General features: G+C 48.8%; 2 protein-coding genes, 1 long non-coding RNA gene and 2 pseudogenes across 11 annotated transcripts; 1 reads left to right on the top strand and 4 right to left on the bottom strand.

Moving 5' to 3' along the window:
* The first annotated feature begins 229,423 nt into the window (after window positions 1-229,423).
* Window positions 229,424-745,730, top strand: sox5 (SRY-box transcription factor 5). Of its 9 annotated transcripts, XM_072471809.1 has the most exons (17): window positions 229,424-229,473; window positions 233,166-233,325; window positions 275,211-275,285; window positions 381,867-382,098; window positions 398,954-399,164; window positions 478,416-478,502; window positions 483,950-484,122; window positions 504,875-504,943; window positions 561,515-561,644; window positions 587,258-587,337; window positions 622,232-622,378; window positions 632,706-632,886; window positions 644,168-644,340; window positions 723,864-723,978; window positions 727,007-727,180; window positions 738,876-739,092; window positions 743,047-745,730. In XM_072471809.1, the coding sequence occupies exons 2-17, from the start codon at window positions 233,288-233,290 to the stop codon at window positions 743,351-743,353; spliced, it is 2,409 nt and encodes an 802-aa protein (XP_072327910.1). In that variant the 5' UTR covers window positions 229,424-229,473; window positions 233,166-233,287; the 3' UTR covers window positions 743,354-745,730. The 9 variants fall into 9 exon arrangements, with proteins under 9 accessions (XP_072327910.1, XP_072327913.1, XP_072327916.1 ...); XM_072471812.1 differs by lacking the exon at window positions 275,211-275,285; XM_072471815.1 differs by lacking the exons at window positions 229,424-229,473; window positions 233,166-233,325 and adding an exon at window positions 233,360-233,817.
* On the bottom strand, window positions 295,618-295,971 carry LOC140387713 (large ribosomal subunit protein eL36-like; annotated as a pseudogene).
* On the bottom strand, window positions 332,367-369,116 carry LOC140388127 (uncharacterized). The gene is made up of 4 exons (XR_011934101.1): window positions 368,907-369,116; window positions 367,950-368,107; window positions 360,697-360,837; window positions 332,367-333,176 (listed from the first exon to the last, which is right to left on the bottom strand). It is a non-coding gene; the product is annotated as an uncharacterized lncRNA (long non-coding RNA).
* On the bottom strand, window positions 471,283-471,511 carry LOC140388702 (U2 spliceosomal RNA; annotated as a pseudogene).
* LOC140387773 (putative nuclease HARBI1) lies at window positions 562,442-568,472 on the bottom strand. Its single transcript, XM_072470908.1, is given in 3 exon segments — window positions 562,442-562,569; window positions 567,337-568,015; window positions 568,017-568,472. Coding segments are annotated over 3 exon segments (1,263 nt in total).
* Window positions 745,731-1,153,433: the final 407,703 nt, after the last annotated feature.

The following is a 1,153,433-nucleotide window of genomic DNA, read 5'->3' as shown; positions in this document are numbered from 1 at the left end:
ACTGGCATCGAGACCTGCGTCCTCCACGAGTACGCGACCAGCCGGTACACCCAAATCCAGGCGGCCGAAACGGCACGGCAGGGGTCCTACGAGGCGGAGCAGGTCCAGTCAATAGAGTTCCTCCCGGCCCGCGGCCCGGACGAGGGCGGCCATTTCACGCGCTTTCCGAGGCCTCCCGCGCTTGTACGCGCCAAAAGAGGGGACATTGACGCAGAGGGACGTGATGCGCAGGCGCGCCCTATGCAGGACCGCACCGTCATGCGCGGTGGCGCAATGAACGCCATGACGTGCGGCAACTGTGGCTCCGCCCACTTAAAACGGCAATGTCCGGCCAAAGCGCGACAATGCCTCCGCTGTGGCAGGATGGGCCACTACGCTGCCTGCTGTCGAGCAGCTCAACCTGCCAACTCTCCGCAATTCCGCCAGCCTCGCAGGGACGTGCGGGCTATTCAGCCCCCATACACTGAGTCATATCCTGACAACATGCAGACAGGTGATACCGAAGACAGGGAACCCTTCCGCATTGCGGTAATCCACAAGAACCGGATGTCCCCCTAGTCGGAACCACCAGCCGCTGCCAGTGCACAGCATTGATCCGGGCGATGAGTGGTGTGCCACCCTAACGGTCAACCGATCACAGATCACATTTCGCTTGGACACTGGTGCCTCCGCTAATCTCCTTACATGGTCAACCTTCCAGACTTTGAAGGTTAAACCACCGATTCTGCCATCCCACTGTCAGCTGGTTGACTACAATGGAAACGTCATCCCGGCCACGGGGTCCTGCCAGATCGAGGTTACACACAACTCACATAAAGCCACATTGTCTTTTGAAATAGTTGGATCCTCGAAGGACTCTCTGTTAGGCGCACAGGCGTGCAAGATCGTCCACCTCATTCAGCGGGCACACACTCTGTCTCCAGAAGGCACGTCCGACTTCCCGGATGCAGACTTTAGGGCGCAGCTCCACTCACTCCTCGCGCATAACCAGGAGGTTTTCGAGGGCATAGGCACACTGCCCTACACTTACAGAATATGGCTCAAACCGGACGCCACCCCGGTCATTCACGCACCTCGTAGAGTCCCAGCACCACTCCAGGACCACCTCAAGCAGCAGCTGCAGGACCTGTAGGACCAAGGAGTGCTTTCCCGGGTGACGGAGCCAACGCCATGGGTCAGCTCCTTGGTGTGCGTCAAGAAGCCCTCCGGCGAACTCCGGATCTGTATCGACCCAAAAGATTTGAATAATAACATTATGAGGGAACACTACCCCATACTCAAACGAGAAGAAATCACGAGCGAAATGGCTCGGGAAAAAATATTCACCAAGCTTGATGCCTCAAAGGGTTTTTGGCAGATTCAACTGGATCAGTCCAGCAGGAAGCTGTGCACTTTCAACACTCCCTTTGGCAGGTTCTGCTACAATAGGATGCCATTCGGCATCATCTCGGCCTCCGAGGTGTTCCATCGCATCATGGAACAGATGATGGAGGGCATCGAAGGGGTGCGCGTCTATGTAGACGATGTTATCATCTGGTCCACCACACCACAGGAACACATCAATCGTCTCCAGCGTGTCTTTGCACGGATACGAGATCAGGGCCTGTGCCTCAACCGAGCCAAGTGCTCTTTTGGCCAGACTGAGCTAAAGTTTTTTGGGGACCACATCTCCCGGTCAGGGGTGCGGCCGGATGCCGACAAAGTGGCAGCCATCTCAGCCATGCAGCAGCCGGCAGACTAGAAGGCAGTGCTGCGCTTTCTCGGGATGGTCAACTTCCTGGGGAAGTTTATTCCTAACCTTGTCTCGCACACGACGGCTCTTCGCCACCTGGTGAAAAAGACAACGGAATTCCAGTGGCTGCCCGCACACCAGAGTGAATGGGAGGAACTCGAGGGCAAGCTCACCACCGCCCCGGTACTGGCGTTTTTTGATACCACACGGGAAACGAAGATCTCAACTGACGCCAGCCAGTCCGGCTTTGGGGCGGTACTCCTGCAACGGGACGACACCGCATCATGGGCCCCGGTCGCCTATGCATCGCCGTGAGACTGCGGCTGACCCCCTTCTGCAGCGTGTAATGCGCCACATGACGGAAGGGTGGCTCAAGGGGCAGTGCCCACAATTTTACAATGTCCGGGACGACTTGGCGGTCATTGATGGTGTCCTCTTGAAGTTGGACCAGCTTGTGATCCCACACAGCATGCACCAGCTTGTCCTCGAACAGCTGCACGAAGGCCATCTCGGAGTTGAAAAGTGCAGGCGGAGGGCCCGAGAGGCTGTGTACTGGCCGGGCATCAGCGACGGCATCGCCAACATGGTGCTCAACTGCCCCACCTGCCAAAGGTTTCTGCCGGCGCAACCCCCTGAGACGCTTCAGCCCCATGAGTTGGTAACGTCCCCCTGGGCGAAGGTGGGTGTGGACCTCTTTCATGCGCTCGTCAGGGACTACATTATTCTGATTGACTACTTCTCAAGTTATCCGGAGGTCATACGCCTGCACAACATGACATCATCAGCTGTCATCCGGGCATGCAAAGAAATCTTTGGAATTCGCTCACCGTCATGTCTGACAACGGGCCTTGCTTTGCGAGTCAAGAATGGTCTTCCTTTGCCACATCATACAACTTCACACACGTGATGTCCAGTCCCTTGCATCCCCAGTTGAATGGCAAGGCGGAAAAGGGCATCCACATTGTGAAGCGGCTCCTCTGCAAGGCTGGTGATGCCGGATCTGACTTCTGTTTAGCCCTGCTGGCCTATCGTTCGGCCCCACTGTCCACGGGCCTCTCGCCAGCCCAGCTGTTGATGGGTCGCACCCTCAGGACCACTGTACCATCCATTCATGTTCCTGGACCCGACCATGCTCCAGTATTGCGAAGGATGCAACAACAGGGTGTTCAGCAGAAGGTGGCACATGGCGCTCGGGCAACTGATCTTCCTGCCCTGGCTCCTGGAGACAACGTCCACATACACCTACCGGAGGGTGGCTGGTCGGCAACCGCCGAGGTTCTCCGCCACGTGGCTCCCCGCTCGTTCCTGGTTCGCATGCCTGATGGCTCCATTCGCCGACGTAATCGGCGGGCCCTTCGTCTGGTTCCGCGCTCGCTACGAGATCATGCACCGGTGCCACGCCCTCCTGTTATCCCTGATGTCGACTTTGTTGAGCTTCCTGCCACTCTGCCTATTCCTCTCTCGCCCATGGCCAGGCCCATTCCTCAGCCGCTGGATCCTGACCCACCCTTGAGGCGGTCAACCCGAATTCGTCGCCCACCTGATAGACTTGACTTATGAGCCTGTTAGTACATTGAACTCACTGAATTGTTTTACAGTACTGTTTACGTGTTTCTTTCTTGTCGTTCCAGAAGTTCTCTCTCGTCGTTTGCAGATCGCATTTGTTTTGTTATTGGTACAACCTCGTTGCCCTGTTGCACCTGACACCTTCCTCTGTATATAGTTTAGCCTCATGTACATGTTGTAAATATTGCACACACATACACAGATGCACTCAGTACGCACTTCTATTTATTAGCATGTAGGCACATATCCTTGTGAAAAGGAGAGATGTCATGATATCCACATCAGCATATCATGGTGCAATCACACACACACAGGACAGGTAGTTGGACCAACCAACACACACACAACATCGCAGCCAATCACCAGTGAGAGCACACGCGCTATAAAACAGGGAACACCACAGTTCCCGCTCAGTCTACCAGGAGATAGCTCAGAGTACAGAGCTCACAGCGTGCCACTCAGACATAGACCATGTACTGAGTGCCTCACCAAGATAGTGATAAGGCTGGGTCCACAGGTTAGCTGGTGAAGCACGAACCTCAGCCAGCAGTTAGTAGTTGTTATTGTTTAAGACAATAAAACAGAGTTGTACCATCTCCAGCATGTTGGATCATTTGTGCATCGGAACACCCAATACGACATGCGTGAGATTGATGGCCTGGAACTGGTTACAATTCCACTTCCAACGAACACGCAATTAAAGGCCAGCATGAAACGCAATTGGACATGGGCTCAGCACTGCCTGCGGGGATGGGGGCGGGGGATTTGTCGGGGCCTGGACCCAATGGGGACACACTGGGGGCCCTAAATAGAACAGAGGCCTTCTCCCTGAAGGCTGACAGTAGTTGGTGAGGACCCTCAGGAAACTGTCCAGGAAAGAATCTAAAATCTGGCACCAGTTATGGCCTCTGCATCCATTGGGCGCACTGGGCATGAGGGCAATGCTGGTGGGCACTCTGCTCCCACTCCACAGGCAAGTAATAATAATTATTATAATAATCTTTATTGTCACAAGTTGGCATAGATTAACACTGTAATAAAGTTACTGTGAAAAGCCTCGAGTCGCCACATTCTGGCGCCTGTTCGGGTACACAGAGGGAGAATTCAGAATGTCCAAATTACCTAGCAGCACGTCTTTCAGGACTTGTGGGAGTAAACCGGAGCACCCGGAGGAAATCCACGCAGACACGCGGGGAGAACGTGCAGACTCCACATAGACAGTGACGCAAGCCGGGAATCGAGCCTGGGACCCTGAAGTTGTGAAGCAACAGTGCTACCCACTATGCTACTGTACCTGCGGAGGCAGTGAGTGCCAGGTGGAACATACTAATGTCACGGTTTGGCCAAAGGAGGCCACCGCATCAGAGAATAAAGGCCTTGTGAGAGGTGGTAGCCCAGGTCAGCGGGCATGATGTGTTGCGCTGTACATAGATTCAGGGCCGCAAAAGGTTTAACGATATTCTGCACTCGGCAAGGGTGAGTATTGAGTTGTCATGGTACAGAGCATCTCTTTACACTGTGTTGAAGGGTAGTGGTTTACAGTGGAGATCGGGGGCATAAGATATGTTTCCCTTTCACTGACAGGACTCAATAATGATAGCGGGAATCCTCTAACTGAACCCCTAGTTCCCTGAGACAGCATCAAGAAAGATGAGTGATTCCGTGCATCATCGCTCTGAAATGACCCAAGCCACAGGGAGTGTGTGCGAGGTGCTATCAGCCAGACAGGAGTCAGTCATTCTCATTGGGTGTGATTTATCAGCCGTGTCCCGCCAGAATAGGAACAGGACCGCGGCCAGTAGATCCCGGGAGAGGCCTCTTCTGGGATTCCCAATGGTCGTTCCGCCTCAAGAGATCTTGCGAGATGTCGTGATCGGGATCCTATCCAAAATGGGCGGGACCCAGACATGCAGAGGTTTTTAAAATATATATTTTTACTAACCTTTTTCAATTTATAAAATACAAAGTAACAACAAATAAATAAATTTACATACATCAACCATAAAAATAGAAACATAAAACAGCCCCCTACAAACCCATAGAGACATTGGTGGCCCACGGGAATGTCCGGGAAGATCCATCTCACAAAGTTGCGAACTTGGAGATATAATTTTTTTTTGTTTTTGTTTTTTTAAATTTAGAGTACCCAATTCATTTTTTCTAATCAAGGGGCAATTTAGCGTGTTCAATCCACCAACCTTGCACATCTTTAGGTTGTGGGGGCAAAACCCACGCACACATGGGGAGAATGTGCAAACTCCACACAGACAGTCACCCAGAGCCCGGGATCGAACCTGGGACCAACGGCGCCTTGAGACTGCAGTGCTACCACCGGCGCCACCGTGCGGCCCAACTTGGAGATATCTGAATGAATATGAACCTGAGAGCCCATACTTTTCCGTCAATTCTCTAGCCTGGTAAACCGCCTCTGCGGGAACAAATCGCCCTCTCTCTCCACCCCTTCACTTTCCACTCCACGAATGTGGCATCTAATCTCGTCGGCTCGAACAGGTGATGAGCACAGATGGGAGCCAGCTTCAACACTGACCCCAATTTAAAATGTTGACAAAACTGTCTCCATATCTTCAAAATGGAAACAACTACTGGATTTCATGAATACTTTGTCGGTGAGAACAGGAGCGAGATCATCACTAAGCCCGCAGGCCAGACCCTCTACATAACCTTGATTGATCTGCACCCATTTAGCTTCCGATCACTACACAAACCCAACTCCCACTCTGCATTAGCTGCCCAGTAATAAAATATCAGGTTCGGCAACCCCCCGACTGTCTATCCCTTTGAAGGACTGCCCTATGAATCCTCGAGGCCTTACCCGCCCATATAAAGGATAATATCAACTTCTCGACCCTCCCAAACAAAAGATTGAGGAAGGAAAACCCACAAACACTGGAAAAGAAACAAAATTTGTGGCAAAATGTTCATCTTGATCAACTGGACCCCGCCCGCCAAGGACAGGGGAAAGGTTCTCCCACCTTTGCAGGTCGGTCTCGACTCTACTCCAGGCTAGTATAATACAGTTTACAAAGTCGGGCCCAATCCCGAGCCACTCGGATCGGCAGATATCTAAAGCTGGAACCAGCCAAACAAATGGAAGCATCCCCAGGTTGGTACTGCTCCTCGGGGGGGGGGGGGGGGGTGGGGGGGGGGGGGGGGGGGGGGGGGGGGGGGGTGGGGGGGGGGGGGGGGGGGGGGGGGGGGGGGGGGGTGGGAGAGGGGGCGGGGGGGGCGTTCCCCGGAAAACACTCGCTCTTTTCCAGATTTAATATATATCCCGGGAAAAGAGCCAAAGCTTCTCAGTAGTTCCAGTATATCACCCATTGCGGGGGCCGAGTCCATCAAGTAAAGTAGAAGGTCATCAGCATACAGGGACACCCTATGCGACTCCGCTCCCCTAATTATCCCCTTTCACTTACTCCAACACCCTCAAAGCGATGCCAAAGGCTCTATCGCTAATTCAAACAAGAGGGGGGACATACTGCACCGCACCCTCGTTCCCCTACTTAACTGAAAGCACCCCGAGCTTGTGGTGTTGGTGCAAACACTAGTCGAGGGAGCTTTATACAGCAGGTGTACCCATGACACAAATTTGGGCCCCAAACCGGACCTTTCCAAAACTGTAAAAAGATACCCCCTTTCTACCCTACCGAATGCCTTTTTGGCGTCAATTAAGACGATTACCTCTGGATCGGGCCCATCAGACGGGGAATGAACCACATTTAGCAATCGCGCACATTGGACAACAATTGCCGGTCCTTCACAAATCCTGTCTGATCTTCCCCAATCACCGTAGGAAGACAGGGTTCCAAACTCAGTTCCAACACCTTTGGCAATATTTTGGCATCCACATTAAGTAATGAAACAGGATGGGACGACCCGCACTCCACACGGCACTTGTCCTTTTTCAATAGAAGGGAAATCGATACCTCGACCAACGCCACAGAAAGAAAGCCCCATGTTACAGAGCATTCAAACATCCCCACCAATAACGGAATTAACTGTCCAGCAAACCTCTTAGAAAACCCCCCGGGAACGCATCTCCAGCTCCTTACACTTTAAACTCCTTTACCTCAGGAAAAACGAAGCCCTCCAAAACTCCGACATATCTGACCTCACTTCTGGTGGTTCCGACCTACAGAGGTTCTTATAAAAAGTTTCAAACCTCCATTAACTTAGTCTGGAGCGGACACCAGCCTGCCACCCGAGTTTCTGACCTGGATAATCTCCCAAAAGGTCTCCTGCTGCCTCAACTGGTAAGCCAAGAGAGGACTGGCCTTCTCCGCATATTCATAAGTAACCCCCTCGAGCGCCGCAACTGGTGCACCGCCTTGTCCGTAGACAGCAGGTCAAACTGCATCGGCAGCTTTTTTCTGCTTGCCAGGAGTTCGGGGTTGGGTCATTCGAGAATCTGCGATCTACTTCCAAAATATCATCCAGCAAATTCTGGTGCTCCTTTCTAGCCTCCCTATCCATATATGCTTTGTGCGATATGATCTCCCCTCTAACCACCGCTTTCAAGGCCTCCCATAAAATGGAGGACGAGACCGACCCATTCCCATTAAACCCCACGTACTCATCCATAGCCTTTGATATCTGTCCACAGAACCCCATGTCCGTTAATAACCCCACATTGAGCCTCCATGCCGGGCGCTGCACATAACTACCTCTAATACAAAACCCACTAAATGTGGAGCATGGTCTGAGATGAATTTAGCAGAGTACTTTGCTTTCCTCGCCCCAGGAAGGAGAGACCTTCCCATCAGTAAATAGTCTATCCTTGAATATATTTTAAGTACTGGGGGAATAAATGAAAATTCCTTACCCCCAAGGTGCATAAACCATCACAGATCTGCCCCCCGTGTCTCCTCCATTAACGGCAACAATGCCTTTGCCACCCCAAAAGGGGCCAGCGACTTCGGCCTAAACTGGTCAAGTATTGGGTTTCAGACATAATTTAAATCTCCTCCCAGAATCAACTGATGCGTGCCCAAATCTGGTATTGCGGCCAACAATCTCCTCATAAATGTTACATTGTACCAATTTGGGGCATATAGGTTCACCAGCACCACTGACATGCCTTCCAGTGACCCAGTGACTATCACATACCTGCCTCCCTGATCTGCCACCACCATTCTTGCTAGAAAATGGACCCTCTTGTTAATTAAAATTACCACCCCCTGGGCCCTGCTGTCGAAGCCCAAGTGGAATACCTGCCTCACCTAGCCCTTTTGGAGCCTAGTCTGATCCCTCACCCGCAGATTCTGTAGTGGTATCATGGTTGTGTTGTAATTCACCGACTGACCACTAGGAGTCTCATTAGTATATAAGCGAATGTTAGAGTCAGGTGACCTCAGACAGACAGGAGAGCTGGAAGAGAGGTTGCTTGTGCATGATCATACTGTTATTCGTCTGTTGTTCTGTATATAGTTGACCCACAGTTAATGTTAATAATATCATTCATAGCTTTAGCTAAAAGTGTTCTTATAATATAAATCAGGCCATCCGACAAGAACAATACATGTTACCAGGGTTGGATCGTATTAAACACTGAAAAAAAAACTCACGGCCTGCCACAAAATCCACAGAGATTTGAAGATTTTGCAGATTCCCAGAAATTAAAAACCCCTGGTCACTGGCAGCCCTCTACCCCTACCCACTCCCCTCCACCAACTCAAAAACCTGCAAACAATACTCCCTCTCCGCCCCCAGCAAACAAACACACTAAGCACGTCGAAACCTGTCTAAACAGGTCCAACAGGCCACAGTCCCTCCCTCCACCTCACTCCCGTTCACTAGCTAAGACCGAACTGCTGGTGAAGTAGCCCTGCCAGGGCTCACACCTAAAGAACAAAGAAATTGGGCGGCACGGTAGCACAGTAGTTGACACAGTGGCTTCACATCACCAGGGACTCGGGTTCGATTCCCGGCTCGGGTCACTGTTTGTGTGGAGTCTGCACGTTCTCCCCGTGTCTGCGTGGGTTTCCTCCGGGTGTTCCGGTTTCCTTCCACAAGTCCTGAAAGTCGTGCTGTTAGGTAATTTGGACATTCTGAATTCTCCCTCAGTGTACCAGAACAGGCGTCGTCGGAATGTGGCAACTAAGGGATTTTCACAGTAAATTCATTGCATTGTTAATGTAAGCTTACTTTACTTGTGACACTCATAAAGATTATTATTACTATTAAAAAAGCTCCCCCGCCCACCCTGCTGCTGCAAAAAAAACGAACCCAAAGCCTTTCCAATTCTCAACATCCCACCATGGGCCACGTATTGTCTACATTGCTGCCTTAACCATTATCCCTGACTACTTTGCCCCCCCCCCCCCCATCCCTCCTAAAACAGCATATACAGCGGACACTCCCCATCCCCTCCAATACATAACAAGAAACCCCAATAACCAGAAATATATGCAGAATTCTGACACATCCCTAAGCAAACCCTTCCCATCCTTAAAGTCCCATTCAAACCCTTTCAATTAAGTCCAAGTCCTTGTTCCTTGACAAAAGGGTCCGCCTCCTCCGACGTATCGAAAATATGATCTTTTGAGTTGTACGTAACTCTCAACCTAGCCGGTTACACCACTCAGAAATGTACTCCACTCTTGCATAGTGCCGACTTTTCTCGATTAAAGGCCGCACGCCTCTTTGCTAGATCTGCCCCGCGTCCAGACAATTCCAGATGTTGCTTCCTTCCCACCTCATATCCCGGTCTTCTTTGGCCCTATGCTGGACCCGCTCCTTCTTCAGAAGCTATGAAAACGAACAATCACCGCCCGTGTTGGCTCATTCGCTCGAGGTCTTTGCTGGAGTGTTCGGTGGGATCTATCCAACTCAGGAGGGGCATATGTTCATCCCCCCACTAGCTTTGCAAACATCTGTGAGAAATACTCAGTTGGCCTTGGGCCCTCCACCCCCTCAGCAGCCCCACGATCCTGAGGTTCTGTCTCTTCGATCTGTTCTCCAGGTCCTCAGCCTTAACCTTTAGGCTCCTGTTTCTCTCCTCCACCACCAGCATCTCGGTTTCCAACAAGGCAATTTGGTCACTCTGCTGTGACAAGATCCCCTCCATAGCCTCTTGGGGCAGCATGGTAGCATTGTGGATAGCACAATTGCTTCACAGCTCCAGGGTCCCAGGTTCGATTCCGGCTTGGGTCACTGTCTGTACGGAGTCTGCACATCCTCCCCGTGTGTGCGTGGGCTTCCTCCGAGTGCTCCGGTTTCCTCCCACAGTCCATAGATGTGCAGGTTAGGTGGATTGGCCATGATAAATTGCCCTTAGTGTCCAAAATTGGCCTTAGTGTTGGGTGGGGTTACTGGGTTATGGAGATAGGGTGGAGGTGTTGACCTTGGGTAGGGTGCTCTTTCCATGAGCCAGTGGAGACTCAATGGGCCGAATGGCCTCCTTCTGCACTGTAAAATCTATGACACGATAGCCTTCAGCATATCTCCATGTTCTCTTACGAGGTCTTTCCCAACTTCTCCTTTATCGGGCAAAGTTCCTCCTCAATAGACATTTTGAGGTCCTCTGTTATGTCCCTTCCTTGCCTTTGAAAATGTTTCTCAAATTGCTTTCTGAATTTGTGTGCCATTACCCCACACAGTGTTTCCACTGTGTTAGGGGCGGCCACACCGTCTGAGGTCGACTCCGCAATCTTTCCTCCCAGTGAGCTTCGCACTCTCCCTGGCTCCGTCGAAGGACTACCACTTGTACCTTTCTTTCCAGCAGTCTTTTTTGTACTTTGCAGCATCCTTTCATCAACCCATGCTTTATACAATCAGATGGGTCGGGGTGGCCACCAAATACCCCCAGGCACTGCCCAAGGAAGACCAAAAAACAAGACCCTGGAAGGAGCTACCATTTGTGTGACCTTCTCTTCCATGCCGCCATCGGAAGCTGCCAGACTTGCAGAATTAAGTGAGCTTAAAAGCTCAGTTAATTCTGCCGATGTCAGATCTAACCGGCACCTGGAATCTACCGGCCTCACTGAAGAGACACCAACCGGGCTCCATTTAACACTGGCCCCCACAAAGATGGCCCAGATGCAACAACATTTGGGGGTGGCCTCCCAGATGACTGGAGGCCCCCGGGTGGTTGGCATTTGGGCTGCTTGGCACTCTGGCACTGCTGATAGCACCCAGTCACCTTGACACTGCCAGTTTGATACCCTGGCAGTGCCACCAAGGCACCGTCAATCCCACCCAGGTACCCATGGTGGCACTGCCAGGCTGATCGGGGCATTGCCAGGGAGCTGGGCTGGCAGTGCCAAAGTGCCCTGGTGGCATTTTGCCCACACCGGGGATCGTGCTGGGGGGTGTCCGTATGAGGTGGGGTGCGAGGGCTTGCGGACCCCTCAACAGGTTAGTTGAGGTGTTGGGCAGTCCGTGAGTCGCGTTGGGGGGGTCGAGAGATTGGGGCACCATTTAAAAATGAGCGGAGCTCCTCAGTGCAGGACATGTGATTGAGTGCATCTCGGCGCGGCATTCCCAGTCGAGGCCAGAAAGAAAAGATAGCGGGGTTGTTCCCAGTTACAAGTACCGAGAATAACCCCTCTAATTCCATCCAGACAGACTCTTTATTTTTGTTAGATCGCGACCAGTATCTCTGAGGAAAATCATAGCCCTTTCCTCACTGCGAGTGATCATCATCCTCCTGACCTGAATGGGTAGCTAGCATTCGGAGACTCCTGATCACCAACTCCTTGAGTTGTTAGCCATTGCGAGCCCCAAGGGCACATAGGAGTGACCATGTCCAGAAGGCGTACCCAAGTGTCCATAACCCTCCTGCTCATGCACATGAGACCACTGAAGGCACTCCCATTTGGACACTCCCATTTGGATGGTGAGGTGGGCTTGGAACGTGTGGGCAGGGTGGGGGGGGGGGGTGGAATCCAATGAGCCGTTAATGCAGGAGCTGGGAGCCCTGAGGAGAGGTGAATCCCTTGTCCCTTGTTCCTTGTTTCAGAGGCACTAGGCCTGTTAGTTCTCTCACTGAAAGCTGAGGCTCAGCTTTGGTTGTTGTGCCTTGGGGAGTTGATGGTGCAAAGGGTTATCTTCTGAGGGCCCATCAGTGTCACAAGCATAATTGGGCATAATTGGCTCCTTCCTCAATGCTAGGCTGTGCTAATAGTCACCCTGGTAATTCAAGTGGCAGCCATCAGGGAGCTCATTGACGTCATCCCTCCATAATACAAATCACTGGATAGGAAATCCTCAACTGTAGCCAGCGCCACCGTTCCCCCCCCCCCCCCCCCCCAACCCTCACCGGTGCCTCCCACCCCCTGTCTCCCCCCCACCAAAGAGGGGGCTCCACCAAGCTCTGACATGTGGGCACACACCCACCCCAGCTGGCCAAGCTACATGCCACAGAACAAGAATCTCCCAAACTCCCCCCGACCTCACAGAACACCCCCCCCCCCCCCCCCCGCCCCACCTCACAAGCCCCAGCAAATAGACTTACAGACCCACGAAGTCAATCACAGAACCCCACAGCTATCCACCTTTTGGTTACGTCGCTCACCAACGCCCCCCCCCCCCCCCCCCCCCCCCCCCGGCCAAGAGCGGTCTGGTGTCCTCTCTACCATTTCATAGAATTTACAGTGCAGAAGGTGGCCATTCGGCCCATCGAGTCTGCACCGGCTCTTGGAGAGAGCACCCTACCCAAGATCCACACCTCCCCGTAACCCAGTAAACACACCCAACACTAAGAGCAATTTTGGACACTAAGGGCAATTTAGAATGGCGAATCCACCTAACCTGCACTTCTTTGGACATCCATTGGACACTCTGTTGGATAGTGGTGACATTTATGCTCACCCCCAACCTCCCTCTTGAAATACATGGCACCAGGTTTCCTTTTTTCAAGAACAGCAATGATTCCCCCCGGCGTGACATCACGGTGGCTGGATGGGAAGATGCAACGAGGTGGGACGATGCATCGTGACACCTCTAAAGAAATGGCAATGCATTCAAATCAGGCTTGTGCACTTCGTGGACGGGAACCTGATTGTGTCATGGGAAGGAGGGCTGGAGAGATCACAAACGGAAATTGTGTCATTGAGAATCACGTTTTTGGCATCTCGCGAGATTTAACGGCCTTTACAGGAATTGCGGCTGTGGTCAGTGTCTGCCTCCATGTGGGCTGGTGGTCTGCAAGAGAGATGGTCTGCAACGCTGAAGTCTGTATGGCTCTTTTTAAAAAATCCATTTCATAGATCATAGAATTTACAGTGCCGAAGGAGGTCATTCGGCCCATCGAGTCTGCACCGGCCCATGGAAAAATCACCCTATCTAAGCCCATAACCCAACCCTATCCCTGTAACCCAGTAACCCCATCTAACCTTTTTGGACACTAAGGGCGATTTAGCATGGTCAATCCACCTAACCTGCACATCTTTGGACGGTGGGAGGAAACCGGAGCACCCGGAGGAAACCCACGCAGACACGGGGAGAACGTGCGGACTCCGCACAGACAGTGACCCAAGCCGGGAATCGAACCTGGGACCCTGGAGCTGTGAAGCTACTGTGCTAACCACTGTGCTACCGTGCCGCCCAAAGTTGAATTTGTTGGTACTTTAGAACTTACAGCAATTCTATATGCGGATCTTAATATAATTTATGAACTAGGAAAAATGTGTCAGCACCCGAATACACTGCGCACTTCCATAGTGACTATATCCTGAATATCCCATAGTGACTATATCCCCCTCCCGATCCTCAATTAAAAAGGAGACAGCAGTATAAAAGGAAGCTGCATCCATATCACTGGATTACACTGTCACACTAAGTCAAAATTAATCATGGCATCTCCGGGGACTAATGTTAAACACACTCACACTTCGGACTGGCACACTCAGAAGCTAACAGCTCATCTTAAGTGTTTTTGCCTCAGGTTTGCGAGCAACGAGAAATGAAAGAATGTAACATCTGATTAACCACGCCTGCCCACCAACCTCTCTGATTTGGATAGGGCCCCGAGTCAGCAACCCCCCCCCCCTCCACCCACCCAAAATGGTCTGAGCAGCCGGCACTATAAACCGCCATCGCCAGTGAAGGAAGATGATGTCGCCTGCAAAAATACTGACAAGCTGACACATGAGCTTAAAAGCTGACTGTCAACTGAGGCAGCTGATACTTGGCATGTGTGTGTCTTCGTAGAAAATAGTCGGCAATTTTGACATGTGCTGCAGCAGTGTAGTGAAAACAACTTCCTCTTCTGTATGTGCTGTGTCATAACACTCTAAATTGTCTTCAAGTCGTGGCAGATGTCTAATAGTTCCTGATCTCCCCGCCTGAGTTCAAAATCGAAGTCACCGGCAAACCGAGGAGGGCTTGAATTTGTGTAGCACCACTCATCGTGCTTCACAGCCAAGGAAATTGCTTTGCATTGCACGCACCCTTGTACTGTAAAGAGGGAAGCAGGGGCCGCTAGGTTTGTGCACAGCAAGATCCTGGAAAATAACAGTGCAATAAAGGACCAAACAATCTGTTTGACCGTGGGCCTGGTTGGGGGGAGAATAATTGTCAGTGGGGAGAGCAAACCGTTCTTCAAATTGTGGCATGGGATTTGTAACATCCGCCCTGAGGGGTTGCCGGAGACTCCGATTGGCATTGCATCGGAAGACAGCAACTCCAATTGTGCAGCACTCCCTCCAGTCGGGCACCGGAAGGTCAGCCTATAAATTGCCGTTTGGCTTTACCTTCTCGGGTCTCCTGAGCTTTTATACTTCCCAAGTGTTTAAGAATCTACCTTGTACACTAATACTTCCTGTGACAGACACCTTGTGTCCAGAATTTGATTCTGTCCGGACATTAGTGAGATCGGTGGCCGTCTTGCCCAGTTAACACCAGTGCCATTTTAACAAGGGCCTAATAAGAGATGTCCAAGGTATGCAGCTGATTCAGGCCCCTTTTAACGTGGAAATCAGATTCTGTTTTGTGTGTAAGAACCTCATTGGCCATTTTAGGTCAGAACTGGCTGGAGTCCACACTGTGTGACATTCAGCTGTAGGGATGGAAGAGAAAACGCCTTCCTAATGGTAAGTGCTGGAGAATTGTTCGTGGACCGAAGGAGCAGAAATGCAGCTTCAGCGTCCACAAATACAATCCAGGTGCCCACCCTGGGACGCACACCTTTTGTAGTGACTCATCACCCCCCCCCCACCCCCAGCCCCGCCATACAACTGACCTTGTTTTCAGCAGCTCCGGCTCAAGTGACTGCCTTCAATTGGATAGATGTGTTGGTAAGCCTGCTTTGTTCACTGCAGCTTGCCTGCCAATTTAAAAATAAGGTTCAGTGGAGCCCCATAATCACGGGATGGAAATTGTGGGGGTGGGGTGGGGTGGGAGTGGGCAGGAGATGGGTGGTCCATTTCACTATGGGAATGGACGATGTGCAAAAATCGAATGTGCACCCCAAGCATCACCCCCAACCCAACTGGCTTTGATTTGACACTGCTGAGTGGAAGGGGTCCATGTTCATGCTTACCTTTACAGTCAGTTCTTGACTTGAGGATGGTTTATAAAGGACAAGATCACACAGACACAAGCTTTTTGGTTCAACCACAAACATTTTATTAACAGAAAAAAACACTTTAAATTCCTAATACATGTACCCATCTGGGATGGCCACATCCAGTATACAAAATGGACACTCGCAGAGCCTAGAGGGAAATATGGACAATGCAAAGCAGGCACAGAGCCTGAATGTATATTTGGAAGGCAGTTTGCAGACGGAATTGAAACTCTGGGTCGATTTACATATTGATGGCCCATCTCCGGGTACAAAGGACTAATGCTCAGGTAGCCGATACTGTCTCAGACATTCCGGCGCCACTACCCCAACCAAAATACACAAACAAAGCAAGGCCAACGGCCCCCTACGACACGCCCAGCCATCAAGACACCTGCCCCTTTATTGGTTTAAATCGATGACAATGATCAAGAAGCTGCCCAATTAATTGGGACCAAGTTTAAGGCCCGCCTAAAAATGCGCAAAGCCCCTCCAAGTATAAGAAGGAACCCCCGCCAAAGGTTCAGTCTCTTGGATTTGGCTCTCAAGCGGAGAGACCCTTCCACCAGCATCACCAGAAGCAAGTAAGTTCAAGTTCAACGCTCACTACCAGACGGACGACCTTAGCTGTACTCCTGTGACCTCTTCGAACCCAGCAGCCTCAGATCCGAACAACGGCCATTGTTCCTCTGACCTAAGTGGGCACCCGAAGTTAAGTATACGTGTTAGCGATAGAGATAGTTTAGCCTGTAGTGTTATTGTGCATGAGTAAATCATACTGTGTGTAAATAAATACCATTGACTTTGAACTAACTAACTGGTGTATTGGCTCTTTGATCGGTATTCGGGTTGAACCTTGAGGCGGTATCGAGAGATACCTGGCGACTCTGAAAGCATACTCATACTTAGGATTAAGAAAGGCGACCTTATTAACTGCCATATTTATAGCAAGTAAACAGAGCAACATTACTGGCGACATCTGACGGGACTCGACCTAGAAGTGGCTTTGTCACTCCGAGATACCCCAAATTTGAATTAGAAATCCAGTTGGAAAAAGAAAAACCACAAGCGCAAGACCAATAATCATCAAACCTCCAAGATTCGGAAGTGTGTTATTTACATGCGTACTAACAAGGGATATAAGGTAAACTTGATAGATTTTGTTGCGTAAAACTGTCGGGAGTTTTGTAGACCGGAAAATAGCGTAAGCCGTACCCGTGTTTACATCACCACTTTATTTCCCCCGTTCCAGATTCAGTAGAAACCCAGAGATAACAGTAGAGATGGCAATGGAATGCCTTATGAACCCCCAGGAATTCAAGGTCGCAGCGACCAATAGAGCAGGTCAGTGTCCCATATGGGAAGAGGAAATTCGGAAATATCTAAACGGGAAAGGATGGCCCCTTTGGAGCAAATTTTGTGCAAACGACGAAACAGGTCCCGGAGGTATAGGACATACTTGGTGGGAGAACCTGACCGAGATTCATAAGAAAATCTTAGGGAAAGCTCGTAAGCCGAAAGCAATCGTGTCATTCTTGGCACAATTGCGAGGCACAGAGGAGGACGTGAAGACGCTACGCAGAGAGATTGAAGACAGAGAAAAGAATAGCGAGGGAGACGTTAGTGAGTACGAAAAAGTTGACAGGCAACTCAGAGAGCAGTTAGCGGCGAAGGACAAGGCTGATGTCAAATGGGCATACCAACTTGTCTCGCTCACCTAAGCAGCTTTCAGTCACAATATGATAAGGCCTACCAAGACACGCAACGCGCGGTGTTGGTACAAGAAGAGACAGAACACCAAGTCGAGCAATTAAAGAAACAATGTAACGATTTAAAAGCAGCCCTACGAGCACTCCACAGTTCCATGACGGAACAAAGGCAGAGTTCGGTAGACCACGCCAAATGCCGAAAAAAAATTGCAGACCTGCAATCCCTGCTTTCTGTACAAAGTGGATTCCAGAATACATTCGGACCCCAGTTAGATCAGGAAAATGGGCCCGATTGGCAGGAGTTAAATGAGACTGCCCATCGATATGTACATGGAACATGTACTCAGGACAAACCTCAGAATAGAAAAGCACCCCCACCCCCGACCGCACAGGCAGAGCACAACCCCATGAACCCTGTCACCACACAGCGCAGGGCCACAACAGACGGAGTCCCCGATTTTCTGTACACCACCCCATTAACTGTCACCCAATTAAGGGACGCGTGCGATAAGATAACACCGTTCCAACCCACATCGGACCCACACCATTATTTTGCAAGAGTCAAACAACAGGCGACCACGTACGGCCTGGATGAAAAAGAGCAAGTGAAGCTCACAGTTTTGAGCCTCGACCCCTCAGTCGTGGCAGCCCTTCCCGACCCACAAAATGTAGGAGGGGGCACCCTCCAAGAAATGCATGCAGCGATCCTAGATGCGATCGGCTACAATAAGGGAAGGCCTCAATAAATGTAGGCAGAAAAAGACCGAGCACCCAACAGCGTTTGCTGGACGTCTTTGGATTCATTTCACAGCAGTATTCGGAGAGTTAGCCCGCGCCCATTTGACTCCAGAAAATATGGCCAAATGTACTTGAATCCTAGTTTCTCATGCGACCGAAGCAGGACAGAGAGCTTGCGCCAATTATGACCCCTCAGACGAGACCCACAATGCAAAATGGGTACTAAAGAGATTATCCCGAGCTTGGGAACAGTCCCTTCAGGGAAAGTCACAATACGGAAAAGCAGATGAAGAGCAGGCAGATGCTAACATGCATCCAGTCAGGACACACCAAAACCCCGCATGGGTAAACAAGGGAAGAAACAGCCCACAGCGGCCTAAATCCCAAGAGTGCTACAATTGCGGACAGTTAGGACATTACGCCTGAGAGTGCAATGCACCCCCAGAAACAGCAGCAAAACCAGCAGGCGAATACCCTAAATAAGAATAGAGCCAAGCCAATTCAAAGTGTCAGCGCCCGTTCCGAGAACGCAGACATGAACGGCACCGACTGACGGTGTTCGGACTCCCCAACTTGGGTCTGCGACACCCTTTGGAACAAGTCCGGAAGGCCGGTAGTAGCAGGCACAGTCCGGGACACCCCGTAGAATTTCTTTGGGACAGAGGAGGGTCCCGCACCACGCTCAATTCCTCCACAATGTTCCAACGGGATACATGGCCCACCACAGACACCATTACCCTCAGCGGTTTCACAGGACACTTGCAGCAGGGACACATCACAGTGCCTGTAGCGATTCAGATAGGAAACATTAAAACTAAACACCCCGCAGTTCTCGTAGATCTACCCCAGACAGCCAAACACATTTTGGGGATAGAATTTATGAGCTCCCACAATCTTTTGTTCGACCCCGTAAATAAATGTGTGTGGAGAATGGCAAAGGCAACACGAGCCCCCGCCACGCTCACAGTTGGAGACCACGCACACAGGATTAGCACAGTAGGAGACTTCTGGTTCGATCCACGAGCCATTAGTCAGGAGACGTTTTGACGTTTTGCAGCGACACAAGGCTTCTTTTGCCCAGCATAAGCACGACTGCGGCAAGATAGCAGTTTTAGTCAACATTACAGGACCCGACCCCAAACCCCCAAAACAGTACGGTTTTCCCCAACAAGCAGAGGGAGAAATCGCAAAGATCATTCAGAGTTTGATTGACCAAGGCGTACTTCGTTCAGTAGCCTCAACAAACAATTTGGCCCGTCAGGAAACCCGATGGCTCATGGCGACTGACCATCAATTATAGGGAACTAAACAAAGTCACCCCATTAGCAGCCCCCACCGTAGCCATGAGTCCCGAGACAATGTTAAAACAGGGACTCCAGTCAAAAATAAATTCGGTTTTGGACATCAACAACAGCTTTTGGTCCATTCCATTGGATAAAGCATGCCAATATAAATTTGCTTCCACCTTCCAGGGACAGCAATACACGTGGACGTGCCTTCCACAAGGCTTCCACAACTCCCCCTCCATTTTCCACCGACAGCTGGCGAATGGATTAGCAAAGTTTTCCCGACCCGATTGCCTTGTCCAGTATGTAGACGACTTGCTTCTACAGATGGACACTAAGGGAGAGCACATTTCGCTTATCACCGAATTATTAGGACTCCTTCACGAAATTGGATGCAAGGTAAACCCCAAAAAGGCCCAGATTCTACAAGAAAAAGTAATTTATTTAGGCACAGTCATCACCCATGGCAAACGCGAGATCGAGCAGAAACGCATCAACACCATTGTCAAACTACCCTTGCCCCATAATGTCACAGCCCTCCGGTCATTTCTAGGACTGGTTGGCTACTGCAGGAATCACATAGATGGTTTTGCCACAAAGGCAGCCCCTCTTTCCGAACTCCTAAAAAAGCAAGCCCCATGGGAATGGCTTCCACAGCACACGGATGCCGTGGATGCATTAAAACGAGCCCTCAGCACCGCTCCCGCGTTACAGGTCCCAGACCCACTCTCCCCATACGCAATTGAGGTTGCAACCATCGACCGAACCCTTTCGGTCGTGCTCCTCCAAGAATGACATGATCGTTTAGGCCCCGCAGCATACGCCTCACGAGTTCTCGACCCAGTACAGCAAGGATTTTCTGCCTGCGAAAGGCACCTGCTCGCAGTTTTTTGGGCTGTTCAGTACTTTGCGTACATAACAGGACTCAACCCCGTAACCATTTTAACAGAGCACACCCCAACCCAACTTCTACTAGACGGTAGACTAAAGGACCGCACAGTCAGCCAAATTCGCGCTGCATGATGGACCCTACTCTTACAAGGACAGGACATTACGGTAAAAAGGACTAAAACACACACGTTCCTCGCAGATAATTTACAGTACGCAGGCACCCCACATGAGTGTGAGATCATCACCACCAGGCACAATACAGGACCCTTTGTACCCAAATCAGCTCCCCCGAAACCAGGTACTACACCCCAGAGACCCCAGCCCACAGACACAGACGCACCTCTTAAAATTTATGTGGATGGCTCCTCCACAGTTTTGAACGGTAAACGAATTACTGGTTGTGGCATTTATGTAGAGGACGCACAGGGACGCATGTTAGAGGAGATATCATTGAAATTGCCTGGAGATCTAGGTTCACAGGCAGAAGAATTAGCAGCAGTAGCAATATATTGTAGAGCACCCCGACTCGTTCCCGACCCCAGCCGACATATACTCCGACAGCCTATATGTGTGCAATATTATAACGGAATTCCTACCCCTGTTGGAATCTAGAGGTTATGTTTCCGCGGATGGAAAACCCCTACCCTCAGCCCCATTACTCCAGCATTTCTCAGGACAGCAAAAGACCGTAAATACGGTATCATTAAAGTTCGTAGCCACCATCGTTCTTCCCCCCCATGTAACATTAAGGCAGACACCCTAGCAAAGGCAGGTTCCAGACATGGTCACTTTTGGAATCCTCCCGAGAGTGTCCCAGTACACGCGGTCCAGGTCTCACAGACCAATATTCAAGATTTAGCTCAGGCTCAAAAGGAAGATGCACAGCTCAGGGAAGTTTTAAAAGGTAACTTCCCACCCCCCTACGATAAGTACAGAAACATTTTAACGACACATGACGGCATAATTTTAAAGGATGGTGTTTATGTGGTCCCCACCCAAGACAGGAACCATATTATTTGCCAATTCCATGACAACCATGGAACTTAAGCGATAGAAGCAACCCTTGCCCACCTCAGACCTCTCTGCTGGTGGCCCGATTTGAAATCCAATGTAACGTATTACATTGAAAATTGTTTAATCTGCGCCCAGAACAATCCAGACAGATATGCAAGGAAAGGTCAGCTCAGTCACACCCGCCCCGTTAATGGCCCCTAGACGAATTTGCAGATTGATTACATATTACTACCTCCCTGCAAAAATGGTTTTAAGTATGTGTTGGTAGTCATCGACACCTTCACGAAATGGGTGGAAGCTTTTCCACCTAGAACTAACACGGCAAAAACGACAGCCAAGATCCTAACGCAGCACATCTTTACAAGATGGGGCTTCCTCGCAGTATAGAGTCAGACCAAGGCTCACATTTCACAGGACGCATTATGAAAAATGTCCTCACAATTTTCGGCATCCAACAAAAATTTCACATTGCCTATCACCCCCGATCAAGCGGAATCGAAGAGAGAATGAATAGACACCTCAAGGCATCCGTCAGGAAAATGGTGCAACAGCACAATACCACATGGGACACAGTTCTCCCCTTTGCACTAATGTTCATAAGGAACACAGTATCCACTTCAACAGGATACACCCCCCACACCCTCATGACCGGACGACCCATGAAGGGGACAGAATACTTGTTAGGGCTTGATTTGGCCAGCCCCACAGTCACTGCCCTCACCCATGAGAAGGCAGTACAGCAGATTATCGATAATGTTAAAGCAGCCCAGCTCGCCGCAGCTGTTAGGCTTGGGACACGAAAGAAGCAAAGTAAAGTTTGTTTTGACAAAATGGTACACGCCACAGAATTTTCAGTCGGGCAGCAGGTCATGCTCTCCCTGTACAACCCCAGTTCATTCCTTTCCCCCAAATTCACAGGACCCTACTCCATTTCAGATAAAGTCAGCCCCTCCGTTTATAAGATCACTTATCCCAATGGCAAGTCAGGATGGTTTCACATAAACCAGCTTAAGGCTTATGGCACACAGAGCAACCACTCACACCACATCTCACTTGCAGCAGCAGACCAACAGGCCCCGCCCATGGACGACCTATTCCTACCCTCCCCCAACCAGCCCAGCCCATTCTCGGACACCACTTCCACTCCACCCCCAGAGGCACGACTCCGCCTCTCCCTTCATTCGACCGGCACCGACAGCACTGATACATTAGACCCCATGGACCTGCCACACAATTTCAATTCTGCACCAGGCCCCACTCCAGCGACTCTGAACAGGATTCCTTCGACCCCTTTGAGACCACGTCAAAGCCCCTGATCCGGACCCACCGCCCAACGACTATGGATTGCCCCCTACCACCTCCAACCTCGACACAAAACATTGGCACCATGACAATTCTTACAGACTCATCCGCAACGATGAGATGGACCCCACTTCGCCCCAAGCAGCTTTGGCACAACTACTCCAGTCACGTGTGTGGCAACCGGAAGAAGATGACTCAGAGTCTGACTCCCACCAGACGAGCCCCTTTGCGACTCTGTTCGCTATAGAGCAATGAGGTGTCCAGATGATGACAGAAAGGAACCGATGGAGATTTACGGTGTCCTTCTTTCTGATAGAGCCTCCCCAATTTTGTTATTTTAGTTTGTTAATTTTAAATGTTGAATGTTTGTTTGTGCACTTAAAGATTATTCATGGCTCCACGACAGATTTTGATGCAGTCACAACAACTCTTTTAAGTGGCAGTTAAAGGAACAAGTTTGTCGACAGACACCCATTCATAGCTAGTCTTCTGATTCAAAGGTAATCATAAGAGGCAGTATCCACAATGAACACAAAGTTCATTCCGTTCTTGTCCGGTCGCTCAGGCAGTGGAGTAACGGCACTGATCCCCGCCCTGCCCGAGGACCCCCATCTGGTCAGCTAATCTCGGGTAGTGCACCTACGGCACTGGTCACCATTCTACCTGGGGACTCCACCCATTCGCCCAGCCACGGCCCTTACGCATCCCATTCGGAACTTTTGGTTCGAAACTCTTTTACTGTTCTTTTAGTATGTGGTTTAAAGAATGTTCTTTGCCACAAGTTTTGTTTGTTTTCTGGTGACCCTTAGGCGCACTCCCATATGCTATTTACATCCTGAAACACTTGGATGGAACACCGTCCGAACACCGTCAATCGGAGAGATTGTCCGTCCACTCACTGCATCGCTCACACAGGCTGCGAGACTACTCGCGCTGTGACAGCATTTTCTTTTCGCATGTCTGGTCCCCAAAATTTTTGGTTTAAAAAATAAAATGAGGGAGTCACATATGGTGACAATTCTAATGGGCAATTGATAATAAAAGGCAGACAGATAGACATACAAGATCTTAAACAAGGTAATAACAGATATTATGCTTGTGTCCACAGGAAATCCAGAACAACAGAAGACAAAGGAAGACCAAGAAGGAAAAAGAGAACATGAAGACAGACAGCATGATCTACATTTGGATCTCCGTGGGATCACTACAGTTGCACGCGGATGCGACCCCCCTGACCCCTACCGCACAGGCCGTGAATGTTTCCCATCCCCGCCGTACACCACACCCAGAGACAGCCACTGACACACCAACCTGGTGTGACAACCTTATCAAACGGTATTCCCTGTCATACATCGTAGAAGCCCTGTTAGTCATAGCGATACTCTGTAGTGTCATCCAGACACTGAGACTTCGAAATGGTGAAGGAAAGCCTCCCGCACTCCGGTATATACCGACAGACCCCCTATTTTCGGACTTCAGCAAACCCCCCACTCCCTCTAAGTAAATAAAGTACTTTGACTAATTTTTTTGTTTGTTCTAATAAAGAAAGATATGAAATTCTGTACTTGACCGCCAAGGTACAGAGAAATGTAATGCTGCTATTATATAGTTTATACTGTTTGTAAATTCTTTTGATTGACTAAAGATAGTTTAGAGAAGAATAGTTAGAGGTTCCCGTGTTTTAAATGAAAAATAAATCTAATGCATGCCTGAATGTCATAGCGCCCCTTAGGATTTTATAATAATGTGATGTACATAAAGCAATTTAGGTAAAGATTCCAATCCATAGGACAGAGTAGGATAGAACCTGTTCTTGATTACGGGTGCTCGACTTAGGCAGAGAACAAAGAAGATTCAGTAATATGAGCCTTCACGCTTCGCGCTGGGATGGCCACTTCCAGTATGCAAAATGGACACTCGCAGAGCCTATAGGGAAATATGGACAATGCAAAGCAGGTACAAAGCCTGAATGTATATTTGGAAGGCAGTTCGCAGACGGAATCGAAACTCTGGGTCGATTTACATATTGATGGCCCATCTCCGGGAACAAAGGACTAACGCTCAGGTAGCCGATACTGTCTCAGACATTCCGGCGCCACTACCCCAACCAAAATACACAAACAAAGCAAGGCCAACGGCCACCTAGGACACGCCGAGCCATCAAGACACCTGCCCCTTTATTGGTTTAAATCGATGACAATGATCAAGAAGCTGCCCAATTAATTGGGACCAAGTTTAAGGCCCGCCTAAAAGTGCGCAAAGCCCCTCCAAGTATAAGAAGGAACCCCCGCCAAAGGTTCAGTCTCTTGGATTTGGCTCTCAAGCGGAGAGACCCTTCCACCAGCATCACCAGAAGCAAGTAAGTTCAAGGTCAACGCTCGCTACCGGACGGACGACCTTAGCTGTTCTCCTGTTACCTCTTCGAACCCAACAGCCTCAGATCCGAACAATGGCCATTGTTCCTCTGACCTAAGTGGGCACCCGAAGTTAGGTATACGTGTTAGCGATAGAGATAGTTTAACCTGAAGTGTTACTGTGCATGAGTAAATCATACTGTGTGTAAATAAATACCATTGACTTTGAACTAATTAACTGGTGTATTGGCTCTTTGATCGGTATTCGGTTAAAACCTTGAGGCGGTATCGAGAGATACCTGGCGACTCTGAAAGCATACTCATAATTAGGATTAAGAAAGGCGACCTTATTAACCGCCATATTTATAGCAAGTAAACAGAGCAACATACAAGAACTTTAAACTAGTACAATGACGCCACGCCGCACAACTCTAGAAACAAAGACTTATTAACAAGAAGCCTCCACGGAAAACCACAGGCAAAAAAAACCCCATGTTTCTGCCTAAACCTCAATTCAAATCCCCCTCAGGATTTAGTTGCTATCTTTAAACTTCAGCCTCAATATCCCTAGGGTCCGGCTGACACTCACAACTCCCCCCGGGTTGGTCCTCTTTCATGACTGAAATCCAAGACACCAGTGTCTTGTCCTTTTTATTACACAACTATCAAAGATATCAAAGCATGTTCTTGGAGATATCCTCTTTGGCTGGTCGGTGCTTAGCACCTTTTAATCTCTTTTAGCCTGGTTCTTCTTTGGTCCAGACACACCATTCATCACAATGTTGTTTCCAGTACTGAAACAATGGAGCCCAGGTTGATGTGTATGTGACAAAGTCCATTTCTCCTTCGCTGTTGTCGGTGTGTGTTTGTTTACTGGCTGTTGCCTGGGGCCATAGCGCTAATGGTCTCCCAATTTCTTCAATTTGATTGTCTGATGGCCACAGTTTTGTCTTTGAGATGGTAATGTCCCAGTGTCTTTGTTTCGGTCTCGATGTGCTTGGAAGATTAACCCCTTACAGTACAGTTGTCTGCAGAATCTATTTACATGAAGCTTTTGAGGTTTTATATTTCATAAACACCCAGTGGGAGAGATTCCGATCCTGCAGAGATTAGGGGTGCTAAACCATTCATGGATTCAAACACAAAGATGAAAATTTTAAATTTGAAACACTTAGGTCCGGGAGCCAATGTAAATCAGGAAGGGCAGAAGAGATAAACAAACAGAATTTCATAGATCATAGATCATAGAATTTACAGTGCAGAAGGAGGCCATTCGGCCCATCGAGTCTGCCTCGACTCTTGGAAAGAGCACCCTACCCAAGGTCAACACCTCCACCCTATCCCCATAACCCAGTAACCCCACCCAACACGAAGGGCAATTTTGGACACTAAGGGCAGCACAGTAGCATGGTGGTTAGCACAATTGCTTCACAGCTCCAAGCTCCCAGGTTCGATTCCGGCTTGGGTCACTGTCTGTGCGGAGTCTACACATCCTCCCCGTGTATGCATGGGTTTCCTCCGGGTGCTCCGGTTTCCTCCCACAGTCCAAAGATGTGCAGGTTAGGTGGATTGGCCATTCTAAATTGCCCTTAGTGTCCAAAATTGCCCTTAGTGTTGGGTGGGGTTACTGGGCTATGGGGATAGGGTCGAGGTGTGGATCTTGGGTGGGGTGCTCTTTCCAAGAGCCGGTGCAGACTCGATGGGCTGAATGGCCTCCTTCTGCACTGTAAATTCTATGAAATCTATGAAATCTAAGGGGAATTTATCATGGCCAATCCACCTAATTTGCTGTTGGATAGGATATGAGCAACAGTCTATTGAGGGTGGAAGTTGGGATGCGATAGCACAGGCAAGTTAAGAGAATGCAGTGATCAATTGTAACTAATGGAAGTAAAATACATCTGAACAAAAAGAATAGTAAGTTTTACAATGGATGATCAGATATGCATTGGGATCTTCAATGAAATGTGTAGCAATGTCCCAATATCAGGTGATGAAGTGGAGATGCCGGCGTTGGACTGGGGTGAGCACAGTAAGAAGTCTTACAACACCAGGTTAAAGTCCAACAGGTTTGTTTTGATGTCACTAGCTTTCGGAGTGCTGTTCCAACGCGCCACAGCAATAAACCGCACCGACCTCCTCAGAAGACAAACATGGGACACAACCGACAGAATACCCTTCGTCGTCCAGTACTTTCCCGGAGCGGAGAAACTGCGACATCTTCTTCACAGCCTTCAACACGTCATCGATGAAGGTGAACATCTTGCCAAGATCATCCCCACATCCCCACTACTTGCCTTCAAACAACCGCGCAACCTCAAACAAACCATTGTTTGCAGCAAACTACCCAACCTTCAGAACAGTGACCACGACACCACACAACCCTGCCATGGCAATCTCTGCAAGACATGCCAGATCATCGACATGGATACCACCATTACACGTGAGAACACCACCCACCAGGTACGCGGTACGTACTCTTGCGACTCGGCCAACGTTGTCTACCTCATACGCTGCAGGAAAGGATGTCCCGAAGCGTGGTACATTGGCGAGACCATGCAGACGCTGTGACAACGAATGAACGGACATCGCGTGACAATCACCAGGCAGGAATGTTCCATTCCAGTCGGGGAACACTTCAGCAGTCAAGGGCATTCAGCCTCTGATCTCCGGGTAAGCGTTCTCTAAGGTGGCCTTCAGGACGCGCGACAACGCAGAATCGCTGAGCAGAAACTTATAGCCAAGTTCCGCACACATGAGTGCGGCCTCAACCGGGACCTGGGATTCATGTCACATTACATTCATCCCCCACCATCTGGCCTGTGAAATCCTACCAACTGTCCTGTCTTGACACAATTCACACCTCTTTAACCTGGGGTTACCCCATCTCTGGATCTGTAAAGATTTAATCACTTGCTAATGCTCGCATTCCAAGCATTGTCTGGCATCTTTGAATCTGTCTATATATGTGTTTCTGGAACATACCTCTTCATTCACCTGAGGAAGGAGCAGCGCTCCAATATCAGGTGTCAGCTGTGGTTCAGTGATAGCACTTCTGTCTCTGAATTGGAGTGTTCTGGGTTGGAGAATCCACAAACTAGAACACAAGCTCCAGCCTGACACTCTGGTAAAGTACTGAGTGAGTGCTGCACTTTTGGAGGTACCACCATTGGGTGCTAATCTGAGGCCATGTCCAGTCTCTCAGCTGGATCAAAGGATCCCATGGTATAAACTCTAAAAAGAGCAGAAGGCAATAATTGACTCGCAACCAATATCGCTCAAACATGACCTGGCCATTATCATATTGCTCTTTGAGGCATCCTGCGCTATGCAAATTGGCTGCTGGGTTTTCAACATTACGACAGTGACTGTGCTTCAGATAATACCTCAATGGGTGGAAAGTGCTTTGGGATGTCCCGATGCCATGGAAGGTGCTATGACAATGCAAGTTCTTTCTTTCTGTAGCAGGGATACGCCCACAGCGGCAGACATATGAATTGTATTGCACTGAATGATACTAGCAAAAAAAACAAAAATTCAGCCATCAGAATTTAGATCTACATCCTGCTGATTAGCAGTAGGATGTTAGTGGGAGCACACTGATAATTGTTAAGGTAAAGTGACTTGACTTTTGAGAATCGGAGCCCAAATGACATATTGCATTTGCTAAATATTTGCTAGTACCTTGTATATTTTATGAGGATGGTGTAGGTCACTGGAGACTATCTCACCACTGTTCTTTCATAAGATATGAAGATCTTTCATAACCATTTCTCCATAAATGCAAGAATGCCTGGAGCACTGTCACAACTGTTCCATCTTTAGTCATTGCTCGAACTGTTCTAATGCGAGCAATCACTCTGAATGTGATACTTTTGTTTCTGCGTCCTCACCACTTTCCATCTGAGGAGACAAGCAGGCCACACACTCCCAAACCTCTTCTGATGGCTGCTCTTAGTACATGTGAAAGACTGGTGCAAATTTGCATTGGAACACAGGTGCAGAAATAGGCCATTTAGCCCCTCGAGCCTGTCCCACTGTTCAGTTCATGGCTGGTTTGTGCCTCAGCTCCACTTATCCACCTTTTATCCATGTCACGATTACACCCTTACCTAATCAAAATCTGCCAGCCCCTGCTTTGAGAGTTCCAGCTGAGCCCAGCATCCAAAACCATTCATAGAATCATAGAATTTACAGTGCAGAAGGAGGCCCTTCGGCCCATCGAGTCTCCACCGGCCCTTAGAAAGAGCACCCTACCTAAGCCCACACCTCCACCCTATCTTCATAACCCAGTAATCCCACCGAACCTTTTTGGACACTGAGGGCAATTTAGCATGGCCAATCCACTTAACCTGCACATCTTTGGACTGTGGGAGGAAACCGGAGCAGCCGGAGGAAATCCACGCAGACAGGGGGAGAGCGTGCAAACTCCACACAGACAGTGACCCTGATGCACGATCAATTGCACAGAGATGAGAGTTGAATACAACTGAGGCTTTATTACTCTAAGTTGTGTGGCCTCCTACAGCAGCTGGTGAAATGGCTGGGAGCACACATATTCATACTCCGCCGACTGGGCAGAGCCAGCAGGCAGGGACTATCCCCGTACGTGCAGTACAGGGTCTTGCCACATATCTTCTATTATATACAACAATGGTGGTTACCGCAGACCCAAGTCGGGAATCGAACCTGGGACCTTGGAACTTTGAAGCAACTGTGCTAACCACTGTGCTATCATGCCCCCCCTTCGGGCAAGAAATTTTCAGATCTTCACCATCTTTTGTTTGGGAAAGTGCTTCCTGATTTCATTCCTGACCAGCCTAACTCTAATTTTAAGATTATACCTTTGTCTCCCTTGCCCCCAAATCCCTTCCTCTCCAGTTCAGCATCAGAGGCGGTGGTTTCATAGCATGTACATTAAAGAATCCCTTTATCATTTTAAAACAATTCAATGTAGATAACTCATCAATCGTCGCAATGCAGAGTAGTACAAGACTAGTTTATGTAACATGTCCTCATGATTTAACCCCTTTAGCCCCCAGTTATTCTGGTGTTTCTGTGCTGCAACCCCTCTGAGCTCATTGTTTGAATCTGAATTTGATTTATTGTCACATGTACTGAGGTACAGTGAAAAGTATTTTCCTGCGTACAGTCCAGACAGATCGTTCCACACATGAAAAAACATAGGACGTACATAAATACACAATGTAAATACATAGGCACAGGCATCAGGTGAGCTTACGGAGTGTAATACTTGTGGTGTTGGGTGTTCTGACACACAGATGAGCCAACACGGTTGCATATGGTACAACGCTACTTTATTTAAACTTACTATTTACAGTTTGGTCTTTGCACTCTGCACGTGGGGGTTCCCTGCTTGTGATGTTTTAACAGCTCTTTCTTGTTCCCTTCTCCCCAGACCTACTGACCACCAGGTGTCGTGCTCGTGCTTTTTATGTGGTTGGTGTTCTTGTCTGTGATTGGTTGTGGTGTTGTGTACTCTGATTTGCCTGTTAGTGTGTCCATCATGATGTGTGTGTTTGAATATCATGACATCCCCCCTTTTTACAAAGATATGTGCCTACGTGGTAATAAATATGATCGTGTCGTGAGTGCATCTAAGAGTGTGTGTGTGTCGTGTGCAGCATGTGCATATGACGGAACTTTGTACATGGGGCGATGTCGGGTGCGTCACATGAACCAAGTTGTACCATAACATAACATAAATGCGAACGAGAGAAGAAGAAAAAAAACTTGAACAGTTGTCCAGTCAGACGACATCTGGAACGATAAACAACAACAGGTTATCATGTAAAATTGTGCAACTTGTTAAACATATGAACGGTATTATAAGTCCAGTCCGATGGGCTTGCGACGAGTTCGGGTTGACCGCCTTAAGGGTGGATCAAGAACCACCGGCTGCTGTGCAGGCATGGCCATGGGTGGCGATGGAAAGGGCGTGATGTGCGGCAGCTCCACAAAGTCATCCTCGGAAGCCTGTTGAGGATCTGGCGTGTGCGTGCTGTGTGGCTGTGAGCGTGGAAGTCGGCGAAGGGCGCGCCGATTGCGGCGACGCACAGAACCATCCGGCATGCGAACCAGGAACGAGCGGGGAGCCACTTGTCGGAGGACTTCGGCCGGTGCTGACCAGCCACCATACGGTTGATGGACGCGTACTTTGTCTCCGGAGGACAGGGGGGGCAGGTCCGTCGCTCGTGTGTCGTACCGACTTTTCTGGCGATCACGCTGCAGTTGCATGTTCCGAAGAACCGCCTCATGGTCTGTTGTTGGTGCCAGGATGGAAGGTACCGTCGTCCTGAGGGAGCGACCCATTAGTAGCTGCGCTGGCGAGAGACCCGTGGATAGCGGGGCCGATCGATAGGCCAGCAAGGCAAGGTTAAAGTCCGATCCAGCAGCAGCCGCCTTGCACAGGAGCCGCTTGGCGATGTGGACACCCTTTTCAGCCTTCCCGTTCGATTGTGGATGCAGAGGGCTGGATGTCACATGAGTGAAACCATATGCTGCGGCAAAGGACGACCATTCACGGCTGGCGAAACAAGGTCCATTGTCTGACATGACAGTCCTTGGAATGCCATAGCGAGCAAATGTTTCCTTGCAGGCCCCAATGACTGCGGACGACGTCAGATCATGGAGAGGCATGACTTCCGGGTAGTTTGAGAAGTAGTCTATAATAACAATGTAATCTCTGCCGAGCGCGTGAAATAGGTCAACACCCACCTTCGCCCAGGGGGACGTCACCATCTCGTGTGGTAGAAGTGTTTCCGGAGGTTGTGCCGGCTGAAACCTCTGACAGGTTGTGCAGTTGAGCACCATGTTGGCTATGTCTTCATTAATACCCGGCCAATATACCGCCTCCCGGGCCCTTCGTCTGCATTTTTCGACGCCCAAGTGGCCTTCGTGTAGTTGATGAAGAATCATCTGGCGCACGCTGTGCGGAATAACGATCCTGTGTGATTTCATAAGGACCCCGTCTATGTTGGTGAGATCATCTCGCACATTATAAAACTGGGGGCACTGCCCTTTTAGCCACCCTTCCGTCATGTGGCGCATCACTCGCTGCAGAAGGGGGTCAGTCGCCGTCTCTGCGCGTATGTGGGCCAGACTAGGATCATCCGCTGGCAGATTTGCTGCTGTCAGAGTTACGTGTGCCTCAATTTGACGCACGAACCCCTCCGCATCTGGTGGTGTGCTCACTGCTCGGGAAAGAGTGTCCGCCACGATGAGCTCCTTCCCCGGAGTGTAGATCAGTTCAAAATCGTACCTCCTGAGTTTAAGTAAGATGCGCTGGAGGCGAGGAGTCATGTCGTTCAGGTCTTTGTTAATGATGTTGACCAGGGGGCGGTGGTCAGTTTCGACCGTAAATCGTGGCAGGCCATACACATAGTTGTGGAACTTGTCCAGTCCAGTTAACAAGCCCAGGCATTCTTTTTCGATTTGCGCGTAGCGCTGTTCGGTAGGGGTCATGGCTCGTGAGGCATATGCAACCGGGGCCCATGACGACGTGCTGTCTTTTTGCAGGAGTACCGCTCCAATACCAGATTGGCTGGCGTCTGTTGAGATCTTTGTAGGGCGAGTCGTGTCAAAGAAGGCCAGCACTGGTGCCGTGACCAGTTTGTGCTTGAGCTCCTCCCATTCCCGCTGATGCGATTGGTGCCAGTTGAATTCTGTCGATTTTTTTACGAGATGGCGCATATTTGTTGTATGAGAAGCCAGGTTGGGAATGAACTTCCCAAGGAAGTTGACCATGCCCAGGAATCTTAAGACAGCCTTCTTGTCAGCCGGTCGTGGCATGGCTGTGATGGCGCTAACCTTGTCTGCATCGGGACGGACCCCTGACCTTGAGATGTGGTCCCCGAGGAATTTCAGCTCCGTCTGGCCGAAGGCACACTTCGCACGGTTGAGACGCAGGCCATTTTGTCGTATGCGGGTAAAGACACGTCGTAGACGATGCATGTGTTCCTGCGGAGTGGTGGACCAAATGATGATATCGTCCACATATACACGTACCCCTTCGATGCCTTCCATCATCTGCTCCATAATGCGGTGGAAAACTTCAGATGCCGAAATGATGCCGAATGGCATCCGGTTGTAGCAGAATCTGCCAAAAGGGGTGTTGAATGTGCATAGTCTTCGGCTGGCCGGGTCCAGTTGGATCTGCCAGAATCCTTTGGACGCATCCAATTTAGTGAATATTTTGGCTCGCGCCATCTCGCTGGTGAGGTCTTCTCGTTTCGGGATGGGATAGTGTTCCCGCATGATGTTGGTATTCAGATCTTTAGGATCTATACATATACGGAGCTCGCCAGAGGGCTTCTTTACACAGACCATGGAGCTGACCCATGGCGTGGGCTCCGTGACCCTGGATAGGACCCCTTGGTCCTGAAGAATCTGCAGTTGTGCCTTGAGGCGGTCTTTGAGTGGCGCAGGAACCCTGCGAGGTGCGTGAACGACAGGGATGGCGTCCGGTCTGAGTTGAATCTTGTACGTGTATGGCAATGTCCCCATGCCTTCAAAAACCTCCTGGTTGTGAGCAAGGAGGGAATGGAGATTTGCGTGGAACTCAGCATCCGGGAAGTCGGATATCTCATCTGGAGAGAGAGACATAATGCGCTGTACCAGGTGAAGGACCTTACACGCCTGTGCGCCCAGTAATGAGTCCTTTGATGAGCCGACAACTTCGAAGGGGAGTGTGGCCGTGTACATCTTGTGAGTCACCTGTAGCTGGCAAGATCCTATGGACGGGATGACGTTCCCGTTATAGTCAACCATCTTGAGCCGGGATGGCGTGATGGGTGGTTTGACCTTCATGGCCTGGACTGCAGAGTAAGCAATCAGGTTGGCGGATGCGCCGGTGTCCAGACGGAAGGCGACGCGCGATCGGTTGACCATCAGGGTGGCACACCACTCATCGGCTGGATTGATGGCATTGACCTTGTTGACATCAATGACGGAAACGCGGAAGGCATCCTGGTCATCTGCATCACTTAACTGGAAGTCTTGATGCGTGGGCTGGACGGTCCTGACTTGTCTGCGAGATTGTCGAGGATGCGCCGGATCCATGGGTTGAGCCGAACGACAGTGGGCTGCGTAGTGGCCCATCTTGCCACATCTGTGGCACTGTCGGTTTTGTGCAGGACATTGCCCTTTTAAATGTAGAGCTCCACAACGGCCGCACGTCATGACGTCACGGCGTTCGTTGCGCCACTGCGCATGCGCAGTGCGATCTTGCGGTGGGCGCGCCTGCGCAGTGCGTCCCTCGTTGTGGCCGTTATTTTTGGCGCGCACCTGCGCAGGAGACCGCGAAAAGCGCGGGAAGCGGCCGCTGTCGTCCGGGCCGTGGGTCGGGAAGTAACCGACGGCCTGGATGCGTTCGACGTCGTGGGCGGCCTGGCTTGCCGATTCGACGGCTGGGGACCCCCTCCGTGCCAACTCGGACGCCTGAAATCGGGCAAAACGGCAGGTAGCATTTTCGTGGAGGACACAGGCTTCCACAGCAGACGCTAAGGTGAGGCTTTTCATTTTAAGAAGCTGCTGGCGTAGGCCACTAGAGGCAACGCCAAAAACAATCTGGTCCCTGATCATGGACTCTGTGATGGTGCCGTAACCGCAGGACTGCGCTAGAATCCGGAGGTGCGTCAAAAAGGGTTGAAAAAGCTCCTCCTTACCTTGCAGGCGTTGCTGAAAGAGGTATCTTTCAAAACTTTCATTTACTTCAACTTGAAAGTGCTGGTCCAGTTTGAGGATGACCGTGTCATATTTGGCTTGGTTTTCGCCTTCTTCGAACACCAGTGAGTTGAAGACGTCGGTGGCGTGCGGACCTGCGTAGAAGAGGAGCATTGCAATCTTCGTGTCATCCGAGACATTCTGTTTTTCGGTGGCACGGATGTACAGGTCAAACCGCTGCCTGTAGAGCTTCCAATTGGTGCCTAGGTTCCCCGCGACTTGCATCGGCTGCGGTCCGTCGGTGTGGTCCATGTCCAGAATGGCAGGTTAGTAGGCAGGTATCGATCCACTCCTGTACCATGTGGTGTTGGGTGTTCTGACACACAGATGAGCCAACACGGTTGCATATGGTACAACGCTACTTTATTTAAACTTATTATTTACAGTTTGGTCTTTGCACTCTGCACGTGGGGGTTCCGTGCTTGTGATGTTTTAACAGCTCTTTCTTGTTCCCTTCTCCCCAGACCTACTGACCACCAGGTGTCGTGCTCGTGCTTTTTATGTGGTTGGTGTTCTTGTCTGTGATTGGTTGTGGTGTTGTGTACTCTGATTTGCCTGTTAGTGTGTCCATCATGATGTGTGTGTTTGAATATCATGACAATACTACTTAGTAGAGAAGATCAGTTCAGTCCATAAGAGGGTCATTCAGGAGTCTGGTAACAGCGGGGAAGATTATGCCGTGTACAACACTTGAGCTGGAGGATCTGACTAGATTTGTCTTTTGTGTTTTATTTTCCCTGGAATTCCATCGCAAGCACCAACCATGGCAAGAGTCAGCTGCCAAAGAATGGTACCTTCTGACTTTCAAGACTTTACATTAGGTGAAGCACTGTGTTGCTATGCTGAAGCAGTGAGAATTAGGTGATGTGCAATTTGTATATGCTTGTATAAACATGCCACATTGACCTTCAACTTCTGGTGTCACGGAGTGAGGCTTCAACTGTGAGTTGAGCCCACCACCGGGAGCTTAAACAATTGGGTTGGCAAGAGAAGGGGTTGACAGTGGGACGGGAGGGGGGTTGACGAGAGGGGGAGTTGGCAGTGAGTGGGAAGTGTATGCCTCTTGATCACATGTAACTGTGTAAAAAATTGCATCATGCAACTAAAGGCAAATTCATTTTCTGCACAATTGAAAAGTATGAGGATTCAGAAGGATAGTGGTTATATTCTGAACACCGGCTTGTGTTAATAATCCAGAGGATGTAAGTTCAAATCCCATCTGGTACTTCGAGAATTTGAATACAAATTAAAAATGTTAGTCTTAGTGAAAAGTTGACTATGAAGTTACTGGATTAAAATGAAAATTCCAACAGGTTCACTTATGTCCTTTAGGATAACTAATCTGTCATACTTACCTGGTCTGACCTACAAGTGATTCCAGTCCCGCACTGATTGACTCTTAACTGCCCCTCTGAAGTGGCCTAACAAGCCATTCAGTTGTTATGGATGGTCAATAAATGCTGTTTTTTTGCCAACACTGCCCAGAGCCTGAGAGTGTATTGAAGAACATAAGGATATGCAATGTGTGAAGTTGATGGAACTATGTAAATGGAAAGCTCATTCTGAACTGGCTCAGCTGTCAAAGGAGATAGAATCATAGAATCCCGACAATGCAGGGTGGCAGAGCGGTGCAGTGGTTAGCACTGCTGCCTCACGATGCCAAGGACCCGGGTTCGATCCCGGTCCCGGGTCACTGTCTGTGTGGAGTTTGCACATTCTCCCCGCGTCTGCGTGGATCCCACCCCCACAACACAAAAAGATGGGCAGGTAGATGGATTGGACACGCTAAATTGCCCCTTAATTGAAAAAATAATTGGGGTACTCTAAATTTAGAAAAAAAGAATCCCAACAATGCAGAAGGCCACCATTCGACCCATTGAGTCTGCAGCGACACTCTGAAAGAGCACCCTACCTAGGCCCACTCACCCGCAAACCCATCACCCCATCTAAACTTTGGACACTAAAGGACAATTTAGTGTGGCCAATCCACCTAATCTGCACATCTTTAGACTGTGGGAGGAAACTGGGGCACCCGGAAGAAACACACGCAGACATGGGGAGAACATGAAAACTCCACATAGACAGTCACCCAGGGCCGGAATCGACCTAGGTAACTGACGCTGTGAGGCAGCCGTGATTACCACTGTACCGCCCGAGATGTGTCAATGAGGATTCTCTAGGACATCTTCCCAGCTCAAAATGCCAACCTGATGCCAGGGATAGGAGACTACAGATGTGGGGACAGTATTGTAATACCTGGACTATTTCTATGGAACCAGAGAAGGTTAGGAAGAAGTTTAATTGAAGTGTCCTTTCAAACTTTGAAGTATTTTGAAAAGTTTGAGTAGCAAAGACTTCTTATTCTGTAATGAAAGCTGATTAATTTAAAATTGCTACTGAGAGTGAGGAGAGTGATTAGAAGGATTTTCTATGTGTAGAGGGTTGCCGGCCATTGAATACTTTGCTCAGGAATGTTTAAGGATGAGGTTGTAGCACCTTCCAACACATAAATATTTGTAGGAGAGCAAGATACGGAGATGCAAGGAGAGCGCGGGCTGTGAGTTTAACTTTGAATTGATCCACCCAAAATGTCAACATATATATGATGGACTTAACTGCTTTGTTGTGTGTTGAACATTATATGATTCAGACCCCTTTCTAAGTCATTTAGATTTCTGGCTAAACTACTGAGTTTGTTGAATCCAACTTTAAATTATAAAAACAAGAGGTGGTAACATTTGATTCAAACGGCTGGAAATCATGAATATTATTAGGTTCTTTTCTAATGAATTGCTTGGCGTTAAGAAGAAGTTACATTTATATAGCGCCTTTCATAACCGCAGGCCAATGAAGACGTTTTTGAAGTGGAGTCACTGTTGTGCCATTAAACATGCTGATGTTATCTGTGAGAGTATCCCAACTTGGAACCCTAGTTTGTGGGGGTGTATAATTTTGTATTGTTTTGGTGTGAGGAGACAAGTGAAACCCCAGTGAGAATAAACAGCCCAGTCGTCAGATAACAATTATTAAAGACTATTTATTAAAGTAAAGAAAAGACAAATACACACAAATAGAATATTCTATTTTCATGCAATTTAATTTGTCTGAATTACGAAACGCAGGCCGTTTATATAGAACGAACCCCTTGGTTCAAAGTATATCTACAATACCTGAACTCCTTAAGACTTCACTTCTAGGGCAGCACGGTGGCGCAGTGAGTAGCACTGTTGCCTCACGGCGCCGAGGTCCCAGGTTTGATCCCGGCTCTGGGTCACTGTCCGTGTGGAGTTTGCACATTCATAAGAACATAAGAACTAGGAGCAGGGGTAGGCCATCTGGCCCCTCGAGCCTGCTCCACCAGGCAATGAGATCATGGCTGATCTTTTGTGGACTCAGCTCCACTTTCCGGCCCGAACACCATAACCCTTAATCCCTTTATTCTTCAAAAAACTATCTATCTTTATCTTAAAAACATTTAATGAAGGAGCCTCTACTGCTTCACTGGGTAAGGAATTCCATAGATTCACAACCCTTTGGGTGAAGATGTTCCTCCTAAACTCAGTCCTAAATCTACTTCCCCTTATTTTGAGGCTATGCCCCCTAGTTCTGCTTTCACCCGCCAGTGGAAACAACCTGCCCGCATCTATCCTATCTATTCCCTTCATAATCTTATATGTTTCTATAAGATCCCCCCTCATCCTTCTAAATTCCAACGAGTACAGTCCCAGTCTAACATAGAACATAGAACATAGAACATTACAGCGCAATACAGGCCCTTCGGCCCTCGATGTTGCACAGACCTGTGAAACCACTCTAAAGCCCATCTACACTATTCCCTTATCGTCCATATGTCTATCCAATGACCATTTGAATGCCCTTAGTGTTGGCAAGTCCATTACTGTTGCAGGCAGGGCATTCCACGCCCTTACTACTCTCTGAGTAAAGAACCTATCTCTGACATCTGTCCTATATCTATCTCCCCTCAATTTAAAGATATGTCCCCTCGTGCTAAACATCACCATCCGAGGAAAAAGGCTCTCACTATCCACCCTATCCAATCCTCTGATCATCTTGTATGCGTCAATTAAGTCACCTCTCAACCTTCTTCTCTCTAACGAAAACAGCCTCAAGTACCTCAGCCTTTCCTCATAAGATCTTCCCTCCATACCAGGCAACATTCTGGTAAATCTCCTCTGCACCCTTTCCAATGCTTCCACATCCTTCCTATAATGCGGCGACCAGAATTGCACGCAATACTCCAAATGCGGCCGCACCAGAGTTTTGTACAGCTGCAACATGACCTCATGGCTCCGAAACTCAATCCCTCTACCAATAAAAGCTAACACACCGTACGACTTCTTAACAACCCTCTCAACCTGGGTGGCAACTTTCAGGGATCTATGTACATGGACACCGAGATCTCTCTGCTCATCCACACTGCCAAGAATCTTACCATTAGCCCAGTACTCAGTCTTCCTGTTATTCCTTCCAAAATGAATCACCTCACACTTTTCTGCATTAAACTACATTTGGCTCCTCTCAGCCCAGCGTGCAGCTTATCTATGTCCCTCTGTAACCTGTAACTTCCTTCCGCACTGTCCACAACTCCACCGACTTTAGTGTCATCTGCAAATTCACTCACCCATCCTTCTATGCTCTCCTGCAGGTCATTTATAAAAATGACAAACAGCAGTGGCCCCAAAACAGATCCTTGTGGTACGCCACTCGTAACTGGACTCCCGTCTGTACATTTCCCATCAACCACCACCCTTTGTCTTCTTCCAGCTAGCCAATTTCTGATCCAAACTGCTAAATCACCCTGAATCCCATGCCTCCGTCTTTTCTGCAGTAGCCTACCGTGGGGAACATTATCAAACGCTTTACTGAAATCCATATACACCACATCAACTGCTTTACCCTCATCCACCTGTTTGGTCACCTTCTCAAAGAACTCAATAAGGTTTGTGAGGCACGACCTACCCTTCACAAAACCGTGTTGACTATCTCTAATCAAATTATTCCTTTCCAGATGATTATACATCCCATCTCTTATAAACCTTTCCAAGATTTTGCCCACAACAGAAGTAAGGCTCACTGGTCTATTGTTACCGGGGTTGTCTCTACTGTCCTTGTCCCCAAGGGGACAACACTTGCTATCCTCCAGTCTTCTGGCACTATTCCTATATCTTCAGACTCCATGTACACGTTCCCACTACTGTCCATGACCGGCCCTAACTTCACCTTGGTCATTCTTTTATTCCTCACATAAGTGTATAAAGTGGAAAAAGCCTTGGGGTTTTCCTTGATCCTACTCGCCAAGGACTTCCTAAGCCCTTTCTTGAGCTCCTTCCTAGCTATCTTGTATCCCTCAAGTGCCCTAACTGAACCTTGTTTTCTCATCCTTACATAAGCCCCCTTCTTCCTCTTGACAAGACATTCAACCTCTATTGTAAACCATGGTTCCCTCAGTCGACCATTTCCTCCCTTCCTGACAGGGACAGACATATCAAGGATACGTAGTATTTGCTCCTTGAACAAGCTCCACATCTCAATTGTGCCTATCCCTGACAGTTCCTGTTTCCATCTTATGCTCCCCAATTCTTGCCTAATCGCATTGTAATTACCCTTCCCCCAGATATAAACCTTGCCCTGCCGTATGTTCCTATCCCTCTTCATTGCGATAGTGAAAGTCACCGAATTGTGGTCACTATCTCCAAAGTGCTCTCCCACAACCAAATCTAACACTTGTCCCGGTTCATTACCCAGTACCAAATCCAATGTGGCCCCGCCTCTTGTCGGTCTATCCACATATTGTGTGAGGAAACCCTCCTGCACACACTGGATAAAAACAGCCCTATCCAAACTATTCGAATTATAGTGGTTCCAACCAATATTTGGAAAGTTAAAGTCACCCATGACAACTACCCTATGACTACCGCACCTATCCAAAATCTGCATTGCAATCTTTTCCTCCACATCTCTGTTACTGTTTGGGGGCCTATAGCAAACTCCGAACAAAGTGACCGCTCCTTTCCTATTTCTAACTTCAGCCCACACTACCTCATAGAACATAGAACGATACAGCGCAGTACAGGCCCTTCGGCCCACGATGTTGCACTGAAACAAAAGCCATCTAACCTACACTATGCCATTATCATCCATATGCTTATCCAATAAACTTTTAAATGCCCTCAATGTTGGCGAGTTCACTACTGTTGTAGGTAGGGCATTCCACGGCCTCACCACTCTTTGCGTAAAGAACCTACCTCTGACCTCTGCCCTATATCTATTACCCCTCAGTTTAAAGCTATGTCCCCTCGTGCTAGCCATTTCCATCCGCGGGAGAAGGCTCTCACTGTCCACCCTATCTAACCCCCTGATCATTTTGCATGCCTTTATTAAGTCTCCTCTTAAGCTTCTTCTCTCCAACGAAAACAACCTCAAGTCCATCAGCCTTTCCTCATAAGATTTTCCCTCCATACCAGGCAACATCCTGGTAAATCTCCTCTGCACCTGCTCCAAAGCCTCCACGTCCTTCCTATAATGCGGTGACCAGAACTGTACGCAATACTCCAAATGCGGCCGTACCAGAGTTTTGTACAGCTGCAACATGACCTCCTGACTCTGGAACTCAATCCCTCTACCAATTAAGGCCAACACTCCATAGGCCTTCTTCACAACCCTATCAACCTGGGTGGCAACTTTCAGGGATCTATGTACATGGACACCTAGATCCCTCTGCTCATCCACACTTCCAAGAACTTTACCATTAGCCAAATATTCCGCATTCCTGTTATTCCTTCCAAAGTGAATCACCTCACACTTCTCTACATTAAACTCCATTTGCCACCTCTCAGCCCAGCTCTGCAGCTTATCTATGTCCCTCTGTAACCTGCTACATCCTTCCACACTGTCGACAACACCACCGACTTTAGTGTCGTCTGCAAATTTACTCACCCACCCTTATGCGCCTTCCTCTAGGTCATTGATAAAAATGACAAACAGCAACGGCCCCAGAACAGATCCTTGTGGTACGCCACTTGTAACTGAACTCCATTCTGAACATTTCCCATCAACCACCACCCTCTGTCTTCTTTCAGCTAGCCAATTTCTGATCCACATCTCTAAATCACCCTCAATCCCCAGCCTCCGTATTTTCTGCAATAGCCTACCGTGGGAGCCTTATCAAACGCTTTACTGAAGTCCATATACACCACATCAACTGCTCTACCCTCGTCTACCTGTTCAGTCACCTTCTCAAAGAACTCGATAAGGTTTGTGAGGCATGACCTATCCTTCACAAAGCCATGCTGACTATCCCTGATCATATTATTCCTATCTAGATGATTATAAATCTTGTCTCTTATAATCCCCTCCAAGACTTTACCCACTACAGACGTGAGGCTCACTGGTCTATAGTTGCCGGGGTTGTCTCTGCTCCCCTTTTTGAACAAAGGGACCACATTTGCTATCCTCCAGTCCTCTGGCACTATTCCTGTAGCCAATGATGACATAAAAATCAAAGCCAAAGGTCCAGCAATCTCTTCCCTGGCCTCCCAGAGAATCCTAGGATAAATCCCATCAGGCCCCGGGGCCTTATCTATTTTCACTCTGTCCAGAATTGCCAACACCTCTTCCCTACGTACCTCAATGCCATCTATTCTAATCGCCTGGGTCTCAGCATTCTCCTCCACAACATTATCTTTTTCCTGAGTGAATACTGACGAAAAATATTCATTTAGTATCTCGCCTATCTCTTCAGACTCCACACACAACTTCCCATCCCTGTCCTTGACTGGTCCTACTCTTACCCTAGTCATTCGCTTATTCCTGACATACCTATAGAAAGCTTTTGGGTTTTCCTTGATCCTACCTGCCAAATACTTCTCATGTCCCCTCCTTGCTCGTCTTAGCTCTCTCTTTAGATCCTTCCTCGCTACCTTGTAACTATCCATCGCCCCAACTGAAACTTCACACCTCATCTTCACATAGGCCTCCTTCTTCCTCTTAACAAGAGATTCCACTTCTTTGGTAAACCACAGTTCCCTCGCTCTACGCCTTCCTCCCTGCCTGACCGGTACGTACTTATCAAGAACACGCAGTAGCTGATCCTTGAACAAGCTCCACTTATCCAGTGTGCCCAACACTTGCAGCCTACCTCTCCAACCTATCCCCCCAAGTCACGTCGAATGGCATCATAATTGCCCTTCCCCCGGCTATAACTCTTGCCCTGCGGTGTATACTTATCCCTTTCCATCACTAACGTAAACGTCACCGAATTGTGGTCACTGTCCCCAAAGTGCTCTCCTACCTCCAAATCCAACACCTGGCCTGGTTCATTACCCAAAACCAAATCCAACATGGCCTCGCCTCTTGTTGGCCTGTCAACATATTGTGTCAGGAAACCCTCCTGCACACACTGTACAAAAAAACGACCCATCTAATGTACTCGAACTATATCTTTTCCAGTCAATATTTGGAAAGTTAAAGTCTCCCATAATAACTACCCTGTTACTTTCACTCTTATCCAGGATCATCCTCGCCATCCTTTCCTCTACATCCCTAGAACTATTTGGAGGCCTATAGAAAACTCCCAACAGGGTGACCTCTCCTTTCCTGTTTCTAACCTCAGCCCATACTACCTCGGAAGAAGAGTCCCCATCTAGCATCCTCTCCGCCACCGTAATACTGCTCTTGACTAGCAGCGCCACACCTCCCCCTCTTTTGCCTCCTTCTCTGAGCTTACTAAAACACCTAAACCCCGGAACCTGCAACATCCATTCCTGTTCCTGCTCTATCCATGTCTCCGAAATGGCCACAACATCGAAGTCCCAGGTACCAACCCATGCTGCCAGTTCCCCTACCTTATTTCGTATACTCCTGGCATTGAAGTAGACACACTTCAAACCACCTACCTGAACACTGGCCCCCTCCTGCGACGTCAAATCTGTGCTCCTGACCTCTATACTCTCATTCTCTCGTACCCTAAAACTACAATCCAGGTTCCCATGCCCCTGTTGCATTAGTTTAAACCCCCCCAAAGAGCACTAACAAATCTCCCCCCCCAGGATATTTGTGCCCCTCAGGTTCAGATGTAGACCATCCTGTGTGTAGATGTCCCACCTTCGCCAGAAAGAGCCCCAGTTATCCAGAAATCTGAATCCCTCCCGCCTGCACCATCCCTGTAGCCACGTGTTTAATTGCTCTCTCTCCTTATTCCTCATCTCGTTATCACGTGGCACGGGCAACAACCCAGAGATAACAGCTCTGTTTGTTCTAGTTCTGAGCTTCCATCCTAGCTCCCTGAAAGCCTGCCTGACATCCTTGTCCCCTTTCCTACCAATGTCGTTAGTGCACCTCAGTAGACAGATCCTCCTCAAACTGCCTTTCTCACAGCCATTATACTATCCTTGATTAACAATGCCACTCCTTCACCTCTTTTACCACCTTCCCTACTCTTACTGAAACATCTAAACCCCGGAACCTCCAACAACCATTCCTGCCCTGTTCTATCCATGTCTCCGTAATGGCCGCAACACCGTAGTGCCAGGTACCAATCAATGCTTCAAGCTCACCAACCTTATTCCTGAACCTCTCCTCGTAATCCAACCCCTTCAGCTCTGGGATTAACCTAGTGAATCTCCTCTGCACACCCTCCAGTGCCAGTACGTCCTTTCTCAAGTAAGGAGACCAAAACTGAACACAATACTCCAGGTGTGGCCTCACTAACACCTTATACAATTGCAGCAGAACCTCCCTAGTCTTAAACTCCATCCCTCTAGCAATGAAGGACAAAATTCCATTTGCCTTCTTAATCACCTGTTGCACCTGAAAACCAACTTTTTGCGACTCATGCACTAGCACACCCAGGTCTCTCTGCACAGCAGCATGTTTTAATATTTTATCGTTTAAATAATAATCCCTTTTGCTGTTATTCCTACCAAAATGGATAACCTCACATTTGTCAACATTGTATTCCATCTGCCAGACCCTAGCCCATTCACTTAGCCTATCCAAATCCCTCTGCAGACTTTCAGTATCCTCTGCACTTTTTGCTTTACCACTTATCTTAGTGTCGTCTGTAAACTTGGACACATTGCCCTTGGTCCCCAACTCCAAATCATCTATGTAAATTGTGAACAGTTGTGGGCCCAACACTGATCCCTGAGGGACACCACTAGCTACTGATTGCCAACCAGAGAAACACCCATTAATCCCCACTCTTTGCTTTCTATTAATTAACCAATCCTCTATCCATGCTACTACTTTCCCCTTAATGCCATGCATCTTTATCTTATGCAACAACCTTTTGTGTGGCACCTTGTCAAAGGCTTTCTCCCCATGTTTGCGTGGGTTTTGCCCCCACAACCCAAAGATGTGCAGGGTAAGTGGATTGGATCATGCTAAATTGCCCCTTAATTGAACAAAATTAATTGGGTGCTCTAAATTTTTATTTTAAAGACTTCACTTCTCAGTTTCCCAAACCATATCAAAATCAAATAATCATGGTTAGCACTGGGACTGTGGCGCTGAGGACCCAGGTTCAAATCCCAGCCCTGGGTAACTGTCCATGTGGTGTTTGCACATTCTCCCCGTGTCTGCATTTCGCACCCACAACCCAAAAGATGTGCAGGTTAGGCGGATTGGCCACACTAAATTGGCACTTAATTGGAAAAAAAAATAATTGGGTACTCTAAAAAAAAATGTTTTTTAATAAATAACCAGCTTATAGTTAACGAGAATGCAGGGATGATGCTCAAGTCTGGAAAATGTATTTTCCTGGCCCAGCGAAGATCTTTAAAACTGCTGTTACAAAGGTTTTCTGCACTGCCTTGGTTCTAAGACTTAGTGGCTTGTAAAACCTGATGTCTTGGCTGCTAGCTGAAAAACTGTGGCCTTCAGGCTTGGTGGCTGGAAACTGGCCTGTCTGCTTTCTGAGACTGTTAGATGGTAACTGCCTCCCTGACGTCTCAGGGTCTGTTCCACTTTGATTCTGCCTTCTGTGTATTCAGCTGTCTGCCCCTATCACTTCCTTGACTATACATTAACATAGGTATATCACAGGGCAGCACGGTGGCACAGTGGTAAGCATTGCTGCCTACGGAGCTGAGGACCCGGGTTTGAATCCCTGCCCTGGGTCACTGTCTGTGTGGAGTTTGCACATTCTCCCCGTGTCTGCGTGGGTTTCGCCCCACAACCCAAAAGATGTGCAGGATAGGTGGATTGGCCATGCTAAATTGCCCCTTAATTGGGAAAAAAAATAATTGGGTACTCAAAATTTAAAAAAAAACATATAGGTCTTCCCATTTGCCTCTAAGTAGTTTCTCCTCGTAAATAATTCAAACATGATTGTTTTCTAAACGGCCTTCCAATCCCATTATTAGGTTTGATGCATATCAATGGAGCCTTTTGATTACTCTCTACTACTGTCTCCAGGCAGATTTCTACCTGCTGCTGGACATCTCACATCCTATTATGTTTTGTTCATTTGGTATTCCTGCTGTTGCCAGGCAAATTCATGACACATCCCCCTTTTTTAAAAAAGAGATGTCATCATTTGAAAGTCATTTCATTTCCCAACCCTTGCCTTATCAGTTCTATCTTATTAAATATTACAAAATTCAAGAGCACGCATTAACAGAGAAGGCACCCCAGAAAATTTCCTGTTGTTCCCAAAAGTCTCTTTTATATTCGGGATAAAATGTCTGCAGTGATGTCTTTTCAGCCCCTCACTCCTCATCTTCAGTTAACTGGTGCAGAGGGGATGAGGGGGAAGGAGAACCTCCTCATAAGCCTGCTCCTGGGCCTGGCCATGTTGGTCATCAATGGGTCCAGGTAGTAGGAAATCAAGGGCTTTGTCCAGCATTCCCATGGAACCTCATGCCCATTGTAGAAACTTATGCCCCTCTACCAACCCCGATGGCCCACATCACGAAGGCCCTTTATAACACCGTGTCAACTTAGCCCCTAGCCCCATGTCAACTTATTCATGGGAGTTCATGCAAAGTACCTGCTTCAGATAGTAAGAGTCTATAGTTTTGATTGGTTGTTCCATGGGAGGAATCCCAAAGTATCTCTGTGCTGTGTGATAGTTCCTCCTGCCCTGGAAGGGACTGCAATTACTTCTATTATCTCCACTCACTTGAACGCTTTACATGCAGAGTAGGCCTGGGAGAACATTCACAGGGCTCTAGGGCATTGCGGAAGACCATCTAAGATAACATTTAATCCTGGGGTTTTCATTTATTAGAGGGTTATAAAATTTGGAAAATTCTAGATAAGGTGACAGGGTGTGATGGTAAGGCAGTGGTTTTTCGACATGGTAGTCAATCAAGTAAGATCCATTCACCTCAGTTAATTAGGATTAATTACCATCTTTCAGAATCTGAGCAATTAACAAAAAGCATTGAGATACCCAGTGTCCCATTTACTCAAGCATTTGACAGTTATGAGGAACAGAATACAGTAGACCAGAAGCCAGTTCAAAATAGGCAGAATAGGCAGCATGGTGGTGCAGTGGTTAGCACTACTGCCTCACGACACCAAGGTCCCAGGTTCGATCCTGACCCTGGGTCACTGTCCATGTGGAGTTTGCACATTCTCCCTGTGTTTGCATGGGTTTCGCCCCCACAACCCAAAGATGTGCAGGGTAGGTGGATTGGCCATGCTAAATTGCCCCATAATTGGAAAAAATTAATTGGGTACACTAAATTTAAAAAAAAAATAGGCAGAATGAAATTGATGCACAGGACAAGGCTATTGTATCCAAGTGGGTTCTCGGGTGATGTGCATACAGAAGGGTCCAGTGAGTGGAAGGATGAACCTGTTGTCGGGAGAGCAGGGAAAGCTACTCACAAATTCAGATATTGGTTAAATGTCCAAAATAATGGACAGGGGCTAAGATCTATGGACTGGAAAAACGGAGTGTCACAGTGGGAAGCAAGAAACCAATGAGTTCTCATAGTGGATCTCGGAGTAGCTCTTGCACCAGGAAACAATCATGCATCAGCAATGAAACCTATGATCGTGAGAGGGGGACACCCTGTAAGAGTGGCCCAAAAATACATAGAAGGGCAAGTGGAGGCTGTACCCTGAGTAGATTTTGCAATTGAACAAGGATTGCAGGACAATCTAGGAATGTTATGAGAAGTTGAAGCCCTTAAAAGCAGGCAGTTTTTGTGACCACCAACAAATTAGAAGTTAGATTAATAAGCGAGGCAAAACAAAGAGCTGGATCGTAGAAAGGAATTTGGTGCCTACAACAAAATGCCAGATAAGGGAACAACCAGTCTTAACACATAGATGGGTCTGTGTGGACAAATATCTCCAAAGAGTTCTAAGGCTCAGGGTTTCAAAGAGAGATTTGGAGATCAAGATGTTAAAGCGGACTCCCTCACAGCAGGAAAATAATCCTGAAAATTTTCTTAGCTCTGTTCACCACATACTTGTGGGAACTTAGATCGATCGATGTAAAAAACACATTTGGAGAGAACATTTTCAGACAGAAGTGTTTTAAAACCGGCTAAAGAACATTTAATCCCAAACAGGTGCGCATATGAGCTGATTGATGCATCAAAGCTACAGTAATTCTTGGTTAAGTCTGCCTTGCTCGGGCGGCTCTGTGGCGCAGTGGTTAGCACTGCTGCCTCATGGCCCTGAGGACCCGGGTCACTGTCCGTGCGGAGTTTGCACATTCTCCCCTTGTCTACGTGGGTCTCACCCCCCCAAACCCAAAGGTGCGCAGGGTATGTGGATTGGCCACGCTAAATTGCCCCTTAATTGGAATTTATGTTTTAAAGTCTTTCTTGCTGAAAGCAGATCCAGTAATCTTCCACTGGTATCAAAAAAAGGAAATTTTCAGGCAGTCTAATGATGCATCTCTATGATTTCCTATGGGGAGGTTTTGTGGAATTTAAGCAATTTCTTATAAATATGATTAAAGGGGAATTTAAATTTGGAAATTAGGCTTTCGGGGCCTGTAAATATTATAGGTTTAGACATTAAGCACAATAGGTTGAGAGTACCCGTGAATCAATAATCTAGAGAACGTTCCTTGATTCTCGATAAATCATACTAAGTTATCACAGCAAGAAGATTAGATGGATTGGCCAGGATTAATGCAGGGGGTTATGGGGTGTTGCACGGGAGTAGGCCTAGGTAGAGTGCTCTTTCGGGGGCTGGTGCCGACATGATGAGCTGAATGGTCTCCTTCTGCACTGTACGTAAGAAGATAAGAACTGAGAACTAGGAGCAGGAGTAGGCAATTAAGCCCCTCGAGCCCGCCCCACCATTCAATACCATCATGGCTGATCTCCTCTCAGACTCAACTCCATTTTTCTGCCCGTACTCCATAACCCTTCAACTCATTACTAATTAAAAATCTGTCTATCTCCTTCTTAAATTTGCTCAATCTCTGGGAATCCATTGCACTCTAGGGTAGTAAATTCCACAGATTCACAACCTTTTGAGAGAAGGGATGATATTGGTGCTATGGAGGACAAGGTTGAATCAATTTGGGTGGAAATCAGGAATAGTAAGGCGAAAAGGTCACTGATAGGAGTAGTCTATAGGCCACCAAATAGTAACATGGTAGGGCAGGCAATAAGCAAAGAAATAACGGATGCATGTAGAAATGGTACAGCGGTTATCATGGGAGATTTTAATCTGCATATCGATTGGTTTAACCAGGTTGGTAAAGGCAGCCTTGAGGAGGAGTTTATAGAATGTGCCCGGGATAATTTCCTGGAACAGTATGTAATGGAACCTACAAGGGAACAAGCGGTCCGAGATCTGGTCCTGTGTAATGAGGCAGGATTGATTAATGATCTCATAGTTCGGGATCCTCTTGGAAGGAGCGACCACAATATGGTGAAATTTAAAATACAGTTGGAGGATGACAAGGTAAAATCAAACACTCGTGTTTTGTGCTTAAACAAAGGCGATTACAATGGGATGAGAGAAGAACTAGCTAAGGTAGACTGGGAGCAAAGACTTCATGGTGAAGCAGTTGAGGAACAGTGGAGAACCTTCCGAGTGATCTTTCACAGTGTTCAGAAAAGGTTCACACCGACAAAAAAGAAAGACGATAGAAAGGGGAAAAATCGACCGTGGCTATCTAAGGAGGTGAGGGAGCGTATCAAATTGAAGGAAAAAACATACAAAGTGGCAAAAAAGTAGAGGACTGGGAAGTCTTTAGGGGACAACAGAAAGCTACTAAAAAAGCCATAAAGAAGAGTAAGGTAGACTATGAAAGTAAACTGGCTCAGAACATAAAAGCAGATAGTAAAAGCTTCTACAAGTATATAAGACAAAAAAGAGTGGCTAAGGTAAATATTGGTCCTTTGGAAGATGAGAAGGGAGATTTAATAATAGGAGACGGGGAAATGGCTGAGGAGCTGAACAGGTTTTTTGGGTCAGTCTTCACAGTGGAGGACACAAATAACATGCCAATGACTGATGGAAATAAAGATATGATAGGTGAGGACCTTGAGATGATTGTAATCACTAAGGAGGCAGTATTGGGCAAGCTAATGGGGCTAAAGGTAGACAAATCTCCTGGCCCTGATGGGATGCATCCCAGAGTGTTAAAAGAGATGGCTAGGGAAATTGAAAACGCACTAGCGATAATTTATCAAAATTCACTAGACTCTGGGGTGGTCCCAGAGGATTGGAAAGTAGCAAACGTGACATCACTGTTTAAAAAAGGAGGTCGGCAGAAAGCGGGTAATTATAGGCCGGTAAGCCTAACTTTGGTTGTAGGGAAAATGCTGGAATCTATCATTAAGGAGGAAATAGCGGGGCACCTGGAGGGAAATTGTCCCATTTGGCAGACGCAGCATGGGTTCACAAAGGGTAGGTCGTGTCTGACTAATTTGGTAGAATTTTTTGAGGACGTTACCAGTGCAGTAGATAACGGGGAGCCAATGGATGTGGTATATCTGGATTTCCAGAAAGCTTTTGACAAGGTGCCACACAAAAGGTTGCTGCATAAACTAAAGATGCATGGCATTGAGGGTAAAGTGGTAGCATGGGTAGAGGATTGGTTAACCAACAGAAAGCAGAGAGTGGGGATAAATGGGTGTCTCTCTGGTTGGCAACCTGTAACTAGTGGGGTCCCTCAAGGATCAGTGTTGGGCCCGCAGTTGTTCACAATTTACATAGACGATTTGGAGTTGGGGACCAAGTGCAATGTGTCAAAGTTTGCAGACGGCACTAAGATGAGTGGTAAAGCAAAAAGTGCAGAGGATACCGGAAGTCTGCAGAAGAATTTGGATAGGTTAGGTGAATGGGCTAGGGTCTGGCAGATGGAATTCAATGTTGCCAAGTGTGAGGCTATCCATTTTGGGAGGAATAACAGCAGAATGGATTATTATTTAAACGGTAAGATGTTAAAACATGCTGCTGTGCAGAGGGACCTGGGTGTGCTGCTGCACGAGTCGCAAAAAGTTGGTGTGCAGGTGCAACAGGTGATTAAGAAGGCTAATCGAGTTTTGTCTTTCATTGCTAGAGGGATGGAGTTCAAGACTAGGGAGGTTATGCTGCAATTGTATAGGGTGTTGGTGAGGCTGCATCTGGAGTATTGTGTTCAGTTTTGGTCTCCTTACCTGAGAAAGGACATATTGGCACTGGAGGGAGTGCAGAGGAGATTCACTAGGTTGATCCCAGAGTTGAGGGGATTAGATTATGACGAGAGGTTGAGTAGACTGGGACTGTACTCATTGGAGTTTAGAAGAATGCGGGGGGATCTTATTGAAACATATAAAATTGTGAAGGGAATAGATAGGATAGATGCGGGCAGGTTGTTTCCACTGGTCGGGGAAAGCAGAACTAGGGGCATAGCCTCAAAATAAGGGGAAGTAGATTTAGGACGGAGTGTAGGAGGAACTTCTTCACCCAAAGGGTTATGCATCTCTGGAATTCCTTGCCCAGTGAAGCAGTTGAGGCTCCTTCTTTAAACGTTTTTAAGAAAAAGATAGATACCTTTAAAAGAATAAAGGGATTCGGGGATATGGTGTACGGGCTGGAGAGTGGGGCTGAGTCCACAAAGATCAGCCATGATCTCATTAAATGGCGGAGTAGGCTCGAGGGGCCAGATGGCCTACTCCTGTTCCTAGTTCTTATGTAAGTAATTTCTCCTCATCTCCTTTTTAAATCTGCTAACCCTTATCCTAAAGCTATGACCTCTCATTCTAGATTTCCCCACAAGAGGAAGTATCCATTCTACATTTACTTTGTCAATACCTTTTTATCATCCTATATACCTCAATTAGATCTTCTCTCATTCTTCTAAACTCGAGAGATTGTAGGCCTACCTACACAATCTCTCTGCATAAGATTCTATGTAGGGATTCTATGGATTTTAAAAATTCAAAACATAGAAATAAGTACTTGTTTCCAATCTTGGGTAAAATGAAGGACATGAAGTTAGTCCATGTTAGTGATGCTTATCTGCCAATCTTCCAAATGGGTATTCATATGCAGCTGGCTTTATAATATTTTTGGTGGGTGAAAATGGAAAATGTTGACCCTTGGCTTGGGAAACAAAGAAATCGAAAAGGTGGTTAAGGGCAGCACGGTGGCACCGTGGACAGCAGACCAAGGCAGGCCAGCAGCACGGTTCAATTCCCGTACCAGCCTCTCCGAACAGGCACCGGAATGTGACGACTAGGGGCCTTTCACAGTAACTTCATTTGAAACCTACTTGTGACAATAAGCGATTTTCATTTTCATTTTCATTTCAGTGAGTAGCACTGCAGTCTCATGGCGCTGAGGTCCCAGGTTCGATCCCAGCTCTGGGTCACTGTGTGGAGTTTGCACATTCTCCCGTGTTTGCGTGGGTTTCGCCCCCGCAACCCAAAAAGATGTGCAGGGTAGGTGGATTGACCACACTAAATTGCCCCTTAATTGGAAAAATGAATTGGGTACTCTAAATTTATTTTAAAAAAGAAAAGGTGGTTAAAAGTACTTTAGCTGCAGATACACTGATGCTTGAAGAAGCAATAGATATGGGATTCTACTTATCAAATATTTAAGGGGAGATTATGTACAAAAATTTTTCCATTGAATGTTATGTAAATAATTGTTCCTGTGGGGTAATATGCATTCAGTAAAGTGTGGCTGACAAAAGGTTAAGGATTGACATTGCCCATGTAAAAGAGCAGGAAGGTCATGTGGTGCAGTGGGTAGTGCCCCTACCTCAGACTAGAAGCTTTGAGTTCAAGTCCCACACTGGAAGTTGATAGCCATGGAAAGTTTGTGCAAAATGCAGCCACACAGCTTTAATATCATCTTATAAGTCCTTCCAATATGCCTGATGGCACACGGTAAGAGAGGAAGAGTTTGCTGGTCAGCATACAGCAGAGGGGAATGGCAAACCACTTTGTCACGCATAATCATGGACCAATCCAACTGAAGTCCATGGTTGCCCATGCCCTCTTAGGGCAAGGTACCTAAGGAAGAGAAGTGTAAAAGAGATGCTAGAAAGAAAATAAATCTCCAAGATAACATTGGTTGATTCAAGTCATCAATTGTTGGGTTGCTATACAAAAATTAATGTTTGCACAAATAAAAAAGAGGTGGTGTGCCTTCACACCCAAATGGCAACGTTCTGTCTCCAGACCCTGCAGTGACACCTTTTTATCGAAGTCCCTCCCTGATGGTGTGCCCTGGCAACATAATTCTTCCACCATGTGTGTGACCTCAGTCATGATATACAAATTCTCATTATAGACTTGAGAGGTCTTAGAGTCTCTCTAAAGGAGCTGCCTGTCTTTTATCAGGCATGAGAAAAGTATGGAGCGTGATTGCCTTGTGGCTGTCGTCAGAGAGCCGCTAATCAGGAATCCACACCTCCATGAATATGGATTCATGTGGCTGGAGGAGTGGAGAACCTGGACTGCTTGGGTGACCAGAGTTGGGGACGTGTTCAATGACAGAGGGGTGGCTGGATGGTGCCATTTGAATTGATGCATTGTGCATCGATGGATGTCCAGCTCGTGGTCAACGCCATCCACAGCCTCAAACATGGCGCCCGGCCCTAAGAATACTCTTTGTCTCAAGGTGGCTCAAGCATGCAATGGACTCCCGTCCGAACGAGCCCCCGTTCAGATGGAATTTCACGTTGGCCCCAAGCCCTGAAACCTCTGCCTGGTGCCACAGCCACACTATTGGAGTTGGCTTACGGAAAACCTTTTTGTTTGGCTCAGAGTGGTTTCCAGTATGAGCTGCTACTGCACACCCTTCACTTCCTCACACTTGCCTACCGCTCAGGCACACCTGAGCATTCCGTCCTGCCATCTGACAGAACATCCCACTCTCCTGATCTTTGGCCACCTGCTGCAGAGGAGGGTATGCAGGGAGGAGGACCTCCTTGTAAGCTTGTTTCTGGGCCTGACCAAGCTGGCCATTAACAGGTCTGAGCAGCGAGCAGTTGGGATGGGTCATCTGGCCCGACAGTCTGCTCCTCTTCCGTGGCTATGTTTATGGTCGTATGTCCCTGGGAGGGAGCATGCTGTGTCCACCAGCATGCTTGAGGCCTTCCACAACCAGTGGGCACTGCGGGGACTGGGAGTGCTTCCTCAGCCCACAAAATTACATTTATTTTAATGTTGTTAAATTTCCTTTAAATCCTCATTATCCATTACCGTGTAACTTGTGACTGTCAGTTTGGTTAATTCAGTTCATTTGATTAATTGTTCTCAGTTCATAGGTACTGAAAAAGGAAGGAAGAGAGACTTCTGGGAAACTAAGTGTTTCTGAGGAGTGAGGCAGACTTTTGCAGTTTAAAAGAAAATAAATTTAGAGTACCCAATTCATTTTTTCCAATTAAGGTCAATTTAGCGTGGCCAATCCACCTACCCTGCACATTTTTGGGTTGTGGGGGCAAAACCCACGCAAACATGGGGAGAATGTGCAATCTCCACACGGACAGTGACCCAGTGCCGGGATCGAACCTGGGACCTCGGTGCCGTGAGGCAGGAGTGCTAACCACTGTGCCACCGCACTGCCCTATTTTTGCAATGTTGCGTTCTGTAAATAAATCTAATATTAAATAATAGATTGGTGTCTGGACCCCTGCTTCACAAGTCAGCGGAAAAAGCTAAAGTCAGCTTATGGGCACGTCTGGCTGGGTGTTTCTCAGCACCTACAATGCCGAGAATAACCCTCCTATTCAACAGCATTTTGCTGTTTCCTTTAGCCTGAGGGAGTTTCTCCCTGTCGAGGACACACTTAGGCAGCCATTTTGGAAGGCTGCCCCGATATCTCCACACCCCCTCCTTTTCGACTTCCCCCCTGATTTCAGCAACACCCTCCTTCATTCCCCCCAACCGTCTCGAGACCTTGGAACCCCCCTCATCCCCCCTCTAATGGGCAAGGCCGCCCCGGGCCCGACCCTCGGCAGTACTAGCCTGACACCCTGGAAGTGCCCCTGCACATGTTTGTGGAAATCAGTGCGAAACAGCGCCCTGTCGAAGTCTCGCAGGCACAACCGATGACTCCCGGGCGGCAGGTGAAAGTGATGTCTGGATAATTAAATGAGCCGAAATATGCAGATCTGGACCACACCCAGCAAGGGCAAGATCCAGATCATGCTAGGTGGAGTGAGTCAGGTGACTCGCGATCGGCCCAGTGCCCGGCGCTGAGCCCAATTTGTGGCTCTCGCATGATTCACCCATTGTACTCGAATCCGCACGGGGCGCAACGCAGTTGCTGATCGCTCCCATGGTTTCCGAATGAACTAAAACTGAGAACAGAAGAGGTGCCATAGAAATGCAAGTCCTTTCTTGCTCATAATCAGAACATGCGTACATCATTTATTTTATTAATTGCTTTCCCTGGCTCTGATCTGTATATACATTTGATACAAATAAAACTATTCATTTTCCTGCAAGCAATCAAAGCCATTGAAGAATAAAGGGATTAAGGGTTATGGTGTTCGGGCCGGAAAGTGGAGCTGAGTGCACAAAAGATCAGCCATGATCTCATTGAATGGTGGAGCAGGCATGAGGGGTCAGATGGCCTACTCCTGCTCCTAGTTCTTATGTAAAACCAAGTTTGGCTTTTAATAGAAGCAAGGGTAGAAAATGGTGGAATAATTGGAGTAAAGGAGATATAATTTAGTCCTCATTTCTGAGGAATACAGCATGTCCTTATTTTAACCTGCCATTCTTTTTTTTATAAACTTAGAGTATCCAATTCATTTTTTTCCAATTAAGGCGCAATTTAGTGTGGCCAATCCACCTACCCTGCACATCTTTGGGTTGTGGGGGTGAAACCCACGCAAAAACAGGGAGAATGTGCAAACTCCACATGGACAGTGACCCAGAGCCGGGATCGAACCTGGGATCTCGGTGCCGTGAGGCACCAATGCTAACCACTGCGCCACTGTGCTGCCATCTAACTTGCCATTCTAAAGATTTCTGTGTCCACATTTATATTGGAAACTGACGGGAGTGTGTAGTTGCAGAGTGACCAGTTTGGCTGGACAGTTTCGAACACAAGTGCGATCACCGGATTTTACAATGGAAAAATTTGACAAACGTGTTTGTGAATACGAGACTTGTAACATAGACGCGGCTTTCAGTGCTCTGCGAAGCGGCGACGCTGTTTAAATTGTGTGTACAATTTGCCCTCATTCCCCCTTGCTTACTGATTTATTTTTAACTTTTTGCATTAAAACGAAATTGCTCAGAAACCTGGAATCCAACACCAAACCTCATTAAATCAGCATCAAATGTAAATGTGTATGGCTGCCACTGTCTCCTACAGTTCGAAAGAGAGCCAAGTCTGCAAGATGGGAATGTTTCTGCGTTGCTGCTTACACACTGTAAGGCACTGTACTGACTTGGGCCAATGTGGCAATAGTTATAGCATGAAGCTAATCATTTTTAACACAAGGTATCACCTGGATAACTGCTATTAATTGTTTAGATCTGTTATTTTCCACACGAGTAATGAATATCTCATTTGTGGGTAGAGGAGGAAGGATTTAAGCATAACTGTTTAGACTTGGCATTTCTGAATATTTCTTGGTGTGCAGTGAACAAATAGCTCTTTATACTCAACTTTAGTATTACTTCTCTTTTTTTGGTGCTTTATACAGAAAGTAAGGTAGAGTTTAACTGCCGTCCACCTGGAAGAACTTCCTTAACATCGAGGTGATTGACTTGTGCATCTCATCCACCACCCTATGGACACCCAAGTACCTGCCTGAATCAAGTGGGTGTTATGAACATCAGGGTGCCCATAATGGATATAAGGCCTGAGAGGGTCATTGCTAACAAATGTTTATGTGATACTCAAGAGGAATTTTGTGAGGCTCCGAGCATGCCAGATTCAGCATCTCCTACCTATCAACTCTGCCAGGCCAGACCGGTTAGGGAGGAAGATGCTGCCAGGCCAGAGGAGCATGTATGTGGTGGTGCGGGCGAGAGTGACGAGGGAAAGAAAGTAACTGAGAGTGAGTGTGGGTGAGCGGGAGTGAGTGTGGGAGACAGGGAGTCAGTGGGTGGGAGAGAGAGAGTGAGTGAGTGTGGACGAGAAAGAGATAGGGGTGATTGATTGTGGGGGAGAAAGAAAAAGAAATGGAGTGTTGGAGAGGGAGAGTGAGTGAGTGCGGGAGAGAGAGGGTGAGACCGTGTGGGAGATGGAAAGAGAGAGAGAGAGAGATAGATTTAGTGAGTGAGTGTGGCAGTGTGGGTGTGTGAGCCTGGCTCTCTCGCAGCAGGAATCCCACTCACTCTCACCCCCACTCACCAACGCACAATAAACCCACTCACACAGTGGGTGAGGGTTTGTGAGGGAGCATCAAGAGGTTGGGAGTGAGCCAGCCAAGCAGATTCTGTCCCACTCACAGACAAAGTGATCTTTATTAATTACTCTTTCTTGACGATCAATTTTATTGCTTTGCTAGGGCGTCATGTGGCGCAGTGGATAGCACTGGGACTGCGGTGCTGAGGACCCGGGTTCGAATCCCGGCCCTGGGTCACTGTCCGTGTGGAGTTTGCACATTCTCCCCATTTCTGCATGGGTTTCACCGCCACAACCCAAAGATGTGCAGATTAGGTGGATTGGCCACGCTAAAATTGCCCCTTAATTGGAAAAAAAAATAATAATTGGGTACTCTAAATTTATTTTTAAATAGCTTTTCCATTGCTATATTTTTTTCTCAGAAAGTTGCTCCTTCTCTTCATACACCAACTTTATTTTGAAATTCATGTTTAATGTTGTGCCAAACCTTATCTTTCCAAAATTTGCTCATCGGGCCCTTGAGTGAGAAAGAAATGGGAATGCGGCTGCCCGAGTGGAGAGACTGGGCTATGGGGAAAAGGCAGGTGAATGGGACCAGATGTTCCTCAGATCTGGCATGACGAACCAAATGTCACCCTTCTGTACTGGAACCATTCTGTGATCATATGATTCTGTAGCAGTGTTAGTCATATTCATAAGTAGCCTGAGCATCTTGTGTTCAGGACTGTGCTTGTACTAATCAATATCTAACTATAAAATAGTATAATACAGGGCTGTATAATCATCAGCCACTTCTGATCTGAAACAAATATTTATATCTTTCCTATGGGCACCTTCAATCTTTTAAAAAACAGACTGAGATTTGGCAGCACGGTGGTGCAGTGGTTCGCAGTGCAGTCTCACGGCGCCAAGGTCCCAGATTCGATCTCGGCCCTGGGTCACTGTCCGTGTGGAGTTTGCACATTCTCCCCGTGTCTGCATGGGTCTCACCCCCACAACCCAAAAGATGTGCAGGGTAGGTGGATTGACCACACTAAGTGCCCCTTAATTGGGGAAAAAAAATAATTGGATACTCTAAAAATTAAAAAGAAGACAGACTCAATTAATAGGAGGAGGGATAGACCTCATACGAATCGTGGAGCCCTATTGGAAATCCAGAACAACAGTTATGATTGCACTTAATTAGGGTGACATGGTGGCGCCATGGTTAGCACTGCGGCCTTACGGCCCAGAGGACCTGGGTTCAATCCCGGTCCCGGGTCAGTGTCCGTGTGCAGTTTGCACATTCTCCCTGTGGCTGCAAGATGTACAGGATAGGTGGATTGCCCATGCTAAATTGCCCCTTAATAATTATAACCTTTAAGAATAATCTTTATTGTCACAAGTAGGCTTACATCAACACTGCAATGAAGTTACTGTGAAAAGCCCCAAGTCACCAGACTCCGGCACCTGTTCGGGTACAAAGAGGGAGAATTCAGAATGCCCAAATTACCTAACAGCACGTCTTTCAGGACTTGTGGGAGGAAACCGGAGCACCTGATGCAAACTCACGCAGATGTACAGACTCCGTGTGGTAGTATGTATTGGGGGTCATGTGGGACTGGAAGCCCTAAGGAAGCCGGGCTGACAGATCCCGGGTCCTGGTTGGCCGTTGACCTCTAGCTCCGCCCTGAAGGCGGAGTATAAGAAGCCGGAGTCCTCCCCCGCAGGCCAGTCTACTATTGAGCTGCGGGGGAACAGACACGCTTAATAAAGCCTCATCGACTTCACTCTATTCGTCTCACGGAGTCTTTGTGCGCTACAATTTATTAAGCGTGCCTAAAAAGGACTATGGAGCTCAGGATCATTCCGGAATGCCTGAGGATCAGCCCCCACGCAGTGAACGCGGCAGCAGCCTTCAAGCACTGGCAGACTTGTTTCGAGGCCTACCTCAGAACGGCCACCGGCCGGGTCACAGAAGACCAAAAACTACAGGTCCTGCACTCGAGGGTGAGCACGGAGATCTTCTCCCTCATCGAAGACTCAGAGGATTTCCAGACGGCGTTCGCAGCACTGAAAAGTCTCTATGTCCGCCCAGTTAACCAAATCTACGCTCGCTACCAGCTCGCGACGAGACGGCAAGGTCCCGGAGAATCGATGGACGAATTCTACGCCGCGCTGCTGATTTTGGGACGAGCCTGCAGCTGCCCTTTGGTGAACGCAAATGAACACATGGACATGTTAATGTGCGATGCTTTTGTGGCAGGTATGAATTCCTCCCAAATCCGCCAAAGACTTCTAGAAAGAGAGTCGCTAGGACTCTCAGAGGCCCGGGCCCTAGCAGCCTCCCTAGACGTGGCCGCGCGTAATACCCGCGCCTACGGCCCCAACCGCGCGGCAGCCCATTGGGCTCCGTACATGCCCGTCGTGACAAACCCACCCCCCCCCGGACACCCCACAGGCTTGCGCGGTCCAAACGCCGAGTCGCACCAGGGGCGCCCGCTGTTATTTCTGCGGCCAGGCGAAACACCCCCGGCAGCGCTGCCCGGCCCGCGCAGCTATCTGCAAGAGCTGCGGGAAAAGGGGCCATTACGCGGTTGTGTGCCGGTCCCGCGAGGTCGCCGCTGTCCCGGGAGAACAGGGAGCTCTGCAAGCCGTTTAACGCGCCCCAACCCCCCCAGCACGCCATGTACGACCCGCAGGCGCAGCCGCTCTGGGTCCCGACCACCGCGGGCCCGGGAGAACAGGGAGCCCTGCACGCCGCTTACGCTCCCCAACCCCCCTCCCCGTACCCCATGTATGACCCGCCGGCGCTACCGCTTTGGGTCCCGACCACCACTCTCCACGGAGAAGAGGGAGTTTCGCGCGTGCCTAACATCCCCCCTAACCCCCACCCCGCGCCCCACGTCTGACCCGCCGGCGCCACCAACTTGGGTCCCGACCACCGCTGTCCCCGGTGAGGGAGCTCCGCGCGGTCCTAGCGCTCCCAGCCCCCTCAGCGCCCCATGTGCGACCCGCAGACGCCGCCATTTTGGGTCCCGGCCACCATGAGGGGAGGAAGGGCGCCGCCATCTTGGACCGCCCCAGACCTGTACGACGCTTGGGGGCGGCCATTTTGTCCACCCCCGTCGCCATCTTGTGACCCACCAGCCACGTGCGATGTATGGGGGCGGCCATTTTGTCCATCCCCGACGCCATCTTGGACGGCAACAACGGACCCCACTCCACTACTACAACCACGTCTCGCTTCAATTACGCTCGATCAAGCTCGGCCCCGGACACTCCAGACGACGACGACAACGGTGCTAATAAACGGCCACGAGACGCCATGCCTAGTCGACTCCGGGAGCACGGAGAGCTTTATCCACCCCGACACGGTAAGACGCTGTTCCTTGACCACCTATCCCAGCACACAAAAGATTTCCCTAGCTGCAGGATCCCACTCCGTACAGATCCAAGGATTCTGCATAGTTACCCTAACGGTGCAGGGGAGGGAGTTCAAAAACTACAAACTAAACGTCCTTCCCCAACTCTGTGCCCCCACCTTGCTGGGATTAGATTTTCAATGCAATCTACAGAGCCTTACGTTCAAATTCGGCGGCCCAATACCCCCACTCACTATCTGCGGCCTCGCAACCCTCAAGGTGCAACCCCCGTCCTTGTTTGCGAACCTCACCCCGGATTGCAAACCCGTCGCCACTAGGAGCAGACGGTACAGCGCCCAGGACCGGACCTTCATTCGGTCCGAAGTCCAGCGGCTACTAAAGGAGGGCATAATCCAGGCCAGCAAGAGTCCCTGGAGAGCGCAGGTGGGAGTAGTGAAGACAGGGGAGAAACAAAGGATGGTCATAGACTATAGCCAGACCATCAACAGGTACACACAACTAGACGCGTACCCTCTCCCCCGCATATCCGACATGGTCAATCGGATTGCCCAATATAAAGTCTTCTCCACCGTGGACCTCAAGTCCGCCTACCATCAGCTCCCCATCTGCCCAAGTGACCGCAAGTACACAGCCTTCGAGGCAGACGGGCGATTATACCATTTCCTAAGGGTCCCTTTTGGCGTCACAAACGGGGTCTCGGTCTTCCAACGGGAGATGGACCGAATGGTTGATCAACATGGGTTGCGGGCCGCGTTCCCGTATCTCGACAATGTAACCATCTGCGGCCACGACCAGCAGGACCACGACGCCAACCTCCAAAAATTCCTCCAGACCAAAGCCTTGAACCTCACGTACAACGAGGACAAGTGCGTTTTTAGCACCAATCGGCTAGCCATTCTGGGCTACGTAGTGCGCAATGGGATAATAGGCCCCGACCCCGAACGTATGCGCGCCCTCATGGAATTTCCCCTCCCGCACTGCCCAAAAGCCCTGAAACGCTGCCTGGGGTTCTTTTCATACTACGCCCAGTGGGTCCTCCAGTACGCAGACAAGGCCCGCCCCCTAATACAGACCACGACCTTCCCTCTGTCGACAGAGGCTTGCCAGGCCTTCAGCCGTATCAAAGCGGATATCGCAAAGGCCACGATGCGCGCCATCGACGAGTCCCTCCCCTTCCAGGTCGAGAGCGACGCCTCCGACGTAGCTCTAGCGGCCACCCTTAACCAAGCGGGCAGACCCGTGGCCTTTTTCTCCCGGACCCTCCACGCCTCAGAAATCCGCCACTCCTCAGTGGAAAAGGAAGCCCAAGCCATAGTGGAAGCTGTGCGACATTGGAGGCATTACCTGGCCGGCAGGAGATTCACTCTCCTCACGGACCAACGGTCGGTAGCCTTCATGTTCGATAATGCACAGCGGGGCAAAATCAAAAACGACAAGATCTTAAGGTGGAGGATCGAGCTCTCCACCTTCAACTATGAGATTTTGTATCGTCCCGGAAAGCTGAACGAGCCGTCCGATGCCCTATCCCCCGGCACATGTGCCAACGCACAAATTAACCGCCTCCAAACCCTCCACGAGGACCTCTGCCACCCGGGGGTCACTCGGTTTTTCCATTTCATCAAGTCCCGCAATCTCCCATACTCTTTAGAGGAGGTCCGTACAGTCACAAGGGACTGCCACATCTGCGCGGAATGCAAACCGCATTTTTTCAGGCCGGATGGAGCGCACCTGATTAAGGCTTCCCGCCCCTTTGAACGCCTCAGTCTCGATTTCAAAGGGCCCCTCCCCTCCACCGACCGCAACGCATATTTTCTTAATGTGGTGGACGAATACTCCCGCTTCCCTTTTGCCATTCCCTGCTCTGACATGACCGCGGCCACAGTCATTAAAGCCCTGAACAGCATCTTCACACTGTTCGGTTACCCCGCATACGTCCACAGCGACAGGGGGTCCTCTTTCATGAGTGACGAGCTGCGCCAGTCCCTGCTCAGTAAGGGCATAGCCTCAAGCAGGACGACCAGCTACAACCCCCGGGGGAACGGGCAAGTAGAGAGGGAGAACGGCACGGTCTGGAAGGCCATCCTACTGGCCCTACGGTCCAGGGACCTCCCAGTTTCACGGTGGCAGGAGGTCCTCCCGGACGCTCTCCACTCCATCCGGTTGTTATTATGTACGAGCACTAATCAAACGCCTCATAAGCGTCTCCTTGTCTTCCCTAGGAGGTCCTCCTCTGGAACGTCGCTGCCGACCTGGCTGGCGGCCCCAGGACCCATCTTGCTCCGAAAGCATGTGCGGGCACATAAGGCGGACCCGTTGGTCGAAAGGGTTCGCCTCCTCCACGCGAACCCGCAGTATGCTTACGTGGAGTACCCCGACAGCCGACAGGACACGGTCTCCCTGCGGGATCTGGCGCCCGCCGGCAACACACACACACCCCCGACACCATTCACCCCCCCCCCCCCCTTCCTGCCACCGCCGCACCCCGCGACCACCCCCTTCCCAGGAGGATCGGTTCCCCTCCCCTCAGGCCCGACCAAGAATAAAGCCCAAGCTGAAACCGTAAGGCTCCCGGAGACGACAACACCGATACAAGCACCACCACCACCACCGGGACCGAGGCGATCGACACGTACGACCAGACCGCCCGACCGACTCGTGGCGTCGATCTAAATCAAAATATGGACTTTTCACAAGAACATTTTGCTTTTCTCCCTATACCCCCTGTAAATAGTTGAAACAGGACAAAATTGTACAATACTGTATTGCCATGTGAATGTTTTTTTTCCTCCCAGGACCTGCCCTGTAAACCCTTACCACCATACGAAGCATCACCCCGCCGGGTTCATTTTTGACAAGGGGTGAATGTGGTAGTATGTATTGGGGGTCATGTGGGACTGGAAGCCCTAATGTCATTGGCTGACAGATCCCGGGTCCTGGTTGGCCGTTGACCTCTAGCTCCGCCCTGAAGGCGGAGTATAAGAAGCCGGAGATTTTCCCCGCAGGCCAGTCTACTATTGAGCTGCGGGGGAACAGACACGCTTAATAAAGCCTCATCGACTTCACTCTATTCGTCTCATGGAGTCTTTGTGCGCTACACTCCGCACAGGCAGTGACCCAAGCCAGGAATCGAACCTGGGACCCTGGAGCTGTGAAGGAACAGTGCTACCCACTGTGCGACCGTGCTACCCATAAATTGAAAAAGAAGAAAAATTGGGTACTCTAAATTTATTTTTTTAAAATGATTGCCCTTGATTCAATCAGTACAAGTTGTCTTCACAGAATTACAAAAAATAATGGACATGTTATGCATCCCTGGTTCAGTGGATAATGTTGTTTAACATAATTTGTCTTTTAGACGAGATGTTAAATCACTTCCAGGTTCGCCTGTCTGAATTTTCCCATCCCACCCGCGATGATGCTCACTGCTGTAGGGGCTTGAGGATCCTGGCCTATATGTGAGGCTCTCCCAGCTTCTTGGCTAATATTTAACCATTGCCTTTCGGTGGTGTCCATGGTCTGATCGGTCACGCACAAGGTGGCTCCTCCTTGGAGGTGCTGGTTTTGGCCCTTTCTACCTGGTTAATGGTGACCTTTGTGGATAAAGTGTGAAGTGAGAGAAGTTTCTCCCCTCGGAGTGGAATGTCGGCGGGATATAAGACCCGGCAAAAGTCGGTGAGAGTTTTAGCTCTGGACTTGGAAGACACGTGTGGCGCAGCATCAGTGGAAAAAATGGCGGAGGGGGAAGGGTAGTCGTCGTCCGCTACACTGCCGTGGAGCAGTTGATAGAATTTACCAAGGAGGAGTTTTGGCAACAGCGAAAGGAGATGCAGGGGGACTGGTCCAATTTAATTGTGGAAGCAGTAGCCCTTCTTTGCAGTACTTTGAATCGGATGGAGAAGCACCTGGAGTCGCAAGGGGCAACGATCCAAGAGGTAGAAAGGGAGGTGTCGGGCTATAGTGACTGGATCATGTTGTTGGAGGAAGAGATGGCGATGCTGTGGGAGGCCTGTAAGGTGCTATGCCCAAAGGTGGACCAGGAGAATCATTCCAGGCAGCAGAATTTGCGAATCGTGGATCTGCCGGAGGGTGTGGAGGTGTGTGTGTGGGGGGGTTTGGATTCCCATCAGTTGTTATGGAGGGTGATTTTTATGGTGTGTTGGACCCAAGAGTGGCTAGGTCTAGCCCCAAGTCAATGATCAAGTCGGGATTTGCAAAACAGTTTAGGGTGTTTCTGGACCAGATGAGGGAGTGGATCCATGCAGGTGTAGCCATCCAGGAGAGAGGGAGTATTCCTTCATCTCACATATACATCGGGTATACTCCCGTGCTGATTTCTTTGTGGTGGGGAAGGGAGTGCTGTCGGGGGCTGTGGGGGAAGAATACGCAGGGATTGTAATTTTGGACCATGTGCCGCATTATGTGGACTTGAGGTTCGAAACGGGATGGGTACAAAGACCAGGGTGGAAGTTAGATTCAGCGCTCCTGGCAGATAACGAGTTCTGTGAAAAAGTGGCATTGGCGATAATGTGTTACTTGGAGCTTAATCAGAACAGGGAGGGTTCCGCATCCACGTTCTGGGAGGCATTGAAGGCGGTGGTTCGAGGGAGGTTATTTCTTATAAGGCCCATAGGGATAAAGTTGGGAGGGAGGAGAGGCAGAGGCTGGTGGAGGTTATTGTAGAGGTGGATCGGAGGTACTCGTGGGGCCCCGACTATGGAGCTGGTAGCGAAAAGGAAGAAGCTGCAGGAGCAGTTTAACCGATTTTCCATCGGGAAAGCGGTGGGTCAGCTTCGCCATTCAAGGAGGGTCCAGTATGAGTATGGGGAGAAGGTTAGTCAGCTGCTAGCCCACCAGCTGAGGTGGCAATCAGCTGTATGGGAAATTGTGCAATGAGGGTGACAGGGAGGGGATTGGGCCCGACGCCAGAAAAAAAATCAATGTGGCATTTGAGACCTTCTATCGGAGGCTGTATAGATCTGAGCCCCAAGGGGAGGAGGCGGATATGGGCATTTTTTGAATGTGTTGGTGTTTCCGGAGGTGGAGAATGGGAAGAGACAGGGATTGGAGGCGCCATTGGGGTTGCAGGACATAATGGAGTGTGTGGGATTGATGCAATCGGGAAAGGCACCGGGGCCAGATGGCATTCTGGGAGAATTTTATAAACAGTTTTAGGCAGAGTTGGTGACCCACCTCCTGGATATATATAATGAATCATTGGCGAGCGGATATCTGCTGGCCACATTTGCGCAACCGTTTTTCATGTTGGCTTTTGAGCCCTTGGTGATTGCGCTGCGGGCCACAATGCAGAAATGGATCCTGGCCAGTCTGGTTGAGGGGGTGTAGCGCACAATGACTTACACGAGACAAGAAGCGATGAAGTCTATCTAGGCTTTATTAAGCGAGACTTGTTCCCCAGCAGCTCAGTAACAGAATGAGGCTGCGGGGAGAACTCGAGCTCTTGTACTCCGCCTTCAGGGCGGAGCCAGAAGTCGGCAGATACAACCAGGACCCGGGACCTGTCAGCCAATAGCCTCTCGGCTTCACAGGTACCATATTACCCCTAATACATACCACCACAGGGGGTCTAAGGGGATTTGAAGAGGTGGTTTGTACCCTCCCTGCCGCTGTCTCTGAGAATTAACATTTTGCCGATGTTTTTGTTTATTTTCCAATCCCTTCTGATATTCCTTCCTAAGGCATTTTTCCAGAGGGTGGATAAAATAATTTTGGAATTTGTTTGGGCAGGCAAAATACCTAGGATTTGAAGGACCATTTTGTAGTGGGGGCAGCAGGGGGCTGATGCTCCCAAACTTGTTGTACTATTATTGGGTGGCAAATAAGGAGAAGGTGAGATGCTGGTGGGGAGACGGGGGGGTCAGAATGGGCGCAGGTGGAGCAGGCTTCATCTGTTAGGAACGGGCTTGAGGGCCCTGGTGATAATAATCTTCATAATATTCTTTATTGTCACAAGTAGGCTAACATCAACACTGCAATTAAGTTACTGTGAAAAGCCCCTTGGCCCCGCTCCCATTCTCTTCGGATAGGTACACTAGTAGTCCCATCGTTGTGTCATCTCTCGGAATTTGGAATCAGGTGAAGCAGCACTTTTAGGGGAGAAAAAGGGGGAAAATTGACTAACTGTTTGAATCGGGTTCACATTGGATTGCTGTATGTGTATGTCACTGATTGTGTTTGGAATAAAAACATTCTCCCCGTGTTTGTGTGGGTTTCGCCCCCAACCCAAAGATAGGGCAGCACGGTAGCATAGTGGTTAGCACAGTTGCTTCACAGCTCCAGGGTCCCAGGTTCGATTCCCGTCTGGGTCACTGACTGTGCGGAGTCTGCACGTTCTCCCCGTGTCTGCGTGGGTTTCCTCCGGGTGCTCCGGTTTCCTACCACAGTCCAAAGATATGCGGGTTAGGTGGATTGGTCATGCTAAATTGCCCCTTAGTGTCCAAAAAATGTTAATTCGGGTTACTGGGTTACGGGGATATGGTAGATACGTGGGCCTTAGTAGGGTGCCGGTGCAGACTCAATGGGCTGAATGGCCTCCTTCTGCACTGTAAACTCTATGATTCTATGTGCAGGGTAGGTGGATTGGCCATGCTAAATTGCCCCTTAATTGGAAAAATGAATTGGGTACCTAAATTCATTTTTAAAAAAGGAAAAAAAAGTGTTTGGAAGAAAATATATATTTTTAAAAAATATTTGTCCGTCAACCAACATATATAAATTTTTTTAAATTTAGAGTACTCAATTCATTTTTTCCAATTAATGGGCAATTTAGCGTGGCCAATCGACCTACCCTGCACAGCTTTGGGTTGTTGGGACGAAACCCATGCAAACACGGGGAGAATGTGCAAATTCCACACGGACAGTGACCCAGAGCCGGGATCGAACCTGGGACCTCGGCGCTGTGAGGCAGATGTGCTAACCACTGCGCCACCGTGCTGCCCTGTCAACCAACACATATGACATTTTCCGACCCTTTCCGCCAGATGGAATCTGCCAATCCCGCCGATGGTGGCCTCCACGCAACTCGTTCCCCAGTGGCAGAGGGACCATTGCATGCAGAATCCCATAGACATCAGCAGGACCGAAAGATGGGTGGCACGGTAGCATAGTGGTTAACACTGATGCTTCACAGCGTCAGGGACCCAGGTTCGATTCCTGGCTTGGTTCACTGTCTGTGCGGAGTCTTCACCTTCTCCCCGTGTCTGCGTGGGTTTCCTCCAGGTGCTCTGGTTTCCTCCCACAAATCCCGAAAGATGTGCTTGTTAGGTGAATTGGATATTCTGAATTCTCCCTTTGTGTACCCGAACAGGCGTCGGAGTGTGGCGACTGGGGTCTTTTCACAGTAACTTTATTGCATTGTTCATGTAAGCTGACTTGTGACACTAATAAAGATTATTATTATAAGATCTTGCCATTGGAAAATACTCCGTGGGGAAGGGGAGAAAATCCCACCCATGATCTGATTATTAATCTCAATACTGATTGTGAGAACTCGCAGAGGTTATCCCCTTTTTAAAAATATATATATATTTTATGGGATGTGGGCGTCACTGGCAACGTTGTGGGAGCGAAATCCACGCGAACACGGGAGAATGTGCAAATTCCACACGGACAGTGACCCAGAGCTGGAATCGAAGCTGGGACCTCGGCGCCGTGAGACAGCAGTGCTAACCCACTGCGCCACCGTGCTGCCATCTTAAGCCATTATTGCAACAGTGACCACATTTCATTGGCTGTGAGGTATTTTGTCCAGTAAAGTGCGATATGAATACAAGGGGCGGGGCTCTCCATTCCAGCTGTGTGTTTCTCGGCGGTGCACCATTCGTTGGCGCTGAGATTCTATCTCCCCGCTGCTTGTCAATAGGATTTCTCATTGAATCACCTCATGCTGCCAGAAAACCCATGGGCAGGGCTGCACTGCCAGTGGGAAAACAGAATACCAACGGCCAGACAATTTCAGCCCAGATCCTTCTTTCAAGCAAAACTAGTTCTCTTACTCTCTAGAATTCTAATCTTTTGAGTCCAATGAAAGCGTGCTCTCAGCACCAGTGAACATTTCTGTCTGTTTTTATTCCCATGTGACCTCGACACAGAGGATAGCCTAACTATGCAAACGCTGCCTAGCTCTTGAGGCATATATGAGTGTATGGTGCATATTGTTCATTGGGTGGGATAATAAACTGCATATTGTCTAAAGATTTCAGAGAAGCAACTTCAGTGGCCACCGAGCAGTATTTTATTTTCACCTTTCACCTAGTTGCTTTTTTAAGTTAAAAAACTTTGTATGAATGTGCTTTACATTTAAATGTTGGGACTTCAAAGCAAAAGTTGTTCAAAGCACTCTCTTTCAAAAAATCGTCAAGAAATCCTGAAATATTACATGGAACGTGACATTGTTGGATGTGTCCTTCTGGAATGCCACCCTCAATATTTCTTCATGGCCAGAGACACAGAGACTAACGGAACATCTTTTGGATCTGTAATACTTATAACATGAGTGAATTTGGCCCAGTTGAGTGAGATTGATACTTGGGGCTTAGCAATTGGCTTCAACGCCCTTGAATTGGTGAAGGATAAAGTTAGCCAGGGCCCCGAGTCCCGATTGCGATTCAGCGACCCTTACAATCAAGTGTGTGTGTGGGAAGGGCGGCACGTGGTCACAGTGGTTAGTACTGCTGCCTACGGCACTGAGGATCCGGGTTCGATCCTGGCCCTGGGTCACTGTCTGTGTGGGGTTTGCACATTCTCCCCGTGTGTGAGTAGGTTTCACCCCCACAACCCAAAGATGTGTAGGTTAGGTGGATTGGCCACGCTAAATTGCCCCTTAATTGGAAAAAAAAGAATTGGGTACTCTAAATTTATAAAACAAAAAATAAGTGCGTGCGGGCAGCTGTTTATTTTGTACTGCAAAGAGCTGGTCACCGTTAGTTGTTACGGAGAGGGTGGGGGTATGGGGGGTGTTGCTGGTTTTTATTTGTCTGGTTGTCTTGGAGGGGGGGAGAGTTTGTTGTTGCTCGTTATTGCTCTTGTTATGTATAAAATTGAAAAAGTTGAGTAAAAATACATTTTTAAACAAGTATGTGTGTGGGTGCTGTGGGTACAAATGAGCTAGACTATGATCCCTGCTGAATAGACACAGAGGTGAATGGCGGCAACTGCGAGACACTGTGATGCTGAACCACAGCATGAATCATTGGCAATGGGAGTGAAGAAGAAAAAGACTTGAGGGTGGGAGAGGGATGTCGTGGTGGCGGGAAGAGATGGGCAAACAGGTAATGGGTTGGTAGCCACAATGCAGCTTGTGAATGGTATAAATAGTGTGAAGCAGCAACAGAGGTTTAGTGCACAGTCTGTAGACTGTCCAAACTTAGTAAACGTCTCAATATCAATTTGAAGCCTCAAGTGGAAAGTTGTTATTTTTCTCCCTCTGCAGCATCATACCATGTTGTTTCAAGGACATGGCTCTGCTTTGTGCCTTGCCAGTTCAGAATGTGTATGTCTGGTAGCAGGTGGAAAAGCTAGCAGGCCGGGAAGCTGGTTTGTTGTCTTGTGTGGCTGTGTGAAGTTTGGTGTGGGAGCAGTGGTTGTCTGGTAGGAGTGAGCTGTAAGCTGAGGTGTAGTGCTGACACATTTGCCCTGTTCATGAAATGTAAGAGCTGATCACTCCAGTTCATGTTCAGTATCATCGCTTGCGCTGAGGGATGTTCTGAGATCCTGTTGTCCATATATTTTTAAAACACGCAACACTCTAATTCTAATCATGGCATGACATAAAGTAGAATGAAAAGAAAATAGAACTTAGATTTATATTGTGCCCTCCTTGACTGCAGGATATTTCAAAGTGTTTTACAGCCATTTGCAGTGATTTTTTAAAATAAATTTAAAGTACCCAATTAATTTTTTCCAATAAAGGGGCAATTTAGTGTGGGCAATCCACCTATCCTGCACATCTTTGGATTGTAGGGGCGAACTCTACGCAAACACGGGGAGAATGTGCAAACTCCATACAATGACCCAGGGCTGAGACCTCGGCGGCGTCAGGCAGCAGTGCTAACCACTGTGCCAATGTGCTCATTTGCAGTGATTCTGACGTGTGGTCACTGTTATAATGTAGGAAACACAGCAGCCAATTTGCACACAGCAAACACCCACAGACAGTAATTAAATAATTACCAGATACTCTGTTCTATTGATGTTGTTTGAAGGATAAATATTAGTCTGAATATTAGGGAGAACGTCCCTGTTGTTCTTTGAAAACAATTCCATGGGATCTTTTACATCACCCGCAAGGACAGATGGAGCATTGGTTCATATCTGATCTGAAAGAGAGTCCAGCACTCCCTCAGCAGCGTGCTGGAGTGTCAACAGAGATTAAGCGCTCAAATTTACACAGTGGGTCTTGTTACGGTCGGTTCCTGGGCAAGGAACCCAAATTTGTTACCCCGGATGAGATCACTCAAATTGTTAACCTCTGTCCCCTCTGTTGGAATTATCTCAGAATGGGCCCCCCAACTCCCGCGGGAGTTTTCGCACCATGTGGGGGCATTAGTGTTTATTTTCATGTGAGGTGTGGTGTCCGGGCTTGGGGTATCGTGTTGTATGGTTATGTTTGGGGCCAATGCGGTATGGGTTACAGGGGCCATTGACACGCGCAACTGTAGTGATCCAACGATGATCATAATGGAGGTCATCAGTTCTGTCTTTATCTTGTCTTTTGTTCCTTGTATCTTTGTATATTCCTGGGGGTGCAAGCATAATATTTGTTATTACCTTTGTTTAATATCTCATTGTCTGTCTGTTTCTCCTTAATATCAAGTTCCCGTTACAATTGTCACCATGTGTGACTCCCTCATTTTTTTTTAAACCAACCATTTTGGAGACAAGGCGTCCGAAATTAACATTCTGTTAAAGTGCAAGGAATTCTCGCAGCTTACGGTCGACGCGTTGAGTGGGAGGACAAGTTCTCCATCCAGCGTTGAGGTAGTTTTTGTAATAGCAGCAAGTTTTGTTTCAAGTAAGTGTGTTGAACATATAAATAGCAGTTGGGGTTAGCGACCGAAGGGTCGCCGGAAACCAAAGTTGCAGAGACTGTGGCAAAGAGCATTCATTAAATCACACGCAAAAAAGAACCGATCAAGGGAAACAAAGACCTGCCAGAGACAGTAAAGAGTTTTAAAAAACTTTTCCAAATCAGTGGTGGGAACATGGGGTGCATATGAGTTAAGTACAGGTTGTTGTAGTGTTAGGTATAATTTAAACTTGTAGTGTTTTTATGTTGCAAGAATGGGTGGAATCTCCGGTAGGGCGGTGATCAGTGCCGTTGCTCCACTACCCGAGCTTGGCTGACCGAATACATAGGGGGTCCTCAGGCAGGGCGGGGATTAGTGCCATTACTCCACTGCCTGGGTGACCTTACATGAGCGGAAAGGGATTGTAACATATGGATTCCGAGAATGTGCAGACTAGTAATCATGAAATCAAGACTGCATCAAGAAATTCAGTGGACAGTCAACATTAATTAAACACCCGAGACCGGAAGAATAAAGTGTATCAAGAAATTTGAGAAATCAAGGCGGGCAGGCTCCATCAGAAAATAGGACACCGTAAATCTCAATCTGTTCCTTTTTCTCATCATCTGGACACCTCAGGGTTCCATATCAAAAAGCATTGTAAAAGGGTTACCATAACGGGAATCAGACTCTGAGTCATCACCATCTTGTCAAACTCATGTCTGCCGTTTTTGTGCCATGGCAGTGTGGGCAGTCGTGGGATCTGAATCGTCGTCTGTATCAATCGACAAGAGTTATCACGGTACCAATGGGGAATTCTTTGCTGGCTGCAAAGGGCAAATTTTGATCGTCAGGCGGTGGCGGTGGCTCTGGTTGTGGCAATGAAAGGGGGTATGAGGGATCAAACATATCTTGGTCGGGGTTCCTGGGGCTGGAGCAACTGGGGCCTGGGCGGTTGTGCCATTGGTCGTTGATTTCAAGTAAGTCTGGAGCGCTGTTGCTAGCGTCCGAATCAAGTTTAAGGTGGAACATCATTCCTGGGGGCAGAGACAAGGTCGGGTCTGTGGACGTGCTGTCCTGGCTGGGAGAGGGTCGGGCTAGGTTGTCAGTGGGCGGGGCGTAATCGTCTGCTATTGCCAGGGAGACGTGCTGTGAGTGGCTGCACTGAGTTCCATAAACCTTAAGTTGGTTGATATGAAACCATCCTGACTTTCCATTAGGATACGTTATTTTATATACCGAGGGGCTTACTTTATCGGAAATTGAGTAAGGTCCTGAAAATTTAGGGGAGAGGAATGAACTGGGGTTATATAGGGAAACCATCACCTGCTGACCGACTGTATACTCTACTGGGTGTACTGTTTTATCAAAGCAGGCCTTACTCTGCTTTTTCCTCGTGCCTAGTCAGACAGCTGCAGCGAGTTGGGTTGCCTGAACATTTTCCATTACCTGTCGGACTGCTTTTTCGTGAGTGAGGGCGGTGATTGTGGGGCTGGCCAAATCAAGTCCTAATAAATATTCAGTTCCTTTCATGGGTCGGCCGGTCATAAGAGTGTGGAGGAGGTGAAACCTGTGGAACTTGATACCGTGTTCCTAATAAACGTAAGTGCAAATGGGAGAACTGTGTCCCATGTAGTGTTGTGCTGTTGCACCATTTTCCTGATAGTCGTTTTTAGGGTTCTGTTCATACGTTCCACAATGCCCCTGGATTGTGGGTGATAGGCAATATGGAATTTTTGTTTTATCCCAAAAGTTGTCAAAACATTCTGCAGCGCTCTTCCCGTAAAATGCGAACCTTGGTCCGATTCAATGCTGCGGGGAAGTCCCCAGCGTGTAAATATTTGCTGTGTTAAAATCTTGGCTGTTGTCTTAGCCGTGTTTTTTCTGGAGGGAAATGCTGCCACCCATTTTGTGAAGGTGTTGATCACTACCAACACATATTTAAAACAATTTCTGCAGGGGGGAGGGGTCCAATATAATCTAGCTGTAAATTCGTCCATTAACATGGCAGGTGTGTCTTAACTGACCTTACCTGGAGTATCTTTCTGGAATATTTTGAGCGCAAATTAAACAATTTTCAATATAATGTGTGACGTCTGCTTTTAAATCGGGCCACCAGCACAAAGGTCTTAAGTGGGCAATGGTGGTTTCTATCCCCTGATGTCCGTGTCCGTCATGAAATTGATAAATAATCTGGTTCCTGTCCTGGGTGGGGACCACATAAATTCCATTCTTTAATACAATTCCGTCCTGTGCCGTCAGTGTGTCCTTGAATTTGTTGTAGGGGCTGGGAAGTTACCATTTAAAATTTGCTGAAGAGTGTCGTCTGCCTTTTGGGCCTGTGCTATATCTTGGATATTCATCTGTGAGACCTGGACTGCGTGTACTGGGGCACTCTCGGGGGGTTGCCAACAGTGACCGTGTCGTAACCCTGCCTTTGCTAGGGCGTCTGCTTTTACGTTACCGGGTGGGGAGGAACGATGATGGCTTCTGACTTTTATTATGCCATATTTGTGGTCTTTAGCCGTTTCAAGAATGTACTTCAGTAATGGCGCTGAGGATAGGGGTTTACCGTCGGCAGATATGAATCCTCTAGATTCCCACAGGGGCAGGAATTCCGGCAAACTGTTACATACATATAAACTGTCCGAATATATATCTGCGGAGGTCGGGAAAGAATCTGGGTGCTGTACTATGTATGCAATGGCTGCTAACTCGGCTGCCTGCGACCCTAAATGTCCTGGTAATTTTAGCGATATCTCCTCTAATGCGCGTCACTGCGCGTCTTCCACATATATACCACATCCTGTAATACTTTTTCCATTATCAACGGTGGAGGAGCTATCTACATAAATTTTTAAAGATTTATCCGTGGGCTGGGTTCTCTGTGGTCTGGTACCTGCTTTTGTGCGTAGCGCATTAGGAATAAAGGGTCTTGTGTTGTGCCTGGCTGCGATGATTTCACACTCATGTAGGGTTCCTTCATACTGCAAATTATCTGCTAAAAATGTGTATGTCTTTGTCCTTTTTACTGTGATGTCCCTTCCTTGTAAGAGGAGGGTCCAGCGTGCTGCTCTAATCTGGCTAATTGAACCGTCCTTTAACCTACCATCTAACTAGTTGTGTTGGGGTGTGCTCGGTTAAAATTGTTACGGGGTTGAGGCCCGTGATGTATGCGAAGTACTGAACAGCCCACAAAGCTGCGAGCAAGTGCCTTTCGCAGGCTGAAAATCCTTGCTCCACTGGGTCCAAAACTCGTGAGGCAAAGGCTACGGGTCCTAAACGATCGTGCCTTTCTTGGAGTAGTGCAGCCGATAGGGTTCGGTCGGTGGTCGCTACTTCTATGGCGTATGGGGAGTATGGGTCTGGTACCTGCAAAGTGGGGGCTGTACCCAGGGCGCACTTTAATGCATCAATGGCATCCGTATGCTGTGGAAGCCATTCCCAAGGGGCATTCTTTTTTAGGAGCTCGGAAAGTGGGGCTGCCTTGGTGGCGAAACCATCTATATGGTTCCTACAGTAACCAACCAGTCCTAAAAATGATCGGCATGCAGTGACATTATGGGGCAAGGGCAATTTAACAATTGAATCAATCCGTTTTTGCTCTATCTCTCCTTTTCCGTGCGTGATGACTGTGCCTAAATAAAAGACCTTTTCTTTTAGGATTTGGGCCTTTTGTCGGGTTAACTTTACATCCAATTGAGTGTAGGAGACCTAATAGTTCGGAAAGAAGCGAAATGTGCTCTTCCTTGGTACCAGTTTGTAGGAGCAAGTCTTCCACATACTGAATGAGGCATTCGGGTCGTGAAAATTTGGATAATCCATTTGCCAATTGTCAGTGGAAAATGGAGGGGGAGTTGTGGAAATCTTGCGGAAGGCATGTCCACGTATATTGCCGTCCTTGGAACGTGAAGGCGAATTTGTATTGACAATTCTTATCTAATGGAATGGACCAGAAGCCATTGCTAATGTCCAGTACCGTAAAATACCTTGACTGTAGTCTCTGCTTTAGCATTGTCTCGGAATTTGAGGCAATGGTGGGGGCTGCTAATGGAGTTACTTTATTGAGTAAGTACCAAGGGCAATGTGTCCAGGTTTGCAGACGACACTAAGATGAGTGGTAAAGCAAAAAGTGCAGAGGATACTGGAAGTCTGCAGAGGGATTTGGATAGGCTAAGTTAATGGGCTAGGGTCTGGCAGATGGAATACAATGTTGACAAATGTGAGGTTATCCATTTTGGTAGGAATAACAGCAAAAGGGATTATTATTTAAATGATAAAATATTAAAACATGTTGCTGTGCAGAGAAACCTGGGTATGCTAGTGCATGAGTCGCAAAAAGTTGATTTACAGGTGCAACAGGTGATTAAGAAGGCAAATGGAATTTTGTCCTTCATTGCTAGAGGGATGGAGTTTAAGGCGAGGGAGGTTATGCTGCAATTGTATAAGGTGTTAGTGAGGCCACACCAGGAGTATTGTGTTCAGTTTTGGTCTCCTTACTTGAGAAAGTACGTACTGGCACTGGAGGGTGTGCAGAGGAGATTCACTAGGTTAATCCCAGAGCTGAAGGGGTTGGATGACGAGGAGAGGTTGAGTAGACTGGGACTGTACTCATTGGAATTTAGAAGGATGAGGGGGGATCTTATAGAAACATATAAGATTATGAAGGGAATAGATATGATAGATGCGGGCAGGTTGTTTCCACTGGCGGGTGAAAGCAGAACTAGGGGGCATAGCCTCAAAATAAGGGGAAGTAGATTTAGGACTGAGTTTAGGAGGAACTTCTTCACCCAAAGGGTTGTGAATCTATGGAATTCCTTGCCCAGTGAAGCAGTAGAGGCTCCTTCATTAAATGTTTTTAAGGTAAAGCTAGATAGTTTTTTGAAGAATAAATGGATTAAGGGTTATGGTGTTCGGGCCGGAAAGTGGAGCTGAGTCCACAAAAGATCAGCCATGATCTCATTGAATGGTGGAGCAGGCTCGAGGGGCCAGATGGCCTACTCCTGTTCCTAGTTCTTATGTTCTTATGTTCTTATGAGTTCTCTGTAATCGATGGTCAGTCTCCGTGAACCGTCTGGTTTCCTTACGGGCCAAATTGGAGCATTGTTTGTTGAGGCTACGGGCAGAATAACACCTTGGTCTAGCAAACTTTGAATTATTTTTGCAATTTCTCCCTCGGCTTGCTGTGGGAAGCTGTATTGTTTCTGGAGCTTGGGATCATGACCTGTAATGGCGACTGTTCCTGGAATTTTTCCACAATTGTGCTTGTGCTGGGCGAAGGATGCTTTGTGCTTTCTTAGGACCTCTCTAATCATCCTATCTGTACTAATGGCTTGCGGATCAAACCAATAGTTGCCTACTGAGCAGATTCTCTGTTCGTAGTCTCCTACTGTGAGCGTGGCGGGGCTGTCGCTGTTCTAGCCATTTTCCAAACACACTTATTCACGGGGTCAAAGGAAAGGTTGTGTGAACTCATTAAGTCGATCCCTAAAATGTGTTCTGCTGTTCGGGGCAAATCTACTAAAACAACGGGGTGCTTGGTATTAATGTTTCCGATTTGAATATCTACGGGGGCCGTAATATATCCCTGCTGGATATGTCCTATAAATCTGCTAAGAGTGATAGTGTCTGTAGTGGGCCATTTATCTCGCTGAAACATTGTGGAGGAGTTTAAAGTGGTGCGGGACCCTCCTGTGTTCCAAAGGAACTCTACGGGGAGTCCCCGGACTGTGCCTGTGACTACTGGTCTACCTGACTTGTCTCAGAGTGTGTCGCAGACCCAAGTTGGGGAGTCCGAACACTGTCAATCTGTGCTATTTATGGCAGAATTGTCTGGGCGGGCGCTAATAGTTGTAGGAGATTCAATGGTTAGGGGAATAGATAGGAGATTCTGTGGTCGCGAGCGAGACTCCCGGATGGTATGTTGCCTCCCGGGTGCCAGGGCCAGGGATGTCTCGGATCGTGTCTTCAGGATCCTTAAGGGGGAGGGGGAGCAGCCAGAAGTCGTGGTGCACATTGGTACCAACGACATAGGTAGGAAAAGGGGTGTGGAGGTAATAAACAAGTTTAGGGAGTTAGGCTGGAAGTTGAAAGCCAGGACAGACAGAGTTGTCATCTCTGGTTTGTTGCCGGTGCCACGTGATAGCGAGGCTAGGAATAGGGAGAGAGTGCAGTTGAACACGTGGCTGCAGGAATGGTGTAGGAGGGAGGGCTTCAGGTATTTGGATAATTGGAGCGCATTCTGGGGAAGGTGGGACCTGTACAAGCAGGACGGGTTGCATCTGAACCAGAGGGGCACCAATATCCTGGGAGGGAGGTTTGTTAGTACTCTTCGGGAGGGTTTAAACTAATTTGGAAGGGGAATGGGAACCGGATTTGTAGTCCAGCAACTAAGGTAGCCGATATTCAGGACGCCAAAGCATGTAATGAGGCAGTGGGGAAGGGAACACTGACAAAGGAGAGTATTTGCAGGTACGGAGATGGGTTGAAGTGTGTATACTTCAACGCAAGAAGCATCAGGAATAAGGTGGGTGAACTTAAGGCATGGATCGGTACTTGGGACTACGATGTGGTGGCCATCACGGAAACTTGGATAGAAGAGGGGCAGAAATGGTTGTTGGAGGTCCCTGGTTATAGATGTTTCAATAAGATTAGGGAGGGTGGTAAAAGAGGTGGGGGGGTGGCATTATTAATTAGAGATAGTATAACAGCTGCAGAAAGGCAGTTCGAGGAGTATCACCCTATTGAGGTAGTATGGGTTGAAGTCAGAAATAGGAAAGGAGCAGTCACCTTGTTAGGAGTTTTCTATAGGCCCCCCAATAGTAGCAGAGATGTGGAGGAACAGATTGGGAAACAGATTTTGGAAAGGTGCAGAAGTCATAGGGTAGTAGTCATGGGCGACTTTAACTTCCCAAATATTGAGTGGAAACTCTTTAGATCAAATAGTTTGGATGGGGTGGTGTTTGTGCAGTGTGTCCAGGAAGCTTTTCTAACACAGTATGTAGATTGTCCAACCAGAGGAGGGGCAATATTGGATTTAGTACTGGGTAATGAACCAGGGCAAGTGATAGATTTGTTAGTGGGGGAGCATTTTGGAGATAGTGACCACAATTCTGTGACTTTCACTTCAGCAATGGAGAGGGATAGGTACGTGCAACAGGGCAAGGTTTACAATTGGGGGAAGGGTAAATACGATGTTGTCAGACAAGAATTGAAGTGCATAAGTTGGGAACATAGGCTGGCAGGGAAGGACACAAGTGAAATGTGGAACTTGTTCAAGGAACAGGTGCTACGTGTCCTTGATATGTATGTCCCTGTCAGGCAGGGAAGAGATGGTCGAGTGAGGGAACCATGGTTGACAAGAGAGGTTGAATGTCTTGTTAAGAGGAAAAAGGTGACTTATGTAAGGCTGAGGAAACAAGGTTCAGACAGGGCATTGGAGGGATACAAGATAGCCAGGAGGGAACTGAAGAAAGGGATTAGGAGAGCTAAGAGAGGGCATGAACAATCTTTGGCGGGTAGGATCAAGGAAAACCCCAAGGCCTTTTACACATATGTGAGAAATATGAGAATGACTAGAGCGAGGGTAGGTCCGATCAAGGACAGTAGCGGGAGATTATGTATTGAGTCTGAAGAGATGGGAGAGGTCTTGAATGAGTACTTTTCTTCTGTATTTACAAATGAGAGGGGCGATATTGTTGGAGAGGACAGTGTGAAACAGATTGGTAAGCTCGAGGAAATACTTGTTAGGAAGGAAGATGTGTTGGGCATTTTGAAAAACTTGAGGATAGACAAGTCACCCGGGCCTGACGGGATATATCCAAGGATTCTATGGGAAGCAAGAGATGAAATTGCAGAGCCGTTGGCAATTATCTTTTCGTCCTCACTGTCAACAGGGGTGGTACCAGGGGATTGGAGAGTGGCGAATGTCGTGCCCCTGTTCAAAAAAGGAACTAGGGATAACCCTGGGAATTACAGGCCAGTTAGTCTTACTTCGGTGGTAGGCAAAGTAATGGAAAGGGTACTGAAGGATAGGATTTCTGAGCATCTGGAAAGACACTGCTTGATTAGGGATAGTCAGCACGGATTTGTGAGGGGTAGGTCTTGCCTTACAAATCTTATTGAATTCTTTGAGGAGGTGACCAAGCATGTGGATGAAGGTAAAGCAGTGGATGTAGTGTACATGGATTTTAGTAAGGCATTTGATAAAGTTCCCCATGGTAGGCTTCTGCACAAAGTAAGGAGGCATGGGATAGTGGGAAATTTGGCCAGTTGGATAACGAACTGGCTAACCGATAGAAGTCAGAGAGTGGTGGTGGATGGCAAATATTCAGCCTGGATCCCAGTTACCAGTGGTGTACCGCAGGGATCAGTTCTGGGTCCTCTGCTGTTTGTGATTTTCATTAATGACTTGGATGAGGGAGTTGAAGGGTGGATCAGTAAATTTGCAGACGATACAAAGATTGGTGGAGTTGTGGATAGTAAGGAGGGCTGTTGTCGGCTGCAAAGAGACATAGATAGGATGCAGAGCTGGGCTGAGAAGTGGCAGATGGAGTTTAACCCTGAAAAGTGTGAGGTTGTCCATTTTGGAAGGACAAATATGAATGCGGAATACAGGGTTAACGGTAGAGTTCTTGGCATTGTGGAGGAGCAGAGAGACCTTGGGGTCTATGTTCATACATCTTTGAAAGTTGCCACTCAAGTGGATAGAGCTGTGAAGAAGGCCTATGGTGTGCTCGCGTTCATTAACAGAGGGATTGAATTTAAGAGCCGTGAGGTGATGATGCAGCTGTACAAAACTTTGGTAAGGCCACATTTGGAGTACTGTGTACAGTTCTGGTCGCCTCAGTTTAGGAAGGATGTGGAAGCTCTGGAAAAGGTGCAAAGAAGATTTACCAGGATGTTGCCTGGAATGGAGAGTAGGTCTTACGAGGAAAGGTTGAGGGTGCTAGGCCTTTTCTCATTAGAGCGGAGAAGGATGAGGGGCGACTTGATAGAGGTTTATAAGATGATCAGGGGAATAGATAGAGTAGACAGTCAGAGACTTTTTCCCCAGGAGGAACACACCATTACAAGGGGACATAAATTTAAGGTGAAAGGTGGAAGATATAGGAGGGATATCAGAGGTAGGTTCTTTACCCAGAGAGTAGTGGGGGCATGGAATGCACTGCCTGTGGAAGTAGTTGAGTCGGAAACATTAGGGACCTTCAAGCAGCTGTTGGATAGGTATATGGATTACGGGAAAATGATATAGTGTAGATTTATTTGTTCTTAAGGGCAGCACGGTAGCATTGTGGATAGCACAATTGCTTCACAGATCCATGGTCCCAGGTTCGATTCCGGCTTGGGTCATTGTCTGTGCGGAGTCTGCACGTCCTCCCCGTGTCTGCGTGGGTTTCCTCCGGGTGCTCCGGTTTCCTCCCACAGTCCAAAGATGTGCGGGTTAGGTGAATTGGCCAATGATAAATTGCCCTTAATGTCCAAATTGCCCTTGGTGTTGGGTGGAGGTGTTGAGTTTGGGTAGGGTGCTCTTTCCAAGAGCTGGTGCGGACTCGAGGGGCCGAATGGCCTCCTTCTGCACTGTAAATTCAATGATAATCTATGATTAATCTAGGACAAAGGTTCGGCACAACATCGTGGGCCGAAGGGCCTGTTCTGTGCTGTATTTTCTATGTTCTATGTAATACTGTGTATAGGCCTTTCATTGTTCCTATGTGGGGGGTTCGCTTGCTGATTCCGTTGCTGGTTCGGGGGGGCATTGCATTCGCGGGCGTAATGTCCTTTTTGTCCACAATTATAGCATCCCTGTGGTCTGTGGTGCTGTCCGTCATGTCTACCTTCGTTTACCCATGCGGGGTCCTGATGTGTCCTTACTGGATTCATATTTGCTTCTGCCTTCTCCTGCTCTGCCTTTTTATGTAGGGATTGTTCCCAAGCTCTAGAAAGTCTCTTCAGAACCCACCCTGCGTTGTGTGTGGCATCTGAGGGGTCATAATTCACACAGGCTTTTTGACCTGCTTCTGTGACGTGGGAGACTAAAATACGGGTCCATTTGGTTGTGTTTTCGACATTTAAGTGTGCGCGGACTAAATCTCCAAATACCGCTTTGAAGTGTATCCAAAGGCGTCCAGCGTATGCAGTCGGATGCTCTCCCTTCTTTTGTCTGCAGCGATTTAGACCTTCTACGGGATCTCCTCTGTTATAACCAATTGCATCTAAAATAGCTGCCTTCATGTCCTGGAGGCTTCCTCCTCCTACATTCTGTTGATCGGGTAATGTGAACTAACGGATGTGTCAAGGCTCATCACTATAAGTTTCACTTCCTCCGGTTCGTCCAGACCGTACATAACTGTCTGTTGTCTTACTCGCTCAAAGAAATGGTGTGGGTCTGCTGTGGGTTGGAATGGTTCAATTTTGGCGCAGGCATCTCTCAATTGTGTGATGGATAATGGGGTGGTGTACACAAAATCGGGTTCGTCATCAATCAGTGACTTGCGCTGCGTGGTGACTGGATTCATGGGGTTGTGTGCTGTCGGTGCTGCGGGTGCTTTCCTTTTTGGGGCCTGGGGGGCTCTATTGCGATTTTCGGTGTCGTCTGCATACCTCCAGGCAGTTTCATTGAGTTCCTGCCAATCGGGGCCATCTTCCTGGTCTAAATGTGGTCCAAAGGTGTCTCTGAAACCATTTTGCACTGAGAGCAGTGACTGTAAATGTGAAATTTGATGCCTGCATTTGGCGTGGTCTACTGAACTCTACCTTTGTTCCGTTGTGGAACTGTGGAGTGCTCGTAAAGTGCCTTCAAGTCTGCGCATTGCTTCTTTAACTGTTCTACCTGTTGTTCCGTCTCTTCTCTTACCAAGACTGCACGTTGTGTATCTTGGTAGGCCTTATCATATTGTGTCTGAAAGCTGCTTAGGTGAACTAGACAAGATTGGTGTGCCCGTTTGACATCAGCCATCTCCTTGTCTTTTGCTGCTAGCTGCTCTCGGAGTTGCTCATTAACCTTTTCACACTTCCTAACGTCTCCCTCATTCTTCTCCTCTTTCTCTACAAGCTGTCTGCGGAGCGTCCTCACGACCTCCTCTGTGCCTCGCAATTGTGCCAGGCAATTGTAAGGAGCATCCAGGAGGGCTTCTTGAAACAATATGTAGACAGTCCAACTAGAGAAGGGGCGGTACTGGACCTGGTATTGAGGAATGAGCCCGGCCAGGTGGTAGAAGTTTCAGTAGAGGAGCATTTCGGGAACAGTGACCACAATTCAGTAAGTTTTAAAGTGCTGGTGGACAAGGATAAGAGTGGTCCTAGGGTGAATGTGCTAAATTGGGGGACGGCTAATTATAACAATATTAGGCGGGAACTGAAGAACCTAGATTGGGGGCGGATGTTTGAGGGCAAATCAACACCTGACATGTGGGAGGCTTTCAAGTGTCAGTTGAAAGGAATTCAGGACCGGCATGTTCCTGTGAGGAAGAAGGATAAATACGGCAATTTTCGGGAACATTGGATAACGAGAGATATTGTAGGCCTCATCAAAAAGAAAAAGGAGGCATTTGTTAGGGCTAAAAGGCTGGGAACAGACGAAGCCTGTGTGGAATATAAGGAAAGTAGGAAGGAACTTAAGCAAGGAGTCAGGAGGGCTAGAAGGGGTCACGAAAAGTCTTTGGCAAATAGGGTTAAGGAAAATCCCAAGGCTTTTTACACGTACATAAAAAGCAAGAGGGTAGCCAGGGAAAGGGTTGGCCCACTGAAGGATAGGCAAGGGAATCTATGTGTGGAGCCAGAGGAAATGGGCGAGGTACTAAATGAATACTTTGCATCAGTATTCACCAAAGAGAAGAAGTTGGTAGATGTTGAGTCTGGAGAAGGGTGTGTAGATAGCCTGGATCACATTGAGATCCAAAAAGACGAGGTGTTGGGTGTCTTACAAAATATTAAGGTAGATAAGTCCCCAGGGCCTGATGGGATCTACCCCAGAATACTGAAGGAGGCTGGAGAGGAAACTGCTGAGGCCTTGACAGAAATCTTTGGATCCTCACTGTCTTCAGGTGATGTCCCAGAGGACTGGAGAATAGCCAATGTTGTTCCTCTGTTTAAGAAGGGTAGCAAGGATAATCCAGGGAACTACAGGCCGGTGAGCCTTACTTCAGTGGTAGGGAAATTACTGGAGAGAATTCTTCGAGACAGGATCTACTCCCATTTGGAAGCAAATGGACGTATTAGTGAGAGGCAGCATGGTCTTGTGAAGGGGAGGTCGTGTCTCACTAACTTGATAGAGTTTTTCGAGGAGGTCACAAAGATGATTGATGCAGGTAGGGCAGTGGACGTTGTCTATATGGACTTCAGTAAGGCCATTGACAAGGTCCCTCATGGTAGACTAGTACAAAAGGTGAAGTCACACGGGATCAGGGGTGAGCTGGCAAGGTGGATACAGAACTGGCTAGGTCATAGAAGGCAGAGAGTAGCAATGGAAGGATGCTTTTCTAATTGGAGGGCTGTGACCAGTGGTGTTCCACAAGGATCAGTGCTGGGACCTTTGCTGTTTGTAGTATATATAAATGATTTGGAGGAAAATGTAACTGGTCTGATTAGTAAGTTTGCAGACGACACAAAGGTTGGTGGAATTGCGGATAGCGATGAGGACTGTCAGAGGATACAGCAGGATTTAGATTGTTTGGAGACTTGGGCGGAGAGATGGCAGATGGAGTTTAATCCAGACAAATGTGAGGTAATACATTTTGGAAGGTCTAATGCAGGTAGGGAATATACAGTGAATGGTAGAACCCTCAAGAGTATTGAAAGTCAGAGAGATCCAGGAGTACAGGTCCACAGGTCACTGAAAGGGGCAACACAGGTGGAGAAGGTAGTCAAGAAGGCATATGGCATGCTTGCCTTCATTGACTGGGGCATTGAGTATAAGAATTGGCAAGTCATGTCGCAGCTGTATGGAACCTTAGTTAGGCCACACTTGGAGTATAGTGTTCAATTCTGGTCGCCACACTACCTGAAGGATGTGGAGGCTTTAGAGAGGGTGCAGAAGAGATTTACCAGAATGTTGCCTGGTATGGAGGGCATTAGCTATGAGGAGCGGTTGAATAAACTCGGTTTGTTCTCACTGGAACGAAGGAGGTTGAGGGGCGACCTGATAGAGGTCTACAAAATTATGAGGGGCATAGACAGAGTGGATAGTCAGAGGCTTTTCCCCGGTGTAGAGGGGTCAATTACTAGGGGGCATAGGTTTAAGGTGAGAGGGGCAAGGTTTAGAGTAGATGTACGAGGCAAGTTTTTTACACAGAGGGTAGTGGGTGCCTGGAACTCGCTACCGGAGGAGGTAGTGGAAGCAGGGACGATAGTGACATTTAAGGGGCATCTTGACAAATACATGAATAGGATGGGAATAGAGGGATACGGAGCCAGGAAGTGTAGAAGATTGTAGTTTAGTCGGGCAACATGGTCGGCACGGGCTTGGAGGGCCGAAGGGCCTGTTCCTGTGCTGCACATTTCTTTGTTCTTTGTTCTTTGTTGACACGATTGCCATCGGCTTACTAACTTCTTCTTGTGTATCTCGGTTAGGTTGTCCCACCAAGTTTGTCCTATACTACCAGGACCTGACTCTTCATTCGAACAAAACTCAGACCAAAGGGGCCATCCTTTCCCCTTTAAGTATTTCCTTAGTTCCTCTTCCCATATGGGACACTGCTCTGCTCTACTGGTCGCTGCGACCTCGGGTTCCTGCGGGTTCATAAGACGTTCCATTGCCTTTGCTGTCATTTCTACTGGTATCTCTTTTCTGTATCCTAAATTTGGGACAGGAGGGAATAGGGTAGCGATGCAAACAGCGGGTATGGCCAAAGCTATTTTCCGGTTCACAAAACTCCCGATAGTTTTTACGCAACAAAATCTAACGAGTTTACCTTCTATCTCTGTTAGTACGCATGCAAATTATTACACACTTCCGAATCTTGGAGGTTTGATCAATACGGGTCTTACACTTGTGGTTTCTTTCACTTTTCTAATTGGGTCTCTAAGTCAACGTTTTGTGGGTTCTCTTGGAGTGACAAAATCACTTCTAGGTCGAGTCCCATCAGAGGTCGCCAATAATTGTTGCCAATTCGCACCAGAAATGCCAATAATATTGCCAATTAATAATGATGATATTGCTTTTCAGAGACTCCAGGTATCAAATGATACCACCACAAGATTCAACTGAATATTGATCAAAGACCCAACAACCAGTCAGTTAGTCCAAGTTCAATAATAGTTTATTTACACACAGGATTAACTCACACGTGCAACATAAAAACACTACGAGCTAAATTATACCTAACACTACAACAACCTGTACTTAACTTCAGGCATTGGGCTTTGGCAGAGGAACAAGGCCTTTGTTCGAATCTGGAGTGGCTGGGTCTGGAGAAGTAACTTCGGTTCTGCTGGGCTCATTCGTCTGGTAGTGATCGTTGATCTTGAACTTGCTTCTGGTCGTGGTGCTGTAGTTGGCTTCAGGTATAGGCCGGGCCGAAATGTGCCGGTGTGCCAGGGCCAAAAGAGATCGAACACATGGCAGTGTCTCTCTTTATCCTTTGGGGTTTCACGCTCTTGTGGCCGGTCCTTAGCTTTGGACCCAATAATTCGGCCGGCTTCGATCACTGCCTTTGCTTTGAGCCAATAAAGGGGCGGGGTGTGTCCTGAGCGGTCATTGACCTTGGCTGTTTGGGCTTCCTGGGTGAAGGGAGTGGTGCCAATGTTGCAGGAATTGTATCTGATACCAATCCTTTGTCCTGGGGAAATGGGCCATTAGAATGCAAATCGGCTAGGGGTTTCGATTCTGTCTGGTTCTCTGTTAGCAAATATACATTTAGGCTCTGAGTTTGCCTGAATCCTGTAGTGGCCATATTTCCCTTGTGTCTTTGCGAGTATCCATGTTTCCTTTGTAAGTGGCCATCCCAGGGGGCTACAGGGCACATCAAGATTAGTTTGAAAGAATCCCTTTACTTCCGGATGTCTTTTCCCATGTTTTAAAAGGAGCCAATTTAACCAGCTTTCTAGCAGTAAAGAAAGAGTGAGTTTATTAGTTACTGGAATATGAGAAAAAAAAAAACATAACATACGTACACGTTCAAAATGAGATGTGTGTCTAAAATAACATTTTTTTAAAAGTAGACCAACCAGTCTTTGATTTGTCCCAGAGAAATGTTGCGGCCTTTTGAGATTCAGATTCCTGTAGCGCTGGTTTCGGCAGTTGAATAATTGGATTTGAGATTCCAGGGACCTGAAAGTTTGATTCAGAGGAGGTGTCCCGGTTCCCTTTCAGCTGTGGCTTTGCTGCCTTGTCTTGTTTCCAGCAATCAGAGACAGAGGGAGACTTTTGTTTCACCTGCCAGAGCAAAGGAGATCCTGCACTCTTTCTTTGTTTCTGTGTCACACACTCCGACACACCACCCAGCACTAGTCCACCCGGACCAGGTTTGCAGCGAGCTTTTTATCCCAGGCTCCTGTGTATTCCTGGGAGAGAGGAACCCACAACAGGTCAGGGACATAACCTACAGGATGTGATTCCTGTTGAGCAGATAATCAGCTTCTATTATGTCTACTGGAGATTATAATCAGTTCCTCTATCGCTTTGTGTTTTAAATATGTCCCTATCTTGGCAAAAATGGGGTTTAGTATTATCCACACAGGGACCTCTCAGGCAGTGACTGAATTTATATTCTCAGAACTTACACCCTTGGCCAGCTAAGGCTTGTATGTCCATTTTAAAAAACACGCGTTTTATTTGCAAGTTTGATATGTCCAGACGTAATTTTTAAAAATAATAATCTTTATTAGTGTCACAAGTAGGCTTACATTAACACTGCAATGAAGCTACTGCAAAAATCCCCTAGTCGCCACACTCCGGCGCCTGTTCGGGTACAGAGGGAGAATTCAGAATGTCCAATTCACCTAATAAGCATGTCTTTTGGGATTTGTGAGGAAACGTTCTCCCCGTGTGTGTATGGGTTTCCTCCGGGTGCTCCGGTTTTCTCCCACAGTTCAGATGTGCAGGTTCGGTGAATTGGCTATGCTAAATTGCCCTTAGTGTCCAAAATTGCCCTTAGTGCTGGGGGGGTGGGGGGAAGGGAGGGGTGGTTATTAGGTTATGGGGATAGGGTAGGGGTGTGGGCTTGGGTAGGATGCTCTTTCCAAGAGCCGATGCAGACTCGATGGGCCGAATGGCCTCCTTCTGCACTGTAAATTCTATGAAATAATCCGGAGCACCCGCAGGAAACCCACAGACATGAGGGGAACGTGCAGACTCTACACAGATAGTGACCCAAGCTGGGAATCGTACCTGGAACCCTGGCCCTATGAAGCAACAGTGCTAACCTCTGTGCTACCGTGCCGCTAATTTGGGGTTTGGCTCCATCATCATGACTGCCACGAAAACCTGACCTTCCGACTCGGAGCTGAGAGTGCTCCCAATTTCCTGAAAAAGAGAGATCTGCTGGTTTTGCACTGTAGTGAGCCTCCTGAGTGGACTTTCCCTCTATGTATTCTTGCTCCAGTTAACCTCAATGGTGTTGGAATTCAACAGGTGAAGGCATGATCCACTGTTGTGTTATGCTGCTTTGTGTAGCATAAGCTGCTTCCTTGATGTATGCTTTGACAAAGGAAGCTCCAAACTATGAAATGAGTTTAACTTGTTTATTGAAATATTAACACAGTTCTTAAATGAGTTTGACTCTCTGCTAATTTAGCTGTAGTAACTCAGCCTATCTTTACCAGCCTGCTCTAAGCCACATGCTGGGTGTGATGCTGTTGATCAACCCTGATGTACTCTCTAGATGTCTGTCTGTGTAGACAGAGCATGTGTGCCCTGTCCTTTTATATGGTGGCATGAGAATGTCGCTTTAAGAAATGTTTGGCTGCTCATGTTACTGCAGTGATGTCAGAGTGTGGGTGGAGCTGAGCTCTCGTTCTGCTTTTTAGTTTCACTTTGAGAAAAGCTTGGGTGTGTCTGTCTTTTTGGTTTCGTTTTTCAGTGTGTGGCAGCTGAAGTCAGTCAAAGCAGTTGTACGGTTGATCTCTCTGCCATGAAGGACTATCTCTTAATCATTTGGTGAATTCAGAATTGTAAATGTTTTCAATATTGAATGTAAACCCTGATGTGCTTCTGGTTAAAGGTTGTTAAGTCTTCTGGGTGAAAAGGACAGCATACAGATTACTTAGTGTTGTATTCTTTGGGGGTTATCTTTGAATTACTGGTTGCTAAGATATTCACTGTTTGTTTTAAAAAGGTTAACTTGAGTTCATAGAATAAACATTGTTTTGCTTTAAAAAATACTTTTCGATTTCTGTTGTACCATACCTGTAGAGTGGGCCGTGTGCTCCCCATACCACAATCTAGTAAAAGTTGTGGGTCTGGTGAACTACATGATACACTTTGGGATTCTCTAAACCCAAACCCATAACAATGGGTTGTGTAATGCCCCCTTGTGGTAATGCCACCTCTGGGTGTCTTGACTGCTCATTGGTTGTGTCCTATTCTAAGTGTTCATTAGCTGCATGTTTGCATATCATGACATCTCCGGTGCTCCCTCTAGGTTTACTTAGTTGTAGTGTATTTACATTAACCCCTTGTGTATATACGGTGATGCATATCACCATATCCCCCCTTTTTTCGTGTTACATATTTTCTGTACTTTGTTAAAGAAAGTTGAACAAAACAGGTAGATAAGTGATGACATGTACAAGTTATGATGACATTGATGATTATACAATACCAAGTAATATTTATGAGTCCAAAATTTATGAATTGGTACGGTCGAGTGGCTTTCTTCTTTTGTTGATGAAGTGGCGATATTGATGTTGTCATTGCTTTGTGAACGCTGTCAGTGTTCCTGCGCTTGAGTAACCAAGAAGTCATCATGAGGTGTTCAAATGGTCAAATCACTTCGTTGTCTGATTTGGACTCTTTTGTTTTTCGATGCTTGTGGTAGCGATTCTGTATGTCATCTTTCCTGAAAGCAGGTTTGCTTGTTTGTAGTGGAGCAATCGTGAGGTTGTAAGATTCATTGTCATGCCATGGTATGTTTGTGCTCTTGCCAGTGTTTTGAGCTGTGCAGTTACATTGTCCTTCATTGTCCTCCAATCAGGTTGCTTTTGTTGTTTTTGTCGTTCTGGCTGTTGCTGTTGTTGCCTTTGTTTCGCTTCTTGTTGTTGTCTTTGTTGTTGTTTTTGTAAGTTTTGTTGTTGTGCTTGTTGCACTCAAAGAGCATTCCGAGTGGAGAATTCGAGTCCTTCACAAAGTTACTTATGTCAGTGTCCTTTGTGGCATTTGCTGTTGCATTGAGCGTTTCGTCTTTGATTCCTTGGTGCTTCCCGTCTGGAGTCCTGTCTGGTTCACCTGAATCATCTTTGGTTTCTTGATGCTCCTCTTTTGGAGTCATTTCAGGTTCACTTGAATCACCTTTGGTTTCTCGATGCTCGTCGTCTGGAGTCAAAATGTTCAAGATTTCATTTTCTTGTGGAGAGGCTCGAGTGGATGAGGTTTTAATTGATATGGTCTCACTTTGATTGTCGAGTGCCTCTGTACATATGAGCTGTAATCTGTCAGTCTCGCTGTGATGTTGCACACCTTGTATGGGAATTGTGATGCCTTTGTCACTTGTCTCACATACATTGGGTAGACATTCAGTGTCTTCTTGTTGGTTAATTAAGCTGGGTAGACTGTCAGAGTCTTCTTCTGGTGGCTCAAATAATCTGGGTAGACTGTCATAGTCTTTGTGTTGTTCACGTGAGCATGGTAGACTTGCATTGTCTGCTGCTGGTTGCTCAGATAAGGTTGATAGACCTTCATGGTCTTGTTCATGCATGGACTGCACTTTGGAGTCTTGCATTGCTTCCACTGTGGAGTCTGTCAACGAGCTCACTGTGGAGGCTTTTATCGCTCTCTCTGTGGAATCTGGCATCTTCCCTTGTGTGGAGTCGTGCAGTGGTCTCGCTGTGGAGTCGATCTGTGCGGTCTCAATGGAGTCGTGCAGTGGTCTCGCTGTGGAGTCTGTCATCGCTTTGTGTGTGGAGTCGGGAACTCCTTGTGGTGCGTGGACCACTTTTCGTGTGGAGTCGGAGACTCTTCGTGGTGCGTGGACTACTTTATGTGTGGCGTCGTCTTCTTCTTGGGTATTTGACCGTTTGCTGTCATCCAATATATCGACGATCTGCCATGGCATCATGGTATTGGATTCATCTACCATGAGGAGAGTCGTGATGAGCTTTTCAACCTTGGCGCTGATGCTTGTATGATCATCATATCCGAATAACTCAACCATGTCTGAGTAGTATTCGTCGATAAACCAATCATCTTCTTTTGTTTCGGAATTGGCATTGCGCCCTCTGTGTCCAAGGAAGAAATCATCGTCTGAGTAGTAGTCTTCAAGGACTAAATCATCTCTTTGGGCGGTGCAAACTGCTTGTATCAGGATTCTGCGGAGGTTATTTTCATCTACTGGTCGAAGTTCAGGCATTGTGCTGGCTTTCCAGGTGAAAGAATAGTGTTTGTGGCTTTAAAACTCTTCTTTTTAATTTTCGGACATTTCCCCGATAAGTGGGCGTGGTCCGGAGCCTCTGACGTCATGATGCTCGTGACATCATGCGTAGGACTTTTGCATGCGCAAAACACCGTTTTGCCGGTTCGCGTCTTCTTGGGAACTGCGCAGGTGCGGACTGGGCTGGCTGGATATGCGCAAGGTGGCTGTAAATCAAAATTACCATTTGCTTCTGTTGCAACCCTACCTCTGCCTCGTGGTGAGTATTGGTGCCAGTTTTACTGATTTCTTTTGTGTTTACCTCGCAGTAGCTTTCAAATTTGTCCAGGACTGTCTGGAATTGCGTTCTGTCCTGCCCGTTGGAGTATTTAAATGAGTTGAAGAGCTCTGTTGCATATTCACCCGCAATGGTGAATAGAAGAGCTATCTTCTCAGCATCGGCCACGTCATTTAGGTCGGATGCTTCCATGTAAAGCTGATATCTTTGTTTGAATGCACGCCAGTTGGCACTAAGATTGCCGTGGTAACTGAGTGGATTAGGAACCGGAATCTCGATCATCGTGCCTAGTTCGGTTGCTGGATTTCACGGATCTTGCTGAGTTGAACTAAATAGATGTAACAGGCACTCCTGGTATCATGTTATGTTATGCTGCTTCATATAGCATAAGCTGCATCCTTGATGTATGCTTTGACAAAGGAAGCTCCAAACTATGAAATGAGTTCAACTCGTTTATTGAAATATTAACACAGTTCTTAAATGAGTTCGACTCTCTGCTAATCTAGCTGTAGTAACTCAGTCTATCTTTACCAGCCTGCTCTAAGCCACGTGCTGGGTGTGATGCTGTTGATCAACCCTGATGTACTCTCTAGATGTCTGTTTGTGGAAAGAGACAGATCAGATGTGCTCTGTCCTTTTATATGGGTTGTGTATTGCCCCCTTGTGGTAATGCCACCTCTGGGTGTCTTGACTGCTTATTGGTTGTGTCCTATTCTAAGTGTTCATTAACTGCATGTTTGCATATCATGACATCTTCGGTGCTCCCTCTAGTGTTTACTTAGTTGTGGTGTATTTAGATTAACCCCTTGTGTATATACGGTGATGCATATCACCACAATCCACCAACCTGGAGTGAAATATACTGAAAAAAATGTTCCACATAGAACCATATAATTCCTACGGTGCAGAAGGAGGCGATTCGGCTCTGAAACAGTACCCTTCCTAGACCCACTCCCCTGCCTTAACCCTGTAACCCCATAAACCCACCTAACCTGCACATCTTTGGACTGTGGGAAGAAACTGGAGTACCCGGAGGAAACCCACGCAGACATGGGGAGAACGTGCAAACTCCACACGGACAGTCACCCAAGGCTGGAATTGAACCCAGGTCCTTGGCGCTGAGAGACAGCGGTGCTAACCACTGGGCCACCATGCCACCCCTGGTTCATGTGAGCATAAACTCCCTAAGTTTAAAGCACAGTGTGAAAGCTGTGAAAGCAGCACAGTTTGACCTGTCCTGGAAGAGAGATAGGCTTGGATGGAACAGTTTAACCATAGGTTACATACTTTAACCATCACCCTTTTCACAGAAGACTATTTTGCATGAAGTACATCTTGAAGACCTTAAAAAGAGCTATATTGATAGAAAAGTGACAATGATTTAGAATGGACTAGTGTTTGATGGCCAGCACAGACCTGATGGGCCGACCGGCCTCTTTCTGTGCTGCAAAACTCTATGAATCTATGGTTACCTCAAATGAACTTCATTGCCTTTAGCTTCATTCAAAGGTACCAATGTTTGTCCAAACTTTGAACAGTGTTGAGGTGATACAATTTCTTTTGAAACAGACTACCACAAGACCCTTATTGCAGCATAACTGATGGACTGGAGCTTCACGCATGGTCCCCTATTGATTTGAATGGTGATGGTGAAGTGTTTTTTGCAGAGATCAGAAGAATTTAAATAATTGGAACAGTTGCACTCTTCAATTATTGACTTTGTGTCTGACATCCATCTGATCTCCATGAAGTCTCGCTGGAGTCCAGCAGCCGCTTAAACACAGCAGATGTATTCAGTAATGCTGCCAAGTGGAAGTGATCTGTTTCATTTCAGCAACATGTCTATTGCATCATTAATAGCACCACCTTGATCTCGTCCTTTCATACACCACTCTAGTTCACAACCTCCCCACTCTGGCTCAGCTTGATTGACTATTTCCTTTCCATTAAGAAACCAATCTTCTCACTGCACAATCGAGGCTTGAAACTTCAGCACTTCTTTGCTGTAGGTGGGACTTTGCCAGACGCATTTCCAACATCAAAACAATACCAGTAACGTGAATTCAGATTTACAGCTTTTAGCACAGTAAACGGCTTAATGTGTTTCACAAGAGCATTGCCATTTTAAAATGGGGCAGTACAGTAGCACGATGGTTAGCACAGTTGCTTCACAGCTCCAGGGTCCCAAGTTCGATTCCCAGCTTGGATGACTGGCTGTGCGGAGTCTGCACGTTCTCCCTGTGCCTGCGTCGGCTTCCTCCGGGTGCTACGGTTTCCTCCCACAGTCCAGATGTGCAGGTCAGGTGGATTGTCTATGCTAAATTGCCTTTAATGTCAAAAAAAGGTTAGGTGGGGTTACAGGGGTAGGGTGGAGGTGTGGGGATCGGGTGGAAGTATGGGGATAGGGGGGAGGTGTGGGCTTAGCAAGGGTGCTCTTTCCAAGGGCTGGTGCAGTCTTGATGGGCCAAATGGTCTCCTTCTGCACTGCAAATTCTGTGAAAATGTGACACATGAGCCACACGAGGAGATATGAGCATGAAAGCAAAAATCTGCAGATGCTGGGAATGTGATGAAAGGTCACTGACCTCAAAAGTCAGGTGGAATATTCCGATCACACCAGATACAAGGCAGCATGACGGGCAGGGCTGGAAAATTCAGAGTGCGGTCCAAAGGTCAGTTTTCCCACTGGTGTTAATATAGTTTGCAGTTTTCCGCTCCCGAGTTTCATAGTGGGTTGAGCCAAGGCTACTCAGGCAAGACCAGCGGGAACGGAATTGGTGGGTGGAGGTGGTGATGTAAGGCACATGTTTGACCGGGAGAGAGGTGCTGAGACTAGACAGAGGCAAGGGAAGATGCTGAGACTAGACAGAGACACATGACTGGGGGAGGGGCCGGGGGGGGGGGGGGGAGGAAGAGAGGGCAGACGTTGGAGGCAGTACTGCGACAAGTTGTACCATATCGTCGAGGCCAGAAAATAAATGCAGTCCCGGGTCTGTGTGCACCATGCAACAAGGCTGTGCCAGGCACAGATGGTCTTAGCCCCAGTCCAGGGAGGGGAGTGCCTATCCCTCCCATGTGGGATGTGCACAGCATGGTGCGCAGAGCATGGTCAGCCCGTCAGACATCTTGGTCCTGGCGGTTGTGGCTTGGTATTGGATAGCAGTTGTCACAGACATTGGAGGCACCTGCAGCCTGTAAATGGGGAACTGGTAACTAGGAAGGGGCAGTTGATGGTCTCATGAGGATGATCTCAGTAGGTCTCTGTACATTGAGCCTCAAGCTGAGGAGGGGTGAACACGACATAGGACATGCACAGAAAATGGTTCAGGATGGGGGACAGGAATATCGACTGGAATGACGATGAGCTCCAGGGTTAAAGGACAAGGCTGGAGAGTGATTGGAAGGAGGGAAACCTGCACATGATGCTCCTACTGGACAATAGGAGAGACTTGGACGGAGATGGGGGTGGGTGAGGGTTGGAAGCTGGTCTGATCGTAGAACTGGAGCAGCATCATTTCAACAGCCAATGGAATAACGCAGTTGGAAAATAACCTTGGAATAAAATCACCAGGGGTGGGGCTCTGAGGGATTGTGTGAGGAGGTTGGTTACTGCGATTCTGGGCTGATTGAAGGGGCACCCGAGTAATTTCCCCTTCAGGACATGGAGAGCAAGGCTCAGCCGGGATGGGTTAGGAAAACTTAAATTCCAATTGAAGGATTTGGGCACCTTCACTCATTCCTGTGAGAATCCATTCGTGCTTAGGGACAAATTTAGATTGGATATAACAGGTTGTTTGTCCCTCTCATTGGAACATGAAAAGGTCACAAGAATCTTAATGTACGGGAACCAGGTCTACAGGATATAGGAACGTGGGAAAATAGGGATTAGGAGCAGAAGTGGGTAATTCAGCCCCTCGAAACTGCTCTGCCATTCAATCAGATCCTGGCTGATCTCTTCCTGGTCTCAAATTCACCTCCCCACCTGTTGTCCATATCCCTTTCATTTTATTCAATATGTTTCAAACAATCTTACACATTTCAGTTCAGATGTTCAGTCATTACATTAGTGCAAGGCTGGGCTCTAGTCTACTCCAAATGAGGCAGGGTGGATGAATTTTAGTCTACTCCCGCCATGCGATAAGACATGCTGCTCGTTTGTGTTTACACAATGAGGTGAAGCTGACGATCTGGCGCGGAAAACCACCACGCTAGCGGCAGGATCTGCGTCACTTTTCCCACCTGCCAACACACTAAGGGCGAGATTCAGTGGCCTCGTCGTGCCTGACATGGTGTTGGGACGAGGCCGTTAAATCTCGCGAGAGGCCTAGATCAAGATTCGCAATTCTTGAAACGCCTCGCGAGATTCAACAGAATCTCATGGCGGATCGTGACCTGGATCTCGCTTTTAAATATGCATTCGCCAGATTCAACTGGGGCCCGGGATCCACCGGCCTTGCCAGCTAGGCTTCAACCAGGCGCCATTTGGTACTATTTCACAAGTCGAGAACCAGTTGTGATGGCACCTCGAGGAGGGGGGGGTCTCAATGGGGAGTTGAAGCCCACAAGTGGTCAGGCATTGGACAGCATGGCACCCTGGCACCTTGGCCCTGCCAGCAGGGCACCAGAGTACCAGACTCGTGGTGCCAAGGTGCCCAGGTGTCAGGTTGCATGTGCCAAGGGTATGGCCGGGTGGGGACCTTGCCCATAAGAGGTGGGGTGAAGAGGTAAGTTGGGTGAAGTGGGAGGGTCCTGAGGCTGCGGTGAGGGCACTGGGGAGGGACCAAAAGATTAGGACTGCCTATAAAAATGGTGCCCCAATCCGCACATGGTGCTTAATGCAGGAAATGCTTTAAAGAGTGGCTTCGATGGTGAGTTCCCTACCGAGGCAAAAAAAGGCAAAGTGCCGGTGAACATAGAGGTCCTTCTCGGCGCTGCAGGCACTGAGAAACACCCCGCTAAACGTGTCGTTCAGCGGGCTTTAACTTGAGTCCGCTGAAACGCACCCTAAGTCTCCGGAGCGGAAAAGTCCGCCCATTAACTCTGTTTCTTGCTCCACAGGTACTGCCATAATTGCTGAGTACTTCCAGCATTTGCTGTTCACGAAGGAGATAGTTGGACAAATCCACTAAATCCGAGGCAAGGGGGTAAGTTTTATTGAGCATCTTAAAGGGGAGAGCTGAAGGAGTTTCGGGTGCAGAGTTCAGAGCTTATAGGCAGCTGAAAACATGGCCTCCAATGGAGCGATAGAAATTTGGGGATGCTCAGGAGTGCAGATTTAGCGGATTGTGGACATTTCAGAGTCTGGGTGGTGCTCGAGAGGTACTGTGCTATCGTGGCCCTCTTAGGGTGTTTCCCTGACAGGGTCATGTGACCCGCTGGTCCAATGGGGAGCAGAGTTGGAGACACACACGGACTTGCCTGGATTTGCTCAAGCAGTCTGTGGCGCCTGTGCTGCTAAGAATTTTTTCCCTTGCTGTATTGTTCACAGCATTGTAATAAACGTTTTGAATTCCCCAACTGGAGTTCGAGCCTTAATTCACTGCACGACAGTTACAGAAAAATGCATTTGAAAACAAGGAAGAGAATTTTAAAATCGAGGTATTAACTGACTTGGGCAAATGTAGGTCAGCAAGCACATGTGAGGGGTGAGTGAGACTCGGAATGGGATTTTCCAGTCCTGCCCCATTGGCTGATCCGTCAAAGTATCCGCCCCAGCCACTACAATTCCCGCAGTGGGCGGGGCAGGAAAATTTAGGCCTAGGTGAGAGTAACGGTACGGACAATAAAGTTTCAGATGTGCTCACGTTCACAGAGGGTGGAACATAGGAGGCCAGTCAGGACAGCCATAGTTGTGACTACACTTCAAATTTCTGGGAAATACATGGGGATGTCCTGAAGCTGCAAAAGGTTATATGTAAATGGAGGACTTTTCTTTCTGATACTTGACCAAACATTATGTCCTCCTCCACGTTTCAGGACAGAAGCCCCCATCTGGCAGAGACCTATCTCAAAGCCTATGTAGGGGAAATCACCAGCTAGTTTCAAATAATAAAAATGTTTGAACCCGAATCAAAGAAGTAACGTTGTTCCTCCTGACAGCAATGTCCCAGATGTTAGGAAAGAGTTCATGTTCCCTCGTACTTACGTTTAAATTGGGGTTTTAATTGTTTACTAGATTGCACTTATTATTTAATAGACTGCACCGATATATAAAGGGGATACAGGTGGCACCGTGGTGTGTTGAAGAAGTGATTACTGAACACAATAAACTTGGAGTGACAGCAATCAAGAATTGTCTCCTAGTTCTTATTATCGAGTTACCATCGAAGCTTGACACCAGACACCTGTGTTTATGTGAAGCCATGGGCATTATCTATGACCCTGGCTCACGTCTTTTATTGCTGGCCACAGCGCTGCCCAGGACTAATTCCTCAGTAAGTCTCCTGTGAAAACCTCATTGATTGTCAGTGACACGGAATCCCCTGAAAAAGATTTGCTCCCTCCAATGGATCGATAAAAATTGGGGATGCTCAAGAGGCCAGATTTAAAAACAGATTCAAAATTAAGTTTCCTGATCGATACCAGAATAAAGGTACCCATAAATTTGAAAAACGCAGAGCAGTTATTTTAAGCCATAATCTACTCCAGGTACAGGTCAGGCATTTAACTGCATTTCTTTTTCTATATAATCATTCTGAGGGTTCCTTTCTCTTGGTTTAGACATTGATGAATCCGAATGCACAGCGCAATTGTGAGTTAATGGAAAAACACAACACAATCCAAGCTTACATGCAACAATGGATAGAGTCTGTAATTCCACAATGTACCTGTACCTGTGCAGAACATGTACACTTCGACAAATGTTCCGTGTTCGGAAATGCTTATGTGCCTACACCAGCATCACTGCAAACATTTCATTCGCTTTATTCGGGAGATTCTCCTAGAGACCCTCAGCAGATTTCATTCAGGCATAGTTAGGACCGAGGAAGAAATAATGGCAGTATTGGATCTTAATCACATTTATGGTTTGTAAAATCTTAAAGAGTTAACAACATCAATTAGATATGCTGTGCACGTCTGTCTTATTATTGATCATTCCTTTTATAGTTAAAACTCCCTGTTTACCAAGGCAGTGGATAAGAGAGACTTCACGCTGATCTAAATCCAGCTGGTGGGTACCGTGCCAGAGCAATCCTGGGAGAACCAGCAGCACCTTGGCATTCCTCCATAACATGGAAGATCTAAGGAATTCAGAGCATGGTGTCTGCAAGAATTAACCTGCGTGCCATCACTGCTCAGGACTCTGTAATGGCCAGTCCAACCTGTGAATTGAAATGAAGAGACTCAAGAAGAACAAAGATTCAATAGTGGCAAAAATGACATTGAGATTGAGAATAAAGGCAGGGTAGATTTAGATTACATTTTTACACATTATGGTGTGGTTTGTGACTAAGGGCATTCACTCGGGAGGGACTACTATTTTTCCAATAATGGATGCACATAAAATGTGGTAGATGATCATCAGGTTTGTGCAGGTACTCATCAACTGTCCTTCAATTTGAGGATAATGTCGACTCCGGGTCTTAGGTTTCTGCCATGGGTGAATTAAATCTTGTACTGCAGATCTTTGGACACATGGGGCAGGACATCCTATGAGGAATATGGAGTTTGGGGATATGTTTCCTTTTCTTTCCTTCTCTATTTGCTCCTTCATTTAAGACAATGGATGGGATTTCCCAGCCATTCCCGCCAATGGGATCCTCTGGTCCCGCCAACGGTGATTCCTCCACCACGGGTTCCCCGGCGGTGGAGGTCCGAACAATGGGAAACCCCGTTGACAGCAGCGGGAGTGGAAGATCCCGCCGCCGGCCAACAGCGAGCTGCCTTGGCCGCAGAAAAAGACACCACGGTGGGGACGGAAAGTCCCGCCCATTGAGAGTGAAAGCGTGATGCAGCCTGATGGACAAGTTGTTGCCATTGCAAAACGATTAGAAACAAGTTCCTCTAGTCATGAAGGCCAATGCGGCCCTCCACTTAAAGCAGATCTTCAGAGCATCTTTCAAGCGTTTTCTTTATCCTTCTCTGGAACATTGGCCATTTGGGAGTTGAGAGGACGGTTTTCAGCCATCCAGACATAGTGCATCAAGGTTCATTTTGTAGGCGTTTCGCCTGAATGCTTATGGAGTTAGCTTCATCGATAGTACTTGATAAAGACTGACAAATCTCCACAGCCTGATAACATACATCACTGGGTGCTGAGGGGGACTTTGGAAAACAAAAAAGACAGACAGTAGAAGTAGAATTGATTTTGTCAAGGGGCGGCACCGTGGCGCAGTGGTTAGCACTGCTGCCTATGGCGCTGAGGACCCGGGTTCAATCCCAGCCCAGGGTCACTGTCTGTATGGAATTTGCACATTCTCCCGGTGTCTGCGCGGGATTCACCCCCACAACCCAAAGATGTGCAGGTTAGGTAGATTGGCCACACTAATTTGCCCCTTAATTGGGGGAAAAAACTTAATTGGGTACTCTAAATTTATTTTAGAAAAATAATTAATTTTGTCAGCTTTGTTCATGGGATAGTTGGTGCCCTTGATCGCAGTGAAGGTTTTTGTGGTAAGCAGGAAAGAATTTGTATTTACACAGCACTTTCTTTTATCCTTTTGAATGTGGCATCGTGAGAGATGTGCAATTCGGGTCGGGGTCATGATTCGGAACTCATCCAAGGCCCCACTTTGAAAATCTGGCCCGAGGTCAGCATTTAGAATGGGTTAGAGAGGTGATTAAAGGAAACGGAGTTAAAGTAAACAGAGCGAGAATACAAAATAGGACTAATGCTTGCGTGGAGGGTAAATGCCTGCATTGATTAGTCAGGCGAAACAGTCTGCTTTTATGTTGCAATCTGTATGTGATTTCTTACAGATCAATCCTAATTGCATAATTAGGGATTGAGGTCAGGAGTAAGTAAACGCATGGACTGTGGTAGGGTTTCAAAAGTCTGGGAATAGACATGAAATTAGCTAAAAGGTAAAGACAGTTTAAGAGATTAATGTCAAAATGGAGGATGCTGAGTGGAGTGTCTAGGGATTGGTGTTGGGATTGCTGCCGTTTCTAATTTACGTGAACAATTGAGATTCAGAAGTCTCCTGCAAACTGGTCAAGTTTGCATCTATGTCGGAACATGGGGACAGAAGAAATTGAGGATAATGTCGACTCCGGATTTGGGACTGCTCTTCTCTTCAATTAGATCATGACTGATCCATCGTAACGCCATTTACCTGCTTAAACTCCACTTCAGTAACATTTCTACCACAAATGTGCTGGACAATGTCCATCTTCAACGAGCGAGAATCTAACCATTTCCCCTTAATGTTCAATGGTATTACCATCATTGAATTCCCCACTGTCAACATCCCAAGACTTATCTGGGATCAAAAACTGAACTGGACCAGCCATTGAAATACTGTGACTTGGGCAGCACGGTGGTGCAGAGGGTTAGCCCTGCTGCCTCAAGGCACCGAGGTCCCAGGTTCAATCCCAGCTCTGGGTCACTGTCCGTGTGGAGTTTGCACATTCTCCCCGTGTTTGCGTGTGTTTCACCCCCACAACCCAAAGATGCGCAGGGTAGGTGGGTTGGGCACGCTAAATTGCCCCTTAATTGGAAAAAATGAATTGGGTACTCTAAATTATTATTTTTTTTAAATAAGTAACTCACCTCTTTTTTTCCCAATGTCTGTCCACTCACTTATGTCCACTACAATTCAGGAACGTGATTGAATACTCTCCAATTGCCTGGATGAGTGCATGTCTCCAGCAACACTCACGAAGCTCAACATCCTCTCGGACAAAGCAACCCGCTTAATTCCCCATCCCATCCATAACCTTAAACATTCACTCCCTCCACCACAGGCACACCATGGATGTACAGTATGCCTTCTAAAAGATGCACTGCGACAATTCAACATCGCTCTTCGACTGTACCTTCAGAACCTGCAACCTCACCACCTAGAAGAATAAAGGCAGCGGACACATGGGAACAGCACCACTTCTAAGTTCCTCCTCAAGCCACACACCATCCTGACTTGGAACTATATCACTGTTCCTTCACTGTTGCTGGGTCAAAATCCTGGAACTGCCACCCTAACAGCACAGTACTCATTAAAAAATTTTTTTTTTTTAATTTAGAGTACCCAATTCATTTTTTTCCAATTAAGGGGCAATTTAGCTTGGCCAATCCACCTACCCTGCACATCTTTGGGTTGTGGGGGCGAAACCCACGCAAACACGGGGAGAATGTGCAAACTCCACGCGAACAGTAACCAGAGCCGGGATTGATCCTGGGACCTCGGCGCCATGAGGCAGCATGCTAACCATTGTGCCACCGAGCTGCCCCGAGTACTTATACCACATCGACTGCAACGGCACAAGGAGGCAGCTCACCTCCACTTTCTCAAAGGAAGTTAGAGATGGCAACACGTGCAGGCCTAGCCAGTGATGCTCACAATCCATGAACGAATAAGTAAATCAGAAAATCCCAGATGCCCTAATCCACCAAAACACTTTTGATCTTAAGACATGAGATAGTGAAAGATACAGACTAAAGCCTGGGAATCACAAAACATGAAAATGGAGGAACGATTGCAACTAGGAAGAACATGGACAATACGAGTATTCTGTGAATGATGGTGAGGTAGCTAAAGAGTAACATAAATTGAAACATAAATTAAGCACTTCCTTGACTTTCCTGCCTTCCTTGCCTTTCCTGCTTTTCCAGCCTTTCCTTACCTATCCTGTCTTTCTGTGCCTTTCCTGCCTTCCTTGCCTTTCCTTCCTTCCTTGCCTTTCCTGCCTTTTCTTGTCTTTTCTGCCTTTACTTGCCTTTCCTGCTTTCTTGCCTTTCCAGCCTTTCCTGACTTCCTTGCTTTTCCTGCCTTTCATGCTTTTCCTGCCTTTCATGCTTTTCCTGCCTTTCCTGTCTTTCTTTGCCTTTCCTGCCTTTCTTACGTTTGCTGCTTTCTTGCCTTTCCTGCCTTCCTTGCCTTTCCTGCTGTTCCTGCTTTTCCAGCCTTTCCTTACCTTTCCTGCCTTTCCTGCCTTCCTTGCCTTTCCTGCCTTCCTTACATTTCCTGCCTTTCCTGCTTTTCCTGCCTTTTCTTGTCTATCCTGCCTTTTCTGCTTTCCTTGCCTTTCCTGCCTTTCGTGCCTTTCTTTCCTTTCCTGCCTTTCCTGCTTTCCTGCCTTCCTTGCCTTGCCTTCCCCTGAAGTGCCTTCCCTTCCCCTGATGTGCCTTCCTGGTGTACCTTACCTTGCCTGTTCTTATCCGCCTCCCTTCGCATCCTTTTGCCATTTCCACTGGCTTTCTGCCAGTGATCCGGGTGAAGACCATTTGACAGGACACCTGAGCCTGCCCCAGGTGTCATCTCTGGTGGTGTGGGCTGCACGTGACTTGTTCCCATATAAGGTAACAGCAGAAACTCTGGCCCAATCTGGGCTCCTGACAATTGACGTGTGCATATCAATACGGTGCGATGATCTCCTGATGGGTGGTTGACGGGCAGGTCCAGACATATTCTGGCAGTTTGTGTGTTGGTTGTGTGTTTGATTTTGGTCAACTCTGAATTCCAACAGCCTGCCTGAGGTTTGGCTGCAGTATGATTTTAAAATGCTCAATTCTTTAATTTGAAATGGTCAATTTTAATTGGGTCTAAAACCAGGCTTTGCTACCACTATGGAGAATCCTGCTGGCAGGGGCACGCCACACTGGAAAACAGGGCTGGTGGGACAGAGAATCCCGCCTACAAAGTTTCTTAACCTTAACTCACTAGTTCCCACTGAACAACACTGCAACAGCACATGCAGCTCAATGCCACTTTCACAGTCAAAGGCAATACTTGCATTTATGAAGCAAATTTCCATCTGGTAGGGACATTCGTTCTGAACCCTTTTCCAAAGCCAGCCTCGGTGGCACCTGATGTATTGGGTGTTCTGGATCGCATACAGGTCACCAACACTTGAAATAGTGCAACACTATTTTATTGAATCATTAACTGTTTAAACATACTCAGACTGTGGGTGAATACGATACTAGCTTTAACTAAAGACCTTTGCCTTTTCCTAACCAGTCGATGCACTCAGCACATGGTGAATGTCTGTGTTGCAGGCTGTGAGCTCTGTCCTCCTAGCTAGCTGCAACTCGAATGAACGGGAACTCTGATGCCCCCTGTATTTATAGTGCGTGTGCTCTCACTGGTGATTGGCTGCGGTGTTGTGTGTGTTGATTGGTCCCACTGTGTGTCCATCAGTGTGTGTCTGCACCATGATATACTGGTGTATATTATGACATGCCCCCTTTTATAAAAAACGTACCTGCGTGGCAATAAATAGTGTATGGTAAGAATGTCCCTGACTACGTGTGTGCGAAATATTTACAGGACTATGTACATGAAAACTAAGCTATTTACATGGGAAGGTGCCTGGTGCATAAAACAGTGTGTCACAAGAATAACGAGATGAACACTATATACAAACCACTTGAACGATTAAACGGAAGAACAGAACAAATCAGAAAGTCCATAAGTCCACAAAGTTCACAAATTAAGTCTCTGAGGTGGGCGACAAATTCTCGTTGACCACCTCAAGGGTGGGTCGGGGGCCGCCGGCTGAGGAGCGAGCTGGACTGCGTCAGAGTGAGGAGGATGCAGAGTGACCGGAATCTCTGCATAGTCCAGGTCAGGGTCAACAGGAGGGCGTGGCAATGGTGGAGGATCACGTAGCGAGCGCGGAATAAGACGAAGGGCAGGTCGATTGCGGCGCAGAATGGAGCCATCCGGTAGACGAACCAGGAATGAGCAGGGGGCCACCTGCCGAAGAATCACATCGGTTGCAGACCAGCCACCATCCGGAAGATGGATGCGGACGTTGTCATCTGGAGCCAGAGCAGGGAGATCAGCTGCACGGGAGTCATGAGCTGCCTTGTGCTGTGCACGAGACAGCTGCATTCGTTGAAGGACCGGAACGTGGTCGAGGTCTGGGTCATGAATGGACGGCACCGTTGTTCTCAGGGTGTGACCCATGAGCAGCTGGGCTGGCGACAGGCCAGTGAACAGTTGTCCCGAGCGATAGGCCAGCAAGGCGAGGTAGAAATCGGACCCAGCATCGGCAGCCTTGCAGAGGAGCCGTTTGAATATGTGGACGCCCTTCTCCGCTTTGCCGTTGGATTGGGGGTACAGGGGACTGGATGTCACATGCACAAAGCTGTACCTCCTGGCAAAGTTGGACCATTCCTGGCTTGCGAAGCAGGGGCCATTGTCCGACATCACAGTGAGCGAGATGCCGTGTCGAGCAAAGGTGTCCTTACAGGCACGGATGACTGCAGACGATGTGATGTCGTGCAAACGTACCACCTCCGGGTAGTTTGAAAAGTAGTCTACAATCAGGACATAGTCCCTGCCCAGCGCGTGGAACAGGTCGATGCCTACCTTAGTCCAAGGGGACGTGACAAACTCATGGGGTTGTAGGCTCTCACGTGGTTGGGCTGGATGGAAGCGCTGACAAGTGGGGCAGTTGAGCACTGTGTTGGCTATGTCGTCATTGATGCCGGGCCAGTACACTGCCTCTCGGGCCCGTCGGCAGCACTTTTCCACGCCAAGGTGGCCCTCGTGTAGCTGTTCCAAGACGAGCTGGCGCATGCTATGCGGGATGACAATGCGGTCCAGTTTCAGTAGAACACCATCTACTACCGCCAGATCATCTCTGACATTATAGAACTGCGGGCATTGGCCCTTGAGCCACCCGTCTGTTAGGTGGCGCATGATACATTGTAGCAAAGGGTCAGCCGCCTTCTCGCGGCAAATTTGGATGAGGCGTTCATCCGTGGCAGGTAGATTGGAGGCCACGAAGGCCACATGGGCGTCAACCTGGCAGACGAATCCCGCTGGGTTACTTGGAGTGTTGACAGCCCTGGAGAGAGCGTCGGCAATGATGAGGTCTTTGCCTGGGGTGTATACCAGCTGGAAGTCGTATCGCCGGAGCTTGAGAAGAATACGCTGGAGGCGAGGCGTCATGTCGTTCAAGTCTTTCTGTATTATATTGACCAGCGGTCTCGACGATGAATTGAGGAAGGCCGTACACATAATCGTGAAACTTGACGACACCGGTAAGAAGGCCCAGGCACTCCTTTTCTATCTGCGCGTAGCGCTGTTCCGTGGGGGTCATGGCGCGTGACACATATGCAACGGGAGCCCATGATGAGGCCACATCGCGTTGCAGGAGCACTGCCCCAATGCCGGATTGGCTGGCATCGGTCGAAATTTTGGTCTCTTTTGCTGGATCAAAGAAAGCTAAGACCGGGGCCGTGGTCAGTTTTGTTTTGAGTTCTCTCCATTCGTGCTCATGGGCAGGAAGCCATTGGAAGTCTGTCGTCTTCCTGACCAGGTTCCTGAGAGACGTGGCATGAGAGGCGAAGTTAGGGATGAACTTCCCTAAAAAGTTGACCATGCCCAGAAATCGGAGGAACGCCTTCTTGTCCTCTGGTGTTTTCATGGCTGTGATAGCAGCCACCTTGTCCGCATCCGGCCGCACACCCAACTGGGAGATGTGGTCCCCCAGGAACTTGAGTTCCGTTTGACCAAACGAGCATTTGGCTCTGTTGAGGAGTAGGCCCTGCTCACGTATGCGTTTGAACACGCGCTGGAGGCGACTGACATGCTCCTGCGGGGTGGTGGACCAAATGATTATGTCGTCGACATAGACGCGAACACCTTCAATGCCTTCCATCATTTGTTCCATGATCCTGTGGAACACTTCTGAAGCAGATATGAACCCAAACGGCATCCTGTTGTAACAATATTTGCCAAAGGGGGTGTTAAATGTACACAGTTTCCTGCTGGATTTGTCGAGCTGGATTTGCCAGAATCCTTTTGAGGCGTTGAGTTTGGTGAAGAGCTTGGCGCGAGCCATCTCGCATGTGATCTCTTCGCGCTTGGGAATTGGATAATGCTCCCTCATGATATTGCGATTTAGATCCTTGGGATCAATGCAAATTCTCAGCTCGCCGGAAGGCTTTTTTGCACACACCATGGAACTGACCCAGTCGGTTGGTTCCGTAACTCTGGAGATCACTCCTTGGTCTTGGAGGTCCTGCAGCTGCTGCTTGAGGTGGTCCTTAAGGGATGCTGGGACCCTGCGAGGTGCATGCACCACAGGCGTGGCGTTCTGTTTGAGTAGGATCTTGTAAGTATATGGGAGCGTGCCCATGCCTTCGAAGATGTCGCGGTGCTGGTCGATGACGGCGTCGAGTTGCGCCCTGAAGTCAGCGTCCTGGAAGGCAGACGTGTCATCAGGAGAGAGAGAGTGCACTCTCTGAACGAGGTTCAACAGCTTGCATGCCTGTGCGCCAAGCAGGGAGTCTTTCGAGGAGCCGACGATCTCAAAAGGAAGGATGGCTTTTCGTGAGCTGTGCGACACTTCAGGTTGCCACGAGCCGCTAGCAGGAATGACGTTGTCATTATAATCCAATAGCTGGCGGGCTGATGGAAGGATGGCTGGTTTGACACGAAGGCTTTGGAAGTCAGGCCACGCCATGAGATTGGCGGAGGCACCAGTGTCTAGGCGGAATCGTATCTGGGACCAGTTGACCGTCAGTGTGGCACACCACACATCGTCTGGATCGATGCTGTATACCAACAGCGGCTGGTGTCTTTGCTTCGGGGACAGCCTGTTTTTCGTTACGACACCGACTCGAAAAGGCGCCTTCGGGTACTCGCTGTGTGGAAGGTCCGCATCGGATTCGGTGACCGTGGGTTGAATTGCCCGAACATTCCTGCGAGGCTGGCTGAAGCGATATGAAGTGGCAGGCTGCTCGGCAGAAGGCAGCATAGTGGCCAAGTCTGCCACATCGTAGGCATTGCCGAGATTTTGCAGGGCATTGCCGCTTTAAATGGGCGGAGCCACAGTTGCTAGACGCCATGACATCAGCACATTCGCTGCGCCACCATGCATGCGCGGTGCGGTCGTGCGTGGTGCGCGCCTGCGCATTACGTTCCTCCACGTCGCCGTCACTTCGTTTGGTCCGCACAAGCGCGGGAGTCCGCGAAAAGCGCACGAAATAGCCGCCCTCATCCAGGCTGAGGCCCTGGAGGTGCTCAATCACTTGGACCCGTTCCGCCTCGTGGGGACCTTGCCACGCCGTTTCAGCCGCTTGTATATGGGAATACCGACTCGTGGCGTTTTCATGTAAGACACAGATCTCGATGGCGGTCGCTAGGGTGAGTTTCTTTACTTTGAGGAGCTGCTGACGTAGAGGGTCCAACTGAACACCAAAAGCGATCTGGTCGCGTATCATGGAGTCGGAGGTGGGCCCGTAGCTGCAAGGCTGCGGAAGGATGCGGAGGTGTGTGAGAAAGGATTGGAAAGGTTCATCCTTACCCTGCAAACGCTGCTGGAACACGTAGCGCTCAAAACTTTCATTCCCCTCTATGCTGCAGTGAGTGTCAAACCTGAGGAGGACCATCTAGAACTTCATTTTATCTTCATCATCTGCAAAGGTGAGAGAGTTGAAAATGTGGATGGCATGGTCCCCGGCCGTGGAGAGGAGAAGAGCAATCTTTCTGGTATCCGAGGCGCCCTCCCTGTCTGTGGCTTCGAGGAAGAGCTGGAAGCGCTGTTTGAAAATCTTCCAGTTGGCCCCGAGGTTGCCGGCGATGCGGAGCGGCGGCGGCAGGCTGATGCTGTCCATGTTGCAGGATGACGGAATGTAGATCACTTGCAGGTAGGTCTAAGAAGTGCTAATATCCCTCAACTCCTGGTATCATGATGTGTTGGGTGTTCTGGATCACATACAGGTCACCAACACTTGAAATAGTGCAACACTATTTTATTGAATCATTAACTGTTTAAACATCCTCAGACTGTGGGTGAATACGATACCAGCTTTAACTAAAGACCTTTGCCTTGTCCTAACCAGTCGATGCACTCAGCACATGGTGAATGAATGTGTTACAGGCTGTAAGCTCTGTCCTCCTAGCTAGCTGCAACTCGAATGAGCGGGAACTCTAATGCCCCCTGTCTTTATAGTGCGTGTGCTCTCACTAGTGATTGGCTGCGGTGTTGTGTGTGTTGATTGGTCCCACTGTGTGTCCATCAGTGTGTGTCTGCACCATGATATACTGGTGTATATTATGACAGCACCTTCCATGACCTCAATGGTTGCATTACCATGGCCTTCTCTTGTAACTATTCAAAACTGCATTTCTTCCCCTCTCTCTCTCTAAGCTCCGCCCGCCCCCTCAAACAAACGTTCTCCCCTGAGGTGGCCAGCCTTGGATCCTTGATCGTCATCTTGGCTGATTGCCCACTGCCATTCCTACAAAAGAGCAGAGCTAAGCCACTCATATGCAACCAACCTTCCTTTGATGGACAAATAGGTCATCAGACTCTGTGATGGGATAATGGCTGGTCAAACAAGGTTTCCCCGACTGACAATGGAACTTGAGTGAATAATCCTGGCTGAACCGGGGCATCCTGTTTATTTCCACTCACGAGGTTAAGTCTGAATGGGGCAAGGAAACTTAGGCTGTTGGTGTATGCCTCTGACTCTGCTGCTAGCAGACTTTTTAACCCCTAAATTGCTTTCTACATATTGGATCCCATTTATGGACCCAAGTCCCTAGTATCTTCCCGAGCCACCGGGTCAGCCAAGGACAAAGTATGCATCCCCTTTTTGGTAAGATCGAAAGTACTCTGCGCCACTACAGGAATGGTTGCTCCAGTATCCAGCTCCATTTGAAGCATATGACCAGTCACCTGTATGGGAACATGAATAGGGACCACAAGGGGCACAGCCGGAGAGTGCAGCTGCATCTCAGTCTCATTCTTGGCCTCTTCTGGGTCATCCAGATACAAGGTCCAGCCCCTGAGCTGACGCTGACCTCAAACAGGACGCCCTGCTGCCGGTAAGCACACTCAGACTGCCGGTCACATGTAGCACATGGGGCGGAATCATCTTCGGCCAATTTTGGGGACTGTGCACAGCTCGGCGGCCGGCTCCTCCTCGAAGCCAGAGTCGCTGTGATGTTCAGTTCGGGCCGCGGGGTACCATGTGAGGGGTAACGGCCCAAAACATTCACTTCCATCCTTTATATTTTTTGGACACCACGTTCCACACTTTCCTGGGATTGGATAGCTGCAGTGCCTTCTGAAATGTTAGGGAGACTTCACCCAGAAGCTTCTACTGAATTTCCATGTTATTAATACCACAGACCAAGCGATCGCGGAGCATATCGGACAAAGTAGTTCCATATTCAGAAAACTTGGCTATCTTTTGGAGCTGAGACATAAACTCTATGATGGACACCCCAGTGGACCTCTCTGCCGAATTAAACCGATACCGTTGCACGATTATCGATGGGTTTGGGTTAAAGTGCTGCGCCACGAGTATCATGAGCAGGTCGAATGTACATGTATCCGCCGTCGATGGGTACGTGATACTCTGGATCACCCCAAACCTATGCGGTCCACAGACTGTCAACAGTATGTCTGTCTGGCACTCATTCTCTGTGATATTGTTGGCCCGGAAGAAATAACGCATTCGTTCAGCATATTGGTTCCAGTCATCAATCAGCGTCTGCATCTACCGACCCAAACAAAGGCATGGCGAATCAAAGAAATCCAAATCTGGGTACAGAAAACCAGGGAGATGGAGCAGCTGAGTAGGTCGCAGCGTTGACAGCAAACCAGTTAAGTCCTCAGCAGCAGTTTAATAAGGACACAGGGTGTAAAAAGGAAACAAAATTTTTTCTACAAATATGTACACGTCCAAGTAGACCCCTACCGTGTTCCTGCTTGGTTGGTGCCTTACGGGCCGACCCTCTATGCACAGGCTAATTGGGCTAGCCCTCCCCGAGCAGGAGAGCTCGGACTCCGCAAGGAGCACAGGGTAGACAAGTATTCCCACCCTGTCGGTCCCATGCGGGATATTACAGTGAACGTGCATCATTACAAGTTAATTTGATGCTCAACATGTTGAACTAATGGGGCAGCACAGTGGCGCAGTGGTTAGCTCTGGTTAGTCCCGGGGTTGGATCCCAACCCCGGGTCACTGTCCATATGGAGTTTGCACATTCTCCCCATGTCTGCATGGATCTCAACGCCACAACCCAAAAAGATGTGCAGGGTAGGGGAATTGGCCATGCCAAACTGCCCCTTAATTGGAAAAAAGAATTGGGTATCTAAATTTATTTTTAAAAATATGCTGCACCAATGAAGAAAGAAAGTAGAATACTGAACTATGAAGGGACAAACTCTACCCATAAAGGGTGAAAGCAAAGTAAGACAGGGGCCTGAATTGTTTACCCGATGGGCACACAGAATCGACAGGCCTGGAAGCGGTTGCAAAATGTGCTTCCAGCTGCAATCGGCCCCCAAAAGTCAATTAATGGGCAGCTGTCATGAAAAGCACGCTGGGAAAGTCTCATCGCTGCCAGAAAGGGCGGGAAGAGGGTGGGCATGGTGAAAAGGGAGAGTGCGAGCTTGAGTTGATAATCTGTTCCCTCATGAGGACAGCTGATGCGGAGCTTGTGGTGTTGGGTGCTCTGAGGTACAGACGACCCAACACGGTTGCGATTGGTACAACGCAGTTTTATTCCAACTAGTTATTTACACATCTGACTTGGTACTCAGCACGTGGTGACCGTGTGAGTGTCTTGTTAATGAGGTCCTGGCCTTGTCCTGTCTCCAGATGGACTGACCAGGAGGTGTTGTGTTTCTTGTCTTATACTGTGTCTGCTCTTGTCTGTGATTGGCTGTCGTGTTATGTGTGCTAATTGGTCTGTTGGTCTGTCTATCATGATGTGTGTGTTGTGATGTGTGTTTGAATATCATGACATCCCCCTTTTTTACAAGATTATGTGCCTACATGGTTATAAATATAAATGTGTCCTGAGTGCATCTAAAGGTGTGTGTGCCTGATATTTACAGCATGTACATGTGGCGTAACTATATACAAGGGGCAATGTCAGGTGTGACATGCTAACGAGGTTGTACCATAACAAAAGAAGAAGAATGTTGAAATTTGGACCGATCAAACGAGGCCTGGAACGATAAAACAGTGACATGTTACAATACAGTAGTTGCTAAAATTTGACGTGTGAACAGGCTCATAAGTCCAGTCTAGTAGGTGGGTGACGAATTCGGGTTGACCGCCTCAAGGGTGGGTCGAGAACCACCGGCTGAGGTGCGAGTCTGGCCACGGGCGGCGACAGAAGGGGTATGGTATATGGCAGCTCCACGAAGTCGCTATCAGGAACCAGTGGAGGACACGGCGTCTGTGTATGGTTCCGTTGCGAGCGTGGAAGTAGGCGAAGGGCTCGGCGATTGCGCCTACGCACGGATCCATCCGGCATGCGTACCAGGAACGAGCGGGGAGCCACGCGTCGGAGACCTTCGGCAGGTGCTGACCAGCCACCGTCTGGTAGGTGAATGCGGACATTGTCTCCAGAGGCCAGGGAGGGAAGATCAGTTGCCCTTGTGTCGTACGATCTCTTCTGGCGATCGCGCTGCAGTTGCATCCTATGTAGTACCGGAGCATGGTCTATTGTTGGTGCCAGGATGGAAGGCACAGTGGTTCTGAGGGCGCGACCCATCAGCAGCTGTGCTGGCGAGAGACCCGTGGCTAGTGGGGCCGAGCAATAGGCCAGCAGGGCGAGGTAGAAGTCCGATCCGGCAGCAGCAGCCTTGCAGAGGAGCCGCTTGGCAATATGAATGCCCTTCTCCGCCTTTCCATTGGACTGGGGATGCAGAGGGCTGGACGTCACGTGTGTGAAGCCATACGAAGCAGCAAAGGACGACCATTCATGGCTGGCAAAACAGGGCCCATTGTCCGACATAACAGTCATCGGAATGCCGTGGCGAGCAAAGGTGTCTTTGCAGGCCCTGATGACAGCAGACGACGTCAGATCGTGCAGGCGTATGACTTCTGGGTAATTGGAGAAGTAGTCCATGATGATAGCATAGTCCACGCGCGTGAAATAGGTCAACACCCACCTTCGCCCAGGGGGACGTCACCAGCTCATGGGGCAGAAGCGTCTCAGGAGGTTGCGCCGGCTGAAACCTTTGGCAGGTGGGGCAGTTGATCACCATGTTGGCAATATCGTCACTGATGCCCGGCCAGTATACCGCCTCTCGGGCCCTCCGTCTGCACTTCTCGACCCCCAAGTGGCCTTCGTGTATTTGATCGAGAACCAGCTGGCGCATACTGTGCGGAATGACAATCCTGTCCAGCTTCAGAAGGATCCCATCAATGATGGCTAGGTCGTCTCGTACATTATAGAACTGCGGGCACTGCCCTTTGAGCCATCCTCCCATCATGTGGCGCATCACTCGCTGTAAAAGGGGGTCAGCCGCTGTCTCTCGGCGGATGCGGGCCAGACTGGAGTCGTCAGCCGGCAGATTTGCCGCTGTCAAGGCCACCTGTGCCTCGACCTGATATACGAACCCTTCCGCATCTGGCGGCGTGCTCACTGCTCTGGATAGGGCATCCGCCACGATGAGGTCCTTCCCTGGAGTGTAGACCAGTTGGAAGTCGTACCTCCTGAGTTTAAGTAGGATGCGCTGGAGGCGAGGGGTCATCTCGTTCAGGTCCTTGTTTATTATGCTGACCAGGGGGCGGTGGTCAGTTTCGACCGTGAACCGAGGAAGACCATAGACGTAATCGTGGAACTTGTCCAAACCAGTTAGCAAGCCCAGGCATTATTTTTCGATTTGCGCGTAGCGCTGCTCTGTGGGGGTCATGGCCCGCGATGCATAGGCAACCGGGGCCCATGACGACGTGTCATCCCTCTGCAGGAGCACTGCTCCAATGCCGGATTGGCTGGCATCAGTTGAGATTTTGGTGGGACGAGACGTGTCGAAGAACGCCAACACTGGTGCCGTGGTGAGTTTGCGTTTGAGCTCCTCCCATTCCAGCTGGTGTGTGTGTTGCCACTGGAACTCTGTAGATTTTTTGACGAGGTGGCGCAGAGTCGTCGTGTGGGAGGCAAGGTTGGGAATGAATTTCCCTAGGAAGTTGACCATTCCAAGGAAGCGTAGGACAGCCTTCTTGTCGGCCGGCTGCGGCATGGCTGTGATGGCGCTCACCTTGTCTGCATCCGGACGGACCCCTGACCGGGAGATATGGTCCCCCAGGAACTTCAATTCGGTCTGGCCAAAGGCGCACTTGGCTCGGTTGAGGCGCAGGCCGTTTTCCCGTATGCGGGCAAAAACGCGTTGGAGACGATGTATGTGCTCCTGCGGTGTGGTGGACCAGATGATGACATCGTCCACGTATATGCGCACCCCTTCGATGCCTTCCATCATCTGCTCCATGATTCTGTGGAAAACCTCGGCTGCCGAGATGATGCCAAATGGCATCTGGTTGTAGCAGAATCTGCCGAAAGGGGTGTTGAATGTACATAGCTTTCGGCTGGACGGGTCCAGTTGGATCTGCCAAAATCCTTTAGAAGCATCCAGTTTCGTGAATATCTTCGCTTGGGCCATTTCACTGGTGATCTCCTCCCGTTTGGGTATGGGATGATGTTCCCGCATAATGTTATTATTGAGGTCTTTGGGGTCTATACAGATGCGGAGCTCGCCAGAGGGCTTCTTGACACACACCATGGAGCTGACCCATGGCGTGGGCTCCATGACCCTGGATAGGACCCCTTGGTCCTAGAGATCCTGCAGCTGCTGCTTGAGGCGGTCTTTAAGTGGCGCAGGAACCCTGCGAGGTGCGTGAACGACCGGGATGGCGTCCAGTTTGAGGCGAATTCGGTAGGTGTATGGCAGTGTTCCCATGCCTTCGAATGCCTCCTGGTTATGGGCGAGGAGCGATTGGAGCTGTGCGTTGAACTCTGCATCCGCGAAGTCAGACGTGCCATCTGGAGAGAGAGAGAGAATTTGTTGCACAAGGTGGAGAGCCTTACATGCCTGTGCGCCCAGCAGGGAGTCCTTCGATGAGCCAACTATCTCGAACGAGAGTGTGGCCGTGTGTGTTTTGTGTGTCACCTGGAGCTGGCAGGATCCCATGGCCGGGATAACGTTCCCGTTGTAGTCGACCATCTTGCACCGGGATGGCTGGATTGGTGGTCTGACCTTCATGGCATAGAATGCTGACCATGCTATGAGGTTGGCGGAGGCGCCAGTGTCCAGGCGGAAAGTGATCGGCGATCGGTTGACCGTCAGGGTGGCACTCCATTCATCGGCCGGATTGATGCTGTTGACCCGGTTCACTTCAATGACCGCAACCCGGAAGGCGTCTTGGTCATCTGTGTCGTCGGTTTGGATGTCGTGATGTGGAGGCTGGATGGTCCGCACGTGTCTGCGAGGTTGTCGGAGATGTGGCAGATCCACAGGTTGAGCCGCTCGACAGTAGGCAGCGTAGTGGCCCATCTTGCCACAGCGTAGACATTGTCGGGTTTTTGCAGGACATTGCCCTTTTAAATGTGCAGCTCCACAGTTGCCGCACGTCATGACGTCATGGCGTTCGTTACGCCACTGCGCATGTGCAGTTCGGTCTTGTGTCGGGCGCGCCTGCGCAGCACGTCCCTCAGTGTTGCCGTAGGTTTTGGCGTGCACAAATGCGGGAGGCCTCAAAAAGCGCGCGAAACGGCCGCCCTCGTCCGGGCCGCGGGCCGGGAGAAACTCGATTGCCTGGATGCGTTTGGCCTCGTGGGCGGCCTGGCTTGCCGATTCGATCGCTTGGGACCCCCTCCGTGCCGATTCGGCCGCCTGAAATTGGGCATAGCGGCCGGTCGCATTTTCATGCAGGACACAGGCTTCAACTGCAGATGCTAAGGTCAGGCCTTTAATCTTTAGAAGCTGCTGGCGTAGGCCACTGGAGGCAACGCCAAAAACGATCTGGTCCCGGATCATGGACTCTGAGGTGGTGCCATAACCGCAGGACTGCGCGAGTATGCGGAGGTGCGTCAGGAAGGACTGAAAGAGCTCATCCTTACCTTGTAGGCGCTGCTGAAAGATATACCTCTCAAAGCTCTCAACATTGAAGTGCTGGTCGAGCTTGAGGAGGACCGTGTCATATTTAGATTTGTTCTCGCCTTCCGCGAACACCAAGGAGTTGTATACATTGATGGCGTGCTGACCTGCGGTAGTGAGGAGCATGGCAATCTTTGTTTCGTCCAAGGCGCCCTGTGTTTCGTTGGCTCGCATGAACAGTTTGAATCGCTGCTTGAAGAGCTTCCAATTGGTGCCCAGGTTCCCAGCGACTTGCAACGGCTGCGGTTTGTTGTGGGTGTCCATGGCTCAGGATGGCAGATTTGCCGGTAAGTATCGATTCACTCACTGGTACCATGTGGTGTTGGGTGCTCTGAGGTACAGACGACCCAACACGGTTGCGATTGGTACAACACAGTTTTATTCCAACTAGTTATTTACACATCTGACTTGGTACTCAGCACGTGGTGACCGTGTGAGTGTCTTGTTAATGAGGTCCTGGCCTTGTCCTGTCTCCAGATGGACTGACCAGGAGGTGTTGTGTTTCTTGTCTTATACTGTGTCTGCTCTTGTCTGTGATTGGCTGTCGTGTTATGTGTGCTAATTGGTCTGTTGGTCTGTCTATCATGATGTGTGTGTTGTGATGTGTGTTTGAATATCATGACAGAGCTGTCTCAGGGTGCTGCAGACTTGTAAAAAAATAAATTACAATGCAGAGACAGCAAAGAGTGTCAAGCACAAGCCACAGTCCCCAGACACCTTTTCAATTTTATTTCAGAGGGACATCTCACCCCGTCCTGGATCGAGGTTGTAGCCAAAAACATGCAGCACGGTAGCATTGTGGATAGCACAATTGCTTCACAGCTCCAGGGTCCCAGGTTCGATTCCGGATTGGGTCACTGTCTGTGCGGAGTCTGCACATCCTCCCCATGTGTGCGTGGGTTTCCTCCGGGTGCTCCGGTTTCCTCCCACAGTCCAAAGATGTGCAGGTTAGGTGGATTGGCCATGATAAATTGCCCTTAGTGTCCGAAATTGCCCTTAGTGTTGGGTGGGGGTTACTGGGTTATAGGGATAGGGTGGAGGTGTTGACCTTGGGTAGGGTGCTCTTTCCAAGAGCTGGTGCAGTCTCGATGGGCCGAATGGCCTCCTTCTGCACTGTAAATTCTATGTTAATGTAATAAAGACAGCCTGACCAATTGGCCCTCCAGCCAACTTAATGCGCTAACGTAACGGCTTGATTGTTGGCAGGCGCGCTTCTGGCACTCACACGTGCCCACCAACTGAAATATCGTGTGAGTGCGCAATGACGTCAGGATGTCTACTTGAGTTTATCTTGCACGATTTCACGTGCTTCAGGGTTGGGCGTGCAACTCCTGAGCAACATGAAATTCTTCTGTTTTTAAAAATTTAGAGTACCCAATTATTTTTTTTCCAATTAAGGGCAATTTAGCGTGGCCAATCCACCTAACCTGCACATCTTTGGGTTGTGGAGGTAAAACCCACTCAGACACGGTGAGAATGTGCAAACTCCACACGGACAGTGACCCAGGGCTGGGATTCGAACCCGGGTCCTCAGTGCCACAGTCCCAATGCTAACCACTGCACCACCGTGCTGCCTGCAACATGAAATTCTAACCTTTCAAACAACAGGCCATCCCTAAGCAGTTTACATTTAATTAAGTACTTTATAAATGTAGTCTCCATTGTAATGTAAGAATGTGGCAGCTAATTCGTGGACAGAACTGTGCTCAGCCAATTGACACATAGCAAGCTCCCACAAACAGAAATGTTGATAAAGATAAGATAATCTGGGGGTTCTTTGGATGTTGTTTGATGGAAGCATTTTGGCCACGACCCCAGGGACAACAATTCTGCTCTTCTGTGAAATGGAATCTTTGACACTCACCTAAGGGGATAGACTTGGCCCAGTTTATTGCCTCATCTGAAAGACAGCATCTGCAAAATGCTACCTATTTTTAGTACTGCACTGAAATGTTGCTGACGATCTTGGGGCACAGTGGTAGTGTCCTTACCTCTGGATCAGGAGCTCTGGGCTACAGTCCAATGCCAGGACTTGTGGACTATGGAAGGAGCCTTCATAATGTGGTACCGCGAGCTGATAATCAGCTCACGAACCCCTCCAGCCCTTCCCCAAAGGGAAATAAATGTGTGTGTGTGAAGATACACTCAAAAAAACTGGAGAGTCAGACTCAGTTTTGTAATCAAATCCTGGAGTGAGATTGAACCTACAATCTTCAGATTCAGAGGCAAGAGTGCTACCAACAGAGCTATGGTATATAGAATATACTTAAGTTTTGTTAGGGAGGTACGGTTACTAGAATCATTTAAGAAATTATTGGGTGACATAGTGGGAAGACTGGGTTGTTCTGTACTACCAAACCACTTTTTAAATAGTGTCATGAATTTGCTCAGCAACATCGGTAAAATGAAGTGAAAAAAACATGATAGTATGCGAGATGGCAAGCAACAAGTAGAAATCTGCCTAGAAACAGTAGTAGGCAGTATTCAAAAGGCCCTATTGATATACTTCCCTCCCAATAATGAGATTAGAAGGCCGTTTAGATAAGAGTCAGATGTAAGTAGCTTATGAGGAGAAACAGCTTATAGATGGGAAGGTCAATGAAGTATACATACATAATATATAGTCAAGGAAGTTGCTAGGGGCAGACAGCCAAATACACAGGAGGCATAATCAAAGAGGAAAAAAAATATAATTGCCGATCAGAAGCCAGGGAGGCAGTTAACAGTTAGCAGTCTCAGAAAGCAGACAGGCTAGTTTCCAGCAACCAAGCCTAGAAGTCAGTTAAATCTTAGAGCCAAGGCAGTGCAGAAAACCTTCATAATGGCAGTTTAAATATCTTTGCTGGACCAAGAAAAGATGTTTCCCAGATATTTAATCTCTTAATTGTGTGGTAACTACAGCTGGTTATTCAATTTGGATGCTGTTTAGGGAACAGGGGAAGTCTTCAGAGAGTTCAGGAATCGTAGATATAGTGTGTAACAAGGGGTACGTTCTATAGAAACTGTGTGTGTTTAATAATTCATACATCTTACATTGCGTGAGAGTAGAATCATTTGTTTTGTGTGTATTTGTCTTTTCTTTACTTTAATAGATAATCTTTAATAATTGTTACGTGACGACTGGGCTGTTTATTCTCACTGGGGTTTCACTTGCCTCCTCACACCAAGACAAAATAAAACTATACAACTCCACGAAAGGGTGCTCCAAGTTGAAATACCCTCGCAGACAACATCAAAAATGTGCTTCATGACAGAAAGGTGGGGCGCTTAAAAAGCTTAATTCCTTGGGTGTAGGTAATTTTGACTTTTGGACATAATGAGAGTAAGAAACAAGTGGAACCATGTAAGAATGTGTTATATTAAGTAAGAAGACTGCAGAAAATGCATCTTGATCTCGCTCGATCTTACCTGGACGTAGACTATGTAACTGTAGCAAGTTTGAAAAGTGTGCCTAAAATTAAATTTATGGAATTGGCAGATAAATTGGAAGTAGCCTCAAGTACAGGAGCTAAGAAGGCTGAAATAATTGAAAGTTGAGCAATACATTTAACTATACGAGAGGGTTTAGCCAGATCCAAACGTCGAGAAGTGAGTGTGGTGATATACATCACTGTAAGTACACAAAGGGTTAATGTACATACACTACACCTAGCTAGACACTAGAGGGAACACCAGAGACATGACATACAGACAGTCAATCAATAAGTCAGTAAGATAGGACATGACCAATGGGCAGTCACGATACACACAGAGGTGACACGATCACAGGAGGGCATTACACCAACCCATATAAAAGGACACATCACACATGCTCAGTCTCTTTCCAGTGGAGACTCTCAGTGAATACAGACACAGGTTTATTGAGCATCACACCCACCACGTGGATTGTAGCAGACTGGTTAGTCAGTCTGAGTAGCTATAGCAGGATTAACAGTAGCGTCAAATCCAAGTAGGAGAATTGTTAACAGTAATAAACGTGTTGAAACTATCTCCAAGTCTGAACCTTCCTTTGTCAGAAAGCACATCAAGGAAGCAGCTTATGCTATATCAAGAGCATAACTAAACATGGTTCCAGGAGTGAACTGTTAAATCCATATAGTTGCAACTCAGCAAACAGTGACTACCAGCAATAGCAGCCAGGCAAGATGATGTTCGAGATTCCGCTTCCACAGCACCTCAGGTACCAAGGCAACCTCAGTGAAAACTGGCATTGGTTCAGGCAGAGATTCGAGATCTACCTGGTAGCGTCCGACCCAGATGGCGTGGTAGATGCAGAGAAAATAAAGCTTCTATTTACCAACACGGGTCCAGAAGCAGCTGAAATCTTCCAGACCTTCAAATACTCAAATGGGCAAAACAAGAGCGATTTCCAGGCAGTCCTGGACAAATTCCAAGAATTCTGCGAGGTACATACAAGAAGAAAAGGTAAAAGAGGCGCCAAAACTCACCGCGAGGTAGGCTTGCAGCAACAAATGGCAGTTTTGAATTGCAGCCATCTTGGGAAAGGTGCTGCACATGCGCAGTTGTGCGAAGAGTGCACAGAACGGGAAGGTCCGTTTGCGCCTGCGCGAGGTGCTGCGCATACGCAATTGAGAACAAGGTCCCAAGTAAAGGAACAGCGATCTGCGCATGCGCATTCGCTTCCTACGCACTACGTCACACGCTTCATGACATCAGAAGCCCCGGGCCACGCCCACTTAAAGGGTAAATGTCCCAAAACACAAAAAAAAATTAAAGCCTCAAAACCAGATTCTTTCACCTGGAACAACAAACAGTACAATGTCTGAAATTCGACCAGTAGCTGAAAGTAACCTCCGCAGAACCCTGCAACAAGCAGTTAGCACCGCCCAAAGAGATGATACAGTCCTTGAAGACTATGACTCAGACCTTGAATACTTCTTTGGACATCGCGAGCCCAATGTCAGCTCCGACACAAAACATGATGATATGGTCTTGGAAGACAACGACTCAGACGAAGCTTTCACCTTGGGAGGCTATCCCAGTACCAAATCCGATCCGCAACTAGACGTGTTGTACATTGAAGACCCCGACGACGAGTTCTTCGGATTGGGGAATCTTCAGCCCAGCATATATGACAACCCGACTCGTGAGTGCAGGATTATGCTGCGGCCTGACACCAAGAGACAGAGAGCGGTACAATGCCCACAGAGAGCGGTCTTCTGCCACACAGGGCATGGTCCACGCACCGCAAAGGGTCCCCGACTCCACACATAGAGTGGTCTACGCACCACAAAGGGTCCCAGCCTCCACACAGAACGCGATGAAAGACTCCACAACGAGCTCATGGACAGACTCCATGATAGAAGCAACGCAAGACTCCACAGCGCAGTCCTTGCATGAACAAGAAGTGACTCGAGTGACACAAGCCTCCACAGAGAGCTCGTGGACAGACTCCACGATAGAAGCAACGCAAGACTCCAGAGTGCAGTCCTTGCATGAACAAGACCATGAAGGTCTAGCAACCTCCTCTGAGCAACCAGCAGCAGACAATGCAAGTCTGCCACGCTCAAGTGTACAGCAAGCAGACTATGACAGTCTACTACGCTCCAGTGAACAAGAAGACTCTGACAGTCTATCACGCTCAAGTGTACAGCAAGCAGACTATGACAGTCCACCCAGATTATTTGAGCCACCAGAAGAAGACTCTGACAGTCTACCCAGCTCAAGTGAACGACAAGAAGACACTGGGACTCTACCCACTGTGTGTGCGACAAGTGACGACGGCATCCCACTTCCCATACCAGATGTGCAACGAGACAGACCCCAGCTAGAATGTACAGAGGCATTCGACAATCACAGTGAGACTACTGGTGACTTCGGTGACACCACGTTACTTCAAACCTCTTTCGCTCGAGCCTCTCCACAAGCAAATGCATTCCTGAATGTTTTGACTCTGGACGTGGAGCATCAAGAAACCTCAGAAGATGCAAGTGAACCGGAAATGACTCCAGACGGGAAGCATCCACAAGCCAAAGCTGATTCAAGTAAGCCGGACATGACTCCAGACGGGGAGCGCCGCAAACTCAGTGACGGCACGCTCAAGAAAACAGCAGATGTCACAAAGCACGTTATCACGAGTAACTGTGTGAAGGACTCGTATGATGCTCAGAGTGTGGTCCTTGAGCGCAGCAAACTCGGCAACAAAACCAACCACAACAACAACATCAAAGACAATAGCAAGAAGCGTACCAAAGGCAACAATGTCGACAACAAGCACGACAAACACAACACCAATGGAACTACGACTGGTACGACATGGTACAACTCTGCAAATGAGGGCTACTGTTACTGCTCAGCTCAGTACAATGACATGCCATGGCAGGACGTTGCAAGTTACCAATTCACGTTTGCTGCACTACCAACAGGCAACCTGGCTTTCAGGACAGATGCCATCAAGAATTACCACCACAAGCATCGAAAGAAAAAAAAGAGTCCAAATCCGACAACAAAGTGATTTGATAACTTCTTGGTTCCTTCAGCACAGGGACACTGATGGTGTTTACAAAGCAATGCCACCATCAACATCACCAACTCACTAACCAAACAAGAAAGCCACTCAACCATAATAATTAATTAACTTTGCACTCATGCATATGATTTGGACTTATTGTTTAATGATCACTGTTATCATAACTTGTACAGAGTATCACTCATCTACCTAGATTGTTCAATTTTCTTTAATACTGTACAGAAAATATGTAACATGAAGAAAGGGGGGATGTGGTGATATACATCACTGTAAGTACACAAAGGGTTAATGTACATACACTACACCTAGCTAGACACTAGAGGGAACACCAGAGACATGACACACAGACAGTCAACCAATAGGTCAGTAAGATAGGACACGACCAATGGGCAGTCACGATACACACAGAGGTGACACTACCACAGGAGGGCATTACATCAACCCATATAAAAGGACACATCACACATGCTCAGTCTCTTTCCAGTGGAGACTCTCAGTGAGTACAGACACAGGGTTGATTGAGCATCACACCCACCACGTGGATTGTAGCAGACTGGTTAGTCAGTCTGAGTAGCTATAGCAGGATTAACAGTAGCGTCAAATCCAAGTAGGAGAATTGTTAACAGTAATAAACGTGTTGAAGCTATCTCCAAGTCTGAATCTTCCTTTGTCAGAGTGCACATCAAGGAAGCAGCTTATGCTACGTCAAGAGCATAACAAAACAATGAGGATTTTGAATTAGTGAAATTTCAATTACAATGAAATGTAAAAATTAAGGAGCTAGAGAGGCAGGGAAAAGAAAGTGAGAGAACGTTTCAATGGGAACAAGAAAGAGGGAGTTCAAAAGGGAAATGGTGAAAGCTGCAGGGGAGGAAAGAGAGAAAGAGAGAGAAAGAGAGAGAGAGGAGGAGAGAGAGAGAGAGAGAGAGACTTCCAACTTTGCAGACAGACAGACAGCAGCAACCGAAAGGTTAGAGCAGACGGCGAAACAGATGAGATGGCCACACGACATTTGGACTCTACTCTTGCAGGCTGACTCTACTCTTACAGGTAAACTTATAGGTAGGGCGAGTGAAGTCTATGCGTCCTTGTCAGAGGAAAGGTCTGACATGAGACTGTGATGAAAGCTAAATTGGGGGCACATGAGCTAATAGCGGAAGTGTACTGACAGAAATTTAGAGCTGTAAGAAAACAGGCTGAACAGACTTAACTTGAATTCAAAAGGGTTAAGCAAAGTCATTTTGATCGGTGGGTAAGGGCCTTTGAAAATAGGATAAACCTAGGAAGCCCTGAAAGAGATAATTCTGTTGGAGGAACGTAAAGATTTGTGGCGCCGAGGTCCTGGGTTCGATCCCGGCCCCGGGTCACTGGCCGTGGGAGTTTGCACATTCTCCCTGTGTCTGCATGGGTCTCACCCCCGCATTCCAGGGCTGTGCAGGGTGGATGGATTGGCCATGCTAAATTGCCCCTTAATTGAAAAAAAAAAATTGGGCACTGTAAATTTTTAAAAAGGGATTACATCTTATGAGATACAGGTACCAATCAATCCCTAATGTTATGGGATAGAGACATTTGTTGGCCAGAAGGGATTTTAAAGGAAAAAGTGTTCGTGAGCAGCATTCTCAGAGAAAGGAAGTACATTCCTTTATTGAAAATAAGCTTACACAGTAGCTTGAAGACAGGGGAAGCTGTGGTAGACATGATAGAAACCTTGCCCACTGCAAAGATCCAATTTATTCAAGGAAATGATCTTGCAGGATCCCAGATGGTAATTATGCCTACTGTAGTCAAACAGCCGATAGAGAATCTTACCACAGAGGAACTGCAAACAGACTCATTCTCCCACCGCCCCCCCCCCCCCCCACCGCATCTGCCCCCCCACCGCCCTCCCACCTGCCCCCTCCCCCCCACTACCCCCCTCCCCTCGCTCCCCCCCCCCACACCAGACTTTTATACCTGGAAAGAGAGTGCTCGTGTTGTTAACTGTGTCAGGCGTACCCCTTAAAGCTAGATTCAGTGGGCCATGTTACATTGAAAGGAAAGGGAGTGAGGAAAACTATCTGGTACACACTCCAGATAATCACAAGTCACAGTGTGTGTGAAATGAACATGTTAAAAAGGTCTTGGGTTAGAGGAAATGAGAACAAACAGGAGGTCTTGTTAGTAATGAAGCTGGGGGAAGACAAGAGGTCACATTCTAACAATGACTTCCCTGTAATTCATTTGTGCACTGAGGAAGTACTGAAACATTGAAACCAATGGTTAAGCCATCTCTCAGACAAGAGCAGGAGTGAACTGACAGAGTTACTGAAGTCCTATAAACGTATTGGCGGGAATAAACTAGTTAGAACAGAGTTAGCGATGCACGCTGTAGATGTGGGGGACAAAGTTAATATAGGTTAAGTTCAGCTAAGTTATAGTAGGTATAGAAGGAAATTGAGTATATGCTCAGGACAGACTTATTGAGTTTTGGTGATTGGAGCTCCTGTAACGTCATGGTGCCCGAGTGGATTGACCCCAGATATTGTGTGTGGACTACAGGCAGGGGAATGCCATAGCCCAGAGGGGCTGGTTTCATATTCCACGTTTGGAAAATGGCATCGGAAGCATTGGACGGTCGCAATTCATCACCAACATAAACTTGCGAAAGGGCAATGGGCAAGTACCTCTAACTGGGAGGGCACAGGAGATTCCCGCTTTGTGTGACATCCCCATGGACTTTATAAATCCAAAGTGAAAGCTTTGGGGATGAACAACACCCCTGCAACTGCGCAAAGGCTCACAAAATAGAGTGATTCAAGGATGGAGTCACTGTAGCATATACAATGATGACTTAATGGTGTTCAGCCAGAAGTGGCAAGCGCACCTCCACGTAAAGGAGCAGTTTGACTACTTAGACAAAGCCAATCTTGCGAGGAACGGAGCGAAAGGCGAATTTGTTCAGGTCCATGATTCCACATCTGGGACCCAGAGTGGGACATGGCCAAGTGGCACCACGAGATGCAAAACTACAGGCCAAGTAATGGAGACAGTCAAGATCAGAACATTTGGTGATTCCGATGGAGCTTTCTATTGCAGCCATGCAACTCAAAAATCTTTTCTGTGGCCGGGAGAGAAAACGTCATTGCAGAGTCCAAAAGAGACTTTTGGAAACAGTGGGAAATTTTCTGGGGTATCTTCTCTGATAATGCATTCTCTTGAATTTTGTAATATTTAGTAAGATGGTACTAATAAGAGAAGGGTTAAGAAATTAAATGTCTTTCAAATTAAGATATTTCAGTTTTAAAAAGAGGGGACGTGTCATGAATTTGCTTAGCAACAGCAGTAAAACTAAGTGAACAAAACATAATAGAATACGAGATGCCCAGCAGCAGGTAGAAATCTGTCTGGAGACAACAGTAGACAATATTCAAAATGCCCCATTAATATGCATTTCATACAATTTACAATGCAGAATGGCCCATTGAGTCTGCACCGGCCCTTGGCCCTTCTCTCCCAATAACCAGATTAGAATACCATTTAGATAACAATTAGGTGTGAATAGTTTATGAGGAAAAACAATTTATAAGTGATCTGAAAGACCAATGAGGTATTTACATATGTTAATGTATAGTCAAGGAAGTTGGAAGGAGCAGACAGCCGACTACAATTAAGGCATAATGAAAAAGGAACAAAGGTATATTTTCCCCAATGATCAGCGCGGTGACACAGTGATTAGCTCTGCTATCACACAGTGCCAGGGACCCGGGTTCGATTCCGCCCTTGGGTGACTGTCTGTGTGGAGTTTGTACGTTTTCCCCGTGTCTGTGTGGGTTTCTTCCGGGTGCACTGATTTCCTCCCACAGTCCAAAGATGTGCAGGTTATGAGGATTGGCCTTATTAAAATTGTCCCTCAGTGTCCAGTAAGTGGGGCTACTGCGATAGGTGGGGGAGTGGGCCTTGCTAGGATGCCCTTTCAGAGGTTTGGTGCTGACTCGATGGGGCGAATGGCCTCCTGCACTGTAGGAATTCTGCGATTATTGATCGGAAGCCAGGGAGGCAGTTAACATCTAGCAGTCTCCGAAGGCAGATAGGCCAGTTTCCAGCCACCAAGCCTGAAAGCTAGGTTTACAACTGGCAGCCAAGAAGCCAATTTAATAATTACTTATTGTCACAAGTAGGCTTCAATAAAGCCCCATTCCAGCGCCTGTTTGGGAGACTGGTATGGGAATTGAACCTGTGCTGTTGACTTGTTCTGTATTACAAGCCAGCTGTTTAACCCACTGTGCTAAACCAGCCCCTGGTTTATATATCAAACAAACGTCTAAGTCTTAGAGCGAAAGCATTGCAAAAATCCTTCACAACGACAGTTTAAATATCTTCGCTGGTCCAGGAAAAGATGTTTCACTGACTTTAGTATCATCCCTGTATTGTGGTAACTATAAGATGGTATTTAATTTGGCTGTTGTTTGGGGAAAGAGAAAAGCCTTATGGAGTTCAGGTATCTTAGATACGTTTTGGACAAAGGAGTATGTTCTATATAAACTGTGTGTATTTAATCATTCATACATCTTAATTGCATGAGTATAGAGTAGTCTGGTTTGTGTGCATTTGTCTTTACTTTACTTTAATAGTTGTTACATGACAACTGGGCTCTTTATCCTCACTGAGGTTTCACTTGCCCCATCACACCAAAACAGAACAAAACTATACACCCCCACAAACTGGTATTCCAAGTTGGGATACCCTCATAAATAACATCAGCGTGCTTCATGAAAATAAGAGTATCCAATCAGAATATCAGAACAGTGATCTGAATGACTTTAGCTTCAGTTAGCTATGAAAAAGGACAAGGAGCAAGTCACAGTGCAAATATTTAATTGGAGGTGGACCAATTTCAATGGAGTGAAAATGAATCTGGCCCGGGTAAATTGGAAACAAAGACTGGGGGGAAAGCTTTGAGAAATGATCATTTGGGACAAAATTAACAGTCACTTTGGACAAATGGAGACAAATTAAGGTGAGCCTGCATGGATTTGCCCTGGTTGCTGTGGCGGACATACACTTCTAAATGAGTGCGGATGGTGGAATCTGAAACAAAAACAGAAAATGCTGGACAATCTCAGCAGGTCCAACAGCATCTGTGGAGAGACAGGACAGAGCTAATGTTCCAAGTCTGGATGACTCTTTGTCAAAGTTAGAAAGAACTGGAAATAGGATGAGATTTACACTGTTGGGGGTGAGGGAGGGTGGGGTGGCTAGTTTTGGAGGGGTGTGGAATAGTGGGCTGGATACAGGGTCAGCGATAGGTAGAGATTGACAAAGGTGTCATGGACAAAAAGACAAAGGGAATGTAAATGGTGGGGATAATGACTAAGAAAATGTCTAAAAGACGTTTGATAAAGTGTCAGAAAATGTACTTGCCAACAAAGTTGAAGCCATTGGAAATAACAGGGACTGTGACAGCATGGATATGGAGTGAGTGAAGGGAAACAAAGAGTAGCAATGAACAGCCGTTTTTCGGACTGGATGAAGGTATGCAACAGCATTTCCCAATGATCCAAAATAAGGTGGTTGGTTATCTTGATGTATATCACTGACCGAGACTCGGGTGTCCAGCACATGCTTTCAGAATTTGCAGATGACACAAAACTCAGAGGTATTGTGAACTGAGAGGAGGACAGTGATAGAGGAATGGGGAAGTTACCTGGTATAGAAAATTTAATGCAGAGAGGTGTTAAGCGATATATTTAAGTGGGAAGAATGAGAAAAGGCAACATAACATAAAGATTATAATTCTAAAGGTGCTGGAGGAGCAGAGGGGCCTGTGGGTATGTGTGCATAAAGTATTGAAGGTGGCAGGACAAGTTAAGAAAGTGGTCAATAAGGCATCCGGAGAGGGTCTTGTGCTTTGTAAATAGAAGCATAGAGTACAAAAGCAAGGAAATTATGATAACTCTTCAGAAAACACTGGTCCAGCTTCAACTGGGGCATTGTGTCCAATTCTGGGCAACACACTGCAGGAAGAATATAAAGGCTTTAGAGAGGGTGCAGAAACGATTCACAAGAATTGTTCCAGGGAGGAGGAACTTAAATTACTTGAATAGATTGGCAAAACTGGGGCTGTTCTCCTTGGAGAAGAGAAGATTGAGTGGAGATTTGATGGAGGTATTAAAAAAAAATGGTGGAATTTTATGGTCCTGTCGTGGTGGGGGCGGGATCAGAGAATGCGGTGAGCCGTTCAAACGTCCATTGACTTCGTTGGGACCGGAAGATTCCGCCGGCTGGAAGGGTTGTAAGATTCCATCACATTGGTGGGGGTGGGGTGGGGTTTGTCTGGAAAAAGTACTTAGGGAGAAATGTTTCCTTTGGCAGAAGGGTTCAGAAACAGAGGACACCCATATAAAGTGAATGGCTGAGAAAAAAATGGCGACCTGAGGAAAAAGCTTTTTTACACGGCGGTGGTTAGGATCTGGAGTGCACTGCCTGAGAGTGTGGTGGAGGCAGCGTCAATCATGGTTTTCTAAAGGGAATCGGATCTGCAGAGGGAAATCTTTCAGGGATATTGGGAAAGGAAGGGGAATGGGACCACCTGCACTGCTCTTGGGGAGAGCAGATATTTTTACTTTTAAATGTATTTTATTACAGATATGTATCAAAATAGCTTACAACCCATAAACACCCCAGGAAACATACTTCCTAGCAATCAACTATACAGTCTGCACAGATTTTTTTCCCCTTTCTCACCAATCCTTGGGGAGAGCAGATATGGACACAATGAGCCAAATGGCATTTTTGGGTAATGCAACTATTCTATGAGTCATTGGGCTGGATTCTCCGCACCCCGACGCCGAAACCGCGGATGGCGCAGGGGGCGGGGGGCGAATCCATTTCCGCCCATGGAACCGGGACCAGCGGCGGTTCCCCGATTCTGCGAGCCCTGTAAATCTCGGAGAGTACGCCGCGCCGCCTAGCACCTACCTGGGGCCATTGCTGGAGTCCCGCTCCGCCATTCTCCACCCCTGACAGGCCAAAGACCCGACGGCGTGGATCTAACATGATCCAGCCGGTCGGGAAACCAGCATGGTGGCTGCGGACTCAGTCCGCGGCCGCCCTGGTCGGGGGTGGGCTGATCGGATGGCAGGGGGGGACTTAGACGCGGCCGGGAAATGTTTGGGCGGGCTGTCAGGGTCGGGCGCACGGCCGATCGGGGGGTTTATTTTCAGGGTCCAGCTCCGCGGTCCAAATCCGCCATGGAGCAACTCACGGCCGCTGGAGGCCACCGCCGTGCGCATGTGTGGGCAGCAACCCGGAAGTGCGGGTGACCGTATCTGCAGCAAAAGCTGCTAGATTTACGCTGGGTTCCTGCCAGTCCCCATGCAGGGCTAGAAATCTGTGGCCCTTTCATGCCAGTTTGCCTGGCCTGAAAGTCCACAGTTCTGACGCCGGCATGGGGACATAGTCCTAATAACAGAGAATCCAGGCCCATGAATCTATATCTGCACTGCTAATTCTGGCCACTTGAACATCTGCAATTTTCATCATTCCAGTGTTGGTGGCGTGCTTTTATCTATCAAGACCCTAATCTCTGGAATTGATTCCAGATACCTCTCCGCCTCTCTATCTCTCTTTTCCTCTTTAAGACACTCCTTAAAATCTACCTTTGACGGAGTCTTTTTAATATCTCCTTAAGTGGCACACGTTGTGCTTTCTTTGCTAACACTCCTGCATACTGCTTTGGGAGGAGACCTTGTGGCACAGTGGTAGCATCCCGACTGTTGGGCCAGAAACTCCAGGTTCGAGTCCATCGCCAGGACTGTTTGGCCCCCGAAGGAACTCTCATAACACGGTTCAGCAGACTGATAATCAGCTTAGAAATCCTTTCCCTCTCCTCTCCCACTCTTCTCCAAAGGGGAGGCGTGGGCGTAGTGGTTTGTCACTGGACTAGAGATCCCCAAGACCCTGGTTCGAATCCGTCCCCAGCAGTTGGTGGAATTAGAATTCAATAAAAATCTGGAATTAAAAGTCAAATGGTGATGACATGAAATGATTGTCGTAAAATCCCATCTGGTCCACTAATATCCATTTAGGAAGGAAATCTGCCGTCCTTACCAGGTCTGGCTGGCATGTGACTCCAGACCCGCAGAAATGTGGTTGGCTCTTGAATGCTCTATGAAATGGCCGCGCAAGTCACTCAGATCAGTTCAAGGGCAATTAGGGATGGGCAATAAATGCTGGCCCAGCCAGCAACTCCCACATCCCATGAATAAAAAAGAAATGTGTGGATATGAAGATATGCTGAAGAGAAAACTGCTTTGGGATTACATTACACATGCTATATGAATCCAAATCAGTGTTGTTGTTGTCACTTCAGAGCATTAAGAATTATGGAATAAAGATAACTAAAATGGATCAGCCGTGGTCTAGCTGAAAGAGGAACACGTCACCATGCTGTGTGTTCAAATCCCATCACGCCAAGCTGTGAAGCTGAATTCAATAAATCTGGTAATTGGTGGGTTGGCATCAATAAGAAATAAAAGGCTGTGGCAGTTCAGCATTGTTGGATGAGCAGAAATGTACTTCAATTAAATATGTGTAAGACTGAAGCCGTTTTCTTCAGGCTCACCACAAACTATGTTTCGTTGCCACTAAGTTAATCCCACTCCCTGGCAACTGATTGAGGCTGAACCAGACTCCGCAACCTACATGCCTTTTTTGACCCTGACATGGACTTTCAAACACGGATCCACACCATCACTAAGACCACCTATTTCCACCTCTGTGTAGTAGCCCCGTGTAGTTGCCCCTTCCTCAGATCAGCTGCTGCTATAACTTTCCGCCATGCCTTTGTGACCTCGAAACTGGGGGTTTCCAACGCATTCCTGGAAATTCTCCCTCATTCTATCCTCATCCAAACACCCAAAGTTCTGCAACCCACCCTCTACCCTGCACCATCAAATCCTGTTCATCCATCAATCCTGTGCATGCTGATTGACATTAACATGAAGAGTGCCCTGAATTTAAAATTGTCATCTTGTCTTTGTGGAACCCTCCGTGGCCTTGCCCCCTCCCTTCCTCTGCAATCTCCTCCAGCCCCGCAACCCTCACAGATATCTCTGCTCCACCAACTCTGGCCTCTTGCGCATCCCTTTTCACAGTAACTTCATTGAAGCCTACTTGTGACAATAAGTGATTATTATTATCCGTGACTTCAATTGTTTCACCATTTGAGGTCATATCTTTAGCTGTCAAGGTTCTGGAACACCCTCACTAAATCCCTTTGCCTTTAAGATACTCCTGAAAAATTTACTTTTTCCACTTATAATTTGGTTATCGGACCGAATATCTCCTTCGGCGGTTCACTGTTAAATGCTGTTTTATACGGACCCAGGCGGACAATACGTCATGGTCAGCGGTGTCCTGGAAGGGGCAACGGTGGTACTGGTAAATGTGTACGCTCCCAACTGGGACGACACAGAATTCATAAAGAAGACCAGAATTCATAAAGAAGACTGATTATGGGGGGGCAACTTTAACTGCGTGCAGGACCCACTGACCGACTGATCAAACCCCAGAGTAGGGGAAAAGACGGGCGTGGCTAGGGAACTATGGGCTTTTATGGAGCAGATGGGGACGGTGGACCCATGGAGGTTCCTGCACCCAGGAGAAAAGGAATTCTCATACTTTTCACAAGTGCACAAGGTTTACACCTGTATCAACTTTTTTGCAGTGGGGAAATCAGGGCTACTAGCGATCACGGAAACGGAAAACTCCGTGATCGTTATCTCCGACCATGCTCCACACTACATGGATGTGAGGTTGAAGACAGGCCGTGCCCAGCGTCCCACATGGAGGCTGGACATGGACCTCCTGGTTGACAAGGCCTTCTGCCAAAAAACATCGTGGGCCATAGGTGATTATGTTAATAACAACTAAAACGGGGAGGTCTCAAAGGGGCGAGCTACTACATCCCTACCCCATTTAACTCCCTTATTACATAGTACACAGATAAGTACACAGATAACTTATACAACTTTCAAAACATCAGCAATAATGAACAATTTTTAACATGGTTAATCAGAAACTCCATCTGTCGGGGACTTTCTCTTTCTTTGCGAGCGACATTGCTCAACTGGTTGAGGTTCCACTGTTGAGGTAGCTTTGGCTGGACAGGCGCCAGAGTGTGGTGAATAGGGGATTTTCACAGTAACTTCATTGTAGTGTCACTGTAAGCCTACTTGCGACACTGATAAAGATTATTATTATTAAGTGATATATGCGTTTCATCAAAAACCTGTCCTGCACTTTCACTTCATAAAACAGTGGCCCCGTTTTGGCCACCATGACTCCAGGGACCCAACTTGGTCCACTTCTAAAATCCTTTACAAAAACTGGATCGTCTATGTCAAATGCCCTTCAACATTTGCAAATCATGATTCCTTTTCTGACAACTTTGCCTTGTCTCCACCCACCCTGCAAAATGTGGAACTACTAGTCTCAACCTGGGTCGCAAGTGACGACCCATTAGCAGATCAGCTCGAGCTATGCCAGTAGTGGTATGCAGGGTGGTTCTGTAGGTTTTGTGAGGGCCACGAAGAATCCAGCATGAGTTTTAAGGATACAAAGTAATAACATTTATTTACAATAACATATATATATATATATATATATATATATATAACAGCGCAGCAACTTCCCTTGCTGCACACTCCTTCCTGCTGGTTCCTAAACTGGCCAGCTTTATTTATACTAGGAGTTTACTAATGGTTTCTCCGCCCCCCTCATTGGGGAAGCTCATACTCCCACAGGATTGTGGGATTGTCATTAGTCCCCAGCCAATGGTAAGTAGGCAGGTTATAACAGTAGGCTAACAGGAACCGTGCTGTCGTAGTTCCTAGTGGCACCAGCGTTGAATGGTGAACAGTGCATTCAGCAAACATGTGACGAGGGGTGATATTGTGCAGTCTGTATATTTTGTATTCTGTTAAACGTCATGAACTGCTGAATTCTGTACTTTTGAAAGCCGTTCCATTGTCCGAGACAAATACTTCTGGTACGTCGTGGTTGGCAAAATATTGGTGCAGTGTCTCAACCATGGCAGATGACTTAATTTCAAATACCTCCATCTATATTGAATGGGTGTCCACTAGTAAAAGGAACATAACGCCCATGAATGGTCTAACATAATCTACGTGAATCTTGGCCCATGGGCAACCCGGCCATTCTCTGGGGTGCAAGGGAGCTGTAGTTGGCAACTTCTGGTGTAACTGGCTTTGATCACATTGTTTCACAATCCTTTCGATATCTGCATTGATGCCAGGCCACCAAATGTAGCTTCTCGGCTGCATTTTCATCTAGGACACACCTGAATGGGCGCTTTGTAATTCTTCAAGCAGTGAAGCTCTTCTTGGTATGGGAACCAACACTCTCATTCTCCAAGGATGACATCATCCTCGGAACGAACTTATCTTTCCTGAGCTGATGAGGCTTAATTTCCTCCGAAGCTTTCTCATTCATCCATACAGTATCACGGGCGGCCACTCCATTGGCCAACGCCGGAATCGGGCAACGCGATTGGGCTGAGGTAGGTGGCGAATACACGGCAAATCGCAATTCTCCGTCGTTTCGACACCGGCGTCAATGTGTTCCAGAATGCACGGTATTCTCCGGGGCCTCTGCAATTTTCTGCCTCCGATGGGCCGAATTCCCGATGGCGAGGTTCACTTGTGCTTTTAAAAATCGTGAAACCGCTGATGAGGGAGAGAGAGGAGGTAGGACGCAGAGACAGAGAGGTGTGACTGTGGGCTGCCGGACCGGACACTGGCTGGGCTAGCTGTGGTGGAGGTGGGGGGGGGAGAGAGAATGTGACCCACCACAAGTCTGAGGCGGTGTGCAGGCATGGACCGCCATTAATATGGCTTGCAAGGAAGCCATCTTGTAGCGCACCCCACCAACCACCCACCTTGGCCTTGGTTCTGCAGAGTGACACCAGCCGTATGGGTGCCTCCACCACCCCACAGCCGCACCTCACTCTCATCCATAACCCCCACCACCCAACTGGCCGCCATCTGCCGGCGGGGCATCAGGTGCCCCACCCAAGGCAACACCCACTGTTGGGGGGGCGCCGGACCGGGGCCGCGGAGTGCACCCCTAGCAAGGACAGTGCCAGCCAACAATACCCTTGGCAGCCGGCCACCAACCGGTCCAGGGGTAAGGGGATGGGGGGGACACAAGGGGGCAGGGTCCACAGTGCCAGCTGGGGGCTCCATTTAGCCCATTGGACCTGGTTGGACATGGGAGTACGCACTATGTTAACATATCGGTCTTTCACCCCCTGCAGATAATGGATATTGAAGTTCAACCAGCAATGGTGGCCTTTATCCTAGTCTTCGCACCCCTGGGGGATGCCCTGCGACTGTATGAGTTGGCGTTGCTCGAGGAGGAGGAAGCTACAGCAGCAGAGGAACAGGAGGCAGCTGCTCAGGTTAGCGAGCCAGCTGCCCAATGGGTTGAGGAGCCAAGGAGGCACTACCGAAGGCTCACATGAACCAGCAGCGCCTGTCATTCGAGGATCTGCCGGACTGGGCATGCCGTCGAAGAGTCGTGTTGAGCAGGAGGACAGTACGATATATTTGCCAGATCATGGATCACCTGGAACTCTGGGGGTGTGGGGAAGGACGCCCGCACCCGGTGGCCATCAAAGTGACAGTCACCCTGAACCTTTATGCCACGGCTCCTTCCATGCGCTGAGTGGGGATCTGTCCGGTATCTCGCAGAGCTCCCTGGACAGGTGCATCCTCATCATCATGGAGGCCCTATATGCCCAGTCGGCACAGTACATCCATTTCAATGTGGACCGAGCCCATCAGGATGCCCGGGCAGCAGGGTTCGCTGCCATTGCCGACATGCCCCGGGTCCAGGGGGTGATCGGAATGCATATCACCCTCCGAGCACCTGCAGATGCCAGGCCTCTCTACAAAAACCAAAAGGGGTATCACTCGATGAATGTGCAGCTGATATGTGACCATGAGCTGGGCATCATACACATTTGTGCCCGATACCCGGCCTGTGTGCATGACTCCTTCATCCTGGCACCGTCAACGATTCCTGACATGTTCGAGACCCCCCCCCCCCCCCGGCTGGGGGTTTGGCTCCTGGGTGACAGGGGATATCCACTGCGATCGTGGCTGATGATGCCTAACCAGAGGCCACAGACCAATGCAGAGACCCGCTATGATGCCCATGCAGCAAGTAGGAGCATGATTGAGCGGTACTTTGGCATCCTGAAGCTGCGGTTCAGGTGCCTGGACTGCTCTGGAAGGGCCTTCCTGTAAGAAACTGAGAGGGTCACCCGCATCGTGGGGGCCTGCTGCATCCTCCACAACATCGCGCAGCGGAGGGACAACATGCTGATGGAGGAAGATGAAGGTCAGGCCTTCTCCGACGAGAATGGATGTGGGGGAGGGCGAGGGTGGGCAAGACATGGGGCCCAGGCAGGCAAAGGAGGCCGCACGATATGTGCACCAGAGCCACGGGACGCTCTGGTCACCTCCAAGTTCACCATCCAGGGGATTGCTGGCCAGGGGCATGGACTCCACATCCCACCTCCACACACTTCCCCATCCCCGGTCACCCTCCTGCCTGCAGTCCCCTCCGTGATACATACCTGCTGTACTATGGGGGGGGGGCTCTGGGTTGGCAGTAACACCAGGTCTGGTCCATGGGTTGGAGGATGATGACAACCCACTCTGCGATGAGGTCTGGTGCTCCTCATCATATGACAATATTTGATTCCTGCCCACGGTAGCAGTTTCCACTGTCCACCTAGGTGATCCCTGCATGCGAGCTGGCCATTCCATCACATGGTCCCATCGGGTCTATGGTGTGACGGTGGTGGGGACGCTGGGGAGGGGGGACGCTGGGGGTGGGGTGGGGGGGGGGGGGGGAATGCTGGGGGGGGGGACACTGGGGGCTGGGGGCCCAGGCCACCCACAACGTTCGCCCATTCCCTCCCCCACTCGCGCCCCCTCTCTGACCACCACAGACCAGCCCATCGCTCACACCTATCTGACAGAGCACCGAGGCAGGTTGTGTGAGGTGTGAGCAGGTGTGTAATGTGCACAAATATATACAGAAATGAGCCGAGTCCCGATAACTGAATTGTTCCCTGCACCCGTGCCAACTTAACTGGTGTCTAACTTTCTGGTCTTATGGGCCCTAACGCTACGTCGAGGTAAATCAGGAATGGAGATGGCCTGCTTTGATTCCCACCCTGTGACATGGATCCTTGTTGGCGGCCGACCTCTGTGGCACACCAGCCTGGATGGGCCTTGGTGCTGCTCAGGTGCCCCAGGTGGCGTGATGCCGCCCTGTCATGACTGCTGCCCACGTGATGCACCAGGGACAGGAGGGGGGAGTCTGAGATGGTGCGGGGTGTTCCGCACCTCCCCTGCAGGAGTCACCGGCATTGGTCACATCACCTCCTCCTCCCTTGGGGTGTCCGATCGCCCCGGGCTACTCCATGGGTCGGGGATGCCAGCAGAGCTATTTCCTGAGGCATCCCCGCCACCTGCCGCTGCCAGTCCTGGAGGCCCGCTATGGTCTTGACCAGGGTCTGCATGCTCATGGTCATGGAGCACAGGGAATGGACCATCGCCGTCTGGGACTGCACCACACCATGCTGCGACTGTGCCACCACCGTCTGGGTCTGTGTCACTTCAGCCATCTCCCTCTGGGACTGGGCCACCTCTCTCTGCGTCTGCGCCAGCACCTGGGAATGCCGCCGACTTTCTCACCCCACTGTGAAGCCCCGTTGCAATTTCCAGGTGGCTCTGGCACATGACCGCCTGTGATTCGTCAACCCTGTCCTGGGCCACAGCTGGCGTCTGCAATAAATGTCCCAGGCCTTGGACATGCTGATCCATTGCCAAAACCCTCGCTCCCCCCATGCCTCCACTGCAGATGCTAGCCATGCTGTGTTGGCCTGGGTGGCATGCATGGTCGGTATGCCTCTCATGCAGTCCCTGGCTCTGTGACTGCATTTCCATAATCGATGGTATGTCCGTTCCAGAATCCCAAAACCCGTCTGGACGGCAGCTAGTTCCTGGGATTGCACCATCTCTGACCGTCTGCCCCTTCAGGTGTTCCTCCCTCCACCTGATGTACCAGAGCATTTGTGTGGTGTACACCAGATAGTGTCCCAGGAGCCTCTTCACTAAAGTGCCCAACTGATGTGAGTGTCCCTGGAATGGTGGAGGGTGTTGGAGATAGCTGTGACGGGAAATCAGTGTCATCCTCCGACTCTGCTCCGGGGTGTCCTGGGTCTCGCGGGAAGGGCTACCATGCGTTCTGCTCTTCCCATCGCAGCTCGGCTCATAGGGGGGGCTGCGGCTCTGGCACTGGCTGGAAGCGGGGTGCATCAGATGTACCTGCCCCATCACCAACAGCTCCTGTATGACAAGGCGCATGATTGGACCGCGGGCCGGATTGGGGGGCTGGAGTGGGGGAGTGGGGCTAGTGGGGGTGTGTGGAGTGGTGGTGCGGGTGGGGATGAGTGTCAGTGTGAGAGCGGTGTGGTGAGGGTGGGGGTGAGGGTGGTGTTAGGGGGGTTGACTCATGTGTCATGGGGAACCGCAACACTGTGGGGTCTCAAGTCCTCGCCCATGGCTGACCTCCACCCCGACAACTTCCTTTTCTTCGGGCCTACTGACCACGTCTAGGGCCTTCTGCTCAGCCACGGTGCGGGGTCGCAGGTCCGGAGGTCCCCCTTCTGTCTTCACCCACTACCAGCGGTTGTAAACGGTCTTATCCTGCGGGGTGGAACAGAAAACAACAGTGTTAGACAGTCCAATGCATGTAGCCCAGGGTTATTGAGACCTGCTGGTCTCAGTGGCCAGGGCACCCAGCCAGGACGGCTAGTATGAGCGCTGGCATGCGGTGTAAGGTGGGAGTTCGGCCTCCCTCTGGCTGGGGAGAGGGTAGGGCTACGGCTGTGTGGGACGAGTGTTGGGGACAGGGATTGGTGCTAGCCCCTCAACAGTCGCTGAATTGGTCCAGGGGCGGCACGAGGTTTGAGGTCGAAAAAGTCCACAAATCCTGCCCCGGCATCAACACTTCGTCTGAGGAACGGAGAATCGAGTCGCATATGTTTAACCTTCGATAACTGTAGATTTCTATTATTCCAATACTTAATTTGCTGTGCTGTAGAAAGATTGAGGTCATTACAATCTATTGCTGTACTAGAGGGGGGTGACGTGCTTTCTGGTAACGGTGACATGCTTTCTGGTAAAGGAAGGCAACTTAAGGCGTCTGCATTGGCTCTGTGAGCCCCTGGTCAATGTTTGAAGATATATTTGTAGATCGATAAGAACAGCACCCAACTTTGTATCCTAGCAGAAGCAATTGGTGGAATCGCTTTGTCTTTCTTGAAGAGCCCTAAAAGTGGATTGTGGTCTGTGATGTTAGTGCAATGCCTCCCATATGTGTATTGATTAAACTTCTTGATGCCATAGACAAGAGCCAGGTCTTCTTTATCTGTTTGGGAGTATCCTCTTTCTACGTCTGTTTGGGATCTTGATATGTACCCAATGGGATTCTCAGATCTGTCCTCCAATGAATGGGAAAATGCAGCCCCTACCCTGTACGGTGATGCATCACACGTAAATACTACCTTCTTAGAGGAGTCGAAATGCACCAATATGCACGATGCATGAAGTGCCTGCTTAACTAGGTTAAATGCCTCTTCCTGTGGTGCTCCAACCCCATCTCTGGCGTTTCTTTTAACAGCACATGCAACGGTACTAGCAATGTCGACAGAATTGTGAGGAACCGCCCATAATAGTTGACCATCCCCAGCAAAGATCTGATTTCTGAGGTGTTCAAGGGGCCAGTGCCTTCTTAGTTGTCCGCATGCTGTCCTCCATGGAGTGTAACCCCTGAGCAGCCACCCGATAGCCAAGATAAACCACCTTATTTGCTTGGAAAATACACTTTTCTCTTTTCAAGCACACTCCCGCCTCCTGAAATCTCTTCAATACTTTGTCTAAATTGCCCAGATGTTCCGCTTCAGTGGATCCCGTTATCAAAACGTCGTCCAAATAAACGACAATCCTACAGCAAACTCTCTATAATTCCCTGAAAGATGGCGCAAGCCAATTGAACTCCAAATGTTATACGTGTATGTTGGCTCTTTAGGAGTACTTATGGTGACTCTTGATGTGTTGGTCCAGTTCTAACTGTTGGTAAACATGGCTCAAATCCAATTTGGTATATGTCAACTTGGCTTATAAATTCTCTGTTTGTAATCTTCACAAATGGCACTGCCCACTCTGCCAATTGTATGGGCCGAATGATGCCCAAGTCTTTCAGTGGTTTTAGTTCTGTCTTTACCTTCTCTACTAAAGCGTAGGGCACACACCTTGCTTTAAAAAATCTTGGGGTGGCTTCCAAATCTATGTGGGTTTTTTTGTTTGTAATCCTTAGACCTTTCCCAGTGGAACACATCTTGGTATTTTTTTTATGGCTTCATGCAGGCCCTCCTCTTCAATTAAAACATTTCCAGCCAGTTCAACTTGATCTCTTGGAGCCAGTCACGTCCCATTAAACTCAGTCCTTGGCTCAACACCGCTAACAATGGTAGCTATGCAGAATGCTGTCTATAACTCACTTAAGTCATATAGATATAGAATTTACAGTGCAGAAGGAGGCCATTCGGCCCATCGAGTCTGCACCGGCTCTTGGAAAGAGCACCCTACCCAAGCCCACACCTCCACCCTATCCCCATAACCCAGTAACCCACCCAACACTAAGGGCAATTTTGGACACTAAGGGCAATTTAGCATGGCCAATCCACCTAACCTGCACATCTTTGGACTGTGGGAGGAAACCGGAGCACCCGGAGGAAACTCACGCACACACGGGGAGAACATGCAGACTCCGCACAGACAGTGACCTAAGCCAGGAATCGAACCTGGGACCTTGGAGCTGTGAAGCAATTATGCTAACCACTATGCTACCGTGCTGCCCGCAGTCATGGTCACCCCTACTAGTTTTATGACCTCTCTGGTATATGTAGCCAGTTTAGCTGCAGTACCCTGCAACCCCAGGGGTTGAACCCCTTCATGGAAATATTGGTAGGTCTGTTTGTTCTTGACAGTAGCTGGTACACCAGTGTCTACTTCCATCTTCAGTAGCTGGCCATTCACTAGCAACACCATTGTGATTGGGGCTATCTTACTCGGTCTCACATTATTCAGTGATAAAATGTTCCATTCACCTGCTGGGCTATCCTCTATATTATGCATCGGGACTGGAGTATTTAACCTGCTTGTACTGGGAAGGCCCTGCTGGTTTTTATATTTGTGCCTCAAATGTCCTTTCCTTCCACACACAAAGAACTCTGCTTCTCTAAATCTACACATTTCTGAGGAGTTACTTTACCTGCATTGATAGTGCTCTATTATTCCGAGGCTGTTGTTTTAATTTTTTAGACTTTGTGGCTCTTTGTGCTTCTGCGTTATTCTCTCTACTTAAACCAGAGACTTTGCTCCTGATGTCACTGCTGCTCGCACCTTCCCGCCCTAAGTGGTGGACCGACCTCGTCGCTCTGTGCACTTTCCAGCTCCTGGGCGTCTTCTACGCGCTCTCTATCGCCGACACCATTTCCAGCACCTTTTTAAAAGTTAACTCCGATTCAGCGAACAATTTTCTCTGTAAACCTGCATGGTTTACACCACACATCAATGGGTCTCTTAACACGTCATTCGACACTGACCCAATATCGCAATGATCCACAATTTGTCCTAGCCTTGCTACAAACACTGCAATGGTCTCCCCTGGGATTCTCCCCGTATCTTTGTAATATTACTGAGGGCGAGCTCTTTGCCTTGAAAATGTCTTTGCCTTGGGAGTGTCCGTGGATGTTAATCTACAGATCAAGTAATGCATCTGGGTCCCACATGCAGTCAGCAATATAACTTTCTTCTTATCCTCCTCCTCTATTTCATTAGCACGGGAATAAAATGTGGCAAATGCTCCACATACTGTACCCAGTCTTCTGTAGCAGCGTCAAAAGCTTCTTATTTTCCGAAGAGAGGCTTGACTACTTTTTGCTCCTTTTGCAGGCTGGATTCAACTGGACTTTGCTCTGTAACTCTTGCAACCAAACTTGCCTTCAAAATTCTTTCTTCGCTACACTCTGAGTCACTGTTATTTTGCCTCGTCGCCAATGTAGCAAAGGCAGTAATTGGTGGCCACCAGTCAGCTAAAAAACAACGAAGGGTCTATTATAAAACAAACTATACACAGAGCACTATAAGCAATGTCTTCATTCTCAGCACTAGGATCGCAACTAACTGCAAAAGCCCATGCACTGCACCGAGATCCCCGTGCTTGTTCCCCATTGGCCGATTGGGTCACATGATGCTTCCGATGCCCCCCACCTTAAAGGGGCTAGCTACACATATCCCACCCAACGCGTAAAGCCCATTCTCAGTGGCCTAGCAAGTCATTTGGTTGGAAGGGACTGAATGGGTAACAAAGTGTTAACACTTCCATTAAAACAGAGGAGAGAGGAATTTGTTACTAGCATGTTATGTTTGTATGGTGCATCGCCAAGAGCAACGATCATGTACCTTCCATTTATAATAATAAACTAAAGCAATGGCCACTGAGGTCATGCATTGATAAAAGCAGCTACTAAATATGAAGCTCACCGATGGTTCTGTGGGTGTTATTCTGTTACTGTGGGTGACAATCCAATACTTAATGGTAATTGTCACCCACCTGATGTTAAGTACAACTCTAATTAAATGTCGCCCATTGAGTAAACCACCAATTAAATCAAATTATTAGCAGGCAGATCTCAAGGCACTTTTATATTATAGGAGCGCAGTCAATGGGAGACATGTGAGACTGTCTTTGCGGGCTGCATTCCTACTATATATGCCAGCATGCTTGGGCAATAGATGGCATCATAGGCCCACAGAGATTTGGCTCAACAAATGAGCTACAAAATTGAGGGAGTTGCTTCAAAACATAGGGGCTAGTTATCTCAGTTGCCTCAATGGCTAATGTGTGATTCAGAGTAACACCATAGAATTCTTACAGGATAGAAGGAGACCATTCAGCCCTTCAAGTCTGCACCGACCCTCTGAATGAGCACCCTATATAGACCCAAGCCCCCATATTAACATATCATGGTGCAATCACACACACACACTGATGGACAGGTAGATGGACCAACCAACACACACACACAACATCACAGCCAATCACCAGTGAGAGCACACGCACTAAAAAAACAGGGAACACCACAGATCCCGCTCATTCTAACAGGAGATAGCTCAGAGCACAGAGCTCACAGCGTGCCACTCAGACATACACCATGTGCTGAGTGCCTCTCTAAGATAGTGCTAGGGCTGGGTCCACAGGTTAGCTGGTGGAGTACGAACCACAGCCAGAAGTTAATAGTTATTATTGTACAGAATAATAAAACAGAGTCGTACCATCTACAACCATGTTGGTTCGTTTGTGTATCGGAACACCCAACACGACACCCACCCTATCCCCATAACCCCACCTAACCTGTTGGGCACTAAGGGCAATTCAGCATGGCCAATCCACCTAATCTTCACATCTTTGGACTGTGGGAGGAAACCGGAGCACCCGGAGGAAACCCACACACACACGGGGAGAACATGCAGACTCCCCACAGACAGTGACCCAAGGCTGGAATTGAACTTGGGTCCATGGTGCTGTGAGGCAGCAATGCTAAACACAGTGCCACTGTGCCGCCCAACTGCAGGTTTGATTTCCATTCTGGCTGAGGTTGTCTTGAGGCCTCCTCACCCTGTCCTTTAAGGCAATGGCAAACCATCACCAATAAAAACTGCCAAGAAAATAATCCAGGATGAAACATCAGCGGACAGTGAGCAAAGGATCGGCCTTCGGGCAGAGCACAGATGAATGAATGAGTCACTTCAAATGGTGTAACCACAAGGATCTGGTCCCCCAAGATCACAGCAGTGAATTAATTTGAAACATATGAGGCTGGCATGTAACCAGGGAACAAGCCCCTGAAATTTGGCTTCTGCTACTGTTCCTATGCCTTTGAATAGCTGCCCCACCCCAACCCCATCACTCAGATGTCTGGGTTGATCCAGAACTGAACTTCAAAAGCTACCCACTACTACAAAGGCCACTCATTCATACCCCTGCATTATTGCCTGACTCTCTGCTAGTGTAGCACTTATCCATGTTTTTGACACCTCTAAATGTCAGCCCTGGCTCAGTTAGGTGAAAGGCTGTGGGTTCAAGTCCCACTTCAGAACTTGAGCTCAAAAATCAAAGCAAAAATCAAATCAAAAATCAAATCAGTCATTCTGATTAACAAGTGGGTGGCGTTTGAAGTGGGAAGTATAGTGGCGGACTCGGAGGGCAGATTGTTATGGTGAACGGAAAGTTGGAGGGGATGCCGGTGGTGATCGTGAACATTTATGCACCGAACGGGGGCAACATAGAGTTCATGAGGCGGGTATTGGGGAAGATCCCTGATCTTCGCATCGGCTGATTATGTGGGGGGGGTGGAGTGGACTACAATACGGTTATAGATCCAAGGCTCGATTGGTCGAGTTCGAGGACAGGGAGGGTGTTGGGGGCTGCAAAGGAACTAAAGGGCTTAAGAGTATTCATTTTTTCCCATGTATACAAAGTGTACTCCCAAATTGACTTTTTTGTTATGGATAGGACGTTGCTGGCGGGGGTGGTGGACGTTGAGTACTCGGCGATAGTAGTGTTGGATAATGCCCCGCACTGGGTGGACTTACAGGTGAGTAAGCGGGGGGCAGCGCCCGCACTGGAGGTTAGATGTAGGGTTATTAGAGGAGGAGGAGGTATGTGTGCGGGTGAGGGAGGCCATTCGGAGGTATGTGGAGATTAACGATACGGGAGAGGTTTCAGCAGCTATGGTATGGGAGGCGTTGAAGACAGTGGTGAGAGGGGAGTTTATATCGATACGGGCACACAGGGAGAAGGTAGAGCGGTCGGAAATGGACAAGTTAGTGAGGGAGATTCTCCAGGTAGACAGGAGGTACTCAGAAGCCCCAGAGGCGGGGCTGTTGAAGGAGCGGCAGAAGCTGCAGGTGGAGTTTGGGTTGCTATCCACAGGGAAGGCGGTGTGGCGGTTGAGGATGGTGAGAGGGGCGGTGTATTAATATGGGGAGAAGGCTAGCAGGATGCCAGCACACCAGCTAAGGAAACGGGAGGCGCTGAGGGAGATTGGGAAAGTGAAGGACAGAGGGGGGAATATGATCTTGGACCCGGTGGGCGTGAACGGGGTGTTTAGGGGCTTTTACAGTAGGTTATATGAGTTGGAACCCCAGCTGTGGTGGAGGGGATGAGGCAGTTTTTGGAGGGATTGGAGTTTCCGAGGGTGGAAAAAGAGCTGGTGGAGGGACCAGGGGGCCCCAATTGGGCTGGTTGAAGTGGCGGAGAGGCTGGAGGCGATCCAGTCTGGCAAGGTCCCGGGGTCGGACGGGTATCCAGTGGAGTTCTAAAAAACGTTTTCAGGAGTGCTGGGGCCTCTGCTGGTAAGGGCGTTTTTATTGATAAATTTGGCGTACCCAATTATTTTTTCTCTAATTAAGAGGCAATTTAGCATGCCCAATCCACCTAACCTGCACATCTTTGGGTTGTGGGGGTGAACCCATGCAGACATGGGGAGAATGTGGAAACTCCACACGAACAGTGACCCAGGGCCGGGATTCGAACCCAGGTCCTCAGTGCCATAGTCCTAGTGATAACCACTGCGCCCCATGCCGCCTGCTGGTATGGGCATTGAATGAGGCTAGGGAGCAAGGGGTCCTCCCTCCGATGATGTCACAGGCCTCGATCTCTCTCATCCTGAAGCGGGATAAGGACCTGGAACAATGTGGGTCATACAGGCTAATCTCCCTTCTCAATGTAGATCCAAGCTGCTAGCCAAGATCTTGGCCTCGAGAATGGAGGATTGTGTGCCAGAAGTGTTCGTGGAGGACCAGACGGGGTTTGTGAAAGGAAGGCATTTAGTGGCGAACATTAGAAGGCTGCTAAATGTGATTATAATGTCCTCCGAGAGAAGGGAGGTGGGGATGGTGGTTGCCATGCATGCGGGAAAGGCCTTTGATCAGGTGGAGCGGAATATTTATGGGAGGTCCGGGGGCGGTTTGGGTTTGGGCAGGGTTTTGTGGACTGGGTCCGGTTGCTGTACCAGGCACCAGTGGCGAGTGTCCAGTTGAACTGAGTGAGCTCGGATTATTTTAGGCTGAACCAGGGGACGAGGCAGGGATGTCCACGCTACCCACTGTTGTTCGCCTTGGCTATAGAGCCACTGGCAATGGCGCTGAGAGCGTCAAGGGACTGGCAGGGGATAGTACGGGGGGGGGGGGGCGGTTGGGGGGGGAGCACAGGGTCTTGCTATACGCGGACAATCCACTTTTTGTATATTTCTGACCCGGTGGAGGGGGGATTGGAGAGGTTATGGGGATCCTAGGGGAATTCAGCCGGTTTTCGGGGTACAAATTGAATATGGGTAAAAGAGAGGTCTTTGCGATTCAGGAGAGGGGACAAGAGAGGAGATTGGGGGGGGTGCCGTTCAAGATGGTGGGAGGGAGCTTTCTGTATTTGGGCATTCAGGTGGCGTGGGAGTGGGAGCAGCTGCACACGCTGAATTTGGCTTGGTTGGTGGAGCAGAGAAGGAGGACTTTAGAAGGTGGGATATGCTCCCGTTGTCACTGGCGGGGATGGTAAAGATGACGGTTCCCCCGAGGTTTTTGTTTATATTTCAGTGCCTCCCAATTTTTAGCCCCAAGGCTTTCTCTAAGATGGTGATTGTGGTGATCTCTGGGTTTGTATGGGCGGGTAAGACCCCGCGAGTAAAGAAGGCGGTGCTGGAGCGGGATCGAGGGGATGGGGCTGGCCCTACCGAATTTCAGGAATTACTACTGGGCGGCGAATATAGCAATGGTTAGAAAGTGGGTTGTGGGGGAGGGGTCGGTATGGAGTGAGTGGAGGCAGCCTCACGTAGGGGCACAAGTTTAGGGGCACTGGTAACGGCACCTCTGCCGTTCTCGTCGGCTCAGTACTCCATAAGCCCGGTGGTAGTGGCGGCCTTGAGTGTGTGGAGACAGTGGCGGAAACACATGGGAGTGGAGGGGGCGTCGGTATATACACCTATTTGTGGTAACCACCAGTTTGCACCGGGGGTGCTGGATGGGGGGGTTTCAGAGGTGGCAGCGAGCTGGGATCGAGCAGTTTTTTATTGATGAGGGCTTTCCATGTTTGGAGGAATTGGAGGAGGAGTTTGAGCTGCCTGGTTCCGCTGCCTGCAGGCGAGGGACTTGGTGTGCAGGCAGGTTTCGACCTTTCTGCACCTGCCATCCCAGGGGATACAGGACAAGTTAGTGTCGAAAACAGGAGTGGGGAAGGGGAAGATTTCGGAAATTAATAAAGAGCTCATCTAATGGGAGGGGCCCTGACAGGGGAGGTGAAGCGAAACTCAAGAAGAAGAATTGGACAAGGAGTGAGAGGTGGGGTTGTGGGAGGGTGCCCTGAGTAGAGTGAACGTGTCCTCGTCGTGTGCCAGGCTTAGCCTGATACAATTCAAGATGGTCCACATGGCGCATATGACTGTGGCGCATATGAGCAGGTTCTTTGAAGGGTGGAGGACAGGTGATGGTGGTAAATCATGTCCACATGTTTTGGGCATGTTCGAAGCTTAGGGGATTTTGGCAAGGCTTCCCGATGCCATGTCAACGGTACTGAAGGCACGGGTGGTTCCGAGTCCAGAGGTGGTGATGTTTGGTGTGTCGGAAGACCCGTGAGTCCAAGGGGTGAGAGAGGCCGATGTGTTGGCCTTTGCCTCCCTGGTAGCCAGGAGATGGATCTTATTGGCGTGGAGTGACTCCGGACCCCCAGAATCGGGGGTATGGGTCAGTAACATAGCTGGGTTTCTCAGGCTTGAGAAGTTCAAGTTCGTGTACGTCCGGGATGGCAGGCGTTTATCGACTTCTTTGGGGAAAATTAAGCTGTCAGCAGAAAGGAGTGTGTGGGGGGAGCGGTAAAGGGAAAGGGGGAGGCATGGGGGGTTGGTTGAGGTGGGAAATAGTTCTTGGGAAAGGGGAACTGTGTATGTAAGCTATATTGGCTGAGTTTGGTTGTTGGTTGGGTGGGTGTTATTTGTTTTGATGTTTTTTTTTAACCTCTTGAAAATGATTAAAATTATATATGCCTTAATAAAATATATTTTTAAAAATCCAATCAGTCACCTTTAGGATGAGATTTATTTGTTGTTATTTAGTGTGTGTATCATCACAAAGCCAAGCAAGAGCCAAGTCAGTGTCTCAATGGAGTTCTTTAAGTCCACCTACAAATTTGGTCAGTGGACACTCCTCGAAAATGTGAGTCATTGATTGGACTGCACCACGGCAGCAGCCTGGATGGTCTTGAGGTTTTTGTTCTGCCACTCATCAGTACCTGGTCAACACCGGTGAAGCCAACGATCCTCAGAGCAAACTTAATTCAACAAGCCTCAAACTTGAAGCATTCCAGTATCACAGAATCACAAACCACCAGCAACATGAAATCCCGTGGGTCCAAAAACTTTGCATCCCGCAACTCAATGTTGAAGGACTATCTGAAGCCAAGACACACCTGGTCAGTGTGTTTCCCCAATAGCAACGTCTTCAACGTGATCTACATTCAAGAAACATATCACCCATCAGATGAAGCAGGAAAGTACAAGGTACAATGTTATATTGATACCTGTCTGCCCTTTCAAATGGACAAAAATGGCATTATTTCATAAAGAGCAGGGAAGTTCTCCTCAACATCCTGGGCATAGTATAGTATACTGGGCATATTATTAACAGTGGCATAGAGTACAAGAGCAAGGACTTATACAAGATAGTAGTTTGACCTCAGCTGGAGTACTGTGTACCCTTCTGGCCACCACACTAGAAGAAGGATGTGAGAGAGTGCAGAAGTGGTATACAAGAACGGTTCTGGTGTTGAGAAGCTTCAGTTATGAAGATAGATTGGAGATGTTGGGACTGTTCTCCTTGGGGAGAAGAAGGCTAAGAGGAGACTTGATTGATAAGTTCAAAATCATGAGAGGGCTGGACAGAGTAGATGGGGAGAACCGGTTCCTGCTCGTAAAAGGATCATGAATGAGAGGGAACAAATTTAAAGTGATTTTAAAAGAAGAAAGTGCAATGTGAGAAATAATCGTTTTCACCCAATGGGTATGGGTTCATATATTACCTTGGCAATGAAGAAGGCCTGGGTGTTGTGCTTGTCGGTGAGGAGTTACAGATCCTTAGCTTCCTCAGTCCACCATCGGTTCTTGATTTACCTAGTTTTTCTTTGTACCTCTGCCTTGGCTAATTGATGAGATCTCCTCTTTGCCTTGCTGGTTATTCCGCTCTTTCCAGGTTACCTCCATTCCATTGGAATGGATACTTTGGAGAAGATATTTTTGGAAGTTCACTCGCATGCTTGGCTCTTGAAGCCACTCAATGTTGACCTTTTTCTGTGTTGCCTCTTCATCTTCCGCTGCCTCGGGTGGAGTTTGATGGTTGTAGAGGAGCGAATGAGCCAGTAGTCTGTCCAATAGCAGTGATCATCGCTTTGGTGATGCATAATTTGGTCTCAGAATCGGACAATGATGAAGTCGATATGTGCCAGAGCTTTGATCGTGGATATCTCCGGGAAGTCTTGAACTTCTCCTTTTGGTGGAACAGTGTGTTAGCGATGATAAGCTGGTGTTCCACGCATTTGGTGGGCAAGAGAATCCCTTTGGAGTTGCAATTGCCAATTCCTTCCTTTCCAGAATTGGAAGTCCTTTCCAACACTGGCGTTGACATCCCAAGGAGGGTGATCTTATCTTCCTTAGGAATGTTGGAGAGTATGGTGTCCATGGTGGAGTAAAAGCCTTCTTTGGACTCATCATTTTTGGGTCATTGGCACTCACAACTGTTGCCTGCTGGTTCTTGGCAAGATGTAGACGATGGGCATGAAGCGCTCGTTGATGCCTATAGGGAACTCCGAAAGTCGGTTGACAAGTTTGTTCTTGATGGCCAATCCACTTCCATGTGCCCTGGGTTGATCCTTGGGTTTTCCTCTCCGGAATAAGGTGTAATTACCTCCATATTCCCTCAGCTGCCCGTCGCCTGCTCTTTGGGTCTCTTGCAGGGCATCAATGTTAATGCTGAAGTGCCTGAGTTCACGGGCAACACGGGTAGTTCTTCTTTCCAGTTGATTGTTTTGCTCATTATCCATGAGAGTTTGTACATTCCAGGTAAGGTGTTCATTGAATGAGAAGTTTGGTGAGGACAAAGAAAACCCAAACGTGGTTTTGGGAACGAGGGGCAAGGTTCAGTTGGAAATTGGAAGCAAAGTTGATGAAATCTTCAGTTTGGGGTAAGATCTGTCATCAGTGTAATGAGGGAGGAGACCTGAGTAGGATCAGAACAAAGAATGTTCCACATATCTCAGAAAATGGCAGGCATATCTAGGACCCATACAGGCTACCATAGCAACAGAAAGAGAATGGAGAGTAAGGAATAATTGTTGAATGTAAGAATAGGTTCAGTCAGGTGGAAGAGGATGATGGCGGGTGGGAACTCGTTGATCCTCCTCTGTTCAAAGAAGAAAGAAAGATATCCTGGTGGGAGATGGAAATGTAGAGATCAGGGGCGGGATTCTCCGACCCCCCGCCGGATAGGAGAATTGCCAGGGGTCGGCGTGAATCTTGCCCCCGCCGTCCTCCAAATTCTCCGGCCCCCAAAAAATTGGCCCGGCGTGAGTCGCGCCACCCGCCTCAGAGAATGGCGGGGTCCGGCGCGAATTAATGGGCCCCGGGGCTGCCCGAATTCTCCGGCCCACGATGGACCAAAGTCCCGCACGTCTTTTGCCAGTCCCGCCGGCGTAAATTGGAGTAGGTCCTTACCGGCAGGACCTGGCGGTGCAGGCGGCCTCCGGGGTTCTTGGGGGGGTGTGGGGGATCTGGCCCCGGGAGGTGCCCCCATGGTGGCCTGGCCCGTGATTGGGGCCCACCGATCCGCGGGCGGGTCTGTGCCATGGGGACACTCTTTTGTTCCGCACCGGCGGCTGTAGCAGTCCGCCATTGATGGTGCAGAAATGAAGCCCTCTACGCATGCGCGGGTATGACGCCAGCACACGCCTGCGCTCCCGTGCATGCGGCAACTCGCGCTGGCCGGCGGAGGCCCTTCGCCGCTGGTTGGCGTAGCGCCAAGCCCCTTTCCAGCCGGCCGGCGGGGCGCAAACCACTCCGGGGCAGGCCTAGCCCCTGAAGGTGCAGAGGATTCCGCACCTTTGGGCGGCCCGATGCCTGAGTGGTTCACGCCACTCCATCCCGCCGGAGTTGCCCACTCCGCCGATTCCCGCAGAATCCTGCCCCCGGCGTCCATGGACACTGAAAATTGTTGAAGTGGCTTCAAAAGGTCACGGGTGCAGATAATAAGGGACTGGACAAGGGGTGATCTCCCAAACTCTTGACCTACCACCACTTAGAAGGGCGAGGGTAGCAGACAAGTAGGAACACCATCAACCATGTTCCCCTCCAAATCACATACCATCCTGAGTTGGAAATATATCGCCATTCCTTCATTGCTGGTGGTTAAATGTCCTCGAACGAACACCCCATTACCTAACAGCACCATAGAAGTACTTACACCATGAGCGCAAGGTTGTGGGGGTGAGGGTGGAGCCGTGTCCGAGAGTGGCAGTCTTCCGGGTGTCGGACCAGCCAGAACTGCATATGGGGAAGAGGGCGGACGCCCTGGTTTTTTCTTCCTTAATCGCAAGCCGGAGTTGCCGATCAGCAGCACCACCCACAGCTACAGGCTGGCTGGCAGACCTGGCGGAAGAGACTAAATACACAAAGCGTGGGGCTATTCATCAGCCTGTTCCAAGACCTGTTCGAGGTCAATAGTAACTAGGAAGACATGGAGAGGGGAAGGGGGGGGAAGAGGGAGGGAGGAAAGAAAATGAGGACACGCACGATGGAAAGACACAGAGGGGGAAGGAGAGAGGTAGGAACCCATGAATCACAGAACAAAACATGGGGAAAAAAGGAGGGGGAGGGGCTACATTGGATTGGATTTTGTTTATTGTCACGTGTACCCAGGTACAGTGAAAAGTATTATTCTGCGAGCAGCTCAACAGATCATTAAGTACTTGAAAAGAAAAGGAAATAAAAGAAAATACAAAATAGGGCAACACAAGGTACACAATGTAACTACATAACACCGGCATCGGGTGAAGCATACAGTGGTGTAGTGTTAATGAGGTCAGTCAATAAGAGGGTCATTTCGGACTCTGGTAACAGCGGGAAGAAGCTGTTTTTGAGTCTTGTTCGTGCGTATTCTCAGACTTCTGTATCTCCTGCCCGATGGAAGAAGTTGGAAGAGTGTATTTATATTTATTTATAAAGACTGGGACTGTGCTCGTTGGAATTAAAAAGGATGCGGGGGGGGGGGGGGGGGGGGTGGGGGGGATCTTATAGAAACATACAAAATTACGAAGGGAATAGATAGATAGATGCAGGCAGGTAGTTTCCACTGGCAGATGAAAGCAGAACTAGGGGGCATAGCCTCACAATAAGGGGACATAGATTTAGGACTGAGTTTAGGAGGAACCTCTTCACCCAAAGGGTTGTGAATCTATGAATAATGAAGCAGTTGAGGCTCCTTCATTAAATGTTTTCAAGGCAAAGATAGATAGTTTTTTGAAGAATAAAGGGTTATGGTGTTTGGGCCGGAAAGTGGAGCTGAGTCAACAAAAGATCAGCCATGATCTCATTGAATGACCTACTACAGATGGCCTACTCATGCTCCTCGTTCTTATGTTCTTATACCCGTATTTCCGTACATATATATATATATATATATACTACATGTATTTACTTACATAGCATTTAATATATATATACACAAGGCAAACATTTGCCCATATAAATAAGATATGGGTGGGATTTTTCACTCCCACCGCAGCGTGTTGTAAAACGGCGGAGACAGCCTGCCATTGGCTGGCGGCGGAATATTCCAGTCCCATTGCTGTCAACGGGTTTTCCTGTTGTTTCCACCCTCCACCTCGGGGGATCTCGGAGGGGAGGGGACGGGAGGGGGGTGGGGGTGGGGGAGAGGGGGGTTGTCATCAGCAGGACTGGAAGATCCCACCCACAGAAACTGTCAGAAAATCCCACCCTACCTTCGAGTAAACGTTTTTGTTGTCGACAGAATGTTCATACATGAAGTTAAACTATTAAAGAATATGGTATAATTGGGACTCTCCCAGAAGGATATTGAATTGAAACCAGCTCCGTGAGGCAGCAGGGCTAATTGCTGTGCTACTGGTCCCCCTGGATTATCAAGAGTAGATGGGAATGGGAAATGTGAAACACAAAGTGATCAGCTGTTATAACATGCCTGCTTACCATTGGCTGGGGACTAATGACAATCCCACAATCCTGTGGGAGTATGAGCTTCCCCAATGAGGGGGGGCGGAGAAATCATTAGTATACTCCCTGTATAAATAAAGCTGGCCAGTTTGGAACCAGCAGGAAGGAGTGAGCAGCAAGCGAAGTTGCTGCTGTTGCTGTTGCTGTATATATATGTTATTGTAAATAAATGTTATATCTTTGTATCCTTAAAACTCATGCTGGATTCTTCGTGGCCCTCACAAAACTGGCGACGAGGGTTAAAGTGAGTAGTTGTCTACACTGCTGAAGCCACCTCCCTGGATTTTTGTTGGATATAGGTTGGAAGTTGTTTTCTATTACACCATACCTCTGTACGGACGTTTGGATGTTTTTGATGCTGCGCTGGAAAGCTGAAACCAGTATGCACAACGGATGCGTTACTATTTCCGGGCAAACAATATCACCGAAAACGAGCCATATTGCTCACCGCCTGTGGCCCGCATACGTTTGGGGTGATTAGGAGCCTTACGTACCCAGCTGCGCCGGATGCCAAAACGTATGATGAACTTGTGAATTTAGTGGGGCAACATTTTAACCCAACCCCGTCCCCGATAGTCGAATGTTACCGGTTTAATACCGCTGAGAGGACCCCAGGAGAATCCCTTGCCGACTTTCTATCCAGGCTACGCAGGATTGCGGAGTACTGTGACTATGGTGAGACCTTGTCAGAAATGTTACGCGACCGTTTGGTTTGCGATATTAACAATGCGGCCACCCAGAGAAAGTTGTTAGCTGAGCCAACATTGACTTTTCAACAGGCCATTCAAATAGTATTGTCCCGAGAGAGCGCAGAACTAGGAGTGCAGGAGCTACAGGGAATGGAGGTGCATGCCTTGGGGCGCAACCCCTTCTGTCGAAAACGTCCCCCCACACTCCTGCGGTACCTTGGGCGAGGCAACGTCTGGATCGACGCCAGTGGCCATCGGACATTCCTCCCTGAAGGGAGCCTTCTCCAGAACCAATGGATGAGGAGCCAAGTCCGTGTCAGATTTGTAGGCGCCGACCCCGTCGCGGACGCCGGTCCTGGGGGCGCGCCGCCGTTCCGACCGAAACTGGGACCAACCCAGGGGCCGTACCTTCCATGTGGATGAACCTGCGGCGACTACTCCTGAGGACGTGGAGACTGAGGATGACTGCCTGCAGCTGCATTGTGTGGCAGCTCCCCGTGTGGCCCCCATTAAGGTGACAGTACGGGTCAATGGTCACCCGCTTGAGCTGGAATTGGACACTGGCGCAGCGGTCTCCATGATCACCCAGAGGCCATTCGACCGCATCAAGCAGGGTGTACAGACCCTTACATTAACTGACACACAGACCAGGTTGGCCACCTACATGGGGGAACCATTGGACATTGCAGGAACTACGATGACCCCTGTTGTTTATGGACGCCAGGAGGCGCGTTTCCCACTTATCGTGGTGCGCGGCCATGGGCCTAGCCTGTTGGGTCGGGACTGGTTGCGACATTTGCGGTTGCAGTGGCAGCACATCCTCCAAACAGTTTCTGGAGGGTTGACTGAGGTGCTAAGACGATACCCAGTTGTATTCCAGCCTGGTTTGGGGGAGAAAAAAAGGGGCCGTAGCCCGTATCCAAGTCGAACCAGGAGCCACGCCGCGCTATTTCCGGGCGGGCCCAGTGCCTTACGCCTTGCTTGAGAAGGTAGAAGGGGAGCTCACTCGTTTGGAGACTTTGGGTATTATCAGGCCCGTCCGTTTCACTGACTGGGCAGTACCAATTGTACCTGTAATGAAGCCAAATGCCACAGTTCGCTTGTGCGGCAACTATAGACTTACAGTGAATACTGCTTCCCAGCTCAACCGATATCCAATGCCTCGCATAGAGGATCTCTACGCGAAGCTTGCAGGTGGACTCTCGTTCACAAAATTAGATATGAGTCACTCCTACCTACAGTTGGAGCTGGACCCTGCCTCCCGACCACATGTAACGATTAATATACACCCGGGGCCTGTATGAATATATGAGTTTGCCCTTTGGAGTATCCTCTGCCTGCGCTATTTTCCAACGCGTTATGGAGGGCATTTTGAGAGATATCCGCATGTCGCTGTCTACTTAGATGACGTTTTGATCACCGGGACGTCGGAGCAGGAACATTTGGAAAATCCGGAGGCTGTCCTTAGACGCTTTTCGGAGGCTGGAGTCCGTTTACGTCGCACAAAGTGTGTCTTTCAGGCGAAGGAAGTAGTCTACTTGGGTTATCGGGTAGACGGCGAAGGTTTGCACACCGTCGCAGAGAAGGTGCGCGCGATTCAACAGGCCCTGGCCCCGACTGACACTTTGCATCTTCGTTCTTTTCTCGGCCTCGTAAACTATTACGGGAAGTTCCTCCCCAATCTGGCAACTACATTGGCCCCGTTGCACCTTCTGCTAAAGAAAAATCACACCTGGGTTTGGGGTCAGCCGCAAGAAATCGCTTTCCGGCAGGTAAAACAACAATTGTCGTTGTCTGGGTTACTAACCCACTATGATCCTGGAAAGCTTTTGCTCGTCACATGTGATGCATCCCCGTATGGTATTGGGGCCGTCCTGTCCCACAAGATGGAAAACGGGTCCAAGCGGCCGATAGATTTTGCCTCCCGCACATTGACTGCAGCGGAAAAAAAGTACGCGCAGATCGAGAAGGAGGGCCTGGCAGTGGTCTTTGCGGTGAAACGTTTCCACCAGTATGTGTATGGCCGCCACTTCACTATCGTGACTGATCATAAGTCTCTGCTGGGACTTTTCAGAGAGGATAAGACAATACCGCCCATTGCTTCCGCACGGATCCAGCGCTGGGCTTTGTTGCTTGCTGCATACGCGTATTCTCTGGAGCACAAACCAGGAACGCAGATAGCGAATGCCGACGCACTGAGCCGATTGCCTTTATCGACCGGCCCCATGTTGACCCCCATGACTGGTGAGGTGGTTGCAACCCTAAATTTTCTGGACACCTTGCCTGTCACGGCATCACAGATCCGTGAGTGGACCCAGACGGAGCCAGTCCTGTCAAAGGTTCGGCACATAGTCCTGTATGGTGGACAGCATAGACAGCTCCCAGGCGAGTTGTGGACATTTTCCTCCAAGCTGTCAGAATTCAGCGTGGAAGACAGCATCCTCTTGTAGGGGACGCGTGTGATTGTCCCAGAAAAAGGACAGGAGCTGATACAAAGAGACTTGCACAATGGGCATCCAGGTGTGACCAAAATGAAAATGTTGGCCCGGAGTTATGCTTGATGGCCAGGCCTCGACACCGACATTGAGAAGGTGTCCCAAAACTGCTCCATTTGCCAGGAGCATCAGAAGCTTCCGCCTGCTGTGCCCCTACATCACTGTGAATGGCCAGGGCGGCCTTGGGCGCGCTTGCATGCGGATTTCGCAGGCCCTTTTCAAGGATCAATTTTCCTTCTATTAATCGACGCCCAGTCTAAATGGCTAGAGGCACATAAGATGCGAGGCACAACTTCCTGCACAACAATTGAGAAGATGCGTTTGTCTTTTAGTACGCATGGCCTCCCCGAGGTGCTGGTCACGGATAACGGCACTCCATTCACAAGTGAGGAGTTTGCGAGGTTCATGAAGATGAACGGCATTTGCCATATCCGCACTGCCCCTTACCACCCGGCTTCAAATGGGTTGGCGGAGCGCGCAGTGCAGACATTCAAACGAGGCCTAAAGAAGCAGTCTTCCGGGTCAATGGACACGAGACTGGCTCGCTTTTTGTTTTCGTATATGACTAACCCCCATGAGGTGACTGGGGTAGCTCCCGCAGAACTCCTCATGGGCCGGAGCATGGTTTTCCCGGACATTGGCACAAAAGTACGCCGCACACAAGAACGGCAGGGACATGGTTTTTCTCGGCATCGGTTGATTTGACAGTTTGACCCAGTGTTCGTTCGGAATTTTGCTGGTGGTGCCCAGTGGGTCCCTGGCGTAATCTTTCACCAAATGGGCCCTATATCTTACCAGGTGCAAGCCCAGGGTCGCCTCCAGCGCAAACATGTAGACCATGTTCGGTCCAGAAGACTATCCCCTCCAAAGATTCCCCGCCCCCGGAGCTCATTTCTACAGCCACAGAGACCAGACACAATGGAAAGTAGTCCTCACAATCTTCCTCTGGTGCCTCACTCGAAGTCTGCGCAGGTCGTTACAGAACCGTGTGGAGATAGAGACACCGAGATGACGGAGGCAGCAGACTCTGACTTCGAGATGGAGACACAGGATGCATCAGAGGGGGAATCCTCGGGCCCACGGGCCGTGGATGTACAACCGTTACTCCGTTCATCACGGAAGCGCCGGTCTCCGTCTCGTTACACGCCGCCCGATCCAGCGCCTCGGCAAAACGAGTCCGACGCCCTCCTTCGCCAGGGTCTTCGGTGGATTCCTTGGACTTTGGGGGAGGGATGTTATAACCTGCCTGCTTACCATTGGCTGGGGACTAATGACAATCCCACAATCCTGTGGGAGTATGAGCTTCCCCAATGAGGGGGCGGAGAAATCATTAGTAGACTCCCTGTATAAATAAAGCTGGCCAGTTTGGAACCAGCAGGAAGGAGTGAGCAGCAAGCGAAGTTGCTGCTGTTGCTGTTGCTGTATATATATGTTATTGTAAATAAATGTTATATCTTTGTATCCTTAAAACTCATGCTGGATTCTTCGTCGCCCTCACAAAATCAGCCATGATCCTATCTAATGGGCAGCATGCACGGGGGGGCGGGTGAATGGTCCTATTTCACAAGTTTGTATTTTTGAGCTCTGGATCAGTTTAACTGAAACACCACCAGTGTAGGAAGAGCCATGGAAAACCCTAGTAAAACCTACACTGGGAGAATACTTGTAGGGATTCACCTGCACCATCCACCCCCATGCCTAGCAAAGCCAACTTCAAATAACCTGTGGGGGCCCATCATCTAGGTTGATGCATGAAGTGTGGAAAGGTACATGAGCACTGTTAGTCCATTTGGAACTGTTGACGACTGCCAGAGAGAGAGGACAAGTGATCAGGCAGGGAAGACGAGGGAAATAGGATTCCATTGTGGGTTTCAGCTGAGGCTCATTGTCTCTTCCTGTATAATGCAAAAAACCTGGCATATTTAAATTACTTGGAATAGTAGTTTATTTAAAAAGAAAAAATCCAGGTGCATTATAAAAATGCACTTGATTTAAAGGAACACTAACATTACCATAATTTGACATTTCACATCAGACAACTTTTTGTCACAACTTATTTGGCACACAGCAAGGTGACTCTCAGCGCGCATATGTTAAGGAAGTGAGAGCTCACGGGATAAGAGAGTACACGAGTGCCAGAACAAGGCAAAAACTGAAAGCATTGGGTGGCGGAGGGTGTGCTGGCTGGATAGTGGTGGGGGGGGGGGGGGGGGGGCGGGGGTGCAGCGGGGAGAGCGCGTAGGGATTCATCCTGCATTGTGCAGAGAGCGGTGTATTTTTCTCGTTGAATATGAAAGGGCAATGACATCAAATAAAATCTGAATTCCGTACAGCAGCAAGAAAAATGAACAGTATACTTTGCAATTCTCACAGAAAAAACGTCACTGTGACATTTTGCTTTACACAACAAACGTTAAAAGTAAAAGTAGCCATTTACACCCTTGCTACATTACAATTTTTACATTGGTACCCAGTGAAATTTAGGTCTCTACTTGCATCTGTGACACAGAATGAAAGACTTGCATTTATTAGACGCCTCTCACAACCTCAGGACGGCCCAAAGTGCTTCACGGCTGTTGACGGTGCTGTTGAAGTGTTGGCACTGTTGCCGTACAGAAAAACGGGCAGCCACTGTGTGCACAGCAAGATCCCACAAGCAGCAATGTAACAACACCCAGATCATATGTTGGCCAAGGGGGAAATATTACAAGGGAATACTTCCCTGCTCGTCTTCAAATAGTACAACAGCTTAGTTCTTCCCAGCTGGATGGTCCATTGAAATGTTCTCTCTGAACGTTCCAATCCTCTCTTTTACCAGAATACCATGTCAAAGGTCCTCACCGTGCCCTGTTAGGTCAGACCCGACTTAATAATAATGGAGCAGAATTGTGTTAAAACGGAAAATCATAAGGCTTCCGTGACAGCGAATGAATTGTCCAGGTCCAATTGTTGCATAAGAACAGACAGCAGCAGTTAGTCAAGGGTTAAATAAGAAAAGGGCTTTGTGTTGGCCTGTCAGGTTTGTAGTGTGAGTTTGTGGTTGATTAATTGTTAAGAAGGAGTTTGTTGCCTTGAATCTAATTAACACCATTGTCCCTCTGACAGAAAGGATGTGTCTGCAACAGTGTGAAGCACTGTGTCACCAATGTTAAGGTTGTACAGTTATATTTTAAAGTACCTCCAAGAATTTGTATCATTGTACTTTAAGGGTATTCTATGACATTGCATTTTAATTCATCTTTTGTAATAACATGCTTTTGTTAACTATTATCTTGATAAGCACAATAGCTGGTCCCTTGTTGATCCATTTAAACTTGATTTGATGTCAGTGTGAATATGGAGTTTGAAGTGAAATAAATAATTGGAAGATTTTGACAGTTGATGAGAGAGAGACTGCTGGATATCAGAACAGGCTTGATGCCGAACACATGGAAGGTCGTGCTGGAGAATTGGTGGAGAGTTTTGCGGAATGAATTAACAGAAGATAATTACCCGCACGTTCTGCAGGAAAGAGGTTTTAAAAGAAGAGCAAAGTAACCCTAATGCGATATAAAAACAGAAAATGCTGGAAAACCCCAACAGGTGAGGCAGCAGCTGTGGAAGAAGAAAGAGAGTTAATCGGCTGCATTCTATGAGGGCAATGGAGATCCTTATGTTGGTACAGAAAGCAGGTTCCATAGGGTCTGTCCTCAACTTCCTGTTGGACCATCGGGGAAACATCCCAGCAGTGGGACTGCATCGGGGCCAATTCAATGCAGCTCCCCAGAATTTTACCGTTCCCCACAACCACACCCCCATTCGTCCTGTCTCCCCTTCCACTACCCAGCCCACTTCTTCGGAACCAGTAAAATGCAGACCTAGTCGTAGTTTCAGGTCAATAACCTTTCACCAGAACTGGCAAGTTAGAGATTTATAGCAAGCACAGAGACAGGGAAAGGGTCGAGTGGAGGAAAGTACAAAAAGGAAGGTGCATGGTGGGATGGGAGACAGGAGCGATGAAATGGAAATGGGGAAGGTGGTTCCAGACAAAAGGGAGCTGTGATGGGATGAGTAAAGATGTAGGGCTGAATTCTCCATTCAGGAGATTGTGATCTCCTGCCAGAGCTGGAGAGCCTCTGATTTGTGCCCGCAGTTAAGTGCTCTCACTTCCTCTTTTTCTCTGCGGAAAGCACTTAACTGCCTTTGATTTAGTTCAAGAGCTGTCAATCATAGCTAGATATATATAATCTTTATTGTCACAAGTAGGCTTACATTGACACTGCAATAAAGTTACTGTGAAAAGCCCCGAGTCACCTCATTCCGGTGCCTGTTCGGGTACACAGAGAGAGAATTCAGAATGTCCAAATTACCTAACAGCACGTCTTTCGGGACTTGTGGGAGGAAACCGGAGCACCCGGAGGAAACCCACACAGACACGGGGAGAGCGTGCAGACTCCACACAGACAGTGGCCCAAGCCGGGAATCAAACCTGGGATCCTGGCGCTGTGAAGCAACAGTGCTAACCACTGTGCTACTGTGCCGCGTTATAAACATTGCAGTGCATTTCACAGCAGGCTACTTGAAATCCACTCAAGCATGAAGGGAAATGAGTTTGAAAAATCCAGAAAGCTGAGTGTGTCCAAGCTGTCAATCAAATACTAGTAAAATCAATTTCATATTGATGTGAATGAAGGCCTTGCAGATTAAAGATCTGACGGGGTTTAAACCCAGCTGATATGGTTTTCCCTTTATAGGAATTTACAGGTGCTGCTATCCCTGCCTAAGTCAGAAGGTGTATTGCACAGGTGAGTTTTAAAGAACTGATTTTGATTCACTGCCTGGTCTGCTCTCTAGCTCTGGGTCTCTGTGATGGGGGGCTTCTGGTATGGATTTCTCTTTTGGGGGAGGGTTTCTGGTGTTGGTCTCTCTTAGAGGGGTTTCTGGTAGGGGTATATGTTATATGGTGGTTTCTGGTGGGGTTCTCTTTTCTGGGGGTCTCTTGTGGGGGTGGTGGTAGGGGATCTGGTGGGGGTGGACTGGGCAGGATTTGCATTATGTGGAGGAGAGGGGCCCTCCACTGGACCTTGGGGGGCAACTCCCTAAAGGACTAACCTCTTGGCCCACTGTAATGTCCACCCACGACGGCCATGCTGGGAAATACCTGCACCAATTCTCACCCACGTGAATCTCGGCCCAGAGGATCGGCGATTCACACTGGCTTGGAGAATCCAGTTCCCAGCTGATTAATAGGATGCAAATGGGTCAATTTGCTTGTACAGTTTACTGGGACTAGCTTAATGGTAAAAACTGGGTGGCATGGACTGGTTGGGTCGAAGGGCCTGTTTCCATGCTGTAAACTTCTATGATTCTATGAGTTCTTTGTAATACTCCCTAAATGCCTCATTTATCTTCTCTGGCTCCAATACCACCTCCCCCGTCCTGGCCGTACCCTCAAAAGTTCCTTGGATGCGGCCTGCTTCCGTAACTGATGCGCCAACATACGACTTGCCTTCTCTCCATACTCATACAGCATCCCCCTCACCCTCTGCAGCTGCCCCACCGCCATCCTGCTTGTCAACCTATCAAACTGTCCCTGCAGCTTCTTCCTTCTCGCCAGTCCATCCGCGGTGGATGACCTTGGATACTCCCAGTCCACCTCAACTATCTTGCCTAATAATTGTTCATACTCCCCTCTACTTTTCCTATCTTCATGCCCCTTGAATGAGATAATCCCACCCCCCCCCCACCCACCGAACCACCACCTTCAATGCCTCCCAGAATATGGCCGTCGACACATCCTCATTTTGTTTGAACCCCACTTTGTCTTTAATCACCGACCGCACCTTATTACAACACCCTTTGTCTGCTAGCAACCCCAAATCTAACCCCTTTGCTCCCGTCCCAATTTAAGCCGAACCTCCAGCCAGTGCGGCGCATGGTCTGAAATTACTATCTCTGCGTACTATACCCCACCAGCACCTCACGGCTCACCACAAAAAAGTCAATTCTGGAGTACACCTTATATACGTGAGAGAAGAAGTACCCCCTCCCCCCTGGGTTCTTAAAACAAAATGGTTCACCATGACCATCACTTCCATAAACCTTTCCAGCTCCTTAGCCGTCTGTAGCTTTCCCATTGACCTCAAATTGACCTATCCACCTTTGGCCCCGGCACATAGGTAAAGTCTCCTCCCGTAATCAACTGATCCGTGGCCAAGTCCGGAATCACTCCCAACAAACTCCTCACAAACTCCACATCATCCCAATTCGGTGCATGTACATTCACCACCGGCGTCCTTCCAACACCTCGCTCACCATCACATATCTCCCATCCGGGTCCCTCACTTCCTTCGCACTGACAAACCCTGGGCACGATCTTCCCAAAAGGGATCAAAGTCCCCTGGAAAGCGCGTTTAGCTGCGTGTTTCCCGGCACTCATAGTGTTGAGAAACACGTGGCTATTCATTACCCGTGTTGAATAAGTGGCCTGACCGGGGAATGCGTGGCCAAGGCCACACATAGTCCTGTTTTTACAACAGGGAGGCCCACAATTAAAATCCCTGACCTCCCCCCAAGCCCGAACGCAACATGAGAGGGTCGCCCGCCACCCCACCTCTGCCCTCCCAGCACCCACGGTGGGCAACCCCAGCCCAATCACACATGCACAAAAAATACCAGCTTGGCACCACCAACCTGGCACCATGGCAGTGCCCCTGCCAGCACCAATTTGGTACCCAGGTGGTACTGCCAGGGTGGCACTGCCAAGGTACCCAAGTGGCACCAGCAGTACCAGAGCACCACCTTGCATGCAGCTGGGGGCCTCCAATCCCCTTGGAGACTCCACGAGTGCCATTCCATCTGGTCCCCATTTGTTGGGACCAGTGCTAAACGGCAAAGGGATTGAATCCCAAAGCCTCAGGTACCTTGGAAATCTGCACATTAGAGCAAGGCTTACTGTCTCGCACTAATATGCAAATTTGCCAAAACGTGATCTATTCTCCTTGCACCGTCTCATGAGATTGCGTTGAATCTCATGAGGCATTGAGAGCCGGGTGAATCCTGGGAGCGGAGACTCCTGGATTTCACTGGCCACGTTGCGCCGCAGCGAGATACTTTTCCAGCGCAGCACGGCCGGAAGATCGCGCCCCCAGATATAGTTTTGAGGGTAGGTGTTATAAGGGACTTATTGGGGAGGGGGGGATATGGTAGCTTGTCCCCTTTAATGGGTGGGTTCCACAGACTACGTGACTGGCTTGAACCCCGGCCAATGGGGAGCTAGCACGGGCTCTGGGAGCGGGGCCCGGGCAGTGTGGACGGGGAGCCAAAGTGTAAAGATCTGTTGTATAGTGTTCTGTGCCTGTTACTTAACTGCCTTGGCCTTTCATCAATAAACCCCTTTGTTAATTACTGGAAGCCTCCAGTGTACATCTACAGCAAACACAGTATGTTTTGGAGTATTGTGAGTGTTTCCACTGCTTTCTTTGGAGGGTTCAGCATCTGGTCTAGAGCTTTCAGGACATTATTGTTCTCTGGCATCGGAGATGTGCATCCCTCTGACACCCTCCGTGCACGGGTCAGCCCCATTTATACCTCTGCAGATGGATACAGTCTACTCAGCAGGGGGTGCCTCCTCTCAGGAGGATAGGGGACAAAGAGAGGGAATGCCAGGTTGTCATTCGCATCACTTTAGAGCAGAGGCCCAGGCAGTGGGTGCTCAGGGCCAGCAGGGAGGGCAAGGAGGACGTCCTCGCTGAAGACACCACTACCTTGCTGTCAGGGTGTACAGGCAGCGATCCAACAACCTGGACATGTCAGAGGTCCAATGCCCACAGGAAGCTCCAGCTTTCAAGGGAAGCCATGACAAGCACCTGCCAGATGATTGGGCCTGAGATAACCTCCAATTGTGTGGGTGGATACTCAATGCCCATGACTCTCAATGTCACTATGGCACTAAACCTTTATACTTCCAGATTCCTCTAGCGTTTTGTGGGTGTTCTTTGCAGAGTCTCCCAGTCAGCCGCACACAGCTGTGTCAAGTTGGTGACTGACGCTCTGTTCAGGCGAGTGAGAAAATTCTTACGTTTCAGGATGGATCAAGTCAGCCAGGCTGAGTGGACCAGTGGCCTCACAGCAATTGCAGTGTTCTCCCGCATCCAGGGTGCCATTGATTGCACCCATGTGGCCATCAAGGTGCCAGCTGGGCACCTTTGACAACAGGGAGGAGTTTCACTCCATGAATGTCCAGATAGTCTGTGACCACAGGACCCAGATTCTATCGGTTTGTGTAAGGTACCCTGGCATCTCCCATGATGCTTACATACTGCACCACTCATAAGTGCCAAGGCTGTTCACGGCTCCAGCTCGCCTCAATTAATGGTTGCTTGGCGACAAGGGGGATCCCTTGAAAAGGTGGCTGATGACACCTTCTGAGGACCGAGGCAGAAGAGAGATACAATACACTGCCGTGTATCCACGAGGGCTGTGGTGGAGAGGGCAACAGACTTACTGAAGATGAGGTTCCAATGCCTGGACCAATCCGGGAATGCTGTGCAATATCTGCCAGAGAGAGTGTCACTCATTGCCATTGTCTGCTGTGCTCTGCATGATCTTGCTCTCTCTATTTATAGCCAAGTTCCGCACACATGAGTGCGGCCTCAACCTGGACCTGGGATTCATGTCACATTACATTCATCCCCCACCATCTGGCCTGGGCTTGCGAAATCCTACAACTGTCCTGGCTTGAGACAATTCACACCTCTTTAACCTGGGGTTACCCCTATCTCTGGATCTGTAAACACTTAATTAACTGCAAATGCTCGCATTCTAAACATTGTCTGGCATCTTTGAATTTGTCTATATATATGTTTCTGGAACATACCTCTTCATTCACCTGAGGAAGGAGCAGCGCTCCGAAAGCTAGTGTTTGAAACAAACCTTTAACCTGGTGTTGTAAGACTTCTTTCTCTATGGGGAGCCACTGGACTAGGAGGATGCTGAAGTAGGTGCACCTGCCTCAGGTGAGGACATCAAAATCAACTCGGATGCAGAGCCCGGGCAGGCAGGTGACGAGGGTGAAGAGGCAGAAATGAGGAACCTTTAGGGAGATAGGGACATCAGGTAGGCCTTGTTCAGCTAGGCTGGCATGCGCACCACCTCCATCCCAAACATCTCACACATGACCATGCCATGAACCCAAAGTGGCATCACTGTCTTAGTAATAAAATTTGATGCTCCTAACGTCTCTCACCAGACACTAATTAGGCTCAGAGCCAATGTCCATGATATGCAGCCCAGTGCGATGGAATCAATGACATTACAATGGTTCAGTGATTGGTGCATCATGAGGGATGAGATGCCCATAGATTCTTTTCAATTTTTGCCTGTCTCACTTCAGCCCACTGGGCTCTTACCTTCCTCAGAGACGTCAACATCTCTGTGACATGAGGACCTCCCTGCTCGCTCGTACTTGAGCTCCAGAGCTCCTACCTTATGGTTGGTGAGGATTTCCAGGTTAGCCACCCTGCCACCAGTGGCAGATATCTCAGTATTGTTATGGTTACGTATCCCCTGTAAGTGCAAAGCTCCATTGAGTACTCAACTCTCCACCCAGGCCTTCAGATCTTCTCTGCAGCTTTGAGATGCATGGGCAGAGGTGCATTCTGAGACTCCCTGAAACGTTAGAGTGGATGGACATCCTTCCTCCGTCTGCCACACTGGACAGTGCCCACTCAGAACGCACCCTCGCCAAGCGGACAAGATCATTGAACCTTTTCCGAAACTGGACTCACAAGCCCATTGACCTCAACAGCCACCTCTGCCCAGGCTTCCTTTGTGAGGCCTTCCATCCCTTGGCATGAGGATGTCCCTCCTGGAGACTGCTTCCACAAGGGGGCAGTGACCCTCATCTGGAAAATGGGGGCGGGGTGGGGGACGGCGGAGGCGGGGGGGGCTTGCTGACACCTGAACTTCCCTCCCGCCTCTGGTACCTCCCTGATTCTATAGCCACCATGATGCAGACCATACTTTGCCTCCTCTATTGTGTTCAGCAGTCGCTGACAGCCACCTTTAAACTTTGTGCTTGACCCCCATTGGATCTGATGCCCGCCACTCACCAACCACCCTCCACTCACCAACCCCCCCCCCCCCCCCCCCCTCCCCACCTCCCCCCCTCAGCCCAGAAATTATTATCTTTGAGATTCTGCTTCTTAATTGCCATCTAGCTTCTCACACTGACAATCCGGAACCTCCTTCCTTGTCCTGCCTATGTCATCGGTACCTACATGGATCATGATGGCTCCCTCTCCCATTGCAAGTTCCTCTACAGCCCTGAACAGATGTTCTGAACCTTGGCACCGGGCAGACAATACAGCCTTCTGCACTCTCGCTCTTTGCTCCAGGGAGCAGTGTCAATCCTCCTCACTATACTGCCCGCTACTGCCACTACATTCCTGTTTGCTTCCCCCCCCGGCTTCATGGCTTCCCATACCATGGTGCTATGGCCAGCCAGCTTATCCACCTTGCAGGACTCGCTTTCATCCACACAGTTTGTGAGCACCTCAAACCTATTTGACTATTGCTCGATCCATTTACCTGCCTCACTCGCGGTCACAATCTCCTGTCCCTCACAGCTGGCCATAACCACACATAACTATTCGAAGAGGCATGACTGCCTTCTGGAACTGTGGGCAGGTTTCTCTCAGCCTGGGGCCGGGCTGGAGAATCCCTGCGACCGGCGCGAATCGCGCCACGCCGCCTCGATGCCAGCACGCGATTCTCCGCAGGGCAAATCGGTGCCATTGGCGCCGGCGTGGTTGGCGTGCCGCCAGTCGGGGACTGCTCTACAGCCCCCCCCCGCCGATTCTTGGCCCGGGATGGGCCTCCAATGTGGCCTGGCACACGATCGGGACCCACCGATCGGCGGGCCGGCCTCTCTGGCTGGGGGCCAACATGGCGCCAGCCCCTGTAGCCCTGTGCCATGTTGCGTCGGGGCCGGCGCGATGAAGGGAGCCACTGCGCATGTGCGCATTGGCGCCGGTGCCAATGCGTATGCGCCGGACCCGGCGGCGCCCAGTTCATGCTGGGAGCAGCACTTGGAGCGGCGTGAACCACTCCAGTGCCGTGCTTGCCCCCTGTAGGGGCCAGAATTGCTGATCCTGAGGCCGTGTTGACGCCGTCGAGAAACGCGATGGCGTTTCCGACGGCGTCAACACTTAGCCTCAGGATCACAGAATCCTGCCCAAAGTGTCCAGGTAGTTCCCCCCCTCCTTTATATTTCACAGTATATGTAGTTCAGCTTCCTGATCAATAATCCTGACCCAGAATTCCCCTCGCTGCTCCAACTTTCTGCAGATTTGTTTGTCCTGGATCGCCTTGGCATCCAAAAACTCTCACATTCCACAGCTTCAACAAAACACCTGTCCTGCAGTTAACTTAATATAATCACTCATTTAATTAACTTAGAATAATTCCTAATCATGCCATCGCTCTCCCGCCCGTGCACTGATTTCCCACGTGAACCTAATTTGCTACTCACTTGGTCTCCATCTCACCCTGATGTGGTCGCCTGTCTCCTCACATGTCCCTTACTGATCGGACGGTTTGAAAAACCTGTCTCTTTTATAGACTCTCTGATGAGTCACCAGCTGATTTAGTCTCCTGCTACAGAAATTAATAGATTGAATGGTCAATCTGAAAAATTGCCATTATATGTGGCAAAAGGACATTTTCCTTACTTTTCAATGTGCATGAACTGATTGTTGTCTCTGGATCAAATCTCCCTGTTTGGGTGATGTGATTAACTGTGATTTATCAGAATTAACCGAGTCACTAGACAGGGAATGCACCCTCCTCACAATGATTAAGATGAGTGCCGGTCTCTGTCTCCACTGGGTGTCATATTTTAACTTCTGGCACTCTCTCCTTATTGTCCCAGTAAGATATTTTATGTATTTCCTTTTGCCCAAGCTGTTAACTGTGAACTTCTTAAATCATGTTATGTATCCTTGCCTCTGTTTGGTCTTTCCTATTTTAAAGTAAATTATTTTTTTAATCCTATTTGCCACCCACGGTTAATGCGTGTTCATACAAATAGTAATTTCTGCGCAATGGAACTTTCCCTCCATTACTTCTTACATGGGCAAATGTTTATTAACACAGATACAGCAATTTAATCAGGTGTAAAACAAGCCTCTGACTTGCCTGATTTGACTGTACACTCATCAGTGATCAAACAGGGTGTTGTGGATTAGCACCTTCAGAAACATGTCGGCTTGGGTCACTGTCTGTGCGGAGTCTGCACGTTCTCCCCATGTCTGCGTGGCTTTCCTTCGGGTGCTCCGGTTTCCTCGCACAAGTCCCAAAATGTAATTTTAATAATTTTTTATTGTCACAAATAGGTTTACATCAACACTGCAATGAAGTTACTGTAAAAAGCCCGGAGTCGCCGCATTCCGGCACCTGTTCAGTCACACTGAGGGAGAATTCAGAATGTCCAATTTACCTAACAGCACGACTTTTGGGACTTGTGGGAGGAAACCGGAGCACCCGGAGGAAACCCACACAGACAGGGGGAGAACATGCAGAGTCCGCACAGACAGTGACCTAAGCCGGGAATCGAACCTGGGACCCTGGCGCTATGAAGCTGTAATGCTAACCACTATGCTACCGTGCTTACCACATGCTTGTTAGGTGAATTGGACGTTCTGAAATCGCCCTCCATATACCCGAACAGGTGCCGGAATATGGCGACTAGGGGCTTTTCACAGTAACTTCATTGCAGTGTTAATGTAAGCCTATTTGTGACAATAAAGATTATTATTATGTGGTTGAATAAAATCAGACCAAATTGGAAAGCTGTGAATCAACTGGTCAATGGAAAGAACACATTACAGAAACTCTTAGAAAAGTACAAGAAGCTATTTGAAAACACTTTAAGGGAAATGATTTAGGTTGAGGTATGGCTTAAGATAAAATCCCTAAATTCTTAAAGGCAAGAACTGTGACATATTCTATAAAACCAAAATTTAAGTGGAACTTAACAAATTAATCAAAGATGGAGTGATCGACAATATGATAACAGTGTGATTGGGCAAACCCAATTGCTCCAGTTATCAAACCAGCTGGCTCATTAAGAAACTATGGCGATGAAATTGGTGTTATGTGCTGATCAGTACCCTTTACCATTAACAGAGGACCTATTGAGGGCAGCACGTCGCCCAGTGGTTTGCACTGCTGCATACGGCGCTGAGGACCCGGGTTCAAATTCCGGTTCTGGGGCACTATCCGTGTGGAGTTTCCACATTCTCCTCAGTCTGCTTGGGTCTCACCCCCACAACCCAAAGATGTGCAGGGTAGGTGGTTTGGCCATGCTAAATTGCCCCTTAATTGGAAAAAAAAATTATTGGGTACTCTAAATTTATTTTTAAAAAACAGAGGACCTATTTGCTAGATTGTGGGGTGGATAATAGTTCAGTAACATCACGACATCTTGGGCTAGTGCACGGTTAATTCCAGCCCCTACTTGACCCAGAGGTGCATCACAGGGGACATAAGATTTTATTTAACATACCCAAGCACAATAAACCATAGTCCCCAGGTTTGGAACTTTAACACAAATAACCTTTTATTATATAATAATATTATAATTAAACAGACAGAAAATGGGGCAGCACGGTAGTGCAGTGGTTAGCACTGATGTCTCACAGCGCCGAGGACCCAGGTTTGATCCCGGCCCCGGGTCACTGCCCATGTGGAATTTTCACATTCTCCCTGTGTTTGCATGGGTCTCAACCCCCACAATCCAAAAAAAGATGTGCAGGAAAGGTGGATTGGCCACGTTAAATTTCCCCTTAATTTGGGTACTTTAAATTTATTTTAAAAAACAGCACCCCCTCCTCCTTTCCCTTTTTGTCTGTATTACAATTCCAGGCCAGTTCCCAACAGTGGCTAGGATACTGGATAGAAACCCCAGTATTTTATTTTAATTTTGTAAAACTGCGAAGAAGGGATACCTTGAACCAGGAGTGATTACATGAAGAAATAGGGATATGATATATTAAAACAAACTTTAATACTAACACAGTATTAAAATATCTTTAATATCACACTGGAAAATGACTTACAATTACCTCTTAAACAATGCTACTCATGACAGTGAAAACAATACCCTTAGTTGTCATCTTTATTCTCAATGAAACAAGAAAAACAACATCTCAGCTCTCAATCCACTCTAAGAACCACTAGAACATCGGAATACCAACTGCACATAGATGTTCTTTGAGAAAGAAAGATCTTGTGTCAAATGACCTGAATCCTGTCAGAACCATGCAGAAACTCTGGCTGTATTTCTTCAGAAGGTGCTTCTCAGCAAGTTTCAGCTCCCCTTGTTCAGGCAAGTCTGCACTGCTTCAAAAGACTGTTAATCTTTTTGAACTGAAATGCGGTGAGAGCAAACTGCTTGACATCTATTCACAGTGTAATCTGAAACTCTAATAAACTGTTTTCTGCAAAATGCCTGATAATTTAGCTCCACCCAGTATTGACACTGTTTACTAAATTGAAATGTAATTAACTCCACAGGGAAACCCTTAATCCAAACAAATCTGCATTAGCCCAATCTTTTTACAATGCCTTAATTGCTCCTTTTGCTCTCAAAGCCTTTGTTGTCTTTCAAACTAGGATTCATTTAAAAACATGTCTGCAGCGGTCATACACACACTAACCCAGGCTTTAACCCTTACTGCACCAGATATCTATAATATAATATATCTGAAATTCCTACATTCATCACAGACTTCACGTCTCAGCACAATCCACAGCTCTCACCCACCCTCTCAACACATTCCACAGCTCACACTCACCCTCTCAATACAATCCACAGCTCACACTCACCCTCTCAACACAATCCACAGCTCACACTCACACTCTCAACACATTCCACAGCTCACACTCACCCTCTCATCACATTCCACAGCTCATACTCACCCTCTCATCACATTCCACAGCTCACACTCACCCTCTCATCACATTCCACAGCTCACACTCACCCTCTCATCACATTCCACAGCTCACGCTCACCCTCTCATCGCAATCCACAGCTCACACTCACCCTCTCATCACATTCCACAGCTCACACTCATCCTCTTATCACATTCCACAGCTCACACTCACCCTCCCCAGGGATGTGCAGGTTAGGTGGATTGGCCATGCTAGTTTGCCCCAGGAATGTGCAGGTTAGGTTGCAGAGAACGCGTTGCTTGGTCGGGGGATTGGGCCTGTGTAGGGTGCTCTTTCAGAGGATCAGTGCAGACTTGGTGAGCCAAATGGTCTCCATTTGCACTGTAGGGATTCTATTAAGTTCCTCGAGGAAGAGCAGCACGGTGGTGCAGCGGTTAGCACTGTTGCCTCACAACGCCAAGGTCCCAGGTTTTATCCCGGCCCTGGGTCACAGGCCATGTGGAGATGGCTCATTCTCCCCATGTTTGCGTGGGCTTCATCCCCACAACCCAAAGATGTACAGGGTAGATTGGCCACGCTAAATTTCCCCTTAATTGGAAAAAAATGAATTGGGTACTCTAAAAACAATTTTTTTTACATTTCTCAAGGCACTGCAGACAACTGGAGAGTGATTGGAGGAGTCCATCTTTACCATGAGTGCTGTGATGCCTCAGGCCTTCATGCTGATGTTTATATCCTTTTTCAAAATAAATTTAGAGTACCCAATTCATTTCTTTCAATTAAGGTGCAATTTAGTGTGGCCAATCCACCTACACAGCACATCATTTGGGTTGTGGGGTCGAAACAGGGGGAGAATGTGCAAACTCCACACGGACAGTGACCCAGAGCCGGGATCGAACCTGGGACCTCGGCGCCGTGAGGCAGCAGTGCTAACCACTGTGCCACCGTGCTGCCTGATCTTTATGTCCTTGAAAGAATGGTCACCTCCTTCAATGCTCAGCGCTGTACAATTATCGAAAGATCGTGGGCTAGATTCTCCGCAGCCAAAATCACGTTTGGCGCAAATGCAGAGAATCGACGTTTCCGACCGGATCATGACCCGCGCCGCACCGGTGATTCTCCGGGCCCCGGAGAATCGTTCGTCGGTGAATCACACTGCACGGCTGGTGGGCCATTGCCAGAGGCCCTCCCAGCAATACTCCGATCCCGATTCTAACCACGTATGGCCGGTCGAGACTATTGCGCGGCGGCAGTGGACTCAGTCCGCGGCTGCCCTGGTGGGGGTGGGGGTCCAGCACCGGGGGGGCCTTATGTGCGACCGGGGCAGCGATCGGGCCAGTCTGATGCAGCACCGCACGGCCGATCGGGGGGGCCTAGTTTGTTAGTGTTGGTCCGCGGTCCGAGTCTGCCATGGTGCTTAGTGCGGCTGCTGGAGGCCGCCGTGTGCATGTGTGGACTCGGTATCGGAAGTGCAGGGGCCTGTATGGGCAGCCAAAGCTGCGTGAAGGTCCCCAGATCCCTGCTAGCCCCCTGCAGGTAAGTGAATAGCTCTTTATTTTTTGCAGGAAACTGGGGAGTGAAACGCCATCGTTTTTACCCCGATGTGGGGACAGAGCCCTATTTTTGGAGAATCCAGCTACATAATTTTAAAATTTCTTACATAGATGTGGGTGTCGCTGACGAGGCCAGCATTTGTTGCCCATCCCTGATTGCCATTGAGCTGAGTGTCAGACTGGACTTCAGAGGACAGTTAAGAGTCAACCACATTGCTGTGAGTTGGCAGTCAGTCAGCACTTCAAAGAAGGCCAGCTGACATCACTGAAACAGATTAATTGGTCATCGTTACACTGTTTTCTATGGGATCTTGCTGTATGCAAATAGAATTCCTATAGTGCAGAAGGAGGCCAATTGGCCCATCGAAGATGCACCAACCCTCCAAAAGAGCACCGCACCGAGGCCCACTCCCCACTCTATTCCCATAACCCTGCGCATTGTTCATGGCCAATCCACCTAACTGGGCTGCTGCATTCCATTTTATTCATTAATGGGAATCACTCGCAAGACCAGTATTTATTGTCCATCGCTAATTGCCCTTAATGAGGTAGAGGCAAGTCACCTTATTGAACCGCTGCAGTCCATGTGGTGCAGGTACACATGAGGTTGGAAATTTCAGGGCAGCACGGTGGCACAGTGGTTAGCATTGCTGCCTACGGCGCTGAGGACCCCGGTTCAAATCCCGGCCCTGGGTCACTGTTCGTGTGAAGTTTGCACATTCTCCCCGTGTTTGCGTGGGTTTCGCCCCCACAACCCAAAGATGTGCAGGTTAGGTGGATTGGCCACGTGAAATTGCCCCTTAATTGGAAAAAATAATTGGGTATTCTAAAAATAAAAAAAAGTTGGAAATTTCATTGGGATGGCATTGTTTTCAAAATGCTCTGCTGCAATTTTGAGCGCCTTCAATTATAAGCTCACCTTTCCAAAGGAATTGATGCATCGTGTTGAAGTTACTCCCCTGGTCTGCAACCTCTCAATTTTCAAGTGGTTTCTGGAGAGCTTTGGGCCGGGATTCTCCGGCCCATGCTGGGTCGGAGAATCCCCGGAGGGGGCGCGAGAAACCCGCCACGCCGCCCTGACACCGGCTCGCCGATTCTCAGGTGCCCGTGGGATCGCTGCCGCGCCAGTCGGGGGCCGTTGAAAGCAGACCCCCCGGCGATTCGATGGGCCGGGTGGCTGCCGAGTTCAGTCGAGTCCCGCCGGCGTGGGTTATCAGGTCCCACACGACGGGACCTGGAAGGTGTGTCTGCGGGGGCCGTCCTGGAGGGGGCGGGGGGATCTGACCCTGGTGGGGGCCTCCATTGTGGCCTGGCCCGCGATTGGGGCCTACCGATCGGCGGGCGGGCTGGATTCCGTGGGGGCCTATGTTCTTCCATGCCGGGCTCCTGTAGGGGTCCGCCATATTGCCCGGCAGCCAGAGTGGAGACGGAAACCCACACACAGGCACGGAATCATGCCGGTCATGCCGCACATGCGCAAACTCGCTGGAGCTGCGGGGACCACTCTGGTGCCGACCTAGCCCCCTATGAAGGGGAGCATTCCTGATTATCGAGGACCATTGATGCCGGAGTGGTTGGCGCCGCTTTTCACGCTGGCATCAGAACTTGCCCGCAGGATTGGAGAATCCCAGCCTAGTCTTCTGCGTTTTAGTCGTCATTTTCAGTGACCGAACCTTACCCCACCAAGCATCCAGCGTACCCTCCCCACACCAACATTTCTCAGTTGAAGGTTGCTTTGGGAGCACATTGATTTCTTTTTTTCCGTTTTAAAAATTTTAGAGTACCCAATTCATTTTTTCCAATTAAGGGGCGATTTAGTGTAGCCAATCCACCTACCCTGCACATCTTTGGGTTGTGGTGGCGAAACCTACACAAACACGGGGAGAATGTGCAAACTCCACACGGACAGTGACCCAGAGCCGGGATCGAACCTGGGACCTCGGCGCCGTGAGGCAGCAGTGCTAACCACTGCACCACCGTGTTGCCCTCGCACGTTGATTTCTTTACAGCATCACTTGATTATACTCAATCAAGCTCCTGAGGCTTCTTGCTGCACTGCCCCCATTGTGCGATTCTGTAACCTTCACTCACACCGGAGCGGTATCTCACTCTACATCTGAAATTATACTTTTCAGCCTGCGTAAATCTTCCTTTGGATTTTTTTTTGAGTCTGCCAAAATGGGGCTCCCTGAGGAGAAAGGGTTTTCTGACAACGTTGATTCGCCAAGCAACTTTCTAAATAACAATTTCCCCTCAGAATCTGATTAAATGAAGGTAATAATGGCTGGAGCTTTACAATCCACAATATGAAAAAGATTGGGGGAGGGGTGGGGGTTCTGCTGATAGCTCACAGTAACATTGTTTGTTCTGTTTTCTGGAATTCTGAAGAACCACTTGACCTCAAGCTTAAAAAAGCTTATACACAGCCTTGAGGTCCAGTTCTTCTCTGTTTACTGTATCTATCAAGGATAGACATCTAAGCACTTGTACTTGTTCATGGTGGATGCATAATGATGGCATTACTGTCACTGAATCCCCCACTATCAACATCCTGGGGATCACTATTGTCCAGAAACTGAGGGAATAGCTATATAAATACTGTCGCTACAGGATCAGGTCAGAAGTTTTGAATTCTGCTGGAGTAATTCCGGTCCAAGATTTTTAAAATTTCATTTCTGGGATGTGGGCGTCGTTCATGAGGCCCAGCATTTATTACCCACCCCTAGTTGCCCTTCAGAAGGTGGTGGTGAGATGCCTTCCTGAACTGCTGCAATCTGTGTAGTGTAGGTACATCCACAGTGCTGTTAAAGAGGGAGCTCCAGGACTTTGACCCACCGTTTCAGGTCTACGATTTTTCATCAGAACTGAATAAAGTTAGGTTTTAAGGAAGTGATAGGTGGAGCGAGTGGGCATGGAACAACAGGGAAGGTCCGTAATAGGGTGGGGTCAAGAGAGATTAAAGGATTAAAGGTTTCATGGTATAAAAGCCTAAAGGAATGATATTGCGGAAAGAGAAGTAAAGAAACAAAAGATGTATCTGGATGAGGTGTAAATGGCCGTATAGCAGTCATCTGAACGTAAAGTAAATGAATTAAGAAATAAACGAGAAAAATTGAACCAGCAAAATAAAACCACACAGAACAGGATGGAGGTAGGGCAGCACGGTGGCGAAGGGGTGGCATGGTGGCACAGTGGTCAGCACTGCTGCCTCACAGCGCCAAGGACCCGGGTTCGATCCCGGCCCCAGGCACTGTCCATGTGGAATTTGCACATTCTCCCTGTGTCTGCGTGGGTTTCACTCCACAACCCAAAGATGTGCAGGGTAGGTGGATTGGCCCCTTAATTGGAAACATTTAAAACAAGAACAAAATGGGAGGCAAGGATTGTAATCTAACATTGTTCATTTCAATTTTAAGTCCAGAAGGCTGTCGACTGCTAAGCTAAAAGATGCGATGCTGTTCCTCGAGCTTGTGTTGATCTTCACTGGAACGCTGTCGCAGGCCAAGGACAGAATGGTCAGATTGGGAACAAGGTGGAGAATTGAAACGGCAAGAGACAGGATGTCCAGGGTCATTCTTGCAGACTGAGCAGAGGTGCTCCACAAAGTGGTGACCCAAAGTGTGTCCAGTCTTCCCAGTATAGGGGAAACCGGGTTGTGAGCAGCGAATACAAGACCCCAGATTGAACGAAGTGAACGTAAAACACTGCTTCACCTGAAAGGAGTGTTTGGGGCCTTGGGCGACCAGTCGAGAGGGGTGTAAAAGTGCAGGTGTTCTTTTCTTGCACTTGCATGGAAAGGTGTTTCTTGAATGAAAGGGGTGGATGTTGGGGTTGACTGAGGAGTGAACCAAGGTGTCGAGGAGGGGAACAGTCCCTTCAGAATTCCGAAAGGGGAGGGCAGGGGAAGATATCTTTGGCGGTGGCGTCACACTGGCGGTGGCGGAAATGTGGAAAATATTCTGTTAACTATGAAGGCTGGTGAGGTGGGAGGCAAGGGCAGGCTAAGGTGAAGTTATCAGTCCTCTGGGAGAGTGGAGAAGGGTGAGAACAAAAGTGCATGACGCAGTGGAGAGCCCTGTCAACCACTGTGGGGAAGGGATTCCTCAGCTGGGGAAAAAATACACGTCAGAAGTGCTGACACGGACGGTCTTATCATCCGAGCAGAAGCAATAAAGGTGGGGGGAATGGGAGAATGGAATCGGGCCTTTGTAGGAAGCGGGGAGTGATGAAGTATAGCTAAGTGTACATTAGCATGGGTTGCATGCACTCTGTGCGTAGTGTAATGGTGTGAAACACTGTGGAAAGACGACTGAATATGCTAAAGTTCGCGATTACACTGATAAATATGTGTTTTACTTTAAGAAATGTGTAGAGTATTTTAAAAGGAGCGTCGGAACTATGCCACTGACTGTGCCACCTGGTGCACTTGTCTGTTTCTATGGTGACATGTTGAAAAGAATCACAGCAAGGAAGATCATGACACCTGTAAAATTTCTGCCAAATTTTAATTTGATTACACTGGCGAATTTTGTATCGCGCGGATTAACGCTGACATTTTTGATTTCTAATGTATCTATTGCACCCCTTTGCCTGACAGGGCACCACCTTGGGAGGTAGTAGCCTGATCACCATGATATCTTAAGGTTTTGTTAAAAGGGCATACAACTTCACAAAATAAATCTGTGGCAAAATGCACCAGTTCTTGTCAAAATAAACATCTGAAGACCGCTGTGGCAAAATGGTATCCATGGAAACCCTCACTTTTTGAGAAGTGCACATTTTATGGGGTATATATTTAAAGTTTCAGCGTGACTGAGCAGCATCTAACGCTCCCCACATCAGCCCTTACCATTTACAAATAGCAACACAAATTCCAGTGAGCGATACAAGCTCTTGAGACGACTGGCGTGCTGCACTGGGACAGCAAGCAGCGATTTCCAACTTGATTTTTGACCTTTATCAACAGTTTACACCAGTGCACTTTAATTTCATTTTTAAAATCACTCTCTTCAGGCCTATATTTCTCAAAGCACTTGTCTCAATTTATTGGGATTTTTTTTGTTCCTTGGCATTGGATAGCACTTCATTTTTCCCGGAAGCTTAAGCATTCAACAGTCCAAAAATGTGAAGCTTAGGTGGATTGGCCATGCTAAATTTGCCCCTTAGTGCCCAAAGTGTTAGGTGGGGATCGGGTGGAAGCGTGGGCCTAGGTAGGCTGCTCTTTCAGAGGGTAGGTGCAAACTAGATGGGCTAAAGGGCCTCCTTCTGCACTGTAGGGATTCGCTGACTGTCTTCTAAATTGCATCACTGAGCAAGGCCATTCAGTCTATCGTGCCTGTACCAAGCTAGCCCACACCGCGAGGCTTCGAATTCTGTTGTTCTGCTTTTCCCTAATACACCGTCTCCTTTTGCAGACTCATTTTTATTTAATTCCTTCTTCAATGATTTGAGCTCTGTGTCTGGATAGCACGAAGAAGAGCAATCCAGCCTTGAAGGAACAACAACCTGCATTATTGTAGCACCTTTTCTGCAGCCGATTAACTTGTTTGGAAGCATAAAGAACACTTTTTCCTTCGCCATCAAGTCCTTGAATGGGACATTAGCCCTGAGCACTTGGCTCAGAGGCAGGAGCACTACCCACAAGACCTCCTGTTTGTTATTAAGTAAAACATGCCAAGCTGCTTCACAAGAGAGTTATCAGGTGAGTTTGACACTGAACCACAGGAAAAGTTATTAGATGAAGTGACCAAAATATTGATGACATATTTGTAGATTTTAAGGTGCACCTTACAGACAAAGTAGGATGGAGAGCGATCGAGAAGTTCAGAGAGGGCATAACTGGTTTTTGGGCCTCGGAAGTTGAAGACACAGCCGCCAGTGATGGGGTGAAGGAAATAGGGGATGCACAAGGGAACAGAACTGGAAAACAAGGGCAGCACAGTGGTGCAGTGGTTAGCACTGCTGCCTCACGGCGCCGAAGTCCCAGGTTCAATCCCGGCTCTGGGTCACTGTCCATGTGGACTTTGCACATTCTCCCTGTGTTTGCGTGGGTTTTGGCCCCGCAACCCAAAGATGTGCACGGTAGGTGGGTTGGCCACGCTAAATTGCCCCTTAACTGGAAAAAAAGAATTGGGTACTCTAAATGTATTTATTTTTCTGAAACGGACTGGAAAACACGGAGGACAGAATCTTAGGGATGTAGTTTCTGATGGAGGGTTGAGGCTGTTTCTAGGTTGGGTTTCCAGCCCTCCGAGTAGCGGGTCTTCTGGGTCAGTTTTTGGGGGGCCAGCCAATTGAGGGCACCTCCAGGATTTGTATCTGATTGAGTAAAGTAGGTAAGTTGAAGAGTTAGAAGCCCAAATTGAGTGCTGACTATTGAAACATACACTGCCAATGGTGTGCATTGTGCATAGCTAATTCACAGGCACAGACTGAGGAGGTGAACCCCAGGAAGGGAAGGGTAATCCCATGATTCATGGAAGTGGCACTGGATGTCATGGTGGAAGCTGCGAGGGCAGGGAGGCAGGTGCACTTACCAAAGGATGGTGTGATGGAAGTCAGCCTCATCAATCAGGCTTGGCTGAAGTTAAACAGTCCAAGTGTGTTGTGGAAGAATTTTATCCAGTGCAGCAAATACTTCAATGACCTCTTGAAGTCTAACAAGTTGGTTGCCATGCCACTTCCATCCGGTAACCATCACTCTCTCACCTCTGCATTCTTCTCCAGCACATCTATCGTTCGATGTGCTCTCTTTGCAGACACACATAAGGTGTCTTCCCAGCTCCACCTTAATGAACAGCAATGGTACTCACACACAACCTGCTGGCCTTACACTCCCCATCCCACAATAAACCCCCCTGAATTGTTATGTCTACATCCTGAGCAACAGACTGAACTAACAAGAGTAATGTTCTCATTCCAGGAGAAGAGAGCATGCAACTCACAAGAGAGGAGCAGAAACAAGGGTGAACATAGAACATAGAACATAGAACAATACAGCGCAGTACAGGCCCTTCGGCCCACGATGTTGCACCGAAACAAAAGCCATCTAACCTACACTATGCCATTATCATCCATATGTTTATCCAATAAACTTTTAAATGCCCTCAATGTTGGCGAGTTCACTACTGTAGCGGGTAGGGCATTCCACGGCCTCACTACTCTTTGAGTAAAGAACCTACCTCTGACCTCTGTCCTATATCTATTACCCCTCAGTTTAAAGTTATGTCCCCTCGTGCCAGCCATTTCCATCCGCGGGAGAAGGCTCTCACTGTCCACCCTATCCAACTCCCTGATCATTTTGTATGCCTCTATTGAGTCTCCTCTTAACCTTCTTCTCTCCAACGAAAACAACCTCAAGTCCATCAGCCTTTCCTCATAAGATTTTCCCTCCATACCAGGCAACATCCTGGTAAATCTCCTCTGCACCCGCTCCAAAGCCTCCACATCCTTCCTGTAATGCGGTGACCAGAACTGTACGCAATACTCCAAATGCAGCCGTACCAGAGTTCTGTACAGCTGCAACATGACCTCCCGACTCCGGAACTCAATCCCTCTACCAATAAAGGCCAACACTCCATAGGCCTTCTTCACAACCCTATCAACCTGGGTGGCAACTTTCAGGGATCTATGTACATGGACACCTAGATCCCTCTGCTCATCCACACTTTCAAGAACTTTACCATTAGCCAAATATTCCGCATTCCTGTTATTCCTTCCAAAGTGAATCACCTCACACTTCTCTACATTAAACTCCATTTGCCACCTCTCAGCCCAGCTCTGCAGCTTATCTATATCCCTCTGTAACCTGCTACATCCTTCCACACTATCGACAACACCACCGACTTTAGTATCGTCTGCAAATTTACTCACCCACCCTTCTGCGCCTTCCTCTAGGTCATTGATAAAAATGACAAACAGCAACGGCCCCAGAACAGATCCTTGTGGTACTCCACTTGTGACTGTACTCCATTCTGAACATTTCCCATCAACCACCACCCTCTGTCTTCTTTCAGCTAGCCAATTTCTGATCCACATCTCTAAATCACCCTCAATCCCCAGCCTCCGTATTTTCTGCAATAGCCTACCGTGGGGAACCTTATCAAACGCTTTGCTGAAATCCATATACACCACATCAACTGCTCTACCCTCATCTACCTGTTCAGTCACCTTCTCAAAGAACTCAATAAGGTTTGTGAGGCATGACCTACCCTTCACAAAGCCATGCTGACTATCCCTGATCATATTATTCCTATCTAGATGATTATAAATCTTGTCTCTTATAATCCCCTCCAAGACTTTACCCACTACAGACGTGAGGCTCACCGGTCTATAGTTGCCCGGGTTGTCTCTGCTCCCCTTTTTGAACAAAGGGACCACATTTGCTGTCCTCCAGTCCTCTGGCACTATTCCTGTAGCCAATGATGACATAAAAATCAAAGCCAAAGGTCCAGCAATCTCTTCCCTGGCCTCCCAGAGAATCCTAGGATAAATCCCATCAGGTCCCGGGGACTTATCTATTTTCAGCCTGTCCAGAATTGCCAACACCTCTTCCCTACGTACCTCAATGCCATCTATTCTATTAGCCTGGGGCTCAGCATTCTCCTCCACAACATTATCTTTTTCCTGAGTGAATACTGACGAAAAATATTCATTTAGTATCTCGCCTATCTCTTCAGACTCCACACACAATTTCCCATCCCTGTCCTTGACTGGTCCTACTCTTTCCCTAGTCATTCGCTTATTCCTGACATACCTATAGAAAGCTTTTGGGTTTTCCTTGATCCTTCCTGCCAAATACTTCTCATGTCCCCTCCTTGCTCGTCTTAGCTCTCTCTTTAGATCCTTCCTCGCTACCTTGTAACTCTCCATCGCCCCAACCAAAACTTCACACCTCATCTTCACATAGGCCTCCTTCTTCCTCTTAACAAGAGATTCCACTTCCTTGGTAAACCACGGTTCCCTCGCTCAACGCCTTCCTCTCTGCCTGACCGGTACATACTTATCAAGAACACGCAGTAGCTGATCCTTGAACAAGCCCCACTTGTCCAGTGTGCCCAACACTTGCAGCCTACTTCTCCACCTTATCCCCCCCAAGTCACGTCTAATGGCATCATAATTGCCCTTCCCCCAGCTATAACTCTTGCCCTGCGGTGTATACTTATCCCTTTCCATCATTAACGTAAACGTCACCGAATTGTGGTCACTGTCCCCAAAGTGCTCTCCTACCTCCAAATCCAACACCTGGCCTGGTTCATTGCCCAAAACCAAATCCAACGTGGCCTCGCCTCTTGTTGGCCTGTCAACATATTGTTTCAGGAAACCCTCCTGCACACACTGTACAAAAAACGACCCATCTATTGTACTCGAACTATATCTTTTCCAGTCAATATTTGGAAAGTTAAAGTCTCCCATAATAACTACCCTGTTACTTTCGCTCTTATCCAGAATCATCTTCGCCATCCTTTCCTCTACATCCCTAGAACTATTAGGAGGCCTATAAAAAACTCCCAACAGGGTGACCTCTCCTTTCCTGTTTCTAACTTCAGCCCATACTACCTCGGAAGAAGAGTCCCCATCTAGCATCCTCTCCGCCACCGTAATACTGCTCTTGACTAGCAGCGCCACACCTCCCCCTCTTTTGCCTCCTTCTCTGAGCTTACTAAAACACCTAAACCCCGGAACCTGCAACATCCATTCCTGTCCCTGCTCTATCCATGTCTCCGAAATGGCCACAACATCGAAGTCCCAGGTACCAACCCATGCTGCCAGTTCCCCTACCTTGTTTCGTATACTCCTGGCATTGAAGTAGACACACTTCAAACCACCTACCTGAATACTGGCCCCCTCCTGCGACGTTAAATCTGTGCTCCTGACCTCTCTACTCTCATTCTCCCTTACCCTAAAACTACAATCCAGGTTCCCATGCCCCTGCTGCATTAGTTTACACCCCCCCAAAGAGCACTAACAAATCTCCCCCCCAGGATATTTGTGCCCCTCAGGTTCAGATGTAGACCATCCTGTCTGTAGAGGTCCCACCTTCCCCAGAAAGAGCCCCAGTTATCCAGAAATCTGAATCCCTCCCGCCTGCACCATCCCTGTAGCCACGTGTTTAAATGCTCTCTCTCCCTATTCCTCATCTCACTATCACGTGGCATGGGCAACAACCCGGAGATAACAACTCTGTTTGTTCTAGTTCTGAGCTTCCATCCTAGCTCCCTGAAAGCCTGCCTGACATCCTTGTCCCCTTTCCTACCTATGTCGTTAGTGCCAATGTGGACCACGACTTGGGGCTGAAGTTGCAACCTTGGCCTTCCTGCCATCAATGAAGGAGAATGCCATGGAAATCAGTGGGTTGGCATCGGTGCCAGGCTGTCGGTGATTGAGAGATGGGGGTGCTGCAGTGACTGGATTGAAAGCAATACATTTTTTTAAAAAATATTTAGAGTACCCAATTCATTTTTTTCAATTAAGTGGCAATTTAGCGTGCCCAACCCACCTACCCTGCACATCTTCGGGTTGTGGGGGTGAAACCCACACAAGCACAGGGAGAATGTGCAAACTCCACACGGACAGTGATCCAGAGCCAGGATCGAACCTGGGACTTCGGCGCCTGAGGCATCAGGGCTAACCCACTGCGCCACCATGCTGCCCCCGAAAGCAATACATTTGATGACTGCAGTTGCTCCAACACGTAGAGACCAGCTCACCCAGATGTAAAATAGAATGATCAGTGAAATACTGGGTAATCAAGGATTTTACTGCGCAAGTACAGAGGAATAAGACTGTACAGCACCGTTGATTGCCTTTTACTTCCCACTGGGGCATTGTTGGATGCGCCGTGAGAGATAAAAATCCATAGAATGCAGAAGGAGGCCATTTGGCCCATCGTGCCTGCAGCGATCCTCCGAAAGAGCACCCTATCTGCGCACACACCCTTGCCCTATCCCCGTTGATGTGTTGGGTACTCTGCTACACAGACGAACCAACACGGTTGCGAATTGTACAACTCAGTTTTATTACTAACATATATTTACAGTGGTAAACTGATTACTGAGGTTCGATCATAACCCTAGAATCTGTGGACCTATTCCTAACACTATCTTGTAGTGGCATTCAGCACATGGTGGATGTCTGAGTGGCTTGCTGTGAGCTCTGTGCCCTGAGCTGTCTCCTGCTGGAATGCCCGGGAAGTGTTCCCTGTTTTGTAGTGTGTATGCTCTTGCCTGTGATTGGCTGTGGTGTTGTGTGTGTATTGATTGGTCCGTTGATCTGTCCATCAGTATGTATGTATGTTTGCACCATGATGTTTACCTGAATATCATGACATCCCCCCTTTTTACAAGAACATGTGCCTATGTGGTTATAAATAGAGATGTGTACTGAGTGCAGCTGGATGTGTGTGTATGCAATATCTACAGCATGTACATGGGGCTAAACTATATACAAGGGGCGATGTCAGGCGCGACATAGCAACCCGGTTGTACCATAAACAAAGGACGGGGAAATGTTGAACGACAAAACGAAACACTCTAATGACAAGGAAAAATAGAAACATATTAACACAGAGGTATTATGAGTTCAATATTCAAACAGGCTCATAAGTCCAGTCTAGTAGTTGGGCGACGAATTTGGGTTGACCGCCTCAAGGGTGGGTCAGGATCCACCGGCTGAGGAATGGACCTGGCCACGGGCGACGACGGAATGGGCATGGTGGCAGGAAGCTCCACAAAGTCGATATCAGGAACAACAGGAGGGCATGGTACCAGTGTATGTTCCCGTAGCGAGCGTGGAAATAGGCGAAGAGCCCGGCGATTGCGCCTGCAAATGGAGCCATCAGGCATGCGAACCAGGAACGAGCGGGGAGCCACGCGTCGGAGAACTTCGGCAGGTGCTGACCAGCCACCTTCTGGTAGGTGGATGCGGACGTCGTCTCCAGGCGCCAGGGCGGGAAGATCAGTTGCCCGTGTGTCATATGCCATCTTCTGGCGAACGCGCTGCTGTTGCACCCTGTGCAGTACCGGAGCATGGTTGGTTGTGGGTACCAGAATGGATGGCACAGTGGTCCTGAGGGCGCGACTCATCAACAGCTGGGCTGGTGAGAGGTCAGTGGCTAGTGGGGCCGAGCGATAGGCTAGCAGGGCTAGGCAGAAATCCGATCCGGCAGCAGTAACCTTGCAGAGGAGCCGCTTGATGATGTGAACGCCCTTCTCCGCCTTTCCATTGGACTGGGGATGCAGAGGGCTGGACGGCACGTGTGTTAAGCCATATGAAGCAGCAAAGGATGACCATTCATGGCTGGCAAAACAGGGCCCATTGTCCGACATGACAGTAAGCGGAATGCCATGGTGTCTGAGCGAAGGTGTCTTTGCAGGCCCTGATGACAGCGGACGATGTCAAATCGTGCAGGCGTACGACCTCTGGATAGTTTGAAAAGTAATCAATGACGATTACATAGTCCCTGCCAAGCGCGTGAAAAAGGTCCACACCCACCTTCGCCCAGGGGGACGTCACCAGCTCATGGGGCTGAAGCGTCTCAGGAGGTTGCGCCGGCTGAAACCTTTGGCAGGTGGGGCAGTTGAGCACCATGTTGGCAATGTCATCACTGATGCCCTGCCAGTATATAGCTTCTCGGGCCCTCCGCCTGCACTTCTCAACCCCGAGATGGCATTCGTGTAGTTGGTCGAGGACCAGCTTGTGCATGCCGTATGGAATCACAATCCGGCCCAGCTTTAGGAGGACAACATCAATGACGGCCAAGGCGTCTCGGACATTGTAGAACTGCGGGCACTGTCCTTTGAGCCACCCTTCCGTCATGTGGCGCATCACCCGTTGTAGAAGGGGGTCAGCCGCAGTCTCCCGGCGAATACGGGCCAGACTGGAGTTGTCAGCTGGCAGATTTGCCGATGTGAAGGCCACCTGCACTTCGACCTGACAGACGAACCCCTCCGAATCGGGCGGTGTGCTAACTGCTCTAGATAGGGCATCCGCAATGATAAGGTCCTTTCTCGGGGTGTAGACCAGTTGGAAGTCATACCTCCTGAGTTTGAGTAGGATGCGCTGGAGGCGAGGGGTCATCTCGTTCAGATCCTTATGTATGATGCTGACCAGGGGGCGATGGTCAGTCTCAACGGTAAACTGGGGGAGACCATACACGTAGTCATGGAACTTGTCTATTCCGGTTAGCAAACCCAGGCACTCCTTTTCGATCTGCGCGTAGAGCTGTTCTGTGGGGTCATGGCCCGCGAGGCATAGGCGACCAGGGCCCATGACGCAGTGTCATCCCGTTGCAGGAGTACCGCCCCAATGCCGGACTGGCTGGCATCAGTCGAAATTTTAGTGTCACGAGATGTGTCAAAAAACGCCAATACCGGTGCTGTGGTGAGCTTAATTTTGAGCTCCTCCCATTCCTTCTGGTGTGCGGGCAGCCACTGGAACTCCGTGGACATCTTGACTAGGTGGTGAAGAGCCGTCGTGTGGGAGGCAAGGTTGGGATGAACTTCCCCAGGAAGTTGACCATGCCTAGGAAGCGTAGCACTGCTTTCTTGTTTGCCGGCTGCGGCATGGCTGTAATGGCGCTCACCTTGTCTGCATCCGGACGGACCCCTGACCGGGATATGTGGTCCCCCAGAAACTTCAGCTCTGTTTGGCCGAAAGAACACTTGGCTCAGTTGAGACGCAGGCCGTTTTCCCGTATCCGCGCAAAGACGCGCTGGAGACGATTGATGTGGTCCTGTGGTGTGGTGGACCAGATGATGACGTTGTCCACGTAGACGCGCACCCCTTCGATGCCCTTCATCATCTGTTCCATGATCCTGTGAAAGCCCTCGGATGCCGCGATGATGCCAAATGGCATTATGTTATAGCAGAACCTGCCGAAAGGAGTGTTGAAGGTGCACAGCTTCCTGCTGGATTGGTCCAGTTGGATCTGCCAAAATTCCTTGGTCCTGGAGATCCTGCAGCTGCTGCTTGAGGCGGTCTTTGAGTGGCGCTGGGACCCTGCGAGGTGCATGAATGACCGGGGTGGCGTCCAGTTTGAGTCGTATTCTGTACGTATAGGGCAATGTGCCCATGCCCTCGAATGCCTCCTGGTTGTGGGCGAGGAGCGATTGAAGCTGTGCCCTAAATTCTGCATCCGGGAAGTCTGACGTGCCTCTGGAGACAGAGAGTGGACCCGCTGCACGAGGTGGAGAACCTTGCACGCCTGTGCACCTAGCATGGAGTCCTTTGATGATCCGACTATTTCGAATGAGAGTGTGGCCGTGTATGTGTTGTGTGTCACCCGGAGCTGGCAGGATCCCATAGCCGGGATAACGTTTCCATTGTAGTCGACCATCTTGCAACAGGATGGCCGAATTGGTGGTCTGACCTTCATGGCGTAGAAGGCTGACCATGCTATGAGGTTGGCGGAGGCGCCAGTGTCCAGACGAAATGTTATTGGTGATCGGTTGACCGTTAGGGTGGCACACCATTCATCACCCGGATTGACACTGTTCACTTGCAATGGCTGGTGGGTCCTGCCTGGAGACATCCGGTTCCTATCAATGACCGCAACACGGAAGGCGTCCCGGTCGTCTGTGTCACTGGTCTGGATATCGTCTGGGCACGACTCGTAGTAAGGAGGCTGAATGGTCCGCACGTCCCTGCGAGGTTGTCGGAATTGGGGAGCATTGGCAGGTTGAGCTGCTCGACAGCAGGCAGCGTAGTGGCCCATCTTGCCACAGCGGAGACATTGTCGGTTTTTTGCCGGACATTGCCGCTTTAAATGTGCGGCTCCGCAGTTGCCGCACGTCGTGACGTCATGGCGTTCGTTGCGCCACCACGCATGCGCAGTTCGGTCTTGCATCGAGCGCGCCTGCGCATCACGTCCCTCTGTGTCGATGTCTGTTTTGGCGCGCACAAACGCGGGAGGCCGCGGAAATTGTGGGTTTCCATCTTGATGCAATGATGGGCCGGTTAGGTGGATTGTCCATTATCAATGCACAGGGTTATGGCATAGGGTGGGAGTATGGGCGTAGGTAGAGGGCCGGTGCAGACTTGATGGACTGAATGGCCTCCTTCTGCACGGTAAGGATTCCATGGATTCTATGCCAGTTTAAACCTTCAATGAACTCCTGCTCTGCACTTGCCTTCTCTAACTTGCCAAGTTGCCGTGACGGTGTGTGACCCATGTACCATTGAGAAAGTACCACTGCACATGCAAATTGGCTGTTTATTGGCTTCTCAGGTGTCTGAATTTTACCCACCAGGGCTCATGACCTCTCTGGCAACTTGCTTTGGTTAAATCCAGGGAGGGTGAGGAGGATAGGTGTCAGATACTGCCTGCTCCCTAACCCTGCTTCCAATTGTTGGTAAAATTGCACCCAGATGTTTTGGAGGGTTACAGAACTGGAAGAGTTTACAAAGCTAGTCAGAGGTGAGGCCATGCAAAGTGGACTTCTATAAATTTAGATGCTGTTGGTCACGGAATTAATATAGGTCAGAGAGTATATTACAAATAGCATCACTGTTCACTCTGGCTCTGAATAAAGTGATTAAAATGAACACATGTTTTTATTCCTATTGTGTCAGGGTGGACAAGCTGTCAAGCCCAATTTTGTTTTGCGACAGTATTTTTTAACTTGCTTCTCATTTTCATTCTCATTTCATTGTTTCTGTTCAACCGTATTCCTCTTTCATCAGGCTGCATTGACAAAGAGATCCTGGTCTTCTTAACAGAAGAAGCTGCTCCATTCATTCACTCGATGAAATCCTTGAGTTGTGTCCAAGACCCAATCACCTTTTGCAGCTTCATCAATGGCCTGGAGATGTTTCCTGATGATTGCAATGTTCAGTTCCATTCACAGCTCCCTCAGATAAAGAAGCAGTCCATGTCCACATGAAGCAAGACCTGGACAGAATTCAGGCTTGGACTGACACGTGGTAAGTAACATTTGCATCACACAAGTGCCAGGCAATGACCATCTCCAACAAGAGAGAATCTAACCATCGCCTCTTGACATTCAATGGCATTACAATCGTTCAATGCCCCAACATCAACTTTCTGGGAGCTACCATTGACCAGAAAGTTAACTTCACTAGCCAAATAAATACTGTGACTGTAGATTAGGTCAGAAGCTGGACATTCTATAGAAAGCGACTTATTCCTATCTGAAAAAAGCTTTCAACAAGGCATAAGTGAGGAATGTGATGGAATACTCTCCACTTGCTTGGATGAGTGCAACACCAACACTTACAAAGCTCAACAGCATCGAGGACAAAGCAGCCCGCTTGATTAGCACCCCATCCACCACCTCAAACATTCACTCCCCCCACCACCGCTGCATCATGGCGGCAATATGTATTATCAGGACGATGTGATTCAGCAATTCTCCGGACGATGTGATTCAGCAATTCTCCAAGGATTCTTCATCCAAACCCTCTCCCACCTCGTAGAACAAGGGCAGCAGATGGGTGAGAACACCACCTCTTCCACGTTCTCCTCTAAAACAAACACCATCTTTTTAAAATATAAATTTAGAGTACTCAATTCATTTTTTCCAATTAAGGCGCAAATTAGCGTGGCCAATCCACCTACACTGCACATCTTTGGGTTGTGGGGGCGAAATCCACGCAACAAGGGGGGGAATGTGCAAGCTCCGCAATGACAGTGACCCAGGGCCAGGATCGAACCTGGGACCTCGGCGCCGTGAGGCAACAGTGCTAACCACTGCACCACTGTGCTGCCAAGACAAACCCCATCCTGACTTGGAAATAGGTTGCTGTTCCTTATCTTTGCTGTGTTAAATCTCTGGAACTCCCTTTCTAACAGCACTGTGGGTGTACCTACAGAGATTCAAGAAGGGGGCTCACCACCACCTTCTCAATGGCAATTACTGATGGGAAATAATGCTGGTCTAGCTATAAAACCTATAAAACAAGCAGAGGTGCCAAACCTCATTTTGCAGGCGTTTGTGTATCATTCATTACGCAGGAGCTCATTGTGAAGCCCACCTTTCACCCTTCCTTCATTGCACCTTCTCAACCCAGCTCTCCATGGAGAAGTTCAATCTTTCTCTTTGCATCATCAAATTGTTTCCTAATTGACAATGAACAAAATTTTCCTGTCTAAAGTGCCCTTACGAGTTGAAGTTCCTCTGTATGGTACTTTTAGTACACTTTTCATACATTGATGTCAACTGTCTCCCTGTTGGAGTTGCTGGTCCATTCAAATTAAATAGCCAACAGTTCTGTCATTTTGGCTCAGTTGTAAGTTCACACTTCTAACAGATCCTTGAGGATGGAAATTCCAAAATGTGCAGGTAATCTAGGCCAATTCTTGATCAGTACTGAGGGTGTATTGTATTTTTGGAGGTGACGTCTTTTAAATCAGAAGTTAGTCATATTCGACTCAAAACATCTGTCTCTCATTCACGGCAGGTTCTGCCAGACGCTGAATATTTCCAGCAATTTCTCTTTTTAATTCCAAACTTTGCTTGTTATTCGTTCATGGGATGTGGGTATCCCTGGCTCGACCTGTGTTTATTGCCCATCCCTCATGGCCCCTTGAGAAGTCAGTGGTGACTTGCCTTCATGAACCTCCATGATGTGTAGGTACACCCACAGTTCTGTCAGGGAGGGAGTTCCAGGATTTTGGCCCAGCGACAGTGAAGGGAATGTGATAGATTTCCAGGTCAGGATGGTGTGTGCTTCCTCAGGTTATCTTCAGTGATCATTACTCAAAGAGGAGCCAGGGGTTCTCCTTGAATCATCACCAACGTTCTTCCCATAATTAACATCAAGGCTTTATCAGGTTAGTCTTTAATTTTCTCTTTTTGGGACCTCATGCGCAAGCTATATCTTAGCAACAGTGATTATGCTTCTATAATAAGCCATTGTCTTGCCAACAGGATAATAAGCTTTATATATATATATATATATATTCTTTTTTTCTTAATTTTTGAAACATCATTTACAGGATGGGGGTGTCGCTGGCTAGGCCAGTATTCATTGCCCATCCCTAATTGCCCCCTGAGAAACTGGTGGTGAACTGCCTTCTTGAACTGTTAAGGAGGCAGTTCCTGGATTTTGAGAATTGAATGAGACCCTATTGATGCACGATCAATGACCACTAAAGCGAGGTTGTAGTCCAACTGAAGGCTTTAATAAGCTAGATGTTTCCCCCAGCAGCTCAGGTACAGAATGAAGGCTGCTGGGGTGGCACTGGTTCTTATACCCCGCCTAACAGGGCGGAACTATCATACATTCTAACCAATGGAAAGCAAACAGTTTCCACCAATGGGGCTTTAGCCTATCCGGTACCGTAATACCTATAATATCACATTCACCCCCTGTTAAAAAAGAGTCCGGCGGGGGTGGTGGCCTGAAACTATAAAACATGGCAGCGTGGTATAATTAGTTATGGAGGTACCGTAATACCTCCGTACAGTGTTTAGTAACTATTTACAATTCTGATAGCTATGTACATTTGATGGTTTATATTTACAATTTACAATTAAAATGAAGCAATCAGTCGATCGGGGGCCCTGGTCGTCCTCTGTGATCGTCGGAGCTTCGGTGGTGACTCCGGTGGAGGCTCGGGCGTCTGTGACTCCAGGATCTCCATGGCAGCTTCGGCACCCCTAGACGGCGCTGGTGGGGAAAACGGTTGACCTGGGAAGGGAGCGCCTGCGGGGGGCGTCAGTGGGTGGGGGGGCCTAGACGGGGCCGACGGAAGGACCGATCCTCCTGTAAGGTGCTGCGGTGGAGGGGAGGGTGGGACTGGTGGCTGGGATGTGCGTGGGGTTCCGGCGGGTGCCAGGTCCCGTAGGGAGACCGTACCTTGTCGGCCGTCGGGGTACGCCACATAGGCGTACTGGGGGTTAGCATGGAGTAGATGGACCTTCTCGACCAAGGGGTCCGACTTGTGTGCCCACACGTGTTTTCAGAGCAGGATGGGTCCGGGTGCTGCCAGCCAGGTCGGGAGCGAGGTCCCAGAGGAGGACTTCCTAGGGAAGACAAGGAGGCGTTCGTGAGGTGTCTGATTGGTGGTCGTACAAAGCAGTGACCGGATGGAGGGGAGGGCATCCGGGAGGACTTCTTGCCAGTGGGAGACTGGGAGGTTCCTGGACCGTAGGGCCAGTAGGATGGTCTTCCAGACCGTTCCGTTCTCCCTCTCTACCTGCCCGTTACTCCGGGGGTTGTAACTGGTCGTCCTGCTCGAGGCGATGCCCTTGCTGAGCAGGAATTGACGCAGTTCGTCGCTCATAAAGGAGGATCCCCTATCACTGTGCATATAAGCGGGGAACCTGAACAGTGCAAAGATGCTATGGAGGGCCTTGATGACGGTGGTTGCGGACATGTCGGGGCAGGGGATGGCGAATGGGAACCGGGAGTACTCGTCAATCACGTTCAGGACGTACGTGTCGGTGGAGGTGAGGGGGCCTTTGAAATCCATGCTGAGGTGTTCAAAGGGACGGGAAGCCTTTATCAGGTGCACTTTCTCTGGTCAGTAGAAGTGCGGTTTGCACTCCATGCAGATTTGGCAGTACCTGGTGGCTGTTCTGACCTCCTCGATGGAGTAGGGCAGGTTGCGGGTCTTGACAAAATGGAAAACGCGAGTGACCCCCAGGTGGCAGAGGTCCTCGTGGAGGGCTCGGAGGTGGTCCACTTGTGCGGTGGCACATGTGCCGCGGGACAGGGCATCAGGAGGCTTGTTTAGCTTCCGGGACGATACAAGGTCTCGTAGTTGTAGGTGGAGAGTTTGATCCTCCACCGCAAGATCTTGTCGTTTTTTTATCTTGCCCCGCTTTGCATTATCAAACATGAAAGCAACCGACCGTTGGTCCGTGAGGAGAGTGAATCTCCTGTTGGCCAGGTAATGCCTCCAATGTCGCACAGCTTCGACTATGGCCTGGGCCTCCTTTTCGACCGAGGAGTGGCGGATTTCGGAAGCATGGAGGGTACGAGAGAAGAAGGCCACGGGTCTGCCCGCTTGGTTGAGAATGGCCGCCAGAGCTACGTCGGACGCATCGCTCTCGACCTGGAAGGGGGGGGACTCGTCGATGGCGTGCATCGTGGCCTTTGCAATGTCTGCTTTGATGCGGCTGAAGGCCAGGCGAGCCTCTATCGACAGGGGAAAAGCTGTGGATTGGATCAGGGGATGGGCCTTGTCCGCATAGTTGGGGACCCACTGGGCGTAGTAGCTGAAAAACCCGAGGCAACGTTTCAGGGCCTTGGAGCAGTGAGGGAGGGGGAACTCCATAAGGGGGCGCATGCGCTCAGGTTCGGGGCCTATAACTCCATTTCGCACTACGTAGCCGAGGATGGCTAAGCGGTCCGTGCTAAACACGCATTTATCCTTGTTGTATGTAAGGTTAAGGATTTTAGCGGGCTGGAGAAATTTTCGGAGGTTGGTGTCGTGGGCCTGCTAGGCATGGCCGCAGATGGTGACATTACCGAGATATGGGAATGTTGCCCGTAAACCGTACCGGTCAACCATTCGGTCCATCTCGCGCTGGAAGACCGAGACCCCGTTGGTGACACCGAAGGGAACCCTTAAGAAGTGATAGAACCGCCCATCTGCCTCGAAGGCAGCGTATTTGCGGCCACTAGTACGGATGGGGAGCTGGTGGTAGGCGGACTTGAGATCCACCGTGGAGAAGACCTTATAATGCGCGATCCTGTTTACCAGGTCGGATATGCGGGGGGAGAGGGTACCCGTCCAGCTGCGTAAACCTGTTGATGGTCTGACTGTAGTCGATGACCATCCTATGCTTCTCCCCGGTCTTTACCACCACTACTTGAGCTCTCCAGGGGCTGTTACTGGCTTCAATGACCCCTTCCCTCAGTAGCCTTTGGACCTCTGACCTAATAAAGATCCGATCCTGGGCACTGTAGCGTCTGCTCCTGGTGGCGACGAGTTTGCAATCCGGGGTGAGGTTCGCAAACAAGGAAGGTGGGTCGACCTTAAGGGGGGGGTATAGGGCCGCCGAATTTGAAGGTCAGACTTTGAAGGTTACACTGGAAGTCTAAACCCAGGAGTGTAGCCGCACAGAGGTGGGGAAGGACGTAGAGACGGAAATTTTTGAACTCCCTTCCCTGGACTGTGAGGTTTGCTGCACAAAACCCCTTTATCTCCACTGAGTGTGAACCGGAAGCCAGAGAGATTTTTTGATTAATGGGTTGGATGAGGAGAGAACAGCGCCTTACCGTGTCAGGGTGTATGAAGCTCTCCGTGCTCCCAGAGTTGGTTAGGCAGGATGTCTCGTGCCCATTGATGAATACGGTCATCGTAGCAGTTGAGAGTGTTTGAGGCCGAGAATGATCCAGAGTCACCGAGTTGAGAGTTCTCTTCGGGCAGTGAGTGGTCAGCCGTGCTGGGGTCCTGGGGGCTCATCCAAGATGGCGGCTCCCATTGGTCGCACATGGCTGGGGGTGCACAAAATGGCGGCGCCCATCCCTCCAACGTGGCGTCCGCGGAACAAGATGGCGGCACCCGGTGTCCACACGTGGCCCTGGAATATGAAGATGCCGGCGACCGCTGGCCGCACGGGGCCCGTGGAGAAGTTTGTGGTTGCGGTCCGCATTCGCCGCAGGAGACCGGCAACCGCACGGGCCTGGCATACCCCCACGAAATGGCCCTTTTTGCCGCATCCCTTGCAGGTGGATGAGCGGGCCGGGCAGCGCTGGCGGGGGTGCTTGGCCTGCCCGCAAAAGTAGCAGCGGGGCCCCTCAGGGTTGCCAGGCCGCCTTGCAGTGGAGGCCTGTGGAGGAATGGGGGACATCTCGGGGTCGGCCGCGGAGGGGTTCCACGCTGCCCAGGGGGCTGCCGCGCGGTCCGGAACGTAAGCATGGGCGTTCCTGGAGGCCACGTCCAGGGAGCCTGCAAGGGCCCGTGCCTCCCTGAGACCCAGGGTGTCCTTTTCTAATAGATGCTGGCGGATTTGTGAAGATAGCATACCTGCCACGAAAGTGTCCCGGACTAAGAGTTCCGTGTGTTCGCTCGCCGAAACTTGCGAGCAGCTGCAGCTTCTTCCCAACACCAGGACTGCACGGTAGAATTCCTCCAGAGATTACCCAGGGGTTTGTCGCCTTGTTGCAAGCAGATGCCGGGCGTAGACCTGGTTTACCGGGCAAATATAGTGTCCTTTTAGCAGCTCAATTGCTGCATCGAAGTCTTCCGCTTCCTCGATGAGGGTGTAAATCTCCGGGCTCACCCTTGGGTGCAGGACATGCAGTTTCTGCTCTCCCGTGGGTGCGTTTTCGGCCATCCCAAGATACCCTTTAAAGCACGCCAGCCAGTGCTTAAAGATTGCCGCTGAGTTCGCCGCGAGGGGGCTAAGTTGCAGACACATCCGCTGGATTCGGAGCTCCATCCTTTCTTCTTAAAAAAACTAGCTTATTAAATTGATGCACGATCAATGACCACTAAAGCGAGGTTGTAGTCCAACTGAAGGCTTTAATAAGCTAGATGTTTCCCCCAGCAGCTCAGGTACAGAATGAATGCTACTGGGGCGGCACGGGTTCTTATACCCCACCTAACAGGGCGGAACTATCATACATTCTAACCAATAGAAAGCACACAGTTTCCACCAATGGTGCTTTAGCCTATCAGGTACCGTAATACCTATAATACCACACCTATTAACTGCTGAACCCCTAACCCTTTTCTGATTATGTTTGTGTGGAACAGGGGTGGCACGTGGCGCAGTGATTAGAAGCGGGACTGCGGCTCTGAGGACCCGGGTTTGAATCCCGGCCCTGGGTCACTGTCCGTGTGGAGTTTTCACATTCTCCCCAAGTCTGTATGGGTTTCACCCCCATAACCCAAAGTTGTGCAGGTTAAGTGGATTGGCCACGCTAAATTGCCGCTGAATTGGAAAAAAAGATAATTGGGTACTCTGAATTTATATTTTAAAACATTTTTGTGTGGAACAAACATAAAATAATCATTGTTTCTTGTAATTTATTTGTTTCCCTATTGCGTGTTGGTCTCATCAAATAGGGAGGGATAGTTTCCTTACGGTAGGCACTCAATTGTTCCTGCAAGGTGAACAATGTACAATGAACAATACAGGGTCCCAACAGTTTTCTGGTGAATGTTGCTTTTCAAGTTAAAGCAGCCGTTCAGAGCAAAGTTGTGATAATCGCTGTTTGGGAAGATAATAATCAGAGGACTAGTCTGTTGACCGTTGTAAGAACTGAATCATTCAGCAACCTCGATGTGCTGAATGATAACTCGGACATCGTCCTGATCCATAGAATCGCTACAGTGCAGAAGAAAGCCATTCGGCATTGAGTCTGCACTGACCTTCTGAAAAAGCACCTACCCAGGCCCTCGTCCCCCCCACCCCAATCCTTGTTAGCCCGTAACCGCACCTAACACACTGAGGAACGACTCAGCTTGGCCAATCCACCTAACCTGCAAAACATTTGGACTAGAACAGCCGGCGGAAACTGACACAGACACGGGGAGAAAGTGCAAACTCCACACAGACAGTCGTCACCCAAGACCAGAATCGAACCCACGTCCCTGCCGCTGTGAGGCAGCAGTGCTAATCACTGTGCCACCATGATGAAACAACCAGACACTGAAAATGTCTCTGATAACTGTCCGTGTGGAGTTTGCACATTCTCCCTATGTCTGCGTGGGTTTCGTCCCCAGAACCCAAAGATGTGCAGGGAAGGTGGATTGGCCTCGCTAAATTGCCCCTTAATTGGAGAAACTGAATTTGGTACTCTAAATTTATTTTAAAAAAGAAAATGTCTCTGACAATACAGGAGAACCTGGGTAACACCGATTACACTCTGGAGTACACTCTTTTTCATAGGCCATTACTGAAGAACATGCCATAGGGTGAGATGAAGTAAGGTGGGAGACAGCTGGTGTGGAGCCGAACCCAACATTGACCTGACATGTCAAATGGTCAGTTTCTGTGCTATAGATCCTGTGAATTCCAATGCACTTCCAAGTGGTACGATAAAAACCTTTACAAAATAAGACTAAAGAGTGTATTACAGGCAAACCTGCCCTTTAATTTCTGGGCCAGGCAGTCCACAGGTGGTGGATGACTGGAAGTGAAAAATCTGACGAAAGTAGAAGAAGCATTTGTCAAATTTCGAAGGACGGAGCAACTTAGGAACATTATTTTTAAAAATTTTATTCTCCTCCTTTTTCACATTTTCTCCCAAATTTACACCCAACAATAAACAATAATCAGTAATGAATGTAATGTCAATCCCCATATCAATAACAACGATCCCATCCTCCCACCAAACCCCCAAACATTAGCCCGCATGTTAACATAAACAAATGACAAAAAGGAATCAGGAATCACCCATAGTCACCATTAACACACACAGCCCCCCTCCCTCAACCCTCCCAGCCCCCAAACCCCCTAATGTTCGATGCGATCCAATTCTCGAAAGTGCATAATGAATAACGCCCATGAATTGTAGAACCCCTCCATCCTTCCCTTCAGTTCAAATTTGACATTTTCAAGCGTCAAGAATTCCAGCAGGTCCCCCAGCCACGCCAGGGCACAGGGTGGAGAGGTTAATCTCCACCCTAACAGGATCCGCCTTCGGGCGATCAACAAGGCGAAGGCGAAGGCAAGGCAAAACCTGCCTCTGCGCCCTTTTCCAACCCCGGCTAGTCCGACACCCCGAATATGGCCTCCCGAGGGCCCGGGTCCAGTCCAGTTGCACCACTTTAGAGATTACCCCCTTCCAGTAATCCTCCAGTTTTGGACAGGACCAAAACATATGAACGTGGTTTGCGGGACCCCCCCGCAACGTTCACACACATCTTCTACCCCCTCAAAGGGCCAGCTCATCCTCGCCCTTGTAAGGTGCGCTCTATAGACTACCTTCAGCAGTATCAGCCCCAACCTCGCACACGAGGTGGAGGCGTTCACCCTCCGGAGCACTTCACACAAGAACCCCTCCATACCCTCTCCCAACTCTTCCTCCCACTTTGCCTTGATCCCTTCTAGCGGTGCCTTCTCCTCCTCCAAAATAGCCCCTTAAACTGCCAATACTACCCCCTTCTCCAGGGTAAGAGTAGGGCCAGTCAAGGACAGTAGTGGGAAGTTGTGCGTGGAGTCCGAGGAGATAGGAGAGGTGCTAAATTAATATTTATCGTCGGTATTCACACAGGAAAAAGACAAAGTTGTTGAGCAGCATGCTGAGATACAGGTGACTAGACTAGAAGGGTTTGAGGTTCATAAGGAGGAGGTGTTAGCAATTCTGGAAAGTGTGAAAATAGATAAGTCCCCTGGGCCGGATGGGATTTATCCTAGGATTCTCTGGGGAGCTAGGGAGGAGATTGCAGAGCCTTTGGCTTTGATCTTTAAGTCATCTTTGTCTACAGGAATAGTGCCAGAAGACTGGAGGATAGCAAATGTTGTCCCCTTGTTCAAGAAGGGGAGTAGAGACAACCCCGGTAACAATAGACCAGTGAGCCTTACTTCTGTTGTGGGCAAAGTCTTGGAAAGATTTATAAGAGATAGGATGTATAATCATCTGGAAAGGAATAATTTGATTAGAGATAATCAACACGGTTTTGTGAAGGGTAGGTCGTGCCTCACAAGCCTTATTGAGTTATTTGAGAAGGTGACCAGGCAGGTGGATGAGGGTAAAGCAGTTGATGTGGTGTATATGGATTTCAGTAAAGCATTTGATAAGGTTCCCCACAGTAGGCTATTGCAGAAAATACAGAGGCATGGGATTCAGGGTGATTTAGCAGTTTGGATCAGAAATTGGCTAGCTGGAAGAAGACAAAGGGTGATGGTTGATGGGAAATGTTCAGCCTGGAGTCCAGTTACTAGTGGTGTACCACAAGGATCTGTTTTGGGGCCACTGCTGTTTGTCATTTTTATAAATGACCTGGAGGAGGGTGTAGAAGGATGGGTGAGTAAATTTGCAGATGACACTAAAGTCGGTGGAGTTGTGGACAGTGCGGAAGGATGTTACAAGTTACAGAGGGACATAGATAAGCTGCAGAGCTGGGCTGAGAGGTGGCAAATGGAGTTTAATGCAGAAAGGTGTGAGGTGATTCATTTTGGAAGGAATAACAGGAAGACAGAGTACTGGGCTAATGGTAAGATTCTTGGTAGTGTGGATGAGCAGAGAGATCTCGGTGTCCATGTACATAGATCCCTGAATGTTGCCACCCAGGTTGAGAGGGTTGTTAAGAAGGCGTACTGTGTGTTAGCTTTTATTGGTAGAGGGATTGAGTTTCGGAGCCATGAGGTCATGTTGCAGCTGTACAAAACTCTGGTGCGGCTGCATTTGGAGTATTGCGTGCAATTCTGGTCACCACATTATAGGAAGGATGTGGAAGCATTGGAAAGGGTGCAGAGGAGATTTACCAGAATGTTGCCTGGTATGGAGGGAAGATCTTATGAGGGAAGGCTGAGGGACTTGAGGCTGTTTTCATTAGAGAGAAGAAGGTTAAGAGGTGACTTAATTGAGGTATACAAGATGATCAGAGGATTAGATAGGGTGGACAGTGAGAGCCTTTTTCCTCGGATGGTGATGTCAAGCACGAGGGGACATAGCTTTAAATTGAGGGGAGATAGATATAGGACAGACGTCAGAGGTAGGATCTTTACTCAGAGAGTAGTACGGGTGTGGAATGCCCTGCCTGCAACAGTAGTGGCCTCGCCAACACTAAGGGCATTCAAATGGTCATTGGCTAGACATATGGACGATAAGGGAATAGTTTAGATGGGCTTTAGAGTGGTTTCACAGGTCGGCGCAACATCGAGGGCTGAAGGGCCTGTACTGCGCTGTAATGTTCTATGTCTCCAGTCCCCCTGTCTTCAGCACCTCCTCCAGCACTGTGGAAGCCGGCACTACTGGGAAGCTCTGTATCTCCTTTCTGGCAAAGTCTCGAATCTGCAAGCAACTTAGAAACATAATGCGATTGTTCTATAATGTTTTACAGGGTGCCTGCAATCCAAGAAAGCATCATTCTATCCTCCGACAGATAGTAATGCCCTTCGAGAGATGCCCATCAGCCATGTACTGGATAGGAAATTACATGAACAGGACTTGAAACTTAACCCAAACAATTTATCCTCAATATTATCCCTTTCCTCATTTATCTTGCTCCCGATGGTGGATTCAATTCCTCGCCGAAATTCTGCGTCATATAGAGTATGCCCGAATCCCCCACTGTTTCCGAACAATAATCTAAACATCCAGCCTTACAACAATGGTACTTGTGGCACTACGGGATTACACAGTGCACCACCACAGATACACACTCACAGAAAAATATTGCATGGAGAATTTAGACTTAACTGCACCGCAGAAAGTTTTTAAAAAAATAATATTTTATTAAGGTATTTGAAAATCCCCCCCCCCCCCACCGAATACTGCATCTGCTGACATTTTAATTTCCCCCGAGAAAGTTGACGAACGGCTGGCACGCCCGGGAGAACCCTAACATTGACCCTCTTCAGGCAAACTTTATTTTCTCAAGACTGAGAAACCCAGCCATGTCACTCACCCAGGTCTCGACACTCAGGGGCTTCGAGTCCCTCCACATTAATAAGATCTGTATCCGGGCTACCAGGGAGGCAAAGGCCAGCACGTCGGCCTCTTTCGCCCCCTGAACTCCCGGATCTTCCGACACTCCAAAGATCACTACCTTCCGACTCAGCACCACCTGTGTTTTTAGTATCATGGACATTGTCTTTGCAAAATCCTGCCAAAACCCTCTAAGCTTCGGGCATACCCAAAACATGTGGACATGATTTGCTGGGCTTCCCGCGCACCTCGCACGCCTATCTTCTACCCCGAAAAACTTGCTCATCCTAGCCACTGTCATGTGTGCCCGGTGGACTACTTTAAATTGTATCAGGCTAAGCCAGGCGCACGATGAGGAGGTATTAACCCTGCTTAGGGCAAACTCCCATAGACCCGCCTCTATCTCTCCTCCTAGCTTGTCCTCCCACTTGCCCTTAAGCTCCTCCACCGGAGTTTCCTCCGCCTCCAAAATCTCTTGCTAAATATCCGATGCCTTCCCCTCTCCCACCCAGGTACTGGAGACTACTCTATCCTGTATCCCCCCCGTGGCGGCAGCAGTGGAAAGGCCGGCACCTGTTTTCTCAGGAAGTCGCGCACCTGCAAATACCTAAAACTATTCCCTGCTGGCAATTTAAATTTATCCTCCAAAGCTTTCAAGCTGATAAAGCTCCCGTCTATAAATAGATCCCCCATCCTTCTAATTCCTGCCCTCTGCCAACTCCAGAATCCGCCATCTAGGCTACCTGGTACAAACCTGTGGTTGTTATAAATCGGGGTCCAAATCGATGCTCCCTCCACTCTCTTATATCTCCTTCACTACCCCAGATCCTCAGAGCCGCCACTACCACCGGACATGTGGCGTATCGGGCAGGCGAGGACGGCAGAGGTGCCGTTACCAATGCTCCCAGACTGGTATTTTTACATGACGCCGCCTCCATCCGCTCCCATGCCGACCCCTCCCCCACTACCCACTTCCTGATCATGGCTGTATTAGCCGCCCAGTAGTAATTGCAGAAGTTCAGCAGCGCCAACCCACCCTCCCCCCGACTGCGCTCCAGCAACACTTTCTTCACTCGCGGGGTTTTACTCGCCCACACAAAGCCCAAAATAATCTTATTCACCCACTTGAAAAAGGCCTTCGGGATGAAGATGCGGAGGCACTGAAAGACAAACAGAAATCTGGGGAGGACCGTTATTTTCACGGTCTGTACCCTCCCCGCCAGTAATAGTGGGAGCATGTCCCATCTCTTAAAGTCCCCTTCCATTTGTTCTACCAAATGGGATAGGTTTAACTTGTATAGTACCTCCCATTTCCGGGCCACCTGGATTCCCAGATATCGAAAGATCTTTCCTACCATTCTAAGCGGCAGCTCTCCCAGGCTCTTCTCCTGCCCTCTTGCCTGGATCGCAAACATCTCACTTTTCCCAATGTTCAATTTATACCCCGGAAAATTGCCAAATTCCCCCAAGATTCGCATTACTTCCCCCATCCCCTCCAACGGATCCAAAATGTACAAGAGCAGGTCATCTGCATAGAGCGAGACCCGGTGCTCCACCCACCCCCGAACCAGGCCTTTCCAGTCCTAGAGGCTCTTAACGCCATGGCCAATGGCTCTATGGCCAGAGCAAACAGTAACAGGGAGAGGGGGCACCCTCGCCTCGTCCCTCGGTGTAGTTCAAAATACCCCGACCTCAGCCGCTTCGTACGCACATTCGCTAATAGTGCCTGGTAGAGCAACCGCACCCAGTCAATAAAGTCCTCACCAAACCCAAACCTTCCCAGCACCTCCTACAGGTAATTCCACTCCACCCAATCAAAAGCCTTCTCCGCATCCATCGCTCCCACCACTTCCGCCTCCTCTCCTTCTGAGGGCATCATAATAACATTTAGAAGCCTTCGAACATTGGCCTTGAGTTGCCTGCCCTTAACAAATCCCGTCTGGTCTTCCTCTATCACCCCTGGGACACAGTCTCTATCCTTGTGGCCAGTATCTTAGCCAGCAGTTTGGCATCCACATTCAGTAGAGAAATCGGCCTGTATGACGCATTGTTCCGGATCCTTCTTCCGTTTCAAGATCAATGAAATCGAGGCCTGCGACATTGTTGGGGGGAGGACTCCCTTCTCTCTTGCTTCGTTAAATGTCCTCACCAGCAGTGGGCTCAATATCTCTGAAAACTTCTTATAGAATTCCACCGGGTAGCCATCAGGCCGCGGGGCCTTGCCCGACTGCATGCCCTCTAGCCCCTTGATTATTTCCTCAATCTCAAATGGGGCTCCCAGCCCCTCCACCAGGTCCTCCTCCACCCTCGGGAACCTCAACTGATCCAGAAATTGCCTCATCCCCTCCACCCCAGCCGGGGTTTCCGACTCATATAATTTACTATAAAAGTCCTTAAACACCTCGTTCACCCCCACTGGGTCCAGGACAGTATTACCGTCTCTACTCTTTACCTTACCTATCTCCCTAGCCGCCTCTCTTTTCCTGAGCTGGTGCGCCAACATTCTGCTTGCCTTTTCCCCGTACACATAGATCGCCCCCTTGCTTTCCTCAACTGTTCCACTGCTTGCCCTGTGGTCAACAGCCCAAACTCCAACTGTTACCTCCGCCGCTCCCTCAGTAGCCCTGCATCCGGGGCCTCCGAGTATCTCTTGTCCACCTGGAGTATCTCGTCCACTAATCTGTCCCTCTCAGCCCGTTCCATCTTTTTTCTGTGGGCCCGTATCGAAATTAATCCCCCTCTGACTACTGCCTTCAAATCTTCCCAGACCATCACTGCAGAGACCTCCCCCGTATCATTTGTTTCCAGGTAGTTCTGGAAGGACTTGATAACCTGCCCACAGACCGCCTCGTCCGCTAGCAACCCCACATCCAGTCTCCACAGCAGGCATTGCCCTCTCTCCACACTAACCCATAGATCCACCCAGTGCAGGGCATGATCCGACATTGCAATTGCCGAGTACTCAGTATCCACCACCTTCGGTATTAGCGGCCTGCTCAGAACAAAAAAGTCGATGCGAGAGTATACCTTGTGGACATGTGAAAAAAAGGAATACTCCTTCGTCCTCGGTCGTGCAAACCTCCATGGGTCTACTCCCCCCATCTGTTCCATAAAACCCTTCCAATCCTTTGCCGCAGCTGGCCTCCTCCCTGTCCTCGATTTTGACCGGTCCAATTCCGGATCAATGACTGTGTTGAAGTCCCCTCCCATAATCAGGTTATGTGACTCTAAGTCTGGGATCTTACCTAACACCCGGCTCATAAATTCCACGTTCCAAATTCGGAGCATATATGTTCACAAGTACCACTCGCACCCCCTCCAGCTTCCCACTCACCCCCCTTATGTACCTACCCCCCTTGTCTGACACGATTCTCCCTGCCTCGAATGCCACACGTTTGCTGATCAAGATCGCTACCCCCCTGGTCTTTGAGTCCAGTCCTGAGAGGAACACTTGGCTAACCCACCCCGTTCTCAGTCTCGCCTGGTCTGTAACCTTTAGGTGCGTCTCTCGTAGCATTGCCACATCCGCCTTCAGTTCCCTCGAATGCACAAACACGTGAGCCCTCTTGACCGGCCCATTGGGTCCTCTCACGTTCCATGTGATCAGCCTGGATGGGAGCAATCCAACCCCCCCCCCCTCACTGCCGACTAGCCATCACCCTTTTTAGACCAGCCTCGAGCTCACACCCTCCGCTTCCTCGAGTCCCCACTTGGGCTGTCACCGTTCCCGAACTCCCATTTGTCCCCCAGTAACAGTTCCTCCCCTATCAGCAAAGCAGCTCTCCCCCCCCTCCTCCCTCCCCCCCCCTCCCTCCCCCAGAAACAACACTAAAAACCCAATTCCCCAAGTCAAGCTCCAGCTTAACACCTGTCCACCCCCCACTGCGCTTCCGAGAGTCAGCTGACCCATGCTGACTCGATAGCTCCCACCCCTGGTACCAAGCAGTCTGTCTCCCTATTATACTCTCCTCTCTCCCCCACACATGAATAAACATTTTAAAAGCATCACATTCCCCAGTAAACAAACAACAGAAAGAAAAACAGTGAAGAAACAATCACTTTAGAAAAATAGTCACCCAAAAAACAGAACTAAACTCAAAGCCCATCCCCTCCTCTAACAAGGTCCCTGCAAGACAGATCAACCTTTAACCACCCACACAGCCCATTATTTCACATAGAGCTACTTAGGTTTTTACAGTCCAGCACCACAAATCGCTGCCACAGGCTTAAGTGTCTTTTAATTTGCCTCCAGCTTCATTTCTTTAATAAAGTTCCATACTTCGTCTGGCGTTTCAAAGTAGAAGTCCCGTTCCTCATGTGTGACCCACAGGCGGGCTGGGTACAGCATCACGAACTTCACCCGCTTCCTGAAGAGGGTCGTTTTTGTCCGATTGAACCCAGCTCGCCTCTTGGCCAAATCCACTCCCAAGTCCTGATAAATGCGCAACTCACAGTTCTCCACTTGCTGCTCCGTTCTTTCTTGGCCCACCGCAAAATGTGTTCCTTGTCCATGAAATGGTGAAAACGTACCACCATGGCCCTCGGCGGTTCGTTCGCTCTGGCCTTCCTCGCGAGGGCTCTGTGCGCTCTGTCCAATTCCAGGGGCCGAGGGAACGCCCCAGCCCCCATCAACTTCTCCAACATGTCTGTCACATAGGCCCTCGCATCCGATCCCTCACTGTCTTCAGGGAGGCCAACAATTCTGAGATTCTGCCTCCTGGACCTATTCTCCAGGTCCTCCAGCTTCTCCTGCATTCTTTTCTGGTGGTCGTTCATCATCCCCACCTTGCTTTCCAGCACGGTTATATATTCCTCGTGCTCGGACAACTTTTGTTCGACCTCCTGGATCGCTCACCCGTGGGTTTCCTGATTCTGAACCACCTGATCAATTGAAGCCTTAATCGGGTCCAGCGTGTCCTTCTATATCTTGGCGAAGCAATTCTCGAAAAACTTCACCAGCTGTTCTGTCGACTACTGTGCCGTCACCCCGCGGCCCTTGCCCTCCGCCATGCTGTCCCATGTTACCAGCTCTGCTTGCATCTCCCTTATAGGACTTTATCGTCTCACACGGCCACTTCTGGTCCAATTCTCCATACACCGGAGGGGGATTTCTCCTTACTGTCTCACTCTTCACTGCTTTATCCCATAAAATCTGAAAAAAAACGGGAGAAAAAGGTCCAAACGTCTGATACAGGCGGGAGCTATCAAATGTGCGACCTACCCCTCCATGGCCTCCATGGGAAGTCTGCACCGCAGAAAGTTGTTTGACTCTCTGAGGAGATGGTGGGAGCACACTTTGTGCACAAGGGTGGAGAAAATTTGAGCAAATTACTGTGGATGCTGGATTCTGAAACAAAAACAGCAAGTGCAGGAAAACCTCAACAGATCTGACAGCACTGTGGAGAATGAAGAGAGCTAACGTTTCCAAATCTGGATGACTCTTCGTCATTGATGAAGATGATGCAGGACTGCTTCTTAGAAATTGTCCTTTTCAGCTGTGACAAGAATAAGGATTGCTGAGATGAAAGCAAGAATTGTGCAGTCCGCATGAGGAAATGTGATGAAATAATTAGAAACTGGTGAATTCTCCGCCTCCCCAGTGCATGTTCTCATCCCCACCACTTTGGACATTGCCTAGAAGAAGGCAGTCCAGTACTCCACAAGTACTCCTCCCATTTCCTTCTTGTTGCGTCCAGTACGGTGTCGGCCCTTTCTACCAGTCGGTCGTACATGTCGCTGAAGTTTCCTCTCTCTAATATGCTTGCATCCAGTAACTCTTCCAGTAATGTCTGTCGTCGCGGTTGTGGGTAAGTTCTTGTCTCCTTGCGTAGGAAGTTTCTGAGCTGCAGGTACCTTAGCTCGTTCCCCCTGGTCAGCTGGAATTTCTCCGTCAGTTCGTCCAGTGTCGCAACCCTGCCGTCAGTGTAAAGGTCCTTGACTGTCAGTGTTAACTCGTCCTGTCTCCACCTTTGGAAGGTGGCGTCGGTCAGTGCTGGTGTGAACCTATGGTTGTTGCAGATGGGAACTCTGTCTGACATTTTGGTCAGGCCAAATTGCTGCCGTAGCTGGGTCCAGGACTGGAGGGTGGTGGAATTGTTAAATTAATCTCTTTGCTCGCCTGCACTATGTTACATATATTTCTTTTTCAAAAAATTTTTTTAGAGTATCCAATTCACATTTTCCAATTAAGAGGCAATTTAGTATGGCCAATCCACCTACCCTGCACATCTTTGGGTTGTGGGGGCGATACTCACGCAAAGACGGGGAGAATGTGCAAACTCGGCGCCGTGAGGCAGCAGTGCTAACCACTGCGCCACTGTGCTGCCCATGTTACATATATTTCTGTTTAGGGCAAGGTACTGATTTGACTCATGATAGAAATGGTTGTTGTGACTAAAAACGAAAGTAGGCTCAGCAATTTGCTGTAATGTACGAGCCTATATAATCCTTCCTATGGGTTCGTGGTTATTGTGATGGTTATTATGATATGTCGCCTGTTAACCAAAAGCTGTTTAATTAACACATTCCAGTGAGAACTGCCTCATCCCAATTAACCATCCCTATTTAGTGGAAATCACACTCGACTGTTCTGTTTGTGTACCTCTCTAACTCAGCTATCTGCCCAGTTTACTGGTTGTGACAAACTGAATCTCTGTTGGGTTAATATTTTTAACTTGTATTCTTTATTTTTAAAGATAGTGTGAAACAGGTATATGCCCCCCAATCACGCAGGGGACTTCGCAAGGTAAAAGGCACAAACCTAGAAGCCAAACCGGCTGGAAGAGGGGAGGCTTCATATGGTGTGAGTTATTATTGAAAACACAATAGGGAGTCTAAAGCTAATTGGGCTAATTAGTTCCAGATTTCACACTGCATGTGAAACATCATATACTATTGTCAAAGACTAACGATACAATTGATATTGATAAGAGAAATGCAGCCTTTTATTTCCAGATTCCTTCAGATGTTGTGGAATGTAATATTTGTTCTGACTTTATGCTAGCGGCGAATGTTCACTAGGCATCTAATTTACAGTTGCCAGGAAGGTTCTGTGGGTTAAGGTGGCAGTGTCAGAAGATATGCTCGGCCACTTGTGAAGCTGTGGCATGTTTCATGACGTATAAAATGAACATCTGCTGCCGGCGCGGTGGCGCAGTGGTTAGCATTGCTGCCTCACAGCGCCGAGGATCCGGGTTCGGTTCAAATGGTTCTCACTGTCCGTGTGGAGTTTTCACATTCTCCCTGTGTCTGTGTGGGTCTCTCCCCCACAACCCAAAGATGTGTAGGGTCGGTAAACTGGTCGCCTAAATTGCCCCTAATTAAGAAAGAAAAATTGGGTACTCTTAAGTTTTTAAAAAATGAACGTCAATGGGCGTATCTTGACTTTGAGTGATGAGGCAAAATGGGTGACTGTGGGCAAAGGCAATGGAGCTAACATTTGGGCAGATGTAAAATTGTCCATTGACTTGATAGAACGTGTTTAATATTATTGCACAAAATGAAGTTTTATCGTCAAAGTTTTACCAGAGAAAGTGAATGACATCTTTATTAGTTTATGAGTTAAGGAGAATAGTGCCTCACCATTTACATAGATAGCAGGAAACGGTACACTTCAGGTCATGAAAGAAACCAGGTGCACTTACAGTTGTGGTCAAATTGTGAAGAATGTAGGAAATTGTTATATAGATTGTATTATATTTATCTGTTGCAGTAATATTTTTTAAAATACTGATCAACTGCAAAAGATGCAATTAAGATGTTGTAAAAGTTAGAAAGTCATTTATTCCAACCATGTACCTGTTTATCAATATGGGGTTAATAATAATAATCTTTATTAGTGTCACAAGTAGGCTTACATTAACATTAACGTTACTGTGAAAATCTTGTTATTGTGAAAATGTTAATGGTATATTGTGTATGTTGGATGGTTCCCTGGGGAGTAGGTAATTTTAGAACTTGGGCTGGATTCTCCATAGCCCAACGCCGAAATTGTGTTCAGTGAATGGGCGGAGAATGGATTCCCACGCCGAAATCGGGGCCAGTGCCGGTTTGACGCCGGTCCACCATGCTCCACCCTCTCCAAACTGGCATCATTGTGACGTGCGCCGCACGCCATTTCAATGGCGTTGGCGCATCATTGGCCCGCCCACCCACGATGCTCTGCCCCGATGGGCTGAGTTCCTGACAGCACGGGTCACATGTGCTCCCAACCATGTGGGAACCTGGCCTGACGCCTGCGGACTGTGTCCAGTGCCGCCACACTCGCCCTTTTTCTGTGCCATTGACCAGGGGTCTTCAGCTAGGACTGGGAGGGCTGGTGGGGGGTGACCAGGTGGTGGGCAGTAGTGTCGCAGTTGACGGGTTGGGGTAGTGCACAGCATGCACCATGTGGTACGGCATGGCCGGCGCAGGTCTTCATCCATGCACATGAGCGGCCTGGGACCCAGCCATTCTCTGCCCATTTTTGGTGCGATCCGCGGGTGTTTCATGCAGCGCCGGTGCTAGCCCCTCACCGTTACTGGGATCGCTGAGGGGTTTGTGCCGATTTGCGGGTCATGAAACACCATGGGTCCCACCCCTGCGTCTGCATTTAGCCGCAGAAACGGGGAATTATGTTTAGACTTAGGTAAGCAGGTCGTGGGATCAGAGTGTGATAAAGATGATGTAATCAATAGGAGGAGCCAGGTCTGTAGCAAGCAGTTTTGGCTGCAGGACTGCTAGTCTGGCAATGACAGAGGATTTCCAGGTTGTGCCTGAAAGGGTCTCTCTCTCTTTTTCTTAAAGGAAAGGAGTGGTTTAACGCCCAAAACAGAGTCCCATTTGGGTGCATATAGCGGTGTTTCTCAGCGCCTGCAGCACCGGGAATAACCCCGCTAATAAACAGGGCTCTGGTGTTTTTGGCCTCAGCGAGGGATGCGCCGCTGAGGCTGCTTTTACCTCACTCCCTGTGCCGAGGAGTTCAGCTCGTCAGTGCAGGAAGAGATCAGGATGTCTTATTTTTTTGCCGCCCCAATCTCTTGAATCCCCTTGGACTCCTATCATGGCCTCTGGACCCCACACCCCCCAATGCCCCAACATATCTCTGAGGGGATCCAAAAGCCCCTCTCACCCCACCTCTTAAGGGAAGGGCACCCCGGGACCCGATCCCTGGCACGGGCAACCTAGCACCTGGGCACCTTGGCACTGCCAGCCCTGCACCCTGTCAGTGCCCCTGCCAGCCTGATCATGCCACCTGGGCACTCTAGCAGTGCCAGGGTGACACTGCAAGGGTGCCTGGGTGGCACTGACAGGGTGCCAGGCTGTCAGTGACAAGGTGGCAACAAGAGTCTCAGGGTACCACCCTGGCCAGAAGCCGAGCAGCAGGGGGCCACCGATGGTCTGAGAGACCCCCTCCCCCCCAGGTGCCATTACGCCTGGTACACGTCTGTGTGGACCAGTGATAAACGGTGCCATGGCGAGGTCACCCAGGCATAGGCGTTCGTTCCCGGGCAGAGAATCGGATGCTGGCATATTTAAATATGCCTAATGGCTCACTTAAATATGTTAATCTGGATCACACCCAGCGAGTGTGAGATCCAGATCATAACGTCCCACGAGATCTTGTTAGATCTCACAAGGCATTCTAAGTGTCGCAGACCTCGCGCAGGCCACTCACGAGATTTAGCAGCCTCATCACATCACCAAGTCGAATGCAACGAGGCCGCTCGATCGGGTCCAAAATCACTACACAATGGTACAGGAAGTATTTATAAGTGGCTTTTGATCTGTGATGGTCTTTGCTTAATTGGAAATGGATAAGGAATAAAGTTAGTAGTTAAAGTGTTTCCCTGTTTTTTTTAGAACTGTTTAACTGTTAATTGTAGGGTTATTTTTCTGTGATGTTCATGTGGTTAAGCTGCATTAATATAAAGTTTGTTTTGATATAAAAGATCCCTATTTGTCAGTGGAATCACTCCTGGGTGAAGTATCCTTTCCTCACAGTTTTAAAAATTGAAAATTGTCGGGGTCTTGACCGGTTTCCTAATATAAATTGGGGTCTCGTCCAGTACCCTACAAAACTGAACTGAACCTGAGAAAATATCTGGCAGAAAAGCCTAGAAGCATGACACTGGCACGTGAGTCAACCAAGATTGTGGCAAACAGCAAGGCTCGGAGGCATTCCAAAGTCTAACGGAGGTGGTTCTTGATAATGTGCGACTTTTCAACTTTCTCACTGCTGGTAGAACAGTCGTACCTCACTGCCGCTTTGCAAACATTACAGCAACCTTCTCGGTCGACCAACTCTCGATGAATTAGAAAATGGAGTTTTCCACTGAGGGAAAACAACTTCGACACCAGTCATAGAACATAGAACATAGAACGATACAGTGCAGTACAGGCCCTTCGGCCCTCGATGTTGCACCGAAACAAAAGCCATCTAACCTACACTATGCCATTATCATCCATATGCTTATCCAATAAACTTTTAAATGCCCTCAATGTTGGCGAGTTCACTACTGTTGCAGGTAGGGCATTCCACGGCCTCACCACTCTTTGCGTAAAGAACCTACCTCTGACCTCGGTCCTATATCTATTACCCCTCAGTTTAAAGCTATGTCCCCTTGTGCCAGCCATTTCCATCCGCGGGAAAAGGCTCTCACTGTCCACCCTATCTAACCCCCTGATCATTTTGTATGCCTCTATTAAGTCTCCTCTTAACCTTCTTCTCCCCAACGAAAACAACCTCAAGCCCAACAGCCTTTCCTCATAAGATTTTCCCTCCATACCAGGCAACATCCTGGTAAATCTCCTCTGCACCCGCTCCAAAGCCTCCACGTCCTTCGTATAATGCGGTGACCAGAACTATACGCAATACTCCAAATGCGGCCGTACCAGAGTTTTGTCCAGCTGCAACATGACCTCCTGACTCCGGAACTCAATCCCTCTACAAATAAAGGCCAATACTCCATAGGCCTTCTTCACAGCCCTATCAACCTGGGTGGCAACTTTCAGGGATCTATGTACATGGACACCTAGATCCCTCTGCTCATCCACACTTCCAAGAACTTTACCATTAGCCAAATATTCTGCATTCCTGTTATTCCTTCCAAAGTGAATCACCTCACACTTCTCTACATTAAACTTCATTTGCCACCTCTCAGCCCAGCTCTGCAGCTTATCTATGTCCCTCTGTAACCTGCTACATTCTTCCTCACTGTCAACAACACCACCGACTTTAGTGTTGTCTGCAAATTTACTCACCCACCCTTCTGCGCCAAACAGCAACGGCCCCAGAACAGATCCTTGTGGTACGCCACTTGTAACTGAACTCCATTCTGAACATTTCCCATCAACCACCACCCTCTGTCTTCTTTCAGCTAGCCAATTTCTGATCCACATCTCTAAATCACCCTCAATCCCCAGCCTCCGTATTTTCTGCAATATCCTACCGTGGGGAAACTTATCAAACGCTTTACTGAAATCCATATACACCACATCAACTGCTCTACCCTCGTCTACCTGTTCAGTCACCGTCTCGAAGAACTCGATAAGCATCCTACTTAACTGGGTGGATAGGATTTGTTCACCTTCCTAAACCATGGGATGATATATAGGAGTTAAGTAAGGAACCAGCAATGCCAAGCCACTGAGGTTAGAGGCTTTTTAAAGTGGCTATTTCTTTTTCCTTGACATGCAACTTGTCCTTAAATGATATAGGGGGCATTCAGATTTTCCCAAACTTCTTCTCTGCCCTTTCCCTCACCTAAAATGCTGATGGCTCCCACTGTAGGAAAAACATCAAGCTTAGTGTGCTGTAATTGGCTTGGTGAACACTTTAGCCTCTCAGCTCCTATTCTGAGCTGGCCTTATCAGAAACACGTGTTCGCTAAGCAGCACGGTGGCGCAGTGGGTTAGGACTGCGTCCTCACGGCACCAAGGTCACAGGTTCGATCCCGACTCTGGGTCACTGTCCATGTGGAGTTTGCACATTCTCCCCGTGTTTCAGTGGGTTTTGCCCCCACAACCCAAAAGATGTGCAGGCTACGTGGATTGGCCAAGCTACATTGCCCCTTAATTGGAAAAAAATGAATTGGGTACTCTAAACATATTTTTAAAAAAGAAACACGTGTTCATGATCCCGGCCCTGGGTCACTATCCGTGTGGAGTTTGCACATTCTCCCGGTGTTTGCGTGGGTTTCACCCCCACAATCCAAAGATGTGCAGGGTAGGCGGATTGGCCTCGCTAAATTACCCCTTCATTGGAAAAAAATGAATTGGGTACTCTAAAAAAAAATTTTTTAAAGAGCACATGTTCAAAACTTGCATTCTCCAATCCTCAATTAATACAATTCAGATGGAATCGGTTCCGAGTTTACTCTGATTTCAAATGAGAGCTGGAGAGTTCTCCCCAGTGTCCTGGGCAACATTTATTTCCGAAGTCACTAGTTGCTGGGCATTCCATAGTTGAATCACCTTTGTTTGTCAACTTTCTATTGTTGACCTAAAGTCCCTCTGAGTTAAAGATTAAGCCTCTAGGGCAGCACGGTGGTGCAATGGTTAGCATTGCTGCTTCACGGTGCCGAGGTCCCAGGTTCAAACCCAGCTCTGTCCGTGTGGAGTTTGCACATTCTCCCCATGTTGCATGGGTTTTGCCCACAACCCAAAGATGTGCAGGATAGTTGGACTGATGATGCTAAAATTGCCCCTTAATTGGAAAAAATTAATTGGGTATTCAAAATTTTTTTTTAAAGAAAAAGATTACCCATCTAAACATTGCTGCAAGCAAATAAGGCAGGGGGGATGATCGGAGCATTAAAAATAAATGGTTTCTTAAATATTGTTTTCAGTCATTAATTATAAAAATTTTGGAGATGAAAAGGAAAACTGTTTCAGCAACAGTAATGAATTATCCACCAGTTTCACGAATGAACTGAAGGCATTTCAGTTAGCTATGAAAAGGCAGTTCATCACAAGGGTGGATATGTTGTGCAATGACGGGGTCAAGGAGCTGGAAATGGGAGGTCATGTGATGAAACCTACAAGACGACGTCCAGCCAGAGACATCAACCCTCTACATACCCACCAACCTTGGACCCATTTTTAGGAGTGACACTTTACGTTCCTTTTAGCAAGTTAGGCAAATAACCGTGCGAGTCTTTCAGTTTACATCACGTTTATGAGATGGTGGGATTGGTCTGTTTTCCAACCGTAGCTTGTGTTTGCACAATACATGACCAGGCAGAGGTGCATCCAAAATGGACAAAAATGCACTCTTTCCATCTATTATTCCTGGAGCTTTGCCACCCAGCAGTTTGACATCACGATTTCTTCCCCATGCTGCAAGGGCATCATTTCCCATCCATAAAGTTCCATGAACCTGATTGAAAACTGATCAGCTGAATATTTATAGATATATTCTGTCATAACAAGGCTACGATTGGTGCGGAAAACAAATCCAATGCTTCCTTTGCATGTGTCCGCAGCTCATAAGCAAAGCAGCTCGATGTGAAACTGAGTTCTAGCTCGAAGACTTCATGGTGCTTTGAAGGCAGTAAGTTTACACGTGCTGCACTTAACCAGCTTTGTTTGCTAGTGAGGTTTATTACAGGTATATACTATTTGCAAATCTTAGTTTGTTTTGAAGCCTTCCATGTTGCAGTTTCAGAAGGGCGGTAGGGATTTACTGTGGCTACTTTTTACATTGGGTTGGCTGGTATGTTTCTGTGGGCCAGGGTTAGTTTCGCTGGGATTTGGGAGGGATGTGGCAGAAGCGCAATTGAACTGTATTGCTCAATGAACAGTTGGGAACCTTCAGCTGGAGAGACTGATGTTATGGTGATGGAGAAAGACACCTTGGAATTATATACAGAAATATTGAACTTTGAAAAAGACCTAATTTTACATTTATAAATGGATGTAGATCCCAAAGATAGCTAGGAATGGACAGCCCACCACTGACAGAAACTGCTGCAAAATGTTTCTCTAAGGAACAATGGATCCCCTTGTGATTACAGACAAGGTAATTCTAAAAGAATATAAAGGCTGATTACCATCTATGGTAAAGAGAAAGGAACATATTGCCTATCTCATCCAAAGATCCTGTGAATAACTGCCTAGACCGACTAGTGGACTCCAGTTCGAATACACAAAGATGGAGGTTAAAAGCTGGCTGGGAAAGCTGCCCAGTCTGTCTGTCAGTCTGCATGTGTTTTTGTGTGTGCACTGTGGGAAACAACAACTAGACGCTTGTCACACTGAAGGTAGAACAGAAATCGAGGCAAGGCCCCTGCAAAATAGCCCATCTTTTGCAGGAGCATCCAGAATTCTCTCTGACTGAGATAGTCAAGCAGCCAACAGTAAGATTGCAGCTGGAAGAAGATCTGAAATGTCTCCACCAAACCATCGAACACCTGAATTGAAGAATCAACTATTCACCAGCAGAAGTCAGTTCCTGGAATCAACCTGTATTGTCCACAATTCTCATTGTCTACTCCTCACAGCTCAAGGACTGTTCCGTATAACCTTTTTAAAAAAGATTTATTGACTATTTGACTCAATTCTTACTTTGAATCCATATGAATGCAGATGCCTCTGTTTTACCATTTCTCCTTACATTTTAGTAATTAATATGCTTACTCTATCTTAACTCAAGAACACCTGATTAATTTGGCTCCATTATAAACATAACTATTGGGTGTAGAAGAGGTTTCCAAGGGAAAGGAAACTTGTTAGATTAAACCTTGCTGCTGCCAGCAGAGGGTGGGTTAAATAAAGGCACGGAGCCGGTCACCCCTCCTCATCTTAAGTTGCAAGGAATTTGGGGATATTCTAGCCACACCGTGACAAATTGAAGAGTGTCACCTACACCATTTAGTGAACCCCACCTGCGGCTCATTCTAATGCTGGATAGATGCAATAACAATTGAGCCTGCCATTTGATCCTGTAGATTCAAAGACTTGTATTTATTTCACATCATTTATGGTCTCAAAACCTCCCAAATTAATAATTAATGAATTGAGCGGCACAGTAGCACAGTGGCTAACATTGTTGCTTCACAGCTCCAGGGTCCCAGGTTCGATTCCCGGCCTGGGTCACGGTCTGTGTGGAGTCTGCACGCTCTCCCTGTGTCTGCGTGGGTTTCCTCCGGGTGCTCTGGTTTCCTGCTAGTCCAAAGATGTGCAGGTTAGGTGGATTGGCCATGCTAAATTGCCCTTCGTGTCCAAAAGGTTAGGTAGGGTGCTCTTTTCAGGGGGCAGTGCAGGATCGATGGGCCAAATGGCCTCCTTCTGCATTGTAAATTCTATGATCTATGATCAAAGAACTTTGCAGTCAGTGGATTTATTTTAAAGTATTTTTGTTGGCATAATGTAGGAAACGCAGAAGCCAGCTTTCACACAATGAGCCCTCACAAACAGCAATGAGATAAGTGACTCAGTCATCTTTTATTTTATTAAGTTGGCAGTGGTGGGAGGCAATTATTTGGTGGGGTATAAGGAAAACAAACCCAGCTCCTCTTCAAAATAATATCATGTGTTTTCCCCCCCTCAATCAGAGCCTTAACGTTTTATCTGAAAGAGAGGCACAACTGGGAGTGCAGCAGTCCCTCAGTACTGCAGTCACTGGGTTGAGTACATACTTTCCGAATCAGGCATGTTTCTGTGTGGTTTGAAAGGGGTGAGTTAGGCTATGGGCAAAGAAGGGTGTTTGCGGGAGCTCAGTGGGCCCTGGGTTTGTGGCTGTTATTTTCTCTGGAATTAGCCACAGACAGTGCAGTGGGAAAGCAGAGCTAAACATTTGTGTCTCAGTCAACCCAGACTGTGTCATGGTGGCACAGTGGTTAGCACTGCTGCCTCCCAGCGCCAGGGACCCCGGTTCAATTCCAGCCTTGGGTGATTGTCTGTGTGGAGCTTGCATGTTCTCCCCGTGGCTGCATGGGTTTCCTCTGGGTGCTCCGGTTTCCTTCCATAGTGCAAAGATGTGCAGGTTAGGTGGATTGCCATGCCGAATTGCCCATCAGTGTCCAAAAGGTGAGGTGGTGCCACGGGGATAGGGCGGGGTGTGGGGCAATGTAGGGTGCTTTTTCGGAGGGTGGGTGCAGACTCAATGGGCCAAATGGCCTTCTTCTGGACTGTAGGGATTCTATGAGACTCACTTCCCTGGTCTTCACTGTATTTGAGACAAGCAGAACAAGTGCCATCGTAGCAGATTGGTATACAGAGTGGTCTTGGGAGCCACGAGACAAAATGATTGAGAAGTGTCAACCATAGCAAAGACTCAGGTTTCATTGGTGGATGCTGCTAATCTGTCGATCGTCAGTGTTTCACAGTGTAGCTCAGAGGTATATAGGGAAGGGTTATGAACATCCTGTGGCATCACATTGCCCTGATCTTCATTTGCGCCAGAGATGCAGTCACTAATTTATTTTCCAAGGGCCGATGTGTGTATAACTGGAGCACAGTGCATGTGGCACAGACCTTTGACAAAGAGTCAGCGAAACGTCAGCTCCCTTCTCTCTCCACAGGTGCTGTCAGGCCTGCTGAGATTCCCCAGCATTTACGGTTTTGGCTGTGGCACAGACCTTTTCCAGCAACTTTTTATTCTCCTCCTTTTTCACATTTTCTCCCAAATTTACACCCAACAATAAACAATAATCAGTAACGAATGTAATGTCAATCCCCATATCAATAGCAATGATCCCATCCTCCCACCAAACCCCAGACATTAGCCCGCATGTTAACATAAACAAATGACAAAAAGGAATCAGGAATCACCCATAGTCACCATCAACACATACAGTCCCCCTCCCCCCAACCCTCCCAGCCCCCATGTTCAATGTGGTCCAATTCTCAAAAGTGCATAATGAATAACGACCATGAATTGTAGAGCACCTCCATCCTTCCCCTCAGTTCAATTTTGACCTTTTCAAGCGTTAAGAATTCCAGCAGGTAAATAATCGCTGCTTTTACTTGGTCCCTGGGCCACGCGTTTTTACAGAGACTCCTTAACTTAAACTGTGCATGTTCCAGCCAAACACAACCCTACAGCAACTCCGTACCCCTGGCAAAGAGGATGCTCTTGTACCTTCGGTCGATTGAGGGAGGGATTTCTCGTGACTCATTGTGGTGGTATGTATTAGGGGTAATGTGGTACCTGTGAAGCTGAGAGGCTATTGGCTGTCAGGTCCCAGGTCCTGGTTGGATCTGCCGACTTCTGGCTCCACCCTGAAGGCGGAGTATAAGAGCTTGAGCTTCTCCCCGCAGCCTCATTCTGTTGCTGAGCTGCTGGGGACAAGTCTCGCTTAATAAAGCCTAGATAGACTTCATCGCTTCTCGTCTTGCGTAAGTCATTGTGCGCTACAATTTATTAAGCGAGCTTAAAAGACTATGGAGCTCCGGATCGCCCCGGAGTGCCTGCTGATCAGCCCCCATGCAGCGAACTCGGCGGCCGTATTCAAACACTGGCAAGCATGCTTTGAAGGCTAATTCCGAACGGCCCCCGGCCGGATCACGGAAGAGCAGAAAATGCAGGTCCTGCATTCGAGGGTAAGCCCGGAAATTTACTCACTAATAGAAGACGCAGAGGATTTCCCGACGGCGCTCGCATTGCTGAAGGGCATCTACGTTCGGCCCGTAAACCAGGTCTACCCGCGCCACCAACTCACGACGAGACGGCAAATTCCCGGAGAATCACTCGAGGAATTCTACGGCGCGCTGCTGATTTTGGGACGAGGCTGCAACTGCGCGCCGGTGAACGCGATCGAACACACGGACCTGCTAATTCGTGACGCATTCGTGGCAGGTATGAACTCTCCCCAAATTCGTCAAAGACTTTTAGAAAGAGAGTCGCTAGGACTCTCAGAGGCATGGGCCCTTGCGGCCTCCCTTGATGTGGCCTCCCAAAATGCCCGTGCCTACGGCCCCGACCGCGCGGCAGCCCCTTGGGCTCCGTGGACCCCCGTCGCGACCAACTCCCCGGCACCCCCCCCGCAAGCTTGCACGGTTAAAGCGCCAGACCATCCCGGGGGGGCCCGCTGCTATTTCTGCGGACAAGCGAAACACCCCCAGCAGCACTGCCGGCCCGCGCAGCTACTTGTAAAAGCTGCGGCAAAAAGGGCCATTACGCGGCAGTGTGCCGGTCCCGGGGGGTCACCGCAATCCCCGGAGAAGAACGAGGACAGCACATCCCAAACACCCCCCAACACTCCCAGCGCCCCATGTGCGACCCCCGGGCGCCGCCATTTTGAGTCCCGGGCACCATGAGGGGAGGATGGGCGCCGCCATCTTGTGACACCCCAGCCACATGCGATTCATGGGGGCGGCCATTTTGTCCACCCCCGACCACGTACGACCCATGGGGGCGGCCAATTTGTCCACCCCCGGCCGTGTGCGATTCATGGACGCCACCATCTTGGTTGACAACAAAGGACCCCAGCATCGACGGCTCCACGGGGTCCGAAGAAGACGCCGCGACACTACTACCACGACTGGCTTCGGTGACACTGGATCAATCGCGGCTCCGGACGCTCCAGACGACGACAACAACGGTGCTGGTCAACGGATACGAGACGCCATGCCTGATCGACTCCGGGAGCACTGAAAGTTTTATTCACCCAGACACGGTAAGACGTTGTTTTCTGACCATCCATCCAAGCACGCAAAAGATTTCCCTAGCTGCAGGATCCCACTCAGTGGAAATCAAAGGGTTCTGCATCGCAAACCTAATGGTGCAAGGGAGGGAGTTCAAGAACTACAGGCTCTACATCCTGCCCCAACTCTGCGCGCCCACATTACTGGGATTAGACTTCCAGTGTAACCTTCAGAGCCTGACATTCCAATTCGGCGGCCCAATGCCCCCACTCACTATCTGCGGCCTCACAACCCTCAAGGTTGAACCGCCGTCCTTGTTTGCAAACATCACCCCGGATTGCAAACCCGTCGCCACTAGGAGCAGACGGTACAGCGCCCAGGCCCGGACATTTATCCGGTCTGAAGTCCAGCGGTTGCTGAAGGAAGGCATAATCCAGGCCAGCAATAGTCCCTGGAGAGCCCAGGTGGTAGTCGGTGAGATCGGGGAGAAGCAAAGGATGGTCGTAGACTATAGTCAGACCATCAACAGGTACACGCAGCTAGATGCGTACCCTCTCCCCCACATATCCGACATGGTCAATCGGATTGCTCAGTATAAGGTCTTTTGCACCGTGGACCTCAAGTCCGCCGACCACCAGCTCCCCATCCGCCCAGGTGACCGCAAGTACACCGCCTTCGAGGCAGACGGGCGGCTATACCACTTCCTAAGGGTCCCATTTGGCGTCACGAACGGGGTCTCGGTCTTCCAGCGGGAGATGGACCGAATGGTTGACCAGCACGTGTTGCAGGCCACATTCCCGTACCTCGACAACGTAACCATCTGCGGCCACGATCAGCAGGACCACGACGCCTACCTCCAAAATTTCCTTCAGACCGCAAATGCCCTGAACCTCACATATAACGAGGAAAAATGCGTTTTTAGCACAGACCGTTTGGCCATCCTGGGATACGTAGTGCGCAATGGAGTAATAGGCCCCGACCCCGAACGCATGCGCCCCCTTATGGAATTTCCCCTCCCCCACTGCTCCAAAGCCCTGAAATGTTGCCTGGGCTTCTTTTCATATTACGCCCAGTGGGTCCCCCAGTACGCAGACAAGGCCCGCCCGCTAATACAGTCCACTACCTTCCCCCTGTCGACAGAGGCTCGCCAGGCCTTCAGCCGCATCAAAGCGGATATCGCAAAGGCCACGATGCGCGCCATCGACGAGTCCCTCCCCTTCCAGGTCGAGAGCGACGCATCCGATGTAGCTCTGGCGGCCACCCTTAACCAAGCGGGCAGACCCGTGGCCTTTTTCTCCCGGACCCTCCACGCCTCAGAAATCCGCCACTCCTCAGTGGAAAAGGAAGCCCAGGCCATAGTGGAAGCTGTGCGACATTGGAGGCATTACCTGGCCGGCATGAGATTCACTCTCCTCACCGACCAACGGTCGGTAGCCTTTATGTTCGATAATGCACAGCGGGGCAAAATTAAGAATGACAAGATCTTAAGGTGGAGGATCGAGCTCTCCACCTTTAACTATGAGATCTTGTATCGTCCCGGAAAGCTGAACGAGCCGTCCGATGCCCTGTCCCGCGGCACATGTGCCAACGCACAAATAGATCGCCTCCAAGCCCTCCACGAAGACCTCTGCCACCCGGGGGTTCCCGATTCTACCATTTTATAAAGTCCCACAACCTCCCCTACTCTGTGGAGGAGGTCCGTACAGTCACCAGGAACTGCCACATCTGCGCAGAGTGCAAACCGCACTTTTTCAGGCCGGTTGAGCGCACCTGCTCAAGGCTTCCCGCCCCTTTGAACGCCTCAGTTTGGATTTCAAAGGGCCCCGCCCCTCCACCGACCGCAACGCATACTTCCTGAACATGGTGGACAAGTACTCCCGTTTCCCCTTCGCCATCCCCTGCCCCGACATGACAGCGGCCACAGTCATTAAAGCCCTTGACACCATATTCACACTGTTCGGTTTCCCCGCGTATATCCATAGCGACAGGGGGTCCTCTTTCATGAGCGACGAGCTGCGCCAGTTCCTGCTCAGCAAGGGCATAGCCTCGAGCAGGACGGCCAGCTACAACCCCCGGGGGAACGGGCAAGTAGAGAGGGAGAACGGCACGGTCTGGAAGACCGTCCTACTAGCCCTACGGTCCAGGGATCTCCCAGTTTCCAGGTGACAGGAGGTCCTCCCGGACACTCTCCACTCCATCCGGTCGCTGCTGTGTACCACCACTAACCAAACGCCTCATGAGCGCCTCCTTGTCTTCCCCAGGAGGTCCTCCTCCGGAACGTCGCTGCCGACCTGGCTGGCGGCCCCAGGACCCATCTTGCTCCGGAAACATGTGCAGGCGCACAAATCGGACCCGTTGGTCGAGAGGGTCCACCTTCTCCACGCGAACCCGCAGTACGCCTATGTGGCGTACCCCGACGGCCGACAGGACACGGTCTCCCTGCGGGACCTGCCGCCCGCCGGCAACTCACACACACCCCCCGACACCGATCACCCCCTCCTTGCACCCCGCGACCGCCCCCTTCCCGGGGCGATCGGTCCTCCTCCCGTGCCTGCCCAGGAGTAAAACAGGAACAAACAGCGAAATGCACCTGGAGACGACAACGCCCGAGCAAGCACCTGCACCACCACCAGGGCTGAGGCGATCGATGAGGAAGACCAGACCGCCCGCTCGACTCGTGGAATCCGCGTGACACCAAGAAAAAACAAGAATGTTATTGTCACAAAAAAAAATGTTTTTGCCCGTATTGTAAATAGTTCTCACAAACTTGTACATAGCCCAGTGTAGGGCTAAAGTTGTATTAACACAGTCCGAAATTTGTTCCAGGGCCAGCCTTGTAAACCCCTACCACCATGCGAACCACCATCCCGCCGGGTTCCTTTTTAACAAGAGGTGAATGTGGTGGTATGTATTAGGGGTAATGTGGTACCTGTGAAGCCGAGAGGCTATTGGCTGACAGGTCCCGGGTCCTGGTTGGATCTGCTGACTTCTGGCTCCGCCCTGAAGGCGGAGTATAAGAGCTCGAGCTTCTCCCCGCAGCCTCATTTTGTTGCTGAGCTGCTGGGGACAAGTCTCGCTTAATAAAGCCTAGATAGACTTCATCGCTTCTCGTCGCGCGTAAGTCATTGTGCGCTACACTCATAAACCCCCTCACTCGTTCCAGAGACGGGAGAATGATCTCTCCACACACACACACACACAGATTCCTCCTCGGGACCATTGGACAGGGTTGTAGGGATCCTTTAAAGGGCTTCAAACTTTTTTTTGTGATAATGTTCTGGAGATGGTGGAAAAGTTCTGTTTCTAACTCCCCACTCTGAGGGAGAAAGGCAAAGGGGGGTGGGTGGAGAGGTTATTTCATTGTCATCAGCCACGTCCTCTCTTCAAATACACAGCCTTGCCGTTTGGCTGCTAACATCACTCAGGGAATGTCCTTGGAAAACAGCAATGTGCAAACAGCAGCCGCCTGTCTGCATTGAGGCACAATCAAAACCCTAGAAGTGCACACAGATAATGTGTACTGAAAGATTCAGAGGAATGGTTGAAACTGGAGCACCTATTGCGCCTGTAAGGGCAGTGTGGGTTCACTCATGCCCTGGTTGAGAACACAATAGCTTCTTGATCTGTTAAACTCGGACACGTCAAAGTTCTTCCCCAAAAGAAGGCTGGAGTTTCCCAGTGTGTTCGATGTATACACCAATGAAAAGGTTATTTGTTAAAGAGGGATTAGCAAAATTAAACTTTGGACAGAGAGTCTGGACGTGGGTCATGGGCTACGGGGGTTATGAGGAGGGCGCAATTAAAGTCATCTTATTGTTTGACTCAAACAGGATGCTCAGTTTGAGCGACACTTCCTTCATTGCGCTCTGTTTAACTAAACTCTACCCGTGACTCAAAACAAAGTCCGTCCTGCTCCAGGCAGAGTCCGCCTGTGTGTGTGTGTAACCATTCTCAGCGAATGTTAACTTTGAGAAAGAGAGACAAACTGGGGGCGATCGAAAGGTGGATGGAGGGGGTGAGGGAGAGAGAATCACAGAGACGCAAAGACAGACAGAGGGAGACGGAAAGAGAGGTCGAGGGAGACACAGAGAGGGCAAAACACAAAGCCACTCACAGAGATGGGGACCGAGAGGGAGATAGAGACCTATACAAAGTGAGGCAAAGAGACCGCGAGAAAAGGTCTCAGAGAGAGGTGGAGATAGAGACCTGTACAAAGAGAGGCAGATAGACCGTGAGAAAGTCTCAGAGAGGGAGAGGGATAGAGAGACCTGTAAATAGAGGCAGAGAGGCAGTGAGAAAGAGTCTCAGAGAGAGGTGGAGATGGAGACCTGTACATAGAGTCAGAGAGACTGTGAGAAAGAGTCTCAAAGAGAGAGGGGGGAGAAAGGTGTGGGGGGGGGCGGTGGGGGGCGGTGAGATAGAGACCTGTGTTACGATACGTTGGGCAAGTGTTTGGTCAATTCCAGCCCTGCCTGACCAGAGTCACAACACAAGTGAATCAACCAATAATTCTTTTGTAAAAAAATCGAAGTCTTTAGCTCTTGGCTGCCCGATAATTACAGTCACCAGGTTTGTAAATGTAAACACAATTACTGTTTATTTATATCAAGAGCTAGAATAAAATATGCAGCAAATACAACTGGTTAACTATTACTTAATTGCAAGGGTGGCACGGTGGCACAGTGGTTGGCACTGCTGCCTCACAGTGCTGAGGTCCCAGGTTCAATCATGGCCCCAAGTCACTGTCCATGTGGAGTTTGCACATTCTCCCTGTGTCTGCGTGGGTCTCACCCCCACAACACAAAAAGGTGTGCAGGGTAGGTGGATTGGCCACGCTAAATTGGAAAAAAAGAATTGGGTACTCTAAATTTCTTTTTAAAACTATTATCTAATTACTAATTCCCTATTTTAACATGCCCCCAAATCTTCTGCACATACACACAAGACAGACAAACATAGGGGGGAGGGGAGGGGTGAAAATCATAAGGAAAAGGGAAAAGGTCTTCGTTTCAGATGGTGGTTCTCAGCACTTTCCTCCTCTCCAAACTGTGCTTTCAGTCCGAGGTTTTACTGTAGATTCATTCAGGTCTCTGTAGTTTCAGAGCCTTTCTGGAGAGAACACAGAGAAGAGAAAGTAGATCCTTGTCTTTGTCTATAGCCTGTATGGTTTCCCTGTAGATTCATTGATTCTGGTTCCCTGCAGCTTCAGGAATACAGCACTCACAGCCTTTTTGGAGAGAGGGAGAGAAAGCAGGTCTTGTCTTTCTGTGTCTTAGACTCAACTGCTCCCTCAGATGTCTGAGAACCATCCCACTGCGATAGGATCCAAACACCACCTTTTACCGGGCAGAATACGGCCTTTTGGCCCATTCATTGGCTACCAGCCAATCAATCAAACTGCACAGTCCCACCCCATCTCTCTGGTGCTGAAAAGTCTGAGGTCTCCTGTTCATACTTACACCTCTACAAAGAGAGGCACGGAGGCATTGAGAAAGAATCTCAGGCGCAGAGAGAAAAGGAGATGGAGATCTGTACAAAGAGAGGTAGAGAAGCAGTGAGAAAGAGTCTTAGACAGGGAGAAAGAGAGGGGGCGAGATAGCGACCTGTACAAAGATAGTATTACGATCCCAGGCCAGACTCTAACAGTGGCTAGGATACTGGACCAAAACCCCAAACTTTAGTTTCGATTGTAAGACTGTGAGGAAAGAATACTTTGCTCCAGGAGTGATTGCACAAATAAAAATAGACTCTTGGTATTTTAAAAACAAAGCTTTATTATTAACACAGTATTAAACTCTTTAACATCAAACCTGAAAATAGCTTACAATTACCCTTTGAACAGTACTACTCAAAACAATCCATACAATATCCTTAATTACTATCTCTATTCCCAATTAAACAACAAGAAAGAAAGAAAAACTTACAGCTCTCAATCCAGTCTACATCCCAATGGCTCAGAGTAATATTTGCTTTTCAGAACAGATTTGGCTCCTGTTGGAGCCCCTGCAGGCTCTGGCTGGATGTCTTCAAAAAGCTGTTTCAACTGGTTTGTTTCAGCTTGTCCTCAGACAAATCTGCACTGCTTTAAATACTAGTTTTTTTTTAAACTTATGCAACTGTGAGAGCAAAAGACCTTTTTGTTTCAATTTAGAGTACCCAATTACTTTTTTCCAATCAAGGAGCAATTTAGTGTGGTCAATCCACCTATCCTGCACATCTTTGGGTTGTAGGGGTGAGACCCACGCAGACACGGGGGGGGGGGGGGGGGGGGAATGTGCAAACTCTACATGAACAGTGACCCAGGGCTGGGATCAAACCCGGCTCCTCTGCGCCGTGAGGTAGCAGTGTTAATCACTGCGCCACCGTGTCACCCAAGAGCAAAAGTCTTTAATTGTGGTCCAAATGGTAGTCAGATCAGAACTCAACTCAAAAGCTTTCTCAAAATGCCTGAACAACTTTGCTCCACCCAGCAATGATATCATCGCCCTAAGCCAAAAACAAATTAACTCCCCAGGCTGGAAACACATTAACTTTCCTGGGACATCACCAGTCAAACAACAATGCATTAGCTCAAACTTTGTATTCAGGTCAATTTCACCTCTGGCTCCTAAAGACTTTCTGCTCTTGCAAAACAAGATTATTTTAAAAACGTGACTACTGCAGTCAAACACACTCTAACCCAGGTTTTTAACCCTTAAACTGCCAAATGTTTATAATCCAATATATCTAAAATCCTACATTTGTCACGAGAGGCAGCGGGATAGTGAGAATGAATCTCAGACACACAGAGAGAGGGAGCGAGGGAGTGTGGAGACAGGGGGAAGATAAAGAGAAGGAGAATGAGACCTGTACAAAGAGAGGCAGAGAGACAGTGAAAGAATCTCAGACACAGAGAGAGCAAGAGGGAGAGAGATGTGAAAGCAGCTGTATTGATTTCGTTAAACAAACGGGAAGTCCAGGCAAGTGGAACGATACATATTTACACTGAAATGTGTAACAAAAACAATAGATTGATTGATTGATTTAGGGGACATGGCATAAAGATTCATAAGTAAAATTGGCTTAACTAGCATTCATACGTGCAACAGAAAGTATCAGACAGCTCGATTGGTCGATGCCACTATAAACTTGTATCCCTGAGTGTCGTCTCTCTCCCAGTGTCTGATTTAATTATAGGTCAGCAATGTACAGTGTCGAGTCTTTCGGAATATGAAAGTTTACCGGCAGTCAGCTGTTACCGGGGTTGTGGAACATTACTTCATTTGACGACTGAGGGTTTGAACCCAATGGCAGTGCTGATGCGCAAATGCCACAGCCCCTAGGGTTAGAGAGACATGGAGTTAGGATAGCTGGAGGGAAGGATCTGATGAGAGGAGGGAGCCGGGGGTGGGGAGCGGGGGTGTCCCCTGGGACTGTCTGTGGAAGGCCGGTTCTTGGAACTTGGCTGTGCCCTCTGTCCAGCCCACTGTTTCCATGTGACACAGACAGACAGACACAGAGCCACACAGACAGAAACAGTGACACACAGACAGACACAGGGACACACAGAAAGGAACAGTGACACACAGACAGACACAGGGACACACAGACAGAAACAGTGACACACAGACCGACACAGGGACACACAGACAGATACAGTGACACACAGACAGACACACAGGGACACACAGAAAGGAACAGTGACATACAGACTGACACAGGGAGACGCAGACAGACACAGGAACACACAGACAGACACAGCACCACACAGACAGACACAGGAACACACACACACAGACTCAGGGACATCCAGACAGTGACACACAGACAGACACAGAACGACACAGACAGAAAGAAACACAGTGACACACACACAGACCAAAGTAGACACAGTGACACACAGATACAGTGACAAGCAGATACAGGGACACACACACAGACTCAGTGACACACACTCAGACCGAAACAGACACAGTGACACACAGATACAGGGACAGTGAAGCAGTATCGATATACATTTAGGTAAACCGTCTGTCACAGACACAATAACACCTACATACAAACAGCCACACACACACACAGATATGTGATGGAAACACACGAACATGCAGTTTTTTAAAATATAAATTTAGAGTTCCTAATTCATTTTTTTCCAATTAAGGGGCAATTTAGCTTGGCCAATCCACCTACCCTGCTCATCTTTGGGTTGTGGGGGTGAAACCCACGCAAACACGGGGAGAATGTGCAAACTCCACACGGACAGTGACCCAGAGCCGGGATCGAACCTGGGACCTCGGCGCCGTGAGACTGCAGTGCTAATCACTGTGCCACCGCGCTGCCCGGAACAAGCAGAGTTAATTACACATGACCCACATCGACAGTAACACACAGACTTCATCACACACAGTGGTACAAAAGGATACACACACAGTAAAACACAGTGACATACATACAGTGACACATACAGTATTATACACACACATAGCGACACGGATATACATAGTGTCACAAACACATGCACACACAGTGACACACACAGTGACATAAACACACACAGTGACACTCAGTGACATACAGTGACACATGCACACAGTGACACTCAGTGACACACACAGACACACACAGTGACACACAGTGATATTCACACAGTGACACACACAGACACTCAATGATACAGTGACACACACACACAGTGACACTCAGCGACACACACACAATGGCATACATAGTGACACATACAAAATAACACACACATATAGTGACACAGATATACATACTGTCACAAACTCATGCACACACAGTGATACACAGGCACTCAATGATACAGTGACACACACACACAGAGTGACATACATACAGTGACACATACACAGTGACACACACATAGTGAGACAGATATACATACTGTCACAAACACATGCACACAAACAGTGACAGACACAGTGACACACACACACAGTGACACACAGACACGCAGTGACACACATACAGTGACATTCAATGACAGACACACAATGACACACAGTGACACACATACAGTGACACACATACACAGTGATACTCAGTGACACACACAGTGACAATCAGTGACACACACATGCAGTGATACACACACAGTGGCACATTGACACTCACGCACTGTGAGACACAGTGACACACACACAATGACACAGACACTAACAGTGGCTTGCACAGTGACAGATACAGTGACACACATAGTGACACAGTGACACACACACAGACATACACAATCACACACACGGTGGCACATGCACATGGTGAGATGAACACAGTGACAAACACACAGGGATACATAGTAATGCATAGAGTGACACACACAGTGATATATAGTGACACAACCAGTTCCATACACACAGTGGCATACATAGTGACACTCACAGCAACACAAAGTGACTTACATGCAGTGACACAAAATGACATACACACAGTGACACACAGTGACATACTGACACACAGTGACATACACACATTGACACACATTGACATACCCAGTGACACACACAGACAATGACACAGAGTGACACGCACATACAATGACACACACAGTGACACAACGTGACACACACAGACAGTGACTCACACATACTGACACAGATTGTGACACATGCACTTGCTAAGTGGCACACAGTGACTCACACAGTAACACATACACATAGAGTGGCACACACACCATGACACAAAGTCACACACACAGTGTCACACACAGTGACACTCGGTGACACACACACAGTACCACACTCAGAGTGACACACACACCATTATGCACAGTGACACACTATGACACATGCATACACTGATAGAAATGCAGTGACACACATGCAATGCCACATACACAGCAACACACTCCCATTGCCACAGACATACACAAACATAGTGACACACAGCAACACATACATAAATTGACAGTGACACAGACACACAGTGACACGCAATGACATGCACACAAACAGTGACGCACACAGTGGCAAACTGACACACACATGCAGTGACATACACACAATGACACACACAAACATTGACACACAAAGAGTGCCACACTCAGTGACATACTGGCATACACACAGTGACACCAGTGACACAATCACACACACACAATCACACATATGTGTCACACACAGTGACACACACAGTGACACACACACAGTGACACTCATAGTGACACACAGAGACATACACACAGTGACACACTGACACAGTGAAGCACAATGACATGCACACACAGTGACATACAGTGTGTAAGAATCTCGGGCAACCCCTGGTCCCCTTGAACTGCGAAACCGGACTTTAACCTCAGAAACTGTAAAATGGACATCTTTCTTGGCCAAATTTTTCCCAGCAAGCTTGGCTTGCAGGGCTGTCTGTGAGTGTAAAAGGAATGTTTGCAGCAACCCCCCCCTGGACTTACAACTCATCAGTAGACAGACAGCACTAATTGGATCAGCAAAGGACACAATGGAAATACTAATAGCCCTGAACCTCCCCCAGCCAAGAAACAATGTGTTGGTAAGAACTCCTTACATATGAGAATGACCTTGTCTTCATCGGAGCTGAAAAACCCATCAGCATAATCAGGTCATAATGGCAGCAATCTCGAGCGAATGGCAGACTTGAACATCCCATCTTCTTAACGAGGTGTGGAAGACTGTGATCTCCCAGGACAATGGAGCGGGCAGGAAGCAGTTTACCCTGGAGGGAAACTGCCCGGAGACTAGAGCTGGCTACCTGGACCTATCAGGAGAGGGGGCGGGACCTGCGGGAACTTTGAAATGCTAACTGACATGCTCACACAAAAGAAGCTGGACTGGAGCGAAAAAAACTTGGTTTTGGACTATAAAAAGGGTGGTCAAACGACCATTCGATCTCTTATGATCTTCTGCTCGTGCTGAACTCTCTGCTCCTACAACATCAGTCTTGGATTGTAAGTATCCCGCAGCAGCTTGCGAAGCTCCCGGGACTAGTATAGTGGTTGAGGCTTTGGGGAAAGGGGGTGCATGGTCCTATTTTGTCTTTTAAAAGATTGCTGAAATTGTGTATGTAAATTTTACGTTGTGCTGCGATAGTATTCCTTCCATAGTAATAGTCATTAAAGTATAAGATAATTGTGTGTTTTCTGTATTTGGTGGTGGTTGATCTTGGCAATTAATAAATATATGTGTTTGGATTTTGGAATTGGAGTCTGTCTCAATTCCTTCAATCCCTCACCAACGAGCTCTAGCCAAGTCACTCTATTAAAATACTCCTTACCATAAATCCGGTGTCGAGAACTGAGGGAAATCCCTGGGCGATTCGAACCCGCTCATTCAGGAAAGGCTGCCAGTTACAGGTGGGCAGAGGTTTTCCTTTCCTCTCTCTCTTGGGGGCGCTGCTCAGGTGAAGCAGGCGCAGGTGGTAGCGAATCCACCGGTGAGAGAGAGGATCACCCGGGCAGTGGTGGGGCTTGGACGATGGGGTGCCAAGCCTGGTAGAAGCCCAGGGGGGTGGAGGTAAAAGGGGATCCCGCTACAAGTGACATGCACACTGACACACAATGATACACACAGTGACACACAGTAACATACTGACAGTGGCACACGATGATGCACACACAGTGACACACAGTGACATACTGAGATACATAGTGAGTGATAGATAGGGATACATATACCTAGAGACAAACACACACAGTGACATGCACAGTGACACACACAAATTGATACACAGTACACAAAGCGATACACACACAGTGACACACACACAGTGATACACACAGTGATACACACTGACACACACAGTTTCACACACAGTGACACACAGAATGCAACACACAGCGACACATAGTGTCAGGCACACAGTGGCACACGCACTGTCACACAGAGTAACACACACAGTGACACACACACATTGAAACACACACTGTGACACACAGTGACATGCACTGACACACATAGTGACACATGCACAGTGACATGCACACAGTGACTCACGCACACACTGAAACACACACCATGACACAGCAATATGCACTGACACACATAGTGACACATACACAGTGACATGCACACAGTGACTCACACACACACTGTGACGCACAGCGACATGCACTAACACACATAGTGACACACACAGTGACATGCACACAGTGAAACACACACCGTGACACACAGCGACATGCACTGACTCACACACAGTGAAACACACACACCATGACACACAGTAACATGCACTGACACACAGTGACACACACACTCTGACACACTCACACAGGACACATACTGACACACATGGTGACTCACAGTGACACACACAGTGTCACATACACAGTGACCTGTACACACATTGACACACACATGCTGACGCACCCAGTGACACGCAGACACACTGACACACATAGTGACACACAGAGACATGCACTGACTCACACGCAGTGACATGCACACAGTCACTCACATACACAGTGACACACACACAGTGACACACAGTGATATCCACACACAATGACACACACACTTTCACACACAGTGACACACAGAATGCTACACATAGTGACAGACACACAGTGACACACATGGTGACACACACAATGGACACACACTGACACATTGACACATCCTGACACACACACTGACACACGCGCACCCTGACATACACAGTGACAAACACACAGTGACACACACACATTGACATACTCAGTGACACACACATGGTGACACATGCACACACAGTGATAAACACACACACACACTTATACACACTGGTAACGCACACAGTGACATCCACACTCAATGACACATACACAGGCATAGTGACATTGACATACACATACACACATGGTGACACACAGTGACACATGCACACTGACACACAATGACATACACACTGACACACACATGGTGACACACACAGTGACACATATTGACACACACTGTGAGACACACACAGTGACACACACATGTACATAGTGACACAGGGTGATACACACATACATAGTGCCACACAAACACACTGCCACATACAGTGACAAACAGACTTAAACACAGTGACACACAATGACACACACACACTGACACAGTGACACACACTGAAACACAGTTACACACAGTGACACGCACACATTGACAAATTCACTGACAGTGATGCACGGTTACACACAGTGGCATACACACTCAATGACACGCACAGTGAGAGTGGCACACACATGTGCTTAGTGACAGTGACACAGGGTGAAACACACATATATATAGTGACACACAAACACACTGCCACATAGTGACACTCAGTGACACACACACAGTGACACACATACTGTAACACAGTGACACACACAGTGACACACACACTGTGATACACACAGTGAGACACATACTCAATGACACATACAGTGACACAGAGTGACACACACATGCATATAGTGACACAGTGTCAGGGTGACACACACATACATATGTTGACACACAAACACATTGCCACACAGTGATGCAAAGTAACACACAGTGATGCACACATTAACCCACACACAGTGACATACAGTGTAGCACACACATTCATGGTGACACACACAGTGAGACACATACTCAGTGACACAGAGTGACAGAGACATGCACATAGTGACTCAGTGGCACAGGGTGACACACATATACAGAGTGACACACAAACACACTGCCACAACACTGACACACACAGTGACATGCACATACAGACACATACATACACAAAGTGACACACACACCGGAACTCACAGTGACACACGCAATGGCACACACACACTGACACACACAGTGACACGCACACACTGACACACACAGTGACATGCATACACTGACACATACAGTGACATGCATACACTGACACATACATACACACACTGACACACTAACACACAAAGTGACCACACACTGACATACACACTGACACACACAGTGACCACGCACATTGACACAAAACACTGACACACACAGTGACACATTGACAAACACTGGCACACAGTGACCTAGTGACACGCACATCGTGACACACACACTGACACATACATACACAGTGACCACACACACTGTCACACAAAAACTGACACACACAGTGACACATTGACACGCACTGACATACAGTGACACAGTGACACACACACACAGTGACAGATCCTGCTCTCCACCCTGAGCTGATCATTGATCTCCGGCTCCCGATGCTGCACGCTGGGAAATGTTTGAAACGCCTGCGGCATGGCCGCTGTCAATTGCTGGCTGGAGAATGACAGCCCTGTAGAGGAGGAATGGGGCGGGGGGGGAGAGATCAGAGAGTCCGGGAGGGGCTCCCACTGCTCTCCGGCTGGCACTGGCCCTCCTTTGCACCCTCCTTATCCCCCTGTCCAACCCAGAGCCCCCTGTTTCCTGGGAGTTGGAGAGAGACAGACAGACAGTGGTGGTGAATGGGTTGCACAGGGAGAGCCCAAGTGGTCTTTAAAGTGAGTGGGGAGGAGGGGGAGAGAGGGGGGGGGGGGGTGAGTGTGGGTGTGTGTGTGAGGGGTGGGGGTTGCTGTGGACTGTGAGGTCATCCAGGAGTGTACCAGGCCCCCTCTCTCTCACACACACACAGCTCATTGTCCTCGCCCTGTTGATACCTTTTGTTGTTCGTCTCCAGCCGCCTTTTGACCAGCCCGGGGATCTCACACCGCCTTTGACAGCAGCAGGCAGCACATCTCTCTCTCTCTCCCTCCCTCCCTCCCTCTATCTCCCTCTCTCTCCGTCTCTCACTCTGTGTGCATGCGCCACGTCGGAGACCAGAGCACCAACAGCACCAGGTACAGTCTCTCCAAACTGCATGTGACTTTTGTTTATCGTTTTCCTTGTTGTTTAAAAAAAACTGTGTGGTTTGCCCCCTCCCAAAATCTTGCCTTGTTTGCAGAGCAGACCCCCCCCCCCCCCCTCCTCTCCTTAATCCAATCACTGGGACACACACACACACAGAGTTCCTTTTGACAAGTATCTACTGTTAAACATGCATTTCAAGCTGCACTCTGCAGATTTCTCTCTCTCTCTCTGATTCATGTGCTTTGAGCTCCAGCTTTGAAATATTTTGCTGCTGTTGTTGCTGCTGCTGGACTTGGATCTACCCCCCCCCCCCCCCTCTCTCTCTCTCTCCCCTCCTGCCCTCTTTCCCTCTCCCTCCCTCTCCTGCCAGTGAGTGGGTTTCAGCTCGCCCGGTTCTCACTCACTCCCCGGCTCGAAAGAGGAACTAAATCGCCGCTTTTGCCGCCTGGTGTGTTTGCAGCCCCTCCGAGACGAGACCAAAGGTTAGAAGTGTGGGCTCTCATTGATTCCTTTTAAGAGTTAACACGTTGTGATTTATCTTCCTTTTTCCTTGTGGGATGGGATGGGGGGGTGGGGGGGGGGGGGAGATTTGTCACAATTCACGTGTGGATGTCTGTACTTTGCCATTATAATGAAATAGTTCATTGTGCGGATTTGATGGGGGCATTTTTAAAAAACATTTCATTTAAATTCTAGTCGTTGCTTGGACTCTTGATTTGTACAGGGGGGGTGGATGTGTGTGTTTAAATAGTTCTTTGGGGGGGGCCTTCACACTCACACACAACAAAAAACTATTTGCCTCATTCCTGCTTTTGCTGACACCTACAATGGGACAGCGCCGAGTGAATTCAGGGTTAACAATGGAGTTGCAATGAGCAGAAAGCAAGCGCAGAAATGAAGTATTGAAGAAAGGGAATTATCACATCGTGTTCAGGACGTAATGAAAGGTCAGCGTCTAGCTCCACACAAGAGCTATGCTGGAGCACTTATTTTATTTTAGTCCCGTTCTCCCCCCCCCCCCCCCCCCCACCACCACCACCACCACCACACACCTCTCTCTTTTCCAACTCTCAAGACTTTTAGCATTGTTTGTGAAGTCTCTCCCCCTTCTCCTCCCCACAACCTTCCTTTACTTTTCCCTGTCACCTCGAATTCCAGCTCCCCTTGTTCGGATTGACTTTCTACCTTCGGGGCTAGCAGCGAGAACAAAGGGTCGGTAAATGGGGAAGAGGGAGGTGGAGGGGGTGAGGAATAGAGAGGGTGACACCGCCCCCTTTCCACTTTTTGTAACACACACACAGGGCGGGTAAACAAAATTCCTGTCGTGTATCTACTTGGTTTTGTTTTGATAGGGGGGGAATCAAAGCACCGAGGAAGGGATTTTTTTCCTGAAGAAAAAGTGACTGGAGGGAGGGAAGTTCTCCTCCCCTCTCTGCTTTGTGTGAAACGTGGACTAAAACCCTTCAAAATACTTTGGGGGGGGGGGGGGGGATTTGCATTGAAGCAAGTTGTTAAAAGTAGCATTTGCTGCTATTCCCACCGACTCCTCGCCACTGCGAGCCTGGATGGTCTGTGCTGGTACCTTTGATCAGGAGAGAAAAGCATTTGAAGCTGGGATGGGAGTCCCCCCCCCCCCCCCCCCCCCCCATTCTGCCTCTGATTAAAAAGTTAACTGATCCGTGTATTTGCCCTGTCGTTTTAAGTCTCCGCGATCCCACCTTCCCGCAGCCTGCTAGGAGTGTTTGTGTTACTTCGTTTGGGACACTTCACACAGAGAATTAGTCCTCTGCCTGATAGGCATCTGTCTGATCTCCCTCTGCATGCTTTCACTTTTAAGATCTCGCCTTTATTATGTAAAAAAGGCAATTAGAGTTGTATCTGTTTGTTTAAAACAAAATGCCTCTTAATTAGCGTGATCAAAAAATACTCTCCCATGTAGACCTGGGCTGATTGCTTTGTGGGGACTTTACATGACACACATTGTAATTCGATGCCACTTCTGTTTGCAACCCGGCTCGCTCATTAGAGAAACAAACTGTGCCTTTTATTGCTAAAGTTTTCAGGATCAAGATCTCTCTCTGTCTTTCCTCCTTCCGTCCCCTGCAGCATTGCCAGAAGAAGAGGCTTCGTTGCCTTCTGAAGCTGTGCGGTGTGATTGTTGGCTCAGGATTAGCATTGCTGCCCTCTGTCCCGAAAGGTGAAGGGGGTGGGGTGGGGCGGTAGTGTTCGAGCCCAGCTCTGGGGCAACCACCCCTGCCCAGGGAGTCTGGAAGTGGGGCAAACATATTGGGATCGACTGGCACCCCTTGGATGGAGTGTCAGTGTCAGGGGGCAGTACTGGCATCTGTGGGAGATGTGTTGGGTTGAACCTCACTCTAGACAGCCCCTGGGGTCTCAGGAGGGTCATTTTAAATGCAGTGTTGATAGGAGGGGACATGAGTCATAGAGAGTTTTACTGCACAGAACGAGCCCCTTCGTCCCAGCGTGGCTGCATCGGCCATCAAGCACCCATTTATTCTAATCCCTTTTTCCAGCACTTGGCCCGTGGCCTTGTATACTATAGCGTTTCATAGATAGAACATACAGTGCAAAAGGAGGCAATTCGGCCCATTGAGTCTGCACCGACCCACGTAAGCCCTCACTTCTACCCTATCCCTGTAACCCAATAACCCCTCCTAACCTTTTTGGTCACTAAGGGCAATTTATCATGGCCAATCCACCTAACCTGCACGCCTTTGGACTGTGGGAGGAAACCGGAGCACCCGGAGGAAACCCACGCAGACACGGGGAGAACGTGCAGACTCTGCACAGACAGTGACCCAGCGGTTTCAAGTGCTCATCTAAATTCTTTTAAAATGTTGTGAGGTTTCCCGTCTCTCCCACCCTTTCAGGCAGTGAGTTCCAGATTCCAACCACTCTCCAGGTGAAAAAGTTTTTCCTCACATCTCCTCTAATCCCCTTTACCTTAAATCTCTGCCCCCTGTGTATTGACCCCTCCGCTCAGGGGGAAAGCTCCTTCCTGTCCACCCTATCTATTCCCCTCATAATTTTATACATGTGTCCAAATCCTAAATATTAGGTGGGAGCTCTTTAGCTTTGGTTGCAGCCTGCCTCAGGGATGGCACTGGGAAGACGAGAACAAACCTCGAGAAAGCCAACTCACCGACTGATCCCGCGGACCTGTTCTAGAGGGACATGAGCTGACAGTGTTAACTGGATCCACACAAAAGACAGGAGATGATCTCTCATCTCAAGTGCACTTTAATGATGCAGACAAAATCTGTGAGCAGAAATATATATGTAATATATATATATTATAAAAAAACAAGTTAACACATGGATCTTTCAGCAGAAACTGGTTTACAGATGGTCACTGACCTGCTGTGAAATTTCACCAGTGTCTGTTTCCACTTCAAATGGGCAACATTTTTGTAGTTTAGTTTTTGGAATTTATTTTATTTTCACAGTTTACACAATCGAAACTCAGTCCGACGCGGCAGTCAGACAATCTCTGCAAATGCTGGCCAGCTCCCACCCAGCCTGACAGATCGTTCTGGTGAGGCAAGTCCTCTGTTTGGGAGGAGTGTGAGACAGGAGGGATTTCTTAGTAATTGTTGACGGCCCTCCTCTGGCACTTGTTGGCATGAATTATGCTGGTGATAGGGAATCCCAAAGCACATTGGGGCGAATGAATTGCTTTTTAATGGTGATCCTAGCTGCCGTAATGTAGGGAATGTTTGAGCACAGTGTGTGTTAAGGCCCCACAAAAATGGCAATGTGATAAGGACCAGATCCCCTGTTTTAACCAGGTTGGTTGAAGGATAGATATTAGCCGGAACATCACTCCTGCTCTTCAAAATTGTGCCAAGGGGTCTTTTACCTCCACCTGAGAGGACAGATGGGGCCTCAGTGTAATGTCTCATCTGAAAGACGGCACCTGTGATAGAGAAGCACTGAAGTGTCAGCCGCAATAATGTGCTCAAATCTCTGGCGAGGGATTTGACAACACGGCCCTCTGACAGCACACGGGTTCACAGTCTCAGAATAAGGAATCAGCCATTTAGGACTGAGATGCGGAGGAACTCCTTCACTCAAAGTGTTGTGCACACAGACACCCATATATATCCCTCTGCTTCTGAACCCCTTTTTAGAATTGTACCTGCTAATTTATATTGTCTCTCCACATTCTTCCTATCAATATAAATCACTTCATCCTTCTCTGTATTAAATTTCATCTGCCACTTGTCTGCCCTTTCCATCAACCTCATCACGTCTTTTTGAACTTCTACACTATCCTACTCACAGTTCACAATGCTTCCAAGTTTCATGTCATCTTTTGAAATTATGCCCTGCACACCAGGGTCCAGATCATTAATATATATCAGGAAGGGCAAGGGTCCCAATCCCATCCCGTGAGGAACACCATTACAATCCTTCCTCCTGTCCGCAAAACATCCATTGACAGCTCTGTTTCCCGTCAATCAGCCAATTTCGTACCATGTTGCTCCTGTCTTTTTATTCCAAGAGCTACAACCTTGCTCCCTTTTAGAGGGCCATGCACACCAGGTCAACAGCATTACCTTCACCAACCTTCTGCGCTACCTCATCAAAAAATCTCCAGCAAGTTAGATAAACATGATTTTCCCCTCACAAATCCACATTGGCCTTCCTTAATTAGCCCACCTTTGTTCAAGTGACTATTCATTTTGTCCCAAATTATTGTTCCTAAAAGCTTCCTGTTCCCCAAGGTTAAACTGACTGACCTGTAGCTGGTTAGTGTGAGAAGGTGGTTAGCGTGAGAAGGTGGAGTTATGGTAGATGATTAGCAATGATATGTTGAATGGCTAAGCAGATGCAATGGGCTAAATGACCTTTTTGAGATCCTACTTCTGATGTTTTTATGTCATGACTTAGAGACTTAGAGATGAGAGTGTTGCCAATTGAGATGAGGTCGGCCATTTAATTTTCTTCTGCGCAACCCCCCCCCCCCCCCTCCCCCCCCCCTCCCCCTCCTGTGGAGGCATCAACCTGGTGGCCTGATCAAGAATAGGTCACACTAATCCCAGTTGTGACAGAGGACTTTGAACTGTAGTGGTCAGATCGGTCACTTTGACCTCAATGTGGCAGAGGAGCACTTCAGACTAAGTTATGCATTATTTGGACTGCCACTGAAGTGACCCTAAGACTCACCATGAATTTAATGGCTCCCAGATCCCAGAGCAGGGGATGTATTGTCAGGAAGAATGCTGCTGAGACATTCTGTTACATAGATGCTGTGAGATCATGAAGGAAATGAGTAAATTTAGTCACTTTGCAGCACTGAACTTGTGTAACGCTGCCAAAATAGACAGACTGTCAAAGCTTTTCATCTTGTACTTATCAGGACAGATTCACATGAAGATCAAATCTCAAAGGCAATTGTTGTCCCTTTGAGATTTGGCATCCTAGTGAAATGTAGCATGATTGACCTCGAGGGTGATCATGAAAGAAAGGTTTCCACTTCTGTAGCGCCTTTTGTGACTTCAGAATGTCTCAAAATGCCTTATAGCTAATGCAATCCTTTTTTGAAATATAATTAATGTTGTAATGCAGGAAATGTGACTGTCAATTTGTGTTGAACAAGCTCCCAGAAATAGTAATAAAAAAATGAGCATTTTTGAAAGGAAAGGGTTACGGAAGCAAGGACACAGAAATGGAGTTAAGATAGAGATCAATCTAATTGAATGGCAGACCAGGCTCAGGGGACTGAATGGCTTTCTCTTGTTTAAATGTTCCCACCATGCGTTTTAATAACATTGCTTGAGGGATAACGGTTTGGCAGGACACAGGGGAGAACCCTTTTTCGAGTAGTGTTGTGGAATCTTTAATGTCTAACTGAGAGGGCACGGTTGAGCGGTTGAGTTTAACGATTCATCCGAGAGGCAGCACCCGCGACAGTGCAGCATCCCTGCAGTAAAGTGTCACTGTCTCTGGAAAGGGACTTTGAACACACTACCATCCGAATAGTGCTGACATTTCAGGCCCAGTTGGCAGTCGTCAGAAATCCTTGATATAGAAAGTCAGTCTGCAGCGAGCTGAATATATTCTCTCATCTTTAACTAGATCTGATCCAATCTTGACATTGATCCAACCCCGATTCGACATCCCAAATGCTCCACCGTTTCAAAGTGACATTTAGCGCAGGGACCCAGGCGTGTTACTGTCTGCTCGGGATACCCGTGCTTTTATGGATGTCGTTTCATGATGCTGTCGTGGTAGAGTTAATGTTATTGGTTCCATCTTTATTAAATGCCCTTCTCCATAAAGTGTGAGAGGTACACTGAGTGGTGACTGTCAGTATCATTTCATTTCTGTTAACTAAGGGATTGCAGAGAATGCTTTCACTTTGAAATGCACAGCTGTGTACTGTCAGCTCCTTGAACTCCAGTGTGAAGATGGTCTGCTTATGCCGCTAATTCCAGTTCTTTTTCGGTGCCTCTATTCAAGAAAGTCACTTCGGTATTAGAGAAAACGGAGGAGGCCAGTCACGCAGTCCAGCCTGTTTCCCATTTAGTCAGATCATGACCGTCGTGTATTTCAACTCCTTTGTCTTAACCACCCTGAATGTAAGGAATGGTGGCACGGTAACCCAGCGGTCAGCACTGCTGCCTCACAGCGTCAGGGACCTGGGTTCAATTCCAGCCTTGGGTGACTGTGTGGAGTTTTCCCTTTCTCCCCGTGTCTGCATTGGTTTCCTCCGGGTGCTCCGGTTTCCTCCCACAGTCCAAAGGTGTGCAGGTTAGGTGGATTGGCCGTGATCAATTGCCCCTTAGTGTCCAAAGACGTGCAGGTTAGGTGGAGTTACAGGGTTAGGGCAGGGGACTGGGCCTAGAGCGGGTTGGTGCAGACTCGATGGGTCGAATGGCCTCCTTCTGCACTGTAGGAATTCTATGACTTCTTCAAAAATGATTCGAAGTCAAGGCTGGGATCAAGCCTCGAAATGTTAGCTCCATTCTCTCTCTCCACCGATGCTATAAACCTGCTGAAATTGTCCGGCAGTTTATGTTTTGTTTCAAATTCCAGCATCCTCAGTAATTTGCTTTTATATTATAAAGATGCATTTGGCTTGTACAGGCATATTGAAGCGGGAGGGGGCCAGTTGGTCCTTGGAGCCTGCTCCACTGTACTTATATAGAGTTACGTGATCAATATCGGCAGACAGACTGCAATACAGCAAATAGTGGGTAACCTGTGCGATTCCCGCCCCCCCACAATTGAGTCATGTAATGTCTGGATTTATCGAGCTTTCTTTCATAAGTCAGTTTTTAGAAACTTCGTTCAGCAGATGGTTCATGTTAGGAAACGATCGTTGCAAATTGAAAGGTGCAAAGACATTCTGTGCTCAAAGTTTGTTTGCATACCGTTTACCTTGCCGTGCTCTGCGCTGCTGGTATAAATTGACACAGGACCATTCCTCATACACAAGCGATTCACAGCTGTCTCAGTTTGCTTATCACTGAGGCCGCTTCTTAAGTGGCGGAGCTGCAGAAGCCTGAGCTCTGCTACACAGAGGAACGACAGATCGGAGGTTTCAGCATTCAATCAGGCAGATGACTAAGGCAACAACTTGCATTTATACAACACGGTTTAACGGGGGGGGGGGGGGGATGTCCCCTTGGAACTTGGTGCAACAAAAATTGACATTGGACCCAAAGAATGGCACATTAGGCAGGCTGGCTAACCCGTGGTCAAAGAGCTGGGCGCAGAGAAGGATCCTAGGGTTGGAGAGACACAGATTGAGGGAAGAACTTTGGAGTTTCACGCCATTTGAAGGCAGCTGTCTATGCTTGAGTCAATGGAGTGAGGTCTGATTAATCTTTTCACACTTTGCAAAGAATGAACAAACTTGCATTTATATAGCACCTTTCACAACGTTAGGACCGGGAGGTTCTGTAGCTAACAAAGTAATTTTGGGTAGTGCCTGAGAACACAGTCGACAATTGAGATACAGCAATCTCCCACAAAGGGTTAAATGATCCAATGAACTATTTTCCCGATGTTGATCCAGTGATAAATGTCAGATCAGACGCTGGGAGAGCTGACCTGGAGCTCTTCATCAAATGGACAGCCAGAGGATTTAAAAAAAATAAATTTAGAGTACCCAATTCATTTTTTCCAATTAAGGGGCAATTTAGCATGGCCAATTCACCTACCCTGCACATCTTTGGGTTGTGGAGGTGAAACCCACGCAAACACGGGGAGAATGTGCAAACTCCACACGGACAGTGACCCAGAGCCGGGATCGAACCTGGGACCTTGGCACCGTGCTGCCCGGCCATGGGATATTTTGAAGTTCATCTGAGAAGGAGGATGGGACATCTGGAAGATGACGCCTCCAGCAGCATAATGCTGTCTCAGCTTTTCCCCAAAATGCCATTCTAGGATAAATGTCGCCACAGTGACTCTCTCCCTGTTGAGAGAGAGCTGACTGGTGGTGATTTAACCTGAGGATCACCACACCTCAGGCAAGGGGCAAAGTTGAGGCAGGGCCTTTATGAACAACCTCAGCAAGTACGGGAATTGAATCCACGCTGTTGGCATCGCTCCACATCACAAACCAGCCATCCAGCCAACTGAGCTAACGTAGTTGGTCAGTGGAGTAGAGATTGACCTTTTCATTGGGAAGAAGACTTCCACCTCTAAGCCAAGACTCGGCAGGTTTGTTCCATTTAGAACAATACGCCACTGATGGGTAATTTCCAATTTGGAGCTTATAATATTCCAGTGTCAGTCTGACTCTGCTCCTCACAGTCTACTTCCCTTAATTCAAAATTACTTAACGTGAATTGTTTCTTAATTTGAACTGAAATCATACAAAAAAAAACACCTGCTGAGTTGTTTTATTAAAATTGGGTAATTTGAACCACTGGATAATTTGACTTCAAATTAACAGGAATAGATTGTACACAAATTACAGTTCTCTCCTGGTGGCATGGTAGTTTCGTACTTATGTTACAGGTTGCGTTTACCCTATGGCCTTGATCAATAATCTGGAGCCTGTCCATCAAAAATTCCACCATGGCACTTATGAGAATTTTAATTCAATTTAAAAAAAATCTGGTACAGTAAAAGTGTCCATGAAGGTGACAGAGTGGCACAGTGGTTAGCACTGCTGCTTCACCTGCGACAGGGACTCGGGTTCAATTCTGGCCTCGGGTGACTGTCTTTGTGGAGTTTGCACTATCTCCCCGTGTCTGCGTGGGCTTCCTCAGGGTGCTCCGGTTTCCTTTCACAGTCCACAGATGTGCAGGTAGGTGAATTGGCCATGATCAATTGCCCCTCAGTGGCCAAAAATGTGTCCGTTGTTGCGGGGATAGTTATCTCGGACCATGCACCCCACTGGCTGGATATTCGGTTCAGTACGGGACGGGAGCAGAGGCCGGGGTGAAGGTTTGACTCGGGGTTGTTGGCAGATGGAGGTTTTTGTGATAAGGTGCGGCTGGTGATTAGGGATTATGTAGCGTTCAATCATAAACCAGGGGCTGGTTTAGCACACTGGGCTAAATAGCTGGCTTTTAAAGCAGACCAAGGCAGGCCAGCAGCACGGTTCAATTCCCGTACCAGCCTCCCCGAACAGGCGCCGGAATGTGGCGACTAGGGGCTTTTCACAGTAACTTCATTTGAAGCCTACTTGTGACAATAAGCGATTTTCATTTCATTTCGTTTTCAGAATGGGGAGGTGTCGGCGGGCATTTCTAGGCAGTGGTCCGGGTAGAAATTATCTAATTTACGGGTCGTGCGAATAAGGAAAGGAGGGCGGAACATGACCATCTAGTGAGCGAGATAGTGGAGGTGGACAGGGAATATTCGAGGGTGCCCACCGTGGAGGGATTGGCAAGGAGGAAAAGGTTGCAGGGGCAATTTGACAGGCTGACAACGGGGTGGGCGGTAGGGCAACTGTGTAGGGTAAGAGGAGTGCAATACGAGTATGGGGAGAAGGCGAGCCGCATGCTGGCGCACTAGCTGCGGAGGCAGGTTACGTCCAGGGAAATATTGAACATCCAGACTGGGGCTGGGGATGTGGTGTCAAAGCCAGGGAAGATAAATGAGGCATTTAGGGAGTACTACCAGGGACTTTGTGAAGCAGACCCAGGAGGAGAGGAGGGGGACATGGGGTGGTTTCTGGACGAGCTGGTATTTCCTCAGGTGGAGGAAGCAAAGAGGAAGGCGTTGGAGGAGCCCCTGGGGCTGAGGGAGGTGCTGGATAGTGTCAGGGGTATGAAGTCGGGGAAGGCCCCTGGGCCGGATGGGTATACGGCAGAGTTTTATAAGGAATTTGCGGCGGACCTGGCACCACATCTGTTGGGGGGTTTTAATGAAGCACTGGAGAAGGGGGAGTTGCCGGAGACGATGATGCAGGCAGTAATCACACTAATCCCCCCAAAAGGGAAGGATCCGGTAGAATGTGGGTCGTATAGACCCATATCACTATTGAACACGGATGTGAAAGTATTGGCTAAGTTGTTGGCGGGGAGGATGGAGGATTGTGTCCCGGGGGTGGTTGCAGAAGATCAAACAGGCTTCAGGAAGGGCAGCCAGCTCGTGAGTAATATAAGATGGCTGTTGAATGTGGCGATGAATCCGTCGAGAGCTCTGGTACCGGAGGTGATGGTTTCCATGGACGCGGAGAAAGCACTTGATCGGGTGGAGTGGCGGCACTTGTTCGAAGTTTTGGGAAGGTTTGGGTTTGGGCTGAGATTTGTGGCATGGATGCGGATGCTGTATGTGGCGCCAAGAACGAGGGTGAGGACGAATGATATGAGCTCACGAAGCTTTGCCATACAGGGGTGCCTGCTGTTGCCGCTGCTGTTTGCGCTAGCCATAGAGCCATTGGCGATGGCTCTCAGGGTGGGCAGAGTGGCAGGGGATAATGAGGGGACAGAGGGAGCATCGGGTGTCTCTCTATGCCGATGACCTCTTGCTGTATGTTTCGGATCCGTTGGAGAGTATGGGAAGGATTATGGGCCTGTTGAGGAGGAGTGGAGGGTTCTCGGGATACAAGCTGAATGTAGGGAAAAGCAAGATACTCCCAGTGAATGAGCTGGCACAGCAGGCTAATTTAGGGGGGATGCCATTTACGGTAGCAAGGGATAGGTTTAGGTACTTGGGGATTCACGTAGCGAGGGAATGGACGGTGGTGAAAGTATTGGCTAAGTTGTTGGCGGGGAGGATGGAGGATTGTGTCCCGGGGGTGGTTGCAGAAGATCAAACAGGCTTCAGGAAGGGCAGCCAGCTCGTGAGTAATATAAGATGGCTGTTGAATGTTGAATGTGGCGATGAATCCGTTAAGTGGAACTTAACGAAGCTGGTGGTGTAGGCCAGGGAGGATCTTAAGAGGTGGGATACACTGCACTTAACATTGGCGGGGAGGGTCCAAGTGGTGAAAATGAATATTTTGCCGAGGTTCTTGTTTATCTTTCAGGCTCTCCCAATCTTTATACCAAAGGCCTTTTTTTGGAGAGTGGGCACAATCATCTCTGACTTTGTATGGGCGGGGAAGGTGCCGAGGGTGGGGAGGACCCTGCTACAGAGGCAGAGGCAGCAGGGGGGGTTGGCGTTGCTGAACTTGCTTCATTATTATTGGGCAGCGAATGTGGACAAGGTGCGGCGGTGGTGGGAAGGAGAAGGGGTAAAGTGGGTTAGGATGGAGGAGGAATCTTGTAAGAAGTCTAGTTTAAGCGCTATGGTGATGGCAGCATTGCCAATGGCTCCGAGTAGGTATTCATAGAATTCATAGAATTATAGAATTCATAGAATTTACAGTGCAGAAGGAGGCCATTCGGCCCATCGAGTCTGCACCGGCTCTTGGAAAGAGCACCCTACCCAAGGTCAACACCTCCACCCTATCCCCATAACCCAGTAACCCCACCCAACACTAAGGGCAATTTTGGACACTAAGGGCAATTTTGGACACTAAGGGCAATTTATCATGGCCAATCCACCTAACCTGCACATGTTTGGACTGTGGGAGGAAACCGGAGCACCCGGAGGAAACCCACGCACACACGGGGAGGATGTGCAGACTCCGCACAGACAGTGACCCAAGCCGGAATCGAACCTGGGACCCTGGAGCTGTGAAGCAATTGTGCTATTCACAATGCTACCATGCTGCCCCAGAGTATTCAGGGAGTCCAGTGGTGCAGTCCACGGTGAAGATATGGAATCAGCTGAGGTGGCATTTTAGGGTGGAAGGGATGTCGGTGCTAACACCGCTGTGTGAGAATCATGGGTTTACGCCGGGGGGGATGGATAGTGTATACAGGAGGTGGAGGGAAGTGGGGCTGGTCAAGGTGAGGGATTTGAATTTGGAGGAAGGGTTCGCCAGTCTGGAGGAGCTAAGAGAGAGGGTAGAGCTGCCGAGGGGTAGTGAGTTCAGGTATCTACAGGTTAGGGACTTTGCACGAAAGGTCTGGAACGGGTTTCCTAGATTGCCGGGATACACCCTACAGGAGCGACTGCTGCTTCTGGATGTGGATGGTGAGGGAAGAATTGGGGATATATACAAGTGGCTGGGGGAGCAGGGAGGCGAGCGGGTGGTGAAGATCAAGGAGAAATGGGAAGCGGAGTTGGGAATGGAGATCAATTGGGGAGTATGGAGTGAGGCACTGCGAAGGGTAAACGGGACCTCCTCTTGTGCAAGGATGAGCCTGATACAGTTTAAGGTGGTGCACAGGCTGCATATGACTCGAGCAAGAATGAGTGGGTTCTTTCAGGGGGTAGCAGATGAGTGTGAGAGGTGTGGGCGGGGGCCAACGAATCATGCGCACACGTTTTGGGGTTGTGAAAAATTGGGAAGATTCTGGACGGGAGTGTTCGCGGTCTTAGCCAGGATAGTGGAGGAGGGAATCGACCTGGACCCTTTGGTGGTGATATTTGGGGTTTCAGAGAAGCCGGAGCTCATGGAGAGGAGGAAGGCCGATGTCTTGGCCTTTGCCTCTCTGATTGCACGGCGACAAATTTTGCTGGAGTGGCGGTCGGCACTGCAAAAGGAGAAAAATCTGTACAAACTGTATAGTTGATTGTTGGGAAGAATGTTTCCCGGGGTGTTTATTTACTGTAACCTACTTTGATACAAGTTTGAATAAAATGCGTTTTTAAAAGAAAATGTGTCAGTTAAGTGGGGTTACAGGATTAGGGCAGGGGAGTGGGCCTAGGTAGGGTGTTCTTTCAGAGGGCTCATGCAGACTCAATGGGCCGAATGGCCTCCTTCTGAACTGTGGGAATTCTATGATTCTAAGGTGTCAGATTATTGTGAAAAAAACTAAGTTCTTCACGAATTTAGGGAAGGAAATCTGATACTCTTTTCAGGCCTGCCTATTTGCAATGCCAAACAAACAAATTAGGAGCAGGAGTAGGCCACTCGGCTCCTTGAGCCTGCTCCACCATTCAATAAGATCATGGCTGACCTGATTGTAACATGAACCCCACATTCCTGCCCACCCCTGATAACCTTTCATTCCCCTTGTTAATCAAGAATCTATCTGGCTCTGCCTTAAAAATATTCATAGATTCTGCATCGACAGCCTTTTGAGGAAGAGAGTTCCAGAGATTCACGATCCTCTGAGGGAAAACAATTCTCATCTCTGTCTTAAATGGGCAGCACAGTGGCGCAGTGAATAGCACTACTGCCTCACGGCGCCAAGGTCCCAGGTTCGATCCCGGCTCTGGGTCACTGTCCGTGTGCAGTTTGCACATTCTCCCTGTGTTTACGTGGGTTTCGCCCCCACAACCCAAAGGTGTGCAGGCTAGGTGGATTGGCCACGCTAAATTGCCCCTTAATTGGAAAAAATGAAATGGGGACGCTAAATTTAAAAAGAAAATCTGTCTTAAATGGGTGACCCCGTATTTTTAAACAGTGATTCCCTCATTCTAGATTCTAGAACCCACAGGTTTCCCGGCAGTGGGCAGTAGTCACAATGGGCAATCTTATTTGCCGGCAGCAGAAACGGAGATTCCCGTTGCTGCCGATGGCGTGCCACCCAGGACCATGCGGCTGGAGAGGTGAAAAATTCCACTCCATCCTCTCCACGCCCACACCAGCTGAATTAGCCCAGCAAGCCATTCAGGGCAGTAGGTCAGGAAACAGTAAATGCTGGTATTGCCAGTGATGCCAACTTCCTGAGAATTAATGGGGGGGGGAAAAGTGTTGGTGAAATGTTTACCATGTACATTCGAAGCATTTAGTTACTGAAGATCTCTGAGGCCACGTGACTGTCCAGCACTTTAACTCAGCAGCTTCCTTCTCTTCAGATTTACACTTGTTTCCATTTAATTTGATTTACTCCAAAATGCCAGTTAAATGCCATTGATTAAGCTTCATTGCTGCTGTCAGGGGTTGTAAAAAATGTTAAAGAGATGGACTGGTGGAGTGTTTAGCCTGTGAACCAACCCATGTGTCGTTTGAGAAATGGTGCGGTGCAGTCAGAAGGCTTTCAAATTAGAATTGTCAATGCTTAACAAAAATATGTTAAGTTACTTGCTTTGATCAAGTGAACAATAGCACCTCAGAGGTTCATCCACTATCCTGCCATTGGATGGCTTAATTGGAAAATAATTGAGTTCTGGATCTCCTGGCTGACAGACAAACTTTGGTCATAAAGAAGTAACTTTAAAAACAAGAGTTGATGAATTTTAGAGCACCGTTCAATTGGACTATGAGCCTGTAGATGAATAGGTAGGGAAGTTACAGAGCATTAGCGCTAACCTCACTTGTCTTCTTTTTATGCTTCTCGATTTTGACATTCATTAATGGTGTTGTTAGACATGTGCGGCCAGACTTGAACAATGCAAGGGTTTTGCACTTCTACAGCGCATTTTCAAGACTTCAGGATGTCCAAAGTATTCTGCAACCAATTAAGTATTATTTTGAAGTGTGGTCACTGTTGCAATCTAGGAAGCACAACAGCCACGTGGTAATGACCAGAGCATTGAATTTTCAGCGATGTTGCTTCAGACATAAATATTGGCCGGGGCTTAGCACTGCTGCCTCACGACGCTGAGGTCCCAGGTTCAATTCTGGGTCACTGTCCGTGTGGAGTTTGCACATTCTCCCCGTGTTTGCATGGATTTCTCCCCACAACCCAAAGATGTGCAGGCTAGCTGGATTGGCCACGCTAAATTGCCCCTTAATTAGAAAAAACTAATTGGGTACTCTAAATTTAAAAAAATATATATTGGTCAGGGCTTCGGGGCAATCTCCCCAGCGCTTCTTCGAAATAGTGCTGCGGAATTTCTTACGTCATCCCGAGGTCACAGATCAGGCCTTGGTTTAACATCCAGTGTGAAATACAGCGGGCGGGATTCTCCGCCACGCCGAGCCACATTTCTGCCCCCGACCGGCTGGCGGGGTTCTCCGTTACGCCAGCCGGTCAATGGGGTTTCCCATTGTGGGGCAGCCCCACCCCATCAGGAAACCCCTAGGCGCCTGCGTAACGGAGAATCACGCCGGCGGAGAATCCCGGCCCAGCATCTCCTGCAGGGCAGCAGTCACTCAATACACAACAAGGAGTGTTAACCTAGATTTTGTGCCCATGACTTTGTAGTGGGGTGTCTCTGTGTCTTGATAACAGGTTGCTTTGTGCTGCTTCCCACAAGACGGTACAGGGTGATAAGGGCCAGAATTCTCCAGCCATTGGGATTCCCTTTTCCCGCCGGTACCACCCCCCCCCGCTCACAGTTTTCCCGGCGGCGTGGAGTGGCTTCAATGGGAAATCTTGTTGACAAGCGGTGGAAAGAGAGAATCCTGCCGCCGGCGAACCTTGTGCCTCTGAGAAGCACGCGGCTGGGGGACTGGAGAATCCCGTGCAAGGTGTAAATAGTTTTGTTGTATTGAAACAGGGTGTTGAATGGGATGGAGAAGCAAGTCTGTGCACAGTTACATAGTCCACAATACCATATTTAAGGATCAAAAACCCTCCCTCGTTTCTCAGGGCTTGCATGGTCAGCCTTTGTAGGGTCATTTCTCTTTGTTTAAAATATTTGATTTGAAAGAGAGAAGAAACTAAATGCTGTCAGGTACTGTTGTTGTCAGTTCGCACAATGGTAAACAGAATCATAAAATCATAAAGCGCAGAAGATTGTTTGGTCTATTTTACCTGTAGCGGCTCGTAAAAATATCTATTCAATTAATTCACTCCCCTTTCCCCGTACCCCTGCAAATGTCTCCTTTACAAGTATGTCCCAATTCCCTTTTGAAAGTTGCCCTTACAGTGGAAGTAAGGGCTTCCACTGCCCTTACAGGCTCTGCCTTCCAGGTCACAACAACCCCCTGTGTGGAGACAAAAATCCTTAACTTCATTCTGGCTCTTAAGTTAATTCTCTAAAATGTTTCCCCTGGTTACTGATCCTCCTCCCATGGAAAGATTCTCCTGATGAACTCTTTCAAACTCCTCACAGTTTTGAATGTCTCGTTCAAATCTCCAATGAACCTTCATCGGCTCTAAGGAGGATAATCACAATTGCTCTGTTTTCTGAGAAGTGAGATAGGTTAATCTAGCAGCTCAAAACCGTCATCCGAGAGGCGTGTTGGGGTCATTAGCAGCAGAAACGAATACTCCCAGAATCTGCGACCACATGACCTGGCATATTCCTCACTCATTGATCACCAGGCTAACTGGCTTGGTCAATGAAGAACCATCGAATCATAGAATTCCACAGTACAGCAGGAGGCCATTCAGCCTATCCAGTCCGCACCGATTCTCTGAAAGAGCACCCTACCCAGGTCCACTCCCCTGCCTTATCCCCATTACCTCACCTAACCTTCACATCTTTGGGCACTGAGGGGCAATTTAGCATGGTCAATCCACCTAACCTGCACATCTTTGGACTGTGGGAGGAAACCGGAGTACCCGGAGGAAACCAAGGCGGACACAGGGAAAAAGTACAAACTCCACACAGTCACCCAAGGTTGGAATTGAACCTGGGTTCCTGGCATTGTGAGACAGCATCATTAACCACTGTGCCACTGTGCTAGAAGAACCCCGGGCTACAAAGGGTCTACCTGAAAATGAAATGCCATCTTGGTGAAGCTACAAGATCCTATTACCAACGCATCACACTCTGCCTCATCTTGTTGAGCACGGTTGTGGGCAATTAAGCAATAACAAGAGGAGGAGGCTTTATGGGCAACTGATCCTTAATGATGACAGAGCTCAGCGCGTGATTGCAAAAGGTAAGGCTGAAGAGTATGCAACCATCTTCAGCCAGAAGTGCCGAGTGGATGATCTATCTTGGCCTCGCCCTGAGATCCCCCAAAATCATAGGCGCCAGTCTCCTTTCAAATTGATTCACTCCACGTAACAGCAAAAAACAGTCATTGATTGCTCCATCAGCCAACTCTCAGTCATCAGAAAAATGTTGGAAGGAATCATCAGCAGTGGCATTTACCAATGACCTGCTCACCGACATTCAGTTTGTACTCCCCCAGGAATCCATGATTTCTTAAGCTGTCTCTCTCCACCTCAATGTGAAATGTGTTGCCTGCCTTGGTGAACCTCATCAGCCTCACATTCCAGCCCGATCACTTGTAAACTGGGCCCTCTTTTGAATCATTATTTGAGGAAAGTGGCCAAGTAGCGAATTCTTTGCTGAACTACTTTCTGACTTGTCCATCAATTAACATTAGTTCTAAAATGTATGCATCAGTAAATAATTTATGTCAGGCTGCAGTTTCATGTTTACATCAAACACTTTCCAAGTTGTAAATAACACAGAGTATTGGCTTTTAAGACCCTCTTTTATGTCTTATGGAATCAATATTGTCTGTTGCAGATGGCAGCCTGGCTGTGATAGATGAAGCGCTCAGTAGCCTCCAGTAACTACGTTGACTTTCATGATTCTTTGTTATTTGACACATTAATATTCTTCTTCAGAAGGATTTTACACGACCCACCATAATGCTGACGACAGACCAATTTCTACTTTGCTCATACATCCGATGTAGTGACACACTGCACAAAACAACTTGGCTGGTGAGATGCGAATTTTGCCCTGGAACAAACTGCCTGAAGATTCAATTATGCCGTTAACTTCCAAAAGGGATTGGATAAATACTTGGAAAGGGCAAATTTGCAAGGCTGCAGTGAAAGGGCGGGGGGGGGGGGGGGGAAGGAGGTGGTGTTGGACCAACTAGACTATGTAGGTATGAATGGCTGAATAGCCCTCTTCTGTGCTGTACAATTCTATGACTTTGTTCGTTAATGGTGAAAATGCAATAAATTAAGACTTAATTTCAGCTGAAATACGTTTGGGAAACAAGTCGTTATTTTGCAAAGAATATCTGGAAGACTTCAGAAAATCCTACTGTCTTAAACACTTCATTGAGTGAAAGCACCACATAAGCTTCAATGCACATATGATCTCCTTTTCTTATCAGCGGTCTAGTGAAGCAACATCTGTAACATAATTTATTACAGGCGAACACTGTTGCAGAGAGGATTTTATGAGGATTAATCCTGGTACATGTGCACATCATGCCACTGTTGAATAGATACGTGCTTATGCAATATGTGCTGTACATAGTGAGGACTGAATCATGTTAGTGCTATGAAGCATCAGGACTATACAGGAGGATGTTTGGAGGCAAAATATTTCATCAATTAAATCAAAGTGAATTTCAAAGTGAAGGGAGCAGAGGTTATATCCAGTTCCCGAGGCTCTAACCCAGTGATTCTTGATCTTTTTTGGTTGAAGAACTTCATTTCAACTGGATTTGAAACCATGGGCTGAATTTTGCACAGGGGCCAGAGGCCACCAACCCTCCGATGGGCCAATCTGACTTGGCCGAGCCTACCTGCACTAGGCCGATTCGCTCCGTCGGTCGTTGGGTCTTTAAATGGCTGGAGGGGGGAGAGCCGCCCCCATCAGAGAGGAATTTCCTTCTCCCCCCCCACCCCCACCACCGCCGCTGAGAGCTGCCAACCAATCAAATTTCAGCTAGCTCTCTTGTCCCAGCAACTCTGGTGTGAGATTGAGGGGGCTGGGGTCGATAGGGTGGGGACGGAGGGGAACCGCAGGAGGAAGGATATACTTTTAGGGAGTGGACCTGTGATTGGCATCTTCCACTGGAATCAGCAGTGGTGGGGGAGGAGGCCCTTGAGTGTCCACTAACTGACCACTTAAGGGCCTCAGTGGGCAAATGAGGGAGCAGGCCACCCGTGCCTCCTTGATGCGGGTAAAAACTATATGGGGGGGGAGGGCAGCACAATGGCGCAGTGGGTAGCTCTGCTGCCTCACGGCGCCGAGGTCCCAGGTTCGATCCCGGTCCTGGGTCACTGTCCGTATGGAGTTTGCACATTCGCCCCGTGTTTGTGTGGGTTTCGCCCCCTCAACCCAAAGATGTACAGTGTAGGTGGACTGGCCACGCTAAATTACCCTTTAATTGGAAAAACATAATTGGGTACTCTAAAAAAAATTTTAATTTATGGGAAGGCAGGCAAAGGGCACAGCACTGCTGCCATGGCACCAATTCAATGCCATCCTGTCTTTGGGGTAAGGGATGTTCAGACTCATTAATTCCCCACCTAAATTATAATACAATATAGCACTCACGATACCCTCTCTTTGAGTTTAAATTGTACTTCAATATGCTTAAAACTCCCTCCTCCTGAATGAGGCTGAACTTACTTGGCACCCATCACCAACCTTCTTACCTCGGGGTTTGCCCGTCAATTTTCCTGCTGCTCTTAATGTTCCTCCAGGCGGGTTTTCTTCGGAGGTTTGACAGCCAGCCCACTCTGCGCTGCACGTATGGCGGTCACCACACCATTTCCATGCCTCCACTTGCAGCAGGCTTGCCTCAGGCCGCTGCTCATTCGCACACTGCTCCATCGAATCCATTTGGAAAAGGGCCCTCAACCAGAAAGGGTTGAGAATCACTGGGCTCAGAGTCCGGAAACAGACTATAACCCCTCTCTGCTCCCTTCACTTTGAAAATCACCGCGATTTAATTGGTGAAATATTTTGCCTCCAAACATGCTTCAGGGTAGTCCTGTTACCTCGCAGCCCTAATGTGATCCAGCCCTCATGATGCACGTATGCATAAGCACTCGTCTGTTTAACAGCAGCATGGAGTGCACATGTCCCAAGATTAATCCTCATACTGTGGAGACCTGGACAATCTCTGCAGTGTCCGATTTAAGAAACATTGGTCTGACTCATGTGCACAGGCAGCTTGAACCAGAAGGCTCAAGATATGCCTTTAAGTTGGACCTTGCGCGTGAGTTGAATACTCCAGGGGTAGCTCAAACATTCCAAAAAGAGCAATTCAGAGCAGGCCTGCTTCACCGGCAGCAGGCCTCAGTTCAGTCTTCAGTAGTGGTAAGGACAGCAATGCGAGGTGGGGAAGAGAGGATGATTGTGGCTTGGCTGAGGCCTTTAATTTTGTTGTCTTGGCATGAGGAACATAGATGCTTGTCCTAACTCTACATTTAGCTGTAAAACAATTTTGGTTCATCTTATCACTGGCAGCTGTTTGTTAGGCTGATTCCAGATGTTCGACACAGAGAGAGCTCCTGAAACCCGGGGTGCTCATTAACTGATGCAAGAGGCCCAATGTGCGTGAGAGGCAACTATTAGGGACGTCTGAGAAACTGTCTGACTAAATATGAAGCCAGAGGTATTTCAGATATCCTTATGGCTCAGATTAATCCCTATTTTCTACTTCGAAAGCAGATCCAACCCCAAATAATTTCTACCCCCAAATCCTGAACATTTTTCATTCCCGGTTGGCTGCATGTCTTCTGCCCTCTGGAATATACCACTCTACACCTCTGACTCGGAGTGACAGACCCATCATTGCTGCGAGAGGGCTGTGCTCCTGCACCTCAAGTCGAATTGGATTTGTAATCCCTCCTCCTACCCACTAGAGAAAAGCTCTAACCCTTGCTCAGCACCTCCTGAGTTGTATTTATTTCATTTGAACACTTAGCTCGAGAATTACCTCTGCTTCAAGCCTATGTCCTATTGCCACAGTGTAGGATATCACAATTCTCAATTGCTACGTCTACATTATTTTGGGATCTATGTTGACTTAGAAATTTCCCATAAATTCTAGATTTATCTTTTATTCAAGCATCAATACATCACATTTCAAAGCACTCCTGTAGGATCTGCATTGTTGCAGGTTGATTCATTTGGTATAATTTTTATGATACTCTCCATATATCATTATGGTTCGCAGTATGTGATAAACACAAGCCCTCTATGGGGGTGGGGGGGCGGGTACTATCTTCCAGTTAATTAGGCTTGAAGGAACAAATCTGCTTCGACCACAGTACAAATGTGAGACGATGCTGGATCCCAGAACAGGAGAGCAGGAGAGAAGCCGTTTCCAATTGTGGGGAACCCAAAATTAAATAGAGGATTATAGAACCTCTCCACTGAAGAAGGAGGTCATTCGGCCCATTGAATCTGCACCAACCCTCTTCGGCCACATAACCTGCACAACCCTGGACACCAAGGGGCAATTTATCATGGCCAATCCACCTTACCTGCACATCTTTGGACTGTCACTAAAAATCCATTAAGAAACTCCAGAGAAACGTCTTTACTCTGAGACCAGTGAGAATGTAGAGTTTGCTTCAGGGGAAGCTATCTATGTACATGAGGGAGGAAGATATAGAAGGATCTGTTGATAGGGTGAGATAGTGCAGGGTGAGAGTTGGTCATGTGTATAATAAACACCAGCCCAGACGTGTTGGCCTGAATGGACATTTACCACGCTGTTAATTCTATGTAATTTTCGGGCAGCATGGTGATGCTGTGGTTAGCTTGGCTGCCTCAAGGTGCCGCGGTCCCAGGTTCGATTCCGGCTCTGGGTCACTGTCCGTGTGGAGTTTGCACACTCTCCCCATGTTTGCGTGGGTTTCACCCCCACAACCCAAAGATGTGCAAGGTAGGTGGATTAACCTCGATAAATTGCCCCTTAATTGGAAAGAATGAATTGGGTACTCTAAATTTATTTATTTTTTAAAACATTCTATGCAATTTTATGTAATTGAGTGATACCCGTCTATGAATGACATCTATCCATGATGCCCACATGATTGAAGGTCAGTTTGGTTAGTTGTTGATAGGTAATCGCTGTTAACTAATTACATACTGAATGTGGATCCCTGCAGGCTACAGTCATTCACAGATCTTGATTTCTGTTTTGATTGTAAGGAAAGCTTTGTGTGAGAGTAGTGAATGTGGGAGAATGCCATATAACATGATGTGCCTAGGGTGGCAGCGTACAGGTCTTCACTCCCATTCACCATGACTTTGTCAATGAGAGCACCATGGATAAGAGGCTAATTTCATCTATGCACAGGGAGAGAATATTGTGTTTGAAAGGAGTCCCACGTGATCTAATGGCTGCGCCACTCCTAACTTGGGGATGTGAGGCGGCCAGTAAATCTCATGAGAGGCCTTTTGTGAGATCTACCCGGCTCGTTAGTTCTCGCAAGATATAATGCAATCTCAAGAGGCGTCACAATCTGGATCCTGCCCACAATGGGTGGGTCCCAGATTGCATATTGAAATGAGTAGTTAGCCTCACTTGAATGTGTCTACACCGGATTTACCCAGCACCTGGGATCGAATCCCCTCATCTCGGAGACCCCGGATAGGCGCCGTTTAGTACTGGGTCTCCACAAACGTGGACCAGATGGAACTGCACTTGAAAGCGTCTCCCAGATGATCAGAGATCCCCAGATGGTCGGCCTCTGGGTCAGGGTGGTACACTGGCACTGCTGATGCCACATGGGCACCTTGGCATTGCCAGCCTGACACTCTGGCAGTGCCACCCAGATGCCACCCTGGCACTGCCAGGGTGCCACCTGGCTGACAGTGCCCAGGTGGCATCTTGCCCATGATGGGGATTGGGCCTGGGGCTGCCCTGCCCTAATGAGGTGGGATGAGGTGGACTTGAAGATCCTGTAATCGGTGCATTTGTGGGGTCTGAGATTGAGTGGGAGGTCGGAAAATGGGGTCCCGATCTCTTCCTGCACTGATGAGCTGAGCTGCTCAGTGCAGGAAATTAAGGTAAGTGCATCCTCGGTGGTGCCTTCCTCGCCGTGACCTGAAAAAAGAACAGAATCCTGTTTAATAGCGGGGTTGATCTCAGCGCTGCAAGTGCCGGGAAACACCTCGCTAAAGGCACTTGACATGTGACTCTGTTTTTTCTCCCATTAAACCGCACCCCTAGTGGTTGGCTGAAGACAATGATAGACAAAGCCTAGGGGAACACGTGGGCACAGGAAGAACTGAGTAGATGGAAAGAAAATAAAAACAATCAAAGGAAACACTCAAACGTACAAAAACAGAAGATCAGTTAGCCTCATCCAAATAGTTGTGATGCCTTGTGTATCACAATACAGATATTCCCAACTCACACAGAGCCACGTAATCTCCTGGGAGAGGTGAAAACCTAGACTAGCTTTGCAACAAATAGATTTCAATCAGCAGATGGGAGGATCTGATCAACTCTCACGCAGTTCTAACACTAGGGCGATTAAAATTAGTTTGTCTTTTGTGGTTCAAAATGAACCTGCTCAAGACAGCTGAATGCAATTCTGTTTAGCGTTCATTCACACAAGGAATGGTTGATTTAGATGTAGGGAGTAAAGCTGTGCCTCTGTGCTTCCTCCACATGTAAACTCCTGGACTTGCGATATAATTGCAGCTGAGCGTTTGAAAGGCATCGCCAGCAAGATAAATTCCTCAGAAGTTACGAACGTCTTCATGGGTTTATCTCCAATTTGTATGGAAGTCAGTTTGGAACAAATCACATCTTGTTTGAACAAAATATTAGGTGAATACGCCCTGTGCTGCACAGAATGTTACATTCTTCAACAAAGCTTTATTCACATGGAATATTAAGTTAACAGCTTCCGTGGTACATGTAGTTTCTGCTCAAGGTGAAATGGGAACCTTGGAGGACCCCTGGAGGGGATAGTTTGTCTTATGAGGAAAGGTTGGACAGGTTGGGCTTATTTCCACTGGAGTTTAGAAGAGTGAGGGGTAACTGGATCGATGTATACAAGATCCCGAACAATATTGGCAAGGTTGGCATGGAAAGGATGTTTCCTCTTGCGGGTGACTCCAGAGCTAGGGTGATGCTGGGATCTGAAACCCAGAAACAGAAAATGCTGGCCAATCTCAGCATTTCTGACAGCATCTGTGGAGACAGAATGGAGCTAGCGTTTCGAGTCTGGATCACAGATTGGTCAGAGCTACGGGGCACTGTTTTAAGATTAGGGGGTCCCCCTTATAGGACAGGGATGAGAAGAATTTTTTTCCCTCAGAGGTTTTTCTTTAATAAACTTAGAGCACCCAATTCTTTTTTTTCCAATTATGAGGGTAATTTAGTGTGGCCAATCCACCTACCTGCACATCTTTTTGGGTTGTATGGGTGAGACCTATGCAGACACAGGGAGAATGTGCAAACTCCACTTGGACAGTGTCCCGGGGGCAGGGATTGAACCCAGGTCCTCAGCACCATGAGGCAGCAGTGCTAACCACTACAGTACCTTGCTGCCCATTTCCCTCAGAGGGATAAGCAACTTTGGAACTCTCTGCTTCAGGAGACGGTGGAGCCCGAGGGTCACTGAATATATATTTTTTTAATTTAGCATACCCAATTCATTTTTCCAATTAAGGGGCAATTTAATGTGGCCAATCCACCTGTCCTGCACATCTTTTTTTAAAATTTAGATTACCCAATTATTTTTTCCAATTAAGGGGCAATTTAGCGTGGCCAATCCACCTACTCTGCACATTTTTGGGTTGTGGGGGCGAAACCCACGCAGACACGGGGAGAATGTGCAAACTCCACACAGACAGTGACCCAGAGCCAGGATCGAACCTGGGACCTCAGCGCCGTGAGGCAGCAGGGCTAACCCACTGTGCCACCGCGCTGCCCTGTCACTGAATATTTTGACTGCAGGAGTACATAGATTCATGTTGGTCAAGGGGATCAAGGGTTATCGAGAGGTAGTTGGGAATCTGGAAATTGAAACACAGGCAGATCAGCCATGATCTTATTGAATGGTGGAGCAGGCTCGAGGGGTTGAATATCCTCCTCTGCTCCTGTTATGTTCTTATGCCAGATGTACACTGATCGGCTACACTAAGAGGAACATTTTGGCTGTAAAGATCTTCTCTTCATATTGGGCCCTTTCTGATTCCGAAGCTCAGTCCTGTTATGCAGTTAACACAGGATGAATGTGGAGTTGGAATGACACCAGGTTTTGACTTGCCTGTAGGAATCTGTTGGCACTACAGTGAACGGTGTGTCATTCCTGAACTGCCACCCGTCTGGCACCTGTACAGCTGGATCTTTTGGTCTGAGGTGTGTAGTGTGGTAAGTAAGGAGGAAAGCCTTAGATTACAGGATGAAATAGGCCAGATGGGCAGAACAGTGGCAAATGGAATTTAACCCGGAAAAGTGTGAGATCATCAATTTTGGGGGGACTAACAAGACAAGGGAATAGGCAATGAACAGTAGGAAGCTAGGAAGTACAGAGGACCAGAGGAACCTTGGGATGCATGTCCGCAGGTCCCTGAAGACAGCAGGGCAGGTAGATAATGTGGTCCAGAAGGCATATGGGATACTTGTTTTATTACCTGCGGCACAGAAAAGAGGAGCAGCGAGGTTATGATGGAGCTGTATAAAACGTGTGTTAGGCCACAGCTAGAGGATTGCGTGCAGTTTTGGTCACCACACTATAGAAAGGAAGTGATTGCACTGGAGTGGGTGCAGAGGAGGTTTACCAGGATGTTACCTGGGCTGGAGTGTTTCAGCTATGAAGAGAGCTGGATAGGCTGGGGTTGTTTTACAATAATAATATTTTTTATTGTCACAAGTAGGCTTACATTAACACTGCAATGAAGTTACTGTGAAAATCCCCTAGTCGCCACATTCTGGCACCTGTTCGGGTACACAGAGGGAGAATTCAGAATGTCCAATTCACCTAACAGCACATCTTTCGGGACTTGTGGGAGGAAACCGAGCACCCGGAGGAAACCCACGCAGACACAGGGAGAACGTGCAGACTCTGCGCAGACAGTGACCCAAGCCGGGAATTGAACCTGGGACCCTTGTGCTGTGAAGTAACAGTGCTAACCACTGTGCTACCGTGCCGCCCACGGTTGTGTTGCTTCGAGCAGAGAAAGCTGAAGGGGCTACCTGATTTTTTATTTTTTTTAAATATGTTTTATTGAAATTTTTTTCCCAAACAGGGGGCTACCTGATTGACGTACAAAATTATGAGGGACTTAGATAGAGTAGATAGGAAGAAACTGTTCCCCTCAGTAGAGGGGTCAATAACCAGGGGGCATAGATTTATGATATGGGGCAGGAGATTTGAAGGTGATTTGAGGAAAAACATTTTCACCCAGAGGGTGTGGGGAATCCAGAACTCACTGCCTGAAAGGGTGGTAGAGGCCAGGACCCTCACAACATTTAAGAAGCATTTAAATACCATGGCATACAAGGCTATGGAGCAAGTACTGGCAAATGTGGTTAGAATAGATATGTGCTTGATGGCCAGCACACACACGATGGACTGAAGAGCCTCTTTCTGTGCTGTACGTCTCTATGACTCTGTGATTCCAAGTACTGCAAAACTCAGGCCTGCTCGCAGTGGTGCCTGGAATATGCTGTACTTGATTCACTCAGGAATGCCGGCTACAACAAGGTCAGAATTCCAGCCAACTGGGAGTGTCCAATTTAACTGGTTCCCCACCAACTACTTGCATTGCTGTAGTGCCTTTGGCATAATAAAATGTTCCATGGAGGATTATTAGAGGAAAATAAACACTCGGCCATTAAAGGAGACATTAGGACAGGCGACCCAACATTTGGTCAAAGGGATTTTTACTTAAAGGGGAAGCGAGCTGTGCAGAGGTCGGCAGGGTATATTCCAGAGCGAGCAGCTAGATGTCTGAAGCGCGAATGGTGGAGTTAAGGAAATTGGGGATGGACAAGAGGTTGGATTTGGAGGAGCACAGAGATCTCGGAGAATTGTAGGTCTGGTGTAGGTTTCAGAATTAAGGAAGGTGGGACCATGGAGGGATTTGAACAAACAGCATCTGAAGACATAGCCAGCTGCAGTGAAATAATAATTGCACTGCCTTTTAGAGTAATCCTTGAATCAGCCAAAGTCTCACCTTCCAAAGCAATGCACTTAAGTTAGTTCATGATATAGGCTGCCAAGGGTCGCATAGGTAATGATTCGAACACTCTAGACTGGCTTTAAGCCTGGCACCACCAGATCCTATTGTCCTGCCTGCCACACATTGCCCTCATTTTGTGTTTGACTCTGAGTCCTCATAAAGTGCTGGCATGCAGCATACCATCTTTCAGGGGAGACGTTAAATTAAAACCTCATCTAATCTTTCAGCTGGACTGAAAAGATTCTACGGCACTATGTTGAAGAAGGACAAAGGAATTTTCCCCTAGTGATTTGATATTAATCCAAACATCATCACAAAAAAACCCAGATTATCTGACCATTTATCACATTGGGGCTTGCTCTGCATAGATTAGCTGCTGCATTTCCAGAATTACACTTCAAAAAGTACTTAGTTGGCTGTGAAGTGCTTTGAAGACGTCCTGAAGATGACATACAAAGGCAGCTTCCATCCTTCATTTGCTACTGTGGGCTTACGTGCAATGTGCTGGTGGTGTGTTACAGGTCACTCAGGGACTCCTGGTTGCTGTGGCAGCATACTCTTTTACAACATGTTGTAGCCTGGAGCCAAATGATAGTGATGGTAGAGGCTTCAATTTCTCTCCATCACATGGCTGACCAGGAATCTCTCCCCCGCTTAGAGCCTGCAATTGGTGTGTTGGATAATGGATTTACAGGTTGATAATCAGGCTGTTTGGCCTCGTTATGAACGCACCTTCCTTGACCGTCAATTCCTGATAGGTGGGATCTGAACCCAGAGCCTCTGACTCAAAGGGAATATTGGTAAACTGGCAGAGACCTTGGCTTTCACTGGGAAAGAAAGCTGATCACTCAGCATACTTCACTCGTTGACACATGGACCAAACATCTGCCACAAGCCAGATTGGAACCATTGGAGCTGAACAGTTGGTAACCCAAAGCAGTAACCACTACTCCACCACTTAACTCCCGCCTCTGACTCAAAGGCCAAGACAATACCCATTGCACTACAAGATCCACCAATGCAAATTGCAGCAAGAAAAGAACATTGAATCACTAGCCCACCTGCTCTAATACAATATTCTGAGTTTAGATTAGATCGTTAGGCGTTAGCAAATCTGAATAGAATAGGAAATGGATTGTTAACTGGAACATGAATAAATTAGTTGAGTCATGGCCCATTATGAACACTTCCCTCCTTACCTGAAGCACTTTGAACAGAGTTAGTGAAAATTGAAAGTGTCCATGTATGGTGCACTTAATGTAAACGAGGTGACGTTTAGTAGAATATATGATGTTGACAGCACACATAATGGCTAATGTTTTGCATTGTTAATTGAAGTAGGTAATTGAGCTGGCAAATTAAATATTCATATAATTTAATTTAACCATTTGTTTGAGGCCATTAAAACTGTCATGTTTAACGATTTACTGGTGTTGATAAACTTACACTGCCGTTTTCTTTTCAATGAAACTGGGTCCGGCTTATAAATGTAACAAGCAGAAATTCTCCGCACTGCAGCCATGATGTGAGTGTTTGGTTTCATACCCACTGTCAGTTGTTAGTGACCATGGATACAGTTGTATCATTAGTCAAAAGAAATGGATGATGTAGAACACTGTAAGAACAACACAGCTGTTCTTTGTTTATGCTGAGAATACAATAACATGGCACAAAGTGTGCCTTGTTGTAGATGCCCTTACCTTTATTTCTGTCTTGATCCGCTAACTTGTGGATCGAAAAGTTTTTCAGACAGAAGGAAAGACAGACTTGTATTTATTTAGGGCCTTTCACAATTTCAGGATGTCTCAAAAATACTTCACAGCCGTTTATGTGTCTTCGCTCTGGTATTGTGGGAAACACAGCAGCCAATTTGCACACAGCAAGGTCCCACAGCCAGCGAGGAGATTAGAGGCTAGATAATCTTCTTGGTGATTTCGATCGAGGGATAAACATCATCCAGGACCCTGGGAAGAGCTCCCTGTTCTCTTTCAAAATTGTGCTGTGGTTTTTTTGCTTCCACCCGTGAGCAGATGGAGTTTCAGTTTAAGGCCTCATTCAAAAATGGAGAACAAACTATTGAGTAAAATTGAACATTTAAACCCCAGTCCTTTCTACACCTCCACACCTATGGGGTGATAACATGCAAGAACATTGAACATGCTTGTATGGAATGCCTTTGTCTGCTCCTTTAATCACATTTAAGCCTGTTCAAACAGCAGGCAGTAGAATTAAACACAGAGATATTCAGAATGTATATACAGATATTGTAGCACAGTGTCACTCGAACAGTTGTAATACACCAGTCTTTGAAAATCCTCCCACTGCAGTGTTTCATTACGTCAGATTTGTGGTCTGATTTTGAACCTGGCTTTGTTACCATCTGTCCAGTACGTATTTAATATACACTCAGAAGTCTCCAAACATTCAGCTTTAATTCACTTTTAAACAAAAACAGTTTTAAGAAAACATTGACGAGACACAGTTCATACTTGACAGGAAGTCAGAAGAAAACTTGTTATGAATCAATACCTGAGGGAGCTTGGTGGAGCACTGGATTAACACATTGTCCTTTCCTCTGGGACCTGGCTTTGCTTCCAGACCAGACTGACTCGATAATAGAGTCTTTGTTATTAAGGCTCCTAAGAGGGCAGTTTTAATCCAGTTCCCAGCAATGTACAACTCCCCATATTTCTGCACTTAAGCAGCAGTTAAGTTTAGATTAATTTGTGCTGGGGTGAATCCGGCATAGAACTAACAAACTGTAAGGCTTATGACTTAATGAATAGAACTGCATTAGCACACAGGGACCTGGAAGGGGACCTGGAAGTAACAGTTGACAGGCATTTAGGTAGCGCCTTTTTTGACTTCAGGATATCCCAAAGTGCTTTACAGTTAATTAAGTGGTTGTGAAGTGTAGCTACTGCTATAATGTACAAAACATGGCAATTTTACACACAGCAAGGCCTCTCACACACAGCAATGAGTTGAACAATCAAATAATCTGTTTTAGTGATATTGGTCTGGAGATTGAATTGACAAGAATGCAGGAGAGAACTCCCCTGCACCTCTACAACATATCGCGTGGGATCTTTTATATTCACCTGAGAGGGCAGGCAGTCTTGATTTTCACAATACATCTGAAAGATAGCTCTTCAAACTAGCCTCTAACATCAGTCGAGGCGAATCCACAACCTTCTGATTCAGAGGCAAGTCTGCTACGACTGAGCCACTGCTATCAAAGACTAGACTAAGAAGTGCAGTTTAGGTGGATTGGCTATGCTAAATGGTCCCCTTAGTGTCCAAAGATGCGTAAGTTAGGCGAGGTTGCGGGGAAAGGGCAGGGGAGTGGGCCTAGGTCAGGTGCTCTTTCAGACGGTCGGTGCAGAGTCGATGGGCCGAATGGCCTCCTTCTGCACTGTAGGCATTCTATGGAATGAGCGAGGTTTAATAGAATGCTGGGATTATTGCCAAAACTGTAGAATATGTCGCCCAAAGTTACACTTCGAAAACTGTTCCATTTTAGTCTCCATGCCATAAAACATATACATGCATTATAACACGCACAGATAAAAGAGCAACTTACAGATCCCAAGTACAAGAGGGGTGAGCTGTCAAGAACAATTGGAGAAGCTTCAGCTCTCCAACCACTATAACAGTTCTGCACCTTCAAGACAGAAAAATGAACCAAAGGGCTTCATGGTGGTGTGTCTAAAAAAAAGTCAAATAAAAGGAGAAATTAGAAGAGGTGATCAAAAACTTGGCTAAAAAGGTGAATTTTAATGAGGATCAAAAGATGAGAGACAAGAGTGGAAAGGTGAATGGGTTCGTGGGAAGGAACTGCAGAGCATGTTGGTGCATGACTGAAGGCAGGGCAACCAACGGTGGAGCGAAGGTGATAGAGAATAAAGGGAATTGAGAAATATATAAAATAATATTCACTATAGATAAAGCAAACCCAGACTTTGAATTCTCATGAGGCAGCAATAAATGACACAAATAGGACCTCAGGTTATATTATTAAATCAGTTGGGCTCAGAATCATGCTGAACTATCCAATGCTGTGGTTAGGTTGCACCGAGGAGCGTCACAGTGGCGCAGTGGTTAACACTGCTGCCTCACAGCGCTGAGGTCCCAGGTTCAATCCTGGCCCATGGTTACTGTCCATGTGGAGTTTGCACATTCTCCCCATGTCTGCGTGGGTCACACCCCCACAACCCAAAATGATGTGCAGGGTAGGTGGATTGACCACAAAAAATTGCCCCTTAATTGAAAAAAAAAAGAATTGGATATTCTTAATTTATTTTTTAAAAAGGTTGCACCGAGGATATTGTGTATAGTCCTGGCTGCTGTGACAAGGGCACCATCCAGGTCCAGAAGTCAAAGGCAAACCACTGCCATATCTTAGAGTCAGAAGACTGTGGGCTCAATTCCCATTCTGGAAGCTTGAGCAATGAATCAAGGCGAACACTACAATAAGGCAATGGTTCTCAAATCCCTTTGTCTGCAGATCACTTGAATGGGGGCAACAGACCCTGCAAATCACCTACCCCACCCATGTTCAATTGCCGTCATTAAAAAACTCAGCGGAATTACTGGGAACTTATGGAAGCTATAAAGATTTCATTCTTTTTTGCTACTACGTTTTAATAACTTTATGTGCATTACTTTTGTTATTAAATATCATAAGTAAATTATGAATTCATGCCAGAAACAAAAGTATAGATTTTCATATCATAAACATTAATACTAAAAGAGAACACATTTATTTGAAATATTCCCATCTGTGTCATAAAATCATCACAACCGTCTTCTTCTGAGAAACTAATACTTTTCTTACATCTATGTTAATCAAACAAAATCAGCAATGACATAAATCCTGCTTATAAAACTACATAGTTGTTGCTCCTGTTTATGACAGCTGTTGCCATGTGCATGGGAGAAGGTCTGGTTGTGTGATGCCACACGATTAGTCGTGATGAGGATTCTGGCCTGTGCTCTCGGATGGTGTTACCCATGGCATTGTGCATCAGTGACTTGCATGGACATGTACAGCAGATACCTCAAATCCCTGGAGTGATAGCACCAACCTCCCGCAAAATCCTGCAAATCCACTGGCAGGATAGGCGTACCAAAGTGAGCATTCCCTCCCAGGCCAATATCCCCAGTATTGAGGCACTGGTCATTCTCGACCAGCTGCGATAGGTGAGCCACATTCGGGCCACTCCCGAAACAAGTGCTCTACTCCGAGCTCCGCAATGGCAAGCGGTCACTAGGAGGACAGAGGAAACACTACAAGGACACTCTGAAAGCCTCCCTAAATAAATGTAACACCCCCATCCACACGTGGGAATCACTTGCCTTAGAACACACAAACTGGAGGAGTAGCATCCTCAAAGACTCCAGTCACTTCAAGCGTCGCAGGGTGGAGCACGCAGAGGCCAAGTGTAAACAGCGGAAAGAGAGCACAGAATCCATAGCATCCTAGCCACCCATCTCATCAAACACCACCTGCCAAACCTGGAGCAGAGTCTGCGAATCTAGGATTGGACTATTCAGCCACCGCAGAACCCATATTCCTGGAGCGGAAGCAAGTCATCCTCGACCCTGAAGGACTGCCCAAGAAAAGAGAAGAGTGGGGATGAGGATTCTGGCCTGTTCTCTTGGATGGCATTACCCGTGACATTGTGTATCAGTAACTTGCATTTTGGACCAGGCCAAGGACCACCCTCACGCAGGCTACCAGTGCACAGTGAAGCAGTGGTTAGCACTGCTGCCTCACAGCATCAGGGACCTGGGTTTGATTCTGGCCTTGGATCACTGTGTAGAGTTTGTATGTTCTCCCCGTGTCTGCGTGGGTTTCTGCTGGGTGCTTTGGTTTCCTCCCACAGTCCAAAGATGTTAGGTGGGGTTATAGGGTTCGGGGATAGGGCAGGGGAGTGGGCCTCCTTCAGAGGATTGGTGCAGACTTGATGTGCTTAATGGCCTCCTCCTACACTGTGTGGATTATATGGTCCATGAACTACCCTTTAATAACCATTGCTACACAGTGCTGTACATTCAACTGAATTCCTACCTTCCTTCTCAGGTGAATGCAAAAGATCCCACAGCAGTTTGAGGAAGAGCAAGGGAGTTATTCCTGTTGTCCTCACCAACATCACTTAGTTCATTGGTTGTAAAGCACTTAGGATTGTGGAATGCTCTGTGTAGATACAAGCTCTTTTTCTTTAAGAGTAAATTAAATTTGTGCTGTTGTAGGTTCTACCGGTATAATTGTGGACTTCAAATGCTTGGTGCTCTGTAGGGAACAGACCAGCTGTAATTACTGTGGTGTTGGGTCGACTGCTATATTGCACTTTTGGAGCATGCTGACAGGGATGTGAGCTCCAGTTAGTGCTTCAGTGAAGGATTCTGGTAGTGAAGTGCTCAGAGCCCAAGTACCATCAGACCAGCTGTTCAGTGTAGGCAAGGCATCTGTGAAATTGCCTGGGCTGACGGATCGAACAGCAACGTGAGGTAGCTGGGGGAAGACTGTGTTTGAGGTCTCCAGCACAGGCCCTTTGAGACTTGTGCTTTGCATTTCCCCAGTGGCAGGCCAGAATCCTGCCAAGTCAGGATGTTTACTGGGGACGAGTAAACAGGTCCTGCTAAATCCAAGCAAAAAACCAAACCATTAAATGTACAATTTCCTCCTGCAGTTCAAGGGTAACGTGAAAGCATGGCTCTGATCCAAGTTTCCATTTCTTCGTTGATAAACATTGTCCAGCTCCATCGACCTGACTGTGGATGCGAGGCTGGATTTAGGGAAATCCACTGCTCACACACATCGGGAATGATCTGGGTCCACTCGCAATAGCTGTTCAACAGGACGTGGGCGTCTTAACATAGAGGATGCACTTTATCTTGTACCCTGCTCCCAGCAACTGGTGAGGACTGAGCAAAGAGGATAGAGAGATGGACACAGCTAGGAAAAAGGGAAGGCAGAAGGGAAAAAGAAAGGGGAGGACATGGTGACAAGATTACGATGATTTAAGAAAGACAAACATCTGGATTTAAGAGAGTGACAGATCAGTAAAAGTGCAGGTCCCTGCTGTCCTTAATCTGCAGCAGTCACTTCACATACTAATCTCTCGGCCTTGATTACAGTATAATGTGAAGTTGCCTCTGTAAAATCAGCTCGACGCTGTCTCAGATAAATGGCAGCATATTAACTGTTTTTACACGCTGGACTAATTAGGAGCCTTTTTTTAAAAATTGTCTTGAACATCTCTGAATAAATTCATAATGAAGTCTCAGCAAATCATACTTTCAGGAGACTTGTCTACCCCAATTCGGGTGGTGACTTGCAAATGCAAGGCCATGCAATCAGTTCTTCCTGCGATGGACTAAAGCAGCAGAAGGGACCCGTCTTTAAGCGTAGTTGGCCGACTTGACTAAAAGTCTGCATTGTTAAAATGGGTTAAAATGAGAGCAGATGAGTTAGGGTGCTGCTGCTATTGAAACTGAAAGACAGTTACGACGTAGCACCGAAATGCTCTTAAAAAAAAGTGAAGATTGAATCAGTCAGTAATAATAGATATGAATGTCATTACAATGAATCATTTTGTTAGCGCAACACTGTTTTTGTTGCAACCGAAAATGCCTAAAAGCTTTCTTTCGCCGCGAGTGGGGGTGTGTGTGTGTGTGGGGGGGGGGGGGGGGTAGATATTCAGGATGAGTGGAGGGGAGGTTAGTGGGATGATGGGTGTGATGTGCTGTTAAAGGGAAGTTAAAATGATTGAGGCTATTTGAAGACATGAAGAGTTACATCCTCCTGTGGGCAGGGTATAATTTACAGAGCTGAAAGTGGGAGTGAAAAATCTCCTCAATATCTGTGTTTGGCAGCAGAGATGAATGCATACATCAGGAATCCGTGTTTACGTGTTTTATTCCCTTATTCTAGCCTGTCAAGCTGTCAAAAGTAGGCTAATGGCCGCCGAGACAGCGAAGCCTGAATGCAAGAATGGGAAGCCTGTGAAAAGGATTTTGAAGAGAGGGGTTGTTGTGGTGGCCACTTAATTTGAAAGCAACAGAAATTGCGCAGTTTATTAAATTAGATACATGCTGAAATGTGGGTCTGAACTTGGGAGACAGAGAGACAGTGACACGCACAAGCACGGTGTACTAACAGCACAAGGGATTGTTTAAACTGGCCAAACATACTGTGACCTGAGTGTTTCTTGTTTTTCTTTAAATGCTCTGAAAATATTTATAATTGATTCAGATTACGTGTTTACCTTTATTTTCCACCTTCTCCCCTTCAAACCAAAACAAAACCTTTTGCTTAAAATTTAACTCCCAAAATGACAACCTTTTAATCTGTTCGTTCAGCTCTCTGGGCCGCTGTGGTGGAGACACATTTTTAAAAAATGTAATTACTGACATGTAAATACAAGGCTGCACAAATGTGAAAGAAAATGCGATCACATGTCTTTCCTGTCAGGATCTGCTGTGCATTCTCGTTGTAGAACCTTGAGTTGAGTTACAGATGATGCACGACAGGGTGACAATGTGCATTGCGATCATCTAATTTGACCCAGGTAGATACCCCATTGATTTAATTTATGCTCCCACCCCTCCTGAAAACCCCCCTCAAAGTTATATATATATATTTATTTTTTAATCCCCGATAAGCAGGCGCCGTTGCTGGTAATGTGATGGTGCAGCTTCTCCTGAACTTGGGATTTTGACAAGGAGGAGGACTCTGAACTTTGCGAGGGCCACATGGCTTGAGGATAGATCCTTCTGATGCCTGCAACAGAAAAGGGTCAAAGTTGAACCAGTTGAACCTGCGATCCGCCTCGACTGTACTGGGATTCAGAAAACAATGGCAACGATTCGATTTACATCCCTGCTTCATTGAACCGCCCACTCTCAGACACCAGGAGAGGAAGCGCGGACTAGTAGTTCAACCACATGTGTGTGAATTAGGATGTGAAATTTTATCCTTTTTTTATTGTTATAAAAGAGACGAATTCAAAAGATGTTAACAGGTTTGTATCCCCCCACCCTATTAACAAACACTTTAATCCTTTTGGTTAAACCAAAAGGCAAGACACGGCTATCCTCGTGTCTGCAGGATATTATAAATCACTACTTTTAAACCCCATACCTCTAGACTTGGGGGGGGGGGGGGGGGGAGGGGGATCACTGCTCTAAGGTCTTCTCGTATCATTTTCCTTTGCTTGGCTGCTCCGAAACCTCGAATGGAACTTTTGTCTTACAGTACGTTTAAAGGCAGTGTGTAAACTCAAATTGTGTATACTTGTTTTTTTTTAAAGTATATTATATGCCGTGGATTCTGAATTCAAAAAGCCGGTGATTGGAGGGGAGATGAGGATTCATAGAACAGGCTGTTTGAAAGCAGAGAGGGCTGGATGGCCTTTAACGAATCGCCCACATCAATTGTTTTTTTTTTAAAGTGCCGGGAGGGGGGGGGGGGGGGGGGGGGGCATATGTGAAAAGTTTACCACATCCAAAAAACAAAAAGGCCTTGTTGCATATTTTATTTGATTCCATGTGCGGGTTCTGAAGGTGATCGATCAACAATGTGGATGCAAGTATTGAGAAGGGGCTGCTGACCTTGTACGGATGGCCATTGGCCTTGGACGCAGCAGCACTTTTGCGCGAACTATTCTGACTCGATGTTGACACAACCTGGGTAACCGTAACATCCCATCTGGCAGCGAGTTTTAGCACCAGCCTAGCTGATCAAGAGTACTTCAAACCTCAGAGGTGAAAAGGAATAAAGCCTTTCCAGTTCTCTCTCTCCCTCTCTCTCCTCCTCTCTGGAGCACAATCCATTTGCCAGCAGGTTTCTTTTAACGCACAATTTCTCGTGCATTTGCATCACCTATTGATAGCTGATCTTTAAACTGTTTTATTGTGCTCTTTGTTTCCTGCTCGACTGGAGACAAAGACGGACCTGTGCCTGCGATCGGTGGATTTGCATGCGGCCAGCATCACCCAAGGAGAATAATTGCTAATACATATTTATGGGGCACAAATTTGCCATTTGTTTATGCATAAAATTATCAGCACCACAGGCTGTATATCCAGAGAAAACGGTGACCTTTTTAGTTCAATAAACAGAAATAAGCCTTTAGTGCTCAGTGAACGGATTTCAGGGTGGTAGATTTTTTTTGCGCCAGATGATCCTGATAAAGCTCATAAAATTGGGGTAAGGTGGGAGATCTCTCTCGTCAGTGCTGATTTTTTTTTGTGTTGTTTGGCCTCAGCAGTATCTGGCGGGCTATTTTGGAGAGCGGGGGTGGGGTGGGGGGGGAACTCTCAAAACAATTGAGTGCACCGGGGCCATCCTGTCTAATTACTTCGAGATAGGGAAGCTAAAGAGGAATTAATGACAGTTGACAAGGGCAATTAATAATTAAAGCAGAGCTGGGAGTCAGTGCAATAAGCAGATGACAATGGCTGGGGTAACTGTACATGACAGCTTTCATCCGTTTCGATCCGAAGTGAGCTCTCTGGCACACAGGGCCACTCTGAGAGAGAGGGAGGGAAGAGAACAAAGCGCCTATAATCTGGTCACTCTGTGTAACCGTGGACATCCTGTAGCAGCAGCCCCCCCCCCCCCCCCCCCCCCCGCCCCCAGCCAGCCAGCCTTGTTTACCTCTCACAATCAGGTGTTGACAAGACTATTTAATATTCATGTTTCAGATTGGAGGAGGGGGAACTAAAAGTGAGAGGTTGCAGAGAGCTGAGGTGGTATTTCCATATCAAAGGCCAGATATATAATTATACTGCCCCAGGTTTGGTCTGCATGTTCAACATTTATATTTAAAAAAAACATCTTTCTTTCTGGGCGATGTTGAAAACATCCCTCCCTCCCCTCGTTTATAGAGAGTGGTCAGTTTTTGACTTGAACACAAAAGCTTTGTTTTGTTTTTATTTTCTCTCAAACAAAAGCAAACTACTGCGGGTGCTGGAAAACTGAAATAAAACAAAACAGAAAGTGGGGAAACTCAGCAGGTTCTGGCAGCATCTGTGGAGAGAGGAGCAGAGTTAATATTTCGAGTTCAATATTCTGCACTCTTTGGGGTTTTAAAAAATTTCATTTTGTTTTCTGACTTTGTCTTTTTTTTTAAGACTTAAATTCCAGGAGCTTGGAATAACAGCTGTACTGCTCCCTGCCCCGCATTGTGCAGCCAAAGATTGATTGGATCAGTTGAAATTATTTGCAAATGGACAACAATTTGAGTCACATTTATTTCGCAGAGGCGCTCGAGCTCTGCTGTACATTTCCACATAACATGAAGCTCCCAAAGCCGTGTAAACGAGTCCATCGTCCACGCTCAGCATCGCAAGTTGGTCGAAAAGGATTGTTTAAATCCCTGCTTCAAAAACATCTTTTGTGCATGTTCGGACGATTCTGCTCCAGATCTTTCAAAATGTAGTGGCGTCTACACACATTATGTGATGTGAGCAAGTCCCTGATCCCACAGCTCCGCTGTCCCTGAATTCAACTGAAAGGCTGTTGGGGGGTTGTCGTGATACAATGCAGTCCCCATCACTTCCAGAGAAATGGTGAGATTTGAGCTTTAAGCCCAACATTTTAGGCAATGTAAGAACTTTCAATTATTATCTCCCTTTAACCCCAAGAGCTATATCCAATTCGTTCTTGAAATTACACAACATTTTCACCTCAACTACTTTCTGTGGTAGCGAATGGCAGTAAGATTCACAGCACCAGGGGCCCAGGTTCGATTCCTGGCTTGGGTCACTGTCTGTGCGGAGTTTGCACGTTTTCCCCATGTCTGCGTGGGTTTCCTTCAGGCACTCGGGTTTCCTCACACAAGTCCCAAAAGGCGTGCTTGTTAGGTGATTTGGACATTCTGAATTCTCCCACAGTGTACCCGAACAGGTGCTGTAGTGTGGCGGCTAGGGGATTTTCACAGTAACTTCATTGCAGCGTTAATGTAAGCCTACTTGTGACACTAATAAAGATTAAAATAATTCCACAGATTCACCACTCTCTGGGAGAATTAATTTCACCTCACCTTACTCCTAAAAGGTTTACCCCTTATTCCGAAAACGGTAACCCCTAGTTCTGCCCCCCCCCCCCAATTGGGAACATTCTTTCTGAATCTACTCTGTCTAATCCTGTTAGAATTTTGTAAGTTTCTATGAGATCCCCTCGAACTCTTCTAAACTCCAATGAATATAATTCTTTTTTTCTTATAAATTTAGAGAGCCCAATTTTTTTTCCAATTAAGGGGCAATTTAGTGTGGCCAATCCACCTAGCCTTCCATGCCCGGTGGGCACCGCAGGGTTTGGGGTGCTTTACTGATCTCTTTAATTTCACTCTTATTTGATGTTTTCAAGTTTCCATTGATCTTTGTTATGTACAGGTAGTGCCTCTAACAGGAGCAGCCCGTTTCTGCTTTGTCCCTCAGTTTGTTTCCTTTCTTCTGTTTTGTTGGTGGACCTTTTCGATTGGCCAATTCACCTACCCTGCATATCTTTGGGTTGTAGGGGTGAAATCAATTGAATTCTTTTTGGTACCATTAAGTGGATTGCCCACATTAAATTGTCCCTTAATTGGAAAAAAATAATTGGATACTCTTAATTTATTTAAAAAAAGAATCCAATTGATGGCTAGAATTCCCAACCCTTATTGTTTGAGAGAAAGTTCCAGCTTTCCACTGTCATAGTGTGAAGAAATGCTTCCATTACTGAATGACCAGAGGGAGGGTTTCTCCCTCACCACCCTATGGAAGCTTTTTGATGCCTCAAACACCTCGATCAGACGACCCCTCAATCGTCTGTTGCTAAAGATTTATTCAGGTTCATGCAACTGTCCCCGAATGTGACCGCCTAAACCATAGGGTCCTTCTGGTGATTCAAAGGGGTGGTATAAGAGGGATGACTACATGTAAAAATACAACTTTTCGTGGCTGGGTCAATTGGAGGGGCACTAAAATTCCAGGACACCCAGTGTGATAGTCAGATACCAATGGACAGAGCTTGTTTACTCTTCTGACTTCAGCTAGGTGGTGTTGTGCCCTAATCAGTGACCTTTAAAAGGGACCATTAAGAGCCCACAAAGAATGAAGGGGACTTTCATTGAAACATATAAATTTCTAGCAGTGCTGGACAGATCGAATGCAGAGATGTTGTTTCCTCTGCCTGTGGAGGTCTAAAACTAAGGGTCACTGTCTCAGGATATGGGGTAGACTATTTAGGACTGAGATGAAGAGAAATCTCTTCATTCAGAAGATGGCGGACCTGTGGAATTATCCACCCCAAAAGGCCAAGTCACTGAATATATTCAAAAGGAAATAGATTCCCAGACTCTAAAGGCATCAAGAGGTAGAACAATATAGAGCATAGAACATACAGTGCAGAAGGAGGCCATTTGGCCCATCGAGTCTGCACCTAAACCCTCACTTCCACCCTAACCCCATAACCCAAAAACCCCTCCTCACCTCTATTGGTCACTAAGGGCAATTTATCATGGCCAATCCACCTAACCTGCACATCTTTGGACTGTGGGAGGATACCAGAGCACCTGGAGGAAACCCACACAGACACGGGGAGAACGTGCAGACTCCGCACAGACAGTGACCTAGCAGGGAATCGAACCTGGGACCCTGGCACTGTGAAGCCACAGTGCTAATCACTTGTGCTACCGTGCTGCCCCACAAGGTATGGGAAGAGTGCTGGAGTATGGCGCAGAGATAGAGCATCAGCCATGATGATATTAGTTAGCTTAGGGTGGCACAGTGGTGCAGTGGATAGCACTTGCTGCCTCAGGGCACTGAGGATTAGGGTTCAATCCCGGCCCCGTGTCACTGTCCGTGTGCAGTTTGCACATTCTTCCCGTGTCTGCGTGGGTCTCACACCCACAACCCAAAGATGTGCAGGGTAGGTGGATTGGCCACACTAAATTGCCCCTTAATTGGAAAAAAAGAAAAAAAATATTAATTAGCTCAATTGACCAGACAGCTGGTTCGTGATGCAGAGTGAAGACCCAGCATGGGTTTAATTCCTGAACCAGATGAGGTTATTCATGAAGGCCCCATCTTCTCAACTTTGCCTCTCACCTGTGCCCCTCAGGTTAAATCACCAGCAGACAGCTCTCCCCCTCAAAGTGAAAAGTGAGACAATGGCAACTTTCCTTTTATTGAATGGTGGAACAGACTCGAGGGGTCAAATTGCCTATTCCTCCTTCTATTTTCTATGTATCAGAAAGGTCCAAGACGTTTTCTGTTTTTTTTTTGTGGCCTCAGGTGAAGCAGGACCCTCTGCCTCCTCCCACAAATAAACTCAGGCGCACTCCACCACCCTTGAAGCCCCTCCCTCCACAAACCCAATCATACTTGTCCTGCCAGATGACTCAATGTGAGTGGAAGCCTATTTCCTCCCAATCCCCCATCCCCAACCGCAGGTTACCGGTGAACTGCAAAGTTTTTTTTGGCATCCAACATTTGGCAGCAGCGTTTACCTGGGACCTGAAGCTGAATCTGGCTACTCAGACCTCCGACCACCTTGTGGGGTTTTTGGTCCCCAAACTTCATACCTATTATGGGGGCAAATTCACGTCTTCCAGTGAGTGTCTAATTTGGACTAGTGCTTTTCATTCTATGGGACTCTAATTACAATGTCAATCATTCCATTTGACAGCGAGGCAAATGCTGCAATCGAACAATATGTGTCCATCATTCAGTTAACAAATAGGAGCAGAAGAATCGGCAGAAGGTAAAAAAAATTTAGTTAACCTTTTACAATCTTGGTAGTTACACAGCACGATAATTGGGTTGACTAATCATGGCAATCAATCTCTATCAATTAGCCAACAACAGACCCAAACACCCTTCCCCGCTCTGCTAGAGAGCCTTGCGAATCACATGCCCAAAGTCATCTGTTACTTCCAAGCAAGCTACACAGTAAAGCTCCCTCGCTAGGGTTCTAGACTTCTGCTATGCAATGGAGAGAGGGAGTGATTGACTTCAGATTAGTCTAAATGCCTCGCATTTTTGACAGGTTTATGATAAGAAAGTGGTCAGCGCATCCATTGGGCTGGTAATATTGGTGTATGGGAGCACACACAAATGTAAATCATGAGAGGCAACATTCATTCAGGATCAGAGGTGTAAAGGCAACTTTAAAGGGACATGTTTCAGTACGTTGTATTTACCCAGTATTCGGAGCACCAGAGAGTGGCATGATGGATGATCTCTGCTGATGAAATTCGTCTTCGTGGTGCTTCTACCAACATTAGGGCAAAGTGCAAAACAAGTGAAATACAAGGAATGGAATCTGCAGTAACCTTCCTAAAAATGCCAATAATGCCCTTAAACAGGTTTCAGAGTGGATTTGTTTTGGATAGAAATATATATTTCCAATCCTTGTCACCAGGGAGAAAAATTTAATGAGACGCTTAAATGTACAAAAGCTGAAAAATACTCACTCCTAACCTATTACATAGAAAAGGATGGGAACTTATCGATACCTGCTCAAAAATGTGGAAAATAACTTTTGTGTATACTGGTTTAAGGCAGTCTACTGCTGAATTGTTTAACTCGGCTAGCTATGAAAATAATCTGGAAGGCGGAAGGTACATTATCCATTGACCTAATCGTGGCACGTTAGATAATAAATTCCATCAGAGGTTGATCCAGCCATTTCCTGACTGAGTTGCAGTCACCATTATTTCCCACCTTTATTTATTTTTTAATTTAGAGAACCCAATTCAGTTTTTCCAATTAAGGGACAGTTTAGCATGGCCAGTCCCCCTAGCCTGCACATCTTTGGGTTGTGGGGGCGCACCCACGCAAACACGGGGAGAATGTGCAAACACCACACAGATAGCGACCCAGAGCCGGGATTGAACCTGTGACCTTGGTGCTGTGAGGCCGCAATGCTAACCACTGCACTGCCCTATTTTCCACCTGCAAGAGCGCGCTCGCCATTGAGTTGTTGGTTCGTGCCCAGCACCAAAGACCAAAGATGCTTCAGTACAGTATTGAAGGAGTGCTGTGCTGACACGGGTGCTATCTTTCAGATGAGATGTTAAATCGAGGCCTGTCTACCCTCAAGTGGACATAGAGCCATTGGCACTATTTTGAAGAAGAGCTGGAGAGTTCTCCGCAGTGTCCTGGCCAATATATAGCCCTGAATAGACACCTGGAAATAGACTATCTGGCCATTTATTTCACTGCTGTTTGTGGGAGCTTGCTGTGCATAGATTGACTGCCATATTTTCTGCATTATAACAGTGACCACACTTCAAAAGATGTGCAAAGCTCTTTAGGATGTTCTGAGATCATGAAAGGTACTGCGTGAATGCAAACGCTTTCATTTTTTTTACATATCAAAAGAATCGGAATCAGCTCTGGAGCAGTTTAGACTTTTCTGAAGGAAGGAAGGTAAATGTTGAAGACACTGGAACTGAGATTTTAATTCTCAGCGCGAGGCCCGGGAAATTTTAACTCCTGCTTGAGTCTTCCAGGGAGCAGCCAGTGGGAGTGGGAGGAATTCCGACAGCAGAGTGGCACCAGAGGGGAGCCGGTGGAGCAGCCATCGGCTACTCGGGTACGTGGTTAGGAATGGATCAGTAATATGCTGGATCAGGAACAGGGAGACTGGGGATGGTGGGAGGCCCAATGATTCCACGTGGCTCCTGGAGGCCCATTCTGCCTTACAAGGAAACTAATGAAAGTTAGACGTTACTTAAGTCTCTCTGCCTCCTCTGGCCCGGGATCTGTTATTCCGTCCAGTTAACGGTGGGATAATTGGTTAAATGCTGGCAGGGTCATAATTAGTTTGTATTACTCTGAATCTAATGTATTCATGAGATTGCTGCTTGCTTGCACCATAAAGATGCTGGCAGGGGCAGCACGGTGGCACAATGGTTAGCATTGCTGCCTCAAGGCGCTGAGGTCCCAGGTTCGATTCTGGGTCACTGTCCGTGTGCTGTTTGCACATTCTCCCCGTGTTTGCGTGAGTTTCGCCCCCACTACCCAAAAACAAAATGTGCAGGCTAGGTGGATTGTCCACACTAAATTGCCCATTAATTGGAAAAAATTAATTGGGTACTCTAAATTCATTTTAAAAAAAGATGCTGGCAGGTGGGAATGCATAAGAATGCGACAGTATTGACCTCTACTATTTAACCACCCCGAGTCACTCTTAAGAACATGTCAGTGGGCTTGCTAGACCACTTCGAAGGGCAGTTAAGAGTCAAAGCTCTTTAGGATGTTCTGAGATCATGGAAGGTGCTGCGTGAATGCAAACGCTTTCATTTTTTTTCCACATCAAAAGAATCGGAATCAGCTCTGGAGCTGTTTAGACTTTTCTGAAGGAGGGAAGGTAAATGTTGAAGACACTGGAACTGAGATTTTAATTCTCAGCTAGTTGGTCAGGACTATTTTAACCACCTGCCCACACTATTTCTGCCAGACAGGCAGTGTTCAAATCAGCTGTGAACTGTAATTTCATTACTGCCATTTTGGGGTTTTGGTTAGTTATTGAGTTGCTACCTTTTGTATTCGTATAGAGTCAGATGGACCTGCTGCTAGCGTCACAAAATCTCACTGCTTCTGGAGAGTAGCATTGCAATAATGTTATGACATCATGGGTGGCACGGTAGCACAGTGGTTAGCACGTTTGCTTCACAGCACCAGGGACCTGGGTTCGATTTCTGGCTTGGATCTATGCCTTTGCGGAGTCTGCACATTCTTTCCGTGTCTGTGTGGGTTTCCTCCGAGTGCTCCGGTTTCCTCCCACAAATCCCGAAAGACGTGCTGTTAGGTAATTTGGACATTCTGAATTCTCCCTCCATGTACCAGAACAGGCGCCGGAATGTGGCAACTAGGGGATTTTCACAGTAACTTCATTGCAGTGTTAATGTAAGCCTACTTGTGACACTAACAAAGATCATTATTATTAGCGATCCTGGACTAATAATCTGGGAGCTCAAACTCTATCGCGTGACTTGGATTCAGTTAAAACAATATCTGACAAAAAGCTGGTGTTAGGAAATGTGTCCCATTGGTGTCAGAAAACCCCAACTCGTTCACTCATGTCCTTCAGCGAAAGAAATCCTCCGTCCTCATCTGATCTGGCCTATATGTGACTCCAATTCTGTACCAACGTCGTTGACTCTTAACTGCCCTCCAAAGTGGCCTAGCACACCACTTAGTTGAAAGGAGGCTCCCCACCACCACCATCTCAAGAGCAACTGAAGGTGACCAATAACTGCTGGCCTTGCCAGCATATACCCATATCCTGAGAATGAATTAACTGATTGTTAAAATCACTAGCGGTGTGTGATCCAAATCCAGGAACTCTAGGCTTCATTTCATTGCTGTGTTTATCCATCATTCCTGCACAGTAAATAAAAGCTATGTGGAAAATACATGTGCCAAATGTTTTTCAAGGCAGCCACATCCTCCTGCGACCTGTTAAGATTAGATGAACAGAGTTGGGGGAAATTTCACGAGTTCCCTCAGCCAGGGCCCTGACTTGACCGGAGGGCAGTGCCTCTGATTCTTGATGCTGCCAATTTTCCAGTTAACTAATTGATTTTTGAAAAGTGATTCCTTCTTTGGTTGCGAATGTTGCTGGTAAGGTCAGCATTTAATGTCCATCACTAGTTGCCCCCGAGAAGGTGGTGCTGAGCCCTGTCCTTGCCCTGCAGATAAAGATGTGATTCAACTGAGTAAATTGCTCAGTTTTCAGGTTTCCTTCCTTTTTAAAGGGTGTGAATGAACCAGTTGGATTCATAATGCAGCAGCTTTGTGGTCATTTTTGCTGATACCAACGAAACTGGAGTTCAAATTCTCAAGCTGTTGATGGGATTTCAATTTCTGTTGTCTGGATTATTAGTCCAGTTACAAAACCACAACACGACTGAACCCAGGCATATTGTATATATTTAATAATGCACAAAAGTTGGAGAAATATTTGCTCTTATGTATGTGAGAAAGATAAAAGACAGAGGCGACCGTCCATGTATATTGGCATTTGAAAAAATAAATTTAGCATACCCAATTCATTTTTTCCAATTAAGGGCAATTTAGTGTGGCTAATCCATCTACCCTGCACATCTTTGGGTTGTGGGGGCAAAACCCACACAAACACGGGGAGAATGTGTAAACTCCACACAGACAGTGGCCCAGAGTCGGGATCGAACCAGGGACCCCAGTGCCGTGAAGCAGCAGGGCTAACCCACTGCGCCACCACGCTGCCCGTATATTGGCATATTTAAGAAATCCGTGTAATGCTCTCGATCGCTTATTTCAACTGTTGAGGGGAAGCAGACTGCATCCTACATCTGTACTGTTTTCTGACTGCTGTGAAGTTTTATTTCCTTAATTATTCTGATTATTCAATGTTGTGTTCTCTTCCTTGAGCTATAGAGTGCCATCTTTAAGGATTTGATCAGTCATTAATAAACAAGATGGACAGCATTAGCCAACAGCAGTTGTCCTGAAGCATGGACACTTTTATTTGTAAGAATCTGCATCTTTTATTCCTATCTTCCTGGGACACTCACACACACACCTGTGGTTGACTGAAGTGTGCCCTCACCCCACCCTTAACCTACCCCCATGAGGTCACAACCCCATCAAGGAGTCAAAGCCCCAGGGGATGAGGAATGCATTGTTACGAACACATTAAAAAAAAATTTAGAGTACCCAATTCATTTTTTCCAATTAAAGGGCAATTTAGTGTGGCCAATCCACCTAACCTGCATATCTTTGGGTTGTGAGGACGAAACCCACGCAAAACGGGGAGAATGTGCAAACTCCACACAGATAATGACCCAGAGCTGGGATTGAACCTGGGACCTCGGCGCCGCGAGGCAACAAGGCTAACCCACTCAGCCACCGTGCTGCCTTTGAACACACATAACTGATGGGCAGAAAGACCAGCTGGTACATGAAATCTGCCTCACGCTCATGGTGCCTGGAACATAATGTCCTTTCCAAACTACCCCTCCCATCCCATCCAACCCCAAAACAGCCATGTTATCTCATGAGAGAGGCCGATAAAAAAAACGAATACATATTGTTCCAAAATCATGCCAAGGGTAAAGCTCTTTGTGGGTTTTTTTGGAGTAAAAGCTCCAAATAACACAGAAGCTGAGGATCCATGGTTCAGTCCATAGCCTACAACCCAGGTGGCAGGGGTAATTCGAATGGCCATCAGTTTCTGGGTCTGTGTGTGTGAGAGGGAGCGAGAGAGAGTCTATCCAATGGCACAGAAAATATTCACCATTATCAATGAAGCAGAGTGCTTCAAATCCCAGTAGATTGTGCCCACTTTGGGTATACTCCAATTCACCCCCCCCCCCCCCTTACTTTCCATCCATTAAAGTGAATGAATGAAAAACTGCGGCACGTAACGTGAAAATAAAATCAACAAAGATTCCGAAGTGTGCTCCTCGCGTGCAAAGCTCAGTGCTGGCAGAGGGATGTTAAGGACAGAAACCTAACCTTAGTTTGCGTATGGAGGTCATTGAAACTGATTTACGGGGGCAGCACAGTGGCGTAGTGGTTAGCATTGCTGCCTCACGCGCTGAGGTCCCAGGTTCGATCCCGGCTCTGGGTCACTGTCCGTGTGGAGTTTGCACATTCTCCCCATGTTTGCATGGGTTTCGCCCCCACAACCCAAAGATGTGCAGGGTAAGTGGATTGGCTATGCTAAATTGCCCCTAAATTGGAAAAATAATGAATTGGATACTCTAAATTTATTTTTAAAAAGAAACTCATTTACAGTGTTCCACAGTTTCTGGCTGTGTGGGTTATTGTACTGGCCGAATAAATCCCGATACTTTGAGAATTTAGTACAGTTTTAAATCAGGATATTAAAAAGCTGGTGTCATTCAGGGCTATCAGGGAATGGACAATAGTTGTTGGCCTTGGCAGTAAAGCCAACATCCTGAGAATGACTTTGTAAGATTGTTCGTAAGATTGTAACTACTCACGGAAGACACGGACAACATGTAAATTGTGGGTAGGCCCAAGAAACACAATAAATGAAAGTGGGCTCAGAGAATATAGCCATCTGCCTACATTGGCACTGAAGCCAATCAATGCAATACAAATAGACAACCGGTTACTTCTGTGCTGTGGTATTTAAATTGGTATTTGTGTCTTAGCTTGCTAGCTCATTTCACGTATTTTTCACTTTCTGTTATTTATTGTCATGTTGGCGTATTTCTTTTTTTTCTGTTGCTTTATTACTATGGTTTTCCCATTATTTTCCATTTACACTGATGTGAATAATGAAACGCCAATAAAACATTTTTTTTAAAAGATTGTAAATACTCCAGATTTGTTGTGAAATAGTTATCGGACTAGAGTAATAATCCAGGGGTCAGGAGCTCAATCACACCAGGCCTAGTATCACAATGGAATTCAACAATAATTCAAGAGAAACAATGACAACATTTTTTTCAATAAACATTTTATGGAGGTATTTTTGGTATTGCAACAACAACAAAATAAACAATGTACATGAAACTATAAACACAGTGCAAAAGCCGTCTCCCATCCTTACAGGTCCCACCTTTATTAACACCCCACTCTAAGCTAAACTAAATCCCCCCCCCCCTTCTGCTGACGATTAATTTTCCGCGAAGAAGTCGATGAATGGTTGCCACCTCCGGGCGAACCCTAACCATGACCCTCTCAAGGCGAACTTGATTTTCTCCAAACAGAGAAAGTTCCCCATGTCCGATTGCCAGGTCTCCGACTTCAGGGGCTTTGAGTCCCTCCAAGCTAATAGTATCCGTCTCTGGGCTACAAGGGAAGCAAAGGCTAGAAAGTCTGACTCTTTCTCCTTCTGGATTCCCGGGTCTTCTGACACCCTGAAAATCGCCTCCTCTGGACTCAGTGCCACCCTTGTTTTTAACACCGCGGAATGACATCTGCAAACCCCTGCCAAAATCCCCGAAGCTTCGGACATGTCATGAACATGTGGACATGATTCGCTGGTCCTCCTGCACATTTTGCACATCTGTCTTCCACCCCAAAGAATTTGCTCATCCGGGCCACTGTCATGTGAGCCCGATGAACCACCTGGAATTGTATCAGGCTGAGCCTGGCACATGTTGCAGAAGCATTGACTCTACTCAACGCGTCTGCCCATAGACCATCCTCTACCTCTCCTCCCAGCTCCTCCTCCCACTTGCGCTTCAGCTCCTCGGTCTGCGTCTCCTCTGACCCCATAAGATCCTTGTAAATGTCAGAGACACTCCCTTCTCCTACCCACCCTCTGGAAACTACACTGTCCTGAATCCTCCTTCGCGGTAGGAGCGGGAAGGTTGCCACCTGTTTACTGTTATGGGCCAGGGTTTAGAGACACCCACAGTGTATCATGGAGTTCACCTGACCCACAACTTTTAATAGGTTGTGGTATGGGGAGCACACGGCCCACTCTACAGGTGTGGTACAGCAGAAACGGAAAAGTATTTTTTAAAGCAAAACAATGTTTATTCTATGAACTCAAGTTAACCTTTTTAAAACATACAGGGAACATCTTAGCAACCATTAATTCAAATACAACCCCCAAAGAATACAACACTAAGTAATCCTTTAAGCTTTCCTTTTAACATCCATACGACTTAAAACACCTTTTACCAGAAGCACATCAGGTTAAAGTCACTACTGTTGTTAGTTTTAAATCACCAGGATTGATTTACAGTCTTTAGATTACAGAGCGAGATTCATACACCTTCTGGCTGTGACTGCCACTATCCAGCTCTGAAAACGAAACTAAAACACACCCTGCAGCAAACAGCCTAAAACGAAAGTAAAAAAACTGACAGACAGCCCAGCTCCATCCACTCCCTGACATCACTGTGGTAGTAAACACCCATTTCTTAAAGGTACTCTCACTACAGATATTTATATACACACCCATTTCTAAACACCTATTTCTCAAAGGTACTCTCACATGACACCTCCCCCCAAGATAAAAAAATAAACCATCAACTTCAAGATGATTTCATTTTTCACCTTTTCACTATCCTTTAAGAAATGCACACAGTAAATATATTTTTTTGTTAAAAAAACACAACACACGCAAACACGTATAATAATATAGTCCATTTTTGTTCTTCTTCCTGCAACTGAAATTTGTCTTGATTGACAGTCTCATTGAGCAAGAAGGTCTCTGCATGATCCGTCCATTTCTCTACACTTCAGCATTTCTCTTTAAAGTCAGATACTTTAGTTCAATCTGATCACAGAGTCTCTTGCAATTCTCCAACACAGGAGCATTGGTTATCACAGCTTTCAGTTAGTCAAATGCCTGTTGAAAGTCCGCTGTCCATTGAAATGTTCGACGTTTCTTCAGCAAGTCTATGAGTGGAGCAATCACGCCACAAAACTTTTGCACAAATGTTCGATCAAATCCACTCATGCCAAGAAATCGCATTATTTCCCTTTGACTCGAAGGTATTGAAAACTGCTCAATAACTGTTGGTTTCACATCCCGTGTGACCATTCAACCCTGTCCGATTGTATGGCCAAGGAAAGTGACTTAGGCTTTTCCAAATTCACTTTTGGCTAGGTTTATCACCAAACCTGCCTCCTGAAGTCGATTGAATAACTCCATCAGATGTTTCAAATGTTCTGTCCATGTCTGGCTGAAAATTACCAGATTGTCAATGTATACCGCACAATTGGGCAATCCGGAAACAACTTTGATAGGTAATTGTTGAAATGTGGCTGGGGCGTTGTTCATGCCAAATGCCATAACTTTGATTTGGTATATACCATCTGGAATCACAAAAGCTGAAATCTCCTTCGCCCTTTCGGATAAAGGTACCTTTAAGTTAATCCAGTATGGAAATAAAAGCTGATTGTCCCATTTTCTCAATGCAATCCTCCAAACGTGGGATAGGATAAGAGTCCGTTCTTGTAACTGCATTAACCCTTTCTATACTCCACACACAACCGTTCGGTACCGTCTGGTTTTGGTACCATCACTATGGGTGAGCTCCATTGGCTGCAACCCACTTCAATTATGTCATTTTTAAGCATACTCTCAATCTCTTTGTTAACCTCTGCCAATTTTAAATGGTTAAGTCTGTATGGATGTTGTTTGATTGGAACAGCATTTCCCACATCTACATCATGTATAGCGATTTTAGTACTTCCCAATTTATCTCCACAAACTTGCCCATGTGATATCAATAACTCTTTCAGGTCAGTCTGTTTTTCCTCTGGAAGGTAACTCAACAATTCATCCCAATTTTTAAGAACATCCTCATTTTCCAATTTAATTTGAGGTCTGTCAAATTCACAGTCATCTGAATTTAGTTCGTCACTTTGAGTTAGAATCATTAAAACCTTCTCCTTTTTCTCTCCTTCCCTTTCATAATACCTTTTAAGCATATTCACATGACACACTCGGTGAGTCTTCCTTCTAGCTGGTGTTTTTACCACATAATTCACCTCACTTAATTTCTTTTCAATCTGATAAGGTCCACAAAACCTTGCTTTTAAAGGTTCCCCTACCACTGGTAACAACACTAAAACTTTATCTCCACTGGCAAAACTACAAACTTTGGATTTCTTGTCCGCGACTCATTTCATCACATTTTGTGCAAATTTTAAATGTTGTCTCGCCAATTCACCTGCTCTATTTAATCGTTCCATAAAATTTGACACGTAATCCAATAATGTAATTTCCGATTTCTCACTCACCAATTTTTCCTTAATCAATTTAAGTGGTCCTCTTACCTCATGACCAAAAATTAGTTCAAAAGGACTAAATTTGGTTGACTCATTAGGTGCATCCCTAATTGCAAACAGTACGAATGGAATTCCTTTATCCCAATCCTCTGGATAATCGTGACGATAAACCCTCAACATTGTCTTTAATGTCTGATACCACCTTTCTAATGCTCCCTGCGATTCTGGATGGTACGCAGTTGATTTAAATTGTTTTATTCCTAAGCTATCCATAATTTCTTTGAATAACCTTGAGGTAAAATTTGATCCTTGATCCGATTTTATTTCTGTGGGTAGTCCATATCTAGTAAAGAATTTAAGTAACTCCTCCACAATCTTTTTAGCTGTAATATTACATACTGGAATGGCCTCTGGAAACCTAGTAGACACATCTCTTATTGTCAAAAGATATTGATTCCCATTTTTCGTTTTAGGAAGCATTCCTGCGCAATCAATTAGGTCGCTTGTAAAAGGTTCCTCAAATGCTGGAATGGGTATTAAGGGCGCTGGTTTTATCACTGCTTGAAGTTCCCCTATCACTTGACATGTGTGACATGATTGACAAAATTTAACTGCATCTTTATGTAGTCCAGGCCAATAAAAATGTTTTTGTATTTTAGCTTGAGTTTTCCTTATTCCCAAATGACCTCCCACTGGTACCTCATGTGCAACTCGCAACACCTCCTTTCTATACCTTACTGGCAATACTGCTTGATGAACTTCTGCCCACTTTTCATCCGCCTGCATATGTAAAGGTCTCCATTTTCTCATCAAGACATCACTTTTACGGTAATAACACTCTGGTATGCATGCAGATTCCTCCTCCGTGTATGCTTTCTGATGCATCCATTTTATTTCTACATCTTTCTGTTGTAACTCCGCCAATTTACCTGAACTAAAAATATCCGCCTCATCCTCCACCTGTTCTTGTTCTTTATCAACCATCTGATCAAAAATCGTTTCTGATAATTGCACTTCACCTTTATCTTCAATCTTTGATTTATTCTCTTGGCTTATCCTCTGACTTTGCGACCTTGTTATTACACAATCTGGAAAAATTCCAGGATATTTGTCCTTCAACACTTCAGTTGTCTGATTTTCCACTGGCTTATCAACCACAGTAGGCATCACTCCCACCTGCGATTCAGCTGTATCATTACCCAAGATAAACTGTATTCCTGGACAAGATAGTTTCTCTATTACTCCTACTACCACTTCACCACTCTTCACTGGACTTACCAACCTTACCTTATATAATGGTTCACTACTCTCACCCTGAATTCCACATATTACCACCTTTTCTGGCAACATTCTTCCCAAACTACATAACTCCTCATCTCTTACCATTAACAATTGACTAGCTCCCGTATCTCTTAAAATTGTGACTTCTTTACCTGCTCCTCCTGATACACATGAGTAAATTTTACCCACACAAGTAAATTCTTTAAAACGATCTGGCACCTTCTTATCAATCACCTTTTGATCAGGCTGTACAATATTTTGCACCTCCTTTGCTTCACTTGGGCTTTCCTTTGCCACTTTAACAAACCCCACTGTCTTATCCTGTTTTACCACATCAGCCTTCCCAGTGCTTTTCTTCAACCACCAACACTGTGACTTTACATGGCCTAGTTTATTACAGTGAAAACATTTGAAACTTTTCATGTCTCTTCCACCCTCCTGGATTTCTTTTTTAATCTGAGGTACACTCTCCTTATTATCTCCCATCAGATCACCTTTACTTTTACCACTTGAGTATTTCTCATGTCCCCAGTTTCTATCCCACACAGGCTGAAACTGATGTCGGAAACCAAGCTTTGATTTATGAACTAATTCATAACCATCTGCCATTTCTGTTGCTAACCTCGCAGTTTTAACCCTCTGCTCTTCCACATGAGTTCTCACTACATCAGGAATTTAATTTTTAAACTCCTCCAAAAGCATAATTTCTCTGAGAGCTTCATACGTTTGGTCTATTTTCAAAGCCCTTATCCACCAATCAAAATTACTCTGTTTGAGACTTTCAAACTCCATGTATGTTTGACCAAATTCTTTCCTTAAATTTCTAAACCTTTGTAGGCTTCAGGCACTAGTTCGTATGCACCTAAGATGGATTTGTTCACCTCCTCATACGTCCCAGATACCTCCTCCGGTAGTGATGCAAACACTTCACTAGCCCTACCTACCAGCTTTGTTTGAATCAGTAATACCCACATGTCCTGTGGCCATTTCATTTGTTTAGCTACCTTCTCAAATGAAATGAAAAAGGCTTCCACCTCCTTCTCGTCAAACCTTGGCAATGCTTGGACATATTTAAATAGATCCCCACCAACCCTTCGACTATGACGCTCTTTCTCACTATCCTCATCACTATCCTCCAACTGTACGTTTTCCTTTACGTCTGCCAGTTTTAACTGACTGTTATGTGTCATAGCCATTTTCTGAAGTTCAAACTCTCTTTCTTTTTCCCTTTCTCCTCTATTTCTTTCCTTTTCCTCTCTATCTCTTTCTTTGTTTCTTTCTTCTCTCTCCTTTTCTTTTCCCCTGACCTGTATCTCCCTTTCTCCTTCTTTTTCTCTCATTGCATATTCAAGCTGCTTTAATTCTTTTTTATGTTCAAATTGCTTAATCTGCAACTGGATGTTTGCCATTTAAATTTTTTTTAAAAAATAAATAAATTTAGTGTACCCAATTCATTTTTTCCCCCAATTAAGGGGCAATTTAGTGTGGCCAATCCACCTAGCCTGCACATTTTTGTGTTGTGGGGGCGAAACCCACGCAAACATGGGGAGATTGTGCAAATCCCATACGGACAGTGACCCAGAGCCGGGATCGAACCTGGGACCTCGACGCCGTGAGGCTGCAAGGCTAACCCACTGCACCACCGTGCTGCCCATCTTTGCCGTTTCTAATGACTCAGACTGTATCTCAGGCAACTTAAAATGCTTAGCCACCACCAAAATTACCTCACCTTTCGCATTTTGTCAGGTAATGTTAACTGCAATGTTTTTGCCAAATCTAACAGCCTGCTTTTAGTCTATGTCCGTAAGGTACTGCGTGTGACCGTCTCCACCCCCTAAAACGTCAGAGCCTCTGAAAGAGCCATTGTCCACAACACACTCCCCACTTAAACTAAAATACCACACCTGAAAAACAACCTCAATCTGCTCACCCCTCACTGTCTTTAAGTTCACTAAGCCAATCCAATAGATAGACTTTTATCCCCCTCAAGCCCCCAATTTGTTATGGGCCAGGGTTTAGAGACCCCCAAAGTGTATCATGGAGTTCACCTGACCCACAACTTTTAATAGGTTGTGGTATGGGGAGCACACGGCCCACTCTACAGCTGTGGTACAGCAGAAATGGAAAAGTATTTTTTTAAAACAAAACAATGTTGATTCTATGAACTCAAGTTAACCTTTTTAAAACATATAGTGAACATCTTAGCAACCATTAATTCAAATACAACCCCCAAAGAATACAACACTAAGTAATCCTTTAAGCTTTCCTTTTAACATCCATACGACTTAAAACACCTTTTACCAGAAGCACATCAGGTTAAAGTTACTACTGTTATTAGTTTTAAATCACGAGGATCGATTTACAGTCTTTAGATTACAGAGAGAGATTCATACACCTTCTGGCTGTGACTGCAGCTACCCAGCTCTTAAAACGAAACTAAAACACACCCTGCAGCAAACAGCCTAAAACGAAAGTAAACAGCTGACAGACAGCCCAGCTCCACCCACTCTCTGACATCACTGCAGTAGTAAACACCCATTTCTTAAAGATTCTCTCACTACAGATATTTATATACACACCCATTTCTAAACACCCATTTCTTAAAGGTACTCTCACATGACATTACGTAGGAAGTCCCGCACCTGCAGGTACCTGAATTTGTTTCCCCTCGCCAACCCAAACATCTCCTCCAGCGCCCTCATACTCGGAAAGCTCCCCTCTATAAACATATCCCCCATCCTCTCAATCCCTGCTCTCCGCCATATCCGGAACCCCCCATCCATACTTCCCGGGGCAAACCGGTGATTATTGCAGATTGGGGACCAGACCGATGCTCCCTCTGCTCCCACATGTCTCCTCCATTGCCCCCAGGCTTTCAGGGCCACCACCACCACGGGGCTGGTGGAGTGCCATGCCAGCGGGAACGGCAGAGGCGCAGTTACCAACGCCCCCAGACTGGTGCCCTTGCATGAAGCCGCCTCCATATGCTCCCATGCCAATCCCTCCCACACCACCCACTTCCTGATCATGGCTATATTCGCCACCCAGTAATAGTTACTAAAATTTGACAGCACCAGCCCGCCCTCTCCCTGACTCCGTTCAAGCATTACCTTCCTTACACGCGGGGTCTTGTCTGCCCAAACAAAGCCAGTGATCACTTTGTTGACCCGTTTAAAAAAGGACCGTGGAATAAAGATGGGGAGACACTGAAATACAAACAAGAATCACGGTTGGACCTTCATCTTCACCGTCTGCACTCTCCCAGCCAGTGACACGGAAGTGAGTCCCATCTCCGAAAATCGTCCTTCATTTGGTCTACTAGTCGGGCCAGATTTAATTTATGCAGCCGGCCCCATTCCCGTGCCACTTGAATGCCTAGGTACCTAAAGCTTCCCACTACTAATCTAAATGGCAGCTCCCCCAATCGTCTCTCCTGTCCCCTCGCTTGGACCGCAAACATCTCACTTTTCCCCATATTTAGCTTATACCCCGAAAACCGGCCAAATTCCCCTAGAATCCTCATGATTTCTTCCATCCCCTCTATTGGGTCCGATACATACAGAAGCAGGTCATCCGCATAGAGCGGAACTCTGTGCACCAACCCCCCCCCCGGACAACAATGACTACTTTTGAGCTGTTGTAAAAACCCAACATGTTCACGACTGTCCTTCAGAGACTGCCACACTTACTTGATTTGGCTCACAGTCAATGTTATGGGACTGTCCTTTGTGCCCTCTGAAGTAAACCACCCAACTGCGCTTCAAAAGTACAACTGTCTTAGTGCAACCAAGGATAACCAAAAAACACAACCATTCACATTCTCAGAACAGGTATAAAATGAAGCAGTTGTCCTCCATAACTTACCAATTTTTTCTGTATACCTTTTCTGCTTTACAAAATATACTAATCTACACTGCAGTCCATTTACATTTGACATATAGATATATACATAAAATATATATTTCAATCATAGAATCCCTACAGTGCAGAAGGAGGCCATTCAGCCCAACAGGTCTGCACCACCTCTTGGAAAGAGCCCAACCTCCACCCTACCCTCATAACCCAGTAACCCCACCTAACCTTTTGGACACTAAGGGGCAAATAAGCATGGCTAATCCACCTAATCTGCACACCGTTGGACCATATCAATAAAATATTTCATCCTTATTTCTGACACAAACAATTTAAATGAGATTTCTCTTGGGTGTAAGCTTTGCACTTTTAGTGCCGATGATTCAAGGGGTGAAGGTGTCAATCGGAGGTAGCCTTCTCGCCCAGATATTACACAAATGACCACTCCAGCTCTGATAATCAAGAGTGGGTGGTGGATCAATGCACTATGTATTTTGGCCCTAAACTCAGTACAAAGTGAGCCCCTATCACATGTATCGTGTACAGCTTCACATGTGAACCTATTCTAATACATGATCCCTGGGGTAGTTCTTGAGAGTGTAAAAGGTAGGATAGCGAGTTGCCAACCAAATTTACATCCATATGACCGGCTTCAATGGAAACCAAAAGCGTGGAAGATGTAAAATGGGTTTCCCAAAGTCAAAATTACTCCCTCATGTCTGTCGGTATTCAGTAGGATACAAGTATTCCTATAAAGAGATTAAATATCACTTTGCTGCATATGCTGAACTTAATGGGCTTTGTCTGAACATGCATTTCATACTACCAACTAAATTTGGAGTTGGAATGCAGTTTCTGATGCCTTTGTATGTGACCTTTCTCCCATTTGTACAGCAGTTTCTGGGGGGGGGGCATTTTGTTTTGAAGGAAAGGGCACAGCACTTGGTTAAAATTATTCTATTTATTTCCATAATTGGACAAAATAAACCATGACAAACAAGTTTGTCAAAGGTCACTTGCATTGTTATGTCAAAAATGCAGCAGATCTGTCTATCTTTAGTCAGTTAAACAAGAATAGTACCTTGTAGAAGAGAACTAAATATTTATGCGGCATTAAAAAAAATCAGATAATGTTCAAATTAAGGAAGAATTTGGAGAGGCTGAGGAATTAGATTTGGTGGATGTTTTAACTGCATCTTGCTTGTTCTGTGAGCTCAGAGATCCCCGGCACGGATGATTCCTTGGTGTATAATACAAGGAGCGAGCAGAGTGAGATTTCCATTAGTCGCACCAACCCTTTACAGCAGGAGGGTGGTGAATAAAAGATTGCTTTTCAGGTAGTCACAGGTCAAGAAGCTGCATAAAGAGATGTTTTTACATTCTTATCAATCTGGAATATCAGGTTTCAGTTGTCGGTTCAATAAAGGATCAGCTTGCAACCCATAATAGATAATGTCCCACCTTTTTGTCAGACACATATGCAAATCCACTTTGATTTTATTTCTTTGAAATTGCTGATTTTAAACACGTGGCCTCAAGAACGGGTGATGTGTAAACAGGTTTAATGCATTCTGTGGCGCAGAAATCTGTACTGAAGTGACAGTAGAAAGCTTCAACCTGTTACTGGCGGTTTAAAACTTTCATTATAAATTTGTTCTTTAATATGCAACTGAATTCAAAGCTACATCAGGGTGCATGTCTGGCCATTCGAGTGCATGGCCAATTGACAGTTTGCTTTTTTTTTAAAAATAAAATTTTGCGTACCCAATTATTTTTTCCAATTAAGGGGCAATTTAGTGTGGCCATACCACCTACCCTGCACATCTTTGTGTTGTGGGGTGAGACCCATGCAGACACGGGGAGAATGTGCAAACTCACATGGACAGTTACCCGGGGCCGGAATCGAACCCGGGTCGTTGATGCCGTGAGGCAGCAGTGCTAACCACTGTGCCACTCTGCCACCCAGCTCAAGCCAGTTTATGCACTCATCTATGGCTTTCTACTTTAATTAGGCTTATCCATCCATTTCACCTCAAGATATATTGATTTGTAAACCATACCTATTTATGAGAGACATCCTTCAAATGTTTTGGGAAGCCGAGATCCAGTTGGCAGTAGTTTTTCTTACACTTACATTTTTCCTTGAAGTCGGGCTTGAGGCAGCCAACTTTGGCCACTTTCTCCCTGCCTTTAAGAACAAAGAACAAAGAACAAAGAAAAGTACAGCACAGGAACAGGCCCTTCGGCCCTCCAACCTCTGCCGACCATGCTGCCCGTCTAAACTAAAATCTTCTACACTTCCGGCGTCCGTATCCCTCCATTCCCATCCTATTCATGTATTTGTCAAAATGCCCCTTAAACGTCACTATCGACACTGCTTCCATCACCCCCTCCGGCAGCAAGTTCCAGGCATCCACTACCCTCTGTACTTGCCTCGTACATCTCCTCTAAACCTTGCCCCTTGCACCTTAAACCTATGCCTTCTAGTAATTGAGTCCTCTATAGTCTCTGACTATCCACCCTGTCTAATCCCTCATAAGTAAAAGTTCTGAGGTCATTGATGTCCCCCCAACTAAATTCCCCCTCACACCCCTGCTGAGATTAGCCAGCTCAGCACAGACGCTAAGAGGGAAATTTGCTGTCTCTCATAATAATTGTAAACGCTGAAGGAATATGAGCCCATTTTGAATTCCTGTAATATAAGGAATGCAAAGCAGAAGTCAGGAGTGTGATGGAATACGCTCCACTTGCCTGGATAAGTGCCGACCATCAACACTAAAGGAGCCCAACACCATCCCGGACAAAGCAGGCCACTTGATTGGGCCTTCACCCACCACCTCCAACATCCACTCCCTCCCCTACCGATGCGCTGTGGCAACAGTGTGTACCATCTCCAAGATGCACTGCAACAGCTCACCAAGGATCCTTCGACAGCCCGTTCAAAGCCCATGACTTCTGCCACTAGAAGGGCAAAGGTGGCAGGTGGCAGGGAAACCATCAATTGCATGTTCCCCTCCAAGTCACCCCACAACTGGACTTTGAACTATATCACCATTCCTTCACTGTCACTGGGTCAAAATCCTAGAACTCCAAACGTAACAGCACTATGAGTGAACCTACATCACATGTACTGTAGAGGTTCGATAAGGCAGCTCATCACCACCTTCCCAAGGGCAATTAGGGATAGGCAATAAATGTTGGATTAGCCAGCGACGCCCACATCCCTTTGAAACAATAAGTGAAAATAAATAGGAGCAGGAATTGGCCATATGGCTCTTCAAGTCTGCTCCTCCTTTCAATAAAAGTGTGGCTGAATTATTACACCAACTCCACTTTCCTGCACTATCCCGTATCCTTGAATTCACTTAGTGAACCCTAACATCTATTGATCTCAGTCTTGAATATACTGAACATCTGAGCATCAGCACCCCTCTGGGGCAGAGAATTCCAAAGACTCACAACACTCTCAGTGAAGAAATGTTTCCTCGTCTCAGTTCTAAATATCTAACCTCAAATCCTGATTTTTAAACTGCTTGTTTATAAAAGCGCCTCAACTTTCCAATCTTGCGTTAGTTTGGCTTATAATAAGAGAGCTGCTTTGAAAACAGAGTAAGATGCAAACAGGCCTTACGCGTCTAAAACTTGTGGGGGTGGTACTTATGTCTAATTTAAGTTGGTACACATCTAGTCTGTAACATTGGCGTCTAAGGCTCAACAATCATTTATCTTGCATTGCTGCCTACGGCACTGAGGACCCAGGTTCAAATCCTGGCCCTGGAGCACTGTCCGTGTGGAATTTGTACATTCTCCCCGTGTCTGTGATGGTTTTGCCCCCACAACCCAAATGATGTGCAGGATAGGTGGATTTGCCACGCTAAATTGCCCCTTAATTGGACAAAAAATAAATAAATAAAATAATTGAGTACTCTAGATTTATTTTAAAAAACAATCATTTATCTTCTTTTTGGATCTGGTCGAATAGGTAGAAGGCTTGACATTCATTCTCAATCATGTTTTCACATCAATGATTGGATTAACACAGGGTTCCTAAAATAAGCACAGCGTTCCTGCAGGTGTGGGACGAGGAGATCTGCTCCCACTCCAGGGATTTGAGCACAAAATCTGGGCTGAGCCTCCAATGTAGTTCTGAGGGGTGTTGCATTGTCAGAGGTACTGCCTTTCAGATGAGGTATTAAGCCGAGGCCCAGCCTGTTTCTTCAGGTGATATAAAAGACCCCGTGGGACCAATTTGAAGAAGACTGTGGGAGTTACCCAGTGCCTGGTTAATATTTTGCATTAACCGGTATTAATAAAACAGATCATCTAGTCATTATCAAATTGCTTTTTATGGGAGCTAGCTGTCTGCAAATTAACAGCCACGTTTCCTACATTACAACAGTAACTACACTTCAAAAAGACCTAATTGGCTGTAAGATGGTTTGGGACAATGTGAGGTCATACAAGGTGTTATATAAATGCATGTCTTTTTTATACAACAGGATTCTGACATTATGGGGGACTCAATTTGGGATGAGCATTTGTGTCAAGAAATGCAAAACTTCAGAACTGTAGCCTAGCCTCATTCCTCCTCCACAGAGTATTAGAGATTGCATCCTGTAGCCCCATGAGGAAACCGGAGCACCCGGAGGAAACCCATGAAGACACAGGGAGAAAGTGCAAACTCCACACAGGCAGTCACCCAAGGTCAGAATCGAATCCGGGTCCCTGGCGCTGTGAGGCAGCAGTGCTAAGCACTATGCCACCATGCTGCCCAATTGAGATCTCATGGTTAATTTTAATCCTGCAACCTAGCATAAGACTGACTGAATCAGCTTGCCCACCAGTTTTACTCCACAGCAATGGTCAGCTACAAAAATGGGCTGTCCCACCCATTTGCATTTGATTAAAAGCCAATTCTTGCTCACTGCTGAAGGAGGGAGGGTGAAGGCAGACTGGAGTTCTGCTGATATAGAGTAGGAATGTGCCTGACCTGTGGGCTTGTGGGAAGGGTGGAGTAAGGCCTCTGCTAATCCAGTGAGAAGGCAGGTTGGTCTCTGGTTGTCCAACTGGAATCAAGATGGACTTGATGCAGATAGTCGAGTGAGGGAAGGAAAGGTGATCACAGTTGTTGTCATGGGAGATGATGTCTTTGGTTTCTGATAGGCCAATGAGAAGGGCTAGTTTCTGTTGGTCCAGTGGGAGTCAATGGACGGCTGTCTATGTGGATTTTTAAAAAAAAACTTTGAAATAACTTTAATAGTAGCAACTTTGTACAGATTAATCTTTCTTCGCAGCTGCCTTTCTCATTGCTGCCAGCACATTGCCGAGTTCCTCCCTCTTCCTCTTTGCACGGATGTGAGTGCCAATTCGCTTTTTGATGAATTTGAGTGCACGCTTGTCTTTAGAGACCTTCAGCATTTCCATTGCATGCCTTTCATAGGGAGCAAAACCACAGACCCCAAGGAACAGATCTCTGCCTTGGGGCGGTCTCATTCTTGGTTACGGGGTGACCTTTGCGCAGGCCAACTGCCATCGGATACCTGATCGCCATTTCCACTTCTTTGCGCTGGCGCCAGGACCGGAAAGACCGAGGGTAAACGGAATCTGTCTATATGGAATTAGCACTTTATCCCGGTGTCCGCCTGGCTTTCCTCCGGGTGCTCCGGTTTCCCCTCACATTCCAAAGATGTGCAGATTGGGTGGGTTAGACTTGCTAAATTGTCCAGGGAGGGATGTACAGGTTAGGTTAAGGGGATAGGGTGGGGTGGATGAGGGAGTGGATGGTAGAGTGCTCATTCAGCTTTGTGCAGACTCAATGGGCCAAATGGCCTCTTTCTACACTGTAGGGATTCTATGCTTCTCATGAGCACATTTTTATTTGCAGTACTGAACAGCATTATCTTTATCACAAATGGTTCCATCGGCACTTAGTTTCAACCAACCAAAGTACATTTCAACCCCGCTCTATTTAGTCCTGTTGCAGCCAATCATTGCAAATCCAACAGGACAGGTTGTGCCAGTGGACTTTGAACTGTTCAGCACAGCACCATACGGCTCCTGTAAAGAAAAATTTGCATCTCTATAGCATCTTTCACAATTTCTAGATGTCCCAAAGTGCTTCACAGCCACTTTCGAAGTGTAATCGCTATTGTAACATAGGAAACCTGGCCAGCCAATTTGTGCCCGGTGAAGTTGCACCAACGGCATTGTGCTAATGACCAGATAATCTACTTTTGGTGCTGTTGGTGGAGAGGAAACCAGGCCAGCGGGGAGAACTCCCCTGCACTTTTTTGAAATAATGCCACGGGATCTTTTATGCCCACGAAAGGGGGCAGATGGGGCTTTGGATTGACATCTGAGGTGACAGACGGCGCCTCCGACAGTGCAGCAACCCCTCGGTATTGCACCGCAGGAAAGCTTTTTCTGTTAAAAAAAAAAACCCGTCGCTGCAGGTGGCTATTGTTGTGCTGCTGCAAATCAGCGCTGGAAGAGTATGACTTGGCGGTCACGTAGATCAGAATTTAAAAGTTCATTAGACAGTGTTAAAATCAGCTGCGCGCTGCTGAACAGAAAGCGCCGTTTTTGCACAAGGAACTGTACCAGTCTCCCCATTCGGACAACAAAACTCCTCGCCCTGTATATAAATTTGGCCTCATTAGCGAATAATCCAATGACAAAGGCTTCTTTGCTGAATAGGACCTCATCAGGTAGACCATAGATTTGCAACAATTACAGGAAGGAACAGCTGCCACACATTGTATTGTGACAGTCTGTGTTGCCATATGATACGGGAACAACAGGATTTATGGTGCAGATTGCCATTTGTCTGTATTTTTACTTTAATTTTGTACTATCAGCACAGAAACACGAGGGAAGAAATCCTTTTTTGACGCAACGGTGTGTGATATCATTGAGGTAAACTTTGGGGGCAGAAATCTCACCTCGCGTTTCGATTGATCAGATCCTTGTTTTTTTTTTACCTCACCTCACCATGATCATCAGGGTTGATACAGAAAGAATGAGTAAGGTTTCAGCTTTGCGCTCTCAATTGCTATTAAACATATGATTTATGATTTACATCAGCCACACAGTTGTTGTTTCCCCCATCCGGATAAAACAAAACTGCTCCACTTGTTAAAAATTCATTTTTGGGATGTGGGCATCGCTGGCTGGGCCAGCATTGATTGCCTAATTGTCCTTCAACTCAGGGCATTTAAGAGTCAACTAAACTGTTGTGGATTGGGGGGCTCACATGTAGGCCAGGCCAGGGTAAGGACTGCAGATTTCCTCCCCTAAAGGGACATCAGTGAACCAGATGGGGTTTTACGCAAAGCAATCATTTTAATTCAGGATATTTATTGAATTCAAGTTCCGCCATCTGCCATGGTGGGATTTGAACCCGATCATATATTATAGATCATAGATCATAGAATTTGCAGTGCAGAAGGTGGCCATTTGGCCCATCGAGTCTGCACCGGCCCTTATAAAGAGTACCCTACTTAAGCCCACACCTCCACCCTAACCTCGTAACCTAGTAACCACACCTAACCATTTTGGACACGAAGGGGCAATTTAGCATGCCCAATCCACCTAGCCTGCACATCGTTGGACTTGACGGAGGAAGCCGGAGCACCCAGAGGAAACCCACGCAGACATGGGGAGAATGTGCAAACTCCACACAGTCACCCAAAGCCGGGATTGAATCCGGGTCCCTGGCATTGTGAGGCCGCAATGCTAATCCTGTGCCACCATGCCACTCACTTGCTCATTCATTTCTTCTCCTGACTGAAATAATGCCAATCAGTGAATACAAATAAACAGGCACAGAAGGGGCAGTGCCATGGTTATGTTACTGCGCTGATAAACCCAATTAGAACATGCGTTCAAATTCACCATGACACCTTCACCAGTACAATACTGTGGGATTAAGAAGTTGTCATCAATAAAAGCGACCATGAAACTATTGGATTGTCATAAACTCCTTACCTTGCTTCACTAGTGCCCTTTAGGGACGGAAACCTGGCAGCGTAGCCCTGTCTCGTCTTTATGTGACTCCAGTTCCACAACGTGCGCTTAACTCTTAACAGCCTAGCAATCCACGCAGTTGTATTGTGACGAGAGATGGGTCATTAAAGGCCAGTCTTACTGCCAATTCACACACCTTCAGAAGAAATTAAATGAAAACGTTCATCGCCTGTTTAACGCACCTCAGTCCGTGACTTTAAGCTGACTTCAGTTTGTTTTTTTATGGTCTTAGATCTGGCTTCCTCTGGTGGTGCTGGCATGGCAGTTTTCTACAGCTTCCTCAGATATAATCACAGGGCCTTGGCTAGGACCCTGATTCGTAGGTTCTGATTCTTCCAAATTCATTGAAAGGAAAAGAGAGGGTCTCCGCTATTATTTGTGAGGGAACAATACTGCAAAGGATTATGAAATATTTAAAAACTGTAGAGAAACAAGATGAATGAATGAAATAGAGAGAATAGCTCTCAGTCCACAACTGCAGACAGCATCCTGTCTGGGTTCCAGGGACATTGGAACAGGAATTGACCATTTACCTCCTCAAGCACCTTCCTGCATTCAGTAGAATTGTGGCTCATATGTGACCAAATTGCAAATACCTGCCTTTGATCCATATTATTTAACAGCTAAAATCAGCCTCAGGTTTAAAATTAACAATTGAGCTAGCATCAACTGTCATTTGCAGAAGGGAGTTCTGAACTTCTATCACACATTGTGTGAACTAATGTTTCCAATTACATTCCTAGAAGGCCTGGCTCCAATATTTGGACTCTGTACCCTAATCTTTGACACCTCAACCAGCAGAAATGGTCTCTTTCTTTCTAACCAACCATAAGTTCCTCTTATGTCTTAAACTTTTGATGAAGGGCAGCACGGTGGCGTGGTGGGTTAGCACTGTGGCCTCACGGCGCTGAGGTCCCGGGTTCAATCCTGGCTCTGGGTCACTGCCCGTGTGGAGTTTGCACATTCTCCCCATGTTTGCCTGGGTTTTGCCCCCACAACCCAAAAATGTGCAAGCTAGGTGGGTTGGCCACGCTAAATTGCTCCTTAATTGGAAAAAATGAATTGGGTACTCTAAAATTAAAAAAAAACTTGATGATATAATCCCTTCATTTTCTAGATCCCAGGGAATACAACCTTGGTTTGTGTGATCTCTGCCATCATCATGTTTGCGCTTTGCTCAGACTGAGATATGGGTGCGAGAGGAGGGGGAAATTGGGATTAACGTGCGGATTCAGGTGACCGTGATCTGAATTTTATGTTACGGGCGTGCCCAAAGTGGATATGGGTGGGAGCGGATGTGAAACCCACTCCGGTGTGAGATCGCACTGTTCCTGCGATATTAGGCTAGCCTGCCAATTAATGGCCATCCTGCGTGAAAGACACTCAGGGAAAGGCTGAGCGCAGCCGACGAGGACGGGAAGAGGGCAGGTGCTGGCATGGTGGCACAGTGGTTAGCACTGCTGCCTCACAGCGCTAGGGACCCGGGTTCGATTCCGGCCTTTGGGTCACTGTCTGTGTGGAGTCTGCACGTTCTCCCAGTGTCTGCGTGGGTTTCCTCCGGGTGCTCCGGTTTCCTCCCACAGTCTGAAGTTGTGCAGGTTCGGTGGATTGGCCGTGCTAAAATTGCCTCTTTGGGCCCAAAAATGTGCAGGTTAGGTGGAATGAAGGTGATAGGATGGGGGAGTGGGCCTAGGTAGGGTACTCTTTCAGGCGGTTGGTGCAAGCTTGATAGGCTGAATGGCCTCCTTCTGCACTGTAGGGGTTCGATGATTCTAAAAGGCAGGGTGTGGGCTGGTGTTTCCTATGTGCTCCCTCAGGTGGACTGACACTGCGGAGCTGTCCAAGGGAGCTGCTGATCAGGGCAAAATAAATATCAGTGGCAAAGCTTAGTCATGAGTGTCCAAGCAACACAATCATGTGGCGATCGAGGTTCCCAGATACATTTATTAATTTTGTTTGAACCCTGACCTTTCATCCTGCCCTGGATGGAGATTGCAGCTAAAACATAGAGGCTTACTGGCCTATCAGCCCTCCCGCCAACAGTAAAGGCAGATGGGCAACGTAAAATCACAGTCAATTGGTGTTTAATTAATTTAAATTGGCGTCTTGATTGATGGCAGGCACGCTTTCGACTTGTGCGTGCACCCACTGAGCAAAATACTGTGCAAGGGCACAAAGACATCGGGATGCGCGCCCGCGTCGTGTTGAGCAATTTTACGCAGTTTCAAGTTGGGCACACGCCCGAACTTTATAGGTAATTGTGCCATTAGTCCATTGCAGATAATCAGGAGGTCATATTGTGTGATTGACATGATTGTGAGTGACAGCACTAGCTTTCTGTTTCTAAACACAGGAATCACCGCTCTTTGATACAAAACACCCAAAAAACTGGGGAGGGAAAGGAAGCCTGCTCAAAACACAGTTTGTGCTAAAAAAGCAGGCTTAATTGTAAATGTTAAATCTTAACTAGTTGATTGTGGGAGAAGCACTTGGGCGAAAGTCTTAACAACGGTGTCTTAGTGTCTGCTTATAATGCAAATACTGTTAGCATGACACATTCACTGTGACAACCATTGTCCCTTACATAACTTGTGGTGGACATAGTCCTTCAGTGCCAAGCAAGGAAAGTACCTCACACAGACAGCAATATTGCAGCTGATGGACAACATTTGCGAAGCAACTCTCTTGCAAGTTTTGTGCCCAATGACTTGAGCAAATAATCCGGGCTGACACGCCAGTGCAGAACTGAGGGAGTGTTGCACTGTCAGTGTCTTTTAGATAAGATGTTAAACCTAGGCCCTGGCTTCCCTCGCAGGTCGGCAGCATTCGGAAGAGCAAGGCGGTCCTCACTGCTACCCGACCAATATTTATCTCTCAACCAATTTTCTAAAAAAAAACGGACTATCTGATCATTATCTGATTGCTGTGGGATCTTACTGTGTGCAAACTGAACGCTGTGACTCCCTTCAGCGCAGCAGCAACAACTTATTTGGCTGTAAAATTATTTGTGATGTCTTGTGTTCATGAAAGGTGCTAAATAAATGCAACTTCTTTCTTCCTCGTTTTAAGTGTTATCTCCCACAATTAACCTTATCCATTCTAGGTTGAATATAAGTACGCAGATCGAGGTGCATCTCTGGTTAAGGAGGTTTTGATGGAGTACAACTGAATTTCTCTTGCACAGTTCTGGGTGAAAATGGATGAAGAAAACGAGCTGGTTTTAAGAGCGCTGTGAAAACTCACATATGGTATCTGTGAGTCCCTGTCAATCATAAATTAATTAAAAGTTGAAGTGATCGGGCAGCACGGTGGCACCGTGGGTTAGCACTGCGGCCTCACGGCGCCGAGGTCCCAGGTTCGATCCCGGCTCTGGGTCACTGCCCGTGTGGAGTTTGCACATTCTCCCCGTGTTTGCGTGGGTTTCGCCACCACAATCAAAAAATGTGCAAGCTAGGTGGATTGGCCACGCTAAATTGCTCCTTAATTGGAAAAAAATAATTGGGTACTCTAAATTTATTTTTAAAAAAGAAGAAAAAAAAAGTTGAAGTGATCCATAGTGAAAAGCAGATCATTTTACTGGTAAATAGCTCATTCCTTTGTGCCACTTAGCACAATTTCATTTCTGCCCACCATTGTTCTTCATTGTTCTGTTTATCAGAGGGGGTCTGGACAAGGAGCAGGCCAAGGTTTCAGCTAATGACAGGAAGTCTTTAAAGTTTGCCCTGCATTTCATCTTCTCAACGGGAGTTTCTGGACACATCTACTGTTTGATCCCCACAGTGAGATTATTGCTGTAGCTAATTAACAGATCCCCCATTTACTTGCACTCGTCTGAAAGTATAAAGGAGGCCTGAGGATAATGATTCAAGGCTACAAGGCTGACAAATGCTCCCAGGCAGAGAATAGGCTTTTCCAAATATTGTTGTTCATTTCCAGAACATAAGAGCAAGAGTCGAGCTTGTTTCACCATTTAATTTGATCATGGCCGATCTGTACCTTTGACTTCATTTAACCATCTTGGTTCCACATAAAGAAAGGACTTGCATTTATATAGCGCATTTCATGACCTTAAGACATTCCAAAGCTCCTTACAGTTCATGGAGTACTTTTTTGAAGTGTAGTCGCTACTGCAACAAAAGGAATGTAGCTGCCAATTTACGCACAGCACGATTCCACATGCAGCAATGCGATCATATGTTTTTTATTCAATGACATTGAGGGATAAATATTGGCCAGGACACCAGGGTGAACTCTCCACTCTCCTTCTCGTCTCGGAAACAGTGCCATAGAATCATAGAGATATACAGCACAGAAAAGGCCCTTCGGCCTATCGCGTCTGCGCCAGTCAAAAACAACTACCAATTATTCTAATCCCAATTTCCAGCACTTCGCCTATAGTCTTGTATGACGTGGTTTTGCAAATGCACTTCTAAATACTTCTTACATGTTATGAGATTCTCTGCCTCCACCACCCCTTCAGGCAGCGGGTTCCAGACTCCCACCACCCTCTGGGTGGAAAAGCTTTTCCTCACATCCCCTCGGAACCTCTTGCCATGGGAGCTTTACTGTGTACCTGAGAAGGTTGACTCGCAGTCCAACGTTCAACTTCTCATCCGAAAAACAGGTTTAGTTCTTACTGCCCAGGACTGGGGGTTGTTTGCTGCAAGTGTTAACATGCAGGCGGTTAGTATACGTCTTTTAAAAATTTGCATTTGGGTCTCATCCTCCTCTCCCTTCTCGGTGTGACGGTGATTTATTTGAAAAAATTTGAGTTAAACAATGATGTGAGGATGGCAATTATTCAAAGCAAGGAAACACCTCCTTAGGCCAGTCAAAATCAAGCCACATGTGCTGATGTTAGCGTCAATTAGATTTCCCTTCCGGAGTTATTGGCCCAAGGTCCAAACCACAGCACCATGGGCAAGGAGAGAAGATAGGCCCCAAATCCAACCCAGCCAGGCCGAACCCCATGCTGTTGGCACCAATCTGATCCGGCCCAGCCACCCAGCCGCCCCAAGGAGTCCCAGGTTAACTGTGATAGTACATACTTACCCAACATGTTGTAGCCCAGAGCTACAGATAGCGATGGGAAGGGCTCCAAATCACATGGTTGGCAGGAATCTTTGGCACTCATATCACCCACACATTTGTATATGTTGGAAGAATTTGTAGGTTGATACTCAAACCTGTTTGACCAACAAGTCTCGAACTCAAAGCTTCTGTCTCAGAGGCAGAGATGCCACCCCCTGCACCAAAATATATCCATGAGATATTCCACAAAAGGAAATTGCAAGCAAATCACTGACATTTGAGAATTACACCTGTGGTTTGAATGGGAGCATGGCTTAAAATCTGATTTGGTTGTTCCGCTCCTCTCCTGGCCGCCTGAGAAATAACGATACAATTTTGCAAGATTTCCAGCTTGAACATTGTTTTTTAATTTTCCAATTAAGGGGCAATTTTAGCGAGGCCAATCCACCTACCCTGCACATCTTTGGGTTGTAGGGGTGAGACCCAAGCAGACATAGGGAGAATGTGCAAACTCCACACTGACAGTGGCCCAGAGCAGGATTGAACCAGGGTCCTCAGTGCTGCAAGGCACCAGTGCTAGCCACCATGCCGTCCTCCCCCCCACTTGAAGATTTGATGTTCCCACACATCCCCAGTGAGATTATTTTGGTTTTTAAAAAAGTTTATTTTAATATTATTGTATTTTAACTTTCAATTTAGATTTTCCAAGCATTTCAAAGAAGAAGCATAGAATCCCTACAGTGCAGGAGGTCTTTAGGCCCATTGAGTCTGCACCATCAAAGCTTTTGACAAGGTGCCACACAAAAGGTTGCTGCATAAGATAAAGATGCATGGCATTAAGGGTAAAGTAGTAGCATGGATAGAGGATTGGTTAATTAATAGAAAGCAAAGAGTGGGGATTAATGGGTGTTTCTCTGGTTGGTAATCAGTAGCTAGTGGTGTCCCTCAGGGATCAGTGTTGGGCCCACAATTGTTCACAATTTACATAGATGATTTGGAGTTAGGGACCAAGTGCAATGTGTCCAAGTTTGCAGATGACACTAAGATGAGTGGTAAACCAAAAAGTGCAGAGGATACCGGAAGTCTGCAGAGGGATTTGGATAGGTTAAGTGAGTGGGCTAGGGTCTGGCAGATGGAATACAATGTTGACAAATGTGAGGTTATCCATTTTGGTAAGAATAACGGCAAAAGGGATTATTATTTAAATGATAAAATATTAAAACATGCTGCTGTGCAGAGAGACCTGCGTGTGCTAGTGCATGAGTCGCAAAAAGTTGGTTTACAGGTGCAACAGGTGATTAAGAAGGCAAATGGAGTTTTGTCCTTCATTGCTAAAGGGATGGAGTTTAAGACTAGGGAGGTTATGCTGCAATTGTATAAGATGTTAGTGAGGCCACACCTGGAGTATTGTGTTCAGTTTTGGTCTCCTTACTTGAGAAAGGACGTACTGGCGCTGGAGGGTGTGCAGAGGATATTCACTAGGTTAATCCCAGAGCTGAAGGGGTTGGATTACGAGGAGAGGTTGAGTAGACTGGGACTCGTTGAAATTTAGAAGGATGAGGGGGGATCTTATAGAAACATATATAATTATGAAGGGAATTCATAGGATAGATGTGGGCAGGTTGTTTCCACTGGTGGGTCAAAGCAGAACTAGGAGGCATAGCCTCAAAATAAGGGGAAGTAGATTTGGCACTGAGTTTAGGAGGAACTTCTTCACCCAAAGGGCTGTGAATCTATGGAATTCCTTGCCCAGTGAAGCAGTTGAGGCTCCTTCATTAAATGTTTTAAAGATAAAAATAGATAGTTTTTTGAAGAATAAAGGGATTAAGGGTCATGGTGTTCAGGCCGGAAAGGGGAGCTGAGTCCACAAAAGATCAGCCATGATCTCATTGAATGGCGGAGCAGGCTCGAGGGGCCATATGGCCTTCTCCTGATCCTGGTTCTTATGTTCTTAACTCCCGAAAGAGCACCCTAACCTAGGCCCACTGCCCCGCCCTATTATCCATAACCCCACCTAACCTTTGGACACGAAGAGGTAATTTAGCATGGCCAATCTACCTAACCTGCACATCTTTAGACTGTGAGAGGAAACCGGAGTAAACCCGTGCAAACAGCGGGGAGAAAGTGCAAACTCCACACAGTCAGTCACCCAAGGCCGGAATCAAACCCGGATCCCTAGCGCTGTGAGGCAGCAGTGCTCACCACTGTGCCACCATGGTCCAACATATTGCTGCAAACTCTTGCGTCATTCCCATGCCACTGGAGAATTACAGCAGAATATTTAGACCTTCAGCCCAAACCCAGCAACCAGGTTTGTTTCAATTCCCGCTGTTGAGGTGTTGCCTATCCTTTTAAAATTTCTGCATTTCACTCCCTGCTGACTTTAACCTCTTGATGTACGAAAGCAAAATACTGCAGATGGTGGAAATCTGAAATAAGAACAAAATTAGAAGCTGGAAATGCTGAGCAGGTCGGGCAGCAGCTGTGTAAAGAGAAACAGAGTTAACGTTTTCAGTCGGTGACCTTTCATCTGTACACTCTCTTCCCCTCCACATCTTCCTGTATCTTGATTTTAATGGATTGTTTAACCCTCCGTAGGCAGTATATCTCTCTCACTTTTTTGTTTCCACATGTGTCCCTTTCTTATGGGGAACCATCTTTTTTTTGCACACATCTCCAATACTCAGCGAGCACAAATCACCCACAATCTCCTTTGATTCTACTTTAAAACTGCTGAAATAAGAAAATATTGGGGAGTTGGTGGTGTGGTGGTAATGTCCCTGGTCTAGTAATCCAGAGCCCCAGGGCTAATGCTCTGGAGACACAGGCTCAAATCCCACCCCGCAACTGGTGGAATTTAAATTCAATTAATAAATCTGGAACATAAGGCTAGTTTCAGCAATGGTGACCATGTAAGGGTGGCACAGTGGTTAGCACCACTACCTCACAGGACATAGAACCCGGTTTGTTTCTGGCCTTGGGTGACTGTGTGGAGTTTGCATGTTCTCCCCGTGTCTGTGTGGGTTTCCTCCGGTTGCTCCGGTTTCCTCGCACAGGTAGGGTGCCATTATTGAGGGTTGATGGGCTGAATGGCCTCCTTCTGCACCATAGGGATTCTGTGGAAACCATCATCGATTGTCAAGAAGAAGGTCTGCCATGATCTCATCAATTGGCCTAACAGGCTCAAGGGGCTGAATGGTCTACTTCTGCTCCTATCATGCAGATGGCACAAGCACCCTCTTATAGGGTGTGAGCTACCCAGTTCAGGGGCAATGAGGGATGGGTGACAAATACTGACCCAGCCGGTGACACCCACATGCCATTGAAAGAATAGGGAAAAATCTAATCTGACGGAGCAATGCTCCCAGCACATTCAAGAAAGGCTTTAAAAGAAAACCGCGGCTGTTATTCACCCAGAAAAGCTTAGTGCATTCAAGTATAAATTAAATGCTCATTTTACACCTTGTATTTGACAACTGAACTGGCACTAGGCTGATCTCCATGTGAGTGCTCCAGATATAAACATCTACCCAATTGGGTAGATTAGTTGGGCTCTCGGCTACCAAGTGATCTGCTGTCACTGCACAAGGGCTTAGTGTGAAAATGGGGCAGCTTAACCCACCCTAACATGGGTGCTGGCATGGTGGCACACTGATTAGCACTGCTGCCTCAAAGCACCAGAGACACGGGTTCGATTCCGATCTCAGGTGACTGTCTGTGTGGAATTTGCATGTTCTCCCCTTGTCTACCTGGATTTCCTCCGGGTGGTCCGGTTTCCTCCCACAGTCCAAAGATGTGCAGGTTAGCTGGACTGGCCGTGCTAAATTGGCCCAAGGTGGAGTTACGGGGATAGTGTGGAGTTTGGGCCTAGGTGGGTGCTCTTTCAGAGGGTTGGTTCTTTGATTCTATCAACACCAACCAGCGTGTCATGATATCCACATTAACATATCATGGTGCAATCGCACACACACTGATGGACAGGTAGTTGGACCGACCAACACACACACAACATCGCAGCCAATCACCAGTGAGAGCACACGCACTATAAAACAGGGAACACCACAGTTCCTGCTCATTCTACCAGGAGATAGCTCAGAGCACAGAGCTCACAGCGTGCCACTCAGACATACACCATGTGCTGAGTGCCTCTCTAAGATAGTGCTAGGGCTGGGTCCACAGGTTAACTGGTGACGTACGAACCACAGCCAGAAGTTAATAGTTATTATTGTACAGAATAACAAAACAGAGTTGTACCATCCACAACCGTGTTGGTTCGTTTGTGTATCGGAACACCCAACACGACACAGCGTTTACCCCATTTGTTGATTTTTTTTCTCTCTCTCTGTTTCTGAAATGATTGCTGCTGGTTTCATTCCTTCCCTGAGCCAGGAATGCTATTAACTCCCAGGCAATATCGTCAGCACAGCTCTCTCTGCCAAAACGTCTCCACCCCGCAAGCACTCCCGGGCTGTGATGCACCTTCTCAGTCAACATGACTCGGGGTGGTCATGATCGTGCTGCTGCTGCTGGGATCTTACTGTTCATGAATTGGGTGCAGCAGGGACCACACATCAGAATGCGCCAATGGATGTTTATGAATTTGGAGGGTGGCACGGTGGCACAGTGGTTAGCACTGCTGCCTCACGCCGCTGAGGACCCGGGTTCGATCAAGCTCCCTGGGTCATTGTCCATGTGGAGTTTGCACATTCTCTCTGTGTTTGCGTGGGTCTCATCCCCACGACCCAAAGATGGGCAGGGTAGGTGGATTGGCCACGTTAAATTCCCCTTTAATTAAAAAAAAAGAATTTGGCACTTCAAATTTAAAAAGAGATTAGGAATTTGGGACCTTCGTAGGTGGTGATTCGCGCTATATAAATGCAGGTTTGTTCCGCCCCCCCCACCATCTCTCTTTTAATGGATGGCATTTATTAAGCAAATGAGCACACAGACACACACACTATACATAGCAGAAAATACCTGCGAGAGTTGCCTGTGTTACAGAAGGGGACAGTGAGCTGGCTGAGACCCAGGGCTGAGACACAGGGGTAAGGGCCAGGCCTTGGACCCAGGGATGAGACCCAGGTGTACGACCAAGGGCCATGACCCAGATCTGGGACCCGGGGTGGGACCCTGGACTGGGGCCCAGGGCTGAGACCCACAGGTGAGACTCAGGTCTGGGACCCAGGGCTAAGACACAGGGGTAAGGCCCAGGCCTTGGACCCAGGGATGAGACCCAGGTGTGCGACCAAGGGCCATGACCCAGGTCTGGGACCCGGGGTGGGACCCTGGACTGGGACCCAGGGCTGAGACCCAAGGTTGAGACGCAGATTTGGGACTAGGGTGGGACCCAGGTGTGAGACCCAGAGTTGAAACCTAGGTGTGAGACCCAGGACTGCAACCTAGGGGTGAGACCCAGGTCTGGAACCCAGGGCTGAGACCCAGGGCTGAGACCCAGGGCTGAGACCCAAGGGTGAGACCCAAAGCTGAGGCCCAGGGATGCGACCCAGGGCTAAGGCCCAGGGGTGAGACTCGGGTGAGACACAAGGCTGAGGCCCAGGTCTGAGACCCAGGGGTGGGACCAAGGGGTTGGACTCAGGGTGGCTGGCCTCATGCCTCGGTCAATCCAAGGAACTTGGTGTCGCCTTCAATTTCAATGGTTAAATGATTGAAAGCGAAGGACTTGCTTGTAAAGGAAACAGGACCCGATTTGTTCAGGGTCAGTGAACGTGGCTGAAACCATCTTGTTTGTAGATACCTCTTCAAGTGATTAGGCTGTCAGGTTTTTTTTCTCTCGCTGCTGTCAGGAGTTAGAGCTGAGGGGCCCGGGCAGTGTGGCAGGGGATATGGGGGAGGGAGGGAGGTCAGAGGAATTGTGTCCCAGTGAACTTTACACCCGGCTCTATCCCTACATGGCCTCTTGCTGTTCGTTTACCTTTATATTGATCAGGCAAACTTAAATGGATCACCCTGCAAATGTTAAAGGTTATATTGATTTTTCTTTTTTTTAAATAAAGCACAAAAAGAGCCACCAGGACCCAAGGTAGACAGCTAGTGTGTAGATCTATGATCGCAGGGAATCAAGTATAACTGAGATTGTACAGTAAGTAATTTAGTTTCATTTGGGGCACTAGACCAGTAACAAACACACATGAATTTGTTGTGGTTTCCATTAATTGAATTCTATGCAAAATGCAGTTTGTGTTCTAATGGCATCTGCAATCCTATATGTGAGTATCATTCTTTATATGTGTTTGTACATAGCATGGAAATTGTTTTGTGTCGAGTCTGGGGTTTATATTCAATCGAGGTTCTGGGGGGGGTGGGGAGGGGGTACCTGGGCTAATCAAGCGTTTAATAACATACATTTGTCCACATCTTGTAACTTGTACTCGCCCAGCTGACCAATCCAGCCCCCAGTAACTCTGAGCACAATCTGGCAGTCAAAAGCCATTGATGTTTTAAATTGCCGCATGGGACTGGGGATGCCCCATTTACCTGTCTGCGTCTAAAGGTGCCCCTTCCTCCCTCTCTGAACACACTGCTGCTGAACCCGATTTTACAACTCTGCGTAATGTATCAAAAAATGAACCAAACATCAGGGCCAGCGCAAAACTAATAATCATTCTGAGCTCAGTTTATAATCTCCCTAATGAACCATATGGAATCACAGCTGTACAGCAGCATGGCTTTATACCTAGAAGTGCGCACAAATTACTACACATCTTCCCCCCCTTTGGCAGGGGCTGCTGTTCCCAGTGACCAACCATATGTGCAAGAGAGGAGTCCAGAGATAGCTGGGCATTGGGGGCAGTGGCGACTAGGGTGGGGCAGGGAGGGGGTGGGAGGGATTAATTGGGCATCTCAGTCCACAATAAGGCATGGCTGTAACCCTTGTCAGTTTATTCATCATGGTAGCACAGGTCTGCAGAAGCTACAGGCTGCTCTGTCTCAGTGAGGGAGGGGACAAGCAATGGTGTGTCGCTCTGAAGGGCAGGAACATCAGGGGTAGGGTGGAAATGTGGGGTCCTTCCCCCATCCTTCAATTTACATGAATAACATAAACGGCTGAGTCAAATATCACCCATTCAGCCACTTGTTAAGAGTTGACAGCATTTCCTGTATTGCAACAGTGACTGAAAAGAGGGTGCCGGAGCAGAGTGGCAGGGGGTAAATGTACATAAACCATTGTTGATGGTGGGGCAGTTTGAGAAACTGTTTAATCAGGCATCAGGACTGGATCCAGAACTAATATATAAAAGGAAGGTGTGAACATTTACAAAACACTGGTTTGGCCCCAGCTGGAATATTGGCTGCAAAGCTCTTGAGGATATACTGAGATTGTGACAGGTGCTATAGAAAGGCAGTTTTTTTTATAGAAACTTGAAGCTGACAATGAAAGAAATGTTACTGAAGTGTAGTTAATCGGTGTCAATTGGGAGTTAGGTGTGAAAATTCACAATTATTTACCTTGAAATGAAGCATATAGAAGTAAAACTCACTAACGTAAGAGGTAAACAGAAAGCAGCAGCAAGTAGATAGGTGAAGCAGGACAGGATCACTGTGAAGCAGACCGGGAGGAGAGTGAAGCAGGTCAGGATCACTGTGAAGCAGACCGGGAGGAGAGTGAAGCAGGTCAGGATCACTGTCAAGAGACCGGGAGGAGAGTGAAGCAGGTCAGGATCACTGTGAAGCAGACCGGGAGGAGAGTGAAGCAGGTCAGGATCACTGTCAAGAGACCGGGAGGAGAGTGAAGCAGGTCAGGATCACTGTCAAGAGACCGGGAGGAGAGTGAAGCAGGTCAGGATCACTGTCAAGAGACCGGGAGGAGAGTGAAGCAGGTCAGGATCACTGTGAAGCAGACCGGGAGGAGAGTGAAGCAGGTCAGGATCACTGTGAAGAGACCAGGAGGAGAGTGAAGCAGGTCAGGATCACTGTGAAGCAGACCGGGAGGAGAGTGAAGCAGGTCACGTTCACTGTGAAGAGACCGGGAGGAGAGTGAAGCAGGTCAGGATCACTGTGAAGCGACCAGGAGGCGAATGAAGCAGGTCAGGATCACTGTGAAGAGACCGGGAGGAGTGTGAAGCAGGTCAGGATCATTGTGAAGAGACCGGGAGGAGAGTAAAACAGGTCAGGATCACTGTGAAGCAGACCGGGAGGAGAGTGAAGCAGGTCACGATCACTGTGAAGCAGACCGGGAGGAGAGTGAAGCAGGTCACGATCACTGTGAAGCAGACCGGGAGGAGAGTGAAGCAGGTCAGGATCACTGTGAAGCAGACCGGGAGGAGAGTGAAGCAGGTCACGATCACTGTGAAGCAGACCGGGAGGAGAGTGAAGCAGGTCAGGATCACTGTGAAGAGACCGGGAGGAGAGTGAAGCAGGTCAGGATCACTGTGAAGCAAACCGGGAGGAAAGTGAAGCAGGTCAGGATCACTGTGAAGCAGACCGGGAGGAGAGTGAAGCAGGTCACGATCACTGTGAAGCAGACCGGGAGGAGAGTGAAGCAGGTCAGGATCACTGTGAAGAGACCGTGGGGAGAGTGAAGCAGATCAGGATCACTGTGAAGAGACCGGGAGGACTGTGAAGCAGGTCACGATCCCTGTGAAGAGACCAGGAGGAGAGTGAAGGTCAGGATCACAGTGAATAGACCAGGAGGAGTGTGAAGCAGGTCAGGATCACTGTGAAGCAGACCGGGAGGAGAGTGAAGCAGGTCAGGATCACTGTGAAGCAGACCGGGAGGAGAGTGAAGCAGGTCAGGATCACTGTCAAGAGACCGGGAGGAGAGTGAAGCAGGTCAGGATCACTGTCAAGAGACCGGGAGGAGAGTGAAGCAGGTCAGGATCACTGTCAAGAGACCGGGAGGAGAGTGAAGCAGGTCAGGATCACTGTGAAGCAGACCGGGAGGAGAGTGAAGCAGGTCAGGATCACTGTGAAGAGACCAGGAGGAGAGTGAAGCAGGTCAGGATCACTGTGAAGCAGACCGGGACGAGAGTGAAGCAGGTCACGTTCACTGTGAAGAGACCGGGAGGAGAGTGAAGCAGGTCAAGATCACTGTGAAGCGACCAGGAGGCGAATGAAGCAGGTCAGGATCACTGTGAAGAGACCGGGAGGAGTGTGAAGCAGGTCAGGATCATTGTGAATAGACCGGGAGGAGAGTAAAACAGGTCAGGATCACTGTGAAGAGACCGGGAGGAGAGTAAAACAGGTCAGGATCACTGTGAAGCAGACCGGGAGGAGAGTGAAGCAGGTCACGATCACTGTGAAGCAGACCGGGAGGAGAGTGAAGCAGGTCACGATCACTGTGAAGCAGACCGGGAGGAGAGTGAAGCAGGTCAGGATCACTGTGAAGCAGACCGGGAGGAGAGTGAAGCAGGTCACGATCACTGTGAAGCAGACCGGGAGGAGAGTGAAGCAGGTCAGGATCACTGTGAAGAGACCGGGAGGAGAGTGAAGCAGGTCAGGATCACTGTGAAGCAAACCGGGAGGAGAGTGAAGCAGGTCAGGATCACTGTGAAGCAGACCGGGAGGAGAGTGAAGCAGGTCACGATCACTGTGAAGCAGACCGGGAGGAGAGTGAAGCAGGTCAGGATCACTGTGAAGAGACCGTGGGGAGAGTGAAGCAGATCAGGATCACTGTGAAGAGACCGGGAGGACTGTGAAGCAGGTCACGATCCCTGTGAAGAGACCAGGAGGAGAGTGATGGTCAGGATCACAGTGAATAGACCAGGAGGAGTGTGAAGCAGGTCAGGATCACTATGAAGAGACCGGGAGGACTGTGAAGCAGGTCGCGATCCCTGTGAAGAGACCAGGAGGAGAGTGAAGGTCAGGATCACTGTGAAGAGACCAGGAGGAGTGTGAAGCAGGTCAGGATCACTGTGAAGAGACCAGAAGGAGAGTGAAGCAGGTCAGCATCACTGTGAAGAGACCGGGAGGAGAGTGACGCAGGTCAGGATCACTGTGAAGCAGACCGGGAGGAGAGTGAAGCAGGTCAGGGTCACTGTGAAGCAGACCAGGAGGAGAGTGAAGGAGGTTAGGATCACTGTGAAGAGACTGGGTGGAGAGTCAAGCACGTCAGCATCACTGCGAAGCAGACTGGGAGTATGAAGAAGGTCAGCATCACTGTGAAGCAGACGGGGAAGAGAGTGAAGCAGGTCAGGATCACCGTGAAGAGACCGGGAGGAGTGTGATGCAGGTCAGGATCACTGTGAAGAGACCGGGAGGAGTGTGAAGAAGTTCAGGATCACAGTTAAGCAGACTGCGAGTGTGAAGCAGGTCAGGATCACTGTGAAGAGACCGGGAGGAGTGTGAAGCAGGTCAGGATCACTGTGAAGAGACCGGGAGGAGTGTGAAGCAGATCAGAATCACTGTGAAGAGACCGGGAGGAGAGTGAAGCAGGTCAGGATCGCTGTGAAGAGACTGGGAGGAGAATGAAGCAGATCAGGATCACTGTGAAGAGACTGGGAGGAGAGTGAAGCAGGTCAGCATAACTGTGAAGAGACCGGGGGGGGAGTGAAGCCAGTCAGCATCACTGTGAAGAGACCGGGTGGAGTGTGAAGCAGATCAGGATCACTGTGAAGAGACTGGGAGGAGAGTGAAGCAGGTCAGCATAACTGTGAAGAGACCGGGGGGGAGTGAAGCCAGTCAGCATCACTGTGAAGAGACCGGGAGCAGTGTAAAGCAGATCAGGATCACTGTGAAGCAGATCGGGAGTGTGAAGCAGGTCAGCATCACTGTGAAGAGACCGGGAGGTGCGTGAAGCAGATCAGGATCACTGTGAAGAGACCGGGAGTGTGAAGCAGATCAGGGTCACTGTGAAGAGACCGGGAGGAGTGTGAAGCAGGCCAGGATCACTGTGAAGAAACCGGGAGGAGAGTGAAGCAGGTCAGGATCACTGTGAAGAGACCGGGAGGAGTGTGAACCAGATCAGGATCGCTGTGAAGAGACCGGGAGCAGAATGAAGCAGATCAGGATCACTGCGAAGAGACGGGGAGGAGAATGAAGCAGGTCAGCATCACTGTGAAGAGACCGGGAGGAGAATGAAGCAGGTCAGGATCACTGTGAAGAGACCGGGTGGAGAGTGAAGCAGGTCAGCATCACTGTTAAGAGACCGGATGGAGTGTGAAGCAGGTCAGGATCACTGTGAAGCGACCGGAAGGAGTGTGAAGCAGGTCAGGATCACTGTGAAGAAACCGGGAGGAGAGTGAAGCAGGTCAGGATCACTGTGAAGAGACCGGGAGGAGTGTGAAGCAGATCAGGATCACTGTGAAGCAGACCGGGAGTGTGAAGCAGATCAGGATCACTGTGAAGAGACCGGGAGGAGAGTGAAGCAGGTCAGGATCACTGTGAAGCAAACCGGGAGGAGAGTGAAGCAGGTCAGGATCACTGTGAAGCAGACCGGGAGGAGAGTGAAGCAGGTCAGGATCACTGTGAAGCAGACCGGGAGGAGAGTGAAGCAGGTCAGGATCACTGTCAAGCAGACCGGGATGAGAGTGAAGCAGGTCAGGATCACTGTGAAGCAGACCGGGAGGAGAGTGAAGCAGGTCAGGATCACTGTCAAGCAGACCGGGAGGAGAGTGAAGCAGGTCAGGATCACTGTGAAGCGACCGGGAGGAGAGTGAAGCAGGTCAGGATCGCTGTGAAGAGACCGGGAGGAGAATGAAGCAAATCAGGATCACTGTGAAGGGACTGGGAGTGTGAAGCAGGTCAGGATCACTGTGAAGCAGACTGGGAGTGTGAAGCAGGTCAGGATCACTGTGAAGACACCGGGAGGAGAGTGAAGCAGGTCAGCATCACTGTGAAGAGACCGGGAGGGGAGTGAAGCCAGTCAGCATCACTGTGAAGAGACCGGGTGGAGTGGGAAGCAGGTCAGCATCACTGTGAAGACACCGGGAGGAGAGTGAAGCAGGTCAGGATCACTGTGAAAAGACCGGGAGAAGAGTGAAGTAGGTCAGCATCACTGTGAAGACACCGTGAGGGGAGTGAAGCAGATCAGGATCACTGTGAAGAGACCAGGAGGAGTGTGAAGCAGATCAGGATGACTGTGAATCGTCTGGGAGGAGAGTGAAGCAGGTCAGGATCACTGTGAAGCAGACCGGGAGTGTGAAGCAGGTCAGGATCACTGTGAATCGACCGGGAGGAGAGTGAAGCAGGTCAGGATCACTGTGAAGCAGACCGGGAGTGTGAAGCAGGTCAGGATCACTGTGAAGAGACCAGGAGGAGAGTGAAGCAGATCAGGATCACTGTGAAGAGACCAGGAGGAGTGTGAAGCAGATCAGGATCACTGTGAATCGTCTGGGAGGAGAGTGAAGCAGGTCAGGATCACTGTGAATCGACCGGGAGGAGAATGAAGCAGGTCAGGATCACTGTGAAGCAGACCGGGAGTGTGAAGCAGGTCACGATCACTGTGAATCGACCGGGAGGAGAGTGAAGCAGGTCAGGATCACTGTGAATCGACCGGGAGGAGAGTGAAGCAGGTCAGGATAACTGTGAAGCAGACCGGGAGTGTGAAGCAGGTCAGGATCACTGTGAAGAGACCGGGAGGAGAGTGAAGCAGATCAGGATCATTGTGAAGCAGACCGGGAGGAGAGTGAAGCAGGTCAGGATCACTGTGAAGAGACCGGGAGTGTGAAGCAGATCAGGATCACTGTGAAGAGACCGGGAGGAGAGTGAAGCAGATCAGGATCACTGTGAAGCGACCGGGAGGAGAGTGAAGCAGGTCACGATCACTGTGAAGAGACCGGGAGGAGAGTGAAGCAGATCAGGATCATTGTGAAGAGACTGGGAGGAGAATGAAGCAGATCAGGATCACTGTGAAGGGACTGGGAGGAGAGTGAAGCAGGTCAGGATCACTGTGAAGCAAACCGGGAGGAGAGTGAAGCAGGTCAGGATCACTGTGAAGCAGACCGGGAGGAGAGTGAAGCAGGTCAGGATCACTGTGAAGCAGACCGGGAGGAGAGTGAAGCAGGTCAGGATCACTGTCAAGCAGACCGGGATGAGAGTGAAGCAGGTCAGGATCACTGTGAAGCAGACCGGGAGGAGAGTGAAGCAGGTCAGGATCACTGTCAAGCAGACCGGGAGGAGAGTGAAGCAGGTCAGGATCACTGTGAAGCGACCGGGAGGAGAGTGAAGCAGGTCAGGATCACTGTGAAGAAACCGGGAGGAGAGTGAAGCAGGTCAGGATCACTGTGAAGAGACCGGGAGGAGTGTGAAGCAGATCAGGATCACTGTGAAGCAGACCGGGAGTGTGAAGCAGATCAGGATCACTGTGAAGAGACCGGGAGGAGAGTGAAGCAGGTCAGGATCACTGTGAAGCAAACCGGGAGGAGAGTGAAGCAGGTCAGGATCACTGTGAAGCAGACCGGGAGGAGAGTGAAGCAGGTCAGGATCACTGTGAAGCAGACCGGGAGGAGAGTGAAGCAGGTCAGGATCACTGTCAAGCAGACCGGGATGAGAGTGAAGCAGGTCAGGATCACTGTGAAGCAGACCGGGAGGAGAGTGAAGCAGGTCAGGATCACTGTCAAGCAGACCGGGAGGAGAGTGAAGCAGGTCAGGATCACTGTGAAGCGACCGGGAGGAGAGTGAAGCAGGTCAGGATCGCTGTGAAGAGACCGGGAGGAGAATGAAGCAAATCAGGATCACTGTGAAGGGACTGGGAGTGTGAAGCAGGTCAGGATCACTGTGAAGCAGACTGGGAGTGTGAAGCAGGTCAGGATCACTGTGAAGACACCGGGAGGAGAGTGAAGCAGGTCAGCATCACTGTGAAGAGACCGGGAGGGGAGTGAAGCCAGTCAGCATCACTGTGAAGAGACCGGGTGGAGTGGGAAGCAGGTCAGCATCACTGTGAAGACACCGGGAGGAGAGTGAAGCAGGTCAGGATCACTGTGAAAAGACCGGGAGAAGAGTGAAGTAGGTCAGCATCACTGTGAAGACACCGTGAGGGGAGTGAAGCAGATCAGGATCACTGTGAAGACACCGGGAGGAGAGTGAAGCAGGTCAGGATCACTGTGAAGAGACCAGGAGGAGTGTGAAGCAGATCAGGATCACTGTGAATCGTCTGGGAGGAGAGTGAAGCAGGTCAGGATCACTGTGAAGCAGACCGGGAGTGTGAAGCAGGTCAGGATCACTGTGAATCGACCGGGAGGAGAGTGAAGCAGGTCAGGATCACTGTGAAGCAGACCGGGAGTGTGAAGCAGGTCAGGATCACTTTGAAGAGACCAGGAGGAGAGTGAAGCAGATCAGGATCACTGTGAAGAGACCAGGAGGAGTGTGAAGCAGATCAGGATCACTGTGAATCGTCTGGGAGGAGAGTGAAGCAGGTCACGATCACTGTGAATCGACCGGGAGGAGAGTGAAGCAGGTCAGGATCACTGTGAATCGACCGGGAGGAGAATGAAGCAGGTCAGGATCACTGTGAAGCAGACCGGGAGTGTGAAGCAGGTCACGATCACTGTGAATCGACCGGGAGGAGAGTGAAGCAGGTCAGGATCACTGTGAATCGACCGGGAGGAGAGTGAAGCAGGTCAGGATAACTGTGAAGCAGACCGGGAGTGTGAAGCAGGTCAGGATCACTGTGAAGAGACCGGGAGGAGAGTGAAGCAGATCAGGATCATTGTGAAGCAGACCGGGAGGAGAGTGAAGCAGGTCAGGATCACTGTGAAGAGACCGGGAGTGTGAAGCAGATCAGGATCACTGTGAAGAGACCGGGAGGAGAGTGAAGCAGATCAGGATCACTGTGAAGCGACCGGGAGGAGAGTGAAGCAGGTCACGATCACTGTGAAGAGACCGGGAGGAGAGTGAAGCAGATCAGGATCATTGTGAAGAGACTGGGAGGAGAATGAAGCAGATCAGGATCACTGTGAAGGGACTGGGAGGAGAGTGAAGCAGATCAGCATCACTGTGATGTGACCGGGAGGAGAGCGAAGCAGGTCAGCATCACTGTGAACCGACCGGCAGGAGAGTGAAGGTCAGGATCACTGTGAAGAGACCGGGAGGAGAGTTAAGGTCAGGATCACTGTGAAGAGACCGGGAGAAGAGTGAAGTAGGTCAGGATCACTGTGAAGAGACCGGGAGTGTGAAGCAGTTCAGCATCACTGTGAAGAGACCGGGAGGAGTGAGAAGCAGATCAGCATCATTGTGAAGAGACCGGGAGTGTGCAGCAGGTCAGGATCACTGTGGAGAGACCGGGAGGAGTGTGAAGCAGGTCAACATCACTGTAAAGAGACCGGGAGGAGTGTGAAGCAGGTCAGGATCACTGTGGAGAGACCGAGATGAGTGTGAAGCAGGTCAGCATCACTGTTAAGAGACCGGGAGGAGTGTGTAGTAGGTCAGCATCACTGTGAAGAGACCGGGAGTGTGAAGCAGGTTAGGATCACAGTGAAGCAGACCGGAAGTGTGAAGCAGGTCAGGATCACTGCAAAGAGATCGGGCAGAGTGTGAAGCAGGTCAGGATCACAGTGAAGCAGACCGGAAGTGTGAAGCAGGTCAGGATCACTGCAAAGAGATCGGGCAGAGTGTGAAGCAGGTCGGGACCACTGAAGTGAGAGAGAACAAAATCAAACTGAGACATCATTGGAAAGTCGTGAGCTGGTGAATATTGTAGCTTTCTTTCTATTTCTCCAAAGTTAGGAGCTGGAAAATTAAAATGTGTAATTCTTTTGGATATAAAGATTAACATTTCAATTAACTTCCCTATATTTAAGTAACAAACAAAGAAGGAAGTGAGGAGCCGGTAAGTCTTTTTTAAAGTAGTCAATTTAATTATCTCACATACAGAGGAATGACAGGGCAGCTTTGACCCATGGAGTGCAAATCCTGATCCATGTGGGAACTCCAGGGTATTTCCTGGGTTCTGGATAATCATATGTGCAGGAAATGTCATCGACTGAAGCAGCTTGAGTTCTGGTTTTCGGAGCCTCCGCAGTAGCTGGCATCACTGCCATATAATAATAATCTTTTATTGTCACAAGTAGGCTTACATTAACACTGCAATGAAGTTACTGTGAAAAGCCCCTAGTTGCCACATTTCAGCGCCTGTTCGGCTAATGAGCCAGTACAGGAATCTGTGAGATTGTGAGCTTTGTGGGTAGCTTGTCTTTAGACGTGGCCACCCCACAGCTTAAGGGTGTGCATGGAGTGAGGGAATGGGTGACTGCCAGGCAACCAACAAGGACCAAACAGTTAATGCAGGCACCCTCCCAGTTCACTTCATTCTCCAACTCGTGTGTGGTTCCAAATATGGATGAAAGTGTGGTCCATTTGGGAGTGCAGCCAGATCCAAGTCCATGGCACCACAGCTGGCTCAGCTGTACAGGAAGGCGTGAAGTCCAACAGCCAGGAGAATGGACAGGCATCACTGCAGTCGCAGACATGAATCCAGGATGGCATGTTGCCTCCCTGGTGCTATGGTTAAGGATGTCACTCAATGGATTTGTTAAGGGAAATTTGTGTTTAACTAATTTGCTGGAGTCTTTTAATGAGGCAACAGAAAGGTTTGGTGAGGGTAATGTTGTTGATGTGGTGTACATGGACTTCCAAAAGGCATTTGGTAAAGTGCCGCACAACAGGCCCATTTGAAAAGTTGGAGCTCATGTGATAAAGGGGACAATAGCAACATGGATATAAAATTGATTGAGTGGCAGGAATCAAAGAGTCGAGGCGAACAATTGTTTTTCAGGTTGTAGGAAGGAGTGGAGCTTCTCAAGTGTTGGTGTTCGATCCCCTTCTTTTCCTGATTTACATTAATGACCTAGAAACTGGTATACTGGGTACCATTTCAATATTTGTGAAACGGCAGTTGGTGGACTAGGCAGACAAGTGGCAGATGAAATTTAATGCAGAAAAGTGTGCAATGATTCACTTTGATAGAAAGAATGTGGAGACAAGATTAAGTGAAGGGTATCATTTTAAAATAAAGGGGGTGTAGAGGCACCTGGGTGCATGTATGCATAGAGCAGTGATGATAGCAGGACATTTGAGAGCATGGTTAATAAACTATCTGGGTTAGCACCGCTGCCTCACAGTGCTGAGGAACCGGGTTCATTCCCGGTCCCAGGTCACTGTCTGTGTGGAGTTTGCACATTCTCCCTGGGTCTGCATGGGTCTCACCTTCACAACCCAAAGATGCACTGAGTAGGTGGATTGGCCACGCTAAATTGCCCCTTAATTGGAACAGAAATATGAATTGGGCACTTTAGATTTGTAAAATATAAAAATAAAGTATCTGGTATTTGGACTTTATCAATAGAGGCATAGAATACAAAAGCAACTTGAATAAAACACAGGTTAGCCTCAGCTGGAGTAGTGTGTCCGATTCTGGGCACTCCGCTTTAAGATGGATGCAAGAGCATTGGAGAGAGTTCCGAAAGGATTTATGTGAATCGTTCCGGGGTGAGGAACTTCAGTTATGTCGAAAGATTGGAGAGGTTGGGATTGTTCTCCTTGGAGAAGAAAGGCTAAGGGGAGATTTGACAGAGGTGTTCAAAATCATGAGGGGGCTGGGCAGAGTAGACCGGGGGAAAGTGTTCCCATTGGTGGAAGGATCGAGAGGGCGCAGATTTATTTTAGTTTAATTGGTAAAAGCAGTGAAGGAGATACAAGCAGGAACCTTTTCATGCAGTGAGTGGGTAGGACGTGGAATTCAGTGCCTGAGAGTCTGGAGGAGGCCAGCTCAATTGAGACTTTCAAATAGGAATTGGACCATTATCTGAAAAGGGGAATAAATATTGCAGAGCTTCAGGGAAAAGGCAGGCGGGTGGCAATAGGGGAACTGCTTCCTCAGAGGTCCAGCAGAGACATGAGGGACTAAATTATCTCCTTCTGTATTGGAACCACTCTACGATTCTAACTTTTTACCCTTTTTAGTTCAATGTGCAAAAAATGTCAATTTATTATGAATATTGCTATCCAGTCTAAATAATATACCCAGTCACTCACTGGGTATTGTGTTGAAATAATTTTGTATTGATGACGCTCGTGCTACTATTCTGAAATCCTTAGCCAGCCCATTAGCTTTTCTTTTAATGTCTATTTTTTGTGAATTGAATTTGACTCAGTGTTGCTTGGCCTAACCTTGTGGCATTGTCATTGAAGACATCCTTCTGACAGGTAATTAAACCCAAAGCGCCCCCTAGAATAGAGCAGCAGTGGGGTCCTTGCTCCCAGCTGAGGCTCCAACTTCCAATGAGTTTCTACCTCTTACATAGAATTAACACAGGATTTACAGCACAGAAACAGGCTGTATGGCCCAACCAGTCTATGCCATGGCTTATACTCTGGGCGAGCCCTCTTCCATCCCTTTTCATTAAACCCCATAAACATACTATTCCATTCCTTTCTCCTTCGTGTGGTTATCTAGTTTCCCCTTAAATGCACCTCTGCTCTTTGCTACAACTACTCGTGTGAGACAGCACATTTCCCTTTTTAAAAATAAATTTAGAGTACCCAATTCATTTCTTTTGGTTTTTTCCAATTAAGGGGCAATTTAGCGAGGCCAATCCACCTAGACTGCACATCATTTTGGGTTGTGGGGGCAAAACCCACGCAAACACGGGAAGAATGTGCAAACTCCACACAGACAGTGACCCAGAGCCGGGATCGAACCTGGGACCTCGGCACTGTGAGGCTGCAGTGTTAACCACTGCGCCACCGTGCTGCCCGCGAGACAGCACATTTCCATGAGACCATAATGCATAAGAGCAGAATTAGGCCATTCAGCCCATCGAGTCTGCTCTGCCATTCGACCATGGTTGATATGTTTCTCATCCCCATTCTGCTGCCTTCTCCCCATAACCCCTGATCCCCTTATTAATCAAGAAATCCCCTTATTAATCAAGAACACCAGATTTGTGCTTGAGGTGCTGTTAAGGCCAGCACAGTAGCACAGTGGTTAGCACTGTTGTTTCACAGCACCAAGGACCCAGGTTCGATTCCCGGCTGGGTCACTGGCTGTGCGGAGTCTGCACGTTCTCCCTGAGTCTGCATGGGTTTCCTCCGGGTCCTCCGCTTTCCTACCACAAGTCTTTAAGATGTGCTGTTAAGTGAATTGGACATTCTGAATTCTCCTTCTGTGTACCCGAACAGGTGCTGGAATGTGGCGATTAGAGGCTTTTCATAGTAACTTCATTGCAGTGTTAATGTAAGCCTACTTGTGACAATAAAGATTATTATTATTACCTACAGGGCTACAGACCATGAGCTGGAGGTTGAATTAGGCAGAATAGTTATTTCTTAGAACATAAGAACTAGGAGCTAGAGTTGGCAATTTAGCCTCTCGAGCCTGCTCCACCATTCAATCCAGTCATGGCAGATCTCATCATGTCCTCAACTCCACTATCCTGCCCGTTCTCCATAACCCTTCAACCCATTACTAATTAAAAATATGTCCATCTTCCAGTGCCTCCCGATCTTTATCCCACATACCTTCTTCAAAAGGACCGGCAAAATCGTCATGAGCTTTGTCTGGGTGGGAAAATCCCCACGGGTGAGGAAGGCGATGCTTGAAAGGAGCCGCAACGAGGGGGGACTGGCATTGCCGAGTCTGATCAACTACTACTGGGCGGCTAACATAGCCATGATAAGGAAGTGGATGGTGGGTATGGGGTCTATCTGGGAGCGGGTGGAGGCGGCTTTGTGCAGGGGCACCAGTTTGGCAGCCCTGGTCACGGCTCCCCTACCGCTTGCGCCGGCCAGGTACTCCACCAGCCCAGTAGTGGGGGCAGCCCTGCGGATTTGGGGCCAGTGGAGAAAGCATGGGTGGGTGCGTCGGTCTGGGCTCCAATTTGTGATAACCATCGATTCGCCCCCGGGAACATGGATGGAGGGTTTCGAACATGACGGTGGGTGGGCGATATGTTCCTGGAGGGGAACTTTGCGAGTTTGAGGGAGTTGGAGGAGAAAGCTGGGCTGGAAAGGGGAAATTACTTTAGGTACTTACAGGTGCGGGATTTTGTACGCAGACACGTCCCATCCTTCCCACGCCTCCCGCCAATAGGGATCCAAGACAGAATAGTCTCTAGAGGAGAAGGAGGAGAGGGTAGAGTCTCGGATATTTACAAAGTGCTCATGAAGGGGGAAGAGTCCCAGGCGGAGGAACTGAAACTCAAATGGGAGGAGGAGCTCGGCAGGGAGATGGAGGATGGGGTATCGGCGGAAGCCCTGAGTAGGGTAAACTCAACGCAACATGTGCCAGGCTCAGCATGATTCAGTTTAAGGTCGTTCACCGGGCCCACATGACGGTGGCTCGGATGAGCAAATTCTTTGGGGTAGAGGACAAGTGCGCTAGATGCGCGGGAAGACCAGTGAACCACATTCACATGTTTTGGGCATGTCCTAAGCTTAGGGGGTACTGGGAGGGATTTGCAGGGGTCATATCCCGGGTGCTGAAAACAAGGGTGGTGATGAGGCCAGAGGTGGCAATTTTCGGGGTATCGGAAGACCCGGGAGTCCAGGGGGAGAGAGAGGCAGATGTTCTGGCCTTTGCTTCCCTGATAGCCCGGTGGCGAATACTGCTGGCATGGAGGGACTCCAAACCAGTGTTGGTTTTTCGTTGATGTTTGCATATTTCTGTAATCTGTAACTGTTTACAATGCCAAAAAATACCTCAATAAAATTGTTTGTTAAAAAAATATATGTCTAACTCCTCCTTAAATTTGCTCATTTCCCAACATCTGGTTGAGAATTCCACAGATTCATCATCCTTTGGGAGAAGAAGTTTCTCCTCATCTCTGTTTTAAATTTGCTATTACTTAACCTGAGACTATGATCTCTTGTTCCAGAATGCACCACAAGAGGAAGCATCTGCTCCACATCTACTTTGTCAATACTTTTTATCATCATACATACCTCAATTAGTTCTCCTCTCATTCTTCTGAACTCTAGTGAGTATAGGTCTAAACTGCTCATTCTCTCTTCAACTGCTCATTCTCCCCTCATCTCTGGAATCAACTTAGTGAACCTCCTCTGAACTGCCTCCAATGCTACTACATCCCTCCTTAAATAAGGGGACCAAAACTGTACACAGTACTACAGGTACAGTCTCATCAATGCCTTCATATTTCACATTCTGTGTACTCTCTGGGTAAAGAAATATTTCCTGAACTCCCGACCGGACATATAGGTGAATACCTTCTATTTATCATCAGCTATTTCCATTTCTTCCACTAGCCGAAACATCTTCTCCATGTTTACCCAACCAAACTATTTCACAATCCCAACGATCTTGGATGGTAAGGTAGCATAATAGTTAGCACTGTTGCTTCACAGTGCCAGGGGCCCGGGTTCGATTCCAGGCTTGGGTCACTGTCTGTGTGGAGTCTGGACGTTCTCTCCGTCTCTGCGTGGGTTTCCTCCGGGTGCTCCGATTTCCTCCCACAGTCCAAAGATGTGCGGGTTAGGTCGATTGGTCACACTAAATTGCCCTTAGTGTCCAAAAGTTAGATTGGGTTGCGGGAATGGGGTGGAGGTGTGGGCTTAGGTGGGATGTTCTTTCGGGGGCCGGTGTAGACTCAATGGGCCGGGTAGCCTCCTTCTACACTGTAGATTCTGTGACTTCTAGGTCACCACCCCCACCGCCCCAGCCTTCCTTTTAACTGCAAAAAAGGACCTCAGCCTAGTTAATATTTCCTGATTGTCATCCCTTCTCAATCTGGCGTCACACCTTGTACAAATCACTGCTTCTTTAAGATGGGATCAATCTGAATGATCAATATTTTGTGCCTGACCTGAACTGAACCATTGCTACCATTAGCAGCTCCCCACTCTGCCACAGCCGTGGTCCCATGCCTACAATCCATGAGATTGAGATAAGGGTCATCCTTCCAAGTCCGTGTTGTGATAACCTGGTAGTTGGTTGAGGGGTGTGTGATGGTATGGCAGCTTCCTCAGCTTGTAAGAAAATGTGGTGGTGTGGAATGATTTATCCCCAGCAATTGTACTGTAATTATTCGTATCCTGAAATGTCCATAATTGTTCAATCTTTTTAATACTTTATAGTCTATTTTAATGATTATCCATCACTACATTATGAATGCCTTTTTGATTTTGCATCATCATCACAATTCGATACCTGCCATCATGATGATTTTTCCATAAACAAGTACTCAGCACCAATATGGGTTCACACCTAGACTGCATGAGTTTACACCATAAGGCATTTCACTCCTAATTAGTCTAGAATGGAATAGAACTGGCCTCATGAGACTGGATGCAAAGCAATCATCCCAGCGGCAGTCTAGAACCACAGGTTAAATGGGGCTTCAAACTTGCCCAAACTGCTCCAACTTACTGAGAACCATAGAATCAAAGCACCATTTAGCACCGAAGGAGGCCAGTCAGCCCCTCTGAAAGACCTATCCCCTTTTCCCAACCCCAATGAGCCTCCAGTGTCCCTCCAGTGTCCCTCCAACGCCCCCTCACCTAGCCTAACTTTTCAATAAACTTTCGAAATGTCCACCACCTTTTCGACAGTGCATTCGAGATCATAACAATTAGCCAACTTTAAAAAAACATCTTCTTAAATTTCATCTTTGTTTTCATTTTGCCGGACATTTGAAATCCCTGCCACTTCCGTGACGCTGAAAACAATCCGCCCCCGGCCCTTCACTGCTCCAAATGAAAGCCCCTCATAATTTTGGAACCTTCTACCGAACCTCCCCGAGAACCTTCTGGGCTCTAAGGAGAACAACCCCAGTTTGTCTAGCTCTCCACATAACTGCAATCCCTCTAGTCTGGCATCATTGCAGTGAATCTCCCCCTGTCTGTCAAGTCATTTTATCCCTGCCAGGTAAACTTTGCCGTGTGACAACTGTGTGCACATAACCACTGCTTAAATGTGACTTCCCCCGTGATTTAGACTGGTGACCTTAGACTGGTGATTTTTACCGGGCGATACTGTGATATATCATCACTGGGATTAATACAGGCCTATCTGAACAATATGCAAAATAGCATGATGAGCTACTTAGAGGGAGTAGGTTACTTTAAAAAAAAAGAAAACTACAGCGTTAGACCAGGAAATGGGGGATAACTTATTGTGCATTTTTTTTTGTGTGTGTGTGTATGTATCTCCTTGTTTCTGTTGTTAACTCGCTAGCACAGGAGAGACTGCCGCGGCGGCAACAAAGGTTGAAACGATAGCCCGCTGTTGCAATGAGCTGCACAATCCCACTGATAGTCTGGACATCTGGTGAGAACAGTCATTCCTCGTCAGGTTTCACTTCACGCTGCGTGTGAGGCAGGGAACACTTTATACACACGCGCGCGCTTTAACTCATTAAATACCTCAAGTATATTAGACACCCCATAATATATACAAGGCGTTAGCTCACTGATAAAACAACGATACCCAAGCAACATATATCCACAAGCCTCCTGGCAGCAGAAGTGGTCCGCTGTCGAGAAAGAAACGAATTAGGCATTCTTTGGAAACCCAATCATTTTTCATGAAGTGATTCCATTCTGACTGGGAATGGAATACAATTGGGGTGAGTTTTCCCAGCACCTCCCCCCCCCCCCCCCCAAGTGATCACAAATAAAGTAAGCCCCTTTCAAGGCAAATTTAAACAAAAAAATCTTGCCAACTTTTCTTGCTGAACTGCAAAGCGCCTTGGTTGCAATGAGATATTTGGCTGCTAAATAGTCCCATTTTCTCTTCCAGCACACAAGTTTCGATCATTGAGCCCCTCGTTTAACACAATAGGTCACCCGTTTGGGGAGAAACGTTCTCCGATTTGGTTCTCTCTTCAGGATTCGCATTGATCCCGCCGAAACAGCAAGTTGACTGAGAGACACGCTGGCCTAATCTTATTTAAAAAGCATTTCCCCTTCTCCCCCTGTTAACATTGTTGCTTTTTGCACAGACAGTAATGGGCTTCCCTTATGCCTGGGATTGTTATGATCATGTAAATTTATTGGTGCTTAGAAGAACGGAGCTATTAAAACATTACAACAGCCATTACAGCGTGTGTCTTGATGTCGTTCTCCTAACGAACATATGCTTCCAACTGAATGCCTAAACTCTTATTTATGGATTTAATTTAATGTGCGGAAAGAATTCAAAATTAAATTCTGTACTCGCCTCCGGAGAGTGTCAGTGTATAATAACATGGTAATTTTTACACATCTTTATGAGAAATGGGAAAATTAATTCTTTTTGACAAGTTGTAATTATTCGACTTGGAACATTTGCAGCTGAGCAGTTTGTGAGGCTGTTGTCTGGTGTTGGTTTCTGTGAAAGGGGTGGTGGTGGGGGGGATGGAGATGTTTGTGTATTGGAGGGTTTATAATATGTGACACATTCCCCACTGCAAATTAGCAGGGAGCATCTGAAAAAGGCTGCGAACTCCTGTCACGACAGAGAAAGTAATACTTTCACCTTATTTTTTTTTAGCCCCCCCCCCCCTTTAATTTGAGTTTTTTTAAAAACAATCAAATCGATTTTTTTAACAGAAGTCCTCTTTAAGGAGAGAAATAATGTTAGCTCTCCCCCCCCCCCCCCCCCCCCACCCACTGCAGGGTGATCCAGTCCATAGGTTTATTTGTAGCAGATTTGGAGGTCAGACGTAAACATTTTGTCTTATCTCATTCTGTTGTCCTCGGCCTTTGTTATATTGTTCCATGTTTTTTCCTGTGCTTTGATGTGCCGCACACCAGGTGCTCATGTTCTGAATTACACATGAAAGGGCCCGTGTTCCATGCTAATTAAACCAGCAAAACGCTGCCTTGTCTACTGTTTCTCATACCAACCCCACGACACTCTTTGGGTTCCGCGGACTGAAAAATCTAAACGAGATAAAAGTTTTAAAAACTGCATTGTAGAATAATGCATCATGCACTGCAACATGCCAGACTTGAGGGGTTACTTTTACCAAGTGCTGGGGATAGACTTCGATGGAAGGGGCTGGGTGCTAGATTTTCTATCTCAATGCATCCACACTTAATTGATCCCGCTTTTAACCCCCCCCCCCCCCCCCCAACTTTCCTCATCCAAGCTGGATACTCATCATTTTATTGTTATTTTTGTGGGGTGTCCTTCCTGTTTAATTAAAGCGGTTCACTCTAATAGGGAGACTTAGTGATCTGACAATCTCCATTCAATGTATTCTTGCACTGGGAGCTGGAATGGTCCCCCCCCTCCCTCCCACCCATTTCAGCGGGATAAAAGAATAGTTTGTCCTGTGCAAATACGGCGCACGTAAATCTGCTTTAAGTCTCCAGCTATTGTTCGGCAACCTCGAACATGAGGGAAAGAGAGAAAGAGACATTTGATAGAGTTGCGTGGGCAGTTTGAATGGGCAAGGATGTTGCCTATTGTCCCCTGTTGATCCCATTTTGGTACTGTATGGACCTTTCTAATAATACTGTCTGGGGTTGCAAGGAAACAACTTGAAAAACCTTTACGATTCATGTTAGATCCTTATGCGCACTGCAGGCATTTAGCTGGATTTCAATTATGTGTTCCCTTTCAATCAGAATGATGAGGTCACTTTTTTATTATTAATTCAAATCTTTTATGCAATGGTACATCATAACAATTTTCATTCATTCGGCACTTTTAATTAAAAAAAACTTCCCAAATGCTTCAGTGAGGCATGGGGGGAGGGGGCGGGGGGAGAGGGGTTTGTGTTATTGTGTTATTGAAATTATGAAGCCAAGGGCAGCACAATGGCGCAGTGGGTTAGCTCTGCTGCCAGGATCGAACCCGGGTCCTTAGCGCCGTGAGGCAGCAGTGCTGACCACTGCACCACCGAGCCGCCCTTTTTCTAGTTTACTGAGTGAGGGCCATGACGGTGGCACAGTGGGTAGCACTGCAGCCTCACGGTGCCGAGGTCCCAGGTTTGATCCCAGCTCTGGGTCACTGTCTGTGTGGAGTTTGCACATTCTCCCCGTGTTTGCGAGGGTTCGCCCCCACAACCCAAAGATGTGCAGGGTAGATGGATTGGCCACGCTAAATTACCCCTAAATTGGAAAAGTGAATTGGGTACTCTAAATTAAAAAAAAAAAAAAATTTTTAAATGTTACTGGACTAATAATCCAGAGGTTCTGTACCATTTAATTAAGCCTGTGTAAAATCTGAATTTTAACCAAAGTCAGTTTAGAAACAATTAAATCTGGAAATAAATAGCTGGTTTCAGTCGAAGCGACCATGAAAGCTGCAAAATTGTCATAAAAAGAACCCAACTGGTTCACTAATATCCTCAACTGAATGAAACCTGCTGTCTGCCCTACATCTGACTCCAATCCCACATTTAACTGCCCACTGAAGCCATTCAGATTCTCCACTATCTTCTCAGGGTACCCAGCGATGAGCAATAAATGAGGGCCTTGCCACAGACATCCACATCCCGGGACTGAATAAAAAAATTATTTTCCGCCTGGGTTGCCCGTCTCTAGGACAATCCTGGAGGAATGACAACTCTACCTCTGGCACCACTGCTGTGTAAGACTAAAGGGAGAAAATAAATAAGCTGGCAAGAAAGCTACTTGATAAGATCCGAATGGCTTCAATATCGACAAAAGTTTGTAATCTATCTTTCAGAACAGTTTCCACAATAAAACAACGGAAACTAGCAATATTCTGCCCTGTCTCAAATGTGGCCACACTGGATCTGAATGAGAATTTATATTCCAGATGTTTATGGATTGTGTGTTCTGTCATGATGAGATTACCCCTGGCACATTTGCAGGTTCGTCCATGAAAATAGAAATAAGATGAGGTAATTCCCCTGAAGTGTTAACCACGGTGAAAAGGCTCCTCTTCTGATTATTTAGTTTAACTCCATTGCACAACATTTCTCGGGTCATTTAACAGAGCCTGACCTTCATGAGCTTATCAAACTTTGTCAGCAGCCCAAACTGTAAAAGGAGTGGAAGCAAGTCAGGGGGATTCTATGTGGGTTATTCTATTCACAGAATGCTGCATGTGTACAGCTGCATGTCCAAGGAGTGGGAATGGATGCAGGATTGAATCCCACTTCCATTCAATTCCAAACTGGAGGACCTGATCCGAATTGAACATCGGAATGAAGAATGAGGGCTTTTCCACCAGGGAGAGGAAAAAGTGAAGGAAAGAAATAACTTGTTTATACATTGCCATCGCTTCTCAGCCTTTTGGCTAAGATCAGCGTGAGGTCAGGTGCAATGCCTGGATCTGGTCTGTCTCTCTTGTGGAGACCATGAATTGGATTCAATTTGAATTGGTTTTTGGAGCAGGCAAGGAGCTGGATTAGGGATTTGCCCCTGTCCACACTGAGCTCTGGCTTTGTAACTCTGATAAAGTAATTTTTAAAAAAGTTTATACATTGCCTTTTATGGTGCCCCAAAGTGTTTTAAAGCAAATGCAGTACAAGTATAGTTACTGTTGGGCAGCACGGAGGTGCAGTGGTTAGCATTGCTGCCTCACAGCGCCACAGTCCCAGGTTCGATCCCGGCTCTGGGTCACTGTCTGTGTGGAGTTTGCACATTCTCCCCATGTTTTTTTAAAAATATATTTTTATTCTCCTTTTTCACATTTTCTCCCGCATTTACACCCATCAACAATAAACAATAACCAGCAAGATATGTCAATCCCCATAATAACAACGATCCCATCCGCCCACCAACCCCCAAACATCAGCCCGCATGTTTACATAAACAAATGACAAAAAGGAATCAGGGCTTACCCATAGTCACCCTTAATCTACACAGCCCCCTTCCCCCCCCCCCCCCCCCAACTAATGTTCAATGTTATCCAGTTCTTGAAAGTGCATAATAAATAGTGCCCATGACTTGTAGAACCCCAGCGAGCTTCCCCTCAGTTCGAACTTAACCTTCTCAAGGGTCAAGTATTCCAACAGGTCCCCCTGCCACGCCAGGGCACTGGGTGGAGAGGCTGCTCTCCAGCCCAGCAGGATCCGTCTTCGGGCGATCAACGAGGCGAAGGCTATGATATCTGCATCCACTCCCGTTTCCAACCCTGGCTGGTCCGACACCCCGAATATGGCCTCCTGGGGACCCGGGTCCAGTTTCACACACACCACCTTGGAAATTACCCTAAACACCTCCTTCCAGTACTCCCCTAGCTTTGGACAGGACCAAAACATATGAACGTGATTCGCCCCCCCCCCTCCCCCCCCCGCAACGCTCACACACATCCTCTACTCCTTCAAAAAATCAGCTCATCCTCGCCCTCGTGAGGTGCGCTCTATATACCACCTTCAGCTGTATCAGCCCCAACCTCGTACATGAGGATGGGGCATTCACTCTCCAGAGCACCTCACACCAGACCCCCTCCTCTATAACCTCTCCCAGCTCTTCCTCCCACTTTGCTTTGATCCCTTCCAGTGGTGCCTTATCCTCTTCCAAAATAGCTCCGTACACTGCTGACACTGCCCCCTTCTCCAGTCCCCCTGTCGTCAGCACCTCCTCCAGCAATGTGGAGGCCGGTTCCTCTGGGATGCATTATACCTCCTTCCTGGCAAAATCCCGAACCTGCATGTACCTAAACACTTCTCCCTGCTCTAGCCCATACTTCGCTTCCAGCTCCCTCAATCCTGCAAACCGACCCCGAAGAAACAAATCTTTTAGCGTCTTAATCCCCTTCTCTTCCCATTTCCGAAAACCTCCATCCCACCTCCTTGGCTCAAATCTGTGGTTCCCCCGAATCGGCATTTCCCTTGACCCTAAACCCAACCCGAAGTGTTGGCGAAACTGCCTCCAGATTTTCAATGAAGCTATTATTACCGGACTCCCTGAATATTTCCCCGGAGCTATCGGGAGCAGCGCTGTTGCAAGTGCCTTCAGCCCCGACCCCCTGCACAAACTCTCCTCCATTCTGACCCACTGAGAATCAACCCCTCTGACCCAGCTCCGCACTTTCTCCACATTCGCTGCCCAGTAGTAGTCAAACAGGTTTGGGAGACCCAAACCCCCTGCCTGCCTTCCCCTCTGTAGCAGCACCTTTCTCACTCTGGCCACCTTCCCTCCCCATATGAATGAGGTAATCCTTCCCTCAATCTCCCTGAAAAAAGACTTTGGCAGGAAAATCGGCAGGCATTGAAAAATAAACAGGAATCGCGCAACACTTCATTTTAACCGCCTGTACCCGACCTGCCAGTGACAGAGGAAGGCCGTCCCACCTTGCCAGATTGTCTTTCACTCTCCCCACCAAACTAGTGATGTTGTACACATTCTCCCCATGTTTGCGTGGGTTTCGTCTCCACATCCCAAAGATGTGCAGGGTAGGTGGATTGGTCATGCTAAATTGCCCCTTAATTGGAAAAAATGAATTGGGTACTCTAAATCTATTTTTAAAAAGTATAGTTACTGTTGTATTAGAAGAAAAGTAACAACCATTCTGCTTATCAGAAGCTCCCACAATCAGCACAGCTTGTAACCTGTTCATTCGTGATATTATTTCAGGGATAGATGTTGACCAGAACACTAGCATAAACTCTCTGTTCTTCCCCAAAATAGCATCATGTAATCATTGTTCATCCACCTGAGAGGGAAGGATGGGGGCCTCAGTTTAATGGTTCATACACAAAATGACAATTTTTGGAGGTGAAGCACTGGAAAGATTTTTCTGCTCAAGACACTTGAATGAGGCTTGATCTCATAACTTTTTGCATGCAAATGCAAATGTGCCACTACTGTGACAAGGCTGACCGTTAAAGAGGAAGAGAGTTCAATCTGGGGGAACAACGCTGACTTCATCCTGACAAGCCATTTGCAGTCGGTAGCCCTCTGTGCCCTTCTCCACTTCAGACAAGCAAAGGATAGCCTATTGAAATGTAACACACATAAGTGAGCTTACCTGTACACTCCTGGGAAACAATTTTAGAGATAATTATTTATTTAATCATCAGAAAACAGATTTAAACTTCATAAAAATTCAATCATAGAATTCTCATCTCCTAATAATACTGTGGCTGTGATGAATGAATAAGGGGTTAAACCTTCCATGCCAGGATTTTAGATGTAAAGTATAGCCAATCGATGTATCGGACTTTCAGATGTAGAAAGGGAAAATAAACCAAAGTCTGGAATGTGAGTCGGTGGGCTTATTCACAGTGAACGAAAGGAAAATGTCTAGATTGACCAATTTTGTGCTGGAGAAATATGGTTGATGTTGGTTAGGCAGCCATTGGTGACACAATTCCTGCCATCTGTGAACCGCAACAACCTGCATTTGTATAGCGCAGTGATTGGCAACCTAGCCTAGTGAGTGGGCCACATGAGTGGCCCTCCTTGTTCTCAATGGGCCACAAGATTGAAATCAGGCTTGTTCACTAACCATGGTGCCATGGATATGATTAAATGCATTCAAGACATGCCAAATATTTCACAAAGAGTTATAGAAAATGCTTAATCATTCATGTATTTATAGAACTACCACCACCTTCAAATGGTAAAAACAAAATAAATATTTACACTTTGGACACAGTGGCACGGCTCTCACAGTCAGCGTTGTGAACAATCAGCACGCACCTCACTTCACTTGCTCTTGCTTTACACGCGAATCACTTCAGTCATACCGGGAGGAAAAAAACGATGCGGATGGAAATCAGTGGAAAGTGGCAACCCTTTGCGTGGGCAACGGTCAACAATCTGCCTCGTGGGCAGCACTCAGAACCCAGATGGGCTGTATGTGCCCCTGGGATGCAGGATGCCCACCACTCGTACAATGCCCTTTGCTTTGTAAACTCTCCAGCTACAGTATGGAGATCCCAAAAGGCTCCCGTTACTGACAAAATTGAAGACCAAAAAAGGAATGCAGAAGCAACAATGGAAATGATGGGATTAACTTTGTTTAAGCAGAATCACTTTGTACATATGTGACAATTCTTGATGTTCTGGTAGTGTGTTGAATATAATGCACGGACAGACATAAGTTACACTCTCCACTTCTTTCTTAAAGCAAAAGTTTGAACCCAAAGTACCCCCGACTGTTCACGGTTGAAGAGGGCATTTGGGGATATTCTCTGGATCGGTAAGGTTCTTAGTCACAGTGGGCACCAGATGGCATCTTAATGTGGCAGGGGAGCTATGGGAAGTAACATCACAGTGGTAGCCTGTAGTGAACGAGTTAATAAGCCACAAATGGCAGGTATTAAACCTTCAAATGATATTCAGACTGGTTTTAGAATTGTGTCTGGTTTGAAGACAAAGCACCAGATTTCCCCAGCTAGACCGGTGGGTGAAATTATATGCATGCTTTGTAGCGCAGTTTGCAGGATTTGTCTTGTGTAATTATAGCAGCAGGTGTTGGGGTTTAGATGCTGAAATCCACATTTAAAATACAGGCGAATGTTTTTCTGAATTTGACATTTTGTTTATGATGATTCTGTTTTTTGCTGTTCAAAGTGCAGGAATAAGATAACACTAAACACACTGTTCCCAAATGTACTGAAAGAACTGTACAAAGGAACAACCACATGTGACCATCGCTATCGGTCCAGATTGCAAGGGCTGCAGATCTGGTTATGCAGAGTCTGACACCGGTCCTGTCCAATTGATTTGTGGACACTAAATCTAGGTCTTGATTTAAGAATTCTGTCATTCCTGTGCTCAGCCCCTTGTATGGTCTTGCTTCAACTCTATTTCTGTAGTCTCCACCAGCCCTACAATCCTCCAATTCTGTTCTCTTGTGTATCTCATATCTTCATCACCCCACAATTGCTATGCCTTTGGTAGTCTAAGTCCTAATCACTGAAATTACCTTTCTTAAACTCTCTGCCACTACACCTCTCTCTCCTTTTGTTTTAAATTTAGAGTACTCAATTCATTTTTTCCAATTAAGGGGCAATTTAGCGTGGCCAATCCACCTAGCTTGCACATTTTTGGGTTGTGGGGGTGAAACCCACGCAAACACGGGGAGAAAGTGCAAACTCTACACGGACAGTGGCCCAGAGCCGGGATCGACCCTGGGACCTCGGTGCCGTGAGGCCGCAATGCTAACCCACTGCGCCACCATGCTGCCCTACCTCTCTCTCCTTTTAACAAACCTGTTTGATCGAGCTTTTGGTCACTTGACCTGCTTCTTTGACCTGCTGTCAATTTCCATCTGATTGCATTCCAGTGATATGTCTCAGGATTGTTACGAGGTTAAAGGTGCCATATAAATGCAATTTGTTGCCAGCATGTGATTTCATGCAATTATAGAATGGTTACAGCACAGAAGGAGGTTATTCGACCCATCATGTCCATGCTGGCTGTCTGCAAGAACAACTCACCTAGCCCCTGCTTCCTTGCCCTTTCCCCGTAACAATGCAAGGCATACCAGAACTTCAGGAGAGTCAGCAGGCAGAGATAAGTGTAGTGGCCATCACAAAGGAGGAGGTGCTGTGGAAACTGAAGGTGGATAAATCACCTGGACCGGATGGATTAACCTGAGGGTTCTGAAGGAGATGGCTGAGGAGATTGTGGGAGCATTAGTGGGGATCTTTCAGGAATCACGGGAGGTGGGCGGCATGGTAGCACAGTGGTTAGCACTGTTGCCTACAGCGCTGAGGACCCGGGTTCGAACCAGACCCTGGGTCATGTCTGTGTGGAGTTCGCACATTCTACCCGTGTCTGCGGGGATTTAACCCCCACAACCCAAAGATGTGCAGGTAGGTGGATTGGTCACACTAAATTAACCTTAATTGGAAAAAAAAAATAATTGGGTACTCTGAATTTGTAAATTTTTAAAAAAGGTATCACTGGAGGCACGGAGGGCCCCAGAGGGTTGGAAAATGGCTAATGTAACACCCCGGTTTAAGAAGGGAGTGAGACAGAAGACAGGAAATTATAGGCCAGTTAGTCTGACTTAGGTTGTTGGTAAGATTTTTGAATCAACTGTTAACAATGAGATTGCAGAGTATTTAGAAGTGAATTGTAATGGGCGGCGCAGTGGAGCAATGGGTGGCACTGCTGCCTCACGATGCCAAGGGCCCAGGATCGATCCCGGCCCCGGGCCACTGACTATATGGAGTTTGCATATTCTCCCCGTGTCTGCGTGGGTCTTACCCCCCAAAACCCAAAGATGTGCAGGGTAGATTGGTTTGCCAAGCTAAAGTCCCCCTTAATTTTAAAAAATATTAAAAAAGAAGGGCATGGTAAAATAGGAGTGAGTCACCATGGATCCGTCAAGGGGAGGCCATGCCTGACAAAATTGTTTAAATTATTTGAGGAGGTAATGAGGAAGTTAGACAAAGGAGAACCAGTGGACGTGATCTATTTGGATTTCCGGAAGGCCTTTGACAAGGTGCCATACAGGAGGCTGCTAAATATGATAAGAGCCCATGGTGTTAGGGGCAAGGTACTGGCACCGGGGGGGGGGGGGGGGGGGGGGGCATGTGACGCAGTGGTTAGCACTGGGACTACGGCGCTGAGGACCCGGGTTCGAATCCCGGCCCTGGGTCACTGTCCATGTGGAGTTCGCACATTCTCCCCGTGTCAGCGTGGGTTTCACCCCCACAACCCAAAGGCGTGCAGGATAGGTGGATTGGACACGCTAAATTACCCCTTAATTGGAAAAAAATAATTGGGTACTTAAAAATTTAATTTTTAATAAAAGGTACTGGCACGGATAAGGATTGGTTGACTGGCAGAAGGCAGAGAGTGGGGATAAAGGGGTCCTTTTCAGGATGGCAGCCAGTGGCTAGTGGTGTTCCGCCAGGGTCAGAGTTGGGACCACAACTATTCGCAATGTACATTAACGATCTGAAAGAAGGAACTGAAGGCACTTTTGATAAGTTTGCAGATGATACAAAGATATGCAGAGGGACAGGTGTATTGAGGAAGCAAGGGGGCTGCAGAATGACTAGGACAGGCTAGGAGAGTGGGCAAAGAAGTGGCAGATGGAATACAATGTGGAAAGTTTTGAGGTTATGCATTTGATTAGGGAGAATAGAGGCATAGACTATTTTCTAAATGGGGAAATGCTTCGGAAATCAGGAGTACAAAGGGACTTAGGAGTCCCAGTTCAGGATTTTCTTAATATTAACATGCAGGTTCAGTTGGCAGTTAGGAAGGCAAGTGCAAGGTTAGCATTCATGTTGAAAGGGCTAGAATACAAGAGCAGGCATGTACTGTTGAGGCTGTGTAAGGCTCTGGTCAGACCCCACTTGGAGTATTGTGAGCAGTTATGGGTCCCGTATCTAAGGAAGAATGTGCTGATCTTGGAGAGAGTCCAGAGGAGGTTCACAAGAATGATCCTCGGAATGAAGGGCTTGTCATATGAGGAGCAGTTAATAATTTTTTGAATAATCTTTATTGTCGCAAGAAGGCTTACATTGTAATGAAGTTACTCTGAAAAGCCCCTAGTCGCCATATTCCGGCGCCTGTTCGGGTACAAAGAGGGAGAATTCAGAATGTCCAAATTACCTAACAGCATGTCTTTTGGGACTAGTGGGAGGAAACTCCGGAGCACCCAGAGGAAACCCACGCAGACACGGGGAGAACGTGCAGACTCCGCACAGGCAGTGACCCAGCCGGAAATCGAACCTGGGGCCCTGGCGCTGTGAAGCCACAGTGCTAACCGCTGTGCTACCGTGCTGGCCGTACCTTCAGTTGAGAACCCTGTGTCTGTACTCGTTGGAGTTCAGAACAATGAGGGGGGGATCTAATTTAAATTGACAGAATACTGAGAGGCCTAGATAGAGTGGATGTGGAGGGGATGTTTAGACTTGTAGGAGAAACTAGAACCCAAGGGCACAGCCTCAGACTGAAGGGACAATCCTTTAAAACCGAGATGAGGAAGAATTTCTTCAACCAGAGGGTGGTGAATATGTGGAACTCTTTGCCGCAGAAGGCTGTGGAGGCCAAGTCACTGAGTATCTTTAAGACAGCGATAGATAGGTTCTTGTTTAATAAGGGAATCAGGGTTATGGGGAGAAGAAATGAAAAATGAAAATCGCTTATTGTCACAAGTAGGCTTCAATTGAAGTTACTGTGAAAAGCCCCTAGTCGCCACATTCCAGCACCTGTTCGGGGAGGCTGGTACAGGAATTGAACCGTGCTGCTGGCCTGCCTTGGTCTGCTTTAAAAACCAACGATTTAGCCCAGTGTGCTAAACCAGCCCCTGTGACAAGTGAATGGGGATGACAAATATATCAGCCATAATTGAATGGCGGAACAAACTTGATGGGCTGAATGGCCTAATTCTGCTCCTATATCGTATGGTCTTATGAATTGTACAATCTTTTTAAAAAATAAATTTAGAGTATCCAATTCATTTTTTTCCAATGAAGGGGCAATTTAGCGTGGCCAATCCACCTATCTTGCACATCTTTTGGATTATGGGGGCGAAACCCACGCGAACACGGGGAGAATGTGTAAACTCTACATGGACAGTGACCCAGAGCCGGGATCGAACCTGGGGCCTTGGCGCCGTGAGGCAACCATGTTAACCACTTGCGCCACTGTGCTGCCCGAGTTGTCCAATCTTTGGGCGGAATTCTCCGACACCCCGCCGGGTTGGAGAGTCGGCGTTGCGCCGCCCCGACGCTGGGGCGCAATTTTCCTCAGTACGGAGAATCGGCGCCATCGGCATGGCGCTGGTCGGAGTATGCGACAACTCTCCGGCTCAGGCCGGCGCGCCGATTCTCCGCCCGGATGGGCTGAGCGGCTGTCAACAAAAAGCCGAGTCACGCCAACTCCGTTCTCACATCCTCTGAGCCGGCAGGACCTCGGGGAGGGGCCTCCGTAGTGGCCTGGCCCCCCGGCCTCCTTTCCTCCGTGCCAGCTCCTATAGCCCTGCGCCATTTGGCATCGGGGCCAGCACGGGGAAAAAGGCAACTGCGCATGCGCTAGTTGGCGCCGGCCCAACTGCGCATGCACGGACCCCGCGGCGCCGGATTCAGGCCGGGATCGGCAGCTGGAGCGGCATAGGCCGCTCCAGCGCCATCCTAGCCCCCTGTGGGCTGCAGAATGGGGTCCCGGAACGGGCGCTGAGGCCGGAGTAAAACACTCCTGGTTTTACTCCAGCGTCGGCACTTAGCCGCCCATTGGGAGAATCCCGCCCTTTGTTTGTGAGATAAATACTGGCAAGAATAACTGTTTTGCTCTTCAAAATGGCGCCATGGGATCTTTAAGTCCACTTAATTTATTAGGTCATGGGCGGCAGGTGTTGATAGCAAGGCCAGCATTTATCACCCATCCCTAACTGCTCTTGAATTAAGTGGCTTGCTCGGCCATTTCAGAGGTGGTTTCTTAATGTAGTTCAGTCAACCACTTTGCTGTGGGTCGGGGTCATGTTTAGGCCAGACCAGGTAAGGCGGCAGAATTTATTCTCTCGAGGGCATTAGTGAACGTCTCAGGGAAGTTATGGTCTCCAGCTGAACATCACATCCAAAAGACATCAGCCGGGACTTTCCGTTCCTATTCTTCTCGGCTTGGTTTAGTGATGAGAGCACAAAATCTCACAGGTGGCCCTGTCGGCATGAATTCTCGTCACGATTGTCCCTGCCTTCCGCCAGTGATGCAAGGGGAATCCTGATGTTCAATGTCAGGAACCCCATTGTAATAAAATTGCATATCATTAGCCGGCCTCTAAGCCTGATGTCCCCCGTGCCCCCTCCCCCCACCCCATTAGATAATCCATTCACGTTGGCATGAGGGCACGCTGGTGTGAATTGCAACTGGTCGCTCATGGTATGCACCTGGCGGGCAGACCGACTAAAGGGGCTCAGCTGAGGGCATCGCTCAGGGGCAGAGGGCCATGCCTGGGCAGTGCCAGGGGTCACTGCCAGGGAACAGTGCCAGGGCGGTGTTGCAGATGAGGATTTGGAGTTTCGGGGGGGGGCGTTCCATTCTAATATTTGTGTAACGGGGCAGCTTTTAAAAATGGCGTTCTAGGGCGGCACAGTGGTCAGCACTGCTGCCTCATGCCACCGAGGACCCAGTCACAGTCCGTGTGGAGTTTGCACATTCTCCCTGTTTCTGAGTGTGTCTCATCCCCACAAGCCAAAGATATTCATGGTAGGTGGATTGGGCATGCTAAATTGCTCCTTAATTGGAAAATTTAGTAACTTAATTTGAAGCCTACTTGTGACAATAAGCGATTTTCATTTCATTTTCATTATTTTTATAAAATGGCTACCCAATCTTTACAAAACAAATTTGCTGGCAGGGTGGACTCAATCAGAGCTCAGCCACCAACATGACATCAGGGGACCTGCCCCTTCAAATTCATTTTAGCTGAGGCCTGAGCAATACGGTGGAGAAAGCCACCATTGGGGGTGAAGGCGTAAACGCCGCCTTTCCCGCCCACTGCCACACTCTGCAGAAGAAAGGGAAAATTCCGCCTATGGCCTTCAATAGCAAAGTACTCCCTCACAACTGCAATGGAGTGTCAACCTTATTTTGTGCTCAGGAGTGATACTTGAACTCAAGATATTAGAAACTCAAGCATGCGTGCTCTGGACTGAGCCACAACTAACAGATGGAGCAGGGAATGGGGCATTAATCTGGCAAGATATCCAGCATCATACTGGCCTCTGAATGGAATACTAGCTGCGGAAAAGAATTGCTGTTTGGGTCACGCTACCAATTGTGAAGTGCTTTGGGACATTGTCCTTTTCTTAAGCCTCTGTGTAATGCAAGTTGTTGTTAATAGGAGGTTCTTCTGAGATTCTGGTCTCTCACTCAACCGCCTGGGTGTCTGAATCCGGACCTCACCTGTTCTGATTATTTACCCTACTTTTCTTGCTAGAGGGCGAGAGAAAGTTGAACACGTGGGCTATTCCAGAGCGTGTGGCTTCAATGTCTTTAATTGCAGCTACAGCAGAAAATGCTGACTGCTCTCATACTCAGGCAGGTTGTGAAAAGAAAGCAATGAGGGAGAGGAGAAGCTTGAGAGTGAAAATTCAAGGGTTTCATGAATTCTTGTTGACTCTCTAATGGCATGTGAACACTCTTTTCCATTTTTAATAATTAAGTCCATTTTAATCCAGACCGCACCATGTTCAGCCAAGGGTGGCACTGGCACAGTGATGAGCACTGCTGCCTCACAGTGACAAGGACCCAGTTTCAGTTCTGGCCTTGGGCAACTGCCTGTGTGGAGTTTGCACATTTTCCCCGTGTCTGCATGGTCTTCCTCCGGGTGCTCCGGTTTCCTCCCACAGTCCAAAGATGTGCAGGTTAGGTGTATTTTAAAAAAATTTTTAGAGTACCCAATTAATTTTGTCCAACTAAGGGGCAATTTAGCAATCAACCTACCCTGCAGATCTTTGGGTTGTGGGGGCGAAACCCACGCAAACACGGGGAGAATGTGCAAACTCCACACGGCCAGTGACCCAGAGCCGGGATCGAACCTGGGACCTCGGCGCTGAGGCAGCCGTGCTTACCACTGTGCCACCGTGCTGCCCTCTGGTTAGGTTGATTGACCATGATCAGTGCACAAGGTAATGGGGATAGGGCGGGGGAGTGGACCGAGGTGGAATGATCCCTCAGAGTGTCAGTATAGACTCGGTGGGCTGAATGACCTCCTTCTGCACTGTAGGGATTCTTTGATTCCCGCTGTAATCGCACTGACCGCCATTTTAACTGCCCACTGCATTTATGTGGCTGAGCAGTCTGCTTGAAATCTGATTATGCTCTGCCCAAATCAGAGTCTAATTTGATCTCAAAACCACCCCAGAGCTTTGCATGTGTGGAGCTGCTTTGAAGTGCAGTGACTGTTGCAACATAGGACAGCTCTCCTGCTCCTAGCACTGTCCCATAAACAGCAGTGAGATAAAAGTATTTTAAAAAGTATTTTTATTCACATTTTTCAAATTTTATACTTAAACAATAAAACAAAAAACAACCCTTCCTCCACTATCCCCCCCTATCAAACAACTGACGGTTCCCAGCTCTTTAAAGTATAGAATAAACGTCTGCCATCTCCGGTAGAACTCTTCAATTTCCCCCGCCATGGTGTACTTAACTTTCTTGAGATATTAAAAATTCCATAGGATCCCCAGCGATACCGAGGCGCTGGGTGGAGAAGCTGACCTCCACCCCAGCAGCACCCGCCTTCGAACAATCAGCGCGGCAAAGGCCGGAACATCTGCTCCCACCCTAGTCTGCAGCTCCACCAGGTCCAACCCCCCAAATATGGCCCTCAGAGACAGGGGCCGGGATTCTCTCAGCCCTGGGCTGGGCCGGAGAATCCCCGCGACTGGCGCGAATCACGCCATGCCGCCCCGATGCCGGCACGCAATTCTCCGCAGGGCGGAGAATCGGCGCCATTGGCGTCGGCGTGGTTGGTGCGGCGCCAGTCGGGGGCCGCTCTACAGTCGTTCCTCCGATTCTCGGCCCGGGATGGGCCGAGTGGCCGTCGTAAAATCCCCGAGTCCCGCCGGCGCCGGCCACACCTGCTCTCAGCCGGCGGGACCGTGTCATTGAAGGGTTGGGGTGGCCAGTGGTGAGGAAGGGGGGGTCCGACCCCGGGGGGGCCTCCGATGTGGCCTGGCCCGCGATTGGGACCTACCGATCGTCGGGCTGGCCTCTCTGGCTGGGGGCCTTGTGTCTTCCGCGCCGGCCCCTGTAGTCATGCACCATGTTGCGTCGGGGCCGGCGCATTGAAGGAAGGCACTGCGCACGCGCGCGTTGGCGCCGGTGCCACTGCGCATGCGCGGATCCCGCAGTGCCGGGTTCACGCCGGGTTCAGCAGCTGGAGCAGCATGGTCCGCTAGAGTGCTGTGCTGGCTCCTTTTGCCGGCCAGAATTAGTCGTCGGGATGGCCCGTTCATGCCATCGTAAAACTCGACGCTGTTTACGACGGCATGGACACTTTGCCGCGGATTAGAGAATCCCGCCCGGGCTTCAGTTCAATTTGTGAATCGCCGACATGGTGCTGAAGAAGGAGACCCAGAACCCCACAAACTCAGAACCCCACGATCAGAACATGTGCACATGTTTAGCCAGGCCCCTCCCACAATGCTCACACTCATCCTCCACGCCCAAAAATAACCTGCTCATCCTGGATTTGGTCAAATGGGCCCTATACACTACCTTCAACTGTATCATAGGCAGCACGGTGGCGCAGTGGGTAGCACTGCTGCCTCACAGCGCCGAGGTCCCAGGTTCGATCCCGGCTCTGGGTCGCTCTCCATGTGGAGTTTGCACATTCTCCCCGTGTTTGCGTGAGTTTCGCCCCCACAACACAAAGATGTGCAGAGTAGGTGCACTGGCGACGCTAAATTCCCCCTTAATTGGAAAAAATGAATTGGGTGCACAATTTTTTTTTTTTTAAAAGCAGCGTCTTGCGTCACACCCTATCCTCCATCTCCACCCCCAACTCCTCTTCCCACTTATCCTTCACCCCTTCCACAGACACTGCCTGTTCCGCCATTATCCAGCCAATCCCTGTCATGTCTCCTTATCCATCCCTGTCAGTGACAAAACCCGTTCCAAAAGAGGAATGACCAGTTAATCTAAGTTTTGGTAAAATCCTTGTTCTCCTTGAATACTACATTGAGATTTTAAACAATCCACCTGAAACACAGAGCAGGTAGACAGGGTTTGATTTATGTTTTTACTGCCCCATCGCAGGGGAGCAAGACCGGAAAATGCGTTGAAAAGTCCTTTGACTTTGGCGAGACTGGAAAATCCACCAGTTGGAGGGGCTGTAAAGTCCCACTCGTAGTAGGTGCCTGGTGTTAACTGCTCTGGTGGCTTGTCCTGCATGCAACAGTTCTTAATGGAGTCTATAAACGAAGTTGAAATTTTAAATTTCTCATCCATGTGTTTCAAATCCCTTCATGGACACAATCCATCCTTTTGCAGTAAATTCTTCCAGTCTTACAATTCACCAAGAACACTGCGTTCCTCAATTCTGACCTCCTGTGCACCCTAATGTCCATCATCTGCCCACTGCCGGTCATCTGGGCCCTAAGCTGTAAATTTCCCTCGCTTTTAGCTGCCCTCTCCTTCATTAAGATTCTCCTTAAAACTTCAGTCACTTCTCCTAATGTCTCCTTATTTGGCTCGGTGTCGCTTTCAGCCTGACTATGCTCCTGTGAAGCTCTTTGGGATATTTTACAACAGTATACATTATATATTACATGAATGAAAAAAAAATGTTGGAGTTGGAAGACACTGTGCTTCAAATTTGATGTTTTGGCCAATTGGAGCTCACTCCCATGCTTCCTTTCCTCCAGAATTTTAAAAGTGGGCTGGGTTTAGTCTTCACAGCCGAGGACCCAGCAACCAGCCTAAAAGCAAGGCTGACCACTTTTCGGCAGTATGCGGGACACAGTGTCTCATCTTGTCAGAACAACCAGCTAATTGACTGTCCCTGGTAAGGGATTTCTTTGGAGGCAAGGATAGTGTAGCAACTGCATCCCAGCAAGGAGTCAGCACTGTCAAGAAAGGGACGAGGGAAGAGGAGAAGCCTTGGAGAAAAGAAAATTAAGAAAGAAAACCTTCTAACTCAACACTGTAACAGTAGCAGATAGAGGCGAGCCAGCTCTTGTGTTAGTTTGTCCACAATAATTATTATTTAAGTACATGTTCCAAGTAACAACGTTTTGGACGACTCAAACGGGAAGAGGAAAGGACTGGATGAAATTGCCAAAAAAGCCAAAACTTTTGAGGAAGCTTTTAAAGTTGGGAGAGACTCAGGCTTGTGTAAGGCGGCACGGTAGCACAGTGGTTAGCATTGTTGCTTCACAGCTCCAGGGTGCAATGTTTGATTCCCGGCTTGGATCACTGTCTGTGCGGAGTCTGCACGTTAGAACAAAGAAAAGTACAGCACAGGAACAGACCCTTTGGCCCTCCAAGCCTGTGCTGACCATGCTGCCCGTCTAAACTAAAATCTTCTACACTTCCTGGGTCCGTGTCCCTCTATTCCCATCCTATTCATGTATTTGTCAAGATGTCCCTTAAACGTCACTATCGTCCCTGCTTCCACCACCTCCTCCAGCAGCGAGTTCCAGGCACTCACTACCCTCTGTGAAAAAAACTTGCCTCGTACATCTCCTCTAAACCTTGTCCCTCGCTCCTTAAAGCTATGCCCCCTAGTAATTGACCCCTCTACCCTGGGGAAAAGCCTCTGACTATCCACTCTGACGATGCCCCTCATAATTTTGTAGACCTCTATCAGGTCGCCCCTCAACCTCCGTAGGTAGGGTGCTCTTTCCAAGGCTGGTGCAGACTTGATGAGGTGAATGGCCTCCTTCTGCACTGTAAATTCTATATTCCTATGATAAGACATGCAGAGTGAATTCCACCACACGGAGGCAAATTGGTTGAAGACTTTCATTGTTTTTTAAAAATAAATTTAGTGTACCCAATTCATTTTTTAATCCAATTAAGGGACAATTTAGTGTGTTCAATCCACCTAGCTTGCACATCCTTTTAAAAAATAAATTTAGAGTACCCAATTCATTTTTTCCAATTAAGGAGCAATTTAGCGTGGCCAATCCACCTAACCTGCACATCTTTGGGTTGTGGGGGTGAAACCCACGCAAACACGGGGAGAATGTGCAAACTCCACACGGACAGTGACCCAGAGCCGGGATCGAATCTGGGACCTCGGCGCCGTGAGGCAGCAGGTTTAACCCACTGCGCCACTGTGCTGCCCTAAGGCTTTCATTGTTGATCAGAGCACTGGTTGGATGGCGATTGGACCAGAGGTGTAAGGATAGTGGAGAGTGGGATGGGGGCAGGGGAGACACATACTGAGAGTCAATGTTGAAAAAGATTTCTTAAACAAAGAGGGGTAAGGTGTCACAGTCGTGTGCTGTAGGCTTGATGGACCAGCTGGTTTTTAGCTGTCCTTCAATTTAATTTGTTCACAAGACAACGGAGAGACTTGAAAATAAGGCCAAAGATTTTTAAACCAAGTTGCCAGAATCTGGAAATAAAATATCTTTCTGGAAGAAAGCTTTTGGTTTGTTGTGTAAAACCCACTGGTTCAATTGACATCCTCTAGGGAAGGAAACTTGCTGTCCTCATCTCATCTGGCCCACACAGTATGTGACTCCAATCCCACACCAATGTAGTTGACTCTTAACTGCCCTCTTCAATGACTTGGTGAGCCACTCAGTTGTATCAAACGGCGACATTGAATAAGGCAAGGCCATCAGCTTTTCAAGGGACTGACAATAAATGTTGGCCGTGCCAACAATACTTACATGCTGAGATTGGATTTTCAAGGGTCCCGTGTTACTATTTAAAGGGCAATGGAAGAGCAAATTAGCTATTTCTTTACAATGATGGCTACACTCAAAATAACTTATTTTGGCTATGAGGATGTGAAAGATGCTATATAAATGCCAGTTCTTCCTCAGTGCAATTCCGTCTCTTTAAGACCTCTGGAAATAGGGCTCTAGATGCATAGATGCCATGTACTGTGTATGCAGACCTTTTAGAGTGGCAGAAATACTCCTACCTATTTTTATAATGAAAAGGTTGGCAAGTGCGCATTTATGTTACAATGTGCTTGTTCAGAGCTGATTATTCTGTATGCAAATGGCCATTCTATGGCTCCCACTTAATCATTACAATGGTGTCAGGGATTACTTTACCTTTTTTTGAGAGGAGAAAATTGCAAGCACTTGGTTTGCAATGTAACAGATGTCACCCAGAAAGTTTCAATCAAGGTTAGGGGGACGGTTCAGGTGACAGAACTGTCAATCACATCTCTTTCTGTTCTGTTTCATTTTGACTGCTTTAACTCCAGACAGTCGAAAGGAGTAGATGCACTTATTTAAAAACAATAATTATTACAGATACTGATTAGAAATGAGTCAGTGATAAAAAAAAAACCTCAGTGTATTCTGAAGCATATCGTGGAGGAAACAATGCAGTCGCGAATGACAGGTCTGTCTGATAATTAGCACACGTATTTTTGTGGGGCTGTTCCCACGTTGACACTGTCTGTAAACACTAGAGGTGCTTTTTATAGAGGTGCCTGTGGGACATGAGAACCGCGAGTTGCTGAGGTATAGGCCTCACCCAACCAGCTTGAAACAGATAGAGCGGAAAGAAGGAGCTAACTTGTATGCATGCCCAAAATGCTTTGCAGTTAGTAAAATACCCTTGGAGCTCAGTAACTGTTTCAATGTAAGGAACCCAAAAGGCAATTTGCAAACAGCAATATCCCACAGACAACAATGAGATAAACAGCCAAAAATCTGTTGTGGTATTGTTCGTCAATGTTGGTTAAGAGATTAGTGTTGGTTAGGCCACCAGGGAAATCTCCTAGCTCTTCTTCATTTATTCCCAGCATCAATGAGGGCAGATAGGACAACAATTTCCCATCGTAAAGACAGCACCACTGACAATACAGCATTCCCTCAACATGCACTGAGATATCAGGTGATACTTTGTGTTCAGGTCTCTGGAATCGGAGGCAAACCCACAGGCATGTGATTCGCAGGAGAGGGTGGTGCAAACTGAGCCATGCGTCGTTCAGAATGCCCTGGTAAAAGCAGGCCTTTCTTTTAATGAGAGTCTGCAATTATAAGTAGAGTTAGTCGATGGCTGTGCAAGATCCACACTTCAAACACCAAGTTAAAAGCACCTCTTCCAGGGAGAAGCTATTAGATTTGTTAGGTTAGTAACTAAGGAGGGGGGGGGGAGGGATGGCACGGTGGTTAGCACTGTTGCTTCACAGCGCCGAGGACCCGGGTTCGATCCCAGCCCTGGGTCACTATCCATGCGGAATTTGCACATTCCCCCTGTGTCTGTGTGGGTCTCACCCTCACAACCCAAAGATGTGCAGGGTAGGTGGATTTGCCATGCTAAATTGCCCCTTAATTGGAAAAAACTGGTAGATGATAAAAGACCAAGGTGCATTTAGTTCACGTTCTAACACCCTGCTACTTGCATGATACGTTGAGAATGAAGTTGTTGACTAATCACAGCAACAATATCTACCAATTAATCTATAACTGACCCAGACATGAGATGATGAAAACCCCATTGGTGGAAATCATTGGAAGTCATAGATCCAAAGTCACCTGCTACACTTATCACATATCATATGTCAAATTACCCATATGTTCTATCGCAAAATGTTACTTTATCAAAGAAATCTATATTTCTTTTTATAAATTTAAAGTGCCCAATTCTTTTTTTTTCCAATTAAGGGGCAATTTAGCGTGGTCAATCCACCTACCTGTACATCTTTAGGTTGTGGGGATGAGACCCACATCAATATAAACTGTTCCCACCATCTCCGTATGAAACCTGTTCCATTGTTTGACCACTCACTCCTTGAAAATTGTTTCCGTAGGTTTGTTTGCATAGAATCATAGAATTTACAATGAAGAAGGAGGCCATTTGGCCCAGCGAGCCTGCACCACCCCTTGGACAGAGCATGAAGCCCAACCTCCACCCTTTCCCCTTAACCCCACTCAACCTTTTTGAACACTAAGGGCAATTTAGCATGGCCAATCCACCGAACCTGCACACCTTTTGAAGTTATGATGTTATGCCTACCATCACCCCACCCCTCCATCCCCTCAAGCACAGGCATTGGTTCTCCTGTTCATGCAATCATTTGTCCACAGAATCCCTACAGTGCAGGAGGAGGCCATTCGGCCCATCGAGTCTGCATAGCCCCCCCAACAGAGCACTCTACCTAGCTCCTCTCCCTCATCTAACCTGCACATCTTTTGGACACTAAGGGGCAATTTACCATGGCCAATCCATCTAACCTGCACATTGTGGGAGGAAGACGGAGTACCTGGAGGAAACCCACACAGACACAGGGAGAATGGGCAAACTCCACACGGTCAACCAAGGCCGGAATTGAACCCAGAACCCTGTTGCTGTGAAGCAGCAGTGCTAACTACTGTGCCACCGTGCTTCCTTTTTTCTAGTCTCTTTAGTATGTTAAAAGCTTTTTAAAAAAATTTAGAGTACCCAATTCATTTTTTTACAATTAATGGGCAATTTAGCGTGTCCAATCCACCTACCCTGCACATCTTTGTGTTGTGGGGGCGAAACCCACGCAAACACGGGGAGAATGTGCAAACTCCACATGGACAGTGACCCAGAGCCGGGATTGAACCTGGGACCTCGGCGCCGTGAGACAGCACGGCTAACCACTGCCCTAGTATGTTAAAAGCTGCTCGATCCATTGAGTAACATTCCTGCCTCCCTCGTGTGCCTGTGAGTTTAAGCTGCAAACAAAGACCCAACCCATTTAATATAGACCAAAAATCCCGTGCAAAACTGGAGGTGGTCCGATCCATCATGGAGATGAAATTTGAAACCAATGTCCTGCCTATTCAATCTAGTATGTTCAAATGAATGCCATGTCCTTGAAAGAGCAGAGTCTTCCCAATATTCTTGCGAAAATTGTCCTTTCAGCAAGTGACATTAGAAAATGCAGGGAATTACTGATCAGCCTTGCTTTAATTGAATGATGGGACAGGCTCAGTGGGCTAAATGACCTACTCCTGTTCCTGTATTCCGAAGGTTTTTCATCTCCTGACTGTGTGATATTGCTCCTTCAAACGGTGCCACGTTTTGCTTAACAGCGGACCAGCCAATTCAAAAGTAATTCATTGTTTGGAGAGCTTTGAGTTGTTTTGACATGATGAGGTACTGCATAAATGCAAATATTATTATTTTTATTTAAGAAAAGTCAGAAGATGGGAAAAGGCCATTTTGCATGTCAAAGCGTATTCCTCGAGCATCCCTACTGTTCCATCGAGCAAACAGCATCATTTTGAACATTACTAATGCTTTTGCTTCAACCACCCGCGTGGCAAATTTGCTCTAAACATTATATGTAATGGATGGAAATTACTCTGTTTTTTGTTGTACAAAAATGGGCTAAAATGGTTGGATGAAATTCCTGTGTTCGTTATTGTAAGAAGTTCATTATTAACCTGCTGACAGCAAGCGCCAGCAGACTATCCAACAATGAGGGACAGGGCAGCCAAGTATAATCTCTCCGTAGCCAACGTCTATTCATGCGTGATCGCAACATAGTGATATGAACAGATGAATTAAGAGCAGGTGTAAGCCGGGAGTTGGAGCCCTTCCCAATTTTCCCTACCCTAACCCTAGGTGTGGGGGGTGGGGGGGGGGGGGGGTTAGGCAACGAGGGGGCCGTGACTAATTGGGCCACAATGCTGCTTGTTCCCGTGAGACTGACTAACCGAACGTGCCTTTCTGGTGTTTGTGACTCGGATATGGTTCTTTTGCAAACTTAGTTCAGTTCGAGCGTGTTTGGATGAGATGGTTGTGAGTTCAATTCCCACATCGTGGACTGGAGTAACTAATCTTGGCTGACACTTCAGTACCTCAGTGCAGTACTTTAAAAAAAAATTTAGAGTACTCAATTCTTTTTTTTTCCACTTAAGGGGCAATTTTAGCGTGGCCAGTCCACCTAGTCTGCATATCTTTGGGTTGTGGGGGTGAGACCCACGCAGACACAGGGAGAATGTGCAAACTCCACACGGACAGTGACCCGGGGCCGGGATCGAACCTGGGTCCTCAGTGCTGTGAGGCAGCAGTGCTAACCACTGCGCCACCGTACTGCCCACCTCAAAGCAATACTGAGTGAGTGCTGTAGTAGTGCAATTACCATTTTTCAGATGAGACATTAGAACTGAGACTCCGTCCTCCCTCTCAGGTACTATTCAAAAGAAATGTTCCGGGGGGGAGGGTGAAAGATTTTGCTATCAACCAGCAACACTAAAAGTATTTCATCCATCATTTAACCCATTCATGACGGCACAGTGGCACAGTGGTTTGCACTGCTGCCTCACGGTGCCGGGGACCCGGGTTCGATCCTGGCCTTGGGTCACTGTCCATGTGGAGTTTGCACATTCTCCCCATGTTTGCATAGGTCTCACCCCCACAACCCAAAGTTGTGCAGGCTAGGTGGATTGGCCCTGCTAAATTGCCCCTTAATTTGGAAAAAATAAATAATTTGGTACTCTAAATTTATTTTAAAAATAATTCAACCCAATCCTGTTTGTGGGATCTTACTATATGCATTTCAACTATCGCATCTCCCTATGTTAAGACCGTAACCACACTTCAAAATTAACTATGAAGTGGCCTGTGGCTTTCCTGTGCAACACAAGTTCTTTCTTTTCTGGGAACCATCCTTTCTCTTTGATGCCCACAATGTTCCAATATGTACTGAGAGCTGGTGGGCATGTATTTATCACCACTAAACTTTCTCCATGCTTCCCAGATGTTGAAGGTGGCAAGTCACTTCCAGTTTCTATCTCCATTGGTTCAATTCTATTCAATGGGAAATGGAGGTTCCCTCAGGAGGGAACTAGAGAGCTCACCACAGGAAACTGTTGCTATAGATGGAAAATCAAAGACTTGGAGCCAATGTTCCCTCTAAGCTGGGTGGTCACCCACAGTGCATGGGACAAACAGGCCATGTATAGCAAAGGAATATTAGAGGCAACTTTGCTCAGCACTCACAAATTCCCACAGTGCTATCTTTGTCTGTGCCATCCACAGCTGATTTTCCATCCAATGTACAGTGCTGTATCAACAAGGGGATGAATGGTTATAGGCAGGAATGTGGGGTTGAAGTTACAGTCAGATCAGCCATGATCTTATTGAATGGCAGTGCAGGCAGGAGGGGTTGAGTGGCCTACTTCTGCTCCTAATGGGTGGCACGGTAGCACAGTGGGTAGCACTGTCGCTTCACAGCTCCAGGGTCCCAGGTTCGATTCCCGGCTTGGGTCACTGTATGTGTGGAGTCCCTATGTTCTCCCCGTTTCTGTGTGGGTTTCCTCCAGGTGCTCCAGTTTCCTCCCACAAGTCCAGAAAGATGTGCTTGTTAGGTGAATTGGATATTCTGAATTCTCCCTCTGTGTACCAGAATGTGGCGACGAAGGGCTTTTCACAGTAACTTCATTGGAGTGTTAATGTAAGCCTACTTGTGACAATGATTATTATTATTATTATTATTATTATTAATTCGTATGTGCGTCTGTTCATATCTTCATCCATGATTAACTTAATTTATCACGTATCGTCCCAGCTGCATAACTGACCTAATGTCTTCTGCATCAGCCTCTTTCCCCATTGCTCTCAATATTTTGTGGAGGATCATCAAATATGATAAGCTTGAATTTAGTTCTAACATTTATGCCATTATTGCTGATTAGACACAACAGGAAATGACTTGGAACTGCATCATCGGTCCTTTACTGTCGCTGCATCAGAATTCTGGAGCTATCTCCCTAACAGCACTGTGGGTGTACCTACACGACATGGACTGCAGCGGTTCAAGAAGACAGCTCACCACCACCTCCTCAAGGGCAATTAAGGATGGGCAACAAATGCTGGCCTAGCCAGCGGCGCCCACATCCCATTAATGAATTAAAAAACAAGACTCACATAAGTGTATATGTTCACATTGCCAAAGGCTAAATTTGGACAATGGGTGAGTTTGTACACGGTTCATTAAACACACTGGATCATGTGATGGTTTCTCTTCGATGGCTGAGATTCACAGAACTTTGCTGGGGAAGCATATCCAGAGATATGGAGAAAAGGTGGAAAAATGGGGCTGAGCTGTGATCGAATACTCCTGTTACTATGTTTGTTTAAACCTGTGGTCAACAATTACTCTCAGAAGAGATTGAGATACAGAATTCTTGGCTAATAAAACAATGTTGTAGATCATTGAATTTCTGTTAGTTGCATAAGCTGACAAAGTAGACTGACCCTCCCTGTTTTATACACATGACTTACTATATAAGGCTTTGGCAATAAGAACAAGGTACTCAGAAATCCTGCTTTGCGCTGGCAAGGTAAGGATGAAGATTTTTCCAATATCTACTGAAGGCAAGGTTGGATTGGCCCATAATGAACTGACCAAGAGGTACAGCTGCATGAAGAGTCTCAGAGCCATTGGAAAACTTTGGCAGGTCTAAAAATAATTTGCCATGAGTGGCAAAGGGGTCATTTATTATCTAAGGACTAAAGAACTCCAAATATGACGCATGTCTTTACAACCACAATAAGCAACAGTAGGACAAATATTCAGAGGTTTTATTCTCTCACATCAGAAGGGAAGAGGGGTTTGCAATTATTTAAAAAAAAAAATTTAGAGTACCAATTCTTTTTTTTCCAATTAATGAGGCAATTTAGCGTGGCCAATCCACCTAACCTGCACATCTTTGGATGTGGGGGTTAAACCCACGCTGACACGGGGAGGATGTGCAAACTCCACACAGACAGCAACCCGGGGCTGGGATCAAACCCAGGTCCTCAGCGCCATAGCCAACAGTGCTAACCACTGCGCCACCATGCCGCCCATGAGGGGTTTGCAATTAGAAGCTATTGAATAATCAAGGTATTTTAAGGACTGACATTATATAATCACAGATATAGGTTGAGAGGTGGTAGATTTAGAACTGAGATGAGGAGGAACTACTTCTCGCACAGAGTGGTGAATTTGTGGAACTCGCTGCCCCATAGTGCGATGGAGTCTGAATAATTAAATGGTTTACAGAAGGAGATAGATATATTTCTGATTTTAAAAACTGGTTAAAGGGATATGAGGATCAGGTAGGGAGCTGGATTTGAGACCAGGAAGAGATCAGCCATGATCTGATTGAATGGCGGAGCAGGCTCGAAGGGCTGAACTGTCTACTTCTGCTCCTAATTTCTATGTTCCTATTATCGGCCCAGATTTTGCAGTAAAAATAATGGAGAGGTAATCAGTATTCCTGGTATTAAGGAGCCAATTGGATGGAAGCGACTGACATCTACACATATGCAGTTAAAGCTTTGCTATGATGGTTTCTCACCAAGAGACTCAATGATCAAATGCATTAAAGGATACAAATTGGATACCCATTAAACATGCCAGCAAAGTTAACACTTGTCCATTCATGTGTAAGTGAGTTTTAACAGTGTGATTAACCTTAATTACTGCCAAGCAACCGCTCCAGCGCTGAAATTTTATTTGTAAAATTTATTTTTTAATTAAAAAAATTTTTTTTTTTAAGTGTACCCAATTCTGTTTTTCCAATTAAGGGGAAATTTAACGTGGCAAATTCACCTACCCCGCATATCTTTGGGTTGTGGGGGCGAAACCCACGCTAACATGGGGAGAATGTGCAAACTCCACACAGACAGTGACCCAGAGCCAGGATTGAACCTGGGACCTCGGCGCCATGAGGCAGCAATGCTAACTACTGTGCCACCGTGCTAAGAATGTGCAAACCCACTGCCCCACCATGCTGCCCATCAATTTAGCATAGTCTATCCACCTAACCTGAACATCTTTAGACTTTCGGAGGAAACCGTAGCACCCAGCGGCACCCCATGGAGACACAGGAAGAACGTGCAAACTCCACACACACGGTCACCCAAGATCGGAATCAAACCCGGGTCCCTGACACTGTGAGGCAGCAGCGCTAACCTCTGTGCCACCATGCCATTGCCTTGGAAAGGAGAGATTAGGTCTAGTGACTGATAAGTGGCTGAAAAGACAGACAGTTGTGTACAACTTTGGTGTATGTAAAACTGAAGTTGAGCATGAGTGCACTATGGCACCATCCCTTCGAATTAATAACATCAAACCCTAACAGGAGATTCCCAAGTTACCAGCAAGTTACACTACCTACTCCTGATGTATTTTTATTCATATCTGAACAAGGGATATTTCCTCACGGTTTCTGTGCTGACTCCCTCACCTTCACTGTCTCTGAACTCAAAATCTTGGAACCCCCCTCCCTAACAGCATTGTGGGTGCACCTACACCTCAGAGAATTCAGAAGTTCAAGAAGGCAGCTCACCACCACCTTCTCAAGGGCTACTAGGGATGGGCATCAATGTTGGCCTAGCCAGCAACGCCTCCATCCCGTAAATTAATTTTAAAAAATGCTGTGTGGTGTGCAGGATCCAATCACTGAAGAGCTGGCTCCTGTATATGAACCTAAGTGTGGAGATGCCGGCGTTTGACTGGGGTGAGCACAGTAAGAAGTCTTACAACACCAGGTTAATGTCCAACAGGTTTGTTTCGATGTCACTAGCTTTCGGAGCGCTGCTCCTTCCTCAGGTGAATGAAGAGGTATGCTCCAGAAACATATATATGGACAGATTCAAAGATGCCAGACAATGCTTGGAATGCGAGCATTAGCAGGTGATTAAATCTTTACAGATCCAGAGATGGGGTAACCCCAGGTTAAAGAGGTGTGAATTGTGTCAAGTCAGGACAGTTGGTAGGATTTCGCAGGCCAGATGGTGGGGGATGAATGTAATGCGACATGAATCCCAGGTCCCGGTTGAGGCCGCACTCATGTGTGTGGAACTTGGCTATATGCTTCTGCTCGGCGATTCTGCGTTGTTGCGTGACCTGAAGGCCGCCTTGGAGAACGCTTACCCGGAGATCAGAGGCTGAATGCCCTTGACTGCTGAAGTGTTCCCTGACTGGAAGGGAACATTCCTGCCTGGTGATTGTCGCGTGATGTCCGTTCATTCGTTGTCGCAGCATCTGCATGGTCTCGCCAATGTACCACGCTTCGGGACATCCTTTCCTGCAGCGTATGAGGTAGACAACGTTGGCCGAGTTGCACGAGTATGTACCGCGTACCTGGTGGGTGGTGTTCTCACGTGTAATGGTGGTATCCATGTCGATAATCTGGCACGTCTTGCAGAGATTGCCATGGCAGGGTTGCGTGGTGTCATGGTCACTGTTCTGAAGGCTGGGTAGTTTGCTGCAAACAATGGTTTGTTTGAGGTTGCGCGGTTGTTTGAAGGCAAGTAGTGGAGGTGTGGGGATGACCTTGGCAAGATGTTCATCTTCATCAATGACGTGTTGAAGGCTGTGAAGAGGATGTTGTAGTTTCTCCGCTCCGGGAAAGTACCGGACGACGAAAGGTATTCTGTAGGTTGTGTCCCATGTTTGTCTCCTGAGGAGGTCGGTGCGTTTTTTTGCTGTGGTGCGTTGGAACTGTCGATCGATGAGTCGAGCGCCATATCCCGTTCGTACGAGGGCATCTTTCAACGTCTGTAGATGTCTGTTACGCTCCTCCTCGTCTGAGCAGATCCTGTGTATACGGAGAGCTTGTCCATTGGGGATGGCTTCTTTAATGTGTTTAGGGTGGAAGCTGGAGAAGTGGAGCATCGTGAGGTTATCCGTGGGTTTGCGGTAAAGCGAAGTGCTGAGGTGACCGTCCTTGATGGAGACGAGTGTGTCCAAGAATGCAACTGATTTTGGAGAGTAGTCCATGGTGAGACTGATGGTTGGATGGAACTTATTGATGTCATCGTGTAGTCGTTTCAGTGATTCTTCGCCGTGGGTCCAAAGGAAAGAAATGTCATCGATGTATCTGGTGTATAACGTCAGTTGAAGGTCCTGTGCGGTGAGTAGGTCATGTTCAAACTTGTGCATGAAGATGTTGGCGTATTGGGGTGCGAATTTGGTACCCATGGCTGTTCCGTGCGTCTGGATGAAGAACTTGTTGTCGAAGTTGAAGACGTTGTGATCCAGAATGAAGCGGATGAGTTGAAGAATTGCATCTGGAGATTGGCAGTTGTCGGTGTTGAGTACTGAGGCTGTTGCAGCAATGTCGTCATCATGGGGGATGCTGGTATAGAGTGCTGAGACGTCCATTGTGACGAGGAATGTTCCTAGTTCAGCTGGTCCATGGGTGCTGAGTTTCTGTAGGAAGTCTGTCGTGTCGCGACAGAAGCTGGGCGTACCTTGTACGATGGGTTTCAAGATGCCCTCGATGTAGCTAGAGAGGTTCTCACACAGGGTCCCATTGCCTGAAACGATAGGACGGCCTGGTGTGTTGGCCTTCTGTATTTTCGGGAGGCAGTAGAGATCTCCAATGCGGGGAGTACGTGGGATGAGAGCACGTAGGGTGGTCTGAAGATCTGGATCCAAGGTCTTGATCAGTCTGTTAAGTTGGCGGATGTGTTCCTTGGTCGGATCTGCGGGTAACTGTCTGTAGTGTTCTTGGTTGTTCAGTTGTCGGTATACTTCTTTGCAGTAGTCCGTTCTGTTCAGTATGACAGTGGCCCCTCCTTTGTCTGCTGGTTTGATGACGATGCTGCGGTTGGTCTTGAGAGCGCGGATGGCATTGCGTTGTGCTTGGGTGACGTTCGGGGCTGTCTTGTGAATGCGACTGATGAATCTGGCATTGACGCGACTCCTGACGGCTTGAGCATACATGTCGAGTCTAGGGCAGCGGCCTTCCGGAGGGGTCCAATTCGACTCTTTCCTCTTCGGTTGCCGCAGCGCAGATCTCTTGGTCTGCTGTTCCGGTTCAATGATAGTTTGCTTGGGTTCGCTGTTGGCCTCTTGGGGTCTGTGGAAGAATTCCCGGAGCCTCATTCGCCTGATGAATTCCTCCGTGTCTGCCGCGAGACTGATGGGGTCCATTTTGGTGGTAGTGCAGAAATTGAGCCCTCTGCTGAGGACACCCCCACTACTTGCCTTCAAGCAACCGCGCAACCTCAAACAAACCATTGTTTGCAGCAAATTACCCAGCCTTCAGAACAGTGACCACGGCACCACACAACCCTGCCATGGCAATCTCTGCAAGACGTGCCAGATTATCGACATGGATACCACCATTACACGTGAGTACACCACCCACCAGGTACGCGGTACATACTCGTGCGACTCGGCCAACATTGTCTACCTCATACGCTGCAGGAAAGGATGTCCCGAAGCGTGGTACTTTGGCGAGACCATGCAGACGTTGCGACAACGAATGAACGGACATCGCGTGATAATCACCAGGCAGGAATGTTCCCTTCCAGTCGGGGAACACTTCAGCAGTCAAGGGCATTCAGCCTCTGATCTCCGGGTAAGCGTTCTCCAAGGTGGCCTTCAGGTCGCGCAACAACGCAGAATCGCCGAGCAGAAGCTTATAGCCAAGTTCCGCACACATGAGTGCGGCCTCAACCGGGACCTGGGATTCATGTCGCATTACATTCATCCCCCACCATCTGGCCTGCAAAATCCTACCAACTGTCCTGGCTTGACACAATTCACACCTCTTTAACCTGGGGGTTACCCCATCTCTGGATCTGTAAAGATTTAATCACCTGCTAATGCTCGCATTCCAAGCATTGTCGAGCATCTTTGAATCTGTCCATATATTTGTTTCTGGAGCATACCTCTTCATTCACCTGAGGAAGGAGCAGCGCTCCGAAAGCTAGTGACATCGAAACAAACCTGTTGGACTTTAACCTGGTGTTGTAAGACTTCTTACTATGAACCTAAGTGACAGAGATAGGTTACATGGCCTTTTCTCAGGCTACTGCCGCTTTCGTCTGTGCATGTTCAGATTATGCAATTTGCACTCACTGACGTTACTGCACTTTGCCAGCCTCTCATGTTGACGTGCAAATGCCAGGCTACAGAGCAGATATTTCTTCCTGCGGCACAGAGTTTAGTATTTTACCCTGATTTGTTGCACTGCATATTCGCCTTTTTAGCTGTCTCTGTTTCTTGACCTCTTTCATTTGTTCCAATGATCTGTTTGTGAGATTGATATCCTTTTATATTGCTTCCGTTTTGTTTACTGGCCCTCTTGTTCTTCCTCACTGGATCCTCTGTACCTCTTGACTGTAGCCCCACATGTGTCCTCCAGCCATTAGTCAGCTGTCCAACAGCTATTGATATTCTGCATGCTGTTGTTTGACATAAAACTTAATTGTAATTGTTAGAAATTAACTGAGTACTCTCCAGATCAATAGCAGCATTGTGCCTTGAGTCAGCTTTCATAAGGTAAGCTTTCAAGCAAATTGTTTACTTAAAGCATTTGAAACTAGTAACAGATGGAGTGCCAGACATAATGGACATCTTAGTAATAACTCCTTTCATGAGTGCCCAATTAAATGAAGGAAATAAAACTAAAATGAATGATTATATTTAAAATCACCGTACATGTGTAAACATAATGCATTGTACAGTATAGTTATACGTCAAGTTCATACCTTTGTTCTCATTGTGCAGTCGCTTTTTATTTGGGGATGGAGCTAGGGCCCCTTTTCCTGCCTCTACTTGAAGCCTCTACCCATGTTTGCAATTTGACCAAAACACACAGAATTAGCATAATCCAAGATTTATAGAATTGGCTAATTGAACAACAACAGCACAATGTAGTCACTGACACTTAAAGCTATTGCCATTTATAGATCACAATCGAACCTTCCTTGGACAGGTAAATCGGACACCACATGTAGTTTATGTAACCATTTGATAACAGCTAAAGAATTTGTCTTGTGTGATGACATTGATTAGGTCCTTTGGATGCCACAGGAATGTTTGTATGACAGGATTAGAAGGCGTTAGTTGACTGGGACAAAAGAACAACAGATTTGGTGTTTCAGCGTGTTTGTTTAGTGTTCCACTATATCCTATTTAAAGTCTTGTCTGGGCAGTCACTGCACTCTTTACTCTACTCGTACTGATGAATGCAAATATCGTTTGTCCTTTATGGATACATCACCATCACAACTTGTCTTGTCAGCACATAAATTTACAAAATCATACCGCAGTACATTTCATATCCAAAGTTTCCAGTCTCTGCAATCTCACTCTTTTCCTTAAAACAAATGTGGTCTGGAGTTAACGGGAACAAACTTTTCATTAAAGCCCACTCAAAATATTTCCAGCGGACTTGCTGTTTGGGTGATAGATTCTGCCTGTTTGACATGGTCTCTCCAAAGTCCCATTCACCCTGCAGTTGCAGATTCTGGGTTGTTCTGATTTGCCTGCTGTTGCAAGTTTAAAACTTAAAGTAGTGTAATTGTCCTAGCCGTGTCATACTTCTGCTGTTAAAAACATGCCCCGACTGGCACATGTTTAAAATTGGCACCAAACTGAGATTGTATCATATTTCCTAATCTCCCTCACCAGTCCTGAAGTCCTCTTGCTGTTTTCCATTTCAACCTATACATTTCAGCAAAATTACACATCGTTAGATGATTTAACTTACAAATAAATGTTACTGTCAATGTCATGTCTTCAGGATTGCATAATCCACCCTCTTTTTTGTTAATGTGCCCCTGAATATCTCAGTACAGTAGCTTGTGACCTCAAGTAAGTAAGTAATTAGCTGTAGTCCACTTGGGACCACAGGAATCTCTCTCCATGAGAGAGACAACTGGTTATATTTAGCCTGAAGCACGCTACTCCACAAGCATGGGCCAAGGCAAGGAGGCAGACCGCCATCAACCACTACAACCAATACAGGGAGTGAGCCCATGTTGTTGGTCTCATTCAGCTTCACGCTCGTGCCATCTAGCCAACTGAGCTAACCAAAGTCTAGTCAGCCACTAATAGCCTGATTCAAAATCCTTTTTCTTTTAGCTCTTTTGAATGAGCAGTGGACTGTAATCTGATGCCATCAGACGCATACCTTGATCGGGAGGGTGTGCCCCTCTGGGATAGACCGGCATGAGCTTGATGAGTCTGAACAAGATCAACCCGAGCTGGACCAGCCTGAGCTAGATCACTGCCCATTCAGTGGCGAGCATTCTGAATTTGTATCCAATCCAATCTAGAGTGCAAAAAAAAAGCAACAAAGAAAAGGAAGAATATAATTTTTTAACACCTTTCACAATTTTGGGCAGTCACAAAGCTCTTTACAGCTAATGGAGTACTTGTGAGGTGATGTTACCGTTGTAATGTAGGAAATACATCAAGCAAGTTGTGCATAGCAGGGCCCCACAGAGAGCAATACGATATATGAACAGATAATCTCTATCAATGGAATTGGTTGATGATGGCCTGCTCAAGGAGGAGAACTTGCTCTCCATTAAACCTTGGAGTCTTTTACAAGAACCGACATGGCCTCAGTTCAACATTTCAGTTGAAAAGCAGGACCTCGCTTATTACTCTGGTATCATCACATATTTTATGCTCACATCTCTAGGGGTGGGGGGGGGGGGGGCATGGAAGAGAGACTTGAAGTCACAAGTTTCTGATTCAGAGGAAAGAGAGTTACCACTGAACCATAGCACTACCTGCAGAATGGGGATGGATTGCCAAGCACAGTAGCATTCTTCAGCTCGATTGTAAAGCAATTTGCAATTCGAACTGTGGTCTGTGCCTCACTGCTCTCTCTGCGGATGAAAGTTAGCAGTTGCCATAAACCCATGAGGTGATGATTGGTGTGCCAAGTTGGTATAATTACTCTTAAGTGACTCTAGCTTCTTGTAAAGTGCAAGGCCCACACAATTGACTTTGTGAGGAAAGTCAGTCTTTTTGTAATTGATTTGAAATACTATTCATGCACTGCTTTTTAATTCAGACACATCCTAAATTACAAAGCAATTTGGGTTTGAATAGTCCATGGTTCCTTCAATGATTCTAAAGTCCTGAGGTTCAAATCCGTGTCATTCCTGGAAATGTGGTTGAAGGGGACAATGGATTGAGTGGCGGGTGATGAAACTTTATCACACATTCCTGGCTGTTTTTTCAGAGAGCACACTGCGCTCCTCCCGTTACGTCGCAATTGCAAAGTTAAGTGTAGATGTGTGTTTAATGTACAGCTGTTAAGTGGGAAATCATGACTGGCTTCCTCGAATATGTAAAACAAAATACAATTAATTTGCAACCGCGAGAAGCATGATTCTGCATCCTCCTCGAGTCAATTTAGACCACATCAACTTGAATTAACTTGACCTCTTTGGTTAGTTCGTAGCGCTATTATTCAGCCTGTAGTGACTTAATTTGATCATGCTTAACATTTGATGGTATCTCATAATACTTGGCGCAAATATACCAATCGGCCAACTGATAAGTATCTATTTAAGACTTACTTTACCTAATGCATGCAAACCAAACAAAATTCATCGGATGCCAATGCTACCAATTGTATTTACTTTTTTTGGGCGGGGAGGAGGGGACCAGTTATTGTCGTGCTAAATGTTTATAAACATGCTCGCTACCTCACTACTGCTGAATATTTTCTCCCATCTCTTTCAGTAGGGGCATTCTATTGCAGAAAGGCCCGCCCCCCAGCAACAAGTTCAAAAAATAAACATGTTGGTTGTGGGCGGGGGGGGGGGAGCTGCATTTTACGAACTGGTGGGAATTGTACCGCGAAATAAAAGGGAGTATTTGTTTTCGGAGGCTGCATGGGACAAGCCTGAACATCAGTCGGAAACCCAGTTCAGTCAGGAAACTCTTCATTAGCGCTTCCCACACGTGCTGTCCAGATGTGCCCAGAAAGGATGAATTGACTAGAGTGTAGGTAATAATCTGCCTTTGTTTGGCTGATATTGTTTTAAAAGATTGGCTGTGGGGCTGCCGATTTCGGAGGATGTCTGCACTCCCATCGCTGAACCTCCAGCTCCCATTAGCCCGCAATGATTTTCAAATCTTACTTTTCCTTTGCAGTTGCGTGGACGAAGATTTAAAAAAAAGAAATATATATTTATATATATATCAGCCCGGACCCATTAAACACAGGGAAGAAGATGGATAATGTTAATTAATCTACATTTTAAATAGTAATTATGTCATCCCCACGAGACCACGAAACAGATCAAATTAAAAATTAAAATGTGACTCAATCTTGAGCAATATGAAATTGTGATTCGCCACCTATTTGCCTGTTCTTTGCAGAACGTTTGAGGCAGTCAAGGGGTTAGCTGTGCCAGGGTGCAGGGGATGTGGGAGGTGGAGGGTGTGTGGGAGGGTGGGGGGAGGTGGAGGGGATGTGGGAGAGGGAAGGTGGGGGAGGGGGTGTGGAGGGTGGAGGGGTCGTGGAGGGAGGTGGGTGTGGGAGGGTGGAGGGAAGGTAGGAGGGTGGAGGGGTTGTGGAGGGTGAACATAGAACATTACAGCGCAGTACAGGCCCTTCGGCCCTCGATGTTGCGCCAACCTGTGAAACCACTCTAAAGCCCATCTACACTATTCCCTTAATAGAATGGATGTGGGAGGGTGGAGGGGGTGTGGGAGGGTGGAGGGGGTGTGGGAGTGTGGAGGGGTGGGGAAGGGTGGAGGGGTGTGGAAGGGTGGAGGGGTGTGGGAGGTGGGAGGGTGTGGGAGGTGGAGGGGTGGGAAGGGTGGAGGGGTGTGGGAGTGTGGAGGGGTGGGGAAGGGTGGAGGGGTGTGTGAGAATGGTGTGGGAGGGTGGAGGGGTGTGGGAGAGTGGTGTGGGAGGGTGGAGGGGTGTGGGAGGTGGAGGGGTGTGGGAGGTGAAGGGGTGGGGAAGGGTGGAGGTGTGGGGGAGGTGGAGGTGTGTTGCAGGCTGGAGGGGTGTGGGAGAAGGAGGGGTGTGGGAAGGGTGGAGGGGTGGGGAAGGTTGGAGGTGTGTTTGAGGGCGGAGGTGTGTTTGAGGGCAGAGGGGTGTGGGAGGGTGGAGGGGTGTGGGAGGTGGAGGGGTGTGGGAGGTGGAGGGGTATGGGAGGTGGAGGGGTGGGGAAGGGTGGAGGGGTGTGGGAGGGTGGAGGGGTATGGGAGGGTGGAGGGGTGGGGAAGGGCGGAGGTGTGTGGGAGGTGGAGGGGTGTGGGGGGTAGAGAGGTGGGGAAGGGTGGAGGGGTGTGGGAGGTGAGGGGTGTGGGAGGGTGGAGGGGTGTGGGAGGTGAGAGGTGTGGGAGGGTGGAGGGGTGTGGGAGGGTTGAGGGGTGTGGGAGGGTGGAGGGGTGTGGGAGGGTGAAGGGCTGTGGGAGGGGTGTGGGGGGGTAGAGAGGTGAGGGAGGGTGGAGGGGTGTGGGAGGTGAGGGGTGTGGGAGGGTGGAGGGGTGTGGGAGGGTGGAGGGTTGTGGGAGGGTGGAGGGGTGTGGGAGGGTGGAGGGGTATGGGAGGGTGGAGGGGTATGGGAGGGTGGAGGGGTGGGGAAGGGTGGAGGTGTGTGGGAGGTGGAGGTGTGTTGGAGGGTGGAGGGCTGTGGGAGGGTGGAGGGCTGTGGGAGGGTGGAGGGCTGTGGGAGGGTGGAGGGGTGTGGGAGGGTGGAGGGGTGTGGGAGGTGAGGGGTGTGGGAGGGTGGAGGGGTGTGGAAGGGTGGAGGGCTGTGGGAGGGTGGAGGGGTGTGGGAGGTGAGGGGTGTGGGAGGGGGGAGGGGTGTGGGAGGTGAGGGGTGTGGGAAGGTGGAGGGGTGTGGGAGGGTAGAGGGGTGTGGGAGGGTGGAGGGGTGTGGGAGGGTGGAGGGGTATGGGAGGTGGAGGGGTGTGGGAGGGTGCAGGGGTGTGGGAGGGTGGAGGGGTATGGGAGGTGGAGGTGTGTTGGAGGGTGGAGGGGCGTGGGAGGGTGGAGGGGTGTGGCAGGGTAGAGGGGTGTGGGAGGGTGGAGGGGTATGGGAGGTGGAGGGGTGTTGGAGGGGCATGGGAGGGTGGAAGGCTGTGGGAGGGTGGAGGGGTGTGGGAGGGTTGAGGCGTGTGGGAGGGTGGAGGGGTGTGGAAGGGTGGAGGGGTGTGGGAGGGTGGAGGGGTGTGGAAGGGTGGAGGGGTGTGGAAGGGTGGAGGGGTGTGGAAGGGTGGAGGGGTGTGGGAGGTGGAGGGGTGTGGGAGGGTGGAGGCGTGTGGGAGGGTGGAGGGGTGTGGGAGGGTGGAGGGGTGTGGAAGGGTGGAGGGGTGTGGAAGGGTGGAGGGTGTGGGAGGTGGAGGGGTGTGGGAGGGTGGAGGCGTGTGGGAGGGTGGAGGGGTGTGGGAGGGTGGAGGCGTGTGGGAGGGTGGAGGGGTGTGGAAGGGTGGAGGGGTGTGGGAGGTGGAGGGGTGTGGGAGGGTGGAGGCGTGTGGGAGGGTGGAGGGGTGTGGGAGGGTGGAGGGGTGTGGAAGGGTGGAGGGGTGTGGGAGGTGAGGGGTGTGGGAGGGTGTAGGGGTGTGGGAGGGTAGAGGGGTATGTGAGGGTGGAGGCGTGTGGGAGGGTGGAGGGTTGTGGGAGGGTGGAGGGGTGTGGGAGGGTGGAGGGGTGGGGAAGATTCGAGGGGTGTGCGAGGTGGAGTGGTATAGGAGATGGAGAGGTGGGGAAGGGTAGATAGGTGAGAAGGGTGGAGGGGTGTGGGTGGTGGAGGGGTGTGGGAGGGTGGAGGGGTGTGGGAGGTGGAGGGATGGGGAAGGGTAGATAGATGTAGATGGTGTGGGAGGGTGGAGGGGTGCGGGAGGGTGGAGGGGTGGAGGGGTATGGGAGATGGAGGGGTGGGGAACGGTAGATAGGTGAGAAAGGTGGAGGGGTGTGCGAGGTGGAGGGGTGTGGGAGGGTGGAGGGGTGTGGGAGCGTGGAGGGGTATGGGAGATGGAGGGGTGGGGAAGGGTAGATAGGTGAGAAAGGTGGAGGGGTGTGGGCTGGTGGAGGGGTGTGGGAGGGTGGAGGGGTGTGGGATGGCGGTGGGGTGTGGGAGGTGGAGGGATGGGGAAGGGTAGATAGATGGGGATGGTGTGGGAGGGTGGAGGGGTGTGGGAGATTGAGGGGTTGTGGGAGGAGTGTGGGGGGTAGAGAGGTGGGAAAAGGTGGAGGGGTGGGGAAGGATGGAGGGGTTGTGCGAGGTTGAAGGGGCGGGGAATGGTGGAGGGGTGTGGGAGGGTGGCGAAGGGTGTAGGGGCAGGGAAGGGTGAAGGGGTGTGCGAGGTGGAGGGGTGTGGAAGGGTGGAGCGTGTGTGGCAGGGTGGGTGTGGGATAATGGGGGAGGCTGTGTGTGGGAGGGGTGCTTTTAAGGAACTGGCAGTGGCCACATTGCATGCGAGCCTGGGACCACCAGCGTCCTGGGGTAAAAGCAGCAAATATAAGAAAAACTCAGCGGGTCAGGCAGCGTCTGTGGAGAGAGAAACAAGAGCTAACATTTTGAGTCCATGTGACTCTTCCTAATGTCCTGGGTTGCCGAGCCACTTGTAGTCGGAAGCTGTGGAATTCCCCAGTCAAATGTTGACAACACCGAGGGTGATGGATGTTTGCATCGACAAGTGCTTGTGCCATTTCCCAAAGCAAAAACTTTCCTTCTTGTCAAAGAGTTTTTACAGCACTGAAAGAGATCGTTCGGCCCATCCTGTCTGTGGCGGCGATCAAACACCTATCTATTGGAACCCCATGTTCCAGCACTTGGTCCTTGGCCTTGTATGCTGTGGCATTTCAAGTGTTCATCTGAATGCTCCTTAAATGTTGTGAGATTTTTCAACCCATCCCAGCACACCAATCCCCCCTGACAGTTTGAACTACGACCGAAAGGCTCTAAAACTATGCAAACATTTTTGGATAGAGAAATCATTTTCACATCATTATTTAAAAACATTTTTTTTGCTTGCAAATCTGCGGGGAATATCTACCATTATCCGTTAGTCATCTGCACTAATTAAGTTTCTACTTGAAGTAAGGTAGAATCTGTTAGAAATTAACACTGTGCAGTCTTCCAGGTTTGATCACCATGCTACAATGGGTAGCTTTCAAAACGTACATATGGTCCTCCTTTTGAGGAATTGATTAAGTGAGTCCGGATGAAATTCAAATCCTTTGATTTGACCTTTGCCTGGCCTGAGAGGTTGCAATTCACATAACAATTTCCCTTTGTTCTTTGTTACAGTTATTAATCCAACATGAGGCTCGAATTAATCAGGGTAATGCGCAGTTACATCTCTAATTCACAGCCCCACTGTTTGTGTCGTTTTTAATTAAAGCAGAATGATAGCATGCTGATGTTGGCCTCCTTTGCTCATCACAGAGGGAAAGGCTAAATGGGCAGGATGAGATTAGTCCAAGGTTCCACTTAATTGTTTCCCCCCCTCTCTCTCTCTCTCTTTTAAATAAAGGCTGTGAGTGAACATGTTAATTCTAGGCTGTGGCACAGCTTGATCAAGGACAGCAGTTCAGTTCCATTGCCTCTGATGGCTTTAGAGGTCAGTACATTTTGAGGCCTCTGTCATTTCTAAGAAAGTGGGGGGGGGGGGGGGGGATCGAGGAATCTTTCCTCCACAGCCTCCCCCTCCCCACACACACACCCCGCCACAAGCTCTTTTACCATCCCCAGTGGTGCTGTTTGATGTGATAAAAGAGAAAAGTGTTGTCTAACACTCGGAAGGCTGGTTAATTTGCGCTAACCAGGTGAAAACAAATGCGGTGCATCATATTTCATTAGCAATCCTGCTTAGCTTGGCCCTTAAGTATAAAGTGCTCCAAGCCCAATGGAAGCGGGGCGAATAGGCCCAAAACAATGCCATTGCCCACCTTCACTGGTATTGAGAATGACCTTTTTTTGGGGGGGGGCGGTAGGGGGGCTTGAACTGCTCCGTCAGGAGTGCAGGGTTCGGAGCTGATACATTTCTGACTACTCTGTACACCATAAGCAGAATGGAGATCATTATGTCCTCCTGTATTTGAGTCATTTTTATTTAAGATGTCAAACAATAGGCTGTTGATTGGAGGGACAGGAGCAGAACAATAAACTTCTGTGTCACATAATAGACCACCATTTGCAAGCTTCGCTTTAGAAGGGCCCTCTTTATTGTTTTTTTCGTACAAAAAAATGGATCTCAGGAGGAGGAATATTTTGCTGAGGTATGTCATTATTTTGCAAATTTCTATTATCTCATCATGTTGTCTTCATTGTAAATTGCAGCTAATTAGGAACCCAGTTAGAGCAAGGGCTTTGAGCCTCGCTTTTTTTTTGAAAGGAACACACAGATTACCACATTACAAGAGAGGAAGGAGTAGAAAAAGGAGATTAATCTGGTTACCTTGGCAACCCTCGCTTCCATCTGTGAAGAACAATACATTTTTGTTTCCTTGGTTCAGTTCAAATCTGTTTTGTTTGGGAAAAAAACGTGGCCTCTGTAACAATGCTGAATTCTGTCTGCCTGGCTTTACTGAGTGCAGTTTCTCTGCAAGTTAGGATCTGGAGGGAATAGAAAGATGAAAGGCAAGAGTTTGAGCGCTGTCAAAGGTCGTGACCTTGCTGCACAAAGCCACCAGTTTTACTCCCAAATCCCTTCTCCTGAAAAGCTCTTAATGAAATAATATACTATGGATTTGAACACCTTGTCGTCTTTATTATATAACAAGGACTCGACGTTTTGAATTAAGTCCCCCCCCCCCCCCCCCCTCCTCATTGTGCCTTCGTTCAGTCAGGCTGAGATCTTTACAGTGGGATTAGTTTTGAATCTGGTAAACTTTCACTTTTAAAGTAATATCCTACTTCATCCGGCGCGTGAATGTTTTCCTTTAAGACTCGACGAACCCACGGAGTTGAGATAAGCGGAGGGTTACCTGAAATGTGAACGTGGTTCAATTTCAGGGCAACAGCTGATTGTGCCACCGGTTCCCTCACAACCTGTCAGCCACCGGCTTGGAGCCCCACTGATGCCATCCTTTGACAGGCTGCCTAGGTGGCCTTAACCATTCCCTTGCTAGTTGCGCACCCACCTCCCGATGCATGGAGAGGCTTGGTCAATTTCAGCTCTGTGCGGTACAGAGATCCGGTTTTATAAGAAACTGGGATTCGCCTCGGACGCCGTGCACGCGCATTTTGTTGCCAAATGCAACGATTATTTTTTTGCTTGTTTCGTTCGCCATCCAAAAGAGTGCGACTTCGTTTGTTTGAATTTCTTTCAAAGCTCCACTCCGTCAGTCCCAAAGGCAAACGGCTCACGGGAACAGCTGCGTAAACTTTTGCTATTGTCTTCACTTCCTCCTACCTGCACCGGTCGGGGCGCACACCACCTCCTCCTCCGTTAGTATAGCGAGAAGCAGGCAGGACTTATCCTGGTCTGCCTAGTTCCTGTTCCTCCCGCGGTGGAATTTAAATACAATACATCAGAGTTGGCCATCCAAACGCAAAGGCAAACTGAGTTTCAGCCACAGTATTTTCTGTAAACAATAAGACACTAGTAGCTTCTTGTGTGTTAAATGTTTCAGTTTAACACTGTCGTCACTTTCATCGGTTCGATTGGGTGCAGATTAACCTTCTGTCCAGTAATACATTTGACCGGCACAAGGAGATAATGCAATTTGCTAATATTAATAATCTCTCAGTTCTGAAACAAACAGATTTGTTCCACGGGTGCACGGACAGATTTGATCGGGAGCAGTTTAAATAGTCCGTTTTTAAACTATTGTATATTTATTGGGTAGAAAGGTTAAATGCAAAAAAACTGGCTGGGGTGACATGTGTGTTTTCTTGTGTATGCATGTGCATGCGTGTGTCAGTGTGTGTTTGTGTGCATTTGAGTGCATGTTTGTGTATCCGCATGTGTATATGCGAACACGGGTGTGCATTTACTTTTTGGGGGGCATTTCAGTTTTCCCGGAATATGTTGTCGGTGGACAATGAACGCTTTTATCTCCACTGGCAGCAGTAACCGTAGCCCCACTGACCAAGAATACTCAAATGTCTGTCGAATCCCTTCCCCGTAATTGGAAAAGATTTCACTCATGCACTTTGTAATGGCTGGCTTGACTTCACGGAGCACAAACGAAAGGGAAAGGAATGTTTTGACTTTGACATAATAAATATTTTCCTGATAAACACGGAGGCAGCGGGTATACAAGTGATGACTGCTGCCGAGCAAGATGGAAACTGGAAGTCTTGTCTGGTTATTGCCACAAGTGAGCCGAGGCAATGGACTGCGGTGCTGGCCCTGTGCTCTCAAAGACCCTTAATGTTGCCCAGCTGCAAGGCAAAAAGTCTGGATTTTTAAAAAAATATATTTTTTAGCGTACTTCGTGCCAGCATGGACATGGGTTACAGAGACTATTGAAGCATTGTCTGCTCGACTTCCCAGAATAGCCCAGTTAATCATTTTGGCTTTAAAGGGAATTTCCTCATGGAATTCTCTCCAGAAAAAAAATCTAATCAACTGACCTGTAGAATCCAACAATAAAAGGGCCTTTTTATTTTGGGCGGGCTGTATACTGTAGCCTTTTGTGCAGGGTGAAGCTTCTCAGTAGGAGTGGATAGTTGGGTCTGTGTGTTGTGTGTGCGTGTTATGTGTACAGCCTTGTGTGCACTTCTAACCAGATGCTGGATTACATTGGCTAGTTTAGCCTCAGTGTGTATATCATCTGATGTCAGGTTCCATTACCTGATTACCTCAGTTCCCCAGTCAGATTGGATCTAGATAAGTCCTGATATTATGACTCCTCTTCGTTGAAAGTGGGATCTCTCTCTCTCTCTCTTTCTTGCTATTCTTTCACTAGTATAGTCCGCATGTTTAGGAGAGATTAAAGCGACTCAAGAAGGGAGGGGGGGGGGGGGTCCTCTTGTTTTCTCTCTCTCTCTTTCTCTCGTGCTGTTAACTGTTCAATTTGGCACGGGGACTCCTCACGTTTCCATGGAGGTCGGGTTTAAACTTGATCCTGATGACTTAAAAAATTGTTGCCAGTAAATTTGCACCCACTCTGCTGAATCTAGTCCTCCCGAGAAAAAAAATAACAAGAGAGAGCGATCGGGTGAGTGACATGTTGTTTACAGATTTCCTAGAAGGGGCCTCTGCTATATTTCATCTGTTAAAGTTGCCTTTTCTTCCCTTTAACAATGCCCGATTGTTTTTGCGGAGAATACAGGTTCCAAACGCAAGAGAATGCGGTGCTATATTTTTCCTGCCAAATTCCTATCTCTCTTGTCTTCTTTGCACAGCGCTGACAAAGGAGCCATAACTTAACATCAACTGTGAGCTTTTTTTTTGGGGGGTGCCACAAAGCTCCTCTGTTGCTTGGCAAATAAGCATTTTTGGACAATGAAGAAGCAGCCATCCAGCCAGCTAGTCAGTCACGGTGGCAGTGGCGAGCAAGGGAAGTGGCTCTCGATCGACCGGCAGTCTCATCAAATCTAGGGACTCGGAGCAGTTTAAAAAAAAGTCAGCAAGAGGGGTTCCTCTGTTCAGGCAGTTTGGCGACTCGTTCTCTCTCTCTCTCTCTCTGGTGTTTTTAGTTATTGTTTGCCTTTGCTTTTTTGTTTTCATTTGCCAACAGACATTTCAGGCACGTGATCAGCTGCACCAGCGGTATGCAAAAATTGCTAGATTTAGTTTGAAACAATTTGTTGGTGCTTGTTTTGACAGCAGCAAGTCCTGCTTCCAGTATGCTCAGTGGTCCTGAATTACCTCAGGAATTCAAAAGGTGAGTTAAACTCGGCAAGCGAAAGAACTTTTTCCCCCCCACAAGGGCTGGTTTGCACCCCCCCCCCCCCCCCCGCACCCACCCGGTTCCCTTTTAACTCTGGCTAACTTTCAGTGTTTTTAAAACGTTGTTGAAGGGAACCGGAGGGAGAGTGGGCGAAGTTAACGATAACCTTTTGTATATATGTCAACATTCTCATTGATTGCCTGAGACGAGTATTTGACGCGTGTTTCGTTTGTGTTTCATTTTTCCTTCAGCCAACAGTCCATAGAATGATGCAGCACAGGAGAAAAAAAGGGGAGAGGCCATTCGGCCAATCGGGCTTCTGCCAGCCCTTTTTGAGAGAGCTATCCAGTTTCGTCCCACCACCATGTGCCCCTACTCGTCCCCCAATAGCCCTTCATTTTCGGGGTTGCTCCTGTTGCTACTATATTACCTTCAGCTGCGAGTGCAGTGCCAGCCACGGGTGCTCCTTATAACGTTGCCCTACCGTACTCCCAACAGCTTCACTGTGGGGGGACGGGGCGACTTGGTGACCACACACACCCCCTGGCCCAAAGCAACAGGGCGAGATGGTCGGGGTGCGCGGTTGCCTTTTTTCTCGACCTCCTGTGGCGCGGTCACATGACGAGGCAATCTTGGGGCAACGTTGGCCACACCACATCTGAGAAATTAACATTGGTCAGAATGCCTCAAAGCTAGGAGTAAATTCTTCATCTTCCTATGTGTGTGTTCCCAATGCCTTATAGATAATTGATGGCAGTGTGACATTGAGGACTTTGTTCTTGTCCTCCTTGTGGACAGGAAGCTGTGCTGGCAACCTCAGCTGGGAGGCAGAGGCAACACAAAGCTTGCTTTGGTTTGTCTTGAGGAGAACAGGGCTGGACGGATGATGGGTTATATTATCATGAAGAGGGGTTTCTATTCTCTCTAGAGTCCGTTGTTTAACCTAATATAATTAAGCCCACATCTGTACCCCCCCCCCCCCTCCAAATTTGCTTATGGGCTCCTTTTTGCCAAAAGCAGGCTTTTCAGAAACTATCTGTTTCGTTTCATTTCAATTTGAACCGGGCGTCGAGAGCAACAGCGTTTAGAGAACTTTTCCATAGATCTGTGACAAACATTCCCCCCCCCCCAAAAAAAAAGGGTCCGTGTGCATGGTAACTTAGCACCTCGTTTTTCTTTCTCCTTTCTAACACTCTGATCTTTGTTTTCTGATCTTTATCAAGCGATTTCTAAATGTAATGCAAAAAAAGAGGGAGGTCGCACTTAATAGAGAAGTGCCGGGAGTTCTGATTAAAATCAGTGCTATTGGGTTTTTTAAGAGGAAAAAAAAAGATATTCTTGCCTTGAATGTGCACATTGTCCATTGGTCATTACCTAGAAATTGAGAATGCACAGAAGCAACAGTTTTCTTTACACCTACAAAGACCTCTCACATTTTTTTTATTGGCAGGGGCAGAAACAAAAGTTCCTATTATGTTTAAGTAAAATAAACAGAAATGTAATGGGCGATTGCATATCTCCATGTAGACTCGCCCCCACCCCCCTTAACTGAGTCATTGGCTATTGGCATGATCTCGGCGCGTTTGGAGAACAACAGTTTATTCAGCTGGACTCTTGCTGAATTTTAATACCTTAAAAGCATATATATAACACCCTAGGAAATGAGGCACAAGCAACTGGGTGTCAAAAATCACGGTCCACCTTTCATAGAACCAAAAGGGTGTTCCAAAAAAAAAGTCCCTATTTTCAAATGAAGCCAATTGAATGGGTTGTACTCGGATTGCTGTGTCAGGGGTATCAATGACGTGACAATTGCGAGAAGTAAGTGATTAGAAATAATTTAATATCATTCCAGTGCGTGTACCTCGAAGAAGGAGTTTCAGACCAAATATTTGCAAAAGCTCTGTGAAATTATTAAATCCAAGTAATTGACTGCTATTTAGCTCTTTGGGTATTGCGTGTCCTTTGGGATTTTAAACACGTGAATCGCTTTTTTATTTCATCCTCGAAGCAGTTCAGATATTATATGTAACGACCAGGCTTAATATCGCCGAGGAGATTGGAAATAAAGTTAAAAGTTTCAGCCAGGCATCTCTGCGTTCATCTTTTAAACTGGGCGCTCTACATTCTTGAAGCTCCGTCCAATACTGTCGAATGCAGTGTTCATGTGTGTGCATGTGTATGTCCATGCCTGTGTGTGCCTGTATCTGTGTGTGAATGTGAGTTCCTGTATTTCTGCCTCCCTGTCTGTGTGTGTGCATGTGTACGCCTGTGTGTGTGCCTGTATGTTTGTGTCTGTGTACTGTGTCTGTGCGTATGTGTGTGCATGTGTTTGTATGTGTGTGTCCATATGTATGTGTGTGTATCTGTCCATGTGCATGTCTGTGTGTGTCCATGTGTGTGTGTCTGTGCTGGTGTGTTTCTGTAGTGTACGTGTCTGTGTGTGTGTTCATGTGTGTACCTGTGTTGTGTGTGTGTCTGTGTGTATATGTGTGCATGTCTGTGTGTGTGCATGTCTGTGAGTGTCCATGTCTGTGTGTGTGTCTTGTGTGTGTGTCTGTGTGTGGCCGTGTGTCCGTGTCTGCGTGTGTCTGTGTGTGTGTGTGTGCTTGTGTGTGTCTTGTGTGTGTGTATGAATATTCTCTTTTTAAAAATCAATTTAGAGTACCCCATTAGTTTTTTCCAATTAAGGAGCAATTTAGTGTGGCCAATCCACCTACCCTGCACATCTTTGGGATGTGGGGGCGAAACCCACTCAAACACGGGGAGAAGGTGCAAACTCACATGGACAGTGACCCAGAGCCGGGGTAGGCAGTATGATAGCATAATGGTTAGCGCTATGGCTTCACAGCACCAGGATCCCAGGTTCGATTCCTGGCTTGGATCACTGTCCGTGCGGAGTCTGCACATTCTCCCTGTGTCTGCGTGGGTTTCCCCTGGGTGCACCAGTTCCTCCCACAAGTCCCGAAAGATGTGCTATTAGGTAATTTGGATATTCTGAATTCTCCCTCTGTGTATCCGAACAGGCACCAGAATGTGGCAACTAGGCACTTTTCACAGTAACTTCATTGCAGTGTAAGCCTATTTGTGACAATAAAGATTATGCTGAACCTGGGACCTTGGCACCGCGAGGCAGCAGCGCTAACCACTGCGCCACCGTGCTGCCCTTTGTATGAATATTCTCACTGTCTTCATAGTGGGTTAACCATTTTCATAAAAGTTTCAGTGAAGCCCAAACACAGAAACCCAATGGACAGCATGGACCCTGAAACAAATTGGGCAGCTGAGTGTTCTTTGGTGCACAGTACCGACAGCAGATCATGAGCAGAGTCTCAACTGAATTCCACAATTGGCCATACAAGATTGTGTAGGAATGGTATGGAGAGCAAGCAATGAAACTGTTGCACGGCAGACTGGATCTGTTTGCAAAGAGGAAAAAGAAAGGGGTGATAGGAAATGGTGAGGAGAGGCTGATGACCCAACTCTGTGTGAACATTTTCCATTTACTTTACTGCTAACCTGTGTACTAATCCCATTTGTGTATTACACAAGAGTCTTTCCAGATGAATAATGCTAACACACCAGACAGAGCTTCTATTCTGTCGCGAGGGCTAGAATACAATACCAAGAATGTATTTCTGAGGCTATAGAAGGCTTTGGTCGGACCCCATTTGGAGTATTTGGAGCAGCTTTGGGTCCCGTATCTAAGGAAGGATGTGTTGGCCATGGAAAGGGTCCAGAGGAGGTTCACAAGAATGATCCCTGGAATGAAGAGCTTGTCGTATGAGCAACGGTTGAGGACTCTGGGTCTCTACTCGTTGGAGTTCAGAAGGATATGGGGGGGTCATATTGAAACTTACAGGATACTGCGTGGCTTGGATAGAGTGGATGTGGAGAGGATGTTTCCACTTGTAGGAAAAACTAGAAGCAGAGAACACAATCTCAGACGAAAGGGACGATCCTTTAAAACAGAGATGAGGAGGAATTTCTTCAGCCAGAGGGTGGTGAATCTGTGGAACTCTTTGCTGCAGAAGGCAGTGGAGGCCAAATCAATGAGTGTCTTTAAGACAGAGATAGATAGGTTTTTGATTAATAAGGGGATCAGGGGTTATGGGAAGAAGGCAGGAGAATGGGGATGAGAAAAATATCAGCCATGATTGAATGGCGGAGCAGACTCGATGGGCCGAGTGGCCTAATTCTGCTTCTATGTCTTAAGGTCTCATGGACTTATTTTTTGCAAGTTTCAATCTTTGTGTTTTGCATTGTGCAAACTTCAATTTTGAAATAATTTTTTTTGCCATCATTATTCTCCAAACTGCTCTCCCTGATTGGGTGATTGACATAATCAAACCGAGGCACCAAACACCCTTTCTTTCTTGAGCCATCAGGATAGACACTTGAAGGGGCGGCATGGTGGCGCAGCGGTTAGCATTGCTGCCTCACAGCACCAATAGCCTAGATTTGATCCTGGCGCTGTCACTGTCCGCGTGGAGTTTGCCGTTTTCCCCATGTCAGTGTGGGTCTCACCCACACAACCCAAAGATGTGCAGGGTAGATGGATTGGGCATGCTAAATTGCCCCTTAATTGAAAATATTAAAAAAAAAGGAGAGACACTTGAATAATTGTGGAAGGGACTTGACATCTAATAGGTATTCCTTTTACCCCCACCCCTCACCTCTCCTTAAAGGGATAGTCTCAGAGTTTTCAGGCAAAGCTGGGTTTAAGAAAAAGCCTGTTCCTAAAACTCAGTTTCCAAATTCATGCTGTTTCATCAGTTTCAACAAGGTTTGCCCTTCCATTTTTCCAACTCTAACTTTCCACCCTTTCCTCCTCAGCTTCCTCAATTTCTTCCACCCTTCTTTCTCATCCTCTCCTTTTCTATCCTCTTATCCCTATTCTCCTTTCTATTTCCCCCATCCTTCTCTCTTCTTCTTTTGCATCCTCTCCCCTTCCTTTTCCTCCGCTTCATCTCCTTGCCTTCTCCCCTTCCTTTCCTTTCTCCTGCTCCTCCTCTTGATCTCCTTGCCTCTTCCAGAAGTGTTGACTCCCTTTGTTCCAGTAACATGGGCCATCGATGCCCATTGAGTACCTCGCACAAGTTGGCGTTATTCATGTGAACTCGGGCAGCATGGTGGCGCAGTGGGTTAACCCTGCAGCCTCACGGCGCCGAGGTCCCAGATTCGATCCTGGCTCTGGGTCACTGTCCGTGTGGAGTTTGCACATTCTCCCCGTGTTTGTGTGAGTTTTGCCCCCACAATCCAAAGATGTGCAGGGTAGGTGGATTGGCCAAGCTAAATTGCCCCTTAATTGGAAAAAATAAATTGGGTACACTAAATTTATTTTAAAATCAATAAATAAATTCATGTGAACTCCTTGATAGTGGGTGCCGCCGATCTATCTGGCTGGGGAGGGCATCATGGTTCCAATGTCCATCTCACCCAGTGTCCACACACATCCTGAATGGTGGAAAAGCTGGCTGATTTTACCCTAACAATGCCGGAGATGCTATTCCCGACTGAAACACTCCTACTGTTGGCACAGCTCAGAACAGATGGACTTTGCACAGACGTGCAATCTGCATAGTTCAGTGATGGAGACTTTACTTCAAAGCCACTGGAGGAGTCCAGCGGGGCTTTCTTAAAGAAACGTTTGCCAGTACTTAAGTGGAAGCTAGATAGGTACATGAGGGAAAAAGAAATAGAAGGGTATGCTGATAGGTGCTTGCGATGGGTTAGGGCGGGTGGATAACTTTAATTTTCTTTTTATAAATTTACAGTACCTAATTTTTTTTCCAATTAAGGAACAATTTAGCATGACCACCCCACCTAACCTGCACATCTTTGTGGTGTTGGGGTAAGACGCATGCAAATACGGGGAGAATGTGTAAACTCCACAAGGACAGTGACCCGGGGCTGGGATTGAACCCGGGTCCTCGGTGCCATGAGGCAGCAGTGCTAACCACTGTGCCACCCTGGGTGGGTGGATACTTATATGGAGCATAAATACTAGCACAGATCATTGGGCTGAATGGTATGTCTCTGTGCTGTAACATTCTATGCATAAACGTAATTGTACAATCCGTAAGCTGATTGGACACTTTTTATGAGCAGCTGAATTATAACCTTGGATGTTTACAGGACAGGAGACTACTCGGCCTATCATGTCCATGCCAGCTCTTCCAAGCTATCCAATGAATTTAATTCCCTCAGTCTTTCACCATTACCCTACAAAGTTCCCCATCTGAACGTTACCATTGAACCTGCTTTCGCCATGTACACCATGATGAATAACAACACACTGCATGAAACAAATTCTCCTTTTCTGCTCTCCCTTTCCTTGACCAATGATCTTCAAACTGTGCCCAGTGATCTATCTTCCTTCCTGCCTGTGGAAACATCTTCATTTTCCCTTAACAAAATTTCTCACCGTTTTGAACACCACTGTTAAATCCTCCTTGAACCTTCTCTGCTCGAAGGAGAACGGTCTTATCTTAGAGAGTCTCTCCACATTACTGAAGTGCCTTATCCGTACTATAATTCCGGTAAATTTCCTTTGCACCTCCCCAAGGCTCGGACATCCTTCTTAAAGTTCGGTGTCCAGAAGTGGACACAGTACTCCCATTGAGACCTAACTGTGATTTAGAAAGGTTTAGGATAACATTAGTATGGTACACCTCATATTTACAATCAGCACAGAAAACTGATACATTGTTATATGAGAGAATGAGGAAATTTGACAAAAGTCATTACTCAATGATAGGCAATGGGGATCGAATGACTGCAGTAACTGTCTGCAGTTACATCATAAACACATTCCTTTTGACCACGCTTTATCTGTCACTATTCAAGATGTACAAAGATCTTTCCCCTACCATGAGTGCACGCTCAGGGTAACATTTTTTAAATTTAAATTTAGAGCACCCAATTCCTTTTTTCCCAATTAAGGGGCAATTTAGCGTGGCCAATTCACCTACCCTGCACAGCTTTGGGTTCTGGGGGTGAGGCCCACGCAGACATGGGGAGAATGTGCAAACTCCACACGGACAGTGACCCGGGGCCGAGGTCAAATTCCCAGGGTAACATTGACAAATACCATCATCCTATTGCGCTTCATGGATTCCAGTGCTGAAATGAATGGAGACGGTCAGTTTGGCCACAGGACCAGTAAACATCACCGTCTGGATGTAGAGTTTGCATCCGTTTTAGATGCAGACAGCGTGTGGAACCATCATTACTATCAGCCCTAATTAAACAATAACTTGATTGAGTTATATTCCTGAGCAGGAATATCACAGCAGATCCCAATCTCAGTGGTCAGTCAGCATGTCATGCATAGCAGCATTTTTAATTCGGTGCTGGAATACTATTCCCCCCTACTGTTGGTCAGGCTTTGGTTCCAGTGAAATGTGCACTAATGCTAGTTTATACCCACAGGCATGAATGTCAATGCAGTTTTAGTTCTGTTAATATAGGCTACAGTATTACCACTTTAAAGGCACAAAATCCCTTTTGTTGATGCTCCTGGGCCAGACAGTTACACTGGACATTTTAGGGACAACTTTAACCCAATTCACCCAGTGGAATACTGACGCAATCAGATTGGGTGCCTTTGTTTACACCTTGTCTAATTTTACTCTCCATTGACTTCAAATGAAAGTAATATTGAGCAGGGTGTAAATCGTGTGCTGATTTAACAAGCTTCGTGTCAATACAAAGGATGTAGCTAACACTGGAGCAAAGTCAAACTGATCGAAATAAAGAAAGAAGTTCCTTTTTTTCAGTGTCTTTAATGACCTTAGGACACCTCAAAGCAAGGGTGGCACAGTGTTTAGCACTGCTGACTCATGGCACGGAGGACCTGGATTTGATCCCGGTCCCGGGGCATTGCCTACCTGGAGTTTTCACAGTCTCCCCATGTCTGTGTGGGTCTCCTCCGCAGAACCCAAAGATGTGCAGGGTAGGTGGATTGGCCACGCTAAATTGCCCCTTAATTGGAAAAAAAAAGAATTGGGTACTCTTAACTTTTTTTAAAAAAAGGACATTTCAAAGCATCTTCAATGCCAATGATGTACTTCTGACAGATAGTCACCATTGTACTGACAGAACCACATGACATACAGTGATCCCACAAGCTGGAATAATATTAATAACCTGATTTTTAAAAAAAACTTACAGTACCAAATTCAGGGAGAATGTGCAAAATCCACACGGATAGTGACCCAGGACAGGGATTGAACCTGGGACCTCAGCTCCATGAGGCAACAGTGCTAACCACTACACCACCGTGCTGCCCATATTAATAACCTGATAAGTTATTTTAATGGTGTTGACTGAGAGATACATGGTGACCCACACATCAGGGAGAGCACCCTGCTCTCATTCAAGAGTCCCACGTGGACAGATTAGCTTAACATACCACCTGAACAATTGTACCTCCAGCACACCTTAGGTACTGCAACAAACTATGAGCTGTGGGCATGTGCTCAAACCCAGGTGGAACTTGAACACGTGACCCTCTAACTCAAAGGCAGGAGCATGCGCAGTGAGCTGAGGCTGACACTTTGTCTTATCCCACTTTAGAATCAGGATGTCCTGGAATTATGCAAGGGACAAATAGAAATGCTTTCCTCGGTGGAAGGTACCCTGGGACGAGGAGGAGGAGAAATTATTCTGAGTTCCAACCCTTGATCTCCCGTCAACACTCCATGGCCTGAAGTTTTTTTAAATTAATTTACGGGATGTTGCCCTTCAGAAGGAGTCCCTGGGGTGTAGGTACACTCACAGTGCTGTTAGGGAGGGTGTGTCAAGAATTTGACCCAGCAACAGTGAAGGAACAGCGATATATATCCAAGACGCGGTGGTGAGTGACTTGAAGGGAAACTCCAGGTGCTGGGGTTCCCATGTATCTTTTAAAAAATAAATTTAGAGTACCCAATTCATTTTTTTTCCAATTAAGGGGCAATTTAGCATGGTCAATCCACCGACCCTGCACATCTTTGGGTTGTGGGGGTGAGACCCAAGCAGACACGGGGAGAATGTGCAAACTCCACGGGGAAAGTGACCCGGGGCCGGGATTGAACCCGGGTCCTCGGCGCCGTGAGGCAGCCGTTCTCACTGTGTCACCATGCCACCCTAGGGGTCCCAGGTATCTGCAGCTCTTGTCCTTCCAGATGGCAGTGGTCATGGGTTTGGAAGGTGTTGCCCAAGAAACCTTGGCGGGTTACTGCAGAGTGTCTTGTAGATGGTGCATATAGCTGCCACAAGTATAGTTGTGTGGAGGTCAGATGAAGTCAGGGTGATGGCACCATGGTTAAACAACACCCAGTATAATGTCTTATACATGTATAATGGTGGCTTGGATCAGGTAATGAATGTTGAATGGTATCAGTGGAAGCCTATCTTAGTAAAGGATTAGATGCTTCAAGAGAGGGAAGATAATTGACAGAGGATAAACAAAATAGCTGACAGTAGGGTAACAGTAACTGAGTTTTGGTCTTGACTGAATATGCCGTTTAAATATGCACCATTAGTCCTGCACCATTTTAAACAGCCACTGGTCTCAATCCTATATGTGTAGTGCAACAGTATCATTAAGTTTATGACTTTAACCTATTTGTCAGGGTGCAGTCATTAGTGGTTATGGTACTGGATGAATATTAGAGTGCATGAGTTCAAATCCCCCCCCCCCCCCCCCCCATAAGTTTGTAAATTTGAATTCAGTTAAAAATAAATAAATAAAATGTTGGTATCAGGCAAAAAAGTGACAATGGAGCTGTGGGATTGTCATTAATCTGATTCACCAGTGCCCATTAGGGAAGAGAACATGTTATCCTTACCCAGTCAGGAGGGCGGCACATTGGTGCAGTGGTTAGTACTGTTGCCTCATGGTGCCGAGGACCCAGGTTCGATCCCAGCCCCGAGTCACTATCATGTGGAGTTTGCACATTCTCCCCGTGTCTGCATGGCTCTCACCCCCACACCCCAAAGGCGTGCAGGGTAGGTGGATTGGCCACGCTAAATTGCCCCTTAATTGGAAAAAAATAATTGGGTACTTTAAATTTTAAAAAATCCTCACCCAGTCAGGCCTATACATGACTCCATCCCCACACCAACATGGGTCTTAAATGCCCACTGAAGTGGCCCGGTGAGCTATTCAATAGTGATTCAAGAAATTTCCCACGGCCACCTTCTCGGGAGTAACTAGAGGGTGAAGATAAATGACAACTTTGCCAGTGATGCCCACATTCTGAAAATGTATTGAATAAGAAACACTTTAATAAAGGGTAGAGTCACTGCATTTGAGCAACCATTAGTCTCACTGAACTTTGGAAGCACTCTTTTTTTCCACAGAAATTGTACATTTGATCTTCAATAGGTGACTCGTGTTTGAATGGATCAGTAAACCAAGGTCTCACTAGGCCACGTGATTTTATTTCATGGTATCTATGAATGGAACAAGCCATGTCACGTTGAATAGTACAACTGCCTTATGAGCATATTACTTTTCTTTTTTTTTTGTTGTGTTCCTGTAGGATGTCTTCCAAGAGACCGGCCTCTCCGTATGGTGAAACAGATGGAGAGGTAGCCATGGCGACAAACAGACAGAAAGTAGAAGAGGGAGAAAGTGACGGACACTCTGCTTTTCACCTGCCTCTTCCTCCAAGCTTTTCCAACAGCCTTCACACAGAAGAGCTACACACACCGTCCGCGTTGACCAGAGAGACTTTATCTTGTGAAAGTCCAACATCTCTGCAAGGCACAGTGGTATGTTGATCCTTTCTGTTCTGTACATGCAGCTTGTCAAGAAATGTCACCGTCGCTCGTCTTGATAAAGTTTACAGTGAAGGTCTACTGCAAGGATTTACAATTGCTATAACTTAAATATAAACAAACAAGTTTATCTTCTACGTGGGTCCCAGCCAGGCTGCCAGTGTGCCCCCAGCGGCAAGCATGCTGCCAGTTAAAGTGCATTTATCCCCAAACTTTGAATTATTTTTTACAACTAATAAACAAATGTTCAAAGGAAATCAAAAATATCACCCCTGTCTGTGTGGAGTTTGCACATTCTCCCGCTTTCAGTGTGGGTTTCACCCCCACAACCCAAAGATGCGCAGGTTAGGTGGATTGGCCATGTTAAACTGCCCCTTAATTGGAAAAAAAAAGTAATTGGGTACTCTAAATTTATATTAAAAAATGTCACCCCAATTTTTAATTACATTATGGTTTTTCTTCTGCATGCTCACAACAAGGTGAAGAAGTTTAATGTGTATTTTGAGGACAGTCCTGGAGAGTTTGCAACCCTAGGTCTTAAGTGATGATTAAAGCGGGACTTGGAGATCCCAGCCTCTGTTTTGATATTCAGTGTTCCTACCCCGCACTTCCCCCCCCTCCCATGACTCTCCCTTCCCCTACGCCCTCCTCCTCCAATGCTTAGGGGTAATTTCTCTGTCGAAAATAAATTTCTAGTCATGTTCACCTTGAGCAAAAAGCGACTGATGGAGAAATGTGTCTCTAGTCTGTTTAAATGCTGAATGTTATGTTGGACAATTATGGCTGAAGTTGCTTAAAATAATAATGAAACAGAGGCAGTCTATAATTGGCAAGGGTTAAAATGAAAGGAGCAACTCTTGAGTAAAAATAACTTTGTCGCTTGTGCCTGCTTCAGACATCAATGAACGATGGATGCAGACTTGAAAGAAAGAAGGCTTCAGAAAACAAGAGATGAGTTAAATATGATAAACGTCTAAGAGGAAGAGAGGCTAGCAATGCAAACAACATTACTTCTGTGTTCCAATTATAGAACACTTTAAATTAGAAAATATTCGCAATGAACTTCAATCCTATTGTTTCTTTTTAAATTTCTCACTTAATTTACATTTACCCAGCTAAAAGTGGAGAGCTAGATATTATTTTTCTGTTTTGCTGTCTTCATTGCCATGTAGAACCCGGGTTTAATACAGGATAGAGCACTCTCTATCCTCTTCCAGTCACGTGCTAGTGTCCACTGAAAAAGCTGCATTCCCCAGTGGCCACCCTCTCTGAGTTACCCCAGAAAACCTGTTGGTAATTTGCACTTCATTGTGATAACTTTTTTTCACCGGTGTTTGCCTCACGCTTAGTTGGAAAGAGAGTTCAGGTTTCTCAAGCATTTAAACATGGCTCAGTGGCACAATAGTCAGCACTGCTGCCTCGCAGCAACAGAGACCCAGGTTCGATTCTGGCCATGGGTGACTGTCTGTGTGGAGTTTGCACATTCTTCCCGTGTCTGCGTGGGTTTCTTCCGGGTGCTCTGGTTCCTCCCACAGTCCAAAGATGTGCAGGTTAGGTTGATTGGCCATGATCAATGCGTGGGATAGGGCGAGGGGTTGGGCCTAGGTAGAGTGCGCTTTCGGAGGATCGGTGGAGACTCAATGGGTCAAATGGCCTCCGTCTACATTGTAAGGATTCTGTGGAACCTCCAATATCTTTAGAGTTCGCCGAGGTAGCAGATTTTGATCTGCTCAGTCGGGACTTGAACCATACATGATACAGCTTGAAAAAGCAGCGTTAGACCACAGCATGTCCAGCTTGTCACATTTACAGGGGAAAAAGCATCTGGCAAGAAAAATGTTTGAACCCCTTGCTGAAGGCTTTAATGGAGAAAATGTTACTATTTTGATGCATCCATTATTATTTATTTAGCAAATGTAAATCCCCAAAGTCAAGTGATAGTCTCATCATTTGCTGAGTTGAAGGTAGTTAGTCCAATCATTTAGTCTGTGGAGGGGGCACTCCATGGCAATGTGCAGCATTGTTTGTGTCTCTCCACAAGTGCATCAGGGGTTTGTTCTAAGGCCCCAACAGTGTAAGTTGGCTGTACAGGGGTTTGTGGCCTGCCCTAAACCTGCTCAGCAAGGACCACTGTTGCTGTGGTGGTTCAAAGCCATTTGACACATCGGAAATTTGTTTGTGACTTCCTGTGTTCCCCATTCCTTGTTCCAGAGAATGTCTGCTTGGTAGATCTTGCTCAGGAAAGTTGTTCATATAGAATCCCTTCCGTGCAGAAGGAGGCCAGTCAGCCCATCGAGTCTGCATCGACCCTTCGAAAGAGCACTCTATGCATGTCCACTCACCGTCCACCCCGCCCTATCCCCGTAACCCCATAACCTAACCTGCATATCCCTGGACTCTTAAGGGGCAATTTATCATGGCCAATCCGCCTAACCCCCATGTCATTGGACTGTGAGAGGAAATCGGAGCATCCGGAGGAAACCCACGCAGACACGAGGAGAACGTACAAACTCCACACTCACAGTGATTGGAAATGAACCCGGGTCCCTGGCGCTGTGAGGCAGCAGTGCTAACCACTGTGCCACCATGCCGCACTAGGGGATACTGAGATGGAAGGTGGGTTGAATAGGTCACCATCATTATTTTTCTATTAAAGAGCATTGAATTCCCGAAATGCAGGCTGGAATATTGACTGTGAAATGGAATACAGGAACAGTAACTCATTCAGTTCAGTCATGGCTGAACTTAATCTTATCCAACGAAGAATCAGTTTGCTTTCCAGTTGGTGTGGAAGCTCGTGCACCATAAGGGTTGACTTGTTGAGCAACCAATGGTGGGAGTGCAGGAGTGGGGTAGGTGGAGCAGCGTTGTCAGAGGTGGAAGGTCAAATGGGGAAACCTCCTGAAGTGCATCTGACTAGAGTTGGCATACCCAGAAACTGTGAGTCTGAAGACCCAGACAAGCTTTGGGTCTGAGAAGAAGGGGTGGATCGGAGGGTAAGATAGTGGTACAAGGGGTGCCACGGTGGTGCAGTGGTTAGCACTGCTGCCTATGGTACTGAGGACCCGGGTTCGATCCCAGCTCCGGGTCACTGTCTGTGTGGAGTTTGCACATTCTCCCCGTGTCTGCGAGGGTCTCACCCCCACAACCCAAAGATGTGCAGGTTAAGTGGATTGGCCACGCTAAATTGCCCCTTAATTGGAAAAAAATAATTGGGTACTCTAAATTTATATTCAAAAAATTATAGTGGTATAAGATGCTTAAAAAAACATATGGAAGACCATGTGGAGCTCAGCACCAAGGGAAATCTCAGAATTAGCAAGTAGCTTTATCCTATTACAAATGCAAAATACTCTGGATGCTGAAAACGTGAAATAAAAAGAGACAATGTTGGAAATATTCAGCAGGCCAGGCAGCTCTTGTGGTGAGAAGCAAAAAAAAACACTTCAAACTGATGCATTTTCTTCAAACCTGACTTGACTTGCCAATTTAACATCACCTCTCCACCTTTCTCCAATCCTTTTTTTTTCATTAAAAAATTTTTTTTTTGGAGAGGGCAGCACGGTGGCGCAGTGGTTAGCATTGCTGCCTGACGGCGCCGAGGTCCCAGGTTTGATCCCGGCTCTGGGTCACTGTCTGTGTGGAGTTTGCACGTTCTCCCCGTGTCTGCGTGGGTTTCACCCCTACAACCCAAAGATGTGCATGATAGGTGGATTGGCCACGCTAAAGAATTGCCCCTTAATTGGAAAAAATAATTGGGTGCTCTAAATTTATTAAAAATAAATTTAGAGTACCCAATTCTTTTTTTTTCCAATTAAGGGGCAATTTAGCGTGGCCAATCCACCTACCCTGCATATCTTTGGGTTGTGGGGGTGAGACCCATGCAGACACGGGGAGAAGGTGGGGCTGGTTTAGCACACTGGGCTAAATCGCTGGCTTTTAAAGCAGACCAAGGCAGGCCAGCAGCACGGTTCTATTCCCGTACCAGCCTTCTTGAACAGGCGCCGGAATGTGGTGACTAGGGGCTTTTCACAGTAACTTCATTGAAGCCTACTTGTGGCAATAAGCGATTTTCATTTCATTTTCATTTCATGTGCAAACTCCACATGGACAGTGACCTGGGGCCAGGAGCCTCAGCACAGTGAGGCAGCAGTGCTAACCACTCCAATAAGTTTATAATTAAGAAGTGTTAAAAGAAAACATAAAGAAAAAACCCAAATCCATGTTTTTAATGTTTTTTCATTTCTGGAGTTGTTTGTGCCCTGAAGATTTATCTTCAATTCTTGGAGATCTCAGGGACATCCTGGAGGGAAGGCAACCCCAATTCTGGAAGATTAGCATTTCCACAGTTGAATCCAGCTCCCTATTGCTGGCAGCATTATGACTGTCCCAGTTTTTCATGGATCCCCGAGACTCCAAAAGCGGGGTGGGTGTAAGCGAGATGGATTTAGCACAATAAATGTCAGGAGCTGGATCACATATGCTGGAGTCCTTTACTCCAAATTAACAATACATCAATTTAAAGTGAGCTTGTAGGTTGGGGCAGTCGGTGGCATAGTGGCATTGTCACTGGATTAGTAATCCAGTAACCGATGGTAACGTTTTGGGCACCCGGTTTGAATCCCGCCACGGCAGATGGTGCAATTTGAAACCAATAAAAGTTTGGAATTAAAGGTTCAATGGTGACCACGAGAGGAGTGCCCTAAAAAATCCATCCCTCTGTGTTATTAATTTCCTTTCGGGAAGGAAATCTGCCGTCCTTACGTGGCCTGGTCTACTTGCGACTCCAGACCAACAGCATTGTGGGTGACTCTTAACTGCACTCCGAAATGGCCGAGCCCAATTTGGGATGGATGACAAATGCCGGCCTAGCCAGCGTTGCCCACACCCCGTAAATGAATTTAAAAATAAGTCGGTGTGTTACTTGTGACAACGTGAAATTCTCTTTTTTTAAAATAAATTTAGAGTATCCAATTCTTTTTTTCCAATTAAGGGGCAATTTAGCGTGGCCAATCCACCTACCCTGCACATCATTGGGTTGTGGGGGTGAGACGCACGCAGACACTGTGAGGACGTGGCACTGTGCCACCGTGCCACCCAGACAATGCAAAATTCCTGTTTGTTTATTAATTTCCCTTGTAGAGTCGGAATAGCCGCATCATCTTTTCTGGATGATCTTTGAACACTCACCAATCAGGCTGTGAACAAGCTTTCATTACTTGAGAAGTAAATCTCGGAACATAAAATGTGGCTTAATCATTCACTCTGGATGGAATGACGTCTACCCAGCAGCTTGTTTAATGTCAAGTTACAGAGATAAAAAAAACTGAGATAGAGGCAGGATCAGTGGATTATTTCAGATCTAAAACATCCTCTCTAAGGATTGTACTCATTCACATATGTAAGATATTAAGTTTGCATAGATTACCCTACGACCAAATCCATTCTGACTGGCAGAGACATTTAGAGGGATTTACATTAGAGAATTGAGAGAACTCGAGGGCTTTGTCGCAGCAATTGTATAAAGTGATATGTAGTGTAAATCTACTGGTGTGTCCCTAGATAGTGCAGAGGCTTACAGCCCCTCAGAGCACAGATTACTGTTTTATTTTGTCATACTGAATTAACGCTCTGGAACACCGTTAAACAGTGGAGACCTGTTCATCTTTGAGAATTGCAGCAGTGAGAAGATGATATAGCGATGGTGTTTAAATCCTTCCTTAACAGTGGGTTGTTTCTGAGTTCCATCGCAGCAGTATCCACAAGAAGAGGCGAGAGGAAACCATCGGCAGTGAGACTCTGACTTAATCGGCTTGATTGTAGGCATATTTACCAAACTAAGGGGTGATAATTTAAGAAAGTTATCAATATGTTCATTCGGAAGAAGTTACTTTCGGCTTAGAGACTGGTGGAAATGTCGAAGGCATTACCATTGAGGAGCAGTTGAGAAAAATAGCACATACGTTTAAGAGGAGGCTAGTTAAGTACATGAGGGAGAAAGGAATTTGAGATTATGCTAAAGGAGTTAGATGGAAAGGAGAGCGAGGAGTCTCACGGCAGCACAGTCCAGTTGGGGGAATAGTCTGTGTCTCTGCTGTACATTCTATATAATTTCATTCATTTGAAATGTAAAATTAAACATTCTATATCTATAATTGTGATACAAAATAAGTAAGTTCAGTGAGTACCCAGATATCCTATTCAATGCAAATACAAATGGTAAATTGGCTCATTGACCAAAGGGAATTATTTCGAGAGAGTGCCCATGTAAGCAAAGCGAGCACCTTCTGCATTAAGTTAAAAAGGTTCTAATTTGAAACCTTAAAAGTTTGTGCAGTTCGGGGAATTTGAAAGAAGATTTTTTTTGTTTTCAACAAACCTATTGTTGGCCCATTGTTCAACAGGAAAAGCCAAATCCATGTTTGATAACTGAATTCAAATTAGAACCAAGGAACCATAGAAAAGATACAGTGCAGAAAGGGGCCATTTGGCCCATTTTGTCCATGCTGACCTGAAGACACCCAGGTGCCCTTTCTAATCCCTTCTCCCTGCACACGGCCCATAGCCCTGCAGTTTACTGCACTTAAGGTGCAAATCCAGGTACTTAAGTTTAGGGTCTCTGCCTCTACCACCAACTTAGACAGTGAATTCCAGACACAACCACCATCTATGCAAAAATGTTTACCTTCATGTCCCCTCTAATCCTTCTGCCACTTAGGTTGAATCTGTGACCCCCCGTTTTTGAAGTCTCTGCCAAGGGAAACAGGTTGTTCCTGTCCATCTCTACCCCTCACAATTTGGTATACCCCAATCATGTTACCCCTCAGCCTTCTCTGTTCCAAAGAAAACAACCCTAGCCTCTCCAATCTCTCCTCATAGCTACAATTCTCCACGCCTGGCAACATTCTAATAAATCTTCTCTGCACTCTCTCCAGAGCAACTACGTCCTTCCTATAATGTGGTGACCAAAACTGTGCACAATTCTCCAGCTATGGCATCACTATTGTCTTATACAGTTTCATCATTACATCCCTATTCTACACCTCTGCCAATGAAGGAGAGCATTCCATATGCCTTCTTTACAACCATATCTACCTGCACTGCTACTTTTAGGGACCTGTGCACTTGCATGCCAAGATCTCTCATTTCATCTACCCCTCTCTGTATATTCCTGTGTATTGTGTATTCCCTTTTACTGTTTGACCACCCCAAATGCATAACCTCACACTTATCCGAGTTGAACTCCATCTGCCACTTTCCTGCCCACTCCACCGACCCATCTATATAATTTTGGAGCTCACAGCTATCCTCTGTACTATATACTACACGGCCAATTTTTGCATTGTATGCAAATTCCCAATCGTACCTCCCACTCTTCTCTTAAAGTGAAGTTTAGTTATGGAGTGCACTTGTTTGTTGAATCCTGCAAACTGTAAGGGCCACCTTATAACCAGTTCTTGTTGGCAGAGTCATTTTGAACCCTTTCCTTCCTTTATGAATTGGCCTCTAGATGGTCTCTTCATTTCAGTTATTTTCCCCACTTTATGATATTTCCACACATTTAGGGCTCGGGTTAGGGGCAGACGGGGCTGTTGTCCATGTTTGCATTTATATTCTAACTTTTTGCTGGCGTTTCTGTTGGAATGGGGTCTACCACTTCTATTTGGCTTTTCTCTATTTTTTTATGCCAATACCAGTTCATCTTTTCTGTCCTCAGCTGGGATTATGGTCATTGGATTGATCCTGATTCCCCTCAGGATATGGCTGTCTTATATTTGAATTGTTTGCATGGGGGATATGGGGGTTGGTGCAGTTCATTTTAGTGTTGGGAGTTGGTTTTGGCATTATCTTGAATGAGGGAAAATTTGCTTCAAAGTCAAGGTTTGGATTGCAATTCCAATTCTCTTCCCACACCTAGTGAAATGAAAATGAAATGAAATGAAATGATAGTGGCGCAGACGTTTGTCTATTTTCATAGCTAGTTATCCCTGGAGCATGTCACTATCTGTTGCCAGGGCCTTATAGCTTGAGGGGTGCCACTTCACATCAAGCGTGGCTGACCAGGAGCCTCCCCTGCTCTTACCACCACCCATTGACATGTTTGGAAAAATTCACAGATTGACACTCAACCGGTTTGATCAAAGAACAAAGAACAAAGAGAAGTACAGCACAGGAACAGGCCCTTCAAACCTCCAAGCCTGTGCCGACCATGTTGCCCGTCTAAACTAAAATCTTTTACACTTCCAGGGTCCATATCCCTCTATTCCCATCCTATTCATGTATTTGTCAAGATGCCCCTTAATTGTCACTATCGTCCCTGCTTCCTCCACCTTCTCCGTCAGCGAGTTCCAGGCACCCACTACCCTCTGTGTAAAAAACTTGCCTCGTACATCTCCTCTAAACCTTGCCCCTCGAACCTTAAACCTATGCCCCCTGGTATTTGACCCCTCTACCCTGGGAAAAAGTCTCTGACTAGCCACCGTGTCTATGCCCCTCATAATTTTGTAGACCTCTATCAGGTCGCCCCTCAACCTCCATCATTCCAGTGAGAACAAACTGAGTTTATTCAACCGCTCCTCATAGATAATGCCCTCCATACCAGGCAACATCCTGGTAAATCTCTTCTGCAGCCTCTCTAAAGCCTCCACATCCTTCTGGTAGTGTGGCGACCAGAATTGAACACTATACTCCAAGTGTGGCCTAACTAACGTTCTATACAGCTGCAACATGGCTTGCCAATTCTTATACTCAATGCGCCGGCCAATGTAGGCAAGCATGCCGTATGCCTTCTTGACTACCTTCTCCACCTGTGTTGCCCCTTTCAGTGACCTGTGGACCTGTACACCTAGATCTCTCTGACTGTCAATACTCTTTAGGGTTGCCTACGGCGCTGACGACCCGGGTTCGAATTCCGGCCTTGGGTTATTGTCCATGAGGAGTTTGCACATTCTCCCCGTGTCTGCGTGTGTTTCGCCCCCACAACCCAAAGATGTGCAGGGTAGGTGCATTGGCCACGTTAAATTGCCTCTTAATTGGAAAAAATAATTGGGTACTCTAAATTTAATTACAAAAAAAATATTCTTGAGGGTTCTACCATTCACTGTACATTCCCTACCTGTATTAGATATTCCAAAATGCATTACATCACATTTGTCCGAATTAAACTCCATCTGCCATCTCTCCGCCCAAGTCTCCAGACGATCTAAATCCTGCTGTATCCTCTGACAGTCCTCATCGCTATCTGCAATTCCACCAACCTTTGTGTCGTCCGCAAACTTACTAATCAGACCAATTACAATTTCCTCCGAATCATTTATATACAGCTCAAACAGCAAAGGTCCCAGCACTGATCCCTGCGGAACACCACTAGTCACAGCCCTCCAATCAGAAAAGCACCCTTCCATTGCTACTCTCTGCCTTCTATGACCTAGCCAGTTCTGTATCCATCTTGCCAGCTCACCTCTGATCCCGTGTGACTTCACCTTTTGTACCAGTCTGCCATGAGGGACCTTGTCAAAGGCCTTACTGAAGTCCATATGGGCAACATCCACTGCCCGACCTGCATCAATCATTTTTGTGACCTCCTCGAAAAACTCTTATCAAGTTAGTGAGACATGACCTCCCCTTCACAAAGCCATGCTGCCTCTCGCTAATACGTCCACTTGCTTCCAAATGGGAGTAGATCCTGTCACGAAGAATTCTCTCCAGTAATTTCCCTACCACTGACGTAAGGCTCACCAGCCTGTAGTTCCCTGGATTATCCTTGCCACCCTTCTTAAACAAAGGAACAACATTGGCTATTCTCCAGTCCTCCGGGATATCACCTGAAGATAGTAAAGATCCAAAGATTTTTGTCAAGGTTTCAGCAATTTCCTCTCTTGCCTCCTTCAGTATTCTGGGGTAGATCCCATCAGGCCCTGGGGACTTATCTACCTTAATATTTTTCAAGACGCCCAACACCTCGGGCGGAATTCTCTCCCCCCCCCCCCCAATGCCAGGTGGGAGAATCGCCCGGGCGCCGCGCGAGTCCCGCCACGCCGTCCCGACGCCCGCACGTGATTCCCCCCCCCCAAACCGGCGCGGCGCGAATCACGGCTGGCCGCTGGGAGAATCGCCGCTTGCCGTTGGTAATGGGCGAGCGGTGATTCTCCGGCTCAGATTGGCCGAGCGGCCTGCCCAACATGACAGGTTCCCACCGGCGCCATCCACACCTGGTCGCTGCCGGTGGGAAAAGCGCGGGAATGCTGGGGGGGGGGGCGGCCTGTGGGGGGGGGGGGGGGGGCGAGGGGGGTTCCTGCACTGGGGGGGGGGGGGGGCTCAAAAGGGGTCTGGCCCGTGATCGGTGCCCACCGATCGGCGGGCCAGCCTCTTTGAAGGAGGACCTCCTTTCCTCCGCTGCCCCGCAAGATCGATCCGCCATCTTCTTGCGGATCTCCACCCGCATGCGCGGGTTGGCGCCGGCCAATGCGCGGGTGACGTCATTTACGCGAGCCGTTTTTACGCGGCACCAAGGCCCGACGCGCGTGAATGACGCGGCGCCGCTCCTAGACCTCCCCCCGGGGGTGGGAGAATAGGGGGCTGGGAACGGCCTCCGACGCCGGAGTGAAACACTCCGGTTTTACTCCGGCGTCGGGACTTTGTCTCCCGATGGGAGAATTGCGCCCCTCGTCTTTTTGGATCTCAATGTGACCCAGGCTATCTACACACCCGAGCGTGTTATGAATGCAACTTCCTTGGCCATCAAGTCCTGGGTGGGATTCGAACTCGGAGCTTCTGGCTCAGAGGCAGGGATCCTGCCACTGCGCCACAAGACTCAGGGTTTGGGTAGTCAGTTTTAAAATTAGGCTTGTATTTGGGGTTTGTCAAAGGGTTAGGATGAGGAAGTCACCTCCATACGTAATGATATTAAACCTTCCCAGCTTTGACCTGTCACAAGGCAATTGGAAGGCAACTGCAATATTGAAAGAGAGATAAACAAACAAACAAGGCGCAGGAGTAAGCCATTCGGCCTCTCGAGACTGCACCGGCATTCAGTAAGATCAAGGCTGATCTAATCTCAAATCTGCATCCCACCTACCCCCGATAACCTATCACCCCCCCCCCCCCCCACCCCCCCCACCTTGCTCACCAAGAATCTGTCCACCTCTGCTTTAAAAATATTCAAAGATTCTGCTTCCGCAGTTTTTTCAGGAAGAGAGTGCCAAAGCCCCACGGCCCTCTGAGAGAAAGAAATTCACCTAATTTCCGTTTCAGATGGGCGACCCGTTATTTTTAACAGTGACCCCCAGTTATAGATTCTCCCGCAAGGGGAAACATCCTTTGTACATCCACGCTGTTGACGCACCTCAGGAGGTCAACTGGGGCTGGATTCCCCGGTCATCCAACCGTGTATTTCTTGGCGGCGCACCGTTTGCTAGTGGTGGAATTCTTTACTCCTGCCGCTTGTCAATGGGATTTCCCATTGAAGCCACCTCACGACCTTGGGGAACCTGCGGACGGGGGTGCACTGCAGATGGAACAGAGAATCCCAACGGCCGGGGAATTCCAGCCATGTCATTTTGGAGAGAGGGTTTTGATGCCAGCCTGTGTCTTGAGTTTTTGCTGGCAAAGCATAGGCAAGCATTGACTTATTCAGCTGCGCAACATCCCCTCCCCAATCTGAGACAGACGGCCAGATAGTCACCCTGCTTTAAGACTTGGCAAAAGAGGCACCTGCCTTGGATTTCTCCCCTTTTCCACCAGCCTGCACCCACCCCCGCCCACAATTCTTATTTGTTGCTATTCTGGCACAAGAAAGCCCAAAAATAGCACCCTTGCAACTTTTCTCAGCAGGATTTGCACTGAAAATGGGAGATGTGCTCGCTGTGAGATTTCTCTATTGAAGCACTTCTGGAAATTAGGCCCATCATTTTAACAATTTGACACTACTTACAGATCTTTTCTTCATTAATTAAATTAACGTTGAATGCCACCAGCTATATGAACAGCGGCCTCTTTCATCTTCATTATAACTACCTGCCTGAGCTTCTCGCTGTGTGCCGAGGAGTTTAGTCTGCCATTCAATTCAGTGCGATGAGCTCACGCTGAACATTGCAGACCAGTCTTGGGGGGGGGGGGGGGGGGGAGAGAGAAGAGGAGTGAGGTCGGGGGGAGGCAGGGCAGTCTTATAACCCCCTCACCTGCCCTCCTAAACAAGAACAAAACAAAGCACTCTGTGAGACTTAGAGGTCATTTGTTTCAAATGTGTAACAAGAGACATAAAAAATTCTCGTTGGATCTATACATATTCTCCCTTTCATACAAATGTAGCACAGGAGAAAGAAGCAACAATTTCCATTACATATTAAACTCATACATTAAACAAAAAAAGATAAAAGCAAATATATTCAGGGACGTCTGTTGCATTAGACTAGTTGCAGGAGGCTATTCAGGACAGAGTAAGTGGAAATTAATTGGAACGCAGAAGAAATAGAAACAGAATAGGAAATTTAGTATAATTATAAAGAAATGCAGACAAATAAGTTATTCTTGAAAGACCTGGGATAAGGCAATTCACATTTATAGCCATAATATGAAATTAGTAAAGGGCCTAATCCCCCTTTAGCCTCCAAGTCACTTTTTGGCACCTAATTACTAAATGGAACAGCTTTATTATGTAGGCTATTAAAAATAATGTGTTTTGATAGTTACGCTTTTTTTTCTTTGTGTTCCTGAGGATTTGCTAGGAATTGCCTTTTTTATTGGATAGGCTATAAAACATTAATGCTACGCAAATATTCCCTTTTATAATTTATAGCGGGCTTTAGGATTTGAACGATTTTTCACTTTAAAGGGACCGCACAGTTCCTTGTCTTTTGATGGAGCAGTGGTTGGATGCTGGAGTTTCGGATTGTCCACTCCCATCCCACCCCCCCAACCCAAAACCCCACCCCCTCAAGTCACCCAGGCTGGACAGGGCACTGGCAGTTTGTGAAGGGTTCAACCACCTTCTCCTTCTAAGAAATGCGACCCCAGCTTTCCTCACTGAAAATTGTGGTCATCTGACAATGTCACACAGGCACTCAGAACTGGACTTGCAGCTCAGCTACTGGCATGGGCAATTGGGCAGGGAATTCGAACCAAGCTGGCACAAGCCAGAAAGGTTCGCTGTAAGTTGTTGTTACCAGTCGCTGTAAGAAAAATAATGATTTGGATTGATATCGCACTTTTCATGACCAATAAAGCGCTTTATAGCCAGTATATTTTGAGGGTAGTCACTGTTGTAATGTAGGAAACTAATTTTCACTCAGCAAGATCCCACAAGCTGCAATGTGATAACGGTCAACGTTTTTGATATTTTGATTGATGGAAATAATAATAATCTTTATTATTGTCACAAGTAGGCTTACATTAACACTGTAATGAGGTTACTGTGAAAAGCCCCTAGTCACCATACTCCGGCACCTGTTCGGGTACACTGAGGGAGAGTTCAGAATGTCCAATTCACCTAACAAGCACATCTTTCGGGACTTGTGGGAGGACATCAGAGTACCCGGAGGAAACCCACACAGAACATGCAGACTCCGCACAGACAGTGACCCAAGCCGGAAATCGAACCCGGGTCCCTGGTGCTGTGAAGCAACAGTGCTAACCACTGTGCTACTCACCACGGGGTGACTTACAGCCAGATGGGGCTCGATTTAACATCTAACCCAAAGACAGCACCTCCGGAAGTGCAGTTCTCCCTCAGTACGGGACTGCAATGTCAGCCCTAATTTCTGTGCTCAAGTAGAACTCGAACTCAGAACCTTGTGATTTCGAGGCAAGAGTGCCAGGACTGAGGGCAGCACGGTGGCTCAGTGGTTAGCATTGCTGCCAACGGCGCTGAGGACCGGGTTCGAATCCCGACCCTGGGTCACTGTCCGTGTGGAGTTTGCACATTCTCCCCTTGTCTGCGTGGGTTTCACCCCCACAACCCAAAGATGTGTAAGTTAGGTGGATTGGCCACGCTAAATTGCCCCTTAATTGAGAAAAATAATTGCGTACTCTAAATTTATTTTTAAAATAAGAGTGCCAGGACTGAGGGCAGCACGGTAGCGCAGTGCTTAGCATTGCTGCCTCAAGGCACGAAGGTCCGAGGTTCGATCCCGGCTCTGAGTCACTGTCCGTGTGGAGTTTACACATTCTCCCCGTGCTTGCGTGGGTTTCGCCCCCACAACCCAAAGATGTGCAGGGTAGGTGGATTGGCCATGCTAAATTGGCCCTTAATTGGAAAAAATGAATCTAAATTTATAAAAAAGAAAGAGTGCCAAGACTGACACAGGAGGAAAATTGGGCGGGACTCTCCGTTAGCCGGCACCGAAATCGGGAAATGCGATTGGGCGGAGAATAGCTTCCAATGCCAAAATCACGGTAGGCGCCGATTTGATGCCAGATCACGATACTCCGTTACCTTGAAAACTATGTCAATGCGTTTCACTCCGCATGTACAGTAGACACCGTTTGCATATCATGAGCGGACTCAACCCGGTATTCTTCAGGGCCTCCGCGATTCTCCGTCTCCGAGGGGCCGAGTTCCCGTCGGTGTGGGACACATGTCCTCACAACTTTCGGGGACCTCATGTGGCGGCTGCAGACTATGTCCAGCATCGCCACAGTCGGTGGGGGAGTCATTCCACTGGCAGGGGGGCTTCGGCGGGGCTGCGGGGCTGGTTGGGGGTGGCCAGGGGGTGATGAGCCAGGTATGGGGGCAGTGTTTAGCAGGCCGAATCCGGGCGTGGCCGGCGCCATGCTGTACGACGCGGCTTCTGCAGGTCGCCACCGAGTGCCTGCACGGCCATGGTCCCAGCCATTCTGTGGCCGTATCCTCAGGTAAAGCCATGAGCCCCTCCCCACCCAGCGGAGGATCGGTGTGGGGGTGCCGGTGACTTTTTGGTTGTAAGACCAGACGGATCCTGCGGACATAGCCTCACAATCTGAGAATCCAGCCCTTAGTCTCAGAAACGGAGAATCCCGCCCATTAAGTTTCCAGTCTCTTTTTTTAAAAACCCTCAAGTGGAAAAAGGAAAAAAATATGCATCTCAACAAGGCCCTCAAGGCTCTTACCCGAGATCTCATACCAGACACATTTGATTCGACCTGACATATTTCTTCATTTCTGGTGGCATTTCTTTCACTGGAGGCTTGAATCTTCCTGACTCTGACACTAATTCCCTAATTTAAGCTGTTTGACTATGGAGTTGCTGAACTCTAAATCAGAGTTCATTCAGTCAGGTTACTAATTTAATGCCAATTAATGCAGAGTTAAGATACTTATGTACAATGGACTCATATCCAATTGGAACAAAAACTCCTCCTCCGATGTAGGGGGATGGAGACACCGGTCAGATTTACTCTAGGCTGGAAATGAGCCACGTCCTGTACCCCAAAGGTCAGATGACCAAGGTGCAACCCCATTGCCAGCCAACCATTTGGCAGGTTACAGACAATTGCATAGGACGTCCAGCACAGAAACAGAACATTCAGCCGAGTAGGTCTGCTCAGGTTTTTATTCTCCACCTAAACCTCCTCACATTCCTCTTTATCAAGCACTACCGTCATATTGTTCTCATCCTCTCTCCCTCACGTGCTCAACTAGCTTCCCCTCAATTATTCTCAATTACCTCCCAGCTAGGTGTTTCCCGATGGCGGGAGGCAGCGCGCCGTTTGCTGCGGGTGGGATTCTCTTCTCCCCCCGCTGTCAATGGGATTTCCCATTGAAGTCACCCCACTCCGCTAGGAGAGCCATGGGCGGGGTGAGTTGGGGGGGGGTGGTGATCGGTATCATTACATTTTGGGTGTCATGTTTGACCTGATTGTGCCAAGGAGCTGGCAAGAGTACCTCTGCTGAAAGAATACTTGACTGTAATATGTTTTCAATTGTCTTATAAAAATAACAGTACTTGGAGAGGACTGTTCCACCTGCACTATTCCTGTTTGTACATCAAGAGATATTTAAGTTGACACATGCAAGTGGGCGTATATTCCCCCTTTCAGTGCTGCAGTCCTTTTATTATTTTTATATTTATTTTTGAGATATGAGCATTTCTGCATGGCGAGCATTTATTGCCCATCTTTAGTTGCCCTTGAGAAGGTGTTAGGCAAGGAGTTCTAGGATTTTGGCCGGGCACTAATAAATGAACGGTAGTATGTATCCAAGTTGGGATGATACGTGACTTGGGGAACGTATGCACCAGCTCCCTTTGTCTTTCCAGGTGGTGCAGAGCATGATTTTCGGGGATAGCTACCAAAGATGCCTTGGTGACTTTCTGTAGTGAGTCTTGTAATGCAGACCCGGCGGGCCAAATGGCCTCTTTGTACACTGTAGGGATTCTATAGAAAGTACACACCACGGCCACACTGCATTAATGTTGGAGGCAATGGGATTTTATGCTAGTAACTGGGCTGTTGATCAAGTTAACTGCTTTGTCCTGCATGGTGTTGTGTTGGGCGTTGTTGGAACAGCACACATCCAGGACAGTGGAGAGTAAAAGATCTAGTTTGCCGTGATTTTAGTTTGATTCGCTGAAGAACTTGTATTTCTCTCAACATTGCTTGGTGGGTATTGATCAGCCCACAGAGTAATTTGACTTTTAATGGCAAAGAAGTGATAATGGCACGAGATTAGGTACGGATTAACAACAATTAACAAAGGAAGATTATTGATTAGAGTACCAGTGAAACTAACTCTGGCAATTCATCAAGCGTCCGGATCATGCTTCCCTATGATAATGCAAATGTTTCTGTTTTCTCCCCCCCCCCCCTCCCCTCCCCCCCTCCCCCCCTCCCCTCCCCCCTCCCCCCTCCCGCCCACGCCTGATATTTCAACTAGGATCATGACGGCAATAAAGCAGCCTCTCTGTTCTCTACACACAACTCATCTACCTCACCTCTGAAGACTGAAGAAGGGACTCGACAGAGCAGTGAGTCAGGGTCTGGCACAGCACTGGGCACCCCGGAGAGGCGCAAAGGCAGCCTGGCTGACGTTGTGGACACACTGAAACAGAAGAAAATGGAGGAGCTCATCAAGAGCGAACCTGAGGGTAAGCAAAAAGGGACTAAGTATATTGTTTCAAGGGGTGTTGTGGGGCAGCGGGGTGCTATTAGCTGCTTTTGGAAGGAGCCGGAACATAACAAGGGAATAAGCTTATTAGCTCGCGGCAGTGTACTGTTATTAGTTCATAAGGTATCAAGAGAAAGATCACATAGCATCTGCAAATGCAACAGCTAATCCTTGGTTTTGTCAAACAGTCTCTGAGAAGTGAACTTATTAACATGTGAGTCTCTAACAACTGGAATCAACTTTGTGAACTCTGATTTGCCTGTATTTGAAAACTGGCCAAACGAACTCCACAGAACTCAACCAAAAATTGAATTGAGTCAAGAGTACATGACGATACTTTGAAAGCAGACGTTGATGCATTGATTTGTGCAAAATGTACCTAATTCTTGATTCCTGAAGGTGACTTTCACAGGTTGAACGCCAATTTACAATGATTAAACTTGAAGCCTGTTGCAAAGGTTGGAGCAGTTGAAAGTTATCCGGTCTGACTTGGGCAGACTGGGTGAATGGATTAGCATATTTATTGCTCTGATTACGCAGATGGAAAGTGCGCAATGTGCGATAATTATTGTCACGAACAAGTTATTGAGCGAGTTAACCATGCCAGCTCCAACCTGTTTATTACTTTGGTAGCGAATTCAAATTAAACACCCAACCAGAAACTGGTGTTATCAGGTCAAAGCCCACTTGATCCAAGACAATGGAACCATAGAATGGTTATAGCACAGAAGGAGGCCATTCAGCCCTGTCTGTCTGTGCCGGTTGTCTAAGATCAGAAGTGGAGGGTAATATTGGGAGGGAGTACAACCCACATTTGACCTAATCCCATCAGTCTCCACTGGACAGTTTAGGCTATCTTCATACTCTTTGTTTTTCTATCCAATCTGTGCCGGTTCTTATGCTGGATGATTTTTCAGTTATTGCAAAATGAAGTCTGCGCTTTATTTTTTTAAAAGCCATCAAACAAATAATGGAGAACATGAGACCATTAAAGTTACTTAAAAACTGTTCTTTAACTTCCATTTTAAAGAACCAACAAGGGTTTTTTTTCCTTGAAATCAGCTCCATGAGAGCTTATCCCACTTGGGTGGTAATTCTTCCTGTGTGTCAGTGAAGCTTGGCACCATTTGACAGGGTCTCATCATTAGGGGAACCAAGGGTTATGGGGATAAGGCAGGAAAGTGGAGTTGAGGATTATATTGGATTAGTCATGATCTCATTGAATAGCAGAGCAGACTCGATGGGCCGAATGGCCTACTTCTGCTCCTACGTCTCATGGTCTTATGTTTGTATGCCACTTATCAAACCTGATCACCCAATGTCTGCAAATTCTTTTAGGGTCCCCAAGAATCTTAGAATGATAGCCATAACGAGGCCATTTTGACCATTGTGGCTGCGCCTGTGATAGCTTTGAGAGAGCTAGCTAAATCAGTCCCACTGTCCTGCCCCTAACCTATAACCCTGCAATTTCACCTTTAAGTTGCTTCCAGATTAAGGGTGGCACGGTGACACAGTGGTTAGCATTGCTACCTCACGGCGCCGAGGACCCGAGTTCGATCCCGGTCCCGGGTCACTGTCCATGTGGAGTTTGCACACTCTCCCCATGTCTGCTTGGGTCTTACCCCCACAACCCGAAGATGTGCAAGGTAGGTGGATTGGCCACGCTAAATTGCCCTTTAGTTGGAAATAAAAATGAATTGGGTACTTTAAATTTATTTTTTTAAAAAGTTTTGAAAGTTACCAACTGAATCTGCTTTCACCATTCTTCCAGATCACAACTCACTGTATAAAAAACAATGTTTCCACATGTTTAAATACATGAATAGGATGGGAACAGAGGGATATGAAGCCCGGAAGTGCAGAAGATTTTAGTTTAGACGGGCAGCATGGCCGCCGCAGGCTTGGAGGGCCGAATGGCCTGTTCCTGTGCTGTACTTTTCTTTGTTCTTTGTTCTTATGTTGCCTCTTGGGTTAAGGCTGTCTCATTTGATTATCGACTTTCCTGCTTTTGGAAATAGCTTCAACCTATTTGCAATTTCAAAACACCTCAGCATTTTTGAATGCCTTCTGTATATCCCCCCCTTCATCTTCTCTTCTCTAAGGTGAAAGGTTCTCTACATAACTGAAGTCCCTGGACTGATAGGGCAGAATTTTCCCCGTCCCGAGCCCAGGGATGCTGCGGTTTACTATAGTATCCGAATTGGAAACTCTGCAATGTCAAAATGTGGCCCTTCCAGGGAGGATGAAAGAATATCGAGAAACATTTTTTAGCACAAGAGCTATCCTACATTAAAGCAGCGATACATCATTGACCGTAAAGTGTTTTGAGAAAGTCCTGAGGTTGTGAAAGGCACGAAAGAAAAATGCAAGTTCTCTCTTTCTAATTCTAATATTAAGCTCTCATTGAGCTAATTTCAGTGAAGAAACCTTTGTCAGTTCTATAAAATGGAAGTTAAAGGGCGGCATGGTGGCGCAGTGGTCAGCACTGTTGCCTCACGGCGCTGAGGACCGGGGTTCAATCTGGACCCTGGGTCACTGTCCGTGTTAAGTTTGCAAATTCTCCCCATCTCTGCATGGGTCTCACCCCCACAACCCAAACATATGGAGGGTAGGTGGATTGGCCGCGCTAATTTGCCCCTTAATTGGAAAAAAGAATTGGGTACTCTAAACTTATTGAAACAAATTTTTTTAAAAGACCAGACCAAAGAAGGAAACATTCAGGCAAGTGACCAAAAAGCTTGGTTGAAGGAACAGGTTTTGAGGAATGTCTTAAAAGATGAGAGAGAGGTGGAGATCTTTAGTGGGGAAATTCCAGGTACTTAGAGCCTGTATAGGAGAAGGAGGCACAGCCACCAGTGGTGGGGGCAAAAATGAAAGAAGGACACACCAAGAGGCCAGAACTGGTGGAACATATAGTTGAAGAAGCATCGAGGACTGGAGAGAGCAAATTAAACAGAGCATCAGTGAACCTCGGTCTAAATACAGCACCTTGGAAAGACAGCACAGATCCATCCAGAATGTGTGAATGGGTTGTGTGGTGTTTTAAAAGAGCCTTAGTGTATGTAGTTTTTATTTCAGCAGCTTTGAGCTAGGCAGTTGGTCCTAATCTCACTAATGGGTTGAGCAGCTCTGTGGTAAAATTACCACCTCATAATACTGATAAAATCGCTCCTCAGCTCCATTGTATCGCATGTTTTCCAGGCCTTGTATTTTGCATATTTGTTACACATTCTGTTGTGTTATTACAGTGTTGGAGATTTTATTCTGCTCTTTTTTTTGTTTCTCTCTCACTCCTCAGTGAATTGATTGTTAAATGCCCTTCACAGTGTATTTGTGTTTTGTGCGAGTTTGCCACAAATGATTACACAAATAACTGTTAATGTTTTCAGCGTGTCACTCCACATTGAGAAGAACATGCAAACGCTGAATGATATTGCGTCTGTAGTGCGGGGCGAGCATGCTCTTGAGGCTGCATTAGTGAAGGCTGCAGTTATACATTAGAATAGATACAGAATCTGCACATTATCTTTGCTGTTAAATGTACAAACAAAAGGCAGCAAGCTTCTCAAGTGAGAGCGAGCAAAGCTTACATTGATGTATATAGCAGAAAATCCTTTATCCCCCCAGTCATTGTTCTTTTGTTTCTTCAAAGGCCATTAAATCGAATGGCAGGTTGTGATGAAAATTTAATTAAGGCATAGTTAAATCACACTGAAGTGGTACATCTTGGCTCTTTTCCTTCATTTGCTTTTCGGGAAGAATTAATAAGTTGAAAGCTAATGCATAGGCCCTAAGTCAAAGTGGCAAAGTAGGTGCCAAGCATCCATGGGTGCTGTGCATCCTGGTAGTTTGGGGAAGAGTAAGAGCGCTGAACTCATTTTTCCACTGGTTGGAGCTCATTTATCTCTTCATTCACCACCAAGCCTGTTCAATTATACACTGTCGGGCTGACAGAACTGACTAACTTAGGATCAAAAATGGATCCAATGGAGGGAATTATTCTTAATACTTTAAAAAATAATTTTAGAGTCCTCAATTATTTTTTTCCAATTCAGGGGCAATTTAGCATGGGCAAGCCACCTACCCTGCACATCTTTTTGGGTTGTGGGGGTGAGATCCACGCAGACACGGGGAGAATGTGCCAACTCCACATGGACAGTGACCCGGGGCTGGGATTGAACCCAGGTCCTCGGTGCCATGAGGCAGCAGTGCTAACCACTGCACCACCATGCTGCCCAAATTGTTCTTAATATTTAAGAGCACTCCCATTAATGCCAAAATACATTTTTAAAATCTCTTTTTAAAGATTACTACGGAAAGGAGAATGTTCTGTTGACAGAAAGCAGGACATCACTTAAAGCCCAGCAGATCTTAAAATAAAATCTCTCACCTAATAACTACAGGAAGTTGGGCGGCACGGGTGGCACAGTGGTTGCCTTACAGCGCCAGTGACCCGGGTTTGATTCTGACCTTGGGCGACTGTGTGGAGTTTGCATGTTGTCTGCATGGGTTTCCTCCGGGTGCTCTGGTTTCCTCCCACAGTTCAAAGATGTGCAGGTCAGATGGCTTGGCCATGCTAAATTGCTTCTTAGTGCCCAAAAGGTTAGGTGAGGTTACGGGCATAGGGTGAGGGGTGTGGGCCTTGGTAGGATGCTGTTTCAAAGGGTCAGTGCAGAGTAGATGGGCCGAATCGAACCTGGAACCTCGGTGCTGTGAGGCAGCAATGCTAACCACTGCGCCACCGTGCTGCCCATCATGGTGTTTAATTGAGCTATGAGTAATCTGATAGATTGGTTTGCAACTATTCTTTGAGCATTGATTGTACTTTATGTGTAAACATCTTGAGTTTAGAAGATCGAATGGTGATCCAATTGAGATGTTTCAAATTCTAGCAAGGAATTTAGTGGGGTAGATACAGATTAGCTCTCTTGTCTGTTGGTGGAAACCCGGACCAGAGAGCATAATCTTAAAATTGGAGCCAAGCTATTTGTGACTGAAATCAGGAAGATACCTTTTGCACAAAGGAAGTCTCATCTTCTCCCCAAAGGCTGTCCATGCTGGGACACAACTGGAGTTTACAAGACTGAGATCAATAAAATTTGGTTAGGTAAGTGCTGTAAGGGGCGGCATGTGGTGCAGTGGTTAGCACTGGGACTGCGGCGCAGAGGGCCCGGGTTCAAATCCCGGCACTGGGTCACTGTCCGTGTGGAGTTTACACATTCTCCCCATGTCAGTGTGGGTTTCACCCCCACAACCCAAAGATGAATAGATTAGGTGGATTGGCCATGCTAAATTGCTGCTTCATTGGAGAAAAAATAATGGGGTACTCTAAATGCATTTTAAAAAAAAGGTAAGTGCCATAAGGAACATGGATCATGATTTTCGGGATTGTTTCTGTGTTCCAAACTGGGAGGAAAACAGTCAGTCTTTGAGGATTTGATGGAGGCCTCACCTTAATTGGCATTGGAGACGGATCCTCTTTTCCGGTACGGGCAGCAGGCAGGCTCTTGATGCTGGAGGGTCAATCAGGTTGCTTCCTTTATGTGCAGTTAACCAGGCTCCGATTGAGTTTAATCAGCTACCCACATCGTGGAGAGCCAATGTGGACCTGAATCTGCCTGTGCAAAAATGGCCGCGCAGGGAAAGATGTCAGGAAACCTGCACACCAATGCCGGTATTTTAATGCCTCATCTGCCTCCATCCTTGCCCCCACTAGGTTCTGAAAATTCAGATGCATTGAAAGTACTGATGACAATAATCTAATCGAATGGTGACTCAGGCTTGAGGGGCTGAATGGCCTCCTTGTATTCTTTTGATTCTATCCTTCTCACCCGTTCCTTTTTAAGTTGTCAAAGCAAAGCATACAGGAGCATAGATATAGATAGCTCACTGGCTACTAGTACCTGAAGAATGAGTATCATCAGCAACATCCTTTACAAATTGTAAACTGTCCTAAAGTTTTCAACATTTTAATTGAATTAAGATGTGCAAAAAGACGGCAAAGAGAGGTATAAGTTGCGGAAGAAAACTGAAACACAAATTACACGAGACAGCTTATTTGACACTTAATTAAACTCAAGTGAATTTTTCTTTGCAACGGTTTTAATATTCATTTTGCAAAATTTGTAATAAGCAGACAACATGTGCTTTTTCATCTCATCAATGTGATTCCATGAAAGTACGAGCAATGGTCAAAACAACAATATATGGCCTGGATTTGGCACATCAAAACACTGAAGCCCTGGTTTGACACTAATGACTGACATTCAGCCAGAACATAGAAGCAGAGGCTGGTGGGGTTGATAACCTCTGATTCTGAATCGAGAACCTTTCAGATTACTGAATGCTGGTCCTGCAGCTTGAGTTGTCCATGAAATGAAATGCAGAAAATAAATCACTGGTCAAATAAAAATACAATACGTAAATGGTCCAAAAATGTTGGTTGCAGCTTTTCCTGAATCTTGCAGTCTGTGGCTATCTCAGTAAAACTCTAGAGTTGCTCAGTTAATGTTAGATGACGTTGCTCTGCACCCCTACACTATATTTCTGATTGCATATAACAACAGCAGCTCTATTTATCCTGCGCTTTTAATATTGCAAAACATCCCAGACAGGTGAAAGAGGTAGGTTTTAAGAAATATCTTAAAGGAAGAGAGTGTGGAGGACGGGGTTGGAGGGGGGGGGGGGGGGGGGGGGGGGGGGGGGGGCAAAAGATTTAGGCGAGGAATTGCGGATCTTAGATTTATTTGCAGTGGTGGGGTGATGAACATTAGTGAAACGCAAGAGGCCAGGATTAGAGGAACACCGAGATCATGAAGGGTTGATCTGATGCTTCAGTCCTTTATGTTTCCTGTTGCTTAAACAATGGGGGCCAGGTTCCTGCCCTTCCCACTGGTGGGATCTTCCTGTCCCACCGATGGCGACCCCCCCCCCCCCCCCCCCCCCCACTGCCTCCCACCACCGCCGTAGCGGGAACCCCAGCGGCAGGACAGGCAAGCCACGCAAAATGCCTTAGACATCAGCGGAAACCGGAAGGTCCTGCCGGTCGCCAATGAAAAGCCTCCTCAGCTGCGAGAAAACACCACCAGGGTGGGGTGTGTGGGGGGATGGGGCGGGGGGAAATACTGCCCAATATCTTATCTTTTTGTCTTCGTAACAGGACGAGGTGGATGAATCACTAAACCAGTACGATTCAAGTTAAAGTAGAATTGGAGTCAGCTGCACTCTTGGAAACATATAAAGCCTGTCTCACCTTTCACTCACCTCCAAAACCTACATTTCAAACCTCCATCGATTTGTTCAGAATAGAATGAAATTTGGGTTTGTCAGAATTGTTCGGCGACACCATCATACACCAGAACTCATCTCTCCCTCGTAGAGAATCTTGTTCATCATATCTCATCGTATACCAGAACTGATCTCTCCCTTGTAGAGAGTCTCATTCATAAATGACATTGTGGAATTTATCTTTTGATACCTTAAACCAGATTGTGCAGTTGGACAAAACAGAGCAATGTAGTTGAAGAATCACATTACTCTTGTCTTGTGTCTTGATGTAGGAGGAAACAGATTGTTAAATGAAACTGGAGGGAGTGTTACCGTTGCATTATTTACTCCTGTACCATTCAGCTAACTTTGTTGCTAATGTTCCTCATGCTTTTAGGGCTTCCGAGTGTGCTAATGCTTTAGCAGTATCATTGCTGCACAGGAGATTACAGAGGACACTGAATGATAGGCTTCACTCAGTCCAATTGCTTATAGGCCGCAAATTCTGGGGCTCCTGATCCTGATTTTGTGAGATGGCCACCTCGACTGTACTTCTGAGCAAAGGTCAAATTAACTGAATGTACAGGGCTTTATCAATGGTAACAGGTATTGGATGCTCAGTAATTTCATACATAAGAACCTTGTCATGACTGTGCATATTAAATTTAATCAACAAACCCACCCCTCCACCTCATATTATGGTTCCTCCATACTGTTGCGGAAGAGCTTTGCCTCGAGGATTCACTATAATTAAAGAGATCCTGGTTGGAGGGTGGTGGGGGGGAATAGGGGAGTTGTTCTAGTGTGTATTCATGTCTATTTTTAATAACAAGAACAAGCACAACAGACACGCTTTCGACTAGCATCTTTTTGGAGAGCTTACTCAAAGTCATCTTTACCACCTGAGGCCAGGGAACCAGAACCTCAAGATCTGCTGTTGTTGCTTCAAACTCTCTTTTATTAGTGTACTCTAGGGAGGGCTTATGAGTTTATTAAGGAGAGTGGGTCTGAAATGGTGATGGGTAGTGACTGGGCTCTCTCTTAGAGCTTTAATTAAGATGGCCAGTCGGATTTATCGATGAAGGCCTACTCAAGACTGAACGACTTACAGTATGAAAATGCATGAGGCACTGTATTCATGGATGGGCACAAGGTGGCAAAGGTAGCTTAAGGTAGCTTAAATTTTTCCTTTCATTCCCTATCATTATTCCTTTTTAGTTTGTCTGACAACAATAGAGTGGCTTTGGATCAGTGCAATGTACTGCACTTAAGAGGAACCTAATAAAGTGCAACTCTCCTCTTCATACTGGGCTCCATTCCTCAGTCTTTTCTGCAGAGCTGAATTCCTGTTCAGACCTATTCCTCTTAAAAAAAAACCCTTTTGTTCAATCTCAGTTAACTTTTATTCAGTAAGGGCACCTTGTCTCATATAACTTCCTTTCTTTTGTGGCTGAAGTGCATTTCTGCAGGTTTTCTTTCTAAATAGAAGATGGCTCAAGAACAATATAATTCTATATACAATATTAATAGTGAACAGGGAATTGTTGAGATGAACATGCTTCTATTGGAACGCTGCTTAACACTGATTGTGTTCATGAACAATGGAGTTGCAACTACACTGTGGAGTATTAATAACAAAAGGCTTCATGTACAAGTTCTCCTCTAGCTGTGTGTCAGCTTGACTCAGTTGGTAACACTCATTTTTTATTACTTTATCAGAGTTACAAAGCCAGAACTCAGAGTGTGGACAGGGGCAAATCCCTAATCCAGCTCCTTGCCTGCTCCAAAAACCAATGCAAATTGAAATTGAATCCAATTCATGGTCCCCACAAGAGAGACATACCAGATCCAGGCATTACACCTGACCTCACGCTCATCTTAGCCAAAAGCCCGAGAAGCGATAGTTGGTCACACTCTTAACTCTGCATTCTGAAGGTTGCTGTTTAAACCCCACTGCAGGATATGGACTAATAATCCAGGCTGCCACTTTGGTGCAGTACCGAGGCAGTACTACACTGTTGGAGATGCCCATTTTTCTAGGTCCTTTTTTGTCTGCTAAGGAAGGCATAGACAATCCCATGGTTTGATCAGGAGCACTGAGCCCTCCAGTGTCCTGACCAACATTCATCCCCTTCAAGCAGGCATCAGAAATAACAGATTGACTGTCATTTGTTCAAAACAACAGTAACTACACTTCAAAGGTAATTCCTTGGTTGCAGTGCCCTTTGCGATGTCCTGAAGATACATCTGCTATAAAAACGTTTGGACCATGGGAACAAGAATAGGTCTTTCAGCCCCTTGAGCCTGTGACACCATTCAGTTAAATCGTGGCTTATCTGTATCTTAACTTCATTCACCTACCTTGCTTTTGTACTCTAACATGGCAAAAATCTCAGTATTCAAATTTTCACTTGACGTCCGATCTCAACAGTTTTTTGAGGAAGTGATTTCCAGAGTTCCACTAAGGAGATTAAAATAGAAAGAAAGTAGTTTTTTTTCCATTTTACTGAAGGTGTGTATCTTTATTTTTCTCTTAATTCCCCCATTGTCTCTAAATTGGAAAACTGTTTGTTGAACCGGTTATTTGGAGCTACAAGGTTATGGGGATAGCGTGGGGTAGTAGGGCTGGGTGGGGTGCTCTTTCAGAGGGTGGGTGCAGACCTGATGGACCGAATGGCCTCCTTCTGCACTGTAGATATTCTAGGATTCCTTGATTTTATGAACATCCAGTGCCAGATGAACAGAATTGTGTTTGAATTCAATATTGGGAGGACCAAATTTATTGGATTTCCATGGAGTTGTAGAGACTCCACACACGTTTAATAATTTTTTCCCCCCATAAATTTAGAGTACCCAATTCATTTTTTCCAATTAAGGGGCAATTTAGTGTGGCCAATGCACCTACCCTGCACATCTTTGGGTTGTGTGGGTGAAACCCACGCAAACACGGGGAGAATGAGCAAACCCCACACGGACAGTGACCCAGAGCCGGGATCGAACCTTGGACCTCGGTGCCGTGAGGCTGCAGTGCTAACCACTGAGCCACCCTGCTGTACACACCTTTAATAATGGCGGCAGGACCTGGATTCAGAAGTCCCACTCTATTTACAACAAGTCCCATTTTCGCCGAAAGAAGGTGAGGTGTGGCTTACAAATGAGGGAAACCTGGGGCGAGATTCTCCGACCCCCCGCCGGGTCGGAGAATCGCCGGGGGCTGGCGTGAATCCCGCCCCCGCCGGTTGCCGAATTCTCCCGCACCGGATATTCGGCGGGGGCGGGAATCACGCCGCGCCGGTTGGCGCCCCCCCCGCGATTCTCCGGCCCGGATGGGCCGAAGTCCCGCTGCTAGAATGCCTGTCCCGCCGGCGTAGATTAAACCACCTACCTTACCGGCGGGACAAGGCGGCGCGGGCGGGCTCTGTGGTCCTGGGGGGGTGCGGGGCGATCTGGCCCCGGGGGGTGCCCCCACGGTGGTCTGGCCCGCGATCGGGGCTCACCGAACCGCGGGCGGGCCTGTGCTGTGGGGGCACTCTTTTCCTTCCGCCTTCGCCACGGTCTCCACCATGGCGGAGGCGGAAGAGACTCCCTCCACAGCGCATGCGCGGGGATGCCGTGAGCGGCTGCTAACGCTCCCGCGCATGCGCCGCCCGGAGATGTCAATTCCGCGCCAGCTGGCGGGGCACCAAAGGCCTTTTCCGCCAGCTGGCGGGGCGGAAATTAGTCCGGCGCGGGCCTAGCCCCTTAAGGTTGGGGCTCGGCCCCCCAAGATGCGGAGCATTCCGCACCTTTGGGGCGGCGCGATGCCCGACTGATTTGCGCCGTTTTGGGCGCCAGCCGGCGGACATCGTGCCGATACCGGACAATTTAGCCCCTGAACTCAGCAAGGCCATTTGAACTCAGTGCTGAGTTCAAACAGATCCCATTTTCACTGTAGCAAGGGCCTTAATCCACAATGTGGGTCATTTTGTGGAGGAGAAGCAAGTGCTCATGAAGGATGCATAGGATTTGTAGAGAAGTCAAGCTATCATGTTATTTAAATCCCCACCCTAAAAATATAAAAATCACTTTGCTTGTGCCAGTGAGAGTTGAAGAAACTTGTGAAGTTATTTAAAACCCCAGCTCTTTAATAATTTGGGTATGCAGCCTGCCTATGTCAATGAGTTGAAAAAGATCTGTTCTAGCAGATAGCTGTTTGTAGTCATTTGTTGCTTTTATATCATTATTAATGGTTGGCTGCTTTCGATAAACTACAAATATTCCAGTATAGTATTGTAAATTCACAGTTTTATTGACAGCTGAAAGAGGTTATTGAAGGATTAGCTGTCTTTGATGTGGTGCTATGAATACAAGTCTGTTTGTTTTGATGCAGGATTAAGTACTTGAGAGGCTTTGAGCTGTCATGAATGGGATTTTTTTAATATAGTGAAAGCTGTAATATATTTTTAGATCTTTATTTTATTTAATCTCAACTCTTGAATTGACACTGGGTGAGCTAGCATGGAGGTTGTAATGGTAAAGGGTGGTGAGTGGGAGGTATGGTTGGCCTGAATCAGAATTAAGGAAGCATAAAGGATATGAGGGACCATGGGGGATTTGGGGGGAATTTGCGTTGGTATGGTGGAGCTTGGGAGTTGAAGTGGGGGGGAGGGGGAGTGGGGTGGCTAAGTGGGTATAAGGGGTGAGGGCTGGAGGACCTAACATTTAACAAATGTTCCAGAGAACCTGGTGGGCCAGGCTTTTTTAATTTTTGGACTCTAAGGGGCAATTTAGTGAGGCCAATCCGCCTAACCTGCAGATCTTTGGATTGTGGGAGGAAACTGGGGCACCTGGAGGAACCCCACGCAGACATGGGGAGAATGTACAATCTCCACACAGACAGTTACTCAAGGCTGGAATTGAACCCAGGTCCTTGGTGCTGTGAGGCAGCAGTGCTAACCACCGTGTCGCCATGGCAGGCTTTTTAAACAACCCAATATCCTGCCTCGGCACTCGGCAGTCCCTAGCTTTTGGGGACGGTGGGCCCAACTCTATCCCGCACCCCACTCCCTGGAGTGAAAATCATACTGCCGGCTGCACTTTCCGGAGGAGGATGTGTCAAGCCCACAAATCTCCCAACTTAAACAACTGCTTTTGGAATGAGAATTTGGCCTGTTGTCTTCAGTCCCCACCTCAAATTCTGTTTCCCAGTCACTGAGTCCATCCCTCCCCTTGGCAACTGTCGGAGACAGAGCTGGGCTGTTTGCGATCTTGACCCTGAGCTGAGCTTCCAACTACACATCCATGTCGTCACTAAAACCATTTATTTCCATCTCTGCAACACTGCCCAACTCCACACCCGCCTTAGCTCACCTGCTGCAGAAACCCTCACCCATGCCTTTGTTACCTCGAGATTTGACTGTTGGAACATCCCACCCCGGCTATCCTACCACTGTAAACTGGTGGTCTCCCAGAAGCAATTTCTAACTCATATCAAGTTCTGTTCACCTATCACCCTTGTGCTTACTGACCTACGTTGACTCCCAGTGATGCGACGCCTAAAATTCTCTTTTCAAAATTTTCCACAACCTCACCCCTCTTTTCCCCTATCATCTCCACCAGTAGCAAATCCCTCTGAGATATCTGCCCCGCCCCCTCTGATTTTGGTCTCTTGAGCATTCTAGATTTGAATCCCTCCACCGTTGTTGGTTGTGCCTTCAGCTACCCAGTTCCTCAGTTTTGGAATATCCTGCCTCCACCTCTCACTCTCCATACCCCTCTCACCCTCCGTACCTCCCTCTATCCTCCATACCTCCCTCTACCCTCCGTACCCCTCTCTCATCCTCTTTAACCCCACCTCTTTAATAGCAATAATAATCTTTATTGTCACAAGTCGGCTTACATTAACACTGCAATGAAGTTACTGTGAAAAGCTCCTAGTCGTCACATTCCGGCACCTGTTCAGGTACACAGAGGGAGAATTCAGAATGTCCAAATTACCTCACAGCATGTCTTTCGGGACTTGTGGCCAACGTTTTCCCCAATATTTCCTTTTATGGCTTGGTGTCAATTTTTTAAAAAATATAACTCTCCTGTGAAAACCTTGGGACATTTTACTATGCTATAGGTGCTATGTAAATACAACATAGAACACAGAACATACAGAGCAGAAGGAGGCCATTCGGCCCATCGAGTCTGCACCGATTCAAGCCCTCACTTCCACCCTATCTCCTTAACCCAATAACCCCTCCTAACCTTTTTTGGTCACTCAGGGCAATTTAGCATGGCCAATCCACCTAACCTGCACGTCTTTGGATTGTGGGAGGAAACCAGAGTACCCGGAGGAAACCCACGCAGACATGGGAGAGAACGTGCAGACTCCGCACAGACAGTGAGCCAGCGTGGAATCGAACCTGGGACCCACAGCGCTATCCACTTGTACTACTGCGCTGCCCTAAACAGAAAATACACTTGATCTTAGCCAAAAGGCCGAGAAGCGAGGTACAAGATGCTTTTTGTCATTAATTATTCCAGCACTCAACAACACCGTTGAACCGGCTCAGTATCTACAGACATTTTAACCAGAGTAAACCGACATTAGATAGATTTTTGGATAACTTGTCGAAAGATTAGGTATTGGCCTAGCCAGCAAGAGGACGAGAACAATAAATTACCTCCACAGCAGGTAGCCAACTAACCCCATTGAATCCAGACCCGTAGAAAAGGCCACAGGCAGGGCAGCACGATGGTGCAGTGGTTAGCACTGCTGCCTCACTGTGTCGAGGTCCCAAGTTCGATCCCGGCTCTGGGTCATTGTCTGTGCGGAGTTTGCACATTCTCCCCGTGTTTGCGTGGGTTTTCAGCCCCACAACCCAAACGTGGGCAGGGGAGATGGATTGGCCACACTGAATTGCCCCTTAAGTGGAAAAAAATGAATTGGGTGCTCTAAATTTATAAAACAAAATAGAAAAGGCTTCATTGAATGAAGGCCCACATACGAAAGATTTGATAGTCATAGAATCAGGAAAGAGCCTTTGCTGCTACTGGCTAATTAATTGAACACAAGTTTCTTTTGCAGCCGTCTCTAGTTGCCTGTTTAAAAATCAAAAATTGAAATATATTTATAACAAAATGTTAGCTAAAACCAGAAAAGTGATACTGAGGCGTCATCGGGGAGTCATTCGGAATGTGAACACTCAATGGCGATAACAGCTCACAAAATGAGTGCTGAAAGTAATTGTTAACAAACAAAGAGAACACATCCAAGTGTAGAGCAGGCAATTGGCTATCTCAAATTCATTGCCAGTAAGACTTTATTTATCATATTTAAATCAACGCATTGGACTATGTATTTAAATCAATGTGCACAGGGTCCCACTTTAATTCATCTGAAACGCAGACAGGAGCAAAGGCACTCAAAGCAGACGCAATATTGTATTGCACATGTTTATATTTTACAGTGTCTTATCTGAGCTTATCCAACTGACCCCCTCCACAATGAATCACCCCATTGGCATAACACCCTTAGTCTAGTTGGTCTGGGGGAAAACAAGCTCACTTATATCGGGCAACCTGATTGGTATGCTGGATGCGGCTGGTTCAAGCTTGGAGCTTCTGAATACAAACCGGCTTCTGTAATTTATTTTCCTATACCTGATGCTCCAAGGATCAGGAGGTTTAGTGAATGGAGTTATTGATGGGTACAATGGTTGCTTGAGCTGCTCCAGGCCGCAATTTACTTCAAGTAGCATGGGGACTAAACACTAACATATGTAAGTCTGCCAATTAACAAAACACAAAAAGTTAGAGAAAAGTAGGTTGTGATTTTGTCGAATTTAAACCAGATTCTTTGCACCATAACATCTTTAGTTTCATTTTCTCCTCACACCCTCATTGGCCATGCTGCCGCCAATGCCATTCTGAGTGAAAGGCAACCCCTCCAACAGTGCAGCTCCCTTGGTCCAGCACAGAAGTGTCAACCATTGGAGTGGGGCATGAACCCACAACCTCCTCACCTCCAAGACGAGAGCACTACCCACAGGGCCACGGCTGACATTATCAGCCAGGGATGCTCCAAGGTCAATTCCCTAGACTGTGGCCTTGGCCAGAAAGAATGGGAGGACCACTACAGTTGGTGCTTGTCTTAAGGAGGAGGAAAACCTGCCAGGGTTCTCATCCCTCATCACTATCCAGTGACATCCCCATCATGCGTGTGTGTCCCCCCCCCCCCCCCCCCCCCGTCCCCCACTACCCCCACTTGTGGGACGTTCAGTGAGAAAAGATTCAGCCCCAGTACAGCTTACATTTTGTTTTGTCCTTGTTGGTATTTATTGTCTCCCCTATTCCTAAAGCTGTTGCCTCCTGGCCAGGGTCTGCCTCCTGGCCAGGTGTTCCCCTGCCTTGCTCGGGAGCCCATTATCTGTGTGCTAACAATGATGGAGCGTTTTGGCAATCATGATCATCTCCTACCTCACTGCCCACCCGAGCCTCGACTTGACCTCACTTCCCCATTCCAAAAGAATAGTTTTTGGGACAAATTATGCAGCCTCACCTCAGCATGAGACCTTGCTTTTAGAGGAAGAAGGAGTAGTTGGAAATAAATATCCAAACCTGAGGAAAAACATATATCCCTGAGTAAAGGAACTACTGAATTTAGAAACAATCCATAAAGCTTTTACATTTCTGATTTATCATAGAATCATAGAATTTACAATGCCATTCGGCCTATCGAGTCTGCATTGGCCCTTGGAAAGAGAACCCTCCTAAGCCCACACCTCCACCCTAACCCCGTAATCCAATAATCCCACCCAACCTTTTTGGACACCAAGGGCAATTTAGCATGGTCAATCCACCTAACCTGCGCAACTTTGGACTGTGGGAGGAAACTGGAGCACCCGGAGAAAACCCATGCAGACATGGGGAGAAAGTGCAAATTCCGCACAGACAGTGACCCAAGCAGGGAATCGACCCTGGGACCCTGGAGCTGTGAAGCAACTGTGCTCACCACTGTGCTACTGGCACAGCTGGTGTCAGCTAACATGGCAGAGGAAGGTGTTACAATTGGCTCTGTTTCCTTCAGTATGTGAAGGGGGAAGGTCCATCAATATTAATCATGGTGAGGGGCAGCACATTGGTGCAGTGGTTAGCACTGCTGTCTCACGGCACCGAGGACCCGGGTCCGATGCAAGCCCAGGACACTGTCTGTGTAGTGTTTGCACATTCTCTCCATGTCTGCATGGGTCTCATCCCTACAACCCAAAAAGATGTGCAGGGTAGGTCAATTGGCCACCCTAAATTGCCCTTTAAGTGGAAAAAAAAGAATTGGGTACTCTAAATTTATTTTAAAATGTATGAATCGCTGCTCAGCTATCCCATTCAGAAAGTACGCTAAGGACAGGACCAAGCAGCGAAACCTTCTGTAGTTCTGCAGGCGCGAATCCTGCCCCGCCGCTCCAACGCCGGCTGCCGTATTCTCCGGTGCCAGTGTTCGGGCGGGGACGGGGTTTACGCCGTACCGGTCGGGGACCGTTGGCAGCGGCCCCCCTGGCAATTCTCCGGGCCCCAATGGGCTGAGCAACTGTTGTTTCCTGGCCAGACCCGCCGGCATGAAATGGACATGGTCCATCACGGCGGGACCTGGCTTGGAGGACGGCTAGGTTTGTCCTCGGGGGGGGGGGGGGGGGCGAGGGAATCCGGCCGGGGGGGGGGGGGCCACGGTGGCCTGGCCTGTGATTGGGGCCCACCGATCTGCGGGCGGGCCTATGCCATGGGGCCACTCTTTCCTTCTGCACCGGCCTCTGTCGGGCTCCGCCATGGAAGGTGCAGAGACAAACCCCCCTGCACATGTGCGGAAACCACACCGGCGGTTTTGCGCATGCGCCAACTCGCGCCGGCCCTTCGCCGCTGGTTGGCGCAGCGCCAACCCCTCCGGCGCCGGCCTAGCCCCTGGAAGTGCGGAGGATTCTGCAACTTCCGGTCTGCCCGACGCCGGAGTGGTTCGCGCCGCTCTTGCCGCCGGCGTCGGGCCATCCGGCCAGTTGCGGGAGAATCCCGCCTGGGGAATTGTCTTTTTCTGAGGTAAAATATGGCTTTCGGATAATTATCTGAGAGCACTTCTGTGAAGCAGCATTCATCATGTTAAAGTTGTTGTTGCTGGATATCTAAAGGCCCAAATTCAAGTTGAATTCACACAAATTTTTCGTAAAATGAATATTTTATTGAGGTGTTTTTTGTTATTATAACAACACAATAAGCCGCAAAAACACACTTCACTCCCTACATATACCATCCCAGCCAACAAGATGGCACTGGTTGCGCTGGAGCGCGCCCACCCCGCTGATGGGTCGGCTGGGGCCAGAGGGCACCTAGGGGTGTGACCTGGGAGGGACACCCATATGACCTATGGCCCTAAGTTCACAGTGGGCAGTCAGCAGCATGCACAGCTGCATGTCTGCCTTGCAGCCTGCGGCAATGGTATTATGTGCTCGTCCATCCCAAAAACAACAGCCCACTCCCTGGCCAACCCCCGCTACCAGCCCCCGCCCTGGCGGAAGCTACCCGGCCAACGGCACAACTGTCAGCAAACTATGGTGATGTTGGACACTTTCTGTACCCAATCCCTCAGCAGCCACGGTGCCTGTTTCACGATTTTTAAAAGCACAAGTGAACCTCGCCGTTGGGAATTCGCCCCAGTGGAGACGGAGCATCGCGGAGGCCCCAGTGAATATTGGGTCAGGTCTACTAATGATATGCCGACGCATTTACTGTCCGTGTGGAGTGGAAAGCATTGACGCCGCTATCGAGACACCAGAGAATTGCGATTTGGCCTGAAACCCACGCCCGCCACAATTTTGGAGTCAAAATGATTCTTCGCCCAATCGCATTTCTCGATTCCGGCTTCGGCCGACGGAGAATCCCACCAGGGTATTACAGTGACACAAATACGGAGCTGCCAGAGGACTTGTAAAAAATGTTTTCACAATTTGCCCCCACCTCCCCGTTCATGAAAGCTCAACAGCAGGACGACAAACATCTCGCCTCATAGACTTGGAGAGACTAGCGAAGCTGGGATTGTTCTCCTCGGAGCAGGGAAGTTTAAAGGAGAGAATTAACGGAGGTGTTCCAAATTAAGAATAGTTTTGATTTGTGTAGATCGTGAGAAACTGGCAGGTGGATCAGTGACTAGAGGACACAGATTCACGGGGCTGGATTCTCCCAAAATGAAACTATGTCTCCACGCCGGTTTTACTCCCGAAATTCCTATTAAAAGGTTGGGCTAATTCAATGCCCTGCAGGGGGCTAGCAGGGACCTGGAGTAAATCTCGCAGTTTCAGCTGCAGATACGGGCCCCCGCACTTCCGGTTCAGAGTCCGCGCATGCGCACGACGGTGGCTGCGCCGAGATCCAGCGGCCGCACCGTGGCGGACTCAGACCTTGGAGCCACACCGAGAAATGAAACCCCCCCCCCCGATCGGCTGCGGGCCCGAGCAACTAATCCCGCATATCTAATCCCTGGCCACCTATAAGACCCCTCCTGGCCTCCAACCCCCCCCCCCGCCTCCAACCAGGGCGGCACCAGGTTAGTTCCACACCGTCGGGAACCCGACCAGTCGGGCGTGGAGGATTGGCGGGCGGGCCACCAGCAATGGGCCCCCGGCCGCGCGCTGTACCCCACGGTCACACCGATTTTCGGGGCCCGGAGAATCATCAGACCGGCGCTGGGCCCGATTACGGCATGAAAGTGGATTCTGCACGGGTCTGTGGAGAATCCAGCCTAAGATATTTGCAAAGGAACCAGATGGGCGAGGTGGTGAATGGAGAATTTGCTTTTACACAGGAAGTTGCTACGATCAAGAATGCCTTGCCAGAAAGGTTGGCGGGAACAGATTCAATGGGAAAATTCAAATGGGAGTTGGATGCATACATGAAAAGGAAACATTTCAAGGCACACACCCGCCCACCTCCACCCCCCCCCCCCCCCCCACTCCCACCCCCTCCCCCCCCCGCCCAGTAAGTAGCAGGAGAGTGAGACTATTTGGAAATTGCTCAAAGACCCAGCACATAAATGATGGGCTCAACAGTTGTCCGTGTGATTGTGGGATACTGTTGTTGTGTTATGTAATTTGGAATAACACAAGCTGCCAGTTGATGCAGTTTTGAGTAAAAGATGCTCCAGACTTTGAAGTGAGTTCAATGTGTTTTATTGAACTATTAGCACAGTTCTCAATGAGTTCGACTCTCTGCTAATCTAAATGTAGTAACTCAGTCTAACTGAACCAGCCTTGCTCTAAGCCACGTGCTGGGGTGTGATGCTGAGGAAATACCCTGTCTCACTCTGTAGATGTTGGTCTGTGGAAAGAGGTGGGGTGTGAGTGCCTCATCCCTTTTATAGTGAGATACCACCCCTGAGTATCCTGACTGCTCATTGGGCGTGTCCTATTCTATGTGTTCATTAGCTGCATGTTTGCATATCATGACATCTCCCTTTTTAAAAATGTTTTGTTGGTGTATGTGAATATATTTACATGTGAATGAGTTTGTCTAACGTGACTGACGGAGGACAACAGAACAGAGCAAACAAAGCAAATGTTCACAAGTCCAGTCCCGGAGGCTTTCGTCTGATTCTGGTCGACCGCCGGAGAGGTGGCGGAGGGGACGACGGCGCCTTGACAGGCGGGATGGAAGCCTGATTGGTGGCCTTGTGGTGCGAGGTATCAGGAGGTGGCAATTCAACATATGGAAATGGAGGAGAAAGTGGTTGCGGACAGGCAACTTTGCGCACTGCCCGTTGATTCCTTTGCACGATGGAGCCATCAGCCATACGTACAACATAAGAGCGGGGCGCGGCCTGTCGAACAACGACAGCCGGGGCCGACCACCCACCATCCGGTATCATGATCCTGACAGTGTCTGCCGGGGATAGCACGGCCAGATCGGTGGCATAGGCATCATAGCCCTGCTTTTGATGGTCTCTGAGCTGCTGCATCTGCTGCAGCACCGGGAGGTGATCAGGTTGGGCAGGTGTATGGCTGGAAGCATCGTCCGCAGGTCCCTGTTCATCAGGAGTTGAGCCGGCGACATGCCAGTGGACAATGGAGTTGCCCTGTACGCGAGCAGTGCAAAGTGTATGTCGGAAGCAGAGTCCGCGGCCTTGCAGATGAGCTGTTTCACAATGTGCACCCCTTTCTCGACTTTTCCATTGGACTGCGGATAGTGCGGACTGGAGGTGACATGCTGGAAATTGTATGACCTGGCAAACGCGGACCATTCTCGACTGCTAAAGCACGGGCCTTTGTCGCTCATGACGGTGATTGGGATGACATGCCTTGAGAACGTCTCCTTACAGGCTTTGATGATGGTCCGAGAGGTGATGTTCGGGAGCTTCAGCACCTCAGACTAATTCGAGAAATAGTCGATGATCAATACGTAGTCGCGACCATTCGCATGAAAGAGGTCGATGCCAACCTTGGACCACGGAGAGATCACTATGTCATGCTGTTGGAGCGTCTCCTTGCTCTGCGCTGGCTGGAACCGCTGACAGGTAGCACAGTTCAGGACCATGTTCGTGATGTCCTGGCTGATGCCGGGCCAGTAGACAGTTTGCAGGGCTCTGCGTCTGCACTTCTCGACGCCCAGGTGTCCCTCATGAATCTGGCGCAGCACCAAGCTCTGGAGACTGAGCGGAATGGCAATCCTGTCCAGCTTGAGGAGGATACCATCAATCACCGTCAGGTCGTCCTTAACATTGTAAAATTGAGGGCACTGCCCTTTCTGCCAGCCATTGGTGAGGTTGTGGATGACGCACTGCAAGAGAGGGTCTTTGGCTGTCTCGTCGCGGATGAGAATTACCTTCTCATCTGTCGCCGGGAGAGTGCTAACACACAGCTGCACCTGCGATTCGATGTGCTGGATGATCTCCAGCGGTTCACTGGGCGAGGTGACGGTGCGGGACAATGTATCAGCGATGATGAGCTCCTTGCTAGGTGTGTACACCGAGTTGAAGTCATACCTCCTAAGTTTAAGCAGGATTCTCTGCATCTGAGGCGTCATGTCGTTCAGGTCCTTGTGGATGATGTGGATCAGAGGCCTATGATCCATTTCGACAGTGAATGTCGGCAGGCTGTAGACATAATCATGAAATTTGAGCATGCCGGTTAGAAGACCCAAGCACTCCTTCTCAATCTGTTCATATCTGGTTTCAGTGGGCGTCATCGCCCTTTTAGGCTACTGGTGCCCAGGATGATGTGTAATTTCATTGAAGCAACACCGCACCGATGCCATCCTGACTCGCATCTGTGGATATCTTTGTCTCCTGGTCCGGGTCGAAGGATGCCAGGGCTGGTGCAGTGGTGAGCTTGGCTTTCAGCTCCACCCACTCTGTCTGGTGTGCCGCCTTCCACTCAAAGGCAGTTGACTTTTTCACCAGGCTGCGTAGGGCCGTGGTGTGTGTGGCCATGTTTGGAATGAACGTGCCCAGAAAATTGGCTATACCCAAGAAGCGCAGCATCGCCTTTTTGTCCTCAGGGACCTTCATTGTCTTGATGACCTTGATTTTGTCTGTGTCCAGGCGCACAATATGCTGTGAGATCTGGACGCCTAGGAACTTGGGCGTCGATGTGCCAAAACAACATTTGGACCTATTTAACTTTAGGCCGTTGGCATGTACACGGCGGAATACCTTCTAGAGACGGGACACACGTTCTTCAGGGGTCGTGGACCATATGATGATGTCGTCCACGTATACACAAACCTCTTCAATGCCTTCCATTATCTGCTCCATGATGAGATGGAATATCTCTGATGCCGAGATGATGCCAAATGGCATGCAATTGTAGCAGTATCTGCCAAAAGGTGTGTTGAAGGTCCAGAGCCTTCTGCTGGATTCTTCCAGCTGGATTTGCCAAAATCCCTGTGATGCATCCAATTTGTTGAAGAAGCGCGTGTGTGCCATCTCACTCGCGAGTTCCTCTCGCTTCGGGATGGGGTAGTGTTCCTGCATGATATTCTTATTGAGATCCTTGGGAACAATGCAGATACACAGGTCCCCCGAAGGCTTCTTTATGCACACCATCGAGCTGACCCAGTCAGTCGGTTCGGTGACCTTGGATATGATGCCTTTTTATTGAAGATCCTTGAGCTGTGCCTTCAGGCGCTCTCTCAGTGGAGCAGGGACACGTCGTGGTGCATGGACCATTGGCTTGGCATCAGGTCGTAGCAGAATCTTGTATCGATACGGCAGCGTGCCCATCCCGTTGAACACATCTGGATACTGGGCGAGGATGTCGTCGATGCCGGCCTGAAGATCCACATGGGAGGATGTCATGGTGTAAACACTTTGAATGAGGTTCAGCTGCTTGCAGGCGTGTGCACCTAGTAGGGATGCCCTGTCCGGCTTAACAATTTCAAAGCGTAACCATGCTTGTGTGTGTCGGTTGGATACGTGCAGATGGCAGGATCCCAGTGCCGTGATGGCATCCCCATTGTAATCCAGGAGCTTGCAGGCAGCTGGAAGGACCGTGGTGGGCTTCTTAATGCGTCTGAAGTCTGCCTGTGAATGGAGGTTGGCGGAGGCATCTGTGTCCAGCTTGAACTGGATGGGGCAGTGGTTGACCTTCATCACTGCTCGCCATTAGTCCTCGGAATCCACAGCTAGGATGGATTGGACTTGCGATGTGTCTGGTGTGGCATATTCACACTTTGTAATAATGCCCACACGGTAAGTGTTGTCCAGGCATTCATCATCTGGATCCGTTGCACTGCCGGTATCAAATCCTGTCGGCGTTGTTGCACACTCCGGATGCGCCGTCGTCAGAATTGGGAGCGCTGGCTCCTGACTGGTGGCGCAGATCTGCACAGGGCTGCATAGTGCCCTACCTTCCCGCAGTTTAAACAGCATCTGCCTCTTGCAGGGCAGTGTTTCTTTAAATGGGGGGTGCCACAATTCGAACACGTCATGACTTCGGCTTTGTGCGTCGTTGCACATGCGCAGTGCGGTTCTCAGACGTCTGCACCTGCGCAGTGTGGGTTTCGGCCGCTTCGTTATCCCGTTTGCATCGTGCATGCACCAGGCCCTGGGAAGAGCGCGCGAAATGGCCACTTTCGTCCATGTTGAGGCGCTGCATCCGGGAGATGGCCTGCACACTCGCCGCCTCGTGGGAGGCTAGTCTATCATTTCCTGCTGTTTTGTACTGGGAATAGCGATTTTTAGCGTGCTCATGCACTGTGCATGTTTCAATAGCGACTGGCAGGGTCATACGCTTGATCTTCAGTAGCTGCTCTCTCAGAGGATCAAAGCGAACTCCAAAAATGATTTGGTCTCTGATCATGGAGTCAGTGATATCATCGAAGTTGCAGGATTGCGCTAGCAGTCTAAGGTTAGTTAAGTATGAGGTGAAGGATTCGTCTTTTCCTTGCAATCACTGCTTGAATATGTCGCGCTCGAAGATTTCATTGGTGTCCACCTCACAGTGGCTGTCAAACTTGTCCAGGATGGTCTGAAACTTTGTCTTCTCCTGGTGTTCGGTGAAGTGAAAGGAGTTGAATATTTCCAAGGCGTGATCACCCGCTGTGGTGAGGAAAAGAGCTATCTTCCGTGCATCAGATGCACCATTGAGGTCTGATGTTTCGACGTAAAGCTGAAACATCTGCTTGTGGTAAACCACTGTTGCACCTATATTAGATGATGTATGGTAGGACCTGTACTACAGGTACGATGGTAGTCCCTGCCTGCTGGCTCCGCCCAGTAGGTGGAGTATAAATATGTGTGTCCTCCGTGCAGCAGCCATTTCGCCAGCTGCTGTGGGAGGCCACACATCTTAGAGCAATAAAGCCTCAATTGTATTCAACTCTCGTCTTTGTGCAATTGAACGTGCATCAATTTATTGCTCCAAGACTTTCAGAAGATGGACCTCCGTATCAAGCCGGATCGCTTGCAGCTGGATCCGCAATCAAGTGACGCCAAAAAGGACTTTCAGCACTGGTTTGCTTGTTTCGAGGCGTACATCAACTCGGTCCTCCCTAATCTCTGCGCTGCCCTACTACTCGGCCTGGACTCCAGTGTAACCTCCAGAGCCTAACACTGAAATTCGGCGGGCCCCTACCACCCCTTACTGTGTGCGGCCTCGCGACCCTAAAGGTCGATCCACCTTCCCTCTTCGCAAATCTAACCCCGGATTGCAAACCTGTCGCCACGAGGAGCAGACGGTACAGCACCCAGAACAGGACCTTCATCAGGTCCGAGGTCCAGCGGCTGCTTCGAGAAGGCATCATCGAGGCCAGCAACAGCCCCTGGAGAGCCCAAGTGGTAGTAGTTAAAACTGGGGAGAAACACAGAATGGTCGTGGACTACAGCCAGACTATCAACCGGTACACGCAGCTCGACGTGTACCCTCTCCCACGCATATCTGATTTGGTCAATCAGATTGCACAGTACCGGTCTTCTCAACGGTAGACCTCAAATCCGCCTACCACCAGCTCCCCATCTGTAAAGTGGACCGTCCATACACTGCCTTCGAGGCAGACAGTCGCCTCTATCACTTCCTTAGGGTTCCCTTCGGCGTCACCAACGGGGTCTCAGTCTTCCAAAGGGAGATGGACCGAATGGTCGACTGGTACTGTTTGCGGGCCACCTTTCCATACCTAGACAACATCACCATCTGCGGTCATGATCAGCAGGTGCACGATGCCAACCTTGCCAAATTTCACCACACCGCCACTCTCCTAAACCTCACCTACACAAGGAGAAGTGCGTGTTCAGCACAGACCGCTTAGCCATCCTTGGATATGTGGTCCAGAACGGAGTTCTGGGGCCCGATCCCGACCGCATGCGCCCCCTCATGGAGCTCCCCCTCCCCCACTGCCCCAAGGCCCTCAAACGCTGCCTGGGGTTCTTTTCATACTACGCCCAGTGGGTCCCAAACTATGCGGACAAGGCCCGCCCACTCATACAGTCCACCCATTTTCCCCTGATGGCCGAGGCTCAACAGACCTTCGCCCGTATCAGAGCCGATATCGCCAAGACTGGGATGCACGCAGTAGACAAAGACGCTGCCCTTTCAAGTGGAGAGCGACGCATCAGACGTCGCCCTAGCTGCCACCCTCAAGCAGGCAGGCAGACCCATGGCATTCTTTTCCCGCACCCTTCGTGCCTCAGAAACTCGGCACCCATCTGTCGAAAAAGAGGCCCAAGCCATCGTTGAAGCTGTGCGGCATTGGAGGCATTACCTGGCCGGCAGGAGATTCACTCTCCTCACTGACCAACGGTCGGTAGCCTTCATGTTCAATAACACACAGCGGGGCAAGATCAAGAATGATAAGATCTTGAAGTGGAGGATCGAGCTTCCACCTACAATTACGAGATCTTGTATTGCCCCGGCAAGCTCAACGAGCCCCCAGACACCCTATCCCGAGGTACATGTGCCAGCGCACAAGTAGACCGACTCCGGGCCCTGCACGACAGCCTTTGACACCCGGGAGTCACACGGTTGTACCATTTCATAAAGGCCCGCAACCTGCCCTACTCCGTCGAGGAAGTACGGACAATCACCAGGGACTGCCAGGTCTGTGCGGAGTGCAAGCCACACTTCTACCAGCCGGACCGCGCGCACCTGGTGAAGACCTCCCGCCCCTTTGACTGCCTCAGCGTGGATTCCAAAGGGCCCCTCCCCTCCACCGACGTAACGCGTATTTTCTCAGTGTGGTCGATGAGTACTACAGATTCCCTTTCGCCATCCCCCGCCCCGACATGATGTCTGCCACCGTCATCGAAGCCCTCAACACAATCTTCGCTCTGTTCAGTTTCCCCGCCTACATCCACAGTGACAGGGGATCCTCATTCATGAGTGATGAGCTATGTCAGTTCCTCCTCAGCAGGGGTATCGCCTCCAGCAGGACGACAAGCTTAACCCCCGGGGAAATGGACAGTTAGAGAGGGAGAACGGGACGGTATGTGGAGGGCTGTCCAACTGGCCCTACGGTCCAGGAACCTCCCGGCCTCCCGCTGGCATGAGGTCCTCCCTGATGCACTACACACCATTCGGTCACTACTGTGCACCACCACTAACAACACACCCCATGAACGTCTCTTTGCCTTCCCCAGGAAGTCCACATCTGGGGTGTCGCTCCCGACTTGGCTCGCAGCTCCAGGACCCGTCCTCCGTAGGCACGTCCGAATCCACAAGGTGGACCCGTTGGTGGAGAGGGTGCAGTTGCTCCATGCGAACCCCCAGTATGCCTACGTGGCGTACCCCGACGACTGCCAAGATACTGTCTTTCTCAGGGACCTGGCACCAGCAGGTTCCCCACACACACACCCCTGCGGCCCGGCGCCACCCTCCCCTCCCCCAGCGCTCCCAGCAGCAAACCCCCCAGGACCATCTGTCCTCCCCCTGCCCACGCCCGAGGATGAAGAGGATTTTGGCACGCTCCCGGAGTCACCGAAGACCAGCATCGGCATCGCCGCCACCACTGCGTCGCTCCCAGCAGCACATCAAGGCCCCGGACCGGTTTAATCTATAACTGGTCCACTGGACTTTAAAAGACATTTTTTTCCTCACAAAAATTGTGCATGGAAAATTCAGTTGTTGTATATAATTCTCCACCCCCCCCCCCCCCCCCCCCCCGCCGGACTCAATTTTAACAGGGAGTGAATGTGGTAAACCACTGTTGCACCTATATTAGGTGATGTATTGTAGGACCTGTACTACAGGTACGACGGTAGTCCCTGCCTGCTGGCTGTGCCCAGTAGGCGGAGTATAAATATGTGTGTCCTCCATGCAGCAGCCATTTCGCCAGCTGCTTTGGGAGGCCACACATCTTAGAGCAATAAAGCCTCAGTTGTATTCAACTCTCGTCTTTGTGCAATTGATCGTGCATCGCTGCTTGAATGTCCGCTAGTTGGCACTGAGATTGCCGGAGGTCCTGAGCTGGTGAGGAGCCTGAATCTTTTCCATTGTGCCGGTATACATTCGCTGGTCGTCACGGATCTTGCTGAGTTGAACTAACTAGATTGAACAGACTCCTGGTATCATGTTGTGTTATGCAATTTAAAGAACACCAGCTGCTACTTGATGCAGTTTTGAGTAAAAGATGCTCCAGACTTTGAAGTGAGTTCAATGTGTTTTATTGAACTATTAGCACAGTTCTCAATGAGTTCGACTCTCTGCTAATCTAAATGTATTAACTGAGTCTAAGTGAACCAGCCTTGCTCTAAGCCACATGCTGGGGTGTGATGCTGAGGATACACTCTGTCTCACTCTGTAGATCATCATAGATTATCGTAGAATTTACAGTGCAGAAGGAGGCCATTCAGCCCATCGAGTTTGCACCGGCTCTTGGAAAGAGCACCCTACCCAAGATCAACACCTCCACCCTATCCCCATAACCCAGTAACCCCACCCAACACTAAGGGCAAGATGTTGGTCTGTGGAAAGAGGCGGGGTGTGAGTGCCTCATCCCTTTTATAGTGAGATACCACCCCTGAGGGTCCTGACTGCTCATTGGTTGTGTCCTATTCTATGTGTTCATTAGCTGCATGTTTGCATATCGTGACAACTATTATGGAAAAGATAGGAGCGGAATTTTTACCCAATACGAAAGTTCGGAAAGTCTGCAGATAGAAACGTTCACCTTGGGAATTTTGCGATTTTATTAGCTTTGGAGGGGAGGGGGTGGGAAAATTGTCTGTGACATTCTTCCCCTATTAAGGTTCGATGAAATGTTTAGCCTCATGTTAATTTGCATGTCAGCTTAAAGCCCAACAGACTAATGCGGTGTCAATGTAAAATGCATCACACAGTGTAATTACTGACTGTTGCCGCAGTTGGAAATGGAAGGCAATTGAAGGCCCAGTTCCCCGTGAAATCTCTGCTTAGTTCTGGTCCTGTTAATAAGCCACATACCAAGGCTATTGATTTATTTAGGAAGCAAGCAGTACAGGTCGCTCGACTATTGTTTTTCAGATGCAGATTTTGTTTGTGCAGCGTATCCGTGACATTAAGGCAGCCGTGGGTTACATTGACTTTAGATGCCAATCATTACATCCTCACCCTCTTCCATCCATTTTGCTTGTAATCAATTTGGCTTTAATCTGCTTCAGCCTGACTGGTTTGATTGTTGAAGCAAATGTGGAGCATTGTTTATTTCAGTTTGAGCGAGGACGTAGCCTAATAATGGGGAAAAATTACTCAATTACTCACACTTTCCAGATGGAATACGATGGGGTTGCAGTTTACCTCGCCAATGATCTGCTGTACAACGACAAGCATTTCCTTACCATTCCAGCCTTTGTTTGAGACTCCACTGCTCCCATCCCCTGTTCTCTCTCAAGTTCCAACTTGTTTGGCACACCAGGGATTTATATCTCCCTTCAAATATTCATCCAATTCCCCTTTGAAAGTTACCATTGCATCTGTTTCCACCAGACTCAGGCATTGCCTTCCAGATCATATTAACCTGCTGACTAAAAAACATTTCTCCTCATCCCACTTCTAGCCCTTTTGCCAATTGTCTTCAATCTGCATTGTCTGGTTCTGCCAGTGGAAACAATTTCTCCTCCTTCACTCCAGGAAATCCCTTTAAAGAATTTGAACATCTCTATCAAATCTTCCCTATTCTCTGAGGACAACAATCCCAGCTTCTCGACATAACTGAAATAGTACATCTCTGGTACCATTACAGGAAATCTCCTCTGCACCCCTTGACACTCTTCCTAACGTGTGTGCCCAGGGGTTGGGGGGAAAGCATAGTTTTGTGTTTTACATTGTGGAGGGGGAGGAAGACTGGGGGTGCTTATGGGGGAGTGGGAGGGGGAGGGACAGTCTTATGTCAGGACTAATTGGGAAAAGAAATAAAGCTGTTTAAGCATTCTCTCGCACCATTACCAATCTAGAGGTTCGCAAAGGAATTCAAAGAAATGTTTAAAAAAAAATATATATAAACCCCTAAATTCTTTCTTTTGCAATTAAGGGGCAATTTAGCGTGGCCAATCCACCTCCCCTGCACACCTTTCCGTTGTGGGGGATGAGACTCACGCAGACACGGGGAGAATATGCAAACTCCACACGGAGAGTGACCCGGGGCTGGGATCGAATCCCGGACCTTGGCACCGTGAGGGTCCTCAGCGCTGTGAGGCAGCAGTGCTCACCACTGCATCACAGTTCTGCCTACACAGTGGATGCGTTTAAGCATCTGACGAATCTTCCACATTTCATGAACTTTCTGTTCACAATGCTTCTTGGCGGTCAGTGTAAACTATGCACAACTGTAGTTAGTGCGGAGATCTTGTGATGCAGAAGATAGTGTCCCTAACTCTGGGCCAGAATCTCTGAGTGCGATTATAATGGGGCCAAACAGGTTGATTATAGGCCTGTAAACATTCCCCATACTTCTGGTGTCAGGTAGTAAGAGTGGGAAAGTTTCCTGGTTAGCCAGACTGCACAAGGCAACAGCAAACCACTGCAGTACTTTGCCAAGCATAGTCATGGACCAATGCAATGGAAATCAGTGGTCGCCAACACCCTCTTAGGGTGGAAGCAGGGACGATAGTGACATTTAAGGGGCATCTTGACAAATACATGAATAGGATGAGAATAGAGGGATACGGACTCCGGAAGTGTAGAAGATTTTAGTTTAGACGGGCAGCATGGTCGGCGCAGACTTGGAGGGCTGAAGGGCCTGTTCCTGTGCTGTACGTTTCTTTGTTCTTTGTTCTTAAGGCTTGGTATCTGGAAGATGAGGTAGTTAGAGAAGCTTCTGCTATCTCAATGGATGGAATCTCTGTACAGGGAGTGAAAACCCAAACAGTGTTAAGTTAGCGCGACTAAATCAGAGAGACAGTCAGCTATCATCATTGAACCCGGTCTCCCTGGGGTTGAGTAAGGGGATTAAAAGGAAAATCAGCCAAGAGATTTCACAATCTGTTGACCCTAGTTTGAATTGTGCACAGGTATATTTGAGAGGCCAGGCCTTGTCCTGGCTGTAATTCCATCCTGGGTGATAGTCTGTAAATGCCAAGAGAGCGGGACAAGGGTGGATGGGGTGTTGAATTCATTCATTTCAATAGGTAGCGCAAGATATGCGGCAACAGCCTGGTCACCCATTTTGCATTACGACCAATTGTCTTTCCTGTCCGATTTACAGACCTTCGGGTGGAATGTAAAACAAGTGGCTGATTTGTTAGCATAAATTTTTTTAATATACATTTCGAGTACCCAATTCATTTTTTCCAATTAAGGGGCAATTGAGCGTGGCCAATCCACCTACACTGCACATCTTTGGGTTCACGGACAGTGACCCAGAGCTGGGATCGAATCTGGGACCTCGGCGCCATGAGGCAGCAGTGCTAACCACTGCACCATCATGCTACCCTGGTTAGCGTAAGTTTTACACCATTGGCTGAGACCAATTTTATGCTCTAGCTGTCAGGAGTCAAGTCATTCACTGTCTTCCCCATTGAACTGTACCAACAGGGGCAGCTCTCCATCAGAGAGTGACTGAGTAAATTGCACTTTGGTTCAAAGCATCTTTAACAAGAATCATGAAATGTCTAGTGTATAATTGTCACTTTTGATTTGGTAGTTAATACCTTCGACAAATAATGATCAAAATCGTATTTTTAAGGTTGAGAAAATAACCATTGAGCGTTGTCCCATGAACCGCACAATGTTACCACCAAACTCCGCACTCAGATGAACAGACCTCCAAAGTAATGAATGGTGAGACGGAGATGGGGAAGTGTCATAACCCTCATGGGACTTAAAATGTTGCAATAATTAAACTCTCTGTGAGCCTTGCTGAATATGAGCTCCCCTATTAAAGGGCATGGGGAACCCTAAACCATGTATAGCTAAAGTCTGTATAACGTCGGCCATAGAAGGGAGACCTGGCTGGGATCTTTCGTGCTGTGTAAATAATAGCTATTGTAATAATACCTTATTTCTTTCCACAACTCAGTGTAGACACCCTTCATGATCTACTAAACCGGCAACGAGCGTTCAACTGGTTTTTTCTCAATGCTGCTACTCTTGTCAGTTAAGCCACCTCACTAACCCTACTGGATACAGGTCCAACTCTTTTCATTTACCATGTTGCTTTTTGGAAGATTAGGGACGAGATTCTCCGACCCCCCGCCGGGTCGGAGAATGGCCGGGGGCTGACGTGAATCCCGCCCCCGCCGGTTGCCGATTTCTCCCGTACCGGATATTCGGCGGGGGCGGGAATCGCGCCATGCCGGTTGGCGGGCCCGCCCCCGCGATTCTCCGGCCCGGCTGGGCCGAAGTCCTGCTGCTAAAATGCCTGTCCCGCCGGCGTAGATTAAACCACCTACCTTACCAGCGGGACAAGGCGGTGCGGGCGGGCTCCGGGGTCCTGGGGGGGCGCGGGGCGATCTGGCCCCGGGGGTTGCCCCCACGGTGGCCTGGCCCGCGATCAGGGCCCACTGATCTGCGGGCGGGCCTGTGCCATGGGGGCACTCTTTCCCTTCCGCCTTCGCCACGGTCTCCACCATGGCGGAGGCGGAAGAGACTGCCTCCACTGCGCATGCGCGGGAATGCAGTCAGCGGCCGCTAACGCTTCCGGGAATGCGCCGCCCGGAGATGTCATTTCCGCGCCAGCTGGCGGGGCACCAAAGGCCTTTTCTGCCAGCTGGCGGGGCGGAAATTCGTCGGGCGCGGGCCTAGCCCCTTAAGGTTGGGGCTCGGACCCCCAAGATGCGGAGCATTCCGCACCTTTGGGGCGGCGCGATGCCCGACTGATTTGCACCGTTTTGGGCGCCAGTCGGCGGACATCGCGCCGATACCGGAGAATTTCACCACAGATGTGTTTGACACCTATGTAGAGGACTGGATTCAATAAGAGGCAAGAATGCGCTACTTTTTCGGTGCCAATAGTATCATGGAAAATGGTCGGCAGACAGTCATTTTGTTAACTATCTGTTAACAAGGGCACCACGATGGCCTCGTGGTTATCACAGCTGCCTCACGGCGCTGGGGTCCCAGATTCCATCCCGGCTCTGGGTCACTGTCCATGTGGAGTTTGCAAATTCTCCCCGTGTCTGCGTGGGTTTCACCCCCACAACCCAAAAAAATGTGCAGAGTAGGTGGATTGGCCACGCTAAATTGCCCCTTTAATTGGAAAAAATAATTGGGTAATCTAAATTAAAAAAAAAAAAACTATCTGTTAACAAAATATACCCACTGTGTGATACGGAGCCTCACCTAACCTGCGGCGTCTGACACTAATACCTTTGAGCAACTAGTAATGCAAGTGGGGCAACATGCTAACCCGACACCATCTGTAATTGTGCAGAGATATTGCTTTAATACAACGGAAAGGATCTTGGGTGAGTCCGTCACACTGTTTTTGTCAAGATTACAAAAGATGGCCGAATTCGAAGAACATGGCAGTAATGCTGCGGGATCGTTTGGTATGCGGCATCAATATGCAGCCACTCAAAACAAATTGTTGGTCGAACCGTCATTAAACCTGCAGCAAGCTGTGCAAATTTCCCTATCAAGTGGAAGCGCTGAGCGAGGGGTGCAGGAAATCCAGGGAATGGAAGTGAACGCCTTTAGGGCGCGCCCCCTCCCGTCGATCGACACCCCCCCCCCCCCCCCCGGTGATTTGTGGACAGCAGTCAGTGAACCTCCCGCAAATTATCGTCAAGGGGCATGGCCTTAGTTTGCTGGGCCGTAACTGGTTGAACCGCCTGCACCTTGATTGGAAACATATTTTCCAAATGGAATGAGGGCGCCTGAGCGAAGTACTGGAAAAATATCCTGAAGTCTTTCAGCCCGGATTGAGGAAGATTAAGGATGCTGAGGCCAAAACACATGTTGACGCAGCTGCGCAGCTGAGGTATTTCAGGGCCCGTCCAGTCTCTTATGCATTGCTGGCGATCAAACTCAGCCGGCTTGAAGAATTAGAGATCATTCGGTCCGTGCGCTTTGCAGACTGGGCAGCATCGGTGGTTCTGGTGTTGAAGCTGGGCAGGATGGTCCAGTTATGTGGGGATTGCAAACTGATGGTAAATACGCCTTTGTGTTTGGACCGCTACCCGATGCCCCGCGTTGAGGACCTTTATGCTGAATTAGCAGGTGGACTTTCATTTACTAAACTTGATATGAGGCATGCATGTTTGCAACTCGCATTGGACTCGGCGGAGGGCAGCACAATGGTGCAGTGGGTAGCACTGGGACTACGGCGCTGAGGACCCGGGTTCGAATCCGGCCCTGGGTCACCGTCCATGCTTGCATATTCTCCCTGTGTCTGCGTGGGTTTCACCCCGACAACCCGAAAGATGTGCAGGTTAGGTGGATTGGTCATGCCAAATTGCCCCTTAATTGGAAAAAAAAAATAATTGGGTACTTTAAATTTATAAAAAATTAAAAGAAAGAATTGGACTCGGCTTCCCATCGCTATGTCATGATCAACACACATCGCGTCTTTACGAGTACACCGCCGGTAATGGAGAACATCCTGCATTCGTGTATAGCCGAATATTTAGACAACGTGCTGGGGACAGGAGCAACCGAACAGAAACATCTGGACAACCTGGCGGAAGTTCTCCAGCATTTTGTGGAGGTTGGCGCCCGCCTGCAAAGGATCAAGTGTGTTTTTCACACTAAAGAAATGGTGTATTTGGACTATTGGGTTCACTGCGGGGTCTTACACCCGGTCACAGAGAATGTGCACGTCATTCAGCAGGCCCCTGCCCCTACGAGCTTTGATCATTTTTAGGATTAGTGAACTATTATGGCAAGTTCATCCCGAATCTGGCTCTCCCCGCATCTACTATGAGAAAGAGTAAGAGTGGATGTGGCGCAGGCCTCAGGAAACGGCTTTCAAACAGGTGAAGAAACAGCTTTCATCTTCCGGGTTATTGACTCACTATGATCCCGCCAAGCCTCTGAACATCACGTGCAACATGTCGCCGTATGGCATTGGGGCCGTTCTCTCTCACAGTATGGCAGATGGCAGGGAGCAGCCGATTGCTTTCGCCTCTCGGCCGTTGGCTGTGGCCGAACACAAAAATATGCGCAGATAGAGAAAGAGGGCCTGGCGGTGGTTTTCATAGTCAAGAAATTTCACCAATACGTGTATGGCCGGCATTTCACCCTCATCACCGACCACAAACCCATGGTTGGTTTATTCAAGGAGGACAGGGCCATCCGTCTATCTCTTCCGTAAGGATCCAGCAATGGGCCCTTTGATTGGCCACTTGCGAATACTCTTTCAAACATAAGCCGGGCACTCAAATTGCACGCGCTGATGCGTTGAGCCAGTTCCCTTGCCGACTAGCCCTCCATCTCGTCCCAGGGTGGATGAAATTGTCGCCACCCTAAACTTCATGGATTTGTTGATGGCCACTGCATCTAGGATCAGTGAGTGGGCCCAAACGGACTCCGTTCTTTCCCAAGGTTCGTCATCTCATGTTACATGGTGGACACCATCAACAGTTTCCAGGTGAATTATGGGCTTATTCACCCAAGGTGCCCGAATTTAGTGGAGGATGGTGTCCTACTTTGGAGTACAGGTGTTGTTGTCCTGGAAAAGGACCACAGTTTAATCCTGCAGGACCTCCACAACGGACACCCAGTGGTGTTGAAAATGAAAATGTTAGCACGCAGCTACGTCTGGTGGCTAGGCCTAGATGCTGACATTGAATGATTAGCCCAACAATGTTCCGTCTGTCAGAAGCACCAGAAACTCCTGCTGGCTGTGCCCCCTCCAACCTGGCCTGGGCGGCTGTGGGCGTGGTTGCATGCCGATTTTGCTGGGTCGTTTCAGGGGTTCGTCCTCCTAATTGATGCCTATTCGAAATGGCTGGAGGTCCACAAGATGGGGGTGACTACCTCCAGGGCTACGATCGAAAAGCTTCATTTGCCTTTTGTACCCATGGCATACCCGAGATGTTAGTCACGGACAACGGCACACCTTTTACAAGCGAAGAGTTCTCGGGGTTTCTGATGGCCAGCAGGGTAAAACCCATTCGGACTGCCCCGTACCACCTGGCTTTGAATAGGCTAGCGGAGAGGGCTGTGCAGACATTCAAACGTGGATTACGAAAAGTCTTTGAGGTCAATGGACACTAGGCTGGCCCGGTTCCTGTTTTGTTACAGGACCACCCCGCACGCCATGACTGGGTTGGCCCCGGCTGAGATGCTGATGGGACGGAGAATTCGGACCTACCTGAGCATGGTCTTCACTGACATAAAAGTGTGCCATAACCAAGAACTGCAAAGGCGTTCAAAGTCAACCGCACATGCTCTTCGTTAAGGGTGAAACAGTGTATGTCCGAATTTTTGCGGAGGGCGCCCAGCAGATCTCCGGGACCATAATCCGCCAGATCGGGCCGGCTTCCTACCAAATACTAGTCTAGGGCAGTGTTCTTCAAACTCGGGGGCGTGACCCGCGGGTGGGTCGCGGGCGGGTGTCGGGAGGGTCGCGGAGCCGTCCTTCACAGCATTCCTGATCGTGCAAATCCCCGCACAGCAGCCGGCTTTTAATAACGGCGGCTGCAGGCGCCCATATTTAAAAAATTCGGCTGCAGTGCATAGCACGATCATCGGCACGCATGCGCAAGACTTTGATCGGGCGCGCATCGCTGTGCGGCCGCTATTTTTTTAAACGGTTGCAGCTTTTTGTTTTACAAGTTCAGGGGTTATTTATTCATCTTATTCATTTATTTTATTCATTTAGTTTTTATTTTTTTCATTTATTTTATTCTTTTTATTTTTTTTTTACAAGTTCGGGGTGGGGGTTCATTTTATTCATTTATTTTATTCATTTTTAAAAAATTTTTACAAGTTCGGTGGGGTTTTATTTGATAACATTTTACAGGAAAAAATGCCGAACTTTGGACAGATGGAGACTCCATGCTTTCCGACACCGGAAGGCTTCACCTTCATCCAACAGGTTCCATTGGAGAAGTGTGTACGAGGGCCAAAGGGACCCAAACCATTTCCTCCATTTTTATCAGCAGCAAACAAGGTAAGAGAAAATGGTGGGTCGCTCAGGTCGGCCGGCGTGGGTCGCGAAGGTCGGCCGGCGTGGGTCGCGAAGGTTGGCCAGTTGGAAAAAATGGGTCCCCGGAAAAAAAGTTTGATGAACACTGGTCTAGGGTCTAGTAATGCGTAAGCACGTGGATCACATTAGATCCAGGTGACCAATTCTTTGTAAAATTCCTCTTTGAACGAAAAGATCTTGTCCAGCTGAACCTGTTGCTTGAGCGGGCCAGATCAGAACCCCAAAGAGGCAAGGTGCCGACATGAGATGAGGTGGCAATGATTAAACTCCCCGTGAGCCTTGCTGAATACCAGCTCCCCTGTTAAAGGGGGCGGGGAACCCTAAACCATGTATAGACAAACTTCGGTATAAAGTCGGCCAGTGTGGGTACCGACAGAAAGGAGAGACCCGGCTGGGATCTTTCTTGCCCTGTAAATAATACTTATTGCAATAAAACTTTATTTCTTTTTACAACTCAGTGTGGACTCCCTTCATGGTTTACGAAAGGAAGGTTGGCTGAATCACTTTGGTAGAGCTCACACTTGTACAGTGTAATGTGAATGACCTATGTGAGACCCAACTGTGTACTGAGGGCAGTCTGAGACGGACACATATTTTACAAGCTCTGAAATTGTGCTTATTCAGCTACAGTAGAGCTTCAATGGGCAGGATTTTCCGACTCTTCCCGTCGGGGGAACTTCTGGTCCTGCCAATGGCGATCACCCCCCACTGCAGGTTCCCCGGCGCAGGAGAGTGCGAACAATAGGAAATCCAGGGGAATAAAAAGTGTGTGCATGAAGATATGCTTAAAAACACACGTTTAAACCCATAACTTAGACATCGATATGGGCATGCATGTTCATAACAACCTCCTCCCCCCTACGCACAGAGATGTTTATACACAAAGACATTTAAACACAACATGCAACAGCTACATATCAAAACGACGAACATATACCTCTATAAGCACACATTTATACACAACCTATTCAACATACCACAGATGCACACACTCGCACAACATCAATCATACATTACATACAATAAAGGCACCACATACATGTGCACTTCTTTCCTACATGACCTTATGCTGTGAGCTATTTCAGAACGGGCATTAGCGTTACCCTATGATCAGCCAGCAATACAGAATGCAAATATGGAGCAGTGTAAGCAAATAATGCCAGTATCCTCATCCAAGATGGAAATGTCCCTGTCATATTTGAGCATTCCATCCTGTGGTTGTGCTGTGTATGTCAGTGGGATATTCCCCCAACCCCTACCGCCCACAACCCCCACCCCCCACCCACCCACTTGGCAGGACTCCTTGGAACCTGTTGAAAAAAACGCATTTGTTTGGGAGCCTGTCAAAGTGCTGCCGGAGGCAGTAAATTTTAACGTTGTAAGAATTTTGCAATGTGCTGTCGAATTTTCCACGTGTAAAAAAAAAAATTGAAATCCTTTATTGAGCAGGGTCGATCTGCCACAGCAAGTTGGAAGCTGGCTGAACCATGAATAAAAATATGTGTTTGTTTGACGGGAAGTTACGGAGTCGAGGTCCAGACAGAAGAGAGACTGGATTCATTAGACTTGGAGCAAAAGGACTTTGAAATTGGGGTTGGTCACACAACTACCGGAGGTTTATAACCTGCAGAAACTGAAACAATTGTCACTTCAACAATCCTGATGTGGAAACAGATGGTTTGTTGATCCAATGTTAGCGTGGGAGATTTCCACATGTGATTTTCACCATTTGGTAGTAATTAGTTTATTGAATAAATTAACATCAAGTAGAGTATACTTAAGGCATTATTTGTAATTATCTTCCCCAAGTCCCAAATACTTCTGAAGGAAAGAAAGAATCAGACAATCTTTTTGAAGAAACAAAAAAGCACATTTGATTTTTTTTTTTACCTTAAGCACTTAAAAATTGGCACGCACAGCAAAATAAGAAATGTACAAAAGACCAACTGTAGGAGTGAAAATGTAAGGGGTGGAATTTGCTGCAAGGGTAGCCTATCTTTCAAACATATTTTGTGTTGCTGTGCTGACACGCACTCGGGGTAAGGGAGATGACAGGAAAGACACGTTGCACCTCGTGCTTGTGTCCAGTTTAAGTAACCTTCGCCAAACAACTGCAAATGGTACAGATCTTCTGAAAACTGCTTTTGTTTTGTTACTTCTGCTGGTCAACTTTCTTTGTGACTGGCCCCCGCCCTATATCATGACTAACATTGCGTAAAGAGGAAAGTAATGGAATTGTTTGGAGGCCTTGAAAAGACTTGGTGATTGGATTATCAAAATACATCATACAAAAATCGCAGAATCTCTACAGTGCAGAAGAAGGCAATTCGGCCCATCGAGTCTGCACTGACCCTTGGAATGAACATCTTACCTAGGCACACTCCCCCCTCCCCCCCCCACCCTATCCCCGTAACCCCACCTAACGTTCTGGACACTAAGGGGCAATTGATCATGGCAATGGCCAATCTACCTAACCTGCGCATTTTTGGACTGTAGGAGGAAACTGGAGCACCCGGAGGGAACCCACGCGGACATGGGGAGAACGTGCAAACTTCACACAGTCACCCGAGGAATTGAACCCAGGTCCCTGGCACAGTGAGGCGGCAGTGCTAACCACCGTGCCATCCTGCAGCGTGTATATTAAAGTGGTGGAATAAGGGAGAAATCATTGATGGATTTAAAAAAAAAATTCGAGTACCCAATTCTCTTTTCCAAGTAAGGGCCAATTTAGCGTGGCCAATTCACCTATGCAGCACATCTTTGAGTTGTGGGGGTGAGTCCCACGCAGACGCGAGGAGAATGTGAAAACACTACGCAAACAGTGACCTGGGAACGGGATGAAACCTGGGTCCTCGGCGCCGTGAGGCAGCAGCGCTAGCCACTGAGCCACCGTGCCGCCCACTGATGGATTTTTTTCATTCTGATTGTTCTTAGTTGTCTAAATATAGATCAATAGACTGAAGGGATCAATGGACTGAAAAGGAGAAGGAAGACCGGCATTTATATAGTTACCTCCATGACCTTAGTATGTCCCTATACAACCAATGAAGTAGGAGACGTATTAGCCAATCTGAGAGGACAGAGAAGGCCTCACTTTAATACCTCATCCTAACAAATAGCACCACCAACAATGCAGTGCTCCCTCTGTGCTGCACTGAAGTGAGAGCCGAGATGATATGCTCAAGCCGCTGCAGTGAGACTTTGGCCCATGTTCTACTCAGAGTTATCACTGAGCTTCAGCTGCCACCTTTGGTTGGCACCCCCCCTCTTCTATCCCTACCCGACAGTGTGTACTTTAGCAGCCTCAAATCATCCGGATCCCGATCTAGCCATTTGTACAAGTAATAATCCTTTGGCAATCTAAGTAGGAAGGGAATATTATTCCCTCAATTTGTGAGTGCTGTGTCACTGACGCCAGGTAAAGGGGCACTTCATTGCAGACTTGAACCAATTGGGGGTGAGTAATACTTTACAATATGCGCGGAGGAAGGCTGTAGCATTGTAGTGGCATACTGCATTCGTGCATCATGCTTTCTAGCTCAAGACAGTCCCATATATAAGTGTTGAAAAAGGTTCAGTCAGTCTGGATGCCCCCAATGTTGTCCGTTACCAATGAATGATTTAAGCTACAAGAGCAGCAGCAGGTCCATTCACGAGAGATAGTCTGACTGTTTTTGGTCTGCATTCCCTATATGCCACATGCTCAATGGCAGGTAACCACTGAATCACGACATTACTCAAATGGGAGATTGCAGACCACGTGAGTGTTGGACTCCTCCATCCAACAGGGACAACCTTCCACTCATGTATAACAGGAGTCAAATCAGTACTCAGGCTACTTCTGCTACTGCATCAAATTCTCCTCAAACCAGGCTGGCTATCATCTCCACTGTTTCGCAAATCAGAAGGAACTCTTTCTACACCGTCTTGCACCACCTGGTTTCTCCTGAACCGCCAATATATTCAGTGCTCTGTGCTTTGCCCTACGATTCTCCTCCAGCATCAGTATCCAATACTTCCACTTGGTGAAAGTAAGCATGTTGATGGTAGGAGCTGAGATAATGATGGCTCCTTTGGTTCTGTTGATGAGAGACTGCCTTTTCCGTCACTATTTTAAGAGAGCAGATGGTGTGTTATGAGTAAGTCAGCACACTCACCCTAATGGGTGCCACACTGCCACTACGTGCTGTATCCTGCACTGTGTGCGGACACAGTCATGGAACATGCAGTGTGAATAGGATACCTGGAAAATATGCTACACACCATGCATTCTGTAGACTTCTGCAACCTCCAAAGACCTCACACCTTGCAAACTCTTCTGCCAGAAAAGCTCCTGATGACCTCCGCATGGGGTGTTCTCTGCTGTTGCGTTCAGCCTTCTGCTGCAGTTTGCGCCCTGTAGTTAAAAGCTAGTCATTTTCCTTTAAAAATAAGAGGCATGGTGATTTGGACAATATAAATTTATTGCTGCAGAATATTGTCAGCATCATAACATACCACAGTTCGAATATGTATTCACATTAATATTTCTCAGTGTGTGGTATTTAAGATGATTAAAGGATTTAGTCGGGTGGATAGGGAGAAATGATTTCCTCTGGTCGAGAACACGAGGGCATAATCTTAAAATTAGAGCTAGACTATTCAGGAGCTCTTCTTCACACCAAGCGAGGTGGAAATCTGGAACACACTCCCCAAAACGTTTGTGAATGTTCGAGATTTATTTCTTCCAAGGTTGTGATTGATGGACATTTGTTAGTTAAGAGTGCCAAGGGGTGGGGCAGCACGGTGGCGCAGTGGTTAGCATTGCTGCCTCACCGCGCCGAGGTCCCAGGTTCGATCCTGGCTCTGGGTCACTGACCGTGTGGAGTTTGCGCATTCTCCCACGTTTATGTGGCTTTCGCCCCCATAACCCAAAGATGATCAGGCAAGCTGAGAGCAGGGTGGAGGAGCCCTGACTTGTCCCCAAAGAAGAAAAGGGTCTTGAAGCAGAATCTACCCCCTTGCAACTGAGGCCTGTGTACCTATCCCGACGTTGCAGTCTTATTGCAGGACAAGCAAAATCTCCTTCGTCAGGACAGCACATTCTCTCTCTAGGAAGCAGTAACCACAACCAGCATGGAGGATGGACCAGACCCAGGAAGATGGAAAAGAATTCATGTTATGGCGGAGTCATGTTGGTCGGGGGAGTTCCTCACGCAACCAGAGTGTTGCGCTACCATTAGAAACTGAATCCCGTCCATAGACTCAAGCTCAGAACTTTAGGTTAGACTAAATTACTTCGTCTCGAGAGTGGCAATATGTTTGGAATTTACTCCTTTGGGAAACAGTAGAGGGGGCCAACGTGGATAAACCCGAGATGGGACTGGAAAGATATTAGGTAGAAAAAGTGATTGCGAGACATGAGAGATGGACATTGGGACTTGACAAATAGACCAAAGTGGCATCTTGCAGTCATGGTCAATCTTGCTAAATACAAATCACAGGCAGGAAAATATTGCCATTAAAATTGTTGTGCTTCGATAGGGTGGACATAGAGAACAAAACATAGGAGCCTTAAATGGAAGATTGCCACCAATAAAGCAAATGAGGAATTCAGCAGAAACAATTTTACTCCAGGAATAAATATGGAACTTGCTACCACAGGGAATAGATGAGACGAATAGCATTTAACGGACAGCTAGATAAGTACGTGAGGGAGAAAGGAATAGAAGCATGTGTGAATAGAGTGAAATGGCAGCTTGTGTGGAGTATAAACAACTGGAATAGAGACGTTTGTCTGAATAGCCGATTTATTGTGCTGTTCTGGCAGCTGTCCTTTACCCATGATGCCTGCAGGGTCATGATTACACACCCTCCAGCCTCCACCACTGCCACAATCACCCCACAGCCACATAATCTCCTGGGAGAGGCAAAGACGAATATGGAAAATTGTATCGAACGGACAAAAAGAAGTGAAAAATTTGGAAAATTTCTCTGCGATCCGCTTGGGCGATCAAAACGAATTCAGGCTAATGTGCCAGCTCTGCCTTCCACTCTTTTTAAAAATAAATTTAGAGTACCCAATTCATTTTTTCCAATTAAGGGGCAATTTAGCGTAGCCAATTCACCTACCCTGCACATCTTTTGGGTTGTGTGGGCGAAACCCACGCAAACACAGGGAGAATGTCTGCCTTCCACTCTTGAATGCCTGAGTCATATTTGGTAATGGGTATGCCAGGTTGTGCCTCGTTCTATGCAGTTGGCAACCTGCCATTACTTATACCCATTGGGTACCTCACCTTGGCTGCATGAGATGCATTGGGTCATCATGATTGCAGGTGTGTCACTGATAGAATTGTTTGTTACTGCTAAAAGAAAAGAACTCCAGAAATTATGCATTATAGAAATGTGCATTCCTATATTTTTTTTTTAGAAACTATTTTATTGAAGCATTTAAAATTTTCAGTTAAACACATTAACATTTTTTAAAACAGTCGCGTGGGCCGACACATGTGTATATATATAAAAACAAAAGAACCCTCCCCAAAAACACTGTCCCCCAACTGCCCGCGCCCTATTTCCTAGCTACCCGTATACTGAGTTCCCTGTCCTTACTTAACACTGCCATGCCTCCTATTTTCTTCCCCCCCCCCTTACTGCTGACGTTCAATTTTCTTTGAAGAAGTCGATGAACGGATGCCGTCTTTGGGCGAACACCTAGTTGATCCTCTCGAGGCGAACTTGATTTTTTTCCAGGCTGAGAAACCCTGCCATATCACTCACCCACACACCTGACTTCGGGGGCTCCGAGGCATTCCTACACTTCTGTTGACAGTGCAGGAATGAGCGGATGGAAACTGCTTCGTGCAGGGGCACTAGCTTCGCAGCCCTGGTCACGGCGCCTCTGCCGCTTCCGCCGGCACGGTACTCTACCAGCCCGATGGTGGTGGCGGCTCTTTGGATCTGGGGCCAGTGGAGGAGGCATGTAGGGGAGGTAAGAGCATCGGTGTGGACCCCAATCTGCGGCAACCACTGATTTGCCTCAGGGAACATGGACGGGGGGTATCGACTGTGAAGGAGGGCGGGGATTGTGAGGATGGGGGATCTGTTCCTGGACGGGAGCTTTCCGAGCATGACGTGCTGGAGGAGAAGTTTGGGCTGGCGAGAGGGAACAAATTTAGATACTTACAGGTGTGGGATTTTGTACGCAGACTGGTGCCGTCCTTCCCACATCTCCCGCCGAAGGGGAGGCAGGACAGGGTAGTTTCTAGGGGAGAGGTGGGAGAGGGTAGAGTCTCAGACGTCTACAAGGAACTAATTGGAGCTGAGGATACGCAGTCCGAGGACCTGAAGCTTAAGTGGGAAGAAGAGCTCGGGGGGGGGGGGGGGGAACATGGAGGACGGTATCTGGGCAGAAGCCCTGAGCAGAGTAAACATGACCGCAACATGTGCCAGGCTCAGCCTGATCCAGTTTAAGGTCGTGCACCGGGCCCACATGACGGTGGCCCGGATGAGCAAATTCTTCGGGCTGGAAGACAAGTGCGCTAGATGCGCCGGAGGGCCGGCTAACCATGTACACATGCTCTGGCCATGCCCTAAACTCAGGGGGTACTGGCAGAGATTCGCAGATGTCATGTCCCGGGTATTGAAAACTGGGGTGGTAATGAGCCCTGAGGTGGCAATCTTTGGGGTTTCGGAGGACCCGGGAGTCCAGGAAGAGAGAAAGGCCGACGTTCTGGCCTTTGCTTCCCTGGTAGCCCGGCGACGAATATTGCTAGCATGGAGGGACTCAAAGCCCCTGAGGGCTGAGGTATGGCTATCGGACATGGCGAGCTTTCTTGGCCTAGAGAAAGTCAAGTTCGCCTTCAGAGGTTTGCTATTAGGGTTCGCCCGAAGGTGGCAGCCATTTACTGACTTCTTCGCAGAGGAGTAAGCGTCAGCAGGGTGGGGGGGGGGGGCTAGGGTAGAGTAGAGTAGGGGGATATTGAGGCAGGTCCTTGCGTGAACAGAGGCGTGGTTTGCACTATGTTTAATTTGTGTCTTGACTTTTTTTTGTACTGTACAATGTCACTTTTTCTATATGCCTAAAATACCTCAATAAAATTGTTTGTTAAAAAAAAATAGTGCAGGAAGGGGCTGCACGGTGGCACAGTGGTTAGCACTGCTGCCTCACGGCGCCGAGTACCCGGGTTCGATACCAGCCCCGGGTCACTGTCCGTGTGGAGTTTACACATTCTTCCCGTGTTTGCGAGGGGCTCACCCCCACAACCCACAAGATGTACACGGTAAGTGAATTGGCCATGTTAAATTGCCCTTTAATTGGAAATAAAATAATTGGGTACTCTAAATTTATTAAAAACAAGAAGCGCCTTCTCGATACTATAGCATCTTACGGATCCTTGTTGCTCTGTTCCTTGCACATCCCCCAACAGTTTTGCCACTCCACGATTTGTGGCCGTGTCCTCAGCTGCCAAGGTTGAAAGTCCCTCCCTAAGCCCCCTGTGTCTTTCCACCTTGATCCATGTTCCACAACAGCTCTCTCTGTGGCCTGGTGTCATGTTTTGTTTGATTACAGTCCCGCGAAACACCTCAAATCAGTTTACAACGTCAAAGGTGATATGTGAATGGCATTCCTTGTTGCTGTTTTTCCGATGTGCAGGCTTAAGGTACTGAGATCTTGCCGCCTCCACCCCTTGCTTTGTAAACTCCTTTTTTATAAAGACTGTTGAAGTTGTTTGCTGAAATGTTGGTTGCATTCAGGTATTTTGATTTATTAGATGTGAGTCTTGGCAAGCTGACAAGAGGCAAAAAAAAATACAGAGAAATGTGCGCCGGTCTCCAAAATACAAAGAGAATGCATTATTCTGCCCAAGAGGATTGGGTGCATGTAGGATTCAAGTATCAGAGCTTTGAAATGTACTGATCTCTGTGCCGTGTTAGGTTTGAGCCAGGGACCTTTCCTTCATGAAAAAGAAAGTGACTTGTATGCGAGCCAGATGTTCAGAGAGAGAAGGTGACCAAGCCCCTAAAATGCAACATCTGTTACTGAAGGCACCAGGTCCTTGGACCCATGGGATTGTTTTTTGTTCAGTAATTCTGGCTCTGATATCACACAGTCTCCACATCACATACACAGACTCTACCTCGCTGGATGGCCCTCCAAGACTAAACAGGTGTTGCCTACTTTTGATTTCAGTGCCTTCCAATTAATCCTGTCAGTTCAGCTGTTAAAACAACTGTCATCTCCAGCTGTTTGTAATTTTCTACTGGATCCTGTACACGTTGCTGGGTTTTAAACATACTTTGTGTTCTGAAGTGACGAGCACAAGATTTTGTACTGCGGGATTTGAATGTTATTATGGCGAGCTGATTTCGTTTTCCCTTTATTTCTGTTCAATGAAAAACATACGGATGGAAATTGCTGCTTTGTGATCCAAAAGAACCATTTAACAGGCAGACCAGAGTGGTTAGAAGAACTCCACGTTAAATTGCTTAAATTCACATGTCATCATTCTTATTTCACCTTCTTCCGCCCTCTGTAAACTTGAACACATCCAGAACTCCGCTGCCTACACACACACACTGTCCCTTTTGCCCTTCTTAGACCACACTTGGAATATTGTGTCCAGTTCGGGTTGCCTCATTATAGGAAGGATGTGGATACTTTGGAGGGGTGCAGAGGAGATTTACCAGGATGCTGCCTGGACTGGAGGGCATGTCTTATGAAGAAAGGTAGAGGGAGCTCGGGCTTTTCTCACTGAAATGAAATGAAATGAAAATCGCTTATTGTCACAAGTAGGCTTCAAATGAAGTTACTGTGAAAAGCCCCTAGTCGCCACATTCCGGCGCCTGTTCGGGGAGGCAGGTACGGGAATCCTTTACACAGAGAGTGGTGGGTGCGTGGAATGCACTGCTAGCAGAGGTGGTGGAGTCATTAGGGATATTTAAGCGACTCTTAGACAGGCACATGGACAGCAGTAAATTGAAGGGGTGTAGGTTAGCTTGATCTTAGATTAGGATAAATGGTCGGCACAAAATCGTGGGTCGAAGGACCAGTACTGTACTGTTCTGTTTTATGTTCTGCTCGCTGACCCACATTGACTCCTTGTCACATTTAAAATCTTATTTTGTGTTCCAATCACGTCCATCCCCCCCAGGTCTCAGCTCAGGGATTCCTGGCCTAAACCTCTCCTGCTCTTTACCACTCTCTCCACCTTTAGGGTGATCCTTTAAACTTACCCCTTTCGCTAGGTTTTTGATCAAATCCCCATGCCTCTTTAAGCAGCTCAGTGTCGAATTTTAGATTATCATAGATTATCATAGAATTTACAGTGCAGAAGGAGGCCACTCGGCCCGTCGAGTCTGCACCGGCTCTTGGAAAGAGCACCCTACCCAAACTCAACACCTCCACCCTATCCCCATAACCCAGTAACCCCACCCAACACTAAGGGCAATTTTGAACACTAAGGGCAATTTATCATGGCCAATCCACCTAACCTGCACATCTTTGGGCTGTGGGAGGAAACCGGAGCACCCGGAAGAAACCCACGCACACACTGGGAGGATGTGCAGACTCCGCACAGACAGTGACCCAAGCCGGAATCGAACCTGTGACCCTGGAGCTGTGAAGCAATTGTGCTATCCACAATGCTACCGTGCTACCTTCAATCAGAGTTTTGTCTGATCCTGCCCCTGCAAAGCGCTTTGTGATGTTTCATTCTATCAAGAGGGCCAGATGGATGCAAGTTATCATTGTTGCAGTAAGATACACTGAAAGATCTCTTCATTCCTGAAAACAGACTTCATCTGTTGCAATCTCCCTTCCTGCCATCAGTCTGCTAAAAGCAATACAAGAGGATCAATTTAATCTGAATCTCTTTTATCATGCCCTCAATTGATATTTTAGTTTTAAAACATTTTCACACAATGTAGTTCCTTGATCAGCGCTCCTGAATAGTTCCTCTAGTTGTACAGATTAGAACCAGTTTGGTTTCTGACTCTATGAAAGTTCTTACACCATCACCATGATATGCGGAAAGACCCTCATCATCCACTGTTGACCATGAGCCAAGAGTATTTTATTTGATGATCTCTGAGCTGGCATGGTGCATGCCGTGTTCGATCGCTGCTTGCCACCTGTGCCAGCGATGTCAAATCAAGACTATGGGAGGCCGAATGGATTGTGGCGTAGCTCAAGCCTGCCTCTCCTCCCGCTGTGCCGAGGTGCAGTGCAACTGAAGAACATGGCACAGTCCAGTCCTCGGGTCTCGGGTCACCACCACCAGTTGTGCATAGTCTTGGAGATTTTACCACATGTCCTCCTGCCTCGAACATGTACCGTTCCCTGACACTCATGCCAAGGAACCCCCAGCCCCACCCCGGTGTGCTGCCTTCCAGTTAGAAAGGAACAGACTCTTTGGCAGCCAATTGGACTCATTTTAATTGTTAAGGACACAACCCTTCCTCCTCGTCATGAATATTTTTATAACTGACAAATTGCAGAAAGGAAAATTTCAATCTAATCCCCCCATTCTGATTTTTCTTTCCGGGTTGCTTGAGAATCTCCAATTCAGCCTGGAACTGCTGGACTCACTGTTGGCCCTTTGGACTTTTCCCACCATTGTCAGAGAACAACATTTAGATGACCTTTTGCCGGGCCTGACCATCTGGGGGAGGCTTACCTCCTTGGGCTTTGCTTACCTTAATGTTTCAGACCCTCTGCTCTGAGGATTAGAGGGGACAGGTATGGAGCCTTCAGGAACGTCTCAAAATTTATACACTTTCCTTGCACAAGGCCTAGTTTGAATTTCTGGGGAAACCTTGGCTATCAGAGGGCAGCAGACGAGACCCAGCATATTGGTCTTCATCCCCATTTTCTCTAACAATGGAGAACCTACAAATTAGGAGCAGGAGTAGGCCACCCGGCCCCTCGAACCTGCTACACCGTTCAATAAGATCATTGCTGAGAGGAAAGAGCCATAACCTATTAATTGTTGATCGACTAAAATGTGCTTTGATTTTGGCCCTTCAGTATTGGGTCTCAGTCATAAAACAAATACGTGCAGCATTTTACTTGTAAATAAAATCTGTACCTGGGGCATTTGGAGTGAAGTCCATCTCTCTGTGAGCTGGCTCAGCAGTTGAACACCAATGCAAGCCTCAAACAAAATATTGCCTTTTGTATCCTCAATAATCATAGTGCGACTGCGCTTGCATCTAGCCATCCATCATTTGTGCTGTACTGCACAATATGGGACCCGAGTCCAATTCTCGCCTTGGGTGACTGTGTGGAGTTTGTACGTTCTCCCGGTGTCTGCATGGGTTTCCTCTGGGTGTTCCGGTTTCCTCCCACAGTCCAAAGATGTGCAGGTTAGGTGGATTGGCCATGCTAAATTGCCCCTTAGTGTCTAAAGGTTAGGTGGGGTCGTTTACAGGGATAGGGGTGGGGGGATGGGGAAGAGAGTGGGCCTAAGGTGGGTGGCTCTTTCAGAGGCTCGGTGTAGACTCGATGGGTTGAATGGTCTCCTTCTGCACTGTAGGGTTTCTAGAATACTGGTCTGTGGCCGCTGCAGCAGATTAAAAATAGAATTTATCTTGGAGCAAAAATATATGGCTGGAAAATGGAAAACTATTGCAGGATTATAGGGTAAAAATGGGGTGAGTGGATGGAGCGGAGAACACATAAAGATCCAGTGAAGTGAATGGCCTCCTTCTGTGCTATGAGAATCTACGATTCAAAATCAGGAGCTATATTAAAATGAATAGCACCTATTTAAAGCAGTGTTTAAGAGCGCTGGTGGAACTGTCAGACAAGGCAGTTTGTTTTCTGACAGAAGTGAATTATGGCCCTAGCAAAGGTGGAGAAAGGGGTGCTTGTCTTTTTATTTAGGCCTGCGTTTCTTTCTTATATATATATATATATATATAATTATATATACTTTTACATATACATATACATATATATATATATATAATCTCGTGCTAGTTATTCAAGTTAGGTTTGTACATTCCTCTCCCCCACTTGGATTGCTACTGCCAAGTTCCTTGATGGGACACTAATAAAGATTAATTTGTATGTTCCTGCCCTGTGAGCACATGCATTGTAATTATACAACCTGTACTCGGAGGGTTAATAAAAGAAATATCAATTTAAGGAAGAATTTCATACCAGAAATTCTGTCAGCAAATTTGGAGCAATTAGAAAACAATAATTCTGTTTAGAAATATGAAAAAGTACAATCCCACCTCACCCCGTGACCCCGCTTCCTAAAGTTGTTTGTGAAACAATTATACTTTGACTGCGACTTGATTACAGTCTATGGACTGGAACCGGCCTAAGGGCCTCTTATTTCATGTGATCTCCGCATTAAACACACACATATCTCCTAATCAAGAGTGCTGTGTAGAACTTTATTATTCATGGGAAGGAAAACTTAATTGGGCTTGCAAGATTTAAGCTGGTGCAGCAAACTGTACAGATTTAATTTAAGGGTCGACCGTATAATTTATAAATGACAAAGAACAGTGTACCATATCATTAGTAACAAAGGATGTCACCTAGCTAAAACAGAAGAGAGAACTTGCAAACAGCCTCCCGCAAGACACAAACAGACACAAACAGTCGTCAGGTACAGGAATCCAGGTCAGGAGATTCAGTGGGGGCTAGCTAGCTTTGCAAAATGAAATTTGCATTCCAAATTTCGGCCAAAATTGTTCCTTTAAGAAAGTGCCGCGCGCATAAGGAAAGCTGTTGCTTCAGGTTTATCATGGCCCGACAGCATGCAAGCAGGGACGGTCTTCTTTAACCCTCTGAGTGCCCTCTGCAATCCTAAAAGTGGTTTGAGTATTACATATCTTGCAAGGTTTGCAAGACGGAGCGGAACAAATGTATCAAACTAGAAGTCAAAACTTAACAAAAACGGGGAAAGAATAATGCAGGGCAGGGGGAGGCCATTTGGCCCATCGTTGCTGTGGTAGCACCTGAAAAGCTACCCACTTCTTGTCCTTTGCTCTGAAAACATTTCCGACTCAAGTATTTATCCAATTCCCTTTTACATTTTACACTTCAAGTGTTAAATATGCATCCACAACCCTTTCAGACAACACAGTCAAGATCATAACAACACGTTGCCTAAAAATGAGTTTCTCCTGCTGTTTCTTTTGCCAATTATCTTAAATCTCAGTCCTCTGGTTACAGACCTTCATGCCAGTGGAAACAGTTTAGCCTTATTTGCTCTATCAAAGCCCCTTATCATTTTGAACACTTCGACTAAATCTCCTCTTGACCTTCTGTGCTCCAGGAGAACAATCCCAGCTTCTCTTGTCTCTCCACATAACTGAATCCCTGGACTCTGTCATCAAAATTCTTTTTATATTTAAAACATATTTGTGGAGAAATGCAACTGTATTTCTGATGTTAGAAAATAGATTTTTTTTAAATGAAACCCTTTTATTCTTTAGAATCATCAAAGCATCTTCTCCTCCTTATTTGAAACCCCCCACTGATGAAGTCACTCTTTTAGGGTGAGACTTTTTCTAATCCTCGGAGCTGGTTTTCTGAAGTGAATGACCATTTTGTGTCTCTGGCATATTTCCCAGAGGTCAGAATGTGTTAAAATAACTTCTGTTGACTAACTAATGGCAATGGGATTGCAGTAAAAGAACCCTTTCAGGCTTCCAATTCTGTTTGTTGATGTTCTCTCAAAGTTAACTTGTGTTCTCACTGACAAAGAACAATCTTCAGGAAATTGTACTCGATTAAACATGATCCTGTTACATATAAACATCAATAAGCTTTTATGAAACACACTCACTGTGCAAATGAAAGGTTAGGAAGAAGAGTAAATATTCCTTTAAATAGCAGTCATTTTGATCATGTTTTTTTTGGTGTGATTGTGTATGTGTATGTGTGCATGTATGTGTGAGAGTGCATGCATGTAGGTGTGTGTGTCTGTGTGGTACATGACTGTGTGTGAGCATGCGTGTTTCTGTGTGTCAGTGTGTGTGTGCCTGTGTGTGTAGGAGTGTGCATGCATGTATATGTATGAGTGTGCATGTGTGTGTATGCGTGAGTGTGCGTATGTGTGCATGCATGTGTGTATATGAGTGCGTATGAGTGTGAATGTGTGTATGAGTGCTTACATGTATGAGTGAACGTGCATGTGGGTATGAGTGCATGTGAGTGAGCATGTGTGTGAGTGCATGCATGTGTGTATGTGTGTCTGTGAGTGTACATGTGTGTCATACATGCTTGTATGAGTTTACGTGTGTGTGCGCGTCTGCAACCTATAGGACTTTCAAAGGAAGGTTTTGCAGTTTTTCATATACATGAAATCCAGCCTAAGTAAGTCAATTAAGAGCAGTACTACATCTTTAATTGTAGGAAATATAAACATGGGTAAACTGAAAATTAATCTGTCAACTAGTATTATTCGAGCCTACTTAAACTGCTGGTGTTCAATGCACTATCCATTCTGGTTGTAATTATAAAGTAACAGCAAATTGTGAGGTCTTTGGGCTGATCAGTTTGACATTTATATGTAGCTTAGACAGGCATGCTTCAGATACCAGTGCGTTGTCGATGATTTGCTAAGTGGGGATCAGTTGGATATTTATGCAGGAAGAAGAACAAAAAAAAAACAAAGATAAAAGTAACCTTAACCTTCCCCTACCTTGCTCGGAGGAGCCAATCAGAAACGGTGTTCGTTGGATGAGAAACAATTATGAGAAGGACAAACAAGAGAAACTGAGCCTCTGTCCATTAGTCACGAGAAAGATTAACCAGAGATCTGATTAGGTGCTCAAATTATGCCCGATTTTCAGAATGTTTCCACTGGCCAGTGTAAAGAAAGACTGGCATTTGTTAAAGTATCTTCACAGTCTCGAGACACCTTGAAGCACTTTATAGCCAATGGCTTATTTTTGAAGTGTAATTACTGGTGTTGCACAAACCAAGTTCCCACAAATAGCAGTCACCAGCTAATCTGTTTTTGGGGATACTGTTGAGAGATACATGTTGACCAGAGAACGTTTCGCCGCTCCTCTTCGTAATAAAGCCATGGCGTCTTTTACATTCACCTGGGAGAGGAGAGGAAGGCATCTTTTAACATTTCATCCAGAAGAGGACACCTCTGCCGATGATATTGTCCCCTCAGTACAGTATCAGGGCAAGATCAAATGCGTAAATCCCGGAATGAGGCTTGAACCAACAGCTCACTGACTAAAGGACAAGAGTGCTACTACTGAATGAAAATGACACATGAGAGTATAAATTTAAACACATCATCAAAAGCAACAAAAGAAGAAATTAGGATTTTAAAAATATAATGGGTTGCCAGAACATGAGATGTCCTTTGGGAAATAGTGTTGGGAGCAATATCCATAATAACTTCAAAATATTTTCTGAGATCTTTTTCAACTTCCATGGTGTCTTTCACAGTATAGGGTGTTTGCATGTCTGGGGCTGGATTCACATCCCGACTACGAAATCGTGTCCGGTGCAGGGGCAGAGAATCCATTTCCGTGCACGGAATCGGGACCGGCGCCGGTTCCCCGATTTTCCGGGCCCCGAAAAGCAGCGTACTCGGAGATATCACCTACTGAGGCAATTGCTAGAGGCCTGCCCCTCCTATTCTCTGCCCCCGACCGGCCGATGTCCCGACGGCGTGGATCTAATGTGGCCGCCATGGTCGAGCGCGGGCCGATTGGAGGCCAGGGGAGGCCTCATATGGCAACGGTCAATTTTTGGGCAGGCGGTCAGGATCTTCCGTCGATCAGTGGCACTATTTAGGAGATCCAGCTCCGAGGTCTGAGTCCGCCATGGAGCACGGCGCGGCCACTGGAGGCCGCCACCGTGCGCATGCGCGGCCTCTGACCTGGAAATGCGGGGACCTGTATCTGCAGCTAAAGCTGCGAGCTTCCCGATGGGTCCCTGCTAGCCCCCTGCAGGGCTATGAATATGGGGCCTTTCACACCAGTTTTTTGCCGTGAAAGGCCACAGTTTTTACGATGGCGTGGGGACATAGTCCCAAATACAGAGTAGCCAGCCCTGGATCTCCACTTTGGAGCTCTGATCTATAGAATCAGCGTGGGTGCAATTTATGCTGATTTACTGTGGATCTCCGGAGAAGACGAAGATTACCAACAGGAAAGAGAGCATCAAGAACAGCAGGAAAACCCGCAGCAGGAACAGAGATGCTGCTCCACAGGAGAGAGAGAGGGTCGAGCAGAGCGATGCAGCTCATAGGAGGCCATGCTCTGAATGCACTGTGTACAGACAGAATCAGCTGCATGGCCTGCACGGGAACTGTCGGGTGCGCCACATGGAGGAAACAATGGAGAGCGCACTTTATCGGTGCCTGTCAAAGTCACCACCATCCGGGCGGCACAGTGGTGCAGTGATTAGCACTGCTGCCTCGTGGTGCCAAGTACCCGGGTTTGATCCCGACCCTGGGTCACTGTCCGTGTGGAGTTTGCACATTCTCCCTGTGTCTGTGTGGGTCTCACCCCCACAACTCAAAGGTGTGCAGGGTAAGTGGATTCGCCACGCTAAATTTGCCCCTTAATTGGAAACAATGGCCGGGATTCTCCCCTACCCGGCGGGGCGAGGGAATCTGGCGTAATGGAGTGTCGGGAACCACTCCGGCGTCACGCCGCCCCAAAGGTGCGGAATTCTCTGCATATTTAGGGGCCAAGCCCTTACCTTGAGGTGCTAGGCCCGCGCCGGAGTGATTTCCACCCCGCCGGCTGGCAGGAAAGGCCTTTGCCGCAACGCCAGCCGTCGCCGAAAGGACTTCGCCGGGCGACGCATGCACGGGAGTGTCAGCGGCCGCTCACGGCATCCCCGCGCATGCGCAGTGGAGGGGGTCTCTTCCACCTCCGCCATAGTGAAGACCATGGCGAAGGCGGAAGAAAAAGAGTGCCCCCATGGCACAGGCCCGCCCGCGGATCGGTGGGCACCGATCGTGGGCCAGGCCACCGTGGGGGCACCCCCCGGGGCCAGATCGCCCCGCGCCTCCCCCCCAGGACCCCGGAGCCCGCCTGCGCCGTCTGCTCCCGCCGGTAAGGTTCAATCCACGCCGGCTGGCGAGGGTTGACAGCGGCGGGATTTTGGCCCATTGCGGGCCGGAGAATCGCCGGGGGGAGCCTGCCGACCGGCGCGGCGTGATTCCCGCCCCCGCCAATTCTCTGGTAGCGGAGAATTCGGGACACGGCGGGGGCGAGATTCACGCCAGCTAACGGCGATTCTCCGACCCGGCGGGGGGGTCGGAGAATCGCGTCCAATGTTTTTAAAACAATTTTTTAAAAAGCCACCACCATCCTTCACGAGCACGCTCTCCAGGAGTCATACCCAGGATCTCCCAGTCGACTACACACCAACATCTCTGACAGGTGACTGATGGTTTGTTTTCCAGAGCCAGAAATAATGTCAGCTGTGTCACTGACAATGACACTGCTGCAGGGTGTCACTGACTGCACACATCTGGCAATTAGGACACCCTCAGATCACCCAGGAGTGTTCATCTGTCTCAAGGTCTTTCACTCCATCAATGTGCAGCTGGTGTGCAACCAATGAAAGATCTTTCTGTAGATGTGTGACATGCTGCTTTCGCTCTGTGTCAGTCCACCCTCACAGATCTCTTTGCACTTTGAATTACACGTTCCTGCTGACTGCTTGGAGACAAAGGGCACCTGTTAAAACATGACTGATGACACCCGTGAGGAACCCAACCAATAAGGCCCAGAGCTGATACAATGAAAGCCATATGCCAACCAGATGAGTCACTGAGGAATTTTCAGCAATGCTGAAGATGAGCTTCAGGTGCCTGCACAGATCTGGAGATGTTCGCCAATGGATACCAGCCCAGGGTATTCAGAATGGTCCTGGTGCACCATATGCCCACCATTGCACAACTGCAAAGGGTTTGGACTTGCAGCAAGAGCGAAGTGCAGACCAAAGAATCATGTCAGACAATTCTGTGGGGGAAGGGGGCATGATGCAGTGGTGCACATTATTGCCAAGGATGTCCTGATTATTGTGCAGTTCACTTAGTGGTTCTCTGCCTCCCCCCCCCCCCCCCCGAGTTTTGTGTACCCCTGGCAAGACGTGAAAGACACGTGTGAGTGACCCAGGGAGAGGCATGATATCGCATAAGGATGAGGCTATCAGTGGTGGATGGGCAACTGGGGGTGAGAGGAAATGCCTCTGCAGAGAAGGATAAGTATACCTGCAAAGCAATTTTGTGGGTATGGTAGCGTCATGATTATGTTGCTGGATAGTAATCCAGAGGCCTGGACTAATAATCTGCAGATGTTGGTTTATATCTCACTATGGCAGCTGGGGAATTTAACTTCAGTTAATTAAATAAGTCTGGAATAAGAAGATAGCGCAAGTAATGATGACCATGAAACTACTGGATTGTTCAAAAACTGGTTTGCTAAAGCCTTTCAGCGACATATCATTCTTCCTGGTCCTGAAACCCACTGGCTGCCCTCTTAACTGCCCTCTAAAACTTTCTGGCAAGCCACCCAATTGTCTGAGAACTGGTTTGAAAATCGAAAATCCACTTGGACTGCGGTGGTTCAAGATGGCGGCTCATCATCACCTTCTGGAGGATAATTATTGGTGGGCAATAAATGCTGGATTTACATAGAAACACACATAAAAAATAGAAGCAGGAGGAGGCCATTTGGCCCTTGGCGCCTGCTCCATCATTCATTGTGATCATGGTTGATCATCAGGTTCAATACCCTGATCCCTTGATCCCTTTAACCCCAAGAGCTATATCTAATTCCTTCTAGAAATTACACAACGTTTTGGCCTCAACTGCTTTTTGTGGTAGCGAAGTCCGCAAATTCACCACTCTCAGTGTGAAAAAATGTCTCCTCTCCTCAGTCCTAAAAGGTTTACCCCTTATCCTCAAGCTATGACCCCTAATTCTGGGCTCCCCCACCATCGGGAACATTTGGGGTTGTTCTTTCTGACCACTTTGCCAATGGTCCCCGCATTCCCTTGAATTATTTTTTTACAAGTTGTGCCAGGAATGATATGCTGGAGTCAGCTTGATAAGGTAGACTGAGGGGATGGACATGATGCGCTCCTCAGGATGTAGCTGTGTGTATCCCTGTACTTCCCTCCCCTGCCCTGCGTAGGTCATGAAACCATTTTGGCATTGAATCCATGAGCATGGCCTCATGGGCAAGCTCCAGCTTGCTTTCACTGGCCAGGCTTTGTCTTGCTGTCTGCGGGGAATGGTATCTTCCTCCTGAAGGTGAGGGGCAGACAGAATTTGACAGCAGTCAGCCCACCAATATAACCCCGAGCAGTGCTATTTCCTAGGAATTGGGATTTCCCCAAACAAATGTTGATACAACTACAACTCAAAAATGAGGGGCTGGATTCTCCGATACTGGGGCTATGTCCTCACGCCGGCATGGGAACGGTGGCGTTTTATGCCTGGAAAACTGGCGCAAAACGGCCGCCGATTCCCTGTTTTGCTGGGGGCTAGCATGCCGGCAGCGAAGAGCACCCGGTTCTAGCTGCCGATGCGCCCCGGAGAATTGCCGGGTCCGTGGCCACGCATGCGCACGGTGACAGCCTGCAGCGGCCGCGCCGTGCTTCACGGCGGTACATCGCTCGCGGACCCGGCCCGCGAAATAGTTCCCCCTTCGGCCGGCTCCTGCACCCCGGACCCCCTCCCTCCCCCCACCGGCAGCGTCGCCAGCCCCGAGTAATGTCTCTCCCTGCCCGCGGATCGGCCCTCCCCCAACTGAGTCTGCAGCCGCCTCGCTGCGTTCGTGACGGGCGAGACTATGAGAGACCCACACCATTGGGAACTCGGCCAGTTGTGGGCGGAGCATCGTGGCGGTGGGGTATCTCAGGCAATTGCCTGAGGCCGTCGATACATGGCGCGGAATACTCTCTGAGTATGCCGCTTTGTAGTGGGCGGAGCATCACGAGAACGGTGCTGCCCCCGATTTTGTCGTAAACTTGGGTTCTCTGACCAGTCGCCGAATGCGATTTTGGCGTCGCCGACTGGAGAATCCAGCCCATGATTCTTTTGAACAACTGCCCCTCTACTGGTGCCTTACCCAAGCGACTATTCGGGATGTGTGAGGCTCGACATGCTGTCGACACTGACAAAACTATTCAGCTGGGTTGGCATCATGTGGAGCCTAATCTTCCTCCCGAGGATGTGAGACCATGAAGGCTGAACTCAACGCCAATCACCCCAGTTCCACACAACTATGACTAGTCTAAAAGAATGCTGAAATTAAATTTAATGCAGGATCTTAACTAATTTAAAGGATTGGTTAAGTGTCATTGGATGCAGGAATAGTTCAAATAGGGGACTTAACCCAGCTGCAGATTAGCCTTTTATCTTCTGCAACCCGAGGTTTCTGACACAGGCTGATGAGCCAGTCTACTTTCTCGGTCAAGGATCTCATGTTAACCCAACCCAAATCTGGGTGGTCCCAAAAGCCGCTCCTGGTGGCCTCGAGTTCTCAAGTAAAATCCTTGAGGAAGAGTTTTAAAAAAATAATTTTAGAGAACCCAATTCTTTATTTTCAATTCAAGGGGCAATTTAGCGTGGCCAATCCACCTACTCTGCACATCTTTGGGTTGTGGGGATGAGGCCTTCGCAGACACAGGGAGAATGTGCAAACTCCACATGGACAGTGACCCAGGACCGGGATCGAGCTCGGGTCCTCGGTGCCCTGAAGCAGCAGTGCTAACCACTCCGCAACCATGCCGCCCTCCTTGAGGAAGAGTTCAGAGGCCCTGTACATTAGTGGTAGCAACCCTGCCTTTGAGACAGCAGATTATAAGTCACACTGAAGAGATAGGAGCACAGATTCTTGGTTGAGGCTTTGCTATTGGTGCTGTTTAATTTGGCAGTGGACATTTAACCAGGGCCTCTTCTACATGTTCATAAGAAATTAGGAGCAGAGGTAGGCCATTAGGCCCTTCGAGCCTGCTGCACCATTTAATACAAGGTGGATGTTGCACGACACTATCAAACAAGAGCAGGGGAATTATCCTGCTGTCAATACCTAATACTTAATTCCCCCAACCAACATCACTAAAACAGATTAAATGGTCATTCATCATGAAATCATAGAATTAAAGAATGATACAGCAGTGAAGGAGACCATTCGCCTTATCACGCCTATACTGGCTCTTTGAAAGAACAATCCATTTGATTGCTTTCCTCATATTATTGAATGAACTAACCAACACTCGTCAGGCAATACATTCCAAATCAGAACAGCTTGTTGTGTAAAGGAAATTCTCCTCATCCTGTCTGCTTTTTTTCGGCCAATTATCTCATTACTCTTTGTGTGCAAATTAGCTGCAGTGTTTGTCTACATTGCAACAGTGATTAAATCTTCATAAAGTACTTCACTGGGCTGTCTTGAGGATGTTACAGGAGGGAGGGGAGGGGGCTATTGTCTTAGCTTTAGCTCAATGGTAGTAGCACACTTGCATCAGAGTCAGACGTTTGTGGATTCGGGCCCCATTCTCAGACTTTGAGGATAAAATCTGCTGTCTGAGGTGGCATTTAGAATCATAGAATCCCTACAGTGCAGAAGGAGGCCCTTTGACCCATCCAGTCTGCACCAACCCTCTGAAAGAGCATCCTACCTAGGCCCGCTCCCCCACCCTATCCCCGTAACCCAGTCACCTCACCTAACCTTTTGGATACCAAGGGGCAATTTAGCATGGCCAATCCACCTAACCTGCACATCTTTGGACTGTGGGAGGAAACCAGAGAACCCGGAGGAAACCCACGCTGACACGGGGAGAATGCGCAAACTCCAGACGGACAGTCACCCCAGGCCGGAATTGAACCCAGGTCCCAGGCAATGTGAGGCAGCACTGCTAACCACTGTGCCACCATGTCGCCCCTTATTTAGCAGGAGGCATTGCCAGCTCTCCCAGGTGGGTGTGAAAAATCCCATGGCCCTACTTTTAAGAAGATTAAAGGAGCTTTCGGCAAAATACTACAGTTACTGGAAATCTGAAATCAAACTAAAAAATGCTGAACTGTTCAGCAGATCTGTGAAGGGAGAAACAGAGTTAACCTTCCAGGTCAATGACGGTTCCCTCCACAGATACTGCCTGACCTGCTGTGCATTTCCAGCATTTAAAAAAAAAATTGTTTCATATTTCCACCACATCCTGGCCAACTATTATTCCTCAACCAAAATCTTTAAGACAAATGATCTGGTCATCATCACAGTGATGTTTATCGTATCTTGCGATGCAAATTGTCTGCTGTGCTTGCTACTGTACTTCACTGGCCGTAAAGCCTTTGAGCTACCCTGAGGTGTGAAGGTTACTATACAAATGCATGTCTTGTTTTCATTGCAGTTTGTATGTGAGCTGTTTCTTTCTGTGAAGATAATTCTAAAAATTTATGAATTCCAATGAGAGTGTTAGAGGGACAGGGCCTATTAATTACACCAGTTTAATTCATTATTATGGAAGAGGTCTTGTGGCGCAGTGGGGAGCGTCCCTGAGTCTGAGCCAGACACTCTGGGTTTGAGTCTCACCCAGGACTTGATGGTCAAGAAAGTTGCATTCATAACACGGCCAAACACTGCACTGTACTGGAGATTCTATGATTCTATGAAACAGATTGAGAGTCAACCTGCAAATTCCATCCAAGACGCCAATGGCTGACGGGAAGAGTGGAAGAGACTCCTGGTCACCCACACTTGATGTTGAGTGATGCCCCCTCAATCTATAAGCCCCTGGTGACAGACTAGCGACCTGTTCCAGAAATTACTAGCTATGGAAACAGAAGAATGTCTGCCTTAGTGCACCCGTTAGGTGCAGGAAGGGAATTGGGAATTTCATTATTACTAATGGATTGCTTCTCTCTGGTCGTCACAGCAGTATCGTTGTAAATGTATAAGACCAACAGGTATAACTACAACCATTGTTATATAATTCACTCCTACTTATTCCTATTTAATCGTGCTCATTTGTGTAATTATATGCGTTTCCTAATATAGTCTAATCCATTGAAGTATACACCTGTTAGGGAGAGTTTATTTCTAAAGCCAATATTGTCTCCATTTATTTTCATGAAAATCACATTGATAATTTTCTGTTATGTGTACGGTTTTTGCAATCCCGCGCCCATAAGCTCCATTGTAAATGGTGATCTGTTAATTATCCATCTATTTACAGTTGAGCATGTGTAAGCTGCAATGTGCTGTTGCAAATGTAAAACAGCATTTTTCCCAACCATTCTGTCTGATAAACTACAGAGATCTTTTATGTGGAATCACCCAAAGTCTAACCTGGTAAGTTTATAAAATTGCGGGCTACCAGTTAATCATTTAGCACTCTTTGCTATGCAGTAAGTTGTTATCTGGAATGAGCTACCTGAATTGGTGGTGGAAGCTGATTCAATATTAACGATCGTAAGGGAATTGGATATATATATGAACAGGAAGCTATCAGGACAGAGCAGAGGTTTAAAACTAATTGGTAACTCTTTCAAATTGCTGGCACGAGTGCAATGGGCCAAATGGCCTCCTTCTGTGCTGTAAGATTTTATGATTCATTCAAATAACTATAGCCAAGTAAACTGAAGAAAGGTGAAGCCTAAAGAACATGACTCCACATGCTGTGTGTGAGTTTTTGTGTTGTTTGATGGCAGATTGTTGACTGTTTTATACAGAAAATGAAAAGGATGTTACTCTGGTTGCTCACACTTTGCCTTCTGCTACTCTATCATCTTGAAAAACAAACTTCCAATGCTTCTCTTCTGAAGAAAAAAGAAAAAAAATAGAACTCACATTTACAGAGCGCCTTTTACAATCACAGGACGTCCCAACGGCACCATACAGCTAAGTGCAGTCACTGGTGTAATGGAAGCAGCCAATTTATGCACAGTAAGCTCCCCAAAACAGCAGGAAGATAATAAACAGATGATCTGCTTTTAGCGATGTTGATTCTGGGATAAATATTGGCCAGGGTGCCATGAAGTCCACTTCTTTGAAATAGTGCTGCGGATTATTTTCACATCGACCTCAGAGGGCAGACTGACCCTCAATTTAATGTCTCATCTGGAAGGCAGTACCTCCAAAAGAGCAATACGCTCTCAGCACTGTACTGGAGCATTGGCCTGGATTATGTACTCAGACCTCTCTTGGGCAGACTTGTTACTGAGGTTTAGTTCTGGTAACAGCTCTCAACTTAGTGACCAATGTCTTAGGGAGCCACTTTTGATGGGCATCAATCCATCACGAGAGACAGCATAGCCGAGTTGGATCTATTCATCACTCGGATCGCACATTTCCCTGACATCCCTTAACTGGTCCTGGAATCCTAATGGAAAATGGCTGCGCTTTGAAGGAAAGGGGAGGGGTGGTGGCATGGTGGTTAGCACTGCTGCCTCACAACGTCAGGGACCCCAGGTTCGACTCCGACCTCGGGTGACTGTGTGCAGTTTGCACATTCTTCCTGCATCAGCGTGGGTCTCCTCCGGGTACTCCGGATACCTCCCACAGTCCAAAGACTAGATGGATTGGCTATGCTAAATTACTGCTAGGTAGGGTCATGTGGATAGGGTGGTGGATTGCGCCTATGTAGGGTGCTCTTTCAGAGAGTCAGTGCAGACACGATGCTCCAAATGGCCCCCTTCTGCACTGTAGTGCTTCGATTCAACGATAATTCATGCATGTACGTTTCGAAAGATTCATATGGCGAACAACTGTTCCTCTTCCCCAGATGAGTGAGATATATTTAAGGTTCACCTCTAATCCATTTTTTTTGTGTGTTTATATAGAAATAAAATTATATCTTTTTTCCTTCAGGAATACCTTGTTCTGGAATCGTCACTTCTGTAAAGAGAAAAAATATTTTATTGTGCCCTCTGGGCATCTCAAACATTTCACAACCAATGGATTACTTTTGAAGTGCAATTGTGGGTATGAATGCAAACACCGTAGCCAATTGGTGCACAACATTTTACCCACAAATGTTAAATGAGATGAAGGAGAATGATGGACCAGAACATCTCGATGGGACCTTGCAACTTTTTAATTTTTATACACATTTAAAGGGCCCAATTCATTTTTTTCTAGTTAAGGGGCAATTTAGTGTGACCAATCCACCTACCCTGCACATCTTTGGGTTATGGGGGTGAGACCCACACAGACACGGGAAGAATGTGCAACCTACACACAGACAGTGACCCAGGATCAGGATTGAACCCGAGTCCTCGCTGTGAGGCAGCAGTGCTAACCACTGCAGCACCGTGCCGCCTCTGCCTTGGGTTCTTTTTAAGCCACCCTAATAGACAGGGCCTCATCCAAAATGTAGCACCTTTGGAAACATATAACGCTCCTTACTATGTCAGCCTAGATTATATGTGTAAACCCTGAAATGGGGCTACAACCCACAATACTCACGATTTGTGGAGTCGAACATACCTACTAGCTGAGCCAAGTTGACACTTGCAATACTGAGTGCAGTCATGGAGTGAAAAAGACTGTTATTAAAGGAGCGCCTGTATGCAAAAGGTGAAAATTTTCACTCCTAAGTGTTATATCGGATGACTTAAAATAGCATTTACTCGTAACTGTTTAAATTTGAGCCCCCACAAGTTCTCTGTGAATATTAAGTGCCCTTCCCCAAACAAGCTATTCAACCCCAAGCTCTTCTGCAAGCCCACCCTTCTCGTCATTCCACGTTGATCTGCTGGGATCAGCAGTACTGTATTATTACAGGGATTAGTATGCAAGATGCTTTTAGTGTCGCTGCAGAGAGTTAGAGATGTTAGAGATGGTAGAGATTGGAGATAACAGTTAATCCTATGAGGTAACACAAAGGCTGACAATGAGCCTTTAATGGTTGTTTAGATTAAAAACCCCTGTCTTACTGATGTTGGCCATTCATGTTGCGGAGGGGTGAGTGACAGTTACTGCCAGGGTTTAGATTCTCGCATGCAGTACATGACAGCTGGGGGCATGGATCCAGTATAATTGTAGCAGTTAGATGACAGCAAGACCAGTAACGGGTATTAAATTGCTCTACTGAGTTGCTCCCTGGCATTAAATTGAATTACCTGCAAAGACTGAAGGTAGAGGAGGGGGCGGGGGCAGTGAGGGCAGCTATCACACTTTGCACTGCAAGTGCTCAATTGCTCCAAATAAAACTGGGGACAACACTTCAAAAAGTACTTCATTGGCTGTAAAGCAGTTTGGGATGTCCTGAAGTCATGAAAGGTGCCATATAAATGCACATTTAATTGTTTTCTTTTCCGTACAGTGCAACCTCCCCAGGTGTCAGAGTCTGGACACGGCTAGCTACAATGGCTGCCCTGTCTGCCTTTCTATTAACAAGTGAAATAGGTCGCTATTTAATAACAAATGAATTGGCGCTTATTTTGTTCCTGCCAGTTCATAAAGTTTGGGATTAAATGCAGTGGAATGGAAGCAGTAGCCAGACAGTTCTTTTCCACTCAAAAGCAATCTTTTTTTCACTTCCAGGCGCTCCCAGCTCCATCGCTAATTACAGATTGCAAACATCAAAGCCCAACAGTGCCGCAGTGTGTGTCTGTGTCGGGGTGGGGGGGGTTCTGTTCTGAAGTCAAATGTGCCACAAATGAGCTGCACAAAACATTGGCTGCGGAAGCTAGTTAACAAGGCAACAGGTTTTTATTTGGTTGTTGCGAAGACCCAACAAAACTCCACTGGAAAAGTATACATTTCAGTAAAAGCAGCGAGCACCGTCGACATTTGGAAGGACTTACCCCGAGGTGTGCCCAGGAATCTTTCTTCAAAAATTCATTATTTAAAAAAAATGTAAAGTTGGCCACCCCCTGCAGTTCATGAGAAGGGTGGGCGAATGTGCACCATCCCCCTCTCCCCCCGCTGTTGAAATGGAAGAGGATGCTCCATTGTTTTTGGCGCCTTTGTACAGTGTCAACCAGATTGTGGGAGAGACCTGTGCAACACAACTGAAGCCATGGCTGCTGCCTTCCCGACTCTCTCCATCCTTTAAAAACTTCCTTCAAAAAAACTCGTGATAAAGTTTTTGCTCGTTTGTCTTAACGTCTCCTGACGTGACTCTGTCGAATTCTGTTGGGCAACTCTTTGTAAAGCACCTATGCCCTAATTTGGTGCTTCTGTGCCCTAATTTGGACAAGTGCAATTTGTTGAGGTGAAAAATCTGATGACATTTTTATGAAGAAGAGGAGTGTTTTCCCATTGCCCCAACCGCTACTTACCTCAGCCATCATCATTCAAACGGGTGAGCCTGGTTAAAATCGGATTTTGTTAGTACTGAACTGGACCAGGTCGTCTCCCTATCGTTCAGATGAACCCATGTCCAGGTTGGGGGTAGGGAGAGGGGGAGCTACTGAATAAGAAATGCTGGGGGAAATCCTGTTCCTAAATCAAGAGGTGCTGAGGTGAAATAGAGCAATGGAGTCCTCCTGTACATCAACCTGGTCATTTATTCATCGCTGTTTTGGGATCTTCCTGGGCACCAATTGGCTTCCGTGTCTCCTGCATTACACTTCATAAAATATGTCATTGAGTGTGAAGTGCTTTCGGACATCCAGAGAGGTGAAATGCACTGTTATTTAGTTCTCTCCCCTTTTTGCACTGCATTACTTTAATTCCACGAACGCCTCACCCCCCCCCCCCTCCCCCTCTCACCCCCATGAGCTCTCACTGCTTATCACCTGGTTTCACATTTTATTTTAATCCACAGCCAGTGAATCTTTTTAGTTTGTTTAAAATTCCAATTAAGGGGTAATGTAGCGTGGCCAATCCACCCGCCCTGCACATCTTTGGGTTGTGGGGGTGAGAACCATGCAGACACAGGGAGAATGTGACACAGCCAGTTAATGTTAACACATTGAACTGATAGTGTCATAAATCTTGACTGCTCATATTGTCACATCTCCTCCAAGAGAGTATTGAGAACATTCTGGTTGTAAGCAGGTCAACTTCCTTAAGTCTACAAGCTTATTAGAAGTTTCAGGAATTCTGGAAGAATGAGGAGAGGCGATTCCTCAACCGGCTTGTGCTGTTTGATCCAAGGGTCGGAATTTACTGTGCTTTTGTTGTTGTTTTTGTTGCAACATAGTGAGTATTTTCCTGAAAGCCAAGATGTGGAAAACCTCACACATGCACTGTCACCACCAGTCTCTTCATGTGCTTCTTCAGGACCTTCCCCTGCAGGGAGAGAAAAGGAAACTGTATCTGTGAGGGGCAAAGGCTCGAACAAAGAGCCCTTGTGTAGTCATGATGACTTCACCAGAGTGACTAAAATAAAGAAGTCAGTGGTCTCCATTTTAACTTTCTAACTGATGCCAGACTTCTGTCGGTACCTGAGGCTAATTGAGATTTTAACGCACCGTTTAGAAATAATAACAAAGCAATTTTCAACTTATTTTTATACTAATGCTATATACCAAGGCACTGGAAGGGAGTAAAGGGCTTTGGAGACAATTAAACATAAAGGTAAACATTAAACAATCGAGTTAAGTACCAGAATTACATCAACAAACTGTTATTTGAAATTAAAAGTAAAGATTTGTACTGACATAAGAAATACGCCCGAAGAAAGCTGAACATTTCAAAATGATAATTAAAAGTATTTATTGTTTTATTTTAAGTTTGCTACCACCTGGTCTTGATATTTTTAACCAATCAAAACGCTGGCCTCCGAGTCAAGTAACACTGAAAGCTGTCCTTAAATGCAGTTTAAATTTTCATGGTGTGCTCAGGGAATTTATATTTTCTGACAGCGATACGTTTAACAAAGATTTCAACGAGCGTAATAGAGATCTGAAATATTTGTCAGTCTATTCTAGCTACACAGTCGTCCACTGTTGGCCAGGGTGTCGCTGCCCTCAACAATCTATCTTCTTGGACTACCCGATTCAGAAGCCGCTTTGTTTTGGCAGCAGGGATAGTGCTATAAGGATGTCAAATAATCACACATAGAACTAAACCTGAGGCATGCCATTTTAAGTACCATATGCCGATCTTTTTTTTGCCAACTTTGGTTTAATTAGTGCTGTGGTGTAAATCTCAAAGTACAATAACAGTGTCTGGCTCTACAATAGGAGAAAAGTCAATGAAAAACTGCTGTCAGTCTTGGCTCAGTGGTAGCAGTCTCATTGGTGAGTCAGGTCATGGGTTCAAGCCTCACTCCAGAGATAGGGGCACATCACATATTCTAGGCTGGCACCTCAGTATTGAGAGAGTGCTATCTTTTGCCTGAGCCATCAAGCCAAGGGCTGCAAAAGATCCCACGATGTTACTTAAAGAAGAGGAGTGAAGTTCTGTTGATGTCCTGGCCAATATTTACCCCTCAATGCAGGTCACCAAAAAAGCCCTGTTTTTTAAATCTCTGTTGTTTCTTGGAGCTTGCTGTGAGCAAATTGACAGCTATGATTTGTTACATTGCTGCAGCAGCTACATTTCAAAGCATGGGTCAACCATCGTTTAATTGAATGGTGGAACAGACAGAAGAGATTGAATGGTTTGTCTTATTGTTCCTATCTTCTAATAAATTTCCTTTCTGGATACTCATATAGTTCCTTTCCATGGTAGCCATCCAACCTGGGCTAATGAAATTCTTGTAACCCAACACAAGGGCCTGTTACATTGGGTCTTTTGGGGATTTGTGCTTTTTGCAAGCCAGTTCCTAGTCTGCATCCAGCTCAATGTATTCTTAATGGATAGGCGGCAGACTTGTTAAACTGGGTCCCATGGAAACATAAATTGTTGGGTGCTTATACCAAATACCAAACTACCAAAATTCAAGTGGAAAGATCAATATGAAAGCTGCTGAAAATGACCAAATTTACTGAACTGCAGGTGCTGAGACTTTGGGTTATATTTATTTTCTTATTTACGGAAGGGTGGCTTGTGGCAAAAGGGGAAGTAGGTGTGGTCTGATTGTAAGAGATAAAAGACATATCATGAAACAATGCGTTAGTTTATTTTGTTGTAGCAAACATGACTTTGTCCTTTACTTCTCCTCATTTCAGTTGAAAAGAATATTCGAAACTGGAGCACCCAGTTTAACCAATGGGGTTGCCACTATTCTCCGACGTTTTAGAGAGTCCCCCGTGAGGTTTGCGTTTCTTCTTCTTCCCACTAGATGAACAAATTTTTCAAAACTTTGCCCTTCCATTTGCACTCAGGCCCTATTCGTAGACTGAAAGATATAAAGCTCGGGTCATAATGTCCAAGATTTGCAGGAGTTGCTAGATGTTAAAAAATGTTCAAGGTCCCTATTGTTCATGTTCTAACATCCTGGTAGTCACATGATACAACGATAATTAAGTTGTAGACTAATCATAGCAATCAATTTCTATTAATTGGTCTACAACAGTTGCAAACATGAGGGGCGCGATTCTCCGCGACTAAGTCCCCACGCCGTTGTGAACGCCGTCGAGGCGCGAAATGTCCCCAATCTCGACCAATTCCGGGACCGAAAATGGGCTAGGATCGGGGCCGCGAGAAACTCGGGGGGGCGTGTCGCTAAAGCAGTGTCGTCAGCGTGCGCCGGGCATTGGCGCCGCATAAAAGCGCACCCCGTCATCCGTCGCCTAACTGGCATTACCCGCGCATGCGTGGTTGCCGTCCTCCCCGAGGCCGCCCTGCAAGAAGATGTTGGATGGATCTTGCGGGGCGGCGGAGTAAAGGAGGTCCTCCTTCAGAGAGGCCCACCCGCCGATCGGTGGGCATCGATCGCGGGCCAGACCCCTTTTGAGTGCAACCCCGGTGAAAGAACCCCCCTCGCCCTCCCACAGGCCGCCTCCCCCAGCGTTCCCACGCTGTTTCCGCCGGCAGCGACCAGGTGTGGATGGCGCCGGTGGGAAGCCGTCTCTTTGGGCAGGCCGCTCCGGGCCGGAGAATAGCGGGTGTAGCGGAGAATTGCCATTTTGGGTGTCCCGGGCGATTCTCCGGCCTGCGCCGCGCAGAACTCGACGGGGCCGTTCCCGCCGCTTGGGTGCATCGCGGGAGGGCGTTGGACCGGCGTTGCGGGAAAAATGGCGCGCCAGGCGATTCTCCAAACCGGTGCGAGAGCGGGGAATCGCGCCCGAGGTGAGGAAAACCCAAGTGGTGCAGAGGTTTAGGAACTGTAGGATCCAAAGTCACCTGTTCCTCCCATGCATGTTACACTGACTACCTGTTACATCTCAAATTATACAAATACTCAACCCAAAATCTCAAAGGGGCGGCACAGTGAGACAGTGGTTAGCACTGCTGCCTCACAGTGCAAGGGTCCCGGGTTCGATTCCGACCTCAGTTGACTGTCTTTGTGGAGTTTGCACATTCTCCCTGTGTCTCCGGGTCCTCCAGTTTCCTCCCACATTCCAAAGATGTACATTGCCCCTTAGTGTCCACAAGTTAAGTTAGTTGGGGTTACAGGGTTACAGGGATTGAATGGGGATTCAGAGGGATGGTACAAACTCGCTGGGCCGAATGGCTTCCTTCTGCACTGTAGGGATTTTCTGAATTTATCTATGAATTCTATGTTACTTTTTGAAAGCAATCTATCTGATTTATATTTGAATTAATTATTTCTAACTTCTTCAGTCATCTCACAAGGGACCTTGTTCCATCAATTGATCACTCGCTCAGTGAAATATTGTTTTGACAGATTAGTTTTAAATTTAACCCTCATCAGGCTCAGGTTGCCATTTCTGTTTTGGTGTATTCCTCGAGGTTTCATCACCTAATCTCCCACCACAAACCATTCCACACCTCCACTCACACCATTTGTCCATTGTCCGACCAGGCTTACAACAGTTATGTGACTTAAAGAATAAAAGGGTGCACATATGCACATGTAGACATACAGAAAGTAATTTCCATATACATCCAGCCATGGCTACTCAAAGATTTTAGTGATAACTTAGAATTTATTTTTAAATTTAGATAACCCAGTCCTTTTTTTTCCAATTAAGGGGAAATTTAGCGTGGTCAATTCACCTACCCTGCACATCTTTTCGGTTGTGGGGGTGAGACCCACGCAAACACCTGGAGATGTGCAAACTCCACACGGACAGTGATCCAGGGCCGGGTTCGAACCCGGGTCCTCAGCACTGTGAGGCAGCAGTGCTAACCACTGCGTCACTGTGCAGCCCTGAAATAACATAGAATTTGTTCACCAATGAGGCAATGGTGATGAGAACAGAGACTTTCAAATCTCCAGGCCCAAAATGGATTCAAACAGGACAGACCAATGATTAAGAAAATAAATGGCAATGGAATGGAATCACCTTGGCTTTGTAGAAGACATCAACTGCTCAAGTGCCACATAGAGTCCCGTGAACATGTTGGGTACCTCCTTGGGTTGGCATAGTAGCATAGTGGTTAGCACTGTTGCTTCACAGTGCCAGGGACCCGGATGTTGATTCCCAGCTTGGGTCACTGTCTGTGCAGAGTCTGCACGTTCTCCCCGCGTCTGCATGGACTTCCTCTGTGTGCTCCGGTTTCCACCCACAAGTCCTGAAAGACATGCTAGTTAGGTGAATTGGACATTCTGAATTCTCCCTCAGTGTACCCGAACTGGGCAGTAATGTAGTGACTAGGGGATTTTCACAGTAACTTCATCGCAGTGTTAATGTAAGTCTACTCGTGACACTAATAAAGATTATTATTATTACTGCAGATGCACCACATGTAGATCAGCTATAGCGTCACTGCCAATGGGTATACATTGCCTGAAAATGCGCCATATTCAAAATAATATGTCAATGATCTTCCTGTTGGCATCTGTGAGTTCTTCCAGCTGTGACCACATCTGCAGCCTCCATTCCCCTTTCTCCACTATTGGTAACCATGCCATCATTGGTAGTCAGGTCATCAGCTCCCTAGGCTCTAGATTCTGGGATTCCTTCCCCAAACAGCTCCACCTCTCCTCCCTCCCTCCTTCAAGAAGGTAGATCAAGCCTCCTTCAGTGACCATGCTTTTGGTCACCTGTCCAAATGATTGGCTCAGTGTCAATTGTTTTCTGATTACCTTCCTGTGAAGTGCTTTGTTCTGCTACACTAAAGAGCATTAGAAAACTGGGTTATTTATCCAGCAGAGGCATGTGCAACAGTCTCAAACACTGGCTTGTGTTCTGCAGATGGACTCCGCTTTATTGCGAGTGGAAGAGGAAAATAAAACCTGCAGATTAGCAGACAAACTCAAGACAGCCTTGTTTAATTGAATTGATGTGAAGAGGCCTTCAAAATATCCTTTTAATTAAATAAAAACTTGTTTAGAGCAGAAATCCCTCAAAGCTGCTAGCGTTGTGGCAATCATTGCCGGTTAGGGTCAGACACCATGTCTGATGTGGTATTGAACCCAGTGGGTTTTGACACTAACCCTGTGACCTGAGGGAAAGAAGGATCATGGTCGGGGAGTCAGGATGTCTTACTGAGGTAGAATCCTGGACATAAGGCAGGAATAACTCACTCCCCTTGATCTCATTCTGTTATTTTATTTGCACATGTTCAAATTTCTTAAAGGGAAATAAATTCTCAGTATTAGACTGTTCTGTTGATACACACAGGGCTTACTTTGTGAATACTGATTAAATGAATCTGCAATTTTCTGTCAAAATTCCTTGACAAAAGCAACAGGAAAAGAGAAACACATAATCACCAGCAATATAAAGCCAATTTAAAACAGTATGATACATAAGGCAGCTAGCTACACAAGTACAATTGTCTTTGCTGCCTTTTTTGGCTTTTAATAGAAGTGATATTTTCCTCACTGTGCAGTTGGACAGATGCTTTCTCAATAGAACGCTTGAGCTTGAATATTACTTCGGGAGAGGTGTGTGCCCTTTAAGTCACCTGATGTACTTAACAGTCACAGAAGCAAACGTCTCCTGGGATTCCAATATTTTCCCTGTTTCTAATTCGCCACGTCTCCACTTGTTCCAGTTGTTGCATTGTATTTGAAATTCTGCCCTCTGCAAGTTTCCTTTGGGCTTTCGCGACCTTTTTACAGTGCCCATTATCGCACTGCTGTTTATTTTGTGCTCTCATCTCCCGTTCTGGCCTCTTATGCAATCACCTACCTGTTAGTCACCTCGGCCTTTGGAATTTCCTTGCTCAATCCTTTCACCTCTCCGTTTCTCTAATTCAGTCTCTTCAGCATCCTCCTCAAAACCTACCTCTCTAGGACGGCACAGTGATTAGCACTGCTGCCTCACGGCGCCAAGGACCCAGGTTCGATCCCGGCCCCGGGTCACTGTCCGTGTGGAGCTTGCCCATTCTCCCCGTGTCTGCGTGGGTCTCATCCTCACAATATAAAGACGTGCAGGGTAGGTGGATTGGTTATGCTAAATTGCCCCTTAATTGGAAAAAAAAACTCTCTGAATCCCCCGTTTTGTCTCCTTCTTTGACTTAGTGTATGACTGATGTGCATTTTTCTATTTTTCAAAACAATTTAGAGTACTCAATTCATTTTTTCCAATTAAGGGGCAATTTAGCATGGCCAATCCACCTACCCTGCACATCTTTGGGTTGTGGGGGAGAAACCAACGCAAACACGGGGAGAATGTGCAAACTCCACAGGACAGCGACCCAGAGCTGGGATCGAACCTGGGACTTCAACACCATGAGGCAGCAGTGTGCATTTTTCTATTTTAACAATATAAAAGTATCCCATAAACTCTCTTGGTTTTGTGGTGCAGTGGGTAGCACCCCAACCTCTGATCCAGAAGCTCAGGGTCCAAGTCCCACTCCAGGACTTGATGGCCAAGAAATATGCATTCATAATACAGCCAAACAGGTTGATGATCAATCTGCAACATTCTTCCATCACACACCAGTGGCAGGCTGTAAGAGTGGGGAGATTTTTTAAAAAGTGTATTCCTTTCTCAACGTTATGAAACCAATATGCAGAGCGGACAGGACAAGCCCTTAATCCATCTCCTTGCTGGCTCCAAAAAACAATTAAAATTCAAATTGAATCCAATTCATGGTCTCGACAGGAGAGAAACACTAGATTCAAGCTGACAAGAATAGGAATTACACCTGACCTCAGGCGTGATCCGCCGCTTGATCTTAGCCAAAAGGCCGAGAAGCGATTCCTGGTCAGTCATGTGATGGGAGGAACATTGGAGCTTCTACCATTACTACCCAGAGCGCAACATGTATGTAAGAGTGTGCGTTGCCGCAGCAACCCAAGTGAATTGTGACACCACTACCATACAGACTAAAGTTGGATGCATGAACTCATTCCCGTACCAGCCTCCCCGAACAGGCGCCGGAATGTGGCGACTAGGGGCTTTTCACAGTAACTTCATTTGAAGCCTACTTGTGACAATAAGCGATTTTCATTTTCATGAGTAGGTGTTTGTAATAAGTTCACAGAGGCAGGCGGTTAGCACTGCTGCCTTACGGCGCCGAGGTCCCAGGTTCGATCCCGGCTCTGCGTCACTGTCCGTGTGGAGTTTGCACATTCTCCCCGTGTCTGCTTGGGTTTCACCCCCACAACCCAAAAGATGTGCAGGTTAGGTGGATTGGCCACACACTAAATTGCCCCTTAATTGGAAAAAAAAATTGGGTATTCTAAATTTTTAAAAAAAGTTCACGGAGGCAGAAGTCCCTTCACCAGAATTCCTTTTATTTACAAAACCAACAGCCGAACAACCAGGTGCATTAACTTGCTGTTTACACTGGGAGTGCAGAGGATCTGACACTCCCTGTTATTTACAGAGAAAGAGGTTCCCTGATTTGGCCACTAATCAGGGAACTCATATTCTAATTGGCTAATCTCAAAGACCTGGCCTAAATCACCCACAGTGTTCCTCCTGACTATTGTTATAACAGTTATGGTTGCTGGTAAATTTGTTTGGTTTAATTTGCATTTCAATCTTTATCTCGAGTGCTTGGGCCAAAAACACTGCTGCCACTGGTGATGGTAGGAGTGGCAGAGATTCTACTGAGCAACTGAGGGGACTCTGGATTTCACAACTATCTCTAAAAAAGGTGCAGTGTATGCTATCCTCTACTTTTCCAGCAAAGGATCAATACAGGCTCAACAAGGTCATAATGTGGGCAGTAAACATTGCACCTGGGGGAAGATCTGGGATTGCCTTCTGCAATATTCTGTATACTTTGCTCTGCCAGCTTTTGCTCAGCCGGTAGCACCCTTGCCTCACAGGGACATGGGCACGAAATCTAGCTGGACACTGTAGTGCAGTACAGTCTATCTTCCAGATGAGACATTAAACCGAGGCCCCATCTCTCCACTCAGGTGGCAATCCCGTGGCAATCTGTGAAAGACAAGCTGCTAAGCTCCGCTACTGTCCTGGAGAACCATTCTCACCTTGTGTGTGCGAGAGCTTGCTGTGTGCATTGGCTGCATCATTTCCCACATCACAATAGTGACTTACACTTCAGAAGGTATTTGATTGGTCGTAAGGTCCTTTTGGATGTCTTGATATCCCAGCACACGAAGGGCACAATGTAAATTCAAGTTTTTTCTTTTTGTCATATTGCCATTGACATTGAAGTGGAAAGCTGAAACAATCTGTAAGCCTTGTGTTTCATTAATGAGGCCTTATAATATTCAACAACTTAATGCAGATAAGAGCAAAATGATGCACTTTGGAAGGAACAACATGGGGAGGCAACATAGTTTGAATGGTACTATTTTGATGGGATGCAAGAGCAAAGGAATCTGGGGTTCCTACTCTCAAATCTTTGACAGGTCGCAGGACAAATTAACAAGGTGAGTGAAAGAGTAATATTTGTTATTTCTCTCCCCACACCTAGTGGTGTACAAGGCAGATTTTCATCTGTTCCAATAATGAGTTTATTTCCTGCAACAGGTCGCTAGTCTGCCGTCAGAGGCTTACAGCGACACTCTGCATCAAGCATAGCTGACCAGGAGTCTACCGCATGCCATTGGTGTATAGGAGGATTTTGAAGGTTGAAGCACTCAACCTTCTCAGCCTTATTATGAATGTATCTTCCTTGGCCATCAAGTCCTGGGGTGAGAGTTGAACCAACAGCTTCGGGCTCAGAGGCAGGGATGCTACCCAATGCGCCACAAGAGAATATATGACATTCATGTGTTTATGAACAGAGGGGCATTAAATATAAAAACTAGAAAGACATACCAAACTTCTACAAACCGCTGGTTAGGCCTCAGCAACAGTATTGTTTCAATTCTGGACACCACACTTCAGCAAGAAGGCCAAGGTGTCAGAATGGGTCCAGATGAGATTCACCAGGATGATTCGTGGGTTGATACACTTAAGTTATGTGGAGAAACTGGATTGTTCTCCTTCGAGCAGAGAAAGGGAAGGGGAGGATGAATAGAGATATTAGTGATGATAAGGGCATCGCTAGAATAAGTAGCTTTTTCCCCTGGGCCAGCAACCACAGTCCAGAGATTTAAATAATTGGCAAAAGAGCGGGAGGAGAGCCGAGGAAAAATATCTCCACATATGGGTTGTTACGAGCTGGAGTTATCAAAAGGTAATCATAATGTTCAAATTATAGAATCCCTACAGTGCAGAAGGAGGCCATTTGGCCCATCAAGCCAGTACCAACACTCTGAAAGACCACCCTACCAAGCCCACCCCCACACCCAATCCACGTAACCTGCACATCTTTGGACTGTGGGAGAAAACCAGAGGAAACCGGAGAAAGTGCAAACTCCACACAGACAGTGACCCAAGATCGGAATTGTACCCAACTCCCTGATGCTGTGAGGCAGCAGTGCTAACTACTGTGTCACTGTGCTGGATGGGTTCTCGGAGACAAGTCATTTGCAGAGTTATGCAGAGAAAGCTGCGGAGACTAAATTGGACAACTGTATCATAAGACCCCCCCCCCCCCTCAACTCTGCTGTATGATTCTAAGTTGTTTGGTGATGATGTCCATTGCAGTGGAATACTGGCACATGTTGAAAGAGTCCCACCTCAGGCAAAGCAGTTGTATTTGCCACGATGGGCTATGATCTGTGAAGTTTGCGATCTGCAACTGGCAGTTAAGGCTTTGAGAATTGTTCTAAGTGAAAAAACTTTCCTTCAGCCTTGCAGGAGCATGTGTGAGGGCAGCACATTGGCAATTATCAATGTTTCTTTTTGTTGACAAGTGACATTTGTTAAGCTCCCAAGTTTTAAAAAAAGATATAAAACGTTGATTGTCACTAATAAGTGGTTGGAGCACTATTTTTGCAATAATGCAAATCATCCAAGAATGACCGCTGATGGAAAAGAACAGGAATTAGAGCTAGTGATGTATTTCCCTCAGTTAACACAGGTTACAGTTTAAACTAACAAGGGAATGGACAGGAAATATAATATTGAATTAATGTGGTCTTAAATGGACCCAAGACTAAACCTCACTGTTACTTAAACCCATTCAACAAAAATAAGTGATTGTATTATTTTGCTGAGAGATATTCAACGTATATTATATTGTAAAATGTAAATTAAGCGTGATGGGATATGACACCATGTCTGGAAGAGGATGAAACGTTTTGGGAATACAGTACTATTATTACAATTTGCGAAACCTTGGATAAACTCAGTCAGTGGTTGTATAATTGGTTATTCAATCCTGAGCCCTGTTCACAGCTCAAGCCAGGAAGAGTGAGTTGAGTTTGCCAAGTGGAGTGAATGTAGCGACTGTGCTCAGTGGAGAGAGAGAAAAAACCTTTCAAAACTGGAGCCTGCCTTTTTCCTGTAGGTTCCCTTTCACCATGTCTGAGACTGGCTGTGTGACAGTAGCCCTTTTGTTACAAAGGGGGCTGACTTTGTCCTGATCTGTAGAAATGCCTACCACCAATTCCACAAATATGAGATAATAGTGTGGCGAGGGGTGAGGGGGAGGGGGGAGGGGGGTGGTGGGGGGGGGAGGGGGGAGGGGGGGGGGGTTTGGGGGGGGAGCAAGGAGGTCCAAGCCACTGCTTTTTAAACATTTTGATTGGGTCAGGAAAGCAGTCAGGTGAAGATGAAGAAGTGAAGGAAAACAACCTCAACCCTGGATTACGGAAAATGCTTAAATCCGTATGTGTGTTTTAAATGGAGCTTTGGATCTTGTTCACCTTTATGTGCTACCTACCATTTAGCTCCAGCTGAAATTAACCCCAGATAGATCTTTTTTTTTAAAAAACATTCATTCGTTCCCTCAAGGGTGGCATGGCAGCACAGTGGTAAGCACTGTTGCTTCACAGCACCAGGCTCCCAGGATCGATTTCCGGCTTGGGACACTGTCTGTGCAGAGTCTGTATGTTCTCCCTGCGTCTGTGTGGGTTTCCTCTGGGTGCTCCGGCTTCCTCCCACAAGTCCCGAAAGACGCGCTGTTAGGTGAATTGGACAGTCTGAATTCTCCTTCCGTGCACCCGAACAGGCGCCGGAGTGTGGCGACGCGGGGATTTTCACAGTAAGTTCATTGCAGTGTTAATATAAGCTTACTTGTGACAATAATAAAGATTTTAATTTAAAAACCTCCTAGGAACACTTTAAATTTCTGCCTATGTGTGATGCTTACCCTTGTGATACCAATCAAAACTATGTGGCCAAGGACTGGCCTGGTTGACTTTTTTTTAAATGACATAACTGTTCCTTTTATCAATCTTGCTTTGATTGTATAAAAATTGACCTTCCAAGTAATAAAGTTTTTGAAGTGTGCTTTAATTATTGTGTGAAGTGTTTTTTGTAGCATTGACCAGAATGCAGGACTATATTTACTGACTTTTAGAAATCATAGAATCCCTACAGTGCAGAAGGAGGCCATTTGGACCATTGAGTCAGCACCGCCCTTGCTCCGATCGAGCACCCTACCTAGGTTTGGTCCCCGGCCTCTATCCCCATAACCCCGCCTAACCTTTTTGGGAAATATTAGCATGGCCAATCCACCTAACCTACACATCTTTGGACTGTGGGAGGAAACCGGAGCACCCGGGGGAAACCCACGCAGACATGGGGAGAAAATGCAGACTCCACACAGTCACCCGACTGTAGGAAACCCGGAGTAACCCATACAGTCCCGGGGAGAAAGTGCAAAGACCAGAATTGAACCTGGGTCCCTGTGAGGCAGCAGTGCTAACCACTGTGCCATTGTGCTGCTCACAATTTGCGGATGCATCTTTAAACTTCCTGATGTATCTAAGATGAAGCTGCAGTTGCTTGTTTTTTTTTTTTGGGGGGGGGGGGTTGGTGGGGTGGGTTGGGGAGAGTCCTCGTGTATAAATTATGGGCTTGTATTGCAATTCAATTTTCTGACTTGTTGGGATCACAGTTCTTCGGTGACCAGGGAGCAGCTCAAGTTTAATTCATCCTTTTCTATTTAAGTCAAGGACTGGTGCTGTCAGAAAAAAGAGGATTTCGGAAGTGCTTTCCTGAGCAAGCTGGGGGGAGAACACCTTTGCTCTTCCTCCTCTCATAGGAACATAGGAATTAGAAACAGAAGTAGGCAATTTAGCCCTTTGAGCCTGCTCTGTAATTTAATCAGATCATGGCTGATCTCTTCCTGGTCTCAAATCCACCTCGCTACCTGTTCCTCATATCCCTTTAACCCTTAAAAAAAATTATCTGTGTCCTTCTTGAAACCATTTAATGACTCTGATTCCACCGCACTATGGGGCAGCGGGTTCCACAAATTCTCCACCCTCTGCGAGAAGTAGTTCCTCCTCATCTCAGTTCTCAATCTACTGCCTCTCAATCTATATCCGTGACCTCTCATTCTAGATTGCCCCACAAGGGGGAACATTTGGTCTACATTTACTTTATCGATCCCATTTAGTTTACTTTTTCAATCCCTCTCCGCCTTAAAACGCGTTCATGAGAGCAAAAAAAAGACCGGAAAACACCCCACTAATGTCGAACATTGGGGAGCTAGAATCTGTCAAATGGGGAGAGCTGCACTCAAGACTTGTATTCAAACGTTAAAATGCCCTAGCTGTCACTGGGGACAATGTAACATGTTAATAAATAAAAGCAATTCCTATTGCTATGCACACACTGAGTGATCTGAGGAGAAATGCATTGCCGAGCCATTTGTTGTTTCATTTCAATGTCAGAACATCGTCTTTAAAAGCCTGGCCCATTGTTCGATGCCCAATAGCACCTGTTGAGATGATAGCAGGGTGGACACAGGGCAGCTGTTAAAGAGCACTCGTGGCTGCTTCAACAATATCTGGCCGAGTACAGCTGCACCAGCGGTCCCAGGAAATGGCAGGAGGCTTCACTTTCCCTCGAGTTCGAATCTCCTATAAGACCCTGCCTTGGTGTTGCCGCCTAGGGCAGAAACCATTTAAGGATTTAACTTTTTTTTTGCGGGGGGGGGGGATGCATGCAATGAGAAAGTTGCTCTCAGAGAATCAAGCAGTTAAGCTCTATCAGTAGCAGCCCCGGCAATTGGCAAGTGTTAAACCCTCTGCTGACAAGCAGTGAAACAGATCTACTCTGTAACTGACATGTGAGGAACTTTGCTTTGTGTTACCTAGATTTCTCGACTGTTTTTGTTCTGTTGATCAGATTGTTTTTGATTTTTTTTTCAAAAAATGACTTGTGATCTCACTGGACTTGTCCCTGCGTGTAAACACACTCCCGTCGCCCTTTAACTGTTTGATCCACGGCAATAAAACTGAATAGCTTTGCTTCTTATCTGCCTCGGGGGCCCTTTGTGTTACATCCTTGTTTAATTGTCCTGAGCGCGCCCTGAAATGTGTTGAAATGTTGTGGTGTATGTTTTTGTTCTCTCTCTCTCGCTGGCTAAGTGTAACCCCAGTAGTCAAATAATTGTGTCATGTACTTTCCTACTTGACAACAATCACTTTCCTTTGCGGTAGGATAAATAATTGAGCCGACCAAAAAAAGGCGATTACATCCATTCTTATCTGCGTGACTACTAAACACACGGCCAAAGTAGCGAGAACGGGAAGAGATGCATATATTGTGCTGGCAGATTAATCGTTTCTAAGTTTTCTCTCTTTTTTTGTGTTGATTTTGCGTTGTGTGCCTTTGCTCAGAAACTCCCAGCATCGAGAAACTTCTATCAAAAGACTGGAAGGACAAGCTCCTAGCCATGGGTCCGGGGAATGTCGGAGAGATTAAAGGTTGGGTACATTTTGTATTAATCGAATTGTAGCACTTGCATGCTCCCCTGCGTTGGCGTAAATGCTTCTGGGGAACGATTTGCTTGTGTTGTGTTTTAAAGAAGAAAAAAAATAACCACTTGTCAGGGTGCACGCAGTCTGCTGGGAAAAAATATCTTTTAATAGCAAGATATTTCTGTCAAGCTTCCTAATCCGTACCTTCTATTTTACACACGATGCAAGGGCTGTGTCATGTCCTTTTGTGGGGAAGTTTTTGGTCCTTGTACCGCAGTTTTGATGACAAGTTAGTTTTTTTTATAGAGTCTGAGACCTGATCTCTGGCAGTCATCAGTCATTGAGCTCCAGTAAGTGGCAATTCCAGTAATGGCCTCTAAAAGAAGAGGCACAGTTACTGTTTATAAATATGTTCAATAATGTACAGTTTCCAGATTGCGTCTCCCTGTTTGTTCTGTCCTCGACAACCATCTCAGTTGCGCGAAAAAGCAACGGGTGCTCCAGTCTAGACCAAACAGCTCCTTTAAATATAACCTGCACTTCCAATTAAAGCTACAACGCCCATTGATTACCCCCCTCTCCGCAGCTCAGTGCTCGAGACCGTTTTCAATATCTAATAATAACTCTACTTTGATTTCACATGTGAGCCTTGCGCACACAGAGCTGTTATCTGAAGTACGTGAGCTGTCAAGAGCCTAAATCACATCCTCCATGCATCCCTGCTAAACGCGGGGCAGCTGCATATTAAAGAGAGCTCCTCGGATGTTCCTTCCCCTCCAAGCTCAGCCGGGAAACTTTGTTTTTGTGGTTGTGAGTGCTCTGGGTTCAGCTCGTTCGAGAACCTGTGCGCAAGAGCAAGAAATAAATCCCTTTGCATCTTCACTAACGTCCTGCTGGAGATCATTCACTTGTCCCTGCTGATCTGGGCGGGGCTGCAAACACTTTGCGTGGAGGCCAAACTTCCATGTGCATTAGCAAAAAAGGCAGACAATGGGCATTTCTGCCAGCCTGCTTGGAGCTGCCGTGAAAGGAGGTCTTCTTTTCTGCTCTGACATTTCAACAGAAAGTCTTTTATGTATTTTTTTTCCGAGCAGTCCCGCTTCAAGCACATTTAAACAAATATATATATATATAAAGAGGGCTCCACAGCGGGCTGTTAAAACAGCCACCGATTTATTTCCACTGCAGACTGCCGTGACAGTTACAATTATTGTCTATTGTTGAGGAAGTTACCCTCCAGGGGCAAATGATTCTCGCTCGCACCTTCTTGTGAGGTCAGCCTTGCTTTGTGGCTAAGAATGCAGCACCAAGTGCCACAGCCCGGGGGGGGGGGGGGGGGGGGGGAAATGAGCAGGGATGGTTTGATATGCTGCTGCACGTTAAGCAGGAACGCACAAGAATGTAAACTAAATGTAAAGCCATCACAAAAGGCTATTGTCAGGAATTTCTGGCTTTGCAATACGCACCTTTTTAAAAAAAAAAAAAAATGTTTGTGCCAACAGGCCCCAAACTGGGGTTTTGATTTTACTGTAGAAACATCGATATTCATACATATAATTTACAGTGCAGAAGGAGGCCACCCATTTATTTATAAACAAATTACTTCCCCCAGGATAATTTCACAACTGGACTTTGCCTTGCCAAATGTTGCCAGGTTATTGGACTGTGGCATGCATCACGACTAGATCTTCTCCTAACCAGGCATCAGCAGGGATCAGTTTGCTGAGGGCGGCCGTGCCTGATTTCTGGCCGCTCTCATCTAGTCCACTGTTCTTGCAACCTTGGCTGGGATCAATCACCTTATTAAATCATAGAATTTACAGTGCAGATGGAGACCATTCGGCCCACCGAGTCTGCACCGGCCCCTGGAAAGAGCACCTCCACCCTATCCCTGTAACTCAGTAACCCCACCTTACCTTTTTGGACACTTAAGGGCAATTTAGCATGGCCAATCCACCTAACCTGCACATCTTTGGGAGGAAACCGGAGCATCCGGAGGAAACCCACGCACACAGGGGGAGAACATGCAGACTCCGCACAGACAGTGACCCAAGCTGGAAATCGACCCTGGAGCTGTGAAGCAACTGTGCTAACCACTGTACTACCGTGTTGCCCTATTTGGGATCTTGCTAATCTTGAAGACTCCGCTGTTCAGTGAATAAATGCACCTTGTTTTTTTTTTGCGGAATCCTTTTTAAATGAATGCAAAACATTGAAAAATCCTACCTTTAGAGAGCACTGATTTTTTCCAAACCTTTCTCCCTTTAAAATGAGGCTCTTCCTTCATCGTCCCTACTTTAAGATATCTCCTGTTCTGGCCTCTTGAGCATCCTTTCATTTTAATTGATCCACCATTGTTGATCATGTCTTGCCTCTGGAATATGCTCCCTAAGCCGCTGCCTCTCTCCCCCTCTCTTTCCCTTCAAGACGATTTGACTAAGAATATAAAATAAAGGGGCACCCATTTCAAACCGAGATGAGGAGAATTAATTTCTCTCGGAGGGTAATGAGCCTTTGGAATTCTCTTCCTCCAAAAGGCAGAGTCCTTGCAACATTAAAATTTTTAAAAAATAAATAAAATTAGAATAGCCAATCAATTTTTTCCAATTAAAGGGCAATTTAGTGTGGCCAATCCACCTAGCCTGCACATCTTTGGGATGTGGGGGTGAAACCCATGCAAACACGGGGAGAATGTGCAAACTCCACACGGACAGTAACCCAGAGCCGGGATCGAACCCGGGACCTCGGCGCCGTGAGGCAACAGGGCTAACCCACTGCGCCACCGCGCTGCCTGTCCTTGCCCATTTTTAACGCAGAGGTAGATAAGATTCTTGATTAACAAGGGGGTGAAAATTTGTCAGGGGCAGGCGGCAGGTTCGAAGTGCCGAGTGGCATCCTCCAAGATCATATGTTTGTACAATCACCTGTCTTGAAGTGTTCTCTTTGGTTTGTTAAGTTTTGTTTTCTCTAAATTACCCTCTGTGAAGTGCTCAGTGGTTCACTCCATCAAAAGTATTATGTCAAAATGCAAATTCCTTTCTTAAAACTATAGTATTATTGACAGAGCACAATGAACTCTTGGCTTCAGTGTTTGGGGCCCTGCTGATTAGGCAGGGATGTCTTCTTTAGGGGTCTGCCTTGGTTTAGTGGTGACCCCCTAGACTCTGTATAGGTTGTCTGTGGAGTGAAGCCCCACGCCAGAGATTTGGCACAGTGGAGCTTCCATGCAGAAAGTGCTGTCAAAACTAGCAGGTCTGGCAGTATATGTGGAGAGATAAAGAGTTAACATTTCAAGTCCAATCTGACTCTTTTTATGAACCGGGCCTGGAATGTTTTACATCAGGCCTGGAGCATCCATAGTGTTTTGGTGCTTTACTGTTACATTGCTGGAAATGCTGTTTTCAAAAAATGTTGTTGTGCTGTCTGCCTTTTCTGATTCATCTAAAATATCTCTTTGCACTGCTCAAAAAAGAGCAGGGGAGAACCTCATGGCCCAGCCATCATTTATCCCCCCAAACAACAACTAAACCAGACTTGGGGCTTGGGGGGGGGGGGGGGGGGGGGGTGATGAACGTCCATATAGATTCCTCCTGTCGTAACTTTGAAAGAAAGAACAGATAAAGCCACAATATCCAGATAATCATGTTTCTCACTGGTGCTGGCGGTGGTGTAGTGGTTAGCACTGTTGACTACGGAGCTGAGTACCTGGGTTTGACTCCGGCCCTGGGTCACTGTCCGTATGAAGTTTGCACATTCTCCCCATGTTTGCGTGGGTTTCTCCCCCACAACCGAAGATGTGCAGGGTAGGTGGATTGGCAACGCTAAATTGCCCCGTGATTGGAGAAAAAATAATCGGGTACTCTAAATCTTTAAAAAAAATGTTTCGCACTGGTGTTTGTGGGATCGTTCTATGCATATGTTGACCACCCTGCTTCCTGTATTACAACAGTGACAGCACTTTAAAAGTACCCCTTTGGCTGAAGTGCTTAGCAACGTCCTGGGCATGTGGAGGTTACGATATAAAAGCAAGACCTCGCTCTCCAACATGTGATGCACTTTCTGATTTGCGTGTTCAAACATCAGCACTAAAATATGGCCTGGCTTGTCAATCAGAAACTCGAAAACTCGTTATGACAGTGTCCCCTTTAAGCTGATCATAATTAAATAGAGAGCTAAACAACTACATGTGCTCCAGTAGTGATGCGGGATAATAATATGACTAGAGGTGATTGGTGTCGCTTGGGCTGAATGTAAAATGAAATTTCTCATGATGTTTTAATTATTCTCCATTAACCTTTTGAGTACTGCAAGCTTATTTGGATTTCAGCGTGTGCATTTCCCTTGCGCAACGCAAATTCAAAAATAGCTTACTGTGACTTCCCAGTGCAGAATGCTAATTAGTACCATTACCAAAGTGTGCAGGTTATGGAACACGTTAATTCTGAATGTGTTGGAATAAGGAAGAAAATTGCAAGTGCTGAAAGGATTCAGACAGAAGGCTTTGCATTCAAAGTAATATTCCTCAAACAGGCCTGCGTGCAGGGAGGTGCGGCATTTTCTCGAGCATCCGCTGGTTTAAAAACAACTGGGGCGGCACAGTGGTCAGCACTGCTGCTTCACGGCACAGAGGACCCAGATTCAATCCTGGTCCCGGGTTACTGTCCATGTGGAGTTTGCACATTCTTCCCATGTCTGCGTGGGTCTCACCACCACAAACTATGGGGCTGGTTTAGCACCGTGGGCTAAATAGCTGGCTTGTAAGGCCGAACAATGCCAGCAGCGCAGGTTCAATTCCGGCCACCCTGAACAGACGCCGGAATGTGGCGATTAGGGGCTTTTCACAGTAACTTCATTGAAACCTACTTGTGACAAAAATTGATTATTATATTATTATAAACCCATAGATATGCAGGGTAAGTGGATTGGCCACACTAAATTGCCCTTTAATTGGAAAATAAAATTGGATACTCTGACAAAAGCTTGACAAGAAATGCACAAAGTGCATTAAATTTGCTATGGCAAAGTCCCTTCGCACCCAGTCATGTCAACCAAAGGAACAATGAAGTGAGATAGATCTTTAGCAATTCTAGTGTTGAATGGTCTTAGGAGTGTTGAGATGAATGGTTAATGCCATTCAAGGATGTTGTGGAGATATGTGGTCATAGGCATTATCACGAATGGTCTAGTCATATCTGCTTCCTTTGATTCTTAAATGCCCTCTAAAATGGCCACTCCGTTCAAGGGCAATTAGGGGTGGGCAATAAATGCTGGACCAGCCACTGATGCCCATATCCCATGAACTAATTTTTAAAAATCATGCTTTTTTTTAACCCTGCTGGCTTTTCTTCCACTATCCCCCCCCCCCCCCCCCCCCCACACACACACACACACACTTCAACAATCAAGAGGAATTAAAACTTTTTTTCTCTCTCTCCTCGTGCCATGGATTGCAGGGACACCAGAGAGTCTAGCGGAGAAGGAACGGCAGCTCATGGCGATGATTAATCAGTTGACGAGCTTGCGTGAGCAGTTGCTGGCGGCCCACGATGAACAGAAAAAGCTAGCGGCCTCGCAGATTGAGAAGCAGCGGCAGCAAATGGAGCTAGCCAAGCAGCAGCAGGAACAAGTGAGTCCAGCTCAAATGGAGCATTCCAGTTTACGGGGTGTCAGGCACAGTTCAGCAGCATTTTGCTGCTAGAGCTGCTGAATTAAGAGGCTATAATTCAGAACTTCATGAAAAACCCTTGGTTTTTACAGGGGGATGCTTGGTGCCTCTTACTCTAAAATTATGTGGGCATCAGTTGACTTTTGCACCATGACCTATAACCCTGGTGACATATTCTTAATAGTCTGGATCTTTATGGCTGAAACAATATAATAAAAGATTGCCTTGGGAGTTGTTTAAGGTAAGTACACTTAAGCCATGCTGTGACCTGTGTATCAAATTCTATGTGTAAATCACTACCCATCTATCAGGGCTGCGGAAAATTATATAATAGTGCAGAACATTGTCCCTGTACTGATCTTTGAAAGAGCTGTCCAAGACATTCCATTCTTGACCCAAGTCCTACAAACTTTTCCTTTTCAATCATATATCCAACTCCCTGTTTGAAAGTTACTATTGAAACTGATCCCACTGCCGTTTCAGGCATAATAACTCACTATGTAATTTAAAACAAATTCTCCTCTTCTGTTTCCACCAATTGTCTTAAATCCCTGTCCCCTCTTTACTGGTCCTCCCACCAGCAAAAATGGTCTCTCTTCATTTTACCCGAGGGATTTTCTTATGAGGAGAGGTTGAGTAGGTTGGGCCTATACTCATTGGAGATTAGAAGAATGAGAGGTGACCTTATTGAGCCATAACTATTCTCAGGGGGATTGACAGGGTAGATGCTGAGAGGTTCCTTTTCCTTGTGGGAGAGTCTATGTTTTTTTTCTTTTTTTCATAAATTTAGAGTACCCAATTCATTTTTTCCAATTAAGGAGCAATTTAGCGTGGCCAATCCACCTAGCCTGCACATCTTTGGGTTGTGGGGGCGAAACCCATGCAAACACGGGGAGAATGTGCAAACTCCACATGGACAGTGACCCAGAGCCGGGATCGAACCTGGGACCTCGGCGCTGTGAGGCTGCAGAGCTAACCCACTGCACCACCGTGCTGCCCGGGAGAGTCTATGTTAGGTGGGGCCCTTCGAGCCTGCTCCGCCATTCAATGAGATCATGGCTGATCTTTTGTTGACTCAGTTCCACTTTCCGGCCAAACACCATAACCCTTTATTCCTTTATTCTTCAAAAAACTATCTATCTTTATCTTGAAAACATTTAATGAGGGAGCCTCACCTGCTTCACTGGGCAGGGAATTCCATAGATTCACAACCCTTTGGGTGAAGAAGTTCCTCCTAAATTCAGTCCTAAATCTACTTCCCCTTATTTTGAGGCTATGCCCCCTAGTCCTGCTTTCACCCGCCACTGGAAACAACTTCCCTGCATCTATCCCATCTATTCCCTTCATAATTTTATATGTTTCTATAAGATCTCCCCCATCCATCTAAATTCCAATGAGTGCAGCCCCAGTCTACTCAACCTCTCCTCATAATCCAAACCCCTCAACTCTGGGATTAACAAGTGAAACTCCTCTGTACAATGTCCCAGCGCCAGTACGTCTTTTCTCCGGTAAGGAGCCCAAAACTGAACACACTACTCCAGGTGTGGCCTCACTAACACTTTATACAGCTGCAGCATAACCTCCCTAGTCTTAAACTCTATCCCTCTAGCAATGAAGGACAACACTCCATTTGCCTTCTTAATCACCTGTAAACCATCTTTGTGCGACTCATGCACTAACACACCCAGGTCTCTCTGCACAGCAGCATGTTTTAATATTTTATCATTTAAATAATAATCCCTTTTGCTGTTATTCCTACCAAAATGGATAACCTCACATTTGTCAACATTGTATTCCATCTGCCAGACCCTAGCCCATTCACTTAACCTATCCAAATCCCCCTGCAGACTTCCGGTATCCTCATCCTCTCAAAAAATTCCACTAAATTAGTTAGGCACGACCTGCCCTTTATGAACCCATGCTGCGTCTGTCCAATGGGACAATTTCCATCCAGATGCCTCGCTATTACTTCCTCAATGATAGTTTCCAGCATATTCCCTACTACTGAAGTTCAGCTAACTGGCCTATAATTACCCGCTTTCTGCCTACTTCCTTTTTTAAACAGTGGTGTCACGTTTGCTAATTTTCAATCCGCCGGGGCCACCCCAGAGTCCAATGAATTTTGGTAAATTATCACGAGTGCATTTGCAATTTCCCTAGCCATCTCTTTTAGCACTCTGGGATGCATTCCATCAGGGCCAGGAGACTTGTCTACCTTTAGCCCCATTAGTATGCCCATCACTACCTCCTTCGTGATAACAATCGTCTCAAGGCCCTCACCTGTCATAGCCTCATTTCCATCAGTCACTGGCATGTTATTTGTGTCTTCCACTGTGAAGACCGACCCAAAACACCTGTTCAGTTCCTCAACCATTTCCTCATCTCCCATTATTAAATCTCCCTTCTCATCCTCTGAAGGACCAATATTTACCTTAGCCACTCTTTTTTGTTTTATACATTTGTCGAAGCTTTTACTATCTGTTTTCAGATTCTGAGCAAGTTTACTCTCATAATCTATCTTACTCTTTATAGCATTTTTAGTAGCTTTCTGTTGCCTCCTAAACATTTCCCAATCCTCTAGTCTCACACTAATCTTTACCACATTGCATGCTTTTTCCTTCAATTTGATACTCTCCCTTATTTCCTTAGATATCCACGGTCGATTTTTCCTCTTTCTACCTCCCTTCCTTTTTGTTGGTATAAAGTTTTGCTGAGCACTGTGAAAAATCGCTTGGAAGGTTCTCCACTGTTCCTCAACTATTTCACCATAAAGGCTTTGCTCCTAGTCTACCTTAACCAGCTCTTCTCTAATCCCATTGTAATTTCCTTTGTTTAAGCACAAAACACTAGTGTTTGATTTTATCTTCTCGCCCTCCATCTGTATTTTAAATTCCACCATATTGTGATCGCTCATTCCGAGAGGATCCCTAACTATGAGATCATGAATCAATCCTGTCTCATTACACAGGACCATATGTAGGATCGATTGTTCCCTCGTAGGTTCCATTACATATTGTTCTAGGAAACAACGCAGACACATTCTATAAACTCCTCCGCTGCCTTGACCGACCTGGTTAAACCAATCGACATGTAGATTGAAATCCCCCATGATAACTGCTGTCCCATTTCTATATGCATCAGTTATTTCTTTGTTTATTGCCTGTCTCACTGTAACGTTACAATTTGATGGCCTATAGACGACTCCTTTAAGTGACCTTTTCGCCTTACTATTCCTGATTTCCACCCAAATGGATTCAAACTTATCCTCCATAGCACCGATGTCATCTCTCACTACTGCCCGGATGTCATCCTTAAATAACAGAGCTACACCACCTCCCTTACCATCCACTCTGTCCTTCCGAATAGTTTGATGCCCTTGGATATTTAACTCCCAGTTGTGACCATCCTTTAACTATGTTTCAGTAATGACCACTGTCGTGTTGGGTGTTCCGATATACAAACAAACCAATATGGTTGTAGATGGTACAACTCTGTTTTATTATTCTGTACAATAACAACTGTTAACTTCTGGCTGTGGTTCGTACTTCACCAGTTAACCTGTGGACCCAGCCCTAGCACTAACTTAGAGAGGCACTCAACACATGATGTATGTCTGAGTGGCACGCTGTGAGCTCTGTGCTCTGGGCTATCTCCTGGTGGTCTGAGCGGGAACTGTGGTGTTCCCTGTTTTATAGTGCGTGTGCTCTCACTGGTGATTGGCTGTGATGTTGCTTGGTCCATCTACCTGCCATCAGTGTGTGTGTGTGTGTGTGTGTGTGTGTGTGTGTGTGTGTGTGATTGCACCATGATATGTTAATATGGATATCATGACAACCACTAAATCATAGTCATTCAATCTGATTTGCACCATCAACACGTTTACCTTATTCCGAATACTATGAGCATTCAGGTAAAGTACCCTTATGGTGGCTTTTAAATCTCTGTTTTGAATCTTAGCACCTCTATCAGTAACCTCTCCTAAGTTATTTTTCCTCTTAACTTTTCTCCTAATTTTCTTTATCGTTGAACCCATGACTTCATGTAATGACCTGCTGCTACGCTTTCCATTTATATTTTTACTTCCCGTTTTATTCCTTTTAGTATTACTGGGCCTATTCACTGAGCTCTCCTCAGTCACTGTACCCTGTACTGTGGCACTTTTTGATTTGTGACTATGGCTTCTCTGCCTTACACTTTTCCCCCTTACTGCCTTTTGTTTCTGTCCCCATTTTACTTCCCTCTGACTTCCTGCATCGGTTTCCATCCCCTGCCACATTAGTTTAAACCCTCCCCAACAGCATTAGCAAACACCAGGACATTGGTTCCAGTCCTGCCCAGGTGCAGACCTCCAGTTTGTATTGGTCCCACCTCCCCCAGAACCGGTTCCAATGCCCCAGTAATTTGAATCCCTCCCTCTTGTACCATCTCTCAAGCCACACATTCATCCTATCTATCCTGACAGTCCTACTCTGACTACCTCGTGGCACTGGTAGCAATCCTGAGATTACTACCTTTTTGAGGACCGATTTTTTAGTTTAACTCCTAACTCCCTGAATTCAGCTTGTAGGATCTCATCCCAGTTTTTACCTGTATCGTTGGTGCCTTTATGCACCACGACAGCTGGCTGTTCACCCCACCCCCAGAATGTCCTGCAGCCGCTCCGAGACATCCTTGCACCAGGGAGGCAACATACCATCCTGGAGTCTCGATTGCGTCCGCAGAACCTCCTGTCTATTTCCCTTACGATTGAGTCCCCTATCACTATAGCCCTGCCATTCTTCATCCTGCCCTCCTGCGTAGCAGAGCCAGCCACGGTGCCATGAACCTGGCTGCTGCTGGGTTCCCTTGGTGAGTCATCTCCCTCAACAGTATCCAAAGCGGTATATCTGTTTTGCAGGGAGATGACCGCAGGGGACACCTGCACTGCGTTCCTACTCTTGCTCTGTCTTTTGGTCACCCATTTTCTACCTCCCTCAGTAATTTTCACCTGCGGTGTAGCCAACTCAGCGAACGTGCTAGCCACGATGTCCTCAGCATCGCGAATGCTCCAACGTGAGTCCACCCGCAGCTCCAGAGCCGTCATGCGATCTAACACGAGCTGCAGCTGGACGCACTTGAAGAAGTCAGAGACACCGGAAGGGTCCCTGAACTCCCACATCGCACACGCGGAGCGTGGCACGGGTCTGAGTTCTCTTAACCCTTAAATTAACTTGAATGTTATTGTTATTATTTTTAAAAACTTGTTTTTATATCTCTCATTATACCAATTTGGTTTCTAAACTTTAATTTCTAAACTTTAAATTCTTACCTTCACGTATCACTTACCTTCACTTTCACCACGGATGACAAGGTAGGTTTTTATATTACCTACCTTCCCATGATGCTCCCTGGTTTTCTCCCTGCTTAACAAAATGTAGCTGATATACTGCCCTGTGAACCGGTCGCTAGGCTCCGCCCTCCAGACAATGCTTCCGCGATTCCCGGCTGCTTCTGGGGTTCCCGTAAAGGCAAGTTCTTTTGCGCTCTTTCACTGTGCCCCCGCTGCTCTCTTCACGCTTTTTCATTGTGCACACGCTGCTCTCTTCGCGCTCTTTCACTGTGCCCCCGCTGCTCTCTTCGCACTCTTTCACTGTGCCCCCGCCGCTCTCTTCGCACTCTTTCCTGCTCTCTTCTCGCTTTTTCACTGTGCCCCCGCCGCTCTCTTTGCGCTCTTTCACTGTGCTCCCGCCCCTCTCCTCGCGCCCATTCACTGTTCCCCCGCCGCTCTCCTCGCGCTCTTTCACTGTGCCCAAGCCGATTTACTCGCGTTCTTTCACTGTGCCCCGTCGCTCTCCTCGCGCTCTTTTATCCTGTGCCCCCGCCGCTCTCTTCATGCTCTTTCACTGTGCCCCCGCCGCTCTCCTCGCGCTCTTTCACTGTGCCCCCACCACTCTCCTCGCGCTCTTTCACTGTGCCCCGCCGCTCTCCTCGCGCTCTTTCACTGTGCCCCGCCACTCTCCTTGCGCTCTTTCAATGTGCCCCCACCGCTCTCCTTGCGCTCTTTCACTGTGCCCCCGCCGCTCTCTTCGTGCTCTTTCACTGTGCCCCCGCCTCTCTCTTCGTGCTCTTTTATCCTGTGTCCCCACCGCTCTCCTTGCGCTCTTTCACTGTGCACCGCTGCTCTCCTTGCGCTCTTTTATCCTGTGCCCCCCCCACTCCCCTCGCACTCTTTCACTGTGCCCCCGCCGCTCCCCTCGCGCTCTTTCACTGTGCCCCCGCCGCTCCCCTCACGCTCTTTCACTGTGCCCCCGCCGCTCCCCTCGTGCTCTTTCACTGTGCCCCCGCCGCTCCCCTCGTGCTCTATCACTGTGTCCCCGCCGCTCTCCTCGCGCTCTTTCACTGTGCCCCCGCCGCCCTCCTCGCGCTCTTTCACTGTGCCCCCGCCGCTCTCCTCGTGCTCTTTTATCCTGTGCCCCCGCTGATCTCCTCACGCTCTTTCACTGTGCCCCCGCTGCTCTCTTCGCGCTCTTTTATCCTGTCCACCACCGCTCTCTTTGCGCTCTTTCACTGTGCTCCCGCCCCTCTCCTCGCGCCCTTTCACTGTGCCCCCGCCGCTCCCCTCGCGCTCTTTCACTGTGCCCCCGCCGCTCCCCTCGCGCTCTTTCACTGTGCCCCCGCCGCTCCCCTCGCGCTCTTTTATCCTGTGCCCCCGCCGCTCTCTTCATGCTCTTTCACTGTGCCCCCGCCGCTCTCCTCGCGCTCTTTCACTGTGCCCCCACCACTATCCTTGCGCGCTTTCACTGTGCCCCCGCCACTCTCCTCGCGCTCTTTCACTGTGCCCCCGCCGCTCTCCTCGCGCTCTTTCACTGTGCCCCCGCCGCTCTCCTCGCGCTCTTTCACTGTGCCCCCGCCGCTCTCCTCGCGTTCTTTCACTGTGCCCCCGCCGCTCTCCTTGCGCTCTTTCACTGTGCCCCTGCCGCTCTCCTTGCGCTCTTTCACTGTGCCCCCGCCGCTCTCTTCGTGCTCTTTCACTGTGCCCCCGCCTCTCTCTTCGTGCTCTTTTATCCTGTGTCCCCACCACTCTCCTCGCGCTCTTTCACTGTGCACCGCCGCTCCCCTTGCGCTCTTTTATCCTGTGCCTCGCCGCTCTTCTCACGCTCTTTTATCCTGTGCTCCCACCGCTCCCCTCGCACTCTTTCACTGTGCCCCCGCCGCTCCCCTCGCGCTCTTTCACTGTGCCCCTGCCGCTCCCCTCGCGCTCTTTCACTGTGCCCCCGCCGCTCCCCTCGTGCTCTTTCACTGTGCCCCCGCCGCTCCCCTCGCGCTCTATCACTGTGTCACCGCCGCTCTCCTCGCGCTCTTTCACTGTGCCCCCGCCGCTCCCCTCGCGCTCTTTCACTGTGCCCCCGCCGCTCCCCTCGCGCTCTTTCACTGTGCCCCCGCCGCTCCCCTCGTGCTCTTTCACTGTGCCCCCGCCGCTCCCCTCGTGCTCTATCACTGTGTCCCCGCCGCTCTCCTCACGCTCTTTCACTGTGCCCCTGCCGCCCTCCTCGTGCTCTTTTATCCTGTGCCCCCGCCGATCTCCTCACGCTCTTTCACTGTGCCCCCGCTGCTCTCTTCGCGCTCTTTTATCCTGTCCACCACCGCTCTCTTTGCGCTCTTTCACTGTGCTCCCGCCCCTCTCCTCGCGCCCTTTCACTGTGCCCCCGCCGCTCCCCTCGCGCTCTTTCACTGTGCCCCCGCCGCTCCCCTCGCGCTCTTTTATCCTGTGCCCCCGCCGCTCTCTTCATGCTCTTTCACTGTGCCCCCGCCGCTCTCCTCGCGCTCTTTCACTGTGCCCCCACCACTATCCTTGCGCGCTTTCACTGTGCCCCCGCCACTCTCCTCGCGCTCTTTCACTGTGCCCCCGCCGCTCTCCTCGCGCTCTTTCACTGTGCCCCCGCCGCTCTCCTCGCGCTCTTTCACTGTGCCCCCGCCACTCTCCTTGCGCTCTTTCACTGTGCCCCTGCCGCTCTCCTTGCGCTCTTTCACTGTGCCCCCGCCGCTCTCTTCGTGCTCTTTCACTGTGCCCCCGCCTCTCTCTTCGTGCTCTTTTATCCTGTGTCCCCACCACTCTCCTCGCGCTCTTTCACTGTGCACCGCCGCTCCCCTTGCGCTCTTTTATCCTGTGCCTCGCCGCTCTTCTCACGCTCTTTTATCCTGTGCCCCCACCGCTCCCCTCGCACTCTTTCACTGTGCCCCCGCCGCTCCCCTCGCGCTCTTTCACTGTGCCCCCGCCGCTCCCCTCGCGCTCTTTCACTGTGCCCCCGCCGCTCCCCTCGTGCTCTTTCACTGTGTCCCCGCCGCTCTCCTCGCGCTCTTTCACTGTGCCCCCGCCGCCCTCCTCGCGCTCTTTCACTGTGCCCCCGCCGCTCTCCTCGTGCTCTTTTATCCTGTGCCCCCGCCGATCTCCTCACGCTCTTTCACTGTGCCCCCGCTGCTCTCTTCGCGCTCTTTTATCCTGTCCACCACCGCTCTCCTTGCGCTCTTTCACTGTGCTCCCACCCCTCTCCTCGCGCCCTTTCACTGTGCTCCCGCCGCTCCCCTCGCGCTCTTTCACTGTGCCCCCGCCGCTCCCCTCGCGCTCTTTCACTGTGCCCCCGCCGCTCCCCTCGCGCTCTTTTATCCTGTGCCCCCGCCGCTCTCTTCATGCTCTTTCACTGTGCCCCCGCCGCTCTCCTCGCGCTCTTTCACTGTGCCCCCACCACTATCCTTGCGCGCTTTCACTGTGCCCCCGCCACTCTCCTCGCGCTCTTTTATCCTGTGTCCCCACCACTCTCCTCGCGCTCTTTCACTGTGCACCGCCGCTCCCCTTGCGCTCTTTTATCCTGTGCCTCGCCGCTCTTCTCATGCTCTTTTATCCTGTGACCCCACCGCTCCCCTCGCACTCTTTCACTGTGCCCCCGCCGCTCCCCTCGCGCTCTTTCACTGTGCCCCCGCCGCTCCCCTCGCGCTCTTTCACTGTGCCCCCGCCGCTCCCCTCGTGCTCTTTCACTGTGCCCCCGCCGCCCTCCTCGCGCTCTTTCACTGTTCCCCGCCGCTCTCCTCGTGCTCTTTTATCCTGTGCCCCCGCCGATCTCCTCACGCTCTTTCACTGTGCCCCCGCTGCTCTCTTCGCGCTCTTTTATCCTGTCCACCACCGCTCTCTTTGCGCTCTTTCACTGTGCTCCCGCCCCTCTCCTCGCGCCCTTTCACTGTGCTCCCGCCGCTCCCCTCGCGCTCTTTCACTGTGCCCCCGCCGCTCCCCTCGCGCTCTTTCACTGTGCCCCCGCCGCTCCCCTCGCGCTCTTTTATCCTGTGCCCCCGCCGCTCTCTTCATGCTCTTTCACTGTGCCCCCGCCGCTCTCCTCGCGCTCTTTCACTGTGCCCCCACCACTATCCTTGCACGCTTTCACTGTGCCCCCGCCACTCTCCTCGCGCTCTTTCACTGTGCCCCCGCCGCTCTCCTCGCGCTCTTTCACTGTGCCCCCGCCGCTCTCCTCGCGCTCTTTCACTGTGCCCCCGCCGCTCTCCTTGCGCTCTTTCACTGTGCCCCTGCCGCTCTCCTTGCGCTCTTTCACTGTGCCCCCGCCGCTCTCTTCGTGCTCTTTCACTGTGCCCCCGCCTCTCTCTTCGTGCTCTTTTATCCTGTGTCCCCACCACTCTCCTCGCGCTCTTTCACTGTGCACCGCCGCTCCCCTTGCGCTCTTTTATCCTGTGCCTCGCCGCTCTTCTCACGCTCTTTTATCCTGTGCCCCCACCGCTCCCCTCGCACTCTTTCACTGTGCCCCCGCCGCTCCCCTCGCGCTCTTTCACTGTGCCCCCGCCGCTCCCCTCGCGCTCTTTCACTGTGCCCCCGCCGCTCCCCTCGTGCTCTTTCACTGTGCCCCCGCCGCTCCCCTCGCGCTCTATCACTGTGTCACCGCCGCTCTCCTCGCGCTCTTTCACTGTGCCCCCGCCGCTCCCCTCGCGCTCTTTCACTGTGCCCCCGCCGCTCCCCTCGCGCTCTTTCACTGTGCCCCCGCCGCTCCCCTCGTGCTCTTTCACTGTGCCCCCGCCGCTCCCCTCGTGCTCTATCACTGTGTCCCCGCCGCTCTCCTCGCGCTCTTTCACTGTGCCCCCGCCGCCCTCCTCGCGCTCTTTCACTGTGCCCCCGCCGCTCTCCTCGTGCTCTTTTATCCTGTGCCCCCGCCGATCTCCTCACGCTCTTTCACTGTGCCCCCGCTGCTCTCTTCGCGCTCTTTTATCCTGTCCACCACCGCTCTCTTTGCGCTCTTTCACTGTGCTCCCGCCCCTCTCCTCGCGCCCTTTCACTGTGCCCCCGCCGCTCCCCTCGCGCTCTTTCACTGTGCCCCCGCCGCTCCCCTCGCGCTCTTTCACTGTGCCCCCGCCGCTCCCCTCGCGCTCTTTTATCCTGTGCCCCCGCCGCTCTCTTCATGCTCTTTCACTGTGCCCCCGCCGCTCTACTCGCGCTCTTTCACTGTGCCCCCACCACTATCCTTGCGCGCTTTCACTGTGCCCCCGCCACTCTCCTCGCGCTCTTTCACTGTGCCCCCGCCGCTCTCCTCGCGCTCTTTCACTGTGCCCCCGCCGCTCTCCTCGCGCTCTTTCACTGTGCCCCCGCCACTCTCCTTGCGCTCTTTCACTGTGCCCCTGCCGCTCTCCTTGCGCTCTTTCACTGTGCCCCCGCCGCTCTCTTCGTGCTCTTTCACTGTGCCCCCGCCTCTCTCTTCGTGCTCTTTTATCCTGTGTCCCCACCACTCTCCTCGCGCTCTTTCACTGTGCACCGCCGCTCCCCTTGCGCTCTTTTATCCTGTGCCTCGCCGCTCTTCTCACGCTCTTTTATCCTGTGCCCCCACCGCTCCCCTCGCACTCTTTCACTGTGCCCCCGCCGCTCCCCTCGCGCTCTTTCACTGTGCCCCCGCCGCTCCCCTCGCGCTCTTTCACTGTGCCCCCGCCGCTCCCCTCGCGCTCTTTCACTGTGCCCCCGCCGCTCCCCTCGTGCTCTTTCACTGTGCCCCCGCCGCTCCCCTCGCGCTCTATCACTGTGTCACCGCCGCTCTCCTCGCGCTCTTTCACTGTGCCCCCGCCGCTCCCCTCGCGCTCTTTCACTGTGCCCCCGCCACTCCCCTCGCGCTCTTTCACTGTGCCCCCGCCGCCCTCCTCGCTCTTTTATCCTGTGCCCCCGCCGATCTCCTCACGCTCTTTCATTGTGCCCCCACAGCTCTCTTCGCGCTCTTTCACTGTGCCCCTGCCGCTCCCCTCGCGCTCTTTCACTGTGCCCCCGCCGCTCCCCTCGCGCTCTTTCACTGTGCCCCCGCCGCTCCCCTCGTGCCCTTTCACTGTGCCCCCGCCGCTCCCCTCGCGCTCTATCACTGTGTCACCGCCGCTCCCCTCGCGCTCTTTCACTGTGCCCCCGCCGCTCCCCTCGCGCTCTTTCACTGTGCCCCCGCCGCTCCCCTCGCGCTCTTTCACTGTGCCCCCGCCGCTCCCCTCGCTCTCTATCACTGTGTCCCCGCCGCTCTCCTCGCGCTCTTTCACTGTGCCCCCGCCGCCATCCTAGTGCTCTTTTATCCTGTGCCCCCGCCGATCTCCTCACGCTCTTTCATTGTGCCCCCACAGCTCTCTTCGCGCTCTTTCACTGTGCCCCTGCCGCTCTCCTCACGCTCTTTCTCGCGCTCTTTCAGCTCTATCACGGGGATCGGGTGGAGGTGGGGCTTAAGTAGCGTGCTCTTTCCAAGGGCCGGTGCAGACTCGATGAGCCGAATGGCCTCCTTCTGCACTAGAGATTCTATGATTCTAGGACTAGAGGGTATAATCTCGAGTAAGGAGTCACCCATTTTAAGTCGGAGATGAGGAGGAATTTCTTCTCGCAGAGAGTCGTGAACCTGTAGAATTCTTTACTGCAGAGAGCTGTAGAGGCTGAGTCGTGAAGTATGTTCAAGGCTGTGATAGACAGATTTTTACTCAGGAAGAGAATCAAGGGTTATTGGGGACAAGGTGGGAATGTGGATTTGACGATTCTATCAGATCAACTATGATCTCAATGAATGCTGGAGAAGACCCGATGGGCTGAATGGCCTACTTCTGCTCCTATGTCTTATTGTCTATTCAATTTCTCCATAAGCTTCTCTACTTTCAGGGTGAGCAACCCCATCTTATCTGGGGCGTCATTCTCCGACCCCCCGCCGGGTCGGAGAATGGCCGTTGGCCGCCGTGAATCCCGCCCCCGGCCCCGCCGAAGTCTCCGCTCCCGGAGATTGGGCGGGGGCGGGAATCGGGCCGCGCCGGTTGGCGGGACCCCCCGCTGGATTCTCCGGCCCGGATGGGCCGAAGTCGCGCCCAGAAATTGCCTGTCCCGCCGGCGTAAATCAAACCTGGTATTTACCGGCGGGACCAGGCAGCGTGGGCGGGCTCCGGGATCCTGGGGGGGGGCGCGGGGCGATCTGACCCCGGGGGGTGCCCCCACGGTGGCCTGGCCCACGATCGGGGCCCACCGATCCGCGGGCGGGCCTGTGCCGTGGGGGCACTCTTTCCCTTCCGCCTCCGCTACGGCCTCCACCATGGCGGAGGCGGAAGAGACTCTCCCCACTGCGCATGCGCGGGAAACTGACAGCGGCTGCTGACGCTCCCGCGCATGCGCCGGGAAACTGTCAGCGGCCGCTGACGCTCCCGCGCATGCGCCGCATTTCCGCGCCAGCTGGCGGGGAAACAAACGCCATTTCCGCCAGCTGGCGGGGCGGAAATCCCTCCAGCGTCAGCCTCGCCCCTCAATGTTGGGGCTAGGGCGCCAAAGGTGCGGAGCATTCCGCACCTTTGGGCCGGCGCGATGCCCGTCTGATTGGCGCCGTGTTTGGTGCCAGTCGGCGGACATCGCGCCGTTGGGGGAGAATTTTGCCCCTGGTCTCTCTCCATATAACGGAGGCCTCTCATCCGCTTTTCCACCTTCGCTCAAATTTTCCCTTCCTGCTGTACTCTCTTTATCCCTCTTCTCCTGGCTGTGTGCTGAGGAAGCTTTTCACAGGTAGAGGGAATTAATCTGGGAATCTGTTCAGTGGTTACCAGATTTTCTCTCACAGACCTCCATAAAGGATCATTGGATAGTGAGTAGCAGTCCTCGCCTACCTTTCCCTTTCTAGCCTGGAAGCCAATTGTAATTCTCCCATCTGTCTGTTTGAGGTAGGTTAGCTCAGGACAGATTTGGGGATTGTTCCTGGCTTGATCTCACAACATATAAATTAGTACCAGTGAAGAATCCGATTCAGCTTCTGGAAATTCCTACTTCTGCAGTTTGCAAAACAATTCTCCAATTTCTTGTCTCAAGGAAATTGATCTTCTGTTAGTCATGTGATCAGATTTACCATTGATCAGAAACTCAACTGGACCAGTCATATAAATACTGTGGCGACAAGAGCAGGTCAGAGGCATGGAAGCCTGCAGTGAGTAACTCCCGTCCTGACTCCCCAAATCCTGTCCACCACCTACAAGGCACAGGTCAGGAGTACTCTCCACTTGCCTGGAAGAATGCAGCTCCAACAACACTGAGGAAACTCAACACTATCCAGGACAAAGCAGCCCACTTGATTGGCACCCCTTCCACAAGCATTCACTCCATCCACCACCGACGCACAGTAGCAGCCGTGTGTACCATCTACAAGATGCACTGTAGGAGCTCACCAAGGCTCCTTATGCACAACCTGGAATTTCCCCTTCAAGTCACTCACCATCCTGACGTGGAACTATATCGCCATTCCGCCACTGTTCTTTGAACTCCCTCCCTAACAGCACTGTGGGTGTACCTACACCACATGGACTGCAGCAGTTGAAGAAGACAGATCACCACCACCTTCTCGAGGGAAATTAGGGATGGGCAATGAATGCTGGACTAGCCAGTGATACTTGCATCTCTTGAATGAATTAAAAAAGAGAAATTTAGTAACCTGACTGATGTGTGCCATTTGCTAGAACGCTGACTGTTCAGGAATGTGAAGCAAAGCTCTTTTTCTGAGCCAATACAATAACCTGTACAGATACAGAGTGACATCAAGTGGTAAATGACAATGAGCAAGTCGGAGGTCACTGCTCAGTATTAACATTGCAGGTTAAATGGACGCAGAGAAGGCATTTGATAGGGTGGAGTGGGAGTATTTATGGGAAGTGTTAAGGAGGTTTGGGTTTGGGAACGGGTTTATTAGCTGGGTTAGACTTCTTTATGGGGCTCCAACGGCAAGCGTAGTTACAGGTCGACATAGATCGGAGTATTTCCGACTATATAGGGGAACAAGACAGGGATACGCGCTGTCTCCATTGTTGTTCGCGTTGGCAATTGAACCTCTGGCCATGGCGTTGAGAGACTCCAGGAAATGGAGAGGGGTGATAAGAGGGGGTGAAAAACACTGAGTCTCGTTATACGCGGATGACCTATTGTTATACGTGTCGGACCCAGCGGGGGGATGATAGAGGTTATGCGAATTTTGAGGGGGTTCGGGGATTTCTCGGGGTATAGGCTAAACATGGGGAAGAGTGAATTATTTGTGATACATCCAGGGGACCAGAGTAGAGAGATAGAAGGCTTGCCTCTAAGGAAAGTGGAAAGAAACTTCCGATACCTGGGGATTCAGATCACTAGGAGCACAGACTTAATCTGACACGGTTGGTAGAACAAATGGAGGAGGACTTCAAGAGGTGGGACATGCAGCCTCTCTCGCTGGCGGGCAGGGTGCAAGCAATCAAGATGATGGTCCTCCCGAGGTTCTTATTTGTATTTCAATGTCTCCCTATACTAATCACCAAGACCTTTTTTAATAAAATAGACAGGAGCATCACGAGCTTCGTGTGGGCAGGGAAAGTTCCGAGAGTAAGGAGGGGGTTCCTTCAGCGTAGTAGGGACAGAGGAGGATTGGCACTACCGAACTTGGGCGATTACTATTGGGCCGCCAATGTGGCAATGATACGTAAATGGATGATGGAGGGTGAGGGAGCGGCGTGGAAAAGACTGGAGAGAAAGTCCTGTAAAGGGACGAGTTTAGAGGCGCTGGTGACGGCGCCGCTACCGATCTCACCTAAAAGCTTTACCACGAACCCGGTGGTGGCGGCAACATTGAATATCTGGGGACAGTGGAGGCGACAGAGAGGAGTGCGGGGAGCCCTGGTGGGATCCCCAATCAGGAACAACCATAGGTTCGCCCCAGGAAGAATGGGTGGAGGATTTCAGAGCTGGTACCAGTTGGGAATTAGGAGGGTGGGAGATTTATTTATAGATGGGACTTTTGCGAGCTTGGGAGCATTGGAGGAAAAGTATAAGTTGCCCCAGGGAAATTTCTTGAGATATATGCAGGTGAGGGCGTTTACTAGACAACAGGTGAGGGAATTTCCATTGCTCCCGACACAGGGGATACAGGACAGGGTGCTTTCAGGGGTGTGGGTCAGAGAGGGCAAGGTGTCAGAGATTTACCGAGCGATGAGGGAAGAGGGGGAGGAGTCGGTGGGCGAACTAAAAGGAAAGTGGGAAGAAGAACTAGGGGAGGAGATAGAGGAGGGTATGTGGGCTGATGCCCTAAGCAGGGTAAATTCCTCTTCCTCATGCCTGATTCAATTTAAGGTGCTACATAGAGCACACATAACGGGAGCAAGATTGAGCAGGTTCTTTGGAGTGGAGGACAAATGTGGGAGGTGTGGCGGGAGCCCGGCAAACCACGCACATATGTTTTGGGCGTGACCGGCACTGGAAGGGTATTGGAAGGGAGTGACGGGAGTGATTTCGCGGGTGGTGAAGGCCCGGGTCAAACCAGGCTGGGGGTTAGCTCTATTTGGAGTTGCGGAAGAGCCGGGAGTGCAGGAGGCGAAAGAGGCCGACGTTGTGGCCTTTGCGTCCCTAGTAGCCTGGCGCAGGATCCTACTCATGTGGAAAGAGGCGAAACCCTCCGGACTGGAGGCCTGGGTAAATTATATGGCGGGGTTCATTAAACTGGAGCAGATAAAGTTTGCCCTGAGAGGATCGGCTCAAGGGTTCACCAAGCGGTGGCAGCCATTTCTCGACTACCTAGGGGAACGTTAGAGGGAAGACACATGACCAGCAGCAGCAACCCAGGGGGAAGGGGGGGGGGGGAGGGGGGGAGGGGGGGGGGGGGTTTAGTTTAGTTTAGGTCAAAGATAAAAGGGTTTTGTTACTTGTGTATTGTTAAAAATTTCTGTATTGTTATTGTTGCGTTTGCTTTGTAAGAGGGGAAAAATTGTTGTTTGGGAAAAAAATTTCAATAAAACATTTTTTAAAAAAACATTGCAGGTTAAAAAAAAGTCAAACAGGGCAGCACGGTGGCGCAGTGGGTTAGCCCTGTAGACTCACGGCGCTGAGGTCCCAGGTTCGATCCCGGCTCTGGGTCACTGTCTGTGTGGAGTTTGCACATTCTCCCCGTGTTTGCGTGGGTTTTGCCCCCACAACCCAAAGATGTGCAGGCTAGGTGGATTGGCCACGCTAATTGCACCTTAATTGGAAAAAAAATGAATTGGATACACTAAATTTATTTTTTAAAAGTCAAACACCTCGCAGCCTGCAGACTAATCCAGACACTTGCTCTCTTTGGAGCGATTCATTCTGATGTAATGTACATTCAGGTAGTTTTTGACTCAGTTTTATGCTGAAAGTCTCGACTGTGAGCCCAATGTGACTCAAAGCAAAGTGATGAAGACTGTCCAGAGCTGGTTGCCGCATACTGCTTTCTTCTTTTTTTTAATCCTTGGATATACCTGGGCACTCTTTAAAGCTACCGTTCATGAATTTAAAGCTACCGTTCATGAATTTAAAGTTTTAGACAACGTGATGCACCCAGCCACACTGTCTAAACTTTGAAGACATAAGAGTTCTGACTATAAGACATGAAGAACTTTCGGGACAAAAGAAATCCAGAGTTCCTGACCAGTAGTGTTGCTTGGGACTAACTTGAAAATGCAAAGGTGGCTTCCCATCCTTCGCAATCTGTAAACCTCATCTAAAATTGCTACCTGACTCTGCAGAAAGGCCAACACCGCTGTAATTCATGTCCTCAGTCACCTACATTGAGTCCATTATTATAACCTTCTCATCCTTGCGTTTAAATCGCTCCTCACTTCTCCCTGTCTCTGTCACCTCAACCCGGTGAGAATATTGGGATTCAACCAACTCTGGCCTCTTGACCATCTCCCACCTCCCCATCATTGATGGCATTGTTATCTAGCTTCTAAGATCTTGAAATTCATCGGCATCATTTCGGCTTCTTGTCATTCTTTAAAGACTCTCCTTAAAATCGCCTCTGTGACCCAGAAGCTGACCACCCCTACAAATATCTCCTCGCCTGGGCCAGTGGCCATTTTTGGCGGATTATGCCATGGTGAAGCACTTTGGAATTCAAGTGGGATGAAAATGAGCATCTCGTTTCTTTTTTCTCTTGGCTGGTGCCGACACGATGGGCTCAATGGCCTCTTTCTGCACCGTAACCATTCTATGGTTCCATGGCCTGGAATGTTGTCCTACATTAAACCCAGTTGTTATGTTAAAAGCTGCATTACGTTCACTTCCCATTGGTTTGTACTTTTAAGTGCTTTATCCTAAATGCCGTGGGATATTTAACATGCACCTAAAAGGGCTGGCAGGATCTCTGTTCAATATCCCATCCGAAAGACCGTGCGTCCGCCAGTGTAGATCTCCCTCAGTACTGCACTGGAGAGTGAACCAGGAGTCTGAGTTCAAGTGTCTGGAGTGAGACTTGAACCCAAACCTTCTGACTAAGGCTTTTATTTAAAAAAAACTTTCATATTTGCATATGTAGGATGGACAGGCAATACGAGATAGGAAACTAGATTTTTATTATTAGGTCAAAGACTTTTATCATGCAAATTGAGACAATAGAGTTCTCGCAAACATTATAAACTGCACTTGCCTCAATTCTGAAAAAAGATAAACAATTCCTCTTTAAAATGATGAAATACACAGCAGGTAATTTGTTTAAAATGGTCAAAGTCCAAAGTGTGAGTAGTCTATTGTTTCAATTTGCATGATTAAGTCTTTGACCTAATAATAAAAACCTCAGTTTCCTATCGCATATCTCCTGTGCATTGTGGATTTGCAAATGTCAAAGGTTTGTTATTAATGAGAGGTGAGCAGACTTCACGTTTTACGAGTTGGCTCATTTGCCTGTTTTAATTTTAATTGTACTGTAATTAAAAGCCAGCCTTACCTTGAAACAATCTGTTGCGATCTGCAACAAAGCAAAAATTCGCAATGAATGTAGCAACTGTTCCTGGTAAACAATCAAATCACTTCATTTAATTAGTATTGTGTCACTTCACTGTGTATCCTTTGATCAGGTTGGCAGCTTTTGTTTTTGATGAACTAGCAATCAACTTCTGAATTGCAATCTGTCAGCAAGTCGAGATTGTGCACTGTGACTTGTCTTCCAATACAGAATGTGATGCTTTTGTTTGTCTTATTAAGTTGCATTTCCGGTTGAATTTGTTATATGTTGCCTTTAAACATCCCTCCCTGGCCACATACGCCTAAACAAATCCATTTGCCTTAGATGTTCAATAAGAGAGAATTCAATGGAGAGTTTTGAAAAGTGATCTTTGCAGGCTTGTCAAAACAGGCCCAAAGCCCCTCGTTCTTCTGAGTCGGCAGGTCGTGGATTCAAATCTCACTGCAGAGGCTTGAGCGCACAATCCAGGTTGGCACTCCAGTGTAACATTTTGAGGGAGTGCCACATTCAGGGACAAGACACTAAACTTGAGTCTGCCCTCTCGGATGGGCACTGTTTTGAAGGAAAGTGGGAGAGTTCTCCCCAGTGTCATAGAATTATAGAATCCCTACAGTGCAGAAGGAGGCCAATCGGCCCATTGAGTCTGCACTGCCCCTCCGAAAGTGCACCCTACCTAGTCCCACTCCCTTGCAACCTAACCCCTCATCTTTGGCCTGTGGGAGCAAACCGGGGCACCCGGAGGAAACCCACACAGACACTGGGCGAACGTACAAACTCCACACAATCACCCAAGGACGGAGTCGAACCCGGATCCTTGGTGCTGTGAGGCAGCAGTGCTAACGACTGTGCCACCGTGTTGCCTCCAACCTGGAAAATATTTCTTGCTGACTATCTGTTCACACTCGCATTGCAGTTTGGGGGAATGTGCCATGTGCATATTAGCTGCCACCTACCCTCCATCACTTTGAAAGTACTGCATTAGCTTTGAAGTACTGTGGGTCCTCCTGAGATAGTGAAAGGTGCTATATAAATGCAAGCTCTTACTGTTGTTTCCCTAAATCCTCACCAGTGTCTCATGTTGGAATGTGGATGTCCGGTGGAGGCCTTCCCCCAACATGGTCGAAAAGCTCCCCTGACCTTGTCTTATTTAGACAGGCAGGTGGGAAGAATCCCTACAGTGCAGAAGGAGGCCATTGGGCCTCCAGGTGTGAGACGGCAGAGTTCAATTCATGGATGTGTTCTCTCCATTCGCACAATCCATTACAAACAGATGGAGACTGTGAGACCCCCCTCCGCTTAGCCAGGAGAATCTGATTTCCCATTCGACCCCTTTAACATGCAGAAAGCAGTTGAGGGCATTGAATCAGGAAGTGGAAAATCCCGGTCAGTGTGTACCATGACGAATTATGGAAACCTTTGGAAATATATTGTAGATGCAGGGAACCTAGAATAGCGCAGAACAGTCGGAGACCACTTGACCCATCGAGTCTGAGCTGTCTCTTTGAAAGAACAATAAAATTAAATTAAAATGCTGGAAAATAATCGGGTCAGATCTGTGGGGAGAGGAAGATAGTTTAATGTACTAGATTTTTCCTGAGGGACTAGGTGGTGAGAGGCCTGGTAACATGGTGGCGGGAAGCAATGGGAGGGGAATCATTGTGCTCCCGTCACCACGGGATATTACCAGCAGCGGGAATGTCAGTGTCTTGGCCGTCCACCAGTCAGTTAATTGACCCTGTTAAGTGCCCAGCGAAGGATCACTTTCCCACCCCCGCCAGTATTTTATCAGGGCTGGGAGGTACCATGACAGCATGGCAAGAACCACAATAAACCCTGGCAGCATCCCAGCATCAATGGTCACCACCCTGCGGCTACAGCCCTCCCGATCAGCGAGCCAGCTTGCCCCAGCACAGTTAATAAAAGAAAAACTTGCCTTGTTTCCAAAGGTGCCTCAGCATGGCGGTTCCCTCTTTCCCCCTTCCTGCAACCTCAGTCGTGGCTGCCATCTATGGGTGGTGATGCTGCTGCCCATCCGATGGGGCTGGCAGCCCAGATGGCAGGGTGCCATCCTCGATTGTGCCGAGCTGGGATCTCTTTATTGGGTGCTGCCAGTAAAATGCTGCCCAGTGTCTAGCCGCCCAAGTCCACCCCTGCAGGGTTGGGCAACCTCAGCACCCCCTCAGCAAGAAACATCAGTCCACTATTTCAGGCCGGCGACCCTCAGAACTGGAAAATGTTAAACAAATAGCTTTTCATCAATTGGTTGGGGGAGGGGGTGGGGGGAGAGGGGGGAAGAAGAGACAGGGTTCGGGTGAAGAAACAGATAGGGTGGATGGCAGGAATGAATGACAAGGGATGGTGGCAGATGACAAAAGAGGGGCGATAATTGTAACAAATGTCAAAATAAGATTGAAATATTGTGAAATAATGATGGAGTGACTTTAAATTGATACCAAAGAAATCTAATTCCTTGCCCTTTCTTACAGATTGCAAGGCAACAGCAGCAGCTACTACAACAACAGCACAAGATTAACCTCCTTCAGCAACAAATCCAGGTCAGAGTTCAACCTCTTTGGGTGATATTGTTATTGATGTTTTATCTCGTGTCAGAGCTGGAGAGGGAGGATTCCTGAAGGATGATCGCTGTAGAGAGGTTGGAAGTGGTGTGAAGAGGGGAGAGATTGATGCAAACACTCCCAGCAAATTTGACAGGAAGCCAGAACATCTTTTGTATGCTCAGGACATGCAAAAACCTGCTGTTTTGCATTCGCTCTCAATACAGGCAGAGCAGCCAGCCAACTCACCAGGGATTCATGCTTTGAAAATGGGCTCGGACCTTTGAATCTCTCAGTCAGGTTGTCCTTGCAGGTTCCTATCATCTGCTCCACATCCACTATAGCAGTGTCCACTCAGACTCGCAAGGTTGCGCTTTCTTCTATCTTCCCCACCCCCCAATGTTGGGTGATCCCCTGAATCACTGACTGCTTCAAATTTTAGCTGTGAATCTAGACAATGAGTGCTGATGGATGGGATATATTTTTAATATAAATTTAGTGTACCCAATTCATGTTTTCCAATTAAGGGGCAATTTAGCATGGCCAATCCACCTACCCTGCACATCTTTGGGTTGTGGGGGCAAAACCCATACAAACACGGGGAGAATGTGCAAACTCCACACGGACAGTGACCCAGAGCCGGGATCGAACCTGGGACCTTGGTGCCGTGAGACAGCGCCCCAGAGCCGGGATCGAACCTGGGACCTCAGTGCCGTGAGACAGCAGTGCTAACCACTGCGCCACCATGCTGCCCCCTGGATGGGATATTTGACCATAGGATCATGTGCTATCAAATCCATTCCTTTTAAAAAAAATTTAAAATAAATTTAGAGTACTAAATTAATTTTCTTCCAATTAAGGGGCAATTTAGCATGGCCGATCCACCTACCCTGCACATCTTTGGGTTGTGGGGACGAAACCCACGAAACACGGAGAGAATTTGCAAACTCCACACAGACAGTGACCCAGAGCCGAGATTGAGTCTGGGACCTCGGCAGCATGAATCAGCAGTGCTAACCACTGTGCCACCATGCTGCTCCTGTCAAATCCATTCCTATTCTCACCCTACCCCCAGCTAGGGGCAATTCTACTGCCTCAGTGCTCCAACCTCCAGCAATCGATAAAGTCTGCACTGCCTAGATAATCAAACCCTGGATCCAGTCGTGTTCCACAGAGACAAGCTCACTTCACCAACTTAGCTGTGGGAACATTCTTCCTCCATTTACAATCGATGGATACCAGTGCCAGCCTTTTTGTTCTTTTCTCTCATCCTTCAAGGCGAAGATGACCACTCGGAGTGTTTGCTAGGGTTCCGGTGGGCAGGTGACTGCTAAGGTCGATCTGCACCAGAAGGTTCCACTGCAGAAGGTACAGATGATTGATTTTTGGATGAACCTCCTGATTTGTCATTGTTTTTGAAGGACTGACGAGCTTCTCCCAGGTCTTGAAGTAAATATCAAAACTCCTAAGTGAAGCCTTCAGAGTGTCCTTGTAGCGCTTCCTTTAGCCAGCATGAGAGTACACCCCGGACTCCAGCTCTCCAGAGAAGATTCGCTTCAGTAAGCGAATGTCAAGCATTCTGGTCACATGACAAGCTCAACTCTGTCATGATAGATGGGCAGCACGGTGGCGCAGTGGTTAGCACTGGGACTACGGCGCTGAGGACCTGGGTTTGAATCCTGGCCCTGGGTCACTGTCCGTGTGGAGTTTGCACATTTTCCCCGTGCCTGCGTTGGTTTCACCCCCACAACCCAAAGATGTGCTGGTTAGATGGATTAGCCAAGCTAAATTGCCCCTTAATTGGAAAAAAATAATTGGGTACTCTAAATTTATTTTTAAAAACTCTGTCGTGACGGTTTCAATATGGTGTGGAAGCTTGGGTGCCAGATTGAAAGATTCTACAATGCTCTGAAGTCTTGTCTACGGGCCCTATTGGTTCAACACCAACCCTCTATGCCAACAGTTCAGCATGCTCACAGAAAAAGCCGAAATTCTAAAAAAGACAGCCAGAGCATTTTAACCAGCTCCTCAATCGGCCTTCATTCATCAATGAAGAACCAGTCAAATGGCTACCCCAGGTTGCCATCAACTGTTCCCCTGATGGCTTTTCCACACTGTTTAGAAACACTAAGAATACTCGGGGCGGGATTCTCCGGCCCCCCTGCCGGGTCGGAGAATCGCCGGGGGGTGACGTGACTCTAGCCCCGCCGTTCTGATGCCAGCTGCCGAATTGTCGGGCGCCGGTTTTCAGGCGGGGGCGGGGATCACGCCGTGCTGGTCTGGCAGCAGCCCCCCCCTGGCAGTTCTCCGGGCGAGCAGCATCACATGGTCCATCACGGCGGGACCTGGCTTGTCGGCCGTCTAGCGGGGTCCTCGGGGGGGAGGGGGGGATCCTGGCCCGCAATCGGGGCCCACCGATCTGCGGGCGGGCCTGTGCCGTGGGGGCACTCTTTCCCTCCACGCTGGCCTCTGTAAGGCTCCGCCATGACCGGCGCGGAGAAGAAACCCCCTGCACATGCGCAGGAAACACGCTAGTTCACACAGTTCTGTGCAGGCGCCAGAACACGCTGGCGGTTCTGTGCATGCGCCAACTCATGCCGGCCCAAGGTGACCCTTCGGTGCCGGTTGGCGCAGCGCCAATCTCTCCGGTGCCGGCCTAGCCCCCGGAGGTGCGGAGGATTCCGCAATTTACGGGCGGCTCGACGCCGGAGTGGTTCGTGCTGCTCTTGGTGCCGGCGTCGGGCCATCGCGCCAAGTGCGGGAGAATCCCACCCTCAAAACTCTTATCTAGTGGCAGAACTCCAGAAGCTGATCCTATTCTACAAGGTTGGAGGTCAAAAGGTTCACTGAACTCTTTCCGTCCACGTGGAACCAAGGAACCATCCTGCAAGAACACCAGATTCCTCCATTTTGCACCTATACTTTAAAAAAAATAAATGTTTTTATTGTTTTTTTTGTTACACATAGCACAATATAAATACACACAAAAAGATAAGACTTTTGCAAGGTGGAGGGGCCTGGGTGGTGCCCTTAATGTTATTTACATTCCGGTTGTTTTTTGTTATTTACATGAGTTTAGATCGTTTCTTCTTTTCGCTTTCTTTCACCCTTGCTGCGTTTGTTGTGGTCCTCGTGTGGTTCCCCTCTCTTTTCTCCCTCCTGGTCTGTCCCCCCCGTCCCCCGTTCCCCCCCCCCCCCCATTTCCCGGCTCTCCCACCAGGTTCGGTTTCGTTTTGTTTGTTTCCCTGGGCCCTCCCCCTCTTTCCTTTTGTGTCTTGGCTACTTTCTCTTCATCCCTGGCTACCTAGATGCTGGCCACAAACAGGTCCTGGAACAGCCGGGTGAATGGCTCCCATGGTTTGTGGATGCCATCTTCCGACCCATGGATGGCAAATTTGATTTTCTCCATTGGGAGAAATTCCGATAGCTTTCGGTGGTGCTGCTGACTGCTAGCTGAGCTGGATCCTCCGGCGGGTGTTCCGGGAGGAAAAGGCAAGGGTGTCGGCCATCCTCCCCATGAAGAGATCTGGCTGATCTAATACCCTGAAGACCCCCACTTTCGGGCGTGGCTCCACCCTATTCCCCACCATTTTGGACATTGCCTCGAAGAAGGCTGTCCAATACCCGGCAAGACCAAAACATGTGGGCTTGGTTGGCCGGGCCTTCTTGGCACCGTTCACATCTGTCCTCCACCCCCAGGAAGAACCTGCTCATTCGGGTTCTGGTCAAGTGGGCTCTATGTACCACTTTTAATTGAGTTAGGTTGAGCCTTGCGCATGTGGAGGTGAAGTTGACCCTTTGCAGTGCGTCGCTCCAGAGTTCCCACCCTATTTCGACCCCAAGTCCTCCTCTCACTTCTTCCTTGTTCCGTCCAATTTGGCGTTGGCCCTCTATCAGTCATCCGTACATGTCACTACAGTTCCCTCTGTCTAACATATCTGCAATCAGTAATAATAATCATCGCTTATTGTCACAAGTAGGCTTCAAATGAAGTTACTGTGAAAAGCCCCTAGTCGCCACATTCGGCATCTCTTCAGGAAGGCTGGTACGGGAGTAGTTCCTCTAGTAGTGACTGTCACGGCGGTTATGGGCATGTCCTTGTTTCCTTCCATAGGAAGTTTTTAAGCTGCAGGTACCTGTATTCGTTGCCCCCTCCTAGATGAAATATTTCCGTTGGTTCGTCCAGTGTTGTGACCCTACCGCCGGTGTACAGGCCTCTAAATGTCCACCCATCCCGTCTCCACCTTTTAAAGGAGGCGTCTGGGAGCGCCGGCGTGAGCCTGTGGTTGTTGCAGATGGGGCCCCATTGGTCATTTTGGTTAGGCCGAAATGTTGTCACAGCTGGTTCCACGACTGGAGTGTTGCCAGCACCACTGGGCTGTTTGAGTGCTTCTTGGGTGGGGATGGGAGTGCCGCCGTGGCTAGGGCCCGGCGGGAAGGCCACTTCCAGGAGTCATCCTCCGCATTTCCCACCTATATCAATGGAAACGAACGCGCCAATCTTGTGACAATCCGAAAGGAGTCTCACTCCTCTCCATCACTGGCAAAATCTTCGCTAGAATCTTTCTGAATCACTTAGTGCAACATCTCCGCCACAAGATGCTGTTGGAAAGTTGATGCGGTTTTATCAAATGTTGAGGAAGAACTGATGTGGTGTTTGCATTTTGGACAGCAGCTCCAGGAGAAATGCCAGAAACGGAGCATGTGCATTCTCCCCTGGTCTGCGTGGGCAGGTCTCAAGCCTTGCGATTGCTGGCTATCTGGCCTGGTGGCCTTTGTTCTTCATGGTCGGTTCCCCGCCTGCCCTCCTCAGCCCTAGCCTGGAGGACTGTGGGAGGAAAGCGGATCACCAGGAGAAAACCCACGCGAACACGGAGGAAACATGTAAACTCCACAGTCACCTGATGCCAGAATCGAAACCGGGTCCCTGGTGCTGTGAGGCAGCAGTGCTAACTACTGTGCCGCCCAACGTCCAATGTTAGGCTGACTAGCTGGTAGTTCCCCGATTTCTGTCTCCTACTTTCTTTTAACAGGGGTTTTGTTACACTTGGGGTTTTCCAATTCACTGGGATCTTTCCAGAATGACTATTTATCCCAACTCTCTGCTTCCAGTCTTCTTTCCATGCGAATCAAACCTGACCACCATAAGCTCTTATCTTGTGCAGTGACCTGACCTAGCACCTTATGAAATGCCTTTGGAAATCTAAAGACGCTACATCCACTGGTTCCTCGTTATCCACGCTGCTTGTTATAGTCTCAAAAAGCTCATGCGCATAAATTTGTTGAACACTTTTTCCTTTTCACAGAACATATGAACTAGGAGCAGGAGTAGGCCATCTGGCCCCTCGAGCCTGCTCCACCATTCAATGAGATCATGGCTGATCTTTTGTGGACTCAGCTCCACTTTCCGGCCTGAACACCATAAACCTTCATCCTTTTATTCTTCAAAAAACTATCTATCTTTATCTTAAAAACATTTAATGAAGGAGCCTCTACTGCTTCACTGGGCAAGGAATTCCATAGATTCACAACCCTTTGGGCGAAGAAGTTCCTCCTAAACTCAGTCATAAATCTACTTCCCCTTATTTTGAGGCTATGCCCCCTAGTTCTGCTTTCACCCGCCAGTGGAAACAACCTGCCCGCATCTATCCTATCTATTCCCTTCATAATTTTATATGTTTCTATAAGATATATCCCCCCTCATCCTTCTAACTTCCAACGAGTACAGTCCCAGTCTACTTAACCTCTCCTCGTAATCCAACCCCTTCAGCTCTGGGATTAACCTAGTGAATCTCCTCTGCACACCCTCCAGTGCCAGTACGTCCTTTCTCAAATAAGGAGACCAAAACTTAACACAATACTCCAGGTGTGGCCTCACTAACACCTTATACAATTGCAGCATAACCTCCCTAGTCTTGACCTCCATCCCTCTAGCAATGAAGGACAAAATTCCATTTGCCTTCTTAATCACCTGTTGCACCTGTAAACTAACTTTTTGCGACTCAAGAACCTTGTTGACTCTGCCCGGGATTTTATAAATTTCCTGCTATTAACTCTTTAATAATGGATTCTGGTATTTTCTCAAACACAGATGTTCGGCTGATCAGCCTGTCGTTCCCTACTTTCTGTTTCCTACTTTCTTGAACAGAGTGTTGTTTAATTTGGGATTTTCCAATCCACTGGGACCTCACCAGAATCTAGGGAATTTCGGAAGATTACAACCAACGCAACTCTATCTCTGCAGCCACTTCTTTTAAGACCTTGGGATGTAGCCCATCAGAACCAAGGAACTTTCAGCCTTCCAGCCCATTAGTATTCCCATTACTGTTTCTGTAATGATTATGATTGTTCCTCCATCCCCTTGATTTTCTATTACTTTTAGGATGCTTTTTGCGTCTTCCACTGTAAAGACTGATGCAAAATACTTCTTCAAAGCCTCTGCCATTGCCTTGTTTCCCATTATTCCCTTGTCCCATTCTCTAAGGGACCAATGCTCACTTTAGCTACTCTCTTCCTTTTATATACTTGTAGAAGCTTGTCTGTTCTCATATTTCTTACTAGTTTTCACTCGTACTCCAATTGCTCCTTTTTTTTGTTGCTGATTTCTAAAACTTTTCCCACCTTCTGCCCTACCTCTAATCTTTTCAGCATTGTATATCTTTTATTTCAATTAGATATAGCACTCCCTCAGTGCTTTTTCTTTTGATTATTCTTTCCTGGGTCAGCACTTGTTGCCTGTCGTCAATTGCCCTTGAACAAAGTGGTGTTAGGCCATTTCAGAGGGCAATTAAAAGTCAATCACATTGATGTGGGTCTGGAGTCACATGTGCGTCAGATAAGGTAAGGTCAGCAGATTTCCTTCCCTAAAAGGGCATTGGTGAACCAGATAGGTTTTTACAACAATCGACGATAGTTTCATACTCACCGTTACTGAGAGTAGCTTTTAAATCCAGATTTTATTAGTTTAATTTAAATTCCACTAGCCTCCTTGGTGGTATTTGAACCCACATCCCCAGAGCATTGCCTGGGCCTCTGGATTACTAGGCCAGTGACATTACCACAATGCGACCGCGAGTGTCATCCGAGATAATAAATTGTCCCCATTTCCTGATAACTTAATCTATTACAGTACAACTAAAGTAAAGCAGTTTATGTTACAACTCGGGAATCCTTAAGTCTTTCACTGCATGCTTTTGGATATGCTACTGTAAGGAGCATTGAAATTGAGACTGCAGTACTGGACCCTTTTTTTGGCTTGAAACCTTTCTGCGGTAAATCATTGTGTGTCAGCAGCAGCTGTTTCCATAAAATTTTAAATGTTGACTCACATTATTCACTGAAGCAGCACCAGCTCAGAAAAAAAAAAAGAAATCAAGTGTTTCCCATGACTTTGCAACCTTTTCCCAAACAACTGAGATCTCAGGCCTGCGACACAACAATTGCTTCTCACAGAAGCCATCACAGCTGATGTCCTATCGTTTACCAGAGTGGGACCCCGCCCAGCGTCTGCAGATAAACCCCTGGGAACTCCGAGCATAAATGTATGCACTGCTTTAGCTGCAAATGTCGACCGTTACCTAAACCCTGCTGTTTCATAAACTGACCAGTTTGGGTTGCCGTGCTGTTTTAACAGGAGGCTGCTGAAAGGGGACTGTTACAGAGAATAGAATATCCCCACCTACCAATCCTCCCACTCCTCCCAGCCAGCCAAGCACCTAAACGAAAAAAAACAAATTATTGGCCGGAATTTTCTGGCCGTTCTCGTCGGTGGAATCTTCTGGTCCCGCTAACATTGCAGCCCGCTGCGGGTTTCCCAACGGCGAGGGGTGCATAGAAGGGGAAACCCCACTGACAGCGGTGGATCAGAATATCCTCTGCTGGTCAATCGTGGGCCACCTCTGCCCCTGCGAAACACGTTATGGGGGTGATGTGTACTATCCCGCACTTTTTTTTTTTGTTGCAATAGAATAGAACCAGTACAGTGCAGTAGGATCCATTCAGCCCATTGAGTTAGCCCTGACCCTCCGAAAGAGCACCCTAAGCTGACACACGCCTTAGCCCTGCAACCCACTCTGCTCAGCCCTGGACAATAAGGGGCAATTTAGCATGACCAATCCACCTAATCTGCGCATCTTTGGACTGGGGAAGGAAACTCATGCAGACACTGGGAGAATGTGCAAATTCCACACAGTCACCCAAGACCGGAATTGAACCTGGGCCCCTGGTGCTGTCAGGCAGCAGTGCGAACCACTGTACCACCATGCTGCCCTAGTGCGTCAAAACATTCCCTCCACATGCCTCATAAACAGTTAATCACTGAGCTTTTGTATGTTTTGGTATGTTTGGGTTTGTTTCCTATGTTGCATTTCCATAGTTTTAATGCAAAGAATTTAGAATGCCTATGAACAGGCAATTGCGTTTGCAGATCAGTGTTTGTGTCTATGTGCTTTTGACCCCCAACCATAAGAAAAATAAAATTCTTGCATTTATAAGGAACCTTTCACAACCCCTGGACATTTTGAAACTTTTTGAAGATCAATTAAGTAATTTTTAAGATCAATGAAGTAATTTTTGAAGTGTGGTCCTTTGTTGTAATGTATGAAACATGGCAGCTAATTTGCATTCGGCAAACTCTCGAAAACAGCAATGTGACCCAGATCATCTGTTCATCTGTTTATTTTCCTGCGGTGTTGGTTGAGGAATAATTATTGTCCAGGATACCAACGTTAACTCTGTCACCGTTCTTCAAAATAATGCAATGGAATTCTTCATATTCACCCAAGCAGGTTCATGGGGCGGGAGGGATGGGGGTGGGGGGGGTGGGGGGGTGGGGGGGGGGGGGGCGGTGTCTCTGTTTAATCTCTTAACCAAAAGGCAGCAGCTCCATCAGAGAAATTTACCCTTGGTACTGCACTGGATTGTCCGTATTGATTTTTGTACTCCAGTCATGGAGTAGGATTTGAACCCAGAACCATGTGATTTAGAGGTGAGTGTGCTAGCAACTGAGCCATGGCTGACACACAAGGTTAATGGACTTCTTTGTCATTGAAGTTGAGACCGTCTGTTCAGCTTCCCTTTTTCCCCTCCCCCCTTTCCCAAGATCTCTCTTTACATTCCTCTCCCACCCTAGCCGTGAACTCGCATCTTTCTCTAATTTCTCTCCTATCTTCCTTCGTGCTCTTCCCCCAACACTATCTTTTCCATAAGATCCACCTCCTGGTCCCCTAATGCTATTCTCAGTAAATTGCTGACCCCCCCCCCCCCCAATTTCCCTTCCTCGCCCCATGCTATCTGATCTTAGCGGTTCACTCTCCTCGTGCACTGCCCCTCGCCCCTTCAAATCAGCCCCTTCAATAAAGGGGCTGGTTTAGCACAGTGGGCTAAACAGCTGGCTTGTAATGCAGAACAAGGTCAGCAGCGCGGGTTCAATTCCTGTACCAGCCTCCCCAAACAGGTGCCGGAAAGTGGCGACTAGGGGCTTTTGACAGTTACTTCATTGAAGCCTACTTGTGACTATAAGCTATTCTTATTCTTCTTATTATTATTATCTGTCATCATTACTTCTCTCCTTTAAAAATAAAAGCTTCCTCTCTTGTGTTTGCAAAATTGCTCCATATCCCACCTCACCTCCATTTCCACTCCAAAGTCGATTAACGTGTTGTCACCTCCCAAATCTGTGCCCACCTTCCTCATAAAGCCATATTTAAAGAGTCGCGCAGACTAGATATGTTAGCTCCCTTTTCTCTCCACAGATGCTGTCAGACCTGCTGTAGTTTCTGTTTTTGTTTCAGATTCCAGCATCCGCAGTAATTTGCTTTTATCTTCAAATCCCCCCCAACCTGGTCGCTTTCCCTGCCACAGTACCAAAGTGGCTCTTATCAAAGTTACATAAGACATACTATGTGACTGTGATAATGACTACTCGCCACTTCCCCTCCATCCACCGTTCCTTGTCCTTTTCAACCAGATTGCAACCTTTGACATTGTTGACTGCACCATCATTCTCTAACATCTCTCTACCGTAGTTCAGTTGAGTGGGAAAGCTCTCACCTGTTTCCATTCTGATTTGCCCACTTGTCGCCGGCATCGTTCCCTCTTGCAAGCCCCCAAGCGTAAAGCCCCTCCTAAGTTCTCATCTGCTTCCTGTCCTTTGTTGACATCATCCAGAAAATTGTATGTTTCCACATGTACGCTGATGACGCCCAGCACTATTCAATCTCTCCCTCTTCCAACTTCTCCAGTGTCTCTAACTTGTCAAATGGCTTATCCAACACCGAGTACAAGATGAGGAGGATTTGTCCCAGTTAAATATTGTGGCGACCTGCGGAAGTCAATGGGCTGGATTTGACAGTCAGTGGCACAGTGATGCGGCCCGTTGATGACTTCGAATCAAACAATGATCAAATGTACCTCGGTTCCTGTGGCACAAGATTCAGTTTGAGGGAGGGAGAATTCCCTCCCAGCATTGGCTTCAGTGCAGCCCAGCCTGCTGAGCAGCCCAGGCAAATACAGCAGGCACCTCTAGCAGTGAGTTCCAGTTTCTACACCAGAAAACAAACATTATAAACCAGGCTGCTGCAATGAAACAGGATTAGATGTTGTTGTGATGGGAGACTTTAACTTCCCCAATATTGACTGGGACTTACTTAGTGCTCGGGGCTTGGACGGGGCAGAGTTTGTAAGGAGCATCCAGGAGGACTTCTTAAAACAATATGTAGATAGTCCAACTAGGGAAGGGGCTGTACTGGACCTGGTATTGGGGAATGAGCCAGGCCAGGTGGTAGAAGTTTCAGTAGGGGAGCATTTCAGGAACAGTGACCACAATTCAGTAAGTTTTAAAGTGCTGGTGGACAAGGATAAGAGTGGTCTTATGGTGAATGTGCTAAATTGGGGGAAGGCTAATTATAACAATATTAGGCGGGAACTGAAGAACATAGATTGGGGGCGGATGTTTGAGGGTAAATCAACATCTGACATGTGGGAGGCTTTCAAATGTCAGTTGAAAGGAATTCAGGACCGGCATGTTCCTGTGAGGAAGAAGGATAAATACGGCAATTTTCGGGAACCTTGGTTGACGAGAGACATTGTAGGCCTGGTCAAAAAGAAAAAGGAGGCATTTGTCAGGGCTAAAAGGCTGGGAACAGACGAAGCCTGCGTGGAATATAAGGAAAGTAGGAAGGAACTTAAGCAAGGAGTCAGGAGGGCTAGAAGGGGTCACGAAAAGTCATTGGCAAATAGGGTTAAGGAAAATCCCAAGGCATTTTACACGTGCATAAAAAGCAAGAGGGTAGTCAGGGAAAGGGTTGGTCCACTGAAGGACAGGGGAGGGAATCAATGTGTGGAGCCAGAGGAAATGGGCGAGGTACTAAATGAATACTTTGCATCAGTGTTCACCAAAGAGAAGGAATTGGTAGATGTTGAGTCTGGAGAAGGGTGTGTAGATAGCCTGGGTGACATTGAGATCCAAAACGACGAGGTGTTGGGCGTCTTGAAAAATATTAAGGTGGATAAGTCCCCAGGGCCTGATGGGAACTACCCCAGAATACTGAAGGAGGCAAGAGAGGAAATTGCTGAGGCCTTGACAAAAATCTTTGGATCCTCACTGTCTTCAGGTGATGTCCCAGAGGACAGGAGAACAGCCAATGTTGTTCCTTTGTTTCAGAAGGGAGCAAGGATAATCCAGGGAACTACAGACCAGTGAGCCTTACGTCAGTGGTAGGGAAATTACTGGAGAGAATTCTTCGAGACAGGATCTACTCCCATTTGGAAGCAAGGGGTCGTATTAGCGAGAGGCAGCACGGTTTTGTGAAGGGGAGGTTGTGTCTTACTAACCTGATAGAGTTTTTCGAGGGGGTCACAAAGATGATTGATGCAGGTAGGGCAGTGGATGTTTTCTACATGGACTTCAGTAAGGCCTTTGACAAGGTCCCTCATGGCAGACTGGTACAAAAGGTGAAGTCACACAGGATCAGAGGTGAGCGAGCAAGATGGATACAGAACTGGCTAGGTCATAGAAGGCAGAAAGTAGCAATAGAAGGGTGCTTTTCTGATTGAAGGGCTGTGACTAGTGGTGTTCCGCAGAGATCAATGCTGGGACCTTTGCTGTTCGTACTATATATAAACGATTTGGAGGAAAATGTAACTGGTCTGATTTGTAAGTTTGCGGACGACACACAAATTGGTGGAATTGCGGATAGTGATGAGGACTGTCAGAGGATACAGCAGGATTTAGATTGTTTGGAGACTTGGGCGGTGAGATGGCAGATGGAGTTTAATCCGGACAAATGTGAGGTAATGCATTTTGGAAGGTCTAATACAGATAGGGAATATACAGTGAATGGTAGAACCCTCAAGAGTATTGACAGTCAGAGAGATCTTGGTGTACAGGTCCACAGGTCACTGAAAGGGGCAACACAGGTGGAGAAGGTAATCAAGATGGCATACGGCATGCTTGCCTTCATTGGCCGGGGCATTGAGTATAAAAAAAGTAATGTTGCAGCTGTATAGAACCTTAGTTAGGCCACACCTGGAGTGTAGTGTTCAATTCTGGTCATCACACTACCAGAAGGATGTGGAGGCTTTAGAGAGGGTGCAGAAGAGATTTACCAGGATGTTGCCTGGTATGGAGGGCATTAGCTATGAGGAGAGGTTGAATAAACTTGGTTTGTTCTCACTGGAACGAAGGAGGTTGAGGGGAGACCTGATAGAGATCTACAAAATTATGAGGGGCATAGACATAGGCTTTTTCCCAGGGTAGAGGGGTCAATGACCAGGGGGAACAGGTTTAAGGTGCGAGAGGCAAGGTTTAGAGGAGATGTACGAGGCAAGTTTTGTACACAGAGGGTGGATGCCTGGAACTCACTACCGGAGGAGGTGGTGGAAGCTGGGACGATATTGATGTTTAAGGGGCATCTTGACAAATACATGAATAGAGGGATACGGACCCCGGAAGTGTCGAAGATTTTAGTTTAGAAGGGCAGCATGGTCGGCGCAGGCTTGGAGTGCCAAAGGGCAGAAGTTCCTGTGCTGTACTTTTCTTTGTTCTTTGTTCTAGATTAGATTTATTTACCATAAAACATTTTTGAAAATTGAAGAGTTCTAACATTTTTAATATGTTAATGTTGATCAGAACTATTTTTATGCACCTTTTGGGGCAGTCAGATAAATTACTTTTGAAAAGGTAGTATACCTTGGAACATTTAAAAGACTGTTAAATTGTGCTTAAGACGTTATAAATGTAATTGATTAGCAAGAGTCATCAGGCCTTCAAAAAGTTTTTAGGTTGACTTTCTACTAAAATTGATCAGATTTGTTCAAAAAGTCATTTGCATTAATGAATAAGGTTTGATGAATTGTTTTCAATGTCAATTACATTAAAACAATGAAAAGGTCTGATAAATTATCTCAAAAGCCATGTACCATTATAACATTGACGAGATCCTTTTTGGTGTGGACCTCCACGTTACGTATTCATAAATTGAGAGGGGGATCCCTATGTCTAAAAATACCAAATCTTCAGTCTTTTGGGTGTGAGTAATTCGCAATCAGCAGCCAATTTATCCCAAATTCACTCTTGTTTCCAAACTGCCGTTTAAACCTGCACCTAAATGAAAGGAGTAGTGATGCCTCGGGATAATGTTCATTTGTTCATAATTTTGGATTTATGCGCGACATTACACTATCTGGAAGCGGTTACACTACTACAATTTCACCAAAAAACAATAAAAATCTAATCCAGCCATTTACTGGTCCTTTATTCAGCATTCAAACATGAGCAAAGTGATGGAAGGTATCTTTGCCAGTGCTATAAAGCAGCACTTACTCAGCAGTAACTTTCCCTCAGTGAGGAAAACCCATCTTCCGTTCTTATCCTTGATCAGAATATGAACAAAAGAACTAAACTAAAGAGTTGAGGTGTGGGTGACTGTCTTTGACATCAGGGAGCATTTGACCCGGCGTGGCATCCAGGAGACTGAGCAAAAATGAAGTCAATGGCAATCAGCGAAAAATGTCCACTGGTTGTAGCCATACTTTGTACAAAGATTGTTGGAGGTAGTGGCTTAGGCACAACCATCTTCAGCTGATTCTTCAATGACTTTTCCCCCATCATAAGGTCAGGCACAGATGTTCACTGCGGACTGCACTGTCCCATTCATACCTCGTCAGAAACTGAAGCAGACCATGTCCATATGCAGGAAGACCTGGATATTGTTCAGGCTTGGACTTATTTTTTATTTGTTCATGGGATATGGGCGTCGCTGGCTAGGCCAGCATTTATTGCCCATCCCTGAGGACATTTAGGAGTCAACCATGATGATTACCATTGACCAGAAACTGAACTGAACCAGCCATTTAAGTACTGTGGATATAAGAGCAGGTCAGAAGCTGGCAATTTTGGCCAGTATCTCCTCTACTGACCCACCCCAAAGCCTGTTCAGCATCTACAAGGAACAAGTGAAGAGTGTGACGGAATACTCTCCACTTGACTGGATGAGTGCAGCACCAACAATGTGCAAGAAGCTGAACACCATCCTGGGGAAAGCAGCTCACTTGATAGACATCCCATTCACCAGCTCTCTCCACCACCAACACACAATGGCAGCCGTGTTTGTCATCTGCACGATGTACTGCAGCAACTCACCAAGGCTATTTAGATGGCACCTTCCAAACTCATGGGGGTGATTCTCCCAAATGGAGCCCAAGTGTTTGCGCCGTCATGGACACCATTGCGAACAGGGCCCTGGTACGACCTATTCTGTCCCCGACAGGGGGCCAGCACAGCACTGGAGCGGTTCACGCCGCTCCAGCCTCCTGTCCGCCGCGCCAACCCGCGCATGCGCAGTTGGGACTTCTTTAGTGTGCCGGCCCCGACTCAACATGGCATCGGTGTTCAGGGGCCAGCCGCGCAGGGAAGTAGGCCCGGGGAGGGGGGTGGGGGGGGGGGGGGGGGGGTGGAGAGGCCGGCCCGCCGATGGTGGGCCCCGATTGCGGGCCAGACCCCATCGGAGCCCCCCACAGGCCGCCCCCTGACCATTCGCGCAGAGTTCCCGCCGGCAGCAACCAGAGGTGAATGGCGCCGGCGGGACTCTGTCGTATCCGCTCGGCCTATGCGTGCCAAACGCGCCGGGGCAAATGGCGGCGATTCTCCGCACCTTGGAGAATCGCGCGCCGGCGTTGGGGTACAGTTGCGGCGATTCTCCGGCCTGGCATGGGGCTCGGAGAATCGCCCCCATGAACTCTACCCCCTAGAAGGAGCCACATGGACTGCAACGGTTCAAGAAGGCACCACGTTCTCCAGGGCAATTAGGGTGGACAATAGATGCTGGCCTTGCTGGTGGCACCCACATCCTTTGAATTAATAGAAAAAAAGGGAACCTGGAACATGTCACCATGACTGACTTTGCAAAATCCTGCCACAAACTCCTTGAATTTGCCACTGACTCAACCCCTCTCCTTATCAACTGTCTGAGGCTCAGCTAGACTGTTCTCAATGTTGGTGACATATTTGATGTTGTTATGAGCTTCTGACCATATATTCAGGCCATCACTAAGACCGCTTTTCTTCCACATCCGTAACATCTCTCAACTCCATTCCTGTCTCAGTTTATCTGCGGAAACCCTCATTCATGTCTTTGTCATTTTAGACCTGCCAATTCTAATGCACTCCTGGATGGCCTTTAAGCATCCACCCTCTACAAACTGAGGTTCCTCCAAAGCTCTTCTGCACGTGCCTTAACATGCACTAAATTCTGGTTATCCATTACTCCTGTGCTTGCTGACCCACAATGACCAGCAGTCGGTCAATGCCTCTATTTCAACATTCTAATTCTTGTTTTCAAATACCCCCATGCACATTCTTCTCTCTCTACTACCTCCGACCTATAACCCTCTGAGATACTTGCAATCCTCCAATTCTGACCTCTTGCACATCCTTTTTAAAAAAAATTTAGAGTACCCAATTATTGTTTTTCCAATTAAGGGGCAATTTAGTGTGGCCAATCCACCTAACCTGCTCATCTTTGGGTTATGGGGGTGAAACCCACGCAATTACTGGGAGAATGTGCAAACTCCACACGCTGATCCGGGACTGAACCTGGGTCCTCAGGGCCATAGGCAGCAGTGCTAACCACTGCGTCACCGTGCCACCCTTGCTCTGAAATTCCTCTCGCAAACCTCTCTGCCTCTCTACCTCTCTTTCGTCTTTAAGGTGCTCCTTAACACTTATCCCTTCAGCCAAGTTTTTGATCATCTGTCTTAGTATCTCCTTTGGTGTCAACTTTTGTTTGATAATGCTCCTTGGGATGTTTTCATACATTAAGGTGCTACATAAATGCAATCTGTTATGTGTTATGTTTGTGCATGAGCATACACATATGTGTGAGCAATCTTCTGCATATTCATGTGTGAAAGAAAGATCTTGCATATGAGCTCTTTCGTCGGGCATTTGAGGCACTTGACCAATTAAGTACTTTTTGCCGGTTGCTCACCATTGTAAGGCAGGATGCATGACAGCCAAGTTGTGTACTGTGAGCTCCCACAAATGGCAGAGATAAATGGCCAGGTCGTGTTTTTAATGATGTCTATCGAACGGCACTTGAAAAGCACTTCATTGCCTGGAATGTCCGATGGATGTGTGAGGCGCTACAACAATGCAAGTTGTTCCTTTTTTTTTCCCCCCTCTACAAATTCAACTTTGATATTCTGATTATAACTTCCATTACATTTTGGGAGCCAGTTCTACAGGAGCTGAATTTTGGACAGACAGACAACTTACCTCTTCAGTGGCACAACTTAGGATTTGTATAATATCTTATGTTAACTGAGAGAGAACTCTCAGTGCCTTTCACATCACACCATACAAACTTACATTTATACAATGTCATTAACACAATAAAATGGTGTTTAAGTAAGACAATGCATGGCGATATTCTCCTCATTCATTTTGTTGAGCAATTAAACTTGAGCACAGGCTAGCCTGAGACAGCAAGATAACAGGTTCACATAATAGTTCATAAGACACAGATGTATTTTTCAAGGTGTTGTGTCCTTTGGTTGGCAATGAGGTGCCTGTCATTCCTTATTTAATCTGTTCTTACAACAATTTTTAATCAGGAAACCAAACATATTAGGTAGGGTTATGGGAATAGGGTGGGGGAGTGGGCCTAGGTAGGGTGCTCTTTCTGAGGGTCGGTTCAAACTCGATGGGCCGAATGACCTCCTTCTGCGCTGTAGGGATTCTATGATTTTATGAATCTATGATATTTTTTGAGGCCGTGAGAGTTTGTGGTCTTTGGTTTGAAAGGAGGCGCCTGTTATTCCTTATTTTATTTATTCTTGAAACTATTTTAATCAGGAAACCAATGACATCAAAATGAAAATAAAAATCGCTTATTGTCACAAGTCGGCTTCATATGAAGTTACTGTGAAAAGCCCCTAGTCGCCAAATTCCGGCGCTTGTTCGGGGAATTGAACCGTGTTGCTGGCCTGCCTTGGTCTGCTTTCAAAGCCAGCGATTTAGCCCTGTGTGAGATTGCAGAAATATGATTTCAGTTCTGCATTTTCAGAGTAATGCGACTGTTAACCAACAGTTAAACTGTGTTGCACCAAAAAGAAAGATTGTGGATTCGTTGACAGTGATTGCAAAGACAGAGTCAGTTATTACTCCAATTTTTCACTGGTTTGCAAATACTATGATGAGAAGAGATTATTACGCAACCATTAAACAATAACTCAAAGCCTGTAGCAGCATGAGCAAGAAAACTTCTGAATAGCGTGCACCTGAAATGTATGGAAGCTGAAAATCACTTGGCTTGAACCCAAAGGACTTTATTTCCTTGCCACTCCCAAACTATGTAACCTCTTTCAGCCCTACAACCCTGCAATATCTCTGCACTCCTGCAGTTCTGGTCTTGAAGCTTTCAGCTTCTAGGCCCCCAATCTCTGGATTTCCCTCTTGAAAACCTCAACCTCACTTTCCTCATTCTCAGACACACCTCAAATCCTACCTGTTTTTGGTCACCTCGGGCCTAGCCCCTTGGGGTCAGATTTTATTTCTTAATTTCTCCTCTGAAGCACCTTGGGATGTTTTATGGCAATGTTAAGGCATTATAGTGAGAACAATTTATCTATATTTTTTATTCTTTTATGGAATGTGAACACCGCTGGCTGGGCCAACATTTATTGCCCATTATTAATTGCCTTTGAGCAATTTAAGCACCAAACACATTTCTGTGAATCTGGAGTCACATGTAAATCAGGCCAGGTAATGACGGCAGATGTCCTTCCCTAAAGGACATCAGTGAACCAGATGGGTTTTTACGACAAACATCAATTGTCATCATTGGACTTTTAATCCAAGGTTTTTTAAATTCAATTCAAATTTCACCACCTGCCATGTTGGGATTCGAACCTATGCTCCCGAGGAATACCCCAGGTCTCTGGAATACTAGTCCAATGACAATACCGCTATGCTTCTGCCTCCACTTTTAAAATGCCTTTAATATAATAAAACTGGCCAAGGTGTTTCGCAGGAACATTCCTTTTATAAAATATTTTTTTTGAGCTTTTAATATTTTGTATCCAAAAATGTACAAAGCAAAACAAAGCTAACACATGTCTCGATACCAGATAGAATTACAGCCAATAACAGTAACAGCCCCCCCCCCCACTTAACGAAAATATAACCCAAACAACCCAACCCCTCTTCCCCACCAACAACTAACAGTGGCAAGTTCTTTAAAGTGCAGTATGAACGGAGGCCATCTACGGTAGAACCCATCAACCGGACCTTCCCGAGATACAAAATCTCCATCAAGTCACCTAGCCACGCTAAGGCACAAGGTGGTGTCGTCTGCCCCTAACTCAACAGAATCCACCGCCAATCAATTAACGAGGCGAATGCCAGGGCATCTGTTCCCCCCCCCCCACCCATCCTTAATTCAGGCTGGTCCGACACCTCAAATATCGCTACTAACGGACAGGGCTCTAAACCAACATTCATGATTGCCAGTATGGTGCTGGAAAAAGACCCCCAAACACCCACCAATTTGGGACAGAACCCAGAATATGTGCGTGTGGTTCATAGGTCGTCTCGAACACCGAACACCGGTCACATCTATTCTCAACCCCCGCAAAAAATCAACCCATCCTGGCCTTGGTGAGGTGCGACCTAAACACCATTTTGAGCTGGATCAAGTTCAACCTCGCACAAGATGACATAGCATTCACCCTGTGGAAGGACTCACTCCACACCTCCTCCTCCAAGATGGGTCACACCTCCTCCTCCCACCTGGGCTTCACCTCTTCCACTGAAATCTCCCAGCAGCATTCTAAAACAAAATATGACATTAACCCACATAAGGAGAAATTAGGTCAAAAGTGTGGTCAAAGAAAACCAACAGGCTTTAAGGAGTTTCTTGAAGGGGGAAAGTGAGACAGAGAGGGATCTGAAGGGTATTCCATTGCTTCGAGCCCAGGTATGTGAAGGTGCAGCCCCCGATAATAGAAAGATTAAAATGGGGATCCTCAAGAGGCTAGAATTATGTGAGTGCAGATATCTTGAAGAGTTGCAGGGCTGGAGGAGATTACAGAGACAGAGGGGAGATTGGGAAAGAAGGATGAGAATTTAAAATCAGGACTGTGAGCCAATGTCAGGCCAGCGAGCACGAAGGTAATCGATGAACAGGCCAGCACAGTTTGGATGACCTCAAGTTGACGGATGGTAGACTGCAGGAGACCATTCAGGAGCCTTTTGGAAGAATCCAGTCTTGAGGTAACTAAGGCATGATTGAAATGAAAATCGCTTATTGTCACAAGTAGGCTTCAAATTAAGTTACTGTGAAAAGAAAAGCCCCTCGTCGCCATATTCCGGCACCTGTTCGGGGAGGCTGGTACGGGAATTGAACCGTGCTGCTGGCCTGCCTCGGTCTGCTTTTAAAGCCAGCGATTTAGCCCTGTGCTAAACAGCCCCGGCTGTTGAGGGTTTCAGCAAATGAATGAATGTATTCAAATATATATATGAAAATAAGTTGTTGGCTTCTAGTTTGAAATCGTTATTGGATGTGAGTTGCTGAAAATGATTGAAGGCACAAATAAAGACCATCTAGCCTAGCCAAACGTGTTGATTGAACAAATCATTAATAATAAATAGTTTGATTCCTATTTGTATTTCAGTGTCTCCCCATCTTTATTCCGCGCTCCTTTTTTAAGTGGGTCAACAGAGTGATCATGGGCTCCGTCTGGGCAGGCAAGACCCAGCGAGTAAGGAAAGTAATGCTTGAGCGGAGTTGGGGAGAGGGCGGGCTGGTGCTGCCAAATTTTAGCAACTATTACTGGGCGGCTAATATAGCCATGATCAGGAAGTGGGTGGTGGGGGAGGGGTCGGCATGCGTGCATATGGAGGCGGCTTCATGAAAGGGCACCAGTTTGGTGGCGTTGGTAACTGCTCCTCTGCCGTTCCCGCTGGCATGGTACTCCACCAGTCCAGTGGTGGTGGTGGCCCTTAGAGTTTGGGGCCAGTGGAGGCAGCATGTGGGAGCAGTAGGAGCATCGGTTTGGGCCCCAATCTGTGATAATCACCGGTTTGCCCCAGGGAGTATGGACGGGGGGTTCCGGTTATGGCAGAGAGTGGGGATTAAGAGGATGGGGGATATGCTCCATAGAGGGAGCTTTCCGAGTGTGAGGGCGTTGGAGGAAAAGTTTGGGTTGGCGAGGGGAAAAAAATTCAGGTATCTGTAGGTGCGGGAGTTCCTACGTAAACAGGTGCCAGTCTTCCCGCTCCTACCGCTAAGGGGGATTAAGGACAGGGTAGTTTCCAGAGGGTGGGTAGGAGAAGGGAGCGTCTCGGACATTTATAAGGAGCTTATGGGGTCGGAGGAGACGCAGACCGAGGAATTGAAGCGCAAGTGGGAGGAGGAGCTGGGAGGTGAGATAGAGGATGATCTATGGGCAGATGCGTTGAGTAGTCGCAACGCATCTGCAACATGTGCCAGACTCAGCCTGATACAATTTAAGGTTGTTCACCGGGCTCGCATGACAGTGGCCCGGATGAGCAGATTCTTTGGGGTGGAGGCCAGGTGCGCAAAATGTGTGGGAGGACCGGCGAACCCCGGATGAGCAGATTCTTTGGGGTGGAGACCAGGTGCGCAAAATGTGCGGGAGGACCGGCGAACCATGTCCACATGTTTTGGACATGTCCAAAGCTTAGGGGATTTTGGCTGGGGTTTGCGGACGTCATGTCCATGGTGTTAAAAACAAGGGTGGCGCTGAGTCCAGAGGTGGCGATTTTCAGGGTGTCAGAAGACCCGGGAATCCAGGAGGAGAAAGAGACAGACGTTCTGGCCTTTGCTTCCCTGGTAGCCCGGAGACGGATTCTATTAGCTTGGAGGGACTCAAAGCCCCCAAAGTCCGAGACCTGGCTATCGGACATGGCTAGCTTTCTCTGTTTGCAGAAAATGAAGTTCGCCTTGAGAGGGTCACTGTTAGGGTTCACCCGGAGGTGGCAATCGTTCGTCGACTTCTTTGCGGGAAATTAATCGTCAGCAGATGGGTGGGGGAGGCGGGTGGGGGGGGGGGGGGGGAGGGGGGGGAGGAGTAGTTTGGATTAGAGTCGGGGGTCAATAAGGGTGGGACCTGTACAAGAGGTAAATGGCTTTTGCACTACGTTTATGGTTTCATGTATATTGTTTATTAAAAAAAAATAGCTTGCGGCAAGGTGTGAAATTAAAGGAGTAAAAAAATTGCTGGACCACAGGAAAAAAGTAGGAGGGACCAGATAGGTGAGCAGCACGGTAGCACAGTGGGTAGCAGTGATTCACAGCTCCAGGGTCCCAGGTTCGATTCCCGGCTTGGATCACTGTCTGTGTGGAGTCTGCACGTTCTCTCTGTGTCTGCATGGGTTTCCTCTGGGTGCTCCGGTTTCCTCCCACAAGTCCCGAAAGATGCTGTCAGGTGAATTGAATATTCTGAATTCTCCCTCTGTGTACCCGAACAGGTGCCAGAATGTGGTGACTAGGGGATTTTCACAGTAACTTCATTGCAGTGTTAATCTATGCCTACTTGTGACAATAAAGATTATTATATTATTAGAGATTTCTTTCTCTCAAAGAGCCGACACAAAGACGATTGCCTGAATTGCCTCCATCTGTGCCATTACATTCTATATTTCTATGATTGTATAAACCCCTCGTATCCCATTCTGTTACAGCCCCTATAATAGACCTTTTGATCTTCTGAGGCAAGGTTTTGTAGGACTCTTCCTGGGTCCTGCAGGTAAATCATACAAAACACATTGGGCGCGATTCTCTGCTCCCGCGCCGTTTCAGAGAATCGCCTGGCTCGCCAGATTTTCCCGCGACGCTGGTCCGACGCCCTCCCGCGATTCACGGAAGCGGCCAGATCGGCACAATCGCGTTTTGCACGGCGCGGTCCAGTGAAACGCCTGAGACAGCCAAAATGGCGATTCACCGGTACCCCCGCGATTCTCAGTGCCGGATGGGCCGAGCGGCCTGCCCAAAACGGCGGGTTCCCCCCGCCGCCGTCCACACCTGGTCGCGGCCGGCGGGAACAGCGCGGAAACGCTGGGGGCCGGCCTGCGGGCGGGGGGGGGGGGGAGAGAGGGGATCCTGCACTGGACGGGGCCTCAAATGGGGTCTGGCCCGCGATCGGTGCCCACCGATCGACGGGCCGGCCTCTCTGAAGGAGGACCTCCTTTCTTCCGCAGCCCCGTAAGATCCGTTGGACATCTTGTGGGGTGGACTCGGGGAGGACGGCAACCACGCATGCGCGGGTGACGCCAGTTATGCGGCGCCGGCCGCGTCATGTATGCGGTGCCACCTTTATGTGGCGCCAAGTTACGCGCGCCGCTCCTAGCCCATTTTCGGGTCCTGAATCGGTCGGGATAGGGGCCTTTTCGTGCCGTCATGAACCTCGACAGCGTTCACGACGGCGTGAACACTCTGTCTCCATTTCAGAGAATCGCGCCCATTGACTTACCGGAAATGGTGGTGGAAGTAGATTTAATTATAACTTTCAACAATAACAGCTTACATTTAACAAATGAAATGTCCCAGGGCACTTCAGAGAAGCATTATAAAAAAAAGTATTACATCAAACTACATAAGGAGATATTAGGACAGTTGCCTACAATCTTTGTCAAGGAGGCAGATTTTAAGAAGTGTCTTAAAGAAAGAAAGGGTGGCAGAGAGGTGGAGAGATGTAGGAATGGAATTCCAAAGCTTGGGCCTAGGCAACTAATGTCACTGAAAGGGAATTTAATAGATAGATACTTAAAATGGCAACATTTGCAGAGTTATGGGAAAGGAGAAGGGAGTCAGACTACTTGGGAAGCTTGCAGAGGCACAATGATTCAAAAGGTCTCTTTCTGTGTTGTAAAGTTCTATCTAGCCATCCAACATTATTGCCTATCCTTTTCCATTTGCTCTCCTTGGAGGGAACGTCCAAACAAGGGAACTACCTTGCTCCATTCACAATTAAATCTTCTCTGTCTGCATTCTGTCTGCATATGGACTGAACGGATCTCTCCACGCATCTTCTCTACTGAGTAGCAATACACTCCGTATGCTTCACCTAATGTTTGTCTATGTATTTACATTGTGTATTTATCATATGTCCTATGTTTTTCATTTATGGAACAATCTGCCTGGTTTGTATGCAGAACAATATTTTTCACTGTACCTCGGTACACGTGACAATCAATCTAAAGTTAAATCTAAATCCTCCGATTCCATTCTGAACTGGACATTCAGCCAGGTCTTTATTAAGGTTTGTTAAAACATTGCACATTCCTGCAAGGCCAGTATTCATTGCCCATCCCTAATTGCCCTTGAGAGGGTGATGGTGAGCTGCCTTTTCAAACTGCTGTGGTTCATGTGGTGCAGGTACACCCACAGTGCTGTCAGGGAGGCAGTTGTAGGATTTTGATCCAGCTATGTGAAGGAGCGATATATTGCCTTGTTAGGATGGTGTATGACTTGAACGGGGACTTGAACTTGCAGGTGCTCTCATGCGCCTCATTCTTCAAAGTGGTAGAGACTGCAGGTTTGGGAGGTGTTGTCGAAGAAATGTTAACATTGTCATAACTGTTACATACAAGACTATTATAAAATTCTATGGAGTAAAATTCCAGCTAATTTGTCAATTTTGTACAATTCTGCACTCACAGCCAAAGTGAAATTATCTGTTTCTACCTATATTGTCTGTCCCCTCTATGCTTTACAAAGCTGAAATATTTTTCCTCTCGGTCTTTTCATCTTTTCGGGAATGATTTTCAGAATCCTTACCTGCTGTGAACACTTAATTGAAAATTACAAGTAAAGTGTCTGCTTTTGTCTGATGTCACACACATAGTCAGTAAGATACTTGGCCTATTCAGGATTCTAAAATATATACCTTTATGGCTCTCAAAGATAGCTTTGAATCAATCCTAAGTGCCAGAATTGTCTTTGTTGCTCTTTTCTGAACACTCACCAGCACATCAATGTATATTTGAAGAAGGGTAGCTAAAACTGCGCACAACAGGAAAGATCCCGAGTTGTCAGTGGAGCATTATACTGACAGGAAAACCATGAATCCACAGGCTGGGATATCCCATCCATATGGCACAAACTGCACAGCTATGATTTCTTGTGATGCACTTCCAGTGTGCATGGATCATACAACCATCCCAAAATCCAATTATAGCTTCTTAAAACATGAGAAATAGGAGCAAGTGTCGGCCATCTTGTCCCCACGAGCCTGCTCCACCATTTAATAAGATCCTGGTTCCATGTTCCCTTCTGATCCCTGTACCCCCAGAGGCCAATGATCTTTGAGCTTAGGCTTCAATATACTCAACAGTTGAGATGCTCAGCTCTCTGGTGAAGAATTCCAAAGATTCGCAACCTTCTTGAGGGAAGAAATTTCTCTTTATCTCAGTCCTAAATGGCCAACCACTTATCCTGAGACACTACCCCTTAGTTCTAATTTCTTCAGTCAAGGGGAAACAGCCTCTCAGCAATTTTCCTGTCATGTCCTCTTGAGTTCCTATGAATGAGTGAAATTACCTCTCATCCTCCTGAACTTTAAAGGGTATAAGCCCATTCTACTTCACCTCTTCCCATCCACTCATCCCAGGAATCAATCTAGTGAGCATTTGTCGCACCGAATCTGAGGCAAGAATCCCCTTCTTTAGGTACACATAGAAAACCGCACGGTACCTCAGGTGTGCTATCATAGAGCTTTGTACATGTGCAGCAAGACTTCCTTACTTAGTACCCGAAGATCCGTGCGGTCAAGACAACTGTAGAATTTGCCTTCTAATTGATGGCTGTACCTGTGTGCTAACTTTTTGTGTTTAGTGCACATGGCACCCTAATCCCTCTGAATACCAACATTTGTTAATATCTTGCCATTTAAAAATATTCTGTTTTTCTATTCTTCCATCAAAAATGAGTAACCTCACGTTTCCCGATGTTATAGTTCATCTGCCACCTTCTTGTCCACGTACTTAACCTTTCTATATCCCTTTGCAGAATCCGTGGGCAGGATTTTCCGGCCCTTCCCGTCGGCAGGATCTTCCAGGTTGACCTCCCCACCACCCCCATGGCGGTTTTCCCTGTGATGGGACTGGTGAGCCACACAAATGCCCATTGGCTTTGGCGGGCCCAAAAGATCCTGCTGGTGACCAATGGCTCCTCACCTCTGCAGCGGGAAATCCCGCTGTGTGGGGAGTCGGGAGGGGCAAAATTCCAGGCCTTGTATCCTCTTCACAGATTACTTTTCTACTGAGCTGTGCATTGTGTTATAACCAGGTGTGAAGGGGTGTACTGCTTCCCATCTACTCAATCTTCTCTGTTGGTCATCACTAAGGTCGAAGTTTCTTTTTCATGAGGGTACGCATTTTCCAAATCCAAATGTCTTTAAATGTTAAAGCTATGGACAATGAGGAGCCAATCAAACCGAGTTTTTTGAGCAAAAAGAAAGAACAAATTTATGAACCATTAAACCCTAGAAAAATAATAATATCTTGACATCAAGCATTCGTCCCTCATGCAATCATCCGTCCCCATGTGCAGGGTAGGTGGATTGGTCATGCTAAATTGCCCCGTAATTGGAAAGAAAGAATTGGGTACCCTAAATTTTTTTTTTTTTTTTAAAGTGTCCTTTGATTGTTCTTGAGGCGTAGATTATAAACATTTTGGCTGGTTAGCTGGTTCCTTCGATGTGGTCAGATGTAGATGATGCTACAATTATTATGAGGCCTCTGTTCACTGGTAGGTTTCCGGCAGAGTTGGCTTCTCGAACCAGATGATCCTCTTATTCCAAAAGAGAGAGAAGGAGAGCAGCATTTAATAATAATTTTTTATTGCCACAAGTATGAAGTTACTGTGAAAAGCCCCATTAGCCCGTTTCCTCTGCTGACAACATTCTTGACACTGCCTGTGTCACTTGCAATCTCTCTCTCGTGACTGGATAGCCTTGCCTTGAAATACTACTTCACTCATTGTATTTCCAAGAGGTTTTGGGTGTGTCTGTTTATGGCACCCATTGTTTCAATATTAAGTACTTTTCAATTTTTAATGTCTCTTCCGTAGACAGCAATGGGTTTTAATGGGTGTCTGGATTATTGGAAATGTCTCTCTCTTCACACTCTCCTGAGGGTGATTTTATTGTTTTTCACCTTCATCTTAGAGTGTGGCTTTGCATTTTTAAAAATAAATTTAGGGTAACCAGTCATTTTTTTCCAATTAAGGGGCAATTTAGCATGGCCAATCCACCTACCCTGCACATCTTTGGGTTGTGGGGCGAAACCCACGCAAACACTGGGAGAATGTGCAAACTCCACATGGACAGTGACCCAGAGCCGGGATCGAACCTGGGACCTCGGCGCCGTGAGACAGAAGTACTAACCACTGCACCACCGTGCTGCCGGCCTTGCATTTAAAAAGAAAATTTGATTACCCATTTATATTTTTTCCAATTAAGGGGCAATTTAGCGTGGCCAATCCACCTGACCTGCACATTTTTGGGTTGTGGGGGAGAATGTGCAAACTCCAGCCTAGCATTTTTAAGCAGTTTGCTTAGTTTCAGTTCAGACTGAAAAATGTCCAGACAGTTGAAGGTTAAAAAGTGGAATTCTCAAAAATAAACGGGCAGTTGGCAACAAACCTGGACACATTACATTCAGCCCCTTCATCTAAGTTGTTAATATCATCAAAGGTATATAAAATGTTGGAACAACTTGATTTGAAATCTAGTAAAATGCCCCTGAGAGCCATCCCAATACTTGATGGGCCTTATAGATAACAATTACTCATCAAATGAATTTATGGCCAGTAGTTGGACTTTGTCCTTTGCTGATGGAGAGCCTTCCCTGTGGATAATTGTTGCAGTGTGAATATTTCTTGTGCATTATAATTTAATAGCCATTTTTTGGTACATCTATCTATTCTGTACAGATACCGTTCAATGTTTCAACCTCCCATTGGCTTGTAGCTTGGTGCCATCAACAAGTTTTATGTTATTGAATGCATTCTCTTTGTCATTTGTGAACAGGAGAGGATTCAGAACAAGAGCTGTCAGAAATTTCCTGTAACTATTGCCCCAGTCAGCAATTTGCTCCATTTATCACCTTGCCTTTTCAATTGCCAAATCAGTTTTCGATGCAATTAACTAATTTGCCATTAATTCCACGAGCATTAATCTCCATAAACCTCATATGTGGACGTTTACCAAATGCATTCTGAAAATTCAAGCAGATTAGATATCCATTGGATTAACCTTGTCCGTTGCCTCCTCTAAGAATCCTCCTCGATTTCAGAGGTGCAGCCTGTTCTATCTGAATCTATGCTGACTACACATTTTCACTTCACCTGACAGTAATCCGTCAGTGCTTATGCCCTCACAATGAATCTTAAGCTACCCGGTCAAATGTCCTCATTTCACAATACTGTTGTTTTATTCTGAATATTGGGATAACTGTTGCTTCTATGTTTGAGAAATTCCGAAAATAAGTAATTAAGGTCCCTTGCCTTAGTTATATCCAGCTATCCCTCGTTTAGCACTCCCAGTGTGCTCCTGATAAAATGGCATGCTAAACAAAAAATGTGCGAAATGAAAAGTGATTTCTCATAAAATATGTAAGAAAGATGGGGTACTTTACTGGCCTATGATTTTCACATTAAAAACCTATTGGATGCCTTGAATATACCTAGCCCACAAATCCTCTTATTCGCTCTTAATCATTTATTAATAACTTACAGCACAGCCACTTTAACTTTTCTTCAACTTGCCATCTCTCCAGACTCCCCATTTCCATAGCTTGCTGCTTCCCTCCTGGACCCTCTCACACTTTCTGCCTCTTCTGCTCGCCAATCCTCCCATTTGCCACCTCTCCCGCTTGACAAGTCCATCATGCTTTCTGTCTCTCATGCTTGCTGACTCACCTGCTTGTCTTTTCCCTCTGCCACTTCCTCTCTAATGCCGCATCCTACTGCCTCCTTTCTGTGAGTAAGGGCTCAGGAAAAGAACAGTGAGCAGTTGAGGGTAGCAAACGAGGGACCAGAGGATCTGTGAGCGGGAAGGAGGGAGGGAGTGTGTGAGTCAGTGGAAAGAGGTGGCAAGTGGGAGACGTGGCTAGTGGGAGGTTTAGCAAGTAGGAGGTGTTGAGTGAGAGGGCTAGCAAGTGGGAAGTCCAGTGAGGGGGTGAGTCGGTGAGCGGGAAGATTGGGGAGTGGATGGGTCGTCAAGTGGAGGAGGCATTGAGTGGGAGGGTTGGTGAATGGGAGGTGTAGAGAATGGGAATGGTGGTGAGTTGGAGTGTCAGGGGAGGGAGGGTCTGCAAGCAGGAGGGTTGGAGAGGGAGGCAGTGAACCAGAGGCAGCAAATGGGAGGGTCAGCAAGCGGGAGAGGCAGAGGAGGGGAGCGGCAAACAGCAATTGGAAAAAATAGACTGAACATGCCCAGTACTATGCTAAAATGAAAATGACGGCATTGTTATTGGAGAATGTCCCTAATTTAGCAACCTTACTCAGATGAGAAGGTACTTATGTAACGGGCTTTAAACAGGTGACGCCTGTATTCAAACTGAACTTTGAGACCATCTGTAGAACCCAACAGTGAGCACTTTCTAGGTGAGTGGCTGCACCTCTAGATGGATGTATCCCATTACATGACTTCTGTTTCCAAACCTCCTGACTTATGAGTCACACATCCTCATACTGATGCATTGCCTTCACACACCAGCTGGATTATTGCCTGATGAGATGATCCTTGACTCTCCATCAGATGGAATTTAACCCAGGGTCCAGTATTTTTATAACTAATGAGCAAAATAAAAATTTTAAAATAATTTTGTTTAATGCCTCTATAAATATTTCTATAGGGGGGATCTTATTGAAATTTACAGGACACGGCATGGCCTGGATAGCGTGGACGTAGAGAGAATGTTTCCACTTGTAGCGAAAACTAGAAGCAGAGGGCACAATCTCAGACTAAAGGGACGATCCTTTAAAACAGAGATGAGGAGGAATTTCTGCAGCCAGAGGGTGGTGAATCTGTGGAACTCTTTGCTGCAGAAGGCTGAGGAGGCCAAATCACTGAGTGTCTTTAAGACAGAGATAGATAGATTTTTGATCAATAAGGGGATCGGGGGTTATGGAGAGAAGGCAGGAGAATGGGGATGAGAAAAATATCAGCCATGGGGGAGCAGACTCGATGGGCCGAGTGCCCTAATTCTGCTCCTATGTCTTCTGGTCTTATGGACTTCACCCGGATATTGGAACCACATCTTCAATTTTTGGAATTCTGGGTCAATCCTGAGGGTTGGCAACATTAGTCTAGGTTGTTGTTTTGATGAACTATTAGGCATAATACAGTAGGAGAGTGAATCCTCAGCCCTGAGGGGTTCAAGCAATCCTTCTTCCCTACCAACTTCCTCCTGAAAGTCTCGACAAGGAAATTCCTTCTGATTTTTAAAAATAAATTTAGAGTATCCAATTATTTTTTCCCCCCCAATTTAGGGGCAATTTAGCGAGGCCAATCCACCTACCCTGCACATCTTTGGGTTGTGGGGGTGAAACCCATGCAGACATGGGGAGAATGTGCAAACTCCACACGGACAGTGCCCCAGGGCTGGGATCGAACCCCAGTCCTCCGAGCCGTAGGCAGCAGTGCTAACCACTGCACCACCATGCTGCCCTCCTTTTGATTTAAGGCCTTGAAATTGTGACCCTCCCCTGCAGAAATCACATAGTCTGATTGGGAAAAGAGGGAACTGAGAAATTCTACTGCTCCCTGCTTCTGCCTCGTGTACGTGTACAACCAATGTAAAGAATGCCTACACAATGTTCTGTGACTGACGTAAGGGGGCTCCCATTGAAAAGCACCAAATCAATACAAGAGTGTGTCAGGACTCCACATAGAGTCACAGAGTCAGAGAGTTTTACAGCACAGAAAGAGGCCGTTCGGCCCATCGTGTTTGCACCGGCCATCAAGCACCTAGCTACTCTGATCCCATTTTCCAGCACTTGGGTCCGAAGCGCTGCATGCTATGGTGTTTCAAGTGCTCATCTAAATATTCCTTAAAGGTTACATCCTGCTCTCTGCTGAACTTATGTGAACTAACCCAGCCCAGCAGTACAGAAGCTACAAATTGGAATGTGAAACAACAGGGTCCTGGAAAAACCCAGCAGGTCTGGCAGTAACTGTAGGGGGAGAGAACAGACCTGCTGAGTATCTCCAGCATCCTCTGTCTGTTTCAGAGTCCACTATTCCCTGTACTTTGCTTATTTTAGTGTACACATTGGACTCAACTCAGGGAACCAAAGAGTTCCCGATCCTGATTAACCAATTTCTGTTGAGAATATATTTTGGTGTGCCCAGCCAGAGGAGGTTTAAATTCACAGAATCACGGAATCGTAGAATCCTACAGTGCAGAAGAGGCCCTTCGGCCCATTGAGTCTGCACCAATGCATGAAAGGCCTTGACCTGCACACCTAATCCCACTTGGCAGCACTTGACCCATAGCTTTGATTGCTTAACTCGTCCACAAACATTCAAACCCTCCACCACCGATGAACAGTGGCAGCAGTGTGTACCATCTACAAGATGCAAAGCAGTAACTCACCAAGGATCCTTTGACAGCACCTTCCAAACCCACGACCATTGCGCCATGTTCACCTTGTGCTGTCACTGGCGTCCCCCTCTGGGTTCCTACTCAGCCTGATGGGCAACTGGGCCCCCTGCATGTGGGGTGCCCCCTCTAGCCTGCGTCGATGCTGCTGCTTTCTCCGGCATCTGGCTGCATGGGTTGCCACCAGCACCACGAGGGCAGCCTCTGCGGGACCAACCAAACCAACCATATTGTTATATCTGTAATGAATTGAAGGAGAGAGACCGACAATGAATTAGGGCTTCCACCCTAGTACCCTCAAATCCCCAAGCCACGTGCCCCACCTTCCCTCAGAGTTCCATCCACCCAGACAGTTTTGCTGGAAAACCTCGCTCTGCAAACTCACCTCAAATCCACAGCAGTAGTCCCTAGACTCCAGACCCTAGACCTCTGCCAGGAACATTAGGGAGACCGTGCCCAGGTGCCCTCCCCTGATCCACACACTTATCCATTGGTCGCGAGGATATCCCCAGTGCTGCAGCCAGTTCTTGAGTGTTCGATTGTTGGCTGCTGCCTCTATGATGCTGACTCTTCTCGAGGTCAGGCAAACTGTTCAGGCTTCAAAGTTTGAACGAAATGCAATGCAATAATCATCATCTGAGACATGGCACGTGTACCCACAGAAAGCCACTTGAGTAATATTTTATTGGAAAAACAGTCAGTATTAACAAAGATTTCAAAATCAACTATGTAACATTCCACATCTGAAAAATGAATGAAAATCGCTTATTGTCACAAGTAGGCTTCAAATTAAGTTACTGTGAAAAGCCCCTAGTCGCCACATTCCGGCGCCTGCTCGGGGAGGCTGGTACTACCATTCATCAAAAAGGAAACGTCTCTATTCCAAATTGTTATTTTAAAAATAAATTTAGAGGATCCAATTGATTTTTTACAATTAAGGGGCAATTTATTTATTTCTTTTTCTAAATTTAGAGTACCCAATTCCTTTTTTCCACTTAAGGGGCAATTTAGCATGGCCAATCCACCTACCCTGCACATCTTTGGGTTGTGGGGGCGAAACCCACGCAAACACGAGGAGAATGTGCAAACTCCACACGAACAGTGACCCAGAGCCGGGATCGAACCTGGGGCCTCGGCATTGTGAGGCAGCAGTGCTATCCACTACGCCACCGTGCTCCCCCTTTAAGGGGCAATTTAGCGTGGCCAATCTACCTAGCCTGCACATCTTTGAGTTGTGGGGGCGTGACCCATGCAAACACGGGGACAATGTGCAAACACCACACGGACAGTGATCCAGAGCCGGGATCGAACCTGGGTCCTCGGCGCAGTGAGGCAGTAGGGCGAATCCACTGTCCGACCGTGCTGCCCCTATTCCATATTGTTACCAATGCAAAGCTATATCAGCTCATTTCACAAAACATACCCAACACACATGTCACCCCTTGTAGGATCCTCAACAGAAATGGAGGTCCAAAGATGTGCAGGTTAAGAGGATTGGCCATTCTAAATTGCCCTTGGTGTCCAAAAAGGTTAGGTGGGGTTACTGGGTTACGGGGGTAAAGAGGAATGGGTGGAGGCATGGGGCTTAAGTAGGGTGCTCTTTCCAAGGGCCGGTGAAGACTCGATGGGCTGAATGGCCTCCTTCTGCACTGTAAATTCTATGTATCAGTACCATTCTCCGTCCATGAGCCGTTATTGTGCAGGGCCTCCCACACGGCCCAATCTCACTGGGACCAAATCCTGGCATCCACATATTCCACTGGCGCACAAGGTGCAGTTGAACATCCCCGACTTCCAGCGTGTTTAACCCGTAGCGATGTGATAGTTACATGTAGCACTCACTACACCAGCAACAAAAGCATTTCTTCAACATCCTTATCCGGTTGCTCATTTGGATAAGTGTTGCACACCAGGTCTTGCAGCATCTTTTTGCTTCAAACCTGATTGTCTTCTGGACTCATATGTCCCCCTGAGCCTGGTGTTCCAGGTATCTTCGAAAAAATTGTCCTTCTTTCAGGCTGCAGAAAAAAGAAGGAAAGAGAAGCAGCATCCTCCAGGCATTGCCAGCTACAAGCAGCAGACACCACCTGCAGCATCGCTTCATAGCTGTGAAGTGCTCTCACAACTAACAAGGCCAATTTCTCATTAGCAGTATCCTTCAGCTGTGAAGCTAGAGGCTGCTCACAGTCAAAGGGAGTTAAAGTGACCTTCAGCACAGAACCAAGAGCAGGGCTCAGACCTGGAAGTGTTTGGTAGGACAGATAGGCAGCAGTTGTAGTTGCCCCTGTTATTTGTATTCACAATATTTAAAGATGGCTTGAAGGCCTCACAGATGAAAAGCCCTGCCGGTCCTGGAGCGATCCCTGACCTGGAATAACTCAGCCCCCCCACCCAAGCCCAAGCCTAATCCCCGAGGTCCCCCCCCCCCCCACCCCAGCAATGGGCAGCAGGCCCTTGAGCTGCATGCCAGAAAATGAAACTGGCTACTCACATCCTCAGTTCCCCTCGGCAGCCACTGCGCCAGTTTCACGTTTTTAAAAACGAGTACTAAACGATGGCCATGTGACTTCTCGCTGGGCAGCCAGTTAATTCCTGTGAGGCCGTTACATTTGACTTCAATCTCATTAATGAGACAGAAATGAATGCAAATGAGGGTTAATGATACGCTCACCATATTTGGGCGTGACCCAGAACTCGCCATAAGGAGCGGGCAGGTTAGGTAGCAAACTGATTGAATCTCGATTTTGACCTTTCCCGCTATTTAACTGGCACACCCAGATCTGTGCTGGGTGCAACACAGTGGTTAAATCACGCCCCGTGTCTTCCAGCACAGAATTAAATAGTGGAACAAGCCAACAGGGCTGAATTGTTTAGTCCTATTTCTACATCTTCTGCATTAGTGCTGCCATAATGCTATCTTAGCACAGGCTCAGAACTCTTGATGATGTATGGTTGAAATCCTGGAGAATCCTATTTAATTTTATAGCACAGAAGGGGGTCATTCACCCCCATTGTGCATGTACGAGATCTCGGCTCGCCATCAACTCTAACAGTGATTCTTTCTTCACCCTCCCTTTAAACTTGTCCTGTTCTGTCTGCTAACTGACAATGGCCCTTTAATATCGAGAAAATCGAGCTTCACATGTCAGTCCCAGGAACTAATGACTTGTTTTATGGAGACGCCACATCCTGGGTTTCCCACATGTTTTATGTTCTGGAGTTGCAACATCAGAGAGTGGAAGGTGCAAGGGTTAATCTACTGAAGCCGAGAGGATTGTGGACAGACATTCTGCTCATTGGGTATGGTGACCAGAGCACTTGTGTATGTTAGCCATGGCTCAGTTGGTAGCACGTCTGTCTCTGAATCTCAGGTTTCTTGGTTCACGTCCCACTCCAGGGGCTTGAGGACAAGAATCAAGGCTCATGCTGCTGAACTGAGGAGTGCAGTCTTTGGGATCTCTGGGGTGGGATACTCTGTTTCTGAGACGAAGTGTTGACGCCAGCGCAGAATTTGTGAACTTTCAACAAAGCAAAACTGGCACTGAACCTTGATCGATTCAGTGACAGTGGAGGTGCTAGCACCATCTCCACGTGGAATACAATCGAGTCCAATGAAAAACAGTGCAGGATTCTCCGGGTCGGTGATTGACACTTAGACTGACAAGCTGCAGCCTCATATACACATTACACTCCCCACACACACTCATAACAGACAACAAGATGGCACTGGGTGTGCTGGAGCACGTCCATCCAGCTGATGGGTCAGCTGGGGTGAGAGGGCACCTGGGGGGGGGGGTGGCCTGGCCTGGCCTGGGGGGGGGACCTATACAACCCATGGCCCGATGTCCACAGTGGGATGTTAGCAGTGTGCGCAGCTGCCTGTCCGGCTGTTGCAATGGTGTTCCGTGCCCGCCCACCCACCCTGACCCACAGCCCACCTCCTGGCCACCCCCACTACTCCCCCCAGCCCTGGCAGAAGCTCCCCAGCCAGTGGCACGGCTGTCAGCACACTACGGCGATGTTGGGCACTTTCCGTACCCCCTCTCTCTCCCTCAGCAGCCACAACACCGATTTCACGATTTTTAAAAGCACAAGTGAACTGCGCCGTCGGGAACTCAGCCCATCAGAGGCGCAGAACCGTGGAGGTCCCGGAGAATACCAGGTCAGACCCGGCAATGATATTCTACGGGTATTTACTGTACCTGCGTTGCGAACCGCATTGACACCGCAGTCGAGATGACGGAGAATTGCGATTTGGCTTCCTGCCGTGATTTTGGCATTGGAACCTATTTTCCTCCCAATCGCGTTTCCCGATTTGGCATCAGCCAACAGAGAATCTGCCCCTGATGCTAAACTTTCTGCCTGCTCGGGTGGATGTTCAAGATCCTCGGTGCTATTTTGAAGAAGGGTAGGGCAGTTATTCCCTGTGACCTGGACAACATTTATCCCTCAATCAACATCACATACACACAAAAAGAACAGGGCTCTGATGGTTGTCACTTGACTGTTTGTAGAGGTTTGCTGGGCGTACACACTCTGAGCCAGGTTCGTTGATTTAAACAGTGACTGAAACTTCAAAAAACACTTCAATGGTTGTCAAGTGCTGGGAAACACCGAGTGGCGGGGATAACGCTAGCTAAATGCAAGCTTCTCCTTTATTATAAGTGTGCGTTTGTGCACACGCAGCAAACTCCAATGTCCTTTATGACTCGAGGCAGTGTTAGGAGTGGCACGGTGGCACAGTGGCTAGCACTGCTACCTCACAGCACCGAGGATCCGGGTTCGATCCTGGCCCCGGTCTCACTGTCTGTGTGGAGTTTGCACATTCTCCCCATGTCTGCATGGGTCTTATCCCCCACACCCCAAAAGATGTGCAGGGCAGGGGGATTGGCCACGGTAAATTGCCCCTTAATTAGAAAAAAAAAAGAATTGGGTACTCTAAATTTATATTTTAAAAAATCTCAAGGCAATGTTAAATGGCAAAAGACTAAAAGATCCGGGGCAGTGGAGGTTAGTGTCACCTGCCTGCGAATCTGAAGGAGGAAGGTTGATCATTGGGGAAGCAAAATGTCACTTTTCTCTCTGAGGTAGCTTTTCCTTTTAAATTCCAGAGATGAGGAGGAGGGGGGGGGGGGGGGGGGGTGTTAAAAGTATGCGTTTGTTTGCTCGACTCTTCCTTGTTTTCTCTCTCTCTCTCTCAATATTATTTAATTTGGGTTGTGCCTGAGGCCCTGCTAAATGTCAGCAGGAAACACACCTACACAGGAGCCGATACATGGAGCTGTGCAGTTCCAGCTGCTAATGCATTGACTCTCTCCCCCCCCCCCCCCCCCCCCCCCCGGAAAACATGTGAGGAACCTGCTTTCGAGCCTGGTTGCAGAGCCCACACAACACTTGACAACACACGGAAGCAATGGCTCGGCAACAGCTTATGCTTCCCATTTAATAGCAGCTATTTCAGGAAATTCACACTCCAACATATGGCCACGAAGATATGCCCACCCACAGGTAGTCTTGACGTAAAGGCTGATCCACCGTGCCATAGACTGCGAACAGCAACAACAGAAAGGGATGCAGCAGGTTGCCACCTTTGCAGAATAGCTGCTAATGAAATAGAGACAAAAAGGGTGCTTTTTGTTCTGTCAAATGGCTGACGTGAGAAAGAGGATTACTGTCCGTGGGGGCGTTTTTTTCCTCCCGCCCTCCCATTCTGTATTGAAGGAGAAGTTCAGGGGAATTATCCACGGGTTAGGAATGGAGGGAGTGCTGAAACCAGACACTCGGGAAGTTGCTGGGAAGGTCCAGCTCATGTCATCAAGCAGCTTGCAAAGTGGTGAATTTCTCTTTGTTTGGGACACATTCAGTGAGGTCAGTGCTGAGCGAGAAGCCGGGGGTTTTAATGCTGTAATCTCAGTGACAGCAGCACCCAGGTTTGTGTATTGCAGGCATTGCTTTTTATTTTGGACGAGCTTAAAAAAAAAGTGAGCGGATGGGACAAAGCCATTTATTTTTCACTCCCGTTATTCTCGCGTTTGAAAATCGTGCCAAACTCAATTAGCCCAGACGCTTCCCTTTTCTAACTTTTCACACGCTCCGATTGTTATTTTTGCCACTGCACAGCCCCTTTTCTGTGCTGGCACCAGAGCAAGAATGCTGAGAGACCAGCATTCACCCCCCACTCCTCTGCCGCCTCACTCTTTCCCCAAAATGCTCAACCCTCAGTCGGCAGCACTGAAACGGATTGTCGGGTCACTGTCACATGGCTGTTTCTGGGAGCTCCCCCCCCCCCCCCAGTGACTACATTCAAAAGTGTTACATTGGTGAAAGGTGCTTTGCACCTAGCTGGTGATCAAGTTCCATAAGTACGAATTCAGGAGTAGGCCACTCAGCCCCTCGAGCCTATCCCACCATTCAACAAGATCATGGCCTGATTTAAATTTTTTTTAGAATACCCAATACATTTTTTTTCCAATTGAGGGGCAATTTAGCATGGCCAATCTACCTACTCTGCACATAGATTTCATGGAATTTACAGTGCAGAAGGGGGCTATTCAGCCCATCGAGCCTGCACCGGAACCTTGGAAAGTGCGCTCTACTTAATCCCACACCCTATTCCCATAACCCAGTAATCCTATGTTTCCTTTTTGGACATTAAGGGGCAATTTAGCACGGCCAATCCTGCACATCTTTGGACTGTGGGAGGAAACCGGAGCACCCGGAGGAAACCCACGCAGACACGGGGAGAAGGTACACACTCCGCACAGACAGTGACCCAGCCGGGAATCGAACCTGGGACCCTGGAGCTGTGAAGCAACAGTGCTACCCACCTTGCTACCATGCCGCCCATTCTTTGGGTTTCTGGGGGTGAGACCCACGCAGACACGGCAACTCCTTTCCCTCATCTTTGACTCTAGGCTGAACTTTCAATCATACACCATTGCCATGTCTAAGACTGCCCATTTCCACCTCCAGACCATCACTTGCCCCCAGGGCCCATTCTTCAGCAATTCTGCTGCTGAGAGCCTCATTCATGCAATAATTACCTCCACACTTAACTACACAAATGCCCTCCTGGCTGATCCATCACATTCTGTCCTCTGTAAACTCGAGGCCATCCAAAACTCTGCTGCCTGTGTCCTCTCGACAACTGCTGTTCACCTATCAACCCATTTGGCTGCTGATCTACGCTGTCCCCCAGTTAAGCAGTGCCTCATTTTTAAAATTCTCATCCTTTTTGAATCTCTTCAAAACCTGCTCCCCCCCCCCCCACCCCCCCACCCCCTCCCCCACACACACCCCACACCCGCTCCCTCTCTCTCTAAGCTCCCTCTCTCTCTATCTCCTCCAGCCCTACGACCCGAAGAGATATCGCCACTCTTCCACTCCGCTTCTGACCTCTTGGGAACCGTGAATATTAATCAGTCCACCATTGAAGCTGCCTAGACCCTAAACTCTGGAATCCAATCCCTAAATCTCCCTCCCTCTCTCTATCCCCTTTAAGACACTTTTTAAATCCTACCTCTTTGACCCTATTTGCCCCAATATTTTCTTATGTGGTTGGTGTCATATTTAGTTTTATAATGCCTTGCGAAGAATCTTGGGCATTTTATTACATTAAAAGTGCTATATAAGTGTCAGTTGTTGCTGCTTTAGCGATTTTCATTTTGGGATAAGTATTGACCAGGACACTGGGAGCCCCCCCACTCTCAGTCTTCTTCAAATAACAGAATGGGATTTCTCATATTGAACTGAGTGGCCTTTGTTTAAGTGACCTCATGTTTGAAAGACAGCACCTCAGACAGTGCAGCATTCCTCCAGTACTACATTGGAATGTCAGCTTGGCTGGCTTATGTACCCAAGTGTCTGGGACAGGAAAGCACATCTTCTGATATAAATCCTCCCAACTCAGATTGGGAAATTGTCATCCATCCTCTATCAGATTGCCAGAAGCATTTTGTTTCCTCTGACGATCTTGTAGGGTGGTGATATTGGAAAAGCCACATATACTACCCATTGCTGGATGGCCTGAGATTGCAGTGGGGAGCCGTTTCCTTGAGCTCGCTGCAGTCCATTGTGGTAATGGTTTTTCTATGATATTGTTAGATAACAAATTTTATAGGATTTAACCCTTTGGCAATAAGGAAAGAAGGATATAGATCCAAAAATCAGGATCTTGTGTAACTTGAAGGTGGCCCATAATATTGCTACTTTCCCTCTTCGCAGGGGGTTACATAGATTACACATTGTTTTACAGCACACAAAGAGTTAATTTGGCCCATATGGCCCATGCTGGTATTTATGTTCCAAATGAACCTCCTCCCATCTTGCCTGATCTCACCCTACCACATCTCTTCTCTCTCTCTTACATACCTAACTCTCACTTAAATGTACATCTCACATTCTAACCTCACAGTGACTAAAGAGGCTGGGAGGTGCTGCCATGCTGTGGTGACTCTATCTCACCCAGTTTGAGGTGGGGATCACTGACATTAGCATAATTGAAGATGATCATTGAAATTTCTACAGCCTGACTCCCCCAATTCTTTTTTTCCAATTAAGGGACAATTTAGCCTGGCTAATTCACCAACCCTGCACATTTGTTTTTGTTGTGGGGGTGAGACCCACACAGACACAGAGAGAATGTGCAAACTCCACATGGACAGTGACCTGGGGCCGGGATCAAACCAGTCCTCGGCTCCGTGAGGCAGCCATGCTAACCACTGCACTGATCATGGCCTGATCTGATTGTAACCTTAATCCTACATTCCTGCCCACCCCCTATAACCTTTCACCCCAATAACCTTAACCCACAGCCGGGATCAAACCCGGGTCCTCGGCGCCATGAGACAGCAGTGCTAACCACTGCACCACCATGTTCGCCTGACTCCCCTAAGAAGGCAGAAGGCAATTGGCAATAGTTCTCAGCAGGCAGATGAGGAGTATCTAATCAGACAAACGGAGAGATACCTTCATGAAATATGTATTATAACTGGTCTTCGCATGAGAGAGACCTACACTTTTCAATATACTTTGAGTACTGCCCACAGGACAGATTCGCAAGAATACCAAATCTCAAAGGTAACAACAATTGATACATGAAAAGAGGGAATTGATTGGTGTATCATGTAGGATAAATTGTTCACTTTTGAGATTTGGTATTCTTGTGAATCTGTCCTGATGAGTGCAAGATGAAAAGCTTCAACAGCTTGTCTCTTTTTACATCAATATTACAAAACAACAATTATTTGATTACTTTGATTTTTTTCCCCACATTCTCATGGGCTTCAGACCACAAAACAAGCCCGCCTCCAAAACCATCCCACCAGCAGCTGAGCTTCTATAAAGTACGTTTCCAGGGTGTGGGCATTGTTGGCGAGGCTGACATTTATTGCCTATCCCTGGCTGCTCTGAGATGGCGATGGTGGGCTGCCTTCTTGAACCGCCGCTAGCACATTTTAATACAACTGAGTGACATACTACCTACTTCACGAGGGCAATTAGGCGTCGACCATTTTGACCCGGGTCTGGGGTCAAATGTAAGCCAGACCAGGTAAGGGTGGCAGATTTCCTCCTCTAAAGGATATTAGTGAAATAACTGGATTTTAAAAAATCCCACAGTTTCATGGTCACTTTTTAACTGAATGAACACGTTATTCCTGATTGGGAATGAGGGGGTCACTAATAATGGTCTGTCTGAGGCAAAGTAAATTAACATGTTCTCAATGAGCCTGGGACTGTATTCTGAAGCTTCTGTCGAGAGGTCTGGTGCAAATCCCTCGACACATATTGGAGACTCTACGAAATAATTTTTTCAGGTTGGTTCCTTTGAAGATGGGCGCCACAGACTGTTATGTGTTCTGCGCAGTTGATTTTTTTTTTGTGTGTGTCTCTGAGAAGATGAATTACTCTCGGGGCAGGAGGTTGTCAGCACGTGTGGGTTTTTTTTTTGAAGTTGTAATAATGAAGAGCTTTTAACGTGTGGAAGGCTCCGATGATCACATCAGACTTGATGAGCAAGGAAGCAAAGTGACCAGACACAACAGCTGAGGGTGTGAAGGAACTCCGGCAGTAGTAACAAAAAGCCCATTCTCATTCAAGAATTAACGGCCAAAATATAGCCAGGCGAAACAAGAGACTAGTCGCCTTGTGCACTCGGGGAGACTGTGACAGCCCGAGAGAAAAAAACCCACACTCACAAAGCCGGAATTTTGAAAGAGAAAACAAACTTTTATTTTCCACCCACACACACACTTTTAAAAAAGGGTTTTGAAGTCTCTATCTGCTAAAAGGCTTGATGTTTTACCTGACTGAAGAATTCGAGGAGGAACAGATGTGCCCACATGTCACTAACTGGCAGTTTTGTGTTTTATTCACAAAACCGGCTCCCAAAAATGTATCAACTTGGTCTCCATAATGGAACTGACCTGTAATTGGGATAATTACACCAATAGCTGATTTGTTCTCACAACTGCTAAACTATACAATCAGGCTGCTAAATTACAACCTGTTTTGGGGGGGAAAAGAAAATCCACAGTTCAAATTTACAAAGACGTTTCGTTTTTTTGGACCCCCCCCCCACCTTTTGGGACTTGTCCTGATGTTTGGCAGATGTGCAAGCGTGACCGGCAGACTTTCCGAATTCGAAAAGAACATGTTGTCCGCCCGGTATGACTCGCTCCCTGATCACAACACTTGCAATGTCACCAAACCGCTCACTGAGCCAGAGAGGTTTGTTTTTTGTTGTGTGTGTGTGCGCGCCGAGCTAGAGCATCCAGCTGTTGTTTCCGGGATTAGCAGGGTTTAATGTGGAGCACAGATGGACCCAGTACTATTGTCCAGAGTATTTTCAAGGCAAGGGGGCTAAATGTGAAGGATGAACAGTTGAGGGCTGATTGAAAAATCCCCTTGTTTAGTAAACTCTGCGGATTGACATTGTCCAATGTTGAATAAGTGAAAATAGGCTGGAGCATTACTTGGCATGCCACAGTCATTGTGGGAACAGGACAGGCTGGGACAAGGCTTGCAGCTGTTCCAGTGTTTTCGACCAAGCCATTAAAGGCTTAAACAAACCCATTATTATTTCCTCTGCTCCTGCAACTGTTTCTGTGATAAGATGCAACAAGCCCACAGCAGCCCCAGCCTATCACTAAAGTGTAGGTGGAAACTAAACTGGATGGACAAGCTGTTTCCACATAGTACCTCACCCTGGTAACATGGCCAAGCAAAAAACACAGCAAATTGTCCCTCCCAGTGAGCCAGGAATGACATCTTCCCTCACTGCAGACCGTGCATTCCTGCACTGCACCAAATCCTCTGGGTTGAGTTATTATCTAACTATATGTTTTTTTTTTTAAACTGCTAGGGGAAGTGTCTAATTACTTAATTATATATTACATATTGAAATGATATGCACTCAGGTACTACAGAAGTAGCAGTGCACTGACAACAATGCTGATGGAAGGTTGCAGCTTAGACTTCAGGACACTGTTTAACCCTTAGGCATCTGCACACAAGATTCAAGTGGACTTTCAGATTTGCACTGGGCTAAAGGTTAAAACTATCATTTTGACCAGATGTAGATGAGGTGCGACATGTTTACTCAATAAATGTTCTCATATATTTCCAGCGTCTTTTATTAACATGCACCTCAGGTACTGATCCATAGGTTGGCCACATGCAGGCCAGTCATACATGGCAAAGGTCAGATCTTTCCCTGTTTGTGTCTCAAAGGCTGTAATGTGGTTGGGCTTTTAATGCAAACATTGCACTCTTAGCAAAAAAATCATTTCATGATATATTCCGCCCCAACCCCATCCCTGAGCTTTCACATCATGATAATCCTCCTACCGCTAATTGCGGGAGAACTCTGCAAATGGAGTTTGCATCAGTTCATATTTTCACACCAAGATAACATTTCCTTTTGTGCACTGAGGATTAAAAGAGAAACAAAATGGAATAACCTTTAATTTTGTTATCATATCTTTGTTATCACCAATCTCAACTGTGCGTCCTGGATGGTCACCCATCTTCCACAAACATAAGCTCACGGTGGCACAGTGGCTAGCACTGCTGCCTCATATTGCTAGGGACCTGGGTTCGATTCCGGCCTTGGGTGACTGTGTAGAGTTTGGACTTTCTCCCCGTGTCTGTGTTGTTTCCTCCGGGTGCTCCAGTTTCATCCCACGGTTCAAAGATGTGCAGGTTAGGTGGGGTTACGGGGATAGGCTGGAGGAGTGGGCCGAGTTGGAGTAGTCTTTCGGAGGGTCGATGCAGACTCAATGGATCGAATAGCCTCCTTCTGCATTCTAGGGATTCTCTGTGATTCTATGGATTTAAAACTCTGCTGCCTAGATCTTAGCTGACACCAAGTTCTGCTCAATCGATAACCCCTATGTTTGCTAATCTTTATTCTTTCTTAGGATAGTAGCATCATGGCTAGGTGAGCACTTTTTATACATTACTAATTGTCCCTGAGAAGGTGGTGGTGAGCCCCCTTCTTGAACCTTTGCAATTCATGTGGTGTAGGTACACCCATGGTACTGTTAGGAAAGGAGTTCCAGGAGTTTGACCCAGCGACGGTGAAGGAGCAGCCTTATAGTTCAAGGTCAGGATGGTGAGTGGCTTGGAGGGGAATCTGATGATGGTGTTTCCATGTGGCCACTGCTCTGTTCCTTCAAGGCAGTAGAGTTTGAGGTTTTGGATGGTGCAGTTGAAGGAGTTTTGTCAAGTTGTTGCAGTGTATCTTATAGATGGTGCACACTCCTGCCACTGTCTGTTGGTGTTGGAGTGAGTGAATGTTTAAGGCATTGGATAGGCTGCTGATCAAGCAGGCTGTTTTGTCTTGGATGTGGTGTCGAACCTCTTGAGTGTTATGGGGCTGCACTTACCCAGACAAGTGGAGAGTATTCCATCATACTCCCGACTTGTGCTTTGCAGATGGTGAACTGTGGTCACATTAGCTTCAGGTTAAACAACGCCTCCATTTTAAATTTGAAGATTCTCATCCTTGCGTTCAAATCCCTCCATGGGCTTATCTCTATATAATATTGAAATGTTCTCCAGGCAACAAACCTTTTGAATTATTTGCATTCTTTCAATTCTGGCCTCCTGTGCCTCTTCAATTTTAATTCTTTCCAATGGTGGTCCTGCTCTCAGATTCCTTGGCCCCAGAATTCCCTTCCTAAATCCCTCTGCCCCTTGACTTTACCTTAAGTCAGTTTTTTAAAACCTAACTCTTTGACCAAGCTTTTGTACCTTTTAATTTGCTTGTTGTTAAATCTTGTATAAAGGTCCTGTGAGGCACTTTGTGGGTATTTCATTGCATAAATGGGGAAACATCAATGTAAGTTTGTATTTTATAAGCTCAGTGTAATATTGCAAGTAAGAAAAAGTACAACAGTTAAGATAATAACGAGTTTGTATTGCTGTGGTTTCCTCAAAGACTTGAAATAAGCAATTAAATGGTTGTCTGCACATTAGTCAAACACGTCACACTCAGTATGTTGAGGGGTCTTTCCCTGATTATGATCAGCCCAGAAATAAAGCAGAATGTGAGATAGAATCATAGAATAATTGAGGAGTACTTCGAAGTGCATGATAAAATGGGACTGGGTCAGCACGGCTTCGTCAAGGGGAGGTCTTGTCTGACAAATCTGTTAGAGTTCTTTGAGGAGGGGTGGCACGGTGGCACAGTGGTTAGCACTGCTGCCTACTGCACTGAGGACCCGGGTTCGAATCCCGGCCCTGGGTCACTGTCCGTGTGGAGTTTGCACATTCTCCCAGTATCTGCTTGGGTTTCACCCCCACAACCTAAAGATGTGCAGGGTAGGTGATTTGGCCACACTAAATTGCCCCTTAATTGGGAAAAAAATAATAATTGGGCACGCTAAATTTATTTTAAAAAAGAGTTCTTTGAGGAGTGAGCAAGGAAATTAGACAAAGGAGAACCAGTGGATGTGATTTATTTAGATTTCCAGAAGGCCTTTGACAAGGTTCCGCATAGGAGACTGTTAAATAAGTTAAGAGCCCATGGTGTTGAAAGATCCTGGCATGGATAGAGGATTGGCTGATTGGCAGAAGACAGAGAGTGGTGATGAAGGGGCCTTTTTCAGGATGGCAGCCGATGACTGGTGGTGTGCCTCAGGGGTCGGCATTGGGAGCACAAGGTTTCACAATATACATTAACGATCAGGAAGAAGGAACTGAAGGCACGGCATAGACTATTTTCTAAATGGGGAAATGCTTAGGAAATCAGAAGCACAAAGGGACTTAGGAGTCCTTTTTCAAGATTCTCTTAAGGTTAATGTGCAGGTTCAGTTGGCAGTTAGGAAGGCAAATGCAATGCGAGCATTCATGTCGAGAGGGCTAGAATACAAGAGCAGGGTTGTACTTCTGAGGCTGTATAAGGCTTGGTCAGACCCCATTTGGAGTATTGTGAGCAGTTTGGCCCTGTATCTAAGGAAGGATGTGCTGGCCTTGGTAAGGGTCCAGAGGAAGTTCACAAGAATGATCCTCGGAATGAAGAGCTTGCCATATGAGGAACAGTTGAAGACTCTGGGTCTGTACTCGTTGGAGTTTAGAAGGATTAGGAGGGATCTTATTGAAACTTACAGGATACTGTGAGGCCCGGATAGAGTGGATGCAAAGAGTATGTATCCACTAGTAGGAAAAACTAGAATCAGAGGGCACAGCCTCAAACTAAATGGATGATTCTTTAAAACAGAGATGAGGAAGAATTTCTTCAGCCAGAGGGTGGTGAATCTGTGGCACTCTTTGCTGCAGAAGGCTCCGGAGGCCAAAACGTTTTGTCTCTTTAAGATAGAGACAGATAAGTTCTTGAATAATAAGGGGATCAGGGGTTATGGGGAGAAGGCAGGAGAATGGGAATGAGAAAAATATCAGCCGTGACCAGACCCGATGGGCTGAGTAGCCTAATTTTGTTCCTATGTCTTATGGTCATATTAGAATCATAGAATGCCTACAGTGCAGAAGGAGGCCATTCGGCCATCAAGTCTGCGCCAACCCTCTGAAAGAACACACTATCCAGGCCCAAACCCCCGCCCCATCCCCACCTAAACAGACTCTAATGGGCAATTTAACAGCGCTGCATCTGCCAAGAAACACCTCGCTAAACATGCCCAAAACCGGACATAGATTTTTCGCTTCTGGGTTACAGTTGTAGGAAATGTGGCAGCCAATATGCACACAGCAACTCCCACAATCGGCAATGTGATAATAACCACATAATCTGTTTTTGTAGTGCTCATTGAGGAATTGATATTGACCAGGACACCAGGGCCAGTGCTTTACGTAGCCGGAGCGGGCGTGCATCTGACCCGGAAGTGTGTTGAATTGTATGAGAAGGCGTTGGGAGCCTTTCCTGACATCTTTGTGCATTTGCCTAATTTTGAGGTCGGTGGGCAGGTACACGAATCAGATGCGTGCCCACCAATAATTAAATGGCCAATTAAAGCCATTAAAAGTCCGATCAACAGCCATTTTAATGCTGCCCATGTGATTTGTAGCTTGCCGTACAGGCAAAATGGGTGAATGCCCATTACATTTAATCAAATATCATCATGTAAGGGCAAGATAAAAGGCCCCCAGAGCAATTTCTTTGTGGTAGAGCTCATACCAATGTGAGTATAGAGTTTAGCTTGAATTTTTTGTTATTGTTTAGCATTTGAGGCATGACCTTTAGCACTTCAGGACTTCCCTGGAAGGGTTTCCGGAGATTTGGGGGCCAGTGTTCCATCATTTGCAAGGCACTGGTCCTTTGTATCTTTTCCAATGGGGATAGTCTACTCTGCTGGTGGGACTTAGAGAGGGGCAGGTCACAGCGTATTGCAGGTGCAAGAACGATGTACTCCTGGTGTCTGATGGGAGTCCTCGGGGTCACCTGTGGCTGGTGCGGTTGGCTCATCTGTGGAAGAAAGGCACAAAATAATTGAATGTAATCATCACCGTCATTATATATGCTTGATGACCTGCTGAGACAATGGAGAGAAGCTGCATGGTGCATTCTGCATTGAAGCTTTAACAGGCACTCTGACTGGGACAACTCACTTTCCGATAAGAGGGGCCTGTGAACTCTCCCGTACTCATGGCACACACACACCTGGGACCTACATACATCTGGGACCTACACCCATCTCACCATGACTGGAGGAGTGAGCTGGCCAATGGCAATCCAAATCCAGAGCATTTCTCTCACTCCTGGCCAGGTCCAGCAGATTGGGGGCTCCCCACCAGTTCAACGGTGCTCCACACTATATAGACTTGTCTTCTCCTGACAGGGGATAATAGAAAGCTTCATTAGTGTCTATCTTCCTTGATGTCCATTCCAGATGCTTCTTCGCCCCACACGGGCATTTAGTGGGCCATTTCACTGTGACACACCTCCCCCCTCAAATGCATTGTCGCCTATTGTGCTGACAGTCCAGCCTTGGCAGGGCAGGTTTCATTGCCAGTTGGCATACACACTCTGATCCCTGAGAGCCCAGGGGAACAGACATCTGACCACACGTCTTGGCACAGGTTCATGCTACTTCTGCACTTACTCTTGGAGCACTAAAGGCAGGTGCTGCCGCCTAACCTCGTGCCCACCCACCTTGGCCGCTACCTTGGTCCAGGCCTTCTTTGTCAGGAGGGGTGACCTTCTCTTCCCGTCCCTTGGTATCAGAATGTTTCACCTGGCACTGACCTCCTGCACCAGCACAGACAGGCACTCATCTGTAAAAAGGGGGGGCCACTTTGCCCACCCAACGTTCCCTCCGGCCTTCCATTTTTCAAACATTCAAAGTGCTGATTTGTTGCAACTGGCCAATTAAGGCCCGCCCAGTGTGTAACATATCTGCCAGTTGGATCTCTGTGCAGATGATGGTGGGTACCACGTCGGGCACCAAGCCCAATGAGGACCCAGCAGGGGTGGGGGTTAAAACAGAGGAAGCAGCTCCCTGAATGCTGCCAGGAGTAGTGGAGGAGGCTGAGGGCTTCAGACCAATAACTCTACTGCTATCCAGCAATGCCATCAGCACCAGAAGGTCATGGAAGGCAGGAGGAGGCAGCATGGTGGCGCAGTGGATAGCACTGCTGCCTACGGCACTGAAGACCTGGGTTCGATCTCGGCCCCGGGCCACTGTCTGTGTGGAGTTTGCACATTCTCCCTGTGTTTGCGTGGGTTTTGCCCCCACAACCCAAAAATGATGGATTGCCCCTTAATTGGAACACAAATAATTGGGTACTCTAAATTTATTTAAAAAAGGATCTTAAATACTTCAATAAGTTCACCTCTCCTTCTTCTAAACTTCCAAGGACATAGGCCCAAAATAAAGGGGCAGTGGGAGCCAATCCCTTGAAAAGTAAGCTGTTAAAAGACTTGCCAAAGTGCCTGATACCAAGAAGCTATCCACCTCTTAGCAATAATGCTGTATTGAGTAGCCCAGCTGAACACTGACCTGCATGAGTGAGTGGGCTACAGTGGTTTATCTGAATTTAAGCTCATCACCTATTAATTGACACACAGGTACTCAGTTACTCAAAAGAAATTGTCACTCAGAAATCGAGTCTTAAAGAGATAATTTTTTCCATGTGTCATCTTTCTCAATAAAGATGTATTCGTCTGATTCCTTTATTCCGTCATACTCGCCCACCCTCCTGCCCTTCCGCAGGACTCACCTCAGCTTAACAATTAGTGGTGAGGCCTTCGATGATCACCCCCCCTCCCAGGTTAACTAACTGACTCCACAAGGAAACGCAGAAATAGACCATTTCCTACAGTATCACTGATACAGTACGCGGAAGGAATGCTTTTTAAAAAATATCGGCGATGCGTTTTGATCAAGGGGTTTAGCCAACGTTGCAAGAAATCGAATCCATATCTTGCCCGCACCTAAACTACTTTCCCCAGCTGCCAAGGTTTTGAGCAAAGTTCAGCAGCAAACACCATGCCTTAACTTACACATTTTATTCGCGAAAGTCAAATGACTTTGGGTGGTATAATCTGACAACTTCTCTAGTCCAAAAGGGAATTTTCCTGGTGGGTCTGTTAGCAAATGCTTCTCTGAGATGCTCTACTCCCCGTTGAGTATACAGTCAGGATCAAGTGCTGACTTGTGTTACATTGTAATCTCTGTATTGACAGGTTATGTTTTTTCTTTATTAGCCCTTAAGGCAGACTAGCACTTGCAAAGGGATGGGAATGTTGAATTCATCTGAGAACTTTCTAGTCATTTTCAATAACATCACTTTTTTTTTCTGTAAATTTTTTTTTTCTTGGCAGCGCAGTCCCTGGTAGGAACCATCTGTCACTCTGTTTTCAATGCGTTTTTCTGAGTCTTCATGCTTGGCAAAGTCACTTTTATCTCCAGAACCTTTAGAAGTTCTGGGGCTTCCTGCCGATCTCGCCTGTGTAAAATATTCTGCACAGCTGTTTGTTTTATTTTATTTGAGATTATCCGTAATCCAAATATAGTTCGTGTGCCTCTGCTTGAAAGACAACACAGTTGAGCTTTGTAAAGAGGTAATGGAGACTTGAAGGGGAGAAAGAATAATTTTTCCTCAGGAGATCCAGCCTCTGATTTTTATCTAGTCTGTATTCAATGGAGCAGCCTAATGTGACCCCCCCCCCCCGCCCCCCCCCCCAACATGTGACAAAAAAGAGCCAGTCACAACCTGATTACATAGAATGTCCTGCACCCAAACAGGCCACTCAACCCAACTAGCACATACCAGTATATTTTTTTGTTCGTTCATGGGATGTGGGCGTCGCTGGCTGGGCCAGCATTTATTGAATCTCTGAGGGCATTTAAGAGTCAACCACATTGCTGTGGATCTGGGGTCACATGTAGGTCAGACCGGGTAAGGACGATAGATTTCCTTCCCTAAAGGATATTAGTGAACCAGATGGGGTTTTATGACAATCGACAATGATCATCATTGGACTTTTAATTCCAGATTTGTTATCAAATTAAAAAAATAAATAAATTTAGAGTACCCAATTAATTTTTCCAATTAAGGCGCAATTTATCGTGGTCAAGCCACCTGCCCTGCACATCTTTGGGTTGTGGGGGCAAAACACAAGTAAACACGGGCAGAATGTGCAAACTCCACATGGACAGTGACCCAGAGCCGGGATCGAACCTGGGACTTGGGCGTTGTGAGGCAGCCGTGCTAACCACTGTGCCACCATGCTGCCCCAGATTTTTAATCAAATTAAAATTTCACCATCTGCTATGGCGGGGTTCGAGCCCAGTCCTCAATGCATTACTCTGGGTCACTAGTCCAACAACAATACCATTACGCCACTGCCTCCCCTCATACTGCACATGAGCTTAATCCCACCTTACTCATCCCAGAGTGTTAAAAGAGATGGCTAGGGAAATTGTAAGCGCACTAGTGATAATTTATCAAAATTCACTAGACTCTGGGGTGGTCCCAGAGGATTGGAAAGTAGCAAACGTGACACCACTGTTTAAAAAAGGAGGTCGGCAGAAAGCGGGTAATTATAGGCCAGTAAGCTTAACTTTGGTTGTAGGGAAAATGCTGGAATCTATCATTAAGGAGGAAATAGCGGGGCACCTGGAGGGAAATTGTCCCATTGGGCAGACGCAGCATGGGTTCACAAAGGGTAGGTCGTGTCTGACTAATTTGGTAGAATTTTTTGAGGACGTTACCAGTGCAGTCGATAACGGGGAGCTAATGGATGTGGTATATCTGGATTTCCAGAAAGCTTTTGACAAGGTGCCACACAAAAGGTTGCTGCATAAACTAAAGATGCATGGCATTGAGGGTAAAGTGGTAGCATGGGTAGAGGATTGGTTAACTAACAGAAAGCAGAGAGTGGGGATAAATGGGTGTTTCTCTGGTTGGCAACCTGTAACTAGTGGGGTCCCTCAAGGATCAGTGTTGGGCCCGCAGTTGTTCACAATTTATATAGACGATTTGGAGTTGGGGACCAAGTGCAATGTGTCAAAGTTTGCAGACGACACTAAGATGAATGGTAAAGCAAAAAGTGCAGAGGATACCGGAAGTCTGCAGAAGGATTTGGATAGGTTAGGTGAATGGGCTAGGGTCTGGCAGATGGAATTCAATGTTGCCAAGTGTGAGGCTATCCATTTTGGGAGGAATAACAGCAGAATGGATTATTATTTAAACGGTAAGATGTTAAAACATGCTGCTGTGCAGAGGGACCTGGGTGTGCTGGTGCACGAGTCGCAAAAAGTTGGTGTGCAGGTGCAACAGGTGATTAAGAAGGCTAATCAAGTTTTGTCTTTCATTGCTAGAGGGATGGAGTTCAAGACTAGGGAGGTTATGCTGCAATTGTATAAGGTGTTGGTGAGGCCAAATCAGGAGTATTGTGTTCAGTTTTGGTCTCCTTACCTGAGAAAGGACATATTGGCACTGGAGGGAGTGCAGAGGAGATTCACTAGGTTGATCCCAGAGTTGAGGGGATTAGATTATGACGAGAGGTTGAGTAGACTGGGACTGTACTCATTGGAGTTTAGAAGGATGAGGGGGGATCTTATTGAAACATATAAGATTATGAAGGGAATAGATAGGATAGATGCGGGCAGGTTGTTTCCACTGGTCGGGGAAAGCAGAACTAGGGGACATAGCCTCAAAATAAGGGGAAGTAGATTTAGGACCGAGTTTAGGAGGAACTTCTTCACCCAAAGGGTTGTGAATCTCTGGAATTCCTTGCCCAGTGAAGCAGTTGAGGCTCCTTCTTGAAACGTTTTTAAGAAAAAGATAGATACCTTTCTAAAGAATAAAGGGATTCGGGGATATGGTGTACGGGCCGGAGAGTGGAGCTGAGTCCACAAAGATCAGCCATGATCTAATTGAATGGCGGAGCAGGCTCGAGGGGCCAGATGGCCTACTCCTGTTCCTAGTTCTTATGTTCTCATTGGATCAGCATATCCTTCTATTCCTTTCTCCCTCTTGTGTTTATCCAACGTCCCCTTGAATACATCTATGCTATTCGCCTCAACTACCTCTTGGCACTGAATTCCACATCCTAACCATGCTTTGGGTAAAGAAGTTGCTTCTGAATCCTCCATTAGATTTATTCGTGACTATTTTTATTTTATGGCCCCTTGGTTTTTGGTTTCCTTTACAAACGGACACAAAGTCTCAAATGAACCCTTTTCTAATCTTAAAGACCTCTTTAAGATTTTGGTAAATAGTCACAGCGCCAGGAATGAGAAATTGTTTTGTTTGTTGCAGTGTGCGAGTGTGCCTCGGTCAGGTATCATGTAACAAGGCAAACATGACTCCACCCACACGGGCTCAATAATAGCGCTTAACCCAACCTTTGGATAATTGCCTTCCACACTCCCCGCACTAACATGTCATTTACATTCTGAACATTCCCATCACTATAAATAATAATTTGTTTCTGAGAGAGTGAAGATAGGTGAGGATGCATTTATATAATAGGGATATTGTCTGTGGATGGGAGGCTTGATTTCAGTGGTAGTACTGAAGGCATATTTTTGTGCATTCAAAATATGCATTTAACTACAATTTTATATTATTAGTGAGGAGTGGCGGTGAATGTCGGGAAAAAAATACTGGTTTCAATCATGAAAAACCCAACATGAGCAAACAATCGCTTGAATCATTGAAACATTTACTGACCAGGGTAAAGAATTCAGGAGGTTTGAAATCCTCCAGGGCACTTCTGGTAGACTATAATCAACGTCTTAGGGGTTGTTTTTTTCTGTTGCGGATTTATGCAGAACGGCAGCAATAATCTTCGCAGAGGCTTTGCAGAAACTCTTGAAAAACTGAACAAATTCAACTCCGTTCTTTTCTCCAGTCAGAATTTACCAGATGAGGCGCTGAGGACCCAGATTTGATCCCGGCCCCGGGTCACTGTCTGTGCGGAGTTTGCATATTCTCCCTATGTCTGCGCGGGTCTCACCCCCACAACCCAAAGATGTGCAGGGTAGGTGGATCGGCCACACTAAAATTGCCCCGTAATTGGAAAAGTAAAATTTTTTTTTCCAGAAGATGGGAGAGGATGTAGTGTGGTCATACACAACTAAAAGAAGCAGGCAATTAATAGTACATTTGAATGACCAGACAGAGCTTTCACCCCTGGGCACTGGATTCAAAATAGCTTGGGTGGGATTCTCTGTTCCTCAATGCCGATTTCATAATCAGTGATTGGCCGGAGAATCACTTTTGATGGTGAAATCGGCGGCGCCGCCTGTTTGACACAGGTTTGTATGCTTCGCCTCTTCAAAATGGCATCACCTTGTCACGCATCACACGCCGTTGGGACCGCCTTAGTGTGTCACCAGAAGGCCCTCCCCCGATGCTCAGCCCCCGATGGGCCAAGTTCCCAACCGCACGGTTGATGTGTGCTCTCAGCGGACTGTGTCGAACACTGCCACAGTCGGGTGGGACCTTGCTGCTGGCTGGGGGGGAGGCGGGGGGGGGAGGGGGGGGGGCTTCCACGAGGGATGGGGTTCTGGTGGCGAGTGGGCAGGGGATAGCCAGAGGGGCACTATGTGGCAGTTCGGGTCCACGCACAGCTGGCGCCATGTTTTACGATGCGACTGCTGCAGGGTGTCGCCGTCTGCATGCGCAGCTATGGACCCGGCCATTCTCCGGCCATTTCCTGGCCATTCTCTGGCCATTTATATCGTGGGAGCCAGGCGTTTGTCGTGGCGCGGCTGCTAGCCCCTCACCGGTTGCAGGATTGGTGAGGGGCCGCCGCCGATTTCTTTCACATAAAACACCACAGATCCTCCGCACTTAGACTCAGAAATGGAAAATCCAGCCCCTTATGTCTATGGGAGGAGTGTTCCCATTCTGTTTGCTTTGGAGTTCAGGGGCAAAATCTTCTGGCTGTTCACAATGGTGGGATCTTCCGGTCCCACCGACGGTGCATCCTTGCTGTGGGTTTTCCAGCAGTATGGGCTGGGTTCAATGGGTAACCAGCAGATCCCGCTGCCGGCCAATGGCAGGCCGCCTCTACGACGTCGAGAAACAAGCCACGGGGGAGGCCAGAGAATCTCGTCCTGGTGTGAAATGAGTTTACACTGTCACGGCCCACTTTCTGATTGGTATTGCCCTGCACTATTTAGCACCAATTTGGCCGCATGACTCTGAATAGCATTTTGAATTGCCAGAGTGGGAGAGGGAAATGTTTGCACATCATGCAATTGAATTAAAGTATATTGCCAGACTTGTTCAGCGGGAATAAAATCAGAAAATGTAGGGCCTGAATTTCCTGCCCATTGGATGCAATGTCATTTGAAATGAAATGAAAATCGCTTATTGTCACAAGTAGGCTTCAATGAAGTTACTGTGAAAAGCCCCTAGTCGCCACATTCCGGCGCCTGTTCAGGGAGGCTGTTACGGGAATTGAACCGTGCTGCTGGTTTGCCTTGGTTTGCTTTCAAAGCCAGCGATTTAGCCCAGTGTGCTAAACAGCCCCTGAAATGTGAACACTTGTTCCTTTCTCCACAGATGGCACCTAGCCTGCTGACTATTTTCCAGGGCCAGAGGTTCAGGTATAAAGTTCAGGCGCAGGACCGACCCGGAAGTGAGCAAAATCACACGGGAATACATCAGATCGTACCCTTGCGCAATATTTCACTCAGTGGGCACATGCGTGAGTTGGAGGCGTGCCCGCCAACAATCTAGAACTTAATTTAAATTAATTAAACACCAATTGACTGGGATTTTTACACTACCCTTCTGCATTTACAATTGGCGGGAGGGCCGATTGGCCAGGTGGCCTTTACGTTTAAGCTGTAACCTCGATTCAGGTCAGGCCGCAAACAATAATAATGATAATCTTTATTATTGTCACAAGTGGGCTTACATTTACACTGTGTGATGAACGGTTACTGTATTACTGTACCCTTATCATCATGTAAGGTGATGGCCCCTTTAAGACCGGGCTTGGTACCCTGGGGGACTCCGCCTCCAGCTCCGCCCACCTGGGAACCGAATATAAAGAGCCGCCTTGTGGGCGGCACCCAGTAAGCACCCGTCTCGGCACCAGGCTAGTTCTTAGCTTATTAAAGTCTTCTTTACCGTTTACTCTCTAAGCGTCGTTATTGAGGGTACAATACACTGCAATGACTCAAATATATTCAAAGATCTGCCTCTTGCACCTTTTCGGGAGGCGTGCTCTAAAGGCTTACAACCATTTGAGAGAAAAAAACTTTCCCAATGTCTGTCTTGAATGAGTCTATGGGAAGAAGAGCAAGGGGAGTTCTCCCTGATGCCTTGACCTCATCTAACATCAAGAATACAAATTATTTGAATTTTCTCATTGCTGTCTGTGATAATTTGCTGTGTGCATTTTTGATTCCTGGGTTTCCCTACAATGGCTACTTTTCAAAAGTGATGAATTGGCTGTAATGTGATCTCAATGTGCTGAAATGGAAAAGGTGCTATATAAACGCAAGGGGCTGGGTTCTCCGTTTCTGAGGCTAAATGTCGGCGCGAGCGGAGAATCTGCGGGAAGTTAATGCCAGGAAAATTGGCGCGAACCCCTCACCGATTCCAGTACCGGTGAAGGGCTAGCACCGGAGCCGCGTGAAACTCCTGCGGATCGCGCTGAGAATGGCCGGGTCCCGGGCCACGCATGCGCACGGCTGACGACCGGCACCGGTCCCTCTGTAAAATATGGCGTGGCCGTGCGTTATCCCTAATAACCCGTGACCCCCACAACCCACCCCCTGGCCACTGGCCACCCCCCCACCAGTCCCCCAACCCTAGCAGAAGCCCCCCTTACCAGCGGCATGCATCCCAACCAAGTGTGGTGGCGCTGGACATTGTCCGCAGTCGACACGCGGGGTTCCTGCCCGCGCCGTCGGGATCTCTGCCCATCGGGGGCAGAGCACCGCGGGTGGGCCAGCCATGGCGTTGGAACGATGGGCAGCGCACAACACGATGACGCCGGTCTGAGCATGGAGGACCGGCGTCAAACCGACGGCAGCCCCGATTCCGGAGTCGGAATCCATTCTCCTCCCGATCACGATTTTGGCGTCGGGCTACAGAGAATCCAGCCCATGGTCTTTCAAAACTGACTTTATTTCCTTGCTGTCTCATAGCATGAGCCTGAAGTCACACGTAGACCAGGTCAGGCCAGGATGACAGGTTCACCGTCCTGAAAGATACAAGTGACCCTGTTGGGTTTTTAACAAAAGGCCCAACAGCTTCAATATTTATTAATGTCAAGTTTACTGGTAGGAATTTCACTCAAACCTCTTGGGTTCCCAATAGCAGTCCCATAACCATACAACTAGCATATTCACTTTATCACACGTGGGAAAATCTGACCACGTATATGGGACATGCGGTGTTGTGTTGTGTGCTGCATGCATTCATTTGTAATGTCATTTCTTTTTAAAAAAAATGTCCATTCTCTTCTGACTGAAGACATGTTTGTTTGACGTTTTCTTTCTAATATTCAGCAGGTTCAAGGTCAGTTGCCTCCATTGATGATCCCGGTGTTTCCTCCAGACCAGCGGACCTTAGCAGCTGCAGCAGCCCAGCAAGGATTCCTCCTGCCTCCTGGGTTCTCCTACAAACCTGGAGGATGCAGTAAGTGCCTGGAAAGCTTGATGGAAAGTAGTGAATGTTCTGTAGGAACAGGGGCAAGTTCTTAGAGACACTCGGGGCAAAGGCCACAGGGCGATATGATGTTAAAGTCTGACAGCAAGGCAGGCTGGATGATTCTCCGCTAAATAAGACAGGGATAATGAAATGATGTGACATAACAGCGATATTCTGGGTGTGACCTGATGGCAACTTATCCTTGAGGCAAGAGGGTAGGAAAACCCATTTGTTATTTATTAGTTGCATATCTGAAACATGCAAAGAGTCTCAGATTACACGGTATTCTTTTGGGTTTTATTTAATCATCAGAAAATACCATCCCCGAACATACCCACTTCTGACCACGTGATGGCGGGAACGTGAAGCGGCTGAAGGCGGATGCACCTACGACACTACCCTGAGGAACTTCTGCAAAGATGTCTTAGGATTGAGTTGATTGGCCTCCAGCAACCACAACCATCCTCCTTTGTGCGAGTTCACTATCTCAAGATGGTGTCCTAGCCCCACCGTCATCAGCTGCTTCATTAATGACCTCCCCTCCACAGTGTTCAGCACTGCTGCCTCACAGCACCCGAAACCCGCGTTCAAATCTGACTTTGGGTGATCGCTTGTCTTTTATCCCCTTGTCTGTGTGGGTTTCCTCCAGGTGCTCTGGTTTCCTCGCACAGTCCAAAGATGTGCAGGTTAGGTAGATTGGCCATGCTAAATTGCCCCTTAGTGTCCAAAGTTGTGGAGGTTAGGTGGGGTTACCGGGATAGGGCGGGGGAGTGGCCTAGTCAGGGTCAATGCTGACTCGATGGGCCAAAGGCCTCTTTCTGCAATGTTGGTATTCTATAAAGTGTGAAGGAAATGTTCGCTGATGATTTCACAATGTCCAGCACATTCACAATACCTTGGATATTGAAGCAGTCTGCACACAGAAGCAGCAAGATCTGGACAACATCCAGGCTTGGACTGATAAGTGTCAAGTAGTATTTGTGCCACACAAGTGCCAGTGCCAGGCATAGATGATCTCCACATTGGGAGAATCTAACCATCTCCCTTTGATATTCAATGGCATTACCATTCAGTGTCATTCCCTACGACATATGGACTTTAGCGGTTCAAGAAGGCAGCTCATCATCACTTTCTCTAGGAATGGGCAATAAATGCTGGCCGAGTCAGTGATGCTCATATCCTATGAACGAACATTGTTAAGGGAAGTGAGATAGAGAGGCCGCAAGGTTTATGGATGAAATTTCAGATCTCAGGGCCTAGGCAGCTGAAGTCATGTCCGCCAATGGTGGAGCGATTAAAATTCGGGATGCTCACAAGGGCGGCACGGTAGCACAGTGGTTAGCACTGTTGCTTCGCAGCGGCAGGGACCTGGGCTCGATTCCCGGCTTGGGTCACTGTCTGTGCGGAGTCTGCACATTCTCTTTGTGTCTGCGTGGGTTTCCTCCGGGTGCTCCGGTTTCCTCTCACATGTCCCGAAAGACATGCTTATTAGGCGAATTGAACATTCTGAATTCCCTCTCCGTGTACCTGATGCTCGATCAATAACTCCAAAAGTGAGATTGGAGACAATTGAAAGCTTTCTTACACTAGATGTTTCCCCCAGCAGCGCAGGTACAGAAGGCAGCTGCTGGGGAGACACGGGCTCTTATACTCCGTCTTACTAGGCGGAACCAGCAGGCAGCTTAACCAATGAAAACTGTACCTCCTACACCAATGGTCTTACAGCATTACAGGGTACCGTAATACCTCTAATACCGACTACCACAGTACCCGAACAGGCGCCGGAGTTTGGAGACTAGGGGATTTTCACAGCAACTTTATTGCAGTGTTAATGTAAGCCTACTTGTGACAATAATAAAGATTATTATGATTAATGACCAGAATCAGGGGCGTCATTCTCCGACCCCCCGCTGGGTCGGAGAATGGCCGTTGGCCGCCGTGAATCCTGCCCCCGCCCCCGCCGAAGTCTCCGGTACCGGAGATTGGTTGGCGGTTGGCGGGACCCCCCGCTCAATTCTCCGGCCCGGATGGGCCGAAGTCCCGCCCAGAAATTGCCTGTCCCGCCGGCGTAAATTAAACCTGGTATTTACCGGCGGGACCAGGCGGCGTGGGCGGGCTCTGGGGTCCTGGGGTGGCGCGGGGCGATCTGACCCCGGGGGGTGCCCCCACGGTGGCCTGGCCCGCGATCGGGGCCCACCGATCCGCGGGCGGGCCTGTGCCGTGCGGGCACTCTTTCCCTTCCGCCTCCGCCACGGCCTCCACCACGGCGGAGGCGGAAGTGACTCTCCCCACTGCGCATGAGCGGGAAACTGTCAGCGGCCGCTGACGCTCCCGCGCATGCGCCGCATTTCCGCGCCAGCTGGCGGGGCAACAAACGCCATTTCCGCCAGCTGGCGGGGCGGAAATCCCTCCGGCGTCGGCCTAGCCCCTCCAGGTTGGGGCTCGGCCCCCAAAGATGCGGCGCGATGCCCGTCTGATTGGCGCCGTTTTTGGCGCCAGTCAGCGGACATCGCGCCGTTGGGGGAGAATTTCGCCCCAGAGGAGGGCAGATATCTCAAATGGGAAGGGTTTTAGGGCGGGAGGAGATTAGAGAGGTAGGGAGGAGCCAGGCCTTGAAAGAATTTGAAACCAAGCATGAGAATTTTAAAATTACGGCTTTAATTGACGGGGTGCCAATCTAGGTCCATGAGTACAGGCAAGGGTAGGCTAAAGGCATTTGGTGCGAATTAACACAAGAAAAGCAGAATTTTGGATGACTCAAGTTCACAGTTTCTAGAATGCTGAGGCTCAGCCAGGACTGTGTTAGGACAGTCATGTCCAGAGGTAACAAAAGTGTGAATGAGGATTTCAGCAGGTGCGAAGAGTTCAGGCAGAGGCAGAATCAACAATGTTATGAAGGTGGGGATAGTCGGCCTTCGTGACAGAGTGGGTATGGAGCAAAGAGTTCACCTCAAATATGACACCAAGGTTGCAAACGGCCTGTTTCAGTGTCAGAAAGGAGGTCAGTGGCCAGGGAATGGAGTTCGTGGCAGGGGCAGAAGACAATGGCTTCAGTCTGTCCAATATTTAATCAGAGGAGGGGGGCGATTCTCCGATCGCGGGACTAAGTGCCCGTGCCGTTGTGAACGCCGTCGCGTTTCACGACGGCGCGAACTGGCCCCCGCCGCGATCAATTCACAGGCTGAAAAGGGGCCAGCAGCGGCGCCGCCAGAAACGCGGTGGGCGGTGCGCAGGAACGGCGGCATCATCACGTGATGCCACGATGACGCCGCGCTACGTTTAAGGAAGTGCGCGGATCGACGACACACACACCGGGGCCTGACATGGAAGAGCCCTGGCGCGCCGCTCCCCGCTTCCGGGACAGCGACCTGGAGGCACTCCTGGAGGTAGTGGAGGATTGCCAGGCCATCCTCTTCCCCAGACTCGGACACCGGCAGCCAAGCAGCACCGTGAGGCGTGGATGGTGAGAGGCCGGGATGGCAGTCAGCGCTGTGGGGCACATCCCCCACTCGGGAGACCAGTGCAGGAAGAAACTGCACGACCTCATGAGGGCAGCGAGGGTAAGCACCCTGACACTCCCCCCGGGCAACGCCCCCCCCCACCCCCCCTTGCCCACGCCTGGGGGGGAGGGGGCGGGAGCTGGGGCCCAACGTTGCACTCGGAACACATGTGGAACCCCCCACCCCACCCAGTGGGCAGGTGCCATGGCGTGGGTCATAGTGTCCCCACCTTGTGATAATGTTGCGTTCATGTGTGCGCCCTGCCGATTTCCGCCTAACCCTGAGATTCATCTACTCCCCCCCCCCCCCCCACAAAAGGGCAAGACAGCTCACAATTACAGGGAGCGTGCACAAACCGGAGGGGGATCACCCGAGCTGCACCCCCTAACCGTCTATGAACAAAGGGCACTGGATCTTGCTGGGGGAGCCGCCAGCCGGGAGGTAGCGCCATGCCAGGTCGGAGGTTAAGCTCCAAGTGAGAATTCACTGCATGCAGTCATCCCATCAGTACCCTCATGGGTCCACGAGCAGGGAGTAGTGCCAGTCATGGCTGCAACCCAGGCCGACACCGCATGGGTGACGTCCGCGATGGAGGCAATGGGGGAAACGGTTTCGGCCATGGGTCAGGTTCTTCAGGGCGTGGGGCTTAGTGCGCACGCGTCTTCCATGGCCCATGACAGGGCTGCCCTCTCACAGGCAGCCATGCTCCAGAGCCACTTGGACATTGCCGCCGCGCTCCGGGCTCTGGCCCAGTCTCAGCAGGCCATGGCCCTGTCCCAGCAGGCCATGGCACAGTCCCAGCATGCCATGGCCCAGTCCTAGCAGGCCATCGCTGAGAGCATCGGCGTCCTTGTCCATGTGATGGATGGCGTTGCCCAAACCCAGTGGGAGGTAGCGCTGTCCCTGACAGGGATGTCGCACTCCCTCCGCTCCATCGCCGGGAACGTTCAGACCCTGGTCGATTCCACAGTGGGCCTCCAGGACTGCCAGCGCCAGGTGTCGGTGGTGCAACGGGGCTTGCCTCCGCGCGCACCACCATCCCTTAGAGAGGCCCGGGGGCCAACGGGCTCCACGAGGTGGAGGAGGTCCCGGTGCCTGTCCCGGTAACCACCGCAAGGGAGGGACCGCAACACCCGCACTCCCCCCGTCCTGTGCCTGGTGCATCTGGTGGGCAGCGGGCAGAGGAGAGTGGCAGCACGCCATCCAGCACGCCCGCCGAGCAGCCTGGCGCATCCAGGCCGGGCCGGCACAGGAAGCGCCGCCGACGGGGAGCCACGTCGAAGGGCAGGATTCTCCATCTGGGGAAACACCTAGACGTAGTGGTCAAAAAGACGTAAGGCCAAAAAGTTAGACACATAGTAAGTTGGCATGGGTGCAGGGCACAGATCAGTAATAGGGGCTAGGGCACGTGCCGCTCAGTGTCACAATTAAAATTGCCGCACCAAACCTTCATGCGTCTGTCCTATTTCCGGTGCCTGGGAAGGAGGGGGGGGGCGTGAGGGTGGCGTGAGGGTGCACGGTGACGGTGGTGTTCGACGATCATCGCAGGGTGAAGCCGGGATCCCCCCCCCCCCAACACCAAACACGCCGTCGTCCACAGTGCTCCGACGCCCGCTGGCCCACATGGACAGGTGATGGCGTGACCGTGACGCATAGGGGGGACACCGAGGTGGGGGGTGTTCAGATATGGCCATGAGTCGACATTCAGTAGCGATCTGTAGCTCACACCTCATCGCAGTGCGGGTTGTCATCATCCAACATGGCACTGTTCATACCAGCTTACGGAAGTCGAGGACTACCGACAGTAATGAGGTGCCGCAGATGTTGTGTTGCTTGACGGTGGTGCCGTGTGTGGTAGGGTTGTGCGATGGTGCGGGAGGTGGGTGAGGGGGGTTCTGGAGTGTGCCAGTGCGTGCGGTCAATGGTACCAGTGCCCTTAACAACGATGCCCTCTCCCTAGTGTGCGAATCATGCGGCGATCAGCGCATCGCGTGCCCGCTGCCCTAAACGGTGGTTCCTGCAGCCTCCCAGCCATATCCTGCCGGACAGTCCTGGAGGCAGGATGGTGTCTGTGCCCCGCCGCCCTCCCATCCCCCCCCCCCCCTCCCCCCCCTCCTCCTCCTCATCCTCATCCTCATCCTCATCCTCCAGTTCAGAGTCGCTGCCCTCTTCGGGCTCACCTGATTGTTGCTCCTCGATCATATCGCCCCTCTGTTCAGCGATGTTGTGCAGCACGCAACAGGCGACGACGATCCTTCCGACCCTGTCGGGGTCGTACTGCAGAGCGCCCCCTGAGCGGTCCAGGCACCGGAACTTCATTTTCAGGAGGCCGAAGCACCTCTCCACTACACCCCTGGTTGCTGCATGGGCCTCATTGTACCGGCTCTCCGCGTTGGTCTGTGGCCTCCGTATGGGCGTCATCAGCCACGGCCGCAACGGATAACCCCTGTCGTCCAGCAAACAGCCCCCCATCCGGGGTGGGTGACCCTCGAAAATTGCAGGGATGTAGGATTGCACCAATATAAAGGCGTCATGCACGCTTCCTGGGTACTGGGCGCACACGTGCATTATTCTCGTTCCCTGGTCGCACACCACCTGGACGTTCATGGAATATGTGCCCTTCCTGTTGAGGAAGACGTCCCTGTCCCGCATTGGTGCACGCAGGTTGACGTGCATCCCATCCACGGCGCCCTGTACCATCAGGATGCCGACCACTGCGGCGAATTGCGATGCCCTGGCAGCCTGGTGCACGTGGTCCTCCGGGAAATTGATGTATCTTGCCGCGACTGCATGAAGGCCGTCGGTGACTGCCCGGATGCACCGGTGCACCGAGGCCTGACTGATGCCGCAAAGATTCCCCGCTCGGGGACTGGAAGGAGCCCGTTGCGAAGAAATTCAGGGCGACCGTCACCTTCACCCGCACTGGGATGGCACGTTCTCCCCCAGTTCCACGTGGTTCGAGGTGCGCCATCAGGTGGCATATATGGCCGACCGTCTCACGGCTCAGTCGGAGTCTCCTCCTGCATGCCACCTCCGTTAGGTCCTCGAAGGAAACGCGGTCCCTGTACACACGGTGACGCATGGGATGCCTCCGCCGCCTTGGCATGACCACCTGCTCTTGCAGGTGACCCATCAGGATCGGTTTCGTCGCCTCTTCCTGGCCGAAGATGTGGTGGTGATCGGCAACCTCCGCCTCCTCTTGTACTTGTCGGACATGATGGCCTGCAGCGGCTGGCATGGGGCCATCTGCTGACACTCCGTCTGCAGCACACTCCCTGAGCCGCCTTGCTCGGCCCCGACAGATGGCCACCTGCATGGCTGCCGAACATTGATGGCCGCTGCGAATACTTGAAGAGGGGGTGGGGGGGGGGGGGGGGGGGGTTGGTTTGGGAGAGAGAGGCCACTACATTTGTTAGGAGGGCGCTTTGGCAGTTAGGCAGCCACGGCCCCTTCAATGAATGGGTGCCCAGGCTGCCTGGTCAATGTTCATTCAGACACGCACCGTGCCACCTGCCCACAGTATCCGTATCCCGCACAGTTCAACCCGTCCCTCCTCATAGCAGCACCAGCGGACACAGCCCTTATCCATGCCCTCGATTTGGAAGGGTGTCTTCGCCACCTTCCTGCCACTGCACTCCAGCTGCAGGTCACGGTCCCGCAGACAACCGTAGAGGTGTCCCCCCCCCCCCCCCCCCCAAACCTGGCAGGATGGTGGCATCTTTTGCCCTGCCCCGTCCTCCTTCACCCGTCTCAATTCTTCACCCCTGCGCCCTTCTCCTACCCCATCCACCCTTCCCTGTACCCTTTTACACTATCCATCCTCCTTAGCCCTCAGGTCGTCCATCCCAAACCTCCCCTCCCCCCAAACACGTCCACCCATCCCCCCCTCTCCCCCCCCAAACACGTCCACTCTTCCCTCCTCTCCCCCCTCCCCAACCACATCCCCCCTTCCTCACTCCCTCCCCCAACCATGCCCACCCTTCCCCACCTCTCCCCCCTCCCCCCAAATACGTCTCCCCTTCCCCCCCCCAAACACGTCCACCCTTCCCCGCCTCTCCCCTCCTCCCCAAACATGTCCACTCTTCCCTCCTCTCCCCCCTCCCCAACCACGTCCACCCTTCCCCACTTCCTCCCCCAACCACGTCCACCCTTCCCCACTCCCTCCCCCAACCACGTCCACCCTCCCCCTCCCCCAAATCCCTCCACCCTTCCCCCCCTCCCCCCAAATACGTCTCCCCTTCCCCCCCTCCCCCAAACACGTCCACCCTTCCCCGCCTCTCCCCTCCTCCCCCAAACACGTCCACTCTTCCCTCTTCTCCCCCCCTCCCCAACCACGTCCACCCTTCCCCCTTTCCCCCCAACCACGTCCACCCTTCCCCACTCCCCCCTCCAACCACGTCCACCCTTCCCCCCCCTCCCCCTCCTTCCCCCCAAACACGTCCACCCTTCCCCACTCTCTCCCTCACTCCCCCCACACCCCCAAACACACCCACCCTTGCCCATTGCCCCCCCCACCATGGGGGATCACGGCAGACGCTTCCTACAGCCCCCCCCCCCCCCCCCCACCGGCCGTGGACGCTACTTCCTGGTTGCTGGGATGGGCCCGCCTACTCACCTCCCTCTTCCGCTTCGTCAGCCAGCACGACTGGCTGACAAATTTATTTAGCAGGGGTGATTCTCCCAGACGGCGCGGCGTGGGAGAATCACCCCCGAGACTTCTGTTCATCTAGTACTCAATGTCAGGCAAGTTTTACAATTCCGAGGCACTGGAGTTCTTGGGAGGGGCGGGATTAAGGTAAAGTTGGTTGCCAACACTTTATGTGTGGAAAGCACTGTTATGCTTTCATGTCATGTCACCAAGTGGTAACATATAAATGAGGAACAACAGGGGTCAAGGGTCAATCCTTGGGGGGTAGCAGAGGTGACTGCATGATAGCAGGTGAGAAACTATTGATAACAATTCCCTGGCCACAATTAGGTAAGAATGGGGACCAGGTAAATGTAGTCCCACCCAGCTGAGAGTCAGTGGCGAGGCACTAGAGAAAGACGCTATGATTAGATGGTGCAAGGGCTGCAGACTAGTCAGGAAAGATAAGGAAGGATCATTTTTCTTTGTCAAAGTCACATAGGGTATCGTTTGAGACTTTGACAAGAGCATTTTCAGCACAGTGGAGGGGTGGAAATCTGAATGGAGGGATTAAAGCATGGACAGCGCCAGTGACGTGGGTTCGATACTGGCCTTGGGTGTTTGCACGTTCTCACCATGTCTGCATGAGTTTCCTCTGGGTGCTCCAGTTTCTGCATGGGTTTTGTCTGGGTGCTCTGGTTTCCTCCCAAAGATATGCACGTTAGGTGGATTGGCAATGTGCAGGCTCGATTACGGGGATAGAGTGGGGTGGGCGGGGGAGTATACCTGGGTAGAGTGCTCTTTCAGAGGGCCGGTACAGACTCGATGGGCCGAATGGCCTCCTCCTTCACTGCAGGGCATCTATGATTCCATGACTTCCAGGAAAGGTGGACACAAATTGGGAAGGCAATAACATTTTGGATTTTGGAGTGGAAGGGGGTTTGGAGATGGGGGGCAGTAGCTTTGTAAGCATGGAGAGATGAAGGATTGGATTTTTGAGGAGAGGCGCGATGGTGACAAATTTGAAGGAGAGAGGGACAGAACGCGAAGAGAGAGTGAACTGTTCACAATATCGGCTAACATGGAGTTCAGGAAATGACGTTGAGTGTTCAGCAGTGTGGTGGCAATAAAGTCAATCGAGCAGGAAATGAATCTCTTGGTAAAACGAGCTTGGAGATGGCATGAAGGGAGATCCGAGAGAACCTAGAGAAAGATGCAAGTTCAAGGCTAGGGCAAGGGGAACTTTAGTGGAAACCCAGCCTGGTGGGTTAGGAATAGGGAGGGAAGTGGTAGGAGTAGTTCATCGGATCGTCTAGATCTTGGTGACAAAGAAATCCATGAGCTCCTCGCACTTGATGTTGGAAATGATGGTGGAGGGAAGAGGGGAGAGGGGTTTGAATTTGGTTTGCATCAGGGAAAATAAGTCTGGAGTTACCTTCACATTCCCGGGCAATCCAGGAACAGTGAGCAGTTTTACAGATGTGAGTAGGAGCCGATTGTGCTCTCGGTGGTGAATGGTTAAACTAATTGTTTGCATGTCTGTTCAAATCTACTTCTCTTGGACTTAAAGAAGGAGAGATGAGGGAAGTATTGGGGGAAAGGCCATGAGGAGAGAGAATAATGGTGTCATTGGTACTAGGGCATCGCAGGTTGAAGTGAGGGTGTGTTTGAGCAGATTGGTAGCTGCAGAAATGTTACAGTGGATGGAGGACAACTGGGATTTTGAGAATGTAGTTGGAAATGAATTGGGGAAGAGTTTTGTTTCCTCCCGGGCAGCTACTGAGGAAAGCAGGAATTGGAGAGGGAAATGGGATATGGGTGGAGAACGATACAAGGAAGTGTTCAGAGATGGCCTTATTTCTGATTGATACTCTGGGAATAGCGACCAAGGCCGCATGAGATGGCGTGGTCAAGGGAGTCACCATGAATATCGATTGGAGAGTTTGCTTGGAGGAAGAGATTAAGAGGGCAATGAACTCAGAGAAGAGAACACGACAAGTTGAGATGGAGGTTGAAACCACTTAGGACGAAAAGGTTGTTGGCGCAGAGGCTTTTACAAAATTCGTTCATGGGACGTTGGCGGCGCTGGCTGTGCCAGCATTTATTGCCCATCCCGAATTTGAGGGGGCAGTTAAGAGTCAACCACATTGCTATGGGTCTGGAGTCACATGTAGGCCAGACCAGGTAACGATGGCAGATTTCCTTCCCGAAAGGACATTAGTGAACCAGATAGGTTTTTCGGACCACTGGCAATGGTTTCATGATTGTCATTGGACTTCTAATTCCAGATATTTTATTGAATTCAAATTTCACCATCTGTAGTGGCGGGATTTGAACCTGGGTCCCCAGAGCATTACCCTAAGTTTCTGGTTTACTAGTCCAGTGACAACACCGTTATCCCACCATCTCCCCTCCATCTGGCTGATGGCGAATAGCAGCAAAGATAGCTTCTTGAGAAAATTGGGCTGGTACTGTGGCGGGCAGTAGAGAATGAGGATTTTAAATGAGGTGAAAGGAGTGAAACAATTTGAGATATTCCAAAGGGGAGCAAGTGCCAGAGGAGTATCACGTGTGGTGATCAGCACCACATCGCAACTGGGATCAACGGGAAATTCCCTTGTCCATGTGTGACCTGATGCCACAAATCTTCTTGGGATCCAGAGGCGATGTTGAGGGCCACCCATTCCCAACTGTACCACTGATCCACTCCCAGGGATGGTGATGGAGGCTTCTAGGACGTTAGCTGAAAACTATGAACTATACAAAGTATTACTATTGTCAGCCTATTGCTTGGATAGTTTGTGAGACAGCTCTCCTAACTCGGGCACAAGTCCTGTTATTAGTGAGGGGTGCTTTGCAGGGTCAATTGGGTTTGGCTATGCCTTTGTTGTTTCTGGTGCAGAGGTCAATTCTGAGTGACCTATTGAGTTTTACTCCTCTTGGACCTTTACATAGCAACACAACTGAATGGCTTGCTAGCCATTTCAGCGGGTAGTTAAGAATCAACCATATTGCTGAAGTCACACATCAGCCAGACCAGGTAAGGATGGCAGAAAGTGGAGAACCAGTTAGGTATTTATATCCTTCGTAAATTAAGGTGTCCTAAATGTTAGATAACGGGCAGGAATCTCCGTTGCTCGATGCCGATATCGTAATCGACGATCGGGCGGAGAATGGGCTCCGACCACCAAATCGGGGGCGGTGCCAGTTTGACTCCAATCAGCCGTGCTCCGTTTTTGACCAGTCCCGCCAGCGTGGGTTACGCATGGTCTCACACGGCAGGACCTGGCAGGCACATCAGCTAGGCCGGTCCTCGGGGAGGCGCGGGGGAATCCGACCCTGGGGGGGGGGGGGGGGGGGGGGGCACGGCCCACGGCCCACGGCCCACGGGCGAGCCTGTGCCATGGAGGCAGTCCCTCCTTTCGCGCCGGCCCCTGTCGGGCTCCACTATGGCCAGCGCGGAGAAGAGAAACCCCAGCGCATACACCAAAACACGTCGGAGTTTCCGCGCATGCGCGAGATCACGCCGGCCCTTTGACGCATGCGCAAACTTGTGCAGTCCCTTCGGCGCCGGCGTCCACCTAGCCCCCGAGACAGGTGAGAATTCCTCACCATGGGGGCCTGTTGACGCCGGGGTCGCTGGCGCAGGTTTTCCTGCTGGCGCGGGGACTTAGTCCCTGGCAAGGAGAATCCTGGCATATCTTTGGCGAAATTCTCCGTTATCGGCGGAAAGTCCGCCGATTGGCGCAAAAAACGGCGCAAATCCGACTTGCGTCACGTCGGAAAAATGGGTCGATAGTCTCCGGCCCGAAATGGGCTAGCAGCGACGTAACGGGATCCGCGCTTGCGCAGTGGTTCACGCCGTGCAGCGTCATACGCGCCGCACGGCGTGACGGCACATAAGGCCGCGCTGCTCCCCCCCACCCGACCGGAACACCCGACCGCAACACCCGACTGGATGGCTGGCCGCCGCTCAGCCCCGAGGTTCGAGTCACGCGATGTGGAGGCGCTCCTGGACGCGGTGGAGCAGAGGAGGGACGCCCTGTATCCCGGGCACGGCCGCAGAGTTGCCCCACGCCACAGCCGGCATCTGTGGAGGGAAGTGGCAGAGGCTGTCACCGCTATGGCCCTGACACCACGGACAGGCACCCAGTGCCACAAGAAGGTGAACGACCTCGTCAGAGCAGGCAGGGTGAGCCTCCCCCATATCCCCCCCTCCCCCATATACCCCCCACCCCCATATCCCCCCCTCACCCATATCCCCCCCTCCCACATATCCCCCCTCCCCATAACCCCCCCTCCCCCATATCCCCCCTCCCCCATATCCCCCCTCCCCATATCCCCCCTCCCCCATATCCCCCCTCCCCCATATCCCCCCTCCCCATATCCCCCCTCCCCATATCCCCCCTCCCCATATCCCCCCTCCCCCATATCCCCCCTCCCCATATCCCCCCTCCCCCATATCCCCCCTCCCCCAGATCCCCCCCTCCCCCAGATCCCCCTCCCCCAGATCCCCCTCCCCCATATCCCCCCTCCCCCATATCCCCTACCCCATATCCCCCCTCCCCCATATCCCCCCTCCCCATATCCCCCCTCCCCCATATCCCCCCTCCCCCATATCCCCCCCACCCCCATATCCCCCCTCCCCCATATCCCCCCTCCCCCATATCCCCCCTCCCCCATATCCCCCCCTCCCCCATATCCCCCCCTCCCCCATATCCCCAAGTGAATCCAGCCCTAACCTTAACCTCTGCTATGCACGCGCAACCGATGGCGTGCATTCATATGCCTTCCTAACAGTGTTGCCTTTTACCCCTGCTACCGCCCCCCCCCCACAGGAGAAGCGCGCACACAACAATAGGGAGCATGTGAGGACTGGAGGAGGCCCCGCTGATGAGAGGCCACTGACCGTACACGAGGAAAGGGCCCTGGAACTGGCTGGTGGAGGTTGCTGATGCAGTGGTCGGGGGCGTAGTAGCAAGTGAGCCACCGACAGTCCGTCCCTATATCCCCCTCCCCCGTATCACCTGATCACTGCCTGATGTCTAACCATGCATGCTTCATTGTGTATCGCAGGACCAAACGTCCAGGCACCCATCCCCGCAGATGCAGACCGCCCGCAGGATGCCCCTCAGAGGCCACGGGAGACGGAGAGACCCGGACCCTCCGTCATGCGACGCCCACAGGATGCCCCTCGGAGGCCACGGGAGACGGAGAGACCCGCACCCTCCAGCATGCGACGCCCGCAGGATGCCCCTCGCACACCACGGGAGACGGAGAGACCTGGAGCAACAGGGAGACGACACCCCCGTCACGTGCGGGAGCGACCACCCAGCGATGAGGGGGGCAGCCACAGGCCCCCGTCACATCCGAGCCAGGACACCACTACCCAGGACACCACTACCCAGGACACCACTACCCAGGACACCACTTCCCAGGACACCACTACCCGGGACACCACTACCCGGGACACCACTACCCGGGACAGCACTACCCAGGAAGACGAAATACCGGACAGTGACTCAGAGTGGATGGGTGGAGACGAACCCCCACCCCAAAGTGCCATGGACTCAGAGTGGGACGAAGAGCACGACACAACGCCACTGCTGTCACCAACACCCTCCACCATCGCAGAAACATTCACCTCGGTTGGGCACTTTAGTGATGAGGCGTCTGGTACACTCACTGGTGCGCACAACACAGCCGTCCCGGTACAGCAGGTGGAGGTAGGAGCAGCAGAGGGGCCGGGCGGTCGGAGGGCAGCCCAGCCCAAGCGAACATCTGCCGCCCAGATGGATCCCGGGTTCCTGGAGTTACCACACCCACACATAGATCCGATGCAACCACCGACCCGGAGACAAGCGAAGAGGGTGACGGGCGGCTTGCGGCGGCTGCGGTCGCAGGTGGAGGAGTCCACCCGCGTCCAGGAGCTGGAAGTGGTGCCGGTCATGCATGCCACCCAGGCCGACACCACACGGGTGGCGCCCGCGGTGGAGGCAATGGGTGCGACGGTGTCAGACATGGGGAACGGTTTGCGAGGCCCGGGGCTTTCCGTGCAGGCGGCGTCTATGGCCCAGGAAATGGCTGCCCTCTCACAGGAGGCCATGAGCCAGTGCCAGCGCCAGATGGCAGAGGCGCTCAACGCCATAGCCCAGTCTCAGCAGGCCATGGCCCAGTCTCTGCAGGCCATGGCCCAGTCTCAGCAGGCCATGGCCCAGTCTCTGCAGGCCATCGCTGAGGGCATCGGCGCCAGTGGCCATGTGCGAGCCGGCGTCGCACTGTCACAGACAGGGTTTGCCAACCCCCTGGGCTCCATGGCTGCAAACCTGCAGACCCCTGTCGATACCAGCACGGGCCTCCAGGACTGGCAGCGCCAGATGTCGGGGGGGCGTCGGATGGCCAGTCCGTTCGCATCCCCCACCCATGTAGAGGCCTGGGGGCCATCGGGCACCCCGAGGGAGGAGGAGGTGGTGTGGTCCGTCCCGGCTCCCTCTGTAGGGAAGGTCCCGGTACACCGCGACACCTCGGACTCCCCCCCTTCCGTCCCAGGTACATCGGCTGGGCAACGGGCAGGACAGGCTGGCAGCTCGCCATCCCAGTCGCCCGGGCCGCAGCCTGGCCCATCTAGGCCAGGACGCCCCAGGAAACGGCCGCCAAAGGGATCCAGTGTCAGAGGGCAGGAATCACAGGAGTCCACCTCCAGTTCTGCTGTACCGTCTGGGGAACAACGTAGACGTAGTCAAAGGGCCCGTAAGGCCAAACAATTAGACACTGAGTAAGTTGGCACGGTTGCAGGGCACAGATGAGTTTTAGGGGCTAGGACACGTGCATGAACTCCTTTGGTTATTAAAGTCAATGTTACACCTACTTTGTGCTCTGTCCAAAGTGTGCGGGGGTGTCATGTACGTTGAGCGCAAGTGTGTGTGTGAGGGGTGGTCTTACTTCAGCCCCAGGTGAGTCTGCCCCCTTCCCCCTGGGCCGCCATCAACATCCCCCGGGCAGAGGACGGGACCGTGCGCTGCAGTGTCACAGCCGCATGCAGGGATGGTCCGGGTGGATGGTGGTACTGTGGCCATGGGTCAGACATAGTCCAACGATGTAGAGCCAGGAGCTCATCGCAGGGCGGGTTGTCACCATCCTCCATGGCCTGCGATAGACACGCGTCCACCCGCAACTGGGTGAGCCCGGCCCGTTGTGCCGCAGGTGGATCGGCAATGGGGGGGGGAGGGGGGGGGTGGTGTGCATGCGGGTGGGGTGGGTGGGGTTGGGGAGGGGGGTGAGGGTGCTGGGTGGGTGGATGGGTGGGGGGTGTGGGTGGTCGGCTGTTGCCATGGTGTGCGGTCTGTGGCCATACTACCCGATTCCCACGCCCATCTAGTCAGTGAAGCGGGCGTCTATCAGTCTGTCCCGTGCCCGCTGGGCCAGCCGGTAACGGTGGACAGCCACCCGCCTGTGTCTACCCCGTCTGCCCTGACCATTACCCCCATCCCCCCTCATCTGGGGAGGACTGTGCCTCTTCCTGCTGCTCCTCCACTCCGCCCTCCTCTGCCTGCGGCACATCGCCCCTCTGTTGGGCTATGTTGTGCAGGACGCAGCACACCCCAATGATGCGGCCGACCCTATCTGACCGATACTGGAGGGCGCCCCCAGAGAGGTCCAGGCACCTGAAACGCATCTTCAGCACGCCAAAGCACCTCTCTATCACTCCCCTTGTCGCTACATGGGCATCATTGTAGCGGTTCTCCGCCTCATTGCGTGGCCTCCGTACAGGCGTCATCAGCCACGATCGCAATGGGTAGCCCCTGTCGCCCAGCAACCAGCCCCTCAGCCGGGGATGGCGTCCCTCGTACATGCCGGGGATGGATGACCGCGACAACACAAATGAGTCGTGTACACTGCCTGGGTGACGGGCGCAGACGTGCAGGATCATCATGTGGTGGTCGCAGACCACCTGTACCACTGCCTGGGTGACGGGCGCAGACGTGCAGGATCATCATGTGGTGGTCGCAGACCACCTGTACGTTCATCGAATAGGTCCCCTTCCTATTAGTGAACACGGCCCTGTTCTCTGCAGGTGGCCGCATGGCGACGTGCATCCCATCGATCGCGCCCTGGACCATGGGGAACCCGGCCACGGCAGAGAAGCCCACGGCCCGGGCATCTTGGCTGGCCCGGTCCACGGGGAAGCGGATGTAGCGGTGCGCCATGGCATATAGGGCATCTATCACTGCCCGGATGCACCGGTGCACCGATGTCTGTGATATGCCAGACAGGTCCCCACTCGGTGCCTGGAATGACCCCATTGCATAAAAGTTCAGGGCCACCGTAACCTTGACGGACACGGGGAGAGGGTGTCCCCCGCCAGTGCCACGCGGTGACAGGTGTGCCAGCAGGTGGCAGATGTGTGCCACGGTTTCCCGGCTCATCCGGAGTCTCCTCCTGCATTCCCGGTCCGTGAGGTCCTGGTATGACTGCCTGGGCCGGTACACACGGGGCGCCCTCGGGTGCCTCCGTTGCCGTGGGGCCGCGACGTCCTCCTCCCCCTCCTCGTCCTGTCGGTCGGGTGTCCCTCCAGCCCAGGGCGGCTGCCGCCTGCCCCTCTGCAGCAGCCTGCGCCGCCTCTCTGGCACGCTCCTCCTCCTCCTCCTCATCCAGGGCAATATAGACATGAGCGGCTGCCACCACGGCGGCCAGCATCGCTGGATGATCTGAAAACATGACGGCCTGGTGGGGGGAGGGAAACGACGACATGTCATCATTGCCCATATCCCCTCCTCCCCCCAGCCAGGTGGCATGGACCGCATGGGTCCAACTGTTGGAGACTGGCACCTGGCCAGGTGGACCAACTCACTTGCCCTCCCACCCCCCCCCCCCCCCCCCCCCCCCAACCTCCACCCCGGCACGGACACCCCCCAACCTCCACCCCGGCACGGACACCCCCATCCCCCTCCCCGGCACGGACCCCCCCCCCGCCAACCTCCACCCCGGCAGGGACACCCCCATCCCCCTCCCCGGCACGGACCCCCCCAACCTCCACCCCGGCACAGACCCCCCCCCCCCAACCTCCACCCCGGCACGGACCCCCCCCAACCTCCACCCCGGCACGGACACCCCCATCCCCCTCCCCGGCACGGACCCGGACCCCCCCCCCAACCTCCACCCCGGCACGGACCCCCCCCATCCCCCTCCCCGGCACGGACCCCCCCCCCCCCCAACAACCACCCCGGCACGGACACCCCCATCCCCCTCCCCGGCACGGAACCCCCCCCAACCTCCACCCCGGCACGGACCCCCCCCCCCAACCTCCACCCCGGCACGGACACCCCCATCCCCCTCCCCGGCACGGACCCCCCCCCCCCATCCCCCTCCCCGGCACGGACCCCCCCCACAACCTCCACCCCGGCACGGACACCCCCATCCCCCTCCCCGGCACGGACCCCCTCCCGGCACTCCCCCGGTGCCCAGCCTACTCTAACCCCCCCCCCCGCCGCACGCACACACACACAACCCGAGACACACCTCTCCTCACGCATTCAGACTGCGGCCACGCCATCGCCTGCCCAGAGCCAACCCCCCAGGCCGTCACTCACCTCCACGCTGGTCGGCGTGAACCTGGAGCACAGGGTCACGCCGATGAAAAGGAGGTTTAATTTACGTCGACGTGAACGGTCATCACGTCGACGGGACTTCGGGCCATCCGGAAGGGAGAATATCGGCAGACATTCTCCGCGGCAGCGGCGCCATTAACGCCCCGCCGACTTTTCTCCCTTCGGAGACTTCAGCAACCGGCGGGGGCGGGATTCACGGCGGCCAACGGCCATTCTCCGACCCTCTGGGGGGTCGGAGAATGACGCCCCTTGTGTCTGTCCGTTCAACAATAGAAAATGTGCCTATTTTCTAATCATTGCAAAATATGGCGATTTTGCGATATGGAATGTTGGGCTGACAGTCAGTATTCAAAGAGTTATTTTTACACATCATCTGCTGTAGGTATATTTGCATTTCTCTGAACACATGTAGCGATGAACTTTTTGTCGGAGTCGATTATTTAAAAGTGAAAATCTTTTCTTCCCATCCTTTCGTTTACTGAAGAAAAATCTTTGCTCAATTTTTATTTATTTTGACTTCCCGTCTTCTCCCTCCTTATCCTGCAGCTTTTCACGATTGTCTAGCTGTGAGTGCAGTCTCCATCAGTCCCACTCTGCTACTAGCTGTTAGCAGGAGTGTGAGAGTGGCTGGGATACATCGCTCTGGTTGCATCCGCCCTGAATCTCTCTGAAGCAGGAGGTCATTTTCATTAAATACCTCCAGCCAGCTACCTCTGGGGTATAGTAACAGAATGGTTATTCTTTCTGGACCAGTAAGTGGTCTGGACTAATGAGCATGGAAATGAGTTCAAATCCCACTGTGGCAGCTGAGGAATTTAAATTAAATTAATTAATGAAATACATCTTGAATTAAGAGCGAGGGCCGGATTTGACTACTGCAGATCCCGTCTCAGTAAAAAGTCTTCCAATATATTCAAGTTTTGTTCTGGGGCAGTGGATTGGTGCAGTGTGAGATGGACCTGTGCTAGCCAATGCTGGAAGTGTGGTGTAGGCGGTCACGGGGGTGGGCAAGTCCCGAGGCAGGCTTGTTAGAAGGCTTGCCTCAGTGGTCTGGGAACTTTGTCCCAGTCATTTTAGAAGTTGTTAGGCCCTCTAGCCTTCACACTTCACACCCCTGCACCCTGCTCCCTCATGCAACCTGCAAGCCATCTCCATAGCCAGTAACCCAGTATCCACCATGGACAGAGCTCAGGAGCCATGAAGCGATGAAAAAAATAAGACTCTAACAATCTGATGCAGTCTTCACTCCTGCACACTTGGTAGTGCTGAAACTCCCATTCATTAAAATTTTTTTTAAAAAAATTCTCCATCACATTTTCTCATGAACTGGCTCATCCTTGCCCTTGTGAGGTATGCTCTACATACCATCTTCAGCAGTATGAGCCCCAACGTCACGTACGAGGTGGAGGCGTTCACTCTCCGGAGCGAAACTCCCATTCATGAAAGCAATTCAAAGCTTTTAAATCTCCTCAAGTGATTAATCTTGTTTAAAAACAAACATTTATTAAACTAACTACATCAAAGACATCTGATCCTTTAATAGCCTATTTAAGCTATCAATTCAATTGTGAATGCAGAACTCCTGTTGAGATCATTTTTCATGGTTTAAGCTGGAAAGGGGGCAGGAATTCTGAATCTGGGCCACAACCCCAATATTTTATAACGGCCAAAATTTTCTGGCTCTTCCCACTGGTGGGATCTTCTGGTCCCGCCAATGGCAACCCCTTGAGGTACATTCCTTGATGGCAGAGTGTGCGGGGCACACAAAACCCCCCAGACATTTGTGTGACTAGATAATTCTACTTCTGACTAATCACTCGAGGAAATTTAAAAGCTCCGAATGGCTTTCATGAATGGGAGTTTTAGCACCAGCAAGTGTGCAGGAGTGAAGACTGCATTAGATTGTTAAAGTCTTATTTTTTTTCATACCCTACATGGCTCCTGAGGTCTGCCCATTAAGCTGTAAAATATGTCACAGGGACCCGAAAATCCCACCCAAGGTTTTTGTTTTTTTCATTTACGGAATATAGGCATCACTGGTTAGGCCAGCATTTATTGCCCATCTCTAGTTGGTCTTGGAGCCTTCCTGACTCTTGTCAAAATCTGACCCTTCATGTCAGTAGTGATGAACATTAGCTGATTGTTGGGAAAAACCCATCTGGTTCACGAATGACTTCACACCCACAGCAATGTGGTTGGCTTTTAACTGCCCTAAGAGGTGTCCTAGCAAACCACTCATTGGGGGTGGTTTTAATGGTTTTGATTGTGGGTCTGTGCACTGGTTGGAGAGTCTGTGACAGCCTCACTGTGGCCATTTCTGTGTACCCCGACATGATTAAAAGCAGGCACCTAATTTGGTTGGTGCGGGATTCTCAGGTCCTGCAATGCAGATGTCCTGTCTCTGAGAGCTGCAGGTCAATCAGAGACTGGCAGCTCTTCAGAACCAGCAGTGCCACTAGGACCGCTGACCACTGCCAGTACTGGAGGAGCCCTCAGGAGGAGGAACAGCCAAAGGAGCGCAGACCTCATGTACTTTGAGGCCAATCAGATGGGAGGGGGAAGGTGGTTGGTTTAAAGGGAAAGAATAGTTCTTCCTATGCAAGAGGATATTGCTGCTAGCAGGTCTCACTGTTGGTATCGGGTGGCCTCTCCGCAGGCTGCTGGAAGGCCTGTTGGAGTTGCCTGGCAGACAGCCCAAATGGTGTGATCACGTAATCATCGAGTCTCTACAGTGCAGAAATAGGCCATTCAGCCTATCGAGTTTGCACCGACCCTGTGAAAGAGCACCTCAGCTAAGCACACTCCCCTGCAACCCCGTAACCGCATCTAACCTTTGGACACTAAATGGCAAATTGGCTTGGCCAATCCATCTAACCTACACATGTTTAGACTGTGGGAGGAAACCAGAGCACCCTGAGGAAACCCACGGGGAGAACGTGCAAACTGCACACACCAGGGTCAATTCCGAATTCGGAATTGAACCCGGGTCCCTGGAGCTGTGAGGCACCAATGCTAACAACTGTACCACCATGCAGCCCACAAAGGACCTCAACCAGCCTCGGGCCGGAAGGCCATCTTTGACCCTTGCTGAACTGAACTGGACTTATTTGGGTGCAGTTGTGAATGTGCTGAATTCTCCACCCTGCACCTTCATGGCCCATCTTGAGTGTCCCCACCTCCCATTCCACTTGGGGGTTGGTGGGGGTGGGGTGCGTGCATTGAACTATGCCATACTGTTTTAAACCATTATAAGAGGATCAGATAAAATGATACTGTGGACCATTGGCATTGACCAATCCGGACATGCCGAAGCTTCAAGCAGCCTAGTCCACCCTGCAAAGCCCTTCTTACCAACATCTGGGGATCTATATCAAAATTGACAGAGCTGCATCATAAATTAGTGATGCACAGGGCTGCACGGTGGCGCAGTGGTTAGCATTGCTGCCTGACGGCCCTGAGGTCCCAGGTTCTGCCTTATACCTTCACCTTCACTTATACCTTCACAGTTGCTTCACAGCTCCAGGGTCCCAGGTTTGATTCCCGGCTTGGGTCACTGTGTGGAGTCTGCACGTTCTCCCCGTGTCTGCAGGGGTTTCCTCCGGGTGCTCCAGTTCCCTCCCACAGTCCAAAGATGTGCAGGTTAGGTGTACTGGCTATTCTAAATTGCCCTTAGTGTCCAAAAAGGATCGGTGGGGTTACGGGGATAAAGGGGGTTAGGGTGGAGGCCCAGGGCTTAAGTAGGATGCTCTTTCCAAGGGCCGGTGCAGACCCAATGGGCTGAATGGCCTCCTTCTGCACTGTAAACTCTCTGATTCTATGATTCTTCCAGCAGAATATTAGACCCCAAACACAATGGGAGTCCCGAACGGTTAGAAAATCGTATTGCTTAATGTGTGAGTAAAAACTGCATCTACAGCTGAAAAGATTTACCCTCCAGCCAGAGACCAGAAGAAATGAAAGGGAACATCAGTATTTCTCGCCACAGGGGTAGCATAGAAATGGCAAGTCCTGACATAATACCTGCGTAAGATGTGATTGCATTTGACAATGATGGTGGGGAAAGGAACTCTGGTTGGAATGGACGAGGGCAGTTTAAATGAATTCCTGGGTTACAGATATGAGCAACTTTGATGTCCTAATTGTCCTATGAGGTGGTAGTGAGTGTTCTTGAGTGTTGTTGTCTGTATGATGGAATTACTTCCCCAATGCTGAGAGAAAGTGGGCGCGAATCTCTGACCGCGTTGGGCTCTCGCTTGAATGCAATGCAGCCATAGAATGCCGGGAGAGGCCACCTACTTATGACCTACCTGTGCGGGATCTAGCGGCCTCCTGCGATACTTCGCACTCCCCAGCGAGGCTGCAGGCGGGCACCGTTCAGGGCTAATCCACACAAACATGGACCAGGTGGAACAGCACCCAGGGGGGTCTTGCGGTCCACCAGAGACCCCAGGGTGGTCAGGGTAAGTGCAGGGTGGCTCCCTGGCCCTCCCCCTGGAACGCAGGCACCTTGGCACTACCCAGCTGCATCCTGGCATTGCCAAGCCAGCAGGAGCACTGCCTGAGTGCCAGTTCAAGGGTGTTTGAGTGCCAGGTGACTCTGCCAAGGGTCAGGGGGCAAGGGGGCCATGCCCATGAAATGAGGGTGGATGGGAAGGGTTTGAAGGGTCGGGGTGTACAGGGCAGGTAAGCAGGAGCCTCCAGAAGGTTGGGTTGGTGCTGGGTGGCAGTCCTAGAAAGAAGGGGGTGCTGTAAGGAGGCTTTGTGGGGGGCTGATGAGGAGGGATCCCCAGGATCTCCATAACAAGTGTCATCACTTGGGGGGCGTGGGTGGTGGCCATCTGTATGGGGTGTGACATTGCCAATGGGTGGGGGTGGGGATGACCCATAAGCTCACTTCGAGATCGTGGCACCCTTTCAAAATGGCGGCCCGATCTCTGAGTTCAGCTCCATAGTGCTAAACAATTTTTGAAGTGTGGGCTAAACTGGTGAGAAACTCCCCAGGGCTCAAAAAAGTGACTATGTGTCATTGTGCCAGTGATGGAGGGAGTGAACGTTTGTGGAAGGGGTGCCAGTCAAGCGGGCTGTTTTGTTCTGGATAGTGTTGAGCTTCTTGAGTGTTGTTGGAACTGCACTCATCCATTTATTCTGAATGTGACTCAACGATCCTGATGTCTTATTGGATTTGGAGTTATTGTAAAGCTAAACAAACTCCAACTAAAGCAAGGGATAGATATTCCACCTGCTCCCCATGCTGGTTATTCAGGGGTTGGGGGAGTGGGAGGGCATGAGTGAAAACTTCTTGGTGCAGTCCCCCACCCTGTTTTATATTTTCTGCATGGTCTGGGTGAAAACTCACATGCATCTTCCATGACCGCACTGAACCATTTTGGGCAAGCAGGAATTTGAGGACTTAAGAATTCAGAATGGTTGTTAATCCACTCCAGCACATTGACACTTTATCATCCTGCTCATCTGCAACAGTCAGCAGTTATTGGAAATGGTTTTGTCAATGTAAATGTGTAAATGTTACTGATTAATATGATTGTGAGTTTTCATTTGGAGCTAATAAAATGACATCTCCAATATGCCCATTTACCTCCTCCTAATGGATCTAGATCATTGTCGAGGAACATGTATTGAACTGCATCTGGATAAACCTAGCCATGTTGCACGTTGCAGTTTGCATGAGCAGAATTATATCTTGGCCTGTGGTGCATTAATTGATCAAGAATGCCAACTCTCTAAAGGAGTATCATGCTCATTCAGAAGCCTGGTCGTGTTGTATCTCCACAAATGTTCTTTGTGTTCAAAATGGTCTGGCATGATGGACCAGCTGGGCATTTCCTGCACCCAGTTTTGTCTGTTCATATATTCTGAGTTGATATACAGAAGGAAGGAAGTTCCGGTGAACCATTATAAATGGCTGCCCTGACCTCAGCATGAGCATTGTGTCAAATCCTGGGCACCAAGTTTTAGAGAGGATGTCAAGGCTTCATAGAGAAAGTGCAGAGGAAACTTACCAGAATGACACCAAGGATGAGGGATTTTAGTAGTGTGGAGAGTCTAGAGAAGCCGAGATGGATTTTCCAGAGCAGGGCAGGTTCAGCTGAGATTCACTGGTGGTGTTTAAAATCATGAGGTGTTGTGACAGAGTATATGAGGATAACTTGTATCCAGTAGTGGGGCGGCATGGTGGCACAATGGCTATCACTGCTGCATCACAGCTCTTGAGTCCTGGGTTCAATTCCAGCCTCAGGTGACTGTCTGGAGTTTGCACTTTCTCTCCGTGTCTGTGTGAGTTTCCTCCGGGTGCTCCGGTTTCCTCCCTAAGTCCAAAGATGTGCAGATTAGGTGGATTGGCAATTTTAAATTGCCCCTTGGTTACTGGGTTATGGGGATAGGGTGGAAGCGTGGGCTAAAGTACGGTGCTCTTTCCAAGGGCTGGTGCAGACTCGATGGGCTGAATGGCCTCCTTCTGCACTGTAAATCCTATGAGAGAAACAAAATTGGATTACCATGAGATAAACTAGTGTGTCGGTCAGTAACCAAAGAACAGAGCTTTAAAATGACTGGAAACTAGAGAGATAAGGGTAATTGTTTCACACGGTAAGTTGCAATGACCTAGAATGTACTGCCTGAAGGGGTGGTGCAAGCGGGTTCAACGGTAACTTTAAAAGAAATGGATAATTCCATGAAAAGAAAAAAGACTGTAGGGCTATGAGGTAAGCGCAGAGAAATTGGACTACTATGATAGCTCTTTCAAAGAGACAGCACTGTCAAGATGGACCAAATGGCCTCTTCTTGAACATCCAGGAATCAGTGATAGCTTATTCATTTGAAACGTTATGGCTAATTCACTGCAGTGTCACCCCAGTACCGCTTAGATGGGCAACAGCTGAACCTGACATTACACAGTGGAGTTAGCCAGAAGAGATACTGGTTCACAGAGGGGATTGTCTTTTAGTTAAAGGCTTTGAAGTGCTAAGAACTGCATATTATTAACAGATTGGTTATGGTGACGCCAGAATTCCTTTGCTTGCTTGAACGAGTTCAGTCCAAGTGTACAACTGAACAAATGTGAAGAGTAGAGCAATGTTTTAAATTCAATTTAAATTAAGATCATTCACCTTGTCATTCTAAACAGAGGCAGGATGTTATCTATGTTTGAACTGACTGGAGTAGATCTTGGGTGATAGTGAGTTGGCAGCCTGTTTTACATCCCTCCTCTTTCTTATTTCTACTGAAGCCAGCATTGCACAAAGTCAAGCTTAACCAATGTCACAGCTGAATAGGCAGCCTGTATTCATTACTGATGTCTTGAATCAACGGCTGCAAAATCATTGGAATTTGCATTATTGACACTTTTTGGAAATTTTGACTATTTGGCCTAGGATGCTGCTATTAAATCAGTTACCAGGGGATTATAATGACACGGGCTTTGTATAATAAAGATTAGATTCAGAGGAAATATTTATCCAGACATATCACATCAATTTGAGGCAATGGAGTTCATTAATATATTCCATTCATGATAGGTTGTAATGGCCCCTTGGGGAGCCGGTTGGGAGGTGTTAGCTGCCAAAGGAGCCAAGTAGAGCAGTTGCAAGTTTAAAACTGTGTAAAGTGTCCCGTCTAGATGGCCACCTGAAATCAGTAGCAAAGATGCAGTTTCCTTGTATGTAATTCTCATCATGGGCTGTCAAATTGGTAAAATCTATCAACGGTTTTCAATTTGAGAGCCAGGAATGAAAGGCCACAGAGGGACTAATATTCCCAGACAGCGCAGGGCCTTTTGGAAGGGGGGGTGGGATTGGTAAGTGGAGTATGTGCAATATATTCTCAGGCAAATGTCGTTCTCTTTCACAGATGAGCCCTACCCTCTTCAGCTTATCCCCACCACCATGGCAGCAGCAGCAACACCTGGGCTTGGCCAGCTCCAGCTGCAGGTAAGACAGATGTTAGCATTCTGGTTCACACAGTGGCCTGACGGGCAAGGGCAGGGAAGAGTGGTAAATACAAATCTAACCATTGGCAAGTAAATGCCTATCTGCGGTTTGCTAATGGCTTTGTGAATTTACCCAACCCTGCCCTGGTTGAGATCAGCTAGCTTGACGCGGGATTGAATCTGGAGCCTCCCTGAGGTGCACTCAGGAACTGATATTGAAAGCCAGCACAGGGGGAAATAAAAACTGAATGTCAAGAGATCCCCACTGATAGATTTATCAAGCTGTCCTGTATCATATTGAATAGCATTTGCTTCTCATTTATTAGTTGAGATGTACCTCTGTTTTCCTGAACAAAGCCATATTTTAATTCCCCATCCTGGGTCCTGTATCAAGGCGTATGGAGAAAGCGTGAGGGATATGGTTTTGAGATAGACAATCAGCCATGATTATATTGAAAGGCAGAACAGGCTCGAAGGGCCGAATGGGCTACTCCTGCTCCTGCTTTCTATGTTTATGTGTGACAACTCTTGGAGGGTTGGAGTGCAGCGAAGGAGCACATAAGTTGTTCCAAGGCCTCCACCAATAACTCTTTTATTCTGGTCACTGGGAAGTATGCAGACATGGCTCCGAAGCAACAGACCCTCTGATTTTCCTTCTCCTGTATTTCCTTGCCCGATAAAGAGATGAATATCCCTGTACAGCATGGCTGAGATCAGCAACTTGCAGAAATGAGAAAAATAACTTATTACCACTCTAGTTTGTTCACTTTACACATTGATACTCTGTACCCTGGGCATGCCCAAGACATTTATCTTTGAATCACGTGAGGAATTTTTGAGGCAGAAAGTTGTGGGTTAAAAAGCTTGGATGCCTGATCCAGAATAACACTTTGACAGGAGGTACCATTTTTTGGATGTGACATTGAAACAAGGCTCTTTCTACCTGCTCGGATGGCCAAGAAAGGCCCATGGCAGTATTCAAAGAATTGCACAGGAATACTTCCAATGACCTGGCCTTCATTTAACCCGCAACCAGATATCACTAAAAGGCAAATGTTCCAGCGATTTATCGCATTAGTGTTTGTGGGACCTGTTGTGTGTATGATGCTGCACTTGCCTACATTACAACAGTGATTGCCCTTAAAAAGATTAGCTGTGAAATGCCTCAGGGTGTAGAAATGTAAGTTCCTTTTCTCAGCAGAAGGTAAGTGAGATAGATAGATCAAAAGGGAGATGAGTTGTTCTGAAATATGCATGATATCATAGAATCCCTGCAGTGCAGAAGGAGGCCATTCAGCCCATTGAATCTGCACCAACCCTCCAAAAGAAAACACCACCGAGGTCCACTCCTCTGCCCTATCCACGTAACCCCATCTAAACTTTGGACACTAGGGGGCAATTTAGAATCATAGAATCGCTACAGTGCAGGTAGAGACCATTCGGCCCATCAAGTCTGCACTGACCCTCCGAAAGGGCACTCCACCCAGGTCTACTCTCCCATAAGTTCATAAGATACAGGAGGCGAATTAGGCCATTTGGCTCCTCTAGTCTGCTCTGCCATTCGATCATGGCTGATCTCATCCTGGCCTTAACTCCACCATCTTGCATGTTCTCCATACCCTTCAACCCATTACCAATTAAAAACCCCACCCCATCCTTGTAACCTAACCTGCACATCCCTGGACACTAAGGGGCAATTTTTAGCATGGCCAATCCACCTAACCTGCACATCTTTGGACTGCGGGAGTAAAGTGGAGCACCCGGACGAAGCCCATGCAGACACAGGGAGAACGTACAAACACCACACAGACAGTCACCCAGGGTCAGAATTGAACCCGGGTCTCTGACGCTGTGAGAATCATAGAATTTACAGGGCAAAAGGAGGCCATTTGGCCCACCGAACCTGTACCAGCCCTTGGAATGAGCACCCTACTTAAGCCCATGACTCCACCCTATACTCCTAACCCAGTTACCCGACCTAATCTTTTGGATACTAAGGGGCAACTTAGCATGGCCAATCCACCTAATCTGCACATCTTTGGACTGTGGGAGGGAACCGGAGCACCGGGAGGAAACCCACGGAAACACGGGGAGAAAGTGCAAAGCCCACATGGACAGTCAGCTGAGGCCGGAATTGAACCCGTGTCCCTGGATCTGTGAGGCAGCAGTGCTGACCATTGTGCCACCCCAATATATTTGCTAATGGTGATCATAAGGTCAATATTTATTGCTTTGTACAATTGCATGTCTTATTGAAAGAGGAGAACTTGTAGTTGGGTGATCCCAAGCAAGATTGAGGCAGGTTCATATTTTCTCCCTTTACACCTGCATCATGATGAGCATTATCTTCACGTTCACCAACTACATCAATAGAAAATATTTCTGGTGACCGTTGAGTCACCAAAGAGAACATTAGCACTTTCCACTTCCATAATATTGCCCGTCTCTGCTCCTCCCTTAGCCCATCTCCAGCTGAAACTCATACCCACCCCTTTGTCAAGTCCACTGTAACTTTATCTCAAGAAACCTCTGGTCAACATGCCATCTTCCACATTTGAATCTAAAACATTGGCACCCGTATCTTATCTTGGACCAATTCCTCACTCGTAACTCTTGTCCTTGTTTATCCAATTTTAGTGCCCCAGCTTTTCAATGCTTTCAATTTAAAGTTCTTTCCCTGCTGCTACTCTTTCGACCTCACCCCTCTCTAACTCTGTAATCTCCTTCAGTCCAACAAAGAGTCCAGAGACGATATTGAAACTGTTTATTTTGAACGCATCACCCAATTGTTTTCTTCTTTGACGTTTGAGTCAGAAGTTCATGAGGACAAGCCCCGCTCCAGAAATTTGAGCAAATAATCCAGGCTAACACTTCATGAAGTACTGAGTGGATTCTGCACTGTTGCAGATGTTATAACCCCAATGAGACTCCCGGGGATGACCCGATTAATCTCCCTGTGAGCCTTAGGCGGAACTAGCTCCCACTGGGAAGGATAAATCCCCGCCCAGGTAGGAGCCGGAGTTCCAGAACAGTCCCGGCGGGGACCTGAACTGTTGCTTGTATCTACTTTTCCTCAACCAAGGGTTGGAACCAAAGATTTTTTTGACTCTTCTTTCTGGACTCCTCCTTGACCATCATGTGTGGGCCCTCTCTTCTGGATGAGATGAGAAGCTAAATCCTCATCTGCCCTCTCAGGTAGGGATAATGGCATTATTTTGAATAAGAGTAGGGGATTTCTGGAGCAGTATTTCAAAAATAGTTTATTTGGTCGTTATCCCTGTCTGTGAGACCTGGCTACCTGCAAATGGGGTGCCTTGTTCCCTACATTATATTACAAAACTAGCTGCTTTGGGAACATCCAGAGCTTATGAAACGTGCTATCAAAATACAAGTCTTTCTTTTATTGGAAAGGAGAATCTGGCCTGGTGTATTTGTCACAGGTGGCTAATTCAATACTGCCCGCATTGCACCATTGTCCAAAGCTAAATTTACCCCAACTAAATTTACTCGTCATGTCAAGGGGAGTTTTGGCATTCTGCGGATTCTGCTTTCAAGAATGTTACGTGTACTCATTGTCTGCACATTTTGCCCACGTGCACAGGGCAGATCAAGATGCTAAAAGAAGGGCATCTCTGCCCTGGTAGGATGTAGGAGCAGAAGAAGGCCAAATGGCTCAGTGTCTCCTAGAATCCGAGTAAAACAATAATGGACAACCTAGGTGAATTAGTGGGCCGCATGAGTGGCTCCCTTTATCTCAGTCTGCCGCGTTATTGAAATTAGGCTTGTTCACTAACCATGACCCCATGAGTAAGATTAAATACATCTAGTACATGCCGAATATTTCACAATGAGTTATAGAAAATCCTTAATCATTTATATATTAATAGAACTGTCATCAACTTCAAATAGTCAAACCAAAATAAATATTTACACTTTGGATGCACAGGGAGCGCACGGCTCTCACAGTCAATTTTGTGAGCAATCAGGGCAGCACGGTGGTGCAGTGGTTAGCACTGCTGCCTCACGGCGCCGAGGTCCTGGTTTCGATCCCGGCCCTGGGTCACTATTCATGTGGAGTTTGCACATTCTCCCCTTGTCTGCATGGATCTCACCCACACAACCCAAAGATGTGCAGGTAGGTCGATTGGACACGCTAACCAATTTCCCCTTAATTGGAAAATAGAAGAATTGGGTACTCTAAATCTATATTTAAAAAATGTTGTGTGCAATCAGCACCTCAGTTCACTTGTCCATGCTTTGTGTGCGTACCACTTAAGTCATATTGGTAGGAATAAAACTACGTGGACGGACTCGATGGGCCGAAGGGCCTCTTCTGCGCTGAATTATTCTGTGATTCTTTGACGGAAATCAGCGGAATGTGGTCAACAAAGCCCGGAATTCTCCAACCGTGTACGCCGGCGGATCCTCTGGTCTGTGGCGTAGCTGGCTTCAATGGGAATTTGCATTGACAGTGGCGGGACTGGAGAATCCCATCGCCAGCGAACACTGCGCCACCTCCCCCCACTGAGAAACACACGGCTGGGAAGCTGGGGAATCCCACCCAAAATGTCTCATGGGCCACACTCGGAGCGCATTTGGGCCCCAGGCTGCCCACCACTGGGCTAAGACAAGCACTGAAGAACTTTGGTTGTGTTTAATGATTGTCGAAAGGCACGATTATTGCAGCCAGGAGCCAAGAACGTGAATGGTGGCCGCTTAGAATCAGAAAATTATAATATCATTCCCCCAATGGACTGACCTACTTTAGATATGGATTTTGCCAGCGAGTTTATAGTTTGCAACAAAGGTAGTGTTGTCAATCCTTCTAGAGTCTCCAGGAATTAAATATTAATTTCCAAAACCCACCTGAAAGCAACTTAAGAATAAAATTATCTAAGCATTAAAAATGTGTGTTTTTAAAAATAGTTATTTAAATATTCTTTTATTCAATCTGTCTGACAGGGGGGAAATGAGGTTGGGCTGCCAGTCAAGTATTCTCCAATTGGATAATAAAATCTCTTCATGTTTCGATAAGTTTGGGAAGGCTAGGCGCTGTGGGGAAGTACATGTCGAGTTGACTAATGATGGGAGACGAGGGGCAGATGGTACGTGGTGGGAGTTGATGTGATGAGAGCACTAAGAATAAAGATTATAGAGGACAGGGAGGAATGTGGAGTTAAGGGTTGGGATTCTCCGCAATTGGCGCGATGTCCACCGACCGGCGCCAAAAACGGCGCAAATCAGTCCGGCATCGCGCCGCCCCAAAGGTGCGGAATTCTCCGCATCTTGAGGGGCCGAGCCCTCAGCTTGAGGGGCTAGGCCTGCGCCGAAGTGATTTCCGCCCCGCCGGCCGGCGGGAAAGGCCTTTGGCGCCCCGCCAGCTGGCGCGGAAATGATTTTGCCGTGCGACGCATGTGCGGGAGTGTCTGCCGCCACTCACGGCATCCCCGCGCATGGGCAGTGGAGGGGGGTCTCTTCCGCCTCCGCCATAGTGAAGGCGGAAGGAAAAGAGTGCCCCCACGGCACAGGCCCACCCGCGGATCGGTGGGCCCCAATCGCGGGCCAGTCCACCGTGGGGGCACCCCCCGGGGCCAGATCGCCCCGCCCCCCCCAGGACCCCGGAGCCCGCCCACGCCGCCTTGTCCCGCCGTTCGAAAGGTGGTTCAATCCACGCCAGCTGGCGTGGGGTGACAGCGGCGGGACTCCGACCCATCGTGGACCGGAGAATCGCCGGGGGTGGGCCCGCCGTCCGGCGCAATTCCCGCCCCCACCGAATCTCTGGTGACGGAGAATTTGGGACACGGCAGGGGCGGGATTCACGCCAGCCCCCGGCGTTTCTTCGACCCGGTGGGTGGTCGGAGAACCGCGCCCAAGGTCACAATCAGATCAGCCACAATCTTATTGAATGGAGGACAAGGTGCAAGGGGCCGAATGGCCTACTCCTCTCTTAATCGTACAACATGCCCACAAGGTGCAAGGGGCCGAATGGCCTACTCCTCTCTTGATCGTACAACATGCCTACAAGGTGCAAGGGGCCGAATGGCCTACTCCTCTCTTGATCGTACAACATGCCCACAAGGCGCAAGGGGCCGAATGGCCTACTCCTCTCTTGATCGTACAACATGCCCACAAGGCGCAAGGGGCCGAATGGCCTACTCCTCTCTTGATCGTACAACATGCCCACAAGGCGCAAGGGGCCGAATGGCCTACTCCTCTCTTGATCGTACAACATGCCCACAAGGCGCAAGGGGCCGAATGGCCTACTCCTCTCTTGATCGTACAACATGCCCACAAGGCGCAAGGGGCCGAATGGCCTACTCCTCTCTTGATCGTACAACATGCCCACAAGGCGCAAGGGGCCGAATGGCCTACTCCTCTCTTGATCGTACAACATGCCCAATCAGAATTCCTGGCAACCCAAAACTGCGGATACTTAACATTTTTTACTTTTAGTTTCCAAACAGAGCATGTTTAAATCCTGCCTATATATTTATTCCACAGTTTCTGAATCCATGGACGGCAATTTTGGGGGGCACGGTGGCCCAGTGGTTAGCCTCACAGCGCCATGGACCCGGGATCGATTCCGGCCTTGGGCCATTGTCTAGGCGGAGTCTACACGTTCTCCTTGTATCTGCGTGAGTTTTCTCCGGGTGCTCTGGATTCCTCCTACAGTCCAAAGATGCGCAGGTTAGGTGGATTGCCCATGTTAAATTGCCCCTTAGTGTACAAAGATGTGCAGGTTAGGTAGGGTTACGGGGATAGGACGGGGGACAGGTCTAGGTAGGGTGCTCTTTCAGAGGCTGGGTGCAAACTCGATGGGCCGAATAGCCTCCTTTGCACTGTAGGAATTCCATAATTTCCCACCACCCCCTAGTCGATCCTAACCAGCACGTTCTGTTCTAAACCCATATTTGCATCCATGTGAGTGTGTTTCACAGGAGGTGAGGAGGACAACGCTCTCCATTCCCAGCCTGCAGGGACAGGTAGATTCAGCATGGCACATACAGTTAGTATTGCAGAGCTGCTAGAGCACCATGCCATGTGCATATGAATTCACATAGCAGGTCCATAGAGTCTCGACAGTGCAGAAGGAGGCCATTCGGCCCATTGAGTCTGCACTGACTCTCCAGATGAACTCCCTACTTAGGCCCACTCCCCTGCGCTATCCCCGCAACCTCACCTAACCTGCACATTTTTGGATACTGAGGGGCAAATTTAGAATGGCCACTCCACCTAACCTGCACAACTTTGGACTGTGGGAGGAAACCGGAGCACCAGGTGGAAAGACACGGGGAGAAAGTGCAAACACACACACAGTCACCCAAGGCCAGAATCGAACCCAGGTCCCTGGCACTGAGAAGCAGCAGTGCTAACCACTGTGCCACCGGGCCTGCAAAAGGGAGAAAACAGAAACAGAATTATAATTTGGCAGCATTCTACGCATTGAAGAATGCATGGCACCAACGCAACAGTTATAAAAATTCTTCTTTCACAAAGACAAAAATGCCTCATCGTTTAAGGACTCTTTAAAGGACAATGTTGTGTATAAAAAGCTGGTAGTTAGTAGAGTGCTCTTTAGCTTTCATTGTCTTTGCCTGCAAAAAGCCCATAAGTGTTTATCGTCGCAGGTGTCTGAAGGAAAGGTGATTGATAATAAATTAACTTTAGATTTACCTCAGTGGAAGCATTGGATGTTGACTGAGTGTCACAGGGCTGCCATTTAGGCAGTTGACCTGCGGATCTTGTCACATACAGAGAGAAGGTCACCGTTGCCATGTACCATACATCTCTCGCTGCTACGGTGAATGACAGATCCTCTGTTGCTGAGCACATAAACAGAAGTGAGAGAGAAAGAAAGAAATGCGAAAGAGCCAAGGGGAGGGGGGGGGGGGGGGGGGGCAACCAATTTGTGGTTTGGCTATTGGAAAATAAATGATGAGAATATTATGCTTGGGAATGAAAGAGATTCAGGCTGCGCGTGTACAAGTCCAGTTTTGAATGGAAATGTACTTACTGGTTGATGACCTGAAGATGAGATGAGCACCCTGTTCATCCTCCTTCTGTAATGAACAGGAATGCTGGCACTGTTTAAAGAGGGTCAATGGAATAGGTCGTGCATCATATGGGGAGGCAGATGTTGGAACATATTGTAATGGATTACTCTTCTGTGCGAGGATTGGCTTGTGGAGAGCAGATCAGCCAGCGCTTAATACTTTCACTCGAGTTGAGGAATGTAATGAATTTACCTCAGCTGGATGTGCTGTTGTTCCTGTGATTTGTAATGCATGTGTCGCATCTTTGAAGGGTAAGAGCAAAAGCTGAGCTCTTTGCAAGGCATAGTGAGCGGGAATTATATGTCTAGCTCCCGTAATTGGTGTCGTGGAACTCAGCCTTAACTATTTAGAGACCAAACCCAGAGGCTAATGCACAGCAGCAGAACACAGCCGCCTTGCCAAGTAAATAGAAGGCATTTTATAATTGCATTTTATATTACATGGGTGTTCTTCTGCCTTGCAAATCAAACCCACTCTCATTCCTCCTCCCCTCCTGTGCGACGAGCAATGAAGCCAATTACAGACCGACTTGACATTTACTGAATAAATCGAGCACTGATCTGATCCTATGGCTCAGATCCACGTTGGCCTGTGTTACTGAAGAAACAAATTGCATTCATATAGCACCTTTCGTGACCTCAGACACCCCGAGGCGCTTTACAACCAATGACCTACTTTTCTGAAGTGTTAGTCACTGTTGTCAAATATGAGAGCCAAGTTGTACACAGCAAGGGTCTACCCCCCCCTCCCCACGCTCCGCTAAACAGCATTGTGCTGGTGATCATGTAATCTGTTCTATTTAGCTACGAAGCGCTGAATTTTTCAATGGCCGTGGAGGTGGGTTGGGAGATGGACAGGCCCGGAATCTCCCAACACCAGGCCGGCCTGCCGGTTTGCCAACATGTCCCAGTTATAGCCCACTTTGAAACATGTCGATTTACAGGGGAGACGGCTGGTTGTCCACAAGGGATGAGTAACCAATTCGGCATCATTAATGGCCTTTTAAGACCCGGCCCTCGATCATACTCTGCTGAAATTCCCAAGTTATTAGTCTGGCTCGCACACCAAGGCTGATTCATGACCAATGCATGGAGGCAGATTGGGGGTCCAGAGCCCCGTTTTTCTTTTTAAACCCCCCCGCCCCAACCCCACCCCAACCTCACCACACCCACTGCAGTGACTGAGATATAGCCGCAGCTGTGGTCACAACGCCCCTGGAAGATGTTGCCCCTTAACAATGGCAATCTAGCACCTGTGGCCAATTTTTAACTGCTTATTTTGAAATGTATGGACAATGCGCCTCCATCTTGAGATGTCCCCTCCCTCTCTCTCCCTTACCTGCATCACCGTTTCCCCTATCTGATGGTGTGGCTGCCGATCTGTCATTGGCAGGACAGCCTCCCTTCATTCCTCCAGCATTATGAGCCTGCTAGAGGTCCTTAATTGAACTCTTAATAGCTTTCACAAAGGGTCATCTTGGGCGAAATTCTCCCCCAACGGTGCGATGTCCGCCGACCGGCGCCAAAAACGGCGCCAATCAGACGGGCATCGCGCCGGCCCAAAGGTGCGGAATGCTCCGCATCTTTGGGGGCCGAGCCCCAACATTGAGGGGCTAGGCCGACGCCGGAGGGATTTCCGCCCCGCCAGCTGGCGGAAATAGCGTTTGTTGCCCCGCCAGCTGGCGGAAATGGCGTTTGTTGACCCGCCAGCTGGCGCGGAAATGCGGCGCATGCGCGGGAGCATCAGCGTCCGCCGACAGTTTCCCGCGCATGCGCAGTGGGGAAAGTCTCTTCCGCCTCCGCCATGGTCGAGGCCGTGGCGGAGGCGGAAGGGAAAGAGTGCCCCCACGGCACAGGCCCACCCACGGATCGGTGGGCCCCGATCGCGGGCCAGGCCACCGTGGGGGCACCCCCGGGGTCAGATCGCCCCGTGCCCCCCCCAGGACCCCGGAGCCCGCCCACGCCGCCTGGTCCCGCCGGTAAATACCAGCTTTGATTTACGCCGGCGGGACAGGCAATCTCTGGGCGGGACTTCGGCCCATCCGGGCCGGAGAATTGAGCGGGGGGTCCCGCCAACCAGCGCGGCCCGATTCCCGCCCCCACCCAATCTCCGGTACCGGAGACTTCGGTGGGGGCGGGGGCGGGGTTCACGGCGGCCAACGGCCATTCTCCGACCCGACGGGGAGTCGGAGAATGACACCCCCTGTCTCGAAACATTAGCTCTTTTCTCTCCCTACAGATTCTGCCAGACCTGCTGAAATTTTCCAGCATTTTCTTTTTGGCTTCAGATTCCAGCATCCGCAGTAATTTGCTTTTAGCCTTAATTGAATAGCAAGCTCCCGCAATGGCCGTTCATTGGTCAGTTCATCAAAACTCACATCAGCCATCGGAATATGGCATCAGATGCAGGAAATGCACTTGGCGTCAGGGTCCCGACTCAGAACTAAAAGCCAGCCCAATGTTTCAGTGATAACTATTGTCTAGGACACTGGGGGAGAAAGTCCCCTGCTTATCTTCAGATGAGTACGATCTTTTACATCCACCCAAGAGTTGAACCTCTTATCTGAACGATGACAACAATGACAGTGTGGCGCTCAACCAGCGCTGCACTGGTGTGTCAACCTCAATTTGGTGCATGCCCCTGGAGCTCATGGTGAGGGATGTCTTTGCCAAAGTCATGGATTTTAGCACAAGACTTGAAATTCTCAGTAGATTTGGAAGTGAGGCGTGAAGCCACTTTTATGTTAACCTTTTGTGCAAGTTTTTTTAAAAATGAGGTACCATTCTGCCTGGCCAATCAGGCCACTGCATAAATCACTTTTGCTACAAGACGAAGCCAAAGGAAAGGAAGACACTCTGCCTCGGCACTGACTTAACTACTCAGGTTCAAAGGTCAGCCCTTTGAAGCATTGTAAATGTGCCATGCTGATTGCTCACAAATGTGCAAGAAAATTAAGATTTAAATTTGTTTTTAAAGGCAAGGGTTTTGGTGACCTCATTTCCTTCCGACCACTTCTTTAAAACAATCCTTTATGCATTTGTACATTTTAAAAATCTTCCTTTAAAATCAAAGTAATTTGGTGTTCAATTTTTTTAAATTAGGAGCATTCCATTACTTCCCTCAAAAAAAAAAAATCTGAAGTATTTTAGTCGTCACTTGTCAGCTGGAAAAATACAACCATGAGATACGATGGTTAATGATTGAAATTAAGCCCAGTTTCCCTTTATATTTCTTATTATTATTTCCCCTATAAACCCAGTCTCGACGCCATTCTCCAATTGAAATGGCAGTTAGGCACCTGTACCAAGGCCTAAACCAATCCTGTTGTGAAATGGCTGCCAAGAAACGAACAAGACTGACTGGTCATTTTTCCTCCCATATGTTCTTCACTTTCATTGGGGAAACATCTGTCCTTTCCTCAATGACTTTCCCAAGTACGATTGGCAGTTTGCTGCAGGTTGACTCAATGCATTGCATGGCACAATGCTCCTGCCTTATTAAATGGCATATTCTGCGATTTATTGTGAATAACACCACCAAAGGTTTGCTAATATATACGTCAAAGTCTTACGCGCCAGGTATTACACTGCAGATGTCCTGTTCCGATTGTCACGTAAGCTTTATACTCTGTTCTGTCCTTGTCAAAGTTCCAAATGAAAGGCTTTTCGATAAACTGAAAGATATAGGGATTTAGGGTAAGACTTGCAAATGAATAAGCGGTTGGCTGAAGGGTAGAAAGCAACAGGGACTTGTGAGAAGAGGTGGGAAAGGACCAGATGAACTGCCCCAAATTCAGGATAGGGGACCACAACCATTTCTAATTTACATCAGAGACTTGGGTTCAGAAACTCAGTGCAAATTGGTCAAATGTTCAGATGATGCCAAAAGACGAGAAACAGGAGATTGAAAGGAGGCAGCTCAGAAATCATAAAATGAGTTGGACAGAATCTATTGCTGTGATTTTGCAACCGTGTTCTCCTCAGCCACAGACTGCAAACTTCCACCTACAAGTGGGCAGAGGAATGACTGATGGGAAAGAACCTTACAGCGGTTGAAGAATTTCTGAGGTCAGGGACCAAAAGCAGGTTCAGACCCGCTTGCCGTGGAATCTTACTGGAGCTGGCCAGTTAAGAGGCTGCTTCCAGGAATACCGTCCAATTCAGGACGGCAACAGAACAGTCACCAAATAGTCCAGTGGAAGTGCCTGCAGCGATGTCCTATTGACAGCCCCATCAGGAGCGATGGGCACTGCTGCAGCAGGCAGACGAAGACCCTCGAATATATCTGAATTTTTTTGTGGCCACAGCTCTCAGCCCATCAATGTGGAGGGGGCAGTCTTGACCTGCAGCCTGTGACCAAAGTGGCGTGGGTAGGGTGAGTGGATAAATAAAATAAGCCTCTCTGGGCCACTCAGCCTGCCACTGGGGGGCCACCACCAGAGGTCTGCCTGGCTTGGCTGCAGCATGGGGTCTGTTCACCACTCATAAGGTTCAGGCAGTGTCCCAATCTGACCCCAAGTGGCTAGTTAATTGTCACTAATAGGATACCCACTGCTACCAGTGGCCAGCAGTTTTGGTTGTTTAGCTGCCTCCAGCAAGATTGCCTGGAGGCAGGAACGTTTTGGCCTGCCAACCCAATAGTGACCTTTTGGAGTTCCTTCCCCATCCCACCTCCAGCCCTGTGTCCAGCTCTGCCTCCGGAGATCTCACAAGGTTTTAATTAATTTAGACAAGCGAGTATGGAATAGTAAGCTGGGTAAATCATATACTCCGTGACCAATGTGGAAATAGCTCAGGATGATATCGCAAGAGACCCAGGAGACTTTGCAGGCTCGACGCTAAACATTTTCAACCAGTACAGAGCCACAATCAAGAAAGCAAGTGGAATATTTTGCTAAATGGAGGCTGAACAACAAGTTAGACTAAATGGTGGTAAAACTATACCGCTCTAGCCAAGTCACAAGGGAGACATCAAGCTCTGAAGATAGTGCAGAGAAGATCCACAAGGTAAATGCCTCGGATTACAGGTCTGGTTTTTCAGGAAAGAGTGGAAGATTCTGAGCTTATCAGCCTTGAAAGCATGTCGGTGGGTGGCGGATTAAAAAAAAAATATATTCATGGGATGTGGCTGTCAACATTAATTTCCTATACTTAATTGCCCTTAAGAAGGTGGTGGTGAACTGCCTTCTTAGACTGCTGCAGTCCATGTGTTGTAAGGACAGAAACAGCCCTGTTAAGGAGGAATTCCAGGACTTTGACCCACTGACAGTGAAGAAACAGTGATATAATTCCAAATTGGGATGACGAGTGACTTGGAGCGGAACATGGTGGTGTTCCCATAAATCTGCTGCTCTTGTCTTTCTAGGTGGTAAAGATTGTGGGTTTGGAAGGTGCTGTCAAATGGGTCTTGGTATCACGGCGCCGAGGTCCCAGGTTCGATTCCGGCTCTGGGTCACTATCCGTGTGGAGTTTGCACATTCTCCCCGTTTCACCCCCACAACCCAAAGATGTGCAGGGTAGGTGGATTGGCCACGCTAAATTGCCACTTAGTTGGAAAAAATTAATTGGGTACTCTAAATTTTTTTTTAAAAAATGGGTCTTGGTCAGTTGCTGCAGTGCATCTTGCAGATGGTACACACGGCTGCCACTGTTCATCGGTGCTGAAGGGTGTGGATGTTGAAGGTAGTGGATGGGGTTCCAATCAAGTGGGCTGCTTTGTCCTGGATGGCGGTGAGGGGCGAGATTCTCCGACACCCCGCCCCCGCCGGTTGCCGAATTCTCCGGCAGCGGAGATTCGGCGGGGGCGGGAATTGCGCCGCGCCGGTTGGCGCCCCCCCCCCCCCCCCCCCCCCCCGTGATTCTCCGGCCCGAATGGGCCGAAGTCCCGCTGCTAGGATGCCTGTCCCGCCGGCGTGGATTAAACCGCCTCTCTTACTGGCAGGACAAGGCGGCGCGGGCAGGCTCCGGGGTCCTGGGGGGGGGCGCCGGGCGATCTGGCCCTGGGGGGTGGCCCCACGGTGGCCTGGCCTGGGATCGGGGCCCACCGATCCGCGGGCGGGCCTGTGCCGTGGGGGCACTCTTTTCCTTGCGCCTTTGCCACGGTCTCCACCATGGCGGAGGCGGAAGAGACTCCCTCCACAGCGCATGCGCGGGGATGCTGTGAGCGGCCGCTAACGCTCCCGCACATTCGCTGCCCGGCAATGTCATTTCCGCACCAGCTGGCGGGGCACCAAAGGCTTTTTCCGCCAGCTGGCGGGGCGGAAATCAGTCCGCCGCGGGCCTAGCACCTCAAGGTTAGGGCTCGGCCCCCCAAGATGAGGAGGATTCCGCATCTTTGGGGCGGCGCGATGCCCGACTGATTTGCACAGTTTCTGGCACCGGTCAGCGGACATCGCGCCGATACCGGAGAATTTCGCCCGAGCTTCTTGAGTGTTGTTGAAGCTGTGCTCATCCAGGCAAGTGGAGAGTATGCCATCAGACCACTGACTTGTACTTTCTAAATGGTGGACAGGCTTTGGGGAGTCAGGAGGCGAGTTACTCACTGCAGAATTCCCAACCTCTGGCCTGCTCTTTTGGCCGCAGTATTTATATGGTTAGTACAGTTCAGTTTCCGGTCAATGGTAACCCCCCGAATCTTGATCGTGGGAGAATCAACAATGGCAATGCCAATGAATGTCAAAAGGAGATGATTAGATGTTATCTTGTTGGATATGGTCATTTCCTGCCACCTAAGTGGTGTAAATGCTACTTGCCACTTATCAGCTCAAGCCAGAATGTTTTCCAGGTCTTGCCACATATGAACCAGGACTGAGGTGTTAGAAATGGTGCTGAACATTATGCAATCATCAGCAAATATCCCCACTTCTCATCTTATGATGGAAGGAAGATCATTGATGAAGCAGCTGGAGATGGTTGAGCCTAGGTCACTACCCTGAGGAATTCCTGCAGAGATGTCCTCGATCTGAGATGACTGACCTCTAACAACCACAAGCATCTTCCTTTGTTCAAGAGATGACTCCAACCAGTGGAGAGTTTTTCCCTTGGTTCCCAAGGATTATAGTTTAATATTTCAATGTGTGACCAACCAGTGACAGTGGTCACCACTATCCTCCCATACCCATGCTATCTTCCACAACCAATAATGAGAAGTGAAGAAGCTGCAATTAATATTTAATGCATACAAATACAAACCCTTGTCCTGTTTACACACACAACATTTAACCTGCAAGAACCGGGGAATCGAAACATTTTCTGATAGAGGGTGGTGGTTGATGGGAAATGTTCAGAATGGAGTACAGTCACAAGTGGAGTACCACAAGGATCTGTTCTGGGGCCGTTGCTGTTTGTCATTTTTATCAATGACCTAGAGGAAGGCGCAGACGGGTGGGTGAGTAAATTTGCAGACGATACTAAAGTCGGTGGTGTTGTCGATAGTGTGGAAGGATGTAGCAGGTTACAGAGGGATATAGATAAGCTGCAGAGCTGGGCTGAGAGGTGGCAAATGGAGTTTAATGTAGAGAAGTGTGAGGTGATTCACTTTGGAAGGAATAACAGGAATGCGGAATATTTGGCTAATGGTAAAGTTCTTGAAAGTGTGGATGAGCAGAGGGATCTAGGTGTCCATGTACATAGATCCCTGAAAGTTGCCACCCAGGTTGATAGGGTTGTGAAGAAGGCCTATGGAGTGTTGGCCTTTATTGGTAGAGGGATTGAGTTCCGGAGTCGGGAGGTCATGTTGCAGCTGTACAGAACTCTGGTACGGCCGCATTTGGAGTATTGCGTACAGTTCTGGTCACCGCATTATAGGAAGGACGTGGAGGCTTTGGAGCGGGTGCAGAGGAGATTTACCAGGATGTTGCCTGGTATGGAGGGAAAATCTTATGAGGAAAGGCTGATGGACTTGAGGTTGTTTTCGTTGGAGAGAAGAAGGTTAAGAGGAGACTTAATAGAGGCATACAAAATGATCAGGAGGTTGGATAGGGTGGACAGTGAGAGCCTTCTCCCGCGGATGGAAATGGCTGGCACGAGGGGACATAACTTTAAACTGAAGGGTAATAGATATAGGACAGAGGTCATAGGTAGGTTCTTTACGCAAAGAGTAGTGAGGCCGTGGAATGCCCTACCTGCTACAGTAGTGAACTCGCCAACATTGAGGGCATTTAAAAGTTTATTGGATAAACATATGGATGATAATGGCATAGTGTAGGTTAGATGGCTTTTGTTTCGGTGCAACATCGTGGGCCGAAGGGCCTGTACTGCGCTGTATTGTTCTATGTTCTATGATAGTTTGAAAATAACTTGAAACATTTCTGATGTACAAGTTTACGAAGTAGAACTAGTTACCTTGAGTCAGAGTAAAGAGGCTAATACATTCCCCTCCCTCTCTCTCTAACCTCTTCCAGTTCTGTAACGTTCCCAGACTCTGGTGTTCTGCAGGCCCTGGCCTTTTGAGCATCCCCAATTTTCTTCACCCCATTTTAAACAAAAATATACTTTTATTGGAATTTTGGAGCTTAATATCAAAACTTTGCAAAACAATATAAAAACAATAATAGTAACCAAAACAATAACAAAAACACACAAGTATCACAGGTTGCCATCATGTCTGTGGCAGTAGTCCCAAAACTATCATTTCCTTAGTATGTAACATCTTTTTTTAAGTGTTCTTGTTGGGAATTTTAACGTTTAGTAATAAGAATTATACATAACTTTACATTCATATTCACAATTACCACCAGAATTCTTTACATTGTTTATATTTATATTTATTTTGCTGGAGGGGGGGGGGGGGGGAGGGCGGCGGAGGCCTGTCCCCCCCCCCGCTTTTGAGTTCTCGAGGGAGGCTAGGATGATCCGCCTTCCCGGTTTGTGGGAGGGATCCTTCTCCCCTTCTGCGAATGGCCTTCTTCCCCATTTCTCCTTCGCTATACACTCCCTTTCATCCTGGCGATGCTACCTGCCCATCCATTCCTATCTCTACCCCCTTCTCTCTCTCCCCCCCCCCCCCCCCGCCCCCCCCCCCCCCCCCCAACCTAGTTTGTTGCTGGTTGCGAACAGGCCTGGAAAGAGGTTTGTGAACTTCTTGCACCTGTCGTGGATCTCTCCCCGAACTCCCTCATCGAGAATTTATTTTTTTTTAGTTTCAGGAACTCGGCCAGGTCTGAGAACCACTCTGAGGCTCTGTGTGGTGTTGCCGACTTCCAGCCTAGCAGGTGTCTCCGCCTGGCAATCAGTGAAGCAAAGCCAGGGGCGTCCGTCCCTTTCCTGTCCAGAGCTCTGGATGCTTTGACACTCCGAAGACCGCGATAGATGGGCACTGCTCCATCTCTTTTATAAAATTTTTTCAATTAAGGGGCAATTTAGCATGGCCAATCATCCTACCCTGCATATCTTTGGGTTGTGGGGGTGAGACCACGCAGACACGGGGAGAATGTGCAAACTCCACACGGATCGAACCCAGGTCCCCAGCCCCCCGAGGCAGCAGTGCTAACCACTGTGCCACCGTGCTGCCATCCGACAGCCCCATCCCTACACCCACCATCCTGGACATGGCCTCGAAAAAGGCCGTTCAGGACTCCCTGTATGTGGGGCAGGACCAGAACATGTGGGTGTGGTTGGCTGGTCCCCCTGACACCACTCATATTTATCTTCCACCTCCGGGAAGAACCCGCTCATGTGTCTTAGTAAGGTACACTCTGTGCACCACCTTGAGCTGCATCAGGCTTAGCCCGGCGCAGGAGGAGGTGGAGTTGATCCTGTGTAGCGTCTCAATCCAGACTTCTCCCCCTATCTACATGCCCAGTTCCTTCTCCCATTTCTGTCTGGTCTCATCCAGTGGTGTCCTGACCTTTTCTATGATTCGCCTGTTTTTCACCCCATCTTTGGCAGCTCTGCCATCAGTTGTCTGGGCGCTACATTCTGACTCACTATTCAATTATATCATGGCTGATCTGTACCTTATCAATCTTGATTCACTAACCTTTAATTCACTTGCCTGACAAACATTTATCAGTTTTCAGTTGACTTAGATTTTCACTGTCTGCACCTCCAACCAGTGGGGCCAGCAGAGACAGGAGACTTTATCCTACCAGCCAGTCTCGGGGGAAGTTAAAGAAAATGCACTGTGGGGGCAGCACAGTGGCGAAGTGGTTAGCACTGCTGCCTCACGGCGCCGAGGTCCCAGGTTTGATCCCGGCTCTGGGTCACTGTCCGTGTTGAGTTTGCACATTCTCCCGTGTTTGCGTGGGTTTCGCCCCCACAGCCCAAAAGGCGTGCAGGGTAGGTGGGTTGGCCACGCTAAATTGCCCCTCAATTGGAAAAAGTGAATTGGGTACTCTAAATTTATAAAAAGTAAGTATAGTGTAATGTTGCCTCATCCAGCCAATTGTAGACTTTCCTTTTTAGGTGCCTGACTGAGCTGGGGGTTTTCAGCATGATCACCTCAGTAAAGCAAATGTTCATCAGCAGGCACTTGACGCATTAATTAAAGGACATCTCCATCCTGATTATAAGTGCAGATGAATAGAAAATTGCTCTACATCATAGCCCATTTTTGTCATGTCTAATTCAGCAAGCTGCCTGTGTGGAACACTGTACAGGACTCAGCGGCATATTTTTATAAACACATCTGTCCTTTTTTCTCATGGGCTGTCACCTTGTTTGTGTTGAAGCTGTATCGGGGCAAGAGAGAATCTGGCGCTTTCGGAGGTTGATGTCATTGCAATCATATAAGCAGTTGACTTGATTGACCATTGTCAGCCATGCCTTCAGCCCTCCGGTCCCTGAGCCCTGGAATCCCTGTCCTTATACTCACCACCTTTCCAATTTTCTCTCCTCTGCTTCGAATACTCCTTAATACCTACCCTTTAGACATGTCCGAACATTCCAAGCCTGGCCTCGGTTATGCACCTGTGAATCGCCTTGTGACATTTTATTGCATTTAAAGGTGCTCTCTAAATACAAATTGCTGTTTTTGATGAAATTATAGAGCCAATCACAGAATTTACAGTGCAGAAGGATGCCATTTGAGTCTGCACCAGCCCTTGGAAAGAGCACCCTAGTTAAGCCCAGTCTCCCTCCTTACCTCGTCACCCAGTAACCCCACCTAAGGGACAATTTATCATGGCCATTCCACGTAACCCTCACATCTTGGGAATGTGGGAGGAAACCAGAGCACCCTGGGGAAACCCACGCAGAGACAGGGGAAGTGCAAAGTCCACACAGACAGTCACCCGAGGCCGGAATTGAACCCGGGACACTGGAGCTGTGAGGCAGCAGTGTTAACCACTGTGCCACCCAGTCTTAGTAAAAAAAATCTAAATGATTGCGCTCTCCTTCTATCGGTGACCACTCGCCCAGAGTTTTTGGAAAGTGACACCAGCGACCTTTTATCATTGAGAGGATGGCTCCATTGTGCACAGAAGGCTGGTTGGACACACTTATTGCCAAGCGTAAGACAATCTGGAGCCTCCTTTTCAATTATTAATTGCGGTTGAGTGTAAGATGTGTAACTGAATATACTATTTAATATCATCTCCACCCTACCCCTGGTCCCAGGGAGATGCCAGAAGTTGACCGTATTCTCACTAGGGAACATGGAGTCAATCAAAGGTTGACACATCTCAGTCGCTTCATTCCTAAAGTCAAGAAGGAATAGCCGGTGTGGCGGTAACAAATTTGTTATTGCTGTCACAAGATTCTGGGCATTGGTCTGGAATTTGGCTCTGAATTTGCAGTGGTATGTTGATGATTTTGGAACCCAACTTTCTTTTACTACAGCTGATGCATGGAAGAATATAACAATGAAAGTAAATTATACCCTGATGGTAACACATTTACATTCTTTAATGAATCTATTAATATCATTGTGCTTAAAGGTACACATGAATGAAAAGATTTATCAGATAATTATCTGTATCTTTCAAGATGTCAGTTGACATCTATTATAATCTTGTACGGTTTGAACAGATTCACCCAAAATACTTATTTGGTTAACTAAAGTAGCTTTCCATTGTCAGTAATGTTTCCCGTTGCAATGTTTTAAACTTGTGAAGCCGGGCATCAGTATAAATGGCAGCCTGTTGGCTGTGGAACTGTGAGGTTAACTGTAACATACTTGCATTTATACAGTGCCTTTCACATCCCCAGCATATTTCAAAACACTTTGGATCTAGTTGTTGTTGTGGTGTAGGAAGCACAGCAACCTGTTCTCTGCTATTTATGTTTTGGGACTGGCATAGTGGCATAGTAGTTAGCACTGCTGCCTCACAGCTCCAGGGACGCAGGTTCAATTCCGGCCTCAGGTGGCTGTCTGTGTGGAGTTTGCACATTCTCCCCGTGTCTGCGTTTGTTTCCTCCCACAGTCCAAGAATGTGCAGGTTAGGTGGATTGGCCGTGCTAAAATTACCCCTTAGTGTCCAAAGGTGTGCATGTTACGGGCATAGGGCAGGGAAGTGGGCCTACGTAGGGTGCTCTTTTGGAGGGTGGTCTCTTCTGCACTGTAGCAATTCTATGATTCTATTTTCACACAGCAGGATCCCACAGACGGATGTCACTTTAACAGGTGTGATTGACGGATGAGTATTGGCCAGGACACGGGGAGAACTCCCCTGCTCCTCTCCAAAGTAGTGACACTTTAAAAAAAAACATCTCCTTGAGAGCGCCGATGTATCTTTGGAGCTGCCTATCCCAAGGGGTTGTGGATGCTCCATCGTTGTGTATATTCAAAACGGAGATCGATAGATTTTTGATCTCTCAGAGATCGAGGGATGTGGGGAACGGACACATAAATGGAACTGAAGTAGACGATCAGCCATATAATAAAAGTAAAACACTGTGGATGTTGGAAATCTGAAATAGAAACAGAAAATGCTGGATAAACTCATCAGGTCTGGAAGCATCTGTGGAGTGAGAAACCAAAGCCGGAATTTTCCGGCTGTTGACACTGGGAGGGAATCTTTTCCCGCCGACAGCGCAGTCCCACCGCCGGTTTCCCAGCAGCGAGAGGTTCATTTAATGGAGACCCCTTTGACAATAGCGGGACCAGAAGACCCTGCCAGCAGCCTGTCTGCCACCACCATGAAACCACGGCGTATGGCTCAGAAAATCCTGCCCTTAGTGTTTCGGGTCTCGGTATGACTTCTTCAGAACTTCTTCACAAGATCAGGCCTTGACCAGATGGAATGTTGGAGCAGCCTCCAGGGGCTACTGCTGCTATTTAATAGAATCATAGAACTCCTACAGTGCAGAAGGAGGCCATTTGGCCCATTGAGTCTGCACTGATCCTCTGAAAGAGCATCCTACCTAGGCCCACTCACCAGCTCTTTCCCCATAACCTAACCTATACATCCCTAGACACTAAGGGGCAATTTAGCATGGCCAACTCACCTAACCCGCACATCTTTGGACTGTGGGAGGAAACCGGAGCATCCGTAGGAAACCCACGCAGACACGGGGAGAAAGTGCAAACTCCACAGACTCAAACAGGTTGCTATTAAGGAGGATGTGCTGGACATTTTGAAAAGCATCAGGATAGATAAGTCCCCTGGGCTTGACGGGATATACCCAAGGTTACTACGGGAAGTGAGGGAGGAGATTGCTGCGCCGTTGGTGATGATCTTTGCGTCCTCACTCTCCACTGGAGTAGTACCAGATGATTGGAGGGAGGCGAATGTTGTTCCCCTATTCAAGAAAGGGAATAGGGAAATCCCTGGAAATTACAGATCCATCAGTCTTATGTCTGTGGTGAGAGAAATATTGGAAAAGATTCTGAGAGATAGGATTTATGATTATTTAGAAAAACATAGTTTGATTAAAGATAGTCAGCATGGCTTTGTGAGGGGCAGGTCATGCCTCACAAGCCTCATTGAATTCTTTGAGGATGTGACACGATATATTGATGAAGGTCGGGCAGTGGATGTGGTGTTTCTGGATTTCAGTAAGGCATTTGATAAGGTTCCCCATGGTAGGCTCATTCAGAAAATTAGGGGGCATTGGATACAGGGAAATTTGTCTGTCTGTATACAGAATTGGCTGGCCAAAAGAAGACAGCGAGTGGTAGTGGATGGAAAGTATTCCGCCTGGAGGTCGGTGACCAGTGGTGTCCCGCAAGGATCTTGGGCGAAATTCTCCCCCAACGGCGTGATGTCCGCCGACTGGCACCCAAAACGGCGCCAATCAGACGGGCATCGCGCCGCCCCAAAGGTGCGGAATGCTCCGCATCTTTGGGGGCCGAGCCCCAACATTGAGGGGCTAGGCCAACGCCGGAGGGATTTCCGCCCAGCCAGCTGGCGGAAATGGCGTTTGTTGCCCCGCCAGCTGGCGCGGAAATGCGGCGCATGCGCAGGAGCGTCAGCGGCCGTTGACAGTTTCCCGGCGCTTGGGCGGGAGCGTCAGCGGCTGCTGAAAGTTTCCCGCGCATGCGCAGTGGGGAGAGTCACTTCCGCCTCCGCCATGGTGGAGGCCGTGGCGGAGGCGGAAGGGAAAGAGTGCCCCCACGGCACAGGCCCGCCCGCAGATCGGTGGGCCCCAGTTGCGGGCCAGGCCACCGTGGGGGCACCCCCGGGGTCAGATCATCCTGCGCCCCCCCCAGGACCCTGGAGCCCGCCCACGCCGCCTGGTCCCGCCGGTAAACACCAGGTTTAATTTACGCCGGCGGGACAGGCAATTTCTGGGCGGGACTTCGGCCCATCCGGGCCGGAGAATTGAGCGGGGGGTCCCACCATCCGGCGCGGCCCGATTCCTGCCCCCGCCCAATCTCCGGTACCGGAGACTTCGGCGGGGGCGGGATTCACGGCGGCCAACGGCCATTCTCCGACCCGGCGGGGGGGTCGGAGAATGACGCCCCTGTTCTGGGACCTTTGTTCTTTGTGTTTTTTATAAATGACTTGGATGAGGAAGTGGAAGGGTGGGTTAGTAAGTTTGCCGATGACATGAAGGTTGGGGGAGTTGCAGATACTGTTGAGGATTGTTGCAGGTTACAACAGGACATTGACAGGGTGCAGAGCTGGGCTGAGAAGTGGCAGATGGAGTTCAACCTTGATAAATGCGAAGTGATTAATTTTGGAAGGTCGAGTTTGGATGCTGATTACAGGGTTAAAGGCAAGATTCGTGGAAGTGTGGACGAACAGAGGGATCTTGGGTCCACGTACATAGATCCCTCAAAGTTGCCACCCAGATTGATAGGGTTGTTAAGAAGGCGTGTGGTGTGTTGGCTTTCATCAAGAGGGGGATTGAGTTCAAGAGCCGCAAGGTTTTGCTGCAGCTTTATAAAACTCTAGTTAGACCACACTCGGAATATTGTGTCCAGTTCTGGTCGCCTCATTATAGGAAGGATGTGGATGCTTTGGAGAGGGTACAGAGGAGATTTACCAGGATGCTGCCTGGACTGGAGGGCATGTCTTATGAAGAAAGGTTGAGGGAGCTCGGGATTTTCTCACTGGAGCGAAGAAGGTAGAGAGGTGATCAAGAGGTGTACAAGGTGATGAGAGGCATGGATAGCCAGAGACTTTTCCCCAGGGTGGAAATGGCTGTCACGAGGGGCATAATTTTAAGGTGATTGGAGGAAGGTATAGGGGAGATGTCAGAGGTAGGTTCTTTACACAGAGAGTGGTGGGTGTGTGGAATGCACTGCCATCAGAAGTGGTGGAGTCAGTGTCATTCGGGACATTTAAGCGACTCTTAGACAGTGTGATGAACGGTTACTGCCTTATTATCATGTAAGGTGATGTCCCCTTTAAGACCGGGCTTGGAACCCTGGGGACTCCGCCTCTGGCTCTGCCCATCTGGGAGCCATACATAAAGGCCTGCCTCATGGTCTGTATAGCAGTCAGCTCTCGTCCATAGCTGTAGCATAGTTATTAGTCTAATAAAGCCTTCTTTACAGTTTAATCTCTAAGCATCATTATTGAGAGTACCTCAGACAGGCACATGGACAGCAGTAAATTGAAGGGGTGTAGGTTAGGTTGATCTTAGATTAGGATAAATGGTTGGCACAACATCGTGGGCTGAATCGCCTGTACTATGCTGTACTGTTCCACACAGTCACTCAAGGCCGGAATTGAACCTGGGTCTCTGGTGCTGTGAAGTAGCAGTGCTAACCACTGTGCCACCATGCTGTTCCACGGTGGCCTCGGTTTAACACATCCTGAAGGTGCCGCTTCTCAGTTCTTGACTGGGATGGTGACCGAGGTTTTGTACTTGATTCTCCGGAGTGCGACTTGAATCCATAACCGAACAACTGAGGAATTGTAGCACTGTCCACTGACCCACAGCTGATACCTTAACAAAAACACAAGGCCCCAGGATCAGTGATGACAGTATCTCCTTTGCTGATGGTCCTTTCTCAGTGTAGTTACAGTGGATTTGAGTTCACTGCACACCGACCGTACATGTAGCTCATCAGAAATGTTGACTGGCGCTCCTGTCAAATTGTTTTATTGTGTGACTGCCTGTGACAGTGAACAGGCAGCTGAGCCCCTCAGACCAGTACTAAATGAACAGCTGTACGAATTTCATTATTACAGGTGACCAGCTCAGCATTTTTTTTGAACCTTGCTCAATGTGACAAACGTTATGCAGGTCCCTCGCATGTGTTTCCGTTTCCAAGGGGGAGCTGCTATTCCTGCGTGTAAATGTGCAGATGTTTCGGCCAGGTTGGGAATTTAATACTCAATTTCCTCCCGAGTGAAGTCAGTAGCCAAGAAGGAGGGCAAACAGCTGGCTTCTCTTTTCAATCTCCCCCACCATCTTTTCCTCCTGAGGAAGCATCGACTGGAACTGCGAACCTAGCTCCAGTGCTCCCCCCCACCCCACCCCCTACCCACCACCCCCTCACCTCAAAGTACTTTCACAATGAGGAAATGGTGTTATCTGTCACTCTGCATTAATATTCACTTCTGTGTTTGGTTTGGTGAACCAGCCCTGCCTGACCCCACCCCACCCCCCCACCCCCCCCCCCCCCCCGCCATAACTCTCCCCAGAATAAACACTGACCTCTCAGCCCTACTTTTAGAAAATTATACATTAAAAAAAAAAAATCCTCCACCTCATCGTGACCCAGATTTTTTTTTCCTGTTGTGATTATTGTCCCTCTCTCGATCATAATTTCTTTCTCTTTCCCCTTCTGTGTTTTTTTTCTCTCCCTGCCCCGTGCCTACCCCTGGCTGCCCCAGAGGGCAGAAGTGTCACATCCTTTATTTTCACCCAAGCGCTCTCCCTTTTTCCCTCAGTCACTTCTGAGCTTCTGAGCTTTGTTGCCGGTGAATGCTCTGTGCAGTAGTAAGTGGCTGTCAGGTCGACTATGCCTCCATTCAAAATGCTGAGTGATAGTTATTGGCCCCTGTAATGGAACTCAATTCAACAGCAAATAAGCTTTGAACCAGTGGGCTGTATACAGCAAGATGTCAGCAATTTAGTATGCATCAGCTCACTGAAGAGCATGTTTATTCTTTCGCGCACACTGGAGCAATCAGAGGAACAAACTGGGTGTAATTGGACTGAAATTACCTAAAATCACATTGCGATTTACAAGCAAACTTCCTTACTTGCGAGCATTATATTTGCTATTGTTTGGGGAACGATATGGCGAATTGCAACATGAAAGAAAGTGCCTCATGTGGGATATTCCCCCTTCCCTCCCCGCCACCACATCTCCCTATTAAGAATTACTGGGTGGGGAAATTACAGCGAAGAATAGAGAAGTACAGCTGCGGAGTTTCATTGATGAAGCAAAAAAAAAGCTGTCTGAAAATAATTAACGGTTCGAGCCTTTATTAAATCATGCTTAAATATAAAATTCATTACATAGCAAAAACAAAAACCGTTTCAATGAAAATCAGTGGTTAAATTTTGCTTCCCTAAATTAGAGTGGCAGGTTAAGAAAAAAATCCCACTCCGATTCGAACCATGGGTGTGAAATATGGCGATTAACTCCATGGCGGCTGATTGGGACTTTTGCTTAACAAAGCAAATCACGTTAGGAGCATCAGCCGGTTTGATGTTTGATCTGCGCTGAATTATTAACTGTACTCGGCCTCTAGCTGCTGGTCACGAATTAGATCCAGTGCCCCCCTGGCGAGGCATGGGGGGAAATAAATGACCCACAGAACCCACCTCCAACTGTCCCTTTTGGGCCTACAGCCTTCTCCCCGCCCCCCTCCCAACCCTTGCACCCCCCATCTCCACTATTCTTATACTTATCAAAAAAGGTGTTGAAAGAGTAAAAAGGACACTGTGATTTATGTCCTGAGTGTTGCTCGCTCTGTCCTGGAGACTCCGGGAGAGTTGGCAACTCCCAGAGCCACTCCTGGTCCAGTGACGGCTCTGCCAAAGTGTCAGAGTGTCATTGGTGTCAGGCAGCTGGGCTAGACTATCCAGCGGTCCCATTCAGTCAGATACCCTCCCCACAACCACTATTATGACATTAGAACAGGATTTACAAAACTGGGGGTCGCGACCCCCAGTGGGGTCACACGATCAGATTTTGGAGTCACAGGTTCCGAGGTAGCAATGGTTGCCTTGAATGAATTCCTGCCGGTGCGCGGCTCCCTTAACCTAATTTGCCTTTGTTGGTGGGTATGGCCTAATGGCCTGCTCTTCAAGGCCTGATTGCTGCTGCTGCAAAAAAAATCCAGTGAATAGGTAGGTGTTCTTTTTACTCATGACCCCACCCCCTCCAACTCATCAAATGGAAGCCTCCTCAGCCCACCCTGCTCAACAAGTGAAGTCATTCCACACCCTCTACAGCTCAGCAGTTCTTGCACCACCAAAATATTTACTCCGGGCTCACACAAAGTGTGAGGAATTAAAATGGGGCCATGCCAGGACGAGGTTTGGGAAGCATGACATTAGAATGTTGGCAGCAGCGGATTCTGGGGTCCCAAGAACCACTTTTGACTGAGGTGGGGAGGTCAATTCCAATGCATGTTCAGGCCGATGAAGTGATCAAACCATTCGGCGCAATTCTCCCAAAAGGGAACAAAGTCCCCTAGAAAGCACGTTTAGCTGCATATTCCCTGGCACTCGCAGTACCGAGAATCACATGGCTATTCAACGTGACTCACACTATATAAGGGGCCTGAACGGGGAACGTGCAGCCAAGGCCCGTTGTGTACAGTGGGGAGCTCTACTTGCCAGAACGCACAAGGGTAACAAGAGTAAAAATGGTCCCAATCTCTGAGGCCCCCCCAAAGCCATCACCAACTCCCCCACAGCCCAAACGCACAAGGGGACGGTTCCCACATACTGATCATGCACGCACAAAAATTCCAGCTTAGCACTACCCTACCAGCACCATGGCAGTGGCCATTCCAGCTGGCAATATTGCCTGGGCACTGCCAGGCTGGCATCCAGGTGGCACCAGCAGGGCCAGAGCACCACCCTGTCCAAAGGGCATGCAGCTGGGGGCCTCCGATCTCCTGAGAGACTCCCATGTGTACCATTCCATCTGGTCCCCACTTGTGGGGATTTTTTTTTTTTTTTCAAAAAAATATACTTTATTCATAAAATTTATCATAAGCATTACAGAAACATTTCAAATTGTCTTGACTGTACATTTCCGGCAGGGTTACACGTTGCCTTGACTTTCTTTCATTCAATTTTGATATTATCATACACATATCACTCTTTACATTACAATTCCTTCTTAAATATTTACAGTGTCATGTTTCTTTTATACATTGGAGTGTTGGTTGCCCAGACCGAGGGGGGTTTACACTGTTACCCGCCCTTCGGTGTACCTTTGCTGGAAAGACCTTACACAGTGGTCTTTCCCCATTGCGCCTTGGCGGCAGCTGCCCCAAGCTTGAGGGCGTCCCTCAGCACGTAGTCCTGGACCTTGGAATGTGCCAGTCTGCAACACTCGGTCGAGGACAATTCTTTGCACTGGAAGATCAGCAGGTTTCGGGCAGACCAAAGAGCGCCTTTTACCGAGTTGATGACCTTCCAGCAGCAGTTGATATTTGTCTCGGTGTGTCCCCCTGGAAACAGTCCGTAGAGCACAGAGTCCTGTGTCACAGATCTGTTCGGGATAAACCTTGACAAATACTACTGCATCTCTCTCCAGACCTTCTTTGCAAAGGCACATTCCACAAGGAGGTGTGTGACCGTCTCATTTCCCCCACAGCCACTCCGAGGGCAGCGTGCATTGGCGCAGAGCCTTCGGGTGTGCATGAAGAATCTGACAGGGAGGGCCCTTCTCACCACCAGCCAAGCTAGGTCTTGGTGCTTGTTTGTAAGTTCTGGTGATGAGGCGTTCTGCCAGATGACTCTGGCAGTCTGCTCAGGGAACCGTCCCACGTCCTCCACGGTCTCCTTTTCCCTGAGGGCCTCGAGGACATTACGTGCTGACCACTGCTTCATTGCCTTGTGGTCAAAGGTGTTTTCCTTCAAAACCTTTTCCATGAAGGACAGGTGGTACGGTACGGTCCAACTACTTGGAGCGTTCCGCGGCAATGAGGCCAGGCCCATCCTTCGTAACACCGGGGACAGGTAGAACCTCAGTATGTAGTGACACATGGTGTTTGCATACTGGGGGTCCACGCACAGCTTGATGCAGCTGGACACAAAGGTGGCCAACAGGATGAGGGAGGCGTTGGGTACGTTCCGCCCTCCCTTCTCCAGAGGTTTGTACATGGTGTCCCTTCGGACACGGTCCATCTTGGATCGCCAGATAAATTTGAAGATGGCCCGGGTGACTGCTGTGGCGTAGGGTCGGGTTATGGGCCAGACCTGCGCCACGTACAGTAGCACCGAGAGTACCTCACACCTGATGACCAGGGTTTTGCCCGCAATGGAGAGGGAGCGTTGCTCCCACCAGCCCAGTTTCTGCCTTACCTTTGCTATGCGCTCCTCCCAGTTTTTGGTGCACGCCCCAGCAGCTCCAAACCATATCCCCAGCACCTTCAGGTAATCTGACCTGACAGTGAAGGGGGGGATTAGTACTGAATGGCACTCACCCAAGGGCTCTGAGGCGAAAGGGATGAATCCCAAAGCCTCAGGCACCTCGAGAATCTGCACATTAGAGTGAGGCTAGCTGTCTCGTCTAATATGCAGATTTGTTAAAAATTGATCCCGCCATTGTGGGCTGGATTTAAATTGCGAACGTCTTGCGAGATCGTGTTGGCTCGCGTGAGGTCTGGCGAGCTGATTAGATCCCAGGAGCAGGGTCTCCTTGCTTTTATTGGCCCCGCTGCACCACAACGAGCTGTTTCTCTGGCGCAGCACGGCCATTGGATCGTGCCCATGCCCTGCAAAGTGCCCTGAGATGTTCCTCATTGTGCGAAGACTGCGATAGGAGGGAAGCTGTTGCCATGCAGTCTGAAGCAGCACCCTCAAAATGCAAGCTATCGATCCTGACACCATGAGCCAACGGCAGGATGTCAGTATGGAGCAATGTGATCAAGTGTCCTGGGAGTGGAGTCACATGTGTAATGATCGAGTGAAGCGGCTCGAATGGCTCTCCTCTTTCTGTCCTCCTCGTTTGACTGCAACAGGTATTTAAAAAAAGGATCTCATTGCCAATTCAGTGACTACGTAATTGTTTACGTGCTGTGATTACAAAATAACTGATAGGGCAGGTTTTCTTCAGTTTAACAAGGAAACGGGTTAGCTTTATTATACTTAAACCAGGGGCCCGTTTAGTTCAGTTGATTGGGCAGCTGGTTTATGATGCAGAGCGAGGCCAACAGCATATGTTCAATTCACGTACCGGCTGAGGTTATCATGAAGGCCCCACCTTCTCAAGCCTTACCCCTCGCCTGAGGTGTGGTGATCCTCAGGTTAAATCACCAGCAGTCAGCTCTCAAAGGGGAAAGCAGTCTATGCTCATCTGGGACTTTGGTGACTTTACATTTACTTATTTAAAGTGATCTAAGTCAAATAATAAAATACACACTGACTTTTGTGCACAGCCACTCTTGACGTTCACACACACATATGAAAAATGCGGATTAGGGAAGGATGGGTTGGCCAAATTAGAGCTGTAAAAGAGATGCAGTGTAGTTTGCTGACTCAGTTGGCGTCAGGCTGTATTCCATGGGCTTTAAAGATATGAGTTGGTTGTTCTTTGGGAGATGGTAGTGCTGGGTTGGATTCTTGCCTGCAGCAAGGTGGCCCGGATGAACACTGTCAGCAAACAGGGCTTGAGGCTTACGATAGAGGTGGCTTGGAGAACAAAAGAGGGGCTCCACTGAGCTCTTCTCCCTCGGTTCTGCTGAGAAAACATACAAAGAGTTGGCTTTTCATCTAATCTTCTGTCTCCAACTGCCTGGCAAATTAAAAAAAAAGACATCGGGCAGGACTTTCTGGTCCCCCCCCCGACCAGGGATGAGAAATTCCTGCCCACTGTCAACTGACCTTTTACTTATTATCCAACCCACCCATGATGATTCCTGTGACGGGCAAGAGGGGAAGGTTTAGTCCATAATCAATGTATTCTAAAGTGACTAAATTAGCTCATATCTGGAAGTCATCTTAGCCGGGGTCCCATTGCCAAAACGGTTAGTCTTAATCTCTAATAGTTGAATAACTCAGGTAATTACCCCAGATGCCTTGTTAATGAAACAGGAGATGTAAGTCCTTCACGCTTCCCTGCTGTCATGGGCCATAATTTTCAAGCCACCCCCACACACGTTTACCCGCGACAGAGGCGGCATGCCATTGGCCGCTGGCAGGATCTTCTTCGCCCACTGAAATCAATTGCAATTTGCTTGTCCATCCCACCATCAGAGAAAGCACAGCGGAGAATTAGATTCAGCGCGGCCAGAGGATCCCACTGCAATGTTCTTTGATTATGCTGATGTTGAATCTTGATGTGGTAGTATTAACAAAGAACATTTGTTTTACAACAAATCTATTTATTACTAACACTACCCTAAGGCATTATTATAATGTCTAAAGTTAATACAGTTGGAAATAATGGTCTAACGCTAACTTACACTAAAATACTACAGAGCAACTCTAATATGCGACTAATATCAACTCCTTAATAACACCTTGTCCTCGAACACATGGTGCATCTGGATACTCGCACCACCTGCTGGTCGGATGCTAGAACTACAACAGTACAACATATAACTTGGAATACACATACATATGATGATGATCATCACACCCATCAGCGGGAATGGCCAGAAAAAAGGTCTCATTGTCTTTGAATTTTGCAGACATACTGGGCGAAATTCTCCGGAAACAGCGCGATGTCCGCCGACTGGCGCCCAAAACGGCACAAATCATACGGGCATCGCGCCGCCCCAAAGGTGCGGAATGCTCCGCATCTTTGGGGGCCGAGCCCCAACATTGAGGGGCTAGGCCCGTGCCGGACGTATTTCCGCACCGCCAGCTGGCGGAAAAGGCCTTTGGTGCCCCACCAGCTGGCGCGGAAATGACATCTCCGGGCGGCGCATGCGCGGGAGTGTCAGCGACCGCTGACAGCATTCCTGCGCATGCGCAGTAGATGGAGTCTCTTCCGCCTCCGCCATGGTGGAGACCGTGGCGGAGGCGGAAGGGAAAGAGTGCCCCCACGGCACAGGCCCACCCGCGGATTGGTGGGCCCCGATCGCGGGCCAGGCCACCGTGGGGGCCCCCCCCGGGGCCAGATCGCCCCGCGACCCCCCCAGGATCCCGGAGCCCGCCCGCGCCGCCTTGTCCCGCCGGTAAGGTAGGTGATTTAATTTACGCCGGCGGGACAGGCATTTTAGCGTTGGGACTTCGGCCCATCCGGGCCGGAGAATCGAGCGGGGGGGGGGGGGGGGGGGGCCCGCCAACCGGCGCGATTCCCGCCCCCGCCGAATATCCGGTGCCGGAGACTTCGGCAACCGGCGGGGGCGGGATTCACGCCAGCCCCCGGTGATTCTCCGACCCGGCGGTGGGTCGGAGAATTTCGCCCACTGACTCCACTTCAAAGAATTGTAACATGGAACATACAGTAATGCAAATTGGGGTTAGCCACCTTGGGCTGAGTTCAAATCTCTTTCGTCTCTCTGTTTTTAAAAAGTCTGTTTTTAAAAGTTCGATTCAGATTTCTAGCCAGTGGATTAAAAATCATTGTTTGGATTTTTATGGCACATTATTAATTGTCATTCATGAGGTGTAGGCCCACACAGCAATCGACCACTAAATTTGGCAAGTTTGTAGTTCAGAGCCTTGTTATAGTTCAGAGCCTTGTTATATCTCAACCAGGTTTATGTATGAAATACATGTTGGTAAGCCAAATAATTCTTGGTTGACGATCACAAGCACATTGACCATAGGCATTGACACTTGGTACATTGAAACATCTGAAACTGAACTAAGTGGGAAATTTTCATACCTGTGCTACGTCAGTGAATTCCTGAAGAATATTTGGCATGTGGGGTGGAGGAGGAATCATTGATCCACCTAACGTTATCCTCATGCAACTCCCAACGCACAAGTGGTAGCAGTCTTGCCTCTGAAGCAGAAGATCATGGGCTGGATTCTTCGTCCCGCCGCACCAGTTTTCTGGTGCGACGCACCCCCGTCAGCGGCCAATGGGATTTCCCATAATGAGCAGCCCCACAGCGTTGGGTAATCCCCGGGGGTGAGTGTGCTGTTGGCACAACGGAGAATCCCGCCAGCGGAGAATCCAGCCCAATAGCTGGAATTCTCCAGCCGTTGGGATCTTCTGGTCCCACTGACCGTGCACTGCTGCTCATGGGTTTCCTGATAACGTAGGGTGGTTTCAGTGGGAAGTCCCATTGACAAGCAGCGGGAATAGAGATCCCGCTGCCAATGAGCAGTACGGCCAAATTCTCCAACCTCGCTAGCAGCGGGAGCAGGGCAGACTCACAACGGAGAATCCCGGCCCATGTTTTCACTTCAACACAGAAACCAGGGGCGAAATTCTCCTACCCGCCCCGCCACATTTCTGCCCCGACCGGCTGGCGGGAGTCTCCGTAACACCGGCCGGTCAATGGGGTTTCCCATTGTGGGGCAGCCCCACGCCGTCGGGAAACCCCCGGGCGCCGGCAAAACGGAGACTCCCGCCGGCGGAGAATGACGCCCCAGGTTATTGGTTAACAGGTGAATATCAACTAGGGACATCTCTCCCTATTCTGCTTTGGTTAGTGTCAAGGGATCTTTCAGCTCCACCTGAGAAAGGGTCTCCGCTTTACATCTCATCCAAAACACTGTGGGCGAAATTCTCCCGAAACGGCGCGATGTCCGCCGACTGGTGCCCAAAATGGCGCCAATCAGACGGGCATCGCGCCGCCCCAAAGGTGCGGAATGCTCCGCATCTTTGGGGGCCGAGCCCCAACATTGAGGAGCTAGGCCAACGCCGGAGGAATTTCCGCCCCGCCATCTGCGACCTCCCCAGGATCCCGGAGCCCGCCCGCGCCGCCTTGTCCTGCCGTTCAAAAGGTGGTTTATTCCACGCCAGCGGGACAGGCAATTTATCGGCGGGACTTCGGCCCATCCGGACCGGAGAATCCAGCGGGGGGGCCCGCCAACCGGCGCGGCCCGATTCCCGCCCCCCCCGAATATCCGGTACCGGAGACTTCGGCAACCGGCGGGGGCGGGATTCACGGCAGCCCCCGGCGATTCTCCAACCCGGCGGGGGGTCGGAGAATGACGCCCTGTATCTCCAACAGTGCAGCACTCCTCCAGTATAGCACTGGAGCGTTATGATAATGGAGCCCTTCATCTCATTGCTGTTTGTGGGATCTTTCTGTCCTCAGTGTGCTGCTGAGTTTCATACATTAGAACAGTGATTACTCTTCACATGTACTAGATTGGCTCTGAATCACTCTGACTTTCACTGAGGTCAAAAAAGATGCTTTATGAACTCAAGTCTTTTTGTACCTTATCGACCAGGTGACAACACAGATAGATAATGGCCGGTCCTGGTGTAGCCAAGTGAAAGTGTTGGTAAAAATCCAATTGTATAAAAGTCTAAAATATAGTTTGAAATTTCAAATGCTACAATACTGAAGGAAAAATGCTGCTCTGGTTCGAGCCCTAACATTGTGAGGCAGGTTCTTCTCACATCAGTTTTCAACCCATCAGTGACCTGCCTTTGAGTTTGAGCGATGCTTTACTTGCTTAGAAACATGGGATTTAATCGCTTCTTGTTGTTTTGGCTAAGATGAGCGTGAGGTCAGGTGTAATGCCTGGATCTGGTACGTCTCTCTTGTGGGGACCATGAATTGGATTCAATTTAAATTGGTTCTTGGAGCAGGCAAGGAGCTGGAATAGGGGTTTGCCCCTGTCCACACTCTGAACTCTGGCTTTGTAATTCTGATAAAGTAATAAAATAGACAACAAAACATGGGATTTAAGAGCAGTAGGAGGCCATTCGGCCTTTTAAGCCTGCTCTGCCGTTCAATAAGATCATAAGATTGAATAAAAGTCCACAAAATAGTTTGAAATTTCATTTGATTGTAACCTCAACCTCTTTAGGCCCCCCCGAACCCCATAACCCTTGACTCATTTGTCTATCAAAAAAATCTGTCTAACCCTGCCTTGAATGTACTCAATAACCCATCTTCCACTGTTTTATGGGGAAGAGAATGCCACATACTACTGGCCCTTTGAGAGACAAATTAATTTTTTCTTAAACAGTAGACTTCTTCTTAAACTGTGTCCCCTGTTTCTGGTCTCCCCCACAAGTGGAAACACCCTCCGGGTATCCATCCTATTCAATCCTCTCAGGATCTTATTTGCTTCAATAAGATCACCTCTCAATCTTCCTAACTTCTTGGCGCAATCAATGCGAGGTGGACAGTGCAGGACCTACAATCCCGGTCAATGCAAGGTTGTGGGGTTAACACAAACTGTGGCGAGGGATGTGTGTATTTATAAAATGATATCCATTGATCTGTTACAGCAGTTGTATGCGGCCCAACTTGCTGCGATGCAGGTGTCTCCAGGAGCCAAGTTACATGGCATGTCACAGGCCAGCCTGAGCAACACTCTATCACCCAACAACATCCAGACAGAGAAAAGTAGAAACACCCCTCCACCCAAAAGCAAGGTACTGTGATCTTCTCAGATAGCTATGTTTGTTCAGAATTGTTAAAGGCTTGTGATTTAATTTTGAAACAATCTGTTGCAAGTTAGAGGGTTAAATTTTATTCAAAACCTATGGTGCAGGGGAGACTGAGAGGACTAAACTCAATGGGAAAGTGGAGACATCTCGCTTTTATTGGCAACGTAAACAGAAATGTCATTATTTTTCTGAAGAGATTTTGAGGGTCCTCCTGCCTGTTTTGGTGAATGTACAAGATCTCCTGGCATGATTCATAGGGGAGCAGGGAATTCTCCCAGCTAACATTCATTCCCCATCCACCACCCGCCAAGCACTCAATTCATGTGCTGTTTTTTGGACCTCACTGTACACAAATTGACTTTCATGTTTGCCCACCAAGCGATGGTGAATGCACATTAAAAGTAAGCCATTGGCTGCAAGGCCACACCGGACATTCAGAGGACATGAAAAGTGCTGTGTAAATGCCGGCTCTGTTTTCTTTGCAGAGTCCAGGAAAGGTCAGCTGTTTTAGAAGTTGTTGTTTATCATCAACATTTTTTAAAAAATAGAGCTCTTTGAAAGGAATCTGAATTGCATCAATGAGGAATATTGTCAATATTTAGCTTTGAATAACTTTAGCCTGTTGTCTGGGCTCAGAGGTAAGACCATATTGGGCGAAGATTCATTTTGATAATTTGTGTTTTGGTAGGGAAGACCCTCTGATCACCCTAACCAGTCAGATAATTCACAGTAAGTCAGCAGGTTGCGTGTGAATCTTACCGAGACCTTGGATTGGCTGTGGTATTCTGAACGGTTGTTGCCCTATTGACAGATGGCCAAAAACAGATAGTGTCCATGCGTCAAATCAGATAAAATGTTCATATCAACGTTCTGCTTAACAATGTGACTGAGCACCGACAGTGTACTTTGACTATTGTCAAGATAATCTGGACACCACCTCCCCTGCAAGGCCACTGGCTACTAGTTCCAGCGATAATCTTCAGACCATAACTATCCGCCTATTAAAATATTTATTGTACTTTGTACATAGCAACCTTTGACCCCCTCCAACGGATGTGCCTGTAGCTATCTAAGTGCTCTTGCATCGTTATCTTTTACATTTATATATTTTTTTTGTGAGGAATGCTGTTGCTGGGAAAGCTAATATTTTTTTTACCTCTTGCTCCGACTGGCCGGTCTCCGACTCTCAAGTCATCTGCAGCAGGGGGAGTCGGAGAAAAGTGTGCAGCAATGCTCTCTCTCTCTCTCAGCTGCCCGTTACGTCTGTAGCGCATCACTTGACCCTGGTCATCCCATTGCAGTTTGGGGGGTCTTCGAGCTGCTGCATTAGAATAGCAACTGCACTTCAAAGTGTACTTCATTGGCCATGAAGCACTTTGGGATGCCCTGGCCTTGTGAAGGTGCAACATAAATTCAAGTTCACTTTTTCCCTTTGTTTTAAAGCTACCCTTCCATGCACTGTTTCAGAATATCCTCCCTCCCCCAAGCCCCGCACCGGTCCCTCTGAATGAGATTACAAATTTGTATTGTGCAATAGGGTTGCATCCATCCGATTCTCTTCCCACACCTAATGGGTGCACTAAGGCACAAGGAAGTGCTGAGGGTTTTGGCCAAGGTTAGCATCATGACCAGTGCAGGTTTGGAGGGCCGAAGGGCCTGTTCCTGTGCGGTATTGTTCTTTGTTCTTTGTTTGTTTCCATAGCTAGTAATTCTGGAATAGGTTGCTAGTCTGTCGCTAGCGGCTTATAGCTTGTTGCGGCACCACTCCACATCAAGCATGGCTGACCAGGAATCTCTCTCGTTCTTACCGCCAGCCATTGGCATGTTTGGAAGGATTTTGCAGGTTGATACTCAGCCTGTTTGGCCGTGTTTTGAACACACCTTCCTTGACCATCAAGTCCTGGGGTGGGACTCGAACCCAGAGCTTCTGGCTCAGAGGCAGGGACGCTCCCCACTGCGCCAAATGGCCTTTGCGTAGGGTTGCATACTTGTACTTATATTGTTGCAATATAAAGAAACACAGCAGCCAATTTTCATATAGCAAGATCCCACAAATATTGCCTGAGGTGTAAATAACAGCCAGGAAAGCTGGAAGAACTCTCCCATTCTTTTCTGAATCATGCCATGGATTCTTAAGACGTCTACTTGCCAGTGCAGACAGGGCCTTAATTTAATCTTCTCCCCAACACCGCTGACAGTGCAGCACTCTTTCGGTACTGGATTAGTGTGTCAGATTAGATGTTTGTGCTCACTGGGGCGAGACTTGGACTCTCTGACTCAAGAAGAGGGCATGCTACCCACTGAGCCACAACTGACAAGATTGAAAAACGACCCATCTTTGTTTTGCTGGAAGTATATTACCCTGTTCAGATTGCCCTGGCCTCGCAGCTCATTTTGGACCCTCAAGCGCGGATTGAGCTTTATTCAATCAGCCATAATAGATTCCAGCTTTGGTACCAGATGTGAAGGGACCAAGGATTCTCCCGGGGTCTCAGGGTGGTCAACTTGTTTCTCTTTGCCTCCGATGCATTTTGACATTTATGGCATGACCTGCCCCCTTTACATTCCCCAACATGCACCTCACAGACAGTTTTCGTAAGATAAGCTGGTTTGATCCAGGGCCTCTACGGAGGCTGTTTTTTAAAACATATATTTAGAGTACCCAATTCAATGTTTTTCCAATTAAGGGGCAATTCAGCGTGGCCATTTCACCTACCCTGCACATCTTTGGGTTGTGAGGTGAGACACACGCAGACACAGCGAGAATGTGCAAACTCCACATGGACAGTGACCCGGTGCCATGATCGAACCCGAGTCCTCGGTGCCGTGAGGTAGCAGTGCTAACCACTGTGCCACCCTGCTGCCCACCTCTGCCAAGGCTGTTGACCAAACTTCTGCTGCCTAACTTGCACAAGTCCTGTTAAACCATCAGCCCTGAGCTTGCTGACCTGCATTGGCCTCCAGTCCACCAACGCCTCAGTTTTAGAATCCTCATGTCTCAATCTCTCCTTGCCCTTTCCTGTCCCTCTCAACTCCTCCAGCTCTCCACTGCTTTCCTCCAAATCTGACCTGCCTGCATGCCCCATAAACTTCACTGCAGTGTGGCTGGCTGAGTTTGCAACCCTCTTTGGCATGAGTTCTGAAATTCTCTCCCTAACCTTCTTTCTTCTGTGCCCCTCTTTCCTCCTCCAAGGCAATCTTTAAAGCCAACCTCTTTTGATCTAATGTTTGATTACCTTTTTTTGGCTGGTTGTTGATTGCTATCTAATTAATGGTCCTATGAAGAGTTGGAAGTTTTATTATATTGGTGTTATGTAAATGCCAGGCTTGTGGTTGTAGCTGCTAAATCTGTCACTGACCCATGCTGCAAGGTTAGCCTAGCTGACCCATGTAGCGATTCCCCCCAAACAACACAGCCAAGATTGGGAACTGTACACTGCTGCCTCACGGCGCCGAGGTCCCCGGTTTGATTCCGGTTCTGGGTCACTGTCCGTGTGTGAGTTCCAGATTCTCACCACCCTCTGGGTGAAAAAGCCTTTCTTCAAATCCCCTCCAAACCTCTGCCCATTGCTGTAAATCTCTGTCCCCTGGTAATTGACCCCTCCACTAAGGGGAAAAGCTCCTTCATATCCACCCTATCTATGCCCCTCATAATTTTGTGCACCTCAATCAGGCCCCCCCTCGAGCCTTCGGTGCTCGAAGGGAAACAACCCCGGCCTAGCTGGGAGCACCGTTTGTGGAGAAAGAAATGTGGAGCTCCTTGTTTTTGTAGCTTTTGAGGGAGCTGGGAAATTTGTCAGCATGAGCAAACTGTGATGCCAAAAATTGATTCCACTGTGCATCACCGCTGAAGACAGGGCAGAGTTCAGTTTTAACAGAGAGGAAAATATAATTTGAAGATTGACAGTAGATGAGATGCATGCTGTGCTCCATTGATGTTTTTTATCTAGAAAGTTAAAATATGTACAGAATTGTGTTAAAAGTTCTTGAAATATGTCTGTGCATGCAATGGACAACAACAAAAACATTTATGCAGAGCCTTTAATGTGTTAAAACACCTCAAGGTGCTTCACTGGGTAATTATGAAACAAGATAGAAGTAGAAATTAGGATACATAACCAAAAGCTTGCGCAATGAGGTAGGATTTAAGGTGCATCTTAATGGAGAATGTAGAGATTTTTGCAGAATCACAGAATTGTTACAGCACAGAAGGAGGCCATTTGGCCCATCGTGGCTGCATGGTCTCTCCAAATGAGTAATTTACCTGGTGCCGTTCTCCTGCCTTCTTCCCATAACCCTCCAGATTGTTTCTTTTCGAATAATCATCCAACTCCCTCTTGAATGCCTCCTCCACAATCTCGGGCAGTGTAACCATGTGTACCATCTACAAGATACACTGCAGGAACTCACCAAGGCTCCTCAGGTAGCACCTTCCAAACCCACGACCACTACCATCCCGAAGGACAAGAGCTTCAGGTTCATGGGAACACCAGCACCTGGATGTTCCCCCCCAAGTCACTCACCACCCTGCCTAAGAAATATATTGCTGTTCCTTCACTGTCGCTGGGTCAGAATTCTAGAACTCCTTCCCTAACAGGTAAATAAAGGTAAAGTCGCCATTGTCCTAGATGACCATAGGCTGTTTTCCTCTTTGAGGGGTAGAGCTGACTGGTGGTGATTTAACCTGAGATTAACTACACCTCAGGTGAGGTTGAGAAGGTGGCCTTCATGAATGACCTCAGCCAGTATGGGAATTGACCCCGCGCTGCTGGCCTCGCTCTGCATCATGAATTAAATTTCCCTAACCGCACAGTGGTTATACTGACACCACATGGACTGCAGCAGTCCAAGAAGGCTGCTCACCACCACCTTCTCAAGGGCAATTTAGGGATGGGCAACAAATGCTGGCCTAGCCAATGATGCCCATATCTGGTAAAAATGAATTAAAAAAAAATTCCCGACCCTAACTTCTCGTGCTTGAAAAATATTTTCCTTATGTTGCTTTTGCTTCTTTTGCTAATCAGATTAAACCTGTGCCCTCTCGTTCTTGATCCCTTCATGATTGGGAGTAGTTCCCCCCCCGTCTACTCTGACCAGATCCCCTCATGATTTTGAACACTCTATCAAATCTCCTCTTAGCCGCCTTTTTTTCAATGGAAAAGAGTCTCCAAACTATCTTCATAACTGATGTTTCCCATTCCGGGAACCATTCTCGCAAACCTTTTCGGGAGGGAATTTTAAAATTTCCGGCTTAGACAGCTGCAGGCATTCGCACCAATGGCCGAACAATGAAAATCAAGGTTTGCGTAAGAGATCAGAATCAGAGAGTTGATTTTGGAGGGCTGTACGGCTGGAGCAGGTTACAGACGAAGCATTTAAGGTCTACAAGGAGGTTGGTCATGAACTCAGTTGGCTAAGAGTCATGGTGCAGAATAATGGCAACAGCTCCGGTACAACCCCTGTACTGGCTGGTGGTTTTTAGGACTTGCCCTGTGGGGCGGGAGTTCCAGGATTTTGACCCAACCAGAGTGAAGGAATGGCAGCGGTATATTTCCAAATCAGGATGGTGAGTGACTTGGAGGGGAATGTCCAGATGGTGGTGTTCCCATGAATCTGCTGCCCTTGTCCTTCTTGATAGTAGTGGCCATGGGTTTCGAAGATGCTGCCTCAGGAACTTGATATCATTGTGCGTCAAGCAAGGGTGGAATTCTCGCATTTTGAGATAAAGTGAGATAGTGGGTGGCTCCAGTGGTGCCCGTCCGACTGACCAGAATGTCAGGATCCCAGACTAGACTGTGCGCTTGGAATGTCAGTAGTCATGCATAAGTGAGTTCCCCTCCGGTCTTCTGGCGGGTCAGCAGCTGAATCGTCTGCCCATCCTCAGATGACCGGTTCGATGGTCCCAGTGCCATATCTAAATACCAGTCCACGCACACCTACCACTCTCTCCGCCAGACTGCGCAAGATGTCAGCAACCCAGAGGGAAACGGCTAGCAGCCTCAAGAAGAAGTCGGTTCCTCGATTCACCCACCTTCCCACCCAACTCCATCAACTGTGAGGCGTCCATGCCACAGATCCACTGCACCTGGAGTCTTTATCAATTCCCTCCTAGTTATCATTGTGGTATAAGAACATACAAACTAGGAGCAGGAGTAGGCCATCTGGCCCCTCGAGCCTGCTCCTCCATTCAATGAGATCATGGCTGATCTTTTGTGGACTCAGCTCCACTTTCCGGCCCGAACACCATAACCCTTAATACCTTTATTCTTCAAAAAACTATCTATCTTTAGCTTAAAAGCATTTAATGAAGGAGCCTCTACTGCTTCACTGGGCAAGGAATTCCATAGATTCACAACCCTTTGGGTGAAGAAGTTCCTGCTAAACTCAGTGCTATATCTACTTCCCCTTATTTTGAGGCTATGCCCCCTAGTTCTGCTTTAGAGAGGTGCTAAATGAATATTTTTCGTCAGTTTTCACACAGGAAAAAGACAATGTTGTCGAGGAGAATACTGATATTCAGGCGACTAGACTAGAAGGGCTTGAGGTTCATAAGGAGAAGGTGTTAGCAATTCTGGAAAGTGTGAAAATAGATAAGTCCCCTGGGCCGGATGGGATTTATCCTAGGATTCTCTGGGAAGCTAGGGAGGAAATTGCTGAGCCCTTGGCTTTGATCTTTAAATCATCTTTGTCTACAGGAATAGTGGCAGAAGACTGGAGGATAGCAAATGTTGTCCCCTTGTTCAAGAAGGGGAGTAGAGTCAACCCCGGTAACTATAGACCAGTGAGCCTTACTTCTGTTGTGGGCAAAACCTTGGAAAGGTTTATAAGAGATAGGATGTATAATCATCTGGAAAGGAATCATTTGATTAGAGATAGTCAACACGGTTTTGTGAAGGGTAGATCATGCCTCACAAACCTTATTGAGTTCTTTGAGAAGGTGACCGAACAGGTGGATGAGGGTAAAGCAGTTGATGTGGTGTATATGGATTTCAGTAAAGCGTTTGATAAAGTTTCCCATGGTAGGCTACTGCAGAAGATACAGAGGCATGGGATTCAGGGTGATTTAGCCATTTGGATCAGAAATTGGCTAGCTGGAAGAAGACAAAGGGTGGTGGTTGATGGGAAATGTTCAGACTGGAGTCCAGTTACTAGTGGTGTACCACAAGGATCTGTTTCGGGGCCACTGCTGTTTGTCACTTTTATAAATGACCTGGAGGACGGCGTAGAAGGATGGGTGAGAAAATTTGCAGATGACACTAAAGTCGGTGGAGTTGTGGACAGTGCGGAAGGATGTTACAAGTTACAGAGGGACATAGATAAGCTGCAGAGCTGGGCTGAGAGGTGGCAAATGGAGTTTAATGCAGAAAAGTGTGAGGTGATTCATTTTGGAAGGAATAACAGGAAGACAGAGTACTGGGCTAATGGTAAGATTCTTGGCATTGTGGATGAGCAGAGAGATCTCGGTGTCCATGTACATAGATCCCTGAAAGTTGCCACCCAGGTTGAGAGGGTTGTTAAGAAGGCGTACGGTGTGTTAGCTTTTATTGGTAGAGGGATTGAGTTTCGGAGCATTGAGGTCATGTTGCAGCTGTACAAAACTCTGGTGCGGCCGCATTTAGAGTATTGCGTGCAATTCTGGTCGCCGCATTATAGGAAGGATGTGGAAGCATTGGAAAGGGTGCAGAGGAGATTTACCGGAGTGTTGCCTGGTATGGAGGGAAAATCTTATGAGGAAAGGCTGAGGGACTTGAGGCTGTTTTCGTTAGAGAGAAGAAGGTTAAGTGGTTACTTAATTGAGGCATACAAGATGATCAGAGGATTGGATAAGGTGGACAGTGAGAGCCTTTTTCCTCGGATAGTGATGTTATAGCACGAGGGGACATACCTTTAAATTGAGGGGAGATAGATATAAGACAGATGTCAGAGGTAGGTTCTTTACTCAGAGAGTAGTAAGGGCGTGGAATGCCCTGCCTGCAACAGTAGTGGACTCGCCAAAACTAAGGGCATTCAAATGGTCAGTGGATAGACATATGGACGATAAGGGAATAGTGTAGATGGGCTTTAGATTGGTTTCACAGGTCGGTGCAACATCGAGGATCGAAGGGCCTGTACTGTGCTGTAATGTTCTAAGTTCTATGTTCACCCGCCAGTGGAAACAACCTGCCCGCATCTATCCTACCTATTCCCTTCATAATTTTATATGTTTCTATAAGATCCCCCCTCATCCTTCTAAATTCCAACGACTACAGTCTCAGCCTACTCAATCTCCCCCTGTAATCCAACCCTTTCAGCTCTGGGATTAACCTCGTGAATGTCCTCTGCACACCCTCCAGTGCCAGTACGTCCTTTCTCAAGTAAGGAGACAAAAACTGAACACAATACTCCAGGTGTGGTCTCACTAACGCCTTATACAATTGCAGCATAACCTCCCTAGTCTTAAACTCCATCTCTCTAGTCTTTAATCCCTTCCATTGTTCATCTTCATCCACCTCCTTTCCCCTCTGCCTGCCATTATGATCCCTCAACTTACCATCCCCCTCCTTGCATAGCCTTCCTTCTGCATTGTCCCCTAGTCTTCGTCAGGTCAACTTCCACTCCCACCTTGCACTCCATCCACGGTCAAACTTCGGACCTTTGGTGCGATGACCCCATGAGTCCTGCAGCACAGTGCTGTCCAGATAGACACTGGCATGTGGCACCAGGGGGGAAGGAGACCCCTGTGCTGTACTGATCTGCCTCCGTGACACAAGAGGGTCCATGGGTCCAGCAGCACGGTGCTGTCCATGAAGACCAGTCCGGCATGGAGCTGGAGGGCAGGGGCCAGTCTTCCCCGGCAGAGTGGTATATACTGCATTAAGAACAACGCAGCACTATGGCAGAAAGACTTTGTTGCACTTGCCTCTAAGTCTTTGGCTAACTGTGGACAGCCTTGTGCACGCCAGTCTTGAACAATCGGCTGACATGATTTCCCACTAGCATGATGTAAGATTGGAAGGCCTGATGGGACACCGGTGGGCAGCTGTATTAATGATCATGAGATGCAAATGAATGCAAACGGGGTTCGCACCACCTGCCAGTGTATGACCGACCCGCCAATAATCTGCCATTGGGAGAATTGCAACGTAATGTTATCTGGCGGGTTTCTAACTTTTTGGCTCCCGCCGGATTTTCCGTGCCCACCCACCACCAAACCCACTGTGGGCAGGTTGGGAGAATTCTGCCCATGGTCTCTTTCGAACGATGGATTTAATAATTGCTGTGGATTCACCCAAAGATGTCAGTACTGTCAGAAATGGATCATTTTGGGTTATATTAGCTCATCTTATGGATCTGAGGTTGTAGGGGTCAGCTACTGTTGTTTGTTTCTTTCCTCAAGATGCTAAGAGACCATTGGAAATGATTTGATGCCTAAACCTTCTGATCTGGCATGCAGGCGACCTTTAGGGCCCACCCTATTACCCTCATCACAAAGACACCAATTTGACATGAATGACCCGACAGCCTGTCTGCAAGAACATGAAAGGGCTTTGTCACACCATGTCCTTCTGAAGTTGACCTCTCTGCTGAAGGATTGCCCCTAGAGCTTAACTTTTAAAGCCATATTCCAGAGAGAAGACTAGAGCAGCCAATATTTGGAGAAATATCCGTGTTCTCTTTTGGACTAGGTGTGGTAAAAGCTACGAAGATGATTTGGGGTTTTAAAACTGAGATTGATAGGTTCTTGTTAGGCAAGAGTCATTAGGCCTTACAGAACTGAGGTGGGCTGAATGGAGTTAAGATACAGACCAGCCATGCTCTAATTGAATGGTGGGAAAGGCCTGAGGGGCTGATTGGTCTATTCCTCTTATTCATCCTACGATTTCTCGAGATAGCGGGACAGTGTCTGTGTAAGAACAAAATATTGTTTTGAGTCAAAGCCCCCCCCCACCCCTGTGTCCCCATGAACTAATTGTTGCCTTATTAATCAGTCCAGGAGTGTGTGGGCGCAGCTGCGAGACAAACATTATCTGATTCAGCCACCCTGTCATGTGAACGTCCTATCTTAATTTGATGCAATTATTTCATCAACGGGATGATATCAGCAGCCTGATTAATTTATAAAGCATGTTTTTGCAACTGAATGTACCTCTTTGATTCTCATTATGTGCGCTGATAGTGGCAAAATGAGTATTTATAAAGAAGACTGCCAAATCCTCTTGTTTATTGGTTTTTGGAGCCATGAACCGCGGCATTTAATAAATACTTGCACTCTTTGCGATGAGCTCCGGCTGTTTCTGCCTTACTCACTGTTTTCTGTTTCTGTTGTTTTAAGGACGAAGTGACACAGCCACTGAACCTCTCAGCCAAGCCGAAAATGTTCGACCCCACAAAGTCGCCCGCATCGCCAACCTCTCCCCAGATTCCCTCCTTGAAAACGAACACGGGAGCCAGCCACCTCAAACCTGCCATGTCCGCCGCACTCAGTGGCCCTCCCGGTCGAATGACTTCAATAGGTATGGCACCGGCCCAAGATGCCGCCTCCTCATTAGTTTCTCGTGCCAAATCTGTGTGAGTGAATGAGTGAGCGATTGAGTGTGTGTGTGCGTGTGTGTGTGTATGTTTGTTTGTTTGTTTGCGTGTGTCTTTTTTCCAACACAACACTAGTTACCAGGTGAATGGATTTATGAGCCAGATGTTCTGCATTCCAAAAATTGATCAACTCTGCACCCATTGTAGGGATCTGCCCGACAGAGAAGTGACTTGTTTAATGTTCGAACGATGACTGCTTCCGACATGGCATTCCCTCCTCCTTCACTGTCTCCTCCTCCCCTCACCCACTCTCCCACTTCCCCTCCCTCCCTGTTGTTTAGCGTACGAATAGTAACTACCTCTTCTGCTGCCATCTCTGCCCTATTGCTCCCCCTTCTCCATCCCTCCTCCTCCCTGCTCCTCTCTCCCCTCCCACCTGCCAGGGCTCCACATCATGCCAGATTTAGCTTCCGATAACACGTTGCAGTCACAGCACTGGACTGCGTCAGTGAACCTGACAATAAGCTTGAAAAGCAGCAAATCTCCGCTGACAATTAACTTGTATTATATGGCCACATTCCTGGGCGTGACCTTAATGAAGGCTGGACATGAAATAACATGTTGGGAGAAAATGCAGATCAATTCTTTTCTTATGATGTCACTGCAGCTGCTATTTGTTTTTATTCGTCTTGTCAAACTGCTTGTGTACCTGTAAAAACTTGCAGGGAAGCATCCAAGATAAAGTTAAAAGAATGCAGGTGGTTATTGTTCTGTTGTTACTTTTTCTCCCGCATGCTTGGAGTGTGGTAGAGGAGTCACATCTTCATAAGGAAAGGATCACAGAGTAGATTGTAGGATCACAGAGTAGATTGCATCATTGATGTTTTAGAGCCAGTTACGCCGTCGCCGATATTTTTACACAACATAAATCGAAACATTTAAATAGAGAACGTGCATTTACCTAGCATCTTTCACAACCGTAGGACATCCCCAAAGGGATTGAAGTGCTTTTGAATTGTCAGTGTTGTTGTGACGTAGGGAGTCCAGCAGCCAATTTGTACACAGTAAGTTCCCACAAACAACAATGAGATAATCATCAGGCAATCTGTTTTAAATAATGTTGGTAGAGGGATAAATAATGGACAGGACCCCCCGGGGATTACCCCTCTGCTCTTCATTGAAACAGTGCCATGGAATCATTCACATCCATCTCAACAAGCAGATGGAATCTTGGTTTAACATCTCATCTAAAAGTTGGCACTTCCAACACTGCAGCACTCCCTGGGTACTGCACTGGAGAGTCAACTTTGATGCCCCAAGTAGGACTTGACATTAGAACTTTGTGATTCAGAATGGTTTGGTAAGAGTGGTGCCAACTGAGCCACGGCTGGCTCTAAGAGTAGACCAGGCATTGGTTTATCAAGATATATTCCTACGCAGTGGTTATTATTTACAACTATGGACTGAAAAGCTTTTGGGTGGAATCATGTGGAGGTGGCAGGGATCCCGGCCCCAGCTAGAGATTTGGTGAGACGCTCGTGGAACCTCTTCCCGAACAGATTTTTTTAAAGGACACAGACCAAATTGGCTAGCACTCACAGACAAGATGGCTGCCTAATTTGCATTTCTATATGCTCTACATTCTAACGGCCATTGAGATGGCGACAGCGAGTCTGCAAAAAAAGCCCATCAAAGACACTGACCGCAGAGGAATGTGAATGAACCACTTTTTTTTTGTTCATGGGATGTGGGTGTCGCTGGCTGGGCCAGTATTTATTGCCCATCCCTGAGGGCATTTAAGAGTAAACCACATTGCTGTGGGCCTGGAGTCACATGTCGATGTAGTCACATGTTACATGGCAGATTTCCTTTCCTAAAGGACATTAGTGAACCAGATGGGTTTCAAAGACAATTGACAATGGTTCATGGTCATCATTGGACTTTTAATTCCAGATTTGTATTGAATTTGAACTCCACTAACTGTCCTGGTAGGATTCAAATCCAGGTCCCCAGAAGATTACCCTGGGTCTCTTGATTACTAGTCCAGTGACAATACCACTACACCACTGTCTCCTATTTCATTCGCACAGCATCCAGATATTCACCTGGGTGGATACAAACCGTCAATCCTAACCACGTGAAAAATGAGATCCTGGCGAAGAGGGGGAATTTTCATATCAGACCTAATCAAGCTACAAATCAATGGGCAATCAATGTTTGGATTACTGGTCAGTTGCCGAGGGTGGCCACGTGGCAAGCCAACTTGTTGTATGTTTGAAGACACGTTTACTCAGCACAACTTGGGCAGGCAGCTGAGATGCTGAGAGATCCGTCCTCCCTCTCTTTCCCTCCACCCAACCTTCATGCTTCTGGGCCCTGTCTGCTATTGTTTGCCCCTCCGTGTGCGGCGGACAGAGGTTTTAAAGGCACAACTCTACTCCACAGCTGCGTCTCCAGAAGAACAGGAGCTCATCAACCTGTAGATTCAAACCATGTCAATACTGAGAGGAAAAGACCACCAAGCGAAAGCAGTCAGATCACTGGTCAGCTTGATGCCAGCTGAGTCACCAAACTACAAATTGTGAATGTCCTTTCATTCTTATAAAGACTCTAATTTGACCAACCTGTCATTCCCCACTCTGCAATCTGTTTGCGTGTGTGTCTGTGTGTGGGGACTTTGAGTGTGTGTGTGGAAGTATTTTGTTATTTTACTTTAGATTGGTTTAAGAATAATAAAGGTAACCTCTTTCCCCGTTAACCTCATGAAAGCCTGTTCATAATAACATAAGAACAAAAAGCAGGAGTAGGCCATCTGGCCCCTCGAGCCTGCTCCACCATTCAATGAGATCATGGCTGATCTTTTGTGGACTCAGCTCCACTTTCCGGCCCAAACACCACAATACTTAATCCCTTTATTCTTCAAAAAACTATCTATCTTTATCTTAAAAACATTTAATGAAGGAGCCTCTACTGCTTCACTGGGCAAGGAATTCCATAGATTCACAACCCTTTGGGTGAAGAAGTTCCTCCTAACCTGAGTCCTAAATCTACTTCCTCTTATTTTGAGGCTATGCCCCCTAGTTCTGCTTTCACCCGCCAGTGGAAACAACCTGCCCGCATCGATCCTAACTATTCCCTTCATAATTTTATATGTTTCTATAAGATCCCCCTCATCCTTCTAAATTCCAATGAGTACAGTCCCAGTCTACTCAACCTCTCCTCGTAATCCAACCCCTTCAGCTCTGGGATTAACCTAGTGAATCTCCTGTGCACACCCTCCAGTGCCAGTACATCCTTTCTCAAGAAAGGAGACCAAAACTGAACACAATACTCCAGGTGTGGCCTCACTAACACCTTATACAATTGCAGCATAACCTCCCTAGTCTCAAACTCCATCCCTTTAGCAATGAAGGACAAAATTCCATTTGCCTTCTTAATCACCTGTAAACCAACTTTTTGCGACTCATGCACTAGCACACCCAGGTCTCTCTGCACAGCAGCATGTTTTAAAATTTTATCATTTAAATAATAATCCCTTTTGCTGTTATTCTTACCAAAATGGATAACCTCACATTTGTCAACATTGTATTCCATCTGCCAGACCCTAGCCCATTCACTTAGCCTATCCAAATCCCTCTGCAGACTTCCAGTATGCTCTGCACATTTTGCTTTACCACTTATCTTAGTATCGTCTGCAAACTTGGACACATTGCCCTTGGTCCCCAACTCCAAATCATCGATGTAAATTGTGAACAGTTGTGGGCCCAACACTGATCCCTGAGGGACACCACTAGCTACTGATTGCCAACCAGAGAAACACCCATTAATCCCCACTCTTTGCTTTCTATTAATTAACCAATCCTCTATCCATGCTACTACTTTCCCCTAAATGCCATGCATCTTTATCTTATGCAGCAACCTTTTGTGTGGTACTTTGTCAAAGACTTTCTGGAAATCCAGATATACCACATCCATTGGCTCCCCGTTATCTACCGCACTGGTAATGTCCTCAAAAAATTCCAGTGAATTAGTTAGGCACGACCTGCCCTTTATGAACCCATGCTGCGTCTGCCCAATGGGACAATTTCCATCCAGATGCCTCGCTATTTCTTCCTTGATGATAGATTCCAGCATCTTCCCTACTACCAAAGTTAAGCTCACTGGCCTATAATTACCCGCTTTCTGCCTACCTCCTTTTTTAAACAGTGGTGTCACGTTTGCTAATTTCCAATCCGCCGGGACCACCCCAGAGTCTAGTCGATTTTGGTAAATTATCACTCGTGCATTTGCAATTTCCCTAGCCATCTCTTTTAGCACTCTGGGATGCATTCCATCAGGGCCAGTAGACTTGTCTACCTTTAGCCCCATTAGCTTGCCCATCACTACCTCCTTGGTGATAACAATCCTCTCAAGGTCCTCACCTGTCATAGCCTCATTTCCACCAGTCACTGGCATGTTATTTGTGTCTTCCACTGTGAAGACCGACCCAAAAATCCTGTTCAGTTCCTCAGCCATTTCCTCATCTCCCATTATTAAATCTCGCTTCTCATCCTCTAAAGGACCAATATTTACCTTAGCCACTCTTTTTTGTTTTATATATTTGTAGAAACTTTTACTATCTGTTTTTATATTCTGAGCAAGTTTACTCTCATAATCTATCTTACTCTTCTTTATCGCTTTTTTAGTAGCTTTCTGTTACCCCCTAAAGATTTCCCAGTCCTCTAGTCTCCCACTAATCTTTGCCACTTTGTATGCTTTTTCCTTCAATTTGATCCTCTCCCTTATTTCCTTAGATATCCACGGTCGATTTTCCCTCTTTCTACCGTCCTTCTCCGTCCTTCCTTTTTGTTGGTATAAACCTTTGCTGAGCACTGTGAAAAATCGCTTGGAAGGTTCTCCACTGTTACTCAACTGTTTCACCATAAAGTCTTTGCTCCCAGTCTACCTTAGCTAGTTCTTCTCTCATCCCATTGTAATCTCCTTTGTTTAAGCACAAAACACTAGTGCTTGATTTTACCTTCTCACCCTCCATCTGTATTTTAAATTCCACCATATTGTGATCGCTCCTTTCGAGAGGATCCCTAACGATGAGATTCTGAATCAATCCTGTCTCATTACACAGGACCAGATCTAGGACCGCTTGTTCCCTTGTAGGTTCCATTACATACTGTTCGAGGAAACTATCGCGGATACATTCTAGAAATTCCTCCTCAAGGCTGCCTTGACCGACCTGGTTAAACCAATCGACATGTAGATTGAAATCCCCCATGATAACTGCTGTACCATTTCTATATGCATCAGTTATTTCTTTGTTTATTGCCTGCCCCACCATAATGTTACTATTTGGTGGCCTATAGACTACTCCTATCAGTGACCTTTTCGCCTTACTATTCCTGATTTCCACCCAAATGGATTGAACCTTATCCTCCATAGCACCGATGTCATCCCTTCCTGTTGCCCGGATGTCATCCTTAAATAACAGAGCTACACCACCTCCTTTACCATCCACTCTGTCCTTCCGAATAGTTTGATACCCTCAGATGTTTCACTCCCAGTCGTGACCATCCTTTAACCATATTTCAGTAATGGCCACTAAATCATAGTCATTCACGATGATCTGTTCTATTGTTTTTAAATGAGAATAAACAGCTAAATACAAACTGAAGTGGTAAGAATGTCCTTTACAAACAAAGAAAACCTGCTGCCTTCAAAAGACCATTCGACCCTCCTCTCCTGGTCATAACAGGGATGTCAATCTGGATCGAAAGAGAAAATGCTGGAAAATCTCAGCAGGTCTGGCAGCATCTGTAGGGAGAGAAAAGAGCTAACGTTTCGAGTCCAATGGCTCTTTGTCAAAGCTCGAGCTTTGACAAAGAGTCATTGGACTCGAAACGTTAGTTCTTTCCTCTCCCTACAGATGCAGCCAGACCTGCTGAGATTTTCCAGCATTTTCTCTTTTGTTTCAGATTCCAACATCTGCAGTAATTTGCTTTTATCCTATGTCAATCTGGACTGCAGATTTGAATCTTTGGACTTGAATTTGAACCCACAACCTTCTGATTTACAAGCATGGGTACGACCCACTGGGGCATGGCTGCTAATTGTCCAAAATAACTGCTGACCAATTAAAGAAAAGGCTGATTCATCCTCCCTGACTAAACTATGTTATGTATTGAACATTTTGTCCTGGGCGAGAATCATCTGCCGGTGTTGTTATTGGTCCAGTAGGTTTGTGGGATGGGAGTGGGACAGGGAGATTGCTTGTTTTTCTACTGATTCATAGTTCCTTGCGGAAGAATCTGCTTCCCTGCTAATTTTAGAATTTGATTCCTGCTGGAAGAATTATTCCTTGTTGTATTTTGTGTCCTGGTTTCACGGGACCAGCCAGTGAGATACTTGTCTGTTCATTTGCCGGAGTTTTGTTGGAACGTGGAAGAAGTTCAGGGCCTCCACGATGGGCTCACTTGGCTGTACTCTGGCCTCCGGGCTGGGAGGTTACGGGTTCCTGTCCCGATGGAGTGCTTTGGGCATGGAAACCAGGCTATCACTCACAGTGTAATACTGGTGGTGGTATCTGCCACAGAGTTCTCCCTTATGTTCCGAAAAATATTTATCCCTCAACCAGCATCACCACAAGCAGATTATCCGGCTATTATCACCTTGCTGTCTGTGTGATCTTGCTGTGTGTAAAGTTGGCTGTATTTTACTTTTACTTCATTCGCAGGGAGTGGGCGTCAATGGAAAAGCCAGCATTCATTTCCCTTGAGAAGGTGATGGTGCGCTGCCTACATCAATACAACAGCTACTTTAGATGGCAGTTAAGAGCTAACCATGGGCAAAATTCTTCGGTATCGGCGCGATGTCCGCCGACCGGCGCCAAAAACGGCGCAAATCAGCCGGGCATCGCGCCGCCCCATAGGTGCGGAATCCTCCGCATCCTGGGGGGCCGAGCCCCAACCTTGAGGGGCTAGGCCCTTGCCGGACTAATTTCCGCCCCGCCAGCTGGCGGAAAAGGCCTTTGGTGCCCCGCCAGCTGGCGCGGAAATGACATTGCCGGGCGGCGCATGCGCGGGAGCGTTAGCGGGCGCTCACGGCATCCCCGCGCATGCGCTGTGGAGGGAGTCTCTTCCGCCTCCGCCATGGTGGAGACCGTGGCGAAGGCGGAAGGAAAAGAGTGCCCCCACGGCACAGGCCCGCCCGCGGATCGGTGGGCCCCGATCGCGGGCCAGGCCACGGTGGGGGCACCCCCCGGGGCCAGATCACCACGCGCCCCCCCCCCCAGGACCCCGGAGCACGCCCGCGCCGCCTTGTCCCGCCGGTAAGAGAGGTGGTTTAATCCACGCCGGCGGGACAGGCATCCTAGCAGCGGGACTTCGGCCCGTCCGGGCCGGAGAATCGCGGGGGGGGGGGCCCGCCAACCGGCGCGGCGCGATTCCCGCCCCCGCCGAATCTCCAGTGCCGGAGAATTCGGCAACTGGCGGGGGCGGGATTCACGCCAGCCCCGGCGATTCTCCGACCCGGCGGGGGGTCGGAGAATCTCAACCCAGATTGCAGTGGGTCTAGAATCATACAAGGACAGCAGATTTCCTTCCCTAAAGGTCATTAGTAAACCAGATGCATTCTTACAACAATCAATTGTAGTTTCATGGTCACTGTTATTCCCGAGCTAATGAACTGAATTTATATACCCCAGGTGCTGCGGTAAGATTTTAACTCGTGTTCGGATTATTAGACCAGGTCTTTAACCACTATACTATCACACCCTATCTGTGCTACATCCTATTAGCCTCTTTTCATTTATTCTTCTGTGGAATGTGGGTGTCGCTGGCTGGGTCAACATTTGCTGCCCATCCTAATTGCCCTTGAACTGATTGGCTTGCCCGGCCATTTCAGAGGGGCAGTTAAGAGTCAAGCACATTTCTGTTTTTCGGAGGACCTCGATACCTGTGTGGTTGTCAGAGAACCTCAGGTGTCTGCTTTTTCGTGTTGACTGCAAGATGGTGTTCTTGGTGTAGTTTGGACGTTGTCCATCATTGTCTCAACTGGAGTTGATGTAGGATTTGGAGATTTACTCGGTGTTGAAATGTCTTTGACTGAGGTATTGTCTTCCACAGCCGTTTCCGGTATTGTCAGGTTCTCAGGTATGTACAGGTCTTCACTTAGCACAGTTTGTTGCAGACTCTCAGCTAATTCTATCTCTGGCAACCTTGTTCCAGCTGCTAATGGTTGGTCAACAAGCCAAAACGATTGCTAATCTTCTCCACAGAACATTGTCCCGAGTTTGAATAGTGTCGGAGACCGGTCCTGTCTGTGCTAACACAATGGCAGTGATCCACTTTTCACTGGTGGCATAGTTCCTTACCAATACCTCCTGACCTTTCTGAAAAACACAACTTTCAGCCCTGTTCTCACGTCGCAAAACCTGATTAGGCTATTTTTTCAAAGCTTTCACTTCAGAGGCTAGTTCTTTAGTTCTTGCCCAGGCTGTCAATCTGTATTTTAGTTGCCAACAACTTCCCCTCCAGGCTGCATAGCGGGGCCTCCTTTACCTGAATCTCATGGCATAGCCTCTGCAGTGCCTTCTCCAAACTGTGACGTACCTCAGTCAGATCCTGCATCTCTCCCATCGAGGTTCATTCTCACTGCACTCACCCTTGTGCTTTAGGTCTTGTTTCTGGAATACAACTCCTAAACTTTCTAGTTGAAGCTGTTGCTCCTGAGGATTTCCAAAAGGGTTCTCGCCTTTCAAGAACATATCATATTTAGGGTTGGGTTTTTAAGCAAAGTCTGGTTATGGTGATTCTTCTTTCCGTCGGCATGTTCATTGGACTTCAGATGCTGCTGTACAGAGTGAAATAGGAAAGGAATGTTGGTGTTGCAGACTGCACTCGGAGCAGCTCCAACTCTTTTCATTTGGTCATCTGTAGCAACTCTCATCCTAAAAAACCCTCATGAGTCTCTGTGCTGGCTCCTTTGCTCCTATTGTTGCCATTGTTCATTATCAGCAATCGTTTTGACTTGTTGACCATTGACACTTGAAGGAAGTCAGCAGCTCTTTTCCCAAACTGAATGTTCTTTCCAATGAACCCGAGAGTTTCCTTATGGTCAGGTGTTTTGAGATGAGCCTCAATTTCTTGGTCCTGTGAGGTTCTGAATTTACAAAGTAAATGCGTTCCGAACATATTTACTCCAGCAGCCTGCTGATGTGTGCCCAGTTTTCGCACATCGGGAGCAATTTTGAACCTGTGTCTGTCTTCGGGTTTAAGCTGAAATTTTATGGATTTCAATGCTCCAACCTAATTTTTGGGCTTTCTTCGTTGCTAATTCCATAGAGATTGCAACTTCTAAAGCCTTCTAAAGCTTTCTATTAACAGCTTTTCCTGGATAATCTTGCTTCTTAACCCACGTCTGTCCCGAATGGTCTCGTTCAAGGCATCTCCAAATTTAAATAATGGAGCTAATTTCTTCAAAGTAGCTATGAATTGTGTGATTGACTCACCACCTTGTTGCTCATGTGTATGGAACCTGAGGGTTTTGGTGAGAGGTAGCCCTGCATTATCTCTCCATTCTCACCATAAGTTCTTGAGCCTAGTTTTTGTGGTTGCACCAGATTTCACAGGACATTGAAAGATCTCCCGCCCAATCGTACTAAGGAACGTCAGAACTACTATGTCCGCCGCAATTTTGTTCACCTCAACAAAGTATTCAAATCTTTCAGTGTCTGAACTCCAGTGCACAGTGCTTTCATCATACCTTGGTTCCAGAAACTCCTGCCATTTTACTATGGGAACGGCGTGCGCAATTTTGCCACAAGGTTTTTAGCACTACCGCGCTTTAAGATACCCCTGAGTTCAGCCTTCTTCCTTCCGAGTTTGGAACACCTCCAGCTCTAATGTATTGTTGCAGGGTATTTGTGACCTGACCTGCTATTCACAATAGAAGGAGCACTGTTCCAGACTTTCTGGGCAGAACATAGAGCAAGCTTCTTTTGATGCAATTTTCACCAAAATCATTGTTTAAATTTTGGTTCCTTCGATGGTTGCTGCCAATATTTAGCACCCTTCCGTCACTAGCTTTGGTGTAGCGAAGATTTTAGCCTCGGAATCCTTTTTAGGATGTCTGCACACGGACTGCTGTTTTTTAAACATTTTGGGGGGAAGTCTGCCAGTGCAGTTTGGACCTCCTCATCGTCAGTTTATTTGTGGTATTTTCAAAGGATAGACTAGCTGACCACGAAGGCACAAACAATCGAGAGCTTTCTTCTCTACAGGCTGCTAAATAGACTAACTATTAGTCTGCCCAAATCGCCAATGGTGTCATCAGTACATCACGTGATCAAACTCTTAAAGTGACCTTGTTCCAACTAGGAACAAACATGAATACACAACAATGCCCCCAGAAGATTAGCCTGGCCTCTGGATTATTGTAATCCGAAAACATTTCCACTACCTCACCATCTACCCACTATTTTACATTTCATCCTACATTGCAACAATGACAACACTTTACAAGCACTTGATTGGCTATAATGTGCTTTGGGGCATCCTGAGATTGCAAAAATAAATATATATTCTTTCTATGATAACACCATCTGTTGAACGTTTTTAAAATTCATGATAGTTTTAAACCCATTGACTGTACTCAATTTGCACTCCTGTGTGAAAATTCAAGAGTGCAAGACTACCATGTATTTTAATGGGATGATGAGCTATTTGGATCAGGAAGTTCATAAATGTCTTTGCCATTCTGCACTGGGTTTCAGCTAGGGACTGTAATTGGCTTCAGTGCTCCTGGGCTAGGAGGAGAGGAGCAATTTGTTCAGGTTCCCAAATCCTTGTTGTTATCCACAGCATCTGCTGGGAAGTGCCGAGATGTGGGCATGAGGTTAACACAAGGATCTTGGTTAACTGCGATGTACCTCATAGTTGAATAGCAGGTCAAAGCTCAAAGCCTGGGCCCACATAGCAAGAGCAGATGAGACAGTCGATTCATGAGAACCTTGAGACTTTTAGGGGAAGGAGGAAATTGAAAGGACTTTTTAAAAAAGAAATTATTGACTCTTCTCAACTTGTCACGAAGATTTATGTTTCTTAACTTGGAGAAAGCTGGTGTTCCTTAAAAAATGGTAACTATTTTGTCTTCATCTATTGTCAAACCGTAAGCATTTGAGCACAAACCCCTGATGCTTCACTTCATCATCTCAGATCGATTCCGTGAACTTGCCAGTTTTTAATTTTCCCTCCCCCCCACCTCCTTTCTATCCAGACATCCTCTCCTCCATCACATCCTCGGGTTACTTAAACGACCACGACGCGGTGGCGAAAGCGATCCAAGAAGCCCGGCAAATGAAAGAACAGCTTCGGAGGGAACAGCAGGTGCTAGATGGGAAGGTTGCCGTCATCAACAGTCTGGGGCTAAATAACTGCAGGATGGAAAAGGTCAGTTTGCATGCCTGGGTTCCCGAGTTGTGTGATTCATTTTTATCTGGAGCCTTGTTCATTTTATTGCAGCATGGCTGCCTTTAGAGAGACAATATGCCTTTTATTGAGAGGGCCAGGCACTGTCTCAGTGCTCACGACCCCTCCCCGTTCAGTCTCATTTAATGAAATTTAGCATCTGATTTAGACGAAGGGACACTATTTTTAGCACAAAGGCATCAGAACCGATGGGAGTTCAGAAAGGGCCAGCATTAACTTTGTTTACTTATTTGCAGGAAAGCATAGCCTAATTTAGTTTGGAGTTTTTAATTAAGTTCGTTCACGCTTTGCACCAAGTAACAGCATTATCATTTACAGCACAGATCGGGGATTTTGTAAAGCATACAACAGCCTATATTATATATTGTTGCTTTTATTTTTGCAACATTCTTGTCTTTTCTTTTAAATAGTGTGTATTTTAAGCAAAGATAAACAAATATAATTCTCGATGAGTGCCACGCCATGCTGGAGCAGTCCTCGGTTCTGATATCCCATATGAATGCAAGAAATGGCACATCAGTGCTCTGTTCAAATAATTATTGACTTGTTGCAGATTGCGGTTTTAATACTGTTTGCAGCCAATTTTAAAAAATCAGCGAAAGAAGAAGCACACAAAATGCAGGATACCATATGCTACTGCAAGGTTTAGGGAATGCGAAATTACGGTCTGGGCATCACAAAGAAAGACAACTTTTTGGGAAAGATTTACATAAAAGTAAAGACTGACAAATCTTCAATTGTATTTCTGTAAATGTATTTAAGTTCTGCATGTTGATTTTTAATGTATTCCCAGAATGTAGGCATCACTGACAATGCCAATATTTATTGCCCACCTCTTATTGCCCTTGACAAGAGCTGTAGATACACCCCCAATGCTGTTGGATCGGGAATTCCAGGAATTTGCCTTGCCGACAATGACGGAAAAGTCACCTACTTGCAGGTTGGGGTGGTGTGTGGCTTGAAGGGAAAAGCAGGCGTTCCCATTATTCGAATATTTGGCGCGGTTTATCGCTTCTTGGCTAAGATGAAGCGTGAGATCAGGTGCAATGCCTGTTCTTGTCAGCTTGGATTTGGTATGTCCCATGTGTGGGTACCATGAATTGAACTGTTTTCTGGTGGAAGCAAGGAGATGGTTTCGGGGCTTGGCCCATAGGCTGCGCGCATCGTCCGAGTAACTCTTGAGAAAGGAATAAATTATTTTTAAAATTGCAACAGTTTGTTACAGCTGTGTGACTTGCTCGACCATTTGGATTTGGTTTTTTTGTCTCATGTGCCGAGGTACAAGTGAAATGTCTTGTGCTGCGTACAGTCCAGACAGATCTTTTCATACCTGAAAAAACATAGGACATATGATAAATACAATAAATGTGGGCAGCACTGTAGTAGTGGGCAGCACGACAGCACAATGGTTAGCACTATGGCTTCACAGCGCTAGGGTCCCAGGTTCAATTCCCTGCTTGGGTCACTGTCTGTGCGGAGTCTGCACGTTCTCCCCGTGTCTGTGTAGGTTTCCTCCGGGTGCTCCGGTTTCCTCTCACAAGTTCCGAAAGATGTGCTTTTAGGTAATTTGGACATTCTGAATTCTCCCTCAGTGTACCCGAACAGGCGATGGAATGTGGCGACTAGGGGCTTTTCACAGTAACTTCATTGCAATGTTAATGTAAGCCTACTTGTGAGAATAAAGATTATTAAAAAAGAAATACACGATGCAAATACAGACATAGACATCGGGTGAAGCATACGGAATGTAGTGCTACACATTAGAGAAGATGCGTGGAGAAGTAGTTCAGTCCATAAGAGAGTTGTTAGGAGTCTGGTAACAGCGGAGGAAGAAGCTGTTTTTGAATCTGCTAGTGCATGTTCTCAGACTTTTGTATCTCCTGCCCGATGGAAGAGGTTGGAAGACAGAATAACCCGGTTGGGAGGGGTCTTTGATTATGCTCTTGCAGCGGGAGGTGTAGACAAAGTCAATAGATGAGAGGCGGGTTCACATGATGGATTGGGCTGTGTTCATGACTTTGTAGTTTCTTACGCTCTTGGGCCGAGCAGTTGCCATCCAAGGATGTGATGCAGCCAGATAGGATGCTTTCTTTGGTGCATCTGCAAAAATTGGTGAGAGTGAATGTACCTCGGCACATGCCAAATTTCCTTAGTTTCATGAGGAGGTATAGGCACTGTTGAGCTTTCTTTGTCATACTGTCGACGTGGGTGGATCAGGACAGATTGTTGGTGATGTGCACTTTGAAGCTGTCAACCATCTCCACCTTGGCACCATTGATGCAGTCAGGTGTGCCGACGATACTTTGCTTCCTGAAGTCAATGACAAGTTCTTTAGTTTTGTTGACGTTGCCATTTCAGAGGGAATTTAAAAGTTGGCGTGGGACTGGAGTCACCAATAGACCAGACAAAGTTAGGACAAAGAGCAGGATTTTACCAAGAGTGTTGGGAGCCCCACTTTGGGACTAAATGTGGGCCCGGCGCCTGTATTTGCTGGCTCAGCATTCATCCCAGAGGCTGTCTCCACTTGGCCACTTCTGGGCTCGCTACCTTACTCAGGACGGTGGCAGGAAGCAGATTCTGCTGGCACAATCAGGGGGCTGGCTGCTCTGTAACTTTGGCAGCTCCACCGGGAGACCGAGGTGGGGGCTGATGAGGCAGCTGGGAGACCGAGAAGGCACCTTAAATTGGAGATGAGTCGAAAATTTAAAATCAGGGAGGCCAAGCAGGCAGGCTGCTTTGGATGGCCCATTGGGGTTGAGAAGGTGGTTTTCCCTACCCATAGCCCTCTCTTTGTGACATGGAGGCTCCAGCTCCAATGCCTTCCCCCTGACGGCTGCAGAGAGGTTGACCGTCATGAAGCTGGTGGCCTCCTCACGTGGCGCGGGGACAGAATTCCTGCAGTCTGAGAAAACCGCCTTAATAGGGCCTTTAATTATTTAACTTGATTGTCTGCCTCTGTTTGGTGGACAGCTGATCCATGTCCGACTGCTGGGAAATACCCTGGTGCTGGGATTGCATCGGGGAACCATCCTGACTCTTCACACTGTTTTCCCAGCCCCCTACACCACCCTCTGCAAAGGATTCTCCTTCCCTAAAGGATATTAGTGAATCACTGGAGCTTGAATTTTGTTGGTAAAGTTACTTTCCTGCAGTTGCAGTTCTGAAAATTTGCAACAAACTGAAGTTCGGGTGGACATGTGGAAGAACAAATGCTCTCACAAGAGACGATTGCTGCAAGATAATTGGGGCTTATTTGTATCTTCATCACCCAATTCCATTCCACTGTAATTGGAGGAATGCAAATAGAGTGAATTTGATACCAGGTGGGCCATGTGCTTCACCAGGTTACTCCCACCTCAGTCACCACAAACAGCCAAGACACAAGTTACCCTAATGTCCCTCAAGCCTCGTCATTTCCAGGGGCATTAGGTACGAAAGAGTCACTAATAAATCCAATAAAGAATTCAAGCGAGTAGTGAGAATCTAGATCATGTTACCGCATGGTCTGATGTTTTCGGGAGCATGGATCAGAAGGGCCAAATGGCCTGTTTCTGTCTTTATGCATTCTGTGTAATTCCACGTAACCTTCCCACGCCAGGCACTGTGTCAATCGAAAGGCTCTCTCCCTGTTATGGCAAAGCAAAATATTGCAGATGCTTTAAATCTGAAATAAAACCAGAAAATATTGTAAATACTCGACAGGCCTGGCAGCGTCTGTGTTATCTTCTCGGGTCGGTGATCTTTCATCGGACAAGTTCTGATGCTGCCCAGACCTGCTCAGTATTTCCATCATTTTCTGTTTTTATTCCAACTTATTATGACAATGGGTGGGAATTTCCGGCCCTTCCCGCTGGATGGATCTCCCGGTCGCCCCCAGAAGGTGACCCCCGCTCCACGGCTGGTTCCCCATAGGCGGGACGGGCGAACCACATAAAATGCCATAGACGTCAGCGTGACTGGACAATCCTGCCGCCAACCAATGCTGATCCACACCCACCACCAAAAAACACCCCCTGGGCTGGTGGGGTAGGTGGGGGTTGGAGGATCCCATCCTATGCCGAGGGAGAAGGGTGCTGGGTGCTTCCTATTCTCTGATGGTCAGTACGTGGAACCTGTCTCAACAGCATGCCTGAGGATGAGATCTCACAGTGTGGGATTCTGGGGACTCATGCATCACTTGTCACCTTTTCCAAAGTTAAAGCAGTTTCTTTAAGTGATTTAAAAGGCCAGCAGTCCTCCCAGTTCGGTCAAATGTCTGATTTTCATAAATTCATCCCTTTTAATTTGACATTTCACTTCCGCTGTGCTGACTCTTGCTGGTTTTTCCGTTGCAGCAGCCCCGCATTAGTGCCTTGCCCAAGTAACCATGCTTCTCCTTTATCATGTGGCCATGTGGTGAGGCACACAGACATGTATTTTGTAGATAGCCATCATCAACAGGAAATCAGTTTGATATTTGCGTTGCCCATGGTGAGTTCAATTGTCTTCCCTCTGGTATTGCCATGATCAAAACTATTTTTTTCATTTGTTCATGAGATTTGGGTGTGGCTGGCATGGCCCCAGCATTTATTGCCCATCCCTAGTTGCCCTTGGGAAGGTGCTGGGAAGCAATCTCCCCTCCATGAGTGACCGATTCACTTAAGTGCAGCGCATAAGGAATGTTAATGGAAGGCTCTTTCTTGATACCAGGCAATGGTTTGGGGTCGATGAGTTTGTCGACCCCAGTACGGTTCATGTTCCAGTTTTCCTTCGCTCTCTTCAGGAGTGTGTTAGGCAGTTTCCCTGCAGTCCAATCGGAAGTCAGAAACCAGGAACTTTCCATGCAGAATACCAAAGAACCAATCCCACACGGTCATCCTTCGTGACGGATTCATTTAGATTACCAATGTATTGCAACATGCTTCCAATAGTGCCCATGTTGGCTGGGACAGGATTAACCAGTGCTAACTTATTGGTAGTATTAACACTGTTAATAGTCATTGGAATGGTTAGCAGATGTCCTGAGAGCTTTGAGGGAGGACTGAAGCACAGACAGAAGGATGCTGCCACAGATTCTATTTTTAGAAGGTTTAAAAAAGAAACCTGGGTCTCCACAGATTTACAAGAAGGAAGTCTTCTCTTTAATCACAACATTAACCCTCCATTAGTGAGCAGCGCGCGTAATTGTTATAGACAGCTCTTGTAATCAGAAAAAGGGTTTTAAGCTCTTCTCGCACCAGCTGTGGTAGAAAAGGCGGAATAAGAGATGGTGAGAGACGCTAATAAAAAGTGACTAAAATGTTCCTTCGAAGCTCTCGTAAATTGCAGTTATTTGTTAAGTATATTCAAGTCAGCTGTAGATACAGCAGTTGGCAAGTTCAGCGAGCATCTGTACTTGGTTTCTGTAAAGAAGAGGCAGTGGGTGCATTCCCCTGCGCTACCAGCTGGGAGTTGTCAAATGACAACCAACAAAATACTTTTGGACAGGAAGCCTTCATTTGGAGTTTTATATACTCGCGAACCAGACTCTGCGGTTTTGATTTGGAGCCCATTAAAATGTCTTTGATGGTATGGAAATTCATCTTCATGAAGTCTCTAGCTCGCATACGCTGTTAGTTGTAGTTACAGATCAGTCATTCAAAACTAATAGCAGTAATTGTCCTGACTGCTTGTATTGCAATACACTGCATTAAAATAATCCAATCCCTTAGTCTTGGCACTGTGAGTTAATCTTCTTTAATACAGATCAGCTGTTACTCTCCCACATGACTTCAGGCAGAGCCAGGCGACTATTCACAGTGTTTTTGATTAAGTTACAAAAGTACAACCATCTGCCTTCACATCTTTCTCATTCAATCACTTCTCTGCTGCTCAGAGCATGGTTTCTGTTGCGCTTATTTTCAAGAATGTCCTGAAAGTTTTGACGCCAGAAGTCAAACTTAATTAATTGTGGCTGTTTAACGCAAGTTTGCACTGTCAGTTCTCTTACACAGTGGCTGCCACACAGGAGAATGGTTAGTGGATTGTGACTTTTGACTTTTTTAACCCCAAAGCCCTGGTCTCTCGACTCTGTAATTTGAATGTGCCCGTGGAAGAAAAGCAAGTTGTTGGAGTCAGGGTGTCATGAGCAGTAGACACCTGTCTCCTGACCAGGTGGCAATGGAGAGAGGTTTCAGGCTCATTATCCAGTCATGATCACATTGCTGTTTGTGGAATCTTGCTGTGTGGAAATTGGCTGGCGCATTTCCCAGTAGACAATAGTGATTACATTTCACTGGCTTAAAGCACTTTAGGATATCCTGAGGTTACGATAGACACTCTATAAATGCAGATTCAATCGTTATCTTTCCTCATCACTGCAGAGAGCAAAGTCATAGTAAACTCACGGCCTGCACACTCAATGGAATATGGCACTACGGTGGCACAGAGCAGCTTTGGATAAAAACAAGTACACATATAAACATTTCAAGTCAATTTATCCCATTCAAGCGTCTATTTCCTTTCGACTCAACTATTCCAACACATTCCTGGCTGGTCTCCCACATTCTACCCTCCGTAAATGTGAAGTCATCCAAACTCTGGTGCCCGAGACTTAACTCGCAACAAATCCCATTCATCCATCACCCCTGTGCTTGCAAAACGACACTGGCTCCCGGTCAAATTATATCTTGATTTTAAAATTCTCCTGCTTGTTTTCAAATCCTTCTATCACCTCGCCCCTCCCTATCTCTGGAATCTCCGCCAGCCATACAATCCACTAAGATATCTGCACTCGACCAATTCTGGCTTCTCATGCATCCCCAAATGTAATCCTCCACCACTGGTGGCTGTGACTTCAGTTACCTAAGCCCACATTTTTTGCCTGTTGACATCTCTCTGCTTCTCTACCCCACTTCCCATCATTAAGACACTCCTTTAAAGCCTACCTCTTTGTGGCCCCGTGTGTTACTTTGTTTGATAGTGTCCTTTGAATCACCTTGGGATGTTTCATTACATTCAAGGTGCTATATAAATATAAGTAGTTGTTGATCTGTATCACCTGCTGAATAATTATTCAGAATAGAATGGCCCAAACCTTCCCTCCCCTCCATAAAATCCATAGGATCCCGACAGTGTAGAAGGAGGCCTTTCGGCCCATTGGGTCAACACTAACCCTCTGAAAGAGCACCCTACATATGCCCACTCCCCTGCCCTATCCCCGTAACCCCGCCCTACCTACACATGTTTGGACTCTAGAGGCAACTTTTAACATGGCTAATCCACCTAACCTGTACACCTTTGGACTGTGGGAGGAAATCCACAGAGACACAGGGAGAATGGGCAAACTCCACCCAGTTACCCAAGGCCAGAATTTTTAATGCTGTGAGGCAGCAGTGCTAACCACTGTGCCCACTTTGCCACGGTGCCTCCTCAGCTCAAATATGATAATGTGGCCGAAATCCATAGTGCATATGGGGTGGGGCTGTCAATATTTGGAGCATCTGATTCCAATTCCAATTCTCTGCCTGCACTTAGTGGGTGTTAGACAGACTTTCATCCGTTTCCACAGCTAGTAATTCCCGGAACAAGTCACTAGTTTGACAGGGGCATGTGGCTTGAGGGGCACCACTCCACATAAAGCGTGGCTGACCAGGAGTCTCTCCCGTTCTTATTGCCAGCCATTGGCAAGTTTGGAGGGATTTGCAAGTTGACTCTCAACCTGTTTGGCCACGTTATGAACGCACCATCCTTGATCATCAGGTCCTGGGGTGGGACTCGAGCCCGGAGCTCCTGCCTCAGAGGCACGGACACTACCCACTGCACCACAAGGCCTCCAAAGCATCTGATTAACACTCTTAATCAGAACATGAATATTATATAGCACAACCCTGTAAGTGCAGTGCTCATGAGATTAATACTGACTACAATTCACATACATTGGAGATTGCAAGTTCTCATCTTGATTGCATATGCCAGCCTAGCAATGCTAGCTCAAAGGCCCCTAAGAATTCTTCTTTGTTGTATCTTTACATGTTAAATCACGGGCTATATTCTGTCCAAACCATTCTACCCACTGGTTTATGTGCATGTATGCTGAACTGTTACTTCATCATGTATCATTGTAATGCATCCGTGTAATGGACGTTGCTTGTTCACTGTTCTCGTTGCCTGAGAAACGATGGCCTTCCCATCTTCTCTTTCCCGAATGCCCATCTTTCATTGACTCCTCTCTGGTCTCCTGACTAATAGTCTATACACCTCCTACATTTGTTACCTCTTGCCATGAACAGTAATGAGGCAATTCTTCTGATACTCCATGCCTGACCACCTACTCCTGAATCAGTCATAGAATCATAGAATTTACAACAAAGAAGAAGGCCATTCGGCCCATTCAGTCTACACAGGCCTTTGAAAGAACACTCTACTTAAGCCCATGCTCCACCCTATCCCCGTAACCAAGTAACCCCACCTAAGGGGCAATTTAGCGTGGCCAATCCACCTTTGCACACCTTTGGACTGTGGGAGGAAACCAGAACATCCGGAGGAAACCCACGCAGACACATGGAGGAAGTGCAAACTCCACACAGACAATCACCCGATGTTGGAATTGAACCCGGGTCCCTGGAGCATTGAGGCAGCAGTGCTAACCACTGTGCCACCATGCTACCCGAGACCTGAATATGTGTGTATATGTGTTTCTTATTAAGATGCTCTTGCTATGGCTGTTGTGGTACACATGATACAAGCTGCACTGAGAACAATTATGCTTTGTGCTACTTATAGCTGGTAGGACTTTCTATGATTCACCATGGTGATGGACACACACATTGCACTAATGCCTGCAATGGCAACGATGCCTGTCTGACTGCTGTGCTTGGCATCTTTACTGCCCGTTTAAATAGATTTAATTCTTTGAGAACTGCGCCAAGTATATAGACCCCAATATTTTTCCTGATTTTATACTATTTTAGGAGTGTCCTGCTTTGTTTTCTTTTTGGTTGGATGGTCTTTTATTTTAAATATGCTGTCCATTTTCATTTTAGAAATTTAGAACTGCTTCTTAAGTATACGGCCCAGATTTCCTGACCGTACTTGCATGATGTGCAGAAGCCTCATTTTACATTTACCCAGAGCCCCCAAAGCTGTAATTTTAATCTAACGGGAACTGGTTTTATTCTTTCATGGGGTGTGGGTGTTACTGGTCAGCATTTATTGTCCAATCCTAATTGCCCCCGAACTTAGTGGCTTCCTAGGCCATTTCAGAGGCAGTTAAGAGTCAATAACGTTTCTCTTGGTCTGGAGTCACATGTAGGCCAGACCGCGCAAGGATGGCAGATGGTGACACAGTGGTTAGCACTGCTGCCTCTCAGCGCTGAGGACCCCTGTACGATCCCAGCCCCAGGTCATTGTCAGTGTGGAGTTTCCACATTCTTCCCGTGTTTGCTTGGTTCTCACCCCCACAACCCAAAGATGTGCAGACTAGTTGGATTGGCCAAACTAAACTGCCCCTTTATTGGACAAAAAAGGAATTGGGTACTCTATAAATTTATATTTAAAAAATTGGTTGTTATGGCAATTGATGATGGTCATCGTTACTGATACTAACTTTCAATTGCAGATTTTCTAAATTAAATTAAATTCCACCATCTGAAATGTGTCCAGAGATTAGCCTGGGCCCATGGATGACTCATCTAGTGACATTGGCCGGCCATTGGGATTCTCTTTTTCTTCAAGCCGTACACCCCTGCCAGGGGTTTTCCCGGCAGCGTGGAGTGGCTTCAATAGGAAAAATGGGAAGAGAGAATCCCGCCGCCAGCGACCGACGCTCCGCCGAGAAACCGGAGAATTCAGCCCATTACCACTACATGATGGCCAGTTTAGCTCAGTTGGCTGGTGTGATGCGGAGCGAGGCCAACAGCGCGGGTTCAATTCCCATACCAGCTGAGGTTATTCCCGAAAGCCCCGTCTTCTCAACCTTGCCCCTCATCTCAGGTTTGGTGACCCTCAGGTTAAATCACCACCAGCCAGCTCTTCCCCTCAAAAGGGGAAAGCAGCCTATAGTCATTCGGGACTATGGCGACTTTACATGTTTACTTTTTTACCACGCCACTTCACCACCATCACCTGTTTGATGCCCCGGCCCATTTTACTGTCTGTTAAACTCACTTGGGTTAAGCTGAAACTGGAGTTTCCATGCAGCTGGAAGCATAAGATCATACAACACGAAGGAGGCCATTTGGCCCATTGTATCTATGCTGGCTCTTGGAAAGAGCTATCAGATGAGTCCCACTCCCCTTCTCTTTCCCCATAACCCTGCAATTTATTTTCTTTTTCAAATATTTATCCAATTCTCTTTTGAAAGTTACACTTGAATTGGTTTCCACCCTCCATTTAGGAAGGGCATTCTTAATCAGAACATTTTGCTGTGCAGACTATTAGTTCCTCATCATCTCCTGTTGCAAGTTATGTTAAATCTATTCCCTCTGGCTTTTGATCCTCCTGCCAATGAAAACAGTTTCTCCTTATTTATTCTCAACACCTCTTACAATTTTGAACACCACTATTAAATCTCTCATTCGGCGCCTCTGCTCTGAGGAGAACAATCCCAGCTTCTCTCATTTCACCCTCATCTGTGGCATCATCCTCTTTGATCTCCTCTGAGCTCTCTCCACAGCCTTTGTGGAGTGCCAGAATTGAGCACGTTAGGCTGAAACTAGAGAGGAACTGAAGGGGGCAAGTGATATTTAGGGGGAGTGGTGCAGTCTCTGTCAGGAAACTCCTAACTTTGGGTTTACTCACGCGACATGGCATTTTGACTGCACAGTGCATGTGGTTTTTCCTTTGACAGGTTCCCCGCCTGGAAGTCAGCCTGATCGAGAGGCCTGGCTTTCAGTCAGGTCATTAGCACACTGGTGGAGGCGGCAGCCACAGGTAGGCCTTGTGCAGCTGCGAGTGTGAGTGTTGGAAGGGGCCTGATCTTTGACCAGGATGATCTGATGTGTGTGTTGAGGATTGGGGAGGGGATGGTTTGATGAGAGTGAGGGGAAACTTGTTGGCGATTCGACACCACGGGTGTACCGGCAGAAAGATTAGTCCCTGCATGAGAGGAAACGGCCCAGGACGTTTGGAATTACCTCGTACCACTATCACGTGGACAGTGGACTTCTCGTTTCCAACCGAGAAATAGTCTTTTCTATGGCAAAGATGGAGAGACAAATAGTTTTTAAAAAAATAAACTTCGAGTATCCAATTCCTTTTTTTCCAATTAAGGGGCAATTTAGTGTGGCCAATCCACTTACCCTGCACTTCTTTTTGGGCTTTGGGGGTGACAGAGAGAATGTGCAAACTCCACACGGACAGTGACCCGGAGCTGGGATCGAAACAGGGTCCTCAGCACCGTGAGGCAACAGTGCTATCCACTGTGCCACTGTGCCGCCCTGGGGCAAGTAGTTTTAATAGATTGCCAATGAAGCTCGTTGAGATTAATTCAAATTGTTCAGGTCCTCTGATATGCCCTGGAAACCCATCGTTCATCTGATCTGTAAATAACAATGACTTGTGGGTATCAAACTGGTTACTGGTTTCCTGGGGTAACCCGAGATAAAACTGATTAAAGCAGAGGCTGTCAGCATCATTAAAATACTCAATTGACCAACCTACCTCCTGGTAGCGTGCTGGCTGTGTGCCCCTGTTAAATCCAAAAACAGGTGGATTGGGGTTGGCTTTGAGATATTGAATGGGATAAATTGGATAAAATCACCGTGATGTGCAACTAACCTGCACCAATCCTTCCAATGTGGTAATTTGTGCTGCCTGCTCATTTACATGATTGCAGTATGCAGCCAGCACTACCCGCGCTGACGAATGGCTACACGACTGAGCAGCAGGTTAACCTCTTGAGAGGCCAACACAAGTTCAAGCTAGCCTGCACTACTCGTAGCAAAATTGCACCTGTTAAAGGGGAGATATATTTTGGTTGGTTCAGGTGCTGGAATTCATTGCAGAAGCGATTTGACCTGGGAAAGATGTGGAATGACATAACATAGTAGAGAGTGTGCTCCAAGGTTCACCAACACGGCAATGGCGGCTTAGTCAGGAGGTGGACAGGAGGAGGGAGGCCCTCTGTCCACAGAGATCCGGGAGGCCCTCCAGACAAACTCTGAAAAGGAAATAGGAGCAGGTAGCCAACTGGCAGGACAAAGCCAGCAGTGGCGCGGATCAGGACACCGTTCCGAAAGAAGTTCAATGACCTGACACGGGTGGTTAAGTTCAGCAAGTGCATCTCCAAACAGCACATTCCACCAACTGCTCCACTTGTCTCAGCCACTGCTCAATTCACCACACCCTCATCATTCTCCTACCAACAATCTGTCAATCATGACTCATACCTCACATGAACAGCTTCATCCCACCCTCACACACTCAGCATTTCTGTAAGCCTCACACCCTCATCTCACAGCTTACACTCACTGCCAGCTATTGAACCATGATTGGCATCAGCCAAGCACATTGCAACACACTCACTGATCCAACACCTTCTCTCTTACAGTTAGGACAATGTGGCACGTAACCACAGGCAGCCATACCAACTGGTGGGTGCTGGGCGCAGCTGCACATCCTTACCCTGATGGAGGAGACGGTGCTTGCCACCAATGGAGGGGGTAAGACTGATACTGTGCCCAGTGGCGATGCTGGAAGAATTGAAGGTGACAGACTCTTCCTATCTAATCCTCCTTCTCACATCCCCCCCCCCCCCACCCATCTCATAATCTCTTCAGATTTACCAGCAGCCCATGTTGTCAGCAGCACCTCTCGCTTTAACCAGTCTCCTCACCGCAACCCCACTCTTGTGTCTTTCTTCATTTAGATACCCCAAGAAGTGCCACCCAGACAGGCAGTGGGGCAGGGCCATAAAGTGCAAGGGGAAGATAAAACACCCTCACTTGACCTCTCTCTCGCAGCCAGAAACTGGTACTGTGCACACTTTAGAGCAGGGGTTCCTGAAGTGTAGCCCGTGAGGGTGCTCCAGAAGGTTCATAGTATCGTCCAAAATGCAAGTCACTGACGGGCAAGATCATGGCCAACGTCATGAGAAAGAACAGTTTGGAATACTCATCCCCACTAATCATGTGGCGCTATACAATCAGGTCGATTCTTGTGTGTACATGTTATCATAAGCAAGCAACAACAATATCGGTTTATAAGCAACATTTATACATCTGTATATTTTGTTTGATTAATATAGATGTGAGATCAGCATTAATTTCCCTGAAGAAGATGTTTGTGATAATTTTATAATGCACCGGAACATTTCAAATCATCGTGTTCTCTGTAGTATTGATGTTTGTAATGTGAAAATGTCTATACTTTTGTTTCTGGCATGAATTAATAATTTACTTACATTTATAAAAATAATTAATACACATAAATTTATTACATTTCGTCAGAAAGTCAGCAAAATATTTATAGTTTCCATCAGCTCTCATTAATTCCAATTAGTTTTTTTGATTTGGTAGGTGGAAGCGGGTGGGGCAGGATTAGGAGACGGTCCAAAGGGCCTTTGGCCCTGCCTAAAGGTTTTTCAGATGAACTAGTTTGAGGAAGGATGCCTTAGGGGGTAGTATAGGGGCAGGATCTGCAGGTGATGTGTGCTAGAGCAGGGGGAAAGGGGTCTGCAGGTATCAGACCTGCTGTTGTGGATGTGGTAGTGGACATCAGTGGGACAGCACACAAAACAAAGCAACGGTTATGTACAAAGAATTGCTTGGTTTATTGACAGACCTGCCAGAAAGCTGGTTGTCACTATCAAGAAGCACAGCAAAGTCAGCACCAACTTGGCATACAGAGAATGGAACCCACCCCTTCAAGCATGCATGTTGTGGCCAACTCAGTGAGAACGCTTGTGGATCAACCATGATGCAGTGTCTGATGGCCGATGACTCACCTTCCATTGGAACACAAGCAGCAACCAGCCACTGCCTCACTGCCACAGTGAAATCCCGGACTGAAATTTCAATGTGCTGTCATGTGAACTTTGACAGGGGCCAACATGCTCAATGGTAGATCCTTGTAGGTGCTCACAGCAGTCCGGCAATCTGTGTTTGAGCTGATTATTTGGATTGCTGAGATGCCAACCTTGGGGGGGAGTGGCAGTGGCTTTGTGGAGCATGAGCCTGTCAGCATGACAGCTTTTGCTCTCCCACCATTGCCACTCGCCCAGTTCTCCTGTTCTTGTCTGTCCACCATCACAGACTGCTGCCTGCAGGACGTCGGTGCAGTCCAAAGCTACATCTTCAATGCTCAATGCTGCTTGCTTTTCCTCCAAGGCCATTTGAAAATCATGTGGTTGCCATGCTGCAATCATTGGGCTAATACGGCTCTGGGGCACTTGACCATCAAAAGTGTGAAAGACAGGCACTATAGGAATGCACAAGAGGTGATTAGCTGGCGATTGTAAATCGGTTTGGATTGGATTTCTTTATTAAACATTGTGGCCCAGAAGAAACTGTAATGGCCATTAACAGGGAGAAGATAAGTTTGCAGAAGGGGCAAGTTTTTAAAAATCCATTCATGGGATGTGGGCATCTCTGGCTAGAGCATTAATTGCTCATTCCTAATTGCCCTTGTGATGAGCTGCCTCCTTGTCGGTACAGCCACAGTGCTTTTAGGGAGGGAATTCCAGGATTTTGACCTAGCGCCAGTGAAGGAATGGATATATATTGCCAAGTCAGGATGGGGAGTGATTTGGAGGGCAACGTCTAGGTGGTGGTGTTTCCCATGTATCTGCTGCCCTTGTCCTTCTTGATGAATGCCATCGTGTGTTTGGAAGGTGCTGCCAAAGGAGCCTTGGTGAGTTCCTGCAGTGAGTTCCTGCAGTGCATCTTGTAGATGGTACGCATGGCTGCCACTGTGGTGGTGGAGGAGTGAATGTTTGTGGATGAGGTGCCAATCAAGCGAGTTGCTTTCACCTTGAGCTTCTTGCGTATTGTTGGTGCTGCAGTCATCCAGGAAAATGGTGAGTATTCCATCACAATGCTGACCTGTGCATGGTACATATTGGACAGGCTTTGTGGATTCAGGAGGTGAGTTACTCACTACAGGATTTCCAGCCTCTCTGACTTGCTTTTGTAGCCACAATATTTATATGGTTAGTCCTATTCAGGTTCTGGTAAATGATAATAGTAGTGGATTCAATAATGGTAATGCCTTTGAATGGAATGTCAAGGAACAATGATTAATTCTCTCTTGTTGGAGATGATCATTGCCCAGCACCTGTGTGGCGCGAATGTTGCTTATCGCTTTTCAGTCCAAGCTTTAATGTGGTTCAAAACTTTTGGACAAAAGACTGTTTCAGCATCGGAGGAGTTGCAAATGGTGCTGAGCATTGTGCAATTATCAGCAAACATCCCCACTCTGGACTTAAGGTGGAAAGATCTTTGATAAAGCAGTTGAAGATGGATGGGGCTGGGACACTACCCTAGGGAACTCCCCTGAGATGATTGACCTCCAACAACCACAATCATCTTCCTTTGTGCTAGATATGATTCCAACCAGCAGAGTATTGCTTCCCTGATTCCCATTGACTTCAGTTTTGCTTAGGGCTCCTTGATGCCATACTCGATCAAATGCTGCCTTGATATCAAACGCGGTGGGGTAATGTTCACTGGTATTGCAGTGGATTGAGTCAATCAAAGACAGCCCAGCCGGAAAGGAGACATGTTGGTTGCCTCCTTTCTTTGAACAGTACAACCTGCATCTATCATTACTATGCCATCTTTGAGGTACCATTCAGCAAGTAGCTAGTGGACTGTGTGGGACCCCTGTGCAAAACAAAAGGGACCACGCGTATATCCTGACCATTTTCCAGAGGCTGTTCCTCTGAGAACCATATCTACCAAAACAGTGGTGAGGGAACTGAACCAATTCTTTACCAGGTATGGTCTTCCTACTGAGATCCAGTTGGATCAGGGGTCAAATTTCATGCCCAAGAGATTCCAGCAGGTCAAGGGCAAGGGTAACCTGGGTGTGACCTACCTGAAGCTTTCAGCATATCACCTGCAGATGCAGTGTTTGCTAGAATGGTACCACTAAACCCTGAAAAAATGATCCGGGCATACTGCCATGAGTACCCCCATGACTGGGATAAAGGACTAGGTTTCCTTTTGTTTGCAACCGGGACTTAGCCAATCAGTCTTACTGTGTTTGGATTAGTTTACGGGCACCGAGTGCGAGGGTTTCTGAAACTAATCAAGAAAGGTTCCTGGAGCAGAAGAACGAGCTCTCCATGTTAGATGATGTAACCATGTTCCGGGAGCGGCTCATGAGAGCTTGTGAGGTGGCCTGAGAACACTTGAAAATCTCCCAGACAGCTATGAAAGACCAGGCAGACAAACACGCCAGGGCCTGAACCTTTCAGCATGGAGAGTCATACCAGGTGAACCCTTGCAAGCCCAGTTCTAGGCCCGTGCAAAGTAGCAAGGAAGCTTGGGGAAGTGAACTTCCCCCAATCGGTGCAAAAAGCAAAGGCTGTGTCATGTCAACATGTTAAAGCAATATCACAGTCGAGAAGGGGACAAGCAAGTAACGGTCTGTCCCATTGTCACTGACCGGGAGGATGAGGGTAACAGTGGGGATGAATTGGACGCAGATCGCCACACATGATGTAGAGGTTGGAGAGCTCCTCCCATAAGGCAACATCCCTACTGCCTTGGCCCAGCAAAGCTAGCCCAGGTCCGGGAGGAGATTAACTACATGCTGGAGCACCAACTGATAAAGCCTAATAACAGTAGCTGGAACACCCCAGTTGTGCTCATGCCAAAGCTAAATGGCTCCACAAGGTTCTGCACTGACTACTGAAATGTTAATGCAGTGACCTGAGCTGATTCCTACCTGATACCCCGGCTGCACAGATAGGGTAGGAAAAGCCGCCTATATCACAATGGGAGCTCAAGGGATACTGGTAGGTTCCCTTGACGACCTGCATGAAGAAACATCTCCACTTGTGACTCCAGACAGTTGGGACTCCAAAATGCCACAGCTACCTTCCAAAGGCAATTCAGATAATGATGGGCTTGTCCAATTGCGTAGTGTACCTGGACGACCTCCAAGTGACATTGACGTTGGAGGCAGCCCAAAGAAGGTTCAATAGGTTGATCCCAGGTATGGAGGGATTTTCTTATGAAGATAGGTTGAATAGGTTGGGTCTGTACTCGTTGGAGTTTAGAAGAATGAGAAGAACCTTATTTAGGCATATAGGATTCTCAGGAGGCTTGGCAGGGTAGATGCTGAGAGGTTGTTACCCCTTTTTTTTAAGAACATACAGTGCAGGAGGCCATTCGGCCCATCAAATCTGCACTGACCCACTTAAGCCCTCACTTCCACACTATTCCAGTAACCCAATAACCCCATCCAACCATTTTTTTGGACACTAAGGGCAATTTATCACGGCCAATCCACCTAACCTGCACCTCTTTGGACTGTGGGAGGAAACCGGAGCACCTGGAGGAAACCCACGCAGACATGGGGAGAACGTGCACAGACAGTGACCCAGCAGGGAACCTGGGACCCTGGCACTGTGAAGCCACAGTGCTAATCACTTGTGCTACCGTGCTGCTTGTGGGAGTGTCTAAGACCAGAGGGCATAATCTCAGATTAAGGGGTCGCCCATTTAAAACAGAGATGAGGAAAAATTCCTTCTATCAAGAGGGTAGTGAATCTGTGGAATTCTTTACCACAGAGAGCTGTAGAGGCTGGGTTGTTATGTATGTTCAAGGATGAGGTAGACAGATTTTTAGTTAGTGAATCAAGGTTTATGGGGATAAGGTGGGAAAGTGGAGTTGAGAATTATATCAGATCAGTCATGATCTCATTGAATGGTGGTGCAGACTTGATGGGCCTAATGGCCTACTTCTGCTCTTACATCTTATGGTCTTATGGACACTTGAGAAACTCATGTAGAGCAACTGGAAGCGCTCTTCCTGAGAGTACAGTCAATTGACGTAGTGATCAATCTTGCAAAGAGCAAGTTCACTAAAGCCAAAGAGCCCTATCCAGGACACATAGTGGATCAAGGATAGATACTGCCCAGGGCTGCCAAGGTACAAGCTGTAACCCAGTTCCCCATTCTCACCACAAAACGGGAAATTATGAGGTTCTTGGGGATGTGTGAGTTCTATGCCAGTTCGTCCAAACATTAGATCATAGAATTTACAGTGCAGAAGGAGGCCATTCGGCCCATCGAGTCTGCACCGGCTCTTGGAAAGAGCACCCCACCCAAGGTCAACACCTCCACCCTATCCCCATAACCCAGTAACCCCACCCAACACTAAGGGTAATTTTGGACACTAAGGGCAATTTATCATGGCCAATCCACCTAACCTGCACATCTTTGGACTGTGGGAGGAAACCGGAGCACCCGGAGGAAACCCACGCACACACGGGGAGGATGTGCAGACTCCGCACAGACAGTGACCCAAGCCGGAATCAAACCTGGGACCCTGGAGCTGTGAAGCAATTGCCCTATCCACAATGCTACCATAGCTGCCCTGCTGACATACCTATTACAGAAAAAAACAAAGGTAGTATGGACTGAGAAATGCCAGACAGCTTGCAAAAAGCTGACGGCCATTTTATTTGGTGGAACTGTGCTCGCAGCTCCACTTTTGAACCAAGCATTGAAAGTAGCCATTGATCCATGTGACATCGGGTGGGAGCTGTTACGTCCAGGACGAATACGGAATAGAGACACCAGTCCGGGTACTTCTTTAAAAAGCTCAACAAGCATTCAAAATAATATTTCACAATGGAGAAGGAAACCATTGGCTTGTTATTGGCTCTCAAAACACTTTGAGATATATGTCCGAAATGGGTACAGGGTGACCACAATTTATACCGACCACAATCCATTAATTTTTGTGGAACAGTTTAAGACCCAGAATGCCAGACTATTACGTTGGAGTTCATTCCTCCAACTGTACCACCATAATCACCCTGATTCCTGGGAAATCGAATGTGATTGTGGATGCCGGGTCCAGAACTTAAAGAAGCCCAGTTAGGATTGAGAGGATATAAAATTGACCATTGCAAAGACAATGAATGTGTGTGCGAGGAAGTGTTTTGTAAGTTTTGTTCTTCCTTTTTGTAACAAAATGAAAATTAATCTCATTTCATTCCATGAGGAAGGGAAATGTCATGATGAATGGGAACAAATCCATGGAATTATACACAGAAATATCCATTGGAATTTTCAGAAAGACTTGAATTTTATCTTTTAAAATGGAAACAAACTCCAAAGATCGTTGAGAATGTACAGTACCTAAAGACTGGTTACCATCTCTGGTAAAGACAAAGGAACCTAATGGCCATCTCATCCAAATACCCTGGGTATAATGGCCGAGACGAGACTAGTGTACTTGGGGTCTGCACTTGGAATGTACATGGGATGGGGTTAAAAGCCTGCTTGTTAGTAGCCTGCTGGTGTTTGTCTATTAGTCTGTGTGTGTGTGCTATGAGAAAGAAGCAACTGAAAATCTTCCACACTGAAGATGTGTGATACAGTGACCGAAGCAGGTCCCCTGCAAAAATACCATTTTTTGCAGGAATATCTCAAACCTCTCTCCGACTGTGGAAGTCGATCAGCCAGCAGAAAGATGTTCGATGTTAGACAGCAGTGGATGACTTCAGATGTTATACAGCAGTGGACAATGTTAGATGTTCTACAACAGTGGATGATGTCAGATGTGATACAGCAGTGGATGATGTTTGATGTTATACAGCAGTGGATGATGTTTGATGTTAGATGTTATACAGCAGTGGCTGATGTCAGATGTGATACAGCAGTGGATGATGTTGGATGTTATACAGCAGTGGCTGATGTCAGATGTGATACAGCAGTGGATGACGTTGGATGTTATACAGCAGTGGCTGATGTCAGATGTGATACAGCAGTGGATGATGTTGGATGTTATACAGCAGTGGATGATATCACATGTTATACAGCAGTGGCTGATGTCAGATGTGATACAGCAGTGGATGATGTCAAATGTTATACAACAGTCGATGATGTCAAATGTTATACAGCAGTGGATGATGTCAAATGTTATACAACAGTCAATGATGTCAAATGTAATACAGCAGTGGATGATATCACATGTTATACAGCAGTGGCTGATGTCAAATGTTATACAGCAGTGGATGATGTCAAATGTTATACAACAGTCAATGATGTCAAATGTTATACAGCAATGGATGATGTCAAATGTTATACAACAGTCGATGATGTCAAATGTTATACAACAGTCGATGATGTCAAATGTTATACAGCAGTGGATGATGTTAGATGTTTGACAGCAGTGACTGATGTCAGGTGCTCTATAGCAATGGAAGATGTTAGATGCAATATAGCAGTGGATGATGTTAGATATTATGCAGCACTGGTGATGTTGATGTTATACAGCATTTGGATGATGTTGAATGTTATACAGCAGTGGATGATGTGTGATGTTTGACAGCAATGAATGACGTTAGATGTTCTATAGCAATGGAAAACGTTAGCTGTTATATACAGCAGTGGATGATGTGAATTGTTATACAGCAGTGGATGATGTGAATTGTTATACAGCAGTGGATGATGTGAATTGTTATACAGCAGTGGCTGATGTCATGATCTACAGCAGTGGATGTTGCTAGATGTTATACAGCAGTGGATGATGTTAGATGTTATTCAGCAGTGGATGATGTTAGATATTGTACAGCAGTAGGGCAACACGGTGGTGCAATGGTTAGCACTGCTACCTCACGGCGCCGAGATCCCAGGTTCGATGCCACCTCTGGGTCATTGTGCGGAGTTTGCACATTTTCCCTGTGTTTCCGTGGGTTTCGCCCCCACTACCGAAAGATGTGCAGGCTAGGTGGATTGGCCACGCTAAATTGTGCTTTTATTGGAATTAATGAATTGGGTGATGTCAGATGTTACACAGCAGTGGATGACGTTTGATATTATACAGCAGTGTATGATGTTTGGTGCAATACCGAGGTGTATGATGTCAGATGTTACACAGCAGTGGACAATGTTAGATTTTATATAGCAGTGGATGATGTTGTATGTTATACAGTGGATGATGTTGGATGTTACACAGCTGAGAATGATCTTGGATGTTTCACAGTTATGTCATTGCAGTTTTAATATAAGCCTACTTGTAACACTAATATAGATTATATGAGATGCTATACAGCAGTGGATGATGTTAGATGTTCTATAGCAATGGAAGATGTTAGGTGTTATACTGCAGTGATTAATGTCAGAAGTTCTACAGCAGTGGTTGATGTTAGATGTTATACAGCAGAGGATGATGTTCGATTTTATGCAGCAGTGGATGTTGTTGGATCTTATACTGCAGTGAATGATGTTAGATCTTACACAGCAGTGGATGACGCTGGATGTTATACAACAGTGAATTATGTCAGATGTTCGACAGCAATGGAAGATGTTAGGTGTCATACAGCAGTGGTTGATGCTTGATGTAATACACCAGTGGATGATGTTAGATGTTATACAGCAGTGGATGATGCCAGATGTTATACAGCAGTGGATGATGCCAGATGTTATACAGCAGTGGATGATGCCAGATGTTATACAGCAGTGGATGATGCCAGATGTTATACAGCAGTGGATGATGCCAGATGTTATACAGTGGACAATGTGGGATGTTATACAGCAGTGGCTGATGTCAGATGTCATAGAGCTGTGAATGATGTTGGATGTTGTGCGACAGTGAATGCTTATTGATATTGTGCAGTAGTGGATGATGTGAGATGCTATACAGCAGTGGATAATGTTAGATGTTATACAGCAGTGGAAGATGTTAGATGTTCTGCAGCAATTGAAGATGTTAGATGTAACATAGCAGTGGATGATGTTAGATATTATCCAGCAGTGGATGATGTTAGCTGTTATTCAGCAGTGGATTATGTTCGAGGTAATACATTAGTGGGTGATGTTAAATGTTGTACAGCAGTGGATAATATTCAATGTTATACAGCAGTGGATGATGTTTGATGTTATACAGCAATCAATGCTTTCAGATGTTTTTCAGCAGTTGGTGATGTTGGATGTTACACAGCAGTGGATGATGTTTGATGTTGTACAGCAGTGAATGATGTTGGATGTTATACAGCAGTGGATGGTGTTAGATTTTATATCGTGGTTGGCACTGTTGCTTCACAGCGTCAGGGCCCCAGGTGTGGTTCTCGCTTTGTTCATTGTCTGTGCGGGGTCTGCACGTTTTCACTGTGTATGTGTGGGTTTCCTCCAGGTCCTCCGGTTTCCTCCCACTAGTCCCGAAAGATGTGCTTGTTAGGTGAATTGGACATTCTGAATTCTCCCATGTGTAATCAAACAGGCATCAGAGTGTGGCGACGAGGGGCTTTTCACAGTAACTTCATTGCAGTGTTAATGTAAGCCTACTTGTGACAATAATAATAAAGATTATTTTTATTTTTAATATTATTATTAGCAATGGATAATGTTAGATGGTCCACATAAATGAATGATGTTAGACCTTATATAGCAGTGAATGACATCACGGGCGAAATTCTCCTACCCGCCCCGCCACATTTCTGCGCTGACCGGCCGGAGGGAGTCTCCGTAACACCGGCCGGTCAATGGGGTTTCCCATTGTGGGGCAGCCCCACGCCGTCGGGAAACCCCCCGGTGCCGGCATAACGGAGACTCCCGCCGGCGGAGAATGACGCCCCACATGTTATACAGCAGTGGATAATGTTAGATGTTATACAGCAGCGGATGATGTTAGCTGTTATACAGGAGTGATTATGTTAGATGTTATATACAGATGTTTATGGTATCAGATGTTATACAGCAGTGGCTGATATTGGATGTTACACAGCAGTGAATGATGTGAGATGTTATTCAGAAGTGGATGATGTGAGATGTTAGACTTCAGTGGATGTTGTTGGATGTTATGCAGTGGATGATGGTCAATGTTATACAGAAGTGGATTTAATTTTTAAAAAATAATCTTTATTCACATAAGTAGGCTTACATTAACATTGCAATGAAGTTACTGTGAAAAGCTCCTGGTCGCCACATTCCGGCACCTGTTCGGGTATACTGAGGGAGAATTCAGAATGTCCAATTCACCTAACAGCACGTCTTTCAGGACTTGTGGGAGGTATCCGGAGCACCCAGAGGAAACTCACGCAGACACAAGAAGAACGTGCGGATTCCGCACAGACAGTGGCCCAAGCGGGGAATCAAACCTGGGACTCTGGCGCTGTGAAGCAACAGTGCTACCCTCTGTGCTCCCGTGCCGCCCATAATGATGATGTTATGGGCAGCACGGTGGTGCAGTGGTTAGCACTGCTGCCTACGGCGCTGACATGGGGAGAATGTGCAAACTCCACATTGACAGTGAACTAGAGCAGGGATCGAAGCCGGGTCCTCAACAGTGTGAGGCAACAGTGCTAACCACTGCGCCACTGTGCTGGCCTGATGTTAGATGTTATATAGCAGTGAATGATTTTCGATGTTCAACAGCAGCGGATGATGTTCGATATTATACAGCAGTGATGAGGTTAGATGTTATACAGAGGTTTATGATGCCAAATGTTATATCGCAGTGCGTGATGTTAGATTTTTTACAGTCGTGGATGATGTGAGATGTTAGACAGCAGTGCTTGATGTTAGATTTTCCACAGCAGTGGATGATGTTGGATGTTATACAGCAGTGGATGATGTTGGATGTTATACAGCAATGGATGGTGTTGGATGTTATTGAGCAACGAATGATGTGAGAAGTTATACAGCGGTGGATGATGTTGGATTTTATTTATTTTTTTAAGGGGCAATTTAGTGTGGCTAATTCACCTACCCTACACATCTTTAGTTTGTGGGGATGAGACCCATGCAGACATGGGGAGAGTGTGCAAACTCCACAAGGACAGTGAACCAGAGCTGCCATCAAACCCGAATCCTCGGCGCCTTGAGCCATCTGTGCAAACCACTGCACCACCGTGCCGGCCTGTGTTAGATGTTATAGAGCAGTGGATGATGTTGTATGTTATACAGCAATGAATGGCGTTTGATGTTATATAGCCGTGAATGATGTTAGATGTTATAAAGCAGTGGATGACGTTGGATTTTATACAGTAGTGAATGATATTAGATGATGTACAGCAGTGAATTATGTTAGATTTTATATAACAGTGGGTGATGGTGGATGTTTCACAGCAATGATGATGTTAGATGTTACACTTCAGTGGATAATGTTGGATGTTATGCAGCAGTTGATGATGTTGAACATTATTCAGAAGTTGGTCATGACAGATGTTATATATCAGTGACTCATTTTCGATATTATACAGCAGTGGATGATATCAAATGTTATACAGCAGTGGATGATTTCAGATGTTATACGCAATGTATGATGTTTGTTTTTATACAGCAGTGGGTGATGTTGGCTGTTACACAGCAGTGGATGATGTTGAATGTTATGCAGAAGTTGATGATGCCAGATGTGATACAACAGTGGATGATGCTAATTGTTATACAGTAATGGAAGATGTTGGAGGTTTTAAAGCAGTGGGAGATGTTAAATGTTGTACAGCAGTGTATGATACTTGATGTTATATAGCAGTGGATTATGTTGGAGGCAATACGCCAGTGGATGATGTTATATTTAATACAGCAGTGGATTGTGTTGGATGTTATACAGCAGTGGATGATACCAGATGTTATACAGCAGTGCATGATGTTGGATGTTATACAGCAGGGGATTATTCCAGATGTTTTACAGCAATGGATGATGTTCGATTTTATACAGCAGTGGCCAATTATTGATGTTATACAGCAATGTATGATGTTTGGTTTTATACAGCAGTGGATGATGTTGCCTGTTATACAGCAATGGATGATGTTGGCGGTTCTACAGCAGTGGATGATGTTGAATGTTATACAGAAGTTGATGATGCCAGATGTTATACAGCAGTGGATAGTGTGAGATGTTATACAGCAGTGGATGGTGTCAGATGTTATACAGCAGTGGGTGTTATGCAACAGTAGAAGATGTTGGAGGTTATAAAGCAGTGGGTAATGTTAGATGTTGTACAGCAGTGGATGATATTTGATGTTATACAGCAGTGGATGATGTTGGAGGCAAAACACCAGTGGATGATGTTAGTTTTTATACAATAGTGGATTATGTTAGAAGTTATACAGCCATGGATGATGTCAGATGTTATACAGCAGTGGGTGATGTGAGATTTGATACAGCAGTGGATGATGCCAGATCTTATACAGCAGTCAATCATGTTGGATGTTATTCAGCAGTGGATGACGTCAGATGTCATACAGCACTGGGTGATATTGGATGTTATACGGCTGTGAATGATATTAGATGTTGTACAGCAGTGGTGAGGATGGATGTTTTGCAGCACTGGCTGATGTTAGATGTAACATACCAGTGGATTGTGTTGGATGTTGTACAGCAGTGGATGATGTTAGATGTTATACAGCAGTAGATGATGTTCGATGTTATCAGCAGTAGATTATGTTGGAGGTAATACACCAGTGGATGATGTTAGATGTTGTACAGCAGTGGATGATATTCAATGTAATACAGCAATGAATTATGTTGGAGGCAATGCACCAGTGGGTGATGTTAGATGCTATCCACCAGTAGATGATGTTTGATGTTAGACAGGAATCAATGATATCAAATATTTTTCAGCAGTGGATAATGTTGGATGTTATATAGCAGTGGATGATATTGGATGTTAGATAGCAGTGGTTTATGTTGGAGGTAATACACCAGTGGGTGATGTTAGATGTTGTACAGCAGTGGATAATATTCGATGTTATACTGCAGTGAATTATGTTGGAGGCAATGCACCAGTGGATTATGTTAGATGTTATCCAGCAGTGGGTGATGTTTGATGCTATACAGCAATAGGCGATGTTAGACAGCAGTGGATGATATTGGATGTTAGACAGCAGTGGATGATATTGGATGTTAGACAGCAGTGGTTCATGTTAGATATAATACAGCAGTGGATGACATTGGATGTTATATAGCAGTGGATGATGTTAGATTTTATATAGCGGTCAGCATTGTTTCTTCACAGCGTCAGAGTACCAGATTCGATTCCCGTTTGGGTCACTGTCTGTGCGGAGTCTACACGTTCTCCCCGTGTCTGCGTGGGTTTTCTCTGGGTGTTCCGGTTTCCTCACAAGTCCCAAAAGATGTGCTTGTTAGTTGAATTGGACATTCTGAATTCTCCCTCTGTGTACCCGACCAGCGCGACTAGGGTATTTTCAAAGTAACTTTGTTGCAGTGTTAATGTAAGCCTACCTGTGACAATAATAATAAAGATAATTATTATTTTTAATATTATTATTAGCAGTGATAATGTTAGATGTTCTACAGCAGTGGATGATGTTGGATGTTGTACAGGCGTTTATGGTATCAGATGTTATACAGCAGTGGATGATGACAGATGTTCCACCGCAGTGGATAATGTTAGATGTAATACAGCAGTGGATAATGTTAGCTGTTATACAGCAGTGGATTATGTTGGAGGTAATACATCAGTGGGTGATGTTAGATGTTGTACAGCAGTGGAGAATATTCAATGTTATACAGCAGTGAATTATGTTGGAGGCAATGCACCAGTGGATTATGTTAGATGTTATCCAGCAGTGGGTGATGTTTGATGCTATACAGCAATAGATGATGTTAGATGTTATACAGCAGTGGGTGATGTTTGATGTTTGATGTTATACAGCAATGGATAATGTGAGATGTTACACAGTGGGTGCTGATGTCAGATGTTATACAGCAGGTGCTGATGTTAGATGTTATACAGCAGTGAACGATGTTCGATTTTACAGACGTTGAGTATGCTAAAACCAGTTGATGAGGCCAGATTTTATATAGCATTGAATGAAATTCGATGTTGTACAGCAGTGCATTATCTTGAATGTAATATAGCAGAGTATGGCGTTCGATATTATACAGCAGTGGATGATGTTCGATGTTAAACCACAGTGGATGGTGTTGGATGTTCGACAGCAGTGGTTCATGTTAGATATAGTACAGCAGTGGACGATTGTGGATGTTGTACAGCAGTGGATGACGTTTGATGTTTTACAGCAGTGGATGATGTCACATTTCATACACAGTGGATGATGTTTGTTGTACAACAGTGGTTGATGCGAGATATTATATAGGAGTGGATGATGTTGGATGTTATACAGCAGTGGATTATGTTACATGTTCTACAGCGATGGATGATGTTCAATGTTATACCGCAGTTGGTGTTGTTAGATGTAATACAGCAGTGGATGATGTTGGAGGTTATACAGCAGTGGATGATGTTGGATGTTATACAGCAGTGGATGATGTTGGAGGTTATACAGCAGTGGGTGATGTTGGATGTTATACAGCAGTGGATGATGTTTGATGTTAGACAACAAATGATGATGTTCGATGTTATATAGCAGCATGGTAGCACAGTGGTTAGCACTGTTGCTTCTCAGCGCCAGGTTCCCAGGTTCAATTCCCGATTTGGGTCACTGTCTGTGCAGTGTCGTCTGCACATTCTGCTCGCGTCTGCGTGGGTTTCCTCCGGGTGCTCAGGTTTCCTCCCACAAGTCCCGAATGTTGTACTGCTCGGTAATTTGGACATTCTGAATTCTCCCTCAGTGTACCCAAACAGGTGCCGGAGTGTGGCAACTAGGGGCTTTTCAGAGTAACATGCAGTGTTAATGTAAACCAACTTGTGACAATAATAAAGATTATTATTATGATTGCAGCAGTGGCTGATGTTGGATGTTATACAGCAGTGGATGATGTTCGTTGTTATACAGCAGTGGATTATGTTAGATGTTATACAGCAGAGGATGATGTTGGATGTTATACAGCAGTGGATGATGTTCGATGTTATTCAGCAGTGGACAATGTTAGATGTTATACAACAGTGTATGATGTTTGATTTTATACAGCAGTGGATGATGTTAGACTTTATACAGCAATGGATGATGTTGGATGCTATACAGCAGTGGATGGTGTCAGATATTCTACAGCACTGGATGATGTCAGATTTTATACAGCAGTGGATAATGTTAGATTTTATAAAGCAGTGGATGATGTTTGATGTTGTACAGCAGTGGATGATGTTTGTTGTTACACAGCTGTGGATGATGTTCGATGTTATACAGCAGTAGATGTTAGATATTATACAGCAGTGGATGATGTTAGCGGCATTGGATGATATTAGATTATATACAGCAGTGGATGATGTTAGATGTTATACAGTAGTGGATGTTGTTTGATGTTATACAGCAGGTGATGATGTTAGTTATTATACAGCAGTGGATGATGTTAGCAGCAATGGATGATGTTAGATCAATTCACACGAAACCAGGAGTAGAAGTAAACTGTGGCTTTAATCAACTAGAACAGTGTCTGCCTGCGACTGGTTGATAGTGAGGGCCGCCTACAGGGCTACTGCTCTTTATACCTCCCCTCAAGGGGTGGAGCCAGGGGCGGAGCCCACAAGGCACCAACATGATACATTACAGGTAATACCTTTAAATGGTCCATAGGTGGAGCCCATATGGGCAACAGCGTGATACAGTTATATACATGGTGAATGGTTACTGCAAAACGTTCACCACATTCACCCCGTTAAAAAATGAAGTCCGGTGGGGGTGAAGGGTTCATAAGTTCAGCCTGTCGGGCGCACGGATCGTGCGCTGTAATCGCCGAAGCTCTGGTATCGCAGCTGGCCCTGGTGTCGATCTCATCTGTGCTGGCATGGGTAGTGAAGTCGCCGGTGTGGGTACAGATGTGGACTCCGGGAGCGTGTCTTCAGGAGCTTCATTCCTGTGGGTCGGTGAAGGGGGAATGGAGGGCGGGAGGGGGTGCGGGTGCCATGTATGGGCAGGGGCGCTGGTCAGCGTAGGTTGGGCGGGGTATGTTGGGGTGGCGGTGGTAGTGGAACCCGTGGGTGCCAGGTCCCGGAGGGAGACCGTATCCTGTCGGCCGTCGGGGTGTTCAATCTATGCATACTGGAGGTTGGTGTGTAGGATTTGGACCCTCTCAACCAGGGGGCCGGACTTATGGCTCCTGACGTGTTTGCGGAGTAGGACGGGCCCCTGTGTCTTCAGCCAGGGCGGAAGCGAGGCCCCGGAGGTGGATTTCCTGGGAAAAACAAATAGACGGTCATGACGGGTCTCATTTGTGGCCGTGCAAAGGAGGGACCTAATAGAGTGGAGTGCGTCGGGGAGGACCTCCTGCCAGTGGGGGACTGGGAGATTCCTAGACCGTAGGGCCAGAAAGAAGGTCTTCCAGACCATCGCGTTCTCCCTCTCCACCTGCCCGTTTCCCCTGGGGTTATAACTGGTAGTCCTGCTCGAAGCGATGCCCTTACTGAGCAGGTACTGATGCAGTTTGTCGCTCATGAATGACGAGCCCCGGTCACTGTGAATGTACGTGGGGAAACCAAATAGGGTGAAGACAGTATGTAGGGCTGAAATGACGGTGGCCGCGGTCATGTCGAGGCAAGGGATTGCAAAGGGGAAGCGGGAGAACTCGTCGATGATGCTGAGGAAATATGTGTTGCGGTTGGTGGAGGGAGGGGCCCTTTGAAATCGATATTGAGGCGCTCAAAGGGCCAGAATGCCTTTACCAGGTGGGCTTTATCCGGTCGATAGAAGTGCGGCATACACTCCGCACAGATTGGGCAGTCCCTGGTCATGGCTCTGACCTCCTCAGTGGAGTAGGGCAGGTTGTGGGCCTTGATGTAGTGGAGAAGCCGGGTGACCCCCGGGTGGCAGAGGTCATCGTGGATAGCCCGTAGTCGGTCATCTTGCGCGCTGGCGCATGTGCAGCGGGACAGGGCACCTGGGGGCTCGTTGAGATTCCCAGGACGATATACTATATCGTAGTTATAGATGGAGAGTTCGATCCTCCACCTCAAGATCTTATCATTCTTGATCTTGCCCCGCAGCGTATTATCAAACATGAAGGCTACCGATCATTGGTCAGTGACGAGGGTAAACCTCCTACCAGCGAGGTAGTGCCTCCAGTGTCGCACGGCTTCCACGATGGCTTGGGTTTCCTTTTCGACTGAGGAGTGTCGAATTTCGGAGGTGGAGAGGGTTCGTGAAAAAAATGCTACTGGCCTGCCTGCCTGATTGAGGGTAGTGGCGAGGGCGACCTCTGATGCGTCGCTCTCCACCTGGAAGGGGACGGACCCGTCCACCGCGCGCATTGCGGCTTTGGCGATATACGCCTTGATGTAACTGAAGGCCTGGCGGATCTCAGCCGCCAGTGGGAAGATGGTGGCCTTGATTAGTGGGCGGGCTTTGTCAGCATTGTTGGGGACCCACTGGGCGTAATAAGAAAAGAACCCGAGGCACCTTTTCAGGGCCTTGGGGCAGTGGGGAAGGGGTAGTTGCAGGACGGGGCGCATATGGTGGGGCTTGGGTCCTAGAACCCCGTTTTCCACGACGTATCCGAGGATGGCTAGTCTGGTTGTGCGGAAAACGCATTTCTCCTTGTTGTAAGTGAGGTTAAGGGTTCGGGCGGTTTGGCGAAATCTCTAGAGGTTTGCATCGTGGTCCTGCTGATCATGGCCGCAGATGGTGACGTTGTCCAAGTACGGAAATGTGGCCCGCAGCCAGTACTGCTCCACCATTCGGTCCATCGTTCTTTGGAAGACCGAGACCCTGTTTGTGACGCCAAAGGGGACCCGGAGGAGGTGGAAGAGCCGGCCATCTGCCGCAAAAGCCGTGTAGTGGCGGTCCCCCGGGCGGATTGGGAGCTGGTGGTATGCAGACTTCAGATCTACCGTTGAGAACACCCGGTAGTGTGCGATCTAGTTAACCATGTCTGTGATCCGGGGAAGGGGGTACGCATCGAGGTGCGTGTACTGGTTTATGGTTTGGCTGTAATCTACAACCATCCGGTTCTTTTCCCCGGTCCTGACGACCACCACCTGAGCTCTCCAGGGGCTATTGCTGGCCTCGATGATTCCCACCCGCAAGAGGCGCTGGACCTCGGACCTGATAAAAGTCCTAACCTGTATGCTGTACCGCCTGCTTCTGGTGGCGACTGGTTTATATTCGGCGGTGAGATTTGCGAAGAGCGGGGGAGGGTCGACTTTTACTCGAAAAAGGTGCCCTGGACCTTTATGGTGTATGGTGCCCGCGAGGCTACATACGGTGAGTGGGGGTAGGGGCTCGCCGAACTTCAGAGTTAGTCTCCTGAGGTTACACTGGAAGTCCAGTCCCAACAAGAAAGGAGCGCAGAGGTCGGGGAGTACATATAACTTAAAATCGGCGTACTCGGCACCCTGTATTGCGAGGGTTGCAGTAGTGCACCCCTAGATCTGCACCGAGTGCGACCCAGAAGCAAGGGAGATGGTTTGATATGCCAGGAAGATTGAGAGCGAGCAGCATCTAACCGTGTCTGGATGAATGAAGCTCTCCGTGCTCCTGGAGTCGAACAGGCAGGGCGTTTCGTGTCCATTTACCCGGACGGTCATCATGGAGCTCCGGAGGTGTTTGGGTCGCGACTAGTCAAGGGACCGCGCTGAGTTGCGGGTAGCCGGCGTGGTCGGAGATGCTGGGGTGGTCCCAAGATGGCTGCCCCCGTCGGCTGCACGTGTCGGGCGGCGTTGCAGATGGCGGCCGAGATGGCAGCCCCCGTCGGTCGCACGTGCTGGGCAGTGAGTCCAAGATGGCAGCCCCCAGGAATCGCACGTGGTGGGCCGCGTGGGCGAGGATGGCCAAGATGGCCACCTCCGTCGGTCGCCCATGTTGGGTGGGGTGGAAGATGGCTGCCCCCACGGACAACATGAGGCTGATGACACATCCGGGGGGGGCGAGGGCGGAGCCGGCAGACACACTGCCACACTGCGGGATCTGCGGGCCTGTGAGTCTGAGGGTCGGCTTGCGATTTAGATTTTTGGACCTGGCCAGGCAAACTTCAGCAAAATGTCCTTTTCTTCCGCAGTCGTTTAGTTCGCATTACAGGCCGGGCAGCGCTGCCTGAGGTGTTGATGCTGGCCGCAGAAATAACAGGGTAGGCCCCCATGGTGGGCGGGCAGCCGCGCGGCACAGGCCTGGGTTACTCTTTGGTCGGGGTCCACGAGGGGGTTCCGTGATCGGACGGGAACGCGTTAAGGCTTTGGAAGAGAGGCTCTAGAGAGGAGGCTAATTTTACCGTCTCTTCCAGGTCCAGGGCACCTTTTTCGAGTAGGCGCTGTCTCACATAGTTGGACCTGACTCCAGCCACGTAGGTGTCCCGGACGGCGAGATCCATATGTTGAGTAGTCGTAAAGGCCTGGTAATTGCAACTTCTTGCAAGGACTTTGAGGTTGTGCCGGTACTCTTCCAGCGATTCCCTGGGGCGCTGGCGGCAAGTAGTGAGGAGATGCCGCGCGTTTACCTCGTTCACTGGCTTTACATAGAGGCGCTGTAGCATTGCGAGGGCGTCTGCGTAAGTGGAGGCTTCCTCGAGTTGAACAGAGATGTGATGGCTCACCCGGGCGTGGAGGAGACTCAGCTTCTGTTCGTTGGTGACGGAAGGCGAGGAGGAGGCGGCGAGGTAGGCCTTGAAACAGCGGAGCCAGTGCAGAAAAAATCCCTTTCGCCTCCGCGGCCTGCGGATCGAGTTCCAATCTGTCAGGTTTGAGGGCCGATTCTATAGTGGCGTTGTAGTCGATTAAATTGATGCGACCATCAATTCACACAAAACCAGGAGTAGAAGTAAACTGTGGCATTAATCAACTAGAACAGTGCCTGCCTGCGACTGGTCTGCTAGTGAGGGCCGCCTACAGGGCAACTGCTCTTTATACCTCCCCTCAAGGGGTGGAGCCAGGGGCGGTACCCACAAGGCACCAACATGATACATTACAGGTAATACCTTACAATGGTCCATAGGTGGAGCCCACATGGGCAACAGCGTGATACAGTTATATACATGGTGAATGGTTACTGCAAAACGTTCACCACATTAGATGTTATACAGCAGTGGATGATGTTCGATGTTCTACAACAGTGGATGATGTTCGATGTTATACAGCAGTGGATGATATTTGATGTTATGTAGCAATGGATGATGTTAGCGGCAATGGATGATATTAGATGTTATACAGCAGTGGATGTTGTTAGCAGCAATGGATGATATTAGATGTTATACAGCAGTGGATGATATTAGCAGCAATGGATGATGTTAGATGTATACAGCAGTGGATGATGTTTGATGTTACACAGCAGTGGATGAAGATAGATATTCTACAACAGTGGATGATGTTAGATGTTACACAGCAGTGGATGATGTTCGATGTTATACAGCAGTGGATGAAGTTTCATGTTCTACAACAGTGGATGATGTTAGCAGCAATGGACGCTATTAGATGTTATACAGCAGTAGATGATGTTAGTTATTATACAGCAGTGGATGACGTTAGCAGCAATGGACGCTGTTAGATTTTATACAGTGGTGGGCGATGTTAGCGACACTGCTGCTTCAACCTGGAAAGTTCCTGATGCAGAGAAGCTGTTGGCCATGTCCACCTTCACATTCTGCTGGATTGCTGTTGTAGTTCCGTCTGCAACAGGTCGCAGCTTTCCATAAGCATGATAAAATTATGCCTACCATTTCTTGCTGAAGTTGAGGTCAGAGAATTGCTGCTTGAAGCTCCTCGAAAGACTTTGCTTCTTTCTGAGAGTGTATGAGCCCCTTCTTTCCTATCTCCTCTTCAAACCTCTCTCGCAGAGCTGCTTCCGCTGCTCATTCTCTCTCATGTTGGAAGCCAAAGAGAGTGGGTGGCGTTGGTAACCGCAGCACACATGACTGAGAGAAAGTGGCCTGAGCTGGTTTAAAACCGACTTCACCAACTTTAAACAGCAGCAGAAAACTCACAGATCTTCTGCAAACTCCGCCATGTCCAGAATAATTAATAATACCCAATTACTTTTTTTCCAATTAAGGGGCAATATAGCGTGGCCAATCCACCTAACTTGCACATCTTTGGGTTGTGTGGGTGAAACCCACGCAGACACGGGGAAAATGTGCAAACTCCACACAGACAGTGACCGGGGCCGGGATCGAACCTTGGACCTCAGCGCTGTAGTCAGCAGTGCTAACCACTGCGCCGCCATGCCCAGGTCCAGAATAAATTAATAAGGAACTAACCTGAAAGTAGAGGATGTCCCTTTTAAATAGCATGTGTGCATATGTGTGTTTGTGTGAATGCACGTTCAGCTGTGTGCGGTTAAGAGTGGATCATTATGATGAAAAATGGCCTCCCTACCATCAAGTCAGAGTTGCATGCTGACTGGCATCTCCATTGACCCACTCTGCATATTTCTGTCTCAAGCTCTTCTGGCTCACGCTAAGGTCCTCATCAAAACTACATTCTGTGTGGCCAACAGTGTGAATGTCTTTGTGTGGCACAGCCGTCATTTTGAACACAATAACAGAAAGATGGGCATCAGAGTGGCACGGTGGCACAGTGGTTAGCACTGCTGCCTACGCCGCTGAGGACCCGGGTTCGATCCCGGCCCCGGTCACTGTCTTTGTGGAGTTTGCACATTCTCCCCGTGTCTGCGAGGATTTCTCCCCCAAAACCCCAAAATGCGCAGGTTAGGTGGATTGGCCATGTTAAATTGGCCCTTAATTGGAAAAAAAAATCATTGGGTACTCTAAATTTATGAAAAAAAAGAAAGATGGGCATTGCAAAACTGAATTTTGAGGCTTAAACATTTTAAACACCTTAACCAAACCCTGTCTTTGGGGAGTTTAAACGTCAGTATCCCAACTGAGTCCTAACCAGTGATTTAGAGGTTTAGCATCACCATCTTGTTTTCACTCTTGATGCCTCTACTTCTGAAACCAAGGATCGCATGTGCATTTTTAAATTTCAGCTTTATTAAATTATGTTACCTCCTTTAAGTAAATTAGCCCATTAAAAATTTCGGACTTTAATTTGACTTCCCGGTTTCTGGACATCAGTGATACAAATCTGGAGATGATGAGGGGGCTCGTTTGCCAATGAGGAATTCATAAATCATCCCTTCCAGCAGCAGAGAACGTTTGGAGGTAATCATTGAGGTGTTTCTCCACCAAGAACACCAGGAGGCCTTGTCCGAGAAGCTCCTCCTCAGCCATAATGTGGGCAAACCCAAATGCCCGTGCTTTTCCCCCTTCACCCAGACTTGGAGTTCAGTGGACTCCTGCTTTAAATAATGCCGATAGCATTTTATGGGTCCTGACTGTGATCTTCAGCTCAGGCCGGGATGGTAAGAATGGCCTGTTGGCATCTCTGAACAAACCAAACCTATTGGAAGGAGGAACCAAAGTTTTGGAAGAAAGGCCAGCAAGATATTGTTCTTTATGAATACCTTTCTCAATCCCTGGATTAAAAATAATTTATTGTATGCCAGCAGAATTATCCAGGCCCCCCGTCTGCCTTTTGGATTGAGTGAAAGGTGACTGCTACATCTATGCAGCTGATTGATCATTACACTGCAGCCAATAAAAGCACACTAATCTCTTAAGCTCCACCTATTGGTTGTGGTTTGGTAACACTCCACTGTAACAGTTCGAACAATCTACTGTAATACTCCACAGCAATTCTCGACTCTGACTGTACTTTAACACTCTCCTCTCAAGCTGCACTGTAATGCTTTAACACTACTATCTGCAATAGCAGTGGATTTAAGGTAAATGAGTTGATGGCGCAAATCATCGTGAATGACTACGATTTAGTGGCCATTACTGAAACATGGTTAAAAGATGGTCACGACTGGGAGTTAAATATCCAAGGGTATCAGACTATACGAAAGGATAGAATGGACGGTAAGGGCGGTGGTGTAGCTTTGTTGTTTAAGGATGGCATCCGAGCAATAGTAAGGGATGATATTGGTGCTATGGAGGACAAGGTTGAATCAGTTTGGGTGGAAATCAGGAATAGTAAGGCGAAAAGGTCACTGATAGGAGTAGTCTATAGGCCACCAAATAGTAACAGGATGGTAGGGCAGGCAATAAGCAAAGAAATAACGGATGCATGTAGAAATGGTACAGCGGTTATCATGGGAGATTTTAATCTGCATATCGATTGGTTTAACCAGGTTGATAAAGGCAGCCTTGAGGAGGAGTTTATAGAATGTGCCCGGGATAATTTCCTGGAACAGTATGTAATGGAACCTACAAGGGAACAAGCGGTCCTAGATCTGCTCCTGTGTAATGAGGCAGGATTGATTAATGATCTCATAGTTCGGGATCCTCTTGGAAGGAGCGACCACAATATGGTGGAATTTAAAATACAGTTGGAGGATGACAAGGTAAAATTAAACACTAGTGTTTTGTGCTTAAACAAAGGCGATTACAATGGGATGAGAGAAAAACTAGCTAAGGTAGACTGGGAGCAAAGACTTCATGGTGAAGCAGTTGAGGAACAGTGGAGAACCTTCCGAGCGATCTTTCACAGTGTTCAGAAAAGGTGCATACCGACAAAAAAGAAAGACAGTAGAAAGGGGAAAAATCGACCGTGGATATCTAAGGAGGTGAGGGAGAGTATCAAATTGAAGGAAAAAACATACAAAGTGGCAAAAATTAGTGGGAGACTAGAGGACTGGGAAGTCTTTAGGGGACAACAGAAAGCTACTAAAAAGCCATAAAAAAGAGTAAGGTAGACTATGAAAGTAAACTGGCTCAGAACATAAAATCAGATAGTAAAAGCTTCTACAAATATATAAGACAAAAAAGAGTGGCTAAGGTAGATATTGGTCGTTTGGAAGATGAGAAGGGAGATTTAATAATAGGAGACGGGGAAATGGCTGAGGAGCTGAACAGGTATTTTTGGGTCAGTCTTCACAGTGGATGGAGGACACAAATAACATGCCAGTGACTGATGGAAATAAGGATATGATAGGTGAGGACCTTGAGATGATTGTAATCACTAAGGAGGCAGTATTGGGCAAGCTAATGGGGCTAAAGGTCTCCTGGCCCTGATGGGATGCATCCCAGAGTGTTAAAAGAGATGGCTAGGGAAATTGTAAACGCACTAGTGATAATTTATCAAAATTCACTAGACTCTGGGGTGGTCCCAGAGGATTGGAAAGTAGCAAACGTGACACCACTGTTTAAAAAAGGAGGTCGGCAGAAAGCGGGTATTTATAGGCCGGTAAGCTTAACTTCGGTTGTAGGGAAAATGCTGGAATCTATCATTAAGGAGGAAATAGCGGGGCACCTGGAGGGAAATTGTCCCATTGGGCAGACGCAGCATGGGTTCATAAAGGGCAGGTCGTGTCTGACTAATTTAGTAGAATTATTTGAGGACGTTACCAGTGCAGTAGATAACAGGGAGCCAATGGATGTGGTATATCTGGATTTCCAGAAAGCTTTTGACAAGGTGCCACACAAAAGGTTGCTGCATGAACTAAAGATGCATGGCATTGAGGGTAAAGTGGTAGCATGGGTAGAGGATTGGTTAACTAACAGAAAGCAGAGAGTGGGAATAAATGGGTGTTTCTCTGGTTGGCAACCTGTAACTAGTGGGGTCCCTCAAGGATCAGTGTTGGGCCCGCAGTTGTTCACAATTTACATAGACGATTTGGAGTTGGGGACCAAGTGCAATGTGTCAAAGTTTGCAGACGGCACTAAGATGAGTGGTAAAGCAAAAAGGGCAGAGGATACCGGAAGTCTACAGAAGGATTTGGATAGGTTAGGTGAATGGGCTAGGGTCTGGCAGATGGAATTCAATGTTGCCAAGTGTGAGGCTATCCATTTTGGGAGGAATAACAGCAGGATGGATTATTATTTAAACGGTAAGATGTTAAAACATGCTGCTGTGCAGAGGGACCTGGGTGTGCTGGTGCACGAGTCGCAAAAAGTTGGTGTGCAGGTGCAACAGGTGATTAAGAAGGCTAATCGAGTTTTGTCTTTTATTGCAAGAGGGATGGAGTTCAAGACTAGTGAGGTTATGCTGCAATTGTATAGGGTGTTGGTGAGGCCGCATCTGGAGTATTGTGTTCAGTTTTGGTCTCCTTACCTGAGAAAGGACATATTGGCACTGGAGGGAGTGCAGAGGAGATTCACTAGGTTGATCCCAGAGTTGAGGGGATTAGATTATGACGAGAGGTTGAGTAGACTGGGACTGTACTCATTGGAGTTTAGAAGGATGCGGGGGGATCTTATTGAGACATATAAAATTATGAAGGGAATAGATAGGATAGATGCGGGCAGGTTGTTTCCACTGGTCGGGGAAAGCAGAATTAGGGGGCATAGCCTCAAAATAAGGGGAGGTAGATTTAGGACGGAGTGTAGGAGGAACTTCTTCACCCAAAGGGTTGTGAATCTCTGGAATTCCTTGCCCAGTGAAGCAGTTGAGGCTCCTTCTTTAAACGTTTTTAAGAATAAGATAGATGCCTTTCTAAAGAATAAAGGGATTCGGGCCGGAGAGTGGAGCTGAGTCCACAAAGATCAGCCATGATCTCATTAAATGGCGGAGCAGGCTCGAGGGGCCAGGTGGCCTACTCCTGTTCCTAGTTCTTATGTTCTTATGTTCTTATTTTTTTTTTTTAATTGTTTTTATTTACTATTTTACTATTTTTTACTATTTTAGATTTGTTCGACTTCCACCCACTTCACTAGGTTTTTCTGCAGGTCTCCTCACTCTGGCTACTGTGAGGAATTGATTCCCTTTGTGGGCCTTGCTCGCGCAGTAGGGCTGGGGAAGAGGTTGAATAGATAAACTCAGGACAGATCTACGCTGCAATATTTTAGCTTTCTGAGTTTTCCCTGTGCAACTGAAATACACCTTCTGGTACCCAGACAGGGCCAGTTTCAATCATTATCTGCCTATGTGGCTCTTAGTGTTATTCCTAACCCATCTAATTTCCTTCAGGAAGGCAGCACGGTGGCGTAGTGGTTAGCACTGCTGCCTCACGGCGCCAAAGTCCCAGGTTCGATCCCGGTTCTGGGTCACTGTCCGTGTGGAGTTTGCACATTCTCCCCGTGTTTGCATGGGTTTCGCCCCCACAACCCAAAGATGTGCGGGGTAGGTGGATTGGCCACGCTAAATTGCCCCTGAACTGGAAAAAATGAATTGGGTACTCTAAATTTTAAAACAAAACAAACAAAAAAATAATAATTTCCTGAAGGAAAGGACGTCTGCCATCCTTATCCAATCTGACCGACATGTGACTCTAGAACCACTGGTGGTTGACTCGCAATTGCCCTCTGAAAAGGCTTGGCCAGGCATTCATTGTACTCAGGAAAATGGCTCAATGCCACCTTCTCAAGGGCAGTTAGGGATGGCCCGTAAAATCTGGTCTACCCATGAATAAATATGAAAGAAAGATGCAGGACCAGACTGTCACCATGTAAAGGGTTAAAGCCAAGACTCATACAGTGACTACCAGTACAAATGCACGCATCCATTAGACTGATATTGGTGGTTCAGACTTTTAACCTATTTAAATCTTTCTTCTTACACAGTCTGTGAGACTCAATCAATTCTGACATAGGCCAGTCTGGCTGTCTTAACATTTACTCCATCAAATGTGTATCATACATCACTGGCAAGGCAGAGATTTTATTCTGCAGTCAGTTTAGCAACAGACAGAAGAGTTCAATTACAGCCTTCCACACAGTGGCAGACCGTTATTAGTCTTTAAAATATACAGTCTACAGTTTGGCTAATGTTACTACCATTTTTCTGAATTGAAGCAGGACACTCAGTGTGAAATAGGTGAGTGGGTAGTGTAGGAGCTGGAAGTATGTCGCATCTTGTGGCTGGTACTTGTTAGTCGAGCACAGTGGAGGGATTTAATACTGAATATTATTATTAGGGGACCCCATGCCATGTTGTGAAGTACTCGCTTCCTGCATTGTGGATATTAGTGATTCTTGAGGGAATGAAATTGCAAGCAAGCCATTAAAAAAATTAGCAGAAACTCTGGAGTTTCAGCATGAGGTTCGAAGCTCAGGTAAGAAGTTGTTCAAGTCCAGACAAGGGCAAAATGCTGTCTCACCTGAAGGGACCCAGCTTGAAAGATAAAATGAAGGAGACAGGAGTTTCCAACATAAAATTGACATTGAAAACAGCGCGAGAGGTGAGTGAGCCGGGACATTGAAAACAGCGCGGGAGATTTAAAAAGCGCGAGAGGAGAGAGAGCGGGAGATTTAAAAAGCGCGGGAGATTTAAAAAGCGCGAGTGGAGAGTGAGCCGGGACATTGAAAACAGCGCGAGTGGAGAGAGAGCGGGAGATTTAAAAAGCGCGGGAGATTTAAAAAGCGCAGGAGCTGCGAGTCAGAGCGGAGATTTTAAAAGATCGCGGCCTAGTTTCGGGAGCCGTTCGGAGGAGGAGGAACAGTCTCTGTCAGGGAGAGAACCTGAGAACATCTAAGGCACTCAGAAGGTAAGAAGGTAAGTAAATGATTTTTACTCATTTTTACTTTTATACCTTTTTTAAATTGTGTGTGTCGGGGGGGAAACTGAAGTGACATCACAGAAAAGCTGTGACCTGAGTGGATGGTTGGGAATCTACACTAAATTAAAAAAATTAAGCATTGGTAACTAATTAAACATAATTACTAAATTATAATTTAGAGGGGTATCTAAGCCAGAGATCGGAGAGTACTATATTTAGCTTTCGCATTTATATTAGAAATCTAGTGCTAGGAAACAGATAGTTAACAGTAACTTTGAAAAAATTAAAATATATATATAAAATATTTTTTTAAAAAAACTTTTAATTTTAATTAATTGACGCAATGTCAGTTAGAGGGGTGCAGTGCTCTGACTGTGAGATGTGGCAGGTCCGGGAGGCTTCCAGCATCCCGGATGGCTTCACCTGCAGAAAGTGCACCCAACTGGAGCTCCTCACAGACCGCATGGTTCGGTTGGAGCAGCAATTGGATGCACTTAGGAGCATGCAGGTGGCAGAAAGCGTCATAGATCGCAGTTATATAAATGTGGTCACACCCAAGGTGCAGGCAGAGAAATGGGTGACCACCAGAAAGGGCAGGCAGTCAGTGCAGGAATCCCCTGTGGTTGTCCCCCTCTCGAACAGGTATACCCCTTTGGATACTGTTGGGGGGGATAGCCTATCAGGGGAAAACAGCAGCAGCCAGAGCAGTGGCACCACGGCTGGCTCTGATGTTCAGAAGGGAGGGTCAAAGCGCAGAAGAGCAATAGTAATAGGGGACTCTATAGTCAGGGGCACAGATAGGCGCTTCTGTGGACGTGAAAGAGACTCCAGGATGGTATGTTGCCTCCCTGGAGCCAGGGTCCAGGATGTCTCCGAACGGGTAGAGGGCATCCTGAAGGGGGAGGGCAAACAGGCAGAGGTCGTTGTACATATTGGTACTAACGACATAGGCAGGAAGGGGCATGAGGTCCTGCAGCAGGAGTTCAGGGAGCTAGGCAGAAAGTTAAAAGACAGGACCTCTAGGGTTGTAATCTTGGGATTACTCCCTGTGCCACGTGCCAGTGGGGCTAGAAATAGGAAGATAGAGCAGCTAAACACGTGGCTAAACAGCTGGTGTAGGAGGGAGGGTTTCCGTTATCTGGACCACTGGGAACACTTCCGGGGCAGGTGTGACCTATATAAGAAGGACGGGTTGCATCTAAACCGGAGAGGCATAAATATCCTGGCCGCGAGGTTTGCTAGTGTCACACAGGAGGGTTTAAACTAGTATGGCAGGGGGGTGGGCACGGGAGCAATAGGTCAGAAGGTGAGAGCATTGAGGGAGAACTAGGGAATAGGGACAGTGGGGCTCTGAGGCAGAGCAGACAGGGAGAAGTTGCTGAACACAGCGGGTCTGGTGGCCTGAAGTGCATATGTTTTAATGCAAGAAGTATTACGGGTAAGGCAGATGAACTTAGAGCTTGGATTAGTACTTGGAACTATGATGTTGTTGCCATTACAGAGACCTGGTTGAGGGAAGGGCAGGATTGGCAGCTAAGTGTTCCAGGATTTAGATGTTTCAGGCGGGATAGAGGGGGATGTAAAAGGGGAGGCGGAGTTGCGCTACTGGTTAGGGAGAATATCACACCTGTACTGCGGGAGGACACCTCAGAGGGCAGTGAGGCTATATGGGTAGAGATCAGGAATAAGAAGGGTGCAGTCACAATGTTGGGGGTTTACTACAGGCCTCCCAACAGCCAGCGGGAGATAGAGGAGGAGATAGGTAGACAGATTTTGGAAAAGAGTAAAAACAACAGGGTTGTGGTGATGGGAGACTTCAACTTCCCCAATATTGACTGGGACTCTCTTAGTGCCAGGGGCTTAGACGGGGCGGAGTTTGTAAGGAGCATCCAGGAGGGCTTCTTAAAACAATATGTAGACAGTCCAACTAGGGAAGGGGCGGTACTGGACCTGGTATTGGGGAATGAGCCCGGCCAGGTGGTAGATGTTTCAGTAGGGGAGCATTTCGGTAACAGTGACCACAATTCAGTAAGTTTTAAAGTACTGGTGGACAAGGATAAGAGTGGTCCTAGGATGAATGTGCTAAATTGGGGGAAGGCTAATTATAACAATATTAGGCGGGAACTGAAGAACATAGATTGGGGGCGGATGTTTGAGGGCAAATCAACATCTGACATGTGGGAGGCTTTCAAGTGTCAGTTGAAAGGAATTCAGGACCGGCATGTTCCTGTGAGGAAGAAGGATAAATACGGCAATTTTCGGGAACCTTGGATAACGAGAGATATTGTAGGCCTCGTCAAAAAGAAAAAGGAGGCATTTGTCAGGGCTAGAAGGCTGGGAACAGACGAAGCCTGCGTGAAATATAAGGAAAGTAGGAAGGAACTTAAGCAAGGAGTCAGGAGGGCTAGAGGGGGTCACGAAAAGTCATTGGCAAATAGGGTTAAGGAAAATCCCAAGGCTTTTTACACGTACATAAAAAGCAAGAGGGTAGCCAGGGAAAGGGTTGGCCCACTGAAGGATAGGCAAGGGAATCTATGTGTGGAGCCAGAGGAAATGGGCGAGGTACTAAATGAATACTTTGCACAGTATTCACCAAAGAGAAGAAATTGGTAGATGTTGAGTCTGGAGAAGGGTGTGTAGATAGCCTGGGTCACATTGAGATCTAAAAAGACGAGGTGTTGGGTGTCTTAAAAAACATTAAGGTAGATAAGTCCCCAGGGCCTGATGGGATCTACCCCAGAATACTGAAGGAGGCTGGAGAGGAAATTGCTGAGGCCTTGACAGAAATCTTTGGATCCTCACTGTCTTCAGGGGATGTCCCGGAGGACTGGAGAATAGCCAATGTTCCTCTGTTTAAGACAGGTAGCAAGGATAATCCAGGGAACTACAGGCCGGTGAGCTTTACTTCAGTGGTAGGGAAATTACTGGAGAGAATTCTTCGAGACAGGATCTACTCCCATTTGGAAGCAAATGGACGTATTAGTGAGAGGCAGCATGGTTTTGTGACGGGGAGGTCGTGTCTCACTAACTTGATAGAGTTTTTCGAGGAGGTCACTAAGATGATTGATGCAGGTAGGGCAGTGGATGTTGTCTATTTGGATTTCAGTAAGGCCTTTGACAAGGTCCTTCATGGTAGACTAGTACAAAAGGTGAAGTCACATGGGATCAGGGGTGAGCTGGCAAGGTGGATACAGAACTGGCTAGGTCATAGAAGGCAGAGAGTAGCAATGGAAGGATGCTTTTCTAATTGGAGGGCTGTGACCAGTGGTGTTCCACAGGGATCAGTGCTGGGACCTTTGCTCTTTGTAGTATATATAAATGATTTGGAAGAAATTGTAACTGGTCTGATTAGTAAGTTTGCAGACGACACAAAGGTTGGTGGAATTGCGGATAGCGATGAGGACTGTTAGAGGATACAGCAGGATTTAGATTGTTTGGAGACTTGGGCGGAGAGATGGCAGATGGAGTTTAATCCGGACAAATGTGAGGTAATGCATTTTGGAAGGTCTAATGCAGGTAGGGAATATACAGTGAATGGTAGAACCCTCAAGAGTATTGAAAGTCAAAGAGATCTAGGAATACAGGTCCACAGGTCACTGAAAGGGGCAACCCAGGTGGAGAAGGTAGTCATGAAGGCATACGGCATGCTTGCCTTTATTGGCCGGGGCATTGAGTATAAGAAGTGGCAAGTCATGTTGCAGCTGTCGAGAGCCTTAGTTGGGCCACACTTGGAGTATAGTGTTCAATTCTGGTCGCCACACTACCAGAAGGATGTGGAGGCTTTAGAGAGGGTGCAGAAGAGATTTACCAGAATGTTGCCTGGTATGGAGGGCATTAGCTATGAGGAGCGGTTGAATAAACTCGGTTTGTTCTCACTGGAATGAAGGAGGTTGAGGGGCGACCTGATAGAGGTCTACAAAATTATGAGGGGCATAGACAGAGTGGATAGTCAGAGGCTTTTCCCCGGGGTAGAGGGGTCAATTACTAGGGGGCATAGGTTTAAGGTGAGAGGGGCAAGGTTTAGAGTAGATGTACGAGGCAAGTTTTTTACACAGAGGGTAGTGGGTGCCTGGAACTCGCTACCGGAGGAGGTGGTGGAAGCAGGGACGATAGTGACATTTAAGGGGCATCTTGACAAATACATGAATAGGATGGGAATAGAAGGATACGGACCCAGGAAGTGTAGAAGATTGTAGTTTAGTCGGGCAGCATGGTCGGAACGGGCTTGGAGGGCCGAAGGGCCTGTTCCTGTGCTGTACATTTCTTTGTTCTTTGTTCTATAACAAATGACTAATTTTTCTTAAAAAGGGATTATGTAGAAATTTATAAAAAGGGAGAAAGTTTTGAAGCCTGACGCAACAGCTTTGTGACCTATGAGAACTTACTGCCTAAAATGCCAGTGTAAGCAGAGGTGGTCGATGACGTCAAAAGAAAATTGGTTGGGCACTTGAAGGAACTAAACCTGCAAGGCCACGACGATCGAGCAGGAGAATGGGATTGACAGGGGTGTTCCACGGAGGGCTGCCACAGACCCAATGGGTCGAATGGGCTCCTTTTGTGCCTGTGACAACTCTATGACCCTGTGACATGCTGATGTAACAACAATGCACTTGGATTGCAAGAGGACTGATGGAGACTGGGTCCCTGTCATGAATGAGGGAAAATTATCTTTTTGCATATCAGCTAAAAATACAATCTGTTCAGCTAATTTCGATGATGACACTAACTCTCACAGCGTTTCCTGTTTTCAGCGATGATTAAAGGGGAACTCCAGTCAAAGGAAGCAGGGGTGGGTGGTGGTGGTGGCGGCAGTGTGCAGTGAGTTCGGAGTGAATTTCAGAAGCATATACCCCTTTCCATCTCTCAATTTCCCTGATCCCAGCATTTTTTGTCCATGGCATGCTTTGGGCTAAGGTTGGATTTCTCAATGAGGGGGGGGGGGGGTTGTTTTCAGAACTGATCAGCAATAGAATTTATCTCACTGCAGTTAGTAAGGTTTTGCTCTGGTTTAAGGTTGGATACTAAATTGCTACCTCATTATAGCTAATATTACAATTATGCAAGTGAAACTGGAGTCCATCTACGAAGCAGCTTTAAGGAGCCCACTGCCTGTGGTATGAAGGATAGGATTTTCCTCCCTTATGCAGACACAGTAAAACATGGCAAGTGTACTTGGTTAAGAAAGAATCCTGTTCTGTATCTTGTAGTCGACTGTCATCTTGCCAACCATCCTGAACTTTTTTCTCCCGACATGTACTGTCCTTTGTGGGGATAAATGGCAAACTAAACTGGGCGAAACAAAGCAGCTTTAGGGTTGGTAGTTGAATTATTCTATCCGCAGCTGGTTAGTTTGACACTATCAGTTGGGAAGCTGTAAATTCAGTAACTGTGAAACTTGCCTGTATTTCCCTTGGGAAAAAAAAAATTCTGGCTACGAGCAGTTTGCAGCCTTCATATCTTCAAACTGTTAAATCAATCAGGCACTTCCTTCTTCTCTTCACCGCTCAAGATCTGTGGCAGGAATTTGCATCTTGTGGTTTAACAAAGGATCTATTTGTAACAATATTTATTCCAGTGTCGTGAGCCGGGGGCCCCTTGGTGTTTCACTTCAGCGTTGGCTGTGAGATTTTGTGTAGCTCCTTCTTTCAGCGAGAGCACTCAATTCAGTCTAACAGTGACCAGGGTTGACTTAATGTGGATGTTTAATAAAAAGCATGTCAGTTTCAGAGCTAGTTGCAAATGGCAGTAAGTACCTCGGTGACAGCCCTGTAATAATTTCACATCCATCATCATCTTGATGCACTGGTAGCTTCCTGATGGATGAGGCAGCTGGAATTAACCCTGCAGTTTATGGCCTGTCATTCCGGGTGGCGCATAGTGATTACTGTAGAATAGTACCTCAGACCACCTGAATGTAGTAGCTTTAATCTCATGGTTGGCTGTTTGGGTGGCCTCAAATTTCCAGGAAAACCAGGCCCGATTTTAATCGACACCTCCTCACAAGTTCGATAACAATGACCGGGGATTGGGGGGGAGGATTAAATTGCAGGAACGTGCAGCTCACCAACTTCCCAGTGGTCTTGTACCTCACACCATTTTAACAGAATCGTTTCAGGCAACATATGAAGCCCTCGGTTTAGGCAGGCCAGGACCACATTTGCATGCTTACGAAAGAAAGACTTCCATTTATATAGCACTCTTCATGACCACTGGATGTCTCCAAGCACTTAACGTTTTTTTTGAAGTGCAGTCACCCTTGTAGTGTCGAAAAGTCAGGGTCTGATAGCATTCTCGGGACCCCAAGGTTGCTTTAATAAAAAAGGTTTGCCAAAGAGGTGGCCCACGAGAAGGTACATGTCCCCCCCCCCACCCCCCACACTCTTCTTCCCCCCCCCCCCTCATCTTTGCTGGCTGAGATCAAATCTGGCCAAATTCCTTGATTCACTCACCTGACTGCTGGGGGCTATTCTCACAGCTACCCAGTCAGTGGCAGCTACCTCAAATGCTTTGCCTGCTCCCACCCAGCAGCCTCATTGTCAGCTGTGTCTCAATGTCTCAATAGTCTCACCATTGAGACAAAAGGTCAGCGCTCCCAGCGAGTTGCACACATGATCCAGGTTAATGCTGCCACTGCCGTACTGAGGGAGCGCTGCACTGTCAGTATCTTTAAGTGTAGGCGGTGAACTGCTCTCAGGTTAATGTAAAATATTCCATTCAAACGGGAGGCCTTCTGGGCAGTCTTTACCTTCCCCAACCGCACCATTAGTAAACTAGCCCAACAGTTTCCATTTTGTTACAATCCCTCAGATTACCAAATTGATTGAATATAATTTTATCGCAGGACTAGAACCCTACCCGGCCATAGTTCAGAGTAGCTTCGAAGTCAATATTCGTGAATCTGCAGATAAAGCGAATTAACATTTCCAAGCAGTCCCATTATCAGTTTTTACAACTTGAATCTTTTTAACCCTTGACTTCCCATTTAAACTCCAGAGGGTAAAGGTTCCAGTCAATAGGTCAGTTCTATCAATGTGAAGGTGACAAGTGAGGTCAGGAATTAGGGGTAATAATAAAGGCCCATTTGAGCACAACGTGAATAGGCTCTTCCTGGGGGTGTTAAAAACAAAGAGGGAGGGGGAAATGGCGGAGAGATGTGGGGGGAATCAGGGGGCATTGTTCTGAATGACGTTACTCACAGTGAATCTCAGCTGTGAGTTTCCATTTATGCTGGGCTTCAATCAGTCTGTCGGATATACCAGAATGATAATGGGGCTGAACCGGTTAAATTATAAGGACAGGTTGTATAAACCTGTGATGCTCGATCAATAACTCCAGAAGCGAGATTGGATGACAATTGAAGGCTTTATTGGACTAGATGTTTCCCCCAGCAGCGCAGGTACAGAAAGCAGCTGCTGGGGAGACATGGGCTCTTATACTCCGTCTTATTGGGCGGAACCAGCAGGCAGGCTTCACCAATGAAAACAGCGGGATTCTCCGGTCCCTCCAGCCGCGTGTTTCTCAGCGGGGTGCCGTTCGCTGACAGCGGGATTCTCCGGTTCCTCCAGCCGCGTGTTTCTCAGCGGGGCGCCGTTCGCTGACAGCGGGATTCTCCGGTCCCTCCAGCCGCGTGTTTCTCAGCGGGGTGCCGTTCGCTGACAGCGGGATTCTCCGGTTCCTCCAGCCGCGTGTTTCTCAGCGGGGTGCCGTTCGCTGACAGCGGGATTCTCCGGTCCCTCCAGCCGCGTGTTTCTCAGCGCGGTGCCGTTCGCTGACGCCGGGATTCTCCGGTCCCTCCAGCCGCGTGTTTCTCAGCGGGGCGCCGTTCGCTGACGCCGGGATTCTCCGGTTCCTCCAGCCGCATGTTTTTTGGTGGCAGGCCATTCGCTGGCGGTGGGATTATCTGCTCCCGCTGCTTGTCAATTGGGTTTCCCATTGAAACCACCTCAGACCACCAGGAAACCTGCAGGCGGGCGTGCGCTGCCGGTGGGAACAGAGAATCCCAACTGCCAGAGGTTTCCTGCCAATCTGTTGATCATCTCAGCAGGATGTTTGGAAGGATAAAGCAGTGAGTTAGTTATGTCGCTGCACAGAAGGGAGAGCACCAGAATGAGAGGGCCAACTTTGGTCTTAATAGCCAAGAAACCGAGAAAGGACCAGCTGAGATCCAAAGCTGTGAGCACTGATCTTCAAATCAGAGGACTGAAAAGTAGCCAGCAGGTCAATGAGACGATATTCCTGATGTCTATGTTAAGCTTGATTGAACCTATCATAAACCATAGCAGATATATTTGACTATAGCCTGAGACAAGCTGACAAACTCAGTGGTTTGGGGAATTGCGTTATGAACAGAAGGTAGTTTGGATTCAACTGAGATTCACGCCACCTGAATGGTTTTCAACGATTTAACTCTTTGCATCTCCGCAGCATTGAAAGTTTTGATTTGTTAAATTGTAACAAAGGTCAGAATAATTCTTGGAAGAGGAGGAGACCATTCAGCCCCTCAAGCCAGCTTCGCCATTCAATTCGATCCATTAACAAGCCATTTCCGCAGGTAATTTTCATAGCGGACTGCCTGAAAAGGCTTGCGATGCACATTTTAACACGGGTTGAGTTTAACGCAAACTGTCTCGGATAGTTGTTACTTCAGTGACTGCCTTTTCACAAGCTATGATTTTCATTCATCAGTTGAAAATTTATTGCATTAACTGTGACCAACTGGTCAATATATAGGAGTGCCAGTCTCAGCCAGTATAACACTTAGCGAGCAATGTAACCTTGTAAAGCTATTGGGCAGTCCTGATTTCTTGCTCTTTTCCATCATGTGTGAACACACAGAGGTAGATCCTGGGCGGGATTCTCCATCCCTAGGCGTGCCCCCGCCGGCGGCAGGATTGTCCGTCTCGCCAGCCGGCCAATGGCATTTCCAATTGTGGGCAACCCCACGACATCAGGAAATCCCCGGGCGCGGGTGTGCTGCTGGCACAACAGAGAATCCCGATAGTGGGGAATCCAGCCCCCTGACTATGCTCTGGTGTGAAACAGATTGGCAGACGGGTGTACCTGTTTCTCGTTGAATGAAACTCAATGGGAAGGAGAAATTGAGGGAGATGCAGCACAGGCTGTCAGCTCACTATCACCCATGTTGCGCTATTGCAAGGTCAAGAACTAATAAGGTCACCACAGTCCCAGATGACCATAGGCTGCTTTCCCCTTTGAGGGGAAGAGCTGACTGGTGCTGATTTAACCTGAGGATCATCGCACCTCAGACGAGGGCAAAGCTGAGAAGGCGAGACCTTCATGAATAACCTGAGCTACTACGGGAATTGAACCCGTGCTTTTGGCCTCACTCTGCATCGTGAACTAGCTGCCTAGCCAACTGAACTAAACAATGATTTCAACATTACAATAATAACGAGGGGTGTGGGCAGCACGGTGGCACAGTGGTTAGCACTGCTGCCTCACGGCGCCAAAGTCCCAGGTTCGATCTCGGCTCGGCCAATTGGTGACAGCCAATTGAGGACCATGTCTCCTTGGAAACTCCATGGCCCTGGCACCGCAGCTGGATGGTTACCCTTTGGATAGCTGAGGTCGGCCTGTCTGGTGTGGTGATATGCATGTACACATTAACGTATATAGATGTTTATCAGTGCACATAGTTATCGGTATGACCTCCGACCAGCAGGTGGCATTAGAAATCTATTATGTGAGTTGGGACATCCAGCAGTTGGTAGTAAGAAGTACAAGAAGACAGTCGTACTTGAGTAGCTCCAGGAGAATTCACTGAATTCTTTTAGTAGCCATCGTCTGAATTATAGTCCATTAGTTATCTTTACCATGTGCTTGTTAATCATAGAATCATAGAATGTACAGTGACGAAGGAGGCCATTCAGCCCATCGAGTCTGCACCGGCACTTGGAAAGAGCACCCTATCAAGCCCACACCTCCACCCTATCTCCATAACCTAGTAACCCCACCCAACACTAAGGGCAATTTTGGACACTAAAGGCAATTTAGCATGACCAATCCACCTAACCTGCACATCTTTGGACTGTGGGAGGAAACCGGAGCACACGGAGGAAACCCACGGACACACGGGGAGAACGTGCAGACTCCACACAGTCAGTGACCCAAGCCGTGAATCGAACCTGGGGACCTGGAGCTGTGAAGTGATTGTGCTAACCACTATGCTACCGTGCTGCCCGATAATAAATCATGTTTATAGTTAAACAACTATATGTTCTGTGTACATCATTACAACGGTTATATCACAGAACACAACATCTGGTACCAGTCCCAGCAAAGAGAGAGAATCTCTGCCTCCCTTGTGAGGGCGCTTCAAAATGGAGCCAACCTGCTGCTTTACTTACAGCCTCAGCAATAGCCACGTCTCTCTGTGGCATTGCCGGGTGGGGGAGGGGAGTGTGCGGGGATATGCCGCAGAGCTGTTGGCCCTCTGATTGAGCTGGCAGTGTGAAGGTCCAGGTCGCCGTGCTTACTCAAGGGACCACCACTGGGAAGGCTGCTGCCGCCTTCGTGGATTTGGGACCTGCATATGTTCCTGGTGCCGGGACTTAACTCCTGCTGAGAAAATCACCCAATATTCAAAGCGGAGCTGCAAAGTGCATTGGGACATTCTGAGGTCGGGGAAGATACTATATAAATGCAAGTTTCTTCAGTGGATAGTACACCAAAGGAAATATTGGTACATGGTTGAAATATAATTGAAGCCAGGGCTGAAGGAATCAAGTACAGATTTTCACAAATTCAAAGACCTGAGGGTTAAATCCAAATACTGCACCGCTTCATTACATATGAACATGGGGCAGTCATGGACCATTCGGCCCTCGATCATGCTGGTCTGACAGAAACCTCAAACCTTACTTCAAAAGCAAAAGAAATGTGGAGCAGTTTACATTTACAAAGTACCTTTCACAACCCTTGAATATCCCAGAGTCCTCAGCAGCCAGTGAATGGTGTAGATTTTTATCTTTGCTACCAGGGTGATAATCTATTGGCACACAGCACACACCCTTTCCAGAAATCGCTTTGATTTCCTTTCCATTCCTATCATATGGGTGTGAATTGAACAGGGGTGTGCAATCTGCTCCACCAGATTGTTACCCAACAGCAAAGATAACAATGGGGAGATATTATAGTGGCAATGTTGGACTAATGCTCCGAGAACATAGGTGGAAATCCCACCATGACAGTTGGTGAAATTTAAATTCAATTAATAAATCTGGAATATTATCAGTAATGGGCTCCTTAAAACCATTGTCGATTGTGGTAAAAATCCATTTGGTTCACTAATGGAAAATAAATCTGCTGTCCTTACCTGGTCTCCTTCTTCTTCGGTGAACACTCGCTAATGAGTATGATTGTCTACCGGAGAAACTCTGTGTTACTATGGGTTCGTGCATTGCTGTTGAGCCCAATCCTCGAGCCACATCTTCGACTGCACACTTGTCAGCTGTTTCCAGGAGGAGGGTTTGGCCCTTGAACTCTAGATCGCTGGCGTTCCTTTCACAGGCTCCTTTTCCGGGCCTCCTTTTGCCATCTGGTATCCTCGAAGAATTTTGACCCTTCAATCAGATGATTCCACCAAGTAGTTCTTTCTGAGCAAGGGTCTCCCAAGCATTGACATCCATGTTGCATTTCTAGAGGTAAGCTTTCAGGGTATCTTTGAAGTGTGTCCTTCGTCCTCCTCTTGTTCGGGAGACAGCCTTGAACTGGGTGTAGAAGATTTGCTTTGGAAGGTGGAACTCTGGCATCCTAAGAACATGGCCGACCCAACGGAGTTGCTTTCGGATGATCATGGCCTCAATGCTGGTGCTCTTGGCTCCTTCAAGGACTCTGATGATAGTACGCCTGTCCACCCAGCTGATGCGGAGAATCTGTGCCAGACAGCATTGATGGTACCTCTCCAGGGTCTTGAGGTGGCAGCTGTATGTAGTCCCAAGTTTCTGAGTTGAACGGTTGGGAGTTGGGAGGATGATTGCCTTGATTTAGCTCAGTCGGCTGGACAACTGTTTTGTGATGTAGAGAGAGGTAATGTAAAGGTGCCAAGCATGGCTTGGAATTCCTCCTCTGAAAGAGTGAAGATGGCGATTCATCCACATACTGATGATCCACGGATGATGTCAGTAGCGTTTTCTTCTTGGATTTCAACTGGTTGGGATTGAAAAGTTTTCCCTCCATTCTGTAGACGTGTCCACTCCACTGGGAAGCTTGCTCTTGAGAAGGTGAAGGATGGTGGCAATGAAGATGCAGAAAACGGTGGGGGTGATGACACATCTCTGCTTGAGTCAAGTGTTAACCTCGAAGGTTTCTGTCTTATTTCCATCAGTGAGGACTGTCACCGACATCTAGATGTGGAGGAGCTGGAGGATGTTGGTGAATTTCTATGGACAGCTGACCTTTGACAGGGTCTTCCATAACACTTCCCGATTGACTGAGTCAAAAGCCTTGGTTAGATCGATGAAGACCATGTAGCATGATTGATGTTGCTCTTGGTATTCCTCGTGCAGTTGCAGAGCAATGAAAATCATGTTCACTGTTCTACAGCTTGGTCGGAAGCCACATTGGTTTTCCTGAAGGATTTCCTCAGAGACTGGGAGAAGTGCAGCAGGCGAGGATTTAGGCGACAATGTTCTTAGCGATAGAGAGTAGGGAGGTTCCTCGGTAGTTCCCACAGTCACTTTGTCTCCTTTCTTGAAGTTGGTGCTGATGATGGCATCCCCGCGGTCAGCAGGAGTTTCTTCTCTGTCCCAGATTTTCAGCACCAGCTGATGGAGATGACAGGTGATCTCTTCTCCTCCAAGTTTGAAAATCCCGGCTGGAATCTCACCCACTCCTGTGGCTTTTCCATTCTTCACGTGTTTAATGGCGGCTTCGACTTCATCCACGCTTGATGGGAGTCCAAGGTCATCTTTGATGGGGAGTTGGGGGATTTCCTCAAACACTTAAAAAAAAATAAAAAAATTTGGAGTACCCAATTGATTTTTCCAATTAAGGGGCAATTTAGTGTGGCCAATTGACCTACCCTGCACATCTTTTTGGGTTGCAGGGGTGAGACCCATGCAGACACGGAGAGAATGTGCAAACTCCACACAAACAGTGACCCAGGGCCGGGATCGAACCTGGGACGTCAGCGCCGTGAGGCAGCAGCACTAACCACTGCGCCACCGTGCTGTCCGATTTCCTCAAACACTACGACATCTATGATTGTATCACCGTTTAGGAGCTCTTTAAAGTGTTCTCTCCATCGGAGGCCGATGTGTTCTCTGCCTCTCAAGGGGGTTCCATCCTTACTCTGCACCTGTTTGAGGCCTAGGGTGTTGGGTCCATCTAATGCCTTGGTAGCATTGAAGAAGCCCCAGGTGTCATGCTGGTCGGCGGGTCCGCCACCGGCCGAAGGGCTTGACACCGTGGCAACTGGTGCCGAAGGGCCTCCGCCGACCGGCGCGAGTTGGCGCATGCGCGGGAGCGCCAGCGTGTACCGGCGTCATCCCAATACATGCGCAGGGGGGGTTTTCTCCGCACCGGCCATGGCGGACCATTACAGCGGCCGGAGCAGAGGGAAAGAGTGCCCCCATGGCACAGGCCCGCCCGCTGATCGGTGGGCCCCGATCGCGGGCCAGGCCACCAGATCCCTCCCCCCCCCCCCCCCCCCCGAGGACTCCGCAGGCCGCCCGCAGAGCCAGGTCCCACCGGTATGGACGTGGCTTGATTTACGCCGGCGGGACTGGTCAAAAGCGGGCGGCCACTCGGCCCATCGCGGGGCGGAGAATCGCTGGGGGGGTGGGCTGCTGCCAATGGCCGCCGACCGGCGTGACGCGCTTCCCACCCCCGCTGAAAAACCGGCGCTGGAGAATCCGGCAGCCGGCGTTATTGCGGCGGGGTGGGATTCACGCCGCCCCCCCCCGGCGATTCTCCGGCCCAGCGGGGGGTCAGAGAATCCCGGCCCTTGTCTCTTGAGGTCTTGGATGGTGTGGTCATTCTCGTCGACCCAGCCTTGGCTTTTCCTGGACATCTAGCCGATGGTTTTTTCATAGTTTGTGACGGTGGCTGTCTTCAGCTCCTTCAGTTTTCCCCTACTCCATTAGAATGGACACTTTGGAGATGTTGGAGAAGACATTGTTGGAAGTTCACTAGCATGCTTAGCTCTTGAAATTACTCAATGGCCTTACACGGTCAATGGTCTTACTCGGTCTGGCCTACATGTGACTCCAGATCCACAGCAATGTGGTTGACTTTTACTACCCTCTGAAATGGCCGAGCAAGCCGCTCCGTTGCATCAAACCATTACAAAGTCTGACTGCAGCGGTTCAAGAAGGCAGCTAACCATCACGTTCTCAAGGGCAATTAGGATTGGACAATAAATGCCCATATCCAATGAATGAATACATTCAAAAAAAAATCTAGCCACATTAGTTGCACACAAAAGTGATGAGATGAAGAGGGTAGGATAAATAGGTTCTAGTTTGTTTTTGCAAGGCGTGGGGGTCCTCACATAAATAGCAGTGAAAATATAATTATAATAATCTTTATTGTCACAAGTTGGCTTTTTACATTAACACTCCAATGAAGTTACTGTGAAAAGCCCCTAGTCACCACATTCCGGCGCCTGTTCGGGTACACAGAAGGAGAATTTAGAATGTCCAAGTCACCTCACAGCATGTCTTTCGGGACTTGTGGGAGGAAACCAGAGCACCCGGAGGAAACCCACGCAGACACAGGGAGAACGTGCAGACTCCACACAGACAGTGACCCAAGCGGGAATCGAACCAGATAGAACTCAGTCTTCCAAAAAGTTGCTAAGGATTGAAATTTTCAAAACTAAGGTTGGTGGATTTTTGCTAGGCAAGGGTATTAAGGGTTAGAATGGGGGTTGGTTAGCTTAGAAAGCTAGACTTTAGTGTGGAACAATGCCAATGCATATGTTCCTTCTCTCTCCTGGCTCAAGTCGCTCTTGGGGTTTCCCTCCTTGTCTTTCCCAATAGTGAAATCATGGCATGAGCCATGATGAGCAATCATTGGACAATGAGGATGCTACATGGAGACAGAGAGAGAGTTAAGTTTTACAGAACCAAGGCAGGGAGTTGGAGCTAGGGAGCGTCATTCTCCGACCCCCCGCCGGGTCGGAGAATGGCCGTAGGCCGCCGTGAATCCCGCCCCCGCCGAAGTCTCCGGTACTGGAGATTGGGCGGGGGCGGGGATCGGGCCGCGGCGGTTGGTGGGACCCCCCGCTGGATTCTCCGGCCCGGATGGGCCGAAGTCCCGCCCAGAAATTGCCTGTCCCGCCGGCGTAAATCAAAGCTGGTATTTACCGGCGGGACCAGGCGGCGTGGGCGGGCTCCGGGGTCCTGGGGGGGCCGCGGGACGATCTGACCCCGGGGGTGCCCCCACGGTGGCCTGGCCCGCGATCGGGGCCCATCGATCCGCGGGCGGGCCTGTGCCGTGGGGGCACTCTTTCCCTTCCGCCTCCGCTACGGCCTCCACCATGGCGGAGGCGGAAGAGACTCGCCCCACTGCGCATGCGCGGGAAACTGACCGCGGCCGCTGACACTCCCGCGCATGCGCCGGGAAACTGTCAGCGGCCGCTGACGCTCCCGCGCATGCGCCGCATTTCCGCGCCAGCTGGCGGGGCAACAAACGCCATTTCCGCCAGCTGGCGGGGCGGAAATCCCTCCGGCATCAGCCTAGCCCCTCAATGTTGGGGCTAGGCCGCCAAAGATGCGGAGCATTCCGCACCTTTGGGCCGGCGTGATGCCCGTCTGATTGGCGCCCTGTTTGGCGCCAGTCGGCGGACATCGCGCCGTTGGTGGAGAATTTCGCCCTGGATACGGAACAGCTTTGATCTCATTGAGTAGTACAGCAAGCTCAATGGGCTAATTGGCTTACTTTTCCCCAAATAGCCCAGGACGCTTAGAAAACTCCATTGCTCTTCTTCAAATGCCATGAATCTCAAGAGTGCCTCACTCAAGCAATTCACTATCTCATTCAGGTACCAGCGAGATTCACCAGCTGAGGTCCTGGAGAGGGACTTGAACCCAAAGCCTCTTTGACTTCCGAGGCAGAATGGCTGCCAACTGAGCCAAGAGAAAGAGAGAGAGACTCAATTTCCAAAGGAACTGCAGTCCAAGATGGGATGACAGCCCTGTGATATCACAACATCCCCATACCAAACAATATGTCTTGAAAAGTCAATCACCATTGCTCAACAGGTCCCCCACCTCCCCGTAATGATTACACCTCAGAACTCAATTTGAGTGCAGCATGGTGGCGCAGTGGGTTAGCCCTGCATCTCACGGCGCTGAGGTCCCAGGTTCGATCCCGGCTCTGGGTCACTGTCCATGTGGAGTTTGCACATTCTCCCCGTGTTTGCGTGAGTTTCGCCCCCACAACCCAAAGATGTGCAGGCTAGGTGGATTGGCCACGCTAAATTGCCCCTTAATTGGAAAAAATGAATTGGGTACTCTAAATTTATTTTTTAAAAGAACTGAATTTGAAGGGACAGCTTTAGCAAGCTAACTACATGATGAGCTTTACTAAATTACTGGCATTCAAACCAAAAATGCCACTGTGCATAAAGGAATATTAAATAACGTCCATGGGTATCAATGCTTTCTTGACACGCAGTCAGACTGAGTCAAGCCTAATGGTCTCAGTGAATTTAAGCTAAAGTCTCAGAGAGACAATTCATCTCCGAGCTCTGCAGAAGTTCCATTCGATGCATGCGATGTGCCCGAGTTCATAAAGCCACTGCAGGCAATGCAAAGCAACTAGCTGATTATCGAGTCTTTTCTTCATTGACATTCGGACTAAGAAGGAAAATGGAAAAACACAGCAGTGTTCCATAGAAACCGTCATGCCAAGGCCACTCTGAAAACAATTGGGGCCAAATGTTCACTTCGGGAGCGGGAAAGAGCAGCCAGGAATGTTTCCGGCTTCTGAATCTGCACCGGAGGAATGTGGGGGGTGGCGGGGGGCATGTTTTAACAATATAAATTCAAACACAAAAGAAACGCAAGGCTGCCAGTACGGGGACTGGGTCTTCGCTAGCAGCGGGCAGGGGGGTGAAAACCCTCCAAAGAGCAGCCTTTAGTTGCACGCATGCCCAGGCAGAGGTCTGTCTGAAGTATTCACTCCTCCACCTCTGCCCCACCTCCCCATTCCCCCCACCCGCCAGGCAGTTAAACTGTTCCCTGTCACTCGGAAACCCAGAGGCTGACTGGAAAATCCTTTCGTTCTGCACAAGGCTCTGAAACAGCTTGATCAGCTGCCTGCCTCGGGTAACTGTGCTGGCCCCAAACCCACCTCAGCATAAGCAGCCGGCACCGGGAACCGGGTCAGAAAACCAGCGCAAAAGGACAAAAAAATGCTGGAGAAACCCAGCAGGTCCCACAGCCTCTGTGGAGAGAGAAACAGAGTTCACGAGCGGAATTCTCCCAAAAAGGACTTGGCGCGGTCCTCGGGCCACACTGTGTTGGAAAATCAACTCGCCACAGTGCAGCATGGCCGGTGAAAGCTGGGAGACCTCACTCGCCGGATTCTACCCGTTCGCAATGCCTCGCGGGATTCAAGACAATGGGCGGGATCACTTTATAGCAAATAAGCATATTTGAGCCTTACTCAAATGTGCATATTCCCTTCACCTCGGGTGAGCGCTGTTTGGTACTGGTCCCCACTCGTGGGGATCTCCAAGGGGATGTGTGGCCAGCATGCTAGCACAGTGGTTAGCACTGTGGCTTCATAGAGCCAGGGTCCCAGGTTCGATTCCCGGATTGGGCCACTGTCTGTGTGGAGTCTGCACGTTCTCCCCGTGTCTGCATGGGTTTCCTCTGGGTGGACAACAAAGATTATTATTATCAGAGGTTCCTAGCTGCATGCCCTATGGGCAGTGTTATGCCCTGGCACTGCTGGTGCCACCTTGGTACCCTGGCAATGCCATCAGGGTGCCAGCCTGGCGCTCCCAAGATGCCTAGGTGGCACTGCCAGCTGGCAGGGGCACTGCCAAGGTGCCACGCTGGCATTTCTGCGCACTTGTAATCGGGCTGGTGTTGCCCGGTGTTGGGGGGGGGGGGCGGCCAGGGGACCCTCCCATGTTGTGTTTGGGCTAGGGGGGAGTTTGGGGAGTTTTTGGGGGGCCTCGGAGTTCGGGACGCCAGTTAGCTCGCGTGCGCTTTCTAGGAAGCAGATCGGAGTAGAAAGAAATCCACCATAGAAAAAATGTGATCAGACAGGACACCTGCTCATAAGAGGAAGCACCTCAGAGTTAATAGACTGTGAAGTGCTATAAAAACAAACAAAGCTAACCCTCATTTGAGATAGCATTTAACTGTAAATCAAGAGGCTTGTAAAAGTCAATGGGCTGTGAAATTCAATGTAAACAACCAAGTACAAAGGGATTTTAAAAAGGCATATTGCAACACTGAAACCACAGAGCCTATTGAAACTTCAAGGGGAGTGATATACTTCTCCAAGAAACAAGGTGCAGAATGGTTCTATCTTGTGAGAGAATTTTAGGACAGGCAGGCCGCTGGTGTGCTTTGCCCTCTTTTGGGGTGTTAAACATAAAAGAAAACAGGCCTCAAGGTTTCACAGACCTGAAGCGACCCCGATCCCGGGGGAGACCACCTGGCCTCACCCCCTCTAGCCCAGCCAAGCCCCCCCCCCCAATGCACAGCTCCATTGAAGGACCAACAGACAGGGGGAGAATGCGCAAATTCCACACGGCCAGTGACCTGCGGCCAGGATTGAACCCGGGTCCTGAGCGCCGTAGGCAGCAGTGCTAACCACTGCGCCACTGTGCTGCGCCCAGGCTGACGTTCCTGTGCAAGTGTGCTGTGTCTTGAATGAGATGTTCAAACTGGGTCAGGCCTGTCCTCTCAAGTGGAAATGAAAAATTCCACAGACCTATTTGAAGAATAGAAAGGGTGTTCTCCTGATGTCCAACATTTATTACTCAAACAACATCATTAAAAATAGATTTTTGTTGGTGGATCCTTGAGAATGAAAATTAGCTGCCATATTTCTGACCAGCTAACAGTGATGAAAAAATCCTTCATTGACTATGAACTATTTTGAGATCTTCGGTGTGAAAGGCACACTGTAAAATTGCAAGACTTCCTTTCTTAAAGAATCATTGAATGCCAGAAAAAATTGATAATCTAAATTTGTTCACCATGTTTACAATGTAATAAGAATTGTTTCAACCCTTTCTGTTTGCATCTATCCTTTTTAAAAATCTAATTTTGCTATTTAGCTATCATTTTAATCTGAATGCTCTGGTATTTAAAGGATTTGTGTCAGCCCCAGGAAATCGCATATTGGTAACCCCCTGACCCTTCCATTCCCCCCTCCTTTCCCCCCACCACCCAAAAATTATTCACTCTAATGCCTTCCATGATTGACTAGAGTATTCCAGTAAGGCAGTGAGGATTTTTGATCCACTGTTTACTTGACCTGTGTGTCTGCCGAGCAGATTGTAATTAAAAGCACGCACAAACATTCCCTCAGTGACTTGGGGTTAATTTAAGTCAGTGTCTATCTCAGTACAATAAAACTAAATCAGACTGTACATGATACTAACAAACTCAACATGACTCCCTCAGAGGATCTGATCTGAATGGCAGCCAAGTTCTGGTTTTTTTTAGACTAAGTTGCTTTAGGCTGGAGCATCCGAAATGCATGAGACTCGATCCCAGTCCCATCTGGCGAGACCCTTCTACGATGATCCCGGCGAAGCTAGTATCTGGCCAACAATGGGGAAATGCCCAGTCCGGGGTGGATCCTTTACTCCCCCCCCCCCCCCCCCCCCCCCACCAACCTTCTCCCCACCCCCAACATTTAAAGGTCCGAGGAAGATGGTTTCTTCACTCACTCAGGTCTATTCTGGAAACACCCTCCCCACCAACCAACCCTCCCCCTGTTCTCTATGTGCCAGAGACCACTCCCTCCCTCCCCCCCTCCATTTAGAGTGCTAGATCGAATTAGCCAGGAAATCCCACTATCCCCCCTCCACAACCTCTTCCGTCTCACCTTCCCACCCCGACTCTTGCTCCCCCCTCCCCCATCATGGTACGAAAGCTTTCCTGCCATTGTTCTACCGCTGAACTGACACCCGGCCTGGCCTGTCTCCATACAAGGAGAAGAGCCCGCCAACGTAACACATTGTACAGAGCAAGATCCCACGAATAAAACGAGTGATCAGTTAATCTGTTTATGGTTGGGGGGGGGGGGGGGGGGGTGGGGGCGGGGGGGGGCTGAGATTATTGGTTATACCATTGGAGAGGAAAATGTTCACTCATAAGACAGACAGAATTGTGGAGTAACTCACCAGTATACAAAGTGTGGCCAAAGGCAAGAGTCACAGCCCCCATCACAGGAAATCTTCAAGTCTCATCTTTAGATTGTTTTCCATATATAGTTTTTCATTGTCAAGACTCATCTTGGCTGCTCACACCTGTTTTAACTAGTGTTACTCGACTTTCGGTGGTGGCTATGACCTGAGCAGTCGCACAAAAGGTGGTTCTTGTCTAAGAACTTTGACTCTGGCCTTTTAACTCCAACAAACAGGCACCAAAAGTACCTTTAATCCACCAGTTGAACCCCCCCACCCCCCCATCTTCGACCCCACTGCCAAGCAGAATGGGAACGAGGCAACTGCCCAGCCGAAAAGCCAGGACAGACGAGGGGAGGGAAACCCCAGCCTCGGAGCAGGGAAGCTGCACATGGAGGCACAGAACAGACGAGGACCAACCTTGCAGAGCTCCCAGCGCAGACCCAGATGCTGATGGACAAATTGACAAGCATCATCACCTCAGAGCTCCAGAGACATAGGAGATGTGAAGAGACCTCCTGGCAGCCATCGAGACGACAGTGGAAATCACGATGGCCCCCATAAAGGAGACGATGGACAATATGGAGCGACGGCTAGAGGCCCAGGAGTTGACGACCTCATAAAAGCCGCCATGGACTAAGGGGACCAGATCGGGGCACTCGAGGCTGAGGTAGCAAACCTGGTCAGAGTCCAGAAAGGGCTGAAGGACAAAATCGACCACCAGAATAACCAATCACGTCAGAGAATCTGAGAATCATTGGGCTGCCGGAGAGAACGGAGAGGAGAAACCCCACATACAGAGCAGCAATGCTGGTCGGCGAGGGGGGCTTCGGCAAGAGGTAGACCTTGCCTTACAGGTTGCTTCGGCAGAGGCCTAGAGCTGGGGAGCCACTGCGGGCGATAATCAGCGGATGCATAAGTACCAGGACAAAGGGTGGGTGGGTGAAGAGCGCGAGAGGGTGCAAGTGTGAAGGTCATTTCATCCGCTTGTGTCAGGACATTTGTGCTGACCTGGCCAAACGTCAGGCAGCATTCGATGGTTCTACAAAAGTGTGTGGGAGGCCGGGGGGTGGTTTAGCATGCTCTACTCTGTCAAACTATGGGTCACATATCAGGGAAAAGGACATTACTTTGATGCCCCTAAGGAAGCCAACAAATTCGTCCAGAAAAATAGTCGGGGAAAACAACAATAGTGGGCAGAGGTCAGAACGTGGTCTGCAAGAGGTCAAGAGGGGCAGGGGCGAACACAAGCAGAGGAGCAGAGAGCGCGGGGGTAGGATGGAGAGAGTTAGTCTAGGGGAAACCGACTGTTGGAGGTGCCGATGACATTAACGAGTAGGCTGGTGTATGGGAGTACAGCGAATGAAGAGGATGCGGCACGCCTCCCGAGAGGGAGCGCCTGGCAAAGGGGAAAGAAAAGGCAAAGCTTCAGGGGAATCAAAGGGTGATAGGTGGGGAGGAGAGAATGTCAGGGAAGGCAGAGAAAGCTAAGGGGTGAGGGGGGAGCACAAGGGTAGGGTGTGGTAGTCACCACTGTTGTAATGTATATACCGCATACGAGGAGTATTACGATAAGGCCCCTGTACTACAGATATGGGGGTAGATCCGTGCCTGCTAGGATTAGCAATAGTGTCGAACCCGAGTAATAGAAGTGTATATAGTTTAATAAACGTGTTGAAGTTATCTCCACGTCTGAACCTTCCTTTGTCAAGTGCAAATTTCGACTTTCTTAAAGTGTACAGAAAATATGTAACATAAAAAAGGGAATGTGGTGATGTGCATCACTGTGGGTACATGGGAGGGGGGGGTTAATGTAAATACATGTAGGCTAGCTAGACACTAGAGGGAGCACCAGAGACATCGCACACACACACTCAACCAATAGATCAGTAAGACAGGACACGACCAATGGGCATTCACGATACACACAGAGGTGACACTACCACAGGGGGGGCATTACACCAACCCATATATAAAGGACACAGCACACATGATCTCTTTCCAGTGGAGACAGTCAGTGAGTAGAGACACAGGGTTGATTCAATATTACACCCACCACGTGGATTGTAGCAACTGGTTAATCAGTCTGGGTAGCTATAGCAGGATTAGCAGTAGTGTTGAACCCGAGTAATAGAAGCGTAAATAGTTTAATAAATGTGTTGAAGTTATCTCCACGTCTGAACCTTCCTTTGTCAAGTGCACCACAAGGAAGCCGCTTATGTTACACCTACAACATAACAAATCAGGTAACAGCGGTGAAGAAGCTGTTTTTGAGTCTGTTCGTGCGTGTTTTCAGACTTCCGTATCTCGTGCCCGATGTAGGTACCTCATGGAGTTCCTTGAACGGTTTGGGTTTGGAGCAGGGTTCACCGCGTGGGTGAATCACCTGTACAGCGCTCCTATTGCGAGCGCACGGATGAGCGCCACCAGCTCTGAATACATTTGGCTGCACAGGGGAACAAGGCAGGGATGCCTGTTATCTCCGCTCCTGTTCGCACTGACAATCGAACCACTGGCCATTGCCCTTAGATTGGCGGAGTGGTGGACGGGCATTCGGAGAGGGGGCATAGAGTCTCACTTTATGCGGATGACCTGCACCTCTACGTGACGAATCCCCCAGCCAGCATGGAAAAGATAACAGGACTGCTCAGGGAGTTCAGTGCCTTCTCAGGTTACAAACCCAACCTGAGAAAGCAAAATCTTCCCAGTGAACCCCCGAGAGGGAGGAGCGACGCTGGAGGAACTACCATTTAAAGTGACCCAAACCAAGTTCAGGTACCTAGGAAGCCAAGTCGCCCACGCCTGGAATAGGCTCCACAAATGGAATCTCAGCAGCCTGATGGAGGAGGTGAAGAGGGACCTGCAAAATGGGACTCACTCCCTCTTTCGCTAGCGAGAAGGGTACAGCCGGTCAAAATTAATCTGCTGCCTAGGTTCCTCTTCATATTCAGATCAATCCAGATCTTCTTCCCCAAATCCTTCTTCACCAGGATCGAGAAGTTAATCATGGCCTTCATCTGGGGAGGAAGAGTCCCTAGGATAGGCAAAGCCATCCGACAGCGACAACGACACATGGGAGGCTTGGTCCTGCCAAACCTCCTATTCTACCACCAGACAGCAAACGCGGAGAGAGTGAGGGGGTGGCTAAGAGAACTAAAGACGGAATGGGTCTGCATAGAGCAGTCCTCCTGCACTTCTCTCTGAGCACTGGCCACCACATCACCCCCCCCCCCCCCCACCCCACAGAGACACACACACACACACTCTAGGAGCCCAGTGGTATTGTCTACACTGAGAACATGGAACCAGTTCAGGCGCCATTTCAAACTTGCCGAGATGTCTACAGAGGCCGCCATCTGCAAAAATCATAGATTCACACCGGTGAGGATAGACACCACATTTGGAATGTGGAGGGAGGACAGAGGGACACTGAGAGTGAGGGACATGTACGTGGATGACAGTCTGGCGACCCTGAGGAACTCTCGGAGAGGCTCCAACTCCCGAAAGGGAACAAGCTCAGATATCTGTCGCCGCAAGGGGACAAAAATGTTCCACCAGAGACCCGGACACAATGGTAGGGCTGGACTCGCAAGGGGATGACCAATGTGGCAACATCCACAGATGACTCATGGAAAAGGACAGGACTCCACTGGACGAGACCAGACAGAAATGGGAGGAGGAGCTGGGCATGCACAGAATCAACTCCATCTCCTCCTGCACCGGGCTAAGCATAATGCAGCTTAAGGTGGTGCACATAGCACACCTTACTAAGACACGCATGAGAAGGTTCTTCCTGGAGGTGGAGGGTAAGTGCGAGCAGTGTCAGGGGGGGATGGCCAATCACATTCACATGTTCTACAACTGCCCCAGACTCAGGGAGTTCTGGATGGCCTTTTTTGAGGCCATGTCCCGGGTGGTGGAGGTCAAGATGGAGCCATGCTCATTGGTGGAGGTCTTCGGGGTGTTGGTGCATCCGGAACTCTGGACAGGGAAGGGGTGGATTCCCTGGCCTTCGCCTCACTGATCACCAGGCAGAGACTTCTGCTAGGCTGCAAGTCGGCAGCGCCACCCAGGGCCTGGGAGTGGCTTTCAGACCTGGCTGAATTCCTGCAACTAGAAAAAATAAAATTCTCGATAAGGGGATCCGAGGCGAGATTCCACCACACGTGGAAGAAGTTCACAAACCTCTTTACAAACCTGTTTGCAGCCAGCAACAAACTGGGTGGGGAGGAGTCGAACGTGAGGGGGGGAAGGGATAGGAATGGGGGGGAGTGGGGAGGGGTGCAGGGAACACCGTCTAGATGAAAAGGAGCCACATCTAGCAGAGGAGGAACGAGGAGGGAGGCCATTTATAGGAGGGGATATAGATCCCTCCCACAAGGGCCAAACCAGGAGAACGACCTGTCTAACCGCCCCCGAGAACTAGAGGGGGGTACAGGATTTCCCTTGCTAGTAAAATGAATGTAACTGTAATTATTGATTATAAACAATGTTAAGAGCCCTGAAGTTTTTTGTGGCCAATCCACCCACCCTGCACTGCTTTGTGTTGTGGGGGTGAGATCCACGCAGACACGGGGAGAATGTGCAAATTGCACACAGGCAGTGACCCGGGGCCGGGATCGAATCCAGGTCCTCGGTGCCGTGTGGCACCAATGCTAATCAATGCTCCTCCCTCTGCGACTTAATCCTGAATTTCCTAACCCACAGACCATATAGGCAACACCTCCTCCACGGTCATCCTCAACACCGGTGCCCCACAAGGCTGTGTCCTCAGCCCCCTACTATAATCCTTATACACCTATGACTGTGTGGCTAAATTCCCCTCCAACTCGATTTTCAAATTTGCTGATGACACCACCGTAGTGGGTCGGATCTCAAACAATGACGAGACAGAGCACAGGAATGAGATAGAGAATCTGGTGAACTGGTGCGACGACAATAATCTCACCCTCAATGTCAACAAAACAAAGGAGATTGTCATCGACTTCAGGAAGCGTAGTGGAGAACATGCCCCTGTCTACATCAATGGGAACGAAGTAGAAAGGGTCAAGAGCTTCAAGTTTTTAGGTGTCCAGATCACCAACAGCCTGTCCTGGTCCCCCCATGCTGACACTATAGTTAAGAAAGCCCAACGACTCTACTTTCTCAGAAGACAAAGGAAATTTGGCATGTCAGCTACGACCCTCACCAACTTCTACAGATGCACCATACAAAGCATTCTTTCTGGTTGTATCACAACTTGGTAGGGATCCTGCTCTGCCCAAGACTGCAGGAAACTATAAAAGGTTGTGAATGTAGCCCAATCCATCACGCAAACCAGCCTCCCATCCATTGACTCTGTCTATAATTCCCGTTGCCTCGGAAAGTCAGCCAGCATAATTAAGGACCCCACGCACCCCGGACATACTCTATTCCACCTTCTTCCGTCAGGAAAAAGATACCAAAGTTTGAGGTCACGTACCAACCTCCCTGCTGCCATCAGACTTTTGAATGGACCTACCTCGTATTAAGTTGATCTTTTCTCTACACCTAGTTATGACTGTAACATTATATTCTGCAGTCTCTCCTTCCTTCCCTATGTACGGTATGCATTGTTTGTATAGCATGCCGGAAACAATACTTTTCACCGTATACTAATACATGTGACAATAATAATAAATCAAATCAAATCAAAATGCCACTAAAAATAGTTTTACTCTTAAAAATGTTGGTGGGCTGCGGATATTAGTCTATGATGCCGATAAACTAAGACAGAAGCAGAAGAAAGAAACACAGCTATAGACAACACTGACCAGATAAACTAGTGGTTGAGGGATAAATAATTACGTGGACACCAGGGTGAACTCCCCAGTTGCTCTCATAATAGCGTTGCGGGGTCTTCAACTCCACAGGTGGGCAAGACTTTAATTTCAAGCCTCATTTGAAGGACAGCACCTCTCTCCGAGGGTGTACTGCATTAGAAAGTCAGCCCAGATAATAAGTCATCAGAGGGACTTGAACCCACCAGCTTGAGACACAACAGTAGGTGGAATTTTCTTTGCTCGGCGCTGGGTGGCAATCTGCAATGTGGCATGAGGGACAGTACCTCACTGGAGATGGAGCAGATAGACAGATCAATGTGGATTGTTAATACTTTGAACAGCAATTGCCTCTCCAACCTGATTCTCTCAAGAGACGCCTTCCTTCATGCACAGACGGAGACATGAAGCATTTTAGCAAAATAGCCCCAGACGTTCTTCAAAGAGCGTTTCCTATCGAACGTTGTCTCTTGTAATTTTTTTTTCAGCATTATCAGAAAGCCTTTAACTGGTGAAGATGAAAGTTCCAGCCTCTCTTTTATATGGTCTGTTTATGATTGAGTACGGAAATCTCAACAATGATAAAACATTGCCTGGTGATTGAAAGTCTGTCATTATGACATCCTGATTGCCTTCTTGTTAGTTTGTTTCTTAAAGGGATCCATTCACATAAGGGTGCCACTTCTAAGTTAAATTACAGGGTTGAAATTGACCTGGAATTAGCAAATTGTTCGGGAAAGCTGCTGGCACTTTAATCAAAATATTTAATTATAGAAGGATTCACCCACTTAATTTTGCATATATAGGAATTTTGTTTCAATATATGCACTTTGTATGACATGTAAGAAATTGTTCTTTTATGGAGCCTGCCAGACTTTTCTCTTACTGATGTCCAAATGATCTGTCACATATGCAAATAGAAGAGCTTTGTTCCATAGGCATGAACAAATGACATGCCCATGTCTTCTGAGTGTATTTTCCATTCATTCCCAGCATGTGAGCTAGCAAGATCAACATTTATTGTTCCACCCCTGGTTGTCTTTGAGAAGGTGGTGGTGACCCTTCTTTCTTGAGCCACTGTGCTGTTAGGTAGAGAGTTCCAGTGATGAAGGAACTCCATTGGGTATGACTTGGAAGTGATCATGCTCCCTGTACATGGTGCCCTTGATCGCCAAGGTGGCGAGCTTGCCGGTTTGGAAGGTGCTGCTGACGATGCCTTGGCGCGCTGCTGCAGTGCTTCCTGTAGGTATTATAGCCACTGTGTATCAATGACAGAGGAACTGCTCAGACCGATGTTGTCATGCAGTTCTTCATAAGTAATTCCCAGAGTCAAAATCTTTGGTGGGCTGCAAATGCTTGTCTGGAATATTGGCAACATTGCCTGTTGTGTTGGCGATTAGTGGGAGATTGTGAAGTAGTGGGATATATTTTCTGGTGGAATGAGCCGATTGGAGTTGAAAGCAATTGCTTTGCAGGTCATTCAGTTATACTGGACTCAGGTTTGCTCAAAATGTAAGGTTCTGGAGTCCAGGTTATGGGTTACAAATCGGTACCCATTCACTAATTAAAGGGGGAATCTGGAGCCCGTCTTTCCTTAACACAGGTTTATTCACATAACCCAGAGAACACAGGCACAGACTTCCTTTTGCTTCCCCAACATGGGTGTAAATCAGTTCTTCTATATTCAGAATAATGCCCTTACCTTTCCCCACTTAGTAACAGCTGCTCTCACTTCTAACTAGAGCATGCACTTCATTGTGATGAGTTAGCAACATTAACACTACAGGATAGGTAATGGAACCATCTCCCTTGCATTCAACATTTCCACAGATATTTTTGTTAGGGATGTCGATTTTTTGGGGAAGGCGGGTGAAGAGTTCATTAAGATCTGCACCTTTCAACTTTCATTAAACACAACCAAACACATCATCAAGAGGGCCACCACATTAACTGGCACTGCAATAAATTAAAGAACGTCAATTTTGTATGAGACTCAGGTCAAAATTGCCCTGGTCACCTTTAGACTATTTATACAACATCTCCACTTGATTAATTTTGCAAATCAATGTTTCAACATTATATTTTAATCCCTGATTATTTGTGTCAAGGTTTATATTCAAAACATGTCAGGGTTTAAATCCGACATCCTCCTGGCCTTTTCACAGGCATTAAATGGGGGTAATGAAATGAAATGAAAATCGCTTATTGTCACAAGTAGGCTTCAATTAAGTTACTGTGAAAAGCCCCTAGTCGCCACATTCCGGCGCCTGTTCGGGGAGGCTGTTATGGGAATTGAACCGTGCTGCTGGCCTGCCTTGGTCTGCTTTCAAAGCCAGCGATTTAGCCCTGTGCTAAACAGCCCCTGATGATGACTGCTTCAGCTGAGCGTCAATACAGGAGCCCAAACCACACTGAAATCATCGGGGCCTTAGTTTTTAGATGCCTGCAGGTCTCAATTTACTATGGAAATGAGCAAGACCCAGCCATGGAATCTGCCTACCTGGAGTGCATGGCCGTGACTCTTCTGAGTGTTGACTGGTCTACAAGTGGTCTAACCAACAGTCCTTAAAGAGATTACCACCAAACTAAAGTACGTCTTCATCATACTTGGCTTTAACATGGAGCTGGGGAGGAAAGTGATGCACCATTCCAGCTCTAAAATGTTTCTGCAGGCGCCTCTGGAAATGTGGCAGCTCGTCCTAACTATTAGGATGTGGCCTAAGCACCATGTTATAATGCTTGTTAGGATTCCGGGTTTTGTGCATCCACCAAAAGGATATTACCCAAAAAACAGGCCGACACAAAAAAGGAACGAAACCGGACAGACGACTCGGCATCGATCCAGGCACCGGAAACGACAACGGCAAACTCAAATCTGTCGACCCTGCAAAGTTCTCCGTACTAACATCTGAGGTCTTGTGCCAAATTTGGGAGAGTCTCACAGACTAGTTAAGCAACAGCCTGATATAGTCATACTCACAGAATCATACTTTACAGACAACATGTCCCAGATACCACTATCGCCATTCCTGGGAATGTCCTGTCTCACTGGCAGGACAGACCCAGCAGAGGTGGCGGCACAGTGGTATATAGTCGGGAGGGAGTCGCCCTGGGAGTCCTCAACATCGGCTCTGGACTCAATGAAATCTCATGGTTTCAGGTTAAACATGGGCAAGGAAACCTCCTGCTGATTATCACATACTGTCCACCATCAACTGATGAATCCTCCATGTTGAACACCACTTGGAGGAAGCACAGAAGGTAGCAAGGGTGCAGAATGTGCTCTGGGTGGGGGACTTCAATGTCCATCACCTAGAGTGGCTCAGTAGTACCACCACAGACCGAGCTGGCCAGGTCCCAATGGACATAGCTGTTAGACTGGGACTGCAGCAGGTGGTGAGGGAACCAACAAGAGGGAAAAACATACCCGACCTCATCCTCACCAATCTACCTGCTGCAGATGCATCTGTCCATGACAGTATCAGTAAAAATGACCGCCGCACAGTCCTTGTGGAGACAAAGTCCCGTCTTCACATTGAGGATACCCTCCATCATGTTGTATGGCACTACCACCGTGCTAAATGGAACAGACTTCGAACAGATCTAGCAACTCAAGACTGGACATCCATGAGGGCGCTGTGGGCCATCAGCAGCAGCAGAATTGTACTCAGCCACAATCTGTAACTTCATGGCCCGGCATATCCCCCACTCTACCATTACCATCAAGCTAGGGGATCAGCCCTGGTTCAATGAAGAGTGCAGGAGAGCATGCCAGGAGCAACACCAGGCATACCGAAAAATGAGGTGTCAACCTGGTGAAGCGACAACACAGGACTACTTGTGGGCCAAGCAGCATTAGCAGTAAGTAATAGACAGAGATAAGCGATTCCACAATAAACGCATCAGATTTAAGCTCTGAAGTCCTGCCACATCCAGCTGTGAATAAAACAACTCACTGGAGGAGGAGGCTCCACAAATATCCCCATCCTCAATGATGGAGGAGCCAGCACATTTGTGCAAAAGGCAAGGGTGAGGCACTCGCAACAATCTTCAGCCAGAAGCGCCGAGTGGATGATCAATTACTGCCCTATCAGTGTACTCTCTATCATCAACAAAGAGATGGAAGGAGTCATCAATATGCTATCAAAGTGGCATTTACTCAGCAATAACCTGCTTCCGGAGGCTCAATTTCAGTTCTGCCAGGTTCACTCAGCTCTTGACCTCATTACAGCCTTGGTTCAAACAAAGAACAAAGAACAAAGAAAATTACAGCACAGGAACAGGCCCTTCGGCCCTCCCAGCCTGCGCCGATCCAGATGCTTTATCTAAACCTGTCACCTATTTTCCAAGGATCTACTTCCCTCCGTTCCCCGCCCGTCCATATATCTGTCTAGATGCATCTTAAAAAATGCTATCGTGCCCGCCTCTACCACCTCCGCTGGCAAGGCGTTCCAGGCACCCGCCACCCTCTGTGTAAAAAACTTTCCACGCACATCTCCCTTAAACTTTCCCCTCTCACCATAAAATCGTGACCCCTTGTAATTGGCACCCCCACTCTTGGAAAAAGCTTGTTGCTATCCACCCTGTCCATACCTCTCATAATTTTGTAGACCTCAATCAGGTCCCCCCTCAACCTCCGTCTTTCCAACGAAAACAATCCTAATCTACTCAACCTTTCTTCATAGCTAGCACCCTCCATACCAGGCAACATCCTGGTGAACATCCTCTGCACCCTCTCTAAAGCATCCACATCCTTCTGGTAATGTAGCGACCAGAACTGCATGCAGTATTCCAAATGTGGCCTAACCAAAGCCCTATACAACTGTAACATGACCTGCCGACTCTTGTACTCAATACCCCGTCTGATGAAGGCAAGCATGCTGTATGCCTTCTTGACCACTCTATTGACCTGCGTTGCCACCTTCAGGGTACAATGGACCTGAACTCCCAGATCTCTCTGTACGCTCTTGAATTAGATCTTCCAAAATGCATCACCTCGCATTTGCCTGGATTGAACTCCATCTGCCATTTCTCTGCCCAACTCTCCAATCTATCTATATTTTGCTGTATTCTCTGACAGTCCTCCTCACTATCTGCAACTCCACCAATCAAACATGGACAAAATAACTGAATGCCAGAGGTTAAGTGAGGTTAAGTGAGAGTGACTGCCCTTGACATCAAGGCAGCATTTGACCGAGTATGGCATCAAGGATCCCTAGCAAAACTGGAATTAATGGGAATCACGGGGGGAACTCTCTGCTGGTTGGAGTCATATCTAGCACAAAGGAAGATGGTTGTGACGGTTGAAGGTCAATCATCTCAGCTCCCGGGCATCACTTCAGCTACTTCATCAATGACTTCCTTTCCATCAGAAGAGGGGATGTTTGCGGATGATTGCACAATGTTCAGGACCATCCACGACTCCTCAGATAATGAAGCAGTCGATGTCCACATGCAGCAAGACCTGGACAACATGCGGGCTTGGGCTGACAAGTTGCAAGTTACATTTGCACCCCACAGGTGCCAGGCATTGACCATCTCCGAAAGAGAGGATCTAACGACCACTCCTTGACATTCCACTGCATTACCATTGCTGAATCCCCACAATCAACTCCTGGGGGTTACCATTGATCAGAAACTGAACTGGACTAACCATATTCATACTGTGGCTACCTGGGCAGGTCAAAGGCTAGGAATCCTATGGCAAGTAACTCACCTCCTGACCCCCCCCCCAAGCCTGTCCTTTGTCGTGTTGGGTGTTCTGCTGCACAAATGATCGAACACGGCTGTAGATGGTACAACTCTGTTTTATTGCCTTAACAACGGTTACAACTAACTGCTGGCTTGGGTACGTGCTTCACCAGCTAATCTGTGGACCCAGCCTTATCACTATCTAAATGAGGCACTCACAGCACATGGACTATGTCTGAGTGGCACACTGTGAGCTCTGTGCTCTGAGCTATCTCCTGGTAGAATGAGCGGGAACTGTGGTGTTCCCTGTTTTATAGTGCATGTGCTCTCATTGGTGATTGGCTGTGATGTTGTGTGTGTGTGTTGGTTGGTCCAACTACCTGTCCATCAGTGTGTGTGTGATTGCACCATGATATGCTGATGTGGATATCATGACACTAACCATATTCATACTGTCGCTACCACGGTAGGTCAAAGGCTAGGAATCCTATGGCAAGTAACTCACCTCCTGACACCCCCCCCCCCCCTCCACCCCCCAAAGCCTGTCTGCCACCTACAAGGAACAAGTCAGGAGTGCAATGGAATACTCTCCACTTGCCTGGATGAATGCAGCTCCAACAACACTCAAGAAGCTCGACATCATCCAGGACAAAGCAGCCCGCTTGATTGCTCCCCCTTCCACAAACATTCAAACCCCCCACCACCGACGAACTGTGGCAGCCGTGTGTACCATCTACAAGATGCACTGCAGTAACTCGCCAAGGTTTCTTAGACAGCACCTTCCAAACCCATGACCAATACCCTCTAGAAGGCAAGAGCAGCAGATACTTGGGAACCACACCACCTGGAGGTCCCCCTCCAAGTCACTCACCACCCTGACTTGGAAATATATCGCCGTTCCTTCACTGTCATAGATCAAAATCCTGGAATGCCGTCCACAACAGCACAGTGGGTGTACCTACACCTGAAGGACTGCAGCGGTTCAAGAAGGCAACTCACCATCACTTTGTGAAGGGCAACAAGGGATGGGCAATAAATGCTGACCAACCAGCGACGCCCACATCCCGTAAATGAATTTAAAAATCACACTTAGCCCCTGTGGACTTTCCATGATTTCTGGAAAATCTCTGATTAAAAGCCCAATAAAAATTGCATTTAAACTTTGGCTAATGCTCACGTATTTACTACAGTACTCGTTAAGTCTGTAAAGCATTTTGCTACTGATGTGCGAAATCAGAAACTGTCAAAATATGTCTTAGTGTCGGGGCAGCAGGGTGGCACAGTGGTTAGCACTGTTGCCTCACAGATCCATGGACTGGGTTCAATCCTGGTCTTGGGTTACTGTCTGTGTGGAGTTTGCACTTTCTCCCTGTGTTTGTGCGGATTTCCTCCAGGTGCTCCAGTTTGGCCATGAAAAAATTGCTCCTTTGCATCCAGGGATGTACAGGTTAGGTGGGTTACAGTGGGTAGGACGGGGGATGGGCCTCTTCTGCTGCACTGTATTGATTCTATGATTCTGGGATTCTATGTACCACAGATTAGAGAATATAAACTGAGGGAATGCTGTATTGTCGGATGTACTGTCTTTCGGATGTGACGTCAAAATGAGGGCCTGTCTGTCCTCTAAAGAGGATGTAAAAAAATAATCTCCTGCTCCTACTCTGAAGAAGGACAAGGGAGTGTTCCCTTGTCTCCAGACCAATATTTATCAACTAAAGTGCCAGTATGCTGAATGCAAAATGACTGCCAAAAGTAACTGATGGGCTGTAAAGTACGCGGGTCTGTCCCAATGTTGTGATCAGATGCTAATTAAATTTGTAAATTCTTTTGTTATTTGTGTCGAAAGTAGTCGTATACCAAATGAGATATTGAACTGTTCCCCACCTCTATATTATTACATGCCCTTGTGTCCATGACACCAATATTGTGTGAAAAACCTGCATGCTTTTGACAATTTGGGGGTACAATTTTTTTATGACTTATTGTTAAAAAAACTATTGGCCTTATAAATATTTAAAAGCAACCTGTATCTCAGGTGTTAAATTATTAAGTCGCGATTGAATTATTGATGCAACCATAAACTACTGTCATTTTCTTTAACCCTTCTTTGCAAAGGATTTCAGAAAATGTCATTATTTTTAACTGGAATGGGCTGGCCACCTCGATCCCAGTTGGCAAATGACGGGTGAGACTCCTTAAAGAGAATGCTGTTCGTATTGAACATTAGCAGTTAGGATGCTGAGTTTCACAGCAGAATGCCGATAACGATCTATGTTTTTTAAAATAAATAACCTGACTTTATAAATAAAACACGATGAACTGCATATTAAAGAAATGTTTATCATCTTCCACGCTCTGACAGCACTTGTCACTTCCCCTTACAGTGTGCACAGATCATTTTGTATTGTCCATTAAAAAAGAAAACATTTATTTTTATAGCTCTTGTCTTTCCATTTATTTGCCTGCCATCTGCCAGGGTGGGATCATTAAAAGCATGTTGAAAGCGTGTTATCTAAAAGCATGTGTAAGTTCCAATCCAGCAACAGGATTTTTCTTTCCCCAGGTATTAATGCTAATTTCCCTTCATCCTCTGAACCTACAAACAATTAGAGGAATACAACTGTCGGAATCTGAATTTCAGTCGCACAGCCTGTGCCTGTAATTGTTTCCTTAAATACCGAACAGTGAAGGAGAACAGTAACAGGATTTAATTGAAAGTGGCACTTGATGCTTATTTGATATCTTTCTCTCTTGTATTTATTCTCACCAGCAGCCTCTGCTACATGCAGTCATTCTGACCAGGACATGATGTACGTACAATACATCGTGCATGGGGTAAATTTTAATCTAAGCTGGCAGGCGGACAGCCCGCAGGATCAGGCGAGAGGTTGAATTTTTCAGTCTGCTTGATCACTTCACTGGGATAAAATTGACCAGCAATCCACCCCATTCTATCTGTTTCCCAACAAGTAACTTTGATTAAAAATTCTCCCAAAGGAAGGGGCTGCTCAGTCTGAGTCTTCACACATCCTTCCATTTTCATCGCACCAACATAGGCAGCAAGGATTTTCCAGCCCCCCCCCCCACCCCACCCCACACCCATTCCCCCCCACTGTGGCGGGTTATCCCACGGCGGATGTGGTGAGCCATCGGCCACTGGCGGGATCTTCAAGCCCCACTGAAATCTACGGGCTCTTACATGACATTACCCAACCCTCCTGCCAACGTGTAAGGGGGGGGGGGTCAACTTTGGCAGTGCTGGAAGGTCCTGCTGGCAAAAAGGCTGGAAATTCCCACTGTAGATCTCTGGAATATCACTCAATCAACATCACAAATCAGATTATTTGGTCACTATCCCATTGTTGTTTGAGGGAACTTGCAAATTCACTGCCATGTTTCCTACATTATCAACATGACTACACTTCAAAAGGACTTCATTAGCTGCCAAGTGCTTTGGGACAGTTCTATGGTTGTGAAAGACTCTTTTGTAAAAGCTAGACAATCCATTGCTCTCTAAACCTCTCCACCTCTCTCCTCTTTTACGATGGTTCTTAAAACCGATTCCACCTGTCCTAATATCTCCTTAGATGGCTCAGTGTCAAATTATGTCTGATAAAGCTCCTGGGAAGTGCTTGGGATGTTTTACTTTGATATAGGTGCTATATAATGCAAGTTACTGTTGCTTGAGACTTTTGTTTGATCGACCTGGGGAAATATCCCAGGGTTGCTTTTCAAGGTAAGGCGTTTGGTTCAGTGTCTTGCCTGACATGAGCAGAAATCCTGAATAGTGTGACCACAAAATTTCAAACTTAAAATGTTGTTTGAACATTTGAAATGTAGGTCAGACAAAATGTAGGTCAGACAACGCTGGGGTGATGGGTGAACAGGACACAAGCTTGCCACGCTCCCATTGATTTTGTCTACACCTCCCGATGCCTTAGGTAGCAAGACAGCATTGTCAGAGACCCCTCACACCCAGGTTTTGCCCTCTTCCAGACTCTTCCATTAGGCAGAAGGTACAGAAGTCTGAAGATCCGCACATCCAGACATAGGACAGCTTCTTCCCCACAGCTACTAGACTCCTCAACGACTCCCCCTCAGACTGATCTGTTCCCTGTAGGAACACTATTTACGATGGCCTATGCTATTCTTGCTCATGTATTACTTGTTTGGCCCTTGTCTCGCACAAACCAATCACTATTTGTTGATGTACGATTTGTCAATGTACTCTATCGATTATTCTTTTGTCTACTATGTACATACTGTGTACGTTCCCTTGGCTGCAGAAAAATACTTTTCACTGTACTTCGGTACATGCGACAATAAATATCAATCAATCAATCAATGTAAGTAAAGACACAGGCAGCAGAGTTTTGAATAGCCTCAAAGTTATGGAGGGTAGAACGTGAGAGGCCAGGAAGCAACAAAGGTATGAATGAGCAGGGGGTGTTATTTGGGGTTGGGGGGGGCGGTGTTGGGGGAGGCGGAAGGGGGTGCTATTGGTAACACCCTCACGCACGCCCCCATGGTAACACAGTGTTTAGCAATGTTGCTTCACAGTGCCAGGGTCCCAGGTTCGATTCCCGGCTAGGGTCACTGTCTGTGCGGAGTTTGCACGTTCTCCCCATGTCTGCGTGGGTTTCCCCCGGGTGCTATGGTTTCCTCACACAAGTCCCGAAAGATGTGCTTGTTAGGTGAATTGGACATTCTGAATTCTCTCTCTGTGTACCCGAACAGCGCGACTCAGGGCTTTTCACAGTAACTTTGTTGCAGTGTTAATGTAAGCCTACTTGTGACAATAGAGATTATTAGTATTATTATTATTATTATTATTGGTGGGGGAATTGGGCCAGGTTATGATGGTGAACATAGGCAGTCTTAGTGATAGCAGGAAACATGTGTTTGGAAAACGTCTTGGAGTTAAATATGACGCCGGGGTGTATACGATCTGCTTCAGCCTTGGACAAATGCCAAGACAGTGATTAGAGTTCGTAGCTAGGGAATGGTGACAAAAGGGACTAGAAAGCAATAGATTCAGTCTTCCGCACATTCAATTGAAGGCGATTTTTGCTCATCCAGTACTGGATGTCAGATCAGCAGTGTGATAATTGAGTGGAAGAGTTGAGAGAGATGGTGTTTAGGTCGTCTGTATACATGTGAAAACTAACACTGCATGTTTGGCTGATCACGAGGGGCAGCTTATAGATGAGAAATAAGAAGAGGCCAAGGACAGATCATTGGGAGGCACCAGAGAAAATAGTGTGGGAACGGGAAGAGAAGACATTGCAAGTGACACCCTGCCTGCAACTAAAAGAAAGAAAAAGAAAAGACATGCATTTACAAAGTGCTTTTGATGATCGTCGATGTATCAAAACATTTTGCAGCCAATTAGATCCTTTTGAAATGTCATTACTGTTGTAATGTAGGAAACGCAACAGTCAATTTGCGAACTCACACTGGAAGCAGTGTGAAGACGACCAGGCAACCTGTCTTCCTGATGTTGATTGAGGAATAAACGTTGACTCCCCAACACTCGAAATAGTGTCGTGGGATATTTTACATCCACCCAAGCAGGCTGTTGGGCTCTCCTTTCCATGTCTCATCTGAAAAATGGCTCCTCCAACAGTGCAGCACCACACTCGAGTGCCCGCCCAGATTTATGTGCTCAAGCCTTCGAGTGGGACTTGATCCAGAGACCAACACAGCCACGACTGGCATTAGAAAGATGGTTAAGAATGGAACCAGACGAGTGCACACCCACCCAACTGGACGACAGCGGAGAGACGTCTGAGGAGGATGGTGTGGTTGACCATGTCAAAGGTTGCAGACTGAGAAGGATGAAGAGGGAACGCTTACTTTATCACAGAGACTTTTATCGTGATCTTGATGAGAGCTGTTTTGGAATCGTGGCGGCGAAAGCTGATTGGAGGGATTCAAAACTGGGCCGGAATTTCCGATCGTCGGGATTCATTTTCCTGCTAGCAGCGCACCACCACCAGCGGGTTTCCCGGCAGTGTTGGGTGATTTCAATGGGAAATCCCATTGAGGGAGGATAGAATGTCGCCCCCAGCGAACGCCGCGTGGTCGAGCAGGCAGCTTGTATTAGAAGAACAGAAACCATGGCTTCCCTTTGCATTCCGGGATGATCCTGCAGTTCTGGTCAACAGGAGCTAGAATCTAATCGTTTATTATGCAGTGTAACCAGATCTGGCAGTGAATGGCTGAACCTAAATCTGGCATTTTTGCTCAAGTCTGTTTCACTGAGACTTAAGAAAGCGGAGATGAGGGCTGTACCGGGGGGAAGGTCAGGGTGTGAGAGAGAGAGAGAGAAAAATATTTTATTGAAGACTACAGTTACGTCGATTGTGTTGAGAGGGAAGCCTTGGCCCAACTCCCTTAGCAGTTTTGGACAAACATTAGAGTCTCCAGTTAGCATTTCAAAATTGTTCATAATGTTTAATGCAGCATTACTTAACTTAACATCTTAGCAAAGAACCTCTGAGGACTGCGATTCAGCACGTGCTTGTCATTTCTATGGGGTTTCTTTGAATTTTGTGCTGAAATGATATGTTGTAATAAGACACTGAAACTATCAACAATAAGTTATGTGACATTGTACAAACACAGACCTGTTTGTAGAATTGGTTTCTTGTGGCCTAAGCGATGGAAAAAAATGTAGCGCAAAAAATTTAAACTTGATTGTATATTAGGAGAAACTGGTTACAATTTCCCAACTATCGTACAACAATGTTTTTGTGTAATTGTACGTCTTTTCTACACACCATTTGTGCCTTGGCTTCAAATTAAATAGGACCATGAAGGTTGCTGGACTGTTTAGAAATCAAACTGGTTTGCTAATGGCCTTCAGTGAAGACAACCTGCTGTCCTTACCTGGTTTAGTTTAACCATGGCCCTGATCTCAGAGATGATGGTTGACCCTTAGTTCCCACTTAGGCCCTAGCAAGGCGCTCAGTCACCAGGGCAACAAGGGATGGACCCTCAATGCAGCCTCGACATTGCTGCCCACATCCCGAGAAATATTAAACAAGTTAAAAAATATATATGAAGGCGCAAACTGTTTTATTCTTCAAGCCGTCACTTCGTTAAAGTGCAGCTAAAAGGAGGGAGAAGAAATTGTTTCCATTCTAAGTGCTTGCGAGAAAACTGCTGCATCTTTGAATCAGACACCGCCTATTTTGTTTATAAGTGGGCACATCTCATTTTACAGGTACACGAGAAAACTTCATTGGAAAGTCTCGCCCAGCATCTGACAGAGAAGCGACCAGATGACGGGAAGTTCGGACATGCAATGATGGATTTTAGCGTGGGTGGAGAATCAGATGGTTTGTACCCTTTTCTTAATATGGTTTGATTCAATCTAAGGACACTATCACTTCAGTTTACAAAGCTCTTGCCTGAAAGATGCTGACCTTATGCTGCGGGCTTTCTGTCACCATGGAAAATATGGTTTTCTAGAAATGTATAGTGAGATTCCTCCCATCAGGTATGATGGCAAAATTGCTGTTTAAAGGGGGTGTTTTAAACCTTCATTACACATCCGGATACATCAGTGCCAAGGAGAAGAAATTAGATCTAGACAGTTAAAAAAAACATAACTACAGCTTCTTGCTGCAGTACAGATTTACAGACGAACAGCTTTACGTAGGTAAAGTGGAAATGAAAAAAAAAGCATTCTGCATCTTTTATTTATTGAACTGAAAACAAATTATAATTGCTCAGCAGTTATTGAGATTTGCAGAAACCAATTAGCAGCATAGCGATGGCCAGAATGTAGACTCTGTGACTTGAGATAGATTTCAACAGGAGGTGAAAAGTACCTTTGCCCTTTAGATGTAATACCCCCCGATCATAAGACAACTGCAGAACATGACCAGAATTAATCAGGGACTCAGCTCTAAATGGATATTGTAGGAAATTGAATAGTTTTGCACAGGCTATGAAATCAAACGTGGACAACATAGAAGAAGTACATCTGAGAAAAGAGATAAGTGAAACTAAGACCCTCTCAGGAAAGGAGTTACAGCTACCAGGAGAGGATGAACAGGCTACGTCACTTTACTCTTCATAGAATCCCTACAGTGCAGAAGGAGGCCATTTGGCCCATTGAGTCTGCACCGACCCTCCGAAAGAACACCCTACCTAGGTCTACTCCCACCCCCCCATTCCTGTAACCCCACAGATTGATCATGTCCAATCCACTTAACCTGCACATCTTTGGACTGTGGGAGGAAATCTGCGCACCCAGAAGAAACCCACGCAGACACGAGGAGAACGAGCAAACTCCACACAGCCCAAGGGTGTAATTTAACCTAGGGCCCTGGCTTTGTGAGGCAGCAGTGCTAACCACTGTGCTACCATGCCGCCCCTTCTTCAAAACAGAATGCAGATCTAATAGAGATGTTTAAAATTCTGAAATGCTTTGATAGGCTGGACACAGGGGAGAGTTTCCTCTTATAGAACATCATAAAATCCCTACCAGTGTAGAAGGAGGCCATTCAGCCCATCGAGTCTGCAACAACCCTTCAAAAGAGCACTCCAGCTAGGCCCAATCCCCATAACACCACCGAGGGCAATTTATCATGGTCAATCCACCTAACTTGCACATCTTTGAACGGTAGGAGGAAACTGGAGCACCCGGAGGAAACCCACGCAGACACTGGGAGAAAGCTTCTCTTGTGGAGAGGAGCATAACTGGAGACCATCAATGTCAGGTAGCTTGCAAGAAATCCAACAGAGAATTCAGAAAAAACGTCTTCACCCAGAACGCGGTGAGAGTGTGGAATGTACTCCCATAGAGAATGGTTGAGCTGAATAGTACAGATTTATTTAATAGTGAGCTGGCTAAAGGTGAAGGGAAATGAGGGTTCTGTGAATAGAATTAGATGAGGAAGAATAGGGGAGGCTCAAGTGCAGCATAAACCGGTTGGGTCAAATGACCTGCTTCTGGCCTCTACATTCTAAGTAATTCGATGTGAGATGTAGAATTAGGGGAAGAATTGGAAATCATTAAAGTGATGTGTACGGTGCATGACTGAAGAAGGGGGAAACGGTCAACATCACCTTCACTGGTTAACTACCATCAAAGCTGAGTTGATTGACCCTTATACCTATTCACGGTAGGAGCTTGAACTGTGACGTTGTGTTTGGGATTAGCCATTGACTTGTTCTGTACTGCAGCACCATTACTTGCAGGCTGCAGGTGTTAGTGGCCAATTCAAGAAGTAGATCAATGACTTCTTGCTGCCATTTCCTCCACTGAGGACATAGGAGATAGCAGAATCATTCACTTTTGAAAAGAGCAAAGTCAATTTAGCATATTGGAGAGTCCCTGTCAGTGTTACATTGAAATTCTTCTAAAGTACCGCTCTACTTGCATGTGCATTTTCAGCAAAACTGGAGTATCTGTCTGATTCATATGGCTATATACACACTGCATCAAATTAACGGCTTAAACTCAATTAGCCCACAACAACTTGGATTGGCGCCAGGAAGTGCAGTTCTATGCATTAGCTTCGAGGAGTTTGCACTGATGGGATCATTTTGTCCATTCTTAGTTTTCCAAAGAGGATGGAGGTGTCTTCCTCTTGGATCTCTGCAGTCCTTGTGGTGAATGTGCTCCCACAAATATTGGACAATGAATTCCATAGTATTGATCCAGCTCTCATTTATCTATTTTATTTTATTTAAAAAAAATTTCTAGTACCCAATTCATTTTTTCTAATTAATGGGCAATTTAGCGTGGCAAATCCACCTTCCCTGCACATCTTTGGGTTGTGGGGGCGAAACCCACGCAAACACGGAAAGAATGTGTAAACTCCACACGGACAGTGACCCAGAGCCTGGATCGAGCCTGGGACTTTGGCACCGTGAGGCAGCAATGCTAACCACTGTGCCACCATGCTGCCCTATCCAGCTCTCATTTATGAGCCCTAATGGGACAGAGGTGATTGGTATCTAGTTTGTGTCATATTAATACATACAGAAAATGAATTGCGGGGTTCAGATCTGACCATAGCCTCTCCCTTCCTTCTCTGTAAGCTCTTCCGTCCCCACAATTCTCTGAGAACTCTGAGCTCCTCCAATTCCTGTGCGTCCCCACTTTTTGGACTCCACTATTGATGGTCAATGCATTCAAGTGTTCAGACTTAAATTCTGAAATCTCCCCCTCTCTCTTCCTTTCAGATATTCCTTAAAACCAACTCCCATTACCAACCAGTTCTAAAACCTCCTTCTGTTGTCTATTGTCAAATCCTGTTTGATAAATATCCTGTGAAGTGCCTGAGAAAGATATAAATGGTACAACTCTCAAGTGCACAATGTTAACCTTTCCTTTTCCACTGTTACTGGTAGGAAATGCAGGTGTGTCCGAGCCTAGGATCTACAGGGAAGCTCGAGGTCGGAGCAGTAACGAGCCCCATATCAAGCGGCCAATGAACGCATTCATGGTCTGGGCCAAGGACGAGCGGCGAAAGATTCTTCAAGCCTTCCCCGACATGCACAACTCCAACATCAGCAAGATTCTGGGTAAGTGGCACCCTTGCTTGGCCAGCAGTGGCAATGGGGGAGATGGTGGCGTAGTGGTAATATCACTGGGTCAGACTCATGCTCTGGGGACATGAGTTCAAATCTCACCATAGCAGGAATTGAATACAATTAATACATTGTTTAATTGAAAGCTGGCCTCCATATTGGTGAACACAGAGCAATTATTGTAAAAACCCATCTGGTCCATTGATACCCTTTAGGGAAGGAAATCTGTCGTCCTTACCTGGTCTGGCCTACGCGTGACTCCAGACCCTCAGCAATGTGGTTGACTCTTAAATGCCCTCTGACCTGGCCAAGCAAACCACTCAGTTCAAGGGCAATTAGGCTGGCCCAGCCACATTCCATGAAAGAATAAAAGAAAATTCTACTGATTCCATGTCTTGGGTAATTGTCTTATTATTTCTTCTCATAGAAACAATTGATCAAACTGAGATGACAGAAATATGCCAAAGATCATGACCATTTTTGCTTAATAGTTTGTAATTAAATACAGTACTTAGCAACACTGAGACTGAAGTTTTGTTGTCAGGTAGAAGAATATTAGCTATGTGTAGATGTGATTAATTAATAAGTGTGAAGAAAAACAACATCCCTGAGAAGACAAAAGGCAGCCTGAATCGTTAAGATGATAATGTCCATGTAATTCTTCCTGACAGTCTGACAGATAACAAGCATGTAATTCTTTTTGTGAGTCACTTATTCTTTGACTTCGCTAAATTAAATTACATTTTGTCAGTAAGAAACAGCCTCCTTAATGTCAAAATAGAGATAACTTGCCCAGCCGCTGAAGATCTGTAGGTAATGTTCGTTTTAATTATTTTCCTTCCCTTTTTTAAAGGGTTGTTTTAATTGGGATTTTTTGGGGGGCTCATTGCTTTTTGTAAAGGGGAAATGAAGGTCTGAATCTACCAAAAATTTGGGGTGGGGGCGCGGGGGTTGGGGGTGGGGGGGGGGGGTGGGAGGGGGGGTTGGGAGGGGGGGTTGGGGGAGGGGGTGTTCTGGTGGAGTGATCATCTCTGCGCACAGTTTAAAATAATCGAAAATCATCCAATATATGAAGATTTTCAACAAAAACTGGCATTTTTGTGCGCTGCACTCCCTCTTAAGGAATCTTACTGTCTCTCTGTGGTTGTGCGCGGGTAGCACTCCCCGACATCCAAAGGCTCAGGCAGCTGATCTCCTCCCAGGCTTGAGCCATTGCCATTTTGTACGCGGTTACTAGGAAGGATGCCGGGTTGACTCTCCCTCCTGATTTTCCCACCCTCACTGTGTGGAAAGTGATTGGCCTTAGCCCAGCACACTGGGACAGCTGAGGCTGCAGGAGCACAGCATATGGTGGATTACAAGCTCAGGCATACCGCCTATCTCTCTCTCTTTCTCTCCTTTGCTACCCGGCTGCTTCTAATTTCAATAGTCCTCCACTGATTGAGAATATATTTTTAAAGACAGGGGTTCTTCTTCATGTACAATGCTGCGCTGTTGATGATATGGCTTCCTTGATAGTTCAATGCGCTGAAGGTGTCTGATCCATTTCCAGTTTGTGCTGATCTCAACCTAAGTGAGGGAGGAGGGAATTGGCCTCAGCACTTCAAGAGGAGGAAGGGGATCCATCGAGGTGTGCGGGTTTCAGCTGAGGGCTGGGTCAGTCTCACCTGTGGTCCTCACCCTAATGAAGGTGCGGTGAATGCGTGTTATAATTCACTCAGAGAGTCCAGATTGTGGTGGCAATGCGCACTCTTATATGCATGTTGTAGTCTGGGGCTATGGACAGTGATGTTAGAGGCTCCAAACTTATCTTTCCATCACATGGCTGACTAGCAATCTCTTCCGCTCTTACCGCCTGTCATTGGTGCGTTGGAAGGATTTTTCAGGTTGATTCTCGGCCTGCTTGGCCGTGTTAAGGACGCAACTTCCTCGGCCATCAAGTCCTGGCATGGGACTTGAACCGGGAACATCTGGGTCAGCGGCAGGGACACTGCCCACTGCACCACACGACCTAAATGAAGGCTAAGTGAAGGTGTACATGTCATTAAAGAAGTGACTGAGGTGTGCTGTGCAAGCTTCAGGAGAGAGTTGAGGGAGAAATGGGTCTTTACAAACAACTGTAAATCTTCATTCTCTGGAAGAATTTGGTTGGCTGTTGACTGAGGAAACAGCAGGGCCTTAAGCCTGACGAGGACATCTGAAATCTCATGCCCAGAATTGAACCTTACCTATTGGACACTTATCTCCAAGCAGCAATATTTCATTGTCCAATTTCCAGTAAGAATAAAATTAACCCACAGTTTATTTTCTCTTACATTGATATTCAGTTAAAAGTAAGCAAGACAGGAAAAAGAAAGAAAGAAACGGAGTGTATTATCACATTACAGGTTGTGAGAAATCAGTGTTGAATTATTACTGAATAATGTAGCGGCTTTCTGATGATGTATTATTCCTTCTGAGCAAATAGCAAAGTGTTGTTTGATCTCATGGAGACTGTTTTCTCATATTCAAAGATATATTTAGCTACAGAGCTGGTGTTGTGTGAAAAACAGGAAGCCTTTCTTTCGACCTGTATGATATTTGTTTAAAAGAAGTAAAGCGTGGTGTTATTCCTATATCTCCCACATGTTTATTTTTTATGTGAGCAATTTTGTGGGCTTTCCACTAATGTCTAGTAGACCAATGTCGCAGGTTCCAGCTCAAGGGCGGAATTTTCCAGCCCCTTTCCACCACAGGGGTCATTCGGTCCCACCCGAAAGTCGATGGACCTTTGGCTTGCCCGCCGAAACACTCGTGGCCGACCCACCACAACGGGCTGGAAAATCCCAGCCCGAGTCACGTTACCTGCAGTGAAAGCCACTGCGATCGATTTCTCTTGCTGGCAACGGCAGTGATAGCAGTCAAAATGGGGGGGTGGGGGGGTTGGTTCTGTCTCAAAAGGGGCCTACCACCGGGCATCCAAAGAGCTCACCGTTTCAGACAGTAGGCCACATTTGTTATGCCGAAGACCCCGATTGCTATTTTCAGTCTGAACTGATCAGAATTGGTGGTCAGACGAACAGGCGAGTTCCACCACCAGCCTTTGGAGTGTTTTTGTAGGGCCGGGAGGTGCAGGGTCTTACAAATAATTTTCTGGGCCTGCTTGGGGGAAGAGGGGGTGGGGGCACTGCCCCCCAAGATCAGGACACCCACCTCACGCACCTCCACCGAAGGCGGCCAAAGTGTTCCAATATTGCCCATCCTTAATCTGGAAAGTCTGCTTCCAGATATCCATGGCTCTGCCAGGAACAGAACGAGTATGCTCTTTCTCAGACACGTGACAGCTCAGACCTTCACACAGCCAGCTGCACCTCCCAGTGCCTCAGGAAACCTTTACACCAATCTTCCACAAGCTTTGCGCATTTTTGTGACATGAATCACAGTTTCACTGACCACTGATCTCACCCACTGGGCAGTTGGCAGGAAATGCTGCCCATCCATTCAGCGAGTCAGCCAATCACAGTACCGCACCGGTGTGAGGCTTTGCAACTCTGCGGTCAAATTCCTCCAGTTGGAAAACATTTACAGGTGCCCCAAACATGCAAAGTCAGGATCTGTTATACTCGGTAGATTTAGCCTTTGTGTAGATTTCCAATAGCATAATTTCAATTTGGGAGAGCTCATAGAATACCCTGCAGACCACTGTGTAGAGGATCAGCAATAGTCAAGAGGAATCGCCTCTGTTTTCAGAAGGTTAGCAGTTGAGATCAGATAGTTCTGAATTACGTGGGTCCAAGGAGGCAGCTGAGCGTATTCTGAAAGCAATACTATAATGCGACAAACTGCAACTAGTGTCGGCAAGAAAGGGATAGAACAATGAGTGGCAAACTGGTTTATTGTGCAAAGCAGTGCATGTGTTAGACTGACATTTTGCACAGACTCTCGAGGTTTCAGCTGACATTTTAAAAATCTTCGAAGGAGTTCTTAATATACAAACAAAATCTCATCTTAAATATGTTACTCTGTGATGGTTCCTGACCAAAGGAATACATTTGATGTTCTGCTGCTTCTTTTAGCATGCAAAAATTACAAAGGTTTCCGCGACTACATAGGAGTGGAAATTCGATACTGGGTAGATAAGCTTTTGCTCATGGAGTGACAGGTGCTTTGAGAGCTGATGTCAATCTATAGATTGGCCTTTTCAAGTCAGCGAACAGTAATACCAATTTGTGTGTTTTATCATTTTATTCTTTCTCCATTGTCTTTTGCTGTTTGGTGTGCTTGCTGCATTCTTTCCATCTCCCCCTGTCTCTGCAACCTCCTCCTGCCCTACAACCCTCTGAGAATTCTGTGTTCCTCCAACTTGGACATCTTCCCTCGCTCCAATATTGGCCGCCGTGACCTCAGTTGTCTAGACCCTAGACTCTGCATTACCTCCTTTGAGTGTCAAAAGTTTGTCTGATTACGCTCTTGGCGAGCAGCTTTTCCTATGTTAAAGGCGTTATATAAATGTATGGTGTTACTGATACCACGTAATAGTCATGTAGCAACTATATGAGGTTTATCCCCAAAACAGGGAGGAAAGATAATTAACAAAAAGAGAGGAGATGAACAAAAATTGATGAATCAATGACCAGAATTAACAATAGTTCAGAAAAGAATATTATAAAATGTACCCTTATTCATTGGAGATTCATAAAAGCCATCTTGTGGCAAAACTGAAGGCACAATTCCAAAAGAAAACAATGAAAGAGGTTAAATTCACTCAGTGCAAAAAGGAGAATGCCTTCTGAATTTAACCGCGTGAATGTGAATCGTGATATTTTAGGTTGTTGAGTTGTCCTTTTTAAAAAAATAATAAAATTCAGCGTTGGTCCACTTGGTCATTTCCTTTTCCTTTGTGAGTGTGTAATAGGAAACGAGCAGAGTTGAACAAAGGGGTCACTGTTGTAGCTCTGACAGTTTGGATGGCAACAGGAGGGCAGCTGTGTGCTCACAGAGGTAGGCTTCATCGAACCAGGCCCTGTGAGGCAGTGATCTCATTGAGGGCTCGAATACTGCTCACAGGCATCATACAAAACCTGGGAGGCGAGTGCTGCCTCACACCCATTATGCGCCTGTTAGGTATTGTCGAGTGGTTGAAGAGCATTTTCTGTGCGGCTCTCACTCCATTCTTACGGTTGCGTTGGACACTTGACAACCAGCACGTCTTGTGTGGTCCATGTGTAATGTCTCCTGTGCCGAAGGAATGTGACACGATTGTTCCAGACTTCCCTCATCATGATTCTAATCCTCAGATGATTTCCCCAGGAAAGTATTCATTATTGGAGCACGGAATGAGAGAGATCAGGAGGATGTTGGCCAGAAGAAAAGTGACTAATAATTCTCCATAATAAATATATCAATGCAAGTGTCAAGTTCTGGTCAAGATTTGGAGGAGTCACTGAACTGACTGTGTGAAGGAGGTGAAACTCATAGAAGCCAGACAGTACAAAGGAGGCCATTCGGCCCATCGAGTCTGCACCAACCCTCTGAAAGAGCACCCCTCCTGAGGCCCACTCCTCTGCCCATACCCCGTAACCCCACATAACCTGCACATCTTTGGACACATAAGGAGCAATTTTGAGCATGGCCAAATCACCTAAACTGCACATCTTTGGACTGTGGGAACATAGAACATACAGTGCAGAAGGAGGCCATTCGGCCCATCGAGTCTGCACCGACACACTTAAGCCCTCACTTCCACCCTATCCCCGTAACCCAATAACCCCTCCTAACCTTTTTGGACACTAAGGGCAATTTAGCATGGCCAATCCACCTGACCTGTACGTCTTTGGACTGTGGGAGGAAACCTGAGCACCCAGAGGAAACCCACGCAGACACGGGGAGAATGTGCAGTCTCCACACAGACAGTGACCCAGCGGAGAATCGAACCTGGGACCCTGGTGCTGTGAAGCCACTGTGCTATTCACTTGTGCTGCCCTCCGGCACCGGAACACCCGGAGGAAACCCACGCAGACACGGGAAGAACATGCAAAGCACTGCACGAAGTGTGGGGGGTATCAGGGACAGGTGGCTCTTTTGGGCAGAGGAAGATCTTGGAAGCTGTTTTTAGGAGCAATGGTTGTTGAAGAGGGACTCCATTTGTCAGATTTCCCACGATTTTGAGATTAGACGTGATGTTTCTTATTGGAGTAGAGTGACAAGTATTTCAGTCAGAGTTTTGTTCTCAGACGCATATGATCTGGGAATGTCCAGTGTTGACACTGCCTCCCCAAAGTGTAAAACATTTTGTGGTGGCCCAGACGTGCAGTCTCACCTCTGAGTCAGAACATTCATGTTCCACGCCAATCTAGACCGAGTACTGGGTGCAGGACTGAGAGAGAGCTACAATGTCAGAGGTGCTACACTGTCTTCCTGTTGATATGCTAACCTGAGACCCTAAGTGCTCTCTAAGGGGGTTGGAAAAGATCCCATCACACTATTGTATTCTGAACAGGAAGAATGTGCAGGGTTCTGGAGAAAAGGCGGGAGGAATGGAACTAGATGAGTTGCTCAATCAGAGAACTGATGCAGACATGATGGGCCAAATGGCCTCCTCCTGCACTGTCACAATTCTGTTATTCTGCAATCCTTATTTTGAAAAAGGGCAGGGTGCTGTTGCTAAATTGTCATCCCAGTCGCCCAATTTCTCCCTCACCCAACATCACAATGACGTATCGAGAGCGATTCAGCGGACATGAAATAAAGTCCGCTTTTGCGCACATTTGGCAGAGTGTTTTTCGACAGCTGCAGCGCCGAGATTCACCCCGCTATTCACCAGCACTTTGCCAGTTTTTTGGGCCTCAGGAAGTTTCTCCCAGCCGAGGCCACACTTTAGTGTATTTCCTGCAAGCTGAGTTCGCCAGTAAAGCTGGCTCCTCACAGATCAGGGCGCCATTCTGACTGGCAACCCCATTCTCCTTGTCCCCTTTCAGGCCCCCCATGCTTCCTGGATCCCCCTCCACACCCCTTCCAACCTTCTTGTGGCTCTGAAACCCCCCTCTAATGGGCTGGGCACCTTGGCACTGCCAGCCTGGCACCCTGGCCTGCGAGACCCCCTGAGGTGTCATCACACCTGGTTCACATTTATGGAAATCAGTGCTAAATGGCGTCTGGTCGAGGTCTCGCTGACGTGGCCATTGACTCCCGGCGCCAGGTGAAAGTTTTTCCAGTTATTTAAGTGAGCCTGATGAGTCCAGCGAAGGTGAGATCCAGAACGCGCCAGGCTGTAACAAGTCGGGTGACTCACAATCGGCCGGCGCCCGGCATGGAGACCGATTTGTGGCTCTCCCGGCATTGACCCCCGGTGGTTGTGCTGCGCCCATTATCTGGTCATTATCACATTGCTGATTGTGTTCTGGCTGTCTGCACATTTGCTGTCGCGTTTTCTACATAACAACATTGACTACACTTCGGGAGGACATAACTGGCTGTCAAGCTCTTGGGAACATCCTGAGATTACTGCAGTGAATGCCACCCTTGTAAAGCAGCAAAGGCTGGATGGACCCTTTCCTTACAACTGTGGCTATTAGGCAGCGGTGAGAAATGACTTTATATTTCATACGCCTTCATTCAAAAAGCAAATTCTAACTAATGTCACAGTGAAATGGTAATGGTTACACCAGCTATCTGATTAAAAAGAAAAGCCGTTTAAGCTAAAGTAAGGATGGGGTGGGGAAAGGCGGCACCAGTGCACAGATCGCCAGAAGGTCAGCCACTTGAAGCTGCCTCGAGAATTCCACTGGGGCAGCCAAGAGAGAACTCGAAGGAAGTCTGCCTGGTGACACCCCTGAGATGCACTGTGGAGGTGGGAGCAGGTGGTGCACGAGTGCAATCAACAGTTTAATGTGGCAGGCTGCTCTGTTAACGGTGCGCAGCCAAGTTGCATAGTGTGATGCAAGAATGTCACCGCGCAGCTGCTAAAAACTGATCCAGCACAGTGTTCAAAAACAGTTCTGCTGCCCTGCGCACTTAGGACACTGCCTGCTCGCTGCTGCCAAGTAAAATATGACAGGGGGCGGACTGAGGGAAAATTCCAGATCCTTAAGTGGTTTATGCACCTCCTCTTCACTCGGTGAAATTAACAGATAACCTTGGGGGGTTGGATAGGTTGGGGGTGGGGCCTCATTACACTCATTTTCTGAGTGGAAATTTGGGTGCAGGTCTCCTATTTAGATGGGCAACCTCTTGCAGTATTAGAAACACATCCAACGTCAGGTTGGCCGGAGAGGTTTTAAGGCATCTCTGGCAGCTACATAAAGCAGTTAGGCACTTTTAAATGAGCAAAGAGATTGCTGGGCAACTCCTAAATTTAGCGGTTCTAGTATAGCCCTTGTACCAGGGCAACTAAAAAATAACCTTTTCTCCTCAAGATAGCTTCTTCCAAACTTCCCTTCCTCTTGGATCATGCCAGGCAAATGTTGGATCTGATAGTTCTCCTCTTCGTCATCCCTTCTGTCTTCATCACCACAACTTTTACGGAAGCTGATTTTCAGGTTGCAGCTGATTGCAAAAAATTCTTGAATTAAATCAAGGTAACACGGGACAACAAGAGCCACACACTTGGCTTCACATCCCTATACATCCAGGTCATGTTAGCCCCCAATGTTTGTCTTTGACTATTTTCGACAGTATATGAAGTAATGTAATTTATAATGAATCAGAGAATCATTTGCAAAAAGACTTCTCTTCCTGCTCCCTTGCTCCTCTTCCTCTCGCGTCACCCAAGGATCTTTGGCCCCCACCTATTTCTCATCCACATACCGTCCCTTGGGGATATCATCCAGAGCTATAACAAAAGAACTAGGAGCAGGAGTAGGCAATTCATCCCCTCGAGCCCGCTCCGCCATTCAATACCATCATGGCTGATCCCCTCTCGGTCTCAACTCTACTTTCCTGCCCGTTCTCCATAACCCTTCATCCCGCTACTAATTAAAAACCTATCTATCTCCTCCTTAAATTTGTTTCATGTTCCGGCATCCGTTGCACTCTGGGGTAGAGAATTCCACAGATTCACAACCCTTTGAGTGAAGTAATTCCTCCTCATTAAAAATAAATAAATTTAGAGTACCCAATTTTTTTTTTTTCCCATTAAGGGGCAATTTAGCGTGGCCAATCTACCTAACCTGCACATCTTTGGGTTTTGTGGGGGTGAAACCCATGCAGACACGGGGAGAATGTGCAAACTCCATACGGACAGTAACCCAGGGCCGGGATTCGAACTCGGTTCCTCAGTGCTCATTTTTGTTTTAAATCTGCCACCCCTTAGCCTAAAACTATGGTCTCTCATTAAAGAATGTCCAACAGGTGGAAACATCTGTTCTATGTCTAACCCGTCAATCCCCTTTAGAATCTTACATACGTCAATTATATCTCCTCTCACGTTTCACTTGTACCCTGACAACTCCGAGTTCTCCCTCTTTGCCTATTGACCTCACGTTCCTCCTTCAAGATACTTCTTGAAACCAACCTCTTTGGCCAAGCTTTAAGGGATCTGACCTAATCTCCTAATGTGACTTGGTGTCGTGCAAATGTTCCTGTGAAGGTAACTTGTCGACCTGAAGATTTAGGTGGACATCAATTTAGGGACCAGAGTTACTGGCACAATGCGAGATCAGAATCCCCCATGTGTGGCCTTCACGGAACTCACCCAAGTTTCATCACATTGAAAATAGAGCTCTGAAGAAGAGTGATATTGGACCCGAAACATTAACTGTTTCTCTCTCCACAGGTGCTGCCAGATCTGCTGAGTTTTTCCAGCATGTTCTGTCTTTATTTAAAATGGAAATCACGGCCTGGGTTTTGCAACGGACCAACAGGTTACCATTTTATGTCAATCTACCCCGTGCTTTCAGTGCTTCTTTTGCCTTAAGTGGGCGAGATATTCAATACAATATTTAAATTGGGCTATCTCTCTCTGCTAGGGACCGCAATAGAAGTTGGGTCTTCCATTGGGTGGGAATGCACGCTATAGGTATTGGAACTGAGCTGCTGGATCAACAACCCTTAAACGCACCTCCACACACCTCTCCACAGGTGTTTCAACTCCACTCATTTCATTTCTTTGTGTGTGGGACCAGGATGATGTGTGTCCTAACCCCACAAAAATCATCCTCTTGGTTCCCATTGCAGGATGGATCCATCCCCTCCCCAAAATTGTAACCCCATCTCCCTTTAAGGCCCACATCCAGCTTGGCTCTATACAGTTCTGATGTGGAATTGCGAGTTTTTATTGGGATTCAATGGGCCATTTTGCTTCACTTCCTGTCAGTTTAGTAACATTAGTTAACAAAGGTCATGTAGTTCATTTTGTCTCTAAGCTGCTAATTTGCATTATTACAGCATTGGATGGCATAACTTACTGTCAATAGGAGTGTTAATGTGACCAATAAATGGCTTTGTAATTGTTGGGTAGCAACTCTGTATAATTAACATGTGTGTTTACTATTCAAATTATCCAACAGCTGCCGACTGGACAATCCTTCAGCCCCATTCTCCAGTAATATTCATTTAGCTCCTTCACAGGGTCAGGCTCAATAACCATGGTACCAAAAAAAAACAATGTTTTCATATTAATATAAAAAGAGAGACAGAAGTGGGCCACAGTCCAAAGTGCATGTTTGGAATTCAGTCCTGACTCTTAGGGGCTGACATAGAAGAGGTCGTGATGACGAATTGTCCTCTTTTCAAGTAGAAATACATCAAAGAGACCATTTTAGGAACTTGCACTCCTGGGATTTTTCAGCGTTTTGTTTTCTGCCTGCAAAAATCGTGGAGGGTTGGGAGCACAAATCCCTGACCCAGTGGGCTCCCAGTGGATAGCATTCCATGCTGGGAATCCGGCTTGGTAAAATAGTGGAACATAGGAAGACGACAAAGAGGCACGAGTAAATCAAACCCTCACGCCCGCTCCTAATATTCCAGTGTAAAGTTTTGACTAGTCTTGTGAGTGCTTAAATGCAAGCTGTTTGGTAAAATAGGTCTCAATTTGAATTCTGGGTGAGAATATAGCATATGGAAGGCTGTGAGGGAGGTGGGTATGTGTTAAAAAGAGGCTTGGGTCTCATCCACACTCTGGAGTGTTGCCTCCTACCCACCTGGAAGCATGAGTGTGGGTGGCAGGGACCTCAGCAAACTATTTCTGGCATGAAGGTGGGTCATGGTGGGATATCCTTCTTCTGTTGCTTGTATGGCAGCAGGTTTGGTACAACAAACAGCAACAAGATAAAGATTTTAAGTGCTGTTGAGTAAGGGATGAATGTGGCCCAGGAGATGCTGGCTGCGTGCCTCAGGATCATGGACCCACCTTGGCCTTACCTCTCTTCCGAAAGAAAGCACCTGGGGAAATGCAAACTGCCTTCAGTGCTGTGCTGCAAGGACATCTGAAATTATAGGCCCAAGTCCCACCACCTCCTGATTCATAGTAAGTGGCTCAGTGTACTGCAAAATGTTTGATACCATTACATTAGTGTAGTTACTACACCATCTGAACAACGTAGTCCTGTTCAATCAGTAGCTGAACATTGTCAGAAAATGGAGACACCTGGGGTGTGCATATAACTCACATTGGTCGACACTCACGGTTTAAGGAAGCCAGGCCTTTCCCAACCATATGATGCCATGTGTCTTTGCCGAGACTGACCCTTTCCAATCTCTTGTGCCACCACAGGCTCGCGTTGGAAGGCTATGACGAACCTAGAGAAGCAGCCGTACTATGAGGAACAAGCCAGACTCAGCAAGCAGCACCTAGAGAGATATCCAGATTACAAGTACAAGCCACGACCAAAGCGTACTTGTGTGGTGGATGGCAAGAAGCTGAGGATCGGGGAGTACAAAGCATTGATGCGCAACAGACGTCAAGAAATGCGACAGTTTTTTACTGTTGGGTAAGAAACATTATACTGCAATTATCACTCATTGATTTTATACCAGTCCACAAAGCTTTCCCCAAGCAGTTTTACAAGCTCTGTGTATGGGAACGCTGAAAGAGCATGCTAGTTAAGCAGGTCTCAGCACTAGCGTATGGGTCCAACCAGCAGTCCCCACTTTAAAAAAAATAAATTTAGAGTACTGAATTTTTTTTCCAATTAAGGGGCAATTTAAGTGGCCAATCCACCCAGCCTGCACATCTTTCTGGGTTGTGGGGGTGAGGCCCACGCAGACATGGGGAGAATGTGCAAACTCCACATGGACAGTGACCCAGGGCTGAGATCGAACCCGAGTGCCGCCCCCAGGATTCCCCACTGGATTCCCCAGCGCCCACAGCCTTTTGGGGGAGAGTTCGGGTTTGGTGTAAAATTATTTCAGTCCAAATTGAACTTTGCTCTAATTTGAAGATTATATCCACTTTTTCTTGTTCTCTCGCTCCAGAGGAATCTGGGGCGAAATCTCCGGAAACGGCGCGATGTCCGCTGACTGGCGCCCAAAACGGCGCAAATCAGACGGGCATCGCGCCGCCCCAAAGGTGCGGAATGCTCCGCATCTTTGGGGGCTGAGCCCCAACCTTGAGGGGCTAGGTCGGCTAGGTCGGCGCCAGACGAAAAGGTGGAAAAGGCCTTTGGTGCCCCGCCAGCTGGCGCGGAAATGACATCTCCGGGCGGCGCATGCGCGGGAGCGTCAGCGGCCGGTGACAGCTTCCCACGCATGCGCAGTGGAGGGAGTCTCTTCTGCCTCCGCCATGGTGGAGACCGTGGCGGAGGCGGAAGGGAAAGAGTGCCCCCATGGCACAGGCCCGCCCGCGGATCGGTGGGCCCCGATTGCGGGCCAGGCCACCGTGGGGGCACCCGCCGGGGCCAGATCGACCCACGCCCCCCCAGGACCCCGGAGCCCTCCCGCGCCCCCTTGTCCCGCCGGTAAGGTAGGTGGTTTAATTTACGCCGGCGGGACAGGCATTTTAGCGGCGGGACTTCGGCCCATCCGGGCCGGAGAATCGCGCGGGGGGGCCCGCCAACTGGCGCGGTGCGATTCCCGCCCCCGCCGAATATCCGGTGGTGGAGAATTCGGCAACCGGCGGGGGTGGGATTCACGCCAGCCCCCGGCGATTCTCCAACCCGGCGGGGGGTCGGAGAATTTCGCCCATGATCTCTGAATCTACCCTCTCAAAACTCTTTTTTATTTTAAACATCTCAATTGGAACACCCCTCAACCTAATAAATGAAAGGAAAACAAACTCATAATTTAACCCGGTGGTGGGCATGCTGCAGCCCATCTGGGTTCTGAGTGCGGCCCACAAGACATTTTGTTGACCGTTGCCCATACGCACGATTGTCACAGTCCACTGACTTCCGTCTGCATAGTTTTTTTCCTACCGGTATGGCTGAAGTGATTTGCACGTAAAGCAAGAGCAAGTGAAGTGTGGTGCGTGCTGATTGTTCACAATACTGATTGTGCGAGCCAGGCACTCCCTCCGTGTCCAAAGTGTAAATATTAATTTTGTTTTTTATCATTTGAAGCTGATGATAGTTCTATTAATTATATAAATGATTAAGCATGGTCTATAACTCGTTATGAAATATTTGGCGTGTATTAAATGTATTTAATCTTATTCACGGGGTCATGGTTAGTAAACATGCCCACTTTCGATATTGTGGCTCATTGAGATGAAGGAGGAACACTCATGCGGCCCACTCACCAGCCTAGGTTTCCCATCACCGATTTAACCCCTTAAACCCTATTATTACTGTGGTGAATCTGGCAGATCGAGAGAACCTCTGCAGAAATTCTATCCCCCTGAATCATCCTGGGATAATGTCAAGGACCACAGGCCTGGGTTTGAACTTGGAATCTTTCTTTATTATTGGGCAGTGGCTTTCATTACTCATTGGGCAGATTTCTTTCCTTCTTAAATTTTAGAAGCAAAAAAGGAAAGTAAAACATTATAATTTACATAGCTTTCAGCTACACGATGGCCAGGGGGGGATATTCCCTCCATTGGCTGTCTGTAGAATAGACTCAAATGTCCCAGATTTGTGATTTTGTTATGAGTGGGCAGTGAAGGCTGCCTTACCCATTCGTATTCTCTCTACTTCTAAACAAAGTGACATTTGAGAGAAGGGCCAGCATTTATTGCCCACCCCTAGTTGTCCTGTGTGTAGGTAACAGTGGAGCTTATCCTGGAGCTGCTGCACTGTGTGTAGGTGACAGTGGAGCCCCATCCTGGAGCTGCTGCACTGTGTGTAAATGACAGTTGGACCCCTCCTGGAGCTGCTGAACTGTGTGTAGGTGACAGTGGAGCTCCATGTTGGAGCTGCTGCACCATGTGTAGTGAAGGCTGTCCCATCATGTTTTTAAGTCAGGAGCTCCAGGATTTTGACCCACTGACCCTGAAAGAACAACAGCGAGACATGCCCAAGGTGACATGACTTGGAGGAGAACTTGGAGGTGATTGCGTTTCCATGCTTTTGATGCCGTTGTCCTTCTTGGTGGTTGAAAAGCCATTCCTGTTAGAAGTAGCTTTGCACCATGAAAGACAGGGGCTGTGACAGTTCTTGTACTGACTCATCGCAAGGACACTTCTGGCTGAAGGAGCTGCAATGCTGCCAATATACCACAATTAACTGAGGCCCATCTGCCTTTCAGGCTGTTTATTTGACAATGTTATACATCAACGAAACACTGACCTTATATAATTTGTATAATGGAGATGCATACTTCAACATACTTCCCCCACTGCTGGGATGCGAACACTCAGAGAGGGAATATTAGTTTTCTTTATAAATAGTTGACTTCTGTCAGGATCTCCTAGTGGGAGAAGGGATGGTTTGGGCCAATTTGTTATTTATCTGGTGACAGCACCAAGTTCTCCAGTGGATACCAACAGATTTTCTCACCACCATATTGAGGTTCTCCAATTTCCTGCCTTGATTATGAATCATAATGTGTTATTATGCTCTTGAATCTACAACATTAAAGGGCAGTGGAAGCAAGTAGGCAATTAACTTTCAAAAGAGGATTCAGTACTTGAAAAAGGGGGAGTTTGCAGGGCTGTGGGTGTAGTCTGGGCTAAAAGGACAGCTCTGGCACCGATAAGATAGGTTGAATGGCCTCTGGAAACAGGGGCTCGGCAGCACCTGTAAAGATAGAAGGGTGTAATTACAGTGTGAAGAATATACAGAGGAAGTTTCCATTCTACATGGGGGAAGACTAGTGATGTGGCGGTAGAAAGCTGGTGGTATTTGAATTTGAATTCAATTAATAAATCTGGAATCAAAAGTTAGAATCCCTAATGGTGATCACAAAACCATTGTTGATTGTCGAACAATCCTGTAACCATTGTGGGAAAAGCCCACCTGGTTCACCAAGTCCTTTAGGGAAGGAAATCTGCCATCCTTACCTGGTCTGACCCTCGTGTGACTCCACCTAATCCTGCCACTGATATGGCTTCACAAACCACTCGGTTCAAGAGAAATTAATGGTCAGCAAATGCTGGTCTTGCCAGCAACTCCCACATCCCGTAAAATAATTTTTAAAAATAGGGATGCATAATGAAAACCGGGCGGCAGGGTGGTGCAGTGGTTAGCACTGCTGCCACACGGCGCTGAGGATCCGGATTCGATCTCGGCCCCCGGTCACTGTCCATGTGAAGTTTGTGCAATCTCCCTGTGTCGACGTGGCTCTCACCCCCACAAATTGAAAGCTGTGCAGCGTAGGTAAATTGGCCATGCTTAATTGACCCTTAATTGAAAAAAAGATGAATTAGGTACTTTAAATGAAAAAAAAAATGAAAAGTATGGCAGCAGAAAGTGTAGTTTTGACAGAACAGGAGGAAAATGCAAGCACAACTAACCTCACCAACAAGATCCCACGCCATTACTAACGCACATTTGTCTTTGCGTCAACAGGCAGCAAGGTCAGATCCCCATTACTACGGCTGGAGTGGTGTATCCTGGTGCCATTGCTATGGCAGGGATGCCATCACCTCGGATTCCCTCTGAGCACTCGAGCATGTCCAGCAGCCCGGAGCCCAGCATGCCTGTCATCCAGAGCACTTACAGCCTCAAATCAGGGGAGACCCAGGTGAAAGACGAGCTGAGGATCAACGACATGAATGGAGGGATGTACGATGAGTACGAGGACGAGGATGAGGAGGACCCGGACGTGGACTATGGCAGCGACGACGAAAGTCAGGTGGCAGTACAAGCTGACTGACGGGGGAGGGGCCAGGAGCCTCCTCCGGCGACTTCAAATCAGTCCTGTCTGGTGCATCCTACCAGGGGCCAAGCACATTTTGACTATCTGATACACTGACTGTTACTTAAAACTATTTAGTCTTAACAAACAGGATATAGTCAGAACTCTACTGGCTACTAGACCTCGGCCTATGGTACAGGCATGGGAAAAAAATGATAAGCTATGGGTAAAACAATGCCAGTAAAATCAGCTGCTATCCCCAAGCACTGAAGTCTTACCCTCCTGAGCTTTGTCTAGACTGTCATTCTACAAGGTTCTATAAATTCTCACTCAGGTACAAAGTGCCAACAAGTGGCTTGTGAATGTGTTTTGTTGTTTATTTTTTGTGCCACAATAAAAGGTGTTTTTTTTTTTCTTTTTGTTCGTGTTTTTGGATGGATTAAGGAAACAAAAAGTGTTTTTTTTCGCTCTCAAGTTACCTTTGTTTCAAAGGAATCTATTTTCTTGAATATCAACACGCTGTTGCACCCTCATAGAGTACTTTTTTTGTTTGTTCTTTGTTGCACACCATTTCAAAATGCAACTCTTAGCAAGTGCCAAATGTGTAATTGTTGGAATTAGTTCATGCTCTTTCCTACAGACTAAAGCTAGGGATATTGTTGGGTCTCAGACAATCCCAGACACCGTTCCACACCAGCAGCTGTAGGAAACTGTAGGTGCAGATCTCAGGTGAAAGGGGGAATAACTGAAGACGTGTGAATCTTTTTATCACTTGGATTCTATATATATATGTGTGTGTGTGTGTGTGTGTGTGCGCGCACGCGGGTGTTATGGTACTTTCTAAGGTGTCAGAGACAGTGATAGCAAAGCAGCATGAGGGAATGAAATTCCAGGTCCTCGAAGTTCACTCTGACTCCCTCCGCCGCCAAGCCACCATATCTGCCCCCCCCCACCCCCCCCACTGCCCGTCGTCGTTTTCCAGTGGCCTCGCTGAGGCGGTCGTGTTCTTTGATTCTCAAAGTCTTTTGTTGTCTGCGTTCGAAGCACTTAAAAAGAAAGGGGGTTACATACAAAGGAACATACAAACCCGGACGCAAGGCGCAATCCTGCCAGAGTTTGCCCCTTGCCAAAAATGGTGCAGATCTGGCGTTTGTGTGGTTTGTGAAACGGATACCATACCTCCAATGGATTTTGGGAGTTAGAAATTTTCTTCCTCCTCACCCAAATGATACGATTTTGGATAAAAATGAAAATGTTTTTGTTGTTAAAGGCGGGCTAGCTGATCATATACTGCATGTCAGTGTTTAATTTGTATTTTTTGACTGTGTTTTTCAATTTTAACTGCCTCTTCTTAATAGTGTACAATGATGGTCAGCTATTCCCCGGTTAGTAAGTTATGTATAATTTATTTCCTCAGTTCTATCTAATTGGTTGGCAATGCAGCATTCTGTAGCTGTAGATATTTAAGCCTGGTAATTTAGATATAAAAGTTCTTTCTTTTTTTTTGTTCTTTAAGTCCTAGTGATGTCATGTTATGATGTTTAATCAGCAGGCGTGAAAATAATTGGACTGTTTGTTGGGACTGAAATGAGACCATTCTCTTAATCTCATTTCTATTTAATTGTCATGGTCATTTAGAATTGATTCGCTAAAGCATTCTGTAATGAAAAAGACAAAAAAATTGCCGATTTAAAAAAAAAAAGAACCCAGTGTTTTATATCACTTTATGTAAAATGTGAAACCAGTTTTTTTTTTCTTTCTCTCAACTGTGTGAACAGATTTCTGACTGGTGTGAGGCTTTAGTCTCACATTGGCTGGGCCTTTTCCACCATTTCTTTTTTTGGCGCGCTGTTTATTTATGTGACTCTAGACTACAAGAGTACTTTGTTTTAGCTCCAGAAAGGTTTCACCATGATTTCATGGCAGTGAGCCGTTTGTGATCCAAATGCCAACAATGGAAACTGTGTCGGAGTTTATTTTTTTGTTGCTATTTTTAATTTTTATCCTGTTTTTTTTTTCGTTCGAAACTCTCGTTTTCGCTGGCATTTTGCATTCTATAATTCCTGATCTCAGACTACTCAGTTCTACTGATGCTGTACTGTTTTTTAAAAAAAATAATAAATGTATTTATTGGCCATCATTGGCTCTAAAAATTATTAGACACAGATTGTGTTCAGGAAGACAATCAAATCGAGTGGAGCTTAAAACAAAGTAAACTGAATCTACCATCTCACTTGAAATTTAAAGAAAGATATGTAAATATAACATAGAATTATAGATTTATATTTTGTTCATAACACATAGTGTAATATAAGTTGTATATTTTCATGTTTTTGTTTATGTTATCATTCATGCCACAATAAAGCAAGAGTACTTGTACTCTGAAAAAAAATCAGACATGTGTTAACAGCAGCTGTTTCTCTCTTACCCCCTATAGCCTTTAGCAGTTACAGCCACTAATAAAAAGAACCTCGTGTTCAATGAGCCCTCCAAATTTTCTTTGTTCTGCGTGGCCTGCATTTTTCAGTGCACAGAACCCTTAAATCGTTTTTGTGCGCGGGTGTGTGGCACCTTTGAGCTTGCGAGTGGCCTACGTGGTACCTTCATGGCTGCACACGCCCGCAGTCTGGAGGGACCCGGCGTTCTGTCAAGCATTTGCGAATTTTCTTCTTTGAAAAAGTTGAATTGAGACAGATTCCATTTTATGTTTCTCAAGCGAGGCCAGCAACATTTTAAAGGACAAATGAGCAGAAGGCCACAGCTTTATTCAGTGCCTTCCGATGACCTTTCCAGGATGCTGCCGAGTGTTTCCCAGCCAATAAGGTAAATTTGAAGTGAGAGGCAGTGGCTCATTTCCGCACAGCAAGTTCCCACAAGCGAAATGAGATAAATGACCAGAGCTTCTGTTGCAATGATGTTGATTGGCCGATACACTTATATTGGCCAGGGAGAATTCTTCTGGTCTTTTTAAAATACTGCCTTGGGATCCTTTTTAAGAGGAAAGATGGAGCCTGTGTTGTACCTCCTCCACATTTGAACAACATATAGAACATAGAACATAGAAAATACAGCACAGAACAGGCCCTTCGGCCCACGATGTTGTGCCGAACCTTTGTCCTAGATTAATCATAGATTATTATTGAATTTACAGTGCAGAAGGAGGCCATTCGGCCCTTTGAGTCTGCACCGGCTCTTGGAATGAGCACCATACCCAAACTCAACACCTCCACCCAACACCAAGGGCAATTTGGACATTAAGGGCAATTTATCATTGGCCAATTCACTCAACCCGCACATCTTTGGACTGTGGGAGGAAACCGGAGCACCCGGAGGAAACCCACGCAGACACGGGGAGGACGTGCAGACTCCGCACAGACAATGACCCAAGCCGGAATCGAACCTGGGACCATGGAGCTGTGAAGCAATTGCGCTATCCACAATGTTACCGTGCTGCCCTTAAGAACAAATAAATCTACACTATATCATTTTACCAGATTAAGGCAGAATCAAAATCAATTAGGAACTGACATCCACCTTCAATGTAAGTTAACTAGCCCGAATACAAAATCTAGGACAAAGTGAGTTTGTGTACATAGCCAGGCTAATTCAACGACAGAATAACATGCACAGTTTACCACAGCATTACTCATTACACCATCTCATCTTTGTTCCATGCTGTTTTCAATCCAATTATGATTAATAGTAAGTTACTGCTTTCCTGAAGAAATGTTACCCCAACTAAGCATCATTTCCAGTGTCCCTGTATTTATACTTGCCACCCCTCCCCACCTCCCATTCTCTGTCCATTCTCCCCCTTTTCTACTCAATTATCAGAACTCTGAGTAATTTCCCCTCAATTAATTGCCACATGTGGGCTCACCCCAACCTACTCGAGTGCAGTGCTATCTAATCTTAATTTCCATTGTTCCATCCTGATTCTCTCCAGTTTCTTGCCTGTATCCAATTTGCTCCATCGCAACATTAGCTGAGCTCTTTTATTCCTCTGTGTTGGCATCTCCTACGTTTGTTTCAATATTACCATGGCTGCCTCTTTGATCTTTTACTTTCACCTTGTCCCACACAATATTGTCCATTCACCGCTCCAAACCTTCCAACCTGGATCCCCTACATCCCTACCACCATATCACTGCCTACCATCACCCTAACATTTACTTCAACATAACCAATACCTACTCTCCTTACAACAACAACTGTGCATTTATGTAGCACTTCCAGCATATTTAAACAGTCCCAAGGATACCAGCCACCTAAGGAGAGAGATGCCCACAACCACGATCAAAGAAATAGGTTTAACGAGCGTCTTAAAGCAGGAGAGGGTTGTAGAGAAGAGAAGGGATTTAAGGGAGGGTATTTCAAGGAGTAAAGGTCAGGAAGCTGAAGGCATGGCCATCAAAGCAATGAAATTCAGGAATATACAAGAGGTCAGAATGGGAGGGAGCACAATGATATTGGAACTCGAGGACGTAATAGAGACAGGGGATGGGATTCTCCAATAACGGGGCTATGCCCCCACTCCAGCGTCAAAACGCAGGCGAATCACACTGGACTTTCCTAAAGAAAAGGGGGCTAGCAGGGCCTGGTAGTAGTCCTCGCAGCTCCGGCTGCAGATACGGGGCCCTGCACTTCCGGTCGGAGGTCCGTGCATGTGCAGCCCCCCCCCCATCCCCCGGTGAAGGATCCCCCCGCCCCCCACCAAGGCGGCCGCGGTCTCACACCGAGTTCCCGACAGGTGGGACCATGAGAGTCCCATGCCATCGGGAACTCGGCCAGTTACATTTGGAGAAGTGCCACGGGGGCCTCTGTCAATGGCCCCCGACCCGCGCCGCGTACACCATGCGTGCGCGCGATTTGCAGCGATTCTCCGGGGACCGGAGAATCGTGGGAGCGGCGTCACGCCGGATTTCTGGTCTGATACCCATTCATCCAAGTGGAGGCTCGGAGAATCCCGCCCAGGCTGTGGAGAGGCCATGGTGGGATTTGAAAACAAGGATGAGAGTTTACCAGAAGGCGAAGTAGGTCAGTGAGCACAGAGGTGGTGGCTTGACAGCACTTGCCATGAGTTAAGTTTTGGTCAAGTTCACGATTATGGAGGGTGGGAGGAGAGAGGGCAGCCAGAATTGTATTAAAATAGCCAAGTCTAACAAAGGTATCGGGTTAGGGCTTCAGCAGCAGATACGTTGTGGCAGGAGCAGAGACAAGCGATTGCACAGAGATGGAAATAGGCACGCAGGGCTACGGTGCAGGTATTTGGTCAAATACAAGACCAAGTTTGCAAAGTATGTAGTTCAACCTCAGCCAGTGACCAAGGTGAAGGATGAAGTCAATGGCTAAGGAAAATATCTGACAGTGACTGTGGACAATGGTATCCCAATGTTTATTTGAAGGACGTTTCTGCTCATTTCGGGCTGGGTGCCAGGCAAGCAGTGTGACAAGTTAGAGAGAGTGGAGGGATTGAGATAGATAAACTTCTGAAATTCTCACAGGACGGTTCCCCTGTCCAGAACTGCGGGACCCAGTCTCACAATAAGGAACAGGCTATTTAGGACTGCGATGAGGAGGAATTTCTTCACTCAGAGAGTGGTGAATCCTTGGAATTCTCTATACCAGAGGGCTGTGGAAACTCGATCATTGAGCATGCTCAAGATAGAGATTGAAGGATTTCTGGAGGCTAATGACATACAGGGATACAGGGTAAGTGGGGGAAAATGGCACAGAGATAGATGATTAACTCTGATCTGTTTGAAAGGCAGAGCAGGTTCGATAGACCGAGTGGCCTACTCCTGCCTCAAGGTCCTTGATGGTGCTGAGGGAGAATTGGGTGTCATCAGTGTAGCTGTGGAACATGACATTGTGTTTTCTCATGCTGTTGTGGAAAGGAGCATGCAGACAAGAAACAGAAAGGTCCAAGGATAGATCCTGAGGAGACAGCAGAGGTAACGGTACAGCAGCAGCAAGAGAAGCCTTGGTGATTCTTTGGCTCCGACTGGATAGCTAAGAATGGAAGCAGATAAATGCTCCCCCACCCAGTCGGACAACCGAGGAGTGTCATTGGCAGAGGGTAGTGTGGTCAAAGGCTGAAGGCTATTTGAGAAAGTTAAGGAGGGAAAATGTACTTTTGTCACGTTGCATGTCATTTATGGCTTTGATAAGAGCTGTTTTAATACAGTGGCATGTGGGAACCTGATTGGAGAGTTTCAAATGTGAAATTGTGGGAAAGGTGTGCTTGGATTTGATGGGGTGGCAACCAATCCAAGAACCTGGGAGAGGAAGGGAATGTTGACAATAGGGTGGTAATTTGCAAGGACAGAGGGGTAAGGTGTGGATTTTTTTTAAAGAGGGCAGATGATAACAGGTCAGAAGGGGAAGAGACTGCCTGAGGAGAGGGGCACATTAACAATATCAGCTAACAAGGGAACTAGTAACTGAAGCAGAGTAGCTAGCAGTTTGGTGAGAATAGAGGTGAGAGAGCTAGAGTCAGCGTTCATGAACAAGATGAGGTCAGATAGGGCATGAGGGAAGTTTGGAGAGAAATTAAGAGGAAGCTATACCTGCTCCGTCATACGCTTAACTATTCTCCCAACATTGTATCTAACCCTCAACGACATCAGTTCCATCATTCTCCCCGCCTTACTGCCTACACTTGCTTCATTCTATCCCTATCCTCTGTACAGCTACCAATCATTCAGAAGTGAAGTTAGGATATAGCTCTTCACACCTGGCTGAAGACATGTGGAACTCTCTCCCATTAAAAAGCAAGAGACGCTAACTCAATAGATAATTTAAAATCTGACAATGATAGATTTTTGGATCAGAGAGTATAAAGGAATATGAAATCAAGGTGGATGGGTGGAATTAGGATGAAGATTAAAAATATGAGGGGGGATTCTCCCATTCCAGTGCAAGGGCCCGACTCCGGCGTAAAAAACGGCGGAAACCACTCTGGCGTCAGGCCGACTGGAAGTTCTGGAATTCTTCACACATCCATGGGGCTAGGCCGGCGGCGGAGATGTTGGCGCCACGCCAGCCAGCGCCGAAGGGACTGCGCGCATTAGCGCATGCGCAGAACCGCTGGCGTGGTTCAGCGCATGCACAGACCGGCCGGAGTATTCTGGCGCATGCGCAGGGGGGGTCTCTTCTCCACGCCAGCCATGGCGGAGCCCTACAGGGGCCGGCGCGGAAGGAAGAAGTGGCCCCATGGCACAGGTCTGCCCGCAGATCGGTGGGCCCCGATTGCGGGCCAGGCCACAGTGGCCCCCCCCCCCCCCCCCCACCCGGGGTCGGATACCTCCGCGCCCCTCCAAGGACCGCACCAGCCAACTTACCTGCCAGGTCCCGCCATGTGGGACCATGTCCAATCCACGCCAGCGGGACTGGCCAGAAACCGACGGCCGCTCGGCCCTTCGGGGCCCAGAGAATTGCCAGGGGGGCCGCTGCCAACGGCCCCTGACCGGTGTGGCGTGATTCCCGCACCCGCCCGAAAACCGGCAGTGGAGAATACGGCAGCCGGCGTCAGAGCAGCGGGGCGGGATTCATGCGGGGGGTCGGACAATCCCGCCGATGATCTTCCTGAATAGCAGGGCAGGTTTGAGGGGCTGCATGGCCTTCTCCTGTTAGTATATTCTGTATGCTGCATTGAATCCTCCTACTTTCCTCCTACTCCATCAGAATCCTCATGGCGCAGTGGTTAGCACTGCTGCCTATGGCGTTGAGAACCTGGGCTCTATCCCGGCCCTGGGTCACTGTCTGAGAGGAGTTTGCACTTTCTCCCTGTGTCTGCGTGGGCCTCACCTCCACAACCCAAAGATATGCAGGGTAGGTTGACCATGTTAAATGGCCCCTTAATTGGAAAAAAAGAATTGGGTACCCTAAATTTAAGGGAAAAAAAAGAATCCAACCTCCTCTTTTCTCCCATCTTCCCTGTCACCATCTTGCTTCGTCTCCTATTCTTCCGCAGAGGAGTTGTGCCGAGTCACGTTATCTTCTCAAAATCTCAGTGGGTCCCTGAAACTGATCATCAAGAAAATTGCAAATTTGAGTAGTTCACGTTGGAAGTCATATTCGGAAGATCCTCTAGTCCGGGCATGAAAGGGTATTCACAAGTGAAGAACTGAGAAAATAAAATAGCAGCACACTGATTCTGAGAGTTAAAGTTGTAAGAAACAAATCTATTTTGATTGGAATAAAGTATTAAACATGGACATGTTGCTGAGAAGAGAGGATAATGTTGATGTATAGAAGCTGTTTAATGTTGATGGGGAGAGTTTGATGACGGATCAGAACAGCATTTTATCGTAAAATTATAATGGCCAGCTTCTACAGGCTCTCGGCAAAAGCTGTTAATGCCACATCTATCTAGAGCCTTTTAACAAAAGGTAAAGATAAATACTGGGATGATAACAGTTTAGAAACCAGGCCACTGATTTACCGTTTCCACTGAACAAATGGGGATAATTGCGGAATGCAATCCCCAAAACAGTGCTAAATATCCTAGGAGATCCCATGGCCTATATGCAGCTAAATGGGTTTATTCAATCCCAGTAAACGTATCAACGGATAACAAAAATGGACAAATGTTCATCAGAATATGCAAGTAGCACATCATGGAAAAATGAGTTATTAATGATGATATGGAAGTTGGATTTTGGTCAGAGAGATGTGAAAGGGTTTTGCTCAATTATTATTTCCATTGCACCTTCTTGAGCTATACCCACTCTCAACTCTCATCGTTCATTACAATCCTTTCGACCTCTATGTTACCACCCCATCATCACTCCAGCTATTTCCCTCAGTTCTTCCATTCCGCCGCCCCCGCCCCCCTCATACCACTACTTTTTCCTTATTATAATGGTCATGCCAGTACTATTTAACTGTTTGAATTAAGATTGCAGCTGCATGCACGGTTCAATTCCCGTAACAGCCTCCCCGAACAGGCGCCGGAATGTGGCGACTAGGGGCTTTTCACAGTAACTTAATTGAAGCGTACTTGTGACAATAAGCAATTTTCATTTCATTTCATTTCATTATCAGTCCTGGTGTCCTGAGATCAGATTATATAAATTCCCACAAAATCAATGGTGGAAACTTTTCCTATGATACAACAATTTTCATTTCGGCAACACCTTTCATGGGGATGCAGTAGTGGTACTGTCACTGGATTAATAATCCATGAGATCCAGGGTAATGCTCTGGGGACCCAAGTTCGAATCCCACCAGGGCAGTAGAAAATCTGCTGTTTTTACCTGGTCTGGCCTACATGTGACTCCAGATTCACAGCAATATGGTTGACTCTTAAATGCCCTCAGAGATGGGCAATAAATACTGACCCAGCCAGCGACGCCCACATCGCATGAATAAAAAAACCAGACCGAGTAAAAATAAGAACAAAGTTTTATTTACAAACGATATATATATAGTTGCCGGCAGACCCCCACGGGATTCCTCCTGGTCGGTGCCTTATGGCCGACCTTATATACACTGAGTAATAGAGAGTTCCCCCGCCCCTAGCGGGGGAGCTCGTCCTCCACAAGGAGCACAGGGAAGATGAGCATTTCCACCCCACAGGCCCCTTGCGGGAAATTACAAAAAAATCCCAAAGTGTTTCACAGGAGCATTACAAAAGCAAAGTTTGAGACCAAGTCACATCGGAGATATTAACGCCAGAATTCTCCAGCCGTTAGGATTCCCTGTTCCCGCCGGCAGTGCACCCCTGCCCATGGGTTTCCCGATGGCGTTGGCCGACTGCTGGAACGGAGGATCCCGCTGCTGGCGGGTGTGCGCCATGCTGGAAAACTGGGCTGTTAGGTCGGAGAATCCCACCCTGGATCTTTGTGCAAGTTCCGACATGGGCTACAGAATGTTTGGATGAGCTTAAGTTTATGAAGGGAAAATTTGGTAGACCAGCCAGAAGTGCATTGAGTGTGTCGTATCTGAAGGTACGAAAAACAAAGATGAGAGTCTCAGAACAGTTGAGATGAGGCAGAGGCAGATTTGTACGCTGTTACAGAGGTGGAAATAGGTGTGGCTATATAGTGTGTCTACGTGGCTGGAAGCTTATTTCAAGGGCAAATATGACAACGGTGTTGTTCGGAATCGCACAATTGCCAAGGAGAGGGATGGAATCGATGGTGAGGGAGGGGAACCAAAGATAATGGGTTAGATTCTCCATCTCAGCGGCTAAGTGGCAGCTCAAACGGAGAGTTTGCAGGCGTTTTACAACGCCAGAATCGGCGGCAAACCCTTACCGGTTCCGGGACCAGTGAGGGGCTAGCAGCAGCACCGGGTAAAACCCCGGCTCCCGCGGTGAAAACGACCGGAGAATGGCCGGGTCCATGGCCACGAATGTGCACGGCGACGACCTGCAGCGGTCACGCCGTACAACATGGTGCCAGCCGTGTGCAACTCCGACCCGGCAAATGTGACCCCACAGGTCAGCCCTGGCCACCCCCCACCAGTCCCCCTAGCCCTTGCAGAAGCATGGATCCCAGCCGAGTGTGGCAGCGCTGGACACAGTCCGCAGCCGCCACATCGGGTTACCGACCGTCCAGACCACACGTTAACCGCGCAGTCGGGAACTCGGTCCATCGGGGGTAGAGCATCGCGGGAGAGCCTGCTAATGACACACCAACTGCAGCGGCACGCGATGCGATGACGCTATTTTGGAGGCGCCGAAGACTTGAAAACAGACGTCAAACCGGCGCCGCCCCAGATTTGGGCGTCAGAAGGGATTCTACTCCCGATCGCCAATTACGATATCGGTGTCGGACAACGGAGAATCCTGCCCATTGGCTCCTTCCTTCACCATATGTTATTGGAGGAACTGTGTTCATCCAGTACTTAATATCAGACAAGCAGTTGGACAATTATGGAGGGGAGGAATCCTCCCATCTGGGACTAGGTCTCATGACAGGAGCGGGGATGAGGGCGTTTCCCACTTCGGAGGTTGACGGGACATCATGCCATATCTTCCTCCCCCTATCTTATTAATTATGCATCCGGGGAGTTAGCGCCGCAATCCGTGGTGGAGTAGACTTGATTGCACATGTCCCACCCTTATGTCTGGATGCCAAATTGAAAAGGCGCCTAACATCATTGACCCACTGTTGAAGAAAGAAGGTGGATCTTTAGGAACACTCTGAGGCTGGAAAACAGACCTTCTGAGAAAGCTGAATACCAGGAAGACTCTGAGGCTGGAAGATGACCGCCTCGATGACACTGACACTGGAAGATCCAACTGATAGATGCTCATCCCACCCACCACTGTGGTGTTCTAGGGTCGAGGGTCGCTGGTGGCCTATATCCTGATCTCCAGAGGCAGCCACAGGCATTCTTCAGGAACATCCCGACTTCTGCACAGCATGTTGTTCCAGACGGGTTCTGGGAAGGCCTATTTCCCCTCTGGCTGGTATCACAGAGAATCAGGCATGGAGGGAAGATTCCGGTCGGGCCTTCACCTGCATACCATTAGGGGGTTCACGTCAGTTACACACCAGCCTCCAATAGGTTTCCCATTCACAGTGGCAGGTACCAGCGGATGATCCCATGGCTATTTCATGCCGGCATAAAACTGATTTTTGGACTCCTGCTGAATTCTGCCCCCACTCCCTGCCATTGAACCCGCCGGTGGGGGCATGGGAGAATTATGTTCGAGGAGCCGAGAGAGTTGGTGGTGAGGCAGATCTGGGTTTTGCCAGGTGTTAATGAGAAATACTGGTGTTGTGCTTTCAGGCGGTATCATCTCAGACATGGCAAATATAAAGCCCTGAAAGAGAACTTCATCTTTTATCTTTATCTTTTTTTTCAGATGCACCTTTGTATTGATATTTGTTCCAGAAACTGGTTGTAATTTTCAATCGGATAATCTTCAAGGGCGGAATCTCATGCCCTCTCCTGTGGTAGGTTTGGTGGAATGGGGCATTAAAGTTGGGGACCCTGCCACCTTCTTGCCTCCACCCTGATTAAGTTTGTGGCTGGTAGGCCCATGCATGAGGTAAATGGGAGGGCTCACCGTGCATGGAGGACAACAAACCATGGTGTGATTGCTTGTGGGCTCACAGAGATGTCTATCCTTCAAAGGCAATCAGCATACTTGAGGGACCTGGGTAAATAGGGAGGAGGGGGGCCTCCTGGGAGACATCCCCTGTCCTCACTGCTGACCCCCTCCCACTCCCCTGCAACACCCTTTCAGCCATCAATCTTGTATCTGAGTTCCTCCTCGATCCTCAGCTTCAAGTGGGCATCATACTGGCAGCAGCCACCACCTCCTCAATATCACTGCTGAGTACAGAAGAGCTGCTTGCATCTAAATCTCAGTGGGCGGGACTTTTTCCCCTGGGGTCTTTGATCCTGGGGCAGGACTACCACTGGCCTGTCAAGTACTTTTTAACAATAAATTTATAGTACCCAATTCATTTTTTCCAATTAAGGGGCAATCCAACTACCCTGCACATCTTTGGGTTGTAGGGGCGAAACCCATGCAGACACGAGGAGAATGTGCAAGCTCCACACGGACAGTGACCCAGGGCCAGGATCAAACCCGGGACCTCGGCGGCGTGAGACAGCAGTGCTTGGCCACTGTGCCACGGTGCTGCCCTGCCTGTCAAGTACTTGAATGGACAAGATATGACAGGCCTTCTCAAAACAAAGCGATGTGGGGGTCTTGCTGGCTCTCCAGCCTGTTACTGAGAGTCTCGTCACATCCACAAGATTCCTCCCCCAGTGCTTATTTCCCATGTTCATCTGTCATACCAACTGTCCAATGTAAATCGCGCAAAGAGGATGAACTGTTTGCACGAGCAGTCAGATAGCAAAGACTTAAGTGTTTGATAATGGGCGAAAGAATGGGGGATGATTGGGTGCGGGGTAACGAGGAGAAAGCTTTTACTCATTGAGTTGTTATGACCTGGAATACATTAATGGAAAGGATTGTGCCAGCTGATTCCATGATCACATGCCTATGAGCAAAATTGACACATGGTTGAAGATAGATGTGCAGTACCATGGAGGAAGTGCGGGAGGAAAAGCGAATAAGGCCTGAAAATAGAAGGTAGGATCAGAATGCGTGATTAACCCATGCCCGGTTGTTGTGAAGCTGGAGTAAACGGACTGCGGCCTTCAATTTGAAACAGCGTGCTAACCCAACTCCGATACTGACACTACATGAATTTTAGAGGGAAGCATAGAGATGGAATTGGCACTTGCTAGATGACTGGACGCGATGAGTGTGTAACCAGGCAAGGCAAGGAGAAAGGACAACACTGGTAACAGCTCCCTGAGATCTGCTGGTGAGGACTCAGATGAACACTTTGATGGGACAAGGACAAGGTTCAGAAAATAAACTGATGGACGAGTACAGAACATACAAACATATGAATTAGGAGCAGGAATAGGCTATTCAGCCCTTCAAGTCTGTTCTGCCATTCCATAAGATCATGGCTGATTTAATTTTAACCTCAACTGCACATTCCTGCCTATCCCCAATGACCTTTCAACCCCCCCCCCCGCTCATCAAGAATCTCTCTTCTTCTGCCTTAAAATATTCAAAGACCACCCACCCGCCACAGCACCCCAGCTCCACCACCCCCGCCCGTGACCTCACTATGCATCCTGCCTTTTTTTTTCTTTAAATTTAAAGTATCCAATTCTTTTTTTACAATTAAGGGGCAATTTAGCGTGGCCAATCCACCTACCCTGCACATCTTTGGGTTGTGGGGGCGAAACCCACACAAACACAGAGAGAATGTGCAAACTCCACACGGACAGTGACCCCGGGCCGGAATCGATCCGGATCCTCAGTTCTGTGATGCTCTTTTTTTGAAAGAGATTTTATTGGAGGTATTTTCAAATATATGCAGAACAGAAACAAGAAAACAACACCAGCAACAGTAAACCATAGACAATTAACAGTATGGCCCCTCCACCCCCTCTTTTTACACTCAGCCTCTCCCCCACCTAAAACCCAAACAAAACACTGAACACCATCCCACCACCCAACGTGTTAATGCCTCAACGAACAGCCTCCTCCGCCCCTCTTATGGCAAACTAGATATTTTCTAGCTGGAGGAACTCTGCCAAATCGCTCATCCATGGCCCCACTTTTGGCGGCTCCAAGCCCCGCCAGCACAACAAGATCCGCCTCCGGGTTATCATGTCAGACTCTCTCCCCACCTGCACTCCCGGTCCCTCCAACACCCCAAATATCGCCACCCAGAGGCTCGGTGCCACTTCTACTAAAATCTTCGCCATTACGTTCGCAAACTCTTTCCAGAACTCCTCCAACCTTGGACACAACAAAAACATATGGACATGGTTTGCTGGGTTCCCTGCACACCGCCCACACCTATCTTCCGCCCCTGGGAAAAACCGGCTCATCCTAGACCCCGTCATATGAGCCCTATGCACAACCTTAAACTGTGCGAGACTCAGTCTTGCATGCGGCGAGGGCGGGTTTATCCTCTGCAGAGCCTCACTCCACACCCCAGCTTGCATCGCCCCTCTCAACTCCTCCCACTTGCCGGACCTCCTCCACTGGGACGCCCTCCCTCTCCATCAGTTCCCCTTATATATCTGACACCTTTCCCTCGCCGAGCTCATCCTCGGACAGCAGCTTGTCCTGTAGCGCTGGAGGTGGCAGCTGCGGGAACGAACCCAACTCCTTCCTCAAGAAGTCCCTCACCTGCAGGTACATGAACCCATTCCCCTTTGGCAGCAAGTACACCTCCTCAAGCTCTTCCCACTCCGCAAACTTACCCCCCATAAACAGGTCCCAAAAATACTCATCCGAGAAACCTCACATCCAGCCCCAACAGAACAAACCTGTGGTGGACACAAATCGGCACCCACAGGGACCTGTCTTCCATCCTACAGTGCTGCCATCATCCATTCCACACCCTCAATGCTGATACCATCACTGGGCCTGTGGATACCTGGCCGGCGAGATCCCTTTCCAAAAACACCCTCCTGGACTGGGGAACCTTATCCACCCGCACATACCCCAGTATCATCTTATTCATCCTACTCATCCAGACTTGGGCATTAAAATCATGAGATTTTGAAACAGGGACAAAAACTTCGGGAGCACTGACAGCTTTACTGTCTGGATCCTTCCAGCCAAAGACAAGGGCAACACATCCAACCTCCTAAAGTCCTTCTTCATTCCCTCCAACAGATTTCCCAGATTCAATTTGTGCAGCTGAGCCCAGCTCTGCGCCACATGTATCCCAAGATAACAAAAGCTGATCCCACAACCAAAATGGCAACACCATTAAACTCCCTCCGTGTCCCCAGCCGTTGATCGGGAATACCTCACTTTTTCCCATGTTGAGCTTATACCCCGAAAAGAGACTGAACTCCCCTAAAATCCCGATGATCCTGTCAAAACTTTCAACCAGCTCCGATCCAAACCTCGTTTAAAACTCCACTAGGAACCCATCCGGGCCCAGGGCCTTCCCCGACTGCATCGCTCCCACACGATTCAGCACGCCCCCCCCCGTGCAATCAGCCCCCCAGCCCCTGTACCCTTTCTTCATCCACCCGCGGAACACCAGCCCATCCAGAAACAGTCTCATGCCCTCATCCCCCCATGGAGGCTCCGAACTGTACAGTTGACGATAAAAAGCCTCCAACATCCCATTTACATCCCGCGGCTCTGTTACCAGCTTGCTCCTCCTGTCCCTCATCTGCCCAATCTCCCTCGCCACCACCTGCCTCCTCAGTTGACGCGTGAACATCCTGCTCGCCTTCTCCCCATACTCGTACACTGTCCCTCTGGCCCTGCGCAGCTGTCCCGCCACCTCCCCCACTGACACCAGCTCAAACTCCATTTGGAGCTTTTGCCTCTCCTTCAGCAGCGCCTCCTCAGGCACCACCGAGAATCTCCGGTCCACTACCAGAGTGGCCTCCACCAGCCTTAGCCTCTCTGCCTATTCCGCCCTCACATTATGGGGAGACAATGGCATAGTGGTATTATCACTGGACTAGTAAACTGGACGGGTAATGCTCTGGGGACCCAGTTTTTAATCCCGCCATTGCAGATGGTGAAATTTGAAACCTATAAAAAATCTGGAATTAAAAGTCGAATGATGAAGGTGAAAACATTGTCGTAAAAACCCATGTGGTTCGCTAATGTCCTTTAGGGAAGGAAATCTGCCATCCTTACCTAGTCTGGCCTACACGTGACTCCAGCCCCACAGCAATGTGGTTGACTCTTAGCTGGCCCCTCGAGGGCAATTGGGATGGGCAACAAATGCTGGCAGCGATGCCCACATCCCTTGAATGAATAAAAAAAGTAATAAAAATAATCTCCCTTCTAACCACTGTCTTCAACGCCTCCCCCAATGCAGCTGCAGAGATCTCCCCCATCTTATTATGCTCCACATAGTTCGGGTTAGCCACCCTGTCCGCCAATAACCCCACATCCAACCACCGTTGTGACCATTGGGAGCTTGCCCCTTGACCTGCAAATCCACCCAGTGTGGCACGTGGTCAGACAGCACAATCACCGAATACTTGTTCCCAATCACCCCTGCCAACAGTGCTTTGTCCAGGACAAAAAAAATCAACCCGGGAGTACCCCTGTGGACATGCAAAAAGAATAAAAATTCCTTCACCCTCGGCCTCTCAAATCGCCATGTGTCCACCACCCCCATTCACTCTATAAATCCCAATGACTCTCTTGCCATTGCTGACATCTTTCGTAGATCTAGGGCACAGCCAGTTCAGCCTAAGATCCAGCACCATATTAAACCCCCCCAACCCCCCTGATGCCATGATCATCCAGTGCGTGTCCAGGCCCTGGATCTTTGCCAGTCTCACCTCATAAACTCCATATCGTCCCAATTTGGGGCATAAATGTTCACCAGCATCACGGGTGCCCCCCTCCAACCTCCCGCTAACCATCACAAATCTATCCAGAGGGTCCGCCACTATGCTCCCCACCGCAAAGGACACCTTCTTATTAACCAACACTGTCGCCTCCTGCGCCTTCATATCCAGCCCTGAATGAAACACCTGCCCCACCCATCCCTTCCTCAGCCTTATCTGATCCACCAGCTTCAAATGGGTCTCTTGCAAAAGTCTGCCTTCAAACTCTTCAAATGTGTGACACTCTTAACCGGGCCATTTAATCCCCGAACATTCCATGAATTCAGCCACATTGGGAAGGGTGGGGGTGCAGCCCCCCCAGGCCATCCAAGGCACTCCCAGGCCCCCTTCGCCAATGTACCACGCTTCGGGACATCCTTTCCTGTCGCGTTAGAAGTAGATAATGTTGGCCGAGTCGCACGAGTATGTACCGCGTACCTGGTGGTTGCTGTTCTCACGTGTAATGGTGGTACCCATGTCAATGATCCCACCAGGTACGCGGTACATACTCGTGCGACTCGGCCAACATTGTCTACCTCATACGCTGCAGGAAAGGATGTCCTGAAGCGTGGTACATTGGCGAGAACATGCAGACGCTGTGACAACGGATGAACGGACATCGCGCGACAATCGCCAGGCAGGAATGTTCCCTTCCAGTCTGGGAACACTGCAGCAGTCAAGGACATTCAGCCTCTGATCTTCGTGTAAGCGTTCTCCAAGGCGGCCTTCAGGATGCGCGACAACGCAGAAACTTATAGCCACATTCCACACACATGTGTACGGCCTCAACCGGGACCTTGGATTCATGTCACGTTACATTCACCCCCCACATCTGGCCTGGGCTTGCAAAATCCTACCAACTGTCCTGGCTTGAGACAATGAACACCTCTTTAACCTGTGATTATCCCTCTCTCCAGTTGCTCGGTCTGGACCTGTAAAGGCTTAATTACCTGCAAAGACTCACATTTGATTTGTTATGTTGTAGGTGTAACATAAGTGGCTTCCTTGTGGTGCACTTGACAAAGGAAGGTTCAGACATGGAGCTAACTTCAACACGTTTATTAAACTATTTACACTTCTATTACTTGGGTTCAACACTACTGCTAATCCTACTATAGCTACCCAGACTGCCTAACCAATTGCTGCAATCCATGTGGTGGGTGTAATATTGAATCAACCCTGTGTCTCTACTCACTGACTGTCTCCACTGGAAAGAGGCAGATCATGTGTGTGGTGTCCTTTATATATGGGTTGGTGTAATGCCCCCCTGTGGTCGTGTCACCTCCGCGTGTATCGTGAATGTCCATTGGTCGTGTCCCATCTACCTGATCTATTGGTTGACTGTGTGTGTGTGATGTCTTTGGTGCTCCCTCTAGTGTCTAGCTACCCGACATGCATTTACATTGATGCACATCACCACATCCCCCCTTTTTTATATGTTACATATTTTCTGCACACTTTGAGAAAATTCAACAAAAAACAGGTAGATAGGTTTCGGGATATACAGGTCATGGGAACAGTGATTAAACAATAAGTCCAAATCATTTGTGTGAGTCCAAAAACCATCAATCATCATGGTCAAATGACTCTCTTGGTTATGAACGGCATCAACGTCCCTGTGCCACAGGAACCAAGAAGTGGTCAAATCACTTCGCTGTCTGATTTGGAGTCACTTTCTTTTTTCGATGTTTGTGATGGCGCTGTCGAATGGCATCTTGTAGCTGATAAGGTGTTGACGTTGAAGAGGTACCATCAACAGTATCATTTGAGGTCATGGATGTGCCATATGTTGAAGTTGGATAAGACTGTACATACTGGTTCTGGCCACGTGCTGTACTGGAAGGGTGATCCTGCTGAGAACCGTTGAAGCTTGTCGAATTGGAAACAGAATTGCTGCTCGCATAAATACCTGGTGATGGTGTGAAACTAGAACCTAGCATCTGATAGGAATATGCCGTCTGGCGAGGCTGGGGTGCAGCAAATCCTGGGCTGTAACTAAGGCATCCAGTCTGTAGTGCAAATTGCGCTTGCGGTAGTCCTACTTTGGTCTTGATTCCAGTAATGGGCAATCCATAGTGCTGGCTTGTTTGAGAATATGCTGCATAGACTGCTGGCTGCAGCATGCCTGAATACTGGGTTTGTCCAGCATGAGCTGTCATTGGCTGCACTGCTGGTGTGGAAAGAATGTGTGGATATAGCTGTGGTGAATATTGGTGTATTCCTCTTGGACTGTAGCCGCTGCTTGTTATTACTGACCCAGTGTAATTGTTAAGTGATCCATCTCCTCTCGTTGTGGCATCTGCTGTCACCCTGAGCATGCCATCACTGAGGTTGCTGCACTCCCTGACTGGAGTAAAGTCCGGCTTATGTGAATCAGAGTCGGCGTTTGGTTGCTCCCCAACTGGAGTCTGGTCTGTTTTAACTGAGTCAGTGTTGGTTTGTTGATGCTCCCCGTCCGGAGTCTTATCAGGTTCACTGGAGTCAGCTGAGATTTCTTGAAGCTGCACGTCTGGAGTCGGAACATGAAGGAATGCATTGACTTGTGGAGAGGTTCGAGCGAATGAGGGTGGAAGTATCATGGTGTCACGGGAGTCACCAGTGGTCTCACAATGATCGTCGAGTGCCTCTGTACGCACTAGCTGAGGTCTGTCACTTTGCACATCTTGCATGGAAAGTGGGATGCTGTCGTCACTCATCTCACATACCGTGGGTAGAGCCTCAGTAGCTGCTTGTTGTTCACTTGGGTTGGGTAAATTGTCAGAGTCTTCATCTGGTGGTGCAAACAATGTGGGTGGACTGTCATAGTCTTGGTGTTGTCCTTCATTTGGACTTGGACTGTCATCGTCGCTTTATTCTTCACTGTAGCATGATAGACCGTCATGGTCGTCCTGCTGTGCACTGGAGCATGGTAGACTGTCATAGTCTTCTTGCTGTTTACTTGAGCATGTCAGAATTGCATCATCAGCTGCTAGTTGGTCAGAGGAGGTTGCTAGACCCTCATGGTCTTGGTCCTGCAAGGACTGCACGTCGGAGTCTTGCGTTGCTTCTATCGTGAAGGCTGTCCACGAGTTCGCTGCGGAGGCCTGTGACACTGGAGTCACGTCTTGTGTGTGCAAGGACTGCGCTCTGGAGACTTGCGTTTCTGCAATTGTGGAGTCTGTTCACGAGCTCGCTGTGGAGGCTTGTGACACTGGAGTCACTTCTTGTTCATGCAAGGACTGCGGTGTAGAGTCTTACGTGTTGTCTTTCATTGAGTTTGGGAACCCTGAGCGGTGCATGGACCACGCTCTGTGTGGCAGCAGGCGGCTCACTGTGGGCTTGTACTGCTCTCTGTCTCTTGGTTTCAGGCCTCAGCATAATCCTGCACTCACGAGTCGGGATGTCGTAGACGCTGGGCTGAAGATCCTCAAATCCGAAGAACGAATCCGCGTCGGATTCAGTACGGGGGTCTTCAATGTGCAACACTTCTAGTTGCGGTTCGGATTTGGTACTGGGATAGCCTCCCAAGGTGAAAGGTTCATCTGTGTCATTGTCTTCTAGGACCATATCATCACTGTTTGCGTCGGAGCTGGCAATGGGCTCGCGAGGTCCAGAGAAAATGTAATGGTCGGTTTCGAAGTATTCAAGGTCGGAATCATCGGTTCGGGCGTAGGTAACTGCTCGTTGCAGGGTTCTTTGGAGGTTAATTTCATTTCCTGGTTCAATTTGAGGCATTGTGCTATCATTCCAGGTGAAGGAAGGTTGTTTTACTGCTATAAAAGATTTTTTTCTTTGATTTGGGATGTTTCCCCTTTAAATGGGCGTGGTCCGGGGCCTCTGACGTCACGATGCGTGTGACGTAGCGCGTAGGAAGCGTTTGCGCATACGCAATTCGCTGTTCCCGTACCGGGGGCCATTTTCGTGATTGCGCATGCGCGGCGTCTCGCAACTGCGCAAGTGCAGTCCCTTTAGAAAGATGGCCGCCGATCAAAACTGTTCTCTGCACCGGGATCTCAGCCTCGTGGTGAGTACTGGCGCTTCTCTTACCTTTTCTTGCTGGTTGGAGTGTGTTTTCCTCACAGTATTTGCCGAATTTCTACAGGACTGCCTGGAAGTCGCTCCTGTTTTGCCCCTTGGAGAACTTGAATTTTTAAAAGATTTCTTCTGCTCTGGCACCGGCAATGGTGAGGAGAAGCTCTGTCTTTTCAGCTTTGGCCACTCCTTCTAGGTCGGCTGCCAACAGGAAGATTTCAAACATTTGCTGGAATACCCGCCAGTTTTTGCGGAGATCGCCGTGGCACTGGAGCTGCTGCGGAACCCGGATCTCGAACATCTTGCCTGGGTATCGTTGCTGGTTGTCACTGTACGCTGAGGTATGGCTGTGTGGATTGGAACAGTTCACTCCTGGTACCATGATTTGTTATGTTGTAGGTGTAACATAAGCGGCTTCCTTGTGGTGCACTTGACAAAGGAAGGTTCAGACGTGGAGATAACGTGAACACGTTTATTAAACTATTTACACTTCTATTACTCGGGTTCGACACTACTGCTAATCCTACTATAGCTACCCAGACTGCCTAACCAGTTGCTGCAATCCATGTGGTGGGTGTAATATTGAATCAACCCTGTGTCTGTACTCACTGACTGTCTCCACTGAAAAGAGACAGATCATGTGTGTGGTGTCCTTTATATATGGGTTGGTGTAATGCCCCCCTGTGGTCGTGTCACCTCCGCGTGTATCGTGAATGTCTATTGGTCGTGTCCCATCTACCTGATCTATTGGTTGAGTGTGTGTGTGTGTGATGTCTTTGGTGCTCCCTCTAGTGTCTAGCTAGCCTACATGTATTTACATTGATGCACATCACCACAACATTCAAAGTATCGTCTTGTATCATTGACTTTGTCTATATATATGTTTCTCCAAGCCACCTCTTCATTCACCTGAGGAAGGAGCAGCGCTCCTAAAGCTAGTGATTCAAAATAAACCTGCTGGACATTAACCTGGTGTTGTAAGACTTCTTACTGTGCTCCTCCCTAACAAAGAAAAAGTGAAAGAAAGCCACCACCCCCACCCCCCACAACAGATCTATCCCCACTTCACACCAGTTAATTTGCCTATCCGCTAGCATGGTGGTCCCCATTCGAGGTAACTACCTTCCCCCAAAAAACCATCCCTCGTACCTATCCGCTCCTCCACATTCCCACTTATACTCACAATCTCAATAACCCACATGGATCAAAACCCATTCTTCCCACATCACTCTTTAAGCAATGCCAATTCTCAAATCTACTGGACCCTATGCCAATTGGTAAAAGCAAATGAGTGGGTTACTAAATGATGAAATGAAAATCGCTTATTGTCACAAGTAGGCTTCAATGAAGTTACTGTGAAAAGCCCCTAGTCACCACATTCCAGTGCCTGTTCGGGGAGGCCGGTACAGGAACTGAACCGTGTTGCTGGCCTGCCTTGGTCGTCTTTAAAAGCCAGCGATTTAGCCCAGTGTGCTAAACCAGCCCCAGATCTGTTTTGGCTGCTCGCAGAACAATACTTTTCACTGTAGCTCGGTGCATGTGACAATAAACAAATCCAATCCAATCCAAATTACTGCGGATGCTAGAATCTGAAACAAAAACAGAAAATGCTGGACAATCTCAGCAGGTCTGACAGTATCTGTAGAGAGAGGAGGGAGCTAATGTTTCGAGTCTGGATCACTCTTTGTCAAAGCTGGGTCCAATTGGAACTTGGTTCAGGTAACAATCCAGAGATTATTAACTTTTATGTTCTACATTTTAATGCAGATCCAAACTCCTCAAGCTCTCCCAGCATTCTTAGTTTTCAGTTCCTATATGAACTACAAAAATAAATATTTACAGCCACCAGGCATTTTAAAGTGCTTTACTGCCAATTAAGTACTTCTTGAAGTGTAGTTATTGTTGTAATGTTGGCACAACTGGCTTCCTCCAATCTCAAGTTCATCTCCAGCAAGAAGGATATCTTTGACCCTGGCATTGGCAGATAATACAAGCTAGAGAGAGCAGTATTTATCCCCCTTACTCTCCTGTCCCCTCACTACCATATTCCTTTATTCCTTTTCACTCCTGCCACTTGACTAGTTTCCTGTTGGTCAAGGCAGCAGCTGAGGCTCCTCCCCATACCTATAATAAAAGCAGAATGTGTTTACGATTAACACATTCTGCTGTTTTACCTTTATACCACTATCATGCCTTCCATAGCCCTTCACACTGCCATTAACACTTCCTCTGCTTTGTGCACATCTTTGTTGCAATCTCCTAGCTCCCACCAATCACTGACCTTCAATTTTTCTCCACACCCTCTTGTATATTATTTAATCCATCACATTTTTCCCTCTCTTTGCCTCTGAACAAGAGTCATATTGGACTCGAAACGTTGACTCTGTGTCATGATATGCAGCCACACACATAATGATATACAGACAAGCAGCTAATGGACACAGAGAACAGGACATAACCAATAAGCATGCAGGACACTCAGGGGTGGGATAAAAGACACGAGGCACTCACACTCCGCCTCTTTCCACTGATGAACATCTAGAGAGTCAGTCAAGGGTGTTGTTACAATCTCACACCTCCACCACGTGGCTAAGAGCTAGTCTGGTTCAGTCAGACAGAGTAACCACACTTTAGTTAGCAGAGAGTCGAACTCACAGAGAACTGTGCTATTCAATAAATCTGATTGAACTAACTTCAAGGTCTGGAGTATCTTTCTGACCTAAGCTGCATCTAGTTGCAGCCAGTGTTAGACCAGTGTACCTAACACGACATGATACCAGGAGACTACTAATTTAAGGTGGCTTACCTCAGTCCGTTCCGTGATGACCAGCAAATGTATCCTGGCACCATGGCGAAGATTCAGGCTCCTCACCAGCTCAGGACCTCTGGCAATCTCAGTGCCAACTGGTGGTAATTCAAGCAAAAGTTTCTGCTGTACATCAACGCCTCAGACCTCGAGTGTGCGTCTGATGCAAGAAAGATCGTGCTTCTCCTCTCAACAGCGGGTGATCAAGCCATCGAACTCTTCAACTCATTTAACTTCACCGAACGCCAGGACAAGACAAAGTTTCAGACCATCCTGGACAAGTTTGATAGGCACTGTGAAGTGGACATCAATGAAATCTTCGAGCGCTACATATTCAAACAACGTCTTCAAGGTAAAGATTAATCTTTCAATGCCTTCTTAACTAGCCTCCGCCTGTTTGCGCTGTCCTGCAACTTTGGTGATATTGCTGACTCCATTATCAGAGACCAAATCGTGTTTGGAGTTCACTCTGATCCTCTGAGAAAGCAGCTCTTAAAAATCAAGCATATGACCCTACCAGTCGCGATTGAAACATGTACAGTGCATGGGCACGCCAAAAATCAGTATTCCCAATACAAATCGGCTGAAAATGAGAAACTTGCCTCCCACGAGGCAGTGAGTGTGCAGGCCATCTCCCGGATGCAACGCCTCAGCATTGAAGACAGCGGCCATCTCGCACGCTTTTCCCGGAGCCCCACGCATGCGCAATGCAAACGGGATAACGAAGCGGCCGACACACACACTGCGCAGGTGTAGACGTCTGCCGACCGCACTGCGCATGTGCGACGACGTACACCGAATCATGACGCCGACGTCATGACGTGCCCGAACTGTGGCAATGCCCACTTAAAGGGACACTGCCCTGCAAGAGGCAGGCGATGTTTAAACTGCGGGAAGCCTGGACACTATGCAGCCTTGTGCAGGTCTGCACCACCAGTCAGAGGCCAGCGCTCCCAATTCCGACGACGGCGCGTCCAGAATGTGCAACGCCGATTACAGGATTCTGATCCTGGCAGTACAACGGATCCAGAGGACGAGTGCCTGGAGTCCGCCTACCGAGTGGGCATCATTACCACACGTGAACATGTCACACCTAACTCATCTCGCATTCAGTCCATCCTCGCTATGGATTCCGAGGACGAATGGCGTGCGGTGATGCAGGTCAACCGCTGTTCCATCCAGTTCAAGCTGGACACAGGTGCTTCTGCCAAACTTCCCTCATAGGCATCAAGAAGCCCCCCAAGGTCCTTCCAGCAGCCTGCCAGCTCCTGGACTATAACGGTAATGCCATCACGGCACTGGGTCCTGCCATCTACTCGTCTCCAACCAGAGTACCCATGCACGGCTAAGGTTTGAAATTGTCAAGCCGGACAGGGCATCCCTACTGGGCACGCATGCCTGCAAAAAGCTAAAACTGGTGCAGCGGGTTTATTCAACGACATCCTCCAACGTGGATCATCAAGCTGGCATTGACGACATCCTCGCTCAGTATCCAGATGTGTTTGATGGGATGGGCACTTTGCCATATCGGTACAAGATCCTACTGCGACCTGATGCCAAGCCAGTGGTCCATGCACCACGCCGGGTCCCGGCTCCGCTGAAGGAGCGCCTGAAGGAACAGCTCAAGAGCTGCAGCAGCAGGGGATCATTTCCAGGGTAACCGAACCGACTGACTGGGTCAGCTCGATGGTGGTGGTTAAAAAACCCTCTGGAGATCTGCGCATCTGCATTGATCCCAAGGATCTCAACCAGAATATAATGCGTGAACACTACCCCATCCCGAAGCAGGAGGAACTCACCAGTGAGATGGCACATGCACGGTTTGTCTACAGCCTGCCGGCATTCACAGTCGAGACGGATCACAGGCCCATGGTCCACATTATCAACAAGGACCTTAATGACATGACGCCTCTGTTGCAGTGCATCCTCCTCAAACTCAGAAGGTACGACTTTGACCTGGTCTACACGCCTGGCAAGGAGCTCATCATTGCCGATACACTGTCCCGCTCCATCACCGTGCCTAGTGAACCACTGAACGTCATCCGGCAAATTGAGTGACGAGTTGAGTCACTGGTTCAGCTGTGTGCTAGCACCCTCCCGGCATCTGATGAGAAGGTGATTCGTATCCATGAGGAGACAGCCAAAGACCCCCTCTTGCAGCGTGTTATGCAACATCTAGCCAATGGCTGGCAAAAAGGGCAGTGCCCTCAATTTTTCAATGTAAAGGACTACCTGACGGTGGTTGATGGTATCCTCCTCAAACTGGACCGGATTGTAATTCCTCACAGTCTCCAGAGCTTGGTGCTCCGTCAAATCCATGAGGGCCACCTGGGTGTGGAAAAGTGCAGACGCAGAGCCAGGCAGGCTGTCTGCTGGCCCGGGATCAGCCAGGACATCGCGAACATGGTCCTTAACTGTGCGACCTGTCAACGCTTCCAGCTAGCGCAGAGTAAGGAGACACTTCAGCAGCATGAAATCGAAACCTCTCCGTGGTCCAAGGTTGGCATCGACCTCTTTCATGCAAATAGTTGTGATTACGCGTTAATCATTGATTACTTTTCCAATTACCCTGAAGTTGTGAAGCTCTCAGACCTCACATCTCGGACCGTCATCAAGGCCTGTAAGGAGATGTTCTCCAGGCATGGTATCCCGCTCACTGTCATGAGTGACAATGGCCCGTGCTTCAGCAGCCATGAATGGTCTCTGTTTGCCCAGTTGTATCAGTTCAAACACGTAACTTCAAGCCCACACTATCCGCAATCAAACGGGAAAGTTGAGAAAGGGGTGCACATAGTGAAGCAGCTCATCTGCAAGGCCGCGGATTCTGCGTCTGACATTCACCTTGTGCTGCTTGTGTATAGGGCGACCCCATTGTCCACTGGCATGTCGCCGGCTCAACTCCTGATGAACAGGGACCTGCGGACGACACTTCCAGCCATACAAGTGCCCAACCTGGATCACCTCCTGGTGCTGCAAAAGGTGCAGCAAATCCGAGACCGGCAAAAACAGGGCTATGATGCTAATGCCACCGATTTGTCCGTGTTATCCCCGTCAGACACTGTTCGGGTCAAGATCCCTGATGGAGGCTGGTCTGCTCCAGCTGTCGTTGTTCGACAGGCTGCCCCCCCGCTCGTATGTTGTGCGTCTGGCTGATGGTTCTGTTGTGCGACGAAACAGACGGGCACTGCGCAAAGTTGCCTGCCTGCAACTGCTTTCTTCTCCGTTTCCTTCTGTTGTTTTGCCACCTCCTGATACCTCGACTCATGAGGCCACAAGTCAGTCTTCCATCCCACCCATCAAGGCGCTGTCGTCCCCACCACCACCTCTCCGGCGGCCGACCAGGATCAGACGCAAGCCACAGAGACTGGACTCATGAACATTTGTTCTGTTTGCTATGTTCTGTGTTCTCGCATTAGACAGCTGTTTTCACATGTACATATGTTCACATCCACTACATGTATATATGTTAATATTGCCTATTCTTGTAAATACGTTCAGACATGTCATCCAAACATTAAAAAAAAAGGGGAGATGTCATGATATGCAGACACACACATAATGATATACAGACAAGCAGCTAATGGACACAGAGAACAGGACATGACCAATAAGCAGGCAGGACACTCAGGGGTGGGATCTGACTAAAAGACACGAGGCACTCACACTCCGCCTCTTTCCACTGATGAACATCTAGAGAGTCAGTCAAGGGTGTTGTTACAATCTCACACCTCCACCACATGGCTAAGAGCTAGTCTGGTTCAGTCAGACAGAGTAACCACACTTAGGTTAGCAAAGAGTTGAACTCTCAGAGAACTGTGCTAACTGTGCTATTAGTTCAATAAACCTGATTTAAGTAACTTCAGGGTCTGGGGTATCTTTCTGATCTAAGCTGCATCCAGTTGCAGCCAGTGTTAGACCAGTGTACCTAACACAACACTCTGTTTCTCTCTCCACAGATGCTGCCAGACCTGCTGAGTTTTTCCAGCATTTTCTGATTTTAATCCTCCCCTAGGCTGCCTGGCTTGCAGTCTCACCCTCCTGACCATGACTATTAGCCAACTCGAATGTTCTATTTAGCCTAAGCAATATAAATACTTCCTGGAAGCTGGTACTCAATCCCTGATACCCCACAAAGCCTGCAGCTTTGACTCCAACTCAATAACTCTGAGCTGAGGTTCCTTCAGTTGTGGACACATACCATGGATGCAATGCTGCTTTCCGTATGTTGCAGTTAAGGCACACCACCTGCCTGGTCACGTCTATTTACTCCTTATTTAGTGATTTAATTAGTTAATTAGTAAAGTAACAGCAAGTTACAGTTCACTAGCATAGAAACAAATGAGAAAACATTCACCAGCCATCAGAAGTAAAACAAATAGAATGAAAAGCAGCAAATTCCCAAAAGTAGGACTCTGTTTATGAAGCGCTCATATCACTCAGTGCTCTACACTCCTTGAGGACTCTTGGGAACCCAACCATATGCAGTATCTGTCTCAGCTCCAGCACAACACAAGCAGAAGCTACCCAATGCCTAATTGCTGCAGTTGAAGCTCAGACGGAAGTCATGAAATCTCAGCTTGTTGTCAGGTCTGCTCCCAACATAGCTGCAGATACCAATGCGCAAAGAGGCATGAATAGTCACAACACCCCAGTGATCTGTGCTGCAGCGGGTATACTTGGACGGCTGAAGCACTGCCCCGGGGCAACAGCATGTAAATGGTTAAGTACAGACACGGAATTGATACCTTCACCCGGATACATTTTTTGAATGACTTTTTAAATCAATGAAAGGCGAGTCCTGGCATAATAATAATAATCTTTATTAGCGTGACAAGTAGACTTACATGAAGATACTATTACCTGGTCATAACACAGGATACACCCTCCAGCCGCTGCCACTCTGTTGCCTGTCAGCCAGCCTAATCAGCTGCCACCCAGAGCAAGGTGGTGCAGTCCAAAGCTGGGCCCTTGACAGTCCCTTTAGGGTGTCCTTCAAGGCCATCTGCACTCCCTCCTAATCAGCAATCTTCCACCAGCCATGCTGCAGCCACTAGGGTAGCATTGTGTAAAATCACTAAGGCAGGTGACGGTTCCCACAAAACAGGCACTAACACAATATGCAAATGTGAATAGTTAACTATTGCAAGGAACATTGGACGGTTTGTTAAAGTTGGTTTGGAATGGTTGTTTTGTGGCAGCATTTTATTCTGCATTGTGTCCAAGAGCATGCTGTGATGGGCACTGACACAGGGAAGGTAAGATATGTGACTGTTGTAGAATGGAGACTCAGAGTTGTGTCCAGTGGAACAGCAGCCCAGCCAGAAAGGGGATGCATTGGTTGCGTATTCCCCTTCCCCTACTCATCCTCTTGCTCATTCTCCTCTTCCCCTTTTCTCCTGCCCATCCGCTTGCCCCTTCTCCTCCTCCCCCTGTTCCTTCATCTTCTCCTCTTCCTCATCTCTCTCTTTCTCAGCTGCTCACCGTATACTTGAGAACAAGACTCCTCACGATTGCGAGATCCTGCAAGGCACAGAGGACCATTGGAATAGGGATACCCACTCCACTACGGGCTCCTCAAGAGTGATATGGGCAGTGGGAACATTGTTTGAGCGTGCCAATGGCCTGATACATTTTGTTGCATGCAGAAGCATGGTTCTCATTATATGTATGTTGGCCACATGTGGATGAGTCATTATCCAGGTATTAAGTGTTTAGCACCTGGCACCTAGTAGCCACCCTCAGCTGTGATGTAATGGCACGAATACTGAGGGTGAGCAAGTTGGCATAGAATAACGGCATCCTGCCTGCTGGACAGGCTGGCGGGTATTGACCTGCATGATATGCCAAGCATGGTTACACACCAATTCCACATTTAAGGTGTGGAACTCTTTTCAGTCACTGCACATCTCAGCATGGCATGCACACCCAACCCTACTCAGCTGGTATTAACCAGGGGTGGATATGGCCTCTTACTGAGACCCCTTCTCCCTATTCTCCTCGCTCCATGATCTCCGCATCATGCTGCAAGCCAAGGAAGCCAAGAGAGAACCAGGGTCTTCTGCACATGCCCCCTGTCAACATCATCAATTTTAACCCGCTCTGGAGACCACCATTCACCTCCACAAACTCAAGCAGAACCAGTAGAAACAAATCAGTAACTAACCCAAGAGTGGGTGATAGTCTTGTTAAATAAGACTGGTGGGGAGAGGACCCTTTTTGCTGCTTGATGCATGGTCCGCTGTGCGAGGTTAAGAATGGTAATGCCGAAATGGTACCCGCTGGTGTCAAAGCATCATCACATGTTGCCTGCTCTTCAATGCTTCTGGCACAAACTCCAAGTGCTAGTATTACTGACCTCCATAAAGTGGAATCCACAGGGATGTCATTTTAGAAACAAAACAGAACCTGTATCACAGAAGCTTACAGAGCCACATTTTGGTCTGAATGGCCTTTTCCAGTGCAGTAAGATTGTGTGATTATATCTCCCACTGAAGAAAAAAAGAGGAAAATTCTCCCTGGTTTACAATTGACAGGTGTAGATTGGTGGCAGCTGGACTTCACGCTGTGTGTGAGTCTGACAGAACAGTTCACAGCTCAACGGCAGGAAGACAATGAGTTCCAGTAGCTCCAGCTGCATTCCGATAGAGGCCACAGGAAATTCAGATAATGTGCATGAGGTTAATTTGTTTTGCAGCGTAATGTCTGGGCGAGACTCAGAAGGGTTGAGTAAACGGAATGGGAGGGTGGTAAAAGAGCTCAACATTCTCAGATTTAAACCTGTTGAAAAGCGGTGAGCCAGATTTCATGAATTGAGCTTAAAGGAAGGGGGGTGATATCCTCCTGGTGTGGACCACAGCGAGGCCCAGCAGTGTAGTGTAGCACTGATGAAACCAGCAGACAGTCGTGGGCATGGCTTCCAGCCACTGCAATGCAAAATTTGTGCCAACCAAGCTGTTCCAGACTGTGGAACAAAAGATTAGATCAAATTTTTTTCCGTGATGAATCATTTTACAAAATTAAACTTCTTAACACATTTTCAAAAGGTGCAATAATTTTGATCGTAACCATTTTTGCACATACTTTGAGAAAATCGGATAAATCATCTCAAAATATGATGTACATCAAAGCGTTAAAAAAAGTCGGATAAATCATGCTAAAAATTCATAGATTTCGTTAAATAATCTGATCTAATTCTTTGCTCCAATGCTTTTCACTGGAACAGCTTGGTTAACACAAATTTAACAAGATTTATCAGACTTTTAAAAGGTTTCCTGTTGACCTTTTAACAAGATTTATATGATTTGTTTAAAACAATGAAAAAGCCTGAAAAATCTTGTTTTAAAAAGTGATTTACATGAAAACAATAAAATACCTGATTCATTTTTAAAAACATTTAAAATTGATTTCTGTCCAAAGAAAAATGATTTACTGAACCCACTTTAACATTTAAATGATCTTTTCTCATGCAGGCCTCCTCGTTGAGCATCTCTGAGTTTATAGAATACTTCAGTCACAATTTCCAGGAACAATCGCTTGTGAAAACAACTCAGGATAAGACCATTTTGGATCTAATATTGTGCAATGAGGCAGGTTTAATTGGTATTCTCATAGCAAAAGATCCTCTGGGAAAAAGTGAGCATAATACAGCTGAATTCCATATTGAGCTTGCAAGCAATATACTCCAGTCCCAAACCAAAAATCATCAACAGAGCCAATTATGTAACTGTAAGGGAAGACCTGGCAAAGGTTGATTGGATAAGTGGACTAAAAGGTATGGCAGTTTATAAATAAATGGGAAATATTCAAAAGAAATAATTCAAGATGTTCAACAAAAGCGCATTCCATTAAAAACCAAAAACTCAGCAAGAAAGATCTATCTGTGGCTTCTAAGGATAGGAACAGAGTACAAGAAGAGGCTTATAATGTTGTGAAGTATAGTGGTAGCTGGAAGAGTGAGAGAGTATTAGAAATCAGCAACGGTGACTGAAAAGTTGATTAAAAAGGGGAAAAATAGTACCTGAAAGTACATTAGACATTGATATGAAAAGAGAATGTAAGAGCTATTACAAGTAAATAAAAGCAGGAGAGTGGCTAAAGTTAAACTTTGGATCCCTGGAGGCAGAGATAGGAGAATCTATCATGGGGAAATGGCAGAATTATTAAACAAATAGATTGATAGATAGATAGATAGATACATTGATAAACAGGTCGATAGTAATATAGATACATATATATATATACAGGTAGGTAGATAGATAGATACATAGATACATAGATAGATTGGAAGGATGTACTTGTAGTGGGAGCAGTTCAGCAATGCTCATTAGTTTGGTTCCTGGGATGAGCAGGTTGTCCTACAATTAGAGGCTGAGTAAATTTGGTCCTATACACTCTGGGGATTAGAAGAATGAGAGGTGATCACATTGACACAGACAAGTTTGTGGAAGTGCCTGACGGGGTTTACACAGACTGGTTGTTTTCCTGAGCTGAGAAACCTAAAACACGCGGGTACAGTCTGGAAATGGAGCGAGATTCTCCGACCCCCCCGCCGGGTCGGAGAATCGCCGGGGGCTGGCGTGTGAATCCCGCCCCCGCCGGTTGCCGAATTTTCCGGCACCGGATATTCGGCGGGAATCGCGCCGCGCCGGTTGGCGGGGCCCCACCTGCGATTCTCTGGCCCGGATGGGCCGAAGTCCCGCTGCTAGGATGCCTGTCCCGCCGGCGTAGATTAAACCACCTATCTTACCGGCGAGACAAGGCGGCACGGGCGGGCTCCGGGGTCCTGGGGGGGGCGCGGGGCGATCTGGCCCCGGAGGGTGCCCCCACGGTGGCCTGGCCCGCGATCAGGGCCCACCGATCCACGGGCGGGCCTGTGCCGTGGGGGCACTCTTTCCCTTCCGCCTCCGCCACGGTCTCCACCATGGCGGAGGCAGAAGAGACTCCCTCCAATGCTCATGCACGGGAATGCCGTCAGCGGCCGCTAATGCTCCCGCGCATGCGCCGCCCGGAGATGTCATTTCCGCGCCAGCTGGCGGGGCACCAAAGGCCTTTTCCGCCAGCTGGCGGGGCGGAAATCCGTCCGCCGCCGACCTAGCCCCTTAAGGCTGGGGCTCGGCCCCCAAAGATGCGGAGCATTCCGCACCTTTGGGGCAGCGCGATGCCCGACTGACAGTCGGCGGACATCGCGCCGTTTCCAGAGAATTTCGCCCAAGGGGTCAGTCATTTAGGATTGAGATGAGGAGAGTTTATTTTCACCCAGTGGGTTGCAACTCTTTGCAATTTTCTGTACCCCGGGATGGGATGGGGGTTGCAGTGGGGATCGTGGATGCTCCATTGTTCAGTATAGTTGAGTCTGGGAAAGACAGATTTCTGGTCTCTCAGGGTGGGTTTTCCGTGAAATCGAAGTGCAGTATTAGCGTAAAAAGAGACATTGAAGCCACCGGCAGAAATGGTGGATGTTCATGCTGTATCGTGCGCTTCAGGCTGCATTAAATATTCATCCAATGGGAACATGTCGTATTGCTGGCAGGCAACCTCTGATTCGCCCATCCTGCCATGACCTCAGTGCTCCTTAACTCCGGGCGCCATATTTAACCGAAGGCCCTGCGCATCGTTCAAACTCTCTGCAGCTTAGGAAAGCTGCATGGAAGATGTCATCCAGAGGGTCTTCAGATCTTCCAGCAAGGTGACCAATTGTGATTGGGTGCGGTCAGCCATGTCTTTAGTCCCTCAGGACGTCCCTTGTCCCTGAGGAACAAAACCTGGATCCAGTGTGGTCCCTCAGATATGTCCGAGATCTGCAATTGTCTCAAGATATAAGAGTATTGGATGATGCTGCCAGGATAACTGGTGAAAACCTGCACGAAACGTTTTTGTGGGTGCAAACCATAGAACCATAAAACCCCATACAGTGCCGAAGGAGGCCATTTAGCCCATCGAATCTGCACCAATCCTCTGAAAGAGAACTCCAACATAGGCCCAATCCCCAACCCTATCCCAGTAACTCCACCTAACCTGCACATCTTTGGACACTAAGGTGCAATTTAGCATGGCCAATCCCACCTAACTTGCACGTCCCTGGACAGCTTCACATTGAGTAAATGGAAGCCTTTGAAGTTGACATACTGGAACTTTTATAACCACATGTGTGCAGTCAAGGGCACTCTGCACCCGTGAAAGTCCAGAAATCTCAGCAAATCCCAGCGTTCTTGCATCTTGGTTGCTCAATCTCTGTTGAAGTTCACAAAATTGTGGACCTTTGTAAAAATTACCTCCTGGATGCATTTGTGGGTTGCCATTGGGAGACCCTGCAGAGATCTCCAATTGGAACCCTGGAAGGAGTCACTGCTGTAGATGTGGGTGGTTCCTTTCAGTGACAAGGGCAATGTGTGTCCTCCCAATCCCTATGATGCCAAATCCAGCAAAATGTGGCAAATGTGAGTGATCAAATCTCTTGACATGCACAGGAATTAGCGACACTGGTGCTTGCTCAACTACAGATAGCACATCTATACACCTGGGCTCTAATGAGGGACCTGCAATGGATGATTCGCTGAAGATCATCCTCTGAGTCTGGTTTTTGACCATTTGTGGGATCAGCATTGCTTGAATGGGCAGAATTACTTCACTTGTCTGACTCCCTGCAAGTCAATTGAGCAGCTATTAACCTGTCTCAGCTGTGGCTCTGTTCCCATCTTGGTACTAACATTTCAGTTGGGTGGCCTTTCAATTCCCATCCGCTCCCCAGTCATTTGTGGTGTTCAAGCTTCCCCTCCCATTCCCCCAACGGAGCCTCTGCCCTTCTGTTCCATCCCCTTCCTTTCCACGGTCTTGTCCACCCTTTTCCCTAATGGATCCATTGCCAGGCTGGACAATTAAAACCACCTTTGCCTTCACCCTGGTGTGGTCGCTGCAGAGACTTGCATGAGTGACTCCCCCCCCCCGCCCCCACCTTCCCCTGAAACCGAGGCGGGGCAGCCAGCGAAGACTGACCCTGATCCTGCGAGCGCTGCGTGATGGACATCTTGGGAACTCACTCGGTGTTCTGAGCGAAATGCAGATCGCCAGCTACACGTCGCTTGGAGGCTGTTTTGAAACAAATCGGACGGAATTCTCAGGCCTTTTGCTGGTGGTAGCTTCTCTGGTCCCGCTGGCAGTGCACGCACACCTGTGGATTTCCCCGTGGCATGGAGTGGCTTCAATGGGAATTCCATTGATAGTGGCGAGAGCAGAGAGTCCCGCCGCCTGTGAATGGCACACGCCATCGTGAAACACGTGGCTGGGAGGCCGGAGAGCCCCGCCCATCGTTCGAATTACATGCCGACGTGGGATTTAAATTCAAAGTGAGGGCATGATTCCGACCAGTAGGTGCCATAATGAGATGTTAGTGTATGCTACATGTAATACGCAACATTCAGCGGCGGGAAATGCAGCCCACTATGGATGGGCGACGCACACAATTGCAGCCTCATTTTACATTGCTGGAAATCCCGTGTTCAAGATTCATGCGAGATTTAACTCTCACGCCCGCCCCGACATCCGCCCAGCTGGGAGCAGAAAATCCCAGTCGCAGAGTGTGCAGAAAAGCAGGGTTGCAGCAGGAGATGGTACTGAGTGGTGTCATGGGCTCTGGAGGCCATATGGTCTACTCACCAACCTCGTATGCTTTTAAATAAGAGAAGGTTGATTAACACCTGAAGTAAATATGTTCAGCGGGTATGGTTCATCATTACCCCAAATTCAGTAGTGTTCCCTACCTGTCATTTAAATCAACAGCTGAGTGCTAGATGTTGCAAAGTGCCAGGAGTAGCATTGGTTGGCCCATTGCAACTTCTGGATTTTGTGTGACTAATGCACACTCTGGAAGTTGCTGGACCACTCCGATGCCCATTACCATTTTATTGCCTTTGCAAAACCTGGGCCAATGTGTTTGTCCCTTTTTGTTTCTTAAACATTTTGGGAGCTGTTTGTTTCTTAGGATATGGGCCTCACTGGAAAAAACGAGCCTGATTTCCTATCTCTGATTGTCCTTGCAACGTTTCCTGCTTACTGTATCTGAGACTGCAGAGAAGATTTTGTGATCCTGTTGAATCTACAGGGAAGACCAGTACAGACTAAAAGCAAGAACATCCAACTGAAGGCCTAGGCTAAAGGAATCTTACTGGAAAATGTTGATCTGAAACAGACTTTTATCCTTTAATTTTCATTTTATTTGTTTGTACACCCTTCCTTCCGTGCTGTGTTTGTCTGTCGTGAGTGTAGAGGGTGGGGGAGAGTTAAAGAGGTGGGGTAGGAATAGATAACAGTTAACCAGTTTCATTTGCTGCCTACTTACTTACAGTCATTGTTATTAATAAAAATTAATTCTATTTAAATTGTTAAGGTCCTTCCTGTTTATTCTTTTATTTCCCCTTTCTTTTAGTTTTGCTGTTATATTTTTGATCGATGGATGATTTATGGTGTGTCATTAAGGCAGTCGGTATCTATGTTTAAAGCAGAAGCAATGGCCTGTGTCTTTAATTCAGGAATGGATTTCAGCAGCAGGAGAGACCTGTGCTCTGCCCGGTAACAGGTGGTGATTGGATCTAATCCCATTGGAATGTTTTCAGAGTCACAAGTGTTCCAATTTGGTTTCAGTTTTGCCTTTGGAAAACGGATGGAGGGGCCTAACTAACTCTCTCCAAAATAATTCAAATAATCCTCTTCAGAAGGCCACTATGAGGGCTGACTCTCTCTCCAGCAAGTATGGGTGCCGTTCTCTTGAAACTGCAGAGGCCTGAAGTCAAGCCATGAGCTGGAAGCAACGTTTGATGTGAAATAATGTATCTTTCCAGAGTACTGCATTTTCCTAAACTACCAGGATTCTGAATGAATGACTACACAAAGAAGGCCATTACTGACTGCAAACCAGAGACTTTAATCAGCAAACGTGTGGTGAGGAAAGTACACTAAAGAACCATCATTTGAAGCCAAGACTCTTATCTTTTGACCTTCATCCTTATTATTTTACCCCTTTCCACCCCTCTGTGTTTGTCTGTCTTGTTTGTGTTGGAAAGATGGGACAGTTAAAGGGAGTAGTAGGCATTATCTTGTTGTTATCCACTTGTATTTATTGCATATTTCATAATAGTTCTCTTTATAAATAAACAGAATTATGTTTAAACTTACAAGCCTGGTGACTGTAATTATTGGGCGGCCAAGGGCCAAAGATTCCAGGGATTTGTATGAAAATTATTGGCTAATTCACTTGTGTTGTGATTCCAGGATGGGGGAATTGACCGCGCCATTGTCCAGTGTGGAGTAACAAAATTTACAAACCGGGTGACAGTAGTTGTTGGGCAGCCAAAGACAAAAGACTTTGGGCATTTTATTAAAATGAATAGTTAATTTCAATTGTGTTTTCTGTTCAGGGTCAAGGAGGGCTGGATTTGACAGTGCACTAGCCCAAGGTGTTGTAACATAGTTTTGTTGTGGTGACTTATGTTACAGCCACAGTGCTAATAGGAAGGCTACTCCAGGTTTTTGATCTGGCAACAGGTAAGGAACAATGGCCGGGATTCTCCGCCGGTGTGGTTCTCCATTATGCCGGCGCCCGGGGGTTTCCCGACGGCATGGGGCTGCCCCACAATAGGAAACCCCATTGACCGGCCGGCGTAACGGAGAATCCCGCCGGCCGGTCGGGGCAGAAATGTGGCACGGCGGGGCGGAGAATCCCGCCCAATATCTTTCACAAATAATCTTTGAGGATGGTGGGTGACTTGCAGGGATACATGGAGGTGTTGCCCTTGCCATTCTAGGTGGTAGAGGTCATTGGTTTGAGAGGTGCTGTTGAAGAAGCCTTGCAGAGTTGCTGCCATGCAACCTATAGAGAGCACGACAGGTCATGTGGCTTCCTTCTGTGCCTGTTTACACCCTAAATGGATTATTCCAACCTCCCATTTGAATGCTTACACTTCTGACTAATGAAATTCACTAATTATCACCCAGTGTGATGTCAACTCTTCTGAATTCTTTCCTGGAGATGAATTTGTGGAATAGTGTGACATTTTCACATTCCTCAGCTATTAGAAGGAGTCCATATTTAGCAATGCTCAACCAGGCTTCAGGCTATGCTCCAGGCCTCTGAAAGTACATGGAGCCCCTTACAATACTCTAGGCCTCTAAAGCTCTGACAATAATCCAGGCTTCTAACAATCTTCTGGGCCTCTGACAGTGCCTTAAGAATCCTGAATTTCTCTCCCTCCCTCTCCGATGTGAAACACAGCTCAGGAATTGGTGACTGCAATTTTGTTGCACGAGCATTGAACACTATGTCAAATTCCACTGTCAACACGACACTGGGTAATTTGGTGTTTTTGCCAGTGTTGGTTGGGCAAGAGTGGAACGGCATTAATATGTACCTTTGATAACCAGAATAGAATATTCCGCCTGGTGGCAACTGGCATTGACACCACCAGCAGTCTGAACATTTTCCTTGACACCTTTTCAGCAGAAGCTTGGCTGGCTTTTCCATGAACAGGAATAGTGACAATATTGGCACAAAAAATGGAAAATCCCATAAGTCCTCTTCCTCAAAACCCCAGCATAATCTTTACTGCCAGTATTGAAGAGAAAGGGAGAGCCAGGCCCTGTCTGTCACACTCTGTCTCCAACATAGCAAGTCAAATTAAAGCCACACTTCATAGCCTTGGACAGTATAATATTTTTGTCTGTTTTAGATAAATTGCACTTATTTTTGTTTGCGTGCAGGAAATTAAGAGCCACTGCAGTCTGTTCCTCAATGGGAAGCTTTTTCACCTTTTAAGTGCAACTTCTGTTGGGTCTCCCAGGTACCTATTTAAAGTGGCAATGCACTCCTTAAAGGAGGGTTGCACACTCTTCCACCTGGTTCTGTCTAGAAGGAGAAATGGGAAGAATGAATCTCAGACAAGCCTCCCTTTTGGATTACCAAAACCAGCCTAATTATTATTTCTTTCCTCATTTCTCCGGTTCCTTTCTTCGCATCTACAGCACACCAAAGGGGAAGCCTTGGAGAAGGACAATTCTTAAGAGTAGGAATCATCATGCTCTCCAGCGTTAAGAAAGGGGAAAGAAATTGCATTTATATAGCATCTTCCGGACACCAAGGTGTACAGTCACCGTTGGTCTGTACGAAGCAGTAAGATTCCACAATCAGAAAAGTTGTGAGTATCAGATGGTCTTTTGTTTTTGATGATGTTTGTTGGGAATATATTTTGGCAACAGTACAATGGAAAAGCACTCCTGGTCTTCTCTGAAATAAATCTTCCTAAGACAGGTTTGCGCAGGTCAAGGAGACACATCCTGAGTGAATGAGACACATCCAGAGTGGGAATTGGAACTTGGTAATTTGGTGAAGGTTATCAGGAAAGGTAGGTGGTAAGTCTAATTCTGCTGTTTTTCAGTTAAAAGTGCAGTGTGTAGGTTACTGTCTGATTGGCTGAAGCTGCCCCCACCCTAATTGCTGAGAGGCGTTCTCTGTCAGTCACCTGAGGCCTGTTTAGTGGCACAAGGGTGTACATTGTATTCTTCTCTTTGAAGCTGAAGTAGTGTGAGCCACCCTGGTTAGCTGAGGTCTGTATAAAAGACAGACAGAAAGCGCACTCAGTAAGCTTTGCGCAGGTCAAGGAGACACAGCCTGAGTGAGTGAGACATATCCAGAGTTGGAATTGGAACTTGGTAATTTGGTGCAGTAAGGTAATTATGTGCAGAGTGGGAGAAGGTGCTTTTTCCCTACCGTTTTGTTCTCTTTATTCTGGCCTGTAACTTTTAATCTGCAGGGAGAGAACTGGAGAGCATCCTGGGAAGGTAAATGAATTTTATTTTCTAATTTTATTACATTTTCAAATTGTGTGTGGGGGACGGGGGACGGGACTGAAGTGACATCACAGTAAAGCTGTGACCTGATTGGCTGGTTGGGAATCTACACTAAATTTAAAAATTAAACATTGTTAAACTAATTAAACATAATTACTTTATTACTTAATTATAATTTAGATGGGTATCTAAGCCAGAGATCGGAGAGTACTGTATTTAGCTTTCACATTTATAGTAGAAATCTAGTGCTAGGAAACATATAGTTAACAGTAACATTTAAAAAAAAAATTATAAATTTAATTTACTAATTAACACGATGTCAATTAGAGGGGTGCAGTGCTCTGACTGTGAGATGTGGCAGGTCCAGGAGGCTTCCAGTGTCCTGGATGGCTTCATCTGCAGAAAGTGCACCCAACTAGAGCTCCTCACAGACCGCATGGTCGGTTGGAGCAGCAGTTGGATGCACATAGGAGCATGCAGGTGGCGGAAAGCGTCATAGATAGCAGATATATAAATGTGGTCACACCCAAGGTGCAGGCAGAGAAATGGGTGACCACCAGAAGGGGCAGGCAGTCAGTGCAGCAATCCCCTGTGGTTGTCCCCCTCTCAAACAGGTATACCCCTTTGGATACTGTCGGGGGGGATAGCCTATCAGGGGAAAACAGCAGCAGCCAGAGCCGTGGCACCACGGCTGGCTCTGATGTTCAGCAGGGAGAGTCAAAGCGCAGAAGAGCAATAGTAATAGGGGACTCTATAGTCAGGGACACAGATAGGCGCTTCTTTGGACGTGAAAGAGACTCCAGGACAGTATGTTGCCTACTGGTGCTAGGGTCCAGGATGTCTCAGAACCGGTAGCGGGCATCCTGAAGGGGGAGGGCAAAAAGGCAGAGGTTGTTGCACATATTGGTACTAACACATAGGCAGGAAGGGGCATGAGGTCCTGCAGCAGGATTACTGCTGTGCCATGTGCCAGTGAGGCTAGAAATAGGAAGATAGATCAGCTAAACACGTGGCTAAACAGCTGGTGTAGAGGGAGAGTTTCCATTATCTGGACCACTGGGAGCTCTTCTGGGGCAGGTGTGACCTGTATAAGAAGGACGGGTTGCATCTAAACTGGAGAGGCATAAATATCCTGGCCGCGAGGTTTGCTAGTGTCACACGGGAGGGTTTAAACCAGTATGGCAGGGGGGTGGGTACCGGAGCAATATGTCAGAAGGTGAAAGCATTGAGGGAGAACTAGGGAATAGGGCCAGTATGGAAGAGCAGACAGGGAGATGTTGCTGAAAACAGCGGGTCGGGTGGCCTGAAGTTTTAATGCAAGAAGTATTACGGGTAAGGCAGATGAACTTAGAGCTTGGATTAGTACTTGGAACTATGATGTTGTTGCAATTACAGAGACCTGGTTGAGGGAAGGACAGGATTTGCAGCTAAACGTTCCAGGATTTAGATGTTTCAGGCGGGATAGAGGGGGATGTAAAAGGGGTGGCGGAGTTGCACTACTGGTTAGGGAGAATATCACAGCTGTACTATGGAAGGACACCTCAGAGGGCAGCGAGGCTATATGGGTAGAGATCAGGAATAAGAAGGGTGCAGTCACAATGTTGGGGGTATACTACAGGCCTCCCAACAGCCAGCGGGAGATAGAGGAGCAGATTATCATCGAATTATCATAGAATTTACAGTGCAGAAGGAGGCCATTCGGCCCATCGAGTCTGCACCGGCTGTTGGAAGGAGCATCCTACCCAAGGTCAACACCTCCACCTTATCCCCATAACCCAGTAACCCCACCCAACACTAAGGGCAATTTTGGACACTAAGGGCAATTTATCCTGGCCAATCCATCTAACCTGCACATCTTTGGACTGTGGGAGGAAACCGGAGCACCCGGAGGAAACCCACACACACACGGGGAGGATGTGCAGACTCCGCACAGACAGTGACCCAAGCCGGAATCGAACCTGGGACCCTGGAGCTGTGAAGCAATTGTGCTATCCACAATGCTACCGTGCTTCCCCACGATAGGTAGACAGATTTTGGAAACTAGTAAAAACAACAGGTTTGTTGTGATGGGATACTTCAACTTCCCCAATATTGACTGGGACTCACTTAGTGCCAGGGGCTTAGACGGGGCAGAGTTTGTAAGGAGCATCCAGGAGGGCTTCTTAAAACAATATGTAGATAGTCCAACTAGGGAAGGGGCTGTACTGGACCTGGTATTGGGGGATGAGCCTGGCCAGGTGGTAGAGGTTTCAGTAGGGGAGCATTTTGGGAACAGCGACCACAATTCAGTAAGTTTTAAAGAGCTGGTGGACAAGGATAAGAGTGGTCCTAGGGTGAATGTGCTAAATTGGGGGAAGGCTAATTATAACAATATTAGGCGGGAACTGAAGAACCTAGATTGGGGGCGGACGTTTGAGGGTAAATCAACATCTGACATGTGGGATGCTTTCAAATGTCAGCTGAAAGGAATTCAGGACTGACGTGTTCCTGTGCGGAAGAAGGATAACTAAGGCAAAATTTCGGGAAACTTGGATAACGAGAGATATTGTAAGCCTCGTCAAAAAGAAAAAGGAAGCATTTGTCAGGGCTAGAAGGCTGGGAACAGACGAAGCCTGTGTGGAATATAAGGAAAGTAGAAAGGAACTTAAGCAAGGAGTCAGGAGGGCAAGAAGGGGTCACGAAAAGTCATTGGCAAATAGGGTTAAGGAAAATCCCAAGGTTTTCTACACGCACATAAAAAGCAAGAGGGTAGCCAGGGAAAGGGTTGGCCCACTGAAGGATAGGCAAGGGAATCTATGTGTGGAGCCAGAGGAAATGGGCGAGGTACTAAATGAATACTTTGCATCAGTATTGACCAAAGAGAAGGAATTGGTAGATGTTGAGTCTGGAGAAGGGTGTGTAGATAGCCTGGGTCGCATTGAGATCCAAAAAGACGTGGGGCGGGATTCTCCGACCCCCCGCCGGGTCGGAGAATCGCCGGGGGCTGGCGTGAATCCCGCCACCGCTGGTTGCCGAATTCTCCGCCACCGGAGATTCGGCGGGGGCGGGAATCGCGCCGCGCCGGTTGGCGGGCCTCTCCCGGCGATTCTCCGGCCCGAATGGGCCGAAGTCCTGCTGCTGGAATGCCTGTCCCGCCGGCGTGGATTAAACCACCTCTCTTACTGGCGGGACAAGGTGGCGTGGGCAGGTGTCCTGGGGGGAGGGGCGCAGGGCGATCTGGCCCCGGGGAGTGCCCCCACGGTGGTCTGGCCCGCGATCGGGGCCCACCGTGGTCTCCACCATGGCAGAGGCGGAAGAGACCCCCTCCACTGCGCATGCGCGGGGATGGCGTGAGCGGCTGTTAACGCTCCCGCGCATGCGCCGCCCGGCAATGTCATTTCTGCGCCAGCTGGCGGGAGACCAAAGGCCTTTCCCGCCAACTGGCGGGGTGGAAATCAGTCCGGCGCAGGCCTAGCCCCTCAAGGTTAGGGCTCGGCCGCTCAAGATGCGGAGGATTCCGCACCTTTGGGGCGGCGCAATGCCGGATTGATGTCGGCGGACATCGCGCCGATTACGGAGAATTTCACCCAAGATGTTGGGCGCCTTGAAAAATATTAAGGTAGATAAGTCCCCAGGGCCTGATGGGAACTACCCCAGAATACTGAAGGAGGCTCGAGAGGAAATTGCTGAAGCCTTGACAGAAATCTTTGGAACCTCACTGTCTTCAGGTGATGTCCTGGAGGACTGGAGGTAGGGCAGCGGATGTTGTCTATATGGACTTTAGTAAGGCCTTTGACAAGGTCCCTCATGGTAGACTGGTACAAAAGGTGAAGTCACACGGGATCAGGGGTGAGCTGGCAACATGGGTACAGAACTGGCTAGGTCAGAGAAGGCAGAGAGTAGCAATGGAAGGGTGCTTTTCTAATTGGAGGGCTGTGACTAGTGGTGTTCCACAGGGATAAGTGCTAGGACCTTTGATACTTGTAGTCTATATAAATGATTTGGAGGAAAATGTAACTGGTCTGATTAGTAAGTTTGCAGACGACACAAAGGTTGGTGGAATTGAGGATAGCGATGAGGAATGTCAGAGGATACAGCAGGATTTTGATCATTTGGAGACTTGGGCGGAGAGATGGCAGATGGAGTTTAATCCGGAAAAATGTGAGGTAATGCATTTTGGAAGGTCTAATGCAGGTAGGGAATATACAGTGAATGGTACAACCCTCAAGAGTATTGAAAGTCAGAGAGATCTAGGTGTACAGGTCCACAGGTCACTGAAAGTGGCAACACAGGTGGAGAAGGTAGTCAAGAAGGCATACGGCATGCTTGCCTTCATTAGCCTGGACATTGAGTATAAGAATTGGCAAGCCATGTTGCAGCTGTATAGAACGTTAGTTAGGCCACACTTGGAGTCTCGTGTTTAATTCTGGTCGCCACACTACCAGAAGGATGTGGAGGCTTTAGAGAGGGTGCAGAAGAGATTTACCAGGATGTTGCCTGGTATGGAGGGCATTATCTATGAGGAGCGGTTGAATAAACTCGGTTTGTTCTCACTGGAACGACGGAGGTTGAGGGGTGACCTGATAGAGGTCTACAAAATTATGAGGGGCATAGACAGAGTGGATAGTCAGAGGCTTTTTCCCAGGGTAGAGGGGTCAATTACTAGGGGGCATATGTTTCAGGTGTGAGGGGCAAGGTTTAGAGGAGATGTGCGAGGCAAGTATTTTACACAGAGGGTAGTGGGTGCCTGGAACCCGCTGCCGGAGGAAGTGGTGGAAGCAGGGATGATAGTGATATTTCAGGGGCATCTTGACAAATACATGAATAGGTAGGGAATAGAGGGATACGGACCCAGGAAGTATAGAAGATTTTAGTTTAGACAGGCAGCATGGTCGGCACAGGCTTGGAGGGGTGAAGGGCCTGTTCCTGTGCTGTACTTTTCTTTGTTCTTTGTTCTAGGCGTGAGGCACTTACATTTCTTCTGAAAGACAGCAGAATTCCCTCAGTACCAAACAGACGTGTCAGTCTGGACATAGACTCAGGTGGGACTTGAACCCATAACCTGCTGATTCAGAGGCAAAAGTGTTATCAATGGGGAGGGAGGGGTGGTTACACATGTTGATGCACCAAGGAAGAGCAAGCTGGCACAGATATTTGTAGTGAGGAAAGTCCAGGAAACAGTTGGCCTGATGGCAAGGATCTGCCCCCACTTCCAGAGGAAGATAGAAATGAGGATTCCAAGGTCCCAGCAATGAAAAGAAAGTTGCCTACATTACACATGCAGTTATGCCAGGCTGTTGTTTGTGGGATTTAGCAATACACGAGTTAATGGCTCCAACCTAAATTGGAGGATGTGTCTCTGCTTCTTGTGTTGTGGCGATGGTGCATGATTGATGCTGATGTTGAGTAATATGCCCAAATGTGCAATGTCACAATTTAAGCCCCATCCATGCCCACATGAATGTAACACCTGCAAAGCAAAAGATCTCCATGGGAACCTCCCACTTAAACAGTGGCCCTTGTGGAACATTGGAAATTGATTGTACTGGACTTGTACTTGTCCACAATCCAAGTCAGGTATATGCACATCTTGCTTGTTTTTGATAGGCTCATCAGATGGATAGGGACCATCTCCAGCTAAGAATTTGATGCCACCACTACAATTAGGAATCGGTTTTTACCTGATAAAGATTTCCAAATGGGCCAAAGATAAAAATCTCATTTGACACTGATGACACATCTGGCTGGAGTGAAGCAACTTCACATCCCTTATCACCCAGTGCCCATCAGGTATATGTGGTATATTTCATGACACAGTAAACGACACAGCGAGACTTTGAAAAGCTGTCATGAAGGGAACGCATGATTTGGCAAGGTTGTTTCAGACTGGACATTCAATGGGACTGTTGATAATTGTCCCTTTAAAGGCAACACAGCAGAGTAAGGGTCACCTGGCCTGGGTGACCAATTGGGGCTCAGAGTGGGGAATCACCCCAGGGGAAGGAGTTTTGGGAGGCAGAGGTATTTCGGAGTTAGCTGCAAACATGCTGTTGCTCTTGAAGAACATTTAAATAAATCCCTTTTTGTTCACCAATGAAGTCTCTGAAAATCTCATTACAGGCTGTCAACCCCTAACACCACTCACCTTGTAACATGACCAGTTCCGTCAGAATTTACCGTAGACACTTGAGTTCACCAGCATTAGAAACCATGGGCTTGGCCCACCTTCATGCAACCCACTCCACCCAATGGGTCATCTATCCAAAATTTGACGAAGTCATGCAAAAAGTCTTTTCAAAAAGGAAGTTAAATTGGAGCTTCTGGATGTGATTCGGGATAACGTGGGAGAAAACAATTTGAAATTGGTAGTTCAAACATGGGGATAGAAAAGAGATAGGATTAGATAGGAGATACAGAAACAATCCATTCCGCCCAACCAGTACATGCTGGTGTTCAGCCTCCTACCATCTTTCCTCATTCAAATCTATATCACCCCGACCTCCCCAATTTGCTTGTTGAGTTTCCCTTTAAATCCATCCACACTATTGGCATCAACTACTCCCTGTGACAGCGAGTTCCACATTCTCACCACTCTCTGGTTGAAGAGGTTCCTTCTGAATTCACTATTCAATTTCTTGGTGATTATTTTATATTGACGACCTCTAGTTAGGCCCTTCCACCACAAGAGAAACATTCTCGTTGTATCCACTCTGTCAGAACCTTTCAGAATTTTAAATGCCTCCAATTAGGTCACCCCTTCGCCTTTTTATTTCAAACGCAAGGTGACCCAGCCAATCAATCCTTTCCTGATTTGTATTTCACGCATCACCCTTCCGAATATTTTCTGCATCCTCTCCAGTGCCTCTATATAAAATATGATGGCCCGAACTGTACACACCACTGTGTGGTCTAATCTTGGATCCATACAGTTTAACAGAAATTCTGTGGGATTCTCCGTCGGCGGGATCCTCCGCTTTGCTGGCAGCGCACCCACACCCGTGGGTTTCCCGACGGCATGGGGTGGCCACAATGGGAAACTCCATTGGCCTGCTGCAGGAACAGGGAATCCCACTGTCGGCGGAGGCGCGCTGTGCCGGAAAATATTGCTGGCGGATCAGAGAATCCCGCCCCCTACTTTTCAATGCAAACCCCTTTAAAATTAAACCTAGTATTTGCTTTCCTTTTTCTAATGGCTTTGCTAATTTGTGGTGCAACTTTTAATGATTGACGCATTTGTACTCCAGCGAAGGCACAGAATGCACTCTGGATGGAGGGCCTTGAGATCAATCGCCAAATATGGCTTGGGGGTCTTGTCATTTTTAGAATGATATAAAAGTACCAATCACGGGTGCCATGGTGGTGCAGTGGTTAGCACTGCTGCTTCACGGCGCTGAGGACCCAGATTTGATCCCGGCCCCGGGTCACTGTCCATGTGGAGTTTGCTCATTCTCCCCGTGTCTGCATGGGTCTCACCCCCACAACCCAAAGATGTGCAGGGTAGGTGGATTGGCCACACTAAATTGCCCCTGAATTGGAAAAAAAGAATTGGATACTCTAAATTTTTTTTAAAACCACCAATCACTTATAAGGGATTGGGTAAAAACTTTGTGGGTTAATTTACTAATTCTAGGCATGTGACCAGATATAGAGCTGCAGAGCTGTGTGTGTTCTGCTGAAAAGCAAAAGTGAAACTGAAACTGAATCGCATGACATACTTCCTTCGAGTGATGTCATGCTGCAATCCCTTAAAGGCATATTACAACAAGTAGCACCATGACTGACCAAGCTGGCTGAGTCCTGAAGGACAATGCTGCCAGACAGGGCCTGCAGCAGGTGGTGAGGGCAGCAACAAGAAAAAAAAGCTTACTAGACCTTGTCCTCACAAATTTATCTGTCACAGACGCATCTGGCCATGACAGTAGTGGTAGGAGTGGCCACCGCACAGGCCTTGTGGGATGAAGTCCTGTCTTCAGATTAATAATATCCTCTACAGTGTCGCATGGCACAACCACCGTGCTAAAGGGGATAGGTTCAGAACAAATCTAGCAACTCAGGACTGGTCATCCATGAGGCACAGTGTGCCACCCGAAGAAACAGAATTGCACTCACCCATAATATCTAACCTCATGGCCTGGTATATCCTTCATTCTAGCTTTACCATCAAACCAAGGAATCAACCCTAGTTCAATGAAGAGTGCAGGACAACAAGGCAAGAGCAGCCCCAGGCATGGCGCATGGCATGAGGTATCAACCTGGTGAAGTTACAAGGCAGGACTACTTGAATACCAAACAGCAATGGCAGAGCTAAGCGTTTCCACAATCAATGGATTAGGTCAAAGCTCTGTAGGCCTGCCACATCCAGTCATGAATGGTGGTGGAAAATTAAACAACTAACTGGAGGAGAACCTTCCGCAACTATCCCCATCCTCAATGATGGGTGAGCCTAGCACATCAATGCAAATGACGTGGCTGAAGCATTTGCAACCATCTTCCACCAGAAGTGCCAAGTAGATGATTCATTTTGGCCTCCACCTGAGGTCCCCATCCAGTTTTCAGCCAATTCAATTCATTCCACGTGATGTCTGCAAAGGTTATGGGCCTTGAAAACATCCTGGCAATAGTATGAAGACTTGAGCTTCAGAACTGGCGGTATCCCCAGACAAGCTGTTCCATGTACATCTACAACACTGGCATCTATCCAACAGTGTGGAAAGTTGTACAGGTATGCCCTGTCCACACAAAGCAGGACAAATCCAATACAACTGATAATCACCTCATAAGTCTGTTCTCGATCATCAGCAAAGATGGAAAGAGTCGTCGGCAGTGCTATCAAGCGACACTTACTCAGCAATAACCTGCACATTGACGGTCAGTTTGGATTTCACCAGGGTACAGGACTCCTGACCTTATTACAAACTTGGTTCAAGAATGCACTCCAGAGGTTGAGGTGAGAGGGACTGCTCATGCCATCAAGGCAGCATTTGATCGATTATGGTGTCAAGGAACCCTAGAAAAATTTAAATAGTTGGGAACCAGGGTAAAAATCCTCCGCTGGAGTCATACCTGACACAAAGGAAGATGGTTGTGGTTGTTGGAGGCCAATCATCTCAGTCCCGGGGCATCTGCAAGATAGTGTCCTACACCCATTCATCTTCAGATGCTTCATCAATAACTTTTCCTCCATCATAAGATCAGAAGTGGGGATTTTCACTGATGATTGCACAATGCCCAACATCATTCACAACTCCTCAATACAGAGGCAGTCCATGTCCATACACAGCCAGAAGCTAGACAACATTCAGGCTTGAGCTGATAAGTGGAAGCTAATATTTGCACCATACCTGGCAATGGCCATCTCCATCAAGAGGTGGTTTAACCATTCCCTCTTGACATTCAATGTCATTATCATCATTGAAGGCCCACTATCAGCACTCAATGCTTATGGCTGAAGCAATCTTGGTTCAAATCTGAGTCAGGGCAATGATTCACCATCTACAAGGCACAAGTCAAGAGTGTAATGGAATATTCTAAACTTGCCTGGATGAGTGCAGCTCCAGCAACACTCAAGAAAATGGACACCATCCAGGAAAAAGCACCCCGTCCACAAGCATTGCAGCAACAAATCAAGCCTCCTTTGACAGCACCTTCCAAACCCACAATCTCTTCCATCTAGAAGGACAAGGGTAGCAGATATCTGGGAACGCCACCACCTGCAAGTTCCCCTCCAATCCAGTCACCATCCTTACTTGTAATTATATCGCCGTTCCTTCTCTGTCGCTGAGTCAAAATCCCAAACTCCCTTCATAACAGCACCGTGGGTGTACCAGGTGTATTGCAATGGTTCAAAAAGGTAGCTCACCATCACTTTCTGAAGGACAATTAGTGATGGGCAATAAATGCTGGTCTAGCCAGCAATGCCCATACCTCGTGAAAAAATAAAAAAGATCCACTTATCCCACTCCTCCACCTAGGATTGCAAGTAATAATTGATTCCCCTATCCTTCGTACCATCATCTGCAAGTTCCCCACCAAATCACACATGATCCTGACCAGGAAATATATCACCGTTCCTTCACTGTAGCTGGGTCAAAATCCTGGAACACCCCTAACAACACTCTGGGTGTACCTACACCTTACGGACCGCAGCGGTTGAAGAAAGCAGCTCACCACCGCAATCTCAAGGACAATTAGGCATTGAGAATAAATGCTGACCGAACTAGCGACACCCTCAACCCAAGAATGAATAAAAAACAAATATGTACTATCTCACATTTACCTCAAACCTTGCTGAAGAGAGAGACATGTTGCTGAGGTTTTCCACCTGGCACTCATCAGGACAAACACGAGAAGTGAGCGGAGGATTTCCTTGCTTCCACTGCCACAGTAAGTGCGTTTGGTAACAATAACCATAATGTGGCAGCAGTCTGTACCATCCACAAAAGCACCTCGCCAAGGTTTCTTCAACTGCATCTCCAAACCAGCAACGTCTAACACCCTGCATAAAGCAGGGCAGGAGATGCATGGGAATGCCATCAACTCCTGCCTCCCTTTCAAATCGCACACCATCCTGACCCGGGGCATGTAAAACTGCTCCTTGTCACTGGGTAAAATACCTGGAACTCCCTAACTAACAGCACAGTGAGATCACCTTTATCAAGTGGCCTGGAACAGTTCACAGAGAAGTCTCAAGGACAACACGGGATGGGCAACAAATGCGGGCCTACGTGGACTGACACTGAAGTAGAAATCAAAAGAACTCAGATTTCATCAGCTGGATTCTCCGTTGGCAGACGCCGATATCATAATCGGCGATCGGGCGGAGAATCCCTTCCGATGCCCAAATTGGGGCGGCGCTGAGTCGACACCTTTTTTCTAGTCTCCACCCCCTCCAAAATGGCGTCATCGCATTGCGCGCCACATGCCGTTGGAACGGCATTGACGCGCCATCGGAAGGCCCTCCCCCGAAGCTCTGCCCCCAATGGGCCGAGTCCCTGACCGTGCGGCTTGAGCCGTCAGGAATCCGGCGCGGTGGCCGCGAACTCTGCCCAGCACCGCCACAGTCATCCGGGAGCTGTGCAGCAAAGCTGGGGGGGGGGGGGGCTTCTGCAAGGGCTGGGGGGACTGGTGGGGATTGGCCAGGGAGTGGTTAGGGATTGTCCTGTGGGGCAGTATTTGTCCGGTCAGGTCCGCACACGGCAGGCGCCATGTTGTACGGCGCGACCACTGCAGGTCGTCGCCATGCGCATGCGCGGCCACGGCTACGGCCATTCTCCAGCCATTTTTGGTGGGGTTTTACCCAGCGCGGCTGCTAGCTCCTCACTGGTACTGGAATCGGTTAGGGATCGGCCCCGATTTTGGCACTGTAAAACGTCACAGTTTCCACAGCGCATCTGCACTTAGCCGCAAAATCGGAAAGTCCAGCCCCAGACATCCAGTATCCTTAGAGACAACCAGTACAACACAACCCATAATCAAGAATCTGCAATTGCGACACAATGCAGGTCCCACATAATAATATCTTGGGCACTGTTTTCTTCATTCTTTGTGCAGAGTTCTTGGTGACATCTGGGGGCACCAGTTTCTTATCAGTTGTCAGCTGACAAAGCTCCACTGACGTAAAATATCTAGTGAAAACCCTTCCATATCTCCCTCATGCTTATTCAGCTTACTGGGTGCCTTCTCAGCCATGAGGCATGAATGGCGGGAAAGCGGGTAAGATCAGTACGTTATTTTACAGTACATACCACAACTTCAGTTCCCATTGTGAAGTTCAGAACTTGTCTCCAAATCGGTGTTTCCTCTTACTGCCTCCCAAAATGGTTAATCAATGACCAAATAGATGCTTGATATGGAATTATTTATTCAATTGGCTGAGGTATTGGGAAGGCAGGCGTTTGAGATCAACGGCTGGGTTGAACGGAGAGAGTGTGAAACTTCATTGAAAGTCTGCAGTGGCCTGGAAAAGAGTTTGAAAGTACAGGCAATTAATTTTAGTTGTTGACTTAAACTGCTGTTGATAGGTACTTCATTTCCTGATTTTTCTTCCTATAAATAGATTAAGGGTCACATGAAAGTGAAGTTATTCTCATTTGTCCTCCCTGTAGACAGATTTCCCATGACTGCTTATCCATCAGCACTCCTTTAACGCAATTTTTCACAAATTAATTTACCCCAGACTCTGTGGTTGTCCAGCAGCTGAATATCACTTCCTGTTGCTTCCAATTAACTCTTTCGCTGTGTTCTCAGTGTAGTCAGCATATTTCTCCACATGCGTAAATAAAGCGGATGCTCACCAGATTACACTAGACTTATTTGATGAATTCCTTCATATTGAGTCAGGGTATCACACAGATAATTTCCCCTCTCAGAAAGACCACTAATTGCCCTCACCTTCCTGAATTATGTAGAATTACATTTCATTTTACAGCACGGTAACCAGCCATTCACCCCAGCTGGTGTGTTTATGCCTCACAAGGACCTGCTCTAAGCCACCTTCATCCATTCCATCAACATACCCTTCCCAATCCTTTATTGCTCATGTTTTTATCTAGCTTCATTTTAAATGTATCTCTGCTATTCACCCATGCTCCATGTATTGGTGGATTCCATATTCTTTTTAAAAATAAATTTAGAGTACCCAATTATTTGTTTCCAATTAAGGGGCAATTTAGCGTGGCCAATCCACCTACCTTGCACATCTTTGGGTTGTGGGGATGAAACCCACACAGACACAGGGAGAATGTGCAAACTCCACACAGACAGTGACCCGGGGCCGAGATCGAACCCCAGTCCTCAGCGCCGTTCAGTTCCAAAGAAGACAGACCCAGCCTGTTTAACCTTTCCTGATGAGTATAACCTCTCAGTTCTGGTGTCCTCATTGTAACTCTTTCACCCTCTTCTCCAGTGCCTTTAACTTGCTTGAGTTCTTTGATGAGGTATCAGAGAGGGTTGATGAAGGTAATGCCGTCGATATGGTGTACATGGACTTCCAAAAGGCATTTGATAAAGTGGCGTACAACAGACTTGTGAGCAAAGTTAGAGCTCACACAATAAAAGAGACAGTTGCAGCATGGATACAAAATTATTTGAATGGCAGAAAGCAGAGTAATGGTTGACGGTTTTTTTTTGAGCTGGAGGAATGTATTCAATGTACCCCCAAGGGTCCAGCTTACACATTAATAGTCTAGACCTGGGTGTCCGGGAACATATTCCAAATTTGTGGATAACACAAAGCTTGGTAGAATTGTGAACTGCGATGAAGGATAATGTAGAACTTCAGAAGGACGTAGGTTGATGGAATGGGTGGGCAAGTGGCAGATCAAGCTTAATGCAGAGATGTGTGAAGTGCTTCATTTTGGTAGGAAGAACAAGAAAGGTCAATGTCATCAAAGGAACAACTGTCACGGGGGTGCAGGAACAGCGAAACCAGTGGGGGATATGTGCACAAGTTGTTGAAGATGGCAGGGCAGGTTGAGAAAGTGGCTAGAAAAGCATTTGGGATCCTGAACTTTATAAAAGAGGCATAGAATACAAAATCAACACAGCTATGATGAACTTCCATAAGACAATGGTTTCAGCCTCAACAGGAATATCGGGCTGGATTTTCATCTCAGCTTCAAGACCCTGATGCTGGGACCAAATGCGACCCCCAAGCTCGCGCTTGCTGACAATCAGACTAGCGACATGATCCTGCAGGAGGTGGCCTCTTAATTGTCTGCCTCCACACTCACAATCCTACTAAGAGGGGTCTGTTTCCTGAGGACGAAGGTCAGATTGGAGCTCTGGCACCTTGGCACACCTACCAATGGTACTAGAAGCCCTCTGCACCTAGTCTGTGTGTGGTGGTGGTGGTGGTGGATGGGGGCCGGTGGATGGGCTGCACTCCACCGGTGGGAAAATTCTGAAGTTGCCACAAAATCACCGCTGACTGAGGACTAAAACCATTCTAATTAGCTCCCTGCATCCGTGAAGCAGCCAATCAATCCAGTTAGCAGGGAGACCTTGGCAAAGTTCCCCAGTGGCAGGGAGACATGCCAACACGTTTCCTCCCTGTTTTCCCAGAATCCTTATCTCCAACCCCATCACTGCTGGAAAGATAGAGATTTGCAGGGCTTTGACAAGATAATAATAATATTCTTTTTCTTGTCACAAGTAGGCTTACATTAATGCTGCAATGAAGTAACTGCATTAAAATCCCCTAGTTGCCACACTCCGGCGCCTGTTCGAGGACACTGAGGGAGAATTCACAAAGTTCAAATTATCTAACAGCACATCATTTAGGACTTGTGGGAAGAAACCGGAGCACCCGGAGGAAACCCATGTAGACACGGGGAGAACGTGCAGACTCTGCACAGACAGTGACCCAAGCCGGGAATCGAACCTGGGACCCTGGCGCTGTGAAGCAACAGGCTGACCACTGTGCTACTGTGCCAAGGGTGTGGGGTTGCAATTGACTAAATTTCTTCTGCAGAGCCAGCACAGACTTGACAGGCAGAGCGGCCTCCCTCTGTCCTCTAACCACTCGATGATTCTGTTTCCACTTTACAACATGGAGATCAGCCAGTCTCTCAAAAAAGCTGCTGGTAACACTCCTGTTGAACATTCTGACGATTTTGGGAGTTCCAAAGGGACACTTGAAATGTGTGCATAACCTTTCGAACATGTGACAAAAAATTCCACTGCGCCTTCTCCCAATCCATCTAATACTAGTGAACTCTTATTGTGTATGTCAAAGGTCATGTGCCATGGGGCCGGGGTAAAACTGACCAGAGCAGCAACTATAGGAAGGGAAAATAAAGAACCTGCATTTACGTTGCACCTTTCGCAAAATCGCAAAGTATTTTGCTGCTAATGAATGGTAGCTCTGGGGGAAATACAACAGCCAGTTGCCACAGAGATATGTCCCATAAACACCAACGTGATAATGACCAGATAATCAGTTTTTGTGATATTCGGTGGTTGATTAGACAGGACACCAGGAAGAATTCCCCTGCTCTTCATCGAAATAGCATTATGGGGCTTTATATGGACACCTTAGAGGGTCGACAAGGCCTCAGTTTAAAATCTCATCTAAAAAGATCTCCCTAAAAACACCCTTCGCTATGGCGAAGTATCAGAAAGTATTGTGCTTAAGCCTCTGTGAGATAGACTTGAGCCCACAACCTTCTGACTTTAAAAGTAGGAGTGCTACCCCCCTGAGCCACAGCTAACACATGAAAGTTGTATTGGAACGATACACTTGTGAATTTGTAATTTATTCATTGAATTGCTAACACCAGCTGAATGCATAGACAACTGCAGGAAAACTGACAATCCCATCGATGGCCTAGATTTTGCATTAAGCACGATGGCCAGGTTATTCAGCCCTCACCATTATCAGAGAGTAAACTGGACAATAAACTGGAGTCCATACACGTTCAGTTAAATGCAAAACCCCTGAGGTTGCTGTCCAAGTTACCCTACTCCTTCACAGGATGTCCTGTGACATATCCCTGTTGAGAGATTTGGCATTGAAATCCTTGTAAAGGGGCGAGGTTGCAGTACTTCCCCAGTAGTCACTCACTGAGCACAAGTGAAAAGTTCTAAGTGTTTTTTTAACAGCGGGATGAGAAATAATTACTGCCAAACAAAACCCTTGGCCATCAAAATTTTATTTTAGTAGCGTGGAATATAATTCCAATAGAATGTTATTGTTGCAGGAGATTTAAATTATTTATAATTTTTCATTTACTTCTTTTTTCCATTTCCTCATTCCAGCTTCTGTACAAGATGTTGCAATGAATGAATTCTAATTTATTCTTTCTGATTTAGAAACTGTATATTTGACTGTGGATTCTTCAGTCTGAATGGCTGAAGGGTGATACAGTTGTTTCGTCTGCTCACCCACACCACAGATTCCCCCGTCGAGGGTACTGTCATGCAAGAGTGCCTTTAAGAAATGGATGTGTAAGCAATGTACCTTTAAGAAAACAGTGATGTCAGAGAGTGGATGGGGCTGGGCTTTAGGTCAGCCATTTTGCAGGTTTTTAGTTTCAGTTTCAAAAGCAGTGTCTGTGTGTTTCCAGAGAGCTGCAAGTTTTGCAGTTTGGTTTTGCTGAGAGCAGCTAAAAAGTGCCTGGCTGGTTTTGCTGAGAGCAGTTTAAAAGTAGAAAGCCAGTTTATGACAGTCTCTGCCATTCTACAGAAAATATATATATCCTTTAACCTGGTGTGATACTGTTTAAAGGCGTTAAGTCTCTTGGAAGTTTGAAGGAACATTTTAAGGAATTTTTTACTGTTGCAATATTTTCTGAGTTATCTTTGAAGTAAGGGGTGTTAAGAGATCCAATGTTTATTTAAGATGTTAAGTTGAGTTCATGGAATAAACAGTGTTTTGTGTTTAAAAACCCACGTGTCCATAATTGTAATCCCACCCCTAGGGAAAAAGCCGTGTGCTCGGAAAAACAACAAATCCATTAAAGGGAGAGGTTGGTTGAACTCCATGATACATTTTGGGGTTCTGAAAAGCCTCGCCCATAACAATTGGGGGCTCGTCCGGGATAAAAGTCTATCTATTGGATTGGCTTTTGTGAACTTAAAGACAGTGAAGGATTGTTGCTTTTCCGGTGTGGTATTTTAGTTTAAGTGGGGAGGGTGACAATGGCTCTTTCAGAGGCTCAGAAGTTTTTGGGGGTTAAGAATGTCACACATAGTACTTTACGGGCAGAAACAAAATGCAGACTGTTAGATTTGGCAAAAACATTGCAGTTAACCTTACCTGATAAAATGCGAAAAGATGAGGTAATTATGGCGGTGGTTAAGCATTTAAAGTTGCCCGAGATAGAGTTTGACTCATTGGAAATGGCAAAAATTCAGTTGCAAATTAAACAAATGGAACATCAGAAAGAATTAAAGCGGCTGGAATACGAGAGTGAGAGAGAAGAAAAAGAAAGAGAAAGAGAGAGAGAGGGGAAAAAAAGAGAAAGAGAGAGAGAGGAAAAAGAAAAGGAGAGAGAAGAAAGGAGAAAAGAAAGAATAGTCCTAGCAGAACAAAAAGATAAAGAGAGGGAGTTTGAACTTCAGAAAATGGCCATGAAATATGACAATCAGTTAAAATTGGCAGACGTAAAGGGAAATGTACAGTTGGATGATAGTGATGAGGATAGTGAGAAAGAACGTCATGTCAAAGGCTTGGTGGGAATCTATTTAAATATGTCCAAGCATTGCCAAGGTTTGACGAGAAGGAAGTGGAAGCCTTTTTCATTTAATTTGAGAAGGTGGCTAAATAAATGAAATGACCACAGGACATATGGGTGTTACTGATTCAAACAAAGCTGGTAGGTAGAGCTAGTGAAGTGTTTGCATCGCTACCGGAGGAGGTATCTGGAACGTATGAGGAGGTGAAGAAATCCATCTTAAGTGCATATGAGCTAGTGCCTGAAGCTTACAGACAAAGGTTTAGAAATTTAAGGAAAGAATTTGGTCAAACATACATGGAGTTTGAAAGGCTCAAACAGAGTAATTTTGATAGGTGGATAAGGGCTTTGAAAATAGACCAAACGTATGAAGCTCTCAGAGAAATTATACTTTTGGAGGAGTTTAAAAATTAAATTCCTGATGTAGTGAGAACTCATGTGGAAGAACAGAGGGTTAAAACTGCAAGATTAGCAGCGGAAATGGCAGATGATTATGAATTAGTTCATAAATCAAAGATTGGTTTCCGACATCAGTTTCAGCCGGTGAGGGATAGAACCTGGGGACATGAGAAATACTCAAGTGGTAAAGGTAAAGGTGATCTGATGGGAGACAATAACAAAATGTACCTCATATTAAAAAAGAAACCCAGGAGGGTGGAAAAGAAATGAAAGTTTCAAATGTTTTCACTGTAATAAACTAGGCCATGTAAAGTCACAGTGTTGATGGTTGAAGAAAAGCACTGGGAAGGCTGATGTGGTAAAACAGGATAAGACAGTGGGGTTTGTTAGAGTGGTAAAGGAAAGCCCAAGGGAAGCAAAGAAGGTGCAAACGATTGTACAGCTTGTTCAAGAAGTAATTGTTAAGAAGGTGCCAGATGTCTTTAAAGAATTTACTTGTGTGGGTAAAGTTTACTCATGTGTCTCAGGAGGAGCAGCTAAAGAAGTCACAATTTTAAGAGATACGGGAGCTAGTCAATCTTTAATGATAAGAGATGAGGAATGATGTAGTTCGGGAAGAATGTTGCCAGAAAAGGTGGTGATATGTGGAATTCAGGGTGAAAAAATGAAAATGAAAAATCGCTTATTGTCACAAGTAGGCTTCAAATGAAGTTACTGTGAAAAGCCCCTAGTCGTCACATTCCAGCGCCTGTTCGGGGAGGCTGTTACGGGAATTGAACCGTGCTGCTGGCCTGCCTTGGTCTGCTTTCAAAGCCAGCGATCTAGCCCTGTGCTAAACAGCCCCTATTTGTAAGCAATGTACCTTTAAGAAAACAGTGATGTCGGAGAGTGGGTAGGGCTGGGCTTTAGGTCAGCCATTTTGCAAGTTTTTAGTTTCAGTTTTGAAAGCAGTGTCTGTGTGTTTCCAGAGAGCTGCAAGTTTTGCAGTTTGGTTTTGCTGAGAGCAGCTAAAAAGTGCCTGGCTGGTTTTGCTGAGAGCAGTTTAAAAGTAGAAAGCCAGTTTGCGACAGTCTCTGCCATTCTACAGAAAATATATATATCCTTTAACCTGACGTGATACTGTTTAAAGGTGTTAAGTCTCTTGGAAGTTTGAAGGAACATTTTAAGGAATTATTTACTGTTGCAATATTTTCTGAGTTATCTTTGAAGTAAGGGGTGTTAAGAGATCCAATGTTTATTTAAGATGTTAAGTTGAGTTCATGGAATAAACAGTGTTTTGTGTTTAAAAACTCACGTGTCCATAATTGTAATCCCACCCCTAGGGAAAAAGCCGTGTGCTCGGAAAAACAACAAATCCATTAAAGGGAGAGGTTGGTTGAACTCCATGATACATTTTGGGGTTCTGAAAAGCCTCGCCCATAACAGTACGTTACTGGAAATTATTCCCAAGAACTGGAACTTGTTGTTCAAAAGCCTGCCCAAAAAGGTCTGAAAGCAGATGCTAGTCTGATGAATGGCGAGTGACATTCTTCTGCCACTGACTGCCAAAGCAGGACCGTTAGATCCGTACAGTCACTCATCAAAATCAGACTAAGAAAATAGGGGAGTCAATGTCATCTTCACAGTGATGCTGGTGAAGCTGCCAATGTAGTACACCCTCTTGAGAAGAGTATTTGCTCTGGCAACCCCAACATGCGCCAGGAAGGCGTGATAACCTGACATTGCACAGCCCGACAGATTGATGCAGACTCAGGATAGGCATGCAGGCCCAGCCAACAAATTTCCTCATCACTGAAAATCCCAAGTGCTAAGTTGCAAAATAGACTTATATTCTTTAAGAGGACAGGCAACCAAATTGCAGTCAGAAAACTTATTTTTTTCTTTTTTTTAAATTAAGGGATAATTCAGCGTGGCCAGGGAAGCATGATGGCACAATGGTTAGCCCTGCTGCCTCACGGCGCCGAGTTCCCAGATTCGATCCCGGCTCTGGGTCACTGTCTGTGTGGAGTCCGTACACCCTCCCCGTGTTTGCGTGGGTTTTAGCCCCACAACCCAAAAGATGTGCAAGCTAGGTGGTTTGGCTAAATTGTCCCTTAATTGGAAAAAAAGTTAATTGGTACTCTAAATTTATATATTTTTTGAAATTAGCATGGCCAGTCCACCTACCCTGCACATCATTGGATTGTGGGGGTGAGATCCACGCAGACCCCGTGAGGCAGCAGTGCTATCCCTAATCGTGCCATCCCAGTTAGTAAACCTTTAGAGAGATTGTGCGATCGCAAAGTCCGTGCAAGTACACTGGACGTGTTGTGGTGAGTTCCTGGACTAGGCAATGAGTGTCTCTGCATCCTCATAGTGAGGGTGGAGGAGTATGTGATATCTGTCCATGCATTGACTGCAACATGTGTTGGGGCAGCTAGGGCCCAAGGGATAGTGAGGCTGGGGTGGAGGGGAGGGGGGCTGGGCAGGCGGGCTCTGTGTTTTCAATGGAGTTTCTCGTGTCTTTTAGATAAGCTTCAGACCTCAAAGACTAGCTTTAGAAGAAAAATCTGCCATTTTCTTTTAATAAACATTTTATTGAGGTATTTTTTGGTTTTACAGCGACAACAAAATAAACTATATACATAAATCTATAAACATAGTGCAAAAGCCATCTTCCTCCCTTACAGGTCCCACCTTTATTAACCCCCTACTCTAAGCTAAACTAACTCCCAATTGGCCGCCACCACTGGTGGAGTACCGTGCCGGCGGGAACGGCAGAGACGCCGTTATCTTTTTTAAAAAAATAATTTTTATTAAAGTTTTTGCAAAATATCAACAACAAAATGTAAATTTTCCGCAAAGAAGTCGAAGAACAGTTGCCACATCCGGGCGAACCCTAACATTGACCCTCTCAAGGTGAACTTGATTTTCTCCATCCAGAGAATGCTAGCCATGTCCAACAGCCAGGTCTCCGACTTCGGGGGCTTTGAGTCCCTCCAAGCTAATAATATCTGTGTCCCGGCTACCAGGGAAGCAAAGGCCAGAACGTCTGCCTCTTTCTCCTCCTGGATTCCCAGAACTGCCGACAGCCCGAAGATCGCCACCTCTGGACTCGGTGCCACCTTTGGGCATGTCCAGAACATGTGGACATGGTTCGCTGGCCCTCCCGCACACTTTCCACCTATCTTCTACCCCAAAGAACCAGGCCACTGTCATGTGAGCCCGGTGAACGATCTTGAATTTTATCAGGCTGAGCCTGGTACATGTTGTGGATGTGTTGACTCTACTCAACGCGTCTGCCCATAGACCATCCTTTATCTCTCCTCCCAACTCCTCTTCCCACTTGCACTTCAGCTCCTCAATTTGGCACATACACATTTACTAGCACCACCTGCACCCCTCCAATTTCCCACTGACTATAATGTACCGGCCTCACACATCTGAAACTATTCTTCCCGCCTCAAACACCACCCGCTTGTTGATCAGGATCGCGACCCCTCCAGTCCTCGAGTCCACACATAGTTCCCTCCCCACCTTCACCCCCGCTCATACACACATTTTCAAATGACAAACAATTGCCCTACAGAAAAACCCCCCGCGAAACAAAGAAAAAATCAAGCAAGAGATCCAGCATCTGAACAAACACACCTCCATCCCCCAACAGTGCAAATGTAAACTTTAACTCACTCAGCTCTGCAACTGGCCTCAAATTAATACAGAAGGCATTACAAATAGCGTCCATGAAACGGAAAAACAAGAAACTTTTTTAAACATGAACGTTGCAGCAAAGTTCAAAAGTTCTCAGTCTGCCACCAGTCCTTTCCTTTTAGTGAAGTACAGCGCTTCCTCAGGTGACTCGAAATAAAAATGTTGCTCCTCGCACGTGACCCAGAGATGTGCCGGATACAGCAGTCCGAACTTCACCTTTTTCTTAAAAAGGGTCGACCTGATCTGGTTAAACCCCACTCTTCTCCTGGCCACCTCCGCACTCAGTTCCAGATAGATCTGCAGGATACTGTTGTCCCATTTACAGCTCCCTGTCTGCTTGGCCCACTGTAAGATACAAAATACCTATGGAATCTCACCACCATTGACCTCGGCGGGGGGGGTCTCCCATTCGGGGCTTCCTCGTGAGCGCTCTGTGAGCCCTGTCCACCTCCAAGGGTTGGGAGAATGTCCCATCCCCCAGCAGCTTCTCGAACATGTCCGCTATGTATGCCCCAGCGTCCGCTCCTTTGGAGTCCTCCAGGAACGACTCTCAAGTTCTGCCGGCGGGTCCTCCACCTTCTCCAGGAGCCTTTTCTGCTGGTCTCTTAATATCCCCACCTCCAACTCCACCGCAGTTTGATGTTCCTCCTGGTCAGCCAGCGCCTTCTCTACTTCCTGGATCGCCCGATCCTGGGCATCCAATCTAAGCTCCAGCCGTGCAATTGACTCATTAATCGGGTCCAAGCAGTCCCGCTTCTGCTTGCCGAAGCTCTCCTGGATAAATTGCATCAGTTGCTCCGTTGACCGCTGGGTCGACAAGCCAGAGGTCCGGTCCTCCGCCATGCTTTCTCCCCCTGCCTCTTCAGCCCAAGCCTTCTTTGTCTGTCTGTTTCTGCCTTTGCGAGCACTTCTAGTCCTCCTCTCCATGCATCGATGTGGGAATCCAGTACACAATTGCCTCTGTCATCAATTTTTCAAATCAAGTCCGGTAAAAAATCGGGGGAAACGGTCCAAAAGTCCGACCCGAGCGGGAGCCACCAAATGTACGACTTACTCCTTCATAGACGCCACCAGAAGTGACAGTTCCATTTTTTAAAAGCCGGTTTGTCACATCAGTTTAACTGAGTTGCTGCGTTGGTGATTCCAACCATTGGGCAGTTTCGTGACTGTTATTTTTAGAAGTTCATCAGAAAATCACAATTCTGCCCGAACGTCAGCACCAGCAGCACAGCAACTACAAACATTTTCAGTTAAAAAGTGGTAAGTGAAATGTCTAATTATTTTAGAGCCAGGTTGATGCTAGATGGTGGGTGGGGAGGGGGTGTAGGAGAGCAGCGGTGAGGATGTTGGGCAGTGTGTGAGAGGTTAGGAAGGGTTTGGAGTGTGGAGTGGTTGGGGTAGGTTTGAGGAAGGTTGGGATTGGCGATGTGGTTGAGGAAGTTTGGAGGATGGGATGGGAGGTTAGGGGGTCTGGATGTGGGAGGTCGGGGGTTGGCATGAGGTGGGGGGGGGGAGGTTGGTGTGGGGTGGGGATTTCACTTTTAAGAGTTATTACAACAAAATGAAATACTGTGCACTTCTCAATATTCTCTTTTGAATTTAAACCAGCATATAAATAGTTCTCTAAATTTTCGTTATGCCTAAAATTAGACACAATTATGATTACATGCTGTGTCGATGTACCAGAGGCATGAGAATCTTGGGCTTCATCAAAATAAATGTAAGAAACTAAACCTGGGAGTGATGCAAAACAGGAATTCGATTCACTATTGCCGTTTTATTACTGTTGCAAAGTCTGGGAATTAAATCCCTATTTGTCACAAAGTGATTGCTTAAAGAAAGGTTTTACAAATTTCTACTCCATCTTAGGTTCACTCTGCCTGCACCATCCTGTTAAATTCTAGGAGAAGGTAGTCACATTGTGGGACTAACGTTTCTCTGGAGGTAGATTCCCAGTCATCCATTGTAACTCTGGCAAAGAAAATCCATTGAAATCCCAGAGAAACAGCATAAAGGTTTTTACCATAAAGGGTCTTTATAGAAACTCAATCCAATGTCTTAAATGATTCTAGAAATGATTTCTCTCAGGATATTGCCATCAAACTAATGTTTTTGCTGTTTGAGCTTTTTATTTATCAATTACATTTTTCCATTTTAGACTATAAATTCACAATGTTCAACACAATTCGTATGACAGCTTTTGGGGCAAGGAGGAACAATCCAGATCTTGAAGTAAGGATGTACTGAATGTTTGTACCATGTATCATTCTCCTCTGAAAATTTCCGATCCACAATTCACTCTACATTTTTCCTGAGATGTCTGATTGACAAAGCCTGGGGATAGTATCATTAGCATTAGGGCAGCACGGTAGCATTGTGGATAGCACAATTGCTTCACAGCTCCAGGGTCCCAGGTTCGATTCCGGCTTGGGTCACTGTCTGTGCGGAGTCTGCACATCCTCCCCGTGTGTGCGTGGGTTTCCTCCGTGTGCTCCGGTTTCCTCCCACAGTCTAAAGATGTGCAGGTTAGGTGGATTGGCCATGATAAATTGCCCTTCGTATCCAAAATTGCCCTTCGTGTTGGGTGGGGTTACTGGGTTATGGGGATGGGGTGGAGGCGTTGACCTTGGGTAGGGTGCTCTTTCCAAGAGCCGGTACAGACTCGATGGGCCGAATGGCCTCCTTCTGCATTGTAAATTCTATGAGCATAAAAGGGGAGATGCCATTTATGGTATATTGTGGGCTGGCACGAGAGAAATCAGAAAGGTAAGGTTGTATTAGCTACAGAGTTTAATTGTTTTGTAGATGTAGTGGCTTTATGGACACTTTTGTAACATCATGTGGTTGCTCTGAAGTTAATTATCCTTAGCGAATCAGCTTTCGACCTCCAGTTTCACATTGCTACTCTGTCTACTGCGTGCAGGTGCAATGGAAAAAAGACAAAAACTCCAATTATACATCACCTTTCACAATGTTTCAAAATGCTTCACAACCAATTAAATACCTTTGAGTTGTAGTCACTGGTATCATGTAGGAAATGTTATCATATCATGGAGCAAGCTCAAGGGGCCAAATGGCTTACTCCTGGTCCAAATATATATGTTTGTATTTCATTCTGGATGGATGGTATGAGCTGGGTTAGATGGCCTTTGTCATCCATGATTTTTTTGTGTGCATTTGGGCAGAATCATGGCTGGAGTTCTGTTTATTTTGCTGCTGAGGAAAGTTTACAGGCTTTGTGGAGTGAAATTGCCAGGACAGGGTACGTAATGAGTTTATCATGAATCAGTAACACATGGGGCATGATTCTCACAAGACTTTTCCATCGACTTCAATTTTGTCCTTTTGTCTACTTTCCTATTATCCCACTTTATCTCGGTGCTTTTATGAGTTTTTTGAGGAATTAAATATTGTGATAAACTTGTGTTGCATAGTAGATATGGAAAATATATTGTGGTGAGAAACAGCAATTAGCAGAGTCTTCAGATCTGCTGATTAGGAAAACACATGCAGTTGTGAACTACTCAGTCTTTAAAAGGTTGTGTTGCACAGAGACACCTGAGGGCTACGATGCTTCTCACTGACAGCGAAGACCTATGTTGTTCATTCATTCCACTTTGTTGCTCAGGAGCCATTTTATCTTTTTACCTGTAAGATTATGAATAAAATAGAATCCAATTACACCACTTGTATGAAATAATTATAATGAATAATATCATGCACCCTGCCAGAAGAAATCCTTCTTTTGCTTCTACAGAACGAAAAAGAGTTTATCTGGGTTGTAAGTTTTGAATATTTCCCGCAAATATGAATTTACTATTGCCATTTTCACATGATGAAATGTGCCAAACATGCTAATGAGGCAGTCACCGAAATCAGGGTTATCATTTGTACAGTATTAAAAATAACTAAAGGGATATTTTCCTGTTAAATTAACAATATTGTGCAATGACATTAAATTTAAATTTGTACCCTCTAGTTGTTTAATAGTCACGGTGGAATCACCTATAGGACACTCACAAATTAACACTGCATTATATCATTGTTAGTCTTCGTATTAATGGCCCATGCTGTGTATATCAGATGATATTTATAACCAGATGCAAACAAATATTTTGTCAGGACCTTTCTGTGATTGTTGAATTGATTAGTGAATCTTTAAAGGGGAAAACATATCACGCATGATTGAGGGGTGGGTTAGGTTGGTGGGGGCTGGGGGCAACAGATTAGGGGCCTGGAAAGAGGAGAAGCACCATGGCCCATGATTTCTCTCCCTGGTCCTGGGGGCAGCACTGGCAGTTCCTCTGGGTCTGCAGCATAACAAGGAGATGACAAAGAGGCTGTGAAGAGGGCAGGCTCTGGGTCATGACTTCTGCCAACTTGGAGCCAGGCTCCTCCATGTTCCTTGATAGTATCTGGAGTCTCTCTGGATGACCAACCATTGCACACAACATCTCAGTGTACATGGCAATCAATGTTCTTTTGTAAGGTAAGGTAAAGTCACCATAGTCCCTTAGGATCTTAGACTCCTTTCCCCTTTGAGGGGGAGAACTGCCTGATGATGGTTTAACCTGAGGATCAACACAACTCAGGCCAGGGGCAAGGTTGAGAAGGTGGGGCCTTCATGAATAACCTCTGCCTGTACAAGAATTGACCCCGCGCTGCTGGCCTGGTTCTGCATCACAAACCAGCTGTCTAGCCCGCTGAGCTAAACCGACTCTGCTGTAAGCCCCTCATCTGGGTCCTCTGCTCATCTCCACCATGCCCTCCAGTGAGTTGGTAAACAAAGCATCCTTTCTCCCGGACTAACTATGCCACGCCTGTGCCCAGTGACTCACCACCTGCTGATCTCAATCCTCTGCTAGCCTCCAAGTTACATCCACTTAATACCTGAGCTACGGTGGTCTTGTGGTGCAGTGGATAACATTCCTGCCTCTGAGCCAGACGTTCTGGGCTCGAGTCCCACTCCAGGACCTGATGGCCAAGGAAGCTGCGTTCATAGCATGGTCAAACAGGTTGAGTGAGTCAACCTGCAAATCCTTCCAAACATGTCAATGGCTGACGGTAAGAGCAGGAGAGATTCCTGGTCAGCCATGCTTGACGTGGAGTGGCGCCCCTCACGCTGTAAGCCCCTGGGGGCAGATAGTGCCCTGTTCCAGGAATTACTAGCTACGGAAGCAGACAAAAGTATACCTTAGTGCATCCAGTAGAGAGAGAATTGGAAATGAGAATATCTGAATTGGTAGCTGCAAAGTTTCAGATCAAATGACAGGGTATTTTCATTAATGCTTTGCTGTGCGCTCTCTCTTCCCCTTTGGGCTGTGTTTGGGCAGGCGGTGGTTCTCATCTACTGGAAAGTAGCACATCAAAGGAGAAGACTGGAGTGAGGCAAGGGGTTGGGGTTGTGAACCAAGGATTCCAGCTGACTGAGGATGAACTTTAAGTTGAGAAGGAGCATGCTGTCATCCTCAATGTTCTCACCAATCCTGAATGCCATGGCCTCCGTTGCAACATGAGCCACATTTCTGAGAGCCTTCACCTCCACTGGGTTCAGCAGATGAAGGCATGCTTGTCCTCCGCCAATTCTACTCTGCTGCCTTCTGAGGGGTTAAGTACTCTGGTGGATCGGATCATTACAGAGAAGTACGTCTTTGAAAAGAACGCAATCCCAGATCCCTCATCATGCACTATCACTGCATGGCTTATTGATATGACATTGTCCATGCCCAATCTACCACCTTATGATATGCATTCGGAGCCATCATTAACGTTGAGTGATGTTGACCAATTTAGTATATTATTGCTATTTTCACGCTATCCAATCTTTCTTCCCTCCTTCGGGATACGATTATGCTAACAGCATTAATACCCCCATGGCTCCATGTTCCCACATTGGCAAAAGTGGCTGTGATACTTTGCAGGTCCAATGACAGGTTTTGCAATCACAGATGACAATAGGAAAAGGGGCTTACTTCTCTACTATGGAGGTGAAGAATTGGAATACATTCTTCAAACACTTATGCCTGAGAAAAATGACTACGAATTGCCTACAAATGCGGCAGCATCCGATTTCACACGATGTATGAAACAATTATCAGCTGACATACTCGCAAGAAGCAAACAAGACAATTCATCAATATTCCAATTAGGGCAATTAGCAATCAAATATGACTTTGGTGATGTCAAATGGGAAATCAAAACACAAATAATTGAAGTTGTCTCTCGAGTAAACTAAGGCAAAAAGGACTCGGAAAAGATAGAAAGCTGTCACTGCTGTTTGAGTTAGCAAATTCACTATTGCGTTCAGAGTCCAGACTGACTAAAGCTGAAGCAGCCAATGGTAGCTATCATAATCCAAGTTCAACTCCTGTGAACACTGTTCATCGCTCATGTACCAGTAAGCCACCTGCAAAGCAAGAACAGGTGTTTGTGTGTCTGCGCTGTGACTTGTCTTAACAATGTGGCAGTGCTTACCCACACCGGACAGGGTGTCCTGCTGCTGGCAAAAAAAAGTGTGAAGCTTATGGCTGAGATAGACAGATTTGTAATCAGTAAGGGAATCAAGGGTGTCATAATCTACATCTATGTATATAATGGAGTACAGACAGGCAGTGATTGACACACAGGATGACCAGTAAGCACACAGAACAGGGCAGCCAATCACCAGACAGGACACAACCATTATAAAGCCAGAGGGCACCAGTTTTCCCGCTCTCTCGGGACCCAGCCTCTGAGACAGTCAGAGTTAGTGAGCTGGCCAGTGCAAACACCATTTGGTAGCTAGTAAGTCTGGTTAGGTTAGTATCAGGTCTCCAGTCAAGTCAGCATAGTGTCAACCCACAGTTGAACATGTATAATAGTTTAGATGTTAAATAAAGTCGTGTTGCATCTTATCAAGTGTTGGAGGTCTGTCTCTTGCTACACTCAGGGCAGTCCACATCGACCAAGCCCACCCAACACATCATGGTGCCAGTGAGTGATGCTGAAAATTGACGGACCTACCTTGAGTGAATCAGCGTTAACCAGCAAACAGCCATCCGGTGACATGGAAAACGTCCGCCCTCCTCCGCAGCTCCGCATCGCCGGCAACCTCGGTGCAAATTGGAAGATCTTCAAACAAAAGTTCCAACTCTATCTAGAAGTCACCGACCTCGAGGCCGCATCGGACGCCAGGAAAATCGCACTATTCCTCTCCACAGCTGGGGACCACACCATCCACATCTACAACTCCCTTACATTCGCTGAAGGCGAAGACAAGATGAAATTTAAAACAGTCCTACTGAAGTTCGACAGCCACTGCGACATTGAGGTGAATGAGAGCTTTGAACGGTACGTTTTCAAGCAGAGGCTTCAGGGTAAGGATGAACCTTTTCAATCCTTTCTGACCCATCTCCGCATCCTCGCGCAATCATGTAACTATGACTCGACCACTGATTCCATGATCCAGGATCAGATCGTTTTCGGGGTCCACTCCGATTCCCTTCGCCAGCAGCTCCTGAAAGTCAAGCAGTTCACCCTCACCATCGCCATCGAAACGTGCGTTCTCCACGAACATACTAACAATCGGTACTCCCACATCAGAGTGGAAGAAACGGCAAAGCTAACCTCCCACGAGGCGGAACAGGTGCAGGCCATCGCACAAATGCAGGGCCTAAGTATCGACGAGAGTAGCCATTCCGCGCGCTTTTCCTGGGCCCCTGCGTATGCGCGCCACGACTGAGGGGACGGCGAGACCGACGACCAGACTGCGCAGGTACATACATCATTTGACCGCACTGCGCATGCGCGATGGCACACGGAACGCGCTGACGTTGACGTCACGATGTGTCCGAATTGTGGCTCTGCCCATTTAAAGCGGCAATGTCCCGTAAAATCACGACTGTGTCTACAGTGTGGTAAGCTTGGCCACTACACAGCCCTTTGCAGATCTGCTCCACTGCCCAGCATCCAGCGATCCCAACCACGGCGCAGAAGCGTCCGTTCAATACAGCAGGCCATGTCAGACTCCGACCCCAACAGCCCAACAGATCCTGATGCTGCGTGCCTCAAATCTCCATACCGTGTGGGCATCATTACGAAGCATGCGCTGCCTTTCTCCAAGACAGCGACGCAGCTCCCGATCCTCAGCGTGGATCCCGACGACGAGTGGTGTGCTGTCCTCACAGTCAACAAGGCTCGCATCTGGTTCAAACTGGACACGGGCGCATCGGCGAACCTCATCTCCAAATCCGATCTCGACACCATCCGCGTCAGATCAAGTATTCTTCCACCGGCCTGCCAACTCCTTGACTACAATGGCAATGCCATAGCTGCCAGTGGCTCATGCCAACTCGGAGTTGCCAATAAGTCATTTAAAGCGACACTGCGATTTGAGATCGTGGGACCTGACAGAGCAACCCTGCTCGGTGCTCGGGCCTGCAAACTCCTGAACTTGGTTCAGCGAGTCCACACCATGTCATCCTCACAGGTGACAGCCGCACCTGATGAGAACTTCCAGGCTGAAATTGATGACATCATCACGCAGTACCACAGCGTGTTTGATGGAATGGGCACACTCCCATACCGATACAAAATCCTGTTCAAATCAAACGCCATCCCTGTGATCCACGCACCACGTCGGGTGCCGGCACCCCTCAAGGACCGCATCAAGCAGCAGTTACAAGACCTCCAGGACCATGGCATCATATCAAGGGTCACAGAACCCACGGACTGGGCGAGATCCATGGTCTGCGTCAAGAAGCCGTCAGGGGAGCTTCGAATCTGCATCGACCTCAAGGATCTAAACCGCAACATCATGAGTGAACATTACCCGATACCAAAACGTGAAGAATTGACCAGCGAGATGGCTCATGCCAAACTCTTTACGAAGCTGGACGCCTCCAAGGGGTTCTGGCAAATACAGTTGGATGCATCCACTCGCAAGCTGTGCACATTCAATACCTCGTTCGGTCGCTATTGCTACAATCGGGTGCCTTTTGGCATCATCTCTGCCTCAGAGGTATTTCACCGCATCATGGAACAGATGATGGAGGGTATCGAGGGGGTGCGCGTGTATGTTGACGATGTCATAATCTGGTCCACAACTCCTCAAGAACACATTGATCGCCTCAGGCAGGTATTCCACAGAATCCATGAACATGGCCTCCGACTCAACAGAGCCAAGTGCTCGTTCGGTCAATCAGAAATCAAATTCCTTGGTGACCACATCTCGCAGCAAGGCGTGTGGCCAGATGCTGACAAGGTCTCGGCGATCAACGCCATGAAGACCCCAGAGGACAAGAAGGCGGTCCTCCGCTTTCTAGGGATGGTTAACTTCCTCGGGAAATTCATTCCCAACATGGTGGCAGACACCACAGCCCTCCGCCATCTCGTCAAAAAGTCGACGGAATTCCAGTGCCTGCCCGCTCATGAGAACGAATGGTGTGATCTGAGGGCAAAACTCACCACTGCCCTGATTCTGGCGTTCTTCGACCCTACCAAAGAATTCAAAATATCCACTGACGCGAGCCAGGACGGTATTGGGGCGGTGCTCCTCCAACGGGATGACTCCTCCTCATGGGCCCCAGTTGCATATGCCTCCAGAGCCATGACGCCCACTGAGCAACGGTACGTTCAGATTGAGAAGGAATGCCTGGGCCTCCTAACGGGAATCGACAAATTTCATGACTCCCAAAATTCACGGTTGAGACGGACCACAGGCCATTAGTCCACATAATCCAGAACGATTTGAATGACATGACGCCTCGGTTACAACGAATCCTTCTCAAGCTACGCCGCTATGACTTTGAATTTGTCTACACGCCAGGCAAAGAACTCATTGTTGCAGATGCCCTTTCCAGGTCTATCACCACACCGTGTGAACAAACTGACTTTGTCTGCCAAATCGATGCCCAGGTGCAATTGTGTGCCTCCAACCTTGAGAGGGTCATCCAAATTCGTGAGGAAACGGCCAAGGATCCTCTGCTACAGCGTGTGATGCAGCACCTCACGAATGGCTGGCAGAAGGGACAGTGTCCCCAGTTTTACAATGTCAAGGACGACCTGACGGTGGTGGATGGCATCCTCATGAAGCTCGATAGGATTGTGATTCCGCAGAGCATGCGAGCTATGGTGCTTGGCGAACTCCATGAGGGTCACCTGGGGGTTGAGAAATGTCGACGCAGAGCCCGAGAGGCAGTCTATTGGCCGGGCATCAGCCAGGACGTTGCCAACACGGTCCTCAACTGCCCCACATGTCAGAAATTTCAGCCAGCTCAACCCAAAGAAATTCTGCAGCAACTTGAGATCGTGACCTCCCCATGGTCCAAAGTCGGTGTCGACCTTTTCCATGCCAAGGGGCGTGACTATGTCCTCCTGGTCGACTACTTCTCCAATTACCCAGAAGTGGTGAAACTGTCCGATCTCACGTTGAAGGTGGTGATTAAAGTATGCAGAGAAACATTTGCCAGGCGTGGGATACCGCTCACGGTGATGAGTGACAACGGTCCCTGTTTTTACAGCCACGAATGGTCTGATTTTGCCCGCCTATACAACTTTCGTCACGTAACCTCCAGCCCCCACTACCCGCAGTCAAATGGCAATGCCGAAAAAGGGGTCCATATCGTCAAGAGATTACTATGCAAGGCTGCAGACTCAGGCTCCGACTTCAACCTGGCGCTGCTGGCATACAGAGCATCCCCGCTGTCCACTGTGTTGTCTCCCAGATGCTCATGAATCGCGCTCTGCGAACCACGGTTCCAGCCATCCATGTTCCAGACCTGACCACCTCACGGTCATACAAAAGATGCAGCAGTCTCGGGCCCAACAGAAATCAGTATACGACGCTCATGCCATGGATCTTCCCGAGCTGGTCCCAACTGATAGTGTTCGTGTGCAGTTGCCTGACGGCGGCTGGTCCGCCACAGCTGTGGTGGTCAAGCAAATGTCCCCGACATCGTTCCTCGTCCGCATGGCTGATGGCTCCTTCCTATGATGAAACAGACGGGCACTGCGCAGAGTTCCACGCCCGCCACCTAACCATGGTGTCCCGCCTCACACAATGCTTCCTCCGGACATGCCCTACCATGAGGCCACCGATCTACCAGCAATCCTGCCGACCTCTGCGACCACCGCATTGGCGGCGGTCCCACCTATCCAAGTGCAGGCGACCCCTGATCCACCCTTGAGGCGGTCAACCAGAATTTGTCGCCCGCCGCAGAGACTAAACTTACAGACTGAACTTTTGCACAACTGTGTTACCTTACCGTTTTGACCTCTGTAAATATCGTTTTTTACCATTTCATCTGCCCTATATCTGCACTAGCGACACCTTCCTGTGTGTATAAGGTCATTTTAGCACATTCTGTATATAGTCACGCATATATACACATCCACACGCACAGGCACCTTAATATTTATTATCTCAACACACAAATACAAAAAGAAAAAAAAAAGGGGGCGAGATGTCATAATATACATCTATGTATGTAATGGAGTGCAGACAGGCAGTGATTGACACACAGGATGACCAGTAAGCACACAGAACAGAGCAGCCAATCACCAGACAGGACACGACCACTATAAAGCCAGAGGGCACCAGTTTTCCCACTCTCTCGGGACCCAGCTTCTGAGACAGTCAGAGTCAGTGAGCTGGCCAGTGCAAACACCATGTGGTAGCTAGTAAGTCTGGTTACGCTAGTATCAGGTCTCCAATCAAGTCAGCATAGTGTCAACCCACAGTTGAACATGTATAATAGTTTAGATGTTAAATAAAATCGTGTTGCAACTTATCAAGCGTTGGAGGTCTGTCTCTCGCTACACTGCATCAAGTGCAGTCCACATCGACCCAGCCTACCCAACACATCAAAGGGTTATGGGGATACGGAAGGAAGTGGAGCTGAGGATTATATCAGATCAGCCATGATCTCATTGAATGGCGGAGCAGAATTGATGGGCCGAATGGCCTACTTCTGCTCCTGCGTCTTGTGGTCTTATGGAAAACTCAACTGCTTTGCTCGTGTCGGTCACTCATTCCCCAAAACAGCTACTGAGACCAATACCAACAGAGCGTTGCCGCAGATGCATACCACAGCAAAAGCGTGAGAGAGTGTAGCCAACATCGTGGAAGATGACCTTGAATATAATTTTGTGCTCTCTTTTGACAAGCAACCAGCCACGTGTGCCAGTGACCATTGGTTGCTTGGACATTGAATGCCACAATATGAGAGCATCAGTCAATGTCATGGGAGGCAAAAATGTTTCACCAACTTCAGGATCACCCCCTTCTCCGCAAACCAGTAGCAATCCACTGAAAGTTCTCAGGACTTACAAAATGTCAATCATACTGAAAGAGACTAGAACGATTTTATGTCATAAATTAGAATGGGACATGCATATCAGTTTCCACGCAGCAACAGATACGCACGTGATTACAAGAATACCTATGATTCCTACACTTACCAACATTCCTGAACTGTATGTTTAAAATCTTCAGTGGTTTGGCAAACCGAAAGGTGCTACATGCTAATTACATCAACGGTGACAAATACCATCTCAATCTGGAAAACAGACAGAAAAGAAACCTCCACACCTACTTAACCTCAACATTATCGAGGAAATTGGGCTGAGCCCAGCACTTGGATCTCACCCATACAATCCATCAAAAAACCCAGGTGTGAGAATCAGTTTTGAATCTGCATTGATGTGATCACCAAACAAAACCATACCATGAGGAAGACATGGTAGTGTCATAAAGTTTTACATCTCGGAAAGAGGCCCTTTGGCCCATTGCATCCGCACTGACCATCAAGCACCTAACTACTCTAATCCCATTTTCCAACATTTGGCCTGTAGTCTTGTATGCAATGGCAATTCATCTAAATATTTCTTAAAAGTTGTGAGGGTTACCACCTTTTCAGGCAGTGAGTTCCAGATTCCAACCACTGTCTGGGTGAAAACAATTTCCTGACATCTCCTCTGAATCTCCTGCCCCTTACCGCAATTCTGTGCCCCCTGGTTATTGACCCCTCCACTAAGGGGACAAGTACCTTCCCATCCACCCTATCTATGTCCCTCATAATTGTACCCTGCAAGCCATTCAATCATTTTTCTTTGATATTGATTTCACTAGGCTGTGATTGACAGTTTGCACCACAGGCACCCAGCTGTCAGTATTGTTCCAATCATCTTGCATCACGGTTGACTAACTTTGAAGTGACCAGCTGGGAAACTAACGGCATATAACTCTGTTTGAAGTGGTCCAGGAGCTGTCAATCGAAGCTTAATGTTCATAAACATTGTGATTAGTATCACAGCTGTCTACTTCACAGTAACCCAACCATGAAAGGAGATGAATGGAAATTGACAGGTGCTGCTTCCCGTGTCTGAGCCAGAAGGTGTAATGCCCAGGTGAGTGTTAAAATAATGATTATTTTTCACTGCCTCTGTCTGAACTGCTCTCAAGCTTCCAGACAGGATCTCTCTTCTGGGGTGCTTGCTGATAGGAGTCTCTCTTCTGGGAGTTTCCTGACAGGATTCTCTGGTCTAGGGTCTCTGTGGGGGTATCTATTTTTAGGGATCTCTGTGGGGTGTCTCTTTATTTAGCGGGTCTGTGGGGGGGATATCTTTATTTCAAGGGTCCGTGGGGGGTCTCTTAATTTAGGGGTGTCTGTGGGGAGTCCCTTTATGTAGACGATCTCTGGTATGCGGGAGGCAGGTAGGGTCACCCCCGTACTTGGAGGATAAGCGGGGGACCCAGAAATTCCCGAGGGGAGATGAATTGCATTGTGGGGGGACTGAATTGCATTGCGAGGGGGGTATCCTTCATAAATCAGAAAGGATGCCACTCCCTCAATGTGCAGTTGGTGTGTGACGACACCCGAGCAGCGTGCACGACGTTTTTGTCTTGGTGAACACGATGGTTCCTGAAAGCATCGAGGCAAAGCCATAGGCGTGGGGTTGGCTCTTGGGCAACAGGGGAAAACGCTGCGGTTGCAGTTGATGATGCCTATCTGGAGAGCTCAGGCAGATGCAGATGGCCGCTTCAATGACGCCCATGCAGAAACCAGGGGTGTCATCGAGCGGTGCATCGGCGTCCACAAGATGCGCTTCAGGTGCCTGGACCGCTCTAAGTGGGTCCCTCCAAAACAGCTCTGGGAGGAATCTCCCACATCGTGGTGGCTGGCTGCAAAATTGCACTGCAGAGGGACGACATGCTGGAGAAGGAGGTGGAAGACTGGCATGCCTCATCCAACGAGGGTGTGGAGGATGGCCAGGGTGGGCTGGACATGGGGCCAAGCCAGGCACAGGAGGCCGTATGACATGTGTACTGGGGCCGTCGCACACAGGACAACTTGATTGCCCCCAGGTTCACCGACTATGGGACCTGGCCACCAGCAGATGACTCCTGCTCCGGTGCTACATTCCACTGTCCGTCCAGGTGATCCCTGCGTGCGTGCGAGCCATTCGATCACACGGGCCCACAGTCCTTCTGCGGGTTGGGGGGCAGCAAGCGGTGATGGGTAATGCACCGGATAGGCCCACCTCATGACCCCCTGCATCCCCCCCAACCAACCGGCCCACCCTCTGCACCCAGCCCAGCCCATCCCCACACCCTACGGACAGGGGTCCGAGGCAGTTCAGAACTCGTGGGGACCAGTTTAGTTCACGTGGCTAGACAGCTGGTTCATGATACAGAGCAAGGCCAGCAGCACGGGTTCAATTCTTGTACCGGCTGGGGTTATTTACGAAGGCTCCGCCTTCTCAACCTTGCTCCTTGCCTGAGGTCTGTTGATCTTCAGGTTAAATCATCACCAGACAGCTCTCCCTGTCAAAGGGGAAAGTAGCCGATGGCCATCAGGGACTATGGCGACTTTACCTTTTACCTACTGGTGACAGTGCTATGCACAATAACTGCCCTAGCCCCTAACGGCACCCTATGTGCTTCACCTGTGCCAACTTAACTGGTGTCTAACCTTCTAGCCTTATGTGACCTGATTCTCAGTCTAGGGCGGTCCCCAGGTGTTACAGCAGGAGTGGAGGCAGCCTGCGCGATTCGCATCCTATGATTTGTGTCCCTTTTGCTGGTTGTCCTCTGGAGTGATCGAGCCCGGATGGGCCCGGCAGTCTTCTGGTGGCCTGGTGTCACTAGGTTCTGCCCCTGCCCATCGGATGCACTAGGAACAGGGGCGGGGGGGATTCAGAGGCGCTGCGGTGCTTCAGCACCTCCCATGTTGGAGTCACCGGCACAAGCACCATCACCTCCTCCTCCCTCGGGGTGCCCAATGGCCCCATGGCTATTCCTTGGGACAGGGGATCGGCCAGAGAGTGCTCCGGGGGCTCAGCCGTTAACTGGTGCTGCCAGTCCTGGAGGCCCGCTCCCGCCTTGACCAGGGTCCTCATGCTTGCAGCCATGGAGCACAGGGACTGTGCCACGTCCCTCTGGAACTGTGCCGGGTCCCTCTGTGTCTGGTTCAGGTCAGCCAGTGCCAGGCCAAAGCTCTCCAGCCCCCCCAGCCACGACCTGTTATGACTGGGTAATGCTCTGGAGTGCCGCAGAAATGTCCATGGTGCGCTGGTAGATGCCCTATGACAGGGCAGCCCTGACCTGTACCTCAGCTGCCTCCCGCACTGAATGCCCCAGGCCTTGGACAACCTGACCCATGGCCGATAACTTTGCACTCAAGGCCTCCATCCTACGCCACCTGTGCGGTGTTGACCTGTGTGGCACACATTGTTGGTACCGCCTCCTGCCCCTTCAGGCAATTGGACTCCTCCAACTCCAACTATACCTGCATTTGATAAGGTTGCTGACACCCCCTCATGTAGTCCCCGGCTCTGCTGTCTAAACGGCAGCTAGTCCCTTGGGTCAGGCTGCCCTCTGACCATCTGCCCACTCGGGGGTTCCTACCTCCACCTGATGTACTGCTGCTGTATGTGTGTGGTGCGCACTAGGTGGAGGCCCCAGGTGCCTCTTCACTAAAGTGCCCAACCGAGCTGAGTGTCTCTGGGATGGTGGAAGGTGTAGGTGACAGCAGTGATGAGAAGTCAATGTTGTCCCCAGATGTGTGCTCTGGGTGTTGCTGGGTTGCGGTGGTGGGACGCTGGACAGTCCTGCCTCATCGCCCGGTCAACGCAGGGTTGTGGTTGGGAGTGGGGGTACCATCCGGTTCTGCCTCATCGGTAAGTGACCCTAGGAGACAACAGACAAGATGAATGTTTAGACTGCGGGTAGGCATGCTGTGAGGGGGGGAGGGGTGACTCATGTACCATAGGAACATCGCAACACATCGGGGGCTCATTTGGTTGTCCCATGCTGACCTCGGCCCTGGCAGCTGCCCGTTCTCCCACCTTGCCGACCAGGTCCAATGCCCTCTGCTCCGCAATGGTAGGGGGCCACAGGACCGGCGATCCCCACTAGTCTTTTCCCGCTCCCTGCGATTGTGGGCCTTCTCCTGGGGGACAGATAATGCACAGAGTGAGACCCTTGGAGGGCAATGCAGGGGGTCCATGGCTGGTGGCCTGTCTGTGCAAGGCACCTGGCTACGGCAGCCAATAGAGAATCTACAGTGCAGAAGGAGGCCATTCGGCCCATCGAATCTGCACCGACTCCTGGAAAGAGCACCCCACTGAAGCCAACACCTCCACCCTATCCCCGTAAACCAGTAACCCCACCTAACCTAAGGGCAACTTTGCATGGCCAATCGACCTAACCTTCACATCTTTGGACTGTTGGAGGAAACCGGAGCACCCAGAGGAAACCCACGCACACAACGGGAGGATGTGCAGACTCCGCACAGACGGTGGCCCAAGCTGGGAAGCGAACCTGGGACCCTGGAGCTGTGAAGCAACTGTGCTAACCACTGTGCTACCGTGCCGCCCCAATGGGTATTGGCATGTGGTGCAGGGTGAGGTGCGAGGGGACTGTTGGCGGGTGGAGTGCTGTCGCCCTCTGGGAGGGGGGATGCGCGGTGTAGGGCGGAGGCGTGTGGGCCAGGGGTGGTGCCAGGGGCATGGTGTGGTGGTGACTCACCCTGGCCGCCCTGAGGAGGTCATGCATCCTCTTCCAACACTGCTGCCTGGTCCTGGCGGTGGGGCCCACACGATCACCACCTATGCCAATTGCGCCTAGGCCTGGTTAACGACGGAGGTGGCAGGCTCCATCCCACACTGGGAACAGGGTGTCCCGCCTTTCCTCCATGGTATCCATCAAAGTCCCCAGCTCTGCATCTGCGAATCTTGGGGCCGCTGTCCGTGGTGGCATCTTCTTGGCTGGAATGGGAGTGTGGGGGGAGTGGAGTGCTTATATGCAGCTCCAGCTTGTCAGGCTCTCGGGTGCCAACCCGAACTGCAGTGAATCCGACACTAGCGTCTGTTGGAATTGTACTAGTTCCACATGGCAGGTAGGCTGGTCCATTAGCATGTTCAGAATTGCTCCGACAGTTGCACCCCCATCGACATCGTAGAGGTCCCGCCACTCAGTCCCAGCGTCAGCAGTTAGTTCCTCAAACAGAGAATCCAGCCCGCTATGTCTCTCATTTACTAAGAAGGCAGGGATGTCGCTCCTTGAAAATTTCATTTTGTATTTTGTCTACTTAAGGCTACCATAAACAAATATGCACCATATCATGAAAATATGCTTTCGGTCAGATAATGATTTTTAATCCATCAGCTGGGAACCTGAATTGAACTTTTTAGAATTGAGACTTTTTAAATACAGAACCTAAATGTGTCTCGAGTTCGCAGCAAAAGATTGCTATCCCAATTTGCATCACTGTGCATTCTATATTCCAATTCATTGGGATGGAGACATGTCTGCAAAGGTCCACCAAGGACAATGACTTGGGGAACATGAGTGAACCAGATATCCTGTCACCATTAGCATGGAGTCAAGGCAATTACCTGAGCTATTCAAATAGGGGAGATGAACCATTAAGCTTAATCACTTGGACAATAGGATCCTAGCTAAGAGGGGGTCCCCAGACATGAACTCATCAAGCAATAATGGGAATATCTTAAACCCAATCAGTTGAACAATTGGGGAACTGTGGGAGGGGATAATCAGACATAACTGATTAAGGTTTTGAGGGGAATACATTATAGAATATGCTAGAACCACAGTTATCACGAAGCATTTGTTTAAATCCAAAGCAGGCTCATTGACTCTGGCCATCCTATTAAATAACTGTTTCCCGGTGCATTCTCCATAGCAGCACTTCAACCAATCAGGGTCCACTTGTCATCCAATCAATCAGCACCCATTTCTCATGCAGTATAAATTGTTGCTCCCTTTGAAATTTGGTATTCTTGCAGATCTGTCCTGATGAGTGCAGGAAGAAAAGGTTCAACAGCATGTTCCCTTTTTCAGCAATTGCAGCAATATTCAGTGCGTTAAGAGTGACAGACTGCCCTTCAGAAGAACAGGCTGGCTGCATCACGTACTCCCGGCACAACGCTGCTTGATCCCCTGCTTAGTGCAGAGGCAGACCGTAACAGCCCAGAGGAGGACGGCAGCGTAGGACTCATTGAGCCTCGTGCTACACTCATGGAAATGAGGTGGGAGCACCAGCCACTGGATGTTGATTGAAGAGGTGCAAAGTAGCCCATCCTGCAGTTTCCTGTGTTGCCAAGATAAAGTGCCACACCTCAATCCAGCGCCTCCCTAGCTGACTGCACTGAATTGGGGATCTCACCCACTGAGAGAATCTTGGGTCTGAACCACCCGCCCCGTTCTCCATAGTGTAGCACTGCTGTGTGGTATTCTGCTGTCTGGCTGGGCCACTTTGTGATTGCTCAAAAATACACTTGATTCTGCATTCTACTCTCAACAGGAAGCAAAGAAACCTAATGCTAACATAGTTTTTGCACCTTTGCAAGACTAAATCAACGACGGCCCCTTCAGATCCTGTGCAGTCACAGTTTCTTTTTGCATCACTTTAGCACATAATAGTATACTGTAATCACTCTTTGGGTATGTCACAGTAATTCAAGTACAATATTGCAAATGATGCTTTGTGAAATGCTAAATGTTAAACTCCTGCTCTTAATTCATATGTTTAAACATTTGAAATCTGAAGCATAATTGGAGGGTCATTGATTGGGGCATGTGGAGTTAAAATGGAAAATATCTCTGGCTACTTTCCCCAATGCTTAGAACCTTACCTAACAAAAGTCACCCATTAGAATTGCCCATAAGCATTCAAATTTTATTTCATATTTATATGTGTACAGGAAGATGCCTTTGCAAACCTAACAATCACAAATTATCTAAAAGCATTTGAATAACACAGACCAAATGTGCAGTTACAATGCTGTAAAATTCATTATTAATCTCTCAGCACTTAGGAATTCACAGGCTGAGAGTATTAAGATGTCACAGGGAAAGAGCAGGAAAGCCTGTGACACAATTATTGCCATTCTCCATCATGCCCTTTTGAACTCAATTCTTTGTACGATGTATGTGTTAAAAATCTTCTGCTCTATTAAGCCCAATTTTCCCTCAAAGTTATCAGTGGCAATCTCACACAACCACTAGACCTTGCCAACACTGTGGTCCAAAATGAGTGCAACTGGGTGACTTTTGGGCTGCATCTTTCCGCCCATTCAGGATGCACAGTTGACTGGGAGGGTGTAAATGAGGCAAAGAATTAAAATGGGCACAGTCTCAAATTGATGATGGCACGGGTGGTGGTTATATGATGCTCTTCCTACCTCCCACCCACCTAAATTCTGATCCCAGTTAAAATTCATTCATCTCAACCCCACCACACCCAAGGCTTTCATCCTCCAGCGTCACATGTTATGGGTAACCTACCTCCTGTATAAGATGACACAAAATCCAATTCGTGACATGACACCTTCGTGGATGGAGAACAAACTCGCAATTTTTTCCCTAATATCTTGCAATGAATTTCACTGTTTGTCTCTTGTATTCTGGGTGCACGTTAAATGCTGAGAATGTGTGCATGCAAGACATTGAGATGGTGCAGTTTTTGAGAACGAGAGACCGGGAAATGAGAGAGCGCTGAGCAGGAAGACAGGATCATCGGACTCGAAACGTTAGCTCTTTTCTCACCCTACAGATGCTGCCAGACCTGCTGAGATTTTCCAGCATTTTCTCTTTCGTCATAGAATCCTGGTTGTGTGAAAGTGGGAGTGTGATACCCGGTAAGGAACTAACCTCATCACTGCTGATCACATTCCTGAAGGGCAATGAGCTTACTGCAAACAAATTGCAAGGGAGGCACGGTAGCACAGTGGTTAGCACAGTTGCTTCACAGCGCCAGGGTCCCAGGTTTGATTCCCGGCTTGGATCACTGTTTGTGCAGAGTCTGCACGCTCTCCCTGTGTCTGCGTGGGTTTCCACTGGGTGCTCCTGTTTGCTCCCACAGTCCAAAGATGTGCAGGTTAGGTGGATTGGCCATGCTAAATTGCCCTTAGGTTAGGTGGGGTTACTGGTTTACGGGGATAGGGTGGAGGTGTGGGCTTGGGTAGAGTGCTCTTTCCAAGAGCCAGTGCAGAACCGATGGGCGAAATGGCCTCCTTCTGCACTGTAAATTCTATGGTTCTATGTAGGGCGGGATTCTCTGGTGTGCCAGTCCCTTTTTTCCGGCGCTGTGCGCCTCCACCAGCAGCTGGCTTCTCCATTTCCGCAGCCAGCCAATGGGGTTTCCCATTGTGGCCACCTCACGCCTTCGGGAAACCCGGGGGCGTGGGTGCGCTGCCAGCGAAGCGGATGATCCTGCCGACAAAGAATCCCGCTGCTGGTATTTTCTGAAGTGTTGTACTGTAACAACACCACAACAGAACTTATTTCATTTGGAGGCAAAGATGTCCCCACTAGGAGGTGGTGGATCCATCATGCCTTATTGTGTAGAATAGGACAAGAGATTAAAGGCACTAACTGCGGGCCATTCAGCAGGATGGGCCCAGGAGATGAATCGATTAACAATATAATTGACTGATACATCAAATTCCAGTAGCTGGGAAGAAAGGAGTATAAAAGAAGACTTATGACCGTTCAAGACAGGAGAACCCACAAAAAGAGAGAGAGACCAGAACCAACTCTCCATAAGACAGCCCCACGTTGAGAGTTGGCGAAGGAGCACCCTACACCAGATCTGATCAACCTGAGGACAGAATTTCTCCAGATCAAAGGTCATTGAATTTACATGCTGGGTTACCAGTTCAGCAGGTTTTCCACCTGTGATTGAATGGATTCCTGGAGGTTTCAGCACATAACCTGCCCCCGCGCTCCAGCCATTAGTCGGCCAACACACCCATCCTTGTGACGCATTGACTTCCCACACCAATTGGAAGGCAAAAAGATTCATTGCCCAGTTGGATGATGCTTGATTTTCAACAAAACATGTTCAATATTTTTATAGCTGGTAAAAATAAATGTTCAAAGAAAATGACAAAGGAAAACAATCTTTTTTCATATCCCTATGATCCCTTTCCACAGGATTGCACACAGCATTGTTCTGGAGATTAATTTTCAATTCCTGGAGACTCCAGACCAATCCTGGAGTGTTGGCAACTGTAGCGGCGATGCAGCGGTCGGCCTCATCATTGGCATTTTCCTCAGCCAACATCATTACTCGCCTCCATCATGCTCTAACATTTCAGGCAGGATCATGAAGGGCATCCAGCCCAATATCTCTTTACGTCACCCTACTCTTAACAATGTGACACAAATCCTATGACCCAGGCAGATGGGGGAAGGAACATAATATGATTTAGACTTGTAAATTAACTGTATGTTCCCACATATAAATGGGAAGGGAGCAGTGGTGAAGATGCCGGCCAAAACATTACTTTAGCAAATCCCAAATTTACTTGAGACTGCTGTCCTACAGAATGCGTGATATCCGCTGGGAGGGAATGCAGCATCAAGCATAGAGGAGCAGGAAGAGTCCACCTGGGGCGTTCATCATGAAGACATGGATTACTGGTGAATCATGATCTGTCTACCTGGAGAATCTAGATCATAAATCACAGAAGCCTACAGCAGAAAAATCATCATTAAGGTTAACCTGAAGCAGGAAACTGTCTTTCTGGGGAGCCAGAGACAGTATAGGAGACATGCCCAATGCCTGGAGGAAAGCAGTGAGACAGGGAGATGTTTTTACAGTCGATTAGATCGCTCAGTGTGTTGAAATGTGGTTGAATATAAGGTTTGTAAGTCTTTGTGGGTGTAATGGGGGCTGTGGGAAGGCTTGTTAAGTAGCTATTCCGTGTCAGTTTAAATTGGACAGACCCTCTTGACTCATTGAGTTTCACTCGCTTTGCTTTCTAGCTTGTTTTTCGGAATATTTAGACATCGGAATGATATTATTTCAAGTTACATTTCTTTCTAGGCACCTTAGTCGAACATTCACGTTTTGCTAACCAGATCAACTGGGTGTTATTGGCAGCTTCTTAATAATGCATTTTTTCCCTTCCTTTCTTTATAGCCTCCAGTAATTTGAGAATGGGTTTTGAGAACCCCACTCTCATAACCGGCACGGGACCTATGGTGTGGGAATGATTGTCTTCCCCGTGTCCCTTGCGGAGTATGAGCTCCCCCGTTAAAGGGGGCAGGGGAAACTCAATCTATGTCGTATATAAGGTCATGGTGTGGAGATGTCGGCGTTGGACTGGGGTGAGCACAGTAAGAGGTCCTACAACACCAGGTTAAAGTCCAACAGTTTTGTTTTGAATCACTAGCTTTCGGAACGCAGCTCCTTCCTCAGGTCATATAAGGTCCTTCCTCAGGTATATAAGGTCGGCCAGTTCGGCACCAACCAGTTAGGACCCGCATGGGAACTACCGGGAGCTGTGTATTATAGCCTTGTAAATACACCCAAGTTCTTTGATACAACTCAGTGTGGACTCTCCATGACATCATAAAACCCACAAGACAACAATAGCACCAGGCAGCAGGAGAGACACATCGAAGCGATGTCACAGAAGAAATGTTCCATAAGAGAGAAAGTGAGCAGAGAACAATGTTGAAAAAACACAGAGTAACATTAAATTCAATTGGATTGAATAAGAGACTGGGGTCAATGGCTTGCGTGACTCCATCCTGTGTTGTGCTGAGTTATCTGCTAGTTATGTGGCTCAATTGATAAATTAAGACAATTCCTGGTTTCACATTCGTAGTTATGGTCGGAGATCAAACAGAACATTGTCAAAATTAACTGCAACTCTTATCAGACTAAAGATTACAGGCAAACGTTCAGGAAACGATACTTGTTTGCTGAGAAAAAGGGAGGTAATTTACTGAGTAATCTATTTTTAACCCAGGCAATTATTTAAAAGAAAACATAACTAGGACAATATTAATGCTGTGCTATTAATAGTGTGCCCATCCATGTGTTTTATCCGGCTCATAAAGGTTGATGCAGAAGGAAAGAAGTTCACCTTGTCATGTGAAGATAACTGGAGTTTCCTTCTTTAGCCTCTTTCATAAATCATGGTACAAATATAGCCTCTTCACCTTCATCTGCATTTGAAGTCCTGTTGTTATGCACACATGTGACACTTTGCATCACCTGGGTCAGCTCCAGCGATGCAGTATTGCATTGTTTTGGCGACCTGCCACACTCTTCAGGGAGTGTGCACTCATGCCTAACTTCCAGCCATGTCCGATCTTTTCTGCCTGATAAATTAGTTTATGTTGGCAAGTCCGTCCTTGCGTTTGTTATTTTGTCAAATATTTAAAGATCTGATGTTGCAGATTAGGCAATAATTTGTGGGCATTCTCGACTGTAGTGATAATCGCCATCCAGTGTGGAACTAACGGTCGCTGTTGCCAAGTCTCACCATATAGGGAACATGGGGACAGGAGGAGATCATTCAGTTTCTCAAACAATTTCAAATGCACCTCAACATATTCACCAATCTTGGTGCCATAAACCTTAGATACCCTCACTTGGCAAAATCAATCTCCGTTTTGAACTTTTCAACTGGCCTCAATAGTCTTTTGGGGGATGAGTTCCAGGATCCCTGTCTCATTTGTCCCGTTCATTCAAGAGCTCCCCATCAGAGAAAAAATAGCTTCTCTGTCTCTAACCCATCCCTAATCATTTTAAACAACCTGTTCAGGCCACCTCCTTAAGCTTCTATACTCGAAGGAATCTCTGCAACCTGTCCGCATAACCTAACCCCTTTGGCTCTGGTATCAAGAACATTTGCCTGCAATGTGGCTGTAATAAGCCCTGAAGTGTTACAATCAACCAATAAAAACTTTAAACTATTAATTGGGAGTAAGAAATGGAGTTACAGTTAACAAGACAAATTCCTGACATTATCACAAATTAGTTTAGTATTACAGTACAGTTTGGTAAAACCTTTTCGCTATCAACTAACTATTCCTGGCATTTAATGCCAGAAAAGTAGGGAACCAGCATTCCAGACATTAAAAGGAATAAATATCAGAAGTCTTGTTTATACAAACTGGTGTAATTTTGCTAAGACAATATGACAGGAATATTACATTGAAACAATCTGATTGCCTTCATAAAAAATATTATATTCAGACTACAGGACTAAGAAAAAGAGTAAACAAACTGTGTTTGATTGTTGAAGCCAATAACCAAAATATAAATTCTTATAGATTGTGTCCCAAACCATCAAATAATTGTCTCCTCTTCACGTTAATCTTCAGACTCATTCCTCATCTATTAGTTGATGCAATTAAACATAAAGACACGACTGAAAGCATTTATGCACTTTAAGTTTGTACTGGATGATATGTGGCTCTCCATAATGGATAATATTTTATGTACATTGCTAAACAGCTAGACCCGGAGAGTCTAATCCTTACTCAGCTGTGAGCATTCCTGGAGATAATCTCTTTTCTTCGCAAAGCAATAAATGGCTAAACTGCACAAAGTGAGAATATAGAACTGCCCTTTATCTTTTTTTAATGTGTTTTGTCTGGCAATGCAAATGTAACCTTACAAATGTAGAATTTACAGCTTGAGCTGCAATTCGAACACTTTGAAGAGATGTCATTCAATTAATCAAAAGGCCAAACAATCAGCAGGCCAGTTTCCGAAGATTTTGTTTATTCAAATTTAAGTCAAGTTGCATCGTGTGCGGGGAGAGTGTCATAATTAACATCAAGTGTCAGTGTTCAGCACTGTTGTAATTTATCACTCAAGATTTTATTCACACAGGAGTCTCAAATGGGATAATCCATATACCAACTGGGCATGTCCAGTTGACAACGTTGATCCTTGCCAGAACGCACAAAAAAAGAGAGAAGTACCATCCAAAGAAATCTGACCTGGGTTCTTCAGCACTTTATTTAGTGGACTGTGGAGAGGTGGTGTCCAATATTAAGAGATGGAGCAAGTGGGAATGTGATCTTCTGGCACATTTCTCTAATTCCCCAATAGCAGAAGTTAAATGGGATAAGGAAATGATCCCCTCACTGCAACCAGGCCTTATCTATTTGTTTGTTAGTGATTACAAGCTTCAGCTAATCTTTGTTTCCATTTCCCCCCTAATTTAATGCTTATAAGCCCACACAAATTTCTCCCCAGAGAATCCACCACAGATAAAGTGTCCATCTGATTTGACCACATGTGAGGCAATTGGCAGTCAGTGGAAGTATTGTTCATGGAGATATGGGTCTCATCCTGCAGGCCAACCTGCCTACCAACCCAAGTTTTCTTGACGAGACAAGACTCCCCAGCGCCAGATCGAGGAGAATGGCCCAGCAGATTATGCCGCGCAAGTTCTAGAATAGAGAAAGGTGACTGACAAAGAACAAATTAATGCTGACAACCTGACTCTCAACATGGAGCGTAAACTACAGTGAGACAGACAGTCAGAGGACATGGTAGTGGGTAGAGTTACTAACCAGAGAATGCGAGTTCAAAATCCCTGCAGAATTTTAATTAAGTTTTTAAAAAATACATACGAGGAGCCGGTGTCAGTAAAAGTAAAAATGCAGCTGTCAAATGGGTGTAAAAACACAATTGGGATGTTTTTGAGAAAGGAAAGATGCTACCATCTGACCTACATGGGGCTTCAATCTCACACCGGCCTGGTTCACTCTCAGCTGCCCCCCTGAAGAAGGCACATTAGGGATGGGCCGGCCAGGGAAACCTAAGCATGAGTCAAAAAGCTTGAGCTGAACTGCAGGTGCCGCATGGAGCTTGGCTCTGCATCCTGTAGGACACTTGTTCTCTGGATCAAAAAGGGGTTGAGATTGGGTGCTAGTGGACCTGGGCAGGGTGCCCTTTCAGAGGATAACGGGCAAAAGGACAGATAGGGCGAAAGGTACTCGCAGTATTTTCAAGTGGGAATTGCCCAACGCTCAATCTGCCAACCGATTTAAAATACCAGAGAAGTATTTGCGAAGGCCTGTTTTTAAACTCAGCCAGTTGCTAAACATCGCGACGGTAAACATTACATCGAGTGATGAAGTAAGATCACAGCATGGAAGAGGCTTTTTGTCCATTCTCACTCCGCTGTTTAAACAGGGAGAGTGAGTGTACACATACACAGAATGAAACAACATACGTGGAACATGAATTTTACAGAAACCAGCAACTCCCTTTTTCAGTTTACTTCTGTCAAACGAACATTGTGCTGGTGAAGTATATCTTAAAAATTTGAATGTATCATGTGCAAGCCCTGACCCTTAGTTGACTCCATAACAAGGATGAATTCTCATTTATCATATGTGTTAATGCCCGATCATAGATAAGGAGATGGAATAAAGTGTCTTGTCCTTCCCAATAGATGCTTGCTTGTCTGATGTCTATCATTGATCTCTCCTGCAGAGTAATCACTCCCCACAATCTGTTTTCTCAGTTATTTCCATTCCTTCACTGCGGGTTTCCTTTTATTTCTCGATGTGTTAAGAGTTATTCCAGTCTTTTTTTCTCACAGTTTTGTTTTTCTCTTCCTCTCCCCTGAAACTGCCTCATTCTAGGGCCCAAACATGACCTTCCCCCGCACCACCCATTCCCCCCCCCCCCCTCAACCTCAGCGTCACAAAGAATGTCCAATCTTTATAAGGGTGAACCCAATCATAAGAGCACTGTGGGTGTGCCTGCACCACAGGGACTGCAGCGGTGCAGAATTTCGCCCCTGTTCCCTGTAAAGCTTTTTTTGCGCTCAGTCTGAGCGGGGACTTTCACATTGCAGCGCAGCAGTATGGCCGCACAGCTAAAAGGAAAGGTTGGTTATAATGTAGGAAAAGCAGCCATCAACATGTGCACAGCAAGCTCCCACAAATCTCTCCTGTTTTAGCTGATGGTTGGGAGATGAATCTTGGCCAATTCTCCCCCAATGGCGCGATGTCCGCCGACTGGCGCCAAAAACGGCGCCAATCAGACGGGCAGCGCGTCGGCCCAAAGGTGCGGACTGCTCCGCATCTTTGGGGGCCGAGCCCCAACATTGAGGGGCTAGGCCGACGCCGGAGGGATTTCCGCCCCGCCAGCTGGCGGAAATGGCGTTTGTTGCCCCGCCAGCTGGCGCGGAAATGCGGCGCATGCACGGGAGCGTCAGCGGCGGCCGACAGTTTCCCACGCGTGCGCTGTGGAGGGAGTCTCTTCCGCCTCCGCCATGGTGGCGACCATGGCAGAGGCGAAAGGGAAAGAGTGCCCCCACGGCACAGGCCCGCCCGCGGATCGGTGGGCCCCGATCGCGGGCCAGGCCACCGTGGGGGCACCCCCCGGGGTCAGATCGCCCCACGCCGCCCCCCCCCCCCCGGAGCCCGCCCACGCCGCCGGTAAATACCAGGTTTAATTTACGCGGGCGGGACAGGCAATTTCTGGCCGGAGAATTGAGCGGGGGGTTCCGCCAACCGGCGCGGCCCGATTCCCGCCCCCGCCCAATCTCCGGTACCGGAGACTTTGGCGGGGGCGGGATTCACGGCGGCCAACGGCCATTCTCCGACCCGGCGGGGGGTCGGAGAATGACGCCCCTGTTCTTTTCCAGTGGAATTCTTTACATCCAGCTGACACATTTACCATCTTCTCCAAAAGACAGCACTCCCAGGCTGTAAATTAGGGTACCACATCATTGGCAGCATGCCCACTGCCTGTCCGCCCAACCATGTTCCAACTACAATGTTATGAGCAGCCGTGGTGGTGTTGGGTGGACCACCAGCCCACGGTCTAATTGAAGCCCTTAAGTGGGCAATTAATGCCAATTAAGCAACTCATTTCACCACCGTTCTGATATAATGGCAGCAGCACATAGCCCAGCAGGTTTAACCCTTCAGACCGCTGGTCAGTTAAAGCGGGGAATTCCTCTTGCTGGGCCCCTGGTGCCAATCATAGATTCCCTACAGTGCAGAAGGAGGCTATTCGGCCCATTGTATCTGTACCAATCCTCCGAAAGAGCACCCTACCCAGGTCAATTGCCCCACCCACCTTGCCCTATCCCCGCAACCCGGTAACCTAGCATGCAAACCCCTGGACACTGAAAAGAAATGAAAATGAAAATCGCTTATTGTCACAAGTAGGCTTCAAATGAAGTTACTGTGAAGAGCCCCTAGTCGCCACATTCCGGCGCCTGTTCGGGGAGGCTGATACGGGAATTGAACCGTGCTGCTGGTCTGCCTTGGTCTGCTTTCAAAGCCAGCGATTTGAAAGCAGACCAAGGCAGGCCAGCAGCACGGTTCAATTTCCGTACTAAGGGGCAATTCAGCATTGCCAATCCACCTGATCTGCGCATTTTTGGACTGTGGGAGGGAACTGGAGCACGCGGACAAGGCCCACGCAGACACAGGAAAATGTGCAAACTCCATACAGTCACCCAAGGCCGTAATTCAACCCGGGTCCCTGGCGCTGTGAGGCAGCAGTGCTAACCACTGTCCCACCGTGCCGCCCCCTTTCTATTGTTTTGCCTCTCCATATCCTCTCTCCCTCCAGCATGGCCTCCATCCACCACCCCAACTCCCCTTCGCTGGAGCTAGGCTATCAGGATACAGCGAGACCCTAACCTTACTTGAATGCCTGGTCCATTGCTGAATGCCATTTCCTTGGTCTTCCTGCAGTACCGGCGGTGACCACTGGTCCTGCTTGGCACTGCCCGGGTGCAGAGCCACCGTGTTCTGATTGGTCAGTAGTTCGATAAGGTGGGATGTCTGACTGGAGATAGCCAGAAGTCCCGCCTCATACTAATTAAAGGGCCATCACCTGAAAGATTACAGCAGCATGAGCTGACAAGTTCGCCCCCAACATTTACACTGGGGCGCAGTGAGCCTACCCTCAGCGTATAATCCAGCCGATTAACTCAGTTTCTCTCCCCACAGATACTGCTAAACCTGCTAAGTTTTTTTGCCAGCAACTTTACGTTTTGTAATAAAAAGCCAGTCATCTTCCACAGAGCGATTGTCAAAATGTAAAACTTAGATCAACAATAAGGATGAGGTTCTCCTCAAACGTCCACCAAACCGTCACCAACAAATTGTTGGTTTATGAGCAATCTCTTCAGCTACCCAAAATCAGAAACATTTTTGTTCAAAAATGCTGTAGAATCAACTGTTGGGAAATTGTGTAAACTTTCAATAATGGAAAGGAGAAAGGACCGAGTCCAAAGATGGTTTGGCTGCAGATAATGTATTGCGAAGACCAAGGAAATAACTGACCGTGAGCCAAAGGTTAAAGAGCAGTTTTAAGAATAAGGCCAACGCTAGTTAAAGAATAATTGGCTTCAATGGGACAAGTCTTTAGGTAGCTCTCACACTTTGGAGAAATTATACAGTAATTATGAACTTTTGTATTGTTTATTCGTAGGATGTGGGTGTCTCTGGCAGGAATGTATTGCCCAACCCTGATTGCCCCTGAACTGAGCAGCATGCCAGACCATTCAAGCGTCGACCATATTGCTGTGGGTCTGAAATCATGTGAGGGCCAGACTTCCTTCCCTTAGGGCAGCACGGTAGCACAATAGTTAGCACTTGCTTCACAGCGTCAGGGTCCCAGGTTCTTCTTCCCGGCTTGGGTCACTGTCTGTGCGGAGTCTGCATTTTCTCCCTGTGTCTGCGTGGGTTTCCTCCGTGTGCTCCGGTTTCCTCTCACAAGTCCCGAAAGATGTGCTTGTTGGATGAATTGGACATTCTGAAATCTCCCTCCACGTATCCGAACAGGCGCCGGAGTGTGTAGACTAGGGGATTTTCACAGTAACTTCAGTGCCGTGTTAATGTAAGCCTAATTGTGACAATAATTTATCTATTTTTTAAATTTTAGAGAAGCCAATTCATTTTTTTTCCAATTAAGGGGCAATTTAGCCTGGTCAATCCACCTACCTTGCACATTTTTTTGGGTTGTGGGTGCGAAAGCCACGTAAACACGGGGAGAATGTGTAAACTCCACGCGGACAGTGACCCAGAGCCGGGATCGAACCTGGGACCTCGGCGCCGTGAGGCCGCAGTGCTAACCCACTGCGCCACCGTGCTGCCCTAATTGTGACAATAATAAAGATTATTATTATTCAGGGCATTAGTGAACTAAATTTTTATTGAATTCAAATTTTGCCATCTGCTGTGGTAAGGTTTGATCCTGCGTCCCCAGAGCATTATCCTGGGTCTCTCCATTACTAGTCTAGTGAAAATACCATTGTGCCCCACTTCCCTGTGACTCGAGTAACCATAGTATATCCAACTGCACTCTGAGTGTAGTGACCAGTGTAAATGTTGGGGGCAAACCTACCGGCTCATGCTGACTTTTAAAAAATTATTATTTCATGAGATGTGGGCGTCACTGGCAAGGCCAGCATTTACTGCCCTGAGTGTATTTGAGTGGCTTGCGAGACCAGGTCAGAGAGCAGTTAAGAGTCAACCACATTGCTGTGGTCTGGAGCCACATGTAGGCCAGACCGGGTAAGGACGGCAGATTTCCTTTCCTCAAGAAACATTAGTGAACCTGATGAGTTTTTACAACAATCAGCGATCGTTTCATGGTCACTATTACTGAGACTAGCTTTACATTCTGGATTTTATTAATTGAATTTAAATTCCACCAGCTGCTGTGGTCAGCAATAATGATGAGGCTCTCCTCTATTGTTCTCTCCAGTGTGTAGCTGACCCCAGTGACCTCCCTGTGGACGAACTATGGCTTCTAAGCGAAAACCTGGGACCCAGATACGGAAAACCGGAACTTAAATTTCATTAAACCACAGATTTAAATTTATTCAAGTACTGGTGTCTAAAATTAGATACTTAAAAGACTTCAATGAGGGTGTTCATCTGCAGAGATCTGCTTTTTGTTGGCACTGTGTATACAGAAAGAAGTACTTTATTTACTTGGTGGAACAGTGTGTGTACAATAATCAAGGCAGAATTTATGGAGACTACATGACAGTTCAGAGAGGTATAATGACAAGACACCGAAATATCAAAAGCACATCATACAGAAACATAAAACTCAGTAACAAATTTCAACCAAACTGCACTAGTAGCGAAATATGCATCCAATCTTGTATTTTGTTTACTTGTGGGACCAAATCATATCATTTGAATGATACCAGCACCATATTTGGCAAACCCAGCCTGTTCTTGCTGTTTAGCCTCAAAGCTGAAATGCCTTACCTAATATATAAAGTACACAGCGGAATCAAAATAGCTTCTGATCGCTGAGAAGATATGTGGACATGTCTGGCAGTAACCCAAGCGGTTCTTATTAAAACCTGTACACTGTTATTTTTAATGGCCCAAAACTGGTTTAAAAAGGGGTTGCTCAATGAGACTGTGTCAGTAGCATCAAATAAATTAAGCAAGAGAAACAGGAAGACTGTGTTCCCCCTCCTGTCTATATAATGAAGCTGTTAACCAGCTGCTCTGTTGAGGGTCTGGACCACACAAGTAAGCGAAGGACAATTACTTTCATTTCGCTCCAGAAATCTATCTGCAATAATCTTAACAATGCAGATTTTAAATGGCTGCGTTTAACCATTTTGGCTGTAAATTTAAACATACTTATATTTCATTGTCACAACCGAACATCTTTTAATACTTGTGCATTTTCCATTCACATTTACGCCCGTTTTCTGGTCGACACTCCTCCCTTCGGCTCGAAAACTTGCATTTATGCAACACCTTCAGTGTAATAAAATGTCTCAAAGCACTTCACAGAGGCATTATAAAACAAAATATGACCCTGAACTGCATACAAACAGAGGGCGAGAGTAGACCATTCAGCCCCTCGAGACTGCCCCACCATTCAATAAGATCATGGCTGATCTATAAGAATGTCAAATCCGCATCTCGCCTAACCCTGATAACCTCCCCAGCGCGCCCCCCCCCCCCCACCCCCGCTGCGTGCTTACCAAGAATCTATCCACCTTTGCCCTAAAATATTCAAAGATTCTGCTTCCACCATCTTTTCAGGAAGAGAACTCCAAAGACTCACGACCCTCTGAGAAAGTGTTTTGCCAAATCTTCATTTTAAATAGGCAACCGGTTATTTATTTATTTTTAATAAATTTTGAGTACCCAATTATTTTTTTTCCAAATAAGGGGCAATTTAGCGTTGCCAATCTATCTAACCAGCACATCTTTGGGTTGTGAGGGTGAAACCCACACAAACACGGGGAAAATGTGCAAACTCCACACGGACAGTGACCGAGAGCCGGGATTCGAACTTGAGTCCTCAGCGCTGTAGTCCCAGTGCTAACCACTGCGCCAACGTTGCGAGCCCCCCCACCCCCCCCCCCCCCCCCCCCCACCCCACGACTATTGCTAGCGAGGACAGAGAATTTGGTGCTCAGCCAAATCTCCCATTCATTACAGTGGGACTGGAGGATCCTGTTGCCATGAGCAGATGGAGAATCCAGTCCATCCTCTCCTCATCCACCCTGTCAAGATCCCTCAGGATCTTATATGTTACAATCAAGTTGCCTCTTACTCTTCTAAATTCCAGTGGATATAAACCTAACCTGTCCCACCTTTCCTCATAAGACAACCCACCCATTCCTGATATTAGTCTAGTAAACCTTCTCTTCCAACAGGTTTACATCTTTCCTTAAATAATGTGACCAATATTGTACACGGTACTCTAGATTGTGAAGGGTAGAGATAAATTAGACATGAGGAACCTGTTTACCTTGGTAGAGAGTTCAAAAACCATGGGTCATAGATTCAGGCTAAGTGGCAGAAGGATTGGCGGGGACATGAGGAAAAGCCTTTTGACGCAGAGGGTGGGGAGTGTGTGGAATTCACTGCCAGAGTTGGTGGTAGAGATAGAGACCCTGACCTCTTCTATTTTTGATAAACAATTTTATTAAGACATTTTGGCACAATAAACAACAACAATATAAAAGAGTGTGCAAAAAACAATCATTATAGTGCAAGACAACCAGCTCCCCTCCTACAAGGACCAGCCTAACTACCCCCCTAATCTACATTACCCTAACCCCCCCTCCCGCGCGCCCCCCCCCACCCCCCCCCCCCCCTCCCGCTGACGACTCATTTTCCGCGAAGAAGTCGACAAATGGTTGCCACCTCCGGGCGTACCCTGACAGTGACCCTCTCAAAGCGATTAATTTTCTCCAGACCTAGAAAGCTCGCCACATCCGATAGTCAGGCCTCCGACTTCGGAGGTTTTGAGTCCCTCCATGCCAACAGAATTCGTCGCCGGGCTACCAGGGCATCAAAGGTCAAAACGTCAGCCTCTCTCTCCTTCGGTACTCCCGGGTCCTCCGAAACCCCAAAAATAGCCACCTCTGGACTCACCACCACCCCTGTTTTCAGTACCCAGGACATAACATCCGTGAACCCCTGCCAGTACCCCCTGAGTTTTGGGCAGGTCCAAAACATGTGGACATGGTTCGCCGGCCCTCCCGAACATCTGGCGCACCTGTCCTCCAATCCGAAAAATTTGCTTATACGGTCCACTGTCATGTGGGCCCGGTGGACGCCTTGAATTGAATAAGGCTGAGCCTGGCGCATGTTGCGGTCGCATTTACCCTACTCAATGCCTCCGCCCATAAGCCCTCTTCCATCTCACCCCCGAGCTCCTCTTCCCACTTAAGCTTCAGCTCCTCGGTCTGTGTCGCCTCTGCTCCCATAAGTTCCTTATATATATATCCGAGACCCTCCCCTCCCCCACTCATCCACTGGACACTACCCTGTCCTGGATCCCGCTAAGTGGTAGGCGTGGGAAGGATGGAATCTGTCTGCATAGAACCTGCAAGTACCTGAACTCATTCCCTCTCGCAAGCCCAAATTTCTCCTCTAATGCCGTCATGCTTGGGAAGCTCCCTTCCAAGAACAAATCCCCCATCCTCTCAATCCCAGCCCTCCGCCATGCTCGGAACCCACTGTCCATATTCTCCGGGGCAAACCGGTGATTGTCGCAAATTGGGGACCAAACCAATGCTCCCAATCCCCCCATGTGCCTTCTCCATTGGCCCCAGATCCGCAAAGTTGTCACCATTATAGTTACTAAAGTTTGGCAGCGCCAGCCCCCCTTCCCCTCGGTTCCTCTCAAGCATCAATCTCCGCACCCGCGGGGACTGCCCCGCCCACACGAATCCCATAATCATTTTATTGACCTTCTTGAAAAAAGACCGCAGAATCAAAATGGGGAGACACTGGAAGATGAACAGGAATCTCGGGAGGATTGTCATTTTAACCATCTGCACTCTCCCCGCTAGTGTCAGTGGGAGCGCATCCCACCTCCGGAACTCAGCCCTCGTTTGCTCCACCAACCGGGATAAGTTCAACTTGTGCAGACGGCCCCAGTCCCACGCCACCTGTATCCCTAAGTATCTAAAGCTGTCCCCTACTAACCTGAACGGCTGCCCCCTCAACCTACCCTCCTGGCCCCTCGCCTGGACTACAAACAACTCGCTCTTTGCCATGTTCAGTTTGTACCCCGAGAACCAGCCAAATTCCTTCAGGATCCCCATGATTTCATCCATCCCAGCCACTGGATCCGTGATGTGCAAGAGCAGGTCGTCGGCATACAATGAAACTCTGTGTTCCACCCCCCCCCCCCCCACCGTACCAGCCCCTTCCAACCCCTAGACCGTACCAGCCCCTTCCAACCCCTAGAAGCTCTCAGGGCAATTGCCAGTGGCTCTATTGCTAACACAAACAGCAGTGGGGAGAAGGGCCACCCCTGCCTTGTCCCACGGTACACTCGCCTCCGGAGCCTTGTACACCAGTCTGACCCAGTCGATAAAGTCCTCCCCGAACCCAAATCATCCCAGCACCTCCCATAGATAGTCCCACTCGACCTGGTCAAAAGCCTTCTCGACATCCATTGCCACAACTACCTTTACCTCCCTACTCTCCGGGGGCATCATGATCACATTCAACAGCCTTCTTAGGTTGGCCACCAGCTGCCTGCCCTTGACGAACCCGGTTTGATCTTCCATAATGATGTCTGGCACACAGTCCTCAATCCTAGCCGCCAAGAGCTTGGACAGTGTTTTAGCATCTACGTTGAGCAGAGAGATCGGCCTATAGGACCCACATGCCTCTGGGTCTTTGTCCCGTTTTAATATCAGGGAGATGGTGGCCTGTGACATCGTCGGGGGTAAGACCCCTCTGTCTCTTGCCTCATTAAAAACCCCTAACCAGCACCGGCCCCACTTTTTCAGAGAACGTTTTGTAAAACCCAACCGGATACTCATCCGGCCCTGGGGCTTTACCCGGTTGCATGGCCCTCAAGCCCCTCAATATTTCTTCGGTCCTGACCGGGGCCCCCAACCCGTCTACCAATCCCCTGCCCACTTTTGGGAAGGTCAGTCCATCCAGAAAGCGCCTCATCCCCTCCAGCCCCGGGGGGGTTCCGAGATGTAAAGTTTACTATAGAAGACCCTAAACACCTTGTTCAGTCCTGCTGGATCTCCAACCAAGTCCCCCCCCCCCCGTCGACTACCTTCTCTATTTCCCTGGCCTTCCCTCTTCCTCAATTGCTGTGCCAGCATTCTACGGCTTTCTCCCCGTGCTCATAAATCGCACCCCTCACCTTCCTAAGCTGCTCCACAGCTTTACCTGTGGACAACACCCCAAACTCAGTCTGTAGCCTTTGTTGTTCCCTTAGTAGCTCTGCCCTCGGGGTGTCCGCGCAGCTCCTGTCTGTCTGGAAGATCTCCCTTACCAGTCGGTCCATTTCTGCCCTGTCCGTCCTGTCCCTATGTGCTCTGATCGAAATCAGCTCCCCTCTCACCACTACCTTCAGCGCCTCCCAGAGCACCGCAGCTGAGACTTCCCCTGTGTCATTGGCCTGCAGGTAGTTTTGCATACATTTCCTCACCCTCTCACACACCGCCTTGTCCGCCAACAGACCGACCTCCAGCCTCCATTGAGGGCACTGAAAACTTTCCTTGCAGACCTGCAGATCAACCCAGTGCGGGGCATGGTCCGAAATAGCGATCGCCGAATATTCTACATCTGTCACCCCCGTTAGCAAATCCCTGCTCATGATGAAAAAATCAATTCGGGAATACACCTTATGGACATGCGAATAGAACGAAAACTCCCTCCCCGTCGGCCGACTAGCCCTCCATGGATCAGTCCCCCCCATTTGCTCCATAAACCCCCTCAGCTCTTTTGCCATTGCCTGCGTCTTACGTGTTCTTGAACACGACCGGTCTAGGCCGGGGTCAAGGACTGTATTAAAATCCCCTCCCATAATCAGACTGTGCGAGTCCAGGCCAGGTATCTTCCCCAGCATTCTCTTAATAAACTCCACATCATCCCAATTTGCGGCATATACATTGACCAAGACTACCCTCATCCCCCAAGCTTGCCACTTACCATGACAAATCTGCCTCCCCATCCGAGTATGTGCTGCCCGCCTCAAATTGCACCCGCTTGTTGACCAAAATCACAACCCCCCTGGTTTTAGTGTCCAGCCCCGAGTGGAAGATCTGGCTAATCCAGCCCCTCCTTAATCTGACCTGGTCTGCCACTTTCAGATGGGTCTCCTGAAGCATTATTACGTCCGCCTTCAGCGCCCTCAGATGTGAGAACACACGTGCCCTCATTACCGGCCCGTTTAACCCTCTGACGTTCCAGGTGATCAGCCTGGTTGAGGGGCACCGTGCCCCCCCCTCGCCGATCAGCCATCTCCTTTCTTGGGGCTGCCCCCAGCGCCTGTGTCGGGCTTCCCCCGGCCCGCCTTCTGGCAGCCCCCACCTCCAACCTCCTCCATGATCCCGCACCTAAGTCCCTTCCTCGTCAGCAGAACAACTACCCCCCTCTCCCCCCTAGCAACAATGCCCTGTAACCTAACCCCTGCCATAAACTAACTAAATACACCCCCCCCACCTGGCTTCCGTAGACCAGCTCACCACCTAGCCTGGTGACTCCCAACTCCGGTGCCAACAAGTCTCCCACCTATTGTTCCCTCTGACCCCCCCGCCCCCCCCCCCACCCATCAACACCACTTCCTCAAACCAGCCATCCTCGAGCAATTGCTCTGAAAAGAAACAAACAAAACAAGTAACAAACAAAACCCCAACGCTAGTGCAAATCAAATAAAACAGAATAAGTAATAAGCACTTCCAACCACCCCGATCCAAACACAAAAAGCCCCCAGCACCACATACCTTAACCTCTCTCTTTTTCCAACAAAAACTCAAATACAGGAGAGAAAAAGAAAAACAAGGAGAAAAAAAAAGAACATAGCACCAGAAAAATGTGTAAACGTCGCTCAGTGTCTTTTTAACACAAGTCCAAAAAGTCCTCAGTTCGGCACCATCCCTTCTCTCTTGGCGAAGTCCATCACATCCTCGGGCTCCTCAAAGTAATGGTGCCGTCCCTCGTGTGTGACCCACAGGCGCGCTGGGTACAGCAGCCCAAACTTCGCCTGCTTCTTAAACAGAATCTCTTTGACTTGCTGTAGCCTGCCCTTCTTCTGGCCACCTCCACACTCAGGTCCTCGTAGATGCGCAAGACACTGTTATTCCAATGGCAGGTCCACGTGCGCTTGGCCCACTGTAGCACCCGCTCCTTGTCCAGGAACCTATGAAACCGGAGCACCATCGCTCGGGGGGTCCCCCCGCTCGCGGCTGCCTCGCCAGTGCCCTGTGCGCCCTGTCCACCTCCACCGGGCGAAGGAAGACATCATTTCCCAACAGCTTCTGGAACATGCCCGCCACATACACTGCGGCATCCTCTCCCTCAACCCCATCCGGGAGACCAATGCTTCTCAAATTCTGCCTACGAGACCTATTTTCCAGGTCCTCCACCTTTTCCAGGAGCCTTTTTTGTTGATCCTTCAGCCTCCACCACCATTTGGTGATCCTCCTGCTCCTCCAGCGCCTTTTCCAGCTTCTGGATCGTCCGATCCTGGGCATCCAGCCTATGCTCCAGGCGCTCGATAGATTTCTGAATCGGGTCTAAACTGTCCCGCTTCAACGCGGTAAAGCCCTCTTGGATGACCTTCAACAGATGCTCCGTTGTTGGCTGGGCTGTCTGCACCGGGGTCCGGACATCGGCCATATTGTCCTCAGCAGCAGTTTCTACACTGCCCTCGTTTGCTCACTTCTTCAGCTGTTTGCGATTCTTTCTGCTTCTCAATTCCATACACCTATGTCTGGAGTCAGTGCCTGAGTGCCTATGCCTTCTGATCCAGCACTCAAAAGTACAAAAAAGTCGGGGGAAAAGGTCCAAACGTCCAACCGGATCGAGAGCCACCAAATATGCGACTTACTCCTCCATAGCCGCCACCAGAAGTCGACCCTGACCTCTTTTAAAATGTACCTGGATCTGATGTAAGCTGCAAGGCCATGGGCAGTGTGGAGGATCCCAATGAAACCACCCATGCCTCTGGGATACACGCTGGTGGGGGTGCGCTGGAAGCGGGAAAAGTGAATCGCGACGACCGGAGAATTCTAGCCTATATCTAACGGTGGCACAGTGGTTAGCACTGCTGCCTCACAGCTCCAGGGTCCCGGGTTCAAATCCAACTTTGGTTGACTGTCTGTGTGGAGTTTCCACTTTCTCCCCGTGTCTGTGTGGGTTTCCTCCGGGTGCTCCGGTTTCCTCCCACAGTCCAAAGTTGAGCAGGTTAGGTGAATTGGCCATGCTAGATGAACCTGTGAAGCCGAGAGGCTATTGGCTGACAGGCCCCGGGTCCTGGTTGGATCTGCCGCCTGATGGCTCCGCCCAGAAAGGCGGAGTATAAGAGCCCGAGTTCTCCCAGCAGCCGCATTCTGTAACTGAGCTGCTGGGGAACAAGTCTTGCTTAATAAAGCCTCGATTGACTTAATCACTTCTCGACTTGAGTGAGTAATTGTTGCGCTACAGCGTCCAAAAGGTTAGGTCGGGTTACTGGGTATATGGCGATAGGATGGAGGCGTGGGTTGGATAGGGTGCTCTTTCCAAGGGCCGGTGCATACTCAATGGGCTGAATGGCCTCCTTCTGCACTGTAAATTCTATGGTTCTAACTCCTTCATCCAAGTCATTTATTTTGTTATAAATTTAGAGTACCCAATTATTTTTTTCCAAATAAGGGGCAATTTAGCGTGGTCAATCCACCTAACCTGCACATTTTTAGGGTGTGGGGTGAAAAACCCACGCAGACACGGCGAGAATGTGCAAACTCCACATGGACAGTGACCCAGGGGCCAGGATCGAACCTGGACCCTCAGCAGCGTAGGCAGCAGTGCTAACTACAGGGTGACCGTGCCGCATAAATTGTAAAATGTTGAGGTCCCAGCACTGATCTCTTTGACACACCGCTCACTACATCTTGCCAACCTGAAAAATTCATTTATGCCAGCTTTCTGCATCCTGTTAGCCAGCTGATCATCTATCCATATTACCTCCTATACATGAACTCTTACTTTCCAAACTAATCTTTGATGTGGCACTCTATCAAGGAATAAGGGAATATTAGGGCAGATGCCCTACTTGGTCAAAGTGATAGGTTTTAAGATGTGTGATCACCTGTAGGTATTGACCAATATTCCATTTGCCTCAAACGGGCTCTTGCACCAGGTAATGGTTTCCTAATAACATCTTGCCTCCTGCCCATATTAGGTCAGGCAACACAGTTCACAGCTTTCTGTTAAATTGAAGAGACATTGCCTCCATGGGGTGGCTAACGACTAGGAATCTGAGCAAATCATCACACAACCTATTTGATTTACATCTCAGCTCTCTGACTGATTGCTAGTTAACAGATTGTCGAGTCATTCATCTCGTTGCAGTCAATGGATCCTTGTTGTGCTAAAATGTGGTTGCCACATTTCCCCAATCTACAAAAACAAGACTGGTTCAAAGAAAGTCTTCATTGGCGGTGGAATGTATTGCAACATTATTGAGGTCATGAAACTCGCTACATCAATGTAAATTCTTCCTTTGTTACCTCGATGTATTCTGGGCAAGAAATATCCTATCGCAGTGCAAGCCCTGCACCTATGGGCCTAGTTTGGCAGTACCTGACAGTTTTATTACATGGAATTACACAAAGTGCCCAGCGCAAAAAAGGCCATTCGTCTTAATTGGCCTATGTGGTGTTTATGCTCTACATAAGCCTCCTCGTATCCCTTCTAGTCTCATCCTCTCAAGCTAAGCTTCTATTCCTTTGCTCCCTTATATGTTTACCTAGATTTCCCTTAAATCCTTCTCCACTTTTTGCCTCAACAACTCCTTGATTATCTTATATTTATGACCCCTCGTTTTGATCTCCCAACATTTGAACCTCTTCCCAATATAACCCTTTCACAATCTTAATGACCTCTATTAGGTCAGCCCTTCATCTTTTCTTTTCTAGAGAGATCTTTATGGGCAGGTATAACCTCTCAGTTCAGGTACCATCCTTGTAAATATTTTTCGCATCTTCTCCGGCGCCTCGATTATTTCATTCGGAGACCGGAATTACACACAGTACCCCAAGTGTGGGCTGTGAGCAAGGGATTAGTGGTGTCATGTGCTTGTTACAATAACTCAGTCTGGCCTGGTATGCCAACAGACTTTGGTCTATCATTAAAATAATTTGATCTTATATTTGATTTGAAATATTACAGCGCAGAAATCCATTATACATAAAAGCAACAGAACAGATGATACATTAGGGTTGGTAACACAAAACGACTCCAAAAGATAATTTGCTTAAATCTTTTATCTGCTTGTAAAGTACCGAGTGCATTTATTTTATAGCTCTTTATACTTTATTGATTTTGACATTCCTTTCACACGTAAACAGCGACTCCTAACAACTTCCATTTCCTTCTACTTTTTAACTGTTTCATTCGGTTCCTGCGAATGGGTTTGACCCCTGTCTGGCTGCATTCAGAGATGAGAAGCTTTGTGTTATACTGTTGTCACTGCTAACAAACTCCACCAATCCCATTACAATGCCTTCGTAATTGCGTTCCCCAAAATTTTACGAAGCCAAGTTTACATATATTTTGTCGACTACTGTTCTGCCGTGATCACGCAAATCAACTCAGTCACAGTTAAATAATTAAATACATTTACTTTATCTTATTGGACAATTCCTCTCAGACAAAAATCGCGACTGAAGCAATCATTATCCCTTCAGTACATCAATCTGTCATATTTGTGCTGATTATTCATTGATACTGTATATTTCATCTTTGCACATGACTTGTCACTTAGAGATTACTGCAACTATTTAGAAGCGACACCGTTTAATTTGATAATAAGGTTACAGAGTTGTACTTTTGCGTTACTCTAATATGCCACATTCTGACCAGGAATTGCTATCGCTACTGACAGCTCCATGCCACAATCTATTCTTTGTTCCCTCACTTTTTATGTACTTGCCATCTGCATGGACTTAACAATGCACAGTCAATCAGCACCGCCTACACATACTGAATCAATGCATAGCACCAAAACAACATGCCTTGAGCTTATCTTATTTGGCCTGTCTCAGTTACCACATAGTGAATGAAAGGGTGGGAGTGTGTTAGAGCCCAGAATGGACTTCCAGTTGTTTCGCATACTTCTGGTTTTACCCACTGATAGGTTTCCACGTTGACGTTGTAATTTTAAGTTTCCTTGCATTGAGCATCAAAATACAGAGACAAGGATTTTTAGGACAAAAATGAAAGTGGTTCAAATCCCCACAAAAGGGCAATTTATGCAAGCATTAATACATTGTGTTCCCTAGCTACCGGCTCCATCCCTCTCCCTGGCAACAGTCTGAGATTAAGCCAGTCTGTTCGCACCACTTGTGTCACATTTGATCCCGAGTTGAGCTTCCGACTTCATATTCGTGCCATCACTAAGACCGCCCATACCTAACTCCTTAACATCGTCTGACTTCACCCCTTCTCAACTGATCAGCTGCTGAATTCCTCTAGACTTGACTATCCCAAAACAATCCTGTCGGCCTCCCCCATTCTACCGGAAACTGAATTGGATTAGCCATATAAATACTGTGGCTACAAGAACAGGTCAGACTCTAGGAATTCTGCGGTGAGTAACTCACCTCCTCACTCATACTAGTAGTAAAGGAGGTTAGTTCACAAAATTAGAGCACATGGCACTGGGAGTAATATTCTGGCATGGATTGAAGATTGGTAACAGACATGAAGCAGAGAGTAGGAAGAAGCGGGTTAGTCTGATTTTGGCAGCTCCTGACTGGTGGCATATCGCAAGGATTGGTACTTGGGCCCCAGCTGCTCACAATCTATAATTTATCTGTCACAATCTCTGAATTGAATGTAATATTTTCAATTTTGTGGATGACACAAAACTAAGTAGGAATGCGAATTGTGAGGATGATGCAAAGAGTCTTCAAGGAGATTTGGGTTGGCCAAAACATGGCAGATGGAATATAATGTGGATAAATATGAGGTTATCCCCTTTGATAGGAGGGACTGAGGTACACAGTATTCCTTAATTGGGAAGGGACCTGGACTTAACGCCAACATGCAGCTGCAGCAAGCAATTAGGAAGGCAAATAGTACATTGGCATTGATCACAACGGTATTTGAGTACAGGAGTAAAGATGTCTTGCTTCAATTGTATAGAACCCTGGTGAGGTATAGAACACTGGTTAGACTGCAACTAGAGTATTGTGTACTTTTGTGGTCTCCTTACCTGAAGAAAGATATACTTTCTGCAGCACAATCAATCAATGGCTTTATTACGCAGACTTTGTCCCCAGCAGCTCGGTTACAGAATGCGGCTGCTGGGAGAACCCGGGTTCTTATACTCCGCCTTACTGGGTGGAGCCAGCAGGCGGCAGATCCAATCCGGATCCAGAGTCTGTCAACCAATAGCCTCTCGGCATCACTGGGTACCGTACTACCCCTAATACATACCACCACATTCACCCCTTGTTAAAAAAGAACCCGACGGGGTGGTGGGTCGCATGGTGGTAGGGGTTTACAAGGTCGGTACTGGAATTTCCTTAACACAGTGGCTATGCATCGATATCAACTGTTAACTATTAACAGATCTTGCTTTTTCACGCAGATTCAATGAGTCAAGTGGGGGCCCTTGTTGTCCTTTCCGATCGTCTCAGCCCCGGTGGTGGTGCAGGCGCTGGCTTGGGCACTGTCGTCTCTGGGAGCGTCGTGATGTTTGTTCCTGTTTCACTACTCCTGGGCGGGCACGGAAGGAGTGTGGCCGCCAGAGCTACTTCGGATGCGTCGCTCTCGACTTGGAAGGGGAGGGACTCGTCGATTACGTGCATCGTGACCTTTGCGATATCCGCTTTGATGCGGGTGAAGGCCTGGTGGGCCTCTGTCGACAGGGGGAAGGTAGTGGATTGAATTAGCGGGGCCTTGTCCGCGTAGTTGGGGACCCACTGGGCGTAATAAGAGAAAAAGCCCAGGCAGCATTTCAGGGCTTTGGAACCATGAGGGAGGGGGAACTCGATAAGGGGGCGCATGTGTTCAGGGCTGGGGCCTATCACTCCATTACGCACTACGTAGCCAAGGATGGCTAGACGGTCAGTGCTAAACACACATTTTTCCCTGTTGTAGGTGAGGTTCAGGGCGTTAGCGGTCTGGAGGAATTTGCGGAGGTTGGCGTCATGGTCCTGCTGGTCGTGGCCGCAGATGGTGACATTGTCGAGATACGGGAACGTGGCCCGGAAACCATGCTGGTCAACCATTCGGTCCATCTCCCGTTGGAAGACCGAGACTCCGTTAGTGACACCGAATAGAACCCTTAAAAAGTGGTAGAGCCGCCTGTCTGCTTCAAAAGCAGTGTACTTGCGGTCGCTCAGGCAGATGGGGAGCTGGTGATATGCGAATATAAGGTCCACGGTGGAAAATACCTTGTATTGTGCAATCCGATTGACCATGTTGGATATGCGGGGGAGAGGGTACGCATCTAACTGTGTGTACCTATTGATGGTTTGACTATAGTCTACAACCATCCTCTGCTTCTCCCCGGTCTTTACGACGACCACCTGAGCTCTCCAGGGGCTCTTGCTGGCCTGGATTATGCCTTCCTTCAGCAGCCGCTGGACTTCTGACCGGATAAAGGTTCGGTCCTGGGCGCTGTACCGTCTGCTCCTAGTGGCGACGGGGTTGCAATCCGGGGTGAGGTTCGCAAACAAGGAAGGCGGTTCAACCTTGAGGGTCGCAAGGTTGCAGATAGTAAGTGGGGGTATAGGGCCGCCAAATTGGAACGTTAAACTCTGAAGGTTACATTGAAAATCTAACCCTAGGAGAGTGGGAGCGCAGAGGTGGGGAAGGACATACAGTCGGTAATTCTTAAACTCTCTCCCCTACACCGTTAGGTTCGCGATGCAGAACCCTTTGATTTCTACGGAATGGGATCCCGCTGCCAGAAAAATCTTTTGGGTACTCGGGTGAATTGAAAGAAAACAGCATCTTACCGTATACGGATGGATAAAACTTGCCGTGCTCACAGGGCGATCAGGCATGGCGTTTCGTACCGTTAACCAGCACCGTCGTCGTTGCCGTTTGGAGCGTCCGGGGCCGCGACTGGTCCAGAGTCACCGAAGCCAATCGCGGTTGCTGCATCGGGGCATTTTCTTCAGGCCCCGTGGGACCGTCCATGCTGGGGACCTTGGCGATCAGCCAAGATGGTGGCATCCATGGATCGCACGCGGTCGGGGGCGGACAAAATGGCCGCATCCATGGGTCGCACGTGTCCAGGGGGGTCACAAGATGGCGGGGCCCATCCCTTGCGCATGGAGTCCGGGACCCAAAATGGCAGTGCCCGTTGGCCGCACATGGATCGTTGGGGGGGTTGATTGAGTCTGTGGTCCCAGTTCTCCCCCAGAGATTGCGGCGACCCCCCGGGACTGGCACACCGCTGAATAGTGCCCCTTTTTACCGCAACTTTTACAGATGGCCGCGCGGGCCGGGCAGCGCTGCCGGGGGTGTTTTGACTGCCCGCAAAAATAGCAGCGTGGCCCCCCCCGATGGTCTGGTGCTCTGGCCGCGCAGGCCTGCGGGGGGATGGGGGGTGCCGGGGAATCGGTCGCAGCGGGGGTCCACGGAGCCCAAGGGGCTGCCACGCGGTCGGGGGCGTAAGCGCGGGCATTCTGCGAGGCCACATCGAGGGAGGCCATAAGGGCCCGTGCCTCCGTGAGCCCCAGTGAGTCTCTCTCCAGCAGTCGCTGGCGAATTTGGGATGAGGTCATACCTGCTACGAAAGCATCCCTGATTAGGAGTTCTGCATGTTCGTTAGCCATCACCGTTGGGCAGTTGCAGCTTCTTCCCAATATTAGTAGCGTACTGTAGAACTCGTCCAGCGATTCTCCGCGGATTTGCCGTCTCATCGAGTTGGTGGCGTGCGTAGACCTGGTTTACGGGTCAAATGTAGATCTCTCTCAGCATGGTGAGCGCCGTCGGTAAATCCTTTGCATCTTCGATGAGCGTGTAGATCTCCGGACTCACCCTGGAATGCATGACCTGCATTTTCTGGTCTTCTGTAGGTCTGCCGGGGGCCGTTCGGAGGTATCCCTCAAAACACGCTAGGCAGTGTTTAAAAGTGGCCGCTGAGTTTGCTGCATGGGGGCTGATTTGCAGACACACCGGGGCGATCCGGAACTCCATAGTCTTTTAAAGTGTGCGTAATAAATTGTAGCACAATCAATCACTGACGAGGCGAGAAGAGATAAAGTCAATCGATGGCTTTATTACGCAGACTTGTTCCCCAGCAGCTCGGTTATGGAATGCGGCAGCTGGGAGAACACGGGTTCTTATACTCCGCCTTACTGGGTGGAGCCAGCAGGCAGCAGATCCAATCCGGATCCAGAGTCTGTCAACCAATAGCCTCTCGGCATCACTGGGTACCGTACTACCCCGAATACATACCACCACACTTGCCATAGAGGGAGTGCAACGGAGGTGCGCCAGACTGATTCCTGGGATCACAGGACTGTTCTATGAGGAGAGATTGAGGCGACTGGGCCCGAATTCTCTGGAATTTTGAAGAACGAGAGGTGATCTCATTTAAACTTATTGAATTCTTACAGGGCGTGACACGGTAGATGCAGACAGGATGTTTCCCCTTGCTAGAAGAAGGGGACACGGTTTCAGAATAAGGGGTAGGCCATTTAGGACTGAGATTAGGCGAAATTTCTTCCTTTAGAGGGTGGTGAATCTTTGGAACTCCTTACCCCATAGGGCAGTGGAAGCTCAATCATTGAGCAAGTTCAAGACAGATATCAAAAGATTTCTAGAATACTAATCACATCAAGGAATATGGGGATAGCACGGGAAAATGGTGTTGAGGTAGATGATCAATTATAATCTCGTTGAATGGCTGAGGAGGCTCGAGGGACCGAATGGCCGACTCAGATGTTCCTATGGTCCTATACATCCAGATCCTCAGGTATTTACTAGGGAGCCGGCATCTCCAACTGTCTGCTCCTACTGCCTTCTATGTCCGGAGGATAGATTAAGCCCATTTGGTTACAGGGCATCTCTCTGACCTTCTCCACCCAGCCCTGCTGTGCAGTGTCAGAAAAGCTTGGAGCTCACATTCTCCCATGTTGCACCATTGTTCAATGTCTCACAGGTCAGAGTCACTTCTGCAAGACGTCCAGTACCTGCTGCAGCCAAAATGCATCTCCGAGGCGTACAGGCTTACTTTAAGCGGTGTCAAAACTTCAACATGAAGAAACCAGAGAGATCGAACATGCATTAGTATAGAAACTTTCAGTCTCAGCGTCTCCCAAAATACTTGACGGAAAGTTGAACGTATGAAAGAAATCTGAGCTGTGGCTGTTGAATTTCCCAAAAACGTAAAATTCTGAGATTCAGAAGTCACATTCCAAAAGCTTGAGCACATTATCTATGCTGACACAGAATGTTGCTGCACTATCGAAGATGCAGCCTTACGAACGACACATTAAATTCAACAGCAATATTCCAAGAAGAGCAAGTGAAATTTTACTCCCTGGCCTGGTCAATCGATATCCCTCGCAAACCACCAATCTGGCCATTTATTTAACTGCTGTTTCCGGGATCTTGCTGTGCACACATTGGCTGCTGTGTTTCCCTCCATTACAGCAAGTGACTGCACTTCAAGAGTTCTTATTTGGCTGCAAAGTGTTTTGGGACATCCTGAGGCGGTGAAAGGCGCCACAGAGATGCAAATTCTGCTTTCTCCTTCTTTACTGGTTCCTGTGTCAGTGCTGAACCATGCTTTGGGAAGGAAGTGTGGACTTAATGAGCGGGACTTAGTGTACCGCCATAGGCAGAACTGGACGATCCCAAGCGGCAGGAAGGGCTGGAAAATTTCAGCCGATGCCTGTAATCATTCTTCAAGACGTTCATCTCCTACAAAATGGAAAGTGCACATTTCCCAGCAGCTGTCTCCAAAGGAAGCCTGATGGTACACAAAGCCAACGGTCTCAGCCTGACTCACTTCAAATTTGCAACACTCCTGGCACTGCCAACCCAAGCCCTGCAGGCACACATAACACTTCTCTGGATGGATGATTTCAGATGGTGGTTCCCTCATTTTTAACCTAATTTCCCTTGTAAAATAGAATAATAGGGAACACCTATGGGGATTCATTCACTTTTGCAGCATTATGTTGATTTCGTTTTTCATCTGGCCTCCAAACACTTATAACACGAAACGTTGCTGTTTGATGTGCCTCCATTTAAATTTTAAATGAGAACAATGCAATCCACTCACCACAGGTACCTGGGGCTTGGTCCAGCCTGGACAGATGGAGGGAAAGTTTCCTCTCTGTGACAGCTGTTAAGAGTCCAGCGTAAATGGAATTGGACAGTCTCGGCCTAATTCCCAGTGAATGTAAGTCCACACAGCAGAAGACTGCCCGTGACTCAGCATTAAGCAGGACTGTATGTTGGCAGCATCAATGAGATAAAGCACACAGAGATGGCTGGCCTTCCTGCTCCTTGCTCCAGTCACATTCCAGGAGTGGAAATGGTAAATTAGGGGAAATTGCTCAGCTTGGAGTCCCTCCCGAAAACTGCAAGCTTCATCCCTAAAATTACATTCCGGCAACTGCGGGGCGGGGGGCGGGGGGATGGGGGGGTTGCGGACAGGGTAGGGGGTGGAAATCCGGCTGTGGGTCAAGAATCGCTCAGGCAGAGCAATTCCCCGAGATGAAGTAGGTGAGCTTTGTTTCGAATTGCTCTGATCGAGGAGTTGGCACTGGATCCTGTGCTGTACAATTCTTCTGTGGTTCCTCAAGCCTGTTAACGTTACATGTTGACAAGCAGACAATCCACCTGAAACTACTGAATAAGGTTCGGGCATCAAATGTGTTTTTAAAATGCAGCCCCTGGTAAAAATAGAACCCCTGGCAAAAAAAGAGTTGCAGAAAAAAGTCAATGCGTTGCTCGGAAATCAAGTCTAAAACATCTGAACACCCGCCTGAGCTACAGAAAACACACATTAATGCTTCAGGTTTAACCCAGCTTGTCATATTAATCAGTTAACATTTCCGATAGCATTAATTTTGAACGCAGTCACATTTCTTCACCCACTAAAGATGTACGAGCTAACAGACTACTAGATCTTTAAAGGTACTTAGAACACATCTCCTGAATGCAGTCTTTACCACCAGCGGGAAGATCTTTGTCCCTCACCTCAATGAATTCTGCAACATATGCTTCAGTTATCTCCTACTGAGAAGGAGATTATCTTTTTAAATCATTTTATTTTGCATGAGACATGCAATGAGGCACAAAAGTAAAAATATGAGAAACATTGCATGTGATTTGCCACATTATTGTATTTTGAAGACTGAAAGTGGAGATCAGTTATTAATGCTTTGATGCTATGTGTATTAAGACAATACTCATGTTTCATTTGTCAACAAGAAAAGCTCTTAATTTTTATTATATGAGTAAATATTCGGCTGTTTATATATATTACTGACATTGAACCATAGAATGATCCAGCAGAACGGGGTGATTATTTTGGACAATTTTGCCCTCTTTGAAAGAGTGAGCCAATTATTCTGACACCCCTTGCCCATTACACGTAGTCCTGCATATTTATTTTCAAGACTATATCCAATTTCTCTTTGAAAGTTACTATTGAATCTGCTTCCAACAGTCCCGCAGGCAGTGCATTCTTGATCATAACTACTAGCTGCATAAAACATTTCTTTTCACCTCATATCTGATTCTTTCACGAATTACCTTAAATCTTCACCTCATCTTTGGAATTCTCTACCTTGGAGGGCTGTTGAAGCTCAATTATTGAGCATGTTCAGGACACACATCGATAGACTTCTGGATTCGAATGGCATCAAGGGATATGGGGGTATCGTGGGAAAGTGGCATTGAGGTAGGTGATCAGCCATTGACTGATTGAATGGCGGGACAGGCTTGATGGGCCGAATGGTCTACTCCTGCTCATGTGTTCCTATGTTCCACCCACTGGTTAAGATCCCTAGAAATAGTTCTTCCTGATTTGCTCTGCCAAGACCTTTATGTCTTTGAAGACATCTGTTAACACTCCCCATAACTTTCTTCGCGATAAAGAGAGCTATAAATAGAGAGTGACCACAGATCCTTTAATCTCACCAGATAACTGAAGCCCTGCATCCCTGGTCCCATTCTAGTAAATCTCCTCTGCACCCTATGTGTGGGGCCCTGAATTGGACAACATGTAATAGCTGAGGCCTGTCCAATGATTTTAAAGTGATATGTCCAGTAAAGGCAAGTGAAATTAAACCTGGATCACAGGACGATTTTCCTTCCACTGATGACATGTATATTACAACCGCCCCATTTCTTTTCAAACATACCTCCCCCTTCCAAAGAAGAATAACTATTGACAATGGGCACCATTTACTGGCCCCATTGCACCCACATGGATACGGTAAATAGAGGGGGAGAACAAAATTGGGATATGCGCTGGGCATGAATTGGTTCGTGATCCGGCCCAATTACAGTGGCGGGTTCCTTACCCCGTCCAGACGAGACACCAATTGACACCGATTGACACCGATCTCTATCTCATTAATGAACTGTAAGTGCATTCCTCAACCCTCTCATACACCTTCCCCCACCCCCCCCCCCCCTTCCCAACTACCCTGTTTCACCCTCCTAGGGTGATGGGCCTGTGTCGGCACTGTCAGCGGGTTACTGCACAAGGCAGGAGAGTGATGACAACTCACCGTGAGGTTAGCTCTGGTGCCAAAGTCTGGCTCCTTTCTTTTTGCTGACAGCGCACTCACACCCACTACATGAACGGGTCTGCATTGGATTTCCATCTAGAACCACTGTGGCCGGTGGGGAGGGAGTGGGTGTAGTGGAGCGAGGGGGTCGGGGTGCAGGCAGGCCCGCAGTGCAGCATAATGTGCCAACGGCTGCACATGTATCAGGTGTTAGATGTTTAATGGTGAGCATTGTGAGCCGCGCTTCATGCGTTGGGGGCATCTGTGGCAGGTGGCTTGTGTGGGGACCGCTCCTGAACATGGCGGGGTCGTGATAGTGGGTGCCAGGGTGTTCAGGGGCACAGGTGCTGTGATCGGATGTGGAGAGGGTGCGAGGTGCCAGTTGCTGACCTGTTTGGGGGGGCCGCGGTGGAGACCCAAGGTCAGGGGGGGTAGCAGGCTGAATTGGTGCCAGGGGGCCGGTGTTAACTTACCCTTGCGGCTTGGTGGAGGTCGTTGGTCTTCTTCCTGCACTTTATGACAGTCCTCCTGGTCATGCTGCCTGAACTGACGGACGTTGCCACTGCCCCTGCCTCCCAGGCGGCATTGGCTACCCTGCAGCTGGTTCTCCAATCCCCTTGGGGGAACAACTGTCCCGTCACACCTACACAGTGTCCACAAGCCTGGACAGGTCGGCATCCTCAAAGTGTGGATCAGGTCTGCATGATGCCTTGCTTGTGTGCTGACTGGGAGTGCGTTTGGAGGGAGCGTTTCGAAGCAGCTCCCCCTTGTTAGCGGGCAGTTGCCAGGCGCAAGTCATAGAATCCTGGAATCTACAGTGCAGAAGGAGGCCATCCGGCTCATCGAGACTGCACTGGCCCCTGGAAGGAGCACCCTACCTAAGCCCACAACCCAGCAACCCCACTTAACCTTTTTTGGACACTAAGGGTAATTTAACATGGCCAATCCATCTAACCAGCGCATCTTTGGACCGTGGGAGGAAACCGGAGCACCCGGAGGAAACCCACGCAGACACGGAGAGAACATGCAGACTCCACAAAGACAGTGACTCAAGCCAGGAATCAAACTTGGGACCCTGGAGCTGTAAAACAACTGTGCTAACCACGATGCTGTCCGACATGGCACAGATATGTCCTCTGCTCAGCTGGCGTCTTCGATGGCATGCTCCGCTGCTACAGCTTCCTCCTCTTCGAGCAGCTCCAGTTCGTACAGGCACAGTGCATCGCCCAGGAAGGCCAGCAGGAAGGCCACCGTTACTGGTTGTATTCCAATATCGATTGTCTGCAGGGGGTGAAAGGCTGACATGTTAGCATGATGCGTACCCCTGTGCCCAACCAGGTCCAATGGCCTACACAGTGCCCCCGGTTGGCATTGCAAACTCTGCCCCCGCATGTCCCCTCCTCTCCGCATGCTGGGCCCCGTTGGTGGCCGGGCCATGGGGGCCTCTGGCCCTGGCGCCGGTCCCTGCTGCAAGGGGTACCATCGGCTCACGTCGTCCTTACCAGCAGTACACTCCGCAGCCCCCGCTTGGTGCCCTACTAGGGGCTACTGTGGGCATTGCCCTGTGTGGGCCGCCTAATTCCTCGCCGGCGGATAGCGGCCGCTTGTGGGGGGGATTGGTATGGCGAAGTTTGTGGTGCGGGAGTGGTGCAGTGGAGGATGGGGCTGGTGTGCGAGGGCGGGGGCACCCAGACAGCAGGTGTCACTCGTCCAGACTGTGGCGCCGTTTCTGCGATGCTTCGCTCCCGATTTCGGCGTTAACGGGGATTCTCCGATCGGCGAACGGGATTTTGGCATCACCAATTGGAGACTCCCGCCCGTTAGCTCTGTATGTTGTTTAAACATGTTAATTTTGGATACAAGGTCAGCTGCATCTCAATTCACACTGGAGATTTTGTAGAAATTCTCGCAATATTCCCTTTGACCTTCCTTCTTCTGTGGTACCTGGGTTGAGGTTTGCTCTGGCAGCTTACATGCACTTTTCTGAAGCTCTGCCCATGAAGTCACATTGAGGCGAGAATGCACGGCTGAGTAATGGGGTCTTTGCCTCATATTCAATGAGGCAAAGATCCCGAAGCCGCCCATTATTATGGGCAGCATGGTAGCACAGTGGTTAGCACTGTTGCTTCACAGTGCCAGGGTCCCAGGTTCAATTCCTGGCTTGGGTCAGTGTCTCTGCGGAGTCTGCACGTTCTCCCCGTGCCTACGTGGGTTTCCTCCGGGTGTTCCAGATTCTTCCCACAAGTCCCAAAAGACGTGCTTGTTCGGCGATTTGGACATTCTGAATTCTCCCTCAGTGTACCCGAACAGGCGCCGGAGTGTGGTGACTAAGGGCTTTTCACAGTAACTTCATTGCAGGCTGGTTTAGCACAGTGGCTGGGGCTGGTTTAGCACAGCGGGCTAAACAGCTGGCTTGTAATGCAGAACAAGGCCTGCAGCACGGGTTCAATTCCTGTACCGGCCTCCCCAAACAGGCGCCAGAAAGTGGCGACTAGGGGCTTTTCACAGTAACTTCATTGAAGCCTACTTGTGACAATAAGCGATTATTATTATTATTGCAGTGTTAATGTAATTTTACTTGTGACACTAATAAATATTATTATTATCACAATCTTGGGCGGCACGGTGGCGCAGTGGTTGGCACTGCTGCCTCACGACACCGAGGTCACAGGTTCGATCCCAGTCCTAGTTCACTGTCTCTGTGGAATTTGCACATTCTCGCCATGTTTGCATGGGTCTTACCCCACAACCCAAAAGATGTGCAGAGTAGATGGATTGGCCATGCTAAATTGCCCTTAATTGGAAAAATAAATAATTGGATATTCTAAATTAAATAAATAAATAAAAATTATTATCACAATCTTCTCTGGCCCGATTTTTATCATGGCTGCTTTTTGTTTGACTCTGTCTTGCTCACTATCGATCTGGCCTACAGCCTCCCTGCTCTCCTAACCAGGATTGGTCCTCTCGACGTGAAGTCCACTCACCTAACTGACAGGCTATCTGCTGAAACCTCACCACAAGGGATCCATCTGCTTGCCAGCTCTTTATTTGATCAATAGTTCTTCACTGTTCTCCGAAGCTGTTCCTTGCAGTTGTGATGCTGCATCCTCAACACTGACCAAAAAGACCAGGGTCTTCACATGCCATGTGACACGATCTGAGGCTGTTCACCAATTCATACCTGCACTTAAGCATACTGCCACTTGTCTTACCATGGTTGATCGCCATGTTGTGTTATTGCAATGATGTAATGATGAACTAAAGGCAGAGAGGGCGAGGAAGGAGAGAGAGAGAGAAAGAAGAATGAGAGAAAGAGCAAATCTTCCAGTTAAAAACTTCAGAGAAGTAATTTCAGACCCAAAAGCAAAGGGACAAAAAGCAGATTGAATTGGCTATGGAAGGGTTGTCTATTTGTGATGAAGAGGCCATTGGTAATTCGAATAGTTTGGAGAAAAACTTTAATTTTTTCAAGTACTCTAGGTCAATAGCCATATTTGATGACGATGATATAGAAGCATTCTTCACCTCATTTGAAAAGCTTGCTGACAGATTATAGTGGCCAGGCGAAGCCTCCTGAGGCAAGTTCACTTGAAGGGGAAGGTCCACAAGATTTATTCTCTGTTGCCCAACAATAGTTCTGCAAATCATGAACAAACAAACAAACAAAGGCTGCTATCCTAAGCAGCTACGAACTCATACAGGAGGTGTACCACCAATAATTCCAGAACTCTCATAAAAAGCCCACTCAAGAGAATTAAACAGCATTTGACCAGTGTGGTGAACGTATTATGGCAACCATTCACCACTGTATTGCATTGTACTATGTTGTTGCCCTTGTGGGCTCCACCTATGACCATTGTATTGTATTACACCGCTTGTATCATGTTGGTGCCCTTGTGGTCTCTGCCCCTGGTTCCGCCCCCTTGAGGGGAGGTATATAGAGCAGCTGCCTTGTAGGCGGCTCTCAGTGCAGAGCAGTTGCAGGCAGGCACTGTTCTAGTTGATTAAAGCCACTGTTCACTTCAACTCTCTGCCTCGTGTGAATTGATGGTCGCATCAACCAGTGAGCGCGAGCCCTAAAAATTGACCACACCTATAATGGGTTAAGAGAAAAAATTAATTGTTGGAGGAGTTCAAAAACTGCCTGGCATACAAACTTAAAACCCATGTGGAGAAACAAAGAGCTTCCGAAGCCAGAGACACAGCTAACATTGCAGACAACTATGAACTGACATACAAACATCTTAACTCGGAATAGGCTTGGGTTTATTAACTCCTCCAAGCAAGGGTGGAGGTAGAGGAAGCAGAAACAAGTTCCAGAAAAGAAAGAGAGTAGGGAGGGAAAAGCAGATGAATCACCCACTTTTAAATGAAAGAATATTGACGATAAACATGGGGCTGGATTATCCACACCCCGACGCCGAAATCGCGGCTGGCACAGGGACGCAGAATCCATTTCCCCGTACGGAATTGGGAATGACGCCGGTTCCCCGATTCTGCGGGCCCCAAAAATCAGCGTACTCCAGCAATGCCCGCAAACCACCTACCCACGGCCATTGCTGGGGCCCCGCCCTGCCATTCTCTGTCCCCGACTGGCCGAAGTCCCGACGGCGTGGATCTAATGCTGTGGTCCTGCCGGTCAGGATACTAATGTGGCGGCTGCGGACTCAGTCCACTACCGCCCTGGTCAGGGGCGGGCCGAGTGGAGGGCCTGGAGGGCCTTATACATGGTCGGGCAATGTTTGGGCGGGTGGTCAGGGTCGGGCGCGTGGCAGATCAGGGAGTCTATAATTAATGTCCAGTTCCACGGTCTGAGTCTGCCATGGAGCATGGCGCAGCTGCTGGAGTCCGCCGCCGTGCGCATGCGCGGCCTCCAACCAGGAAGCGCAGGGGTCCGTGTCTGCAGCAAAGGCTCCTAGATTTACGCCAGGTCCCTGCTAGCCCCCTGCAGGGCTAGCAATATGTGGCCCTTACATGCCAGTTTTCCGGCGTGAAAGTCCAAAGTTTTTACGACGGCGTGGGGACATGTCCCAAAAACAGAGAATCCAGTCCATGTGCTATCCTTGTGTATTCTCTTTGTCAGAAACCTGGTCATATTAAAGTAAATTTTGGTATGCCAAGAAACCAATAGGGAGCGCAAAGTTAGGGCAGTGTCTGTAGCCAGGAGGCTAATAAACCTGAGCTCAATGGTATCTGGGGAGGACCAGGACACCTACCAGAGGTTTTTTACACTAAGGGAAAAGCCCTTTTGTATCCAAGGTCTCAAGAAAGGTGATAACTATCTTCAGGAACACTGGCTGTCTTCAAACCCTTCTCGTTGCAATGTTTGCACAGATACCAGCTGAAAACGGAACAAATACCGCAGGGTGAGTAAAAGGGCTTACTGCCAATGCTTGAAAGTTCCCTTAGTTACGTTGGTCCCCAGAGTGGTGGTGGTCAAGTTAATGGAAGGAGTGGGTCGATTGCTTCGCAATGACACAACTGGAAATGCAGTCTTGTGTCCAGACGGTCTAGAACCGTCCTCAGAGACGGGGGGAAATGACAGGAAGAATCAAAATGTTTGAAACCCACTGAATTCCAGAGGGAGGAATGAAACCTGTAAGGACTGAGAAGGTTAAGGAAAAGCTAGCAGAATTTACAGGGGCTCGGTTAGAGAATAATTTAAAGCAACCAAATTTATAGACGCCAGGATAGGGCCCATAGAATTTAAAAGGGTTAAAATAGGGCATGAGGAGAGAAAAAATACTCGGATAAAAGTAGCAAAGGTTGAAGGAAATGCACCCGAGATGTGGTGAGCAAGAATCTTCATCCAGGATTTAAATGGGGACAAAAAGAATTCCTAAGCAGGCAGACAGAAAGTGAGGGAAAAGCATCACCTAGTTGAAGTGCCACAGGGAAGCACAGCAGAAGCTGGATCTCCACCTGAGGGAAGGAGTGTACAAGAGAACATGGGACAAATAAGGGAAAAGTCCCTCCCCATGGGGAAATGGGAAAAGGAAGATGATCGGTCCTGAGACAAGCAGCCCCCATCCCGCCAGTATCGCAATTCAGCCTCCCCACAGATTTTTTGGGTTCCCTTTCCCCCTAGTACAGGGGTGACCAAACATACGCCCCCGAGACCCCCCAAAAAAGAGACTTCTCCAGAAACCCCCTAAATAAAGAGACCTTCCAGATACCCACTAAATAAAGATACCCCACAGAGACCCCCCCAAATAAAGAGACTCCCCAGAGATCTCCAAAAAAAAGAGACTCCCCACAGAGACCCATAAATAAGGAGGCCCCCCATAGACCTCCCAACGAATGACACCTGTCAGGGAGCCCCCTAGATGAGATAGCCCTGTCTGGAAGCTCGAGAGCAGTCCAGTTAGATGCAGTGAAAAAAAATCTACTTTTAAAGTAATGAAAGCTTGCTGCTGAATTATTTAATTGAAATCCACACTTCTAGGGTACACAAAGACACATCTCTTTCCACACACAACATATTGATTACAGGCATATGGGAGCACAGGCATGCTATCCATGACCAAGTAGTTAGCATAAATTCCTTGCTCATGTACTCTGTTAATAAAGCCAAGAATTACAGAAACCTTTTTTAAAAAATAGACTTAGCAACTTGTCCTGCCAGATTCACGGGTGGGGCACTATGTTCCTCCACTCGCTTTAAAATTATACCATGAGGTTTATATTACTTCTCCTCATTTTTCCCACCAAAATGGCGAACTTCACACTTTGCTGTGCCTGCTCATTTCACCAGCGTGCCTATGTCCTTCTGAAGTCTGTAACTGTTCCTTATCATTAGTTATCACATTCCCGAGTTATTCAAACTTTGAAATTGCACCCTGAGTACCCAAGCCTAGGTTATTCATATTTATCAAGAAGAGAACTGGTTGGCTATCCGGTGGAATTTTATAAGAAGTTTTCAAGTGAGCCCACTGCTGGTGAGGACATTTAATGAAGCAAGAGAGAAAGGAGTCCTCCCCCCCCCAACAATGTCGCAGGCCTCGATTTCATTGATCCTGAAGCGGGAGAAGGATCTGGAGCAATGCGAGTCATACAGGCCAATTTCTCAACTGAATGTGGATGCCAAACTGCTGACTAAGATATTGGCCACAAGGATAGAGGACTGTGTCCCAGAGGGTGATAGTGGAAGACCAGATGGGATTTGTAAAGGGCAGGCAACTCAAGGCCAATGTTCGAAGGCTTTTGAATGTTATTATGATGCCCTCAGAAGGAGAGGAGGTGGAGGTGGTGGTTGCGATGGATGCGGAGAAGGCTTTTGATCGGGTGGAGTGGAATTACCTGTGGGAGGCGCTGGGAAGGTTTGGGGGGTTTGGTGAGGGCTTTATTGACTGGGTGCGGTTGCTCTGTCAGGCACCAGTAGCGATGGTGCATATGATCCGGCTGAGGTCGGGGTATTTTGAACTACACCGAGGGACGAGGCAAGAGTGGCCCCTCTCCCCATTACCGTTTGCTCTGGCCATAGAGCCATTGGCCATGGCATTAAGAGCCTCTAGGAACTGGAAAGGGCTGGTTCGGGGGGAGGGGGGGGGGGCGATGCAGGGGTGTGGAGCACCGGGTCTCGCTTTACGCAGATCACCTGCTCTTGTATATTTCAGACCCGCTGGAGGGGATGGGGGAAGTAATGCGAATCCTGCGGGAATTTGGCAATTCTTTGGGGTATAAATTGAACATGGGGAAAAGCGAGATGCTCGCGATCCAGGAGAGAGGACAGGAGAAGAGACTGGGAGAGCTGCCGCTTAGAATGGTAGAAAGAGCTTTCGATATCTGGGAATCCAGGTGGCCCGAGAATGGGAGGCGGAGCACAAGTTAAACCTATCCCGGCTGGTAGAACAAATGGAAGGGGACTTTAAGAGATGGGACATGCTCCCGCTATCACTGGCGGGGAGGGTACAGAGTGTGAAAATGACGAACCTCCCCAGATTTCTGTTTGTCTTTCAGTGCCTCCCCATCTTCATCCCAAAGGCCTTTTTCAAGCGGGAGAATAAGGTTATTTCGGGATTTGTGTGGGCGAGTAAAACCCCGCGAGTGAAGAAAGTGTTGCTGGAGCGCGGTAGGGGGGAGGGTGGGCTGGCGCTGCCGAACCTCTGCAATTACTACTGGGTGGCTAATATAGCCATGATCAGGAAGTGGGTAGTGGGGGAGGGGTCGGTGTGGGAGCAGATGGAGGCAGCATCATGCAAAGACACAAGTTTGGGAGAACTGATATCGGCACCTCTTCCGTTCTCGCCGGCCCGATACTCCACAAGTCCGGTGGTGGTGGCGGCTCTGAGAATCTGGGGGCAATGGGGGAGATATAAGAGAGTGGAGGGAGCATCGGTTTGGACCCCGATTTATAATAATCATCGGTTAGTACCGGGTAAGCTGGATAGGAGGTTTCGGTGATGGCAAAGGGCAGGAATTAGAAGGATGGGGGATCTATTTATAGATGGGAGCTTCTCCAGCTTGAAAGCCTTGGAGAATAAATTTGAATTGCTGGCAGGGAATGGGTTTAAATATTTGCAGGTGCGAGGCTTCCTGAGAAGGCAGGTTCCGGGCTTTCCGCTGCTGCTGCCACGGAGGATACAGGATAGAGTAGTCTCCAGTACCTGGGTGGGAGAGGGGAAGGTATCAGATATTTAACAGGAGCTTTCGTAGGCGGAGGAAACTCTGGTGGAGGAGCTGAAGGGCAAGTGGGAGGACGAGCTCGGAGGAGTGATAGAGGCGGGTCAATGGGCAGATGCCCTAAGCAGGGTTAATACATCTTCATCATGTGCCAGCCTTAGCCTGATACAATTTAAGGTAGTCCACCAGGCACGCATAACAGTGGCTAGGATGAGCAGGTTTTTCGGGGTAGAGGACAGGTGTGCGCGGTGCGCAGGAAGCTCAGCAAACCATGTCCACATGTTTTAGGTATGCCCATAGCATAGAGGGTTTTGGCAGGGTTTCGCTAAGGCAATGTCCATGGTACTCAAAACACGGGTGGTGCCGAGGCCGGAGGTAGCGATCTTTGAAGTGTGGGAAGAGCTGGGAGTTCAGGGGGCGAAAAAGGCTGACATCTTGGCCTTTGCCTCCCTGGTAGCCCAGAGATGGATCTTGTTAATGTGGAGGGACTCGAAGCCCCCGAGTGTAGAGACCTGGGTTAGTGACATGGCTGGGTTTCTCGCTCTCGAGAAGATAAAGTTCGCCTTAAGGGGGTCAATGGTTGGGTTCACCCAGAGGTGGCAGCCATTCGTCGACTTTCTCGGGGGAAATTAAAATGCCAGCAGATGCAGTATTCTAAGGAGGGTGAGGGGGGGTGGGAGAGGGACGAATTTTTGTTTTATGGTTGGGGTGTGTGAAGATAGGGATGGGAGTGGAAACATTTATTATATCATGTTTATGTCACTGTTATTGTTATTATTATAAAAACTTTCAAATACCTTAATAAAAATATTTTTTTTAAAAAGAAGAGAACTGGTCCAAAACCAGCCCTGGGGTAACACCACTGCATAACATCTGTCATGGGAGTGTCCCTCTAACAAATATCTTTGTCTTATCACATGGCTTCAGTGATGTCATGGTGTGGGTGGAGATGGGCTGTGGCTCTTTGGTTTGTAGTTTGACCTGGTTGTGTATTGCACAGGTTGAAAAGAAGTGTCTCTCTATCTTCAGTTTAAAAGCTGTTTCCAGACTACTTGATAACTTGAAAAGAGATAATTTCTATCTGGAAGGAATTCAAACCTGCTCTTTAGGAAAGAAAACAAGAGCATCCATACCAGGTCTTGAGTGCTGTGTGCTGGGCCACACCTTTGAAAAGGGGTTTCTGGTTGTTACTTGGATCTTGTTATTAAATTGGAACAGTAAAGGGGGGAATTCATTAAGGGTTATACATAGAGTACAGTAGCTGTGTGGGGTATTTATGTTTGTAGTTAATAAAAATGCTTTATGTATGTGTTTATAAAAATGTTAACTAAATTTGTAGAATAAAGCTTGTTTTTGATTAAAAGTGCTGAAGGCCTTCATTGAACAACACCTGAAAGGCAGGCCCTTGTGCTCATCGTAACCAAAATCAATAAACAGTTGTAGGTCAGGTGAACCCCATGATATACTTTGGAGTTTTCTAAACCTTGGCCCATAACACATCCCCACAATCTGAAAAATAACGCCACCACTCCTGTCTGCTCTCTGTCCCTTGGTTAATTTTCTATCCGTGCTGCCACAGTCCCTTTACTCCCCATGGTTTCAGTTTTACCGATGAGTCTATTGTTGATTTTATCATTCTAATCATTCAATGAGTAAAAATTAGACCGTTTACATATATGAATAAAATATCGATTAACTTTTGTTTTTATTTTCCAAATCATTTTTATTCATTATGGTTAATATGGGGCTGAACGGTAGCACAGTGGTTAGCACTGTTGCTTCGCATCGCCAGGGACCCGGGTACGATTCCCAGCTTGGGTCGCTGTCTGTGCGAAGTCTGCACGTTCTTCCCGTGTCTGCGTTGGTTTCCTCCGAGAAAGGCGTGTTTGTCGGGTGAATTGGACATTCTGGATTCTCCATCTGTGTACCCGAACAGGCGCCGGAATGTGGCGACTAGGGGCTTTTCACAGTAACTTCATTGCAGTGTTAATGTAAGTCTACTTGTGACACTAATAAAGATTATTATTATAATATTATAATATATACTTGCTTAGATATTGCTAATGTTCTGGATAAAAGAATACAAGTGGTTTGTAGGTACCTACTACTTCCACGTATATATACATATATAAAGTTGATTATCATTTATCCAAAAGCCTCGGGACAGCACGCATTTCAATTTTCAGATCATTTCAGTTTTTGGATACCACACACCTGGCCTTGACTTATTACGTTGCAATGGCCAAAGACTATGCTATCTACAGTCTAGAGGCCATAAAATGGTAGAAAAGTAAGGTGTGTCACTGAATAATAAATACTGGGTACCTGTAATAAAGATCTCTCACGAGGCGTAACGACCACCGGGAATCCCGGGAGAGGCCACTCTCTTGAGATCTTAAAACATTTTTTTTTAGAGTACCCAATTAATTTTTTCCAATTAAGGGGCAATTTAGCGCATCCAATCTACTTGACCTGCACATCTTTGTGTTGTGGGGGCGAAACCCATGCAGACACGGGGAGAATGTGGAAACACCACATGGAGTGGAGAACATGCCCCTGTCTACACCAATGGGAATGAAGTAGAAAGGGTCAAGAGCTTCGAGTTTTTAGGTGTCCAGATCACCAACAGCCTGTCCTGGTCCCCCTCATGCTGACACTATAGTTAAGAAAGCCCACCAACGACTATACTTTCTCAGAAGACTAAGGAAATTTGGCATGTCAGCTACGACCCTCACCAACTTCTACAGATGCACCATAGAAAGCATTCTTTCTGGTTGCATCACAGCTTGGTATGGAGCCTGCTCTGCCCAAGACCGCAGGAAACTATAAAAGGTTGTGAATGTAGCCCAGTCCATCACGCAAACCAGTCTCCCATCCATTGACTCTATCTATAATTCCCGCTGCCTCAGAAAGGCAGCCAGCATAATTAAGGATCCCACACACCCCTGACATACTCTCTTCCACCTTCTTCCTTCAGGAAAAAGATACCAAAGTTTGAGGTCACGTACCAACCTCCCTGCTGCCATCAGACTTTTGAATGGACCTACCTCGTATTAAGTTGATCTTTTCTCTACAACTTGCTATAACTGTAACATTTTATTCTGCAGTCCTTCCTTCCCTATGTAGGGTATGCATTGTTTGTACAGCATGCAAGGAACAATATTTTTCACTGTATCCTAATACATGTGACAATAATAAATCAAATCAAAGACAGTGACCCAGAGCCAGGATCGAACCTGGGACCTCAACGCCGTGAGACTACAGTGCTAACCACTACACCACCATGCTGCCCTTTTCTCTCGAGATCTACTGCCCGTTGCCCATCCTAATTCCAGCGGGATGTAGCTGGTAAATGGCGCCCTTTATTACAGGTACCCAGTATTTGTTATTCAGTGACACACCTTACCTTTCTAGCCATTCAGACACCGCGATTTGGATCCCACTCACAATAGGCAGGAGGACCCAGACACACATAGTTACAAGAGCTTAACAGCTCACTTAGCTACGCTACCACCGGATCTAACCGGCAGACGGCATCTATTGGCCTCGCAGAGGAGTCCCCAGGCAGGCTACTGCTAGCCTGACAAGCTGTCTGGGGGTCGAGTGGGGGTCGGGAGATTGGGATGCCATTTAAAATCGTGCCCTGATTCACCGGAGTTTCTCAGTGCAGGAAATTACACTAAGCTGCAGCCTCGGGGGGCAATACTCACCGGGGCCTGCAAACGAATCAGAGTGATGTTCGATAACGGGCTCATTCCCGGCACTGAATGACCCCGCTAATCACATCCAGAATTAACTCTGATTTTTTTTCCATTAAATCGTGCCCAACCTCCCACCCATGGCGCCATCTGCCACTCCGCTTGTTGGAGAGGGTGCGAAAAGTAAACAGGGTAGACAAACATCTAGCCGTCGTGGGCTAGAGGTTCGTATCGTCCCAGGTCAAAGACTTCCCGCACTAAATGTCGGATGTGGTCGGCTTGGGTCATGTTGGCTCGGATCACAGACCTGTCCTGCTAAAGGTCAATGAGGTTCAATAAGCGGCACAGTGTTCGGATGTGTTCGGTTTTCAGGTGTGTTAGGTTTTCAGATGTGTTCGGGTTTTTAATTTTTACAGATAAAGGATAGTCGACCTGGAACTGAGGATTTTAACACTGATTTGAAAACTTTTGTATTTAGATTGAGAGTAATTTATTCAGTGGGAAAACACAGTGACGTTATGTGTCGCAATTCTGTGTTCATGCTGAAAGTTTTCGATCAATTCTCTAAATTCGGCTTGGCAATTTTGTCTTTCGTGCAGGCTCTCTGAAAATGTCATTATCGCAAGTTCCCATGTTTTTTTTTAAAATTTAGTGTACCCAATTCATTTTTCCAATTAAGGGCCAATTTAATGTGGCCAATCCACCTACCCTGCACATCTTTGGGTTTGGGTTGTGGGGGTGAAACCCACGCAAACACGGGGAGAATGTGCAAACTCCACATGGACAGTGACCCATAGCTGGGATCGAACCTGGGACCTTGGCGCCGTGAGGCAGCAATGCTAACCACTGTGCCACCATGCTGCCCCCTCAAGGTCCCATGTTGACTCAGTGCATTTTATGCATGTTTGCAGCTGCAGGTTGTATTGGTCACCTGGACTTACTTGTGACCCTCATTACCCATTTACTAAGAAGGTATAGTTAACTAATTAAGTCGTGTGGAGGCTAGAAGTTCAGTGCACAAATGTCACAAAACAAATACTTGCATCAGTTTTAGAGAGGGAAGGTGGCAGATAAAACCATGGACTGTGCCAGCATAACAAAGAAAATCAGTAAGTACTTCCATGTGTAGGTAAAGTCACCATAATCCCAGATGACCATAGGCTGCTTTCCCTTTTGAGGGGAAGAACTGACTGATGGTGATTTAACCTGAGGATCACCGCACCTCAGGCAAGGGGCAAGGTTAAGAAGGCTGGGCCATCATGAATAATCTCAGCCGGTACGAGAATTGTACCTATGCTGGCCTCACTCTGCATCATGAACCAGCTGTTTAGCCAGTTGAGCTAAACCAGCCCACATATATATGTATTTTAAATAATCCAATACAATATTAAAATAATGGTAGTCTTAACATTCCCTGTGCTGTGAAAACCCTGATCTATGCTTTTGTTATCTTCTGACTCAACTAATCCAATGCTTCCCTTCCTGACCTCTCAGCTTCCTCTCTCCAATGGATTAATCTCACTTAAAACTGCTGCCTGTATCTTAGCTCACACCAAGTCCCATGCACTCATCAATCCTGTGCTCGCAGGCCTCACTAACTTCTCATCCCCATGTTCAAATCCTTCTTTGGCGCCTACCTCCTGCTCTCAGGAAACTGCTCTTGCCCAACAGACCTCCAAGAAGAATATGTTACTTCAACTCCATCCTTCCGTGCTTATCCACTCCTTTGCTCTGCTGTTGATGGCCATGTCTTTTCGCAGCCTTGGTCCTAAACTTTGGAATAACACCTCCAAAACTCTTTGCCTCTCCTTTAAAAGTCTTTAAGACGTTTCTTGAAACCAATCACCTTGTCCATGATTTTGGTCTCTTCTTCCTAATGTTCACTCTCTGACTCAGAGTTCATTCATGTCTGATGTACACTCCTGCGAAACTCATTCCAAAGTTCTACTCTTTTAAAGGTACGGCATAATTCCAAGCAGTAGTTGTTAAAGGGAGTGTGATAATACAAGCTGCTGTTAAAGTTGCTATATAAATGAAATTTGTCGATGTCGAGGCCTGAACACTTGATGGGCGAGCATTCTGACAGAGGAAGCATCTCTTGCTGTGCAGTCACAATCCAGAAGTTTGCACTGATGAAAAGCCACAGCTTCTTTGCTAACATTGTCTAGTCTAGGTAGGTGTGAAGAATGTACTCTGAGATGAAACAGAAGTGAGAACTTGTCACCAAGGAGTCTCAAGAGATCATGATTGGGATTCAGGCAGCATTTGCATTATAACTGTTAAGAAAAAAAACACTTCACACTAACACTACATAATATAAAGCATTCCTGATGCTTTTGGCTGTGTGACTGGAGGTAATGAGATATATGTAAATTGAGTCAGCAGTGAATCCACCAACAGGCTATACGCTGTACTACCACTGATTAGTTCTCAGCTTGAAGCACAGACCAAGAGTTGAGGTTCCTTTATGTCGTAATCAATTTGGAATGGGTTTAGCTTGCTCACTGTGAGTGTGTAAGGATTTCTATATCAACATATTAGCCTTGGCTCAGTGGTAGCACTCTCACTGTTGAATCACAAGACCCTGTGGATTCAAGTTCCACTCCAGAGACTGGAGCACACTTCAGAGGAGTTTTGTGGAAGAGCTGCACTGTTGGCGGCGCTGGGTTTGGGGTTGAAAGGTTAACCCTGAGTCCTCTGAATTGTAGGGGACGGGGAGGGAGGACGGGGGGTTGTACATGATCCCGCAATTAGTCCTTTCAGTCGTGGGGGCCGGTGGTGGGTGGATGGGGGCGGGGTGTTATAAATGACCCACAGTACTCTTCAAAGAAGAGGGCGAGAGTTCTCCCTGATATCTGGGTCAATATTTATCCCTCAACCAACATCACTTAAAAAACCCTGAGGGGCGGGATTCCCCTCCCCCGCACTGCGGAGGATCACCATCGGCAGGACTGGAAGATCCCGCCACTGGGAAGGGCCAGAAAATCATCCCATTGCTCTTCATGGAACTTTGCTGCGAGTACATTTTAAAAATGGATTCTTTTATGGGTTGTTGGCCACGCATTTATTACCCACCCCTAATTGCCCTTGAACTGAGTGACTTGCTCGGCCATTTCAGGAGGCAGTAATGAGTCAGCTACATTGCTGTGGATTGGGAATCGTATATAGGCCAGACCGGGTAAGGATGGCAGATTTCCTTCCCTGAAGGGCGTGAGTGAACCAGTTGGTTCTTTCACAACAATTAATGATGGCTGCACAGCACCGAAGTCCCAGGTTCGATCCCGGGTCTGGGTCACTGTCCGTGTGGAGTTTGCACATTCTCCCCGTGTTTGCGTGGGTTTCGCTTCCACAACCCAAAAGATGTGTAGACTAGGTGGATTGGCCATGCTAAAATTGCCCCTTAATTGGAAAAAAAGAATTGGGTAATCTAAATTTAAAAAAAAAATGATGACTGCACGGTCACCATTCTTAAAGCCATCTTTCAGTTCCAGGTTTTATTAATTGAACTTAAATTCCACCAACTGCTGTGGTGGGATTTGAACCCGGGTCCCCAGAGCATTGATCTGGGCCTCTGGATTACATGTTACATTATCACAACACCACCATCTCCTCCATTTCCTACATTACAACAGTGGCTACACGTCAAACATACTTCATTTGCTGTAAACTGCTTTAGGACATTCTGAGGGAGGTCATGAAAGGCATTTAATAAACCTAAGAATTTCCCTTTATATCTTTGGCGCAGATTTCTGAAATGTAAACAGCTAACGTAGATCCATCGGCAATTTCGAAATATTAGATTGTTTTTTTAATTCACATTAATCCTGTTGATTTAATTTCAAATTTGCAGCATCTGTACTCTCTGTGTTTTCCTCTTGCTTGTCCTCTGATATTCTGTGCTGCATATATTGGATGGTTGCTGTTTAAATACTGTTCTTTGATTTTTTTTCAGTAACACCCCAGGTCAGGCTGAGCTAAATTCTTGCCTTTCGCAGTTGCGAACGTCTTTGACATTTGGAAATCAGGCCACTGCCAATTCCCGTCACAAGCAGAATTTCAGGGAAGACCACTAACGGGCCAGGACTGGTCGGGATGCAGCTTTGACTAGTTCCTGCTTTGTCTCCATTCTTTTGCAGCTTGCCACCGACTTCCCTTGAAACCCGCTGCTGGGCTAGAGCTGGAAACGTACACTTAAGCTGTTTCCTCCACAGCTGCTGATTGACAGCCCTCTGCTCCCGGCATGTTTTGCTTTCTATTCAAATATCCAGCATTTGCTTTTTAGCAGCAGGAAATCTTTGCTCGTTCAAGCTCGTCGTCCTCAAATGCCTAATGTGTTAAGGGCCAGGGTTTAGAGAACCCAAAGTGTATCATGGAGTTCACCTGACCCATAACTTTTACAAGATTGTGGTATGGGGAGCACACGGCCCACTCTACAGGTGTGGGACAGCAGAAATGGAAAAGTATTTTTTAAAGCAAAACAATGTTTATTCTATGAACTCAAGTTAACCTTTTTAAAACATACAGTGAACATCTTAGCAACCATTAATTCAAATACAACCCCCAAAGAATACAACACTAAGTAATCCTTTAAGCTTTCCTTTTAACATCCATAAGACGTTAAACAGCTTTTACCAGAAGCACATCAGGTTAAAGTCACTACTGTTATTAGTTTTAAATCACCAGGATCGATTTACAGTCTTTAGATTACAGAGAGAGACTCTAATATACCTTCTGGCTGTGACTGCAGCTATCCAGCTCTGAAAACGAAACTAAAACACACCCTGAATCAAACAGCCTAAAACAAAAGTAAAAAGCTGACAGACAGCCCAGCTCCACCCACTCTCTGACATCACTGCAATAATAAACACCCATTTCTTAAAGGTATTCTCACTACAGATATTTATATACACACCCATTTATAAACACCCATTTCTTAAAGGTACTCTCACATGACACATGTTCCTTTCTTTTAATGCATTTGTGGTGTGTGGGTGACTCTGTCAAGGCAAACATTTGTTACCCATCCCTAATTGCCCTTGAGAAGGTGATGGTGAGTCACCTTCTTGAATCGCTCGAGTTCCACGTGGAGCAGGTCGAGTCACTGTACAAATAGGAAGGGAGTTCCACGATTCTAAACCGCTGATAATGAAGGAACGGCAAACAGGTTCTGAAGTAGGATAGATGTGTGACTTTGGGGGAGCAAGGATGGGGAATTGTGTGGGGGGAGGGCGTCGGTGGCAGCAGGGAGTGTAGTAGGAGGGGGGTGGGTAGTGGGCATCTGGACATGTAGGTGTCCTGTGCATCAGCTGCCCTTGCCCTTCTAGGTGGTAAAGGTCTGCATGTTTGCAATGAGCTTTCAAAGGAATCTTGGCGAGTTGCTGCCACCTTATACACTCTGCAGCCTGTGCCAGTAGCAGAATAAGTGAATATTTAAAATGGGTACCAATCAAGCAGTCTGCTTTGCTGTTCAGCTTCATGAGCTGCATGTGGAGAGTATTCCAGCACACTCCAGACTTGTGCCTTGAAGATGGCAGTTAGGCTGTGTGGAATCAGGAGGTGAGTTACTTATCACAGAATTCCCAGCCTCTGACCTGCTCTTATAGCAGCAGTATTTATGTGGCTAGTCCAGTCCAGTTTCTGGTCAATTGTGGACTGTGGGACGTGGATGGTGGGGGTTTCAATTATTGTAATGCCATTGAATGTCAAGGGGAGGTGATTAGACTCTCTTATTGCAGATTGACATCTGAGGAGTTGCAAACGGAAATAAACGCTGCACAATCATCAGCAAACAACTGCACCTCTGACGTTTTGATGAAGCAGCTGAAGGTGGAAGTCTAGGAACTCGTCCAGTGATTTCCAAGATCGGAGATAACTGACCTCCAATTGCCATAACCATTTTCCTTTGTGGAAGGTATTACTCCAATTAGAGAAGGTTTTCTCCCTGATCCCCATTTACTCCAGTTTTGTTGGGCTCTTTGATGCCATACTTGATCAAATGCTACCTTGATTTCAAGAGCAGATACTCTCATCTCACCTCTGAATTCATCCCTTTTGTACATGTTTGAACTAAGGTTGCAAGAAGGTCAGGAGGCAGCCAGTCGTACTGGAACCCACATTGAGCATCATTGAGCAGGTTGTTGCTGAGTAAGTACCACTTGATAGCACTGTTGATGCTCCATCACTCTGTTGGTGATTGAGAGCAGACTGATGGGGTGGTAACTGGATTTCTCCACTGTGTGGTGTACAGTGGGCAGTTTTCTGCTTTGTGTTGTAACTGTATTGAAACAGCTTGGGTAGGCGGCATGGTGATGCAGTGGTTAGCACTGCTGCCTATGGAGCTGAGGACCTGGGTTGGATCCAGACCCCAGGAAACTGTCCGTGTGGAGTTTGCACATTCTCCCCGTGTCTGCGAGGGTCTCACCCCCACAACCCAAAGATGTGCAGTTTAGGTGGATTGGCCATGCTAAGTTGCCCGTTAATTGGAAAAAAAAAATTGGGTACACTAAATTTGTAAGAATAGAATGAAACAGCTTTGTTAGAGGGGGAGCTAGTCTTCAGCACAAGTCTTCAGCACAACAGTTGGGATCTTGTCAAGACTCATAGTCTTTGCTATACACACTGTCCTCAGCCACTTCTTGATATCACATGGATTGAATTGAACTGACTGAAAACTGCTCATTGAGGACGTTACCTTGTCAATGGTGGCTTAGTGAATTTGAATCCTTTTGAAAAAAAAACATTTAGAGTAACAAATTCATTTGTTCCAATTAAGGGGCAATTTAATGTGGCCAGTCCACCTAACCTGCACATCTTTGGGCTGTGGCGGCGAAACCCACGCAAACACGGGGAGAATGTGCAAACGCCACACAGACAGTGACCCAAGCTGGGATCGAACCTGGGACCTCGGTGCCGTGAGGCAACTGTGCTAACCACTGCGCCACAGTACTGCCCTTTTAAAAATCTTTTTATTGGCATTTCTCATATGTGAATGTGAATCCTGTCAGTTGTGTGGCTTTAACACAAAAATAATAAGGTTAGGTATGGCGAGGGATTTACATGAGTGTCTCCTATGTAAATCACAGAATAATTCCCTTGTGTGGCATTTGTCATCAACCTGCTAAAGCAAACTAGTAAATTTTGCAGAAACAACTGTATTTAAACAGGTTACAAAGTAGATGTGTTGCACCTGAGCTCAATGTGTTCCATCCTCTCTATCGCACACTCCCTCTCTTTTGAGGGTCTAGCACACGTCAGTGATACATCATCACCACTTATTGGTATATCCACTCCATTAACCCATTACAGTAGTCCGGCAGGGTGGCACAGTGGTTAGCACTGCCGCCTCATGGCACTAGGGGCCGGGTTCGATTCCAGCTCTGGGTAACTGCCCGTGTGGAGTTTGCACATTCTCCCCGTGTCTATGTGGGTCTCACCCCAACAACCCACAGTTGCGCAGGATAGGTGGATTGGCTACGCCAAATTTAAAAAACAAACCCATTCCAGTACAACCCCCCACAACCAACCTCGCTAGTTGGTGGGCATTTAATTCCATCCCTGCTGAGCCCAAAATTCCATGGCATGGCAGATTCGGAATGCAGGACCAGTCCTAGTTTCTTACCTGGAAATCCAGCTGTTCCTTTCTTGCCTGACCTTGCAAATCAGGCTGGGCGAGAATGTCACTCAGTGCACCCTGAGGCCTTCAATCAAGGGCTGGAGAGTCCGAAATAAGGAAGCCATGCTCCCTTTTTATTGCATTAGTTTCCATACATTATATGGTGTAAAGGTTCTGGTGGTCGGATGGTCTGTCGGGGGTCAGGTGGTCAGTGGGGGAGGTCAGGTGGTTGGTAGTTGGGGTGGCCCCATGGTGGGGTCAGGGGGCGGGGCAAGTCCCATGGAGGGTCGGGGTAAGCAAAATAGTTGCCCAGGAGTTAGAAGTAGCTTTAATTATCTTAAACTTTTCTGGATAACTTTTAATATAACTCAGTCAGAACCATCCAAACTTTGCGATTTAAGTCACATTTTTGGATGGTTCCCAACAAAGGAAAATTGACCAAAGGAAGTTTGAATTTCCTGGGCAATTACCATGCAATCCATGCCTGGAGACATCCGGGGGTGGGGAGGGGGGAGGTCCCCAGTGCATTTTTGAGATACCTCCCCACACCCCCCCCCAACACCTCGCTCCCCACTGCCCCCCCCCCCCCCCCCCCCCCCCCCCCCAATTACATTTCCCTGGAATTTGGAAGTTACGGGCCAGTGTTAATAAGATAGTTTTTTTTTTAAATTTAGAGTAGCCAATTTTTTCCAATTAAGAGGCAATTTAGTGTGGCCAATCCACCTACCCTGCAAATCGAACCCGGGTCCTCGGCGCCATGAGGCACCACTGCTGACCACTGCTGACCACTGCGCCACCGTGAACAGAAACAAATGGTAACACTGGAAATTAGCCTCGGCAGCAGCACTGGGGGGGCAAAAGCAAACCATTGCCTCGAGTGCTACACCTGAAGAGCTGACGTATGTGGCAAACGTACATTCCAGGTGCAGTTCACCATTGGGCTTGCTGGGTTTTAGCATTTTTTAGTAAGGACATGGAGAATCCACACTGAGTAAAATAAGAAACAAAGTTTTATTTACACAAGCGATATATACACTACCCGGGAGATCCCAACTGGGTTCCTATTCTGGTCAGTGCCTTACCTGCTAACAATTTATAATGGGCTAATTGAGATACATCGTGTCTAGTAGGGAGCTCGTACTCTGCAAGGAGCACGGGGAAGACAAGCATACCCGCCCCATAGATCCTGGGCGCGATTCTCCACTCCCACGCCGAAGTGGCCGCGCCGTCGTGAACGCCGTCAAGGTTCACGACTGCGCAGAACGGCCCCGATCCCGACCGATTCAGGGCCCGAAAAAGGGCTAGGATCAGGGCCGCGAGAACCTCGGGGGGGCGTTCCGCGAAGGCCGCGTCATCACCGTGCGACGCCCGAATGACGCACCGCTGCGTCATAAATTGCGCGAACCGCGCACAGAGGACCCGGAGGAGAACTGAGGAGATGGCTGAGCCCCGAAGAGCCGCACCGAGGTTCCGGGATACGGACCTGGACTCCCTGGTGGATGAGGTGGAGCGGAGAAGGGACACCCTCTGCCCAAGACGTGGGCATCGCCAGCCATCCAGCGCGGTGAGGCACAGCTGACGGGAGGTGGGCACTGCAGTCAGTGCTGTGGGGCAGACCCCCGGACGGGGAGCAGTGCTGCAAGAAGCTGCACGACCTCACCCGGGCTGCCAGGGTAAGTGCCATGAGGGTGCCCCCAGGCCCTCCCCCCCCGGCACGGGGGGTAAGTGGGGTTGGGGGGGGGGGGGCGTTGGGAGTGTTGGGGGGGACTGGGGCATCAGGGGCGATGTTGGGGGGTCAGGGGATTTGGGGTGGGTCACGGTGCCCAACTATCTACTCGACCCACATGAGCCCCGGGACCCCCCTGGAGCGAACCCATGGCGTGCTGTCTCCTGAACTAGCAACAATGTTGTCAATATCTGCATGCCCTGATGATACCCGCCTAATGGTGATGCTTTATCCGACCCCCCCCGCCCCAGGACAAGACAGCGCACAACCAGCGTGAGCGCATGAGAACCAGAGGGGTTCTCGGGTACTGCACCCCCTAACCATTCACGAGCAGAGGGCCCTGGACCTCGCTGGGGGATCCGCCACCCGGGTGGTCGCGCCATGCCAGGTCGGAGGCGCAGAAGCAAGTGAGAGAACCCTGCATGTCCTCTCCACCCCCAACCCGTCATCACCCCCCTCACACTCTGGCCACTGCACCCCAGATCCCATCCCCCCTCACACTCTGGCCACTGCACCCCAGATCCCATCCCCCCTCACACTCTGGCTACTGCACCCCAGATCCCATCCCCCCTCACACTCTGGCCACTGCACCCCAGATCCCATCCCCCCTCACACTCTGGCCACTGCACCCCAGATCCCATCCCCTCTCACACTCTGGCCACTGCACCCCAGATCCCATCCCCCCTCACACTCTGGCCACTGCACCCTCGATCCCATCCCCCCTCACACTCTGGCCACTGCACCCCAGATCCCATCCCCCTCACACTGTGCACCCACCACCACCATACACCCGGGCCTCCGTGTCTAACGAACCCCGAATCTTTTATGCTCCCCAGGGCCATCGGCCGAACCTTCAGGGACGTCTCGCCCAGGAAGCAGCGCAACGCCACCCACCGCAACGGCACCCAGGGACGCACGCCAGAGGTTGGCAGCGGTCGGACAGGGGGGCAGACCTCACAGTCTGGGACACAGGACCGGGACGCTGAGACCTCCGGGACAGACATTAGTCAGGGGCACAGGGTGAACAGTTATGCCAAAGCCCACATTACGGCCACACACCCGCTGGATCGAACTGGAGGTCAAGACGACATGGCCCGCATGGACCTTGCGCCGGGCCATGAGGGGGACCAGTCCACACCAGACTTCTGTACGGATGATGACCTCGAGCTTGCAGCACTGCTGTCTCCCACACCGTTCACCATCACAGAGATACCCACCTCGGTTGGGCAGATAAGTGATGAGGCTCCCGGGTCACTGTCTGGTGCGCACCCCACAGCCGAGCCGGTACAGCAGGTGGAGTTTGGAGCAGCCGAGGGGCTGGACGGTCGGTTGGCAGCCCAGGCCCAGCAACCAGCTTCCACCCAGACGGTTCCAGGGTTCCTGGATGTAATTGACCCACCCGGACAACCGATGCGTGTGGACACCCAGGGACTGAGTAACGGGATGAGGGCCATCTTCCAGGACCTGCACACGCAGCTGGAGGAGTCTATCCGCGTCCAGGAGCAAGGAGTGGTGCCGCTCATCGCAGCCACCCAGGCCGACACCGCACGGGTGGTGTCCACGGTGGAGGCAATGGGTGAAGGGGTTTTGACCATGGGTCAGGTTCTGCAAGGTGTTGGGCTTCACGTGCACGCGTCATCCATGGCCCAGGAGAGGGCTGCCCTCTCACAGGCAGCCATCTCACAGAGCCAACACGACATTGCTGCCGCTCTCCGGGCCCTGGCTGAGTCTCACCATGCCATGGCCCGGTCCCAGCAAGCGATGGCTCAGTCCCAGCAGTCGGTCGCGGAGAGCATAGACCGCCTGGCGCACGTGATGGATGGCGTCGCGCACTCACAGGTCGAGATCGCACAGACCTTGGCAGGAATGTGACACTCCCTGGACCCCGTCTCGGCGAACATTCGGACCATGGTCGATACCGCTGCAGGCCTCCAGGACTGGCAGTGCCAGGTGTCGGGGGTGCGACGGGGCATGTCTCCGAGCGCATCTCCGTCCCACAGTGAGGCCCGGGGGCCACCGGGCTCCCCGAGGGAGGAGGAGGTTCTGGGGCCCGTCCCGGTACACTCGGCCTCCCCCCGTTCCGGGTGGCACCACGCCATCCAGCACGCCCGCAGAGCAGCCTGGCCCATCGAAGCCGGGCCGCCCCAGGAAACACGTGCCGAAGGGGAGCCATGTCGAAGGGCGTGATTCACAGCAATCCGCCTCCACTCCTGCTGTACCATCTGGGAACACACCTAGACGTAGTGGTAGGGCCCGTAAGGCAAAGTCGTTAGGCACGTAAGAAGTTGGCACGGGTGTAGGGCACAGTTTAGTTGTAGGGGGTAGGGCACCTATGTTCACCACACAAATAAACGCACTGTTAAATTTGACTTGTAAGACTGTGTGCTATGTCCGGTGCCAGGGGGCTCGGGAGGGTGCCCGATTGGCGTAGTGGTATACGAGCCGTTCAAGGTCTGTTCCGGATGTGGTGACCCTTTTCCCCCCCCGCACCCCCAAAATCGGACACCGTTGTCCTCGGTACGCCGACGCCAGCCACCCCACGGGCATGTGGTGAAATATCCGTCACGAAGGCTGTGACCACCGGAGTGCATGGTTCAGCTATACCCATGAGTCAAGACCTCGGCTGGCGAATCTGAGTTCACAGCTCATCGCAGAGCGGGCTGTCATCATTCAACATGGCACTGATCACACCCGCTTACCCAATCATCACTGTTGTGCAATCCCGTAGTGCCGCAGTGGTAAGGTGATGTGGAACTGTTGCCGTGAATGCGGTGCGGGGGTGCGGGGGGGGGGGGGGGGGGGGGGGTGCTGTGTGGTGCCCGTGTGCAGCGGGGGGGGGGGTGTGCTGTGTGGTGCCCGTGTGCAGGAGTGATGGTGCAAATGGCAGTGTTCAGCGAATCCCACCCCCATAGTGTGTCAACCGTGCAGCCACCAACGCATCGCGTGTCCACTGTCCCCGGCGGTGCTGTCGCGCAGACTCCTGGGCGTAACGAGCTGCCGGGCAGTGTCTGCATCCTGCGCCCCTCCCCCCACCCTGATGCACCCCATCATCCTCATCCTCCGCATCCTCCTCTTCCCCATCCCCCTCGTTTGCGTTGGCTCCGGTGACGTCGGGTCCTCCCTCCGGCTCCTCCACCAGGTCATTTCCCCTCTGCATGGCAATGTTGTGCAGCGCACAGCAGACCACAACTATGCGACTGACCCTGTCGGGCCGGTACTGCAGGGCCCCTCCTGATCGGTCCAGGCACCTGAAGCGCATCTTCAGCAGCCCGAAGCACCGCTCCACCACACCCCTGGTTGCTGCATGTGCCTCGTTGTATAGGCTCTCAGCGTTGGTGTGAGGCCTCCGTATTGGCGTCAGCAGCCATGACCTCAATGGATAGCCTTGTCGCCCAGCAACCAGCCCCTCAGCCGGGGGGGGCATCCATCGAACATTGCGGGGATGAACGACTGTGCCAGAATGTAGGCGTCATGCACACTGCCGGGGTACTTTGCACACACGTGCATGATCGTCATGTGGGGGGTCACACACCACCTGAATGTTCATGGAGTACGCGCCCTTCCTGTTCATGAACACGTCCCTGTTGTCTGCAGGCGGGCGCATGGGGACGTGCACACCATCGATGACACCCTGGACCATCGGTATCCCGGCCACCTTGGCGAATCCACGTGCCCGTGCTTCCTGCTGTGCTCGGTCCTCGGGAATTGAATGTACCTGTCCGCGATGGCATACAAGGCGTCGGTGACGGCCCTGATGCACCTGTGGACCGATGCCTGTGATATCCCGGAGAGGACACCGCTCGGCGCCTGGAAGGAACCGGTCGCATAAAGGTTTAGGGCCACCGTCACCTTGACGGAGACTGGTATCGCGTGTCCTCCTCCCATTCCACGTGGTGCGAGGTGCGCCACGAGCTGGCATATATGTGCGACCGTCTCCCTGCTGAACCGTAGTCTCCTCCTGCATGTGATGTCCGTTCGGGCCTCGAACGACATTCTGTCACGGTACACCCTCGGCCTTGCTGGACGCCTGTGGCGCCCTGGCACCACCATCAGTGGATCCTCGTGCTCCACCTGCTCCTCCTCCTCCTGCTCCCCCCCAAGCTCTTCCTCTGCATTCCTCGCCGTCTGGCGGTCAATGTTCCCCTCGACATCCCCCTGTACATTCGGGTCCTGAGCGCCTGCGGCCTGCACGTCGACGACGGGCCACTCCGCGGCCATCCCCTCTGCTGCACCGGCAACCGCTGCATCTGCAGCCACTCTGGGCCGTCCGACTCTACGCTGCCGGATGCCAAACTCCAGAGCTGCAGCTCCAACCACGGCAGTGAACATCGCTGCCGCCTGCACACTCTCCCTCATCCCCCCTCCCACCTGCACACTCTCCCTCATCCCCCTCCCACCTGCACACTCTCCCTCACTCCCCTCCCACCTGCACACTCTCCCTCACCCCCCTCCCACCTGCACACTCTCCCTCATCCCCCCTCCCACCTGCACAGTCTCCCTCACCCCCCTCCCACCTGCACACTCTCCCTCACCCCCCTCCCACCTGCACACTCTCCCTCACCCCCCTCCCACCTGCACACTCTCCCTCACCCCCCTCCCACCTGCACACTCTCCCTCATCCCCCCTCCCACCTGCACACTCTCCCTCATCCCCCTCCCACCTGCACACTCTCCCTCACCCCCCTCCCACCTGCACACTCTCCCTCATCCCCCCCTCCCACCTGCACACTCTCCCTCATCCCCCTCCCACCTGCACACTCTCCCTCACCCCCTCCCACCTGCACACTCTCCCGCCCCCCCTCCCACCTGCACACTCTCCCTGTTCCCTCTCCCACCTGCACAATCTCCCGCCCCCCCCTCCCACCTGCACACTCTCCCGCCCCCCCTCCCACCTGCACACTCTCCCTCAACCCCCTCCCACCTACACCCTCTCCCTCATCCCCCCTCCCTCCTGCACACTCTCTCTCACCCCCCTCCCACCTGCACACTCTCCCTCATCCCCCCTCCCACCTGCACACTCTCCCTCATCCCCCCCTCCCACCTGCACCCTCTCGCTCATCCCCCTCCCACCTGCACACTCTACCTCACCCCCCTCCCACCTGCACTCCGCTCCCTCACCCCCCCACCTGCACACTCTCCCTCGCCCCCCCCCAACCTGCACACTCTCCCTCATCCCCTCTCCCATCCGCACACTCTCCCTCACCCCCCTCCCACCTGCACACTCTCCCTCACCCCCCTCCCACCTGCACACTCTCCCGCCCCCCTCCCACCTGCACACTCTCCCTCATCCCCCCCTCCCACCTGCACACTCTCCCTCACCCTCCTCCCACCTGCACACTCTCCCTCACCCCCCTCCCACCTGCACACTCTCCCTCATCCCCCCCTCCCACCTGCACACTCTCCCTCATCCCCCTCCCACCTGCACACTCTCCCTCACCCCCCTCTCACCTGCACACTCTCCCGCCCCCCCACCCACCTGCACACTCTCCCGCCCCCCCCACCTGCACACTCTCCCGCACCCCCCTCTCACTTGCACACTCTCCCTCATCCCCCCCTCCCACCTGCACACTCTCCCTACCCCCCCACCCACCTGCACACTCTCCCGCCCCCCCTCCCACCTGCACACTCTCCCTCATCCCCCCTCCCACCTGCACTCCGCTCCCTCACCCCCCCCCACCTGCACACTCTCCCTCACCCCCCCCCACCTGCACACTCTCCCTCACCCCCCCTCCCACCTGCACACTCTCCCTCATCCCCCCTCCCACCTGCACACTCTCCCTACCCCCCCACCCACCTGCACACTCTCCAGCCCCCCCCCCACCTGCACACTCTCCCGCACCCCCCTTCCACCTGCACACTCTCCCGCCCCCCCCTCCCACCTGCACACTCTCCCGCAACCCCCCCCAACCTGCACACTCTCCCTCATCCCCCCTCCCACCTGCACTCCGCTCCCTCACCCCCCCCCACCTGCACACTCTCCCGCCCCCCCTCCCACCTGCACACTCTCCCTCACCCCCCCTCCCACCTGCACACTCTCCCTCATCCCCCCTCCCACCTGCACACTCTCCCTACCCCCCCCACCCACCTGCACACTCTCCAGCCCCCCCCCAACCTGCACACTCTCCCGCCCCCCCCTCCCACCTGCACACTCTCCAGCCCCCCCCCAACCTGCACACTCTCCCGCCCCCCCCCCCAACCTGCACACTCTCCCGCCCCCCCCTCCCACCTGCACACTCTCCCTACCCCCCCACCCACCTGCACACTCTCCCGCCCCCCCCTCCCACCTGCACACTCTCCCTCATCCCCCCTCCCACCTGCACTCCGCTCCCTCACCCCCCCCCACCTGCACACTCTCCCTCACCCCCCCCCACCTGCACACTCTCCCTCACCCCCCCTCCCACCTGCACACTCTCCCTCATCCCCCCTCCCACCTGCACACTCTCCCTACCCCCCCACCCACCTGCACACTCTCCCGCCCCCCCCTCCCACCTGCACACTCTCCCGCAACCCCCCTCCCACCTGCACACTCTCCCTCACCCCCCTCCCACCTGCACACTCTCCCTCATCCCCCTCCCACCTGCACACTCTCTCTCACCCCCCCTCCCACCTGCACTCCGCTCCCTCACCCCCCCCACCTGTACACTCTCCCTCACCCCCCCCACCTGCACACTCTCCCTCACCCCCCCCACCTGCACACTCTCCCTCACCCCCCCTCCCACCTGCACACTCTCCCTCATCCCCCCTCCCACCTGCACACTCTCCCTACCCCCCCTTCCACCTGCACACTCTCCCGCCCCCCCCTCCCACCTGCACACTCTCCCGCAACCCCCCCCAACCTGCACACTCTCCCTCATCCCACCTCCCACCTGCACTCCGCTCCCTCACCCCCCCACCTGCACACTCTCCCGCCCCCCCTCCCACCTGCACACTCTCCCTCACCCCCCCTCCCACCTGCACACTCTCCAGCCCCCCCCACCTGCACACTCTCCCTACCCCCCCACCCACCTGCACACTCTCCCGCCCCCCCCCCCACCTGCACACTCTCCCTCACCCCCCCTCCCACCTGCACACTCTCCCTCATCCCCCCTCCCACCTGCACACTCTCCCTCATCCCCCCCTCCCACCTGCACCCTCTCGCTCATCCCCCTCCCACCTGCACACTCTCCCTCACCCCCCTCCCACCTGCACTCCGCTCCCTCACCCCCCCACCTGCACACTCTCCCTCGCCCCCCCCAACCTGCACACTCTCCCTCATCCCCTCTCCCATCCGCACACTCTCCCTCACCCCCCTCCCACCTGCACACTCTCCCTCACCCCCCTCCCACCTGCACACTCTCCCGCCCCCCTCCCACCTGCACACTCTCCCTCATCCCCCCCTCCCACCTGCACACTCTCCCTCACCCTCCTCCCACCTGCACACTCTCCCTCACCCCCCTCCCACCTGCACACTCTCCCTCATCCCCCCCTCCCACCTGCACACTCTCCCTCATCCCCCTCCCACCTGCACACTCTCCCTCACCCCCCTCTCACCTGCACACTCTCCCGCCCCCCCACCCACCTGCACACTCTCCCGCCCCCCCCACCTGCACACTCTCCCGCACCCCCCTCTCACTTGCACACTCTCCCTCATCCCCCCCTCCCACCTGCACACTCTCCCTACCCCCCCACCCACCTGCACACTCTCCCGCCCCCCCTCCCACCTGCACACTCTCCCTCATCCCCCCTCCCACCTGCACTCCGCTCCCTCACCCCCCCCCCACCTGCACACTCTCCCTCACCTCCCCCCACCTGCACACTCTCCCTCACCCCCCCTCCCACCTGCACACTCTCCCTCATCCCCCCTCCCACCTGCACACTCTCCCTACCCCCCCACCCACCTGCACACTCTCCAGCCCCCCCCCACCTGCACACTCTCCCGCACCCCCCTTCCACCTGCACACTCTCCCGCCCCCCCCCTCCCACCTGCACACTCTCCCGCAACCCCCCCCAACCTGCACACTCTCCCTCATCCCCCCTCCCACCTGCACTCCGCTCCCTCACCCCCCCCCACCTGCACACTCTCCCGCCCCCCCTCCCACCTGCACACTCTCCCTCACCCCCCCTCCCACCTGCACACTCTCCCTCATCCCCCCTCCCACCTGCACACTCTCCCTACCCCCCCCCACCCACCTGCACACTCTCCAGCCCCCCCCAACCTGCACACTCTCCCGCCCCCCCCTCCCACCTGCACACTCTCCAGCCCCCCCCCAACCTGCACACTCTCCCGCCCCCCCCCCCAACCTGCACACTCTCCCGCCCCCCCCTCCCACCTGCACACTCTCCCGCAACCCCCCCCAACCTGCACACTCTCCCTCATCCCCCCTCCCACCTGCACTCCGCTCCCTCACCCCCCCCCACCTGCACACTCTCCCGCCCCCCCTCCCACCTGCACACTCTCCCTCACCCCCCCTCCCACCTGCACACTCTCCCTCATCCCCCCTCCCACCTGCACACTCTCCCTACCCCCCCCCACCCACCTGCACACTCTCCAGCCCCCCCCAACCTGCACACTCTCCCGCCCCCCCCTCCCACCTGCACACTCTCCAGCCCCCCCCCAACCTGCACACTCTCCCGCCCCCCCCCCCCAACCTGCACACTCTCCCGCCCCCCCCTCCCACCTGCACACTCTCCCTACCCCCCCACCCACCTGCACACTCTCCCGCCCCCCCCTCCCACCTGCACACTCTCCCTCATCCCCCCTCCCACCTGCACTCCGCTCCCTCACCCCCCCCCACCTGCACACTCTCCCTCACCCCCCCCCACCTGCACACTCTCCCTCACCCCCCCTCCCACCTGCACACTCTCCCTCATCCCCCCTCCCACCTGCACACTCTCCCTACCCCCCCACCCACCTGCACACTCTCCCGCCCCCCCCTCCCACCTGCACACTCTCCCGCAACCCCCCTCCCACCTGCACACTCTCCCTCACCCCCCTCCCAGCTGCACACTCTCCCTCATCCCCCTCCCACCTGCACACTCTCTCTCACCCACCCTCCCACCTGCACTCCGCTCCCTCACCCCCCCCCACCTGCACACTCTCCCTCACCCCCCCCCACCTGCACACTCTCCCTCACCCCCCCCACCTGCACACTCTCCCTCACCCCCCCTCCCACCTGCACACTCTCCCTCATCCCCCCTCCCACCTGCACACTCTCCCTACCCCCCCTTCCACCTGCACACTCTCCCGCCCCCCCCTCCCACCTGCACACTCTCCCGCAACCCCCCCCAACCTGCACACTCTCCCTCATCCCACCTCCCACCTGCACTCCGCTCCCTCACCCCCCCACCTGCACACTCTCCCGCCCCCCCTCCCACCTGCACACTCTCCCTCACCCCCCCTCCCACCTGCACACTCTCCAGCCCCCCCCCACCTGCACACTCTCCCTACCCCCCCACCCACCTGCACACTCTCCCGCCCCCCCCCCACCTGCACACTCTCCCTCACCCCCCCTCCCACCTGCACACTCTCCCTCATCCCCCCTCCCACCTGCACACTCTCCCTACCCCCCCCACCCACCTGCACACTCTCCCTCACCCCCCCTCCCACCTGCACACTCTCCCTCATCCCCCCTCCCACCTGCACACTCTCCCTCATCCCCCCTCCCACCTGCACCCTCTCCCTCATCCCCCCTCCCACCTGCACACTCTCCCTCATCCCCCCTCCCACCTGCACACTCTCCCTACCCCCCCCACCCACCTGCACACTCTCCAGCCCCCCCCAACCTGCACATTCTCCCGCCCCCCCCTCCCACCTGCACACTCTCCAGCCCCCCCCCCAACCTGCACACTCTCCCGCCCCCCCCCAACCTGCACACTCTCCCGCCCCCCCCCTCCCACCTGCACACTCTCCCGCAACCCCCCCTTTGGCCGCAGCCTTCTCAGGGAAGCCGACCCGGTCTCCGGGTGCTGCGCTACAGTCCGCTCACCTCCTCCCTGCTCAGCGTCAGCCAGCACGACTGGCTGACGACTTTAAATAGCAGGTGTGCATGGCGACGGCGTGAACTAGGGTCACGCCGTCGGGACTTCGGCCCATCCGGACTTAGAATAGCAGGGGTGCCGGAGAATCGCCGTTTTGGGTGTCTCGGGCGATTCTCCGGCCTGCGGCCCGCGAAACACGACCGTGCCGTTCCTGCCGCTTAGGAGAATCGCGGGAGGGCGTCGGACCGGCGTCGCGGGAAATTTTGGCGGCCCAGGCGATTCTCCCAACCGGCGTGTGAGTGGAGAATCGCGCCCCCTGTGTGGGATATTACATCTTTTGTATTATATTTTTCAAGAACCCCTCTGTAAATACTGGGGGCATGACCCTCCCTTTCCTCATAACTCCACATGTCCCATTTCATTCTTAAAAAAAAAAAAATTTGTTTTCTCCAATTAAGGGGCAATTTAGCGTGGCCAATCAACCTACCTTGCATATCTTTGGGTTGTGGGGATAAAATCCATGCAGACACGGGGTGAATGTGCAAACTCCACACGGACAGCGACCCGGGGCCGGAATTGAACCCAGGTCCTAAGCGCCGTGAGGCAGGAGTGCTAACCACTACTCCACCGTGCCACCTCATCCCATTTCATTCTTAAGATAAGCATTACACATGGGTTAGCCCTGCATCTCACGGCGCCGAGGTCCCAGGTTCGATCCCGGCTCTGGGTCACTGTCCGTGTGGAGTTTGCACATTCTCCCCGTGTTTGCGTGGGTTTCACCCCCACAACCCAAAGATGTGCAGGCTGGGTGGATTGGCCACGCTAAATTGCCCCTTAATTGGAAACAATGAATTGGGTACTCTAAATTTATTTTTAAAAAGATAAGCATTACACCCGGTCCACCAATTCAACCTGTAACAATGGAGGTAAAGTGTTCTCGTTGCTGAGTTGCCTAGCTGTACTGTAAATGAGAAAGGTCAGGGTATTTGTAATTGGTATTAATGTGCTTTTTTTGATCATTCTCCAATTAATTGATCCTGTTAACGATTTAATAGTAATGCATTTGTTCTGACGTTTCTAAGGAAGTGTTTACTGTGGGTTTTTTTAAATTTCAGAAAGCTATTTGAGTCCCAGCCAGTCTCTAAATGTATAGCTTGATGCGTATAATTCAAAGTTTGAACGAAGGGCTGTCAGGGTTGATGACTTTCTGTCAGCACAGTGACTTTATGACTACCTGAAGTGCAATTTCCTCGTGTTAGGCCTTCTGTTTCTAGTTTTCATGTCATCCAGCTTTTCATCTTGTCAATCAGCTTTTATGATTAACTGACTGTCACTGATTCCGCACAGGCTGCAGTCCGTTGTTTAATTTGTTCCTTATGCCGTCCAGCTGTTCCCCATCTTCCCACTCCTGATAAGTTCCAGAACAGCCTTCCTGTCATGCATCGCTCCTGATTCTTCCCCCAGCTTTGCAACCTACGGGCTCGCCATCTTCTGCCGATGGCCATTACTGTTCCGTGGATTAGTGCTGCTACTTTGATCCTGCTTCACACATGTCGGAAAGCCTGGCTGTCAGATAACGTGTGGGTGGGACAGTGTGACGTGCAGCAAAGCTCCTCCTGTGGTGACTTGCCCTAAAGATTGAGAGCACATGGCCCATCCAGCACATCTGTGCCTAGATGTGGTTACACACCCTGGGAATGCTAACAAACCTTTCAATCTTGTGTGAAGGATAGATGAGCATGTGGCATTTAAGGAAGTGTTTTTGAGTCTTAGCTAATTTGACATGCAAATGATCAGTCGCCCAATAGTAAGCTTTCCTCACTGCTTATTTGCGTGGGCCTCGATGCCTGGGGAAGTGAGAGAAAGAGTAGAATGACGACCCCACTAGCATTTACAAAGGCAACAGATGAGGCGGAGACAAAGGCAGAAAAGCTGATTCATTCCCCTCTGCCCTGCAGTGAAATAAATATAACTGGCGCAGCATCAAAAAACAGGATGTCCAACATAGACGAGTTCAGATCTGTAGAATGAAACCCAGCTTCGTGACAAGAGGGGAAACAGACAGACAGGGCTGTGGTATTCGTTCTAGAGCACTGATTGCAGAACCCAAAGCGCCAGCATGAAGTCTACAGAAAATTAGGTTATGGAGGGAATTTTTATCTGGAGATGTGGTAGCTTTGGTAAATGTGTGGACCAGCAAATGGATAACAATGCAAGTGAATTGGAAGCCAGTTGCAAGCCAACAAATTTCATGTTCGGGGACCTGCATTTTTTAAATATATATTTAGAGTACCCAATTCATTTTTTTCCCAATTAAGGGGCAATTTAACGTGGCCAATCCACCAACCCTGCACATCTTTGGGTTGTGGGGGCGAAACCCACACAAATACGGAGACAATGTGCAAACTCCACACGGACAGTGACCCAGAGCCGGGATCGAACCTGGGACTTCGATGCCATGATACAGCTGTGATAACCACTGTGCCAGCGTCCTACCCAAGGGTGTTGTTTATTAACATGTGGTGCTGCATCCTCCGTTCTCGTACGTGTCACAGTGGCACAGTGGTTTGCACGGTTGCCTCACAGTGCCAGGTACCCGGTTTCGATTCCGGTCCTGGGTGACTGTATGGAGTTTGCCGTTCTCCCGTGTCTGCGTGGATTTCCTCCAGTTGCTCCGGTTTCCTCTCACAGTCCAAAGATGTTCAGATTAAGTGGATTGGCCACGCGAAATTGCCCCTTAGTGTCCAACAGCTAGATGGAGTTACAGGGATAGGGCGGGAGAGTGGGCCTGGATAGGGTGATCTTTCGGAGGGTAGGTGCAGACTCGATGGGCCGAATGGCCTCTTTCTGCACAATAGGAATTCTATGAAATCACATAGGTCAGTTATTCTATGAGACCCGTTGTAAATGAGCCAAAACTCCATTCACTTTCAGCGGCATTGGAAAATCCCAGTCGAGAATGAGGATGGAAGATTTCAGCCCACGATATTGGTTCAGCTCGGCTAATACTTAAACCCGCTATTAAATTTAACCGTGTATCCAGAGGATTCTGTGGATTGCTAAAACTCGCTGGTGTAGGCAAGGACCTGAATCAAACTCCTGGAAATGCTGCAATAGATATTCTGACTGACTGAGGAATACAGAACAGAGCAAACAAAACAAATGTTCATAAGTCCAGCCTCTGAAGCTTGCGTCTGGTCCTGGTCGACCACCGGAGAGGTAGTGGAGGGGATTACGGCACCTTGACAGGCGGGATGGAAGCCTGACTGGTGGACTTGTGGTTCGAGGTATCTGGAGGTGGCAATTCAACATGTGGAAATGGAGGGGAAAGTGGTTGTGGGCAAGCAACTTTGCGCAGTGCCCGTCGACTCCTTCGCACGATGAAGCCATCAGCCACACGTACAACATAAGAACGGGGCGCGGCCTGTCGAACAACGACAGCTGGAGCAGACCACGCACCATCCGGTATCTGGATCCTGACAGTGTCTGCCGGGGATAGCACGGCCAGATCGGTGGCATGTGCGTCATAGCCCTGCTTCTGGCTGTCGCGAAGCTGCTGCATCTTCTGCAGCACCGGGAGGTGATCCAGGTTGGGCACATGTATGGCTGGGAGCGTCGTCCACAGGTCCCTGTTCATCAGGAGTTGAGCGGGCAACATGCCAGTGGACTGTGGAGTCTCCCTGTACGCGAGCAGTGCAAGGTGTCTGTCGGAAGCAGAGTCTTGCAGATGAGCTGTTTCACAATGTGCACCCCTTTCTTGACTTTTCCATTGGACTGCGGATAGTACGGATTGGAGGTGACATGCTGGAAATTGTATGACCTGGAAAACGTGGACCATTCTCGACTGTGAAATCATGGGCCATTGTCGCTCATGACGGTGATTGGGATGACATGCCTTGAGAACGTCTCCTTACAGGCTTTGATGGCGGTCCGAGAGATGAGGTCCGGGAGTTTCAGCACCTCAGGGTAGTTCGAGAAGTAGTCGATGATCAATATGTAGTTGCGACCATTCGCATGGAAGAGGGCGATGCCAACCTTGGACCACGGAGAGGTCTCTAGGTCATGCGGTTGGAGCGTCTCCTTGCTCTGCGCTGGCTGGAACCGCTGACAGGTAGCGCAGTTCAGGACAATGTTCGTGATGTCCTGGCTGATGCCGGGCCAGTAGACAGCCTGCCTGGCTCTGCGTCTGCACTTCTCGACGCCCAGGTGTCCCTCATGAATCTGTCGCAGCACCAAGCTCTGGAGGCTGAGTGGAATGACAATCCTGTCCAGCTTGAAGAGGATGCCATCGATCACCGTCAGGTCATCCTTAACATTGTAAAATTGTGGGCATTGCCCTTTCTGCCAGCCATTGGTGAGGTTGTGGATGACTCGCTGCAACAGGGGGTCTTTGGCTGTCTCATCTCGGATGAGAACTACCTTCTCATCTGACGCCGGGAGAGTGCTTGCACACAGTTGCACCTGCGATTCGATGTGCTGGATGATCTCCAGCGGCTCACTGGGCGAGTTGACGGAGCGGGACAATGCATCAGCGATGATGAGCTCCTTGCCAGGCGTGTACACCAAATTGAAGTCATACCTCCTAAGTTTAAGCAGGATTCTCTGCAACCGACATATCATGTCATTCAGGTCCTGATGGATGATGTGGACCAGAGGCCTGTGATCCGTCTCGACAGTGAATGTTGGCAGGCTGTAGACATAATCATGAAATTTGAGCATGCCGGTGAGAAGACCTAAACACTCCTTCTCAATCTGTGCATATCTGGTTTCAGTGGGTGTCATTGCCTGTGACGCATAAGCTACTGGTGCCCAGGATGATGTGTCATCTCGCTAAGTAACACCGCACCAATGCCATCCTGACTCGCATCGGTGGATATCTTTGTCTCCCGGCCTGGGGCGAAGAATGCTAGGACAGGTGCAGTGGTGAGCTTGGCTTTCAGCTCCAGCCACTATATCTGGTGTGCCGCCTTCCACTCAAAGGCAGTTGATTTTTTTACCAGGTTGCGTAGGGCCGTGGTGTGTGTGGCCAAGTTCGGGATGAACTTGCCAAGAAAATTGACCATACCCAGGAAGCGCAGTACCGCCTTCTTGTCCTCAGGGACTTTCCTTGCCTCGATGGCTTTGATTTTGTCTGTGACCGAGCGCGCACCATGTTGCGAGATCTGGTCACCTAGGAACTTGAGCGTGGATGTTCCGAAACAGCACTTGGACCTGTTTAACTTTAGTCTGTAGTCATGTCCACGGCGGAATACCTTCTGGAGACGGGACACATGTTCTTCAGGAGTCGTGGACCAGATGATGATATCGCCCACGTACACACGAACCCCTTCAATGCCTTCCATCATCTGTTCCATGATGCGATTGAATATCTCCGATGCCGAGATGACGCCAAATGGCATGCGATTGTAGCTGTATCTGCCAAAAGGCGTGTTGAAGGTGCCGAGCCTTCTGCTGGACTCTTCCATTTGGATTTGCCAAAATCCCTGGGATGCGTCCAATTTTGTGAAGAAGCGCACGTGTGCCATCTCACTCGTGAGTTTCTCCCGCTTCGGGATGGGGTAATGTTCCCGCATTATGTTCTTTTTGAGATCCTTGGAATCAATGCAGATGCGCAGGTCCCCCGAAGGCTTCTTTACGCACACCATCGAGCTGACCCAGTCAGTCGGTTCGGTGACCTTGGATATGATGTCTTTTTGCTGAAGGTTCTTGAGCTCTGCCTTCAGGCGCTCTCTCAGTGGAGCAGGGACTTGTCATGGTGCGTGAACCACTGACTTGGCATCAGGTCGTAGCAGAATCTTGTATCAATACGACAGCGTGCCCATCCCGTTGAACACATCTGGATACTGGGCGAGGATGTCGTCGATGCTGGCTTGAAGAGCCAAATGGGAGGATGTTGTGGTGTAAACCCTCTGAATGAGGTTCAGCTGCTTGCAGGCGTGTGCACCTAGTAGGGATGCCCTGTCTGGCTTAACAATTTTGAAGCATAACCGTGCTTGTGTGTGTCGGTTGGATACTTTCAGATAGCAGGACCCCGGTGCCGCGATGGCATTCCCATTGTAATCCAGGAGCTTACAGGCAGCTGGAAGGACCGTGGGGGGCTTCTTGATTTTTTAAAAGTCCACCTGTGAGAGTAGGTTGGCAGAGGCACCTGTGTCCAGCTTGAACTGGATGGGGCAGTGGTTGACCTTCATCACTGCTCGCCATTAGTCCTCGGAATCCACAGCTAGGATTGACTGGACTTGCGATGTGTCTGGTGCGGCATATTCACACTTTGTAATAATGCCCACACGGTAAGTGTTGTCCAGGCATTCATCATCTGGATCCGTTGCACTGCCGGGATCAGAGTCCTATCGGCGGTGTTGCACACTCCGGATGCGCCGTTGTCGGAATTGGGAGCGCTGGCTCCTGACTGGTGGTGCAGATCTGCACAGGGCTGCATAGTGGTCTGGTTTCCCGCAGTTCAAACAGTGTCTGCCTCTTGCAGGGCAGTGTTTCTTTAAATGGGCGGTGCCACAGTTCGCACATGTCATGACGCGGCGTCATGACGCTCCGTGCGTCATTGCACCTGCGCAGTGCGGGTTTCGGCTGCTTCGTTATCCCGGTCGCAGAGCGCATGCGTCAGGCCCCGGGAAGAGCTCGCGAAATGGCCGCTTTTGTCAATGTTGAGGTGCTGCATCTGGGAGATGGCCTGCACACTCCGCCTCGTGGGAGGCTAGTTTTTCACTTTCTGACGTTTTGTACGGGGAATAGCGATTTTTAGCGTGCTCATGCACACTGCATGTTCCAATCGCGACTGGCAGGGTCATATGCTTGATCTTCAGTAACTGCTCCCGCAGAGGGTCAGAGTGAGCTCCAAAAACGATTTGGTCTCTGATCATGGAGTCAGTGATATCACCAAAGTTGCAGGATTGCGCTAGCAGTCTAAGGTTAGTTATATAGGAATTGAAGGATTCGTCTTTACCTTGCAATCGCTGGTTGAATATGCAGCACTCGAAGATTTTGTTGGTGTCCACCTCACAGTCGCTGTCAAATTTGTCCAGGATGGTCTGGTACTTTGTCTTGTCCTGGTCTTCGGCGAGGTGAAAGGAGTTGAATATTTCTATGGCATGATCACCCGCGGTGGTGAGAGGAAGAGCTATCTTCCGTGCATCAGACGCACCATTGAGGTCTGATGCTTTGACGTAAAGCTGAAATTTCTGTTTGAATGTCCGCCAGTTGGCACTGAGATTGCCGGTGGTGCTGAGCTGGTGAGGAGCCTGAATCTTTTCCATTGTGCCGGTATGCAGTCGCTGGTCGTCACGGATCTTGCTGAGTTGAACTAACTAGATTGAACAGTATCCTGGTATCACGTTGTGTTATGTAGTTTGGAATAACGCAGGCTGCCACTTGGTGCAGTTTTAAGTAAAAGATGCTCCAGACTTTGAAGTGAGTTCAATGTGTTTTATTGAACTATTAGCACAGTTCTCAATGAGTTCGACTTTCTGCTAATCTAAATGTAGTAACTCAGTCTAACTGAACCAGCCTGCTCTAAGCCACGTGCTGGGGTGTGATGCTGAAGATACACCCTGTCTCACTCTGTAGATGTTGGTCTGTGGAAAGAGGCGGGGTGTGAGTGCCTCATCCCTTTTATAATGAGATACCACCCCTGAGTGTCCTGACTGCTCATTGGTCGTGTCCTATTCTAAGTGTTCATTAGCTGCATGTTTGCATATCATGACACCCGTGTCTGCATGGGTTTCCTCCAGCTGCTCCGGTTTCCTCCCACAGTGTGCGGGTTAGGTGGATTGGCAATACTAAATTGCCCTTCGTGTCCAAAAAAGGTTGGGTTGGGTGGGGCTACTGGGTTGCGGGGATAGGGTGGAGGTGTGGGCTTGGGTAAGGTGCCCATTCCAAGGGCTGCTGCAGACTCGATGAGCCGAATGGCCTCCTTCTGCACTCTATGATAGTGGGGGTGGAGGTTAAGCCAGACCCTATGGTGGCAGATTTTGGGGATATCGGAATTGCTGGAGCTTCTGGAGGGGAAGGAGGCCGATTTTGTGGCGTTCGCCTCTCTGATTGCCCGGTGAAGGATCCTGTTAAACTGGAGGTTGGATAAGCCGCTTGGTTGCTTGGGCATTTGTAAGACTTTGTCCGGTTGGAGAAGAATAAGTTCCTAGTTGAGGGGATCAGAGGAGAGTTTCGGGTTGCGGGTTGTTTATGACGCTATTTGAGGATTTGGTCGTCACGGAGTGGTAGGGGAGGGGATAAAAGGGGAACAATTGTACAAACTGTGGACAAATTGTACAAATTGTACAAACCTTTATTAAAAAATAAAGAAACAACCAGCTGCATCTTTTGTGGCAAAAAATAGCTTGGTTCCTCTTCATGTACAGGACCACCCGCATTTGCCCACAGATACATCTCCAGCAAAATTATTGATGGGCCGACGTTTAAGGACCAGGCTAAGCCAGGTATTCTCATATTTAGTGGGGAGGGTGGAGGCAAAACAGAGGGTAGAATGAAAAGCGGAGAACCATGCATCAACCAAAGATTCCAGCTCAGGGCAGCACGGTGGCGCAGTGGGTTAGCACTGCTGCCTCACGGCGCCGAGGTCACAGGTTCGATCCCGGCTCTGGGTCACTGTCCGTGTGGCGTTTGCACATTCTCCCCGTGTTTGCGTGGGTTTCGCCCCCACAACCCAAAAGATGTGCAAGCTGCGTGGATTGGCCACGCTAAATTGCCCCTTAATTGGAAAAAATGAATTAGGTACTCTAATTTTTAAAAAAAGATTCCAGATCGTTCGAAATAGATGACCCAGTTTAGGTGAGAAATCTCAGCAGTGACCAAGGCAGCACCGTTACCTTATAAAGTGAGTGTGCAAGACAGGATTTTGAGGAAACATGTGGACCATCTGCGTGGGTGTGAATTGTCCCAGGAGTTAGTGTTACAGTCTGATTCGTCGTTGCCAGCTGGAGGTGTTATTGGCTGCCCGAGAAGTGACATTTCCAATCAGCCTGTGACAGGCGAGAGTATTGTTCCGATTGAAACAGAAGAGGCTGAAACCTCCAGAAGAGAGACCTTGTGTGATGGTGTCGACAGAAAGTGCCCCAACAGAAGCACTCCAGTCAGGGGAGATGCCCCGCTCTACAAGGAAGCGGAAACCATCAGAGGGACTGAGTTTTTGATGGATGAATTAAAAATATTAATTGTTGTAAATTATAGGGGAAGTTCCGTGTATTAAGGAACTTAGAGACCAACACCAGATCCATGCTCGTATTGCCCTCTCTGTATTGGACATAACTAATGTAATTGTGTCTCCGGCACCCAAATGTATATGCATCTCGCCCCTCCCCCCCCCCCCCACCCCCACCGCAAACAGGTGCCTACATATGTGTTAAAAAATATTGCTAACTGTACAGAGCTGCTATTGTTGAACTAGTGCACAATATCCTACCAGTTTTTAAAATTAGTTTCGTTTTCTTCTCATCTATATATATGTGTATTTTATTCTGTGTACATTACTGTAAATATACTTTGTTCAAAAACCCAATAAAAAAACATTTATTAAAAAAATAAAAAGGAACTGAGATGGGGAAGGATGTAGTAGCTGGCCCCTTTAAGGGGGCAATCATCTGAAGGGTATATTTGTTCAGTTTGATCCAGGAGGCAGACTGGCAGCATCAAAGCTGTGCCACTCTGTAAATCGTATGCTATGCGAATAAACATTCAATATTGGTATCTAACTGGTCCAGCCAATCATTTTCAATGGTGGAACAGGCTCGAGTGGCCAAGATGCCTACTCCTGCTCTTAATTGTATGTTCTTAAGATCGTGGTTTCCGGTGCTCCACACAACATTGAGGGTTTGTATCTTTGTGAGGAACAAATTGCAGAGCTCAGATTCCCCCTTCAGACAATTCCAAAGAGGAGCACTGAGCCGCAGCCTCCTACATGGACTCTCCACTTCTATCCCTGCTTCTACTGTGTGTCCTTGCTCACGTGTGATGTGTGAGTCACCACAGATGAAAACCCAATGTCTCACTTGTCTTGCTGAAGAGTGAATATTTGAGATCCTGCACGAGCTCTGTGATGCTGCACGCTGCTAGGGATTCAACTCTTCAGTCTTTGATTGATTGATTTGATTTATTGTCCCATGTACCGAAGTACAGTGAGAAGTATTTTTCTGCTGCCAAGGGAACGTACATAGTAGACAAACAGAATAATCGACAGAGTACATTGACAAATGGTACATTGACAAACAGTGATCAGTTACAGAGCAGAACAAAAGCAAATACATGAGCAAGAGCAGCATAGGGCATCGTGAATAGTGTCCTTACAGAGAACAAATCAGTCCGAGGGGGAGTCATTGAGGAGTCTAGTAGCTGTGGGGAAGAAGCTGTTCCTATGTCTGGATGTGCGGGTCTTCAGACTTCTGTACCTTCTGCCTGATGGAAGGGTCTGGAAGAACGCAATGCCTGGGTAGGAGGGGTCTCTGATAATGCTGTCTGCCTTCCTGAGGCAGCGGGAGGTGTATACAGAATCAATGTGGGGGTGGCAAGCTTGTTTGATGCATTGGGCTGAGTTCACCACACTCTGTAATTTCTTGCGATCTTGGACCGAGCAGTTGCCATACCAGACTGTGATGCAGCCGGATAGGATGCTCTCTATCGCACATCTGGAGAAGTTTGAGAGAGTCGATGCAGAAATGCCAAATTTCTTTAGCTTCCGTAGGAAGTAGAGACGTTGTTGGGCTTTCTTGACTGTTGCATCAGGTGAGTGGACCAGGACAGACTGTTGGTGATGGTGACCCCCAGGAACTTAAAGCTATCAACCATCTCCACTTCGGAGCCATTGATGCAGACGCGAGTGTGTGCCGTGCGACACTTCCTGAAGTTGATGATCAATCCCTTGGTCTTTCCGACATTTAGAGAGAGGTTGTTTTCGGTACACCATGCAACCAAGTGATTTATCTCCCTCTTGTAGTCTGATTCGTTGTTGTTTGAGATAGGGCCCACCACAATTGTATCATCCGCAAACCTATAGATTGAATTGGAGTTGAATTTTGTCACACAATCATGTGTGGACAGGGAGTACAGTAGAGGACTGAGCACACATTCTTGTGGGGCCCTGGTGTTGAGGACTATTTTGGAGGGGGTGCTTTGCCTATCCTGACAGATTGCGGTCTGTTGGTGAGGAAGTCAAGGACCAGCTGCACAGGGATGGGTCAAGTCCAAGATTGCAGTCGCCACATCCATCAACTGTTGTTGCATTGGCAAGACCCTTTCAGAGGTATACAATTCGTCCTGGCCAGAGAAGAATGTTGTCACTTCGCATTGTGAATATTTCACACACTGATGAAGCAAGTGAACATGACAAAGTGGTGTTTACCAAGTGGGTAGCTGATAGTTAGCTGTGCCACCAGGTCACTGGGAATGCCCCATCTCCAAAGACCAGGGGCACAGACACTGATCCCCAGTACTTCCACTTTCTCTGCATTTGTTACCTCTAGGTTGGACCACCTCGGAGTCTCTCCATCTTCCTTGTGTTTTGTGCTCTCCTCCTTACTGCCCCTAATATCCTTATTGTTCACTATTGTTCTTTCTGCCCCCTGACATCTTTGCTGGCCCTGAAACACTTACTATTCCGATACACTTATAGATCTCTGATAGCCTTAATTCTTAAAAATTCATACAGTGAGCACCACTGGCTAGGCCCAGCATTTATTGCCCATCCTGAATTGCCCTTGAGAAGGTGGTGGTGAGCAACCATCTTGAAACATCTGCTGGCCATTTAATGCAGATACATCCACAGTGCTGATAGGGAGAGAGTTCCAGGATTTTGACACAGCAACAATGAAGGAATGTCGATACAATTCCAAGTCAAGATGACGTTGGCTTGGAGAGGAATTTGCAGGTTATGGTTGTTATGTTCTTTGTTTTGTTCTCCAAGATAGCCAAAGATGTAATGTTAACAAAGAACATAACTATATGTTTAAATCAAAACTACTTTATTTTACACTACTTAACTTGATTTGGTTCGCACACTCTACTGAGTAACAGTTAACAAAATAACAGTATTGAATCTGTGATACAGTAATTAATTATCTCCCTAATATATAAACTACACTCCAACTCAACTTCACACTATCCTCTATATCGAGTTCTCCATCAGCTTCTCCCAGCATGCCCAGAGACGTAGTCTTTTATAAGACTACTCAGTGATGCCATCTAGTGTTGATATAGAATTTACAGAGCAGAAAGAGGCCATTCAGGCCACCGAGTTTGCACCAGCCCATGGAAAGATCACCCTACCTAAGCCCACACCTCCACCCTATCCAGGTAACCCAGTAACCCCATCTAACCCTTTTGGACACTTTTTGGACTATACATGAACATCATCTTGTTAACCCTTTACTATACTTGGACTATATATATCATTACAATAGTGTTCCTGAGCAGCTTGTCCTTCTAGGTGGCAGAGTTCCCTAATTGCCCATACCTTTACTGTTTGCTGTTAACCTTACTGGTTGCTAATGTGCTTGGTGCTTCACGGTTTATATTGCTAACGTTCCCCTGCCACTGTCCAAAGGGGTCTAGTCAAAAGGCGGGAATTCCATAGCCACAGAGAGAGAGCTATATGGGGCGGTGAACTGGCTTTAGGTCTTCCCTCAGGAGACAGCAGACTCATTGTAGACTGTTAAATTCTGTTATAGTCTACTGCCATGCTGTGTGTCTATTCTGTCTAAATGCTGTTCCATCAAAATAACAATACTAACAAACTGAGCACAATGTGGTGCACCCATAGGGGGAAAGCTATACCTGGTCCTGAGTCACAGTGAATGCATGGAGGGTGAGGCTGTAGACAAAATCGGTTGATGAACCCAGAAAAGCCAAGTAAATGGTTGTGGCGGCTCTACGGGACATAACGGCACAGCCACGTTAGCAAACTCCCACCCTGGTCCCACAGCTGCCACCTGGGGTGGGGATGGAGGTGGGGTTGTGATTGGCACCTCCCCCATCATCCCTGGGGTCCTTGGTCCTGGGGAAGGCCCATGGCTGCTCACTTAAGTGCTTGGATGGCACAAAATTCAGTGGACCTACCTGAAAGTAGGTAACATGGAGTTTGTGGTGCACAAATGACAGGCACCATTCAGACTGAAAGCTCCTCATTTGAAGCCAACCCTACTCATTTCTACCCGTTTACTAAGTAAAATGAGTTGGGCCATACATTAGATTGAGTGCTTATCTAACATTCGAAAAGTGTTTGCAATATTTATTTTAGAACTATGTAGATTGCACAAGGTTACTGATCAGGATCCAGTTATTTGCAGTTTGTGGGTGTTGGGTTGAGTATGGCGATTATAATATTGTTCTTACACAGAGGGCAGAAGGTGTGAGGGGATGGGGGGGACCAAATGGCCCCGTACTTACATGGAGTAAAGTGTGGGCAGCACGGTAGCATAGTGGTTAGCATAGTTGCTTAACAGCTCCAGGGTCCCAGGTTCAATTCCCAGCTGGGTCACTGTCTGTGTGGAGTCTGCATGTTCTCCCCATGTTTCCTCCCACAGTCCAAAGATGTGCGGGTTAGGTGGATTGGCTATGCTAAATTGCCTTGGTGTCCAAAAAATGTTAAGTGGGGGTTACTGGTTTATGGGGATAGGGTGGATATGTGGGATTCAGTAGGGTGCTCTTTGTAAGGGCTGGTGCAGACTTGATGGGCCGAATGGCCTCCTTCTGCACTGTAAATTCTATGATCTAAAGAAATGCATTAGATACAATTGACGCAGGATTGTATTGTTTTGTTTAACTTCTGAAGGAAAAACTGGGAGGCGTTTTTCCTGAAGACCATTAACAGAAATCCATACAAGTCCTGGATAGAGTGGACGTGGCGAGGATGTTTCCACTTGTAGGAAAAGCTAGAGCAGAGGACACAATCTCAGACTAAAGAGACAATACTTTAAAACAGAGATGAGGAGGAATTTCTTCAGCTAGAGGCTGGTGAATCTGTGGAACACTTTGCCGCAGAATGATGTGGAGGCCAAATCACTTGAAGACAGAGATAGTGTAGCCATCTGGGATGGCCACTTACAATAAGAAACATGGACGGTCGCAAAGCATAACGGGAAAAATGGACAATATAAGGTTCAGGCAGGCTCAGAGCCTGAATGTATATTTGTGAGTGAAGAATCCAGACAGTATAGAAACCCCCAACCGATTAGCATTTTGATGGCCCATCTCCGTAAGACAAAAGACTGATACTTGAGCAACCGATACAATCCCAGACATTTCGGCGCCACTCCCTATACCCAGGAAGCATCAACAACAGGGTCAATGGCCACTTAGGACACGCCCAGCCATCAAGGCACCCGCCCCTTTATTGGCTCAAATCAAATACAGCGATCAAGAACTACCCAATTAATGGAGTCCAAACCGAAGGACCGCCCAAAAGGGCGCAAAACTCCCCAAGGATAAAGAGAGACACCGCCATGCGTTCGATCTCTCTTGGACCTGGCGCTCCGGCAACGTCCACCTCCAAGTGCAGCACCACCAGAAGCAAGTTCAAGTTCAACGCCCGCTACCAGACGGATGAGCCCAGCTGAGCAGCAGTTACTTCTCCAGATCCAGTAGATCCAGATTCGAACAAAGGCCACTGTTCCTCTGACCTAAGCCGGGTGCCTGAAGTTAAGTACAGGTTGTCATAGTTGATAGGGGTAGTTTAACTAGTAGTGTTTATGTTGCATGATTAATCTTGTGTATAAATAAAGTACCATTGATCTTGAACTAACTAACTGGTGTTTGGCTCTTTGACCGATATCCGGTTGAACCTTGTGGTGGTATCATTTGATACCTGGCGATTCTGAGCAATATAATACCAATATCTAAAGAAAGTAGAGCAACCTTATTGATACCACATTTATAGCAGGTAAAAAAGGCAACAATAGGTTCTTAATTAATGAGCGGATCAGGGGTTATGGGGAGAAAGCAGGAGAATGGGGATGGGAATAATATCAGCCATGATTGAATGGTGGAGCAGAATCGATGGGCCGAGTGGCCCAATTCTGCTCCTATGTCTTATGGTCTTAATAGGATGACAATAAGTTTGCAAGGATGCTGTGAAAAAATGCTGCAATATGAAACAATGCATTTCACCAGCACAAACATAAGAAAAGCTGTTGTTTCATTCTGAATATCAATAGAATTCACATAAAATGATGCTAACACTTGATTTTATTTTTAAAATGCACTATTTGAGATTTAGTTTCTAAGACTGAGTGCAGTACATCAACAAGCAGGGCTGGGCATAACTCATTCGATCGAAGCAAAACACTGAAGCTAAATTGCACTTTATTTTTATGATATTTAAGGTCACGCTTTCTTGCAACTGGCTCATGTGATGGCGTCTTGTATAATAAAGTCCTCTCTCCATTGTCCTCTCTCTCTGCGAGGATGTGAATGTTAGGTGGATTGGCTATACTTAATGGCCCCTATGAAAAATGAAAATCGCTTATTGTCACAAGTAGGCTTCAATGAAGTTACTGTGAAAAGCCCCTAGTCGCCACATACCGGCACCTGTTCGGGGAGGCTGGTACGGGAATTGAACCGTGCTGCTGGCCTGCTTGGTCTGCTTTAAAAGCCAGCGATTTAGCCCAGTGTGCTAAACCAGCCCCTAGGTGGGGTTATGGGGATAGGGTGGGGGATTGGGCCTAGTTAGGGTGCTCTTTCACAGGGTTGGTGCAGACTCGATGGGCCGAATGACCTCCGTCTGCCTGTAAGGATTCTATGGTTTGTCTCTCAATCTGTCTTTCTCAGCTCCACTCTCTGTCATTCCCAGGTTGCTCTCCCACCCCTCTTCTGGCTCACCCGCTTTCTCTTTTTCGTGTTCTCCCATCTGATTTCTTGGCTTTCCCTCACATTTGTTGGTTCCCTCCCCTTTCCCACGCACTCTTTTCTTTGGCTCATTCCTTTTCTCCTGACATTCGTTCCATTCTGCCTTATTCTTTTTTTATCTGGATTCTCTCGCTCCCCTGCCTCTTTTTTCACTATTTACTTTTTGGGTTCTTTTTTTCTTCGTCCTCTTTCACTCTTTGACTTTCTTTCCGTCCCCTCTTTTGGTGTTGTCTTTTCTATTTCATCTCTAGCTCTGATCCTTTTGGTGTTTTATTTTTTTCTCTCTCTCATTCTGTGTTGTACCTTTTTTTTTCTTTTTTAAAAATAAATTTACAGGACCCAATTCATTTTTTCCATAAGTCTGTACCTTCCTCCAGTTCAAATATTTATCCAATTTTCCCCACAAAGACACAATGGTTTCTGCCTCAAATATTCATTGAGGTAAAGCTTCCACCCTTCAGCAACCATAATAAAGAAACAGCTTCCAATTACTTTTTACCTCTCTAGAGTAACAATGTTAATTTAATCTTGCTCATGATTGACTCCGCAAGTAGTGGAAATATTCTTTCTCTATTCATGCGATCAGATTTGGCATGGTGGCACAGTGGTTAGCACTGCTTCCTCACAGCGCCACAGACCCAGGTTCATTCTGACCTCGGGTGACTGTCTGTGTGGAGTTTGCACATTCTCCCCGTGTCTGCGTGGGTTTCTTCTGGGTGCCCAGTCCAAAGATGTGCAGGTTAGGCGGATTGGCCATGCTAAATTGCCCCATGGATGAGCAGGTTAGGTTACAAGGGTAGGGTGGGGTGGATGGGAGAGTGGACATGGGTAGGGTGCTCTTTTGGAGGGTTGGTGCAGACTTGATGGGCCAAATGGTCTCCTTCTGCACTGCAGGGATTCTATGCAAGGCCACTTTTGTAAATCACTTGGTATTCTCTTCTCCAGTGAAAGTAGCCTGAGTTTGTCCAGTATCTTCTCATCTCTGGCATCATCAGTAAACATGCAGTATATGCAGCATAAACACATAGGGCGAAATTCTCCCGAAACGGCGCGATGTCCGCCGACTGCCGCCCAAAACGGCGCCAATCAGACGGGCATCGCGCCGCCCCAAAGGGGCGAATGCTCCACATCTTTGGGGGCCGAGCCCCAACATTGAGGGGCTAGGCCGGCGCCGGAGGAATTTCTGCCCCGCCAGCTGGCGGAAACGGCCTTTGTTGCCCCGCCAGCTGGCGCGGAAATGACATCCCTGGGCGGCGCATGTGCGGGAGCGTCAGCGGCCGCTGACAGTTTCCCACGCATGCGCAGTGGAGGGAGTCTCTACCGCCTCCGCCATGGTGGAGACCGTGGCGGAGGCGGAAGGGAAAGAATGCCCCCACTGCACAGGCCCGCCCGTGGATCGGTGGGCCCCGATCGCGGGCCAGGCCACCGTGGGGGCACCCCCCGGGGCCAGATCGCCCCGCGCCCCCCCCAGGACCCCGGAGCCCGCCCACGCCGCCTTGTCCCGCCGTTCAAAAGGTGGTTTAATCCACGCCGGCAGGACAGGCAATTTATCGGCGGGACTTCGGCCCATCCGGGCCAGAGAATCGAGCGTCCCTGTGAGGTTTTTGCTTCCAGATATGGAATTTGTCGTCACTTCCCCAGGATGAGAACTGCCACCAACTTCTCCTGCGTTACTCCATCAACGCCAGTGCTGGTGGCCAGCTCCTCACGCAGCCCACTCATCTGTACAAATGTAGAGTCAGCATCAGCAATGTTGCACAATCCCTCCTTCTTAGTAGCCTATATCCATCCCCCTAGCAAGCTGAGGCTGGCCATGAGCTTGGACTTTGCTTATTCTTTACTGCGATGTGGGCGCCACCAATTGTTGCCCATCCCTAGTTGCCCTTGAATTGAGTGGCTTGTTGGCAATTGCAGAGTTCCGTTAAGAGTCAAACACATTGCTGTGGGTGTGGAGTCATATATGGGTCAGACCAGGTAAGGGTGGAAGATTTCCTTCCCCAAAGGACATTGTCGAAGCAGATGGATTTTTAACAACAATCTGTAAAAGTTGCCTTGGTCCAGATTCATTCATTGAATTTACTACACCACTATCTCTCCATTGAAAGCATACATGAGAGTTGCTCATACTGTGCCGATTGTTTATGGTGCTGTGGTCTCTACTGTAAATGCCACTGACATTGTCAATGACAGGCTTAAGAATAGATATACAGGCCGGGATTCTCCGAACCCGTGCCGGGTTGGAGAATCGCTGGGGGGGGGGGTGAGAATCGCGCCACGGCACTCCGCCGCCGGGCCACCGATTCTCCGGCTTTCGAGCGCTGGAGCAGCGCACAGCACTCCGGCGCCGTACTAGCCCCCCTAGGAAGGCGTGAATACCTGGGTCTGGAGGCCCGTTGACGCTGGCGTTGCTCGCGCCGGTTTTGATGCCGGCGTCAACAGTTGGCCGGGATTTCAGAGAATCCCGGCCCCAGTGTTTTGTCAAATTTCTCATGTTGGAGATGTAGTGCACAAGTAAATAAGTGCCTCATTGTCCAAAGAAGTTCAGGTTGGATGGATTGACCTTGCAAAATTGCCCCTTAGTATCCAAAGATCTTTTTTTCCAATTAAGGGGCAATTTAGCATGGCCAATGCACCTAACCAGCACATCTTTTAGTATCCAAAGATGTGCAGATTAGATGGGGTTATGTGATAGGGCAAAGAAGTGGGCCTAGGTAGGGTCAATGCTACTTGATGGGCCGAATGACCTCCTTCTGAACTGTAGGAATTCTATGGTTCTATTCTATGGCTCAATGTAGTGTGGCCCCTTTCACAGTCCCTATTCACAAGCTCTAAACCCAAATACAAACCCAGTAAAGGCATTTACAATGCCGCACCTCTACACTGCTCAAACTGTCTCCTACAATCATAGGGTGCAATTCAGTGGTCTCGACGCGCCCGACTTGGAGTCGAGAGGAGGCCGTTGGATCTCACGAGAGACCTCTTGCGCGATTTGTCCTCACTTGGCGTGATCCAGATCCTCATTTAGACATACGTTTTCCAGATTCACCCGGCGCCCGGGATTCAACAGCGGAGCCTGGTAGACCTCACCAGGGTGCTGTTTGTTACTGGTACCCACAAACGTGGACCAGATGTAATGCCACCTGGGGGGTCGCCCAGACCATTGTAGATCCCTGGGTGGTCAGGGACAGGACAGGGTGGCTCTCACTCTCTGACACCTGGGCACCATGGCAGTGCCATCCTGGGGCAGGGGCACTGCCAGGGTGCCAGGCTGGCAGTGTCAGGGTGCCCAGGTGCAAGGTTGGCACTGCCAGGGATGGGACCCAGGGAGGGCCTTACCAGGTAGAGGGGGCTTCCCGGGGGCCTCAACAAGGGGGGAGGGGGGCAAAAATGGGGGAGGGCCTGAAAAGTGGTGGAGTGGGGGGGGGGAATTGGGGCAACCAGACAAAATGGCACCCTGATCTGTGAAGAGCCTTTCCTGCTGGTGAGCTTCAGCTCGCCAACACAAAATCCCTCTTAGTGTAGCCTCAGCAAATAGAATTTCACCGAGGCCAAAAAAAAGGGCAAAGTGCCATTGAATAGCGAAATGTTTCTCAGCGCTGCAGCCGCTCAGAAACACTGCGCTAAACTTGCCGTTCAGCAGACTTTAACTCAGGTCCCCTGAATCATGCCCAAAGAATCATAGCATGGTTACATTGTCATTTCTGTGCTATCTCTCTGAGAGCAATTCACCCAATGCCCCTCCCTTGCCTTTTCCTGGGATCCATTTTTCCTTTTCAGATGATGATCCAATTACCTTTTGAAAATCATGATTGAATCTGCCCCACACACTCTCGGGCAGCACATTCCAGATCATAACCACTCGAAAAAAAGGTTTTTATTTGTCGTCATTGATTCTTTTGCCAACTACCTTTAATCTGTGTCCTCTGTTTCTCCATCCTTCACTAATTGAATAGTTTTAATCTATTTTCTCTCTATCCAGATCCCTCATGATTTTGAACACCTCTATCAAATCTCCTTCAATGTTTTCTCCTTCACCGAGAACTGATCCTGATTCTATCCATGCAGCTGGATTCCTCAGGCTGGATTTTCAAATTCAGGGGCTATGTCCCCATGCCCGCGTAGGAACGGTGGCATTTTACGCCAGAAAAACTGGCACAAAACAGCCACTGATTCCCTGTTTTGCTGGGGCCTAGCAAGACGGCAGCCGGCTCTAGCTGCCGAAAAGCCTCAGAGAATTGCCGGGTCCTTGGCCGCGCATGCGCACGGCGGCGGCCAACAGCGGCCACACCGTGCTATATGGCGGCGGCCGCTCGTGGACCCGGCCCGCGAAATAGACCCCCCTTCAGCCGGCGCGCGCACCCTGGGTCCCCACCCCGAATAATGTCCTCACCTGCCGGCGGATCGGCCCTCCCGTGACTGTGGCTGCACCGGACTGAGTCCACATCCGCCATGCTGAGTTCCCGACGAGCGAGACCACATGTGTCGTACGCCATTGGGAACTCGGCCGGTCGGGGTCGGAGCGTCGGTGGGGTGCGTCGATACATGGCGCGAGTACGCCGCTTTGGAGGAGGCGTAGCATCGCAAAACCAGTGCCGCCCCCGATTCGGTCAGGAGCTGTGATTCTCCAGCCGTTCGCCGAACGCGAATCCATCTCTGGAACCATTGAGTCGTGAATCTTTTCTTCACACTCCCTGAAGTGGTGCCCAGAATTGGACATAATACTCCAGATTTGACCAAACCAGAGTTTTAAATTGGTTTACAGTAACTTCCTTGCTTTTGTACTCCTTGCTCCTCTTTAAAAAGTTCAGGATCCCATAGAGTCTTCCAACCTGTCTTGCCACCTGTTGCCAATCGGCACCAATAATGTTGCCAAATTAACTAGATATGGCAGTTATTAATGATAATATTGCTTTTCAGAGTCACCAGGTATCAAATAATACCACCACAAGGCTTTACCGTATCGATCAAAGACCAAACAACCAGTTAGTCAGTTCAAGTTCAAAGATAGTTTATTTACACACGAGGATTACTTCGACATGCAACATAAAACACTACAAGTTAAACTACACCTAACAACTACAATAACCTATACTTAACTTCAGGGCAACCGGCTCTTTGCAGATGAACAAGCCCCATAATTTATATCCATTTTTAAAATAAAACATGGAGGACCAACAGCAGCCAGGTCTCCATAAATGTAAAATAAACAACCCCCATCTCTGGTGGAACCCCTCATCCGCCCCTCTCGGAGCAAACTTCACCTTTTCCAAGGACAGGAACTCCAACAGGTCCCCCAGACATGCTGAGGCCTTGCGAGGAGAAGCTGACCTGCACCATAACAAAACCAACTTGTAAGCAATCAATGAGGCGAAGACTAGAATGTCTGTCCCTGCTCCCGTCTGCAACTCCGGCAGTTCTGACACCCCAAGTATGGCCTCTCGAGCACCCGGCTCCAATCCCATATGCAGAACCTCGGACATGGTGCTGACTAATGATCCCCAATATCTCTCCAACTTCGGGCAGGACCAGATCATATGGACATGGTTAGCTGGGCCCCTCCAACACAACTCGCAACTAATCTACACCCCTCAAACAGCTGGCTAATCCTAGCCTTCATTAAGTGCCCCCTATACACCACTTTTAGCTGAATCAATCCCAGTCTCGCACACGAGGTCGCGGCATTAACCCTTCGCAGCACTTCGCACCATAATCATTCACCCAGCCCCACCTCCAACTCTTCCTCCCACTTGGCCTTAATCCCTTCCACGGACTCCTTATCCGCCTCCATAATCTTGCTGTAGATTGCTGAAATGGCCCCACTCTCCAACCACACCACAGACAGCACCTCCTCCAACAACAAAGAGGACGGTGCCACGCAAAACTCGGAAAAGCTTTTCTTGCGAAATTCTGCCCCTGCATGTATCTAAAGCCCTCCTCACGCTGCAGCCCATACTGCACCCCCAACTCCTCCAAACTTGCAAATCTCCCCTCTGGAAACAGAACCTTCATCTCTTTCACCCCTTTCTCCTCCCATCCCTGGAACCTCGCATCCAGCTTCCCTGAATCAAACCCATGATCATCTCTTATCAACAGCTCTGAGCTGTCAAAATTGCCCCCAAATCTTCAGCGTGGCTACTACCGGCTTCCCGGAATATTTCGCCGGGGCGGCAGCAGCGGCGCCATTGTCAGCGTCTGCAGCCCCATCCCTTATGGGACCCCGCCTCCATCCGCACCCACAAAGTCTCCGACTCCTTCCTCCAGTCCCACACCTTCTCCGCATTCGCTGCTCAGTAATAGTGCAACAAATTCAGAAGAGCCAAGCCCCCCGACTGCCACTCCCTTTGGAGCACTGCCTTCCTTATCCTCGCAACCTTCCCTGCCCACACAAACGACAAGACCACACTATCCACCAGTCGGAAAAATGCCTATGGCAAAAAGACCTTAGACACTGGAACAAAAACAGAAACCGCGGCAAAATATTCATTTTGATGGCCTGCACCCAACCAGCCAATGACCAAGAGAGACTATCCCACCTTCCCAAATCCTCCTTCATCTTCCACACCAGGCTTGTAAATTTAGCTTCCGGAGTCAAGCCCAATTCCGCGCAACCTACACCCCTAAGTACCGAAAGTGAGTTGTCGCTACCCTAACTGGCAACCCTCCCTTTCCCTTCTCTGCACCTGAAGACAACACAACAAAATACTCACTCTTCCCTAAATTCTATTTATACCCTCGCCGATGAGCCCAAGTCCGAAATGTAGAACAGCAAATCATCTGCATACAGAAAAACTCTGTGCCCCCCCCCCCCTCACTATCCCCCTGGATAAGCCCAAACCCCTTAGCCAAAGGTTCAATCGCCAACGCAAACAAGAGGGGGAACATGGGGTACCCCTGCCTCCTTTCTCGGAATAGTGGAAAGTACTCCGACTGCGTCTCATTCGTCCGCACGCAAGCTGCCGGATCCTTGTATAACAATTTTACCCAAGTCACAACCTTAGGCCCAATCTCAAATCTCTCCAGTACTGCAAACAAAAAACTCCACTCCACTCTGTAACATGCTTTAATATCATAATAAGGCTTTCCCTTCGTGGTTTGCATTGCGAAATCCAATCCAGGTTTTACCAATGACATTTTCAAACAAAGCATCTGTTCCACTTTTAACAGCGAATCCAATCTAAGATTTCACACCAAACCCTTTAGGATTTCTTGGACTAGATTGCTGTGCAAACTGCTCACAATTTTTTTAACTCACAATTCTCAGACTACAATAAAATGATGTCAAACTACCTCTGACGTCTACTGTCACACTTTAATGCTAGTGACTGCGGTTGTCTCTTTACCTCAGAACACTTTGTTTACTCTTCAATGAATTCTTTTTTACAATACCTTGGTCTCTGTTTCTTAACTTCAGATGTCTTAAATGTTCTTTCTGTTCCAATTCCCTGGTTATCTAAACTGTAGCTGTACTTTAGGAAGCCTGCCTCTTTGCAGCTCCTGTCTTGTCCAGTCTTTCTTCTGGCAGAGTTGAGAGATGTGCACGGCCCAAGATCCTTCCTCCAACTGTTCTCAAATTACCTAAGCTAAAAAGTAAAAGCTTTTTACCTTACAAGGACCTCCAGTTGCTAAGAAATGCCCACATGCTTATGCCTTTTAGTTATTCTTCACACTGAAGCTCTCTCTAAGACACCCAGTTGCAACTGTCATGAAATGCAGACATGCAGATAATGATATACAGACAGGCAGCTAATGAACACAGAGACCAGGACATGACCAATGAGTAGGCAGGACACTCACGGGTGGCATCTCACTTTAAAAGGCACGAGGTACTCACACTCCGCCTCTTGCCACTGATGAACAGCTACAGAGTGAGTCAGGGTGTATTTACAGTATCACACCTCCAGCACGTGGCTAAGAGCTAGTCTGGTTCAGTCAGACAGAGTAACCACACTTAGGTTAGCAGAGAGTCAAACTCATAGAGAACTGTGCTAACTGTGCTACTGGTAAAATAAATAAAATTTAACTAACTTCAAGGCACGGAGTACCTTTTGGTTAAAGCTGCATCCAGTTGCAGCCTGTGTTATCCCAGAGTACATAACACAACATGGTACCAGGAGACTGCTTAATCTAAGTGGTTTACCTCAGTCCATTCTGTGACGACCAGCGAATGTATCCTGGCACCATGGAGAAGATTCACTCTCCTCACTAGCTCAGGGCTTCTGGCAATCTCAGTGCCAACTGGCGGACATTCAAGCAAATGTTTCTGCTGTACATCGAAGCTTCAGACCTCGTGGGTGTGTCTGATGCAAGGAAGATCGTGCTTCTCCTCTCAACAGCGGGTGATCAAGCCATCGAACTCTTCAACTCTTTTCACTTCACCGAAGGCCAGAACAAGACAAAGTTTCAGACCATCCTGGACAAGTTTGACAGTCACTGTGAAGTGGACACCAATGAAATCTTCGAGCGCTACATATTCAAACAGCGTCTACAAGGTAAAGATGAATCTTTCAACTCCTTCTTAACTAGCCTCCGCCTGCTAGCGCTGTCCTGCAACTTTGGTGATATTGATGACTCCATGATCAGAGACCAAATCGTGTTTGGAGTTCACTCTGATCCTCTGAGAGAGTAGTTCTTACAATCAAGCATATGACCCTGTCAGTCGCCATTGAAACATGCACAGTGCATGAGCACGCCAAATATCGCTATGCCCAGTACAAATCGGTTGAAAATGAGAAACTTGCCTCCCACGAGGCAGAGAGTGTGCAGGCCATCTCCAGGATGCAGCGCCTCAGCATTGATGAAAGCGGCCAATTCGCGCGCTTTTCCCGGGGCCCCACGCATGCGCGATGCAAACGGGATAACGAAACGGCCGACACCCGCACTGCGCATGTGCGACGATGCGCGGAGCGTCAGGACACCGACGTCGTGACGTGCTCGAACTTCAGCAACGTCCACTTAAAGGGACACTGCCCTGCAAGAGGCAGGCGATGTTTAAACTGTGGAAAGCCTGTACACTATGCAGCCTTGTGCAGGTCTGCACCACCAGTCAGAGGCCAGCGCTCCCAATTCCGACAACGCGCGTTCAGAGTGTGCAACAACGATTACAGGATTCTGATCCTGGCAGCCCAACGGATCCAGAGGAAGAATGCCTGGACTCCGCCTGCTGTGTGGGCATCATTACCAAATGTGAATATGCCACATCCAACTCATCACAAATTCAATCCATCCTCGCTGTGGATTCTGCGGACGAATGGCGTGCGGTGCTGCAGGTCAACTACTGCTCCATCCAGTTTAAGCTGGACACAGTTGCTTCTGCCAACCTCCTCTCACAGGCAGATTTCAAACGCATCAAGAAGCCTCCCAAGGTCCTACCAGCAGCCTGCAGGCTCCTGGACTACAACGGAAATGCCATCACAGCACTGGGATCCTGCCATCTACTCATCTCCAACCGGAGCACCCATGTGCGGTTACGTTTTGAAATTGTCAAGCCAGACAGGGCATCCATACTTGGCTCACATGCCTGCAAGCAGCTGAACCTCATGCAGAGGGTTTACACAACGACATCCTCCAATGTGGATCTTCAGGCCGGCATTGACAACATCCTCGTTCAGTATCCGGATGTGTTCGACGGGATGGGCACGCTGCCATAGCGATACAAGATTCTGCTACGACCTGATGCCAAGCCAGTGGTCCACGCACCACGCCGGGTCCCGGCACTGCTGAGGGAGCGCCTGAAGGCACAGCTCAAGGATCTTCAACAACAGGGCATCATTTCCAAGGTAACTGAACCGACTGACTGGGTCAGCTTGATAGTATGTGTTAGAAAGCCTTTGGGAGACCTGTGCATCTGCATTGATCCCAAGGATCTCAATAAGAATATAATACATGAACACTACCCCACCCTGAAGCAGGAGGAACTCACCAGTGAGATGGTACACACATGTTTTTTCACCAAGTTAGATGCGTCACATGGATGAGTCCAGCAGAAAGCTCTGCACCTTCAACACACCGTTTGGCAGATACTGCTATAATCGCATGCCGTTGGCATTGTCTCGACACCAGAGATCTTCCGTTGTATCATGGAGCAGATGACGGAGGGCATTGAAGGGGATCGTGTGTACGTGGACGACATCATCATATGGTCCACGACCCCTGGACAGCATGTTTCCCATCTCCAGGAGGTCTTCTGCCGTGTCCATGCCAATGGCCTGAAGCTGAACAGGTCCAAATGTTGCTTTGGCATGTCGACACTCAAGTTCCTAGGTGACCAGACCTCTCAACAGGGCTTGTGCCCCGACACAGAAAAGATCAAGGCCATCGAAACCATGAAGGTCCCTGAGGACAAGAAGGCGGTGTTGCGCTTTCTGGGCATGGTCAATTTTCTGGGCAAGTTCATCCCAAACCTGGCCTCACACACCACGGCCCTACGAAGCCTGGTGAAAAAGTCCACTGCCTTTGATTGGAAGGCAGCACACCAGGCAGAGTGGTTGGAGCTGAAAGCCAAGCTCACCACTGCACCCGTCTTGACATTTTTCGACCCAGACAGAGACGAAGATCTCGACAGATGCGAGCCAGGATGGCATCGATGCGGTGCTGCTTCAACACGGTGACACTTCATCCTGGGCACCGGTAGCCTACGCATCGAGGGAAATGACGCCCACCGAAACAAGGTATGCGCAATAGAGAAGGAATGCCTGGGTCTTCTCACTGGCATTCTCAAGTTTCACAACTATGTCTACGGCCTTTTACTGTCGAGACGGATCATAAGCCTCTGGTCCACATAATCCGCAAGGACTTGACAGGAAATCGTCAATCCATGTTAGTACCTTGCCTCGAATACTCAGCAGTCTCCCGTGAGGCACCTTGTCAAAGGCCTTTTGGAAGTCAAGTTAGACAACATCCATTGGCTCTCCTTGGTCTAACCTATTTGTTATCTCTTCAAAGAACTCTAACAGGTTTGTCAGGCACGACATCCCCTTACTAAATCCATGCTGACTTGTCCTAATCCGACCCTGCACTTCCAAGAATTTAGAAATCTCATCCTTAACAATGGATTCTAGAATCTTGCCAACAACCGAGGTTAGGCTAATTGGCCTATAATTTTCCATCTTTTTCCTTGTTCCCTTCTTGAACAGGGGGGTTACAACAGCGATTTTCCAATCCTCTGGGACTTTCCCTGACTCCAGTGACTTTTGAAAGATCATAACTAACGCCTCCACTATTTCTTCAGCTATCTCCTTTAGAACTCTAGGATGTAGCCCATCTGGGCCCGGAGATTTATCAATTTTTAGACCTCTTAGTTTCTCTAGCACTTTCTCCTTTGTGATGGCTACCATATTCAACTCTGCCCCCTGACTCTCCGGAATTGTTGGGATATTACTCATGTCTTCTACTGTGAAGACTGACGCAAAGTACTTATTTAGTTCCTCAGCTATTTCCTTGTCTCCCATCACAAAATTACCAGCGTCATTTTGGAGCGGCCCAATGTCAACTTTTGCCTCCTGTTTGTTTTTAATGTATTTAAAGAAACTTTTACTATCATTCCTAATGTTACTGGCTAGCCTACCTTCAAATTTGATCCTCTCTTTCCTTATTTCTCTCTTTGTTATCCTCTGTTTGTTTTTGTAGTCTTCCCAATCTTCTGACTTCCCATTACTCTTTGCCACATTATAGGCTTTCTCTTTTGCTTTGATGCATTCCCTAATTTCCTTTGTCAGCCATGGCTGCCTAATCCCCCCTCTGATAACCTTTCTTTTCTTTGGGATGAACCTCTGTACTGTGTCCTCAATTACTCCCAGAAACTCCTGCCATTGCTGTTCTACTGTCTTTCCCACTAGGCTCTGCTCCCAGTCGATTTTCGTCAGTTCCTCCCTCATGCCCCTGTAGTTACCTTTATTTAACTGTAACACCTTTACATCTGATTCTACCTTCTTTCTTTCAAATTGGAGATTGAATTCGACCATATTATGATCACTGCCTCCTAAGTGCTCCCTTACTTTAAGATCTTTAATCAAGTCTGGCTCATTACATAACACTAAGTCCAGAATGGCCTGTTCCCTCGTGGGCTCCATCACAAGCTGTTCCAAAAAGCCCTCCTGTAAACATTCAATGAATTCCCTTTCCTTGGGTCCACTGGCAGCATTATTTACCCAGTCCACCTGCATATTGAAGTCCCCCATGATCACTGTGACCTTGCCTTTCTGACATGCACTTTCTATTTTGTGGTGCATTTTGTGCCCCCGGTCCTGACCACTGTTAGGAGGCCTGTACATAACTCCCATTATGGTTTTTTTGCCTTTGTGGTTCCTCAACTCTACCCACACAGACTCAACATCATCTGACCCTATGTCGTTTAGTGCTATTGATTTAATTTAATTCCTAATTAACAAGGCAACCCCGCCCCCTCTGCCCACCTCTGTCTTTTCAATAGGTTGTGAATAATCCTCACATCTCGGACCGTCATCAAGGCCTGGAGGGCGACGTTCTCCAGGCATGGTATCCCACTCACTGTCATGAGTGACAATGGCCCGTGCTTCAACAGCCACGAGTGGTCTATGTTTGCCAAGTCATACCATTTCAAACATGCCACTTCCAGCCCACACTATGTGCAGTCCAATGGGAAGGTTGAAAATGGGGTGCACATTGTGAAACAGCTTATCTGCAAGGCCGCGGATTCTCCTTCTGACATCTACCTCGCACTGCTTGCGTACAGGGCGACCCCACTGTCCACTGGCATGTCACCGGCTCAACTCCTGATGAACAGGGACCTGCGGACGACACTTCCAGCCATACACTTGCCCAACCTGGATCACCTCCCGGTGCTGCAGAAGGTGCAGCAACTCCGAGACCGGCAAAAACAGGACTATGATGCTAATGCCACCGATTTGCCCGTGTTATCCCCGTCAGACACTGTCAGGATCAAGATACCGGATGGTGGCTGATCTGCTCCAGCTATCGTTGTTCGACAGGCTGCGTCCCGCTCATATGTTGTACGTATGGCTGATGGTTCTGTTGTGTGACGAAACAGATGGGCACTGCGCAAAGTTGCCTGCCCGCAACCGCTTTCTTCTCCGTTTCCGTCCATTGTTTTGCCACCCCCTGATACCTCGAACTACGAGGCCAACAGTCAGGTTTCCATTCCGTCTGTCAAGGTGCTGTCGTCCCCACCACCACCTCTCTGGCAGTCGACAAGGATGCCACCGCTTGTAAATATGCTAATATATGCCACCACATGTAAGTACGTTCCGATATGCCAACAAAACATTTTTTAAAAAGGGGAGATGTCATGATATGCAGACATGCAGATAATGATATACAGACAGGTACAGACAGGCAGCTAATGAACACAGAGAACAGGACCTGACCAATGAGCAGGCAGGACATTGGATTGGATTGGATTTGTTTATTGTCACGTGTACCGAGGTACAGTGAAAAGTATTTTTCTGCGAGCAGCTCATCAGATCATTAAGTACATGGGAAGAAAAGGGAATAAAAGAAAATACATAATAGGACAAAAAGATTAGAACAAGTATAAGTTAAGTAAAAAGTGGATCTGTTGCGGAGACCTCGCAGAGAGTCACCTCGCTCCGGCGCCATCTTGGAGAAGATTCAGCGGTGGTATCTCACTATAAAAGGCACGAGGCACTCACACTCCGCCTCTCAGCTACAATATATATATTTTTATTCATTCATGGGATGTGGGCAGCCAGCATTTAATGCCCATCCCTGAGGGCATTTAAGAGTCAACAGATTGCTGTGGATCTGGACTCACATGTAGGCCAAGCAAGGATGACAGATTTCCTTTCCTAAAGAACATTAGTGAACCAGATGGATTTTTACGACAATGGTTTTATGCTCACCTTTAGACTTTTAATTTCAGATTTTTAGCGAATCTGGGACCCCAGAGCATGACTCTGGGTCTCTGGATTACCAGTCCAGCGGCAAAACCACAACGCCACTGCCTCCCCTTTAATAATAATCCCAACGAGACTTCCGGGTGCGGCTCCCTCTGCCCCTTCGGGAAGACACAAGATTCTTAAGTTCTTCCGCCTCGAGCTATTTTCCAGGGCTTCCAGTCTCTCCATACACCTCTTATGCAGTGCCTCGTGCGTCTCCGTCTTCACCACCAAGCCCTGTATCTCGTCCTCATTTTCGGCAGCTTTTGCCTTCACTCCACGTAGCTCCATGTCTTGGGTCTTCTGCACCTCCTTTAACCCCTCAATCGCCTGCAGCATCGGTGCCAGCACTTCTTTCTTGAGCTCCTCCACACATCGCCGGAGGAACTCCTGCTGTTCCAGGCCCCGTACCAACTGGCCTCCCTCCGCCGCCATCTTGCTTCTCACTTCCCTTCTTTGCCGTTGCTCCAGAGGATCCTCCGCAATCTGGCCACTATTATCTCTTCTGTCCATTCACATCCGGGGGGACTCCCTTCTATGTCGCCTCACAGTGAGTTTAGCCTTCGAAAATTGCCGTTGGGGCTCCCGATAAGAGCCCAAAAGCACGAGGCGCTCCACAAGAAATGGCAGGAGCGGTTCGAGGAGATGAAGAATCGGTCGAGGCGGAACAATCTGCGGATTCTGGGCCTCCCGGACGGGCTGGAGGGGCCGGACGTAGGGGCCTATGTGGTCACCATGTTGAACTTGCTGATAGGAGCGGGGTCCTTCCAGGGGCCCCTGGAGCTGGAAGGGGCCCATAGAGTGTTGGTGAGGAGGCCCAAAGCTAACGAGCCTCCGCGGGCGGTGCTGGTGCGGTTCCATCGGTTTCGTCGATCGGGAGTGTGTGCTCAGGTGGGCCAAGAAGGAGAGGAGCAGCAGGTGGGAGAATGCAGAGGTTCGAATATACCAGGACGGGAGTGCGGAGGTGGCAAAGAGGAGGGCCGGGTACAATCGAGTGAAGGCGGTGCTGTACAGGAGGGGGGTGAAGTTTGGCATGCTGCAGCCGGCGCGACTGTGGGTTACCTACAAGGACCGGCACCATTATTTTGAGTCTCCGGAGGTGGCGTGGGCCTTTGTTCAGGCCGAGAAGCTGGACACAGACTGAGGGTCGGGATGGGTGATTGGGGACTGCGGTGGATATGTTATGCCTATTTTTGGTTCGGGCTGGGGGGGGCCTTTGCATTGTTTTGGGTTTATTTTTCTCTGTGTTTTTCTCTTTCGGGTTGGGGAGGGTGGATGGGGCGGGTTGGGCACTGTTTTGGTTGGTGGCGGGGCCTGGTAGGTGGGGAGCGCGGGCTTTTTTCCCCCGCTGAAGACTGGGGGGGGCGGGGAAGCGAGGATTGTTTCCCGTGCTTAGAACGGAGGGGGGAGGGGAAGAGCCTGCGGATGGGGAGCGGGAGCAGAGGGTGTGCCACACAATGGGAGGAGTCGAAGGGGAGGCGGGAGTGGCCGGGGTCAGCAGGAGTCAGCTGACTTGCGGAAGTGCAATGGGGGGAGTAAACCAGCTAGGATGGGTCCTAGCCGGGGGGTGGGGGGGGGGGGGGGGGGGGAATCGAGTTGCTGCTGCTAAGGTCAAGGAGGAGCTGGAGCGAGTGGGGGCGGTCGAGACGGGGGTATGCTGCTGTGGGGAACGGGTCGGGTGTGGGGTGCGGGCGCGTGGCTGGCCGAGGAGGGGTCATGGCTAGTCGGCGGGGGAGGAGGGCGGACAGCCCCCTGATCCGGCTGATAACCTGGAATGTAAGGGGACTGAATGGGCCGGTTAAGCGGGCCCGCGTGTTCGCGCACCTGAAGGGGCTCAAGGCGGATGTGGTTATGCTCCAGGAGACACACCTGAAGGTGGCAGACCAGCTAAGACTGAGGAAAGGGTGGGTAGGTCAGGTGCTTCACTTGGGGCTAGATGCCAAAAATCCAGGGGTGGCGATCTTGGTGGGAAAGAAGGTGTCATTCGAGGCGTCGAGCATTGTGGCAGATAATGGCGGTAGGTACATAATGGTAAGTGATAAGTTGCAGGGAGAGAGGGTGGTACTGGTCAATGTGTATGCTCCAAACTGGGACGATGCGGGTTTTATGCGGCGTATGTTGGGTCGGATCCCAGACTTGGAAGAGGGAGGCCTGATAATGGGGGGAGACTTTAACACGGTGTTGGATCCGGCACTGGATCGCTCCAGGTCTAGGACGGGTAGGAAGCCGGCGGCGGCTAGAGTGTTGAGGGGATTTATGGACCAAATGGGAGGGGTGGACCCTTGGAGATTTGCAAGGCCGGGGGCTAGGGAACTTTCATTCGTCTCACATGTCCATAAGGCTTATTCTCGAATCAACTTTTTCATTTTGAGTAGGGCGCTGATAGCGAGAGTAGAGGATACCGAGTATTCGGCAATAGCCATTTCGGACCACGCCCCGCATTGGGTGGACTTGGAGATGGAGGAGGAGAGGGACCAGCGCCCACTGTGGCGCTTGGAGGTGGGGCTGTTGGCGGACGAGGAGGTGAGCGAGCGGGTCCGAGGAAGTATAGAGAGGTACTTGGAGACCAACGACAACGGGGAGGTCCGAATGGGGATTGTTTGGGGGGCACTGAAGGCGGTGGTGAGGGGAGAGCTGATCTCCATTAGGGCCCACAAGGAGAGGAGGGAATGGGGGGAGAGGGAGAGGCTGGTGGGGGAGATGGTGAGGGTAGACAGGAGGTATACGGAAGAGTCTGAGGAAGGATTGTTGAGGAAGAGGCGCAGCCTCCAGGCCGAATTCGACCTGGTGACCACCAGGAAGGCGGAGGTGCAGTGGAGGAAGGCCCAGGGGGCGGCCTACGAGTATGGGGAAAAGGCAAGCCGGATGCTGGCGCATCAGCTTCGGAAGCGTGACGCAGCTAGGGACATCGGGGGAGTTAAGGACAGGGGAGGGAGCGTGGTGTGGAGTGGGGTTGGCATCAATGGGGTCTTCAGGGACTTCTACGAGGAATTGTACCGATTCGAGCCCCCACGGGAGGAGGGAGGGATGGGCCGTTTCCTGGACCAATTGAGGTTTCCAAAGGTGGAAGAGGGACTGGTGGCGGGACTGGGGGCCCCGATTGGGCTGGAGGAGCTGATCAAAGGGATAGGAAGCATGCAGGCGGGGAAGGCACCAGGGCCGGACGGTTTCCCGGTCGATTTCTATAAAAAATATATGGACCTGTTGAGCCCGCTGTTAGTTAGGACCTTTGATGAGGCAAGGGAGGGCGGGGCTTTACCCCAGACGATGTCCCAGGCACTGATCTCCTTGATCCTGAAGCGGGACAAGGATTCCCTGCAATGTGGGTCTTACAGACCGATTTCCTTGCTAAATGTAGATGCCAAGGTGCTGGCGAAGGTCTTAGCCACGAGGATTGAGGATTGTGTGCTGCAGATCATCCATGAAGACCAGACGGGGTTGTGAAGGGGAGACAGTTGAACGCGAATGTGCGGAGGCTTTTGAACGTTATCATGATGCCGGCGAGGGAGGGGGAGGCGGAGATAGTGGTGGCGATGGACGCTGAGAAAGCCTTCGATAGGGTAGAATGGGGGTACCCGTGGGAGGCGCTGAAGAGGTTTGGGTTTGGGGAGGGGTTTGTCAGGTGGGTTAGGCTGTTGTATGAGGTCCCGATGGCGAGTGTGGCCACAAATAGGAGGAGGTCCGAGTACTTTCGGTTGCACCGAGGGACGAGACAGGGGTGTCCCCTGTCCCCCCTGCTCTTCGCACTGGCGATCGAACCCCTGGCTATGGCACTGAGAGAGTCGAGGAACTGGAGGGGGTTGGTGCGGGGGGGGGGGGGGGGGTGGGGAGCATAGGGTGTCGCTTTATGCGGACGACCTGCTGCTGTATGTGGCGGACCCGGTGGGAGGAATGCCCGAGGTAATGAGGATCCTTAGGGAATTCGGGGACTTTTCGGGGTACAAGCTCAATATGGGGAAGAGCGAGCTGTTCGTAGTTCAGCTAGGGGACCAGGAGAGGGGGATTGACTAGCTCCCACTAAAAAGGGCGGAGAGGAGCTTCAGATATTTGGGGGTCCAGGTGGCCAGGAGCTGGGGGGCCCTGCATAGGCTTAACTTTACAAGGCTGGTGGAGCAAATGTATGAGGAGTTCAAGAGGTGGGACGCGTTGCCGCTGTCCTTGGCTGGTAGGGTGCAGTCAATCAAAATGACCGTGCTCCCAAGGTTTTTGTTCCTGTTCCAGTGCGTCCCCGTGTTTATCCCGAAGACTTTTTTCAGGCGGGTTAACAGGAGTATTATGGGGTTTGTGTGGGCGCGAGGGACTCCGAGGGTGAGAAGGGTGTTCCTGGAGTGGAGTAGAGATAGGGGGGCTGGCGCTGCCCAACCTCTGTGGGTACTACTGGGCCACCAATGCGACGATGGTGCGCAAGTGGGTGATGGAGGGGGAGGGGGCTGCATGGAAGAGGCTGGAGACGGCGTCCTGTGTGGGTACGAGTTTGGGGGCGCTGGCAACGGTGCCGCTGCCGCTCCCTCCAAGGAGGTATACCACGAGTCCGGTGGTGGTGGCGGCCCTCAAAATTTGGGGGCAGTGGAGGCGGCATAGGGGGGAAGTTGGGGCCTCGGCGTGGACCCCATTACGGGGGAACCACCGGTTCGCCCCCGGAAGAACAGGTGGAGGGTTTTCGGGGTGGCACAGGGCAGGGATACGAAAGCTGGGGGACCTGTTTGTGGACGGGAAGTTCGCGAGCTTGGGTGAGCTGGAGGAGAAGTACGGGCTCCCCCCCGGGGAACACGTTCAGGTACTTACAGGTAAGGGCGTTTGCCAGACGGCAGGTGGTGGAATTCCCGTGGCTACCGCCACACACAGTATAGGACAGGGTGCTCTCGGGGGGGGGTGGGTGGGAGTGGGGAAGATCTCGGAAACTTACCACGTGATGCAGGAGGAGGAGGAGGCCTCGGTGGTGGAGGTGAAAGGTAAGTGGGAGGAGGAGTTGGGAGAGGATATCGAGGAAGGGACGTGGGCAGATGCCCTAGGGAGGGTGAATTCTTCCTCTTTGTGCGCGAGGCTCAGCCTCATACAGTTTAAGGTGCTGCACAGGGCACACATGACCGGGACAAGGATGAGCAGGTTCTTTGGGGATGAGGACAGGTGTGTTATGTGCTCAGGGAGCCCAGCAAATCACACCTATATGTTCTGGGCATGCCCAGCGCTGGAGGAATTTTGGAAGGGCGTAGCGAGGACAGTGTCGAGGGTGGTAGGATCCAGGGTCAGACCGGGCTGGGGGCTCGCAATATTTGGTGTGGCAGAGGAGCCGGGAGTGCAGGAGGCGAAAGAGGTCAGAATTCTGGCCTTTGCGTCCCTGGTAGCCCGGTGAAGGATTCTCCTTCAGTGGAAAGATGCGAGGCCCCCAAGCGTGGAATCCTGGATCAGCGATATGGCAGGGTTCATTAAATTGGAGAGGGTGAAATTCGCCTTGAGAGGGTCGGTACAAGGGTTCTTTAGGCGGTGGCAACCGTTCTTAGACTTTCTGGCAGAACGATAGACATTGGTCAATGGCAGCTCGGGGGCGGGGGGGGGGGGTTTACTTTATTTTTGTTTATGTTATTTACACTGGAGGGTCTGAGGGGGTGTATATACTTGTTGTGTTAATTCGGGGTGTTAATGTTAATTTATTATTTATGTACAGGGGGGGAGGGGTTGGGGGGGGTAGCTTTTTTAGATTGTGTTTTGTACTTAACCCTGTTGGGTTCTTTTTTCTTTCTCATTTTGTTATTGATATTTTATGAAAACCTTCCATAATAATTATTTAAAAAATAAAAAATAAAAAATAATCCCAACCACAAACCCACCATGAGCCCCAATCCAGGAAAATGAGTTGAGGCTGGGACAGATTCAGAAGAGGGTGTTGATCGATAGGGATGGTGTTCGACACTGGAATATATATTCTCTCTCTCTCTCTCTCTGAGGCAACGCAAATATGAAATAAATCCCACAGACATAGGAACATACGAACGGGAGTAGGCCATTCAGCCCATCGAGCCTGCACTGCCATTCATTGCCTTTTATTCACACTATTCCCATAACCTTTTACACTATTGGTAATCAGGGGCGTCATTCTCCCTGCTGGAGAGGGGGATGGGGGGGCCCATGTACGTGCCGGGGTGGAGGTTGGGGGGGGTCCCTGCTGGGGAGGGGGATGGGGGGGTCCGTGCCGGGGTGGAGGTTGGGGGGGGGTCCGTGCCGGGGAGGGGGATGGGGGGGTCCGTGCCGGGGTGGAAGTTGGGGGGGGTCCGTGCCGGGGGGGTGGGGTCCGTGCTGGGGAGGGGGATGGGGGGGTCCGTGCCGGGGTGGAGGTTGGGGGGGGGGTCCGTGCCGGGGTGGAGGTTGGGGGGGGGGGGTCCCTGCTGGGGAGGGGGATGGGGGGTCCGTGCCGGGGTGGAGGTTGGGGGGGGGTCCCTGCTGGGGAGGGGGATGGGGGGTTCCGTGCCGGTGTGGAGGTTGGGGTGGGGGTCCGTGCCGGGGGGGGGTCCCTGCTGGGGAGGGGGATGGGAGGGCAAGTGAGTTGGTCCACCTGGCCAGGTGCCAGCCTCCAACAGTTGGACCCATGCGGTCCATGCCACCTGGCTGGGGGGAGAAGGGGATATGGGCAATGATGACATGTCGTCGTTCCCCTCCCCCACCAGGCCGTCATGTTTTCAGATCATCCAGCGATGCTGGCCGCCGTGGCGGCAGCCGCTCATGTCTATGTTGCCCTGGATGAGGAGGAGGAGGAGGAGGAGGAGCGTGCCAGAGAGGCGGCGCAGGCTGCTGCAGAGGGGCAGGCGGCAGCCGCCCAGGCTGGAGGGACACCCGACCGACAGGACGAGGAGGGGGAGGAGGACGCCGCGGCCCAACGGCAAAGGAGGCACCCGAGGGCGCCCCGTGTGTACCGGCCCCGGCAGTCATACCAGGACCTCACGGACCGGGAATGCAGGAGGAGACTCCGGATGAGCCGGGAAACCGTGGCACACATCTGCCACCTGCTGGCACACCTGTCACCGCGTGGCACTGGCGGGGGACACCCTCTCCCCGTGTCCGTCAAGGTTACGGTGGCCCTGAACTTTTATGCAACGGGGTCATTCCAGGCACCGAGTGGGGACCTGTCCGGCATATCGCAGACATCGGTGCACCGGTGCATCCGGGCAGTGACAGATGCCCTATAATCCATGGCGCAGCGCTACATCCGCTTCCCCGTGGACCGGGCCAGCCAAGATGCCCGGGCCGTGGGCTTCTCTGCCGTGGCCGGGTTCCCCATGGTCCAGGGCGCGATCGATGGGATGCACGTCGCCGTGCGGCCACCTGCAGATAACAGGGCCGTGTTCACTAATAGGAAGGGGACCTATTCGATGAACGTACAGGTGGTCTGCGACCACAGCATGATGATCCTGCACGTCTGTGCCCGTCACCCAGGCAGTGTACACGACTCATTCATGTTGTCGCGGTCATCCATCCCCGGCATGTACGAGGGACGCCATCCCCGGCTGAGGGGCTGGTTGCTGGGCGACAGGGGCTACCCATTGCGATCGTGGCTGATGACGCCTATACGGAGGCCACGCAATGAGGCGGAGAACCGCTACAATGATGCCCATGTAGCGACAAGGGGAGTGATAGAGAGGTGCTTTGGCGTGCTGAAGATGCGTTTCAGGTGCCTGGACCTCTCTGGGGGCGCCCTCCAGTATCGGTCAGATAGGGTCGGCCGCATCATTGTGGTGTGCTGCGTCCTGCACAACATAGCCCAACAGAGGGGCGATGTGCCGCAGGCAGAGGAGGGCGGAGTGGAGGAGCAGCAGGAAGAGGCGCAGTCCTCCCCAGGTGGGGGGGATGGGGGTAATGGTCAGGGCAGAGGGGGTAGACACAGGCGGGTGGCTGTCCACCGTTACCGGCTGGCCCAGCGGGCACGGGACAGACTGATAGACGCCCGCTTCACTGACTAGATGGGCGTGGGAATCGGGTAGTATGGCCACAGACCGCACACCATGGCAACAGCCGACCACCCACACCACCCATACACCCACCCAGCACCCTCACCCCCTCCCCAACCCCACCCACCCCACCCGCATGCACACCACCCCCCCCCCGCCCCCCCATTGCCGATCCACCTGCGGCACAACGGGCCGGGCTCACACAGTTGCGGGTGGACGCGTGTCTATCGCAGGCCATGGAGGATGATGACAACCCGCCCTGCGGTTAGCTCCTGGCTCTACATCGTTGGACTATGTCTGACCCATGGCCACAGTACCACCATCCACCCGGACCATCCCTGCATGCGGCTGTGACACTGCAGCGCACGGTCCCGTCCTCTGCCCGGGGGATGTTGATGGCGGCCCAGGGGGAAGGGGGCAGACTCACCTGGGGCTGAGGTAAGACCACCCCTCACACACACACTTGCGCTCAACGTACATGACACCCCCGCACACTTTGGACAGAGCACAAAGGCAGCTTCTGTAGGTGTAACATTGACTTTAATAACCAAAGGAGTTCATGCACGTGCCCTAGCCCCTAAAACTCATCTGTGCCCTGCACCCGTGCCAACTTACTCAGTGTCTAATTGTTTGGCCTTACGGGCCCTTTGACTACGTCTACGTGGTTCCCCAGACGGTACAGCAGAACTGGAGGTGGACTCCTGTGATTCCTGCCCTCTGACATTGGATCCCTTTGGCGGCCGTTTCCTGGGGCGTCCTGGCCTAGATGGGCCAGGCTGCGGCCCGGGCGACTGGGACGGCGAGCTGCCAGCCTGTCCTGCCTGGTGCCCACCCGATGCACCTGGGACGGAAGGGGGGGAGTCCGAGGTGTCGCGGTGTATCGGGACCTCCCCTACAGAGGGAGCCGGGACGGACCACACCACCTCCTCCTCCCTCGGGGTGCCCGATGGCCCCCAGGCCTCTACATGGGTGGGGGATGCGAACGGACTGTCCATCCGACGCCCCCCCGACATCTGGCACTGCCAGTCCTGGAGGCCCGTGCTGGTATCGACAGGGGTCTGCAGGTTTGCAGCCATGGAGCCCAGGGGGTTGGCAAACCCTGTCTGTGACAGTGCGACGCCGGCTCGCACATGGCCACTGGCGCCGATGCCCTCAGCGATGGCCTGCAGAGACTGTGCCATGGCCTGCTGAGACTGGGCCATGGCCTGCAGAGACTGGGCCATGGCCTGCTGAGACTGGGCTATGGCGTTGAGCGCCTCTGCCATCTGGCGCTGGCACTGGCTCATGGCCTCCTGTGAGAGGGCAGCCATTTCCTGGGCCACAGACGCCGCCTGCACGGAAGGCCCCAGGCCTCGCAAACCGTTCCCCATGTCTGACACCGTCGCACCCATTGCCTCCACCGCAGACGCCACCCGTGCGGTGTCAGCCTGGGTGGCACGCATGACCGGCACCACTCCCAGCTCCTGGACGCGGGTGGACTCTTCCACCTGCGACCGCAGCCGCCCGTCACCCTCTTCGCTTGTCTCCGGGTCGGTGGTTGCATCGGATCTATGTGTGGGTGTGGTAACTCCAGGAACCCGGGATCCATCTGGGCGGCAGATGTTCGCTTGGGCTGGGCCGCCCTCCGACCGCCCGGCCTCTCTGCTGCTCCTACCTCCACCTGCTGTACCGGGACGGCTGTGTTGTGCGCACCAGTGAGTGTACCAGACGCCTCATCACTAAAGTGCCCAATCGAGGTGAGTGTTTCTGCGATGGTGGAGGGTGTTGGTGACAGCAGTGGCGTTGTGTCGTGCTCTTCGTCCCACTCTGAGTCCATGGCACTTTGTGGTGGGGGTTCGTCTCCACCGATCCACTCTGAGTCACTGTCTGGTATTTCGTCTTCCTGGGTAGTGCTGTCCCGGGTACTGCTGTCCCGGGTAGTGGTGTCCTGGGTAGTGGTGTCCTGGGTAGTGGTGTCCTGGGTAGTGGTGTCCTGGGTAGTGGTGTCCTGGGTAGTGGTGTCCTGGCTCGGATGTGACGGGGGCCTGTGGCTGCCCCCCTCATCGCTGGGTGGTCGCTCCCGCACGTGACGGGGGTGTCGTCTCCCTGTTGCTCCAGGTCTCTCCGTCTCCCGTGGTGTGCGAGGGGCATCCTGCGGGCGTCGCATGCTGGAGGGTCCGGGTCTCTCCGTCTCCCGTGGCCTCCGAGGGGCATCCTGCGGGCGGTCTGCATCTGCGGGGATGGGTGCCTGGACGTTTGGTCCTGCGATACACAATGAAGCATGCATGGTTAGACATCAGGCAGTGATCAGGTGATACGGGGGAGGGGGATATAGGGGAGGGGGGATATGGGGACGGGCTGTCGGTGGCTCACTTGCTACTACGCCCCCGACCTCTGCATCAGCAACCTCCCGGTCCTCAGGTCCGCCAGCCAGTTCCAGGGCCCTTTCCTCGTGTTCGGTCAGTGGCCTCTCATCCTCTCATCAGCGGGGCCTCCTCCAGTCCTCACATGCTCCCTATTGTTGTGTGCGCGCTTCTCCTGTGGGGGGGGGGGGGTGGTGGTGGCAGGGGTAAAAGGCAACACTGTTAGGCAGGTATATGAATGCACACCATCGGTTGCGCATGGATTGCAGAGGTTAAGGTTAGGGCTGGATTCACTTGGGGGTACGGGGGAGGGGGGGATATGGGGGATATGGGGGAGGGGGGATATGGGGGAGGGGGGATATGGGGGAGGGGGATATGGGGGAGGGGGGATATGGGGGATATGGGGTAGGGGGGATATGGGGGAGGGGGGATATGGGGGAGGGGGGATATGGGGGAGGGGGGATATAGGGGAGGGGGGATATGGGGGAGGGGAGATATGGGGGAGGGGGGATATGGGGATATGGGGAGGGGGATATGGGGGAGGGGGGATATGGGGAGCGGGGATATGGGGGAAGGGGGATATGGGGGAGGGGGGATATGGGGGAGTGGGGATATGGGGAGGGGGGATATGGGGGAGGGGGGATATGGGGGAGGGGGGATATGTGGGAGGGGGGATATGGGGGAGGGGGTATATGGGGAGGGGGATATGGGGGAGGGGGGATATGGGGGAGGGGGGATATGGGGGAGGGGGGATATGGGGGAGGGGGGATATGGGGGAGGGGGGATATGGGGGGAGGGGGGGATATGGGGGAGGGGGGATATGGGGGAGGCTCACCCTGCCTGCTCTGACGAGGTTGTTCACCTTCTTGTGGCACTGGGTGCCTGTCCGTGGTGTCAGGGCCACAGCGGTGACGGCCTCTGCCACTTCCCTCCACAGGCGCCGGCTGTGCCGTGGGGCAACTCTGCGGCCGTGCCCGGGATACAGGGCATCCCTCCTCTGCTCCACCGCGTCCAGGAGCGCCTCCACATCGCGTGACTCGAACCTCGGGGCTGAGCGGCGGCCAGCCATCCAGTCGGGTGTTGCGGTCGGGTGTTCCGGTCGGGTGGGGGGGAGCAGCGCGGCCTTATGAGCCGTCACGCCGTGCGGCGCGTATGACGCTGCACGGCGTGAACCACTGCGCAAGCGCGGATCCCGTTACGTCGCTGCTAGCCCATTTCGGGCTGGAGACTATGGACCCATTTTTCCGACGTGACGCAAGTCGGATTTGCGCCGTTTTTTGCGCCGATCGGCGGACCTTCCGCCGATAACGGAGAATTTCGCCCCAGAAATCTATCAATCTCTGCTTCAAACATACTCAGTGACAGCTTCCCCAGCCCTCTGGGGTCGAGAATTCCAAAGGTTCACAACCTTCTGTGGAAAGAAATTTCTCCTCATCTCGGTCCAATGTGGCTTGCCCCTTATTTTGAATTGTGCCCCCTGATTCGAGACACCCCAATTAAGGAAACATCTTACCTGCATCTACCTTTCCTATTCCTTTAAGTTTCAATGAGATTAGCTCGCCTTCTTTGTAACTCGAGAGAATACAGCCAGCTTTGCCCAATCTCTCTTCAAATGACAGGCCCACCATCCCGGGACATCACACACTCTGACCTGGTCGCATTGCCTCAGGTCCTGGTTCCGGGCAATTTAAAGCACACTGAAAATCAGGTGGAGGCACCGTCAACCATCCAATATAAATCGAATTATCGGAGAAGACAATACATGCCTGTAAGGCTCATCAGTAGGTTCTTATTCTTATCTTTTTGATGTATTGAATCCACATTGGAGTGTATTAACTTGAGTTCCAGTTCAGAAAGATTAAGCTGTCCAAACAGATCTATTGCGACACCGGCAAATTATTCTGTTCGGGGTTCAACTACAGAGTCATTTTGCAGTTCGCTACTTGTTCCTGGTGTGACCGTAAATTGGAATCGGTCAGAGGCTGATGACAAATCATTTACTGATGATGTTTTTGTGCTGTGATGCTGGAGACGACCATGTCCCTCCTCTCGTACAATCTATTCATGTCCTTGTAATTTTCTTTTTCGATTTTTATTCAACCAGTATGTTTGCAGCCTAAATTGCCCGGTGCAATCTTATTCAAGCAAAGGTGAGTGAATGGAGACCAATGGAGACCAAATGGGAGACCACGAGGGGGATACATTTTCTGGTCTTGCCTGCGACAGGAATCGCCACAGGCGGGACGGACAATTTGACAGGCCCCGTTGACCTCGGCCAGGAATTTCTGGTCTTGGGCCGGGCATAACTTGTAAATTGTGTTAAAAAAGACCTGCATTTATGATACGCAAAGACTAGAGAAGACTTTGCTTGCCATTTTAAATCGTACATGAAAAGTAAACTTGCAATATTTTACTTCAGAGCAAAGCAATCCCGCATGACAGGGAGGCATGAATTCATACAGGCAAAAGATGGATTTCAAAATTCAAGAAACATTTCTTAACGTGGAGAATGATCACCCCGCTGAACAGATTTCATTAGAATGTGGAGAAATATTTATCACTAGTAGGCGTCAGCTTTGGCTCAATTATTGTACCCCTGTTTCTGAGTCAGAAGGTCGTAGGTGGAAGCACATAACCCCAGGCTGACATTTCAGTCCAGTGCTGAGGGAACATTGCACTATTGGGCGAGGCAGTCTTTCTGATGATGCCCTGCCTTCCCTCTCAGGTGGACATAACATAAAATGCACTATCCAGAGAAGACAAGTGAGTTCTTCTAGTGCCCTGGATTCAAATAATGTCTGTAATTTTATCCCTCCCCACCCTGGGAATGAGCTGCCAGGCACAAGGGGCATTGTAAAATCAGGTGGGATCTATGGGGATGCCATGCCTCTTGTTTACTCGCCTTGGCAGGAATTCTACCATACATAGGATTAACATAGAACATACAGTGCAGAAGGAGGCCATTAGGCCCATCGAGTCTGCACCAACCCACTTAAGCCCTCACTTCCACCCTATCCCCGTAACCCAATAACCCCTCCTAACCTTTTTGGACACTAAGGGCAATTTAGCATGGTCAATCCATCTAACCTGCACATCTTTGGGCTGTGGGAGGAAGCCGGAGCACCCGGAGGAAACGCAAGCACACACGGGGAGAACGTGCAGACTCCGCACAGACAGTGTCCCAGCGGGGAATCGAACCTGGGACCCTGGCGCTGTGAAGCCACAATGCTAGCCACTTGTGTTACCGTGCTGCCCATAGTGGCAGGGGAGCTGTGGGGCAGCTTTTAAGGGTCTCTTCCCACCTCTGATTTTTACCAATAGCAAGGGCTGGCGGTGGTGGGGGGTGCGGGAGACCCATGCCATGTGGACATGACAGCCAGGTATACCCCAGCTCAAAGTGCTGTACAAGCTTGCTTACTCCACATTGGTCTTCTGACCGCCTCCTGAACAGAGTCCATTGCCTGAGGCCCGCCCCGTGATGCTCCGTCCCCGACTGGCCGAGTTCACGACGGCATTGTACTCTCATGGTCTCACCCGTCAGGAACTCAGCAAGGCGGGTGCGGACTCAGTCCTGCGCCGCCACAGTTGGGGGAGGGCCGATCCGCAGGCAGGGGGGGGCTTCATTCGGGGATGGGGGCACTGTGGGGGGGGGGGCAGTCTGGGACACGCAAGCCTGCCGAAGGGGGGGGACTATTTTTGCGGTCAGGGGGCTGCGTCCGCCATGCAGCACAGCGCGGCCATTGCAGCCGCCCGCCATGCGCATGCGTGGCCACGGACCCGGCAATGCTCCGGGCCATATCGGCAACTAGAGCCGGGAGTTCTACGCTGCCTGGCTGCTTGCGCCCCCCCCCACCCCCCCACCCCCCACCCCGCCCCGGAGGAGGGAATCAGTGGCCGTTTTGCACCAGTATTCCAGCCTTAAACACCACTGTTTTCACGCCGGCGTGGGGACCAAGGGATTCTCTAACCCCCCCCCGCTGGGTCGGAGAATCCCCGGGGGGGGGGGGGGGGCGCTAATCCCGCCCCGCCGCCGGCTGATCTATTCTCCGGCGCTGTTTTTCGGGTGGCTGCGGGATTCCCTGGTCGGTGGCTGATGACAGCGCCCCCCCCCCCCCCTGCGATTCTCCGGGCCCCGATGGGCCGAGTGGCCGTCCAGTTTTGGCTAGTCCCACCGGCGTAACTTACTCACCTCACGCACGGTGGGACCTGGCAGATGTGTATCCAGGGGCCATCCTGGAGGGGGGGGGGGGGGGGGGGTGGGGGGATCCGACCCTGCGGGGGGGGGGGGGGCGGCCACCACGGTGGCCTTGGCCGCGATCGGGGCCTACCGATCCTGCGGGCGGGCTGTTTACATGGGGGCCTTCTTTCCTCCGCGACGGGCCCCTGTCGGGCTCCACCATATTGCCCGGGGACCGGAGCAGAGAAGAGAGCAGCGTGCGTGGAAATACGCCGGACTGTCTTCACATGCGTGGAAATACACCGGCTGTTCCGCGCATGCACAAACCTGCGCCAGCTCTTCGGCGCCGGCTGGAGCAGCGGTGACGACTCCAGCCGCAACGTAGTCACCTAGAAAGGTGAGAATCCCTCACCTTCGGTGGCCGTTGACGCCGGAGTCGTTGTTGCCCATTTTTCTGCCGGCGTGGGGACAAAGCACCATTTTCGGATAATCCTGCCCTTAGTCTCCCAAATGAAGAATCCAGCCCAATGTCTCCCGGCCTTTTTAACTAAAGCTTTTTTTATGGGGGCAGAAAGATTGATCTCTTAATTTATATGGGCTGGTGGAGTTTCTAAGATTCGTAAACCGTTACATCAGAGGGAGTGCTTGGTTTTCCAGCCACACCAAACTCTCCTCACAGTCTTCTCTTCGAGTGGGCCTTGCTGGTACATCAGGACTCACTCAGTTTTATTTACAATGTGTGACACAAGGCCTGTGCATTCACTTCACCTGGAGCAATGAACGTTCTGGCAATAATAAAGAAAGGAAGGCTTGATTTACGCAGTGTCTTTCACAAGAACTCTTGTGGCCCACTGGGTAGGATCCCTGCCCGAGAGCCAGAAGCTCCAAGTTTTAAGTCCTACCCCAGGGGTGGTAGAGTGGGAGGGATTCCTGCTCAGCCATGTGATCACTATCCATGGGAAAGTTACAGTGCAGAAGAGGCCGTTCAGCCCATTATGCCTGTACCGGCCAAATAAAAAATAAACTAGCTGCTCGTTTTAATCCCATTTTCCAGCACCCGGTCCATAGCCTTGCAGGTTACAGCATTTCGGATGAAGATCCAAGTACCTTTTAACTGAGCTGAGGGTTTCAGCTTCGACCACCAACTTAGGCCGCGAATTGCAGACACCCACCACCCTCTGGGTGAAAAGATTTTCCCTCATGTTCCCTCTAATCCTTCTACCAATCACCTTAAAGCTATGCCCCCTAGTAATTGGCCCATCAGCTGGGGGAAATAAACCTTCCTGGCTGCTCTGTCAAAGCCCCTCATAATTTTGTATATCTCAATTAGGTTACTCCTTAGCATCCACTGTTCTAAAGAACACAACCCTAGCCTGTACGTTCTATACTCCTCCATGCTTTCTACAGTATTAGTGGCAGCACGGTAGCACAGTGGTTAGCACAGTAGCTTCACAGCTCCAGGGTCCCAGGTTCGATTCCCGCTTGGGTCACTGTCTGTGCGGAGTCTACACGTCCTCCCCATGTCTGCGTGGGTTTCCTCCGGGTGCTCCGGTTTCCTGCCACAAGTCCTGAAAGACGTGCTTGTTAGATGAATTGGACATTCTGAATTCTCCCTCTGTGTATCTGAACAGGCGACTCGGGGATTTTCACAGTAACTTCATTGAAGTGTTAAGTAAGCCTACTTGTGACACTAATAAAGATTACTATTAAGTCTTTAGTGACTATCATAAGGGGCTGAATTATCCGCACCCCAACGCCAAAATCACGTTCGGCGACGGGGCGGAGAATACAGTTTCACGCATGAAATCGGGACCGGCGCCGGTTCAGCGATTCTCCGCCTGCCGCGTATCCACCACCTGAGGCCATTGCCAGAGGCCCAACCCGCTATTCTCTGCCGCCAACCTGCCGAGTTCCCGACGGTGTGGGTCTAATCTGGTCCTGCCGTTCGGGAAACTTGAGAGGCGGCTGCGGACTCGGTTCGCAGCTGCCACAGTTCAGGGGGGCCTCATTTTGTGCGGGCGGTCGGGGTTGGGCGAGCGGCCGTTCGTGGGCACTATTTCCGTGGTCCAGGTCCGCGCCATGGCCTCTGGAGGCCGCCGCCATGCGCATGCGCGGCCTCTGACCCAGAAGTGCGGGGGGGGGCGTATCTGGAGCTGCGAGCTCCATGACAGCTGCCTGCTAGCCCCCCGCAAGGCTGTGAATCTGTGGCCTTTTGAACGGAGAATTCGGCAGCCGGAGTTGGGGCGGCCGGACGGGATTCACGCCTCCCCCCGGCGTTTCTCCGGCCGGCGGGGAGTCGGAGAATCCCTCCCAGAGAATCCAGTCCAAACTTTTTTTTCCATTTTATTTTTGCCTATATGTATCTGGATAATCAGGAGGTTCTAGATTTGGCAGTACCTTTTTTTTTCTTTGTGGGGACATGTTGACACCATGCCCATAGAATTTCACTGATTTGAAACAGTTTTTCCTTCTAATAGCTGTATCAAGTCCATACTCGCCAGCTCACCTCTTAGATTTGTAAAAATTATCTTCCTCACGATTTAAAACTTTTACTCCTGTTCTACCTTTGGCCTGTTCCAAAATTATGTTAAATCTAACTATATTGTGGTCACTATTTCCAAAACGGTCCTCCACTGCTACTTCATCCATTTGCCCAGCTTCATTTCCTACAACTAAACTTAGAATTGAGCCATCTCTTGTTGGGCCTGTTACTGCTTGCTAAAAAAAGTTCTTTTGACTGCAGTTCAAGAATTTTGCACCCTCTGTGCCCTTCACACTGTTCATAGTTTTGGGCTACAACATGCACGTAGAAGTCCATGTTGCCACAGCAACCCGGGTCTCTTGGGGACGGGGGGGGAGGGAGGGATTTGGTAGTTGGCTGGTGTGGATCAGATTAGTGCCTGTTTGATCCTGTTCTGGCTGGGGTGAATTTGGTACCTTATCCTGCCCAGGTTGTGACGCTGTGGGCCAGAGTTGCTTTCAGGTGGAGAACTGAAGAAGAATGCCGTTCACCAGCTGAAGGCCTCCCAAATCACAGTCAATGACGTACTTTTAAATGTAAAACTGTGGTAATACAGAAAGTGCAGCAACCTATTCATGCAGAGCAGGGTTGCGCAATTAGCAAGGTGTAAATGAGCAAATAATCTGTTTTTAGATGTTGACTGAGGGCTAAATTTGAATGGCCCTCAGAGACAATCCTTTTCCCTAATTGTCTGGGGAAGTTGTGTTGTGGGATCTTTCACATTCATGTCAGAGGGCAGAAATCTTGTCTTAACATCTCATTCAATAGAGAGCAGTTCCTACAGTGAAGCACTGCCTTGACATTGACCTGAAGCATCAACGGGAATCTTAAAAAACAAATTACCAATTACCCAAGTACCCAATTATTTTTTTCCAATGAAGGGGCAATTTAGCATGGACAATCCACCTACCCTGCACATCTTTTTGTGCGGGTGAGACCCACGTAGACACAGGAAGAATGAGCAAACTCCACACGGACAGTGACCCGGGACTTGGATCGAACCGGGGTCCTTGCCGCCGTGAGGCAGCAGTGCTAACCACTGCTCCACTGTGCTGTCACCAACACAAATTTTGTGTTCAAGTCTCACGTTGGTCTTAAGTCTGCCCTTAAGTCACAGCTAACCCAAGTTCAATGGCAGTTTAGTGGTTCATTAGCTTCTTAAGCAATTGTTCAAGGATCAATACTGCAGTTTGCCATGGCTGGATGCTTGTAATTTGTTATCTCTCTAACGAGGATGTCCTTTTTTTAATACAAGGTACAATTCCTAATTTTTCTCTTTCAGGCTGGGTTCAAAGAAACTGAAAACCTCGAAAGCCAATGGAGATTGCCCAGACAATTGCATCCAGCGGGGCTCGGTTTGGCTCAGTTAGCTAGACAGCACGTCCGCGATGCAGAGCAAAGCCAGCAGCATGGGTTCAATTCCCTTCCCATCTGAGGTTATTCAAGATGGCCCCAACTTCTCAACCTTGACCCTAGCTTGAGGTACGGTGATCCTCAGGTTAAATCACCACCAGTCAGCTCTCCCCCTCAAAGAGGTGAGCAGCCGATGGTCATCTGGGAGTATGGCGACTTTACCTTTTTACAATTTCCGACTTACATTCAACCAAGTGGGATGGAAAGAAAAAAATACTTCAATCTCTGGGGGCATCTTTGGGGGCCGAGCCCCAACCTTAAGGGGCTAGGCTGGCGCCGGATGATTTTCCACCCCGCCAGCTGGCGGAAAAGGCCTTTGGTGCCCCGCCAGCTGGCGCGGAAATGACATCTCCGGGCGGCGCATGCGCGGGAGCGTTAGCGGCCGCTGACGGCATTCCCGCGCATGCGCAGTGGAGGGAGTCTCTTCCGCCTCCGCCATGGTGGAGAGCGTGGCGAAGGCGGAAGGCGGGCCAGGCCACCGTGGGGGCACCCCCCGGGGCCAGATCGCACCGCGCCCCCCCCAGGACCCTGGAGCCCGCCCGCGCCGCCTTGTCCCGCCGGTAAGGTAGGTGGTTTAATTTACGCCGGTGGGACAGGCATTTTAGCGGCGGGACTTCGGTCCATCCGGGCCGTAGAATCGAGCGGGGGGGGGGGGGCCGCCAACCGGCGCGGCGTGATTCCCACCCCCGCCTAATATCCGGTGTCCGGCGGGGGCGGGATTCACGCCAGTCCCCGGCGATTCTTCGACCCGGCGGGGGGTCGGAGAATCTCGCCCCAGGTCTTAAATGGATTTATTTTTTAAATATGATTCGGAGCCTATGAACAGAAAGAGACCATTCAGCCCCTCAGGTCTGCTCAATCAATCATGCCTGAACATGTGTCTCAAACTACATTTACTCACCTTTGATTCATGTTCTACGCTACTGTAGCCACCTAAGTTGGCCAAGTCCCGATTTAAAATGGTGAATGGCAAAGGCTGAAGGGAAATTCAGCCAACACAGGCAGAAATTGGCAGGTGCAGGTTTGCTGTGTATTAAAACTCTGCAAAAGCCCAGACAGCATCGATACCAGCAACCATCAGCATAATAATGTAGCAGCCATCTACATTCTAATGCGTAATCCCCGGGTGCAATTGAAACATTTGGGATAAACAAAGCAAAGCCAGACTCCCCGGCGCCAGCAGGAGCCAACACAAAAGAGGTTAACGGACACCTCAAGACCGCCCATCGATCAGGGAACCGCTCCAGTATTGGAAAAAGCGAACCAAGCGATTGGAACAAAGTCCAATCACCTAGAACCAGGTACAGGGTCCGCCCCGAAAGGCGAGAAGCCCCTGGCGACTATAAAGTTAAGCCCCCAAGTTCAACTCGCTCTCTTCTTCCTGCCCGGGTCACTCAGAAACGCGAACCAATCTTGACCGTGACCGGTGCAGTGACCGCCGAAAGACCGGAAGTCTTAATTCAACGCTCGCTACGAGATAGGCGCTCCTAGCTACCAATCCATACCAACTTCGAATCCCGCAGACTCAGAACCCGAACGAAAGGCCATTTGTTCCCCTGACCTGGTGGGCCAGTCCGAAGTTAAGTATAGGCCTGTTAGTTGTAGAAGAAGCTTAGACGTAGAATTTGTGCATGAGAAGCGATTACTGTGTATAATAAATGTGCTTTGATTTGAATCTTACTAATCGGTGTATTGAGTTATTGATCATTACTTGGACTTGAACCTCCTGGCGGTATCATAAAGATACCTGGCGACTCGAGAGCAAAGGTAATAAAACAGAGCAATTGAACCAACCGAAAAGTTAGCAACATTATTTGGAGACTCCGCCGGGACCCGATCTAGAAGTGGCATAACCACTCCGGCAGAACCCAGAATTTGAATTAGAGATCCAATTGAGAACAGAAAACCGCAAGCGTTCAAGTAGTTCTGATCAATCCTCATAATTCGGAAGTGTGTGTATGCATGCGTAACTGCCAGGGCGCTAAGGTAAAACTGATAGATTTTTGTTGCGACAAAACTGTCGGAAGTTTGTATTTCGGAAAGTAGCGAAAGCCGTACCCGTATTTACAGCGCCGCCTTAATATCCCTGTCCCAAATTTGAAGAGCAGCATTCGGATAGGAAAGATGGCAATGCAGGCAATGCAACGCCTCATGAACCCCGAGGAATTCGCGGTCGCAGCGACCAGTAGAGTGGGACAATGTCCCATTTGGGAAGAGGAGATCAGGAAATATCTCAAAGGGAAGGGATGGCCCCTTTGGAGTGAATTCTGTGACAATGAGGAATCAGGCCCCGGGAGTATAGGACATACTTGGTGGAAGACCCTGAGCGAGATCCACAAGAAGAGCTTAGGAAAAGCTCGCAAGCCGATGGCAATCGTGACCTGCTTGGCACAGTTGCGAGGCACAGAGGAGGTCGTTAGGACGCTCCGGAAAGAGGTAGAAGGCATACATCGAATGAGTAAGGTTGATGTAAGCGAGGTAGAGAGAGAGAACTTAGAGTTGAGGAGGAAGTTGGCAGCAAAAGACGGAGAGGTGGATGACGCCAAAAGGGCACACCAGTCTTGTCTGGCGCACTTAAGCAGCTTCCAGTCCCAGTATGAAAAGGCCTATCAGGACACGCAACGTGCAGTCCTGGTATGAGAAGAAACCGAGAAGCAGGTAGAAGCATTGCAGAGGCAGTGTAGTGACCTGAAGGCAGCGTTAAGAGCACTCCATGCTGCCACCACAGAGCAAAGACAAAGCTCGCTAGACCACGCAAAGTGCCGGAAGCAGATTGCCGAGCTGCAATCTCTGCTTTCAGTTCAAAAAGGATTCCAGGAAACCTTCGGAGCAAAGTTAGATGAGGAAGACGGCCCTGATTGGGAAGAATTAAATGAGACAGCGCAGAGATATGTTCAGGGAACATGTGCGCAGGGAAAGCCCCAAAAGAGGAAAGCGCCCCAACCCTGCACAGAGCAGATAGTTCAGGCTCCAATGAACCCAGTCACCACCCACCGCACAGCCACATCGGACGACACAGAATTTCTGTACACCACCCCCTTAACAGTGACCCAATTACGGGACGTGTGCGAGAAAATCATACCGTTCCTCCCCACCTCAGACCCCCACCATTTCTTTGCCAGAGTAAAGCAGCAGGCGACCATGTACGGCCTGGATGAGCGAGAGCATGTAAAGCTCACAGTTTTAAGTTTAGACCCTTTGGTCGTAGCAGCCCTTCCCGACCCACAGAATGTAGGAGGGGGCACCCTTGCAGAAATGCAGAAATCCTAGACGCGATCGGGTATAACAGGGGTGACCCCATAGAAGGCCTCAATAAGTGCAGGCAAAAGAAAACCAACCACCCCACAGCGTTTGCTGGACGCCTGTGGATCCATTTTGCAGCAGTTTTTGGAGACTTAGACCGCGCCCATTTGTCCCCAGACAACATGGCCAAATGGACCCGCACCCTTATCTCCCATGCCACAGAAACAGGACAAAAAGCTTGCGCGAATTATGATCCCTCAGAGGAGGCTCATAACGAGAAATGGGTCGTAAAAAGATTGTCCCACGCCTGGGAGCAGTCTGTACAAAACAAACCCGCAGTTAAAAATCCCGAAGAAAAGCAGGCCGACGCAGACATACAAGCAGTTACAACACACCAGAACCCCGCATGGGTGAATGAAGGAAAGAACAGCCCCCCACCCAAGTCACAGGAGTGTTACAACTGCACCGGCAGACGGGCACTCTGAGCAAGAAGAAAACAGAGCCCATTCATAGTGTTAGCACCCGTTCAGATCAGACGGACCTGACCGGAACGGACTGACGGTGTTCGGGCTCCCCCAGTTGGGTCTGTGACACCCTTTGGGATAGGTCTGGACGACCGGTAGTTGCAGCAAAGATTCGGGGACAGCCCATCGAATTTCTATGGGACACAGGAATAAATTCCTCCACCGTGTTCCAGAAAGACACGTGGCCCACTACAGCCACTATCACCCTCAGCGGCTTTACAGGCCACTCACAGCAGGGACACATCACAGCCCCTGTACCCATTCAAATCGGTAACATCACCACAAAGCACCCCGTGGTTTTAGTTGACCTACCCCACACAGCAGAGCACATTCTGGGAATCGATTTTATGAATTCTCACAACCTATCATTCGATCCAGTCAACCAGTGTGCCTGGAAAATGGCAAAATCTGCAAGAGCCCCTGCAACGCTCAACATAGGAGAATACGGCAACAAAATTAGCGCAGTAGGCAAATTTTGGTTCAACCCGACCACGCTTAGCACGGACAAGCAGGTTAGGGCAGTTCTGCAAAAGAACAGGGCAGCATTGGCGACCCACAAACACGACTGTGGCCAGATGGCTGGTTCCGTACAAATCACAGGACCTGAACCTAGACTCCAAAAGCAGTATGGATTTCCCCAAGAGGCAGAGGGAGAAACCGCAAAAGTAATAGACAGCTTATTAGAGCAGGGAGTACTTAGATCAGTAGCCTCCACTAATAATGCCCCAATTTGGCCAGTGAGAAAGCCCGATGGATCATGGCGACTGACCATCAATTACCGGGAACTCAACAAAATCACCCCCGCAGCAGCCCCCACAGTAGCCACAAGTCCCGAGACCATGCTCAAGCAGGGACTCAATTCCCGATACTTCACGGTTTTGGATGTCAGTAATGGATTCTGGTCCATTCCATTGGCAAAGGCGTGCCAGTACAAATTTGCCTTCACCTTTAAAAATCAACAGTACACGTGGACATGCCTTTCACAAGGATTCCGCAACTCTCCCTCCATTTTCCACCGACAGCTGGCAAATGGTTTAGCCAAATTTTCTCGCCCCGAATGTCTGGTCCAGTACGTAGACGACCTACTACTGCAGACAGACACCAAGGAAGAGCACATCGAGCTTCTGTCCGAACTCCTGGAACTCTTACATTCAATTGGTTGTAAAGTTAACCCCCAAAAGGCCCAGATTTTGGAAGATAAGGTGATATATTTGGGAACAATTATCACACATGGTAAACGCGAGATCGAGCATAAAAGGATTGACTCGATTGCTAAATTGCCCCTTGCCCAGAACGTTTCAGCCCTCCGGTCGTTTTTAGGACTGGTTGGCTACTGCCAAAACCACATTGACGGTTTTGTCAGCAAGGCAGCACCCCTCTCAGACCTCCTAAAGAAAGGAGCCCCCTGGGAATGGCTTCCGCAGCATACAGATGCTGTGGATGCGTTCAAACAAGCACTCATAGAAGCCCCCGCACTCCAAGTTCCAGACCCGCTTTCCCCTTACACTATAGAGGTAGCAACCACAGACCGCACCCTTTCGGCCGTGCTCCTTCAGGAACGGCACGAACAGTTAAGGCCCGTGGCTTACACCTCCAGAGTTTTAGATGCTGTGGAGCAGGGATTTTCAGCCTGTGAGAGGCACCTGCTCGCAGTATTCTGGGCAGTTCAGTATTTTTCGGACATTACCGGACTCAACCCCATCACAATTCTCACCGAACACACCCCCACCCACTTTTTACTGGACGGACGACTCAAGGACGGTACAGTCAGTCAGATTAGAGCAGCTAGATGGACCCTTCTTTTGCAGGGATGGGACATCACTGTTAAAAGGACAAAGACCCACACTTTTTTAGCCGACAGCCAACAGTACCCCGGAACCCCCCATGAATGTGAAATTATCTCTCCACACCACAACACAGGCCCCTTTATTGCAAAAACACCCCCCAGAAAGATAGGTAGTTCACCCCACAGCCCCAAGCACACAGACACGTGCGAACCCATAAAGATATATGTGGATGGATCTTCCACAATATTAGAAGGGAAGCGCATAACACGATGCGGTATTTATGTCGAGGACGCGCAGGGACGTGCCCTCGAAGAAATAGCAATAAAACCTCCAGGACACTTAGGCGCGCAGGCAGCAGAACTTGAGGCCATTGCATACATAGTGGAACACCCAGTTTCCTTCCTCAGTCCAGCAGACATATACTCGGACAGCCTCTATGTCTGCAACAGCCTTACGTAATTCCTACCCCTGTGGAAAGCAAGAGGATTTGTTTCCGCAGACGGAAAACCCCTCCCTTCAGCCCCATTGCTCCGTCACATTTTAGAGAGAGCACAGAACAGGACTTTTGGGATAGTCAAAGTTCGAAGTCACCATCGTTCCTCCCCCCCGGAAATGTAAAAGCCGACGCACTGGCTAAAGCAGGTTCCAGGCATGGATATTTTTGGACACCCCCGAAAGCGCACCAGTGAATGCAGTTCAGGTCTACAGACTAGGATCGAGGATTTAGTGGAGGCCCAGAATCAGGACAGCAATCTCAGGGAGATTTTAAAAGGAAACTATCCAGCACCCTACGAGAGATTTAAAAATGCTCTGACCACACATGACGGTATGGTGTTAAAAGACACCCTTTATGTGGTACCTGAACAGGACAGGAATCAACTGATTTGTTTGTTCCATGACGGTCATGGACATCAGGGAATCGATCCCACTACAGCCCACCTCAGGCAGCTTTGTTGGTGGCCGAATTTAAAGGACAATGTAAATCACTACATCGAGAATTGTCTTATCTGTGCCCAGAATAATCCGGACAGATATGCCAAAAAGGCTCAGCTCAGTCACACCTGACCCGTTAATGGCCCCTGGACTAACTTCCAGATTGATTTTATAGGACCATTGCCCCCCTTGCAGGAATGGTTATAAATATGTTCTCGTGGTGATAGACACGTTTACAAAATGGGTGGAAGCATTCCCATCCAGAACTAACACGGCAGAGACCACAGCCAAGATTTTGACCCACCACATCTTTACAAGATGGGGACTCCCCCGTAGCATTGAATCCGACCAAGGTTCCCATTTTACGGGACTTGTCATGAAGAACGTCCTCACGATATTTGGAATTACCCAAAAATTCCACATAGCATACCACCCACAGTCGAGTGGTATCGTGGAACGCATGAATCGGACCCTAAAATCCACCCTCAGAAAAATGGTCCAGCAAAACAACTCCACTTGGGACCCAGTCCTCCCTTTTGCGCTGATGTTTTTGCGACATGCAGTTTCCACATCCACAGGTTACACCCCACACACTCTCATGACCGGACGCCCCATGAAAGGCACAGAATTTTTATTAGGTTTAGACTTGACCAGTCCCGAAGTGACGGCCCTCACACATGAGAACGCAGTCAAACAATTAGTGGAGAATGTTAAAACGGCTCAGCTAGCAGCCGCAGTGAAATTGGGCACAAGAAAGAAACAAAGCAAGGCCTGTTTCGATTAGACAGTGCACGCGACTGAGTTCAGTGTAGGACAGCAACCCATGCTCTCCGTATACAACCCCAGCATATTCCTGTCACCAAAGTACTCGGGTCCGTACTCCATTGCGGACAAAGTAAGCCCTTCCGTCTACAAAATAAAGTACCCCAATGGAAAGACTGCGTGGTTCCATGTCAACCAGCTGAAGGCATATGGAACACAGTCTAACCACGCACACCACGTCATGCTCGGCGCAGCAGACCACGTCCCCCCCACAGCCAACGTAACCCTACCCTCCCCCAACAGGGCAGCACGGTAGCATTGTGGATAGCACAAATGCTTCACAGCTCCAGGGTCCCAGGTTCGATTCCGGCTTGGGTCACTGTCTGTGCGGAGTCTGCACATCCTCCCCGTGTGTGCGTGGGTTTCCTCCGGGTGCTCCGGTTTCCTCCCACAGTCCAAAGATGTGCGGGTTAGGTGGATTGGCCATGCTAAATTGCCCATAGTGTCCAAAATTGCCCTTTGTGTAGGGTGGGGTTACTGGGTTATGGGGATAGGGTGGAGGTGTGGATCTTGGGTAGGGTGCTCTTTCCAAGAGCCGGTGCAGACTCGATGGGCCGAATGGCCTCCTTCTGCACTGTAAATTCTATGATAATCTATGAAACATGTCCAGCCCAGCCACGGACTCAACCTCGACTCCACCCCCGAAATATACACTCCGCCCCGGAACGCCCACAGACTGCAGTAGCAGCGACTGTGACTCGGACGATAGCCACAGCACACCACCCTCCTATCCCCATGCAACAGGACCCACACCCAGCGAATCTGACCACAATTCGAGTGATCCCTTCATGATCACTTTCCTAAACAAACCCCACCACCGACCACCGACCAACAATGATGACCCCGATTCCGTCCCCACACAACTAGACACCACCTATTGGCACAGAGATAATTCGTACAGACTCGTCCAGAATGACGAGAGCGATCCCAGGTCACACCATGCAGCCCTTTCAGCCCTGATACACTCGAGAGTTTGGCATCCAGGAGAAGATGACAACCTTGAGTCAGACTCCCAAAACGCGAACCCCTTTGCGACCCTGTTCGCAACCGATAACCAAGGTGTCCAGATGATGTTTTAAAGGAACCGCTTGGGAGAAAACGGCGTCCTTTCTGATGGAACCTGCAGCATGTTTTATGTTGCTTGTAGCGTTTTGTTACATGTTGTATGTTAGACCGGAAATTTTTTTTCCCACAGCCCCACGCCTTTCGGCCGAAACCTCTGAGGACTTGCCCACAGAGACATGCTACTGTCCCAGACGCCAGTTCAGAGGAACTCGTCTGTCGACAGACGCCCGTTCGTAACTGCCCTTCTGGTTCGAAGGTAGAACCAATACGGCAACCCCACACGATGACTACATTTCTTGCCCGTTCTTGTCGGTTGCTCAGACAGTGGAGAAACGGCTTGGGACCCGCCCTGCCTGGGAACCCCCCTCTGGTCAGCTACGCTCCGGTAGGGGACACACGGCATTGGTCGCCGTCCTACCCGGGGACTCCATCCAACTCTTACCCGTCGCGGCCCATACGCCCCTCATTTTGGAAAGTTTTAGTTCAAAAAGTTCTGTTTTGTTTCAGGTAACCCTTAGGTTGCCAACCTTATGCTATTTACATCCTCAAACATTTGGATGGTAAATCGCACAGCCTGCGAGACGGCTCGCACTGGTTCATTATTTGTCATAAACCAAGGTAGTAACAGACACTTTGCTTGATCACACAGAACTCCAGAAGCTCCAGGACCGGAGAAGAGAAGAGAAGAGAAGAGAAGTGAAAGAAGAAGAACCATGAGGACATCCTCCGCGTGGTTCATCGTTATAATGGGCATTTGGTTGCGCGCGAACGCGAACCCCATGACTTCAAGCCCCCCAGCCGTTAATGATTCACTTCCCCACAGTACCCAGAGCCCAGTCACCAGCGACACCGCACCATCTTGGTGTGACAGGTTTATAACCTGTCCTACTTGATAGAATCCCTATTGGTATTGGCGATACTCTGCTGCATCGTGCAGACTATGCGTCTGAGAAAATGGAGAACGAGAGCCTACCGCGCTCGAACCCCGGTATATAGGATCAGAGCCTCTATTTTCAGATACCACCAGACCCCCGACCCCCGCGATCTATAATAAAGAGCATTCATTTGCGTAAATAAAGAAATGTTCATGAGCAATTGTACGATCCTGAGCTTGACTGCCAAGCCAGGAAAAATGTGTATAAACTGCTATGATTTTGTTTGTGTGGTTGAGGAAGTTAGAGTGATTAAATGTTTAAGTGAGTGTAATGTATTAAGGATAGTTAGAGGTTCCCATTTTCTTGTTTTGTAATGCATGTCCCTGTTTGACATAGCGCCCCTTAGAATTGTCAGTTAAAAATGTTTTACAGAGTTATGGTCAGTGTAGAGGCCATGAAAGAAGTGCTCACCGGGTCAGGGAATGAAGATAATGCAGTTATGTGATTCTTCACGCTTCACGTTAGGATCACAAGGAGAGAGTGTAGCCACCTAAGTTGGCCAACTCCCGATTTAAAATGGCGAACGGCAAAGGTTGAGGGAAATTCAGCCAACACAGACAGAAACCAGCAGGTGACGGTTTGCTGTGTATTAAAACTCTGCAAAAGCCCAGACAGCATCGATACCAGCAACCATCAGCATAATAATGTAGCAGCCATCTACATACTAATGCGCAATCTCCGGGTGCAATTGAAACATTTGGGATAAACAAAGCAAAGCCAGACTCCCCGGCGCCAGCAGGAGCCAACACAAAAGAGGTTAACGGACACCTCAAGACCGCCCATCGATCAGTGAACCGCTCCAGTATTGGAGAAATCGAACCAAGCAATTGGAACAAAGTCCAATCACCTAGAACCAGGTACAGGGTCCGCCCCGAAAGGCGGGAAGCCCCTGGGGACTATAAAGTTAATCCCCCAAGTTCACCTCGCTCTCTTCTTCCTGCCCGGGTCAACCAGTAACGCGAACCAACCTTGACCGTGACCGGTGCAGTGCCCGCTGAAAGACCGTAAGTCTTAATTCAACGCTCGCTACGAGATAGGCGCTCCTAGCTACCAATCCGCACCAACTTCGAATCCCGCAGACTCAGAACCCGAACGAAAGGCCATTTGTTCCCCTGACCTGGTGGGCCAGTCCGAAGTTAAGTATAGGCCTGTTAGTTGTAGAAGTAGCTTAGACGTAGAATTTGTGCATGAGTAGCGATTACTGTGTATAATAAATGTGCTTTGATTTGAATCTTACTAATCGGTGTATTGAGTTATTGATCATTATCTGGACTTGAACGTCGTGGCGGTATCATAAAGGTGCCTGGTGAAAAGATAAGCATTTCTCTTAGTTTCTAAGGGGAACTGGAATGGACAAAGGCTGAAAACCATCACTGCAATTTATTAGTCAAATCTCAGGCCTTAAATGGATTTATTTTTTAAATGTGATTTGGAACCTATGAACAGAAAGAGACCATTCAGCCCCTCAGGTCTGCTCCATCAATCATGCCTCAACATGTGTCTCAAACTCCATTTACTCACCTCTGCTTCATGTTCTATGATACTCTTACCTAAGAAAAACCTGTCGAGTCAAGCCGTGAATGCTCTACTTGTCCAAGAATCCACGTCTCTAGTGTTTTTATAACTTACATAATGGGTGTCTGTCAAGCCCCTGTGATCTGGGAGGTTAAAAACAAACAGGTGATGACAGACAACGTGGCAATCTCATTTCCCATTAAGCTTTTTATTCATGAAACATGAAACTCAACATGAAAAGCTGATACAACCAAAAGAAAGGTAGTCTTGCAATCAAGGAATGCAGCGCAGCTTTATTCTCCCAAACTGTTGCTGCACAAGGTTTTCGCTATGTAACAAGCAATATGGTATGGGCTCAGCCACTCCAATTAAAGCAACTATTTTGTAGCTTGGCATGGAGATTATTTACCAATGGTTGATTTGGCAATAGCATACTTTTTCTAAACTTCATTCATGGGATGTGGGCATTTATTGCATTTAAGAGTCAATGACATTGCTGTGGGTCTGGAGTCACATGTAGGCCAGACTGGGTAGGATGTCAGTTTTCCAGGGCAGCACGGTGGTGAAGTGCTTAGCATTGCTGCCTCATGGTGTTGAGGTCCCAGGTTCGATCGCGGCCTTGGGTCACTGTCCGTGTGGAGTTTGCACATTCTCCCCGTGTTTGCGTGGGTTTTGCCCCCACAACCCAAAGATATGCAGGGTTGGTGGATTGGCCACGCTAAATTGCCCCTTAATTGCAAAAAATGAATTTGGTATTCTAAATTTATTTTTAAAAAAGGATGGCAGGTTTCCTTCCCGAAAGAACATTAGCGAACCTGTTGGATTTTTACAACAATCAACAATGGTTTATTAGTCATCATTAGACTTTAAATTCCAGATTTTTATTGAATTCTAATTTCACCATCTGCCCTGATGGGATTTGAGCCCAGGCCATTACCCTAGGTCACTAATCCCGTGACAGTACAACTACGCCATCACCTCCCCTTCCATCATTGAAATAGGTGATGAGACCTTTGGTATTCAATTTACTTTTGTGTGCTTTCATTTGTCGGAAGAAAAGATTGCGGTAATCCCGAAAAAGAGAAGGTTGATCACTAACGGCTGTCTTTAAGATGGCAAAACAGTTTGACAGGATAGACGATGGGTGGGGTTTTCTGACAGAAATGGGCGTATTTACCCCAGTGGAAGAGGCCACAGAATGGGTTTCGGCAATGGTAGGCCCAGTGAAAAAGGATGGCATGGTCAGGATATGTACCAACCCTGTACATTTAAACAAAGCACTACTCAGACCACATCACCCCATGAGGACCGTGGAGCAGGTCATCTCAGAACGCCACAAGTGTGTTTGATGCAAAATACGGATTTTGGCAAATCCCACTGGATCGGGCTCCTCAAGATTGGACACATTTGCACGGTGGTGCAGTGGTTATCACTGCTGCCTCATGGTGCCGAGGCCCCAGGTTCGATCCCTGCCACGTGTTTGCATGGGCCTCACCCCCACAACTCAAAAGATGTGCAGAGTAAGTGGATTGGCCAAGCTAAATTACCCCTTAATTGGGAAATTGTCCCCAGTCGGCAGATACCGTCTTCTCCAAGTGCCATATGGTATTTCTGCGGGCAATGAGGCTTTTCAGTGCTGTATGGAACAGCTCTTTGCAGATCAACCATGTGAAATCATAGTTGGTGACATTCTAATCTGGAGTCTAACTGCAGCTGAACATGACGAGCATTTTTATCATGTCCTAAACAAGGTCAGGGATCTCAATTTGGAGCTCAACACTGCAAAGTGCCAATTCAGGGTAAATTAGGTGTGGATGGGTCATCTGCTGACAGATGGGGGTGTAAAACCTGGTCTAGAAAAGGTGGAAATTCCAATTGATAAGCACAGTGTTTCTTCGATATTGCAAACTACCTTTCACGGAGAGGGTGGTCATGGAAGTGACTGAGGAGGATTCTGGGAGGAGTCGGCTCGCTCACCACAACTGGGGAGGGAATCGCGGAGGACCCAAAGTCAAAGAAAGGTGAAGCCCCAAACATTGCATTGCTGTAGTGTTTCCCTCCCCCCCCCCCCCACCCCCCCCCCCCCCCCCCCACCCGCCCTCCTCCTCAAACCAAAACGAGACAGAGAAAGAGGCTGTTAGATAATTGTTTGTAGCTTAGAAACAGCAGAGCCTCAGCAGCGTGCATCATCTTTACCAGTAAAGATGGCAGGGACTCTGGGAAAGTTTGTGATGTGTGTGGCATGCAAGATGTGGGAGGGGTTTGGATCCACAAGGCATCCAGGGCAGTCACATCTGCATGAGGAGCCAGAGGGTAGCAGTCCTTAAACAATAATGTGGCTGATTTGGAAGTGCGAGCCTCTTCACTGCGCACCATACAAGAAGGAGAGAGGTTTCCGGAACATTTGTATCAGAGGGTGGTCACTCCATATTGTGATAGGCAGGCAAGGAGGAGTATAGGGATAGCAGGAGAGTGGGTGACCATTCATCGAATGGAAAAGAGACAATAGGTCTAGGAAACCCAAGGGCTCCTTGGAGTTTTCTAACAGGTAGGAAATTTTAAATGCCTATGAAGTGAGAAACACGATTGAGTCTGGGTAAATGAATCGAGGGAAAACTACAGCAATCTGGTGCCCGAAGCTACTCTGGGAAAAGAGAGGGAGGCTGGTAGGCAGAATAGAAAAGTGATAGTAGTGGGTGACTCAATAGTTCTAGGGATAGACAATCTAGTTTGCAGCCAAGATCATGAGTCCCGTGTGATCTGTTGCCCCCGGGTGCAATGGTTCAGGACATAGCGGATCGGCTGGACACACTTTTGGAAAGAGAGGGTGAACAACCAGAGGTTGTGGTCCATGTGAGAATCAACAACATATGGAGGGACAGCTTGGAGGTCTTGCAGGACCAATTTCAGGATTTCGGGAGTAGCTTGAAACGCAGTACCTCCAAGGTAGCAATCTCAGAAATACTGCCAGTGCCACGAGCTTCACCATTTAGGCAAAGGCAGATCAGGGAAGTAAATGTGCGGCTTGAGGGATGCTGTAGAAGGGAGGGGTTTAGATTTTTGGGACATTGGGATCATTTTTGGGAAAGGAGCAAGCTGTTCACCTGAGCCAAAATGAGACTAATCTCCTAGCTGAGAGAGTAAATAGTGTAGTGGGGGTGGATTTAAACTTGTAAGGCAGGGGTTGGGTTGACTAATGGGCCTAGTTTTGGAAGTACCAGTGAGGGCAAAAGAGAGATGATGGAGAATAGGGAAAAGGAAGTCGGGGAAGGCTTGAGTGTTGACAATGAGCAAAGAAATGGTCGCCTCCCAAAGGGCAAGAAAGTGATAAGGACAGGGTTGAATTGTGTGTATGTTAATGCACGAGTATAGTGAATAAAATTGGGGAACTGGAAACAGAAATTGATCTGGAGGATATGACATGGTAGCACTGACAGAAACGTGGGTCGAACCAGATCAAGACTGGATACTTAACATCCCGGGTTATAAGGTTTTTAGTAGAAACAGGGTGGGTAAAAATGGAGGAGAGGTAGCAGTCTTGGTCAAATCATAGCCCTTTGATGAGATGCAGTTCCTGAAGCAGAATTTATATGGTTGCGAGGTGAGAAACAGTAAGGGAGCGGTGACCTTGTTGGATATTTATTATGGATCTCCAAATAGTGGGGAGGAAGTAGAAGAGAGCATTTGTATGTGGATTATGGAAAGCTGCAGGAAAAGCAGGGTTGTGATAATAGAGATTTCAGTTACCCTAAGGTAGAGTGTGAGGCACGGAAGGAGAGAAATTCCTGCAGGAGAACTTCCTTCATCAGTACATTTCCAGTCCTACCAGGAAGCAAGCTGTGCTGGATCTGGTCCTAGGAAATGAGGCAGGAGAACGTCAGAGTGGAGGGCAGTGGGAAATAGTGATCATAATATAATGTTCAATATTAAGTTGGGAAAGGATAAAAATCAGTCCCGGATTAAGTTCCAAACTGGAAAAGGGCAAATTTTAGGGGTCCAAAAGTGAACTGGGGCAGGTATATAGGTAACGCATTTTGGTGGATAAAGCAGCGGATGAAAAATGGGAGACTTTCAAGGGGTGCAAGCTAGGTATCTACCCATGAGAAATAAAGATGCGGTATCCAAAGCTAGAGTACCCTGGATGACTATGGTTATTGGGGCGAGAATAAGGAAGAAAAAAGGGGCAGATGATACATTCTGGAATGATAATAGCAATAGAAATCAGAAAGAGTACCTCAAATGCAGGGGAGAGGCTGAGGTTGAAATAAGTAGGCTAAGAGGAAGCATAAGGAAAGACTGGCAGGTTGTGTTAAAACAAATCGCAAAAATGTTCTTCAAACGTATTCATTGTAAAAGATTAGTGAAGGATAGAATGGAGCCCATAAGGGACAAGCAGGGAAAGCTGCTCACTGAAGCAGAGGGTATGGCAGTGGAACTAAATGAGTATTTTGCTTCTGTCTTTACCAAAATAGAAGATAGTGACAATGGGTCAGTTGAAAATGTGGGTGTTGGCCTAATGCCAATCGATGCTCATTGGAGCATAAAATGGCAGCGGTGCAGTTGGAATTATCGAGGTTATGCCTCCACCATCCTAGAAATTCCCATGTGTGTGCATGTCTGTGTGTATACCTATGCATGTGTTTGTGTCTGTATGCATTTGTGTGTGCATGTGTATGTGCATGTCTGTTTGTGTGCCTGTCACACACGTGTTTGTGTGTGTGTGCATGTATGTCTGTGTGTGTGAGTATGTGTGCATGTCTGTGTGTATGCCTGCATGTCTGCATGTGAGTGTGTGTGTGCGTGCATGTCTGTGTGTGTGTGTAAGTATGTGTGTGTAAGTACGTCTGCGTATCTGTGTCTATGCATGTGCACACGTATGCATGTCTGTGTGAGTACATGTGCGTGTGTGTCTGTGTGCATGTGATGTTCACCATTTTAGTGAAAAGTATTAAAAAGCAGCTCACTGGCCACATGGTTCATCCGCTGAGGAAAGTCTCCATCCCCCGACTGCTGGGGTTCCTTGGTGAGCATGCCTCCCCGTGGGCAGAAATGCAGCAGAGATCAGAAGGCGATCTTCGGGGTAAATGTGCAGATGGAATCCCCATTCCAGCCGAAGCATTAGCCATTTGAGGGCAGTGGTGTCGAAATCTTAGGCCGGATCATTTGTGGTGTGGATATTATACCCTTCCACTTGACAGAGGCAGAGGATCTGATGAAACTCAACTTGCCTGGTTCCACTGTTTTCAATGTAACTCCATGAGAGTAGAGACCTGTGAGCAGCTTGCTTGATATCGCTACTCAGCCGCTGTGTGATAAAGGACAGCTGCATGAGTGAATCATCTAGTGAATGTAGGTGGAGCAAACTGAAACCAGTGGCATTGTTGCCAGAAAATGAAAGCTGATGTTGCAACTGCATCAAGCGCACTCATTCCTCCCATACACAGTGACATCGTCTGTGTTACTGATATAATAATACCCTCCTATACTACATACCATACAATCTTACCCGATCCCCTTTATATTGACTATGTTTAATCTTCATTAATCTATTTTCCATTATATCGTAACACGCCATATTTAATACTTTTTAATATACTCTCTAATTTAACATTATAATCTTAATCCTCATGGATCTATAATCAACAATATCCATTTCATATTATTTTCCCCCTCAATTTCCTGCCTTAAAAATACGCACATGGTCTGGGAAGGGATCTGTACCTTGCTATTTAATGTCATATTCTATACGGTTTATGGTACTGTAATTGATTAATCCCTAATGATTGATCAAATCTGGCATCTGATTATTGTTTGATTCTCTCAAGGTTTTAATTTCTGCTGATTAAAAGCACTGAGGTAAACATGAATTTCCCTTGACATGAATGTTGTGTACTGTACCAGGGCACTGGGAATAAGGAATGGATTAAGGTTGAGCCAACAAGAAAATGACAGGCCTGTGAAGAAGCTCAGGTTAGTTTATGTTAATGGAGGGGATTCCAGGCTCCATCCTGTAATGCAGATGAATGCACGATTGGGGGCTCCAACTCTCCCAAATGGTCCTAACATCTCCAAGAATTCCAAATTAAACTGCAGGTCAACGCAGAAAGGAACACAGGAAACAATGGGCACGTTCTAACGGAAAGGTTTCGAAGTGTGGTGGGTGTTTCCCAATGGCCGACCTGGTGAGGCTGTCACCGGTATCTAACGTTAAATAGGGGATTTAATGATGCCCCACGGGCTTCACGTTGGAAATGACTGCCCCACCAGCTGATTCGCCTGAACTGCACTCAGCAGTTCCCACTAACGAGGGGAGCAGCTCTTAAACAGATCCTACAGAGCAAACCCTAGATAGCACGCAGCCAAGCCACCGCACAGACAAGCGATGCCGACCTGGCCCGGCTGTTGGTCGCAGTGGAGTCAAGACAGGATACCCTGTTCCCCCGAGGGGGTTGGAGGGTCAGCCACAGGGTGGGCAGTGTCGCCTAAGACATGTAAAACCTCTGTCCCATTATTCCGCACTGCGAGCCAGCCTGCACTCTCCTTCCCCATTTGCCTGCGGCCTCCCTGTGCCCCAGGCCCCATGGGGTACTGGATCTACTCCCCCCACCAACGACACATGCAGTTGATGGGTGTGAGCGAGCACTCCGCAGATAGACAGGAGTCAGACTATGGCATAGATTGAGGGGCACCAGAGCTCACCTCACAGCAGGTTATCATCACCCTCCTGCTTATGACAGTGTTGACACAGGCGCATCACCCTGGAGAAATGTAACACAGACCCTGGAAAGGTGGAACAGGGTGAATGGAGGGGGGGAATTGTTGGGGGTGAGGGGGGGTGAGGTAGACCGGGTTGGCAGGAGGCATGAGTGGGGGGGGACAGTGGGTGGGAAGGGGAAATGTGATGAGATGCAACGTCCTATGAGACGTGAGCAGCACGGTAGCACCGTGGATAGCACAGTTGCTTCACAGTGCCAGGGTCCCAGGTTTGATTCCCCGCTGGGTCACTGTCTGTGTGGAGTCTACACGTTCTCCCCGTGTCTGCGTGGGTTTCCTCCGGGTGCCCCTGTTTCCTCCCACAGTCCAAAGATGTGCAGCTTAGGTGGATTGGCCATGATAAATTGCCCTCAGTGACCAGGAGGGGCTATTGGGTTACGGGGATAGGGTGGAAGTGAGGGCTTAAATGGGTCGGTGCAGACATGATGGGCCGAATGGCCTCTTTCTGCAGTGTATGTTCTATGTTCTATGTCACTTTAACCCCCACCAACCCTGGCAGCCTCTGGTCACACAGCTTGAAGGCTTTCGCTTATGGAGAATTGGTAATGTTAGTAATGTGAATACTTCACAGCTCTCAAGTGGATTCCCGTGGGTAGACACGCCACACGACAGCCGAGTGTTATTGCTTAGCATTCCAATCAGACTGTGAGGCCTGGATACTTTGCCTGAACCCTGGGGAATGGAACCTGGGACCCTGGCGCGGTGAAGCCACAGTGCTATCCACTTGTGCTACCATGCTGCCTGAATATCGTGACCTTCACGATATTACCAGAGATAGGGCTCTAGGGGCAGCACGGCGGCGCAGTGGTTAGCACTGGGACTGCGGCGCTGAGGACCCGGGTTCGAATCCCGGTCCTGGGTCACTGTCCATGTGGAGTTTGCACATTCTCCCCGTGTCTGCGTGTCTCACCCCCACAACCCAAAAATGTGCAGGATAGGTGGATTGGCCACGCTAAATTGCCTCTTAATGGGAAAAAATAATTGGGTACTCGAAAAAAAAATTAAAATATTATTTTTTTAAAAGAGAGATGGGGCTCTGTCCTGGAGGTATCTGGTGGGACGGACAGGCAGAAGCTGATGTTGCCCCTGGTATGGGTACACGGGTGTGCCATGTCTGAACCGCAGGCACTGAGTCCCTCACACTCCCAGACCAGGGGCGGCCCACTATCAATGACGGCCGATCCCCCCCACCTCCCCAACCCACCCGTGTCACCTGTGTCCTGCTGAATTTGACAGCGGGGTCCTAAAACAGGTGTGAGGTTCCCGATTGGCATCAGCCCAAGGCAAGGTACTGGCCATGTGCCATCTCCAAACAGACCTATCCCAGGGGACGTTAATGACATCAGTATAATTGTGGTGGAAATCCTAGACCTACACAAAGGACTCGAAAACAAGAAACCTCCAGACGTTTTTGGCATTTATCCCGGAGTGTTGGAGGAAACTAAGAAGGATATTGGTGAGTCTTTAACAAATATTAGGAGGAAATGATTGGACGTTACATTGGAGTCAACCCAATTCTCTTTGACCTGAGTTGACCACAGCTCATTGAGTTCTCAGGCACACCTTCCAAACCATGAAAACAAGTGGCAATTTGGGTCAGCATCATTTATTGCGTGTGTGTGTATTATTTTCTGTGTTCCAGTAATAAAATGGTCTTCAATTTTACAAAGAGTTCAAAGTAAAATGCAACTAAATTGATTAAAACTCAAGAATGGCCTGTTCAGAAGGAACTGGATGCAAATTGGTGAGTTTATCCTTCCTGGGCCACAACCACAGTCTTGCTATGTAGCCGCAACAACTTTCTAAAAGACACAATGTACTTGTGTAGAGTAAAGCGTGGGCGGAACGGTGGCACAGTGGTTAGCACTGCTGTCTCACAGCTCTTGGGTCCCGGGTTCAAATCCGACCTCGGCTGACTGTCTGTGCGGAGTCTGCACGTTCTCCCTGTGTCTGCATGGGTTTCCTCCGGGTTCTCCGATTTCCTCCCACAGCCCAAAGATGTGCAGTTAGGTGGATTGGCCATGCTAAATTGCCCTTAGTGTCCAAAAAGGTTAGGTGGGGTTACTGGGTTACGGGGATAGGGTGGAGGGGTGGGTTTAAGTAGAGTGCCCTTTCCAAGGGCCGGTGCTGACTTGATGGGCTGAATGGCCTCCTTTGTACTGTAAATTCTATGATTCTATACTACCCTAACTAAAGTTATTGAGCATGTCTGTAAGGGGCTATGCAAAAATAATGCCATATACAAGAGAATGAAGGCAGCTTTGAAAGATGAGCAGGTGCTCTGTCCCAGTACTTTGTAATCTTGTACGTGGCTGAGAATGTGTCATAACCCCCACGCTGAAACCATCATTGATCCTCCCGTGGGACTCGTGGAGTACGAGTTTCCCAGATAGGGGGTGGAGGCCACCCCTGGGGCTCGTTATTTGCTGATATAAAAGCTGGCCCAACGCAGGGCCTGGATAGACTAGTCCTCCCGGCAAGGATTGTACTGGGAGCGAGAATGCTGCTTTACGTAGAACTCTGTATATAGTTAAAATGTTCAATTTTCACCCGCTTCCTCAAGGTACTAAAGTATGTAAATAAAGGTTACTCTGAAAAAAGCTCTCGGCCTCCAGCCAGATCTCTGACTAAGAGTAAGACATCTAACATCTTTCAAGGTGACTCAACAATGCTACAGTATGATAAGGGTCTGGACCAACATCAAATTGCAGCATTGATACAGCAAAGAAAGAGGCCAATCAGCCCATCGTCTCTGCACAAGCTCTCAGAGAGAGCTATTCACTCAGTGCCATTCTCTCACCTTCTCCCCATAACCTTGAACATCCTGCCCTTTCAGAAAACTGTCTAATTCCCTTTTGAATGTTTCAACTGAATCTGCTTCCACCACACTCTTAGACCTTAACCCCTCGCTGTGTGAAAAAGCTTTTCCCTCATGTAGCTTTTGCTTTGTTTGCCAATTATTTTAAATCTGTACCCTCTAGTTCCCAATCCTTTCACAAGTGGGAACAGTTTCTCCCCGTCTACTCTGTCCACACCCCTCGTGATTTTGAATACCCCTATCAAATACCGTCTCAGCCTCCATTTCTCTAAGGAAAACAATCCGAACTTCTCCAATCTATCTTCATAACCGAAGTTCCTCATCCCTGGAACTGTTCTCATGAATATTTTCTTCACTCTCCCCAATGCCGTCACATCTTTCCTATAGTGCGACGTCCAGAACTGTACACAATACTCCAGCTTAGATCTAACTAGTGTCTTGTACAAATTCAGCACAACCTCCTTGTTCTTGTACTCTATACCCCTGTTAATAAAGCCCAGGAAACTACATTTATTAACTGCTCTCCACCTGTCCTGCCAACTTTAATGACATGCACATATATGCACAGGTCCCTCTGCTCCTGCACCCCCTTTTGAGCTGTACACTTTATTTCATATTGTCTCTCCGTGTTCTTTCTATCAAAATTAATCACTTCACATTACTTTGCATTGAATTTCATCTGCCACTTGTCTGCCCATTCAACCAGCTTGTCTATGTCCTTTTGAAGTGTGGCTTGCCCAGCCACTGGCCTAAGGGCCAGATTGTGTCCCACCACCCTTCTAGACTGGGTCCACCAAACATTGTTGGACATATATTAGAGTCAATTGAATAGACTCAGATTTGAAAAATGCTGCTTGCTGTTTATCTAAGCACAGGGAGGCAGTGGCATAGTGGCACTGATCATCCATGAGGCACTATAGGCCATCAGCAGCAGCAGAATTGTACTCAATCACTACCTGTAACCTCAAGTAGGGGCACATCCCCCATTCTATCATTACCACTAAGCCAGGATATCAACCCTGGTTCAATGAAGAGTGCAGGAGAGTAAGTCAAGAGCAACATCAGGCATACCTAAAAATGAGGTGTCAACATGGTGAAGCTACAATACAGGACTACTTTTGCACCAAACTGCATAAGTAGCAAGTAATAGACAGGGCTAAGCGATTCCACAACAAACGGATCAGATATCAACTTTGCCGTCCTGCTACATCCAGTTGTGGGTGGTGGTAGAAAATTAAACAACTCACTAGAGGAGGAGGTTCCATAAATATTCCCATCCTCAATGATGGGGGAGCCCAGAATATCTGTGCAAAGATAAGGTTGAAGAATTTGCAACAATCTTCAGCCAGAAGTGCCAATTGGATGACCATCTCGGTCTCCTCCAGAGGTCCCCAGCATCACAGATGGCAGTCTGCAGCCAATTTGGTTCCACGTGATATGAAGAAACTGCTGAAGGCACTGGATGCTGCAAAGGCTATGGGTCCTGATAATATTCCAGCAATAGTACTGAAGGCTTCTGCTCCATAACTTGGCCGCCCCTGGCCAAGCTGTTCCAGTACAACTACAACACTGACATCTACCCGGCAATGTGGAAAATTGCCTCAAGTGTGTCTGTACACAAGAAACAGAACAAATCCAAATTACCGATCTATCAGTCTGCTCTCAATCATCAGCAAAGTGATGGAAGGGTTCATCAACAGTGCTATCAAGTGGCACTTACTCAGCAATAACCTGCTCATGGGCGCTTAGTTTGGGTTCCGCCAGGGTGACTCAGCTCCTGAAGTCATGACAGCCTTGGTTCAAAACGTGGACGAAAGAGTTGAATGCCAGAGGTGAGGTGAGAGTTAGGGTTGGCACGGTGGTGCTGTAGTTAGAACTGCTGCCTCATGGAACTGAGGACTCAAGTTCGATCCCGACTCCGGGTCACTATCTGTGTGAAATTTGCGCATTCTCCACGTGTCTGAGTGGGTCTCACCCCCACAACCCAAAGGTGTGCAGAGTAGGTGGATTGGCCACACTAAATTGCCCCTTAATTATAAAAAATATAATTAGGTACTCTAAATTTTTTTTAAAAGGTGAGGTGAGAGTGACTGTCCTTGACATCATGGCAACATTTGACTGAGCATGGCATCAAGAAGCCCTGGTAAAACTGGAGTCAGTGGGAATCAGGGGAAAAATTCTCCCCTGGTTGGAGTCACACCTAACACAAAGGAAGATGGTTGTGGTTGTTGTAGGTCAATCATCTCAGTTCCATGATCTCACTGCAGGAGTTCCTCAGGGTAGTGTCCTAGCCCCAACCATCATTAGGTGTTTCATCAATGGCCTTCTTTCCAACATTAGGTCAGAAGTGGGAATGTTCGCAGGGGACTGCGCGATGTTCAGCACATTTATGACTCCTCAGACACTGAAGCAGTCCACGTGCAAATGCAGCAAGACCTGGACAATATCCAGGCTCGGGCTGACAAGTGGCAAGTAACAGTCACACCACACAAGTGCCAGGCATGACCAGCTCTAACAAAGGAGAATCTAACCAATGCCCCTTGACATTCAAAGGCATTGCCATCACTGAATCCCCCACTATCAACCAACATCCTGGGATCTACCATGGTCTATAAACTGGAATGGGACGAGTATATAAATACCATGGTTACAAAGCATGTCATAGGCTAGGAATCTTGCGGCGAGTAACTCACCTCCTGACTTGCCAAAGGCTGTCTACCATCTAAAAGGTAGAAGTCAGGAATGTGATGGAATACTCTCCACTTGCCTGGATGAGTGCAGCTCCAACAACACTCAAGAAGCTCGACACCATCCAGGACAAAACAGCCCGCTTGATTGGCACCCCATCCACAAACACGTGGCCAAAGTACACACAGCAGTGTGTACCATCCACAAAATGCACTGCAGGAACTCAGCTAGACTTCTTAGGCAGCACCTCCAAACCCGTGAGCACTACCATCTCGATCAGGCTTGTCTCCAACCTGTCCGCTCGGGAGCGGGGTGGGGGGAGGGCTCATTTGCATCTTTTTCACACCCAAGGGACTGATGAGCACATTTCTGAAAAAAAAGGTTTGACACATAAATAAACTATTGCAAAAAAAGTTGAGGTTTTAATGAAAGAAACAATTACTGAGCAAAAGTACAGCAACGTCATAGCAATAAATTCTTACATTAAAAATAGGAAGTAATAAAAATAACCAGAGCGTGAGAGTGTCAGTCTCTGGGGGTGAATGAGTGTGAGTGGGCATGTGTGCATGTGTTGGTGTATGGTGGTGAGAGTGAGGGAACAAACAGAATGGGCCTAAGACAGACTCACACTCACCCCCACACACTCACTCAGTCTCTTGCATTCACCCCCCTCACTCACTCAGCCTCCCAAACCCACCACCCACCCTGTCTCTCACACTCATCCATCCATCCATTACTATCTACACCGACTCGCTCCCCCCACACACACCCTCACTCACTCCCTCTCATTCACTCACTCCCACATATTCACCATGGCACCGTCACTTTCCCTGGTCCATCAAAATTCTGCCTCCTGGGCCCCATCATGACCTCACCCTCCTGGGCCCCAACTCGACCTCAATCTCCTGGGCCCCATCACGACCACAGCCTCCCAGGTTCCAATTCGACCTCAGCCTCCTCGGCCCCATCATGACCTCAGCCTCCTGGGCTCCATCACAACCTCAGCCGCACAGGACCCAACTCAATCTCAGCCGTCCAGGCCCAAACTCAGCCTCAGCCTCCTGGGCCCCATCATAACCTCAGCCTCCTGGGCCCCAACTCGACCTCAATCTCCTGGGCCCCATCGCGACCCCAGCCTCCCAGGCTCCAATTTGACCTCAGCCTCCTGGGCCCCATCACGACCTCAGCCTCCTGGGCCCCATCACAACCTCAGCCTCCTGGGCCCCATCACGACCAAAGCCTCCCAGGCCCCAACTCGACTTCAGCCTCCTGGGCCCCATCACAACCTCAGCCTCCTGGGCTCCATCATAACCTCAGCTGCACAGGACCCAACTCGATCTCAGCCGTCCAGGCCCAAACTCAGCCTCAGCCTCCTGGGCCCATCACAACCTCAGCCTCCTGGGCCCCATCATGACCTCAGCCTCCTGGGCCCCATCACGAGCTCAGCCTCCTGGGCCCAACACAACCTCTACATCCCAGGTTCTAACTTGACATCATCCTCCTGGGCCCCATCATGACCTCAGCCTCCTGGGCTCCATCACGACCTCAGCCTCCCGGACTCCAACTCGATCTCAGCCTCCAGGGCTGCATCACAACCTCAGGCCCTTACTTGACCTCAGCCTCCCAGCCCCAACTTGACCTCAGCCACCCAGACTCCAACTCGACCTCAGCCTCCTGGGCCCCAACTTGACCTCAGCCTCCCAAGCCCCAACTTGGCCTCAGTCTCCTGGGCCCCAAATTCAACCTCAGTCTCCCAGTTCCCAACTCGATCTTGGCCTCCCAGGCCACAACTCCACCTCAGCCTCCTGGGCCCCAACTTGACCTCAGCCTCCCGGGCCCCAACTTGACCTCAGCCTCCCGGGCCCCAACTTGACCTCAGCCTCCCAGGCCCCAACTTGACCTCAGCCTCCTGGGCCCCAACTCAACCTCAGTCTCCCAGGCCCTGACTCGATCTTGGCCTCCCAGACCACAACTCGACCTCAGCCTCCTGGGCCCCAAGTCAATCTCAGTCTCCCAGGCCCTAACTCAATCTTGGCCTCCCAAGCCCCAACTCAACGTCAGGCTCCTAGACCCCAAAGGGACCTCAGCCTCCTGGGACCCAACGCGACCTCAGTCTCCCAGGCCCCAACTCAACCTCAGTCTCCCAGGCCCTGACTCAATCTTGGCTTCCCAAGCCCCAACTCAACCTCAGGCTCTCAGACCCCAAAGGGACCTCAGCCTCCTAGGCCCCAACGTGACCTCAGCCTCCCAGGCCCCAACTCAACCTCAGTCTCCCAGGCCCCAACTTGACCTCAGCTTCCCAGGCCCCGACAGGACCTTGGGTCAGGTGTACCTGGCTCTCTGAGCTCCAAGCGCGCCTTTCCTTTGCTTTCCTTGGCCAGGCAGCCCTCAGCACATTCACCAATGCAGTGTTCACTGCTCCTCCAATTAGACATAGTTTCTCTCCTTCATTTGCTGCTGATCAGTTCATTAGCCCGCCAATCAGAAGCAGAAGTGGGAACAAAGAACAAAGAAAAGTACTGCACAGGAACAGGTCCTTCGGCCCTCCAAGCCCGTGCCGACCATGCTGCCCGACTAAACTACAATCTTCTACACTTCCTGGGTCCGTATCCCTCTATTCCCATCCTATTCATGTATTTGTCAAGATGTCCCTTAAATGTCACTATCGTCCCTGCTTCCACCACCTCCTCCTGCAGCGGGTTCCAGGCACCCATTACCCTCTGTGTAAAAAACTTGCCTCATACATCTCCTCTAAACCTTGCCCCTCGCACCTTAAACCTATGCCCCCTAGCAATTGACCCCTCTGCCCTGGGGAAAAGCCTCTGACTATCCACTCTGTCTATGCCCCTCATAATTTTGTAGACCTCTATCAGGTTGCCCCTCAACCTCCGTCGAGGTTTTTCCAGTGAGAACAAACCGAGTTTATTCAACCGCTCCTCATAGATAATGCCCTCCATACCAGGCAACATCCTGGTAAATCTCTTCTCCACCCTCTCTAAAGTCTCCACATCCTTCTGGTAGAGTGGCGACCAGAATTGGAACACTATACTCCAAGTGTGGCCTAACTAAGGTTCTATACAGCTGCAACATGACTTGCCAATTCTTATACTCAATGCCCCGGCCAATGAAGGCAAGCATGCCGTATGCCTACTTGACTACCTTCTCCACCTGTGTTGCCCCTTTCAGTGACCTGTGGACCTGTACACTGAGATCTCTCTGACTTTCAATACTCTTGAGGGTTCTACCATTCACTGTATTTTCCCTACCTGCATTAGACCTTCCAAAATGCATTACCTCACATTTGTCCGGATTAAACTCCATCTGCCATCCCTCCGCCCAAGTCTCCAACTGATCTAAATCCTACTGTATCCTTTGACATTCCTCATCGCTATCCTCAATTCCACCAACCTTTGTGTCATCTGCAAACTCGCTAATCAGAGCAGTTACATTTTCCTCCAAATCATTTATATATACTACGAGCAGCAAAGGTCCCAGCACTGATCCCTGCGGAACACCACTAGTCACAGCTCGCCAATTAGAAAAGCACCCTTCCATTGCTACTCTCTGCCTTCTATGACCTAGCCAGTTATCTATCCACCTTGCCAGCTCACCCCTGATCCCGTGTGACTTCACCTTTTGTACTAGTTTACCATGAGGGACCTTGTCCATATAGACAACATCCACTGCCCTACCTGCATCAATCATCTTAGTGACCTCCTCGAAAAACTCTATCAAGTTAGTGAGACACGACCTCCCCTTCACAAAACCATGCTGTCTCTCACTGATACGTCCATTTGCTTCCAAATGGGAGTAGATCCTGTCTCGAAGAATTTTCTCCAGTAATTTTCCTACCACTGACATAAGGCTCACTGGCCTGTAGTTCCCTGGATTATCCTTGCTACCCTTCTTAAACAAAGGAACAACATTGGCTATTCTCCAGTCTTCCGGGACATCACCTGAAGACAGTGAGGATCCAAAGATTTCTGTCAAGGCCTCAGCAATTTCCTCTCCTGTCTCCTTCAGTATTCTGGGGTAGATCCCATCAGGCCCTGGGGACTTACCTACCTTAATATTTTTCAAGACGCCCAACACCTCGTCTTTTTGGATCTCAGTGTGACCCAGGCAATCTACACACCCTTCTCCAGACTCAAAATCCACCAATTCCTTCTCTTTGATGAATACTGATGCAAAGTATTAATTTAGTACCTCACCCATTTCCTCTGGCTCCACACATAGATTCCCTTGCCTATCCTTCAGTGGGCCAACCCTTTCCCTGGCTACCCTCTTGCTTTTTATGTACGTGTAAAAACCTTGGGATTTTACTATTACCCTATTTACCAATGACTTTTCGTGACCCCTTCTAGCCCTCCTGACTCCTTGGTTAAGTTCCTTCCTACTTTCCTTCTATTCCACAAAGGCTTTGTCTGTTCCCAGCCTTCTAGCCCTGTCAAATGCCTCCTTTTTCTTTTTGACGAGGCCTACAATATATGGTGAAATTATTGCTCTTATCTTTGGTTCAATGAATTAGAGTTAGATCCCTCATGTTGATGAGCTGCAATGTGTGCTTGGAATAGCCAGCGCCTTGGCATGTCATTCAGTCTTATTGGGGGTCCCAGGTCATCTGGGCTCCAGCAAATAGACTGATGGTTGATACAAAAAGAGGGCAGAGAGCAAGAAAACATATGGGGCTGGATTCGCCGTTTCAGGGACTATGTCCCAACGCCGTCGTAAAAACAGTAGCCTTTCACGCTAGAAAAACTGGCGTGAAAAGGCCGCATATTCATAGCCCTGCAGGGGGCTAACAGGGCAAAAGCTGCGTGAAACTAGCAGCTTTTGCTGCAGATACCAGGATGCTGCCTGGTTTGGAAGGTAGATCTTATGAGGAAAGATTGAGGGAGCTAGGCCTTTTCTCTTTGGAGCAGAGGAGGATGAGAGGCGACTTAATAGAGGTTTATAAGATGATGAGGGGGTTAGATAGAGTGGACGTTCAGAGACCATTTCCTCGGGTGGATGTAGCTGTTACAAGGGGGCATAACTATAAGGTTCAGGGTGGGAGATATCGGGGGGATGTCCGAGGTAGGTTCTTTACTCAGAGAGTGGTTAGGGTGTGGAATGGACTGCCTGCTGTGATAGTGGAGTCGGACACTTTTGGAACTCTCAAGCGGTTATTGGATAGGGACATGGAGCACACCACAATGGCAGGGAGTGGGGTAGCTTGATCTTGGTTTCGGACAAAGCTCGGCACAACATTGACAGCCAAAGGGCCTGTTCTGTGCTGTACTGTTCTATGTTCTGTACGGGCCCCCACACTTCAGGGTCAGGGGCTGCACAGGCGCACGGTGGCGGCCTCCAGCGACCGCGCCATGCTCCATGGGGAACTCAGACCGCGGAGCTGGACCTCCTAAATAGTGCACCTGAGTGGCCGCGCGCCCAACCCGGATCGCCTGCCCCAAAATAGACTGGTCCCATGTGAGGCCCCCCCCTGCACTCCGATCGGCGCGCCCCCGACCATGGCGTCCGCGGAATGAGTCTGCAGGTATCCTGAACAGCAGGACCACATTAGATCCACGCCGTCGGGACTTCGGTCGGTCAGGGGCACAGAATAGCGGGGCGGGCCTCTGCCAATGGCCGCAGGTAGGGGATACAGGGCGCAGCGTACTCTTTCCGGGAGTGGGAGAATTGTGGAACAGATGCCGGTCCCGATTCCATGCGCGGAAATGGATTCTCCGCGCCGGCACCGGACGCAATTTCCACGTCGGGATGCGGAGAATCCAGCCCATGTTTCTTAACAATAATAATAATTCTCAGTTACAAGCAGAAATTGATTTTTCCACATTGATTTTGTAGGGCTTTACTCACAAAATCATGTATATTGGCATACAAATTATATGAAAATATATGACAATAAACAATGAAACCGGGGCAGCACGGTGGCGCAGTGGGTTAGCCCTGCTGCCTCATGGCGCCAAGGTCCCAGGTTCGATCCCGGCTCTGGGTCACTTTCTGTGTGAAGTTTGCACATTCTCCCCGTGTTTGCGTGAGTTTCGCCCCCACAACCCAAAGATGTGCAGGCTAGGTGGATTGTCCACGCTAAATTGCCCATTAATTGGAAAAAATGAATTGGATACTCCATATTTATATATTTTTAAAACAATGAAACCTCCCACACTCTTCACTTGCTCCTCTGGTAGGTAAGGTACTTGCATTCCATAGAATCCATTAAATCCCTACAGTGCAGAAGGAGGCCATTTGGCCCATCGAGTCTGCCTCGATCCTCTGAAAGAGCACCCTACATAGGTCCACTTCCCCACCCTATCCCCGTAACCCCGTCTAACCTGCACATCTTTGGACACTGAGGGGCATTTTAACCTGACCAAGCCACCTAACCCGCATGCCCTTGGACTGTGGGAGGAAACTGGAGCACCCAGAGGAAACCCACGCAGACACGGGGAGAACGTGTAAACACATAGACACCCAAGTCTGGAATTGAGCCCAGGTCCCTGGCACTGTGAAGCAGCAGTGCTAACCACTGTGTCACCATGTCGAGACCTCAACACTAGGTGGATCTCTGACTGGAGTAACCACATTGTAGCAATTCTACTTCTCCTGTCACACTTTGCTATTCTTTGGTGGGAATGTGCGAGGACATCTGGGAAATACAAGCAGCTGGTTATTACCGCATCAATTCGAGTGTTTATTCAGGCATCACACCCTCTACTGACAGTATTTATGAGACGGACCAAAAATAAGACCAGTGTCCAAGCCAATGAAGAAATGCCAGGGAAATTCCTCTCCAATTCGCAATCTTTCCCCGATTAAGCAATCAGGAACTTGTGGTTTCCCATGACACATCACAATCACACTAATGAACCACTTACCCTCTACAAATGAAAATGTCCTCTTCTCTCAGGGGCTAGTCAAGTTCCTCTTTAAAAGAGCTGTAATGACTAAGGGCAAACTTTCCACTTTGGGAACAATTGGCACTCTGGGCCGCAAACCGTGCTCAAAATTGCTTGCTATTCTCGTGAAATTATGATTCAATTTTCTGCGTAAACTCACTTACATCATCATAAACTCTTCCATGGACCAGGGCAATCAGACAGCATAACGGAACAAATAATTTTTTATTGCATTAAGACCTATTCATTTAAGAGTGGTAACTTGGTGCAGTTTTATTAATACAGCTGAAATTAGTTTTAATAAGCGAGCCCAGTCCTTAGTCTGTGAGTAACTTGGTTTCAAATTGCTGAAAACGACCTTACAAACTAAACCAAACCATTTTTATTAGTTTCATTGGTCTTCACTGGTTAGTTTTGATATATTTCAGAAACCCAGTTGGTGAAAGGTATAACTGGAGCCAAACGTTGCAGACAGAAGGAACATGTCCACACATTGCGTCTTTTCCAACTAAAAAAAAGCTTGGGGGACAGCCATTCCCTGGTTCATTCCCCATGACAATATCTTGACTAATCAGAGTCGACCTGCTTGGTTGGAATTTAAACAAAGGCTTGTCAGTTAATAGTGCCCTGGTGCATTCTCCATGGCAATGTCTCTACCAATCAGAGTCCGCTTGCCAACCAATCAGCACTCTCTTCTCATGCAGTATAAATTATCGTTGTCTTTGCTGTTGGTATCTTATGATCTCTCCTGTTGAGTGTAAGACAAAAAGCTTAGACAGGCATGTCTCTGTTTTCAACAATAACTGAGCTGTATTCAATACTTCTACCATTTAAAAAACTTTAATCATGAATTGAGAAGAGGAAAAATGGAATCTTCTATATATCAATTGAGGAGCATGAATGTTACAATTCTTTTTTTTTGAACAAACAATTTTATTGAGGTATTTTAGGTATATAGAAAAAGTGACATTGTACAGTACAAATAAAAGAAGTCAAGACACAAATTAAACATAATGCAAACAACGGCTCTGTTCACACAAGGACCTGCCTCAATATCCCCCTACTCTACTCTACTCTGCCCTAGCACCTCCCCCCCCCCCCCCCCCCCGCCCCCCGCCCTGCTGACGCTTACTCCTCTGCGAAGAAGTCAATAAATGGCTGCCACCTTCGGGCAAAACCTAATAGCGAACCTCTCAAGGCGAACTTGACTTTCTCTAGGCCAAGAAAGTGTGCCATGTCCAATAGCACTACCTCAGCCCTCGGGGGCTTTGAGTCCCTCCATGCTAACAATATTCGACGCCGGGCTACCAGGGAAGCAAAGGCCAGAACGTCGGCCACTCTCTCTTCCTGGACTCCCGGGTTCACCGAAACCACAAAGATTTCCACCTCCGGGCTCATTACCACCCCAGATTTCAACACCCGGGACTTGACATCTGCGAATCCCTGCCAATACCCCCTGAGTTTAGGGCACGACCAGAACATGTGTACATGGTTAGCCGGCCCTCCGGCACATCTAGCGCACTTGTCCTCCAGCCCGAAGAATTTGCTCATCCGGGCCACCGTCACGTGGGCCCGGTGCACGACCTTAAACTGGATCTGGCTGAGCCTGGTGCATGTTACGGTTGTGTTTACTCTGCTCAGGGCTTCTGCCCAGATACCGTCCTCCATCTCCCCCCCGAGCTCCTCCTCCCACTTAAGCTTCAGGTCCTCGGTCTGCGTATCCTCAGCTCCCATTAGTTCATTGTAGACGTCCGAGACTCTACCCTTTCCCACCTCTCCCCTAGAAACTACCCTGCCCTGCCTCCCCTTCGGCGGGAGACGTGGGAAGGACAGCACCAGTCTGTATACAAAATCCCGCACCTGTAAGTATCTAAAGTCGTTCCCTCTCGCCAGCCCAAACTTCTCCTCCAGCGCCCTCATGCTCTGAAAGCTCTATTCCAGGAACAGATCCCCCATCGTCACGATCCTCCACAGTCGATATCCCCTGTCCATGTTCCCCGGGTCAAATCGGTGGTTGCCGCAGATTGGGGTCCACACCGATGCTCTTACCTCCCATACATGCCTCCTCCACTGGCCCCAGATCCGAAGAGCCGCCACCACTATCGGGCTGGTGGAGTAGCGTGCCGGCGGAAGCGGCAGATGCGCCGTGACCAGAGCTGCTAAGCTAGAGCCCCTGCACGAAGCAGCCTCCATCCGCTCCCAAACCGACCCCGCACCCACCATCCATTTCCTTATCATCGCTATGTTGGCCGCCCAGTAATAGTTGGTGAAGTTCGGCAACGCCAGCCCCCCTTCTCCTCTGTTCATTTCAAGCATCACCATCTTCACCTGCGGGGACTTCCCTGCCCATACAAATCCCAGAATAATTTTATTCAGCCTCTTAAAGGACCGCGGGATAAAGATGGGGAGACACTGAAAAACAAACAAGAACCGCGGGAGAATCGTCAACTTAACAGTCTGCACCCTCCCCGCCAATGACAGAGGGAGCGCATCCACCTCCGGACCTCCTCCCTCTCTCGTTCCACCAGTCGGGACAGGTTGAGCTTATGCAACTTGCCCCAGTCCCGTGCTACCTGAATCCCCAAATATCGGAAACTTTCCCCCAGTAGCCTGAACGGCAACCCCTTCAGCCTACTCTCCTGCCCTCTCGCCTGAATTACAAACAACATGCTCTTAGCCATGTTCAGTTTGTATCCGGCCAAATTCCCTCAGGGTTGCCATAATACCGTCCACCCCACCCATTGGGTCCGATACATATAACAGCAGATCATCCGCGTATAACGAGGTTCTATGTTCCACTCCCCCCCCGGACCAGCCCTTTCCAGCCCCGAGAAGCTCTCAGTGCAATTGCCAGCGGCTGTATGGCCAGCGCAAATAGCAGTGGGGAGAGAGGGCAGCACTGACTTGTCCCACGGTGTAGTCTAAAGTAGTCCGATGTCGTCCTAACACTCGCCTCCGGGGCCTGATATAATAGCCAGTCGATGAACCCCGCCCCGAACCCGAACCTCCTAGTACCTCCCACAGATACTCCCACTCGACCCGGTCAAAAGCCTTTTCCGCATCCATGGCTACCACTATCTCTACCTCCCTACTCTCCGGGGGGCATCATAATCACGTTGAGCAGCCTTCTTATGTTGGCCACCAGCTGCCTCCCCTTTACAAACCCGGTTTGGTCCTCCCCAATTACATCCGGGACACAATCCTCAATTCTAGTCACCAAGATCTTGGCCAGTAACTTGGCGTCTACGTTGATCAAAGAGATCGGCCTGTATGACCCACAAGCCTCCGGGTCCTTATCACGTTTCAGAATGAGCGAGATGGTGGCCTGCGACATCGTCGGGGGTAAACTCCCTCTGTCTTTTGCCTCGTTAAAGACCCTGACCAGCACCGGCCCCACTATCCCGGCAAATGTTTTGTAAAACTCCACCGGATACCCGTCCGGCCCCGGGGCTTTACCCGACTGCATGACCTTCAGGCCCCCCAACACCTCTTTGATCCTGACCAGGGCCCCCAGTCCGTCCACCAACCCCCTCCCCACTCTTGGGAAGGTCAGTCGGTCCAGGAATCGCCTTATCTCCCCCGGTCACGCAGGGGGTTCCGAAGTGTACAGCTTCCCATAAAAGTCCCTAAAGACCTTGTTCAGCCCTGCCAGGTCACCCACTAGATTACCCTCTCCATCCACTACCCTCCCTATTTCCTTAGCTGCTTCCCTCTTCCTTAGTTGTTGCGCAAGATTTCTACTGGCCTTCTCCCCATGCTCATAAATCGCGCCTTTTACCTTTCTAAGCTGCTCTACAGCCTTGCCTGTAGTCAGCACCCCAAATTCGGCCTGCAGCCTCTGTCGTTTCCTGAGTAACTCTGGCCTCGGGGATTCCGCGTAACTCCTGTCTGTCCGTAGAATTTCCTTAATCAGTCGGTCCGTCTCTGCCCTGTCTGTCCTGTCCCTGTACGCCCGGATTGAAATCAGCTCCCCTCTCACCACTGCCTTCAGTGCCTCCCAGAGCACCGCTGCTGAGACTTCTCCAGTATCGTTCACCTGCAGGTAATTCTGCATGCACTTCCTCAGCCTCTCACACACCTCCTCGTCCGCGAATAGTCCAACTTCCAGCCTCCATGGTGGGTGCTGAAAGCTGTCCTTACAAAACTGCAGGTCTACCCAGTGCGGAGCATGGTCCGATATGGCAATTGCTGAATATTCTGCCCCCACCATTCCGGCCAGCAGGTCCCTACTCACAACAAAGTAGTAAATTTGGGAATACACCTTGTGGACGTGGGAGTAGTACAAGAACTCCCTCGCCATCGGCCGGCTAAATCTCAAGGATCTGCTCCCCCGTTTGCTCCATGAACCCTCTCAGTTCCTTTGCCATCACTGGTAACCTGCCCGTTCTTGAACATGACCGGTCCAGGCCCGGGTCCAGGACTGTATTAAAGTCCCCGCCCATGATCAAGTTACGCGAGTCCAAGTTGGGGATCTTCCCCAGCATCCTCCTAATAAAATCCACATCGTCCCAATTAGGGGCATACACGCTGACCAGGACTACTCTCACCCCTTCGAGCTTGCCCCTCACCATAACGAACCTGCCACCCCCATCCACGACGGTGCCCTCCGCCTCAAATTGTACCCTTTTATTAACCAGGATCGCAACCCCCTCGTCTTAGAATCATAGAATTTTTTTTTTTTAATGTTTTTTTTACAGTGCAGAAGGAGGCCATTCGGCCCATCGAGTCTGCACCGGCTCTTGGAAAGAGCACCCTACCCAAGGGCAACACCTCCACCCTATCCCCATAACCCAGTAACCCCACCCAACACTAAGGGCAATTTTGGACACTAAGGGCAATTTATCATGGCCAATCCACCTAAGCTGCACATCTTTGGACTGTGGGAGGAAACCGGAGCACCCGGAGGAAACCCACGCACACAGGGGGAGGATGTGCAGACTCCGCACAGACAGTGACCCAAGCCGGAATCGAACCTGGGACCCTGGAGCTGTGAAGAAATTGTGCTATCCACAATGCTACCGAATCAAGCCCTGAATGAAAGACCTGACTGACCCAACCCTTCCTGGTTTGCCACTTTCAGGTGCATCTCCTGCAGCGTGACTATGTGCGCCTTCAGAACCCGCAAACACTCGCGCCCTCTTCACTGGCCCATTTAACCCTCTAACATTCCAGGTGAGCCTAGTTGAGGGGCACTTCGCCCCCCCCTCCTTTGCCGATCAGCCATCCCCTTTCCTTGGCCAGCCCCCCAGCCATGTGTTGCGCTTCATCTGGCCCGCCTCCTGGCCGGCTCCACCCATGACCTCCTCACTGTTGCCATGCCCAGTTTCCATCCCTGTCAGCAGAATGACTCTCCCCCCCCCCCCCCCAGCAACCCCATCTATCATCTAACCCCTGCTCTAATCTAACTATATGCCCAACCCCAACCCCGGCTTCCGTTGACTAGCTGCACTCAGCTAGCCTGGGGCTCCCAGCCTCGGCGCCAGGGCGTCTCCCACCCATTGTTCCCAGTCACCCCTCCCCCGACCCATCCATACCACTTCCCCAGATCAGCCCTACTTAAGCAAACACTCTATACAAGTCATAAACAACCCCCACAATAGCACAATTCAAGTTAAACAAGAAAAAAAAGAGATAAGAAATAACAGGCACTCTCAGTCTTTACCATACAGACACAGAGAAAGATTGCACAAAGTTCCCCTGAAGCATCTATCTTAACCCAACCCTTTTAACTGTTTTCTTTATTATTTTCCCCCCAACCAGACTCTAACTAATCAAATAGCCAATAAGGAAACATTCAGGTAAACCATGAAAAAAGCACGCAAAAGAAACACATCCCTACCACCTTCCAACACCCTAAAAGGGTCGAAAAAAGAAACGACAAAAACGGACCCAAACATGCAGGTAATTTTCAAAACGGGAGAGACACTACATATTTAATGAAATTAAATGAAAATCGCTTATTGACACAAGTAGGCTTCAAATAAAGTTACTGTGAAAAGCCCCGAGTCGCCACATTCCAGCGCCTGTTCGGGGAGGCTGTTACAGGAATTGAACCATGCTGCTGGCCTGCCTTGGTCTGCTTTCAAAGCCAGCGATTTAGCCCTGTGCTAAACAGCCCCTATTGTCATGGGCAAGGCTTTTCAGAACCCCAAAATGTATCATGGAGTTCAACCAACCTCTCCCTTTAATGGATTTGTTGCTTTTCTGAGCACATGGCTTTCTCCCGAGGTGTGGGATTACAATTATGGACACATAGGTTTTTAAAGATAAAACACTGTTTATTCCATGAACTCAACTTAACATCTTAAATAAACATTGAAAATGAAATGAAAATCGCTTATTGTCATAAGTAGGCTTCAATGAAATTACTGTGAAAAGCCCCTAGTCGCCACATTCCGGTGCCTGTTCGGGGAGGCTGGTACGGGAATTGAACCCGCGCTGCTGGCCTTGCTCTGCTTTACAAGCCAGCTGTTTAGTCCACTGAGCTAAACACCCCTTACTTCAAAGATAACTCAGAAAATATTGCAACAGTAAATACTTCCTTAAAATGTTCCTTCAAACTGCCAAGAGACCTTTAAACAGTATCACATCAGGTTAAAGTATATATATATTTTCTGTTGAATGGCAGAGATATATTAACTTGGTTGATTTCATCTCCAGCACCTTGCTTTTCTTCATGCAGCTCTCTGCAAACACACAGACACACCCAAACTGCTTTCTCAAACCTGGCTTTCTGCTTTTTAATCAGCTCACAGCAAAACAGCCAGGCACTTTTAAACTGTTCTCAGCAAAACCAGCCAGGTTCTTTTTTTAGCAGCTCTCAGCAAAACCAGCCAGGTTCTTTCCAAAACTGAAACTAAAAACCTGCAAAAAACAGACTGCAAAATGGCTGAACTGAGCTGAGCCCAACCCACTCTCTGACATCACTGTTCTCTTAAAGGTACATTGCTTAAACATCCATGTCTTAAAAGTACTCTCACATGACAATATACTTAAAAGTTCTAACATGAATCCAAACGTCCTCAGCTCAGGGCCAGCCCTTGCTGCTTAACAAACTCCATGGCCTCTTCGGGTTCCTCGAAATAGTGGTGCTGACCCTCATACGTAACCCACTGTCGCGCCGGAAAAAACAGCCCGAATTTCACCTTGTTTTTATACAGTATCTCCTTCACCTGCCTGTAGCCTCCCCTCCTCCTGGCCACCTCAGCACTCAAATCTTGGTACACACGAAGGGTGGTATTGTCCCAAATACAGCTTTGTGTGCTCTTTGCCCATTGCAGCACCCGTTCTTGTCCAGGCACCTTAGAAAGTGTACCACCATCGCTCGTGGGGGACTCCCTCGTCGTGGCTGCCTCACCTGCACTCTTTGTGCCCTGTCCACCACCGGCAGGTGCGGGAACACCTCGTTCCCCAGCAACTTCTGAAATATACCCTCCACATACACGGCAGCGTCCAGCCCCTTTGCCCCCTCCGGGAGGCCCACGATTCTCATGTTCTGCCGACGAGATCTGTTGACCAGGTCCTCCAGCCTTTCCAGAAGCACTTTTTGCTGGTCCCTCAACCTCCGAATCTCCACATCCGCCACCGTTTGAAAGTCAACCTGCTCCTCCACTGACTTCTCCAACTGCTGGAGCTTCTCAGCCTGATCATCCAGCCTTTTTTCCATCCGGTCAATCGACTTCTGTAGCGGCTCCAAATTGTCATGCTTCAGAGCCAAAAAGCCCTCCTGCATAACCTGCAGCAGCTGCTCCATTGTGGGCTGGGCTGTCGGCGCCTTGCTCTGAACACCAGCCATGTTGGTCTCTCTCACAGCCTCCACTGTGCCCTTACTCGACCACTTCTTCTGCTGTTTACGGACCCTCCGGCTTCTTAGGTCCATACAATTCTGTATGGGTCCTGTTCCTGAGTACTATCGCTTTCCAGTTCCGCGCACAAAAGCGCAAAAAAGTCAGGGGAAAGGTCCAAAAGTCCGACCGAAACGGGAGCCACCAAATGTGCGACCTACTCCCTCATAGCTGCCGCTGGAAGTCCGAATGTTACAATTCTTTAATTAACACAATGCACTTTATTTGGTTTTGTTTCTTATAAAATACTTTAATTTGACAGCAGCTAAGTGCATCATTGAACTTAAGAATACTCAAAATGCTCAAAAGTCTCACGCCTTCTCTATCAACCACTTCCAACTCCGTAACATCTCCAGTCCACAGCCCTGTCCCAGGACATATTCTGTCAGAAGTATAGAAACACAGAAAATCTACAGCTCAGAAGGAAATCATACAGCCCATTGTGTCTTTCGAGGCTCCTCATTATTTTTTTACAGAACAATTAAATCTCCCCCTCAGCCAAAGGAATCCTCATCCATGCCATTGTTACCCACGGACTTGACTACTCCATTGCTTCCTGGGTGGCCTCATCTTGTGCCATCCATAGACTTCAGCTCATTTTGCTTCCTGTACCCTAACTTTCACCAAGTTGGATTCGCCCATTGCCCTGTTCTGGCTACATTGGTTGCAGGAGTAACAACACCTCAGTTTTAAAATTCTCACCCATATGCAGCATTCCAAGAGGCAGCTCACCACCATCTTCTCCAAAGCAATTGCGAATGGGCAATAAGTACTGACCTAACCAACAAGCCTGACCTCCCATGAAATAACTAAAGGCAAAATTTCAAATCCTTCTGTGGTCTTTCCCCTCCCTCTCTAGTAACCTTCTCCACCCTTTTCACTTGAGATTTGTGCTCTTCCAATCTGGCCCATTGAGCAAACATGGAGCTGGATTCTCCACAGTCGGGAAGCGCCATTTTGCCGGCAGCCCGGGGGGGTTCCCGAAGGCATGGGGCTGCCTCACAATGGAAAACCCCATTGACTAGCCAGCGAAACGGAGCATCCCGCCGGCGTGCTGAAACAAAAATCTGGGGCTGCGGGACGGATGAATCCAGCCCATGATTTCCATTGCTCCTCCATTGGTGGACATGCCTTCAGCCATTGAGCCCTTAAGCTCTGAATTCCCTTCTTAACCGTTACGCCTCCTTTAAGACACTCTTTAAAACACACATCTTTTGCCAAGTTTTTGATCACTAGTCTTAATATCTCTTTATGTGGACTTTCTTTTCATAATGCTCCCGTAAAGCTCCCTGGGATACTTTACTACAAAAAGGGGTGCTATATATATGCAAGTTGATGCTGAAAAATAAAAATATGGTTCGGTTTGAGTCCTTCTTTAACTCCATTAAGTCACTTGGAGCTTGATCCTCAGACCCTTCGGAGACAATATGTAAAAGTCAGCTAGGGACCAATATTCCACTGTGCAACGATGGTCAGAAACATTCACAAAAGAGTTTAGATTCTGCCACTGTTCATTGCTCAGATTCTGACCTCCCCATGCCCTCTCTTACTCCAGGGAAGCTACGATCAGCGGCTTCGTCTCTCAGAGTTCTCTCCGGGATAGGCTGGTGTTCAGGGTCAGACAGTCCATCCCTGCCTGAGCTGGGCAATCATTACATGTTGCAGCTGAAACCACCCGAACAGGGGCACAACCCCTCGAACTTGCTTGGACTATAAATTTGATTCCTCAATGTAATAAACCTCACCAGGCCCACAGGGGTACCCTAATCAATCTCACCGTGAGACTTATAGTGTGTTTGTGTGTGTGTGTGCTGCCATAGCGGCTGTTTCCTTTGACCTTGAATAAACCACTGTTTACTCAACTATTCAGGCCCCTGAGTCTTCATAGTCAACAAGAGTGTTAAGAAATGTTATAAAGACAAAGAGTGCCGGAAAACCATCTACCGTGGTGGGTTTCAAACTCGGCTCCCCAGGCCATTACCTTGCGTGTCTGGATTATTAGTCCAGTGTCAATACCTCTACCTCATAGCCTCCCCTTGGAAATTCTGAGTCTTGGGGCGACACGGTGGTGCAGTGGGTTAGCCCTGCTGCCTCACGGCACCGAGGTCCCCCAGGTTCGATCCCGGCTCTGGGCCACTGTCCGTGTGGAGTTTGAACATTCTTCCCATGTTTGCGTGGGTTTCACCCCCACAACCGAAAAGATGTGCAGGTTAGGTGGATTGGCCTCGCTAAATTGCCCCTTAATTGGAAAAGTGAATTGGGCACTCTAAATTTTTTTTAAAAGGAAATTCAGAGTCTTGAAGAAACACATTGGATTGGAAACATTGGGTAGCGAGCAGGAAATGCCACGAGGTCCCCGACTCTCGGCCGTCACCACTATGAAATGTTAATTGGTCCACTTAACGAGGGCCCGCGGGATTCACACCACAAATCATGGTTTGCCGGCTGATTCGCCCAGGACCACACTCGCCAGCCCCCTGCTAACAAGTGACAGCGGCACTTAAAAAAAATAATTCATCAAACAAACAACAAAAGAAAAACAAACAAAATAACAAACACAAAAAACAGCCCAATCAATATACAGTCTGATACATCCATTCGTACATGATAAACAATCCCCATGAATTGTGGAACCCCTTAGCTCAAATGTCACCTTCTCCAGGGTCAAAACTTCTAGTCGGACCCCCGCCATGCCGAGGCACAAGGTGGAGAAGCTGACCCCACCCCAACTGGACCTGCCTCCGGACAATCAGTGAGGCGAAGGCTAAAACATGTGCCCTACACCTGCCTGCAGCTCAGGCTAGTCCGACACCCCGAAAATGGCCTTGAGGGGACCCGGTTCCAAGTCCACAAGTAGATGGTGCTAAAGCCCTCCCTCCAATACCTCTCCAATTTCGGGCAGGACCAAAACATATGGCCTCTCCCGCACCTCTCACAGACATCCTTGACCCCCCTCAACCCTTCTTCCCACTTGGCCTTAATCCCTTCCATGGACACCCTGACCTCCTCCAGCATCTTCAGCACCTCAGTCGCCGACACCACCCCCTTCTCCAATCTCCCTGTAGCCAGTACCTCCTCCAACATCAAGGGGGGCGATGCTATCGGGAAGCTCGGAAATTCCTTTCTTACAAAGTTTTGGAGTTGCAGGTACCTGACCCCTTCCCCTTGTGCCAGTCCGTACTTCTTCCCCAATTCCTCCAACCTTGCAAAACGCCGCCGCCTCCACCCCAAGGAACTTGGTCCCCTCGCCTCCCATCTCGGAAATCTGCCGCCCAACATCCCCGGCTCAAGCCTATGATTCTCCCGAATCGGCATCTCCCTTGACCCAGCCCCCAGCTTAAAGTGCTGCCTCAGTTACCTCCAAACCCTCAGCGTTGCCACCAGAACCGGACTCCCAGAGTACTTGCCCGGTGCCAACGGAAGTTGCCAGCGCCTACTTCCTGCATAATACGTTTGGGAAGCCCAGCCATCCCGCCTGCCGCCCTCTCTGCAGGACCACCTTCCTAACCCTGGCTACCTTTTCCCTCCAAATGAACGAGGTGACCACTTTGCCCACTTCCCTAAAAATGACTCGGGTAAATAACCAGCAGGCACTGGAAGAAAAACAAAAATCGCGGCAACACATTCATTTTAATCGCCTGCACCCGACCTGCCAATGACAGAGGAAGATTGTCCCACCTTGCCAAGTTGGCCTTCAGCCTCCCCACCAAGCTAATAAAATTGTACTTCCGGAGCCCCCCCCAGTCCCGCGCCATCTTTACCCCCAAGGGCCCTGAAGTGGGTTGCCACCCTGCAAAATGGCAGACCGCCCACCCCCGCCCCCACTCCTGGCTGGGCCAAAATAAAATACTCACTCCTCTCTAAATTTAGTTTACACCCTGCAAACGTCCCGAATATTTGGAGATGTCCCATTATGTTCCTCACTGACATACTTGGCTTTGAAATGTACTGCAATAAATCGTCCACATACCAGGATACCCATGTTCCAATTTCCCTCGCGCTATCCCTTTCCACAGTCCCGAACTCCTTAAAGCGATGGCCAATGCCTCTATCAATATTACAAATAGCAGAGGGGACAGAGGACCCCCTGCCTGGTACCCCGGTGCAGAGCAAAGTATCCTGAGCTCATATTATTTGTGCGGACACTAGCCACCGGTTCCCTAAATAATAACCAGACCCATTCCGTTAATCTCGGCCCAATCCCGAATCTCTCGAGGACTGCCATCAAGTACCCCCACTCTACCCGATCAAACACCTTTTCTGCATCTAGCGCCATCACCACCTCCGTCTCCTTTCCCTCGGCCGGCATCATGATCACGTTTAATAACCTTCTGACATTCGAAAATAGCTGCCTTCCTTTCACAAACCCTGTCTGGTCCTCCCCTATCATCTTCGGGAGGCACCCCTCCAGCCTAGCCGTTAGCACCTTCGCCAGTATCTTGGTGTCTACATTCAGTAACAATATGGGCCTATACGACCCAGTGCCTCAGATTCTTTGCCTGTGAGCAAAGATGGCTATCCAAGTCCTCAGGCAGAAACCTTGCCGCCAGCTTCACATTTTTAAGAAGGAATATTAATCAGTGCCTGCATGACCACTTGCTGGGGAGGTGGTTAGATCACGGGAGGCCATTAGATATGGGGTCGCTTCCGTTAATTGTATGGAGATTGGGCTTAAGTGGTGATTATCGGTTTCTAGCCAAGTTGAGGGCGAGATGCTGATTTCGTCAACGGGAATGGGCCGGTTAGATCGCAACCAAATAGGCGCCTGGTACGGTTCCTGATTCTGGCCGCTCCTGCTGTTTAACAGCCTCATTGCGCTCTCACTTAAGCGCACCGCGGCCATTAAATAGCGCCCCTCGCTCTGTTTCTCTCGCCACAGGTGCTGCCAGACCTGCCGTGCTTTTCCGGCACTTTCTGTTTGCATTCCAGATCTCCAGTATTTTGCTTTTGTTTCAGTGCAAAGAAATAAAGCTACTGCTGCGTACTAAACAAGGTAGTGAATCACTGCCACTAGTTTTTTTAAATGCCATTTGCGAGGATAAAGAGGGAAGAAAGCACTGTAATAATCCATTTCAGGTGTGGGAGTGATTCATTGTGACAGCATTGGACAAAACTTTGAAACGCAGGTGTGAACAATTACCTATTTTTGTTGGGTCAATTTAAATCACAACAGCTGGTTTTATTTGGCACGAAGCATTCAGGTGCTGAGCTCCAGTATTATATTTTTAAATGCTGCTTCAATCTATTTTGCCAACCCCCCCACCCCATGCATACCCCCACCGAGACACATCTCTTCTTTCAGCACACAGACTCCCGCAGTTAGGGTAACATGATCGTCAAGGTCTTTTCTTTTTCAGAAGGCAAGTTGTCTTCCACTGCCTCCCATGAAATATAAGACTTAACAGATTGAGGTAAACATCTGTTTTCTACCTAATTACACAATCAAATAGCGAGCAGGCTCATCATTACAAGAACATGACGGTTTTTGTGTGGCCACCCTGTGCTGAAACTCGCTGCAGCTGAATCCTGATGTACGAAGAATGAATTTGCCAGGACGTCTTGTTCCCTTTTGTGTGATCTGCCCCCCCAACTAACTGACATATATAAACACCCCACTGGATGATTCTAGAAGCTCTCAGGCCGTATTAGGCATTGTGTATATCTGGGAATTAAAAGGAAAGCTACATTGCTTGGAGCCAATGGTTGCAGAGGTTTTTGCTGGAACTGAGTGTGTGAACAGATGCCTGCGATTATTTGCTGATTAATGGAATGTTAAATAAGTATTTAAATAAGAACTGAAAGAGCCTCTGCCCATTAATCACATCAGATGACTGGATAGGCTTTCTAAATGACCAAGGGCAGAGCCTGAGGTTTTGCGCCTGAGCACTTGCGCACAGCAGGTGCAGAGTTAATCGTCCGACATCTCGTGCTCAATGTGCTGCGTGCCCTAGGTTGTCTCATGGGCCTGTGCGGGACGTATGGGAGACTTGCATTGCTCCACCCGCTGCAGTGCAACATGCGTTTAGGGCAAGTTGGGGGAGGGGTGAGTGCCCTTCACATCCTGGGGCTCGTGATGCAATGAACTATGGGTCTGCCTTTAGAGGTTAATCAATTCCGCCAGAGGGATTATTAATGCTGACAGAAATGGTTTATAAAAGCTCACTTTAGGACCTTTTAACCCTTCCTTTCCCTTCCACTTTCGTTAGCTTGTTACCCGTCACTTGGATTGATCTTAATGTTATCCTTTAACAGTTCTGAATTCCATTGGACTATAAATGATGAATATGGAGATGCCTCTGGGAATTGACATTGATCTTTCAGGAGATGGATAAGTGGTTGAGGAGTTTTAGGGTCAGGTTCACCACTTACCAATGGGATTAGCTGAGAACACTCCAATATTTATTCACTATTTAATAAGAATACAATAAGTCCTCACTTAACGCAGTGAAAATGCCAACTTTAAGTGAAACAATTGTAGCCACATAATAGGTTCCTCTAGGAATCAATGTTGAAACTAGAGTTGGGTTCCTTCGGACAGTTCCCGGCTGAAAATAAAATGAATGTACACGTTGAAATACTATATCGTACATGTGTAGTATTGTGCATAACTTGCAAAATAGACCAAAATTGCTAAATATAAAAGAAATACTGAATCAATTCAGACTTGATAACACTCAACAGTCTCCCTTTTTGCTTAGCGAGCCCCTTGGGTATGAGGATGACTTGCTTACACGTCCAATCAATGGTTTCTGAGATGGGTGTTAAGTTGAACGTTCGATCTGCAGACTCTGCCACAAGGGGAAGATGTTGCTTAGAAGGTCATTCAGGTGGGTTGTTTGGAGTGAGTTTGGCCGTGGTTTTTGCACTCTCTCTGCTACCTGGACTGCTTCTGTATTTTCGCAACAAGGTCGTTCTGTGTTTGGTGCCTTCCCAAAGGAACCTTCTCCCAATTTTGGGAGGTCACCATGAGACGGTGGAGATGTTTGAATTCTGAGGGATTCTTCGAAAGTGAATCCGCAAAAAGCGATGGGCTCCGACGAAGTCCCTGGGCGAGCACTCAGCGCCTGTGCAGACCACCTGACGAGTGTACTCGCAGATATCTTCAACACCTCACTTCTCCGCTCTGAGGTCCCTACCTCCTTCAAGAAGACCACCATAATACCAGTACCAAACAAGAACAAGGTAGCATGCCTCAACGACTACCGACCGGTGGTCCTGACATCTGTTATCATGAAATGCTTCGAGCGGACATCCAGTGGCAGCCATGGAGAGAGTGGTCGCATATTTGGCAGCTCCTGCTCATGGTGGTCTTTTTATAGCCTTTACGCCGGTTTGTCACAGGAATTTGGGAAAAAGAAGATGCAGAAGTGAGAGCAGAAGAGAGTAACCCCTAGTTTATGGAGCTGTGGTCCAGAAGTGCCCGGAAAAAAGTGAACCAGTTGGTTGAGGTGAGCAAGAAGCAAACAACGCACGTGGAGATGGCGAGCGGGCAGGGTCTGGCCCTGCTGGCTCAGTGGTCGATGGATTAGTTGGTGAGCTTCCTAAATGAGAAGTTCACCCAACAGCGGAAGGAAAATTCGGAGAACCTGGCCCGGGCGGTGGACTCTTATTAAGGCGGTGGTTAACCGCATGGAGACAAAACTGGCAGCCCAGGGACAGGCGGTCCAGAGTTTGGAGGAGCTGGCAGGGGAGCAGGAGGACAAAATCCACCTCGGTGGCAGCAGAGATTGGGCAGATGCGTGACCAGCAGAAACAACTGCTGGAGAAAGTGGAGGACCTGGAGAACCGTTCTCAGAGGCAGAACATCAGGATCGTGGGTCTGCCGGAGGGAATTGAAGGATCAGATGCGGGTGCATATTTTGGGAAGGCGCTGGAGAAGCTGTTTGGGGAAGGTGCGTTTGACAGGCCATTGGAGGTGGATCGGGCGCACAGGGCACTGACAGGCAAACCCCAGGGGGGTGAGCTGCTGAGGGTGATGGTGGTACAATTGCATTGGTTCCTGGACAAGAAACGCATCATGAGGTGGACCAGGCAGACGATGCACTTGGGAAGACATTGAGATTCGGGTATACCAGGACCTGGGAGCAGAGCTCACGAAGAGGAGGGAGAGCTTTAATAGGGTCAAGTCGGCCCAGTACAAAAAGGGTGTTAAGTTTGGTTTACTGTACCCGGCTCGCCTATGGGTGACATATGGGAGTCGGGAGCTGCACTTTGGCTTGGCGGAGGAGGCAGTGGACTTCATGAAGGAGAATGGACTGGCAGGGGAAGGAGGACCTTGAACTTTGGTGAGTAGAACTGAACTATGTTGTGAAAAGCTTTGGGTTTTTGTTGTTTGGGTTTCTTTCATTTTTCCCGTTTTTCGGTTCTGTTCGGGGTTAGGTCGGTTTGCAGTGCTTTGTTAAGGGATGAGGGGTGGGTCCATGTGTTCGGACCTTGGGAGGGATTGTTTGTTTGTTTTTGCTTCTTGCCTTTGCTTTGACTGTTTGCACTAAGCGCGGGGAGAGGTGATTCAGTGGGGGGTAGGATGCCAGGCGTCATGGGCGGCGGCTGCCAGGCTAGCTGTGTGGGCTACTTCATGGAAGCAAAGTGGGGGGTGAACTGAAGACCAATGTGGGGGGGGGGATTGGAGGGGGACTGGGAGTGGGGGGGGGGGGGGGTTGGTTGGGGGGGGATTATACTGCTGACGGAGAGGGGACTTTCAAAGTGGAGGAGAAGGAGGATTGATGACAGTAGCTATCCGAGCGTGGGCCAGAGGAGGTGCAGGGCATGGGCCGCAGACTGGCCTAGGAGAGGTTATGGTTGATCGGCAGGGGAGGGGGGCAGGGTGCACTCCTACCAGACTGATCACGTGCAACGTTCGAGGACTGATTGGGCCAGTCAAAAGGGCCCGTGTATTCGCGCATTTAAGGCGACTGAAGGCAGACGTGGCCATGTTGCAGGAGACACATCTGAAGGTGGGAGATCAGATTATGTTAAGGGAGGGATGGGTTGGACAGGTGTTCCATTCGGGGTTGGTCTTTAAAACGAGGGGGGTGGCGATCTTGGTTAATAAGCGGGTGGCATTCGAGGTGGGGAATATAGAAGCGGACCCGGGGGGTAGATATGTTATGGTTAGTGGGAAGCTGGAGGGAATGGCCGTGGTATTGGTAAATATATGTGCCCCGAAATGGGATGAAATTGAGTTTGTTAGGCAGGTTCTGGGGAAGATCCCGGACCTAGATTCACATCGACTGATTATGGGGGGAGATTTCAATACGGTCCTGGATCCAAGATTGGGTCGGTCGAGTTCTAGGTCTGGGAAGTATCAGCTTTGGCGAAGGAGCTCCAGGGGTTCATGGAGTGCATGGGGTGTGTCGATCCGTGTAGATTTGGGAGACCGAGGAGTAAGAAATTTTAATTTTACTCCCATGTGCATAAGGTGTATTCCCGGATAGACTTTGTTGGATAAGACGCTGCTGGCTGAGGTGATAGATGCTGAATATTCAGCAATAGTGGTGTCAGACCATGTCCCGCACTGGGTGGATTTGCAAGTTAGCAAAGGAAAGGCCCAGCGCCCGCAATGGAGGTTGGATGTGAGGCTGCTATCGGAGGAGGAGACAACTGGGGCTGTTTAGCACAGGGCTAAATCGTTGGCTTTGAAAGCAGACCAAGGCAGGCCAGCAGAACGATTCAATTCCCGTACCAGCCTCCCCGAACAGGCGCCGGAATGTGGCGACTAGGGGCTTTTCACAGTAACTTCATTTGAAGCCTACTTGTGACAATAAGCGATTTTCATTTTATTTCATTTCATTCATGTGAGCGGGTGAGGGAGGCCATCCGGGGATATATAAGGATCAATGACATGGGTGAGGTTTCGACGGGGGTGGTTCAGGAGGCACTGAAGGCGATTATTAGAGGGGAACTCATCACTATACGGGCCCATTGGGAGAAGATTGAGTGGACGGAGTTGGACAGATTGGTAGGTGAAATCTTACAGGTGGACAGTTGGTATGCGGAGTCTTGGGATGACGGGCTTTTGAAGGAGTGTCAGAGCTGGAATTTGGGCTCCTGCCCACAGGTAAGGCGGAGGGACAGCTGGGATGTGTGAGGCACGATCAATTGGACAAAAGACGATAGTTGAATCCAACTAAGGCTTTAATGCTATCAGATGTGTGGCCACCCACAGCAGCTGGCGAAATGGTTGCTGGCTGGAGGACACGCATATTTATACCCCGCCTCCTGGGCGGAGCCAGCAGGCAGGGACTACCAGTGAACCTGTAGTACAGGTCCTACCGTACATCACCTAATACAGGTGCAACAGTGGTTTACCATATTCACCCCCTGTTAAAAATTGAGTCCGACGGGGGTGGTGGATAACTATATACAACAATGAGTTAATATTTACAAGATTTGAGCAAACAAATGTCCTTTGATGTCCGGTGGAAGTCCAGGCCGAGGATTAGTGCAGCGCAGAGGTTAGGGAGGACGTAGAGGCGGAAGCCGCTGAATTCTACGCCCTGGATCATGAGCGTGACCGTACAGTACCCCCGGATCGCTACACAATGGGATCCGGAGGCCAGGGGGATTTTTTGTTTGGCGGGGTATATCGTGAGCGAGCAGCGCCTTACCGTATCCGGGTGTATGAAGCTTTCGGTGCTCCCGGAGTCCAGCAGGCAGGAGGTTACATGTCCGTCGACTTTCACACTGGTGGATGCGTTGGTCAGGTTATGTGGACGAGACTGGTCGATTGACATGGAGGCGAGTCCTGGTTGGTCGTCAGGTAATGGGGCGGCTGGTGAGCCCGGGTCCTGGAAAGCTGGTGTGAAAACCCCATGTGTTGAGGGGTAGACAAGATAGCGGCACCCGAAGATCTTGAGGGTTACAAAATGGCGGTGCCCATGGACGCACGTTGCAGGGAAGGAACAAGATGGCGGCGCCCATGAAACGCACGTGTTGCGCGGAGGAGAAGATGGCGACGCCTACTGGCCGCACATGGTCAGTACATGGGGGGGTGGCGGCGCCCATTGTCCGTGACCGAGGGGGGTGGGGGCGATAGCGGCTACTAAGCGAGCCTTGCACACCGCGGCGAAGTGGCCCCTCTTCCCACAGGCTTTACAAAGGGCAGTGCGGGCCGGGCAGCGTTGGCGGGGGTGCTTCTGGTGGCTGCAAAAACAGCATCGGGGGCCCCCGTGGTTCGCCGGCTGGCGTGCAGCGCAGGCGTATTGGGTGGGCAGCGCCCCCGCTGGGGCGGCTGTCTGTGGGGTCCACGAATCGTAGGAGGGGTGGGCCGTGTGGCTGGGGGTGTAGGACTGGACGTTGCGCAGGGCGACCGTCATGGAGAGCGCTAGCGTTTTAGTCTCTGCGAGGTCGACGCATATTTACTAACTGGTGTATCGAGTCTTTGATCAGTATTCGGTTTTGAACCTTGTGGCGGTATCGAAAGATACCTGGCGACTCTTGAGCAAACGTAATTAAACAGAGCCAAATTAAGAGAGAACACAATAAGCAACATTTACCAAGGCAGACACCCCGGCACCAGAGGAGACCAGAACAAAGCAGGCCAATGGCCACTTAGGACACGCTCAGCCATCAGGGCACCCACTCCTTTATTGGAGGAAATCGATAGGAACGATTGAGAAACGGCCCAATTAATTGGGGCCAAGTTCAAGGCCCACCCAAAAGCAGGCGAAGCCCTTTCGAGTATAAAAAGGACTCCCCAAAAGAGAATCGCTCTCTTGGCCTTGGCTCTCAGCGAGGAGAGACATGCCAAAGCTGCTCCAGACCAAGTAAGTTCCAAGTCAACGCACGCTACGAGATAGACGCTCCTAGTTGCTATCCTGTAAACAGCTCAACCCAGCAGCCTCAGAACCGAGCAACGGCCATTGTTCCTCTGACTGAGTGGGCACCCGAAGCTAAGTATAGGCTTTTAGTAATAGTGATAGTTTAGGTTGTAGAGTTTTATGCATGGGTATATTTGACTGTGTAAATAAATGAGCATTGCTTTTGAACTTACTAACTGCTGTATCGAGTCTTTGATCAGTATTTGGTTTTGAACCTTGTGGCGGTATCGAAAGATACCTGGCGACTCTTGAGCAAGCTAAACAAAGCCAAATTAAGAAACAACAGCAAATTAGTAACATTTACTGGCGACATCTGACGGTACTCAACTTAGAAGGGGCCTAACCACTCCGAGAGAACCCAAATTTGAATTGAGAATCCAATTGGAAACAGAAAAACCACAAGTGTAAGAACAGTATTGATCAACCCTCCGAGATTCGGAAGTGTGTTAATGCATGCACACTAATAGGGATATAAGGTAAACCTGAAAGATTTTGTTGTGTAAAACTATCGGGAGTTTTGTCGGCCGGAAATTAGCGTAAGCCGTACCCATGTTTACATCACCACTTTTTCACCCCCTGTTCCAAATTCAGTAGAGAACCTAGATAGAGAAAATGGCAATGAAGGCAATGGAACGCCTTATGAACCTCCAGGAATTCGAGGTCGCAGCGACCAGTAGAGTAGGACAGTGTCCCATTTGGGAAGATGAGATCAGGAAATATCTCAAAGGGAAAGGATGGCCCCTTTGGAGTGAATTCTGTGCCAATGATGAAACAGGTCCCGGGAGTATAGACATACTTGGTGGGAGAACCTGTCAGAGATACACAAGAAGAGCTTGGGTAAAGCTCGCAAGCCGATGGCAATCGTGTCCTGCTTGGCACAATTGCGAGGCACAGAGGAGGTCGTTAGGACGCTCCGTAGAGAGATAGAGGAGAGAGATAGAAGTAGTGAGGTAGACGTAAGCGAAGTAGAAAAGGAGAATAGAGATTTGAGAGAGCAGTTAGCAGCAAGGGACAAAGAGGTGGATGATGCCAAGAGGGCACACCAGTCTTGTCTCGCGCATTTGAGTAGCTTCCAAACGCAATATGATAAGGCCTACCAGGACACGCAACGTGCGGTCTTGGTAAGACAAGAGACCGAGCAACAAGTTGAGAAATTGCAGAAACAGTGCAATGATTTGAAAGCAGCCCTACGAGCACTCCATACTTGCGCAACGGAACAAAGGCAGAGCTCCGTAGACCACGCAAAGTGCCGGAAGCAAATTGCAATCTCTGCTTTCCGTTCAAAATGGGTTTCAAAGCACATTTGGACCCCAGTTAGATCAGGAAAATGGCCCCGATTGGCAGGAATTGAATGAGACTGCCCATAGATACGTACATGGGACATGTACGCAGGAAAAGCCCCAGAAAAGGAAAGCGCCCCAACCCCCAACCGAACAGGCAGGACACACCCCCATAAACCCTGTAACCACACACCGCAGGGCCGCAGCAGAATGAGATGCAGATTTCCTTTATACAACCCCGTTAACCGTGACCCAATTACGGGACACGTGTGGAAAAATTACACCGTTCCTTCCCACATCAGACCCCCACCAATTTTTCGTGAAAGTCAAACAGCAGGCTACCATGTACGGCCTGGACGAGAAGCAGCAAGTGAAGCTCAAAGTTTTAAGCCTCGATCCTTCAGTCGTGGCAGCCCTTCCGACCCACAGAATGTAGGAGGAGGCACATTCCAAGAAATGCACACAGTGATCCTTGATGCGATCGGCTATAACAGAGAAGACCCCGTAGAAGGCCTAAACAAGTGTAGGCAAAAGAAAACAGAGCACCCCACAGCATTTGCTGGACACTTGTGGATACACTTCACAGCAGTTTTCGGAGAGTTAGCCCGCGCCCATTTGTCCCCAGATAATATGGCCAAATGGACTCGAATCCTAGCCTCTCACGCGACAGACGCAGGTCAGAAAGCTTGCGCAAATTATGACCCCTCAGACGAGGCCCACAATGAAAAATGGGTTTTGAAAAGGTTGTCTCGCGCTTGGGAACAATCAGTCCAAGGCAAAACCGCATGTATAAAACCCAAGGAAGAGCAGGCAGACATGAATCCAGTTAAAGTGCACCAGAACCCCGCATGGATAAATGAGGGCAGGAACAGCCCACCACAACCTAAATCCCAGGAATGCTACAATTGTGGACAGTTAGGACATTACGCATGAGAATTTCAAGCCCCCCTGAAACAACAACGGAATCAGCCCCCGAACCAGCAACGACACCAACAGCCCCGACCCCCCACCCAGGGAATCATACCCAAGGGAACAATGCAGCAGAGAGCCTGCTCCACCTTATGTGCCCCAGGGGTCATGTTACACAACTGTGGGCAGTCAGGTCACTTCGCCCGAGATTGCAGGAGACCCCCATCACCAGCTAGTCTAGCCGGATATGAAAGTGAACACCACCCATAGCAGCTGCAAGGTCCCAGCTGCTCCATGCAATCTGTGAGCGCTTACCCACCACTTCTCATGGCAGTGATACCTCAGCAATGCCACTTCATTTTTGTTTCGCTCCTCCTTCCTCTCTTCTTCGGTCACACTACACTGCCTCCATATGCTAGTTACACCCCTGTCCAAATGTGATTTATGATGTCCTTTCTGATGGAACCTGCATGTAAGGTTTTCGGGCAATTCGGCCTTTTTGGAACTGCCCAAGAATAAAAACTCAGAGACTGTAAACTGACTTTTCAGCCAAGAGAACGGAACCAGTTTTCCCAGCAGGCTTGGCCCGCTGAGCTGAGTAGGGACATAAGTACATAAGTATTTACAAACCCCCCCCTAGGAGCTACAAGGAAGAAGGAGCCAGACAACGAGATAAGATCAAAACACAGACCAAGGGGCACGGGAATACACAGGGGGCCTGCCTGCAAGCAGGACAATGGGATGGTCATAGCCCCATGCAGATGTAAATGACCTGGCCTCCACCAGAGCAGAATCCAATCAACACCCCATCAACATAGCAGCTATCTCCGGAGCAGATGGAAGTCTTTGAAAATCTTCAAGGGAGCTCAACCTCGTTATCTCAAAAAAACAGACTGGAGGCGGACCTAGGGGAGGTACTCCCATCTCGACAGGTCTGACCGGCTCAAAGGGGGCGGGACCAGCGGGAACTTTAAATCTTACCTTTTTCAATGCAAAAGGGGCTGGCCGATCACAGGACAAAGCCAGGTAAAACAATATAAAAGGGGCTGTGTTTTCGATTGGGGGTCTCTTGGTTCTTGGCTCGACCTCTGCACCCCTGACTTGACCTCTGCAGCCTGTGACCGTAAGTACCCTGCAGCAGCTTACGAAACTCCCTTGACTTTAATAGTGGTTGAGGCTTTGGGGAAGGGAACTTGTTTTGTGCCTTGTGATATTGCTAAAAACTGTGTAATCATAAGAATTTTCGTTGTGTCCGCTGTATTACTTTTGAATAGACTTAGTTGTATTAGAGCATAAGATTTTATTGTGTTTCTTCTGTTGATGATTTTGACCTGGGTTTTGCAATAAACCTTGATTTGATGATAATTGGAGTCGTTTAAATTCTTCAATCTTTCACCAGCGATCTCTGACCAAGTCATTGTTAAAATACTCCTCACCTTAATTCCGGGTTCAGGAATCGAGGGTCATCTTGAGCGATTCACTCAGGACAGACTGCTGGTTAGGGAATAAACAGCAGTGTCCTATTCTCTCTCTTGGGAAAGCTACTCTAGTGGAGTAGGAACCGGGTGAGTGTTGCACCACCGGCAAGAGAGAGAATCACCTGGGTATTGGTAGGGGTCTGGAGATCTGTGTGATATAAGTCTCAGGCTGTCGGTTAGGAATAAACGGCAGGCTTGAATCAGTGCTCTCTTCAGTGGAAGTGTCCCAGCGCGACATCCCCTGGCCTCTGAAGTTTCAGTGCCAGCTGGAGAGAGACACACACAGATATTCAAACCCCAGATATCGGCCCAGTAGTGGAGTAGCGGAGATGGCACCCTCTACAATGGCGACCGCGGCAAGAGCCCGGTGGTTTGGAGTATGTGACTTGGCAGAGGGGGTGAGGGAACGAAGCAAAATGGAGGAGAGAATATCCTCGTATTTGTGGCAAAAGGTCAACCTCACCAAACCTTGGGTTTCAGAATTGATCAATGCGGAGCAACCGGTAATGGCAGCGGCTGCATGGACAGAAAGCAAGGCGCACAAAAGGCACTTGGAGAAGGCAGTTTGGCTGGTTTGCCTGTCCGAGCAGGTAGTCAAGACAGAGGATAGGGTCGAAGAGTTAGAGCAGGAGTTGAGAGAAGTGAGGGCCAGCGCAGGGGACAGCGCTAGCGCAGCGGAACGACTGCGGGAAGAAATGGCAGAAATGAAACAGGAAAGCGAGTCTAACCGGTGTGAGAAGGACTATCTCCACTGCCAGATAGTGGAGGGTAAAGAAAAGGAACGGAGGCTCCAGGAACTCTATGCTCGGAGTACAGAGCAGTGTAGGAAGCTGGAGGGGAAGTTCCGGGACATCCAGGCAGCGTACCGAGTGGCTCGCGAGGAAGTAGGGGACTGTGCCAGGCACGAATAACGGAGTTGGAGGAGGCCTTGTCCAAGGTCAGGGGACAGATACACCTGGTAGGTCCAGGGGGGTCCCCAAGGGGCAAGGTGCTCCTCGCAGCGGATGATTCCCCACAGGCCAAGGGGAATAGACCGCCTCCTGAGGCACCGGGATCGTGCCCGGGTCGGCAGGCGGGGAACGGACTGCACGTTCAAGGGCAAGTCCAAGGGGGGTCGGCAGGGTACCCCCAGCTGGAGGCGTGTCCGCCTGGTTTCGTATGTGGGTCCCCATGGGATGAGGACAGACCACTGCCTGGGATGCCGGTGACGGGGCCGGGTCAGCAGGTAGGGTTTGGACCGCCCGGTCAGGGGCAGGTCCAAGGGGGGTCAGTGGTGTATCCCCAGATAGCGGCGTCTCCTATATGGGTAGTTAGCCCGGGGACAGGGGGGCTACCCAACGGGGCAGGAGAGCTGGACAGTGGGAGGAGGAGCAGGAACCCCAGGTAGGGCAGATGTGCCCTGTCAGGCAAAGGAGGTATGGTCCCCCGGCGGGGATGGCAAATAGGGGACCGGTTGAGGGCGACATTATCGTTCCTCATGGGGCATCCGCGCTCAGGGGGATGGTGGCCCACGTTCCCAGACTAACTCCAAAAGGGGATCCGTCGCTTCATTTTATGGAGGTGGAACAGGCAGCCAGCATCAATGACTGCGACGAAGGGGAGCAAATAAGGATGCTCCTGATGACCCTAGATGCACAGCTATGCAGGACAGTGACCTCTGGGAATGGGGGAAGACCTGACACATGGGCGGCAGCACAGACTGCTGTTCTGGAGGCGATGGGCTTGAATCTGGGGAGCCCTTTCATGAGGGTGGGGGAAACCAAGCAGCAACCAGGGGAATCTCCCACCATGTTCGCAGACAGACTGTGGACTGTCTATATGGAGGCATGCGGGGTTCCCGCGGATAGACGGAATTTAGGGGAAAGAACCGCCCACTGGCTGAAGACCCTAGTTGCCAACTGTCTCCCTAACGTTAGGGCAAAAGCCGAACACTGGTTCGACCCGCAGACCCCGGCCCTTAATGAGGAAGAGGTCCTTAGGAAACTTACCCTCGCATATCGTAATGGGGAGAGGGGTGAGGACAAGCCCCTTAAGGGTAGGGTGCATGAAATCGCGCCAGCAGCCCCTAAGAGAGAGTGGAAGCATGAGGAATACTTATGCTACGGGTGTGGGAAGGCCGGGCATTTCAAGAGGGAATGTAAAAACCCTAGCAAGGAGGAGAGGGCTCCCGCAGTAGAGAGTCAGACCCCGGCGGCAGGAGCAGCTGCCCCGGAAACCTTCGAGGTAAAGAAACTTTTAGCCTTTTTGCAGAGCCTAGCAGCTGGGTCGGGACAGGTGGCAATGGCAACGGGCCAGGGCCTGCCCGCACTCACACCACAAGAACCCGTATGACTACCCAGGGAGCAGCCTCAGGAAAAAGGGAGCGCAGGGGTAGTTCTAGCCCCAGACCCTGGTCCGGTCCAGGTGCAGGGTCCCATTCTGGAGGCTGCCCCAGCGGCTATTTGCAGTTTAAATCCCTTAAGGTGGGACCCATGCGAACGCCACATCAGCCAATTTAAATTGTTCCACCCCATAAGGACAAGAAAGAGCAAGGTGGGGGGAAGACGGGGGGTGGTAGTGGAGAAACCCCCCGTAGAATTAACGACGGTGGGGGAGGTCCCTGACTCCACGGTCACACAACCGGTGACAAGGTGCTGTCCCGAAGGGGCAGTCCCAAAGAGACCGACAGTGCTGCAAGCACCCAGCCCAGGGACAGTAACGATTCCCAAGCCCTTACCTGTGGGTCAGGTGGCCTGCCTTAGTATAGAGGCTAAGGAGGCGGAGGAAGTGGAGGTATCACCTTGGGTTTGGGAACCAGTCAGGGGACGAAGGAGCAATCGGGTCTCCAAGCCCCCTCTAAGATGGTCCCCATCACACCTCCCTAGAACCCGGTCCCGCAGTAAGGGGGCCCGAGTAGAAGGGAACGCTGAGGGATCCCCGAACCCTGTTGGGGAAGGAGAGGCAAGGGGCAGCCCGAACCCCCGGGAGGGGACGGTCTGGCCCGAGCCGTTGGACCAAACAGGTGAACTGCCCCAGTTCAGTGGGGCACAGTTTTAATTTGGCCACCCGGAGACGGGTGGCATTGTATATAGCATTTCCCCCCCTGTTAGTTCTAATTAGTGTGTAGTTGTGTGTGAAGTATTTAGGATCGTGGGAACACAGAAGCGCCTGGTGCAATGGTAAAATGATGAAGCACCAGGCACTAGGACCCTGGTGCAGCCGGGCTGTAAACACAGAATCACAGACAGGCTGCGGCAACTTCAAAGCGGGAGCTGCTGCTGCCGCTGGATAGAACCCATGCACTTTAAGGTAGGTAGTTCTGTGGAGGCAAGGATGTGTTTTGTTTTTTACAGATGGGGCACCTGACGATGTGGAGTTTGATGATCTTGGCGATGGTGGGACCAGAGGCGAGACAGAAGAGTCCTTCGACTGACCGGGTTAGGGTGACTGAGGGCAGGCGGGTGTGTTTAACCTGTGAGGGGGACGTTCCTTTGGGGAGATGGTGGTGGCCCAGGAAGCTGAGGCTGGACATGAGGGATCGGTCCTCGGACTGGGAACGCCTGGACACCAACACCTAACGGACCATCACGGGGTCACCGGGTAGGATCACCGTTTGCGGGGATAAGGGGTAGGCTTCTGACCAGGGCATTTATTTGTGTTTATGGGGATCTACCAAGGCATGTCCACAAGGGGCATTAATCACTTTTGTAAGGTGGTGGCAGAACCCAGGGAACGGGATAAATTGACCGCACTGGGGAGGGATGTGTAACGCCCAGGGAAGGGATGACTGTAAAAGCTACCGAACTGCTGGTTCAGGTAAAGCGACCCCTGCCCACAGCCCAACCGATCGACCCTCACAACTGTCCGATCACCACCAGGGGGGGGCCTGAGAATGGTTTAGTGTTTGCCCCCACAAAGGAAATGTTGTACAGGGGGTACATTATGCTGTCGCCTCAGTTGGACTAAACCTCTCAGCTGCAGGTATCGACGATGGAGGATAAATGAAGAGCCCTCAACGGGAAGAAGCGAAGTGCAGCCAAGAAAGGAGGATCCTTGGTGAAATAAACAGATGCAATTGTAAATAGTTGTATGGATTCGCGGGTTTCAGTTACTTGATTGTGATATATGTACAGGGACCCTTACGTTTGGGGTTCCGGTGAAATGTGTATATGTTACTGTCTGCTTGAATTAAGTATGGTCTTGTCTTTCCCTTTCATTGAAATCAGGGGTAGCCTAGATTAAGGGAACTGTCTTGGGACTTGTAGTTTCGCATGTTGTTGAGGGGGGGGCCTACGGTCCACACAAAAGGAAATAATTGCCCTTCACCTGTGTCGATACGGTCCAAGCAGGTAGGGACGTATCGAAGGGGCATCTGTAAGGTTTTCGGGCAATTCGGCCTTTTTGGAACTGCCCAAGAATAAAAACTCAGAGACTGTAAACTGACTTTTCAGCCAAGAGAACGGAACCAGTTTTCCCAGCAGGCTTGGCCCGCTGAGCTGAGTAGGGACATAAGTACATAAGTATTTACAAACCCCCCCCTAGGAGCTACAAGGAAGAAGGAGCCAGACAACGAGATAAGATCAAAACACAGACCAAGGGGCACGGGAATACACAGGGGGCCTGCCTGCAAGCAGGACAATGGGATGGTCATAGCCCCATGCAGATGTAAATGACCTGGCCTCCACCAGAGCAGAATCCAATCAACACCCCATCAACATAGCAGCTATCTCCGGAGCAGATGGAAGTCTTTGAAAATCTTCAAGGGAGCTCAACCTCGTTATCTCAAAAAAACAGACTGGAGGCGGACCTAGGGGAGGTACTCCCATCTCGACAGGTCTGACCGGCTCAAAGGGGGCAGGACCAGCGGGAACTTTAAATCTTACCTTTTTCAATGCAAAAGGGGCTGGCCGATCACAGGACAAAGCCAGGTAAAACAATATAAAAGGGGCTGTGTTTTCGATTGGGGGTCTCTTGGTTCTTGGCTCGACCTCTGCACCCCTGACTTGACCTCTGCAGCCTGTGACCATAAGTACCCTGCAGCAGCTTACGAAACTCCCTTGACTTTAATAGTGGTTGAGGCTTTGGGGAAGGGAACTTGTTTTGTGCCTTGTGATATTGCTAAAAACTGTGTAATCATAAGAATTTTCGTTGTGTCCGCTGTATTACTTTTGAATAGACTTAGTTGTATTAGAGCATAAGATTTTATTGTGTTTCTTCTGTTGATGATTTTGACCTGGGTTTTGCAATAAACCTTGATTTGATGATAATTGGAGTCGTTTAAATTCTTCAATCTTTCACCAGCGATCTCTGACCAAGTCATTGTTAAAATACTCCTCACCTTAATTCCGGGTTCAGGAATCGAGGGTCATCTTGAGCGATTCACTCAGGACAGACAGCTGGTTAGGGAATAAACAGCAGTGTCCTATTCTCTCTCTTGGGAAAGCTACTCTAGTGGAGTAGGAACCGGGTGAGTGTTGCACCACCGGCAAGAGAGAGAATCACCTGGGTATTGGTAGGGGTCTGGAGATCTGTGTGATATAAGTCTCAGGCTGTCGGTTAGGAATAAACGGCAGGCTTGAATCAGTGCTCTCTTCAGTGGAAGTGTCCCAGCGCGACATCCCCTGGCCTCTGAAGTTTCAGTGCCAGCTGGAGAGAGACACACACAGATATTCAAACCCCAGATATCGGCCCAGTAGTGGAGTAGCGGAGATGGCACCCTCTACATGCACCATGTTTGTTGTATGTTTGTTCGCTAGTGTTAATGTTAAGTGTTGTTTGTAAACTTGAAAGTTTTTCACGGCCCCACGTCACCACTCCTTTAACGCCCCCTGGCAGTTAATGGAACAAGTTTGTCCACAGACAACCGTTCAGAGGAACTAGTTTGTCAACAGAAACCAGTTTAGAGGTACAAGTTTGTCAGCAGACACCAAGGCAACCCCCATGACGACTACCTTCTTACCCGTTCTTGCCAGTTGCTCAGGCAGTGGAGAAACGGCATTGGTCCCCGCCCTGCCTGAGGACCCCCCCTCTGGTCAGCTACGCTCGGGTAGAGCACCTACGGCACTGATCACCATCCTACCCGGGGATTCCACCCATTTCTTACCCACCGCGGCCCATACGCGCCCCATTTTGGCTCGTTACGTTCAAAATTCTTTTGTTTGTTTTTGGTGACCCTTAGGTTGCTTCCATATGCTATTTACATCCTAAAACACTAGGATGGTAGCTCGCACAGGCTGCAAGACGGCTTGCACTGTGTCAGTAATTTTCTCGGATGTCTTGTCCAAAGGTTTGGTTTTTTTTAAAAATGAGGGAGTCACAGAATGTGAATGGGTAATTGGCAACAAAGGACAGACAGACAGACATATGAGATCGTAAGCAAGATAATAACACATATTATGCTTGTGTCCATAGAACTCCGGAACCTCAGGAACCCCAGAGGAAGAAAAAGAAGAAGACAGAAAGACAAAGACAACCTTCATGTTTACCTGGATCTTAGCGGGATCCCTTCAGTTGCACGCGGACGCTACCCCCCTGACCCCTACCACACAGTCTGTGAATGATTCCCACCCCTACCATACACTGTACCCCGAGATAGTTAACCCCGAGATAGTTGACGACACCCTGACCTGGTGTGACAAGTTCATAACCTGGTATTCAATATTGTACATAGTAGAATCACTCTTAGTGCTGGCGATACTCTGCAGTGTCGTGCAGACACTTAGACTCAGAAAATGGCGAATGAGAGCCTACCGCTCTCACAGCCCGGTATACACATTTAGGTCCCCTATTTTTGGATTTCACCAAACCCCCCAATTCCTTGAGTGAATTAAAGTGCATCCGCTTCTCTTTATGTGTGTTTTATTCAATAAAGAAATGTAAACCTCTGTGCTTGACTGCCAAGCCAGAGAAACTTGTGTTGCTGCTATTTGTACATTTAAAATGTTGTAGAATTATTGTTGATTGTTTGAGTGATAATAGTTTATTTAGGATAGTTAGAGGTTCCAGTTTTTAAATTTTGTAATGCATGCCTGAATGTCATAGCGCCCCGTAGAGTTTTATACTGATGTATGTAAGTAAAATGATTTTAGGTCAAAACTGCATTTCATAGGATAGGGCAGTGTAGAGCCCTACTACTTCACACTTCGCGTTGAGGATCACAAGGAGGGTGTGTAGCCATCTAGGTTGGCCACTCCCTGATTACAAAATGGACACTTTGCAAAAATTGCAGGGAAAATGGACAATTCTGAAAAAGCAAGCAGGTGCATGGTTTGTTGATTGGAGCCGCAGCTCCCAGACAAGACTGAAACTGCAAAGCTATTACCATACTAATGAGCCATCCCCGGCGCCAGAGGAGACCAGAACAAAGAAGTCCAACGGCCACTGTTGTGCAGGGCAACCATCATGGAGAGCGCTAGCGTTTTAGTCTCTGCGCGTGGCCCCTTCTAGGAGCCGCTGGCATATGAGATCTGACCCAATTCCAGTCACAAAAGCGTCCCGTATAAGGAGGTCTGAGTGTTCCGTGGCCGTAAAGGCCTGACAGTCACAGTCCCGGACCAGTGGGATTAGGTCCCGCCAGAAGTCTGCTATGGACTCACCAGGGAGTTGAGAGCGAGTGGTGAATGCGTGCCTGGTGAAGAGCGTGTTCGTTTTCTGTGCGTAGTTTCCTTGAGTAGAGTCATGGCTTCGGCGTAGTTCGGCGTGTCCTGGATTAACGGAAAGACTTTGGAGCTCAACCTGGAATATAAAATCTGAATCTTCTGAGCCTCCGGAACAGGGGTTGGTGCCACTTTAATATACGCTTCGAAGCAAGTTAGCCAGTGCTGGAAGTCCTTTCTGGTGTCGCTTGAGTGCGGATCCAGCTGCAGATGATCCGATTTGATACAGAGGTTCATTCTTAGAAACTGATAGCAATAAATTGAGGCACGATCAATTGGACGAAAGACGATAGTTGAATCCAACTGTGGCTTTATTGCTATCATCTGTGTGGCCTCCCACAGCAGCTGGTGAAATATCTGCTGGCTGGAGGACACGCATATTTATACCCCGCCTCCTGGGCAGAGCCAGCAGGCAGGGTCTACTGGCGAACCTGTAGTACAGGTCCTACCGTACATCACCTAATACAGGTGCAACAGTGGTTTACCACAGAGGGAAAAGGGGGCAGTTGATGAATATGGGGTAAAAGCCAGCAGGTTGTTGGTGCACCAGCTGAGGAAACAGGAGACAGCGAGAGAGATCGGGAAAGTGAGGGATACAGGGGGAAAGGTCATTCTGGATCCGGCAAGGGTGAATGATGTGTTTCGGGAGTTTTATCGTAAACTGTATAAATCGGAACCCCCAGCCGGGGAGGAGGAGATGAAACGATTTTTGGGGGGCCTGGAGTTCCCGAGGATAGATGAGGAGTTGGTGGAGGATTTGGGAGCCCAAATTGGGCTTGGGGATGTTATAGACGGGTTGGGGGCAATGCAATCGGATGAGTTTTATAAATAGTTTTCTGGGTTGTTGGGGCCGGAAAGGCTTTTAATGCGTCAAAGGAGCTGTGAGTGCTCCCCCAACATAATTGCAGGCATCGATTTCCCTTATTCTGAAGTGGGATAAAGATCCGGAGAGCTGTGGTTCGTATAGACCAATCTCCCTGCTAAATGTGGATGCAAAATTGCCAGCAAAGGTCTTGGCCACACAAATAGAGGACTGTGTTCCGGGGGTAATAGGGGAAGGCCAGAGGGGATTTGTTAAGGGATGACACCTGACCTCCAACATTAGGTGGCCCCTAAATGTGACAATGATGCCTGCGGAGGGGCGTGAGGCTGAGATGGTGGTGGCCATGGATGCAGAAAAGGCCTTTGAACGGGTGCAGTGGAAGTATTTGTGGGATGTCCTGGGAAGGTTTGGGTTTGGGCAGAGATTTGTGGATTGGGTCCGGTTGCTATATCAGGCACAGGTGGTGAATGTAAGGACCAACCGGGTTCGATCAGAATATTTTAGTCTATGTCGGAGGACGAGACAGGAGTGGAACATAGGGCCTCGCTCTATGCAGACAATTTGCTACTTTATATAACAGACCCGTTGGGGGAAGTTGCAGGAATTATGGGGATACTGGAGGAATTTGGCCGGTTCTCAGGTTACAAACTGAATATGGGCAAGAGTGAGGTTTTTGCGATCCAGGCAAGGGGGCAGGAGAGGAGACTGAGGGAGATGCCGTTCAAAGTGGTGGGAGGGAGTTTTAGGTACCTGGGGATTCAAGTGGCAAGGGACTTGGGTCAGCTTCATAAACTAAATTTGGGCAGGTTGATTGAGCAAATGAAAGGGGACTTCCGTAGGTGGGACGTGCTCCCACTGTCATTGGCGGGTAGGGTACAGACTGTGAAAATGACAGTCCTCCCGAGATTGCTGTTCGTGTTTCAGTGTCTTCCAATCTTCATCCCAAAGGCATTATTTAGGAATAAGGTCCTTCTTGAGCAGGGGTGTGTGGAGGGGGGCTTGGCCCTTCCGAACTTTATTAATTATTACTGGGCAGCTAATATATTGATGGTTAAGAAATGGGTAGTAGGGGAGTGGTTGATGTGGAGCAAGTGGAGGCAGCATCTTGCTAGAGCACGAGTCTGAAGGCTTTGTTAACGGCACCTCTGCCGTTCTCACCGGCTCGGTACTCTACAAGCCCAGTGGTAGTGGGCAGCCCTGAGTGTGTGGGGGCAATGCAGGCAGCCCATGAGACTGGAGGGGGCGTCGGTGTGGCCACCAATCTGTGACAATTACTGGTTCGCTCCAGGAGGGTTGGACAGGTGCTTCAAAAGATGGCAGCGGGCAGGGATTGAGAGATTTGGGGATCTCTTCATTGAGGAGGGGTTCCCGAGCCTGGAGGAGCTAGAGGAGGAGTTTGAGTTGCCGGGTGGGAATGGGTTCCGGTACCTGCAGGTACGGGATTTTGTTCGGAGGCAGGTCCCGAGCTTTCCTCACCTCCCACTAAGGGGACTACAGGAGTAGGTGATGTCAAAAACAGGGGTTGGGGAAGGGAGCGCCTTGGAAATATACAAGGAACTGATGGAGTGGGAAGGGGTCCCAATTGGGGAGGTGAAGAGGAAGTGGGAGGAAGAGTTGGGAGGAGAGTTGGAAGTCGGGCTATGGGAGAATGCCCTGAGGAGAGTCAATGCATCCTCGTCGTGTGCCAGGCTCAGCCTGATCCAGTTCAAGGTGGTCCACAGGGCTCATATGACTGTGGCCCGGATGAGTAGAATTTTTGAGGAGGTACAGGTCAGGTGTGGGCAGTGTGGGGGAAATGTTGGGCATGTCCGAGCCTGAGGGGATTTTGGCAGGGATTTTCAGATGTCATGTCAGAGATCCTGGAAGGGAGGGTGACTCCGAGTCCAGAGGTGGCAATATTTGGAGTGTCGGAAGATCCGGGAGCCCGGGTGAGGAGAGAGGCCGACGTTTTGACCTTTGCCTCCCTGGTGGCCCGAAGACGGACTTTGCTGGGATGGAAAGACTCGGAGCCTCCAAAGTCAGGGTCAGTGATTGGCAGGGTTTCTTAGGCTAGAAAAAATTACGTTTGCCTTCGGGGGTTCATTACAGGGGTTTGCTCGGAGGTGGCAGCCGTTATTCGACTTCTTCAAGGAGAATTGACCGTCAGCAAGAGGGGGGATGGGGGGTAGGGGGAGGCATGGAAGTGACGAATAAGGGCAGGGAATCTAATGTATGGGAGTTAGGGTTTACGGCTGGGGAGAGTTGGGTATGTTATTGTGGGGTTTTTGCATGTGTCGGATCTCTCTGTTGTCTAAAATGTTAAAATGTTAAAATTATAAATGCCTCAATAAAATAATTTCTAAAACAAAGAAATGAAATTATTTGAGCGGCTTGTCATGAGACAAATCAACGGCAGCCTCCCAGACGGTCTTGATCCATTGCAGTTCGCCTACCGCAGCAACCGGTCTACAGCAGATGCTATTTCCCTGGCCCTACAATCAACACTCGAACTCATCGACACCAAGGACACACACATCAGACTGCTATTCATAGACTACAGCTCTGCCTCCAACACCATTATCCCGACAAGACTAATAACCAAACTCTGCAATCTTGTACTTGACCCCTCCCTGTGCAGCTGGATCCTTGACTTCCTCACCAACAGACTGCAATCTGTCAGGATAGGCAACAGCACCTCCTCCACAATAGTCCTCAACATCGGCGCCCTGCAAGGATGTGTGCTCAGTCCTCTACTGTACTCCCTATACACACATGACTGTGTGGCAAGATTTAATTCCAATTTGATCTGTAAGTCTGCGGATGATACGACTGTGGTGCATTGTATCCCAAACAATCAGACTACAGAAGGGAGATAGATCACTTGGTTGCATGGTGTATCGAAAACAACCTCTCTCTAAATGTCAGCAAGACCAAGGAACTGATCATCAACTTCAGGAAGCATAGCATGACCCGCCCCCCCTACATCAATGGCCCCGAAGTGGAGATAATCGATAGCTTTAAGTTCCTGGGGCTCACCATCACCAATCAACTGTCCTGGTCCACTCACGTTGATGCTACAGTCAAGAAAGCCCAACAACGCCTCTACTTCCTACGGAAGCTAAAGAAATCCAGCATGTCTGCATCGACTCTCTCAATCTTCTACAGATGTGCCATCGAGAGCATCCTATCCGGCTGCATCATAGCTTGGTATGGCAACTGCTCGGCCCAAGATCGCAAGAAACTGCAGAGTGTGGTGAAATCAGCCTAATGCATCACACAAACTTGCCACTCTCACATTGATTCTGTATACACCTCCCGCTGCCTCAGGAAGGCAGACAGCATTGTCAGAGACCCCTCCCACCCTCTTCCAGACCCTTGCATCAGGCAGAAGATACATAAATCTGAAGGCCCACACATCCAGAGATAGAAACAGCTTCTTGCTCACAGCTACTAGACTCCTTAACAGCTCTCCCTCGGACTGATCTGTTCCCTGTAAGATCACTATTCACAACGCCCTATGACGCTCTTGCTCTTGCATTTGCTTTGTTTGGCCCTTGTTCCACACTGTAACCAATCACTATTTGTTGATGTACTTTGTCTACTGTGTATGTACTGTGTACATTCCCTTGGCCGCAGAAAAATACTGTTCACTGTACTTCTGTACATGTGACAATCAATCAATCAATCCTTAAAGCATTTCAGTGTATGTGGCGTTGAGTGATTAGCATCACAATGCTGGGTCTCTCACTGGCTTTAGAAAGGCCTCCCTGCCTCGCCTGCTGCAGAGTTGCGCAAGAGCCAGAATTTTGGTTCCATAATTAATCAGAAAATTGTGGAGTCAGGCTCCTGACAGATAAATACTGCACCCTGTATTTTTTTTTCTATAAATTTAGAGTACCCAATTCATTTTTTTTTCCAATTAAGGGACAATTTAGTGTGTTCAATCTACCTACCTTGCACATCTTTGGGTTGTGGGGGCGAAACCCACGCAAACACGGGGAGAATGTGCAAACTCCACACGGACAGTGACCCAGAGCCAGGATCAAATCTGGGACCTCGGCGCCATGAGACTGCAGTGCTACCATTGCGCCACCGTGCTGCCCTGACCCTGTATTTTTTACCCATACAAGCCCTAAGACCAGGTACACTTTTACCTGTAAACTGTACTGCTGTGTATCTCTCTCCAAGTCGTCAAAATGTTCTCTCTGCCTGACCTGATGTAGAACCTCACAGCTGGCTCACCTTGGGCCCCACAACCCAAATTAGCTTGCAGAGTCAAAGAATGGGGGCTGGATTCTCCGAGCCCCCGCTCTGAAATCATGCCCTTTATCCGGAAATCGGGACCGGTGCCGCTGAAGCGATTCTCCAGTAGCCGCTCGCACGCGATCTACGCGGCGCGGGTAGGGGGCCATTGACAGAGCCCCCCCCCCCGCGATTCTCCACGCAAAACTGCCCGAGTTCCCGACGGCGTGGTTCTAACAACAAATCGGCCGTCGGGAACCTCGGGTGGCGGCTGTGGATTCAGTCCGCGGTCGCCCTGGTGGGGGGCGGGGGGATCGATCATCGGCGGGGGCCTCATGGACGGCAGGGGAGCGATGGGGTGACACGGATACGCGGCCGCGCGCGATCTCAGGGGGGGGGCCACATTGTTGATGACGGTCCGCGGTGCGAGTCCGCCATGTGCACGGCATGACCGCCGCCATGCGCATGCGCTGTCTCCTGACCAGACGTGCAGAGCCCTGTATCCGCAGCCAGAACTGCGAGAAGCACTCCGGGCCCCTGCCAGCCCCCTGCAGGTAGGAGAATCACTCAGGACTTTCTTAAGGAAAGTCCAGAATGAAAAGCCACCGTTTTTACGCTGGCGTGGGGACATGGCCCCATTTTTGGAGAATCCAGCCCCCATGCACCTTTTCTCCACAGAAATGAGCAAGACAGCCTTCAACTTCTTCCTTGCAAAATAAATCCTGTTCATTTTGATATTCCTCTTGTATGTTTGTTGTTCAAGTATGTTTCAAAGCTTTTTGGTGGGGAGAAAAACACAAATCCTTCAAGTGAAATTAAACATCTCTCCTTGCATTCGACTCAGGTCGGGTCACGGGACCTTACATCAAACCACCATAAATCGATGGCACAACTCGATGTAGAATCAGAACTGAAGACGTTAATCGGCATGTGCAGGCGGATAAACTGCATGAATTTAAAATAAAACAACTTAAAGTGGGGACTTACTGTCAATGTTTAATTGAAGTTGGCCTCAGCTGGGATATTACAACACTGCGATATTTCACTACTTGTGCGTCAGCAGATGACAGTTTTAGGGAATAATGCAAACTGACAAGAATAGAAGAAACAGGACAATTAAAAGGCAATCATTAGCAATTCGGCTAGAATTATGTGAAAAAGTCAGCTATCGACAGAAGTAGGAGAGAATAGGACAATAAACAGAGACAGCTATGTTCCCATGGGAACTAAGAGTTGGTGGACAAAACTGATTGATTTTGGGTGTGATCAAAACAGCCCAAATTCCACAGAATGGAGATAGGCTCCTTTGTATTACAGTAGCTGTACAGATTTAATCAATGCAGTTGTGATCAGAAAAATGCAGAACTCTCCAGTATGGAGCCTATATTTCCTTACGCTACAATAGATACATTGATATCAGTCTCGACAATCAAAATAAGTGATCGAAACTTGAGCAAGCAAGGACATTGTGTGTTTACATTTCTTTAAATGGATTATAAGATGATGGTGCATGCCAATAATTGAGTTCTGCGCATTAGGAAAAGGCATAATGAACAGTAGGCGCAGAAAACATCAGGTAGAGACACTCAGAGGACAGAGCTCAGGGTACAGGCCAGAGGATGGACAAATGTATGTGTCATTGCAAATTCTACTGAGGGGATAACAGAGCAATATAATTGCCGTTTATTCATAGTATCCAGGTTTGATTCCCGGCTTGGGCCACTGTCTGGGCGGAGTCTGCATATTCTCCCCGTGTCTGCGTGGGTTTCCTCCGGGTGCTGTGGTTTCCTCCCACAAGTCCCAAAAGGTGTCCTTGTTAGGTAATTCGGACATTCTGAATTCCTGTTCAGTGTACCCGAACAGGCGAGGGGTGTGAGGACTAGGGGCTTTTCACAGTAACTTCATTGCAGTGTTAATGTAAGCCTACTTGTGACAATAATAAAGATGATGATGATGATTATTATTACACGCTTCTCAGTGCAACTAGGGATGTGCAATAAAGGCTGAACATGCAACGATGGCTACAATAGAATACAATACGAGACAAAGAAGAATTCAACAATGTGTAGCCTACAAGCAGCTCGGTCAACCTTAAGGAATCGCACCTGCAAATTCAATCTTCTGCCCAGGACGATCCGGCCCCTGACCTATGTTCATCTAGCATTTGCCATAAATTAGACAGGGAGCACATCAGCTCGATGAAAATGAGGGGATAGGAAAATCAGGGGAAATTCTCTCTATTTGTCATCAGTGCAAAAGGTACTCCTGCTGCGTTGAGGACAGAATTTCATCCCCTTAGCTATAACCTCGAGTGCGTTTGATGTCAATTTATCAGACCCCGCTCTTCGTGTTCCATACATAAACATGTTTGTTTTTTGAGTTATGGCTTCCCAAACCCTCGACCTTTAACCAGTTAGAAAAAGAAGGGCTACAGGTGAATGGGAGCAACGTCCAAGCTCCCCTCCAAATAGCAGACCATCCTGACGTGAACATACATCACCAATAAATCCGAATAACACGGCTGGAATACCTTCACCACATGTAATCAGTGGCTCCAGGAGATGGCGCATCACCACTTTCTCAAGGAGCTCTAGGGATCGGCCATAAATGCCAGCTTGCTAGTCAGGCCCACATATCAAAGGTTGATGATCGGAAAAAAAAATACCATGGATGGGAATCTCCATCCCGCCAGTCCCGTTTTCCAGCACGGCGCATCCCCGCCGGCAGCGGGATTCTCCGTTCCAACAGCCGGCCAATGGGGCTTCCCATTATGGCCAACCCATGGCGTCGGGAATCCCGCAGGCGTGGGTGCGTTGCCAGTGCAGCGGAGGATCCCACCGACGGAGAATCCTGCAGTTTATATTTTATTTTGCAGTTTTAGCTCTGCAATAATTTATGTATTCATTCAATTTTTTTCATCCATTTACCTATTTGATCTCCAAGCATCAGACACTGTCTCAGGCTAAACAGATGGACACGCAACTCACTCCCAGCCAGCCTTTTAAACATTTTTGTTTGAAGAAATATCTTTTATTCATAACATTTCTAAAAGCAGAATATGAGGTGCCTCACTACACTTAAAATTACAGGCCATATTTATAATGTACACTTCCGTTTCACGTCAAGCATTCTCTTTGCATTCAACCCGAGGGGTTTTGCGCTGTTTTCTGCTCCTCAGTGAACTATGGCGGGCAGGCTTTAGGCTGTGGTCTTTCTCCATTGAACCTTGGCCGCGGCTGCCCCAAGCTTCCTTGCGTCCATCAGCATGTAGTCTTGGACTTTGCCAGTCTTTGGCATTTTCTGGTCGGCGGCTCGTCACACTGGAAGACCAGCAAGTTTTGATAAAATGAAGAGAGGCTTCCACTGCAATGATGGTCCTCCAAGGGCAGTTGATGTGTATGTCCCTGGAAATAGCCCACAGAGCACACGATCCTGCCAGCTACTCAGGATGAACCTTGCAAATACACTGCATCCCCCTCCACACCTACTTTGTGAAGGCTCATCCCAGCAGGAAGTGGATATGCTTTCTACACCACCATAGCTGCCTTGAGGGCAGGATGTGGTGGCACTGAGGGTAGATGAAGGATCTGACAGGGATTCTCACCACCAGACAAGGTACATCTTATTTGAAAATTTTGGTGAGGCAACAAGGTGCCAAATACTTTGACAGTCTGCTCAGGGAGCCACCTGACAGGGCCCACATCTCCTTTTCTCTCAGGGCCTCAAGAACATTACCATTGCTTCATGGACCATGTGAAAGGAATTGTTCTGCCACAAGCCTTTCGATGAGGGACAGGTGGTAAGGCACAATCCCAACTAGTCGGAACATTTGGCAGCATTTGACTGGTGGTGAGAATCCCCGTCAGTTCCTTCATCCACACCAGGAGCCTCAGTGCCACCACATCCTGCCTTGAGGATGCTATGGTGGGATAGGGACTGTATTCACTTCCTGTTGGGATGGGCCTTTATAAAATAGGTATGGCGAGGGATGCAGTGTATTTGTCAAGGTTCATCCTGAGTAGCCAGACCCATCCTTCACAACACTGGAAACAGGCAGATCCTCAGCATGTAGTGAGGTTTGCGCACCACAGGGCTATGCACAGTTTGATGCAGCCACACACAAAAGTGACCATCAGGATTCCCCCCCTTTATCCACAAGAGACTTGTGTATTGTGTCCCTGTGTCTCCAGATAAAGTGGAAGTGTGACTGTTAAGGTGCAGCTGGGAAATGGCGCAACCCCGTGAGCACATTGTACCGAAGAGTAACTCCTTACCGCAATGGAGAAGGAACATCCCTCACCCACGCCTATTTGACATTGGCTACACCTGCCTTCCAGTTTTTAGCACGCACCCCAGTCTCTCTGAGCCATATTCTCAGCACCTTCAGGCAGTCTGATCTGATGGCAAAAATAACAAAGGATCAGTGACCCAGTTGTTGAGGGACATGGCCTTGCCCATGCCATGATCAATTCTGTCACCTGAGATCAGTTCAAACTGGCCACAGATGCTCATCCGTCTGCAACTGACAGCAGATCCGAGCAGGGGACAGCGACACTGTTCATGTACAGCGAGGTTTTTGGCCTGAGTGCCTCTGCAGCCTGGTATCCATCTTGATGACCTCAACAAAAGGTTTGATACAGCACACAAACAAAACAGGAGTGAAAGGACAGCTTTGCCCACCTCCAGACATGATTGGAAAGTTTTCCAATTCCCATCCATTGACTGAAATTGCATTACTCATGTTGGTGTAGAGCACTTGGATCCAATTGCAGATTTCCTCCCTCAATCCCATTTTTACAACACATCCATTATGTATGTGTGCGATATTCTGTCAAAGGCCTTCTTCTGGCCCAAGCTGATGAGACAAGTATCACCCTCCTGTCCTGCACATGGGCGATTGATCCCTGAGTAGGACGAAGCTATCAGGAATCTTTCCACCGGGTACAGTGCAGATCTTATCAGGGTGAATCACAAACTTCAGAGCAGACTTGACCTGGGTGGTGATGAGATGACAGAATTTTGTACATCACATTAAGCAGTGAAATCAGTTGCCAATTTCTGAATTCCACCCTCTCCCTCTCAGAGACAAGAGTGACGATGTCTCTCCTCTTGGATTCTAACAGGCACTAATCAGAAGCATACTCTTGTACACTTCCAGCAGGTCTGGGCTGATCCAATCCCACAGGGGCAAATGCAACTCAGCCAGTAAGCCATTGCTTCTGGGATGTTCGCTCATCTCAAAGGACCTAAGCGCCTTTGTGAGCTGATTCAGAATGAACAGTTTGTCTGAGCTTTATGAGAGCTCCATTATATAGGACAGGAAGGACTGGGAGGTCATGTTGCCAGTGGACTATGTGTCAAATACTCCAGGATTAAAGGATTTGCTTATCCATAGAATTTAATGCTGCAAGGACATTTCAGAGTCGTCTGCTTCATTGATGCTGTTGATCACAGAGCTCTCTCTGTGTATTTATGGAAAGACGGAACACGAGCATCTCTGGTCCTGCTCCTTGGAGAGGAGTCTGAACCAGAAGGTGAACTTGGAGACCTCCGAGGCACAGAGGGAGATTTGCCGGCTCTTCACCACTTGAAGATCATCCTCAATAACGATGGTCATCGACAGCAGCAGCAGCAGATTGTGCGTACTTTTCCAGAATCTGGCCATTTTCTTCTGTATGTCTCTCACCTTCTGAACACCTTTGAGAAGGAAGAACCGCTTGCTGTTTGTCTTGATAGCCCCTCAGTACGACGGGGATTCAGAGAGAGGTTTCACGGTGTTGCAACCTTTGTAATCTCTTTGATGTCCTCGATGCTTTCTGGGGTCACCGGTTTCACCTTCAGTTTCCATGTCCACTCCCCCGCCATGCCAACGCTCAGGTCTGCCTGTGTGTGATGGTGAGCCAGCAGGAGGCGGTGATCAGGGAAAAGATATTCAACTAATTGATAGGATCAAGGGCAGTGAACAGTGCCAATCCCTCTGCAATTCTCTCTCCCCTAATGCAGAGGCTTTTCTGACCTTCTCTCCAAAATAGTGAATTTGTAATCAGGAAATCCAGATGTCAGAAATCAAAGCTGCGAAAAAGAGACCAAAAGAGAGAAGCACCTTCAACAAGATAAGTTAGAAAAAGACTCGAAAGATGGAGTTCTTTTCCCATCTGTTGGACTAATTGCCTTATTTCCTCCCATTCGATTCATTATTCCATTGATATCTATCGCCACTATTGACTGCAATTACTGTACCATGGAGAAATTATCACATTAGACACTTTGCGTCCACAGTTTGATTTCACGTCAATTTCTTTTATTTAAAATTTAGAGTACCCAATTCATTTCTTTTTCCAATTAAGGGGCAATTTTAGCATGGCCAATCCACTTACCCTGCACATCATTGGGTTGTGGGGGTGAAACCCAAGCAGACTTGGGGAAAATGTGCAAACTCCACACGGACAGTGACCCAGAGCCGGGATCGAACCTGGGACCTTGGCGTCGTGAGGCAGCAGTGCTAACCACTGTGCCACCCTGTTGCCCCTCATGTCAATTTCTGAGTATGCATTGTCACAATGAGGTGGTCAGACAGGTTTGAATGTCCTTTGTAACGGGGAGTTCTGAAAAGTTGTAACAAAGGACTTCAAATTCAAAGTTTGAAAATCAGGGAACCAGCAAGTTCCTGGAGATACTGAGGAATAGTTCACCCCTCCCATGACGAATTGCAAGGTGCTGAGGTGGCCCTCCTTTCACTGCTTTTCCTGAACTGGTGAAGACTCCTCCTGTGGATGAGGGTGTCTTTGTACTGCACCAGGATGAAGAGAGGAACATTATGTGGGGCTTATTGCATTAAACCTTCAACACACTGGGCACGATCCAACGGTCACAATGTGCCCGAAAAGCAGCTTGCCACGGCGCAGCACAACTGATAAAAACCGGGAGACTTCGCTCCTGGGATCTTCCCGGGATCGCAACCCCTCGCGAGATCTGACGAGACGTTGCGATGTAAATTCCGCCCATTGTGGACAGGATCACGTTTTAACAAATCTGCGTATTAGAGCGAGATAGCGTGTCTCTGCAGTTTCCTGAGGTATCCGAGGTATTGGGATCTATCTCTTCGCCTCGGAGACCTCAGATGAGCGCCGTTCAACACTGGTCCCCACAGCGGGAACCAGATGAATTGCACTCGTGGGGGTCTCCCAGGCGATCGGAAACCCCCCCAGGTGCATGCTCTTTGGGCAGGGTGATACACTGGCACTGCTTCTGCCAACTGGACACCCTGGCACTGCCAGCCTGGCACCCAGGCCGTACCACCTGGATGTCAACCTGGCATTGCCAGCTGGCAGGGTCACTTCCAGGGTGACACATTGGCACTGCCAAGGTGTCAAGCTGGCAGTTTGTGCGCGTGTGTGATCGGGCCATGTCTGCCCTGCGCGGATGTTGGGGGGTGCGCAGGGACCGGGAACTCTCACATAGTGCATTAGGGCTTTGGAGGGGTCAGGGTCGTGTCGGGGGCTTCGGAGATCAGGACACCATTTAAAAATGACGTCCTGATCTCTCGCTACACTGAGGAGTTCCGGCGAGCAGAGCTCATCAGTGTAGAAAACAGGGCTATGTCCGGCCTTGGCCGGGCGATCCCTGCTGAGGCCCCTTATTCAATGTGTGAGGTAGGGGAGGCAGTGGCATAGCTGTATTGTCACTTGACTAGTAATCCAGAGATCCACAGCAATGCTCTGGGGACATGGGTTCAAATCCCACCAGGGCAGATGGTGCAATTTCAATTCAATTTTAAAAATCTGGAATTAAAAGTCTAATGGCGACCATGAAATGTGTCGATTGTTGTAAAAATCCATCTGTTTCCATGGGTGGCACGGTAGCACAGTGGTTAGCTGTTGCTTCACAGCTCCAGGGTCCCAGGTTCGATTCCCGGCTTGGATCATTGTCTGCACGTTCTCCCCGTGTCTGCGTGGGTGTCTTCTGGGTGCTCCTGTTTCCTCGCACAGTCCAAAGATGTGCAGGTTAGGCGGATTGGCCATGCGAAATTGCCCAAAAAAGTGTCCAAAAAAGTCTAGGTTGGGTCACGGGGATAGGGTGGAGGTGTGGGCTTAAATAGGGTCCTCTTTCAAAGGGCTGATGCAGACTTGATGGGCCGAATGGCCTCCTTCTGCACTGTAAATTCTATGATTCTATGGTTCTATGTATAGCCGTGTGTTTCTTGGCACTGCGGGAAACACGTGGCTAAACGTGCTCGCCATGGACTTTGTTCCCATTTAGTTGAATCATGCCCTTAATAAGCTGTTCTTGAGCAACTGAGTGGTGTATTCCATAATACATATGGTGACACTCCCACCATGTTAATGTTGCAATTCCGTCACAATAAAGCATGTGCTCTAATTGTAAGTGAGAGCAGTTGTTGCTGAGTTAGGGCATTATCCTGAAGTAAATATAAGAACAGATTTCCACCCATGTAGGGAAGAGGTAAAGGGAGTCCCTTCCTGTGTCATCTGGGTTTTGTGAATAAACCCATATTAAGGAAAGACTGGCTCCATATTTCTCCTTTACTCAGTGAATGGGCAGCAAGTTATAACACACTACCCCAGCTTTGGCTATATAGATGTTGCCCAAACAAGAACCAGTCCAAGCTTTGCAGAGAGTCAGCACTCATTACTCTAACAGATTCTCACTACTCCCTGGATTAAGAAGAACCATCTAATATTTAGCTTTCTCTGCCTTTACATAGTTTAACCCCAAGTTCCGTGGTCCTCTTCAACCTGCCAATTTGAAACAATCGGTTTCTATTCATATAATCCAGCCCTTTCATTATTTTATAGATTCCTCTTTGGTCTCCTATAAGTCCATGCTGCCCTAAAGTAAATCAACCAGCTCTATATGCTAAGATCCAACACTTGAAGATACATACATACAAATTAGGAACGGGAGTAGGCCACTCGGCCCCTCGAGCCTGCTCCACCATTCAATAAGATGATGGCTGATCTGATTGTAACCTCAACCCCACATACCTGCCTACCCCCAATAACCTCTCACCCTGATAACCATTCACCCCCTTGTTAATCAAGAATCTATCGAGCTCCGCCTTAAAAATATTCAAATTCTGCTTCCATTGCCTTTTGAGGAAGAGAGTTCGATGGAGTCATGACCCACTGAGAGAAAATAAATTCTCCTCATCTCTGTCTTAAATGAGCAACCCCTTATTTTTAAACAGTGACACTACCCCACTACCCCCTAGATTCTCCCACAAGAGGAAACATCCTCTCCCCATCCACCCTGTCAATACCCCTCAGGATCTTAAAGGTTTCGATCGAGTTGCCTCTTACTCTTCGAAGCTCTAGTGAACAAAAACCTAACCTGTCCAACCTTTCCTCTTAAGACAATCCGCCCATTCCTGGTTTTCGTCTAGTAAATCTTCTCTGAACTGCTTCCAACTCATTTACATCTTTCCTTAAATAAGGGTCATTCTGGGGCAGCACAGTGGCCCGGTGGTTAGCACTGCTGCCTCACGGCGCCGAGGTCCCAGGTTCGATCCTGTCTCTGGGTCACTGTCCGTGTGGAGTTTGCACATTCTCTCTGTGTTTGCGTGGGTTTCGCCCCCACAACCCAAAAGATGTGCAGGGTAGGTGGATTGGCCACTATAAATTGCCCCTTAATTGGAAAGAAATAATTGAGCTCTCTAAATTTAGAAAAAAAGGATCATTCTTATAATAAGATCTTATAATACAATCTTTCTTATGGATTTTTTCCTGAACTTCTTCCAAGGCAACCATATCACCCATTATATGAGGGGACCAAAACTGGGTGTAGTATTTCAGATACGACCAGGTTATATGATGGCAGAACGGTGATCTTTGATTTGCACTGACTAGTTCTATTAATACAACCCAATATCCACAGATTCTAACTACAACGTCTCCACGTTGGTCGTGAGCTCATTAGTTTTGATACGCCTGTTGCCCCAGTAGCACCTAAATTCAGCCTCATCCTCTATGAATGTTAGTGATAACCTAGGTTAATCCCATTAATTGGATTGTTGTAAAAAAACTTTTTCTAATATAAATTTAGAGTATCCAATTCCTTTTTTCCAATTAAGGGACAATTCAGTGTGGCCAATCCACCTACTCTGCACATCTTTTGGGTTGTGGGATGAGATCCATGCAGACATAGGGAGAATGTGCAAACTCCACACGGACAGTGGCCTGAGGCCGAGATTGAACCCAGTGAGACTGCAGTGCTAGCCACTGCGGCACCGTGTCACCCAGGATTGTTGTAAAAACTGAACTGATTTTTTAATATCAGTTTGCAAAGGAATCTGCAGCCCTTACCCCTGTAGTTCCACACCGCGGGACTCATAATTGCCCTCTGAAGGGGTCATTTCAGTTGTATCGAACCACTAGGAAGATTGCAACACAAGAGACTTAGGGATGAGTGATAAATGCTTATCTTGCCAGTAATGCGCAGAATGAATTTTCAAAATGTTCCTGTCAGATAATCTCATTTTCAAAGCCAGATAAAGATCAGTGATTTCTCTCCAGAACAATGAAAGAGCCAACGAGATTGTGAATAAACAACTCGTAAATTCAAGAACAAATCGCATAGCGGGTTTATATCCGAATTGAATGGTTTGGCTCCTCCTTCAGGTAACAGCCTGCATGGTTAAGCTGGGATAATGATTTCTGTAATGAAGCTGCTTTTCAACTCCTTGTGTGGCACAACTGAATTGGAGAAGCCAACATCAAATTAAATTTGAGACAAAACCTGATTGTGGGATACATTTCCACTGGGGCTCAATGTTTGGTTTTGTGTAATGTAGTCAACAATTTAAGGAGTAACAGAGTGGTGTGTTTACTGGGTCCCATGTTTGTCTGATTAATAGTTCCTTGTCAAACAATTAATGAATGCTCCCTGACTCATTGCTCGTATCAATATGGAAAGTATTGCAAATTGTCACTTGATTCATAGCTGCCTAGCTTTCATATAGGGATAGAATTGTCAAGCAGAGAAATCATGTTAAACTTATGTAGAACACTGGTTAGTCCATACTGTACACAATTCTAGCCTCCATGTTTTAAAAAGTATATACTAATATTCCAATTCTCTTCCCATATCTAATGGTGCGTTCAGCCATTATTTTGTCGGTGTCCATAGCTAGTAATTCCTGGAATAGGTTGCTAGTGGCATATAGAGTGCCACTCCACATCAAGTGTGGCTGAGCAGGAGTCTCTCCTGCCCTTTTCAATAGCCATTGGAGCATTTGGATGGATTTGCAGGGTGACACTCAATCTCTTTCACCGTGTTACAACCGCATCTTCCATGGCCATCACATCTGTCGTGTTATGTACTCTGGGATAACACAGGCTGCAACTGGATGCAGCTTTTACCAAAAGATACTTCAGACCTTGAAGTTAGTTCAATCTGATTTATTGAACCAGTAGCACAGTTAGCACAGTTCTCTATGAGTTCGACTCTCTGCTAACCTAAGTGTGGTTACTTTGTCTGACTGAACCAGACTAGCTCTTAGCCACGTGCTGGAGTGTGATATTGTACAGACACCCTGACTCACTCTGTAGATATTCATCAGTGGCAAGAGGCGGAGTGTGAGTGCATCGTGCCTTTTAGCGTGAGATACCACCCCTGAGTGTCCTGCCTGCTCATTGGTCATGTCCTGTTCTCTGTGTTCATTAGCTGCCCGTCTGTGCCTGTCTGTATATCATTATCTGGGCATGTCTGCATATCATGACAATGTCCTGGGGTGGGACTTGAACCTAGAACTTCTGGCTAAGAGGCAGGGTCTCCATCCACAGCACCACAAGACCTCCCTCTTGTAAGAATGGTAAAAAAAAATTCACAAAGATAATATCAAAATTGAGAAGTTGTAACCACCAAGAAAGACAGATCAGTCTGGGACTCTGTTTGAGAAGCGGCGTGGAGGGATGATCTAACAGGGGTCTTTAAGATAATGAAAGGTTTCGATAAAGTAGACGTAGAGAGAGTGTTTCCACATTTTTTGGGAGTTTAATCCGAACAAATGTGAGGTAATGCATTTTGGAAGGTCTAATACAGGTGGGAAATATACAGTAAATAGCAGAACCCTTAAGAATATTGACAGGCAGAGGGATCCTGATGTACAGGTCCACAGGTGTGAAAGTGGCAACGCAGGTGGAGAAGGTAGTCAAGAAGGCATACGGCATGCTTGCCTTCATCGACCAGGGCATTGAGTATAAAAATTTGCAAGTCATGCTGCAGCTGTATAGAACCTTGGTTAGGCCACACTTGGAATGTAGGGCTGGATTCTCCGTCGGCGGGATCCTCCGCACCGCTGGCAGCGCACTCAAACCCATGGATTTCCCAGTGGCATGGGGGTGCCCACAATGGGAAACCCCATTGGCTGACTGCTGGAAAGGAGGATTCCGCTGCTGGCGGGGGCATGCCGCACCAGAAAACGTGTGTGGCGGGACGGAGAATCCCGCCCTAAGTGTTCAATTCTAGTCGCTACACGACCAGAAGGATGTGGAAGCTTTGGAGAGGGTACAGCAGAGGTTTACCAGGATGTTGCCTGGTGTGGAGAGCATTAGCTATGAGGAGAGGCTGGAAAGACTCGGTTTGTTCTCACTGGAATGACAGAGGTTGAAGGGTGACCTGATAGAAGTCTACAAAATTATGAGGGGCATGGACAGAGTGGATAGTTAGAAGTTTGTTCCCAGGATGGAAGAGTCAATTACTAGGGGACATAGGTTTAAGGTGCGAGGGACAAAGTGTAGAGGAGATGTGAGAGGGAAGTTTTTTACATTGAGGGGAGTGGGTGCCTGGAACTCGCTGCCGGAGGAGGTGGTGAAAGTCAGTATGATAGTGGTGCTCTGGATTCCCCATACAGTCCAAAGATGTGCAGTTTAGGTGGGGTTATGGGGATAGGGTGAGAGAGTGGGCCTAGGTGGGATGCTCCTTCAGAGGGTCAGCGCAGAACCAATGGGCTGAATGGCCCCCTGCTGCACAGTAGGGATTCTATGATTATTAATTCAAACCAAAAAGAATTCCTGAGAAACCTCTCCCGTCTAGGGCTGATTTGAATGTGCAAGGTGCGAATAGCATAGATGCATTTAAGCAAAAACTAGATCACAGAATTACAGAACAGTTCCAGCATAGAAGGAGGCCATTCGGCCCATCGTGATTGTGCTAGCACACCGAATGAGCAGTGTAACATTGTGCCATTCCCCCCGCCCTCTCCCTATAACCGTGCAAATTCTTCTTTTTCAGATAACAATCCAATTCTCTCTTAAATACATTGATTGATTCTGCCTCCACCAGCCTCTCAAGCAGCAAATTCCAGATCTTAACCACTTGCTGCGTGAAAGTTTCTCACATGTCTCCATTGCTTCTTTTGCCAATTACCTTATTTCTATCATAGGAACTACATGCAGCTCCCCAGACCCAGAGTGACAACCAGAACCCTTCCAATGAACTAAAAAGTAAGTCAATTATTGGATACAGCTCTAATTAACTAAAGTAACTCTATGCATTTTGTAAATGGGTGCGACCTCAACAAAATCTCTGGGTCGAAATCTCTTCCAGCCATCGAACCTCTTGTGTCACATACCCTCGGTCCAGTGATCTGAAGGCACTGGAGGATATACAAGAAAGATTTGGAAGGCAGACACCAGAACTGAGAGGTCATATCTACCAGAAAAGATAGAACGGACTGGGGCTCTTTTCTCTAAAAATAGAGAATAATGGCAGGTGACCCGATTAATTATAAAAGGATTTGATCATGTATTGAGAAAGAGAAGATTGCTTCACTTTTAGGGGGATAAAACTAGACTCCGTAAATATAAGGGGCTGGATTTTCCGCACCCCAACGCTGAAATCGCATCCGGCGCCAGGGCGGAGAATCCACTTTTGCACATGGAATTGGGACCGGCGCCGGTTCCCTAACTCTCCGGCCCCCAACCGTGTATCCCCTACCTGCAGCCATTGCTGAGGCCCACGCCGCCATTCTCCGCTCCCGACCGGCCAAAGGCCCGACAGCATGGACCACTCATGGTCCTGCCATTCGGGATACCTGCGTGGCGGCTGCAGACTCATTCCGCGGCCGCCATGGTCAGAGGTGGGCCGATCGGAGGGCAGGCGGGGCCTCATACGGGACCGGGCTATTTTGGGGCGGGCAGCTCGGATCGGGCGTGCGGCCGATCAGGGGCACTATTTTGGAGGTCCAGCTCCGCGGTCCACCATGGAGCACGGCCTCTGACCCGGAAGTGCGGGGGCCGTATCTGCAGCTAAAGCTGCTAGATTCACGCTGAGTCCCTGCTAGCCCCCTGCAGGGTTATGAATATGGGGCCTTTTGACACCAGTGTTTCTGTCGTGAGAAACACAGTTTTTACGACGGCGTGGGGACATAGTCCATTTCAGGGACTATGTACAAGGAGGGTGTAAAATTCGGACTACTGTACCCGGCTTGCCTCTGGGTGACCTATGGGGGCCGGGAGTTGCACTTTGGCTTGGCGGAGGAGGCAGAGGACATCATGAAAGAGAATGGACTGGCAGGAGAAGGATGACCTTGAACTTTGTGGAGGAGAAGTGGAGTGAATGGACTGTACTGTGAAAAACTTTGGTTTTTGGTGTTCGTGTTTCACTTTTTCGTTTTTCTGTTCTGTTTGGGGTTAGGCTAGTTTACAGTTCTTTGTTAAGGGATGAGGGGTGGGTCTCTGTGTTTGGACCTTGGGAGGGATCGTTTGTTTTTACGTCTTGTCTTTGTTTTGATTGTTTGCAGTAAGAGCGGGGGGAGGGGAATCAGTGGGGCGTAGGATGCTAGGCATCATGGGTGGGGGCTGCCAGGCTAGCTGGGTGAGCTAGTTCACGGAAGCACAGTGGGGGGTGAGCTGATGATCCATGGAGGGGGTTGGAGGAGGAGTGGGAGTGGGGGGTTTGGGTGGGGGGGGGGGGAGGGGGGGATAATACTGCTGATGCGGAGGTGGTTTTCAAAGTGGAGGAGGAGGAGGGTTGATGACGGTAGTTGCCCGAGGGCGGCCCAGGGGAGGTGTGGGACATGGGCCGAAGACTGGCCTAGGAGAGGTTATGGCTGATTGGCAGGGGAGGGAGGCGGGATGCCCCCCGACCAGGCTGGGCACGTAGAACATTCGGAGACTAAATGGGCCAGTAAAAAGGGCCCGTGTGTTTGCGCACTTGAGACAACTGAAGGCGGACGTGGCCATGCTACAGGAGACACATTTGAAAATGGGGGATCAGATTAGGTTAAGGAAGGGATGGGTTGGGCAAGTGTTTCATTCGGGGTTAGACTTTAAAACGAGGGGGGTGCCGATCTTGGTTAATAAGCGGGTGGCTGTTCGGTTTATTAAAGGGTTTGGGTTGCAGAGTGTTGTTACTAAGGGGGGAGGGGGGTAAATGTTCTGCTGACGAGGGAGGGACTTGGGCTAAGGGACAGAAAGGAGGTTGGGGGTGGAGACTGCCTGGAGGCGGGCCGGTGGAGGCGCGGAGCACGGGCTGGAGGCGGGCCTAAAAAAGGGGATAGCTGATCGGCGAAGGTGGGGGGCAATGAGCCCCCCAACTAGGCTGATCACCTGGAATGTTCGAGGGTTAAATGGGCCTGTCAAGATGGCATGGGTGTTTGCGCATCTTAGGGGACTGAAGGCAGACGTGGTAATGTTGCAGAGACGCACCTTAGAGTAGCTGACCAGATTAGATTGAGGAAAGGCTGGGTCGCCAGGTCTTTCATTCGGGACTAGACTCAAAGACTAGAGGGGTCGCGATCCTGATCAATAAGTGGGTGGTGTTTGAGGCGGGTAGAATAGTCTCAGATGTGGGAGGTCGGTACATTATGGTCAGTGGGAAACTGGAGGGGGTGCAGGTGGCATTAGTAAATGTGTATGCGCCAAATTGGGATGATGTGGAGTTTATAAAGAGGATGCTGGGGAAGATACCGGATCTGGACTCGCACAGGTTGGCCTTGGGAGGGGACTTCAACACAGTTATTGATCCTGGTTTAGACCGGTCAAACTTGAAAATGGTCAGGGTGCCAGCAATGGCAAAGGAACTAAAAGGGTTCATGGAGCAGATGGGGGTGGTAGATCCATGGAGATTCGGGCAGTCGAGGGTGAAGGAGTTCTCCTTCTGCTCACACGTGCTTTGTCTCTTTCCACAATGTACTCCTGGATTGATTTCTTTATTTTGAACAGCGCCTTATTGGCAGGGGTGGAGGACACGGGGTACTAGGCGATAACAATCTCAGACCGTGCCCCGCACTGGGTTGACCAACAGGTTAGTAAAGACAGTAACCAGCGCCCGCACTGAAGGTTAGATGTGGGACTTTTGGCCGACGAAGAGGTGTGCGAGCGGCTGAGGAAATGTATTCAGAACTATCGGCAGGTCAACGACACGGGGAAAATTTCAGCAGCGGTGGTCTGGGAAGCACTGAAGGCGGTCGTCAGGGGGAGCTGATCTCGATCCGGGCCCCGAGGGAGAAGGTGGACAGGGCAGAAACGGACCAACTGGTAAAGGAGATACTACAGATCGATAGGAGGTATGCGGAGACCCCAGAGGCAGGGCTTTTAAGGGAACGACGGAGTCTACAGGCGGAGTTTGGCTTGTTAACCACAGGGAGGGAGGTGGAGCAGCTGAGAAAGGCGATCTATGAGTATGGCGAGAAGGCCAGCAGAATGCTTGCACAGCAGCTTAGAAGGAGGGAGGCAGCCAGGGAGATAGGGAAAGTGAATGACAGAGATGGGAACCTGGTTGGAGATTCAGCAGGAGTGAATAAGGCGTTTAGGGATTTCTACAGTAGGCTGTATAGGTCGGAACCCCCTACGGGGCCGGAGGGGATGAGGCACTTCTTGGAGGAGCTGAATTTACCAAAGGTGGACGGGGAGCTGGTAGAAGGGCTGGAGGCCCCAATTGGGCTGGAAGAGATAGTGGAGGGTCTGAAGGCCATGCAGTCGGGTAAAGCCCCGGGGCCGGACGGGTACCCAGTGGAGTTTTATAAAAAGTTCTCTGGAGTATTGGGGCCGATGTTGATGAGGATGTTCAATGATGCAAAGGAAAGAGGGGTGCTGCCCTCGACGTTATCACAGGCCACGATTTTGCTGATTCTGAAGCGGGACAAGAACTCGGAGCTGTGTGGATCATAAAGGCCGATATCCCAAGATTGAGGATTGTCTTCCGGACGTTATTGGAGAGATCCAGATGGGGTTCGTTAAGGGTAGGCAGTTGGTGACCAATGTAAGAAGGTTGTTAAATGTGATCATGATGCCCCCGGAAGGTAGGGATGTGGAGGTAGTGATCGCAATGGATGCAGAAAAAGCTTTTGATCAAGTAGAATGGGATTATCTGTGGGAGGTACAGGGATGGTTCGGATTTGGGCGGGGCTTTATTGACTAGGTCAGGTTGCTGTATCAGGCTCCTGTGGCAAGCGTACGGATGAATAGGACAACATCGGACTATTTTAGACTGCACCGTGGGACAATTCAGGGATGCCCCCTCTCCCCACTGCTGTTCGCGCTAGCTATAGAGCCGTTGGCGATTGATCTGAGAGCCTCAAGGGGTTGGATGGGGCTGATCCGAAGGGGGTGGAGCACAGAGTCTCGCTCTGTGCAGACGACCTGCTTCTATATGTATCGGACCCAATAGAGGGGATGGAAGAAATTATGAGGATTCTAGGGGAATTTGGCCCGTTTTCGGGGTATAAGCCAAATATGGGGAAATGTGAGATGTTTGCGGTCCAGGCGAGGGGACAGGAGAGGCAATTGGGGGAGCTGCTGTTTAGGATGATAGGGGGAAGCTTTAGGTACCTAGACATTCAAGTGGCGCGGGAATGGGACCGGCTGCATATATTAAATCTGGCCCGACTAGTAGACCAAATGAAGGGCGATTTCCGAAGGTGGGACGCTGGCTGGGAGGGTGCAGACGGTGAAGATGACGGTCCTCCCGAGATTCCTGTTCGTGTTTCAATGTCTCCCCATCTTTATTCCGTGGTCCTTTTTTAAACGGGTCAACAAAGTGATCACTGGCTTCGTTTGGGCGGGCAAGACCCCGTGAGTAAGGGAGGTAATGCTTCAGCAGAGTCGGGGAGAGGGCGGGCTGGCGCTGCCAAATTGTAGTAACTATTACTGGGCGGCGAATACAGCCGCGAATACAGAATACATGATCAGGAAGTGGGTGGTGTGGGAGGGATCGGCATGGGAGCATATGGAGGCGGCTTCATGCAAGGTCACCAGTCTGGGGGCATTGGTAACCGCGCCTCTGCCGTTCCCACCGGCACGGTACTCCACCAGCCCCATGGTGGTGGCAGCCCTGTGATCTGGGGGCAATGGAGGAGACATGTGGGAACAGAGGGAGCATTGGTCTGGTCCCCAACCTGTAATAATCACTGGTTTGCCCCGGGAAGTATGGATGGGGGGTTCCGGATATGGCGGAGAGCAGGGATTGAGAGGATGGGGGATATGTTTATAGAGGGGTGCTTTCCGAGTATGAGGGCGCTGGAGGAGAAGTTTGGGTTGGCGAGGGGAAACAAATTCAGGTATCTGCAGGTGCGGGAGTTCCTACGTAAACAGGTGTCAACCTTCCCGCTCCTACCGCTAAGGGGCATTCAGGACAGAGTAGTTTCCAGAGGGTGGGTAGGAGAAGGGAGCGTCTCGGACATTTACAAGGAACTTATGGGGTCAGAGGAGACGCAGACCGAGGAGCGCAAGAGGGAGGAGGAGCTGGGAGGAGAGATAGAGGATGGTCTATGGGCGGACACGTTGAGTAGAGTCAATGCATTCGCAACATGTGCCAGGCTCAACCTGATACAATTCAAGGTCGTTCATCGGGCTCACATGACATAGGCCCGGATGAGCAGATTCTTTCAAAAACATTTTTTTTAAGAGTACCCAATTCATTTTTTCCAATTAACGGGCAATTTAGCATGGTCAATCCACCTAGCCTGCACATCTTTTGGGTTGTGGGGACGAAACCCACGCAAACACGGGGAGAATGTGCAAACTCCACACAGACAGTGACCCAGAGCCGGGATCGAACCTGGGACCTCGGCGCCGTGAGGCAGCAGGGCTAACCCACTGCGCCATCATGCAAAATGTGCGGGAGGACCAGCGAACCATGTCCACATGTTCTGAACATGTCCGAAGCTTAGGGGATTTTGGCAGGGGTTTGCAGATGTCATGTCCACGGTGTTAAAAACAAGGGTGGCGCTGAGTCCAGAGGCGGTGATTTTCGGGGTGTCGGAAGACCCGGGAATCCAGGAGGAGAAAGAGGCTCTATGTCACAAGCATCATGACGTCAGAGGCCGCGGACCATGCCCACTTAAAGGGGAAATGTCCCAAAATAGTGAAAAAAAATTTAGAGCCAGAAAACACAATTCTTTCATCTGGAACAATAGCACAATGCCTGAACTTCGACCAGTAGCTGAAAGTAACCTCCGCAGAGCCCTGCAACAAGCAGTTAGCACCGCCCTAAGAGATGATTTAGTCCTTGAAGACTACGACTCAGGCGATGATTTCATCATTGGACGTGGCAACCTCAGTACCAAATCCGACAGTCATGGACAAGTTCTTCGGATTTGAGGATCCTCAGCCCAGCACAGACGACATCCCGACCCATGAGTACAGGATTCTGTTGCGGCCTGACGCCAAGAGACAGAGAGCGGTACAAGCCTCCACAGCGAGCTCGTTGACTCCACGATGGAAGCAATGCAAGATTCCAGAGCGCAGTCCTTGCATGAACAAGACCATGAAGGTCTAGCAACAATATCTGAGCAACCAGCAGCAGACGGTGCAAGTCTGCCACGCTCAAGTGCACAGCAAGACGACTATGACAGTCTACCACGCTCACGTGAACAACAAAAAGACTATGACAGTCTACCCAGATTATTTGAGCCACCAGAAGAAGACTCTGACAGTCTACCCAGCTCATCTAACCGACAAGAAGACAAGGTCTACCCACTGTATGTGCGACAAGTGACAAAGGCTTCACAATTCCCATACAAGATATGCAACATCTCAGCGAGACTGACAGATCTCAGCTAGTATGTACAGAGGCACTCGACAATCAAAGTGAGGCGACTAGTGACTCCAGTGACACCACGTTAATTCAAACCTCATCTACTCGAGCCTCTCCACAAGAACCTAAAATGACTCCAGACGGGGAGCATCAAGAAACCAAAAGTGATTCAGGTGAACCACAAAGGGCTCCAGACGGGAGCATCGACAAGCCAAAGATGATTCAAGTGAACCGGACAGGACTCCATTTGGGGAGCGCCGAGGAATCAGAGACGGCACACTCAATGAAACAGCAGATGCCACAAAGGGCACTGACACAAGTAACTTTCTGAAGGACTCAAATTCCCCACTCGGTGTGGTCATTGAGCGCAACAAACACAACAACAAGCACGTCAATAACAACAATGACAACCACAATAGAACAACAACTGGTAAGACATGGTACAACTCTGCCCATGAAGGACAATGTTACTGCTCAGCTCAGAACAATGGCGAGAGTGCAAACATACCCGGGCATGTCAATGCATCTTACCAATTCACGTTTGCTACACTACGGACAAGCAAACCAGCTTTCAGGAAAGATGTCATCAAGAATTGCTAGCACAAGCATTAAAAAAAAAGAGTCCACCTCAGACAATGAAGTGATTTGACCATTTGAACACCTCCTGATGACTTCTTGGTTACGTAAACATCAGGACACTGACGGCATTCACAAGGGAATGACAACATCAACATCGACACTTCCATAACAGCACAAGAAAGCCACTCGACCGTGTAAATTCATGAACTTTGGACTCAAAACTATTATTTGCTATTTAATAATCCTCAATGTCACCATAACTATTTTTTGATCTTGTATCGTCATCACAGTCATCATAACTTGTACATGTCATCACTTATTTACCTGTTTTTGTTCAATTTTTCTTTAACACTACAGAAAATATGTAACACGAAAAAAGGGAGGATGTGGTGATATGAATCACTGTAAATACATAAGGGGTTAATGTAAATACACTATGACTAAGTAAACACTAGAGGGAGCACCAGAGACGTCATGATATGCAGACATGCAGCCAATGAACACATAGAATAGGACACGACCAATGGGCAGTCAAGACACCCAGAGGTGACACTACCACAAGGGGGCATTACACAACCCATATATTAGGACAGGGCACACATGCTCTGTTTCTTTCCACAGGCGACACTTAGACAGGGGCAGATCAGAAGCACCACACCCACCACGTGGCATAGAGCAGACTGGTTAGTTAGACTGAGTTACTATAGCAAGATTAGCAGGAGAGTCGAACTCATAGAGAACTGTGCTAATGGTTCAATAAATCACATTGAACTTACTTCAAAGTCTGGAGTATCTTTTGGTCAAAGCTGCATCAAGTTGCAGCCTGTGTTATCCCAGAGTACATAACACAACAGGACCGGTTGAGTTCTAGGTCTGGGAAGATATCAGCTATGGCAAAGGAGCTCCGGGGTTCATGGAACACATGGGGGGGTCGATCCGTGGAGATTCGTGAGGCCGAGGAGTAAGGAGTATTCGTTTTACTCCCGTGTGCATAAGGTGTATTCCCGGATAGACTTTTTCATGATGAACAAAACGCTGCTGGCTGAGGTGGTAGATGCTGGATATTCAGCAATAGTGGTGTCAGACCATGTCCCGCACTGGGTGGACCTGCAAGTTAGTAAAGGAAAGGCCCAGCGCCCGCAATGGAGGTTAGATGTGGGACTGTTAGTGGAGAAGGAGGTGTGTGAGCAGGTGAGAGAGGCCATTCGGGGATACATAAGGATCAATGGTACGGGTGAGGTGTTGGTGGGGGTGATCTGGGAGGCTTGAAGGCGGTTATCAGGGGAGAATTCATCTCAATTCGGGCCCATTAGGAGAAGGCTGAGAGGGAGGAGTTAGACAGACTGAGTAGGCGAACTTTTACAGGTGGACAGGAGATATGCGGAGACTCCGGATGATGGGGTTTTGAAAGAGCGTCAGAGACTGCAGCTAGAATTTGGGCTCCTGTCCACAGGTAAGGCGGAGGGATAGCTGAGGAGGGTAAGGGGGGGTGGTTTATGACTCTGGGAAAAAGCTAGTAGGATGCTGGCGCATCAGCTGAGGAAACAGGAGGCGGCGATAGGGAAAGCGAGGGAGACAGGGGGGAAGGAGGTTCTGGACCTGGCAGGGGTGAATGATGTGTTTCGGGAGTTTTACAGTAAATTATATAAATCGGACCCCCAGCTGGGGAGGAGGGGATGAGTTTTGGGGGGGACTGGAGTTCCCGAGGATAGATGAGGAGTTGGTGGAGGATCTTGGAGCCCCAATTGGGCTCGGGGAAGTTATGGAGGGGCTCGGGTCGATGCAATCAGGCAAACTCCCGGGAACTGACGGGTACCCGATGGAGTTCCATCAGAAGTTTTCCGGGCTGTTGCGGCCGCTTTTGTTAAAGGCTTTCAATGAGTTAAAGGAGTTGAGAGTGCTCCCCCCGACGTGCTAAACGTGAATGCAAAATTGCTGGCAAAGATCTTGGCCACACGGATAGAGGACTGTGTTCCGGGGGTATTAGGGGAAGGCCAGAGGGGATTTGTTAAGGGACGACACCGGACATCCAACATTAGGCGGCCCCTAAATGTGATAATGATGCCTGCGGTGGGGCGCGAGGTCGAGGTGGTGGTGGCCATGGATGCAAAGAAGGCTTTGATCGGGTGCAGTGGAAATATCTGTGGGAGGTCCTGGGAAGGTTTGGGTTTGGGCAGGGATTTGTGGATTGGGGCCGGTTGCTATATCAGGCACCGGTGGCAAATGTATGGACGAATTGGGTGCGTTCGGAATATTTTAGCCTGTGTCAGGGGACGAGACAGGGAAGTCCACTCTCCCCACTACTGTTTGCCCTGGCCATAGAGCCGTTGACAATTGCGCTGCAAACATTGAACACTTGGTGGGGGATAGTACGGGTGGGGGATGGAACACAGGGGGCGGGATTCTCCGACCCCACGCCGGGTCGGAGAATCGCCGGGGGCTGGCATGAATCCCGCCCCCACCGTGTCCCAAAGTCTCCGCCACCAGAGATTCGGCAGGGGCGGGAATCGCACCGCGCCGGTCGGCGGGCCCACCCCCATCTATTCTCCGGCCCACGATGGGCCGAAGTCCCGCTGCTGGAATGCCTGTCCCGCCAGCGTGGATTAAACCACCGTTTCAACGGCGGGACAAGGCGGCGCGGGCAGGCCCCGGGGTCCTTGGGGGGGCACGGGGCGATCTGGCCCCGGGGGATGCCCCCAAGGTGGCCTGGCCCGCGATCAGGGCCCACCGATCCGCGGGTGGGCCTGTGCCGTGGGGGCACTCTTTTTCTTACGCTTTTGCCATGGTCTTCACTATGGCAGAGGCAGAAGAGACCCCCTCCCCTGCGCATGCGCGGGGATGACATCAGCAGCCGCTGGCGCTCCCGCGCATGCGCCGAACCGCATCGCCCGGCGTAGACCTTTCGGCCCCGGCTGGCGTGGCGCCAAAGGCCTTTCCCGCCAGCCGGTGGAACGCAAACCACTCTGCCGCGGGCCTAGCCCCTCAAGGTGAGGGCTTGGCCCCTAAAGGTGCGGAGACCTCCGCACCTTTGGGGCGGCCCGGCGCCGGAGTGGTTCCCACCATTTCATTACGCTGGAACCCCCCGCCCCGCTGGGTAGGGGAGAATCCCGCCCAGGGTCTCCCTCAATGCGGATGATTTGCTCCTTTACATGACGGACCATTGGGGGGGATTGCAGGAATCATGGGGATACTGGAGGAATTTGGCCGGTTCTCAGGTTACAAACTGAATATGGGCAAGAGCGAGGTTTTTGCGATCCAGGCAAGGAGGCAGGAGAGGAGATTGGGGGAGATGCCATTCAAAGTGGTGGGAGGGAGTTTTAAGTACCTGGGTAAACAAGTGGCATGTGACTGGGGTCAGCTCCACAGATTGAATTTGGGCAGGTTAATAGAGCAGATGAAAGGGGACTTCCGAAGGTGGGACATGCTCCCACTGTCATTGGCGAGGAGGGTACAGACTGTGAAAATGACAGTCCTCCCGAGATTGCTGTTCGTTTTTCAGTGTCTCCCAAATTTAATCCCAGTGGCATTTTTTAGGAAGATGATTGCGCCGATATCGGGTTTTATATAGGCCGGGAAAGACCGGGTGAAGAAGGTCCTACTTGAGCGGGGGCGTGGGGAAGGGGGGCTGGCCCTTCCGAACTTTATCAACTATTACTGGGCGGCTAATATATCGATGGTTAGGAAGAGGGTACTGAGGGAGGGGTCGGTGTGTGAGCGGGTAGAGGCGGCATCTTGTAAGGGCACGAGGCTAAAAGCTTTTTTAACGACACCTCTGCCGTTCTTGTCGGCTCGGTACTCCACAAGCCCGGTGGTAATGGCAGCCCTGAGAGTGTGGGGGCAATGGAGACAGCACATGAGACTGGGGGGGGCGTCGGTGTGGTCACCGATCTGTGACAACCATCAGTTCGCTCCGGGAGGACTGGACGGGGGCTTTAGGAGGTGGCAGCGGGCAGGGATTGAGAGATTTGGAGATCTTTTCATTGCGGGTTTCTCGAGCCTCGAGGAGCTAGAAGAGGAGTTTGAGTTGCCAGGGGTAAATGGGTTCCGGTACTTACGAGTGAAGGATTTTGTCCGGAGGCAGGTGCCGGGTTTACCTCACTTCCCACTAAGGGGACTACAGGATAAGGTGATGTTAAAAACAGGGGTTGGGGAGATGAGGTTCTCGGAAATATATAAGGAACTGATGGAGTAGGAAGAGGTTCCAATAGGGGAGGTGAAGAGGAAGTGGGAGGAAGAGTTGGGAGGGGAGCTGGAAGTCAGGTTATGGGAAGAGGCCCTGCAGAGAGTGAACGCGTCCTCGCCGTGTGCCAGGCTTAGCCTGATCCAGTCCAAGGTGGTCCACAGGGCTCATATGACTGTGGCCCGGATGAGCAGGTTTTTTGAGGAATTGGAGGACAGGTGTGGGTGCTGTGGGAGTGGTCCAGGGAAACATGTGCACATGTTCTGGGCGTGTCCGAGGTTGAGGGGATTTTGGCAGGGATTTTCAGATGTCATGTCAGACGTCCTGGAAGGGAGGGTGATTCCAAGTCCAGAGGTGGCAATATTTGGGGTGTCGGAAGATCCGGGAGCCCAAGGGGGGAGAAAGGCCGACATTTTGACCTTTGCCTCCATGGTGGCCCGGAAACGGATTCTGTTGGGATGGAGGGACTCGGAGCCTCCAACGTCAGGTGTTTAGGTCAGTGACATGGCAGGGTGTCTTAGGTTGGAGAAAATTAAGTTCGCCGTAAGGGGTTCACTACAGGGGTTCGTTTGGAGGTGGCAGCCGTTCATCGACTCCTTCAAGGAAAATTTACCATCAGCAGGAGGGAGGCAGGGGAGGAGAGAGGGGTGGGGGGGAAGTGGGAGGCATGGAAGTGACGAATAAGGGTAGGAAATCTAATGAAGGGAGAACCGTGAGATGGAGTAGTTACATGAACCATGATAATTAGGGTTTATGCTTGGGGGGAGATGAGTATGTTATTGCGGTTTTTTTTGTGTTTATTGGATCTCTTTGTTTAAAATGTTAAAATTATAAATGCCTTAATAAAATATTTTCTTTCAAAAAAAAGAATTTAGCTCCCACATGGTTGTTACATTCTATCGCGTTGCAATGATTGAGTTCGTGCAGCACAGAATGTCGAGTTTGTGACTAGTTAAAGATTTATTAAATTACAATAACATGGGAAGGAAAACAACACTAATACTACTAAATATGAAGTGTTGATAATTATAATATGAGAGCTAATACAAAACACTATACAGAATTGCTCATGCATATCATTACATCCTCTTTTAGAGTTTAACAAAATTAACATATTTCATTTAAATCAATTATCATACAGATGATATACATAACATAACAATTCCAATTATTTACAATTTCAGTGCACATTACAGATTCAGTCTGTGCGGCTTCTTTCGTTTTCTGGTTCACCGTCAAAGCTTTTGTTGATTCGTTGAGTATGGTTGGCATTCAAGTGGTTCTGAAGATGTTTCTGGTGGAATGACCTTACTGTGTGCATCTTCAGATTGTTCACTTTCTTCTTGTTGGTTTGGATAGATAGAGGCTGCCACATACATCATCTGCTGGCAATGAAGTAACAGGTTGCTGAATCTTTAACAAACTTACTCCTTCTGAGTACTTGTCCTTGTTCTGTGATGGCTGTATACGACTTTGGACCTATCTTTTGCATGACTTTCGCACATTTCGACCAGCCATCAGGATCTTCCACCCTTACTGTGTCATCTCGTTCTAAAGGTTGTGGATGCCTGGTTGACCTGTCACAGTATCTCTTCTGCTTCTTTGAGACTTCAGTTGATTTGCTATTTTACGACTAGTTGGCTGATTTGAAAGATATGCCAACATTGTTCTTATCTTCCTATTCATCAATTACTGAGACGGTAATAAACCATTGCTCAATGGTGATGCTCGATAACTGTGCAATGCCAGATAAGGATCATCCTGGCTGTCCATCGATTTGTTTAGTAACTGTTTCACAATTTGTGCCTTTCTCTGCCTTTCCATTTGAATGTGGATATAGAGGACCGGATGTGAAATGTTTGAAATCGTACTTCTAAGCAAATTCCCTCCATTCCTGACAACTGAAACATGGACCATGTCACTCATGACAACCAGTGGAATGCCACGACGAGCAAAGATAGACGAGCTGGATAACTGTGCCACTTCAGGAAAGTTGGAAAAGTAGTCTATGACCAACAAATATTCCTTTCCTTTGAGATAAAACAAGTCTATCCCTGTTTTCTGCCAGGGATGTGTCACTATGTCACCCATCTTTATTGGTTTCTTCATTTGTATATGTTGGAATTTTTGACATGTTGCACACTCTTTTACCATCCCTTGGATATCCTTATTGATCCCTGGCCAATATATCGTGTCTCGTGCTCTTCTTTTACACTTTTCAATCCCGAGGTGGCCCTCATGAATCTTTTATAATATTTCAACTCGCAGAGACTGTGGTATTACTATTCTTTGTTGCCTTAGTAGGAATCCATTGGCTACACCTGGTTCCGCTCGAATACTGTGATACTTTGAGCATGACCCTTTTGGCCAACCCTCGTTGAGATTCTTGATTATCATCTGCAGAACTTCATCCTTTTTGGTTTCCTCGATTATTAGCTTCGATTTTCCATCAGACACCGGCTGTGTCTCCGTTATCGTATTGACATGCACTTGCACATCTTCAATATGGTTTTCTTCCAGCACCGCTGTAGGTCTTGATAATGCATCTGCAATTACGATGTGTTTGCCTGGAGTGTAAATGACATCAAAATCGTACCGCTGGAGTTTCATCATCATTCTCTGGATTCAAGGTGACATCTCACTTAATGTTTTCTGACAATGGCTACTAATGGTCTCTGATCCTTTTCGACCAGAAAAGTCGGTAGGCCATACACATAGTGGCATGGTAGTACAGTGGTTAGCACTGTTGCTTCACAGCGCCAGGGTCCCAGGTTCGATTCCCGGCTTGGGTCACTGTCTGTGCACAGTCTGCACGTTCTCCCTGTGTCTGCGTGGGTTACCTCCGGGTGCTCCGGTTTCCTCCCACAAGTCCCAAAAGGCGTGCTTGTTAGGTCATTTGGACATACTGAATTCTCCCTCAGTGTACCTGAACAGGCACGGGGACAGCCCATCGAATTTCTCTGGGACACAGGAGGGTCCCGCACCACAATAAATTCCTCCACCATGTTCCAAAAGGACACGTGGCCCACTACAGCCACTATCACCCTCAGCGGCTTTACAGCCCACTCACAGCAGGGACACATCACAGCCCCTGTACCCATTCAAATCGGTAACATCACCACGAAGCACCCCGTAGTTTTAGTTGACCTGCCCCACACAGCAGAACACATTCTGGGAATTGATTTCATGAATTCCCATAATCTTTCATTCGATCCAGTCAACCAGTGTGTCTGGAAGATGGCAAAATCCACAAGAGCCCCTGCAACGCTCAACATAGGAGAGTACGCGAGCAAGATTAGCGCAGTAGGCGGATTTTGGTTCAACCCGACCACGCTTAGTACGGACAAGCAGGTTAGGGCAGTTCTGCAAAAGAACAGGGCAGCATTCACGACCCCCAAGCACGACTGTGGATGGATGACTGGCTCCGTACAGATAACAGGACCTGACCCTAGACCCCCAAAACAGTATGGATTTCTCCAAGAGGCAGAGGGAGAAATCTCCAAGGTAATAGGAAGCTTATTAGAGCAGGGCGTACTTAGATCAGTAGCCTCCACTAATAATGCCCCGATTTGGCCAGTGAGAAAGCCCGATGGATCATGGCGACTGACCATCGATTACCGGGAACTCAACAAAATCACCCCCGCAGCAGCCCCCACAGTAGCAACAAGTCCTGAGACCATGCTCAAGCAGGGACTCAATTCCCGATTCTTTACGGTTTTGGACGTCAGTAATGGATTCTGGTCCATTCCATTGGCAAAGGCGTGTCAGTACAAATTTGCCTTCACCTTTAAAGCACAGCAGTACACGTGGAAATGCCTGCCACAAGGCTTCCACAACTCCCCCTCCATTTTCCACCGACAGCTGGCAAATGGCTGAGCCAAATATTCTCACCCCGAATGTCTGGTTCAGTATGTAGATGACCTACTGCTGCAGACAGACACCAAGGAAGAGCACATTGAGCTTCTGTCCGAACTCCTGGAACTCCTACACTCAATCGGTTGTAAAGTCAACCCCAAAAAGGCCCAGATTTTGGAAGAAAGGGTGATATATTTGGGAACAATTATCACACATGGCAAACGTGAGATCGAGCATAAAAGGATTGACTCGATTGCTAAATTGCTCCTTCCCCAGAACGTTTCAGCCCTCCGGTCGTTTTTAGGACTGGTTGGCTACTGCCGAAACCACATTGACGGTTTCGCCAGCAAAGCAGCACCCCTCTCAGACCTCCTAAAGAAAGGAGCCCCATGGGTATGGCTTCCGCAGTATACAGATGCTGTGGACTCTTTAAAACAGGCACTCATAGCAGCCCCAGCACTACAAGTTCCAGACCCGCTTTCCCCTTACACCATAGAGGTAGCGACCACAGACCGCACCCTTTCGGCCGTGCTCCTGCAGGAACGGCACGACCAGTTAAGGCCCGTAGCTTACGCCTCCAGAATTTTTTATGCTGTGGAGCAAGATTTTCAGCCTGTGAGAGGCACCTGCTCGCAGTATTTTGGGCAGTTCAGTATTTTTCGTACATTACCGGACTGAACCCCATCACAATTCTCACCGAACACACCCCCACCCAACTTTTACTGGATGGAGGACTCAAGGACGGTACAGTAAGCCAGATTAGAGCAGCTAGATGGACCCTTCTCTTGCAGGGACGGGCCATCACTGTTAAAAGGACAAAGACGCACACCTGTTTAGCCGACAACTTACAGTACCCCGGAACCCCCCATGAATGTGAGATTATCTCTCCACACCACAACACAGGCCCCTTTATTGCTAAAACATCCCCCAGAAAGACAGGCAGTTCAACCCAGAGCCCCCAGCACACGGACACGTGTGAGCCAATAAAGATCTATGTGGATGGATCTTCCACAGTCTTGGATGGGAAGCGCATAACAGGTTGCGGTATATATGTTGCGGACGCGCAGGGACGCGCCCTTGAGGAAATATCGTTAAAACGTCCAGGCCACCTAGGCGCACAGGCCATCGCGTTATTAGTGGAACACCCAGATTCCTTCCCCAGCCCAGCAGATATATACTCGGACAGCCTCTATGTCTGCAACAGCCTCACGGAATTTCTGCCCCTGTGGAAAGCAAGAGGATTTGTTTCCGCAGACGGAAAACCCCTCCCCTCAGCCCCATTGCTCCGTCACATTTTAGAGAGAGCACAGAACAGGACTTTTGGGATAATCAAAGTTCGAAGTCACCATCGTTCCTCCCCCCCTGGAAATGTGAAAGCCGACGCACTGGCCAAAGCGGGTTCCGGACACGGATATTTTTGGACAGCCCCCGAAAGTGCACCAGTAAATGCAGTTCAGGTCTCGCAGACTAATATCGAGGATCTAGTGGAGGCCCAGAAGCAGGGCAGCAATCTCAGGGAGATTGTTAAAGGAAAATATCCAGCTCCCTATGAGAGGTTCAAAAATGCACTGACCACACATGACGGTGTGGTGTTAAAAGACACCCTTTATGTGGTTCCTGAACAGGACAGGAATCAATTGATTTGTTTATTCCATGACGGTCATGGACATCAGGGAATCGATCCCACTACAGCCCATCTCAAGCAGCTTTGTTGGTGGCCGAATTTAAAGGAAGATGTAAACCATTACATCGAGAATTGTCTTATCTGCGCCCAGAATAATCCGGACAGGTATGCCAAAAAGGCTCAACTCAGCCACACCCGACCCGTTAATGGCCCCTGGACTAACCTCCAGATTGATTTTATAGGACCATTGCCCCCTTGCAGGAATGGCTATGAATATGTACTTGTAGTAATTGACACATTTACGAAATGGGTGGAAGCATTCCCAGCCAGAACAAACACTGCAAAAACCACAGCCAAGATTTTGACCCACCACATCTTTACAAGATGGGGACTCCCCCACAGCATTGAATCCGACCAAGGTTCCCATTTTACGGGACGTGTCATGCAGAACATCCTCACGATATTAGGCATCACCCAAAAATTCCACATAGCATACCACCCACAGTCGAGTGGTATCGTGGAGCGCATGAATTGGACCCTAAAATCCACCCTCAGAAAAATGGTCCAGCAGAACAACACCACTTGGGACTCAGTCCTCCCTTTTGCGCTGATGTTTCTGCGTAATACAATTTCTACTTCCACAGGTTACACCCCACACACCCTCATGACTGGACGCCCCATGAAAGGCACAGAATATTTATTAGGTTGAGACCTGACCAGCCCCGAAGTAACGGCCCTCACACACGAGAAAGCAGTACAACAAATAGTGGAAAATAGTGGCAAGCAGCTGCAGTAAAATTGGGTACCAGAAAGAAACAGAGCAAGGCTTGTTTCGACAAGACAGTGCATGCGACTGAGTACAGTATAGGACAGCAAGTAATGCTCTCTGTATATAACCCCAGCACATTCCTGTCACCAAAATACTTGGGTCCGTACTCCATTGCGGATAAAGTAAGCCCTTCCGTGTATAAAATAAAGTACCCCAACGGTAAGACTGCGTGGTTCCATATAAACCAGCTGAAGGCATATGGAACACAGTCGAACCACGCACACCACGTCATGCTTGACGCAGCACACCACGCCCCGCCCACAGCCAACGTAACCCTACCATCCCCCAACACGTCCAGCCCAGCCAAGGACTCGACCTCGACTCCACCCCCTAAATATACACTCTGCCCCGGAATGCCCACAGACTGCAGCAGCAGAGACAGCGACTGTGACTCGGACGATAGCCACAGCACGCCTCCCTACTATCCCCATGTAACAGGACCCACACCCGGCGATTCCGACTATGATCCAAGTGATCCCTTCATGATCACTTTCCTAAATAAACCCCACCACCGACCACCGAACTACACTGACGACCCGATTTTGTCCCCACACAACTAGACACCAACTATTGGCACCGAGATAACTCGTTCCGACTCGTCCGCAACGCCGAGAGAAACCCCACCTCACACCATTCAGCCCTTTCAGCCCTGATACACTCAAGAGTTTGGCACCCGGGTGAAGATGACGACTTTGGGTCTGACTCCCAAACTGAGAACCCCTTTGCGACCCTGTCCGCAACCGAGAACTGAGGTGTCCAGATGATGTTTTAAAAGGAACCGCTTGGGAGAAGTGGTGTCCTTTCTGATGGAACCTGCAGCATGTTTTATGTTGTTTATAAGTTTGTTAAATGTTGTATGTCAGACAGGAGAGTTTTTTTTCTCACTGCCCCACGCCTATTCTGCCGAAACCTCTGAGGACTTGCCTACAGAGACTTACTATTGCCAGACACTAGTTCAGCGGAACTAGCTTGTCTGCAGAGACTTGTTCAGGTACCAGACGCTCGTTCGTAACGGCCCTTCTGGTTCGAAGGAAAGAACCACTGCGACAGCCCCACCACGATGACTACATTTCTTGCCCGTTCTTGTCGGTTGCTCAGGCAGTGGAGAAACGGCTTGGGATCCGCCCTGCCTGGGAACCCCCCCTCTGGTTAACTACGCTCGGGTAGAGACACGGCATTGGTAGCCGTCCTACCCGGGGACTCCATCCAAATCTTACCCATCGCGGCCCATACGCACCTCATTTTGGAAATTTTAGTTCAAAAAGTTTTGTTTTGTTTCAGGTAACCCTTAGGTTGCCAACCTATTTACATCCTGAAACATTTGGATGGTAAGTTGCACAGTCTGTGAGACGGCTTGCACTGGTTCAGTATTTGGAAACAAAATAACAAAACAAATGAGGGAGTCACACATAGTGACCAATTATAAACGGAGTAATTGGCACTAAAGGACAGACAGACTATCGTACGAGATATTAAACAAAGATAGTTACAGACACTATGCTTGTTTCCACAGAACTCCAGAAGCTCCAGGACTGGAGAAGGGAAGAGAAGGAAAGAAAAGAGAAGAGCCATGAGGACTTCCTTCACATGGTATTCCCTCATGATAATGGACATTTGGTTGCGAGTGAACACGAACCCCATGACTTCAAGCCCCCCAGCCGTTAATGTATCACTTCCCCGCAGTACCCAGAGCCTAGTCACCAGCGACACCAGATCATCTTGGTGTGCCAGGTTTATAACCTGGTACTCCCTGTCCTATGTAATAGAAACCTTACTGGTATTAGCGATACTCTGCTGCATCGTGCAGACTATGCGTCTAAGGAAATGGAGAAGGAGAGCCTACCGCGCTCGAACCCCGGTATATAGGATCAGATCCCCTATGTTCGGATACGACCAGACCCCCGACCCCCGCGATCTATAATAAAGAGCATTCATTTGTGGCTTTATTGTAAATAAAGAAATGTAAAGAAATGTTCATGAGCAAATTGTACGATCCTGAGCTTGACTGCCAAGCCAGGAAAACTGTGTATAAACTGCTATGATTTTGTTGTATGGTTGAGGAAGTTAGGATAATGAAATGTTTAAGTGAGCGTAGTGTATTAAGAATAGTTAGAGGTTCCCAGTTTATTATTTTGTAATGCATGGCCCTGTTTGACATGGCGCCCTTAGAATTGTCAGTTAAAATTTTTTTGCATAACTATGGTCAGTGCAGAGGCCATGAAGGAAGTGCCCCCCCCCCCCAGGTCAGGGAATGCAAAGCAACATAGTTATGTGATCCTTCACGCTTCGCATTAGGATCACAAGGAGGGTTCGTAGCCACTTAAAATGGCCAACTCCCGATTCAAAATGGCGAACGGCAAAGGCTGATGGGAAAATCAGCCAACAAGACAAAAACGAGCAGCTGCAGGTTGGCTGTATATTTACCTCTGGAAAGGCCAGACAAGATCGATACCAGCAACCATCAGCATAACAAAACACCAGCCATCTGCATACTAATGAGCAATCCCCGGGAACAATAAGCAACATTTAGACACACAAAGCAAAACCAGACTCTTCGGCGCCAGGAGAAGTCTACACAAAAGGAGGTGAACAAGCACCTCAAGACCGCCCATCGATCAGGGCACCGCTCCAGCATTGGAGAAAATCAAATCAAGCGATTGGGACAAAGTAAAATCCCTTGGGACCAGGTACAGGGGCTGCCCCGAAAGGCGGGAAGCCCCTGGGAACTATAAGAATTGATCCCCAAGTTCAAATCGCTCTTGTCTTCAGCTCTTCACCACCGCTTCTCCAGCTCTTCACTCTTCAGCAGCTGGTCGAAACTGTAAGTCTTACTTAAACGCTCGCTACGAGATAGGCGCTCCTAGCTATCAATCTGTACCAACTTCGAATCCCGCAGGCTCAGAACCCGAACGAAAGGCCATTTGTTTCCCTGACCTGGTGGGCTAGTTCCAAGTTAAGTATAGGCCTGTTAGTTGTAGAAGTAGCTTAAATGTAGAATTTGTGCATGAGTACTGATTACTGTGTATAATAAATGTGCTTTGATTTAAATCTTACTAATCGGTGTATTGGGTTATTGATCATTACTCGGACTTGAACCACGTGGCGGTATCATAAAGATACCTGGCGACTCGAGAGCAAAGGTGATAAAACAGAGCAATTAAATTCAGGCAAAGTTAGCAACAGGGCTTTCCACTGTAACTTCATTGTGGTGTTAATGTAAGCCTACTTGTGACAATAAAGATTATTAAATTAAATGAGCTATGAAAATTTTCCAAGCCATTACCTAATCCGAGACAGTCCTTCTCAATTTGTGTGTATCGACACTCAGAATCAGTCATTAACTTAGATGCGTAGGAACTGGCTTCCAATCTTCTCCATCTTCCTGCTGTAACAACACTGCAGCTAACCCATCTTTTGACTCATCAGTTGAGATTTTTGTTTTCTTGGTCGGATCAAAAAATGTTCGCACTGGAGCTGTTGTCAAAGCTGTCTTCAGAGTAAGCCATTCTTGCTCATGCCTCTCTGACCATTCAAAAATATTAGCCTTCTCTACAACTTCTCTTAGGCATGGTGTCTTGGCAGACAAATGCGGAATACATTTACCTATAAAGTTGATCCTTCCTAATATCCTCTTGTGACATATTCAGCATTGTCTGCATCTTCACTTGATCTGGTTGTACACCTTGAGCCCCAGAAACCTAATTTCTTTAACACCACATTGACACTTGGCTTTGTTCAATCTGAGCCCATACTTCTTAATACTGCGTAGTACTTTGATGAGTCTGATGTTCTGTTCTTCCTTCATAGAACCCCATACAATTATCTCGTCAACATACACACAAACTCCTTGTATAGCTTCCACAATGTGTTCCATTGCCCTGTGAAAGATTGCAGATGGGGATATTATCCCAACCGGCGTTCAAAGAGAACAGTAGCGCCCAAATGGAGTGTTAAATGTACAAAGCTTCGTACTCTCCTCATCCAATTTGAGTTGCCAAAAACCCTGCGATGCATCCAGTTTACTGAAGTATTTCACACCTGACATTTCGCTTGTAATTTCTTCACGTTTTGGAATTGGGTAGTTTTCTCGCTTAATGTTGGCATTGAGGTCTTAGGATCATGCAAATTCTTAAATCGTTATTACGTTTCTTCACACACACCATGCAATTTATCCAATGTGCTGGTTCTTCAATTTTCTTAATCATCCCCAGATTCGTCATTCTATCAAGTTCGGCTTTCAGATGATCATTTAATGGTGCTGGTACTTGCCTTGGAGCATGTGTTATTGGTTGGCCAATTTTTATTGCGTCTTCGAGCTGGAGATCTTTCTCTTCAAAAGTCGTTCACGTACTTTATCGTTATTTATGCCAAATACAATTTGAACCATGATCATTGATGACTGTAATGTGGCAAAATTACAAGTCTGAGCCTTTAATTTTAAATCTGTGAGAAAACTGTTGAATGACTCACCTGCCTGCTGCGTGTGCATTCTGAAAATGTACTTTTCAAAGGTTTAGTTCGTCTTCAGGGTACAATGCTCATCGAACTTTTGAAATGAAATGAAATGAAATGAGATGAAAATCTCTTAATGTCACAAGTAGGCTACAAATTAAGTTACTGTGAAAAGCCCCTCATCGCACATTCCGGTGCCTGTTCGGGAGGCTGGTACGGGAATTCAACCTGCGCTGCTGGCCTGCTTTGGTCTGCTTTAAAAGCCAGCTATTTAGCTCTGTGCTAAACCAGCCCCTCCTGTGCTAAACCAGCGCCTTTTTTAACGACGCATCAAAGTTTTCTCTATTTGCCTCTCTTTCAAATACAAATGTATTAAAGATTGTGATTGCCTGTGGACCTGCTACCATGAGCAGCAACGCTATTTTCTGCTCATCAGGTTGTGCCTGTAAACCTAGAGCCGCTACAGTGGTTAGCATTGTTGCTTCACAGCACCAGGGTCCCAGGTTCGATTCCCAGCTTAGGTCACTGTCTGTGCGGAGTCTGCACATTCACCGTGTGTCTGCTTGTATTTCCTCCGGGTGCTCCAGTTTCTTCCCATAAATCCCGAAAGACATGGGGCGTCATTCTCCGCCGGCGGGAGTCTCCGTTTTGCCAGCGCCCGGGGGTTTCCCGACGGCGTGGGGCTGCCCCACAATGGGAAACCCCATTGACCGGCCGGTGTTACGGAGACTCCCGCCGGCCGGTTGGGGCAGAAATGTGGCGGGGCGGGTAGGAGAATTTCGCCCATGCTTATTAGGAAAAAGATACAAAAATTTGAGGTCACGTACCAACCGCCTCAAGAACAGCTTCTTCCCTGCTGTCATCAGACTTTTGAATGGACCTACCTCGTATTAAGTTGATCTTTTCTCTACACCCTAGTTATGACTGTAACATTACATTCTGTAGTTTCTCCTTCCTTCCCTACGTACGGTACGCATTGTCTGTATAGCATGCAAGAAACAATACTTTTCACTGTATACTAATCCATGTGACAATAATAAATCAAACCAAATCAAATAGGTTTGGAGCAGATGACACAGGTGGTGTCAAAGTAGACAAGCCAGGTTTCCCTTGTACAATGAATAGCAGCGCTAATCAGGTATTGAATTACTGGGGAAGCCTTAATCATTTTCATATGAGCGGAGGAACAAGAGCAGCCCATTCAGCCCATCGAGGCTGTAGAGTCGTCCAATTAGATCATGACAGACCTGGATCTCAACTCCATCTTTCTGCCTTGATTCTATGACCCTTAATACTCTTGACTAACTAAAATCTAACCTCCTCAATTTTGAGATTTTGAATTGATAGGAAGTACAACTCGTTACCACAGGGAGTGGTTAAAGTGAATCGTACTGGTTGCATTTAAAGGGGAAGTTAAACACATATATGCAGGAGAAGCAAATAGAGGCTGGGGTGATTGATTTGATGAGAAATGATTGGAGCAGGTTTGAGTGGAGTATAAATGCCAGCATGGGTTCTTTGCCAGTTTCTTTGTCCTATATCCTATGTGATACTTGTGATTTCCGGCACCCACATTATTTTGTGAGAGTGAGTTCCAGATTTCCACTGTGCTCCATGAGACAAAGTGCTTCCTGACATCACCCCCTGAATAGCCTGGCTCGTTTTTTTTTTCAAATTAATGGGCCATTTAGCGTGGCCAATCCACTTACGCTGCACATCTTTGGTTGTGGGGGTGAGACACACGCAGACACAGGGAGAACATGCAAACTCCACACAGACAGTAACCAAGACCCGGATCGAACACAGGTCCTTGGCGGCGAGAGGCAGCAGTGCTAACCACTGTGCCACCGTGCCGCCCTGGCTCTGGGTTTTAACAGAAAAAATAGTTTCACTATATCATCCTTGCCAAATCTTTTCATTATGGTAAATACCTCAATTAGAACACCCCTTAACCTTTACACAAACTTAAAATGGAACTCGGAAACCTGGTAAGCGATACATCTATTGTTCACAACCATTAGCTGCCACCAGAAACCAACCAATATTCTTTTTTGTAATACAAATTCAGAGAACCCAATTATTTTTTTTTCCAATTAAGAGGCAATTTAGCGTGGCCAATCCATCTAACCAGCACCTCTTTGGGCTGTGTGGGTGAAAGACACGGGGAGAATGTGCAAACTCCACACAGACAGTGACCCAGGGCCGGGATTCAAACCCGGGTCCTCAGTGCGTAGTCCCAGTGCTTACCACTGTGCCACCGTGCTGCCCCAGCCAACCTATATTCTGAAAGAAAAATACGAATATGATCAGCACTCTCTCATGTTCACATTGGAGATTCCGGGGCGGGTAAATGGGATTATTCTGCCTGAATGTGAATGCGTCTGAAATCAAATTCAAACTCCAGATTGGAAAAAAACTGTCAAATGTACCTGCTGATGTGAGATTAATGTACGATTCAGAGTTAGGTCCCCTGATGTGCTCAAGCCTAATTGTTGCTATTGGGAACTGAAGACAGCTCACTCCTTGAATTAGCTGTATTTGTGCAAAAGCTTCCTTTCAGTAACTGCGAAAAGGAGCTGATTTGGATGCCACACGTAACGAGAAATGACTGAGAACATTACCGCAGTTACACCTAGGCACAGTATCTTTGTTTGGGAATGAAAGGTCTAAACAGTAGGAAAGAAATCTTGCCTCATACAATGCACTACTTTAACCTTAACAGAAGCACATTATTGGTTATGCATATATGTTATACCGAGGAACAAAAAAAGGTGCAGTTTTTATTTCAAAGTGTACACCATTCTCCAGTGAAACCTTTATAACATTGCACACATTTTACTGAAGTGGGTGTTTCCTTTTTGCAAATATTATTCATCGCAGCCTGGCTTTTACACAGGGTTTTTTTACACAGCAACAAAGCGAGTGTGGTTTGCGAGTGCAAATAATTCAAAGTTTGTGCAGAATTTGCAAGGGATTTTAAAAATAAATAAATTTAGAGTACCCAATTCATTTTTTCCAATTAAGGGGCAATTTAGTGTGGCCAATCCACCTACCTTGCACATCTTTGGGTTGTGGGGAGAATGTGCAAACTCTACACGGACAGTGACCCAGAGCCAGGATTGAACCTGGGACCTCGGTGTTGCGAGACTGCAGTGCTACCACTGTGCTACCGTGCTGCCTTTGCAAGGGATGGTTAACTGAAATCTGGAATACTTAAAGCTACGAGTCGGTAAAATTCTCCGCCTGCTTCAGTTCTCTTCTTGTTGCACACCTTGGATATAAAATTATGGCCGTCGATTCCATTAGTTTCCAATTCCTGTTCCATAAACTGGTTTTGAAATGTTTTGTATTGGCAAGTACCACACGCGATTTATTTGTGACGGCAGTTTTTCCTGCAACAGCCAAGGAAGAAATGGGTAATTGAGTAAATAACAACTTGCAGTTGCACAGCACGTTTAATGTGGTAAAATATCCCAAGGCAGTTTCGCCATCATTGTCAGTGCCTCAAGATCGAGGATGATGCCTGTCAGAAACAAAAACAGGAAATGCTGGGCAATCTCGGCAGGTCTGACGGCATCTGTGGAGAGAGAAGGTAGCTCACATTTCCAGTCTGGATGACTCTTTGTCAAAGCTGGAGAGAACTGGAAATAGGGTCAGATTTATACTGTTGCGGAGGGGCGGGGTGGGGTGGGGGAGGATGTGGAGTAGTGAGGCTGGATAGAGGGCCATCTGTAGGTGGAGATGACAAAGTTCTGACAGGCTTAGTGAGTCATCAGGTGACTGAGGAGGCCTGGGGGCATGTTGTTGCGGCGGGATTGGTGGGGTAGGGGTGGAATTCACTCGGTTGGCGTCCCTCTCTTTCTTCCGCTGCCGCCATTCTCCTCGATGTCGAGTCACTGAACCTCGAAGTGGCTTGCACCTTGATCGGCCAGATGGAACCGTGCTGAGCGGTCAGCAGTCTTCTCCTCTCAGTCAGTGGTGTTAATGCCTCCGTGCTTTAGGGGGCAGCCTTGAGCGTATACTTATACCTTTTCCTTTGGCCGCCCTTAGAGTGTTGGCCAACGGAGAGCTGCTAGAAGAGAACCTCCTGAGGGAGGCGATTTCCGGGCATCCGGAAGCGATGGCCCGTCCATCGACATTGGTTCAGTAGGCTCTGATGCTGGTAAACGCAGCTCTATGGAGGATGCTAGCGTTGGTCTGGCAGTCCTGCCATTCGATCCTCAGGTTTCAACGCAAGAACCACCGAATAAAGTTCTCCAGGATCTTAAGTGGTGTTGATCGACAGTCCAGGTTTTGCTACAGTAGAGGAGGGTGGCCAAGACAGCAGCCTTATAAACCAGGACGCTTGCTGGCTTCCAAAGGTCAGTTTGAAGTGGCATTATCAAACAGAATCTGACACTGGGCTATAGAAATGGATACTGGGACAAGTTACCAATGGTTTAGTCAAATAGGTATATTTAAGGAGCATCTTTAAGGTAGAGAGAAGTGTAGAAAGATGGAATTCCAGAGCTTTCAGCTCAACCGCATTGTTTCACACTATTCATTACAGAACATTACATAAACAATAGCTGTGCATCAACCAGATGGTGATCAAATCCTTTCGGTATTCAGCCATCACCGTGCTGACATTCCAGACTTCAGTCAAGCAGCTATTTCTCACAACAGAAGTTAGTTCAAAGGCCAGTTCCATGACGTGGAGCTCTGAAGGGATGATGATGATAAGGCCCCACCGTGGGAGATCTACTAGACTTTACTGTGAAAACCAGTGTGCTGCTCCTGCTGGTGAATTTAACATACAGCACAACAATAGCCCATACTGCCTGCATCGTGTCAAAACAGGACATTTGTCACCTTGGTAATTTAACAGTGAACTACAAACTTCGTGTTGTCTGAAAGTAGCCTAAATGGCAAAATATTGAGTGTTGTTGCCACATTTACCTTTATGGACAGGGTGATCTTGGCCTTCCTCTTGGAGTGGGCGCTGATCCCAATAAGTGGCACAATTTGTACCTCACTGAGGCACAAGGTGAGATGCTCATGGTGAGATCAAAGCCGTTTGGTCGTCTGCGGGCAGTGTGGTGCCTCGGGTAGGAGCAACTCCAGCACTCCTCCTGTGGCCACTGAATTCGCAGAGCTTTCTGTGCTGTTTCTCCTCCACTTCCAACTAACTGAGGCACTCTGATGCACACAGATGATGAGGCAGTTGAATTCCTCTTTGCAAAGTCTTCTTGCCTACAGGCCCACTCTGCTGCCACAAAGCCACCTTTTCTGTAGACAGCATTAATGTTGTCATATGCTTGAAAATAAGCATCGGCAAACCGTTAAATGCTGCTTGACAAGTCATAAAACCATTAAGGGCTAGTCTCCGCATCATTTAAAGACTGGGTTGAATTTTCTCATTTTTGACTGTGGACGGGATTCTCCGGCCGTGTGCACCCAGCGACCGGAGAATCCCGCCCGAAGTCAATGGAGTTTTCCATTGTCGGCGTCTCGCCCATGTCATTCTTGCGGCGGGCAAGGCGGATTAATCAAGCCCTATGTATAGCTCAGGTGGGAGAAGGGGTGCGTAGCCCGCTGGCTGCACTGCCAGCTTTCCCTATCATATTTCTTGACAGATAGTCCAATAAATTCCTTCAGGCGGCTCCCATGATGTCACACTGCCGGGGCGGGCTCAATGTCTGCCACAATCAGAAATTTTAAAAGAAAGGATCCCGCCCCCACCCGAGACATGGGGACCTCCTCCCCCCTGGGACACAGAACCACATACCCCTGCCATGTATAGAGGACCCCCCTCGAATTCTGGGAAGGCCCCCCCCCTACAAGGAACCACCCCCACACTGAACCTCCCCGACGGAAGCCTCCCCCACCCTGGCAGTGCCCCCCGAAGCTCTGCTAGCAGTGCTAGTGTGCCAGTGTGCAGAGTCAGGGAAAGTATCAGGGTTCTGCCCGGCTGTGACCTCAAACCACATCCCCCCCTCACCCAGGTACTGTACTTAATTATACGCATCCGGCCGGTTATCTTTGCCAGGTCCCCATTTGTCCAGGCCTGTTGCAAACCCTAACAACATAATGTCTTGCTGGCAGGGGAGATAGGAGTATCCCTTATGTGGGGGGGAAGATACGGGGGGGGGGGGGGGGAGTTATGGGGGAGGCCCGCTAATTACCATGTAAAAGTATGATAACGGGGTTCCCGAACGTACATGGTGGGAACACCATTATGTCATTAGTGGGGGCTATCTCAATGGGAAATCCCGCCAGCGTGAATCCCGATCTCGTGTTGCTGGAGCATTTTCTTCGCCTGAGCAGGCTGGAAGCGCTGGCAAGTCGCACAATTTAGGACCATGTTGGATATGTCCTGGTTGATTCCAGGCCAATAGTCAGCCTGCTGGGCCCTGCACCTACACTTTCCGACACCTAGGTGTCCCTCGTGGATTTGTTTGAGCACTAAGCTCTGCAGACTGTGAGGATTAACAATACGATCTGGCTTGAAGAGGATCCCCTCGACGACTGTCAGGTCGTCCTTGACATTAAAGAACTGGGGGCATTGCCCTTTTTGCCAACCATTTGCGAGGTGGTGCATTATACGCTGCCAAAGAGGGTCCTTGGCAGTCTCTTCACGAATGTTGATAACTCTTTCATCTGAGGCCAGGAGGTTTCTGGCACACAGTTGCACCTGTGCCTCAATTTGGCAGATGAAGTCAACCTGTTCACTGGGCGAGGTGATGGAGCGTGACAGGGCATCCACAATTACTAGCTCCTTGCCTGGTGTGTAGACTAATTTGTAATCGTACCTGCGAAGTCGAAGGAGAATGCGCTGAAGCCTGGGCGTCATGTCATTCAAGTCCCTATGAATGATATGGACCAAGGGTCTGTGGTGAGTCTCCACTGTGAAGGTTGGTAGACCGTAGACGTAGTCATGGAACTTTACAATGCCGGTTAGGAGGCCCAGGCACTCTTTCTCTATCTGGGCATACCTCTGTTCAGTAGGAGTCATGGCCCTTGATGCATAAGCCACTGGAGCCCAGGACGAGGAGTCATCCGTCTGGAGGAACACCGCACCAATGCCGTCATGGCTTGGATCCGTGGAGATTTTTGTCTCCCTGCCCGGGTCAAAAAAGGCTTGTACCGGAGCAGTGGTGAGCTTTGCCTTTAGCTCGAGCCACTCTGTTTGATGTGTGGGTCGCCACTGGAATGCAGTGGACTTCTTCACCCGATGCCTGAGAGCCGTGGTGTGTGATGCCAGGTTGGGAATGAACTTTCCCAAGAAGTTTACCATACCCAGGAAGCAGAGTACCACCTTTTTGTCTTCCGGGGTCTTCGTTGCGTTAATGACCTTGACTTTGTCCGAATCTGGTCGCACACCCTGCTGGGATATCTGGTCGCCCAAGAACTTGATGGATGACATGCCAAAGGAACACTTGGCCTTGTTCAACTTGAGGCCGTTTGCATGGACACGTCGAAAGACTTGTTTGAGACGAGATATGTGTTCCTCGGGGGTCGTGGACCATATGATTACATCATCTACGGAGACACGCACACACTCAATGCCCTCCATCATCTGCTCCATGATCCTGTGGAAGATTTCAGAGGCTGAAACAATGCCGAACGGCATGCGGTTATAACATTACCTTCCGAAAGGTGTATTGAACATGCAGAGCTTCCTGCTGGACTCGTCCAGTTGTATCTGCCACAAACCACGCGATGCATCTAGCTTCGTGAAGAATTTAGCGTGTGCCATCTCACTGGTCAGTTCCTACCGCTTCGGGATCGGGTAGTGTTCCCGCATTATGTTCCGGTTAAGATCTTTTGGATCTATGCATATCCGCAACTCTCCTAATGGCTTTTTCACACAGACCATCGAGCTGACCCAGTCAGTCGGTTCTGTCACTTTAGAGATTATACCCTGATCTTGGAGCTCCTGCAGCTGTGCCTTTAAACGTTCCTTCAGAGGAGCCGGCACCCGGCGTGGTGGATGGATCACAGGCATGGCATCAGGCCTGAGTAAGATCTTGTAGCAGTATGGCAGCGTGCCCATCCCACTGAACACATCCGGGTATTAAGCCAGGATGTTATCAATGTCAGCCTGAAGATCCACATTGGAAGAAGGCATGGCATGGACTCGCTGTACGAGGTTGAGTAGCTTGCATGCATGGGCACCAAGCAGGGATGCCTTGTCAGGCTTGACGATGTTGAATCGCAGTGTGGCATTGATGGTCTTGTTGGAGACATACAGATGACAAGATCCTAGTGCAGTTATGGCATTGGCATTATAATCAAGGAGCTGGCAGGCCGGCGGAAGAATTTTGGGCTGCTTTTTAATGCGGTCAAAATCTGCCTGAGAGATGAGATTGGCTGAAGCACCAGTGTCCAGCTTGAACTGGATGCTGCATTGATTTACGTATATGACAGCACGCCATTCGGCCGCGGAATCCACATTGAGGATAGATAGGCGTCTTGCTGAATTTGAGGAGGCATATTCACATGTAGTGATGATGCCCACATGATAGGGGGACTCCAGGCAGTTGTCCTCTGGATCCATAGTGCTACCAGGATCAGAATCCAGTAGCCCTTGCTGTACATATCGAATGCACTTGCGTTGGAATTTGGATCGCTGGCCCTCGACTGGTGGTGCAGACCAGCACAAGGCTGCATAATGTCTAGGCTTCCCACAATTTAAACATTGCCTGCCTTTTGCAGGGCATTGCCGCTTTAAGTGGGCGGTGCCGCAGTTCGGGCACATCATGACATTGACGACATAACGCTCCGTGTGTCATCGAACACGCGCAGTGCGGTCAGCCGACGTTCGCACCTGCGCAGTTTGGTCTTCGGCCGCTTCGTTCTCCCGTTCGTGGTGCACATGCGTGGGACCCGGGAAAAACACGCGAAATGGCCGCCTTCATCAATACTGAGGCGCCGCATCCAGGCGATGGCCTGTACACTCTCTGCCTCGCGGGAGGCAAGTTGTTCATGTTCTGCCGATTTGAGATAGGAGTAACGACTTCTCGCCTGTTCATGCACTTTACACGTTTCGATTGTGACTGGCAGGGTCATGTTTTTAATTTAGAGGAGCTGCTCCCGCAAAGCATCGGAGTGGACCCCAAACACGACCTGATCCCTGATGATGGAATCAGCGGTGTCACCATAGTTGCAGGACTGCGCTAATATACGGAGATGAGTTATAAAGGATTGGAAAGGTTCATCCTTACCCTGAAGGCATTGTTGGAAGACAAAGCGCTCAAAGCTCTCATTCGTTTCGACTTCACAGTGACTGTCGAATTTAGTTAAAACGGTCTCGAATTTGGTCTTGTCCTCACCGTCGGCAAAAGTGAGCGAGTTAAAAATTTGGATGGCTTGGTCCCCCGCAGTTGATAGGAGCAGCGGGATTTTTCTGGCATCAGACGCATCCTCGAGGCCTGAGGCCTCAATGTAGAGAAGGAACCTCTGCTTGAAAGCCTGCCAGTTGGCGCCGAGATTGCCGGAGATCCGTAGCTGTGGAGGAGCCTGGATCTTCTCCATGCCGCTGGAAGACACTTGCTGGTCGTCACTGAATCACTCTAGGTAAGTCACTTAGATAAAGTAGACTGCTGGTACCATGTCGTGTTATTCACCCTGGAGTAATACGGACTGCAACTGGATGCAGTTGTACTGGAAAGTAGACACAAACTTAGACGTTGGTTCAGTATATTTTATTGAACTTCTGTAACAGTGCACACAGCTTGCTGTGGGTTGACACTCTACTAATCTAAATGTGCTATCTATAACTAACTAGACCAGACTAGCTCTGAGCCACGTGTAGCAGGTGCTAACTGATATATACACCCTGACTGTCACTACAGTTGTCACCAGTGGAAAGAGGCGGAGTGCTAATGCCTCGTGTGTTTTATAGTGGGAAACCCCCCTCTAATGTTCTGTCTGGTGATTGGTTGTGTTCTGTCCTGTGTGTTGATTGGCTGTACTGGGTGTCTGTCACTGCCTGTCTGTATCTCATTATGTGCATGAGTGCATATCATGACAGTTGCTATACCAATTTAGCTTGGGGAAAAAAACTATTGTTCGGCAGTTTAAAGTAAACTTTCTCGGAAGGGAACCTTTAATGTTTCACCTGTACACAGTGACCAAAACCTGATCCTATTCTTAGATCAAGATCACGGCACCCCCCCCACATGTCTGCGTATCACCTTTGCTGACACCAGGATTGCTCAAAGTAATTTATTTCTAATTCTTTAAACTGAAGGACTCTGTCACTGATCGGATCAGTATTGATTAGGTTACTCACAGGATTATTTAATAGCAATTCAACGGGTGAGGTGATGTGCTGAATCGAGCAGTGGCGTGCACACTGCTCAGCTTCTGTTGAAACACCAAAAGGTTGCTCCATTTGCAGCCAAGTGCATACTCAATAAAGACAAAGAGACGCTGTGAAATCGCTGGGCCACACAGCCTATTCATCTAGTGGAAAAAGATCGATCCAAAACCAACATCATATCACATCAAACCACAGGTCATCTGCGGGTCAACCTTCGAAACAATTACATCTTCTGTAAATCCTACCAATTTAATTTGAAAGACAATAGACTGAATTGCTATTAGTAAAGCGATGACCTTATAGTTCTTCCGATTTATTGTGTCAGAAGATTGCTTTTGCCTAGAAGCCAGCGACTAGTCAATATGAGTGTGTGCATGCTGGCTTTTCAATCAAAACCTCTCTCTTTCCTCACACAATTCATGAGGTTCAATCTGATCATTACTGCCAGTAGAAAGTCTGAGTTGATGTTATCAGCGGTCCTGGAAATTTTGATGAATATTTTCCTACATTATGACAGCATTCGTACATCAAGAAGTACTTAATTGGCTATAATGTGTAAGAGGAGTGCTGGAAAAACTCGGCAGGTCTGGCAGCGTCTATGGAAACAGAAACAAAGTTAACATTTCGAGCCCAACATGACTCTTCTTTGAAACTGCTGAAGAAGAATCATACTGGACACATAACATTAAGGGCGGGATTTACCGGCCAATCACATCGCCTGGATTTTCCAGTCCCGCCCATTTCCGGATTCTCTGGCCCCATCCATTCGCAAGCTTTTCCAGTCCCGTCCATTACTGAATTTTCCAGTCCCGCCCATCACCGAGATTTTCCGGCCCTGTCCGTCAACTGAAACTTCTGGCCCCACCTATTGCAGGGATTTTATGGCCCCGCCCATCGCAGAGATTATCCGGCCCTGCCCATCATCTGGATTTTCTGGCACCGCCCATTGTCGGGTTTTCCGGTGTTGCTGAAAGTCATACAGTGCAGAAGGAGGCCATTCGGCCCATCATGTCTCCACCGACCCATGGAAAGAGCACACTACCTAGACCCATACCTCCACCCTATCCCCATAACCCAGTAACCCCACCCAACCTTTTGGGTACTAAGGGGCAATTTATCATGGCCAATCCTCCTAACCTGCACATCTTTGGACTATGGGAGGAAACCGGAGCACTCAGAGGGAACCCACGCACACACGGGCAGAACGTACAAACTCCACACATACAGTCACCCAAGGCTGGAATTGAACCCGGATCCCTGATGCTGCGAGGCAACAGTGCTAACCGCTGTGCAAGTGTGTGGAACTAGAGAACAGTACCACCCACATTATGATGTAGAGAGTCACGTGATAGTGGACTGAGCACTGTGGTAGTCTGGAGCTAGCATGAGGACAGTACGTAGAAAGGGCTCTACCTTGCAGATGTTTCTTTTTTGTGTCACCAATAAACGGTTTACGGAGTTCTAGTGGCGCAAGAGGTAATGTCCCTGCTCCTGAGCCAAAAGCTCTGGATGTGAGTGCCATCCCAGGGCATGATGGCCAAGGTAGATGTATTCATAACGCGGCCAAACAGGTTGAGTCAAAATCCTTCCAACAAGCCAATGGTTGGGGGTGTGAGCAGGAGAGACTCCCGTTTGACATGGAGTGGAGCTCCAAAAGCAGGTAAAAGTCTGCCTTAGAGCACCACGAGCTGCTGGAAGAGAATTGGAATTGGAATAGACCTAGGCAGAATTATCAATTTGGGAGATTTACGATCCCCTTGTAAAATGGGATGTAATTCAGTGTTCAATGTCATGCAAATTATTGCATGGTGTGGAACATGAGGGAGTCCAAGTGAATCCCATTATCAGGCCGCCATCTTGAACAGGAGACCCGATAGCGGGATCCCGTGGCCAGCCATCCCCCCCACACTGCAAATCGGCCCCGACCTCCCCACCCCCGCCTCGCCACCACACAGCAGCCCCTACCCCCGGATTGCCTGGGAACCCCCCCTTCACCCAAGTACAGGGGAGGCCCAAGCCACCAGGGACCCCTGTAATAGGGGCACCCCTGAAATAGGTGTCCGTGGGAGGGTCCCACTATTACAAGGGTCGCTGTGGGGGTCCCCCATTTACAGGGATCCCTGGAGGGTCTCCCTATTGCAGCAGTCACTGGGGGTGGGCCCCCTATTACAGGAGTCCCTATGGGCGGTCCCCCAATTACAGGGGTCTAGGGGGATCCCCCTATGACAAGGGTCACTGTGGGGGTTCCTGCATTATAGGAATCCCTGGGGGACCTCCTATTACAGGGGCCCTTGGGGGGGGGTCCCCCTATTACAGGGGTCTCGGGTGGTCCCCTATTACAGGAGTCCCTGTGGGGAGTCCCTCTATTACAGGGGTCCTAATGGGGGAGAGGTGGGGGGAGGGGGGGGGAGGGGGAGTGCTTCTAGAGGAGGCGTGGGTAGGCAGTGCATTGTTTGTGGGGGTGGTCCCCGGATGGGCTTGGATGGTCTCTACCAGCATGGCCCTGGCATGGTGGACCTCACGGTGGGCCAAGGGAGCAACCACAAGGTCCACCATGTTAGGTTCATGATTGCTGAGACCCCAAATAATCTACGTCCACTTGAATCCCGGCTACGGGGACCTGAGAATCACTGGAGCATAAGGCGCTGGGCTCGCGAAATAGCTGTAACTGGGTTATTAAGATTAATTTGCATTTATTTACATCTCCCCGCTGATCTCGTTCACACCGCCAGCAGAGAGGGGGGCAGTTCGAAGCATCGCGACCGGTTCTCTAACCTATCGGGGGACACATTCCGGGCATCTTGGGATGGAGGATCTCGCCTTTTATGTTCAACCACACAAGCTTCTAGACCTCTTAGTGTGACATCAAACAACCTTGCAACATTTCTCTCTCCACAGATGCTGTGGAGGGGGTAAGAAGACGGACGAAGCCACATCCTATCTGAAGCAGATGAGGATGAGAGCCTCTCTGGCCCTCCGGGTGTGCTGGACCATTGCTGCCGCCTCCCGTCTTCCAGCCTCCACTGGTCCTGCGGGTCCTCCCCGGGCTAGCTCTCCTTCCCCTCCTGGATCAACGCCTCCGCATCCTCCTCCTCTTCCCCCTCCACGTCCGGCACGTCACCCTGTTGCTGTGCCAGGTTGTGGAGGACACAGCAGACCACCACAAAGTAGGCGACCCTCTGGGGGGTGTCCTGCAGTGCACCACCAGAGCGGTCGAGGCATCGGAACCGCATCTTGAGGAGTCTGATGCGCCGCTCAATGACAGACCAGGTGGCCGCATGGGCCTCATTGTATGGGGTCTCCGCATCGGCCTCCATACTGGCATCATTAGCCAGGTCCTCAGGGGCTATCCCTTATCCTCCAAGAGCCAGCTAGCCATCCTGTGGGGTCCTTGAAGATGTTGGGGATATCCGAATGCTTCAGGATGTAACTGTCGTGCACACTCCGTGGGAAGCGTGCAAACATGTGTATGATCTTCATGTCGAGGTCACACACAAGTTGGACGTTCAGGGAGCGGAACTCCTTCCTGTTGTTGTAGGGCATTCCCTGATGCCCCGGTGCATGCAAGGTGACATGCATGCCATCTATTACCCCCTGGACCTGGGGCATCCCCTGGATCGCGGAGAATCCTGCTGCCCGGGCATCTTGTTGGGTCTGGTCCAGGTCAAAGTTTATATAGTTAGCTGCCCGGGTAAACAGGGCAAATGCGACCTCACGGATGCACTTGTAGGCTGTAGCTTGTGAAATGCCTCACAGGTCCCCGCTCGAGCCCTGGAATGACCCTGAGGCGTAGACGATCGGGGCTGCCACCGAGAGCAGGTATCCTCCACATGGTGCCAAGACCGTGAGGACATGGCAAAGGTGCCGCACCATGCCCTTGTTGAGGCGTGCCTCCTGCGGCACACACTGTCCATCATCTGTTCGAAAGACAAGTGATGGCTGTACACTTTGGGCTGTTCCCTCCCCCTCTGGGTCCCTCCCTGGCCTGATGGGCAGCCAGGTCCTCAGGGGGTGGGGCAGGGCCCTGCACATGGGCTGCCGTCTCGAACCTCTGTGGACGCTGCTGCTGCTGCGGTGACTGGCCACCTGCGCTGTGTTCCACCCCGGGATCCTCCAGTCCCCCATGGCTCCCCACCCTCCTAACACCCTCCCCCTCCCCCCACCCCCCTCACATCCCCTGCCATCCCTCAGGGTGCCATCCAACCAGCCCAGCCCACACACCCCGGCTGCAGGGTGCCCCTGGCAATGGGCCCCAGACCCTATACCCCAGACACCGCTCCTAATGTTACCTGGACCGGGCAGTGGTCCCACCCCCGGTGCACACTCCCACCCTCTGGTTGCAGAAATGTTCCCAGTGCTGGGCCCAGCACCTGGGTGTTCGGATGATGGCTGCTTCCATGGTGTTGCTTCCTGCTGTGTTCAGGCACAGTGTCCAAGCCACACGGTCTGGTTATGCTGCTAGGAAATAATTCCCACATTCCCACATGCTACATGGCACGTCTGCCCACGGGAATGCACCTGGGAGCTGTGAAGTGCTCACTTAACTCTGGTTGCCAATTCCCTATTAGTCGCCTTCAGCTGCACGGCCAGTGGCCTCCACGATCAGTGGAGGACGGCCGGTGGGACGGACGAGAAGGACATGGGGTGGCTCCCGTTATGGGTACACATGATCCAGGGAGTGGCATGGAGGGCCCGTGGGCACTGGGGCACCCACCACCCCCACAGGCCAGGGGTGGCCCCCCGCCTCCACCCCCACCGATGGTGGCCCACACCTCCCCCGACCAAGGCCACCACCAACGCCCCCCCCCCCCCCCCCCCCACCACCACCTCCCCGAGCACTGGGGCAGCATCCCCAGTGTTCCCGGCTCACTGCCCGGGAGCACAGATGGCTACTCACCCCCTCAGATCCCCACAGCCATTCCACCAGGTTTCCGTTTTTAAAAAGGTGTACTGATTGGTACCCGGATGACCCCTTGCTGGGAAGGCGAATAGATCACGGGAGGCCGTTAGATAGTGGTGATTATTGGTTTCTCGCCACCTCATGGCACGATTCGGTTCTCATCAATGGGGATGGGTCGGTCAGATAGTGAACCGATCGGCGCCCGATGCGTTTCTCGAATCTGGCCTGTCCCGCGCTCTACCGGCTGTGTTGCACTCTTGCTCAAGCATGATGCGGCTGTCAAATCGCGCCCTAAGTGTGGGTTGGTCGCGATCTGGATCACGCTGACCCACCAGATGGGAATCTCATTGATTTTCCCGCTGGGGACAACAATTCGATATTTTTTGGGAGAACTCCTCCGATAGTCGGACCTTGTGAGTCAAAGTCTATTATGCTTTTTTTGTTTTTAAAAAAATCTTTTTATTCTCCTTGTTTTCACCATTTTCATCAATAAAAAAACAAACAAAAACAAATACAATAACAATTCCCCACACACAAACCGCCCCCCCCCCCCCCCCCCCCCCCCCCCCTCACCCTCGCTGCAGGACTACAGACCAAGACATCCACCCGCACATTTCAGGTTAAAACAAACAATCAATCCATAAACAGTATAACCAAAGACAACAATCCCCGACCCCACCCTTCTCCCAATGTTCAATGACAACCAATTCTCGGAAGTGCAGAATAAACAGCCCCCATGAATTGTGAAATCCTTCCTCCATCCCTTTCAGCTGAGACTTAGCACAGTAGCACAGTGGGTAGCACTGTTGCTTCACAACTCCAGGGTCCCAGGTTCGATCCCCGGCTTAGGTCACTGTCTGTGTGGAGTTTGCACATTCTCCCTGTGTCTGCATGGGTTTCCTCGGGTGCTCCGGTTTCCTGCCACAAGTCCCAAAAGACATGCTGTTAGGTAATTTGGACGTTCTGAATTCTCCCTCAGTGTACCTGAATAGGCACCGGAATGTGGCGACTAGGGACGTTTCACAGTAACTTCATTGCAGTGTTAATGTAAGCCTACTTGTGACACTAATAAAGATTATTATGTGCATGTCTGTGCATGCGTACTGTGTGCCACTTTGCGTGAATATGTCTGTGTGCGCATTTGGGTCTATGCATGTGCACACGAGTACATGTGCGTGTCTGAGTGTGTGCGTGTGATGTTCACCATTTTAGTGAAAAGTGTTCATGTGGCGAACAGTGACCACAATTCCGTAAGCTTTCGGATACTCATGGAAAAGGAGCGTTGTGCCAGGGTTAAGGTGCTAAATTGAGAGAAGGCAACATGCAACATGATTAGGCAGGATTTGCAGGCTGCTGTTTGACAGAGGATCTTAGGGGTAAATCCACATTTGGCATAAGAACATAAGAACTAGGAGCAGGAGTAGGCCATCTGGCCCCTCGAGCCTGCTCCACCATTCAATGAGATCATGGCTGATCTTTTGTGGACTCAGCTCCACTTTCCGGCCCGAACACCATAACCCTTAATCTCTTTATTCTTCAAAAAACTATCTATCTTTATCTTAAAAACATTGAATGAAGGAGCCTCTACTGCTTCACTGGGCAAGGAGTTCCATAGATTCACAACCCTTTGGGTGAAGAAGTTCCTCCTAAACTCAGTCCTAAATCTACTTCCCCTTATTTTGAGGCTATGCCCCCTAGTTCTGCTTTCACCCACCAGTGGAAACAACCTGCCCGCATCTATCCTATCTATTCCCTTCATAATTTTATATGTTTCTATAAGATCCCCCCCTCATCCTTCTAAATTCCAATGAGTATAGTCCCAGTCTACTCAACCTCTCCTCGTAATCCAACCCCTTCAGCTCTGGGATTAACCTAGTGAATCTCCTCTGCACACCCTCCAGTGCCAGTACGTCCTTTCTCAAGTAAGGAGACCAAAACTGAACACAATACTCCAGGTGTGGCCTCACTAACATCTTATATAATTGCAGCATAACCTCCCTAGTCTTAAACTCCATCCCTCTAGCAATGAAGGACAAAATTCCATTTGCCTTCTTAATCACCTGTTGCACCTGTAAACCAACGTTTTGCGACTCAGCACTAGCACACCCAGGTCTCTCTGCACAGCAGCATGTTTTAATGTTTTATCATTTAAATAATAATCCCTTTTGCTGTTATTCCTACCATGTGGGAGTCTTTTAAGGAGCAGTTGATGGGAGTGCAGGACAGACATGTGCCTGTAAAAAGGAAAGTGGTGTTGAGGACATGATGAGATCCGCCATGATCGTATTGAACGGTGAAGCAGGCTCGAGAGACTAAATTGCCAACTCCAGCTCCTAGTTCTTAGGTTCTAAGAAATAACTATTCTGTCTAATTTCACCTTCCGCTCTTGGTCTGTAGTCCTGTCGGTAATAGCACCTCAAGAACAAATCTGGTGTTCTCGATTAATAACGGAATTTCTTGATTAATAAGGAGATCAGGCATTCTGGGGAGAAGGCAGGAGATTGGGGATGAGGAACATTTCAGCCATGATCGAATGGCGGAACAGTCCCGATGGGCCGAATGGCCTTATTCTGCCTATATCTGATGCTCTGATCTTTTCTGTCCACATTTTTATAACCATGAACCCTATTTATTGACAAGAAGCTGCGAAGAGATCCTGAAACCGACCCATGAGGGTTTCTTGTAGCACCACCCCTGCTGCCAATCTGTTCACCCAGTCACCATCCCATCACTAAAAGAAAAACCTCCTGCTCTGTAATGCGTTCACACACTCAGATTACTATCACATTGGTTTTAATCCACTGCATGTACCTCATTTTAAACGCTCACAGCACCATTCTAAATCTCATGTCCATTTGTGCAGACTTTCTAAGACAGCCTGATGCAAAGGTGGGAGTTTTCAAAGAATATTCAACTGGAATAGAACCTGGAAGTTCAGGCAAGCACAGTCCATGTCCCAATAGTATCCATAATGAAAAATTGGCTCTTATTCTGGGAAGTCCAGATCCATGTTTCCCTGAGTCACAGCGGCACGTCTCTCCAGAATAAATATTTTTATTTTTGGGACATTACTTACATTTTGCAAAGAAATTATTTTTAGGAACCTTTGTTCGCCACACTTCTTCTTTCACATAACTAGGTTTGCTACTTGACCATTTCACTGCTGTAAAGAAGACAAAGTGACACTCACCTCCCCCTACCCCCCACCTCCACAAAAAAAACCCTGCCTCCCCCCCACCCTTCATTGCTGACAGAGCCAGATTATACAGTGTGCAGCACATGACAATAAGAGGCACTATGGGGGGTACTGATTGGTCCAGGCAGTGGATCTTGAGCAGGCCAATTGTCCTCTCAATGAGACATGACTAAAAGATGCAAGACTTCTCTTGTACCTCTCCTCCACTATTGTCATTGTATGTCGGAGTGGAGTCATGAACCACGTTTTGAGGGATTAGCCTTTGACCCCAGAAACCAACCATCCAACCAAGCTGGAGTGACGAGTCGTCTTGGCACCTGGGAGTGTATCATGGGAGCTCCCAGGTTAGCTAGTGGCAGACCTGAAAAATCTGTGTCCTGTGACCAGAAACAATCTGGATGCAGTGGAAACCGTTACTGTGGACAAAGGCACCGTCCCTTCACCATCTTCCCAAATATCTTTGATATATTTGGGCCCTCTATTCACTCCAGCAGCCCCACGATTCTAAGGTTCTGCCTCTTGGAGCGATTCTCCAAATCATCCATCTTGGCACGCAGTGTTTTATTATCACTGGCCAATATTGGCACCTCCGCCTCCAGAGAGACAATCTGATCACACTGTTTCGAGAGAGCCACCTCCACACCCTGTAACACTGCGTCATGCACCTTTGCCATCTCCTCTGTCTTTGCCAGCGCTGATTGAATTGGAGCTACGAAAGATTGAATTGTGAAGGTCTGCGGAGACAGCCTGCCACTGTTTCTTAAATTCCAATGCCAGGATGTCTGTAAGCATCTCGATCACCAAGGAAGTGACCTGCGTCGCGGCAGCAGCCTCTGCCATTTATTCATCAGATGAACCTCGAGACTTTTCCGAATCGGTCAACAACTCTTTACTTGCTGCCTTCTTTGACCCGGACCTTCTGGGCATTTCTCTTGTATAGGAACCTTAACCCACAGAATTATAAAATTTTATCCCAAACAACACTCCCCCCAAAACTGGGCAGAAAGGGCCAAAAATAAAGTACCTAGGCGGGAGCAACCTCGTATGCAATTACTCCCTACATATCACCATGAGAAGTCCTTTTCATGTCTGCAAAAAATTATTCTTTTCTGTTATTACTCCAGCAAACAATGATGCTTTATCACTGGAGACTGTGTCTTCCACTGTGCTGACTGATCTGGGGTTGAGTTTAGAGTAACAATTCTGAGACAAGTGATTGTTTCCTTTGCGTCTGGAAGAAAACTTGCCAAACGCTGGACACTGCCATAATTTGTGCCTTTGACTATATATTTTGCACAGAAATAATTTGTTGTGATATTTAATCTGTTTGTTAGTGTGCCAGGAGCTGCAGGAACTTTCCCACCTTTTTTTGGACGTTTCCCACCTTTTTGGAGTGTTTTCCGCCAAGAAGATGCCGCCATTACTGAGAAACATTTCAGAATGTTGTGCTGTTAGCTTGTGAGCCTGACAAACCTTAACTGTTTGTTCCAAAGACAGTTCCGATTCCTTCAGCAACCTCTCTCTCAGCTTATTTTCATTCACATCAAACACAATCTGGTCCTGAATCATAGAAGATTCCACTGCAGAAAAATTACAGGTTTTAGCTGTTAACTTTAAATCAGTGATGAAATGATCTATGAACTCTTCTGTAAAGGTGATCTAAACACATAGCGCTCATAAATTTCATTCTTTCTGAGGTGCAATGTGCACAAATCTTCAAAATTACTTTGTTAAAAATTTTTATACGTTCATCGTTTGCAAATGTATATGTAATAAACACAACAAATGCTTCGGACCCTGCGGCTGTTAGGAGCATCACTACTTTACGTTAATCTGATTGATCTCCCAAATTTACTGCATAAGAAACCGAATAAATTGTTGTTTAAACGCGTGCCAGTTGCTGTCCACATTACCATGAAATCTGACTCATTGGTGGCTTCAACAACTCCATGTTGTTATTCTTGCAGTCTGCAAAATCTTCAAATCTCTGTGGACCTCATGGCAGGCTGATAGTTTTTTCTCAGTGTTTAATACCATCCAGACCTGGTACCATGCAATGTTCTTGTAGGATGGCCTGATTTATATTATAAGAACACTTGTAGCTAAGCTACAAACGATTTATGAACATTAACTGTGGTTCAACTATATACAAAATAACAGATGAAAAACAATATGAACATGCACAAGCAACCTCTCTCCCAGCTCCCTAGTCAGTCTGAGGTCACCTGACTCTCACATTCACTTATATACTAATGAGACTCCTAGTGGTCAGTTGGTGAATTACAACACAACCATGATATCACTACAGGCACATGCATGGCAGATGCAGTATATTGTTGATAAATGTGAGGTTATCCGCTTCGGTAGCAAAAATAGGAAGGCAGATTATTATTTGAATGGGCGTAAATTGTATTGTATTGTATTTGTTTATTGTCACGTGTACCGAGGTACAGTAAAGTATTTTTCTGTGAACAGCTCAAACAGATCATTAAGTACATGAAAAGAAAAAGAAAATACATAATAGGTACGCAATGTAAATACATAGACACCGACATCGGGTGAAGCATACAGGGGTGTGTCGGGTCATCTGGAGTGCAGCCAGGCCGGGTCGAGTCGGGTCAAAAGGTCTCCACGGGCTTCGGAGGATCTCCAAACCTGCAAGGGAAGATAAAAGAGAAAGCTTAGTAATAATGTTAGTCTTAGAATCCTCTGATGCGTCCTGTGTCTCCATCTCGGAGTCAGAGTCTGTGCCTCTGTCATCTCGCCGTCTCTATCTCCGCGCGGTTCTGTACTGACCTGCGCAGGCTTTGAGTGAGGCACCAGAGGAAGATTGTGAGGAGTACTTTCCATTGTCTCTGGTCTCTGCGGCTGTAGAAATTAGCTCCGGGGGCGGGGAATCTTTAGAAGGGATAGTCTTCTGGACCGAACGTGGTCTACATGTTTGCGCTGGAGACGACCCTGGGCTTGCACCTGGTAAGATATAGGGCACGTTTGGCGAAAGATTACGCCAGGGACCCACTGGGCACCACCAGCAAAATTGCGAACGAACACTGGGTCACCGGGCGCAAACTGCCGAATCGGCCGATGCCGAGAAAAACCCTGTCCCTGCCGTTCTTGTGTGCGGCGTACTTTTGCGCCAATGTCCAGAAAAACCATACTAAGGCGGGTGCGAAGTCTCCGGCCCATTAGGAGTTCTGCGGGAGCTACCCCAGTCACCTCATGGGGGGTGGTCCTATACGAAAACAAAAAGCAAGCCAGTCTCGTGTCCATTGACCCGGAAGACTGCTTCTTTATGCCTCGTTTGAATGTTTGCACTGCGCGTTCCGCCAACCCATTTGAAGCCGGGTGGTATGGGGCAGTGCGGATATGGCGTATGCCGTTCATCTTCATGAACCTCGCAAACTCCTCACTGGTGAATGGAGTGCCGTTATCCGTGACCAGCACCTCGGGGAGGCCATGTGTACTAAAAGGCAAACGCATCTTCTCAATTGTTGCGCAGGACATTGCGCCTAGCATCTTATGCACCTCTAGCCATTTAGACTGGGCGTCGATTAATAAAAGGAACATGGATCCTTGAAAAGGGACTGCGAAATCTGCATGCAAGCGTGCCCAAGGCCGCCCTGGCCATTCCCAGTGATGTAGGGGCGCGGCTGGCGGAAGCTTCTGATGCTCCTGGCAAATGGAGCACTTTTGGGCCACCTTCTCAATGTCGGCATCGAGGCCTGGCCACCAGACATATCTCCGGGCCAACATTTTCATTTTGGTCACACCTGGATGCCCATTGTGCAAGTCTCTTAGTATCAGCTCCTGTCCTTTTTCCGGGACAATCACACGCGTCCCCCACAAGAGGATGCCGTCTTCCACGCTGAATTCTGACAGCTTGGAGGAAAATGCCCGCAACTCGCCTGGGAGCTGTCTCTGCTGCCCACCATAAAGACTATGTGTCGAACCTTTGACAGGACTGACTCCATCTGGGTCCACTTACGGATCTGTGATGCCGTGACAGGGAAGGTGTCCATAAAAGTTAGGGTTGCAACCACCTCACCGGTTGTGGGGGCCGGTCGATAAAGACAATCTGCTCAGTGCGTCGGCATTCGCTATCTGCGTTCCTGGTTTGTGCTCCAGAGAATACTCGTATGGAGCGAGCAACAAAGCCCAGCGCTGGATCCGTGCGGAAGCAATGGGCGGTATTGGCTTGTCCTCTCTGAAAAGTCCCAGCAGACGCTTATGATCAGTCACGATAGTGAAATGGCAGCAATACACGTACTGGTGGAAACGTTTCACCGCAAAGACCACCGCCAGGCCCTCCTTCTCGATCTGCGCGTACTTTTTTTCCGCTGCAGTCAATGTGCGGGAGGCAAAAGCTATTGGCCGCTCGGCCCCGTTTTCCATCTTGTGGGACAGGACGGCCCCAATACCATACAGGGATGCATCACATGTGACGAGCAAAGGCTTTCCAGGATCATAGTGGGTTAGTAACCCAGACGATGACAATTGTTGTTTTACCCGCCGGAAAGCGGTTTCTTGCGGCTGACCCCAAACCCAGGTGTGATTTTTCTTTAGCAGAAGATGCAACGGGGCCAGCGTAGTTGCCAGATTGGGGAGGAACTTCCCGTAATAGTTTACGAGGCCAAGAAAAGAACAAAAATGTGAAGTGTCAGTCGGGACGGGGGCCTGTAGAAACGGGCGCATCTTCTCCGCGACGGGGTGCAAACCTTCGCGGTCCACCCGATAACCCAGGTAGACTACTTCCTTCGCCTGAAAGACGCACTTTGTGCGACGTAAACGGACTCCAGCCTCCGAAAAGCGTCTAAGGACAGCCTCCAGTTTTTCCAAATGTTCCTGCTCCGACGTCCCTGTGATCAAAACATCATCTAAGTAGACAGCGACACGCGGTAAATCTCTCAAAATGCCCTCCATAACGTGTTGAAAAATAGCACAGGCAGAGGATACTCCAAAGAGCAAACGTGTATATTCATACAGGCCCCGGTGTGTATTAATCGTTACATATGGTCGGGAAGCAGGGTCCAGCTCCAACTGTAGGTAGTCGTGACTCATATCTAATTTTGTGAACGAGAATCCGCCTGCAAGCTTCGCGTAGAGATCCTCTATGCGAGGCATTGGATATCGGTCGAGTCGGAAAGCCGTATTCACTGTAAGTTTATAGTCGCCGCACAAGCGAACTGTGGCATCTGGTTCCCTTCGGGGAGGAATGTCCGACGGCCACTGGCGTCGATCCGGACGTCGTCTCGCCCAAGGTACCGCAAGAGTGCGGGGGGGCTTTTTTGGACGGAAGGGGTTGCGCCCCAAGGCATGCACTTCCATTCCCTGTATCTCCTGCACTCTTCGTTCTGCGCTCTTTCGGGACAATACTATTTGAATAGCCTGTTGAAAAGTCAATGTTGGTTCAGCTAACAACTTTCTCTGGGTGGCTGCATTGTTAATACCGCAAACCAAATGGTCACATGACATTTCTGACAAGGTCTAACCACAGTCACAGTACTCCGCATTCCTGCGTAGCCTGGATAGAAAGTCAGCAAGGGATTCTCCTGGGGTCCTCTCAGTGGTATTAAACCGGTAACGTTGGACTATCGTGGACGGGGTTGGGTTAAAATGCTGCCCCACTAAATTCACAAGTTCATCAAACGTTTTGGTGTCTGGTGCAGCTGCGTACGTAAGGCCTCTAATCACCCCAAACGTATGCGGGCCGCAGGCGGTGAGCAATATGACCACCTGGCGCTCATTTTCGGTGATATTGTTTGCCCGGAAATAGTAACGCATCCGTTGTGTGTACTGGTTCCAGCTTTCCAGCGCAGCATCAAAAACATCCAAACGTCCGTACAGAGGCATGGTGTAATAGAAAACAACTTCCAACCTGTATCCAACAAAAATCATCCCGGGAGGTGGTCCCGTTATTCCCGTTAACCCTCGTCGCCAGTTTTGTGAGGGCCACGAAGAATCCAGCACGAGTTTCAAGGATACAAAGAAATAACATTTATTTACAATAACATATATATACACAACAGCAGCAACCTCGCTTGCTGCTTACTCCTTCCTGCTGGTTCCAAACTGGCCAGCTTTATTTATACAGGGCGTCTGCTAAAGATTTCTCCGCCCCCCCCTCATTGGGGAAGCTCATACTCCCACAGGATTGTGGGATTGTCATTAGTCCCCAGCCAATGGTAAGCAGGCAGGTTATAGCACCTTATTTCTCTCATCCACATGGCATGTGTCAGTCATGGCTCAGTGATTCCTCTCTTATCTTTGTGAAGGAAGGTCGTGGGTTCAAACCCCACTCCGGAGACTTGACCACAAGATCTAAGCTGACAATCCAGCGTGATACTGAGAGATGACCACACTGCCTGAGCTGCTCTCTTTCATTAAACCAGGGCCCTCTCAAATGGACATTAAAGATGAGGTGACATTATTCAGCAACAGCTTATATTTATACAACCCTTTTAAAGTAATGAAACAAGGTCTTGTCGTGAGTTGAAACACAAGCAGCAGAGATTTGGATAACCTCAAGTTGGCGAAGAGTAAAGTGTGGGAGACCAGCCAGTTGGATTAGTCGAATCTAGAGGTAACAATAGCATGGATGAGAGTTATAGCAACAGATAAGCTGAGACAGGGGCAAAGTTGAGCGATGTTAAGGAGGTGGAAATTGGCGGTCTCAGTAAAGGCAGAATGTGAGGTCAGAAGTTCATTCAAAGAAGAACAGAGAAATTCTCCTTAGTGTTCTGGTGGATATTTATTCCTTTACCAACAACACTAAAAACAGATACGAGTTTGCAGTTGGTGGGATCACACAGTGTGCAAATTCCAACATTACAGACAATGCTTCAAAAGTATTTCATTGACTTCAAAGCAGCTTGGGGGATGCTGAAGTGATGAAAGTTGCTCCTTGACTGCAATTCTTCATCTTTATGTACAAACACTATTTCTGTTAAAGGGTTGGTCAGCATATATGAAGTGGGATCAAAAGGATTTGTATGGTGCAATATCTTAATGTAATGTGGTATTTACTTAATCAAGTTGATTAGGCACTGGATCACTGTTGACATCCATGAAGAGCTGCTAAGCGATCATAACCAGAACGTTCTTCATGGAGTAATCCTTCTAACACCCCATAAAAGTAAATGGATACATTTTGGGGACATGAGCCTTTCATTGATCTCAATGTAAGTCTCCGAGAATGGATTAAACCTTCAGATTGGTGCTCACAAACTGGTGTGGGAGGCAAAATAGGGTACATTGTTGGCACAAGGTGGGATTAGGGCGAACAGACCCTGTAAAAGTAACTGGTTGCAATTTTAAAGAATTTATTTCAGGGATATGGGGATCGCTGGTGTTTCATCTTCTGGTAATTAAATCCTGCTGGGTGCAATCAGCTACATATGAATAAAGACTTCTACATTGAGATAATTGATTGAAAGTGAAGTGCTTCAGGGCGCCTTGAGGATGTGACAAGGCATCACATAACTGCCTGTTTCCTTTCTTTTTGTTCCTTTTCGATTGTTGGAGACAAGATCAGCTCGCCAGCACTGCATCTGGTTCAGAACATGACAGCAGCATACAGCACCCTGTGTCTTGGGGTGTGCATGTACTTCACGTAGTTATTCACATCTCACAGGATGCAGATTGGGAGATAGAATAAAATAGAATCACTGCAGTGCACAAGGAGGTCATTCAGCCCATCGTGCCTGCACCGACCCTCTGAAAGAGCATCCTACCTAGGCCCAATCCCTCACCCCATCCCCGTAACCCCACCTAGGGGCGATTTAGCTTGGGCAATCTACCTAACCTGCACATCCTTGAATTGTGGGAGGGAACCAGAGCACCCGGAGGAAACCCACGCAGATATGGGAAGAATGTGCAACCTCCACACAGACAGACGCCCGAGGGCGGAATCAAATCTGATTTCCTGGCCCTATGACGCAGCAGTGCTAACCACTGTGCCACTGAGCCACCCCAGATGAAGGTGGTACCCTTGGCTGAGTCACAGTGCCCAAAACGAGGACCTGGAAGTGGTGGTGAAAGAGGCAGAGCAGGAACAAGATACCCAGATAGGCACTCGTTTTGTATCAGTGATGGCCCTGATGTTTGGAAAGATCCAGAAAGGTAATGATGTCAGGCCGCTCCTTCGGCGGCGTGGGGACATAGCCTCAGATTCGGAGAATCCAGCCCCATATGTTCTATGTTTTCATGTATGGAGCGATCTGCCTGGACTGGACACAGAGTAAAAATGTTCACTGTACCTCGGTACACGCGACAATAGATCTAAATCTAACTCTTACTGCTTCCACATACTTCCAGCTATTCAACTGTGGCATGCACACCCCAACACACTGCAGTTTACTCATTTACATTCTTCACTCTCTCTTCCAGTACAGGGTAGCTTATAACCATGGGGATCAGCGGAGAACCGGCAGATCAAGCACATATGTATTGCCTGAATCTTGTAGAGAAGGCGCTCCACATCATGAGATGGTTATGACTAAGGACATTACATTCAAGAGCACTCAGGGTGGTGGTACGTTCCTACCTTATTTCCTTTCCAAATTCCAGCTCACGCTCATCCTGCTATCTGGCGTGAAGGGCAGGCAGCAGATGTGACCATGGACATCTTGCTTTTCACCCCATTCCCTTCCCACATTCCAAACACCCCCTTCTGAAATTCCTGCTTTCAGATACCCAGGAACAACCCCTGGACAGCCACTGCAGCCTCACGGTGAAGGTCAAAGAGTTGCACCAGAACTCTGCTGAAGGTGCGGCATCACTTGATAAGACTGCAGCTCCCGTATCCAATTCCATCACGAGAGGATGACCGTTTAATTGAACGGTGATCCAAATGGGAGCAACTTTGGTGCTGCAATGCAGTTCAGCTGCATGCATTCGTCATTGGGGTGTTCCAAAATAACTCGGTTGACTCCTATCTGGGGTGGGACGGCGGGTTTATTGGCCACCCTGTGGTTTTCGCTCCCTGTGACTTCTCCTGCCGCATACCCCACATCGACTGGGGTCTGCCTCTACGGATTTGGGGAATGTATCTTTCCTAGACAATCCGCTCCTAGATCCGTGGCCCTGGCCTCAGCCGTGTTCACCCCAAGGCGGTGGTCCTGGGTTCCTATTCTGGGGGGTGCTGAACCCCAGGAGGGGGGACATCCCACACCCTCCCAGCAGCCGATACTGCCGATACTGGCACTGCGCAAACCTCAGAGGGTAACACACAGTTGGTATCCACCATTGGTAAGTCATCCAGGCACAAGTGAGAGGCAGACAGGCCAGATTCATGTGCCATTTCACAGAAGGGTGAGGTTGCAGAACGTGGACGCGTTCAGTCACGGAGGACTCAGATGAGAATTTTGATGGGGCGGTATATGGGAAAATGCTGATGTCTGTGCATGTCAGCATGATTGGTGCATTGGCAGACGTGCTGGATAATCTGGTAATACTGTCGAGGAGCACGGAGGAATTCAACTCCAATTTGGCACAGGGCTTTTTGTAGAGCTTGCAGCCCATTTCCCGTGTGTCCCACATTTCAAGCTGTGTCTGGTGATTAATGTCTCAGCTGCCAGTTACAGCAAAGGCAGAAGTCACTCAGTGACTGAGTGCTGCAGTGGAATCTCAGACTAAGATCATGAGATCCATAGTTGCTGCCATGAAAGCTCAACTTGAAGCAATGTAGACCCAGCTTGAGGCCAGGCAGACCCAGCTTGAAGCCAGGCAGACCCAGCGTGAAGCCAGGCAGACCCAGCGTGAAGCCAGGCAGACCCAGCTTGAAGCCAGGCAGACCCAGCGTGAAGCCAGGCAGACCCAGCGTGAAGCCAGGCAGACCCATCGTGAAGCCAGGCAGACCCATCGTGAAGCCAGGCAGACCCAGCTTGAAGCCAGGCAGACCCAGCGTGAAGCCAGGCAGACCCAGCGTGAAGCCAGGCAGACCCAGCGTGAAGCCAGGCAGACACAGCGTGAAGCCAGGCAGACCCAGCTTGAAGCCAGGCAGACCCAGCGTGAAGCCAGGCAGACCCAGCGTGAAGCCAGGCAGACCCAGCGTGAAGCCAGGCAGACCCAGCGTGAAGCCAGGCAGACCCATCGTGAAGCCAGGCAGACCCAGCTTGAAGTCATTCAGACCCAGCTTGAAGCCAGGCAGACCCAGCTTGAAGTCATTCAGACCCAGCTTGAAGCCAGGCAGACCCAGCTTGAAGCCAGGCAGACCCAGCGTGAAGCCAGGCAGACCCAGCGTGAAGCCAGGCAGACCCAGATTGAAGTCATTCAGACCCAGCTTGAAGTCATTCAGACCCAGCCTGAAGCCAGGCAGCCCCAGCGTGAAGCCATTCAGACCCAGCTTGAAGCCAGGCAGACCCAGCGTGAAGCCAGGCAGCCCCAGCGTGAAGCCAGGCAGACCCAGCTTGAAGCCAGGCAGACCCAGCGTGAAGCCCGGCAGCCCCAGCGTGAAGCCAGGCAGACCCAGCGTGAAGCCAGGCAGACCCAGCTTGAAGCCAGGCAGACCCAGCTTGAAGTCATTCAGACCCAGCGTGAAGCCAGGCAGACCCAGCGTGAAGTCATTCAGACCCAGCGTGAAGCCAGGCAGACCCAGCGTGAAGCCAGGCAGACCCAGCTTGAAGTCATTCAGACCCAGCATGAAGCCAGGCAGACCCAGCGTGAAGTCATTCAGACCCAGCGTGAAGCCAGGCAGACCCAGCGTGAAGCCAGGCAGACCCAGCGTGAAGCCAGGCAGACCCAGCTTGAAGCCAGGCAGACCCAGCGTGAAGCCAGGCAGACCCAGCGTGAAGCCAGGCAGACCCAGCTTGAAGCCAGGCAGACCCAGCGTGAAGTCATTCAGACCCAGCTTGAAGTCATTCAGACCCAGCGTGAAGCCAGGCAGACCCAGCGTGAAGTCATTCAGACCCAGCGTGAAGCCAGGCAGACCCAGCGTGAAGCCAGGCAGACCCAGCGTGAAGCCAGGCAGACCCAGCTTGAAGCCAGGCAGACCCCGCTTGAAGCCAGGCAGACCCAGCGTGAAGCCAGGCAGACCCAGCGTGAAGCCAGGCAGACCCAGCTTGAAGCCAGGCAGACCCAGCGTGAAGCCAGGCAGACCCAGCTTGAAGTCATTCAGACCCAGCGTGAAGCCAGGCAGACCCAGCGTGAAGCCAGGCAGACCCAGCGTGAAGCCAGGCAGACCCAGCGTGAAGCCAGGCAGACCCAGCGTGAAGCCAGGCAGACCCAGCGTGAAGCCAGGCAGACCCAGCTTGAAGCCAGGCAGACCCAGCGTGAAGCCAGGCAGACCCAGCGTGAAGCCAGGCAGACCCAGCTTGAAGCCAGGCAGACCCAGCGTGAAGCCAGGCAGACCCAGCGTGAAGTCATTCAGACCCAGCTTGAAGTCATTCAGACCCAGCGTGAAGCCAGGCAGACCCAGCGTGAAGCCAGGCAGACCCAGCGTGAAGCCAGGCAGACCCAGCTTGAAGCCAGGCAGACCCAGCGTGAAGTCATTCAGACCCAGCGTGAAGCCAGGCAGACCCAGCGTGAAGCCAGGCAGACCCAGCGTGAAGCCAGGCAGACCCAGCTTGAAGTCATTCAGACCCAGCGTGAAGCCAGGCAGACCCAGCGTGAAGTCATTCAGACCCAGCGTGAAGCCAGGCAGACCCAGCGTGAAGCCAGGCAGACCCAGTGTGAAGCCAGGCAGACCCAGCGTGAAGCCAGGCAGACCCAGCGTGAAGCCAGGCAGACCCAGCATGAAGCCAGGCAGACCCAGCGTGAAGCCAGGCAGACCCAGCGTGAAGCCAGGCAGACCCAGCGTGAAGCCAGGCAGACCCAGCGTGAAGCCAGGCAGACCCAGCGTGAAGTCATTCAGACCCAGCGTGAAGCCAGGCAGACCCAGCGTGAAGCCAGGCAGCCCCAGCGTGAAGCCAGGCAGACCCAGCATGAAGCCAGGCAGACCCAGCGTGAAGCCAGGCAGACCCAGCGTGAAGCCAGGCAGACCCAGCGTGAAGCCAGGCAGACCCAGCTTGAAGCCAGGCAGACCCAGCGTGAAGTCATTCAGACCCAGCGTGAAGCCAGGCAGACCCAGCGTGAAGACATTCAGACCCAGCTTGAAGCCAGGCAGACCCAGCTTGAAGCCAGGCAGACCCAGCGTGAAGACATTCAGACCCAGCTTGAAGCCAGGCAGACCCAGCGTGAAGTCATTCAGACCCAGCGTGAAGCCAGGCAGACCCAGCTTGAAGCCAGGCAGACCCAGCGTGAAGTCATTCAGACCCAGCTTGAAGCCAGGCAGACCCAGCGTGAAGCCAGGCAGACCCAGCGTGAAGCCAGGCAGACCCAGCGTGAAGCCAGGCAGACCCAGCGTGAAGCCATTCAGACCCAGCGTGAAGCCAGGCAGACCCAGCTTGAAGCCAGGCAGACCCAGCGTGAAGCCAGGCAGACCCAGCTTGAAGCCATTCTGACCCAGCGTGAAGCCAGGCAGACCCAGCTTGAAGCCATTCAGACCCAGCGTGAAGCCAGGCAGACCCAGCGTGTAGCCAGGCAGACCCAGCGTGAAGCCAGGCAGACCCAGCGTGAAGCCAGGCAGACCCAGCGTGAAGCCAGGCAGACCCAGCTTGAAGCCAGGCAGACCCAGCGTGAAGCCAGGCAGACCCAGCTTGAAGCCATTCAGACCCAGCGTGAAGCCAGGCAGACCCAGCTTGAAGCCATTCAGACCCAGCGTGAAGCCAGGCAGACCCAGCGTGTAGCCAGGCAGACCCAGCGTGAAGCCAGGCAGACCCAGCGTGAAGCCAGGCAGACCCAGCGTGAAGCCAGGCAGACCCAGCTTGAAGCCAGGCAGACCCAGCTTGAAGTCATTCAGACCCAGCGTGAAGCCAGGCAGACTCAGCTTGAAGTCATTCAGACCCAGCGTGAAGCCAGGCAGACCCAGCTTGAAGTCATTCAGACCCAGCGTGAAGTCATCCAGACCCAGCGTGAAGCCAGGCAGACCCAGCTTGAAGCCAGGCAGACCCAGCGTGAAGCCAGGCAGACCCAGCTTGAAGCCAGGCAGACCCAGCGTGAAGCCAGGCAGACCCAGCTTGAAGCCAGGCAGACCCAGCGTGAAGTCATTCAGACCCAGCGTGAAGCCAGGCAGACCCAGCTTGAAGCCAGGCAGACCCAGCGTGAAGCCAGGCAGACCCAGCTTGAAGCCAGGCAGACCCAGCGTGAAGCCAGGCAGACCCAGCGTGAAGCCAGGCAGACCCAGCGTGAAGCCAGGCAGACCCAGCGTGAAGCCAGGCAGACCCAGCGTGAAGCCAGGCAGACCCAGCGTGAAGCCAGGCAGACCCAGCGTGAAGCCAGGCAGACACAGCGTGAAGCCAGGCAGACCCAGCTTGAAGCCAGGCAGACCCAGCGTGAAGCCAGGCAGACCCATCGTGAAGCCAGGCAGACCCAGCGTGAAGCGAGGCAGACCCAGCGTGAAGCCAGGCAGACCCAGCGTGAAGTCATTCAGACCCAGCGTGAAGTCATTCAGACCCAGCGTGAAGCCAGGCAGACCCAGCGTGAAGTCATTCAGACCCAGCGTGAAGCCAGGCAGACCCAGCTTGAAGCCAGGCAGACCCAGCGTGAAGCCAGGCAGACCCAGCTTGAAGCGAGGCAGACCCAGCTTGAAGCCAGGCAGACCCAGCGTGAAGCCAGGCAGACCCAGCGTGAAGCCAGGCAGACCCAGCGTGAAGCCAGGCAGACCCAGCGTGAAGCCAGGCAGACCCAGCTTGAAGCCAGGCAGACCCAGCGTGAAGCCAGGCAGACCCATCGTGAAGCCAGGCAGACCCAGCGTTAAGCCATTCAGACCCAGCGTGAAGCCAGGCAGACCCAGCGTGAAGCCAGGCAGACCCAGCGTGAAGCCAGGCAGACCCAGCGTGAAGCCAGGCAGACCCAGCTTGAAGCCAGGCAGACCCAGCTTGAAGCCAGGCAGACCCAGCGTGAAGCCAGGCAGACCGAGCGTGAAGCCAGGCAGACCCAGCGTGAAGCCAGGCAGACCCAGCGTGAAGCCAGGCAGACCCAGCGTGAAGCCAGGCAGACCCAGCGTGAAGCCAGGCAGACCCAGCGTGAAGCCAGGCAGACCCAGCGTGAAGTCATTCAGACCCAGCGTGAAGTCATTCAGACCCAGCTTGAAGCCAGGCAGACCCAGCGTGAAGCCAGGCAGACCCAGCGTGAAGCCAGGCAGACCCAGCGTGAAGCCAGGCAGACCCAGCGTGAAGCCAGGCAGACCCAGCGTGAAGCCAGGCAGACCCAGCTTGAAGCCAGGCAGACCCAGCTTGAAGCCAGGCAGACCCAGCGTGAAGCCAGGCAGACCCAGCGTGAAGCCAGGCAGATCCAGCGTGAAGCCAGGCAGACCCAGCGTGAAGCCAGGCAGACCCAGCTTGAAGTCATTCAGACCCAGCGTGAAGTCATTCAGACCCAGCGTGAAGCCAGGCAGACCCAGCGTGAAGCCAGGCAGACCCAGCTTGAAGCCAGGCAGACCCAGCGTGAAGCCAGGCAGACCCAGCGTGAAGCCAGGCAGACCCAGCTTGAAGTCATTCCGACCCAGCGTGAAGCCAGGCAGACCCAGCTTGAAGCCAGGCAGACCCAGCTTGAAGCCAGGCAGACCCAGCGTGAAGCCAGGCAGACCCAGCGTGAAGCCAGGCAGACCCAGCTTGAAGTCATTCAGACCCAGCGTGAAGTCATTCAGACCCAGCGTGAAGCCAGGCAGACCCAGCGTGAAGCCAGGCAGACCCAGCTTGAAGCCAGGCAGACCCAGCGTGAAGCCAGGCAGACCCAGCGTGTAGCCAGGCAGACCCAGCGTGAAGCCAGGCAGACCCAGCGTGAAGCCAGGCAGACCCAGCTTGAAGCCAGGCAGACCCAGCGTGAAGCCATTCAGACCCAGCGTGAAGTCATTCAGACCCAGCTTGAAGCCAGGCAGACCCAGCGTGAAGTCATTCAGACCCAGCGTGAAGCCAGGCAGACCCAGCGTGTAGCCAGCCAGACCCAGCGTGAAGCCAGGCAGACCCAGCGTGAAGCCAGGCAGACCCAGCTTGAAGCCAGGCAGACCCAGCGTGAAGCCAGGCAGACCCAGCGTGAAGCCAGGCAGACCCAGCGTGAAGCCAGGCAGACCCAGCTTGAAGCCAGGCAGACCCAGCGTGAAGCCAGGCAGACCCAGCGTGAAGCCAGGCAGACCCAGCTTGAAGCCAGGCAGACCCAGCTTGAAGCCAGGCAGACCCAGCGTGAAGCCAGGCAGACCCAGCTTGAAGCCAGGCAGACCCAGCTTGAAGCCAGGCAGACCCAGCGTGAAGCCAGGCAGACCCAGCTTGAAGCCAGGCAGACCCAGCTTGAAGCCAGGCAGACCCAGCTTGAAGCCAGGCAGACCCAGCGTGAAGCCAGGCAGACCCAGCTTGAAGCCAGGCAGACCCAGCTTGAAGCCAGGCAGACCCAGCGTGAAGCCAGGCAGACCCAGCTTGAAGCCAGGCAGACCCAGCTTGAAGCCAGGCAGACCCAGCGTGAAGCCAGGCAGACCCAGCGTGAAGTCATTCAGACCCAGCGTGAAGTCATTCAGACCCAGCGTGAAGCCAGGCAGACCCAGCGTGAAGCCAGGCAGACCCAGCGTGAAGCCAGGCAGACCCAGCGTGAAGTCATTCAGACTCAGCTTGAAGCCAGGAAGACCCAGCGTGAAGCCAGGCAGACCCAGCGTGAAGCCAGGCAGACTCAGCTTGAAGCCAGGCAGACCCAACTTGAAGTCATCCCGACCCAGCGTGAAGCCAGGCAGACCCAGCGTGAAGTCATTCAGACCCAGCGTGAAGCCAGGCAGACCCAACTTGAAGTCATTCAGACCCAGCGTGAAGACATTCAGACCCAGCGTGAAGCCAGGCAGACCCAGCGTGAAGTCATTCAGACCCAGCGTGAAGCCAGGCAGACCCAGCGTGAAGCCAGGCAGACCCAGCGTGTAGCCAGGCAGACCCAGCTTGAAGCCAGGCAGACCCAGCGTGAAGCCAGGCAGACCCAGCGTGAAGCCAGGCAGACCCAGCGTGAAGCGAGGCAGACACAGCGTGAAGTCATTCAGACCCAGCTTGAAGCCAGGCAGACCCAGCGTGAAGTCATTCCGACCCAGCGTGAAGCCAGGCAGACCCAGCGTGAAGCCAGGCAGACCCAGCGTGAAGCCAGGCAGACCCAGCGTGAAGTCATTCAGACCCAGCGTGAAGCCATTCAGACCCAGCGTGTAGCCAGGCAGACCCAGCTTAAAGCCAGGCAGACCCAGCGTGAAGCCAGGCAGACCCAGCGTGAAGCCAGGCAGACCCAGCGTGAAGCCATTCAGACCCAGCGTGAAGCCAGGCAGACCCAGCGTGAAGTCATTCAGACCCAGCGTGAAGCCAGGCAGACCCAGCGTGAAGCCAGGCAGACCCAGCGTGAAGCGAGGCAGACACAGCGTGAAGTCATTCAGACCCAGCTTGAAGCCAGGCAGACCCAGCTTGAAGCCAGGCAGACCCAGCTTGAAGCCAGGCAGACCCAGCGTGAAGCCAGGCAGACCCAGCGTGAAGCCAGGCAGACCCAGCGTGAAGCCATTCAGACCCAGCGTGAATCCAGGCAGACCCAGCGTGAAGCCATTCAGACCCAGCTTGAAGCCAGGCAGACCCAGCGTGAAGCCATTCAGACCCAGCGTGAAGCCAGGCAGACCCAGCGTGAAGCCATTCAGACCCAGCGTGAAGCCAGGCAGACCCAGCGTGAAGCCAGGCAGACCCAGCGTGAAGCCAGGCAGACCCAGCGTGAAGCCAGGCAGACCCAGCGTGAAGTCATTCAGACCCAGCGTGAAGTCATTCAGACCCAGCTTGAAGCCAGGCAGACCCAGCTTGAAGCCAGGCAGACCCAGCTTGAAGCCAGGCAGACCCAGCGTGAAGCCAGGCAGACCCAGCGTGAAGCCATTCAGACCCAGCGTGAAGCCAGGCAGACCCAGCGTGAAGACATTCAGACCCAGCGTGAAGACAGGCAGACCCAGCGTGAAGCCAGGCAGACCCAGCGTGAAGCCAGGCAGACCCAGCGTGAAGCCAGGCAGACCCAGCGTGAAGCCAGGCAGACCCAGCTTGAAGCCAGGCAGACCCAGCGTGAAGCCAGGCAGACCCAGCGTGAAGCCAGGCAGACCCAGCGTGAAGCCAGGCAGACCCAGCTTGAAGCCAGGCAGACCCAGCGTGAAGCCATTCAGACCCAGCGTGAAGCCATTCAGACCCAGCGTGAAGTCATTCAGACCCAGCTTGAAGCCAGGCAGACCCAGCGTGAAGTCATTCAGACCCAGCGTGAAGCCAGGCAGACCCAGCGTGTAGCCAGCCAGACCCAGCGTGAAGCCAGGCAGACCCAGCGTGAAGCCAGCCAGACCCAGCGTGAAGCCAGGCAGACCCAGCTTGAAGCCAGGCAGACCCAGCGTGAAGCCAGGCAGACCCAGCTTGAAGCCAGGCAGACCCAGCGTGAAGCCAGGCAGACCCAGCGTGAAGCCAGGCAGACCCAGCGTGAAGCCAGGCAGACCCAGCTTGAAGCCAGGCAGACCCAGCTTGAAGCCAGGCAGACCCAGCGTGAAGCCAGGCAGACCCAGCTTGAAGCCAGGCAGACCCAGCTTGAAGCCAGGCAGACCCAGCGTGAAGCCAGGCAGACCCAGCGTGAAGTCATTCAGACCCAGCGTGAAGTCATTCAGACCCAGCGTGAAGCCAGGCAGACCCAGCGTGAAGCCAGGCAGACCCAGCGTGAAGCCAGGCAGACTCAGCTTGAAGCCAGGCAGACCCAACTTGAAGTCATCCCGACCCAGCGTGAAGCCAGGCAGACCCAGCGTGAAGTCATTCAGACCCAGCGTGAAGCCAGGCAGACCCAACTTGAAGTCATTCAGACCCAGCGTGAAGACATTCAGACCCAGCGTGAAGCCAGGCAGACCCAGCGTGAAGTCATTCAGACCCAGCGTGAAGCCAGGCAGACCCAGCGTGAAGCCAGGCAGACCCAGCGTGTAGCCAGGCAGACCCAGCGTGAAGCCAGGCAGACCCAGCGTGAAGCCAGGCAGACCCAGCGTGAAGCGAGGCAGACACAGCGTGAAGTCATTCAGACCCAGCTTGAAGCCAGGCAGACCCAGCGTGAAGTCATTCCGACCCAGCGTGAAGCCAGGCAGACCCAGCGTGAAGCCAGGCAGACCCAGCGTGAAGCCAGGCAGACCCAGCGTGAAGTCATTCAGACCCAGCGTGAAGCCATTCAGACCCAGCGTGTAGCCAGGCAGACCCAGCTTAAAGCCAGGCAGACCCAGCGTGAAGCCAGGCAGACCCAGCGTGAAGCCAGGCAGACCCAGCGTGAAGCCATTCAGACCCAGCGTGAAGCCAGGCAGACCCAGCGTGAAGTCATTCAGACCCAGCGTGAAGCCAGGCAGACCCAGCGTGAAGCCAGGCAGACCCAGCTTGAAGCCAGGCAGACCCAGCGTGAAGCCAGGCAGACCCAGCGTGAAGCCAGGCAGACCCAGCGTGAAGCCAGGCAGACCCAGCGTGAAGCCATTCAGACCCAGCGTGAATCCAGGCAGACCCAGCGTGAAGCCATTCAGACCCAGCGTGAAGCCAGGCAGACCCAGCGTGAAGCCAGGCAGACCCAGCATGAAGCCAGGCAGACCCAGCGTGAAGTCATTCAGACCCAGCTTGAAGCCAGGCAGACCCAGCGTGAAGCCATTCAGACCCAGCGTGAAGCCAGGCAGACCCAGCGTGAAGCCATTCAGACCCAGCGTGAAGCCAGGCAGACCCAGCGTGAAGCCAGGCAGACCCAGCGTGAAGCCAGGCAGACCCAGCGTGAAGCCAGGCAGACCCAGCGTGAAGCCAGGCAGACCCAGCGTGAAGTCATTCAGACCCAGCGTGAAGTCATTCAGACCCAGCTTGAAGCCAGGCAGACCCAGCTTGAAGCCAGGCAGACCCAGCTTGAAGCCAGGCAGACCCAGCGTGAAGCCAGGCAGACCCAGCGTGAAGCCATTCAGACCCAGCGTGAAGACATTCAGACCCAGCGTGAAGCCAGGCAGACCCAGCTTGAAGTCATTCAGACCCAGCGTGAAGCCAGGCAGACCCAGCTTGAAGCCAGGCAGACCCAGCGTGAAGCCAGGCAGACCCAGCTTGAAGTCATTCAGACCCAGCGTGAAGCCAGGCAGACCCAGCTTGAAGCCAGGCAGACCCAGCGTGAATCCAGGCAGACCCAGCGTGAAGCCAGGCAGACCCAGCGTGAAGCCAGGCAGACCCAGCGTGTAGCCAGGCAGACCCAGCTTGAAGCCAGGCAGACCCAGTGTGAAGCCAGGCAGACCCAGCGTGAAGCCATTCAGACCCAGCGTGAAGCCAGGCAGACCCATCGTGAAGACATTCAGACCCAGCGTGAAGCCAGGCAGACCCAGCGTGAAGCCAGGCAGACCCAGCGTGAAGACATTCAGACCCAGCGTGAAGCCAGGCAGACCCAGCGTGAAGCCAGGCAGACCCAGCGTGAAGACATTCAGACCCAGCGTGAAGCCAGGCAGACCCAGCGTGAAGCCAGGCAGACCCAGCGTGAAGCCAGGCAGACCCAGCGTGAAGCCAGGCAGACCCAGCGTGAAGCCAGGCAGACCCAGCGTGAAGACATTCAGACCCAGCGTGAAGCCAGGCAGACCCAGCGTGAAGCCAGCCAGACCCAGCGTGAAGTCATTCAGACCCAGCGTGAAGCCAGGCAGACCCAGCGTGAAGCCAGGCAGACCCAGCGTGAAGCCAGGCAGACCCAGCGTGAAGCCAGGCAGACCCAGCGTGAAGACATTCAGACCCAGCGTGAAGCCAGGCAGACCAAGCGTGAAGACATTCAGACCCAGCGTGAAGCCAGGCAGACCCAGCGTGAAGCCAGGCAGACCCAGCTTGAAGCCAGGCAGACCCAGCGTGAAGCCAGGCAGACCCAGCTTGAAGCCAGGCAGACCCAGCGTGAAGCCAGGCAGACCCAGCGTGAAGCCAGGCAGACCCAGCGTGAAGCCAGGCAGACCCAGCTTGAAGTCATTCAGACCCAGCTTGAAGCCAGGCAGACCCAGCGTGAAGCCAGGCAGACCCAGCTTGAAGCCAGGCAGACCCAGCGTGAAGCCAGGCAGACCCAGCGTGAAGCCAGGCAGACCCAGCTTGAAGCCAGGCGGACCCAGCGTGAAGCCTGGCAGACCCAGCTTGAAGCCAGGCAGACCCAGCTTGAAGTCATTCAGACCCAGCGTGAAGCCAGGCAGACCCAGCTTGAAGCCAGGCAGACCCAGCGTGAAGCCAGGCAGACCCAGCGTGAAGCCAGGCAGACCCAGCGTGTAGCCAGGCAGACCCAGCTTGAAGCCAGGCAGACCCAGTGTGAAGCCAGGCAGACCCAGCGTGAAGCCATTCAGACCCAGCGTGAAGCCAGGCAGACCCATCGTGAAGACATTCAGACCCAGCGTGAAGCCAGGCAGACCCAGCGTGAAGCCAGGCAGACCCAGCGTGAAGACATTCAGACCCAGCGTGAAGCCAGGCAGACCCAGCGTGAAGACATTCAGACCCAGCGTGAAGCCAGGCAGACCCAGCGTGAAGACATTCAGACCCAGCGTGAAGCCAGGCAGACCCAGCGTGAAGCCAGGCAGACCCAGCGTGAAGACATTCAGACCCAGCGTGAAGCCAGGCAGACCCAGCGTGAAGACATTCAGACCCAGCGTGAAGCCAGGCAGACCCAGCGTGAAGCCAGGCAGACCCAGCGTGAAGCCAGGCAGACCCAGCGTGAAGCCAGGCAGACCCAGCGTGAAGACATTCAGACCCAGCGTGAAGCCAGGCAGACCCAGCGGGAAGCCAGGCAGACCCAGCGTGAAGCCAGGCAGACCCAGCGTGAAGACATTCAGACCCAGCGTGAAGCCAGGCAGACCCAGCGTGAAGACATTCAGACCCAGCGTGAAGCCAGGCAGACCCAGCGTGAAGCCAGGCAGACCCAGCTTGAAGCCAGGCAGACCCAGCGTGAAGCCAGGCAGACCCAGCTTGAAGCCAGGCAGACCCAGCGTGAAGCCAGGCAGACCCAGCGTGAAGCCAGGCAGACCCAGCGTGAAGCCAGGCAGACCCAGCTTGAAGTCATTCAGACCCAGCTTGAAGCCAGGCAGACCCAGCGTGAAGCCAGGCAGACCCAGCTTGAAGCCAGGCAGACCCAGCGTGAAGCCAGGCAGACCCAGCGTGAAGCCAGGCAGACCCAGCGTGAAGCCAGGCAGACCCAGCTTGAAGCCAGGCAGACCCAGCGTGAAGTCATTCAGACCCAGCGTGAAGCCAGGCAGACCCAGCTTGAAGTCATTCAGACCCAGCTTGAAGTCATTCAGACCCAGCGTGAAGCCAGGCAGACCCAGCGTGAAGTCATTCAGACCCAGCGTGAAGCCAGGCAGACCCAGCTTGAAGTCATTCAGACCCAGCTTGAAGCCAGGCAGACCCAACTTGAAGTCATTCAGACCCAGCGTGAAGACATTCAGACCCAGCGTGAAGCCAGGCAGACCCAGCGTGAAGCCAGGCAGACCCAGCGTGAAGCCAGGCAGACCCAGCGTGAAGCCAGGCAGACCCAGCGTGAAGCCAGGCAGACCCAGCGTGAAGCCAGGCAGACCCAGCTTGAAGTCATTCAGACCCAGCTTGAAGCCAGGCAGACCCAACTTGAAGTCATTCAGACCCAGCTTGAAGTCATTCAGACCCAGCTTGAAGCCAGGTAGACCCAGCTTGAAGCCAGGCAGACCCAGCTTGAAGTCATTCAGACCCAGCGTGAAGCCAGACAGACCCAGCTTGAAGCCAGGCAGACCCAGCTTGAAGTCATTCAGACCCAGCGTGAAGCCAGACAGACCCAGCTTGAAGCCAGGCAGACCCAGCGTGAAGCCAGGCAGACCCAGCTTGAAGCCAGGCAGACCCAGCGTGAAGTCATTCAGACCCAGCGTGAAGCCAGCCAGGCCCAGCGTGAAGTCATTCAGACCCAGCGTGAAGCCAGGCAGACCCAGCGTGAAGCCAGGCAGACCCAGCGTGAAGCCAGGCAGACCCAGCTTGAAGCCAGGCAGACCCAGCGTGAAGCCAGGCAGACCCAGCGTGAAGCCAGGCAGACCCAGCGTGAAGCCAGGCAGACCCAGCGTGAAGCCAGGCAGACCCAGCTTGAAGCCAGGCAGACCCAGCGTGAAGCCAGGCAGACCCAGCTTGAAGTCATTCAGACCCAGCGTGAAGCCAGGCAGACCCAGCGTGAAGCCAGGCAGACCCAGCTTGAAGCCAGGCAGACCCAGCGTGAAGCCAGGCAGACCCAGCTTGAAGCCAGGCAGACCCAGCGTGAAGCCAGGCAGACCCAGCGTGAAGCCAGGCAGACCCAGCTTGAAGCCAGGCAGACCCAGCGTGAAGCCAGGCAGACCCAGCGTGAAGCCAGGCAGACCCAGCTTGAAGTCATTCAGACCCAGCGTGAAGCCAGGCAGACCCAGCGTGAAGCCAGGCAGACCCAGCTTGAAGCCAGGCAGACCCAGCGTGAAGCCAGGCAGACCCAGCTTGAAGCCAGGCAGACCCAGCGTGAAGCCAGGCAGACCCAGCTTGAAGCCAGGCAGACCCAGCTTGAAGTCATTCAGACCCAGCTTGAAGCCAGGCAGACCCAACTTGAAGTCATTCAGACCCAGCGTGAAGACATTCAGACCCAGCGTGAAGCCAGGCAGACCCAGCGTGAAGCCAGGCAGACCCAGCGTGAAGCCAGGCAGACCCAGCGTGAAGCCAGGCAGACCCAGCGTGAAGCCAGGCAGACCCAGCGTGAAGTCATTCAGACCCAGCGTGAAGCCAGGCAGACCCAGCGTGAAGCCAGGCAGACCCAGCTTGAAGCCAGGCAGACCCAGCGTGAAGTCATTCAGACCCAGCGTGAAGCCAGGCAGACCCAGCGTGAAGCCAGGCAGACCCAGCTTGAAGCCAGGCAGACCCAGCGTGAAGTCATTCAGACCCAGCGTGAAGCCAGGCCGACCCAGCGTGAAGCCAGGCAGACCCAGCGTGAAGCCAGGCAGACCCAGCGTGAAGCCAGGCAGACCCAGCGTGAAGCCAGGCAGACCCAGCTTGAAGCCAGGCAGACCCAGCGTGAAGTCATTCAGACCCAGCGTGAAGCCAGGCAGACCCAGCGTGAAGCCAGGCAGACCCAGCGTGAAGCCAGGCAGACCCAGCGTGAAGCCAGGCAGACCCAGCTTGAAGCCAGGCAGACCCAGCTTGAAGCCAGGCAGACCCAGCGTGAAGCCAGGCAGACCCAGCGTGAAGATATTCAGACCCAGCGTGAAGCCAGGCAGACCCAGCTTGAAGCCAGGCAGACCCAGCGTGAAGTCATTCAGACCCAGCGTGAAGCCAGGCAGACCCAGCGTGAAGCCAGGCAGACCCAGCGTGAAGCCAGGGAGACCCAGCGTGAAGACATTCAGACCCAGCTTGAAGCCAGGCATACCCAGCGTGAAGCCATTCAGACCCAGCGTGAAGACATTCTGACCCAGCGTGAAGCCAGGCAGACCCAGCGTGAAGCCAGGCAGACCCAGCGTGAAGCCAGGCAGACCCAGCGTGAAGCCAGGCAGACCCAGCGTGAAGACATTCAGACCCAGCGTGAAGCCAGGCAGACCCAGCGTGAAGCCAGGCAGACCCAGCGTGAAGCCAGGCAGACCCAGCTTGAAGCCAGGCAGACCCAGCGTGAAGCCAGGCAGACCCAGCGTGAAGCCATTCAGACCCAGCGTGAAGCCAGGCAGACCCAGCTTGAAGCCAGGCAGACCCAGCGTGAAGCCAGGCAGACCCAGCTTGAAGCCAGGCAGACCCAGCTTGAAGCCAGGCAGACCCAGCGTGAAGCCATTCAGACGCAGCGTGAAGCCAGGCAGACCCAGCTTGAAGCCAGGCAGACCCAGCTTGAAGCCAGGCAGACCCAGCTTGAAGCCAGGCAGACCCAGCGTGAAGCCAGGCAGACCCAGCGTGAAGACATTCAGACCCAGCGTGAAGCCAGGCAGACCCAGCGTGAAGCCAGGCAGACCCAGCGTGAAGCCAGGCAGACCCAGCGTGAAGCCAGGCAGACCCAGCTTGAAGCCCGGCAGACCCAGCTTGAAGCCAGGCAGACCCAGCTTGAAGACATTCAGACCCAGCTTGAAGCCATTCAGACCCAGCGTGAAGCCAGGCAGACCCAGCGTGAAGCCAGGCAGACCCAGCGTGAAGCCAGGCAGACCCAGCTTGAAGCCCGGCAGACCCAGCTTGAAGCCAGGCAGACCCAGCGTGAAGACATTCAGACCCAGCGTGAAGCCAGGCAGACCCAGCGTGAAGCCATTCAGACCCAGCGTGAAGCCAGGCAGACCCAGCGTGAAGCCAGGCAGACCCAGCGTGAAGCCAGGCAGACCCAGCGTGAAGCCAGGCAGACCCAGCGTGAAGCCAGGCAGACCCAGCTTGAAGCCAGGCAGACCCAGCTTGAAGCCAGGCAGACCCAGCTTGAAGCCAGGCAGCCCCAGTGTGAAGACATTCAGACCCAGCGTGAAGCCAGGCAGACCCAGCTTGAAGCCAGGCAGACCCAGCGTGAAGCCAGGCAGACCCAGCGTGAAGACATTCAGACCCAGCGTGAAGCCAGGCAGACCCAGCGTGAAGCCATTCAGACCCAGCGTGAAGCCAGGCAGACCCAGCGTGAAGCCAGGCAGACCCAGCGTGAAGCCAGGCAGACCCAGCTTGAAGCCAGGCAGACCCAGCGTGAAGCCAGGCAGACCCAGCTTGAAGCCAGGCAGACCCAGCTTGAAGTCATTCAGACCCAGCGTGAAGCCAGGCAGACCCAGCTTGAAGCCAGGCAGACCCAGCGTGAAGCCAGGCAGACCCAGCGTGAAGCCAGGCAGACCCAGCGTGAAGCCAGGCAGACCCAGCTTGAAGCCAGGCAGACCCAGCGTGAAGTCATTCAGACCCAGCGTGAAGCCAGGCAGACCCAGCGTGAAGTCATTCAGACCCAGCGTGAAGCCAGGCAGACCCAGCGTGAAGCCAGGCAGACCCAGCGTGAAGTCATTCAGACCCAGCGTGAAGTCATTCAGACCCAGCGTGAAGCCAGGCAGACCCAGCTTGAAGCCAGGCAGACCCAGCGTGAAGCCAGGCAGACCCAGCGTGAAGCCAGGCAGACCCAGCTTGAAGCCAGGCAGACCCAGCGTGAAGCCAGGCAGACCCAGCGTGAAGCCAGGCAGACCCAGCTTGAAGTCATTCAGACCCAGCGTGAAGCCAGGCAGACCCAACTTGAAGTCATTCAGACCCAGCGTGAAGACATTCAGACCCAGCGTGAAGCCAGGCAGACCCAGCGTGAAGCCAGTCAGACCCAGCGTGAAGCCAAGCAGACCCAGCGTGAAGCCAGGCAGACCCAGCGTGAAGCCAGGCAGACCCAGCGTGAAGCCAGGCAGACCCAGCGTGAAGACAGGCAGACCCAGCTTGAAGCCAGTCAGACCCAACTTGAAGTCATTCAGACCCAGCTTGAAGTCATTCAGACCCAGCGTGAAGCCAGGCAGACCCAGCTTGAAGCCAGGCAGACCCAACTTGAAGTCATTCAGACCCAGCTTGAAGTCATTCAGACCCAGCGTGAAGCCAGACAGACCCAGCTTGAAGCCAGGCAGACCCAGCTTGAAGTCATTCAGACCCAGCGTGAAGCCAGGCAGACCCAGCGTGAAGCCAGGCAGACCCAGCTTGAAGCCAGGCAGACCCAGCGTGAAGTCATTCAGACCCAGCGTGAAGTCATTCAGACCCAGCGTGAAGCCAGGCAGACCCAGCGTGAAGCCAGGCAGACCCAGCGTGAAGCCAGGCAGACCCAGCGTGAAGTCATTCAGACCCAGCGTGAAGCCAGGCAGACCCAGCGTGAAGCCAGCCAGACCCAGCGTGAAGTCATTCAGACCCAGCGTGAAGCCAGGCAGACCCAGCGTGAAGCCAGGCAGACCCAGCGTGAAGCCAGGCAGACCCAGCGTGAAGCCAGGCAGACCCAGCGTGAAGCCAGGCAGACCCAGCGTGAAGTCATTCAGACCCAGCGTGAAGCCAGGCAGACCCAGCGTGAAGCCAGCCAGACCCAGCGTGAAGTCATTCAGACCCAGCGTGAAGCCAGGCAGACCCAGCGTGAAGCCAGGCAGACCCAGCTTGAAGCCAGGCAGACCCAGCGTGAAGTCATTCAGACCCAGCGTGAAGCCAGGCAGACCCAGCGTGAAGCCAGCCAGACCCAGCGTGAAGTCATTCAGACCCAGCGTGAAGCCAGGCAGACCCAGCGTGAAGCCAGGCAGACCCAGCGTGAAGCCAGGCAGACCCAGCGTGAAGCCAGGCAGACCCAGCTTGAAGCCCGGCAGACCCAGCTTGAAGCCAGGCAGACCCAGCGTGAAGACATTCAGACCCAGCGTGAAGCCAGGCAGACCCAGCGTGAAGCCATTCAGACCCAGCGTGAAGCCAGGCAGACCCAGCGTGAAGCCAGGCAGACCCAGCGTGAAGCCAGGCAGACCCAGCGTGAAGCCAGGCAGACCCAGCTTGAAGCCAGGCAGCCCCAGTGTGAAGACATTCAGACCCAGCGTGAAGCCAGGCAGACCCAGCTTGAAGCCAGGCAGACCCAGCTTGAAGCCAGGCAGCCCCAGTGTGAAGACATTCAGACCCAGCCTGAAGCCATTCAGACCCAGCGTGAAGCCAGGCAGACCCAGCGTGAAGCCAGGCAGACCCAGCGTGAAGCCAGGCAGACCCAGCGTGAAGCCAGGCAGACCCAGCGTGAAGCGAGGCAGACACAGCGTGAAGTCATTCAGACCCAGCTTGAAGCCAGGCAGACCCAGCGTGAAGTCATTCCGACCCAGCGTGAAGCCAGGCAGACCCAGCGTGAAGCCAGGCAGACCCAGCGTGAAGCCAGGCAGACCCAGCGTGAAGCCAGGCAGACCCAGCGTGAAGCCAGGCAGACCCAGCGTGAAGCCAGGCAGACCCAGCGTGAAGCCAGGCAGACCCAGCTTGAAGCCAGGCAGACCCAGCGTGAAGTCATTCAGACCCAGCGTGAAGCCAGGCAGACCCAGCGTGAACTCATTCAGACCCAGCGTGAAGCCAGGCAGACCCAGCGTGAAGCCAGGCAGACCCAGCGTGAAGTCATTCAGACCCAGCGTGAAGTCATTCAGACCCAGCGTGAAGCCAGGCAGACCCAGCTTGAAGCCAGGCAGACCCAGCGTGAAGCCAGGCAGACCCAGCGTGAAGCCAGGCAGACCCAGCTTGAAGCCAGGCAGACCCAGCGTGAAGCCAGGCAGACCCAGCGTGAAGCCAGGCAGACCCAGCTTGAAGTCATTCAGACCCAGCGTGAAGCCAGGCAGACCCAACTTGAAGTCATTCAGACCCAGCGTGAAGACATTCAGACCCAGCGTGAAGCCAGGCAGACCCAGCGTGAAGCCAGGCAGACCCAGCGTGAAGCCAGGCAGACCCAGCGTGAAGCCATTCAGACCCAGCGTGAAGCCAAGCAGACCCAGCTTGAAGCCAGGCAGACCCAGCGTGAAGCCAGGCAGACCCAGCGTGAAGCCAGGCAGACCCAGCGTGAAGACAGGCAGACCCAGCGTGAAGCCAGGCAGACCCAGCGTGAAGCCAGCCAGACCCAGCGTGAAGTCATTCAGACCCAGCGTGAAGCCAGGCAGACCCAGCTTGAAGCCAGGCAGACCCAGCGTGAAGTCATTCAGACCCAGCGTGAAGCCAGGCAGACCCAGCGTGAAGCCAGCCAGACCCAGCGTGAAGTCATTCAGACCCAGCGTGAAGCCAGGCAGACCCAGCGTGAAGCCAGGCAGACCCAGCTTGAAGCCAGGCAGACCCAGCGTGAAGCCAGGCAGACCCAGCGTGAAGCCCGGCAGACCCAGCTTGAAGCCAGGCAGACCCAGCGTGAAGCCAGGCAGACCCAGCTTGAAGCCAGGCAGACCCAGCTTGAAGCCAGGCAGACCCAGCTTGAAGCCAGGCAGACCCAGCTTGAAGTCATTCAGACCCAGCGTGAAGCCAGGCAGACCCAGCTTGAAGCCAGGCAGACCCAGCGTGAAGTCATTCAGACCCAGCGTGAAGCCAGGCAGACCCAGCGTGAAGCCAGGCAGACCCAGCGTGAAGCCAGGCAGACCCAGCTTGAAGCCAGGCAGACCCAGCTTGAAGCCAGGCAGACCCAGCGTGAAGCCAGGCAGACCCAGCTTGAAGCCAGGCAGACCCAGCGTGAAGCCAGGCAGACCCAGCTTGAAGCCAGGCAGACCCAGCGTGAAGCCAGGCAGACCCAGCTTGAAGCCAGGCAGACCCAGCGTGAAGCCAGGCAGACCCAGCGTGAAGCCAGGCAGACCCAGCTTGAAGCCAGGCAGACCCAGCTTGAAGCCAGGCAGACCCAGCGTGAAGCCAGGCAGACCCAGCGTGAAGCCAGGCAGACCCAGCGTGAAGCCAGGCAGACCCAGCGTGAAGCCAGGCAGACCCAGCGTGAAGCCAGGCAGACCCAGCGTGAAGCCAGGCAGACCCAGCGTGAAGCCAGGCAGACCCAGCTTGAAGCCAGGCAGACCCAGCTTGAAGCCAGGCAGACCCAGCGTGAAGCCAGGCAGACCCAGCGTGAAGACATTCAGACCCAGCGTGAAGCCAGGCAGACCCAGCGTGAAGTCATTCAGACCCAGCGTGAAGCCAGGCAGACCCAGCGTGAAGCCAGGCAGACCCAGCGTGAAGCCAGGCAGACCCAGCGTGAAGACATTCAGACCCAGCGTGAAGCCAGGCAGACCCAGCGTGAAGACATTCAGACCCAGCGTGAAGCCAGGCAGACCCAGCGTGAAGCCAGGCAGACCCAGCGTGAAGCCAGGCAGACCCAGCGTGAAGCCAGGCAGACCCAGCGTGAAGCCAGGCAGACCCAGCGTGAAGCCAGGCAGACCCAGCGTGAAGCCAGGCAGACCCAGCGTGAAGCCAGGCAGACCCAGCGTGAAGCCAGGCAGACCCAGCGTGAAGCCAGGCAGACCCAGCGTGTAGCCAGGCAGACCCAGCGTGAAGCCAGGCAGACCCAACGTGAAGCCAGGCAGACCCAGCGTGAAGCCAGGCAGACCCAGCGTGAAGCCAAGCAGACCCAGCGTGAAGCCAGGCAGACCCAGCTTGAAGCCAGGCATACCCAGCTTGAAGCCAGGCATACCCAGCGTGAAGCCATTCAGACCCAGCGTGAAGACATTCAGACCCAGCGTGAAGCCAGGCAGACCCAGCGTGAAGCCATTCAGACCCAGCGTGAAGCCAGGCAGACCCAGCGTGAAGCCATTCAGACCCAGCGTGAAGACATTCAGACACAGCGTGAAGCCAGGCAGACCCAGCGTGAAGCCAGGCAGACCCAGCGTGAAGCCAGGCAGACCCAGCGTGAAGCCAGGCAGACCCAGCGTGAAGCCAGGCAGCCCCAGCTTGAAGCCAGGCAGACCCAGCGTGAAGCCAGGCAGACCCAGCGTGAAGACATTCAGACCCAGCGTGAAGCCAGGCAGACCCAGCGTGAAGCCAGGCAGACCCAGCGTGAAGCCAGGCAGACCCAGCGTGAAGCCAGGCAGACCCAGCGTGAAGCGAGGCAGACCCAGCTTGAAGCCAGGCAGACCCAGCGTGAAGTCATTCAGACCCAGCGTGAAGCCATTCAGACCCAGCTTGAAGCCATTCAGACCCAGCGTGAAGCCAGGCAGACCCAGCTTGAAGCCAGGCAGACCCAGCGTGAATCCAGGCAGACCCAGCTTGAAGCCAGGCAGACCCAGCGTGAAGCCAGGCAGACCCAGCGTGAAGCCAGGCAGACCCAGCGTGAAGCCAGGCAGACCCAGCGTGAAGTCATTCAGACCCAGCGTGAAGTCATTCAGACCCAGCTTGAAGCCAGGCAGACCCAGCGTGAAGTCATTCAGACCCAGCGTGAAGTCATTCAGACCCAGCGTGAAGCCAGGCAGACCCAGCGTGAAGTCATTCAGACCCAGCTTGAAGCCAGGCAGACCCAGCTTGAAGTCATTCAGACCCAGCGTGAAGCCAGGCAGACCCAGCTTGAAGCCAGGCAGACCCAGCTTGAAGCCAGGCAGACCCAGCGTGAAGCCAGGCAGACCCAGCGTGAAGTCATTCAGACCCAGCTTGAAGTCATTCAGACCCAGCGTGAAGCCAGGCAGACCCAGCTTGAAGCCAGGCAGACCCAGCTTGAAGTCATTCAGACCCAGCGTGAAGCCAGGCAGACCCAGCGTGAAGTCATTCAGACCCAGCTTGAAGCCAGGCAGACCCAGCGTGAAGTCATTCAGACCCAGCTTGAAGTCATTCAGACCCAGCGTGAAGCCAGGCAGACCCAGCGTGAAGTCATTCAGACCCAGCGTGAAGCCAGGCAGACCCAGCTTGAAGCCAGGCAGACCCAGCTTGAAGTCATTCAGACCCAGCGTGAAGCCAGGCAGACCCAGCTTGAAGCCAGGCAGACCCAGCTTGAAGCCAGGCAGACCCAGCGTGAAGCCAGGCAGACCCAGCTTGAAGCCAGGCAGACCCAGCGTGAAGCCAGGCAGACCCAGCGTGAAGCCAGGCAGACCCAGCGTGAAGCCAGGCAGACCCAGCGTGAATCCAGGCAGACCCAGCTGGAAGCCAGGCAGACCCAGCGTGAAGCCAGGCAGACCCAGCGTGAAGCCAGGCAGACCCAGCGTGAATCCAGGCAGACCCAGCGTGAAGCGAGGCAGACCCAGCGTGAAGCCAGGCAGACCCAGCGTGAAGCCAGGCAGACCCAGCGTGAAGCCAGGCAGACCCAGCGTGAAGCCAGGCAGACCCAGCGTGAAGCCAGGCAGACCCAGCTTGAAGCCAGGCAGACCCAGCGTGAAGTCATTCAGACCCAGCGTGAAGCCAGGCAGACCCAGCGTGAAGCCAGGCAGACCCAGCGTGAAGCCAGGCAGACCCAGCTTGAAGCCAGGCAGATCCAGCTTGAAGCCTGGCAGACCCAGCGTGAAGCCAGGCAGACCCAGCTTGAAGCCAGGCAGACCCAGCGTGAAGCCAGGCAGACCCAGCGTGAAGCCAGGCAGACCCAGCGTGAAGCCAGGCAGACCCAGCGTGAAGTCATTCAGACCCAGCTTGAAGCCAGGCAGACCCAGCTTGAAGCCAGGCAGACCCAGCGTGAAGTCATTCAGACCCAGCGTGAAGCCAGGCAGACCCAGCGTGAAGCCAGGCAGACCCAGCGTGAAGCCAGGCAGACCCAGCGTGAAGCCAGGCAGACCCAGCGTGAAGCCAGGCAGACCCAGCGTGAAGCCAGGCAGACCCAGCGTGAAGCCAGGCAGACCCAGCGTGAAGCCAGGCAGACCCAGCTTGAAGTCATTCAGACCCAGCGTGAAGCCAGGCAGACCCAGCGTGAAGCCAGGCAGACCCAGCGTGAAGCCAGGCAGACCCAGCTTGAAGTCATTCAGACCCAGCGTGAAGCCAGGCAGACCCAGCGTGAAGCCAGGCAGACCCAGCGTGAAGTCATTCAGACCCAGCGTGAAGCCAGGCACACCCAGCGTGAAGCCAGGCAGACCCAGGTTGAAGCCAGGCAGACCCAGGTTGAAGCCAGGCAGACCCAGCGTGAAGCCAGGCAGACCCAGGTTGAAACCAGGCAGACCCAGCGTGAAGCCAGGCAGACCCAGCTTGAAGTCATTCAGACCCAGCGTGAAGCCAGGCAGACCCAGCGTGAAGCCAGGCAGACCCAGCGTGAAGCCAGGCAGACCCAGCGTGAAGCCAGGCAGACCCAGGTTGAAGCCAGGCAGACCCAGCGTGAAGCCAGGCAGACCCAGCGTGAAGCCAGGCAGACCCAGCGTGAAGCCAGGCAGACCCAGCGTGAAGCCAGGCAGACCCAGCTTGAAGCCAGGCTGACCCAGCGTGAAGCCAGGCAGACCCAGCATGAAGCCAGGCAGACCCAGCTTAAAGTCATGCAAGCTCAATTTGATGCCATGTAGGTCCAACCTGGTGCCACGCAGGCCCAGCTTGGTACCATGCAGGGAGTCCTGCAAACCCAGCTTGATGACATGCAAGCACAGCCTGTTGTCGTTGTGTTCTTGGATCTTGTCTTGTAATGATTCTACAGAACTGCTGGAGACACAACCAGATTGATGATATATTGATGTACACGTGGTAAGGTAATGATCAGGATGCTATACCGACCAAGTAATAATCAAGTTACATTCGACTCCCTGGAACGGGGGGCGGCATATGGCGCAATGGTTAGCACTGGGACTGCGGCGCTAAGGACCCGGCTGAGAATACTGGCCCTGGGTCACTGTCCGTGTGGAGTTTGCACATTCTCCCCATGTCTGCGTGGGTTTTACCCCCACAACCCAAAGATGTGTGGTTAGGTGGATTGGCCACGCTAAATTAGCCCTTAATTGGAAAAAAAAGTAGTTGTGTACTCTCAAATTAAAACAAAAAGACTTCCTGGAAATACCCTTATGTGCGACTGTCTTCATGTATGCCTTACAACCTTCTGATAAGGGTCCGATGTCACATGGCCGATGTCTCAAAACCGCATGATAGATCTGTACCGCCACCTGCTGTTTGGATGTCGCACCACCAACTATATACAACTATATACAATATAGTCTACAAGCAAATCACCACATCCCCCTTCCTTAGGAGATATTGATGTTTTCGTACAAACATTTTTTTTTAAAAATCTTTTTATTGGCATTCCAAAATTATATACATTGCTGTTCTTTTTCACCTGGAACAGACTTTTCCAAAGGATAAAATCAAATTACTGCGGTGCTGGAATTTGAAACCAAAAGCGAAAATGTCTGTAGGTAGAGAAAAGAGCTAACGTTTTGAGTCCAGATGACCCTTTGTCAGAGCTAAAAGGCCGGACGTTGCCTTGGCCATGTCAGTTGCCACATTTCTTTTTTTTTTAATTTAGAGTACCCAATTATTTTTTTTTCCAATTCAGGGGCAATTTAGCATGGCCAATCCACCTAACCTGCGCATCTTTGGATTGTGGGGTGAAACCTCGCAGACATGGGGAGAATGTGCAAACTCCACACGGACGGTGACCCAGAGCCGGGATTTGAACCCTGTCCTCAGCGCCGCATTCCCAGTGCTATCCACTGCGCCACATGCCGCCCTTGGTTGCCACATTTCTAGTACAAGATGGCGGCTCCTGTCGGTCGCTTAAAATGGCCGCCCGCACTGAGACCACGTTTCTTACTGACCTGCGTCACAGTGCTGATGGCGCTGGCATCCTCTTCTATGTTGGCGCCAAAATGCTTCAGAGTGAGTGTACTGATTAGCACCCAACTCACTCGCATGACACATCTTGATATGGCTTTCTTATTAGAACCCTTCTTTCTGGGTACGCGTACTGAATGTATCACGTACACATGCTTCGGTTTTTTTCAGAGACCACTACTGATCAAAGAATTTTAGCACCTCCTCTTGGAACTTACTCTCCTCTTCGCTGTCACAGGCGAATGTATGGTATAGTTGTGTTGCTTGAGCACCTGCTATCATGAGCAGCAACACAATACGCCTCTCGTCAGGCTGTGCCTGCAGGCCGAGGGCTACAATATAGAATCCAAATTGCTGCATAAAAGCGCGCCAATTGTTTTCTACGTTACCCGAGAATTGAAGCTGGTAGGGTGTCTTTAAACCTTCCATCTCTAACTTCATCTTCATTTGTTGCGTTCAGTCGCCAATGGTTGCAGTTCACCAGGTCAGTTCTTCAGCCAATTTAACTTCACCTTTTCTGTCGTTATCCTCAAATCTTCAGCATTTCTGGTGTCATGTTGTGTTCTGTGATCTTGTCTTGCAAAGATTCTACTGAACTGCTGGTGACTTAACCAGAAAGATGATTTATTGATGTACATGTGGTAAGGTAACTATACAGACCAAGTTATAATAGTTACATTAGATTCTCCTGGAACTACCCTTATGTGCGACTGTCCTCATGAACACCTTATGACCTTCTGATGAGGGTCCGATGTCACGTGGCCGATGACTCAATACCGCATGGTAGATCTGTACTGCCACCTGCTGGTTGCAGGTCGCACCACCAACTATATACAATATTGCCGACAGGCATATCACCACAGGTGTCCTGCAGGCCCAGCTTGATGCCATGAAAGCTCAGCTTGGTTCCATGCAGGCCCAGACCGCCATCATAGTGGCTTTGTCACCAATGCATAAATGGTCCTCCAACAGTCAAACAATACGTGCTCCAAAAGATTACTAGGATTGTTGAGGCCCTGCCTTGGGGGTATGGTAGTGGTTCCATGGATCACAATGCCGCTGTTTTCCCTCAGGATGGCAGCATTCATGTTCACACACTGAAATTCCACTGGTGCCTTTGTTGTTGACTCTCAAGTCAGCCATCACAGACTACTGGCGCCCATGCTGAGGTGGTGTAGTCCAACACCAGGTCCCCATGGTCCAGAGATGCTCGAGGCTGATCTGCAAGGTCATCTGCAGTCTCAGCCAATGAAAACCATCAGCCTTCCACCAGCCATGCTGCAGTCGCTGGGGTAACAGTGGGTAGGGGCACAAGGTCAAGCAAAGAAACACCAGGAATGCAGAATGTTGAGTACTTCAGTTTTGTATATATTATTACAGGTGTTGTTGAATAAAGTTGTTATGGAATTTTTTTTATTGGTGGCTTTTATCATAGAATCCTTGCAGTGCAGAAGGAGGCTATTCTGCCCATCAAGTCTGCACCAACCCTTGGAAAGAGCATCCTACCTAGGCCCACGCCCCCATCCTATCCCCACCTAAGCTTTTGGACACTAAGGGGCCATTTAGCACGGCCAATCCACCTAACCTGCCATTTTTGGACTGTGGAGGAAACCGGTGCACCCAGACAGACACAGGGAGAAAGTGCAAACTCCGCACGGACAATTGAGCCTGCGTCCCTAACACTGTGAGAAAACAGTGCTAATGACTGTGCCACCTCTTGTTATCCTTCTCTTCATTAAAATGTCATCAACCCTTCTCCTAAAACTAAAGCAACAACTCTTCCCCCACCTGTTGAGATTTTTTCCAAGAATGCGCTTTATTGTTTATTTTTTAAATTATTTCATGGGATGTGAGAGCCATTGGCAAGAACCAGCATTTGTTGCCGACCCCTATTTGCCCTTAATCTGAATGGTTTGCTGGGTCATTTCAGAGAGGCTGTTAAGTATTAGCCACATTTCTGTGGGCCTGGAGTCACATAGGCCAGACTAGATTTCCCTTCCCCAATGAGCATTAGCATTAATGAGCCAGATGTGTTTTTACAACATGCAATGCACCTGTTCAGAGACTATTCCAGATTTTATTAATTGAATTTAAATTCCACCAGCTACTGTGGTGGGATTTGAACCCGTTTCCCCAGAGCACTAGCCTTGAGGCATCTGGATTACTGGTCGAGTGACATTACCACTGTCTTCCCAAAGCTGATGGATTGAAAGGTGGTGAATCATGGAGCAGTTGTAATGTGGGGATGGCTTTTCAGGGGAACAGGAATCACGATGTCCGCTCATAGAATCAAAGAATTGCTACAGTTCAGAAGGAAGCCATTCGGCCCATCGAGTCTGCACTGACCCACTGAAATGCACCTTACCTAGGTCCACCATATCCACATAACCCAATAACCCCACATAACATTTGGACACTATGAGGCAATTTAGCATGGCCAATCCACCTAACCTGCACATCTTTGGACTGCGGGAGGAAACCGGAGCACACGGAGGAGAAACTCCACACAGACAGGCTGGAATTGAACCTGGGTCCCTGGCACTGTGAGACAGCAGTACTAACCACTGGACCACCGTGCTGCCCATGGAGAGCCCATCCAGAGCAACAGGATCCCAGATATCTCCTTCGTACTTTGACTTCCTCCTCTACTTCCTCTTCCTCCTGCTTTCCTCCAGACCTAGCCAGGCAGTGAAGGCCAGAACTGGAGCCTAATCTTTACACATTTTGCAAGATTTTAGTTGCAAAGCCACATAGGAACGGGAGTAGGCCATTCAGCCCGACAAGCCTGTTCCGCCATTCAATATGATCATGGCTGATCAGACACTTCAATGCCATTTACACCCACCATCCCCATAACCCTTGACGTTATTATTAATCAGAAATCTATCAATCACTGCTTTAATCATACTCAATGACTGCGCTTCCACAGCCTTCTGGGGTAGAGAATTCCAAAGATTCACAACCCTCTGTGGAAATAAATTTCTCCACATCTCAATCCTAAGTGAGTTTCCCCTTATTTTGAAATTGTGCCCCATAGTTCTAGACACCCCAACCAAGGGAAACAAACATCGTATCTGCATTTATTCTGTCTATTCCATTAAGTTACATATTACGAATGACCACATCCAAACCCAACAACTTATATTTGGCTATCACCCGGAGAAATGCTAAGTTACTTAAACCTTTCCATGTGTTGCACTGCCTCTTAATGTTTTTGAAGTAAAGATCAGCCTCCCTTAACGTCATCCTTTCCCTGCATTTAGGCAGGTGAGCAGAATGCATTTTTTGCAGTACGAGCAAGTGTAACATTGTTGAATCAAAATAATAATCAGGTTACTCTCACCTACTGACTGCTTTCAGACTGCAAGCGTCCTGTTATTTTCCTTCAGGGGCCATCACCTTGCTAAAAGTAATTGAAGGCCAGAGAGTAAAAGAATATCAAACAAGTGATGTTTGTTTCTCAGTGCTCTCCTTCATGGGAAAGTCCTTCATAACTCACAAGCTGCTGCAGCATTCATAAGTTATGGGGCTTTGGCATTCATAAAGCGACACCCATAAGGCAGTCACCAGGGAGATAACAGCTCTGCCATAGATCACAAGTCCATTCTAACAGCTGTCTTTTACAGGTCAGCTTTATGTGACTTAAAATCTAGCTCACAACAAATTAACCTTTATTGATTTACTAAGTGCAGGAAGAGGGTCCGCAACTGAAACGTTCACCCATCTTTTACCTTTTCAGATGTTGATAAACCTGCTGCATTGTTGCGGCCTTTTCTGCCTAATGTCCACATTTTTTATGTCAGTGAGGGAGAAAAGGCATCATTCGGTGCTTATTCACAACTCAAGAGTTTAATGGAGAAAAGGAAGTTTAATTTCATAGAATTTACAGTGCAGAAGGAGGCCATTCGGCCCATCGAGTCTGCACTGGCTCTTGGAAAGAGCACCCTACCCAAGGTCAACATCTCCACCCTATCCCCATAACCCAGTAACCCCACCCAACACTAAGGGAAACTTTGGACACTAAGGGCAATTTGTCATGACCAATCCGCCTAACCCGCACATCTTTGGACTGTAAGAGGAAACCGGAGCACCCGGAGAAAACCCACACACACACGGGGAGGATGGGCAGACTCCACACAGACAGTGACCCAAGCCGGAATCGAACCTGGGACCCTGGAGCTGTGAAGCAATTGTGCTAACCGCAATGCTACCATGCTGCCCTGAGAAGTGTCTGCCTCTGATAAGAAATTGAGCGGTGAAGCAGGCCCTATCACTTGGAATCCATCTTTCCTATCCCTTGTCACTCCAACTGGCTCTGTGCCACATGGATGGCATTTCTACTCAGGGTGCAATATTTCCTATTGATGGTAACTCTGAATGACACTAGCGCCAGCTGTTCCTGTCCTGCAGTGACATTCGGGGGATTTTATGAACAGGATTCCAATCCTTTCATTTCGAGAGCACCATCAAAGGGAAAAGGTGAAAGCTGGTGAATGTATGATCCTTACTAAGAGTATTTGGTTTTCTTTCTTAATGTGCTGGCTGTTAGAAGCTAGTCTCGAACATTAATTTTTTTAAATTTGTTTTTATTAAAGCTTTTTTCAAACAGAATTTTTACATAACCAATAACAGAAAAATAAAAGGAAAATATTGAACAAAACTAGGTGGCTGTTATCATCATACAAACAGAGAATATACATTAAATGAACAGTTCCCCACCTAAGCCCCTCCCCTCCACCCCTCCCCTCTGCCCCTCCCCCTCCCCCTCTTATCCCCCCCTCCCTCTCTCTCTTCTCCCCCCCTCCCCCTCTTCTCCCCCCCTCGGATTGCTGCTGCTGCTGACATTTTAATGCTTTCCTTGAAAGTCAAGCAACGGTTGCCACCGACGGGAGAACCCCAGCAAGGACCCTCTCAGGGCAAACTTTATTCGCTCCAGGCTGAGGAACCCAGCCATGTCACTAACCCAGGTCTCCACACTCGGGGGTTTCGAGTCTCTCCACATTAACAAGATCCATCTCCGGGCCTCTTTCGCTTCCTGTACTCCCGGATCCTCTGACACCCCAAAGATCGCTATTGTTGGACTCAGCTTCACCTGCGTGTCCAAAATCCTGGACATGGCCCTCGCAAAGCCCTGCCCGAATTCTTTAAGCGCCGGGCATGCCCAGAACATATGGACATGGTTCGCTGGACTCCCTGAATATCTCGCACAGCTGTCCTCCACCCCGAAGAACTTACTCATCCTCAGCGTCGTCATATGTGCCCAGTGTACCACCTTAAACTGAATTAAGCTGAGCCTGGCACATGATGAGGACGAATTTACCCTGCCCAGGGCATCAGCCCACAGGCCCTCATCTAGCTCCTCACCCAGCACCTCCTCCCACTTGCCCTTCAGTTCCTCCTCTGGGGCTTCCTCCGCCTCCTGCAGTTCTTGGTAGATGTCCGACACCTTCCCCTCAACTACCCAGATGCCAGACACCACCCTGTCCTGTATCCTACGAAGGGGTAGCAACGGAAATGTCCCACCTGTTTTTTGAGAAAGTCGCAGACTTGGAGGTATCTGAAGGCGTTTCCGGGGGCAGGTTGAATTTCTCCTCCAGCGCCTTCAAGCCAGGGAAAGTCCCATCTATGAACAGGTCCCCATCATTCTAATGCCTGCCCTGTGCCAGCTTTGAAACCCCCCATCTATCTTGCCTGGAACAAATCTATGTTTGTTCCGTATCGGGGTCCAAACTGAAGCCCCCTCCTCCTCCCTGTGCCTTCTCCACTGACCCCAGACCCTCAGCGCCGCCGTCACCACCGGGCTTGTGGTGTATCGTGCCAGCAAGAACGGCAGCGGTGCCGTTACTAGTGCCCCTAGGCTGGTGCCTTTGCATGACGCCCCCACGCTGACACCTCCTCCATTACCCATTTCCTAATCATGGCCACATTTCCGGCCAGTAGTAGCTACAGAAGTTCGGAAGCGCCAACCCTCCCCACCCCCAACTGCGCTCCAAAAACAGTCTTTTAACTCGCGGGGTCTTGTTTGCCCACACAAATCCTGTGATAATCCTGTTCATCCGCTTGAAGAAGGATTTGGGGTTGAAGATGGGAAGGCACTAGAAATGAACAGGAATCTGAGGAGGACCGTCATTTTCACGGTCTGCACCTTTCCCGCCAGGGAAAGCGGGAGCATGCCCCACCTTTTAAAGTCTCCCTCCATCTGCTCTACAAGCCGAGATAGATTGAGCCTGTGTAGGGCATCCTAGTTCCTAGCCACCTGTATACCTAGGTAACAAAAGGTCCTCTCCACCATCTTGAGCGGGAGCTCTCTCAATCTCTCCTCCTGACCCCTAGCGTGGATTACAAACAGCTCACTTTTCCCCACGTTCAACTTGTACCCCGAGAAGCTCCCAAAGTCCCTTAGGATCCGCATGACGTCCCCATCCCCTCTAGTGGGTCCAAAATATACCATAGCAGGTCATCCGCGTAGAGGGAAACCCGGTGCTCCTCCACCCACCCCCCCCCTCCCCCGGACCAGTCCCCTCCAGTTCCTTGAAGTCCTCAGCGCTATGGCCAACGGCTCAATTGCCAGGGCAAATAGTCGCGGGGATAGGGGGCACCCCTGCCTCGTTCCTCGGTGCAGCCTAAAATACTCCGACCTCAGCCGGTTCGTGGACACACTCGCTACGGGGGCCTGATACAGTAGCTTGACCCACCCTATGAATCCCTCACCAAATCCAAACCTACCTAACGCTTCCCACAGGTACTCCCACTCCACCCAGTCAAAGGCTTTCTCTGCATCCATTGCAGCCACTACTTCTGATGCCCTCCTTCTGAGGGCATCATAATAATATTCAGGAGCCTCCTCACATTTGTGTTCAATTGCCTGCCCTTGACGAAACCCGTCTGATCCTCATCAATCACTCCCGGGACACAGTCCTCTATTCTAGTAGCCAAAACTTTAGCCAGCAGTTTGGCATCCACGTTCAGGAGCAATATCGGCCTGTAGGACCCACATTGAAGCGGATCCTTCTCCCTCTTCAAAATAAGCGAGATCAAAGCCTGCGACATTGTCGGGGGATGGGTTCCTCTCTCCTTTGCCTCGTTAAATGTTCTTAGCAGGAGTGGGCTCAGCAGCTCCGAGAATTTCTTGTAGAATTCTACAGGTAAGCCGCCGAACCCGGGGCCTTGCCCGACTGCATACTTTCTAGGCCCTTAACTGTCTCCTCCAACTCAATCGGGGCCCCCAGTCCCTCCACCAGATCTTCGTCCACCCTTGGGAACCTCAATTGGTCCATAAATTGCTTCATCCATGCCCCTCCCACTGGGGGCTCTGACGCGTACAATAAAACTCCTTGAAGACTTTGTTGATCTTCTCCGGGCCCAAGACTGTGTTACCTGCCTTATCCCTAACTCCCCCGATCTCCCTGGCCGTCTCTCTCCTGCGAAGTTGGTGCGCCAGCATCCTACTTGCTTTCTCCCCAGACTCGTAGACTGCCCCTTTCACCTTCCTGAGCTGCGCCTCCGCCTTCCCAGTGGTCAGCAAATCAAACTCCGCCTGCAGTCTCCAGCACTCCTTTAGCAGCCCCTCCTCGGGGGTCTCCGCGTCCTTCCTGTCAACTCTGAGGATTTCTCCCAACAGCCTCTCCCTCTCCGCCCTCTCTATGGGACCTAATAGAAATCAACTCCCCTCCAACAGCTGCCTTCATAGCCTCCCAGACTGTTGTTGCTGTTACCACCCCTGTGTCGTTTGTTGTCACATAGTTTTGGAAGCTCCTCCTTATCCGCCCACACACCTCTTCATCTGCTAGCAGTCCCACACCCAGTCTCCAGAGAGGGCGCTGCCCTCCCTCCGCCCCCAGTCGCAGATCCACCCAGTGCGTGGCATGGTCTGAGACCGCAATGGCCGAATACACGACCCCCTCCACCCTTGGGATTAACGCCCTGCTCAACACAAAAAAGTCAATCAGAGAGTACACTTTGTGAACGTGGGAGAAAAAGGAGAACTCCTTCGCCCTTGGCCGCGTGAATCTCCATGGGTCCACGCCCTCCCATCTGATCCATGAACTTCCTCAGGACCCTGGCCGCCGCCGGTCTCTTTCCCGACCTGGACTTAGACTGGTCCAATGCCGGATCCAGGACTGTGTTGAAGTTCCCCCCATTATCAAATTACTTGACTCCAAATCCGGGATTTTACCCAGCATGTGCATCATGAATTTCCCGTCATCCCAGTTCGGGCATAGACATTCACTAACACCACCCGGGCCCCCTGCAGCTAGCCACTCACCATTATGTACCTGCCCCCCTTGTCCGCCACAATACTCCCTGCCTCGAATGCCACCCGTTTGCTAACCAGAATTGCCACCCCTCTGGTCTTCGAGACTAGCCCCGAGTGGAACACCTGGCCCACCTATCCCCTCCTTAACCTCGTTTGGTCAGCGAGTTTTAAGTGCGTCTCCTATAGCATGGCCACGTCCGCCTTTAATCCTTTTAAGTGCGAGAACACACGGGCCCTCTTGACCGGCCCGTTCAGACCCCTCACATTCCACGTGATCAGCCTGGACGGGGGGTTGACCCCCCCTCCCTGCCGACTAGCCATCTCCCTTTTTCGGCCAGCCACGTGTCCGCGCCCCCCCCCCGCCCGCTCCAGCCCTCCCACCGGAGGCCCCCCCCAACCCGGCTCTCCATCCGTGTCCAAACGTTGGCTCCCCTTCAGTCAGCAAAGCACCCACCCCACCCCCAACTCCCCAAACCCATTCCCCCGTGCCACTGATTTCCCCCCCATTACGCTTCCGTAAGTCAGCTGACCCATGCTGACCCCAGCCGCTACCCTCTCTATCGCCAATCTTACTGTAGTCTCCTCCTTCGGGACCCCAACCTCCCCTCCCCCATAGGATAAGAGAGCAAGCGCCATCCACATTCTTCCCATGAAACGAGAAACATAACCCGGTCGTTACCCCGCCCCCTGAAAAAAAACAAAAAGAAAAGCGAACAGTTTAAATTCTACTGCCAACCTTACATCAGGCCAATACCCGGTTACACATCCCCCCCAGGGCATTTCACCCACATGCAGCTATCCTTTAGTTCGAGTCCAGCTTTCGTGCTTAATAAATGTCCACGCCTCGTCCGGCATATCGAAGTAGTGGTGCCTGTCCTGGTACGTTACCCAAAGCCTCGCCAGATGCAGCAGCCCGAACTTCACCCCTTTGTTGTGGAGGACCGCTTTAGCCTGTTTGAATCCCGCACGCCTCTTAGCCAATTTAGCTCGCAGGTCCTGATATATCCGAATCTTGCAGTTCTCCCACTTACGCTCCGCTCCTTCTTTGCCCAGCGCAAGACACGCTCCCTGTCTGTGAAGCGGCGGAACCTTATCACCATCGCCCTCGGTGGTCCATTCGCCCTAGGCCTCCTCGCGCGGACTCTGTGCGCCCTGTCCAGTTCCAAGGGCCGCGGGAAGGCCCCCGCACCCATCAGCATCACCAGCATTGTAGTCACATACGTGCTCGCGTCCGCCCCCTCCGCACCTTCAGGGAGGTTCAGAATCCGCAGGTTTTGACCCCTAGACCTATATTCGAGGTCATCCAGTCTCTCCTGCCATCTCTTGTGCAGGGCTTCATGTGCCTCCACCCTGACCGCCAGGCCCAGGATCTCTTCCTCGTTGTCAGATACCTTTCTCTCCACCTCTTTGATCGCCTGCTCCTGTACCTTCTGAGCCTCCACCATCCTTTCCATGGAGGCCTTCATAGGGCCCAGCATCTCTGTCTTCAGCTATGCAAAGCAGCTTGTCAGGAACTCTTGCTGCTCTCTCGACCACTGGGCCTACGCTGCTTGGTCCGCGCCGGCCACCATTTTGTCTTCCCGGACCCGTTCCGCTCGCTTCCCCGCAATCGCTCTCTTGACGGCCCCACTCCTGGTCCCCTCCATGCAGCAGTGAGGAGAACCTCTCCAGCGTCTCTTGCCACGCCGGGAATCACCGCCGAAGTGCCGCTACCGCTCCGTTGAAGGGCCCAAATGTCCGATCCCGGCGGGAGCTGCCGTGTGCGCGACCTATTCGGACATGGCTGCTACCAGAAGTCCCGGTAATTACATTAATAACCTAAGTGGGTCCATTGATCAGTATTTGATTAGAGGTTGCTCTAAGGCTAGAATTATGTCATGTGATATTGGTAACAAACACAATATTAATATTAAGATAGCTCCTTCACCAAACAGTGGATAGAGAGATTTTGCTGAAAAGGGAGACATTCTGTCAAAGCTTTTTGTCTTGCACTTATCAGGACAAACACAAGAATACCAAATTTCAAATGAACACAACAATTTATACTACAGGAGAAGGGGTGCTGATTGGTTGGCTAGTCAACTCTGATTGGCTGTGGTGTTGCCATAGAAGAAAGAACCAAAGACTTTCGCTGACCAAATGAAAATTTCTAACTTCTTTTTTCTCTTTGAAACTCTTTTCTCTTCATCCGTTTCAGGCGTCCCAATTCTTCTCTTTGGAATTTGGATTCACCTTACCGCATTTTCCTTTTTTCCCATTTTCCTCTGATCCCCCTGGAGACCTGTAGCTTTTAAAAAGAAATTCAAACTTCCAGTTAATAGCTGAAAAGGATGTTGCAACAAGATTTCACATTTCAAGACTTTTACTGCAACAAACAGAATATAAATACCATTGACTACACATTATTTTTGTCGGCAACTTATATTTTAAACTACAGAACAAAACTTTTCCCTTTTACTTCTAAAAGAACAAAAAATCCCAAATTACAGATGCATGTCCTTCAAGGGGACATTCAATTCATAGCATCCCTATAGTGCAGAAGAAGGCCATTCAGCCCCTCGAGTCGACACCAACACTCTGAAAGAACACCCAATCCAGACCCAATCCCCTCACCCTGTCCCCGTAACCCCATCTAACCTTTGGATATCAATGTGCAATCTAGCATGGCCAATCCACCTAACCTGCACATCTTTGGACTGCGGGAGGAAAGCAGAGCACCCGGAGAAAATCCATGCTGACACAGGAAGATTGTGCAAACACTATACATACAATCACCCCAGGTCGGAATCGAACCCAGGTCCCTGGTACTGTGATGCAGCAGTGCTAACCACTGTGCCACCTGAATTCTGCAGTTCAAAGTGAATCTTAGCTCCCATTCTTTTCCTTTGTTGTCTTGGTAACCTTGCTCTGTATACTCGCTATATACCTCAGCACGGTAGCACAGGGGTTAGCACTGTTGCTGCACAGCGCCAGGATCCCAGGTTCGATCCTTGGCTTGGGTCACTGTCTGTCCGGAGTCTGTGCTTTCTCTCTGTATCTGCGTTGGTTTCCTCCCGGTCCTCCAGTTTCCTCCCACAAGTCCTGAAAGAAGTGCTGTTAGGTAATTTGGACATTCTAAATTCTCCCTCTGTGTACCCAAATAGGCACCGGAATGTGGCAACTAAGTTTCACAGTAACTTCATTGTAGTTTTAATGTAAGCCTACTTGTGACAAGAAAAGATTATTATTATTATTATTATTTCACCCCATCTGTCCATATGAGACCTTTTTCTGGAGAATCTCTCCATTGCGCAAGCCAGGCAAATCTTGTAACCTCATTTTAACTCCTCACAAATTTGGTCTTTTCAATCCAACTATGAGCTCCAACTTGCATTCTTGCAGTCAACCATAGAGATTTTCTGCTACTAGCTCCTTCCTCTCTATCTGGCAGACTGCCTGTGTTGAGAGTTTTCAGGACTTTCTTAGAAACTCTTTCACGGTCAAAGGCCATCTCCACTGGGAAAAGAATCACATAGGTCCTGTATCCAGGTAAAAATGCTAATTAGCTAACCATAAGACCCTCAACTCTCTTTTATCTTGCAAAACATGGATGGTTTATAGTATAGCAGTTTACAACCCAACATTCGCAATGCCTTCCTAGATTTTGGAGACTAACAGTCTAACCACTGCTGCCATTGTCTGAGAAATCTGGGCCTTCCTCGAACCTTTAACAGGCTCTTCACCAAGGCTTGTGATCAGGCAGACAACAGCACAGGTCACCTGACCCCCTTCATTTTAACCTAACTTAAAGACACAGTCTGAAAACAAAACAATCTTCTAAATCTCAAAACTGTAACAATAGTGTTGCCTGCCTTCTTTGCACATAGATTCACAAAGGATTAAATTCCCTGAAGGTACAAATTGCTTGTAACCACCAAAAAATAATTATGCAGGTGTGTCCTCATTTCCCAGGGAGATCTCATGACTCACACATCTTAAGCTACTCCCAGTTCCCACAGCTACTCAATGCCCCTGCCCAAATGCAGGTTTGGGGCAGCACAGTGGCATAGTGGGATACCCCTGCAGCCTTGCGGCACCGAGGTCCCAGGTTCGATCCCGGCTGTGGGTCACTGTCTGTGCGGAGTTTGCACATTCTCCCTGTGTTTGCGTGGGTTTCACCCCCACAACCCAAAAATATGCAGGATGGGTGGGTTGGCCACAATAATTTGCCCCTTAATTGGAAAAAATGAATTGGGTACTCTAAATTTACAAAAAGAAAAGTTTGGATCCCAGGTGACAACAACATTCTCCTCAGAAAGTAGCATCACTCCTCCTCCTGTTTTTGGACCTCTTCATGGTATTGAATGTATCCTTTGTAATAACTAGCACGAGTGACGCCAGCATCAACGGGCCTCCAGGCCCAGACATTCACCCCTTCCTAGGGGGCTAGAATGGTGCCAGAGTGTTGTGCACTCAAAACCCGCCGCGACACGGCCGGCGCGGGTCCGCGCATGCGTGCCACACCCGGCGTGGGTCCACGCATGCGCGCCACGGCCGGCACGGGTGCATGCATGCGCATGCATTGCCGTCTCCATGCCAGCCCCCGGGCAATATGGCGGAGCCTTACAGGGGCCCGGCGGACAGGACCATAGGCTCCCTCGGAATTAGCCTGCCCGCCGATCGGTAGGCCCCGATTGCAGGCCTGGCCACCGTGGAGGCCCCCCCACCTGTTAAGTAATGGGTTAAGAGACATTCCAATTCGTTGTCTCATTTATGTTAAGTGTCCAATGATTGACACTGATATGTAAAGGGGCTTCAGGTGGCCTTTGTGGGAGGTGATGTGATGTTAGAGTTTTGCGCAGAGTCTGTTAAAGTGAAATAAATGTGTTGGTGAAGAGGAGCAGAACCTTTGACTCTTTATACAACAGCAGCTAAACGTCTAACACATCCCCCGAGGTCGGAACCCCCCACCAGGACGGCCCCCGCAGCCAGAAATCCGAGGTCCCGCCGGGTAGGATGGTAGCATTGTGGATAGCACAATTGCTTCACAGCTCCAGAGTCTCCGGTTCGATTCCCCACTGGGTCACTGTCTGTGCGGAGTCTGCACATTCTCCCCGTGTGTGCGTGGGTTTCCTCCGGGTGCTCCGGTTTCCTCCCACAGTCCATAGATGTGCGGGTTAGGTGGATTGGCCATGCTAAATTGCCCATAGTGTCCAAAATTGCCCTTAGTGTTGGGTGGGGTTTATGGGTTATGGGGATAGGGTGGAGGTGTGGACCTTGGGTAGGGTGCTCTTTCTAAGAGCCGGTGCAGTCTTGATGGGCAGAATGGCCTCCTTCTGCACTGTAAATTCTATGTAATTCGGCGAGTCCTGCCGGGCACTCGGCCTGCCGAGCGCGGAGAATCGCCGCGGGGGCGACCGCGCGGGCGCGATTGGTGCCGATTCTGTGGTCGCTGGAGAATCGGCGGCCTGGTGTCGGAGCGGCGTGGCGCGATTCACACGCCCCCCACCGATTCTCCGACCCCGGCGCGGGATTGGGGAATCCTGGCCCTCGTGTGTGGTGATTGTTTCCCCGAGCTCCTCCGGGAGCACGATCTCCCCAGCTAGGGGCAGGGTAGCTTCTCCAGACCTTTATAAAAGGCCAGTCAGTCTGGTACCGACCATCAAGAGAGAGAGTATCTTTGCCAGCCTGTTCCAAGACCGGTTCATAACCAGCAACCAATAAGCAAAGACAAAAGGGAGGGAGGAACAAAACGGACAAGGGAAGAAAGAGAGGGAGGGGTGAGGGGATAGGTGGGTAGAGTTGGGAGCTGCAGGGAATTAGGGGGAGAAGATAGACGTCAAGGGAAATATAGGGCAAGCAGGAAAAGGGAACCGGAAGAGACAAAGGGTGAGGGCAGACAGGGAAACGACTGGAGCAGCAAGAACAAAGCACGCCCGGCCGACTACTGGCAGCGAAGATGGGAGGGAAACTATATGGTAGTGGCACTGACCTCCGGGGGCTCACAAACAGGGGGCCCCCCATACTGTACATAGGTTATGTCTCAGAGAGACATAACTTACTGTCTGTCCCATATGATTTATTTTCATGGTTACTTTTTCTTTCCTTGTTGTTGCACACCAGGTTTGTGACCCCGTTTGTGGGTTTTTTCCTTTTCCCTTTTCTGTTTGGCTGTCTATCTATATTAGCATTACTGTGTATTATACATATGTTATTGCAAATAATTACAAAACCAATAAAAATATTTTAAAATGAGAGGGTACCCAGTGAGGTTTAACCGGGCCTCATGTATATACTATTGTTCTAATAAATGTCTTTATTTAAACTCGCTGTGTGGGACAGCACAGTGGCGCAGTGGTTAGCACTGCTGTCTCATGGCACCGAGATCCCAGGTTCGATCCCGGATTTGGGTCACTGTCCGTGAAATGAATTGGGTACTCTGAATTTATAAAAATCAGAAAACAATAAAAAAACATCTTTTAATTCGCTGTGAACCTCGTCCCCCCACGCCTTATTAAATCCTTAGGCTGTATGACAAATTGGAGTGTTATTAGTATCTCAATGCACAACTAACTCCCTTGTCCCTGTGCGTCCCCATGCCATGTATTGGCCACACAATCTATCTGGTACCAATTGCCGCCTGATGCACAACTGTCACACGGTCTGGCCTCTTTCACCATGTGGTACCAACGATGAGCACATGTTTCTCAGCCTAATCTCTTTCCCCACTTCCAAAGAGGGTTGGTGCAGACTCGATGGGCCGAATGGTCTCCTTCTGCACTGTAGGTATTCTATGATTCTATGCAGAGCTATGGAGAAAGTCTTACCTCTGCCTGAGCCCTTGGACCATATGGAGGGCCTTGACCAAGCTGTACACTGGAGAAAGTAATGTCGCCGATACAGTCGATCCTGGACTGACTGGAGACTCACTCAGAAACCAAATAGGGATCAGGTCAGAGTTCTTTCTCATGTATTCAATTGGCAGCTGTACGAATAACATTAAAAGAATCAAACCCTTTGATTCCTACTTCAGCCTCCGATGGAATACTGTAAGAATGGATAGGGCAAGCATCAACTGACACACCCAGGAACCTGGGACGTCTTCCTGGGAATAGATCACTGACCCAGTCCAATTCGTGAACCATGGCACCAAGAACGTGCCTGCCAGAATGCAGAACCAGTAAGAAGAGAGTGTGGTTGGCGCCATTCTTCCAGGTGCGCATTGTAGCAGGGATAACCCGCATTGGCGCAAAGCTTGCCCAGTCTTAAAGCAACATTCTGCTCCTGCCACACGTGGGAGTATTTTAAAAGCATGTGCTACAGGAGCAAGAAACCTCCATTTGTAGGTCCAAGATTTAAAGAGAGACCAATCAGATCACATGACATCCAGGAAATAGAAACTATAGACGAACTGGAAGTGATTTTCTTGGGTGTAGCTGCAAATCCAAGGTCACCTTTTGGAACATGGACATAACAGTCAATGGCTACAAAACCAAGTTAAATTTGGACCCTGATGCAGGAGCATCCATTCTTCCTGATAAGGTACTATGGCTAAGGCCACCTATGACTAGACCAGGGGGCATTCCACTCAGAGTACAAGGCAACCACACTTTGTTACAGGGGAAGGGAAATTACAGGAATTCTCTATGTTATCACAAATCAGGAGTGCCAGCTCAGATTTACAGCTTCTTTACAAAGGAAGAAGAGCTAATTAACTAGGACAAAACGGATAAATTCAAAAGAGAATTTCCCAGAATTGTTCAGAAGTTCCCTCTCTTGAAAAGGGTAATCAAGAGATTGACACATGTTACTCAGAGGAGTAATATCATTTGTGATGCAACACACTTCTCAGTGTTCTGTCACGGTACATGTACTCAGGCCCAGAGGCTCATTTTATATTTGTATGAACCGTACGCATTTGAACAAGGCCACAGAAAGAGAAGTCCACGCCTTAGCATCTGACAGAGTTAGCTCTGTAAAGTTTGTGAGGAGCTCAGTTTTCACTAAACTTGATGTCAGTAACAAGGCTTTCTGGCAGCTCCCATTAGACAAGGAGTGAAAATTGTTAACCATTGATGCACGATCAATTAAACTCAAAGTCGAGGTTGTAACATAACTGAAGGCTTTAATAGACTAGATACTGTTCCCCAGCAGCTTTTGTGCAGAATAAGGGCTGCTGGGATGGTACCGGTTCTTATACCCCACCTGTCAGGGCGGAGCTACATTCCAAACAGCCAATGGTAAACTCCTAGATTTACCCAATGGTCTACAGCCTCTCGGGTTCTGCAATACCTGATAATACCACATTCACCCCCTGTTAAAAAAGAGTCCGGCGGGGGTGGTGGCCTGTGGTTACAATTGCATTTAACATGGTATGATCCGCCCTGACAGGCGGGGTATAAGAACCGGTGCCGTCCCAGCAGCCCTCATTCTGTACCGAAGCTGCTGGGGAACAGATCTAGTCTAATAAAGCCTTCAGTTATGTTACAACCTCGTCTTTGAGTTTAATTGATCGTGCATCAATTTAATAGACTGCAGCTTCAGTACAGAATGAGGGCTACTGGGACGGCACCGTTTCTTATACCCCGCCTGTCAGGGTGGAGCTATATACCAAACAGCCGATGGTAAACTCCTAGGTTTACCCAATGGTCTACAGCCTCTCGGGTACTGCAATACCTGATAATACCACAACCATATTTACCACGCCCATTGGCCAGTACTGTTTTAACTGCCCACCATTCGGAAGTATCTTAGCCTCCGAGACCTCATAACTAATTCGGATGGACTTAGCTGCCATAAGGACAATATTCTCCTGCATGGATTCACCACCGAGGAGCTCAACGCCAGGGTGTAAACGGCGTTGCAATGTTTACAGGCCACTCAGTATTCAAGTTCCCTAAACCCACTATCAACGTCTTAGGCCATATTGTTCACACATCTGGCATCCAAACAGGCCCTCACAAAACTGCAGCCACCAAGGATTTCCTAACGTCCTTAACGTTATGAAACTTCAACATTTTCTGGGCACGGTTAATCATCTGGGGAAGTTTCTGCCCAATCTCGCACATATCAAGCCTGGTATTCAGACAAACACCAGAAGAAGGCTTTTGACACAATCAAGGACGCAGTCACGTTCTGGAGACGTAGGCCCATTACAAACCAGAACTCCCCACCATAATCGCGAGTGACACATAGTCCAGTGGCAAAGGTGCCATATTACAGAAAGACAGCTTTCATAAACCGGTGCATTATGACTCCAGGACACTGACAGATACAGAGCAGTGTTGTGCTGTCATTGAAAAGGTGGCCTTGGTAGTCACACGGGTTTGTGAAATGTTTTCGGATTACGTCCTAGGATTCAAATTTATGATCCAAGTTGATCATAGACCATTAATTATCCTGCTTAACACCAAACAATTGGTGAAGTTGCCACCCTGCATTCAAAGGTTTTGATTACAGCTTATGAGGTTTGGCGCCAATACATAATACATCCAGGATAAGCACCAGACCACGCCTGATGCTTTGTCTTGCATTCCTGCACACAATGACATACAATTCACCGAGATGGTGCAGTCCTTTGTCTCCTTCTCTATTAAGTTCCTTCTGGAGACCACCCAGAAACTAAAAGCAATTCGGGCAGCTCAGAAAGCTGATGTGGAGTGTGCAGCGATACAGGAGTACTGCCGTACTGGATGGCCTGAGTATGTTTGAAGCAGTACTTTGAACAGTGTTTCCACCTTAGCTTCATCGATGACTTGTTAGTCTACAAGGACAGGATTATCATTACCAGTGTCCTCATGCTAGGCATTCTCTAACAGTGATACCAGTGACACCTGGTTATCACCAAGTGTAGAGCCTACCATTCAGTCTCCAAAGCTATTGAAGACATGGGCCGGAATTCTCCAGCTGTTGCGATTTTCTGTTCCCGCCGGCAGTGCACCCCTGCCCGTGGGTTTCTCAGCGATATGGGATGGCTTCAATGGGAAATCCTATTGACATGCGGCGGGAGTAAAGAATCCCCATGCCAGCGAATAGCGCGTTGCCGAGAAACACGCGGGTGGGTGACTAGAGAATGCAACCATTAACTTCCAATTGTCCTTCATGCGCCATCCATACACAAGACCACCACGCACCACTGATGGCATCCTCATTCCCATCCTGACTGTGAAAGCACCTCGGTTTCGACCTTTTGGTCGTCAAAGATAAAACCTTCCTTATCTTAGTGGATTATTACTCTCACTGGATCGAGGACAAACGGCTATGGGTCCACCTCACCAAGCTCAAGGAAACATTTGCCATACATGGCATCCCTGATATGGTTGTCTTTAGTAACGGTTCACAGTTCACCAATGTCTGTTTCAAATGCTTCATAGAGACATTCAGCATTGTCCACATCCCCAGCGGCCCAGGGCTCTTTATCCACAGGGAAATGAAGTGGCCGAGAGAGGTTATGTGTTTTGTGTTTCTTGTATTTTCTGTTTTTCTGGGAAAACCAAAATATTTTTTTTCCTCCAAGAAAGGGGAGACTGTTAGGAATGGGTTAACAGACCTTCTTCAGAGTCCAAATGTTCCAACTCTAGTTCGGAAAACACTTTGCGACTGATTTTACTTTGGGAAGGTAAAGAAAGAGCCAATGCCATACCTTGTTTCCTTTTCTCCAAAGCCCTTAGTCCACGTAATAACTTTACTTCTCCATTGGCCATACGGTTCCGTTTCTGAAAAAAATGGTGGATAGTCATATCCTGCCATTTTCATTCTGGTTTCAGCCATATTGTTGTCTTTTTATTCACTCCTTTGTTGATTTAGAATTTGAGTGAAGTTTGCCCTTTTGTTTTTGAAAAAGTTGTATCTTGCAACCCTTTACTTTGGCCCAGCAGCCATCTGCTACCACTGTTTAATCTTCTGGGTTGCTGTAGAGTAAAGGAGACAAGAGTTCTGCTTCTCCAAAAAAAACCCTTTATTTCTTTGATCCAATTTCACACACAAAGCTTCACCAACATGTCGCTCCATCTGTAACCCCTTTATATATCAGTGACTTCTATTGGATAATTGACATCAAATTAGTATTTAATTGGAAGTTCTGTTAATCCATTCCCAGGGATCACTGCTGTCAAATCCTTGGTGAAGAAAAATTATAATGTCAACCTGGCCTTACTGAGTTACCATCTACACCACTGCAGACTAGTCTGGCTTCATCGGAACGCTTAATCGGAAGGAGATTACATACCCAACGTTCTCCAACGTACCCTTTGACCATGCCTCAAGGCCCTGAGCAACTGTCACCACAAAGTGCAGGATTTACCAACACTGTGACGAGGGCAGTCTGCATAGGCTTAAGTCCAGAACTGGGCCGGACAGGTTTTGAGTCAGTCCTTTCATCTATAACACCTACCTGCTGCACACTGACCATGGTGCCCTCCGACAAAACAGATCTGCACTGGTATCCACCAGTAGACAGCCTCTACACGAATGGGTGAAACTTACAGACCCCTCCACAAGATCATTGTGCTCCTAACGCCCTCTCACAGGAAACAAGTAAAGATCTGGCATTCCAGTCAAACCACAACATCTTTCCCTATGACTCAGGGAAGGGGACAGTGACTCGGGGAGGGGAAGAGTAGGATGTGTAAACAGTTAATGTTCATGAGTACAATAAAAGATGTAGAATGAGATGACATATAAAGGGTTATGTTCTTTTTTTAAATTTAGAGTACCCAATTCATTTTTCCAATTAAGGGGCAATTTAGCGCGCCAATTCACCTACCTGCACATCTTTTTTTGGATTGTGGGGGCGAAACCCACGCAAACACGGGGAGAATGTGCAAACTCCAAACGGACAGTGACCCAGAGCCGGGATTGAACCTGGGACTCTGGCGCCATGAGGCTGCAGTGCTACCCACTGCGCCACCGTGCTGCCCTTAAAGAGTTATGTTAATAGCCAGCGTGCATCATCAGTGATGCCAGATAACATGTAACTGGAACCTGAGGGAAGAAAGTTCCAATGGAGTCCTGCCAAAGGGCATCTCTGTATAGTCCAAATAGTCTATGAGTAGTCAATAGTTGACAACAGCATTGTTTCCAGCTCTCTTCTATGAAAGGTGTCTGGAGCCCAGTTGTGATCGTAATGCAACCTCAGCTGTTCACCTCCTCTGTGATCTCCTTCCTGGGTTATGCTGGTCAAACAGGGGGTCTCCTATTGCCATTCCTGGAGAAGAGAATCTCTCACCTTTCTCCCTGCTTGCAGAGACTGGGAGCTTGCAGACATGGGCCATTAGTAGCCCACCCCAACCTAGAATTAATTCAGCCGAGGGTAGTGGTGGACACCCTGTCGCATGATTGCACGTGGGACATGTGTGACTCCGTTCGTTTACAATTTTGCATTGCGATTGTGTGCATGGAGGCTCCTGATACTTGAAGTGGTGCTCATCTCCTGCCCCACCATTGTGAGACATCCCCTTCTTATTAAATTCCAGCCTATGCGTGGAATTTTACCATGCCATCGTGGAAAACACGTTGCGGGGGGGGGGGGGGGGCACCTGCCCAGCCCAATGTTCATTGGACTACTGTGCAGAACTAAAACTCTAATCAAGTATTGTCGAATCAAAAGTCTTTTGCTGAGATCCCTAGTCTTGAATTGCAGTGGTCCGGTTCACCTCTGAGCAAGGTAGTCTCATCGTAATTTGCTTACACGCTTCAAGCGACAATCACCTCAGCAATTCAAGATGAACAAGTCTTAGTTTGAAAGGAAGTCAGGTTATCAGGCAAAGCAATTAAATAAATTCTAGGAAGTTGTTGGTGCTAAGTTGTTGATTTTAAAATTTCAATTAAGGAAATAAGAAAGCCTGAACATAATTGGGTTACAGGGATCTCATTGGGAGCGTGGGCCTAGGTAGGGAGCTCTTTCAAAGGGTCAGCACAGACTTGATGGGCCAAATGGCCTCCCTTCTGCACTGTGGTGATTCTATGATAACAAGTTCAATACATCCATGGGGCATTCCAAAATGGGCCTTATCTGATCCAGTTTTTCTATTCAGAGAAGTTTCTCCTGACTCCTGTAAGGTAAATTAAAGCAAAGGAGAAAAAAAGACTGCCATTTTTAGCACCTTTCATGACTACGGGACATCACAAACTGCTTTACAGTCACTGAAATACATTTAAAGTGCAGATAGAAAGGTGGCAGCCGATATGCACACATCAAACTCCCACAAACAGCAATGCGTTAGTGAAATGACAATCTATTTCTGTGATGTTGATTAAGGGATAAACATTGGCCAGGACACCGCAGATAATTCCGCTGTCCTCCTTCGAAAAGGGCGGCACCGTGTGTAGTACCGTCAATATGACGCGAGGCAGGTTGAGGTAATGTCAATTGAAGGCTTTATTAAGCAGAACTTTATCTCCAGCAGCATGGTTACAGAATGCAACTGCTGAGGGAAATGGAGGGAGAAACTGGGTTCTTATACCGGCATTTCTGGGTGGAGTCCAGTAGGTGGCAGATCCTATCAGGACCTGGCATCCCTCCACCAATAGCCTGTCGACACGTAGTGTACCGTATTACCCCTAATACATACCACCACATTCACCCCTTGTTGAAAAAAAACCCGGCGGGATGGTGGTTCGCATGGTGGTAGGGGTTTACAGAGTCGGTACTGTGCCGTAACTTTGAACAAAACACAAAATTATCGCTTCAACTGGGCCAACGGGCCAAACAGGGTCGGCATGATGCCATAACTATAACAAGACACAATAACTGAAAGCTGGGCCAACGGGCCAAACAGGGTCGGCATGATGTCATAACTATAACAAGACACAATAACTGAAAACGTTGAGAGTTAAAGTGATTCGATGAGCCGGATGGGCGCCCTGGTCATCCTTTCCGATCGTCTCGGGCGTGGTGGTGATGGCGCTGTCTCGAGTCCCGTCGACTCTGGGAGCGTAGCGCTGTCCCCTGTGTCCTTACTCCTGGGTGGGTCTGGGAGGAGAACCAACCCCCCGGGAAGGGGGTGGCTGCGGGATGAACCGGCGGGAGTGAGGAGGTGGTGATTGGCGTTGGGGGGGGGGGTGTGGGTAGCTCCGGCGGGCGCCAGATCTCACAGGGAGACCGTGTCCTGTCGCCCATTGGGGTACTCCACATAGGCATATTGCGGGTTGGCGTGAAGGAGATGCACCCGTTCCACCAACGGATCTGACTTGTGCACCCGCACATGTTTCCGGAGCAGAATGGGTCCCGGAGCTGCTAGCCAGGTCGGAAGTGGCGTTCCAGAGGAGGACTTCCTAGGAAAGATGAGGAGGCGCTCGTGAGGCGTTTGATTCGTGGTGGTGCACAGCGGGGACCGAATAGAGTGAAGGGCATCCGGGAGGACTTCCTGCCAGCGGGAAATTGGGAGGCTCCTAGACCGGAGGGCCAGCAGGACGGCCTTCCAGACCGTTCCATTCTCCCTTTCTACCTGCCCGTTCCCCCGGGGGTTGTAACTGGTCGTCCTGCACGAGGCTATGCCCCTGCTGAGCAGGAATTGACGCAGTTCGTCACTCATAAAGGACGACCCCCTGTCACTATGGATATAGTCGGGGAAACCGAACAGTGTAAAAATGGTACCGAGGGCTTTAATGACCGTGGACGCGGTCATGTCGGGGCAGGGGATGGCGAAAGGGAAATGGGAGTATTCGTCAACGACGTTCAGGAAGTACGCGTTGCGATCGGTGGAGGGGAGGGGGCCTTTGAAATCCAAACTGAGGCGTTCAAAGGGTCGAGAGGCCTTAACCAGGTGCGCTCTATCTGGCCTGAAAAAGTGCGGTTTGCACTCAGTGCAGATCTGGCAGTTTCTGGTGACTGTTCGGACGTCCTCGACGGAGTAAGGGAGGTTGCGGGCCTTAAGGAAGTGGTAGAAACGAGTGACCCCGGGTGGCAGAGGTCCTTGTGGAGGGCTTGTAGACGGTCCACTTGTACATTGGCACATGTGCCGCGAGATAGGGCATCGGATGGCTCGTTCAGCTTTCCGGGACGATACAAGATCTCATAATTGAAGGTGGAGAGTTCGATCCTCCACCGCAAGATCTTGTCGTTCTTGATCTTGCCCCGCTGTGCATTATCGAACATGAAGGCAACCGACCGTTGGTCAGTGAGGAGAGTGAATCTCCTACCGGCCAGGTAATGCCTCCAGCGTCGCACAGCTTCCACTATTGCTTGTGCCCCCTTTTCCACTGAGGAGTGGCGGATTTCTGAAGCGTGGAGGGTTCAGGAGAAGAAGGCCACGGGTCTGCCTGCTTGGTTGAGGGTGGCCGCCAGAGCTACATCCGATGCGTCGCTCTCGACCTGGAAGGGGAGGGACTCGTCGATGGCGCGCACCGTGGCCTTTGCGATATCCGTTTTGATGCGGCTAAAGGCCTGGCATGCCTCTGTCGTCAGGGGAAAAGTAGTGGACTGGATTAGTGCACGGGCCTTGTCTGCGTACTGGTGGACCCACTGGGCGTAATAAGAAAAGAAGCCCAGGCAACGTTTCAGGGCTTTGGCACAGTGGGGGAGAGGGAACTCCATGAGGGGGCGCATGCGTTCAGGGTCAGGGCCTATCACTCCATTACGCACTACGTAGCCCAGGATGGCTAGACGATCGGTGCGGAACACGCATTATTCTTTGTTGTAAGTGAGGTTCAGGGCGTGAGCGGTCTGGAGGAATTTTTGGAGGTTGGCGTCGTGGTCCTGCTGGTCGTGGCCACAGATGGTGACGTTGTCGAGATACGGGAACGTGGCCCGTAAACCGTGCTGGTCAACCATTCGGTCCATCTCTCGTTGGAAGACCGAGACTCCGTTCGTGACGCCGAATGGAACCCTTAAAAAGTGGTATAACCGCCCGTCTGCTTCGAAGGCAGTATAGTTGCGGTCACCGGGACGGATGGGGAGCTGGTGGTAGGCGGACTTGAGGTCCACGGTGGAAAAGACCTTGTACTGTGCAATCCGATTGACCATGTCGGATATGCGGGGGAGAGGGTACGCATCTAGCTGAGTGTACCTGTTGATGGTCTGACTATAGTCGATGACCATCCTCTGTTTCTCCCCGGTCTTAACAACTACCACCTGGGCTCTCCAGGGACTGTTACTAGCCTGGATGATGCCTTCTTTCAGCAGCCTCTGGACTTCGGACCGGATAAATGCTCGGTCCTGGGTGCTGTACCGTCTGCTCCTTGTGGCGACGGGTTTGCAATCCGGTGTGAGGTTCGCAAACAAAGAAGGCGGTTCAACCTTGAGGGTCGCGAGGCCGCAGACAGTCAGTGGGGGTATAGGGCCGCCAAATTTAAATGTTAAACTCTGGAGGTTGCATTGGTAGTCCAACCCTAGGAGTGTGGGCGCACAGAGATGGGGGAGGACATACAGCCGGTAATTTCGGAACTCCCTCCCCTGCACCATTAGGTTAGCGATGCAGAACCCCGTGATCTGAACGGAGTGGGATCCCGCCGCCAGGAAAACTTTCTGGGTGCTTGGCCGAATTACGAGGGAACAGCGCCTTACCGTGTCCGGATGAATGAAGCTCTCCGTGCTCCCAGAGTCGATAAGACACGGCGTCTCGTAGCCATTCACCAGGACTGTAGTGGTTGCAGTCTGGAGCGTCCGGGGTCGCGACTGGTCGAGGGTCGTCGAAGCCAGACGTGGTTGTTGAAGTTGAGCATCGTAATCAGACAGTATGTGGCCGTCTGTGTCAGGGTCCTTCAGCCAAGATGGCGGCGTCCACGGATCGAGCGAGGTCGGGGGTGGTCAAAATGGCGGCGCCCATCTCTCCCTCGTGACGTCCGGGGTCCAAAATGGCGGCGTCCGTTGGTCACACGTGGATCGCTGGGGGGGGCTGGGTCTGTGGTCCCGTTTCTTCCCCGGAGATAGCGGCGACCCCGCGGCACTTGCACACCGTCGCGTAGTGGCCCTTCTTCCCGCAGCTTTTGCAGGTAGCCGCGCGGGCCGGGCAGCGCTGCCAAGGGTGTTTCGGCTGGCCGCAAAAATAGCAGCGGGGCCCCCCCGGTTGGTCTGGTGTTTTGGCCACACAGGTTTGCGGGGGTGGGGGGGGTGTCGGAGAGTCGGCCTCAGCGGGGGTCCACGGAGCCCAAGGGGCTGTAGTGCGGTCGGGGGCGTAGGCGTGGGCGTTACGCGAGGCCACATCGAGGGATGCCGCCAGGGCCCGAGCTTCTGTAAGTCCCAGAGATTTTTTCTCCAGAAGCACCTGGCGGATCTGGAAAGAGGCCAAACCTGCCACATACGCATCGCAGACCAGGAGCTCTGTGTGTTCACTCGCTGTTACCGCCGGGCAGTTGCAGTTTCGACCCAGGATCTGCAGGGCGTTATAAAACTCGTCCAGCGATTCCCCCGGAAATTGCCGTCGTGTGGCGAGCTGGTAGCGAGCAAAAACCTGGTTGGCGGGCCGGATGTAGATATCCTTCAGCGCGGCGATTTCACCGGTGAAACCGTCCTCGTCCTCGATAAGGGAGTAGACGTCAGGACTCACCCTGGAATAGAGGACCTGCATGTTTTGTTCGTCAGTCGGTGTGCCGGGGGCCGTTCGGAGGTAGCCCTCAAACATGCCATCCAGTGTTTGAAGATAGAGGCCGAGTTAGCTGCTTGGTGTGCGATGCGCAGGCACTCCGGGGTGATTCGGAGCTCCATGTTCCCACGTCGTTTTCTTCAATTTAAATTCTGCTTAATAAATTGTAGCACCGTCAATATGACGCGAGGCAGGTTGCGGTAATGTCAATTGAAGGCTTTATTAAGCAGAACTTTATCCCCAGCAGCGTGGTTACAGAATGCAACTGCTGAGGGAAATGGAGGGAAAAACTGGGTTCTTATACCGGCATTTCTGCGTGGAGTCCAGTCGGTGGCAGATCCTATCAGGACCTGGCATCCCTCCACCAATAGCCTGTCGACACGTGGTGTACCGTATTACCCCTAATACATACCACCACACCGTGCCACAGTGGTTAACACTGCTGCCTCACAGCCCAGGGACCCGGGTTCAATTCTGGCCTGTCTGTGTGGAGTTTGCACTTTTTCCCCATGTCTGCGTGGGTTTCCTCCGGGTGCTCTAGTTTCCTCCCACAGTCCAAAGTTGTGCAGGTTAACTGGGGCTCCAGGGATAGGGTGGGAAGTGGGCCTGGGTAGTGTGGTGATATGCCTATGGGCTATATCATAGATGGATGGCTGTTTAACATCATGTGACCTGTGACTCTCGTATAAGGGGAGACACATCCGGCCATCTCCAGAAGAAGATTGAGAGGGCAATAACACATCCATGTGAATGGTCAGTGCTAGGTGCAAGTTACTGAGGGGTACTTAGCCGACTCCATGATAACATGCTATGATTCAGGTTGCTATCTTACCACACAAGACTTAATAAAAGATTCTGGTTTGGACAGGTCGAAGTGTTTGGTGGATTCCTTCATGAGGTACAAAGGATCAAACATAACAGGACAACAGGTAGTGTGCTCAATTGGAGGGTTGGTGCAGACTCAATGGGCTGAATGGCCTCCTGCTGCACTTTGGGGTACTATGGTTCTGTAAAATAGTGCCACAGGATCTTTTAGGTCCCCTGAGAGGCCAGACAGTGCAGTCAGTTGAAGTCTCATTTCATATACAGCACCGCTGACAGTCCAGTATTCCCTCAGAGCAGGGCCATGCCCTGAAGTGTCAGCCTGGATTGTTATGCTCAAGTCCTGGTGAGAGTGCTACCGATGGAGCCTTGGCTGACCCAACTCGCACTCATTAAACATGAGCACGCCCATCCAGAGTGCCATTTTGCATTGACCATCTGTAAGACTTGATATTTCCATCATTGCGACAACTCTGCACATTCCATGCAGCATTCAGCCACTTGAACTTCTAAGGAGCTAATTAAATGGAAGCACAGATCAGAAATAGGAATACTATAAAACAAATGCTGTGATCCATTTTTCCATTAAGACTGCGCAGTGGGAGTAAAACTTCATAAAATGACCCTAGGGTTGTTAGTTAAGCTCAGTCTCATTTCTTTTTTTAAATTTTTTTTTAAATTCTCCTCCTTTTTCACATTTTCTCCCACATTTACACCCATCAACAATAAACAATAATCAGCAAGATATGTCAGTCCCCATAATAACAACAATCCCATCTACCCACCAACCCCCGAACCTCAACCCGCATGTTTACATAAACAAATGACAAAAAGGAATCAGGGATTACCCAGAGTCACCCTTAATCTACACAGCTCCCCCCCCCCCCCCCCCTCGCCCCCCCACCCCCCCAACCAACGCCATCCAGCCTCTGAGAGAGTACCGTACATGATACCCCAGAGTTGTACCCCCCCCCCCCCCCCCCACTCCCCAAGTCTCCAGCTCCTCCCGTCCACTGCCTCTTGTAAGACTCCTCCTCCCAACCTCGGTTCCCTCCCCCCAACTTTCCACCCCGGCTAGACCACTCGGACCCTGTTCTGCCAGGCTCCGATGGCCGCAGCCCCTCCCCCCACCTCACTCCCGTTCACTGGCCGGCTTAAACCGGCCAGCGTGGAGGGCCCCCCCCCCGGGGCCCTTTCCCCCTTGCCCGGCACTAGGAAAGCCCAAAGATCCCCTTTTAGTACACAAACCCCTACACCCCAAAGAGCCCTCATTTCAAGTGAAAGTCCCGTCCCTTCCCTTGTCCAAATATATACCATATTGGCTCCTTTAGCCTCTACACCCGCGCGCAGTTATACAAAAAGGAAGAAAATACAGTCATGAGGTTACATCGACACATGGCCATTCCTCAATTTGTCAGTTCTGCCACAGTCCTTCTGCCTTCGCAAACTCCTCCGCTGCTTCCGCCGTTCCAAAATAAAAGTCCCTGAGCTTATAAATCACCCTCAGCTTCACTGGATATACAATGCCACACTGCACCTTGCTAATGCACAGTGCCCTCTTCACCCGGTTGAAGGCAGCCCGCCCCCTCGCCAGCTCCACCGTAAAGTCCTGGTATACACGTATACCAGCTCCAGCCCACTGCACCACCCGCTTCTGCTTGGCCCAGCTCAGGACCTTCTCCTTCACACTGTACCTACGGAAGCACAGAGTCACTGCCCCTGGCGGCTCACTCGCCTTTGGTGCAGGCCTCCATGACCGATGACCCCGATCCAGTTCATATCGGGAGGGATCCTCCCCCTCCCCCAATAGTTTTGCCAGAATCGCGGCAAAATACTCAGTCGGCTTCGGTCCTTCAACTCCTTCGGGCAGTCCCCCAATCCTCAAATTCTGTCGCCTGGATCTGTTTTCCAGGTCTTCCATTTCTCCTCGCAGATCCTTGTTAGTGTCCATCACCTTCCGCATCTCCTTCCCCATCGAGGCAAGTTGATCACCGTGCTGCAATAACGTCTCTTCCACTTCCTTCAGCGCCTCCCCTTGCTCTCGCACCTCCGCCACTGCGCTCGCCACCTCCGTCCTCACCAGGGAAACCGCCTCCTCCACCAGCGCACTCAAAACCTCCCTCATCTCCGTCCTCACCGTCTCCATGCATTTCGCAATCTGCGGCAACTGCTTTTCGAATTCCGCAGCCATCACCTTAGTTATTTCTTCAGCCGTAAGCACTGCGGCCTCCCCTGGTGCTCAGCCTCCATTTCCTTTGCTGACCCCGCGGTGACCTTTCCACTCTCCAACAGACTTTCAGCCGCTATTTTTACGGCCGTTTTTATGGTTTTTTTTGACATCCTTCTTCTCTGTGCGCTATCCCCCGACTTTTACTGCCGTCGCTGGCCCTAGGACCGGGCGTTACTCCCCGACAATGCCGTTCCCGAACGGGAGCCCTCCAACGCGCGGCTGCCTCCCGCCCGCCGTCACCGGAAGTCTCCAGCTCAGTCTCATTTCTGACCATTGCCTTATAAAGGAGTTCCCTCACACAACGAGAACTGCAATAGCTGCCTGTTTGTTCCCCGTATATTCGTACTCTGTGGAGAAAAGATGCCTTCAATTTTCCAGCCTTTCTGAAAGCAGATCAATGTTTTACTTATCTAGACCTGCAATCCAAATTTATTTTAATATAAATTTAGAGTACCCAGTGACTTTTTTTCCAATTAAGGGGCAATTTAGCATGTCCAGTCCACCTACCTAGCACATCATTGTTTTGTCGGGGAAAAACCCACGTAAACACGGGGCAAATCGTGCAAACTCCACACGGATAGTGACCCAGAGCCGGGATCGAACCTGGGACCTCGGTGCCGTGAGACTGCAGTGCTAATCATTGCGCCACCGTGCTGCCCCAGACCTGCAATCCAAATTAAACAACTTCCTTGCATCTGGATATTTGTTACCCTTCCTCAACTTCATCTCCTCCACTTCTCCAGGGAAAGGCAATTTCAGTTCTGTCAGCCTTGAAATCCAAGAAACAACCCTATTGTTTCACTCCAAGTCATTCTGAAGTTGTCCAAATGGGCACACATGTTTGGGCTAACCAATGTCTTCAGCTGTGACCTGCTGCATAGCTTGACTTGTAATAGCTTCACACCAAGTGGACAGTTTCAGTGAATGGTCTGGAATCACCTTAGAATGTTTTTCTCACCACTTGTAGACTACATTGTTGAGTATGATTTTGTAAAGCCTAAAATCTGACACCATGAAAAGTCCACCTAAGCCGTAGACTGGCTGACTGATTGAAATTTGGCTCCTTATTCTGAGTGCGCTTCTGCCTGCAGCTGTCTCTCTAGCTTTGAAAAGAAAATATAAACAATGCTGTTCCTTTGCTCTTCTGCTAAAAGAATGAAAGCTCCAAGTGTTGAAGTTGTATTCTCTGCAGGCCAGACACTGATTAATAAATGCAGGTAAAATGTGCCTTGATGTTATTGTCTTTCAGAAGCAGGTCATGCTGACTGTCAGTTTATTTATAGGGAAACAGTATCACTTTCATTAATCTATCAAATGTGAATATTTGAACCGTATTTGGCCTTGAATTTGTACAGGCAACAAAATGCTTAATATCTGGATTGAACCTTGTTGTTTTGCCATAAAGCTTCAAATGCACTGACAAGGTGAGAAAGCATCCTTCTTAGAAACGGAAAGGGATTCAAACGTGAGGGATGCCCCTTTTCCAACTCTCCCCACAGCTCCTGATTTTCACACTGTGCTACACTGCTCTCACAGCACCTGCTTGGTGCTTGCCTGGGTTATGATTATCGAGAGTGTAGCAGCGTACACAAAACCTCCCCAAGTGATGCCTATACTCTATTTTGGCAACATTTGGACAGCGCTGCTGTTTTCTCACTGACACCTGCGCTTACCTCTTGTTGCCCAGAGGTTCGTCAGCAGGTGCCGAGTATGAATTCAGTGACATTGGGCTGAGCTGGAAAAAGACATGCCTCCTTTTTCTTTAGCCGTGAGCGACTTGACAGGGTTTTGAGGAAGGAAGCATCAAGCCTGAGTTAATGGTGAAATGAAAATTGCTTATTGTCACAAGTAGGCTTCAAATGAAGTTACTGTGACAAGCCCCTCGGCACCACATCGGTGCCTGTTCGGGGAGGCTGGTACGGGAATTGAACCGTGCTGCTGGCCTGCCTTGGTCTGCTTTAAAAGCCAGTGATTTATCCCAGTGTGCTAAACCAGCCCCTGTCAGAATATAAATTGTTTTATCCCACTGTGATGAATGTAGGAGTTTCAGATAGATTGTATTATATGTATTTGGTGCAGTAAGGGCAGTAAAAGACCCGGGTTAGTGTGTGTTAGACTAACTGCAGTAGTGTTTTTAAAGAATCCTGGTTTGAAAGATTTTGGGAGCCAAAAGGCATCATAAAAGTTTGGGCTAATGGAGTTCTCTTTGGATTAAGGGGGGGTTCCCTGTGGAGCTGGTTAAATGCTGCAATTACTGGATGGAGCTAAGGTTCTGGACATTTTGCAGAAAAGCAGTTTTAGTTGGAGCTGTGAGCAGAAGTCAAGCATTTGCTCTCACTGCAGTTCAGTTAAAGATAAGTCAGTAGACACATTAGCAGCTTCTTTCCAAGCAGTTCAGAATTGTCTGATTAGAACATGAGCTGAAACAAGTTGAGAAGCATCTTCTGAAGAAATGCAGCCAGAGTTTCTGCATGGTTCTGACAGGATTCAGGTCTTTTGTTTGAAACAGTTTCAGAGAACATCTCTGTACAGCAAGAATTCCTGAGTGCTAATTGTATTTAACAGTGGATTGAGAGCTGAGATTATTTGTTGTTGTTGTTTGAGTGGGAATAAAGATAGCAGTTAAGGGTTATTGTGCCACTGCACTTTTTAGCATTGTTCACGGGGTAATTGTAAAATATTTCCTTATGTAATGTAAAAGATGTTTTGATGCTGTGTTAGTAATAAAGTTTGTTTTCATATACCACATCCCTATTTTGTGTGAATCACTCCTGGAGCGAGATATCCTTTCCTCAGTCTTACAAAATTACATTAGAATATTGGAGATTCTATCCAGTATCCTAACTACTGTTGGGGTCTGGTCTGGGATCGTAATACCACACTCAGGCAGTATATTTTTCACAAGTAATCTACAGCACCTCGGCATACCACATATGTGTTGATATCAGTAGGTCACAAAGCAGGACTATTTTCGGCACATACCACCTGTCGCTGGCATCTACTGAGATGGTGACCTGTCATGGCAATGCCACTGAGTTCCTGCTGGTTGGAAAACAGCGGGGAAAATGTAAAGAGGCTGGATGCCTTAATATCACAGGCAACAGGATCACAAATATTATTATCTTATTACCAACCGTCTAACAAATGAAAACATGGAACAGGTTTATTTTCCCCCCTGAGAGAACTGTTCTAACAAGAAGCACTGCACTCCTGCTACTTCACCAGGGTCGCCCTGGTGTACGTGGGTGGGCTCAGCAGTGAGCAGCTGCTGGTTCCTACCCACCTGCAGTCTGATTCTGTTTAATAGGCAGTATGTGGTATCATGACAGATGCATTAAATTCACTTTCGGTGCGTGCCACTCCAGTTGTCCGGATGGACGGAGGCTGATCCAGATCAGCGAAGGAACCTACTTCCCAGCTGGAATGTGAAATTATTTTTAATAAGCATTTTTTTTTTTCAAATAAAACAGTTGACTGCCGAGGGAGCTGTGCTACATTCTGAATTTAAATATAAAGCATGCAGGAAGTTAGCAGTCTCTTTGCAGCCAAATAAAAGGCTGGGAGAGATGCAAAACCGGCTGCAGATTCACTATCACGCAGTTCAAAATCTGTGTTTATGATCATGAGTTTTAATGCTGGGGAGTGGAACCCTTCTCACATTATGTGCTGGTTCATCAAACAGTTCTGCATGGGACTCACACAGGACTGGATGCATTGAAAACCTCCCGCAGCCTCAATACTCCAAAATCGAAACATGGCCGGAATTCTCCGACTGTTGCGATTCACTTTTCCCACTGCAGTGCAGCCTCACCCACGGGAATCCTGGCGGCGTCGTGTGGTTTGAATGGGAAATCCCATTGACAAGCGGCGGGAAGATACAATCCACTGCCAGCGAATGGCAAGAGACACGTGGCTGCCTCTGACTAAAGCAACATTGTCTTTCCTACACCGGCATTCCTTGACATCTCTTTAAATAGAAATGCCTGCCTTGTGGCAGGAATATTAGTGTCAAGTCATGGTCAGACTTGTGATGCCGCATTTTAGCTGCTGCTACTCAATCTCATTTCCTGTAGGGATTTCAAAGCTGTGGATCTTACAAGCAATCTGGACTGCATATTAGCTCAGGCGCATGAACTTCATTCCGCCTCACAGGCTCATCCAGTTTCCTCCACTTCGAGTCCAATGTTTCTTAGTATTTGATAACCCGTCTGACTACCATACAATTTGTGCGACATGATTTTTCAGGTAAATTGCTTTGATGTCTCAGCAGCTATATAGTAAGTGTTGTTTTCAACAAAGCACCAATTTTTTTGTTAAATATATTTTATTACAAACATGTATCAAAACAGGTTACAGTGAATAAACACCCCAGGAAACATACTTCCCAACAATCAACTACACAGGCTGTACAGATTTTCCCGCTTTTTCACCCCCCCCCCACCCCCCCCGCGACGAACAGCCCCTCAAACACGGTCACAAACATCCCCCACCTTTCCTCAAACCCTGCTGAAGAGCCCCTTAACTCATACTTTATCTTCTCTAATCGCAGTAAATCGCACATGTTACCCAACCAAGCCGTTACCCACGGTGGCGATGCCGACCGCCACGCCAGCAAAATTCACTGCCGTGCAATCAGAGAGGTGAAGGCCACGACATCGGCCTTCCTCCTCTCCATGAGCTCCGGCTTCTCTGAAACCCCAAATATCACCACCAAAGGGTCCGGGTCCACCTCCTCCTCCACTATCCTGGCTAAGACCGCGAACACTCCCGCCCAGAATCTTCCTATTTTTTCGCAACCCCAAAACATGTGCGCATGATTCGCTGGCCCCCACCCACACCTCTCACACTCATCTGCTACCCCCTGAAAGAACCCACTCATTCTCGCCCGAGTCATATGCAGCCTGTGCACAACTTTAAACTGTATCAGGCTCATCCTTGCACAAGAGGAACTCCCGTTTACCCTACGCAGTGCCTCACTCCATACTCCCCAATTTATCTCCCCTCCCAACTCCGTTTCCTATTTCTCCTTGATCTTCACCACCCGCAAGGCTCCCTTCTCTCCCAGCCACTTGTATATATCCCCAATTCTTCCCACTCCTTCCACATCCACAAGCAGCAGTCGCTCCAGGAGGGTGCGTCCCTCCAGAACTTTCGCGCAAAGTCCTTAACCTGCAGATACCTGAACTCACTCCCCCTTGGCAGCTTTATCCTCTCCCTTAGCTCCTCCAGACTGGCGTACCCTTCCTTCAAATACAAATCCCTCACCCTCAGCCCCACTTCCTTCCACCTCCTGTATACACTATCCACCCCCCCCCCCCCCCCCCCCCCCCCCCACACCCCGGCTCAAACCCATGATTCTCGCACAGCGGCGTTAACACCGACATCCCTTCCACCCTAAAATGCTTCCTCAACTGATTCCATATCTTCATTGTGGACTGCACCACTGGGCTCCCTGAATACCTACTCACTGCCATTGGCAATGCTGCCGACACCATAGCGCTCAAACTAGACCGCTTACAAGATTCCTCCTCCATCCTAACCCACTCTACCCCTTCTCCTTCCCACCACCGCCGCACCTTGTCCACATTCGCCGCCCAATAATAATGAAGCAAGTTTGGAAACGCTGCCACTGCCTCTGTAGCAGGGTCCTCCTCACCCTTGGCACATTCTCCGTCTATACAAAATCAGAAATGATTGTGTCCACTTTCCGAAAAAAGGCCTTTGGTATAAAGATCGGGAGAGCCTGAAAGATAAACAAGAACCTACTCAGAATATTCATTTTCACCACTTGGACCCTCCCCGCCAACGTTAAGTGCAATGTACCCCACCTCTTAAGATCCTCCCTGGCCTCCACCACCAGCTTCGTTAAGTTCCACTTATGGAGTCCCGTCCATTCCCTCGCTACCTGAATCCCCAAGTACCTAAACCTATCCCTCGCTACCGTAAATGGCATCCCCCCAAAATTAGCCCGCTGTGTCAGCTCATTCACCAGGAATACCTCGCTTTTCCCGACATTCAGCTTGTACCCTGAGAACCCTCCAAACCTCCCCAACAGGCCCATAATCCTTCCCATACTCTCCAACGGATGCAAAGCATACAGCAAGAGGTCATCGGCATAGAGCGACACCCGATGCTCCTGCTGTCCCCTCATAATCCGTTGCCACTCTTCCGACCCCCTGAGAGTCATCGCCAATGGTTCTAAGGCCAGCACAAACAGCAGCGGGGACAGCGGGCACCCCTGCCTCGTACCCCTGTGTAAGCCAAAGCTTTGTGAGTCATATCATTCGTCCTCACCCTTGCCCTTGGTGCCACATACCACATACCGCAACCGTACCCATGCCACAAATCTCGGCCCAAACCCAAACCTTCCCAAAATCTTGACAAGTACCGCCACTCCACCCAATCAAATGCCTTCCCTGCGTCCATGGACACCACTACCTCCGTTACAAGAGCCCCCGACGGATTCATCACCACATTCAACAGCCATCTTATATTACTTGCGAGCTGCCTGCCCTTCATGAAGCCAGTCTGATCTTCTGCCACCACTCCAGGGGGACATTCTTCCATCCTCCCCACCAACAACTTAGCCAATACTTTCACATCCGTGATCAATAGTGATATGGGCGACTTCCGGGTGCGGCGATGACCAGCTAAGTCACACGTTTCGGCACCTCCCGTTTCAACGGACTTTTGGGTTTTATCGGGAGCCCCAACGGAAATTTACAAAGGCTAAACCCAGTGTGAGGCGACATAGGAAGGAGTCCCCCCGGGTGTGGATGGAAAGAAGTGATAGTAGTGGCCAGATTGTGGAGGATCCTCTGGAGCAGTGGCAGAGAAGAGAAGGGAGAAACAAGATGGCGGCTGAGGGAGCCCAGTTGGTATGGGGCCTGGAACAGCAGGAGTTCCTCCGGCGATGTGTGGAGGAGCTCAAGAAGGAGGTGCTGGTGCCGATGCTGCAGGCGATTGAGGGGCTGAAGGAGACGCAAAAGACCCAAGAGGTGGAGCTCCGTGGAGTGAAGGCAAAGGCTGCTGAAAACGAGGACGAGATACAGGGCTTGGTGGTGAAGACGGAGACGCACGAGGCGCTACACAAGAGGTGTATGGAGAGATTGGAAGCCCTGGAAAATAGCTCGAGGAGGAAGAACTGGGTTGCTGCTGCTAAGGGGAAGGGGGAGCTGTTACGGGATGGGATGGTCGGGAGTGGAGGGCGCCGTCTGGGGGACAAGCGGTTGCGTGGGAACCGGTTGAGGAGCTGGTTTAAAAAAGGGGATGGCTAGTCGACGATGGGGGGGGGCGGTAAAGAGCCCCCAACCCGGTTGATCACGTGGAACGTGAGAGGGTTGAATGGGCCGATTAAGAGGGCAAGGGTATTTGCGCACCTAAAGAAGCTAAAGGCAGACGTGGTTATGCTTCAGGAGATGCACCTGAAACTGGCGGATCAGGTCAGATTAAGAAAAGGATGGGTGGGACAGGTATTCCACTCGGGCTTGGAAGCAAAAAATAGAGGGGTGGCAATACTGGTGGGGAAACGGGTATAGTGGAAGACCATAGTGGCGGACAATGGGGGTAGGTACGTGATGGTGAGTGGCAGATTGCAAGGTGAAGCGGTGGTGCTGGTGAACGCATATGCCCCGAACTGGGATGATGCGAACTTTATGAAGCGTATGTTGGGGCGCATCCCGGACCTGGAGATGGGAAAGTTGGTAATGGGGGGGGACTTCAACACGGTGCTGGACCCAGGGCTGGACCGGTCCAGATCTAGGACCGGGAGGAGGCCGGCAGCGGCCAAGGTGCTTAAGGGCTTTATGGAGCAGATGGGAGGAGTGGATCCCTGGAGATTTACTAGACCGAGGAGTAAAGAGTTTTCCTTCTTCTCCCACATCCATAAAGTGTACTCCCGGATAGATTTCTTTGTCCTCGGAAGGGCGCTGATCCCGAAGGTGGCAGGAGTGGAGTACTCGGTTATAGCCATTTCAGATCATGCCCCACATTGGGTAGATCTGGAACTAGGTGAGGAAAAGGAGCAACACCCACTTTGGAGATTGAACATGGGACTGTTGGCGTACGAGGGGGTATGTGGAAGGGTGAGGGGATGTATTGAAAGATACCTAGAGGTCAATGATGACGAAGAGGTCCAGGTGGGAGTAGTCTGGGAGGCGCTGAAGGTGGTGGTTAGAGGGGAGCTGATCTCCATAAGGGCCCATAAGGGGAAACAAGAGGGTAAAGAAAGGGAGAGACTGATTGGGGAGATTCTGAGGGTGGATAGGCAATATGCGGAGGCTCCGGATGAAGGGCTATACAGGGAAAGACGGAGACTACACACGGACTTTGACTTGTTGACCACGGGTAAGGCGGAGACGCAGTGGAGGAAGGCACAGGGAGTACAGTATGAATACGGAGAGAAGGCGAGCCGACTGCTGGCCCAACAACTTAGGAAGAGGGTGGCGGCGAGAGAGATCGGAGGAGTTAGAGACGAGAGGGTGAACGGGGTACTTAAGGTAGTCTACGAGAGGCTGTATAAGGCCCAACCCCCGGAAGGGAAAGAGGGAATGATGCACTTCCTAGACCAGTTGGAGTTCCCGAAGGTTGAGGAGCAGGAGAGGACAGGTCTGGGAGCGCAGATTGAGGTAGAGGAGGTGGTAAAAGGAATCGGGAGCATGCAGGCAGGGAAGGCCCCGGGACCAGATGGGTTCCCGGTGGAATTCTATAGGAAATATGTGGACCTGCTGGCCCCACTCCTGACGAGAACCTTCAATGAGGCTAAGGAAAGGGGGGCACTACCCCCGACGATGTCAGAGGCGACGATATCGCTGATCCTGAAAAGAGACAAAGACCCGCTGCAGTGCGGGTCATACAGGCCTAGCTCCCTCCTGAACGTAGATGCCAAGTTATTGGCCAAAGTGATGGTGACAAGGATAGAGGACTGTGTCCCTGGGGTGGTGCATGGTGACCAAACAGGATTTGTTAAAGGGAGGCAATTGAATACCAATATACGGAGGTTGTTGGGGGTGATGATGATGCCCCCACCGGAGGGGGAGGCGGAGATAGTGGTGGCTATGGATGCGGAGAAGGCATTTGATAGAGTGGAATGGGACTACCTGTGGGAGGTGCTGAAGAGATTTGGATTTGGAGAGGGGTTCATTAGATGGGTTCGGCTCCTGTACGGGGCCCCGATGGCAAGTATGATTACGAACAGGCAACGATCCAACTACTTCCGACTATATAGGGGCACAAGACAGGGGTGCCCCCTGTCCCCGTTACTGTTTGCGTTGGCAATTGAGCCATTGGCCATAGCGCTGAGGGGCTCTAGGAAGTGGAGAGGGGTACTTAGAGGAGGAGAAGAACATCGGGTGTCATTATACGCGGATGATCTGCTGTTATATGTCGCGGACCCAGTGGAGGGGATGCCTGAGATAATGCAGACACTCAGGGAGTTTGGAGAGTTTTCGGGATACAAACTGAATATGGGGAAGAGTGAACTGTTTGTGATGCACCCCGGGGAACAGGGCAGGGGGATAGACGAGCTGCCGCTGAGGAGGGTAACAAGAGATTTCCGGTATTTAGGGATCCAGGTGGCCAGGGACTGGGGAACCTTGCATAAGCTTAACTTGACACGACTGGTAGTGCAGATGGAGGAGGACTTTAAGAGGTGGGATATGGTGCCCCTGTCATTGGTGGGCAGGGTGCAGGCGGTTAAAATGGTAGTCCTCCCGAGGTTTCTTTTTGTGTTCCAGTGCCTCCCCATACTGATTACAAAGACCTTTTTTAAGAAGGTGGACAGGAGCATCATGAGCTTTGTGTGGGCTGGAAAGACCCCAAGGGTAAAGACGGGGTTCCTGCAGCGCAGTAGAGATAGAGGAGGATTGGCACTGCCGAGTCTGAGTGATTATTATTGGGCCGCTAACGTGTCTATGATATGTAAGTGGATGAGGGAAGAAGAAGGAGCAGCGTAGAAAAGGCTGGAGATGGCGTCCTGTAGGGGAATTAGTTTAAAAGTTTAAAACTAGTTTAAAAATGGTAAAGTTCTTGGAAGTGTGGATGAGCAGAGGGATCTACGTGTCCATGTACATAGATCCCTGAAAGTTGCCACCCAGGTTGATAGGGTTGTGAAGAAGGCCTATGGAGTGTTGGCCTTTATTGGTAGAGGGATTGAGTTCCGGAGTCATGAGGTCATGTTGCAGCTGTACAAAACTCTGGTACAGCCGCATTTGGAGTATTGCGTACAGTTCTGGTCACCGCATTATAGGAAGGACGTGGAAGCTTTGGAGCGGGTGCAGAGGAGATTTACCAGGATGTTGCCGGGTATGGAGGGAAAATCTTATGAGGAAAGTGAGGTACCCTCAATAATGATGCTTAGAGATTAAACTGTAAAGAAGGCTTTATTAAGCTAATAACTGTGCTACAGACATGGACGAGAGCTGACTGCTATACAGACCATGAGGCAGGCCTTTATGTATGGCTCCCAGATGGGCGGAGCCAGAGGCGGAGTCCCCAGGGTTCCAAGCCTGGTCTTAAAGGGGACATCACCTTACATGATGATAAGGCAGTAACCGTTCATCACAGAAAGGCTGATGGACTTGAGGTTGTTTTCATTGGAGAGAAGAAGATTAAGAGGAGACTTAATAGAGGCATACAAAATGATCAGGGGGTTAGATAGGGTGGACAGTGAGAGCCTTCTCCCGCGGATGGAAATGGTTAGTACAAGGGGACATAGCTTTAAACTGAGGGGTAATAGATATAGGACAGAGGTCAGAGGTAGGTTCTTTACGCAAAGAGTGGTGAGGCCATGGAATGCCCTACCTGCAACAGTAGTGAACTCACCAACATTGAGGGCATTTAAAAGTTTATTGGATAAGCATTTGGATGATAATGGCATAGTGTAGGTTAGATGGCTTTTGTTTCGGTGCAACATCGTGGGCCGAAGGGCCTGTGCTGCGCTGTATCGTTCTATGTTCTATGTTCTATAAAAGCACTGGCGACGGCGCCGCTGCCGTTCTCCCCGAAAAGGTACACCACAAACCCAGTGGTGGTGGCGCCTCTGAAGATTTGGGGGCAGTGGAGATGACGTAGGGGAGTGACAGGGGCCTCAGTGTGGTCCCCGATAAGGAACAACCACAGGTTCGTCCCGGGAAGGATAGACGGGGGTTTTCAATCTTGGCAGCGAGCAGGAATTGCGAAACTGAAGGACTTGTTCTTGGACGGGGCGTTCGCGAGTCTGGGAGCACTGACAGAAAAATACGGGTTGCCAGGGAAGATAAATGAGGCATTTAGGGAGTACTACCAGGGACTTTATGAGGCAGACCCAGGAGGAGATATGTGCAAGTTATATGCAAGTGAGGGCATTTGTGAGGCAACAGGTGAGGGAATTTCCGCAGCTCCCGGCGCAAGGGATCCAGGACAGAGTGATTTTGGGGGCATGGGTGGGTGATGGTACGGTGTCAGATATATATAGGGAAATGAGAGACGAGGGGGAGACGATGATAGAGGAACTGAAGGGAAAATGGGAGGAGGAGCTGGGGGAAGAGATTGAGGAGGGGCTGTGGGCAGACGCCCTAAGTAGGGTAAATTCCTCGTCCTCGTGTGCCAGGCTCAGCCTGATCCAATTCAAGGTACTACACAGGGCGCATATGACGGGGGCAAGATTGAACAGGTATTTTGGGGTGGAGGATAGGTGCGGGAGGTGCGCGGGAAGCCCTGCGAACCACACCCACATGTTTTGGTCATGTCCGGTATTGCACGGGTTCTGGGTGGGTGTGGCAAAAGTGATTTTAAAAGTGCTGGGGGTCCGGGTCGAACCAGGCTGGGGGTTGGCTATATTTGGGGTTGCAGATGAGCCGGGAGTGCAGGAGGCGAGAGAGGCCGATGTTTTGGCCTTTGCGTCCCTAGTAGCCCGGCGAAGGATTCTACTTATGTGGAAAGAAGCTAAACCCCCGGGCAAGGAGGCCTGGTTAAACGACATGGCAGGGTTTATAAAATTGGAGCGGATAAAGTACGTACTAAGAGGTTCGGCTCAAGGGTTCACCAGGCGGTGGCAACCGTTCCTCGACTATCTCGCAGAGCGATAAGGGAAAATAGGAAAGACAACAGCAGCAACCCAGGGGGGAGGGGGGGGGGGGGGGGGGAGGGGGTGCTTTCGGGTCTTCGGGGTTTTTTTGTGTGTTGTTATATATTTGCTGTTCATATTTATCTTTTCAATGTTACTATTTCTTTTTGTTTTTTATTTGTGTTGGCACTTGCCGTTAGTTAATATATTATTTTTAAAATGATCAATGTATATACTGTTACAAAGTTGTAAAAATGGAAAATTCCTGGTTGATCGAAAAACCTTAATAAAATATATTTTTTTAAAAAGAAAATAGTGATATGGGCCCATTCCATCCCACATTCCACCGGGTCCTTCCCCTTTTTCGGGATTAGTGTGATTACTGCTTGCTTCATCGTCTCCGGCAACTCCCCCTTCTCCAGTGCTTCATTAAACGCCCCCAACAAATGTGGTGCCAGATCCGTTACAAATTCCTAATAAAATTCTGCCGTGTACCCATCCGGCCCTGGGACCTTCCCCGACTTCATACCCCTGATACTATCCAGCACCTCCCTCAGCCCCAGGGGCTCCTCCAACGCCTGCCTCTTTGCTTCCTCCACCTGGGGAAATTCCAGCTCGTCCAGAAACTGCCCAATGTCGCCCTCCTCTCCTCCTGGGTCTGCCTCATAAGGTCCCTGGTAGTACTCCCTAAATGCCTCATTTATCTTCCCTGGTTCCGACACCACGACCCCAGCCCCAGTCCGTATCTTCAATATTTCCCTGGACGCAGCCTGCCTCCGCTGCTGGTGGGCCAGCATGCGGCTCGCCTCCTCCCCATACTCGTATTGCACCCCCCTTGCCCTACGCAGTTGCTCTACTGCCCTCCTTGTTGTCAGCCTGTCAAGCTGCCTCTTCAACTTTTTCCTCCTCACCAATCCCACCACGGTGAGCACCCTCAAATATTCCCTGTCCACCTCTACTATCTTGCTCACGAGACATAGAACATAGAACATAGAGTGCAGAAGGAGGCCATTTGGCCCATCGAGTCTGCACCGACCCACTTAAACCCTCACTTCCACCCTATCCCCATAACCCAATAACCCCTCCTAACCTTTTTGGATACTAAGTGCAATTTAGCATGGCAATCCACCTAACCTGCACGTCTTTGGACTGTGGGAGGAAACCGGAGCACCCGGAGGAAACCCATGCAGACACGAGGAGAATGTGCAGACTCCACACAGACAGTGACCCAGCAGGGAATCGAACCTGGGACCTGACGCTGTGAAGCCACAGTGCTAGCACTTGTGCTACCGTGCTGCTCTCCTGTCCCTATCCACACAAGCCTTAAACGAAATAATTTCCTCCGGACCACTACCTTCAGTACTTCCCAAAAAATGGCCGCCGACATCTCTCCATTCAGATTCAACTCCACACATACTCCTTAATTGCCACACGCACCTCATCACAAAAACCTCCATCCGCCAACAACCCGGAGTCAAACCCCCACCCCAGTCTCTGCTCTCATCTCGATCTAAACTGAATCTCCAGCCAGTGGGGCGCATGGTCCGAGATAACTATCCCCGCATACTCTGCCCCCTTCACCCCAACCAAAATCTCCTCGAATATACCTTATAGACATGTGAAAATAACGAATACTCCTGCCCCCTGGGTTCTGAAACATCCAGCCACACATAAACTTTCCACCCCTTACAATCCCAACAGTAAACAGCAAACCTCCCCCCCAAAAAAGATGAACATTCCCCAATCCCTACCTCCACTCCAAACATGCACCCAACCATTACAAAGTGCCAGCACCCCGGTTCCCAAGCATTGTCCGATCAGTTCACACCCGCCCCCTCCCCCCCCCCCCCCCCCCCGCCCCCACCCACCCCCCAGTTTATGCTCCTTAATGAAGTCTTTGGCCGCTTCAAGGGTCTCAAAATAACACTCCCGGCCTCCGAACGTCACCCATAATTTTGCTGGTAGAGCACCCCTACCTGATCTGCCGCCGATACAGCATCGCCATGGCCTTGTTGAAGCTTGCCCATCGCTTTGCCAACTCAGCTCCAATGTCCTGATAAATTCGGACCCTATTCCCCTTCAGTCGCAGGTACACTTCTCCCTGGCCCACCGCAGAATCTTCTATTTCTCTTCCAATTTGTGGAGCCTCACGATCACCGCCCGTGGCGGCTCCCCAGCTCTAGGCTTCTGCCTCAGGGACCTATGTGCTCGGTCCACTTCAGGCGACTTATCTCACACCCCTTCTGCCACCAGCACCTTGGCCAGCATCTTCGAGACGTATCTCGTGGCACTTACACCTTCCACTCCTTCAGGCAGGCCCACTACTCGCAGGTTCTGCCTGCTCGAGGCATTCTCCTGCTCCTCCACCTTTGCCTTCAACGTTTTATAGAGGTCTCCTAGGAGCCCCAGAGTCATCACACGACCACTGTGGTCCGAGATCACATCTTCGATCTCCCGAATCTGGGACCCCTGCACCTCCAGGCACTTCTCCAAAGAACCCTTCAGGAATGCCACCGCTTCTTCAATGGCCTTTGTGTGATCCTTCCGCATTTGTTCCCTCTGCTGCTGGAATTCAGCTTTAATAATGGCCATCAAGTCAAGTTGAAGCCTTCCAGCTTGCATCAGCCCTTCCCCCGCCTGCATGCTTAAAGTGGCTTTTGTTGTTTGCTGCAGCAGCAGAAGCTTGTTCCAACATTTCAGCCAAATCTCTCACTGTTTTCTGCTGGGTCTGGTAACCACCCAGACATACCATTCCCAGGGGAAATTACCACTCCAACATCCAACTATGTCTTTTCATCAAAATTCCACCCAGTATTGGTTAAAAAGAGCTCTTTTCTGTGACTTTGAGCAGGAGCCGCTCTGTATGTGACCACTCACTCCATGACCACACCGCAAGTCAACAAGGCACCAATATCAGCTGCTGTAAAGCACAAAGGGGCTTAAAATCCAAACGTCATCCTCTACAATTCACCAGTACGGCCAATATATTATCTAATTGGTGAGAGATTGCAGAGCTCTGAGGTACAGAGGGATCTGGGTGTCCTAGTGCATGAATCACAAAAGGCTAGTATACAGATAAAGCAAGTAATTAGGAAAGCTAATAGAAAGTTGTTGTTTATTGTGAGGGGAACTGATTACAAAGTAGGGAGGTTATGCTTCAGTTGGTGTGGCCACATCTGGAGTAATGTACACTTATAAAGAGTATTGGTCTCCTTATTTAAGGAAAGATGTAAATGCATTGGAAGCAGTTCAGAGCAGGTTTACTAAATAACAGCTGGATTTGACAGGTTGTCCTGTGAGGCAAGGTTGAACAGCTTTGGCTTGTATACACTCGAGTTTCGACGAGTAAGAGACAACTTGATTGAAACATATAAGATCCTGAGGGGTATTGGCAAGGTGGATGTGGAAGGATTGTGGTATTTTTAAAGGATAGGCTTGCAGACCACAAAAGTACAAAACAAACAAGGGCTTTATTGGAAAGGTGTTTACACGACAGGCTGCAAAGATAGACTGACTGTTAGCCTGCCCAAATTACCAATGCTGTCATCAGGTGATAAAACTCTTAAAGTTACCTTGTTTTGTTGCCAATCGGCACCGGAGTTGCCAATAATGTTGCCAATTAATAATGATGATCTTTAGAGTCGCCAGGTATCAAATGATACTACCACAAGGCTTTACCGGATATCGATCAAAGGACCACACAACAGTTAGTCAGTTCAAGTTCAAAGATGGTTTATTTACACACAAGGATTACATTGACATGCAACATAAAACACTACAAGTTAAACTACACCTAACAACTACAATAACCTACACTTAACTTCAGGGCAGCCGGCTCTATGCAGATGGGCAAGGCCTTTGTCCGGATCTTGCGTGGCTGGGTGGAAGAAGTGGCTCTGTTTCTGCTGAGCTCATCTGTCTGGTAGCGATCGTTGGTCTTGAACTTGTCTGTCTGGTCGTTATGCTGCACTTGGGTTGGCATAGGCCGGATCCAAGAGAGACCAAGCACATGGCTGTGTCTCTTCTTAACCCTCTGGGATTTTGCGCTCTTTGGGGTGGTCCTTAACTTGGACCCAATAATTCAACAGGCTTCGATCACTGCCTTGGATTTTGGCCAATAAAGGGGTGGGTGCCTTGACGGCTGGGCGTGTCACTAAGCGATCATTGACCTTGGCTGTTTGGGCTCCCTGAGTAAAGGGAGTGGCGCTGATTAGTCTGTATCTGTATCGGTTACCTGAGTACAGTTCTTTTGTTCTGGGAAAATGGGCCGTTAGAATGCAAACGAGCGGGGGTTTCGATCGCGTCTAACGATCTGGGTTGCTAATACACACAAGCTCTGAGTCTGTCTGAGTCCTGGGTTGGCCATAATTCCCATGGTCCTTTGCAGGTGGCCATTTGAGATGGGTACATCCCGTCCTCTTGATCCTGTACGCGAAGCGTGGTGGATCACACTGTTGATCCCTTATCCACCCCTGGTGCGCCGGTTTCCCTTGGTCAAGGACAGGTTCTATACTACTCTGTCCTAACATTTTTATTAACACATCATACATTCATAATTTCTAACGGGTCACTATAAAACATTTCACAGTTCCGCACAATTGAATATCTAACTAACACTATCTAAGCTACTCTCATATTGCTGGCAAATATCAAAAAGAACTTATGTACAATACAAGATTTCAAAACAGCAGCATCACATTCCTACTTAATCTCTCAAAGTTAGAGAGGTAGACGGTCTTAATTTTTATCAGCGATTACAGTGTTTGTTGAGTTGGGTGAATTCCAAAGAAGGGGCCTCGGAGTGTATATCGGGGAGCGGGAGGCTCTTTTTCGCCATTTGCGGAATCTAAGTGTCTGGATGACACTGCAGATTATTGCAATTACCAGAAGGGCATCTATTGTGTATGAAAGGGTGTTTTCGCACTAAGTGAGGGTTTCAGTGTCTATGTGTGGTGTGGTGGCCGGGCCAGGGGTATCATGTTATGTGGTGGTGTTCGGGGCTGGTGTGGTGTGTGGTACAGAGGCTTGTAACGCGCGCAGTTGGTGGAGTCCAGTGATGATCACAATGTAGGTCATCAGACCTCTCCTCATCTTGTGTTCTGTCTTCCGTTTTCCGTATATTCCTGGGGGTGCAAGCATAATATCAGTTATTATCTTCGGTTAATATCTCGTTTATTTGTCTTTCTCTCCTGAACTTCAATTACCCATTAGAATCGTCACCATGTGTGACTCCCTCATTTTTTTTTTTTAAATAACATTTTGAGAGTCAAGACATTGCCAAAAAATTTTTTTTTGTACATGCAGAGAATCTCGCAGCTGATGCGGAGAGTGGGCGGACAATTTCTCCATCCAGTCTTTCCTTTACTGCAACCAGTGATGGCTGAGGCTCATCTTACTAGCCGAATTTTAGGGCGGCCAGTTTTATTGAGTTTCTTCGTCCCAGGGTCCAGAGGTAGTTCGCGTGTAGCAGCATATGTGGCAACCAAGTGTTTCAAACGTGTAAATAGCAGGTGGGGAACGACCAGAGGGTCGCGGAAGGTAAAGGGATGAGTGTACAGACTGTGGCAAAGGGCATTCTTTAAACAACAATAAAAGAGCAGAGAAGGGAAAACTAAGACCTGCCAAAGACAGTGAAAAGTGAAACGAACCATTCCAGAGTACTCAAAGTGATGGGAACATGAGGTGCGTGTGGGCCGCGGCAGGGCAAGAATGTGTGGGATCCCCGGGTAGGGCGGTGATCAGTGCCCTTGCTCCACTACCCGAGCTTAACTGACCGGATACATTTGGGGTCCTCAGGCAGGGCGGGGATTAGTGCCGTTATTCGCGACCTGGGTCACCTAAACGAGCGGAAAGAACTTGTAACACATGTGAGATCCAACCATTGTTCCTTTAACGGCCATTGGTCAGTAAATGGAGTCGGAAGAGTAACTATGACTGTATCAAGAAATTGGGTGTCAGGCCGACATTAATTAAAACCATGTAACAAGAAGAAAGAAAGAAGGAAAATAAAACGGTGGGCAGGCTCCATTAGAAAGTAGGACACCATAATTCTTATGCGGCGTCTTTTTCTCATCGTCTGGACACCTCAGGGTTCTGTATCAAAAAGCATTGTAAAAGGATCACCATAAACAGAGTCAGAATCTGAATCACCACCATCTCCCGGTTGCCAGTCTCGTGTCTGCCGTTTTTGTGCCGTGGCCGCGTGGGCCGTCGTGGAATCCGAATCGTCATGTCTTACCAATCTACAAGAGTTGGCGCGGTGCCAAAAAGGGGTTCGTTTGTCATGAGGCGTAGGGGCGGTGGCAGTGAAGGGCAAGTTACTGTTGTCGGGCGGTGGCGGTGGCTCTGGCTGTGGCTGTGGAAGGGGGTATAGGGGGCCAAACATGTCTTGGTCATGGTACCGGGAGCTGGAGTGACTGGGGCCGGGGAGGTTGTACCAGTGGTGAGTGATCGTGGTCAATTCGGGGTGGCTGGCGCTATCGTCGGAGTCAAGCTCAAGGTGGAAGGTCGTACCTGTGGGCGGAGATAAGGTTGGGTCTGTGGATGTGCTGTCAGGGCTGGGGAGGGTTGGGCTAGGTTGTCGATGGGCAGGGCGGAATCATCTGCTATTGCTGGAGAGATGTGGTGGGAGTGGCTACATTGAGTTCCATAGACTTTGAGCTAGTTGATGTGGAACCAACCAGTTTTACGTTATCTTGTACACAGAGGGACTCACTTTGTCCGAGATGGAGTGGGGTCCTCCAAATTTGGGGGAGAGGAAAGAACTGGGATTATAAAGGGAAACCATTACTTGCTGACCGACAGTAAAATCTACAGGGTGGAATTTTTGTCAAAGCAGGCTTTACTCTGCTTCCTTCTAGCGCCTAGTCGGACAGCTGCAGCGAGCTGTGCTGCTTTAATATTGTCTGTGACTTGTTGGACCGCTTTTTCATGGGTGAGGGCGGTGACTGTGGGGCTTACCAAATCGAGACCTAATAAATATTCATTTCCTTTCATGGGCCGTCCAGTCATGAGAGTGTGGGGGGTGAATCCTATGGAACTGGATACTGTGCTCCGAATAATCATAAGGGCAAATGGGAGAACTGTGTCTCATGTGGTATTATTGCACTAGTTTTCTAATGGTCGCTTTCAAAGTGCAATTCATTCATTCAACAATGCCGCTGGGTTGGGGTGATACGCGATGTGAAATTTTTGTTTGATTCCAAAAATCGTTAGGACATTTTGTATGACTCTGCCGGTGAAATGGGAACCTTGGTCTGACTCAATGCTGCGGGGGAGTCCCCAGCGTGTAAATATCTGTTGGGTCAAAATCTTAGTTGTGGCCTTTACAGTGTTTGTCCCTGAGGGAAATGCTTCTATCCATTTTGTAAAGGTGTCGATTACCACTAATACGTATTTGAAACCATTTCTGCAAGGGGGGAGGGGGCCAATGTAGTTGAGTTGCAAATTTGTCCAAGGGCCATTAACACGTCGGGTGTGTCTCAATTGCCCTTTCTTGGAGTACCTTTCAGGATTTTTCTGTGCACAGATTAAACAATTCTCAACATAATGTGTTAAATCGGATTTTAAATTGGGCCACCAGCACAAAGGTCTTAAATGGGCAATGGTATTGTCTATCCCCTGATGTCCGTGTCCGTCATGAAACTGGTAGATTATCTGGTTTCTGTCCTGAGTGGGGACCACATAAATTCCATTTTTCAAAACTATACCGTCCTGCACCATCAGTGAGTCCTTGCATTTGTCGTAGGGGGTTGGGAAGTTACCATCTAAAACTTGTTTTGAGGGTGCCATCTGCCTTTTGGGATAGGTCCTCGATATTGGTCTGAGAAACCTGGACTGTATCGGTTCACTTTCAGGGAGTTACCAAAAGGGACCGTGGCGTGATCCTGACTTAGCTAAGGCATCTGCCTTTACATTACCGGGTGGGGAGGAATGATGATGGCTTCTCACTTTAATAATGCCGTACGTGCGGTATTTGGCTGTCCTAAGAATGCGTTTCAACAATGGGGCTGAGGGTAGGGGTTTAGCATTAGCAGATACGAATCCTCGAGATACCCACGGGAGCAGGAATTCTATCAAGCCTTTGCACACATATAAACTGTCCGAATGTATGTCTGCGGGGGTTGGAAAGGAATCGGGGTGCTGCACTACATATGCTATGGCTGCTAATTCTGCTGCTTGTGATCCTAGGTGGCCGGGCAATTTTAAAGATATTTCTTCTAATGCGCGTCCCTGTGCGTCTTCTACATAAATTCCACAACCAGTTATTCTCTTTCCATTTTCTACCGTGAAGGAACCGTCTACATAAATCTTTAAAGTGTTGTCTATGGTGTGTGGATTCTGTGTTTTACTGCCTGCTAGTGTGTGCAGTGACTTCGGAATAAAGGGTCCTCTGTGGTGTTGGGCTAATATGATCTGGCACTCATGGGATCCCTGCATACTGAAGGTTAGCTGCTAGAAATGTGTGGGTCTTTGTACGTTTGACTGTAATGTCCCTTCCTTGTAACAACAGTGTCCAGCGAGCTGCTCTGATCTGGCTGACTGAACCGTCCTTTAACCTACCATCTAACAGTAGCTGCGTTGGGGTGTGCTCGGTTAATATTGTTACTGGGTTAAGGCCTGTGATATATGCAAAATACTGCACTGCCCAAAAGACTGCAAGCAAGTGCCGTTCGCAGGCTGTAAATCCTTGCTCTACGGGATCCACAATTCGTGAGGTATAGGCTATGGGTTCTAAGCGGTCATGTCTTTCCTGTAGGAATACTGCTGAAAGGGTTCGGTCGGTGGTTGCTACTTCTATGGCGTAGGGAGAGTGTGGGTCTGGAACTTGCAAAGCGGGGCTGTGCCTAGGGCGCGTTTTAATTCATCGATGGTGTCTGCGTGCTGAGGATGCCATCTCCATCAAGTGTTCTTTTTAAGGAGCTCTGAGAGTGGGGCTGCTTTTGTGGCAAAACCATCTATATGGTTCCTACAATATCCAACTAATCCTAAGAATGACCGGCGTGCAGTGATATTGTGGGGCCGGGGCAATTTAACTATTGATTCAATTCGCTTCTGTTCGATCTCTCTCTTCCCGTGGGTGATAATGGTTCCGAAATAAAGAACCTTTTCTTTTAAGGTCTGGGCTTTTTTTGGGTTGACCTTGCATCCAATGGATTGCAAAAGACTTAGTAATTCCGAAAGAAGCTTTACATGCTCTTCCTTTGTGTCCGTCTGTAGGAGTAAGTCGGCCACATACTGTATAAGGCATTCAGGGCGAGAAAATTTGGAAAGTCCGTTGGACAATTGTCGGTGGAAAATGGAGGGGGAGTTGTGGAATCCTTGCGGGAGGCATGTCCACGTATACTGCTGCCCTTGAAATGTGAACGCAAACTTATATTGACAGGTCTTGTCTAAGGGAATGGATCAAAAGCCATTGCTGATGTCCAGCACTGTGAAGTACTTTGCCTGTACTCCCTGCTTGAGCATGGTCTCGGGACTCGTGGCAACGGTGGGGGCTGCTAAAGGGGTGACCTTGTTAAGTTCTTGGTAGTTGATTGTCAGTCGCCAAGAACCATCGGGTTTTTTCACGGGCCAAATTGGGGCATTATTTGTTGAGGCTACCAGCCAAATTACTCCTTGATCTAATAAGCTTTTGATGACTTTTGAAATCTCACCCTCAGCTTGCTGTGGGAAACCGTATTGCTTCTGTGGCTTAGGATCGGGACCTGAAGTTGTGACCATTCCTGGGATCTTCCCACAATCGTGTTTGTGTTGGGCGAAGGAAGCTTTATGTTTTCTGAGGACCTCTCTAATTGTCTGGTCTGTACTAATTGTTTGCGGATCAAACCAATAGTCTCCTACTGAGCAAATCCTATGTTCATAGTCCCCTACTGTGAATGTAGCGGGGGCTCTCGCTGTTTTGGCCATTTTCCATACACATCTATTCACGGGATCAAAGGAAAGGTTGTGGGAGCTCATAAAATCGATTCCTAGAATGTGTTTGGCTGTTTGGGGCAAGTTGACTAAAACAACGGGGTGTCTGGTGTTTATGGTTCCTATCTGAATATCTAAGGGCCTGTGATGTATCCCTGCTGTACGTGTCCGGTAAATCCACTAAGGGTGATGGTGTCTGTGGTGGGCCATTTGTCACGCTGGAACATTGTGGAGGAGTTTAAAGTGGTGCGGGACCCTCCTGTGTCCCAAAGAAATTCTACTGGATGTCCCCGGACTGTACCTGTGACTACTGGTCTGCCTGATTTGTCCCAGAGTGTGTCGCAGACCCAAGTTGGGGATTCCGAACACCGTCAATCTGTGGTGTTGATTGCTGGATTATCTGAACGGGCGCTGACACTATGTATGGGCCTAACATTATACCTAGGTGGGGGGCCTGGTTGTTGGTGGCGTTGCTGGTTCGGGGGGTTTTGTCGGCATTCGCGGGTGTAATGTCCCATGTGTCCACAATTATACCAACCTCGTGCCTGTGCTCTGGGGTTCTGTCCTTCATGTCTACCCTAATTTATCCATGCTGGGTCCTGGTTAGTTCCAACTGGGTGCATATTTGCTTCTACCTGGTGGGTTCGAATGGATCAATTTTAGCGCAGGCATCTCTCAATTGGGTGATGGATAATGGGGGGGGGGGCGGGTGTAAATGCAATCGGGCTCCTCCCGACCCGATGACTTGCGCTGTGTGGTGACTGGATTCATGGGGGTGTGTGCTGCCTGTGCAGTCAGTGGTGCAGGTGCTTTCCTTTTCGGGGCATGGGGGGCTCTATTGTGATTTTCTGTGTCCTCCACATATCTCTGGGCGGTTTAATTTAGTTCTTGCCAATTGGGGGCACCTTCCTCATCTAACTTTTGTCCAAAGGTATACCTAAATCCATTTTGCACTGAAAGCAGTGACTGCAACTTCTCTATTTGTTGTTTACATTTTGCGTGGTCTACTGTGCTCTGTCTTTGTTCTGTAGTGGAGCTATGGAGCGCTCGTAAAGCTGCCTTTAAATCCACGCATTGACTCGTTAGCTGTGCTACCTGCTGGGCTGTCTCTTCTCGTACCAAAATTGCACGCTGTGTATCTTGCTAGGCTTTATCGTCCTGGGTCTGAAAGCTGTTCAGGTGAACCAAACAAGGTTGGTGTGCCCGTTTGACATCAGCCATCTCTTTATCTTCAACGGCCAACTGTTCCCGGAGTTGCTCATTAATCTTTTCGCTTTCACTATAGTTTCCCTCATTCTTCTCTTGTTTCTCAACTAGCTGTCTGCGGAGCGTCCTCACGACCTCCTCTGTGACTCGCAACTGTGCCAAACAGGACACTATTGCCATCGGCTTTCGCACTTTCGCTCCTTTTTTCTTATGCACCTCGGTTAGGTTGTCCCACCAAGTTTGTCCTATGCTTCCTGGACCTGACTCTTCATTTGAACAAAAATCGGACCAAAGGGGCCATCCTTTTCCCTTTAAATACTTCCTCAACTCTTCTTCCCATATGGGACCAACTGCTCTGCTCTGTTGGTCGCTGCGACCTCGTGTTCCTGTGGGTTCATTAAACGTTCCATCGCTTTTGTGGCCATGGCATCTAATATCTCTTTTCCTACCGTTAATCTCTGTTTCCTATCGTTAATTTGGGACAGGGGTATAAGGCGACGATTTGAACTGTGGGTATAGCCTAAGCTATTTTCCGGTTCACAATTCCCTCGATAGTTTTGACACAATCTAACGAGTTTACCTTATATCCATGTTAATGCAGGGATAATACACACTTCCGAAATTCGGTGATTTGGTCGACATGGGCCTTACACTTGTTGTTCTTTCTCTTTCACGCAATTGGATTTCAAAGTTTGTGGGTTCTCTTGGAGTGACAAAATCACTTCTAATTCGAGACCCGTCAGATGTCGCCAATAATGTTGCCAATCAGCACCGGAGTCACCAATAATGTTGCCAATTAATAATGATGCTCTTTGGAGTCGCCAGGTATCAAATGATACTACCCCAAGGCTTTACCGGATATCGATCAAAGGACCACACAACCAGTTAGTCAGTTCAAGTTCAAAGATGGTTTATTTACACACAAGTATTACTTCGGCATGCAACACAAAACACTACAAGTTAAACTACACCTAACAACTAAATATAACCTATACTTAACTACCGGCTCTATGCAGATGGACAAGGCCATTGTCCGGATCTTGCGTGGCTGGGTGGAAGAAATGGCTCTGTTTCTGCTGAGCTCATCTGTCTGGTAGCGATCGTTGGTCTTGAACTTGTCTGTCGGGTCGTTATGCTGCACTTGGGTTGGCATAGGCCGGGTCCAAGAGAGACCGAGCACATGGCTGTGTCTCTTCTTATCCCTTTGGGATTTTGCACTCTTTGGGGCGGTCCTTAACTTGGACCCAATAATTCAACAGGCTTCGATCACTGCCTTCGATTTTGGCGAATAAAAGGGCGGGTGCCTTGATGGCTGGGCGTGTCCTGAGCGGTCATTGACCTTGGCTGTTTGGGCTTCCTGAGTAAAGGGAGTGCCACCGGTTAGTCTGTATCTGTATCGTTTACCTGAGTAGAGTTCTTTTGTTCTGGGGAAATGGGCCATTAGAATGCAAACGAGTGGAGGTTTCGATCGCGTCTAGCTATCCGGGTTGCAAATACACACACAAGCTCGGAGTCTGTCTGAGTCCTGGGTTGGCCATAATGCCCATGGTCCTTTGCAGGTGGCCATCTCAGATGGCTACAGTTTCAACTAGGAACAAACATGAATGCACACACTTTCCTTCCCCTTTACATCAGATGTTCCTGCATTGAAACAAAATATAACGTTAACAATCAAAATTTATGGGCAGCACGGTAGCACAGTGGATTAGCCCTACTGCCTCACGGCGCCGAGGTCCCAGGTTCGATCCCGGCTATGGGTCACTGTCCGTGTGGAGTTTGCACATTCTCCCCGTGTTTGCGTGGGTTTTGCCCCCACAACCCAAAAGATGTGCCGGCTAGGTGGATTGGCCACGCTAAATTGCCCATTAATTGGAAAAAAAGAATTGGGTACTCTAAATTCATTTAAAAAAAGACAAAACAATCAAAATTTACAACATGAACAATTAAGAAGCACAACAGTCACCAAATTAGATGTTTCAGAGAATGCCTGGGTGGCACGATGGCTCAGTGGGTAGCATTGCTATCGACGATGCTGAGGACCCGGTTTTGATCCCGGCCCTCGGTCACTGTCTTTTCTCTGTGTGCCCGAATCGAAATAAACTCCCCCCTGACCACTGCTTTCAGTGCCTCCTGACGGTACCTGCCGAAACCTCCCCCGTAACATTAATCTCAACATATCCCCGGATGGCCTTCCTCACCCACTCACAACCTCTTCCTCCGCTAACAGTTCCACATCCAGCCTCCATTGCGGGCATTGCCCCCACCCACCCCCCCTCCCCCACTCCCTGTTGCTCACTTGTAAATCCACCCAGTGAAGGGCATGGTCCGACACCACTATTGCCGAACAGTTGACATCCACCACCCCAGCAGGCAACGTCTTATCCATCACGAAGAGTGCACCTTGTGCACATGGGAGCAAAACGAAAATTATTTCGCCCTCTGCCTCTCAAATCTCCACGGATCCACCCCCCCATGTGCCCCATGAACCCCCGAAGCTCCTTAGCTGTAGCCGACACCCTCCCCGACATTGAGCTCGACCGGTCCCGTCTCGGATCCAGGACGGTATTAAAGTCCCCCCCCCACAATCAGCCGATGAGAGTTCAGGTCCGGAATCTTCCCCAGCATCTGCCTCATAAAATCCACATCGTCCCAGTTTGGGGCATAGATGTTAACTAACTCCACCGGCATTCCCTCCAATTTCCCGCTTACCATAACGTACCATCCCCAGAGTCCGCCACTATATTTTCCACCTCGGACGCCACCCGCTCATTGACCAAAATTGCCAACCCCCTCATTTTAGAATCCAACCCTGAATGAAACACTTGCCCGAGCCATCCCTTCCTCAGCCTAATCTGGTCCCCTACCTTCAGGTACATCACTTGTAGCATGGCCACATCTGCCTTCAATCGCTTTAAGTGTGCGGATACACAGGCCTCTTGACTGGCCCAATCAATCTTCGCACATTCCATGTGACCAGCCTGGTCAGGTGCACCCTGCCCCCTCCCCCACTGCCGATCAACCATAGCCCCTCTTAGGCCAACCTCCGGCCCGTGACTCGCACCTCCCCAGGCCCGCCCTCGGGCGCCCACCATCATCGATCCTCCTCCCCTTACACTTTAAAAGGACTACCCCTGTCAGCAGTAATCCCCCTCCCCCCACCCCCAGAGCCTCCAGCAACAACCTTGTTCTTGCTTTTTATAACTCTTGTGTGTCACTTGTTTCTTTCTCTTTTAAAAAAAAGTATTTTATTACAAACATGTATCAAGACAAGTTACAACACATAAAAACCCCGGGAAACATACTTCCTAGTAATCAACTGTACAGTCTACACAAATGTTTCCCCCCCGCCCCGCGCGACGAACATCTCCTCAAATACGGTCACAAACATCCCCCACCTTTTCTCAAACCCCTCTACAGAGCCCCTAAACTCATATTTTAACTTCTTCAACAACCGCAGGAAGTCGTACAGGTCACCCAACCATGCTGCTACCCCCGGTGGCAATGCCCATCGCCACTCCAGTAAATTTCGCCGGCGTGCATTCAGATAGGCGAAGGCCACGACATTGGCCTTCATCCTCTCCATGAGGTCCGGTTTATATGAAACCCCAAATATTGCCACCAAAGGATCCGGGTCCACCTCCTCCTCGACTATCCTGGCTAAGACCGCGAACACGCCCGCCCAGAATCTTCCCAATTATTTGCTACCCCAAAACATGTGCACGGGATTCGCTGGCCCCTGCCCACACCTCTCACACTTATCTGCTACCCGCTGGAAGAGTCCACTCATTCTCTCACTTGTTCGTTCTCCAACGCACAAGTTTGATGTGCCCCTTTTTAACCACTATTTTTGAATTTTGCATTTTTGCTCCCGAAATCAGTTGCCAAGTGCTCAGTTTTTGCACATTGATGGCAATTTCAAGCCTGTGTCGATGTTCGGGTCTCAACTTGAAGGTGGTTTGTGGAGGAGCTGTTGTCAAGTGACACTTAAACCTGAAACACTTCTTCAGTGTTTCCCTCCCTACCCCCTCCTCTAACCAAAAGAAACAACCACTGTAAGGATCCCAGCCGAGAGGAAGGCTCAAGGGCAGGTAGAAGTAGAAAGAAGTTGAACCGTGACATCACAGCCTGCAGGTAAGTGATTGACGGATGACTGGTAAGTAGTTTTTCTTTTCCATGAGGTGTTATCGTGCAGGGCGCAGTGGTTGCTGAGTGAGTGCATGCTGAGAAGGGGAGTAAATTTTTTAAAAACTTACTGTAGCGAGTTTTAAGCTGAATCCAGTCGGAGTGAGGATAGAGTGACTGCTGGGTAAGTAGCAAAGATTGAAATTGTTTGCGCAGGCCCATAACAGCTGATTGCTGTTCTTGTGTGGTGTGCAGTGGTTGCTGGTTAAGTGTTTTATTTTTACCTGTATTTAGGTTGGGCAGTTTCTAAACCCTAGACACTACACTTGTAGTGACCCCCACCCTTCCACCTCCTTTAACCTAAGGGGTAGAGTGAATAACAGGTAAGCTCTTTCTTTCTTTTTCTTTTTTTTAAATCTAGAGGGGATGGTAGGGAAGGTAGTGCAATGTTCCTCCTGCAGAATGTTTGAAGTGAGGGACGCCGTCAGTGTCCCTGCTGATTTCATCTGTGGGAAGTGCACACATCTCCAGCTCCTCAGAAACTGCATTAGGGAACTGGAGCTGGAGCTGGATGAACTTTGGATCATTCGGGACGCAGAGGTGGTTATAGATAGAAGCTTCAGGGATGTAGTTACTCCAAAGAATGAAGATAGATGGGTGACGGTGAGAGGGGTTGGGGGGAAGCAGTCAGTACATTGATCCCTGTGGTCGTTCCCCTTAGTAACAAGTATACCGCTTTGGACACTGTTGGGGGGGGGGGGGGCTTACTAGGGGTAAGCCATGGGGTACAGGTCCCTGGCACAGAGTCTGTCCCTGTTGCTCAGAAGGGAAGGGGGGAGAGGAGTTCAGCATTAGTTATTGGAGACTGTACAGTTAGGGGGATAGATAGGAGATTCTGTGGGAACGAGAGAGACTCGCGGTTGGTGTGTTGCCTCCCAGGTGCCAGGGTCCGTGATGTCTTGGATCGTGTTTTTGGAATCCTTAAGGGGGAGGGGGAGCAGCCCCAGGTCATGATCCACATAGGTACCAACGACATAGGTAGGAAAAGGGATAGGGATGTAAGGCAGGAAGTCAGGGAGCTAGGGTGGAAACTTAGATCTAGGACAAACAGAGTTATTATCTCTGGGTTGTTACCCGTGCCACGTGTTAGCGAGACGAGGAATAGGGAGAGAGAGGAGTTGAACACGTGGCTACAGGGATGATGCAGGAGGGAGGGTTTCAGATTTCCGGATAATTGGGGCTCATTCTGGGGTCGGTGGGACCTCTACAAACGGGATGGTCTACACCTGGCATGGGTTGGACTTCGATGTTGTAGCCATTTCGGAGACATGGATAGAGCAGGGACAGGAATGGTGCCGGGGTTTAGATATTTCAGTAAGCTCATGGAAGATGGTAAAAGAGGGGGAGGGGTGGCATTGTTAGTCAAGGACAGTATTACGGTGGCAGAAAGGACGTTTGATGAGGACTCGTCTACTGAGGTAGTATGTATGGGCTGAGGTTAGAAACAGGAAAGGAGAGTATAGTTCCAGAGATGTAGAGGAAAGGATTGGAAAGATGATTCTGGATAGGAGCGAAAGCAACAGGGTGGTTGTTATGGGGGACTTTAACTTTCCAAATATTGACTGGAAACGCTATAGTTCGAGTACTTTAGATGGGTCCGTTTTTGTCCAGAGCAAGAGGGTTTCCTGACACAGTATGTAGATAGGCCAACGAGAGGTGAGGCCATATTGGATTTGGTACTGGGTAATGAACCAGGACAAGTGTTAGATTTGGAGGTAGGTGAGCACTTTGGTGATAGTGACCACAATTCGATTATGTTTACTTTAGTGATGGAAAGGGATAGGTATATACTGCAGGGCAAGAGTTATATCTGGGGGAAAGGCAATTATGATGCGATGAGGAAAGACTTAGGATGCATCGGATGGAGAGGAAAACTGTAGGGGATGGGCTCAATGGAAATGTGGAGCTTGTTCAAGGAACAGCTACTGCGTGTCCTTGATAAGTATGTACCTGTCAGGCAGGGAGGAAGTGGTCGAGCGAGGGAACCGTGGTTTACTAAAGCAGTCGAAACACTTGTCAAGAGGAAGAAGGAGGACTTCCGGGTGCGGCGATGACCAGCTGAGTCGCACGTTTTGGCAGCTCCCGGTGGAACGGGCTTTTGGGCTCTTAATAAGAGCCCCAACGGCAATTTTAACTGCTAAAAGTACTGTGCGGTGAACCAGAAGGGAATCCCCCCTGGATACGGATGAAAAAAGGAGAGGGAGGTGGCCGGATTGCGGTGGATCCTTTAGAGCAGCGGCAAGGAAGGCAAGCAAAAACCAAGATGGCGTCGGAAGGTGGCAGTTTAATATGGGGCCCTGAACAACACGAGTTCTTGAAACGCTGCATGGAAGAACTCAAAAAAGAAATGAAGAAGGAGCTGTTGGCCCCGATATTACAGGCGATCGAAGGGCTAAAGGAGGAGCAAAAGACCCAGGAGCGGGAGCTTCGGGTCGCGAGGGCAAAGGCTGCCGAGAATGAGGACGACATACAGGGCCTGGTGGTGAAGACGGAGATGCACGAGGCACACCATAAACGATGTGTGGAAAGGCTGGAGGCGCTGGAGAACAACGCTGGAGAAGGATGAGGGGCGACTTGATAGAGGTTTATAAGATGATCAGGGGAATAGATAGAGTAGACAGTCAGAGACTTTTTCCCCAGGTGGAACACACCATTACAAGGGGACATAAATTTAAGGTGAAAGGTGGAAGATATAGGAGGGATATCAGAGGTAGGTTCTTTACCCAGAGAGTAGTTGGGGCATGGAATGCACTGCCTGTGGAAGTAGTTGAGTCGGAAACATTAGGGACCTTCAAGCAGCTGTTGGATAGGTACATGGATTGCGGGAAAATGATATAGTGTAGATTTATTTGTTCTTAAGGGCAGCACGGTAGCATTGTGGATAGCACAATTGCTTCACAGATCCATGGTCCCAGGTTCGATTCCGGCTTGGGTCATTGTCTGTGCGGAGTCTGCACGTCCTCCCCGTGTCTGCGTGGGTTTCCTCCGGGTGCTCCGGTTTCCTCCCACAGTCCAAAGATGTGCGGGTTAGGTGAATTGGCTAATGATAAATTGCCCTTTAATGTCCAAATTGCCCTTGGTGTTGGGTGGAGGTGTTGAGTTTGGGTAGGGTGCTCTTTCCAAGAGCTGGTGCAGACTCAAAGGACCGAATGGCCTCCTTCTGCACTGTAAATTCAATGATAATCTATGATTAATCTAGGACAAAGGTTCGGCACAACATCGTGGGCCGAAGGGCCTGTTCTGTGCTGTATTTTCTATGTTCTATGTTCTATGAACGCGAGGAGGAACAACCTAAGGATTCTTGGTCTTCCTGAAGGTGCAGAGGGAGCGGACGTCGGGGCATATGTGAGCACGATGCTGCACTCGTTAATGGGAGCAGAGGCCCCGGCGGGTCCGCTGGAGGTGGAGGGAGCATACCGAGTGATGGCGCGAGGACCGAGAGCAGGAGAAATTCCTAGAGCCATAGTGGTGAAATTCCTCCGTTTTAAGGATAGAGAGATGGTCCTTAGATGGGCAAAGAAAACTCGGAGCAGTAAGTGGGAGAACGCGGTGATCCGCGTATATCAAGACTGGAGTGCCGAGGTGGCGAGAAGGAGGGCGAGCTTTAATCGGGCCAAGGCGGTGCTTCACAAAAAGAAGATAAAATTCGGAATGCTGCAACCGGCAAGACTGTGGGTCACATATCAAGGGAGGCACCACTACTTTGAGACGGCGGATGAGGCGTGGACTTTTATCGTGGAAGAAAAATTGGAATGAGCGGATTATTTAATAAGAATTTTAAAAAAAGAACGTTTGAAACAAAGTGGTGGGGCGAGTATGGGGGGGCGAAGAGGGGGGTAAAAAGGGGGGAAAGAGGAGTTTTATGTTATTAATCCTGCGATGTGGTAACTTTTCTCTCTTCCACAGGAGGTGGTGGGGGAGGAAAGGAGGTGGAGGAGATGGGGCGTTGGCCATTGGGGACGGGGCCAAGGGGGAAGCGCGGGCTCGGTTCCCGCGCTATGATAATCATGGCGGGAATAGGGAAGCAGGAAGGAGGGGGCGTCGCACGGTGCGAGCCGAGGTCACGGGGGGAAGCTGAGGTCGGCCAGAGTTTGCTGACTTCTGGGAGCAACATGGGGGGTGTAACTACGCTAGTGGGGGATCTAGCGGGGGGGAATTATTGGGCTGCTGCTGCTGGGAAGAGGGGGGAGCTGGTATGGGGCGGGATGGGCGGGGTGGCACCGCCTAGGGGGGACACAGCTGCGTGGGAACCGGGTGAGGAGCTGGAAAAAGGGGATGGCTAATCGACAAGGGGGGGGGGGGAAAAGCCCCCCAACCCGGCTGATCACGTGGAACGTGAGAGGGCTGAACGGGCCGATAAAGAGGGCACGGGTACTCGCACACCTTAAGAAACTTAAGGCAGACGTGGTTATGTTACAGGAAACGCACTTGAAACTGATAGACCAGGTGAGACTACGCAAAGGTTGGGTGGGGCAGGTGTTCAATTCGGGGCTAGATGCGAAAAACAGGGGGGTGGCTATATTAGTGGGGAAGCGGGTAATGTTTGAGGCAAAGACTATAGTGGCGGATAGCGGGGGCAGATACGTGATGGTGAGTGGCAAACTACAGGGGGAGACGGTGGTTTTGGTAAACGTATATGCCCCGAACTGGGATGATGCCAATTTTATGAGGCGTATGCTAGGACGCATCCCGGACCTAGAGGTGGGAAAGTTGGTAATGGGGGGAGATTTCAATACGGTGTTGGAACCAGGGCTGGACAGGTCGAGGTCCAGGACTGGAAGGAGGTCGGCAGCAGCCAAGGTGCTTAAAGATTTTATGGAGCAGATGGGAGGAGTAGACCCGTGGAGATTTAGCAGACCTAGGAGTAAGGAGTTTTCGTTTTTCTCCTATGTCCACAAAGTGTATTCGCGAATAGACTTTTTTGTTTTGGGAAGGGCGTTGATCCCGAAGGTGAGGGGAACGGAGTATACGGCTATAGCCATTTCGGATCACGCTCCACATTGGGTGGACTTGGAGATAGGGGAGGAAACAGAAGGGCGCCCACCCTGGAGAATGGACATGGGACTAATGGCAGATGAGGGGGTGTGTCTAAGGGTGAGGGGGTGCATTGAAAAGTACTTGGAACTCAATGATAATGGGGAGGTCCAGGTGGGAGTGGTCTGGGAGGCGCTGAAGGCAGTGGTTAGAGGGGAGCTGATATCAATAAGGGCACATAAAGGAAAGCAGGAGAGTAGGGAACGGGAGCGGTTGCTGCAAGAACTTCTGAGGGTGGACAGGCAATATGCGGAGGCACCGGAGGAGGGACTGTACAGGGAAAGGCAAAGGCTACACGTAGAATTTGACTTGCTGACAACGGGTACTGCAGAGGCACAGTGGAGGAAGGCACAGTGTATACAGTACGAATATGGGGAGAAGGCGAGCAGGTTGCTGGCCCACCAATTGAGGAAAAGGGGAGCAGCGAGGGAAATAGGGGGAGTGAGGGATGAGGAAGGAGAGATGGAGCGGGGAGCGGAGAGAGTGAATGGAGTGTTCAAGGCATTTTATAAAAAATTATACGAAGCTCAACCCCCGGATGGGAGGGAGAGAATGATGGGCTTTCTGGACCGGCTGGAATTTCCCAAGGTGGAGGAGCAGGAAAGGGTGGGACTGGGAGCACAGATTGAAATAGAGGAAGTAGTGAAAGGAATTAGGAGCATGCAGGCGGGGAAGGCTCTGGGACCAGATGGATTCCCAGTTGAATTTTACAGAAAATATGTGGACTTGCTCGCCCCGCTACTGATGTGGACCTTTAATGAGGCAAAGGAAAGGGGATAGCTGCCCCCGACTATGTCGGAGGCAACGATATCGCTTCTCCGAAAGAAGGAAAAGGACCCGCTGCAATGCGGGTCCTATAGACTTATTTCCCTCCTAAATGTAGACGCTAAGATTCTGGCCAAGGTAATGGCAATGAGGATAGAGGATTGTGTCCCGAGGGTGGTCCATGAGGACCAAACTGGGTTTGTGAAGGGGAGACCAGCTGAATACGAATATACGGAGGCTGCTAGGGGTAATGATGATGCCCCCACCAGAGGGAGAAGCGGAGATAGTGGTGGCGATGGATGCCGAGAAAGCATTTGATAGAGTGGAGTGGGATTATTTGTGGAAGGTGCTGAGGAGATTTGGTTTTGGAGATGAGTATGTTGGATGGGTGCAGCTGTTGTATAGGGCCCCAGTGGCGAGTGTGGTCATGAATGGACGGGGATCTGCATACTTTCGGCTCCATAGAGGGACAAGGCAGGGATGCCCTCTGTCCCCATTATTGTTTTCACTGGCGATTGAGCCCCTGGCAATAGCACTGAGGGGTTCCAAGAAGTGGAGGGGAGTACTTAGAGGAGGAGAAGAACACCGGGTATCTCTGTATGCGGATGACTTGTTGTTATATGTAGCGGACCCGGCGGAGGGGATGCCAGAGATAATGCGGACACTTCGGGAGTTTGGAGAATTCTCAGGATATAAACTGAACATGGGGAAAAGTGAGTTGTTTGTGGTGCATCCAGGGGAGCAGAGCAGAGAAATAGAGGACTTTCCGCTGAGGCAGGTAACGAGAGACTTTCGTTACTTGGGGATCCAGATAGCCAAGAATTGGGGTACATTGCATAGGTTAAATTTAACGCGATTGGTGGAACAAATGGAGGAGGACTTCAAGAGATGGGACATGGTATCCCTGTCACTGGCAGGGAGGGTGCAGGCGGTTAAAATGGTAGTCCTCCCGAGATTCCTCTTTGTGTTTCAGTGCCTCCCGGTGGTGATCACGAAGGCTTTTTTCAAAAGGATCGAAAAGAGTAATGTGAGTTTTGTGTGGGCCGGGAAGACCCCGAGAGTGAGGAAGGGATTCTTACAGCGTAGTAGGGATAGGGGGGGGCTGGCACTACCGAGCCTAAGTGAGTACTACTGGGCCGCCAATATCTCAATGGTGAGTAAGTGGATGGGAGAAGAGGAGGGAGCGGCGTGGAAGAGATTGGAGAGGGCGTCCTGTAGGAGGACTAGCCTACAAGCTATGGTGACGGCCCCATTGCCGTTCTCACCGAAGAAATACACCACAAGCCCGGTGGTGGTGGCGACTTTGAAAATTTGGGGACAGTGGAGACGGCATAGGGGAAAGACGGGAGCCTTGGTGGGGTCCCCGATAAGAAATAACCATAGGTTTGCCCCGGGGAGAATGGATGGGAGATTTGGAATATGGCAAAGAGCAGGAGTAACGCAACTGAAAGATCTGTTTGTGGATGGGAAGTTCGCAAGTCTGGGAGCGCTGACCGAGAAATATGGGTTGCCCCAAGGGAATGCATTCCGGTATATGCAACTGAGGGCTTTTGCGAGGCAACAGGTGAGGGAATTCCCGCAGCTCCCGACGCATGAGGTGCAGGACAGAGTGATCTCAAAGACATGGGTGGGGGACGGTAAGGTGTCAGATATATATAGGGAAATGAGGGACGAGGGGGAGATTATGGTAGATGAGCTGAAAGGGAAATGGGAAGAAGAGCTGGGGGAGGAGATTGAGGAGGGGCTGTGGGCGGATGACCTAAGTAGGGTAAACTCATCGTCCTCGTGTGCCAGGCTAAGCCTGATTCAATTTAAGGTGTTACACAGGGCGCATATGACTGGAGCACGGCTCAGTAAATTTTTTGGGGTAGAGGATAGGTGTGCGAGATGCTCGAGAAGCCCAGCAAATCACACCCACATGTTCTGGTCATGTCCGGCACTACAGGGGTTCTGGGTGGGGGTGACAAAGGTGCTTTCGAAAGTAGTGGGGGTCCAGGTCGAACCAAGCTGGGGGTTGGCTATATTTGGGGTTGCACAAGAGCCGGGAGTGCAGGAGGCGAGAGAGGCCGATGTTTTGGCCTTTGCGTCCCTAGTAGCCCGGCGCAGGATACTGTTGATGTGGAAGGAAGCCAAGCCCCCGGGGGTGGAGACCTGGATAAATGACATGGCAGGGTTTATAAAGCTGGAACGGATTAAGTTCGTCCTAAGGGGGTCGGCTCAAGGGTTCACCAGGCGGTGGCAACCGTTCGTCAAATACCTCACAGAAAGATAGAGGGAATGGAAAAGAAGAAGGCAGCAGCAGCAGCCCAGGATCGGGGGGGGGGGGGGGGGGGGGAGGGGGGGGAGGGGGGGGGGAGGAACCAGAAGGACTCTCAGGGTTGTTAATATATATGTATAATATGTATAGGTCGTTGCTATAAATAATTGTATATTGGACTGTTAAATCATATTTTTGGAGAGTGTTTATCTGAGACAAGGCAGTTGCCATTTAGTTTTAGTTTTCGTTTTTGTTATATATTATTTATTCTTTGTTTATAAAACAGGTCATTGTTACTTATACTGTTATATTATTGTGTAAAGGATACACAATGCACTGTGATGGTTGACCAAAAATTTTCAATAAAATATTTTTTTTTTAAAAAGAGGAAGAAGGAGGCTTATGTAAAGATGAGACATGAAGGTTCAGTTAGGGCGCTCGAGAGATACAAGTTAGCTAGGAAGGACCTAAAGAGAGAGCTAAGAAGAGCCAGGAGGGGACATGAGAAGTCTTTGGCAGGTAAGATCAAGGATAACCCTAAAGCTTTCTATCGATATGTCAGGAATAAAAGAATGACTAGGGTAGGAGTAGGGCCAGTCAAGGACAGTAGTGGAAAGTTGTGCGTGGAGTCCGAGGAGATAGGAGAGGTGCTAAATGAATATTTTTCGTCAGTATTCACACAGGAAAAAGACAATGTTGTCGAGGAGAATACTGAGATTCAGGCTACTAGACTAGAAGGGCTTGAGGTTCATAAGGAGGAGGTGTTAGCAATTCTGGAAAGTGTGAAAATAGATAAGTCCCCTGGGCCGGATGGGATTTATCCTCGGATTCTCTGGGAAGCTAGGGAGGAGATTGCTGAGCCTTTGGCTTTGATCTTTAAGTCATCGTTGTCGACAGGAATAGTGCCAGAAGTCTGGAGGATAGCAAATGTTGTCCACTTGTTCAAGAAAGGAAGTAGAGACAACCCCGGTAACATAAACCAGTGAGCCTTGCTTCTGTTGTGGGCAAAATCTTGGAAAGGTTTATAAGCGATAGGATGTACATTCATCTGGAAAGGAATAATTTGATTAGAGATAGTCAACACGGTTTTGTGAAGGGTAGGTTGTGCCTCACAAACCTTATTGAGTTCTTTGAGAAGGTGCCCAAACAGGTGGATGAGGGTAAAGCAGTTGATGTGGTGTATATGGATATCAGTAAAGCGTTTGATAAGGTTCCCCATGGTAGGCTACTGCAGAAAATACGGAGGCATGGGATTCAGGGTGATTTAGCAGTTCGGATCAGAAATTGGCTGGCTGGAAGAAGACAAAGGGTGGTGGTTGATGGGAAATGTTCAGACTGGAGTCCAGTTACTAGTGGTGTACCACAAGGATCTGTTTTGGGGCCACTGCTGTTTGTCATTTTTATAAATGACCTGGAGGAGGGCATAGAAGGATGGGTGAGTAAATTTGCAGATGACACTGAAGTCGGCGGAGCTGTGGACAGTGCGGAAGGATGTTACAAGTTACAGAGGGACATAGATAAGCTGCAGCGCTGGGCTGAGAGGTGGCAAATGGAGTTTAATGCAGAGAAGTGTGAGGTGATTCATTTTGGAAGGAATAACAGGAAGACAAAGTACTGGGCTAATGGTAGGATTCTTGGCAGTGTGGATGAGCAGAGAGATTTTGGTGTCCATGTACATAGATCCCTGAAGGTTGCCACCCAGGTTGAGAGGGTTGTTAAGAAGGCGTACGGCGTGTTAGCCTTTATTGGCAGAGGGATTGAGTTTCGGAGCCATGAGGTCATGTTGTTGCTGTACAAAACTCTGGTGCGGCCGCATTTGGAGGATTGCGTGCAATTCTAGTCGCCGCATTACACG

Source organism: Scyliorhinus torazame, chromosome 13 (assembly GCF_047496885.1).
Source record: "Scyliorhinus torazame isolate Kashiwa2021f chromosome 13, sScyTor2.1, whole genome shotgun sequence".
In the NCBI taxonomy this organism is placed as follows: Eukaryota; Metazoa; Chordata; class Chondrichthyes; order Carcharhiniformes; family Scyliorhinidae; genus Scyliorhinus; species Scyliorhinus torazame.
The sequence above is the reverse complement of the archived record's forward strand: the minus strand, read 5'-3'. Positions and strand labels throughout refer to the sequence as shown.

Coding starts and splice junctions, on each gene's coding strand:
- sox5 (XM_072471809.1), top strand. CDS start 233,288: ATGCGCCACGTCGGAGACCAGAGCACCAACAGCACCAG. Junction 275,286..381,866: donor AGCAGAAGAATCGGCAGAAG/GTAAAAAAAATT, acceptor GTGTTCCTGTAG/GATGTCTTCCAAGAGACCGG. Junction 723,979..727,006: donor CGTGGGTGGAGAATCAGATG/GTTTGTACCCTT, acceptor TGTTACTGGTAG/GAAATGCAGGTGTGTCCGAG.